Here is a 1153433-nt window from a genome sequence, read left to right as displayed (position 1 = left end):
TGTAGATTTTAGGGGTGTTATAGTTAGCTGGACATTTCACTCATACAAAACCATTGACATTCCACCGATATGGTTAGTTGTACTAACTATATCTCGCGCGCCCGTAATCCACTGCTGATGATGTCACATATTACATCATTCATGACATGGTCAGTGACATCACTGATGACATCTCAAATGACATCACTGATGACATCATCCACGTGACGATACACCTCATCATACACTAGTATAACCTTTTGTCACTCACTGTAAAATACAGAGTACTATATTTAAATCCATTGACACACCGATACAAGTTTCTAAAAAACCACTCAGTGATTCCTATATCTATACACACATCTAATCACTTACCTACCGATTCACTCATACATGCAGTCAATGATCAATAGAACACTATTAAATATACTTATACACCTATGTCGACATTACACACCAGCACACATCTTATTCACTTATAAAGTCATCCTACTCACTTATGCAAACAATTGATCATACTTACATTTAATAAGCTACACACTTATACAAACACCACTCTATCTATTCATATAGATAGTAAATTATACTTAGTGTCTTATAAAATCACTATTACAAGTATACAGTTATCTATACAGTCATGTATACAATCAATGAGTCTTACGTATACTTATTTATAAACAACAACTGACACATACATTGCCTTTTATTTTTCTACCTTGTTGGACATGTACCATTAAGAGAGATATTTGCTCATCACCACACCCATAAAGATATTCACTCACCCAAACAACTGTTATAACATGTAGTCTTAACGTCATATACCTAATAAATCAACTATTCACACATCTTTGGGCAGTCACACACCTCACACACCTCCCACCGGACCACACACACATTCACTCTCCCATACAATTACTCATTTAACTAATCAATAACTATTATAGACTTTCAAATAGCTAGTAACCAACTGGAGAAGTAGATTTTACAACAACTGACAAAGTGATACAGATGTTCACACAGTTTAGTCGCTATCCAATATATTTAGAGAGACACTTTAAATTAGTCAAGTAAACAGTCAATCACACTGCTACTAAATCCTCCATCCAGATATTTATAGGTATATATCCACTCATTCTTCAATGCAAATTGCTATATATATAATATATATTTAAATAACAAAGCAAACCACATTCACTGGATAATGTCATCAGTGATGTCATTTGAGATGTCATCAGTGATGTCACTGACCATGTCATGAATGATGTAATATGTGACATCATCAGCAGTGGATTGCGGGCGCGCGAGATATAGTTAGTACAACTAACTATATCGGAAGAATTTCAATGGTTTTGTATGAGCGAAATGTCCAGCTAACTATTACACCCCAAAAATCTACAGTTTTTTCAGTGAATTTCTAAGGTTTTTAAAATGCTAATTCCTAACTATATCAGGCCTGAAACCTATGGTTTTTTCAGTGAATATATATATATATATATATATATATATATATTACCTACTGGCGGTCGCCAGTAGGTATATATAGTTAGGATTTTTTCTCTATGGGATTTTTGAAAATTCTATGTCTAATAACTTTGCCGTTTGTGGACGGAATTGGCTGAAATTTTCAGGAAAATGGCACATTTTGTTTCTGAGCAGCCTTTGAAAATTTGGGGGGGGTTCGTCAAGGGGGGGCCGAGAAAAAAGGGGGGTCCCAAAACGCGTTTTTCCCATGTTAATTTCCATAGGGCGGTTGGCCTCACTTTTAGCCCGAACGGCTGAATGGATTTGCACGAAACTTGGCAAAATTGTAGGGACTGGTAGCCCGATGTGCCTTTTGTAGGTCTCAATATATGTGCTCCAGTGGATTTTGAGAAATTAACGTTTAAAAAAAGATATATATCTGTAACAGCGGACCGGGCAGCGGCCCAGGACGCGTACTTTTCGCGCAACGGAGCTTTGTGAAGCGAAGCTGATTGGTTCTCCGGCGTCTGTCAACATTCCAAACAGTCCGTAGCGGCCGCCATCTTGTCTCTCGGTAGGATCGAGAGACAAGAGGAGGCGAAAGCGAAGGGGCAAATGACCATAAGGGGGAATAGTAGATCCTCGCTGACCCCCTAGGTTTAATGTGGAGGTTTTAAAAGGGCCCCGCGGGGCAAAAAAAAAAATAATAATAATAATCGAACGGCTGAATGGATTTGCACGAAACTTGGCAAAATTGTAGGGACTGGTAGCCCGATGTGCCTTTGCTAGGTCTCAATATATGTGCTCCAGTGGATTTTGAGAAATTAACGTTCAAAAAAAGATATATATCTGTAACAGCGCTCCGCTTCGCGTACTTTTCGCGTTACGGAGGTTTGCGAAGCTGATTGGTTTTTCGGCGTCTGTAAACATTCCAAACAGTCCGTAGCGGCCGCCATCTTGTCTCTCGGTAGGATCGAGAGACAAGAGGAGGCCAAAGCGAAGGGGCAAATGACCATAAGGGGGCATAGTAGATCGTCCCTGACCCCCTAGGTTTGATGTGGAGGCTTTGAAAGGTTCTCGCAGGGCAAAAAAATATATACCGTTTTTTTAGTTTTTTTGCGTGGAGTGCGCTCGGTTCGCGAACCGGGAAGCGTTCTGGGGAGCGTACTTTCTTGAAAATTAGTGAAAAAAGTTAGAGTACAATAATAATTGTGAGTGATCAGATGTAGGGTAGCTCTGAGAAGAGCTTTTGGGTTTATGGTACATTTAGGTACTTATAAGTAGGTACCAATGCACATTCTTAAATTCAGAGTGAAAACTCTGTTGCCCTCATCTGAGAAGTGAACTCCATCTCCTCTGTAGATATCTTGCATGTAGTAACGCAAGTTATTGTTGTAGAGGGAGCCCATTCCATGGTCTCTCATGTAAGCTGAAACAGATTTGTTTACATGCTTCCTCGACTTCTCAATTTGTGGACAAAATTGGTTTGACCACCTCCATTTCTGTCTTTGACATATATTTGAATATACCAAGGCAGTCTGAGGAAAAAGTGCCATCAATTGCTCAAAGGTGTCCTTTAAAAGCATTTCCAGACCTACCCCAGTCAAAGTGCCCAAATCATTACCTCCACAGTGCACAATTAACAGGTCAGGTTTGGGCAAATGCATAAAGGTTTTCACCAATGGTATCAATTGGTGACATTTTAATCCTCTGTGGCCAAACCACTTAATTTCCACATCTTGTAAATTGAGGTTAGGTAAATTCCTGTTTTCAGCGTACCTTTGAGCCCAATATATGTAACTATGTCCAACAATCCAGACAGAAAACATGGCGAGAGAAGGTTCTGCTGCAGTCAGATGAAGTGTGGCAATGAAATGGCAGTTGAAAAAATGAGAGTGTAAAATGAAAAAAACTGAGGAGTTTCTGTGTTAATGAAGCAGTAAGAGTGATTGGTGGATTTTGATTGCTGAAAACAGAAAGTTAGTGTGAATGGATGAGTTCGTTGAAAGATGTATTTTGAGTGGCGAAGAAAAAATCATTAAATGAAAGAATGCTCTGGATATGCAGGTGCACTGAGAGTTCAGAGTTCAATTGCAACATTGTTGTGTGAGAGGTCTTGCAAGAGGTGGTTGCTATGCAGAAAAAGCAGAGAGGGGGCAGAGGGGGGAAGGGTTTTGCTTTGAAAAAAAGTGAGGGAAGAGTTTTGATTGGGTGACATGAGAGATATGTGTGAGGAATTACAGCATTTCTGTGCTTTTGATAGCTGCAGACTCTGGAGTGAATACCTTTTGCTCTGCTGAAGACAAATTGGTGTGTTTCTGAGACTGTTTTGAAACTCAAAGTATTTGCTAAGGTGAGAAAAGATTTCTTTAATTTAGATAGAAAATAGTGTGCTTTAAGGAGAAAATTATGAAGAAAGTTGTGTTTTTCAAATGTTGCTTTGTCTCAAGTGTTTCACAAATAGATTTTGTTTCTTTGAGAAATTGTAATTGGAGAAAATGTGAAGTATTAGTACTGACAGGGCTTTTATGTGCATAGGAGCTGTGGAGTGTTTTCAAATTATGACTTGTAAATCGTTTTTGAGAAAAAGCAATGGTTTTAATATTGATGAGAAGGACATAATGGTGTCTGCTTCTTTATAAGGTAATTGAGAGTCTGTGATGTTATTTTTCCCATTTCAATGTAAGAAGTTTGTCTGTGGAGCAAATTGCTTGTAAATATGCTCCCACCTGTGCATGGCAAATTTAGATTTTGAATGTTTCCGTTACATAGGCATGTTAAAGGTGACGGAAAATGCTGCAAAGGCAATCAAAAAATGCTTTTATGTGTCTTAAGGACATTTTAAGTCATTTCCCCATGTGCAGTGTTTTCAAATTATGAGTTGAAAATCGTTTTTGAGGTAAAGGAATGTTTTCAAAATTTATGTGCGCCATATGACCCCAAATTTCTTTTTCAGGGGTGCAGCAGGGTGTTCTTGAGACACCCCTGCACCGTCGGAAAAATTCGTAATTTGCGATGAGGTAATTGCTAATTGCAAATTGTACCTTCATTCCTATGGGCCTCCTGCTGCATGGAAATGAATGGGTAATTTGTAATTAGCAAATAGGTCATCGCAAACTAGGAATGGTAAAGAATCGCTATTTATTTCTTAAAGTTCGCTATTTAGGAAATGCAAAAAACTTTGATGATACATATGGCGGTTTATCTCTAACAAGATAAGAAGCATAGGGATAGATTTATGATGACTGGCGCATCATTAGGGATGTGTTAGTCATTCTGTGCCGCTGTTCCGTCACCTATGGTGTGCTGCATTTACAATGCGGCGCATCATGGGGCAAAAACAGCACAGATGCGTGACGTATTTGTGCCGTAAAGTTGGCGCATTGCTGGAGTTGTATCGCAAGTGTGATGAAGCTCCAGTAAGGTTGAGGGGTGCCCCTGTCGCAGGGTTTCTGTTCTGACACAGAACTGTGGACAGAGGATTGGAACCTCGGCGAATTAGGGTGTCCCAAAACTCACCTTAGTAATCAAAACCCCTTAGCAAGCTAGGTACAGTGACACATTGGATATAACAAACTCTCAATGTTTAGACAATCCAGAATATGAACTTATAGTACCTCAGGATACGTGGAACTCATGAACAGTCGGTCGTTATATATTTCTTAGAAACGAGAACATGGAGTTAAGAAGAACACATGTGTATTTGAAATGTTTATTTACTAATGCCGTCTTCTCAGGCATAGTATCTTAGATTATACAAGTACACATATTATCAGTAGCAAAATTACCAGCATAGTTAATAGTACATAAAAAGCGAATGGTGACAGTATGTTAACATGCTGTAAATGAATAAGAGTTAGCAACACTTATAAGCAGCCGCGGGCCGTGGAGGGAGTTACGGTGGGCAGGGAGGCGGGGAGGGGGAGGGGCAGGGTGGAGAGGGCTTCACCCTGCCCCTCCCCCTCCCCGCCTCCCTGCCCCACCGTAACTCCCTCCACGGCCCGCGGCTGCTTATATCTCACCCTCCCTAATACACATAATATATTATTTGCTAAGAAGGTCTCTTTGTGTTGGTTTAGGGCGTGCCGATACTTTAGTGTCTTAGATTTGAAGGAATCACATCAGCATAGAAAAGATAATCCATATGCCGTGCTTAATATCGCCAACGGCATTGTGCCATAATATTCTAGCATGCGATTGCGGAACAGTGTCAGCAGCTGCAGGGCGGGAGCTTGCACAGGAGGGACATTGTTGTAAATGAAGTCAGCAGGCAGATGTAAGGCTTAACTCTTATTTATTAAGCACCATAGAGAAAAGCTGGTGTTCCCATCAGAAAGCAGGAGCTAACTGACAGGACAGAACAAAGGAGTAAATGACATCAGGGAAAATGGAATGTTGGACTTAAAGGGATACATAAAACATAAGTGCAGAGAATACAACATATCCTCTTCCCTTCATATGGAGAAACAATAAAAAAAAACGAAAGTAAGTCAAACAAAAACATTATAAGACCATGCCCTTCGTTGCAGAGAGAGACCTTACTTGCAAACAAAGTCACGTAGATGAACTGGAGGTCTTCTCACTCTCTGCATTCTACTTGCGCTAATCTCATTGGCCTGTTCTCTGGGCTCTCTGATCACCACCGGTTCTCGCTCGGCTTTCTTATACAGAGCCACTCGCCTCAAGTTCCAACTCTCCCCGTTAAATAAGGTAACAAATCTCTTGTGCACAGACTTGATCTTAAATGGGCCCCTGAACTTCGTCAGTCCAACACCCACACGACCTGGTTTGACCTTAACCCAATCATTCACAGCGAATTTACACGCGCCATCTGATTCGCAAACAGTGTCAGGCTCACCATGACCAGCAGGAGGATCAGCGTTCATGAGTTCTTTCATCCAAGCAGCCACTAGTTTAGTACCCGCAGGACGTCCCCTCATGACAGAAAACGGGACTAAACCAGTCACCCCATTTTCTGTAGTCCTGTAGGCCCACACCAGGTCATTAACTAAACTCTTCACATCCATGCGGGAAGAAACTGCCATTTGAATGGCACCTTTAACCATTCGGTTGGCCCTCTCCACTATGCCATTTCCCTGGGGGTTGTAAAGTGAGGTCCTAGAGTGAATAATGCCACTCTTTCCCAAGAAATTAGCCATTTCCAGGGAGGTGAGTTGTGTCCCATTGTCAGTAATGATCCTTGTGGGGAAACCTTCCTCTCTAAAGATCTCACCCAACATGGCTATAGTGCTGCTCGTGGTGATCTCCCTCATGAATTTGACTACTAACCACTTGGAAGAGACGTCAACTACCACCAACCCAAACCTCATATCCTGATTCAACTGGTGAAAAGGGCCAATGAAGTCGAGACATATGGTGTGCCATGGGCACTTGGGATCAGCTATTGAGCCACAACCAGTATGACTACCCACCTTAAGTCTCTTTTCACTTTCCAAACACTCCGTACATCTCTCCACCCACTGTGAGATTTCTGAGTCCATCCCGGGCCACCAAAAATTGTCTCTAATTCTCCTCTTGGTAAGGGACTGTCCCAAATGACCCTCATGACCCAGCTTAAACAAAGTAAATCGCACATCTTGTGGAGGAATGAATTTGTCATCCATTAAAATCATGAATCCCTCATTGTCCAAGATAGACAATTGGTCCAGAACCTTCAAATAAGGACGAAGTGCAGGAGATAGACAACTCTCTCTCCTTGGTCCCTTCGCTATTAAATCTTTGACTTCACACAACACCACATCTTTGGCCATTGAAGAATTCCACAAACTTCTACTGATTGCCCCAGCACACATATCGACAACTTCTTCTACAGCGGCAACAGAACCCTCTGAATTGAGAGATTCAACCCCTAACTTGTCTACCCTCTCCCAAGGTAGTGGAAGTCTAGAGAGTCCATCCGCTTGGCCATTCTTCCAACCGGGAATGTATTCTATAGTGTACAAATACTCCTGGATCCTGGCAGCGAGTCTAGCTAACCTGGCAGAGCCTTTGCCAGCGCCACCAGGCGAAAGTATTTTAACCAGGGGTTTGTGATCTGTCAATAATGTGAATCTGAACCCCCACAGGTACATTCTATAATACTCGCAACCCCATGCCGCAGCCAAAGCTTCACGCTCGATTATAGAGTAGTTCCTTTCAGCTGTAGTGAGTGTCCTTGAGGCAAACGCAACAGTTTTGAGACCAGAATCGTGTACTTGAGCAAGGACTGCACCAACACCTACAGCACTTGCATCTACTGTCAGGACTGACTTACGGTTGGTATCAAACGGTGTCAAAATGCCCGCCTCGCAAATTTCCACCTTGATTCTTTTGAAGCACTCATCTTGTTCCACACCCCATACAAACTTACACCCACTCCTTAACAGCACTTTGATCTTCTCGGTTTTCTCTGCAAAATCTCTTACAAACTTGGCATAGTACTCGATGAGGCCGAGAAAAGACCTCAACTGATCCTTATCGCACGGAGAAGGTGCATTTCTAATGGAGTCTAATAAGTCTCTCTTAGGTTTTACTCCATCCACAGACAATGTATACCCCAGGTATTCAACCTCCTCCACCGCAAATTTGCATTTCTCTTTCTTTAGAGTCAAACCTGCCTGTTCCATCCTTTCTAAAACGGTTTTCAGGATCACATTGTGCTCTTCAATGGTCGCTCCAAATATCAGAACATCGTCCTGAAAATACACAACATTGTGTACACCTTTTAGTACAACACCCATCATCCTTTGGAATACTCCAGCAGCAGAGGCGAGACCAAAAGGCATTCGTGTGAATTGATATATTCCTTCGGTTGTTATGAACGCCGTAAGTGCTTTGGAGTCTTGGTGTAGTCTTATTTGATGATAGGTGCTACGAAGGTCTAACTTGGAAAAGTACTTCCCCCCTTTTAATGACAGAACCAACTCATTGATGTTCGGTAAGGGAAAGTTGTCCACTACAATGTTTTGGTTCAGGGTGCGAAGGTCCACACAAAAACGAAATTTTCCATCAGATTTGGTTGTAATAACTACAGGGGAAATCCAAGGTGATGTTTCGATCTGCTCTATTACACCCTGGACTAGCATTTCCTCTAACATCTTCTTCACTTCCTCACGTGCAATGAATGGAACCTTTCTGACTTTGTGTTGCATAGGTATGGCATCGTCCCTCAACACGATCTTATGCACATAGCCCCTTAACTCTCCTATATGTTCCTCAAACAAACCATTCATCCCTTCCACTATCGAATCAGTGGTTATGCTGTCTACCACCATCACTTGTTGTGTTGCTCTGGGATTTATTATTATCCCAAGGTCATACTGTTGCCCCCATCCTAAAATTGCAGGACCAGACTTAGCTACATACACCTTCCCTTCAGTTGAACGATCCTTGAATGTTATTACACACACCATGAACCCAATCACATCTATGCTTTCACCCTGAAAACCACAGGCATTAATGTCACTAGCAGACAAGTGTGCATCCTTCCAATTTGCCAGGAACATATCCTTGGGAATTATGGTCCATAAAGACCCAGGGTCAACCATTAGTTGAACCTCGATTTTATCAATAAGAAACAATGCTTTTGGTCTGAATCTCCTACCAGGTTCACCCTCATTCGCACCGTCTCCACCTAAACATAATATTTTGTTTGCACCTTCAACACTAATGGAGTCTTTTACTTCATCCTTGTTTTCAACAACAGCAACCGTGTCAACGTTTGTACTTCTACACATTTTTTAAAAGTGTCCTTTCCGCCCACATTTCCTACACATTTTGTCTATCGCAAAGCATCTCCTAAAGTCCGAGTTGTGAAAAGTACTCCCACATCTACTGCACATTCTTCCTTGGAATCTGTTCCTGTCATTACCTGAAAATGTATTGTTAAATCTTTTCTGACTACCTCCTCCTAGGTCCACACTCCTCTTGTTCACAACAGCTACTTCATCATGATCAACACATGAAACATCATTGCCTTGAGCATTGCCTTTTGCGTTATCTTTCTTTTCCATTTCCTTCATGCATGCATTCGATTCCTCAACTACTTTTGCTATATCAATGGCCATTTGTAGAGTTGGGTTTTTTGCTGCCCATAATTTTTCCTGCATCTTTTTGTTTCGACACTGTACTATTAGCTGGTCTCTTATCATTTCATCTCTTATTTCACCAAAACAACATTTTATCGACAACTCACGTAGCCTAGCTACAAACTGGTCCACAGACTCTTCATTCCTTTGAGGTTGTGTGTAAAATTTGTGTCGCGCCATCACAATATTTACTTCTTTTGCATATTGTTTTTTCATCCGAGCTTTAGCTTCTGTGTATACATTAGTTATCGTCCTACCATCTTGGTTGACTGCCACAGGAAGATATTTAAAAGAATGTTGACCCTCCTTGCCCAAAGCACTTAACAAGAGGGCTTTCTTCCTAACTGCACTAAAATCTTTCCCATCTAGCGCCTCGATGTAGTTCTCAAAAACATCTATCCATTCATCCCACTCAATGGGTGGATCTCCTGTGGCTTGTAGGAACAAAGGAGGTGCAATAATATTTAGATTCTCCATTTTTTTTTTTAAAACAGTGGTTTCCTTTCTCTTTTTTTTTTTTTTTTATAATGGAGAGGTGGTCAAACTGGATAAAAAAAAAATGTCACCTCCTAACATATACTAAAAGAGTGCTTCGTTATTCTTTGTTTTCGCTGTGCACTGCTTACAGTCTCGTTAAAAAAAAACGATCTTTAAATGATGCTCTCACCCTTTATTTTTTTCCGTTGATGGGGCACGCACGCCTCGTTCCCTCTGCCTGATGTCCGTCTTGCTTTAACCAGTTCTAACTACTGGGTAAACTGCTTGGGGTTATCTAACTATTCGGTAAATTGTTTCACCGAACAATCTCACCTTGCGATATCCGTTGCTAGGATACGCGGTAATCCAAGATGGACGCTGCGTGGTCGCGTCACTGCTGGCACGTTGCCGTTCGAGTCGCGTCACTGCAGGCACATCACTTCCTGCTCCCTTGTTGACGCGGCTCAGTGGAAGAAAGACAATGGTTGAACATCGAACGGTGAGTATTTCTCGAGGAGTGTGCTCGTGTGCCTGTTTGAAAGATGCAACGCGTATCTCCACTCGATGTGCTGGTGTGCTCGTGCGTCGATTTGAAAGATGCAACACTGTTGGGATCAACAGGTTGGGTACAACGAAAGTCAAAAATTGGGTCACATAGTATGCACACAAGTCATTCCGTTTTTCTTTTGCACAAATCGTTCAGTTTCTGCTCAAGAAGTCGCGTTTACATCCCGATTAAATCTAAGGAGTTTCTCTTTCTTTTAAGAGTGCTGCTTTCACAAACGTGGCGGTTCTTTGGCTGGGTGTAGCCTTTTAGATTAACGTTAAGGAAAGTCACAAGCAGGCACACGACAATCTCTCCAACTCACCGGTCAGTTAGGAAACTTGCAGGCTTCACTTCAGTAATGAAAACGTAAATTGATGCAGGTTTCAGGCTCAAATGTTTCCTGGGATAGCAATTTGTCTCTGTTAGTATGGTTCTTCAAAGTTCTTTTCTCTGTTTCTTCAAAAAAAAATTCGCGTGGTTCTTTTCACCAGTGGAGTTCTTCTCCCTCTATGGTTGTTTAGCTCCTTCTGTTCATCATCGCCATGTGTTGTAAATGAAGTCAGCAGGCAGATGTAAGGCTTAACTCTTATTTATTAAGCACCATAGAGAAAAGCTGGTGTTCCCATCAGAAAGCAGGAGCTAACTGACAGGACAGAACAAAGGAGTAAATGACATCAGGGAAAATGGAATGTTGGACTTAAAGGGATACATAAAACATAAGTGCAGAGAATACAACAGACATCCATATTTAAAAATGTAAAAAAGCACAAGAGCGTCCGCTGGTAATGCAAGTAAAAATGGGAATCCACGAAGCAGAGTGGAAAAAATAGAATGTAAGAAAGCAGGGATGACTCCAAAGATTTTCTCAAATGAAGTCACGAGACCACTGGTAACAACTTTAAAAAAGTGCGCCAGGCTCTTTGTGGAGGATGCGTTAGAGATAGTCCGAACCATCTTGCTGAAATGGAAAGGCGAATCTGTATTTAAAAGGGTCTGCAGCTCTGTACGGGTGTTCGCTGTGTGAAGGACGAAAGTTTCACGGGCCGAACTCAAGGCCACCTCTCTCTGAGACAAAATAGCTCTTATTCTTGCCATGCCGTTGAAATGTGCTGCCAAGGTTGGTATTTGTGGCCAGATTGAAAACTCCCTATGTTCATGTGTGGGAGGAAATAGAACATTTCTGCAGCAAATAACCCGTTCATTTACTGTTACGATAAAATGAATACTTTTAATTAACCCAGAACAATCTTCATTATTGAGCATCAAATAACTACCATTTTCCAAGAACTTGAACGTGGGGATGATAGCAGGAACTGGTGTGCCTTGCAACACGCAAGCCATATTTGGTCGGTGTTTGTTGCATGAACCGTGTAACTGTATGTGCCTACACATTAGTGAATGATCTGGCGTCTCAGTGCATTCCTCTCCATTCAGATAAAGTTCTTGATCATCTTTGAAAATCTGTATGTGTATGGAAGCGACCAGACTTGATGAAGAAAACCACTACCTAAAGGTTAATAACGACCTATTGGTATATATTTCATACAATTTGAAAACTTATATAAAGTAAAAGGCAGCGTTATTAAACCGTGGATAAGGCACGTTGCCAAAGCAGTCAACCTTTTGGATTTATACTGGAAATGTTAAAGGAAGAATTACGGAGTAGGGCCTGTAAATCTTTAATAGACAACGAGTAAAATTACTCCAACCATCGTATTCCTCTAACTCCGGGATAGTAGGGGTGTTTAATTTTTTAGAAGTAGCCAATCCAAAGCATTTGGTCTGGGAAATTGTTTCATTCACAAACAACATATGTTTTGGGATGAGACATGCACGGTGGAAAGCCTCAGTGCCTTGTACCTGCCAGGTTCGTGAACCCCAAACTGATGTAGATCCTGGATATTTTTACTCTGTATTACGTTAGCATGGTCTCATTACTGGTTTAAACGCCATTTTTCCTTTTTTGTAACTTCTGCACACGACACTTAGTTGTTGCTTTAGCTTTCAGCCTACCTGCGTCAAGATCTATGCCTGCTTCAAGCAGGCGCAGGGTTTTGATGTAGCTTTGTCCTATCTGATTGTAAATGCGGCACACCGTGGGTGGCAGAGCAGCGGTGCACGTTAACTGGTGCATCCCTGGGGATGTGCTAGTTAATATAAATCTGCCCCTTTACATTTAATTATGTGCAGGGGACACAGAGTAGGTGAGGTTTATCCAAGGTTAAGAAGAGATGAGTCCTGTTCAGTGAAAAATTGGAGATAGGCTTCAGTATATTATATACTTAAGTAGTGTGTTAAGTTTTTGATGACTGTTATTAATTTACTGTTGGGTAATAGTGGTTAATAAAATTTTTTATTATATTTTACCACAGATTCAACTGCAGATTATTTCAAGATTTTAGGATGCCTAGCAAAGAAAGAGTAAGAAAGGCTGGAAAACGTCAAAGACAGCAGGAGCATGGAATATTGCAGCAGTCCTCTAACAAAAAGATTTGTCAAGTCACCAAGAAAGCACCGGGTAAGAGTCGAAAAACAGTCATAAGAAATATGTGTAGTAAAAAAAATATTACTACAGAAAATGTTTCACTCCAGAAAAGGAGAATGAATTCAAATGGTAAGGAAAGGCCAATGAGAAATGTTACTGCTAGAGTAAGAGATAACTCTATGCATGAAAGTAGAAGGAAACAACAGTTTAGGGATATTCGTAAACGAATGTTCCGCAACAGGATAATTGGGAATTTGTTAAAAAATATTAAGAAAGGTCAGCAGAAAGTGGTTTTTTATAAGAGAAAAAAAATTGTTGAGAAAGTTATTGATCAGGCATTTGAAATTAAACGTAAGTTATTTATTTTGACAATCAATAGAATTAGGAAGCTAAACAAGGTAATTTATGATTTCAAAAGAAATAGTAGATGGAAGAGAATAGTTAATCGTAGTAATTTTTGTGAAGTTTTTTCTGGAGAATGGATGCATAGTTCAAGCTCTGAGGCATTTTTTAATGAGGAGAGTTATTTCCAGGATAATGATTTGGTGCATGCAGTTGACACCAGTGGTCGAGCTTATGAAGTGAAAGATGGTTGTCCAGTTGAAAAAGAAAAACTTGTGAGAACAGAGATAGAAGAGGTGTTAGGTAATGAGGTTTTAGGGAGACGTCCTAAGGGTCCTGTGTACACCTGGAAGTGTAGTAGTATTTGCAGTGTACGACAGGATTCCATCAATTTGCTTTGTGATTTTATACGGTCATTTAGTAAGAAAAGTTTGAAGCAGAAAATGAAGTTGTTGCAAGAATTAGATCCTTGCAGAGTGAGAGAAGTGATAGGTTTGCATGGTCATTCACTGGCTTGTCTTTCCAGGAGAGTATGCCAGAGTGTTTTTCATCATTTCAGGATAATAGCAGTGCATCATAATAAAGTGAGGAAATTAGTTAGAATGTTGTATTATGCTAAGAGTCCAGCAATTATGCTTAAACAATTATGCGCTGCTCTTTTGCATGGTTCTGAAATAGATGTGAAGAATATATGTGAAGAAATTGAGTTTTGTTACTTTGGAAGTAAAGAGGAGAATGTTGAAATTGACCAAGAAGAAGAGAGTAATGTGGAAGATAGTGTACAGGTTTCCAGTACAGATAATTTCCAGAGGGAAATTGCGACGTTTGAGGTGAAATCAAGTGAGAGGCCAAATTTCACTTGTGTGTGTTGTCGACGCACTTATTATAAGAATCAGACTAAGTTAGTGGATTTATATGGAAAAAGTGAAAGGGAAAATAATAGTGAATGGAAGGATTTTACAACATACTTGATGGTAGAAAATTGTTTTGATTTGGGATTGGATCAACGTGTGTGTACTTATTGTTGTAACAAATTAAATCAAAACCAGATGCCTGCTAGAGCAGTTCATAATAATCTGGAATTGGTTGAAATTCCTTCTGAATTGAAGGATTTAAATACTTATGAATCTATTTTGATTCAAAGTATCCATCCCTTTCAGGCTATTGTAAGAATGGAGCCAAAGACAGGGAAATTGCCTCCATCAGATTTACAGAGAGGATTAAAGGGAAGAGTTGTTTATTTGCCTCTAGATTTGAAGAAAAACATTAACACAATTGGAGTAGAAAAAGTGGAAGAGGAACCTCTGGTTATCTTAGTTAATGGGGTTCCGACAAAGAATAAGAAAATATGGCAAGATTTAGTAGATGTTAGGAAAGTCAAAAGGGCAACATTGTATTTGAAAAAATATAATAAATACTATAAAAATGTATATGTTGCAGAAGAGGAAGTAAGTGAGGAAGAGGATAGCGATTTGTGTGCTGGTCAAATTGAGAAAGTAGAACCCTCTACTAGTGAAGAAATATATGAACATTATAGTGTTCATCCTTTGCATTCCAAGGAAGTCATGGGGAATGCTATTGAGTTGTTTCAAATGAAACAAGCGAAAGGGAGTCCCATTAGTGTTTGGGAGGAAAGTTTGGAAGCTCGGTGTTTCCCACAGCTTTTTCCAACAGGTCAGGGAGGAAGATATGATGAGCGACCTCATCAAATTCCTGCTTCTGAATACCGGACTTTGCGATTGTATGCAGGAGATCCTAGGTTTCGACAATGCATTCCTTATTTGTTTCATCTCCTGTTTGAAAGCGATCTGTCTGGACTGTCATATGCAGTGAACCACATCTTGAAAAGTGGTATACACATGCAAAACATCTCGGCAAGTGACTTTATGGATAAAGTCAATGTCCAAGACAGTATTTTGGATTCTCACCTGATTAATCTCATGGCGTGTCAGCGTGGTACTAATGAGTACTGGTACCGTCGTCATGGTGATTTAAAATGTATGCTGAGGAACTTAGGAACTCCCACATGGTTCCTCACTTTGAGCTGTGCTGAGTATGGCTGGGAAGACTTACTTGAATTTCTACGAGAGGCAAATGCTAACGTAGAAAACATCGAATTCAAGACACCCGGAGAACTGTGCTCTTTGGATCCAGTCAATGTATGTAGGTACTTCAATCATAGATTTGAAGGTATGATGTCTTTCATCATGAATAAGAAGAATCCACCTCTTGGAGAGGTGTTGGATTTCTTCTGGAGGAAGGAGTACCAAGCAAGAGGTGCTCCTCATATACATATGTTGCTGTGGATCAAGGATGCACCTAAATTTGGAACGGATGCAGACGACTCAGTGATGAGTTTCATAGAACAGTATTCTACGTGTGCTGTTCCAAACGCAAAGGAGAAAAAAAGCCTAAGAGAAAAAGTTCTACGTTTCCAAAGCCATCGATGTGGAAAGTACTGTCGTCGTAAATTCCGGAACAAAGACAAGTTCTACACCAAATGTCGTTTCGGCTTTCCACGATCGGTGATTTCTAAAGGAAGAGTGAACAGTTTGATGTCTTCGCTGCGACATAATGTGATGAAGAAATCACCTAAAAACACATACAATTTGAAGAGGAACGAAGAGTCTAAGTACATCAACGACTACAACCCGGTGATTTTGTCCATGTGGAATGCTAACATGGATATACAGTTTGTGGCTGATAACTGTATGGCTGTGGCTAGGTATGTGACATCTTACATCACCAAAAAAGAGAAGACAGAATTGAAGGATATGTGGGAGGACATTTCCCATGAAAAGAGCCTCAGCAAGAAGTTGTACAGTTTCAGTCTGAAGATGTTGTCGCATCGAGAAATCGGAGCTTACGAATGTTCTGACCGGTTGTCTTCAGCAAGTCTCTATGCCAAGTCCAGGAGTATCGTTTGGGCGAGTGTTGGTCTTGCTGCAACGCGTAATCGAGTTCTGAAACCTGTGCGGGAAATTGAGTATTTGGCGGAAAAGGAGCCAAACAGTACCGACATTTTGAAGAGCAACATGTTGGATACATATTATCCAAATCGAAGCAGTCACCTCGAGAATGTTTGTCTGTATGAGGTTCTGCAAAATTACATATTCAAGAGGAACATCAAAGAAGATACTGAGAAAGGAGTGTATGCTGTAATAGGAAGTGAGGGATGTCTGGTCAAGCAAAGAAAATGCCACTTGATAAACCATCGAAAATTGAGTGGCGAATCTCCTGAAAAAAAGGAGTTTTTCTATGTAGCACTTTTGCAACTTTTTAAGCCTTGGCGTGCAGAAGAGGAACTGCTTGGAGATTTCCTCTGTTACGAAGACTCTTTCAATGCTGCCAAGGAGACCATAGAATGTCCTGCTTTTCCCAAATATGTAGAAATGTTGAATGTGGAAATTGAGCAGGAAGCAACGATTGCAGCCGAGATTGCCAGAGACAGTTCTCAGGACAGTCAGAGTTCTGCTTCATTGAGTCAGGATCCACTAGGAGGACCTCTTATCGAAAATGAAGCTGCCACTGCTATGAATGAAGTGGAAAGAGCCATGGCACATGCTCAGGAGGATGCGGTTAACTTAGAAGAGTTGGAAAGACAACTCAACGTTGAGCAGAGGAAAATATATGACGAACTTACCATGCAAATTGATCATGGATTAAGTCATGACAAGAAAGAGTGCTCATGTACGTCGTTGAAGCCTGTCCGACTGTACGTGAGTGGAGAAGCGGGAACTGGAAAAAGTTTCCTTATTAAAGCAATTTCATGTTATTTGCAGGAAAGGACAGAGTCATCGCTGTCTTGTGTTGTCACCGCTCCAACTGGACTGGCAGCACATAACATTAAAGGGATTACTTTACATCGTTTACTGATGCTGCCAGTGGAGCATGACAACAAATTAGAATATCACAAGCTATCTGGAGATGCTTGTTTTGAAGTTTCAAGAGTCTTGAGGAAAATGAAACTTCTTATCATTGACGAAGTAAGCATGGTTTCCAATGTCATGCTTGCCTTTGTGCATTTGAGAATGCAAGAAGTTCTCAAAACAGAGTATGATGTGTTATTTGGTGGCAAACACATCATTGTTTTTGGAGATCTTCTGCAGCTGACACCAGTGAAAGGGCAACCTGTGTTCAAAATGCTCACGCATGAAGATACCAGGAAGTGCTTAGGGAGTATTGGCAACGTCAATATATGGTTAAACTTCAATTATGCTGAACTGCATGAAAATATGCGTCAGGCAAAGGATGAAGTTTACAAGACTATTCTACAAGATGTTAGAATTGGAAAAGTGACCGAGCATGGGAAAGAAGCTTTACATGCACGATTACTGACAAATTTATATCCAGACGAAGATGTTGTGCCTGAGAATATTTTTCAGAAAGTTACTGAGAAAAAATCTGGAATATGTTTGATGCCAACTCTTGCAGAATGTGCCAAATTCAACAACAAAATGTTGCATTTAGAAAAGCAAGAGATTGTGAAATTGGAAGCTATTGACAGAGTAGAGCATATGGGATCAACAATTATTTTGTCTGAGAATCTGAAAACAAAATTGGATTCATTAGAGAAGAGTATATCTAAAACTGCGGGTTTTGAAAAGACTCTGAATGTGTGCTTGAACTGCCGTATAATTTTAAGAAGGAATTTACATGTTGAAAGAGGTCTGGTAAATGGATCAATGGGTAATGTTGTTGATTTTGTGAAATACAGAAATAGAGATGGAATTGAATTTTTAAAAATTAAATTTGATGGCATTGAGGAAGTACAGCTAATTGCTCGTTGTTCTGCTAGATTTTTGCTTGTAAAAGACTTATATGTTCGTCGTAAGCAGTTTCCTGTTTGCTTGGCATATGCGGTGACAATCCATAAATCGCAAGGTTTAAGTGTAGACTGTGCATTGGTGAATATTGGCAGTTCTGTGTTCAAGGAGGGTATGGCATATGTGGCATTGTCACGAGTTAGGACTTTATCGGGATTGTACTTGATTGAGTGTGATGTCACAAACATTTGTGCGGATCTAGATTGTGTTAAGGAATACAATAGGTTGAGAAGAGAGTATGCGCCACATTTGCCTCAGTATCCTTTGTTTGAGAAACGTGTGGTAGGCCGGAAACGAAGAAATGTGACCAATACTGGGGAGGTTGTAGCAAAAAGACGAAAAGTTGATGAACCTGAAATTATAAGCAGAAACAAAAAGGATTCTGTTGAAGATGTTGTTGGTTTTCAATTTGAAAACAGTTCTGGTGTCAACTGCTATGCTAATGTAGTGGTTAATGTTGTCTTTTCTCTAGAAACTTTAAAAGAACAGATTGTGGTCAATTCGGATCAAAGATTTTGCAGTTTGTTAAATTCTGTGTTAGAGAAATGTAGCACTGATAGAACAAACATAGAAAGTGTGTCTGAAATTCGAAATCTGTTAGACAGATGTTCAGGCCAAACACAATTCTCTCAAAATAGTCAGCAAGATTGTCAGGAGTTTTTAATGTATATGCTTGATGTATTGCATGATGAAGGTGTAGATGTAGATCACCTGTTTGGGCTTTCTTATCAATGGCAGCATGACTGCGAGAACTGTAGGGTATCAGCTACTACTAGTGTAGACTCAGAAAGATTTATATATTTAACTTTGCCAGACAGTAAATCAGTCTCTTTTAATAAGCTAGTAAAAGCAGCTGATCACAACATGGAGTGTAGCCAATGTAAATCTGAAATGATGTCCACATTATTTATACGAACATATGGCCAGTATGTCATTTTAATGTTCCAACGATGTAGGCCTGATGGAACAAAATTGACAACTTTAATTAAAAAGTTTGTGGCTTCACAGTTGTCAATATCAGGAAGGACTTTTGTAACTGTAGCAATTATATATCATGATGGTCCTTCAATAACATCAGGACATTATACAGCTTATTTAAAGTGTAGAAATGGCTGGTCATTCTGCAATGATTCTGTTTTAATTTTCAAAAAAAAATTGCCATATGACCTTAAAAACTCTTACCTGGTGTTTTTAAAACCAAAATTTTAGGGAAAGAATCTCGGGATGTGCTCTGAGGAATTTCAAGAAGTTCTCATGGCTCCTACACTATTTGGCCTTGACGATAAGTGTAGTACAGAGACATAACTTTTTACCATAACACTGGACGTTATTGAGAAATACGTGCACTTTGAATGAGTTCAGAAAAACTATTTCTTTTTATAAGCTAATTGAAGCAGCGAATCAAAACATGGAGTAGAGGGAATGTAAGTCTGCAATGCTGTCTACTGTTTTACATTGCTTTGTGATTAAAAGTGATGTAGAGAATTAAATAATTGTACTAGTCATAAAGGTAGTGTAAGTCTGCTTCATAGTAAGCAGTATCAGTGTGATAGGAAATGTAGAACATGATTGAGCAAGAAGGGGAAGATATTACTAGTCCAGGATTGTGTAAATGATCTTCAACATTTTAATTCTGAAAGTTGCGGAAATGCGAAAAGACGGGATTGGCTTACAAGAAATCCAAGAGTTATACATGGCTCTGACACGATTTGGCCTTGTGGAATCGTGTGGTAGAGAGCGAGAAGTCATTTATTGTATGTAACATGTTTTTGAAAACGATGGAGGTTTTCTTTCAGAAAGTGGCGGGTTGAAAGTAATAACAGCACAACAGAGTGTAAGCTGTTCATAGGACATCCTTGGCCGTCATGGAAAGTAAGTTAACTTTAAGGAGTTCTGAATTCTGATTTGTAATGTATGGGTTTTTTAAACACAATCATTTTGATTGTGTTTTTTTTTCCCCGCTGTTATATGATGAATACCTTCAAGTCACTGTTTTAGTGAAATTTGATACATTCTGAGAACAGCAAAAATAAACCATTTAACATGTATAATTAATTCTGTTCTGTTTGCATTTATGATGTACATGTAGAACTGTGTAGGAGGCATGGAGAAGGTGAGGCTTCTGTCAGTGTCAAAGTTGTTGCATACAGTGCTCATATTCTACGTAGTCTTTTATATTTCATTACTTTCACTGTTTCTGACAGATCTAAAAAAAATTTTTTTAAAAGAACAGTAAGTATAAGGGAAGGAAACAGACAGTTATGTTAAAAGAAACACAGCTATAGGGAATAAACTAGGGATACTGTTACCCGCAATCCTCTGCTGATGATGTCACTGAGCATGTCATGAATGATGTAATATGTGACATCATCAGCAGTGGATTACGGGTAATAGTATCTCTAGTTTACTCCCCTATAGCTGTCTTTCTTTTAACATAACTGTCTGTTTCCTTCCCTTATACTTACTGTTCTTTTTTTAAAAAAAAATTTTTTGGTTCGCTTCCGGTTCGCGTACCGGGGAGCGAACTGGGAAGCGAACTAAGAGAAATAGAGGTTGGCACAGTTGCAAATATTGTACCAATTTTTTTATAACGGGGAGGTAGTTCTGAAAAGAACTTTTTTTTAAATTGTTTTTGTTGTTTTATATTTTTTTTATTATTTTTCTGAACATTTTTTTACTTTTTTTGAATTTTTCTGAACAGTTTTATATTTTTTTTGTTTTTTTTTCGGAGGGGGCAACGAAAACGATTCATTGTAAAGGGCTCAACAGGAGGAAGAAAACAAAAAAAAGAATTTATTGTTTGGGGAGTTTCGGACAAACATGAGCATGATTGTTAATAGCTCTGTTGATCAGAGTGATGCTACTTTCTGCGTAGCAAATGATTCCACTGCAATGTACGCAGACTTGTTTTACTTCACGAAATCTCGTTTGTATATTTGGCACCATCTCCCTGCCCTCTGGTCCCGTTACTTCCGGTACAACAGATCTTCTGGCCATAATAGGGAGATTATCTAGGTCGTCCTGTTCCTCTTCTTCCTCTTGTTGCTGAATTATAACTTTAGCAGGTGGTCCACTCTTCCTTGGATGTGGTGGAGGTGGTGGGGAAGCACCAGCTGAAGCTAGTAAAGAAGCCATTGCTCACTGGTAACAAAGGGTCTTTCTCTCACAATGATGAAAGTCAGAGTGAGGAAAGAAGGAGGGATTTTCACCATTTGGGAAAAAAAATAGTTCTCAACCAATGAAAAGTGTTCATTTTAGATCATATGACCTAGTCTTACATCATTAGGAAACCGAAAGTGAAATGAACCAATGAAAAGTGTTATGAATGAATGAATGAATGATTACGCTCTTGTATAGCGCACGACTACCCGTAGGCATCTCGGCGCTTGCTTAGGGAACCCGTCCTGGTATTCCCCTGTGAGATACCCCGGCAGGGTGTCCACAAGGTGAAAGCCAGGCATCCCGCCGCGAGGGGCCGTAGTGGAGATTAAGCAAGCTATTGCCCAGAGTCGCAGAGTGTGACCCCGTGAGTTGAGTAGGCACCGGAACGAGAATTATCGAGTCCGTGGAATTTTTTGAGCCCGAGACCCGCCGAGGCGGGGAATCGAACCCTGGTCCACGGCTGATCTCAGCTTCCAGGTCTGCCACCTCTAACCACTGAGCCACGCTTCTCCACACATTATTACCAAGTCACATGACCTGCTGTGTTTACGTTACGCGCTTTGCAGGGCCTCCCGGTTTGCTTCCAGAAACCTGTGCTTTGCGACTCGGTAAGCGTACGAGTTCGCTAACGTAGCACGTCATATGACGTATCACGCGACAACGCGAAACGTCATGCGGACGGGAGGCGTCACGATGTTGTTTTCTAACGCGGCAGTTGCGGTAAAGAAACGTTTACCGGCTCGCGGTCTATTTCGCGGCATCAAGGTCAGCTAACGGGAAGCTTCCCGATTCGCGAAGCGGGAACGAAGAAAAAAAAATATTTAAAAAAAAAATTATTCATAAACATATAAAATATATTTTTGGATTTAAAGAAGAATACATTTTACAGCTACAGATATTAGCTGTTAAAAAACCAATGAAATTCACTGAAAAAACCATAGGTTATAGACCATATATAGTTAGGAATTAGCATTTACAAAACCTTGAAAATTCACTGAAAAAACCATAGGTTATAGACCATATATAGTTAGGAACTAGCATTTAAAAAACCTTATTTTACTCACACAAAACCATTGAAATTCCATATATAGTTAGTTGCACTAACTATATATCGCGCACCCGCAATCCACTGCTGATCATGTCACATATTACATCATTCATGACATGGTCAGTGACATCACTGATGACATCACTGATGACATCTCATTTGACATCAATGACCACATCACTGATGATATCATTCATGTGACAATACAATGCATCTCCTCACGTTTTAATATAACCTCTGTTTCACCCAGTGTTAAATACAGAGTATAATTTTTGAAACCATTGACACACCAATACTAGTTACTACATACGTACTCACTGATTCCTACGTCTACACACACATTCACTCATTCACCCATACAATCATTCATACATACAATCACTCATCTTTACAACACTATCATATGCACTCATACACCTATACAGACACTTACACTCTGCCACTCATCCATGGAGTTACTCACACACCTAGTCAGTCCTGTAAAGAATCAATCACACTTCCATTTTCTTGTCTATACAGTTAAACATAGAGCACCTTACATTTTCAAACATATACTAACACATACTTACTTTCTTATACAATCATTGATACAAGTACACATTGATCTGCACAGAGTCACACACCTCCCAGCCAGCCACACACACACTCAGTCTCCTATACAAATACTTGGACAATCAATCAATAACCCATATAGTTAATCATATAGCTACTGATCAACACATGCAGCAGTTTACAGAACAACAGACATAATGATGCACAAATTAAGACAGTTTAGTCACTAACCCATGCACTCAGTGAGACACATTTAATCACTCACTCATACATTCAGTCATGCACCTACTAAATCCTTCGTCCAGACACTTATACATCTACTCATTCTTCAATATGTAAAACATATTTAAACTTTACAGAAACACACAGTCACTGGATGATGTCATCAGTGATCTCATCAGTGATGTCATTTGAGATGTCATCAGTGATGTCATCAGTGATGTCACTGACCATGTCATGAATGATGTAATATGTGACATGATCAGCAGTGGATTGCGGGTGCGCGATATATAGTTAGTGCAACTAACTATATATGGAATTTCAATGGTTTTGTGTGAGTAAAATAAGGTTTTTTAAATGCTAGTTCCTAACTATATATGGTCTATAACCTATGGTTTTTTCAGTGAATATATATATATATATGTATATGTATATGTATACATATATATATATCGAAGTCCACAGTCCTGCAGCGCAACGAACACCAGCGCAAAATCAGGTACAGACCACAACGAAGGAAGAAAGTGAAATCAGTGCTTTAATCCAAAATGGGCAGCAGCATGACGCGTTTTGTCCGGGGATGAAGGATCACAAGAAAACAACAGCCAGCCAGGGCAAAAATCTGGATCCCAAAGGATACCATGAGTCACAAAGAAATAAAATATCCAAGAAAGAAGTGACTCAAACAGATAGATTCACCAAAGAACAAAAATATATTTCCACTACAACGTTTCAGCTTCCGCCTTCCTCAGGTAGTTTCAAGATGGTAAGCTCAGTGGCTGCACAGATGACACAGCTGAATTTTCAAAAAGCATCATGAGTGAAGATTCCATTTGGAATGTGGAATCAATGCAGTCCTGAGAGTTCTTGAGATATGCAGTAATCAGGTTGTATTGTCAGTAATGTTCAGTCCATCTGGATGCAATGATTTTAAACGGTACATCCAGAAGTTTTCCCTGGAGTCCAGTAGTTCTTCCTTTGAGACATGTTCCACGGGGAAAATCTTCAAATCTGATAGTGAATGATCCACAAGGTTAAAATGATTGGCTACAGGCTGGTCAATTTTCTTATTAATTATTGCTGATTTGTGGTTCCTGAATTTTAGTACAACTAACTATAACGTGGGAATTTCAATGGTTTTGTACGAGTGACATGTCCAACAAACTATAACATGTCTGAAACCTTTGGTTTTCTCAGTGAATTTCTAAGGTTATTTAAATGCTAATTCCTAACTACAACAGGCCTCAAACCAATGGTTTTTTCAGTGAATTTGAAAGGTTTTTCTAATGCTAATATCTAACTATAACCTGCCTGAAACCTATAGTTTTTTCAGTGAATTTCAAAGGTTTTGTAAATGACAGTTTTTAAATGTATTTATTGTTATTTTTATTTTTTATACTGATTTTCTATTTTTTTTTAAACTCTTTCTTTTTAGATATTTTATTTTTTAAATTACTTCATAATTACATTATACATTACATTGAAAAATATACTTTCTCAGAATGAATTACTTTAGTTTAAATACTTTGCAAATAGGCAATAGACTTTTAAGTACAGTAGTTACAGTTCAAATCAAATCAAATCAAAAGGTACTTTATTCGGTGTATTTCAACCATAAAAGTGCATAAAACATATAGTACAGACATACAATAACATTCGATAAAATTAGATTGCAGGTAATAAAGGACTCAGTACATTAGATTTGTCAATTCATTCATTGGTCCAAGCATATTCGCAGTTTAAGAGACAGTTTTAAAAATTCAAGAACTTGCAAAACACTATCACTACGCAGCAATTGTAAATATAAAAAGGCTGGTCGTATCTGATTAAAATTCATTTTTTTTAAAAGAGCAATTAAAAAGCGTTTACGTGGGAATTCATAAAATCTGCATAAAAACATAAAATGCAACATATCCTGTGGAGACTTTCCGTCGCAGCCACAGGATATTGGATTTTTACAGAAACTCTCCTTTTTAGGCCTGATAAGCAGATGTTGAAACAGGTTAAGTCTGAATCTTGTTAATAAGAACTTGTCGTGAGTGCTAAGAGTGCCGAGTAGGTAAGGCTCTGTTTTCAGACAGGTTTTAACCATAATAAATTTCCTTACACTTACTTTATGTAACTCCGCACCCTCCCTCACAGCCTTCTTGCGCAGAAGATAGGCCTGCTTGACTAGATCAATGTCCACCCTTCCAATTCCTGACGGGTGTTCGAACAAATCAGGACGACCCATCTCAGAGAAACAAGTTTTTAAATACTTCAACCAGGGAGTGCCCAGTGCATTGTCATGAGCCATAAAATCATTAACAATTAAGTGTGTTAATGGAATGTCTTCACATAACCACATTTTCAGCCAGCATAACAGAGGTCGTAGGGACAGGATATCGCTCAAATACCCCACTCCTAGTTCCTCGTGAACTGCAAAGTTGGAGGTGGAGGCCGGGACACACAGAAGCCGTTTATAAAAAGAATTTTCTGTGATCTGAAGTTGATCACCAGCCATGTATCCCCAGAGCTCACTCCCATAGGCTGCGGTTGCTACAGATTTTGCGTCATATAATTTTATCATAGCAGCCGTGGGCTTTTTACCAAGTTTTGAAGCAAAGTTGAAGATGGAAGCATTAACCCTAGTCACATCAAATCTTTTCTTCGCAAGTTGTGGGCCCCAGGTTAGTTTAGAATCAAAGAGAACTCCCAGATAGGAGAATGTGTTAGAAAGCGGTATTACTGCCTTATCTAGTTTAAAAGCATATTGTCTCTTTGACTGTTTCCCAACTTGCATAATATATGATTTAGAATTATTCACTAACAGATCTCTATCTTTCATGAACTTTTTGAATGCGTTCAGTAATGATTGAAGGCCTTTTTCAGTTCTTGCCAACAACACCGCATCATCTGCGTATAACAGGACAGGGATACTTCTTTTCCCCACTCTTGGACTATCTGCTTTCACCTCCTGTAAAACGCCATCCAGCTCGTTTATATAAAAGTTAAAAAGGAAAGGAGCTAATATGCAGCCTTGCCGCACCCCCTTCCCTGTTCTAAAATCATCTGTTACAGACAGGTCTTGGCAATACCTTATGTTTGCACTCGTATTACTGTGGAGGTCAACCAAGAAATGTATAATACCGCTGTCTACTCCCTTGTCCCTCATGGACCCCCACAGCTTTCCCCTGTTCACACAGTCGAAAGCTGAGGCTAGGTCCATGAAGGCCAGGTGGACTGTACCGTTTTGTGCAATAGTGTATTTGCTAAGTATTAGGAAGAGATTTAAGCATTGTGTTGTGGTCGAGCGGCCGTTGCAAAAACCGTATTGAGTAATGGACATGATGTTATTGTCCCGTGTCCACTCAGAGAGACGCCGCAATACAATTCTCCCCACTAATTTCGCCATGGAGTTAATTAGGGAGATAGGCCTATAGCAAAGGGGGGTATCCCTGTCCCCCTTTTTAAATATAGGCACAATGGTGGAGAGCCCCCAAGATAGCGGGCATCCGACTCTCGCGGCTGCGTTAATAACTGCCACGATAATCGGGGCCCAAAAATTAGGATCCGATTTAAAGAGATCCGGGGGTATCCCATCAGGGCCTGGTGATTAGCCCGCTGTGAGCCCCTCTATTCCCACTAAAACCTCTCCTATACTGACATTAAGGCATGAGCCCCCTTTGGTGCATTCAGAAAGTACAGCGTTGACTTCACTGCCCCCGTACAATTGTTTAAAATGTGCAACCCATTCATCTTTAGTTATAACACATTCTAACCCCTCACCCGAGTCTTGCACCAGGAAGGGTTTCTTGAGCGCCGCCCAAAATCTGGCACTATTTTTCAGTGTTTGTGGTTCCAGTATCTCAGCCCAAGCCTCATTCTTCAGTACCTCCTTCCGTGAGGCAATGACTGATTTATACTCTTTACGTGATCTCTGTACTAATGCCTTGTTCCTTGGTTTTAATGACAAGGCAGATCTGAGGTCACGAGCTGCTTTAGAGCATTCCTTGTTAAACCACCTCGGGCCAACCCTCCCTCTACTCTTTAAAGGTTCTGTCATTAGGATAGCTATTTTATCTGTCAAGCTCTGAAAATCAGACAGGACCTGAGTTGGATCAGAATCATCTTGAATGCAACTAGTGATTATGTCACTACAGTTATTTTGGATATTCTGATATATGAGGTCCGGGGTGCACATAGACCATTTTAGGCGGCGTCTGCCATCCATTGCTGTTACCCTACCCTTGGCCAGATTGCGACTTACGCTAACCACCCAAGGCCCCCTTAGATGTATGGTAAGTGGGTTATGGTCGCTAAGTGCGTTATTATCAATAGAAAATGAACGCACAAAGACCTGCATGGGCAGGGTTAACAACATATAGTCAATAATAGTCCCCTTTCCGTGCCCTTTGAAAGTTGGGGTGACAAAGCGTTTTGAGGGATCACATAGTGCCATTGCTAAAGTAAGACCATGGTCATTAAGAAAATTATTAAAACGGGCCCCCTCCGTGGAATGTTCCAGGTGTAAACCATTTAGTCTAGGAGAGTGTAATTCCTGAAGGTTTTTCCCTAGGGGGTCACCACAGGGATGAATATTAAAATCGCCCATGATCAACAAATTATGTGAACAGTCCCTCATTGAGGTACCTATATAATCGTTCAACATTTCTAAGTTTCCTTGACCTGCACCATTGTTATTAATAGAATTATAAAAATTGACCAGGCCAGCCTTACAATTGCCAGCAGATAGAATTAAACCTTGTATACCTGGGTTACTAGATGCCCTGCTATCAATTGTACAAGTCAGTGCTACTGAGATAAACATTACCATGCCACCCTTTGGCCTTCCCCGGTTTACTGATATGGCAGGTACAAAATATGCCTTATAACCTTCAATATACACTTCACATTTAACTGACCAGGTCTCTTGAAGGCAAATAATCTGAAAACCCCTGATGTATGATAACCAGCTTTCATCTTGCATTTTGTTTTCTAGCCCCGCCACGTTCCAGCATATAACATTGTTTCTAAGAGTTGTGGGTGGGTTCACCTCTGTCGGCTGTCCTACAGGAGACTGTATGGTACTCTGAGCATCCGAGACCCTCAGTCAATCGCAGGCGTCCAGCCCTGAAAACATTTCAAAGCGGTTATGTGTGGGAACAGTATACCCTCTCATACTCTGATTAACAGCATTGGAATTTGCTGCCGGTGTTTGCCAGCCATTCTTCCCATTGTTGTTATTATTGTACATATGTGGTACTGCTGAGATTGGAGTCTGCACATAGGGTGTGAGCCTATACCTGCGAGGGTCCTTAGGGGAATTCTGATCAGGAACATAGAAGTAGCCCAGAGGGCGCACACAAACACTATTTGCATTGTATACTAGTGAGGATGCACGCAATAAGACTGTCGCGACATGTTGGGGATGCTGAAAATTAACAACCACACAATCCCCAGTGGTCGCCTTCCTCGAAGGGCCAACCCAATTGACCCTTTCAGTGGAAATGATTTGGTCATAATAATGAGTTGGGTAACCACAATTTTTGTTTAACCACGCAACCGTTTTGTTTTTTAGAGAGTCATAAGATTCTCCATGTGGTTGGGTTGGTACTTCTTCGTAGCGTGGAACATTGGTTAACACCACCACATAAGGCACACAGTCAGGAGGGAGATTTACATTCCTAAGTTTAGCCCTCTGCGAGGCAGCTGCACGAGTACCCAAGGATGCAAGTGCCTGTTGAATTGGCTGTATTACCGGTCCTGTGGGTTTCAAAGCGTGTTGAATTGGCTGGATTACCGGTGCTGTAGGTTTCACAGCCGGGGCATCAGTCAAACCTTGGGAATTCGGACGCTGCCCGCCCTGCCCCCTGGCTGCATTATCCTTCCCGCCCCTATCAGGTATAATATTCGGGGTTGTAGCTGCTGGGGCTGGGGCCAGGTGTGCCGCCACCAAACTGCCCAGCCTTTCTACCTCAGAGGCTACTACTTCCAGTCTAGACATTATTGGGTTTATTAAATCAGTAATTTTAGCCTCCAGCTTTCCCACTATTGAGTTTATCAGTGTTTCTAGGTTGGAGGCAGATACGTTTAAACTTCCCTCATTAATGCCCTCTGGATTGGTTTCTTGTATGACAGGGTTACTTGCACTGTTAACGATAGTGGCTTTACAATTATTATGTGGATTAGCATGGGATTAAGGGGCATATTACCAACAACTAGCGATAATTTTAGTCTCTAACTTGTTTAGAGACAAAAATTATCGCCGCACATCGGCGATTTTTATTGCAGATAAACCTTGCTATTAGCAAGGTTTATCGCAAATGCGATAAAAAACGGCCGCAATGCATGAATATCGCTGAAAAGTCAGCGATATTCATGCATTATCGAGCAAATGCTCTTAGCCATGTTATCCACCTCCCATTGGATAACATGGTGAAGAACTGCTCAGGGCAGGTGTTAGCTTTTAGAGATATTCGCGCTTAGCGCCAATATCTCCAAAAGTTGGTAATAGGAGATAGCGATGTTAGCGACTGTTTCCAGTCGCTAACATCTTGGCACGCCCACTTTGCATGTCATTAGTGATAAATATCACTGACATGCAAAGCGGGGCCCAAGATGGTCGCTATCTCCTATTAGCTGTCACTAACTGGTGTTAGCGACAGCTTGGTAATAGGGAGATAATTTTATCTCCGCTTTCTTGGCTTTTAAAGCCAAAAAAGCGGAGATAAACCCCTTGATAATATGCCCCTTAGTTTTAGAAGGTTTCCCCCCACGCCTCCCTTGAGTCTTTCTGCACTTCCTCACTGGTCTTTGAGCAGAGGGAGCCTCTACTGACTCTTCCACAACTGAATCTTCCTCTGATGTATTGTCCAGTACCACAGGCTTCTCAAGATGAACCTGTGCCTGTACCACTAAGCTAGATCCCCCTGTACTATGTGGGGCATCTTCTGAATTGCCTTCTGAGCCTTCTGTTCTTTCAATTGGGACATTATCCATTAGGGGGGGAAGACTTTTACCACCTAGTGAGGCCCTACGCTCGTTGTTTATTTGAGCGACTTTTTTGACCAGGAAGTTATCCATGGTACGCAGGCCAGCTGTTAATGGATCCGAGATTGTTTTGGGCATTATTTACAGTATGCCCCGAGCCCTCAGTGGGCGATGCAAAACCTGTAAACCTGTATTACCTCAGTCTAATGTAGCAATTGTCCACAATACAATACAAGATCAAATTAAAAATAAAATGTGAACTGTCCAATGTCTCACTTGAATATACTGGGTCCTTATGTTGGAGCCAGGGCCCCTGGCCCGTCCCGTCCTCCTCAGGCCTCTGAGGGCCAAAGAGGGCCCGCCCTTTGCCCGGGCTTAGCCCCGGGCGCTCCCGCGCGCGACTCGCGGGGCGAGAGGCGCTCCTCTCTTTTCTGGCGCCTCCGGGCGCAGAGGTGGCGTCAGGGACGCGACTCAGCCGCCGGGGCACCTGGGAGGTGTAGTTCCTGACCCCCCCGGTGGCTGCAGGCGGAGTTGCGGTGTGGGCGCGACAGCCGTTCCCCTCACGGCGTCTCCCTCGCGCTGATGGGACCAGGAGCACCAGCCGTTCCCCTCACGGCAGGTAGGCAAGAGTTTTTGGCGCCCCCAGTAGTTACAGTTGTTACAATGGGCAACTCAATTTCATACACAATGCAACATTGAGGTCAATGTGAATTTCTAGTTAAATGTAATGAATTACTTTTTGGATTACTTTTCTAACCACAGGACTGGATCCTAAATTCAGTCCTGAGACATCACCTGTAAACAGTTGAGTAAAAGTGTTTTGGTTACAGTAGTGATTTTTAAGGAATATTATTGTATTTTAAAAGTTGACACTTAGGGCCCCATTAGGATAGCAGGCAGAAAAACACCCCGACCGCCATGGAGGTGGAAAACAACCGCCCGCCGGGACCGTGGACAAATAGGCGGTCAAATTAGGATCAACTGCCAAAAAAGACCGACCTCCGTGGTAGCGGGCTAACAAAAACCGCCCAACGCGGTCGGAAACGCAGCGGAAAAACTACAAGTCGCCGCAAGCAAAGAGACACCACACGGGAAATTAGGATATCCCCGATGGTCCCGCGGTACGATCCGCTGTTTCCGACCGCCGCGTTCGCTCACAGGAGTGAATGGGAGAGACAGCGGAAGAGCTGCAGCATAGCCACCGCAGCAGACGGTACATGAAAAACATGGTGGACTATGCCAGAACACCGCAACAATGCCTAACTTAGCACAAATCAAAGTAGCCATGCCCTACAAATACACAAAACACATACCAGTGATAAAACAAATTCCCAAAAATTAAATACAATTCCCAGGACAACACTCACAAAAGACCTGACAGCAAAATCCCATTTGGACACACCCACACCTTTACTGACCACAATCCTTTGCAACACTCCAAAGGAGAAGGGCATACACCACATCTGACAGGAGAGGCAAAACAACACAACACACAACCCACCAACACAACCACTACCACCATCACACCAGCACCAACAATCCCCTAGCACACAACGCACCTCACACATCAACACAACACCCACCACACACACCCCTGGACCCACAAACACTGCAAACACCACGTACCATGGCAGCACAGAAAATGCCAAAATTCACAGAGGGTGAGTTGACAGTCATGGTCAAGGAGATAGTGAGAGTGGAACCACAACTGTTTGGTAGCCTGGTCCAACAGACACCATTAGCCACAAGGACACAAATGTGGGAAAGGATTATTTAAAGGGTCAATGTAGTAGCGACCACCCCGCGATCCAAGAAGGAGATCTTGAAGCGGTGGCATAATCTCAAGAGGGTTGTCAAAGAGAGGAGGAGCAAGAACTGGGAGCTGGCTAACCGGACTGGCATTGGCCCTCCCATCCCACAGAAAACATTCACACCATGGGAGGAGAAGGTGCTTGCCATGCTGCATCCTGAGAGTTTCACAGGAGTATCCGGGGGAATAGAGGCTGGTAAGTACAAACGAATGGCAACCAACACACTGATAAGTACTTCCTGCATAAACCAAACACCATTGCATTGTTCACCCTCACCTAACAGGTAGCTAGCCATCTTACTTGGGAGGCTTCTTTGGGGGTGGGATCCCTGTACCACGACTCCCACCATGCCCCCTGTTCCACACCCCAGAAGTATGGAGGCCTCCTCCACCCAGGAGCATGTGTTAGCCATTGCACTGTTCACCCTCACCTAACAGGTAGGTAGCCATCTTGCTTGGGAGGCTTCTTTGGGGGTGGGAGGCCTGTACCACGACTCCCACCATGTCCCCTGAACCACACCCCAGCAGCATGGAGGCCTCCCACACCCAGGAGCATATGTCAGACATTGCACTGTTTACCCTCACCTAACAGGTAGGTAGCCATCTTGCTTGGGAGGCTTCTTTGGGGGTAGGAGGCCTGTACCATGACTCCCATCATGTCCCCTGTACCACACTCCAGCAGCATGGAGGACTCCCCCACCCAGGAGCATGTGTCAGCCATTGCACTGTTCACCCTCACCTAACAGGTAGGTAGTCATCTTCACTTGGAGGGAGTTTGGGGGATGGTGGCCAGCACTCCTACTCCCACCATGCACCCGTCCCACATCTGAGCAGGATAGAGTCTTCCCCCACCCAGGAGCATGTGTCAGCCATTGCACTGTTCACCCTCACCTAACAGGTAGGTAGCCATCCTGCTTGGGAGGCTTCTTTGGGGGTGGGAGGCCTGTACCACGACTCCCACCATGCCCCTGTACCACACCCCAGCAGCATGGAGGCCCCCCCACCCAGGAGCATGTATCAGCCATTGCACTGTTCACCCTCACCTAATCGGTACGTAGGCATCTTGCTTGGGAGGTTTCTTTGGGGGTGGGAGGCCTGTACCACGACTCCCACTATGGCCCCTGTTCCACACCCTAGCAGCATGGAGGCCTCCCCCACCCAGGAGCATGTGTCAGCCATTGCACGGTTCACCCTCACCTAACAAGTAGGTAGCCATCTTCACTTAGAGGGAGTTTGGGGAGGGTGGCCTGCACTCCTACTGCCACCATGCCTAATGTCCCACACCTGAGCAGGATAGAGCCCCCCCCCCCCCCCAGGAGCATGTGTCAGCCATTGCACTGTTCAACCTCACCTAACAGGTAGGTAGCCATCTTGCTTGGGAGGCTTCTTTAGGGGTGGGAGGCCTGTACCACGACTCCCCCATGCCCCCTGTTCTCCACCCCAGCAGCATGAAGGCCTCCCCCACCCAGGAGCATGTGTCAGCCTTTGCACTGTTCACCCTTACCTCACAGGTAGGTAGCCACCTTCATTTGGAGGGAGTTTGGGGGAGGGTGGCCTGCACTCCTACTCCCACCATGCCCCCTGTCCCACTCCCCAGAAAGATGGAAGTCTCCCCCACACCACCCAGGAGCACATGGAAGCCATTGCATTGTTCACCAAACAAACTTACAGGTAGGTAGCCATCTTCAATGGGAGGCCTGTTTTGGGGTGGGAGCCCAGTACCATGACTCCCACCATGCCCCCTGTCCCACACCCCAGCAGCATAGAGGCTTCCCCAACCCAGGAGCACCTGGAAGCCATTGCACTGTTTGCCAAACACACTTACAGGTAGGTACCCATCTTCACTGGTCTGGCTGTTTGTGGTTGTGAGACCTGCATCACTACACACTGCACCAATTGCATGCAATGCATCGATACCTGACATGTATGATTAATTGATGTTCCTCTGCACCATGTAATAACACCCAGTATTGCACTTAAAAATAATAGTGAAGTTGTCTCAATTGTGTAGTGTACAGACAGCGGATGATATGCAGCTAACAGAATATTTGCACAGTGCCCAACACTGACCATTCCCCATCTAATCCACAAGGGATGAAGAACTCACTGCTGAGGACAACAACGACCCGTAGAGCCAGTCCCCACCCCCGGTACATGGATTCTCAGATGTTGACTCCCAGGATAGTGTGGACGATGAACTCCGGGCCGGCCCATCTGTAATGCCAAGGACCAACAGGTCACAGGACCCCATCCTCCCCACCACCATGTCTGCTGCACCAACAACAGCACAGCAGACCCCGGCAGTCACGACCTGTGCCTCCACCGGTGCCACCTCAGCCACCACCACCAGCACCCTCCCTGTCCCAGGGAACGACCAGGACACACCACCAACTGTGGAGGGCAGGGAGAGTGTGTGGGGACCCACCATGGCGAGGCAACAGGTCTGTGGCAGCAGGGCAAGTGGGAGGGCCAGGGTTACCCCCAGACCTCAGGAGGTTGGCACACCATCCCTGGACCTCTTCACCAGAGTCATCGGTGCATATGAACAGGTCCAGGGACAAACTGGCCGGTCTGACGAACTATTACGTGAGCTCATCCTGCTGATGAGGTCCATCGACACACGCATTGATTAAATGGTGGACCTCATGGCCCAGCAAGTGGTGTTGCTGAGGGACAGGCCTGCATCCCAAGCAACACCTCTGCCCCCCTCTTTGTGCTGCAGGATGACAGTGCACCATCCTCCCCTGCGGCCACAGAGAGGAGTGAGTCCTCAGACACCGTTGGCCATGCAGCAGGCCCCCCCACACAAGCGATCAAGGGGGCGTAAAAAAAGATGAGCCTGGGAGTCTCAGAAGGCAAAGCACCAGCCACACACCAGTCATGGAGCCAGCCCTGATGGCAAACCTCTTTCCCACTGCATTGACTGTTTGGACTGTTCTTCCCCACAGTGCCTTGTGAATGGCACTTGTCTGTTGGACTGGGTCACCATATCCATGTGGTGTCTACTCTAGCATCTCATCTACCATGACTGTCAACTCACTGCTCCATCACCACCTTCATGTAAATATGCCCGCACCCCTCACATGTCCACTTTGCAAATAAAATACCTTACGCACTCGAATTTGTGCTGTTTTGTCTTTAGTGCAATATTTACAGTGTTGTAAATGTCCATGATGTATCCAAAATATGTACAGTATGTGGGGCTGGATAATTTTGAAGCACCTATGGAGACACAACAGAACAACAGTCACTGGCGTCAGTGTGGCATCACAGACATCCCACTACACAAAACATACACATAAGTCTACAGGCATACAACACAATGTACAGCAAGTGTCAACAAACAGAGTTCTGCATACGTTCACATGTGAAATGTCACTGCCACTTTTCCACACACAGGTGACTCAACATGTGCCTGTCTGTACCATCCGACCATAGCCCTTCACAACAACAGCAATCACACCAGACAATGTACAAGTCGTACCTCTTCACCCACCTTCAGGTGAAGTAGCGGGTGATGAGCTGTTGACGCATGCCAACTCCTTCCTCCTCTCCACTGTCCTAATCACTGGACTCTGGTCCTTGGGCAGGCGGGGGCCTTGGCTCCACACCATCATCCAGGAGCAGGGGAATCCCCTTGTGAATGGCCATGTTGTGCAGCATACAGCATGCCACAACGATCTTTCAGACCTTCCCAGGCGAGTATGCCAATGCACCTCCAGTCCTATCAAGGCAGCGGAATCTTGACTTGAGCAGGCCAAAAGTCCGCTCAATGACACGTCGGGTCCTGCCATGGGCCTCATTGTACCTGACGTCAGCCGGGGTCCTGGGATTCCGTACTGGGCTCAGCAGCCATGGAGGACTGGGATATGCAGAGTGACCTGTGAATGACAAACACACATTGCAATGTTGCACAGGCAGAGGGCTGCAGGTAACACACACACAGCACGCCATATCACTAGGCATACTCACCCACAATCCAAGCATGCTCGGGAAGCAGATTAGCCATCATCCGGGGCACCATGCTGTTCCTCAGGATGTACGAATCATGGGCTGAGCCGGGGAATCTTGCACACACATGTGATATGGTCATGTCCGCAAGGCACACCACCTGCACATTTATCGAATGATAATGTTTGCGATTTCTAAAAATGTGCTCAGTCGCCTGTGAAGGCACCAGAACTACATGAGTGCAATTGATGGCACCAACAACATGGGGGATGTGCCCAAGGGGATATAAGTTACCTTTCACACCGGCCAACTCTGCTCCCCTGGGAAAATGTATGTATCGATACTTATATATCATCATGGATGCAAGAACATCCCTCAGCACCATGCTGAACATGGGTTGCGACATCCCTGCAGCGCCGGCCACGGTCTCCTGAAAAGAACCAGTTGCAAAAAAGTGGAGTGCTGCCATCACTTTGTATTTGGGTGTGAATGCTGTTGGGTAGTGGTGACGAGGTTGCAGGTGATGCTCCAACAGATCACAAAGGGTCTTCATGGTCGGTCTGTCGAGGCGGAATTTGCGAATGATCGCTATATCCTCCATGTCCTTCAGCACTGTCAGGTGACGTATGAGATTTGGCCTCCTCCTAGTTGAGATGTAAATGTTCAAATGTTAATGACAACCATCATGAGGTGGCCACAGCACATACTGTTAAGGATGTACGCAAAACCAGAAAATGCCCTGAGAGATGGGTGGCACACAAGGTTACATGGGTGGACATTTGAGACACACAGAGGACACACCTCTTCATTTAAACTACACAAGTGCCGCAAACAACACATAGGTCAATGGGAATGCACACATACTGAACCCCACATTCCAAATGTGCACGCCTCGTACCGTACCATCCACAAAAGTGTGTAAAATGACCATGACTGTCTCATACCCATCTGCTGTACCTGTCACACCTCAATGCATCATGTGAACCTGGCACACATCAAGAGCCCAATGATCACAGTACCTGGTAAACTTGTGTGCATGAGCTGATATGGTAGCACAACTAAGTAACAACACTATACAGTGAGACAAGCCTTATCAAGGTCAGCACTGACCCACAAGATTTGTCACACATCATTGACATCACCTTAACACTGTCAAGCATCAACCATCAAATGCATAAGTGACATTGCAGGGACCACAGACCAATGTGCGTCACACATAACGTGTGACCACCTGTGCATTATATAGAATAATGGCATTGTGTGCACAATGATGTGCCCTTAAATATGTTGCTGCTGTATACTGATGCAGAGTTCACGATGGAATTTGCCATTGCATGTGGCCAAAATCGCGCTACCTACCACCTGGCCACAGCGGTGTGACACCAGCAGCACCCCCTTCACAAGTGCAGTAGGCATTGGCATGGGTAGATGGCGGTGGGCATGCTGCGCCACCCAAATCGCGGTTGCTACCCCCTGGCCACGGCGGTGGGCATGCTGCACCACCCAAATCTCAGTTGCTACCGCCTGGCCACGGCGGTGGGCATGCTGCGCCACCCAAATCGTGGTTGCTACCGCCTGGCCATGGTGGTGTGACACCAGCAGCACCCCCTTCACAAGTGTGGTAGGCATTGGCATGGGTAGATGACGGTGGGCATGCTGCGCCACCCAAATCGCAGTAGCTACCACCTGGCCAGAGTGGCAGGCATGCTGCCCCACCCAAACCGTGGTTGCTCCCGCCTGGCCACAGCGGTGTGACACCAGCAGCACCCCCTTCACAAGTGCGGTAGGCATTGCATGGGTAGATGGGGTGGGCATGCTGCGCCACCCAAATCATGGTAGCTACCGCCTGGCCACGGCGGTGGGCATGCTGCGCCACCCAAATCGCGGTTGCTACCACCTGGCCACAGTGGTGTGACACCAGCAGAACCCCTTCACAAGTGCGGTAGGCATTGGCATGGATAGATGGCGGTGGGCATGCTGTGCCACCCAAATCGCTGTAGCAACCACCTGGCAACGGCGGTGTGACACCGGCATGGGGCAGTGCCTACAGTCAATGGGAGCGATGATTGCGGTGGCATGATTCACTTTTGACAATCGCGGAAGGAGTGCTCTGCCACCGGGGAGGCGGTAATTAGATGGGTTTGAAAGATGCACCATCGCTGTAGCGCCCCCCGGGCCCCTGCGGTGCATCACCGCCAAGGAGCATTGCCCACAGCCAATGGGAGCGATGATTGCGGTGGCATGATGCACTTTTGAAAATCGCAGAAGGCGTGCTCCGCCACCGCGGAGGCGCTCATTGGATGGGTTTGAGAGTTGCACCATCGTGGTATCGCACCCCGGGCCCCTGCGGTGCATCACCACCAAGGAGCATTGCCCACAGCCAATTGGAGCGATGTTTGCGGTGGCATGACGCACTTTTCAAAATCGCGGAAGGCGTGCTCCGCCACCGCGGAGGCGGTCATTGGATAGGTTTGAATGAGGCACACCTGGACAATCAATTATTGCAGCTTTGCACCTTACAAACGACCCCAGGGGGCTATAGATCTGTGGGAGTGAGCCTCACATTTCCACTACTCACATAGCCTGCTGCCTGGGACCCTCTCATCCTGATGCCTGAAGTGCCTGCTGCCTGGGACCCTCTCCTGCTGCTGCCTGAAGTGCCTGCTGCCTGGGACCCTCTCCTGCTGCTGCCTGAAGTGCCCCTCTCCTGCTGCTGCCTGAAGTGTCTGCTGTCTTGGGCCCTCTCCTGCTGCTGCCTCAAGTGCCTGCTGCCTGGGACCCTCTCCTGCTGCTGCCTCAAGTGCCTGCTGCCTGGGACCCTCTCCTGCTGCTGCCTTTAGTGCCTGCTGCCTGGGACTCTCTCCTGCTGCTGCCTCAAGTGCCTGCTGCCTGGGACCCCTCACCACTCACTTCAACCACAGGTGTTCCATGTCCACAGGGATGGCAAGGTCAGAGAAGATCTGTGCCAGTCCATTCACAAGCGAGGAGCTGGAGGTCCTATTGGACGAGGTGCTGGCACAGTACCCAAGGCTGTATGGTGGCCCCAATGTAGTGGTAAGTTATCATTAAGGGAGCTGTGTGTGTGATTCTCAGGTACCTTCTACGCCCGCATGTATGCATGCAATCACATCTGTTTGGCCCATACAGAGTGCCCTTGTGAGGTGTCCCCCAGTTTGGGATGGAGGGAGATTACAAAAGGTCCTGAGTCTGTGTATTGCTACTCTTCTGATAGATGTTGGTACATGACTCTGTGTAACTGGTCATTTACCCTTCTTTTATCCCATACCTGCAGCTCAAGGTACACCATCGTAAGGCCGTTTGGAGGGCCATTGCAGCAAAGGTTCGAGCCCTGGGGGTATCCAACAAACATCGCACCCACTGCCACAAGAGGTGGGACGACATCAGCCGGCTGGGAAAGAACGTGGCAGAGATGACATTGGGGCTGCAACTGCGCACTGGGCGTTTGGCACGATGCAAATTAACACCACTGATGGTCCGCATATTGGCAGTGACTAATCTGGAGCTGGATGCATGTCTGAAGGAGCATCACCAGCCAGGCAGGGGTGAGTTTTTGGGGAGGGTGACTTTGGCTGGGAGAGGATGCATGTGTACAGGGCCTGTGGCAGTGGCGACCCATGTGATGTTCGTTGGGTGGTGCTGTGTTGTGGCATGTGACCGGCTGCAGGGATGTGTGCTAGTGTCAGGCATTTTGCCAAACAGCCCTTATAAAGCTCATCCGCCCTGCTGTGCTTTCTCATAGCCAGATGTGTTAGGATCCACATGGTTATTCAGCATTGGGATAGTGTGGGCAATCTATTGGGGGGTGAACAGCAGGGTCCACTATCTGAGTGTGACTTCATGTATTCCTACTTTGCATGCACCATGATCGGTGAAGGCCACACATCTGACAACAAGGTGCCCCAGAGTACCACATGGTGCTTGGTATGGCCTACTTGGCAGTGTGGACTGTCATGTCCTAATAGGTGTGTGTGTTTTTCCCCTCCTGTTCCCTGAAGGTCTGTCAGTGGCAATGAGTGTTGGGACATGATAGGTGTGGGCATGTCAAGTTGTGTGTCTGGTACACTTCATCCACGGGCATGGTGTTGTGATGTGTGGCCTCAACATGGCTCAGTCATGGAAGATATTCAGTGTTACAGGCACTGTTGTGGTCTATGTAGTGTGTTGCTGCAATGTGATTGTAGGGTGTGGTGGTCACCATGTTGATTTGGGCATCCCCTGTATGCATTGATTGGATTGCTTTGTCCTGATGATGACATTTATACAACCCTTCATCTCTCTCTCGTGCAGGATCGCCAGTGGACACAGAGGAACGGGAGCAGGAAACCAGTGGTGGCGAGAGTAGCACCACAGCTGCACTGGAGGCCAGTGACACAGATCTCACCAGCGCATCTGAAGGGGACCGGAGTATGCAGGAAAAATCCGTGGCTGAGACACAGAGTACCACATCATCTGATGCCAGCCATGATGCATCCATGTTGGCAGGCACAGGGGATGGGGAGTCTGCAACATCACCTACCACTCAGCGGCCAGTGTCCAGCCTCCGATCCACTTCATTTGGTGCTGCCCGTGTCCGTGGCAGTAAGAGGGGATGAGTTACATTCACACCTGGCACCGCTGAGCCTGCACCTGTCCCCCCTGCTGCCCTCAGTGCTGAGTCTATAGAGCTCCTGCGCCAGCTTTGTGTGGGCCAGACCGCCCTGCTCAATGCCTTCAGTGACCATGACAAGAAATAAGGGCAGGTGGTTGCCTACATGGAGGGCATACACTCTGAAGTGGGTGAGCTACACCGTACAGTCCAGGCTTTGTCATGCGCAGTGACGTCTGCCCTTCAACAGGCACATGCTCCCATTCCTGATGAGGTGCCTTTGTCCACCCCCAGTCAGTGGCCACATCAGAGGACAGTGACCACGGTTCGCATGCATCACAGACACGATACAGCACAAGGAGCACACAGCAGACACAACCCAAGCGGTCCCTCCCACAGACACCATCCCCACAGAAGAGCAGAGTCACCCCAGAATGCAAGGACAAGAGCCCGTCAGGGAAGAGCAAGGCCGAAAAAGCAATGAGGCTGACATCAGGCTCACATGCCTCAGAGGCATCACCAGCAAAGGGCTCTCCTGTCCCTAAATCTTCACGCAGAACTAGGCGTGCAGTCTCGGTGCCCAAGAGGAGGTGGTGTATAGCAAGGGTACACCTAGGAAGGGTACAGGGCCACATCCCCCACCACATCAACTCCAATTCCAAGCCAAGTGAAGCAGGTGGAGGAGAGCACTGTAGGGGCCACCCCTGGCACAGAGGCAAAGGAGGGCACTGTAAGTGGGACACCTGCCAAGCAGGGAAAGGTGGTCCAGAGGCGTAGCCAGACAAAGCGTTCCGCAGGATCCAGCACGTCACCAGAGGTAGTGCCAGTGTCTGCACCTGATACGGGACAGTTGGTGTGTGTGCCTCTTGTGTCATCACCAGTTCCCATTAACCCCAAGACAGGGAAGCCATTTTGTATTCCCAAAAAGTGGAAGGGCACCCCTCCAACCTCTCCCACCCACACTGTGTCACAGGTCTGCATGACTCCACCTCCACGTGCCACTATGCCACCGGGTCCAAACGGCCCTCCAGCTTGCCAAACAACTGATAGCCCTACATCACCGGCTTCTCTGTCTCCCCAGTCAAGTGTTCCTGCTGACCCCGACTCACAGCCAGCTCCAAGTCCACCGACAGCCAAATGTGAGTGGCAGTCCCCCTCATACACCTGTCTCTCATACAGGTGTGATAAGTCCTACCCATTGTTTGCCACCTGGGTGTGTTGCTGGTCTTGGAAGGGTACAGTGAAACACAGTCACTGTGCCGCTCCTCATGTCCTGACTCCTCATTTCTCCCTGGCCACAGAAATTGACATTCATTGCTGTGTTGTACTGTCCCCTGTGCCATGGACACTGGCCCTGTTGCTGTGCTGCGTTGTACTCTCACCTGTGCCATGGACACTGGCCCTGTTGCTCTGCTGTGTTGGAGTCTCCCCTGTGCAGCCTCTCATATACCTGCTGTGCCACCTGCCCTGGACACTGGACCTGTTGCTCTGCTGTGTTGTACTCTCCCCTGTGCCATGGACACTGGCCCTGTTGCTCTCCTGTGTTGTACTCTCACCTGTGCCATGGACACTGGCCCTGTTGCTCTTCTGTGTTGGAGTCTCCCCTGTGCAGCCTCTCATGTACCTGTTGTGCCACCTGCCCTGGACACTGGCCTGGTTGCTCTGCTGTGTTGTACTCTCACCTGTGCCATGGACACTGGCCCTGTTGCTCTGCTGTGTTGTACTCTCACCTGTGCCATGGACACTGGCCCTGTTGCTCTGCTGTGTTGACTCTTCCCCGTGCAGCCTCTCATTTACTTGCTGTGCCACCTGCCCTGGACACTGGCCCTGTTGCTCTGCTGTGCTGAACTCTCCCCTGTGCCATGGACACTGGCCCTGTTGCTCTGCTGTGTTGTACTCTCACCTGTGTCATGGGCACAGGCCCTGTTGCTCTGCTGTGTTGGAGTCTCCCCTGTGCAGCCTCTCATGTACCTGCTGTGCCACCTGCCCTGGACACTGACCCTGTTGCTCTGCTGTGTTGTACTCTCACCTGTGCCATGGACACTGGCCCTGTTGCTCTGCTGTGTTGTACTCTCCCATGTGCCATGGGCACTGGCCCTGTTGCTCTGCTGTGTTGTACTCTCACCTCTGCCATGGACACTGGCCCTGTTGCTCTGCTGTGTTGGAGTCTCCCCTATGCAGCCTCTCATGTACCTGCTGTGCCACCTGCCCTGGACACTGGCCCTGTTGCTCTGCTGTGTTGTACTCACACCTGTGCCATGGGCACTGGCCCTGTTGCACTGCTGTGTTGTACTCTCCCTTGTGCCATGGACACTGGCCATGTTGCTCTGCTGTGTTGTACTCTCACGTGTGCCATGGGCACTGGCCCTGTTGCTCTGTTGTGTTGGAGTCCCCCCTGTGCAGCCACTCATGTGCCTGTTGTGCCACCTGCCCTGGACACTGGCCCTGTTGCTCTGCTGTGTTGTACTCTCCCCTGTGCCATGGACACTGGCCCTGTTGTTCTGCTGTGTTGTACTCTCACCTGTGCCATGGACGCTGGCCCTGTTGCTCTGCTCTGTTGGAGTCTCCCCTGTGCAGCCTCTCATGTACCTGCTGTGCCACCTGCCATGGACACTGGCCCTGTTGTTCTGCTGTGTTGTACTCTCCCGTGAGCCATGGACCCTGGCCCTGTTGCTCTGCTGTGTTGTACTCTCACCTGTGCCATGGACACTGGCACTGTTGCTCTGCTGTGTTGGAGTCTCCCCTGTGCAGCCTCTCATGTACCTGCTGTGCCACCTGCCCTGGACACTGGCCCTGTTGCTCTGCTGTGTTGTACTCTCACCTGTGCCATGGCCACTGGCCCTGTTGCTCTGCTGTGTTGGACTCTCACCTGCGTCATGCCTACTGGCCTTCCTGTTTGTAGAATGCCCGTGCATATTATCTTGCATATGATCAGCATTTTGTGCCTTGCTCTTGTGTACTGTTGTTCTACTGTCACATCTGTGCAATATGTGAATAAAGACAGTTATGCCTGTTGTGTGTTTTGTCAGTGTCCTTGCTGATTAAAGTTATTTTTGTGTGTGCATTTGGTTGCCTGTGCCCCATGCTCTATGTGTCACTTCAACATTGCCAAGCTCCTTGCCCACATCACATTTTTAAACAGGGTGACAGGGTCTTCAGTCCATTCAGACACTTATACTTGTGTGATCTGTGTTGGCTCTTTTACCTGTCACGCAGTTCTCTTTTTAGTGGTTTGCTATTGTTGGCTACGTTGTTGCCATGTCAGGTTGGAGTACAGTGCCAGCACAGGGTGTGATGCTGTGCACAGGTTTGCATGCAGGCTGGGCAATGTCATGATGTATTTGTGTTATTCCTGTATATGTGCCCAGCTGTGTATGTGCATGGTCATTTTGTGTTGGCCCTTAGTCCTGGTCCCCTGGCATACAGGAGATGTGTGCTATTGGGAGGTGAGGAGGTGTGCAGTGTGAAGGGTCTGTCTTTGTAGTGGGTGTGGATGTGTGTGTGTGCCCCTGGATTGTGATAGCCACACATGTGTCACCCAGGATTTGTATGCCTGTTATTTGGATTTTCCAACCCTGTGTAAATGATTGTATGCACGTGTGTGAGTAGTCTGTTGTGCACTGTGCAGTGTGTTGGTGTGTCCATGCAGTTCTGTGTGACTCCTCCTTGCTGTTTTAGTCACTTATTAATGTGCAAAGTGTGTGCTTTGCACATCAGTGTTGTGTTTGTTTGATCATCATTGTGTCTTGAGTGTGTTTGTGTAGACTGTGTGGCCCTACTGCTCCTCACTGGCATTGTGTTTGTGTTTCTCATGCATTGCATGCACATGGTGCTTTTTCTCCTCCTGTATGGCACGGTGTGTGTGGTGTAATGTCATCACCTATGTGTACCACTAGTGCCTAGCCATTGTGGGTCTGCAATACCTCTATATGTGTATGGTACACCGCTTACATGTCTACTACTGACGGTTGACTCTGATGTCAGCTGTCCCCTTTGTTTACATGTGTAAGTGCCTCCCCATCACTTCATTTGTGAGACTGTGCCTTGTGGTGCAGTTCTTAGGCCAAGAGTGATGTTCCACTCTGGACATTGCCCCAATGGTTTAAGTGTGAGGTTCTTGAGCTTTTTATCTGTGAGGATTGCCCATGTGCACTTGAGCTGTGTGTGCTGCCCAGTGCTCTGGTGTAGATGGTTGTGCGCTTGTATCCCAGAGTGGTGCATCCTGTTGTTGTTGTGTTGGATGTCAGTGTTTTGGCTGTGGTGTTGCTTCACTTCCTGGGTGTGCTGTTGCTTTTGTGCTGTGCTGATTTGTGGTGTGTGTGTTGAGGTTGTGTCAGTCATGTCTGTGTGTGGCTGTTGTGCTTGTTGTGCACACACTGCTTGTTGTGCATACAGTGCTGTGTGTATGTGGGCTTGACATTGCCTGATGTGCATCCCCTGATGTCCTGTGGTGTTTGTTGATTTGTGCTTTCATGTGCATGTATGGTTGGTTTGATGTGGCAGTGTAGTTCTGTGCAGGTGCACTTCTTGTGTGATTTGTGGTATGTAGTGTGCGTGTATTGTTCGTGAGAGATGATGGTGTGCACTCATGTTGTATTTGTACTCCCATTGCCTTTCCACAGTTTGGCTGACAGGGTATGTCTGTTTCTGTTGGGGTTCTGTGTGTGTTTCTTTGGTGTTTGTGTGTAGTTTTGGGAAGGCATCTGCTCAGGCTTCCCTGTGTGTGTGTTCTGTTTGTGTGTGTATGTGCTGGGAAGTATTGGCAGCCTTCAGTGCGTGAGGCACTGGTGTTGTGTGTTCCTTGTCAGCCACTCCTGCAGTGGCTGTCTCACTTGTTGTTTGTTGTGTGGTGCAGGGTGTGGAATGTGCTTGCTTGTTGCTGTGCTTGTTTTTTGTTGCTGTGCATAGGGGTGCACAGGATGGGCACCTGGCCTGTGACTTGCTGGTGTGTGTTGATGTGTGGTTGGGGATGGTGTGTCCCTGTTGTTTCTGTGCCCTGCCCATGTCTTGCAGTGGCCCTGCCTTCTACATTGTGCGCATGTGTTGACCGAGGCGGTGACGTGACCGGGAGCGGGATGTTGCTGCTAGTTCGCGGTCGATGTGTGTCCTGGATGCAGAGGGGTGACTTGTTGGCAGGTGGGTAATGTGTGGGTGCCCTTGTGGATGTGTTGTGACCCCCAGAAGGGTGTCTGTGGTGGAATTGGACCCGGTGTCAGCCCGTGTGTTGTGTGTTGTATTTGTGTAGTTGCGTACCTGAGGCGGCGTCACCGGTGGCCCATTTGATGGTAGTGCTGTAGCAGGTACATGACCGGATGCATATGTAGAGATGGGTCCATGGCATTCATGGCTGGGTGGAGAGGACCTGGTCTCTGCTATGGCGCTCCACTGTTGAGTTTCCGCCGTATCTGGTTGGGCGGTGTCTCCGCTGCGGTGTGTCTGCCTGTTTGGGCCATCCTAATTTGTGGAGCAGGGCGGACATCATTCCGCAAGGCGGTGAGTCTCCATTGGCTACCACTGCCACGGTGGCGGGCGCACTTTGATGGTGGTGCGCATCGCTCCGCGGCAGACGGGAAATGACCTGTGTTTTGCTATACTAATATGGCGAACGTGAGTACCGCTGCTCGCGGGCGGAAAAAGGCGTTTTTCCACCCCGCCAACACCGCCCGACATCCTAATGGACCCCTTAGAAACTTTTTCACATAGATTCACCAATGTTATCCTGTAGGAGGAAATTCACTTATCAGGTAAGTAGTGTTAACGTTACTTTTTCTTACTCAGTGGTGGCTCCTGGATCCAGCACGGGTGCATCTCCTGTAAACAGTTGATAGAATGCGTTAAAGTCATACAGGCGATTTTTTAGGAATATTTGTAGATTGTGAAAATAGACACTGAGAAACTTTTCTGCTGAAAACCACACAATGAATTCCTATGGAAGCAAATACAAGTTACTGTAAGTACGCTTAGAATTACTTTTCAGGGTCAGTGCTGGGCTAAAAGATGCCGCACTGGGTTCTCTCCTGATAACAGGTGAGTAAATCGGAATTCGTAGTTCGGCTGATTTTCAAGGAATATTTGTACAATGAAGAAGGAAGGGGGAGGGGCCTGAGGCGGCATGTGTGCAAACACGCTCTGTGGCATGTTTTAAGTTGCAGGATTAAGTGCCCTTGAATCCTGAGGTGCCCTGTGGGCCAACTAGCCCACCAGGCACCTCCAGTATGCGCCAGGAGGCTGCGTCGCAGAGAGGTGTTCAGAGGCCACTCCCCTTTTTACAACACTGTGCAACGCAGCTCCGTGGCACTTACTGGAGGTAGCTGGTGGGCTAGTTGGCCCCAGGGACTCTCAGTATTGACAAGGAATTAATTCCCCAACTTAAACCGCATCACTGGGCGTGTTTGCACACATGTGAACTCAGGCCCGCCCCTCCCTTCACCACTGTGCAAACGCGCCCCGTGGCGCATTTTGAGTTGGGGGATATCTCCCCTTGAATACTGAGGTTCTCTGGGGTGCAACTAGCTTACCAGCTACCTCCGGTAGGCGCCACAGAGCTGCGTTGCAGAGAGGTGTAAAAAGGGGCGTGGCCTCAAAACACCACTTTGCAAGGCAGCTCCCTGGCGCATACTGGAGGTACCTGGTGGGCTAGTTGGCCCCCAGGGACCCCAACTATTCAAGGGGAATGTGTTCCACCTCTGCAAATGCGCCAGGAGGCGCGTTTGCAGAGTGGTGCAATAAGGGGGCGTGGCCTCTGGCCCGTTCCTTTTTTTTTTGTTTATTTTTATTTTGTGAATGTATTTTTCTTTTTTGGGGCCCTGTGGACCACATCCTCCAGAGCCTCACCCCCAAATTAAATGTAAAAAAAATATTTACTGGAAAGGGGCCGCATTGCCCCCCTCCCGTGGCCAATTCCGGGTCCCGGGCATGGCCACATTTTTAAAGTCAGGCCACTTAAGACCATTCTTTTATTTATTTATTTTAATTTTTTTATGGGGGAGGGGGGCCGCGCGGCCCCCTCCCGGGCCACTTGTAGCCCTGGGAACCCCATCCCCCGGGGCTGGCCCTCACCGTTGAGGCCCAGGGGTGTTCCCCAATCCCCCCACGGTCCCGCCGGCTCCCCACCTCCTGCGGGAGCCAGCATTGCTTTTCCATATGAGGAGCAGCTAACATGCCGCTCCTCATATGGAAAAGCAATTTGCTTTGCTTCATTGAAGCAAGAGCAGGTTTCCCTGCTCTCGCTTCAATGAAGCCAAGCAGAGTTTGCAATTGCAGGGTGGGAGCAGTGAGGCTCCCGCCCTGCCATTGCAAACAGCAGTGTCCCGGGGTTGGGCACACGGGACACTGCAGGAGCTGGCCCTGGGTGGTGGCGGTCCCCAGGGCCATCTTGGGCTCCAGGAGGGGGGCCGCGCGGCCCCGCTCACACATTTTTTAGAAGCCCCGGGGGTGGTGGTGCCCGGGCTGGGGGGGCCAGAGAGCCCCCCACCCAATTTTCTTAAGCTCCGGAGGTGGCGGCCCCCAGGGCTGGGGGGGGCCTGAGAGCCCTCCCACCCATTTGTTTAAAGCCCTAGGGGATGGAGGTCCCTGGGGCTGCAGGGGGGCCTGTTAGCCCCCTGCATACATTTCATTCTTGCCCCAGGGCTGGGGGCCCTGAGAGCCCCCCTCCCATTTCAAAATAGCCTTTGGGGTGGCGGTCCCCGGGCCTGCGGGGGGCCCCTTGAGCCCCCCTGCATACATTAAAATCGAGCCCCGGGGGTGGCGGTCCCCGGGGCTGGGGGGGCCTGAGAGCCCCCCTCCCATTTCAAAATAGCCTTGGGGGTGGCAGTCCCCGGGGATACGAGGGGGCCCGTGAGCCCCCCTGCATACATTAAAATCGAGCCCCGGGAGTAGCGTTCCCTGGGGCTGGGGGGCCTGAGAGCCCCCCCAATTAACATTTTAAAGCCCTGACGGGTGGCGGTCCCCCTGTCTGGGGGGCCTGAGAGCCCCTCCACCCATTTTGAATAAGCCCTGGGGGTGGCGGTTCCCGGGGCTGCGGGGGGCCATGAGCCCCCTGCACATATTAAATTAGAGCCCGGGGTAGGGGGGTGGCGGTCCCCGGGGCAGTGTGGGGGGATTGGGACCGCCCACACTTTTTTTTCAATAATGCCCCTGGGATTTATATATTTTCTGTAGGAGACAGCGTTTCTTTTTTTAAATTTTGCTGTGATTCGCGGATCCTACATGCATCCCGCAATTTAAAAAAATAATAATAATTTTTGGGCCCTGAGCAGGCCTAGGGGGTCAGGGTATGTCTACCCTGCCCCCTTTACGTGTTTTGCGGCGTTTGTTTTTGTTTTCTTTTGCGTCGGTTCTACCGAGGCACAAGATGGCTGCCAACACTTCCTGATGTTGACAGTTGTCACCCAATGAGCATTCAGCTTGTGCACGGCAGGGTGCCTGTAGGCTGCGTGGAGGGTACGCGGAATAGTACTCTGGAACCCCCGCTCCCATAGATATATAAATGACTTTAACTGTAATTTTCTCAAGAACTACTGAACGGATTTACACCAAATAAGCAAAAGGCACAAGTCTGAACTGAGGACTACTTTTTCCCCAAATTTTTGGTGTAATTCCGTTTAGCGGTTCGGGCTGTAGCCGTTTCCAAAGGTCCTATGGGAAATTGCATGGGGACCCCCTTTTTTTCTCAGCCCCAGCTTGACCAATCATCCCCAAATTTTTAGGGAAGGAGCGGAACTGAGCTGGCCAAAAGTTTGGAAAATTTGGCGCAGATTCATCAATTGGCGCCAAATTTATTGTCAATAGAATGTTGCGGATTTCCTATGGATAATAGGTCCTAACTATAACTATCTACTGGCGACCGCCAGTCGATTATATATATATATATATATATATATATATATATATATATATCTCGCTTCCAAAACCACCAGCCTGCTGCACACTCGAGCGGGTGCTCTTTAGGCGGGGGCGTACCCGCCGAATATATGAAGCTCCCAAGTTCTTTTTTGATGTTCAATCTCCAGAAAAAGAAACAGCACTCGTAGGGGGGGTTATTTAATACCAATAAGCTTTATTGGCAACCCAGAAACCAACAAGACGCGTTTCGGCACTTGGCCTTCGTCAATTGTGATACAATGCCGCGCCGCCATTGCGGTTTAAATATACATCATTCGGTTCTAGCATGTTCAACAGTAAGCATGAAAAGAGGACTACATGATTTCTAAACCATCGCCATTTTGAAACGTGCAAACACGTTTAAACATCCAAGATGAAAGTAAATACTTGCATCTCTGGTTTGTATCATCCTAATAAAACATAAATAATTACATATTCATGTTTCTCCACATAATACAGCCCTGAATGGGCATAATTGCTCAACACAATCCATATAGCCCATGAATGGGCAACAAACTTATCGCTAAACATGCCGAATCTAACCCGAAATTCATCTGTTTAAAAAGATTAAAGATGCAAATACAGAATGGACATTTGCTCTATTTCAAAGAAAAGATAATTCAAACAAGTAACAGGAATAGTTATAAAATAATGTCATCAGATATATTTGTCTACCCATCAAATCCATGCTACATCTATTTAGCCAAGATGTACAGCTAATTCTTCGCGAGTAATTAACCCTGTGGGACTCTTCCTCTGTAAATCAATTATATAGCGTGACTCTAGACGTCTTAATCTCTGCAATCGGTCTCCCCTCTCTGGTGTGCAGGAACGCTATCTAAACAGAAATAGGCCAATAGATCCCTATTGTGCCCATGCACTTTGTTGCCAGACACTTTAACAAAGCAGGGCTGACATCACGGGGGAATCCCTGAACAGCAGCCCAGAGCTGCAAAGGCATAAAATGGAAGCGCTCTCTAAGCGCTAGGGCAGAGTCACGAGACCTTCTCCTTAAAAAGCGCTCCCAGGGCGCTTAGGCTTCAACAAGCCTGAGTAAAGGCAAGAAAAAGGTCCCAGAAGTCTGCAAGCAGTCCAGGACATCAGCAGACGAGGGGTAGGACATCCAGGGGCTGGGCAGGGCCCAGGGAGGCAAGCCTTCCCCTGAGCCCAAGCAGCAGCACACCCCTGGCAGGATTCAAGTCAGAAACAAGAACATTTTGTAAGGGGACACAGACCCTTTTTATACTATAAAATCCTTTGTCTAAAGGGTGCAGGCAGTGTGAGAACCAGCTAGAACTGGTTATAGGGAACTCCTTTCAGTGTGAGGGGCAGAGGCGACAGCCGCCCAGCAGGAGGTGGAGCCAGCATTGTGGCAGGCAGGCACAGCCCTATTCACTCCCAGGTGCTATCTCCGCCCACCACTCTAGTTGCAGATGCAGTCGTTCAACCAGGGGCTGACTCAGACAACCTCCCGGGGCTCCCCAGCCGCTGTCACCCTCAAACCAGGCAGTCAATCCACAAGCAGGCCCAGGCACTCCTGGAGCCAGGCTCCAGCCAATCACGTGCCAGCAGACTCACTACACCCGCACACCCGTGTCTAGAAGTGGCACTTCCACACTAGACACACTCATGCCACATACATCATTACGCAGCATTTAATCTCACGAGTTCGCACATACCAAACTCGACCCTGCACTCCCCACATATCAGGAACTACCATGGTCACACAGATTCCCCATGAATTCCTATGGGAGGGCAGGTCACTCACCACACATACACAGAGAGCTCACGCACTTTACACTGTACCACCGTGAAAAAGTGCGCAAAGGCCTAAAATCAACAACACTGGGTCACAGAAACAGGCTAGGAAAAAGCAAAAAGTTTTGGGGTGAACCTGCCAAAAAAGGCCAGGTCCAATAGCTCCTATACAGTTAGTTGTACTAACTATATTTCGCGCACCCGCAATCCACTGCTGATGATGTCACATATTACATCATTCATGACATGGTCAGTGACATCACTGATGACATCACTAATGACATCTCAAATGACATCACTGATGACATCACTGATGACATCTCATTTGACATCACTGATCACATCACTGATGATATCATTCATGTGATAATACGATGCACCTCCTCACACTCTAATATAACCTTTGATACACCCAGTGTTAAATACAGACTACCATTCTTGAAACCATTGACACACCAATACCAGTTACTACATACGCACTCACTGAGTCCTAGGTCTACACACACATTCACTCATTCACCCATAGAATCACTCATACATACAGTCACTCATCAATACAACACTATCATATGCACTCATACACCTATACAGACACTCACACACTGCCACTCATCCATGGAGTTACTCACACACCTAGTCAGTCATGCAAAGAATCCATCACACTTCCATTTCCTCAACTATACAGTTATTCACACAACACCTTACTTATTCAAACATATACTAACACATACTCTCTCATACAATCACAGATACAAGTACACAATGATCCATACAGCCACTCGCAGATTCACTAGCTCTCATGTACAGTCATTTATATATGCCAACTCTCACATGCACTGTGTTTTACATATGTACTTACTTGGACATGTAGCACTGAGATATCCATTCACTCACCAACACACCCATGCACACAGTCCACCGCCCATATAGCTGTTTCCACATGCACTCTTGGACTCATACACCTAGTGAATCAACTGCTCAAACATCTATGCACAGAGTCACACACCTCCCAGCCACCCACACACACACTCAGTCTCCCATTCAAATACTTGGGCAACCAATCAATAACCCATATAGCCACTCATATAGCTACTGATCAACACATGCAGCAGCTTACACAACAACAGACATACTGGTGCACACATTCAGACAGTTTAGTCACTAACCCATGCATTTAGTAAGACACATGTAATCACTCACTCATACAGTCAGTCACGCACCTACTAAATCCTTCATCCAGACACTTATACATCCACTCATTCTTCAATATGTAAAACATATTTAAACTTTACAGAAACACACAGTCACTGGATGATGTCATCAGTGATGTCATCAGTGATGTCAAATGAGATGTCATCAGTGATGTCATTTGAGATGTCATCAGTGATGTCATCAGTGATGTCACTGACCATGTCATGAATGATGTAATATGTGACATCATCAGCAGTGGATTGCGGGTGCGCGAAATATAGTTAGTACAACTAACTATATAGGAGCAATTTCAATGGTTTTTAAATGCTAATTCCTAACTATATAAGGCCTGAAACATATGGTTTTTTAAGTGAATATATATATATATATATATATATATATATATATATATATTATATATATATATATATATATATATATATATATATATATAATCTACTATATATATATATAAAACCATACATATACAGGCACCCTACTTAACAATAGGCTAAAATGACAAAATTGCATTGAATTTGTCATTTAAAGTAACCAAATACATTTAGCATTTCTGTAACATAGAAAATGCACCCCACAATTTTAGAACATATTCTTTATTTAAAAGGAAAAGGTAAGGTAATAGAAGGCATTGTAAGCCAATAGGCTGCATTGACAACCACAACAGAGTAAACAGGCGCCGTGCCTTTAAGCCCTCCAATACCTCCCTAATCCCATCATGCCCCACAGGCGATAATTAGGTAGGTTTTTTTACGGCACATAAAATTATTTCATGATAATTAGCCAATTAGAGGCACTGCATAACGTATTCGTCTGGGGAGGGAGAGGGTTGCTTATGACCTTGATTAGTATACCCCTAGAAGAGAACTAGGATTACAGATAAGTATCTTATTCTTCTCTTCCAGGGGATACTAATCAATAGTCATAAGCACTGAATAGAATACCAAGTCCATCTCTTACATCTGCAGATGAATATCAAAGAAGCTAATAATAACGACAGGCTTATTACCCAAATAGATTCCTTAACAAGGCCTGCCCCACCTGGACATCTGCCTGAGTGCCTGAATCCAAATAATAATGTCGAGCAAAGGTGTGCACAGATTGCCATGTGGCAGCCTTACAGATCTCAGCAATGGATACATTTTTGAGAAGGGCCGCGGTGGCGGCCTTACCTCTTGTAAAATGAGCCTTTGGCCTACCAGGGAAGTGCTTGTTGGCTACCTGTCAAGCAAAGGAGACACAAGAGACTATCCATCTCGAGATAAATGTGCTTGGAAGAAGGTAAACCAGTGTGCATGAAACCATAATTATTGAACAAATAGTCAGCCTTTCTTACTGCTTTGTGTTTGTCAAGGTAAACCTTGATTACCCTTTTGAAATCTAGGGAATGTAAAGCCCTTTCTTGAGATGTAGACGGGTTTGGAAAAAATGTAGGTAGTATAATAGTCTGTTTGATACGGAAATCAGAAATAACCTTTGGTGAAAAACTAGGATGTGTTCTCAGAATCACACTGTTGGAATGAAAATTCAGATAAGGGTCTTTTGTACAAAGAGCCTGGATCTCACTGACTGCATGCAGAGGTTATCGCCACTAAAAAAGTGATCTTCCAAGTAAGCTGTTGTAGGGACGCTTTGTGTATGGGCTCAAAAGGTGGACTTGTCAATTTAGAGAGCACCAAACTAATCTCCCAAGAAGGGCAGGATGACCTAACAGGAGGACAGACCATCTTTAACCCTTCAAGGAAGTTGTTAACTACAGGCATTTGGAAAAAAGAAACGTATGAGTGACTTGCGGTAGGCTGTAATGGCCACCAGATGAACTTGATAGATGTGAACTGAAATCCAGATTCAGCTAAATGTAATAATTAAGAGATGATCACCTGTTCTTGACCTAGAATAGGGTTAAAACTATTGCTGATGCACCATAAGTGGAAATGCTTCCACTTGAAAGCGTTACAGTTCCTTGTAGTTGGCCTCCTAGCTTCTTTTAAAATGTCTATACACCATATTGCAAGAATTCAAGAGCCATGCCGTCAAGCTCAGAGAGGGGAGGTTGGGGTTGAAGACCTTCTGTGTGGGATTTAAGACAGGTGAAGAAGGCTCAGATACCACCATTGGCAAGGCCACTCTAGTGCGATGAGAATTATCCTGGTCTTGGCTCTGCCGGACTTGTTGATGACCATGGGAATGAGAGGTAATAGAGGAAACGCATGCAGTAATGTCTATGACCAGCTGATCAAAAGAGCACTCCCCCTGGATCCTTCTTTGGGAAATCTGGACTGTATTTTGCGTTTGCTGCATCTGCAAACAGGTTGATGTCTGGCATTCCCTATTGCTGGAAAATGTCCTGAGTGACTTCGTCCTTTAATACGCAGTCATGAGGTTCAGCAAAGTTGTGACTGAGGGACTCTGCGTGCAAGTTGAGCATGCTGGAAGATGAATTGCAGAGATAGTGAGAGCTCTGACCAGTAGCCATTTCCATATTGCTTGAGCCTCCAGAGATAAGGGCTGTGACCTGGTTCCTCCCAACTTATTCAGATAATGCATTGTGGTGGTATTGTCTAATTGCACCAACAGGGAGTGCATTTGAATGGATGGGTAAAACTACTTAAGTGCAAGATGGACTGCCCTCAGCTCCAACATGATGATATGGTACAACCACAATCCTTGAGCTTGGAGAGGACCCATGTGGGCTCCCCAGCCGTGGAGGGAAGCATCCGTAATGAGCGTCTTCACAGGTTTCAGTGAATTTTTAAGGTTTTTTAAATGCTAATTCCTAACTATAACGTGGCTGAAACCTATGGTTTTTTTCACTGAATTTCTAAGGTTTTTTAAATGCTAATTCCTAACTATAACGTGCCTGAAACCTATGGTTTTTTCAGTGAATTTCTAAGGTTTTTTAAATGCTAATTTCTAACTATAAAGTGCCTGAAACCTATGGGTTTTCAGGGAATTTCTAAGGTTTTGTAAATGATAATTTTAAAATATAGTTATTATTATATTTCTTTCTTTTTATAGTAATTTCCTACATTTTTATTATAAATACTTATATTTATTTTATTTTTAAAGTAAAATAATAACAAAAGTAAATTCCAAAGGAAAGCACTGCTAGTGAAACTGCCTGGGTGAATTTGTAAGTGTTTGTTAGAGGCAGATTTACAACACCCTTGTGCCTCTTTTACCCTGATGTTGTATCACTTTTCTGATGAAGCGGTGGTGCAAAAGATGCGCCATGGTAAGTGGTATTTAAAATGTGACTTATCTGGGAGGTGTGTCACATTGTAAATCCCTGTACCAGTAGGAGAGATTCCTACATGGGGGGGTGGGAGGGGGGGGGGTTCCGGCGCAGGAACACCTCCTAAAAGTGGCTGACTGAAATCTTCAAGATTTCACTTTGTCACTTTTGGGCTCATGCTGTGTCAAAACCCTGCACTACCTTGAAGCAGGTGTAAGGATTGACACAGCAGTCTGAGCATAGGGCCCCCAGAGCATTGCTGGAGATACGTTGCACATGCAACATAACTCAAACAATGCACCACATTTACAGCACAGATACATCACATATATGTGCCAATTTTGTCCCATGGTACACCGACCGCATTGTAAATATGGCACATCCATGGTTGTAGTGTCACGGAGTACAATAACTGACATATTCCTGGAGATACGCAAGTTATTGTATATGTGACCATTAGCGTTTTAATGTAGTGAATGGATTACTACATACTGATGAATGAGTCACTACAAAACTAAAACAACAGTGACAGAGTGTTTGGTGGAAGTGTAAGGATACAAACTGGTAAATTCAACGTATAAAAGACAAATTTGCAAGTACATAGAAGACTGCATACATCGTCTATAAGGGTTTGAAGCAGTCTATGCCCTAAGGTATATTTTAATGCATGAGTACATTAGGTAGTGAGTGTATGATTACAGTTCTGCAAGGAAAGAACTTGATTGAATTTATAACAGCCTCAGTTTTACCACAGTATACAGATAAACACATACTGTTGAATGGCTCACTACAATATTGAAACAGTAGTGTGAGAATGTTTGCTGGAAGTATAAGGATACAAATTGAGGAATTGAATGTATAAAACATAAGTTTGCTGGTGCATAGAACAGTGCATGCACAGTCTATGGGGCTTTGAAACAGCCTATGGACTATGGCCTCTTTTAATCCATGACTATCTAGATACTGACTGGATCATTACACTTCTGCAAAGAAAGTTCCTCACTAAATTTATTACAGCTTCAGTTTTACCACGGTACAATGGAAAAGAACATACTGCTGACTGGCTCACTACAATACTAACACAGCAGTGTTAGAGTGTTTGGAAGAAGTCTAAGGATACAGACTGGGGAATTGAAGTAATAAAACACAAGTTTGCAGGTGCATACAAGACTTAATGTATACTCCATACGGATTTTAAGCAATACATACCCTCAGACCCACTTTGCATATTTTAAATCAATACAAACATTTAAAGAATATATAACTGAATCTGTAAGTGCTTCACTTTTAGTACAATAAATACATTAGTAGATAGTGCTCAAACCTTTATTATTTTTAAACAATAATTTTATTCTATTAATATCTCATAATTTAACACACATTCCAATACAAGTTCATCAGATATGTCATTCAGATCAATTCCCTCGTTAGCAGTTTCTGAATTAATTTGTTATAAACTTTCAACATAATTTAATACTTCCAGAAATTCTCCATCAAAGCTTTCGTCTTCGAAATCACACCTCATGTCTGCAGCACTAATATCCCCTTCTTCACTCTCATTGCCTGTGACAGATACGATTAGTTCTTCAATTATACTCAAGGTAATATCCAAAATCTCCTCAGTATGAGGCTGTTCTCTTTCCATAATTTTTCTTTTATGTTCTTGCTCCTTGTATAAAAATATAAACAGTTAATGTTATCACTTTTCGTAATATATAATACAAAACTACAGTTTTCATCAATTTTGGCCTCATAAAAATACTATATACATACTATTATCTAATAACATTCCATTTGTAGAGTTTTAGTCCTTTGCAAAGTTATATAAATATAATTACTTATAGGGATATCCTGTTCTTAACTTTTCTTAAATTTTTAAACCAGTCACTCCTTATGACTATAGGAAAAGACTCAGCCTGCTGTAGTAAAATACACTACTAAAAAATGTAGAATATGTCTATTCACCTTAGCCATTCCAAAATAGTAAATGTGTTTTAGGAATATGCAAAAGATACTATTCATTGTCCAGAATAACACTGTGTATCTGTGTATACTTAGACATCATTATCACACTACTTTTTGAATACTTCATGTGTTTACTCTATCTCTATTCCTTATCTATAACTTATTCTAACCCTACTAATTACCTACCCCTTCGACTTTCGAACTAGCCTCTCCTCTAGTATTTATCTGCAACCTTGTAGCTTGCGCTTCTTTATTTTTCTCACTGCTTATAACCTATAATTACGTAACATTCATTAACCTAGGCCTCTCAGTTTATTGTCTAATTTTTATATTATTAATTTCCTTGTGTTCTTCTACTAACCTTTCTTTATGCAGTTGCTTCTTATCTATTCTGTCAATCCTTGAATATCTTGTGTTTTTCATTTCATTTTCAAATCTTTATTTCGGCCGTTTGGCCATAAAAGATGAACAATACACATATACATCACAAATAAATCAGTTCATAAAAGGATAAAACCATTAGAATGCATGTACAAAGAATACTTTAAAAACTATGCATCTAAAACTTTAAGCAGGACCCAACATCTTTAAAATACGGTTACGCGTATGCCAAACCTTGATAAGAAATTTTGTTAATGCGAAAACAGTTGGGCCAGAGACATCAGATTTTAGAATCCTATACATTGGTGCATATTCCCTGCAGCCCATATTCCTTATCAGTGGGAGGAGCCAGTATTTTCTAGCTACCTTGTAGGCTGGGCAAAAGAAAGCCACGTGTAAGTCAGTTTCCTCCATGGCATCACAGGCCGGACATTGCTTTGAGGTGGAGGATGATGACCAAGTGCATGTAAAGGACCGGAAGGGCAGCGTGCCGTATCTCCATTGGAGAAACAGCTTTCTAGCGAATACAGGGGAAATAGGATCCAATACCTTCTCAAACCTATAAAGGTCCTTGCTTTGCAAAAACACAAAAGATAGAGACCCTTCTGTCTGTATAGCTTGGGCCCTAGCTAATTTTTGTTCATGATATATTTTAGCCAGGGACCTTTTGGAGATGTTTAATGCGCCATTCGCCGGCTCCGTCCATAAGTCAGGGAGCCCTAATTCCATACAAGTGGCTTGGATGTTTTTGACCCAGGGGATGCGGAGCGCTTTTGGATGGTTCAATAATTCGACCAATTCCGCCCTGTATTCTGCAAGGTCATTACTGCTCCACAGCCTACGCCAAAAGGCTATGGGTCTCAGGCTTATTTCATCGGCTAACGGTCGTAGGTCCAAATCAATCCTCAAGGGGAGGAGCGGGGTACTGGGCGGAAGTGCGGCAATCTGTCTTATAAACTTGTTTTCCGTTAATGACAAACTCCGACAAGGTGTATGACCCCACAGTTCCGCCCCACTTGTGTTTTTCACTAATGTTCCTTCTTAATTCAAAAGTCTTCCTAGTATTCCTTACACAATGTGTTCTTTTCCCTTAGGACCTTGCTTAACACGAATTTTATCGTTTCTTGTTTTAAGTTAGAGAAAATACATCGACTGAGTACATTCAATATTGTCTATAATATCAGGTAAGTTTACTTACTCATTAACTTGTCATACAACGTTCTTTAACTCTCCTTGAAATATTTCCACTTTCTCTTCAGGAATGTCTAAGGAGCAATTGAAAACAGGTCCGAACTCCGGAACGTCTTCGGTGAAGTGCGCACTCGTTAGTGAGCGCGCGCCTCACCAAGGATTCCCCACAACTCTTTGGTAAATGACTAGATCGCTACCGCGTCTTTCAGCCGCGGCCCGTGGAGGGAGTTGCGGTTGGACAGGCAGGCATGGCAGTTTACTTACTCATTAACTTGTCATACAACGTTCTTTAACTCTCCTTGAAATATTTCCACTTTCTCTTCAGGAATGTCTAAGGAGCAATTGAAAACTGGTCCGAACTCCGGAACGTCTTCGGTGAAGTGTGCACTCGTTAGTGAGCGCGTGCCTCACCAAGGATTCCCCACAACTCTTTGGTAAATGACTAGATCGCTACCGCGTCTTTCAGCCGCGGCCCGTGGAGGGAGTTGCGGTTGGACAGGCAGGCGTGGCAGGTGGGGGGTGATAAACAACAGAATCTGGATGATAGCAGGTAAGTAAACAATTAAATTAATAAAATGAATTTCAGGCCATATTATCAACAAAAGGCGATACATTATCGCCGCTTTGATCGGCAGGAAACTGCCGATAAAGCGGCGATAATGGGCTTGATATTATGCCCTTGTGAATTCCCATAGCAGCCCAGGTTAACACCAGAACCTGGGCTGCTATGGGAATTTACAAGGGCCTATTATCAAGCCCATTATCGCCGCTTTTTCTGCAGTTTCCTGCCGATAAAAACGGCGATAATGTATCGCCTTTTGTTGATAATATGCCCCTTCGTTCCGTGCTCTGCATCGCATTTTGCGATGCAGGGTGGGCTATGAAATTTGTTTTATTCATTTAATTGTTTACTTAGCTGCAATCATCCAGATTCAGCTGTTTATCACCGCCCCACCCTACCCCTCCCCCACCCCGCCTGCCTGCCCCACCGCTACTCCCGCCAAGGGCCGTGGCTGACAGTTACTTGTACTTACCTTAAGCATAATAAATAATAAAAAAATTATATATCATAAAATTATCACCTGTGGAAGACACAACAAAATACAGTTACAATATATATTTTACAACACAAAATGATTTGTAAACCATTTCATTTGCCTTTTTTGCTGTTCGCAGAATATATTGAATTTCACTAGAAACAGTGAGTTCAATAGTACTCATCACATAAAAGCAGGCAAAAAATAGACAATCAATAAGATTATCTTTAAAAAAAATCCATTCAACATTCTCAATAACAATCTAAAAAATAGAAATAAAACATATCTTAAATGTTTTGTTCTATGAGCAATTTCTTACGTAAATATGACAAATCTCAAACAATCATAAAATAACAAAACATTATGATTAATGTTCATACACTTAAATAATGTTACTAACAAATATATGCTGAAAAAATACACAACAAAAAGTCCTTAATGGTTTCACATACTTTTCCTTACGGCCAAATAGTATGCATCAAATCCTTTGTTTACAAGTTTTTCAATAGTAATCCTGAACGTCCGCCTCCCAGTCTTCTGATCCAAAACCACGGACATCATTTACGGGTCCCCCAGGACTCATCCATCAGTCCAGCGCTGTTTAACATCTACATGGCCACCCTCAGACAAGTAGCCCACCATCACAACTTCAACAACATCTCCTACACAAGCAACACCCAGCTCATCCTCTTCCTCACCAAGAAGCCACATACCACCAAAAGCAACCTCCACGACACAATGAAGGACGTCACCAACTACATAAAGAGCAGCACTGTAACCATAAACTCGCACAAGATGAAGGTACTCATCCTCAGACTCACCCCCTCAGCCTCGGACAACTCCTGCTACCTGACTACACTGTGAACAGTACCAACACCTACCAACCATGTCCACAACCTAGGATTCAACCTCAACTCCTCCCTCTCCATGTGTAACCAAGTCTACACCGTCTCCTCGTACTGCTATAACACCCTCCACATGCTCCGCAACATTTACAAGTGGATCCTAACCTAAAGAAGAAGAACAGTGACACAAGCGCTCATCAGCAGCAGACTACACAGTGGCAAAACACTCTACACAGGAATTCCAGCCAAACACCTACAACAACTACAACAAATCGAAAAGACCTCCACCTGAGTGATCATCAATGTCCCCTGCTGCACCCACATCACCCACCACCTGATACACCTACACTGCCTCAATAACAACAAAAGGATCACCTTCAAGCTCCTCACCCTCACTTACAAAATACTCTACAACACCACACTAATCTAGCATAACAGCAGTAATCCTAAAGGGCACATTTTGATCTTAAAATGTTGCCTTTAAAAATATTAGGTAAGAATTTGGTAACTCTTTGGGAAAACGTTGCTTAAAAACTACTTGACTATTATTACAATGTATCCAACCTTTCAGACATTTTAAATACACAATGTAATGTCCAGATGTGGTAGAAGGTCCATCATGAAAAATAATTACAACAGCTACAAAAGTTCTTTCTGATATTGAACATTGACCAGCTACAGTTTCCAATTTTCTTCCAACAGCTCTACAACGTTGCAGCATTATAATACCATACTGTCCATATCTTTGTATAAGTAATGTTGATGACATTTCTGATTTACATTGGCTACACTCCATGTTTTGACTTGCTCCTCTAATTAGATTGTTAAAAGACACTGATTCACAGTCAGGTAAAGTCAAATATATGAATCTTTCAGTGTCTATGTTAGTGCTACATGTAAACTAACAATTTTGACAGTCATGTTGCCATTTATAAGAAAGGCCAAAAAAGTTTTCAACATCTATACCTTCATCTTCCAGTACACCAAGCATAAATATTAAAAATTCCTGACAATCTTGCTGAATATTCTGCGTAAATTGAGTACAACCAGAACATAGGTCCAAAACATTTTGAATATCAGAAACACTTTGGGGCCGATTCCGATCCGGTAAAAAGCGCTCCGAATTGCCGTTCGGAGCGTTTTTCCCCGCACGAATCGTACCCGTAAGCGTCCCCGTACGATTCAGACAGTACGATCCCAACCAAAAGCGTCACTCCGTACGCCTCGTAAAAAACGCCGTACAAATCGGAAGTCCATACGATTTGCATTCGGCTGACGCTCCACGCTACGTCCGAACGTAAATAGACTGCGTCTTCTGAACCAGGAAGTACGATCCGTGTTGAACACACTCCGTACGGCTCTTTTTCTACGAGAGCTCAAACCTACCGTAAAACCGGACTCCGGCACGAACAGCCTCCCGGTACGCGACAAGCAGGACATGAACGCCATCGTCTGTGTCATCTCAATCCTGTACGGCCACCACCTCGTACATAGAAACCGACGACGGCGCAGAAGGTAAGTACAACGAAGTCCAACATACCTGTACGTGGTGCCACACGCGCACATCTCCATTGCACAACTTTAATGTCTGGGTATGTTGCGCCACACACTCCCGCACATCACCAGTGTAATACAGAAACGTGCCGCACCTACGTCATCAACCTCGGGGTACGGTACGCCACCGCACATCAACAGTGTAATACGGAGACGTGCCGCACCTACGTCATCGACCTCGGGGTACGGTACGCCACCGCACATCACCAGTGTAATACGGAGACGTGCCGCACCTACGTCATCGCACTGGAGGTACGGTACGCTACCGCACATCACCATTGTAATACAGAGACGTGCCGCACCTACGTCATCACCTCGGGGTATGGTACGCTACCGCACATCATTATTGTAATACAGAGACGTGCCGCACCTACGTCATTGACCTCGGGGTACGGTACGTCACCGCACATCACCATTGTAATATGGAGACGTGCCGCACCTACGTCATCGACCTCGGGGTACGGTACGTCACCGCACATCACCATTGTAATACAGAGACGTGCCGCACCTACGTCATCGACCTCGGGGTACGGTACGTCACCCGCACATCAACAGTGTAATATGGAGACGTGCCGCACCTACGTCATCGATCTCGGGGTACGGTACGTCACCGCACATCACCTGTATAATACGGAGATGTGTGGGACATACGTCTGCTATGTCAGTGTAAGTGTAAGAGGTGTGTAGAAAACATACCCATCAGTGCCCAGCAGCATAGGTTGTGTGTGGCTAAGACCCCCACCAGTGCCCAGCAGTGCCCAGCATTAGAGTGTGTGTGTGGCTAAGACCCCCACCAGTGCCCAGCATCAGAGTGTGTGTGTGGCTAAGACCCCCACCAGTGCCCAGCATTAGAGTGTGTGTGTGGCTAAGACCCTCACCAGTGCCCAGCAGTGCCCAGCATTAGAGTGTGTGTGTGGCTAAGACCCCCACCAGTGCCCAGCATTAGAGTGTGTGTGTGGCTAAGACCCCCACCAGTGCCCAGCATTAGAGTGTGTGTGTGGCTAAGACCCCCAACAGTGCCCACCAGTGACCAGCATCAGAGTGTGTGTGTGGCTAAGACCCCCACCAGTGCCCAGAAGTGCCCAGCCATTAAATCAAAAACATACCATTGTTAACCTCATTACCATCAGGAGATAGACACATGTTAACATACCCAAATTTGAATATCACACCAGCTCCCAGGCACACAGCAGTCACAGACATTATCAGACAAACTAAAGTTTAGAAACAGAAATAAATAGCTTTATTCAGCTGGTTCAAAATAGAAAACGCAATTAAGAGTCCTTGCTCATAAAAGGCCAATGGCCAGTCCAAACAAGTCAGAATAACAGTTTGTGCCTTCATGGATGTGCTCACACCCAAACTTGCCTGCTCATGGAGTTCAATCCGCTGTGGTAACTTTTAGGACATCATCTGTGGAATTCTCTGGCACCGCATGGACAGGAGAGGGAAGGACAGGTGGAGTGGGTGCAGGTGTTGTGGATTCATCCACACTGGCCGGTGCATCGCTGAAAGTAGCAAGATAAACTAGGCTGCACACTTCAGCCAGTTCGGAAAAACTACCACCTGAACCCGGGGACACATTGGGGGTGGAGATAGAGGGCTGTGAGTCTGTTCTCCTGGGTCTGTGGATGCGTGTGTGAGGTGTGTCCCCTCTCCCTGTGGGTGTGCCTACATCCCCTTGAGATTGTGTGTATGGAGATTTGAGCTTCTTCTGCCGTGTGGGTGTGCTGGGTGTGTCTGTTGTTGTCTCTGACCTGTGGCGTCTGCGTGTATGTTGTGTAGGTATGGGAGAGGCAGAGGTGGATGGGTCTGAAGAATGGGGGGGACAGATGCTGCTGGGTGTACAGAGCTGCCGTCAGTGTTGACTCTATGGCAGCCACACTCCGACGTAGATCAGACATGGCAGATGACATGCCCCCCATGGACGACAACAACTGTGTAATGAGTCGTGTATGTCCATGGAGGACAGTCAACATGGATGTCTGACCTACTACAATCTGCCGGAGTAGGTCCACAGACTGAGCACTGAGGGCAGCAGGGGACACAGGGGCAGGGGCTGCGGTGCCGGGAACAGAGGAGACACGGGGGCTAGCACGGACCCTAGGGACACTAACAACTGGGAGGGTGAAGATGGTACTGGAGGAGGGGAGGCCAGCCAAAGATGAAGAAGTGACCATTGCTGCATATTCCCCCTCCTCCTGAAAGTCTGAATCGGAGCCGTCCGCATGGTAGGATGTGTCAGTCACATGTGGTCCGGCCTGCAGACTCTCCTCACCCTCCGTGCCACTGCCTCCCTCTGACTCCTCAAAGCAGGTGGCACTGTCGCTGGGTCCCTCTGCCTGGTCCGCGCCTGTGTCTCCTCCAGATTCTGATGATGATGCTGTTGGCAAGGAGAATAAGAAAAACATATCAGTCACCTGTACACATCAGACATATCAGCAGAAATCATTTGGGCACATTTCTAAACATGGCATGCATCATGAGTCATATGCCACTGAACTCTGCACAATGCTAAGTCTAGTCTTGGGCAATTGTAAGAGACACAACGCTCAATGTATAGTAGGATACAAGCAACAGGCAAGGCCAAAACTTGTATGAGAGACACAATGATGAGCCACTGCCTGACAACAGGATAGCTGATGATGCATCACAGTTCATTTGCCCACCCTGCCACCCAAATCCAGACCTGGTCATGTTTGATTTGCTTTGACCTTGTGCCACATGGGAAAAGTCCTGCCCGAACTGCCATGTGATGCCATCCTGGGACCTGAACCAAGTGTCCCATCACCTCATACTGGCATTACAGCTGTCTACACCCAAAGCCACATTGTGTGGCTGACCATCAATAATATTTACAAACAACATGCAACATATTTAGAGAATATGCACACACGCACTGGCCAGTGTGAGTATGCACAAGCCAAAATTAGTGCACATGTACAGTGTGCACCTGTAGCTAACACATGACAATTAGAAAGTGTTCCATGGACAAAGGCCACTGAGGCTGACTGGTGCAGAAAACACATGTTGAGACTCAAGACCAGTGCCAAAATATGAAGAAGGGCAGACACAGTGCACATGTGGTGCTACATTTAAGGTACCAACAGGTGTCACAGACCCCCCTCCAACATGATGATGTGCAAAGGAAGATGCATACTAAGACATTGCACCATAGGAGTACATGTGAAAAACAATCATTAGCCAAAGCGCTTGTCAAATGTGGAGTAGGGCAAGGCATGTAAAGAAGCAGCTGCTGAAACTGGGACATACTTATGCCAATGCATTAAGTGCCTGTCTGACCACACGACTCCAACTATGTGAGTGTTACCATGCCTCGGAGCATTGCAGGTAGCATGTGACACACATGACAACAAACAGACATGTATCTACCCCTTCTCGCTGCTGTCCCTGCTGCAACTGCCTATGGAGGTCTGGGAACACCACTTCCAGGACCCGGAGCATGTGGGGGGTGAGGTGGCGGGTGCCACCATGCCGGCGTGGAGCTTCCTGCTTCAGCTGTACTCTGGCGATGCGGTGGGTCCAGCACCGGATGTCCTGCCACCTCTTCTTAATGTTTCTGAGCCTCCTGCGAGGCCCCCCCTCACTCCTGACAGCCCTGGCGACGGCCATCCAGATTTCACCCTTCTCATAGGCAGATACCTGTCACGAATGTAAAGTAAAAGAACATCAGTACACCTGGTCCATGTTACAAAGACACACATATGTGCACAAAATACTTGAGGACAACAGGGCATCGAATGCTCCACACATTTGCATCATTGTCCAGGAGTATGTGGCCTGTGAGCAAACACAACTGCATTACATGCCATTTAAAGGCTACAGATGACATGAGGGATGCAAACCACTATTTGAGCATGGCACTCACTGAGCATTATATGCTACATCTGGGTGCACTGCAGCACGTGACATGCTGTCACACACCCCACTACAACAAAGAACCCTCTTGAAACATCACTGTACACCCTGGCACTCACTCCCAACAACATAGTATCTATCCACTATACATACACAGTGGCTATAATGTCACACACACAACAGGTGCACACTCCAAGGTAGTGCACACATCACTCACCTGCTCCTTTGGTCTCCCATACAGCTTGCTGTAGTTAGGCAGGAGGGCATCCAGCAGGGCCTTGTTCTCACCATCACTGAATGCAGGTGCCCTCTCCATGCTCAGCTAATCAGGGTCCAGAGGATACAGAGACAGCAGCTGTGTTTACCACTCCAATGTTGTGCAGGCAAGTGCCCTCACACAGCCACATGCTGCCTTATATTTGTGCTGCAGAGGGTCTGTGAGTCCAAGGAGTAGTGTGTGATAGGCCACCATAGTTAGCATCCTATGTTTTAGCCAATCCCATCACACATAAGACCATGACACACATATGCATGGTTTGAAAACTGAGCCAGAGCTTAACAACAACTTTTGCAGCGTTGTATACTTTTGCCCAACTGAATTTTCTAGAACACCTGTAGGAGGCTCAAAACTCTATGTATCCATGACAACCTGGTTGCATTCTGATCATTCCACTGTTCCACTAGATGTTCCCTATGTATTTATTTGAATACCCACACAAGTACGGTGCCATTGCCGTTGCAAATGCAACCCATTCAATGGTGAAACGAGGCGTACACACGCACGTACCATTGGAGTACGCTGTGCTCGGGTATGGCTACATTGCAATAGGGAAACGAGGCGTACACACGCACGTACCATTGGGGTACGCTGTGCTCGCGTATGGCTAAAACGCTATAGGGAAGCGAGGCGTACACACGCACGTACCATTGGGGTACGCTGTGCTCGCGTATGGCTAAAATGCTATAGGGAAACGAGGCGTACACACGCACGTACCATTGGGGTACGCTGTGCTCGCGAATGGCTACAATGCTATAGGGAAACGAGGCGTACACATGCACGTACCATTGGGGTACGCTGTGCTCGCGTATGGCTACATTGCAATAGGGAAACGAGGTGTACACACGCACGTACCATTGGGGTACGCTGTGCTCGCGTATGGCTAAAATGCTATAGGGAAACGAGGCGTACACACGCACGTACCATTGGGATACGCTGTGCTCGCGTATGGCTACACAGCTATAGGGAAACGAGGCGTACACACGCACGTACCATTGGGGTATGCTGTGCTCGCGTATGGCTACATTGCTATAGGGAAACGAGGAGTACACACGCACGTACCATTGGGGTACGCTGTGCTCGCGTATGGCTAAAATACAATAGGGAAACGAGGCGTACACACGCACGTACCATTGGGGCACAGTGCGTCAGACATGCTCAAGTGAACGCTTGTGTAGGCTGCGTTCCTGACCTCCTTCATGTCACCATTGGGAGAGTGACCCCAGGAAATCACATTGCAGGGATGTAGTCTACACTCATGTTGACGATGTAGATGCATACATCATTAATTGTAATGGGGTAACCCAGTGACCCTCAGAACCTGGGTATTACGTTTTATGCAAACAGTGGTTCTGTCGGATTGGAACAATTGCTTTATACGATTGGTAATCTACTCAATTCCTTATTTTTATTTTTTTTTTAAAAGGGGAAATTATCATCAACACCCAACTTTTGCAGCGTTGTATACTTTTGCCCAACTGAATTTTCTAGAACACCTGTAGGAGGCTCAAAACTCTATGTATCCATGACAACCTGGTTGCATTCTGATCATTCCACTGTTCCACTAGATGTTCCCTATGTATTTATTTGAATACCCACACAAGTACGGTGCCATTGCCGTTGCAAATGCAACCCATTCAATGGTGAAACGAGGCGTACACACGCACGTACCATTGGAGTACGCTGTGCTCGGGTATGGCTACATTGCAATAGGGAAACGAGGCGTACACACGCACGTACCATTGGGGTACGCTGTGCTCGCGTATGGCTAAAACGCTATAGGGAAGCGAGGCGTACACACGCACGTACCATTGGGGTACGCTGTGCTCGCGTATGGCTAAAATGCTATAGGGAAACGAGGCGTACACACGCACGTACCATTGGGGTACGCTGTGCTCGCGAATGGCTACAATGCTATAGGGAAACGAGGCGTACACATGCACGTACCATTGGGGTACGCTGTGCTCGCGTATGGCTACATTGCAATAGGGAAACGAGGTGTACACACGCACGTACCATTGGGGTACGCTGTGCTCGCGTATGGCTAAAATGCTATAGGGAAACGAGGCGTACACACGCACGTACCATTGGGATACGCTGTGCTCGCGTATGGCTACACAGCTATAGGGAAACGAGGCGTACACACGCACGTACCATTGGGGTATGCTGTGCTCGCGTATGGCTACATTGCTATAGGGAAACGAGGAGTACACACGCACGTACCATTGGGGTACGCTGTGCTCGCGTATGGCTAAAATACAATAGGGAAACGAGGCGTACACACGCACGTACCAGTTGTAGACTTTACGTCGACGTTTCGACCCTGTGATGCGGCACTTCGTCCTCATTTCTCTACCGGCTGGTGAGAAATCGTAAATTCCAAGATACTACGCATCAATAAAGGAGAGGTAGATACCACCCCCCCTTTTCTCGAGGTCACGAATAAAACACCTTGTCACCAAAAATACCAGGTTGTCCTTATTTTGTCCTGATGAAGACCCGAAAAGGTTGCTAATAAATAGGCACCACATCACAGGGTCGAAACGTCGACGTAAAGTCTACAACTGGTCCTTACTGCTTTCCAAACAGAAATATGATTAACTATATTGTTTGAAGAAAATTGCTGCTACCTTTGGACCTATGTTTTTATTTGCACTTTCATGACACTGTATAACAGTCACCTTTAAACCACTGATCACTTTCACTTATTTCTGCACTTTGTATAGTATCGTTAGTATTGTGGACAACCTAATTTTGAATGTTCCAAAATAAGATGTGCAAAGAAATGGATTGATTACAACTTTGCTTCTTCTCCAATGTGTGGTGTGTGTTTTTATATGAAAAAATTGGGTGTTGTTGACAATTTCCCCTTTTTAAAAAAAAAAAAATAAGGAATTGAGTAGATTACCAATCGTATAAAGCAATTGTTCCAATCCGACAGAACCAATGTAGATGCATACATCAGCATGGCATCCTTACATCAGCATGCCCCAGGTGTGGCAGATATTGAAGAAGCACAGGGACTGTGACCTTGTGGCTCAGTTGATGTGTGAAGAGCTGTTGAGACATGTCATTAATCATTGTGCACATGTGTATCACATACATTCAACACTTCGCACCTGAGTAACGTCTGCAGCATATTGTGATGCACATCAACACTGGAATGGCACACCATTCAGTACAGGGAACTGTCACATGATGACAGCAACATGCCCACTGTCACAGAGGTCGAATTGACGCACAGCATGACCCTGTGTGACCGCGTCATGTGTGTGCCATGTGCGACATTGTGCATGCTGTTTGCATATTAAATAAACAGGTCAGTATTATATTCCTCACCTTAGAATATCCCCAAGTGTCATACTGGATATGCCAATTTCGGCTTAGCAATACACTTGTGTGTCGGTAGGCATCTCCAGCGGCTCCGCGTGGGTCGTTGGCGTTGTGTGCACCGTGATGACGTTGTCTGAGTACACATACGTCGCCTCTGCGTGCTCACGTCAGGTCCTCTTTTTTAACACCACCAGCGCAGTTCCAGTATAAGTGTAACCGTACTCATTTTTCTTTTTCAAATCATAGTACGATCACTTCTGACCAGTTAACTTGGATTGTCCGACTCAGGAGGGTGCCAATAGGGATGTCCGTTTCCAAGCCTGTGAGGATTGCGACCGACTCATGTCGGTGACTGACCCTCACCGTCAGTGTCTCCACTGTTTTGATGTCAAGCACGACAACAAGAGCTGCTCCGACTGCCGGGACCAGACATATGAAGCTCGGACTCCAGCAGTTGGCCCTGCACCGTAATAGCTCATGGTCTGGACGTAGGTCGAGTGCCCGGGCGTGGGGGTTGAGACATCAGAGCCCCGGGATTTGACATCAGTCCTCCAGGGCAAAGTCGTCAGGTAACCACAAGAAGTCAAAGAGACGTCATCGCACTTCAAACTCACCACAATGCACGTGCAATGCTGCATGGGATTCGGGTGAAACACCCCACGCGGCTCCGTCAGATTTGCAGCCGTCGTAGCCTGCACCACGACCTCCGGTCTCTGGCCAGCATGCGACGCAGGAGGAGTAAGTGCGCTTCCTCATGGCCATGATGTCCCTCACTCCACCGACGGACTACGCCGTGGCTCATGGCCCAGCGGACCCGTCTGGGGGCACTAGCGGGTCTGGTGCTTTGCCTCCGACACCGTCACTTGCTTTGGCTCTGACGCTGGTGGCGCCTTCGTCCCGGCCCCGCTGGGACAGACAGGATCCGATTGGTAATCCTGGTCCTCGCTGGTTCACCTCACGACCTCACCGGCAACAGTCCCCCAGGTGTCCCCCTTGGCGCCGTCCTCGGGTGGTGCTGTCCCCGATACCACACACTATATGGCTCCGGCGTGGGAACTGCGTGGCAGAACACCGCTTTTAATGCTGCATGGGGAGTTAAACTTCAACGAGCCGGGCACAGCTTATGACAACCCTGATTATCAGGGAATGGGTGATAAGGAGTATTGGGAGGGTTCTGAAGACCCACTGACACGTGAGTGTCAGTCCCAAGACGACAGGACAGGTGGACTAGGGGATGTGAGTGGTCTGGACACCTCGCCAGACACTGGTAATGTCTCTACTCCAACCGTGTCTTTGGATGAGCGGGCAACGTACAGTGTTGTGTTTACGTGGGCGGCCAAAGCGTTGCCCCTTCATCTCCCCGTTGCGGCCGTGAGGACCAACCTCCTCACTGAGGTCCTTAAACTGCAGTCAAGCTCGGCTGAGCCTCTGCAGCCGTTTCATGAGTTATTGACTGACGCTATATTGGCCACCATGTCCAGGCCCGCTGCAGGTTTGGCTGTAGATAGGCACGTTGCCAGACGCCCACACCCGTCCCCGGACGACCCATGTTTCCTGTCCTCCCACCCCACCCCAGAGAGCATGGCCATCCAGGCCTCCAATTCACAGACCGCATTCCCGTTTACTCCGCTGGACAGGGTATCCAAGAGGTATGAGCAGTACGGAAAGATGGTATCATTCTCCCTGAGTCTGGGGCTGAGGTCTTCCAATGTCACATGCCTCTTTGTCCGATACACACACTCTCTGTGGGTTTACGGTTGTGGAACTGCTGCCAGAGTGCTGGTTGTAGGTACGGGCAATACTTGGCCAAGCCCTTGTAGAATGCCGATCTGCGGCACGGTATTTGATCCGGTGTGGGCTGGATAGCACTGACTCACTGGGCAGAGCGATGGCATCCACGGAGGTGGTTTGTTTCCAAGCCTGGTATGTATTCCAAGGTTGGAATATGGTACTAACTACTGTTCCTTACAGATATTTATTTACATAAGGTAAGTAACTTGTTCATACTGTTTAGTATATCTGCTGTAGGAGCATTTATGATGGGTCCTTGCCATGATGACAGGGTGTCACATGTACGCACACTATGCCACTTGTGCAAATAAACCGCTCATATGTGTGATGGCATCACAGACCATTTGTCACAAATAACACATTTCTGCTGTCTGATGATGTCCATGGAATAGTTAGAAAATATCACACCGCAATAGGAATATGTCGGATCTGTGCAAATGATGGCACATGTGATGTGGGTGTGTGTATTGCTGTCAGCTGTCTGGATGTGCAGACAACCTCCTAATGCAATTCACGTGACGTGTGTCACTGACGTCATACATTGTCATGTTCACTCACACCTTCCCATCAGATCATTTGTATGCATGTCATATCCATTCCACAGACCAAAGGTCTTTTACTTTTCACGGAGGAGTGGCTGGCAGATGGCACATGTCTCCTCTGTGTGTATCCCACGCCACACTCCAAATTGTCTAGATTTGTTGAAGCAGTGTTGCTTGTGCCATGTACATTGTCATTGTCTTTGTCTGACAGTTGTACACATTTTCTCCTAAATATGTTTTGCAGGGCACCCCCTCTGGAAAGGCCGTTGCCAGACTTGGAAGCCATGAGGGAACGTAATTGCATACGGCGTTACCGCTTCAGCAGACAGTTGATCAACGACCTGACGGACAGGCTGGCACAACACCTGCAACCACGACACAGGTATCCAACTGCGCTGACACCCAAGGCAAAGGTGATGGCAGCCCTACATTTCTTTGCCACAGGTACGTTCCAATTTACCATAGCTGATGTGGGAGGGATGTCTCAGACAATGGTTAGCCGGGTATTGAGCGATGTATTGGCAGCGATGTTGCTGCACATAGATGAATTCATTACATTCCCTACTCCAGAATAAGCATGGGCGGATTTTGCGTATTGGCAATCCGCGGATCTGTGGATTTGCGTATTTGCGGATTGCGACAATACGCAAAATCCGCGGATCCTAGCGTATTTTTTTTTTGCGTGTTCGCACGGGTTTCTGCAAGTTCGCGAGGGTTTTATTGTACAAAACGCTCGCGAACGTGCAGAAACCCGTGCGAACACAATGTGCCTACTCATGGCCAAACGGACGGGGCTTCCATGCGAGTGCACATGCCTCTTGTGTGTATAAAAGGTCAGAGGCCGATCAGAGCAGCAGATGAAGATACAGAGACTCCTGGTCACAGGAACAGTACAGGGATTGTGCTGCACATGCCTCTTGTGTGTATAAAAGGTCAGAGGCCGATCAGAGCCGCAGATGAAGATACAGAGACTCCTGGTCACAGGAACAGCACAGGGATTGTGCTCGTGAAAGTCAAGGATGCAAAGGCCTCTATCCAGCATCACAGCTGACTTTCGACGGTAGATTTGGTAATAAAGAAGGCACATTGCCCAGCCTCGACGACGCTCTCGATTGTTTCTGGGCTGATGAATGAGTCACTGCATTTGAGCTTCAACTAGTTCCAGCGACCATGTGTGTGTTTACAATGGCGCCAGCAAGCTGCCAGCGCCGTTGTAAAATAGTTACAAAGTTAGCTTGCACAGGAAGCACTTAGATAAAATAAAGCAGCACCTGCTTCGTTTTATCTAGTGGTTCCTGTGCAAGCTAACTTTGTAACTATTTTACAACGGCGCTGGCAGCTTGCTGGCGCCATTACATGAGTGGGTGGGGGTTCAACTTTTGAACCCGTTACATCCGCGGATTTTTTCGGATTTTGTGGAAAATACGTAAAATACACGGATTGCGTATTCACCAAAAATCCGAAAAATCCGCGGACGTAACGGATTTGCCGCCCATGCTTACTCCAGAACAGTTGACCCATGTCAAGGGGGAATTCTATGCCCTGGGACGCATGCCACATGTAATTGGTGCAATTGATGGTACACATGTAACTCTGGTGCCACCACAGGCTCAGGAGCAAGCGTACCGCAACAGGAAACACTACCACTCGATAAATGCCCTGGTGGTGTGTCTTGCCAACATGCTTATCTCACATGTTTCTGCACGTTTTCCAGGATCGTGCCACGATGCTTTAATCATGAGGCGTAGCAGGGTACCAGAGATGATGCTGCAACTGCACAACCATCGGGCATGTCTTGTTGGTGGGTAAACTCTGTCAGCTATGTATGTCAGTATGTCAAAACTTCATGGACTGCATCATATTACACACTTATTTCCATGATGTCAATTTGCAGGAGACACAGGATATCCACACATGCCGTGGCTAATGACTCCGCTACGCAACCCCAGGACAGTTGCAGACCAGCGGTACAACAATGCTCATGGGAAGACCAGGCGGGTGATCGAGCGAACATTTGGACTCCTGAAGAGCCGGTTCAGGTGCCTGGACAAGACAGACGGAGCCCTCCAATACACCCCACGCAAGGTGTGTGACATCTTCACCGTGTGCTGCATGCTACACTACATGGCAGTGGAGAAGGCCGTGCCACTCTACCTTGATCCTGATGAGCTGGAACATCCGCCCGTTGAGGATGAAGGCCTTGCCCAGGATGCCAGTGACGAGGAGGATGAAATGATATCCGGAGTCACCTCATCCGCAACTTCTTTTCATAATGGTGAGTCATAGGTGCATTTTGGTAGAACATGTACTATAGAGTTGCATGGGTAGCATGCTGTGTATGCAACTGACTGTATGCAATGTCACTTGGATGTTTGCTGTGCAGTGTCACACAGGTGCAGATGTAATGCAACACACATACGTGCTATGTGTGTACTTGGAATGTACAGGTGTACTACAACATCAGGCTATTCAACAGGACAATGTCAGAATGACATTATACGGAACTTGACCCCTTGTGTGCCTCTCATCCCCAGCTCGCCCTGCCTGTTGTCCGTTGATGTCATCATGGTCAGCCTGCTATTGCTCATTATGATTGCAACGTCAGCCGAATCAACGGAGGATGCATGGACATGTGGAAAAGTCAATTTGGGTAAGGACTCATATGTTGCTGTTTAGCGTTGGTATGGTTTCAAATGTGTGGTACATGTTCATGTGCATGTTGTTAGACCATGCATACATGCAACAACATCATGTCTCTTATTACATGTAGGCCCACTCCCATGACAGGATAGTCACCCCATCTAACAGTCATCTGTTGTAGTTTTAGACTTTGGTGAATGCATCAATGTGTGTAGACATTGACACTGCAACATTGCATATACCATGGTTTGACATTGTGTTAGAGGTCACAACCACGGACTCTGTGGGGGATTGCAGCCTCACTGTGTGCATTAGAATGTGTCTGGTTTCTCACCTCCACCTTGTGGGCCAGTCCAGTTTGTTTACCACAAAACCATGTTGTGTAGGTGTGGCCCAGTGTATGTTCCACATGTTAAGACAACTGTCATGTGATTCAGTTCGCATAGATGCATTGCCCCTTGTTGCAGTATGTCATGTCACTGTCATGTCGTTACCTCAGTGCAGGTTGAGAATACTGCTACGCCAGCCTTCACAGTGAGTAGCAGTTCTGTTTTAATTCACATGATGCCATGTATGTTTAGCATTAGACATGACAATGTTGGGATGATGCATATGTGAATTATTGTGTTGCACCAGTGGAGTGCGGTCATTCACATGATTCTCTTGTCCCGTGCAGCATTTCTGTGCGATGGTAGGGTATCATTATGTGGCTTGGATCAAAATCACATACTGTTGAGTTATTTTCAACCTACTTGTCATGTTTGGCATAGTGATGCAAAGTTTAAAGAGAAAAAGACTGGCTACAGAGTGCCTTCATTGCATGTAGGTCATTAGCTTCCTCATCATATGTGATTCTTTCAGCTGTTGGGGGTGATGTCAAGTTTGCCTACATGGCCCTTACGGGTACACATAATCAAATACAGATATTACACTTTGCGTAAGTAGCATTGCCATATGTTTTAATTTGTTTGTAGGGTCCACATCATCAGAGACAGTGAATTCGTTTTTGTCCACATAGATCTCATTGCATGGTAGCTGACTTGTGAGCGTTACACAAGACTCAAATAGATGACAGACTGTCCTAGGTTTTATGTGTCCGTGTTACAGCATCGGATCTCATGTGATAGCATGATGAGTGATCTCTAATTGGCTACAGTCGTTACACTTCACAGGTGTGACTGGTACAGTGTATCTCATGAGGTATTTGTAGTGTCAGTGACATGAGAAACTACTCCTAATGGTTATTTGCCTCTGTTTCAGGTCTCCCTCCCTGCAGTTCCCATCCTCTCCTTCCCTCACCTGATCACCCTTTTGTGTCTGTCATTTGTACTCAGACCAAGGGGCTATTTGGAGGTGGAACCCTTTGAGAATCACACCACTCTGATGAAGAAAGGTACGGCCAGTCCCTGGCAGGCTTGTAGCGAATAGTTCTGCTGCATTACAGGTGACATCATTCATAGACTTTTTTTGTCTTCTTGCCAATGCCAATGACCATGTATGTTTGATAATGCTCCATGGGCTCACAAGCTAAATCATCATGTTGTGCTTGACGTGTGATATCAACTGAATATTGTGACTCCTTGATGTCAACGCACATGTCCTTCTAATGTACATGTATACTATATGGCATGAAGTAAGCTTATGCTTGTTATGTGTTTACGTGTACAGTGACTACATGCATGATGTTGGTTACGGCGAAAATACTATATTGTGTGTGAGGTAGATGGCTGTGCAGCTGCTGTTTAGCTTGGAACACACTAGCTGTAGTCTACACCTGCTGACTCTGTGTGTCCTGTGCCCCACTTGTCCCTAAGGGGCCTGATCCAGTGACCGTGATCTTTGGGGATTACTGTGCCATTTTATTTGCAGTGGCCCTGAGTGAAGCAGACACTCCTGCATTCACATACACATGTCACTTTGTGGCTTGCCAATGCCCTTGTGGTATGTGCTTGTTTTGCAAGTTGTCACACCCCTTCTGCCGTCATGTCTTCACTCATTCCTGCTGCTGCATACACAGCCACAATGCAGCGCACACTATCCAGGACCACACACGCCTACAGGATACCCCTGCTTCCATCCATTTGTAGAGCCCTACACACAGAGAACACCAGACAATCATCCTCCTGGTATCACGATGCCTCAAACTCAGCCATTACAGCTTCTAAGCCTGTGTGTGCAACACATAGTGGCAAGACTATGCTGAGCCACATGACAGTGTGTCTATGTACCACCAGCTCATGTGCCTTGTACAGCACACACACACCTTCAATAGGCACAATGTTGTACAGTGTTACCTTGTCAACACCACAGCAGCACAAATTGGCTTCCTTACAGTCACGTGGCAGTACATACCTGGTCACACCACTTCAACATAGCCGTCACAGTCAGTCAAGTATCCACAGGGGACACACACCATGACCATGTCTCTTGGGTGTGGTGTGATTTGGTCGTTCTGGTGTAGATAATTGTCAGACGTGGGTAGTTGTTCTGGATGCGTTGCACCCATCACAGGAGTTTAGTACTTGTAGCTCCATAGGGGGAGGTCACGTAATCAGGTGAGCTTGGGTAGAGTGCTACAGCCCATTGCCCACAGTCTATCCTGCCACCCTTGTCCTGTGCGCCATTCATCACATCCACAGTACAGCATCATGCTGATGATAGTTCACATACCTGAGGACACAGATGTAGGTACTCCCTACGTGGACAACTAGTTTTGTCACACTGATCTATACACCTCAAAGTGACTCTCCTGGGCCTGGCTGTAATGGCAGTTTTGTGATCCAAACCCCCCTCCAGCATTCACTATCCCTCACAGGTGTGTGTTTCCATCCATGTATCTAGTTGTTAGGAATTTGTGACCGATGTGTGTCCTCACCCGGACTCAGATCCAAGTGTGTGGATGGCTGCAGTTTGTTGGATACCCTTGCATTTCATACATTTGCATACACATATTATTTTATACAGTGGGTACAAGATAACTCACCAAATGCGTATGATGTTTAGAATATTTATTGGGTGATCTTGTGCAGGAAACGTGAAGAGGTGCTGTACAGAAAGGGGGGGAATCCAAAGGTCACTGCTGGAGATGAGATGCCTTACAATTTGAGTCAACAGAGTCCAGGCCACAGTGCTTGGCATCATTGGGCAGACTGTGACCAGCAAGTCCATGTGGGAGAGTCTCATAGGTGATGCTGTTGCACCCAAGGGCAATATGCCAGGTCAGGTGTCCTGGGAGTTGTGCATGGCCCACTGCCTCTCAACGTCTTAGCCGTGGACGACCCTTCTTCCTTGGGGGACCCTCACGTGCAGGCATGGACAGTTCCTCCTCCTCCTCCTCCCTCCCTGTGGCTGGTGTTGCACTTTGCCTTGATGTAGCTGGCCTGGTGACACAGGGAGGGTGCTGCATGTTGGCAGCAATCTGACGTAGTGATTGGCTCATTTCCAGATGCACCGTCAAGAGCTCAGCCAGACTTGCCTCCACCCGTCCATAATGTTGGTCTTGCCTGGCATTTTGCTCAGCCTGCTGTTCTTTCACCTGGTTGAGGGCCTCCGCTAGCTGGCTTACCTCCCTGGTGTCCCGCCGGTATGCTTCCAGGATGTTAGTCAGTTCAGGCATACCGGGCCCTGCAGCTGACTGGCCATAATCTCGCCTCCGCCTTGCGCCACTCCCACCACCCTGACCCACACGAGCACGGCCTGCGCTTGTGGGCACATCCGATCGACGGGCCCCCGAGTGCTGGCAGGGTGGATGTTGTCTGCCACCTCAGGGGTGCCCGACAAAGGGTGTCCCTTATTTTCAGACAGGCTCTCTGGTGGATCATGGGCAGGACTCTGACCTGTCTGCTGGGATGTGGTGGAATGGTCCCGGTGCTTGGCACAGATGTCACTGGTACAGTTGCTGCAGGGGTTTGGGATCCAGAGGAGCCAGGTTGGTTGGGGTCATCTACAGTGCGTTGAGTGGCGTCGCTGTCGGTGGGGTCAGGGTCCTGCTGAGCCTGGGACTGGGATCCTTCTCCCCCCTGGTTGGGGGGGTCTCCACACGTTGCCCTGTGTGTGGGAGAGACAGACACTGTTAATGCACTATCAAGTGACATCTTAATTAGTTAGCCATTATCAGCATCACAGTTCCACAAGCTTTACATTGTTGTCATTGTTCAGTTGTGTATGTAGTGGTAGTAAATTGACATGTACTCTGGGGTATTTTCCTTCTTCCGTTCTCTTGACAATGACTGACACAGCCATTGCTGTGTCTTGTCTTGCCTGCACAACACATATACAGCAGTGCTCTGGTTCACGCAACATCCAGGATACGGTGTTAATCCTTATGTCTGCGTCAAGCATGCACAGAGTTTAGATGCTGCATGTTCATGTAAGAGACAGAGCATAATTTATTTGGATAAATTCTTCTACTTTGGATAGGTGTTGCTGTTCCGTGATGGCCAACCAATGCCAACACCCCTGGACCTGTACACCCACTTCTAGATCATGGCTTTAGAACATGGCACTTCTCCAAGACGCATCACCTTGTCAATACCCATGTCCATGTTGGTACTTAAGTGTATCCACAATGTTCATGAGATGGGGCATGTGCATTGTGTGAAAGGCACAATGGACTGGAGCATCTGCAATGTTCATGTAAAAGTTGTATGCATATTTATATGAGTGAGTGTTTAGTTGTGGTACATGACAATTGGGACAGTGTTGCACTCCATTGCCTGTCCCCAGGGGATGAGTTTCTGTAAGGGGGGCGTATGACAGGCCATGCTAGTAGTTTGCGTGTGATTTGCAAGCGTCCATCCTTCATGATTTGGCTGTCCCCTCATGTAGCATGCTGGCATAATCGTGGTTGTGGGTTCCTGCACTGGATGTGTGACCTTGTCCTGGTGTTTGTGTTTGCAATGTCGCCTGCAAATGGTGGGTGTGTCGCAGGCACTTAGTACATGACTGCTGGTAATTAGGAGACATCCCTAAACACTCTGCTCTATGGTCTGTATAAGGCCTGTGCAGTGCTCAGGTGCAGCTGTGTGTGTGCCCAGGGAGCTGGGGTGAGGTGACAGAGGGAGGAACACTGAGGGATGGATACAGAGGAAGGGAGGGACACAGAGGGATAGAGACAGAGGGATGGAGGGAGACAGAGGGAGGGAGACAGAGGGAGGGAGACAGAGGGAGGTAGGGAGACAGAGGGAGGGAGGGAGGGAGACAGAGGGAGGGAGACAGAGGGAGGGAGGGAGACAGAGGGAGGGTGGGAGGGAGACAGAGGGAGGGAGTCAAAGGGAGGGAGGGAGACAGAGGGAGGGAGACAGAGGGAGGGAGGGAGACAGAGGGAGGGAGACAGAGGGAGGGAGACAGATAGAGGGAGGGAGACAGGGGAGGGAGACAGAGGGAGGGAGGGAGACAGAGGGAGACAGAGGGAGGGAGACAGAGGGAGGGAGACAGAGGGAGGGAGGGAGACAGAGGGAGGGAGACAGAGGGAGGGAGGTAGACAGAGGGAGGGAGGGAGACAGAAGGAGGGAGACAGAGGGAGGGAGGGAGACAGAGGGAGGGAGACAGAGGGAGAGGGAGACAGAGGGAGAGGGAGACAGAGGGAGGGAGACAGAGGGAGGGAGACAGAGGGAGACAGTCAGAGGGAGGGGGACAGACAGAGGGAGGAGGGCAACAGAGGGATGGAGACAGGCTGTTTGTGCTCGCTCGCTTGCTACACTGCCTTACTGTGTCACAAAATGATGCATCTCCGGAAGGTGTGCCAGCAACATGAAACTGTTTAGAAGCTGTGGTCTACTATCTTGTGTGATATTTCCCTATCCCTGTGCATTGTGCATGGTGCTTGGGTGTGTCCCTGGGACATATGGGATGAGAGCAGCCTCCTACCCCACACCTTCCACCCTTTGTGCCTCCCCTTTGCAACTAACCCCATTCTGTTGTGTCCTGCTGGGACTCATGGCCACCCACCCCATGCTGCTGGGCACTGTTGTAAGTCCACCCATGTAACATGTGTTTTTTGTATACTCACCAGACTCAACAGCTCCTTCAATTCCGTGTACTCCCACCGGTGGCAGCAGGGCCATGACTTTCTCCTCCCAGGGCTGGTATACAGGAGGTCTGCGGGGACCACCGCCTCCAGTGTAGTGTGCATTGGCGTAGTCCTGGTCCATTTTCTTCTTGACCATCCTCCGCAGATCATACCACCTGGCCTGGCATTCCTGCCTGGTGCACCTGATGGGTGCAACAGCATTGACCTTGTCTACGATCCTCTCCCACAGGCGTGTTTTTTCAGCCATGCTGGTCTGTCTGACCAATGTGCCAAACAGCTGTGGCTCAACTCTGATGACTTCATCTGTAAGTATCTCATTCTCCGGGTTAGTGAACATTGGATTTTTGGGTGTGGTCATGGTGTGGGGTGTATGTGATTGAGGGGGTGATGGTGTGTATGGATGAGGGTGTGTGGGTCTTATTGTGAAGGGGGTGGTGTGGTGGTCGATGAGATAGGGCGTATGTGTGAAGGTGTGTGGTTGCAATTGTTGGTGCGATGTCTGTGTCTTCGCAAGAATGGGTATGTTGCAAAGGATGATGGGTTGTATGTGTGGACCCTTTAATTGGTCAATTTGTGGGTGTGGCTTAATTTGAATTGGTGGTGTGTGTGTTATATGGGGTGGGTGTTAGTGTTGACCTCTGTTTGCCTGTTTGGCTGTCACCAGGACATGGTTTCTCAACGGTGTGTACACAGGAGACATGTTCAGTGTTGTTGTGCGACTCGTTGGCAAAGTCGTTGTGCTGCTTTAGGTGTTGGGGTTATGTGTGCGTGTCTTACTTGTGAGTGCGGTTGACTAGTACGGGCCGTTGGTGGGTGGGGGGGTTCGCGTAGGCTTGATGGGGGTGTGTGCGTGTCGTACTTGTGTGTGCGGTTGACTAGTACGGGCCGTTGGCGTGTGGGGGGGTTCACGTAGGCTTGATGGGGGGGTGGGTGTCGTACTTGTGCGTGCGGTTGACTAGTACGGGCCGTTGGCGGGTGGGGGGGTTGGCGTAGGCTTGATCGAGGGGGGTGTGCGTGTCCTACTTGTGCATGCGGGTGAGTTGTATGGGCCGTTGGCGGGTGGGGGGGTTCGCGTAGGCTTGATGGGGGGGTGTGCGTGTCGTACTTGTGCGTGCGGTTGACTAGTACGGGCCGTTGGCGGGTGGAGGGTTCACGTAGGCTTGATCGAGGGGGGTGTGCGTGTCATACTTGTGCGTGCGGGTGATTTGTATGGGCCGTTGGCAGGTGGGGGGGTTCGCATAGGCTTGATGGGGGTGTGTGCGTGTCATACTTGTGCGTGCGGTTGACTAGTACGGGCCGTTGGTGGGCGGGGGGGTTCGCATAGGCTTGATCGAGGGGGGTGTGCGTGTCGTACTTGTGCGTGCGGGTGAGTTGTACGGGCCATTGGCGGGTGGGGGGGTTCGCGTAGGCTTGATGGGGGTGTGTGCATGTCGTACTTGTGCGTGCGGTTGACTAGTATGGGCCGTTGGCGGGTGGGAGGGTTCGCGTAGGCTTGATCGAGGGGGGTGTGCGTGTTGTACTTGTGCATGCAGGTGAGTTGTATGGGCCGTTGGCGGGTGGGGGGTGTGCGTGTCGTACTTGTGCGTGCGGTTGACTAGTACGGGCCGTTGGCGGGTGGGGGGTTCGCGTAGGCTTGATCGAGGGGGGTGTGCGTGTCGTACTTGTGCGTGCGGGTGAGTTGTACGGGCTGTTGGCGGGTGGGGGGTTCGCATAGGCTTGATGGGGTTGTGCGTGTCGTACGTGTGCGTGCGGTTGAGTAGTACGGGCCGTTGGCGGGTGGGGGGCTTTGCGTAGGCGTGATCGAGGGTGGTGTGCATGTTGTACTTGTGCGTGCGGGTGAGTTGTACGGGCCGTTGGCGGTGGGGGGGTTCGCGTAGGCTTGATGGGGGGGTGTGCGTGTCGTACTTGTGCGTGCGGTTGACTAGTACGGGCCGTTGGCGGGTGGGGGGGTTCGCGTATGCTTGATCGAGGTGGGTGTGCGTGTCGTACTTGTGAGTGCGGGTGAGTTGTACGGGCCGTTGGCGGGTGGGGGGGTTCGCGTAGGCTTGATCGAGGGGTACACGTGTGGTATGTGTTGATGCCGCTTGCTGTGAGGCGAATAATTCCATACGAGTCAATCTTCATGCGCGAATACTTTGGCCCGTACCAATCGCGGACAGGCTTTTCGTACAGGATCGTACTAGTGTGTTTGTACGGCCTGGTTACAAATCGTATGGTAGGATTCATGATGCTTATTTGTACGGGTCATCGACTGTGGTTCGTACGGTTCGCTGATATTCGTACGACAATCGACGGAAATGGATAGGAATTCGCAGGTCGGACGATAATTTCCCATTCGTATGGATTCGGATACGAATACGAATCGTACGGCGAAATATTTTACCGGATCGGAATCGACGCCTTTGTATTTCACTTTTATCACTACTATATTTCTCATAAACAGAATTCAACAATGAACAGAATCTTTTGTCCCGATTTTCTACATTTTGCGGTTGCAAACTTTCAAGAAAAAAAACAACATTAACAACTACATTAGCATTGCAGTTGACACCACAACTATTTTCAAACCGATAACCAACATTCTCTTCAACACTTTCCTTTCTCTTTTTGCTTACAGGCGCAACTTCATCTTGTTTTTTTTCTTTCTCTACAGTTTCACTACAGATATTCTCAAATCTTTTTCTTCTACATACCACATGCTTTTCAAATACTGGATATTGACCTAAATTGGGTGCATATTCTCTTCTTAACCTATCATACTCTTTCACACAATTTGCATCTGCACTAACCTTTGTCTCATCAAAGTCAATCAAGTACAATCCAGATAAAGTTCTGACTCGAGATAAAGGAACATATGCCATACCTTCTTTAAACACGATATTTCCAATATTCACTAAAGCACTATCTACACTTAAACCTTGAGATTTATGAATGGTCACCGCATATGCCAAAGAAATAGGAAACTGTTTTCTGCAGACATACACATCTTTTACAAGCAAAAATCGAGCTGCACAATGACTAAGTTTTTGTACTTCAGCAATTTCATCAAATTTGATTTTCAAAAACTCAATCCCATCTCTATTTACATAATTAACAAAATCAACAATTTTACCCATTGCTCCATTTACTAAACCTTTTTCCACATTCAAATTATGTCATAAAATTACCCTACAGTTTACACATGTATACAAATTCTTTTCAAAACCAGCAGTTTTACTTATCGATTTCTCTAAAGAATCCAATTTCCTCTTCAACTTTTCACTCAAAATAATAGTGATTCCTTCCTGTTCTATGTTATCAATTCTTCCAATTTTATAATTTCTTCATTTTCCAACTTTAACATTTCTTCATTGAATATAGAACATTCACGCAGTGTTGGCATTAAGCAGATTACAGATTTGTTTTCTGCAATTCTCATGTATATTTTCTCTGGGACAATATTTTCATTTAGAAACACATTGGAAAGTAATCGTCTCTGTAAAGCTTGTTTGCCATGTCATTTTTCCAATTCTTATATCTTGAAGAATAGTTCCATAATCAGCATCATTTGCCTGTCACATATTTGTAATAAGTTCCTTATACTGAAAATATGACCAAATGTTTACATTTCCAATGCTCCCCAAAGACTTTCTAGTATCTTCATGCACCAGTGTTTTAAACACTGGTTGTCCTTTTACAGGAGTAAGTTGTAGAAGATCTCCAAAAACTATGACGTGTTTTCCTCCGAATAATACGTCATACTCTGTTTTAAGAATTTGCTGCATTCTTAAATGCACAAAGGCAAGCATTAAGTTTGATACCACGCTTACCTCATCAATAATGAGAAGTTTCATTTTCCTCAACTCTCTTGAAACTTCACAAGAAGCTTCTCCAGATAGCTTGTGGTATTCTAATTTGTTTTCATGCTCTACTGGTAGCATTAATAAACAATGTAAAGTAATTCCTTTAATATTGTGGGCTGCTAATCCAGTTGGAGTCAAGTCAAGTCAAGTCAAGTCAAAAGATTTGTATAGCGCGCTACATACCCAGAGGGTCTCAAGGTGCTTGAAGAGGGGTGGGGAGTTACTTGTCGAATATCCACGTTTTGAGTTGCTTTCTGAATGCTAGGTGGTTCTGAGTAAGGCGAAGGTAAGTGGGAAGTGAGTTCCAGGTTTTAGCTGCTAGGTAGGAGAAGGATCTACCTCCCATGGTGATTTTGTTGATGCGAGGTACAGTGGCAAGGGCTTGGTTGGAGGATCGTAGCTGGCGGGAGGGGGTGTAGAAGGATAGTCGTGTGTTGAGGCATTCGGGTCCGATTTCGTAGAGTGCTTTGTGTGCGTGGGTTAGGAGCCGGAAAGTGATCCTCTTATTGACGGGGAGCCAGTGAAGGTTTTTCAGGTGATCAGAGATGTGTTCTTTACGCGGGATGTCTAATATGAGCCTGGCTGAGGCGTTCTGGATGCGTTGTAGTTTTTTCTGGAGTTTTGCGGTGGTGCCGGCGTAGAGGGTGTTTCCGTAGTCCAGTCGGCTCGTGACCAGAGCGTGGGTGACTGTTTTTCTAGTTTCGGTAGGGATCCAGCGAAATGTTTTTTTGAGCATGCGAAGAATGTTGAAGCAAGATGAAGAAACGGCGTTGACTTGTCTGTTCATCGAGAGTGAGGAATCCATGATGACGCCCAGGTTCCGTGCGTGGTCCGTCGGGATGGGTGCTTTTCCAAGGGCCTCTGGCCACCAAGAGTCGTCCCAGGCGGAGGGGGAGGTACCTAAGATGAGGACTTCTGTTTTGTCTGAGTTCAGTTTCAGACGGCTGTGCTTCATCCATTCGGCTACTTCTTTCATTCCTTCGTGTAGGTTGGTTTTGGCCGTGTTAGGGTCTCTGGTGAGTGATAGGATCAGTTGAGTGTCGTCGGCGTAGGAGATGATGTTGAGGTTATGTTGGCGTGCGATGGCCGCGAGGGGGCTCATGTAAACGTTGAAGAGGGTGGGACTGAGTGAGGACCCTTGAGGTACGCCGCAGATGACTTCAGTAGCCTCTGACTTGAATGGTGGAAGGCGGACTCTCTGCGTTCTTCCGGAGAGGAACGAGGTGATCCATTCCAGTGCTTTTCCTTGGATTCCGATGTTTTTGAGGCGCTGTAGAAGGGTGCTATGGCAGACTGTGTCGAAGGCTGCGGAGAGGTCGAGGAGGATGAGGGCGACTGTGTCTCCATTGTCCAGTAGAGTTCGAATGTCGTCTGTTGCTGCGATGAGGGCGGTTTCGGTGCTGTGCTTGGCTCGGAAGCCGGACTGTGAGGAGTCGAGGGATTTGTTGGTTTCGAGGAATGCGGCGAGCTGGTTGTTGACAGCTTTCTCGATGACTTTGGCCGGGAATGGAAGGAGTGAGATAGGGCGATAGTTTTTGAGTTCGGTGGGGTCAGCTGTGGGTTTCTTCAGGAGGGCGCTGAGTTCGGCATGTTTCCAGCTTTCCGGGAAGGTTGCGGAGTTGAGGGAGCAGTTGATGACGTCTCGGAGGTGCGGTGCAATAATGGAGTCTGCTTTGTTAAAGATGTGGTGAGGGCAAGGGTCTGTGGGGGATCCTGAGTGGATAGAGTTCATCAGACGGATGGTGTCCACAGTGGAGATTGGCTTCCAGTCATTGAGGATGTTCAGGGGGGGTGGGGGTCCTGCAGGGGATTGAGTGGGTTGGTCTCCGGGTTGGTTGTCGAAGCTGTTGTGGATGTCTGCAATTTTGTTGTGGAAGAATGAGGCTAGGGAGTCGCAGAGGGCTTGAGAGGGGGTGATGTAGTTGGAGTTGGCTGAGGGGTTGGTAAATTCCTTGACGATGTTGAATAATTCCTTGCTGTTGTGGGCGTTGTTATCTAGACGGTCCTTGAAGGCTGCTTTCTTGGCATTTCGGATTAGTTGGTGGTGTATGCGGGTGGCGTTTTTGAAGGCGTCCTTGGTGCTGGTGGTTGGGTCTTTTTTCCAGGCCTTCTTGAGGGAGCAACAGAGTTTCTTGGATTTCTTAAGGTCATCGTTGAACCAGGAGGCCTTCTTGCTGCCTAGTTTGATTTGTCGTTTTTTCAGTGGTGCTAGGATGTCGGCGCTGTTGGATAACCATTGGGTGAGGTTGGTGGCTGCTTGGTCTGGGTTTGAGGAGTGGGCGGGGGGCTTTTGAAGAAGCGATGAGGAGATCTGGTCGATGGTGATTTTGTTCCAGTTTCTTTGCAGAGTGGGCTGGGGGTGGTTGTTGGATGTGGGCTTGTTGTAGGTGAAGTGAACGCAGCTGTGGTCAGTCCAGAGGAGAGCTGTGGTGTGGCTGAAGGAGACATGTTTGCTGGAGGTGAAGATAGGGTCGAGTGTGTGACCTGCGATGTGGGTGGGGGTAGTGACAAGTTGTTTAAGTCCGAGGTTTGCGAGGTTGTCCAAAAGGGTGGTGGTGTTGCGGTCGTTGTTCTTTTCAAGGTGAAAGTTGAGGTCTCCCAAAAGGATGTAGTCCTCGGAGGGGAGCGCGTGTGGAGTGATGAAGTCCGTGATGTCTTCACTAAATTGTGCGCGGGATCCTGGTGGCCTGTAAAGGAGGGTGCCTCTGAGTGTGGTCTTGGGGTCGATGTGGATCTGGAAGTGAAGGTGTTCAGAGTTGGCGAGATTGACGTCTGAGCTAGTTGAGATGCGGATGGATTTCTTATGGACGATAGCGATGCCTCCTCCTGTGTGGCCGGTACGGTCCTTGCGAATGATCTTATAGCCTTCCGGGATGGCAATGGTGATGTCTGGGGCTGAAGAGGCATTCATCCATGTTTCTGTTAGGAAGGCGACGTCCGGAGAGATGGTGTCGAGTAGATTCCAGAGGTCAGTGGCGTGTCTGTGGACCGAGCGGGTGTTGAGCAGGATGCATTGTAGGTGGTTGGTGTCAGATCTCAGTTTGGTGTTAGTGGATGAGGAGTTGTTCTTGGTGCCGTCGAACTTGCAGGAGTAACAGGAAAAGGGGCCATGGGTGTGTCCAGGAGCAGCTTGGACGCAGTTGAGGGAGCGGCCGGGGTTGAGGACTAGGAGGGTGGTGGCATCATAAGTAAAGCGGGAGGGGTGGACTTTACGAGGACCAGGGGCTCTGGCGCTGGGCGCGGTCCAGGCGCGGACGGGCGTAGACGGGCTTACCTTTGGCGCACCTTCGGCGCGAATTGGGCGCGGTCGCTGCGCGTGAACGCTGCGCGCAAAATCAGCTGTCATATGTGGATGGTGGAAGGGGAGGGGCGAGGGAGTATCAGCTGGGAAGGCGGGAGCGGGGTGGAGACTGGGGCGTGGCGCAACAAACAACAACAAGGTTAACACCGAAATGGCCGGCAGCGCGGAACGGAGCAGGCAGCCACAGAGATACTCAAAGTGCGGGGAAAACTACACAAAAATGCGGTCAGGGCAACACAGAGACAGCACAGTGCTACAAGCGGTAAATGAGCAGGCGAGGTGGTAAGCGCTATCAGGTTACATTAATATAACAGCCAAACGAACCTGCAATGTTATGCAAATAATTAAATAATAGCGATGTAGAAGATTGCAGCGGTCTTGAAATGCGCGTTCTTAAATAAATATATATCAATGAGCACAATCAGCAGATGAGAGCAACGATACCAGGCTGTGCGGGGAGGTAGGTCGGGGAGCAGCGAGGAGGAGCGGCCGCGTCTGTGGAGCACAGGACGGTCACAGCTCGAACTTTGCAGCGTGGGGCAGATGGCCTTAGTGGGAGGGAGTGTCAGCTGGGAAGGCGGGAGCGGGGTGGAGACTGGGGCGTGGCGCAACAAACAACAACAAGGTTAACACCAAAATGGCCGGCAGCGCGGAACGGAGCAGGCAGCCACAGAGATACTCAAAGTGCGGGGAAAACTACACAAAAATGCGGTCAGGGCAACACAGAGACAGCACAGTGCTACAAGCGGTAAATGAGCAGGCGAGGTGGTAAGCGCTATCAGGTTACATTAATATAACAGCCAAACGAACCTGCAATGTTATGCAAATAATTAAATATTAGCGATGTAGAAGATTGCAGCGGTCTTGAAATGCGCGTTCTTAAATAAATATATATCAATGAGCACAATCAGCAGATGAGAGCAACGATACCAGGCTGTGCGGGGAGGTAGGTCGGGGAGCAGCGAGGAGGAGCGGCCGCGTCTGTGGAGCACAGGACGGTCACAGCTCGAACTTTGCAGCATGGGGCAGATGGCCTTAGTGGGAGGGAGTGTCAGCTGGGAAGGCGGGAGCGGGGTGGAGACTGGGGCGTGGCGCAACAAACAACAACAAGGTTAACACCAAAATGGCCGGCAGCGCGGAACGGAGCAGGCAGCCACAGAGATACTCAAAGTGCGGGGAAAACTACACAAAAATGCGGTCAGGGCAACACAGAGACAGCACAGTGCTACAAGCGGTAAATGAGCAGGCGAGGTGGTAAGCGCTATCAGGTTACAATAATATAACAGCTAAACGAACCTGCAATGTTATGCAAATAATTAAATAATAGCGATGTAGAAGATTGCAGCGGTCTTGAAATGCGTGTTCTTAAATAAATATATATCAATGAGCACAATCAGCAGATGAGAGCAACGATACCAGGCTGTGCGGGGAGGTAGGTCGGGGAGCAGCGAGGAGGAGCGGCCGCGTCTGTAAGACAAATGCGACTCAGTTCTTTTCTGTAGAAAACTTGTGATTACTTTAATTAAAAAACATTTTCCTGTTCCAGCTTGTCCACTCACATACATATGGATAGGTTCAAATGATAAGCAAGAGCACTCTTTCTTTTCATGAAGTAATCTATGCTGAATCTGATCTCTCACTTGCTCATATATTTCTTTCTGCTCAAGATTTTGTTGTTCTTCCAAGTTTCCTAAGTTTGTTACATCTTCTTGAGCCTGATACATTGCTGTTTCCACCTTTTCCACAGCAGTTGCTGCTTCATTTTGAACAATTGGTTCTCCTAGTGGGTCCTGACTCAACGGAGCAGAAGTTTGACTGTCTTGAGAACTATCTCTAGCAATCTCAGCTGCAATTGTAGCTTCTTGCACAGTTTCGTCTTTCAACATTTTCACATAATTAGCAAAAACAGGACATTCTATAGTATCTTTAGTTGTATTGATGGAATCTTCATAGCTCTCAAAATCTCCAAGTAATTCCAATTCTGAACGCCATGGCTTGAAAAGTTGCAAAAGAGCGAAATAGTAAAATGACCTTTCGTCAGGTGTTTCGCAACTCAGTTTACGGTGATTAATCAAATGTCCTATTCTTTCTTTCACCAGACATCCTTCAGAACCAATCACAGCATATATACCATTATTGATGTTTTCTGTAATATTCCGTTTAAAAATATAGTTTTGCAGCACTTCATAGAGACAAATGTTCTCAAGATGATGACTTCTATTTGGATAATATGCATCCAACATATTTGTTTTCACAATATCTGTACTTTCTGGCTCTTTTTCAGCTAAATATTCAATTTCTTGAAAAGATTTAAATACTCGGTTTCATGTTGCAGCAAGACCTAGACTCACCCAAATGATTCTTCTAGATTTGGAGCATAGACTTGCAGATGATAAGCGATCTGAGCATTCATACGCTCCAATTTCTCAATGAGATAACATCTTCAAACTGTAACTGTAAAATTTCTTACTTAGACTCTTCTCATGGGAAATCTCTTCCCACATTTCCTTCAATTCCGTCTTTTCTGTCTTTGTTATGTACGATGTCACATATCGAGCAACAGCAATGGAATTGTCTGCAACATATTGAATATCCATATTAGGATTCCACATAGACAAAATGACTGGGTTATAGTCATTTATGTATTTTGACTCTTCATTTCTTCTTAAGTTGTAGGTATTTTTTGGAGACTTTCTTGTGATAGTATGTCGCAAAGATGACATAAAACTGTTCACTCTTCCTTTTGATATCACAGGTCGTGGAAATGCAAAACGGCATTTGCTGTAGAAGTTGTCCTTAGATTTTTACTTTCGACTACAGTATTTCCCACAACGATGGCTTTGGAATCGTAAGCCTTGTTGTCTTAAGTCCTTATCTTGTGTACTTTTGGATACATCACATGTAGCATATTCTTCAATAAAAGACAACACAGTACCATCTGAGTCTGTTCCAAATTTGGGAGCATCTTTGATCCATAATAGCATATGTATGTGAGGAGCACCTCTCGCTAGATACTCCTTACTTCAAAAGAAATCCAGAACCTCTCCAAGAGGACTATTTTTTTTATTGGTGATAAAAGACATCATAGCTTCGAATCTATGATTGAAATACCTGCATACATTAACAGGATCCAAAGAGCACAATTCTCCAGGTGTCTTGTATTCGATATTTTGTATATTTGGATTTGCCTCTCGAAGAAATTGAAGTAAATCATCCCAAGCATATTCAGCACAGTTTAGAGTAAGGAACCATGTAGGAGTTCCTAAGTTCCTTAGCATACATTTGAGTTCTCCGTGACGACGGTAACCAGTACTCATTAGTACCACGCTGACATGCCATCAGATTAATCAGCTGACATTCCAAAACATTATCTTTCTGCTGTACTTTATCCATGAATTCATTTGGCAAAACATTTTGCAGATGCACACCTGTTTTCAATATATGGTTTACTGCATAAAAATGTCCAGACAAATCACTCTCAAACAAAAGATGAAACAAATACTGAATACATTGTCGAAATCTTGGATCTTCTGCATATAATCTTGATGTCCGGTATTCAGATGCAGGAATCTGCACAGGTCGTTCATCATATCGTCCTCCTTTTCCTATAGGAAACAACTGAGGGAAACAATGAGCTTCCAAGCTTTTTTCCCAGTCACTAATGGGACTTCCTTTTGCTTCTTATATTTGGAATAACTCTATCGCATTCCCCATCATTTATTTGGAATGCAGTGGATGAACACTGTAATGTTCGTAGATTTCTTCAGTTCTGGACACATCCACTTTTTCAATTTGTCCAGATGGCAAGTCACTATCTTCTTGTACAATTATTTCTTCTTCTCCCACATACACATTTTTATAATATTGATTATTTTTTACCAGATACAACGTTGCCTTTTTCACTTTCCTAACATCCACTAATTCTTGCCAGATTTTCTTACTCTTAGTAGGAACGCCATTAACAAGAATAACTAAAGGGTCATCCTCTACATTTTCTACACTAATAGTTTCAATATTTTTCTTTCAATCTAGAGGCAAATACACAACTCTTCCCTTTAATCCTCTCTGTAAATCTGAAGGAGGCAATTTTCCTGTCTTAGGCTCCATATGAACAATAGCCTGAAATGGATACACATATTGAATAAGAATAGATCAGTTCAGAAGGAATATTTACCAACTCAAGATTATTATGCACAGCTCTAGTAGGCATTTTGTTCTCATCTAATTTGTTATAACAATATTTACAAATACGCTGATCAGAACCCAAATCAAAACAATTCTCAACCAACAAATAAGTTGCAAAATCCTTCCACTCATTATTATTTTCATTTTCACTTTTTAAATACAAGTCAACACTCCTGGTCTGATTTTTATAATGAATTCGTCGGCAACAGATACAAGAATAATTTGGCCTTTCACCTGAAATCACCTTAAACGTTATAAGTTATTGCTCAAAATGTTCTACACTGCAATGTTCTACATTCTCTTACACATTTTCTTCTATTAATGTCTCAGTTTCTGCACTGTCTTCCTGAGGACTAAAGTAACTAACCTGAATTTCATCACAAACATTTGTTACATCTGATACAGATCCACGCAAAAGAGCACTGTTAACATTAGTGCTGGACTTTTTGCATAATACAATGTTTTCACTAATTTCATCATTTCAGAATGATGTACTGCTAAAATCCTGAAATGGTGAAAAACACTTTGACATACTTTTTTAGAAACACAAGCCAGAGAATGACCTTGCAAAACAGTATTTTCTCTCACTCTGCAAGGGTCTAGTCCTTGCAACAGCTTAATCTTTTGTTTAACACTTTTCTTAGTATAGTTCTGTAAGAAATTGCGTAACATATCAATAGATTCTTGCCGCACACTGCAAATACTACTACAATTCCAAGTGTACACTGGAGCTTTAGGACGTCTCCCTAAAACTTCACCAGCTAACACCTCTTCTGCATTTCTAGGAACAATTTTCTCTTTCTCAATAGGACAACCATTTCTAACCTCATAAGCACCACCACTAGTGTCAACTGCATGCAACAAATCATTACTCTGAAGATAACTTTCTTCATTAAAAAAAGGCTCAGAACTTGAACTATGTTTCCATTCACCCAAAAAAAACTCACAAAAATTACTTCTATTAATTACTCTTCTCCACTTACTTTGGGCCTTAGTTAAATGGATTGGCTTATCTAGTGATCTAATTCTATTGATTACTAAAATGAACAATTTTCTTTTCAATTACAAAGCTTTCTCAACTACATTTTCTATACCTATCTTCTTCTTATAAAATACTGTTTTTTTCTTACACACCTTAATTTCTTTAATTAAATTTGACACAAATCTATTATAAAACATTTTTTCCTAATTTCCATAAATAGTTTTTTCCTCCTTTTACTATACACGGTTTTCTCTGCACTTGATTTTCCATGATTGTTCTCTTTATTTGTATTTTTCTTTTTTGTTGCTAATACACTAATAACATTTTTCTGTTTGTGCACACTACTCTCACAGGTACATGCATCATTGAATGAGTTTGCGATTCCTTATTTGCGATTTTTAAGAAATCGCAAATAAGGAATCGCAAAACGCTATGCATCATGAAATTTGCGAATATTTAAGAAATCGGTAAAATTCGCAGATTATATTGCGATTTCTTGTGTTTGCGAACTCGCAAATCGCGAAATCGCAATTTGCAAATTCGCAAATTGGGAGGTCGCACATTGATGCATGTTGATGACATCAGAACCAGGATGTGTGCTGTCCAAGCCTCATTTTCATTGCTGAGGCTCAGGTGAAGGAGGGAGCTGGCTCTGGGAGCAGAGGAGAGTGAGAGGGAGAGAGACTGGGTACATCTGCAAAGAACTGCGAAATGGAACCTAAAAATCAAGCAGAAGACAGCCAAAGTTCATGGAAGAGAAAAATTAAATTCTCTGAAAAAGAATTAGAAACTCTAATTGAGGGTGTAGTGCCCAGCAATGACAAGCTGTTTGGAAAAGCCTCACTGAAGGTACCTGAGCAGGAAAAAAGGAAGATATGGATCAGGATTTAGACCCGAGTAAATGCCATTGGGGTGACTCACCGTACCACAGAGGAACTGAAAAAGAGATGGTACGATCTGCGCAGTCGTGCCAAGGCGCGCATTGCAGACCGTTTGAAGGAGGCACATAAGATAGGAGGAGGCACACCACCAGACACTGGAAACACTCCCATGGAGGAATTGGTGGAGTCAACAATCCAGCCAGAAGCTGTTGTTGGATTCACGCAGCTGGACAGCTCCGGAGCTGCACACACGTCTGAAGGTAAGATGAATGCATGTTTAAATTGTCCCAGGTACAGAAGTCAGGATGTCCGCTCAGCACAGCGTAAGCGCACACTGTAAAGCATGTACTACTATTACATTACTAAGGGAAGTGCATCATGGGAGTTGTAGCCAGGCCAAGTACTTACAATGACACACATACACAGACATGCCAAAAACGGTTTGAAATAGTGTAGCAGATGTCCAAAAGAACATGAAATTTATTATTTGTGAACTGTGACATAACCTCACAAGCATACATTGATACTGTTTTGCACTGTTTAACCTCACAGATGCAGAACGTAATGAGGCCGGGGACAGTGATGGTCTGGAAATGCACCACAGCTGCGCATCAGAACATGAGGACACACCAGCTCTGCCAACTACCCAGTCACGTGTGCCGCATTCCCGTAGGTCACCTGTCCCAACACTGCGTCCCATGGCGTCCGATGATGAGGTCAGTGCTGAACCTGCAGTCAGTGTACGGCAAAGATTTTGTACCACACCCACACCAACACAGATCCGGAGAGGCAATTGTAGATCACAACGGAGAAGACGCAGAGCACGCAGACCACAGCAGGTGGAGGCAACAAATCCTTTCTGCGGTGGCTTGGAGGGACATATGCTCCGTTCACATCGCCTGCAGGGCAAGAACACTCGATTAGTGAAGGAGGAAATACCTAAGATGTCAGGCAACATTGCAGTACTGGCCAGTAGTGTCCAGAAACTGACAAAGGTCATGCAGGAAGGGCATGCATCGCGCAACAGACAGCACCGCCAACTGATGCAGCAGCTCAAACATCAAGGAAAGTCAAACAATAGGCTTGCCACGGCAACAACACTGCTGGCGCGTAGATCTGTGACTATGCAGACCGAAATGTGTCATTGGAGCGGAGATGTTGCCAAAGCACTACATCAAGTGACAAATGCAGTAGAGATGATGAATGCATCTAGTAGCCGAGTGAACATAACTTCACAGGATGAAAGTAGTGAGTGTGCCTCAAGCCTGAGCAGTACAACAATGCCTGTTGCAAGTGCAGTGAGACGCAATACTCGCAGGGCCACCCCATCCACTACCAACGAAAGGCAAGAAGATGCTGCCGCAGACAGACGTCTGGGTGTTCGAGGGAAAAAACGCTAGGCACCCATCCTGAAATTTGGCTTTAAATTGTGACTTAACCATTGCTATGCTGTGACCTAATCACTGACTCTCAAGTACATTTCATTTTACTTTTGGACTTATTTATTTTATTCCAATGAGTCTTGTGACATTAGTCACTTTGGAAGTTTGCTTCTGTTCACTGGTCACGATTCATTTACATAAAGTATACTTTGCATTGCATGTAATGTGTTTGTGTCATCATTACTCACCTTAGAAGAAATTCTGTGTAATCACCAATCTGCGCCCTTCTGCTGTGCCTGTGCCTTGTAGGGCAGGGTGGTGTTGCACTTGTTGATTTCCATCCTCCGAGTCACTGTCAGACAGCTCCATTTCCAAACGTCCCTGTGTCGTTATGTTGTGCAGCATGGCACATGTTGCCACTATCTTGCAGCATTTGACGGGACTGTATTTCATTGCTCCTCCGGTCTTATGAAAGCGTCTAAATCGGCTCTTCAGCAGCCCAAATGTTCGCTCTATCACGTTCCTTGTTGAGATATTTGCTGCATTGTATCTCCTTTGTGCGGCAGTGGCTGGATTGAGATAAGGTGTCATCAGGTAATTTCGCAAGGCGTATGCGCTGTCACCTACATGTGAGGGATGAAAGGCTGTCAGTGGTTGTTTGACTTTAACATTTGTACAAGGAATGGAATGATGTATTGCACATAATTACCTAGCAAATGTCCCTCTCCAAACTCTCCCCTTGCTAGACGGGTCTGAATGCCACTTTGCCTGAAGATATATGAATCATGTGCACTGCCAGGAAATTGTGACACAATGTCCGTTATGATGTTTTTTGCATTACAAACAACCTGAATATTCAGGGAATGATAACTTTTCCTATTCCGATGCATATATTCCTGAGCTGCAGGGGGACATATCGCCACATGGGTGCAATCAATACAACCCAGTACTTGGGGGAAGACAGCAATTTGGTAAAACTCCTGCTTGGTCTTAGCAATTTCATGGGCTGTGGTAGGGAAACTTATGTGTGTGTGTATCCGGACCATCATGGCATCAAGGAAAGCTGCCAATATTCGTGACATTGCACTTTGCGACACACCTCCTGCTACTGCAATGACTCTCTGAAAAGTGCCTGACGCCAGTAGATGTAGGCAACATAAAATCTGGACATGTGTTGGAACTGCATTGGTCCTATGAGTCTGACGTTGCAGGATGGGGTCCAATTCATTGATTAGATTATGTATCATTTGGCCATTCAGCCTATACTTATCATATATTTTGTCCTCCTCCTGTCCTAGCAAAGTTATGCGGACTCGTAAGATGCGCTCATTGATTTGCCTCCCTCCCTGTCAAGCAGCTTGCAGCCTCATCCTCCTCGCCATCAGGTACAGACCAGCCATTTTGAAATCTGGGACCTCATTGTGGGTGTGTTTATATCAGTTTCTGTTGGTCTTCAGCTGTTTCTGATTTGCACTCATTTTTACCACCTGGTTGTGTCCCTTCGTAAATGGCGATTGCAATTTTGCGATCTTTATGAAAATTGCTAATTGCGGTTTTTCATGCATTTCTATTGCGATTCCTTTATGCGATTTTTTATTTGAGAATCGCAAATGAGAAATCGCAATAGTTTTCACAGAATATTTTTGCGATTCCTTATTTTTGCGAAAATGTACACTTTTTCGCAAAAATAAGGTTGATGCATTCGCAATTTTAGCGACTTCAAAATCGCTTGATGCATGTGCATGTATGTCTTTAATATTTTCCTCAAAAAAGTGTTCCTTGTCTTACCAGGACTTTCTTTCTCTTTGTTAACACATTGCTCTTCATGTAAATCTTGTTGATGACTTCTCTTCAAATACACACCTTGCCTTTCGTTGTTTCCGCTTTTGAAACTTAGTAGGCATCATACAGTTTTTTCAGTATCGATAAACAGAATCTATAATAAAAAAATATATATAACATTACAAAAATAAATATATCAAATATTCTATTAAATTACTTACAAGAACAGAAGGAGGATTATGAGGACAAACCTGGGACTATAAAAATAAAAGGACTTAGAACAAAAGAGGAAGGAGTATGAAACAAGGGAAAATATAACCAAAAAGGGGGTATAAATAGACACTGCAATATAATGGAATAAAGGAAGTATAAATAAACTGGAATGTATGAATAGGTAAGGGAGAGTATGAAGAGAAAGATGGAAATATGAGGAGAAGAAAGAGTATAAGAAGAAAAAAGAGACTGAGAGGACAGAGGCGGCACTATAAGAAGAGAGAGAAAGACTCTAAAGAAAAAAAGAAGGAAGATGTGAAAAAATACGCAATTATAAGAACAAAAAAGGAATACTAGCAAAAGACAGTATGTATAAGGACAGAGAGAACAGTACCAAACGAAAGCATTAACAATGTCAGGAAAAGGAAATAAGGGGTAAAGAAGAACAGAGGATACAGTCTGAGGTGAAAAGAAGGAGTATAAACAGATGGAGGATTATAAAGAGTGAAAAGTGTATGACGAAAGAGGCAGAAGTATGACAAGACAAACAAATTTATACAGTGAATCAAGGAGCAGTAACAGATGTGAGCAAACAATATGAACAGATTTAAGAAGTATAAACAGAGAGGACAGAAAATGAAACTAGAAAAGAAATATGAAGAAACAGTGGAAAATATGAACACAGAGAGAAGGAATATAGGACAACAGGCAATATAAGAAAAACTCAGTAGTAAGAGGACACATTAAGAAGTAAAAGAGAGGAGAATATGAAAACAGGGAGCAGTATAACAACAGGGGGTAAAATGAGGAGAGAAATGTCACAATAAGAAAAGATGACAAAATTAGTAGTGATGAGAAGTTTCATTTTCCTCAACTCTCTTGAAACTTCACAAGAAGCTTCTCCAGATAGCTTGTGGTATTCTAATTTGTTTTCATGCTCTACTGGTAGCATTAATAAACAATGTAAAGTAATTCCTTTAATATTGTGGGCTGCTAATCCAGTTGGAGCAGTGACAACACAAGACAAATGCGACTCAGTTCTTTTCTGTAGAAAACTTGTGATTACTTTAATTAAAAAACGTTTTCCTGTTCCAGCTTGTCCACTCACATACATATGGATAGGTTCAAATGATAAGCAAGAGCACTCTTTCTTTTCATGAAGTAATCTATGCTGAATCTGTTCTCTCACTTGCTCATATATTTCTTTCTGCTCAAGATTTAGTTGTTCTTCCAAGTTTCCTAAGTTTGTTACATCTTCTTGAGCTTGATACATTGCTGTTTCCACCTTTTCCACAGCAGTTGCTGCTTCATTTTGAACAATTGGTTCTCCTAGTGGGTCCTGACTCGACGGAGCAGAAGTTTGACTGTCTTGAGAACTATCTCTACCAATCTCAGCTGCAATTGTAGCTTCTTGCACAGTTTCGTCTTTCAACATTTTCACATAATTAGCAAAAACAGGACATTCTATAGTATCTTTAGTTGTATTGATGGAATCTTCATAGCTCTCAAAATCTCCAAGTAATTCCAATTCTGAACGCCATGGCTTGAAAAGTTGCAAAAGAGCGAAATAGTAAAATGACCTTTCGTCAGGTGTTTCGCAACTCAGTTTACGGTGATTAATCAAATGTCCTATTCTTTCTTTCACCAGACATCCTTCAGAACCAATCACAGCATATATACCATTATTGATGTTTTCTGTAATATTCCGTTTAAAAATATAGTTTTGCAGCACTTCATAGAGACAAATGTTCTCAAGATGATGACTTCTATTTGGATAATATGCATCCAACATATTTGTTTTCACAATATCTGTACTTTCTGGCTCTTTTTCAGCTAAATATTCAATTTCTTGATAAGATTTAAATACTCGGTTTCATGTTGCAGCAAGACCTAGTCTCACCCAAATGATTCTTCTAGATTTGGAGCATAGACTTGCAGATGATAAGCGATCTGAGCATTCATACGCTCCAATTTCTCAATGAGATAACATCTTCAAACTGTAACTGTATAATTTCTTACTTAGACTCTTCTCATGGGAAATCTCTTCCCACATTTCCTTCAATTCCGTCTTTTCTGTCTTTGTTATGTACGATGTCACATATCGAGCAACAGCAATGGAATTGTCTGCAACATATTGAATATCCATATTAGGATTCCACATAGACAAAATGACTGGGTTAAAGTCATTTATGTATTTTGACTCTTCATTTCTTCTTAAGTTGTAGGTATTTTTTGGAGACTTTCTTGTGATAGTATGTCGCAAAGATGACATAAAACTGTTCACTCTTCCTTTTGATATCACAGGTCGTGGAAATGCAAAACGGCATTTGCTGTAGAAGTTGTCCTTAGATTTTTACTTTCGACTACAGTATTTCCCACAACTATGGCTTTGGAATCGTAAGCCTTTTTGTCTTAAGTCCTTATCTTGTGTACTTTTGGGTACATCACATGTAGCATATTCTTCAATAAAAGACAACACAGTATCATCTGAGTCTGTTCCAAATTTGGGGGCATCTTTGATCCATAATAGCATATGTATGTGAGGAGCACCTCTCGCTAGATACTCCTTACTTCAAAAGAAATCCAGAACCTCTCCAAGAGGACTATTTTTTTTATTGGTGATAAAAGACATCATAGCTTCGAATCTATGATTGAAATACCTGCATACATTAACAGGATCCAAAGAGCACAATTCTCCAGGTGTCTTGTATTCGATATTTTGTATATTTGGATTTGCCTCTCGAAGAAATTGAAGTAAATCATCCCAAGCATATTCAGCACAGCTTAGAGTAAGGAACCATGTAGGAGTTCCTAAGTTCCTTAGCATACATTTGAGTTCTCCGTGACGACGGTAACCAGTACTCATTAGTACCACGCTGACATGCCATCAGATTAATCAGCTGACATTCCAAAACATTATCTTTCTGCTGTATTTTATCCATGAATTCATTTGGCAAAACATTTTGCAGATGCACACCTGTTTTCAATATATGGTTTACTGCATAATAAAGTCCAGACAAATCACTCTCAAACAAAAGATGAAACAAATACAGAATACATTGTCGAAATCTTGGATCTTCTGCATATAATCTTGATGTCCGGTATTCAGATGCAGGAATCTGCACAGGTCGTTCATCATATCGTCCTCCTTTTCCTATAGGAAACAACTGAGGGAAACAATGAGCTTCCAAGCTTTTTTCCCAGTCACTAATGGGACTTCCTTTTGCTTCTTATATTTGGAATAACTCTATCGCATTCCCCATCATTTATTTGGAATGCAGTGGATGAACACTGTAATGTTCGTAGATTTCTTCAGTTCTGGACACATCCACTTTTTCAATTTGTCCAGATGGCAAGTCACTATCTTCTTGTACAATTATTTCTTCTTCTCCCACATACACATTTTTATAATATTGATTATTTTTTACCAGATACAACGTTGCCTCTTTCACTTTCCTAACATCCACTAATTCTTGCCAGATTTTCTTACTCTTAGTAGGAACGCCATTAACAAGAATAACTAAAGGGTCATCCTCTACATTTTCTACACTAATAGTTTCAATATTTTTCTTTAAATCTAGAGGCAAATACACAACTCTACCCTTTAATCCTCTCTGTAAATCTGAAGGAGGCAATTTTCCTGTCTTAGGCTCCATACAAACAATAGCCTGAAATGGATACACACATTGAATAAGAATAGATCAGTTCAGAAGGAATATTTACCAACTCAAGATTATTATGCACAGCTCTAGTAGGCATTTTGTTCTCATCTAATTTGTTATAACAATATTTACAAATACGCTGATCAGAACCCAAATCAAAACAATTCTCAACCAACAAATAAGTTGCAAAATCCTTCCACTCATTATTATTTTCATTTTCACTTTTTAAATACAAGTCAACACTCCTGGTCTGATTTTTATAATGAATTCGTCGACAACAGATTCAAAAATAATTTGGCCTTTCACCTGAAATCACCTTAAACGTTATAATTTATTGCTCAAAATGTTCTACACTGCAATGTTCTACATTCTCTTACACATTTTCTTCTATTAATGTCTCAGTTTCTGCACTGTCTTCCTGAGGACCAAAGTAACTAACCTGAATTTCATCACAAACATTTGTTACATCTGATACAAATCCACGCAAAAGAGCACTGTTCAACTTTTTTAACATTAGTGCTGGACTTTTTGCATAATACAATGTTTTCACTAATTTCATCATTTCAGAATGATGTACTGCTAAAATCCTGAAATGGTGAAAAACACTTTGACATACTTTTTTAGAAACACAAGCCAGAGAATGACCTTGCAAACCAGTATTTTCTCTCACTCTGCAAGGGTCTAGCCTTGCAACAGCTTAATCTTTTGTTTAACACTTTTCTTAGTATAGTTCTGTAAGAAATTGCATAACATATCAATAGATTCTTGCCGCACACTGCAAATACTACTACAATTCCAAGTGTACACTGGAGCTTTAGGACGTCTCCCTAAAACTTCACCAGCTAACACCTCTTCTGCATTTCTAGGAACAATTTTCTCTTTCTCAATAGGACAACCATTTCTAACCTCATAAGCACCACCACTAGTGTCAACTGCATGCAACAAATCATTACTCTGAAGATAACTTTCTTCATTAAAAAAAGGCTCAGAACTTGAACTATGTTTCCATTCACCCAAAAAAACCTCACAAAAATTACTTCTGTTAATTACTCTTCTCCACTTACTTTTGGACTTAGTTAAATGGATTGGCTTATCTAGTGATCTAATTCTATTGATTACTAAAATGAACAATTTTCTTTTCAATTACAAAGCTTTCTCAACTACATTTTCTATACCTTTCTTCTCCTTATAAAATACTGTTTTTTTCTTACACACCTAAATTTCTTCAATTAAATTTGACACAAATCTATTATAAAACATTTTTTCCTAATTTCCATAAATTGTTTTTTCCTCCTTTTACTATACTTGGTTTTCTCTGCACTTGATTTTCCATGATTGTTCTCTTTATTTGTATTTTTCTTTTTTGTTGCTAATACACTAATAACATTTTTCTGTTTGTGCACACTACTCTCACAGGTACATGCATCATTGAATGAGTTTGCGATTCCTTATTTGCGATTTTTAAGGAATCGCAAATAAGGAATCGCAAAACGCTATGCATCATGAAATTTGCGAATATTTAAGAAATCGGTAAAATTCGCAGATTATATTGCGATTTCTTGTGTTTGCGAACTCGCAAATCGCGAAATCGCAATTTGCAAATTCACAAATTGGGAGGTCGCACATTGATGCATGTTGATGACATCAGAACCAGGATGTGTGCTGTCCAAGCCTCATTTTCATTGCTGAGGCTCAGGTGGAGGAGGGAGCTGGCTCTGGGAGCAGAGGAGAGTGAGAGGGAGAGAGACTGAGTACATCTGCAAAGAACTGCGAAATGGAACCTGAAAATCAAGCAGAGGACAGCCAAAGTTCATGGAAGAGAAAAATTAAATTCTCTGAAAAAGAATTAGAAACTCTAATTGAGGGTGTAGTGCCCAGCAATGACAAGCTGTTTGGAAAAGCCTCACTGAAGGTACCTGAGCAGGAAAAAAGGAAGATATGGATCAGGATTTAGACCCGAGTAAATGCCATTGGGGTGACTCACCGTACCACAGAGGAACTGAAAAAGAGATGGTACGATCTGCGCAGTCGTGCCAAGGCGCGCATTGCAGACCGTTTGAAGGAGGCACATAAGATAGGAGGAGGCACACCACCAGACACTGGAAACACTCCCATGGAGGAATTGGTGGAGTCAACAATCCAGCCAGAAGCTGTTGTTGGAGTCATGCAGCTGGACAGCTCCGGAGCTGCACACACGTCTGAAGGTAAGATGAATGCATGTTTAAATTGTCCCAGGTACAGAAGTCAGGATGTCAGCTCAGCACAGCGTAAGCGCACACTGTAAAGCATGTACTACTATTACATTACTAAGGGAAGTGCATCATGGGAGTTGTAGCCAGGCCAAGTACTTACAATGACACACATACACAGACATGCCAAAAACGGTTTGAAATAGTGTAGCAGATGTCCAAAAGAACATGAAATGTATTATTTGTGAACTGTGACATAACCTCACAAGCATACATTGATACTGTTTTGCACTGTTTAACCTCACAGATGCAGAACATAATGAGGCCGGGGACAGTGATGGTCTGGAAATGCACCACAGCAGCGCATCAGAACATGAGGACACACCAGCTCTGCCAACTACCCAGTCACGTGTGCCGCATTCCCGTAGGTCACCTGTCCCAACACTGCGTCCCATGGCGTCCGATGATGTGGTCAGTGCTGAACCTGCAGTCAGTGTACGGCAAAGATTTTGCACCACACCCACACCAACACAGATCCGGAGAGGCAATTGTAGATCACAACGGAGAAGACGCAGAGCACGCAGACCACAGCAGGTGGAGGCAACAAATCCTTTCTGCGGTGGCTTGGAGGGACATATGCTCCGTTCACATCGCCTGCAGGGCAAGAACACTCGATTAGTGAAGGAGGAAATACCTAAGATGTCAGGCAACATTGCAGTACTGGCCAGTAGTGTCCAGAAACTGACAAAGGTCATGCAGGAAGGGCATGCATCGCGCAACAGACAGCACCGCCAACTGATGCAGCAGCTCAAACATCAAGGAAAGTCAAACAATAGGCTTGCCACGGCAACAACACTGCTGGCGCGTAGATCTGTGACTATGCAGACCGAAATGTGTCATTGGAGCGGAGATGTTGCCAAAGCACTACGTCAAGTGACAAATGCAGTAGAGATGATGAATGCATCTAGTAGCTGAGTGAACATAACTGCACAGGATGAAAGTAGTGAGTGTGCCTCAAGCCTGAGCAGTACAACAATGCCTGTTGCAAGTGCAGTGAGACGCAATACTCGCAGGGCCACCCCATCCACTACCAACGAAAGGCAAGAAGATGCTGCCGCAGACAGACGTCTGGGTGTTCGAGGGAAAAAACGCTAGGCACCCATCCTGAAATTTGGCTTTAAATGGTGACTTAAACATTGCTATGCTGTGACCTAATCACTGACTCTCAAGTACATTTCATTTTACTTTTGGACTTATTTATTTTATTCCAATGAGTCTTGTGACATTAGTCACTTTGGAAGTTTGCTTCTGTTCACTGGTCACGATTCATTTACATAAAGTATACTTTGCATTGCATGTAATGTGTTTGTGTCATCATTACTCACCTTAGAAGAAATTCTGTGTAATCACCAATCTGCGCCCTTCTGCTGTGCCTGTGCCTTGTAGGGCAGGGTGGTGTTGCACTTGTTGATTTCCATCCTCCGAGTCATTGTCAGACAGCTCCATTTCCAAACCTCCCTGTGTCGTTATGTTGTGCAGCATGGCACATGTTGCCACTATCTTGCAGCATTTGACGGGACTGTATTTCATTGCTCCTCCGGTCTTATGAAAGCGTCTAAATCGGCTCTTCAGCAGCCCAAATGTTCGCTCTATCACGTTCCTTGTTGAGATATTTGCTGCATTGTATCTCCTTTGTGCTGCAGTGGCTGGATTGAGATATGGTGTCATCAGGTAATTTCGCAAGGCGTATGCGCTGTCACCTACATGTGAGGGATGAAAGGCTGTCAGTGGTTGTTTGACTTTAACATTTGTACAAGGAATGGAATGATGTATTGCACATAATTACCTAGCAAATGTCCCTCTCCAAACTCTCCCCTTGCTAGACGGGTCTGAATGCCACTTTGCCTGAAGATATATGAATCATGTGCACTGCCAGGAAATTGTGACACAATGTCCGTTATGATGTTTTTTGCATTACAAACAACCTGAATATTCAGGGAATGATAACTTTTCCTCTTCCGATGCATATATTCCTGAGCTGCAGGGGGACATATCGCCACATGGGTGCAATCAATACAACCCAGTACTTGGGGGAAGACAGCAATTTGGTAAAACTCCTGCTTGGTCTTAGCAATTTCATGGGCTGTGGTACGGAAACTTATGTGTGTGTGTATCCGGACCATCATGGCATCAAGGAAATCTGCCAATATTCGTGACATTGCACTTTGCGACACACCTCCTGCTACTGCAATGACTCTCTGAAAAGTGCCTGACGCCAGTAGATGTAGGCAACATAAAATCTGGACATGTGTTGGAACTGCATTGGTCCTATGAGTCTGACGTTGCAGGATGGGGTCCAATTCATTGATTAGATTATGTATCATTTGGCCATTCAGCCTATACTTATCATATATTTTGTCCTCCTCCTGTCCTAGCAAAGTTATGCGGACTCGTAAGATGCGCTCATTGATTTGCCTCCCTCCCTGTCAAGCAGCTTGCAGCCTCATCCTCCTCGCCATCAGGTACAGACCAGCCATTTTGAAATCTGGGACCTCATTGTGGGTGTGTTTATATCAGTTTCTGTTGGTCTTCAGCTGTTTCTGATTTGCACTCATTTTTACCACCTGGTTGTGTCCCTTCGTAAATGGCGATTGCAATTTTGCGATTTTTATGAAAATCGCTAATTGCGGTTTTTCATGCATTTCTATTGCGATTCCTTATTTGCGATTCTTTATTTGAGAATCGCAAATGAGAAATCGCAATGGTTTTCGCAGAATATTTTTGCGATTCCTTATTTTTGCGAAAATGTACACTTTTTCGCAAAAATAAGGTTGATGCATTCGCAATTTTAGCGACTTCAAAATCGCTTGATGCATGTGCATGTATGTCTTTAATATTTTCCTCAAAAAAGTGTTCCTTGTCTTACCAGGACTTTCTTTCTCTTTGTTAACACATTTCTCTTCATGTAAATCTTGTTGATGACTTCTCTTCAAATACACACCTTTCTTTCGTTGTTTCCGCTTTTGAAACTTAGTAGGCATCATACAGTTTTTTCAGTATCGATAAACAGAATCTATAATAAAAAAATATATATAACATTACAAAAATAAATATATCAAATATTCTATTATATTACTTACAAGAACAGAAGGAGGATTATGAGGACAAACCTGGGACTATAAAAATAAAAGGACTTAGAACAAAAGAGGAAGGAGTATGAAACAAGGGAAAATATAACCAAAAAGGGAGTATAAATAGGCACTGCAATATAACGGAATAAAGGAAGTATAAATAAACTGGAATGTATGAATAGGTAAGGGAGAGTATGAAGAGAAAGATTGAAATATGAGGAGAAGAAAGAGTGTAAGAAGAAAAAAGAGACTGAGAGGACAGAGGCGGCACTATAAGAAGAGAGAGAAAGACTCTAAAGAAAAAAAGAAGGAATATGTGAAAAAATACGCAATTATAAGAACAAAAAAGGAATACTAGCAAAGGACAGTATGTATAAGGACAGAGAGAACAGTACCAGACGAAAGCACGAACAATGTCAGGAAAAGTGGAGGAAAAGGAAATAAGGGGTAAAGAAGAACAGAGGATACAGTCTGAGGTGAAAAGAAGGAGTATAAACAGATGGAGGATTATAAAGAGTGAAAAGTGTATGACGAAAGAGGCAGAAGTATGACAAGACAAACAAATTCATACAGTGAATCAAGGAGCAGTAACAGATGTGAGCAAACAATATGAACAGATTTAAGAAGTATAAACAGAGAGGACAGAAAATGAAAGTAGAAAAGAAATATGAAGAAACAGTGGAAAATATGAACACAGAGAGAAGGAATATAGGACAACAGGCAATATAAGAAAAACTCAGTAGTAAGAGGACACATTAAGAAGTAAGAGAGAGGAGAATATGAAAACAGGGAGCAGTATAACAACAGGGGGTAAAATGAGGAGAGAAATGTCACAATAAGAAAAGATGACAAAATTAGTAGAGAGTGCAAAGTATAAGAAAAGACAGAGGAAATGTGAGAACAGACACAAGAGTATTTGATGAAAAAGAAAAGTATGAGAAAACAATAGGGAATACCTGCAAAGAACAGCAAGAATAAGAAGAAACATAGAATATAACAACAGATGAGTATATATGAAGAAAGACGAAGGAATGTAAAAAGACACAGAGACAAAAATATAGAGAAAAGACAAATATAAAGGAAGACTGACCATATAAGCAGAGAGGGAGTACTTCGAGAAGACAGTAACAACTATGACGACAGTGGTGAATATAAAGACAAGAGACAATATAAACAGTAGGACAAACATGCAAAAATAGGAGCAAGTATGAAAAAAAAGTATAAAAAGAGAACAGAATATAAGAAAAAGAAGGTAGGATAATGAGAGAGGAAGGAGTAAGACAAGAGGGGAGGGAGTATGACAACAGAGTGTAGAAAAAATGAAAAAAGGAGGGAATATGGGGGCATATTATCAAGCCTGGGTGATACAATTATCGCAACTTTATCGACAGGAAACTGCAGCTAAAGTGGCGATAATGGGCTTGATAATATGCTCTATGAAATTCCAATCAAAGCTCATGTTAGATGTGAAGAACATCTAACATGAGCTTCGATTGGAATTCCATAGAGCATATTATAAAGCCCTTTATCGCAACTTCATCGGCAGTTTCCTGTCGATAAAGTGGCGATAACTTTAACGCCCAGGCTTGATGATATGCCCCATAGGGGCATATTATCAAGGACGGGTGTTAAAATTATCGCCGTTTTATCGGCAGGAAACTGCTGATAAAACGGCGATAATGGGCTTGATAATACGCCCTTGTTAATTCCCATAGAAGCCCATGTTCTGGTTTTAAAACTGCGATAATTTTAACACAGGCCCTTGATAATATGCCCCATAAATCCTTAATGTATACACATGCACAGTGTGATATTACACAAAAACAATGAGACTATGTATTTTACCATTTAATACTGAAAAACGTTTAACGGACTATACATATTTCATGTATATAATTACTTCATATCAGTGAACAACACTGACTCATTTTCCAAATACATATACATTTTAATACATTATTGCTGCCACTATTACATCAAAAAAACGTACACAATAAAACAACAAAGACGCACAAGGGGCTTCTAAATATGCCCAGACTATATACAGAGGGAGAGAAACAAGAAAGAAGACAGAACAGGGAGCATCAAGAAAGAAATGAAATAAGAAGAGAGAGGGAAGCAAATGAAGGGACAGAAGGAATAAGAGGAGAGACAAGAAAATATAAACACAAAGAACGACAATATGAGCACAGAGTACAATATAAGAAAAAGACAGTAGTACCGAGAGAGAGAGGAGTAAGAGGAGAGAGAGGGAAGTATAAAAACAGAGGCTACAAATTATTGAAAAAAGGGGCAAATATAGGGGCATATTATCAAGGACTGGTGTTAAAATTATCGCCGTTTTATAGGCAAGAAAACGGCGATAATGGGCTTCATCAGCCATGGCCCGTGGAGGGAGTTGAGATGGAGCAGGCAGGCAGGGCGGGGGAGGGGCAGGGTGGGGGGTGATAAACAACGGAATCTGGATGATTGCAGGTAAGTAAACAATTAAATTTATAAAACGAAGGATTCATATTATCAAGGACCGGTGTTAAAATTATCACCGTTTTAACGGCAGGAAACTGCCAATAAAACGGCGATAATAGGCTTGATAATACGCCCTTGTTAATTCCCATAGAAGACCGTGTTCTGGTGATAACTTGGGCTTCTATGGAATTAACAAGGGCGTATTATCAAGCCCATTATCGCTGTTTTATCAGCAGTTTCCTGCCGATAAAACGGCGATAATTTTAACACTGGTCCTTGATAATATGCCCCGAATTTCGTAGCGCACCCTGCATCACAAAATGCGATGCAGGGCACGGAACGAAGGGGCATATTATCAACAGAGGCGATACATTATCGCCGCTTTTATTGGCAGAAAACTGCTGATAAACCGGCGATAATGGGCTTGATAATAGGCCCTTGTAAATTCCCATAGCAGCCCAGGTTCTGGTATTAACCTGGGCTGCTATGGGAATTCACAAGGGAATATTATCAAGCCCAATATTGCCGCTTTATCGGCAGTTTCCTGCCGATAAATGCGGCGATAATGTATCGCCTTTTGTTGATAATATGGCCCGAAATTCATTTTATTAATTTAATTGTTTACTTACCTGCAATCATCCAGATTCCGTTGTTTATCACCCCCCACCCTGCCCCTCCCCGCCCCACCTGTCCCACCGTTTCCTGCCGATAAAAGCGGTGATAATGTATCACCCTTTATTGATAATGTTGCCCATAATCCCTTAATGTACACAGACGCACAAACTGATATTAAACAAAAAAACATAACAGCATGCATTATAGCAAGACACATTACTACTATAAAACGTTTAACAACGGACGAATATAGGGGCATATTATCAAGACAGGCGATAACATTATCGCCGCTTTATCGGCAGTTTTCTACCCATAAAGCGGCGATAATATTATCGCCTATCTGGATATACCCCATAATTCCTTAATGTAAAAAGATGCACCCCACACATTCCCGTACAACTTATCAACTTACCTTTCAAATTGATTTGTAGATTAAGAAGAATACAACTCACACAGTGGATATTCTTATACAGAATCTCTCTTCAGTGTTTGCAGCAGAACCGTGAAATGGAACATTTTCCCTCTCATTTTACACATACATATATATAAATAACCAATTAAAATCCTGTACACATTAATTCAAAACAAAACACACATTTCTATTGGTTTAACATTCCAAACCTTTCCAAATGACATAACTTTCCACCCTACCCCCAACAAATCATGCAAAAGTCAACTGTCAACAGAGGTCAAAAGTTCAGCACTGTATAAAACACTGCTCCTCAACAAATTTAGGCTATGCATAAGCACTTACTTATAAGTAACAATGAAGCGAAAAGGTCTCATTACAAGCAACCAAGATATAAACACATAAACTTGATAGATATCTGTAAAATATTTATTTTTAATTGATTTTCCTTTCTTACGTATGCTTATGGAACAACTTTCAGATTTCGCACTGTACGCGCATAATAAATATACCGTAAAAAAAAATAGCATCCATCACTAATTTTTTACAATCCCCGGACACCCCATCCACCGGTGCTCAAATATAACGTTCAAGACCGTGGGGGGAGCTCAAATCCCCCACGGTCCCAGCCGGCTCCCTACGTCCTTTGGGAGCCGGAATTGCTTTTGGTCAAACAAACCAGCTTACATACTGCTCTCTCAGACGAAAAACAATCTGCTTTCCTACTTCAAAGAGAACTCTCGCCCAACCATAGCAAGCAGCAGAGTCCCAAGAATAGGCACCCTATAACACTACAGGAGCCGACCCTCGGAGATGGTGCTTCCCAAGGCCATCAAAGGCTCAACCAAGGCCATCAAAGATTTTGACCTTGGGGATCATTGTAAATCCCCCTAAGCAGTCCTACGGGATCAAGAAGTCCTATAGCAAATAGCAAACTATTCTGATCAATCAACATACTCAATCTACACACATATACAAATAAATAAAAAATCACATTTATTCCCACATTAAATTCAAAACGAAACACACTTTTATATTGCTTGAACTTTTGCACCCTTTCCAACTGACAAAACTTTCAACCCTTCCCCCATTCCACAATCTGCCAGTTACCATAGAAACACTTCATGGAACACCTAACTCAGCACACAGATGAAAAGTTCATCATACATTGTTGCAAATTAAAACAACAAGTATGCTTGACTTGAGAATATACCAGCTTATCTTATGTAACGTTCTTTTCTATCAGCTTTTCTTAACCAATAAAAATAAGGCTTTTAAAAAACAGAAACATGCATCCTAGTTTTCTGTAAAATGTTGTCAAACAACCAATCATTTCTTTTCTTTTTTCAAAACTGCTTGTTGTCCACCATTTTAGAAAAATCTTACTTTTCAAACTGCCATTTCATTTACAGAGACCATCAGAGTGCATCCAGACCTCTCTTCAAAATGCTTACAGTGTGGATTGTGGGACACAGCTATATTTTTTTTGGAGCCAAAGGTACGCAAAACACAAAAGAATTCACAAGGACCTAGGTTTACCAAATGTAGACATTAAATGGATTGGACAGAGAGGATTAAAGTGGCACCAATTGATGCCATTGGTGAAATCCTTTTTACATCTCCAATACCCTGACCTCATAATTGTGCACTGTGGTGGCAATGACCTAGGCACTTTGACTGGGGTAGGTCTGGAAATGCTTATGAATGACACCTTTAGAGAATTGATGCCACTTTTCCCCCAAACTGCCTTTGTCTATTCTAATATATGCCAAAGGCAGAAATGGAACTGGTCCAACCACTATTGTCAACAGATTGAAAAAGCTAGGAAACATGTGAATAAATCTGTTTCTGCCTTTCTCCTAGACTATCGAATGGGGTCCATTTACAACAACAATCTGCATTTCAATATGCATGGCATCTATAGGAGTGATGGTGTACATTTCACAGATGAGGGGAACAGAGTCTTCCTCATAAACTTTAGACTCTGCAACGGTACTTACTTGTAGGTACTAAAATCTCCCAATAAACACAAGGGCTCTTTTTAAAGCCACACAACACATAAACAGATACACTTCATAAATATATAACTGATTTTTATTTTTCTTGCTTAGGGACGCTTAACGGACGACTTCCAATATTCCAGCTGTACGTCGTCCATACGTGCTTGGAACGCATACGATAAATCTACCATGAACAAAATTAGCCTTTATCACTAACTTTCTATAATTCCCGAGGACCCCATCCCCCGGGGCTCAAATCTAACGTTGCGGACCGTGGGAACAGCCCCAAGGCCTCCACGATCCCAGCCGGCTCCCCACTTCCAGCGGGAACCGGCATTGCTATTCCTCACAGAGAGTAGCTTACATGCTTACATTCTAATTTTAAACATGATTTAAACAGTTTGTTAAACATTTTATAAAATAATATAGTACTGCACGCTAAAGCAGAAAAGTCAGCACAATTATGGTAGAATACAAAATAGAAAAAATATATACATACTTCTACACTCAACAAACTCGTAAGCAGAGTACACAGTTTAATTTAAAAGCACCCTACCACAACTAGTTTTTGAAACGCATTGTACAATAAAATGCGTCACAAAATAGTCTACATCCATGGTGACTCCATAACGTCACCAGGAAAACACAACAAACGTACAAGGCCCAAACTTCCATTGTAGTGATTTCTTAGTTGCAGGTCTAGTTGTCAGATCAACACACACACTCCCTCATGGCTGGTATACACCCACACCACACCCATTCAGCGCATCCATCACTACACACGTGACCCTATGTATAAAAAAGACGGAGCACACGTGTTGTACGCCATTTTAGGGTTGTTCCCTAAGCACCGAACAAGGGGCCCACTACTACATGCGTGGCCTCTTTGGTCACACAGTTAGTGATGCCCCAAGCACTGAGCGGGTGAAGAACCTGCGATGATGATGATGATGGGAGCACGAGTATGTCGTTAGCCATAGAGGTATCAAGACTCGGCAATACATATGAGACATCTTTGTTGGAGATCGTGACTACATCATGAAGAAACTGTCGTTTCCACAAAAGGTGAGCAGTGACACTTGAGTACGCATCAGAAGGAGTCAAAGCTTTGTTGCTGACTACATACAAAAATGCGACTTAATAATTTAGACGAACGCACTCCTATATAATGTATTAATTTACATGTTTAATTTTTTTTCCCAATAGCAGTAACATTTTTATAATCGCTGAAATGTCCGAAATATATTCACAATACAAACAGGGACATATTATCAAGGACCGGTGTTAAAGTTATCGCCGTTTTATCAGCAGGAAACTGCAGATAAAGCGGCGATAATGGGCTTGATAATATGACCTTGTGAATTCCCATAGCACCCCAGGTTCTTGTGTTAACCTGGGCTGTTATGGGAATCCACAAGGGCATACTACCGAGCCCATTATCTCCGCTTTATCGGCAGTTTCCTGACGATAAAAGCAACGATAATGTATTGCCCTTGCTTGATAATATGGCCCTTTGTTTCCGAAACAACAACAAATTATTTGTGAAAGGAAAGACTAGGTAGTCTGCAGCAGCTTCACTGTGTAGAAATGTATAATTACCTTGGAGCAGTAACAACAGAGAGGTTACAACAGTCTGACAAACAGATCCACAAGCTTTTTACGCCACTTTTCTGTCACTTTTAACATGAGGAAAGTGACGCAAGGGGCTTGTAAATCTGCATCTGACTTTCAAGAAAATCTCTCAACTCCAAACTCTGCAACTCAATGAGCTGCAACAGTCTAAGTACGGAAAATTAAGAACCCACATTAAAATTCACTTTTGCTAGTAGTTTTGCAACTCAGTTTACGATGATTAATCAAAATGTCCTTTTGTTTCCTTCACCAAGCATCCTTCAGAAGCAATCACGGCCTATCGAGCAACAGCAATGGAATTGTCTGCAACGTATTGAATATACTTTGACGTATAGAAGCAGAGTTCAAGTCAAGTGGTGAACTCCGGTGGCCGCCCTGTTTATACAAGGTAAGCACAGCAGCCTACATATACAATGCCTTCATAGCAATGCATTAGAAATAAGTCGGCATATTTACAATCCAGTTATGCCACTTTTGCGTCAGTAAGGCAGTAGGCACTTCCATATAGACTCCACTTGAACGCGGCACTATAACAAGTGAAATGTACCAGACACACCGCACTCGTAAAATCGTAGTATTACCTTTATTTGTGAAAGGAGAGAGTGCGTAGTGTACAGCAGCTTCTCTGCGTAAAATCTATAATTACCTCTGAGCAGTGACAACAGATAGGTTACAACAGTCTGACAAACAGATCTACAAGCTTATTACGCCACTTTTCTGTCACTTTTAACATGAAGAAAGTGACACAAGGAGCTTGTAAATCTACGTCTAACTTTTCAAGGAAATCTCATCGATCACAGAGAAAATAGGAGGACGGTAAAATGAAAGTAACAGATATAATAAAAATAACGGTGAAAAACTACTAAAATGGTGGTGGACGGAGTACGTAATCAATGTTTGGCGCCTCGGCACTACGTTTCAAATAAATATAGATAAAGTACGATTATTAATATATTACAAAAGTACAGCAGCGGATGACACACACAACCCGGGAAAAGAAAGCGGCAAATTTAATACCTGAAATAAAGAAAGGTTTGCTTGTTGACCTTGAAGAAAAAGAAAAAAACGTGGGCTTCGAAACGAGGCTGCGCATGCGTAGAGAGTACAACTGCTACACAAAAAAAAGGAACGTTTTACATACTATCATAGAAATATAGCTCTTTTTTTGACCAGTAAACTTAGGTGCATATTTAGGACCGGTGTTAAAATTATCGCCGTTTTATCGGCAGGAAACTGCCGATAAACAGCGATAATGAGCTTGATAATACGGCCTTGTTATTTCCCATAGAAGCCCATGTTAACACCAGAACATGGGCTTCTATGGGAATTAACAAGGACGTATTATCAAGCCCACCCTCCCAACATTAATAAAAAACCCCAGACAGTGCAGGTACCCAGAGCCCCAGAAAGGTGGCGTTCCCCGCGACGTGTACGGGGAGAAAGGGAGGAAGAGCTAAAAACATACATTTTTTTAAAAAGCCCCGTGGGGTGCCGCTCCCCGAGACTGCAGGGAGTACGACCGTAACCCCCCCCGCATACTTCAAAATAAAACTAGAGGAGTGCCGTTCCCCAGTGCTCGGGGCACTTTACAAGCCCCCATTATGCAAAAAAATTGCCCCCGTAATTTGCCCCCCCGGGACCTAATGAATACAACGGACTTCTAGTTTTTTTTCACCTTTTCCATCGTGTACGAGTACTGCACGAGTACCCTGCGATGTTTTATTTAAAAAAAAAAAACTGAGCCTAAAGATCCATGTACCACCCCCTGAGCAAGACTATAGGGTCAGAATGTTTCTACCCTGCCTCCTTTCCTTATTTTATTTCTCAACTTTGTTTTACTGTTTTCTTGTGACTCGGTTCTCGCGACAAACAAGATGGCTGCCAACACTTCCTGGTTTGAAGTGTTGACAGCCCATCAGCATGCAGGTCGTGCTCGTAATTGTACGGATTTCCGTACACGTACACCACGATTTTTCTTTAAAAAAAAAAAAAAATAGAGCCTAAACATCCATGTACGATCCCCTGAGCAAGCGTAAAGGGTCAGAATGTTTCTAGCCTGCCCCCTTCCCTTATTTCTCAACTTTGTTTTACTGTTTTCTTGTGACTCAGTTCTACCGAGGCACAAGATGGCCGCCAACACTTCCTGGTTTCGAGTGTTGACAGACAGTTGACAGCCAATCAGCATGCAGCTCGCGCTCGTAATTGAGCGGATCTCGGTCCCCGCGTAGAACTCTGTCTCTAGATATCGCTATGATTTTACTTGTAATTTTCTCGGAAACTACTCAACGGATTTACACCATTTAAGAAAAAGCACAATCTGCGAACCAAACTCTACCTCTCTGCCAAATTTGGTGTAATTCCGTTCAGCCGTTCGGGCTGTAGCCCTGGCTAAAGGTCCCGATGGAAAATTGCATGGGGAAAACACGTTTTGGGACTCTCATTTTTTCTCAGCCCCCACTTGACGAATCACCCCCAGACTTTCAGGGAAGGAGCAGAACCAAGCAGGCCATTTTCACGTTTTCAAGATTCATCCACCGACGCCAAAGTTATTCCGAATAGAATGTTGTGGATTTCCTATGCAAAGTAGGTCCTAACTATAACTACCTGCAATATATATATATATAAATATATATATAAACACTCCATCCAACTCCCACAGAAAACTCCATAGTAGAAGGCACGGACACGAGGCTGCATGGATAAGGCATCAATTTAATCATTTAGCACACCCTCAACCCATGAGGTAAAAGAAGAGACGCGTTTCGCCTATTTCAGCTACCGATACACCAAATAGTGAGGCACTAGTTAATGGGACGATCCAGACAGCTCTCTATAGAAAGCCGGCAACAGTACGCTACATGCGTCTAGTAGCCACCCCCGTAGCGTAATTAACAGCATCCCTTACGGGGAGTTTCTTAGACTAAGACGTAATTGTTCGATGAGCAGTGATTTTTATGAAGCAGCCAAAGACAGCATTGACAGATTCCTGGCTAGAGGATATAAGGCGGAACTCATCCAAAATGCATTAACCAGGGTAGAATCCATTCCTAGGAGGGATCTGTTCAACAAGAAGCAGAAAGCTAATCAAGAAAACTGGAAGTTTAGTCTTATCACCACTTTCTCCCGTGACTCCACTTGGTTGAGATCCATTATGAGGAGACACTGGCATGTCTTGAAAACTGACAGCATTATTGGTTCTGATGTACCTCCCGTTCCCCTGATCACCTTTAGAAAAGCCCGGTCTCTGCGAGACCACCTGGTACATAGTCATCTGGAACCAGTTGTTAAGATAACAGGGTCATTACAGGAGGCAAGGGGATTCTTCCCGTGTGGAAGATGTAAGGCCTGTGCCTTCAGTAGGAGAATGTTGTCCTACGAGGTAAAGGGATGTAAGGGAGTCAAGAAAATCAAAAAATGTATGTCATGCCATACTACCTTTGCTGTATATTGCCTTAAATGCCCTTGCAATCTGAAGTATGTAGGGAGCACCATCAATCCAGTGAAGCTTAGAATCCTCGAACACATGCGGGCCATCGTGAAGAAGGATTTTTCTTATCCGGTGGCAAGGCACTTTGCAATTAAACACAAAAGTGACAGAACTTTACTTCAATATTTCTGTCTGGAAAATGTACCGGAGAGTCTGAGAGGCGGAGATAGAGTGCAGAGACTGCGCAGATTGGAGTCCAGGTATATAGTAGATTTGCAAACTAAGGTCCCTGGTGGCTTGAAAAGTGGGAAGGAATTGGCGGTGCACCTTGGTGTGTAGAGCAGTAATTAATTAACAACACGAACGTATACAGGGCCTGAACACTGATTGGCCCTACAACATCCATGATCTAAGAGGTTTTCATTTCTCTGAACTGACTGTTACCTTTTGTTATCCAGACATATATGTAGATTATTTTGCTGCTTTTATAAGAATGAAGGGGAGTTGTTTGACTAAATGCAAAGGATGAGTAGATAAATGAGGAAGTGTGGACGTTAGGCCCACCTGTAGACCATCCACTTTCCATTTAAATAGAATGTTTTTTAAGGTTTCAGGTAAATCATCAGATTTTGAAACTTAGAGGGACATGCAACCCATGTGGGTTGCCTTTGCTGATCCACGGCACGATAAATGTAAATGCGACATAATTGGGGCAGGATATGCAATTGATGCTTTAGCACTTTGTTGATTGCGCGAATATTGAATTGTGTAATTGCTTCATTGTGCATTTTATGGTGCAAGTATTCTACTTCCAATATGGCATTTGCCATATGGCGTGACACGATACCCCTCGTTTATTTTTTAATGAATTGCCTTTCTTAAAAATGGCGCCGCGCGATGCCTGTGTGTTCAGACACTGAGGAAGGGAGCTTTCCCGAAACGCGTCTGTCTTGTAAATAAAGTTTTCGTGAAACTGGAGTGTCCCGGGAGTGCTGCCTTTCTTTTCCAAGGATTTGGGGAGAATCTGGAGCGTGGATATATATATATATATATATATATATTGGGCAACCGGCTTCACTGGGACCTGGACTCTCGCAGTTCGTCTTTGTTCACCAGCGTTGGTTGGAAAGGCTGGCTGCCCGCCTTCAAAACCAGGGAGAAAAGAAAGCAGTTTTGGGATTACTAATCCCATGCCGGGTAGAGCACATTGTGGTTCATCCCCTGTTCAACTGACTCTCTGGTCGAGGTGGCTGCGGTGGTATAGGATGACCGGAGGTGACACTGGACAATTGGCACACCAAAGCGGGACTTTCATCACAGTTTCCTTGGGGCTCACGCTGTTCCCTGCCCCCCCGGAATGACATTTTCACTATCAGTGTTTTACTCCTGCACCGATGGTCCCGGACTTCACTACGCTGTATTCTGGGACTTGCAGTCCTGCGCCACACTCGGGACTGCTCACAGGTGCGTGGAGTTAATTACTGGGGGCGGAGCTGGCTTGCATCAGCAAGCGTTAAATGAGGGACTAACTTGAAGCTTGAGACTTTACCCACGGATCGTTTTGGGCGCTGAAGAAGGCAGAAGTCTGCCGAAATGCATTCGCATCTGTGCTAATTAAACAGTGTTGCCTACCGTTTCCTCCTGGGTCACTGTCTCTCTTCTTGGAAGGAGGTTTGGTGCATCTATTACAGCGTCACCCAGGGACGCTTTACAGAGACCCCTGCCGCACTTTGGGCAACCGGCTTCACTGGGACCTGGACTCTCGCAGTTCGTCTTTGTTCACCAGCGTTGGTTGGAAAGGCTGGCTGCCCGCCTTCAAAACCAGGGAGAAAAGAAAGCAGTTTTGGTATTACTAATCCCATGCCGGGTAGAGCACATTGTGGTTCATCCCCTGTTCAACTGACTCTCTGGTCGAGGTGGCTGCGGTGGTATAGGGGGACTGGAGGTGACACTGGACAATTGGCACACCAAAGCGGGACTTTCATCACAGTTTCCTTGGGGCTCACGCTGTTCCCTGCCCCCCCGGAATGACATTTTCACTATCAGTGTTTTACTCCTGCACCGATGGTCCCGGACTTCACTACGCTGTATTCTGGGACTTGCAGTCCTGCGCCACACTCGGGACTGCTCACAGGTGCGTGGAGTTAATTACTGGGGGCGGAGCTGGCTTGCATCAGCAAGTGTTAAATGAGGGACTAACTTGCAGCTTGAGACTTTACCCACGGATCGTTTTGGGCGCTGAAGAAGGCAGAAGTCTGCCGAAATGCATTCGCATCTGTGCTAATTAAACAGTTTTGCCTACCGTTTCCTCCTGGGTCACTGTCTCTCTTCTTGGAAGGAGGTTTGGTGCATCTATTACAGCGTCACCCAGGGACGCTTTACAGAGACCCCTGCCGCACTTTGGGCAACCGGCTTCACTGGGACCTGGACTCTCACAGTTCATCTTTGTTCACCAGCGTTGGTTGGAAAGGCTGGCTGCCCGCCTTCAAAACCAGGGAGAAAAGAAAGCAGTTTTGGGATTACTAATCCCATGCCGGGTAGAGCACATTGTGGTTCATCCCCTGTTCAACTGACTCTCTGGTCGAGGTGGCTGCGGTGGTATAGGGGGACCGGAGGTGACACTGGACAATTGGCACACCAAAGCAGGACTTTCATCACAGTTTCCTTGGGGCTCACGCTGTTCCCTGCCCCCCCGGAAGGACATTTTCACTATCAGTGTTTTACTCCTGCACCGATGGTCCCGGACTTCACTACGCTGTATTCTGGGACTTGCAGTCCTGCGCCACACTCGGGACTGCTCACAGGTGCGTGGAGTTAATTACTGGGGGCGGAGCGGGCTTGCATCAGCAAGCGTTAAATGAGGGACTAACTTGCAGCTTGAGACTTTACCCACGGATCGTTTTGGGCGCTGAAGAAGGCAGAAGTCTGCCAAAATGCATTCGCATCTGTGCTAATTAAACAGTTTTGCCTACCGTTTCCTCCTGGGTCACTGTCTCTCTTCTTGGAAGGAGGTTTGGTGCATATATATATATATATATATATATATATATATATATATATATATATATATATATATATATATATATATATTACCTACTGCCGGTCGCCAGTAGGTATATATAGTTAGGATTTTTTCCCTATGGGATTTTTGAAAATTCTATGTCTAATAACTTTGGCGTTTGTGGACGGAATTGGCTGAAATTTTCTGGAAAATGGAACATTTTGTTTCTGAGCAGCCCCTGAAAATTTGGGGGGGGTTCGTCCAGGGGGGGCCGAGAAAAAAGGGGGGTCCCAAAACGTGTTTTTAACATTGAGTTTTCCATAGGGCGGTTGGCCTCACTTTTAGCCCGAACGGCTGAATGGATTTGCACGAAACTTGGCAAAATTGTAGGGACTGGTAGCCCGATGTGCCTTTTGTAGGTCTCAATATATGTGCTTCAGTGGATTTTGAGAAATTAACGTTTAAAAAAAGATATATATCTGTAACAGCGGACCGGGCAGCGCTCCAGTTCGCGTACTTTTCGCGTAACGGAACTTCGCGTAGCGAAGCTGATTGGCTCTCCGGTGTCTGTCAACATTCTAAACAGTCCGGAGCGGCCGCCATCTTGTCTCTCGGTAGGATTGAGAGACAAGAGGAGGCCAAAACAAAGGTGGAAATAACCATAAGGGGGCATAGTAGATCCTCCCTGATCCCCTAGGTTTAATGTGGAGGCTTTAAAAGGGCACCGCGGGGCAAAAAAAAAAATATTTTTTTTTTGTTTTTTTTCGTGGGTAGCGCCCGGTCCGCGAACCGGGAAGCGTTCTGGGCAGCGTACTGCAATGAAAAATGAATGAGAGACTTTTCAAATGCAGTATGTTAATTGATTGTTGGTTTTGTTGATTATTTTTTATTTTTTTTATTTTTTAAGCAATTATTTATTATTGTGATTGTGTTTGAAAATGTAATAACATTTCTAACATTTAACTAGTTTATGAATTACATATAAAAATGATTAAAGACTCAAACAATTTTTTAATATTACATACAATTTTATTTTTCGGATTGTTTTTCAAAATTTAATAGAACGTCTAGCATTTGACTGTCCGGTATGTCCTCTTGTTGAGTGAACATAAGTTCCCACATTTGACCGTCATCATAATGAAGTAAATGATCCACAGATTCTACACATTGAACTAATTCATGGTCCCGTGATTCATCCATGAAATCTGAGTCATCATTGTCCTCAATATCTTTTTCTGTGTTGTTCTCCAGAACAATTTCGAAGGAAACATTCTGCTCACCTTCCATTTTATTGCTGTAATTTGCATAAAAAATAAATATATCAGTAGAGATAGGGCACTGTTGGGTTTAAGTTCAGACAGGTACTTGTGAGTTTATAACAGAGAAGTAATCTATGGGCACTGTATGGTTTCAGGCGTGAAGTAGTACTATTAAAAAGTGCCTGTGAAGAAGCCTAAGTAAATTCATAATTATACCACAGAAACCTAAATCAATCCATAATTAAAATAAAGAAGCCTTTCTCAATGTCTAACTCTTACAGAGGGATAGTATATAACTATCTGAAAATGTTTTCAAATTTATAAAATAATATCTCACCTTCTAAAAACAAGTTTAAGTTGTGAGTGAAAATGATCTTGCAATAAAGTTCAGGAAGTAGTAGTCAAAATGGCTGTGTTTCTCTCTCTTCCTTTATATATATTCAGGTACATAACCAATGAAAGGTCAGGTAAAAAAAGTAGAAAATGAAAGTAACATTTTCATTGGTTGTCAATTCCAACACTTCAGATGTGTTTTGTGAAGTAATTTACCTCAGGGTATTTAGAGAGGTCTACAGGCTAAATGACTAAATGGAATTCCAATCAAATTTGTGAAAATGGTAGGGATTGGTATGTAGTATGAGCTAATCTATATTTGGTGAAATTGTCTCCAGTGGCTTTTCTGTGAACTACTTTCCCACCTTTTTTGATGGTGCGCTTCCCAGGGAGCGACCCGGTACGCGAATCGTTGAGCGCCTCGGTTCGCGGACCTTAAGCGTTCCGGGAGTCCACCATTTTGTGTTTCGGTCGAATTAAGATACAAGATGGAGGGTAAATAATGTTCAGAATGGGTAGAAGGGGGCACGGTAGAGTTATCTTGACCCCCTAGGTTTTGTGAGGGTGGCTGAGGAGGCTTATATGTGCGAAAAAAAAACATTTTTTTTAAAAATTTCGCGAGGTTAGCTCCCGGTTCGCGTACCGGGTAGCGCCCCAGGGAGCGTACTTTGTTGAAAATTTGTGAAAAATGTTAGAGTAAAATAATAATTGTGAGTGATTACATGTAGGGTAGCTCTGAGAAGAGCTTTTGGGTTTATGGTACATTTAGGTACTTATAAGTAGGTACCAATGCACATTCTTAAATTCAGAGTGAAAATTCTGTTGCCCTCATCTGAGAAGTGAACTCCATCTCCTCTGTAGATATCTTGCATGTAGTAACGCAAGTTATTGTTGTACAGGGAGCCCATTCCATGGTCTCTCATGTAAGCTGAAACAGATTTGTTTACATGCTTCCTCGACTTCTCAATTTGTGGACAAAATTGCTTGGACCACCTCCATTTCTGTCTTTGGCATATATTTGAATATACCAAGGCAGTCTGAGGAAAAAGTGCCATTAATTGCTCAAAGGTGTCCTTTAAAAGCATTTCCAGACCTACACCAGTCAAAGTGCCCAAGTCATTACCTCCACAGTGCACAATTAACAGGTCAGGTTTGGGCAAATGCATAAAGGTTTTCACCAATGGTATCAATTGGTGACATTTTAATCCTCTGTGGCCAAACCACCTAATTTCCACATCTTGTAAATTGAGGTTAGGTAAATTCCTGTTTTCAACGTACCTTTGAGCCCAGTGAATATAACTATGTCCAACAATCCAGACAGAAAACATGGTGAGAGAAGGTTCTCCTGCAGTCAGATGAAGTGTGGCAATGAAATGGCAGTTGAAAAAATGAGAGTGTAAAATGAAAAAAAACTGTGGAGTTTCTGTGTTCATGAAGCAGTAACAGTGATTGGTGGATTTTGATTGCTGAAAACAGAAAGTTAGGGTGCACAGATGTGTTCTTTGAAAGATGTATTTTGAGTGGTCAATAAAAAATCATTAAATGAAAGAATGCACTGGATATGCAGGTGCACTGAGAGTTCAGAGTTCAATTGCAACATTGTTGTGTGAACTTGCAAACAACAGAGGTCTTCCAAGAGGTGGTTGCCATGCAGATAAGGCAGAAATGGCAGAGGGGGGATGGGTTTTCATTTGAAAAAAAGTGAGGGAAGACTTTTGATTGGGTGACATGAGAGATATGTGTGAAGAATTACAGCATTTCTGTGCTTTTGATAGCTGCAGACTCTGGAGTGCATACCTTTTGCTCTGCTGAAGACAAATTGGTGTGTTTCTGAGACTGTTTTCAAATTCAAAGTATTTGCTAAGGTGAGAAAATATTTCTTTAATTTAGATAGAGAATAGTGTGCTTTAAGGAGAAAATTATGAATTATGTGGCGCAAATTGCTTGTAAATATGCTCCCACCTGTGCATGGAAAATTTAGATTTTGAATGTTTGTGTTACATAGCCATGTTAAAAGTGATACAAACATGCTGCAAAGGCAATCAAAAAACGCTTTCATGTGTCTTAAGGACATTTTAAGTCATTTTCCCATGTGCAGTGTTTTGAAATTATGATTTGAAAATCGTTTTTGGGGAAAAGGAATTGTTTTTAAATTTATGACAAGGACATAATGGTGTATGCTTCTTTATAAGGCAATTGACTGTCCCTGATGTTATTTTTCCCATTTTAATGTAAGACCTTTCTCTGTGGCGCAAATTGCTTGTAAATATGCTCCCACCTGTGCATGGTAAATTTAGATTTTAAATGTTTGTGTTACATAGCCATATTAAAAGTGACTCAACCATGCTGGAAAGGTAATCAAAAAACGCTTTCATGTGTCTTAAGGACATTTTAAGTCATTTTCCCATGTGCAGTGTTTTGAAATTATGATTTGAAAATCGTTTTTGGGGAAAATGAATTGTTTTTAAATTTATGAGAAGGACATAATGGTGTATGCTTCTTCATAAGGCAATTGACTGTCCCTGATGGTATTATTCCCATTTTAATGTAAGACCTTTCTCTGTGGCGCAAATTGCTTGTAAATATGCTCCCATCTGTGCATGGCAAATTTAGATTTTGAATGTTTGTGTTACATAGCCATGTTAAAAGTGATACAAACATGCTGCAAAGGCAATCAAAAAACGCTTTTATGTGTCTTAAGGACATTTTAAGTAATTTTCCCATGTGCAGTGTTTTGAAATTATGATTTGAAAATCGTTTTTGAGGTAAAGGAATGTTGTTAAAATTTATGTGCGCCATATGCCCCCAAATTTCTTTTTCAGCGGTGCAACACGGTGTTATTGAGACACCCCTGCACCTTTGGAAAAATTCCTATTTTGTGATGAGCTAATTGCTAATCGCAAATTGCAACCTTCATTCCTATGAGCGTCCTAGCCCATGGAAATGAATGGGTAATTTGCAATTAGCAATTTGCTCATCGCAAATTTGGAATGGTAAAGAATCGCTATTTATTCCTTAAAATTCGCTATTTTGGAAATGCAAAATAGTTATATGATACATATGGCGGTTGATGTCTAACAAGATAAGAAGCTTAGGGATACATTTATGATGACTGGCGCAATGAAGTGGACATCACTTACTTCATTGGTAGAGCTTTACATGTATTATCTCCTCTGTATTCTTCATCAAGCGTAACTTTAATCTGCAATCCTGAGTAGGCCTCACCTTAAACAAACCTCTGGATAGGCCACATCTTATTGTCATCCTGAATTAATCATTTAAAATGCTAGGGACAGATTTATGATAGGTGTATGCCTCTTTTGCGCCACTTAGAAAACACTGTCCATGGGGAAATGACTTAAAATGTCCTTAAGACACATGAATGTGTTTTTTTAAAACGTTTGCAATTTTTTTGGGTCACTTTTAACATGGCTATGTGACTCAAACAGTCAAAATCTAAATTCGCCATGCACAGGTGGGAGCATATTTACAAGGAATGTGCTCCATGGGGAAAGGTCTTATAATGTAATATGGGAAAAATGACATCAGAGACACTGAAATGCCTTATAGAGAAGCATACACCATTATGTCCTTGTCATAAATTTGCAAACCATTACTTTTCCCCAAAAACGATTTTCAAATCATAATTTGAAAACACTGCACATATGGAAATGACTTAAAATGTCCTTAATTCAAAATTTGCTATTCCTTATTTTGCAATTGCACTGAAGGATTTGCAAATTTTGCGATTCCTTAAATGCAATGTATCAAACAAAAAATATGTAAAAAATGATATTAAGGATTTGGAAACTACCACCAACTTCTAGTTTGTGGTAATTTGCGAATTCTTTTCAAAAAGCATTTTTTTCTAAAAAACAAAAGGTCCCATATGACGCCCATACATGCCCTTAGGGCATGTATGTGTGCCATATGCCCCCAAATTTCTTTTTCAGGGGTGCAGCAGGGTGTTCTTGAGATACCCCTGCACGCTTGAAAAAATTCCTATTTTGTGATGAGCTAATTGCTAATCGCAAATTGCAACCTTCATTCCTATGAGCCTCCTAGGCCATGGAAATGAATGGGTAATTTGCAATTAGCAATTTGCTCATTGCAAATTAGGAATTGTAAAGAATTGCTATTTATTCCTTAAAATTTGCTATTTAGGAAATGCAAAATAGTTTGATGGTACATATGGTGGTTCATCTGTAACAAGATAAGAAGCTTAGGGATACATTTATGATGACTGGCGCAATAAAGTGGACATTACTTACTTCATTGGTAGGCCTTTACATGTATTATCTCCTCTGTATTCTTCATCAAGCGTAACTTTAATCTGCAATCCCGAGTAGGCCTCAACTTAAACAAACCTTTGGATAGGCCACACCTTATTGTCATCCTGGATTAATCATTTAAAATGCTAGGGACAGATTTATGATAGGTGTATGCCTCTTTTGTGTCACTGTGCGTCACTTTTATGATGCAGCGGCGGTGCTAATTTGCAATTAGCAATTTGCTCATTGCAAATTAGGAATGGTAAAGAATTGCTATTTATTCCTTAAAATTTGCTATTTAGGAAATGCAAAATAGTTTGATGGTACATATGGTGGTTCATCTGTAACAAGATAAGAAGCTTAGGGATACATTTATGATGACTGGCGCAATAAAGTGGACATTACTTACTTCATTGGTAGGCCTTTACATTTATTATCTCCTCTGTATTCTTCATCAAGCGTAACTTTAATCTGCAATCCTGAGTAGGCCTCACCTTAAACAAACCTCTGGATAGGCCACACCTTATCGTCATCCTGGATTAATCATTTAAAATGCTAGGGACAGATTTATGATAGGTGTATGCCTCTTTTGTGCCACTGTTCGTCACTTTTATGATGCAGCGGCGGTGCAAAAGATTTGCTATGAGGCGACAAAATTACAAATTGATGCATTTAGGCAGATGTGTCATGGTGTAAAAAAAACGTACCACATGAAACCAATGCAGCAGTGATGCAAAAGATGCACCATGTCGCAAGACAGGCCTCACTTGGGGCCATATGTATCAAGCTAATTAGCATTCGCAAAGATCAAAATTCTACGAATTTCGGCCTTTGCAAATGTAAATTAGACAAATGGTATGTATCAAACAAGTTTGATGCAAAATAAGGAGTAGCAAAATTTGCTATTCCTTATTTTGCAATTGCACTGAAGGATTTGCAAATTTTGTGACTACTTAAATGCAATGTATCAAACAAAAAATATGTAAAAATGACATTAAGGATTTGGAAACTATTGTGGTAAATTGGTGGTAATTTGTGAATTCTTTTCAAAAAGCTTTTTTTAAAAAAAACAAAAGGTCCCATATGACGCCAACACATGCCCTTAGGGCATGTATGTGTGCCATATGCCCCCAAATTTCTTTTTCAGGGGTGCAGCAGGGTGTTCTTGAGACACCCCTGCACCCTTGGAAAAATTCCTAATTTGTGATGAGCAAATTGCTAATCGCAAATTAAACCTTCATTCCTATGAGCCTCCTAGCCCATGGAAATGAATGGGTAACTTGCAATTAGCAATTTGCTCATCGCAAATTAGGAATGGTAAAGAATCGCTATTTATTCCTTAAAATTCGCTATTTAGGAAATGCAAAATATTTTGATGATACATATGGCAGTTCATCTCTAACAAGATAAGAAGCTTAGGGATAGATTTATGATGACTGGCGCATCACCAGGGATGTGCCAGTCATCCTGCGCCGCTGTTCCGCCACCCATGGTGTGCTGCATTTACAATGCGGCGCAGCATGGGGCAAAAATAGCACAGATACGTGACGCATCTGTGCCGTTAAGGTGGCGCATTGCTGGAGTTGTATCGCAAGTGCGATGCAGCTCCAGCAACGCTCAGGGGTGCACCATCTCCACAATGTTGCGTCAAGACCTATGCCTGCTTCAAGCAGGCGCAGGGTTTTGACGCAGGTTTCTCCTATCTGATTGTAAATGCGGCACACCATGGGTGGCAGAGCAGTGGTGCATGTTAACTGGTGCATGCCTGGGGATGTGCCATTTAACATAAATCTGCCCCTTTACATTTAAGTATGTGCAGGGGACACAGAGTCGGTGAGGCTTATCCAAGGTTAAGAAGAGATGAGTCCTGTTCAGTGAAAAATTAGACATAGGCTTCACCTGCTCAGCATCGCTGGATATGGCTAAATAATAGCTGCAAAATGTTACTCTTGTTAAACAATTTTACTATTATAATCTCTGAGATTTGTCTCTTACTCTGCAACATCTCATTGTTGTTATCTTTCTTTAAAGATAAAGACAACCTCAACATGAGCGACAATCTGCAATCAGTTGATTTTGACCTCATCATTGAACTTGTAATTGAAACATCAGTGGATGTTGATCCCTTGGATGATTTAAATCCTGAGGATGAAGAAGAGCGTGATGAGGATGCAGATTTGTCCGAATTATATGACATAGGATGGGAAGCTGACCTGCTTGAGCCTATGGAAATATAAACATTTATTTTTAAAATTTATAATTAATAAAAAGTAAAAAGGTAAACCGTTTAATTTAAAAATAAAGACACCTTCAAAAGCAGGTTATGTGTAGTGTCTTCAATAAAATATTAAAATATGCTCATAAAATTAGATCAGATTCACATATAAAATAGCATAGGTAACATAAATATAAATGTCATTTCTTTTCTGGTATTTCTGTATTGTAAATTTGCAAGGACTAAAAAATCTTCTATTTAAAATGTCAAGTAGTGTGTTAAGTTTTTGATCACTGTTATTGTTTTACTGTTTGGTAATACTGGTTAATAACATTTTTTATTATATTTTACCACAGATTCAACTGCAGATCATTTCAAGATTTCACCATGCCTACAATAGAAAGACAGAGAAAGGCTGCAAAACGTCAAAGACAGCAGGTGAAAAAAAATGAGCAGCAGTCCTCTAACAAAAAGATTTGTCAAGTCACGAAGAAAGCACCGGGTAAGACCACAAAATATTTCATAAGAAATATGTGTAGTAAAAAAAATATTACTACAGAAAATGTTTCAGTCCATAAAACGAGAAGGAATTCAAATGGAAAGGAAAGGCCAATGAAAAATGTTACTGCTAGAGCAAGAGATAACTCTGTGCATGATAGTAGAAGGAAACAACAGTTTAGGGAGATTCGTAAACGAATGTTCCGCAACAGGATAATTGGCAATTTGTTAAAAAATATTAAGAAAGGTCAACAGAAACTGGTTTTTTATAAGAGAAAAAAAAAAGTTGAGAAAGTTATTGATCAGGCATTTGAAATTAAACGTAAGTTATTTATTTTGATAATCAATAGAATTAGGAAGCTAAACAAGGCAATTTATGATTTCAAAAGAAATAGTAGATGGAAGAGAATAGTTAATCGTAGTAATTTTTGTGAAGTTTTTTCTGGAGAATGGATGCATAGTTCAAGCTGTGAGGCATTTTTTAATGAGGAGAGTTATTTCCAGGATAATGATTTGGTGCATGCAGTTGACACCAGTGGTCGTGCTTATGAAGTGAAAGATGGTTGTCCAGTTGAAAAAGAAAAACTTGTGACAACAGAGGCAGAAGAGGTGTTAGGTAATGAGGTTTTAGGAAGACGTGCTAAGGGTCCTGTGTACACCTGGAAGTGTAGTAGTATTTGCAGTGTGCGACAGGATTCCATCAATTTGCTTTGTGATTTTGTACGGTCATTTAATAAGAAAAGTTTGAAGCAGAAAATAAGGTTGTTGCAAGAATTAGATCCTTGCAGAGTAAGAGAAGTGACAGGTTTGCATGGTCATTCACTGGCTTGTCTTTCCAGGAGAGTATGCCAGAGTGTTTTTCATCATTTCAGGATGCTAGCAGTGCATCATAATAAAGTGAGGAAATTAGTTAGAATGTTGTATTATGCTAAGAGTCCAGCAATTATGCTTAAACAATTATGCGCTTCTCTTTTGCATGGTTCTGAAATAGATGTGAAGAATATATGTGAAGAAATTGAGTTTTGTTACTTTGGAAGTAAAGAGGAGAATGTTGAAATTGAGCAAGAAGAAGAGGGTCATGTGGAAGATAGTGTACAGGTTTCCAGTACAGATAATTTCCAGAGGGAAATTGCGACGTTTGAGGTGAAATCAAGTGAGAGGCCTAATTTCACTTGTGTGTGTTGTCGACGCACTTATTATAAGAATCAGACTAAGTTAGTGGATTTATATGCAAAAAGTGAAAGGGAAAATAATAGTGAATGGAAGGATTTCGCAACATACTTGATGGTAGAAAATTGTTTTGATTTGGGATTGGATCAACGTGTGTGTAGTTATTGTTGTTGCAAATTAAATGAAAACCAGATGCCTGCTAGAGCATTTCATAATAATCTGGAATTGGTTGAGATTCCTTCTGAATTGAAGGATTTAAATACTTATGAATCTATTTTGATTCAAAGTATCCATCCCTTTCAGGCTATTGTAAGAATGGAGCCAAAGACAGGGAAATTGCCTCCATCAGATTTACAGAGAGGATTAAAGGGAAGAGTTGTTTATTTGCCTCTAGATTTGAAGAAAAACATTAACACAATTGGAGTAGAAAAAGTGGAAGAGGAACCTCTGGTTATCTTAGTTAATGGGGTTCCGACAAAGAATAAGAAAATATGGCAAGATTTAGTAGATGTTAGGAAAGTTAAAAAGGCAACATTGTATTTGAAAAAAAATAATAAATACTATAAGAATGTATATGTTGCAGAAGAGGAAGTAAGTGAGGAAGAGGATAGCGATTTGTGTGCTGGTCAAATTGAGAAAGTAGAACCCTCTACTAGTGAAGAAATATATGAACATTATAGTGTTCATCCTTTGCATTCCAAGGAAGTCATGGGAAATGCTATTGAGTTGTTTCAAATGAAACAAGCCAAAGGGAGTCCCATTAGTGTTTGGGAGGAAAGTTTGGAAGCTCGGTGTTTCCCACAGCTTTTTCCAACAGGTCAGGGAGGAAGATATGATGAGCGACCTCATCAAATTCCTGCTTCTGAATACCGGACTTTGCGATTGTATGCAGGAGATGCTAGGTTTCGACAATGCATTCCTTATTTGTTTCATCTCCTGTTTGAAAGCGATCTGTCTGGACTGTCATATGCAGTGAACCACATCTTGAAAAGTGGTATACACATGCAAAACATCTCGGCAAGTGACTTTATGGATAAAGTCAATGTCCAAGACAGTATTTTGGATTCTCACCTGATTAATCTCATGGCGTGTCAGCGTGGTACTAATGAGTACTGGTACCGTCGTCATGGTGATTTAAAATGTATGTTGAGGAACTTAGGTACTCCCACATGGTTCCTCACTCTGAGCTGTGCCGAGTATGGCTGGGAAGACTTACTTGAATTTCTACGAGAGGCAAATGCTAACGTAGATAACATCGAATTCAAGACACCCGGAGAACTGTGCTCTTTGGATCCAGTCAATGTATGTAGGTACTTCAATCATAGATTTGAAGCTATGATGTCTTTCATCATGAATAAGAAGAATCCACCTCTTGGAGAGGTGTTGGATTTCTTCTGGAGAAAGGAGTACCAAGCAAGAGGTGCTCCTCATATACATATGTTGCTGTGGATCAAGGATGCACCTAAATTTGGAACTGATCCAGAAGACTCAGTGATGAGTTTCATCCAACAGTATTCTACGTGTGCTGTTCCAAACGCAAAGGAGAAGAAAAGCCTAAGAGAAAAAGTTCTGCGTTTCCAAAGCCATCGATGTGGAAAGTACTGCCGTCGTAAATTCCGAAACAAGGACAAGTTCTACACTAAATGTCGTTTCGGCTTTCCACGACCGGTGATTTCTAAAGGAAGAGTAAACAGTTTGATGTCTTCGCTGCGACACAATGTCATGAAGAAATCACCTAAAAACACTTACAATTTGAAGAGGAACGAAGAGTCCAAGTACATCAACGACTACAACCCGGTGATTTTGTCCATGTGGAATGCTAACATGGATATACAGTTTGTGGCTGATAACTGTATGGCTGTGGCTCGGTATGTGACGTCTTACATCACCAAAAAAGAGAAGACAGAATTGAAGGATATGTGGGAGGACATTTCCCATGAAAAGAGCCTCAGCAAGAAGTTGTACAGTTTCAGTCTGAAGATGTTGTCGCATCGAGAAATCGGAGCGTACGAATGTTCTGACCGGTTGTCTTCAGCAAGTCTCTATGCCAAGTCCAGGAGTATCGTTTGGGCGAGTCTTGGTCTTGCAGCAACGCGTAATCGAGTTCTCAAACCTGTGCGGGAAATTGAGTATTTGGCAGAAAAGGAGCCAAACAGTACCGACATTTTGAAGACAAACATGTTGGATACATATTATCCAAATCGAAGCAGTCACCTCGAGAATGTTTGTCTGTATGAGGTTCTGCAAAATTACATATTCAAGAGGAACATCAAAGAAGATACTGAGAAAGGAGTGTATGCTGTAATAGGAAGTGAGGGATGTCTGGTCAAGCAAAGAAAATGCCACTTGGTAAACCATCGAAAATTGAGTGGCGAATCTCCTGAAAAAAATGAGTTTTTCTATTTAGCACTTTTGCAACTTTTCAAGCCTTGGCGTGCAGAAGAGGAACTGCTTGGAGATTTCCTCTGTTACGAAGACTCTTTCAATGCCGCCAAGGAGACCATAGAATGCCCTGCTTTTCCCAAATATGTAGAAATGTTGAATGCGGAAATTGAGCAGGAAGCAACGATTGCAGCCGAGATTGCCAGAGACAGTTCTCAGGACAGTCAGAGTTCTGCTTCATTGAGTCAGGATCCACTAGGAGGACCTGTTATTGAAAATGAAGCTGCCACTGCTATGAATGAAGTGGAAAGAGCCATGGCACATGCTCAAGAGGATGCGGTTAACTTAGAAGAGTTGGAAAGACAACTCAACGTTGAGCAGAGGAAAATATATGACGAAGTTACCATGCAAATTGATCATGGATTAAGTCATGATAAGAAAGAGTGCTCATGTACGTCGTTGAAGCCTGTCCGACTGTACGTGAGTGGAGAAGCGGGAACTGGAAAAAGTTTCCTCATTAAAGCAATTTCATGCTATTTGCAGGAAAGGACAGAGTCATCGCTGTCTTGTGTTGTCACTGCTCCAACTGGACTGGCAGCACATAATATTAAAGGGATTACTTTACATCGTTTACTGATGCTGCCAGTGGAGCATGACAACAAATTACAATATCACAAGCTATCTGGAGATGCTTGTTTTGAAGTTTCAAGAATCTTGAGGAAAATGAAACTTCTTATCATTGACGAAGTAAGCATGGTTTCCAATGTCATGCTTGCCTTTGTGCATTTGAGGATGCAAGAAGTTCTCAAAACAGAGTATGATGTGTTATTTGGTGGCAAACACATCATTGTTTTCGGAGATCTTCTGCAGCTGACACCAGTGAAAGGGCAACCTGTGTTCAAAATGCTCACGCATGAAGATACCAGGAAGTGCCTAGGCAGCATTGGCAACGTCAATATATGGTTAAACTTCAATTATGCTGAACTGCATGAAAATATGCGTCAGGCAAAGGATGAAGTTTACAAGACTATTCTACAAGATGTTAGAATTGGAAAAGTGACCGAGCATGGGAAAGAAGCTTTACATGCACGATTACTTTCAAATTTATATCCAGAACAAGATGTTGTGCCTGAGAATATTTTTCAGAAAATTACTGAGAAGAAATCTGGAATATGTTTGATGCCAACTCTTGCAGAATGTGCCAAATTTAACAACAAAATGTTGCATTTAGAAAAGCAAGAGATTGTGAAAGTGGAAGCTATTGATAGAGTAGAGCATATGGGATCAACAATTATTTTGTCTGAGAATCTGAAAACAAAATTGGATTCATTAGAGAAGAGTATATCTAAAACTGCAGGTTTTGAAAAGACTCTGAATGTGTGCTTGAACTGCCGTATAATTTTAAGAAGGAATTTACATGTTGAAAGAGGTCTGGTAAATGGATCAATGGGTAATGTTGTTGATTTTGTGAAATACAGAAATAGAGATGGAATTGAATTTTTAAAAATTAAATTTGATGGCATTGAGGAAGTACAGCTAATTGGTCGTTGTTCTGCTAGATTTTTGCTTGTAAAAGACTTATATGTTCGCCGTAAGCAGTTTCCTGTTTGCTTGGCATATGCGGTGACAATCCATAAATCGCAAGGTTTAAGTGTAGACAGTGCATTGGTGAATATTGGCAGTTCTGTGTTCAAGGAGGGTATGGCATATGTGGCATTGTCACGAGTTAGAACTTTATCGGGATTGTACTTGATTGAGTGTGATGTCACAAACATTTGTGCGGATCTAGATTGTGTTAAGGAATACAATAGGTTAAGAAGAGAGTATGCGCCACATTTGCCTCAGTATCCTTTGTTTGAGAAACGTGTGGTAGGCCGGAAACGAAGAAATGAGAACAATACTGGGGAGGTTGTAGCAAAAAGACAAAAAGTCAATGAACCTAAAATTACAAGCAGAAACAAAAAGGATTCTGTTGAAGATGTTGTTGGTTTTCAGTTTGAAAACAGTTCTGGTGTCAACTGCTATGCTAATGTAGTGGTTAATGTTTTGTTTTCTCTAAAAAATGTAAAAGAAGAGATTGTGGTCAATTCTGATCAAAGATTTTGCAGTTTGTTAAATTCTGTGTTAGAGAAATGTAGCACTGATAGAAGAAACATAGAAAGTGTGTCTGAAATTCGAAATCTGTTAGACAGATGTTCAGGCCAAACACAATTCTCTCAAAATATTCAGCAAGATTGTCAGGAGTTTTTAATGTATATGCTTGATGTATTGCATGCTGAAGGTGTAGATGTAGATCAGCTGTTTGGGCTTTCTTATCAATGGCAGCATGACTGCGAGAACTGTATGGTATCAAGTACTACTAGTGTAGACTCAGAAAGATTTATATATTTAACTTTGCCAGACAGTAAATCAGTCTCTTTTAATAAGCTAGTAAAAGCAGCTGATCACAACATGGAGTGTAGCCAATGTAAATCTGAAATGATGTCCACATTATTTTTACGAACATATGGCCAGTATGTCATTTTAATGTTCCAACGATGTAGGCCTGATGGAACAAAATTGACAACTTTAATTAAAAATGTTGTAGCTTCGCAGTTGTCAATATCAGGAAGGACTTTTGTAACTGCAGCAATTATATATCATGACGGCCCTTCAATAACATCAGGACATTACACAGCTTATTTAAAGTCTAGAAATGGCTGGTCATTCTGCAATGATTCTGTTTTAATTTTCAAAAAAAAATTGCCGTATGACCTTAAAAACTCTTACCTGGTGTTTTTAAAACCAAAATTTTAGGGAAATAATCTCGGGATGTGCTCTGTGGAATTTCAAGAAGTTCTAATGGCTCCTACACAATTTGGCCTTGAGGATAAGTGTAGTTCAGAGACATAACTTCTAACCATAGGACTGGACGTCATGGAGAAATATGTGCACTTTGAATGAGTTCAGAAAAACTGTTTCTTTTTATAAGCTAATTGAAGCAGCCAATCAAAACATGGAGTAGAGGGAATGTAAGTCTGCAATGCTGTCTACTGTTTTACATTGCTTTGTGATTAAAAGTGATGTAGAGAATTAAATAATTGTAGTAGTCATAGAGGTAGTGTAAGTCTGCTTCATAGTAAGCAGTATCAGTGTCATAGGAAATGTAGAACATGACTGAGCAAGAAGGGGAAGATATTACTATTCCAGGATTGTGAAAATGATCTTCAACATTTTAATTCTGAAAGTTGCGGAAATGCCAAATGACGGGATTGGCTTACAAGAAATCCAAGAGTTATAAATGGCTCTGACCAGATTTGGCCTTGTGGAAAATTGTGGTAGAGAGCAAGAAGTCATTTATTGCATGTAACGTGTTTTTAAAAACGATGGAGATTTTCTTTCAGAAAGTGGCGGGCTGAAAGTAATAACAGCACAAAAGAGTGTAAGCTGTTCATAGGACATCCTTGGACGTCATGGAAAGTAAGTTAACTTTAAGGAGTTCTGAATTTTGATTTCTGATGTTGTATGGGTTTTTTAAACACAATCATTTTGATTGTGTTTTTTTTTCCCCGCTGTTACATGATGAATACCTTCAAGTCACTGTTTTTAGTGAAATTTGATACATTCTGAGAACAGCAAAAATAAACCATTTAACATGTATAATTAATGTTCTACTTTTTGTACTTATGATATACATTTAGAAATGTGAGGTAGATATGGAGAAACTGAGGCTTCTGTAAGTGTCAAAGTTAATGCTTACAGTGCTGCACTTCTGGGTACTGTTTTTTTTTTGAAAACTGAATAGGCCTCACCTTAAAGAAACCTCTTGAAAGGACACATCTTATTTGTATCCTGAAAGAATCATTTAAAATGTTAGACACAATTTTATGATGGCTTTACATCTTTTTTGCGCTGCTATTGCATCACTATTGTGAGACATCAGCAGTGCAAAAGATGCACCATGTTCCAAAATAGGCCTCACTTCATCAGCATCAAGATACTGTTTGTTTAAAATATATATCTTTAGGATTGTGTAGGGGACGTATAGCAGCAGAGGCTTCTGTAAATCTCAAAGTTTTTGAAAAACTGTTTCTTCTTGAACCTTTTCCTTTGTCTTTTCAAATTTTTAAATACATGTTTTAATATTTTTGAAATGTTTCTTCTCTCTTTTACAGATTGAAAGTATGAAAAAATATTTGAAAAAGTTAACAAGAATTATAAGGTAAATGTTTTCTACTCTTTTAACCCGCAATCCACTGCTGATGATGTCATTGACTATGTCATGAATGATGTAATAAGTGGACATGACTTACTTCATTGGTAGGCCTTCACATGTATTAATGCATACACTGCTGCACTTCTGTGTACTGTTTCATATGCTGAACTACATCTGCACTATGAGATACCTAAGCAAAGGCAACACAGGTGATGTGATTTTGAAATGAGCAAAAGAAACTCCACGTTTTTCAATTACATTACTTGTGTTTTCTAAGTTTACGGATGACATTGTGCAGATGAACTTTAGGTCTGTCTATGGACACAGAAGAGGTCTGGCCGTTGTTCAAGAGTGAAGTGGACATGTTTTACTTCAATGGTAGGCCTTCACATGTATTATCTCCTCTGTATTCTCAAACAAGCATAAATTTGATACGCAACCCTAAGTAGGCCTCATCTTAAACAAAATTTTGGAGAGGACACACCTTATCGTCATACTGAATCAATCATTTAATCTATCACATTTAACATCTATTAGTTCTACTGCTTCATTTCTTTAATCCTTACTTTCCTGCGTTTGCTACTTCTCTCATTCCTTTCTCTATTACTTAATTATTCTACTCCTTCCAGTATTTTTCTCAGTCCCTCTCTTCTCATACTTCTTCATTATTATTCACTCATTCTGTCTCTATTAATGTTACTGTTTCTGAATGATCTCAAAAAAATTTTAAAACAAGAACAGTAAGTATAAGGATAGGAAACAGACATTTATGTTACAAGAAAGACAGCTATAGGAAGTAAACAAAAGATACTGTTATTCGCAATCCACTGCTGATGATGTCACTGACCATGTCAAGAATGATATAATATGTGACATGATCAGAAGTGGATTGCGGGTAACAGTATGTTTTCTTTACTCCCTGTAGCTGTCTTTCTTTTAACATAACTGTCTGTTTCCTTCCCTTATACTTACTGTTCTTTTTTAAAAAAAAAATGTTTGGGTTCGCTCCTGGTTCGCGTACCGGAGTGCGAACTGGAAGCGAACTATAAGAAATAGAGATTGGCAGAGTTTCAAAAATTCTACCAATTTTTTTTATAATGGGGAGGTAGTTCTGAAAAGAACTTTTTTTTTGGTTTTTGTTGTTTTAAATTTTTTTTATTATTTTTCTGAACATTTTTTATATTTTTTTTGTTTTTTCTGAACATTTTGTAATTTTTTTGTTTTTTTGGGGGGGAGGGGGGAAACAAAAATGATTCATTGAGAAGGGCTCAACAGGAGCAACGAAAAAAAGAAGAATTTATTTTTTGGGGCGTTTCGGGCAATCATGATTTCTGATAGCTCTCATTATAAGAATAATGCTTCTTTCTCCGTGGCAAAGTGTTTGGCCGCACCACACGCACACTTGCTTTACTTCCCCCATGTCCATTTGAATGTTCGGGATCACCTCCCTCGCCTCTGGTCCCGATATTTCTTTGACAGCAGATGTTCTCACCATTGCCAGGGGATTTTGTTGTTCATCACGAAGCTGGGCAGCACTATAATTATTTGGGTGCCACCTACTCATATGCCTGTGCATCGTATAATTGCCGAAGCTGTATTTCTTGTCAGTGCCCCTTGACAGTCGATCATTGCAAATACGGCAAAACACATATCTTGCATTAACTTTTTTTTGCCCTGCTGGAAATGTAAAAAATTGCCAGATGTAGTTTTCTTTTCTATTGTACCTCCTGGGCTCCTCTGGCAAAAACTCAGGCTCTTCCTCCTCTTCCTCCTCTTCTTGATCTTCCTCAAACATTGGTTGAGCAGGTGGTCCTTTCTTCCCTTGAGGAGGTGGGGGTGGTGGTGGGGGAACACTAGCTGAAGCAACAATGGAAGCCATTTCTCTATAAAGTAAAAGGGTCTTTCTCTCACCAAGATGAAAGTCAGAGTGAGGAAAGAAGGAGGGGTTTTCATCATTTGGGAAAAGCAAAAGTTCTCAACCAATGAAAAGTGTTATTTTTAGGTCACCTGACCTAGCCTTCCATTATTATGAAACCAAAAGTGAAATGAACCAATGAAAAGTTTTATTACCAAGTCACATGACCTCTCACGCTCATGTTACGCGCTGCGGAACGCTCCCCGGTTAGCTTCCGGTTCGCTGCGCTTCGCGCCTCGGTCCGCGCCCCGGGACACTTCCGGGTGCGCTAACGCGATACGTCACAAGACGCATTACGCGGCAACGCGATACGTCGCGCTTTTGCGACGCGCCGCGGATCGCTTCCGGGTCGCTGCGCTTCGCGCCTCGGTCCGCGCCCCGGGGCACTTCCGGGTGCGCTAACGCGATACGTCACAAGACGCATTTCGCGGCAACGCGATACCGTCACTATGTTGATTTCTTACTGGTTCGCGGACCGGGTCGCGGCATCTATTTGAGCTAACGGAAAGCTTCCCGGTTCGCGGACCGGGAGCGAAACAAAACAAATATTTAAAAAAATTATTAATAAACATATAAAATATAATTTTGTATTTAAAGAAGAATACATTTTACAGCTATATATATTAGCTTTTAAAAAACCAATGAAATTCATTGAAAAAACCATAGGTTATAGACCATATATAGTTAGGAATTTGCATTTACAAAACCTTGAAAATTCACTGAAAAAACCATAGGTTATACACCATATATAGTTAGGAATTAGCATTTAAAAAACCTTATTTTACTCACACAAAACCAAGGAAATTCCATATATAGTTAGTGGTACTAACTATATATCACGCACCCGCAATCCACTGCTGATCATGTCACATATGACATCATTCATGACATGGTCAGTGACATCACTGATGACATCACTGATGACATCTCAAATGACATCACTGATGACATCACTGATGACATCTCAAATGACATCACTGATGACATCACTGATGACAACATCCAGTGACTGTATTTTTCTGTAAAGTTAAAATATGTCTTACATATTTAAGAATGAGAGGATGTATAAGTGTCTGGATGAAGGATTTAGTAGGTGAATGAATGACTGTATGAGTGAGTGGTTAAATGTGTCTCACTGAGTGCATGGGTTAGCGACTAAACTGTCTTAATTTGTGCATCATTATGTCTGTTGTTCTGTAAACTGCTGCATGTGTTGATCAGTAGCTATATGAGTAACTATATGGGTTATTGATTGGTTGCCCAAGCATTTGTATGGGAGACTGAGTGTGTGTGTGGGTGGCTGGGAGGTGTATGACTCTGTGCATAGATGTATGGGTTCAAAAGTGCATGTGGAAACAGCTGTATGGGCGGTTGACTCTGTGCATGACTGTATTGGTGAGTGAATAGATATCTCAGTGCTACATGACAAAGTAAGTACATATGTAAAATACAGTACATGTGAGAGTTGACATATATAAATAACTGTGCATAAGAGCCAGTGAATGTGTGAGTGGCTGTATGAATCATTGTGAAGTTGTATCCAGGATTGTATAGGTGAGTAAATATGTTTTAGTATATGTTTGAATAAGTAAGGTGTGTATAACTGTATAGTTGTGAAAATGGAGCTGTGATTGATTCTTTGCATGACTGACTAGGTGTGTAAGTAACTCCATGGATGAGTGACAGTCTGTGAGTGTCTGTTTACACTGAGTGTATCTAAGGTTATATTAGAGTCTGAAGAGGTTCATCGTATTATCACATGAATGATGTCATCAGTGATGTGATCATTAATGTCAAATGAGATTTTATCAGTGATGTCATCAGGGATGTCATCAGTGATGTCATTTGAGATGTCATCAGTGATGTCATCAGTGATGTCACTGACCATGTCATGAATGATGTCATATGTGACATGATCAGCAGTGGATTGCGGGTGCGTGATATATAGTTAGTACCACTAACTATATATGGAATTTCATTGGTTTTGTGTGAGTAAAATAAGGTTTTTTAAATGCTAATTCCTAACTATATATGGTGTATAACCTATGGTTTTTTCAGTGAATTTTCAAGGTTTTGTAAATACAAATTCCTAACTATATATGGTCTATAACCTATGGTTTTTTCAATGAATATATATATATATATATATATATATATATATGAAAACCAAGTCTTCAATACCGCAAAACTCCTGCAACAGAAGACACGGACCCCAGGCTGCAGTAAGGTAGATTTTATTCACCTCTCAGGCGACGCGTTTCGAGCAACTAGTGCTCTTGATCACACACCATACACCTGGTCAGCACACATTTAAATACATTTTTTTCTCTTTGCAGTGCTCCACCTCCTAAGTGAATCACGTGGTGCATAGACATAGACAAGATACTTTTCTATGTTATTAATCACCGCACCCACCATCAATAAACTGAAAGGGCAAGGAAAACAAATATAAATATAACTGCATGAATGCAAAAAATCCAAATTATTCTCATATACCACTCTTTGTCTATAAATTCATACAAAGATTATATTGTCACCTCCTATAAACCATACCAAAAAACAATAATATAGATTGTTAAAAATCATATATATACACATAGAAAAATATATATATATTTCCTATATACATATATTTACATATGATGCATCCCTATACATCTATATACAACATCTACAGATATATACATCTAACTTTTGTGACTTTTAAGCCAAAAAAAGAGAATTCTAAATTATTATTAAAATTGGTCTATAGGATGGATATACGAGAACAAAAATTTCGTGGATTAAATATTTTTGACAGTTCCCCTAAAGCCCATACTCAAACCCCAAGTGACAACACATACTGAGTGATATTTAGATGGTTAAAAAAACAACAAAGTATAAAAAACACCTTTGTGTTTAGTGAATAACAAAAAAGTGACTATTCTCTAAATTGTACATGATTGTTGGATGAGAGTTTTACAATTTTATCCGTTCATTATCAATTTCATTATCTTGAAAGATGTAATTTCACAGCTAATTCCCAATAGGTGCAACTTGATGCAGTTAGTGTTCCTGTATTTCATAAAATGTTTTTGAATCCAAAAGAACCTTAAAAAACAAAAAGAACAAAAATCCACATAAGGATTTATTTCATGTTTTTTATATATAAAAACATTTCCTGTATACTACGTAACACAGCACAAATAATGTGAATAATTATAACAAATGATGTAAGTCTTCAGTTGTATTCAGCCCATTAGGATATTTGCTATCCAGCTCCACTATGTACTCTGTTTCTTTTTTCCTTAAGAGTCCCTCTCTGTCACCTCCCCGACTAAGAGGAGCCACCACATCTATAACAAAATATGTCAACTGTGACATATCATTGTTATGGGTTGATTTGAAGTTGCGTGCTACAGGGTATGTGTTATCGTTATTTACTATTGCACGTAAGTGTTGCAAGATCCTGACATACACCTGTAACTTGGTGCTGCCCACATAACGCAGGCCACAGGTGCATGTCAGGACATATATTGCAAACTCACTGTGACAATTGAAATTACCCCGAATAGTCTTACTGATGGGACAAAAAGGCGTGCTGTAGTGAGCAGTGTTCACACCGAACTTGCACGCCCTACATGTGGAGCATTTGAAAAATCCTTTGTATTTGAGCCAGGTACTGCCACTACCTGACTCTGGGCTGGTTTTCACTAGACTATTGTGCATGCTGTATGATTTTTTATAGGTTATCGTTGGAGTAACTTGTAATAACTCACTATAAAAACCATCTGTCATCAAAATGGGCCAATGTTTTCTAACAATAGACCTAATTTGTCTTTCCTGTTTGCTATAGGTCAGAATCAAGCGAGGAGTATTGTTCTCAGTTGTGGGTTTTGGTGCCTCAGGTCTAAGTAATGAATCCCTGGATTTTTCTCGGCTTCTTCTCAGAGCATTATTCAAAACCTTATCACTATACCCTCTGGCTTTGAGTTTATCGAGAGTATTTCGAGCTTCTCGTTCAAATACTTCAGGGGTACTACTTATTCGCTTGACCCGCACCAATTCTCCATATGGGATATTGTTAATCACATGTTGCGGATGGTTGCTACTGGCATGTAATATGCTGTTTCCAGCTGTCGGTTTACGGAAAAGAGAGGTGGTCACAGCATTATTTTCAATGATTAGATGAACATCTAAAAAATCTGCTTGTACCTTGCTGATATTGGAGGTGAAGAAAAGATTATCTTGATTATTGTTAAGTGCATCAACAAAAACCTGAGCACTAGCCTCATCCCCTTCCCATATACAGAAAACATCATCTATAAACCGTTTCCAGTATCACACATGTTGAAATCCCGGTGTGGCAATGAGGCCACGCTCCTCCCACCAGCCCACGTGAAGACACGCGTAGCTGGGGGAGAAGCACGATCCCATCGCCACACCTCGGACTTGTCTCCATATGTTTTTAGCAAACATGAAATAATTGTTGTGCAAGCACCAATGTATTAATTCACATAACATTTTGTTGTGAGCATAGTATTCACATGATCGTAGACCTAGATAATGTCTGATTGATCTAGACCTTTAGAATGATCTATTGACGTATACAACGACTCTATGTCTAGATTAAGTAGACACCAATTCTCTTGCCACATAATGGAGGACAGTTTCTTAAAAAAATCCCCTGTGTCCTTAATATAACTCGGTAAGTTTTTTACAATGTCTTGTAGAAAAAAATCAATATAACTAGAAATGTTCTCTCCTACACTGTTGATGGCCGCAATGATAGGTCGACCAGGTGTTGGAACTTTCTGTTTGTGTATTTTAGGAATCAGATATAAGATGGGTATCACTGGATGATCAACATGTAAAAAATCAAACTCAGTTTGTGAGATCAAATTGTTTCTTTTGTATGACATCAGCATCTTTTTTACATCATCCTTTGCTCGCTTGTGTGCCATTCCATTTGATCTATCATAACAGGATGTGTCATTTAATTGTCTCATTGCTTCTACAATGTATTCTTCCTTATTCCATAACACAATATTTCCACCTTTATCTGATTTGTTGATCACCACTTCTTGATTCTGACTTAGTTTTTTCATTAATATGTTATATTGATTTACTTTGGCATTGTTTTTGTAAGTTTGAGCCTGCACTGTGCGGTTTAATTTTTTAAGATCTTCTATGACACATTCATGGTATATGTCTACCGCATCTTTTGGCATTACAGGCAAAAACGTGCTTACCGGTTTGAACGGGCTGTCACCAGCTCCTTTCTGGCAGATGTCCACATTATGAAGTTGGCGTTGCGTAGATGGAGCAACATCATCCTTTGTAGTTAAATTCCCGGATTCCCCCAGGTCACATAGGGTCAGAAGCAATCTGGCTCAAACAATGGAGCCACGACGAGAACGAGGGGGGGCCTGAGCTGCCGGTAAATATTGGCATCACAGCGGCACTGTTCGTACTTCTTTCCGCCCACTTGGGTAATGACATTTTGAACAATGCAAGATTGAAGGCACCCACTGGGGGAGTTTTGCACGTTCTACAAGTCGAGCAAAAAACTGCATCTACCAGCATGCTCCAGCTTCACTTGGGCGGGACTTGTTAATTTAAATAAAACACGTGACAGCAGACAAGCCTCAGTCTTTCATTGTGCTGCCAGTGATCAAGGGCAAAAGGACGCCCGAAACGCGTATGGCCTGAGAGGATCGATGTGCGACAGGCTGCTGAGCTGCTACCTGCAGCATTTGTGCTGAAACCCCCTCGTGTGAGGTATTTCTACAAGGGCAATCTGTGTGACAAACTATTTTGCGGCTGGCTCAGTCGCGGAATTGCCCCGCCGCTGATGCAAGGCGGATCTACTGTGCTCAAACAATGGAGCCACGGCGAGAACGAGGGGGGGCCTGAGCTGCAGGTAAATATTGGCATCACACCGGCACTGTTCGTACTTCTTTCTGCCCACTTGGGTAATGACATTTTGAACAATGCAAGATTGAAGGCACCCACTGGGGGAGTTTTGCACGTTCTACAAGTAGAGCAAAAAACTGCATCTACCAGCATGCTCCAGCTTCACTTGGGCGGGACTTGTTAATTTAAATAAAACACGTGACAGCAGACAAGCCTCAGTCTTTCATTGTGCTGCCAGTGATCAAGGGTGAAAGGACGCCCGAAACGCGTATGGCCTGAGAGGATCGATGTGCGACAGGCTGCTGAGCTGCTACCTGCAGCATTTGTGCTGAAACCCCCTCGTGTGAGGTATTTCTACAAGGGCAATCTGTGTGACAAAATATATATATATATATATATATATATATATATTTATATTTATATATTACCTACTGGCGGTATATATATATATATATATATATGTATCTAATACATCTTGATATTCATTTTATCCTACAAAACTTAGATTCTTGATTAAGGGTACTGACATCAGCATGATTTTTACGTTTGAAATAATGTTTTCTTGATTTCATAAATTTTCAGCCTTCAAATTTATTTCAATTTAGTAGGTTGTATACAAAATGCAAATTCATCATTTACTGACAAATTCATGTGTTTTACAATGTTTAACATGGTGTCTGTTTTTTAATAGGATTGTGGTAAACCTTATATGTTTTCAGTGTCTATGATTGTATACGCCCCCTCTGTGTTAATTGTGCACCTTATTTATTCACTGTTATTGGTTCTGTCTGGCATGTGATCAAGGCTACCGTGTCGTAGCCGAAACGCGTCATGCTGACAACTACGAGAGAATAAACTACCTTTGATATTGCAACTTTAGCGCTGTGGAGTGGTCTGTACCTGTGGTTTTCGTTGTTGAAGGAATGCTTTCCCTCGTGTAAGAACGGAGCAGGAACTTGAATCATATATATATATATATATATATATATATATATATATATATATAAAGTGGTATCGTGGTACAGATTCATAGACGACTTGTTTATAATCTGGAAGGGGACAGTAGGTGAAGTGGAGCAGTTCATTAGCAATATCAACCAGAATGAATTGAATCTACACTTTACGGGTACCGTCAGTGAAAATAAAGTTAATTTTCTTGATGTAGAGGTTTATGTAGAGCAAGGGAGACTGCAGACGAAATTACACCGAAAAGAAACTGCAGGCAATACAATCCTCCATGCCTCTAGTCAGCACCCCAACCATCTAATCCGCAGCATCCCCTATGGGGAGATGCTGAGGATTAGAAGAATCTGTAGCACAGATACAGCCTGTTATACAGCACAGAAAGAAAGCAAGGCAAGGTTCTTACAGAGGGGCTATACAGAAAGTGTGGTGTCTAAAGCAATGGAAAGGGCCAACATGGCTGTAATATCCCCAATAACACCAATAGGGGTAGAACCTACAATGTCAAAAAAGGCAGAGGGACAACCAAGACTTATTTTGGGCTATAGTTGCCAGCATAGACAGATACAGAACATTGTTAAGAAAAACTGGCATATAATCACAGGGGACCCTGTGATTGGCAAAACAATGGCAGTCTTTCCGGCTATCACATACACCCGGGCTAGATCCATGAATGACATGCTAGTCAGGAGCAGCCCGGAGATACCAACTAGAGGTAACTGGCTAGGCAAAAGCAAGGGTTTCCTCAAATGTGCAGTGTGCAAGGCATGCACCATAGGAAAGAACAAAACAACGTACAGTTCTCCGTTTAGTGAGACGGAAATTCCCATTTCCAAGAAAATAACCTGCAAGTCAGATTTTGTCATCTATGTCTTGGAATGCGTCTGTGGACTCTGCTACGTTGGTAGCATGAAGTTGCAAGTCCACAAGCGCATATTGCAGCATATGAGGGCGGTAATTAACAAGGATGAAGCCTACCCTGTGGCCAGGCATGTCAATCAATGCCACAAGGGAGATGTAAACTGCCTGAGGTATTTTGCAATAGACATGGTGCTGCCATTACGCCGGGGAGGAAATAGAGAAGCACGATTACGAGTTTTAGAAACCCGGTACATCCTTGAACTTGACACCAAGACACCGTATGGCCTTAATGCGACTGAAGATTTATATACTTGCTTACATCTGGAATAACATCATAAGCGAGATATATAAATCAGACAGTAGAATTGTATAAGTGAATCAGGGGCATTGAAACGTCAAAACATGCTATGTTATCAAGTACTGCCAGATTTTAAAATAACAGTATATAACACACAATTAGGGAGAAATCACACTATTTCACTATTTCCTTTCGTGGTGCGTGGATAAAACAAGGAAAAAAATCTAAGCAATGTAGAAGCAGTGGTCCGGAATTATGTTGACGATGCCCACTTGGGCAGAATTATTTTAAACCTTACAAAATAATAGACCCCTCTGGAAAATTTGCACAATGCACTTTATTTTTCTGCTATTTTGCACAGAAAGTTTTGTACAGTGATCTACAATGATTTTTTGTATATAGGTGTATTGCAATTTTGCACATGTATAAATATTTATTTGAAATATTTATTGCGAAATTTTGCACAATCCGTGGGATTAACTATTATGACGATGAAATAAGGTTTTAAAAAACATAAATGTAATGAGAATGTTGGTTTGTCAAAAAGTCCGGTCTAGGCTGAAGTATTTTCTTTATTTCTATAGGCTTGGAACCATGTGACTAATCCGACACTACAAATCACTGGGTGTATTTTGACCAAGTCATGTGATCAAGGGCTTCAGGGCCCGAAACGCGTCATGGCGATCGAGAGGGTGCACAGAACAGAATAAAGAGCGTTTAATTCAACCTGAATGGGTCCGTTTCGTTATTTGGCCTGCAGTCGTGTTTGCTGAATTTCGAAGTTCCAGATATATATATATATATATATATATATATATATATATATATATTACCTACTGGCGGTCGCCAGTAGGTAGTTATAGTTAGGACCTACTTTCCATAGGAAATCCACAACATTCTCTTTGGAATAACCTTGGCGCCGGTGGACGAATCTATGTGAATTTCTCCAAGAAAATGGCCTGCTCGGGTCCGCTCCTTCCCTGAAAGTTTAGGGGTGATTCGTCAAGTGGGGGCTGAGAAAAAGGGGGGTTAAAAAATGGCTGAACGGAATTACACAACATTTGGCAGAGAGGTAGAGTTCTGTTCGCAGAATGTGCTTTTTGTTAAATGGTGTTAATCCGTTCATTAGTTTCTGAGAAATTTGCAAGTAAAATCATAGCGATATGTAGAGACGGAGTTCAGCATGCGTACGGAAATCTGTTCAATTACGAGTGTGCTGAGAATGATTAGCAGTACAAGCTATGGTGTGATCACTCTCACTGTCAAATCAGAGCACAGGTCGCGGTATGAGAATGGTTAGAAGTGCTGACTCATTGGAGATCCAATTCAGGTGGGTGGCTTATCCACAGTATCAAAACGTTATTTTTTAACCTGTTTAAGTTTGAGGTTTGCATGAAATACTATGCTATAGGCAGATAAGGATGTTTAGGGAGCGCTTATCTGCATAAAGCTTGGTTATTACCATTTACATATAGGTGTCTGAGGGAGGGAAAAGAATTCTATGTGAATGGCGAGGATTGCACAATAGCACCAGATCACTACTTAATTTGTAGACACATACAATTGCATGGCTCTTGTATACAAGATACGCCTGATTTGGACTGAGTTTTGAAAGGTAGTCCGACACCTGCTATCATAACAACGTTCACTTTATTGGAAACAGGAGTTATTTACTTTGAAATAATGGAGATTGTTGCGCAATGTTAGCAGGCATCGCTTACATGATTATGGTAAATGAGCGTGTGGCTTGATTAAAAAAAAGTTGTGTTAACTCCTCTGCATGGGAAGCTGGATGTTTCCATCTGGCTGTCGATTTCAACCTTGAAAGCAGTGTCAACCAAATGAGTTGTTTAAGAGCGCTATTGTCTCAAAAAGAGGTCGATCTTATATCTTGTACAGAAATATTTGTCCTTCATGTAGCAAACACCCGCACAGAACTGCATGATTTATTAAATACAGACATGCTCTTGAATTTTGGGGAGTTTATTTAGAGTATCTTTAATGTCTCCTTGACTACGGGGTTACCTTACTTTTTTTAAATTAGAAGCAGTGGCCTTGTGACTTCTGTAAAAAGTATATTTGGAGTCTTTTCGTGATTTTTTCATTTTATTTTTTCCAGCATCTTTGGTGGTTTGCACTTAATACTTGCATTAGTTGCCGGTGTGCTTTTATTAATTTGTTTACATAAATATGGATGCACATCCTGCAGCAGACGATAATATGTCCCGGCTGTTGCTGCTTCACAACCGAATGATTAGTTACTATGGAGCGCTGCCTCTTGCAACGTTGAGTGCATCTTATGGATTATCGTTTCGATTCTCCTTTTTCACATGCATTCAACCTGTCTTCCATTGCCTGAGCTGTGATTTCGACTGGGCCCTGGATTTGTGTCTCTGCAGTACGGTGTCTCCCAAAGCGGATTATGACCAGCTGATGAGCCCCTTACTGGTTCATGACGTGCTCTGTTCTGGTGGCGGTATTATGGCTTTAGCAGTGACACATGGAATAATGGGACGTTGGAATGTTTTTGCAGCGGCGCTTGAGTTCTTGGCACGCAGTTACATTGAAGATGACCCGAGTTTTTGTCCGATGGTGATGGAGGCTCCGGTCGTTGAGGAACATGCATGTTCATTCCCACTATTAAATTGGATGGCTGAAATGTTTTCAGATGAGAACAATGACTTCCTGTTGGAGGCTGTTGCTACATACTGTGCTTACACGCTGTTGGATTAAGACTCTTTGATTTTTCTACGTATTCTTTATTATTTATTTACTGCTTTCTATCAAAGAGCGAATAACTTTTTTTTGGAAATGTGTACTTGACTCTGCTTTTTATGCTTGGAGTCTGCGTTTCTAATTCGCCCACGTTTATATCACGTGCTTTGATCAAGAAAGGGTGCCGTGGGGCTGAGCGTTGCACTCACACCCTGTTAAGTTAGCATGGGTTTATTAGAAGCTTCTATGCTATTTTTGCTTTCCTGCTCTGTTTTGCACACGACACGTACTTGTGATATTGTTTAGAGAAGGCTGAGTATTTTGCTTTATATGAGAATAATTTGGTATGCTAGATTTGTAAACTGCCTCGCTAGTTTTGTGTGTATAGTGAGAGCATGGAACATCAAGTTTATCTTGAATACTGTGTCTCTTATTCAGAATGATCCTCGCACATTTGAGCCCTAATACATATGGAGCTGTGGCCACCTCTGATACTTGCGAGTTTCATAATCCCTTGTGGAGGCAAAGTTACACACAGTTGGAGAACATTTGTATCTTGACAGTTTGTGGAGCACTGAATGTGATCCACTACTGCTGAGTACCAGAGGTATGGGTCTGCCCATGTAATCCTATGAGACTTTCTGTAGTTATAAACTAATCTGCTAGGTAGGGAGGGTGAAATGTAGGTGTATTTTAAATGTGTTTACCTTTAGCATTATAGGATGCTTTTTCCGTTTGTATTTCATAGAATAGTAGCAATGCTGACAACCTTGTTTCTGATAATATGTTTGGTTGTATTTTCTAAGGTACTGTGCATGAGATTATGGCGTTTGAAATAAACATTTCAAATATGCACGTGTCTTTATTTACATCTTGTTTTGGACTGGTGTAAGACTATATTGAAAGAGTGTTTTTGTTATCCACTTTACTTCATGTAATCTAAGTGGCATGTTCTGGGTTGACTAGTCATTGGTGTTTTTGCTCTAGGGCGAAGAACCAATGAGTCACTGATTGCTGGTTTGGTAGGGGGTTTGTGTAGTAAGGTGGGTTTTGGAACACCGTAATTCACTGAGGTCCTAAGTCTTTATGCACAGTTCTGTGTATGAGCAGAATTCCTGGAACAGTAGTTACAACAAAAAGGCTCGATAAGGGCTTGCGTTTTGAATATGAATATAAAATAGAAGAATAGTTGATAATCACAGCTAAGGAATGCAACAATTAGATGTGTGTATGTGTGGATGATGTGTAGATTGAGTGGAAGATGAAAAACGTGAAAAATGGAGAGACGCAAACTACCCACTGCATTGTCAGTGAAGTGGATCTTTGGATTTCCAGGTCATTGCACAGATAGGGTGTTGGATTCCGCAGTGGGAGCAAGAGAAACTAGTACAACAACTAAGGAAGAAAGCTAGTGCATAAAGTACACACAGTTGGGCAGATTTACAAGGTTGTGGGAAAAATGATGCAAAAGTGGCGCAAGGGGCTTGTAAACCTGTCGCAGTGTGTGGTAGAAAAGACGCAAGAAAGGACAGAAGTGTGCAAATTACCCACTGCTATTCACGGGTAGTAGTTACCAAGAAGGCAGAATAAAGGGCCTGCACTTTGAATTTGAATTAGAAAAGAATCATTGATAAGCTTAGGCAAGAATGGTAGCAAGTAGGTGTGTGTATTTGTGGTTGTTGTGTTCATTGAGTCGAAGATGACTAAGGTGAAAAATTAGAGAGGTTGCAGAGATGCAAACTTTCCATTTCTTTGTAAAGGAAGTGGGTGTTTAGTTTTCCAGTGCATATATATATTCACTGAAAAAACCATAGGTTTCAGGCACGTTATAGTTAAGAATTAGCATTTAAAAAACCTTAGAAATTCACTGAAAAAACCATAGGTTTCAGCCATGTTATAGTTAGCTGGACATTTCTCTCATACAAAACCATTGAAATTCCCCCGTTATATTTACTTCAGCTAACTATAACTCGCGCGCCCGCAATGCACTGCTGATGACGTCACATATTACATCACTCATCACATGGTCAGTATATATATATATATATATATATATATATATATATATATATATATATATATATATATATATATATATATATATTCACTGAAAAAACCATAGGTTATAGACCATATATAGTTAGGAATTAGCATTTACTGTAGTGTAGTTCCTATCTTCCCAATAGGCTCTGCGCATTGGAATAGTACCTACAGCAGTAAAGGCCTAGACCAGACGTTAACTAGGTCTACTACTGTCGATACTAGACTTAATTTTTGGGTTTGCCAGCTTAGCTCAGAGTTCGCTAGAAACTTTCTCGAATGTTCAAGTAGGACTTCCCTGATTAGACAAGAAGGGATTTAGTTTCTGACAACCATAGAACATGACAACTTTGCTCTCCCCTAATCAAGAGTGTATCTCCAGAGTCGTGTGAGCACAAGGCAATTATTTTACTCAGTCAGTACGTGCATTCTTAGTCTCATCAGAATGTAGAGAAAAGGAGGAGACGGGCGTGTTCAATAAAAAGGTGTTATTTATTGATCAGTCTCTTTTCTCATACATGAGAAATGGATCGATATTATTGCAATACTTATAGTTAAGTAAAGTGCATACATTAAAAGCAATAGTATAAAATAATACTGTAAAAACATTGATATGGTTTCTGAGCCATATGATGTTTAAAATGAATAAAATATATTTACATACACATATACATTTGACTAAACGCACTCAACTGGTGTTTCTAAATACGCCTACCCCGTGTACCTGACCTAAGTCTAATGCGTGGGCGGGAATAGAAAGTTACAGTTTAAGTTAAGTTTGTTTTTGCCAAGTGAATAACTAAAGAATTCTCTGTGAGGGGTTATTCAGTTCTGTACCTGGAAGTTAGGATGAATGAGGAATGGTATCTCTTTCTCTGGTCTCGATATTCCAGGCTGCCTGCGAGGGCTGCCCGAAAACGCCGGGGCTGGATTCTCGGCAGGAGAAAGCAGCGCGTCTCTCAGCGCGTCAGGAAGGCGGGGCTGCTGCCAGCGGGGTCTGCTCTGCTCTGGGCGTCGGCAAGTATGGCTGCTCCGTCTCGTCACCACGCGTGTGTTTGCATAGGGCAAGATCGGCAATATTTATACCTTAAAGGTGCCGAGATTGACGTAAGGATGGACATAGATACGTCAATAAAGATGTCATACGACTTGCTCGTTAGCACATTCTTTTACTGAAGTTCTCGGTGAAATCAAAACAATGGCCGCACGGATTTTCCAGGTTGTCATAGGTTTGATTTGTTATGAGAACGTCGTATGCCTTATCAGGGGCTGGAGGAATATCGCTTGTCTAATTAGATCTCAAGCGTTATGACCTAATCAGATAACACGTTCCTGTGCCGTAGTGTGACTGCGTCAGATAACGGTATCTGCATCATGGGGAATTTCTTGCCTCATGGGCTGACTGTTAGTTAACTTGATAGTTAGTTTAACCAGAATAGGGTCAGGAATAGGGGGATCGATTCAGAACCTATAGGAATACATGACATTACAAAACCTTGAAAATTCACTGAAAAAACCATAGGTTATAGACCATATATAGTTAGGAATTAGCATTTAAAAAACCTTATTTTACTCACACAAAACCATTGAAATTCCATATATAGTTAGTTGCACTAACTATATATCGCGCACCCGCAATCCACTGCTGATGATGTCACATATTACATCATTCATGACATGGTCAGTGACATCACTGATGACATCACTGATGACATCTCAAATGACATCACTGATGACATCACTGATGACATCTCAAATGACATCACTGATGACATCTCATTTGACATCAATGACCATATCACTGATGATATCATTCATGTGACAATACAATGCATCTCCTCACATTTTAATATAACCTTTGTTACACCCAGTGTTAAATACAGAGTATAATTTTTGAAACCATTCACACACCAATACTAGTTACTACATACGCACTCACTGATTCCTACGTCTACACACACATTCACTCATTCACTCATACAATCATTCATAGATACAATCACTCATCTTTACAACACTATCATATGCACTCATACACCTATACAGATACTCACACTCTGCCACTCATCCATGGAGTTACTCACACACCTAGTCAGTCCTGTAAAGAATCAATCACACTTCCATTTTTTAATCTATACAGTTAAACATAGAGCACCTTACATTTTCAAACATATACTAACACATACTTACTCTCTTATACAATCATTGATACAAGTACACATTGATCTGCACAGAGTCACACACCTCCCAGCCAGCCACACACACACTCACTCTCCAATACAAATACTTGAGCAATCAATCAATAACCCATATAGTTACTCATATAGCTACTGATCAACACATGCAGCAGTTTACAGAACAACAGACATAATGATGCACAAATTAAGACAGTTTAGTCACTAACCCATGCACTCAGGGAGACACATTTAATCACTCACTCATACAGTCAGTCACGCACCTACTAAATCCTTCATCCAGACACTTCTACATCTACTCATTCTTCAATATGTAAAACATATTTAAACTTTACAGAAACACACAGTCACTGGATGATGTCATCAGTGATGTCATCAGTGATGTCATCAGTGATGTCATTTGAGATGTCATCAGTGATGTCATCAGTGATGTCACTGACCATGTCATGAATGATGTAATATGTGACATCATCAGCAGTGGATTGCGGGTGCGCGATGTATAGTTAGTGCAACTAACTATATATGGAATTTCAATGGTTTTGTGTGAGTAAAAGAAGGTTTTTTAAATGCTAATTCCTAACTATATATGGTCTATAACCTATGGTTTTTTCAGTGAATTTTCAAGGTTTTGTAAATGCTAATTCCTAACTATATATGGTCTATAACCTATGGTTTTTTCAGTGAATTTCAATGGTTTTTTAATAGCAAATATCTGTAGCTGTAAAATGTATTCTTCTTTAAATCCCAAAATATATTTTATATGTTTATTAATAACTTTTTTTTGTTTAAATTTTTTTTTCTTCGTTCCCGCTTCGCGAATCGGGAAGCTTCCCGTTAGCTGACCTTGATGCCGCGAAATAGACCGCGAGCCGGTAAACGTTTCTTTACCGCAACTGCCGCGTTAGAAAACAACATCGTGACGCCTCCCGTCCGCATGACGTTTCGCGTTGTCGCGTGATACGTCATATGACGTGCTACGTTAGCGAACTGGTACGCTTACCGAGTCGCAAAGCACAGGTTTCTGGAAGCAAACCGGGAGGCCCTGCAAAGCGCGTAACGTAAACACAGCAGGTCATGTGACTTGGTAATAACACTTTTCATTGGTTCATTTCACTTTTGGTTTCCTAATGATGTAAGACTAGGTCATATAATCTAAAATGAACACTTTTCATTGGTTGAGAACTATTGTTTTTCCCAAATGATGAAAATCCCTCTTTCTTTCCTCACTCTGACTTTCATCATTGTGAGAGAAAGACCCTTTGTTACCAGTGAGCAATGGCTTCTTTAGTAGCTTCAGCTGGTGCTTCCCCACCACCTCCACCACATCCAAGGAAGAGTGTTCACTGCATGCAACAACTTTGACACTTACAGAAGCCTCACCTTCTCCATGCCTCCTACACAGTTCTACATGTACATCATAAATGCAAACAGAACAGAATTAATTATACATGTTAAATGGTTTATTTTTGCTGTTCTCAGAATGTATCAAATTTCACTAAAACAGTGACTTGAAGGTATTCATCATATAACAGCGGGGAAAAAAAAACACAATCAAAATGATTGTGTTTAAAAAACCCATACAACATAACAAATCAGAATTCAGAACTCCTTAAAGTTAACTTACTTTCCATGACGGCCAAGGATGTCCTATGAACAGCTTACACTCTGTTGTGCTGTTATTACTTTCAACCCGCCACTTTCTGAAAGAAAACCTCCATCGTTTTCAAAAACATGTTACATACAATAAATGACTTCTTGCTCTCTACCACAAGTTTCCACAAGGCCAAATCTTGTCAGAGCCATTTATAACTCTTGGATTTCTTGTAAGCCAATCCCGTCTTTTCGCATTTCCGCAACTTTCAGAATTAAAATGTTGAAGATCATTTACACAATCCTGGACTAGTAATATCTTCCCCTTCTTGCTCAATCATGTTCTACATTTCCTATCACACTGATACTGCTTACTATGAAGCAGACTTACACTACCTTTATGACTAGTACAATTATTTAATTCTCTACATCACTTTTAATCACAAAGCAATGTAAAACAGTAGACAGCATTGCAGACTTACATTCCCTCTACTCCATGTTTTGATTGGCTGCTTCAATTAGCTTATAAAAAGAGACAGTTTTTCTGAACTCATTCAAAGTGCACGTATTTCTCCATGACGTCCAGTGTTATGGTAAGAAGTTATGTCTCTGTACTACACTTATCCTCAAGGCCAAATCGTATAGGAGCCATGAGAACTTCTTGAAATTCCTCAGAGCACATCCCGAGATTCTTTCCCTAAAATGTTGGTTTTAAAAACACCAGGTAAGAGTTTTTAAGGTCATACGGCAATTTTTTTTTGAAAATTAAAACAGAATCATTGCAGAATGACCAGCCATTTCTACACTTTAAATAAGCTGTATAATGTCCTGATGTTATTGAAGGACCATCATGATATATAATTGCTACAGTTACAAAAGTCCTTCCTGATATTGACAACTGTGAAGCCACAAAATTTTTAATTAAAGTTGTCAATTTTGTTCCATCAGGCCTACATCGTTGGACCATTAAAATGACATACTGGCCATATGTTCGTATAAATAATGTGGACATCATTTCAGATTTACATTGGCTACACTCCATGTTGTGATCAGCTGCTTTTACTAGCTTATTAAAAGAGACTGATTTACTGTCTGGCAAAGTTAAATATATAAATCTTTCTGAGTCTACACTAGTAGTACTTGATACCCTACAGTTCTCGCAGTCATGCTGCCATTGATAAGAAAGCCCAAACACGTGATCTACATCTACACCTTCATCATGCAATACATCAAGCATATACATTAAAAACTCCTGACAATCTTGCTGACTATTTTGAGAGAATTGTGTTTGGCCTGAACATCTGTCTAACAGATTTTTGAATTTCAGACACACTTTCTATGTTTGTTCTATCAGTGCTACATTTCTCTAACACAGAATTTAACAAACTGCAAAATCTTTGATCAGAATTGACCACAATCTCTTCTTTTACATTTTCTAGAGAAAACAAAACATTAACCACTACAATAGCATAGCAGTTGACACCAGAACTGTTTTCAAATTGAAAACCAACAACATCTTCAACAGAATCCTTTTTGTTTCTGCTTATAATTTCAGGTTCATCGACTTTTCGTCTTTTTGCTGCAACCTCCCCAGTATTGGTCACATTTCTTCGTTTCCGGCCTACCACACGTTTCTCAAACAAAGGATACTGAGGCAAATGTGGCGCATACTCTCTTCTCAACCTATTGTATTCCTTAACACAATCTAGATCCGCACAAATGTTTGTGACATCACACTCAATCAAGTACAATCCCGATAAAGTTCTAACTCGTGACAATGCCACATATGCCATGCCCTCCTTGAACACAGAACTGCCAATATTCACCAATGCACAGTCTACACTTAAACCTTGCGATTTATGGATTGTCACCGCATATGCCAAGCAAACAGGAAACTGCTTACGACGAACATATAAGTCTTTTACAAGCAAAAATCTAGCAGAACAACGAGCAATTAGCTGTACTTCCTCAATGCCATCAAATTTAATTTTTAAAAATTCAATTCCATCTCTATTTCTGTATTGCACAAAATCAACAACATTACCCATTGATCCATTTACCAGACCTCTTTCAACATGTAAATTCCTTCTTAAAATTATACAGCAGTTCAAGCACACATTCAGAGTCTTTTCAAAACCCGCAGTTTTAGATATACTCTTCTCTAATGAATCCAATTTTGTTTTCAGATTCTCAGACAAAATAATTGTTGATCCCATATGCTCTACTCTGTCAATAGCTTCCAGTTTCACAATCTCTTGCTTTTCTAAATGCAACATTTTGTTGTTGAATTTGGCACATTCTGCAAGAGTTGGCATCAAACATATTCCAGATTTTTTCTCAGTAACTTTCTGAAAAATATTCTCAGGCACAACATCTTCGTCTGGATATAAATTTGTCAGTAATCGTGCATGTAAAGCTTCTTTACCATGCTCGGTCACTTTTCCAATTCTAACATCTTGTAGAATAGTCTTGTAAACTTCATCCTTTGCCTGACGCATATTTTCATGCAGTTCAGCATAATTGAAGTTTAACCATATATTGACGTTGCCAATGCTCCCTAAGCACTTCCTGGTATCTTCATGCGTGAGCATTTTGAACACAGGTTGCCCTTTCACTGGTGTCAGCTGCAGAAGATCTCCGAAAACAATGATGTGTTTGCCACCAAATAACACATCATACTCTGTTTTGAGAACTTCTTGCATTCTCAAATGCACAAAGGCAAGCATGACATTGGAAACCATGCTTACTTCGTCAATGATAAGAAGTTTCATTTTCCTCAAGACTCTTGAAACTTCAAAACAAGCATCACCAGATAGCTTGTGATATTCTAATTTGTTGTCATGCTCCACTGGCAGCATCAGTAAACGATGTAAAGTAATCCCTTTAATGTTATGTGCTGCCAGTCCAGTTGGAGCAGTGACAACACAAGACAGCGATGACTCTGTCCTTTCCTGCAAATAACATGAAATTGCTTTAATAAGGAAACTTTTTCCAGTTCCCGCTTCTCCACTCACGTACAGTCGGACAGGCTTCAACGACGTACATGAGCACTCTTTCTTGTCATGACTTAATCCATGATCAATTTGCATGGTAAGTTCGTCATATATTTTCCTCTGCTCAACGTTGAGTTGTCTTTCCAACTCTTCTAAGTTAACCGCATCCTCCTGAGCATGTGCCATGGCTCTTTCCACTTCATTCATAGCAGTGGCAGCTTCATTTTCGATAAGAGGTCCTCCTAGTGGATCCTGACTCAATGAAGCAGAACTCTGACTGTCCTGAGAACTGTCTCTGGCAATCTCGGCTGCAATCGTTGCTTCCTGCTCAATTTCCACATTCAACATTTCTACATATTTGGGAAAAGCAGGACATTCTATGGTCTCCTTGGCAGCATTGAATGAGTCTTCGTAACAAAGGAAATCTCCAAGCAGTTCCTCTTCTGCACGCCAAGGCTTAAAAAGTTGCAAAAGTGCTAAATAGAAAAACTCCTTTTTTTCAGGAGATTCGCCACTCAATTTTCGATGGTTTATCAAGTGGCATTTTCTTTGCTTGACCAGACATCCCTCACTTCCTATTACAGCATACACTCCTTTCTCAGTATCTTCTTTGATGTTCCTCTTGAATATGTAATTTTGCAGAACCTCATACAGACAAACATTCTCGAGGTGACTGCTTCGATTTGGATAATATGTATCCAACATGTTGCTCTTCAAAATGTCGGTACTGTTTGGCTCCTTTTCCGCCAAATACTCAATTTCCCGCACAGGTTTCAGAACTCGATTACGCGTTGCAGCAAGACCAACACTCGCCCAAACGATACTCCTGGACTTGGCATAGAGACTTGCTGAAGACAACCGGTCAGAACATTCGTAAGTTCCGATTTCTCGATGCGACAATATCTTCAGACTGAAACTGTACAACTTCTTGCTGAGGCTCTTTTCATGGGAAATGTCCTCCCACATATCCTTCAATTCTGTCTTCTCTTTTTTGGTGATGTAAGATGTCACATACCGAGCCACAGCCATACAGTTATCAGCCACAAACTGTATATCCATGTTAGCATTCCACATGGACAAAATCACCGGGTTGTAGTCGTTGATGTACTTAGACTCTTCGTTCCTCTTCAAATTGTATGTGTTTTTAGGTGATTTCTTCATCACATTATGTCGCAGCGAAGACATCAAACTGTTCACTCTTCCTTTAGAAATCACCGGTCGTGGAAAGCCGAAACGACATTTGGTGTAGAACTTGTCTTTGTTCCGGAATTTACGACGACAGTACTTTCCACATCGATGGCTTTGGAAACGTAGAACTTTTTCTCTTAGGCTTTTTTTCTCCTTTGCGTTTGGAACAGCACACATAGAATACTGTTCTATGAAACTCATCACTGAGTCTTCTGCATCCGTTCCAAATTTAGGTGCATCCTTGATCCACAGCAACATATGTATATGAGGAGCACCTCTTGCTTGGTACTCCTTCCTCCAGAAGAAATCCAACACCTCTCCAAGAGGTGGATTCTTCTTATTCATGATGAAAGACATCATACCTTCAAATCTATGATTGAAGTACCTACATACATTGACTGGATCCAAAGAGCACAGTTCTCCGGGTGTCTTGAATTCGATGTTTTCTACGTTAGCATTTGCCTCTCGTAGAAATTCAAGTAAGTCTTCCCAGCCATACTCAGCACAGCTCAAAGTGAGGAACCATGTGGGAGTTCCTAAGTTCCTCAGCATACATTTTAAATCACCATGACGACGGTACCAGTACTCATTAGTACCACGCTGACACGCCATGAGATTAATCAGGTGAGAATCCAAAGTACTGTCTTGGACATTGACTTTATCCATAAAGTCACTTGCCGAGATGTTTTGCATGTGTATACCACTTTTCAAGATGTGGTTCACTGCATATGACAGTCCTGACAGATCGCTTTCAAACAGGAGATGAAACAAATAAGGAATGCGTTGTCGAAACCTAGGATCTCCTGCATACAATCGCAAAGTCCGGTATTCAGAAGCAGGAATTTGATGAGGTCGCTCATCATATCTTCCTCCCTGACCTGCTGGAAAAAGCTGTGGGAAACACCGAGCTTCCAAACTTTCCTCCCAAACACTAATGGGACTCCCTTTCGCTTGTTTCATTTGAAACAACTCAATAGCATTCCCCATGACTTCCTTGGAATGCAAAGGATGAACACTATAATGTTCATATATTTCTTCACTAGTACAGGGTTCTACTTTCTCAATTTGACCAGCACACAAATCGCTATCCTCTTCCTCACTTACTTCCTCTTCTGCAACATATACATTTTTATAGTATTTATTATATTTTTTCAAATACAATGTTGCCCTTTTGACTTTCCTAACATCTACTAAATCTTGCCATATTTTCTTATTCTTTGTCGGAACCCCATTAACTAAGATAACAAGAGGTTCCTCTTCCACTTTTTCTACTCCAATTGTGTTAATGTTTTTCTTCAAATCTAGAGGCAAATAAACAACTCTTCCCTTTAATCCTCTCTGTAAATCTGATGGAGGCAATTTCCCTGTCTTTGGCTCCATTCTTACAATAGCCTGAAAGGGATGGATATTTTGAATCAAAATAGATTCATAAGTATTTAAATCCTTCAATTCAGAAGGAATCTCAACCAATTCCAGATTATTATGAACTGCTCTAGCAGGCATCTGGTTTTGATTTAATTTGTTACAACAATAAGTACACACACGTTGATCCAATCCCAAATCAAAACAATTTTCTACCATCAAGTATGTTGTAAAATCCTTCCATTCACTATTATTTTCCCTTTCACTTTTTCCATATAAATCCACTAACTTAGTCTGATTCTTATAATAAGTGCGTCGACAACACACACAAGTGAAATTTGGCCTCTCACTTGATTTCACCTCAAACGTCGCAATTTCCCTCTGGAAATTATCTGTACTGGAAACCTGTACACTATCTTCCACATTACTCTCTTCTTCTTGGTCAATTTCAACATTCTCCTCTTTACTTCCAAAGTAACAAAACTCAATTTCTTCACATATATTCTTTACATCTATTTCAGAACCATGCAAAAGAGCAGCGCATAATTGTTTAAGCATAATTGCTGGACTCTTAGCATAATACAACATTCTAACTAATTTCCTCACTTTATTATGATGCACTGCTAGCATCCTGAAATGATGAAAAACACTCTGGCATACTCTCCTGGAAAGACAAGCCAGTGAATGACCATGCAAACCTATCACTTCTCTCACTCTGCAAGGATCTAATTCTTGCAACAACTTCATTTTCAGCTTCAAACTTTTCTTATTAAATGACCGTATAAAATCACAAAGCAAATTGATGGAATCCTGTCGTACACTGCAAATACTACTACACTTCCAGGTGTACACATGACCCTTAGGACGTCTCCCTAAAACCTCATTACCTAACACCTCTTCTATCTCTGTTCTCACAAGTTTTTCTTTTTCAACTGGACAACCATCTTTCACTTCATAAGCTCGACCACTGGTGTCAACTGCATGCACCAAATCATTATCCTGGAAATAACTCTCCTCATTAAAAAATGCCTCAGAGCTTGAACTATGCATCCATTCTCCAGAAAAAACTTCACAAAAATTACTACGATTAACTATTCTCTTCCATCTACTATTTCTTTTGAAATCATAAATTGCCTTGTTTAGCTTCCTAATTCTATTGATTGTCAAAATAAATAACTTACGTTTAATTTCAAATGCCTGATCAATAACTTTCTCAACTATTTTTTTTCTCTTATAAAAAACCACTTTCTGTTGACCTTTCTTAATATTTTTTAACAAATTGCCAATTATCCTGTTGCGGAACATTCGTTTACGAATGTCCCTAAACTGTTGTTTCCTTCTACTTTCATGCATAGAGTTATCTCTTACTCTAGCAGTAACATTTCTCATTGGCCTTTCCTTACCATTTGAATTGCTTCTCCTTTTCTGGACTGAAACATTTTCTGTAGTAATATTTTTTTTACTAGAGATATTTCTTATGAATGTTTTTGTACTCTTACCCGGTGCTTTCTTGGTGACTTGACAAATCTTTTTGTTAGAGGACTGCTGCTTTTTTTGATTCACCTGCTGTCTTTGACGTTTTGCAGCCTTTCTCACTCTTTCTTTGCTTGGCATCCTAAAATCTTGAAATAATCTGCAGTTGAATCTGTGGTAAAATATAATAAAAAATGTTATTAACCACTATTACCCAACAGTAAATTAATAACAGTCATCAAAAACTTAACACACTACTTAAGTATATAATATACTGAAGCCTATCTCCAATTTTTCACTGAACAGGACTCATCTCTTCTTAACCTTGGATAAACCTCACCTACTCTGTGTCCCCTGCACATAATTAAATGTAAAGGGGCAGATTTATATTAACTAGCACATCCCCAGGGATGCACCAGTTAACGTGCACCGCTGCTCTGCCACCCACGGTGTGCCGCATTTACAATCAGATAGGACAAAGCTACATCAAAACCCTGCGCCTGCTTGAAGCAGCCATAGATCTTGACGCAGGTAGGCTGAAAGCTAAAGCAACAACTAAGTGTCGTGTGCAGAAGTTGCAAAAAAGGAAAAATGGCGTTTAAACCAGTAATGAGCCCATGCTAACTTAACACAGAGTAAAGATATCCAGGATCTACATCAGTTTGGGGTTCACGAACCTGGCAGGTACAAGGCACTGAGGCTTTGCACCGTGCATGTCTCATCCCAAATCATATGTTGTTTGTGAATGAAACAATTTCCCAGACCAAATGCTTTGGATTGGCTACTTCTAAAAAATTAAACACCCCTACTATCCCGGAGTTACAGGAATATGATGGTTGGAGTAATTTTACTCGTTGTCCATTAAAGATTTACAGGCCCTACTCCGTAATTCTTCCTTTAACATTTCCAGTATAAATCCAAAAGGTTGACTGCTTTGGCAACGTGCCTTATCCACGGTTTAATAACGCTGCCTTTTGCTTTATATAAGTTTTCAAATTGTATGAAATATATAACAATAGGTCGTTATTAACCTTTAGGTAGTGGTTTTCTTCATGAGGTCTGGTCGCTTCCATACACATACAGATTTTCAAAGATGATCAAGAAGTTTATCTGAATGGAGAGGAATGCACTGAGACGCCAGATCATTCACTAATGTGTAGGCACATACAGTTACACGGTTCATGCAACAAACACCGACCAAATATGGCTTGCGTGTTGCAAGGCACACCAGTTCCTGCTATCATCCCCACGTTCAAGTTGTTGGAAAATTGTAGTTATTTGATGCTCAATAATGAAGATTGTTCTGGGTTAATTAAAAGTATTCCTTTTATCGTAACAGTAAATGAACGGGTTATTTGCTGCAGAAATGTTCTATTTCCTCCCACACATGAACATAGGGAGTTTTCAATCTGGCCACAAATACCAACCTTGGGAGCACATTTCAATGGCATGGCAAGAATAAGAGCTCTTTTGTCTCAGAGAGAGGTGGCCTTGACTTCGGCCCGTGAAACTTTCGTGCTTCACATAGCGAACACCCGTACAGAGGTGCAGACCCTTTTAAATACAGATTCGCCTTTCCATTTCAGCAAGATGGTTCGGACTATCTCCAACGCGTCCTCCACAAAGGGCCTGGCGCACTTTTTTAAAGTTGTTACCAGTGGTCTCGTGACTTCATTTGAGAAAATCTTTGGAATCATCCCTGCTTTCTTTCATTCTATTTTTTCCACTGTGCTTGGTGGATTCCCATTTTTACTTGCATTACCAGCGGACGCTCTTGTGCTTTTTTACATTTTTAAATATGGATGTCCCTCCTGTGCAAGCTCCCGCCCTGCAGCTGCTGACGCTGTTCCGCAATCGCATGCTTGAATATTATGGCACAATGCCGTTGGCGATATTAAGCACGGCATATGGATTATCTTTTCGATTCTCCTACTTCACCTGTGTCCAGCCTGTATTTCACTGCCTGACCTGTGATTTCGATTGGGCCATTGATTTGTGTCTCTGCGGACCGGTTTCTCCTGACGTCGACTTTAATCAGCTGATGAGTCCTATCATTACTCACGAGTTGGTTTGTCCTGGCGAAAGGATTATGGCTGTGGCATTGATCCATGGACTAATTGGTCCCTGGAGTTTACTGGCGGCAACACAGTCTTTCTTGGAACAGAGCTTTCTTGAAAACCCACCGAGCTGTCCTCTGATGGTGATAGAGGATCCGGTGCTGGGAGAGCACGTATGTTCTTTTCCGCTTTTAAATTGGATGGCTGAACTCTTTTCGGATGAAGACGGTGACTTCCTATTAGAGGCTGTTGCAGCTTATTTTGCATACACAGTTATGTCATAGACCTTTTTCATGTTTGATATGCTGAGTACCAGCATTTCATTCACAATTCATTGACTTATTTGTCAAGTTTTTATTATTTAGCTTGCCTATTGGCTTAAGCCTCGATAAAGTAGTTGGCTGTTTTATTTTTCTTTAGCATTAAATTTTCCTAGTTTTTAATGTTTTACCTTGCGGACCGTCCACATATAAAGTTGCAATCTGCTCTCATGAGATGGCACTTCTATTATCTTATTCAGTTCGTTTCCGGATCATGGGGAGGTGTCATGTACATCCTGGATATCTTTACACCGTGTTAAGTTAGCATGGACTCATTACCGGTTTAAACGCCATTTTTTCCTTTTTTGCAACTTCTGCACACGACACTTAGTTGTTGCTTTAGCTTTCAACCTAATAGTTCATCGTGATTTACATGAGAATAATATGTTATTGCTCTACTATCTGCTTTACTTGTTAAACTATATCTGTACAGCGAGTGCTGAAGTTTCAAGAACAACACGATACAGAATTGTTATGAGGTCTGATCTCCACGACTTCATACTCATAACATAAGTGCAGCTTCTGCCAATTCTGGGCATGAGGCGGGTTGTATATTGCTTTGCCGAACACACATACACAACACTTGATGCGGTTCACATGAAGAGAGAGCTGGTGTATGCTGATGTGATTCCTTCAAATCTAAGACACTAAAGTATCGGCACACCCTAAACCAACACAAAGAGACCTTCTTAGCAAATAATATAATATGTGTATTAGGGAGGGTGAGATATAAGCAGCCGCGGGCCGTGGAGGGAGTTACGGTGGGGCAGGGAGGCGGGGAGGGGGAGGGGCAGGGTGGAGCCCTCTCCACCCTGCTCCTCCCCCTCCCCGCCTCCCTGCCCCACCGTAACTCCCTCCACGGCCCGCGGCTGCTTATAAGTGTTGCTAACTCTTATTCATTTACAGCATGTTAACATACTGTCACCATTCGCTTTTTATGTACTAGTAACTATGCTGGTAATTTTGCTACTGATAATATGTGTACTTGTATTATCTAAGATACTACGCCTGAGAAGACGGCATTAGTAAATAAACATTTCAAATACACATGTGTTCTTCTTAACTCCATGTTCTGGTTTCTAAGAAATATATAACGACCGACTGTTCATGAGTTCCACGTATCCTGAGGTACTATAAGTTCATATTCTGGATTGTCTAAACATTGAGAGTTTGTTATATCCAATGTGACACTGTACCTAGCTTGCTAAGAGATTTTGATTACTAAGGTGAGTTTTGGGACACCCTAATTCGCCGAGGTTCCAATCCTCTGTCCACAGTTCTGTGTGAGAACAGAAACCCTGCGACAGGAGCACCCCTGAGCCTTGCTTGAGCTTCATCACACTTGCGATACAACTCCAGCAATGCGCCACCTTTACGGCACAGATACGTCACGCATCTGTGCTGTTTTTGCCCCATGATGCGCCGCATTGTAAATGCAGCACACCATAGGTGATGGAACAGCGGCACAGAATGACTAACACATCCCTGGTGATGCGCCAGTCATCATAAATCTATCCCTATGCTTCTTATCTTGTTAGACATGAACCGCCATATGTATCATCAAAGTTTTTTGCATTTCCTAAATAGCGAACTTTAAGGAATAAATAGCGATGCTTTACCATTCCTAGTTTGCGATGAGCTATTTGCTAATTACAAATTACCCATTCATTTCCATGCAGCAGGAGGCCCATAGGAATGAAGGTGCAATTTGCGATTAGCAATTACCTCATCGCAAATTACGAATTTTTCCGAGGGTGCAGGAGTGTCTCAAGAACACCCTGCTGCACCCCTGAAAAAGAAATTTGGGGGCATATGGCGCACATAAATTTTGAAAACATTCCTTTACCTCAAAAACGATTTTCAACTCATAATTTGAAAACACTGCACATGGGGAAATGACTTAAAATGTCCTTAAGACACATAAAAGCGTTTTTTGATTGCCTTTGCAGCATGTTTCAGTCACCTTTAACATGCCTATGTAACGCAAACATTCAAAATCTAAATTTGCCATGCACAGGTGGGAGCATATCTACAAGCAATTTGCTCCACAGACAAACTTCTTACATTGAAATGGGAAAAATAACATCAGAGACTCTCAATTACCTTATAAAGAAGCAGACACCATTATGTCCTTCTCATCAATATTAAAACCATTGCTTTTTCTCAAAAACGATTTACAAGTCATAATTTGAAAACACTCCACAGCTCCTATGCACATAAAAGCCCTGTCAGTACTAATACTTCACATTTTCTCCAATTACAATTTCTCAAAGAAACAAAATCTATTTGTAAAACACTTGAGACAAAGCAACATTTGAAAAACACAACTTTCTTCATAATTTTCTCCTTAAAGCACACTATTTTCTATCTAAATTAAAGAAATCTTTTCTCACCTTAGCAAATACTTTGAGTTTCAAAACAGTCTCATAAACACACCAATTTGTCTTCAGCAGAGCAAAAGGTATGCACTCCAGAGTCTGCAGCTATCAAAAGCACAGAAATGCTGTAATTCCTCACACATATCTCTCATGTCACCCAATCAAAACTCTTCCCTCACTTTTTTTCAAAGCAAAACCCTTCCCCCCTCTGCCCCCTCTCTGCTTTTTCTGCATAGCAACCACCTCTTGCAAGACCTCTGGTGTTTCCTAGTTCACACAACAATGTTGCAATTGAACTCTGAACTCTCAGTGCACCTGCATATCCAGTGCAATCTTTCATTTAATGATTTTTTCTTCGCCACTCAAAATACATCTTTCAACGAACTCATCCATGCACCCTAACTTTCTGTTTTCAGCAATCAAAATCCACCAATCAGTCTTACTGCTTCATTAACACAGAAACTCCTCAGTTTTTTTCATTTTACACTCTCATTTTTTCAACTGCCATTTCATTGCCACACTTCATCTGACTGCAGGAGAACCTTCTCTCGCCATGTTTTCTGTCTGGATTGTTGGACATAGTTATATCTATTGGGCTCAGAGGTACGCTGAAAACAGGAATTTACCTAACCTCAATTTACAAGATGTGGAAATTAAGTGGTTTGGCCACAGAGGATTAAAATGTCACCAATTGATACCATTGGTGAAAACCTTTATGCATTTGCCAAAACCTGACCTGTTAATTGTGCACTGTGGAGGTAATGATTTGGGCACTTTGACTGGGGTAGGTCTGGAAATGCTTTTAAAGGACACCTTTGAGCAATTGATGGCACTTTTTCCTCAGACTGCCTTGGTATATTCAAATATATGCCAAAGACAAAAATGGAGGTGGTCGAACCAATTTTGTCCACAAATTGAGAAATCGAGGAAGCATGTAAACAAATCTGTTTCAGCTTACATGAGAGACCATGGAATGGGCTCCCTGTACAACAATAACTTGCGTTACTACATGCAAGATATCTACAGAGGAGATGGAGTTCACTTCTCAGATGAGGGCAACAGAATTTTCACTCTGAATTTAAGACTGTGCATTGGTACCTACTTATAAGTACCTAAATGTACCATAAACCCAAAAGCTCTTCTCAGAGCTACCCTACATCTGATCACTCACAATTATTATTTTACTCTAACTTTTTTCACTAATTTTCAAGAAAGTACGCTCCCCAGAACGCTTCCCGGTTCGCGAACCGGGCGCACTCCACGCAAAAAAACTAAAAAAACTGTATATTTTTTTTTTGCCCTGCGAGACCCTTTTAAAGCCTCCACATCAAACCTAGGGGGTCAGGGACGATCTACTATGCCCCCTTATGGTCATTTGCCCCTTCGCTTTGGCCTCCTCTTGTCTCTCGATCCTACCGAGAGACGAGATGGCGGCCGCTACGGACTGTTTGGAATGTTTACAGACGCCGGAGAACCAATCAGCTTCGCAAACCTCCGTAACGCGAAAAGTACGAAAAGCGGAGCGCTGTTACAGATATATATCTTTTTTTGAACGTTAATTTCTCAAAATCCACTGGAGCACATATATTGAGACCTAGCAAAGGCACATCGGGCTACCAGTCCCTACAATTTTGCCAAGTTTCGTGCAAATCCATTCAGCCGTTCGATTATTATTATTTTATTTTTTTTTGCCCCGCGGGGCCCTTTTAAAAACTAACAACAAAAGAACCGGGGGTCTATAACGGAGCTTCAAGTACTCCGAGCTGCTGCAAAACTCCTACATAAGTGAGTTAGGCGCTAATAGAGCTACATAAGTCTCTATATCTGAATGTGTGCCAGGATAAAGATGGGATCGAGGCCTTGTAAATGCAGTTATACGTTTAGACTGCTTCCTCTGCATTGTTCTTGTTTGTTTGAGGGAAAGGACAAATTACATTAGAGTTTTTCGCCTATTGATCCTTTTACCCCTTGTTTTAAACTCACACATCTTTTGATTTTTGCACTGCACTCGATCCCATCTTTATCATTTGTTCATGGGTACCTTAGCGATTGATGGTGCGACCCAATTGAGTAAGGGCGATGGATGGGTCTCATTGATCAAGAGACATACCACCCCATTTTTGGATGACCAAATGAGAACATTTGATCTACATACCTATTTGATGGGAATCCAACACATCTCTGTACGGGTCTTACCAACAATCTCAGTAGGTCCTTCGACATGTTTGTCCTGGCACACATTCAGATATAGAGACTTATGTAGCTCTATTAGCGCCTAACTCACTTATGTAGGAGTTTTGCAGCAGCTCGGAGTACTTGAAGCTCCGTTATAGACCCCCGGTTCTTTTGTTGTTAGGATTACAGTTAGGGGGATACGAACTGGGCAGGTCTTTAAATTTCCCTCAGACCCTTCTTCAATTGTTTGTGTTTTACTGCCCTTTTAAAACCTCCACATCAAACCTAGGGGGTCAGCGACAATCTACTATGCCCCCTTATGGTCATTTGCCCCTTCGCTTTGGCCTCCTCTTGTCTCTCGATCCTACCGAGAGACAAGATGGCGGCCGCTACGGACTGTTTGGAATGTTTACAGACGCCGGAGAACCAATCAGCTTCGCTTCACAAAGCTCCGTTGCGCGAAAAGTACGCGTACTGGAGCGCTGCCCGGTCCGCTGTTACAGATATATATCTTTTTTTAAACGTTAATTTCTCAAAATCCACTGTAGCACATATATTGAGACCTACAAAAGGCACATCGGGCTACCAGTCCCTACAATTTTGCCAAGTTTCGTGCAAATCCATTCAGCCGTTCTGGCTAAAAGTGAGGCCAACCGCCCTATGGAAAACTCAATGTTAAAAACACGTTTTGGGACCCCCCTTTTTTCTCGACCCCCCCTGGACGAACCCCCCCCCCAATTTTCAGGGGCTGCTCAGAAACAAAATGTGCCATTTTCCTGAAAATTTCAGCCAATTCCGTCCACAAACGCCAAAGTTATTAGACATAGAATTTTCAAAAATCCCATAGAAAAAAAATCCTAACTATATATACCTACTGGCGACCGCCAGTAGGTAATATATATATGTTTATACAAATTGCCTGTGGCATGAGAGGCAACACTGCAGGGCTCTCCTCTCCGGGCTTCAGCGTCTCAGCGCGCTTCCCCACGTGCAATGAGTAATTTGCCCGACGCGTTTCTGGGGCCAGACTCATCCTCGACATTCCCCGACGCAGCCACATCTCCGGACACCTGAGAGATCTGCATTGGCTCCCGGTCAACAAGAGAATCACCTTCCGTCTCCTCACCCACGCACACAAAGCCCTACACAACCAAGGCCCGAGCTACATCAACCACCGGATCAACTTCTACACCCCCAAGCGCCTCCTCAGATCAACCAGCCACGCCCTCGCCGCCGTCCCCCGCATCCGAAGAGCGACAACAGGAGGAAGGTCCTTCTCCTACCTGGCCGCCAAGACCTGGAACTCACTCCCAACCGACCTGCGCCTGACCCAAGACCACCTCTCCTTCAGGAAGAAGCTCAAGACCTGGCTGTTCGAGCAGTAACGGCACCCCCCCCCCCAAACCAGCGCCTTGAGACCCTACGGGTGAGTAGTGCGCTCTATAAATGACCTGATTGATTGATTGATTGGGGGACTCCACCCCCGTCATCAGGGGCTGTTACCAAGTACTCCTCAGTGTGCTTCACTTAATTTATGGGCATTTTTGTTCCAAGCAAATCCCTAGGCACGCATGTGGCCAGATAGAGTTGTGGGATTTGTAGTCCATAGTGAGGGATACACCTCGTTTGTCTTGGATCAATAAAATGTCAATTGAACCTTGAGTAGGCTTGCTTTTCGTGCTTTGGCGCGCTGATGTAACATGACGAGTCCTGCGCTTCTTTACTTCCAAGTAGTTTGGTTGTTTGAAGCTTCATCCTACCGCTCCTCGTTTCACAGCGGCAGGCGATGGTGCCCTCTCCGCGGCCAGGCAGCCGTGAGAAAATGTTTATACAAATTGCCTGTGGCATGAGAGGCAACACTGCAGGGCTCTCCTCTCCGGGCTTCAGCGTCTCAGCGCGCTTCCCCACGTGCAATGAGTAATTTGCCCGACGCGTTTCTGGGGGACTCCACCCCCGTCATCAGGGGCTGTTACCAAGTACTCCTCGGTGTGCTTCACTTAATTTATGGGCGTTTTTGTTCCAAGCAAATCCCTAGGCACGCATGTGGCCAGATAGAGTTGTGGGATTTGTAGTCCATAGTGAGGGATACACCTCGTTTGTCTTGGATCAATAAAATGTCAATTGAACCTTGAGTAGGCTTGCTTTTCATGCTTTGGCGCGCTGATGTAACATGACGAGTCCTGCGCTTCTTTACTTCCAAGTAGTTTGGTTGTTTGAAGCTTCATCCTACCGCTCCTCGTTTCACAGCGGCAGGCGATGGTGCCCTCTCCGCGGCCAGGCAGCCGCGAGAAAATGTTTATACAAATTGCCTGTGGCATGAGAGGCAACACTGCAGGGCTCTCCTCTCCGGGCTCCAGCGTCTCAGCGCACTTCCCCACGTGCAATGAGTAATTTGCCCGACGCGTTTCTGGGGGACTCCACCCCCGTCATCAGGGGCTGTTACCAAGTACTCCTCGGTGTGCTTCACTTAATTTATGGGCGTTTTTGTTCCAAGCAAATCCCTAGGCACGCATGTGGCCAGATAGAGTTGTGGGATTTGTAGTCCATAGTGAGGGATACACCTCGTTTGTCTTGGATCAATAAAATGTCAATTGAACCTTGAGTAGGCTTGCTTTTCGTGCTTTGGCGCGCTGATGTAACATGACGAGTCCTGCGCTTCTTTACTTCCAAGTAGTTTGGTTGTTTGAAGCTTCATCCTACCGCTCCTCGTTTCACAGCGGCAGGCGATGGTGCCCTCTCCGCGGCCAGGCAGCCGCGAGAAAATGTTTATACAAATTGCCTGTGGCATGAGAGGCAACACTGCAGGGCTCTCCTCTCCGGGCTTCAGCGTCTCAGCGCACTTCCCCACGTGCAATGAGTAATTTGCCCGACGCGTTTCTGGGGGACTCCACCCCCGTCATCAGGGGCTGTTACCAAGTACTCCTCAGTGTGCTTCACTTAATTTATGGGCATTTTTGTTCCAAGCAAATCCCTAGGCACGCATGTGGCCAGATAGAGTTGTGGGATTTGTAGTCCATAGTGAGGGATACACCTCGTTTGTCTTGGATCAATAAAATGTCAATTGAACCTTGAGTAGGCTTGCTTTTCGTGCTTTGGCGCGCTGATGTAACATGACGAGTCCTGCGCTTCTTTACTTCCAAGTAGTTTGGTTGTTTGAAGCTTCATCCTACCGCTCCTCGTTTCACAGCGGCAGGCGATGGTGCCCTCTCCGCGGCCAGGCAGCCGCGAGAAAATGTTTATACAAATTGCCTGTGGCATGAGAGGCAACACTGCAGGGCTCTCCTCTCCGGGCTTCAGCGTCTCAGCGCGCTTCCCCACGTGCAATGAGTAATTTGCCCGACGCGTTTCTGGGGGACTCCACCCCCGTCATCAGGGGCTGTTACCAAGTACTCCTCGGTGTGCTTCACTTAATTTATGAGCGTTTTTGTTCCAAGCAAATCCCTAGGCACGCATGTGGCCAGATAGAGTTGTGGGATTTGTAGTCCATAGTGAGGGATACACCTCGTTTGTCTTGGATCAATAAAATGTCAATTGAACCTTGAGTAGGCTTGCTTTTCGTGCTTTGGCGCGCTGATGTAACATGACGAGTCCTGCGCTTCTTTACTTCCAAGTAGTTTGGTTGTTTGAAGCTTCATCCTACCGCTCCTCGTTTCACAGCGGCAGGCGATGGTGCCCTCTCCGCGGCCAGGCAGCCGCGAGAAAATGTTTATACAAATTGCCTGTGGCATGAGAGGCAACACTGCAGGGCTCTCCTCTCCAGGCTTCAGCGTCTCAGCGCACTTCCCCACGTGCAATGAGTAATTTGCCTGACGCGTTTCTGGGGGACTCCACCCCCCTCATCAGGGGCTGTTACCAAGTACTCCTCGGTGTGCTTCACTTAATTTATGGGCGTTTTTGTTCCAAGCAAATCCCTAGGCACGCATGTGGCCAGATAGAGTTGTGGGATTTGTAGTCCATAGTGAGGGATACACCTCGTTTGTCTTGGATCAATAAAATGTCAATTGAACCTTGAGTAGGCTTGCTTTTCGTGCTTTGGCGCGCTGATGTAACATGACGAGTCCTGCGCTTCTTTACTACCAAGTAGTTTGGTTGTTTGAAGCTTCATCCTACCGCTCCTCGTTTCACAGCGGCAGGTGATGGTGCCCTCTCCGCGGCCTAGGGATTTGCTTGGAACAAAAACGCCCATAAATTAAGTGAAGCACACCGAGGAGTACTTGGTAACAGCCCCTGATGACGGGGGTGGAGTCCCCCAGAATTGCGTCGGGCAAATTACTCATTGCACGTGGGGAAGCGCGCTGAGACGCTGAAGCCCGGAGAGGAGAGCCCTGCAGTGTTGCCTCTCATGCCACAGGCAATTTGTATAAACATATATATATATATGCAAAGAAACTTCTTCAGGATAAAGAAGAACAGAGACCCTCGGGGAGACGGTTTGGAGGCTTTTATTGTACATACATGGCGGATGCATTTCTGGCTGATCTTTCGCCGTCTTCAGCGCCCAAAGCCTCCACAGGTAAGTATGCACCCTAACCAAAGTTCCACCTCTCTTAATACTTGCTGTTTCAAGTTCGCACCGCCCCCTGGGGTTCAACTCAGCACACCTGTGTAGCATCCATTGTGTTCTAGGAAACTACATATCCCAGAAACCCCCGTAGAGAGTCCCTGGCGGTAGTTGCTGGGGGGGTGGATTGCTGTTACATTCCCCAGTGCGTCGATACGGGAAGATGGCCAAAGTGCGCCCTGGGACACACCAACGTCGTGCTGATGCGATTCCTGGCTTCAATGTCCAAATTAAAAACCTCCTCCGTCTCCCCGTGACACCTCTGCCTCTGATTCCAGGAGTCAATGTGACAGGGGTTTTAGAACAGTGTCCAAAGCCCAACACGAGGTCCGACTGACCTCGCTACTGACCAACTTATTCCCCTGGTCTCCGAGGCGGACTTGAGACAAACCAAACACCTTTGGAAAACAAAGAACTTAACAGTTCACGCCTGTGCAGTCCAAGCCCAAGATGATGAGGCGGGGTTTCTGTAAGCGCGCCACAGACAGACGCGTAGATACGTGCAAAGAAACTTCTTCAGGATAAAGAAGAACAGAGACCCTCGGGGAGACGGTTTGGAGGCTTTTATTGTACATACATGGCGGATGCATTTCTGGCTGATATATATATATATTCGCAGAAAAAAACATAAGTTTCACACCAGTTATACTCAGGTGGAAATTTTACTCGCATAAAACCATTGAAATTCCCACGTTATAGTTAGTTGGGCTCACTATAACTTGCGCGTGCAATGCACTGCTGATGACGTCACATATTACATCACTCATGACATCACTGATGACATCTCAAATGACATCACTGATGACAACATCCTTGTGACAAAGTGGCAGACCTCCTATCAGCATAAAATAACCTTTGACACACACATTCAAAAATAGAAACTAACATTTTCTTAAAAAAGGAGAAACCAATACCAATTACAACAACTTATTAGGTAATTCCAACATCTACATACACATCCACTCATTCACCAACAGTTCTATATAGTCACTCATGCATGTACTTACTCATCATATGTACTCATACACCTATACATCCTGTTACACACTAATACTCATCCATATAGTTACTCACACACAAATTCAAACATGCAAATAAACTATCAAAAAACCATTTACTTGATTACACACCACTACACATACTTCTACAGAAACGGAAACATATTTACTCTCTTAAACAATCAATTATAAAAACACATACTCACTAACCCACCCATACACACAATCATCCACCCATACAGTCTTGCACACATGCTGTCTTCAAAATACATACAAATAGTGAGTCACTCATTCATGCATCTGTGCTCTAAGTAATATCCCCCACCGAACCATACAGACACTGATACTGATACTCAAAAAAACAACTAATAACCCATATACACACTCATGTAGCTACTCACCAACCCATGCAGCCACTTATACACAAAGTGAGACACAGATACAGATATTTAAATATTTAAACATTACTCGCTAATATATGTATTCACTAAGATACATTTAATAAGTCAGTTAACCAATCATTTTTACACAAAAAAACATCCATTTAGACATTTATTTACCCATTTATTCTTCCATCAACCTTTAGATATACATATATAAAAAATATTTAATTTTCAGAAAGATACACATTCACTGGATGATGTCATCAGTGATGTCATTTGAGATGTCATCAGTGATGTCATGAGTGATGTCACTGAGCATGTCATGAGTGATGTAATATGTGACGTCATCAGCAGTGCATTGGTTATAGTGAGTCCAACTAACTATAACGTTGGAATTTCAATGGTTTTATGCGAGTAAAATTTCCACCTAACTATAACTGGTGTGAAACCTATGTTTTTTTCAGTGAATTTAATAGGTTTTTTAAATGTTTTTAAATGCTAATTCCCAACTATAACTGGTGTGAAACCTATGTTTTTTTGCAGTGAATATATATATTACCTACTGGCGGTCGCCAGTAGGTATATATAGTTAGGATTTTTTCTCTATGGGTTTTTTGAAAATTCTATGTCTAATAACTTTGGCGTTTGTGGACGGAATTGGCTGAAATTTTCAGGAAAATGGCACATTTTGTTTCTGAGCAGCCCCTGAAAATTTTGGGGGGGTTCGTCAAGGGGGGGCCGAGAAAAAAGGGGGGTCCCAAAACGCGTTTTTCCCATGTTAATTTCCATAGGGCGGTTGGCCTCACTTTTAGCCCGAACGGCTGAATGGATTTGCACGAAACTTGGCAAAATTGTAGGGACTGGTAGCCCGATGTGCCTTTTGTAGGTCTCAATATATGTGCTGCAGTGGATTTTGATAAATTAACGTTTAAAAAAAATATATATCTGTAACAGCGGACTGGGCAGCGGCCCAGGACGCGGACTTTTCGCGCAACGGAGCTTTGTGAAGCGAAGCTGATTGGTTCTCCGGCGTCTGTCAACATTCCAAACAGTCCGTAGCGGCCGCCATCTTGTCTCTCGGTAGGATCGAGAGACAAGAGGAGGTCAAAACAAAGGGGGAAATAACTATAAGGGGGCATAGTAGATCCTCGCTGACCCCCTAGGTTTGATGTGGAGGTTTTAAAAGGGCCCCGCGGGGCAAAAAAATATAATAATAATAATAATCGAACGGCTGAATGGATTTGCACGAAACTTGGCAAAATATTAGGGACTGGTAGCCCGATGTGCCTTTGCTAGGTCTCAATATATGTGCTCCAGTGGATTTTGAGAAATTAACGTTCAAAAAAAGATATATATCTGTAACAGCGCTCCGCTTCGCGTAACGGAGGTTTGCGAAGCTGATTGGTCATTCTGTCACTGGGCTATAGTTGGGCTACATCTGGCTGATATTTGGGCTACATTTGTTTTTTTGTGTGTCTGGCGGCCATCTTTGGGCTACATTGGGCTACATTGGGCTTCATTGGGCTACATTCGGCTAATTAGCAAATAGCTCATCGCAAACTAGGAATGGTAAAGAATCGCTATTTATTCCTTAAAGTTCGCTATTTAGGAAATGCAAAAAACTTTGATGATACATATGGCGGTTCATCTCTAACAAGATAAGAAGCATAGGGATACATTTATGATGACTGGCGCATCACCAGGGATGTGTTAGTCATTCTGTGCCGCTGTTCCGTCACCTATGGTGTGCTGCATTTACAATGCGGCGCATCATGGGGCAAAAACAGCACAGATGCGTGATGTATCTGTGCCGTAAAGGTGGCGCATTGCTGGAGTTGTATCGCAAGTGTGATGAAGCTCCAGCAAGGGTCGGGGTGCCCCTGTCGCAGGGTTTCTGTTCTCACACAGAACTGTGGGCAGAGGATTGGAACCTCGGCGAATGCATTGCTGGAGTTGTATCGCAAGTGTGATGAAGCTCCAGCAAGGGTCGGGGGTGCCCCTGTCGCAGGGTTTCTGTTCTCACACAGAACTGTGGACAGAGGAGTGGAACCTCGGCGAATTAGGGTGTCCCAAAACTCACGTTAGTAATCAAAAACTCCTTAGCAAGCTAGGTACAGTGTCACATTGGATATAACAAACTCTCAATGTTTAGACAATCCAGAATATGAACTTATAGTACCTCAGGATACGTGGAACTCATGAACAGTCGGTCGTTATAGATTTCTTAGAAACCAGAACATGGAGTTAAGAAGAACAGATGTGTATTTGAAATGTTTATTTACTAATGCCGTCTTCTCAGGCGTAGTACCTTAGATAATAAAAGTACACATATTATCAGTAGCAAAATTACCAGCATAGTTACTAGTACATAAAAAGTGAATGGTGATAGTATGTTAACATGCTGTAAATGAATAAGAGTTAGCAACACTTATAAGCAGCCGCGGGCCGTGGAGGGAGTTACGGTGAGGCAGGGAGGCGGGGAGGGGGAGAAGCAGGGTGGAGAATACAAGTACACATATTATCAGTAGCAAAATTACCAGCATAGTTACTAGTACATAAAAAGCGAATGGTGACAGTATGTTAACATGCTGTAAATGAATAAGAGTTAGCAACACTTATAAGCAGCCGCGGGCCGTGGAGGGAGTTACGGTGGGGCAGGGAGGCGGGGAGGGGGAGGGGCAAGGTAGAGAGGGCTCCACCCTGCTTCTCCCCCTCCCCGCCTCCCTGCCCCATCGTAACTCCCTCCACGGCCCGCGGCTGCTTATATCTCACCCTCCCTAATACACATATTATATTATTTGCTAAGAAGGTCTCTTTGTGTTGGTTTAGGGCGTGCCCATACTTTAGTGTCTTAGATTTGAAGGAATCACATCAGCATACACCAGCTCTCTCTTCATGTGAACCGCATCAACTGTTGTGTATGTGTGTTCGGCAAAGCAATATAAAACCCGCCTCATGCCCAGAATTGGCAGAAGTTGCACTTATGTTATGAGTATGAAGTCGTGGAGATCAGACCTCATAACAATTCTGTATCGTGTTGTTCTTGAAACTTTAGCACTCGCTGTACAGATATAGTTTAACAAGTAAAGCAGATAGTAGACCAATAACATATTATTCTCATGTAAACCACGATGAACTACTAGGTGGAAAGCTAAAGCAACAACTAAGTGTCTTGTGCAGAAGTTGCAAAAAAGGAAAAATGGCGTTTAAACCGGTAATGAGCCCATGCTAACTTAACACGGTGTAAAGATATCCAGGACCTAGATGACACCTCCCCATGATCCGGAAACGAACTGAATAAGATAATAGAAGTGCCATCTCATGAGAGCAGATTGCAAGTTTATATGTGGACGGTCCGCAAGGTAAAGCATTAAAAACTAGGAAAATTTAATGCTAAAGAAAAATAAAACAGCCAAGTACTTTATCGAGTCTTAAGCCAATAGGCAAGGTAAATAATAAAAACTTGACAAATAAGTCAATGAATTGTCAATGAAATGCTAGTACTCAGCATATCAAACATGAAAAAGGTCTATGACATAACTGTGTATGCAAAATAAGCTGCAACAGCCTCCAATAGGAAGTCACCGTCTTCATCCGAAAACAGTTCAGCCATCCAATTTAAAAGCGGAAAAGAACATACGTGCTCTCCCAGCACCGGATCCTCTATCACCATCAGAGGACAGCTCGGTGGGTTTTCAAGAAAGCTCTGTTCCAAGAAAGACTGTGCTGCCGCCAGTAAATTCCAGGGACCAAGTAGTCCATGCATCAATGCCACAGCCATAATCCTTTCGCCAGGACAAACCAACTCGTGAGTAATGATAGGAGTCATCAGCTGATTAAAGTCGACGTCAGGAGAAGCCGGTCCGCAGAGACACAAATCAATGGCCCAATCGAAATCACAGGTCAGGCAGTGAAATACAGGCTGGACACAGGTGAAGTAGGAGAATCGAAAAGATAATCCATATGCCGTGCTTAATATCGCCAACGGCATTGTGCCATAATATTCTAGCATGCGATTGCGGAACAGTGTCAGCAGCTGCAGGGTGTGAGGTTGCATAGGAGGGACATCCATATTAAAAATGTAAAAAAGCACAAGAGCGTCCGCTGGTAATGCAAGTAAAAATGCCAATCCACGAACCAGAGTGGAGAAAATGGAATGAAAGGAAGCAGGGATGACTCCAAAGATTTTCTCAAATGAAGTCACGAGACCACTGGTAACAACTTTAAAAAAGTGCGCCAGGGACTTTGTGGAGGATGCGTTAAAGATAGTCAGAAACATGTTGCTGAAATTGAAAGGCAAATCTTAATTGAAAAGGGTGTGCACCTCTGTACGGGTGTTCGCTATGTGAAGTACGAAAGTTTCACGGGCCGAACTCAAGGCCACCTCTCTCTGAGACAAAAGAGCTCTTATTCTTGCCATGCCGTTGAAACGTGTCCCAAGGTTGGTATTTGTGGCCAGATTGAAAACTCCCTATGTTCATGTGTGGGAGGAAATAGAACATTTCTGCAGCAAATAACCCGTTCACTTACTGTTACGATAAAAGGAATACTTTTAATTAACTCAGAACAATCTTCATTATTGAGCATCAAATAACTACCATTTTCCAACAACTTGACGTGGGGATGATAGCAGGAACTGGCGTGCCTTGCAACACGCAAGCCATATTTGGTCGGTGTTTGTTGCATGAACCGTGTAACTGTATGTGCCTACACATTAGTGAATGATCTGGCGTCTCAGTGCATTCCTCTCCATTCAGATAAACTTCTTGATCATCTTTGAAACATCTGTATGTGTATGGAAGCGACCAGACCTCATGAAGAAAAGCACTACCTAAAGGTTCATAACGACCTATTGGTATATATTTCATACAATTTGAAAACTTATATAAAGCAAAAGGCAGCGTTATTAAACCGTGGATAAGGCATGTTGCCAAAAAACCCGCAATCCTCTGCTGATGATGTCACTGAGCATGTCATGAATGATGTAATATGTGACATCATCAGCAGTGGATTACGGGTAATAGTATCTCTAGTTTACTCCCCTATAGCTGTCTTTCTTTTAACATAAGTGTCTGTTTCCTTCCCTTATACTTACTGTTTTAGGTTCGCTTCCGGTTCGCGTACCGGCGAGCGAACTGGGAAGCGAACTAAGAGAAATAGAGGTTGGCACAGTTCCAAATATTGTACCAATTTTTTAATAACGGGGAGGTAGTTCTGAAAAGAACTTTTTTTTTTATTTTTCTGAACATTTTTTTACTGTTTTTGAATTTTTCGGAACAGTTTTATATTTTTTGGGGTTTTTCTTGGAGGGGGCAATGAAAACGATTCATTGTAAAGGGCTCAACAGGAGCAACAAAACAAAAAAAAGAAGTATTTATTATTTTGGGCGTTTCGGACAAACATGAGCATGATTGTCAATAGCTCTGTTGATCAGAGTGATGCTTTTTTCTCCGTAGGAAATGAATCCATCGCAAAATACGCAGATGTGTTTTACATCACCAAATCTCATTTGTATATTTGGCACCATCTCCCTGCCCTCTGGTCCCGTTACTTCCGGTACAACAGATCTTCTGGCCATAATAGGGAGATTATCTAGGTCGTTCCGAAACTGTGCAGCACTGTAGTTGTTAGGATGCCACCTAGTCATATGGCGATGCATTGTGTAGTTTCCGAAACTGTATTTCTTGTCGGTCCCTCTGGACAGTCTATCTTGACATATAAGGCAAGTTACGTATCTTGCATTTACTTTTTTCTGACCTTTGGGAATTTTAAAAAATTGCCAAATGAAGTTTTCTTTCCGGTGAGACGTCCTGGGCTGCTCAGGCAAAAACTGCCTCTCTTCGTGCTCGTCCTCCTGTTCCTCTTCTTCTTCTTCTTGTTGAATTATAACTTGAGCAGGTGGTCCACTCTTCCTTGGATGTGGTGGAGGTGGTGGGGAAGCACCAGCTGAAGCTACTAAAGAAGCCATTGCTCAGTGATCACAAAGGGTCTTTCTCTCACAATGATGAAAGTCAGAGTGAGAAAAGAAGGAGGGATTTTCATCATTTGGGAAAAACAAGAGTTCTCAACCAATCAAAAGTGTTCATTTTAGATTATATGACCTAGTCTTACATCATTAGGAAACCAAAAGTGAAATGAACCAATGAAAAGTGTTATTACCAAGTCACATGACTTGCTGTGTTTACGTTAAGCGCTTTGCAGGGCCTCCCGGTTTGCTTCCAGAAACCTGCGCTTTGCGACTCGCTTCGCGTACCAGTTCGCTAACGTAGTACGTCATATGACGTATCACGCGACAACGTGAAACGTCATGCGGACGGGAGGCGTCACGATGTTGTTTTGTAACGCGGCACTTGCGGTAAAGAAACGTTTACCGGCTCGCGGTCTATTTCGCGGCATCAAGGTCAGCTAACGGGAAGCTTCCCGATTTGCGAAGCGGGAACGAAGAAAAAAAAATATTTAAAAAAAAAATTATTCATAAACATATAAAATATATTTTTGGATTTAAAGAAGAATACATTTTACAGCTACAGATATTAGCTGTTAAAAAACCAATGAAATTCACAGAAAAAACCATAGGTTATGGACCATATATAGTTAGGAATTAGCATTTACAAAACCTTGAAAATTCACTGAAAAAACCATAGGTTATAGACCATATATAGTTAGGAATTAGCATTTACAAAACCTTGAAAATTCACTGAAAAAACCATAGGTTATAGACCATATATAGTTAGGAATTAGCATTTAAAAAACCTTATTTTACTCACACAAAACCATTGAAATTCCATATATAGTTAGTTGCACTAACTATATATCGCGCACCCGCAATCCACTGCTGATCATGTCACATATTACATCATTCATGACATGGTCAGTGACATCACTGATGACATCACTGATGACATCTCAAATGACATCACTGATGACATCACTGATGACGTCATCCAGTGACTGTATAATTCTGTAAAGTTAAAATATGTCTTACATATTGAAGAATGAATGGATGTATAAGTGTCTTGATGAAGGATTTAGTAGGGGCATGGCTGACTGTATGAGTGACTGATTAAATGTGTCTCACTGAGTGCATGGGTTAGTGACTAAACTGTCTTAATTTGTGCATCATTATGTCTGTTGTTCTGTAAACTGCTGCATGTGTTGATCATTAGCTATATGATTAACTGTATGGGTTATTGATTGGTTGCCCAAGCATTTGTATGGGAGACTGAGTGTGTGTGTGGGTGGCTGGGAGGTGTATGACTCTCTGCATAGATGTGTGAGCAGTTGATTGACTGGATGTATGGGTTCAAAAGTGCATGTGGAAACAGCTGTATGGGCGGTTGACTGTGTGCATGAGTGTATTGGTGAGTGAATGGATATCTCAGTGCTACATGTCAAAGTAAGTACATATGTAAAACACAGTACATGTGAGAGTTACCATATATAAATAACTGTGCATAAGAGCCAGTGAATGTGTGAGTGGCTGTATGGATCATTGTGAACTTGTATCCAGGATTGTATAAGTGAGTAAATATGTTTTAGTATATGTTTGAATAAGTAAGGTGTGTATAACTGTATAGTTGAGGAAATGGAGGTGTGATTGATTCTTTGCATGACTGACTAAGTGTCTGAGTAACTCCATGGATGAGTGACAGTCTATGAGTGTCTGTTTACACTGAGTGTATCTAAGGTTATATTAGAGTCTGAAGAGGTTTATCGTATTATCACATGAATGATGTCATCAGTGATGTGATCAGTAATGTCAAATGAGATGTCATCAGTGATGTCATCAGTGATGTCATTTGAGATGTCATCAGTGATGTCATCAGTGATGTCACTGACCATGTCATGAATGATGTAATATGTGACATGATCAGCAGTGGATTGCGGGTGCGCGATATATAGTTAGTGCAACTAACTATATATGGAATTTCAATGGTTTTGTGTGAGTAAAATAAGGTTTTTTAAATGCTAATTCCTAACTATATATGGTCTATAACCTATGGTTTTTTCAGTGAATATATATATATATATATATATATATATATATATATATATATATATATATATATATATATATATATATATATATATATATATATATTCACTGAAAAAACCACAGGTTATAGACCATATATATATATTCACTGAAAAAACCACAGGTTATAGACCATATATAGTTAGGAATTAGCATTTAAAAAACCTTATTTTACTCACACAAAACCATTGAAATTCCATATATAGTTAGTTGCACTAACTATATATCGTGCACCCGCAATCCACTGCTGATGATGTCACATATTACATCATTCATGACATGGTCAGTGACATCACTGATGACATCACTGATGACATCTCAAATGACATCACTGATGACATCACTGATAACAACATCCAGTGATTTTTTGTTTCTATAAAGTTTAAATATGTCTTACATATTGAAGAATGAGTGGATGTGTAAGTGTCTGGACGAAGGATTTAGTAGGTGCATGACTGACTGTATGAGTGAGTGATTAAATGTGTCTCACTGACTGCATGGGTTAGTGACTAAACTGTCTTAATTTGTGCATCATTATGTCTGTTGTTCTGTAAACTGCTGCATGTGTTGATCAGTAGCTATATGAGTAACTATATGGGTTATTGATTGATTGCCCAAGTATTTGTATGGGAGACTGAGTGTGTGTGTGGCTAGCTGGGAGGTGTGTGACTCTGTGCAGATCAATCTGTACTTGTATCAATGATTGTATAAGAAGGTAAGTATGTGTTAGTATATGTTTGAAAATGTAAGGTGCTCTATGTTTAACTGTATAGACAAGAAAATGGAAGTGTCATTGATTCTTTACAGGACTGACTAGGTGTGTGAGTAACTCCATGGATGAGTGGCAGACTGTGAGTGTCTGTATAGGTGTATGAGTGCATATGATAGTGTTGTAAAGATGAGTGATTGTATGTATGAATGATTGTATGGGTGAATGAGTGAAGGTGTGTGTAGACGTAGCAATCAGTGAGTGCGTATGTAGTAACTAGTATTGGTGTGTCAATGGTTTCAAAAATTATACTCTCTTTTTAACACTGGGTGAAACAGAGGTTATATTAAAATGTGAGGAGATGCATTGTATTGTCACATGAATGATATCATCAGTGATGTGGTCATTGATGTCAAATGAGATGTCATCAGTGATGTCATCAGTGATGTCATTTGAGATGTCATCAGTGATGTCATCAGTGATGTCACTGACCATGTCATGAATGATGTAATATGTGACATCATCAGCAGTGGATTGCGGGTGCACGATATATAGTTAGTGCAACTAACTATATATGGAATTTCAATGGTTTTGTGTGAGTAAAATAAGGTTTTCTAAATGCTAATTCCTAACTATATATGGTCTATAACCTGTGGTTTTTTCAGTGAATTTTCAAGGTTTTGTAAATGCTAATTCCTAACTATATATGGTCTATAACCTATGGTTTTTTCTGTGAATTTCATTGGTTTTTTAACAGCTAATATCTGTAGCTGTAAAATGTATTCTTCTTTAAATCCAAAAATATATTTTATATGTTTATGAATAATTTTTTTTTTAAATATTTTTTTTCTTCGTTCCCGCTTCGCGAATCGGGAAGCTTCCCGTTAGCTGACCTTGATGCCGCGAAATAGACCGCGAGCCGGTAAACGTTTCTTTACCGCAAGTGCCGCGTTAGAAAACAACATCGTGACGCCTCCCGTCCGCATGACGTTTCACGTTGTCGCGTGATACGTCATATGACGTGCTACGTTAGCGAACTGGTACGCGAAGCGAGTCGCAAAGCGCAGGTTTCTGGAAGCAAACCAGGAGGCCCTGCAAAGCGCTTAACGTAAACACAGCAAGTCATGTGACTTGGTAATAACACTTTTCATTGGTTCATTTCACTTTTGGTTTCCTAATGATGTAAGACTAGGTCATATAATCTAAAATGAACACTTTTGATTGGTTGAGAACTCTTGTTTTTCCCAAATGATGAAAATCCCTCCTTCTTTCCTCACTCTGACTTTCATCATTGTGAGAGAAAGACCCTTTGTGATCACTGAGCAATGGCTTCTTTAGTAGCTTCAGCTGGTGCTTCCCCACCACCTCCACCACATCCAAGGAAGAGTGGACCACCTGCTCAAGTTATAATTCAACAAGAAGAAGAAGAAGAGGAACAGGACGACGAGCACGAAGAGAGGCAGTTTTTGCCTGAGCAGCCCAGGACGTCTCACCGGAAAGAAAACTTCATTTGGCAATTTTTTAAAATTCCCAAAGGTCAGAAAAAAGTAAATGCAAGATACGTAACTTGCCTTATATGTCAAGATAGACTGTCCAGAGGAACCGAGAAAAAATACAGTTTCGGAAACTACACAATGCATCGCCATATGACTAGGTGGCATCCTAACAACTACAGTGCTGCACAGTTTCGGAACGACCTAGATAATCTCCCTATTATGGCCAGAAGATCTGTTGTACCGGAAGTAACGGGACCAGAGGGCAGGGAGATGGTGCCAAATATACAAATGAAATTTGGTGAAGTAAAACACACCTGCGTATTTTGCGATGGATTCATTTCCTACGGAGAAAAAAGCATCACTCTGATCAACAGAGCTATTGACTATCATATGCAAGTTTGTACGAAACGCCCAAAATAATAAATACTTCTTTTTTTGTTTTGTTGCTCCTGTTGAGCCCTTTACAATGAATCGTTTTCATTGCCCCCTCCAAGAAAAACCCAAAAAAATATAAAACTTCAGAAAAATTCAAAAAAAGTAAAAAAATGTTCCGAAAAATAATAAAAAAAATATAAAACAACAAAAACAATAAAAAAAAAGTTCTTTTCAGAACTACCTCCCCGTTATTAAAAAATTGGTACAATATTTGGAACTGTGCCAACCTCTATTTCTCTTAGTTCGCTTCCCAGTTCGCTCGCCGGTACGCGAACTAGAAGCGAACCAAAAACAGTAAGTATAAGGGAAGGAAACAGACACTTATGTTAAAAGAAAGACAGCTATAGGGGAGTAAACTAGAGATACTATTACCCGTAATCCACTGCTGATGATGTCACATATTACATCATTCATGACATGCTCAGTGACATCATCAGCAGAGGATTGCGGGTTTTTTGGCAACGTGCCTTATCCACGGTTTAATAACGCTGCCTTTTGCTTTATATAAGTTTTCAAATTGTATGAAATATATACCAATAGGTCGTTATGAACCTTTAGGTAGTGCTTTTCTTCATGAGGTCTGGTCGCTTCCATACACATACAGATGTTTCAAAGATGATCAAGAAGTTTATCTGAATGGAGAGGAATGCACTGAGACGCCAGATCATTCACTAATGTGTAGGCACATACAGTTACACGGTTCATGCAACAAACACCGACCAAATATGGCTTGCGTGTTGCAAGGCACGCCAGTTCCTGCTATCATCCCCACGTTCAAGTTGTTGGAAAATGGTAGTTATTTGATGCTCAATAATGAAGATTGTTCTGAGTTAATTGAAAAGGGTCTGCACCTCTGTACGGGTGTTCGCTATGTGAAGCACGAAAGTTTCACGGGCCGAACTCAAGGCCACCTCTCTCTGAGACAAAAGAGCTCTTATTCTTGCCATGCCGTTGAAATCTGTCCCAAGGTTGGTATTTGTGGCCAGATTGAAAACTCCCTATGTTCATGTGTGGGAGGAAATAGAACATTTCTGCAGCAAATAACCCGTTCACTTACTGTTACGATAAAAGGAATACTTTTAATTCAGATTTGCCTTTCAATTTCAGCAAGATGGTTCCGACTATCTTTAACGCATCCTCCACAAAGACCCTGGCGCACTTTTTTAAAGTTGTTACCAGTGGTCTCGTGACTTCATTTGAGAAAATCTTTGGAGTCATCCCTGCTTCCTTTCATTCCATTTTCTCCACTCCGGTTCGTGGATTGGCATTTTTACTTGCATTACCAGCGGACGCTCTTGTGCTTTTTTACATTTTTAAATATGGATGTCCCTCCTATGCAACCTCCCACCCTGCAGCTGCTGACACTGTTCCGCAATCGCATGCTAGAATATTATGGCACAATGCCGTTGGCGATATTAAGCACGGCATATGGATTATCTTTTCGATTCTCCTACTTCACCTGTGTCCAGCCTGTATTTCACTGCCTGACCTGTGATTTCGATTGGGCCATTGATTTGTGTCTCTGCGGACCGGTTTCTCCTGACGTCGACTTTAATCAGCTGATGACTCCTATCATTACTCACGAGTTGGTTTGTCCTGGCGAAAGGATTATGGCTGTGGCATTGATGCATGGACTACTTGGTCCCTGGAATTTACTGGCGGCAGCACAGTCTTTCTTGGAACAGAGCTTTCTTGAAAACCCACCGAGCTGTCCTCTGATGGTGATAGAGGATCCGGTGCTGGGAGAGCACGTATGTTCTTTTCCACTTTTAAATTGGATGGCTGAACTGTTTTCGGATGAAGACGGTGACTTCCTATTGGAGGCTGTTGCAGCTTATTTTGCATACACAGTTATGTCATAGACCTTTTTCATGTTTGATATGCTGAGTACTAGCATTTCATTGACAATTCATTGACTTATTTGTCAAGTTTTTATTATTTACCTTGCCTATTGGCTTAAGACTCGATAAAGTACTTGGCTGTTTTATTTTTCTTTAGCATTAAATTTTCCTAGTTTTTAATGCTTTACCTTGCGGACCGTCCACATATAAACTTGCAATCTGCTCTCATGAGATGGCACTTCTATTATCTTATTCAGTTCGTTTCCGGATCATGGGGAGGTGTCATCTAGGTCCTGGATATCTTTACACCGTGTTAAGTTAGCATGGGCTCATTACCGGTTTAAACGCCATTTTTCCTTTTTTGCAACTTCTGCACACGACACTTAGTTGTTGCTTTAGCTTTCCACCTAGTAGTCCATCGTGGTTTACATGAGAATAATATGTTATTGCTCTACTATCTGCTTTGCTTGTTAAACTATATCTGTACAGCGAGTGCTAAAGTTTCAAGAACAACACGATACAGAATTGTTATGAGGTCTGATCTCCACGACTTCATACTCATAACATAAGTGCAACTTCTGCCAATTCTGGGCATGAGGCGAGTTTTATATTGCTTTGCCGAACACACATACACAACAGTTGATGCGGTTCACATGAAGAGAGAGCTGGTGTATGCTGATGTGATTCCTTCAAATCTAAGACACTAAAGTATGGGCACGCCCTAAACCAACACAAAGAGACCTTCTTAGCAAATAATATAATATGTGTATTAGGGAGGGTGAGATATAAGCAGCCGCGGGCCGTGGAGGGAGTTACGGTGAGGCAGGGAGGCGGGGAGGGGGAGAAGCAGGGTGGAGCCCTCTCTACCTTGCCCCTCCCCCTCCCCGCCTCCCTGCCCCACCGTAACTCCCTCCACGGCCCGCGGCTGCTTATAAGTGTTGCTAACTCTTATTCATTTACAGCATGTTAACATACTGTCACCATTCGCTTTTTATGTACTAGTAACTATGCTGGTAATTTTGCTACTGATAATATGTGTACTTCTATTATCTAAGATACTACGCCTGAGAAGACGGCATTAGTAAATAAACATTTCAAATACACATGTGTTCTTCTTAACTCCATGTTCTGGTTTCTAAGAAATATATAACGACCGACTGTTCATGAGTTCCACGTATCCTGAGGTACTATAAGTTCATATTCTGGATTGTCTAAACATTGAGAGTTTGTTATATCCAATGTGACACTGTACCTAGCTTGCTAAGGAGTTTTTGATTACTAACGTGAGTTTTGGGACACCCTAATTCGCCGAGGTTCCAATCCTCTGTCCACAGTTCTGTGTGAGAACAGAAACCCTGCGACAGGGGCACCCCCGACCCTTGCTGGAGCTTCATCACACTTGCGATACAACTCCAGCAATGCGCCACCTTTACGGCACAGATACATCACGCATCTGTGCTGTTTTTGCCCCATGATGCGCCGCATTGTAAATGCAGCACACCATAGGTGACGGAACAGCGGCACAGAATGACTAACACATCCCTGGTGATGCGCCAGTCATCATAAATGTATCCCTATGCTTCTTATCTTGTTAGAGATGAACCGCCATATGTATCATCAAAGTTTTTTGCATTTCCTAAATAGCGAACTTTAAGGAATAAATAGCGATTCTTTACCATTCCTAGTTTGCGATTAGCTATTTGCTAATTACAAATTACCCATTCATTTCCTTCATTTCCATAGGGCGGTTGGACTCACTTTTAGCTCGAACGGCTGAATGGATTTCCACGAAACTTGGCAAAATTGTAGGGACTGGTAGCCCGATGTGCCTTTGCTATGTCTCAAGATATATGCTCCAGTGGTTTTTACGAAAATTAACTTTGAAAAATATATATTGGGCTACATTGGCCTATATATATGTTGGAGCCCAAATGTAGCCCAATGTAGCCCAATGAAGCCCAATGTAGCCCAATGTAGCCCAAAGATGGCCGCCAGACACACAAAAAAACAAATGTAGCCCAAATATCAGCCAGATGTAGCCCAACTATAGCCCAGTGACAGAATGACCAATCAGCTTCGCAAACCTCCGTTACGCGAAGCGGAGCGCTGTTACAGATATATATCTTTTTTTTAACGTTAATTTCTCAAAATCCACTGGAGCACATATATTGAGACCTAGCAAAGGCACATCGGGCTACCAGTCCCTAATATTTTGCCAAGTTTCGTGCAAATCCATTCAGCCGTTCGATTATTATTATTATTATTTTTTTTTGCCCCGCGGGGCCCTTTTAAAACCTCCACATCAAACCTAGGGGGTCAGCGAGGATCTACTATGCCCCCTTATAGTTATTTCCCCCTTTGTTTTGACCTCCTCTTGTCTCTCGATCCTACCGAGAGACAAGATGGCGGCCGCTACGGACTTTTTGGAATGTTGACAGACGCCGGAGAACCAATCAGCTTCGCTTCACAAAGCTCCGTTGCGCGTAAAGTACGCGAACCGGAGCGCTGCCTGGTCCGCTGTTACAGATATATATCTTTTTTTAAACGTTAATTTCTCAAAATCCACTGGAGCACATATATTGAGACCTACAAAAGGCACATCGGGCTACCAGTCCCTACAATTTTGCCAAGTTTCGTGCAAATCCATTCAGCCGTTCGGGCTAAAAGTGAGGCCAACCGCCCTATGGAAAACTCAATGTTAAAAACACGTTTTGGGACCCCCCTTTTTTCTCGGCCCCCCCTTGACGAACCCCCCCCAAATTTTCAGGGGCTGCTCAGAAACAAAATGTGCCATTTTCCTGAAAATTTCAGCCAATTCCGTCCACAAACGCCAAAGTTATTAGACATAGAATTTTCAAAAAACCCATAGAGAAAAAATCCTAACTATATATACCTACTGGCGACCGCCAGTAGGTAATATATATATATATATATATATATATATATATATATATATATATATATATATATATATATATATATATATATATATATATTCACTGAAAAAACCATAGGTTAGAGACCATATATAGTTAGGAATTAGTATTTAAAAAACTTTGAAAATTCACTGAAAAAACCATAGGTTATAGACCATATATAGTTAGGAATTAGCATTTAAAAAACCTTATTTTACTCACACAAAACCATTGAAATTCCATATATAGTTAGTTGCACTAACTATATATCGCGCACCCGCAATCCACTGCTGATGATGTCACATATTACATTATTCATGACATGGTCAGTGACATCACTGATGACATCACTGATGACATCTCAAATGACATCACTGATGACATCACTGATGACAACACTGATGACATCACTGATGACATCATCCAGTGACTGTGTGTTTCTGTAAAGTTTAAATATGTTTGATATATTGAAGAATGAGTGGATGTATAAGTGTCTGGATGAAGGATTTAGTAGGTGCGTGACTGACTGTATGAGTGAGTGAATAAATGTGTCGTACTAAATGCATGGGTTAGTGACTAAACTGTCTGGATGTGTGCATCAGTATGTCTGTTGTGATGTAAACTGCTGCATGTGTTGATCATTAACTATACGAGAGGCTATATGTGTTATTGATTGGTTGCCCAAGTATTTGTATGGGAGATTGAGTTTGTGTGGGGGTTGCTGGGAGGTGTGTGACTCTGTGCATAGATGTGTGAGCAGTTGATTCACTAGGTGTATGAGTTCAAGAGTGCATGTGGAAACAGCTACATGGGCGGTTGACTGTGTGCATGAGTGTATTGATGAGTGAATGGATATCTCAATGCTACATGTCATAGTAAGTACATATGTAAAACACAGTACATGTGAGAGTTGGCATATATAAATAACTGTGCATGAGAGCCACTGAATGTGTGAGTGGCTGTATGGATCATTGTGAACTTGTATCAGGGATTGTATAAGAGAGTAAATATGTGTTAGTATATGTTTGTATAAGTAAGGTGTGTATAACTGTATAGTTGAGGAAATGGAGGTGAGATTGTTTCTTTGCATGACTGACTAGGTGTGTGAGTAACTCCATGGATGAGTGACAGTGTGTGAGTGTCTGTATACACTGAGTGTATCTAAGGTTATATTAGAGTCTGAAGAGGTTCATCGTATTAGCACAAGAACGATGTCAAATGAGATGTCATCAGTGATGTCATCAGTGATGTCATTTGAGATGTCATCAGTGATGTCATCAGTGATGTCACTGACCATGTCATGAATGATGTAATATGTGACATCATCAGCAGTGGATTGCGGGTGCGCGATATATAGTTAGTGCAACTAACTATGTATGGAATTTCAATGGTTTTGTGTGAGTAAAATAAGGTTTTTTAAATGCTAATTCCTAACTATATATGGTCTCTAACCTATGGTTTTTTCAGTGAATTTCAATGGTTTTTTAATAGCAAATATCATAAGCTGTCGAATGTCAAGTACGTGGTAAGTAAAAACATTTTCGTGTTTATGCACACTGATCTGCTTTGAATGCTGCCCCCCCCCTTAATTTCTATTAGGAGTACTCTCTCTTTGCAGATAGTGAAGGGTAGTTAACGCAGGCCTTTGCCCCCGTTGTAATCCGTCGTGCCTGCTTCTCTCTCCATTTGATTGATTGTTATCCAAGCATTTACTGTTTTAGAATTGGTTCTCTTTGGTTCATTCTCTATTTACAAACAAGCACAGAGTCGCAATACTCTGTTTAGTCTTTGCAGATAGTGAAAAATCGTGTAAAAGAACAAAAGGAATCGAGCAAAATCAGTAGGCCACTAATGGGATCTCTTTTTGACCTCGCTAAAATAGAAACATTAGGAACAACCCCTCATGAGAAATACGAAACTAGTGAGATGAACTGAACTCCACACCATGATGGCTGCAAGACAGCTCGGCTCAGCCACCCACCCCGCCCAAAATAACGATAAACTCTATGCAAATATTACAAATATATACAACACACCAGCAAAGTAACAGGGTAAAACATTTTATTAAATAACTATTTACGTAACTATTTTATACTTTTTGTTGCCCGATCCGGCTAGCTCAATCGATCGAGCATGAAACTCATGCACTCTGATAGTTCAAAGTTTTGAGGAGTGCTTGTTAGACTGTCTGAAGCTTATTTGCACCTGCTACAGCTTCACTATTCTCAATGTAAGTGGGAGCTGTTTGAGGACGTGACTGCATTTGAAAACAATGTGATGTGGTGCCTCCCTGAACCGCTTGACGGAGGCCCCCGAGGGACGGTGTGATGGCACGGACTCGGAGGGGGCGCTTGGCTCCGGCCCCCTCCCCAAGTCGTGTTGCCCTGGTGTGGCCTGAGATCGCCCCCGACATAGGTGGCCGGCTCCCGGGGTCAAGCGGAACTTTTTGCCTTTTTGTGACTCTTCCATTCTTGACCTTGTCCCACAATCCGTTTGACCTAAAGACACGCTGTAGTGGGGCGCCCCTTTACCGTTTCAGTTGCCATTCCGCCCGCTTTTGCTACACTGTGCCTCTTCCGCTATTCAGCTGTTTACCGCCCGCTCTTGCGACTACAGCGTCTCGCTCACCATGTAGTTGAGTTGCTCCCGCTCTTGCGGTGCAGCGATAGGCGGCTGCCACAGGACTCTCAAAATGGCGGCCGGATCTTCAGATTTGGGCGTGGTCCACTAAAATGGCCCTGCGACACCTTGGAACTCGGACGCTTGTCTGCTAGGGCTTGGGCTCCATTCTCGAAAGCGTCCCCTCAGCCTTGAAGATTCTACAAAAGTCTTGGGGGCCCCCGACTCCCGCAGGCTTCTGGTGGGGAGCGGCTGCCATGATTGCTCGTGGAATGGCCACGACGGAGCTACGAGATGGTGGTGCTCTCATGCTGACGCCAGCTTCAGTCTGAAACATCCAGAAACACTGTAGACTACCAATTCGATCAGTTCCGGTAGCGCCCCAACGTGACCCGGTAGAGAAGAACTTGCCCTCCCCTCTTTGACTGATGGTTCTTGTTGCCTGTCCCTTCTGTTGTCATTTAACAGAACTATTTAGCCTGCTGAAAGGGGTTGTGTTCCGACCGCTGGTTGGTGGAGACATTTTGACTATATTCTGGACCTGCGTTGTCGCGTAATGCGTCATATGACGCGCCGCGTTAGTGCACCCGGAAGTGCTCCGGTGCGCGAAGCGCAGCTTCCCGGAAGCGATCCGGGGCGCGGCGCGCAGCGCGTAATGTAAGCATAACCGGTCATGTGACTTGTTAATAAAACTTTTCATTGGTTCATTTTACTTTTCTTATTCTAATGATGAAAGGCTTGGCCATATGACCTAAAAATTATGCTTTTTATTACTTTCGAACATTATTTTTTCTTAAACATATATGTTCCAGGCTAATGTACTTTCCCGGAAAATTTACAACTGTCCTGCAAGTAAAATATATTCCTTTTTCGAGAAAAAGGGCGTTTCTTCGTCCCATGACGGAGCCGTTGAGCAAAAGAGGCTCGGCCTGCTGTCTTAGTCGCCGATACGCCTGAATATCAGATTCTTATCGATCACTTTATGTTGCAGGAGTAGAAAACACAACAGCCCTTGACCATTTATCTTTACTGCGTTCCTGCGTATTATACCTTTTACCCTTCATGTAATTGGACTGCTTTATTTCACTTGCCTTTTACTGATTCGAAAACAGTGACTATTATTAAAAACTTTACCAATGTAAATACTACTACCATGTTTTCTTTTAAAAACCTTTATTGTGAAAATGTCAGTATACAAATACGGGCCTATAACCACGTGGGCCGGCCACGGAGCAAACTGTAATCGTAATGATGAGGAGACATTTACACTGTAGAGGAACGTAACGGGCGGGCCATTAGGTTGCAAGAACTAAGGTGTCTAACAGTTGCGGAATCGGTGGACGTACATTTTATAATTAAAATACGACAGGGCCAGTTACAATAAAATTATCTAGATATACATTTGCGGGCAAGTACCATGGGTGACGTTAATTCGAACTTTCAATAGTACAGTAATCAATAACACATCAGAACTTAATATCAATAGGGATGTCGAAATATTCAATCAATTCTCGTCCCCGCCCTGCCATGTGCTTCAAAACTGCATACGTATCTCGTGATATCAAGGTTGTGCAACCAGTACACAACAAGGAGTAACGAGTCCCATTTATTCCGGCGCCATTTTGGGCGAGGACGGGCAGGTCCAGGATATAGTCAAAATGTCTCCACCAACCATCGACTATAATGATGTTCATATGCTGTATTTATTAGAGTAACACTCATCTGTCCACATGAAATTAATTTGCCACAATCTAAACATGTCATTTTAATCTTTCCAAAGTTCTTCTGAATATTTGGGACCGTTTCCCTTGCCTCTGATGCTGTCAGTGCCACTTCTTTGGTGAATGTACTGGCAGGTCGGGGGTTGTCCTCCAAATCTCTCTTTTGTGCAGCACTATAATTAATCGGTGCCACCTCTCCATATGACGATGCATGGTATAATTATCATAACTTTTTTTTTTTCGGTTCCTCTGGAGAGTACATCGTGGCTGATGAGGCAGGTAACGTACCGGGCATTTATCTTTTTTGCATGTAGAGGAAAGGAAAAAAAATTCGAGCGTCCGAGTTCTAAGGTGTCCCAGGGCCATTTTAGTGGACCAGGCCCAAATGCAAAGAACAGGCCGCCATTTTGAGAGTCCTGTTGCAGCCGCCTGTCGCTGTAGCAGCAAGAGCGGGCGAAACTCAGCTAGACGGCGCTCCACTGCAGATGAAGTGCCTCAACCTGGAAAGGCGGGAGAGGCTCATTTGCGCCGCCTCCCCCCCCCCCCCCCCTTCGGGCACCCCACGCCGTCTTTCGGCTCAGCATTGTAGGATGGCCACACCAGTGCGGCAACTTGCTAGACACCACCTCGGTGCCAACCGAATCTCAGCGCCTTGTGGTGTCTTCCATTCCGAAAATATTGTTGGCAGCATATTGAAAGGAAAGATAAACAGCCGTTTGTGGCCCTCACTACACCGTTCTCCTAGTGAGTCTCACATTGTTACATTTAGGAAGAATGTTGAAGAGTAGTATGTTGAAAATCTGAAGCCATTGTTCTACAAACTCTCAACCAGCCTTGGATGGAAAAATCCTGAAGAATGTACAAACTGAAAACCAGTTTTTGTCTGTATAGCATCAGCAGCAACGCTTGAGTCAGCTTTGTGTGAAGCCGCCATTTTGATTCAATCAATAGCGTCCCCCTGGACACATTCAGGGACCTGGTCATGTCTTCAGGTCAAACGGATTGTGGGACAAGATGCACAAAGGAAAAGGAAAAAAGTTCCGCCGGACCCCGGCCGCCTATGTCATGGGCGATCTTAGGCCACACCAGGGCAATAGTGAAGGTGCAGCAGGTGCAAATAAGCTTCGGACAGTGTTACAAGCGCTGCTCAGAACTCTCAACTATGACACCACCTCGGTGCCATCCGGATCTTGGCGCCTTGAGCTGGTACCGGCCTATTCACACATCGGTCCGCTACTGACGCCACCTCACAGGCCAACGGGGCACCCCACGCCGACTTTCAGCATTGTAGGATGGCCACACCAGTGCGGCAACTTGCTGGACACCACCTCTGTGCCATCCAGATCTCGGCGCGTTGTGCTGCCTTCGGCCTATTCGCCGCAAGTGCGCACGCAACTCAGCTGCATAGCGAGTGAAACACCAAGGGGCGCCCCACTGCAGCCGAGGAACCTCCATCTTGGGGGCGACGCACAGCATCACATTGCTTTCCAATGCAGTCAGATCCTCAAACAGCCCCCACTGACTGACACGAACTCACAGGCCAACGGGGCGCCCCACGCCGACTTTCGCGCAGCATTGTAGGATGGCCACACCAGTGCGGCAACTTGCTGGACACCACCTCGGTGCCATCCGGATCTTGGCGCGTTGTGCTGCCTTCGGCCTATTCGCACATCGGTCCGCTACTGACGCCGCCTCACGTAGATCTCGGCGCGTTGTGCTGCCTTCGGCCTATTCGCCGCAAGTGCGCACGCAACTCAGCTGCATAGCGAGTGAAACACCAAGGGGCGCCCCACTGCAGCCGAGGAACCTCCATCTTGGGGGCGACGCACAGCATCACATTGCTTTCCAATGCAGTCAGATCCTCAAACAGCCCCCACTGACTGATGCGAACTCACAGGCCAACGGGGCGCCTCACGTCGACTTTCGGCGCAGCATTGTAGGATGGCCACACCAGTGCGGCAACTTGCTGGACACCACCTCGGTGCCATCCGGATCTTGGCGCGTTGTGCTGCCTTCGGCCTATTCGCACATCGGTCCGCTACTGACGCCGCCTCACGTGCCAACGGATTTTCTACGCTTTTTATAGCCCTATGCCGCATAACAGGTCATGTGACTTGTTTATAAAACTTTTCATTGGTTCATTTTACTTTTGGTTTCCTAATGATGGAAGGCTTGATCATATGACCTAAAAATAACACTTTTCATTGGCTTAAAATTTTTTTTTTTCCCAAACGATGAAAGCCCCACCTTGTTTCTGGATGTTTCAGACTGAAGCTGGCGTCAGCATGAAAGCACCACCATCTTGTGGCTCCGTCGTGGTCATTCCGCGAGCAATCATGGCAGCCGCTCCCCACCGGAAGCCTGCAGGAGTCGGGGGCCCCCAAAACTTTTGTAGAATCTTCAAGGCTGAGGGGACGCTTTTGAAAATGGGGTCCAAGACCTAGCAGACAAGCGTCCGAGTTCCAAGGTGTCCCAGGGCCATTTCAGTGGACCAGGCCCAAAAAGGAAAGAGCCTGCCGCCATTTTGAGAGTCCTGTGGCAGCCGCTTATCGCTGCACCGCAAGAGTGGGCGCAACTCAGCTGAATGGCGGATTTTGGCACAGTGTACCAAAAGCGGGCGGAATGGCAACTGAAACGGTAAAGGGGCACCCCACTACAGCAGACGAGCCTCCACCTGGGAAGGCCCGTTCACGCCGCCTCACCCCCCCTCCCCCGGGGCGCCCCACGCCGTTATTCCGAGCAGCATTGTAGGATACCAAAACCAGTGCGGCAACTTACTAGACATCACCTGGGTGCCGTCCACATCTCAGCGCGTTCTGCTGCCTTGGGACTATTCGCACAACAGACCGCTACTGACGAGGCCACCCCCCGGGACGCCCCACGCCGTTTTTCAGGGCTGCATTGTAGGATACCAAAAACCAGTGAGGCACCCAGGTAACATCACCTGGGTGCCGTCCAGAACTCAGCACGTTGTGCTGCCTTGGGACTATTCGCACAAAACACAGCTACTGACCATTGTTGCTTCTTTTTCAAAAAAATGTTTAAATGTATTTACTGTTTTTGTTGCGTTGTATATATTTATAAGTTATTAAAGTTTTATAATCCTACTACTTTGTTGGAGTGCTATATATTTTTAATGTGACACATAATTGTAAAAACTTTGATGTACAAAGAGGCATCCCTGGAATCTTCCGCTTCCGGCTCGGTCCCCTCCCCAATCACAATACAGGATGGTTTTCAGATAGTAGGAACGCGTGTGGTGTGACGGATCTCATCGGGTGGGGGCCTTGATCTACTGTAACTCCTTTGAAGAGAGGTGATTCTTTACAGCTGGGGCCATAAACTACATCTGCAGGGCTAGGTGATAGCCTGGGACCGGCCTGGACAATTGGACACAGAGGAAGAGGAGTGTCAGAGGGTGCGGTAGTGAATAGGGCGAAAGGGAGGTGTCGGGCGGGCACAGGGTGTGATTCTCAAGGAAGAGCAGCGCAGATGGGGGAGGTTTATTGCCCATGCATAAGACAGAGAGCGGGGGTGACCAGTGCCTGGGGGAGATGCTTGTGAGGGTGGGGAGCCATGCTAAGGATCGACAGCGTGCAGAGAGTGGGTCTGGTCAAGGCATCTAAAATGGCTGCCGTGCACGACAAAACTGTGGCATTTGAAAAAAGGCAAGATGGCGCAGACAATGTTTTTCAACACTTCCTGATTTCCTTCGAATCGAACGTTAACAGACGTTATCTCTCCCACACTACCGGTCCCCCTGGGCTTAAACGCCGAGATGGTAGGGACTGCATCCCGTGGAGATAGGCCGAGACGTCACTCAGCAGAAAAAAAAAAAAAAAAAAAAGTCTATAAACATACCATAAGTTAAAAGTCAATCATTCTTGTTTTCTTGTAGTACGCTCCCCAGACCGCTTCCCGGTTCGCGAACCGGGCGCACCCCACGAAAAAAAACGATTTTTTTTTTTTTTTGCCCCGCGGGGCCCTTTTAAAGCCTCCACATCAAACCTAGGGGGTCAGGGAGGATCTACTATGCCCCCTTATGGTCATTTGCCCCTTCGCTTTGGCCTCCTCTTGTCTCTCGATCCTACCGAGAGACAAGATGGTGGCCGCTACAGACTGTTTGGAATGTGTACAGACACCGGAGAGCCAATCAGCTTCGCTTCGCAAAGCTCCGTAACGCGAAAAGTACGCGAAACGGAGCGCTACCCGGGACGCTGTCACAGATATATATCTTTTTTTGAACGTTAATTTCTCAAAATCCACTGGAGCACATATATTGAGACCTAGCAAAGGCACATCGGGCTACCAGTCCCTACAATTTTACAAGTTTCGTGCAAATCCATTCAGCCGTTCGGGCTAAAAGTGAGGCCAACCGCCCTATGGAAATTAACATGGGAAAAACGCGTTTTGGGACCCCCCTTTTTTCTCGGCCCCCCCTTGACGAACCCCCCCCCCCAAATTTTCAGGGGCTGCTCAGAAACAAAATGTTCCATTTCCCTGAAAATTTCAGCCAATTCCGTCCACAAACGCCAAAGTTATTAGACATAGGTCGCCAGTAGGTATATATAGTTAGGATTTTTTCTCTATGGGATTTTTGAAAATTCTATGTCTAATAACTTTGGCGTTTGTGGACGGAATTGGCTGAAATTTTCAGGAAAATGGCACATTTCGTTTCTGAGCAGCCCTTGAAAATTTGGGGGGGGTTTGTAAAGGGGGGGCCGAGAAAAAAGGGGGGTCCCAAAACATGTTTTTAACATTGAGTTTTCCATAGGGCGGTTGGCCTCACTTTTAGCCCGAACGGCTGAATGGATTTGCACGAAACTTGGCAAAATTGTAGGGACTGGTAGCCCGATGTGCCTTTTGTAGGTCTCAATATATGTGCTCCAGTGGATTTTGAGAAATTAACGTTTAAAAAAAGATATATATCTGTAACAGCGGACCTGGCAGCGTCCCAGGATGCGTACTTTTCGCGCAACGGAGCTTTGTGAAGCGAAGCTGATTGGTTCTCCGGCGTCTGTCAACATTCCAAAAAGTCCGTAGCGGCCGCCATCTTGTCTCTCGGTAGGATCGAGAGACAAGAGGAGGTCAAAACAAAGGGGGAAATAACTATAAGGGGGCATAGTAGATCCTCGCTGACCCCCTAGGTTTGATGTGGAGGTTTTAAAAGGGCCCCGCGGGGCAAAAAAAAAAAATAATAATAATAATCGAACGGCTGAATGGATTTGCACGAAACTTGGCAAAATATTAGGGACTGGTAGCCCGATGTGCCTTTGCTAGGTCTCAATATATGTGCTCCAGTGGATTTTGAGAAATTAACGTTAAAAAAAGATATATATCTGTAACAGCGCTCCGCTTCGCGTAACGGAGGTTTGCGAAGCTGATGGGTCATTCTGTCACTCGGCTATAGTTGGGCTACATCTGGCTGATATTTGGGCTACATTTGTTTTTTTGTGTGTCTGGCGGCCATCTTTGGGCTACATTGGGCTACATTGGGCTTCATTGGGCTACATTGGGCTACATTTGGGCTCCAACATATATATAGGCCAATGTAGCCCAATATATATTTTTCAAAGTTAATTTTCGTAAAAACCACTGGAGCATATATCTTGAGACATAGCAAAGGCACATTGGGCTACCAGTCCCTACAATTTTGCCAAGTTTCGTGGAAATCCATTCAGCCGTTCGAGCTAAAAGTGAGTCCAACCGCCCTATGGAAATGAAGGAAATGAATGGGTAATTTGTAATTAGCAAATAGCTAATCGCAAACTAGGAATGGTAAAGAATCGCTATTTATTCCTTAAAGTTCGCTATTTAGGAAATGCAAAAAACTTTGATGATACATATGGCGGTTCATCTCTAACAAGATAAGAAGCATAGGGATACATTTATGATGACTGGCGCATCACCAGGGATGTGTTAGTCATTCTGTGCCGCTGTTCCGTCACCTATGGTGTGCTGCATTTACAATGCGGCGCATCATGGGGCAAAAACAGCACAGATGCGTGATGTATCTGTGCCGTAAAGGTGGCGCATTGCTGGAGTTGTATCGCAAGTGTGATGAAGCTCCAGCAAGGGTCGGGGGTGCCCCTGTCGCAGGGTTTCTGTTCTCACACAGAACTGTGGACAGAGGATTGGAACCTCGGCGAATTAGGGTGTCCCAAAACTCACGTTAGTAATCAAAAACTCCTTAGCAAGCTAGGTACAGTGTCACATTGGATATAACAAACTCTCAATGTTTAGACAATCCAGAATATGAACTTATAGTACCTCAGGATACGTGGAACTCATGAACAGTCGGTCGTTATATATTTCTTAGAAACCAGAACATGGAGTTAAGAAGAACACATGTGTATTTGAAATGTTTATTTACTAATGCCGTCTTCTCAGGCGTAGTATCTTAGATAATACAAGTACACATATTATCAGTAGCAAAATTACCAGCATAGTTACTAGTACATAAAAAGCGAATGGTGATAGTATGTTAACATGCTGTAAATGAATAAGAGTTAGCAACACTTATAAGCAGCCGCGGGCCGTGGAGGGAGTTACGGTGAGGCAGGGAGGCGGGGAGGGGGAGAAGCAGGGTGGAGAATACAAGTACACATATTATCAGTAGCAAAATTACCAGCATAGTTACTAGTACATAAAAAGCGAATGGTGACAGTATGTTAACATGCTGTAAATGAATAAGAGTTAGCAACACTTATAAGCAGCCGCGGGCCGTGGAGGGAGTTACGGTGGGGCAGGGAGGCGGGGAGGGGGAGGGGCAAGGTAGAGAGGGCTCCACCCTGCTTCTCCCCCTCCCCGCCTCCCTGCCTCACCGTAACTCCCTCCACGGCCCGCGGCTGCTTATATCTCACCCTCCCTAATACACATATTATATTATTTGCTAAGAAGGTCTCTTTGTGTTGGTTTAGGGCGTACCCATACTTTAGTGTCTTAGATTTGAAGGAATCACATCAGCATACACCAGCTCTCTCTTCATGTGAACCGCATCAACTGTTGTGTATGTGTGTTCGGCAAAGCAATATAAAACCCGCCTCATGCCCAGAATTGGCAGAAGTTGCACTTATGTTATGAGTATGAAGTCGTGGAGATCAGACCTCATAACAATTCTGTATCGTGTTGTTCTTGAAACTTTAGCACTCGCTGTACAGATATAGTTTAACAAGCAAAGCAGATAGTAGAGCAATAACATATTATTCTCATGTAAACCACGATGAACTACTAGGTGGAAAGCTAAAGCAACAACTAAGTGTCGTGTGCAGAAGTTGCAAAAAAGGAAAAATGGCGTTTAAACCGGTAATGAGCCCATGCTAACTTAACACGGTGTAAAGATATCCAGGACCTAGATGACACCTCCCCATGATCCGGAAACGAACTGAATAAGATAATAGAAGTGCCATCTCATGAGAGCAGATTGCAAGTTTATATGTGGACGGTCCGCAAGGTAAAGCATTAAAAACTAGGAAAATTTAATGCTAAAGAAAAATAAAACAGCCAAGTACTTTATCGAGTCTTAAGCCAATAGGCAAGGTAAATAATAAAAACTTGACAAATAAGTCAATGAATTGTCAATGAAATGCTAGTACTCAGCATATCAAACATGAAAAAGGTCTATGACATAACTGTGTATGCAAAATAAGCTGCAACAGCCTCCAATAGGAAGTCACCGTCTTCATCCGAAAACAGTTCAGCCATCCAATTTAAAAGCGGAAAAGAACATACGTGCTCTCCCAGCACCGGATCCTCTATCACCATCAGAGGACAGCTCGGTGGGTTTTCAAGAAAGCTCTGTTCCAAGAAAGACTTGCTGCCGCCAGTAAATTCCAGGGACCAAGTAGTCCATGCATCAATGCCACAGCCATAATCCTTTCGCCAGGACAAACCAACTCGTGAGTAATGATAGGAGTCATCAGCTGATTAAAGTCGACGTCAGGAGAAACCGGTCCGCAGAGACACAAATCAATGGCCCAATCGAAATCACAGGTCAGGCAGTGAAATACAGGCTGGACACAGGTGAAGTAGGAGAATCGAAAAGATAATCCATATGCCGTGCTTAATATCGCCAACGGCATTGTGCCATAATATTCTAGCATGCGATTGCGGAACAGTGTCAGCAGCTGCAGGGTGGGAGGTTGCATAGGAGGGACATCCATATTTAAAAATGTAAAAAAGCACAAGAGCGTCCGCTGGTAATGCAAGTAAAAATGCCAATCCACGAACCAGAGTGGAGAAAATAGAATGAAAGGAAGCAGGGATGACTCCAAAGATTTTCTCAAATGAAGTCACGAGACCACTGGTAACAACTTTAAAAAAGTGCGCCAGGGCCTTTGTGGAGGATGCGTTAAAGATAGTCGGAACCATCTTGTTGAAATTGAAAGGCAAATCTGAATTGAAAAGGGTCTGCACCTCTGTACGGGTGTTCGCTATGTGAAGCACGAAAGTTTCACGGGCCGAACTCAAGGCCACCTCTCTCTGAGACAAAAGAGCTCTTATTCTTGCCATGCCGTTGAAATCTGTCCCAAGGTTGGTATTTGTGGCCAGATTGAAAACTCCCTATGTTCATGTGTGGGAGGAAATAGAACATTTCTGCAGCAAATAACCCGTTCACTTACTGTTACGATAAAAGGAATACTTTTAATTAACTCAGAACAATCTTCATTATTGAGCATCAAATAACTACCATTTTCCAACAACTTGAACGTGGGGATGATAGCAGGAACTGGCGTGCCTTGCAACACGCAAGCCATATTTGGTCGGTGTTTGTTGCATGAACCGTGTAACTGTATGTGCCTACACATTAGTGAATGATCTGGCGTCTCAGTGCATTCCTCTCCATTCAGATAAACTTCTTGATCATCTTTGAAACATCTGTATGTGTATGGAAGCGACCAGACCTCATGAAGAAAAGCACTACCTAAAGGTTCATAACGACCTATTGGTATATATTTCATACAATTTGAAAACTTATATAAAGCAAAAGGCAGCGTTATTAAACCGTGGATAAGGCACGTTGCCAAAAAACCCGCAATCCTCTGCTGATGATGTCACTGAGCATGTCATGAATGATGTAATATGTGACATCATCAGCAGTGGATTACGGGTAATAGTATCTCTAGTTTACTCCCCTATAGCTGTCTTTCTTTTAACATAAGTGTCTGTTTCCTTCCCTTATACTTACTGTTTTTGGTTCGCTTCCGGTTCGCGTACCGGCGAGCGAACTGGGAAGCGAACTAAGAGAAATAGAGGTTGGCACAGTTCCAAATATTGTACCAATTTTTTAATAACGGGGAGGTAGTTCTGAAAAGAACTTTTTTTTTATTGTTTTTGTTGTTTTATATTTTTTTTATTATTTTTCGGAATTGTTTTTACTTTTTTTGAATTTTTCTGAACAGTTTTATATTTTTTTGGGTTTTTCTTGGAGGGGGCAATGAAAACGATTCATTGTAAAGGGCTCAACAGGAGCAACAAAACAAAAAAAGAAGTATTTATTATTTTGGGCGTTTCGTACAAACTTGCATATGATAGTCAATAGCTCTGTTGATCAGAGTGATGCTTCTTTCTCCGTAGGAAATGAATCCATCGCAAAATACGCAGATGTGTTTTACTTCACCAAATTTCATTTGTATATTTGGCACCATCTCCCTGCCCTCTGGTCCCGTTACTTCCGGTACAACAGATCTTCTGGCCATAATAGGGAGATTATCTAGGTCGTTCCGAAACTGTGCAGCACTGTAGTTGTTAGGATGCCACCTAGTCATATGGCGATGCATTGTGTAGTTTCCGAAACTGTATTTTTTCTCGGTTCCTCTGGACAGTCTATCTTGACATATAAGGCAAGTTACGTACCTTGCATTTACTTTTTTCTGACCTTTGGGAATTTTAAAAAATTGCCAAATGAAGTTTTCTTTCCGGTGAGACGTCCTGGGCTGCTCAGGCAAAAACTGCCTCTCTTCGTGCTTGTCGTCCTGTTCCTCTTCTTCCTCTTCTTGTTGAATTATAACTTGAGCAGGTGGTCCACTCTTCCTTGGATGTGGTGGAGGTGGTGGGGAAGCACCAGCTGAAGCTACTAAAGAAGCCATTGCTCAGTGATCACGTCAGATGATGTCATCAGTGATGTCATTTGAGATGTCATCAGTGATGTCATCAGTGATGTCACTGACCATGTCATGAATGATGTAATATGTGACATCATCAGCAGTGGATTGCGGGTGCGCGATATATAGTTAGTGCAACTAACTATATATGGAATTTCAATGGTTTTGTGTGAGTAAAATAAGGTTTTCTAAATGCTAATTCCTAACTATATATGGTCTATAACCTATGGTTTTTTCAGTGAATTTTCATGGTTTTGTAAATGCTAATTCCTAACAATATATGGTCTATAACCTATGGTTTTTTCTATGAATATATATATATATATATATATATATATATATAAAATTTCTATGGCAAAATGAAACCCCTCATTTTGTTCCTTTTCAAATTAAATGTATTAAGTGTTACCACTTTATTCCAATCAAGAAGACTTCAGGTGTGCCATACTTCTGTCATAAGTAAGACTGTTAGCGTTCTAGTTGTTCTTTAGTACACTCTGGGACATTCTGTCATTGGGCTATAGTTGGGCTACATCTGGCTGATATTTGGGCTACATTTGGGCTCTTTTGTCTCTGGTAGCCATCTTGGGAGACTGCATATCAGAATTTTTTTAATGAAATATAAGAGGATTTGAGAAGTCACTCAAAATGTGCCCTAATTCTTCTTTCTTCAGCACTAATCATAATTTCTGTGGCAAAATTAACCCCCTCATTTTGTTCCTTTGCAAATTAAATGTTTTAAGTGTTAACACTTTATTCCAATCAAGATGACTTCAGGTGTGCCATACTTTTGTCATAAGTAAGACTGTTAGCGCTCTAGTTGTTCTTTAGAACACTCTGGGACATTCTGTCATTGGGCTGTAGTTGGGCTACATCTGGCTGATATTTGGGCTACATTTGTTGTTTTTTGTCTCTGGTGGCCATCTTTGGGCAACATTGGGCTACATTGGGCTACATTGGGCTACATTTGGGCTCTAACATATATATAGCCCAATGTAGCCCAATATATATTTTTTCAAAGTTAATTTTCGTAAAAACCACTGGAGCATATATCTTGAGACATAGCAAAGGCACATTGGGGTACCAGTCCCTACAATTTTGCCAAGTTTGGTGGAAATCCATTCAGCGGTTCGGGCTAAAAGTGAGTCCAACCGCCCTATGGAAATTAACATGGGGAAAACACGTTTTGGGACCCCCCTTTTATCTCGGCCTCCGCTTGACGGATCCCCCCGAAACTTTCAGGGAAGGAGCGGAGCACAGCGAGGCAAAGTTAAGGAAAATTACAGGCAGATCCCTCATTCGGCGCCAAAGTTATTTACAATAGAATGTTGCGGATTTCCTATGGAAAACGATCCTAACTATAACTACCTACTGGCGACTGCCAGTAGGTAATATATATATATATATATATATATATATATATATATATATATATACACACACATATTACCTACTGGCGGTCGCCAGTAGGTATATATAGTTAGGATTTTTTCTCTATGGGATTTTTGAAAATTCTATGTCTAATAACTTTGGCGTTTGTGGACGGAATTGGCTGAAATTTTCTGGAAAATGGAACATTTTGTTTCTGAGCAGCCCCTGGAAATTTGGGGGGGGGGTTCGTCCAGGGGGGGTCGAGAAAAAAAGGGGCTCCCAAAACGTGTTTTTAACATTGAGTTTTCCATAGGGCGGTTGGCCTCACTTTTAGCCCGAACGGCTGAATGGATTTGCACGAAACTTGGCAAAATTGTAGGGACTGGTAGCCCGATGTGCCTTTTGTAGGTCTCAATATATGTGCTCCAGTGGATTTTGAGAAATTAACGTTTAAAAAAAGATATATATCTGTAAGCGCGGACCGGGCAGCGCCCCGGTTCGCGGACCTTACGCGTACCGAAACTTCGCGTAGCGAAGCTGATTGGTTCTCCGGTGTCTGTCAACATTCTAAACAGTCCGGAGCGGCCGCCATCTTGTCTCTCGGTAGGATTGAGAGACAAGAGGAGGCCAAAACAAAGGGGGAAATAACCATAAGGGGGCATACTAGATCCTCCCTGACCCCCTAGGTTTAATGTGGAGGTTTTAAAAGGGCCCCGCGGGGCAAAAAAAACAAACATTTTTTTTGTTTTTTTTGCGTGGGTAGCGCCCGGTCCGCGAACCGGGAAGCGTTCTGGGCAGCGTACTGCAATGAAAAATGAATGATAGACTTTTCAAATACTGTATGTTAATTGATTGTTGGTTTTGTTGATTATTTTTATTTTTTTTTATTTTTTAAGCAATTATTTATTATTGTGATTGTGTTTCAAAATTTAATAACATTTCTAACATTTCACTGTCTGAAATGTCGTCATTTTCATTGAACATAGCTTGTAATCTATGAGGGTGTAAAATGTCCTCATTTTGAAGGAGGTCATCCACTGCTTGCACACATTGCAGTAGTTCTTGGTCCCAAGTTTCATTCATAAATTCTATATAATTTGGATCAATTAATTCTTGGCTGCTCTCTTGCAGGACAATTTGAAATGAAACTTTCTGTTCGCCTTCCATGTTGCCTGAAATTTGGATAAAAAAAATATATATTAGTAGAGATAGGGCACTGTTGGGATAAATTTTAGATAGGCATTTTTTAACAGAGAATTTATCTTTGGGCAGTGTATAGTATCAGAGTGGAAGTGGGAATATAAAAAAGTGTATGTGATTTAACGTAAGTAAATTCATAATTATAAAAGAGAAGCCTAACTCCATCCATAACTATAACAGAGAAGTCTATCTAAATCTATAACTACTACAGAGGGATAGTATATAACTATCAGAAAAAGTTTACCATATTAACTGATAGTGCACAATATAGTTCAGTTTTTAAAATAACAACTTACCTTTAGAAAGAAGTTGAAGTGATTAGTGAAAATGCAATTGAAATGTACACCAGGAAGTAGTAGTCAAAATGGCTGTGTTTCATTGTCTTCTTTTATATATATTCAGGTACATAACCAATCAAATGTCAGGTAAAAAAAGTAGAAAATGAAAGTAACATTTTAATTGGTTGTCAATTCCAACACTTCAGATGTGTTTTGAGAAGTAATTTACCTCAGGGTATTTAGAGAGGTCTACAGGCTAAATGGCTAAATGGAATTCCAATCAAATTTGTGAAAATGGTAGGGATTGGTATGTAGTATGAGCTAATCTATATTTGGTGAAATTGTCTCCAGTGGCTTTTCTGTAAACTACTTTCCCACCTTTTTTGATGGTGCGCTTCCCAGGGAGCGACCCGGTACGCGAACCGTTGAGCGCCCCGGTTCGCGAACCTTAAGCGTTACGGGAGTCCACCATTTTGTGTTTTGGTCGAATTAAGATACAAAATGGAGGGCAAATAATGTTCAGAATGGGTAGAAGGGGGCACGGTAGACTTATCTTGACCCCCTAGGTTTTCTGAGGGTGGCTGAGGAGGCCCATATGTGCGAAAAAAAAACATTTTTTTAAAAAATTTCGCGAGGTTAGCTCCCGGTTCGCGTACCGGGTAGCGCCCCAGGGAGCGTACTTTGTTGAAAATTAGTGAAAAATGTTAGAGTAAAATAATAATTGTGAGTGATCAGATGTAGGGTAGCTCTGAGAAGAGCTTTTGGGTTTATGGTACATTTAGGTACTTATAAGTAGGTACCAATGCACAGTCTTAAATTCAGAGTGAAAATTCTGTTGCCCTCATCTGAGAAGTGAACTCCATCTCCTCTGTAGATATCTTGCATGTAGTAACGCAAGTTATTGTTGTACATGGAGCCCATTCCATGGTCTCTCATGTAAGCTGAAACAGATTTGTTTACATGCTTCCTCGACTTCTCAATTTGTGGACAAAATTGGTTTGACCACCTCCATTTCTGTCTTTGGCATATATTTGAATATACCAAGGCAGTCTGAGGAAAAAGTGCCATCAATTGCTCAAAGGTGTCCTTTAAAAGCATTTCCAGACCTACCCCAGTCAAAGTGCCCAAATCATTACCTCCACAGTGCACAATTAACAGGTCAGGTTTGGGCAAATGCATAAAGGTTTTCACCAATGGTATCAATTGGTGACATTTTAATCCTCTGTGGCCAAACCACTTAATTTCCACATCTTGTAAATTGAGGTTAGGTAATTTTCTGTTCTCAGCATACCTGTGAGCCCAGTGGATATAACTATGTCCAACAATCCAGACAGAAAACATGGTGAGAGAAGGTTCTCCTGCAGTCAGATGAAGTGTGGCAATGAAATGGCAGTTGAAAAAATGAGAGTTTAAAATGAAAAAAACTGTGGAGTTTCTGTGTTCATGAAGCAGTAACAGTGATTGGTAGATTTTGATTGCTGAAAACAGAAAGTTAGGGTGCATGGATGTGTTCTTTGAAAGATGTATTTTGAGTGGTCAATAAAAAATCATTAAATGAAAGAATGCACTGGATATGCAGGTGCACTGAGAGTTCAGAGTTCAATTGCAACATTGTTGTGTGAACTTGCAAACACCAGAGGTCTTCCAAGAGGTGGTTGCCATGCAGAAAAGGCATGAAATGGCAGAGGGGGGAAGGGTTTTCATTTGAAAAAAAGTGAGGGAAGAGTTTTGATTGGGTGACATGAGAGATATGTGTGAAGAATTACAGCATTTCTGTGCTTTTGATAGCTGCAGACTCTGGAGTGCATACCTTTTGCTCTGCTGAAGACAAATTGGTGTGTTTCTGAGACTGTTTTCAAACTCAAAGTATTTGCTAAGGTGAGAAAATATTTCTTTAATTTAGATAGAGAATAGTGTGCTTTAAGGAGAAAATTATGAATTATATGGCGCAAATTGCTTGTAAATATGCTCCCACCTGTGCATGGAAAATTTAGATTTTGAATGTTTGTGTTACATAGCCATGTTAAAAGTGATACAAACATGCTGCAAAGGCAATCAAAAAACGCTTTTATGTGTCTTAAGGACATTTTAAGTAATTTTCCCATGTGCAGTGTTTTGAAATTATGATTTGAAAATCGTTTTGGGGGAAAAGGAATTGTTTTTAAATTTATGACAAGGACATAATGGTGTATGCTTCTTTATACGGCAATTGACTGTCCCTGATGTTATTTTTCCCATTTTAATGTAAGACCTTTCTCTGTGGCGCAAATTGCTTGTAAATATGCTCCGACCTGTGCATGGCAAATTTAGATTTTAAATGTTTGTGTTACATAGCCATGTTAAAAGTGACCCAACCATGCTGGAAAGGCAATCAAAAAACACTTTCATGTGTCTTAAGGACATTTTAAGTCATTTCCTCATGTGCAGTGTTTTCAAATTATGATTTGAAAATCGTTTTTGGTGAAAAGGAATGGTTTGTAAATTTATGACAAGGACATAATGGTGTATGCTTCTTTATAAGGCATTTCAGTGTCTCTGATGTCATTTTTCACATATTACATTAAAAGACCTTTCCCCGTGGAGCACATTCCTTGTAAATATGCTCCCACCTGTGCATGGTAAATGTAGATTTTGACTGTTTGAGTTACATAGCCATGTTAAAAGCGACCCAAAAACTTGCAAAGGCTTTCAAAAAACACTTTCATGTGTCTTAAGGACATTTTTAGTAATTTCCCTGTGGGCAGTGTTTTCAAATTATGAATTGAAAATCGTTTTTGAGGTAATGGAATGTTGTTAAAATTTATGTGCGCCATATGCCCCCAAATTTATTTTTCAGGGGTGCAGCAGGGTGTTCTTGAGACACCCCTGCACCTTTGGAAAAATTCCTAATTTGCGATGAGCTAATTGCTAATCGCAAATTGCACCTTCATTCATATGGGCATCCTGGCCCATGGAAATGAATGGGTAATTTGCAATTAGCAATTTGCTCATCGCAAATTTGGATTGGTAAAGAATCGCTATTTATTCCTTAAAATTCGCTATTTTGGAAATGCTAAATAGTTATATGATACATATGGCGGTTGATGTCTAACAAGATAAGAAGCTTAGGGATACATTTATGATGACTGGCGCAATGAAGTGGACATCACTTACTTTATTGGTAGAGCTTTACATGTATTATGTCCTCTGTATTCTTCATCAAGCGTAACTTTAATCTGCAATCCTGAGTAGGCCTCACCTTAAACAAACCTCTGGATAGGCCACACCTTATCGTCATCCTGAATTAATCATTTAAAATGCTAGGGACAGATTTATGATAGGTGTATGCCTCTTTTGCGCCATTTACAAAACACTGTCCACGGGGAAATGACTTAAAATGTCCTTAGGACACATGAATGTGTTTTTTAAAGCGTTTCCAATTTTTTGGGGTCACTTTTAACATGGCTATGTGACTCAAACAGTCAAAATCTTAATTTACCATGCACAGGTGGGAGCATATTTACAAGGAATGTGCTCCATGGGGAAAGGTCTTATAATGTAATATGGGAAAAATGACATCAGAGACACTGAAATGCCTTATAGAGAAGCATAAACCATTATGTCCTTGTCATAAATTTGCAAACCATTCCTTTCCCCAAAAACGATTTTCAAATCATAATTTGAAAACACTGCACATGTGGAAATGACTTAAAATGTCCTTAATTCAAAATTTGCTATTCCTTATTTTGCGATTGCACTGAAGGATTTGAAAATTTTGCGATTCCTTAAATGCAATGTATCAAACAAAAAATATGTAAAAAATGACATTAAGGATTTGGAAACTACCACCAACTTCTAGTTTGTGGTAATTTGCGAATTCTTTTCAAAAAGCATTTTTTTCCAAAAAACAAAAGGTGCTATATGACGCCAATACATGTCCTTAGGGCATGTATGTGCGCCATATGCCCCCAAATTTCTTTTTCAGGGGTGCAGCAGGGTGTTCTTGAGATACCCCTGCACCCTTAAAAAAATTACTATTTTGTGACGAGCTAATTGCTAATCGCAAATTGCACCTTCATTCCTATGAGCCTCCTAGCCCATGGAAATGAATGGGTAATTTGCAATTAGCAATTTGCTCATTGCAAATTAGGAATGGTAAAGAATTGCTATTTATTCATTAAAATTTGCTATTTAGGAAATGCAAAATAGTTTGATGGTACATATGGTGGTTCATCTGTAACAAGATAAGAAGCTTAGGGATACATTTATGATGACTGGCGAAATAAAGTGCAAATCACTTACTTTATTGGTAGACCTCTACATGTATTATCTCCTGTGTATTCTTCATCAAGCGTAACTTTAATCTGCAATCCTGAGTAGGCCTCACCTTAAACAAACCTCTGGATAGGCCACACCTTATCGTCATCATGAATTAATCATTTACAATGCTAGGGACAGATTTATGATAGGTGTATGCCTCTTTTGCGCCATTTACAAAACACTGTCCACGGGGAAATGACTTAAAATGTCCTTAAGACACATGAATGTGTTTTTTTTAAGCGTTTCCAATTTTTTTGGGTCCCTTTTAACATGGCTATGTGACTCAAACAGTCAAAATCTAAATTCACCATGCACAGGTGGGAGCATATTTACAAGGAATGTGCTCCATGGGGAAAGGTCTTATAATGTAATATGGGAAAAATGACATCAGAGACACTGAAATGCCTTATAGAGAAGCATACACCATTATGTCCTTGTCATAAATTTGCAAACCATTCCTTTTCCCCAAAAACGATTTTCAAATTATAATTTGAAAACACTGCACATGTGGAAATGACTTAAAATGTCCTTAATTCAAAATTTGCTATTCCTTATTTTGCGATTGCACTGAAGGATTTGCAAATTTTGCGATTCCTTAAATGCAATGCATCAAACAAAAAATATGTAAAAAATGACATTAAGGATTTGGAAACTACCACCAACTTCTAGTTTGTGGTAATTTGCGAATTCTTTTCAAAAAGCATTTTTTTCCAAAAAACAAAAGGTGCCATATGACGCCAATACATGTCCTTAGGGCATGTATGTGCGCCATATGCCCCCAAATTTATTTTTCAGGGGTGCAGCAGGGTGTTCTTGAGATACCCCTGCACCCTTGGAAAAATTCCTAATTTGCGATGAGCTAATTGCTAATCGCAAATTGCACCTTCATTCCTATGGGCCTCCTGGCCCATGGAAATGAATGGGTAATTTGCAATTAGCAATTTCCTCATTGCAAATTAGGAATGGTAAAGAATTGCTATTTATTCCTTAAAATTCGCTATTTAGGAAATGCAAAATAGTTTGATGGTACATATGGTGGTTCATCTGTAACAAGATAAGAAGCTTAGGGATACATTTATGATGACTGGCTAAATAAAGTGCAAATCACTTACTTCATTGATAGGCCTTTACATGTATTATCTCCTCTGTATTCTTCATCAAGCATAACTTTAATCTGCAATCCTGAGTAGGCCTCACCTTAAACAAACCTCTGGATAGGCCACACCTTATCGTCATCATGAATTAATCATTTAAAATGCTAGGGACAGATTTATGATAGGTGTATGCCTCTTTTGCGCCACTTACAAAACACTGTCCACGGGAAAATGACTTAAAATGTCCTTAGGACACATGAATGTGTTTTTTTAAAGCGTTTCCAATTTTTTTGGGTCACTTTTAACATGGCTATGTGACTCAAACAGTCAAAATCTTAATTTACCATGCACAGGTGGGAGCATATTTACAAGGAATGTGCTCCATGGGGAAAGGTCTTATAATGTAATATGGGAAAAATGACATCAGAGACACTGAAATGCCTTATAGAGAAGCATACACCATTATGTCCTTGTCATAAATTTGCAAACCATTCCTTTTCCCCAAAAACGATTTTCAAATCATAATTTGAAAACACTGCACATGTGGAAATGACTTAAAATGTCCTTAATTCAAAATTTGCTATTCCTTATTTTGCGATTGCACTGAAGGATTTGCAAATTTTGCGATTCCTTAAATGCAATGTATCAAACAAAAAATATGTAAAAAATGACATTAAGGATTTGGAAACTACCACCAACTTCTAGTTTGTGGTAATTTGCGAATTCTTTTCAAAAAGCATTTTTTTCCAAAAAACAAAAGGTGCTATATGACGCCAATACATGTCCTTAGGGCATGTATGTGCGCCATATGCCCCCAAATTTCTTTTTCAGGGGTGCAGCAGGGTGTTCTTGAGATACCCCTGCACCCTTAAAAAAATTACTATTTTGTGATGAGCTAATTGCTAATCGCAAATTGCACCTTCATTCCTATGAGCCTCCTAGCCCATGGAAATGAATGGGTAATTTGCAATTAGCAATTTGCTCATTGCAAATTAGGAATGGTAAAGAATTGCTATTTATTCATTAAAATTAGCTATTTAGGAAATGCAAAATAGTTTGATGGTACATATGGTGGTTCATCTGTAACAAGATAAGAAGCTTAGGGATACATTTATGATGACTGGCGAAATAAAGTGCAAATCACTTACTTTATTGGTAGGCCTTTACATGTATTATCTCCTGTGTATTCTTCATCAAGCGTAACTTTAATCTGTAATCCTGAGTAGGCCTCACCTTAAACAAACCTCTGGATAGGCCACACCTTATCGTCATCATGAATTAATCATTTACAATGCTAGGGACAGATTTATGATAGGTGTATGCCTCTTTTGCGCCATTTACAAAACACTGTCCACGGGGAAATGACTTAAAATGTCCTTAAGACACATGAATGTGTTTTTTTAAAGCGTTTCCAATTTTTTTGGGTCACTTTTAACATGGCTATGTGACTCAAACAGTCAAAATCTAAATTCACCATGCACAGGTGGGAGCATATTTACAAGGAATGTGCTCCATGGGGAAAGGTCTTATAATGTAATATGGGAAAAATGACATCAGAGACAGTGAAATGCCTTATAGAGAAGCATACACCATTATGTCCTTGTCATAAATTTGCAAACCATTCCTTTTCCCCAAAAACGATTTTCAAATCATAATTTGAAAACACTGCACATGTGGAAATTACTTAAAATGTCCTTAATTCAAAATTTGCTATTCTTTATTTTGTGATTGCACTGAAGGATTTGCAAATTTTGTGATTACTTAAATGCAATGTATCAAACAAAAAATATGTAAAAAATAACATTAAGGATTTGGAAACTACCACCAACTTCTAGTTTGTGGTAATTTGCAAATTCTTTTCAAAAAGCATTTTTTTCCAAAAAACAAAAGGTGCCATATGACGCCAATACATGTCCTTAGGGCATGTATGTGCGCCATATGCCCCCAAATTTCTTTTTCAGGGGTGCAGCAGGGTGTTCTTGAGATACCCCTGCACCCTTGAAAAAATTCCTAATTTGTGATGAGCTAATTGCTAATCGCAAATTGCACCTTCATTCCTATGAGCCTCCTAGCCCATGGAAATGAATGGGTAATTTGCAATTAGCAATTTGCTCATTGCAAATTAGGAATGTTAAAGAATTGCTATTTATTCCTTAAAATTCGCTATTTAGGAAATGCAAAATAGTTTGATGGTACATATGGTGGTTCATCTGTAACAAGATAAGAAGCTTAGGGATACATTTATGATGACTGGCGAAATAAAGTGCACATTACTTACTTCATTGGTAGGCCTTTACATGTATTATCTCCTCTGTATTCTTCATCAAGCGTAACTTTAATCTGCAATCCTGAGTAGGCCTCACCTTAAACAAACCTTTGGATAGGCCACACCTTATCGTCATCCTGGATTAATCATTTAAAATGCTAGGGACAGATTTATGATAGGTGTATGCCTCTTTTGCGCCACTGTGCGTCACTTTTATGATGCAGCGGCGGTGCAAAAGATTTGCTATGAGGCGACAAAATTACAAATTGATGCATTTAGGCAGATATGTCATGGTGTAAAAAAAACGTACCACATGAAACCGATGCAGCAGTGATGCAAAAGATGCACCATGTTGCAAGACAGGCCTCACTTGGGGCCATATGTATCAAGCTAATTAGCATTCGCAAAGATCAAAATTCTGCGAATTTCGGCCTTTGCGAATGCTAATTAGACAAATGGTATGTATCAAACAAGTTTGATGCAAAATAAGGAATAGCAAAATTTGCTATTCCTTATTTTGCGATTGCACTGAAGGATTTGCAAATTTTGCGATTACTTAAATGCAATGTATCAAACAAAAAATATGTAAAAAATGACATTAAGGATTTGGAAACTACCACGAACTTCTAGTTGGTGGTAATTTGTGAATTCTTTTCAAAAAGCTTTTTTTCCAAAAAACAAAAGGTCCCATATGACGCCAATACATGCCCTTAGGGCATGTATGTGTGCCATATGCCCCCAAATTTCTTTTTCAGGGGTGCAGCAGGGTGTTCTTGAGACACCCCTGCACCCTTGGAATAATTCCTAATTTGTGATGAGCAAATTGCTAATCGCAAATTAAACCTTCATTCCTATGAGCCTCCTTGCAATTAGCAATTTGCTCATTGCAAATTAGGAATGGTAAAGAATTGCTATTTATTCCTTAAAATTCGCTATTTAGGAAATGCAAAATAGTTTGATGGTACATATGGCGGTTCATCTGTAACAAGATAAGAAGCTTAGGGATAGATTTATGATGACTGGTGCATCACCAGGGATGTGCCAGTCATCCTGCGCCGCTGTTCCGCCACCCATGGTGTGCTGCATTTACAATGCGGGGCATCATGGGGCAAAAATGGCACAGATGCGTGACGTATCTGTGCTGTAAAGGTAGTGATTGCTGGAGTTGTATCGCAAATGCGATGCAGCTCAAGCAAGGCTCAGGGGTGCACCATCTCCACAATGTTGCGTCAAGACCTATGCCTGCTTAAAGCAGGCGCAGGGTTTTGACGCAGCTTTCTCCTATCTGATTGTAAATACGGCACACCATGGGTGGCAGAGCAGCGGTGCACGTTAACTGGTGCATGCCTGGGGATGTGCCATTTAACATAAATCTGCCCCTTTACATTTAAGTATGTGCAGGGGACACAGAGTTGGTGAGGCTTATCCAAGGTTAAGAAGAGATGAGTCCTGTTCACTGAAAAATTAGACATAGGCTTCACCTGCTCAGCATCGCTGGACATGGCTAAATAATAGCTGCAAAATGTTACTCTTCTTAAACAATTTTACTATTATAATCTCTGAGATTTGTCTCTTACTCTGCAACATCTCATTGTTGTTATCTTTCTTTAAAGATAAAGACAACATCAACATGAGCGACAATCTGCAATCAGTTGATTTTGACCTCATCATTGAACTTGTAATTGAAACATCAGTGGATGTTGATCCCTTGGATGATTTAAATCCTGAGGATGAAGAAGAGCCTGATGAGGATGCAGATTTGTCTGAATTATATGACATAGGGTGGGAAGCTGACCTGCTTGAGCCTATGGAACTATAAACATTTATTTTTAAAATTTATAATAAATAAAAAGTAAAAGTGTAAACCGTTTAATTTAAAAATAAAGACACCTTCAAAAACAGGTTATATGTAGTGTCTTCAATAAAATATTAAAATATGCTCATAAAATTAGATCAGATTCACATATAAAATAGCACAGGTAACATGAATATAAATTCCATTTCTTTTCTGCTATTTCTGTATTGTAAATTTGCCAAGGACTAAAAAATCTTCTATTTAAAATGTCAAGTAGTGTGTTAAGTTTTTGATCACTGTTATTGATTTACTGTTTGGTAATAGTGGTTAATAACATTTTTTTATATATTTTACCACAGATTCAACTGCAGATCATTTCAACATTTCACCATGCCAACGAATAAAAGAGAGAGAAAGGCTGCAAAACGTCAAAGACAGCAGGTGAATCAAAAGAAGCAGCAGTCCTCTAACAAAAAGATTTGTCAAGTCACGAAGAAAGCACCGGGTAAGAGTACAAAAACTTTCATAAGAAATATGTGTAGTAAAAAAAATATTACTACAGAAAATGTTTCAGTCCATAAAAAGAGAAGCAATTCAAATGGAAAGGAAAGGCCAATCAAAAATGTTACTGCTAGAGCAAGAGATAACTCTGTGCATGATAGTAGAAGGAAACAATAGTTTAGGGACATTCGTAAACGAATGTTCCGCAACAGGATAATTGGCAATTTGTTAAAAAATATTAAGAAAGGTGAACATAAAGTGGTTTTTTATAAGAGAAAAAAAAAAGTTGAGAAAGTTATTGATCAGGCATTTGAAATTAAACGTAAGTTATTTATTTTGATAATCAATAGAATTAGGAAGCTAAACAAGGCAATTTATGATTTCAAAAGAAATAGTAGATGGAAGAGAATAGTTAATCGTAGTAATTTTTGTGAAGTTTTTTCTGGAGAATGGATGCATAGTTCCTGTGAGGCATTTTTTAATGAGGAGAGTTATTTCCAGGATAATGATTTGGTGCATGCAGTTGACACCAGTGGTCGTGCTTATGAAGTGAAAGATGGTTGTCCAGTTGAAAAAGAAAAACTTGTGACAACAGAGGCAGAAGAGGTGTTAGGTAATGAGGTTTTAGGAAGACGTGCTAAGGGTCCTGTGTACACCTGGAAGTGTAGTAGTATTTGTAGTGTGCGACAGGATTCCATCAATTTGCTTTGTGATTTTGTACGGTCATTTAATAAGAAAAGTTTGAAGCAGAAAATAAGGTTGTTGCAAGAATTAGATCCTTGCAGAGTGAGAGAAGTGACAGGTTTGCATGGTCATTCACTGGCTTGTCTTTCCAGGAGAGTATGCCAGAGTGTTTTTCATCATTTCAGGATGCTAGCAGTGCATCATAATAAAGTGAGGAAATTAGTTAGAATGTTGTATTATGCTAAGAGTCCAGCAATTATGCTTAAACAATTATGCGCTGCTCTTTTGCATGGTTCTGAAATAGATGTGAAGAATATATGTGAAGAAATTGAGTTTTGTTACTTTGGAAGTAAAGAGGAGAATGTTGAAATTGACCAAGAAGAAGCGGGTAATGTGGAAGATAGTGTACAGGTTTCCAGTACAGATAATTTCCAGAGGGAAATTGTCACATTTCAGGTCAAATCAAGTGAGAGGCCAAATTTCACTTGTGTGTGTTGTCGACGCACTTATTATAAGAATCAGACTAAGTTAGTGGATTTATATGCAAAAAGTGAAAGGGAAAATAATAGTGAATGGAAGGATTTCGCAACATACTTGATGGTAGAAAATTGTTTTGATTTGGGATTGGATCAACGTGTGTGTACTTATTGTTGTTGCAAATTAAATCAAAACCAGATGCCTGCTAGAGCAGTTCATAATAATCTGGAATTGGTTGAGATTCCTTCTGAATTGAAGGATTTAAATACTTATGAATCTATTTTGATTCAAAGTATCCATCCCTTTCAGGCTATTGTAAGAATGGAGCCAAAGACAGGCAAATTGCCTCCATCAGATTTACAGAGAGGATTAAAGGGAAGAGTTGTTTATTTGCCTCTAGATTTGAAGAAAAACATTAACACAATTGGAGTAGAAAAAGTGGAAGAGGAACCTCTGGTTATCTTAGTTAATGGGGTTCCGACAAAGAATAAGAAAATATGGCAAGATTTAGTAGATGTCAGGAAAGTTAAAAAGGCAACATTGTATTTGAAAAAAAATAATAAATACTATAAGAATGTATATGTTGCAGAAGAGGAAGTAAGTGAGGAAGAGGATAGCGATTTGTGTGCTGGTCAAATTGAGAAAGTAGAACCCTCTACTAGTGAAGAAATATATGAACATTATAGTGTTCATCCTTTAAATTCCAAGGAAGTCATGGGGAATGCTATTGAGTTGTTTCAAATGAAACAAGCCAAAGGGAGTCCCATTAGTGTTTGGGAGGAAAGTTTGGAAGCTCGGTGTTTCCCACAGCTTTTTCCAACAGGTCAGGGAGGAAGATATGATGAGCGACCTCATCAAATTCCTGCTTCTGAATACCGGACTTTGCGATTGTATGCAGGAGATGCTAGGTTTCCACAATGCATTCCTTATTTGTTTCATCTCCTGTTTGAAAGCGATCTGTCTGGACTGTCATATGCAGTGAACCACATCTTGAAAAGTGGTATACACATGCAAAACATCTCGGCAAGTGACTTTATGGATAAAGTCAATGTCCAAGACAGTATTTTGGATTCTCACCTGATTCATCTCATGGCGTGTCAGCGTGGTACTAATGAGTACTGGTACCGTCGTCATGGTGATTTAAAATGTATGCTGAGGAACTTAGGTACTCCCACATGGTTCCTCACTCTGAGCTGTGCCGAGTATGGCTGGGAAGACTTACTTGAATTTCTACGAGAGGCAAATGCTAACGTAGATAACATCGAATTCAAGACACCCGGAGAACTGTGCTCTTTGGATCCAGTCAATGTATGTAGGTACTTCAATCATAGATTTGAAGCTATGATGTCTTTCATCATGAATAAGAAGAATCCACCTCTTGGAGAGGTGTTGGATTTCTTCTGGAGAAAGGAGTACCAAGCAAGAGGTGCTCCTCATATACATATGTTGCTGTGGATCAAGGATGCACCTAAATTTGGAACGGATCCAGAAGACTCAGTGATGAGTTTCATCCAACAGTATTCTACGTGTGCTGTTCCAAACGCAAAGGAGAAGAAAAGCCTAAGAGAAAAAAGTTCTGCGTTTCCAAAGCCATCGATGTGGAAAGTACTGCCGTCGTAAATTCCGAAACAAGGACAAGTTCTACACCAAATGTCGTTTCGGCTTTCCACGACCGGTGATTTCTAAAGGAAGAGTAAACAGTTTGATGTCTTCGCTGCGACATAATGTCATGAAGAAATCACCTAAAAACACATACAATTTGAAGAGGAACGAAGAGTCCAAGTACATCAACGACTACAACCCGGTGATTTTGTCCATGTGGAATGCTAACATGGATATACAGTTTGTGGCTGATAACTGTATGGCTGTGGCTCGGTATGTGACGTCTTACATCACCAAAAAAGAGAAGACAGAATTGAAGGATATGTGGGAGGACATTTCCCATGAAAAGAGCCTCAGCAAGAAGTTGTACAGTTTCAGTCTGAAGATGTTGTCGCATCGAGAAATTGGAGCTTACGAATGCTCTGACCGGTTGTCTTCAGCAAGTCTCTATGCCAAGTCCAGGAGTATCGTTTGGGCGAGTCTTGGTCTTGCTGCAACGCGTAATCGAGTTCTGAAACCTGTGCGGGAAATTGAGTATTTGGCGGAAAAGGAGCCAAACAGTACCGACATTTTGAAGACCAACATGTTGGATACATATTATCCAAATAGAAGCAGTCACCTCGACAATGTTTGTCTGTATGAGGTTCTTCAAAATTACATATTCAAGAGGAACATCAAAGAAGATACTGAGAAAGGAGTGTATGCTGTAATAGGAAGTGAGGGATGTCTGGTCAAGCAAAGAAAATGCCACTTGGTAAACCATCGAAAATTGAGTGGCGAATCTCCTGAAAAAAAGGAGTTTTTCTATTTAGCACTTTTGCAACTTTTCAAGCCTTGGCGTGCAGAAGAGGAACTGCTTGGAGATTTCCTCTGTTACGAAGACTCTTTCAATGCCGCCAAGGAGACCATAGAATGTCCTGCTTTTCTCAAATATGTAGAAATGTTGAATGCGGAAATTGAGCAGGAAGCAACGATTGCAGCCGAGATTGCCAGAGACAGTTCTCAGGACAGTCAGAGTTCTGCTTCATTGAGTCAGGATCCACTAGGAGGACCTGTTATCGAAAATGAAGCTGCCACTGCCATGAATGAAGTGGAAAGAGCCATGGCACATGCTCAGGAGGATGCGGTTAACTTAGAAGAGTTGGAAAGACAACTCAACGTTGAGCAGAGGAAAATATATGACGAAGTTACCATGCAAATTGATCATGGATTAAGTCATGACAAGAAAGAGTGCTCATGTACATCGTTGAAGCCTGTCCGACTGTACGTGAGTGGAGAAGCGGGAACTGGAAAAAGTTTCCTCATTAAAGCAATTTCATGCTATTTGCAGGAAAGGACAGAGTCATCGCTGTCTTGTGTTGTCACCGCTCCAACTGGACTGGCAGCACATAACATTAAAGGGATTACTTTACATCGTTTACTGATGCTGCCAGTGGAGCATGACAACAAATTACAATATCACAAGCTATCTGGAGATGCTTGTTTTGAAGTTTCAAGAATCTTGAGGAAAATGAAACTTCTTATCATTGACGAAGTAAGCATGGTTTCCAATGTCATGCTTGCCTTTGTGCATTTGAGAATGCAAGAAGTTCTCAAAACAGAGTATGATGTGTTATTTGGTGGCAAACACATCATTGTTTCCGGAGATCTTTTGCAGCTGACACCAGTGAAAGGGCAACCTGTGTTCAAAATGCTCACGCATGAAGATACCAGGAAGTGCCTAGGCAGCATTGGCAACGTCAATATATGGTTAAACTTCAATTATGCTGAACTGCATGAAAATATGCGTCAGGCGAAGGATGAAGTTTACAAGACTATTCTACAAGATGTTAGAATTGGAAAAGTGACCGAGCATGGGAAAGAAGCTTTACATGCACGATTACTGTCAAATTTATATCCAGAACAAGATGTTGTGCCTGAGAATATTTTTCAGAAAATTACTGATAAGAAATCTGGAATATGTTTGATGCCAACTCTTGCAGAATGTGCCAAATTCAACAACAAAATGTTGCATTTAGAAAAGCAAGAGATTGTGAAACTGGAAGCTATTGACAGAGTAGAGCATATGGGATCAACAATTATTTTGTCTGAGAATCTGAAAACAAAATTGGATTCATTAGAGAAGAGTATATCTAAAACTGCAGGTTTTGAAAAGACTCTGAATGTGTGCTTGAAATGCCGTATAATTTTAAGAAGGAATTTACATGTTGAAAGAGGTCTGGTAAATGGATCAATGGGTAATGTTGTTGATTTTGTAAAATACAGAAATAGAGATGGAATTGAATTTTTAAAAATTAAATTTGATGGCATTGAGGAAGTACAGCTAATTGGTCGTTGCTCTGCTAGATTTTTGCTTGTAAAAGACTTATATGTTCGCCGTAAGCAGTTTCCTGTTTGCTTGGCATATGCGGTGACAATCCATAAATCGCAAGGTTTAAGTGTAGACTGTGCATTGGTGAATATTGGCAGTTCTGTGTTCAAGGAGGGTATGGCATATGTGGCATTGTCACGAGTTAGAACTTTATCGGGATTGTACTTGATTGAGTGTGATGTCACAAACATTTGTGCGGATCTAGATTGTGTTAAGGAATACAATAGGTTAAGAAGAGAGTATGCGCCACATTTGCCTCAGTATCCTTTGTTTGAGAAACGTGTGGTAGGCCGGAAACGAAGAAATGTGACCAATACTGGGGAGGTTGTAGCAAAAAGACGAAAAGTCGATGAACCTAAAATTACAAGCAGAAACAAAAAGGATTCTGTTGAAGATGTTGTTGGTTTTCAATTTGAAAACAGTTCTGGTGTCAACTGCTATGCTAATGTAGTGGTTAATGTTTTGTTTTCTCTAGAAAATGTAAAAGAAGAGATTGTGGTCAATTCTGATCAAAGATTTTGCAGTTTGTTAAATTCTGTGTTAGAGAAATGTAGCACTGATAGAACAAACATAGAAAGTGTGTCTGAAATTCGAAATCTGTTAGACAGATGTTCAGGCCAAACACAATTCTCTCAAAATATTCAGCAAGATTGTCAGGAGTTTTTAATGTATATGCTTGATGTATTGCATGCTGAAGGTGTAGATGTAGATCAGCTGTTTGGGCTTTCTTATCAATGGCAGCATGACTGCGAGAACTGTATGGTATCAAGTACTACTAGTGTAGACTCAGAAAGATTTATATATTTAACTTTGCCAGACAGTAAATCAGTCTCCTTTAATAAGCTAGTAAAAGCAGCTGATCACAACATGGAGTGTAGCCAATGTAAATCTGAAATGATGTCCACATTATTTATACGAACATATGGCCAGTATGTCATTTTAATGTTCCAACGATGTAGGCCTGATGGAACAAAATTGACAACTTTAATTAAAAATGTTGTAGCTTCGCAGTTGTCAATATCAGGAAGGACTTTTGTAACTGCAGCAATTATATATCATGACGGCCCTTCAATAACATCAGGCATTACACAGCTTATTTAAAGTCTAGAAATGGCTGGTCATTCTGCAACGATTCTGTTTTAATTTTCAAAAAAAAATTGCCGTATGACCTTAAAAACTCTTACCTGGTGTTTTTAAAACCAAAATTTTAGGGAAATAATCTCGGGATGTGCTCTGTGGAATTTCAAGAAGTTCTAATGGCTCCTACACAATTTGGCCTTGAGGATAAGTGTAGTTCAGATACATAACTTCTAACCATAAGACTGGACGTCATGGAGAAATAAGTGCACTTTGAATGAGTTCAGAAAAACTATTTCTTTTTATAAGCTAATTGAAGCAGCCAATCAAAACATAGAGTAGAGGGAATGTAAGTCTGCAATGCTGTCTACTGTTTTACATTGCTTTGTGATTGAAAGTGATGTAGAGAATTAAATAATTGTAGTAGTCATAGAGTTAGTGTAAGTCTGCTTCATAGTAAGCAGTATCAGTGTCATAGGAAATGTAGAACATGACTGAGCAAGAAGGGGAAGATATTACTATTCCTGGATTGTGAAAATGATCTTCAACATTTTAATTCTGAAAGTTGCAGAAATGCCAAATGACGGGATTGGCTTACAAGAAATCCAAGAGTTATAAATGGCTCTGACAAGATTTGGCCTTGTGGAAACTTGTGGTAGAGAGCAAGAAGTCATTTATTGCATGTAACATGGTTTTAAAAACGATGGAGATTTTCTTTCAGAAAGTGGCGGGCTGAAAGTAATAACAGCACAACAGAGTGTAAGCTGTTCATAGGACATCCTTTGACGTCATGGAAAGTAAGTTAACTTTAAGGAGTTCTGAATTCTGATTTGTTATGTTGTATGGGTTTTTTAAACACAATCATTTTGATTGTGTTTTTTTTCCCCGCTGTTATATGATGAATACCTTCAAGTCACTGTTTTTAGTGAATTTTGATACATTCTGAGAACAGCAAAAATAAACCATTTAACATGTATAATTAATTCTGTACTGTTTGCATTTATGATGTATATGTAGAACTGTGTAGGAGGCATGGAGAAGGTGAGGCTTCTGTAAGTGTCAAAGTTGTTGCATGCAGTGCTGCACTTCTGCGTATTCTTTCATATGCTGGACTACATCTGCACAATGAGATACCTAAGCAAAGGAAACACAAGTGATGTGATTGTGAAATGAGCAAAATAAATTGCACGTATTTCATTTACATCACCTGTGTTTCCTATCATTACGAATCACATTGTGCAGATCAAGTTTAGGTCTGTCCAGGGAAACATAGGAGGTTTGGACTTTGTTCAAGAGTGCAGTGGACATGACTCACTTCATTGGTAGACCTTCACATGTATTATGTCCTCTATTCTCTTCAACAACTCGAAATTTCATCTGCAACCCTGAGTAGGCCTCACCTCAAACAAACCTCTGGATAGGACACATCTTATTGGCATCCTGAAGTAATCATTTAAAATTTTAGTGTCTTGCGACACTTTTCTGAGACAACAGCAATGCAAAAGATGCACCATGTTTTAAGATAGGCCTCACTTCATCTGCATCAAGATACTGTTAGTTTAAAATGTATATCTTTAGAACTGTGTAGGGGGCCTGGAGAAGCAGAAGCTTCTGTAAGTGTCAAAGTTGTTGAAAAACTGTTTGTCCTTCAATCTTTTCCCTTGTCTTTTGTAATTTTTAAATACATGTTTTAATATTTTTCAAATGTTTGTTCTCTCTTTCACAGATTCAAAGTATAAAAACAAAAAGTGAGTAATTTAACGACAATTATAAGGTAAATGTTTTGTACTCTTTTCGTTACATTTCTATCACATTTAACTTCTATTAGTTCCACTGCTTCATTTCTTTAACCCTCAGTTTCCTGCCTTTGCTACTTCCCTCATTCCTTTCTCTATTACCTACTTACTCAACTCCTTCCACTCTTTTTCTCAGTCCCTTACTTCTCATAGTTCCTCACTCTTGTTCACTCACTCCGTCTCTATTACTCTTAGTGTCTTTGACTGATCACTCTATCACTACTTGTTCATAATGCTTTCTCTGTGTAGTTGAAGCACACTAAGGGGCATATTATGAACACAGCCAATAAAATTATTGCTCTTTTTATTGGCAGAAAACTGGTGCAAAAGTGGTTTTAGCGGCAGTTTTCTGCCGCAAAAGCAGCTTTAGCGACACATTTCTGCCAATAAAAGCTGCAAAACTTTTATTGCCTATGTTGATGATATGGCTCTATGTTACTTACATTTCTTTGCTGTTTCAATTAATCTTTTTCTGTTATTTTTTGTTTTCTGTTTTCTATTTTTTCTCTCTGTTATTCCTCATGTTTTAATCTTATTTTGAACATTCACTCACATTCTCCAAGAAACTCTTCTTTGTTAATGTTATACTCTCTTTTTTTTCTTTCACTTCGTTATCTATTTTGTTTTTCACAATTATACCCTCTTCCGTCTTTTCTTCGGTAAATAGATCTATTAAACAGTATCTCTTCTTTACTCCCTATAGCTGTCTTTCTTTTAACATCACTCTCTGTTTACTTTCCTTATACTTACTCTTTTTTAAAAAAAAAAAAAATTTGGGTTAGCTCCCGGTCCGCGTACCGGGAAGCTAACCGGGAAGCGAACCAAAAGAAATAGAGCTTGCCAGAGTGCTAAACATTCTAGCAATTTTTTTTGAAAGGGAAGGTAGTTCTGAAAAGAACTTTTTTTTATATTTTTGTTGTTTTATATTTTTTTTTTTTTTTGAACATTTTTTGTTTTTTTTGTATTTTTTGAACGATTTTATATTTTTTTTGGTTTTTTTTGGGGGGGGAAACAACAAAAAACAGGCATTGAAAAGGGCTCAACAGGAGCAAAAAAAAAATTACTGGGGGCGGTTAGGGCAATTATGGTGTTCATATGCCAGGTTTATAGCATTTATGCTCATGTTGCCACATGCTAACAACGCACGACAGTGCATACAAGAGTGTATCATGTGGCCAAAATGTTCTTGTATATTTGGCACAGTTTCCCGTGCCTCTGCTGGTGTCAATGAAATGGGTATTCTTGATCTGGCCACAGGAGTTGATCTTGGATTTTCCTGCAAATCCCGTATTTCCGCCCGGCTATAATTGAGTGGATGCTTCCTTGTCATGTGCCTGTGCATTGTATGATTTCCGTAACTATATTTCTTATCCGTCCCTCTGGATAATTGTTCTTTGCAGATGAGGCAGGTGACATACCTCGCATTGACTTTTTTTTGGCCAGGAGGGATCGAATAAAACTGCCAGATGAAACTGGCTTTCTTATGGGAAACCCGGGGCACCTCTTCTAAGAACTGTGGTTCTTCTCCCTCCTCTTCATCCATTTCTTCCTCTTCCTCCTCAGTGTTGGTCATGACCTGGGGAGGTGGTCCTCTCTTCCCATGAGGAGGTGGAGGTGGTGGTGGGGGTGCACCAGCTGAAGCTACCAATGAAGCCATTTCTGATATAGTAGTAAAGGTCTTCCTCTCACAATGATGAAAGTCAGAGTGAGGAAAGAAGGAGGGGTTTTCATCATTTGGGAAAAACAATACTTCTCAACCAATGAAAAGTGTTATTTTTAGGTCACCTGACCTAGCCTTACATCATTATGAAACCAAAAGTGAAATGAACCAATGAAAAGTTTTATTAACAAGTCACATGACCTCTCACGCTCATGTTACGCGCTGCGGAACGCGCCCCGGTTAGCTTCCGGGTCGCTGCGCTTCGCGCCTCGGTCCGCGCCCCGGGACACTTCCGGGTGCGCTAACGCGGTACGTCACAAGACGCATTACGCGGCAACGCGATACGTCGCGCTTTCGCGACGCGGATCGCTTCCGGGGAGCTGCGTTTCGCGCCTCGGTCCGCGCCCCGGGGCACTTCCGGGTGCGCTAACGCAGTACGTCATAAGACGCATTACGCGGCAACGCGATACCGTCACTATGTTGATTTCTTACCGATTCGCGGACCGGGTCGCGGCATCAATTTGAGCTAACGGAAAGCTTCCCGGTTCGCGGACCGGGAGCGAAACAAAAAAAATATTTAAAAAAAATTATTAATAAACATATAAAATATATTTTTGGATTTAAAGAAGAATACATTTTACAGCTATAGATATTAGCTTTTAAAAAACCAATGAAATTCACTGAAAAAACCATAGGTTATAGACCATATATAGTTAGGAATTAGCATTTACAAAACCTTGAAAATTCACTGAAAAAACCATAGGTTATACACCATATATAGTTAGGAATTAGCATTTAAAAAACCTTATTTTACTCACACAAAACCAATGAAATTCCATATATAGTTAGTTGTACTAACTATATATCGCGCACCCGCAATCCACTGCTGATCATGTCACATATTACATCATTCATGACATGGTCAGTGACATCACTGATGACATCACTGATGACATCTCAAATGACATCACTGATGACATCACTGATGACGTCTCATTTGGCATCATTCTTGTGCTAATACGATAAACCTCTTCAGACTCTAATATAACCTTAGATACACTCAGTGTATACAGACACTCACACACTGCCACTCATCCATGGAGTTACTCACACACCCAGTCAGTCATGCAAAGAAACAATCTCACCTCCATTTCTTCAACTATACAGTTATACACACCTTACTTATTGAAACATATACTAACACATATTTACTCTCTTATACAATCCCTGATACACTCACTTTTAGCCCGAACGGCTGAATGGATTTTCACGAAACTTGGCAAAATTGTAGGGATTGGTAGCCCGATGTGCCTTTGCTAGGTCTCAATATATGCGGTCCAGTGGATTTTGAGAAATTAAGGTTCAAAAAAATATATATATCTGTAACAGCGCTCCGGGCAGCGCCCCGGTTCGCGTACTTGATGCGTAACGGAACTTCGCGAAGCGAAGCTGATTGGCTCTCCGGTGCCTGTCAACATTCTAAACAGTCCGGAGCGGCCGCCATCTTGTCTCTCGGTAGGATCGAGAGACAAGAGGAGGCCAAAACAAAGGGGGAAATGACCATAAGGGGGCATAGTAGATCCTCCCTGACCCCCTAGGTTTGATGTGGAGGTTTTAAAAGGGCCCCGCGGGGCAAAAAAAAAATTTTTTTTTTTTTTTTTTTTTTTGCGTGGGGAGCGACCGGTTTGCGCACCGGGAAGCGGTCCGGGGAGCGTACTATAAGGAAAAAAGAATGATAGACTATGATATTTTGAAATATTGTATGTTTATTGATTGTTCTTTTTGTTGTTTTTTTTATTTTATTTAAGTAGCAGTATTAATGATTATTAAATATCAATGTATTTTTGGAATTGTGCACAGTATACTATAAGTCTGACTTTACATTATAATCAATTTGGTACTAGTTTATGAATTACATATAAAAATGATTAAAGACTCAAACTATTTTTTAATATTAAATATAATTTTATTTTTCAGATTTTTTTTCAAAATTTAATAGAACGTCTAACATTTGACTGTCCGATATGTCCTCTTGTTGAGTGAACATAACTTCCCACATTTGACCGTCATCATAATGAAGTAAATAATCCACAGATTCTACACATTGTAGAAGTTCATGGTCTCGTGATTCATCCATGAATTCCAAGTCAATGGGTTCAATTATTTCCTCATTATTCATGTCTAGGACAATTTCAAAGGAAACGTTCTGTTCTCCTTGCATTTTTGTGCTGAAATTTGAATAAAAAATAAATATATCAGTAGAGATAGGGCACTGTTGGGTTTAAGTTCAGACAGGTACTTTTGAGGCATGAAGTAGTACTATTAAAAAGTGCCTGTGAGAAAGCCTATGTAAATTCATAATTATACCACAGAAACCTAAATCAATCCATAATTATAATAAACAAGCCTTTCTCAATGTCTAACTCTTACAGAGGGATAGTATATAACTATCTGAAAAAGTTTTCAAATTTATGAAATAATATCTTACCTTTTAAAAACAAGTTTAAGTTGTGAGTGAAAATGATCTTGCAATGTAGTTCAGGAAGTAGTAGTCAAAATGGCTGTGTTTCTCTCTCTTTTTTTATATATATTCAGGTACATAACCAATCAAATGTCAGGTAAAAAAAGTAGAAAATGAAAGTAACATTTTAATTGGTTGTCAATTCCAACACTTCAGATGTGTTTTGTGAAGTAATTTACCTCAGGGTATTTAGAGAGGTCTACAGGCTAAATGGCTAAATGGAATTCCAACCAAATTTGCGAAAATGGTAGGGATTGGTATGTAGTATGAGCAAATCTATATTTGGTGAAAGTGTCTCCAGGGTTTCTTCTGTAAATTACTTTCCCACCTTTTTAATGGAGCGCTTCCCGGTGAGCGCCCCGGTACGCGAACCTGCAGCGTTACGGGAGTCCACCATTTTGTGTTTCGGTCGAATTAAGATACAAGATGGAGGGCAAATAATGTTCAGAATGGGTAGAAGGGGACACGGTAGACGTATTTTGACCCCCTAGGTTTTCTGATGATAGCTGAGGAGGCCCATATGTGCGAAAAAAAACAATTTTTTAAAACAATTTCGCGCGGTTAGCTTGCGGTTCGCGTACCGGGTAGCGCTCCGGGGAGCGTACTTTGTTGAAAATTAGTGAAAAAAGTTAGAGTAAAATAATAATTGTGAGTGATCAGATGTAGGGTAGCTCTGAGAAGAGCTTTTGGGTTTATGGTACATTTAGGTACTTATAAGTAGGTACCAATGCACAGTCTTAAATTCAGAATGAAAACTCTGTTCCCTTCATCTGAGAAGTGAACTCCATCTCCTCTGTAGATATCTTGCATGTAGTAACGCAAGTTATTGTTGTACATCAATCAATCAATCAAATCATTTGTATAGCGCACTACTCACCCGGAGGGTCTCAAGGCGCTGGGGGGGTGGGGGTCCGCTACTGCTCGAACAGCCAGGTCTTGAGCTGCTTCCTGAAGGCCAGGTGGTCTTGGGTCAGGCGGAGGTGGGTCGGAAGGGAGTTCCAAGTCTTGGCGGCCAGGTAGGAGAAGGACCTTCCTCCCGTGGTGGCTCTTCGGATGCGGGGGACGGCGGCGAGGGCGTGGCTGGTCGATCGAAGCTGGCGTTTGGGAGCGTAGAAGTTGAGGCGGCTGTTGAGGTATCCTGGGCCTTGGTTGTGTAGGGCTTTGTGTGCGTGGGTGAGGAGCCGGAAGGTGATTCTCTTGTTGACCGGGAGCCAGTGCAGGTCTCCCAGGTGTCCGGAGATGTGGCTGCGGCGGGGGATGTCCAGGATGAGTCGTGCTGAGGTGTTCTGGATCCGCTGGAGTCTCTTCTGGAGTTTGGCGGTGGTTCCGGCGTAGAGGGAGTTGCCGTAGTCCAGACGGCTGGTGACGAGGGCTTGGGTGACCGTCTTCCTGGTCTCGGTGGGGATCCATCGGAAGATCTTACGTAGCATGCGCAGGATGTTGAAGCACGACGAGGAGACGGCGTTGACTTGTCTGGTCATGGAGAGGGAGGAGTCCAGGATGAAGCCCAGGTTGCGTGCGTGGTCTGTGGGTTTGGGTGCGCTGCCCAGGGCGGGGGGGCCACCAGGAGTCATCCCAGGCGGAGGGTGATGATCCCAGGATGAGGACTTCCGTCTTGTCCGAGTTCAGTTTCAGGCGGCTGCTCGACATCCATTTGGCTACGTCTGTCATCCCTTCGTGCAGGTTGGCTCTGGCGGTGGCGGGGTCGTTGGTGAGGGAGAGGATCAGCTGGGTGTCGTCGGCGTAGGAGATGATGTTGAGGTTGTGCTGGCGTGCGATGGCTGCTAGGGGGCTCATGTAGACGTTGAAGAGTGTTGGGCTGAGCGAGGAGCCTTGAGGAACGCCGCAGATGACTTTGGTGGCCTCAGATCTGAACGGGGGGAGGCGGACTCTCTGTGTCCTTCCGGCGAGGAAGGAGATGATCCACTCCAGAGCCTTCTCCTGGATTCCGACGTTGCTGAGGCGCTGTACTAGGGTACGGTGGCAGACAGTGTCGAAGGCCGCGGAGAGGTCCAGGAGGATGAGGGCCGCTGTTTCTCCGTTGTCGAGCAGGGCTCGGATGTCATCGGTAGCTGCGATCAGGGCGGTCTCGGTGCTGTGGTTGGCCCGGAAGCCAGACTGCGAGAGGTCGAGGGAGCCGTTCGTCTCGAGGAAGGTGGCCAGTTGCTTGTTGACGGTCTTCTCGATGACTTTTGCCGGAAACGGGAGCAGCGAGATGGGGCGGTAGTTCTTGAGGTCGGTGGGTCGGCTGATGGTTTCTTAAGTAGAGCGCCGAGTTCGGCGTGCTTCCAGCTCTCCGGGAAGGTGGCGGTGTCGAAGGAGGTGTTGATGATGTCCCGCAGGTGGGGTGCGATGACAGCTTCGGCCTTGTTGAAGACGTGGTGAGGGCAGGGGTCGGTCGGAGATCCGGAATGGATGGAGTTCATCGTGCGGATGGTGTCTTCGGTGCTGATCTGGGTCCAGGCGCGGAGGGTGGTGGTGGGGGGCGCTGGTTCGGTCGTGGCGTGCGTCGGTTGGGTGCTGAAGCTTTTGTGTATGTCCGCGATCTTGTTGTGGAAGTAGGAGGCGAGGGAGTTGCAGAGGTCTTGCGAAGGGGTGATGTCGTTGTTTCGGGCGTTGGGGTTGGAGAGCTCTTTCACGATGTTGAAGAGTTCCTTGCTGTTGTGTGCGTTGATGTCCAGTCGTTCCTTGAATGCAGTTTTCTTGGTGGCGTGGATCAGTTGGTGGTGTTTTCGGGTGGCGAGCTTGAGGGCAGTCATGTTGTCCGGTGTTGGGTCTCTGCGCCAGGTTTTCTCGAGTGCTCTGCAGTTCTTCTTGGAGCTCTTGAGTTCGTCGTTAAACCATGGGGCTCTCTTGCTGCCGGGTCTGCTCGGCGGGGTCTTCAGAGGGGCGAGGTCGTCTGCGCAGACGCTGATCCATTTCGTGAGGTTGGTGGCCGCTTGGCTGGGGTTCGTTGTGCTGGTGGGAGGGTTCTTGCTCAGGGAAGCGGCGAGCTGGTCTGCAGTGATCTTGTTCCAGCTTCTGCGGGGAACCTGTTGCTGGTGATGGTGGAACGTGGTCCTTCTGAAGCTGAAGTGACGCAGCTGTGGTCCGTCCAGTGGAGTCCCGTGGCGTGGCTGAAGGCGATGTCCTTGCTGGAAGAGAAGACCGGGTCGAGTGTGTGTCCGGCGTAGTGGGTGGGGGTGGTCACCAGTTGCTTGAGTCCGAGGTTGGAAATGTTGTCCAGCAGGGTGGTGGTGTTGCGGTCGTTGTTGTTCTCCAGGTGGAAGTTGAGGTCGCCGAGGAGGATGTAGTCGGCGGAGGGGAGGGCGTGTGGGCTGATGAAGTCGGCGATGTCTTCGCTGAATTGTGTGCGTGGTCCCGGGGGTCTGTAAATGAGGGTGCCTCTGAGGGTGGTCTTGGGGTTGACGTGGATCTGGAAGTGCAGGTGTTCGGCGGGTGCGAGGGTATCGTCGGTGTCGGTCGTGATGCGGATGGTGTTCCTGTGGATGATGGCGATGCCTCCTCCTATCTGGTTGTTACGGTCCCTCCGGATGATCTTGTAGCCGTCCGGGATGGCGATGGCGATGTCGGGCGCTGAGGAGGCGTTCATCCAGGTTTCCGTGAGGAAGGCGACGTCTGGGGCTGTGGTGTCGAGCAAGTTCCAGAGCTCGACGGCGTGTCTGTGGACGGAGCGGGTGTTGAGCAGGATGCACTTCAGGTGGGTGCTGCTGGAGTTCGGCTTGGTGGGTGCTGGTGTGGCATGGGTCCGGTTGCAGGTGAACTTGCAGGAGTGGCAGCTGAAGGGTCCGTGGGTGCGTCTCGGTGTTGCTCGGTAGCAGCCCGGGGTTCGGCCGGTGTTGAGTGCGTTGAGTTCGTTGGCGTCGTAGGTCCGTCGGGTCGGCTTCCGTCGGTGGGGGCCAGGGGTCCTGGCGGTGGGCACAGTCCAGGCGCGGACGGGCGCAGACGGGCTTACCTTTGGCGCACCTTCAGCGCTCAATCGGTGCTCCCGCTGCGCGCGTCCGCTGCGCGGTCGCTCTGGGGGCGTCATAAGTAAGGAGCCGGGTGGGCGGGTCAGCTGGGTGGCGGGAGCGGGGCGGCCAATGGGCTGGTGGTGGGCGGGGCCGCAGGGAGGCAGCGGCGGGAACCTCTGGGCGGCAGGCGGTGTCCCTGGGTCAAGCGTGGGAGGCGGGGAAGATCTGGGCGGCCCAGCGGCGGCTGGGTCGCTCTGCAGCAATCAGGAGTCAGGCAGGAGGCAGGCAGGAGGCAGGTAGCAGCAGCGGCAGGCGTGGGAAGCAGGGGGGTGACCCGGCCTCGGGAAAGGCGCAGTGGTCACTCCCTGGCTGACCCCGCGGACCCCTTAAGTAAGGAGCCGGGTGGGCGGGTCAGCTGGGTGGCGGGAGCGGGGCGGCCAATGGGCCATTCCATGGCGGCCAATGGGCCATTCCATGGTCTCTCATGTAAGCTGAAACAGATTTGTTTACATGCTTCCTCGATTTCTCAATTTGTGGACAAAATTGGTTTGACCACCTCCATTTCTGTCTTTGGCATATATTTGAATATACCAAGGCAGTTTGAGGAAAAAGTGCCATCAATTGCTCAAAGGTGTCCTTTAAAAGCATTTCCAGACCTACCCCAGTCAAAGTGCCCAAGTCATTACCTCCACAGTACAAAATTAACAGGTCAGGTTTAGGCAAATGCATAAAGGTTTTCACCAATGGTATCAATTGGTGACATTTTAATCCTCTGTTGCCAATCCACTTAATTTCCACATTTTGTAAATTGAGGTAAGGTAAATTTCTGTTATCAGCATACCTCTGAGCCCAGTAGATGTAACTATGTCCAACAATCCAGACAGAAAACATGGTGAGAGAAGGTTCTGCTGCAGTCAGATGAAGTGTGGCAATGAAATGGCAGTTGAAAAAATAAGAGTTTAAAATGAAAAAAACTGTGGAGTTTCTGTGTTAAGGAAGCAGTAGCAGTGATTGGTGTATTTTGATTGCTGAAAACAGAAAGTTAGGGTGCATGGATGAGTTCTTTGAAAGATGTAATTTGAATGGTCAAGAAAAAATCATTTTATGAAAGATTACACTGGATATGCAGGTGCACTGAGAGTTCAGAGTTCAATTGAAACATTGTTGTGTGAACTTGCAAACATCAGAGGTCTTTCAGGAGGTGGTTGCTATGCAAAAAAGGCAGAAAGGGCAGAGGGGGGAAGGGTGTTGATTTGAAAAAAGTGAGGGAAGAGTTTTGATTGGGTGACATGAGAGATATGTGTGATGAATTACAGCATTTCTGTGCTTTTTATGGCTGCAGACTCTGGAGTGCATACCTTTTGCTCTGCTAAAGACAAATTGGTGTGTTTCTGAGACTGTTTTGAAACTCATAAAGTATTTGCTAAGGTGAGAAAAGATTCATTTAATTTAGATAGAGAATAGTATGCTTTAGGGAGAAAATTATGAAGAAAGTTGTGTATTTAAAATGTTGCTTTGTGTCAAGTGTTTTACAAATAGATTTTGTTTCTTTGTGTTACATAGCCATGTTAAAAGTGACGCAAAAATAGTGCAAGGGTCTTACAAAAATGCTTTCATGTGTCTTAGGGTATTTAAACTCACTTCCCCATGATGGTATGATTATAATTTGTTTACAAGATGTGTTTAAAAACGTTTTTTGAAATCAATTAGGTTTCTTGATATGTACTGCTAGAGTTTCATAGGTTGCTTGGGGCATATTTTCAAGGCTTTTGAGTTCCTTTGATGTTATTTTTCCCATTTTAATTTAAGACCTTTCTCTGTGGTGCAAGCTCCTTGTAAATATGCCCCCATTTGTGCTTGGCAAATTTAGATTTTAATTCTTTGACTAACATAGCCATGTTAAAAGTGCCCCAAAAATGTTGCAAGGGCCTTAAAAAAACGCTTTCATGTGTCTTAGGCCATTTTAAGTCATTTCCCCTTGAATGTAGGTATGTAATTGATTTAGATGATGTGTTTAAAAACGATTTATGAAAACAATTAGGTTTCTTGATATGTACTGCTAGAGCTTCATAGGTTGCTTGGGGCATATTTATAAGGCCTTTGAGTCTCTTTGATGTTATTTTTACCATTTTAATTTAAGACCTTTCCCTGTGGTGCAAGGTCCTTGTAAATACGCCCCCATCTGTGCTTGGCAAATTTAGATCTTGATTATTTGACTTACATAGCCATGTTAAAAGTGATCTAAAAATGGAGCAAGGGTTTAAAAAAAACGCTTTCATGTGTCTTAGGGCATTTTAAGTCACTTCCTGATGAATGTAGGTATATAATTGATTTAGATGATGTGTTTTAAAACGTTTTTGGACATCAATTAGGTTTCTGGATATGTAGTGCTAGAGTTTCATAGGTTGCTTGGGGCATATTTATAAGGCATTTGAGTCTCTCTGATGTTATTTTTCCCATTTTAATTTAAGACCTTTCCCCGTGGTGCAAGGTCCTTGTAAATATGCCCCCATCTGTGCTTGGCAAATTTAGATTTTAATTCTTTGACTAACATAGCCATGTTAAAAGCGACCCAAAAATGGTGCAAGGGCCTTAAAAAAACGCTTTCATGTGTCTTAGGCCATTTTAAGTCATTTCTCCTTGAATGTAGGTATATAATTGATTTAGATGATGTGTTTAAAAACGATTTTTGAAATCAATTAGGTTTCTTGATATGTAGTGCTACAGTTTCATAGGTTGCTTGGGGTATATTTAAAAGGCATTTGAGTCCCTTTGATGTTATTTTTCCCATTTTAATTAAAGACATTCCTCGTGGTGGAAGGTCCTTGTAAATACACCCCCATGTGTGCTTGGCAAATTTAGATTTTGATTCTTTGACTTACATAGCCATGTTCCATACAGTTCTCACCTTCTGCGTAGTCTTTGATATGCTAGAGTCCATCTGCACTATGAGATACCTAAGCAAAGGAAACACAGGTGATGTGATTGTGAAATGAGGAAAAGAAACCCTAAATTTCATCTGCAACCCTGAGTAGGCCTCACCTCAAACAAACCTCTGGATAGGCTACACCTTATCGTCATCCTGAATCAATCATTTAAAATGTTAGGGACAGATTTATGATAGGTGTGTGCCTCTTTTGTGCCGCTGTGCGTCACTTTTGTGATGCAGCGGCGGTGCAAAACATTTGCTATGTTGTGACATATTTACAACTTGATGCATCTAGGCAGATGTGTTATGCTGTAAAGTCCTGTGCCACATGAAACCTGCGTCAGGTTTCATATAGGTGTTTTGTTGCAGGGTGGGCATTCATTTGCATGAAAGCCCTGTAAAACTAACACAGTGAAATTTAGAAGATTTCACTGAGTCAGCTTTATAGCATTGCTGAATCAAATCCTTATGCCTGTTTGAAATAGCCTAAGGAGTGATGCACCATGCAATGTGTGGCTTCCTCCTGTGCATTGCAGTAGACATGTTGTGCTTATGCCGTGATTCCTGCAATGTGCTGATTTATGATAGGTGTGTGCCTCGTTTGCGCCGCTGTGTGTCACTTTTGTGACGCAGCGGCGGTGCAAAAGATTTGCTATGTTGTGACATATTTACAACTTGATGCATCTAAGCAGATGTGTCATGCTGTAAAGTCCCGTGCCACATGAAACCGATGCAGCAGTGATGCAAAAGATGCACCATGTTGCAAGACAGGCCTCACTTCATCTCCAACAAGATAAGAAGCTGAATTTTCTGTAAATGTCAAAATTGTTGTATACACTGCTGAACTTCTGTGTACTCTTTGATATGCTAGACTCCATCTGCACTACGAGATACCTAAGCAAAGGAAACACAGGTGATGTGATTGTGAAATGAGGAAAAGAAACTCCACATTTTTCAATTACATCACCTGTGTTTCCTAAGTTTACGAATGACATTGTGCAGATGAGGTTTAGGTCTGTCCACGGACACAGAAGAGGTCTGGCCTTTGTTCAAGAGTGAAGTGGATATGACTCACTTCATTGGTAGGCCTGCACATGTATTATCTCCTCTGTATTCTTCAACAACCCTAAATTTCATCTGCAACCCTGAGTAGGCCTCACCTCAAACAAACCTCTGGATAGGCTACACCTTATCGTCATCCTGAATCAATCATTTAAAATGTTAGGGACAGATTTATGATAGGTGTGTGCCTCTTTTGTGCCGCTGTGCGTCACTTTTGTGACGCAGCGGCGGTGCAAAAGATTTGCTATGTGGCGACATATTTACAACTTGATGCATCTAGGCAGATGTGTCATGCTGTAAAGTCCCGTGCCACATGAAACCGATGCAGCAGTGATGGAAAAGATGCACCATGTTGCAAGACAGGCCTCACTTCATCTCCAACAAGATAAGAAGCTGAATCTTCTGTAAATGTCAAAATTGTTGTATACACTTCTGAACTTCTGTGTACTCTTTGATATGCTAGACTCCATCTGCACTATGAGATACCTAAGCAAAGGAAACACAGGTGATGTGATTGTGAAATGAGGAAAAGAAACTCCACATTTTTCAATTACATCACCTGTGTTTCCTAAGTTTACGAATGACATTGTGCAGATGAGGTTTAGGTCTGTCCACGGACACAGAAGAGGTCTGGGTTTGTTCAAGAGTGAAGTGGATATGACTTACTTCATTGGTAGGCCTTCACATATATTATGTCCTCTGTACTCTTCAACAAGCGTAAATTTCATGTGCAACCCTGAGTAGGCCTCACCTTAAACAAACCTCTGGATAGGCCACACCTTATTGTCATCCTGAATCAATCATTTAAAATGTTAGGGACAGATTTATGATAGGTGTGTGCCTCTTTTGCGTCTCTGTGCGTCACTTTTGTGACGCAGCGGCGGTGGAAAAGATTTGCTATGTGGCGACATATTTACAACTTGATGCATCTAAGCAGATGTGTCATGCTGTAAAGTCCCGTGCCACATGAAACCGATGCAGCAGTGATGCAAAAGATGCACCATGTTGCAAGACAGGCCTCACTTCATCTCCAACAAGATAAGAAGCTGAATTTTCTGTAAATTTCAAAATTGTTGTATACACTGCTGAACTTCTGTGTACTATTTGATATGCTAGACTCCATCTGCACTACGAGATACCTAAGCAAAGGAAAGACAGGTGATGTGATTGTGAAATGAGGAAAAGAAACTCCACATTTTTCAATTACATCACCTGTGTTTCCTAAGTTTACGAATGACATTGTGCAGATGAGGTTTAGGTCTGTCCACGGACACAGAAGAGGTCTGGCCTTTGTTCAAGAGTGAAGTGGATATGACTCACTTCATTGGTAGGCCTGCACATGTATTATCTCCTCTGTATTCTTCAACAACCCTAAATTTCATCTGCAACCCTGAGTAGGCCTCACCTCAAACAAACCTCTGGATAGGCTACACCTTATCGTCATCCTGAATCAATCATTTAAAATGTTAGGGACAGATTTATGATAGGTGTGTGCCTCTTTTGTGCCGCTGTGCGTCACTTTTGTGATGCAGCGGCGGTGCAAAAGATTTGCTATGTGGCGACATATTTAGAACTTGATGCATCTAGGCAGATGTGTTATGCTGTAAAGTCCTGTGCCACATGAAACCGATGCAGCAGTGATGGAAAAGATGCACCATGTTGCAAGACAGGCCTCACTTCATCTCCAACAAGATAAGAAGCTGAATCTTCTGTAAATGTCAAAATTGTTGTATACACTGCTGAACTTCTGTGTACTCTTTGATATGCTAGACTCCATCTGCACTATGAGATACCTAAGCAAAGGAAACACAGGTGATATGATTGTGAAATGAGGAAAAGAAACCACATTTTTCAATTACATCACCTGTGTTTCCTAAGTTTACGAATGACATTGTGCAGATGAGGTTTAGGTCTGTCCACGGACACAGAAGAGGTCTGGCCTTTGTTCAAGAGTGAAGTGGATATGACTTACTTCATTGGTAGGCCTTCACATATATTATCTCCTCTGTACTCTTCAACAACCCTAAATTTCATGTGCAACCCTGAGTAGGCCTCACCTTAAACAAACCTCTGGATAGGCCACACCTTATTGTCATCCTGAATCAATCATTTAAAATGTTAGGGACAGATTTATGATAGGTGTGTGCCTCTTTTGTGCCGCTGTGCGTCACTTTTGTGATGCAGCGGCGGTGCAAAACATTTGCTATGTTGTGACATATTTACAACTTGATGCATCTAGGCAGATGTGTTATGCTGTAAAGTCCTGTGCCACATGAAACCTGCGTCAGGTTTCATATAGGTGTTTTGTTGCAGGGTGGGCATTCATTTGCATGAAAGCCCTGTAAAACTAACACAGTGAAATTTAGAAGATTTCACTGAGTCAGCTTTATAGCATTGCTGAATCAAATCCTTATGCCTGTTTGAAATATCCTAAGGAGTGATGCACCATGCAATGTGTGGCTTCCTCCTGTGCATTGCAGTAGACATGTCTTGCTTATGACGTGATTCCTGCAATGTGCTGCTTTTGCGGCACAGATGCGTGACGCATCTGTGCTGTTTTTACTCAATGGTGCTCCACATTGTAAATGCGGCACACCATGGGTGGCAGAGCAGCGGTGCACGTTAACTGGTGCATCCCTGGGGATGTGCCAGTTAACATAAATCTGCCCCTTTACATTTAAGTATGTGCAGGGGACACAGAGTCGGTGAGGCTTATCCAAGGTTAAGAAGAGATGAGTCCTGTTCACTGAAAACTTGGACATAGGCCTCACCTCCTCAGCATCGCTGGACATGGCTAAATAATAGCTGCAAAATGTTACTCTTGTTAAACAATTTTACTATTATAGTCTCTGAGATTTGTGTCTTACTCTGCAACATCTCATTGTTGTTCTCTTTTTTTAAAGATAACAACAACATCAAGCATGAGTGATAATGAGCAATCAGTTGATCTCGATCTTATCGTTGAACTTGTCATTGAAACGTCAGTGGAAGTAGATCCCTTAGATGATTTAAATCCTGAGGATGATGAGGAACATGATGAGGATACCGATTTGTCAGAATTGTATGACATAGGGTGGGAAGCTGACCTGCTTGAGCCTATGGAACTATAAACATTTATTTTAAAAATTTAACGGAAATAAAAAGTAAAAATGTAAACCGTTTCATTTAAAATTAAACACAACTTCAAAAACAGGTTATGTGTAGTGTCTTTAATAAAATAGTATAATATGCTCATAAAATTAGATCAGATTCACATATAAAACAGCACAGGTAAAATGTACAAGCATTCCATTTCTTTGCTACTATTTGTGAATACTGAATTTGCTTATGCACTAAAAATTATTCTAAGTGAAAATGACAAGTAGTGTGTTAAGTTTTTGACGACTGTTATTGATTTACTGTTTGGTAATAGTGGTTAATAAATTTTTTTATTATATTTTACCACAGATTCAACTGCAGATCATTTCAAAAGTAGAGAATGCCGACTAAGGATAGAATCAGAAAGGCTACAAAACGTCAAAGACAGCAGGTTCATCAATTATTGCAGCAGTCCTCTACAATAAAAAATCGTCAAGACACCAAGAAAGCACCGGGTAAGACAACTAAATCATTCATAAGAAACATTTGTAGAAAAAAAAGTAGTACTACAGAAAATGTTTCAGTCCAGAAAAAGAGAAGCAATTTAAACGGAAAGGAAAGGCCAATCAAAAATGTTACTGCTAGAGCAAGAGATAACTCTGTGCATGATAGTAGAAGGAAACAACAGTTTAGGGACATTCGTAAACGAATGTTCCGCAACAGGATAATTGGCAATTTGTTAAAAAATATTAAGAAAGGTCAACAGAAAGTGGTTTTTTATAAGAGAAAAAAAAAGTTGAGAAAGTTATTGATCAGGCATTTGAAATTAAACGAAAGTTATTTATTTTAATAATCAATAGAATTAGGAAGCTAAACAAGGCAATTTATGATTTCAAAAGAAATAGTAGATGGAAGAGAATAGTTAATCGTAGTAATTTTTGTGAAGTTTTTTACGGAGAATGGATGCATAGTTCAAGTTGTGAGGCATTTTTTAATGAGGAGAGTTATTTCCAGGATAATGATTTGGTGCATGCAGTTGACACCAGTGGTCGAGCTTATGAGGTGAAAGATGGTTGTCCAGTTGAAAAAGAAAAACTTGTGACAACAGAGACAGAAGAGGTGTTAGGTAATGAGGTTTTAGGAAGACGTCCTAAGGGTCCTGTGTACACCTGGAAGTGTAGTAGTATTTGCAGTGTACGACAGGATTCCATCAATTTGCTTTGTGATTTTGTACGGACATTTAATAAGAAAAGTTTGAAGCAGAAAATGATGTTGTTGCAAGAATTAGATCCTTGCAGAGTGAGAGAAGGGACGGGTTTGCATGGTCATTCACTGGCTTGTCTTTCCAGGAGAGTATGCCAGAGTGTTTTTCATCATTTCAGGATGCTAGCAGTGCATCATAATAAAGTGAGGAAATTAGTTAGAATGTTGTATTATGCTAAGAGTCCAGCAATTATGCTTAAACAATTATGCGCTGCTCTTTTGCATGGTTCTGAAATAGATGTGAAGAATATTTGTGAAGAAATTGTGTTTTGTTACTTTGGAAGTAAAGAGGAGAATGTTGAAATTGACCCAGAAGAAGAGGGTAATGTGGAAGACAGTGTACAGGTTTCCAGTACAGATAATTTTCAGAAGGAAATTGCCACGTTTCAGGTGAAATCAAGTGAGAGGCCTAATTTCACTTGTGTGTGTTGTCGACGCACTTATTATAAGAATCAGACTAAGTTAGTGGATTTATATGCAAAAAGTGAAAGGGAAAAAATTAGTGAATGGAAGGATTTTGCAACATACTTGATGGTAGAAAATTGTTTTGATTTGGGATCAGATCAACGTGTGTGTACTTATTGTTGTAACAAATTAAATCAAAACCAGATGCCTGCTAGAGCGGTTCATAATAATCTGGAATTGGTTGAGATTCCTTCTGAATTGAAGGATTTAAATACTTATGAATCTATTTTGATTCAAAGTATCCATCCCTTTCAAGCTATTGTAAGAATGGAGCCAAAGACAGGGAAATTGCCTCCATCAGATTTACAGAGAGGATTAAAGGGAAGAGTTGTTTATTTGCCTCTAGATTTGAAGAAAAACATTAATACAATTGGAGTAGAAAAAGTGGAAGAGGAACCTCTGGTTATCTTAGTTAATGGGGTTCCGACAAAGAGTAAGAAAATATGGCAAGATTTAGTGGATGTTAGGAAAGTCAAAAAGGCAACATTGTATTTGAAAAAAAATAATAAGTACTATAAGAATGTATATATTGCAGAAGAGGAAGTAAGTGAAGAAGAGGATAGCAATTTGTGTGCTGGTCAAATTGAGAAAGTAGAACCCTCTAAAAGTGAAGAAATATATGAACATTATAGTCATGGGGAATGCTATTGAGTTGTTTCAAATGAAACAAGCCAAAGGGAGTCCCATTAGTGTTTGGGAGGAAAATTTGAAAGCTCGGTGTTTCCCACAGCTATTTCCAACAGGTCAAGGAGGAAGATATGATGAGCGACCTCATCAAATTCCTGCTTCTGAATACCGGACTTTACGATTGTATGCAGAAGATGCTAGGTTTCGACAATGCATTCCCTATTTGTTTCATCTCCTGTTTGAAAGCGATCTGTCTGGACTGTCATATGCAGTGAACCACATCTTGAAAAGTGGTATACAGATGCAAAACATCTCTGCAAGTGACTTTATGGATAAAGTCAATGTGCAAGACAGTATTTTGGATTGTCACCTGATTAATCTCATGGCGTGTCAGCGTGGTACTAATGAGTACTGGTACCGTCGTCATGGTTATTTAAAATGTATGCTGAGGAACTTAGGAACTCCCACATGGTTCCTCACTCTGAGCTGTGCCGAATATGGCTGGGAAGACTTACTTGAATTTCTACGAGAGGCAAATGGAAACATTGAAAATATCGAATTCAAGACACCCGGAGAACTGTGCTCTTTGGATCCAGTGAATGTATGCAGGTACTTCAATCATAGATTTGAAGCTATGATGTCTTTCATCATGAATAAGAAGAATCCACCTCTTGGAGAGGTGTTGGATTTCTTCTGGAGAAAGGAGTACCAAGCAAGAGGTGCTCCTCATATACATATGCTGCTGTGGATCAAGGATGCACCTAAATTTGGAACAGATCCAGAAGACTTAGTGATGAGTTTCATACAACAGTATTCTACGTGTGCTGTTCCAAACGCAAAGGAGAAGAAAAGCCTAAGAGAACAAGTTCTACGTTTCCAAAGCCATCGTTGTGGAAAGTACTGTCGTCGTAAATTCAGAAACAAGGACAAGTTCTACACCAAATGTCGTTTCGGCTTTCCACGACCGGTGATTTCTAAAGTAAGAGTAAACAGTTTGATGTCTTCGCTGCGACATAATGTGATGAAGAAATCACCTAAAAACACATACAATTTGAAAAGGAACGAAGAGTCCAAGTACATCAACGACTACAACCCAGTGATTTTGTCCATGTGGGATGCTAACATGGATATACAGTTTGTGGCTGATAACTGTATGGCTGTGGCTCGGTATGTGACATCTTACATCACCAAAAAAGAAAAGACAGAATTGAAGGATATGTGGGAGGACATTTCCCATGAAAAGAGCCTCAGCAAGAAGTTGTACAGTTTCAGTCTGAAGATGTTGTCACATCGAGAAATTGGAGCTTACGAATGTTCTGACCGGTTGTCTTCAGCAAGTCTCTATGCCAAATCCAGGAGTATCGTTTGGGCGAGTCTTGGTCTTGCTGCAACGCGTAATCGAGTTCTGAAACCTGTGCGGGAAATTGAGTATTTGGCGGAAAAGGAGCCGAACAGTACCGATATTTTGAAGACCAACATGTTGGATACATATTATCCAAATCGAAGCAGTCACCTCGAGAATGTTTGTCTGTATGAGGTTCTACAAAATTACATATTCAAGAGGAACATCAAAGAAGATATTGAGAAAGGAGTGTATGCTGTAATTGGAAGTGAGGGATGTCTGGTCAAGCAAAGAAAATGCCACTTGGTAAACCATCGAAAATTGAGTGGTGAATCTCCTGAAAAAAGGAGTTTTCTATTTAGCACTTTTGCAACTTTTCAAGCCTTGGCGTGCAGAAGAGGAACTGCTTGGAGATTTCCTCTGTTACGAAGACTCTTTCACTGCCGCCAAGGAGACCATAGAATGTCCTGCTTTTCCCAAATATCTAGAAATGTTGAATGCGGAAATCGAGCAGGAAGCAACGATTGCAGCCGAGATTGCCAGAGACAGTTCTCAGGAGAGTCAGAGTTCTGTTTCATTGAGTCAGGATCCACTAGGAGGACCTGTTATCGAAAATGAAGCTGCCACTGCCATCAATGAAGTGGAAAGAGCCATGGCACATGCTCAGGAGGATGCGGTTAACTTAGAAGACTTGGAAAGACAACTCAACGTTGAGCAGAGGAAAATATATGACGAAGTTACCAAGCAAATTGATCATGGATTAAGTCATGAGATGAAAGAGTGCTCATGTACGTCGTTGAAGCCTGTCCGACTGTACGTGAGTGGAGAAGCGGGAACTGGAAAAAGTTTCCTCATTAAAGCAATTTCATGTTATTTGCAGGAAAGGACTGAGTCATCGCTGTCTTGTGTTGTCACCGCTCCAATTGGACTGGCAGCACATAACATTAAAGGTATTACTTTGCATCGTCTACCGATGCTGCCAGTGGAGCATGACAACAAATTACAATACCACAAGTTATCTGGAGATGCTTGTTGTGAAGTTTCAAGAGTCTTGAGGAAAATGAAACTTCTTATCATTGACGAAGTAAGCATGGTTTCCAATGTCATGCTTGCCTTTGTGCATTTGAGAATGCAAGGAGTTCTTAAAACAGAGTATGATGTGTTATTTGGTGGCAAACACATCATTGTTTTCGGAGATCTTCTGCAGCTGACACCAGTGAAAGGACAACCTGTGTTCAAAATGCTCACACATGAAGATACCAGGAAGTGCCTAGGGAGCATTGGCAACGTCAATATATGGTTAAACTTCAATTATGCTGAACTGCATGAAAATATGCATCAGGCGAAGGATGAAGATTACAAGAATATTCTACAAGATGTTAGAATTGGAAAAGGGACCGAGCATGGGAAAGAAGCTTTACATGCACGATTACTGTCAAATTTATATCCAGAACAAGACGTTGTGCCTGAGAATATTTTTCAGAAAATTACTGAGAAGAAATCTGGAATATGTTTGATGCCAACTCTTGCAGAATGTGCCATCTTCAACAACAAAATGTTGCATTTAGAAAACCAAGAGATTGTGAAACTGGAAGCTATTGACAGAGTAGAGCATATGGGATCAACAAATATTTTGTCTGAGAATTTGAAAACAAAATTGGATTCATTAGAGAAGACTATATCTAAAACTGCAGGTTTTGAAAAGACTCTGAATGTGTGCTTAAACTGCCGTAAAATTTTAAGAAGGAATTTACATGTTGAAAGAGGTCTGGTAAATGGATCAATGGGTAATGTTGTTGATTTTGTGAAATACAGAAATAGAGATGGAATAGAATTATTAAAAATTAAATTTGATGGCATTGAGGAAGTACAGCTAATTGGTCGTTGTTCTGCTAGATTTTTGCTTGTAAAAGACTTATATGTTCGCCGTAAGCAGTTTCCTGTTTGCTTGGCATATGCGGTGACAATCCATAAATCGCAAGGTTTAAGTGTAGACAGTGCATTGGTGAATATTGGCAGTTCTGTGTTCAAGGAGGGTATGGCATATGTGGCATTGTCACGAGTTAGAACTTTATCGGGATTGTACTTGATTGAGTGTGATGTCACAAACATTTGTGCGGATCTAGATTGTGTTAACCACTTGGAAGCTCATCATATTCTGCTGCTGCGCTGGGATTTACAAAAACCCATTATTCATGACGAGCTGGGCTCGTCATGAGCGTGCTGGGAGGCTACTGCATGACGAGCCCAGCTCGTCATGAGCGTCGAAGGGGTTAAGGAATACAATAGGTTAAGAAGAGAGTATGCGCCACATTTGCCTCAATATCCTTTGTTTGAGAAACGTGTGGTAGGCCGGAAACGAAGAAATGTGACCAATACTAGGGAGGTTGTAGCAAAAAGACGAAAAGTCGATGAACCTGAAATTATAAGCAGAAAGAAAAAGGATTTTGTTGAAGATGTTGTTGGTTTTCAATTTGAAAACAGTTCTGGTGTCAACTGCTATGCTAATGTAGTGGTTAATGTTTTGTTTTCTCTAGAAAATGTAAAAGAAGAGATTGTGGTCAATTCTGATCAAAGATTTTGCAGTTTGTTAAATTCTGTGTTAGAGAAATGTAGCACTGATAGAACAAAAATAGAAAGTGTTTCTGAAATTCGAAATCTGTTAGACAGATGTTCAGGTCAAACACAATTCTCTCAAAATATTCAGCAAGATTGTCAGGAGTTTTTAATGTATATGCTTGATGTATTGCATGCTGAAGGTGTAGATGTAGATCACCTGTTTGGGCTTTCTTATCAATGGCAGCATGACTGCGAGAACTGTAGGGTATCAAGTACTACTAGTGTAGACTCAGAAAGATTTATATATTTAACTTTGCCAGACAGTAAATCAGTCTCCTTCAATAAGCTAGTAAAAGCAGCTGATCACAACATGGAGTGTAGCCAATGTAAATCTGAAATGATGTCAACATTATTTATACGAACATATGGCCAGTATGTCATTTTAATGTTCCAACGATGTAGGCCTGATGAAACAAAATTGACAACTTTAATTAAAAATTTTGTGGCTTCGCAGTTGTCAATATCAGGAAGGACTTTTGTAACTGCAGAAATTATATATCATGATGGTCCTTCAATAACATCAGGACATTACACAGCTTATTTGAAGTCTGGAAATGGCTGGTCATTCTGCAACGATTCTGTTTTAATTTTCAAAAAAAAATTGCCTTTTGACCTTAAAAATTCTTACCTGGCGTTTTTAAAGCCAAAATTTTAGAGAAGGAATTTCAAGAGGTTCTAATGGCTCCTACACGATTTGGCCTTGAGGATAAGTGTAGTACAGAGTCAAAAGTTATTTTTGAGTTTTAAATAGTTCCTGGAAAAAAGAAGATTTTCTTACAGAAAGTGGTGGGCAGAGATTAGTTGAAGGACAACAGAGTATTTCCCAAAGCAAACGGTGTTCTTACCATAACACTTGACGTCATGGAAAAATGACTGCACTTTGAATGAGTTCAGAAAAACTGTTTCTTTTTATAAGCTAATTCAAGCAGCCAATCAAAACATGGAGTAGAGGGAATGTAAGTCTGCAATGCTGTCTAGATTATTAGCCCAAACTTTTGATTATAATGTCATTTAAAAATCCAACTATATAAACCTGATGAAAGTAAGTCTTCAACTTTAATTACAAATGTTGTGGCTACACAGTCGTTGATTTTAGGAAGAACATTTGTAACTGCAGCTATTATATGGCATGATGGTCATTTGACAAGACCCGCTTATTACACAGCTTATTGAAAATGTAAAAAAATTTGCTGTTTCGGAAATTATTCCCATTTGACTACAATACAATGTTGCCTTTTTACTTAAAAATATTCTTACTTTCTGTTTTCAGAAAAGAGAATTTAGGGTAGGTAACTGGCGTATAATGATTCTAGGGGTTGATATAATTTTATCTACTGTTTTATATTGCTTTGTGATTAAAAGTGATGTAGAGAATTAAATAATTGTAGTAGTCATAGAGGTAGTGTAAGTCTGCTTCATAGTAAGCAGTATCAGTGTCATAGGAAATGTAGAACATGAGTGAGCAAGAAGGGTAAGATATTACTAGTCCAGGATTGTGAAAGTGATCTTGAACGTTTTCTTTCTGAAAGTTGCGGAAATAGAAAATGACGGGATTTGCTTACAAGAATTCCAAGAGTTATAAATGGCTCTTACATGATTTGGCCTTGTGGAAACGTGTGGTAGAGAGCGAGAAGTCATTTATTGTATGTAACATATTTTTCAAAACGATGGAGGTTTTCTTTCAGAAAGTGGCGGGCTGAAAATAAAAACAGCACAACCGAGTGTAAGCTGTTCATAGGACATCCTTCGACGTCATGGAAAGTAAGTTACTTTTGAGGAGTTCTGATTTCTGATTGGTTATGTTATATGGGTTTTTTAAACACAATCATTTTGATTGTGTTTTTTTTTCCCCGCTGTTATATGATGAATACCTTCAAGTCAGTGTTTTTAGTGAGATTTGATACATTCTGAGAACAGCAAAAATAAACCATTTAACATGTATAATTAATTCTGTACTGTTTGTATTCATGATGTACATTTAGAACTGTGTAGGAGGCATGGAGAAGGTGAGGCTTCTGTAAGTGTCAAAGTTGTTGCATACAGTGCTCACATTCTACGTAGTCTTTCATATGATAGACTACATTTCCACAATGAGATACCTAAGCAAAGGAAACACAGGTGATGTGATTGTGGAATGAGCAAAAATAATTGCACGTTTTTTAATTATATTACCTGTGTTTCCTAACATTACACATCACATTGTGTAGATGAGGTTTAGGCCTGTTCCAGGAGACAGAGGAGGTCTGACATTTGTTCAAGAGTGCAGTGGACATGACTCACTTCGTTGGTAGGCCTGCACATGTATTATCTCCTCTATACTCTTCAACAAGCCTAAATTTAATCTGCAACCCTGAGTAGGACTTACCTGAAACAAATCTGTGGATAGGTTACACCTTATCAGCATCTAGAAACAATCATTTAAAATGTTAAGGGCAGTTTTATGAAGCCTGTGTGCCTCTTTTACGCCGCTGTTCCGTCACTTTTGTGTAAAAGATGCACCATGTTGCAAGATAGGCCTCAGTTCATTTCCAGCAAGATACCGTCAGTTTAAAATGTATATAATCAGGACTGTGTAGGGGGTATGGAGAAGCTGAGGCTTCAGTAAGTGTCAAAGTTGTTGCATGCAGTGCGTACTCTTTCATATGCTGGACTACATCTGCACAATGAGATACCTAACCAAAGGAAACACAAGTGATGTGATTGTGAAATGAGCAAAAGAAATTGCACGTTTTTCAAATACATTACCTGTGTTTCCTAACATTACGAATCACATTGTGCAGATGAAGTTTAGGCCTGTCCAGGGAAACAGAGGAAGTCTGAACTTTATTGGTTGGCCTGCACATGTATTATCTCCTCTGTACTCTTCAACAAGCCTAAATTTGATCTGCAACCCTGAGTAGGCCTCACCTGAAACAAACGTCTGGATAGGACACACCTTATTGCCATCCTGAAACAATCATTTAAAATGTTAGGGACAGTTTTATGATGGCTGTGCACCTCTTTTGCGCTGCCATTGCACATCTGTTGTGAGACAGCAGCAGTGCAAAAGATGCACCATGTTCCAAGATAGGCCTCACTTCATCTGCATCAAGATACTGTTAGTTTAAAATGTATATCTTTAGGACTGTGTAGGGGGCCTGGAGAAGCAGAGGCTTCTGTAAGTGTCAAAGTTGTTGAAAAACTGTTTGTCCTTCAATCTTTTCCCTTGTCTTTTCTAATTTTTAAATACATGTTTTAATATTTTTCAAATGTTTGTTCTCTCTTTCACAGATTGAAAGTATAAAAATAACAAGTGACTAAGTTAACGACAATTATAAGGTAAATGTTTTGTACTCTTTTCATTACATTTCTATCACATTTAACTACTATTAGTTCCACTGCTTCATTTCTTTAACCCTCACTTTCCTGCCTTTGCTACTTCCCTCATTCCTTTCTCTATTACTTACTTACTCTACTGCTTCCACTCTTTTTCTCAGTCCCTCTCTTCTCATAGTTCCTCACTCTTGTTCACTCACTCCGTCTCTATTACTCTTAGTGTCTTTGACTGATCACTCTTTCACTACTTGTTCATTATGCTTTCTGTGTAGTTGAAGCACACTAAGGGGCATATTATGAACACAGCCAATAAAATTATTGCTGTTTTTATCGGCAGAAAACTGCTGCAAAAGCGGTTTTAGCGGCAGTTTTCTGCCGCAAAAGCGGCTTTAGCGACACATTTCTGCTGATAAAAGCTGCAAAACTTTTATTGCCTATGTTGATAATATGCCCCTATGTTATTTAGATTTCTTTGCTGTTTCAATTATTCTTTTTCTGTTACTTCTTCTTTTCTGCTTTCTGTTTTTTCTCTCTGTTATTCCACATGTTTTAATCTTATTTTGAACATTCACTCATATTCTCTAAGAAACTCTTCTTTGTTATTCTTCTACTCTCCTTTTTTTCTTTCACTTCCTTATCTATTTTGTTTTTCACAATTATACCCTCTTCCATCTTTTCTTCGGTAAATAAATCTATTAAACAGTATCTCTGGTTTACTCCCTATAGCTGTCTTTCTTTTAACATTACTCTCTGTTTACTTCCCTTATACTTACTCTTCTTTTTTTTTTTTTAATTTTTTTGGTTCGCTCACGGTTTGCGTACCGGGGAGCGAACCGGGAAGCGAACCAAAAGAAATAGAGGTTGCCAGAGTGCTAAACATTCTAGCAATTTTTTTATAAAGGGGAGGTAGTTCTGAAAATAACTTTTTTTTATGTTTTGTTGTTTTATATTTTTTTTTATTTTTCTGAACATTTTTTGTTTTTTGGGATTTTTTGAACAATTTTATGTTTTTTTTGTTTTTTTTGGGGGGGAAACAACGAAAAACAGGCATTACAAAGGGCTCAACAGGAGCAAAAAAATGTTTTATTTTTTGGGGCGTTTAGAGCACTTGTGGTTTTCATATGCTCTGTTTATCAAATTAATACTCATATTGGCACATGAGAGTAGGCTACCGCAATAGATACACACTATTTTCATGTGCACAACGTTTTCTTGAATGTTTGGCACTGTTTCCCGTGCCTCTGGCCCCGACTGAGTTACCTGTGCCGATGTCCTGGCCACAGGAGTTGGGGGGTTGTCTTGAAGGTCACGAATCTCTGCCCTGCTGTAATTTAGTGGATGCCACCTCTGCATATGACGATGCATAGTATAGTTGCCGTAACTATACTTCTTATCTGTGCCTCTTGATAAATCTTCTTTGCATATGAGGCATGTCACATAGCGAGCATTCCCTTTTTTTGTCCTTCAGGAAAAGAAAAAAACTGCCAAATAAAACTATTTTTGTGGTGAGATACCCGGGGCTCCTCACGTAAAAACTGTGTTGGCTGTACTTCCTCTTCCTGTTCTTCATCCTCTTCCTCCTCTGTGTTGGGAATGAACTGTGGAGGTGGTCCTCTCTTACTTGGTGGTGGTGGTGGTGGTTGGGGTCCACCAGCTGCAGCTACTACTGAAGCCATTTTCTACTCAGCAAAATAGGTCTTCCTTTCTCAAAGTTGAAAGTCAGAGTGAGAAAAAAGGTGGGGGCTTTCATCATTTTGGAAAAAAAATAGTTCTAAACCAATGAAAAGTGTTATTTTTAGGTCACATGACCTAGCCTTACATCATTAGGAAACCAAAAGTGAAATGAACCAATGAAAAGTTTTATTAACAAGTCACATGACCTGTTACGCTTACGTTACCCGCTGCGCGCCGCGCCCCGGATTGCTTCCGGGGAGCTGCGCTTCGCGCCTCGGTTCGCGCTCCGGAGCACTTCCGGGTGCGCTAACGCGGCGCGTCATAAGACGCATTATGCGGCAACGCGATACGTCGCGCTTGCGCGACGCGCCCCGGATCGCTTCCGGGGAGCTGTGCTTCGCGCCTCGGTTCGCATACCGGAGCACTTCCGGGTGCGCTAACGCGGCGCGTCATAAGACGCATTACGCGACAACGCGATACGTCGCGCTTCCGCGGCGCGTCACGATGTTGATTTCTAACACGGCAGTTGCGCAAACGGAACGTTTACCGGTTCGCGTACCGAGTCGCGGCACCAAATTAAGCTAACGGGAAGCTACCCGGTTCGCGAACCGGGAGCGAACCAAAACATTATAATAAATTTTTTTATTAATAAACATATAAAATATATTTTTTGATTTAAAGAAGAATACATTTTACAGCTACAGATATTAGCTTTTAAAAAACCAATGAAATTCACTGGAAAAACCATAGGTTATAGACCATATATAGTTAGGAATTAGCATTTACAAAAGCTTGAAAATTCACTGAAAAAACCATGGGTTATATACCATATATAGTTAGGAATTAGCATTTAGAAAACCTTATTTTACTCACACAAAACCATTGAAATTCCATATATAGTTAGTTGCACTAACTATATATCGCGCACCCGCAATCCACTGCTGATGATGTCACATATTACATCTTTCATGACATGGTCAGTGACATCACTGATGACATCACTGATGACATCTCAAATGACATCACTGATGACATCACTGATGACATCTCAAATGACATCACTGATGACATCACTGACATCTCAAATGACATCACTGATAACATCTCAAATGACATCACTGATGACATCACTGATGACATCTCAAATGACATCACTGATGACATCTCATTTGACATCAATGGTCACATCACTGATGATATCATTCATGTGACAATACAATGCATCTCCTCACACTTTAATATAACCTCTGTTACACCCAGTGTTAAATACAGAATATAATTTTTTAAACCATTGACACACCAATACTAGTTACTACATACGCACTCACTGATTCCTACATCTACACACACATTCACTCATTCACCCATACAATCATTCATACATACAATCACTCATCTTTACAACACTATCATATGCACTCATACACCTATACAGACACTCACACTCTGCCACTCATCCATGGAGTTACTCACACACCTAGTCAGTCCTGTAAAGAATCAATCACATTTCCATTTTCTAATCTATACAGTTAAACATAGAGTACCTTACATTTTCAAACATATACTAACACATACTTACTCTCTTATACAATCATTGATACAAGAACACATTGATCTGCACAGAGTCTCACATCTCCCAGCCAGCCACACACACATTCAGTCTCCCATACAAATACTTGGACAATCAATCAATAACCCATATAGTTACTCATATAGCTACTGATCAACACATGCAGCAGTTTACAGAACAACAGACATAATGATGCACAAATTAAGGCAGTTTAGTCACTAACCCATGCATTCAGTGAGACACATTTAATCACTCACTCATACAGTCAGTCACGCACCTACTAAATCCTTCATCCAGACACTTCTACATCTACTCATTCTTCAATATGTAAAACATATTTAAACTTTACAGAAACACACAGTCACTGGATGATGTCATCAGTGATGTCATTTGAGATGTCATCAGTGATGTCATCAGTGATGTCATTTGAGATGTCATCAGTGATGTCATCAGTGATGTCATCAGTGATGTCACTGACCATGTCATGAATGATGTAATATGTGACATCATCAGCAGTGGATTGCGGGTGCGCGATATATAGTTAGTGCAACTAACTATATATGGAATTTCAATGGTTTTGTGTGAGTAAAGTAAGGTTTTCTAAATGCTAATTCCTAACTATATATGGTCTATAACCCATGGTTTTTTCAGTGAATTTTCAAGGTTTTGTAAATGCTAATTCCTAACTATATATGGTCTATAACCTATGGTTTTTTCAGTGAATATATATATATATATCAATCAATCAGCCACGTCTAATTACACATATCAACAAAGAAAACGGGTAGTAGTGTTGCCATAAAGGGAAAACATCCGCACATTCGGGAGCAACAATTGTGTTTTATACGTGCAATATATAAGTAATCTACATAGAAGTCTGAATTAGGGTGCTCTATTGTCCCTCAACACCAACTACCCAATGGTGTTACTTGCACACAGAGTGTGCTTCATTAGACAAAAAACAGAGGACTCGGGCAGCACAACTCTTGTTAATTGGTGGTTTAGTAACCTTCAATCACACTTGTGGGGTATATGTACCTCTATTTATTAAAGAAACAGGGACAGCAGTAACAATTTTAGACAAACATAGAGGTCCAAAACACGTGTTGAAGCTTGATATTCTTTTTAGTCCAAAATTAGACTTCCAATAAAAGTTCCCAGCACGCGACTTGCCGTCACGTATTTCGTCTTACAAAGACTTTCTCAAGGCGATACGAGGCTCGTGTCCAGTGTACATCCGTACAGGGCGTGAGTTCCAATAGTGTACAAGTTATTCATAGGAAGTTTCTCTGATAAATGTATGGAAGACCACTCAATAATAGGCCACAATATGGTAACAATGTAATGTGTTTTGGACCTCTATGTTCGTCTAAAATTGTTACTGCTGTCCCTGTTTCTTTAATAAATAGGGGTACATATACCTCACAAGTGTGATTGAAGGTTACTAAACCACTAATTAACAAGAGGTGTGCTGCCCGAGTCCTCTGTTTTTTGTCTAACGTCTAAATACACGTTATCCAGTTATTGAACAGGCCCTAACCTGAATTTCATTCAGGCGATCTAACTCTTTGCACAATGAACTAGTGCAGAATTGCCCCCAAATCAAGATGGGAATGGATTGGTTGAGAGGGTGTTGGGGCGTCCATAAAATGTCACAAATGCAAAGCAAACAGCTATGGACGCAATACCAAGACAATTCAAACACCCCTACGTGAAACACCTATTACCATCCGAAGGGCGTTCAATTGTAAAATGGAATATGCTGTTTATGTGCTACAATGTACGTGTCTGAAATTGTACGTTGGAAGTACTATCCTTATGGTCCATGTAAGAATACTACAACATCTCCGGGCCATAGACACGGTAAATAGGAGCTATCCGGTGGCTAGACATATACATGAGCATCCCCAAGGTAATGGTAATGAACTGGTCTACTTTGTAATAGAGGCAATCCCCAACAATCCTAGGGGTGGTAATAGAGAGTTAGAACTAGCTAGGCTAGAATCATGATACATACTGATATTGAATAGCAAGATTCCGCATGGATTAAATTCAGACAAAGATTTATTTGTACATTTATGAATACTCCCGCTCATAAGCAACCTAAAGGTGCGTCCCTTTAATTTAATTTTAATTTTAGTCATGGCTGACCTAATGGATCGTTGTTAGAAATACAAGCTTCATATATGTTGAGATAATCAGGTAGTGGGACATATATTTAAATAATGAACAGCTTCATAGCTGTGATGTGGGTTAACGAATAACATTGTTGAAAATATGAGAGTTTTCAACCTTGAATCTATAACTAGTATTGAAATAATACTCAGTTATATTTATGCTGTACGGTAGAATGTTTGGCAAACATGTTTGCTTTGCCCACTGGGGCTGAATTTGTACAACCTTTACAATCTATGTAATTTTCCAAACTTTCAAAACTTTTCTAAATTTTCATAAATCTGTTTATTTCAATTATTTCCCTATTGTATCCTCACCTTAAATCCTACCTTTTTGTACTAGCACCTTATATTTCTAAGTGCACTAATACTGTACTATAATCGGGAAGCATGAAAGGAAGTAGCATGACCTAAAGATACAGTATGGTAATAGAATGTTCTAGTTTAGGGTTTTACTCCCCCAATAATTGTGAAAAACTTGCCACAGAATGGTTAACCACTACAAAAGTTTGATTCGAAGCATCCTATTTAGGAATGTAATTGTATTTATTTCATTTGATTTCATTACAGTTCTGTCAGATATTGTTTATGTAACAAACATTTGGCTTGAACAGTATTGTAAGTCTGATGACAAGGTTGCCATGTCAAGAAATCCTCATTGGTGCCGAAGTATGTGAGCAAGGAGGTTTAACCACCGAAACGGGTCAGGAGCCTTCTGTCTAAACAAATCCTATAAAACTTACATCTTGCGTGTCGGTGCCTGTTTCAAGTAGCCTGTGACACAGGATTGGAGTATATATATACATATATATATCCAAAACAGCCTCCAACAATGCCGAAGGAAGGAGCCACAGGCGGGGATTTGTTGCGAGGTTCTTTATTAGAAAGCAGGTAAGGCGTAATTCATTTCGGCATGTGCCTTCCTCAGACGCCACAAATATATATATATATATATATATATATATATATCGAAACAAAGAGTAGCCTGTTGAAGAAGGGCCCACCAGTAGGTTAGTATTTGGTACAACATCTTTATTGGAGGTTGTCGTGTCAAAGGATCAAAGCATTGCCTCGCATGCAATGAACCAGCCCGATGCGTTTTGTGCGATAGCACTTCATCATGGGCTGCTGGTTGACATATGTGAAAGGCAGCAGTCATTTTCTAAACACCACATTTCAAAACTCAGTCACCGCCCTTGTGGGTGTAGCTCCTCTCAGAGCATTGTGGTCTTCGTGGTTCCAGAGTTTTACCCAAGTGGGTCGCTGTGCCTCTCACAATAAATAAAATCCAAATAGTTCCAAGTGGTTTGCGCTGCCACACTGAGCCTTCGCACAACACCCTTCCACCTCCAAGAACAGCTCCTGCTCCCCAAGTGGCCTCGTGGTTTAACGCTGCCGCAGGACTGGTAACCAGCGGGGCTCCCTCTGCGACTCATGCCAGCCACTAAACATCCGAAAGAAAGAGTTGCCTGTTGAAGAAGGGCCCATCAGCAGGTAAGTATTTGCTACAACATCTTTATTGGAGGTTGTCGTGTCAAAGGATCAAAGCGCTGCCTCGCATGCAATGAACCAGCCCAACGCGTTTTGTGTGATAGCACTTCATCATGGGCTGCTGGTTGACATATGTGAAAGGCAGCAGTCGTTTTCTAAACACCACCTTTCAATTCTCAGTCACCGCCCTTGTGGGCGTAGCTCCTCTGAGAGCATTGTGGTCTTCGTGGTTCCAGAGTTTTACCCAAAATATATATATATCCGTAACAAAGAGTTGCCTGTTGAAGAAGGGCCCACCAGCAGGTAAGTATTTGCTACAACATCTTTATTGGAGGTTGTCGTGTCAAAGGATCAAAGCGCTGCCTCGCATGCACTGTAATATATATATATATATATATATATATATATATATATATATATATATATATATATATATATATATATATTATACCTGTACAAAGGCACTGACAGCGTGTAAAGAGCTCCACATAAGACAGTCGTACATCTGATGTCTTCTGGGAATTGTAGTCTGTGATATCTGACTACTTAACAGAAACTGTATTGTTAATTGGGGCCAGCTGCACTCCAATGTTTTGGGAGGAGCCAAGAGGGTTTTAAATCAAGGTACTGCCTCATTTTCATCTGCTAAGGCATCTGAAGAAGACTAACGTCGAAATGCATTATGCCGCAGTTAACAGCAATAAATCGATTTTTCCCATTCAAATCCCCGCTGTGTCCTTCTGGGTTTCTTGTAAAGGAGTCACCTGTGGATGAAATTTTATACGCGTAAGCCAGTCACGCGTGGAAGGACCCGCTCGTAAAAGTCCGAGGTATGCCTGGCAACTTTTTGTTTCTCCAACGAACTTGGTCCTTAACCTCGGACTGCCTCATTAATCATTCCAGCAAATGGTTTTTGCACAGAAGCAACCCGGATTTGACGGGGGAGCACGGGCACTGTTCTGTTGTTCCACGACCCTGCTGGGGAAAGTACTTTGAGGCGGAGTGTCAGGGGACTCAAGGGAGACCGACCTTTGAAATAAAGACATTATTCTGGCAGAACTGCTTACCTGTACAAAGGCACTGACAGCGTGTAAAGAGCTCCACATAAGACAGTCGTACATCTGATGTCTTCTGGGAATTGTAGTCTGTGATATCTGACTACGCAACAGAAACTGTGTTGTTAATTGGGGCCAGCTGCACTCCAATGTTTTGGGAGGAGCCAAGAGGTTTTAAATCAAGGTACTGCCTCATTTTCATCTGCTAAGGCATCTGAAGAAGACTAACGTCGAAATGCATTATGCCGCAGTTAACAGCAATAAATCGATTTTTCCCTTCAAATCCCCGCTGTGTCCTTCTGGGTTTCTTGTAAAGGAGTCACCTGTGGATGAAATTTTATACGCGTAAGCCAGTCACGCGTGGAAGGACCCGCTCGCAAAAGTCCGAGGTATGCCTGGCAACTTTTTGTTTCTCCAACGAACTTGGTCCTTAACCTCGGACTGCCTCATTAATCATTCCAGCAAATGGTTTTTGCACAGAAGCAACCCGGATTTGACGGGGGAGCACGGGCACTGTTCTGTTGTTCCACGACCCTGCTGGGGAAAGTACTTTGAGGCGGAGTGTCAGGGGACTCAAGGGAGATCGACCTTTGAAATAAAGACATTATTCTGGCAGAACTGCTTACCTGTACAAAGGCACTGACAGCGTGTAAAGAGCTCCACATAAGACAGTCGTACATCTGATGTCTTCTGGGAATTGTAGTCTGTGATATCTGACTACGCAACAGAAACTGTGTTGTTAATTGGGGCCAGCTGCACTCCAATGTTTTGGGAGGAGCCAAGAGGGTTTTAAATCAAGGTACTGCCTCATTTTCATCTGCTAAGGCATCTGAAGAAGACTAACGTCGAAATGCATTATGCCGCAGTTAACAGCAATAAATCGATTTTTCCCTTCAAATCCCCGCTGTGTCCTTCTGGGTTTCTTGTAAAGGAGTCACCTGTGGATGAAATTTTATACTCGTAAGCCAGTCACGCGTGGAAGGACCCGCTCGCAAAAGTCCGAGGTATGCCTGGCAACTTTTTGTTTCTCCAACGAACTTGGTCCTTAACCTCGGACTGCCTCATTAATCATTCCAGCAAATGGTTTTTGCACAGAAGCAACCCGGATTTGACGGGGGAGCACGGGCACTGTTCTGTTGTTCCACGACCCTGCTGGGGAAAGTACTTTGAGGCGGAGTGTCAGGGGACTCAAGGGAGATCGACCTTTGAAATAAAGACATTATTCTGGCAGAACTGCTTACCTGTACAAAGGCACTGACAGCGTGTAAAGAGCTCCACATAAGACAGTCGTACATCTGATGTCTTCTGGGAATTGTAGTCTGTGATATCTGACTACGCAACAGAAACTGTGTTGTTAATTGGGGCCAGCTGCACTCCAATGTTTTGGGAGGAGCCAAGAGGGTTTTAAATCAAGGTACTGCCTCATTTTCATCTGCTAAGGCATCTGAAGAAGACTAACGTCGAAATGCATTATGCCGCAGTTAACAGCAATAAATCGATTTTTCCCTTCAAATCCCCGCTGTGTCCTTCTGGGTTTCTTGTAAAGGAGTCACCTGTGGATGAAATACATATATATATATATAGATATATATATATATAGATATATATATATATATATATATATATATATATATATATATATATATATTACATTGCACGCGAGGCAGCGCTTTGATCCTTTAACACGACAACCTCCAATAAAGATGTTGTAACAAATACTTACCTGCTGGTACACGCTCAGATCAGAATGAGTCTGCCCAAGGCACCCAAGGTGATACCTCTTCCACCTCCGACACCCATACGGATTCAGAGGTAGAGGGGAGCCCCCAACCAGCAAAGAAGCTCAGGAAGGAGCACCACACCGAGCCTCAGCAACCCAAGGTATTGAGCTTTGATTCAACGGACATTGTCTACCCCAATTCCATGGCGTGGCTCCCGCCTCCAGAGGTGGAGGACTACATTCAGGCCCATCTAAGCCGACCATGCAATAAGGATGTCAGGGCCCGGCTGCGGTCAGAATGCCCTGGCGGCCCGGTTCGCGGAAACTCCTGAAGTGGATCCGACAATGCTCACCTACTTAAAAAAATACGCACAGTATCCCAAAAAGGGCATTGACCGCGCCTGGCGGTCATCCCATTACAAACTGCTAGATCTCTCAGGGCCCCTAACAAAAATCCTGGAGTTAGGGTTCAATGCCAAGGAATCAGGAACACCAATAATCCTGACGCCCTCATTGGATGGGCGCAACGGGCGGTCTGTCTATTAGACAACGCCAATTGTGCCATGTCCAGCGAGAGGAGGAGATCTATTCTCCTCAAACTGGACCCTGAATTGGCCGAGTTGTCCTTGTCAGAGGTGGGTCCGGAGGCCCAAGGTCTTCTTTTCGGCCAGCCGTTCTTAAAGGAACTGGCCAAATTTGTGGCCACTTTAAGTGGCCTGGATAAGGCGCAGGAATTTTTTTGCCGTGTCTTCAAGTCGGCTTTCACCAGGGCCCCACGAAGTCGAGGGTGGTCGTTCGGCCGAGGAAACAACCAAGGCGCCCCACGTCGCCAGCAGCACCACAGAGGTGGTTACCAGTACAACTCCTCCGACAACCCAAATTTCTACCCTTCATGAAGAGCGAGGAACCGGTTCCGTAGGGGGCGGTTCGGAGGAAATCATCAGGATACCGGATCTACAGGTGACGTTAATCCCATACATAGAGGTGGTATTGGGGGGACGTGTTCAACTTTTTCTGCAACAATGGAGCACCCTCTCACAAGATCCTTGGATGTTGGAGACGGAGCAAGGGTACAAACTAGAGATGTATGAGGCACCCACCCAAACTCGTCGCCCCCTGCCCCTACTTTTTTCCCAACAAGATCAGAACTTTATCTCAGAAGAGATACATGCCCTTCTGGCTAAAGGGGCGATTGCGATCACTCAATGTCATCCCCGGGGTTTCCTCAGCAATGTATTCCTGGTCGAGAAGAAAGGGGGCAGGTCAAGGTTGGTCCTAAATTCAAAAGAGTTCAATGGCTGGATTGTCTATCGCCTTTTCAAAACTGGAAGGTCTCCACCTGTTGCGCCATCTTCTACAGGAAGGGGATTGGATGGTCCGGTTGAACCAGAAGGACAAGTATTTATCCGTTCCCGTCTATGCCCCGCATCGGCGTTTCCTTCAGTTTCTCTGGCAAGGTGTCTACTACGAGTACACTGTCCTTCCCTTCGGACTTTAATCAGCACCCTGGTGCTTCACGAAACTCCTTCGTCCAGTGGTAGAGTCCCTGCGCGCGCGAGGGGTACGTCTGATCATCTATCTAGACGACATCATCCTCATGGCACAATCCCCTCATCTAGCTACTACTTATCTGGAATGGTCCATCCAGCTCCTTCAGAGCCTCGGATTCATGGTACACTCCCAGAAATCAGTCCTGGTCCCCACACAATTCCTTAGAGTTTCTGGGATTTCGAGTGGATTCCCGCAGCTGCCAGCTTCTCCTGCCCTCTGCCAAGATCAGAGCGATCAAGAGAGAATTGAAATTGATTGTGAGCAGGCAAATTGTGTCCTTGAGGTCCATTGCCCGAGTAGTGGGGTTACTGGCCTCGTCAATCCAGGCCATCTTCCTGGGACCCCTTCACTACCACGCACTCCAACGCTTGAAGATCCAGCATCTCCGCAAAGGCCTCGGTTATGCCAAAACAGATTCCTCTTTCAGAGGACGCAAGGTTGGAAATGTTGTGGTGGTTTGATCACATGGAGTCGTGGAATGGGAGAGCCATCTTCGGTTCGAAAACCGAGATAGTGATCGAATCGGACGCCAGCGGCTGGGGCTGGGGTACCCGCTGAGGTCCGATCTCAACGTGGGGCCGATGGTCTTCAGAGGAGCTCTCTCTTCATATCAACTGCCTGGAGTTGCTGGCAGGTTTGTTCGCCATCCGCATCCTTTACCCACGGAAGACATACTGTTGCATCCTGTTGCGGATGGACAATGTATCGGCGGTTCGAACAAGCTGGGAGGTACAAGGTCTCGTATCCTGGTCAAAATCACCAAGGATTTATGCCATTACTGTCTACAACACGGAGTGTCGCTGGTGGCGGAATACCTTCCGGGACGCAAGAACGAAGTGGCCGACTGTCACTCCCATTATTTACGAGATTACAGCGATTGGTGGTTACACCCTCGAGTTTTCCGGATGCTGACCTCTTATGGGGTCCTTGTCAGTTGGACCTCTTTGCGTCACGTCTGAACAAACAACTCCTGGAGTTTTACAGCTGGCGCCCAGACCCGGAGGCTCTGGCCTCGGATGTATTTCTTCAGACGTGGTCCCAAGTCCTTTGTTATGCCTTCCCGCCGTTTGTCATGATCACCAGAGTCCTGGCCCAGGCCATGCGACAACGGGCGGAATTGGTGCTAATAACCCCTCTGTGGAGAGCACAGGCATGGTTCCCGATGATTTTGGGAATGTCTTGTGCTGTACCAGGACTCCTCCCTTAGAGATGGAACCTGCTGCTGGACCCTCACAAGACCCCTCACCCTCTAATAGGCATGGGTCAACTGCCACTGGTGGCATGGCGAGTTTCCGGGACAGATGGCACGTCCCAGGCCTTTTGGCAGATGCTTTGGACTTCATCAAACAGTAATACCCACAAGCGGTATTCATCAGCATGGAGCAAGTGGGCTAGCTGGTGTATTTGACGGGACGTCGATCCCACTACAGCTGATATCTCCATGGTCATGAATTTCCTTGCTTCTTGGGCTTCCTCGGGCTCAACATATAAGACAGTTAACAATTTTCGGTCCGTGATTTCAGCAGGACATTCCCCATTTGAAGGCAAACCAATGGGGGAGCATCCCTTGGTTTGTAAACTGCTTAGAGGCATTAGGATGGTCAGACCACCATGCCACAAGTATTCATTCCTGTGGGATGTGTCAGTAGTTCTCCCGTTCTTAGAAACTTGGCTGGTGAATAAGTATTTATCTCGAAAGCAACTTTCGGCCAAGTTGGCTATGGTCTTGTGCCTAGTTTCTTGCAGACGAGTTTCCAAAATTAGAGCTTTGGATCTGGCTGGTCGTCGCTTTTCCCCAGAAGGGGTCACCTTTACTATTTCTAGACGCACCAAATTTATTTCTACCTTGGTGTCTTACCCAATGTTTCCACATAATCCCAAATTATGTGTGGTGCAGTGTTTAAAAGTGTACAAGGTAAGTACCTCTGAATTTCGTTCTGATATGCAGGGTCAACTGTGTATTGCACTGCAAAAACCTTTCAGGCTAGTGACTCCAGCTACCTTAGCTAGATGGGTACGTTCACTCATGAGTGAAGCAGACATTGATATATCTAAATTTGGCGCCCATTCTGTTCGTGGTGCAATGGCGTCTAAATCCTTCTCATTGGGAGTAAGCCTCGCAGACATCATGAACACGGCCGATTGGTCAACGGAATCTACATTTAAATCTTTCTATCACAAACCTATTGGGGATGTTGCATTGGTGGTGGTGGCTCAGCTTTGAACAAGCATAATCGGAGCCTCTGGTCCTGACATAGAATAAAATATTTGCGAACATTCGTGACAAGAATTTTCAATTCTATTAAGGACAACGGAGGCGAGGATTATCCCACCCAGCAATTATGTCTTTATTTACAAATTCATACAATGTGAAAATACGATGTCTGTCTGTATAGTGATCTAATGGCATGATATTGACTGTTCCCCCCCCGTTATGTTTTGCTGTTGGCAATTAGTTCAGGGATGTTCGTTATTACGTAATTTCTTTCTTGTTTCAGATTCAAATGGCAAGTGAGAATCGTATTGGTGGCTTCAAGTTGCCGTGGAGAGTGCTTTTCGCTCTAAGAAGTTGGTGTTTCTTCACCAGGGTCATCGATCAAGAGTTGGCCGTCGAATCCAAATTTTTTCCTGGTGGTCTTCGGATTGTCTGGTTCTTATGATCGTTTATCTCACGGACGACATGCAGGAAAATGCTAAGTTGAAGATGTTGGACTAATCTGTTACGGTTTCGCAAAGAAAGAGGACATGTGTGCCTCAGTTGGACAATATATAGGCACAATCTCTATGGATGGACAGGGCAGTGTGCTCATGAGACTTGTAGTTTATGATAATATGTTGAATAAAAACGATCATTTTTTATTGGCTGCTGTAATAAAGCAAAGAAGATGAGTAGCATAATCCTCGCCTCCGTTGTCGTTGATAGAATTGAAAATTCTTGTCACGAATGTTCGCAAATTTTTAATTCCTTTGTGTTCTGCTGCAGCTTCCCAGAGTGTTCTAAAGAACAACTAGAGCACTAACAACCTTACTAATGACAAAAATATGGCACACCTAAAGCCATCTTGATTGGAATAAACTGGTAACTCTTAAAACATTTAATTTAAAAAGGAACAAAATGAGGGAATTCATTTTGTCATCGAAATTATGGTTAGTGCTGTACAAAGAAAAATTAGGACATGTTTTAAGTGAGATCTCAAATATCTTCCTGTTATATTTCAACACAAGCAGCCGGTCAATTGAGGCCTTTGTGTTCTACTGCAGCTTTGTCTTGCGTTTGACAAAATCATGGCACACCTGAAGCCATCTTGATTGGAATAGACTGGTAACACTTAAAACATTTAATTTAAAAAGGAACAAAATGAGGGGGTTCATTTTTCCATAGAAATTATGGTTAGTGCTGCAGCAAGAAAATTCAGGGCATGTTTTAAGTGAGATCTCAAATCCTCTTCTATTTCATTAGAAGATTCTGACATGCAGACTGAAACAATCACTTTCAATACCAGCAGTAGACTTCCAGTTAACTCCCTGGTGAACAGTAGCTTTACTACAGTGATCTAACGAACAACTAGAGTGCTAACATTCCGAATTTTATGGCAAATGTGAGACACATCTGAATGCCTTCTTGATGGAATGAAAGTAAAAAACTGAAAGCATTTCCTACTGAGGAGACTGCAGTAAATGAGGAAATTAGGAAACTTCATAACAAATAAGTCTCCCAAGATGGCCACCAGAGAAAAAAGAGCCCAAATGTAGCACACATATCGCCCAGATGTAGCCCATTTATAGCCCAATGACAGAGATGCGCAAAACACTTTTTATGTTTAGTTTTTCTGCAGTTGTATATAGTGCAGACTGGTCAGGTATTGGAGCGTTACATCTTACTTGGGCCCCTTATTGCGTATTTTGCACGAAGTACACGAGATTGATCTTGTGAAACATTGAACTTTACGATTCTGTTAACCTAAAGTTGCTTTGAACTGGGCTTTGTAACACATACTGGTTTTAATTAATTCTCACTGTAGGAAAGAGGATTTATTATTTATTGTTTTTATGTACACTTTTATGATATGTGTTTCTAAATCAGATCGAATAAAGTTTAATGAATTCTATTGATGGAGCAAGGTTTCACATATTCCGAAACCTGCTTGTATTCAGCCCTCTCTAAATAACTTGTAATATATTAACCGACATGTTTTGTTTACTAATATTTACATTTCACAACATGTCTAGTATCCAGATGAAACTTTTCAATGTACTTTTACTAACAGTAACTCTAATGCCTTAAAATGGCCACCGAAAATGTGGGAAACCTTCTGCGCATGCATCTGTTACATCTACGTGGCATGACGTACCTTCTCTGCTTGGTGGGAAATCTTTGCTTCTGCGCACTAGTGCCAGAAATGGGCGCTTTCAATTTCACATGCTAATGCTTATTCTGCAGCTTGTACTAAACCTGTTCGTTCTGCTTAATCATAAACGCACAAGTTAAAATAAAGTAATGGGAATAGAGTAGAGATACGTGGTATACAGTGCATTCATTTATTTCTGTCTTCTAAAATGTTTCTTTTTGATTTTGCTACTAGCTCGTACATTGGGCATGATCACTGACACATCTTCCATCTTGGATGATTCTGTACATGCGTACTCTGACTCTGAATTTGCTGAAGCACTGGCATTGAACCCCTGCCAGCCCACTTCTTACCCACGATGTGCCTCGGAACCTGATCATCTGACCTCTAGAAAGCAAGCTACCAAATACAATGTATTCAAAATGTGTACCAATATAGTATGGCGGAATAAAATCATGGGAAAATAAAACTGTGGGTGGGGATTCAATCAATATGATTCGAGATGAAACTACATCATCTCAGTATGGTGTGATGACCTCTCCTCGTCTTTTGACCAATCACTGAAGGGCAACACATAGATTTGCAACATTTAGGGGTGGTACAATGCCCTCGAAATGGTATACCTAAGGAAGGTTTAGATAGAGAAATTGTACAACTTGTCTGAAATAGCTGACCTGTCACTGACCCAATGCACTCAATATAGGCGATCGAGAGCAGAGGTGCTGGCGGAGCACTCTGTCAGAAGAATTGATTACCCAATCGGGGTACTAATTGGCTTTCCTAGAGAGGAGGGTGTGACGCTGGCTTTGCACTTAGCTGAAGTCACCTGTCCTGATCTGTACCTGCCTTTTCCCGTGGGCACCTGATTAGTTGGGAGCCTGGTCCTGGTCCGTATTTTGCCCCAGCCCATGGCCAGGATTGGTCATTGCACCATTCTAGGTAAATATAATCATGTGGTATGTCCTTGTGCTATTTCCCTTTCTTACCCTTCCCAAGTACCAATGTCTAAAGGAGTGACAGCCATTCCCTATAAACGTTATGTCCTGCTGGTTATGTTCTTTCTTGTAAAATTTATGGCCACGAGATTGTGGCCCTTTTCATTTGACTCAGGAAATTTATCACGACAAAGGTTTTAAAACTGTCCCTGAGTCTGTAGTTATTATAAGAAAAGTAAAGATGTTTAAATATTACCTGTTTATGCTAACTCCCTGATCCACAGGACTTATAGTAAAGTGAAAAGGATTGGTAAGTCATGGTTTACAGGTATAAGTCCTAAATCGGACCTCTGGGCAAACGGATAGAGTGATTACATTAGAAAATTGGTTAGGCAGGAGTACTAGTTCAAAGTGTGAATGTTATATGAGCCCAAGGTGAGTATGGTAAAATTGAGCTAGTTGGTCCCGGCGCGCTCTATCATTATACTTTCCTTGGTAGCTTTAGTATGGTTAGGGATTAGTTAATAATAGGTAGTTAGTTGTGTATTGATTATTGAATATTGATTGTTTATTAATTTTTATGTACTAACCAATATCGGCTCGTATTGTTAAATGTTGTCTGGAATATCCCGGGATAAAGGAAGCGGGTGGTAAATAGAAGCCACACTGCAGTGAGGTTATTTGCCTTGATGAATAGGTGCGTAAAGTTAGGGAAAACTTGAAGCACTAGTTAGGGTTTATTTTTTCCTATGTATAATTGTGAGAGTGACTGATAGCAAAGAAGTTTGCTGGTGAAACTTTGGTTTTTTATCACCTGGAAAGGTTAATTCTGAAGGAATAGTAGGTTCTCTTTGCTTAAATGAAGAGTAAACGGAAGGTTGTTTTACTCGCAGTGTTTGGAGAGTAGGCGGAAAAAGGTTTACTCGTTGTGAAAGAAAATTATCTTTTCTTTTTAGTCAATCAGGCATAGTAGCGAATGTTTCATGTCGTTAATTAATGAAATGTATAATTTAAATTTGAAAAGAAATTGAATTGTTGTAATACCTTGCAAAAGAGGGAGTCAGTCGCGGGTGCTGCACTGACGTCATAGAGAGCAGCGCTGGGATTGGTAGAAACAGCGGGTGTGTAGCCGTGAGAAAGTTGTAAAGGAAGGGTGAGTGCAGAGAGTGATATTCACGTCACAGAAAAGCAGCGCAATCATTGATTAATGCTGCTTGCAAGTCTAAACCTCATTGGTCGTTAAAATTAAGAAACGGGCTGGTATTGGAGAATTATTTCTGCAAAATAAACAAACTGAGTTAATTAAATTTATTGACATTTTGCGCAAAATTAAATAACGGTATATGTGGCATTTAGATCCAGCATTTATAGGAAACCATCCTGATAGAAAATATTTAGGTTTTGCGAGAGAACAACAAATTAGAGGAAGACCTTTTATTATGTACGGAGAAAAGAGAAAGATGTCACTTTTCAAAAGAATAAAAAATTATTTAACAAAAGACAAAGTTAATAAAACTAGAGAAGGGATTATTATTCCACCACCAAATACGCCTGCATCGTGCATGATGGTAGAAAGGGGCTATCACACATGTGTGTGGTTAGAGAACTGGATAGAGTACACTAAGTAAGCCAGTATTTTGGCATATCCAGAACATGGTACCTTCAATGGTAGAATTTTGTACAACTTAAGAAATCGTATGAATAAATGATATCCACAACCAAGGTTAACGCAATATGAAGCCCTAGAAGATTGGGAGACCAAGGTGTTTGAGCGAGACAGGTCCAGAAGTGACATAAATTGGAGTAAGTTTTACCCTAAATTTCCAAAAGAGACAAGAGATAAGCAAACGAAAAAGTGGAGACAGTCCATGCTAGTGGAAGGATTATATCTAGTTTTTACCACAGAAAACCCATCAGGAAACAAAAGCGTAGGAAAAATGTAAGGACTAGTGGTGATTCAGATGATGAGTTATTAGACGACTTGTTAATGAAAAATCCACCACCTTATCAAGAAGAAACTCAGAGAGTTACTCCTAATGCTCCGTTTTTACAACCTCATTAGAAAAGGTACTTCAAGAGAGAGAAAAGGAAGCATTAAATAAACAGCGTAGTGAATTAATTCAGAAAATCTCCTAATTAAAGACAAGTCCTGAAGCCCTGACAATACCTGTAACAATAGGTCTCGTAGTTTCTCTGTATGGAGATAAGCAAGTTAATCCTAAAACTCCTGTTCTGACTACACCCATAATTCAGCCTAGAAAAGAAACACTAATAGTTGATGATCAAGCAAGTGAATGTGAGTCGGTAATTTCCTTAATGGATTTACCTATACGAGAACCAGCAGAAAAAGTCAAAAGGCTGTGTCCGATGAGAGAAGTACCAGGAGGAGGTTGTGTACATGTCACGTGGTCCCAACAGGATATTTTATCATTTACTAATGATTTCCCAAAGCTGAGAGAAAAAGCTATAGAATGGTACCGACAAGTCGAAAGGTTTGTGAAAGTGTCAAAAGTATTGTTAAAGGATTTAGATGGTTTATTTGACATTGTTGTTCCACCTGATTTGTGGTCTGAGTGCAAAATCACTGTAGATTGGCCTAGTGAGGAGTACCCTAAAGACCAAAAGACAGGAGCTCCTTCAGGGGAGGTGATGAAGAAATATAGGGCTAGATGTAGGTAATTCCGATTTACCTACTCTTAAATACCGAATTTTACCGATTCGGTATTTAAGAGTAGGTAAATAGGAAGGAGGCAGATGTAGGTAATTTTAAATTCAGAATTACAGAATCTGTAACATTAGGTATTTACCGATTCTGTATATACAGAATCGGTATTTCCCATTGATTCCTATGGGCTTTGAAGCCCATAGGAATCAATTGGAAATACCGATTCTGTATTTACAGAATCGGTAAATACCGAATCCTGCAAGGGTGCAGGGGGTGTCACTTTGACACCCTCTAGCACCCCAAGTACAGGCTTGTGTGACATGTGGCACACATACATGCCCTAAGGGCATGTCTGTGTGTCACATTGCACAGGTGTGCATGCACAGATGTGCATGCACACCTGAATTCGGTATTTTACCACACAATAGGATTGTGTGGTAAAATACCGACTCTTAAGGGCCTGTGGCACTATAAACTGTGCCACCTACATTTGGAATTACAGAATCAGTATATTTACCGATTCGGTAATTTACCGAACCGGTAATTTTACCGAATCTGTAAATATACCGATTCTGTCATTTGAACCCCCCTACATCTGAAAACCCTAATACCGGTCGGAAACGGCGGAAATCGGCCGTTTCCGACCGGTATTAGGGCTCCTACATCTGGCCCATAATCAGGTGATAACTTACATAAAAGGAAAAATTCCCCCTAAAGAAACTAATTGGACTAAAATAGACAGAACTACCCAAAATAAAAATGAATATGTACATTCATATTATGAATGCCTCTTGCAGGTATTTAAACAGTACAGTGGTATAGAAAACATTGATAAAGACATGACACATTTTATTTATCGTTTTGTGTCTGGACTAAAACCTGAAATTGCCCAAACGATTAGAGAGCATAAATTGTGTTGGCAAGCAAAGCCTGTCGATGAAATTCTCAAGTATGCAAAATACTGTCAGGATGAAATTGACAATAAACGAAAGAAATTAGAAGAAAAAGTAATGTGGGCTCAAGTTAAAATGGCAGAACAACAGGAACTCCAGTTAAGTAAACAAGCAAATAATCTGAAAAAAGGGGAAGGCCAAAGTGAAGGAAGTTGGGGCAAACACAGAAGGAAAATGAGTAAAGAAGAGGTGAAGAAAAAGTTTCCCTGTCATGGGTGCGGAAAATCAGGGCATTGGAGAAATGAGTGTAAATTAATACAGAATAATAATGTCCAAACTCAAAATTTAAATCCACAGACGCAAAATGAGGTGTCAATGAGACAGCCGCAACAGGAAAAACAGAATCAATTGCCTCAAGCCCCTATGCCAGATTTTGTGAGTCAACCAAAATACAGTGTGGACACCGGATTTCGGGAGGGAAGTGGTAAGAAAAATACAGTAACACCACAGTTTCTTTTGCAGGATAAATTTTTTGAATTTGAAGATGGATGGTGCCTGAGAGGGGGGGAAAGGATTGCGTACTTGGCGCATTCTTGCCGGTAGATCAGTCAGGTCCATACATTGAAGGGAAAGTGAAGGGAAACAATGTTTCCTTTTTGTTGGACACTAGTGCTACCCATTCTACTGTAAGAACAGCAGACATCCCAAACCTACCCCTCTCAGGAGAAGCAATCCAAGTAGTGGGCATTTCTAATAAACAAATTAGGACCCCTGTCACAGAACCTATGGAAGTTTGAATTGTCAACTTCCGAGAAATGCACAGATTTGTAGTGTGTGATTCTAGCCCTGTAAACTTGCTAGGAAGAGATTTACTGTGCAAAATGAACTGCACAATCTTTTGTACACCAAATGGTGTTGGAATTCAGACTCCAGATGAAGACGGAGTGTATAAAATTATGCTGGCTAGACAGGAAACAGAAGTTAAAAAGATGCCTCTAGAAGATTTACCCGGAGAACTAAAGAACTTTGTAAATCCTGATGTGTGGGATTTTACTGGGAAAGAAGTAGGCCTAATGGCAGATGTCGATCCCATAAAAGTTACAGTGAAAGAAGGTGCAGCTTACCCAAACATTTAACAGTACAAAATGAGTCCCGAAATAAAATAAAAACAGGAGTTGCACTAGAAATAGGTCGTTTGGTTGAACAAGGTATTCTGGAAGAAATAATGAGCAGTCCTTGTAATTCACCTATAATTGGCATAAAGAAACCAAACGGAAAGTACAGGGTGGTCCAAGACCTCGAAAAATTAATAAAATTGTTGTCCCTTGTTTTCCAATAATACCAAATCCAGCTGTGATTCTGTACCAAATACTATGGGGAGCAGGATGGTTCACTGTAATTGATTTATGCCATGCTTTCTTTTCCATCCCATTGCATCCAGATAGCAAAATGTTATTCTCGTTCAAATTTGACGACCATGTTCACGTTTGGAATCGTGTCCCTCAGGGGTACACGGAAAGTCCATCCATCTTTAATCAGATTCTGAAAAAGTGCCATGAATCATCACTGGTGCTGCCTGGTAGATCTGTCCTGTTGCAGTATATCGATGACCTATTGCTGGCCTCGAGAACCAGAAATGACTGTGTGATCGATTCTATTGCATTGCTGAACCATTTAGCAAAAGGTGGACATAAGGTATCTCGGGAGAAATTGCAATACTGTACCACCTCAGTAAAGTATCTGGGACACCAGATAGAAAGAGGGGTCAGGAGAGTGACATCTGAACGAATCAAAATGATTCAGAACATGAAATTACCCCAAACTCAGAAAGAAATCAGAATGTTTCTCGGAGTTGTAGGTTACTGCAGGCAGTGGATTGTGGGATTTGCAGTGCTTGCAAAGCCACTGATTCAAATGACAAAGAAACGAGCAAGAGACCCAGTCAACTGCCTTTTTTAAACTGCGTAACAGTCTGTGTGCAGCTCCAGCATTAGGAATGCCAGACTATTCAAAAGAGTTTGCACTATTTCGTGACACGAGAGATAATTGTGCACTTTTAGTTCTAACCCAATCAATCGTAGTATTTCTAAAGCGCGCTACAACCCTGACCCATGGTTTAATGCGACGACCTGTGGCATATTTTTCTGCAACGTTGGACCCAGTAGCATCTGCACTGCCAGGTTGTCTGAAAGCAGTAGCTGCAACATGCATGAGTCTTGAGCAAAGCGAATCCATTGTCATGGGACATCCTGTAACAGTGAATGTTCCACATTCAGCCGTGATTCCATTAACCAGAACATGCACTAAGCACCTAACACCCAGTCGGATAACTAAGTATGAAAGAGTTATCCTTGGGTCAGAGAATGTGACAATAGTGAAATGCACTATTTTAAATCCAGCAACTTTGTTGCCCAATTCTCACTTTGAAGAAGTCAGAGAGGAAGTCGAACATGCTTGAATCGACTTAACTGAATTCAGTACTAAACCTCGAGCAGACATACTGGAAGAACCTTTAAAAGACCCAGACCATGAGTTACTTGTACATGGCTCGTGTATGTGCCATGAGGAAGAAGGATTAAGTGCTGCTTTTGCTGTATGCACTTTATCAAACACAGTAGAAGCATCCTATTTACCAGGAGTCAAGTCTGCACAAGTAGCCGAATTGATTGCTTTCATAAAAGCATGCAAAATTGGGAAAAATTAGAGAGTAACCATTTATACTGGTAGCCGGTATGGTTATGGGGTTGTGCACGACTTTTGCCAGCTCTGGATGCAAAGTGAGCTCATGACTTCTGCAGGGACTCCTGTCAAAAATGGACAATATATGAAGGAATTACTTGAAGCAATTAAATTACCAAAATAATTGGCCGTGGTCAAATGTGCTGCTCACCAATCTGGAACTGACAGAGTGACAGCCGGTAATCATTATAATGACCAAGTGGCTCAACATTGTGCCAAATATAAAATGGCAATAAACATGAAAATTGAAGCATGTGAAAACAGCTGCCAACTTATGCTTTTGTGTGGTGTGAATACATGGGAGGAAGTGAGAGATTTACAAGGTGAGGCAGAGCCCAAAGAAAAGGAAGACTGGCAGGAAATAGGGTGTCAAGTGAGACCTGAAGATGGCATAATAGTCTACCTAGATGGGAGACCAGTGTTACCTGACGGAATGCTTGCACCAATGGCTAGAATGTACCATGGGTACACACACATAGGGAGAGATGCAATGGTGAGGTTGTTTAGACGAGACTGGTTCAATGCAAAGTTTGAGAACATAGCAAAGAGTCTTTGCCATAGATACCTTACATGTCAACGATTAAATTCTGGTAAGAAAACTGTAGCGTGCCCTGGGAAATTGGGAAAGCAGAAGGTCCTTTCATTACACTACAAATTGATTTCATTCAGTTACCTGCTTGTCGAGGATTGAAATATATTTTGGTCATTGTCTGCCTGTTTTCAAAATGGCTGTAAGCATACCCTACTCACAGGAACGATAGCATAACTGTAGCAAAACTTGTCTTGCGGGAATTTATCCCAAGATTCGGTTTTCCAATAACGATTGAATCAGACCAAAGAAGTCACTTTAATAATGAAATAATCAGCTTAATTTGTGAAGCATTCAAAATCGAGCACAAACTGCACTGTGCATATCGCCCAGAGGCTTCTGGAGTGGTAGAACATTTGAATGGCACAATAAAAGCAAGATTGGGAAAGATGTGTGAATCTACCCATATGGAATGGCATGATGCTTTACCTCTTGTTCTAATGGGACTCAGAAGTTTTCCAGACAAGAAAACAGGTTTGAGTCCACATGAGATACTCATGGGAAGGGCAATGAGGCAAGCATATGTGCCAGGACATCAGCTGTTAACTATATCTGATGATTTAGTGTTGGAGTCCTGCAAAGAGTTGGCTGACCAAGTGCGTTCTATCTCTCACCGGGTTGGGGAAGACGCAGAAGCCAGACAATTAACTTCAGCACATGACTTGAGCCCTGGATATTGGGTTGTGATAAAGAATCATACTCGGGAATCTTGCCTAGCACCAAGGTGGAGAAAGCCAGAGCAAGTGATACTGGTTACCACCACAGCTGTAAAGTACAAGGGCATCCCAAATTGTATCCATGCAAGCCATACGAAGCGGATACCAGAACCTTATGAAGTTGAGGCTGAAGGTTGTGCAGCTGAAGGGTCTCAAGAAGTTGATCCTGAAGTAGATGATGAAGAGAAACCAAGCACCAGTCAGGATGAATGGATCCCAGTGGTTGACATACCTGAAAACAGAGTGAGAACATTAAGCCAAACATACTTAGATAGTCAGACCGATAGTGAGGACGATATAGGCATAGAAGAATGTACTCAGATTACAGAAACCCAAGCCAATGGTAATCATGAAGAGGAACAGATACGGAAAGAGCAATATACTCAGACCAATGACACTCCTACTAGAACTCCATTGTCTGAGAAGGGACAGATAGGTACTAGTCGAAACGCACAGGCGGAAGATAATCAAGAAATTGCAAGACCTGTGTAGGACCAGACAGGATTAGTAAAAGGGATTCAGGACGAAGAAAAAATTCCAGGCCCGACAAAGTCATATCCTGAATCAGGTCATATTAGGATAGAAGGATCAGTACAGGCAGAAGAGTCAACTGCAATAAGCCCTGGGGTAGGTGAGTTAGAGAGGAAACCTGAAGTTGACGAAAATCAAGTTCTGCCACAACTTAAAGTAAACAAAAGAACATTTGAAGAATCAGAAAGCACAGTGCCAGCCAAAAGACTCAGAAAAGGTGATAAATGGCCTGGTTTTGTTAAAAGACTGAAATATCGTCTAGTGACAATAGATGAAGAACCTGAACAGGTAAACGAAGTGACAAATCAAACTGAACCATCCACCAGCAATCAAAGAAGGAGAAGTCCACGCCTGAAAAAGCTGAACAATAAATGCAAAGGCCCTGAATGGACATACATCATCCTTGAAAATTTTGAACATCTAGAAATCAGTGATGACAGTGATGAACAATTAATTGCTGATCAAGATATTGAAGAAGTGAGGCCAACTTGAAATAAAATACAGGAATATTTTGTGAAAATTCTCAAAGAGGGGTTAAGCCTCCTTAGTCAAACATGGCTGATAAAAGAGTTACTGGAAACTCGAAAATAAGTTGTATAAAGACATGCTGTAAGATATGCATATGTAGTGTATTGATAGTATTTATAGTATGGCTAGCACTGACAATAGCAATACCGTACTTGATGGCTGCTAAGCAAAATGACACTAGTATACCTGGAAAGATAGCACACCACAGACAAGATAGAGTAGACCTAGAAGCACCAGATGAGATAGAATTACTTCACATTAGAAATAGAAACAAAACTGAAATTAATGTATTTTCTAGTCTATTAGTACATTATGTAGAGACTATGCAAATGAGTGATTGTTATGTCTGTATGAAATTACCTACTTCTGTAACTGAAGATGTTACATACCATCAGTTAACCCTGAATTATAGAATTTCCTGCAGTATATTAACAAAACTGGAAGCTTGCAATATTATTATTCTAACATAGATATTATTTTTCCTCAGATTCCTATACGTAGGAGAACAAATCCTGTCCTTAGTGCTAAAGATGCCCAATTCTATGGTGAATATTTTCCTAACAATGAAAGAAAGAGACATAGCTAATGCACACAAAGACAATCTAACATGTAGTTTTCACGAAGAAGAAAAGGTATTTTTAAACTTAGTAGAGAAAAGGAGACAGGATTTCCATAGAAAAGCCACTGAAACGAAACCCCAGATACCCAAATGGGCTGAAAGGGAGGAATTTATGGCAACTGGCAAACCTCATGCTGCTATGACTTTGGACTTTGAAAAGATGGGGAAAATCTGTCTCCTTAGAAAGAATACTGAGTATAACAATGTATTATTGGTTCCAGTGAATGTGAAGACAATTTTCTCATAATTGGGGGCTGGGGACTAAAAGAGGGAACTGACCCAGTATTCCCTGGAGTTTATTATATCTGTGAGAATAAAGCTTACTTCAAGCTGCCTGACCATTGGTATGGGAGTTGCTATTTCGGAATAGTATTCCCGAAGGTATACTATGTGAAAAGAATCACTGGAAGCAATGAACACGAAAATGAACTAACACGTTATAAGACAGCTCGTTTTGCAAAAATTGTAGGTGATATATTTAGTGCACTGATACCTTCAGTGGGAGTGGTTCTGAATACTCAAAGAATTTGCAAATTGTCTAGAGTGGTGGATCGCTTATCGACTGACACTGCTGGAGGATTCTTATTGATCAATACCGAATTGGTTGCGATCAGATCAATGGTTTTACAAAATCGACTTGCTCTTGACATATTATTGGCAAAAGAGGACGAAGTCTGCAGAATGTTGAAGGCGCAACATTGTTTTACTTACATACCAGATAAAAGTGTTGAAATTGGAAGGTATGTAAGGAACATTTCTCGTTTGGAAGAAGAACTGAAACCACTGGAAGTTGATAGTGCATGGAAGAGACTTACTGATGGTCTCTCCTCTATTGGTACTTGGATATCCAATATAGGTAGAAGTGTTGTAGGTAAAGTACTGATGCCAATAATGGGAATATCACTAATGATATTAGTGATAATGATTTGGTGCAAATGCTGCAGAAATAGAAAAAGGTACACTATTAATGAGAAAATGAAGAAAAGGAAATTTGATGAAATTCAAATGGAAGAGTTAAAGGGAGACATATATAAAAGAATGAAAGTTTATCAGAATAATGGTAAAAAGAAAACTCCCAAAGTAATTGAAGAGATTGAACTGGGAGAATGTTGAAGTTGGCATCTGGTTCCTTAATTTGTGATGATATAAAATATCATCAAAGAGGGGATTGATGGAGCAAGGTTTCACATATTCCGAAACTTGCTTGTATTCAGCCCTCTCTAAATAACTTGTAATATATTAACCAACATGTTTTGTTTATATTTACATTTCACGACATTTCTAGTATCTAGGGGAAGGTTTTCAATGTGCTTTTACTAACAGTAACTCTAATGCATTAAAATGGCTGCAGAAAACGCAGGAAACCTTCTGCGCATGCGTCTGTCACATCTACGTGACATGACGTACCTCTCTGCTTGGTGGGAAATCTTTGCTTCTGCGCACTAGTGCCAGAAATGGCTGATTTAAATTTCACATGCTAATGCTTATGCTGCAGCTTGTACTAAACCTGCTCGTTCTGCTTAATCATTAACGCACAAGTTAAAATACAGTAATGGGAATAGAGTAGAGATAAGTGGTATACAGTGCATTCATTTATTTCTGTATTTTGAAATGTTTCTTTTTGATTTCACTACTAGCTCGTACTTTGGGCCTGATCACTGACACATCTTCCATCTTGGATGATTCTGTACATGCGTACTCTGACTCTGAATTTGCTGAAGCACTGGCATTGAACCCCTGCCAGCCCACTTCTTACCCACAATGTGCCTGGGAACCTGATCATCTGACCTCTAGAAAGGAAGCTACCAAATACAATGTATTCAAAATGTGTACCAATATTGTTGGGCGGAATAAAATCATGGGAAAATAAAATTGTGGGTAGGGATTCAATCAATATGATTCGAATTGAAATGTCATCATCTTAGTATGATGTGATGACCTCTCCTTGTCTTTGGATCAATCACTGAAGGGGAACACATAGATTTGCAACATTTAGGGGTGGTACGTTGCCCTTGAAATGGTATAACTAAGGAAAGTTTAGATAGAGAAATTGTCCGACTTGCCCGAATAGCTGACCTGTCACTGACCCAACGCACTCAATAGACGATCGAGAGCAGAGGTGCTGGCGGAGCACTCTGTCAGAAGAATCGATTACCCAATCGTGGTACTAATTGGCTTTCCTAGAGAGAGGAGTGTGACGCTGGCATTGCACTTAGCTGAGGTCACCTGCCCTGATCTGCACCTGTCTTTTTCCGTGGGCACCTGAACAGTCAGGAGCCTGACCCTGGTCCGTATTTTGCCCCAGCTCGTGGCCAGGATTGGTCATTGCTAAGCATGGGCGTAAAATCCGCTCCGATCGCGGATTTTTCGGATTTTCGGCAAATTCGCAATCCGCGAACTCTCGCGAATTTGTCAAAAATCCGTGAATTCGCTCGCGGCGGATTTTTTGCTTGGTGATACAATATTGCGGCGCGCGGCGTGGTGCACGGCGTTCACTTTCCGTCATTTAGCGTTTGCCGAGTTGTTTTTCTCGATCATATTTTGCGAGTGCTGCGCCATTTTGGATCTTGCTGCGGGATCCCGCGGGAGTTTGGTGCCCGCGAATACGTAATCGCGGCTTGCCACCTTGCACAGCACGCCTCGCGAGAGTTCGCAATTGCGAACACGTAGTTGCGGCGGACAGGAACAATCTCTCACTCGCGAAATAGAGATTTTGCAATTCTGCACAAGAAATTCACCAGCAAACAAGATAAACCTTCAGAAAATGATGATTTTTATCAGAATCACTCCTCATGTTGACATTTGCATGGCCTTTTTTTTTGCAAGGAGTCCATTTTTTGGGGGGGGGATGAAGGAAGTGCCCCACAGTCTCCAACTTCCTGTTCCTGTCCAGCAGGCTCCTCCCAGTGCTTTCTTCATGTGCTGGTCACTTTCATTTGGACCTTGACCTGGAAGGATTACTTTTTGTGGGTGCTGCTGGATATTTGGATTTGAGGCCTTTTTGACTTTCTTTGGATCACTTTTGGATTAGAAATCAACTTTCACAAGTAAGTTTGTTTGGGGCATTACAGTTGCTGCAACTACAATTTTGGAACTTTTTCAGAACATTAAATAAAATATATTGTGGGTAGCCACAGTATCCAGTAGGACCAGGGTTGGTTATGGGTGCATGATACAACTGTTTTGTTGAATTTAAACACCATTGAGGCCATGGATGGGCTGGGATTGTGCTGATTTTTGTTGTTTTTGTCGTTTTTTTGGGGCTGCTGGTGGGGCCCTTTGCCCAGGGGTGGTGAGTGTTGCATGGGCCTAGTCTTTCTGTGGGGTGTCTTCTTGAATTTAAACACCATTGAGGCCATGGATGGGCTGGGATTGTGCTGATTTTTGTGTTTTTTGTCGTTTTTTTGGGGCTGCTGGTGTGGCCTTTTGCCAAGGGGTAGTGGTGCAAGGACTGAGTGTGCCTGTGGTGTGGTCTCACTCTCTTTAATGTAAACATCCTGGATGGCATTGGATTGTGGTGATTTTTGGGTGTTTTCTGTTTTTTTGGGGTGTACTGTTGATGTGGACTGGCCATGTGGGTGGTGGTGGTGGCCATCTTGAGTGCTGGCTGGTACAGGCAACATGTGCTTGGGGTCCAAGGGGCCATTTTGAAGAGAGGCAGTGTCTGAGGCCTGCACTTATTTTGCCTACTTTTCATCCATTATCCCCAGGGGTAGTGAGTGTTGCATGGGCCTAGTCTTTCTGTGGTGTGTTGTCTTGAATTTAAACACCATTGAGGCCATGGATGGGCTGGGATTGTGCTGAATTTTGTGTTTTTTGTCGTTTTTTGGGGCTGCTGGTGGGGCCCTTTGCCCAGGGGTGGTGAGTGTTGCATGGGCCTAGTCTTTCTGTGGGGTGTCTTCTTGAATTTAAACACCATTGAGGCCATGGATGGGCTGGGATTGTGCTGTTATTTGTGCTTTTTGTCGTTTTTTGGGGGCTGCTGGTGTGGCCTTTTGCCAAGGGGTAGTGATGCATGGACTGAGTGTGCCTGTTGGGTCTCACTCTCTTTAATGTAAACATCCTGGATGGCATTGGATTGTGGTGATTTTTGGGTGTTTTTCTGTTTTTTTGGGGTGTACTGTTGATGTGGACTGGCCATGTGGGTGGTGGTGGTGGCAATCTTGAGTGCTGGCTGGTACAGGCAACATGTGCTTGGGGTGCAAGGGGCCATTTTGAAGAGAGGCAGTGTCTGAGGCCTGCACTTATTTTGCCTACTTTTCATCCATTATCCCCAGGGGTAGTGAGTGTTGCATGGGCCTAGTCTTTCTGTGGGGTGTCTTCTTGAATTTAAACACCATTGAGGCCATGGATGGGCTGGGATTGTGCTGAATTTTGTGGTTTTTGTCGTTTTTTGGGGCTGCTTGTGGGGCCCTTTGCCCAGGGGTGGTGATTGTTGCATGGGCCTAGTCTTTCTGTGGGGTGTCTTCTTGAATTTAAACACCATTGAGGCCATGGATGGGCTGGGATTGTGCTGTTTTTTGTGTTTTTGTCATTTTTTTGGGGCTGCTGGTGTGGCCTTTTGCCAAGGGGTAGTGATGCATGGACTGAGTGTGCCTGTGGGGTCTCACTCTCTTTAATGTAAACATCCTGGATGGCATTGGATTGTGGTGATTTTTGGGTGTTTTTCAGTTTTTTTGGGGTGTACGGTTGATGTGGACTGGCCATGTGGGTGGTGGTGGTGGCCATCTTGAGTGCTGGCTGGTACAGGCAACATGTGCTTGGGGTGCAAGGGGCCATTTTGAAGAGAGGCAGTGTCTGAGGCCTGCACTTATTTTGCCTACTTTTCATCCATTATCCCCAGGGGTAGTGAGTGTTGCATGGGCCTAGTCTTTCTGTGGGGTGTCTTCTTGAATTTAAAAACCATTGAGGCCATGGATGGGCTGGGATTGTGCTGAATTTTGTGTTTTTTGTCGTTTTTTGGGGCTGCTGGTGGGGCCCTTTGCCCAGGGGTGGTGAGTGTTGCATGGGCCTAGTCTTTCTGTGGGGTGTCTTCTTGAATTTAAACACCATTGAGGCCATGGATGGGCTGGGATTGTGCTGTTTTTTGTGTTTTTTGTCGTTTTTTTTAGGCTGCTGTTGTGGCCTTTTGCCAAGGGGTAGTGATGCATGGACTGAGTGTGCCTGTGGGGTCTCACTCTCTTTAATGTAAACATCCTGGATGGCATTGGATTGTGGTGATTTTTGGGTGTTTTTCTGTTTTTTTGGGGTGTACTGTTGATGTGGACTGGCCATGTGGGTGGTGGTGGTGGCCATCTTGAGTGCTGGCTGGTACAGGCAACATGTGCTTGGGGTGCAAGGGGCCATTTTGAAGAGAGGCAGTGTCTGAGGCCTGCACTTATTTTGCCTACTTTTCATCCATTATCCCCAGGGGTAGTGAGTGTTGCATGGGCCTAGTCTTTCTGTGGGGTGTTTTCTTGAATTTAAACACCATTGAGGCCATGGATGGGCTGGGATTGTGCTGAATTTTGTGGGTTTTGTCGTTTTTGGGGGCTGCTGGTGGGGCCCTTTGCCCAGGAGTGGTGAGTGTTGCATGGGCCTAGTCTTTCTGTGGGGTGTCTTCTTGAATTTAAACACCATTGAGGCCATGGATGTGCTGGGATTGTGCTGTTTTTTGTGTTTGTTGTCGTTTTTTTGGGGATGCTGGTGTGGCCTTTTGCCAAGGGGTAGTGATGCATGGACTGAGTGTGCCTGTGGGGTCTCACTCTCTTTAATGTAAACATCCTGGATGGCATTGGATTGTTGTGATTTTTGGGTGTTTTTCTGTTTTTTTGGGGTGTACTGTTGATGTGGACTGGCCATGTGGGTGGTGGTGGTGGCCATCTTGAGTGCTGGCTGGTACAGGCAACATGTGCTTGAGGTGCAAGGGGCCATTTTGAAGAGAGGCAGTGTCTGAGGCCTGCACTTATTTTGCCTACTTTTCATCCATTATGCCCAGGGGTAGTGAGTGTTGCATGGGCCTAGTCTTTCTGTGTGGTGTCTTGAATGTAAACATCATGGATGACATGGGATTGTGCTGATTTTTCTGTGTTTTTCCATTTTTTGGGGTGTATAACTGAACTGATGTTCCTCTGTCTTCCATTGCTTTTAGGTGCACAAGACTCAAGAGAACCACCAGTGCCAGGAAGAAGTCCTGCAGCGGTGTGTGTGTGCAGCATAACGTCACGCGACATCACGTCTGGACACAGACAACTCTGCAACTCGTGCAACTGCTGCCTGCTGTTCTGACCTGCTCTGAAGAAGATGGCCCCAAAAAAAGTTCCCCGGAGCTCCTCTAGCAAGAAAGTTGCCAGTAAGGAGCAGAAGAAGCAAGTTACCAAGGAGACTGGTGTGCCGGCCGCCCCTTTTTTTGGGAGGAAAAAAAAAGTACGCCTGCAGCAGCAGCGGATCTGCTGGGGACCAAGCTGGGAGCAGCACCCCCGCTACATTGGGCTCAGTGCCACCACCACCACCACGCCAACTTAAGTCCAAGCCCTTGACTGCTGCAGAGGCACTTAGTCTAGTTGTTCAATCACCATCGACCAGTGATGTTGGCTCATCGCAAGAAAGTAGCAGCAATGTCCCTCAATCAACACAGGTTATTGTAACTCATCTGACGAGTGTTGAACAACCACAGCCGCAACAAAAACCACATGTGCAAGTACAAGCCCAAGTACATGTGGAAGGAGAGGCAGCGCAAGGAGATGAGCAAGCAGAGGTGCATGGAGGGTCACAAGTGCCCACAATAGTTGTTCCTCCCGAAGTAGGGGCACATCAGGAAATCGACAATCAAGGCGAGGTATCATTTGAGGAAGACACTCCTCCTGATGATCATTCATTGTCTTCCACACCCCTAGCAAGGAAGAGATCAAGGGTGGTGTCTACATCTTCTTCAAGCACACCTCCTTCTGATGATACGGATCAAAATTGGGAACCAGCACCACTGCCGTCTGAGAGTGAGGCACACGATGATCTGACAAAGGTAGTTAAGCGTAAAAGGAAGCTCGTCCAAAGTCTCAGAGTTATGGAGTGTGATGATGAGGCTCAACAAGAAGTGGCGGATACTGCTGCTGATGAAGACTCTGACAACGATGACCCAGTCATCATAAAGGTCACTGCAGCCCCAGCGGGCATGCAGCAAACAGACATTTTGACCCTAGCCCGAAAAGCTGCTGAGCGTGATGATGATGATGTTGTCGACGAGGAGGCAGTGGAAAACCACAATCATTGGAGTTAAGTAGTACACCAACTCGTACCACTTCCATATTTCTTTCTCACAAGAAGGGACCTCCATCCACCTCGACCTTAATTAGTGGCGGTGAAAGTGCACAACGTACAAAAGTTGGGCAATCCAGATCCTCCACTTCATCTGGCATTAGCAGCATGACCACCACCACCAGTATCGCCGCCTCCTCCAGGCCCCACAGACACTTCAAGTCCCCAGTTTGGGACTTCTTTACTGTTTGCCCAAAAAGGGAAAAGTTCGCCATTTATACCCTTTGTAAGCTTGCAGTTAGTCGTGGTAAGTTAGGTACCAACTATGGTACCGGAGGCCAGAGAGGTCATCTTAGGAGACAGCACACTGTCCAATGGTTTGCGCACCTAAAGGCGATCAAGGAAGCCCGAATTGGAAGTCAAGAAAACGTTGATGTTTCATCGGATGATGACGAGGAGGAAGAAGACGTGTCAAACACTTCACTTACACCCAGTACCCCTGTCAGCAGCACACCCCATGTGAGGCACACTAAGAGTGTTGGAGCGAGTGAGACACCAACGTGAAAAAGTTCACCAGCGAGCATAATTGGATCAACAAAGTCATTATCATCCCGTAAATGCTTGGTCCGGGGCAACATTAGAACCATGTTTTGTTCAGACGCGCCATATGAACGCAACCACCCACTGACGCGTCTGTATAACACTAAGCTGGCTAAAATGCTAGCCGTGGACCTTCTCCCTTTTTCTTTTGTAGAAGCGGTAGGTTTTCTAGAATTAGTGGCAGCGCTCTGCCCTAAATGGAAGGTTCCTAGCCGGTTCTATTTCGCCAGAGTTGCGGTTCCAGTCTACATGAAGATGTGCTGGAGGTGATTGGGGCAGCTTTGCAGAAGAGTGCTGTTCACACTATACATCTGACAACAGACATGTGGACCAGTGGCGCAGGCGCTGATTACATGTGCATCACTGCACACTGGGTCTCTTTTTCAGGGGTTAAAGCAAAGCTAAACGCAGGTGTTGACCCGGACCAAGTTTTTAAAGCTGCTCGGAAACATGGAACACTAGCCATGTTTGGCTTGGAGAAAAGTCACACAGCACGAAACATTTTGGACGAGTTTAACAAAAAGGTCTTTCACTGGCTGGCCCCAAAAAAACGCAAGATTGGTTATGTTTCCACAGATAATGGCGCCAATGTAGTTAAGGCCATGTCGCTGGGTGACTATTTCAGAGTGCCGTGTTTGGCGCACTGTATCAACCTGGTAGTTCAAAAATTCTTGAGTGATAAAGACAGTCCAGCGTGCGAGGTAATGGCCACCTGCCGAAAAATGTGCAACCATTTCAGCCATTCTTTTAAGGCCCGGAAGCATCTGAGGAGCCTGCTACATGAACGTCGAATGCCAGTGAAAGCACTCATCCAGGAGGTGGCAACACGTTGGAACTCAACCTTCTACATGCTTGAGCGTCTGTATGAGCAGTATACGGTACTCGATCACTATTTCTTAAAACAGGGTACAGCTCAGAAGGACCTGAGGATGGGTGCGGCGCAATGGGACATAGTTAAAAGCCTGACAGACATGCTTCGTCCTTTTGAGGTCTTCACGCGTGCAGTCAGCAAGGAGGACTGTAATTTGGGAAAAGCTATCCCATTGTTGTGCATGCTGGAGTAACAACTGAAGGCGGTGTCTTCTGAGTTAGAAAAAGATGAAAAAAACAAAGACCCTTTTGTTTTGTCGGAGAAAACATTAGAGCGCCTACGTGGTGATGAACGTCTTAAAATGATCAACTCAGAACAGCATTACATTTGTGCTACTATTCTGGATCCACGCTACAAAAAGGCGCTAGCAGGCCAAGCATTCTTTCCTTTTGCTGATGAAGATGTTAAAAACTACAAACGTTGGCTAGCCTGGTCAGCCAAGAGGTTTGAAAAAGAACGGCAGGATCTTGAAGGAGAAGGCAGTACATCAGCATCAGCATCAGCAGGCCATCCCCAGTCAAAAGAATCCACTTCTGCACCTGTGGCTCTGGCACAAGTGACCTCTCAGCCGTTAAAGACACCGGCAACCGGATCATCTGCACCACTCACAAGAGTAACATTGGCTGCTGAAGAGGATTGGCTAACTTTGCTTGGGTATGGTTCTCGAAAAGAGGTCACAAGCACAGCAAAAAGTAACCAAAGTGGAGGAACCGTTGAGGACCTTGAGTCGATGGTGCAGGACTATCTGAATGACTCAACAGAGGTCTTTCTTAATGATGAGCCATTGCAGTATTGGCATGGGAAAAAACAATTGTGGCCACAGCTCTCCAACCTGGCTATAAACTACTTGTCTTGCCCACTCGCAAGTGTGTCTTCTGAACGTGTTTTCAGTGCTGCTGGTGGCATTGTAACTCCCAAACGGAGCCGCCTCTCGCCCAAAAATGTGGAGAGGCTAACAATGATCAAGATGAATCAGCACCTCATACCACCAGATTACAAAGTACGAGAAAGCACGCAGCATAAAGACGAGGAGGACAGCAACGTAGATGAGGGAATTTGTTCTCTGTTCGGTGACGCTGACCTCATCCTGCCTGAATTCGCAGAGTATGATGACGAACTCTTATTCCTATTCCCTGACACCGAGCCCTGAAAATGAGACAATGAATCAATAACGTTCTTTTTCCTCCTTATTCACTTTTATTCCTGTGTGTCTGTCTTTCTTTGTTTTGCACAGTTAATTTAATTCAAACTTTAATCACCTAATCACAAAAACAAGCCCATCAGCAGAACTGTCTTCACTTGTTTGCTTATTGATTTGAAGGTGCCGCAGTCTACATTCCTTAGGTTCACAAGTTCAGAAGAACATGCTCCTCTATCCTCCTCCTCCAGACTCCTATTTCCCTCAAAGCAGAGGGCTGGATTACGCCCAATGAAGAAAGACTCAGCACTTGTGGAGGTGTTCTACTTCTTTGCGGGTGAGTTGACGGCTCTGGGCCCATTGCTGTGAAGCTCTAATAACGGATAAAAGTGTTTTGGACCAAATATGAGGCGGAAATTTCTTGCCATTTTTGCTGACTTGCTTGCCTTTGAGGTGCTCTTTGGCGGGGTTCCGGGGGTTTGTGGGTGAGTTTTGGGGTCTGGGAGCACTGCTGCGACAGTCTAATCTTGATTGCATTTGCTTTTCAGGAAATCCGTGGTGGAAAACAGGAGTTATGATGATGACCTAGCTGCACAGCGCGTTTGGACCGAAGGCCGAGAGATATTGTAAGTATGAGATTTAGCTTTTTGGCTTTTTGGGGGTGTTGCCGCGTGCTTTTTTGCGGGTGGGTTGGCGGGTCTCTTGGGGCATTCATGTGAAGGTCTAATACCGGATAGAAGTGTTTTGGACAAAATCCACGCAGAATTTGTTTTTGCTATTTCTTCTTGCTCAATGTAGCGTTTCCGGGGGCCTGTTTGGGGGGCTTCCTGGTGTTTGTGGGTGGGTTTTGGTGTCTCTGTCGGAGCACTGCTGCGACAGTCTAATCTTAATTGCATTTGCTTTTCAGGAAATCCGTGGTGGAAAACAGGAGTTATGATGATGACCTAGCTGCACAGCGCGTTTGGACCGAAGGCCGAGAGATATTGTAAGTATGAGATTTTGCTTTTTGGCTGTTTGGGGGTGTTGTCGCGTGCTTTTTTGCGGGTGGGTTGGCGGGTCTCTTGGGGCATTCCTGTGAAGGTCTAATACCCGATAGAAGTGGTTTGGACAAAATCCATGCAGAATTTTTTTTTGCTATTTCTTCTGACATCTTGTTCAATGTAGCGTTTCCGGGGGCCTGTTTGGGGGGCTTCCTGGTGTTTGTGGGTGGGTTTTGGTGTCTCTGTCGGAGCACTGCTGCGACAGTCTAATCTTGATTGCATTCGCTTTTCAGGAAATCCGTGGTGGAAAACAGGAGTTATGATGATGACCTAGCTGCACAGCGCGTTTGGACCAAAGGCCGAGAGATATTGTAAGTATGAGATTTTGCTTTTTGGCTGTTTGGGGGTGCTGTCGCGTGCTTTTTTGCGGGTGGGTTGGCGGGTCTCTTGGGGAATTCCTGTGAAGGTCTAATACCGGATAGAAGTAGTTTGGACAAAATCCATAAGGAAAAGCCTTTTGGCACTTTTTGTAACTTAGGGTTCGTTAGGGTTAGCCCTAGCAGCAGGATTGCATGTGTTTCGGGGTGTTCTAGATTTTTGCAACTGAGTTCTGGGGTCATAGAGCACTCTTGGAGCGATGCTGGCTATGGATACTTTTGCTTGCTTGCAAGTGCTTTGAATACAATCCACGGTGGGTAAGGGGGTATTTGGGCCTACTTTTACTTTCAAAGTACGTTTTGTCACCATTTTTCTGCTAGGCCTCGTTTTTTGAGATCTGATTGGGGGTCTTCTACATTTTTCCGACTGGCTTTAGTAAGGGTCTGGGTGGGAGCACTGCTGGGAAGGTCTAATTTTGTTCTAAAACACAGTTCACAGTACACCGAGCTTGAGGGGAAAGATCCGCTAAATTAATTTGGCCATACTTATTTATCCTTCAAAAGGTGACTCAGACAGAGTACGCAATTTCAAAAATATTGTACTGTCTATTAGGAAAATCAAAGTGTGACTTTTTGCACCACACAGCGTACATACCTTATATTTATTTATCCGTGGTATTGTAATAGCACTTCCGGTTTTCCGTTCAATAATTACAGGCCGGGTTTCAGTCTGTGCAATGGGGAAAAAAGATGGAGTCAGGCTTCACATTAACGAGCCGCAATTCAACATCCACCAGGCAGGCAGTGGACAGGGTGTCTTCTGTCAGTGGTCACCAACATTGATGGACGAGGCGTCAGCTGGAATGGAGGAGTGCCGCTAATAAGAGGAATTGTTTGCTGCATGCAACTTACTTACCAAATTCAACAGGACAACTCCAACAACATACAGATACAGTATCCATTGTTTTCTTCTATGAGTGTGACTGCATTTCTTGGATCTCCCTCTGCTTCTAAATTGATCCCAGATTTCTTTATCTTCAATTATTGTTTGACCATGCTGTGCTTTTGTTTTCTTCTCTCAACAAAACCTACCCAAAAAGAAACCCCCATTCCCATCCATTTTCCAAACCCTAACCCTCTTCCCCCGGGCTGTGTGGTTTTGCTTGATGTGTGACTAAATGACATCAATAATTCCACACACTTGCTGGGGAGGATAAGGTCATAGCAACAGGCTGGTGAAGGAATCCGAGGATATATTCTAGACTTACTCAGCTTCAGTACTATTTCTTGTAGTAGTAGGAGCCAATGTCAAATAAATTCAACGCAAGTACTAGTTATACTTGCAATACTTTACCATTTGTTAGGCTACATTGTGGCACTGTTCTAGTGTACTGTCACCTGCTATATTCTCTATCGTACCGTAACTGTTGTAATGCTACAGTAAGGACAAACCAGGTTTCGTTTTCTTTTTTTCCATAGGCATGCAACTGCCACTGTGTCACACCACTAGTACCACCGCAATGAGGACATTTCATCCGCCCAGGATTGCCAACCTTAATCCCCATTTCCCGTGGAGCCAGCCCTGGGCCTAGCCCTACTTTCAAACACAAAGTACAGGTAAGATAAGCGTTTGGTGGGAGGTAGTATAATGGACTATTAGGACTAGACGAGAGATTGACGGTAGTACTACTAAAGTCCTAGGACTCTTCAGGAAAACAAACTTACTGTTAAACCCCCGTCCCCCACCCACCAGAATCAAAAGCAGTAAAAAACAGGTATAGTCAAATAAAGTTTAAAAAATTATATTTATGTAGCCCTAACAAAATAATCTCCCTCAAGACCCTCCCTAACCCCAACGATTTTCTTTCAAAAGTCCCAAAAAGAACCCAACTCCCAAATCCCACCCCCCCAAAGTCTCTAAAAAAAGGGCAAGGGACACTACACTACTGGAGGGTGCTGTTGAATTTAGCGGCCAGGGCATCATACTCCTTGCGGAGGGTGGCATGGTCGAAGCGGAGGCCCTCCACCAAGTTCTTGTAGCTAAGGACCTCCTGCTCCAGGTAGGACATTCTTAGGGATAAGCGGTGCTGGCGTGCCTTGCAACTCCTGTGGGGGGCAGCTGATGTCTTTGCTGCTTGGCGGTGGCGGTTGGCTTTGGTAGCCCGGCTCCGTACCGCTGGAGCACTGCGCTGTCTGGCAGCCAGTGGGGGCACGGAGGAGGATGCAGCTGTCCCAGTGGAGGATGTTGTGGTTCCACCGGTTGAATGCGTGTCCTCCTCCTCCAGAGCCACCAGCCGCCGATATTCGGCGACAGTGGCATCCAGCCTCCGTTGCCGGGCCATTCGAGCCTGCTCCCTCCGTGATGTCGATTTGGAAGGAGCAACTATATGAAGAAAGAAAGACATAGTCTGTAACCAATGCTCCTTAACATTAATAACACAAAGTGATTGAGCCGAAAGTTGTTTCACAGTACAAGTAGCCAATTGAAAGCACAGTACATAACTATTGAGGACAGTATCTATCTAACCTCCCACTTCTGCATCCTTGCTCTAACATTAGTGGGAGTTTAATGAACAAATTCTACGACCACTATGGACTTCCATTACAGTCGACTATGACAGTACACCAGTCTTATTCTTCTTCTTCTCTCTTGTTTAGGAAAATTGGTACGTTATCTTATGCAAGCCGGCAGAATGCCAGCGCAGTGAACTTGCACCCGAGAAAAACAGACGCACACCATGATGAGTGAGACAGACTTGCGTTACTGTACCGGTCCAGTACATGCAGGTGGTGAAGCTATTACTTTTCTATTACGGGTGGCACTGAGAATACTCTGTTACAAGGGCTACTGCTTAATTAATTTACCTTTCACCCTACAGTGCAAATAAGTACTAGTAAAGGAAAATGAAGAAGCTAAATAATTTGATTATCTATCACTTCACATGGGATGTATTTGATGACATATGGGATGACTTTAGGTGCTTTGCCTATTATTGAGTGAACAGTGATACACCCACACATGAATGACGTACTACTACTAAACTAAAGTTATTAAGAGAGGTACGGAGTGTCCACCGTAATAACCGGATATATGCAGTGCTTGCAGTTGCAATACAAACTACTGCTACTATTCATGGTAGTATTGGACAAATTTACAACTTCTTTTCCTTGCCTTCCCTACACTGGAACGGACGTGCGGGTGCGGTGTTACATGCTCTTCAAGGTAACACTTAATTCATTCAGTGACCATCTACTCTCTCTAGATACACATATGCTATCTAAGAGTCAGATAATACCATGCTCCAGGCATCCATCCATTCAAAGTATATGCACACATACAGTTTCTGTTTCACCCACCCAGGCTGTTCTCCTTCCACCCATCCTTGCTTCATCATTGACCCAGCCATGCACCATACCATATTCTTTCCTTCCCAGCCACCTCGGGGACCAAGCAAACACATATCATTCTTCTTTGCCAGCCATCATAAAATTTCTCGTCCTTCCACACTTACTTACACCCTTCTTTCGCTTTTCGATCATCCCATCCATCAAGTTCATCTAAGATCTTATTGGGATTCTTCTCACCAAAAACTTCACAGCTAAGTCGAAGTACATTTAGAGGAGGATACTACCTGGTTGATTTATAATACACCAGTGCAGAAAGCACACTATGCAGTCTTCAATTTCAATAAGTAAGGAATATATAGCTTACCTCTTCCCGCCACCGCCGTGTGAACCCTCACAGGAACGTCCGGCACTTGCACCGCATCCTCCCCAGAGTCCTCGTCCAACACCACCACCTCCGCGCTGGCCCCGCCACCAGATGTTACACCTACAAAGTACATTTAAGAATGTTAGAAATACACCACTCACTACTATATAATATTTGGTCTAGGAGGAATAAAGAAATGTTAAAAAAACGAAATACAATGTAATAATTTGTAACTGTATACTCTAAAGTAAAAATGTCCCTTTTTCCAGGGAAGGCTGTTGTCTTGCAGCACTTTTTGGCACAACTGATGAATGCTTGCTTTTTATTTTTAACACGCACCACTTTTTCTCCTAACAGACAGAAGCTTGACTTCTAAGAACACAAGCAGGATCAAGTTCAAACCAGGTGAGAGCTCGGCTCGACCACAAGAAATGTGTCCAATTAATCGTCAGCATCAGCACTAAGCACTTTTCCATTTTCAGTTAAACGTTTAGTTTTATGACAAAGTTGATTTTAATAAATGTGTTTACTTTTAATAAAGCTTTTAAACTTAAATAGACTCTGTGGTTTTTGGTCCTCCAGACTAGAGTGGATGAGCTAAAGGTTTTGGAATTTTTGCAAGCATGAGTCCGTGCCTCTGACACTTCTTGACTCTGACTCCGTACTCTTGTCCTGCGTTGGATAATCTAATCATCATTGGGGATCAATCATCGGTGACTTTGGGAGCTAAATGACTCTGCCACACTATCTAGTCAGTAAGGAGATTGGGGGTTCAACTACAAAGTCTGTTATCACTGAGGTATGTGGAAAGTCTAACAGCACCTATTATAATTGATAAGCTAAGCAATGCATTATTTAGTGTTCATAGTTCTGTTTGTGCAGATTTGTCCCTGCAACAGTATTAGAATGGATTGTCCTACTATCCAAACCAAAAGTAAAGTAGTATCTTATTCTTTCTTGGTGGTCATTCACCTTTTTATTTTTGGCAATTGTCAAAGCATAAACATTTAGAAGACTTGAAAAGACATTATGGACAATCCCAGAGGACTGCACTCAGTGCATAGAGCTATTGCTGACTAGAATGGGAGTCCAATGGAATTGCCAAATGTGCAATCTTAGTTAGCTACACAGACAGACTAATAAGAATAATCTAGTAATACCACAGGGAGTCATAGTCAAGGCAGGATAAGAATTTAGATCCAGTCTACAAGAAGATCAAAGACGATTTAGAAAAAATCGAATGAGGAACGCTAGGAAAAAAAAGGTACTCTATATTAAAATTAAAACTTACTGGGGCCAGCAAAGGAGCCCTCGCCTGCCCGATCCTGGCCTGCATCCTCCTGAACAGCACCCTCCTCCTCCTCCTGTGTCCTCTTGCCCTTGGGGGGAGCTGATGTACAACATGAAAGAAAGAAAGACCAGAAAACATGGATGAGATTTGTCAACCAAATCAAACATTTCAAAAGAACAATAACAAAATATTTTGGAGAAATAGCAAATAGATAGACAACTATTCCACGGGATATATATTGACCAATCTCATGTGGTATACTACGTTATTCGTATTGCCTGATTTGCGGACCGTTGACTTTGAATGTTCCTATGTAGCTCACTAAACAGACTACTAAAAAGGTTTGCCTAGGCCTGGCAGGCAGCAGTCCGCAGCACGCGAAGTGACAGACAAAGTCCATCGTGCTTGCAGATCAGTGAATACTCAAATTATCAATCCACCGACCACCACCACTATTTCTTCTTATAGCCATGTGTCTAAAGGAAGTACTGGACTTCAGTCTGTTGGGGCTGATTTAGAAGTCCCTTGCGGCTCATTTTCCTCCATTGTTGCGTGACGTTTGTGACGCAGCGGCAGAACAAAAGAGGCGCCATGGTGCGGCGTATATAAAAAAAAAATGACGGATTTGGCAGATGCATCACGTTGTAAAGCCCTGCGCCATCAGGGGGCGTTCCGGCGCAAGGGAGGGCGTTCCTGCGCAGGAACGAATCCTAAAAGTGGCTGAGGGAAATCTACAAGATGTCAATCAGTCACTTTTAGGACAATGATGCGTGATTGAAACCCTGCGCCTGCTTGAAGCCGACGTACGGCTTGAGGCAGCATTGGGGAGATAGGGCACCCCAGAGCATTGCTGGAGCTGCGCCATCGTTGGCACGCAACTCCAGCAATGCGCCGCCTTTACGGCACAGATGCGTAAGGCTTCTGTGACGTTTTGGGCCCATGGGTGGTGGTGGTGGCATGGCGCACAATTACTGCCGCATCCCTGCTACTTTGCAGGGATGCGCCGGTAATTGAAAATATGACCCTTAGTGTCTAGCATTACGCAGTTCTTTACACTACACTCATACATAATTTCTCAGGCCAATGAAATGAACACAAAATACAAAAAAATAAGCATAGTAGCAAGCAAGGCTACTGAGAAGGAGAGCAGTGCACCTGAAATGCATAGAAGATTTTGAAATATAATTTACCTACAATGTAATCGGCAGCATTATTGCTCTTGGTAAAGAACAAAGATTAAAAAAAAAGGAGTATTTTACACGTAGAATCACTGAGAATAAAAATTCCCCAAAGGAACTTTTTAAAATTCTTGGGGAATTATGTAACCCAACCAATCTTTCAGTAAAACTTACTCCATCACAAGAGAACTGCAATAAACTAAATGATTTTTTCTGTGAGAAAATTGATATCATTTATGCCTCTTTTCCTAATTGTAGGCCAGAAACAATCGAGCGCAGTGTACCAACCACAACTCAAGTTATCTGTTCAAGTTTTGGCCCTTTTTCAGAAGCCGAGGTAGGCAGAGTCATGCTCGAAGTTAAGTCAGGATCCCCACTAGATCCATGTCCGCACCACATTTTTTCTCAGCTAACCCCTGTAATTTGCCCTGCCGTAACGAAAGCACTTAATCTTTCCTTATGCTCTGCTAAATTTCCAAGATCTTGGAAGCAGGCCCTAGTCACCCCACTAGTAAAAAAGGCAGGATTTGATGTAAACAACCCTGCCAACTATCGACCAATATCCCAGTAACCTTACCTCTCAAAAGTGCTGGAGAAACTGGTCAATAGACGGCTATCCACTTATTTGGAAGCCAATGAACTGTTGGATGTCTCTCAGACAGGTTTCAGGGCGAACAACAGTACTGAAACAACACTTTTGGCGGTGACGGATATTATCAGGGCCCAGGTGGATCATGGTAAGACAGTCGTCCTGATACTCTTGGATTTATCGGCGGCTTTTGATACCGTACCACACGACCAACTACTGAAAGCCCTGGAAGGGAAAGGTATTCGAGACAAGGCATTGGGATGGCTACAATCCTTTTTGGCGGATCGAACACAATCAGTGTGTCTGGGTGATTTTATTTCTCCCCCGCGAAACATTAAATATGGGGTTCCTCAGGGGGCTTCATTAAGCCCAACCTTGTTTAATGTATTTGTTTCCTCATTGGCAGCCATTGGAAGAAAGTGGGGTGTTGAAATGTGTTCTTATGCTGACGACACCCAGCTGATGGTCACCATTGATGAGAAAGATGATCCTAAAACTCGACTACTAAACTGCCTGACTGAACTGGCCAATTGGATGCAAGAGCACTGTCTGAGATTAAATGCAGACAAGTCAGAAATCCTCCTGTTTGGCAAAAATCCCCAGCTCTGGGACAACAGCTGGTGGCCAAGTAACCTGGGCTTGCCCCCAAATCCCACCATAAAAGCGAAAAACTTGGGTGTGGTATTGGACAGTGCTCTGTCCATGAAATCACATGTCTCCATTGTCTGTGGCAGAGGCTTTGCATTATTGAAAATGCTCAGACGAGTCTTCCCCTGGATTCCGACTGAGTGTAGGAAGACCCTGGTCCAGTCGCTGCTGATGAGCAAACTGGACTACGGCAACTCTCTGTTTGTTGGAATGGCAGACTATCTCTTCTCCAAACTGCAGATAGTGCAAAATGCCGCGGCAAAGGCTGCATGCAATAAGAAGAGATATGATTCGGCAAAAAGTTGCATGCGAGAGCTACATTGGCTCCCAATGCGACAAAGAGCCAACTTCAAACTACTGTGTATCACACACAAGGTACTTTACAATACAGGGCCTACCATTCTACACAATAAAGTCAAATTCCATAGACCATCAAGGAACCTTCGTTCCAGAACTTTAGGAAGAGCAAACACTACCCGCGTGAAGACTGTCAGGATGGGAGAGCGGGCTTTCTCTCATCTAGCTGCAACCAAATGGAATGAACTACCTCCCAGTCTCAGACTGACAGACTGTCTCCTATCATTTAGGAAACAATTAAAGACACTACTCTTCCCTAAACTAGAGTAATCAGTAATCAGTGCGGTTATCGTACCTCTCAGCACCAAACCTCAGCGCCGTGATATCCTACCCAGGATGATTGTTAGCGCTTTATAAATAAATTAAATACAAATACAATACAAATTAAATACAAATTAAATACAAATTTGCAAATAACAGAGCCGGATAAAACAGAGTAGTGATGAAATAGCTAGAAATAGCTACTACTACTCACCAAGCCCGTGGACCTCTACGCCGAGCGCGTCCAGCAAGTCCCGTTCCCGGTCCATGACATCCGTCTAGCGGTGGGTGGCCTGGTTATAGGTGCGCCGGACCCCAGAGAGCTTAAACATGGCCCGGCACACCTTCTCCCACCGCTTCCGGCGCTCCCGGATGCCATAGCTGGTTGCGATCTTGCCACCTCCCAGGATGGTCTTGGGGAGGCGGCGCTGGACGTGGAAGATTAGTGCGGCCACCTCCTCCGCGCTAAAGATCTCCCGTGGCATCACTAGCTCCCCCCTCAAACGCCCGCACGCGAGCCGGGCACGGGGTGCTGGACCCTTCCCCTTCTCAGGGTGCTTCCCGGCTCCCTTTACCATGGTCTGGGCAGAAATGAAGTTAAATAATAAAGAAGAAATAGAATAGGGAAGAAGAAAAGAAAAGAGTTTAAAAAAGTAGTTTAAAATTAACAAAAAGTAGCAGAAAACACAAAAATAGAGAGCTAGAAAAATAGAGGGATAGATAATAAGTAAAATAGATCAAATAAACTTCAAACAAGCAAAGGATGGTAGAGATTCAGAGAGGATACAGAAAGCATGCCCAGAACGATAGCAATGAATGAGAAACAAGATGGCCGCCCCCATTCACGACCGCGTGGGTAAGTTCGCGCGAGATTTTCCTCGCGATCACGCGCGAAATTGTACTAGCGAGCAGCACACTTTGCGAGATTACACATAGCGGCCGGAAACGGAATTACGTCACACAAACAAGATAGCCGCGCCCGTGTACGACCGCTAGGGTAACTTCGCAAACGTATCACTACAAGCGCCTTGCGAACACGCAAAAAATCACGCGAACATACACGCCGCAAAAAAAAAAATAGTGTATTCGCACGCATTCGCGGCTTCCGAAATCGATCTCTCACGGATTCGCGCCCTGCAAATCGCGCGAAATTGCAGAAAAAAGATTTTTGCTAAACTGAAAGCAATCACCAGGTGCAAAAGTTCAAACTTAACATTAGTAACCATTCACTCTAGTGCTTCCTGAGGGGCCCCTCCAGAGTTCAGTTGCCTATTTGCAACTATTCTATGACCCTGCTATGACCCAAACAGCAGGCTCATAGAATAGCTACAAGTAGACCATAAAGGTCCTGTGAAAAAAAAATGCACTGCAACAGAAAGCAAATTACAGATAAGGAAGGAAGCAGGTGCCAGCCAGACTGGAAGTTTCAAAATTACTGACACATTAATCACCCCCAAATTAATTCATGGCAGTTGAAGAAGGGCAGGTGTGCTTGCTTTCACTGCAACAGAAAGCAAATTACAGATAAGGAAGGAAGCAGGTGCCAGCCAGACTGGAAGTTTCAAAATCACTGACACATTAATCAACCCCAAATTAATTCATGGCAGTTGAAGCAGGGCAGGTGTGCTTGCTTTTTTTCACCCCCATAATCTACAGTGATAAACAAACCTAATGGGTGGCAGTGAGGATGTACCAGAGGGTGGCATGGGTGTACCAGAGGGTGGCAGTGGTGAAACAGAGGGTGCTGTGAACCTGTGATGATAAACCAGACGTAGAAACAACATAGTCGCGGCCGTTGCGAGCCGAAAAGTAAGTTCGCAATTGCGAAATGGTCCACAAATCCTCGTGAATGCTCGCCAACACAAAAACCATAAAAATCCGCGGATTGCGAATCCGTAAATTCGCAAATTCGCGTACGCGAGATCCGCTAGATCCGCCCATGCTTAGTCATTGCACCATTCTAGGTAAATATAATCTATGTGGTATGTCCTTGTGCTATTTCCCTTTCTTACCCTTCCCAGGTACCAATGTCTAAAGGAGTTACTGTGATTTCTTATAAACTTTATGTCCTGCTGGTTATATTCTTACTTGTAAAATTTATGGTCACAAGATTGTGGCCCTTTTTATTTGACTCAGAAAATCTATCATGAATATTTTTAAAAACATTCCCCTAGTCTGCGGTTATTATAAGAAAAGTAAAGGTGTTTAAATATTACCTGTTTATGCTACTCCCTGATCCACAGGACTTATAGTAAGGTGACAAGGATTGGTAAGACATGGTTTACAGGTATAAGTCCTAAATCGGACCTCTGGGCAAACGGATAGAGTGATTAAATTAGAAAATTGGTTAGGCAGGACTACTAGTTCAAAGTGTGAATGTTATATGGGCCCAAGGTGAGTATGGTAAAATTGAGCTAGTTGGTCCCTGCGTTCTCTATCACTATGGCAGGACGGAGGCGATGATTATGCATATCTTTCCTCACTTTATTTGCATAGCAGTTCAAAGAAAATTTAACACAACAATCATTAAACAAAAACTAAACAAGCCATGAACCATTAGGGGGGTAGTCTCAAGGCAACTATAGTCCAATCATATCACAGTCCATCGTATATAATATCGTGATGTCCCTTCCGCTTCCTCTTTCTTCACTGCTCGTCAGTTAAGTGCATTCCTTACATTCTTGGCTTAATCTGACGTTGTTGCTGTTTGTATAGCGGTTTCTTGTGCACGTTATTAGCATTAGTGCCTTGGTATTGTTTCATATTCCCTGCACAGCAGGCTCTTGCCAAAAAGCCTTCTCCCCCTCGCAGTTTCTTCTGCTGTGTGCTCTGTGCACGGTGAGATCCTGTCAGGCGCGTCTGGTCCGAGCGAGGCAGCTCCTTCGAGCACTCCCGCTGGTCTTTACACGCGTTTGGGAATCCGGTCACTCCTTTAGTGTCCGATTGATTTCCCAACAACCCTTGCCTAATTTTGACACCGCTAAGAGGTGATTTCCCCACATAGCTACGTTAGCGAGCAGCCCCACCTGGTGGTGGTAATTGGTATTGCGCCTCAGTCTATTCTTATACCAGCTTTGGGGAAAGCCCAGCTCTTGGAGCACTGGTGAGGGGGCTGCCTTAAGGATCTTAAGGGCATTTGTTCTGTGCTCACACCCTCTGCTATCATGTTTTCTCCAGAAGACCATTTTTACTCCTCTTACCAGGAAATGGAGGAGGAATGGCTCCTCTTAGGGATCAGGTTGATAAGCTGGCGAAAAGCATCCCTGGGGTGTTCAGTCACCCAGATCTGGTGGTGACGGGTCCCAATAGCTCTCAGACGGGGAATAAAAGGGCCGTTAAGCATAACGCGAGGCACTTGGAAGGATTTGATAAACTTACGGAGACCTTCCACAAGAGTGCGCGAAAGCTAAAACAGTCACCCTGCTGGGAGGAGGAGAAGTCTGAAGAAAATTGTGATGCTGTCACCACTATTGTAGACCCTGACGGCGGGTTTCCATTAGAGGGAGAGGGTGTATCGGAGGACGATTTCTCCTCCGATGAGGATAAGGACTCGGGCGTCCCTGGCACTCCTCTCAGTCCCGGACTGGGGACGGGGTCCACTCGGACTTCTTCGAGCCTACCCAAATTTACCATCCTAGGTCGGCGGAGTGGACCCCTGACACCAAAGTGGCAGGGTATGTGGTGGGGAAAATCCATCAACCCCTTGAAAGGGAGGTCCGGAATAGGATGAGGGGAGAATGCCCCAGGCCCTCACTGAAGAGGAAGGTGGCACACATGCCTAAAATTGATGAGAAACAATGTACCTTTTTCTCCAGGTATATGAGGGATCCCAAGAAAGGAATTGATAGGTCTTGGACGTGGTAGGGCCCTTGACCCAAATTATTCAATTGGCGGAGCTTTCAAAAGAGTCAGGATCCCCTTTGTCCACGGATATTGTGGCTGGTTGGGCACACTACCCTGAACCCTAAAACACTACCACCTCCACTACCAAAACACCACTGCACTACCCTAAACCCTAAACACTACCCCCAGCACGACACCCTACACTACCCAAACATAACTGCACTACCCTAAACCCTAAAACACTACCACCAGCACGACTCCCTAGAATACACAAACACCACTGCACTACCCTAAACCCTAAAACACTGCCCCCAGCACGACCCCCTTCACTACACAAACACCACTGTACTGCCTTAAACCCTAAAACACTACCCCAGCATGACCCCCTGCACTACACAAACACCACTGCACTAACCTATACCCTAAAACACTACCCCCAGCACGACCCCTTCACTACCCAAACACCACTGCATGACCCTAAACCCCAAAACACAACCCCCTAGACTACACAAACACCACTGCACTACCCTAAACCCTAAAACACTAGATACCAGCATGACCCCCTGCAGTACACAAACACCACTGCACTATCCTAAACCCTAAAACACTATCCCCTACACTACACAAATACCACTGCACTACCCTAAACGCTAAAACACTACCCCAGCACTACCCCCTACACTACACAAACACCACTGCACTACCCTAACCCTAAAACACTACTCCAGCACTACCCTCTGTACTACACAAACAAAACTGCACTACCCTAAACCCTAAACACTACCCCCAGCACGACTCCCTACACTACCCAAACACCACTGCACTACCCTAAACCCTAAAGCACTACCCCAGCATGACCCCCTACACTACCCAAACACCACTGCACTACCCTAAACCCCAAACACTACCCCCAGCACAACTCCCTACACTACATAAACACCACTGCACTACCCTAAACCCTAAAACACTACCACCAGCATGACCCCCTACACTACCAAAACACGACTGCACTACCCTAAACCCTAGGAAAAAAAACCTTCCCCATGTCCAATCCCCCATACCTCTCACTCCTCGTGGTTCCTCTCTTCTCATGGTTCCTGCTTCGCATCGTCTCTGAGGGGCGGTGCACGTCGTTGTGAGGAAACGGAACAGCCTCTGTTTCTTTACAACAATGTGGATCGCCTACATGTTTTTTAGAACGCATGGTCATTTACCATACATAGGCAGGCGTGGTAAATGACCATGCGTTCTAAAAAATATTTGTAGTAATGACTTCGCGATGTACAACGCATGCGTGGTAATGCATGCATTGTAATGGTATCGCAAAGTAAAAAAGACGTTGTAACGGCTGTTTACTGCTCGAAGCTGGCCCCTGTTCTTCATTGAGATATTTATTTCATTAATTAGGAGGAAGGAATGTGATTTTTTTTACCGAAAAGTGCATTCCCTGCTGTTGTATTGTGAAAGTGTCTGTGTGGCCTGGTTTCACTTCCGGTGAGAAAGTGGAAGAGTCTGTTTGCATCTAAAGGAGTTCTGTTGTTGGACGGGGCCCAGCGCAACACATCATCAGAAAACATAGCTAATGGAAGCGTCCTCCCTGAAGTGTGGAGCAGTGCCATGAGAGGTCAACGAGTGTGCGTCCCACTGCAGTATGACCATACCGCGTCACCCATGTGCCACCTCCAGGGTAAGGGAGGCAGATGCGGCATTGCAGGTCCACTTAAAGACCGTTGTAGCACTAATTCTACATTTTGGTACTAGGGCATTTTAACTTTGTTGTTCCTGCCAGATACAAAGAGAAGATCCTGTGTTACCTTTTTGTGGGATTCGGTGCTTGTCACTTCGCTGCCTCGCCGGTGCACTCGACTGGGCACCCCACCTCGTGTGCCATCTGCAGGGTCTCTGCCCTCGGACCACTGGTTTCGGTTTCTGGAGTGGCAACATAAACAGTTGATCCCAAAGGACTAGACTGATCACTTAGGTGAATATCCCCTGCACCAGCATTCCACAGAAATTCTTTGCTAGCTCTCCCACGTCGACGAGGACCTCATAATAGCACGGCTGTGCTCGCGATAACGTACGATGTCATCGGAGCAATAAGAGAACCTCGTTGGCATGCTGACGTCAGTTCCACCCATTGTTTCTGTGACACCGAGGGAAAACAGGCGGACCGAAACATTTTCACATGTATACATAGTATAATAAATATATATATATATATATATTCACTAAAAAAAAACATAGGTTTCAGGCACGTTATAGTTAGAAATTAGCCTTTAAAAAACCTTAGAAATTCACAGAAAAATACATAGGTGTCAGGGGCGTTATTGTTAGTTGGACATTTTACTCATACAAAACCATAAAAATTCCCCTGTTATAGTAAGTTCAGCTAACTATAACTCGCGCATCTGCAATGCACTGCTGATGACGTCACATATTACATCACGCATGACATGGTCAGTGACATCACTGATGACATTTCAAATGTCATCACTGATGACATTATCCAGTGAATGTTTGTTTTTCTGAAAATTAAATATGTTTTATATATGTATATCTCAAAGTCAACGGAAGAATAAATGGGTATATAAGTGTATAAATGGATGATTTTTTTTTAAATTGATTGTTTAACTGACTGACTGGCCCTAAAAACTGAAAAGCAGGGATGCAGAAAATTAGAGAAACTTTGGAGACGAACAGGTAAGGAGGAAGATAAGACTCGTTATCTGGAAGTAATGACCTCCTACTATAAAAATATAAAAAGGGCCAGGAAAGTAGGCCTTACAACCCAAATTGAAGAGGCAGGCAACTCTACAAGAGAGCTTTTTAAAATCATTCAGACCTTCACTAATCCTGAGGTGTGTGAGAGCCCAGACACTTTCACCCAGGTCTTGTGCGACGATATATCTCAGTTTTTTGAGGACAAAATAGAAGGGATATACAAAAAAATCACTGCAGTCTCAGATCCTTTGGGAAACGAGGTCCCTGAAATGTCCCCTATGTTGACCCCTGTAACGACTCTTCAGGCAATCCCAGAAATAACTTTTGAGGGCCTGACCATACTTATTAACCAAGTAAAGACTGGCTCCCCCACTGACTTGCTACCTGCCAAATTCATTTCCCCTCTTATTGACATAGTAGGACCTCCCATCCAGAAACTACTTAATCTTTCCTATGCTGAGGGCTTGCTCCCATCAGCCTGGAAGGAAGCGGTGGTGAATCCCATACGCAAAAATTCCACCTTGCCCTGGTCTGAACTCTCCAACCTCCGTCCGATTTCTCTCCTTTCTTACATCAGCAAACTGGCAGAGAAGCATGTAAACACCACTCTTTCCAGCTTTATCGAAGCGACAGGGGGCCTGGACCAATCACAATCTGGGTTCAGGCCCAACCACAGCACTGAATCAGCCCTTCTTTCTGTGACGGATCAGATCAAAATGTCACAGGACAGAGGTGGCTCCATGATTCTAGTGCTGTTGGACCTGTCTGCAGCCTTCGATACCGTGGCTCATAACATCCTTCTCAGCCGTTTGCAAGGAGTAGGAATCGGAGGCTCAGCACTATCATGGTTGGGGAGTTTCCTTTCCGGGAGATCACAATCTGTCAGCCTGGGCCCCTTCTGTTCCACCTCTAGGGGGCTCACGAAGGGGGTGCCACAGGGCTCGTGTCTTAGCCCTACATTGTTTAATGTATATGTGGCCCCCCTTGCTGAGATTGTGCGCAAGTATGGGTTCACACCGATTTCCTACGCTGACGACACCCAGCTCCTCTACCCTTTTAATTCCCTTGACTCTAAAGTCAAAGAGAACTTTGCTGAGGGTATGAGGGCGGTGTCACATTGGATGGCGACGAACTGCCTCCAATGCAATGTCACAAAAACTGAGGTCATGCTCTTTGGTAAAGCAAGTATCCTCTGGTCCCCTGACTGGTGGCCAATAGATCTTGGCCCTGCACCTACATCTAAACATCATGTAAAGAATCTTGGGGTGAAGTTGGACCAAAAGCTAACCCTGAAGGAGCACACCAACTACATCGCAGGATTGTGCTTTTACACTATTGGCCTACTTAGACGTGTCTTTCCGTATCTCCCTGCCACCTACAGAAAGACACTTGTGCAGGCACTAGTGACCAGTCGTCTGGACTACTGCAACGGCCTGCTGACACTAGCGAATGCTGATGCAGTAGGTCGTTTGCAGGTGGTCCAGAACACGGCAGCAAGACTGGTCATGGGCGCACCAGCTAGGACCCCCTCTAAACCCTTACTGAGGGAACTACATTGGCTCCCTATACGACAGCGCATCGATTTTAAGATCTGCTGCACGGTCCATAGATGTATCTATGGTGTAGGTCCTAAATACCTGTCTCAATCCCTGGTGCTATATCAGCCCAGCAGGTCCCTTCGTTCAAGCAACCAAGCCCTCTTAAAACCTCCGGCCACAAAGAAATCCAGACAAGGAGACCGCGCCTTCTCCTCGGTTGGACCTGCCTTATGGAACAAATTGCCCCCTGATGTTAGATCTACCACTAACTACTTATCTTTTAGGAAAACATTAAAAACCCTTCTTTATCAAGAAGCATTCCTGTCCACTTAATTCCCCTAGATGCACTGACTGAGAATTCTATAGCTGGCTCAGCGCGGAGATACCCTTACGGGATTGATTCCAGCGCTATAGAAGAAATTAAAATAAAAAAATAAATAAATAAAATAAAAAAATAAATAAAATAAATAAAAATAAATAAAATTAAGTGTATCTTAGTGAATACATGGGTTAGTGAGTAATGTTTAAATATGTAAATATCTGTATCAGTCTCTCACTTTGTGTATAAGCAACTGCATGGGTTGGCTAAATGAGTGTCTATATGGGTTATTAGTTGTTTTTTTGAGTATCAGTATGAGTGTCTGAGTAGCTGTATGGTTCGGGGGTATTGCTTAGTGCATAGATGCATGAATGAGTGACTCACTGTTTGTATGTGTTGAAGACAGCATGTGTGCAGGACTGTATAGGTGGATGAGTGTGTGTATGAGTGTATTAGTGAGAACATGACTGTCTCAATAGTGTCTTTATTAGTAACTACATATGTTTTAAACTAGTATTTGTGAGTATTGGTGCATATAAGTGAGTATATGTAAGAGTGAGAGATTGGAAGAGTTTCTGTACAAATAAGTAGGTATTTCTATTAGTGAATGTTCAAGAGAGTAAGTATGTGTACGTTTCTGTAGAAGAAAGTGTGGTAGTGTGTGTATAACTGTATATGCAAGTAAATGGATGTTTGATACTTTGTTTGCATGTGTGACTATGTGTGTGAGTACCTCTATGGATGAGTGGTGGCATGTAACAGGATGTATAGGTGTATGAGTACATATGATGAGTGAGTACATGTATGAGTGACTGTATAGGGACTGTTGGTGTATGAGTGGACCTGCAACAGCCCACTGCTGTTGCAGGTCCGTTCTGACACCACGTCAGTGTTGGAACTTTGGAAGGATTGCAAGCTGGTGCTTTGCAGGGAGTGGCCTGCTTGAAGCTGAAATTGACATCTTAAAAGCACGGCAGGTGCCCGCCCAGACTTTGCTTCAGCCCACTGGGGACTTATTGTGTTTTAATTGTCAAGAAATGACAGCGCACCCACTGGGGATTATGACTTGGCACTACATGTTCAAGACGGCCAGTATGTGGGCCACACCCACCAAGGCAGGTACGAACGAGATAAAGAGACCAATGAACTGTGCTTACATTTTTTTTAAATTTCGCCACTGAGGAAGGGATTTCAGTTTCCCGAAACGCATTTGGCGCCTGAACTTTTATGAAGTGTTTTCTGGGCCAGGGGGCCTGCCAGCAAGTTGCTGATTAATAAAAGGAGCTGATTTATTTTCCTGCGGCTTTCTATCAATATGATTCCTGTTTGGATTGGATTTAAGCGGCCTACCCAGTTGTGAGCGGAAGCCCACTGCTGTTGCAGGTCCGTTCTGACATGTGAATGTTCAAGAGAGTAAGTATGTGTACGTTTCTGTAGAAGAAAGTGTGGTAGTGTGTGTATAACTGTATATGCAAGTAAATGGATGTTTGATACTTTGTTTGCATGTGTGACTATGTGTGTGAGTACCTCTATGGATGAGTGGTGGCACGTAACAGGATGTATAGGTGTATGAGTACATATGATGAGTGAGTACATGTATGAGTGACTGTATAGGGACTGTTGGTGTATGAGTGGACCTGCAACAGCCCACTGCTGTTGCAGGTCCGTTCTGACACCACGTCAGTGTTGGAACTTTGGAAGGATTGCAAGCTAGTGCTTTGCAGGGAGTGGCCTGCTTGAAGCGCAAATTGACATCTAAAAAGCAAAGCAGGTGCCCGCCAAGACTTCGCTTCAACCCACTGGGGATCTATTGTGTTTTAATTTTCAAGAAATGACAGCACACCCACTGGGGATTATAACTTGGCACTACATGTTCCAGAAGGCCAGTGTGTGGGCCATGCCAACCAAGGCAGGTACGAATGAGATAACGTGTGCAATGAACTGTGCTTACATTTCTTTTAACTTTCGCCACTGACAAAGGGATTTCAGTTTCCCGAAACGTGTTTGGCGCCTGAACTTTTATGAAGTGTTTTCTGGGCCAGGGGCCCTGCCAGCAAAGTGCCAATTAATAAAAGGAGCTCATTTATTTTCCTGCTGCATTCTATCAATAGGGTTCCTGTTTGGATTTGATATATATATCAGCAGGACTATCAAACAGAGGCATTCAACCAGCTGAATGATAGGAGCTGTTATACATGGGCAAACATTACAATCCTAAAAGCAACTTATCAGACTTACTATGCTAAACTGTCCACGTGTCGTCAGAAGAACTTGATCAGTGACGAGAAATATAAATACTTGAGAAAAGACAATCCTACTATTCCGTCCATCTATTTTATTCCTAATACCATATAGATCCTAAGAAACCACCAGGTCGTCCTATCATTACCGCCCGTTGCAGTTTACTTGAAAATACCTCTGCGTATGTTGACTATTTTCTACAAGGATTTGTAAAAGCCTTGCCCTCATATGTGCGGGATTAAAGCGATTTTATTAACAAAGTCAAAGACATTGCATGGAACCCAGATTTGTTACTTATCGCACTTGACGTATCATCACTGTATACGAGCATTTTGCATGATGATGGTATTAAAGCAATAGAGTTTTATCTGGCTCAAAGACCAACAATATATCAATCACAGAGTGAAATGTTGATAGCCATGATCAACTATTGCTTGCATAACAATATGTTTATGTTTAACAATCTGCTATACCAACAGATCCAGGGAGTTCCAATGGGGGCCAGCTTCTCCTCCAGTTATGCCTGCCTCCATATGGGCAGGTGGGAGGAGCTGGTCCTTAGGGCACAACATGCTGAAACCATGGCGAGTAATCTTAAAGTCTGGCTCCGCTTTATAGATGATCTGTTCATTGTTTGTCAGGGAACTAAAGATGATGCGGAAAAGTTTGTTATTCAAATCAATCAAAATTCCCTGAACATCAAATTTACAGCCACTATTAGTGAGACAAGTGTCAATTTCTTGGATACTCAGGTTTACATAGAGAACAAGAAATTGGAAACAAGAAAACTGCGGGCAACTCTATATTACACACTACGAGAGCCTATCCACGCCATCTTGTAAACAGTATCCCATATGGTGAAGTGCTCAGGCTTAAGCTCATCTGTAGCACTAACAGTGAACTATCAGCGGCTCAGGAACAAAGCAGGCAGCGCTTTTTGGATAGAGGTTACTCCTCCAAAACTGTCAACCAAGCCATACTCAAAACACAAACATTAGATCGTACCCAGTTACTTGCTGGTAATAAACGATCCAAGTCCCTGTCCTGCATTAACCATGAAGGCACAAAACCAAATGATCCGCGTGATAATGGCTTACAGCAGTCAGCACAAGGAAATTAACAACATTGTGCAAACCAGTTGGCCTTTAGTCCTAAATGATCCAGTAATAGGACCCCTGCTCCCGCAGAGGGTGTCCATTACCCATAGTAGGGCCTCCTCTATGCCTGGTCATCCCAAGCCCAGAAATTATTGCTAACACCTCGTGGCTGCTAAACCATAAGGGGTTCTTTCGTTGTAAAACATGCAAGGCATGTACCCATGGTGTCAACACTACTACATATCTAACTCCGTTCAGTCAGAGGCCCCAAAAAATTTCAAAATTGCTGACTTGTAAGACGGAATTTACCGTCTATGTTTTATCATGTCCATATGGCGTACGCTACGTTGGTAGCACCAAACTCCAGGGCCCACATCAGAATTCTCCAACACATTCGAGCCATTAGCAATATTGACAACACTTACCCAGTAGCGAGGCATTTTAAAGAATACCATAAATCTAACAACAATTGCCTCAGCTACTTCCTGATCGATACTGTCCACCAAATAGAAGAGGAGGTGATCAGGAGGGTAAACTCAGGAAATTGGAGACGAGATACATTCTGCAATTGGACACAAAACATCCCAATGGCCTCAACATCGCGGAGGATATGTATACCTGTCTGTAACCCTTAGAATCCAGACATTCATACATTAGTTTGACCCTCTGAATATCTTTAAAACCAGCTAAATCAGTATTTGTTCAGAGATCTCCCCTTTTAAAATCTAGATTTATTGTACTAGGTAGTCTTCGTAAGATACAGGCACTAACAGTATAAGGGTGAGACTAAAACCAAAACCCCCCTCCTCCTTCTTTTATTAGAATTGTATAAAGTGTATTCATTACAGATGTGATATTTATATCCATATTTATTATTTATTATTTAATATTTAATATTTAATATGTAATATTTAAAGGTAGGAATATTAGAACCAATTTTACCTAATAGTGGGGTGCCACCCACAAAATACCCCTTGCACTACAGCACTTTGTGCACACTAATGATAAAATAGAATCTCTGAAATCTACTATATTAAATTGATATCGCTCATCGAACAGTGGGGTCAGTTACCGATGTTAACTTGGATGAATTATGTTATGTTTTGCTGGTTTTATTATCGATTTTTGATACAAGATCCAATGTTCATAGATCTTCTCATGATGTACCTTTTGGAAGCAGGGATCCGCCATTAGGTACCAGTGTAATTGTACGAATTGAGTAGTTCATGTACAAGAGTTCAGAATGAACTACTATTTTACACTTTTTTACCTCTCCTTTTTGTTAAATTGATGAATTGTCAATAGTGTATTTTACATTTGACATTTTTGAGATTAGTATGTTGTTAGCAGAAGCAGAGAAATCAGCTTCCAAAAAATGTTCTACATTCATTTTGCACATGCACATTTTTGCACTTTATTTACACAACGGATTACTGGGTCCACGTGAGTCATATTGGAGCACTTACTGTATTTCGAGGCATTTTATGAGGGGACTATATATATATTACACGATGACAATTCTAAACTTGATTATTTTACTATTTTAGTATGATCAGTAATCATTATTGTACAGGATGTCTTAAACTGTGTTAATGTATTTTACAGTTATTTGTTTTTAGTTCCTACTATTTCTCGAAGTATGAAAGTATTTCTTTCAGCTCCATTATTGAGATGTACACGTGGTAACCCGTTTTTTGTATGCACTGTCACGTTAAAAAATACTCTCTAAGCATCACAAATTTGTCGAGTGAGCAAGCGGCTGTGGGCTGCGAAACGCGTCTTGGCATTCGGGAAAAATAAACAACTCTGAAGCACTAACTTGGGTCTGTGTCCAGTTTGCGCCGAGTGGCGCTCAGTATCTAGCAGCGCGAGTCATACTTTTGTATTTAGTTTATATATATATATATATATATATATATATATATATTGCAAAGCAACCTCGCAAAACCAAAGATGACGACGCGGTGCGAAGAGCTAAAGTTCTTTATTTATCAGTCACTATTGGACGCGTTTCGCCTGATATATATATATATATATATCTCACCAAACAATGTCCATGCATTTGGATACGCACTCCTCCAGCCGTGATTTGTCAGTTTTCTTTATATATATATATATATATCAATATAATATATATATTACCTACTGGCGGTCGCCAGTAGGTAGTTATAGTTAGGACCTAGTTTCCATAGGAAATCCACAACATTCTATTGGGAATAACTTTGGCGTCAGTGGACGAATCTTTGAAAATTTCTCAAAGAAGATGGCCCGTTACGCTCCGCTCCTTCCCTGAAAGTGTCGGGGGGATTCGTGAAGTGGGGGCCGAGAAAAAAGGGGGTCCCAAAATGTGTTTTCCCCATGTTAATTTCCATAGGACGATTAGACACGGCTACAGCCCGAACCGCTGAACGGAATTACACCAAACTTGGCAAAATGGTAGGGACTGGTACGTAGTAGTGTCTTTTCTATATTTGGTGAAAATTGCTCCAGTGGTTTTTATGAAAATTAACTTAAAAAACACATATATATCTATATGCGCGCTCCGAGCGCTTTGGGTTTGCGTACCGGTACGCGCACCCGGCGCGCCACGGAAGTGCGCGAGCGGAAAGCTGATTGGCTCTCGGGTGCCTGTCAACATTCGAAACGGTCCGGAGAGTCCGCCATTTTGTGTCTCAGTAGAACCGAGACACAAAAGGTGGAAAATAAAAGGGGAAAACGTTGAAAGGGGGAAAGGTAGAGACCCCCTGACCCCCTAGGTTTTCTCAGGGGGGCCTAGAAGGACCACGAAGGGCAAAAAAAAAAAAAAAAAATGTTGTACATTTCGCGGAGTAAGCTCAGGGTGCGGTACATGGGCGTTTACAGGTACGCGTACCCTGAGCGCACCACGGGGAAAAACAGTCAAAAAAATTAGTGTAAAAAAAGAATTTAGAGTGCTTAGAGGTAGGGTAGCTCTGAAAAGAGCTGTTGTGTTATGTGGGTGTTTTTGTACCTACAAGTAGGTACCGATGCAGAGTCTAAAATTCAAGAGGAAGACTCTATTCCCCTCATCTGTAAAATGTACACCATCTCTCCTATAGATGCCTTGCATGTCGTAACACACATTGTTGTGGTAAATGTAAATTGATACTTGTATAGTGCACTACTCACTCGTAAGGGTCTCAAGGCGCTTATATAGAACCCATACCATAGTCGGAAAGCAGAAACAGATTTATTCACATGTTTCCATGCTTTCTCAATCTGTGGACAAAATTGGTTGGACCAGTTCCATTTTTGCCTTTGGCATATATTAGAATATACCAAGGCAGTTTTTGGAAAAAGTGACACAAATTGCCCAAAGGTGTCCTTTAAAAGCATTTCCAGACCTACCCCAGTCAAAGTGCCCAGGTCATTGCCACCACAGTGCACAATTATGAGGTCAGGGTGTGGTAGATGCATAAAGGATTTTACCAATGGTATCAATTGGTGACATCTCAATCCTCTCTGGCCAATGCACATAATATCCACATTTGGTAAATCAAGGTTGGGAATACCTCTGTTTGCCGCATACTTTTCACTCCAGTGAACAAAGCTATGACCCACAATCCAGACTTTAGGCATCTTGAAGGTAAATGTGGTTGTATTCAGATGAGTTGTGGAAATGAAATGGCAATTTGAAAGTAGGAATTATGAAAAAAAGTGGTTGAGATTCAGTGCAGTTGAAAAAGAAGACATGATTGGTGGTTTCTTAAAATTCTCCACTGAAAATTAGGGTGCATGCTTCTGTTTTTCGAAAGAAGTAATTCTGATGGTTGAGAAAAAGTAATTGAAAGAAACATTGCACAGGATAAGCTGCTATATTTAGAAGTCAAACACCCTTGCTGGGTTCATTTGCAACATAGTATTATGAACTTTTCACCTGTGTGCTCAGTTAGGTGATGTGTGGAGTGTGACCATGGTAACAGGCAGAAAGAGCAGTAGGGGGATAGGTGAATATTATGTGAGTTTCAAAGTGTTGAAATGTAGAACCAATTAAAATGTTAGTTTGGTTTTGAATTTGTGTGGGAAGAAATTTCATTGGTTATGTACATGAAAATGGGTCTGAAATCAGAGGGAATCTGTGCCATTATTCTGAGGCTGCAGTGAAAGAAGCATTATTCAGAGATTCTGCATAAGAAAATCTGGTTTGTGACTGCCACTGTTCTAAATCTTCAAAAGCATTTTTAAAGGTGAGTAATGATTCATTTAATATAGATAGAGTGCTGTATACACTATGGGGAAGATTACCAAGCATATTAGGCTTCTTTATTCTTGCATTGTGTCTCATTTTTTTTGCAAGGCTAGAAAAAAACTAATGGTGCATATTAGAAATGTATTTTGGAAATGAGTCAGGTTTCTGCACTGTAATGTAGTGCTTATTTATATGGGCTGTGCTCTATCTTTTAAATGATTTATTGTTGTAGATGTTTTAGGTAAAATGATTAGTTTTAACATTTCTAACTAGGATCACACTGAGTGTCTGTGTAAATTAAAGAATTATATTTGCACATTATTTTATAATGTCTCCTCACAGTTTGCATCTGTTTGCTTATAGGGTACTGTTTCTTTATGCATTGTGTCTCATGTTTGTATGTAATGTTGGCAAAAAACGAATGGTGCATATTGGAAATGTATTTTGGAAATGAGTCAGGTTTCTACATTGTAATGTAGTGGTCATTTATATGGGCTGTGCTCTGTGTATTAAACGATTTACTATGCTGAATGTTTTTTCGTAAAATGTATGGCTTTAACATTTTTGACTAGGATCACGTCTGTCAGGCCTCTTAGTTTACAAATAGGCTCTAAGCTGTGTAATAAAGATCCAGGGTGTGCTGTTGAAATGAATAAGGAATGTTATGTCTTGCTTATATATATATGGTCTGTTATCTCCCAGACATGTTAGATTACATGTAAAATCCTGGTGAAAAACTTTAAAAGTGCTAATTTTACTAAAACCATTTATCACAGTCATTTCTTTAAGACAGAGAACTCAGCCCATGTGTTGAATATTAGACAGATGTGTTGGCATGATAATAATAGTAATCTTTATTGCATGATTAATTAAAATCTTTGCAATTACTCAGTAAAAACAAGAAGGAAGCTGTAATGTGAATATAACGATTTTGCGAGCAATTAAAAAACACTTTTAGAAAAAATTTAAAAAAAAGAAAAAGAAGCCGTGCAGCTAGTACGGTACTGTCCGTTAATAGAAAAGGTCCTTCGCGATCAGTAGTGACTTTAGTTATCAGAATAAAATTGTCTTAGATTGCGAAAACTAGTCACAGTAGTTCAAGTTTAGTTACTGGCCTCTTGGTTTAGGGCCGTATTGACTATTTTCATAAAGCACACTAGCCTGCTGGCTAGTTGAATGTCTTCTCCCTTGAAGCTCATCAGTAGGGCTTGTCTGCAAGTGCGCACACGTCTTTGATTCCAGAGCTGTGTTAGTAGGTTTTTTCGGGCGCTATCTAGAGCTTTACAGCTACACAGCAGGTGCAGGTGCAGGACATCCTCCTTTGCGTTATCACAGAGCCTACACTCGGGATTACAGTCCAGTCGCATCCAGGTGGGGAGATGAACTTTGGATGGTATTACCCCCATCCTCAACCGTAAAAAGTCTTCCTTCGCCTTCCTTGAAAAGCCGGTACAGAGATATGGCTGTGGTGAGGAGCTGGTGTAGCCTTGAATCACAAACCACCCATGGGACCTCTTGGTTAGTGCTGCTTTGTCCTCTTCCAACGAGATTGTTTTCACAGATTTGTTGACAAGGCGCTTGAAGCAATTGTGAGTACAACTCGAGACCCAAAGATCTTTTAGCACCAGGGAGTCAATGGCTGCTTGGAGGTACACCATTGCGGGGGAGTCCTTGTTTGTTTCCATCTCTTTCCAGAGATGAGCATTCAGGGAGTCTGTTTCAGCGTTCTTTACTTTGTACCAGCATTTTACGTATGCGCCTTTACGTGCAATTTGCTGCTTCTGTAGGCCAAACTCGAGCCTTAGCTGTGCTGGGGAGGTGTATGGAGGGAGCGTGAATAGTATTCGCAATGTTTTGCTGACCACGTTGTCTAAGATGATCTCGTCCTTCCCTCTCATACATTCACTACCATATGTTATTGACGGCAGCAGTTTCGCACGAAATAAGTCTAGCAAGGGGGTTAAGTTTGGGCCCGTTATTTTGTTTTTGATGCTTTTTAATGCGATGGCCAGTGAAGTCCCTCTGTTCCTTATTGCTGTTTCTTGTCGCTTGAAGGAGCCATTTGAATAAAAAATTATGCCCAAATACTTATATTTTTGAACTATTTCCATTTTATTCTCCTGAAGTTTCCATTGGAATATTTGCTTTTTTGATTTTTGATTTAGTGCCATCACCTTCGATTTTTCCGTGTTTACACGTAACCCGTTCTTTCCGGCAAATTTGCTTGTGGTGTTGATGAGGTGTTGCAAGCCTACTGCTGTTTGACTGATTAGTATCAAGTCGTCCGCGTATAGTAGGTTAGACAGTGTAAAACCCCCTAGCTTTGGGGCATGGTGGTTGCAGTTATCCAGATCTTTGGAGAGGTCGGACATAAAAAGGTTGAACAGGGACGGTGCGAGAACGCACCCCTGTTTCAGCCCTTTAGTAGTTGGTATTTCTTTGGACAGACGGTTGCCGGCCCCCAGTTTTACTTGGATCCAGGTATCTGTATGTAGTAACATCAGTAGTTTCAGCAATTTGGGGTCCACTCCCCACCTTGAGAGTTTTGCCCATAATTTTCCTCTATCAATTGATATTGAAATGTATTTGTAGAGCGCTCGTTCGCCCGGGGGCTTCATGGCACTATAGACAGGGACACAACGCATCAGTCAGAGGAAGCGTAAAGGAGCTCATCAGAACGCTTGGGAGAAGAGCCAGGTTTTGAGGGAGTGTCTGAAACTGAGAATGTTTCCACACGTTTTAAGGTGAAAAGGAAGGGAGTTCCAGAAGGCAGCCGCAAGATGGTCAAAGCAACAACCTCCAAGACGCTTCCTTTTGTAAGTAGGAACAGTCAAAAGATGTTTATGCATAGAGCGAAGATTCCTGGAGGGGTCATATTTTTTGAACAGATCTCTGATGAATATGGGGCCAGATTGGTGCAAGGACTTAAATAAAATACAACCAGTCTTAAAAGCCACCCGTTGCTCAACAGGCAGCCAATGTAATTGTTTTAGGCCCAATCTGACAGACTGCCTCCTAGGTAGATTCAGAATGAGTCTGGCTGCCTGATTCTGAATCAGCTGGAGGCGTTTTAACTCGCCGACCTGGAGCCCAAGGTAAAGACTATTAGAGAAATCCAGTCTAGACAGAACCAGGGAGATGACAATCTGTGTGAGCGCTTCCAGAGAGAAGAAACGAGCAATTTTCTTAATTTTCTTCAGCTGAAAAAGGCTGGAGGACACCACTGCACTGACCTGCCTTTTCAGAGAGAGATCTTCGCTAAGGAATATTCCTAAGCTCTTAACTGAGGGCGATTTAGATGGTGGGGCTCCCATGCTGGCAGGCCAAAAGCCAGGGTTCCAGCTGAGTACACTCCGCCCAGGCAAGACCAACTCAGTCTTGCCTGGGTTGAGCTTCAGGTGACTGCAGCTCATCCAACTCAGGATGTGAGACATGGTGTTTTGAAACACTACCACTGAGTCCTCGGTGTTTAGGGGAAGGATGAGCTGCAGATCATCTGCGTAGTTGAAGATGGTGACTCTGGTGTCCCTAAGGGAGTACAGCAGGGGGCGTAGATATAAATTAAAAAGTAGCGGTGACAAGGAAGAACCCTGAGGGACTCCGCAAGTAGTAGGAATAGTGGGGGCCGTGAAGGGGCCCAGCCTCACGGATTGGGTACGGCCAGTAATAAATGAGCGAATCCAGCTCAGCGCAGAGCCCCTGAGACCGGCCTGTTCAACACGGTTGACCAAGATGGTATAGTCAACCGTGTCGAATGCCGCTGATAGATCTAATAGTACCAGAGCCTGGTGGATCCCCTCATCGGCATTCCGCCTCAGGGTGTTCTGAACTGAGACGATGACAGCTTCAGTAGAATGGAGAGGGCGGAAGCCAGCCTGGTTGGGCGCAAGGTACTGTGATTCTTCCAAAAATTTTGACATGCTATCACAAACATGGGCCTCCAATATTTTGGCACAGTACGGCAGCAAGGAAATGGGCCTATAGTTGAGAGGATCCGATGGATTAGCCCCAGCCTTTTTCAGCAAAGGGATGAGAAGAGCTTTTTTAAAACTGGCAGGGACCAGACCCTGTGAGAGGGATCCATTCATCATGGGAAGCATGCTCTCAGGGATGGCGGCTCCCACTTCCCGCAGGATGTAGGGAGGGCAGATGTCATCAGGGGAACCAGATTTAACTTTGAGGAGAAGTTTAGATAAACAGGCAGCGTCAATGGGGGGGAAAAATTCCAGGGTGGAAGGATTGTAATAGATGTCAGCCGGGGAAAAAGGGGATGAGGTGGTGACAATGCTTTGCTTTATGGTGCAAATCTTATTAAAAAAGAAGGTATTTAGTGTGTTGCAGAGATCCTGAGTGGGAGCCACAGCTAGGGAAGTTCTGTTACTGCCACTAAGACTCTCCACAATGTTGAATAAATCTCTGGATTTATTGCGTGATTGAAGAATTTGCTCAGAGAAATACTCGGTTTTGTGCTTCTGAATGAGTTTCTGGTACTCCTTTCGTGCCCTACAATAATCAGCCTTGTCAGAATCTGAGTACGCCGACCGCCACTTACGCTCCTTCTGACGAACTTGTAGCTTTAAGGCTTTAAGATGAGGTGTAAACCACCTGTGAGCGTCATGGGTGCGGGAGCGGGGAAAGTTGGAGCAGGGAGCGTGAGCATTAGCAGCCTGAAGTAGCCAACTGGAAAAGGCTTCTTCATACCCCTCAATATCCTGATCAAATAAGGGGAGGGATAAAGTTAAGGTGTCAATGAAGGCAGGGAGGTCAGCGTGCTTCCAAAGTCTGACTTTCCCTCCTTGCTGAGGCGGCTGTTTCCTGTTCTCAGTGATGGTAATAGAGAAATCAATCAGAAAATGGTCTGACCAGATACATGGGGTGATGGAATTGATGGTAAGAGGGATATCCTGCGACCAAATCTGGTCGAGACTGTGTCCCTTTTTGTGGGTGGGGAGGTGTATCTGCTGGATGAGATTCATGTCTGAAAGAGTTTCCTTCAGTGCGGCTGCCTGCCCAACCAGCTCAGCAGAGTCCAGCCAGAGGTTGAAGTCACCCAGCAACACAATTTTCCTATGACTAATTATCAGAGGGGCCAAAGATTCAGCTAAGGATGCAGCGAATGTAGGTATCAATGCTGTCAAATGCAGCTGAAAAGTCGATGTAACACACATATAGTGGCTTTTTCTGTTTGATAGTGGCATCTATCAGCAAGGAGAGGGCTAGGATGTTTGTCGTGGTTCCCAGATTTTTTTGAAAGCCGGTCTGATTGATGGGGATCAGTTTTTTGCGTGACGTCCATGCTGCTAGTTCTTCCAAGAGAAGCCCCGAGAAGTATTTAGCGTCTATATCTATAAGGGCTATAAGCCTATAATTCTTTGCCTCGTTCTTGTTGCCCCTTTTTGTAGATTGGGGCAATTATTGAACCCCTCCAGGAGGATGGGAGTTGTTCGGTCCTCCAGGTTTCCACAAAAAGGGGAAGCAATTGTTCAGCCCAGTAAGCCTTATAGAGGATGGGAGGAATTCCATTTGGACCTGGAGCTCCCTCCTTCCGGCCTTTTGCGATTTGACCCTTTAACTGGGCGGTTGAGCCTGGGAAGTTGGACTCTTCGACTAAAGGCTTTGGAGCCATCAGATTTGCCTGACAAAATTTAGGGCTTTGTTGGTTTTTGCATTGGCCTTCGTCATTAAAGTCTTTGAACAGAAAATCTGCCCACGTGTCCTCAGTGATGTAGGAATTCACGCCGTGTGCGTTCGGATTCTCTATTTGATTGATAGTTTTCCAGAATCTTGCACTGTTGTTTTTTTAATCATACAGCAGTTTGGCCCAAGTTTGTTCAGTGGACTCCTGCTTGATTCGCCACAGGATTTTGTTCTTTTGACACTTTAATGATCTCAGGTTGGTCAATAGGTTGGTATCACTCCTAGCTTTCCGCAGCTCGCGGAGTGTTCTGTTTATGGCCGTTTTTGTTGCCCTTAAATTAGAGAATAGAAGAGTCTGAGATTGAGTTTTTGAGTCGGTACTGGTACGGGTGGTTGTTTTTTGGTCTGTCCATATGTCGTTTTCTCGAGAGGGATTGGACTTAACATTCAAACAGCCGAAGGTTTTCAAGAAGGACTCCCAGGCAGTAATATGACCAACATTCAAGTCTGCGACACTTTCCCAGCACAGCTTCGCTTCTTTTGCTAGTCGCTCTGGGTCATTGGTGTTGCACTTGATTCTTTTGCATTTTGTTGTGGTCTGTAACTTTGGGCCATTGGTGGAGAATGTTAGAGCTGTCCCTTGAGCCCTTAGTGTTAGTTCTTGCGGGAGATGGTCACTGCAGTCGAGTGTGCCTATTTTAAAGGCTTGAACTAATGTGAACATTGAAAAAGATAGGAAGGTGTAGTCGATCGCCGAGCTGGCGGAAGTGTTGTGAAAAGTTGCCGCTTGTGGTCTGTCCCCCGCCGATCGGCCATTTATCGAAATCAAGCCCAGGTTTGACAAATCTTCCATTAATCTTTTTGATAAAGATCCAGGGTGTGCTGTTGAAATGAATAAGGAATGTTATGTCTTGCTTAGATATATATATGGTCTGTTTTTTGCCAGACATGATAGATTACATGTAAAATCCTGGTGAAAAACTTTAAAAGTGCTAATTTTACTAAAACCATTTATCACAGTCATTTCTTTAAGACAGAGAACTCAGCCCATGTGTTGAATATTAGACAGATGTGTTGGCATGAGCTGGAAGCCATTTTGTATTTCTGGCAGCCATTTTCTTTTCCATGTGCTCTCTCCTACCTTTCTGTTAACTGTCATTTTAGCCTGTCTAGAGACAAACTATGTTTAACATACTCCACTTCTCACATGCCCAGAAGGGCCTAACTAACAGAATGCATCTACTTCTCTTGTATAAGTGTCAGACTATTTTGACCAGGATCGCAGAGAGTGTCAGGGTGAAAGAAAGAATTATATTTGCACGTTTTTCTTTAATATGTAAAGATGGTGCAGAGAGACAGAGAGATGGTATGAGCAGAGACACACATAGTGCATGCAGAGACAGACATGGTAGATTACATGTAACATCCTGGTCATGTGTCTAAGATCACACTGTGAGTCAAGCTTGATTTTAAATGAATCTGGGTGAATAATTTGCTTAGTTGATGTGTTTAAAAACATGGGAATACATGTATTGTTGAAGTCAGTTAGGCCTTAGGGTATGTACTAGTAGAGAATCTTAGGCAGCATGTCTGTCAGGCCTCTTAGTTCCCAAATAGGCTCTAAGCTGTGCAATAAAGATCCAGGGTGTGCTGTTGAAATGAAAAGGTAATGTTATGTCTTGCTTGTATATATATATATGGTCTGTTTTTTGCAGTAGAAACAGTGAGATAGTATGAACACAGACACACATAGGGCATGCAGAGACAGACATGGTAGATTACATGTAACATCCTGGTCATGTGTCTAAGATCACACTGTGAGTCAAGCTTGATTTTAAATGAATCTGGGTGAATAATTTGCTTAGTTGATGTGTTTAAAAATATGGGAATACGTGTATTCTTGAAGTCAGTTAGGCTTTAGCATATGTACTAGTAGAGAATCTTAGGCAGCATGTATGTCAGGCCTCTTAGTTCACAAATAGGCTCTAAGCTGTGCAATAAAGATCCAGGGTGTGCTGTTGAAATGAATAAGGAATGTTATGTCTTGCTTATATATATATGGTCTTGTGATGTATTCCTATAGGTTCTGTATCGATCCCCCTATTCCTGACCCTATTCTGGTTAACAAGTTAACTAGCAGCCAGCCCATGATGCAGAAAACGCCCATGATGCAGGAACCGTTATCTGATAAAGCCACACTACGGCACAGGAACGTGTTATCTGATTAGGTCATAACGCTTGCCATCTAATTAGACAAGCGATATTCCTCCAGCCCCTGATAAGGCATACGGAGTTCTCAAAACAAATCAAACCTATGATAACCTGGGAAAAACCCTGCGGCCATTGTTTTGATTTCATCGAGAACTTCAGCAAAAGAATGTGCTAACGACCAAGTCGTATGACATCCTTATTGACGTATCTATGTCCATCCTTACGTCAATCTCGGCACCTGAAAGGTATAAATATTACCGATATTGCCCTATGCAAACACACGCGGTGGTGACGAGACGGAGCAGCCAGACTTGCCGAAGCCCAGAGCAGAGCAGACCCCGCTGGCGCAGCCCCGCCTTCCTGACGCGCTGAGAACAACACGCTGCCTTTTCTCCTGCCGAGAAATCCAGCTCCGGCGCTTCCAAGCAGCCCTCGCAGGCAGCCTGGAATATCGAGACCAGAGACGAGAGATACCATCCCTCATTCATCCTAGATTCCAGGTACAGAACTGAATAACCCCTCAAAGAGAATTCTTTAGTCAGTCACTTGGCAAAAACAAACCTAACTTAAACTGTAACTTTCTATTCCCGCCCACGTATTAGGCTTAGGTCAGGTACACGGAGTAGGCGTAGCTAGAAACACCAGTTGAGTACGATTAGTCAAATGTATATATGTATGTATCTATTTTATCCATTTTAAACCTTCATATGGCTTAGAAACCATATAAATGTTTTTACAGTATTATGTTATACTTCTGCTTTTAATGTATGCACTTTACTTAACCATAAGTATTGCAATAATATCGATCCATTTCTCTTGTATGAGAAAAGAGACTGATCAATAAATACCATCTTTTATTGAACACGCCCGTCTCTTCCTTTTCTCTACAATCTGATGAGACTAAGAATGCACGTACTGACTGAGTAAAATAAATTGCCTTTTGTTCACACGACTCTAGAGATATACTCTTGATTAGGGGAGAGCAAAGTTGTCATGTTCTATGGTTGTTAGAAACTAAATCCCTTCTTGTCTATCCAGGAAGGTTCAACTCCTCCTTGCCTATTCGAGAAAGTTTCTAGTGAACTCTGAGCTAAGCTGGCAAACCCAAAACTTTAAGTCTAATATCGACAGTAGTAGACCTAGTTAACGTCTGGTCTAGGCCTATACTATTGAAGGTATTATTCCAATGCGCAGAGCCTATTGGGATGATAGGAACTACACTACATGGCGCCCAACGTGTTTGGAAAGGGCGATAAAACTAACGTAAGACATTTAGAGTAACTCAGTCGTGCTTTCTCACTCAGACCCCTTTTTTCCCATTATACTCCAAAGACGTCTGGAGTGGGTGAAAGGTCATATCCGCCAGACCTCGCAGGAGGGAACTCCTATGTATGGTTCTTGGTATAGTCAACGTTGAAGGATACACTGTTCCAAAATATTGTGCATCTAATCTTTGTTTCCATAAGAAACCTGATCTGCAAACAAAAGAAATAACCTTCCTGTCGGTAAAATGGTAGACAGTGATGACGAAAGAGAGACAGTTAGAATAGCAACTGAACTCGCAGCAGCTGATACTGCCATACAGGAAGCAGACCCGGATATAATACTCATCCCGGTCATCAAAAGAAAATCTATAACCTTAAAACTTATAGAAAATGGACTGACACCTAGAGGTGGCACAGTCATATTCGTAATTGAGGCACACGAATATCGGCAGACAGAGGTATACTATTCATGGATACATTTTCCAGCAGCAAATGCTATAACAAAGTACTTCCACTATTACAAAACAGAGGAACCTCCTGATGCGTACACTCCTTTCGAGGAGGTGGAAGTACCACTCAAATTTCAAGAGCACCTGCTCTTATTTGATGGCGCCCTAAAACATAATAATCACATCACCAGGCTCGGTCCCTTAGGTAGACCAGGAGCAACGTGGCCGGTCCTAGCCGGATACACACCACATCCAGACATTGACGGGATGTCTGAAGCAAACCTTTTAACACAGCTAAAACAACTAATAAAAATACACAGACAATTAGTCCAGTATGTGATGCGGACTTCAACAATTCAACCAGCAATTAAAATTCCACAGCTGACCCCTCACCAGGGGAACACAAATAAAATTACACCACAGAACATACAGTCCTGCCTAGGTAAAGTACCGGCTAAACGGGAACAAATACCATTCTGGCTAGCACAAAAAATCACCCAAATAGAGGCGGTGTTTCCAGACACCACCCCGTTAGAAAAACATAGGATTCTGACTATCTGTCTTCCAATGGGAATCGCACCACACGTGGAGGACTGTGACACTTGGGGTACAGTCTTTGCTTCCATTTACACAAAAACGCACGGTGTCCCATCCATCTCGGTAATACCAGATATGCTAAAACAAATTCAAGACGAATATGGTCCAGAACCCGCTTTAACTCTTGGTATGAAATTACTGAAAGACTTCAAGCAGGTCTCTGCTATATTATTAGCCAACATAAAGAAGGAAGCAGCAAACGTGGCGATCCGCCAGAGGTTAAAGGAGACAGATATAGCAGACCAACCAGCTGAAATTGCCAGAATCATAGAAAAATCCTATGAGGAACTAGGTAGGGATAGTTTAGGTGGGATACCAGTACAACCACAACTGATTGAAAGTCCTGAAAAAATATTTTTTAATAATAATTCAACATCACAGAAAAAGAGCTGGGATGGAAACAAACAATCCAATCCTAAAGAAAAGAAATTCCAGTCCAGAGGAAGGTCTCCTAGGCGAAGAGAAAAATCTCCGAACCAAAGACACAGGTCACCCCAGAGTGACCCCTCTGGGAAAAGATATAACCTTAGAAATAGGGATAATATAAAGAAGCCTGATAGATATCAAGACATTGATACACGTCCCTCTCAATCTTTTCAGACTTCCTCGCAGAAATCGGAAAGAAGAGGACGATCAGAACAAAGAGAAGAGCACGCCAAGTCCAAAGACAAGGAACCTGCTCATCTAAAAAAGAAATTACAATTTCCAAAAAAGAAGGTAGCCAGCATTAAAATAGTTAACAATGCCGAGAATTCTGAGGACACAACTGAAAAACGGAGAATGGGCTCAGACAATGCTAGACAGCGCAGCAGAAGTGAGCATAGCTCGCAAAGTCCTTATGAATCATCTGGAGACAGTGGACACGAATGAATATCTTCAAGTAGAAACTGCAGACACCAGAGTTAGCAAACCTCACAAAATATATGAAATAACATTACGTATAGAGGGGGATAAGACTAGAAAAATAAGGAACTATTTTGGGATAATCTCTCCAAGGGCTATGACATCCTTCTAGCTGAAAAAGACTGGCCACCAGAGTTTGTCAGGGATTGCCCTCATGGCGAAGAAATAATTATGCCTGCCTTCTCAAATCATATCCCAATTCATAAAAAATACACACTTGCTAGAAAGTGGGCAGTAGCTCAAGCGCCTGCTTTATATAAAAATCACGTAGGATGGGATGAGGACTCTCCTCCTCACAAAATCCAGTTAAAATCACAACCTACTGCACAAAGACAGTACCCAATTAAGCAAGAAGCTAAAAAACAGGTAAAAGAAATCCTAGATCAGCTAGAATACCAGGGGGTGATTGAAACTTGCACCTCACAAATGAACAACCCTTTGTTTCCGGTCTCCAAACCAGACAATTCATATCGTCTAGTTTTGGATTACCGACACCTTAACTCATGTTGCAAAACTTTTGCAGTGCAAAACTCGCATAGTGCTGCACTAATGAATAACATAGTGCGCAAAAAATACAAAACAACATTAGACATTTCTAATGGATTCTTTTGTCAAAACATAGCACCAGAGAGCAGATATTTGTCTGCGTTCTCCATAAATGGCACTCAAAAACAATTCTGTCGGTTAGCCCAGGGATACAAGAACAGCCCGGGAGTATTCTCAGCGAGAGTAACAGAATTACTACAAACATATGATGACGAAGCATTATCTTATGTCGACGACATATACCTAACAGATGATGACTTGGATACTCACTTGAAGAGAGTGAACACCATAATACTTGGGTTCGCAGCAGAGGGTTACAAATTCAATTTTAAAAAATCCAGAATTGCCCATCTGACAGTCCTGTTCTTAGGATATGAATTATCAAGTGAAGGCAAAAGCCTGGCTGACAATTTCCTAGAGAAATGTGCCGTACTCCAAGCACCTAGAACACTAAAAAACCTACAGTCAATTCTAGGCTTCCTAAATTTCGGAAGAACATACATTGCAAATTACGCAGAAAGGGTCAAACCCCTTTATGATCTAATAAAACCGGATTTCAAAAGAACCAATTGGACTCAAATACACACAGAAATTCTGAGATCCTTACAAACAGACATGCTATTTAAAACAAAATTAGAAACACGTGATAACACACGCAATCTTGTGATTCGAGTCATCCCAGGAAGATGCGGATTCACATACCTGACCTCTAATGAGGGAGAAAAGGTACCAATTGCATTCAAATCACACTTGTACACAGAGGCTGAAAAGAAGTTCAGTATTAAAGAAAACATTGTTCATGCAGTTCAAACCGCAATAGCTAGAGAAAAAGATAAAGCTGACGGTAGACATATCATAGTCAGAACAGCAGAATCAGCCTTTGAGACACTAACAACACCGTGTAATTTACCAACAACAACATTGAATCCGGAATGGATACAATGGGTGAATTCAATTACAACGGACAAAGTATACTACTACTTTGATCCAGAACTAGAAGAGTTAAAAAATCTAGAATATGTAAGAACATTCCCTCTGCCAATCGACATTCTGCCTTTACGACATTACGCCTGTGTAATCTATACAGACGGACATGCTCAAACCCCCGTTTGGGGAGAACAAGCATACAACCCCACATGTGGGATTACAAAAGAAGTGTGGCGCGGAGGTAAACTAAGACCTCTATTAACAAAAACACACTCAGTAGAAACTAATTCAGAACAACAGACTGAAATAATGGCATTGAAAATGGCGCTAGATAATGCGGATCGCGAATTCCCGACACTTATAGTGTCTGATTCATATTACTGCGTCAAATCATACAACAAGGATTTGCAGACATGGATTCAAAACGGTTACAAAGATGACACAGATGCAACAATAAAGCAGAAACTGCTTAGGGAACAAATAGCTCTTTTACAAAAAGAACTACCAAAGACTCACGTGACACACTCACTGAGTCATCAACGTGATGGCGTTCACGTTGCAGGGAATTCATTGGCTGAGACAGCCACAGCGGTAGCAACTAAATCGGCTTCCGTAGTTCGAAAAAAGCGTACATTAAAATATATTGACGGTGAAACAGTACTGGCGGTGAAAACGTAATTAAAAGGCGACTGCTCAGCGCTACCGATCAACTATCCACTCAATTATACATACATAATCGATGCAAACTCCGTCCCTTTTGCTCGAATCCCTGGAGTGGGGGATAGAGTGATTCCAAACATGGACAGGAGAAACTTGTTAATCGCAGACGCACATATGGGCGAAGGTCTCAGACACCTCAAACTAAAAGATTCTCTGGAAGAATTACAATCAAGGTACTGGTGGCCAGGCATGAGCCTGCATCATACCATGTTTGTAAAAAACTGCCCAAACTGTAACAGGAATCGCAGTGGTGAGAGAAACGGTGTAATACCGTGTCGCTTCACTCCAGAAAAAATCAACAATAAAAAGCAGGGCTTGCGATTAACATATACAGGCTAGTTTCCACTTATAATGTAGATCACCAGCACTCGGCTGACGTCTGGACTGTTATACAAGATTTGCGAGTCTAAATGGCATATACGCTAAGAGCATGCTACGTTTGACCATTGTTTTCACTCTAGCCCTCCAGCCTGTTGAGAAACATGGCCAAATGAGCATAGCACAGCGGGAATCTTCTCACTTCCTTCCTGAGGGATACGGGATGGTGTAAAGAAAAAACCAAGGCATAAAGCAATCTATAACGGAAAGGATATTAGGTTCGGGAGCTGGGTGGGTCAAACATCTAATAAGTGTCCAACGTAGTCTAAATAACCTGCCAAGAAATTCTCTGAGGGGATTCAGTCCGTACGAACTATTATTTGGAGCTAGGATGTTAATCTCTGACCTTGACAGTCAGACTTCAGTGGTGAAGGAAAAAAGCTTTGATATCAAAGACCGTTTGGCTATTTTGCAGGACTTAAATGAAACAAAAAAAGGACCTGAGCAACATAAAGTTGAAACAGCAGCCAACAACCACTGAAGAACCACCACCTGTCCCAGCAAGACCTTTCTGGATTCCAAAAGTCGGGGATCTAGTCAGAGAAAAGATCGCGGTAAAGAAGGAATTTGGGCCTTCTTACAGAAAAGCAGTTCCTGTCTTGTCTGTCAACGGGACAAGATCAGTTGTACTACCGCCGCTTGCTGGTAAAAAGGAGAACCGAGTTGTATCCATCGACCTGGTAAAACCACAATCATGTGGCCGATAACAAATAGTAGGCCAAGTGGACTCCCAATAAGTAGCAGAACACCAAGGTTTGCTACCAGTACAGAGGTCCTAACTAAGAGGCTAATCACATTCGAAACGCCTACAGAAGAACAACAAGGACTATGCAACAATGCAATGGAACTTAAACCTCTGAAAACCCAAATAAAAACATTTAGCAGAGACACACCAATCTATAATGAAGTAACAAACGAATATGCAAGAAACAGTAATCCTGAAGCAATTGGAACAATTGACAGAACTGCATCCGGCTACTTCATAAACTTCGATGATTCCTCTGAAGGCTTCAGTGAATCAAAAACACAGCCATCAACAAAAACCTTTAAAGATAAAGCTAAAGAACCTTTGAAACAACTGAAAGAAACATATCTGATTTCTCCATGGATCGAATTTTGGGTGGGTTTTGGTGCATTTATCCTCATACTTTGGCTCATCATGGTACTAACTTTGGGACGCTTCATTGAGGGAAAATATGCTAAAATGGACACAGCAAGTCAGAAAATCAACTTGATCCTCAAACCACACACATCTTCGCACGTCGAGAAAAGAGAACTTTCTTCAGTCAACTTCACAGCCAATCCTATACCGGGTGGGGTAGCATGGGACAACACAGACTACGAAATCTATGGTCCGGTTGAAATCCTGAAATATCCACACCAAATTAAGATCTCATTGAGTGACTTTGTAAAACCAAGCTCATTTGCTGATGATTGGGACTTTGAAAGTATAAATAATATGATGTCTGATTTAGTGATGTCTGCTAAATTTACCAAACATGATTATTTGCAGGGTTCTACAAATTATGATAGGATGTATTGCTACAACCACTATGGTAACCATTTTCTACATAGATCTACACAACCTAGAAATGTTTTAAATTATAATCAATGGGAACATTGTGCAACCCCTCCAAAAGGAAGCTCAAGAACCGTTTATGACAAATATTCATACTTTTTAGGTTTTAACACAAGTAATGCTGAAACATTTTATTTCAAATTGTCAAATAAGACAGGGACAAAGACCATGATAACAAACACGAAATTGATATCTTCAGACTCATTCTTTGAACAAATGAATACTTTTGGTTTTGATTATTGGGACAAAAATGTTGAATTGAAAAGTGTTTGGGGTACGAAAGAATGGCAAGTACAAGGTATAGAATCTTTGTTTAGAGCCTGCATGATCCCAGAACAAATTATATTTTTAAATGACACTGTTCAACAAACTACCTGTCTTGGCTTAGCCAAAATCAAAGACTTAAATAAACCGTCTATTCCAAAACCAACAATAAACAGCAATAGCTCTACAGATGAAGAGATAGACGTAAACTATGTATTAGACCAAAACAGAACACATCCTGATTGGAAACAGTGGTTGATCTGGCCCACAGATACTAATAACTGTCAAGACAGATTCCTGAACAAAACACAGGGGTTCAAAATGACCAGGCCAGACCCTAGATATCCTCAAAGACAACACCCAGGGATAATAACCACCTACAGTGTGGGCAAATTATGCCTTCAATGGCTACAAACCTCCACACTGGCAGAAATTAAGCAACACCTTACTTTACTTACTGATGGTGCTGACTTGCGTGATTTCATTATGGGACCACGCAAACAGCGTCAAAAGCGTTTCATAGCAGCCTCTGTATATGCAGCATATAACGAGGCCTGGAAGGTTACTCAAATTGAGACAGCAGAGAGAATACGGGAAATTGACCGTATTAATTTGGAAAAATCACTTTCTGTAGTGGACAATGGGTTAATGACTCTGTCCTCCAGAATTTTTTCTCTGGACAGCATTGTGTCTTCAGCAATCGACATAATATCGCAAGACTTACTGTTGTTACAACACGGTCAGTCTCAATTGCGTTCTATTGTACAGCTTGGCTGGACGTTACAAAATCTGCGTTCAGGCTATGTGCCTTGGCGTTTAATCAACACAACGTCACTATTCAATATCTTTAACCTTACTGATAAACAAATCAGTATGGCACAGAAGGGTGCTGATAATACAATCCTGAGCATTAAGAAACTTGAGAGATTACCAGTGACAATGTCAGAACGACCTGTCAGTGAATGGATAATACATGGGATAATTAATATTCCAATATCAACCTTCAGGTTTCAATACTGCCAAAAATATATACAGGCTGGCATGTACGAAAAATTGGGAAAAGGGTACATTAAAACAACATGGAACTTGCCCTATTCACATGCATGTGTCAGTAATAAAGGACAGAAAGTGTTTCTTAGTGGCAATAATTGTGCGATGTCACTAAGCGGTACACTTCTGTGTAATGGAATTAGTTTGCATGGAGCCTGTGAAGGGAACACAAATAACCTTTCATGTCACCAGCTAGGCACACCTGCAACAGAGATAGAACCATTCTTTCAAAGACTCTATAATGGGAGTTACATTCTAATTGTAGACCGCAGATGCTGTAGTCTTATGCCCGGGACTCCTTATCTCGTTACTACGACTGCGAAGGTCAAGTGCTGTGGACGCTCATTGTTCCCCAGCTCCTTTCCAGACAGGGAGGCAAGGGCATGGCCCAACTTGAAAATTACTTCTATTCGAGTAGATACTTTAAGCAGAATGAAAACAGTGCTTCTTCAGACGCCGACCAGGCTCACGTCATCAAAAGAAACGTATGATCTCCAAGTCGCAAGGACGACTGCAGAGATGCATTCATTGTTATCAACTAATTCCCCCATACATTTCGCAGAAATCCTAAATGAAATCTTAAATATTTCTGATACCAGTGGAGTCTCAAAGGTATTTAAGACAGTATTTTCGATGGCATTAACACCATTCAAAGCCATACTGGGTATTTTTCCAGATTTCGTCCATTCGATTTTTGGCGGACTTCCCCTCATTTTAGGACTGATTGCAGGAATCCTATTCCTAGTCCTTATTTTTCGTTATGGCAAACCATGTCACAGACAGAACACCTGCGACAAGGGAAGAAACAATCCTAGCCATTGGATACGGGACCGGATAACAAAAATCCTGGGACTATCCCGGCTTAGAGACCTGAACATGACTTGGTTTCTATCATTTCGACCAATGTGGCAACGATGTGTTTTACCTGTATTAAGGTGCCTGCTATGCGGAGAAGAATGCGTGTTAGACACCTGTCTGACGCTACAATCGGATGCGCCAATGGATGCAGAAACATTGTTGAGTCCAACAAAGGCTCATGCTTTGTGCTGCCCTCAACGGCTACCAATCCTGATGATGGCATTCGTGGAAGCTTCACCACTACGATTAAGGGGTAGTGAAGTTCAAGATGAAAGCAGCATCGATCAGGTACGACCTTCTGTCAACAATCCAAATCAGAATGTCAATGGAGACAATCATGCGCACGAATGCATGGTTACACCTTTTTCCGAGTTAGTGGAACTTTCCCAGGAAGCTGTCGACAGCTTTTTCGAAAGCCTAAATGATATGATGTTCTCACCAGAGCAGAAATAGAGACTTTTGAGCAAGCTCGCACACGGCGTTCCCAACACCCTGAATTTGGCCTTCAACTTTAATAATAAAGTCACATGAACATTTTTTCCTCCAGTTCACGGACAGCAATTTTTTCAGCAGCCCCAAAATATTTTTGCATATTTTTCGGGACACTTATCTTCTGCTTAAAGTAAGAACTATTCTTAGAGAACTAAAATTTCTATTTTTAGATACTTTATAGACATTAGCTGCCCGCATGGATGTTCATTATTATTATATTCTGTGATGAAATGGTCTCCAACCTTTCTTCTGTATTAAGAGCCATTTCATGTGTGAATTCTCATATACCAAATAGCGATAATGTATAGATATGCGTGATTACTTTAGCATTATTCTACAGCTTGAGTGCATACAATACATATGACTGCATTTTTCCGTATATTTGAATAATTTCAAAATGCATTTATGTATTTTGGGGTGGTAAGGTATACACAATACTCTATAGTATGTTTTACTATGCATAGATTAGTAAATATGTCCACAGTTAGCGTGGAGTGGGTGTGATGTATTCCTATAGGTTCTGTATCGATCCCCCTATTCCTGACCCTATTCTGGTTAACAAGTTAACTAGCAGCCAGCCCATGATGCAGAAAACCCCCATGATGCAGGAACCGTTATCTGATAAAGCCACACTACGGCACAGGAACGTGTTATCTGATTAGGTCATAACGCTTGCCATCTAATTAGACAAGCGATATTCCTCCAGCCCCTGATAAGGCATACGGAGTTCTCAAAACAAATCAAACCTATGATAACCTGGGAAAAACCCTGCGGCCATTGTTTTGATTTCATCGAGAACTTCAGCAAAAGAATGTGCTAACGACCAAGTTGTATGACATCCTTATTGACGTATCTATGTCCATCCTTACGTCAATCTCGGCACCTGAAAGGTATAAATATTACCGATATTGCCCTATGCAAACACACGCGGTGGTGACGAGACGGAGCAGCCAGACTTGCCGAAGCCCAGAGCAGAGCAGACCCCGCTGGCGCAGCCCCGCCTCCCTGACGCGCTGAGAACAACACGCTGCCTTTTCTCCTGCCGAGAAATCCAGCTCCGGCGCTTCCAAGCAGCCCTCGCAGGCAGCCTGGAATATCGAGACCAGAGACGAGAGATACCATCCCTCATTCATCCTAGATTCCAGGTACAGAACTGAATAACCTTGGCTGACTTTGGATCCGGCGTTGCTGCTCCTACCAGGCTCTTCCACCCACGCCTCACGGTACCCGCTCCGCGGGTCCCGCTTCGTTGCCCACTTGCCTGACGTTCCAGTTGCTCCCGTATTTCAGCTGCTCCTGTGGGGTGTGCGAGGCAGCAGGGCTGCGAGCGCGACCCGGGACTCGCTTTCCCAGGAGTCCCGGTGTCTCTGGCCGAGTCACCTGGCCCCGCTCTCCCTGACCGCCCCGCCCCAGCTGCAGCAGGTGAAAAGAGGCAAGGAACTTTTCTTCGTGGGACATTCCTTGGCTGACTTTGGATCCGGCGTTGCTGCTCCTACCAGGCTCTTCCACCCACGCCTCGCGGTACCCGCTCCGCGGGTCCCGCTTCGTTGCCCACTTGCCTGACGTTCCAGTTGCTCCCGTATTTCAGCTGCTCCTGTGGGGTGTGCGAGGCAGCAGGGCTGCGAGCGCGACCCGGGATTCGCTTTCCCAGGAGTCCCGGTGTCTCTGGCCGAGTCACCTGGCCCCGCTCTCCCTGACCGCCCCACCCCACCCCGCCCTATTGGTCCCAGGATTATAAATTTGGAAGCCTTACGCTGCGCGGGAGCGCGCGGGAGCGCCCGGGGCTAAGCCCGGGCAAAGGGCGGGCCCTCTGTGGCCCTCCGTGGCCTGCAGTGCCTGGCCTGGGAATACCTCTATTCTCCCCTGCATTCTAACTTCGTATTTTAATTGCCTATTGACTCTATGCTTGAAGCCATCCGGACAATTTTTGTTGGGTATTTTATTTTTTGTGTAGTTCTATTCACTCGTATTGTACCTATTGTCAATTTGGGGTCATCTGTCAGTATTTTTTTAATATCTTCTGTTGCTATTTGTCCTACCAGAGATGTCCACCCGTAAAACTAGGAGCCAGAGAGCTGGCAATGACAAAACTAAAAAAGTAATTGGCACCCTAGATAATTTCATCTCTCGGACAAACTCTCTGATAGACCAGGGTATTTCTCTAATGGAAAGGAGGGTTTCGTTGGATCTTGCTCAAGCGAAAAGGTCTTCATTGGGCAACATAGCACTGATACATTCCCCACCCCAAGGTCTAATTAACCTTGTTCCTTCTGCCGGGATGCCCATTAATGATTCCACTCCTGCCATCTGTTCATCATCAATACCTACCAATGCCCCCGCTATGAGCACATTACCCTCTAACATCTCCCACCCACCCGTGATAGTTAATCATGGCGACACTGACTCTTCTCAGGCGGGTGGATTAGACATTATTATGCCAGCTCCAAATGTCTCGAACTCAACAAACCCTCCAACTGATAACCCCGCCATAACTTCACAAGGGAGCATGGGCTCTAACTCTGGGGGGGATAAGCTAGGTGTGGCGATGGTTGATGATGGGACCTCCCAGGCCCCCATTGATCATCCTGAGTCTGACCCTTTAGATTCTACCCCTCATTTATTATCTTTAGGGGTTCCGGACGACATATCACACGATAGCAGCCTGGCCAGCATTTTGGATACCAGCGGAAGCAATGACTCATCAATTAATTCAGGGGATGGGCTTGACTCTCTAATGGACTCTATGTCTACCTTGTTAAAATCATTGCTCTCGCCTCTGGAGACTAGGCTCTCTAACATAGAAAATCAACTTGCCACTATCCTTGCGCTGCAAGACCCTAGGTTGATTACCCCTGGCCCCTGTACTTCGGTGGTTCTACCGCCTGTTACTAATATTGGGTCCGTCAACACAAATCCACCCATGGGGAGTATTCCGGCTCCCATAATCAGTTCATCCACCACTTCCCAGCCGGCAACTAACAGAGCGAATAACATCAAACCCTCCACCTCCACATGCCCGAGTACAGCGAATAGAAATTTATCCAGCGCTGTGATTAGAAAGGCACCCAACAACCCAGCTTCTATTATTCCCCAGACACAGCCCAGAAAAACCACTACGCGACGTAACATCAATCTACCACCTGATGCATGTCCGTATGTGGTCGTTCTGACGGGGATTCCCGAGCTGCCTATGGCCACCTCCGAACCCTTCTGGGCGATTAAAAATAAAATATGCCACTGGCTTGACAAAAATTACCCTCCACCACCTGGCCTAAACAAGAACATACTTATGGTTGAACGAGCCCCTTGGGTAGGTGGGAAGAAGAAAAGTATAAAGGGCGATTGTGTCGTTATCACGTTTGAGGACCCACGACTGGTAGAACTTATTTGTTCCTCTCCTCCATGTGATAACAAGTCGTTGGTATCAGCCAAACCCCTGTCTTTTTTCTATGCACAAGAGGGCCACGAGGATGCTACATGGAGTTGGTTGAGGCCGGCTAAGAAAGGTCTGGGGAGAGGTAGCAATGGGAACGCTTCATCCATCTATCAGAATCCCCAACAGTGGGGAATGGCTGCAGAGGAAGGATGGAACCTAGTCCATAGGAGGAGGGGGCATCAGTGGAAGGGTGACACCCAGTTTAATGGAGAAGGATGGGGCCCACAGCTCAACTATCCCTTATTCCCTTGTTACAATCGTTTTAGTGGGCTGGAAGAGGTGGATTGACCATCACCTCAGTGCATTGAAGATCCTAATGGTAGTGGGGTACTTACTCCCGTAGATAGTGGTTCTATCGTTGTTACTAGGGAGGAAATACCCGATCAGGATAGCATTATTCCAGATCCCCTGACAAGGGATATTACTCCCGTAGATAGTGGTTCTATTGTTGTTACTAGGGAGGAAATACCCGATCAGGATAGCATTATTCCAGACCCCCTGACAGGGGATATTGATATTCAGGCCCCCGCGGAAGCACACTCGCTGTCCCCTTCCCTTGTTAAAATCCTGTCCTGGAACATAGCGGGCTTAAAGAAAAACCTGCCCGATCCGGAATGGAATAAATTCTTAGAAGATTTCCATATCTGCATGTTCCAGGAAACCTGGTGTGTAGAGCCAGAACACAAGCATGGCTATTCTACATTCTTTGTTCCTGCAACACAGCTTGGGAGGGGGCGCCCATCGGGTGGACTACTCATTTGGATCAGGATAGACTTGAATTGTGAGGTTACTGTTAACCATATCCCCTCCAATGACATTCTCCACATAACTGTTAAAAGGCAGTCCGCCAGAAATGTTTTTGAACTTTTCTGTATTTATGCCAGGGGGCTCCCAGGGGGCCAATCTTCACCAATACTAGAGCTGTTAGACAATAGGCTTTCAACCCTCCCCTCTAAATCCTCAGTACTAGTGGGAGGTGATTTTAATTGTACATTTGAGCCTCTTGATGAGGACGAATTTTTGGGCTCTCATAAAAAACCAGGGAACCAGCTCATCCCATCCTTATCTCTGGCCCCAATCATGAAGTGGTCGGCTCGAGCTATTCAGTTGAATGCCCTGGTGTCTGCCCATGACTTATGGGCCCTAAACGGCCGTACCATATCCGATCGTATGGGCGCTATGACCTTCAATCGAATAGGCTGCCCGTCACGGATTGACTACATCCTTTTGGATGTATGGTCATGGGTTAAACTCGTTGACATGGAGGTCAGCCAAAGGATCGATAGTGACCACAATCCCCTCTGCATGGGTATGTTTTGGGGAGATAATATTGGTGAAGATGTCCCAAATGAGCTGATTACCAAAGAACTAGTCCCCTCTAACTGTAATCGCAGGATTAAATGGAATGTGGTTAGGTGTAATGAAGGGACACTCGAGAATATCAGGGTTCTAGTTTTGGCTGCTTCATCTGCCCTGGCATTTGTGAACAAAACTTCCCCCCAGTTTCAGGGGTCTGTGTTGGCAACTAAGTATAAAGACCTAATAGGGGAGATCAGTATGTTTTTCTCCAAAAAAAACAAGGGATCCCCATCGACTAAATTCTTGCAAAAAAAGGGGAACCCCTGGTATACTGTCGCCTGTAGAGAAAAAAGAAAAGCCATCTCCCTGGCTATAAAAAACAAGGATGCACCAGCAACCAGATCAGCTAGAAACGATTATCGCATCAGTATTGCAAAAGCCAAAAAAGATTGGGAAGAGGAACACTGGCAGGCTTTAAAGGAAGCGGCTCATGGGAAAAATTCCACTGTATTTTGGAAATTGATAAACGCCCTTGATAGACGAGGTGCTGAGCCTATTCCAAACCATATAACCGAGTCCCAATGGCACTCCCATTTCTCTAAATTATATGGCGTAGGCTCCACGGAAGTTGTGTCAACACCTCCAATAATAGATATTGGTTGTTTGGCCCATCTAAACGGTGGCTTTACAGATGTATTGTTTACGCCCCGCGAGGTACAGGAGGCCATCCTCAAAATAACACCGGGTAAGGCACCTGGCAATCCGGGTGATTTATTGCTGCATAATCCATTGGTTTGGGCTGATTTTATTGTAAATATTATGAACCTTATTCAGTTGGGCCACCAAGTACCTGACTCATGGAAAGGTGCCGAAGTTGTCACCATTTTTAAAAAGGGCGAGAGAGAGGACCCTGCCAACTATAGACCAATTAGTTTAATTGATGTTATTCAAAAAGTAGTTGGTAGGGTCATTGTAAATAGGATCGAGGGCTGGCTCATGGAAGAAAACATCTTGTCCCACTTTCAGGCTGGATTCAGAAGCAATGTAGGAGCAATTGACCAAGTTTTTAGATTTTGTGCAGTTTTTTGGAAAACAGTGTCAATAGCCAGAGGGAGTCTTTACCTGGCGTTCATAGACTTAAAAACTGCTTTTGATGTAATACCCCGTATTAAACTGTGGAATGTCCTATTGGATATGGGTTTCCCATCCTATTTGTTAAATTTTATTATCAAACTCCATAAGGGTACCTATGCTAGGATACGTTGGGGGACGCAGGGGCAATTCACTAAAAGTATACCTGTTAACAGAGGGGTGCGGCAAGGGTGCGTGATGGCTCCTACTTTGTTCTCCCTCTTTATAAACGGGGTGGTGAAACACCTGCAAAAGACAGCGGCTGACGCCCCCATTATAGCTGGGGAGAAAACGCCATCGCTCCTCTTTGCTGACGACACCCTCCTGTTATCAAAAACTCCCACAGGTCTCCAAACCCTTCTTGACCAGTTTAGTGTTTTTTGTCAGGAACGGGGACTTACAATAAACACAACTAAAACTAAATTAATGGTTATGACCGCCAAGAGAAAATATAGGAATATCCATTTGACTTTGAATGGATCTCCCCTCGAGGTGGTCGATGAGTTTGATTACCTCGGTGTTAGGATTAACAACAACTTGAAATGGGAACCCCATATATGTAAAATGATTTTAAATCTTAAAAGAGTTTCCGGCACTATTTTAAAAAACCAACGTCTCTCTGTGAGCAGGCCAGTTGCCCCTGCCTTGTCAGTCTATGAGGGTAAAGCAATCGCCTCGGCTGTTTATGGCTCGGAATTATGGGGCACTGAGAATAGCAATGACCATGTCCAAACGGAGAACAAGTTTATGAGGGACTTGGTATCACTTCCAACCTCCACCCCACTCAAACCTTTGTTTTTAGATCTGGGTAGAAGGTCAATCCGGGACATCCTCCAGCTTCGTCCCCTCTTATATTGGGTCCGTTTGAGGAGGACCCCCGAATTGGCTAACTATGCCCTAGTGTTAGATGAAATGTTAAAACTAAACACTTCAGGCAAAATCAAGTGGCTAAATGCCTTAAAATTTCTTGCAGCCAGTGTGGGTTTAAGTGACGCATGGGTCTCCCAATCCCCTCCACCAAAACAAGTGGTGAAAAAATTATACTGGGACTGGATAGAGGCCAGGGCGCTACAGAACCCAAATTGGGGACATTTGACTGAGATCTTTTTGACCCATAAGTGCACTTTAAAACTGGAATTGTTCTTGGATTTTATTCAGATTCCTCGGGAAAGGACTCTATATCTTAAATTTAGATATGGAACATTGCCCCTCAAAATGTTCACGTCTAGGTGGAATAAAAGGAGGGAAGAGGATATAAAGTGTCCAGGCTGTACAAATCCCGAAGAATCATTGGGCCACTTCTTTTTTGCCTGTAAGGCATACATCCTACCTAGGAACAAATGGTTAAAACCAGCATTAAAGAACCTTGGTGTTAGGGATTACAAATCAGCTTTGCGTATCCTTACCTCCAACACCTCTTCTATGGTTATTATCTGTGGTGTTGCAAAGTTTTTATCATGTGCCTGGATTATTAGGACAAAGCTTTTAAAAAAATGTACATCAAGTCAATTTTTCCACATAACTTTTATATGTATTCTTGTAAATGATGAACTGGTTTTATAATTATGTGTGTATTATATGTTTGTACTTTTTATGATACATGTGTCGAATAAAAGTATAATGACTTGACTTGAATAACCCCTCAAAGAGAATTCTTTAGTCAGTCACTTGGCAAAAACAAACTTAACTTAAACTGTAACTTTCTATTCCCGCCCACGTATTAGGCTTAGGTCAGGTACACGGGGTAGGCGTAGCTAGAAACACCAGTTGAGTACGATTAGTCAAATGTATATATGTATGTATCTATTTTATCCATTTTAAACCTTCATATGGCTTAGAAACCATATAAATGTTTTTACAGTATTATTTTATACTTATGCTTTTAATGTATGCACTTTACTTAACCATAAGTATTGCAATAATATCGATCCATTTCTCTTGTATGAGAAAAGAGACTGATCAATAAATACCATCTTTTATTGAACACGCCCATCTCTTCCTTTTCTCTACAATCTGATGAGACTAAGAATGCACGTACTGACTGAGTAAAATAAATTGCCTTTTGTTCACACGACTCTAGAGATATACTCTTGATTAGGGGAGAGCAAAGTTGTCATGTTCTATGGTTGTCAGAAACTAAATCCCTTCTTGTCTATCCAGGGAGGTTCAACTCCTCCTTGCCTATTCGAGAAAGTTTCTAGTGAACTCTGAGCTAAGCTGGCAAACCCAAAACTTTAAGTCTAATATCGACAGTAGTAGACCTAGTTAACGTCTGGTCTAGGCCTATACTATTGAAGGTATTATTCCAATGCGCAGAGCCTATTGGGATGATAGGAACTACACTACAGTCTGTATTTTCCAGTAGAGACAGTGAGATAGTATGAGCACAGACACACATAGTGCAAGCAGACACAGACATGGTAGATTCATGTAAAATCATGGTTGAAAACTTTAAAAGTGCTCATTTTACTAAAACCATTTATCACAGTCATTTCTTTAAGACAGAGAACTCAGCCCATGTGTTGAATATTAGACAGATTTGTTGGCATGACCTGGAAGCCCTTTTGTATTTCTGGCAGTCACTTTCTTTCCCATGTGCTCTCTCCTACCTTTCTGTTAACTGTCCTAGTAGCCAGTCTAGAGACAAACTATGTTTAACATACTCCACTTCTCACATGCCCAGAAGGGCCTAACGGACAGAATGCACCTACTTCTCTAGTATAAGTGTCAGACTATTTTGACCAGGATCACAGAGAGTGTCTGGGTGAAAGAAAGAATTATCAGCCTGATTCATGAAGCTAAATTGCGGGCGCAATAGCTGCGAAAATGCCATTGCGCCCGCAATTACCCAAATCGGCATTCATGAAGAAAATAACCAAAGCGCTAAACAAAGATTGCGAATTCGCAAATAAATTCTCAGATTCCCTGTAGGTCTGCGCCAAAGCACGGAATTAGAGAATAAATCTAGCGACTGCGCAATACTAGCGCTATCGGAATTCATGAAAATTCTCAAATAGCGGAAAAACCTCAAAATCTCCATTAGCGCCGCGCAAATTAAGGACAACCCAAAGCAGGTGGTAACCATGAAAGTGATTAGCGAAAATTTGAAAAACAGTTGGCCAATCAGGAACAGGGACAGGGCTGACCAAACACACATAAGGAGATACAGCAGCAGCAGTTGGTGTCTCACAATGCCAGGAATGTACATGGTGGTCAGGCGGCGAAGGCTACAGCGAGCAGCACGGAGGAGACGCAGAATACAGGAGAGGATATTCCGCCAGCGCATCACCCTGCTGGGACAAACCAGGGAGCAGATCTATGGGAAGTACCGGTTGAATGGGGCCATGATAATTCAACTCATACACGACCTTGACCCCCTGATGCAGCACCCAACAAGGCGGACCAATGCTGTGCCTACACATGTACAGGTATTGTGTAGCCTGCACCTCCTGGCCTCTGGGAGCTTCCAGGGGATAGTAGCGGCAGCAGGGGGGATATCCCAGCCCACCATGTCACGCTGCCTCCGGAGTTTTGTTGACGCAATGCTCACCCAGCTACACCGACACATCAGATTCCCCACCAGCCAACAGGAACTGGACTTGACAAAGTTAAACTTCTACAATATGGCCCATTTCCCATCTGTGATAGGATGCATAGACTGCACCCACATTGCCATCTGCCCCCCAGCTGCGACGGAGTACATGTACCGGAATCGGAAGTCATACCACTCCCTCAACATACAGATGGTCTGCAATGCCAAGACTATCATAACTGACATCGTGGCCCAGTACCCAGGGAGTACCCATGACTCTTTTATATTCCGGCACAGCGGCCTCCACACACGACTGGCCAGGGGAGAATCTGGGGAAGGACACCTACTTGGTAAGTACACATTGTCAACAATGACACATTGCAATGATGTAGCTGCGCAGCACAGGCACTCACCCTCTGCTCCTCACATGCAGGTGACAGCGGCTACGCCCTCCGGGAATACCTCCTCACCCCATACCTCAACCCGGCTACACCACAGCAACGGCGGTACAATGTTTCTCACATACGGACAAGGAATTGTATAGAACGGACATTCGGCCTACTCAAGAGCCGGTTCCGCATACTGCACAAGACAGGTGGGGCCATGTACTACAGTCCTGATGTGTGCTGCCGCATTGTGGCTGTCTGCGCAATGTTACACAACATTGCAACCAAGCGCCGGATACCAGTCGAGATCTCTGGCAGTGAGTCTGAAGGTGACGACCGTCCACCAGCACATGTGCGGCATGCACGCGGGGAGAACCCTGCTGAAGGACACAGACGGCGCAACCACATCACTATGAACAGTTTCTGAAGGCCACAATCCACTCACCCAACATTCATTCCTGCATGGCAATGTAAAAAATGACAGGAGGCCCATGTATGTTGCATGAATAAATATTATTGTTAAATCCACAATAATAACGTAAAGTCTACATTCATAATATTGCAGCAGTATTGCGCCATACTGCTCCTAACTAGCCACTGGACATGCTTGTATCATCAGCATTATCTAGGCAACTTGCAAGTAACTCAATTGCGCCTCCGCCGCGCAGCCCCCAACCGACGCTCTGGCTCTTCCTCTGGGACGGCACGTGTCCCTGCAGTGGGCCTGGTGCTGCGGCGTAACACGCCAACCATTGAGGCAGACAAGCTGCTGACACTGGAGGCGCACTCACTGATGTCGTCCCTCCCCACATTGCCTTCACCAGTAGGATGGAGTGCCAGTATGGCAGTGGTGACCTGCTCCAGCACCCGTCCAACATCCTCGACACATTGTATCAGCTGCTGCTGCTGCGCCAGGCTCCGTCGTTATAGCTGGGAGGTGGCATTCCCCATTATGTAGTTTGAGCGGGTGTAGGCTGTCAGGCGCGTTAGGAGCTGCCGGTGGCGTCGGCGGGTGGAGTTGCGCTGCGATATAACTGCAGCAGTGTTGGCCTCCATGGCTGCCGCCATGCGCTCAATCCTATCACCCACATTGGCCACATTGCGGGCAATTTTATGTAGTTGCAGCTGGATGGCCCCTTGCCGTCGTGCCTGCTGTTGGTGAATGCGTAGCATCCGGCGCTCAGTGCTCATGCCTGGCATGCGCACAGCCATCCCCCTCCTGCCGCTGTGTGATGTGTCATGGTGGGAAGCCCTGACATGGCTGCTCTGCTGGCTGTCCACAGTGGGTGTGTGCACAGTCACCGCAGTTGATGCACCGGGAGTAGATGGTGCCGCGGGTGGTGGAGTTGTGCTTGGCAAAGGTGCAGCACCTGATGGTGCTGAAGCTGTTGGTCTGGCCCTGCCTGCAGGGTTGGGTGCTGCGCCGGATGGTGCTGGCGCTGTTGGTCTGGCCCTGCCTGCAGGGTTAGGTGCTGCGCCGGATGGTGCTGGCGCTGTTTGTCTCGCCCTGGCTGCAGGGTTAGGTGCAGCGCCGGATGGTGCTGGCGCTGTATGTCTTGCCCTGGCTGCAGGGTTAGGTGCAGCGCCGGATGGTGCTGGCGCTGTATGTCTTGCCCTGGCTGCAGGGATTGGTGCTGCCAATGATGGTGCTGGAGCTGTTGGAGTTGGCCTGGCTGCGGTGTGTGGGGCTACGCCTGATGGTGCAGGAGGTGTTGGTGTTGGCACCTCCTCCGCATCCTCTTCTGACTCATCGATCTGCAGCATGTCGCTGTCGCTGCTGTAGTCGGCGCCACCTGTGAGGGGAATTGGACTTACATTAATGCCATGTATCTGTCACACGTACAGCTTAGCGATAGCTTATTTTGGGTTACGTGTGGCTGCTTTGGGGTTCTTTTACATTATGGGCAGTCTACATGTCCGACATTGCTTGTGGCCATGATCTCATGTGCATTGTTTGTATGACTTGGAATGCATATGGGAGGCTATAGGGCCATGGCCATTGGTAGGGGACAGGGTCGCAGTCGCATGCCACTTACCTTGGCTGTCTTGGCTGGGTCGGGATGAGTCCAGGTTGGTGACACCTATGCATGCCTCTGTCTCGAGGGTGTCCTCCACGCGGTCCTCCATGGGGGTATTGGGAGGGACAGTAGGGTCTCCGCCCCCAGTACCAGATGTCTCGCCCAGCCTCTCTGCCACCCTTTCCTTGGCACGACCTCGGAGGTCGTACCACCTCTTCTTTAGTTCGTCCAGTGACCTGTGTGTCACGCCCACAGCGTTCACTTTGGCAGAAATTCCTAGCCAGATGCGACGTCTCTCCATCTCTGGCACCCTCCGGGAGTCCTTTCCGAAGAGTTTTGCGTGGTTTTCAACCACTCCCTCGATGAGGTGCTCCAACTCCGGCTCGGTAAACTTGAGCTTTCTCTTGCGCCCGGTGTCACTGGGCCCTGGTGCAGTCTCCTCTGTCATTGCTACTGTCGCTAAAGGGTGACTAGCGCTACTTTGGAGGTGTCCCGGTAGGAGCTCTCTGTTTCGCTGCAGACTCGCGGTCAGCCTCGCAGTTCAGAATGGGTGTGGCAACTGCCTGCTTCCTGGTTGCGACGTCATCACGGCGCTCGTAAAGCGACTTCCCGTTGGTGAGTTCTCGCTACTGGCGAGATGTCGCTAATGTGGATTTGCGTGGCGCTAAATAGAGACGGAATATCTGGGTTTTTGCGACTTTTTCGGCGATTTCATTTTCTCGCAATCGATTTTAGCGCCCGTGTGCGAATCACTTTGATTACTCGCTATCTATGATGAATTCCGATCTGCGCCTTTCCATTTGCGATTCGCTGTGAATCGCTAGTTGAGAGTCGCTGTTTCCTTTCTTGATGAATCAGGCTGCATATTTGCAAATTTTTCTTTAATCTGTAAAGATGGTGCAGAGAGACGGTGAGATGGTATGAGCACAGACAAAACACTATCTGCATCATGTCTCTCACCACCTGCGTCATCTCTCTCTTTGCGTGTGTCATCTCACTCACCGCCTGCATCATCTCTCTCTTTCTGTGTGTGTCATCTCACTCTCTGCCTGCATCATCTCTCTCTTTGCATGTGTCATCTCACTCTTTGCCTGCACCATCTCTCTCTTTGCGTGTGTCATCTCTCTCTTTGCGTGTGAGATAGCGCAGACAGAGAGTGAGATGACAGTGTTGAGATGACGCAGGTAGAGACTGAAATGACATGGCAGATGCCTTTGTATATTCTCTCTGCCTGCACCATCTCTCTCTTTGCTTGTGTCATCTCTCTCTTTGCGTGTGACATCTTACTCTGTGCCTGCACCATGTCTCTCTTTGCGTGTGTCATCTCACTCTCTGCCTGTACTATCTCACACGCAAAGAGAGAGAGATGACACACTCAAATAGAGAGATGGTGCAGGCAGAGTGTGACATGACACACGCAAAGAGAGAGATGATGCAGGCAGAGAGTGAGATGACACACACAAAGAGAGAGATGATGCAGGCGGTGAGAGACATGATGCAGGCAGAGGGTGAGATAGCACAGGCAGAGAGAGATGACACATGCAAAGAGAGAGATGGTGCAGGCAGAGAGTGAGATGACACACGCAAAGAGAGAGATGATGCAGGTAGAGAGTGAGATGACACACGCAAACAGAGAGATGATGCAGGCACAAAGTAAGCTGACACACGCAAAGAGAGAGATGTTCCCTGTGCCTGTGGCATATCTCTCTTTGTGAGATGACACACACAAAGAGAGAGATGGCGCAGGCAAAGAGTGAGATGACACACGCAAAGAGAGAGATGATGCTGGCAGAGAGTGAGATAACACACACAAAGAGAGAGATGATGCAGGCGGTGAGAGACATGATGCAGGCAGAGGGTGAGATACCGCAGGCAGAGAGAGATGACACACGCAAAGAGAGAGATGATGCAGGCAGAGAGTGAGATGACACACGTAAAGAGAGAGATGACGCAGGTAGAAAGTGAGATGACACACGCAAAGAGAGAGATGGTGCAGGCAGAGAGTGAGATGACACACGTAAAGAGAGAGATGTTCCCTGTGCCTGTGGCATCTCTCTCTCTGTGAGATGACACACACAAAGAGAGAGATGGCGCAGGCAAAGAGTGAGATGACACACGCAAAGAGAGAGATGGTGCAGGCAGAGAATGAGATGACACAAGCAAAGAGAGAGATAACATAGGTGGAAGGAGACATGATACAGGCAGAGGGGAGATGGTGCAGGCAGAGAGTAAGATGACACACGCAAAGATAGACATGGTGCAGGCAGGGAGTGAGATGTCACACGCAAAGAGAGAGATGACATACGCAAAGAGAGAGATGGCGCAGGCAGAGAGTGAGATGACACACGCAAAGAGAGAGATGACACATGCAAAGAGAGAGATAGTGCAGGCAGAGAGTGAGATGACATATGCAAAGAGAGAGATGACACACGCAAAGAGAGAGATGGCGCAGGCAGAGAGTGAGATGACACACGCAAAGAGACAGATAGTGCGGTCAGAGAGTGACATTAATGTTGAACCTGTTCTGCACTGCCAGTGAGAAACAGCACTCACTGCATGATTTCCTACTCTGGTGAGACACAGTTGCTGTGCTATAAAATTACTTATGTTGTAAACTAGTGTTTATATCATTTAGTTATTGTAATTGCTATGTAGTATGTTAGTAATGGTCTATAATATGTTATTTTGTTCTTTACAACAGATTGTAATTATCAAGAAAAAGCAGAAGTTAAATGCCTACAAAATCTCGTTAAAAAAAAATATAACAAAACTTACTTTTCCTAGAAAACGCAATTACAAGATGTATGTAAAAAACAAAATACGGAGAAAAAGAAGAATGTTCCTGGTAAGGCAACTAAGCATTTCATACGGAAATTAACTCAATGTAAAAAAAGTCAAGATAATGCACAAAAGAAAAAAAATGTTTCTGCAACTACAAAGAAAAATCCCAGCAAAAATGTAGAAAAAGTTTATGGAGATGACATTGTCTATATTAATAGACGTAAAAATCAGTTCATTGACATTCGTAGGCGAATGTTTTATAACAGAATTGTTTTAAATTTATTAAAAAATGTTAAAAATTGCAAAAGGAAAACTGATTTATATAAGAAAAAGAAAAGTATAGAGAGGATAGTTGATCAGGCTTTTGAATTGAATTTTTTTTTATTTATTTTAGTAATTAATAGAATTCGTACACTAGACAAGGTAATCAATGTTTAGAAATCAAAAAGTAAGTGGAATAGAGTAATTAATCAGACTAATTTTTGTGATGTTTTTAATGGAGAATGGAAGCATAGTTCAAGTTGTGAGCCATTTTTTAATGAAGAGAGTTATTTTCAGGATAATCATTTGGTGCATGCAGTTGACACCAGTGGTCGAGGATATGAGGTGAAGGACGGTTGTCCGATTGAAAAAGAAAAAATTGTGCCTAGAAATGCAGAAGAGGTGTTAGCTGATGAAGTTTTAGGGAGACATCCTAAGGGTCCAGTGTACACTTGGAATTGTAGTAGTATTTGTAGTGTGTGACAGGATTCAATTGATTTGTTTCGCAATTTCTTACGTACATATACTAATAAAAGTCTAAAACGAAAAATTAAAATGTTGCAAGAGTTAGATCCTTGCAGAGTAAGAGAAAAAACAGGTTTGCATGGGCATTCACTGGCTTGTCTTTCTAGAAAAGTATGTCAGAGTGTTTTTCATCATTTTAGGATGTTAGCAGTACATCATACTAAAGTGAGGAAATTAGTGAGAAGGTTGTATTATGCAAAAAGTCCAGCACTAATGTTAAAAAAGTTGAACAGTGCTCTTTTGCATGGATCTGTATTAGATGTGAACAACATTTGTGAAGAAATTGAGTTAAGTTACTTTGGTGAAAAAGAGGGCAGTGCAGAAACTGATACAGTAATAGAAGGTAATGTGGAAGAGAATGTACAGAATTTAAGTACAGAAAATGTTGACCATGAAATTACAAAGTTTAAGGTCATTTCAAGTGAAAGGCCAAATTTTTCTTGTGTGAGTTGTCGACGAACTCATTATAAGAATCAGACTAGGTTAGTTGATTTATATGTAAAAAGTGAAAAGGAAAATAATAATGAGTGGAAGGATTTTGCAACTTATTTGTTGGTAGAGAATTGTTTTGATTTGGGTTCTGATCTGCGTATTTGTAAATATTGTTATAATAAATTAAATGAAAACAAAATGCCTGCTAGAGCTGTACATAATAATCTTGAGTTGGTAGACATTCCTTCTGAATTGATGGATTTAAATACTTATGAGTTTATTCTGATTCAATGTGTCCATTCATTTCAGGCTATTGTTCGCCTGGAGCCTAAGACAGGGAAATTGCCTCGTTCAGATTTACAGAGAGGATTAAAGGGAAGAGTTGTTTAATTGCCTCTAGATTTAAAGAAACATATTGATACAATTGGTGTTGAAAAAGTGAAAGAGGAACCTCTGGTTATTCTAGTTAATGGCGTTCCTACCAAGAGTAAGAAAATCTGGCAAGATTTAGTGGATGTTAGGAAAGTCAAAAAGGCAACGTTGTATTTGGTGAAAAAACAATCAGTACTACAAAAATGAATATGTAGGGGAAGAGGAAACAACTGTAGAAGAGGACAGTGATTTTGCAGCTGGGCAAATTGAAAAAGTAGATGTGTGTAGAAGTGAAGAAATTTATGAAGATTATAGTGTTCATCCTCTGCATTCCATAGAAGTAATGGGGAATGCTATTGACTTGTTCCAAATGAAAGAAGCAAAAGCAAGTCCCATTAGTGTATGGGAAGAAAGCTTAGTAGCTCGTTGTTTTCCTCAGTTATTTCCAACAGGTCAAGGTGGTCGATATGATGACCGATCTGTTCAAATTCCTGCATCTGAATACCGGACTTTAAGATTATATGCAGAAGATCCAAGGTTTCGCCAATGTGTTCCATATTTGTTTCATATTCTGTTTGAGAGTGACTTGTCTGGACTTTTTATGCAGTGAACTATATACTGAAAAGTGGAGTACATCTGCAAAATGTTTCGGCAAGGGACTTTATAGATAAAGTCCAACAGAAAGACACTATTTTGGAGTCTCAGCTTATTAATCTCCTGGCATGTAGGCGTGGTACCAACGAGTATTGGTACCGTCGTCATGGGGAACTGAAATGTATGCTAAGAAACTTAGGAACTCCTACATGGTTCCTTACTCTTAGCTGTGCTGAGTATGCTTGGGAAGACTTACTTCAATTTCTTCGAGAGGCAAATGCAAACATAGAAAATATAGAATACAAGACACCTGGAGAACTGTGCTCTTTGGATCCAGTTAATGTATGCAGGTATTTCAATCATAGATTTGAAGCTATGATGTCTTTTATCACACACAAAAATAATCCTCCTCTTGGAGATGTTCTGGATTTCTTTTGGAGAAAGGAGTATCAAGCAAGAGGTGCTCCTCACATACATATGCTGCTATGCATCAAAGATGCCCCCAAATTCGGAACAGATTCAGATGAGACAGTGATGAGTTTTATTGAACAATATGCTGCATGTGCTGTACCAAAAAGTACAGAAGAAAACAATTTAAGACAACAAGTGTTACGATTTCAAATAATCGTTGTGGAAAATACTGTCGTCGAAAATCTAAGGACAAGTTCTACACAAAATGTAGTTTTGCATTTCCACGTCCAGTAACATCGAAAGGAAGAGTGAACAATTTGATGTCATCTTTACGACATACTGTTACAAGAAAATCACCAAAAAATACATACAACTTAAAAAGAAATGAAGAGTCCAAATACATAAATGACTATAACCCAGTCATTTTGTCCATGTGAATGCTAACATGGATATTCAATATGTTGCTGACAACTCTATTGCTGTGGCTCGATATGTAACGTCTTACATAACAAAATCAGAAAAGACAGAACTAAAGGAAATGTGGGAAGAAATGTATCATGAAAAGAACCTAAGTAAGAAATTGTACAGTTACAGTCTGAAGATGTTGTCGCATCGAGAAATTGGAGCATACCAATGTTCAGATCGGTTATCATCAGCAAGTTTATTTGCCAAATCTAGAACAATCATTTGGGTGAGTCTAGGTCTTGCTGCAACACGAAACCGAGTTTTGAAATCTGTACAAGAAATTGAGTATTTGGCAGAGAAAGAACCAAACAGTACAGATATTTTGAAGACAAACATGTTGGATACATACTATCCAAATAGAAGTACTCATCTTGACAATGTTTGTCTCTATGAAGTACTGCACAGCTATACTTTTAAGAGGAATATTACAGAAGATATCAATAAAAGAGTATATGCTGTTATTGGATGTGAAGGATGTCTGGTGAAACAAAGAAAAGGACATTTGATTAATCATCGAAAATTGAGTTGCGAATCTCCTGACAAAAGGGAATTTTACTATTTAGCTCTTTTGCAATTCTTTGAGCCATGGCGTACAGAAGAGGAACTACTTGGAGATTTTCTCAGTTATGAAGATTCTTTCAATGCAAGCAAAAATACTATAGAATGTCCTGCTTTCACTAATTATCTGCAAATGTTGAACGATGAAATACAGCAAGAAGCTACAATTGCAGCAGAGATTGCTAGAGACAGTTCTCAAGACAGTCAGAGTTCTGCTTCGCTGAGTCAGGATCCACTCGGAGGACCAATTATCCAAAATGAAGATGCCACTGCCATGAATGAGGTGGAAAGAGCAATGGAAAAAGCTCAGGAGGATGTAGTAAACTTAGAAGAATTGGAAAAACAACTAAACGTTGAGCAGAGACAAATATATGACGAAGTCACAGAACAGATTGAGCATGGTTTATGTCATGAGAAAAATGAGTGCTCATGTACGTCATTTAAACCTGTCCGACTGTACGTGAGTGGAGAAGCAGGAACTGGAAAAAAAATCGCTCTCTTGTGTTGTTACCGCTCCAACTGGGTTGGCAGCACATAACATTACAGGGATTACTTTACATCGTTTATTGATGCTGCCAGTAGAGCATGATAATAAATTACAATACCACAAGCTATCTGGAGAAGCTTTTTGTGAAGTTTCCCGAGTCCTGAAGAAAATGAAAATTCTTATCATTGATGAGGTAAACATGTTATCAAATGTAATGCTTGCTTTTGTGCATTTAAGAATGCAACAAACTCTTAAAACAGAGTATGATGTGTTATTTGGAGGCAAACACATCATTGTTTTTGGAGATCTACTGCAGCTAACTCCTGTGAAAGGACAACCAGTGTTTAAAATGCTTACGCATGAAGATACCAGAAAGTGCCTAGGGAGCATTGGAAATGTTAATATATGGTTATATTTAAAATATGCAGAACTGCTTCAAAATATGCCACAGGCAAAGGATGAAGATTATAAAAATATTCTTCAAGATATAAGAATTGGAAAAGTAAGTGAACATGGCAAAGAAGCTTTGCAGGCATGATTACTTTCAGATTTGTTTCCAAAGGAAAATATTCTCCCAGAGAATATTTATAAGAAAATTGCTGAAAACAAATCTGTGATATGCTTGATGCCAACTCTGCAAGAATGTTCAATCTTCAACAACAAAATGTTAAAATTAGAAAATTAGAAAATCAAGAGATTGTAAAACTGGAAGCTATTGATAAGATAGAGCATGAAGGAGCTACTATTATTTTGTCAGAAAAGTTGAAATCAAAACTGTATTCTTTAGAGAAGACAATATCTAAAACTGCTGGTTTTGAAAAGAGTCTATATGCATGTTTAAATTGTCGTATAATTTTACGACGGAATTTAGATGTGGAAAGAGGTTTAGTAAATGGAGCAATGGGTCATGTTGTTGACTTTGTGAATTACCGAAATTGAGATGAAATTGAATTTTTGAAAATTAAATTTGATGGAATTGAAGAAGTACACAAACTGAGTCGTTGTTCTGCTCGATTTTTGCTTGTGAAAGATTTATATGTTTGCCGAAAACAGTTTCCTGTTTGTTTGGCATATGCGGTAACTATTCATAAATCTCAAGGTTTAAGTGTAGATAGTGCTTTGGTGAATATTGGAAGTTCTGTGTTCAAGGAGGGTATGGCATATGTTGCTTTATCTCGAGTCAGAACTTTATCCGGATTATACTTGATTGATTTTGACGAGACAAAGATTAGTGCAGATCTAAATTGTGTAAAAGAAAATAATAGTTTAAGAAGAGAATATGCTCCAAATTTACCTCAATATCCTTTATTTGAAAAGCGTGTGGTAGGCCGAAAAAGAAGAAATTAGAAAAACTGTAGCGAGGTTGTAGCAAAAAGAAAAAAACTAGATGAACCAGTAATTGTAAGCAGAAAGGAAAAGGATTCTGTTGAAGATGTTGTTGGATTTCAGTTTGAAAACAATTCTGGTGTCAACTGCTAAGCTAATGTAGTGGTTAATGCTGTTTTTTTCTCCAAACTTTATAAGAGCAGATTGTAGAAAATCGGGATCAAAGATTTTGTTGTTTGTTGAATACTGTGTTTGAGAAATGTACCAGTGATAAAACAAAAATAGAAAGTGTTTCTGATATTCGAAATGTTATGGTCTAAATCAATTTTTACAGAATATTCAGCAAGATTGTCAGGAATTTCTAATGTATATGCTTGTTGTATTGCAAGATGAAGGTATAGATGTTGAAAATCTTTTTGGCCTTTCTTATAAATGGCAGCATGACTGCAACAATTGTTCCTTTTCAAGTAGTACTACAATAGACACTGAAAGATTTATATATTTGACTCTACCAGACTCCAAATCAGTGTCTTTCAATAATCTCGTTAGAGAAGCAAATCAAAACATGGTCTGTACCCAATGTAACTGCAATGTTATCAACATTATATATACAAAGATATGGACAGTATATAATTTTAATGTTCCAACGATGTAGACCTGATGGAACTAAATTGACAACTTTAATAAAAAATTTTGTGGCTTCTCAATTATCAATTTCAGGAAGAACCTTTGTAACTGCAGAAATTATTTTCCATGATGGTCCTTCTACAACATCAGGACATTACACAGCTTATTTAAAACGTCAAAAAGGCTGCACTTATTGTAACGATACTCAATTAACTTTCAAACAACGTTTGCCTTCTGACTTACAAAATTCTTACCTTGTGTTCTTACAACCAAAATTTTAGGAAATGTAATTGGCCTAGAAAGATTAGAGCAGTTAATAAAAGTTAGTCTGCTGTTCAAAATTGCTTTGTGAGTGAGAGTGATCAAGATAATAAAAAAACTTGTAGTTCTCATAGAGGTAGTGTAAGTGTATCACATAGTGAGTGATATCAGTATTATAGTAAATGTTGATCATGAGTGAGCCAGAGGTGGAAATATAACTGTTAATAGATGATCGAATAGATGTTGGAGATTTCCATTCAGAAAGTCGGGTAAATGTAAGTTTAAAAGTACTATTAAGTAATTTCCAAAAAAAGGACTTTTCATATACTATTTGGCCTCATGGAAAAGTAAATGAATCAAAAATGAGTATTTCGGGTAAATGTTGTTAATTTATGTTTCTATATTACTTTACTTTGAGAGTATAATAATGACATTCTAATGTTTTATTAATTTGTGATTGTTGATATGTATGTAATAAATTGTAGTTTGGAAGAAAACATTTAAGATATGTTTTTTTCTAAGTTTTACATTATTTATTGAAACGTTGTATGGGTTTTTTAAACACAATCTTTTTGATTGTGTTTTTTTGCCCGCTGTCATATGATGAGTACTATTGAACTCCCTGTTTTTAGTGAAATTCAATATATTCTGAGAACAGCAAAAATAAACCATATAACATATTGTACAAGTTATTTTGTATTTTGTTTTGTGAAATATATATTTTACTCCCCTTGTCTCATGCTTACTCACCTTTATCCATCCTCTATCACCCCTCTTTACTCACCCTCACTGCCCTTCTCTCACCCTCCTTTACCCCCGTTCCCTTACTCCGCTTCCCTCACTATCCCTCATTCCCCATTCCTTCACTCCCCTTCCCCTCTCTCCCCTCCACCACTTTCCAGCTCTCAGTCCCTCTGCTTCACTCCCCTTCCCCTTCTTTCCTTCCTTTACTCCCTCAGTAATTCCCCTTCCCTCACTCACCTTACTCCACTTCACTCACTCCTTCTCTCACTCTCTCTGTCCTCTCATATCCTCACTCCCCTTCCCTCACTCCCTCTCTTACCCTCACTCCCTCCATCCCCTCACTTTGTCACTCCCCCTTCCCTCACACTCACCCCCTTTAACTCACCAACACTCCCTTACTTATCTTTCTATGCTCCCTCACTTAGTCCCCTTCTCTCACTCCTTCCTTCACTACCTCTATGTCCTCACTCCCTCACTCGCCTTGTCTTACGCTCACTCGCCTTTATCCACCCTCTATCACCCCTCTTTCCTCAACCTCACTGCCCTTCTCTCACCCTCCCTCACCCCCGTTCCCTTACTCCGGTTCCCTCACTTATCCTCATTACCCATCCTTAACTCCCCTTCCCCTCACTCTCCTCCCGCACTCACCTTTTCCCAGTCCCTCTGCTTCACTCCCCTTCCCCTTCTTTCCTTCCTTTGCTCCCTCAGTAATTCCCCTTCCCTCACTCACCTTACTCCACTTTACTCACTCCTTCTCTCACTCCCTCTGTCCTCTCACTTCCTCACTCCTCTTCCCTCACTCCCTCTCTGTTACCCTCACTCCCTCTGTCCCCTCACTCTGTCACGCCCCTTCACTCACCCTCACTCACCTTCCATCCCTCATTGTCGTGAATGCACCCTCACTCACTCCCCCTTCCCTCTCACTCACTCCCCTTTCCTCATTTAGTTTTGCTAACTCACATTCCTTTAGTATCTTACTCACCTTCAGTTCATTTCTCTCTACCTCTCTTCCTCTCTGTCACTGAATCTATCGACCTCATTATCCTCTTAGTAATAAGGAAAGGGGAGTGGAGTGGTGTGGCTCACTGGTTAGAGGCGGCAGACCCGGAAGCAGAGAACGGCCCAGGACCAGGGTTCAATTCCCAACGCGGCAGGGTCGTGGACCAGGGTCAACGGACTCGATAATTCTCGCCTCGGTGCCTACTCTAGCCAGGGATCACACTCGGCAACTCTGGGCATTAAGCTTGCCTCATCTCTACAACGGCCCCCCACAAGTCGCCGGGGATGCCTGGTTTCACCTTGGAGATACCCAGTAAGGGACCATCTCACAGGGAAAACCAGGACGGGTTCCTCAGCGGTCTCCAGCGCCACGATACTCCGGCAAGGAGTCGCAGTGCGCTTTACAAGTACACCCACATTTACATTAATAGGCTCTCCCTCTATTTCTTTTTCCCGCTCTCTGTCCTTCACCATTCCTTTGTTTCCCTTTCTGTGTCCTTCACTCCTACTTTATCTCTTAGTACCCTTTTATGACTTTTAATCTCCTGCCTTGTCTCTTGTATTTTGAAATATATATTATAAAAATCATAACTTATTTTTTTTCCTCTTCCACAGATATTAAATGTATTAAAAATATGTTATTAAGTTTACATTACTTATAAGGTAAGTTTAACAAACAAAATTTACTCACCTTACTCCACTTCACTCACTCCTTCTCTCACTCCCTGTCTTCTCACGTCATCACTCCCCTTCCCTCACTCCCTCTCTCTTAGCCTTACTCTCTCCGTCCCCTCATTCTCTCACTCCTCTTCCGTCACGCTCACTCCCTATAACTCACCCACACTCCCTCACTTACCTTTCTTTGCTCCCTTACTCAGTCCCTTTCTCTCACTCCTTCCTTCACTACCACTATGTCCTCACTCCCTCACTCTCCTTGTCTTACGCTCACTCGCCTTTATCCACCCTCTATCACCCCTCTTTTCTCAACCTCACTGCCCTTCTCTCACCCTCCCTCACCCCCGTTCCCTTACCCCGGTTCCGTCACTTATCCTCCTTACCCATCCTTAAATCCCCTTCCCCTTACTCTCCTCCCGCTCTCACATTTTCCCAGTCCCTCTGCTTCACTCCCCCACCCCTTCTTTCCTTCCTTTGCTCCCTCAATAATTCCCCTTCCCTCACTCACCTTACTCCACTTTACTCACTCTGTCTCTCACTCCCTCTGTCCTCTCACTTCCTCACTCCTCTTCCCTCACTCCCTCTCTGTTACCCTCACTCCCATTGTCCCCTCACTCTCTCACGTCCCTTCACTCACCCTCACTCTCCTTCCATCCCTCATTGTCGTGAATGCACCCTCACTCACTCCCCCTTCCCTGTCACTCACTCCCCTTTCCTTACTTCCCTTTCCACATTTAGTTTTGATAACTCACATTCCTTTAGTATCTTACTCTCCTTCAGTTCATTTCTCTCTCCCTCTCTTCCTCTCTGTCTCTGAATCTATCCGCCTCATTATCCTCTTAGTAATTTGCTCTCCCTCTATTTCTTTTTCCCTCTCTCTGTCCTTCACCATTCCTTTGTTTCCCTTTCTGTGTCCTTCACTCCTACTTTATCTCTTAGTACCCTTTTATGACTTTTAATCTCCTGCCTTGTCTCTTGTATTTTGAAATATATATTATAAAAATTATAACTTATTTTTTTTCCTTTTCCACAGATATTAAATTTATTAAAAATATGTCATTAAGTTTACATTACTTATAAGGTAAGTTTGAAAACAAAATTTACTTTCTCATCACTCTTTTCCTTAACCTCACTACTCTTCTCTCACCCTCCCTCACCCCAGTTCCCTTACTCCGCTTCCCTCACTTATTCTCATTCCCCATGTTTACTCCCCTTTCCCTCACTCCCCTCCCACACTCAACTTCTTTCAGTCCCCCTGCTTTACTTCCCTTCCCGTCTCTTCCCTTCCTTCGCTCCTTCACTCATTCCACTTCCCTTACTCACCTTACTCCACTTCACTCACTCCTTCTCCCACTCCCTCTGTCTTTTCACTTCCTCACTCCCCTTCCCTCACTCCCTCTCTCTTAGCCTTACTCTCTCCGTCCCCTCACTCTCTCACTCCTCTTCCGTCACGCTCACTCCCTATAACTCACCCACACTCCCTCACTTACCTTTCTTTGCTCCCTTACTCAGTCCCTTTCTCTCACTCCTTCCTTCACTACCTCTATGTCCTCACTCCCTCACTCTCCTTGTCTTACGCTCACTCGCCTTTATCCACCCTCTATCACCCCTCTTTCCTCAACCTCACTGCCCTTCTCTCACCCTCCCTCACCCCCGTTCCCTTACTCCGGTTCCGTCACTTATCCTCCTTACCCATCCTTAAATCCCCTTCCCCTTACTCTCCTCCCGCTCTCACCTTTTCCCAGTCCCTCTGCTTCACTCCCCTTCCCCTTCTTTCCTTCCTTTGCTCCCTCAATAATTCCCCTTCCCTCACTCACCTTACTCCACTTTACTCACTCTTTCTCTCACTCCCTCTGTCCTCTCACTTCCTCACTCCTCTTCCCTCACTCCCTCTCTGTTACCCTCACTCCCATTGTCCCCTCACTCTCTCACGCCCCTTCACTCACCCTCACTCTCCTTCCATCCCTCATTGTCGTGAATGCACCCTCACTCACTCCCCCTTCCCTGTCACTCACTCCCCTTTCCTTACTCCCCTTTCCACATTTAGTTTTGATAACTCACATTCCTTTAGTATCTTACTCACCTTCAGTTCATTTCTCTCTCCCTCTCTTCCTCTCTGTCACTGAATCTATCCGCCTCATTATCCTCTTAGTAATTTGCTCTCCCTCTATTTCTTTTTCCCTCTCTCTGTCCTTCACCATTCCTTTGTTTCCCTTTCTGTGTCCTTCACTCCTACTTTATCTCTTAGTACCCTTTTATGACTTTTAATCTCCTGCCTTGTCTCTTGTATTTTGAAATATATATTATAAAAATTATAACTTATTTTTTTTCCGTTTCCACAGATATTAAATTTATTAAAAATATGTCATTAAGTTTACATTAAGTATAAGGTAAGTTTGACAAACAAAATTTACTTTCTCATCACTCTTTTCCTTAACCTCACTACTCTTTTCTCACCCTCCCTCACCCCATTCCCTTACTCCGCTTCCCTCACTTATTCTCATTCCCCATGTTTACTCACCTTTCCCTCACTCCCCTCCCACACTCAACTTCTTTCAGTCCCCCTGCTTTACTTCCCTTCCCCTCTTTTCCCTTCCTTCGCTCCCTCACTCATTCCCCTTCCCTCACTCACCTTACTCCACTTCACTCACTCCTTCTCTCACTCCCTCTGTCCTCTCACTTCCTCACTCCCCTTCCCTCACTCCCTCTCTCTTAGCCTCACTCTCTCCGTCCCCTCACTCTCTCACTCCTCTTCCGTCATGCTCACTCCCTATAACTCACCCACACTCCCTCCTTCCTTCACTCCCTCACTCCCCTTGTCTTACCCTCACTCACTTTTATCCACCCTCTTTCACCCCTCTTTACTCACACTCACAGCCCTTCTCTCACCCACCCTCACCCCCGTTCCCTTACTCCGGTTTCCTCACTACCCCTCATTCCCCATCCTTCACTCCTCTTTCCTTTACTTTCATCCCCCACTCACCTTCTCTCAGTACCTCTGCTTCAGTCCACTTCCCCTCTGACTTCTTCTCTCACTCCCTCTGTCCTCTCACATCCTCACTCTCCTTCCCTCACTTCCTCTCTCTTAGCCTCACTCCTTCTGTCCCCTCACTCTCTCAGTCCCCTTCCCTCATGCTCACTCCCTTTAACTCTCCCACACTCCCTCACTTACCTTTCTTTGCTCTGTTTCAAGAATGGTAGTTTGTATTTAACACTGGGTGTTTTAAAGGTTAGTTTAGAGTGTGAGGAGGTGCATCGTATTATCACATGAATGATGTCATCAGTGATGTCATCAGTGATGTCAATTGAGATGTCATCAGTGATGTCATCAGTGATGTCATTTGAGATGTCATCAGTGATGTCATCAGTGATGTCACTGACCATGTCATGAATGATGTAATATGTGACATCATCAGCAGTGGATTGCGGGCGCGCGAGTTATAGTGAGTCCAACTAACTATAACGTGGGAATTTCAATGGTTTCGTATGAGTAAAATGTTGAGCTAACTATAACTGGTGTGAAAGCTATGGTTTTTTACAGTGAATTTCAAAGGTTTTTTAAATGCTAATTCCTAACTATAACAAGTGTTAAACCTATGTTTTTTTCAGTGAATAAATATATATATAATATATATATATATATATATATATATATATATATATATATATGTGTGTGTGTATATATTCAGTGTTTATGACTATTGATGAATATCCTCTGGAAGAGTAGTTGTCTTCCTGAAACACATAGCTGATTGGTTGAATGCTTGCAACAGCCTAATTTGCTGCCAATTGTTTGGATGGCATTCCAGTCCATTTTTGTATTGCCCACTAGGCCACTTCAGAGAGGCAGCAGCAATATGTAAATCTGACTTTGGTATAGTCAGAATAGTCCTGCCCAGACTGCCTGGCCAAATTCCCTCTAGATGAGAACACAACAACCCCAGACTGTTTTTGGCTTTCTTGGGCCTCATCAGAGAGGCTTATCTTGAGTACTGTGGCAGAGTGAGCATGGCAGCCAAAACAGGGTAAATCTATCACGCTTAGGGCGTCCCAGTGAAACACTAACATCATCTGTGCAATGCTTGCCAAAGTCTCCGTACCAGGGTAGTCGGACTGCAAAAAGTCCATCCTGTTTGTATAACAACTATCTCGCTCAAGTAAGGTACCATATATATGCAAATCATATTTTGCCTTTCTCCAAAAGCAATGGTACCACTCAAACTGCCAGGTCAAGTCTACTCTAGATTGGAGTACAAGTAACCAAAGACTACTTCAAATAAGATGTGCCCTGGCAGTTGAGAATATCTTTTCCTTTCAGAGCAAAATAAAGGCATATTTCCACATTGTTGGTCCCTGTATGCAGTGGCACCATGATAATAAAAGCAATGGACTGGTATTTGGCCCAGTAAAGTTAGGAATGATTAAGATTAATAAAAGGTTTTAATTCATTCTTTTGTATGTCTCTGAAAAACACCTTATGTGCTGGTACATGGTGTGTGCTACTGTGCCACATTACTTAAGTTGCACCTCATTGATGAGGACCAAAATGTACAAACCAGTCTGAGTTTGCTTTTGCTCCCATTCAGAGGGAACTTTGGGCAACATGTATGAAGCCTTTTCGAGGTCGCAAATGGGGCGATTCGCAGAATCGGCCTGTTTGCGAATGCATAAAAGTAATTTTGACGTGTACCAAACCCATATAGCGATGCAGTTACCTGTTACTGAACCGCAATTTGGGTTTGCGATTTGGTATTAGGAAGGAGTGTGTTGAGGGCGTCACTTCCTAATACTGAATCGCAGCAACTGTGTATGAATGTTTTGAGACTGAAATGCGGTCGCAAAACATTTGCATTTTACAACTCACTTCAAGTAGGAGGTAACCCATTCTCAAATGGAAAGGGGTCCCCGGAGGGAATGGTAGTGAATTTATTTTACGAAACACTGCCTGCTTTAAAAAAATTAAAATAAAACTTTACATTTTTCTTTTTTAAACGCAACCAGTTTTTGTTCAAGGAAAATGGGCTACATTTAGAAAAAAAAAGGATTGCTTTAATTAAAAGCAATCATGTACATGGTGGTCAGCTGACCCCAGCAGGCCACCAACCTTGTGATTTTACTGATGCCTAATGGGCCGCAAATAGCGACCCACCTCATTAATATTCATGAGGTAGGTCTATTTGCGATTCAGTGAAAATCGCAAATGAAACTCAAAAGAGTTTCATACATTTGAAATGGAAATTTCCTAATTGTGATTTGAAGGAAATTGCAATTAGGAACTCGCTATTGTAAACTTTCATACCTGTAGCCCTTAGACTGGAACTTTGGGTTGGACTATTCAATTGGAATTGGCTGAGGCTAAATTGCACAAGGTTGTTCCGTTTCTGGAGCCATACAGTGAGAAAATAATTATTAAAATATGAAATATGGTCTATAATAATTATCAGGGACTGAGATTATTTGAAGCATGCCACCCATCATTATTTTATTTTTTTACAAAGATATAGGAAATGGTTTACAACAGTAATTTACATTTTTGAGTAGTTTAAACTTTTGAATAAGTTTATTACTATTTGGCTATTCACAAAATACGAGTATAAATTTGCTCTAAAAGTTTAACTTACACTCAGAATAGTGAAAATATAGTAAACTTATTCAAAAGATCCTTAATTTTGGAGCAGACATTTAAATTACACTTTTGGAGTAAATTAACAATTGGATATTGTGAATGACCGAAAAGCAGTAATATTCCTCACAAGTCTGAATTACTCAACAGCGCAAGTTACCTTTGGGCTCATAGTGTTGAACACAGCAAATGGTTCACGATGCCTTAGATGTGGATCAAATGGGATCAGGTTATAATTAATTATATGCAAAAAGAGAAAACAATTAGATAAATTGTAATATTGTGAAATCAACTACATAACATATCACGAGTTATTACATTAATTGGAGTAACTCTATTTATTCTAATGTATGTTAATGAATAAGCCTTTTATATAGGAATAAGAATAATTTGTGCTTTTGCACTTATTCAGAACATTTTCAATAATGAGATTTTTTGTTTTCAGCCCTTAAGAAGTGGCTGAAAAAAGTAGCTAAGCGTATGCTGTCTAGAGTTTAATGACAGTATGATCGAAGGATAAGGATCTGTAGATAATTTTCAGATTAAAATTTGATTATCCATTTCATGCATTTAGTTAACCACTTTTGAGACTAATCAGTTTTTTTTTGCAGTCTCTCTATTACATTCAATTGATTGCTACTTGTCCCAGTGCGTAGTTGCTGGTTAGAATTCAGGCATACTGTTCCATATTTTGGAGCATCTCCAGTGAATGATTAATAGATTTCTTCATTAAGTGCGTAGTTTCCAAACGAAGTATAGCTTTGCCGTACAATCTGAGGTTACCATTAAATGTTGCCATTTTTTTCCCCAAGAGGTTCTCAATTACAAAGTTTTCAACGTGAGCTTGAACACTGCAAGGAAATAAAAAGGAAAAAAGAACTTAAGTATTTTCTTCACAACTGCATATTTAACCTAGACTTGATACAGGTTCAACAGGCATTTTTTTCCACCCCCTCACTGGTAGATGGCCAAGAATTGACCCGAGTACTATGATATTTTTTGTTTCCTGGTGCCAATAAAAATAAAAGGTTCTTTCATCGATACAAATGCAACATGTGAGCATCTTTTTAATCATTACCGTTCATATCGACCTGATTAATTGTTAACTTTGTTTCTGTAAGGGGCTCATTTGATACAGAAGGTCCAGGGGCCCGATGTAGGTAGCCCTTTACCGATCGGAATCGGCCGAAAATACCGATTTTCGGCCGTTTCCGATCGGTAAAGGGCTATCGAGATGTAGGGGCACATTTTCGGTAATTTTACCGATTCGTTATCATTACCGAATCGGTAAATTTACCGATTCGGTAATATTTACCGATTCGGTAATGATAACGATTCGGTAAAATTACCGAAAATGCAATGTAGGTAGCCTATGTTCCATCAGCACATGGCTTACAGAATCGGTATTTTACCATGGAATACAAATCCATGGTAAAAAACCGATTCCTGTGTACATGCACATCTGTGCATGTACACATGTGCCATGTGACAGACAGACGTGCCCTTAGGGCATGTCTGTGTGCCACATTGCACACATGCCCGTTTTGGGGGTGCTAGAGGGTGTCAAAGTGACACCCCCTGCACCCTTGTGAATTCTTTAATTACCGATTCGGTAAATACCGAATCGGTAATGCCTAATCATTCCTATGGGCTTCAAAGCCCATAGGAATGAATGGGCATTACCGATTCCGTATTTACCGAATCGGTAATTAAAGAATTGTTAAGGATTCGGTAACGAATCCAGATGTTGGGACCTACATCCCATTTACCGATTTTGAAATACCGAATCGGTAAAATTCGGTATTTCAAAATCGGTAAATGGGATTTACCTACATCGGGCCCCAAATATTTAAAAAACATGAATAACGTTTCATAGCATTTTTTTTAAAGGTAACTGATAATGCTTAATAGACAGTGGCTATGATGTCAAGTAGATAACCTAGAGGAAGGGATTTTCTTTCGAAACAATCCGTGTTGCTAGCCTCAGGTCTGATGTGGCACAGCTTTACCTAGTACTATATCTTGCAGTTATAAGCTTGTCGTTTTATAATAGAACCCCTGGTTTTAAAAACAAAAACTTAAGCTTCAAACTTCGATTTATTAGCAATGATGATTACCAAAAACCTCAACCTAGATCTGCCCTTGGGGTTTTGTAGTGTGCAGGTACCAATTGCATAGTTTGCCTGGGGGGTTTCTCTCAGGGTCAGATTAGCAGAGGCCGCTACCTAAAGGGGCCTCGAGGGCTGGCGCCATAATGGCTGCCAGAGCCCGAAAAGGAAACAGAACTGATTTGCGCCTCCAGGAAGCGCCGCGCAATAGGGGGGGGGGGCTGATGAGGGCACGGATCACCCAATAGGGTGGCACTCTCTCCTTTTTTCAGGCCAAGGGCGAGAAGACAAAAAGGGGATATATAGGGCGAGGCTTCCCCTGGGGCAGCTCACTCTACATCATGGAGATGGGGGAGCGGCGCCAAGAAAATATTTGCACTCAGTACCCGGAAAAGCGCTGCATGCAGGCGTGCGGGCACGGGCCCCGAGAAGAGGGGTCACCCAAAAGCAGTGAGGCCATTTCAGCTAAACATACCATTTACCAAGGCGGTTTTCTAATGCAGTAGAGAAGGGAAGTGATACCAAAAAAAAACAACAAAAAAAACGAGCAGCATAGTAGGCTCACAGGCATGCCGGTGGGCAAAACAATTGGCCCCCAGACAGGAACAGACCAGCACGTACCAGGGGAGCCCGCCAGGAGCATGGACAAGGTAGAGGGTTTAATTAAGCAAGGTATGTTGTCCCATGCCTCCACAGGCAGCATCTGACTATCTCCCAATTTTACTTTGATTGCATGGATGACCCATGGCGAGAGTAGACGGTGCCGTAAGACTCCGAACATGACACAAGCATGCCACGACAGAATGACGAGGACGGAGCAGAGCACACCATGGCGTTTGGGGGAAGATGGCCATCAGACATTACCGGATGTCAGCCTCTCGGAAGACATGTGCAGAGGTGGGTGTCCAGGAGCTCGAGTGTTACAACAGCATGGGCAGGCCCACAGTAAGAGCAGCGGAGGCGCAAAGAGACGACACAGGGTAAGGGGAGCCGCAGGAAGACGGAAGCCTCCCTGGCGGCGTGGCGAAAACAGAAGGTATATTGGTTTGGTTATGGAAACACACCGACAGGGAGGTGTGTAGAAGGAGGGCCACTCACACTGGGATGCCTCACGGCAGGGTGAGTAGGCCTGACAAAAAGGAGGTAGCAAACAGAGACGGCACTCACAGCCCAGCCCCCGCCAGATGGCAGGGCACAAAAGAGACTGCAAGGTAGCGCGTCTGGACCTAACTCCGGGGGAACGGCTACCCCTCACACGCAAAGGGGCGTGGAAAACAACAAAGAGCAATCTACGAACTGTCAGGATGATTTACGACCCTAGGAGATGCAAATGAGCAAAAGACAGACAAGTGATTTATGACCAGCCAATGATTTATGGCTGATGATTTATGATGATCATGATGAATGATTTATGATAACAAACTGTTTGTGACAGTATGATTTATGAGACTATGATGATTTATGGCCCATGATTTATGACTGCTGATTCATGAGGATCAGGCAGAATTATCTATGACAACAAAATGATGGCCGATTGTGGCAGAATGGTTTATGATACCCCAATGATTTATGACCAAGGGTTTATGATGTCCCAATGAGAACGGTATGATTCCCTATGTGCAAAAATGTATGAGGATGATTTATGACCCCTGCCACAAGAAGGTGCCCAGGGGAAGTGCACATGTATGACGTATGTAACAAGTAATAAAACTGCGGCCAACAATGACCACCAAATACAACGACAGTTGGCTGTGTTTAGTAATACGAATACAGAAGTAGGGTACCTTCCTGGAATGGGCACAGTGCGGACATTATAGCAGAGGCCTCCCCCGAAGGGGGCCTCAAGGGCCGGCGCCATAATGGCCACCAGAGTCCGAAAAGGAAACAGAACTGGTTTGCGCCGCCAGGAAGCGCCACACAAGAGGGAGGGCCTGACGAGGGCTCGGATCACCCAATAGGGTGGCACCTCCTCCTCCTTTTTTCAGGCCAAGGGCGAGAAGACAAAAGGGGAGATATAGGGCAACGCTCCCCTGGGGCAGCTCACTCTACATCATAGAGCTGGGGGAGCGGCGCCGAGAATTTCTAGTCCCACCCACCCACACCAAAGAACAGCAGCGTTGCAGTGCTGTCGGAAACAGAAGGTGTATTTGTTCGGTTATGGAAACACACCGACAGGGCGGTGTGTATAAGGACGGCCTCTCACAGTGGGATGCCTCACGGCAGGGTGTGTAGGCCTGACAAAAAGGAGGTAGCAAACAGAGACGGCACTCGCAGCCCAGCCCCCGCCAGATGGCAGGGCACAAAATAGACTGCAAGGTAGCGAGGCTGGACCTACCTCTGGGGGAAGGGCTACCCCTCACATGCAAAGGGGCGTGGAAAACATCAAAGAGCAATCTATGAACTGTCAGGGTGATTTACGATCCTAGGAGATGCAAATGAGCAAAAGACAGACAAGTGATTTATGACCAGCCAATGATTTATGGCTGATGATTTATGATGATCATGATGAATAATTTATGATAACAAAATGATAACTGTTTGTGACAGTATGATTTATGAGACTACGATGATTTATGGCCCATGATTTATGACTGCTGATTTATGAGGATCAGGCAGAATGATCTATGACAACAAAATGAGGGCCGATTGTGGCAGAATGATTTATGATACCCCCAATGATTTATGACCAAGGGTTTATGATGTCCCAATGAGAACGGTATGATTCCCATGTGCAATAATGCATGAGGATGATTTATGACCCCTGCCAGAAGAAGGTGTCCAGGGGAAGTGAACATGTATGACGTATGTAACAAGTAATTAAACTGCGGCCAACAATGACCACCAAATACGACTGTTGGCTGTGTTTAGTAATACGAATACAGAAGTAGGGTACCTTCCTGGAATGGGCACAGTGCGGACATTATGGTAAGGCGGGCACTTGGGCAATGGGCCGGTATCGGAGGTATCTGAATTGCAGCTTTGGTCTGCACTTTTGTCCAGTGTGGTGGCCAATTTGGGCCGTGTCTGTGCTGTTCAGATGGCGCCAGTGGCCCAGTGGGAGCCTGAGCGGCCTTTCCGGAAGCAGACGGGCCTCTATAAACCTCCCTTTTACCAGCAGACAGAGGTGTCATTCCGAGTCTCTCTCTGGGCCAGTCCATTAATGTATTGAGCATTATTTTTATACTTTAATTAACTATTGTATTGATCTGGGTAGGGGGCTTGCACAGAGGTGGCCTCACTTCTATTCAGGTGTGGTTCACTATTGTGAACTATTCTGTGCACAGAGTCCTGGCAACAGGTCCATTTTAAAAAAAAAATCTCAGTGAAATTAAGAAAACATGTTTCTTTTAGAGAACCCCTTCTTCTTTTTAAATTACTTAAAACAGTGTAGCAGTGTTTTGAGAAAAGGTGCAATTCACAAATGGGGGGCACTTTTCTTTGGGGAGCCCAGGCATATTTCTGATCCCAATCCAACCCTGGTTGCCCTCCCCACTCCGTGGCCACCCATCAAGGTCAGTATGTAAGGAAAGCTTGAAATGTGGTCCACTCGCCCTTACCCGTTCTAGCTGCAGTCTGCGGTTTACTTGTTCTGAGTGGATGAAGAAGCATGCACTGCTCCTGCCTGTGTTATGTGCTCGGTGTGCGAGGAGAAGCTTGCACATCTGTTCAGTTTCCTGAGGTGGAGGTAGCACATTGTAGTTCCACCCTTTCACATGCTCTCTAGACCCACTGGCAGTGTTGTTTTAAGGATTTTTGGGGCCCTGGACAAGACCTATTTTGGAGAGCCCTGTTCCTATAACTTTGAAGTGTATTACACATTTTCTGCTAATTCAAGCTTACATGATGCCAGACAATATGTATTTGTAATTGGGGCACACACAAAAATCGCTAGGGTGGTGCTCGAGCATGGCGGCCGCGAGCGGGGCTGAGTGCGCGTGGCCGACTTTTCTCACCCCTCCCGCTTTCCGCAGTGTTCTTCTGTTGTTGAAGCTAAACCGCCGGGCCGTTCAAAATGGCGCACCAGGGAGGGGGTTCTGCCTCTGTACGCTGGAGCGCGATGGACTATTGAGGATTCTTTTGCTTTCGCATAAATAGGACAACTGCCTGCGCGTGGTCAGACCAGCGTGAATAAGAGATGTAATTGGGAGGCTTCTAAACATTCAAGGGACATTGCCAATAGTGACTTTGGGATAACAAATCGCTTTCCTACTCTGCCGCTGTGCTGCGCGAGTCCTCCCGCTACCATCTTCACGGCCGCCGAGTGGAGGACTCAGCTTTCCATCACCCCCTGCGGCGGCGCAGCCCGGAATCGTCATCCCTGCGCCTGGAGGTTCTACAAAGGCTGCGAGTCCCCGGTGGAGCGGGTGAGGCTTCTAAACATTCAAGGGACTTTGCCAATAGTGACTTTGGGATAACAAATCGCTTTCCTACCCTGCCGCTGCGCTGCACGAGTCTTCCCGCCGCCGCTTCTACCATCTTCGCGGCCCCCGAGTGGAGGACTCGGCTTTCCATCACCCCCTGCGGCGGCGCAGCCCGGAATCGTCATCCCTGCGCCTGAAGGCGCTACAAAGGCTGCGAGTCCCCCGCGTCGCGAGACGCTGTGCTACGCCCGGGCAAAGGGCGGGCCCTCTGTGGCCCTCAAAGGCACGAGGAAGATGGGCTGGGCCATCCCCCTTTCGTGGCGCCCCCCTGTAACTGTGATCAAGGTGACTCTTGACCTTTCTCTTACTGGTATTTGGTCTTTCATTTTTGGCGCACGTCTACACTTTGTGTTTGTATAATAACTTTAATTAAGGGGGGCACGGTATACTATACTTATAGCCATGCGAAGGTATCATAACATGAATAAGTCTAAAAATACACCAATGTTGACTAGATCTACCTCAAGGAAAAAGGCGCATGTTACCACCCCACTCCCAAGTCTCACCGCAATCGACAGAATGCTCCAAAAGACCATAGGTGTTGTGGTCAATGTGATTGAGAGTACGTAGAGGCGCCTTTCCTTACCCCCAAGTATGTGTCTATCCAACCAGTCAACCCAAATCACTATGAATGTTAACACCTCTAATACTACTGCGTACTCACGGGATTCTATCCTCATGCAATCATTTGCAGGTTTCCCAAACATCGATAGCAATCAGATAATTCCACCAGACCAAACCCTACCGCCTGACTTTGACAACAGGTTGTCATTGACCCCTAGCATACAGATAAATGTAGAACCCTACAACCTCATCAACGTGTTGGATGAAGAAGAAGGGATTGATGTTTGCATCCCTAATGAAGTTTGTACATCACCTGATAAAGGGAGCCCCTCAAATGAGTGCTTGAGAGGGAAAGGGTACACAGGCAAATTGTCATCTAGAAGTATCATGAGGGCTGCTAGTAAATCCAGGGCAAAATCGAAGGATGTATGGCACGAATCTAGACTCGGGCAGAGGAGAAGCACGAGCCATACACAGAGGATCACCCATAGGGCACCACAACCTATCACATCAGTAGCCCAAAACCAGACAACAGACACCCAGGGAGTCACAGGCCAAGACATTATCGAATTAGCAAACCAGGTGTGTGATAACTCTATTTGTGTGAAGACTCTCATGGAAAAAATGGAACACCTAATGAGGTCTCTCATGCTCCCCATTAATGAAAGGGTAAAAATGATAGGGGAGAAACTGGAGAAACTAGAAGTAGTACAACAGCAAAATAATGAAATCCTGACAACATTTATTAAATCCCACAAACCACAGTCTCAACATAAACTCAATGATAAACCATCAAACTCGCTAAATAATAAAAACATCCAAGAAGCTGTATCAGTCACATGTAAGCTGGCCAAGCAGATACAGACACCGACACTTCCAGATAAAAGTGACAAGGAGTCTCAAAACAAGCGAGGCGAGAGTAGGGACGAGTTGCCCCCTCTTGATGCACAGCCTAGGGATGCAACAGCGGAAAACATAAATGGGAGGGACGGGAGTGAGTGGGCGGCAGAGGGCATGACCAATATTGTTAGCAATAACCAGCCAGAGTAACCTAAAAGACCAAGACCTGTTAATAAGAATGTGCGCATTGATTTGCCCCCTGAATCCCACCCCTTTACCGTGGTCATGATAGGTGTATCAACACTAGGAGAGGGGAAATCGGATAATCATAGTGAATTAAAAAATAAAGTTAGCCACTGGTTAACCAGATATAGGCCAATTCCCTCATACATAAACAGCCAAATACTTCATGTTAGAAGGGTAGACTGGGTGGGTCAGAGAAACAAGGTCTTAGACGGCGATTGCATTATTATAAATTTTAAAGACAGGCGTATGGCAAACTATATTAGCGGTTGGAGGGAGGGCGACTTAGAAAGTAAGATTCAAACTGTCGAACTCAGTTACTTTTACCCACCAACCCCCATGACCCAAAGAAATACGTTCCAACACTACAGAAAGGGAAGCAGGTTTTATGATCATTATGATAACCAACATATGATCCATGGTAATCCGCACTCAAACTATATCCATGTAAATAGGTACTATGATTACTATGATAATCAATATAGGGTTCCTATTTTCAATCGATTCAACGCCTTCCACTCTCAGGGAGACCTTGAGGGAGTGGATTGACTTTGTGTAAAGACCCCGCTCTCTGTTAGTTACAATCCCTCTGAATCACGAAGTGGGATAGCAAACAGGGAACATATGAAGTTAGCTCTGGACCTTTTAACCGCTGCACGGGATATATCAAATTCATTCATAGTTGATATAGCTAGGATAACAGATGTGGCCGAGCCTTATTTACGGCAACTAGTGGCAGATAATGTTCCCCTGAATCATAGCGGCCCAGATATAGTTTACCCCGTAACAACCTGCGAATCTACTCAAGTGCCAAAAATTACCCAGAGAAATGACACTAAATCAAATACAGTCGCAGGGGATAGCACTGAAGCCAGTCCCGTGGCTCCTCCAGAAAAAGCCTTAGCTGCACGTGTGATGGCCCCCACTGATCTGATGACCTCTAGATTCAATGTAATCTCTTGGAATATCGCTGGATTAGCAGGCAAAATTAGTGACCCAACCTGGTTAGCCTTTATAAGATCCTTTGCAGTGATATGTTTTCAAGAGACATGGTTGGTAGGGAATAATGTATTTATAGAAGGGTATAAAAGCTTCTTTGTATCCGCAGAGCCGTCACGTAGCGGTAGAGCCAAAGGGGGATTGGCTGTGTATATCAATCTAGCACTAACATGCACAGTCAAAAGGTACTCCTTCTGCAATGCTGATATTCAAGTGCTGTTGGTCAAGAAAGGGAAAGACTCATTAACCCTGATTAACTTTTATAACGCTGTAAATTACAATGGTGAGTGTAGACTCGTGGACTTGGGTAATTTTCTCAGGAATAATCTGGAGAGCCTCCCACACCATATACTTATTGCAGGGGACTTCAATGAACATCCCTGTGGGAACCCAGGGGATACTGTAACGGGCTCACTGGGTTGCCACAGACAGAGAGGTCTTCATTTTGATCACACACGGCGGGGTAACTTGCTGAATGACCTTTCTTATGAATTCAATCTAACCTCGGCCATGTCTGTGGTGGCTGATCACACCCTCCATGATGTACCCACTTATAAAGGCAATCCAGGGGGTTCCTACATTGACCATATACTTCTTTCTGGTGACCTTAGTACTTCACTCTTGGACTTTAAAATTCAGGAGAACCAACACAGCGATCATAATCCAGTCTGTATTCAACTGGGTGGCGTGATATTTGAACTGCGTAAGAAGAGGTTAGATGGTGGGGTCTTAAAGTGCACTGACGGTAAACGACGTTTAAAGTGGGCAATGGTAAACTAGAGCCACTTGTACGAATCAATTAATAATACGTGTGGCTCTGAGTTGTCTCTCTGTGTGTCTTTGGCACCTCCACCCCAGGAGATCCTGTCTGCTTTTGACGGTATTGTATCAAAAGTTAGGGCAATGTTAACCGTGCCTTTTACAGGGCGGGCTCGCAGTGGCCCGAAGTGGTTTGATCACTCTTGCTCTAAGGCAAGTTGTGATTTAAAGGCGGCATTAAAGGCCAGGCCCAGAGACCTGGCACGAATCAGGGCATCACACATTAACTATAATAAGGCCCTAGTTAACGTAAAACAGAAGTGAAGGACTCTATCTGGGAAAACCTGTTAGATCTCAAAGTTCTTGGAAATAGTGCAAAGTTTTGGGAAATTATAAATAACCTCTTTTTGAATTAACAGGTAATTCCGTTGTAGGCACTAACATACCAGAAGAAGAGTGGGTCTCCCATTTTAGCTCTATTTTTAATAGTAATTTACCAAAAGCAGAATTTAAAAATGGTGTTTTAGAAGATAACCCTCTGGGCTTTTCCATTAGCGAGGTTGAAAAGGGAATCAAGGGCTTAACCAGTAATAAAGCTCCAGGGCCCGACGGCTTGCCCCCGGACCTTTTTAAGTCATGTGTATCACTGTGGGTACCTGTTCTTACCGCTGTGCTGAATGCAGCCGTTGTATCTGGATGCCCTAGGTCGTGGAGGTCTCCACGATAGTTCCCGTGTTTAAGAAAGGGGACCGTAATAGTACGTCCTGCTACAGACCAATATCTTTAATTGATTCTGTGGTCAAAGTAGCGGGGGGGGTAATCTTCAACAAATTAACAACCTGGGCGGAAGAGCATAACATAATCTCCCCGGTCCAATATGGCTTTAGGCCAGGTCACTCCACGATCTCACAGTGTCTCAATTTGTATATGGTCCTGGGAAAAAACACCTTGGCACGTCAGGGCACAATACACATGGCATTTATGGACCTCTCATCAGCCTTCGACTGTGTTAATCGGGCTAAGCTTTGGGAGGCCATGGGCCACTTGGGCGTGGAGCAAAATCTAGTTAACTTGCTGGCAGATCTGCACCAGGACACGAGGGCCAATGTACGTTATTCCCAAGAGCTAAAGGTAACAAGGGATTTTGGAGTGCATTGGGGAGTCCGACAGGGCTGTATTTTAGCTCCGTTTCTTTTTAATTTATATATTAACAATTTGGAGGAGAACCTTTTAAATTCCGGAGCAGATTACCCCTATGTTGGGAACAAAGGACTACCCCTTTTACTCTATGCGGACGACGCCGTTTTGTTGGCAAGGACAGCAAAAGGGCTTCAATCGTTACTTGACTCCTTTTACAACTTTATGAAATCCCGAGATCTCGCCATTAACAATGCAAAATCCTTGGTAATGAACGTAGGGAAGGGCTATAAGAAGACGTTCTCATTTCATGTTAATGGGGAGAAGATCCCCACTACAAAAACCTTTTCATACCTTGGTGTCCTGTTTGATAATCAGTTGAAATGGGGCCCTGCAGTCCAGAGGAAGTTAACTCGGGCTAACGCGGCCATTTTTAGCTTTGCTAGGAAAATGGGCAACCGCCCAATTGCTGCATTGCTAAAAATTTACCAGGCAAAGAGTGTGGCGTTAGGCTGTTATGGGAGTGAGCTTTGGGGGCACAAGAAACCAATGACCTGGCGGTAGTAGAAAATAATTTCCTGAAACAGCTGCAGGGGGTCCCAAGGGGAACGGCCAGTTTTATAGTGCATGAAGAACTATGCGTCCCCTTCTTAAGTGATACTATAGCTCTACAGCCTTTAATCTGCTGGTTAAATTGTTGGCTAAACAAAGACCTGCCACTTAATCACCAACTTCTGAGAGAAGCCCTATCCTGGGACAATATGCACAAAATCCCGTGGCTCAAATACTTGAAAGACTGCTTCTCAGAATTAGGGCAACCTGAGCTTTTTACAAGACCAGACTCTATCAGCAGATCTGATGTTACATATGTGAGGAAAACTTTTTCCCTTTCTCGGTATCTGCATCGAGAGGAGGTGGAACGGAACAAAAGCAATGTCCGGAAATATGTTGTAATAAAATCTACACCCAGTATGGAACCGTATTTGTCTTGGCCAATGTCGGGCTTCGATCGATTTTTGTTAATTAAGTTCCGTTTGGACCTCTCCCATTTACTGATGGCCGTTCCTAAGGGGAGCCACCGAGGTCAAATGCTACCGTCCTGCGGCTGCGACAATGTGTCTCCGCAGGACTTGGCGCACTTCCTATTTATTTGTCCTTACTATGGCATACCTCTGAGGCTTTACTTAAAGCCCCTTCTTAAAAAAATGAACTTTACCCAGGTTAGACCTGCACTTTGCTATTTACAGCTGCTAACCCACGATTGCACCTTATTTGTAACTGGATTTTTAAAACTAGCACTAAAATTTAGAAATACCATGGAGGGATAAATGTTTTAAATTGTTTTTAACATTGTATTGTATATGGTGAATTGTGATTTTTAATTCTGGAAGTGGTTTTTAGATCGATTCAATCTTTTTTAAATTCTGTTTATTGAACTGTGCTTTTATGGTTGTTTGTTTGAATAACCGAATAAAGACTTTTTTTAATTTCAATTTGACACACAAAAACAGCTGAAATATGTCTTGCCTGGTGTCCCATATTTCCTCAAAATGCTCCTGGATAGGTAGAGAAAGTGCTGAGAGGTAGAGATAAGCATTTAGCATGAGAGTGGTTGAAGTAATGAAATAGAGGTGACAGAAAGATCACTTTCCCATGGGTCCCCTTGGAAGAGGAGAAGGGGCCTGGGCAATTGCACACTTTTCCCATGCCTTCAAACGTCTCTGCTTACTGGAATAACTTAAAATGGAGCGGTTCCCCATCAGCACTGTATACCATGCAGTGCTTGGAGGGATACAAGGAAAGTCACCCGCCACTCTCTCTTCAAGCAGTCTGTGTCAACCGTGGATACTGGCTGTCAGGCTTGGCTCCTCGGAGTTGTCCAACTGCTGCTTCTCGGCTGCTGCCTCCCTCTAAAAGCCCTCGGGGCGCAGACCTGCAGAGGTACATACCTAGAGCCGGAGAGGCCGTGGTATCGAAGACCTGCCCGGGGCATGACGTGGTGACCAGCCATCCCAGAGCGCGTACAGATAGCATGACTTCATTGTTGCCCAGTCGAAATATTGCACATTAGAACGAGAGGCTGGCAGAAAATTGGTAGCAAAACGATGCTAGCCTCCTGGTGTAGTCACCTGCACAGTGGATTATTTCTCCACCACCTGGCATTGGCATTAGATCATACAACATATGATGGGCCTCCCACTTCACCATCCCGTCCCTGGTAACAGCTAAGAACCATCCAGTGCTCAGTTCCCCTTCTGAGCTGCGACAAATCAGAGCTGCTGATGCGTTGCAGGACGCCCCAGAATCGTGCTCACCAATTGGTTAACTTAAGAGCTGGGTTAAATGCTGTACAGCAGCAAGCCTTTCGCACCTTTTAAAAGCATATCCGTGATTGGAACTTATAAGGCAATAATAACACAAAGAATACAATCCGGCCTACAGAAGTGCAGACAAATGTAGGGTACTGCTTCTATACCTGGTTTTAAGCTCTGGCAAGGTGGCACTTCAAAGCCACTTCAAGGAGCTATTGCATTGGCAATAATAAGCAAAATGCACGGGGGAAAGGAATTTAGCTCTGCCAAATATTGCTTTCAATTGAATGTATGTACGTCGCAATGCGCATCCGTATTATCAAATTGTAATGGAAATGTTTTATTCTAATTGATGCTTAGCAAATAACTGGCCTGTTAATGGCAAAAGGGGATTTAAGAATACAAAACTCTTCCTTCATTATGTTATCGTTTGTACACGGTCACCTCGTTAGTACCAGTTTAACGCCAACATTTAGCAATAAGCACAGGAAAGTTGACCAGTCAACCTTTGCAAACGGCCTTCCACTGTGCAACAATACCTGTCGCCATTTTGTAACTTAAGTTTGCTCCGTTTAAGCTAGAAACACATTAATGTTGTTAAAATCTGCATATTGTGCACCAGCTGATGGATTATGTGGAATCATGTCGCAAATCCATAGTTATGCAGATAAAACAGCGGCCACAAAATTGCATAGTTATGGTGGCCCTACTTATAGCTTCAGTTACAGGCCACCTCTTCTGGGAAGTGCATACCAGTGCGCATGATTGACGCTTTCGTAGTAGTTCTTTTTTATCCACTGGTATCGAAGATATAAGAATATGGCTATAAATGCAGAACTGCAAGTACTAGAATGCAAAGAAAACAAGCTAATTGGATGTGCTGTGACATCTGGCCCTTTGTGATCTTAATAGTGTTTGTAAGTCAAGGTGTAGTTAACAGTAACAAGAAGTGGGTCAAAATGTATAAACTAAGAAATATTAGGTTGCGCCTGTTGCATGCAGGCCGGACTGGGAACCAAAACCGGCCCTGGCATAGTCACTTCAGGGCCACAGGAACCCCCCGCCCCCACATAACCATCATCCCGCAAATAACACCAAGACACGATTGTTAAGATTGGGAAAATATGCTGCAGGTTTATTATTACATACAACATTATGTAATCACGGTGGGTTATCTTACGGGCAATCCAAGGGCAGGCCGCATTCTCGCCACCTGCCCGCCTGCTGAGCCAATCAGCGCCGTGGCGAACCACCCAGCTGATGAACATTATGGTAATAATACTCACGCCCCTTGCGGGGCGTAACTAAGCAACCCCCGGTTGCGCAGGCCCGCAACCGCCCGAAGGACTACTGGGGCGCCGACTCGGATTCCTAGACCTCCCATGAGGTTCTAGGTTAGGCTCTGGCACCCCTATGTGCCCGCTGAAGTACAGTGTTGCACCTCTCTGTTTCCGGAGTCCAGAAGCGTCCACGCAACGTCCGGGGCGGCAAAGAGACCACCGCAGTGGCCAGAGGGGAAGATATACCCTCTTCATGCCTGCCGCCCCCCGGACGTGCGTCACTGGTCCGCCCCCTCCACCAGGCGACTCTGCCCGGAGGGGGGGTGTCTGACCCTGTCTAGGGGCGGGGCGGCCCTCCGCGACTAAGGGCCCGCCCTCCTGATGGCCACCGGGTGGCCTCGGGCAGGCGCAAAGTGCTCGGCCGGCCCCCTGGGGGGAGGTTGAGGGTGCGATCGAGCTCTCTGTAGGGCCGGTTTTCGGCCGATTTTGGTACAAGGACGATTTTGCAGCTATGCTGCAAAAACGGCCCCCAGGGGCCCAAAACAGGCCCCCACCCTTGGGGTGCACCGGGGGATTGCCCGGTGCCCACAACGGCCAGTCCGGCCCTGGTTGCATGCTGTTTTCCACCCTGCCAAATGTATTTCTTTGCACTCATGTACCTTTAATTTTCAAATATCCAGAATAAATCCTGCATTTTAAGTACCAAAATGCAAAGGCAAAACCATGAGTGAATGTTATTCTCACACCTAACAAAGGACAGCTTCCTTTTGTTGTAAACCCTCTTCTGTGTTATCAAACCCTGAGACAATGTGACGTGATGATATATGTTTCGCCTGCACCGCGCTTGCGCTGTGCTTGTGAAATCTCGTCTCTAATATATCTTAAAAGGGGCCACTTATCTGTACCCATGCCGGATTGCTGTGTTAATTCACTGCGGCCCCCAGGGGAAGTAAAGGTCGCAGACCAGTCTTCCCCTGGGGAATTCGCGCGGGACCGGAAGGACAAGGTGGAGGGTGGGATTAGAAGGGTCAAGGGGAAGGGGTGGGATTAGGAGGCCATAAGGAGTCGGAAGAGGCGGAAACAGCCTCTTCATAACTCCTGAGCACCACCGGGAGGGTCATGGCAAACTTTGTGGTCGGTAGGCGGGGGTTTTGGGGCAGGGGCCGACTGGTCGGTCGGCGGGGAGTGGATTTCGTTTCTGGCTGCGGTTTGGGGGATATATGCTGTGGGGTTTTAGGGGTATGGGCTCTGGCACCCTGTTAGGGTTTGCGGTCTGCGGTGCGGGCGGCAGGGAGGCTGTTGCCTGTGAGCTGATCGGGCGGAGGCACCAGCGGGGGGGCCAGCGTAGGGCGTGCTGGGGGGCTGGGGCTCACGCTGCAATGAGGGCTGTGAATGCTGCGTGGGCACCCTGTTCTGGCGTCCGGCGGTATTTGGGCGGGGGGCGGCAGGCCCGGTTTTCTCTTTAGCTGCTTGCGTGTTGCTCGGTTCCTTGGCAGGGGGGGGTGACTTTGAGGCACAGCTGGTCCGGCGCTGGGCGGGAGGTGGCCCGGTGGGGGGGCCTGTGATGTTCCGCGTTTTGAGTGGGATGGCCGCTGGGAGGGGGGTGGCGTCGCCAGCGGGTGCGCCCTGCCCGGTATTGATGCAAGTTGGGCTGCCTTTGGGTGGGGGACCTCGGAGCAGGGCCTCGCCCGTAGATATCGCTTTCCAATTTGCGAGGCTCGGCCGGAACGGACACGGGGCGGGGGGAGGGGCCATGCGCTGCTGCGGCTCGCTTTGAATTGCTTGCCCCCCCCCCATCATGGGCCTGGACCGGGGGGGGGGCTTGTTAATGCAGCCCCCTCTGCATACAGTGGATCATAGCCAGTGTGGTTGCTTTAGGCCAGTTAGGGCGTGTGATTCCGTCGGAGTGTGGCGATGCCGGTCATTGCAGGGGCTTGGTTGGGGTGCTGCGTGGGAGGGCCCGGGGGGTGGTCGGGGTACGCAGGTGAGGTTTGGGGCACTGGGCATAGTGTTGAGGGACCGCCAGCACGGCGTGAGGCCTGGTGGTGCTCGGGCCCCACCTGGTTGGAACGACCTGGTGGGGGGGGGGGCCAGGACCGGATATGTTCCGGCAGAAGAGGATGCCAGTGGGGCGCACAACGGCCTCCAAACGCTGGCCTGCAGCAGTAGGGGGGTCCACGGCGGCCTGCCCTCCATCGTGGGATCGCGCAGCTCATGCAGTGCAGCATATTGAATTTATTGAAACAATGACCAGTGTGTGACTGTGGACGTGCGGCATGGTAGTCTGTTGAGGAGTGCAGGGTGCGGACATGACTGTGGGGGGATCTGCTGTGTGAAGTGGGAGTAGGTTCGTGGAGTGCAGAATGCAGTACAGAAGGGTTGCCCAGGGGGTGAGGAGGGGGGGGGGGGTTCCAGGTGATTTGTTTGTTTTGTGTTGCTGCAGGAGACAAGTGCGGTTACAGGCGAGTGCGGGGACGGAAAATGCGGGAACAGCAGTGACTGGACAGGAGACGGAGGTCCTGGATGGACTCCCAGGTATGGATCTGGATGGGGGCAAAAAGGGGGGCCGCACGGATAAGGTTCTGGGGCTGGTTAGCCGGGGCGTTGGGGGGGGGGGTGGTGGGGGAACGTGGGAGGCTGGTGTACGGTTCGCGGTCGTGTGCCGGGTAGGCATAGGACTGGACGGGGGACTGGCAGGGCTCGCCTGGTGCTAGTTGGATTGTTGAGGACAGGGTTCGGCGTGGTTGAAATTTCATTGCCAGAGGTCACGGTGCATGTCTCGGAGTGGGGGAAGCGCTTGGGGGGCTGGGGGGGGCCGACTGCTGCAACACAGTAATAGGTGGAATAAGCGGCCTGACAGGTGGGGGATTGAGGGGGGTAGGAAGGCCGGCGGTTGGGTCGAGGCCATGGGACCCATGGCGTTTTCACTGTCATGGGGTGGAGGCCGGGAGTCCGGCGCAGAGGCAGGATTGGATCCGGGGACGCTGGGGGCGGGAGTAGATGGCGGCTTGGACGGGGATGACTGACACAGATGCTGCAGATACTGCGTTCCGGCGTAGGAGTGGTAGGGCGTGAGGTTTGTGCTCGAAGGAGATGGGTTTTGGCCTGATATGCTGCCCCTGTTTTGTTGAAGTACTGTTTTATATTGAACCTGCGCGCAGGGCGGTGGAGGGAAGACTCTGGCACTGTGCTCTTCTCATGCGTTACAGGAGACTTGGAAGTGCATTAGTTCACCCTGAAGGCGGTTTTTTGCTGTGGTCAGCATTGGGCAGCGGATGGAAGGGTGGCCGGCATTGTGGCTGGTGTGCTTTGAGGTGCGTGCTGGGGGCACCTGATTCTCAAGCAGGGCGAGTTTGGTGCTTTAGGCGCTTTGTGAGGATGGTTTGTCTGGGTGCCTGGAATCTGGGTGGTTGTTAGGGGTTACGGTTGGGGGGGGGGCGATCTCCGCGGGCTCTGAGATTATTTTCTTGTGATCGGAGGCATAGGAATGGGGGTGTTTATTTTTCGAAGGAAGGTGGTGGGAGCTCATTGCTGTTGATCGTTTTTAGGCTTCATACGCAAGGGGGCTGCCTACGGTGGACCACGTTTTATGGGTGTTTCGGGGGGGTTGTTTCAGAGTTGACAGGCGGAGTGGGGGGGGAGCGGCTGCATGATTCAGGGTTGCAGGTGTTCAGCACGGCGTTTCTGTGTTGACGTGGCGACTGCACATTTGTTGGACGGGGGCTAAGGGACGGAAGCCGCACTTCATGCAGGACTAATTGTTCTTTTCTACTACAGGAGTTGGGAGTGGAGCATGACCCCAGGCAGTCGCCTGGCGGGAGTGGTCCCCCTTTTTCTCCTGGGCATGGACCGTCAGAAGAGGCGATTTAGCCAGTTGCCCAAGGGCTGTACAATGATGTAGGAATGTGGGGGACGTATTTGAGGGTTTGGGTTTGGATGCTGATGGTGTGTATGTGAAATGAGGAGTTGCCCATTCCAACGTTTCGAATGGGAGGCCGATGTCTGCTGGGAGAGTTTTGTTATGGCTTGACGAGATGATGCACAGAGTGGGACATGGTGCGAGGAAACAGATGATGGTGACAATCAGATCGCTGTGCCGACGTTGGGCCTCGCAGCGGAATAAGTCGTCAAGGGGAGCTATTGCATGGCAGAGGTACAGGTTGGGGTAGTGAATTGCGCCGGGGGGGTCACCTAGAGGGGCAGGGCGGCCCGTCCATACGTGTTACTGGAGCAATTGGGTGCGGGCCATCGTGGTGGATGGTTGTTCACCGAAAGGGGCCTCTGGTCATAATCGAAGTTTGCCCTACAGAGTTCTGAATGGTCTACACGGGATGGGGGGCAGAAGGTGGACTGGTCGTCCAAAGAAGGGGGGGCAAGTGACACGAACCAAGTTTCAGCCTGATCTAATTTATCTGTCTACAATGGTGGCGAGCAGGAGGGTGGATGGTCGTCCATCCTGAAAGGGACACTTGGCATTAGTAAGGTTTTGGGATCCCAGCATCCTATCTATTTACGTTGAAAACAAGCTAGAGGGAGGATGGGTACTCACCGATGGAGGGGATCTCGTCAACAGCACAGTTGGGCATGGATATTTTCTGTTATACTGGTTGCAGGCAAGAAGGTGGATGGTCGTTCACCGCAAAGGGGGAGCTTGGCACAGGTTGGAATGGAGAACAAAGAATGCTGTCTGTGTACACAGGAGGCGGCCTTGTAAGGTGGATGGTTGTTCAACTTGGAGGGGGTGCTTGTCGCATGCGGATTTGGTCCCGCATGAATCTTTTGATACGCTGAATACAGGCATAGGGTGGATGGTCGTCCACCACGGAGGGGGTGCACTTCACAAGTACAGTGTCGGTCACATTGAATCATATAGGTTTACAGTGGAGGTGGGCGAGAAGGTGGATGGCCGTTCACCAAAAAAGGGGGGACTTGGCACTAACTAGTTTTGGCCTGAGAATCCTATCTGTTTCAATTGGGATGAGTACATGGAGGATGATCATCCGCCGCGGCGGGTGCACTGATAACGCAGAAAGTTTCGGTCAAGATAAGCGATTGGGTGGATGGTCGTTCATTGTTCATGGGGCGCTTGCCAGGAGCAAGTCTCGGCCGCGAGAGTCCTGGCGGTTTCGATTGGAGGCAAGCAAAGGGTGGATGGTTGTTCACCGCAAACAGGGCTCTTTTTTCTATGAGTTTTTGGTCCAAGGATCCTATCTGTTTACTTTGAATGACCAAATGGGTGGGTGGTCACTCACCGCGGGGGGGGGGGTGCACTTGTGACGCACACAGTTTCGGTTCATTCAAATTTGTCTTCCAATGGAGGCACGCAATATGTAGATGGTTGTTCACCGAAAAGGGGGAGCTTGACATGAGCAAGGTTTCTGGCCCGAGAATCCTGGCGGTTTGAATGGGGGGCAAGCAAAAAGGTGGATGGTCGTTCACTGAGGAGAGGGGCGCCTTTTTGAAGACTGTGTTTGGCCTGTGGATCTTTTCTCTGTTGCACTGGCGGCCAGCAGGGGGTGGATGTTTGGCCTGTACATTTTTCTCTCTTGCACTGGCGGCAAGCAGGGGGTGGATGTTTGGCCTGTGAAATTTTCTCTGGTGCACTGGCGGCAAGCAGGGGGTGGATGTTTGGCCTGTGAATTTTTCTCTGTTGCACTGGCGGCAAGCAGGGGGTGGATGTTTGGCCTGTGAATTTTTTCTCTGTTGCACTGGCGGCAAGCAGGGGGTGGATGTTTGGCCTGTGAATTTTTCTCTGTTGCACTGGCGGCGAGCAGAGGGTGGATGGCCATTTTCACCTGGAGGGGTACTTTCGTCGCGCTCAATGTTGGACAGAATTCCTATTTACTTACTTGAGGTGCAGGAATGGTGGTGAATGGTAAGTCGCCATGGGGGGGCACCTTTAGCAACGAATGGCCCGGAAAATGTGCTTTGTTGCGGGACGCAGTAATGGTTGGTGGATGGTCGTTAACCTTAAACAAGCATTGGAAATGCAATAGGTCTCGCATTAGGAAAGTTTGACTTTTTATTTATGTGTTGGTTTTGAAAATAGCTAAATTAATACCTTTGTCAGTTACAATGTCAATAGTTTTAACTTTCGCAAATGTGACACCTATAGCATTTGTAATGCAATGTGTGTTGTATTTACGTGACTTAGATGTATTGATATTACAAATAACAATGGCTTTTAATTTTGTAAATAATTATTACTTAAATAAAATTTATTGTAATTTATAATGGCAATAGCTTAAACGTTTGTAAATAACTTTTGTGAAGATTATGTTCAGTGTATTTTATTGTGACGAAAATCCAAGAACATTGCATTTGCACCTACACACACACAGAGCCACACACACACACACACATATATAGATGTGGTGGTGGTGGATCTGGGGGATATGGTGGTGGTGGTGGATGTGGTGGTGGTGGTGATGGTGGATGTGGTGGTGGTGGATGATGTGGTGGTGGATGTGGTGGTGGATGTGGTGGTGGAAGTGATGGTGGTGGGTGTGGTGGATGCGGTGGTGGTGGATGCGGTGGTGGTGGTGGATGCGGTGGTGGTGGATGCGGTGGTGGTGGATGCGGTGGTGGTGGATGCGGTGGTGGTGGATGCGGTGGTGGTGGATGTGGTGGTGGTGGATGTAGTGGTGGTGGATGTGGTGGTGGATGTGGTGGTGGATGCGGTGGATGTGGTGGTGGACGTGGTGGTCGGTGTGGTGGTGGATTTTGTAGGTGTGGTGGATGTGGTGGTGGATGCAGTGGTGGTGGATGTGGTGGTGGTGGATGTGGTGGATGTGGTGGTGGTGGATGTGGGGTGGTGGATGCAGTGGTGGTGGATGCAGTGGTGGTGGATGCAGTGGTGGTGGATGCAGTGGTGGTGGATGTGGTGGTGGATGCAGTGGTGGTGGATGTGATGGATGTGGTGGTGGTGGATGTGGTGGTGGTGGATGTGGCGGTGGTGGATGTGGCGGTGGTGGATGTCATGGTGGATGTCGAGGCGATGGCGGATGTGGTGGTGGATGTGGTGGATGCGGTGGATGTGGTGGATGTGGATGTGGTGGGTGTGGATGTGGTGGTGGTGGATGTGGTGGTGGTGGATGTGGTGGTGGTTGCGGTGGTGGTGGAAGTGGTGGTGGATGTGTTGGATGTGGTGGTGGGTGTGGTGGATGTGGTGGTGGTGGATGCGGTGGTGGTGGTGGATGCGGTGGTGGTGGATGTGGTGGATGTGGTGGTGGACGTGGTGGTCTGTGTGGTGGTGGATGTGGTAGGTGTGGTGGTGGATGCAGTGGTGGTGGATGCAGTGGTGGTGCATGTGGTGGATGTGGTGGTGGTGGATGTGGTGGTGGTGGATGTGGTGGTGGTGGTGGATGTGGTGGTGGTGGTGGATGTGGTGGATGTGGTGGTGGATGTGGCGGTGGATGTCATGGTGGATGTCGAGGCGATGGTGGATGTGGTAGTGGATGTGGTGGTGGATGCGGTGGATGCGGTGGATGTGGTGGATGTAATTTGCAATCCACATCCAATAAAAAAGCATCTTGAAAAGTAAGTTCCAATGCTGTGGAAGTTGTCAACAAAATACATGTTTTAGCAGTGATAATCTTAACAGTTGTGCTAATGTCATCTTTTTTATAGTGTACCTATCGCCTGGTACCAAACTGCAAAGTATACAATGTTGTCTCCGGACTGCAGACTCCTTGTCGCATCCTTCTCGCTTTGAATAAATGTAAGGTGTAAGCACATTACAAAGTGATTGCTTGAGAAAAATAGTCTTAAGGCTTTAAAATACAGAATTGACCCCATAAGCAACTTTAGAAATTGCCTAAGAGTAAATTTGCAAAGGAGGAAGCCTGTGGTGGTGGGACACGGAATAATAGTGTGTAGCTGTGCTAAGCTGTAAAGATGGTTATAATCTTTCTAACCAGCATATGTTTTGTATTGCCACATTTGTCTGTAAAGGTTCTCAACCGCAAACGCATGCCAAGGGACAGTGGAAGGGGGTGGGGGTGTAAGAGGGAAGGAAATGACAACGTTGATAGAGTTTTCTATAATTAATGTAATTTAAACCTTTTGAGTTTTGATGAAGGTTACAGCGCAAAGAATAAATAAACCAGCCAGGCGTGTTTTCTGGTGTAGCTGCAATGAAGCAACTCCACGGAGAGGGGAGAGGGGAGAGGGGAGGGGGGGGGGCCGAGAGAGAACAGAAGTAGCCTACAAGGAATTTACCTTGCACTTTATTCAAATAGTTCTAGTAAATCAGCCCTTTAAAAAATGCTTAAAGCACAGCTTTAACTCTTTGTTTCTGGGAAATGCAACAGAAACGGAAGCACCACTTAAAGTAAGGCACAGCAGATCTCAAACATTTATTTCAACTAGGGGCAATGCTGGCTGCCTTCAACTTGTTACAGCTACGTTCACACAAATGCAATCAGCAGGAGGGCAGGCACGGTGATTAGAAGAGACGAGACGGCTCCCCGGAATTCCAGGTCAGACGAGCAGCTCTTTAAGGGAGTTAGAAAGATACAAGCGTTTTAAGTTCTAAACAATTAAGATTACAGCAGAAATCGCACACACATGCATAGAAGGGGAGAGCAGTGGGAGAATTAACAAGTCAAATAAGGAGACACGGCCTGCCAAGCGGATGTAAACTGAAAGCATGGCCGGCCGGCCGTGAAAGCCAAGCAAAACAAGTCAAATAAGGAGACACGGCAGGGACAGTGGAAGGGGGTGGGGGTGTAAGAGGGAAGGAAATGACAACGTTGATAGAGTTTTCTATAATTAATGTAATTTAAACCTTTTGAGTTTTGATGAAGGTTACAGCGCAAAGAATAAACAAGTTATGTCCGCGCAGCATCACTCAGCTGTTCTAAAGCATCTCGAACAGCCCTAATGCAGCACATTCGGCTTAGCTGTTCTACAGCTAGAGAAGAGTTATGCACGGCGGGCAGGGGAGGGGGCGGAGCGGGGAGAGCGAGAGCGGCATGTGGGTGTGAAGAAGCCGGGCCTTTGAAGTGAAGCTAAGCTTCACTTCAAAGGTGTCGGAGGAATGCGGGCGGCTGTGCACGCGCTTTTAAGCTCAATGCACATGCGCATTGAGCTTAAAAGTCACGGGCACTGCAAGGAATCGCCACGATTCCTTGCAGTGTGGATAAAGAGTGGATAAGTCCCAATACTCTCGCTTGCTCGATGCGCATGCGCATCGACAGGCGAGACCTAAAAAGGCAGGCAGCTTCCCGACAACTGATTGGGAATGTGATTGGGAATCTGGGGCACGGATACAGGTGGTGGATGGTCGTTCACCGGCGAAGAGGGACTCATGTCACTGAAATGGTTTGGCCCGACGAAGGTCGGATTACACGGATTGCAAACAAAAGTGGGCTTGGTCCGTTACCGCGAAAGGGGGACATCTTTCCTGGTCGGGGGATTGCCTCGCATAGGTTATTTGTGTGCCCGAGACGTGCGGTAAGGTGGTGGCTGGTCAGCCACCAGACGCCACAGGGTGGCGGATGCATTCGATGCACACGGGGGGGTGGGGCAGGGAACCGCCCTCTGGGGGTTCCCTGGTTGGCGGTTCTTTGGAACTCAGATACCCCTCCTTAACCCGCTAATGTCCAACACATCTAATAGTGACACAGGGCACCACACAAATAAATACCCAGCACCTTTGACACATTCTGTGCCAGGGCCTGTTAAAGATAACGTCAATTCTTGGAGCCCCCTCCCTTCCAGGAACAATTACCAATACCATGATGTAAAATAGCTTAAAAAAAAATAAATAGGGCAAAATACACAATCAACAACCCCCTATATAAAGGAAGATTGTGATCATGAGGAGTGGGCAGCAAAGCATAGCCTGAAAGTTGCTAGCCAGCCTGGACTTTAAGATGAAGGCTACAACCACCCCCGCCTCCCCCTGCCCATCCTCCTCTCCCACAAACGTATGTGGCAGCTCATGAGGGATCTGGGGCACATTTTGCTTGAAAGAGAATAATTGCCCTGACACCAGTCCTGTCCTGTGCAAAAGGAAAACAAATACTTGTACAACATCACTTGTGCTGCACAGCCCTGTGTAAAAATACAAATACATCCATACATGTTAAAACGGTCACAAGACTTTTGACAAGAAAGTAAAAAATACTTGTATTAGGTGAGCAAACGTGTACCATGTTCGCCTCTCAAAAAGACATATCCAGAAAAACGTAGAGGTGAAGGGCAGTACAGCGGTGGATAAGCAAGAGAAAATGGTGACCGTCACAGGTTCCCCTGAATATGATGACTCAAGAATCGAGAACATGTACACAGAGGGGAAAGGGATGGTTAGGATAATAAGAGAGGGACATTCACACTTATTCAGATGCCAAAAGGAAACAAAAAGGAACAGGAGGTCCATTCCCAATTTCCACATTTAGAGCAATTAGGAATTGCATTTAGAGCACTTAGAAATGGAGCGCTAAATAAAACATAATATTATGGAGGGGAAATAAATGGCTCTTGCTCGGTTAAAAATGAGCCTCGTGCACATCATACAAGCATAGCCAAAGTCTAAAGGGGTGTGGTTAATGACAACCTTATCTTGTCTTTCTAGTGTGCTTTCTTATCAGAGCCAATAAAAGTATATGGACATGATTGCGGCCTGGCGAAAAATTGGATATACATTTATTTCATGTTTTCAAAAAGATGCACATCTGTTTAAAGGAGAGAATTCAGTTTGAAATTCCATGCACTCTCCTCTGCAACCCCCCAATCCCCAACCTGTGAGAAGGGAAGTCAGTCACCCCGCTGACTGCAGCAATGATGCCCTCTTGCTTACTGATTTTTGCTTCCATAACCCAGCGCCCTTCTCCTTTTATCACTCCTAAATAGTTGAAAATAGGAGCCAGCTGCCTCAGGATTCCGACCTGTGACCTGAAATCCAAAGCAGCCAGCACCCGATCCACCGAGCTATCTCACCTACAGCCTGGCTGAATGAATGCACGCTTGGATGGCTGAATACTTGGGTGGATGTTGTTGGGTAACCGGTCAAATTTTAAAGGATTTTATATGGTGTATTTTTCCTTCCATTACGAAACACCAGCCTTGGTATGAGTCAATATTTAATTATTTACAAACAGAGGTCGTGCCACATTATTAAAATGGGGGAGTTAGATAAAACTGCCCAGCACTTTGAATTCTTAAATAAGACACCACTGAGGCTTTGTCTTTGGTGTGACAACGTTATTGTTCTCCACGTGACGTTTAATGTCAATCCTTAAGAAACAAGGCAAATATCTGAACATATGATGAGGTATACTTCGCACTGGCTGGGCTGACATCATGGACACTCGGATATGATTTTTACAGTCGCGGCTGGCATGATGGGAGGGAGGGGTTTCGCGGGTTTGGGGGGATGGGGGTTAAGCAGGTTCATGAGGGGAGGGGAGCGGGACAGGTTTAAGTACAATAAAAAAACTTACCATCCCGCGTTTTCCTGCTGCTCCTGGCCGGGTCTCCATTTTCCACCGGCATCCTCCTTGAGGCCTTCCACTCCCAGGGCAGGGCAAGTTGGTCAACGAGGTCAGATGGAGTTTGAGTGCTCCGAGCCTCCCACTCTCTCCCACTCGCTCAGCAAGGGCACGCACACATGCACGGGTTGGAGGGGGAACACCGTCCCGGAGCACAAAGAGCGGGGTTGATGACCATGACCCCAATCACTGCATGGCTTTACAATAAAGTCATGCAGTGATTGGCCAATATGCCCCCATGCTCCTGACATAGTCACAGGCTCTGCCGCGTTTTACGCAGACTCTGCTCAGTGGCTAAAGCAGCCTATCCAGGCGCTGCTAAAGCAGCGCTTGGATTGGCCTGAGGCAGGAGACCTTGCTGCTCCTTAAGAGGCCGTGGGGCTGCGGCTTCGATCCACCCTCCACCTCTTCAATCAACAGGCGAGAGTGGCAAGACCAGTAAGTCTGCGCATGTCGGGCTGGCCAGGGAAAGGCACCTGGCCAACCTGACATGTGCATTTTTGCTGCACTGGCTCAGGGGAATGCAGCAGGCAAGTTGCTCCTAACATCCCCACTCCCACCCTCCTGTGAGCAACGTCACATATTGGCATGCCCGCGCGGCTGACAGAGAGACAGCTGACTGCTGTGCCGTGAGTGCTAACTTTTAAGTGCTGCTGCTGGTGGAGCCCTGGGGGCAAATATTCAGTGGGGTGATGCCCCAATGCCCTTACAAAGGAACTACCACTGTGGGCAGCTCCTTGAAACCTGTGACGGAATTGCACCAATGTCCAAATAAACACGCATTGGCCGCACAGCCGTAAAAGTAAAGCCACGAGGCCGCGAAATGAAATAAAGAAAAAACGCGAGTGGTGCGTAAGCTGGTCGCCGGGAAAGTAGCACTTCTCAAAGCAGATACTAAATGTCTAGGCCAGATCAGCGCATGTGCTGGAACAGGCCGAGACCTAAACATTTGTTTTCAAAGGCAATTAATGGCGCTTGATTGTGGGACCATGCTGAGGCAGGATCTCCCCAGAAAGAAGAAATATTATTTTAGGTCAAAGGTTCGGTGTACACTCTTCTGCCTCAATTAATGCCTCAAGAGTACACCGTCCCTTATTTCGAAGAAACCATTAAATTGGCCTCGTTAATGTAGTGGATTACAACTTGGCACCAACTCAAGGCAACAATCACATAGAAAATTCTCAGAGATTTGAGATAAAAAAGAAACAATAGACCTTATGTGCAGAATTAATGTATTCTTTATTTATGTGATTGATAAAAACCATTACAAAATTTTCACTTGTCCACATTATCAAAACATGAAAATTATCTTAGCACACTTTTCAACTTTTTTTTCAAAAACAGGAGAAGTAAGTGCATGTCCCTTAAGAACTCCAGGAGGGGACTCGCAGTCACAAACTCGACAAAACTTTCTACCACCTTTGAATTCATGCGTGATCGAACCATACCTCACTAAGAAGGTAAACTAGATCCCCAATGCATAATGTAAGTAAAGTGCTAACAATTTTTCCCTCGAATCACAGCCACATTCCAAACTACTTCCTTTTGATGCAACTCGTGCTTTTTTTTATCAATAAGGCTACTCTTAAGCCAACTAAAATCTGCATGTCCGGGCACAAGCCTCACTAAAGTGATGTTTAACACCCCAAAGTGCATGAAGTAAATAAAGTGCTATCCAGAATACCGCATTGCACATCAAATGCACATTTCATAATACATTAAATTACCACAACTATTGCTTTTAAAGTGTATGAGTCCACATATAAAACAAGTCACAGTCCATTTAAGACGTGCTTAACCGGGTGCGAGCCTCATGAAAGATGTGTTGGCTCAGTAAATACCTGGTTAATGTATTAATCAGGATGGACACTGTTTGTTCAATGCCTTCCAAACGCCTGCATACATTTCACAAATCTTCCTGCCAGGATAGAATGCTCTGCAGAGACAGTGATTACAGTGGACTGATTGATGCTGATAGTTCGGGATGGGAAGTGGCTGCCAATTTAGATATCTCTAGACAAAGTTAGTTTTCCAATGTGTTGGTTCAAGCCGTACATAGCTAAAAGCATATTTTCAAAAAGGCAGCTTGTTTTTCCAGGACTTGACTGTACAGGCTAAATTCTAACTGAGTTTGTCCTGGAGAGGCATGATTTGGAAAGCAAAAACCCTTTTTATAACTACTAATTTATACAGCAGGTGGGAACCGCTCCATACATAACCTCAGATCCATAAGCTACAGTGGCAATAACTGAGCATGGATCACCTTCATTGTAAGTCAAGAGAGGGTCCGCAGAGCTTTTTCGAGTGCTTGAGGAATGCATGTGGCTGCTTTCGACTTTATAGCCTCCTTATGAGATTGAAAGATTCCATGGTTATTTATTTATTTATTTTTATTTATTTATATCTTTTTTTATAGCGCGAACATGACCCGAGTGGGTATCAGAGCGCTTCACTTGAAGTGAAGGTAAGGTAAAATTGAGATAACTAAACTAGTCACATATATGAACAAAGAACACAACATTGAGAATAAACAGACGACAAACGGGCACATGCATCATTCATACATTTTGCATTTCTTAATTTGCGAAAATTACCGAATCGCAAACTAAGAATTGCAAAATGCTATGCATCATTTTTTTCGCTATTTATTTGTGATTGGGTAAAAATCGCACTTTTTACTGAATCGCAAATAAATAGCGAATTCCTAAGTGCTTTTTCGCAAATCCCATTGGGAGTCAATGGGAAGGCATTTTCAAATTTGCAATTTGTTGATGCATTCCAAGGGTGCAGGGGGGGTCCAGAGGACCCCCCCCCTTGCACCCCTGAAATGTATTTGAAAGTGCATGTTTCAAACACACATGTCCTAAGGACATGTGTGTATGTAAGATGACAGTGTAAAAAATGCATTTTTTTGCATTTTGAAAGATTTTCGCAAATTAACACAAGGGTCAACCTCGTGTTAATTTGCACTTCCAATTTCAAAATTCGCATTTTTTTTTAAATTGATGCATTGCATTTAAGGAATCGCACAAATGCGATTCCTTAAATGCATTCTCATTTTTAAGAAATGCAAAAAAAAGCGAATATTGAAAAAATGTGTGATGCATCCCAAAAACGTATTTAGGAAGCGCAAACGTCCGAATTTACCGATTCGCACCGTTTGCACTTCCTAAATAGGTTAATGCATGTGGGGGCATGTTTGATCTCTAAAGGGAGTCTGCGATGAAGAGGTCAGGTACCATAAAAGAGTAGCAGGGTGGCTTTGATTGCTGGGACTCCCGCTGGCTGAGGAGGATTGCTCACAAGAGATGGCGAAGATAAAGAACAGAAATGGCGCAATGAGATCCCAAGAGGGACCCACAAATGACACTATAGACTAAATGCTTGGCTCTAAATATGGTCAGTTGTCAAGGAACCTGTACCCACGTATCATGGACATGGACGCGACCCCTACGAGCATGAAGAAACTGAGGTCAACAATGCCCACAGCTGAATGAGAGAACACATGTGTATGCTCCAGTAACACTTTTTTTCATTTTTTGAACACTCGAGACAGGCGTGGAGGGGGACTCTGGCTCCGACCTCCACCAACGAGCCCACAGGGGCGATATCGTTTATAGTTGGAATTATTTCACCTATCTGACTTCTACTGATGTTGGTACTGTTGTTTTTTTTTCCTTTTTCTGATGGGAGGGTGTTGGGGTTTGGTTCGGGTGGTGGTCGATGGGAAAATGGTGGTGGAGATAACAATACACTTATCGGGGACACCGTCATAAAGTTGGGATTCCAATATGGCAGGCATGACACGGTGGAATGTATACTATCCCCCAAACTCAGGGGGATACTTTCACTTTAAACAGGGCTGAACGGGCGGGTACGAGGAGAGTACCCAAGTCATGGTGATCACCATAACATCCTGGAACGTTAAGGGGTTGAATTCGGCCCTCAAGCAACAGAAGCTTTGGAACTATATTACTGACCACCATTTTGAAATTGTAGCCCTCCAAGAAACACATTTAAAAAGGGATGAGGAGACGAGACTTCGACACAAACACTATCCCCTCATTTATAGATCTGCAGCGCTGACAAAAGAATGGGGGGTGACCCTACTCTTTCATACTACACCTAAATTCCAACCAGAAGCGGTTCATTCAGACAAGGAGGACAGACTGGTTATGGTAAAGGGCAGACTGAGGGGAACATTATGCACCTTTGTAGTAGCATATGCCCCTAACGTGGGCCAATCAGCATTTATGACTAACCTCTTGAACCGGATCAGAGTATTTGCAGAGGGCCCGGGAGTGCTTCTAGGCGACTTCAATCTTACCTTGCAGGCTGACTAAGGGGTATATCAACAAGGGGGCGTTGAAAAATTATCGCTGCTTTTGCAGCCGTTTCCAGCCAAAAAGCGGCGATAATTCTAACGTCCTATTAGCAAGGACACGCTAACGCGTGAATCCATGCTTCTTCGCCCTTTCCCTCAACGCCCAGCTTTGCATCTCTAATGAGATGCAAAGTGGGTGTTCCTCCCCAGGATAACGGGAGAATTGTCGCTAAGCGACATTTCTCCTATTATCAAGCCTCACGCAAAGCAGCATAGCGACGAGAAAAGTAGCGATAACCTCTGTTATCGCTACTTTCCGTACGCCTGCTTTGAAACTGACTTAGCCATGATATCCTATGGAAGGTGGATATCATGGCTAAGTATGTGAGGCCCTATCAGCAAGCTATTGCCAAAAGTTGTGTGATTATTGCTGGATTTCCAGCGATAATCACACAGTTAGGCAGCTTGCACTTCTCAATTTTATCGCTGTGGAGATAAGCGTTGCTGATAGCACGCTATCTCTACGATAAAATTCAGAGTTGGGTGGCGATAATTATCTTAGCGCTAAGTGCGCTTAGCCATAATTATCGCCCCCTCTTGATGATATGCCGTTTAGACAGTACAGACACACAGACCACTGACAAGCTCTTTTCCCACAGCAGGGAAACAGACAAAGCAGGATCTGGGCCTCAGAGATGCCTGGCACACGCTCTACCACCTGTCTAAAGAATACACTTTTTTCTCCCATGTACACCGCACCTACTCCAGGCTAGATTATGTTTTTATAAACCAATGTCTGCTGGGCTATTTACAGGAGGCAAAAATTCTTCCGATATCAATTTCAGATCATTTTCCAGTCTCGATTTCCCTTAGATGGAATACGGCAACACCCAAATTCTCTAAGGGGTACTTTTAATGGAGCAACGATTCGCACTTAAAGCGACTTGCTTGAATTCAAGAACCTCGAATAACCGTAATGAACTAAATCAACCTGTTTGTCTTAATAATTTCCCCTTTATTCTTATATTTGGGTGTCCCAGTGATGCTTGCCTATGTGTTTTCTCATCCTAATATGCTTGCCACTAAAATGGCTGCTGCTACGCGGGAATTTCTTCTGCGCATGCGTTGGCCATACCCATGTGATCTGACGTACTCGCAGTTCTGGGGGGAAACCTTTGCACTTGCGCAGTTGTATTAAAATGGCTGCTTTGTGTTCTCACATGCCTGAAGCTTGCACTGCAGCTTTTGCTATGCTGTCTGTCTGCACTAATCTTAATGCTATAGTTATATTGAAGTAATGGGAATAGTGCAAGGATTCATGGTATACAGTGCATTAATTTTTTTTGTGTGTCCTAAATTGTTTTCCTTTACTTTTCATGTATCAAATCTTTTGGGCCTGGGAGGTGCTTCCTACTCCATCTTAGAAGTCCCTACTGCGCAAGTCATCATGGCAGAGGGAAGAAAACCTTGTAGCCGTGGAACCCAGCCAGCTGGCAGCCAAGATGCTCCTGGGAACCGACCTGTGACCCAGCAAAACAAAGCCGAACTGTACTGCATTTGTAACAATTGTATATGAATATTGTATTCTTCATTGTTATGTGTAAAGCACATGTCATGGGAACCCCAAATCCAATGGGCGGTCCCAAAAGATGTAAATTGTGGGCTTGAGAAAGTCAAATCCTAGTTGGTGTGACGACCTGTCCTTTCTTTGGACCAATCGAAATTGGGGATTCTTACACTTGCAACATTTGGGGGGTGGTACACAGACCCGAAAACAGTATAACTAGCCTAGGTTTAGCTAGGGAAATGGTCCAACTTGTCCGAATAGCTGACCTGTCACTGACCCAACGCACTCAATAGCTGATCGAGAAACAGAGGTGCTGCGGAGCACTCTGTCAGACTGACTCATAGACCCATTTGGGGTTTTGAGAACCTTAAGTGCTGGCGAATCACTTTTCTGGGGAATTCAAGAACCCAATCGGGGTTTTGACTGATAGCTGCAGAGAAGGGGTAACGCAGGCGTTGCAACTGAACTGTTGTAATTTTGCTGACAAGAACTAAGACTCAGTATCTCACTCCTAGTCGGCTGACTAAGTATGAGAGAATCCTTGTAGGTGCAGGAAACGTAACAATTGCTTGATGTAACGTTCTGAATCCAGCTACCTTGCTGCCTAGTTCATTTGCAGCAGAAGTGAGGGAGGAAATTGAACATGACTGCATTGATTTGACGGAGTTCAGTACAAAACCACGCCCAGACATAAAAGAAAACCCTCTGATTAATGAAGATTATGAGCTGTTTGTAGATGGCTCCTACTTGAGACATGAGGAAGGTGGCCTAAGCGCTGCCTACTCAGTGTGCACTCTAGGAGGTCCAGTGGAAGCATCCTATTTACATGGAGTCAAGTCTGCACAAATAGCTGAATTGGTTGCATTGACAAAAGCCTGTACATTTGGGAGGAACTCGAAGATAACCATATATACTTATAGCCAGTATGGTTATGGGGTTGTGCATGACTTTGGCCAATTGTGAATGCAAAGGGAGTTCCTGACTTCTTCAGGCACCCCTATCAGAAATGGAAAATACGTACAGGATTTACTGGAATCAATCCAGTTACCAAAAGAATTGGCTGTGGTCAAGTGTGCTGCTCACAAATCTGGCGATGACAAAGTGACAGCAGGTAATCGGTATGCTGACCAGTTAGCTCAACATAGTGCAAAATACGGAATAGCAATCAATGTAAAGGTTGGGGGAAACGGAAACAGCTGCCAACTTATGATTCTAGAAGGAGTGAATACATGGGAGGAAGTGAGAGACTTACATGACACAGCAGAACCACAAGAAAAACAAAGGCTGAGAAACTTTGGTTGTCAGAGAAGGGCAGAAGATGGTGTCATTGTTTACTTGGATGGTATGTCTGCTTGCTCCTATGGCTAGATTGATACATGGAGACACACATTTAGGCAGGGACGCAATGATTCGTATGTTTCGCCAGTCCTGGTTCAATTTGAAATTCAGAAACATAGCAGAAGCACTCTGCCAGAGGTGCTTGGATTGTCAACAATTTAACCCTGGAAAGAAAACTGTAGTGTTACCAGGAAAAATTGGAAAGGCAGAGGGCCCTTTTATTGGACTACAACTTGACTTCATTCAGTTGCCCCCTTGTCGAGGAATGAAATACCTACTTGTCATTGTCAGCCTGTTTTCAAAATGGGTGGAAGCCTACCCTGCCCGTAGAAATGACCGCATCACTGTAGTCAAATTATTGCTTAGGGAACTAATACCTAGGTACGGATTCCCAGTCACGATTGAATCAGACAGAGGAGGGGATTTTAAAACAAATCTGTGAAGCATTCAAAATCACGCAAAAACTGCACTGTGCATATCAACCAGAGGCTTCTGGAGTGGTAGAACAGATAAATGGCACAATCAAATCAAGATTGGGAAAGATGTGTGAATACACTCAATTGGAATGGCCTGATGCGTTGCCACTTATGTTGATGGGACTCAGAAGTATTCCAGATCGGAACACGGGCTTGAGTCCCCACGAGAAGATGCTGATGGGAAGAGCAATGCAGCAAGCATGGGTACCAGGATACAAACTGATAAGCATATCTGATGATTTGGTACTAGAGTACTGTAAAGAACTGGCTGACCAAGTGCGTTCTATCTCTCACCAGGTTGGGGGAGACGCCGTCGCCAGGCCAACGACTCCAGAACATGACCTGAATCCAGGTGACTGGGTCGTTATAAAGAAACATACTCGGAAAAGTTGCCTTGCACCAAGGTGGGGAAAGCCACGACAGGTGATCCTGGTTACCCCCACAGCTGTGAAGTGTGCAGGAGTACCTCGCTGGATCCATGCCAGCCATACGAAGAAAGTGACTGAACCTGAAGAAACTGAAGCAGAAGATTGTGCAGCTGAGGGGTCCCAAGATATCGGTCCTGAAGTAGCTGAAGAAGAACAACCGAGCTCCAGTCAAGAAGATTGGGTCCCAATAATCGACCTAACAATCAACCCTATACGAACCAGAAGACAAATCTATTTAGATAGACAGTGGGATAGTGAGGACGAGACAGGTGAAGAAGAAGGTACTCAGATCATCGAAATACAAGTCAAATCTGATTCTGAGGAGGACCAAATAGGGAGAGAACAGGTAATCAACACTCCACCAAGAACTCCTGAGCCAGAAGAGGGACAGATAGAAATTAGGGCGAAAGTTCAAGCGGAAAAAAATCAAGGGTTCAAAGTGCTTGAACAGGATCAGATAGGACTAGACAATTGTGTTCAGGAAGAAGAAATCGAAACAGATCAAAGCCAAAGTCAACATATACCTGAACAAGGCCAGTTTAGTAACCAGGCAGAAGAAACTGATGAAAGACCTGGACCTAGCCAGTTAGGGAGAAATACTGAAGGCGAACTTGATCCCAATGTGCCACAACTGAACAAAAACAAAAGAGTGTTTGAAGAAAATCAAGATACAGTGCCAGTTAAAAGACTCAGAAAAGGTGACTCAGTACCTAGATTTGTGAAAAGACTGAGATTGCGACTAAAGACAATAAACAAAGAATCTGAGCAGGTGAATGAGGTCTCAAGCCAAACTGACCCAGTGGTGACAAAGCCAAAGAGAAGAAGTGCTTGTATCAAGAAACTAAACAACAAGTACCCGAGTCCTGAATGGACTTATTTTGTGTTGGAGGAATTAGAAAATTTGGAAATAAGTGATGAAAGTGATGAAGAATTGATTACTGACCAGACCAGTGAAGAAGCGAAACCCACTTGAAGAGTTACCCTGAGTAAGCAAACTGTGCAGAGTTACAAAGAGGGGTTGAAGCTTCTTTTGAGCCGAAATGTCTGATTCTTCTGTGAATGGGAGACCGAGAGGAGGTTGTTTAAAAACATGCTGACAAGTATGTTTATGTAGTGCAGCAATAGTACTAATACTTTGGATAGGACTAACAATAGCCATTCCTTCAATGATGAGTTAAAACCCAAGCCTGTACCCAAATAATAACCTACCAGACGATACTGTAGAATCACACACTAGAAATACACCACAAAGAGTAGATAAACTAGACAAACCACGTAGCCTTAAGCAAACAAAGTCAGATTTAGAAGCACCAGATGAGGAAGGATTACATTTTAATAAGATCAAGAACAAAACTCATTTAAATGTCTTCGCAAACCTGTTAGTACATTATGTAGAAGCTATGGAGATAGATGATTGTTATGTCTGCATGAAGCTGCCCACTTCAGTAGCTGAAGGTATGACTTACCACCACTTACCCTTAACCTATGGAATTTCCTGTAGCATTTTAACTAGTTTATTTTGCAGAAGAAGACCTTTACAGTATTATTATTCAAATGTTGATGTGACATTTTCTGAACTTCCTGTTCGAATAAACCTGAACCCTGTACATACAACTAGAGATGTAGCAAAATACATGAGTGATTATTTTCTAACTGTAGGTAAAATAAATATAGATAACGCACACAAAGATAACTTGACCTGTTCATTACACGAAAAAGAAAAAGAGTTTCTAAATATGGTAGAGAAAAGAAGAGGAAGTTTCCAAAAGAAAGCCAAAGACAAAAATCAGAAAATTCCTAAATTGGCTGAAAGCATAGGGAGCACCTCAAATGGTGGAGCTAATGCTGCCATGTTGCTAGATTTTGAAAAGAAAGGGAAACTTTGTCTTCATAGGGAAAAGACTAGTTATTATAATAACATATTCATTGGTTCCACTGAATGCGAACATAATTATAAGGTAATTGGGGTTGGGGTTTCAAAGATGGGTCAGAGCCTGTGTTTCCTGGAATTTATTTTATATGTGGAAATAAAGCTTATTTCAAATTGCCCGACCACTGGTACGGAAGCTGTTGCTTTGGTATTGTCTTTCCAAAGATATACCATGTGGGGAAAGTCACTGGAAGCACTGAAAAGACTAATGAATTAGTACGTAGTAAACGAGAAAGTGTTGCTGAAATAGTAGGCGATATTTTTAGTGCAATGATACCTACAGTGGGAGTGGCTCTGAACACACACAGAATTTGCAAATTGTCAACAGTAGTGGATCGGTTATCTACTGACACTGCTGGAGGTTTCCTGATGGTCAATACCGAAGTGGTTGCGATCAGATCTATGGTTTTACAAAATCGACTTGCTCTTGACACCCTATTGGCAAAAGAGGGCGGAGTCTGGCGAATGTTGAAAGTGCAACATTGTTGCACTTACATACCTGACAAAAGTGTGGAGATCAAAGGGTATGTGAGGAACATTACAAATTTGGAAAAAGAGCTCAAACCACTTGAGGTTGACAGTGCATGGAAGAGACTTACTGATGGTCTCGCTGCTGTAGATCATTGGTTTTCTAACCTAGGTAAAAGTCTTTTGAGTAAAGTACTGATGCCAATTGTGGGAATAGGTTTAGCAGTGTTTATAATCATAATCTGCTGTAAATGTTGAAAGCACCAAAAGGAATACACTGTGAACAAGAGAGGAGTGAAACGAAATGTGGATGAACTTGAATTAGAAGAACTGAATAATCAGATTTATAAAAGGGTGAAACATTCTCACCCTAATAAATAGACTGAGAAAAAGCTGAATAGAATGTTTGAAGAGATTGAATTCGGAAAAATGTGAAAAGTTGGCATCTGGTTCCATTAATTTGTAATGATATAAAATATCATCAAAGAGGGGATTGATGGAGCAAGGATTCGCACTTAAAGCGACTTGCTTGAATTCAAGAACCTCGAATAATCTTAATGAACTAAATCAACCTGTTTGTCTTATTAATTTCCCCTTTATTCTTATATTTGGGTGTCCCAGTGATGCTTGCCTATGTGTTTTCTCATCCTAATACGCTGCCACTAAAATGGCTGCTGCTACGCGGGAATTTCTTCTGCGCATGCGTTGGTCATACCCATGTGACCTGACGTACTCGCAGTTCTGGGGGGAAACCTTTGCACTTGCGCAGTAGTATTACATTGGCTGCTTTGTGTTCTCACATGCCTGTAGCTTGCACTGCAGCTTTTGCTATGCTGTCTGTCTGCACTAATCTTAATGCTATAGTTATATTCAAGTAATGGGAATAGTGTAAGGATTCATGGTATACAGTGCATTCATTTTTTTTGTGTGTTCTAAATTGTTTTCCTTTACTTTTCATGTATCGAATCTTTTGGGCCTGGGAGGTGCTTACTACTCCATCTTAGAAGTACCTACTGTGCAAGTCATCATGGCAGAGGGAAGAAAACCTTGTAGCCGTGGAACCCAGCCAGCTGGCAGCCACAGCCAAGATGCTCCTGGGAACCAACCTGTGACCCAGCAAAACGAAGCTGAACTGTCCTGCATTTGTAACAATTGTATATGAATATTGTATTCTTCATTGTTATGTGTAAAGCACATGTCATGGGAACCCCAAATCCAATGGGCGGTCCCAAAAGATGTAAATTGTGAGCTTGAGAAAGTCAAATCCTAGTTGATGTGACGACCTGTCCTTTCTTTGGACCAATCGTAATTGGGGATTCTTACACTTGCAACATTTGGGGGGTGGTACACAGACCCGAAAACAGTATAACTAGCCTAGGTTTAGCTAGGGAAATGGTCCGACTTGTCCGAATAGCTGACCTGTCACTGACCCAACGCACTCAATAGCTGATCGAGAAACAGAGGTGCTGCAGAGCACTCTGTCAGACTGACTCATAGACCCATTTGGGGTTTTGAGAACCTTAAGTGCTGGCGAATCACTTTTCTGGGGAATTCAAGAACCCAATCGGGGTTTTGACTGATAGCTGCAGAGAAGGGGTAACGCAGGCGTTGCAACTGAACTGCGGGTGCTGGTCTCAACTTTGGTGGTCCTGTCCTGATCCTAATCTGGTTTTCCTGTCCTGGGTTTCCATTCTGCACCTGCTGGCCTACTGGCGACTGCATTCCTTGGGGTTCCTTCTGTCCTTAACTGACCCGTGTCCAGGGTTGGTCTCCACACCGTGCTAGGTATTTATAAATCTGTGAGGTAAACACATTTGCATCTTTTCTCCTTTATCTTTGACTGAAATCTTGCTGAAAACATAATTGCATATGTTCCTTTCTTTACTTACCCTTTTGACAATTACTGAAATCCTGAAAGTGCCTTTTATTAGCATGTTCCAATTTTTCCCTAACTTATAGGTTGGATATTAAAGTACTGTCTCTGAATAAATAGATGTTCCTTTTCTTTACCTTCCCTTTACTGAACCCAAAAAGTTATTTCTGAATTATTAGCATGTTCCCTTTCTTACCCATCCTGTAGGTAAAGGTTTTCAAAACTTCCTGAGTCTGTGGTTATTATACAGAGTGCAAATATTATAAATGTCATTGTGGTTTGGTGAACTGCTTGTGATCATAGGTACCCGTGACGAGGATTGGTAAGTCGGGTACATTGGAAACATAAAGGAAGGAACTGGGTTACTGGTGGTAGAGTGTAGGTTACCCGATTAATAAATATGGTAAATTGAATTTATGGGCCCAAATGTGCATATGGTAAAAATATTATGGTCGGGTGACCTGCGCTCTCTATCAGTACTTTCCGGCATCCCTTACAAGGGATAAGCTGCTAAGGGACGAACTGAGAAGCTCAATTATGGAATTTTGCATCCTCAACCCCCCTCAGGACACGTCACCCTCTAACAATTGGGATGCTTTCAAACAGTCCTAGGGGGTAGATGCTTGGAACTCAACGCCAACCTTAAGAGACAGAGAGCTAAGGAAAGAGAGGGTCTGGTGGCAGAATTAGAGGTGATGGAGAAGGCACATAAGAATACGCCGACTAGGGAAACACAATGTAAACTTACAGCCCTGAGAGGGAAACTCAAATCGATCTATAACAATAGAGCAGAATGCACCCTCTTACGGCTCCGTCCGATATGGGCCACGGAAGAAGGCCTATTTATGCACCTCATATCGTCCTATTGCACTTTTAAACTTAGACGCAAAGCTCTATTCGGGGATATTGGCAAAAAGGCTAAACAACCTATTGCCAGACCTCATTCACCCTGACCAGTCAGGCTTCATTAAAGGCAGGCAGACCCACGATAACATTCGACGGACAGACCACCTAATTTACAAGGCATCCAAACGTAAAATTCCGGTGATTTGCGTGGGGCTGGATGCCGAAAAGACATTCGAAAGGGTGGATTGGTCGTTCCTTTTTACCGCACTCAAACACTTTGGCCACTTGAGGATAAATTCACCGACATGCTTAGGGCCAATTACTCTAGACCCAGCTCCAAAGTACAGGTCAATAGTACGATGTCTGCCCCTTTTTCCCTTACTAGATGGACGAGACAGGGGTGCCCGTTGTCACCCCTGGTGGTTGCCCTGAGCATTGAGCCACTAGCAATGTATATCTGGAACAACCCTGAGATAACGTGACTTCCCTTTTTGGGTGGACAACCATAAAATATCGCTCTTTAAGGACGACATTCTATTATACCTCACCGAACCATCTACCTCCCGGCACTACAGTTAGAACTAGCTAGATTTGAACAGGTGGCAGGCTTCAAAATTAATTTGGACAAATCCTTCATTCTCAATCTCACACTCCCAGAAGGCGGGTAGGCTGCATGACTGCACCCCCATCCAATGGGCTAAGAACTCTCTCCAATATTTGGTCGTACAGCTAAATTCAGGCGTAGAGGGTCTCTCTAAGGTAAACTCCCACCACACTTCACCAACTTCAAGGCGACCTCAAAAGGTGGAAACTGCTGTTTATCTCTTGGTTAGGTTGCATACATGTGATTAAAATGACAGTGCTCCCAAAAGTCTTATACCTTTTTCAAGCACTACATTTCGAACTAAAAAGGGACCTTCTGCCTGCAATCCAGTCCTTAATCACTCACTTTATACGGCAAGGCAGACAAGCACATTTACTGTTCCATGTGCTACTATGGCCAAGAGAGGCTGGAGGAGTGGGGCTGCCTGATTTTGGCCTCTACTACAAGGCGGCGCAACTCAGAGTAGTGACGGAATGGTTCAAGCAAGCGTTGGAAAAACACTGGCTGCATATAGATAGGGCTATTGCAGGGAGGACAATCTGGGACTTACTATGGAAGCCCAAAAAGGACCGACCAGCCAATGCTTACATTAGTACCCCTGTGGTAAATAAATAATTAAATACCGGTTCTATTTTTCAGGATACTCATATAACAGATAGCTCAATAAATAAGAGTCAGGATTCGAGGTATCTTGAGTCACAGGCTTTAATCAGGCATAAAAGGACAGGAACAGGACAGCCTGCATGGGAATAGGATGGCAGCTGCCGGGGGCAGGGTCTGGAATGGCTAGGCACTTTTTAATAACAGTACACAATATATATACTAAAACAATTGCATTACATTCAATACAGTAGGCGTAGCAGTAGGCGTGACTCGTAGCAGTCGCGCAAGATAAGGCAGAAAGTAGGTGTAACAAGAGGCGTGTACATAGACATGTGGTATGAACGTAACAGAAGTGTCATGAATGGGGCGGAAACATGGAGGGGGCTACCTGAGGAGCTGGGACCTTTAACCTAGTGGTGCGCGCAAGCGGGCAATGACGTGTTACCAGGGAGAACTGGGGGCTATGACTTCTGCGCTAGAAGAGGAGACTAAAGTCTGTGGAGTCAGGGCGACATGTACCTAAGGCATATCTAGTATCTAGTGTTTGGAGAACATGTTGATAGAATCCAAAAGTTATCAGGGCAAAGGCTACTTGACACTAAGGCTGGTGCATACATTATTCTACATGTATTGCGTGTGCGAGGAATATTCTATGAATATTAATACAGTATTTCTCTTACATGGAGACAGAAAGGCTAGACTATGACTGGAACTATTGATGCGATTCAGTAGCTTAGGAATGCAGAGAAGGAGGGCAGGACTGATAACTAGAAGCATAACATACTCTTGGCAGACAGGCAGGCAGAGCCAGGCCGCGCCGGGCACTGTGAGGCAGGAAGTAAGTGAAGGGTCAGGGATGCAGGCGGGGGCTGCATCGCTCCTCGGAGAGGGTTCAGGAGACAGGAGCTGAATCTGGTGTCCGGGCCCTTTTGAGGCCTAGAAACGGGGACATTTTACTGAATTAACGTGCACACTGTAAAACGTGGCAACATAGGTTTACATGGGCCTAATACTCGTTGCTTTCACGAGAACTGGAAACTGGGATACTAGAGTTGGACACAACTAGGATTGTGTCTTTAATCGATCATAAGGGGATACATGCATATCGATCATGCACATATAACATAAGATGGGGAACACGTAGGCACATATAACATGGCAAAATTTACTTTTCCACATTCCCTCCTTGTGCCCTACGTTTCCATCAGGAAACATCAATATTCATGATACCATCTATCATTTCATACAGCATCATTTGCTCGTCTCGAATTGTCTTGGAACGGGACTTAGGACTAGGAATACAGGATGTAGCACAAATGCCGCAAATCGCAGGGCCACATTGTAAACAGAGGCAGCAACTAAATATGATCATTACTGCTATACCTAGGAATGACAATACTTTCCATCCCCAGGCAGAAATTATACTCCAGAGCCAACCGGACCACGTCCAGGTGCCTGGATTCTGGTGTAATTGATGGGCAATTTTATGAAGTCTGGTTATAGCTGAATAAACAGACGGCGCGTTATTAGGAATGAAAATGCAACAACTAGATCCGATGACTCTACAAGCTCCTCCTCTATCGGCCAGTATGACGTCAAGAACGAGACGATTTTGGAGCACGACAAATCTCATAGCAGATTGCTCTTCAGTTAAGTTACCTAGAGCGAAAGTAGTCTCATTTACTACTGCTTCAAGGGTTCTGGTTAACCTACGTATTAACTTACTATTCTGGACAGGGCCTATAAAGAAAAAGAAACCTTTATTGAAGTCTTGATATTGTTCTAGAGTAGTTTCAGTTTGATCGACAATTGGGGACTCAATCTCCCTTTTATGTCTAATGTGTACTAGATGTGTGTTTCTATGATAATCAGATGGGGCTAGAAAAACTGGTGGCAGTAGGAAGGCAATGTAACATGTTCCATCCCAATCGAGGGGCAGACGAACATATGCGGTCTGACCACAAACAAAATAAGAATGACGTGAGGCTTTGAAAATAGATTTCCCACTGTCACTATACTTGACAATAATAGTACAATCACTATGTCCTACATGTACGGAACCATTCTTTCTGACACATAATTCGCCTTTGACTGGTAGTACTGAAATAGCAGGCAAATCTGGAGCAGTATCGGACTGAACATCCAGGACCATGAAATTCAAGGAATAATTACCTAAATCATATACTTCATTTTCTAGATCTAAACCTATTCTATGGGTGAGACCTAGCTTGTCTGGGAAACATGTTCTATTCAGAAGGAACATATCAGTTGAGGATGACGTTAACGTGGACCATGCTCCACATGAACCATTATGTGAAAACGGATAAGGAAAGAGTGGCAGAACTCCCTTCGGTGTCTGGAAAGGGGGGAGTCGACCACACACCCAACAATTAGTGGCATTGCTGGTCTGGTGTGAATAATGCAACATTCGGATAAAGGTATTATTACGCATAGCAAGACGATAGGATAACTCGTGAGGAGGCAGATCACTAAATGTGTGCTCTACTGTAGCATTAGAAAACATATGTACATGTGAAATTGGAAAACATAAATGAAAAGCATAACTGGTGCAGGAAACCATAAGACTCAAAAACATAAGAAATAACAAAGTAACAATGCATCTACTGCAAACATTTTTCCGATAACGGATTCTCTTAGAGTTTTGACTAACTCTCTCACTGTGGGGGTCTATCTAATACATGTCAGGAACCTGTCTAACCGTTTCACCCGAGAGGGACTTAGACAATTAAACTGGCTGACTTATTTTACTAGACCTGAGTTTCAGTTTATACTCCTGTTGCGGAGTTTCCTCTAACAGGGGAGGCTTGAGTTCAGAGTCTGTTTTTAGGCAGTTTTTAGGAATAAGGCAGTCCTTAGCAAAAGTCTTTTCTCGTACTCCATGGAACTTTTTTATGTGGGACATGTGGACCCATCCTTTTCTGCCTTCGAGTTTGACGGCGGTCCTCGTGGTTAACAGCACTAGACCGGGCTCCTTCCAACGGGGCTCCAGCGGACTTGAACGATCGAAGTTGCGCACCAACACTAGGTCTCCTGGAATGACTTCATGCGGTTTCACCTCGGTGTTGTCTGGAAATGCGGCGGCAACCAGTGAACGACAAGAGTGTAGGGCAGACATCAAGGAAGCTAGGTAATCTGTCAGCATATTACTGGAAACGTCTGTAATACTGCGGGGTCTAGGTGTACCCCACATATTTGGGGGACGGCCGAATACGACCTCATACGGGGACAGACCTGATCTGGAATGTGCAACCATGCGCATATAAAATAAAGCAACTGGCAGGGCAACTAGCCAGTCTACACCTTTTTCTTTACATACTTTGGCAATTCGGATTTTCAATGTCTGATTATGTCTCTCTACGAGACCGGCTGCTTCAGGATGGCGTACACAATGGAACTTCCACTGGTACCCTAACAGAAGGGAAACTTGTTTCATAAGCTCGGATGAGAATGGCTGGCCGTTATCTGAATACACGACCCTAGGTAATCCATAGCGGGGAAAGAACTCACGAACCAACTGCCTGGCAGTGGTCGCAGCTGTGTAATCTGGGACTGGATATGCTTCTGTCCACCTGGACAAAGCGCATACAACTACGAGGACATACTTGAAACCTCGACATCGCTCCATCTGAATATAATCCATCTGGAGGACTTCAAAAGGGTGGTCAGGAGGTTGGAATCCCCCTTGTTCCACCGGGACACTTTTACCTGGATTGAACTGACAACATATCATACAGGTACGGACTTTCTGCTTGGCTGCAGCTCGTAAATGCTTGTTGAACCAAATGTTCTGAATACTGTCTAACATGGCTTTTTCTCCTAAATGTGCAGGACTATGTGCAGTATTAATAATAACTTGAACCATTGAGTCGGGGAGAAACCATGTGGCTTTTCCCTTCGTCAACCATCCTTGATCTGTCTGGACCCCTCCTTGTTCGGACCATTTCTTGATTTCATCGGGAGTAGCATGTGACTGGATATCTATGACATCTTGTGTAGGGTCCTTAACTGTCATACATGTAGTTTGTTCTGGAGTGTCTGTCTGTATCGTGTTAACTGGAATATCTGGAGTCTGAGCTGTGAGCTTGGCTGTTCGGTCTGCTAGATCGTTACCTTGGGAAATAATATCAGTGACTTTCGTATGTGCTTTGCACTTCATAATAGCGATAGCTGTCGGTAAATGTATTGCATCTAACAGAGCTTGAATGAGGAGACCATGCTGAATCTTGGTTCCATGAGAAGTCATGAAACCTCTTTCTTGCCAGAGTACTCCGAAGTCGTGTACAACTCCGAATGCATAACGTGAATCTGTGTATATGTTAACTTTCAAGTTTTTGGCACGTATGCAGGCCTGGGTCAGAGCGACTAGCTCTGCTGCTTGAGCGGACAGGATGTCAATACGATGTGTTTCTATAACTTCGGTTTCAGTAGTCACTGCATACGCGGCTACTAGTTCTCCTGTACTTGTTCTCATACATGAACCATCCACATAAAGTGTCAGGTCGGGATCAGGTAATGCAATGTCTGTCAAGTCTTGTCTTGGCTTTGTCATGGTGTTAACAACTTCCACACAGTCATGTGTGGTAGGATTTAAAGTAACTGTGGGTAACAGTGTAGCTGGATTTAAAGTGTTGCAGCGTCTGATTTCTATGTGTGGCTGAAACAATGTCAGTTCATAACCTGTTAAATGTGCAATTGTCAAGTGTTGAGTCTGGGTTCGGTTTAAAAGAACTTCCACGGAGTGTGGAACTTGTACTGTCAGGGAGTGTCCTAACACTATGGAATCACTTTGTCTGATAGCTAGAGCTGTGGCTGCAACTGACTTGAGGCACGCAGGCAGAGCCTGGGCCACTGGATCTAATGTGCTAGAAAAATAAGCACAGGGCTTGTATTGTCCTGCTTGATCTTGTGTGAGAACAGATAATGCAGTACCATCACGTTCTGTAACGAAAAGTGTAAAAGGCTTACTGTAGTTCGGTGTTGCTAGAACAGGTGCTTGGCATAAAGCTTTCTTTAATTCATTAAAAACAAGTGTATGTTCCTGGGTCCAAGGGAGGACAGTCGATATGGCTGCCTCCTGTGTCGTTAACTGTATCAGTGGCTTGGCTAGAAATGCATACTGAGGAATCCATTGTCTGCAGTAAGAAGTGAGGCCGATAAAAGCTCGTACCTCCTTCTGAGTCTTGGGCTGCGGAAGACATGCTATTAACTGGATACGGTCTGGTGTCAACTGCCTACCCCTCTTGGACAGTAAGTGTCCTAAGTAGACCACTTGCTGGACACAGAATTGAAGCTTCGAAGGGGACACCTTGTGCCCCATCTCGGCTAGGAAATACAGAACTGTAAGTGACGCACGCTCGCAGTCACGTTCAGAACGGGCTGTGATCAATAGATTATCGACATACTGGAGCAGGGCAGTGTCAGTTGGCATGTGAATATTGTCTAATTGTCTCTTAAGTGCTTGACTGTAAATGCTAGGACTTTCTGTGAAACCTTGAGGAGCTCGTGTAAATTTATAGCTCCTTCCATTTAAACAGAATCCGAAAAGGAACTGGCTGTCTGGATGAATGGGAACGCTGAAAAATGCGTTCTTGAGATCGATAACTGTGAAAAACGTAGCTTCAGAATCAATCGCTGTCAATAGGGAAGAAATATCTGGGACTACTGGGTACTGGGGTATGATACATTTATTAAGTTCTCGAAGGTCAATCACTAATCGATATACTGGAGGTGCATTTGGATCAGTACGTTTCATGACTGGAATAATAGGAGAATTACATACATTGGAGTCAGTTTCTACAACTACTCCTTGAGCAATGAGTTCGTCAATAATTTTGGATAAGGCTGCTACAGCCTCAGGTGGCAATTTGTACTGTCTGATTCGTGGTAGAACAACACCTTGTTTCAGAGTCACACGATGGGGTGTGATCTGCATACATCCTACATCAGTTGGACCTTGCGCCCATAAATGCTGTGGTACATTCAATAATCTGGGATCAAAATCACGTAATACATAATGACCTTTAAAGTCTCTCAAAAACAGTCGGACCCCCTCTGGGGAACAACATATTACTGCACCTAATTCTTTTAATGTCTTAATTCCTAATAAATTTTCTGGACATGACTTCGTGAGTAACAAATCAGTAGTTTGGGATAATGGACCTACTTCTAGAGTAACTGGTTTCGATATTTCATTAACAATGGGCTTTCCTGAAAATCCAAGGGAAACATTTCTAGAGCCTGAGAGCGGAGCCCCTGGAACCTCGTTATGACTGATTGTAGTCCTACTTGCCCCTGTATCAATCAGAAACTTTCTGTCTTTCCCTAATACTTGACTGTGTACATAAGGACCCTCTTGATCTACAGGTATCTCGATGAGAGGCAAGCCTACCTCCCTCTCTAGGCTGTTTCATGAATATGGCTGATATTCTGGATACTCGGACTGTGCGTACTGGTACATCTGCTGTGTAACATGCTGTGTTGCAGCTATAGGCTGCGGTACTGTAACTGTCTGTTGTGCATTCTGTGGTAACTGGGAAGTCTGTGAAACTTGTTCTTGTCTAGGCGGACGTGGTCTCTCTTTAGTTTTACCAGTAGCTATATTGTGTTTCAGAACTGCACACTCGTTTATAAAATGACCTGGCTGTTTACAATAATTGCAGGTCCCTTTAACGGGAGCTGCAGGATGACTGGCTTGATTCGTACCCCTCTTCTGACCGTCTTGGGGAACAGATTGTGCAACTAATACTTTCATTTTCGTGTCTTTCATACGTCTCCTTTCGTGTTCTTGTTCTTCCCTGATTCTGTTCTGGTGATACTGGAGCATTTGTAACATCTGTGACGGAGTATTAGCTTGCCAGGTACTTTCAACTTTCAGAACTCGATTTTTAACTTGTGGACTTGAATTCTCGACTAGTTTAGTAACAAAAAGATGAGGGTATGATTCACTACTTGTTTTCAGACCACTATTAATAATAAAACATTTCTCGAATCTAGAATAAAAATCACTAGTATCTTCGTCTTGTTTCTGTTTACAGGCTGAGATAGCATCCCAGTCTTCCTTTTTCGTGGCTAGTAATCTTGGCAAAACTTGTATCAATAACTCGGGCAATTCTTTACATTTATCCCCAAGACCGGTACCTGGTACACGTGTATTATCTTCAGCTTCTAGAGCTGTCCAATCTATCTTTTTCTCTCCCACCTCCCATTCTTTTTCTTTGAGTTTTTCATATATGCCCGCAGGCAACAGGACCTTTAACATTTTAATGATATCAGGATACGTGTATTCTCCCATACGGAGCATGTCTTTTAATTCACGGTGGAACCCTGCTGGATCTTTATCATGACAGGGAATTAACTTTTTCATTTCTAAGAGTTCCATCTTTGTGATGGGGGTGTAAACAAATACTCGTTCTAGACAAACACCCTCTTTCTTGACTGGATGTACTTCTCGTAACGGATTCTGTCTGTCTATGTAGAATGATTTACTTTCTGGGGGTGAGACATGAACAAAATGCGGGTTCAGAAACGTTCGGTATTTGTGGCGCTGTTCTAGAATGACACTAATTAAATCGGTACCTAGACCTTTCCATCTGTACTGTAGTAACTCGTTTAGAACATCATGTAGTGGACCTGGATCGGAATGCTGTCCCTCATACAGTGTGATGAGGTGCTGGATCATATACATACCCACCAGTCGCTGCTCGGCTGGGGGCAGTTTCAGAAACGATTGTGCCACTATTTCGTCTGGAAAAGTGGTAGAATCAGTAGTCCATCGGACTGCTGATCGGGCCAGTTCTTGTTCATGCATGGTGCTAAGCTCACTATAGCCTATTCGTGATTTCAGAATGTGATCGGTAGCTTGGAATACTTGTTCGAGGGAACACGGTTCTAGTACTGGAGTGGGAACAGTTTTCTTGTAGTCTGGACGTGTATGTCTGTCGGGAAGTCTAGTTCTACCTACATACGCTATTCTGGAAGGATTCTCGCTGTCTACCTCTTCAGTGGAAGAGTCATTCTCTTTTTCGGTTGCTTGTGTTGCTTCTCGTTTCTCGTGTAAATTTATTATTTCTTTACGAATTTTCTTGTACATACTCTCTATACAGTTCTGTGTCTTGTGTCTTCCCTCGGCTATATGATCACTCCACCTGGTCAGGACTTTCATTTCTTCTGGATCTTTTCCTGGATAATCTTGTTCTCTTATTAAACAGTTAATTAAGAACTTTAAAAGCATGAGCTGAGTCTCGACTTTTCTCTGAACCATGGTTTCGCGAATACTTTCTGGATCTCTTCCTGTACGGATAAAACGATATATTCTGTCTAGATAACCTTTCATATTCGGCAGGGTGTCCAAATACTCGGTCACCCGTCTTACACGCAATGAATACAGGACCATATCATCATCGCCTGGGACTGGATCATAACGGCATTCGGTAAGGGCTCGCTTGATATCTGCGACTGACTGAACTTTGGGCGAACGCTGTAACGCTCGTTCATGTAGCTCGAGTAACGTTAGACGTTTGTGTTGAGGCGGAGTTCCAGGAGGACTTCCCCCCGTGGCTCCTAAACTAGAATCATCAACGGGTATTGTACGGGCTGGGAGAGTGACTGGTAGAACGGGTACATGTACTGTAGGCTGGACCGGGGGTACCGTAACAGGTGCTGCCACGGGTGCCCCGGTGGCTGGAGGTACAGGAATTACATTATTTACAGGAGCAGGCGGAACAGGATTTGCATATTCTGGGACTGTGTCGTCCAAATAGGACGAGAGAAAAATATCAGCTGCGGTCGGTTTATGACGTAGCTTAGTCGGAACTAGTGATGGCGGAAAATTACTGGATGCTTCCGGGGTTGCTTTTGGCAAGCCCTCGGCAAGAAGAGGATACATACCCTTAATAAGGGCATTTCTCTGTCTGTCTGACTGTTCCGTTTTAACTCGTTCACCTATTTCGATTAATTCCCTTTCTTGGGCTCTTTCTAAGGATTCTCTACTTAATTCTGTTTTTCTGATTTCTTTTTCGGTTCTTTTATGAGATTCTTTGCGCCATAACTCGATGGCATCTTTCTGGGACTGTCTGGCTTTCTTTTTCCATAATGCTTCTTCTACTCGCATGATGCACTCGGCATCCCATGTGCCTGATACAGGCCATCTATATTTCTCTTCGAGATGTCTGGTATAATCAGACCATAAGTCTAGATATATTATGGCACTTAAGCCATGCTTGTGATACATACAATGTCCTGGACTGTCCCTAGGAGGGACAGGGACTGCTTCCTCGAGCAGCCCTTTTCTGGTCTTTAACTGACGTAATTTAGAGAATAGAGGCATTCTATACTTGAATCTGAACACAATACAATACACGATAAACACAATAATGACTGGAAAAACAAATCACTCATACCACGACATTGAAAACATATTAAAATAACATTTAAAATAACAGTTCGGACAGAATATTACCTGAAATACTGAGAACAGAAACACATGAATTTCTCGAGAACGGAACTTACTAGAGTTACTAGATGCACTGCTGAAACAGTACGAAACATACCGGTCCCATAAAGAGACACGTCGGACCCGCATCCACCTAGGTGGACACTTCGTGTTGGATCTGTGTACCCAAACCCACGGACCAGAGACAAATTAATTGACCCTGTCTAGATACTACCCCAGCAACGGTACTCACCGGGCAGCAAGAACGGAAGGCCTCGGACTGGACTGGACTGCTACGACGACGGACTACGAACTTCGGACTTCAGTTACAGGTGGGCCTCCGGATACCTCGGACCTTGGACTCTCGGCTTGGGCTCTGGTCGGGACTCGCCGCGTTCCACACCGCCTCGTCTGGATGCTGGACTGCAACCTCCGTCTCCTCCGTGGACCTGAGGGATACTTGAAGCAGAAATATCTGCCGGTGCGCAGGATGGTTCCGTCACGGCTGCAGAGGATCAGGGGGCCTGCGTGGCTTCGCCGGCGCGTGGGGAAAGGGCAAGTCCTATTCGGGCGCCATTATGTGGTAAATAAATAATTAAATACCGGTTCTATTTTTCAGGATACTCATATAACAGATAGCTCAATAAATAAGAGTCAGGATTCGAGGTATCTTGAGTCACAGGCTTTAATCAGGCATAAAAGGACAGGAACAGGACAGCCTGCATGGGAATAGGATGGCAGCTGCCGGGAGCAGGGTCTGGAATGGCTAGGCACTTTTTAATAACAGTACACAATATATATACTAAAACAATTGCATTACATTCAATACAGTAGGCGTAGCAGTAGGCGTGACTCGTAGCAGTCGCGAAAGATAAGGCAGAAAGTAGGTGTAACAAGAGGCGTGTAAATAGACATGTGGTATGAACGTAACAGAAGTGTCATGAATGGGGCGGAAACATGGAGGGGGCTACCTGAGGAGCTGGGACCTTTAACCTAGTGGTGCGCGCAAGCGGGCAATGACGTGTTACCAGGGAGAACTGGGGGCTATGACTTCTGCGCTAGAAGAGGAGACTAAAGTCTGGGGAGTCAGGGCGACATGTACCTAAGGCATATCTAGTATCTAGTGTTTGGAGAACATGTTGATAGAATCCAAAAGTTATCAGGGCAAAGGCTACTTGACACTAAGGCTGGTGCATATATTATTCTACATGTATTGCGTGTGCGAGGAATATTCTATGAATATTAATACAGTATTTCTCTTACATGGAGATAGAAAGGCTAGACTATGACTGGAACTATTGATGCGATTCAGTAGCTTAGGAATGCAGAGAAGGAGGGCAGGACTGATAACTAGAAGCATAACATACTCTTGGCAGACAGGCAGGCAGAGCCAGGCCGGGCTGGGCACTGTGAGGCAGGAAGTAAGTGAAGGGTCAGGGATGCAGGCGGGGGCTGCATCGCTCCTCGGAGAGGGTTCAGGAGACAGGAGCTGAATCTGGTGTCCGGGCCCTTTTGAGGCCTAGAAACGGGGACATTTTACTGAATTAACGTGCACACTGTAAAACGTGGCAACATAGGTTTACATGGGCCTAATACTCGTTGCTTTCACGAGAACTGGAAACTGGGATACTAGAGTTGGACACAACTAGGATTGTGTCTTTAATCGATCATAAGGGGATACATGCATATCGATCATGCACATATAACATAAGATGGGGAACACGTAGGCACATATAACATGGCAAAATTTACTTTTCCACACCCCCACTCGCACCACCTTGAAAGCCCGGGACTCAATCTCTGGAGGCGACGACTGGACTAGGTTTCCCTCACCGCACACACCAATACACTTCAACCAGGCCTTTCCACCCGCTCTATGCGAGGGTCTCTTTGACGCATGGAGAGAGGGAGGCTGTCTTATGCTGCAAGACCTCTTTCACATCTATGACATTTTAACCTTTGCAAACTGCCAGAGGGAGTTTCACCTCGGCCCAGATGAACACTACCACTACCTCCAACTTAAACACTGGGCACTTCACCCTCAGGTCCACTATGAGGCTACACAAGAAAAGACTAGATTTGAAAAATTGGTCCAAACGACTAGCTCTATGAGGGGAGGTATTTCATTCCTGTATAAAGCCTTACTCACCACTAACCACACACCAAGGCCTAGATATATGACTATGTGGGAGGGCATACTTCAAAGAGACATAACTGACAAGGAATGGGCTAGGATGTGGTCTGACACTGCCAGATTCAACCACTCCCTAGAGCTGCGAGAGGTACAAATGAAAACTATGCTCGACTGGTATCTCTACCCAACTAAGCTCAAACGGATATTTCCAAATACACTGTTATGTGTTGGCGGGGTTGTGACCTCCTCGAAGGTTTCCAACAAATATGGTGAGACTGTCCCACAAACAAACCCTTCTGGGAAGAGATACTAGCCCACATTAAAACAATGCTGGCATAGCACATACCAACTACTATTGAAGGAGTACTCCTGGGCATTGGGGACCCGTCTCTAGAACACCAAACCGAGGCGGACAAGGCCATTCTCTGGTCCTGCCTGGAGGCAGCAAAAGTTGCGATTGCAGCAGCTTGGAAGAGGAAAGCGTCCTCCACACTATTGACGTGGCAAGCTAGACTATGGAAGATACTCTGTCTGGAGAGTGACGGACATCTTCAGCGCCAGGATACCAGTTGGGTGACAGCCGTGCTATAAAAGTGCCCCTTACTTACTTACTACGATCACAAGAACTTCGAGTACAGGTGGGGTCCACTGGTATCTTATCTCACCCAGGGGTTACCTCTGGCGGTTTGCCCACCCTCCATCAGACACATGCCTCTCTTTCAATTCTAGACAGCAGGCCCTAAACACAAGCCACTACTACAACAGAATCCCTAACGATCCTCTAGAGAGGATAGATATTCCCCATACTGGACCTTGTTCCACTGTTTCCCCTTAATTAAGCTATTCGATACACCACACACCTTACACTACCATTATTTTCTGTTTTTCGTTGTTGAAGGGGGTGGAGGGGATTTTTTCAGGGGGGTTAAGATGCCCTTCACATTGGAAGAGTTCAAGTGCGTACTGTACTGTTCAGGTATGGAGATATGGATTGGATGTTTAACCTTACTCTAAACACTGTACACTATGCCCTTACACTATATGAAACTGCGACTAGATTACTACCCTTCCAACAGAGAAGGGCGCTGAGTACTGTGCTATTTTGCTATTCCACTTTATCCAAGCCTTATCGGAGACATGCTGACGTGATGTGAGTTAATAATTGACCAGCTAAAATGTTAACAAGCACTGGCGTTGCCAATAGGTCTCGCATTAGGAAAGTTTGAGCTATTGGTATTGTAAATGACACATTTTTTATTTATGTGTTGGTTTTGAAAATAGCGAAATTAATATCTTTGTCATTTACAATGCCAAAAGTTATAACTTTCGCAAATGTGACACCTATAGCATTTGTAATGCAATATGTGTTGTATTTACGTGACTTACATGTATTGAAATTACAAATAATAATGGCTTTTAATTTTTTTTTCAATAATTAATAATTTTTAAAAAGTTATTGTAATTTATAATGGCAATAGCTTAAACTTTTGTAAATAACTTTTGTGAAGATTATGTTCAGTGTATTTTATTGTGACAAAAATCCAAGAACAGAAGTGAAATATTAACATCTTTTTTGACATTTGTAATAAAGCTTGAAACATTGAGAGAACATATTTGAACCAGTGATGCTGTGGTGATGCTGAGTGATGCTGTGGTTGCGCTGAGTGATGCTGTGGTTGCGCTGAGTGATGCTGTGGTTGAGCTGAGTGATGCTGTGAGAGAGTTGAGGGATGGAGACAACATAGCAGAGCGTTGAGAGGGGCCATAAAAAGAAAGGGTACAGAGAGAGAGAGGGGGAAGGGAGAAGGTCTGAGGGCTGGGAGAGAGAGAGGCATGGGAGAAGGTAAGAGAGACGGCAGTGACAGTGACGACGCGAGGGTAAAGAGATGTCGCCATAGCACCCATTAGCCTGTGCCACCTATAGAGACCCACACACCCATATGTAAAACTGCGCCGTATTACTTAGAAACCTGCAGTAATAAACATGTATGTCTATAATTCTTGCACATATAGAGAGAGCGTTTCATACGAGACCTGGTGTTTGAAAGCACCCTAATAATGTATCAATAAAATAAGCATTGTAAAATAACAGATGTTGCTTTTACCACTCACTTTACCAACCTCAGAAGGATGACAGGCTCGGTCGGCATTGCCAGGATTTTAAATGGCGACTTTCAGATCACTATATTTGCCAGCAGGGAGTATTCAACTCGCTGTGCTATCTTGCAGACAGCAAGCCAATAAAGCGATGAGCTATACCCAGCCCTCGGTACCCGTCCTTGCATATGTTTATATGACGACTATGACGCTACTGGCGTCTGATGCTGTACACTACGCTCTGCACCTGATCTGCAGCACTCACTCATGCATGCAATGTGACAACCACCTCACCCAGCAATGACCCCAAATGCTACCTTCTTAAACATCTGTGGCACATACGCTACCAGATTAGTGCACAATAGGAAATGATTTGCTCAGAATCACACGATGTGTTGGAGTGGGAAGCCGCGACCAAAGTCCACGTTTCACGGATGGCGCATGCAGGCAGTGGGCCTCGCTCTCCGCCTCCTCTGGACAAGCGCGGCGCCTGTATGCTCCTCTCTCAATATACCGATCAAGATGATGGCCAAAGACATTCTGCTTTTTGTGACCTGAGGGTCTCTGATGGGAATGAGGAAATAAAAGTTCCAGAATGCAATGTTTTAAGAGTTTAAAACAGGAGGGGGGAGGAGAAATGTGACAAGGCGGGCAGGGGAGGGGGCGGAGCGGCGATGAGGGTGTGAAGCAGCAGGGGCAGAGAGGGGGTAGGGAGAAGGTCTGAGGGGTGGGAGAGAGAGAGGCATGGGAGAAGGTAAGAGAGACGGCAGTGACAGTGACGACGCGAGGGAAAAGAGATGTCGCCATAGCACCCATCAGCCTGTGCCACCTATAGAGACCCACACACCCATATGTAAAACTGCGCCGCATTACTTAGGAACCTGCAGTAATAAACATGTATGTCTATAATGCTAGCCTTTAAAAAGCACTAAATCGGTGTGTGTGTTCCTTCATCTCCATAACATGAAGAGAAAATAAAAGATACAATATATCACTGCAAAAACACATTTGCCCATAAATGCTGATAACCGCAAAATATTTTTCATCGAGCGCCTTTTAGCTGTAATAATATATGGCAGGATTAGGGAGGCATTCATCACGTGTCTAACTAAGCTAACTGTAACGGATTTTTAAATGTAATGGTTTCTGTCACAAAGTGAAAACACGCGTCATGTTTTCTGACATCGTGCGCCATTATACGTGGGTCTGGGGAGTGGGGGTGAAATGTAAATGCTGCTTCCTTTTTAATTGGATTTATGAAGGCAAGCATATTTTCTTTTCCAACTGCGGAAGGCTGAGAAGGGGCCACGCCGTATACATGCGGACGGGTAATGAAACTACAAACCAAACTGCAGCCTCATTGTTTGAAGTGAAATAATTCACAGGGAGTACGTGTGCACGTGCTCGGGCGTGAGATGGGGGGGGGGGGGGGGGGAAGCACAGCGGAAACAAAAGCTAGCCTGAAAGGCAACGAGTGGGACTATTTGCAGTGTCAGGCAAGGCTACCTACAGTGAGTCAGTGACTTGGAAACTTACATTTTAAGACAATACGGCAGCTGAGCTTCAAAATACACATTTGCGCAATACATATATACCTGTCTCTGTGGAGAAAACACAATCAAACTACAGGTTAAAAATAATGTGCGGCAGCGATATTTCATTATAAAGAGTACAAAAAAGGCAGGGAAGCAATGGAGCGACTCGTGCGCTGAGTCCTCAGCACAAGGTCGTGAGGAGTTGCATGAAACCGCAGTAGTTTTATAGAAGCCCCAGATCGCTTATGACTCTTACTGTGGGATGTTGACGGGGACATGGGGAAAATGCGAACCCAAATATATGAAGAGCATCATAATACAAAAAAGGCAGGGAAGCAATGGAGCGACTCGTGCGCTGAGTCCTCAGCACGAGGTCGTGAGGAGTTGCATGAAACCGCAGTAGTTTTATAGAAGCCCCAGATCGCTTATGACTCTTACTGTGGGATGTTGACGGGGACATGGGGAAAATGCGAACCCAAATATATGAAGAGCATCATAATACAAAAAAGGCAGGGAAGCAATGGAGCGACTCGTGCGCTGAGTCCTCAGCACGAGGTCGTGAGGAGTTGCATGAAACCGCAGTAGTTTTACAGAAGCCCCAGATCGCTTATGACTCTTACTGTGGGATGTTGACGGGGACATGGGGAAAATGCGAACCCAAATATATGAAGAGCATCATAATACAAAAAAAAGGCAGGGAAGCAATGGAGCGACTCGTGCGCTGAGTCCTCAGCACGAGGTCGTGAGGAGTTGCATGAAACCGCAGTAGTTTTATAGAAGCCCCAGATCGCTTATGACTCTTACTGTGGGATGTTGACGGGGACTTTTATTGCATTCACTGGATGGTGATCAACGCCTACAAGGATGGACTCTGAAGCGGCTCTGTTGTCTAACTGCAGTCTAATGCTGTTTAGAAGAACTGGAAATCTTCGGCAACTGCGTAGTCAGGATCTTCACATGACGATCGCTAAACATGAAAGCAGAGTCACCAACTAGCCGAGCATATAGGCATTGCTGTGGGTGATTGGGGAGGGGGTGGAAACTGCAGGTCATTGGGAGAAGGCAGTGATTAGCATGGCCTCCTGTTAATCAAGTTTGCGGAGGAGGAAAGGTGGGAGGGAACACGGCCTGGGGGAAGCTGGCTGGGGAGGGGGAGGAGAAATCAAAGTAAGGCTGTGTGCGGGGAGAGAGAGGGGAGGTGCTGGAGCTGGGGAACAGATGGTGAAAGTTTATGGCCCAAAAGCGCGTGCCTGTGGCCACGTGAATTCTAAGAAAACCGCAACAAAAAGCCCTTGGTTTGACGAGCTTTTTGAGCACTTGAATTCTCGCTCCGCTCAATGCGCTTGCGCGCATTGATAGGTCGCAAGACCTAAAAAGTATAATCCGAACAGGGACATCATCCACTCTGATAAAGACCATGTACAAGTTAGCACATAATGCATGTAGGCTGAAGGATGAGAAGTAAACGGCGGATCATCAGAAAGAAGCTGTAATTAATAACTAGCTGCTAGTAAGCGATACCCGACAATTTATGGAGAATGTATTATCTTGCTTGTTTTTTGTTACTGTGCAAAAATTCAAGAAACAAAAATTTGACCAAAAAAAAGAGTAGCAGGTATTGTTACAATCAATAAACACAGATGTGTTATCTTAGGGCACAAATATGTGCATTAGAAATTATTTTGTTTCTTTTTTGAAGGAGTCGGTAGATGGGATTAGGCGAACGTCTGGTGGTAGAAAGCAGTAGCAGTCGGCAGTCGGTGTTTCTGTAGGGCGGTGACGTGGGCAGGGGTAGGTGCAGGGTGGGGGGTAGTAATGTATGGATTACGGAGTTTTACAGGTAAGTAAACATTTAAATAAATAAAACGAATTTCGCTGCTCGCACTGCATCGAGAAACGTGATGCAGTGCGCGCAATGAAATTTGTTTTATTAATTTAAATGTTTACTTACCTGTAAAACTCCGTAATACATACATTACTACCCCCCACCCTGCCCCTCCCCCTGCCTACGTCAACGCCCTACAGAAACACCTACTGCCGACCGCTACTGGTAGAAAGTTCCATATCTTAGGTGCGACATCCGAGAAAGCTCTTTAGTCCTTTTTTATTTTTATGTAAATATTGGGGTTTAAGAAGCAGGGAACTTGCGCTTCGCTAAAGTCTGCAACCCCGGGTTTTTCCGGCCTTTGATGTAAATATCTGGGGGTAATGAAATGTAGGTCTTTATGAGTCATGTATCCAATCTTTAGTTGAATTCTTGCCTCATAAGGGAGCCAGTTCAGGGATTTTAGAGCCGGGTAATGTGATTATTTCTTTTTGTTCTGGAGACAAGTCTGGCAGCTGCGTTAATGGAGACCTTTAGAGGGCCAACTTGTATCTAGGTAGGCCACATAGTGTGGCACTACAGTGGTCCAGTTTGGGCAACACAAGGGCTTGAACTGCATGCTTGAGATCATTCTGTGGGAGGTTAGGCTTCAGTTTCTGTAGAATGCTCATCTGGTAATTTGCTCCTTTGGTAACCATACTGATGTGATCCTGCATTTTCAAGTGTTTGTCTAATGTAATTCCAAATGATCTAGCTGAATCTATGATATGACAGTTGAGGGCTGCAAGATGTTTCATCTAAAGATCGATCTTGGTAATGTTATTCGGATGCAAGATGAGTAGGAATTCAGTTTTGACCGAGTTGGGCTTGAGGTAGTTATCAGTGAGCCAATGATGAGTGTTTTTGCAAAGTAGAGTTGAGTGATACGATTTCATCTGGGGAGGAGGCTTTGAGATACAAATGAGTGTTGTCTATATGCATGTGATAAGGAAGGTTAGCAGAGTTTAAGGAGTCTGCTAGAGGTTCCAAGAATAGATTGAAGAGCATGGGTGAGAGAACGGATCCCTGTGGAACACCAAGAGTGACCCTGGAGGGCTTAGAAAGGGATTGATTCATCTTGACTCTTTGGGCACTGTTGTGGAGAAATTAAGTAATGATCAATGAAACACGGAAGTCCGCTGCACTCCGAAGGTGAATAAAGATGTTCTACTGGGTACTTCGGGGAAAGTTAAGTCTTTTAGGGTGATCAGGATACGGCCCCTACTGTCCTGGAGGGGCAGAGGATATATATAAAGTAAAGGACCTTGTAAGCACAAGGTGGATAACTTGAGCACTCCTATGTGCTAAATAAGGCAAGAGTAACCAAAGTTGTAAGATTATTCAAAGTTTTAATCACTTTGTGTCGTTGTGTAAACAAATATTCAGTTCAAAAGGTCTCCATGTAGAGAAAATAAAGATATTTTACGCAATGATTTTCAAATATTCCAAAGATTGATTCATGACATCATATTAGTAATCCAAGTCCCCGATGCATTTCGAGCAGGGTGCTCTTCATCAGGGGGTTAAAGTCGTGCTGTGGAATGTAGGAAAAAAGATTAGGTAAGTCAGGAGCCGAGTGTTATGAGAAAATAGAATATTAAAGATGAAAGTTGAAACCGATCCCAGACAAAGTGAAAATGCCGGATAGAAATACGCGGTGAAAGGTTGACTAGATTCTAATATAGTGACGCTCGGTTTTACATTTTACTTTGGACATTATTTCTTCGTTTACTCAGCATGATTAAAACCTCTAGACCTTGTTTCACATTTTTATTTGAACCCAATTGATGTGCCTCACTCATTTCTCAACCACTTGCGCACCACGCACACCGGGTGTACGTTTTAATTTTGCTCCTCTTTTCACTATATGAGAATCTAGTCAACCTTTTTTGGAATATTTGAAAATCATTGCGTAAAATATATTTATTTTCTCTACATGGAGACCTTTTGAACTGAATAATTGTTTACACAACGACACAAAGTGATTAAAACTTTGAATAATCTTACAACTTTGGATACTCTTGCCTTATTAGCACATAGGAGTGCGCAGGTTATCCACCTTGTAAGCTTACAAGGTCCTTTACTTTGAGAAATTAAGTAAACCATTTCAGTACCACCCCTATTAATCCCATCCTTTGTTCAAGAAGGTTCAGTAGACTATCATGTTTAACAGTGTCAAAGGCAGAAAATAAGTCAAGTAGTATACAGCAGGAAGAGAATAGGTTTTGCAGGAAACAGTTGAATGTTCCAATTTCTAATTCCCAATACGTATGTCACAAAGAGCTTAACATCAATTTTATAACCGATTTTATTCAGGCACGCCCTGCACTTATGTGGATTGCAGTATGGAAGAACAAAGCAGCTTCCTTGACACAGTCGATCATCAAGGACTGCTTACGTTGCGATAAGTGTTCAGATATCCCATAGTTGAGTGGTGTGCTGGGTAGCTTGCGCAGTATAAAGATGGAAAGCATCTTTTGGGATTCCACACTCGCGACCTCGGTCACTAAAAAAGAATTACAGAACACTCTGTACACCCTATATAATAACGAGCGGGAGGAGGCAGAGGTTAGGAAGACAATCGTGCGCAACTATATGGCTATTGAACGATACAGTTATCCACTCCACAAATATTTGTCTTTACCCATGAGCCGTTGGGAGACGAGCTTGTTGTTTCATCTGAGAGCCGGCACAATTCGCTTTTCACTCTGCTTCCCACTTGGTTACAGCCCAAATTCTAACCTTAACTTATGCCCATGTGACGGGAGGAGTCAGCAAACTATTACGCACTTTATGTTTTTCTGCAAATACTATACCTAATATTTTAAACCGTTTATATGCTCTTATTTTAACAAAAAAAGACCAATCTGTTTGGAGGTAGCATATCGAAGATTGATAGAATTAGATGATGTTGATCTTATCTTTCGTACCAGTACTTTTTAAAAATCCTCAGTAAGGGCGCGAAGAACCATGATGGACCCTTGACATTGTTACAAAAATATTCTGTAAATGGTTCTTCTTTTACATGTACTGATACGCTGTATAGCTCTGCACAAATCACTTTAGCATCTGTATATTGGATATTTTAACCATTTTTAATACATTTTTGGTTACCTGCTGTGATGTATTTGTTTTGTGTGCTTTTATGGGTACTATTGTATCCGAATAAAGTTGAACTGACTGACTGACTGACTGAGTAACAGAAGGCATGATTCATTTAAATTCAGCATCTTTAGTATGTCATCCACAATGTGGGTGAGTGCTGATTCAGTGCTGTGACCTTGACGGAAGCCTAATTGGTGGTGATCAAGGAGTTCAAAATTGTCCATGTGGTTGCAGAGTTGGATCTGGACACAGAATTTCAGGAGCTTCGCAAGAGTGAAAGTTGTTGTGATCTGAGCAATCTGCATTACGGTTTTTTAAAGTGGGTGCTGCCTGCCCTATTTTTAGACAGTCAGGGATAGTGCCTTGGCGTAGTGAGGCATTTACAATCTTAAACCATATGGGGAGAATAATGGTGTTTGAAGATAGTCGGAGGTAGAGGGTCAATTACGTGATTAGATGGGTTTAAGGATGAAAGAATGTTGTAGATCCCACTTTCATTGATTGATGTGAAAGTGTGCCAGGTGGCATTGTTTTTGGGGACCTGTCTGGGTGGATCACTTCGTTCAACGGACTGGGGGGAGTATGGAAATACGAGTGCGACAACTGGGAGTCATTACTTCACTGAATGTAGTTTGCTTCTGATAAATGTATTTTTTTTCTCTTCAGAGCTTGGGAGAGTGATGGCCCCCATGCCAATCGGGTTTGATATGTTGCATGAATGTTGCTTGATGATTTCAAAGAATTTTTTGGGTCGATTTCTGGCTTGGTCAAGCTGAGTTCTAAAAAAGTTGGCTTTTGCTTTTCCTATTCTTCTGTCATATGTGTTCCTCACTGATCTTAAGAATTTTAGAATTTCCAAGGAGGGAGAGGATCTCCAAGATCTTTCTGCTGATCTTAGATTGTGTCTTTCCAAGTTTAAGTTGTCATTGAACCAGGGTTTAGAGACTTTAGTGGATATATTATTTTGTTGAAGGGGAGAGATCGAGACAAGGACATCCAATACAAAAGTATTGTAGAAGTCTTCGAGGTCATGGACATCAACCATGTTGGTCTGAGGAGTCAAGGTGTTGTTACAGTGGGTGAATACATTGTTTGGGTTTATATCAAGAAGATTCCTTTTCCATTGTTGTGTTTTCTTCTGTTGCTCTGTCTTCAGGGGTCACCAATAAATTGATGAGGACGGTGATGCGATTATGGTCTGTCCAATCACAGGGGCTAATGGACTTCAATGTCACGTTGTCCATCTTTGAAAAAGACCAAAGTCTCACCCTTGTTGTGAGTCGGACCGTCATAGATTTGGGTCAACTAGTGGTGTGATAGAAAGGACTTTAGGCTGTTCACTTCCTGGTCATTTGGGTCATTCCAGTGGAGGTTAAAGTCTCCGAGGAAGATCTGGGACACTTAAGGGTTATCGTTGGTTATGATGACCTCCATGATTTGTTCGATGAACTGCAAATTATCACCAGGAGGGTGGTAGAAGGCATGTAGTTTACAACTGGGTTTATTGTTGCTAGTGATATTGATGCAAAGATATTCACATGCAGGCAGGGTGAGTGTTTCTGACCAAAACACAAAGAGGGTAGTGCGGTAGATGCAGGCTTTTCTCCCACCCGATTTCTTGGGTCTATCTAGTCAAATGATCCTGCAACTATGGGGGCCTAGTGGATCTATAATAGGATGAGATGAGCTGTTTATCCAAGTTTCCGTGAGTATAACAATATCAAACTTGTGTGCCGATGGGGTCATAAATATCGGCTGCATGTTTATTTGCTGATCTGCAGTTGAAAAGCATACACTTCCGTTGGCTATTGGTGTGAGACGAGGCTTCTCGAGATATGTTAATGCGGTTGAGGTTGTCATTGTTTAAAGTTATATGATTGTAGCTAAATTCTCTGTAAGGGTTAGACTGGATGGTTTGGATTTGATCCAGACTGGCCTTATTGGTATTTTCCTTCAGGGGGGAAAGAGAGGAGGATGTTGTGGATATCACAGTCAGATAGACCTTTGCTCAATCTCTTAGGTCGAGAGAAGGTGCTGGGAAAGGGTATTGTTTTTAAGACAAGAATGGGAGTGTGGGAGACATGGGACGGTAGCATATCTATTTGGTCGGTCTGAGTCATCACGGGACTATCAGGTCTATCAGTGAGCCATAGCTCTGAGGTGATGGATGTGAGTTTCTGGAGTTCATCCTTGAGATGGAGCAGGCTATGAGAGATCTCATCGAAAGGTGTCTCCAGATAGGGATGTTTACAGTTAGTTATAGGCTGAAAGAAGAGATCCAGGTGAGGGGAGAGGCCAGATGAGAGGCCAAGCTGAGAGGAGAAGCCATTATTGGGGGCCTGGGGTATTTGTGAGTCTGGATGGTCTTGATGAGTGCCTGACTAAGTATAAATGGTTGCTGGGGATGGGGAAGTAGTAGGGCTGATTAAGGTGTGGTTAGAGGAACCTGGGGGCCTAAAGTTAGATGGATGAGGGTATATAGTTTTGGATAAATAGGATTTCAAGGCATTGGGAAGCGCTGTGGGAATACCTGGGGGAACCTCGTTGGAGTGCACAAGGGAAGAAAGAGAAAGAGCATGTAAGGGAAAGGGTCCAGCGATGGAGGAGTCTATGCGTACCCTAGTAGGGGCGGAGGGAGCCGATGTGTTGGTTCGGCCAGTCATGGATTGATTCTCAGGCCCTTTCAGAGAAGAGGGCTCTGGAGTGGGTATGGTTGCAGAGAAGGTGGGGTCGTAATCATTGGTGACTGGGAGTGGACTGAGTGAAGTTGGAGTAGACATGGGCGTTCAAGAGGGTGAGAGTGCTTCACCGAGGTCACTTGGGTGATTTTGGGAGGGAAGATGGTTCTTATTGTTCACTATCTTCTTGAGGATAGGGAAGATCAATGATCACGCCCAAGTACTTGTATTCCACAGTAGTATTAACAACAAGACCATTCAGATGACAGCAGTCTGGTTTATTTTTCTTTCTGCCTATAATCATTATCCTTGCTTTCTCGAAGTTGATAGTGAGCCTATTTTGGTTAGTGTAGGAGTATAGTACATCCAGGAGCTGCTGTAGTCCTACTCTGTTCCTGGACATCGTCTGCATAAGGGAGGGAGCAGGTTGGTATGTCTCCCGGTTTTGGGGCATGTGCATTAACTTCACCAAAGGCTGTCAGGCGATCCACCAAGAATATATTAAAGAGCAGAGAAGCAAGGACGCAGCCTTGTAGAAGCCCTGTTGATGTCTGTATTTTCGAACTTAGGCATGTACCATTCCCCAATATTCCCTGAAGCCAGGTATTTGAGTACAGGGTGACAATACTTTTCAATAAGTGGGGTGGAATATTCCTTGCTGCAAGCTTCTACCACAAGACGTTGGGTGGAACTGAATCAAAAACCTCTTTGAAGTCCACGAAGCATAAATATAACAAGAATTTGGTTTTAATCATTTTATCCACAAGCATTGCCAATGCAAGAACATTTTCAGTGGTTCCCAACCCTTTTCTAAACTCTGTTTGGTGGGGGAGGGAGCTTTACAATTTTAATCCACCAATGACTCCAATTTGTCTAATGGGAGCCCTGCACAATATTTGACCTCATTACTCATCAGGGAGATTTGCTGATAATTTCCCGGGTCTGATGTCTTCTCTCCTTGTGTATGGGATGGATGGATTATCCCCCCTCTACATCACTCCGGTATTTGTTCAGTGGAGATGCAGTGATTAAATAAAGGTGTTAATGAGGAATTTCAGTAAGGGTTATTCTTAAACAGTTGTTGAGGTAGGCCGTTTGGTCCTGGGGCCTCTACTTGTCTGCCCCCGGAAATTACATCAATGACCTGTTTGGGGGATTAGCCTGCAAATTCAATGGATAGAGGGGTGCAGAGTTCTGTGTTTCTCTGATTCCGATATTCCCTTCTACAGTTTCAACCCCAGGGATTCCTGTTGCTATGAGCTCTATACGTTGCAGAGTTAAATATATACAATTTAAGCCTAGGTTCCAACCTCAGAAATTTCTTTTACTATCAGGTTTTTTTATGAGCCATTCCATGAGGACTTTTGGCCGTGATGATATGTTTTTCCTGGTGCATTGATATAATTGCAGAGTTTGCCACTGGATGATCTTGCTGGCTTTCATATACAATCTCGCAAAACGTTTTTGCATTTCTTGATTTACTACCAAAGAGGAGTATCGCCCAGTAGTAATCATGAGCAGTACATCTGAGTGCCCATATTTTCAAATTGGATAGCTTTCAAGTAGCTGAAATTTTTAGTTCTAAACTGTTGGGTTGCTTTTAAGAGTTTTAAAATGTTTGCACAATTCTTTTTTAATGGCCCTTACATTTGGCGGGAGACTGTGACAACAGCTACCCCCTGAGTCCAGGATGTACGTCCTACGACTGGACAGCACTACTACTGTCGATCAATTAAGTGTAATGAGATGTGATGTGATTTTGTTGCAAAAATGTTAATACAAACATTTCCCCAAAAAATTTGGCGGGAGACTGCTGCAGAATCTTCTATTTCGTATGAGAGCACATGCTCTCTGTTGTTGAGAGGGAAACTCCTCAATCAGATTCTTGGCTACCAGTTTCCAGGCTGTACTCAGGCTCAAATCAATGGAAGCCACATTTTCAGTGGTCGGTTGGTAGTGATCATCAAAGTCCTTTGCTGTGATGCCTTTCCAGTTTAGGGGAGTGGTTGGTGATGCTGAGCCCGAGTCAAAGCTTTTTCCTAGCAGTCGGCATGTATTGCTTAATTGCTGGGTTTGGAGATTATGGTCACTTTCTGGGTGAACATCTTTCTTGAAGGACTCCTGGTATCCAAACAGGAAAAGACTCTTGAAGGTGTAATCTGTGATTGAACATGCTCTTTGAGCCGAGTGAGTTGGTGCTGGAGGCTGATCCTCTCTTGCTCTTCTGTTTAGTGATCAGGCTAGCAAGCACACAACCAGACACTTCTCTCCAAGATTGTTGCATGTTTTTAGTAGATGGTATCACTTGATGGGGGATATGCCAGAAGTCCTCTTGTAGGGGTCTGGTCTCGTCCCTGTGGCTGTTAATGAATAGATTTAAGATCAAATCGCTGGCTAGGATTTATATGTCCTACTGTGCTTTTGGCTTGGGCCTGTTAATATTGGCTCCAGCCTAGGTACATTTTCTAGTTTAGAGTTGGGGTGTGGTTGACTATAAGTGTTTATTATTATTCGAGATGCCTTGAGATCACATGCCCAATCATAAACGAATACGGCCATGATCTAACGTTCAAGTAAAGCAATATCTTCTAATCAGACGTCCAGATCTAAGCCAATGTAAATGGCCAGTTCCCTTTAGGTCTGCCTTTTGCTTCATAGTAATTGCCAGTGAGTGAAACTCAAGATACCCGATCAGGGGCGTTGAGGTTGTGCTCCAGTTTCCTGCAGCATGATTACATTACATGTTTGCTAGGACATGACTACTTCTACGTCATCAACTAAGTTGCTCAGGCCTCTTGCATTCCAGGAGCATATCTTGAAGCCAGTGGAGGAACCAGAAAGGCTGGACAAATGCAACCAGGACTCGGGAGGTCATTTTCCTGTTTGTTTAGTTAAGGCTGATGGCAGCCACGCCCAGTCTGACTCCATATTACGGGATAGAGTTTGCATGTAATGCCTCCCTGGCATACTCCCCAGCCTTATTATTGTTTGTCTGGACTGGTTGCTACTACCTGTTGCATTTCTTATGATGAAGAAGGTTTTGTTTGGGCAACCTCTGTTATTGTTAGCTGTCGCAGTGGTTCTGTAGAACTGTACTGGGGACACTTCAGTCCTGTATCTTAGTAGCGTTACTCCCCAGTTTCTAATATGATCCTTTTCATGCCACACTTGGGTCACTTGTTCAGTTGAGGGCAGTGTTATTAAAGGTGGTTCCTTTGATTGCTTACCTCTTGGCGAGAGAAATGTGATTGATAGGAATGGAGTGATGGGTACATAATAATAGAATGGCTTTAAGTGTGAAATTGGAAGGGACTGTGTGAGATGGTGAACCCCAGTCCTCAGTGTAGTATGGTGGCATTCTTTCTAAATGTATATCAAAATTTGGAATGAATCAAATTGGACATTACAATTATATATTAAATGTATAAAACGGATTTCAAGTAAGCGTTGGAAAAACACTGGCTGCATATAGATAGGGCTATTGCAGGGAGGACAATCTGGGACTTACTATGGAAGCCCAAAAAGGACAGACCAGCCAATGCTTACATTAGTACCCCCACTCGCACCACCTTGAAAGCCCGGGACTCAATCTCTGGAGGCGACGACTGGACTAGGTTTCCCTCACCGCACACACCAATACACTTCAACCAGGCCTTTCCACCCGCTCTATGCGAGGGTCTCTTTGACGCATGGAGAGAGGGAGGCTGTCTTATGCTGCAAGACCTCTTTCACATCTATGACATTTTAACCTTTGCAAACTGCCAGAGGGAGTTTCACCTCGGCCCAGATGAACACTACCACTACCTCCAACTTAAACACTGGGCACTTCACCCTCAGGTCCACTATGAGGCTACACAAGAAAAGACTAGATTTGAAAAATTGGTCCAAACGACTAGCTCTATGAGGGGAGGTATTTCATTCCTGTATAAAGCCTTACTCACCACTAACCACACACCAAGGCCTAGATATATGACTATGTGGGAGGGCATACTTCAAAGAGACATAACTGACAAGGAATGGGCTAGGATGTGGTCTGACACTGCCAGATTCAACCACTCCCTAGAGCTGCGAGAGGTACAAATGAAAACTATGCTCGACTGGTATCTCTACCCAACTAAGCTCAAACGGATATTTCCAAATACACTGTTATGTGTTGGCGGGGTTGTGACCTCCTCGAAGGTTTCCAACAAATATGGTGAGACTGTCCCACAAACAAACCCTTCTGGGAAGAGATACTAGCCCACATTAAAACAATGCTGGCATAGCACATACCAACTACTATTGAAGGAGTACTCCTGGGCATTGGGGACCCGTCTCTAGAACACCAAACCGAGGCGGACAAGGCCATTCTCTGGTCCTGCCTGGAGGCAGCAAAAGTTGCGATTGCAGCAGCTTGGAAGAGGAAAGCGGCCTCCACACTATTGACGTGGCAAGCTAGACTATGGAAGATACTCTGTCTGGAGAGTGACGGACATCTTCAGCGCCAGAATACCAGTTGGGTGACAGCCGTGCTATAAAAGTGCCCCTTACTTACTTACTACGATCACAAGAACTTCGAGTACAGGTGGGGTCCACTGGTATCTTATCTCACCCAGGGGTTACCTCTGGCGGTTTGCCCACCCTCCATCAGACACATGCCTCTCTTTCAATTCTAGACAGCAGGCCCTAAACACAAGCCACTACTACAACAGAATCCCTAACGATCCTCTAGAGAGGATAGATATTCCCCATACTGGACCTTGTTCCACTGTTTCCCCTTAATTAAGCTATTCGATACACCACACACCTTACACTACCATTATTTTCTGTTTTTCATTGTTGAAGGGGGTGGAGGGGATTTTTTCAGGGGGGTTAAGATGCCCTTCACATTGGAAGAGTTCAAGTGCGTACTGTACTGTTCAGGTATGGAGATATGGATTGGATGTTTAACCTTACTCTAAACACTGTACACTATGCCCTTACACTATATGAAACTGCGACTAGATTACTACCCTTCCAACAGAGAAGGGCGCTGAGTACTGTGCTATTTTGCTATTCCACTTTATCCAAGCCTTATCGGAGACATGCTGACGTGATGTGAGTTAATAATTGACCAGCTAAAATGTTAACAAGCACTGGCGTTGCCAATAGGTCTCGCATTAGGAAAGTTTGAGCTATTGGTATTGTAAATGACACATTTTTTATTTATGTGTTGGTTTTGAAAATAGCGAAATTAATATCTTTGTCATTTACAATGCCAAAAGTTATAACTTTCGCAAATGTGACACCTATAGCATTTGTAATGCAATATGTGTTGTATTTACGTGACTTATATATTTATTTTCTCTACATGGAGACCTTTTGAACTGAATAATTGTTTACACAACGACACAAAGTGATTAAAACTTTGAATAATCTTACAACTTTGGATACTCTTGCCTTATTAGCACATAGGAGTGCTCAGGTTATCCACCTTGTAAGCTTACAAGGTCCTTTACTTTGAGAAATTAAGTAAACCATTTCAGTACCACCCCTATTAATCCCATCCTTTGTTCAAGAAGTTTCAGTAGACTATCATGTTTAACAGTGTCAAAGGCAGAAAATAAGTCAAGTAGTATACAGCACGAAGAGAATAGGTTTTGCAGGAAACTGTTGAATGTTCCAATTTCTAATTCCCAATACGTATGTCACAAAGAGCTTAACATCAATTTTATAACCGATTTTATTCAGGCACGCCCTGCACTTATGTGGATTGCAGTATGGAAGAACAAAGCAGCTTCCTTGACACAGTCGATCATCAAGGACTGCTTACGTTGCGATAAGTGTTCAGATATCCCATAGTTGAGTGGTGTGCTAGGTAGCTTGCGCAGTATAAAGATGGAAAGCATCTTTTGGGATTCCACACTCGCGACCTCGGTCACTAAAAAAGAATTGCAGAACACTCTGTACACCCTATATAATAACGAGCGGGAGGAGGCAGAGGTTAGGAAGACAATCGTGCGCAACTATATGGCTATTGAACGATACAGTTATCCACTCCACAAATATTTGTCTTTACCCATGAGCCGTTGGGAGACGAGCTTGTTGTTTCATCTGAGAGCCGGCACAATTCGCTTTTCACTCTGCTTCCCACTTGGTTACAGCCCAAATTCTAACCTTAACTTATGCCCATGTGACGGGAGGAGTCAGCAAACTATTACGCACTTTATGTTTTTCTGCAAATACTATACCTAATATTTTAAACCGTTTATATGCTCTTATTTTAACAAAAAAAGACCAATCTGTTTGGAGGTAGCATATCGAAGATTGATAGAATTAGATGATGTTGATCTTATCTTTCGTACCAGTACTTTTTAAAAATCCTCAGTAAGGGCGCGAAGAACCATGATGGACCCTTGACATTGTTACAAAAATATTCTGTAAATGGTTCTTCTTTTACATGTACTGATACGCTGTATAGCTCTGCACAAATCACTTTAGCATCTGTATATTGGATATTTTAACCATTTTTAATACATTTTTGGTTACCTGCTGTGATGTATTTGTTTTGTGTGCTTTTATGGGTACTATTGTATCCGAATAAAGTTGAACTGACTGACTGACTGACTGAGTAACAGAAGGCATGATTCATTTAAATTCAGCATCTTTAGTATGTCATCCACAATGTGGGTGAGTGCTGATTCAGTGCTGTGACCTTGACGGAAGCCTAATTGGTGGTGATCAAGGAGTTCAAAATTGTCCATGTGGTTGCAGAGTTGGATCTGGACACAGAATTTCAGGAGCTTCGCAAGAGTGAAAGTTGTTCTGATCTGAGCAATCTGCATTAGGGTTTTTTAAAGTGGGTGCTGCCTGCCCTATTTTTAGACAGTCAGGGATAGTGCCTTGGCGTAGTGAGGCATTTACAATCTTAAACCATATGGGGAGAATAATGGTGTTTGAAGATAGTCGGAGGTAGAGGGTCAATTACGTGATTAGATGGGTTTAAGGATGAAAGAATGTTGTAGATCCCACTTTCATTGATTGATGTGAAAGTGTGCCAGGTGGCATTGTTTTTGGGGACCTGTCTGGGTGGATCACTTCGTTCAACGGACTGGGGGGAGTATGGAAATACGAGTGCGACAACTGGGAGTCATTACTTCACTGAATGTAGTTTGCTTCTGATAAATGTATTTTTTTTCTCTTCAGAGCTTGGGAGAGTGATGGCCCCCATGCCAATCGGGTTTGATATGTTGCATGAATGTTGCTTGATGATTTCAAAGAATTTTTTGGGTCGATTTCTGGCTTGGTCAAGCTGAGTTCTAAAAAAGTTGGCTTTTGCTTTTCCTATTCTTCTGTCATATGTGTTCCTCACTGATCTTAAGAATTTTAGAATTTCCAAGGAGGGAGAGGATCTCCAAGATCTTTCTGCTGATCTTAGATTGTGTCTTTCCAAGTTTAAGTTGTCATTGAACCAGGGTTTAGAGACTTTAGTGGATATATTATTTTGTTGAAGGGGAGAGATCGAGACAAGGACATCCAATACAAAAGTATTGTAGAAGTCTTCGAGGTCATGGACATCAACCATGTTGGTCTGAGGAGTCAAGGTGTTGTTACAGTGGGTGAATACATTGTTTGGGTTTATATCAAGAAGATTCCTTTTCCATTGTTGTGTTTTCTTCTGTTGCTCTGTCTTCAGGGGTCACCAATAAATTGATGAGGACGGTGATGCGATTATGGTCTGTCCAATCACAGGGGCTAATGGACTTCAATGTCACGTTGTCCATCTTTGAAAAAGACCAAAGTCTCACCCTTGTTGTGAGTCGGACTGTCATAGATTTGGGTCAACTAGTGGTGTGATAGAAAGGACTTTAGGCTGTTCACTTCCTGGTCATTTGGGTCATTCCAGTGGAGGTTAAAGTCTCCGAGGAAGATCTGGGACACTTAAGGGTTATCGTTGGTTATGATGACCTCCATGATTTGTTCGATGAACTGCAAATTATCACCAGGAGGGTGGTAGAAGGCATGTAGTTTACAACTGGGTTTATTGTTGCTAGTGATATTGATGCAAAGATATTCACATGCAGGCAGGGTGAGTGTTTCTGACCAAAACACAAAGAGGGTAGTGCGGTAGATGCAGGCTTTTCTCCCACCCGATTTCTTGGGTCTATCTAGTCAAATGATCCTGCAACTATGGGGGCCTAGTGGATCTATAATAGGATGAGATGAGCTGTTTATCCAAGTTTCCGTGAGTATAACAATATCAAACTTGTGTGCCGATGGGGTCATAAATATCGGCTGCATGTTTATTTGCTGATCTGCAGTTGAAAAGCATACACTTCCGTTGGCTATTGGTGTGAGACGAGGCTTCTCGAGATATGTTAATGCGGTTGAGGTTGTCATTGTTTAAAGTTATATGATTGTAGCTAAATTCTCTGTAAGGGTTAGACTGGATGGTTTGGATTTGATCCAGACTGGCCTTATTGGTATTTTCCTTCAGGGGGGAAAGAGAGGAGGATGTTGTGGATATCACAGTCAGATAGACCTTTGCTCAATCTCTTAGGTCGAGAGAAGGTGCTGGGAAAGGGTATTGTTTTTAAGACAAGAATGGGAGTGTGGGAGACATGGGACGGTAGCATATCTATTTGGTCGGTCTGAGTCATCACGGGACTATCAGGTCTATCAGTGAGCCATAGCTCTGAGGTGATGGATGTGAGTTTCTGGAGTTCATCCTTGAGATGGAGCAGGCTATGAGAGATCTCATCGAAAGGTGTCTCCCGATAGGGATGTTTACAGTTAGTTATAGGCTGAAAGAAGAGATCCAGGTGAGGGGAGAGGCCAGATGAGAGGCCAAGCTGAGAGGAGAAGCCATTATTGGGGGCCTGGGGTATTTGTGAGTCTGGTTGGTCTTGATGAGTGCCTGACTAAGTATAAATGGTTGCTGGGGATGGGGAAGTAGTAGGGCTGATTAAGGTGTGGTTAGAGGAACCTGGGGGCCTAAAGTTAGATGGATGAGGGTATATAGTTTTGGATAAATAGGATTTCAAGGCATTGGGAAGCGCTGTGGGAATACCTGGGGGAACCTCGTTGGAGTGCACAAGGGAAGAAAGAGAAAGAGCATGTAAGGGAAAGGGTCCAGCGATGGAGGAGTCTATGCGTGCCCTAGTAGGGGCGGAGGGAGCCGATGTGATGGTTCGGCCAGTCATGGATTGATTCTCAGGCCCTTTCAGAGAAGAGGGCTCTGGAGTGGGTATGGTTGCAGAGAAGGTGGGGTCGTAATCATTGGTGACTGGGAGTGGACTGAGTGAAGTTGGAGTAGACATGGGCGTTCAAGAGGGTGAGAGTGCTTCACCGAGGTCACTTGGGTGATTTTGGGAGGGAAGATGGTTCTTATTGTTCACTATCTTCTTGAGGATAGGGAAGATCAATGATCACGCCCAAGTACTTGAATTCCACAGTAGTATTAACAACAAGACCATTCAGATGACAGCAGTCTGGTTTATTTTTCTTTCTGCCTATAATCATTATCCTTGCTTTCTCGAAGTTGATAGTGAGCCTATTTTGGTTAGTGTAGGAGTATAGTACATCCCGGAGCTGCTGTAGTCCTATTCTGTTCCTGGACATCGTCTGCATAAGGGAGGGAGCAGGTTGGTATGTCTCCCGGTTTTGGGGCATGTGCATTAACTTCACCAAAGGCTGTCAGGAGATCCACCAAGAATATATTAAAGAGCAGAGAAGCAAGGACGCAGCCTTGTAGAAGCCCTGTTGATGTCTGTATTTTCGAACTTAGGCATGTACCATTCCCCAATATTCCCTGAAGCCAGGTATTTGAGTACAGGGTGACAATACTTTTCAATAAGTGGGGTGGAATATTCCTTGCTGCAAGCTTCTACCACAAGACGTTGGGTGGAACTGAATCAAAAACCTCTTTGAAGTCCACGAAGCATAAATATAACAAGAATTTGGTTTTAATCATTTTATCCACAAGCATTGCCAATGCAAGAACATTTTCAGTGGTTCCCAACTTGTTTTCTAAACTCTGTTTGGTGGGGGAGGGAGCTTTACAATTTTAATCCACCAATGACTCCAATTTGTCTAATGGGAGCCCTGCACAATATTTGACCTCATTACTCATCAGGGAGATTTGCTGATAATTTCCCGGGTCTGATGTCTTCTCTCCTTGTGTATGGGATGGATGGATTATCCCCCCTCTACATCACTCCGGTATTTGTTCAGTGGAGATGCAGTGATTAAATAAAGGTGTTAATGAGGAATTTCAGTAAGGGTTATTCTTAAACAGTTGTTGAGGTAGGCCGTTTGGTCCTGGGGCCTCTACTTGTCTGCCCCCGGAAATTACATCAATGACCTGTTTGGGGGATTAGCCTGCAAATTCAATGGATAGAGGGGTGCAGAGTTCTGTGTTTCTCTGATTCCGATATTCCCTTCTACAGTTTCAACCCCAGGGATTCCTGTTGCTATGAGCTCTATACGTTGCAGAGTTAAATATATACAATTTAAGCCTAGGTTCCAACCTCAGAAATTTCTTTTACTATCAGGTTTTTTTATGAGCCATTCCATGAGGACTTTGGGCCGTGATGATATGTTTTTCCTGGTGCATTGATATAATTGCAGAGTTTGCCACTGGATGATCTTGCTGGCTTTCATATACAATCTCGCAAAACGTTTTTGCATTTCTTGATTTACTACCAAAGAGGAGTATCGCCCAGTAGTAATCATGAGCAGTACATCTGAGTGCCCATATTTTCAAATTGGATAGCTTTCAAGTAGCTGAAATTTTTAGTTCTAAACTGTTGGGTTGCTTTTAAGAGTTTTAAAATGTTTTCACAATTCTTTTTTAATGGCCCTTACATTTAGCGGGAGACTGTGACAACAGCTACCCCCTGGGTCCAGGATGTACGTCCTACGACTGGACAGCACTACTACTGTCGATCAATTAAGTGTAATGAGATGTGATGTGATTTTGTTGCAAAAATGTTAATACAAACATTTCCCCAAAAAATTTGGCGGGAGACTGCTGCAGAATCTTCTATTTCGTATGAGAGCACATGCTCTCTGTTGTTGAGAGGGAAACTCCTCAATCAGATTCTTGGCTACCAGTTTCCAGGCTGTACTCAGGCTCAAATCAATGGAAGCCACATTTTCAGTGGTCGGTTGGTAGTGATCATCAAAGTCCTTTGCTGTGATGCCTTTCCAGTTTAGGGGAGTGGTTGGTGATGCTGAGCCCGAGTCAAAGCTTTTTCCTAGCAGTCGGCATGTATTGCTTAATTGCTGGGTTTGGGGATTATGGTCACTTTCTGGGTGAACATCTTTCTTGAAGGACTCCTGGTATCCAAACAGGAAAAGACTCTTGAAGGTGTAATCTGTGATTGAACATGCTCTTTGAGCCGAGTGAGTTGGTGCTGGAGGCTGATCCTCTCTTGCTCTTCTGTTTAGTGATCAGGCTAGCAAGCACACAACCAGACACTTCTCTCCAAGATTGTTGCATGTTTTTAGTAGATGGTATCACTTGATGGGGGATATGCCAGAAGTCCTCTTGTAGGGGTCTGGTCTCGTCCCTGTGGCTGTTAATGAATAGATTTAAGATCAAATCGCTGGCTAGGATTTATATGTCCTACTGTGCTTTTGGCTTGGGCCTGTTATTATTGGCTCCAGCCTAGATACATTTTCTTGTTTAGAGTTGGGGTGTGGTTGACTATAAGTGTTTATTATTATTCGAGATGCCTTGAGATCACATGCCCAATCGTAAACGAATACGGCCATGATCTAACGTTCAAGTAAAGCAATATCTTCTAATCAGACGTCCAGATCTAAGCCAATGTAAATGGCCAGTTCCCTTTAGGTCTGCCTTTTGCTTCATAGTAATTGCCAGTGAGTGAAACTCAAGATACCCGATCAGGGGCGTTGAGGTTGTGCTCCAGTTTCCTGCAGCATGATTACATTACATGTTTGCTAGGACATGACTACTTCTACGTCATCAACTAAGTTGCTCAGGCCTCTTGCATTCCAGGAGCATATCTTGAAGCCAGTGGAGGAACCAGAAAGGCTGGACAAATGCAACCAGGACTCGGGAGGTCATTTTCCTGTTTGTTTAGTTAAGGCTGATGGCAGCCACGCCCAGTCTGACTCCATATTACGGGATAGAGTTTGCATGTAATGCCTCCCTGGCATACTCTCCAGCCTTATTATTGTTTGTCTGGACTGGTTGCTACTACCTGTTGCATTTCTTATGATGAAGAAGGTTTTGTTTGGGCAACCTCTGTTATGGTTAGCTGTCACAGTGGTTCTGTAGAACTGTACTGGGTACACTTCAGTCCTGTATCTTAGTAGCGTTACTCCCCAGTTTCTAATATGATCCTTTTCATGCCACACTTGGGTCACTTGTTCAGTTGAGGGCAGTGTTATTAAAGGTGGTTCCTTTGATTGCTTACCTCTTGGCGAGAGAAATGTGATTGATAGGAATGGAGTGATGGGTACATAATAATAGAATGGCTTTAAGTGTGAAATTGGAAGGGACTGTGTGAGATGGTGAACCCCAGTCCTCAGTGTAGTATGGTGGCATTCTTTCTAAATGTATATCAAAATTTGGAATGAATCAAATTGGACATTACAATTATATATTAAATGTATAAAACGGATTTCAATTGTTTGTTGGAAATAGGTTGCCAGTCAAGGAAATATGAATTTGATGTATGACTTTTGTTGGTGCATTTTAGATCATTTTTATTTACGTTTCTATGCAGGATTTTATAAAATTGGCCTTCTTGTGAGAGAAAAAACTTTTTTGTCTTGAAGAAGGTGATTATAGATTGTAATTACCCCCCACCAAAACGCGGTGACTCTTATGCTGTGCTAAATTTGAGGAACAGACGAGCACATTAGAAGCTTTGTCTAATATCATGTGCCGCTGGGGTTGATTCCAATAAATTAGCATACTTTTAAGACAGATGTCTTGTATGTGTTCTCGCTCTAACTTTGTTTTTAAATCATTGATTTGTGTGTTTTTTGTTTTATTTATGCACCTTTTTATATTATGTCATGATATATGGATTGATCTTTTAACAAAGCCTTGGAATAAAAATATCTGGTATGCTCTGTAACATTTGGCTCATTCAGGATTGGGGCGATGAGTGTTTGACGCATGATCATTAGAGTGAGATGTTGACTGACTGAATTACCAACTGGTGTATTGGTGGGGCATATTGTAGTCCCAAAGGGAGAAACGTACGACTTGACAGACAGCTCGGGAATGGTATTATTTTCTGTGGGGACAGGGCCAAGCCATATTCAAAGGAAAGGACCAGTGCCTCAGAAGTCCCTGAATCCATAATAGTGCTCCCCGTAACTGCTATCCTTGGCACAATGTGCCAAGTGCGGTGTTAGGTGGAGCACTCAATCCCATTGAGAAGAGTCCCTATACAATCTGCAAATGTCTGAAGATTGGGACCATGAATGGATCAAGATGGCGACAGTGCAGGGCCGACAGGACTCCGCAAGCCTAAGTTCATGCTTTCTCAGTATATGCGAGCAATCTGGTGTTGCCAGAGGGGGATGAGAGTCCATCCCTGCATCCTTTCCATCGCCACCTCACATCAGCCACCCAAGGCAAAGACACCACCAGTACCAGCCAACAAAGCTGTAGGCTAGGTCTCATATTCTTGTTTGTTCTTCTATCCCTCTTTTTGTTTGTCTCGTTATCATATCTTTTCCTCATCTTCAATTTTTCTTTGCATGTCTCTCTTTTACTGCTAGTCTTTCACTCTGCTTCTTTGCCTGTTTACCGCCTGTTAATTGTCTGACCTTCTGTCTTTGTCCATCTCCTCCTCTTTCTGGAAGACTATCCCCTGCTCTATTAAACTCTCACTCTTTACTCACCTGTCTCTCTATCTTTAGTTTCTTGCCTCTCCCTCTTTCTGCCTCACCAACTCTCTGCCAGTCATTCCCACTCTCTTTGCCTATCTCACTATTTTGCCTATAATGCCTCACTTTCTCTTTTTCATTGACTCTCTCTCTCTCTCTTGTATAGCTTGTCCCAACTTTCCTTCTATTGGCTATTTCTTCCTCTTTGTGAATCTCCATTTGACTTTCTCAACAACGTTGCTTGTCTCACTTTGGCTATCTCTCCCTATTCCATTGTTTGTCTTACCTCTCTTACTTCATCTGTCTACAACTCTTATGTTGCCTATCTCTTGCTCTATCATTACCTGCCTCTCTCTGATTTTCTCACCCTAATTTCTTCGCTTGTCTCTCTTTTACTAATGATATTTCTCTTCTCTCTCTCTCTCTTTCTCTGCCAGCCTCATCCTATTATTGCCTGTTACATATTTTCTTTTTTCACTTGTCTTTCCCATTTCCGTCCTCTGTTCTCCAATTTCTGCCTTCTGTTTTATCACTTTTCCCACCTCCACCCCCATTGCTTTCCTTGTAGTGGATAAACCAAGCAGCAGCCTTTCAGAGCTTGCAAATGTGATTGGTTGCATCCCAACTTTAGAAAATAAAAGAAATGAAAGCTGGGGCACATCACCTAAATCTCAATAAAACCTACAATGGAGAACTTCTCAGCAGATCTTACAAAACCCCCAAAACTTTCCAGACTGTAGCAAGTGCTAACCACACAGTAATACCAAGCTGTTCTTAATTGCATTGTATTTGATTGTATTGCAACATTTATATATTACTACTTGTAAGTGGAGTGCTAAAGTGAGTGCCTACGTGAGTAGCATGCTACACCGTGCAGGGTGTTTGGTTGGAAGTGTGCTGCCCTTATTTTCATCCTGTGTGGGATGTGCTTCCATGTTGTGCATGATGACCACAGAGAAGGGGTTTAACGTGTTATTGGATGCAGCACTTACTAGTGTGATGGAGGAAGAAGCGTGAGAGACTTCATGTCTTCAGTATAAAAAAAATAACTAATATTCACAGGGTTGTACTGAGATTACACATGGCTGACTAGAGTCAAGCAAGGGTAATCCCAAAGAACCCTGGAGTTTATTTTCTCTAATGTTTGGACATGGCTGCTCAGTGTACGACTGGCCTCGTAGACCTTTTCAGATTGTTTCCTAGCAACACTCAGTATGAACAAGTTGCTTTATTAGCGAGAAGAGTATGACGTGGCGTGTGAACAGGTTCAGGCACAGAGATGAGCAAGAGAACAAATTAATATGAAGAGCCAGATCTGAGTCAAAGGTCTGCCTTGGATCTAAGAGCCCCACCAATTCGAGCCATCACCATATCTACCATGTAACTCATGCAACAAACGTGCTTGAAAAATAACACAAGTTCTTCTAAAAGAGAATTTTCATGCCTCAGCAAAGCTGCAAAAGCAGTATTTATATCCAGCAGTACTAGGGGAGTAGCTTGGTCACTAAGAATGGAGGAGGAGGGAGGTGAGCTTCAGTTTTCCCAACAGTCACTATGGGATAACTTGTTAAAACACTTTATATGAGTAGCAGGACATGAGGGGGGCTTAGGGCAGTGGAAATATAGTGGAGAGTAGATTCTTAGGGGTGCTTAAAATACAACATTTTACAAACAAAATCAACATTTTTTGAGGTCTTTAAAACAGAGACAAGAGGGGGTGGCTTGGACAGTGCATTGAATAGCAGCAGAGCTATGCTGCTCCCGTCAACGTGGCTGACAACAGCGAACTAACCCGCCACGATGACGATCCTGGATTGAAAGAGCGGTTGATTCATGAATCGGAACACCGTGAGCCACTGACAAGCATGGTGTTGAACCAATCAGTGAGCTCATTATACCACTTTCCTCCCTCATGCTCTGTTTTGGAGTGCGCTTTACTCTATGTGGGACAAAATGGCCAATGTCCCGAAGTGCTCCAGGCACGTCACAGTGCACACGAGTCGACCCACAAGTAAGAAGTAGGCTATCTTCAAAAAGCAGGCCGGTCATACATTGTATTGTAAGTATTGTCTCTGAGCGATTATTTCAGGCAAATCCTCACTACCTGTCGTTACAATGGCGGCCACCCGTGAAGCACAGATTAATGTTAATGTTGCTTTAACAGGAGCTGGATTCGATGGATTTTCGGCACTTACAAGTTATTATTCTAACTGATCCTGCTGAATTTTGACGATGTCTAATGACCTCCACTAATTTTCACTATGTTTGGGGACACTCAGTGACAATATGAAGGATCACCTTTATGCAACAATCCAATCTCTAAATCCTTCTGTGTCATGGAGCTTATTGTCAAGTCCCTCATGCTCCTGAGACTGAGAACACTACGCTGGCAATGACGGTTATATGGTTGAAACCTGTCTGGGTCCTGGCTACATCCCACCCGTCGCAGTGATCTCAGGTGGTGTACTGTGGGTGCACTGTGGGTGTTCAGAATTATTTTGGTACCCAAACTGTGCACAACCCTTGAAGCAGACCAATACCTAGACATTTTCCTCACCTACTGCGTGGGCTCCCCAGCTGGCACTACTCTCCCCCTATTCAGTTTGGCTCTCTAATTTCTGCATACCATTCATACATCAAAATGACATGCAACCCTGGCATGCAATCTGAATGGCCTAGCATCTGGTAAAACCATGGCTGACAAGGAGTCCAAACCAGGCAACAGAGCGCACTAAAGAGGGGCCTCCGTTTCCTGACTTACCTGTCACAAGAATTCAGCCAATGGCACCATGGACATGATACTTAAAAAATTAGATGTGGAGCATGATCTAGCTAAATCCACCAAACTCAACACAGACATTATGCAGCACTATCATGTACAACATCAACTCCATCAGTAACAAAGTGTCGGAAGCCAAGGAATGAATCAGCTCTCTGGAAGACAAGTCAACCATTTCTATAAGGGATATCCAGAAATTTCATATCACTACCAAAACCCTACATAAGACGTGACTGAGTTACAAGATAGAAATCTCAGGGGGAACCTATGCATCTTTGGGTTGCCTGAGAGGTTGGAAGAGTCATCTGACTCTTGCAATTCCTTTTTAGAAAATTCCCTCAAAGGACTGGCCTAACCTTCAAGAAGGACTTCGAGCTTGAATGAGCACACCGGGTACCCTCCTTCAAATTTAATATCAGGAGCACCACTCACCAGATTGTCTGTCACTTGTTGAGATTTCAACAAGCAGAGCTGATACTCAACCATGTGCGTAAGAATAACAAAATACTTTGGAAAGACCACAAAATCGAGGTCTCTCAGCATTACTCCAGACCCACTGCAGATTAAAGGAAGGGCTTTCCGGCCCTCCGCACCTGACTCAGAGCCTCAAACCTACAGTTTTCGTTCATCGACCAGCAAAATTCAGAGTTTCGGCAACTGGAAGGTGCCACATCTTCAACGAACCAAAGGACCTCCAGTTGTTCCTAGACAACAGAGAGACTAGCTTGATGGGTACTAGACCTGTGCCCTCTTCCAAATCCAAGCCTTGATCCTCATCAATGTACACTTTATTAAAACTATATCCTTTTCCAATGTTTGTCTGAGCTTACAGAGGCCTCTCTCTGCTCTGTACATTGCTCCACAATGTTCTACAGAGTTATCTTACACAATGTTCTACAATGTTTTACTACATGCCTTCTCATACACTCGGGGGCAGATTTACAATAAATGGCGCATCCCTGCATATCAGCAGGGATGCACCAGTTATTGTGCATCATGTCAGACACCTCTTGCGCCACCATGGATGTGCCACATTTACAATGTGGCGCACCATGGGACAAGACTAGACAGATGCGTGACGCATCTGTTGCCGTAAAGGGGACGCATTGTTGAAGTTGCGTCGCAAGCGCGACGCAGCTCAAACAAGACTCGGAGTGCCCCATGCCTAACATGCTGCACCAATCCTTACGCCTGCTTCAAGCAGGCATAGGGTTTTGGCGCAGCATGGCCTTAGAAGTGACTGAGTGAAATCTTGTAGATTTCACTCAGCCACTTTTAGGAGGCGTTCCTGCGCCGGAACGTCCCCTCCTCGCCCTGCACGGGAAAACCCACATGTGGCGCAGAGCTTTACAACGTGATGCATCTCCCAGATGCGTCACGTTGTAAATACCCCACAGCATGGCGCTGGCTTTGCGCTGCTGCTGCGTCACAAAAGTGACACAACAACGACGCAAATGTGGCGTACAGGGCTTGTAAATCTGCCCCTCAGTGCATAGAGTACATGGTATAACATTTAGCGTAGTGCCAAACTAGCAGCCCCCTTGGCCCTTTCTACTCTACACTGGTCGCCATTTTGCGTCACACGCAGGTCCAGGCCTGCTACAAGTGCTGCATACGCCTAACAAACCCTCTCACTTTTTCCATTTTTATATAACAGTGGCAGTCAGTATCATAATCTTAAAGTCACTCAATCCGAGATCATGGATAGTTACGATCTTATATCGTTCATTCCATCGCCCTCCAGCCCAGGAGGCATCCTCGTTCTTATTCTTTCACGTCACCGCATAAACCAAGCAACGGTTGACTGATTGTTCATGAAGTCACAATCCTCGCTGATCTTATCAGTGAGCGCGGACTACTGACCTTCTTATACTCACCAAATATACTGATTTCCTGCGGTTCCTATGTACCAATGAGGAGAAATCTCCTACTATAGCTCCATCTGATTCAAAACTCGTAACAACTACATTCTCCTTGTTGTTTGTTGTGAGTCTGCAAGGGCAGGTATCACACTTTGTCATTTCCCTCACATTCAGTGTTCAGGGTAGGTGGGGATGGAAGGGGGTTGAGGATGGGGGTGTTAAGGTTATTTTCTTCTCCTTTTATTTTTATCTTTACTATCATGCCATGTTTATTTCTGCCCTGTGGCATTTATGTTGCTCTATATTAGCCTTCCTCTAAGGCTCGTCAACTAGGCGCTATTCATTGCCATTGGCTCCAGTCCAGAGACTTGCCGATGCCAGAGCCACAACATCCCAGAGGGTTTTCTAGTATGTTACTTATATCAATCATACACTGCACGGGGGCGTGGTCTGGCCACGAACGATGATGGCTGCCTGAAAGTGTAGCTCTGCCACGGGACGGGCCCTCGACAGAGACAGTGCACTTCATTTCCCAGCCAGGACCATCTCTGTCATGGATATGACATTCTGCTGCAGTGCTTCTACTTGTGGTTGACTTTTGGCCCGCTATAACCCTATTTAGAGTTAATTTTGACAGATAATATTTTCCGCTCGGCAAGCGTCACCTGGGCCTGTTACTGTCACAAAGCCTCGGTTCTCGCGTAACCGGAGTGCCCCCCTCTGCTGCATTCCTGAGCGGGCTGCATCACCATTAACCCCCGCACTCTGCCCCATTCCCACATGTATACCACCTTCGCCCATACTGTATTGCTTATCCGGACAAGAAAAAGCCAACGTACACATTCGTCACATAGTGGTCATTTGTTGGCCGCAGTTTATTAGGAATACAAAGAAACATGTATATACTTTGCATATTTTGCATGTTATGTCCTGACAAAACGTCCTTGTTATTGTCTCTTGGCCCTTCTGGGTCGTTCTCTTTGGTAGGTGGTTTTTGCGCTCCCTTTGTGCGGGGAGGGGGTAGCTTCTGTCCCGGAGTTAGGCCCCCTCGCTACCTGGTGTGACTCTTGTTGTGCCCTGCCTTCAGGCGGGGGCTGGGCTGCGAGCGCCGTCTCCGTTTGCTACCCCCCCATCATTGGTAGGCCAACTTCCTTCCCAGCCGTGAGGCATCCCAGAGAGAGTGGTCCTACACACCTGTCCTTAGGCCAACTCACCCAGCCGTGAGGCATCTGAAGGTGAGTGGACCTATTCTGGCACACCGCCCTCCGGTGTGCCTCCGTACCAACCGATATCAGTGTAGTTCGCCACGCCGTCTGGGAGGCTTCTGTCTCCCCGCGGCTCCCCCCAACTACGACCTGATCTTCCTTGTTTGCACCCTGCCAAGACCATCGCACCCCACAGGTGCCTGACTTGGGCATCCACCCTCTCTCTTCCTTGCGAGGCTGTCTGCTTCTGTTTTTTCCTCTGTGCCCCCCTGTGAGGCTTCCCGGGGGGCCTGCCGGAGCATTGCCTTTACTTTTCTCCAAGGTGGTGGCCGCCCTTGTCTTCTCTGCTGCCCCCTGAGCCTGCGCTCATTCTGCTCCCTCCAGGTGGTCTCCCGAGAGGCCTGCAGGGGCATTGCCTCTACTACTCCCCTGGTGGTGGGCAGCCCTCGGCTCCTTCTGTGCGCTCTTGCCATACGGCACCCCCATGCCTGGGTGGTGGGAGCCTTCACTCTACCTTTAGCAATCTCTTCTTCTCCTATATTTCTTGCATTCCTTCCACTGTTATCCTGTGGGGAAGGGGGGGGGGGGGGGGTTGTGCACCCCTCTGGACCTGCTGCCTCTTCCCTGTCCCCCCTTTGCCTCCTTGACACACTCCCCGTTTTTGGGTGAGGGGGGGTTCGCTTCTTGTCCTGGGTCCGCCCTCTTTGGTAGAGAGGCCCTCTTGCAATCTACATTGGTATTACCTTAAACGTCTTGCAGCCTGGCTAACCTTTGGTAGCGCACTGCTTTACACCCTTCTCAGTATTCTGTTGCTGTGTTATCGCCTGCAAGCTGACCGTGCTACAGCCTGGCTTCCTAGACCCCCTTCACCACGATTCGTCTCTGACCTGTCATCCTTGCATGCGGTCTTATTCCCGCATCTGAGACCTGGTGTCCCCCGCTCCCTCTTCTATTGCGGATTGTGCCCTGCGCGCCAATGGAACCTTGACTTTGAGTGCGGGGGGGGGGATAGGCCTGCTAGCCTTACCTGCCAACAATATATACGGGCTGCTTGCCTCTAATATCCGGCCATTCTTATTCCGTCCTTGTAGTCATGTTACTTTCCTGTCCTCCATTTCTGCTTCCCCCTTTATCAAACCTCGCTGTCCAGACAGAGGTTTGTGTGTTAGCGGCAGCTAGTGATATCGTCTCCTATTCGGAGATCTCTCCTTTCAGCTATAGGGCATCCTATGAATGGGCCCATCATTCTTGTCCGCTGCCATTTCGTCCACGCCTAGCACGTGGCGTTTCCGTATCTAATCTGTCCTCGTCCACTCAGCTAATTCCGTCTGGATGCGGTGTGCTATTGCGGGCTGGGGTGGGGGCCCCGGTTGGGTGTCTGGCTCCTTAATGGCCAGCGCTCTGGGTGGCGATACCCGCTCTAATTACCCTACTGCCCGTGGTTTCAGTATAATAGTGCGCCGTTGAGCGATATGACACTATTTGTCATGCTTCGCACTCTCTTCCTTAGTTCGGTGCGACTGCACAAGTTCATTGTCTGAGTTCTTGTGTCCATATGCCCCCTCTGCCACCAGCAACCTTTGTTTTTTTTTTTTTTTTTTTTTGCCAGTGCCTGTCTCCTGATGGGTTCCACCAGTTACGGGTTGACAGGCTGAAAGGCTGGCCGCTAAAAAGTTCTGCATGTTATGCCCCATTTTATTATTGCAAACTCAGGATTTTAGATGTGTTTCTTATATGTAAATATTTGTCAGTGAGGCAATTTCATTCCCCACGTGTGATAACTACCCCTCCCTATTCCAATCCCTGGTAACGAGGGCCTGTATAGCATTTTACCAAAGTAAAATGTGAGGAATCCGCCAAACAGTGATTTCACAAGAGAAAAATGCACAGTAGGCACTGAAAGTCACAGCTAGGCACGAATTGTGGGGGGGTTGCTTTTTGTCAGAAAGAGAACAGCAAATGCATTTAGCTGAGTTTCCCTTCCTCCTGCCTGGCCCTAACACTCACATCATACTCTTGCTGCTATTTGTACACAGGACTCAGCCATCGCTTTGCTTAGATCACCGGTGTCTGGACAAGCGGAAGACAAATGAGCCACTACTGGGCGAACTCCACCGGGAAAAACAAAGTTTTTTTTTTTTTTTGCATAAAGCGCACTGCCTTTTAAACATGCGCAAAACCGCCGGGCAGGTGAGCTGGTAATCCACAGGCCAGGGGGTTGGCGGGAAATATATACCTATTTTAGAAAAGTCTTCTATGTGTTTTTTGGCCTAGATTGCAGTGAGCGTGGAGCGCCACACGCTTAACGCGGGGTAGCTATGGAGACATTGAGAAGGGGCCTCACGCCTCTGTCCTCGCGCTGGGCTCCAGCCACCGAGAGGGCGGCTGGGAGGCCAGAGATATGGGTCATTTTCTGACGAACAGCTCAATGCGCAGAGTGGTATACATACTGTGAATTGAGAGCTATGACTAACAAGAACAAATGGGCATTTCCTCTCTTTCCCTATATATGCAGCTACCTATCTGGCCTTTGGGGATATTTATTTATTTATTTTTGAGATTTATACAGCGCGTACAATTGCCTGTAGGCGTCTCGGCGCTAGAAACTATGAATGTATTCCCAAGGTTAGGCCGGTAACTATTCTTGATCAAACAGCCAGGTCTTTATCTTTCTGCGGAAATGCATCAAGGATGGGCTGTCTTTGATGGAAGCTGGCAGGGAATTCCATAATCTGGGAGCTGCCACTAGGAAGCGTCTATCGCCCCAGTTGACTGTTTTTGTTCGTGGTATTTGTAGGATTTTAAGTTTGTTAGATCGGAGCGATCTTATGGAGGACTGGTATCTGAGTTGGGATTTCAGGAAATGTGGACCACAGTTGTGCATTGCTTTATAAAGTATGCACAGCGCTTTAAACTTGATCCTGTTTCGAATCTTGAGCCAATGCAGGTCCCTTATAGTCTCAGAGATTGGTGAGAACTTTGGGATTCCAGACAGGAGACGGGCTGCAGCATTCTGGATGGTCTGCATTTTGTTGGTCACTCTTGCTTGGGCGTTGATGAATACGCCCTTACAGTAGTCAAGAGATGGCAACACGAGGGCGCTTACCAGCGTCTTACCTGCTGAAGTTGATAGAAATGGCATGATTTTCTTGATCAGCCTGAGTTTATGATGGGCTGTTGCTGCTATTTTATTTGAGTGGGCCATAAAATTTAATTTGTCGTCAAAAATCACCCCCAGATTTCTGACGGTGATGGCTGGTGTAGGTGGTGTTCCGTGCGTAGGGGGCCACCAGGTGTTTGACCATCCGGGGGAGAGATGTCCAAATATGACGACCTCCGTTTTTTCAGCATTTAACTTTAGGCAGTTAGAGGCCATCCACTCACCGATCGCCCGCATGCCCTCTTGGAAGTTTTCGGCTACCTTGTCTCCATTCCCGTTGATGGCCAACACAAGCTGAGTGTCATCCGCGTATGAGGTAAGGCTCATCCCATAATCCTTGATGACAGAGGCCAGGTCCGACACATAGATATTGAATAGTGTCGGACTGAGGGATGAGCCTTGGGGAACCCCACACGGTAACGACAGCTTGTGCGATTGGAAGGAGCCCAATGTGACCACCTGTGATCTACCGGCCAGGAAGGAGCAAAGCAGATTTTTAGCCATGTGGCGGATGCCCAGTTTTTCGGCACGGTCGAGCAAGATCTTGTGGTCGACCGTGTCAAAGGCTGCAGACAGATCGAGCAATACGAGTATTGCTGTACCTCCCTGGTCCCGGATCACTCTTATGTCCTCTGTAGCTTTTATTAAGGCAGTTTCGGTTCCATGGAACTTGCGGAAACCAAATTGAGTGTTGTCCAGTAGTTGATGTTTTTCTATGAACTCTGAGAGTTGTAAGTTCATAGCTTTTTCCGCCACCTTGGCTAAAAAGGGAATACTGGCTATGGGGCGGTAGTTTTTTGGTTGGTCCTTGTCCAGATTAGCTTTCTTAAGTAAGGGTTTGACCAAGGTGTTTTTAAGGGAGTCTGGGTATATTCCAGTTCTGAACATTGTGTTGCAGATTGATACAATGTCAGGGGAGAGATAGTCCATGATCGGACGAATGACTTTTAGAGGACAGGGATCTAATGCTGAGCCTGATTTAATTGTGGCCATTATTTCCTTGATTTGTGTTTCTCCAAGGTCTAAGAACTGAGATAGTTCGATATTATTGGTCCCGTTGTTAGATGTGGGGGAGCTGATTACTGTTTTCGTGGAGAATGCTTGATATATATCATTCACCTTTGTGAAGAAGAAATCGGCCAGAGAATCGCAGAAGACTTGGGATTGTGGAGGATTCAGGTCCGGTGCGTTTCCCGCTAAGATCTTAGTTATCTCAAAAAGTTTTTTACTTGAGTTTTTTGCAGAATTGATTTGTTCGGTGAAATAGGATTTTTTTGTCTCGACAATAAGGGCTTTGTATTGTCCGAGTGCTTCCTCGGCACTGCTGCATAATATGGCAAAAGGAGAAGCAGTAGTTGAGCTGCGCTAGGGTGACCTCGGAGAGTGCCTCTCCTGTCCTATTGTATCACGGATGGACTCCCATAATCTTGCGGTCGCCCAAACCCCTCTACAGCGCTTCAAATCCTGAAGTAACATAATGTCCGTGAGTGCACTGACTATCAAGGGGATGCTGAGCACCCGAAGCATGTCGCAGAAAGGGCACCTCCCGGAAGCACAGGAAGGAATGTACGAGCATGCACAGGACTTGTTTACTGGTGTCACTGCTGTGTACCTCAGCTGACCCTTGATGGCAATGTATACAGAAAAAGCATCGTCATTCCCTTGTTAGTAGTGGCAAGATGGAAACCTACTTTAAGGTTTAGCGATGTTACTGATTAAAATGACCCTGTTTTATTCCAGAATTATGATCCTTGGTTGTAAGTTTCAATCCTAATTTAACGAGAGATATGTTACCGATCGCAGAATCCTGGATTGCCGAAAAGTTACTGACATCATGGTTGAATACAAACAAGAGGGAAAGATAGGTTTTTCAGAATAAGTCATTAAGGACTTGACTACCCAGAACTGTGGTGGCCCCGGAGGGGCTATCCCCTTTCTTCACACTAGAGAGGGCGCACCGGGTGCCGTTGAGACCCCCGGAGCCGGGTCTCCCTCCGCGTCCAGTGGTCATAAAACTGCTCCACTACAAAGACAGGGACTTGCTACTGCAGCGGGCGAGAGAGAAGGGCCCATTCCAGGTTGACAACAGCAAGGTGACACTGTTCCCGGACTACACATTCGACACCCAAAGGCAGCGCGCCTCTTTCCTTTCTCTGAAAAGGGAGCTCAGAACGGAAGGTATACAGTACTCGCTGCTATTCCCGGCCAGACTCCGAGTGGTGGTAGACGAGAACACCCTGTTCTTCCCGACGTCTTCGGAGGCTTGGGCCTGGTGGGACACCTACAAGGCTGGCACGGATGGGGCCCGGTTCCGGGCTGAGGAGGAGCGCCAAGGACAATCGCTCCGATGTTCGAGGCGCCACAGAGGGCGCGGACGGGGCTTGAAGGGACCGACGAACTTTCAAACGGCGGATGAGCGGAAGGCGGCGCTACAAGCGGTGAAAGAAGTATCGGGAGCGGCGATGGCCCACTCGGAGAAAGGAACGGGCTCGGAGGACCAGGGCACGGGCTCGGACACTGATCTGTCTGACCTGGGTGGAGCTAGGGGCCCGAGGATCACGCCACAGACTTCGGGGGAAATCGTATAGGGATGAACTTCTTGACAAGGTACCGGATGGGGCTGAGGGGGGCTTGCTGAGATTCCTATTGCCCTTGGAGCAGAAGTTTATGTGGCTGAAATGTTACGGGACTTACTTTGTGTGAATGGGCGGGGGGTCAGGGAACAGCACTTGAGAGACCCGGAAGCTTGTTTGCACACCCCGTGGCCCATAAGGCCTACGCAGCGTTGACTGCGCATTAGTCACTAAGTTAGCAGGTTGCTCAACTGTTTGGATGGGAACGTCTCCTTGGAGGTTGGATCCCATTCTGGGGGAGGGTGGGCCTGGAGAGGTTGGGGTTACTCTGGGGTTGACTTGGGGATGGGCAGTTAGGGGCTACTTGGGGAAGGGTGGGGGAGGGGTCCAGTCAGTGATCAGGCTGCTACACACCAGTGATTCTCCTTTTCTCCATCGGGACAATGGCTAATGTGGGATTGTTGAAATGTGTATCATGGAATGTGCGGGGATTACACACGATGGCGAAGAGACACAAGGTCCATTCATACCTGGTTCGTAGAGGGGGTGCATATAGCGTTCCTGCAAGAGACCCATCTCACCAAAAAAGAGGGTGTTGCGCTCCAGCGCAGGTGGAGAGGTCATTTGTTCTACACTGTGTACTCTGCGTTTGCTAGGGGAGTGCTCATTTGGGTTAAGGCGGGAGTCCCACTTCAGGTGACTAGGCATATGGTGGATCCCAATGGGAGGTATGTGGCTGTTGAGGGACTGCTGAGAGGCCGACACATAGTGCTCTGTAGTGTTTACGCACCAAATACGGAACAGGCGACATTCTTTACAGGTCTCTCCAAGGGGCTTGCCAGCTATCTTACTGGTCCGGTGCTGATGGGAGGGGACTACAATACAGTAGAGGATGTAACACTGGATAGATCACACCCACCACTCCACACCTCCCCTGTACACCGATTAGCGAGATGCAGGACTGACTGGCAGGACACATGGGCCCTGACTGACTGTTGGCGATCACAGCACCCCATTGAGCGCGATTACTCATTCTACTCCAGTATACACGACCTACACGTGCGACTAGATTCTCTCCTGTGGTCCCCCCGGTACTTGCCGCGGTGACCCGAACGGAATACCTGGCACGTACATTGTCTGACCACAACCCACTCCTCCTGACGCTTGACTGGGTGACTGAACCCCCTAAAGTTCCGACATGGCAGTTGCGACCCGACACGTTAGATGATCCGCCATTCCGAGCTGAACTCGAGGAACGGATTGCCCGGTATTTTGCGGAAAATGAGGGCACAGCTTCCTCCAGGGCGGTAGAGTGGGATGCATTTAAGGTAGTGGTGAGGACACTGCATCGGGAAATATGCAGGAATGCGCAAGACGTTAATAGATGACCTAGACAAGGCTGAGCGAACTCTTCGAGAGGTTGAACTAGATCGACCGAATCGTCCTGAATTGCAGGAGAAAATGAGTGGAGCACGGGAAGCGGTAGCGGTGGAGATGGAACGCCTCCGTAGTTTCGATTATAAGGCATACCTAACGAGGACCCTAGCTGAAGGGGACAAAACGGGGACACTCCTAGCCTGGTTGGCAAACCCCAATAGGCGCAACCAGCCGGTCTTGGCCTTGCGGGACAGTGGGAACCACACCCTTACTACACAATCGGAAATACTGGGCTGTTTCAGGTCGTACTATGAGAAATTATATGGAGCGGAGCTGAGCGATCGTGCTACGGAGTTGGAGGTTTTCCTGCGCGACCTGCAACTACCGCGCCTAGAGCGGGTACAAGCAGATGCTCTGGGGGGCCCAATCGCCCTGTCTGAAATACGGGGGCGGTGAAACGGATGGCGCGCAATAAAACACCAGGGATTGACGGGCTGCCCATAGAGTTCTACGGGAGATACTTAGATCAACTAGCTCCGAGGCTCCAAACGATATATAACGAGGCCAAGGAAGTAGGCAGACTCCCCCGGTCGATGAGCGAAGCCATAATGGTCCCCTTGTTGAAGCCTCGTAGGGAGAGCACAGACCCGGCGTCCTACAGACCACTGTCAATGCTTACAACTGACTACAAGATTCTGAGCACGGTGCTGGCCACCAGGCTGCTAACTCATATGCAGGAGCTGGTCCATAAAGACCAATCTGGCTTTATTCCCACGAGGAACACTACACACAACATTCGCAGGTTGCTTCGATTAGTGGAAGCTCCACCATCTGAGGCGCGGTCCCCCGTGGTGTTGGCGGTCGACATTGAAAAGGCCTTTGATAGCCTTGAATGGCACTACCTGTATACGGTAATGCACAACTTCGGTCTAGGGGAGGAATACATACAGTGGACGAGGGTACTCCTCGGCGAGAGCAAGAGTGAGAGTGGGATCGATGGTGTCAGATCAATACGAGATACACCGAGGTACCAGACAAGGGTGTGCGTTGCCTCCACTGCTGTTTGCGCTCGCGATGGAACCGCTTGCGGCTCAGGCTCGGAGGGGGGCTTGTTACGCCGGGCTAGCACACGGGGGGGAACTCCATTATATCTCCCTATACGCGGACGACCTCCTCCTCTTTCTAGACAACGCCGAAGAGGCGGTAGAGGGCGCTGAGAGTATGCTGGAGCGCTTTGGTGATATGTCGGGGCTGCGGGAGAACTGGTCGAAAACCTGTCTCTTCCCGCTACGGAGGGGGGAGGAATGCCCTTCACTCCGCCAGCATCTGCGATGGGAACCTCAATGCCTGGGATACCTCGGAGTGCACATCTACCACGACCCGAAAGACCTTCTCGATGGTAACGTTGGCCGCGGTATCCATTCCCTGAAGAGTTGTATGTCCTTCTGGGCCACCCTGCCGCTCTCCACGGCAGGCCGTGTTGCTCTTCTGAAGATGGTCGCTCTGCCGCGTCTCTTGTATTTCTTCCGATCCCTCCCGGTATGGATACCCGGCACGATTTTCAAACAGCTGAAATCAGCGGTGGTGTCCTTCTTATGGGGAGCTGGCAGACGTAGAGTGGCTCTGACGACGCTGGCCCGTCCAAAGGACGAGGGGGGTCTCGCGGTCCCGGACTTCGAGCTCTATTATATAGCGGCTCAGTTACAATTCTTCACGCAGGAGGTCGCAAGAGTGTACCGAGGCCCAGAACAGGGGAGAGAGTTCGGCACGCCCCGTCATGTCCTAGCATACATCGCTCTTCAGCAGAAACTGCTTCTGCGGGAGCTCTCCCTAGAGGAGCGGACCCTCCGCCAATGCTGGAACAGATTGCAGAAGCGGACTGGAACTGGACACCCGTATGCTCCGGAAATTCCACTGGGCATGGTGACGGCACTCCCGCATGGCGGCGATTGGTCGCGACTGCACCTGTGGGAGGAGGCGGGGCTGCAGATGGTGGGTGACCTCTACGAGGATGGAGAGTTATCCCCATACCAATTGCTGCAGGAACGGTACGACCTCCCGAGGGGGGACTACCTACTGCATGCAGCAGTGGTGAGAGCCATACAGGCACATTGGGGTGAGGGACTGATAGAACCTGCTACGTCACTAGCGTGCCAGTATACCATGATGGCGGCGGGAACGATTAAAGCTGTTACGTGCCTTTATCGCAGAATGCTCACGGACACCCTACAACCGCTCACCACACTTAAAAATAGGTGGGAAGCTGACCTCCAATTAGAGATCCCAGACACTACATGGACGCAATTAGTGCGGAGAGTCAAGAAAGGAACTAGGAATGCGCGCTTCCAATTGATACACCTTTATATACTCAATCGCGCGTACCTCACACCATGCAAGATTGCAGAGTATTTTCATGTAACAGATGCAGCATGTCCCAGATGTAATCTTGCGGGGGCTGACCTGGTCCACATGTTACGGGGCTGTCCTGGGTTACAGGTATATTGGACGGGAATTGAGGAGGCCCTGAACACAGTCACTGACAGAAATTTACAATACAATAGCGCAGTGTCCATCTTGCATTGGTTCCCCCACACGAAGAAGAACAAGCTGACGAGTAAATTTATAGATATGGGACTACTGATAGCTAAGAGGGAGCTGACCAGGGGGTGGAAATCGAAAGTGGCCCCGACACATAGAAGATGGGTGAACGAATTCCTGAAGTAGGCAACTGCGGAGAGCACGATACTTTACCAGATGGCCCGCCGTAGTTCTAATGACAAGGCGCAGGAAGTTGCAATGTTGTGGGACGCACTGGTACAAGCGCTAAGAGATAGTCTGGCAGAGGGGGAGGAGGGGGAGGAGATACTAGACGAGACACCGCGAACAGGGTCAGACACGCCAACGGCAAATTCACCAGATGCACACAGACAATAAGAAGCATTGACTCCGTTTTTCCCACGATTTGAGCCTCACGATTGCACCGATCACTGACGCAGACACAGGGAGGGGTAGATAGGGAGGGGGGGGGGGTCTCAGTTCAGGGTTCCCGGGTTGGGATGTGTACATCACGATCAACCCCGCAGGATGATGACACACTACATACATAAAAGCAGAAGTAAGGAGTTCCTGTAGAGATAACAGTGAGAACAATCTCGGCCCGCAACTGTACGATATAGCGAAAGGACGCCGCCCTGCCTCTGGGATGTGGGCTAAATGGCTGTGTATCGTGGAACTGAGAAACGAAAGTTGCAATATGACACTGAACTGTATGATGCTCACTGTATGGTGGAATGTTTTATCTATCCCTGCAATAAAAATTGTTTTACAAAAAAAAAAGGACTTGACTACCCAGAATGTGCTAAAGTAAGTAAGCATAATATAGCTACAGAAATTGAGAGTGACATCCATAGACGGCTATACATTTCCAAATATGTGGGCTTGGAGTGAATTGGATTGATTGTCTTGCCATCACGAAAACTGAGCACTATAAAAACCCACTTAAAGTGAAGTGGAGTAGGTTTGCCACGTAAGCTTTCTCGCCTCCCTCTTAAGTACTATCGCTACCTCCCGATAGCCTAAGGTCTCTGCACGGGACTAAGGCACAGATTCCCGGGAACACCTATGATATGCTATTTTTTTATTTTTTTTGCTTGTTCCATTACTGTAAACAAGTCTCCCCTGTAACGTTACTGGTTTTATTGTACAGTGCTCAGCGACCTTCGGTTAAAGTCCACGCTTTATATAAATGCGTCAAATAAATCCGCTAATACACACCCGTGGAACCCTGGGTCACACTTTCTTGCAACTGACACAGTCAGGCACATCCACTTCTAACAGCCTGCTTTCGGGTCGGGATCTCCCCCTGGATTATGTTTGCACTTTGCAGTTCATGGAAATGTACCCCTCGCCCTTCGGATTCTTTTGGACAAGCTAGTTCAATTACCTTAACAAGCCTGCCGCCACTGCCTGTGAAGCTGAACTTATTCTCACCAAGGAGCTGTTATGTTGAAGAATATATCAAAATGCAACTGGGGATACTTTCTCCTGAAGCCCAGAACATTCTGAATGGGGGGATCTTTAATGTCATTGAAGTTAGGAGAGATGATCAAAGCATGATTGTCTCATTAAACATACATAGACAAAACTGATATCCAAAGCCGTCACGGCTGCAAATGCGTTCTTCTTAGCCTGTGACAAGGAAATGCTAAGGCAGAAATAAAGTGTTTTTACACTCATTTTTAAGGCTTGGGCCCATTAACAATTATGAAAATGTAAACTGTCTTTTATACCTACATTGCCTCTACCTCAGTTTCAATTGGCCCCACATTTAAGATATCATGCGGTTTTGACCCTCTCCAGCATCTGTTGTTTTCATTGCTTGCTAAATGCCGGCCATGGCAGCTTCAAGTCGCGGCTCGGTTGTGCCCGTTCTATGCCAGCCCGAGACTAAACTGAACCTTTATTTATGTCTCGGAGGTTTAATTTAAGTGGCACCCCTTCCTGCTCCGACACGAGAGCTAGCCCCTTGCTTTCCCCTGCTAAACTGATAAAGGCAATGCCGCTTTAATGCTCTGCTGCTCCCTTGTGCAGGGGGGGGGACTCCTGCTGGGCTTACTTTCTTCTATGCTGCTCCGGGGGCACCGTCGCCCGCACCGACCTGCCTCTTTTCCCGCGCACTGCCGTTCAGGCTAAAGGTGCTGGAAGTCGGGACTTTCTGCGCCATTGTCGGGTGATCTCCGTAGCCGCTGTCCCGCTCTCGCCTCATGGGTTCACCTGGAATATGGAGCTCGGGCGGTGGTGGCGGCTCCAGCCCTGCTGCCCCCGTCCCCGCGTCCCTCTGCGTTCGCCGCCCGCAATCCACAAGAAACTCTGGCATAGCGCGACACTGAAACTCGCTGCTCCAGCCGCCATTGTTGTTGCCGCTTTTCGTCGTGCTGGTCCTCGCGTCTCGACCTACCGATGCGGCGGTCTGATTCGGCTGCTGTCCTCTACTGGATCCGGGTAAGTCCTCCCGGTATTCTTTGTCCCATGTCCACGGCGGGGTGAGGTGTCGGTAGCTTTTTCCCTGGGAAATTTCTTCTGTGCGATTTCCCGTGTGAAGGCCGAACCAGCTGCGGGGCTCGATATTGTTCTTTGCCAGTGTTCTCCCCGAGGCCCAAAGCCCTCGATACTGGGCAGCCGGGTACTCCCGGCTGCTCCAAGAGCATGCCCTGACCAGCGAGTCGGTGATGTGGCTGCTCCGGTTCTTAGATCTTACTTCCCTTGGCCGGGCCATGCTCCGTTCCCGGCGCTGGAGGAGTTGAGCCTCCGGTCCCGAGTGGAGGCGGGGTAGCTGCTTCCCGCAGCGGCGGTCGCTTCACCTTGACTCCCTTAATGGCGTTTTCCCGCTCAGGCCACAAGAATTTGCGCTCCGCCGCCGGTGCTGCTCCCCTGCTCCGATAAGATAGGAGCTTGCCTGGGGGAGCAGCACTTATATGCCCCCCCCCCACTCGCCTTCCAGGCCAGGTAGGCCCCCATGCCCATTGGCGAGTTCGTAGCCTGCCTCGGCCTCCATTGGCCGAGGATCCCGGCGCCTCTTCGGCAGCCGCCGAGGGGGGGGAGGGGCCGGGCATTTTCTTAGCTCCTGGTCACTTTGCGCACCAAAAACCGGCCCCCACTAGTTGTTTGTGTCCAGGGGCGCAGCGCTGGTTATGGCGCCGGCTCTCGAGCCCCCTGCGGGAGCAGCCTCTGCATGAAGTGACGGAAACTGGCTTCTTTCATTCCATGTCTTTTTAACTTTGTCCTGGTAAGATATTTCTTCACCGCATTCATGTGTGACTCAGCTTGTGAACTATTGACCCTCTACAAAGGCCATTTTCTTTGAAATGGGTTATATTTCCTTCAACCCTTTTCAACCTTCGGAGCTCAGCTTTTGCTCCAGTACATCACACGTTGCCTTTTGCGCTCCAGCTCACATCTGCTCTGTCACAGTTTCTCATTTTAATTCTTTTGAAAACAACTTTCTAGCTCTCCTTTGGCAATAAATCCATGGGAATTATAAAGTATCGACTTTTTTAAACCAGCCATCATTTTATATATATTTGTGACACATTTTCAGAACGCCTTTAGATGGAATGCTATTATTTATTAGAGGGGACACACTATTTTTACCACAGTTTCTACGCCACCTAATGCAGGAAAATGTTGTTCTACCTTTGAAATATTTTCTGTACGGAAATTCAGTGATGCAGTATATTTTTTCCCGCTTAATGCTCTCAAAGTTCTGTCAGTCTTATACTGCACCTCATAAAATTCATAACAGTCTTTTAGACTAACTGTGGTAGTCTTTTTTCATCCCCATTTTCCAAGTGTATTTAATCTGTGCAGTATATTGAAGGGAAGCATTTTTAGATGTCTAGCAACAAAAGCGGCAACAAAAACTCCAAACTGGCTTCTTTTCGTGACGCGCGCAAACAGTCGCGTAATATATCCGTTAAAGGCTCACCTCCATCACCACCTAGCCCACCTCCAGTCACTTCCACAGCTGAGACAGGGGCAACTATGAATCGCATATTACAGGAAATTTCATCTATTAGCTGCCGCTTGGCGGAGATGGACAGTAACATTTCTTCCCTTACATCTGAAACCAAGTCCATCAGAGGGGATATAGCACTTTTCCATCAAAAAACAGAAGGGCTGGAGCGTTGATTGACGGTAGCAGAGACTAAGCTTGACCTAATACAAAACAGTGATCAAGACCTACTATTTATACGTAGTAAGCTTGTTGACTTGGAAGATCACAATAGAAGAGACAATATTTGCTTTTTCGGATTTCCAGAGAAAATTGAAGGCCAGAATGCTCGATTATTCCTATGTGACCTCCTTCCCAAACTACTTGGCATCACTTTTGACCAACCATTAGAAATTCAACGTGCTCATCGCATTGGTCCAATATGTAAATCTCCAAATTCTCGACCAAGACCCCTAATTGCTTGTTTTTTGCGACATGAGCAAGACAGGCAGATACTAATGCTGGCACGCACGCATAGATCCTACATCTATGATGGTCATCAAATACAAATGGCAGCAGACTTCTCGAGGGAGACCAACGACAGAAGAAAGTTATTTTTATCAATGAGGCCGCAATTGCAGAAGTTAGACATTAAGTACGGTTTGTTCGATCCTGCGTGTTTTCGCATTACTAAAAATGGTGAGTCCAGAGACTTCTACAACCCTGAGGATTTACAACATTTTCTTGACAACCTATCAATCCAGGATATGGATGTACAGCATGTATCTCATGAACAACATTGTGATCAATCTGCACAATCTCAACAGTCAACCGACAACAGACATTGCAACATTGGTGAAGTTCGCCATAGAGGTAGAGACTTGGGTCGACCTTTTTGTGCACGCGGGGATCAAACATCTACTTTGCAACCTGCGGTCACTTCGGCGCATGAACAACGTAGAGATAAGTCTCGATCTCCCTTGAAATCCACATTAGATGGCCAATAGACTTAGTTGACACATTATCACCATAGTTGTATTTTCTGTTAATACTCTATTTTATCAGGTCCATTAGCTTATGGAGCTGAGCTAATACTCAACTCTTGCGTACCACCTGTAACTTATTTTTCAATCGGGGGGACCAAACATGGGTATCACTACTTACTATAGGTGCTTCTGTTGTTTAATATTTAGTTTTATAATTATATTTAATATATATCCTTTTTGAGCTCTTTTGACAGGGGACTTTTATTTCCAATTATATACTGTGTTGCTCATTTGTTATGTTACATGATGCATGTTTTGAATAGTAGGTATATTCATCTTTAATGAATAGGTTCTTTATTCATTTATACGCTTCTGATACCTCTTCTTAGGCAATATTAATACTCATTTATATAGTTGCTCATTTTAAATGCATGCTATTTATTATAAGTATGCAACGTGAATTATATTTGTGAATGATAACTTTAACTGTTCACCATACCTTTTCGATTACTCTCATTTTTTATTCTTTGTTATGCATGAATTTTCCCTTTTAATACATGTCCACATATGCATTTAGGCCTTAGGAGGAGTTTTCTTCTCTCTTTGGTTTTCTGCTTTATTGTCCTGGCTAGTACTTATATCAATATTCCACTCTCCTGAGGGGCTTCGTACCCGTGGTGGTGCTGCAGTTAGCCCAGACCCGCAGTTAGCAGTCCAAAGTGAAAAGTTGTAGGCTGTAGACCTACACAAATCTTGATTTTCCTTTCTATTTCTCACAAGGTATAGTTATTATGATTGTATAATATTGTTGAGTCTCCTTTCTCTATTTCTATGTAGCTTTTCCTTTTTCTTTTCTTACATCTTCCTTTTTTACTTTCTTACATTTTTCACTTATGCGTTTTGATACTGCACCCTCTTTGGTTTCTTCATAGCCAGAGTAACCATCCTCTCACCCTGTCCTATTCCCATTCCTTTTCTCAACCTCTTCTTATTGTTTGTTTATCGTATTAACTATTAATATCTTTTGAATATATCCCATCATGACTAACACTCATCCTCAATCTGTCATTACATGGAATGTGCATGGTCTCACCCATTACATTAAAAGGAAGAACGTCCTTTCTTATTTGCAGTCCAAGCATGTGGACGTAGTTTTATTGCAAGAAACACATCTTGATGAGATTGAATCTAACAAACTCAGTAGAGATTGGGTCGGGAAGGTCATTCATAGCAGCATTAAAAAAAATAACTCTACTCTATATAAGATATATTCATACATTTTATATATTGTTATTTATTATGACAGGTTATGGAAGTATGCACTGTTAACTTCTTTCCTTGTTTTTATTACTTTGTATACATTTACTAATGTATCTATTTATTTATCCATATCTCACTATCTATACATACTGATTTCTTATTTATCTTATTTATTATATGTATCCGCTTCTCTTTCTCATTACAATATTTATTCTCTATTTGCCAATGATCTATGAAATTAATATTTACTATGTATTTTTATTGTATAATTCAATAAAAAATTTCAACACAAAAAAAAACATACACTGCACAACCCTGTGCTAGGATCATATTCAGGGTCAATACTACCCATCTTATCTATAATACAATTTGCATCGTACGTGCTGCCATCACATAGGTGAGGTCACACCTCAACATTATGAATAATTGCCTATTAGATAGTAACTTAAAATTTGTCTTTCTAAATGTCAAATGCCTTAACCACCCAATTAAACATTAAAAAAATGAAAACTGTCTATTAAATTGAAGCCTGATGTAATCCTATTACAGGAAATGAAAATCGCCTATTAGGGTCTTACGGGCTTTGGGAAGAGTTGGATTGCGGATGTTCTCTGCTGTCCTGCAGAAAGTAAAAATGGGAGTGTTACCACCTTGATCTCTAAGAACTCAAGTCTGACCACCAATTTACACATAACAGATGACAAAGGTAAATGAGTTCTATCGAAGTTCTTTAAAAACTCTCGCCACTTTCATATCCTCAAAGTATACTGCCTGAACTCCGATAACCCTGGATTCTGGGACTCCCTGAAACTCCCCATGAGCCAAATCACAAGCAATCATCCTGAGCGATGATCTCAATCTCCCCCTAGATGTGACCATTGAAAGACAGTCCAGATCTGCCCTTCAACACTCAAGGTCCCATTAATCACTCAGCAAACTCTGCGCTAGATTCGGTTTACTCGATACCTGGAGACTTCAACACCCTGACACAGGGACTACACCTTTTTCTCCAACCGTCATAAATCTTATTCCAAAAGAGATTACCTAATGATCTCCAAGTCCCAAATCTGTGTGATTGACCAGACAGATATACTGTAGAGATTAATCTCCAACCACTCAGCTATTATACTATCCATTACTGCTGCAAATGTGAGAAACCACCGCAAGATTTGGAGATTAAATGATGAATCAATCAAGGATGCCACATTCAGAGATACTATGGAAAAGACCGTACTAAATTACTTGGAGGAAAATGCAACCATCGAGACCTCCCCCTCCATACATTGGGACGTGCTGAAGGCCACTGTTAGAGGTGCCCTAATAAAAATTCAATCCAAACTAAGCAAAGACCATAATAGAGAACTAGTAAACTTGGTAAAGGACATTAAGTTACTGGAGGCTGCCCTCATTTCCTGTTCGGACCCTCAAACTCCCTCCACCCTAGTTAATAAAAAATATGAATACAACAAAATCATGAGTGAGAGGGTGAGAGTATGGATTAACAAATAAAAAAGCTTAAAATGATGTGAGGCAAATAAAGCTGGGAAAATACTAGCTTCCTGCTTAAAGCACAAGCAGAACCACAAGGGTATCAACTCCATTACAAATACAAGAAATGTCACCCACACAAGTCCCCAAACATATTAGAAATCCTCAAAGACTTCTAACAATCCCTATACAAAGATGAATATGTAGCATCTGTGGCTTCCTGCGTAGCATACTTAAACGAGATCCTCCTCCCTACCATCACTGATTAAGAGAAGAGTCTCTCAGCACCCCAGTTTTGGCAGATGAGCTAGACTTAGTATACATTCATTAAAACCGCATAAAACTCAGGCCCAGATGGCTACACAGCTACGTTCTACAAAGTATTTGCTCCTTTACTTAAACTAAACCTATTGGCCCTTTACCACCATTTTGCTGACTCTGAGGTCAAATATGGATCAGCCAGTAGAGCCACTTCTGTGGTTATCCCAAAAGATGGTAAGGATCCGACACAGGTGAAGAATTATAGACCAATATCCCTAATTGATCTAGATGACTTGATCCCTCGACGTATTGATCGTTCACACGTGGGTTTCATGAAGAATAGTCTTTCGAATGCTAACACCCACCTCCTATGCCACATCATTGAAAGGGCCGAGACTGCATCCACCAAAACAATCGCAGTTACCCTCAATGCTGAAAAACATCCAATAGGGTCTCCTGAACGTTTCTCTGTGAGTCCTTAGTGAGATACAACTTAGAGGAGACCTTTACTAAAATGGCCATGGCGCTTTATAGTGGCCCTTTTGCTAAAGTTAGATCTGCAGGTCTACTATCTTGGGCGTTTAATCTAGAAAGAGGTACAAGGCAGGATAGTCCCCTCTTCCCATCTCTATTTATTCTGAGCATAGAACCCTTACTCCACAAGATCAGATCTACACCTTGCATCAATGGTGTCTCTTTTAACAACCGTACCATCAGGCTTGAAACCTACGCCAATGATATTTTAATAATGTCTGAAAATGCATCCCATTCAATCCCCGCATTACGAAAGACAATAGATGAGTATATTTGATTAGCAAACTACAAGCTTAATAAGGAAAAATCGGAAATCCTAGGTCTTAATAATCTCTGCTTCAGCGACCTCTTAAAAAACAATGGTCTATCCATTAAATATTTGGGTCTTGAGTTTAACTCATATTTACTAGAATCACTACAGCTTATTGAAGGCCTAACTCTGAGGAAAATCAAATTCCTTTAAGAGGACTGGAGCCATTGATTTCTCACATGGTGGGGTTGTATAGAGACCATCAAAATAATGGTCACCCCTATATTTAACTATCTTACGAATATGTTGCCTCTAGTTTTACCTGAAGATTGTCACCATAACCTTGATGGCTGCTAAACAAGTTCATTTGGCAAAATAAACGTCCTTGAATTTCTATTAGGAAACTCTGTCTGCCTGTTCACCTTGGGGGTGTATTCTTTGTATTCTTTATTAACTGTACAATTAATTAAAATCATTACAGTGAAGACAAAAACGAATCTTGTATGTATAAAAAGAGTAAGTACATAAAAAGCTAAAATTAAGGACAAGACAGTGATTACTGACTTCTTTGCCTAAATGAATTTCTGCACCCACTGTCTAGGTCCCGCATGATTGATCTTTCCCCAACTTATGTGCCTTGAAGTTAGTTTGTGTTTGTAGGCACTTGAACTGGCCTCTATGGCGCACTAAGTATCTTACAAGGGACTTTTCTTTCTTTGGGGTGGCGTACGGGTGGGGCACTGTCAATGATCCTGCGTGATGGGATCCCATCAGCTTTAGTCCACAGTGTTTGCCGTGGGCCTCCCCTGGGTTGTACTACTTTCCTTGGCGACCTTTAGGGCTAACCTGATTTGATGAATAGATTTTGCCAGTCTCGCTAAGATCGTTGTGTTGGTGGTAGACAGACACAGAGCTGATGCTCCGCTGCATGACTTTATGCTCTTACTAAAGCAGATCGGATGCAACAGTCGCCGGCGTTCTTTATTAAGGTTAGGACAGCAGCAGAGAAGGTGCAACCAGGATTCCCTCTTATAGGGGCACAGTCTGCAAGTTATGGGTTCTCCTCTTCGGGCCCATGCGGGATTAAAATCTGCTATCCCGAGCATGGTCAGCCTCATAAATAAAATTTTGCTTCGGACCTGTGTTGTGAGGGCCTCACTTAGGTAGGGTTGTGCTTTTCCTGCCATGTATGAATTGTTTAATGAATCCAGATGAGAGCTTCGGCGTAAAGTTTTCTGGTCAAGGTCAAAGGAGATTTCGCGCACTTGTTTGTTAATAGCCCTCTTCCAGACGTTCAGGGGATATCCTGCCGCGGCATACCTTCTTCCTCTATCTTCAATTCTCTGATTGCGTTTCCCAGCCTAGTGTGCCATTCCGTGCCAGGCCACTCAAAGATGGATCTCAAGTGATTTTATAGGGAATTAGCCGGGGCCCTTAATATTCTTAGGTATAACTTTATGATCTCCCCCTGGCAGATCAAGTCTGGGGGAAACATCACTTACAACGCAACTTTTACCACGCAATGCTTTTACATCGCAGCTTTTACAATGCAAACCATTACAATGCATTGCGCTGGGGGGGCGCTCTAGGATAGGGAATAAGTTTAATTTACTGTCCAACACCTTCCCTTGTGTCCACGGGGACTGGAGTTGGAATAGTAAATTAAACTATTCACTATCCAGCACCCCAAAGCGCTATGCGTTGTAATGGTATGCGTTGTAAAACTTGCGTTGTAAAATCATGAGATGTAAAAGCATGCGTTGTAATGTCGTACATCCCAAGTCTGGCCTTGCTAGGCCAAGCTCCATTCTTAGCCTACTTTTTCTTGCTGTCCTTGGTATGTGTAGCACCGACTTATATGCCTTGGCTTGGGCAGAATTGAGGAGAGCGTCCAATTTCCCGGGGAAGGCTAGATGGCCGTAGCTAATTGCTGGAAGGAGCTTTGCTCTGAGAGCTGTCAGAATTGGGCTGGCGGATGGACTGATCAAATTCTGGCTTAGTTGTCTTAATAAGTGTACAACCTTATTGGCTTTGGAGCTCTGCTGGTTTAGATGAACGTTTGCCTTGGCCCGTTCCGTGAACCAGACCCCTAAGTAATTATATGAAACCACCGAGTTGATTAGAGCGTTTCCCACTTGCCACTGTGCATTCTTTTTCCAATGGTAAGACCCAAAAATGATGACCTTTGTTTTCCCTTGATTAACTATCAAGTTGTTGGCGATGTTAAAACTATTTAGTGCGTTTAATGCTCTTTGTAGTCTCACCTTCGTGTGGTCCAATATAACTGTATCGTCAGCATACCGTAGGACGGGAAGCCTCACGCTTCCTAATCTTGGGGCTACTAAACTGGCTCCTTTTAGTGCCTCTCCCAGGTCCGCCGTATATAAGTTGAAGAGGGTGGGGGCCAGCACGCACCCTTGCTTCAACCCTTTCTCAGTGGTTATTTTGGGGGAAACTGTGCGGACACTAGTTTTGACCCTCACCCAGGTGTCCTCATATAGTGACCTTATTGCCTTCAGAAGATTCAGTGGGATGCCCCACTTTTCTAATTTCCACCATAATCGTTTTCTGGTTACTTTGTCAAAGGCTGTGCTGTAGTCCACGAAGCAGCAGAAGAGTGGAGGGTGGTTCTTCAGAAATGCCTGGGCGGAGGGATGTGCTAGCGCCAGGACGTTGTCCATTGTTGATGCCTGGGACCTAAAGCCAGTCTGGTGCATGGGTATTATGTTTCTCTCTTCAACCCATTTTTCTAAATCGTTCAATAATAGGCGAGCATATGCCTTAGCTTCCAAATCAAGCAGGGCAATGAGCCTGTAGTTTGACGGCTTTAGGCGATCGCCTTTTTTGAAGATTGGGACAAGTATGGAACCCCTCCAGGACTCGGGCGTTATGACAGTCTAGAAGGTGTAATTAAAAAGCGGAGTTAGGAGTGCTGCCCAGAACTGCGGTGCTTTTTTGAAAACCGGCGCTGGAATCCCGTTGGGTCCCGGGGCCCCGTCATTCCTCATACTCTTGATCGATTTGATGACCTGTTGGATTTTTGCCCAGGTTGGTAACGTATCGTCAGCGTCTGCCGGGGATTTATTTCCCAAGGGGGCCATGTCTGGGCTCGAGGTTGTGACTCCTGGCTTTGTGCTGATCGGTTGGACTTGCTCAGCTAACTCCACCTTGTCGCTTGATGGAACTTCGTTAGTGGAGGCTGTTACATATAGCTGCTTCAAATATTGCATCCAATCTTTTTCTGCAACCCCGTTTTCTCTTGATGGTCCTCGATTGCTCAGCTGGTTTATATATCTCCAGAGTCGTGCTGGGTTCTTTTGTTTGAGCAGATAGAAAACTTTGAGCCACTGGCTTTCAATGTTGGCTTTTTTATGTTCCCAAAGCTTCTTCCTTAGGGATGCCCTCAGTGAGGCAATCGATGCTCCCTCTGTTTGGCTGCCCCCTCTTTTCTTTTCTACGAGAGCCTTACGCAGAAGTCTTTTATGTTCTCATATGTCATGTGGACATATATTTCCTGATCTTGATTGCCCTTTTATTCTAGAATTTTGGGATTTGGGGTTCCCAAACTTAGTTTGTAAATCCTCAATAATATTCTCCCATCTTTTTTTGGGTGAGAGCTCTGTGGGCAAACTCCCTTCCTGTGCCTGGCCCAGCCATGTCTGAAGTATCCCGTTGGTCTTATCTGACCACTTGATCCTCCGCAGGACGCTGTGTTTCTCCTCCCCACTTGTCTTCCCGATGGATTGATAGATAATGGCAGGCGGTACGTCCAACTGAAATGCTGCTCTTAATGGCCTGTGGTCACTTTCCTTCCAATCTTCAACTTCAAAGTCATCCATTCTGGCCGCCAGCTCTCCACTAAGCATGATGTAATCAATTCTTGAGGCGTCCCGAAAAGTGGTCTGAGGCTGCCAGGCGGCCGAGCGAGCTTTTTTCAGTGAGTAGGTTGATGTCAGCTTGTAACTGTTGAGAAGATCCCGCAGGGAGCTACCCTGCCAGATCCCCGGGGGGGTGTTTAAGTTTTGTCGAGATCTTTCAGATTGAAGTCCCCAGCTAGAATAACCTGGTGTGTTTTGTATTTGTTTAGCAGATCTTCTAGTTTTTGTGCCTGGGCCTCCAGCTGGTCTTTCATTAGGGTCTGTGCGGGGTTGATATAGCAGTTTATTACCAACATGCGTATTGGATGTTTATTGAAACTCAAACCTCTTATCTGTACAACTAGCAGACAGGGGAAGTTCGAGTTAATGGTGGTAACTGCGAGGGCACAGTCGTGTTTTATAAAAACTGATAGACCCCCGGCTGGGCGACCAAAAATATTCCTTTTTATGGCTGGTACTTGGTGTTCGTAGTGCCCTGCCAGAGGAGTGGGGACAGGGCCCACTTTTCTTGGAAACAAATTAGGTCTCCGCTTTCCAGGAACTGCTTCAAGTTTTCGTTTTTGCAGATTTTGCTGATCCCTGCTATGTTCCACGAAATTATAGTTAGTAACAACTTTGATATTAATACAGGCCCAGCTTCTCCTCTTGCAGGGTGTCTATTGTCACGGTTAGGAATACTGTATCCTCCTTCTTGCGGGTCCCTTTTGACCTGGGATGGGGGAGGTGGTGCATATGACCCGTTGATTATTCTGGCAAGAGATTCTAATGCCTGGTAGGTCCCTTTGGCCCATCTGGCTTCTATCTGGGGGTCCCAGACTATTTGTCCCATGCAGGACCGACCGAGTGGCCTTTCTCCCACATTCCGGGGCCAAGACATGTGGATATTTTGGGTGCGACAATATCTGAGCTTCAATACCCCACTCAGCGAGTAGGGTGGAGTTGTTCGCGACGGCTTGTTGTATTGCTTTGTTCTTCAGTCCCACCACTGAAGAGTCGCCATGTGTGTCCCCCTTCATGCTCAGAAATTTCACCCATTCTATGTCCTCTGTGTGTATCTTGTCTAGGGTGTCCAGGTGTTTAAAGAGGCGTAAGATGTTACTCCGATTCAAAATGTCATGATTTCCCCTGCTAGAAAATCTCAGAGTGAGGACCACCTCTTAGACGACTGCTGATACGACCGCGGTTTGGGCCCTTTCTCCCTTTTCTGTGGCAAGCTCTGCTGAGGTTGGCTCTATACTAGTGCTTCCCTGGTGAATTGGAGGAGAGCCTCCCTGAGGCCACTTATTTTGGCCGTTGTTGATCCTGATGGCAGGCTGGATCTGCGTGCTTAATTGTGATGGACTTGGGGTAGCCACTTGCAGCATCGTTGTTGCCAAAGATATCTGGTTGAACAGTTCTACAGAAGATAGATTTTTTCCGGCCATTGGATGATTGTCTGTTGGGTGATTTGGCCTTGCTGGTGATTTTTGGCCCTTCGCATTGGAGATACTTGGTGATATAGTTTGTTTATGTTGAGCTTCCATTGGCAAGGAGGCTGGGGTGTCCCTTTTGCCCCAGTTTTTATCTGTAAATATTGGGTACAACTGGGTAGCTTTTATGCCCCCTTGTAAGGGCGGTTGATTACTCTTCAATAACTGTGATTGTCTAACTTTTAGCTTTGTTTTTTCTGTTGCTTCTTTAGCTTCTTTTTGGCTCTCCTTGATAATGAGGGTTCTTGTATATCCGTTGTGCGTGAGATGTATTCCTGCAGGATTATTCCAATGGCGTCGCTGTCCCTGAAATTTGGGCTTTGAGGGTTTTTAGATGGGCTGCTGTCTAGTTTAATGATCATTTGCTCTACGCTTTTGCAATTATTAGCTATGTTCCTCTGTCCTAATGGAGCCCCAGATGGCTGTGTCACCTTCAGGGGGTGACTGTTGTACTTCGCCCGACCTTCTTTGTTGTTTGAAGTCGGTGCCTCCATGCTCCCTTTCGCTAGTTCTACTATATCTGCTAGGACCTCAGAAAAGGAGGCCCATTTCTCGATAAGATTAGAGCAGCGGCAGGAGCAATCGCCCTGGTTGGAGACCACATGTTCGGAGATCCTGTTGTCTAGGACCTCCACCTTGGCACTTAGATCTGCTAGACGCCCTGCAATTGCTTGTAGAAGATCTATTTGTACTTCCATCTTCGTCGATTGCCATAGGAGGGGTTTGTCGGTGGCACTATTTATCTCAGTCGGGAATGGATTCTCAGAAGTCGTGTCAGCACTGCTGTTGCAGGCGAGGTAGTCAGCTTTTATGTTAGGGGCCCATGGGGACATTAAAGGCCATGACAGGTTTGGAGTTAGATCGAGGATTCTTTCAATCTTTTGTTCAAGGTTGTGGAGGAGTGAGGCTGTAAACTCCCCTGCCACTGGGGACACTGGGGCCAGGGGGTCTGGCTGGGAGGCCGTTGGTTTAGAGTATTTGGATTCATATAGGGGTCACTTGTCTCCGTGGTCTGAAGATATGGGCCAGAGTCTTTGATCTGATGGATTTGCGCGGTTATCGTTAATGTGGGGCCTGCTTTGGGCATAGATGTGTCAGTGGTCTTGCTGGTTATAATGTCTTGCCCATTGTCTGTGGTCAGGGGGAGGATCCACCCCTGATTTGACCTGCTGATTGCTTTAGGTGGGGCTGCTTGTAGGCTACACTGGCTCTTTCCTGGTTGATCCTCTGTTTCTCACAGGGGGCGGTCTCATCCTTGGATATGCTGGTAGAATTAGACGATCCTCTGCTATGTTCATTAGTGTCTTGGGCTCGGCATGGGGCATCAGGGAGAGCGCCCCGCATGGTGCCATGGTTACAACTAAGGGGATCGTTTCTCTTGATTAGAAAGTTTCTGATCGAGCCCTTTTGGTCAGTCTCTTGTGGCTTTTCATTTGATCTGTCTGTTAGTGATTTGCTCCTCGAGGACATTGTTGATGTCATGTTAATGGACGGATGACTCATGGGGCTTTTTTCCGGGCTCATTCGCCCCCTCATTTTGGGCCCCATGTTCCAGATGTCCTACTGGGGTTTGGCTTCCCGCTAAATGGCAGCTGCTCTGAGTCCGGAACACGGCCCCTGTTGCCCTTTTGTTGCCTTTTGTTGCTTGTTGCCCTCTCCGCTCTCTCCCCTCTTGCTTTGTAGGGGATGCAAGATCTGTCAATTCTCCTTTGAGGTATAGCTTGAGCTGGTGACAGGAGTGAACAGATGCTCCCTGACCCCCACCTGAGCCGAGAGGTCAGGGTGGAGGTGAGGGTTGTGGAGGGCTGGCTGATCTGCGTGATTAAGGCAAGCGTAGCTCCCGGGGCAGGTCACTGTTTCCTCCTGACCTAGTTGATCCACCTCTTTGGACCTGTCGAGGGGTCCCACTTGGTGCAGCCGCCGCCTAGAGGCCACTGCGCTTGCTCCTGCGCTTACCACCCGTCTGGGAGAGAAGGGGCTGGGGCGACGTGTGACTGAGGGTAGAGGTGACGGCTGCAGCTGCAGCCAGCCAATGGATATCGTTCACGTAAGTCTGTGCAGCTCTCAGCGTTGTTAGAGCAATAGTTTTGCAAGGCTCGAGGGTGTGCAGCTCCAGTCCCCCGCTCAGACTCACCCGGTGTTCCAAGGCTGTTCCGAGGCTGTGCAGCTCCACTTCGCTCTGGGATCTCCTTCTGCGGCTGCTACGGCTGCGGCCCGATGGTTCCCCCGTGAATTCCACTTGTTAAACTGTTGTGGCCGTCCGCCACCAGCGCTCGTCGTTCACCACCACCGCCTCTGCCTTCTCCCGCGCTTCGCCGCCGCTGCAAAACATGGACTGGAGTGTTGATGAGGCCCCCAGTCCCACGCCCTGGGGGCAAGAGTCTGGCGAAAGTCTGGTGCAGCTGAGACGGAGCTCCACGAGGCCCCCCTCGCTACCCCCTGTCTGCTCTGTGCACCACGAGGTCAAGTATAATTTTAATACACGGGGGTGCACTTTTGACCCCCGCCACAGGCCACGGGGGTGCTCGGGTACTCGGGCGGAGGGAAGTGGAGAGATAGAGCGGCAGCGCCGCTATGCCGGAATGTCGAGTAACGGGGCTGGAGAAAGAACCGGGGAGCAGGTAATCAGCACAGCTGCCAGTCCAACCTGCTTCAACCCGTCTCGACCCGCTGGTGCCCCTGATGTGGTTTTGTCCCCTGATCCTCCACCGGTGGCTGACACAGACCACGCTGATCCTGACCCCGCTAACCTGCTCACCGGTTCACGCGGCTCACACAGGTTCGCTCAGGAGCCAGGCTCACGCCGCTGTGCTCCGTGCTCCAGCAGTAGGGCAGGAAACATGAGTGCCGGGAAGCCTTTGGCAGGGTTCAAGCAGCTTTGCTGGGTGATCCGTGTAGAGTGCAGAGAGTAGCAGCACAGAGTCCTCCTGGTACACTCTCAATCGAATCAACTGGTGCTCAGGCTCTCTGGCGCTCTGGAAAACCTAGACTGGACCAGTGCTTTGGAAGGACTTGCACCTTGGAAAACCTGGACTGGACCAGTGCTCTGGAAGGACTTGCGCCTTGGAAAACCTGGACTGGACCAGTGCCCTGGAAGGACTTGCACGGGTGTGGGTGTTAATCTATCTTTCTTGCACGACAGGGATCCCTCTAGTTCTCCCAAATGCTGAATTACATCCACACTTAGTTACTAAATGATAGAGAAATTTTGGCGACCTCCACCCCACAACACTGTTATCCAGCAAACCAAAACCCACCTTCATAGGGAAAATATATCATTAACAATACCAAAAGAGCCCTTTTGAATATTGACAGGCACTTCAACCTGTTACACCTAGACCTTTACGACTTTCTTAAACTTAAAACCGGCTTATCCAAGATCAAGCCTTCAGCTGGAGATTCTTCCCTCCTCAAAATCATACTGACCTTCAATAAATCTGGTCACCAATCTTCTAAGTTCTATCACCTCTTAAAACCAAAATCTACTAACTTGGTCTCAATTTTCAAACAAAATAAGACCCCTCTGAGACTAATTCCCCCAACTCCTGGCATCTAATCTGGAAATCATTTGTCTCCCACAAAATCTCTCTCTACCTCTTCCAGATGAAATTCTAGCTCCTTCACGGGACATTCTGGACTCCGGCCCGACTCCATAAATTGTCTCTCAGGAAGAGCCCATGTTACTGCAACTGCAACATATCGACAGGAGACCTCCCCCACCTACTCTTCCACTCCCCATTTGTGTATCCCATATTAGACTTTATACACACTCAGCTAAAAATAAATTCAAGGATTCCTAACCCCACAAATCGAATCCGAGAGTGATAACCTTCTGGTAGATATTGTGCTAACTGCTGCCTGTCAATCAGTGCTTGCTAAATGGAAAAACACAATGGCTACCCCATTTTGTTCCTGGTTAAATCTGGTTTCTTACCTGAAAGGGGCTGACAAGGTTCCTCTCCAAATTTCCTCATGGAAATCGTGTAGCACCTGTGTATGGAGGTCTCTTGATAACTATTTTGCCACCACCAAACACCCATGGACCCTTTGCATATAACGCATAGTTTGTATACTATATGATTGATGAATCATATCTGTAACCGCTTCCCTATGTAGTTTGAAAGAACTTCATTGGCAACTGGTACCAGCTCTCAGCTCTCTGTATTCACCGTCTGATCCGCTAAATATTTGTACATACTAATACATCTGTAATTGTGTCACTATGTATGCTAAAAGAGCTGTATTGGCTACTCGCTCCACTACTTAGGTCCATAGCTCTATTTCCTGATCATTCATAATTCCTTTTATCTTCTGTTTGTGTATTTATTTACTGATTATTTATAATAATTATATTTTGACTAGTCCTGATTTGGTATGACCATACTTGGTTTGATTTCTGATTACAATTGCTTAGCAACCAAACTTGTGCATGCATACTAGTTCTCTGATTTTCACTAGGTATAAGCCGTATTGTTTTTCCCTTGTTCCTTTAGTTAAAAAATGTTATTACATTTCTTTGATAAAAAAAAAACCAGAGACAAGAAAAAGTGTGTGTGTACTTGTCAGTGTGGGCATGTAAAAATACCAGGTGAAATCTGACAGAGCACTTCATCATACCCGACTGAAAGCCCTTGCACCCAACTACTAGCTTCAGATTAAAGAAGTACATCAAACACTCCCCCATCCCCGAAGTGATGCCCCTAAGCAGTACTCAATACTTTCCTGTTTCCCTGTCGTTAGATGTTCTGCGGTTGAAGTAACCGAGATTTGTATCCGTGTGAATATCAGTATTACAATGCTGACTAGATTTACAAACTTAATCCTGCAATCTATTTAGCAGAACAAATAAAAAAAAATAAAAAGTAGTGGTGTATTTGAAAAATGCAATGACAGACCCTTTTATCCGCAGACACGGGCAGTTTTCACTTCCAAGCATCCGCTCTGTCTCTCACCCCTGACAGACTCTCTGCAGCGCCGGTACATGATAATGGGACACATGCATTGGAAGCAGGACCATGAGAACTCGAGCCTTCACACTGCATTTGTTTACAGGATGTGACACTGACATCTAATCACACACAACGTGCAGATGCACTGAGCAGGCTCCAGCTTTCAGTGTCCTAAGACTGTTGATTCTTTACATCCACCCTTTCTCAACAGATCAAATGATGTGTCAGGGTCAGTGAGGCTCACCATTCTCTGCTCATTCTGTGAAGTGTTGGGAAAGGCTGGGGTATGGCAATATTTCCTGATGACTGACAATCTGCTGCCGACACTCTCAGGATGAACCCTAATGCACCAGCAGCTGAAAGTGACTGTAAGCTAGCTGCACGGCATCAAAGGGGTGAGCATTTCAATTCTAAATCTTTGAGGGCTGTAGCATCATCAGCCAAATAATCTGTGTGACGGTTTGAGCCATGCTGCAGGCACATAGAATGTACCTACCTGACCCTTCTCAGAGCGAGAGTTCCTGAAATGGCGCAATGAACTACTGTTATTGTGCACTGAGAGTGTCCTACAAAAGTCAAGCTGATAATGGGGCAGGCCGATTCTTAACACCCTTTACAACAGGACATCACTGTACGACTGAAATCTTCCCTGTAATTGCCTGCTTGCTGCCAAAGGTCATGCTTACCCTGCCTGCGGGCTTTGATACCCGCCAAGGTTCACCTGAAGGATCTGTTCTGCCGCTGTTTGCCCTGCCATCACCCTAGGGACTGCATTGCCCAGGGTGCAACGCGGATTTCTGCATAAAGCGCCACCTCTCCCCCCGCAGCGTGGGACGTGCGTGGGACATGCCGGGCGGGCCCGTCCTTGCCCGTCACTGACCGGAGGTAGCCGGGCTGGGCCATCCCTCTTGGGTTGTAGTTCCGGGACTAAGGTAATTATATATGATGGCTACAACAAATGTCCCCGCTCGCATCCAGTGGAAACGTGCATGTGCGACAAAACAGCCCCGCAACAGCCAAATAGTCCCTCACCAACTTTGCCCACAGCTATTGACTTAATGCTTCAGAAGCCGATTGGGGTAGTAACCTCAGAAATCAAACTTACTGAAAGATGATTATCTATTACCCCTGATTTTTCTCCCTTGGTATCGCGGACTCTAGCAAATGTTGTGAATTCCGCAGAACCTACTGTACATGAAAGTGCCCCTTTACATGATTCTGTGCAAACCTCTGCACTTAGTACAAAAACCAGCAGAGAGGGTACTGCTGCCGTGACTAGGAAAGTTAGGCAAAGAAAGCAGGGGAACAGTAGGGGTCTCAAGGGAAAAAAGGCAGAGGGTGAGAATGTGAAAGGCATACCAAATACATGCAGCTTAGAAACTCCCTTGGGTAATAATCATGTTTCCTCATTAGCCCAACCTTATCCATCTTGGGCCCAAACATTGATATCAGATCTTCTTACCCAATGCAGAATCATTGTGAAGGAAGAGGGTGCCCCTATTCTTGACCACATTCAATAGCTAGCAGCTAGCGTGGGTAAAGTACAGGCAAATTCCCAACATCATTCCTTGCTGGACTACAATTATCAACGCCTCTCTCCAGCAGGGATTGATCCCGGACCCTTTGAAAGCCGGCCAAGTCCTCCCCATCTTGAAAACACCTTCACTGGACCCAGCCTCCCCAGCCAATTTCAGACCTATCTCCAATATCCCACTACTATCCAAAGTATTGGAGAAGTGTGTTCAACAGCAATTTAGCCAGCACATCAACAACTTCCACCTACTAGATGACTTCCAATCTGGATTCAGACCAGGGCACAGCACCGAAACTGCTAAGCTCCACGTCGTGGACGATGCCCTCCTAGCCCTATTCCAAGGCAAAACCTGCTTTCTAATCCTCCTTGATCTATCCTCCGCCTTCAATACGGTCAACCATGAAAAATTACTTGAACGCCTCAGACTCCGGATGGGTCTGGATGGCGTGGTACTAGAATGGTTCAGGTCCTTCCTCCACAACCGCTGTCAGAGATTCCTCATCAACAGCAAACTATCAGTTCCCACCCCGGTCACTGTCGGAGTCCCCCAAGGTTCAACCCTCTCCCCCACCCTCTTTAACCTTTACCTAGAGCCACTCACTGAAATTCTCCGTTCCGCCAACATCTCCTACCATATGTATGCGGACGACACCCAATTATACATCAACATCTCCTCGCTCAATGAGATCCTCTCCCTGAACGAGACCCTGAAATTAACTGTCCAATGGCTAGCCAATAACCAACTCAAACTGAATGCAAAGAAAACTGAATTTCTCCTAATCTCCCCCATCAAAAGCCAACCCGGAGACTCAGACCTGGATTAAGGCCATCACAGCCCTGAACTGCCCACCGACCGTTGTGGACTCTGCCAAATCCTTGGGCATTATCCTCGACAGTAACCTCAATATGAGAGACCACATTAACTCGATGGCCAAAGCAGCCAGGTTCCTCTTGAGCTACCTCTAGAAGCTCAAACCTTTCATCGATGCACCAGACTTAAAAATGGCAGTTCAAGCACTTGTCATTTCCAGACTGGAATACGGCTGTTCCACCCTCACAGGATTGCCTAAGACCTCCTTAGCACCTCTAAAAGCCTGCCTCAATGCGGCTGCCAGACTACTCACAGGTACCAGGAAGTTTGACCACATCTCTCCACACATGAAGGCGCTGACCTGGCTCCCCCTGGAGGCCAGAATCCAGTTGAAATTGGCCTGCACTATACACAAGGCCCTATACACAAACTCCCCTGCTTATTTTGCAAAGAAACTAGTGAAATCCGGGGGAAGCAGGAACTCCAGATCCGCCAGAAACCTCCTGCTCCAACCTGCCTCCTTTAAAACAAAAAGAACCTACAACAGGGCGATCACCGGAGTAGCACCAAGAATTTGGAACTCTCTTCCACCCTCCATCAGGAAAATCCCTCTTCTAGCACGCTTCAAAAATGAGACCAAAACCTTCCTCATGGGTAAATTCCTCGCCTAAGGCCTGCCCGCAAGCACCCCATTGAGAGGGCTACTCTATGACTACTGCCTTCCCTTATCACCAACTGCCCTCGACGAGAACATTTGGAACCTTGGTTTTGCTTCTGACTCTGATGATGACTGTAACCATACTTGTTGTTCTTGTTTATCCCTGCACCTTAATCATTTTGTTTGTTCAACAATGTATACCTTGTAAAGCGCTCTGATACCCTCACGGGTCACGTTCGCGCTCTATAAAACACAAACATAAAAATAAAAATAAATAATAATAAATGAGGCCCGAGCTAATAATAATAAAATACAGAAACCATCCTGGCTCTAGACCATGCTAATTGTAATAAGGCAGTATGTAATATCAAAGCTGTAGAAACGAGTACTCCTGTATTAGATGGGCAAGTTCAATCAGGACACCAGGGTCTGACAGAACCTAATCCTTATTCAGGGAGGGAGGCTGAAATGCAAAACCAGTGCACAGGGGCAAACTTAACTAGTAATGCTGTAATGGGCAACATACCCACTGAAGGGAATGCAGGTGGTGGCCTTCTAACAAGAGAATCTAAAATATTGTCCCTTACAACCATTAACTTACCCCCAGCGGCGGCCCCATATGTAATAATTTTAACTGGAATTCCCGAACTTAGGCATGGACAGAAGGAATCACAGCTAGATGTCAGAAATAAGATCTTGTTCTGGATGGCAACACACAAACAATTTCCTAACAATAGAGCTGGTGAGATTCTGATGGTAGGGAGGGTGGCGTGGGTGGGTCCTACAAAAAAAACAATACAAGGGGACTGTGTGATTGTTAAATTCAAGTACCCAGAAGTTGTAAGTAGATTAGTAACCCAACCTTTCTGCCCCACGGAACAACAAATGGCCATCGGAGTGTTTACTCTGGATTTCTTTTATCCCTCTTCCGGAAGTATGGGTGAAGCATATACTGCCTTCGAGTGCGGTAGATGGCGAATGGAATCTCATAAAACCCCTATAATCCATCCACACTATTCTTCCTCCTTCAATATTCCGGTCTCAAATCGATTTGGGCTCTTGGAGGATGTAGATTGACTGGGAGGGCCTGAAGTCTCTAAACATGATAAACCTGGATTATGGGCCCTTGATGCATCATCTCATTTAAGCCAGGTCTATCAAAATCTCACAGTGAACAGCGGGGTGGGATTGGATCTACAAAACTGGGATATTCCTATTTGCAAGAAGTCCGATGGACCACTTGAAATTTATGGACCTCCCCTAATGGTTGTTTATTAATCTATAGCGTTACACACCGAGAATAAATCCACCAGTGTCTGTGGAGGAAATAGCACTATTTTTCCCGCCGGCCCAGTCCCTGTGCATTCTGTCCCACTGGGAGGGTGGGGGGGGGGGGGGCTCCCACAGAGAATAATTTCAAAGTTCTGTCCTGGAATGTGGCAGGCTTATCTAACAAATTAGCTTGCCCCAATTTTTATAGACCAGTACGATGTATGCCTACTCCAGGAGACATGGGCAAGGGAAGGGTTTTGCTTCATATAACAACATGGCATCTATAGGAGAAAGAGGTACACCTTACCGGGGATTATCCATATTGGTAGCTTTGCATTTGAGCTGTACGGTGACACAATTAAATACTCCAACTATAGATCTTCAATGTGTCCCACTTAAGTTCCCATCTAAACTAAGGGTGACTTTTATTAATGTCTATTCTCGCCCTGTTAGGTTGGGGAAAGAATCCCCCACTTTGGCCTTGCTGGATACTTTTACCTCCACTGTCTCTGGAGATAGTTGACTGATTATTGCAGGAGATTTTAATTGACAATACAAGCCTTTACCTGGCATCGGAAACTCACTTACCAGAGAAGAAGATGAGCAATGGTCTATTCCAGAGCTTCAGATTGCTCCTGATAAGGTTTAGTCACCACTGGCTCTCCAATTGAATTCAATAACTATGGCCCATTCTTTGAGAGCCTGTAATGGACGTGCCCATTCAGATCGGGAAGGGAATGCCACATTTAATCGTGTTGGTCAGACCTTCCGGTTAGATTATATCTTGGTAGAGACAAGGATATGGTCTTGGGTCATTGACTTTGAGATTCTTTTACGCCTTGACAGTGACCATAATGCTCTGGTCCTGAATTTAAGACTTCCTGAGACAGGCATTGCCCCGGGGGAAAAAATAGTAAGGAAAGTGTATTCCTTCTCTCTAATGATGGAAGAAGGCTCAAATGACCTATGATAAAACAATCCCCAGATAAAATGAGTGCCTTATATTTAGTTGTTCATAAGTTTTTTCTGGAGATAAGTGGTTTCATTGAGCACGGACAGGAAGTGATGATAGATAAAATGTATAAATTACACGCTGGGCTGGTGGCTGATCTAGCAGACTTACTTAACCCAATAGTGACTAAAGCCAGGTCGAACCAGATGACCCAATTCTGGTTTGATCATAAGTGTAAGAAGGCAAAGTCTCTATTTATTGAGTCAATTAAAGCCCATGACAGGAGCCAAATAAAACTCAGGAGGCAGGAGTATAAGCAGGCTATTACAGAGGCTAAACAGCATTCGGAAAATAGTAAATGGGACAGTATAAAAAGTGCTCTGGGGAATAGGAATATGCGGGAATTCTGGGCATGAATGAGAACTGGCAGTGGATATGGTCAAGTGGCAGACGAGCCGAATTTCGCGCCTGAGAAGTGGATGGAACATTTCCGGGCACTGTATTCGACCAAAATGGCTACTTCCATATCACAGGCAATCTCCCAGAAAGAACTTATCAACTTCTCACATAGCCCTGAAAATGCTCCCACACTGCCCAGAATTAAAACTGATGTAGGCATAACGATAACGTCGTTGGAGGTGGAGGGTGCGATTAAGAGACTCCCGGCAGGTAAAGCACCTGGTCTTGATAACATCCCCGGGGATCTCTTTAGGGATCAACCAGTAGTATGGATTCCATACTTTTTCCTGATGTTTAATGCTATGCTCCAGGGCTCCGCTATACCTGAAACCTGGCTGGGGGATGAGATTGTACCAGTGTTTAAAAAGGGCTCTCCATTAATCCCTGCAAACTACCGTCCGATCAGTTTGATCGACGTTAGCCAAAAACTTTTCGCGCGGATTATCCTCGATCGGCTACAGACCTGGATGGAGGAATATGAGATATTGAGTCCATATCAAGCTGGATTTAGGGAAACATCATCCACCGTAGACCAACTTCTTAGATTGCAATTTTTATATTGGAAAACAGTGAAAGTAGGGGGTGGCAGCCTCTACTTAATTTTTGTCGACCTTAAGACGGCATTTGATCTGGTACCTCGGGACAACCTGTGGGTGGTTATGGCGGACATGGGGATCCCCACATAACTCCTTGATATTATCAAGAGACTCCACTCAAAAAACTTTGCCCAAGGTAGGAGTGGCAAAAGGGGTGTTTTGAAACCTAGGTTTTCGGCCAATAGAGGGGTGAGACAGGGGTGTGTCCTGGGCCCCACCCTTTTCTGTCTTTTCGTCAATGCCTTAATTGCCCACCTTATGGGGGTCAAAGACATCGATGTCCCGAAAATAAGAAATGAGCCGGTAGTGGCATTAATGTTTGCTGACGACACCCTTCTATTGTTGAAAGCCCCAATGGGAATATAACGTGCCCTAGACAGCTTTGCCAGTTTTTGTAAGAAAAGGGGGTTGGAGATCAACACACAAAAGACAAAGAATATGATCTGTAATCCACCAAAGACCACCCGTCCCAACCCCTCTTTAAATGGCATCTCTCTGGAAAGGGTAACTGTATTTGAATACTTGGGTGTCACCCTCACAGATAATATGGAGTGGGGTCCTCAGATTGCCAAGGCCAAACTTAGGTTGGTACAGACTACAGGAGGTGTCCTAAAATTGCATAGGGAATCCACCTCTAAACCAGTTGCCTCCATTCTGGAAATTTACAAAGCACAAGCTAGGGGAGCTATAATATATGGGGCGGAACTGTGGGGACACTGTTCGACTGAATATATTCTCAAGGAAGAAAATTGTTTTTTGAGATGTCTATTGGCTCTCCCGGTCAGTACTCCCCATATTCCCCTGAGAATGGATTTAGGAATTAGACCAATAGATGAAGAAATTGGCCTGCGCCCTTTAATATACTGGTGCAGACTGTGGGTAACTCCAGAACTGAAGCACTTTAGATCTGAAGCTAAAGAACTCATGGGACTTCCTGGGACAGAAAAACTCCAGTGGTTTGCTTATATAAAAAGTGAGAGTAAGAGGCTGGATAATCTGGATCTCTGGAGCAACCATGAAGTTGCTTGTGCAGAGTTGTCACACGCTGACTTGGTTAAACTCTATCGTAATCAACAGATGGTGGATATCCTCAGTAACTCTATGTTGGGTTTATTAACCACTGAGTTTCTTAGTATTAAAGAGGAGTATAAACTAGAGCCATTTCTGGACGAGATTTTACCTAGTGGAGCGAGGAAACTCTATGTACAATACCACTTAGGGCTTTTTCTCATAAATGGTCCCATTCTAAGCTGAATGTCCAGCGTGTGGTGCACAGGAGGAGACTGAGCCCCATGTTTTTTTCTTCTGCCCATGTTACAAGATCCTTAGGCAGCGTTGGCTCATCCAACTGTGTAGAAATGTTCTGGTCCAAACAGTACCATCAGACATTTAGAATCTTAAAATGTGACACTTCTCCGCTTGTTGTATTTTCAGTGTCCCGTTTCTTGCACGCCATGTAGCGCAGGCGCTGGTCATTTATCAATAATACTTCCCGCTGACACTGCTTTGCTTAAGTTTATCTTGAGGTGTGTTACATGGGTCCCGTTTGCTTATTACTTGTACTTTTTGTATTCTCTTTTTAACTTTTTAACTTCTTTTTTAACTATGACCTTAGCTTTTATGATATTTAACTGAGTATTTTTATTCTAATGCCAATGTACATAGTCATAATGCTGTTTTTTATCAATTGTATGTTTGTATCTTTTAAGGTCTATGACCGAAGTAAAGATTATTTGAATGAATGAATGAAATCTTCAGGCAGTCCTAGCAGTTCACCAACTGCACTTTGCATGATGGGATTTTTTACTCTATGGCAACAACGCTAAAAGTGAAACTACAAGATAGTGAATGCAACATACTTGGGGCTGATTATGAGTTTGATGGTGCAGCAGAGAGACCACCGCACCGCCATAACAGCGTGAGAACCGCCCGCCATATAATTACTTTTTATAGTAATTGGCGGGCAATTCCTTGGCATTCCCATGGGGGTGCCTATAAAATAGGCACCGCAAAGGGAACATCAAAGGAAGTTCCAGCATGACATTGACTTCACAGTCCATGCCGAGCTGGAACAGGGCATGCAGGCACACCGGGGGGCAAATGTTGTGCCACTTGTGTGCATCCACAAGGAGTGAGGTTCCTCACCGCCACAGTTTTCATGGAGGAAAGACCTCCATGAAATCAGTGGCGGTGAGGAAAGTCGCAATATACTTGGTGGGACTGCGGCGGTCCCGCCAAGCATATTTATGCCTCTTGACCGCCATGCCACTGCCATGGAACAGCGGTTCCCTGGGGGCCAGTGGTGCCAGGGCGGAACGACCCCCAAGTCTGTAATGTGATGGTCCGAGGATTGCCAGACTCATAATTAGGTCATTGGTGTATGTGACAATGGTCCACATAGAAGCTATGCACAAGACAACCACCATTCCTGTGAGGCTAGAGACGGGATGAGATACAAAACCTGGGCAAGAATTGCTTTGCTTACCTCAGAGTGAACAGTTGTATATGTGCTTTTGTGATTTTTCTGTAGAATGGCGTAGTATTGCATGATCCCACGGGCACAAGAGGCCAAGGGTGTGAGGGCTCACTGCACCCAAACTTTGTCTGCTACTATGCCACTGGCAAGAAAGCTCACTGCCTTTCTTGCATTAGGGCCGTGGCACCCTTGCTTTGCCACTGCGCATAATCATCAATTTATTCACATGACCTCTGTTTTTATTAGTGCAGATGCCCATTTTCCATTCTTATCAGTTAGCGCACATTTTATGAAAATATTCCTAAGTGAAAATGTAATAAAAAAACATTCTTGCTCTTTTCTCACTGTCTTCTTAGTTAGGAACAACTTCAGAAAATGTGCACTCAATTTTAAAATGTTCTTTGCACCTCTGGGCTAAAGTGTGGATGCCCTAATCATGGATACATGGATACCTTTGTGCAAACAGATCCCTGCTCCATCAATTGGCTCCTCATTTTTAGTTGTACAGTAAACGTAGGCACAGGTAAATCACACATTTTAACTGTTACTTTGTGTTAAATACAAGCTACACCTCATCCAAAGGAGAATTACTTTGTGGGACATTTTCCAGTTGTAAAACCATATTGAATTCCCGAATCTGTGGGTGTAATTCATACAATTAACACCAGATTTTAAGCAGGTGGTAAATGTAGGAGAGTAGGGTCTGCTTCCTATGGTCACCCCCACTTTTTGCTGTGATTCTCTGGTTTTTCGACTTTAATGTGGCTGTGGGCCTGCTAATCAGACCCACAGCCCAGCTGTTCTCTCTCTAAATTGATACCATGTACTTTAGGCACATACCAGATTGGTTACTGTGTCACTCTTGTGAGCCCCTGTATAGTGTACCATAGGTACCCAGGGCATAGGTGCACCTTAGGCCTACCAGGGGCTGCAGCATGTATTGTGCCACCCCTGGTTTGCCTTCCAAACTGACACCACAGGTCTGTTCACACAGCCTGGGTAAGGTGGTGTAATCACCCCTTACTTAGATATAGTATACCTATATCTACCTTTACATATAGACACATATACACCTATAAGCCACTCCTCAATCCTGGAGGCAGAGTGCTTGGTTTTATGTGAGAGGGTGCCCTAGCATGAGCTTAGCCCCTCTGCAGCTTTCGGAACCATCTCCTTATAGCTGTTCTATGATATAGCCATACCATATACTCTTAAATGTATTATAATCGTCGCAGTTAATACTAACTTTGGTTTGGCTTTATCAAAACATGTCGTGTAAGGTCTCAAACACTTTTGAATACTACCCCCCGCCAGTCCTGGTGGCGGGGGTGGAATTCCACCCTTCTAGAGGGAGAAGGCATGCAGTTACTGGTTTACCTGGTTAAAGTTAAACAGAGCATCAGAATCACAAAATGGATGCTGCTGCCACAGACACGAGTCTGACCTCCTGTTGCTGGACGAAACTCCGTCAGGAGAGGCCTGGACAATAGGTTTCCTGTCCTTGGAGGTGCTGGCCTCTCCCCAGACAGGGGTTTTGTGTATTGGGGCAGAGAGGGCTGCATTCAGTGAATGCTTCTAGACACTGCCTGGGGCACACAAGGTGCTCCATGCATAGCCCAGTTAAAACCGGTTGCTGGGGCACACAGCCCCAGCTCAGCTCTGGCGCAAAACTGAACAAAGTGAAAGGGGTGTAACCACCCCCTTCTAAGGTCCACCCATAGGAGGGACCTAGCCAGGTAGTCCAGCCCCCATCCTTAGTATAAGTATAGGAGCTGTGTCCTTAGGACTTTAGATTACCCTGGATGAATCTTTGAAAGACGTATCCTGGACCTTCGACATTCCATTCTGACTGGAAGGCGGAAGCTATCTCCCTTGTGGTCAAGGAGTGACCACCCTGTTCAAACAGGCACCAACAGCATCTTTGCTGGTCTGCATTTTCGAGGCTCCCGCCGAATTCCGAAGAATCTGCGACACAGGGACTGGACTTCCAGACTTCTCTGACTCTGACCCACATCCACAGCAAAGCTGAGACCCGTGGCGGACACGAGAGACGTGGGACCGGACCTCCTGGATATCCTGCATTTTGCTACCTACACTCCTTTCCTGAACCCTCAGCAAGTTGTGCATTAGGGTAAGAGAAGCCCGAGCCCCGGGCACCATTTGCACCAAAGCCCAGGCCCTCACACTCCGCGAGTGTCCCGTGGGCCCGTCTTTGCATTTGATTTTGATGCGTCTTCCCGGTTCCTTGCCCGTTGGCTAGTGAGCCCCCTGAAGACATTTCTTTGAACTAAACTTGCTTTCCTGGTTGCTTCAGGCTTGCTCCAGCTTCCCTGAAAAGGAGAAGTGCTACAGACCTTGCTGAGCAAATCTCGACATCCTGCATTGGTTTCGGTTGCCAAAGCTTGTTGGGTCCAATCCAGATACCGACACCGCACTCATCTAGATCCATTATGGCACAGATCGAATCCACCACCTGGTCATCATCGATGCTTCCTGGACCTCGTGGCTGAAGAGACAAGTTTGACTACTTCACCTGAAATCACCCAACATCGCCTGGTTCCTTCCTGGTTCCTTCCTGGGCACTGGCTAGTGACCCAGACTCTGTCCTTTCTGCTTTCAGGTTCTTCAGATCTTCGATCCACCCTTGGATCCACCCAGACACTTTTCCTCTCGTCGCCTGCAGCAATTCTTTGCAGCTCTCCATTGAAAGCGAAGACGAAACCCAACACGAAAAGACACCTATGCACCCGGCTTACCTGGGTGAGGTAACACGAGTACTCCGGTGCTCCCGTGGGTCTTGACTCTCGAAGTGTCCTAGTTTAAAAGGGTTCCATACTAGTCCATCCGAAAGTGTCCTTAAATTGTATATTTGGAACTTCTTAATTTCACATAGAAAGTCAATGGTAACCCACGTCTGTGTTTAGACACTGCATGCGTCTCCCGTGGGCCTCCTACTTCCTAACCTTTGGTTGATTAGTGTACCACAGTGATTCCACTGGCCTCAGGCCTGCTTTCTAACTCGCTCGTGGTACTTATACCACTTTCTTAGTATATGGTTTGTGAGGCCCCTAGGGCATAACGTATACTGTGCAACTTATCGTATATTAACTGTGTGACTTGTATTGTATTTTTACCTCTGGCCTCATAAAGAGTGCAGAGGGGTGGTGTTTAGAATAAATACATATATATTTGATATATACATTGTGTGTTGTCCTTTCATTTGGTACTCGAGGGATTATAATTGGTAAAACAACTTGCTTAACTCGCCTACTGAAGTCTTAGCCTGAAGACTGCTGGTTCATGCTACCACTAGGATACCTTCCTATAAGGTTGACTTTACAACCACTATCCATTAGGGTAGATTAGACTGGTGCAAGGTGCCCACTAGAACTAGAGGACATCATATGCCAGGCTAACTTCTCACATTGGTGTGCAACGGTTGGGATAAGGGCTTGCAATTTGTTTTACCAAATAATCTTGAGATATCATCTGAAAGATCATATCAAGGTACCTGTAGGTACATATAAATCAAGTCTTATATATACATAAGTTCTACTGAACTTGGTAGTTGTAGGTGGTAAGGGCTTAGCACACCCTGACTACAACTCCTAGAGAGGTTCTAGTGGGAAACCAAATAGTGTAGGTAGGTGCAAACACCACACCTCACTAGAAATGTCCTTGGAAGGAGGGCCTAGTTGGCCTCTGCCATAAGACAACAAGAGGTTGCCTTCTAAGTATGACTCATTCACTTTTCAGGAATTGAGAAGCCTGTGTGCAGTCAGAAAGTTAAGACAAGGACAGAGTCCAACCTTTAACCACCTGGTAGATATCTTAGTTGCTCATGATGTAGAGAATGCATCAGACCCAGGTAGCCAAGGGGGTAGAGAGGGGGGCGATCTCTCAACAGAGGAGAATACAACTGGGGAAGATCCAGTTTTCTGTGATGATGATGCAGATGATGACCAGGATGAGGTTGATGACACTGACCTGGGCAACACAGGACTAGCTAGAGGTGGAGAGGGCCATGGTAGGCCCCCCTCTAACCTTCCAAGTAGGCCTAACAATGGAAACAGAAGGCGCAGATCACTTTCCAGTGCTTCTGAGCATTCTGATTACTCAGTAGGGTCCAATGCCTCTGCTCTGAGGAGGATGACTTCCCCTCAGAGGAGAGAGCATGAAGCTAGAAGGAAAGAGGTCAAGCTGAGGATCAAGAGGCAAGAAATTGCCCTTGCAAAAGAGACCGTAGCTCTTGAAAGAGAGGAGAAATTGAGTGGGCTAGATCCCACTGGTGGCAGCATAATTCCTAGAGATAGGGAAAGGTCTCATGATCATAGAAACCTGAACAAGATTGTCCCTTCCTATCTGATTGGGGATGACATCCACAAATGGAAAACTGCTTTGGAGAGGGCTTGCAAAGTACAGCGGGTACCCTGAAGTCAGTGGGCAGCAATCTTGTGGCTCTCCTTTGCAGAAAAATGAAGAGACAAGCTCCTCACTGTAAGAGAAGAGGATGCTGACAACTACTATGTCCTGAAGAGTGCTCTGATAGATGGGTTTGGCCTAACCACTGAGCAGTACAGGTTGCTGTTCAGGGATACCCAAAAACACAGACTCAGGACTGAACTGATTTTGTAGATTGTGCTACTAAGGCTCTGGAAGGCTGGTTACTGGGCAGTAAAGTAAGTGACTATACAGGATTGTATAACCTTATTATGAGAGAACAAATTCTTAACAACTGTCAAAACCAGTTATTGCATCAGCACTTGGTTGACTCTGATCGGAACCCTCCCCAAGAATTGGGAAAGAAGGCAGACAAATGGGTCAGAACCAGGGTGAAGCAAAAGGTACAGAACCAAGGTGGTGATCAGAAGAAGTAAGACCAAAAGGGTGGGAGAAAGCAAAAGACCAGAAGTCTTCTCAAGGTCCCCAAAAAGCTTATAATGGTGGGGGTTCCCAACAATCTAAAAAGAAAGAAGGCCAAAAGAAACCTTGGTGCAAGATGTGTAAAGTAAATACTCACTGGACCAGTGATTGTGCCAAAAAGGAGACAGCTCCAGCCACCATTGCCCCTAAGGCAACTGCTCCCACCTAGTTCAGCTCCAAGTGGTGGTTCTCAGCAGAAGGGTGTAGTAGGGTTAACCCTGGGAACTGAGATGGATTCTGGCCTAGTCAGAATACCAACTTAAGCTGTTTTGATCTGTGATGGGGACACAATTCTGTCCTCCACTGTGAGTCCCAATAATGTGGGCAAGTACAGGCAAACTCCTTTAATTAATGACAAAGTGGCTCGGGCCTACAGGGGCACATGTGCTAGTGTCACAATAGTGACGCCTGGCTCTCTGGACCCTGGACAGATCATGCTAGGTGAAAATTACCTAGTGACCAATGCTAGCAATGTCACTACCACTCATAGTATGGCAATTGTTAATTTCTCCTGGGAGGGGTAACTGGCCTCAAAAAGGTTGTGGTTAGCTCAGACCTCCATGTTGAGTGTTTGTTTGGAGATGACCTGGAGACTTCAGCTTGGGCTGAAGTGGAGTATAGGACACATGCAGAAATGTTAGGGATATCAGCACATGACCTTGCTGTGACTAGGTCACAGGTCAGAAATTGCAACACTGAACAGGCAATGGATTCTGGAACAATGGACCAGTTGCCTACCAGGAGGAGAAGCAGTAGGGTTAAGGTAGTGCCTCCCCTCTTGCCTCAGGAAGAAGATCAGCCTTCTCATGAAGCTGATTGTGAGACCCAGGAGGAAACTGTCCTAGAAGAGCTTGAGCCTGATCAGGTTGAGTTTCTTGGGACAGGGGGACCCTCCAGGGCAGATCTGAGGCAGGCGCAGTTTGACTGCCTTTCTCTTGAACCCCTCAGACAGCAAGCTACTGCTGAGGCTGCAGGGAATGCTAGTGGGACCAACAAAGTTTACTGGGATGATGGGCTTCTGTATTCAGAGGCTAGAGACCCCAAGCCTGGAGCTTCCAGGAGGTTGATCATACCTTTGACATTCAGGGGCTTCCTTCTCACACTAGCCCATGATATTCCCCTTGCAGGACATCTTGGCCAGAACAAGACTTGGGACAGGCTTGTCCCTCACTTTCACTGGCCTCATATGTCAGAGGATACCAAGGAGTTGTGTCGCTCCTGTGTCACCTGGCAAGCCAGTGGCAAATCAGGTGGCACCACAAAGGCCCCCCTAATACCACTACCTGTGGTTGGGGTTCCCTTTGAACGTGTAGGGATTGACATTGTTGGACCAATGGATCCCCAAACAGCCTCTGGGCACAGGTTTATTCTGGTGGCAGTGGATCATGCCACCAGATACCCAGAAGCAATTCCACTAAGGACCACAACAGCACCTGTAGTGGCAAGAGCCCTCCTGGGAGTTTTCTCAAGAGTGGGCTTTCCTAAGGAGGTCGTCTCAGACAGAGGTGCAAACGTTATGTCTGGATCCCTAACTGCTATGTGGAAAGAGTGTGGAGTGAACTACAAGTTCACCACACCCTATCATCCACAGTGCAATGGTCTAGTTAAGAGATTCAACAAGACCTTAAAGGGCATGATTAAGGGTCTCCCTGAAAAGCTTAGGCGGAGATGGGACATTCTGCTGCCGTGCCTTTTGTTTGCTTGCAGAGAGGTCCCACGGAAGGGGGTTGGCTACAGCCCTTTTGAGATTCTGTTTGGTCATCCTGTAAGAGGACCCCTTAGTCGGGTGAAGGAGGGATGGGAGTTACCTCTCAAACCTCCCAAACAAGACATTGTGGATTATGTACTTGGTCTCCGCTCCAGGATGGCTGAGTACATGAAAAAGGCATCCAAAAACCTTGAGGCTAGCCAGGAATTGCAAAAGCCTGGCATGACCAAAAGTCTGTGCTGACTGTTTACCAGTCAGGACAGAAAGTGTGGGTGTTGGAGCCTGTGACCCCCAGCAGCTCTCCAAGACAAGTGGAGTGGAGCCCACACTATTTTTGAACAGAAAGGAGAAGTCACCTATTTGGTTGACCTTGGAACCATGGAACCATGAAGCACCCACAGGGTGCTTCATGTCAACAGATTGAAACCATATGTTGACAGGGCAGACATGGGCTTGCTCATGGCTACTGATGAGGGACAGGAGGAAGAGAGTGGCCCTCTCCCAGACCTGCTTTCTCAGAACTCTGATGATGGTTCAGTTGATGGTGTAGCCTTGCCAGGCACCCTCACTGGCCAACAGCATCAGGACTACCGACAAGTTCTACAGTCCTATAGACATATATTTTCACTGACTCCAAGTCAGACTACCTGGTGCGCTCATGAAGTGGACACTGGGGACAGTCTGCTTTTTAAAAGTAAGATTTACAGGCAACCTGATCATGTCAGGGACTGTATCAGGACAGAGGTCCAAAAGATGTTGGATTTGGGAGACATTGAGCCCTCAGAGAGCCCTTGGGCCAGTCCAGTAGTCCTGGTGCCTAAACCTCACACCCAAGATGGTAAGAGAGAGATGAGGTTTTGCGTGGATTACAGAGGCCTCAATGCTGTCACTAGGACAGATGTCCATCCAATACCCAGGGCTGATTAACTCATTGACAGATTGGCATCTGCCAAGTTTTTGAGTACATTTGACCTGACAGCTGGCTACTGGCAGATCAGACTAGCTGATGATGCAAAGCCAAAGACAGCATTTTCAACCCCTGGTGGGCATTATCAATTTTTGGTGATGCCCTTTGGTCTGAAAAATGCACCTCCCACATTCCATCGGTTGGTGAACCAAGTCCTCTCAGGTCTGGATGACTACTGTGCAGCTTATCTAGATGATATTGCTGTATTTAGCTCCACTTGGGAAGATCACCTGATCCACCTGAAGAATGTTTTGGAGGCCCTGCAAAAGGCAGGCCTAACTATCTAGGCTACCAAATGCCAGATAGGGCAGAGTCAGGTTGTATACCTGGGCCACCTTATAGGTGGAGGCCAGGTTACAACCATTGCAGAGCAAGATCCAGACCATAAAGGACTGGACTGCTCAAACCACCCAGACTCAAGTCAGAGCTTTCTTGGGCCTGACTGGGTACTACAGGAAATTTGTCAAGGGGTATAGTTCCATAGTGACACCCCTGAATGACTTAACTTCCAAGAAAATGCCATAGAAAGTTCAGTGGACAGTCAGCTGTCAAAAGACATTTGATGACCTGAAGCAGGCCATGTGCACTGCACCAATTTTGCAAAGTCCAGACTACTCCAAAGAATTCATTATCCAAACAGATGCTTCTGAGTTGGGGGTAGGTGCTGTGCTTTCACAACTGAATAAATATAGTTAAGACCAGCCAGTAGCTTTTATCAGCAGAAGGCTGACCCCTAGAGAGAAACGTTGGTCAGCTATAGAGAGGGAGGCCTTTGCTGTGGTTTGGGCTCTGAAGAAGCTGAGGCCATACTTGTTTGGTACTCACTTCAAGATTCAGACAGACCATAAGCCCCTCATGTGGCTAAACCAGATGAAGGGTGAAAATCCCAAACTGCTCAGGTGGTCCATTTCCCTACAGGGGATGGACTTTACAGTGGAACATAGACCTGGGACTGACCATGCCAATGCAGATGGACTCTCCAGATATTTCCACTTAGAACATGAAGACTCAACTGGTCAAGGTTAGTTTAATGTCCCTGCGTTTGGGGCGGGGGTTGTGTAGGCGAGTAGGGTCTGCTTCCTATGGTCACCCCCACTTTTTGCTGTGATTCTCTGGTTTTTCAACTTGAATGTGGCTGTGGGCCTACTAATCAGACCCAGAGCCCAGCTGTTCTCTCTCTAAATTGATACCATGTACTTTAGGTACATACCAGATTGGTTACTGGGTCACTCTTGTGATAGTGTACCATAGGTACCCAGGACATAGGTGCTCCTTAGGCCTACCAGGGGCTGCAGCATGTATTGTGCCACACCTGGTTTGCCTTCCTAACTGACACCACAGGGCTGTTCACACAGCCTTGGTAAGGTGGTGTAAGCACCCCTTACTTAGATATAGTATACCTATATCTACCTTTACATATAGACACATATACGCCTATAAGCCACTCCTGTGGTAGGCCTCGACAATGCTGGAGGCAGAGTGCTTGGTTTTATGTGAGAGGGTGCCCTAGCATGAGCTGAGCCCCTCTGCAGCTTTCCGAACCATCTCCTTAAAGCTGTTATATGATATAGCCATACCATATACTCTTAAGTGCATTATAATCCTCACGTTTAATGCTAACTTTGGTTTGGCTTTATCAAAACATGTTGTGTAAGGTGTGAAAAACTTTGGAATACTAACCCCCTCGCCAGTCCTGGCAGCTGGGGTAGCATTCCACCCTTCTAGAGGGAGAAGTCATGTAGTTAATGGTTTACCCGGTTAAAGTTAAACAGAGCCTCAGCATCACAGAATGGATGCTGCTGCCACAGACACGACTCTGACCTCCTGTTGCTGGACGAAACTCCGGCAGGGGAGGCCTGGACAATAGGTTTCCTGCCCAGGGAGGTGCTGGCACCTCCCCAGACAGGGGTTTGGTGTATTGGAGCAGGGAGGGCTGCATTCAGTGAATGCTTCTAGACACTGCCTGGGGCACACAAGGGGTTCCATGCATAGCCCAGTTAAAACCGGTTGCTGGGGCACACAGCCCCAGCTCTGGCACAAAACTGGACAAAGGAAAAGGGGTGTAACCACCCCCTTCCCAGGTTCACCTATAGGAGCGACCTAGCCAGGTAGTCCAGCCCCCATCCTTAGTATAAGTATAGGAGCTTTGTCCCTAGGACTTTAGATTACCCTGGATGAATCTTTGAAAGACATATCCTGGACCATTGACATTCCATTCTGACTGGTAGACGGAGGCTGTCTCCCTTGTGGTCAAGGAGTGACCACCCTGTTCAAACAGGCACCAACAGCATCTTTGCCGGTCTACATTTTCGAGGCTCCCGCCGGATCCCAAAGAATCTGCGACACAGGAACTGGACTTCTAGACTTCTCTGACTCCAACCCATATCCACAGCAAAGGTGAGATCCGTGGCGGACACGAGAGACGTGGGACCGGACCTCCTAGACATCCTGCATTTTGCTACCTGCACTCCTTTCCTGAAGCCTCAGTAAGTTGTTAATTGGGGTACAAGAAGCCCCAGCCCCGTGCACCATTTGCACCGAAGCCCAGGCCCCCACACTCCGCGAGTGTCCCGTGGGCCCTGCCTTTGCATTTGAGCTTGATGCATCTTCCCGGTGCCTTGCCCATTGGCTAGTGAGCCCCCTGAAGACCTATCTTTGAACTAAACTTGCTTGCCTGGTTGCTCCAGGCTTGCTCCAGCTTCCCTGAAAAGGAGAAGCGCCGCAGACCTTGCTGACCTGCACCAGAGCCAATCTCGACATCCTGCGTGGGTTTCGGTTGCCAGGGCTTGTTGGGTCCAATCTGGACACCAACACCGCAGTCATCTAGATCCATTGTGGGACAGCTCAAATCTAGCGCCTGGTCATCATCAATGCCTCTTGGACCTAGTGGCTGAAGAGACAAGTTCGACTACTTCACCTGAAATCACCCTACATCGCCTGGTTCCTTCCTGGTTCCTTTCTGGTCACTGGCTAGTGACCCAGACTCTGTCCTTTCTGCTTTCAGGTGCTTCAGATCTTCAATCCACCCTTGGATCCATCCGGACACTTTTCCTCTGGTCGCCTGCAGCACTTCTTTTCAGCTCTCCATTGAAAACGACGACGGAACCCGACACGAAAAGACACCTATGCACCTGGCTTCCCTGGGTGAGGTAGCACAAGTACCCCGGTGCTCCCGTGGGTCTTGACTCTCGAAGTGTCCTAGTTTAAAAGGGTTCCATCCTAGTCCATCCAGAAGTGCCCTTAAATTGTATATTTGTAACTTCTTTGTTTCCTATAGAAAGTCAATGGAACCCGCGCCTGTATTTAGACACTGCACGCGTCTCCCGTGGGCCTCCTACTTCCTAACCTTTGGTTGATTAGTGTTGTCCCAGTGATTCCACAGGCCCCAGGCCTGCTTTCTAACTCTCTCCTGGTACTTATACCACTTTCTTAGTATATGGTTTGTGAGGCCCCTAGGGCATAACATATACTGTGCAACTTATCGTATATTAACTGTGTGACTTGTATTGTATTTTTACCTCTGGCCTCATAAAGAGTGCAGAGGGGTGGTGTTTAGATTAAATACATATATATTTGATATATACCTTGTGTGTTGTCCTTTCATTTGGTACTCAAGGGATTATAATTGGTAAAACAACTTGCTTAACTCGCCTACTGAAGTCTTAGCCTGAAGACTGCTGGTTCATGCTACCACTAGGATAGCTTTCTATAAGGTCGATTAGACTGGTTCAAGGTGCCCACTAGAACTATCATATGCCAGGCTAACTTCTCACAGTAAATGTATGCAGTAGAGGTGGGATGTTAGAAGAGTGTGTGCAGAGTAGGGAAGGGAAAGGTGTTTTCTGCAGGCGAAAGCAATGTGTGCTCACTTGTCATCACTTGTCATCAAAACATGGGGATTGAGACTCGAAGTGATTTAATGTGCTCAATCACCACCTGGTAAAACCAGATCTCGTTACTCCAAGTTCAGAAACTTGGATGTAAAAAAAACGACCCACTTGAAATCCGGCAGGGAGGAATTCTGCTTTGTATGACTCGTAATGAGGGCCAGATGGTGTGATCATGGAAACTCAATTTATCACATTGTGCTTAAATATTTTGTTTGATTCTAGCTTCCTTCATATCTTAACAGTGTCCATTGCATTATTTTCAGTGCTGTTTATTACTTTATAGGAGTTGACCACTGAGCTCTGCAAAGAGCTATTGTTTTATTTTGAGGTGAATAGCTCAGTCTGGATGATCTGAACACTCTTGTCCAGTACTCTATGCCTTTAACTACCTCTTTTCTATCATTCGATTAGCTTCACTTGCCGCGTCCATCTATGCTATTTCCAGTGAGTTTCCTTATGACAATGTAAAAGGAACAAAGGTTCTGCCTTAGAACTCAACCCCCTACCGCCCTGCTTCACCTGAACTGTTTGAAATTTGAAAGTTTGAACGTCCCCAAACCCCTCACCACTCTGTTCTCACATCTGCACCTCACGGCAATCATAAATTATATTGCAATTGATCTGCGCTCTGACAAACAAAATTTGGATGTTATTCTTACACTCCAGACTCCTTGTGGCACTGCACCTGGTTGAAAGAGGTGGCCTCAGTGGAAGGCATTGAGAAATGGAACCTTATTGGCATACATAACACAATTTGGCGATATCTGGAACGGGGCTCACATACGCACATTTCAAGATTTGCAGGACACCTATACCATTAACAATTTTATAAATATTTACAACTCAGGCATGCACTCACTACCCATGTTCCCTGTGACACTTCTAGCCCAGAGTTCAGCCCACTAGAATCCAAGCTCCTGATGGTTGCACTAGGAAAAGGAGGGATATCTCACATCTATCGAACTCTCATTATTAATCCACCTAGCACACTAGATCACCTTAGGACGCACTTGGAGTGATGGTTGGGCCCCTTGGAGGATGATGATTGCTGTGATGCCATTATAGCCTCTTGGGTCATAAACATCTGTTCCACATTGAGATTAAATCAAAATTATAACCTTTATTGCGCCTACCTCATTCCAGCCAGGCTGCACCTAGCCGGTTTCTTCTTGAGCCCTGATTGCCCTCGCTGCACAGACACCCCAGTGGACGTTTACCACATGGTGTGGTCATGTACAGCAACACACAAATACTGGACAGAATAAGTAACAGAACTCACTGATGTGTCGGGATGGGAGGTCCAACACACTCCTCTGGTTCTCCTCATGGGGGTTCTGGAGGGATCTGGGGGTTCCCGGGCAGACAGTACATTCCTAGGCACAGACACTATGGTAGCATAATGATATTTAGCTGCCAAATGGAAATTCCCACGCCTCCCACCATGTCACAGTGGTGCAAAGGACTGGACTGGTGTGCAATGCAGGAGAAACCCTTATATGAGGCGAGAGGTTGCCTGACCAAACAAGAACGAGCATGGGGTAAATGGCTAGGTCAAATGGGTTGATTCGAGTGACATAGTGACTTTATTATCTTACTATTGCTGCTTTCTCATATGTAATTACCACCAACTTATAACTGATGGTGCTTGGTTGTCACTTACGAATTTGTGATGTACCCCATCAAACTTCTGAGTGGTTGTACTACTCTTAATAAAGTTTGCTAAAAAAAAAATGTGGTTCCTGAACTCACAAACTTTCTTCTCAGAACTCTCATCCTTGTTTTTCTGCATGCACACTCGTGCCTTACTACTCTCAGCTTTGTTCCTCTCGTGCGGGGCACAGCTATTTTCTTTTATGATGCAAGTGCACTGTTTAACCCTCTTGCACTTAACTCTGAATTCCTGTGTGTTAGTGCCGCAAAGAGCTGCCCTGACTCAGTGAATCACCTTCAAGCTCCTCACCCACGCACACAAGGCACTCCGCGACACCGGACCAGCATACCTCAACAGACCACTCACCTTCTACACCCCGAACCACCAGCTCCGCTCTGCATCCGTAGAGTGACCTCCGGCAGCAGATCGTTCTCCTACCTCGCCGCCAAGACCAGGAACACCCTCCCCATTCTCCTACAGCTGACCCAAGACCTACTAACCTTCTGGAGGCTACTCAAGACCTGGCTATTTGAGCAGTAGCAGCACCCCCCCCCCCCCAGTGCCGTGAGACCCTCACAGGTGAGTAGTGCGCTCTACAAATTTCCTTGATTGATTGATTGGAGAGCTACTAGCCTCTTTTGAATTTCAGTTGTCTAATGTTCATTCACATAACTTGGAAATTCTACAGTTAATGCATGCACTTGAGACAGCACATGGTGGAAAAAGAGAGAGGCAATTCTATTACAGGACTGGAGGCTTCGTATTAAGCTTCTCTTTCGTTTATTGCTACTCACAGCAGCAAATCAAAATGATTTATTACACAAAATAAACTACATTTCCCAGGATGCTTCTTCTTACATCATATCCGGTTTGACCCCATAAGGGCCACCATTTCCTTATCCTGAGTCTCTTTCTTTGCTGCTCATGGCAGAGATAAGTGCTATCCATATTTTTGCATAACCATTTGCATGAATTATGTACTTAATGTGCTTGTGTATTGATAGTGCATATTTATAAATTGATTCACATGCTGTGCGTGTGTTCGGAAGCCCGCGCGGGCGTTGTTTTTCTTCCAAAATTGTGTCATTTTAATTTTAATTGGTTAGAAAAGTACACGCTTATGCAAGAGTGTTGTTATTTGGCCAGGTTAAGACTCCTGACCCCTGAGGGGGGCTCAACGTTCCCTCGCGCTTAGCACAATTTCGTGTAACCGCGCATCATGGCTGGAATTTGCTCACGGGAGCTGAGGTGACACGCCGGTTGGCGGTGAACCTTACAGGCTTTGAGGGCATATTTGTTAAAAAGGAGTAAAGCGCAAATCAGCACTTCGTCAGAGGCCTTCCCATATTTGGCCAGATGTCAGTGACAGCCACAGACACGTCGGACGTGTGTATACCAATTGGGCTACATTTGGGCTACGCACGTCACAACATTCCCCACTGCTCGCCCAGAGCTAAAAATAACCTGGAATTCCACGGAGCAGCACAAATTATCAACTTGTGACCGGCTGAAAGAGCAGTCAGCCCTGGAGTGCGCATACCCTCCACAGAATTAATACGTGCCTCATTAGGCCCTAGAACTGGGCTGGAATATTTATTTATTTATTTAAAGAGTTTTGTATAGTGCGAACTAGACCCTTGGGTATCAGATCGCTTTACATTGCTTGAGGTAGAATATACAACAGTCATGTATAGAACAATAGATTCAGTTTTGTATAGTACAACTATGCTGGTTAAATGGCGTATTAAGTATCGATCGATAACACATTAAAAGGTTACAAGAGTATAACATGGAGCTTAAAAGATTAGACTCTTCTATGGAAGGTATTTGCTCATTAGAAATATTTTCAGTTCCCTCTTGAAAGACGCTGTGTTTGTTATTTTTCTAATGTTTGGTGGAAGAGAGTTCCATATTCTGGGTGCTGCTCCTGAGAAAGCTCTCTCGTAGGTTTTCTTCTTCCGGAAGATGGGTGGTCTCAGCACTAACTCCTTGGCACTCCTAGCTGGTCTGTTTCCTCCCGATAGTTCAATTTTCTGGGCCAGGTATCTCGGTGTATTGTAGTGAAGCGCTTTGTGAGTGATGCATGCCATTTATATTTGAATTCTTGCTTCGTACGGTAACCAGTTTAAAGCTTTCAAGTGTGGAGAGATATGGTCGAATTTTCTCGACCCGGAGATCAGTCTTGCAGCTGCGTTGAGGCATGCTTTTAGTGGGGCTGTAGAGAATTTGGGTAGGCCTGCTAAAGTAGTGCAGCCATATTCAATCCTCGAGATTACCAATGATTGGATTGCTAGTTTAAGATCCGCCTGAGAAATGTAAGGTTTCATTTTTTTCAATGTAGATCAAATGAAAGCGGGCACTTTTAACCATTGTTTTGATATGGGATTTCATATCAAGGTTCTCATCGAGTATGATTCCTAGTGATTTCGCCAAATCAACTAAGGAAGGGGTGCAGTTTAGCGCCGTGATCATTTTAGACCATTCCTTGACCTCTGTGCGGTTCTTAGGTGGAGAGATTAGTAGGAATTCTATTTTCTGGGAGTTTAGCTTCAGATGATTGCTTGTTAACCATTGTAATGTAGTTTGTAAAGCCTCGTTCATTAGCTTGATGTCTTCCAGAGATGCGATTTTAATGTATAACTGTGTGTCGTCCGCATACATATATTAAATAATTCAAAAAATAGAATAATTCAGAGTACAGCTTTGCTGAGGAGCTAAATATAATTCTGGTAAAGTCTATTTGGTGTGCACATGGGTGGCTCCCCCTTCACTCCTCCTACATATATACTTGCATTTAAGCATTATCCTTGCACAAGTCTGATCAATGCGATACCAAAGTGGATGATGGACGGAGCGTTTGAGAAAATCAAACACTCCCCCAAATCAACTGATCTGGGTTTAATCCATCATCATTCTTTAGCTCACTCCACCACCCCAGTGCAGACATGGCCATATACAAATCAGTCTGACCATGTGCCTCATGGGAACAGTCCAGCCAGAACCGCCAAGCCATGTCTTCTGTGGACCAGAAACAAGCATCCTGGGACCGGTTTCGGGTTCATAACCCTCATCAGCCAGGCTATCATGAATCCAGTGGCAGAGTGAGCAAGGAATCCCCGTCTGGGCATACCCTGCCAACTCAGGGCGAACAAAGCGATACTAAAGGGGATAATGGCAGAGCGTTTGAGCAAATCAAACACTCACCCCCAGTCAACTGATCTGGGTTTAATCCGTCATCATTCTTTAGCTCACTCCACCACTCCAGTTCAGACATGGCCATATGCAAATCAGTCTGACCCTGTGCCTCATGGGAGCAGTCCAGCCCGAACTGCCAAGCCATGTCTTCTCTGGACCAGAAACAAGCATCCTGGGACCGGTTTCGGGTTCAGAACCCTCATCAGCCAGGCTATCTTGAATCCAGTGGCAGTGGATCAGTGTCACATAATGGAAGAATGGGTGAGATGTGAGGAGGATGAATCATATGAGGAGGGACAGCAAGAAAATGTCCTTGAAGATAATTTTGTTGACGCTGTGGACACTTCGGTCCAGCAGTCGTCAACAGGGCCATTGAGAGCACAGTCGTGGGCACGGTGCAACAAGCCTTGGCAGCGTCTCTAAAGCCAATAACCAAACAACTGGAAAAATCTGCAAAAAGGCATGGGTTTATCAATCCTCTGGAACCATGAAAATAAACTCCCGCAAATGCCAATCTACCACAATCGGGGTCATGGCCCCACGCCGATGCACTGTCTAGTCTGCCTAAGGCGAACGCAATGGATCACAGGTATGCCATGCCATCCACTACCGGTGGTGGTAAGGCCAAATGTAAACAAAAGGTCTACACAGACACCTATACAACCGACAGAGATACAACCGATGAAGAGGCACCAACTAAAAAGAGATCTAGGAAGACACATAAGGTACTGGATAAGGACTCTAATACGCTGTTTACTTTCGACCCAACAAGTATAGTCCACCCCAGATCTTTGGATTGGGTTATCGCCCTAGAGGTGGCAGACTAACTACATGATAACCTTAGGAAGGGTTTTGACAAATAGGTGCAAAATAGACTGCGTTGGCAGTGCCCTCCCCCAGATATCCCAGATAGAGTCGCAGAAACCACCAACATTGATGCCAACCACCTGACGTTTCTTAAGAAATTTGCAAGAGATCCAAAAAGATCATTGATTGAGCCATGCGAGGCTGTCAGGACAAGCTACTCGACGTAGCAGGACCATTGGCCAAGATCCTGGAGGTCTGCTCGCTAGGTAACGCAAACTGCGCCATTTCCACGGAGAGGCGTGAATCCTTGTTAATAAGTATGGACTCCAATCTGACAGAATTAGCCTCCGCCCAGCCAGGTCCATTAGCAGAAGGCAATCTCTTTGGGGATAGATTTGTCAAAGACGTGTCCAAGTATGTAGGTACATTTATCTCCCTGGACAAGGCACAGTCAGGTATCAAACAAGTGTTCCACGCTGGCCTTATTTACCGGGCCGGGCGAGGCAAAGGACGCTCGCTGGGCCACCAATATTATCAAGGTCCTCCTAGAGGAGACTATGGATGAGGTAGAGCAGACTGGGACTCTACCAGGGGTAGAACCTTCTACCCAACAAGGCAAAGGTTCAGACTATGGTTCAACAGAGATGAACACCAAGCAGGCTTTCAAGCTCAAAACGCTGCAAGTAAGTGTACCGCATTTGCTTCAACTATACTTTGGGGGTCGTACACAATACTTCATATACAATTGGAGGGTGTTATCTCAGGATGCGTGGGTCTTACAGACTAGTCAGGGTTTTCATCTAGGATTCTATCAGACACCCTTTCAAGACAAATACCCCAGACAACTGAGTTTTTCCCAACCAGAATGTGTTTTTATAGACGCAGAAATAGAGGAATTGCTGCAGAAACACGCGATTGTCTATTGCGACAACGGGGCTCGCGGCTTCTGCAGCAGTGTTTTCTTGGCACAGAAGAAAGGTGGGGTTCACAGGTTGGTTTTATACCTGAGAGAGTTCAATCACTTCATGGTCTCCAAACATTTCAAGATGGAAGGCATCCCTCCATCTATTGGCTGACCTTTTAAAGAAAGGGGATTGGATGGTCCGGCTGGACCTAAAGAACGCTTACTTTACAATCCCTATCTACCCCCCTCATCGGCGATTTCTTCAGTTTCAATGGCGAAACCGATGGTTAGACTGGATCACTGACATAATATCGACGGACATAATATCAACTACCAAAAATATCGGCGTCAAAATATCGACAGACAAAATATCGAGTTTCTATCTACAAACAGGTAAGTACTAAAATATTGAGTCAAAAATATCGTTTAAAAAAATATAGTTTGTAAAAATATCGAATTTCTTAAAAACAATGTTAAATTAAAAAAATATTAAAAATGAATAACCAAAATACACTTACAAATACTTAAATTACATTAAACTTATTAAATAATTAATTAAAGTTATAAAAAAAATTACAATCATATTTATTAAAACATATATATATAGTAACATAATATAAATAAAAAATATGCCAAATGATTACCGTAGGATAGCGGAAGTGTAAAAATTACTATTCCCACTCCAGAGAGTGCAACAGTATGGAAGGCGTTGGATAACGTAGAGGTAAAAATTACTATCCCCACTCCAGAGAGTGCAACAGTAGGGGTAGCGTTGGATAGCGTAGGGGTAAAATTTACTATTCCCACTCCAGAGACTGCAACAGTAGGGAAAGCGTTGGATAGCGTAGAGGTAAAAATTACTATTCCCACTCCAGAGAGTGCAACAGTAGGGAAAGCGTTGGATAGCGTAGGGGTAAAAATTACTATTCCCACTCCAGAGAGTGCAACAGTAGGTAAAGCGTTGGATAGCGTAGGGGTAAACATTACTATTCCCACTCCAAAGAGTGCAACAGTAGGGAAAGCGTTGGATAGCGTAGGGGTAAAAATTACTATTCCCACTCCAGATAGTGCAACAGTAGGGAAAGCGTTTGATAGCGTAGGGGTAAAAATTACTATTCCCACTCCAGAGAGGGCAACAGTAGGAAAAGCGTTGGATAGCGTAGGGGTAAAAATTACTATTCCCACTGCAAAGAGTGCAACAGTAGCGAAAGCGTTGGATAGCGTAGGGGTAAAAATTACTATTCCCACTCCAGAGAGTGCAACAGTAGGGCAAGCGTTGGATAGCGTAGGGGTAAAGATTACTATTCCCACTCCAGTGAGTGCAACAGTAGGGAAAGTAAATACTTTATATATTATTTAAAAAAATAGATATATTAATATCTATAAAAAATGTATTAAATGTAATTACCAATTTAATATAATATAATAATTATTCAATTAAAAATACAAATCAAAATACATTATTACAATTAGTTACCTACTTATACAAATGAATTACAAATTAACAATTAATTAATTAGCAATTAAAAAGTAATTAACAATTAATTCAAAATAAATACCAATAAATAAAATGTACATATTGAATTAAAGTTAAATTACTTCCCACCCTATTCCCCTATAAACCCACAACCCGCTACAGAATTAAATCACGCAAAAATTAAATAACATAACATTCATTAATTAAAATGAATTATAACATAAATACACACTTTTCACACATATAATAACATAAAAAAACACTATAAAAAATTGGATATTATTAAAAATTCGATAATTTTAATAACCTATATTATATACTTCGATATTTTGACTTTATATATTTTTAAAATTCGATATTATATTACTTACCTTAAATACGATATTTTTGATGACTATATTCTGTCCATTCGATATTTTGTCCATTCTATATTTTGAAGTCGATATTTTGTCCATTCGATATTTTGAAATCGATATTTTGTCTGTTTACCGGTTAGACTATTTGGCCCTTCCTTTCGGGCTTTCCTCAGCACCATGATGTTTCACGAAAGTGCTGAAACCGGTCATAGCCCATCTCAGAACACAAGGAATTCGTATGATAGTTTATCTAGACGATATTCTGCCAGTGGCTCAGACTCCAGCCTTAGCCAAACTTCACTTACAGATGACGGTTTCCCTTCTGCAAAAGCTAGGTTTTGTGATCAACGATCCCAACTCAGTCTTAGACCCCGTCCAGTTAATAGACTTCCTGGGATTTGTAATAGACTCACAGATGGCTCAATTGAGTCTTCCTAAGTCAAAGCTATGGGACCTCAAGAAAGAGATTACCTAATTTCTATCCAAACAGGTGGCATATCTACGAATTATTGCAAGGATAGTGGGGTAATTGGCATCCTCAATACAGACGATATTTCCGGGCCCTCTGCATTATCGGGCCCTTCAGAGATTAAAGATCCAACACCTACGCAAGGTATTTCATACACAGATCTAGTTCCCATAACGAAAGAAGCTAGGGACGAAATGCCATGGTGGTTAGGCCACGTAAAGGCCTGGAATGGCAGATGCATATTCGGCTCTCATCAGGCAAGAGTTATCGAGTCAGACACCAGTGGATGGGGCTGGGAAACGCGTTGTGGAGATATCTCCACAGGAGGTCGATGGTCTCTTCAAGAACTATCACTCCACATCAATTGCCTGGAACTGTTAGCACGTTAATTTGCAATACGGACTCTCTCCCCAAACAAGTGTCTTGTTGCATCCTCCTAAGGATGGACAATATCTCGGCAGTGAGATATATCAACAAGTTGGGAGGTACGAGGTTGTCACTACCTGTGGAAATAGCAAAAGATATCTGGCATTACTGCCTGAAGCATCAGATATCTGTGATTGCGGAGTACATTTCGGGGCAGTCGAACACTGTTGCGGACTGGAATTCCAGGTACCTGAAGGATTACAGCGACTGGCAACTTCAGCAGCGACTGTTCCAATGGTTACAAGAAGTATGGGGTCCTTGTGAGATAGATCTGTTCGCATCCAGACTAAATCAACAACTTCAGCTGTAGGCCAGACCCCTTGTCAAGAGCGACGGACGCCTTTACCCAGTATCTCAATTATGCTTTTCCCCCATTCACAGAGTGCTCACATGAGTTACCCTTCCAGTGGTGAAGGACTTTTTTCTCATTTCCCCCATTCATCCTCATTCCCGGAGTGACCTCACACATAGTTCGGCAACAAGCAGAAGTGATATTGGTAACACCACTTTGGAAAGCGCAACTATGGTTTCCAGTTCTGTTGAAAATGAGTTGCCACCTTCCCAGGAGACTCCCTTGGTCTCAGACGCTGCTCCAAGGCCCTCATGGGGAACTGCACCCATTTGTAACGTAGGGGCAGTTGTCCCTGATGGCATGGAGGCTTACCGGCAACAATGGGAAATGCCAGGAATTTCTAACAAAGCTTCCGAATTCATCAGACATGCCTGGGCCCCTTCCACTTGAAAAAGATATTCTTCAGCTTGGAAATTCTGGGTATGTTGGTGCATGGAACTGCACATGGATCCCGTGGGGGCAGTGGTATCCCAAGTTGTAAATTTTCTGTCTGAAAAAGCCTCAGAGGGCTTGGCATATTGTTCTATCAACAATTTTAGATCCGCCATTTCTGCAGGACATACGCAGGTAGGTGGTAGACCAATAGGTATGTACCCAGTTGTGTGTTAATTGCTTAAGGGTATTAGAGTAGCTAACCCCACAAAACCAAAATATTTATGTTTATGGGATGTATCGCTAGTGCTAAATTTGTTTGATAAATGGCCCTGTAATTCTCAACTATCGAGAAAACAATTGTCTATTAAACTAGCTTTTCTATTGTGTCTCTCTGCTTGCAGTCGTTCTTCTCACGTAAAGACTCTACCCATAACAGTATGTATATACTCCAGTGGGAGTCTAATTTACCATTACGAGCAGGACGAAAACAATGTCAAGTAATATTGAGCATAATGCTTTTCCTCATAATGAAAAATGATGTTTGGACAATGCTTGTAGGCATATGAGGATGGGACACGGTCCGTGAGACAAGAAGGTTCCAAACAGCTATTGATCGCCTTGAAAAAAACATTCAATCCAGTATCTACAGCAACAATAGCGAGAAGGTTAAAATTAGTTATGAAAGAGGCTGGGGTGGATTCCCAGGTGTTTGGTGCATATTCAGTGCGTGGCGCTATGGCGTCCAAAACCTTTATGTTAGGTTCAACCATTCTGTACATTATGAGATTTGCTGATTGGTCATCTGAATCTGTGTTTAAACAATTTAATTATAAACCGGTGGGTGATATAACTACTATAGTTTTTGAAGTGTTAAACAAGCATAATCCGAAGCCTCTGGTCCTCTAATAGAATAAAAAATTTGCTAGCATTCGCACCAAGAAGTCTCAATTCTATTAAGGACACGGAGACGAGGATTATCCCACCCTGTTATGTTACTATATCGGTAATATCTGACCACCGGTATGTATTTTATATTCTGTTAGCAGAAGTTACGGGTTCTCCAATGTTTCATTCCTTTCAGGTTCCGAAAAGAAGACGGAATAGATTTATTTCTTATTGAAGAAGATGTATAACATTCCAGTTGTTATGGCTCTTCCGCGTTAGAGGATGATAGTTTGGACTTGATTATTGTTATATTGTTCTAGAATTCGAGCAAAGAAAGAGGGTCAGGATTAGAAAATGGTGGCTCTTATGGGGTCAGACTGGATATGATGTAAGAAGAAGCATCATGGGAAATGTAGTTTATTTTGTGTAATACAACGTTTTCATTGGCTGCTGTGAGTAGCAATAAACGAAAGAGAAGCATAATCCGCGCCTCTGTGTTCTTAATAGAATTGAAAATTCTTGGCGCGAATGCTAGCAAATTTTTTATCCCTGGTCACTGTTTCTGGCTTGTGCTGTCTGCACTACATGCATTATTTTGGAAAAATCTTGAATTATATATATTAACTTTAGACACCTCTTACAAAAAATAACATGCACTCAGCTCCTGTCTGAGTCTGCGGCCTTTTAATGTGGTTGCATAGCTCTGAAACATTGAGCAGTGTTTGACTTCTCTGTTTATGAGCTGTACTGTCTGCAGCTCATGGACTAAGTAGGAGGAAGTCATTGTATGCTCATTTGACAGTGCAAATCCATAAAAACAGGCTCTCAGCTCGGCTCTAAGCCAGCGACCTGTTCTTGATGCGAGCCGCGGGGACACATCATGAAACAGGTTGACTGGCGCAGAGCAGGACAGTCTCTGTGATAGTGCATGAGCTGGAGACAGCATAGCTTGGAACCAGGAAGAGGCAACCATAGCTCACGGCTTCACAAGAGAAGATGATGGAGTTATTTTCATATTAGATATTTTGCGTTACATTGACATTAAGATTGATCATGGCTAATGCAGGTTTGTTTTTTACATGTCTGACATCTGGTTGTCATCCTGTTGATATATGTGCATTTCTTTATTTCTAGGAGAAGCTGAACTACAATTAATAGACACGATGTGTCCTTGTTGCCTTTCTTGTAATAAATGTATTGCTTTGCGTGTTAAATGTAGAATGTTCTAACGACTTGTTATACAGTCCACCTGCAGAGCACAGACTGATCCAATGTGTCTTGTTAATTTGCAGATACATGTAAATTTGAAGGTCACTTAGGGACGCTTCATTGTGTAGGAATCTGAGAAACGAATGACTTAGTGTTATATCAGTATGCTTTAACCTGATTGGTTTGTTTTGTGGGAACCATGCGTAGGTGTTTCAAATATTAGAATTATCTGATTTAAGCAACTGCAATGCATTAGAGAGCTCAGAAACCTTTCCAGAAAGCTTGCAGGCAGCTGAGATCAGAGTAGGGCACCTGTTTTGTGGGAGAACCAACTCTACTTACCTTTTTCTTTGAGTCAACTTTATATTAGTTTGGTTTCTTTCCTATATGACTTTGATTGATTTTGAACTTCATATTCATTAAATTTATTCATATATTCATTACCGATTGATCCTGATTTGATGATTTTGAATCTGTAAACCTTTAACCTTTAATAAACCTTTATGGTTGGAAACCTTAACCATCTCTGACATCCTAGTGGAGTCTGGTGTGCTTCACTTTATCTAAATGTATTGATTTTGAGGACTAGCCTCGGTTGTGGATTCTGATTAACCACATAGCGCTTTATGGGCCCCGAATCTGCACTAAGAAAAGAGCTAGAACACAGCAGGCGCAGCCTTAAAAGAGGAGCACACTTCTGCTTTGTGTCAGCACTGAGCACACCCCCATGATGCAGGCCCACCTCATTCTTTACACAAGTGATGGTATTGGAAGTTAATTAAATTCCTTTTCTGCATCAACCCCATCACTTACCCCGCAGGTGTTTGGTGTTTTCTTCTGGCACAGGGATACATCACAGCTCATGTACACTGCAGACTGGTCGTTAAAGGCAAATGTCTCTATCTGAAACATAACTTCTAGGGAATCGCCGTTGTGGATAATCTGTACGTCCACTGCATCCGTCACTGGACAGCTGTGAAGAGGAGAGAGCGTGGAGTTAGAGTTAAAAGACTGCTTCCACAGTCACCCCTACAGTCCTGCTAACTTGAGGGTGTGTGTGTTTGTGCGTGTGGGTGTGTGTGTCTGCGTGTGTGTGCATATGTGTGGGTGTGTGTGTGTGTGTTTGTTTGTTTCTAGGCCTCCGGTGGCAATGGACGAAACGCAGAACCTAGGACATCGAGTGAGACAGAGAGTGCTCCGAGGGCTAATTTTCTTATCCACTCAGTGCTACAAGGTGTGAGACTCAACCACTGATTGACTCTGTGTTCCAAAGTTCAAGCCCTGCCACAATATTTGCGACACTACCAAGAATACCAAATTAAGGGCCAGAGTGTACAACCATTCTAAATTGCGAGTCGGAATTTGCGCTCGATTGCGAGTCGCAAATTGTGAGTCACAATTTAGAATGTACAACAGTGTCAGAGACACTGATTGGGATTCCCAAGGGCATCGCAGAATGCGAGGCTCATGAATATTAATGAGCCACTCACAATTTGCGACCCCAGTTGGAATGTCTGGCCCTCCCAGGGATGGTGGCCTGCTGGGCTCAGCACACCTCCATGTCTGGGACTGCTTTTCAATAGAGCAGGTTTCTTTTTTTTAATGCAGCCTGGTTTCCTTAAAGGAAAACAGGATGCATTTAAAAAAGAAAAAATGAAACGTTTTTGTTTCATTTTTTAAGGGCAGGCAGTGGCCCTTGGGACTACTGCCTGCCCCCCAAAAATATTTCCCCCTGCATTTGCAAAGGGGAAGGGGTCCACTAGGGACCCCTTCCCTTTTGCGAGTGCATTACCACCCTCTTGAAGGGGGTGGTAATTTGAGAGTATTTGCAACTGCAAATGCGGTCGCAAAACATTCATAAATGGCTTTGGGGTCGCTATTAGGAAGGGAACGCCCCTTCCTAATAGCGACTCGCAAAACAATATGCAGAACACAAAGGCCCACATGCATCAACAATGCCATTTGCGATTCCTTATTAGCGAAAAATAAGGATTCGCTAATAAGGAATAGCAAAAGGCTTGCATCAAGAAATTGCTAAAAAAATTGCGATTTCTAAATATTCCTTAATTGCGACTTGCAAATTGCGAGTCGCAATTAAGGAATACCTCCCCATTCATTCCTATGGGCCTATAGTAATGAATGGGAAGACATTCTCAATTTGCAATTCGCAATTAGCGAATCGCAAATTGAAAATGCAATTTCAAGGGTGCAGGGGTGTCCTGTTGCACCCCTATAATTGATCTGTGCACATATGTTGCGCACACACATGCCCTACGGGCATGTGTGTGCGCAACATGAAACTTTGAAAAATGCACAAAAGTGCATTTTTCAAAGTTTTTGCAAATTACCATGAAGTTCAACTTCACGGTAATTTGCTACTCCTATTAGCGAAATCGCTAATTTTTTTACTTTGATGCATTGCATTTAAGGAATCTCAATTTGGGATTCCTTAAATTTGCGATTATTGCATTTGGGATGATGCATCCCAAATGCAAAAATACCAGTCGCAAAGGGGCAGATTCTGAGAATCTGCCCATTTGTGACCGATTTTTAGCTTGATGCATGTGGCTGTATGTTTTTATATGGTCCATAAGGATTTAGCATGCGCAAACGAACGGGTCACAAACCCGTTTGCGCATGCTAAATCCTGTCATACATACATACATACATACATCTGGCCCGAGATTCAGCTTTTCCCAAATAAATCCGGATCAGCTCTAAAGGATGTGTGTGCCGTATTTTTGTCATCTGCGGATGGGGACAGGTGTTGGGATGTGCAGGGATCCTTGGGACCTCCAGCCCCCTTTTCGTGGTGGGCAGGTTTTAGCGGCAGCTGAGCTCACAGCATCAATCAGTCATGTGTAAAGTGCATTTCCACTTAAATTCCTACTCCGTTTTCACTTTTTCTCTGAATACCAACGTGTTTCTTTCAGTTCCTGATGCGTGCTTTTAAAGTGAGAGGTGGGCGCTAGACAAATTATGTCAATAATTCAATCATTCACTCATTATCACTGGGTATGTGTTTCCAACTTAAGTGGCCTCTCTTTTTCAAACAGAGCCGGTGCAGGTCATTAAAGAGTATACGTCACAGTTATCTGCTGTTCAGATTTGACTTTCATGACATCCGAGAATACTTCATTCCTACTTTTTTGCTTATTTACTTCGTATGTGATTTTAATATAACTTTAGCGTTTTCAGACTATTTTAACTTGTGTAATGACCACTTACCCGTTTGATATTAAGAGCACAGAGGGGTCAGCGGGGTTGTTGCTGGGGGCAGCAATGCACTTGTCTGCTCTCAACGAAAACACGTCTGCATCGGAGAATGTAGTGGAGATGCCAATGTAGAGTGGCGTTCCCACCGTCAGTTGAGTATCTACTGTGTACGGTTCAGTAAAGGCATTAGACATGTAGGCAGCCATGGTGGCGGTGATGGGTCCTGAGCCATTCACTGATGGGAGAGTCACTGTGCTGCATTAAACAACAAAATAATAATTTTGAGGTAAAAACCGAACAGCAAGTGTCATGCACATATTAATGACTGCTTTATTGGGTGATTTACTGATAACATCAAAATGTTCATCTTTAGTTTTAAAGAGACTGCAGAGGCAATGCCAATGATTGGGGATGGACGTTGCAGATGTGAAGAGATTTGTAGAAAGGTTTTGTGATGGGTTTTAATAGGATTGAAGGCAACACCAGACGTCTGGAGAACACAATGCATTTCATTATGTTAGCTAGCATTTAAAATGCACGATGTCGGAAACTACACAGCTTTCATGCGCCGAAACCAACGCCCACCAGGTCTAACACTTTGTCATCAAGAAGGTGACGTTACGGGCGAAAATGTTTACATAACCTTAACCGAGGGGAGCGCTTGCTGTGCCAAGCATTACGAGGCAGTGCACAGCATGCAAGTACCTGCTTTCTGAAACTGGATGGGGAACACAGTAAGAACAGTTCTTTCTGTCTGACATTCTTGCAATAGGAGAGGATGTAGCCTGGTGGCTAGGGCAGTCGGCCTCAAATCTGGGGAACCGTGTTGGAATCTCGGCATGGATGCACAACATCCTGCGATTCTGGGCAAATCACATAGGGCCATATGTATCAAGCCAAATTGACTTCGCAGAATTTCGGCGTTTGCGAATGCAATTTGGACTAATGGTATGCATCAAGGAAATCTGCTTGAGAAATAAGGAATAGCAAAATATGCGATTCCTTATCTTGCGATTGCATTTAAGGAATCGCAAATTTTGCGATTCCTTAAATACAATGTAAGAAGCTAAAAAAAATAGCAAATTGGCCTTAAGGAATCGCAAATTACCACCAACTTCTAGTTGCGAATTCCTTTCAAAATGCATATTTTGTCATTTTTCAAAGTGCCATGTGACGCACATACATGCCCTTAGGGCATGTATGTGCGCCACATGTGCACCCATGCAGATTTCAGGGGTGCAACAGGGTGTCCTTTGGACACCCCTGCACCCTTGAAAATATTAGCAAATTGCGATTCGCCCATTTCCCCTTCATTCCTATGGGCCTCCAGGCTCATAAAATGAATGGGAAGTTATTCCTTAATTGCGATTAGCAATTTGCTAATCGCAATTAAGGAATTTTAAGAAATCGCTAACAAGAAGGGAATTTCTACATACATACCATTTTGCGGTTTCTAAATAGCGATTCCTTAAAAATCGCTATTTAGGAATCGCAAAACGGAATGTTGATACATATTGCCCCTAATCTCTCCGTGCCTAACAAAAATGAATGTGTCCTCATGTAATGCAACTGGTGCTCCTGCAAAGCGCTCTGATACCCCATACTTTTGGGTCAAGTTCGGCTATATAAAACTCAGTAAAAAAACATAGGTAGTCCTCCATTAGGAGTGACTGCTATGCCAATAATTCACTCAAAATATGCAGAACAAACAAACTGCATTTCTGAATGTTAAATGAAAAATAGACATACACAAGTAGATGAGCAGAACAACCTACATGTTATCAGCTAAAGCACTGAGATGTAAGAATGAACTCCTAGGGCCCGATTCTGGATGGACCAGAGTCTGTCCCACATCAGTTGGGAACATGAACTAAACAACCTCTTGTTGTGGGTTCCAGCCCTGCAAGTAGGATGTGACTGATCCCTGTTCGGTCGCATTCACGTACTTTACAATTGGAGCTTGCATTCTGAAAGGTGCCTGCCACTGGGTTCAGGGATCAACAGGGGGGCACCATAGTTGCCCCTAGGCTGCCATTCAGAGGCCTTGCACCAATGGGGGCCCTGCTGGGGGCCCTGAAAGTGGGATTTCAACAGCCTTTCTGGGCCGGAAAAGAGCCGCCCGAGGGATTGATAGAAGATTCCCGAATGGCAGCCGGGCTCTCCGAGCCGATCAGTGGCCTTTCAGAAATACGGTTCGGATTCCTTTCCGACCGAGCCCATGAGATTGGCTCAGTCAGAAAGGAATCCGAACCGGCAATTCTGATTCGGTCAGAACGGCTCAGATCGATGGTCAGAGCCATTTGCGACCGCTTCGGAATCAGCCTCAAAGTTGGAGAGAAGTTATTTATTCTTTTCACTTCCTAAAGAACAGCCGCTATGAAACACTTAAATAACTTAATGTTCTCCCTAAAATAATGCATGCGGTACTAGAGTGGTATCAGTTGATTCATATGCTAACTGTACTCGATAGTACACCCTAGTTATAACCAAAGCCATGGGGAAAATAATGAGGCTCGTGTGATGGAAGCTAGATGTGGGACATTCTTATAAATAAACTACTTGGGACATAGTTTTTTTTCCAAACCTCAGTTCGAACCTACGCTGGAAATATTCTTAGTATTAGGCTGTTAGGGCTACGCATGCCTTGAAACACTTCAAAAAGGCATATGGGATACTAACAATGGCCCTGTTCAAAACATCTTATGAGGGAAAAAACAAACCTACTACTCAGCATGAAGGTCTGGTGTGGACTCCTGAAGCTTTCCAGAATTTGAATTGCTTCGAAGAGAAATGCTGGAAGTGCGCTGTGGGATTCTGTTAACCTCTACTATTCAAGCAGATGGAGTTTGGTTAAGAGAATCTTCTACACGCAGCAGTGGCTTTGCAAAATTGACTTGCAAAATTGAACAATGCTTAGTCACCTTCTATAGAAAGTTTGTTGTTTTCTAGTTGAGTTGTTAGGAATGAGCATTTGTGATGCTGGAATTGCTGTTGTCAAAAATATGAGCTAAATGAAATTGTGGTTGAGGGACTTCCTGCCCCGGTGGGGCCCTCAAAAAGCATTGGCTCCTCATTTTCACAAGTGTGAACAAGCACAGCATAAAACAATAGAACCTAGCCTTCCTTTATATATATAAGAGCGATCCAGGGATGTGACTTAATAATGCACAGTGGCCGGTGGCTAAATATGCTCCAGTGTTTTAAGACTGAATTTGTCAAAATCTTTTCGATTAAAAGTGTGCCGGAGACTTGGTACAAAGATAAATCGAGTAACAGTATTTAGGGTGGACCAAAGACTATAATCCTCTTTTGTCCAACAAAGTTCAAGGGTGCCCTTTTTGGAGTCAATGCTAATGAAAATGCAAGTCAGACTAATTTCCAGATGTCATGATCATTTGATAATTACATTAAAAAAGAAACAAATCAGAAAGTCTTTAATCTTTAGTTCATTAGCTGCTAGCTAATTTAAAACGTGGCTAATAAAAGGTAAGGAGCAGAATAGGCATGAAAGCATATGGTAGAGATAAGAGAGGGTGAAAAGAGGAAAGACAAAGGAAAGATATTTAATCTAGCGGGAAAAGGAAACCAGCGTGTAAATAATTAGAAAAACAAAAAACAATCAGGTAAAAAATTCGGAAAGGAGAAAGGAAGATGCACCCTGAAGACCTTGGCTTCTTAGATATGCAAGTCCTCCTTGGAGGTGAGGCAACAAGGCAATTGTTTTACGGCACCTACACCATACTCCCCGAAAATCGACCCTCTTGACTTTGTGTAGCTTATCATCATTCATTCAATAAACAGGCATCATGCTAATGTATTTACCCTCTAGACTTTGTCATACTCTTTTTAGTTATTTTCTCCAAATGTGTAATAGTTGCCTCTAAGGCCTGTGATTTCTCCTCCCAAGTTCGTAGCCATTAACATCTGTTTTCTCATTTTCTGTCTTTCCCACAAAAACAAAGCTACACTTCTAGTGTGGTCTTGATCGAAGTGGCCAAGGCCTCGCATGCTTCTCCCTCATGCCTTGAAAAAGTCCTGGTGAGTTCATTTAGATTAGTTTATTCATCCTTTCGACAATGTGGAAAACTGTGGGTGATATTTTCCATTAGATGGTTGTAGCGTTTGCAAAGGTTGGATGCCAGTCTTTCCCGGATGTCTCTCTGGTAGAGGCTTCTAGTATATTTGCTCTAAATGGAGTGTAAGGTGTGTGCAAGTTTGGATGTTTCAATGGTGTGAAGTGCAGTGGTAGACGAATATCCTGGTGATCTGTTTGTGAGTTCATGGTATATTGCTAGGCTTTTCTCATCTTTCTAGCCAATATCTGTTGTTGTATTCAGCGTATCTCTCATCTCTTATAATTCAATAACAGCAGGAACTGATGTTTTTATCAGGAAACATTTTACCCTTTTTTAGGTAGAATAGCTGCCTTTTGAGGGAGCTCCGCACGCCAGATACATTAATCCGGCGAATACCATGCCGTGAAGACGCCTGTGCTGTCAGACACTACATGTAAAATTGACTCCATCCCCTTGGCAGGATCGAGGAAGCTTTTGAGCCCGTAGTGCCAATATCGGCGCCACTCACCAGCCCGCTCACAGTAACATACATTTGGCAGAAATACGCAGACAAGACAACTTTTTTGTTGGAGAAAAGTAGCTGCAGGTTTATTAGCATATACACAATGCCAACAAGGTGGGTTATCTTACAGGCGATCCAAAAGGCAAGCCGCCCCTCGCGACCTACCACCTGACGGGCCAATTTGCAACGTGGCCTTAGCCAATCGTTGCTTAGCGGTTATGGGAGGAGATAGCCCCTCCCACTTCCGGTGAACCATTGGTCCACCCTCTTGCTCACGCCCCCCCCTACGAGGGGCGGAGCGTTCAAGCAACCCCCGGTTGTACAGGTTTCCAACCGCCCGTAGGATAGCGGGGCGCCGTCGTACCCCCAGGGTCCACCGCACAGACTTCCTGGGGATATTAGGCCTCAGCATCCTTTGTGCTCCTGAAGAGGGTACTCCCGGGTACCGTTCCGCCTCTGGATCGCCCTGTAACTCCTCCTGCAACACAAATGAGAAAAGATTAGAAACATCCCCCCAACCCTTGAAAGCGCCGGGTATGCGGAAGAGAGGGAAACGGCATCAGGGTGAGGGGACAGCGGACAAAGAGGCCGCTCGGTGGGCGGGGGAGGAATATATACTCTCCCCCGCCCACCACAGGAAGGAAATGACCCGCGGGACCCCCCCCCCCCCCCCGGGTCCTAGAGAGCTGGGCTGCCCCGTGTGCCTTCCTGTGGCACTACGGTGGCCGCCCTCTTATCTGTGTCCCCTGCGGGGACGTGTCGGTCAGCCTGCATAGCTGCTGGTGAACTGCTGAAATCGGTGTTAGTGGCTCCGATCCGGCCATGGAGAAAATGGAGCCCTCCCGGAGAGCGGCGCTGCCCCGGGGAAGTGGTGCGGTTCACACCATTGATGTGCCGTTTTGTGTGAGCCTGCTCATCTTGCTGCACAGGACTGTGTATTGCCGTCTGTGGACAACGATTAAGCTGAGGCTGCAACCGGCGTGATATGAGTTGTGGCTGGAGCTGAGGGGGCCTCGGAGACCTGCGGCCGCAGCGCGAGAGTTGAGGAGCCCTGCAAAGAGCTGCCGGTGGACCCGGACCGGAGGGAGCTCGGCGCGTCTGTTGACCTGGAGGAAGCGAGTTAGGTGGGAGAGTGAGCTGCATGCTGGGCCAGGTGCTAGTTGGGCTGCGCGGCATTGTTTAGATGCCCCTGTCTCCGTACATGGAGGTGTTTGTGAGGGCCTGGGCAGGCTGATTATCCGGGGCGCAGAGAGGCGGTTCCGCTGCTGCTTGCTGGTGGATGGCTGTAGAGGCTTGACGCCCTGTGGTGTGGAGGTGCTGGTGTGTACGCTTTGATGCGGGACCTGGCCTGCTCTTGCGAGCTAGGATGTGGGGGGCACTACTGGTGCCTATGTACTGCGCGGGGGAGGGTCGTGTCTGCACACCGAAAGTGCTTGAGGGTTCTGGCGGCACGGCCTGGGAGTATCCTAGGTTGCGTGGTCTGAATCACTGGTGGCGGTCATAGTATATGGCGGGGCAGCCGCGCCCATACTAGACCACGAAAGGGAATGGTGGCAGTGGATGCAGGTCTGTGATGTTAAATTGCTGGGTGCAGCTCAACACCAGAATAGACTCATCATCTGTGGGGGCGACCCCGGTGATCTGCCCGGTCTCGGCCTGCCTGGGGAAGATTGCAGGCGACAACTGTAGTTTGTGTTCGCGGCCATGCTTGCCCTCTGAGCTTCACAAAGGTGTGTGCCTTACCAGGTTGCCATATTTACCAGCCTATTGTGTGGGGCTGCGGAGCTGTCACACAGTTGAAAGGCTGGCCTGAGAACACGGCAGGGAGAAGCACTTGAACTGTGACCACAAAGTGCACCGTGACGGAGACGGCGCCTGGTACCCTGCTCAAGCATCACCATCATTATGGGAAAATCCGACCCCAAACAGCCTAAGCTCCAGTTTGAAAGTAAATGCAGCACGTGCGCAACCAAGGTCATGGGGGATCAGCCTGGGACGCAAGGTGCTTCAGGGATGACGGAGGATTCAGAGGATGACACCAGGACAATCCTGTTAGAACTACGCTCTGGGATGAAGTCAATGGATAGTAAAATAGACGCACTGGGGACTGGCCTTGATGTGGTGAAGAAGAAGGTGGACAAGCATGAACACAGACTAGATGTCCTGAAGAACAGACTATCGGACACGCAGGACTCGCAGGCAGGATCCCGGACCCAGATTCTGCAAATGGAGAGGGTGCTGGAGGTCATACGGGCAAAGAATGAGGATTTGGAAGCGCGCTCTAGGCGCAACAACCTTCGCATTATTGGCCTGTCTGAGTCCACCGCCATATCCAAAATGGAGACATTCATTTATGGCCTGCTGAGAGAACTGTTTGGCTCGGTGTTGTCCACTGTAATGATTATTGAGAGGGCGCACCGCTCATTGGATCCTAGGCCTAAACCAGGAGAGCCGCCTCGCCCGATAATTGCGCGCCTACTGAACTATGCCAACAGAGACGCTATTTTGAGGGAGGCGAGGGCCAAGGCTCCCATTAACTATAAAGGCGTCAACCTGTCCTTTTTTCCCGACTACACACCGGCGGTGTAGGCAGCGTGGAGGAAGTTTGTGCTGGTGAAGAAAATGCTGCATTCTGCTTCTGTACCCTATGCAATGTTGTACCCTGCCAAACTGAAAATATCTCACGAGGGACAGGCGCTTTTTTTCACAGACTCAAAATCAGCCCTAAAATGTTTCTAAGCATATTTGTACATTCAGGCCCCGACAGGGTGGGACAGGTAGCCCATCAGCTTCACCCAATTTAGAGGACACAGATTAATGTTGTTGACATTCTTCTGATTTTACTGGAAATGAGTGGATTCACAGCAGAGCTGTGGTGGATTACTGATCTGATTTTGCATGTCCTATTGGTTGCAGATGGAGGACCCGTCCCCCATATATGGGTCATATGTTTGCATGTGGTTACGTTAATTTGTGCCGGGTTGGCGTATTAGATGCTGGCCACATTCCTAGTTGTAAACGCGCAGGCGTGTCACATAGTTGTAATGTGGCAAATCTCACCACGGAGTGAGTGTTCGCTGCCGTTCCTCCCCCCTAGCGGGTGTTCCCCATCTGTTGAGTAGTATGGAAGATGGGATAGATGTATGGGTGGCGGGTAGGTGTTGGTCTTGACCTAATTGGAAGGTTGGAATGGGCGTGGGAAGGTGGGTGGAGAGAGGGGGGTATATATTGTCTTTTATTTTTGTGATTGTTGGCGGTTGGTGTGAGAGCTGTACATTATGGCGAGCTGGCTGTGCGCGGCATAGTTATTACTCTTTTGCTATCGCACGTTAATTATTGTGTGGTCGGTAGTCTTTCAGTTCCGCGATATTTGAGCGATTCCGATTGCTGTCCTGGAATGTGAGGGCCTCAATTCTCCTCAAAAAGTGAGACAAGTTTTAGCCTATTTGACCCGCCATGACGTACGTATAGCTTTGCTGCAAGAAACACACTTGACTAGACATACTGAGCGAGGTGTTGCTGCCAGATGGGCGGGATTTAAGCTGGCGGCTTCGTTTTCATCATATGCCAGAGGTACAATGATTCTGATTATACGGGGTGTAGCATTTACACCTGCTCGAACGTATGTCGATGAGGATGGGAGATGTGCGATGGTGCGGGGGACACTGGGAGGTTCATTGGTAACATTTGTTAGCATGTATGGGCCTATTGCAGACGCCACAGGGTGTTTTTTGCGGATGTATGCTAAACTGAGGATATGGCCGGAAGCTAATATTCTGTGAGGAGGGCACTTGAACACCTACTTGAATCCTGAGGTAGATAAGTCCAATCCAATGTTGCACCGAACTCCCAAAGTAGCCCAATGTGTTAAGAGTGCTAAGGTGGAATTTGGTCTGAGTGATGTGTGGAGGGTGAGAAATCCCCTGATGTAAGAGGGAACACACGCGACGCCGTCACACAACAGCTGGTCGCGGCTGGACTATTGGCTGCTGGTTGGGGGTGCAATATAATGGGTTCTGGATGTTGTGAACCTACCGCGTACGTTATCAGATCATAATCCGGTGCAGTTAGAAATAAAGATCCCGACAGCCGTGCATCGCCCATTTACGTGGCGGCTGCGCTCAGAGGCATTACTTGATCCGGTGTATAAAGCAACAGTGCGGGAGGCCATCGAACAATACTTTGTACTCAATAAAGGGTCAGTAGATGAGACCTCCACGCTGCGGGGGGCTTTTAAGGCTAGAATCAGGGGGTTGGGCATCGGTACCGTGGCAGATATCCTGAAAGATATTAGAGGCCAACTTCATAAGGCTGAGACCACGCTTCAGGAATTGGAACGTGCCTACACAGTGACTCCGTCGGCTGATACCCTGGTCCGCATAAGCGAGCGGATATTGGAATATGATACTTTGGCTAAGTCTGAAATACGATACCTTTCACGTAGACACACGGCGCACCGATACGGAGAGGGAGGGAGACCTGGGCGTACACTAGCAAGCAAGATTAGGGATCACATGGAGCAACCTCACATAGATAGGATCACTGATCGCATGGGGGAGCATTATCACCGGTAGTGTAGTTCTTATATTCCCAATAGGCTCTGTGCATTGGAATGGTGTATCCTGTAGTTTAGACATAGGACTGAAGTCGACTAGGTCTCTACCGAATATACTAAACTTAATTGTATGTGTGCCAGCTAGCTCAGAGGTCACTAGAAACTTTCTCGAATGAACAAGAAGGGATTAGTTTCTGACAACCGCTTAAAACATGACAACTTTGTTTCCCAAGAATAAGAAATCAATCTCTAGAGTCGCGGAAACAATAGATAGTTATTTCACTCGGTCAATCGTGCATGCTTCGTTTCACCAGAGGTGCAGAGAAATAGAGATACGGGCGTTTTCAATAAAAGGGTATTTATTGAACAGTCTTCTTTCTCAAGCATAAGAAATGAACTGCTGCAATCATAATACTTGCTGTAAAGTACAGAGTATATAATACGAAGAGTATTATAAAATAATACTGTAAAAGCATGATATGGTCTCTAAGCCATAAGATACCTAAAATTCATAAAATACATACAGTGATAAATAATGGCTAAAAGTACTCAACTGGTGCTTCTAAAATACGCCTACCCCGGTGTATCTAACATAGGTCTAGTACAAGGGAAGAAGTAAGTGAGGTGTAGCCTAGTTTTAGTATTTGTTGCCAATAATCTATTCCAAGAATTCTCTTAGGGTCTAATCAGCTCCGTACCTTGGTTTAGAATGTAGGAGGTCTTGTATCTCTCTCTCAGGACTTGATCTCCCAGCAGCCTGCAAGGGAAGCCTGGAAAGACCGGAGCTGGATTTCTCGGCTGCAGAAAGTACAGCATCTCTCAGTGCGTCAGCTGGAGGGTCGGCTTCCTTCGGCACTTGCAGCAGCAGGGCACGTCGGGCAAGTAGGTAGTCGAACTGCTCCAAACCACCGTGTGTTTGTTTGGACAAATGTGGGCATATTTATACCTTGAAGGTGCTGAGTTTGACGTAAGATTGGACATAATAACGTCATTAGAGACTTGATTTTCGGAAAACTCCATGATTTCTTGGATAACTTAATATTCATGCAGGGGGAAGTCCCTGACTGCTTAAGGCGGGTTTTTCTAAGAAATCGTTGCAGATTTTCAGAATTAGTGGACGTAGCCAAGCCGTATTAGGACTACTTGAGCTATGTCTTAATATGGTTGTGATTTCTATGCCTATATAAGGATACAGTATTTTACACCTATATAATGGCATGAATCGGGAAAATTACACTAGGGTCCTAAAACGCTATACAACACCCACTCCACGTATTATGTCTAATATTACTAAATCTATAAGCACAAAAACATAACTAAAGCATGTGTTCATAATTCCACCCAAAATACATGAAATACATTAAACATGGCCTCTGCACATACATGAGTATTTGTCTTGTACGCATTTTACAAGCAATGGTTGTCATTTCAGGGCTCGAAAAATCTCAAAAATGGTACTAGTCCTGCAGGTCTAGTACCTTGGAAAATCCCCTCGACCGAACTGCAACCTACTTGACCTCTGTCTCTGAAAACGGAGCAAAAGTGACAAGTTAACAAGATTTAAAGGCATCTTTATTGCTCATTCCCTTTGTGAGCAATAAATATGCCTTTAAATCTTGTTATCTTGTCACTTTTGCTCCGTTTTCAAAGACAGAGGACAAAAGTTAGTTTGTCTTCCTACTCGCCAGAAAGGGCAAGTAGGACCTAAAAATAGCTCGACCTCATCAATTCTCTCTCGCAAATGTGAGCGGGCGAGTGGAATTGTCGAGCTCTGCATTTAACAAATGCTATCTAAATGAAACATGAAATGACAGTCATGAAATGGCTCTAAATGTACAGAAGAAAAAAGGTCGAGACCATTTCATAGCATAATATATAAACAGTTAAAGCTTGCATAAGATAATGCCAAACATTTGTCTATAGGAAGTATCAAATGAATCTCTTGTTCTCTAAGAATAGGTCTACTTTAAGCAGATTACTTAGTGCCAAGTGAAAAGGGGTCTATTCTGGGATGAAGAGAAAAAGTTTTCAAATGTAGATTGTAGAAACATAGAGTTCCCAAGTTAGAGGGTTTGTTTTGAAAAACCGAAGGCCGAATTTCAGAGTTCATGGAACGCTGTGTGCACTTTCAAAAGTTATTCTCGGTGTCGGGAGAAAACATCAAATCATCTAAGCTGGCAAAGAAGCCGTCTACCACAGTTGGTGAAAGTGGAACTGCTTCATCAAGTAGATCAAATGTGCATAGATGTGAAATATCGCCGTCAGCGTCAATCGCATTAGCAATGTTCGATGTAGATGGTACCTGTGTGCCTGTTGTTCCACGTACCTCACCAATAGCTGGCTTCGCTGGTGAGATCTCAATGAATGCCGTCATCAGGATTGGCAGCCGTTGGGGGTAACACAATGCATGAGTCGTTACCGGACCTAGCAAGGCGTCAACATCCATTGGCAGTACTGATGGAAGTGTAAGACAGATGTCTAACACACATTCTTCTCCACAAAGCAGGCATCGTAGAACAGGTAAGATGCAATCTTGCCAGATTGGTCTGAATGAAAGGAACCAAGTGGTATTCCGATCTCTTAAATGAGCCAAGCCAAGAATCTGTGTAATTCTTTCACAATACCGCATGGCTAGGAGGGCTTGTTCCATGGTAGTCTGGGTATCGTTGGTGACTGGACTTGCCATATCGGAGCAGAAGGAACAAAAAGTCCCAAGATGAGAGGCAGGTCGCCGAACACAGCATTTCTGCGAAATGTACTGAGTAATTTGTTGATAATAATGCATGTATCTCTGCAAAAGTCCTTGCAACTTGCAGATCATACGTTTCTCTAGATGAGGTCAGTGGAACAGTTTTTTTTAAAAGAATGGCTTTCATTCTGCTCAAAGTATCAATTCGTATAGAAGAGATATTCAGTGAAGGCCATAACGCCGTCTCCCTGTCTGTATTACTCTTTGGATACAATACTTGCATACAACAAGTGACCCTGGCCGACACACTAACCAGATAGGCTTTCCCTGGCATCATGCCACAACAGCTGTGATCATTTAGCATAACGTAGCTCCCATTGGAAAGCTGCCTGAAAATTGGTTCTATCACGGCCGCTGGAGTACAGTGCATGTGGCAAGAAAGGTTGTGTAAATAACCTTTGCAGGCTCCATGTAAATTAATACCTTCACATAAAAGTGTACCCCTTAGTGAGTTTTTACAATTTTCTAGTACTAAGAAATACCTCCTTTCCCCCACTCCAACATCTGTGTGTGTATGATAAAGTCCAGGTTGACTTAATGTATCCTTTACCCAACCTTTCATACAGGCCTGCTGGTATATGCTGTAGACAATACTGAAATTGGAAAATCGTCACTGGTATCGAGATGGTGCCATGTATTATCCATTCAACGACAGGCTTCTCAGAAACAGTTAATGGTAATCTTTCCAGTTTTTCAATGCTCAGCACCGTATAGTCTGCTCCTCTTTGTGCCAAAGAGATTTGTTTATCTGTAAGGTTAAAGACAGTAAACAATGACGTGGTATTGATTAGACGCCATGGCACGTAGCCTGAACGGAGATTTTGTGTAATGTCTAGCCTAGCAGCATTATAGAACGTAATTGAGACGGACCATGTTGTAACATTAGCAAGTCCTGCTCTATTATGTCAATGGCAGATGATACAATGCTATCCAAAGAATAAATTCTGGAGGACAGAGTCGTTAACCTATTGTCCACTACAGAGAGTGCTTTCTCTAAATGAATACGATCAATTTCTCTTATTTTTTCTACAGTTTCCATTTGTGTTATTTTCCACGCTTCGTTGTGCGCAGCATATATACCGGCGTATATGAAACGCTTTTGACGTTGTTTACGAGGCCCAAGTAAAAAGTCTTGTTGCCGGCTCCCGCCGCTGCGAGTGGTTTTTTGTACTATTTTTGACAGTAATTTGTGCTTGTCTTGTAACTTGTTTTCCCTTGTTTTTCCCCGCTTTTTCGTGCATTTGTGCCTGTTTTCTACTTGTTTTCTCCTCCGTGTTGCCCTCCTTCCTTGTTGTCCGCCTACCGCCTTCCTCGACGCCCCCCGCCCTCCCTTCCCGCCACCGCCGCTTAGCCACGCCCCTTTTTGCCTTCTGTAACCCTCCCCGCTCCCGCCTCCCAGCTGCTCCGCCCACCCGCGCACTTCGCCTTAAATGGCGACCGTGCGAACGCGCAGCGTTGACGCGCAGCGGGCGCGCCGATTGTGCGCCGAAGGCGCGCCAAAGGTAAGCCCGTCTGCGCCCGTCCGCGACCGGAACGCGACCAGCGCCAGGACCCCTGGCCCCCACCGACGGAAGCCGACCCGACGAACCTACAGCGCCGCCGACCTCACCGCACTCAACACCGGCCACATCCCAGGATGTCACCGAGCCGCCCCGAAGCACACCCACGGACCCTTCAGCTGCCTCGCCTGCAAGTTCACCTGCATCCGGACCTTCCCTGCACCCGACAAGCCGAACTCCAGCAGCACCCACCTCAAGTGCATCCTACTCAACACCCGCTCCGTCCACAGACATGCCGTAGAACTCTGGAACCTGCTCGACACCACCGCCCCCGACGTTGCCTTCATCACCGAGACCTGGATGAACGCCTCCTCAGCCCCAGACATCGCCATCGCCATCCCAGAGGGATACAAGATCACCCGGAGGGACCGCGACAACCAGACCGGAGGAGGCATCGCCATCATCCACAGAGACACCATCCGCATCACGACCAACACCGACGACACCCTCACCACCGCTGAACACCTGCACTTCCAGATCCACACCAACCCGAAGACCACCCTCAGAGGCACCCTGATCTACCGACCCCCGGGACCGCGCACACGATTCAGCGAGGACATCGCCGACTTCGTCAGCCCGCACGCTCTCCCCTCCGCCGACTACATCCTCCTGGGGGACCTCAACTTCCACCTGGAGAACAACAACGACCGCAACACCATCACCCTGCTCGACAACCTCGACAACCTCGGACTCAAGCAACTGGTGACCACCCCCACCCACCTCGCCGGACACACACTCGACGCCGTCTTCTCATCCAGCAAAGACGTCACCTTCAGCCACGCAACAGGACTCCACTGGACGGACCACAGCTGCGTCCACTTCACCTTCAGAAGAACGACGATCCACCACCGCCAGCAACAGGTGGCTCGAAGAAGCTGGAACAAGATCACAGCCGACCAGCTCACCGCCTCCCTGAGCCAGCACCCTCCCGCCAACTCAGCGAACCCCAGCCAGGCCGCCGACAACCTCACGAAGTGGATCAGCAACTGCGCGGACGAACTCGCCCCTCTAAGGACCCCGCCCAGCAGATCCTGCAGCAGAAAAACACCATGGTTCACCGACGAACTCAAGAGCTCCAAGAAGAACTGTCGAGCCCTCGAGAAAGCCTGGAGAAGGGAACCAACGACGGACAACATGACCACCCTCAAGCTCGCCACCCGGAAACACCACCAACTGATCCGCGCCACCAAGAAAAATGAATACAAGGACCGGCTGGACAACAACGCACACAACTGCAAGGAACTCTTCAACATCGTGAAAGAGCTCTCCAACCCCAACGCCGGAAACAACGACATCACACCGTCGCAAGACCTCTGCAACTCCCTCGCGTCCTACTTCCACAACAAGATCACGGACATACACAACAGCTTCAACAACCAACCAACGCAAGCCACAACCGCAACGACGCCACCCACCACCACCCTCCGCACCTGGACTCCGATCAGCACCGAAGACACCATCCGCACCATGAACTCCATCCATTCAGGATCTCCGACTGACCCCTGCCCTCACCACGTCTTCAACAAGGCCGACGCTGTCCTCGCACCCCACCTGCGGGACATCATCAACACCTCCTTCGACTCCGCCACCTTCCCTGAGAGCTGGAAGCACGCCGAACTCAGCGCTCTCCTCAAGAAACCCACAGCAGACCCCACCGACCTCAAGAACTACCGTCCCATCTCGCTCCTCCCGTTCCCGGCCAAAGTCATCGAGAAGACCGTCAACAAACAGCTGGCCGCCTTCCTCGAGACGAATGGATCCCTCGACCCCTCACAGTCCGGCTTCCGAGCGAACCACAGCACCGAGACCGCCCTCATCGCCGCCACCGACGACCTTCGAACTCTGATGGACAACGGAGAAACAGCGGCCCTCATCCTCCTGGACCTCTCCGCGGCTTTCGACACTGTCTGCCACCGCACCCTAGTACAGCGCCTCAGCAACATCGGAATCCAGGAGAAGGCACTGGAATGGATCACCTCCTTCCTCGACGGAAGAACACAAAGAGTCCGCCTACCACCGTACAAGTCAGAGGCCACCAAAGTCATCTGCGGCGTACCCCAAGGATCCTCGCTGAGCCCAACCCTCTTCAACGTCTACATGAGCCCCCTCGCGGCCATCGCACGCCAACACAACCTGAACATCATCTCCTACGCCGACGACACCCAGCTGATCCTCTCCCTGACCAACGACCCCGCCACCGCCAGAGCCAACCTGCACGAAGGGATGAGAGACGTAGCCGAATGGATGACGACCAGCCGCCTGAAACTGAACTCAGACAAGACGGAGGTCCTCATCCTGGGCTCCACGCCCTCCGCCTGGGACGACTCCTGGTGGCCCCCCGCCCTGGGCACCGCACCCAAACCGACGGACCACGCACGCAACCTGGGCTTCATCCTGGACTCCTCCCTCTCCATGACCAGACAAGTCAACGCCGTCTCCTCGTCATGCTTCAACATCCTGCGCATGCTACGTAAGATCTTCCGGTGGATCCCCACCGAGACGAGGAAGACGGTCACCCAAGCCCTCGTCACCAGCCGACTGGACTACGGCAACGCCCTCTACGCCGGAACCACGGCCAAACTCCAGAAGAGACTCCAGCGGATCCAGAACGCCTCGGCGAGACTCATCCTCGACATCCCCCGACGCAGCCACATCTCCGGACACCTGAGAGATCTGCACTGGCTCCCGGTCAACAAGAGAATCACCTTCCGGCTCCTCACCCACGCGCACAAAGCCCTACACGACCAAGGCCCGAGCTACCTCAACAACCGGATCAACTTCTACACTCCCAAGCGCCTCCTCAGATCAACCAACCACGCCCTCGCCGCCGTCCCCCGCATCCGAAGAGCGACGACAGGAGGAAGATCCTTTTCCTACCTGGCCGCCAAGACCTGGAACTCACTTCCGACCAATCTGCGCCTGACCCAAGACCACCTCTCCTTCAGGAGGAAGCTCAAGACCTGGCTGTTCGAGCAGTAGCGGCACCCCCCCCCCTCCCAGCGCCTTGAGACCCTACGGGTGAGTAGTGCGCTCTACAAATGACCTGATTGATTGATTGATTAAGTCAACTCCTTCTTTAAGTAAAGTCAAGTGTTGTTTAATTTCTGGAAGTGTGGATTTCTGTAGCCAATCAAGGCATAGTTTTCCTACACTGTATGTGGTGACTATCCCTGGATGTTGTCTCCGGGAGTACCTTGGATCAGGCCTATTCATTTTGAACCCTTCTGTTTTGTTCATGAATCTATCTTGAAAGTTATTTGTGTCTATGGGCCAGATTAACCATTGTTTCCAATCAGGATTGGTTCTGTTGTGTTTTAAAATCTGTTTTACGCCTACCTCCTCATCTGCAGTGCCATTACTGTCAGGTGTGGCCTTAGGTATGGACGGTTTGTTTAAATCTTTTATCTTAGCTAAGCCAAGACAGGATGTTTGTTGAACAGTGTCGTTCAAAAATATTATTTGTTCTGGTATAACACAGTCTCTGAAAAAGGCTTCTAAACCCTGCACCTGCCATTCTTTTGTGCTCCAGACAGTTTTTGTCTCAATGTTGTCTTTCTAAAAGTTAAAACCTAATGTAGACAGTTGAGCATAAAAGTTTGCAGAATAAATTTGTTTAGTGTTGGTCAGCATTGTTTTCATTCCTGTATTGTTCACAATTTTGAAATAAAACGTTTCTGGATCTGTAACATTAAAACCTGAGAAGTATGGAAACTTTTCATAAAATGTTTTTGAGCTGCCCTTTGGCGGTATCGGACAGTGTTCCCATTGGTTAAAAGTCAAAACATTTCTAGGATTTACAGATTTGTGCAAATAATGGTGACCAAAATGATTATAACAATACAGTTATTCATAACTTGTTGAACCTTCTAGGTGTTCATGTTTTTGAAATTTTGCTGACATTTCTAAGTCTGACATCATATTATTAACAGTTTCAAAGTCCCAATCATCTGAAAAGGTGCTTGATGAAACAAAATCACTTAAAGAAACCTTGAACTGGTGTAGAATTTTCAACAGTTCCACTGGGCCCAGAATGTCATAGTCAGTTGTGTCCCATGCTATACCACAAGGTATAGGAACGGCTGTGATGTTCACTGATGACAGGTCTCTTCGTTCACAATGAGATGATTTGTAAGGTTACAGGATTAAGTTGATGTTCTGACTTGCTGTGTCCATTGTACTGTATTTTCCATCTATTATTTTACCCAAACTTAACAACAGAATGAGCCAGATCAGGAGAAAAAGTACACCTAACACAATCCAAAATTCAACCCATGGTGAAACCAGATAAGTTTTTCCAAGTTGATGAAATAGTTCTGTTGTTTTTTCTTTGAAAGTTTTATTTGCTGGCATATTTTCAGGTTCACTGGGATCCTCAGAAAAGTCATCGAAGTTGATAAAATAGCCAGAAGCAGTTCTGTCAATAGTTGGTATCGCATCCGGATTTTTTGAGATCACTGTTGTTGCTTCCTCTTGTGACATGTTTGTATAGTCAGATGCTACATCATTGTAGACAGGAGTTTCTTGACGAACTGTTATTTGGGTCTCAAGAGGTACAAGTTCCATCGCTGTGTCGCAAAGTCCTTCTTTTCTCACTGCAGGTTTATCAAAGTTGATAAGTCTTTCAGTTTGAGTTTCTTGGATTGTAGCAAGATTAGGTCGTCTGCTACATCTTGGGAGTCCACTGGGCCTACTACTTTTTATCGGCCACATGATGTGGTTTTACCAGGTCAATTGATACTGTTCTGTTCTCCCTTTTTCCAGCAAGCGGCGGTAGTAACACTGATCTTGTTCCAAGAATTGCTAAGACAGGTACTCCTTTTCCGTAAGAAGGCCCAAATTCCTTCTTTACCGTGATCTTTTCCCTGACTAGATCCCCAATCTTTGGAATCCAGACAGGTCTTGCTGGGACAGGTGTTTTTTCTTCATTGGTCGTCGGCTTTTGTGTTGTGTTACTCAGACTTCTTCTTGTTTCATTTAAGTCCTGAAAAACAGCCAAATATCAAACGGTTTCCGTTCCACCACTGAAGTTTGACAATCAAGATCCTGGATAAGCATTCTAGTACCAAATAGTAGTTTATATGGAGTGATTCCCCCCAGAAAATTTCTTGGCAGTTTATTAAGACTTATTTGGACACTATTTAGATGTTTGACCCACCCGTCACCCGAACCTAATACCCTAGCTGTTATAGATTGCTTTATGTCACGTTTTTATCTTTCCACTACCGCATTTCCCTCAGGATGGAAGGAACTTGAAAACCGCAATGCAATGCCCAAGCTGGCCATGGCCTCCTTGTAAGCTCTTGAGCTAAACACAGGACCCTGGTCAGAATGTAGCGTGCCGATTGCGTATGTGCCGATAAAGACTCGCAAATCTTTTATAACAGTTCTGGCATCAGCCGAGCGCTGGGGCCACTTCCAAATGAATCTTGTGCACGAATCCACTGCGACCATGAAATATTTATAATTACCATCCCTTTGTAAGGGACCACAGTGGTCCAGGTAAACACACGCTAATGGTTTATCTGAAATCAGAAGGGGCGTCTGCGCAGGTCGTCTCACTGTAGAAACTTTTATTTTTTGGCAGATTTCACATTCTAGAATATAGTTTCTAGTTTATTTCCACATGCATGGCCACCAATATCTCTGTTTTAATAATGATACAGTGGCAGAAACCCCTTCATGTGCTGCTAATATTAGTCCTAACCTAAGTTCCATGTTTGGTATTACTCTGTCCCCCACTCCAGGGATTCGAGCAAAAGGAACATTGTGTGCATCAGTTATATATGAGTACTTTACTGGAAAGCCTTTCAAGAGTGTCTTACCACTGTCTTTTACTGAAGCAGTGACAGCTTGCATTATTTCGCTGCCTATTTTCGTTTTAGAACGAGTGATTGCAGCTGCGGAAGCTGTTTGCATAGCTGCCTTTGCGGCCTCATCAGCCAATGAATTCCATTCAACGTGAACGCCATCACGCTGATGACTCAGTGTATGAATGATGTGAGTCTTTTGTAGTTCTTTTTGCAAAAGAACTACTTGTTCCCAAAGCAATGTATGCTTAATTGTGCCACCTTTAGCGTCTTTGAAGCCGTTCTGAACCCAGTTCTGCAAATATTTGTTGTACGACTGGACGCAGTAATGCGAATCTCACACTATGAGTGTGGGGAATTCTTGATCGGTATTTTCAAGCGCCCTCTTGAAAGTCTGTAGTTCAGCTCTCTGAGCTGTACAGTCTCCGAGTGATTGAGTTTTAGTGACCATTGGTCTAAATTTGCCTTCGCGCCAGCGACCTTTAACAATCGCGCACGCAGCACTGTAAGCTTGTTTACCCCCAATTGCAGGTTGTGCTGATCCGTCTGTATATATTATACAGCCGTAATGTTCAAGTGGCAGAATTTCAGCTGGCAGAGGACATTCTAGTTCGTATTGTAGGAATTCTTGTGTTTTTAAATACTGGTCAAAAATGTATTCAACGTCTGTTGCAGCAAGAGAATTAACCCATTGTATCCATCTTGGATGTAGAGCTTTAGCATTTGGAATGCTTGCTTTTGTTATTGCCTCTAAGGCAGATACAGGTGTAACGATTTTAATGTGTTTACCCTGTGCAAGGGCTCTCTCTTTTACTACAGCAGTCTGAACCGCTGTCAGTATCTTTTCTGTTGAAGTGAATTTCATTTCAGCTTGTGTGTACAAGTGTGATTTGAATGCTATTGGTACCGTCTCACCTTCGTTAAAGGTTAGGTATGTGAATCAGCATCTCCCAGGGATGATTCGGATTACAAGATTGCGCACCCTGTCGCGTGTTTGTAACTGTGTTTTTGCTAACATGTCTGTTTGCACAGAACACAAAATTTCTGTGTGGTTTTTTGTCCAAATCGTAGGTTTGAAATCAGGTTTGATGAGTTTGTAGAGAGGTTTAACCCTTTCTGCGTAATTTAGAACATAAGTTCTTCCAAAATTCAGGAAACCTAAAATTGACTGCAAGTTTTTCAGCGTTTTTGGAGGTTGGAGCAGCGCACATTTCTCTAAGAAGTTTGCTGCCAGGCTTTTGCCTTCACTTGATAACTCATATCCCAAAAATAGGACGTTGAGGTGGGCAATTCATGATTTCTTAAAATTGAATTTATACCCTTCAGAGGCGAACCCAAGTATTATGGTGTTCACTCTTTTCAAGTGCATGTCCAAATCATCATCTGTAAGATAGATGTCATCGACATATGATAATGCCTCATCATCGTACATTTGTAGTAACTCCGTTACTCTGGCTGAAAATAACCCTGGACTATTCTTGAATCCCTGGGGGAGACGGCAAAATTGTCGCCGTGCCCCCATTATGGAGAAAGCGATCAAATACCTGCTTTCGGGTGCAATGTTTTGACAAAAGAAGCCATTTAAGATATCTAATGTAGTTTTAAATTTCTTGCGCACGATGTTATTCAGCAGTGTTGCACTATGTGCGTTTTGTACTGCAAAAGTTTTGCAACTGGAATTTAGATGTTTGTAATCCAAAACTAGACGATACTAATTGTCTGGTTTGGAGACAGGAAACAAAGGATTGTTCATTGATGAGGTGCATGTTTCAATCACCCCTTGGTATTCAAGTTGATTTAAAATCTCCCTGACCTGTTTTTTAGCTTCCTGTTTTACAGGATATTGCCCTTGCATTGTTGGTTGAGTTTTCAACTGGATTTTATGGTGAGGGGAATCCTCATCATATCCTACATGATTTTGTATAGAGCTGGGGCTTGGGCTACAGCCCATTTCCTAGCATATGTGTATTTTTTATAAATTGGAATGTGATTTGAGAAAGCTGCCATAATTATATCTTCGCCATGTGGGCACTCCCTGACAAATTCAGGTGGCCAGTCTTGTTCAGCTAGTAGGATGTCATAACCCTTAGAGAGCTTTTCCCAAAAGAGTGCTCTGATTTTTCTTGGTTTGTCACCCTCCATCCAGGGTGTTACTTCATATAACTTATGTGGTACACTAACCCTGGTATCTGCAGTTTCAACTTGGATGCTTTCATTCAAGTCCACTGTCTCCAGAATCTTGCGAGCTATGGTTACCTCTGCTGCGCTGTCTAGCATTGTTTGGGCCCTCTCCCCGTTCTTGAGCTGTGTCCTCAAGATCCTTGGCATGTCTGATTTTTAGACTTGCTACCTTTTTTTTCGGAAATTGGCTTTTCTTATTTTTTGGAACGTGCTATTCGTATTTGGACTTTACTCGTTCTTCTTTTTGTTCTGAACGTCCTCTTCTTTCGGATTTCTGCGAGGAAGTCTAAAAGGCACGAGAGGAACGTGTAAAATTATCTTGGTATCTATCAGGTTTTCTCAAATTATCCCTATTTCTAAGGTTTTACCTTTTTTCGGAGGGCTCCTGCTGAGGAGACCTTCCTCTGGACTGGGAACACTACTCTTTAGGAAGTGTCTGTTTAGTGATTTCCCACTTCTTTTTAGGAGTAGTGAGATTATTTTTAATAAATACCTTTTCAGGATTTTCAGTTAGTTGGGGTATTACTGTTTTCCCACCCAAACTATCTCTTCCTAGTTCTTCATAGGATTTTTCAATAATTCTGGCAAGCTCATATGGTTGCTCAGTAATATCTGCTTCTTTTAGTTTTTGGCGGATCGCCACGAATGCTGCTTCACCTTTAATGTTGGCTAATAGTGTAGCCGAGAACTGTTTGAAATCCTTCAGTAATTTCATACCCAGATTCAAAGCAGGTTCTGGACCGTATTCATTTTGAATCTGTCTTAGAACATCTGGTATTACCGCCATAGACGGGACACCATGTGTTTTTGTGTAGATTGAAGCAAAGACTGTACCCCAAGTGTCGCAGTCCTCTACGTGTGGTGCAATCCCCATTGGTAAACAGATTGTCAGAATCCTGTGTTTCTCATGAGGTGTACTATCAGGAAATACTGCCTCTATTCAAGTAATTTTTTGTGCTAACCAGAACGGAATTTGTTCTCGTTTTGCGGGCAATTTACCAATGACGGACAATGACTGACTGTATAGTCTGTGGTGTAATTTTGTTTGTATTCTCCTGATAAGGGATGTGCTGTGAAATTCTTACAGCTGGTTGGACTGGTAAAGTCCTCATGACATATTTAACCAACTGCCTGTGTATTTTAATCAGCTGTTTTAGCTGAACTAATAGTTCAGGACCTGTCATTCTTTCAATGTCAGGATGTGGTGTATAACTGGCTAGTACTGGCCATGTGGCTCCTGGTCTACCGAGTGCACCGAGCCTGGTAATGTGATTTTGATGTTGTAGGGCGCCATTAAACCAAAGCTGATGCTCTTGGTAAGTTAGTGGAATTTCAACGTCCTCGAAAGGAACGTATTCCGCTGGTGGTTCCTCTAATTTGTAATAGTGGAATTCTTGTGTTTCTACATTTGCTGCAGGAAACAGAATCCATGAATAGAATACCTCTGTCTGCCGATATTCATGTGCCTCTATAACAAATATTACTTTACCACCTCTTGGTGATATTCCATTTTCTATAAGTTTTATAGTAATGGTTTTCCTTATGTTTGCCTGGATGAGTATGCATCCAGGTCATTTTGTTGGAGACTTGTGTCATCCAAAACTGCCTGTGCTGCTAGTGCAGCTCTCTCCCTTTCTCTTTCGTCGTCACTTTCCGTCATTTTGTTGACTGAAAGTTTGCAGAACAAGTTTCAAGGAGCCAGAGATTAGGTGCACAATATTTTGGAACATTGTATCCTTCAACGTTGAACAAACTAAAAACTAATACATAGGATTTTTTCATCCTACTCAGTTTAAAGCGGATATTTCATCCTTTAACCCACTCCAGACGTCTATTGGAGTATTTTTACGGGACAAAGGAGTCTGTGTGAAAAGCACGACTGAGTTACTCTAGTATCTAGCGTTAAATTATCGCCTTACCAAACGTTGGGCGCCATGTAGTGTAATTCCTATATTCCCAATAGGCTCTGCGCATTTGTTAGTGTATCCTGTGGTTGAAGTCAACTAGGTCTCTACCTAATATACTAAACTTAATTGTATGTGTGCCAGCTAGCTCAGAGGTCACTAGAAATGTTCTCGAATGAACAACAAGGGATTAGTTTCTGACAACCGCTTAAAACATGACAACTTTGTTTCCCAAGAATAAGAAATCAATCTCTAGAGTCGTGGAAACAATAGATAATTATTTCACTCAGTCAATCGTGCATTCTTCGTTTCTCCAGAGGTGCAGAATAATAGAGAGACGGGCGTTTTCAATAAAAGGGTATTTATTGAACAGTCTTCTTTCTCAAGCATAAGAAATGAACTGCTGCAATTGTAATACTTGCTGTAAAGTACAGTGTATATAATACGAAGAGTATTATAAAATAATACTGTAAAAGCATGATATGGTTTCTAAGCCATAAGATACCTAAAATGCATAAAATGCATACAGTGATAAATAATGACTAAAAGTACTCATCTGGTGCTTCTAAAATACGCCTACCCCGGTGTACCTAACCTAGGTCTAGTACAAGGGAAGAAGTAAGTGAGGTGTAGCCTAGTTTTAGTATTTGTTGCCAAGAATCTATTCCAAGAATTCTCTTAAAGTCTAATCAGCTCCGTACCTTGGTTTAGAATGTAGGAGGTCTTGTATCTCTCTCTCAGGACTCGATCTCCCAGCAACACGCAAGGGTAGCCTGGAAACACTGGAGCTGGATTACTCGGCTGGAGAAAGTACAGCTTCTCTCAGCGCGTCAGCTGGAGGGTTGGCTTCCTTTGGCACTTGCAGCAGCAGGGCGCGTCGGGCAAGTACGTCGAACTGCTCCAAACCACCGTGTGTTTGTTTGGACAAGTGTGGGCATATTTATACTTTGAAGGTGCTGAGTTTGACGTAAGATTGGACATAATAACGTCATTAGAGACTTGATTCTCTGAAAACTCCATGATTTCTTGGATAACTTAATATTGATGCAGGAGGAAGTCCCTGACTGCTGAAGGCGGGTTTTTCCAAGAAATCGTTGTAGATTTTCGGAACTAGTGGAAGTAGCCAAGCCGTATTAGGACTACTTGAGCTATGTCTTAATATGGTTGTGATTTATATGCCTATATAAGGATACGGTATTTTATACCTATATAAGGGCATGAATCCGGAAAATTACACTAGGGTCCTAAAACGCTATACAACACACCCACTCGCCATTACTGAGCAATTTCACGCCTTTTACGCTGATCTATATACGTCCAAAGGCGAGGCAACAACTGCCGAGTTTGAAGGGTACCTGGAAGACGCGGCGTGCGCTTGGTTGTCAGATGTCCATAGAGAATATTTAAGTCTACCTATTGATGTTGAGGACATTAAGGCGGCTATACTATCCCTTCCTAATGGGAAGGCGTCGGGAGCCGATGGCGTCATGGTCTAATTTTATAAAACATATGCTGATTTGGTTGCTCCATACCTGCTAGAGGTATATGCTGAGGCACCCGAGTCCGGGAAACTACCACCATTTTTGCGACAGGCACTGATAATAACTTTAATCAAGAAAGACAAGAAAGACAAGCCCCCTGGTAAATGTGACTCGGCCCCTGTCACTGATTAATATAGAGGCCAAGATCCTTGCAAAAATCTTGGTGACTAAATTGCAACCCCTGATACCATGCCTGGTATTACCTGACCAGTCGGGTTTTATACCTGACATTCACATCCCACAACCTTCGAACTATCTTTTCCATGCTTCATATATTAGAGCCAAGCATGTCGGCTGCGGCAGTCCTGCTGGACGCCGTTAAGGCATTCAATTCAGTCGAGTGGAAGTATATGTTTTTTATCCTACAGCATATTGGGTTCCTGCCTATATTTATACATTGGATAAGGGTGCTGTATGCGGATCCATCAGCCAGGGTGCGTGTTGGGGGTTGACGTCCGACCTGTTTGATATAAAGAGGGGCACCTGGCAGGGCTGCCCGCTGTCTCCGCTGCTTTTAACGATTATATTGGAACTACTAGCGTGTGTCATTAGGCAAAGACATAGGGAAACAGCACTAAACTTTAATTATCGTCCGGTTGCCAACTCACTATATGCGGATGACATGGTGCTTTTTGTTCGTGAACCCGCCCGGTATCTGGCTCAGTTGCTGCGGGAGTATGTGAGGTTTGGTTGTTTGTTTGGCTTTTAAGTCAATTGGGAAAAATCCATTGTTATTCCTCTGACGGAATCCGCTAAACAGCCGGACATTGATTTCCCTCTGGTATGGTCTGTGGACCCAATAAAATATCTAGGGGTCTAGATCCACAAGGACCCAGATACAGTGATAAGAGAGAACTATGGTAGAGCATACACCAAACTGGAGCAGCAGGTGGATGTGTGGGTGGCTTTTCCGCTTTCCGTGGCGGATTGATTCGCGCCCATTAAAATGGTAGTCTTGCCGCATTTTCTGTATTTGTTTACTAATATCCCAATTGCGCTGTCAAAGGTTTTTTTGAGCACTCTCGGAGGGGTCCTGTTATGACAGGTCTGGGGAGGTAAAAGTGCCCGAGTAAAATGGTCGGTTCTCACAAGTGACTACGACAGGGGTGGATTTGGGGCGCCAGACTTTTATGTATATTATTTGAGCGCTCGAGCTCAATATGCGTATTACTGGATGAGACCGAATGGGTTTACTCCACATGTCGCGTAGCGGAGGGGGATGCATATCCAGTGCCATTACACAGCATGTTTACACACCGGGCACGAGGAACTCCGAGAACGGAGATAAATGCAGTGGGCGCGACCATAGCCGCATGGCAGGAGATAGGGCGTCTAGCGTGCAAACTGCCGTTATACGCACCAGCTATGTGCATAGAACATCATGCTGCGCTGTCGGTGACTCATGAAGCACCTTCGATGCGGTTGCTTAACGAGGCAGGCTTTCAACAGATGCAGGATATATACTCAGAAGGGTCGTTTATCACACCGGACGCCCTGCAATACATCAGTAATTCAACGTTGTTGTTTAGATTCGTGATGCACAGACTGAGAAATGCGGTCAGGGCTCATTACATTACTTACCCTTTGGAACCTCCCACATTGCTGTCCTTACAGTTCGTGCTTACCACTCCTACTAATAAAAAACTGATATCCAGGTTGTATAGGTTGATCAAGGAAGAATGCATAAGCAAGCCGGACAGAAGTTGGGAGAGATGGAATGTCTGTTTATCTGAGTCAATATCGGTGAGAGATTGGAAGTATGTGTGCGAGTTAACTGGTACACTTATAAAGAACGGAAACTACGTATTATGCATTTCAAATATATACACCAGGTGTACTACACCCCTGCACGGTTGCATGGATTTGGATTGCGCGAGTATGACTGTTGTGTGTGATGCGGACGGGAGAACGCTGATTTTTTGCATCTAGCTTGGGGGTGTAGGAGGGTGACTGAGTTCTGGGAGTCTGTGGTGAGAGACATAAAGACCATGGCAGCTGTAGAGCTGCATTGCACCTCGCTTGTTTGTCTCCTATGCTGTGTGCCTCACGTCAGGGGAGTGAGTGGTAGATTAGTACGATTAGCCTTACTCATGGCTACACGGAGAGTGGAGATTACTTGGGGTGGGAGATGTACCCCGAAAGTGGAACACTGGATAAAGGATCTGGTCTATTGTAAAGATAACATGGAAGCGTACACGGAGGAATTACCAACAATCTCAAGACAAAAAGACATTTGGGAGCCCCTGCGACTCTTTCTTTGGAAAGGGCAGCTGAAACTAAAAAGAGTGATGCGAACTAGATGTCGCAAGGGGGAGTAATGTGAGGCCCCGATCTGTGATTTGAGTTAATGGATGGGAGATGCTCTATCATTCCAACATGATTTAGTAATTAATGTACAGGAAGGATGTGAGGGTTTTTTCTTAGTCTTGACTTTATAATTTAGATTCTTTATGTATTTTATTTTTGTTGGATATGTAGGAAAATCTGTGATTATGATTATACATGTATGGGATTATTTTTATGTTTGTTGTGGATGCATTGTGATGTCACTTTTTTGGGATTTTTTTTTAAATGAATATCAAGATTTTACAGCATCAAACTAACAATCATCTGTCAGATATACTTTCCAGAGATGATTCTTTTTTGTGCAAATCTCATAGATTTTTCTTAAAATCTGTGACATTGCTTGTAAATGCACAATCTGCTTCTAAAAAGGCCATCGGTGTTTATTGTAATAGGAATAGTAAGCAGATGCAGCGCTAGCTCTGGTCTAGCTCACACAGTCCACGGCCAGCTCTCTGCACAGTAGAATAACTGCCTTTCCCTTCCCTTTAGCTCTGGAAGCAATGGGTTTTATCGGAGAGCATTAGCTTTAACAAACCTGGAAAGGCATTTTATCTGCTACCTTTAGCTTAACAACTAGTTCCTCATAAAAAGGGTGAAGAGAACCAGACTTTAGACAGTGAAACCAATTCTCCAGATTTTGCTTGTGAATATGAGTGGCTTAGTTGCCTTTCAGCTAGGTTTGACCTATACAAATACAACATATGTACAAACATACTTTTTCTACCTATCCAGGACTCTACTCCCGAAATCGTCACTTTAGTTCTTGTTTGATTCAGTTTGATATTATTTCCTGAGCACTTAGTGTCCTTCCTTTCTAGTAGGCTCCTTAGGCTATATAAGGTTCTTGATAACAGAATGGGGCTATAGATCTGTCATACGCATATTGAGGGGTCATCACTGGTGTAACAACTTAGTGCACAGGCATATCATTCAGTACCACGGGTGACTAGTAGTGCAACAATAAGGCATCCCTGCCTGACTTGCAGATTTGCAATGAATTTAATAGTCACTTTGCCTTTAGGATCATAATCAATATGCATCACGGATTCCACTCGTAAGGCCCTTCTGATGGAGGCCTGAAGAGGGTTGAATGTGATATCTGGGGCTGAAATAGAGATGGTGCCCTGGGGACGCAACAGGCATTTTCTCCGGCTTTGCGCACCCCTGGGGCTCTTTAATATTATCCAAGGGGACGCAGTGGCTTGTGTGTCCCCTTCTATATTACCGACAGCGCTGGTGCACTTAAAGCACCAGTGCTATCAACAGAGGTGTTCCCTCATTTGCATAGGGACGTGCCCTATGCAAATGAAGGAATTTTCTTTGACTCTGCGCCCGTGCCATATTACAGACGCGGGAGCAGAGTTAAAGAAGCCCTCAGGAGGAGCATTGACAGTGCGCCATTTAAATGGTGTTGCACTGTCAATGCACCTCCTGACAACAGCCCTCTGCAGGGGGTAAAGAGGTTCCATGGACCCCCCCAGACATCCCCTTGCAGGTGGGTGCAGTCCTGACTGTACCTGCCGGCAAGGGGGTCTCTAAACCCCTTTGAAAGTGCAGGCGAATGCCGCCTGCACTGTGAAAACATGGTTCGGCTGCTCCGTGTTTTCACATGAATGCGCTGCCCCCTGGGTAGCATGAGTTCTCAGCTGCCCTGGCGGCAATGCATACACCATATAGGGGCACATTATCACCGTTTGCGCCCGGCGCACCTTTCATGTGGAAGCCCCAGCAAAGTTTTCTGTTTTATAGATAACGTCTGGCTTCTAAATACCTACAAGGGATGATCAAAGAGTACTGTGGAGAACATAAATTATATGTGTAGGAAAGTGGCTCTGCATGTACTATACCAAAGTAAGGTATAGTGTGCACAGAGTCCACAGGTTCCCAAAAGGTATAGCTGAAGCTTAATTACATAATCACTAACAGCTCTATTTGCGGTATTGTGGTCAAGCAGTTAGGCTTATCAAGAGGATGAGTTACAAAAGGGGGTGGTGATGGACGGAGCATCTGAACCAATCAAACACTCACACCCAGTCAACAGATCTGGGTTTAATCCATCACCATTCTTTAGCCCACTCTGCCACCCCAGTTCAGACATGGCCATATGCAAATCAGTCTGACCCTGTGCCTCATGGGAACAATCCAGCCCGAACTGCCAAGCCATGCCTTCCCTGGACCGGAAACAAGCTTCCGAGGACCGGTTTCTGGCATTTCAGCCGTCTTCAGCCCGGCTTGCTTGAATCCAGTGGCAAAGTGAGCAAGGGACTCACGTCTGAGCATACCCTGCCAACGTATGGCAAACAAAGTGGTACAAAAGGGGGTGGTGATGGACGGAGCATCTGAACCAATCAAACACTCACACCCAGTCAACAGATCTGGGTTTAATCCATAAGCATTTATTGTATTCACTCAATCAAGGCTGATGTCACACACTCAGAGACAGAATCCAGACCAATTAGATAAGTATAAAAAAAGGTTTATTTATAGAACCAAGCTGGACTTGGGACAGGTAGCTAATAAATACTTTCAAATGCACGACTGTTCAAGGAAATGCAGTTGTTCTTGTAATTGTAACAGTTGCAGGTTCATAGCTGCCAAGGTTTCAGATTGCCATGTGTGACATTTTCATAATTTCAATGTAATTATGAGTGACATTTCAACGACTCTGAGTGACACTTTCTTGCAAACAAAATGAAGCAATGAACACAAGGGAAGCATATAAATATCAGAAATTACACCCATGTGAGGAACAGGAAGCTCTAATATCTTACAACTGCTTCATCTGAAATGGAAGGGCTCTAACCTAGTGCCCTTGTAACCTCATCGTACTGTTAAAGAAATGTGAAACCGATATTCAACATGAAACCTAATAAAAAAATCACTACCCCGAGCTGAGGGGTCCACCGTCAGTGCTCCTACCTGCCCAACCACCAGCAGCACCAGATCACACCATGTGCAGGCAGCCTGACAGGCTGTCACAGAGCAACAGGCTCTGCTGACAGTACTAGTGAAAGAAAGTAGTTACTGTTGAACTAGGGCAGACCAGCACCACAGAGTCTCACGCTTCACGACATAAAAAGGAGTTAGTGCATCTGACTAAGGCTGAAAACTATCTAGTACAGTGAGCAGACTCACTGCTGTGTGGCAGCTCAGAATGAATCTGATAATGACCCTGCAATGCTCTAACTAGTCTAAAAGTAAATGTTTATTAGGCAACATTAGCAACTTAGAAATGATACCTCACTCCAGGCTCCTCCTCCGCTTTCGGTCAACTTGGACTTCCGGCCCGAAGCTGTAACTGGGGTACAGTACTAGGTGCGAGTCCTGGCTTGAGCTAATAAAAACACGTCTGTTACTAGTTTGTGAACTCCACTTGCCATGAGCCTCCGGGTTTTAGCATTTCACTTGTGTTTATTCAGGGCTTTAAGTGGGATGAAAAAACTGGGGGGGTCTCTCAAAGGGGCATGGTCAATTTAATTAAAGGCGTGGCTTAAAACACACAAGCTAAAAATCTGTGCTTAGCATAGTGCACCGCCCGACTTGTATTTTGCTGGTTCTGTCATTGTATCCAGATATATGATACAACAAGTAACATCATACCTACAACAAGTCAGGACTATTGGCTTTATCATTGGTTGTTAGTTGCAGAAGATAAATAAGCAGCAACTATGGCTTGTATATAATATTGAAAAAGCTTCCGCTCAAAGCCCTGGTGACACCACGACAATGTAGATGCTCCTGAGTTTTAAAAAGAGAAGGGAAATCCAGAGAGAAAATGACTCTCTTTAAAGGATTTCTCATCCCCTACAACGCTCACCTGGCATGACGTCATGCCGTAACTTTTCCACTAGTTAAAAGTCAGCAGTGTGAGCAGCGCACATCGATGTGCCTGCTGTCACTGCAATCCGGCAAAAAAAGGACCGCCTCTGTCAGATCACAAAACAGAGCCTGATAGAGACCCGTTTCGAGGCCCCCTTTAAAAACTGCCCGTGCTCAGCACCGGTGAGACCGGGCCCACTTAAAGCCTTGTGTTTATTACCACAAACGTTTTCCGAAGTTATTGTCACAGGAGGGTTGGTGGGGTACTAGATACTAGTGACTACAGTGCCCGTCAATCATAGACAGACTTTTAGCTTGTCCGTTTTTAGGTCTCGCATAGGCAGCGGAGCTTCCTCTTTAGGTCTCGCATAGGCAGCTCGCTACCTCTACGAGGCTTTAAGTAATCTCTATGTGTGGGCAAGCGGACGGTAGTTTCTCCGGCCGCTTGCCATTTACTGAATGTTTTCATAGCTCCTGTTACCTGTTCTTTCACTGGCTGTTGATGGCAAACTGACACCGTGTAGTCCGGAAGCAGCAGCTACCAACTACAGTTTTTGTCCACTTTTGGTTGGGTGTTCGCACTCATTCTTTGTCTCGGCATTTCTGGCTGACGTAAACATGGCAGCGGCATTAACTGTATTGTTTAACTGTGCGGTAGTAATTTTCTCGCTTCAAGGCGCATGCGCAAGGCTGCGGTCAGCGTATGCTGATTGTTCCTGCATTCTTCCCCCGCCCGCCCCCTGAATCCTGGAATGGCATGGATCCCCGCCCCTCCGGCCGAACCCATCCTCTGCCCAATAGTGTATAAGCAGTGCTAGATGCCCTTTGCCCTAGCCAACAACCCAGGTGAGGTACTCCTGGACCAACAGCGTTTTGCCCCCAGCACTCCCACAATACCCTCCTCACGGACCGCAATTACTGTTGCAAGCCGAGGCAGTGGCCGTAGACGGGCGGTAAGGTTGCCTCTCCACAATATATAAAGCCTAACACACGCCCTCCCAGCTGTACCCCTCGAACCACTGGGACCAAATAGTAAGAAGGAGGCTTCCGGGGCAATACCCACTGAATGGCAAAGGCACGGCCCGCGATCATCCGCGGCCGACAGTAAGCACCGATCGCCGCGGGGGGGCACCCCCCTGGGAAAACTCGTGCTCCGGCCCTGCGAAGGCCCATGTATCACGCGCCCATGCATTCCTATCAGCCGCTTTACACATACGAAAGCAGAGGCAGCCGAGAGCATTATCACAGGCTGCCAGCAGCCCCCATGCTGCGCCCTGCCTCCCCCCACTACACGCAGACCGTCCACTCTCATTTAAACGGACTCGATATGGAAATCCTGCGTTCCGCTCAGACGTACATCACTCCGCGCGAGGCCCCCCTGCCACGCAGCAAAGTGCCAGTAATAAAGCATTTCATGCTCATTATGAAACGACCACCCCAACAAAATGTTAAATAACTGGCAGCTGTGGGACACAAACCCATGCTTCTGAAGAGACAAGGAGCTTTCCACCCATCGTTTCTTCACTGTGTATAGTGCCCATATCGGCCCGCACACCAGCCCCCCAGCAATAACATAACCTGAAATAAATAGACCAAACAAATTGTAGATGGGAAAACGTTCTGCAGGTTTATTAGCATAAACAATGCCAACAAGGTGGGTTATCTTACAGATGATCCAAAGGCAAGCTGCTCCTCGCAGCTTAGCACTTGAAGGGCCTTGAAGCATCGCGGCCTTGGCCAGATGGTGCTTTGCGGTTGTGGTGAGAGGACTAGCCCCTCCCAATTCCGGTGAACTCTTTGTCCACCACCTTGCTCAGACCCCCCCCCCTACGAAGGGCGGAGCATTCAAGCGACCCCCGGTTGTCCAGGTTTCCAACCACCCGTAGGATAACGGGGCGCCGTCGCACCCCAGGGTCCACCGCACAGATCTCCCGGGGATATTAGGCCTCAGCACCCTTTGTGCTCCTGAATAGGGTACTCCTACGTCCCTTTCACCTCTGTATCATCCTGTAACTCCGCCACAGCCCTGGGTGAGGCGACCGCCACAACCATGGCCCCCCACCTGAGCTCACCTAGCTACTTACAACCTGCTATTCCAAGAGCTTCCTCTAGGTCTAACAGGAACAGGTCCATCCCCACCAGGGAAAGGTGAACCCCATCGTTATCAAAGCAGCCTGTAGATTTTGCATGTAGTTCCCCATGTCTTATAAAGCCAAAACCCCGTTGGTCGGTGAATTTGCGCATGGCACAGTTAACCCTCCTGCGCGCAACCTCCAGTGCTAGCCCTGATCGCGCCCCGTGCCACACTTGGCATGATTTCTGACCAATACAGTTCACACGGACCCAACAAGTTGCTCAAGTAGCACATGGACTCCTTCATGTCCCTCAGCAAGATTCTTTTGCCTAACGCCGGTAAGTCGTTCCCTCCAAGGTGAATTACTAGCACGTCTGGAGGAGAAGGGGTCCTATCCAATTCCTGCTGCCAGGTGCCCAACAACCCATTCCAACGCATGCCTGGGACTCCCAACCAACGGATCTCGGTATTGCGAAACCCATGTTTCCATTTCCTGCTTTCGGCCCATTGTGCTACTCTTGCGACACCCGAGTGGCCCATCACCCAGACTTTCTTTCCTGGTAATAAAAGAGATGTGTTTGAGTGAAAATAGTTTATTAAATCAACAACACAACACACTGCACTTCACATAAAACAACACTGCAAATTAAATGAGTACATGTCATCAATGGATTCTTGCGTTAACACCCTGTGACCCTTCACCCCTGCGTGATTGGCAGAGCTGCCTGCCCCTCCCTATCTGTTTCATGGTCTAATGCACCTTCTGAAACAGTTGGATTGCCACCTCCCAACTTGCTTGATGCCTTTATCCGGCAAACCTTCAGTGAAAGCTGTGGTGGCTGCGCCTATGCGAAAAGAATGTGTACAAAATCTTTTACCGGGAGCATTACCGCCTGACAGCGCCAGACATGCATGCATGACATGTTCCACCTGGTATTTCGTGACGGGGGTGTTGTCTGCATGGATTAAAAGATAGCCCTCAACTGCTGGGCGAGTTGCTAAATATGCATAAAAAAGGGAAACTGGGCAATACTTTTAAGCTCCTAGGCTGTTCAACAAAAACACTCCCCCCCCCCCCGCTGATCAGTCTTAGATTTTCGCATGGTAATCTTCAGTGTTTTTCCGATAAGAGATACATCCTGCAAATTAAGTGCCATTCCTGAAGTATCATTCTTTGATCTAGCCACCAGCCCACAGATTCAAAATGCTCCAAAAAAGGCCATGCTAAACGTGACTGCGAACAGTACTGCCTCAAACTCTGAGCTGGCAGCCTGTGGCAGCCAGTTGATCATCCCTTGTAAAGTTATGAAATCTATGGGAGATCTGCTATCAGGAGTCTTGGGTTCGCTCCTGGCCCAACCTTTCAAAGCTGCCCTGATCACAAAAGCCTTTGTAGGATCGGCTTGCCCCCTAAGCTTGGCGTGGTGGCTGATGGCCGCTAGGTGGCTAGAAACCCAGGAATGGCTCTTCTTGTTGTCCTTTGCCCACAGAATAAAAGACTGCACTCTCCCTTACAGCGTAGCTGCACAGTCCACCCAGGTTCCCATTAAAGCACAAAACTTTACAATGCATGCCCTGTATCTACTGGCGGTCTTGGGTGCTAAAGTCAGTTCTCCAAGTCCCCTCATCCGCTTTACGACTTCAAGAGGTACCAGAGGTGTGGTGGGAAAGGCGTTGCCTCCTCTCTCGCTCTCAGCCATGCTTCTCGGAAACGGTGCCACTGAAAACGAGAGAGAGCATCAGCCGCAATGTTTTTTGTACCTTGAATGTGTCGAGCCCTGCATTCCACATTGTTAAAAAGACACACTCGCACCAACTCCCGAAGGAGGCTCAAAACCAGGGGGCAGGTGGCTGAATGGGAATTGATTGCTTGCACCACCGCCAAGTTATCTGACCATAGCAGGACCGTCTTGGCCACCAGTATTGCTGGCCATAAGTGAAAAGCAACAACGATGGGCAAAAGTTCAAGGACTGTAATCTTTGTGGTAACCTTTTTCTTGTGCCAGGAGTTGGGCCATTTCTCTGCACACCAGTCCCTGTCCAAGATGGCGCCAAATCCCTGCCTGCTTGAAGCATCCGTGAAGAGAGCTACATCCTGGCTGTTGGCCCAGGGAGCCCTCCAGATCACCACCCCATTGAACTTAGCCAAAAACTCAGCCCACATGGATAGATCATGCTGCAATCCTCTACTCAATTTCACCATGTGGTGTTTCTTGGTAACATTGGCGGTGGCCCTAGCGAGTCTTCTGGCAAACACCCTCCCAGATGGCATGATTCTAGCTGCAAAGTTTAGTTTCCCCAGTATCCCTTGGATGCATTCCAGAGGTGCCCTGTCCAAGCCTGCCAGGGAGTTAATCAGATTCGCCAGATCTTTCACTTTGTCGTCTGGAAGCCTGGACTCACCTGCAATGGTGTCAATTTCAATGCCCAGAAAGGTTAACACTTGTGCTGGTCACACAGTCTTGCCCGGGCGAGGGGAACCCCCAGGTGTCTGGCAAGTTTTCCGAAGTCCGTCAGAGCATGTGAACATTGCTGTGTCCCGTCTTTCCAGATGAAAAGGAAGTCGTCTAAGTAATGAGTAACCCCTTCCACTCCAAAAGTGTCTGTGAGGGCCCATTGTAAGAAACAACTGAATGCCTCGAAGTAAGCGCAGGACACAGCGCAGACCATGGACATGCATTTGTCATAATAACACAGTCCGTCTAGCTTGAAACCCAGTAGGTGAAAGCTGCAAGGGTGAACTGGCAGTAGGCGGAAGGCTGCTTCAATGTCAGCCTTCGCCAGCCAGGCCCCTTTGCCCGCCCGCCTGACTAGGTCCAAGGCTACGTCCAGCGTGCAATATGACACAGAGCATGAACCCTCCTCCAAACCTTGATTGACAGAAGCTCCCTCTGGGTAAGACAGGTGGTGAATTAATCTGAAAGCCCTTGGTTCCTTCTTGGGGACCACTCCTAGAGGCAAAACAATGAAGTTATCCAAGGGGGGAGCGTGAAAAGACCACCTACCTGCCCTAATGATCTCTCCTTTTCTACTTTTGAACGAACTACCTCCGGCTGATCTCTGGCAGATCTCAAATTATCCGCCTCCCTGCTCTCACAGGGACCAACATATGGTATCCTGAAGCCTTGATGGAAACCAAACAGCAGCAGGCGGCCATCATTCCCCAGTGGGTAGCGTCTGAGAAAAGGGGTGATGTTGTCCAGTATTATAGGAGAACAGCCTAAGGCCTCGTGGCTCGTGGCGAGAGTAGATGGAGCGGGAGGCAAGTAATCCAGACAGGGAGAGAAAGCCCCCCCCTCCCAAAGGTAAAACTTGATCAGAGAGACATAGACAGGGGGAGGGGACAAGGTCAAGACGCGAGGAGGAGGAGTTAGCTACTCTGCCCCCCTCTGCCAGATGTACTAGCGGTCTGTTTGGGTTTGAAGGAAACTGCTGGGTGGGGTCCCCCGCAGGTGTTACATGCATGTAAGAATTTGCAAGTCTTACCCCAGGAGCAGGTCCCGTTGTTAAACAAGCGGCAAGTTCCTGGGGGGATCTCTTTGAGCCCCCTCTGTGTCCACCCCCTCTGCGACCCCCTCGAAAGCTCTGTTTGCCCTTGTTCCCTGCCTGAAAGGACCATCCCTGAGCTTGCTGCCCTGCATGTGAAGTGCCCGGTGCCCCGCTAGACATGGGTGCCCTGCCCCCCATGTGTTCCATCCAGAGCTGCACTTCTTTTTGATCCCATCTCATATCAGGGCACTGTGACATCTTCCTCCTAAATTCCCTGTCATAGTTGATCCAACCATTACCTCCCCATCTCATGGCCTCTATATGAATGATTCTGTAATACTGCACCAGCTCTGGACCCTGCTCTGGGAATTTTTCCATGGTAACTGAAGCTAAAATGGAAAATGCTTAAAGCCAGTTTTCAATATTCATTTCTGGCCAATGTTGATGCTTCACCTTCTTCTCTTCCTCCTTGGCGCCAAACTTCCTGGCGTCCATACCCTCCTGTCATGAGTAAAGTAAAGATATCCAGGAAGTCCCGTCTCCAAATGACTTCTTTAGCAGCTTGCGGGACTTGCCAGGACAGGGAGCAGCGGCCCGACAGGAGCGGGGCAGTGGTGACAGGAAGCACTGGTGTGCTGGGAGGGCACGGGACGCCATGCTACTTGCAAGCGGGACCCCTGTGTTATTGTTTACAACGGGCGAACCTGAGACGGGGGCCAGGGGAGGGATGACGGGAGGAACAACTGTGCTTGTAGGGATGGGCGCCAGACTAACTGCAAGGGGTACCCGTGTGTTACTGGGTGCAACGGGCAAGCCTGGGCCGAGGGCCAAGTGAGTGGTGACCGGCACCGGTGCTGTCCTTGGTCCCCCCAAGCTGCTGGAAGCCTGACTGCTAGCTGCTGTGATAACCCCATTCAAGCTGTCCTGCTGACCTGTGGACCAAACATTTGACGCTACTGGTACAGAGTTAGGATTAACAGCAACAACAGGCACCACTGCCGGGTAATAGGAAATGGCTCCTCCTTGAAAGCATCCCATAAAAGAGTTCAATGAGTCCAACATTTTTGCAAAATCGTCCCTAGTGGCGTAATTACCTTGGCCGGCAAAGCTAACCGACGTAGTAGCCGGGGAAGGCGGAAGGGGAGCAGCCATCGTGGCCCCCTGCTCACGTGGTGTTGGTGCGGGTCTGCTCCTGGGCGGTGGGATAGGGTCCTGGGGGGAAATCCCTGATCGTGGGCTTGCGGATGCGCTGAGGACTGGATGGGGCCACATCAGCACTGGGCAGGTTGTCCGCCGGGGGTGAGTCACCCACGACTCCAGAATCTTCCGTATCGGGGACCTGCATGATGCTGTATGCCCACGCTAAGTCTTTAAGCTTAGCCCTTTCAAAAAAGTCTGCCCATTGTACGTCTTGCGAGGTTCCCGGCAGCGAGTCCTCCACTTGTGAAGGATCCAGAAAAAGAGGTGGGGAACCCTGGCTGTCCATGTTGGTTCCTGCTGTCACACTGCATGGCAATCTGGGTATAAAAAACTGGGTCAGCCAAGGAAGGACATAAAATTGACGTTCGGCCATCCATCTCCCCGCTCCCACGATGCTGCGTTCTCCCATTCCCCTCCATACTTACATAAGAAAGCTTGTATTTTCTTAGCGTGGGAGAAATGCGCAACGATGCGGGCGAACCTCAGCGAGCGAGGATGAGAGTGTGCTATGGAAAAAATGTACACTATTAATGGGCGCTTGAAACTTGCCTCTGAATTAAATGAACAAGAAAAGTAAGCAACGAGTGGCATAGAAAGGATCACGACGTACTACTCCCGAATAAAGCAGCATGCAGTTCACAGTCTGACAATAGAAATCTCACCGCTGCCCCCCGATCCCTGGGATGCGGGCTGGCTGCTCGCAACTGATAAAATGCCAACCGCTACCAGCGCGTGGTGTAGCGGATCGCATATTACGCCATCGCCGAGGCACGACATTAGAAGCATAGTGTGAGAGCACAAGGCATGTAAACCGTCACACGAACAAGGTGACGGGCTACAATGAGAGGCCGATTGCAAGATGGCCGCTGCTAAACAATCGTGGATGCCACGGCCCGAGGGACGCAAAATGGCCGATTGCCCCCACATCAGCGAGCCAAAATGGCCGGAGGACACTGGGGCCACGCAGAGAAATAAGCGCCTGAAAATGCCACGAGTGTCTGCCTACGATATATGCTTGTGGAACCTCTGTGAGTCGCAGCGCCGTAGCCATACACCCACTGCAGGCGCCCCAACTAGTGTACCTGGTTGCCTCGGCAGAGAGAGGGAGTGGGGCCGAGATGGGGGAAGGCGACCTGACGCCCAATGGAATATAACAGTAGGAACCCAAATCTACTGGGTTCAGAGACCTAGCTTGTGTAATGGCTGTTGATCAAAGTCTGTCAGTACTGGCCCCATGGAATATGACTGCGGGGGATGGGCCGCGATCGGTGTTGACCGGGACTCGAGCTTAGGACAATAGCTCAGATTCCTGCTCTTAGCCACCTTCCCCCCCGGGTACCGAGAACATGCACGGCAGCCGCACATCATCCCGGGGGTCCCGGGCCGCTTCCAACTCGAGGGAGAGCAAACCGGAGGACCGATGATCTTCCTCCGCCTAGCAGTATGCTCCCTCCTCGAGACACCTGGCCCTGCTGCGGTCCCATGGCGCGAACGGGCACTAAGAAGACAGAAAGGTGCAAAAGGCCAAAACAATGGCCCCACAATACAATGACCTCCCTCAGCGGTCCGCAACTAAGCGAGCCACCCGACCCTGCTGCGACCCCCCTAGAGGAGGGAGTGGGCACGAGGGGGCGGCAAATGTTCGTACGCCAAAAGCTTAAATGCTTGCCCCCCGCCTCAGCGGCCCGCGCTAAGCAGTTCACCAGACCCGGCTGCAACCACCATGGGGGGAGGGGGGGGCGGGCACGAGGCGGGGTAGCACACGAAACTCACCGTGTAAAGTCGACGACGCGTGGAGAGCTCTCGGACACAACAAACATCTGTGGTGGAAGCGGCCAAAGAGACCACAACACGGGGTGGGAAGCATAAATACTGCAGCCCTCCCCTTTCCTGGCCTGAAGTGACGCGCCCCCCGGAAGGGGCGACCCTGGGCTGTCTCGAGTGCCATCTTGGGGGCACTAAGGGGCCGCCCTCTTATGGAGTGTCCCCTGCAGAGACGAGTCGGTCGGCCCTCACATCACGCTGCGGTGTGAAGCCGGAGGATTCCTCTGCTCTCCTTGCTTCAGTCTTTGCTCACTGTCCCTTCCCGGGCCTGGTTTTCCTGCTCTCTAGACCGACAGCAGCCACTAGCCACCCCCTGCCCTTGGGAAATGCGGCTGCCCGAGGCCACCCTGTGGCCATCAGGAGGGCGGGCCCGTAGTCCCAGAGGGCCTCCCCCGTCCCCCTACTCTGGTCATCCACTCCTCCCCGGGTAGGTGGTGCCCGGCTGGTGGGTGGGCGGGCCAGTGACACGCGTCCAGGGCGGCAGGCAAGGCGAGGGGTATATAACCCCCCCTCGCCATTTTAGTAGCCTCTTTGCCGCTCCGGACGTCGCGCGTCGGGTCACGGGACACTCTTTTGTGTGCCTCTGGTAGCTCATCCAGAGGCCTGGTCTGGCGTCGGTTGCTGTGCTTTCCAACGGTTTGCTTCCTTTGGCGGTGAGTCGGGTTGATAGGTAAAGGCGGGGCAGCGGGGGGGGGGGGGCAGACGCATTTCCATGGGGCATGTGTGCAAGCCTCTGCCCTGCACCCCGGGAGTGTCTCCTGTACACAGCCTCGGTCTCTGCGAGGGCTTGTTTGCCCCTGAGAGGCCTTGGGGGGTGAGATGCTGCTTGCCGCTAGTTGTGATCAAGAGATCACATGGCCTTGGTATGTCCGGGGGCAAGTGGAGTCGCCTTTTTTGGGCCCGCTGAGGTGGTATCGCCGGAGGCAATGCTTTGAAGGTTAGCCCGCGGCGCCAAGTAGGCAAGGAGGCTTTGATGTCCACACTCCACGAGGAGGGGTGCAGCATTATCGAAGGTTTTGTCGGTGAGCGGAGCATGGGAGACACGGTGCTCTCTGAGCTACAGCTTTGCCGCTCTGTATATAGGGAGTCGAGCGTTTTTGTTTTGGTGAGAGGCCATAGCGTGGTGATAAAGCGGCTGCCTTTGGCCGGGGGACTTGGGTTCGAGCCACGGCATAGGCATCCTTAACAGGTATGCTTGCATTATTAAATTTGCTTTTTTTTCTCCGATATGTGCTTTGTTGCAAGGAGTCCGTGCTCTTAACAGGATGAGGAGGGTTTGTATCCGGGGTTGCGGGTCTAGCAGGCTCTCTCTATTGATTGTGTTTAGCATGCCCTCAGATGTCATGGTGAGGGATGGACGGTGCACGGTGAGACAGATGCAGACGCATACATGCCAACATTTCAGGAAAGCAAAGTGGGAGGTTTAAAAAAAATAAAAAATCGGGGGAATGGGGCTTTGACTCGGGTTACTGGCATGTATTGGCTGGTGTGCTTCTATAGGATCGGACAATTGAAACGCAAATGCCCGTTTTTTTTTCTTACCTTTCAGAAGCATGGAGCATATTGGCAGGCAGAGAGGGTGATACAAGTGTTGGGCACTGGCCTGGCAGGTTGTTGGCAGTGCATGCACCCCCCACCCCCCACCCCCCCTGTGGCAGCCTGGGCTGAAACAGTCCCCCCCCCCCTACTTCGCAGGTCATTAAAAGACGATTCCTTTGTTAATGACGCTTTGTTGATTTTTCACACCTTCGAGAGCCCCTGCATCGCCACTCTTTGCTGGAAGAATTAGCACTTTACACAATAGCACTTTACACAATACCAAGCCCTGTCAGCTGAAACCCCCGAGGAATCGGGTTTTTGCTTTTAGGAATCGGGAGGCGGGAGACTAGCCTTCAAATCGGTAGTCTCACGCCTGAATCGGGAGGGTTGGCATGTCTGTAAATACTACACACAAATTACAAAGACTGGACAACTATTATTATTGTCCATAACAGACGTGCACACAAAATTACATAATTAACGTGCTGCCAGGCAAGTCCCCCAAAAAGAATAGAAAACGAAGCAGGATGGCTGCAACCGGCGCCGTTACCCACCTGCGCCGTACATCTCGCAAAACTTTGCCCCTGCACACGAACGCCATTACCCACGTGCATCGGATAATGTAAACGTACTGCCCATGCAAACGGCCGCCCACGGACACCATTACCCATGTACGTCGGACATTGTAATATATAATGACCATGGAAATGGCCGCCCAAGGAAGCCATTACCCACGTGCGCCGGACATTGACAACATACTGACCATGAAAATGGCCGCCCAAAGACGCCATTAACCCCGTGCGCCTGGACCATGTAATACATATAAAACACGCGCGCCGGACATTGAAAACATGTTTACCAAGCCCTGAGGCCAGCACCATCCCCGAGCTTGGGCCATGTATCCCCCTGGGAGTACCTAACCCGCATCCAGCCACTCGGACTGGTGTGGGAAAGGGTAATGATCAGCCCTGGGCTGTCCCGTGTTCGCACTTTCCCCCGGGGCCTGGGCTTGCCGACCGGGAGTCCCGCCGACTGCTAGCCCAGTGAAATACGTCACCATAGGGGGTCCCAGTGCGCATGTGGGGGTACCGGCAAGGAACCTGCCTGGATAGCCGCGGGTGAAGCCGATGTGGGCTTCCAAACACTACATAGCCACCAACCCTGTAAGGAGTGCCCCAGGTTGTTGCTCCATCACCCTCATGCCAGGATGAGGTGCCAGCATGGAGATCTGAAAATGTGCACAGACCCGTTTCCACATTAGTGACTGTACCAATAAAGTGGCCTTGGTTTCTGGGCATTGACAGGACTAACATGCAGATAAATATATAACAAGCCGGACCCGAAGGAGCGTTTCACATAAGCACCGGAAAAGTACACAATTAAATATTCCGTCACAGGACGATTTACATGACATGCCCCGAATCACACATATGGACGCAACCACGTGGCTCGAACCCTGCACACCCGCACCAAAGACGGCCGTCTAGCCATAAGACCACATCCTTGTGCCCGAAGAAGAAAAGTTCACCTTTAAGAAACCTTTATGCTTTTCCCAGGGAAACAACGAGTCCCCAGCACAAAAGGTCTGCTGGGGCATTTGGTTGACACTTGTTTAAATATTACTTTTTGTGCTGAGCTGTTTATAAATTACATATCCATAAAAGCTGTATAGTACGTGGCAGTGGTATTTAAATTCCAAAACATTGTTTATGTGTATTAAACAGTTGCAGCCAAGGGGGTGAAGGGGGAGTTGACCTCCGACTCATACTCCAATATATTGTATCCCCTTCTGAATTGTTCAAAGAAAATTAGGAGTTGGTGTGCTTATGAATGTGTTATTCCCTGTTTTTAAGAATTAACCCCATGTCTAAATGGTGGGAAGGGATTTGCACCGGATGTTGGGCGTCGATGCCGAGACTCGAAAGCGGTTCCCCAGCTTCGAGGTCCACCGCCCTACCCAAACGGCTACATCCAGAAGAGTCACACTAGCCGGTGGCCCGAAGCCCAGGGCCTCTCCATATAATACCGTCTTCCAAATTAAAGGCAAAATTATGAGTGGCTAGTAATTACGATATTACCGGGCGATATATAAACTCGCCACATACCGGGGCACTCGAACGAGAGCCTAAGGTCCAGATTGGGAGAACAGTGATTTGGGGATTCCCGCCACTCCCACGCCCATCAAGGCTATCCTAATACTGAGGTGAAAGCCCCTCTCGTGCAGGCGCCTCGCGGCGTGTCCCCTCGCTCCTTTAACTGTCGCTTTCCCATAGAAAGTATTGCAAAATATACCAAGTGTGAGTAGACGGTACTCACACTTGGTATATTTTGCAATACTTTCTATGGGAAAGCGACAGTTAAAGGAGCGAGGGGACACGCCGCGAGGCGCCTGCACGAGAGGGGCTTTCACCTCAGTATTAGGATAGCCTTGATGGGCGTGGGAGTGGCGGGAATCCCCAAATCACTGTTCTCCCAATCTGGACCTTAGGCTCTCGTTCGAGTGCCCCGGTATGTGGCGAGTTTATATATCGCCCGGTAATATCGTAATTACTAGCCACTCATAATTTTGCCTTTAATTTGGAAGACGGTATTATATGGAGAGGCCCTGGGCTTCGGGCCACCGGCTAGTGTGACTCTTCTGGATGTAGCCGTTTGGGTAGGGCGGTGGACCTCGAAGCTGGGGAACCGCTTTCGAGTCTCGGCATCGACGCCCAACATCCGGTGCAAATCCCTTCCCACCATTTAGACATGGGGTTAATTCTTAAAAACAGGGAATAACACATTCATAAGCACACCAACTCCTAATTTTCTTTGAACAATTCAGAAGGGGATACAATATATTGGAGTATGAGTCGGAGGTCAACTCCCCCTTCACCCCCTTGGCTGCAACTGTTTAATACACATAAACAATGTTTTGGAATTTAAATACCACTGCCACGTACTATACAGCTTTTATGGATATGTAATTTATAAACAGCTCAGCACAAAAAGTAATATTTAAACAAGTGTCAACCAAATGCCCCAGCAGACCTTTTGTGCTGGGGACTCGTTGTTTCCCTGGGAAAAGCATAAAGGTTTCTTAAAGGTGAACTTTTCTTCTTCGGGCACAAGGATGTGGTCTTATGGCTAGACGGCCGTCTTTGGTGCGGGTGTGCAGGGTTCGAGCCAAGTGGTTGCGTCCATATGTGTGATTCGGGGCATGTCATGTAAATCGTCCTGTGACGGAATATTTAATTGTGTACTTTTCCGGTGCTTATGTGAAACGCTCCTTCGGGTCCGGCTTGTTATATATTTATCTGCATGTTAGTCCTGTCAATGCCCAGAAACCAAGGCCACTTTATTGGTACAGTCACTAATGTGGAAACGGGTCTGTGCACATTTTCAGATCTCCATGCTGGCACCTCATCCTGGCATGAGGGTGATGGAGCAACAACCTGGGGCACTCCTTACAGGGTTGGTGGCTATGTAGTGTTTGGAAGCCCACATCGGCTTCACCCGCGGCTATCCAGGCAGGTTCCTTGCCGGTACCCCCACATGCGCACTGGGACCCCCTATGGTGACGTATTTCACTGGGCTAGCAGTCGGCGGGACTCCCGGTCGGCAAGCCCAGGCCCCGGGGGAAAGTGCGAACACGGGACAGCCCAGGGCTGATCATTACCCTTTCCCACACCAGTCCGAGTGGCTGGATGCGGGTTAGGTACTCCCAGGGGGATACATGGCCCAAGCTCGGGGATGGTGCTGGCCTCAGGGCTTGGTAAACATGTTTTCAATGTCCGGCGCGCGTGTTTTATATGTATTACATGGTCCAGGCGCACGGGGTTAATGGCGTCTTTGGGCGGCCATTTTCATGGTCAGTATGTTGTCAATGTCCGGCGCACGTGGGTAATGGCTTCCTTGGGCGGCCATTTCCATGGTCATTATATATTACAATGTCCGACGTACATGGGTAATGGTGTCCGTGGGCGGCCGTTTGCATGGGCAGTACGTTTACATTATCCGATGCACGTGGGTAATGGCGTTCGTGTGCAGGGGCAAAGTTTTGCGAGATGTACGGCGCAGGTGGGTAACGGCGCCGGTTGCAGCCATCCTGCTTCGTTTTCTATTCTTTTTGGGGGACTTGCCTGGCAGCACGTTAATTATGTAATTTTGTGTGCACGTCTGTTATGGACAATAATAATAGTTGTCCAGTCTTTGTAATTTGTGTGTAGTATTTATTCAATAAGTATCCATGAAGAGGGCCCCACCAGGAGCAGTCTGTGCTCTGCTCAGCCCATTCAGCAACTGATCCAATCAGTATACTACAACTTCTTCAGGCTGCAGACTTGTGGAGTCGCCTTTTTCCGCTATTGTGAATGATGTAGGTGGGGTTGCATTATTTGTGGCCGCCCGGGTCACGGCACACTGAGCTAGGTGGGCACGGACCTGCCTTTGGGCCGCGCAGCTCAGACAACACCGGGAGCGGAGAAGGACGCTTTCGCTCTCGAGATTCTTTGCCGGACTGTGCTTACTGGGTGTACTGGTTTCGCGCCGTTTGGTTTGTCCGGCTGATGACGTTCTATCTTAGTCAGGTGTCGGGTCGTTACGGTTAGGGTGACCAACCGTCCGTAAATTTCAAGGACAGTCCGTAATTTCGGCCGTCTGTCCGTTGTCCGTGAAGAATTCTTTAACGGACACCATTTGTCCGTCATTTTAACAGGGCACCGGTTGCCCCACCCTAAAGCCGGCACAGCTTGCACCCACCTCCCTTCTTCACTCTGATGCTGCACAAAAGCTTACCGGATACTCAGCAGCATTGGAGAGGCACAGCGGGATGGCAACGCTCACACCTCCAGCCCTTGATGACCTGTTAAGAGGTGCTCGAAGGTGACTCAGAGGGAGGGGCTGCAGGTTTAGGAGCAGTGACATCTATTCACATGCAAACAGCCCTGAATGCATCATGTCTCCGTTATTTAGAGGGGGGCTCACACATTACACCCCTGATTACAGCGAGGCAGCATGTGCTTCTCTTCACCGAGCTTAATTACTGTCACTAAATTGTAAGCAAACCTCGGTTCTTCAAACATGCCGTGTATAATGTAATACAATAAAGAAATGGCACAATCGCACCCACACTGATTAACAAAGTATGGAGGACAATCAGTTCTATCAGTTCTCTTAGAGTATCTTAGAGTACCATGTCATAGGCGCCGGGAAACCCTTTTTGGGTAGCTGAGCGCCATATAAGTGTAAAAAATAAATAAATAAATATCTCCTGTAAGTACTGTACATCACAGTGGTGGATGGCATTTTAGACAGAGAGCCTGTCTTCTTGTTGTCTTGCGCAGGAGGGGGCGAGGAGCCCAAGATGATACTAGAATACTGCATGCCCACCCCTGTGCCCACCCTGGTGGATCCTGTTCCCTCTCCTGTGATGGCTCCTGCCCTCCCCTCAGTGATGGCTCCTGTCCCCCCCATGTGGTGGCTCCAGTCCACCCCCCGCCTGTGATGGCTCCTGTCCCCCCACGTTGTGGATCCAGTCCCCCCCTCCTGTGATGGCTCTTGTCCCCCCCCCCTGTGGTGAATCCTGTCTCCGCCCTGGGTGGCTTCTGTCCCAGTCCTGGAACGGCCCCTGCAGCGAGGGTGAAGTTCTTGATGGGCCTCTTCTCAAAAGGGCTCAGCTCAAAATTAATATGGAAAGGTGGGCGAGTAAGTAAGTGAAGGGATGGGTGAATGGCTGGATGAATTAGTGAAAGGGTGAATGGATGAATGAAAGATTGAATAAATGGATAATGAGAGAGGATGGATGGATTGATGAGTGAGGGGAAGGATGGAGAGAAAATGTAAATAGCTGGATGTATGGGTGGAAGGGTAGCTGGATGAGGGGATGGATGGATGGAGGGGAAGGATGGATGGATGAGGGGAAGGATAAATGGATGGGATGGATGGATGGATGGATGGGTGAGGGGAAGGATGGATGATGGATGAAAGGAAGGATGGATGGATGAGGGGAAGGATGGATGGATGAGGGGATGGATGGATGAGGGGATGGATGGATGAGGGGAAGGAAGGAAGGATGGATGGATGAGGGGAAGGATGGATGGATGAGGGGATGGATGGATGGATGAGGGGATGGATGAGGGGATGGATGGAGGGGAAGGATGGATGGATGGATGGGTGGGTGAAAGGATGGATGGATGGATGATGAGGGGAAGGATGGATGATGAGGGGAAGGATGGATGGATGGATGATGAGGGGAAGGATGGATGGATTGATGGATGATGAGGGGGTGGGTGAGAGGATGGATGATGAGGGGAAGGGTGGATGGATGGATGGATGATGGGAAGGGCGGATGGATGGATGATGAGGGGAAGGGTGGATGGATGGATGATGAGGGGAAGGGCGGATGGATGGATGATGAGGGGGTGGGTGAAAGGATGGATGGATGATGAGGGAATGGATGGATGATGAGGGTGTTGGTGAAAGGATGGATGGATGGATGATGAGGGGAAGGATGGATGGATGATGAGGGGAAGGATGGATGGATGATGAGTGGGTGGGTAGAAGGATGGATGGATGATGAGGGAAAAGGATGGATGGATGATGAGGGAAAAGGATGGATGAATGATGAGGGAAAAGGATGGATGGATGATGAGGGGAAGGATGGATGGATGATGAGGGGATGGATGGATGGATGGATGGATGGATGATGGGTGGGTGAAAGAATGGATGGAGAGTGGGTGGGTGAAAGGATGGATGGATGATGAGTGGGTGGGTGAAAGGATGGATGGATGATGAGTGGGTGGGTGAAAGGATGGATGGATGATGAGTGGGTGGGTGAAAGGATGGATGGATGATGAGTGGGTGGGTGAAAGGATGGATGGATGGATGGATGAGTGGGTGGGTGGATGGTGGGTGGGTGAAAGGATGATCAGTGGATTAGATGGTGGGTGGGTGAAAGGATGGATGAGTGGGAGGAGGGATGGTTGGGTGGATGATGGGTGGGTAGGTGGATGAGTGAAATGATGGATGGATTGATGGATTGATAAATGCAAGGGTGTATGAATGGACGTATGAGTGAAAGGGTGGATGTAAGGATGGATGAGTGAGTGAAAGGGAGGGTAGATAGAAAAAAGGATGAATAGATGTGTGAAGGAGTGAAATGATAGATGGATGAGTGATAGGGTCAATGGATGGATTCATGAGTGGATGAGTAGATGGATGGATGGGTGGGTGGGTGGATGGATGGATGGAAGGAAGGATGGCTAAGTGAAAGGGCAGATGGAGAGAGAAAGGGAGGATGGATGGATGACTAAAAAAGTGAATGGGTGGAAGGATTAGTAAGTGAAAGGATAGCTGGATTGGTGAAAGGGTAAATGGCTGAATGGATGAGTGGATGGATGGGATGAAGAGTGGATGGATAAGTGTACAGATGGATAGGGTGAAAGGGTGGATGGATGGATGGATGGATAATGGAGGATGAGTGGATGGATGAAGGGATGGATGAGTGAAATGATAGATGGAAGGATACATGATGGATAGGTTTGCAAATGGTTGAATATGTTTGGAAATGGCTGGGCTTATTTATATACTATTGCGCGACCTCTGATGTGTCTGTAAAACGTACCTATTGTCCTGAAGTTTTGTCCTGAATTTTGACCTCCTGTCCTTAATTTGTGTCCAGAATGTTGACCCTTTGTCCTGAATTTTTACACTCACTGTCCTGAATTTTCACCAATGCCAGTTGGTCACCCTAGTTCCGGTGTTCCGGTGAGCGTGTGGGCACTGTAGCTATGGGTCTCCCCTTTTCTGTCTGAGGGCTCCGTGTGGGAGTTTGGTGCACTGGTCGTGGGGTTGGGGCCGTGGATGTCTGCGAGCCTGTATGCCTGGAGTTGTGTTGTGTGGCAGAGGGAGTAGCCCGGTGACGGTAAGGCGCCTGCTTCTTCTGTATTGAGACCACTTCTGCACGGACCATTTGGTACCGGACATGAGGCATTGTTTCTTCATTCAGCGCGCTGGGGTCTCGGCCTCTAGGTGCGGGCTGAAGTGGCGCAGCGTATCGGGTCCCTGTAGTCAGCAGAGCTCGGGTCTTCTGAGACTAAGGCGTGAGGTATCCGAGGGCAGGGGCGTCGGGGTGTGTTGCAGAGGGCCCTCTTTAAATGAATATAGACAGGAACTCTCTCGACGACGATATCAGTTCTTGGAGTTTCGGGGCCTCTAGCAGTCTCGAGCGGGGACGTGCTTTGCCTGAGCGTTACCGGAGCAATTAGGTAGGAGGCACTTGCTAACTCCTGAACTGCCAGTGCGGCACGTGTAGGAAATACTAGGACCGTACCTTCCCAGCACCTGGTCTGGATTGCAAAGTTTGGTGGCTATTACCATTACATCTTAACAGGGGGCGAACGTGGCAGTTGCTCCTTGACTATAGGACACTACAACACACGGGTATAGCTGGATTTCGTTTTGTGAATGGCTGACCACGTTCCAGTGCTTTTGTCCCTACGTGTGTCAATGGTGGCCCGTCAAAATTTTGGAAAGAGCTGGTATTGGGCATGGGCTTAGTATACTAGTAATTACAACAGTCTAGGTATGTCTTCTCACGGGTATTTGCGCAGTGCACCTTTGATGGGGGGGCGCAAGGCATGCAGTCCAGCTGAGATACACCGACTGCTTCAGAAGTACATGGGTACTTTCGGTCCGACTCCTATCGCTTAGTCGCATGAAGCTATATGACATAGGGGGCTAGGATCACTTGAAGTGGCTTCTGTGCTTCGCAGGAGGAATAAGTGACTGTGTGAAGTTATTAGCAGACTATGCACAAGTAGAGGTATCGACTGCAATTCTCTGCAGTCAGCCTAACACAAGTTCTAATGTTACCTAAGCCAGGGTGGCATTTTCGTAAGTACAGTAAGCTAACACGTAGTAAGAGGTAGCTATCTGTGTGTTACATGTTAAAGTGACGTGTACATGGTACAACAGAGTACCACCGCAGCATGAGTGTCCAATACCCTGTCTGGATGGTGCTTCGTGGGCACGTTGTCTTGCATCCATACTGCTGAAATAAATATTCCCTGAAGTCCGTGAGTTCCGTGCCTCTCCTGGAGTGTCCAACGCCTCAAATGTCAATTAATTACCTGTCACAAGTAACTGCACATTTATACAACGTTTTTACAAATCTACGCAGCACAGCCGGGCTGAAGCTTTCAATGGCGGCAATTAAATAGATCGTGCTGTAATCGAATTACTTTTTAGCGTGTTCAATCAGCTATGCAGATGACTCTGTGTAGGGCTCTCGTTAGAAGGAGGATGTAATTCATTCGCAGCTAGGGAGTATGTGGCGGCAGATGTGATACACGTGCGTGACAGGCAAACATGACTGAGTGCGTCCTACCTCCGCAAATTACGAATGCATGTTAATTTTTTGGAAGGCGCCTCTGGCTTCCACGGTGCATAAGTGATGTTGCTGTGGTGTGTGCCACCCTCTTCTGTCCAGTCACCTTTGTTTGAGGAAGACAGCGGGCGCCCTGCCTCACTCAGTAATGTGGGCTGTTGGCGCATTATTTTGCACTTTTGTCACGAAGAATGTTACTGAGGAGGAGGATACGGCCTTCTGACGCTGAGATCTGACAAGCTTGAGATGCTGAATTGATGGCCTCAATGGACTATGCTCCACGGCACTTGCGTACGTGAGTGTTCTTTGTGGTACTCCCTATAAAGAGCACCACAGTGCTCTCCACATAAGCTTTATTGCTCTGGCTCTCAGATGGCTGTTTGCACTGATTTTATATTGGCTGCAGCGTGGTGCTTGGTATGTTATACATACCAGCGCTCCCAATTATATTTAGAAAATGTTGTGATTTTACCTTCTCCCTCTTAAACGTAATTTCACTCAATTGCAGGTTAATGAAGAAATACATTTCATGTAATACATCCTCTTAATGTCCCTCACAGGTGTCCCAAATGTCATTTATTGATACCAGTTCGTGGCTACGTTGTCCTTGTAAGAGTTAGGTGTGAGCCAGTGATTTATATAATGCTTGCCTTTACCATTGTGTTGCAAGATGGTCTACCATGCCATTAAGCTTTGTCTGATATGTGCACATTTGCCTTGGCCAATTTGAGGCATGCTACCTTTTTAACTACTGAATTGTTTTAAACATTAGGTGAAACCCAGATGCATGGATGCCACATACCGTGATTTTGATTTGGCATGTGTGAAGTGTATTTCAGTTTACCCACAGTGTACACTTACTCCTAGTCAAGGGTAGTTACTACTCCACTGCTCTTACCCACTTAAATTTTTACAGACTCAGACTGAGTAGCTTTCACAACGTATTTACTTCCCTTTATTTCATACTGGCAGACCAATTAATTTGCTTTTCTGGAACTGCTGGGCCAGCAGCTGGTTTTTCTCCCGTACCGAAATCACCCCCCCCAATCCCCGCTGTTCACTTGCTCTCCTGTTCCAGCCTCTCATCTCCCCACCCTGAGCCACTTCCCTTCCCGCTGTCTCCTGAGCGCCGTTCACTTGATTTACAGCCTCAATATAGCTTTAACTATAACTTACTTTATGAAAAAGCTCCACTGCAAACAAAAAAAATGTGTAAAAACATTACCACTACTTAATTGCTGTCTCTCCGCTCTTACTGTCACACTCGCACTTCTTTCACATCATCACACTGTCCCTCCTCTTTACCAGAGGCTCTTAGGGCCCGATGTAGGTATCCAAATACCGGTCGGTAACGGCCGAAAATACCGATGTTGGCCCGTTACCGACCGGTATTTGAATACTGAGATGTAGGGGCATAAGAAAATGCAGATTCGATAATTTACCAATTCCGTAAAATTACAGAATCTGCATTTTGATATGTAGGTAGCACTGTAAACAGTGCTACAGTGCTTTCAGGATTCGTTATTTACCACAAATTATTAATTGGTGGTAAATAACAAATTCCTATGCAAATATGTGCATTTACACCTGTGCCATGTGGCACACATACATACCCTTAGGCACACAAGCCCTAATCAGGGGTGCAATAGGGTGTCAAAGTGACACACTGCCACCCTTGAATTTTTCGGTATTTACCGAACCGGTAAATACCGTTTCGGTAAATACCGAATCCTACCGATTCGGTATTTTTTACCGCATTTTTACCTACATTGGATTTACCGATTCATAAATACCGAATCGGTAAAATTCGGTATTTATGAATCGGTAAATCCAAATTACCTACATCTAGCCCTTGGTTTCTTAGTGGACTCCTCCTTTTACCTCAGACTTTCACTGTCTTCTAATAGCACTCCCGTCTGGCACTTCACAGGCTATCGCTCCCCTTGTCATCCTGTCCCTCCTTTCACCAGAAAATCTCCACATGCTGTCTCTCTGCGTCGTTTTGTTCCTTCTTTCGCCTTCTTACACTGTCCCTAGCTCCTTACACCGGAGGCTCTCGGCTTCTTAGTGGACTCCTCCTTTCACCTGAGCCTTTAACTATCTTCTAATGCCACTACCCTCACTAGATTTCTCTCCCCTCATCATTCTGCCCCTCCTTTCACCAGAGGCTTTCGGTTTATCAGCCAATCTCAGCCATCCCAGCCTTTTAGCCTCTCCATCTCATCCATTCGGTCTCTCTATACGGCTCTCCCACCAGTACTTCATACCAGTCTCTTCACTCTACTTGTCACACTGTCCCTCCTTTAGGTTCGCTCTTTTTATTGCCTATCACCACGTTCTCCAGTGTCGCAAGCTCATACCAATACCAATAGCACTATGCAAATATAATGACTCTACTGAAAATAAAAATGCACAAGTAAAAAATATTGTCATTTTCAATGCCAATAGCTCCAGCTTTAACAAATGCGAGACCTATTGCATTGTAAATGCTTGTTTGTGGTGGCGTGCCTTTAGCGGGAGAATACTGCCCATGGTGCAAATAAACGTAACAATCATCTTGAAAAAAAAGGCAGTTACCAGCAACTACCAAAGGTACAGCCCGTGAAAACCAGCTAAATATGTCTACTTTAGTTTATGTGTACACCTATTTCATTTCATAATGTTATAAAAAAAAAGTTTTGACTTTATATGTCTATATGCCTATTTTCTGTCAGAAAATACCTTTTTACTGTAGTTTCTTGGCCAAAGTGGCTGGGCACAATTGCGGCTGTCAGCTGGGGTATTTGCTCTGGGCTGCTGAGTGGGGAACCACCACTCCAGCAGCTGCCGCGATCCCGTGGTTCACTCAGCCGTCGGGTGGGGTTGGGTGCAGGTCTTCATTACTGCAGTGCAGGAAGCAGTGAGCTCTGCTTCCATTGCAGCTAAAACATATTCTTTCTCAAATGAACTGCTGGTGGCAGAACATCACCTATTACTGTGAGTCTGACAAACCTATAGTCCGGTCTCTGTATTGGCAAATGTAATGCCACACGGCAAATCCTACATGTGTTTACATTGTAGCACTAAGGAAGTAGCTGAGCCAGCTCCCAAGCCTGCCGAAAGCAGCGTGCATTGCACACTGCCACTCTCCAGGTTTGTGTCAGCACATGGTGCAGAGTAAGCAGCCAGCGCTCCAGCTGGACACAACAGAGTAGACGCTATGATACATGACTTTGCATTTCAGTGCGGTGATGTGGATCACCATACTGAAATGTGTTAGGCTAACGCCTGATGCGTGATACTTGGCAGAGCTGCAGATTGATATCACTTTTCAAAATATTTGGCATTACAAAGTAAATACTCTTTAATTACTTTCGGATTACTTTACAATCATCCCATAAATTAGCAGTTCTACATAGAACACTTTCCAGACTCAAAATCTCATACTATGAGTTCCTGTGGGAGGAAAAATGGTTATGGAGCTCGGAGGTAAGCATTGTACTATTGAAGTTGAGGTTTTGGGGTTAGGTTCAAGGTTCCCCAAGGTCCAAGTGGACACTCTAGTTATGAAACCAGCGGCACTGGGTGGGGCGGCCGGGTGCAGTGTGTAAGGGCCCATTGTTAGCCAACAGGCTAAGGGGATCTTTGGGCGGGGTCTGCTGGCAAGCAGGCCACTTGAGTGTGGGAGCAAAGCTTTTAAGATTACGGTCGGCACTGCAGGGGCCAATGATCGACACAAAAAGTGAACCGCCAGCGGCACCGAGACAGACGGGTGAAGGAGGTACAGCGGACTTCGTGGTCCCTGGGCTTCTCAGTCGAGACCGTCGGTTTCGGTAAGATGCAGGCTCGGATGGGTGGACTTCTTGGAGTCGACCTATGACTGGGAAGGCGACAGGGGATCTGGGAGGATGCTTGGACATCTCGGAAGGCGCTGAGTACTGATGTGTTTTAGGCACTGTGTAACGAAAAGTGAGGGGGCCTCCTTGCACGGTACTTAGGGGGGCCCCATCCGGGCTCAATCAGGAGCTCTACCGACCAGAGTTCAGTGCCGAGGGGGCCCCTTGGAGCTAGGGGCCCCCCTGCACCGCGTGGGCTGCGGGGAGCCTGTGTTTTAGGCATTGATTTCTTTAAGCTGCGATCGGTCACAGTCGGTGTCAGTCAGACAGACGTGGTTGGACTTCCTGAACTGCTTAGGTCAAGGGAGCAGTTGTCATACCGCCTTCAGTGGCAGTCGGGGGGACACTTTAAGTAAAGGCTGAAGGTTTAGTTTCAAAGCTTGTGGGAGGTCAGGGGTCACCGGATCCCAACTTATGATCACCGGGGGAACCTCTCTGGAGTATGGGGCCACTCGACCTCGGGCCGTGGCAGTTAGGTGCACAGTGGTGCAGAATCATGGAGTCTGGACTATGACGGTTTAGTCTTTGGTTTGAGCAAATCTAGTGCTCACAGGAGACAGTCTGTTAGTTGAGTGTAGGGCAGGTCCTCCCGACTCTGGGTGTCTGCTGCTGCGGGACATGTCAGTTTCTTTCCTGTAGGCAAGTCATCGTTGGGACTGGCAGGTAGGGTTGGGGGCAAGTCAGTTGATGTCCTCAGTTTCTTCCTGGGTTAGCATGGCTCTTCCTAATTGGGGGCATGAGCCTCTTCCTAATTGGCTGAGTCCCCTCATCTTCAAGATGGAGGGGACTGAGATGTGTGCTTCACCTCACGTCCCTCACCTGAGGGGTGGGGTTGGCAACCGGGGGCACACCTTTCTTCCTAACTTGGATTTCCCTCCCATTCTCCCACCCAAGTGGGGGTGAGAACCGATGGGAGCCAGTTGCTGGGGCAGGAAAAGGCAGGGACAGCAACCAAAGGCGGCATGCGTTTTGAAACTTCCCCTTTCGTGTGCACAACCAATCCTGGGGGAGGAGGCATGACACCTCTCCCCAGGATGGGCTTTGTTTCTGGTCCCAGAGAGCGGAGGCTCTCTACCCAAGGGTCCAGAAACCTGTCTGGCGGTGGCAATAGCGGGCAGCTGTTCAGGGACCACACCAGGGCTGGTCAGTTTTCAGGTGGCATCTCTAAGATGCACTCTGAGTGCATTTTACATTAAATCCCACACTGGCATCAGTGTGGGTTTAATGTGCTGAGAAGTTTGCTACCAAACTTTCCAGTTTTTAGTAAAGCCATTATGGAGCTGCAGAGTTTGTAGTGACCAACTCCCAGATCATATACTCTTTATGACTTTACTACACTTACAATGTTTATGAATGGACTTTGACACTGTAGGGGTAGAGGGCTTATACCTCTGTACTCTCACCTTAGGACTAGTTCACCCTGCTAGAGGGGTGACATACCTACACCATAGGCAGTGGATTGCAGGCATGGTACGCAAGGGTGTGTGACATATCGACTCTTGACTTTTTTCTGCACCAAAACACACAGCCTGCTGTGGCAGAGTACGTAGGTTAAAGTGCAGGCGCCCTGAGGGTGGCACAATGTGTGAAGCAACCCTGTGCCAATTGTGGATAATTCCGCACCACAGGTGGACCTTGCACTATCTAGCAATAGGCGCAGAATCAAATGGGCCAAATTGCTGGAAAACCAAAGTAACATTGGGAGACTTTATGCATTAGTCGTCCCCGCCTTGGAAAAGGTAGAGCGCTGCATGCATCACTCAGTTGGTGAATCCGAATTCGATCCCACAGGTAATCCTGGGGTATCTAATTCCCCCTTATATAAGCCGGCACAAATGATCGAACTTGGTACCATTCACTCCGAGCTATGCACTAACCTCGCAGAGGTGCTGAACCCAGTGGCCAGGCCTCACAAGTCCAAGCAGAAAAGAGCCACTTGGTTCAGCGCTTCCTGTGGGGCAGCAAAAGCTGCACTATTGAAATCACTTAAAGCGCGAGACACTACAAGTGTAATCAGGGAGAAACGATTAGCCTATAAATCAGCCCTCCGTGCTGCCAAAATAGATTGGGATGAGGTGAATTGGTCTAAAATGACAGCTGCCCTTGCATGTCGAGACGCACGGACTTTCTGGCAGATCGTCAGGCACGGCTCAGCTGAACCACTTGTAGCAGTAGAGGCCAACTTAGCACCCTCTGTCTGGGAGGAACATTTTAAAAATCTATATAAATCACATAGCAGCGACCAGGTGACGAATGAACCCGTTGAAGTGTCATATTCCTCCAACAACAGTGTAATTGACATGGATGGATTTAGTGTGGAGGAAATCACCATGGCAATTACGTCCCTGGCTGCTGGCAAGGCGCCGGGCCTGGACAGGCTCCCAGGCGACCTTTACAAACACGAACCAAAGATATGGGCTCCCTATCTCAGGGTGCTATTTAACTCTATTTTGAAAGGCATGCCAATCCCCCCGACATGGCCGGGGGCAGAGATAGTCCCAATTTTTAAGAAGGGGTCTCCTCTGCTCCCGGCCAACTACAGGCCAATAAGCTTGATTGACGTGTCCCAAAAACGTTTTGCAAAGTTGCTGTTAAATCACCTACACGAGTGGATCAGGGATTTTAACATCCTGAGCCCTTTTCAGGCAGGTTTCAGGGAGAAGGTCTCTACCATTGACCAGGTCTTTCGGCTTGTCCTCATATATTGGAAAACGGTGCAGTTGGAGGGTGGCAGCCTCTATACTGTATTCGTGGACCTGAGGGCAGTGTTCGACCTGGTCCCCCGGAACAAGCTGTGGGAGGTTCTTGCCAAACTGGGGGTTCCTGAAGGCTTGCTGAAAATGCTAATCCGCCTCCACAGCACTAATTTCGCCCAGGTGAGATGTGGCAGGATGGGTGCATTGTCCGAGAGGTTCCCCGTTGGCAGGGGGGTAAGACAGGGCTGCGTGCTTGCACCGACCCTGTTTTGCCTTTATGTCAACGGGGTTATCTCCCACTTAGAGGGGGTACCCAATTCCGATGCCCCAAAACTAGCCGCCGAAAGGGTGCCAGCCATCATGTTTGCCGACGACACTCTGTTGTTATCAAAGTCGGCAACGGGTATCCAGCGCATCCTTGATGGCTTCGTGGATTTCTGCGAGGCCCATGGATTGGAAATTAACGCCATCAAAACAAAATTCATGGTCCTCAACCCCCCACAGAAATTCCATTTCAGCCCCAGCATTGCACACAACAGGCTTGAGAGAGTGAAAACCTTCGAATATCTGGGCATTGTGCTAAATGACAAATTAACCTGGAATACGCACCTGGAGAAGGTCTTACTCAAACTGACCCAACATTCGGGGGGCATCATGAAGCTTTTGGCGAACAATAAATCCACAATCAGGTCCATTGGCCCTCCAATGCAAATTTACAAATCCCAGGCCAAGGGGGCTGCCATCTATGGGTCTGAACTCTGGTGCCATGTTGGAACATCAGCCCTTTTGAAAGTGGAGAACAAATTTATCCGAAATCTTGTTGGACTACCACCGAGCACTCCCCTTGTCCCCCTCAGGATGGATCTAGGCTTATGCCCGCTAGATGACGATCTGGCCCTCCGCCCGCTGGCCTTCTGGCGTAGACTATGGACAACTCCAGAATTGGCCAGTTATAGACAAGGACTCCAGGAGGTCCTTGCTATCCCAGGTGCTGGAAAAATCAAATGGCTCAATTTCATCAAATTGGAACTGGAGGATTTGGGACTTTCTAAAATGTGGTCCGATCCCTTGTCTACGTGCCAACTCATTTCCAAAAAAGAGCTAGCCAAGACATATCGCGATAGTAAATTAGCCCTGCTTTTCAATCAATGCAAACTTGGGACTCTGACAGACTCTTTCATGTCCTTCAAGGCCAGTTATAACTTTGAACCGATTCTGGATAAAGTATACCCTTCTCTACTTAGGAAATTATACCTACAGTGGAGACATGGCTCCCTCCCTATCAGAACATTTACAACTAAATGGAGTGACGACGCAAGTAGCACCTGCCCAGCATGTAGAACCTCGGATGAAACTGAACTTCATATCCTTTTTCTTTGCCCCGCATACCGAGAGATCCGCAAGTACTGGATTGTTCCTTTATGCAGGAATCTGGGCTTTGTGAAGTGCATGGCCGCTTTTAGAGTCCTAAAAACTGACTTGACCGACCATATTGTGTTTGCGGTGGCTAAGTACCTGGGCGCTCTCTGGTCCATCAGAAGGAAATGCCTTAGGGCTGGTAACTGACTTTTCTGCACACAGGTTATTCCTGTGCAACTTGGGATTTTGTAAAAGTTGATTTTATAAATTTTACAACCTTGCTGTATAAACTTTTTATCAAAATCAGTTTTAAAATGTATGTTATAAACGTCTTTTATGGTAAAATTTTACAGAAATAAAGATTTTTTTGAATTGAATTGGATACAAAGGTACCATTTTGGGAAAGAACACAGGCCCTGGGAACCTGTTTAGCAGGGACCCAGGGCAAATCAAGTCGGGTTGCATCAGATGTCAGGCAAAAATGTGGGGTAACCATGCAAAGAAGGGGCACTTTCCTTCAATATGAAATGAGAGATAGAGAGAACACTGTCTTCCTGTGACCTGTGACCTGTGACAGCTCTCAGAAGACTCAAACAATCTAATCCAGAGAGTTAATATGGTTTCTGCAAGACAGTATGTCTGGTCTGTGAATACAATTAATCAATCAAAAATGCAGTTAAGATATAAAGAACCTAAAAGTTTAAAAAAAAGTTAATAAAAAAGCTAAATACTTAAGCAAACAGTCAAATCACAATGTAGAGAAATCAGTAAAGATGTAAAGTAAATGGTATTCTAAAAAATAAAATTTTAACAGGAGCCAAAAGGGATCAAAGTTAATCTGGAGCGGGGACAGGAAAACATGGCGGCCAGCTAGGAGCGGGTCGCGGGTGTTCCGAATAGTGGTGGTGCGCGCGGCTTGGTAAAAAGCGTTTTTTTGGCCGTTTTTCTTGACGTATGTTAATGCTTACCCGGTTGTGAGCAGCTTTTGAGGTTTTGCGGTTTTCGTTTTTGAGTTTGGCGTTTGGGACAAGTCTCTGTGGTGTCTGGCGGCCAGGGAGGCTGAACACATCCGTGGTCGGAGCGAGGAGAAGGTGGAGGCGGGGCCAGAGGAAGCAGCGGCGGCGGCGACCGGGAGACCTGACTCGAGCAGCTGGGGCAGAGCAGCACACGAGTGGGGGAGAGGTCGTAGGGATGCAGCGAAAATTAGTTACAGAGGCACTGGAGGGCGAGGAAGGGGGGCTATTACAGCTCCTTTGGACACCAACAAAAACGAAGGTACTGTTGCTGATATTTCTCTTAAAGAAGATCAAGTGGGTCGAGGTGACTTGGCTGAGGCAGCCGCTTTAAACATATCAGGGTACAGGTTGAGGAGTGCAGGAAGGGGTGGTGGGGAGAAGGTACCCTCAAAACATAGTGGACTCCCTATAGGTAAAAATAAAAGCCCACAAGAAATAAAAATTAAAAAAATACAAAAGAAAAAGAAGAATAGCGTTTTGGACTGAAAAGTTAAGACAACTCCTTCGCTCAACTCTTACTTTAAAACCGTACCAAAGACGCTGATATTGAGACCTAAGTCTTTACAAATTAGTCAGAATACGGAGGTTGAGGAGGGTAGAGGTCAGGCATCCGGTGTTGTCGATTTGCAAGGCTTTCATTTGAGTCCCAACGGCTATCAGGCTCTCTCACTAGATATGGATGTTCCGGCACAAAATGTACAGGATAAAAAGGAACTAGAAGAGGCAGAAAAATCTAGTACCCTTCAGCCAAATTCTCTAGGAGAAGAAACAGTGGCATTAATGACTGGTAACCCTGATCATGACCAGAATTCTTTTGATAACGAAGCTGAGGTAGATAATCCAGATCTGCCTGTAATCGCCCTCCTCAAAAAACTAGATATGGATATGCACAGGAGCTTTGAGATTTCAAAAGGAAATCAAGAAAGTATTCGGGCCTCCTGTAGTATGTTAGAGGCAAAGTTTAATAAGTTAAGTTCTCGTACAGAGCGGCTAGAGGAGGAGGTTAAAGAGGTACGGGAGGTTTTGGCAGATAATTATAAGGAAATTGAAGAAATCAAGTTTAGAGAAAGGGTGCAAGAAGATAGAGTGGAACGGCTTGAGAACATGCAGAGAAGGAATAACTTAAAAATTTTGAAATTGCCGGAAGGGAAAGAGGGCTTAGATATTAAGAAATATGTTGTCCATCTTTTTAAATCTGATTGGAACTTGAGGAGGATGAGGAATTATTTCTTGCAGATATTCAGAGGGTCCATCATGATCCCTTTAGGCTGAATCCAAACCGTCCAAAGCCGAGGAAAATTTTAGTTAATTTCTTGACATATAATCTGAAAGAATTTTTTTTATCGGTAGCTCTCAAAAAGAAAAATATCCTGGTAGATGGCGTAAAAGTCGAAGTAAGATCCGATTTATCTCCAGTTATAGCTAATAGACAATGGGAGCTAGGCAAGCGGATGGACTGTCTCAGGAGTTTGGGTGCTACGGTCCAACTCAAGTTTCCGGCATTTTTGAAAGTCATGTGGCGGAACAAGATGCACTCATTTCGGATGGTGGAAGAAGTGGATACTTTCATTCAGCAATGCCAAGAGATGGAGAAGGAGGCGAACATGTAATTCTAAGGTAGATTGAAGTATAGCTGTTAGAGCTACTGTGCTATATAGAATTTGGGTAGGAGTTAGTTAGTTAGCACCACCACTGTAGGCACCCTAAGGGCCTTATGCCTTGGGTAAGATGGATGGGTTTTCCAGGGGAGGGAGACGAGGGGTAGGGTAGGGGGGAGGGAGAGGGTAAGGGAGAAAATAAAGAAAACATTCTTCAGAGGCCTAGCTGTCACCCGGTTGTGTGGAACAACATGTTTTGAGTTTGATGAGTGGGGCTAGTGCAATAGAAATTACGTTTTTTTCATGGAATGTTAATGGGTTACGTGTAGCTTCCAGGAGAAGGATTATTTTAAGATATCTTGAGGATTCAGGGGCCCAGATTATCATTTTACAAGAGACGCATTTAACTGCTATTGAAAGTAAGGACATTTTTTCAACTCAAACGTGGGTTGCCCATTCGTTTTTTACCCCTCAAACTATAGTTACAAAAGGGGTGGCGATTTTGGTTAGACAGGGAGTGAACTTTATTATGGAATCTCTAAAGGCTGATGTAAAAGGGAGATGGCTGATTTTGAAAGCAAAAGTAGTAGGTGAAATGTTGATCATTATCGGGTACTATGGTCCTAATCAGGATGATGATGGGCCCCTAGGTGAGCTAGATAGGGAAGCATTAGGACTTGAAGGAAAAATAATTCTGGTAGGAGATTTCAATACAGTAATGGATAATAATTTGGACCTGTCAGAAAAATCTAGAGGGCTGGTAAATTCTAAAATGGCTACTCGAGTTAGGATGTTGACCAATCAGTATGGGCTTTGTGATATCTGGAGGCTTAAGTCAGGCCAACAGCGGGGTTACACATACTATAATAAAAAATATAATCATAGTTCCCGAATAGATTATTTTTTGCTCGATCTTAGACTAAAAGATGCTGTGAGGTTAGTGGGACACGTTGGTGTCCACATTTCAGACCACTCAGCTATTACACTGATTATGAAAGTAAAGACGGGCGGTTTGGATTCGGTCTGGAGATTAGATCGAACAGTTCTTCTAGATCAGGAAAGCTTAAAAGTGGTGAAAGAGGAGCTGGAAGTTTTCCTTGAAAAAAAACATGGGTACCGCAAAAATTGAGATAGTTTGGGAAACTTCTAAGGCTTTTCTAAGAGGGAGGTTGGGAGCTCTAGGCGCAAAGAAGCGGAGAAGCTTTCATAGTAAAGTGTTAGAATTAGAGGAAAAAATTCGCCCGAGTGAAGCAAAGAATATAACTTGTGGTGAATTGGCAATGCGAGAGCAGATAGTACAAGGCCTGGCAGAGCTGAAAACCGAATTAATGGTAGTATTAGGCCATAGAAATAGGGAAAAATGGGAAGCTAGTCAACTGGCCCACTTCAGCTATGGGGAGGGGTGTAGCAAACTTCTAGCATGGAAAGCAAAGAAAGATCAAGTCCGCAATTTCATTAAAGAAGTTAAACTTCCAGAATCAGATGTCACCATTTCAGATAGTAAGGAAATTGCAGATGCCTTTTTTGACTATTTTTCAGAGGTATATAGGGAAGATTTGAACCCTGATGTTTCAGCAATTAGGGATTGGTTACAACTTTCAGAGCCACTCTCAGTTGACCTCAAGCAGGTTTTAAATAGCGAAATATCTATAATGGAGGTTGAAAGGGCCATAAAACTGGGAAAGAGAGGGAAGGCTCCTGGCCCAGGCGGCCTCCCGGTTGAGGTATATAAAACTTTGATAGGTAATATTGCCCCAATTATGACTCAGCTATTTAATAACATTTTCCAGGGGAATGCGAACCTGCCTGCCTCGTGGAACGAGGCAAACATTATTTTAATTCCAAAGCCTGGAAAATCTCCTAAATATCTCGACTCTTACAGGCCAATATCGCTATTAAATTGCGATTATAAACTTTTTGCAAAAATAATGGCCGATAGGCTGAGTCTGGTTATCCCAAAAATAGTACATGACGATCAGAAGGCTTTATTAAGGGCAGACTCCTAAAAGAACTTATTTTTTCATTAATAGGAGCCATAGATATGGCAGCAGTCTATAAACTTCCCTTGGCGGTGATAGCACTCGATGCCGCTAAGGCATTTGATCAAGTGAATTGGTCTTTTTTAAAAGCCCTTCTAGGTTATCTCAATTTAGGGACTTGTTTTACTAATTCCTTGTTATCTTTATATACGTCACCTACTTCTAAAGTACTTGTAAATGGGATCCTGACCCAGTCTATTAAGGTGATGCGAGGGACTCGGCAGGGGTGCCCGCTGTTGCCTTTGTTGTTTGACCTGTATATGGAACCCCTGGCCTGCAGGATTAGAAATGCAGAAAATATCCCCCCCTTTTTCGTGGAGTGGTGGTCAAAACAAATAGGCATATATGCAGATGTCATAATCATCTACTCTTCTAAATTGCAACAGTCAATGCAAGCCCTACTAGAATTAACAAAAGAATTTGGGTCTGTCTCAGGGTATGAAATAAACGAGGATAAGACTGAGACTATGTCATGGAATTTAGACACAGAAGGGGTAGTATCCAAAGCAGAGATGAGATAGCTGGGAGTAAGGGTTACACATAACATTGAAGAGCTTACTAAAACTAATTTCTGGAAGCTTAAAAGTGAAATTACCACTATTTTGCGGGGTTGGGCGCATCTACCACTTACCCTGTATGGTCGAACGAATCTGGTCAAGATGGTGATCTTGCCAAAATGTACTTTTTTGTTCGAAACAATTCCTTTGGCATTTAAAAAGGTGTGGTTAAAGAAGTTACAGAGTGAGATTAGCTCTTTTATTTGGGCCTCAAAGGGATCCCGCATATCCTGGAAAAAGCTACGAAGAAAACTTGTTAAGGGGGGACTTGCGGCCCCGGATTTTGAGTTGTATTCTTGGGCTTTTCAGTTAAAAAACTTTAGAGTGCTGTTAGGGGTTCCGACGGGCTCATCGATTGGAAAAATGTTTGCTGCGATGCTTAAGAGTAGCAAATACAACAAATATGGTTTTTTGTGTAAATTTGCTGACCCAAGGTTTTAAAAAAAGTAAGACTCAAGACTTTGCGTGAGGCGGCGGAGCTCTGGTTTAAAATTAGGAAGGTATTGAAAATTCCGTATTATGGATACATGTCTCCAATCTGGGACGCTCCAAGGTCGCCTCCTTGGACCAGAGATGTAATGGCTATTCCTTTGAGAACGGCGGGTCTCGAACGTTGGGGGGACTTATTTCCAGACGGAAAGTTGATTGCTTGGGGCTTAGGCGAGGTATTGTGGGGCCGAAGTTTCTCAAAATTTAAATACCTACAAATTCATAGCTGGGCAAGCAAATCGGAAAATGATATTGGAATCCAGAATGAGCTTGAAGAAAAACTTTTTGCAGCTTGCTCCTACAAAAAAGAAGTTGCTTTATGGTATTGGTCGATACTCGAGATGGCAGACGGCCCATTTAACTTCCTGAGGCCCTGTGGGGAGGTTGCTTGCCGGACATCGCCACCGAGATCCAATGGCAAGTAACTATGGCTATACTATATAAAACAGTGAAATCTGCAAACTTAAGGCGGAATCTTTTATTTACAATCCACAGGGCATATTGGTCGCCTTACAGACTCTCAAAATTCAAGAATGGCGGTCTGGTGGAATATCCGAAATGTAAAAGTCTAAACGAGGATGACCTGCATATGTTTGTGGAATGTCCGAACATTAAAGAATTTTAGGAGGAAGTAAGTAACTGCCTGGCACAAGCTTCAGGCAAGAGGATTAAGGTAAGCCCTGAGCTGATAATAACTGGAAGATACGATTTGCAAAGTAAGGGGAGCGATGATATAGCCAAGCTTGTTTTTTATGGTATCTTGTTGGCTCGGAGGGAGCTATGCAAATCATGGGTCTCCCCACTTTCCCCCACAATTTTGGACTGGGTACGAGTCATGAGACTTACTGCTAAATTGGACACCTTGGATCAAACCAAGAAAAGGCAGAGTTTTTGGGCACTTTTTTTATTATATTATGGGTGAGGGGCTTAATAATTAGGTTGAGAACAGCCATTGAAAAATAATAATCCAACGATTAAGGCCTTGGCCTATCTCACCGGCGATTTGTTTCTGTATAGGAAACAAGTGGATAAGGTAGCGGCGCTCTAAATAAGAGGGTCTCTTGCTTGATAGGAGTCCCCTTGTTGATAGGGATTTATGACATTACAACGCATGCTTTTACCACGCATGCCTTTACAACGCGGTTTTTACAACGCATGCCTTTACAACGCATAGTGCTTTGGGGCGCTGGATAGTGAATAGTTTAATTTACTATTCCAACTCCAGTCCCCGTTGATAGTAAGGAAGGTGTTGGATAGTAAAGTAAACCTATTCCCTATCCTAGAGCGCCCCCCAGCGCAATGCGTTGCGATGGTTTGCATTGTAAAAGTTGCGTCGTAAAGGCACTGCGTGGTAAAAGTTGCGTTGTAAAGGATGTTTCCCTGTTGATAGAAGTGTTGCACAAGCCTTTGTTACCACAGCTGGTAAATGAGATAAAAAGCCCTAGGGCGGCATCGTTTTTGGAAAGGGTGGCAGAATGGTTAATGAGGATAAAACATTTTTGAAAAAAAAGTTAATCTGGAGCTCAAGTTAATTTCTTTTTTTTTTTATTGAACAAGGCAGTAGGAAATCATGAAAACATTGGTACAGAATTAAAAACAAAGACATTATACAAATCTGGTTTTTTAACAGTCAGACAATTTTCAGACAATTTACAAGAGATAAAACTGGAATAAAAACAGAGGATTTAGAGGGGAAAGAGACCGTTATAAAAACGTACAAAGTCCTTGTGCAAAAAACTGCAATAAAGTGCAACTGCCAAAGGAGATAAAATCCAATAAAGTGCAATTTTCAAGTGCTTAGTGCAATAAAGTGCAAAAACAGCTATTATAAAGCAGCAATATTACAAAAAAAAGTGCAAGAAGTTCACATTACCCTCTCCATCCTTATAATCTTCCTTTCAACAATTCCAGATTCTCAAAATATTTCCAATTTCTTTCAAATCTTGCAGTGACTCCCACCCCACCTGCATACGCTCTTTCGAAATTACATGTTCTTCTAATTTTATTGAACCATTGTATCTGTGATGGAATCACCACTGATTTCCAATTTTGAAGGATTAAAGACCGTGCAACTACACAAGAAATAAAAATAAATACTTCTTCTGTTTTGTCAAACCTGCTCCTCTCTTCACATATGCCAAACAGGGCCGCCTCTGCTTCTGGCAAGAATACTTTCCCAGTTGCCAACTCCATATCTGCGAATATCCCCTTCCAAAAAGATTCCAACTTCGGGCAGGAGAAGAAGATATGACACCATCCTCCCTGACCCATAGCTTTACATCTAAAACACTTATTCACAACTTCCGGGAACATTCTCTCCAGGGCCTCCGGGGTATAATACGCGAGCCAACGCGATAAAAAAGACATTCTTTTGTAATTAGCTGCCCGAAGTGCTTTATTGCCCAGATGGCACAATAGCTCCCAATCCTTAACTGTAAGAACACACTGTGTCGAGAGGCTTATTTTCTCTAGATGTCTATCAATTACAGGAGAAGAATTAGCAAAGTAGAGCTTTTTGTACCAAAATCCTATACCTTTATTTTTATCCCCGTACAAAGCCGATATCAAGGCAGTGGGAAAGATGAACAAGCTACCTATCTCTTTCCTAATAAAATAGACCATTTGTAAATACTCTAAAAACATAATTCGCCTGGAATTATTCATTCTATTTAAAATCTCCTGCCAGCTAATGACCTTAGTTTGTACAAACAGATGTCTTAATTCCCTAAACCCGGAAAGTTTCCAATCTTTCAGATGATTCACGGATATCTTCAGATCCATTTTGACACATTCAGACAAGCTCACATACATAGAGCCATCAGAGCCTTGTTTTTTAAAAATGAGCAGTAGTCTCACTGTATACACTTTTAACGTCTTATATCTTGATTTTTTAGGGAGCTTAGCAGTTTTTAAAAAGATAGGAATTTGAGAACCTGCTTCCTGTACCATTTTTCCTAGAAAGAAGTTATCTCTTGTCTGTCTAATCCTTAATAATCCTGCCACAATATCAAAAAAGGCTGCTTCATAATGTGTCTTAAAATGGGGGAGATCCAAACCACCTTGATCAACCGCAAGTTGGACCACCGAAAGCTTGACTCTTGAGGCCTTTTTGTTCCAGATAAAACCTCTCAACATGGATTCGAGTTCATTAAAAAAAGCAATATTAACTTTAGTTGGAATATTGCTAAACAAAAATATAAGCAATGGGAATACAATCATTTTGACTAGTGACACTCTACCAATTAATGACAATGGGAGCAAACACCATTGATCTAGCAGATTCCTTATTTTATTCTTCATTTTAATATAGTTGAAGGCAAAGAGTTTTTCATATTCTCCGGTCACATAAATACCTAAGTATCTAATCGGGTCCCTTTTTACTGCTTGGGGCTGAAGATAAATCGGAAGAAAATCTATACTTGTGTTTAATGCCAAAACGTCCGTTTTTTTTTCATTAACCTTATGCCCCCACTATCTTTTCATAATCCTTGAGCTCCTTCATAAGACGTATGATGTTTTCTTTTTCAGGAGCCAAATAAAGGATAATATCGTCGGCGAATAATTTTAACTTAGACATCCCGACGATGGGGGGGTAAAATAGCAATATTATTCCTTATTTTTGCTACTAAAGGTTCAATAAAAAAAGTAAAAAGCAAGGGGGATAATGGGCAACCTTGCCTTGTTCCCCGATTTATTTTAATCTTCCCAGCTTGTTTAGCATTGATAATTATCTGGGCTGATGCCCCTTCATAGATATTATTTATCATTTGTATAATTGAAACAGGGAATCTAAAATGACCTAGAGAGAAAAAAAGTGCAGACCAATTAACTAGATCGAATGCCTTTTCTGCATCAATCATTAAAATACACGCAGCTGTCGAATTTATGTTAAAATAATCTAGAGCCTGTATCAGAAATTCTGTATTAGCTGCCATATACCGACCCGCAATAAAACCCGTCTGATCGTGATGTATTACCTCCTGAGCTGCTAATACAAATCTTTGCGCCCAGATTTTCATCAGTAACTTGTAATCAGAGTTCAGAAGGCTGATCGGTCTATAAGAATTCACATATTCTGGATTTTTATCTTTTTTAACGAAGCTAATAATTGTAGATTCTTTGGATTTTGGAGGGACCTTTCCACCTAATCTAATGTGGTTAAATACATTTTAAGAGGTTCTTCAAGTTCCTTGGTGAACACCTTATAAAATATGGGGAACCCATCCTGTCCGGAAGCTTTTGCTCCCGATGTTGCCTTTATGCTATCGTGAATTTCAGTAGAGCTTATTTCACACCCGATTTGATTACTTCGGAAATCGGAGATTTTGGGAATTTCTAGGTTAGCAAAATATTCCTGAATCATTGTATCCTCCACCTGATATTCTGTGGAGTAAATTCTCTCATACTGATCCAGGAATATTTTAGCAATTCCTTCACTCTGAGTTTCTACTCCACCTTGAGGATCTCGGATTTTTAAAATAACGGATGACTCTTGTTTCTTTCTGATAGAATTAGCCAAAAGCTTCCCTGCCAATTGACTCTCTTCGTAGACCCTTTGCTGAAAGGCCTTTGAACTATTTATCTTTTCCAACGTGAAAAAATCCCTTAAAAGAGCTTTAGCCTGATCCCATTGATTCGGCTGTTGGTTAAGTTTTAAAGCATATTCCCTCTCGGCAGTACTCTGAAGAGCGGATATTTTGCGCTTACGATCATTTGCCTTGTTTCTGGAAAATGCAATGATCTGCCCCCGAGCAGCTGCTTTAAAAGCACCCCATACAGAAAAAGGTTTGGCTGAATTTTTGTTCACCCAAAAAAATTTGATCACCCACTCTTTGAACCCTGAAACCCAATCCTTGTTCTGGAGACGGGTGCGATCCAGCTGCCACCTGGGTCGCTCCCCTTCCATTCCTCCTATCATAAACTCAACTTCGACCCTCCCATGATCTGAAAAAGGGTTACATCCTATCAAAGTTCTAGCGATTTGAAGTGATCTAGAAGTCAGAAAAAAATCTATTCTGGATGCTGATTGAAACCTGCCAGAAAAGCATGTATATGCCTCCCTATCACCATTCCAAGAGCGCCCAGAATCCCGCAATTGGTATTCTGATAGAAGTGCTTCAAATATACATTATGTCTTAGGTTTTAATTGCTTTTTGTTCTTGTTAGAAGTGTCCTTCCTCAAATCCTGGATATAATTGAAGTCTCCTCCTAATATAATTTGCCCTGGGGTGCCCCTTAGAACCTCACTAATTTCCAATAAGCCTGAAATATCATCGAGGATGGGGCCATAGTAGTTCACAAAATTAAATATTTTCCCCAACAGCTTTGCTACAACCCAAAGCCATCTACCTCTAGAATCTCTTTGAACCTGAAGGATTTCCCAGGGAAGGTTTCTTGCAAAATAAACCGCAACTCCCCTTTGGGCAGTCCCTGCTGAGGAGAAGAACCCATGAGAAAAATATCTCGGCAAAAACAACTTCGGGGTATTCGTCTTCAGATGCGTCTCCTGGAAAAAGACCACCTGTGGATTAAAAGTTATTACCCATTTCAGTAAAGCTCCATATTTCAGCTTATTAAGCAAACCATTCGCATTTATGGACAGGATACCGCATGTACTATATTTCATCTAGAAGCTTGTAAATTCTTCTACATATTCCGTTCCAACCAATGATAAAAATCAAACTACAAAACCTACTGCACTTGTTCCTTTTTACTGCATTTGTCCCGCCCACACTTGCCCTCCCCCTGAATGTGGAGCCCCCCTCCCCTTCCACGCAGCCCACATTCCTCCCTCTTTTTTCTTCTTTGGGTGTCTTCTTGCTACACCCTAGTGCGACCCGTTAACCCTGGACCGCCCCCTTCATTTCAAATTGTTTGGTTCGATCAGGCATACCTGTAAGAGAAAACATTTTTTCCCCATTTTCAAACATTAGACCCAGAAGAGATCTCTTTAAGGAGAGATTGTGCATCTTCAATGTCAGAGAACATATAGAACTTCCCTTTGACCAAAACCTTCAATTTTGATTGCTGAGCAATCGATGCTTGGGCGCCATTGGCCTTAAACAAATGTAGGATCTTAACAAACTCCTTGCGCCTTTTTGCAGCCACCGCAGTCATATCTGGGAAAATCCTACATTTTACTGTCTCTGACACTGGGAACTGCCGTTGTTGATAGGCCTTGGTCAAAATCTTTTCTTTAATCCTAAAATCAGCAAAATTTAGGAGTATCGTTCTAGGAAATGGGGAGTTTGCGAAACGTTGCGCTGGAACCAGATGAGCCCTTGTAATTGTCAAATCTCCCTCAAACTAGGGGAGAACTTCTTGATGAATTAAGGAGGAGACCCACTGGATAGTGTCGGAGCCCTCCACTCCCTCCGGAACCCCTACTATTCTTAGATTCGACCTTCTCGAGTGGTTTTCAAGTTCTTCAAGTTTGTGCTCCAGCGCGGCCTTCTTCTTGGCTGACTCCCTGGTTTCATCCATAACCAAGTTCATCTTATCTTCAAGGACTGAGATCCTAGTCTCCGCCTCCTGCAGTCTATTGGGAAATGCCAACATCGATTCCTCAAATGTATCCATTCTGGAATGAAGAGTAGCTATCTCTACTTGTTGGTTATGCTTTATCTCGCGTATTTCGTCCAGAATTAGATTCAGCATCTCGCGGATATCCATTTGGTATCTCACTTCTGTCCCAGATAGATTTGTTTCATCCACCTCAGGATCTATGTTCATAACTTTTGGACTTTTGTTGCTGTTCAGTTGGGCCTCCTCTTCTGTTGGTATCTGAGCACTCTCTTGCATTCTCAGGTTTTGAGTGGAGATCTGGCCCATGACCCCTTGGCTATCAACTCATCTGACACAGTTTGCAAAGATTGTACTGGGGATGAGAGTAGGGACTCAAGACTCTGATCAAGGTGTCGCGTCAAAGATGAAACAGATGAACCAGTGTCCTTCAATGACACAATAGAGACTGGCCCCTCCTGGGAGGCAGGAGCCATTGGAGCCTGATGGATGGACGATTTTGGAGTCGTTTTTTTTAGCGAAAAGAGGATAATCCTTCCTTTCCTTACTTCCCATACCGCCAGATCCATTTGTATTCTTCCCTTCTAAGTCGGGAGATGCAGACTCTGAGACTATAGGAGGAGAAGTAACCATCGGTGATGCTGACTTGGGTGATAGAGATTTATTTAAGGTGGCCGTGGCTAATTTCTTAGGCTCTGTGCCATTTAAAGAGGAGGATGAAAGATGCTCCTCGTCATCGGACGATTCAGGAAGAGTATCTTCTGTGGAATTTTCATCTTTGTTTTTCTCTTTATTTCTGTCTTTATCTTTATTTTGGCTGCTTTTTGAGCAGCTTTCCTAGCTTGGGCGAGGCGTGTTTTAGTGTTCAAACGAGGAGCCAATTCTGTTTTATTCAGTTTTGTGGGCTCCTCCCCCTCCTTCTGCGGTTTGCTCATTATAGCCCCTTTTTTTTTATAAACTGCTCTCTCTCCCCTGTGCTCCTGAAAACTTCTGTACCTTTCCCAACAGGATTAAACAATTCAGAAAATATATATATTAACCGCATCCATGCGGTGCATTTTCCCGCTGTGCGCTGTAAAATTCAAAAACCCATTGTTCATGACGAGCTCACCTTGTCATGAGTGTACCAGAGGTACACCTCATGACGAGCTGAGCTCGTCATGAGCGTCGAAGGGGTTAAGGTCCAACTCACGAAAATATCTTGATGCGGAGTCTCGGTGATGATGAAAAGCTGGGACTTGCTGATCTGTCGCCAATGTTCTGATTTTACCCAAACAGAGCAATTCAGGAGTGCAGGCAACTGTATTGACAGTGCAAGTGTAAAAAAGCCACTTGGAAAAGCTGCTACTCACTGCCCCCAGTGATTTGGAGCACTTTAACTCGAGCTGAAATATCTCCGAGGCGGAGCACCGAACCAACCCCAGCAGTTTATCTTCTGCAGCCCATTGCACAGCACCAAACCAGGCGGTACACGAGAATGCGGAAAGATTAGCAGCCCATCCGGCTTGTGTCCTACGTCTGCATCAACGTTCCGCTACTCGTGGGGCAGAGAAAATGAGACAAGCTGCGGCAGGGCATTAAAAAAAGAGTCAGCGAGCACCCTCCGCAGCGTGACACACCGACGCTGTAAGCTCGCTAAAAATCCTTTTCACTTCGCTCCATCCATCAAGATGCCCCCACCGGGTCTGTCCGCCTTCAATCCCGGGAGACGACACAGTGGGAAAGGAAAGGAGAAAACGCGGCTATTCTAGTTCAGCCTCGCGTCTGACACCGTCCGAGTCCGTTCTGCCATTCCTGGGGGCGGGTCCTTGGATCACAGGTCAGGGCTGGCTACTCGGGGGCGTGGAACTCCGTAGCAGGCATCCGCATCGAGCTCAAGTTCATTTCGAAGTTCAGTTTGAATGGATACCACTATGTCCAACCATGCTGTCTTGGTCACTGAAGTGCTCTTCCCTTTAGAGTGAAGTGGCTTGCAGATGAGCAATAGGGTGTTCTGGAGAAGTGGCTTGAATGCAAACAGGCTCAGCTGAGGTAGTGTTAAATAGTTAGCAATGGTTGATCAAGATGAGATCAATCCTGGTTACAGGCAGCTTGAAGATCTTGGGGTTTAGGTGATGCTGTTTTGGGAGTCTATAGGGCAGTATGATATCTCTAGTGGTTTGAGGGCTTGTTGTCATAGTTTGACGTAAATGCCACCTCCGAGGGTCTCAGCAGATTTAAAATTTAAAAATGTCAGAATCATTTGCAAAAGCCACAGTGGCTGCAGGGTTTGACACATCTATTTCCACTAAGCCTAGCTACCTTTTGCAGTCCCTCCCATAAAACCTATGTTACTTAGGGTAATGTCCTCACTAGCTGGCGGATATTTGCAGGAAGCAGGCTCTTCTCAGATCTACAGCACTCATTCTTTCCCTCAGAAAGCGGGCTTTTTTAGAGGACAGTATTACAAGTATTCTTTTGGGCCCCAAAACAGGAAACAGGAGCTACCAGTTCTAGAGAAAAGTGCTTCAGACTGAATTTAAAGGCAGAGTTGGACACACCAATCTACAAAGATTGCATCAATGAGTCATGAATTGCAGGAGAAAGGGTCATCTTCTTTTCTTGTTCAGTTTTAGCGGGTTCTTCCCTTCCAGTTTTTTTAACCATGTGTTTTAAATGATCTCCTAGTTATGCTTCCCACTCCCTTGTGTTCAGCAAAGAGATACATCTTCTATCTAGAACTGTGAACTGAAACATGAAATCCTTTTCATACAGCTGAAACCAACAGAGCTCTCCTCTGCCTTTCAACGCTGCCAGTGGTACGCTCCGTTCAACCCCTTGAGTTTCAGATAGAACATTACTCCCTCAGCTAGCACTTTGTATAAACCATGCACAGGAAAAATGCAATAAAGATCCCATTGATCCATAATTATAAAAGGAGAAAGGCGTTTCTAAATCCATTCCCTCGCAAATGTGTACTTTAAATTTAGTTTTGATCATGTTTTCCAATTAACAGCTCCATACTAAAAGTCACATTAAAATTTACGCAGCAATGAACGCTTCTTGCATATAATGCCATGCATGTGTATGTTTAAACCTTTTTGATCACATGAAGCCAGTTTGCCTGTATCCTGCATTTCACCACATTGTTTCTTAAATTGACATTGAAACCCTCAAAAGCCTCTCAATTCCCGTTATGATGAAGCAACATTTCTTTAAATGTCACTGAGCTTTTGTGAGCCACGAATGTTGTACTATCTACTGCAAACATTGCCCCCTACTGAGCTGCCAGCCAAGATCCTTGACCCATGTACCAAAGCCCACTGATGCTACCAACAAACGTATTAAAATAGCTAATCTCAAGGGTACCCTTCTTTTGTTACTTAGGGGTTATATTTGATGAAAGAGGGAATTGGGGCCCCCAGTTGAAACTCAAGGGTAACGTGGTTGCAAGATCTACCACAGCGCTCATGAATTTTTCAAAAAGATTGGGTGCAAGACCCATGGAGGCTATGATTCGCATCAATAAATCAAAGTACGTAGCAATCGCCTCATATGGGGCTGATATTTGGGGCTATGTTCCAACAACAGGGATCCAAATTATAGAAAATAAGTTCATACGATCCCTTCTGTCACTCCCTCAATCATCCCCTACATATTCCATCCACTGTGAAGTAGGCTTGGGGTATATTTCTGATCACTTAAAAATGTCCCCTTTATTACTATGGGTTAAAACCTGGCTAAATGAGGAGATCACGCTTAACCACCTAATACTCAAGGACTGTATGGCCCTGGATAGAGTGGATAGAATACCCTGGCTTGCGTATGTTAGATCGGCATGCGTGAGGCTGGGGCGTCCGGAAATGTATCTATCACCACAGGGTCTCAGGAATGAGGATGTAGGGTGGATTAAGCGCAACTTCCTCAATTTACTTGAGTCAGAAAGGGAGGAGGTTGAACTCAGGAAACCTACGGTGAGATCAATCTATCAACTTGTGATCTCCCCAGTCATGGAACCCTATCTGAAGTACCTGACAAACCCTTACCATCGTTTCCTTTTAGTTAGATTCAGGTTCAACCTCATCCACCTCACACTTGGTACCTATCTGAAGTGGGGGACCCCTGAAGATACTCCACCCTGCACCTGTGATAGTTTCTCTACACAGGACACGCTCCACTTGGTGATGTTTTGCGAGCACTATCTGGTGGCCCGTAAAAAGGTTTTTTATACCCTGTTCTGAAGGAACTAAAATTCGTCCAGGTGAGGCCTGCCCTCCTACATTTACAAATGCTTGACTCTATGCAGGTTACTTATAGTGTAGCCAGTTTTTTGGTAGAGGCAGCGCGTATAAATAAAATTAGACTCACCCAAAGGAATTCACTATCAGGAGGACACATAACTGAATGAGGATTGTTTGAAAATAGGGTTGGGCCTTTATATTCATGACACAGATTTTGTCTCTTTTCTCTTTGCATCAAAGATTTTAACTGTTTTAGATCGTTTTGAACTGCAATCATGTGTATATCTTATTTCTGTACAAATGTTAATGTGTATATAATTTGTATATAATGAATTTTTGTATTGCATTGCTTTTATGGTTTTTATTAACCGAAATAAAGATGTATAAAATCGCTGAGTATATTTCCAAAGTAAAAAAAAAAAAGTCTTTTATATTTTTACATAAGAATAACACTGCTTTAATATATTTTGTGCAGGGGGTACATGTGCTACATGAACTAATTGTAGTGCCCCCACTCGACCTTCCACCAAAAAAGCCTTCACTGTTTGACTGCACCACTAAAAATCAAAGTGGAGTGGTAGTTAGCTATTAATTGAGACCTCAGCAGAATCTGGTTACTGTGTCGCTAAATAAAGCAGCAATACTTGTTACAATGATTGCCCTTGAGTCACACAGGTTTCACAAAACTGGCCTGAGAAGTGCAAAGTCTAAGGGGATGATTACGATGCCATCCAGAAAGGCTCCGAACAGGATTTGGATTCAGCAAATCCGATTACAAACGTATGTGTCCGACCGAATCAGACACATTTCCCAACGACCAATTGCAATGCTAGGAAACTCATCGGACTGTCCAAATTGGTTCAGAATGACATTCGATCAGCCGGAGTCATTCAGAGCCGAATTGTACAGCTCTATGGAAATGGTTTCCCAACGAGTGATTATGATGACCGATTCAGACAGTCGTTACGATTTGGTCTGCCAGTCATGAAATGGCTGCCGAAATCTGACTTTGGTGGCCTGAAGCAGCCCCCCCTTCATCCAGAAGCCTCTGGTTGGGGTCCGTGGGGGTACCCATGGGACACTCCTTACCACCATGTACAGTGTAGCAGGCATCATGGGGTGCCTGTCACAGGAATCATGGTTTTACCCAACGATATCTTTTTGCAATGGGAGCCTGTGTTCTCGTTCGGAACACAGGCTGCTATTGAAGTCAATGGGAGTCTGACCGAAGGATGTACGGAAGCACCGTAATCGGTCAGTTGAACTCGCAGAACCGGATTCGTTCGGAAACGATTCCGAAACTGATTTAGTCAGAAGTGTTTCCTAACGAGATTGTAATGTTGTATATGAATTTAGGACACTAGTGTAATTTTCCCGATTCATGCCCATATATAGGTATAAATCACCCTATCCTTATATAGGCATAGAAATCATAACCATATTTAGACTTAGCCTATTCAGTCCAAATGCGGCATGGCTTCTTCCACTAGTTCCGAAAATCCACAAGGATTTCTTGGAAAAACCCGCCTTCAGCAGACCGGGACTTCCCCTTGCTTGAATATTGATTTATCCAAGACCTCATGGAGTTTTCAAAGAACTGAGTCTTTGATGACGCTATTATGTCCAACTTTACGTCAAACTAGGCACCTTCAAGGTTTAAATATACCCACACTTGCCCAGTCAAACACACTGTGGTTTGGAGCAGTTCGACTATCTACCTACACGACACAGCTCGCCGCAGCAAGTGCCGAAGGAAGCCGACCCTCCAGCCGACGCACTGAGAGAGACACTGTCTTTTCTCTTGCCGAGAAATCCAGCTCCAGTGTTTCCAAGCTACACTTGCGGGTTGTTGGGAAATCGAGTCCTGAGAGAGAGATACCAGACCTCCTTCATTCTAAAACCAAGGTACGGAGCTGATTAGACCCGTAGAGAAATCTTGGATAGATTATTGGCAAAAGAATACTGAAACTAAGCTACACCTCACTTACTTCTTCCCTCGTACAAGACTTAGGTTAGGTACACCGGGGTAAGCGTATTTTAGAAGCACCAGTTGAGTACTTTCCGTCTTTATTTGTTAATGTATGTATTCTATGTATCTTATGGCTTAGAAACCATGTCATGCTTTTACAGTATTATTTTATAATACTCTTCGTACTGTACGCATTGTACTTTGGAACCAGTATTACGATAGTAGCAGCTAATTTCCTCTGCATGAGAAAGAAGACTGTTCAATAAATACTTTTATTGAAAACGCCCGTCTCTCTATTTCTCTGCACCGCGGGTGAAACGAAGCATGCACGAATGACTGAGTGAAATAACTATCTATTGTTTCCGCGACTCTAGAGATACATTTCTTATTCTTGGGAAACAAAGTTGTCATGTTTATGCCGTTGTCAGAAACGAATCCCTTCCTGTTTATTCGAGAACGTTTCTACTGACCTCTGAGCTAGCTGGCACTCACAATTAAGTCCAATATATTCAATAGAGACCTAGTCGACCTCAATCCTACGTCTAATCTATAGTATATATTATTCCAATGTGCAGAGCCTATTGGGAATATAAGAACTACACTACAGTAATCTGCCCCTAACAATGGATGCAAACAGCATCAGTGCCTGATTTTACATTTAATATTAACACTTGGAACAAGGCCATTACTATTAATAAACCAAGTAATTGTTTTTTACGCTATGTGCTCTACCATCTGTTCATTAATTTATTTAATTTAGTTACTTTTTTGCTTGGCTTTCTTGAACATAAAGCTTCAATTATTACATATTTTTGGAATTACAGAAGGAATCACTGTGGGCTTTCTGATTACCACCTGCTGCTGTACATGTGACCTATTTACGATTAATTCTCCTCTTTCAATGTGCAATTTGGTAGCTACATAATTTTATTAACACTAACCTAAATTGCCCCTGCAATCCTATTATCCTTCTTAGAATTTGTATGATTTACAATATGAAGTCCTTCATTGCAGATGACAATGTATATTACTTGCAACAGTAAAAATTCCTTATTTAAAAACCTTGATAAATAACTATCCACAAGATAATACGTTATCATTCACTACTTTTTCCTGAGGTTCTGTCCTGAAGAATGTTTGAGCCCCATGCCACTCGAAACCCATCAACACACGTTTCTCTGGCACACCTGTTGACTTTCAATGTACACCGCATTTATTGTTATTTTACACACCTGCAGATGTCCACTCAACCATAGCCCCTTACTGGGCCAACATCTTTTAGTTATTTGCATAAATGTATAGAAAATAGTCATCATCCAGTCTTCTCAGATAAGAACAGTTTATTTTGTAACTGTTAGTGGCACACTTAGTGATATTTAAATGCACTTATAATGATCAAGTTTATAAAGCTACAGTAATAACTCATACAACTACTACTTGCTTGAATCCTCTGTGAAACCTACCCTTACAAGTATAATACCTAATCCAGTGGACATAGGTGGGTGCTTCAAACTCTCAGATGAGGGAAGGGGGGTGGTCTCAATTAGAGCTCCGATTTAACACCACGTGAACTTTTATAGCTCATGGTCAGAAGTTAGGGAGGGCGCACCCTAACACCCCTGTTCCTGCAACACAGTCTCAAATTCATCCACAAATAGGGGTAACCTCACCCCTTCTGTGCCTGTGTCTTTCTCAGCTAGAGCTGAAAAAAACACATGTGCCTAGCATGCTGAGGTCCTCTCCCTACACTCTGATGTGCCTGTCAACATGAGCACTTCAGCTCACGTGACATCACCTGTGAAGGCATTCTCATCCAAAGCACAGAATTTGCCCTCTGCCATTAGTAGTAATATGAAATTCCTTGTGTGAAAACTGTATTCAACTGCAAGTGGTGGGACCAATGGCTCAAACAGTAGAGACTAGCCTAGGGTGCCTGTTCACGAAGTGCATTACTAACCTGACCTGTTTAAAAAACATACAAATCCCAGAATAATATTTTTTGTCTTTAAGGATACGTTGTAAGATAAAGGTTTAATGTGGGAACCAGTAACCAGTGCTAAGCAGAACCAAAATTGTGTATGAAAGTTCATCTAAAAGAGCTAACTTGACCAATATTAGCTATCCAAGACTGTTTACACCATTGTCTTGCTTTGATGCAAATATACAAAATCAATATGCTTTGCTTGCATGTCCTTCGAGAGGGGGGGGATGGCCTAGATGGCGGCTGCATCAGAATCACTTTAGAGAGCTCCAAGGCTGACCCATGCAAAATCCCACATTTATCCTCCCCATCCATCTGGATGGTGCCGATATCGGCAACCCCCTGCTTAGGAGAAATTGGTTGCGCTGACAAAATAATCAGTCCACACAAATTTTGTTGGGAAACAATTTTCTGCAGGTTTATTTCATACAAGAATATGCCAATGTGGTGGGATAACTTACAGGCGATCCAAGGGTAAGCAGCAGTGACTAACCTAACCTAATCTGCCCTGCCCACCTGATGAGCCAAACTGCACCGTGGCCAACCCAATCGGTGCACCATTTATGTGGTGATTATCCCCCTTACATACCATGGACCACCAATCCATAACTTTACTCACACCTTTATACCAATCATCCTCGGATCATCCGGTAACTTCGCCTCCATAACAAATTCATACATTATTAAATTCAATTATTTTGCCCGCCAGCACGCCGGGTAAGCGGTTGGGAGGGTGAGAGCATGTCCAGTGGGGAACAAAGAGGCTGGGAAATGGGTGGGGGCAGGTATGAATGCCTGTCCCCAGCCCACTGCGCACTGGAAATGAAGCCGCAGAGGTTTTGGACACAGGCGAGACTCTCCATGGAAGGGGGTCCGGGCAGCTGGTCCGTAGGGATATGCCTAATACGGCACTAAGGGGGCCACCCTCTTAAGGGGCCAACTGCGTACGCCATGGGCGGCCCCAAATTTAGTGCTAGTTGTTGCCCAGATTGCCTGCTCTCTTTGGAATCACAAACTGAGTTTGAAAGACTTTGGCAGATTGGAATGGTGTCCGGGGGATAGAGCAGGGACTTTGGTGCAGTGGTCCCACTGCCATACAGGGACCACAATATGAAGCAGTTGAAGTGACGAAAGGAAAGGACTAACAACCCCCCTTCCTCAATCTCATTGGGATGTCCCGGAGGACTGACGGCTGCCCCTTGAGTGTGTTCCCCATTGCTTGCCACGGTCTGGGCTCCAAGAGGGTTTATCAGGTTGTGCCGCACAGAGCGGATGCCCAAATGATTTCCATCGATTATTAGGGTCCATATGTGAATGGGCGCATCTGCACCAATTTGGACCTGGCTGACTGGTACAGGGGATTTGGCTTTCACTGTGAGAGAGGCACGTGGGCCTGGCTGTGACTGTGCTACATAAATGTGTACACCACTGAACAATGGGACTAGAAAATCCCAGCTGGCTGACCAAAATGGCACAGGAGGAGCCGCGGGGCCTTGGTGTGTACCTGCATGAAAGCACTTCAGTGAGTCCCCTACAGTGATGCTCCCCACTTCAGGCATCCATGAGACCTCCACCTGCTAACAGACCTACTGGCACCCTGTGACTGGTCTGCTGTTTGTCTGCCTGGCGCTGCACCTCATGTGGACATCATGGTTTATAGGCTTTCCTGCTCATAGCTTCCTCGATGGCCCTGGCTATCTGAGACTGATTGTGGACATGCTGAAGGGTGAAGGCTGTTGGTGCCTTCTCATCGAGGAAACACAGCGTGCTACTGCCCTGCCTTCTTGGCACCGCTTGCCTCCTTTCAGTGCCTGGTCATCCTGAAGTTTACTTATTGGACAGTAGTGTTGAATTCAGTAATCCTGCACTGGCTACTCCCTATACAGGTGAACACTGTTTTTGATTTCTTGATTTAGTATGCCCCAGAGTTGCCAAGACTTCACTGCTAGACAGAGAGGGGGATACTTGTCTCGACCAGGTCATTAAAGCATTGTTAGGAGGTCTCACAATACAGCACAAATCCATTTGCTCTTTTGCGAAGGGAACACTCCTCGGAGTCTGGCTCGGACATGGGCGGCTCTGGCGTCCACCAAGGCCTAAAAATTACCCCATGATCATCAGATGACTTGTGGCACATAATTCTCTGTACCCCATAGGCATATACCTGAGCACCTGGACTGCTAGCGCAACTGGGCATTTCCAAGGTAAGCTGCCGAGATTTGAGGGGGCAGGATGTTGAGTTCTTCAAAACAGGCTCACGCCATGGTGTAGCTGGGCACTAGTTTTTCCAAGCTCCTCATAGAAACTCCAAAGTGGACATGTTTCTCCCATTGAACAGTGTCCTTAGTTTTTGGTTCCTTGTTGAGGGCATATGGTTGGGGACTCCAATGTCACCTAATCTGGGAGTAATAATTGTTACGTTGTTTTTGCCATTGTATGTTTGTTTTTGGAGCCTTTGTATACAGTCAAGTATATTTGGTGTGCATATTGGCAGTGGAGAGGGTTACGATACTCCAGTATGAGCAGTGTTAGACACGGAGTACATTGCAACTTGGGTCATTGGCTCATTGCCTGGAACAAACATTACCATTTCAGGTTATGGGAACACGCACAGACAGTCTTACCTCATGGTATAATGTGATAACATGGGATGTGCACAGTATGGCATCTCCTGCCAAACAATACTGCATTCATGCCTATCTCATGTGTTGCCAAACACATATTACACTGCTCCACGAAACACATCAAATAGCTGCAGAACTCCAGTAAGTCTGCACGAAGTAGTGGGACAGGTCTATGGCGCTGTCTTCGTCAGCATATGCTGAAGGAGTGCTTATATGGATTGCTCTAAGGGCCCCATATGTGGTGGATCACCACAGTGTGGATGTTGGGGGTAGATATGCAAAACTGGTGGTACACTTGGACAGGGCCCAGCTGACACTAGTGGTGATCTTGCATCTAACTCCAATCAATCAGATTTATTTGATGCACTTACCCCAGGGTTTGCATGCGCCAGACCTTTAGGGTGGGGATTTAAATTGCATGCCAGATGTGACCTGGAACCGTTCTCTCCCTCCCTTGTGCAACGCAACGTTTCAGGACAAATCAACACTTCCTTAATTGGCTGACTCAAAGGTGCTTATATGATGTGCGGTGCCTTGGGGCCCCTGGGGCACCCAGCAGACCGCAAATATTCATTTTATTTCCCGGTTCATGACTTCCACACCACTCGGACTGATTATCTGTACCGACCGACCGACTGGGAACGCTGGTTACCCGCACTCAATCGGGACGCGTGCTGGGAGGGCATGCTTGTTGTTCAACTGTGGCACCCCTACACTCTCTGTTTTTATCTTGCTACTTTGCCGTTCTGACCGAATCATTTTATCTTTCTTTGCACTGTGCGGCTCGGCTTCACCAGATTCCTCGGAGGCAATCAGCCTTGAATAAACGTCACTGGCTTCCAATCCAGTCCAGGATACGATTCAAGGCCAGGTGCCTGGCACACAGAGCAATTTGGAAAACTGGACCTGCCATTATCCATTCTCTGGTTACTCCTTATCAACCATCTAGGAGTCTCCGGCCCAGCTCTGCCTTTCTTGCTACTATAACGAAAGTCTGAAGATCCAGATGGGGTGTACGTTCCTTCTCCTTGAACGCTTCCTATTTCTGGAATTCTCCCCCCCCCCCCCCGTCTTCGCAGGGAGCCTAACCTAAAGACTTTCCGTAAACTCCTCAAAACTCATCTCTTCAGTGCCACCTTTAAAACTCACTGTGCTCCCTGTCTGTACGGTACTAAGCGCTAAGAGGCCTCAGGGTGGAAGTGCGCTATAGAAACCTAATTTCATTCATTCATTGTCTGCGGAAAATAGTTCTGCAATGAGCCAGGGCACGCCTGAGAATTACCACTCGGCTCTTACAGACTGAAGCGTTGCTTGATCCCCCTTTTCGGAAAGATCTATCAAAATTAATCACTCAATATTTTGAACTCAATAGGGGATCCACCCTGTTCAGGGCTCTGGAATAGGATGCAGCCAAAGTCCATGGCTGCCACAAGGAGGTACATCGCGTGCAACAGGATAAATTGATGGCGAGGGAGCTGTGCCCTTTGGAGAGCCTTTTGGCTGCTTGCTATACAGGGGTTGAGCGTCTCCAGCAACTCTGTGAACAGTACAGGGCAGCAGTAACGCTATTGGGTCTGGGTTGACATGACTATAAGCGTCGCCTTGCCATGTTGCATGCAGAGGGGGATTGTTTGGGTATGCTACTGGTGTGGCTAGTTAAGGATGACCTATCAGCATACTTTTATGGGAGCTATTGGATGTGATGATGGGTCATTGGTAATCACGCAGGCTGGTTTTAATTATGCATTTTGGGAGTACTATCAAACTACGAATGGAGCCGAGGCTGCCTCTGCTCCTGATCTTTTGCATGGGTTCTTAAGCGGCCTGCTGCTGACTCATCTGTCTCCGCTTCAGAAGGCGGACTTGGATGAGCCCATCCAGTTGAAAGAGATAAGAACAGCCATAGCCGTAATTGCCCAAAATAAACCCCTGGGCACAGATGAGTTGCCAACTGAATGTCACGCCACGTTTTCTCCTATTATTGCCCAATGCCTCCTGGATGTGTTTAATGAAGCTAAATTGAATAGCCAGCTTGCAGACTTGCTGCTCGAAGAGCTGATCATGGTCCCCCTGAACCAGGACGCAACCCCTTAGATGTGCACTTGTACCATCCATTATTCCCCCTTAACCTTGACTGTAAAGTCTTGGGGAATGTGCTTGCCCACCGATTGGTTCCTATAATCGGCACATTAGTGCATGGTGATCAAACAGTATACATACCTGGGCTTAGCACCTTCTTCAATATGTGGTGGCTATTGCAGATTATTCATGGCACACCACCAGAGGCAGGAGGCAGAGTGGCAGTATCTCTTGACATTCAAAAATCTTTTGATACCCTGAGCTGAGGAGTTTTGTTGGCGACTCTGGAGAGCATGGGATTTGGACCGAAGTGTCTGGGCTGGATTGGCACACTGTACTCAAACTCGATGGCTAGAGTTTAGATGGGCTAGCTGCTCCCTGACAGCTGTCCCATCCATCCAGAGGGGCACTATGAAGGGGTGTGTGTTATCATCATTGCTCTTCACGATAGCCATGGAGCTGCTAGATTGCCGCTTACACATGCGAGGGCAAGACTGGGGGATTCGGGAATTGGGCGTCCATCACATCGATGAAGATGATGCCCTGGTCTTCTTATGTTAGTGTGGGTCCTCCGTTCTGAGCTTGATGCGCTTATTAGATGACTTTGGGGTTGACTCTGGCCCCATGTCAACTGGTTCAAATTCAGTCTATTCCCTCTTACCTCAACTCCTGTGCCCCATAGAGATGCCTTACCAGAAAACGGACTCAAATGATGCCATAATACATTTAAATACCTGGGCGTTCAACTATGTCACACTGATAGGGCCCTTAAGGAAGACAACAGGCGTAGGGTGCTGTGACAGATTTGTAGATTCTTTTCCTTCTGGTGTTCATTGCTTCTCTCCGCGTTAAGGTGACTAGTGATTGCTAAGATGCTACTGCTGCCTAGGTTGCTGTCTTTTTTTGCCGCACTTCTGATATTGCTCCCGAAATATTTTTGGGGGAGTTGGAATTGTCTTCTCCTGGAATTGATATGGGTGGGGGGCGGAACACCATGGGTGGCCCTTGCACAAAGGCTCCTACTTGAGGGAGGGCTTGGCTTGCTAAACTTTGACATGTATTACACCACAGTGCATCTACAATGGTCTCTGCACGGCTGTGACGTGACTCCTTGCCCTAACAAGGCGGCCATCCCAACGATGTTAGGCTATATGGGTGTTTATACCTGGCTGACTGATCGAGATTGTCAGCTTCGACAAGGATGAGCCTGATGACGATGGAATGGGAGCGCTGCCATCAGTTTGTGCACAGTAAGAAGTCTCACATTGCGTACTTGCCAGCAATAGTACTGGGACACCTACCAGGAATGCGGGTATTGGCTGGGAGACATGATTTGACACCATGGAGGGTGGCGGGGATTGTCAGTTGGTGAGATCTCATTCAGGAGGGAGTCCTTATGACCTTCCAGGACATAATGTGCACATATAATGTGGGTGTGGGCCACTTTTGGTGTACTACTCCATCCAATGAATAGTGCAGACTATTTGGGAGGCCAGGGGAGTGGAACAGTTCCCATCACCAGTACTACACGCACTGCTAATTTATGATGGCACTGGCACATATACAGCTATCTCCACGTTATACTAAGCACTGACAGCTGGTACACTAGAAGACACGGGGAGGGCGCTGACTAGATGGGATGATGTTCTTCAGCAACCATTGACAGACAAGGCTTGGGCGCGAGCGCATCAGCACTTGAAAGAGGTGTACAGGAATCACAGATATATTTTACACAATTTAATTACACACCATCTTATCTTATCTTATCGGTGACCTGTAGAACGCTCGTACACTGTTTGGTTTCATGGCGCTAAGAAAACTAGTGGGTTGCCAGATCGTTGGTACTGAGTCTGATTTCGAGGGGAATGGAGTTCCATAGGCATGGGGCTAGGGTCGCAAACCTGCAGCACCCTTGGCGTTTCAGTTTGAAGGTGGGTACCGTCAGAAGGTGGAGATTCCGAGTGGGGGTGCAGCGAGAGATGAGAATAACAATGAATTTGGGGCTGCGACCGTATAGGGATTTTAACACCAGGCAGCCGACTTTGAAGGCGCATCGCTAGGGAATAGGGAGTTAGTACTGCTTCCTGTGGAGGGGGAAAGCGTGTTGCCATCTGGGCTGTTTGTGTATTAGTCGAGCCATTTGGTTCTGTACCAGCTAAAGTCACTTGGTGAGGCCAAGGGGAAGTACCAGGTAAGTGGCATTTGTATAGTCCAGACGAGACAGGACCAGAGCTATCACCACCTGGACCAGTGCAGCGTGGGACAGTAGCCTGCTTATTTTTCTGATTTTTCATAACTGAAGAAAGCAGGCAGAGACCACCGTGCCTACGTGAGTTTTTAGGGACAGGTTGTTACTTATGGTGACCCCTAGGCTTTTTACTGAGGTGGAGGGAGCGGGGGAGTCTGCTCCCTTCGCCGGGCCCGGGCACCAGCGACCGCCGTCACAAACGGGCGGAGGAGGTTTAGAAAAAACAGCAGCGTCTAGGCCGCGGCACCCCAGACCAGGCTGTCTAGCGAACGGCCCCCAACCCCGCCAGCGGCAAACCCCTAGGCAGCACCAATCACCAGTCGCAAGCAGCTCAGAGTCCCAGGGTCATCCGCCGACAGCGTGGGGCGCCCAGGGCTCGCGCAGCCCCAGAGGGAGTGGAGCGGACCTCCCGGGAGCTGACGCGTGTGCCCAGCGCCGGCCACGAGCAGCACAACTCAGCCAAGGAGCCAGGTAGGAAGGTGGGAGTTGGTTCAGGCGATTCCCCCTGCCGCACAGAGTCGGAAAATCGTGTTGGAGTGCAGGAGATGTGCAGATGCCTGGCGGATTATTTCGGATTTAGAAGCTTGGCCGGGCCGGCAAAGCCCACTCAAAGTGCGGCCATCTTGCAGCCGGCAAAGCCACGCCTCCTCATTGTCTATTGAGAACAGGAGTTGGAGGTCATCTGCATAGTTGAAGGTGGTCACCTTCCTGTCGTTCAAAGATCTTATCCGTGGACATAGATAGAGGTTGAAGAGATGTGGTGCGAGCGAGGAGCCCTGTGGGACCCCACAAGTTGTTTTTAATTTGGGGGCAGTGAATTGGCCAATGCGGACTGCCTGGGTGTGGTTTTCTAGAAAGGAGTTAATCCAGCTAAGGGTTGGACCCTGGAAACCTGCTTTGCTGACACGGTCCACTAGAATGTTATGGTCAACCGTGTCAAATGGGGCTGAGAGGTCAGAAGCAGTATCAGGGCCTGGTGAGTGCCTCTGTCCGCGTTTTCTCGTAGGGAGTCCAGTATTGCTAAGGTCACTGTTTCAGTAGAGTGAGCTGGCCGAAAGCCGGCCTGGCTAGGGTTGAGGAATCCAGTTTGTTCCAAGAAGTTGGACAGGCATTTTGCCACGTGGGCTTGTAGTAGCTTAGCCATGTAGGGGAGCAATGAGATGGGCGGTAATTTGGTAGCGTCTGGGGGTCAGCGCTGGGTTCCTTTAGGAGGGGAACAACTATAGCCTCCTTGAAAGCCTTGGGGACGCAGCCCTGGGACAGGGAATTAATTAAGAGGACAAGAGCTGGGTCTGGGAAGGACATAAAGGCTGCTTTCAAAACGTGAGGGGGGCAGTGGTCCAGGGGAGAGCCCGATTTGACTTTAGCTAGCAGGTTATTCAAGGTCTCTGTGTCAATGGGTGGGAAAGAGTCCAGAGAGTGGGGGTTCCTGGGTGTGGGTGGGGTAATATCTTGTGGGGGCCTGGGCGGAATGCTGGCTTTGATGTCAATGATCTTATCGATAAACAAATTATTCAAGGATTCTCGCAGGGCCTGTGACGGCTTGGGTTTGCTTAGGACTCTCTCAGGGTTTGACAGTTCATAACTATTGTGAATAATTCTTTGGCTTGGTTGTTGGAGTTGAGAATTTGTGATGAAAAATAGGCTGCCTTGGCTGCGGAGATGGCCTTTTTGTAATCATTCAGGGCCCAGGCATAGGTAGTTTTTCCTTCTTGAGAGTAGTCCTGCCTCCACTTTCTTTCCATTTGATGGAGCGAGCATTTTTGGGAGTTTAAGTCGGGGGAGAACCATCTCTGAGCCTCATGCCGGCGGGAGAGGCTGATTCGTTTAAGTGGGGCGTGTGAGTTACTGGCCGCTAATAGCCAAGACGAGAAGGTTTTTCGTGCAGGTTGACATCGGGTGTGGGACGGGGGGCTGTTTAAATTAGAGTGGCGGTGAAGTCATTGTTGTCAATGGAGAGGCATTTTCTCGCCATCCTTCCTCCTAAGGTGGGCAATTTCCCAGGGAGCGTGTGCTTTAAGGAGAATTTTACCAAGTGATGATCTGACCGTACACAGGGCATAATAGATGGAGCTGATATCACTAAGTTGGTGGTCCAGAGTTGATCTAGAGTGTGGCCTTTTGAGTGGGTGGCTGAGAAGATCTGTTGAGTAAAGTTCATGGTTTTTAATAGTTCTGTCAGCTCGGTGGATTGTGGTCCTCATTGAGGGTCATTAGCCTAGTAATTAAAATACCCTATTAGGAGAATTCTAGTATGGTTAGTGACTAGGGGTGCGATTTGTTTAACTAACAGGTGTGGGAACAGGGGCATGTACTGAAGTGGCCTGTAGAGTAGTATGCATATGAGCGTGCCGAGTTGGATTCAAAGTTCATCACTGCGTTGTCAGTGGCGGAGAGGTTGAGTGGAGTGAGGGCGGAAAAACTCAGATTTTTGTGGATAATGGCCACTACTCCACCACCTGCCTTGCCAGGTGGACGGTTACTTTGTAGAATATACTATTCACAAGGTAGGGCAGCTAAGATGTCGGTTGAAGATTCGGGGGTGAGACACGTTTCTGTGATTAAAAGAATGTCAGGTCGTTCAGAGTCAAGCAGGCTGAAGATTTCCAGCTGGTGTTTGACTAGCTGGTCTTTGACTTATCAGTAACGCCCTTCCACATGCTCTAACTTACTCTTTAAATATGGGCGCCATGAAAATGCGAGGGAAACGAGAACGCTTTATTAAGCGAATTTTAGAGCAGAAGAACTACCTTTAGACAGCACATCATGACAACCATGACGTTTCAACGGACATGAGTTCGAGTCCCTAGTGACTCCCACTCAAGATCCACTACGTGGGCCAGTGGGCATTTATATCACGCGTACTGATGGGTGTGACTAATCAGAATGTGCTGAGATGGTAATACAGGAACGCCTGTATTTAGCTGCGGGGAGCTCCCACGGCACTCGTGCAAGCCGGGGAGCTCACGGATGAAAAGGTCCATGAAGGGAGTACCTTTGATGAAGTAAGTGTGGAGGGGCCTGATCTAAATGGGGGGAACCTCATATCGCGACATTCAATTTCAAAGGGCCTCTTACAATAATCGAGCACGGGCACATTTTTAAAATATTTGTGATCGAATTGTTGTGCAAAACACTGACGCACACTCTACTTAAAAGTTCATTGTCCGAGCGGAAGCATTTTTCCTACACAGATATTGTGACTACATAGGTTTTTTTTTTAAAACAGGCCCTATTCTAAAAGCAACTAAAGGAATAGGCACAAGTAATTTTCCATTCTGGTCCCTTAAAGTATGTACATACAGAATGTAGTAATCGACATGCCTGGGAGGAACACATGGCAGCACCGGAGATTCACCTACCGTTTCTACCAGGTGGATCACGAGCAATTATAACATTATTTTGTATGGTGTTAACTACATATATTTCTGTCACCCACAGAGTGTGACAATAAGGCCTCCCTCCTGTGCTCCCTCTGGGAAGCCATGCCCTGAGTTACGGGGTGAGTGCCTTTGGATTTTCCATATCACAAAAATCAGACAGTGGAAGAGAAATCGTTTGAGAGTCTGGATGAATGATCAGTTATGAGTATATTGTGAATAAAATAATGCATGCCTGCATTTATGCATACCACATGTGAAAGGCACATGAGAGTAAGTATAATTTAAACACAATGGATACAATCACTACAGCAAGTTGCTGAGACGTTGGGTTTATAGGGTGCAGTATACCCACTTTTACCACAATATTGGATCTAACGGGATCAGTGTGTTAATGGTGGTTAAACGAAAATTACAATATGTATGTTTTGATATATGCATATATTATGTTTTTTCTTCATACATGTATTTCCTCATCAAAAACAGTGGCAAGTATTAGGCTTGTTTAATTTTTTACTCACGTGAGAGTCCCTGAAACAAATTGTTGACACACAGGCACGTCTTTGGAGGAAGTAACTTCTTTACTTCCTACCCTGACGAAAGCCCAGGACCTATTTCGGCCAGATAGTTATGGCTGAAACATGTTGGTGCTAGAATAAGTTTCATAGGACTATCACATCCTCAGTCACCGTATCTGTTTATATTTTAACCTTCCCTCCCACTCCAGTATTAAAGATTTCTTTAGGAGTGGGACGGGAATTTTATCTTTAATAGTACGCCCCCATACACAATATATTTAAGTGCTCCCTGAAATACGGTTGAGCCCACCCCGACCTTTGATGAAACATGTCACTATTAGAGTGAGTGAGGGCTATTTAAAGTAAAGGGTCTCTTTCACTTCCCACCCGTAACAAAGGGTTGGACACTATGTTATCGTTTCTCTTGTGAACGTGTGCATGAGAGGATCACCATTACACATTTAGGAACCCCCCACCCAATTGGGATTACTCTTGTGTTGCTTGATTTACATAGTGAGAAAGAAACCATTCGACCACAGACGGGACATTCTTGTGTAGTTAGCTAAAAACGATGGAGGAGAATAAACACATGCAAAGAACACCAATTCTAATAGTTGAAGAGGTAAGTTTATTAACAGGTGCCACCAGACGTGCCGCACTGTCATACAACATTGACAACACATCACTAACATTCCAACCACCCTACAATCCACATCACAAAAAAAACGTTAGCGTTCCTTTGCCTTGTCTAAAACACCACAGGCAAACATTTACATAGGGTTATAGACCATGCGTTTGTATTTCTTCTTTCTTTATCAGATTTAAAATATATCATTAAACCAGACACATATATATTAAAAATATAAAATCCATAGCACATTACATTAATTATTCGCCACAGCCGGCTATGTGTCAATTAATCGTGATTCAAAGCTACATTGTACAATTAATTATACATAAAACAGGAGTCAGCTAATTCCATAACCAGGCACAGTGCAATACAGCTATCTCAGCCCTGAAACAGTTTGTTTGCTTGATAATTGCTAGAACACATTAGTAAAACCCATGTCAATACAACTGCAATAACTTGGCTAGCATTGGTACACTAAACAGACAATGAGGGCACGGACATAGAAGTTTTTGTGAATTCAATCTCATTGTCGATGGCAGTAAAGACTATAGAGACACAGGCACTTACTTGCCAGCACGCCGTGAGGGCAACGGCCATCACCCTGCTCCCAGGACCGCCGTGAGGGAAACGGCTTTCACTGCACGCCGGACCCACCAGCAGCAGCAGGAGAACCACAACTCCCAGCTGCCCCGGCTAGCCTGTGACGCGGCAGACGCGCCCGGAGGCACTTGAAAGCAGCGAAACGCCTCTCGCCCCGCGAGTCGCGTGCGGGAGAAGCCCGGGACAAGGGTGGGGCAGTCTTTGGCAGTCTGAGGCAGAAGGAGGCGGGGCGGGCCATCCCTCTAACATCCATGGGTAAGAGCAAGAAAGCAACCAACTGCGAGGAGGAGGGGAAAAACGCCAAAATGCCTAGACATTCTAAGTCCATACTGTCTTACTTATCATCTGCGGTGGGGGTTCTTAGCAAAGAAATTGAGACAGCCGAACAAGAACTGGGTCTGTCAGTCCCCTGCTTAGTAGAGTCGACCTCTATTGAGGCTACACGTTTAAGTACCCAGGGCCTTTTGTGCGATGTACCCCGTATACCCCTGGAACCCGTGGTGACTATCGTAACTAACCCCACCCCTGTGATACCATTGATTTAATAACTTGCCCCTGTGGATTGAGATACGTGGGGATGACCAAAGGGATGGTTAAACTCCTGATTGGTGAGCACCGTAGCAATATAAGATGTGGTAAAAGCAACACCAAACTCACCACACATTTCAAGGAGCTTAAACATTCCCCCTCCGATATCCACTGGACCGTGATAGAACACCTTGATCATGGAACAGAGACTACTCTGTTTGAGAAGGAACAGAGATGGGTGCATCGTCTGTCGAGCCATATGACCGGTCTGAATGATGATATCCCCTGGAGCACGGTAATGAAACGTTAAGGCCGGACCAGGGATGACAATTAAGTTTCTTACCTCTGTATGTATGTTTTTTTTTTTCGATTGTCAGTGACCTCTGTTATTGATAGAGAGCTATATGAGAGCATGAAAGCAATTTACCCACTATTTTACCAGAAGGAGGAAAGTGGAGGTCTTTTTACTGAGTAAATCGGTAGTCTGATAAATCCTGACTAACCTTCTCCCCTCTTGATGGGTACGGGGCTTTAAATTCCTTTTTTTACTAGGAATAATATGAATCCTTTTTTTTACCAGGAATAATATGAATCCTTTGAAGTGGGATGACAGACGGGAGAGGTTCATCCATTTATCTGCAAACACATGTAGAAATGCTGTTTAGCAATAAATCGATGACCCAGTTGTGTGGTATTACGCTTCTTTATTTTAACAATTAACTTTTCTGAAGAGCGCCGAGCCGGCGCTGTTGACTGTCCGCTGCCGCGCCTCCTAATGAGATGCGCGCGCATCCACCCAAGATGGCCGCCGCACGTCACGTCGTTACGTGACGTGCATCAACTAGTAAGCGCCACTACATATCTCCCCTTTTTCCAAACAACCAATAAGTCACTTACAGTTCACTGTTCATTTCGTAATCTCGAAACCTGGATGGTCTCACCACAGACCTTCCGCTCCTGGTCACCCTGGTGGGGTTCTCCGGGGGCCCTTGGCTCTGCACCTCGTTACCTCCTTCTTCTCTCTGCGCAGCCGCGCCCTCCTCCGTACTCCTCCTTTGTGAGTCCATGTCAGTTCCTTGGTGACCATTCGCTCTCCTCTCCTCTTTTAGTTCATCTCTAGCACTTCCTCCTCCTTGCTGCTCACCGGCGCATTGTTCCATCTCTACATTCAGCTCTTCCCTGTCTTCCCATTCAGTTCCATTCTGTTCCCATTGCAAGACTTTGTTACACCTGGCCATGCGGTCTTGGGACCATACATTGCCGTCACTCAGCAGGGCCGCTCGGTCGTACACTTCCTTGACTTGCATGGGCCTGCTGTATTTACTGTCTCCTTTCTTCTGTAACGTTGCCAACTTTACTCTTACCCACTCGCCTTTTTCCAAGTTTGCCCCTTTAACATTCTTCCGTTTGTTGTAGTGGTTAGTATATATGGACTGTGCTTTTCCCAGGTTGGCACGCACCATCGCAGGGGACCATTCGCTGGTGATAAGCTTCTCCTTCCAAATCCGGTAGTCATGTGTGAAAGGTTCACGCCCTCTCAAAATCTGGAATGGGCTGTATCCAGTTCCCGTGGGGGTGATCCTGTAAGCCCATACCATGTTCTCTATGGCTTTCTCCCAATCCTTGTTGCAGGAAATCGCAGCTTGTACGGCACCCATCACAACCCTGTTAAATCGTTCCACCAAGCCATTTCCAGCAGGATGGTAGATCGCTGTGTGTTTGATTGTGATACCGTTCCTCTGCATAAATTTGTTCCACCTTTCTGACGTGAATTGGGGGCCATTATCACTCAGGATGGACTTGGGGAAGCCCTCTCTCACAAAAGTGTCCGACAAAAATTTCAGAATGTTCTCAGTGTCCATGGTCTCATCCACCTTCAACTCCGGCCATTTGGAGTATCGATCCATGAGGACACATACATACTTCTGAGTGCCCTGGTCATCGAGGATGGGTCCTAATATGTCTATTGATAGTTCTTCCCACGGGTTCTGCGGGGTTTCAAACTGTCCTAGCGCAGGACGCAGGGGTTTGAGCGTCTTGTCCGCTCTTTGGCACTGTGGACATTCTCGGACGTGCCTCTCCGCTCTTATGTCCATACCTCACCACCAGTAGTTTTGTTTGGCCCTCAACTTCAATTTTCCGATGCCTAGGTGACCCTTGTGTAACATGTTCAGTAACTTGGTAATGAGGTTCCTTGGGGGGATCACTTTGTCTCCTCTATATGTGAACACTCCTTTGTCCCCTACCGACAATTCTTCCCTTACTTCATAGTATGGCTTGATATGTTCACTCACGTGTCTTTTGTCTGGCCAGCCCTTGACAATGTGCATCTTCACTTCTTTCATGACGCTGTCCTCCTCGTATTCCTCGGTCCACTCCTGGCAGCTGATGATTTTCTCCTGATCCTCCTCTATAGCTACCAATTCCCTTTGGTCTGTAGGGTCTTCTTCCCCTGGCTCCATGGCTGCTGCCCTGCTCAGATAGTCTGCTACTCGGTTCCAATTTCCTGGAATGTACTCCACATCATACCTGAATTCGAGTAGTTTCAAAGTCATTTTGGATATTCTGGGAGTGGCGTTGGCGTGTCCACTGGATGTTAGCACCTTCACCAACGGCTTATGATCTGTCTTGAGCAGGAATCGGGTACCCCATAGAAATTGCCGGAATCTCGTCATGGCCCACACCACGGCCAACATCTCCTTCTCGATTACACTGTATTTGCTTTCGGTGGCGGTCAGTGCCCGGGACGCGAAACTGATCGTCTCCATCTGTCCTTGTCCACGATCCTGCATGAGCACTGCACCCAGGCCCTTGTCGCTGGCGTCGGTTGTGAGCACAGTGGTGCCCTGTGGATCGTATCCTTTTAGCGGCACTGCTCCTGTGACGTCCTTCTTGATTGTGTCGAACTCACTTTGTGCCTCTGACGTCCATTGGAAACTGGTGCTCTCCCTGATCAGCATCCTCATATGGTGTGTCTTTGAAGCAAAGTGTACCACAAATTTACTGTAGTACTCCGCCATACCCAAAAATGATCTAACCTCCTCCTTGTTGGTGGGGGGCAGAGCTTCAGCGATTGCCTTTACATTTTCTGCTTTTGGTGTGATGCCTTGTACCCCTATTTCATGGCCTAGATAGGTCACTGACTCCAGGCCCAATCAGCATTTTGTCCACTCTGCTGTGAGGCCTTTGATTTCCAGGGTTTTAAGCACCTTCCCGAGCTTCTGGTCATGGTCCATTTTGTCTCGCCCCATCACCAGAATGTCATCTTGGAAATATTGGATGCCTGTCATGTCCCTAAACAGCTGGTGCATTAGCTTCTGGAACACGGCAGCTGCCGAGGCCAGTCCAAACGGCATGCGGCGGAACTGATAGCAACCAAATGGAGTGATGAATGATGTGAGTTTCCTGCTGTCCGGGTGCAATTCTATTTGGTGGTAAGCGGAGGTCCAATCAATGGTGGAGTACCATTTGACCCCCCTGGTTCTCGCCAACATTTCCTCAATCCTTGGGAGGGGGAATTTCTCCACGACAATGTTCTTATTTAGTTCCCTCAAGTCAACACAAAGCCTGACCTTCCTGTTGGGCTTCATAACTACCACCAACGGTGCGAGCCATTCCGCACAGGTAATGGGTTCAATTATCCCTTTTTTCTCCAAGTCTTGAAGCTCTGATTGAACTGCCTCTCTTACCGCTATAGGTACATTCCTTACTTTGTGGGCGACGGGAATGGCGTCCTCCTTGAGTACAATCTTGTGTTGGAATCTCTCCAGTTTCCCTACTGTACCTCCGAACACCTTTGGGTAGTTTTCTTTCCACTCAGTCAGATTGGGCCACGTTTCCGGTTCCGTGAGCAGGATCTGTTCTTTCCCTCCTGGGTCCAATTTTATTCCCAGGTCGCCCTGGTCCAGCCATCCCAGTACAGACGGTCCCCTTTCTGAGACATACAGCTTGCATAGCGCTGACCGGCCTCTGAACTCGAATTTTAGGAGCCGGAAACCCACCATGGGGATGCGATCGCCATTATATGTGACTGGTCGGATGTCCAGTTTCTCCAACTCTGTTCCTAGCTTGGGTCTGAAGGTGTCGTCCCACACCGCCCTTTGAACGATAGTGTAGGGGGAGCCTGTATCCGCTACTACACTGATGGTTATTCCGCCCAACTTCATTTCTAGTACTGGTTTGGTTGTCCTTGTTCCATCCTTGCTTAATACCTGGTCATATATGCATAAAACGGTGACTACTTCTTCTTCTGTGGTCCCGTCCTGGTTTTCCTCCTCTTGGTCGATGTATTTCACCACGTTTTTTGACATTTTCTTCCGGCACACTTTCTCGTAATGGCCGATGATGCCGCAGTGCATGCACTTGGCCCTGAATGCGGGACATCTTCTATCATGTGCCTCGTGGGACCAACTTCCGCACATGTAGCACGTTTACTTGGTGTCGTTGCCTGCTTGTTTTCCTTGCTGTCCTGTGCTGCCTTGCCATTTGTTGGGTCCTTTTTGTGCGGGGCCTTTGTACCTCTGGTCCCTGCCAGGTTCCTCTTCATATACCTTGTTTACCATGGCACTGGTTGATGTGTCTTTCTTGGTAGCGTCGGCGCACCTGCGTGCGAGTTCTGCCCTCTTTACGATGACCATCACATCTTTGAGTGTGGTGTCTCCACTCGCCCACAGCTTGTCCTGAACATTCGTGCTGGAGGTGTGCATCACTATCTGGTCTTTGATAAACTCCTCCTCCCATTCTCTGTACCTGCACGTGGCCGCTAGTTTCTTCAGGGCCGCAACGTATTCCTCAATCGACTCTCCAGCTCGTTGTTTCCTCTGCTGGAAATTGAATCTGTCGACTGATACGCATACAGTGGGTCGATAATGTTCGTTTAGGTCGTCGATGGCGTGGGCATACACATCATCGTCCGTGCTATCTCTCTGCTTGGGCACCAAGCTCTTGTAGATTCTGAGTCCTTCTGGCCCCAAATTGAGTAGTAGTATGCGTTTCTTCCTTTTGGAGTTGAAGTTCTCGTCATTCTCGTCCTCCAGGACCCCTATAAAGTTGTCTATATATTCTCGCCAGTCCTCCCACTTCATCAGTGGTTCCCCTGGTCTCGGTAGGAACTGGACCGGCGCTATGGCGTATCCCGCTGGTGTGCTCATCTTCTCTTCTTTGACTGTGGGTGCCCTGTCTCCTTTGCTGGTGGGGCTGCCTGGGGTGCTGTCCGCCTCTTCTTTGCAGGGTTGTGCCTGGGGACTCTCGGTGTCAGCCCCCTCCCCCTGCTTAGTGGCTGCCAGCTCGCTACCTCTCGTGTAAGTGGGCGGTTTGGATTTGGCGCGCTTGTCTTGCCTGCACGCGGTCTCTGCGCCGCCTTCCTGCTGGCTTCCCTGTCCGGGCAGTTATGGGCTCTGCCACGCTCTTCAGTTTTATGGGAACTTATCTGTTGCATAGGTCCTGGCTCTGTTCTGTTGGCGCTGCTAGGATCATATGGCCTCTCCGATTCTTACTGCAACAGGGTCCGTATTGACTGGAGCTCATCTGACTCTCCCTGAGTTCCCTCGTGTTGGGTCCGTTATATATATATATTTTTTTTCTTCGAGGATTCTGGTCGCATCCCGACCTCGTCGCCACTGTTGAAATGCTGTTTAGCAATAAATCGATGACCCAGTTGTGTGGTATTACGCTTCTTTATTTTAACAATTAACTTTTCTGAAGAGCGCCGAGCCGGCGCTGTTGACTGTCCGCTGCCGCGCCTCCTAATGAGATGCGCGCGCATCCACCCAAGATGGCCGCCGCACGTCACGTCGTTACGTGACGTGCATCAACTAGTAAGCGCCACTACAACACACAGCATGTCCCGAGCCGACAATAATTATAAGCCGGCTACTTTAACAAAGCTTTTGTGTGAAGGTTGTTTTTTAAGATCGGGGATCAATAAAGTTTCCATTGGGAACGAGCGCTGAACATTTAACCTGTTCTCTATGTTGTTCGTGGAATAAACACACGTCATTGACCAGCTGACCGGGAGGTGTAACGTGTAGAATGAATGCACGTCATTGACCAGCTGACCAAGACGTGTTACGTGCAGTACGTGATCACGCGCTCAATCCCTATAACAGCTATGCGCAATATGGGACGCTGTGTCCAGAAAGCAGCGTGTACCGAATTAGGTGGATGGTGGCGAGTCGCTCTGTAATAAGTAAGTGCTCACAGGCAATAATTCTGTTTCGAGTGCTCACACTAGTAGTAACGAGGCCAGAGATGGTGGATGTATTTTGTAAGACGGTCCCGTTTTTATGTTGTTTTACAGATGACACGCAGCGTGAAGAGTAAGCCTCGCTGCTTTTCTATGGTGCATATTGGAAATCAGATATGATGTAAGTATAACATATCATGATTTTACGCTAAAGACCTCACCATAGTTTAATAGACTGCACAATCTTCCTTTAATCTAAATATTCGAGTACACAGTCCTGGTTGGGATTGACTTCGTTTATGACAAGGGTAGCACGAGAGAGGAAATTTCTCTTTTTTCAAATACAATGTCTGATTGAAATAATCTCCTCTCGAGTTTGGAGTGAGGCTTAAGACCTAGCATGACCAAAGGTGGGTCGAGTTTAAAACCCACTGATAGGGGTCCATATTAACTAATGAGCTCCCAATTAGGTGAGGCATTTTTTCCCCATACTTTTTAGGGATTTTACAGACACACCTGAAATGAGTGAATAATGAGACTATTATAACGATGTTGGTAAAATGAATTATTGATACTGAATAAACATATAATCATTGTATGTTTCTTGTTAAATGTTATTGTATTTCAGATTGGGCTCTGGTTGACTTACCGGGAGTTCTTGATGACACGGTAAAAACCGTAAGTTTTTTTACAAAAAGAGAAAAACTTCACTAATTTTACCTTTTCTTTTTCACATTGATATTCTCACGGTGCGGACGTGCCTTAGCGTGCTCGGACCCCCGGGGGATTACACACTAATGGTCCTGATGAAAGCTGCGTCATAAAGGGCATTTTTGACAGCAGAAACATGTTGACCTCATTTTTTAGGAAACAGTGATTGTTATACTCAATATCACAGTTTCCCCACTTGTTTTTAATGTGACCAGCAGACCTACGAATAAAGTGTTTTGAGGTACTGCTGAGCTCTTTTAACTTTTCACTCAATTCACTGAGCACATACCACTGACATCACTATCAACCTGCTCCGCTGCAATCGCAGGCTTTGAAGCACATGGGGGAGATACTCGGTCTCTCCCGTGGGAACCCCATGATGAAGCATGTCATCACTAGGGTGAGTGAGGGTTCTTTTTACAAATAGTACTATTCCTCTTACTAATAGAAGTTGTCTGTCTCTTTGTTTAGTGTATTTGTTTTCTCACTAGCACACAGTGATTCAGCTGACAGTCACCCTTTTGTTGTTGATATATATACCATTGATCACCCCTAGTCATTCTGCTGATGAGCCAGCGCAGCGTCCCCGACCGGCCGCCCAACCTCCAAAGCGGGCCAGGGGGAAAAAACTAACAATGTAAGCAGTTTTGTCGCTACCCCTGACCCCCTTGGTGACCAACTGGAGGCCCTTTTCTTGGCCAGAATCGAGCCTATGCTAGTTGGGATTGCTAAGGATATTGTTGACACACTGAACACATGTCTGTCGGGCCTTCTTAAGAAATGTTCACTGCTGGATAAATTATTTACCTCATATTCCTCACTTGTGGAGATGCCTAAGGATTGCCCAGCGACACACAGCCTTGGCAAGACAGAAGGGACACGTTTAAGCTCTTCAGCCCCTGGGCAGAGGGGTGAGGGCACAGCCTTCGGTGGGCAGCACCCTTCGGGTGCTCCCTCCTTATGTCCGGAAAGTACTACATCCCCCCCTCCCACTTTGTCACAGCCTACCATGCCACATAGGAGGAAACCACTCCCGAGCAAGTTTCATTTATCCTTGCCACCGGCAGCTGCTCCCCTGGTCGCAGTGTTTATAGGGGTGCCACCGCTCCACGAGGGTGAGACTGAATCCACCTCCGCCCTACTATCCAAAACGAAGACTTGGTGTCCTAACTCTTGCAGTGGGAAGGACATTTCAGGTTCACTTATCTTTGCAAGGAGGGTGGGATGGGTTGGAAAACAACCAAAGTCTACTCAGGGGGACTGTGTCATCATAAATTTTAACAAGGCCAACGCGGCTGACAAACTTTTTTGGGACGGTTCAGCTATAACAGCAAAGGACCTCGTGAGACCCGTACCTTTGGGCTTGTTCTACCCCCCCTTACAGCGAGTTTACTCCAGCCATCGCCACCCCATTAAGGTCCCACCATTGAACCAACTACCGAGGGTGGGCAGTATTGTGGGTCCTCTTCAACCTTGTGGACAGAGGGCAGGGTCCGCCTTATCGCCAACTTACACCCAGGCGCTCGAGGGCGTAGCAGGGGGTAGCGGGCTAGTTACTAGTAATCGTTTTGTATCCCTATTATGTGAGGAGGGCATGGAGGGCATCGATTGACCACAAGCCAACGATCAGACCCCTCTAACTGGTCTGCCTGATCAGGAGGAAGCCACAGCATGCAAACTTCTTAGCTGGAATGTGGCAGGGATCAAATCCAAAGTTAAGGACGAGGAGTGGGTGAGCCTGGTTTCCAAGTACGAAGTTATTGCCCTCCAAGATACTTGGGACACTGCAGAACGTTTTTGGTTGGACGGCTTCACTAGTTTTGTCCTAGCTGCTTCCCCAAGTAGAGCGGACAGAGCTATGGGAGGCCTCTCAACCCTTTTTTCCCTGAATCTTAAAGGCTCCCTGAACTTGGTTAAAAACCCCTCCCCAAATATACTAATAGTTGAACGGTCAGTCTCTCCCACTAAGAGTACTTTTTATATTAATTTTTATAATTCAAGGAATAAGGACTCTGGTAATAATAGCATAGCCATATTAGATTCCTTCTTATCCTCAGTCAGTCAAAATACACGTCTTAATCATGAAGTTATCCTTATGGGGGATTTTAATGTTCATCCGTGCCAAGACCCCTGTGGCACAAGGCACAATGGGGGGCAAGCAGAGTTGGTGGGTCCACATTTTGAACACTCCCGGGTTGGAGAGGAGTTAGAAGACCTTTTGGCTGTTTATAATTTTTATGAACCCAACTCCCCTGAAGGGAAATACAGAACCCATACCTATAAAGGATCATGTCCGGGGTCCATTATAGACTACATTTTTAGGACCGCAGGGATTCGGAATAGGGTAATTTCCTACTATACAATGGTCTCCGCTCATAGCGATCACAACCCTGTAGTATTAGAGGTAGCCTGGGGGCAGTATATGGGGCCTAAGCCCCGACCACTTCAGATACGACCCGTAGTATGCTCAGTGGACCAGGGAAGAAGGCTAAAGTGGTCAAGCGTGATGCCCGATACTTTTTACCAAATAATTTTACCCAAAATCAAACGACACTTAGAGGTGTGCCAAAACACCATGGCCCTGGCCCAGGAGATAACGGGGGCCTTTGAAGCTATTTGTAGTCAAATCTCATTCGAGCTAACGGCTAGCTCGAGGGCAGGAGCCCCCAAGCACTGCCGCTGGTTTGACTCAAATTGCTCCAAAGCACACAAATCCCTGATGCTGGCACTCAAACACATACCGAGGGATCAAAGTAACATCGCCTCCCAGAGGAAGCTATATAAGCTGGCCCTTAAAACAAGGAGAGATGAAATTAAGAAGACAGCCTGGGAAAATCTCCTTAGTTTGGACGTCCTGAGGGACAGCAGTCAGTTCTGGTCCGTAATAAACCAGCCCTTTTTCTCCGACTCAACCAATTCAGATATGGATTGTGTGATCTCGGACGAAAAATGGATCACCCACTTTAGCGCTGTATACGAGGGAGCACAAGCGGACTGCACTCTTAGCCTGCATGCAGCATGCAAGACGACCCCTATGATTTTTGTTAAGGGAGAGGTGGAAAAAGCTATCCACGCAACTATGAAGAATAAAGCTCCGGGCCCCGATGGGGTCCCGGCCGGCTTCTTTAAACACTCCCCATGCCTATGGGCGTAAGTCCTGACAAACGTATTTAACGCAGCCACAGGTAACTCCCTCCCAACCTCATGGGCAACCTCCATCATAGTCCCAATCTTGAAGAAAGGCCACCGTGACGACCCTGGGTGTTATAGGCCTATATCCCTCCTGGACTCTGCGGTTAAGATTCTAGGCAGAGTCCTGCTAACTAAGCTGATGGAGAGCATGGAGAACTGTGGCGGGTTGGCTAACATCCAATACGGGTTTAGGGAGAAGCGGGGGACAATGGAGCAGTGCTCAAATTTGCATCTCCTGATTGCCAAGTACACGGTGGCCAAGGAGGGGTCCTTATTCCTTGCGTTTATGGACCTCTCCTCGGCCTTCGATCTGGTAAACAGGTCAAAGTTGTGGACCTCCCTAATGAGGATTGAGATAGACGAGGCCCTGGTTAGGTTCATGGCCTCCCTTCACCAGGACCTGTCCGCTATGGTCAGGGTTACCAGGGAGGGAAGATGCAGCCCCTCGTTCAAGTCCATGCGAGGGGTACGGCAGGGCTGCATATTGGCCCCCTTACTGTTTACCATATACATTAACGGATTGGGGAGCCACTTGGAGGAGTCAGAGAGGGACGTCCCGCGTGTAGGAGAAGCTAAGATTCCTGCTCTCCTATACGCGGATGACGCCGTTCTCATTGCCCGCACTGGTAATGGACTGCAGAATTTGTTGCATGCATTTGGCGCCTTCATGGACGAGTTGGACATGAAGGTTAATGCTGGCAAATCTCACACGATGGTGATCGGAGCCCGTAGACGCAAAGGGAAGCCAAAAATATTTAGGTGTAAGGGACAAGTGGTCTCCAGAACGGCAACTTTTCCCTACCTGGGAGTGCTCTTTGATGAGAGGGGTTCTTGGGCAAAAAGCGTATCAGTGGCCAGGTCAGCGGGGGCCCTTAAGGCCTTCTCAAAAAGATTGGGGGCTAGGCCAATGGAGGCCCTTTTGAAGGTTTACAGCACTAAATGCATCCCTATTGCAATGTATGGTGCTCCCATTCGGGGATATGTCCAGCTAGAACCCATACAGAGGGCAGAAAATAGGTTTTTACGCTCATTACTGACTGTTCCTACCTCCACCCCAACATATTCCATTCATGCGGAGGTTGGTTTGGACTATATCACAGACAGGCTTAGCTTGGCCCCGTTGATCTTTTGGCTAAGGACATGGCTTAACAAGGAGCTATCTCTGAATCATTTAATCATGGAGGATGTCATGTCCTTAGATCATTACAAAAAGATTCCGTGGCTGGACTACCTGAGGAAGTCCTTTGAGCAAATAGGCAGATTGGAACTTTTTGAATTTCCCTCACGTATTAGTAACACGGACGTAGTTCTAGTTAAGAGACAGTTCTTGTCCCTGGCCAGACTAGTGCGTGAGGAAAAAGAACTGCAGAAGCCGACGGTGAGGTCTAATTACATCTCAATTAATTCCACTTCTATGGAACCTTACCTCAGCATTGTTACTAGACCTTTCCACATATTTCTTTTGACCAAATTTAGATTTAATCTTATTCATTATCATTTGGGTAACTACCAATCCTGGGTAAGACCAGAATTAGCACCCCCCTGTCCCTGTGACAATTTTTCAACCCAGGATACTATGCATTTTGTTATGTTCTGCTCATTATTTTCAGTTCCCCGTAATAAATATTTGTTACCAATGCTGAGGGAGGTTGGCTTCACCCAAGTTAGACCGGCACTTCTGTATCTTCTGCCTTTGTCCAATATTCGTACCATGTTTTGCATGGGTAATTATTTGGCAGCAGCTTCACGGATTAAATTGAGCCATGAATCATCAGCTAGCACTCAATGACTGTTCACCCCCCCCCCCCGAGTCCTACATTGTCATTTTGCACCGCACATTGCTTTTTTGCACATTTGACCTTATCTACCGCTTTCTAGAATGAACTTTGTAAATACTTCTGAAAATGTTTTTATTAATTTTATTTAAATCATGTATCTGAATTTATATCTGTAAAGGTATCATTGTATATTAACATGTATGAAATGTTTGTCTTTTTATGATTTTATCAAGATCGAATAAAAGTATTTTGACTGACTGACTGACTGACTGACTATAGAGACAATATTTAAAGTGCTTATGCATTAAAGGGCCAACAGTAGCATATTTAGAAATAACAACATAATAAGGCGCACTGTTAAATACGCTGTTTGAGTGAGCTTTTTTCTTTTTAGATAACGCTGATTCACAGTATCATATACCAGGGGACTTACTCGGAAAATACTGCAGTGGCTTGAGTTGATGGTTCTTTCATTTTTAGGCTTAGAATTCGATGTATTATTGTATTCAAACTTATATAGGGCACTGTAACCCTGCGGGCATCCTGGCACTGCTGTACATATGCACTGTCACCATAATTCTGGAATGGCATGCAGCTAAGCTAAGCCTGTACTCTAGGGAAAAACCAGGTTTTGACTTTCCCCCTGAACTTCAGCAGACCCTGCAGCTGTCTTAGCTCAGCTAGAAGACCATTCCAAAAGCGTGCTGCCACATAGCTGAAAGCTCTTCCGCCTGATTTAGCTCTCTTAATCTTGGGTATATTCACCAGGTTGGCCGAAGAGGAACGGAGGCTACGGGTGTGAGTATACCAGCTGAACGTAGACTGCAGAGGTATAGGTCCCATCCCGTGCAGTGCCTTGAAGACAATGCAGAGTGATTTAAATTGTATCCTCTGGAAAACAGAGAGCCAATGCAGTCTGCCAATGCCAAAGATGTAGATGACCGTCGTGGTCTTGATAAGGCCAGCTTAGCCGCCACCGTCTGGATTCTCTGGAGTCTCTCAATAAAGTACCTAGGGGATTCCAGAAATAGCCATTACCATAGTCAAGCCGACTCAGAATGATGCTCCTTACTACTCATACCTGATTTGGGAGTAGCGGAAGAATCTTCCGGAGAACCCTAATGAGCGAAAAGATGCTCCCCAGAATTTTATTAACTTGAGTTTCGCCTTTCAGCGTATCATTAAATCTGACCCCAAGATTGCGTACCGTCGTGAAGGGTAGCAGGGGTGTCTCCGTGGGATTGGGCCAGAATCCCAGAGGAAGAGAGCTAGGGACTTTACCTGCTGCACAGCAGAGTATCTCCGTTTTTTCACAATTAAATTGCAAGGAGTTGTTTTTCAGCCAGTGCACCGTTTCTGGCATACAGACACTGTCCCTATCTGGTTCGGTGGGCTACTGTCCTTATCTGGTTCATGGCGCTCATCTTGAAGCGCTCATGTGACACTTATTAATGGGCCTTCAAATCAAAAACATCCCAGTAATATTTACTGACCACCCTGAGTACAAAAAGGGTCTTAGCTTTATAAGCACCAAATGTAGTCGCCACCTCATGGTCTACACCATAGAGACAGCACTGCGTTTGTGCCAGAAAGAAGCAGAAGAGTTGGACAATTTGATTCATACCATTAAGAATATTCACACTGTGTCTGAAGCAAAAGCTCTATTGGAAAAAATTGAAAAGGAAATACAAATGTTCAAAGTTAGTACAATTCATTTCAAGAAATCGAAGTTTGAAAAAGATTATAAAACATTCAACATTGAAACTGTGTATCCCTATCTAAAAGAAGTTTATTACACCAAGGTGGAATCACGTAGAGCCCTATCAGAGTTTCAGGGCCAGTCAAGAAATAGATTTACAACCTTCTCTGAATCTTCATCCTCTGAGTCAGCAGGAGACTCTGATTGCAGAGAAGGCCCCTCCAAAAGACAGAGTACTTTTTTAGAGAAGAGGGTGCACAAAGAAACAGGTTCAAGCAACAACAGCCATGGGAAATGAGGACTCACAGAAACTTCTACAAAACATGAAGAACACCTCAATATTAAACCTCTCCACCCGGCAACTGACTGAACAGCAGGAATCTGTTCTAAATTTGGAAGTTACATTTGTCCCCAACCAACGTGCTGTCTTTACAAATCTCAAGACAGAGGCATTAGAATTTGTTCGCAAGATTAAACTAAAAGTATTCTTGCATGGAAAAGACACCAAAGGAAACAATGAACCATCAGGATTAACCAAAAAATCCACCTTCGTTCCACCACCAGAGTCTACCTCAACAAGTATCTGCCTTTGAGCAGGCAGTCTTGTCCTCTATCGGTCAGTTAGAAAACAATACTTTCAAAGAATTATTTCTCAGCAACAACAGAAAGCTATCCAGGAATTACAAAAGGATCACACCATAATTATAAAACCTGCAAATAAGGGTGGAGCCCTATTCATTTGGCCCAAAGACGTGTACACAACAGAAGCCAAGAGCCAAATCCATAACACAGAATGGTACCGGCAATTGAGAAGGATCCAACATGGCAAATTCAAGGAGAAATTTCAACAATATTTAAATCAGGATTAGATGAGGGAATACTGGGTCCAAAGGAATTCGAGTTTATGAACAAAAGTCATCCAAGAATTCCTGTGATCTACTTTTTGCTGAAAATACATAAATGTCTCAAACAACCAGTGCATCAGGTCACCCAGATAACTGTCTGGTGATATTCTCAAACAACCAACTGGCAGACCCATTGTCTCCGGCTGTGACTCAGTGCTGGAGCCCATCACCAAATATGTTGATATTTTTTTGAAACAATTCATTCAGCAAGTATCGTCGTATATACGAGGCACAATGGATTTCATCACCAAAATAGAGCACCAACCATTCGACTGTGATCTCCAGTGGATGGTTGCACTGGATGTCATCTCATTATATACACAGATCCCACAAGAGGAAGCGCTGTAGACTATGGAGCACTTAGAAACCAGGAACAGGCCACAAAGAGTACCCACAGAATTCACATTAATGTTGGCAGAAATTACCCTTAAGAGAAATGATTTCAAATTTGATGATACATTTTTTTATGCAGACAAAAGGGACAGCGATGGGCTGTCCCTTCACCCCAGAAATGGCGGTCCTGTTTATGGCCTGCTTTGAGGACAAGATCATTTTTAATAACAACCCATTTGGAGTACATATCCAGCAATTGTATAGGTACATAGATGCTTTTTGGTGCCTGTAAAATGGCAAAGAGGAACAACTTTAATCTTTCTACGAATAGCTTAATAATCGAAATCAAGACATAAAATTTAGTGCCAACAAAAGCAAGACAAGCCTCACTTTTCTGGATGTGGAAGTAATACCTTATGGACAAAAATTAATGACCACACTTCATCGCAAACCAACCGATCGAAATACGATCTTACATTACAAAAGTTCCCATCCAGGAAGTTAAAGGGACAACCTCGCGTGTGGCCAACTTTTACGCATATAACGCAATTGCTCAAAAAAAGAAGATTTTATGATACACGCAGCTGTATTGTGTGATATAAAGAAAGAGGTTATGCATGCAAAATGCTAAAACATGCAACTAAGGGGGCTTGGTACACACCAAGAGGCAACCTATTGACGAAAACTATTAAGAAACCTCTTGAGAAACTTGTGTGTGTGACAACTTTCAGCCCACACACCAATAGATACCGCCAGATAATCCTCAACCATTGGCACCTTCTCCCGGAACTGGGAGGTCCATTAGAGAGACCTTTATTTGCTATGAAGAAGTGTAAAAGCATAGGCCAAAACATCATTCGAGCAGATATGGCTTCAAAATCACGGAAGAAGGACCTACGAGCACAGTAGAACATGACACCCATAGAAAAGCGCCACAAATATGGTAACTGCTCAGCTTGTCCCAACACAATTGAAGGTATCGAATTTTTCCATGATGCAATTAAATGGACACACAAAGAATTTACGAATTGTAAAACAAAGAATGCTATTTATGCCATCAGATGTCCCTGTCCCAAACTATATATTGGGAAAACAACCCAACAAGTGAACCAAAGAATTGTGCAACACAGATCCAGAATAAAAAAACAAGTTTTGACAGCCCCAATGGTGTCCCATTTCTTGGAGAAAAATTACACAGAAAAAGATTTCACCTGGACAGTGTTAGCAGCACTCAAACAGCCACCCAGAGGAGGAAACATAGAAATCCAATTATTAAAACGACGAGGCTGAACGAAATGACAGAATTATCCAAAACCTCAGCTGAATAAATCATGAATCAAAAGTAGCAACTACAGTACCCAAAATGCATAATTCCTATTCTTATTGAGAACTATTATGTCCTAACTCACAGAACGAATGTTTACCCCAAGCTTTAAAAAATCAAAAAACATAAGCAATTTTCGTTCAGAATGGGTTGACAATAGCATACCGGCACCATGAATGAGGTGAACTACAAGATCCAGAATATTTGTAAGCCTCTTTCCAACATAAATATCACATGACTGCTTCAAGATAAGAGCCACGAACCGGAAAGGGGCAGGAACCCACCGGATGCTAAGCCTAGAAGGGAAAGATCTATCAACTCGAGCCACTGCAGTATTTTCCGAGTAAGTCCTCCGGTAAACTGTTCTGTAAATCGGCGTTATCTAAAAAGAAAAAAGCGAACTCAAACAGCGTATTAAAACAGCGTGCCTTTTCCTGTTTTAGATTTACAAAGTAGTCTGCGATACAGAATCCTAAGAATAACAAGATTCGTCGTTCCCTCTGTGCGTTGCTACAAGAATTAAAATGTGAATTATTTTGAAAGTAAGTGTATACAGCCAACGATGCACGTTTATAAAAAAAGGTCTGCTAACGCAAAAGACATGCTTCGAACAAACGTGATTGTCCTTTTGACTGCAGACTTGTGTAAACGAATAACGGTGTTTCAAAAGCCTGGCAACGTTTGGAAAATAAACAACAATTCATCAAGCCTAGCGCTCAGTAAGTTGGCAGATACACTGTTCCATATCAAAAACTAAATCACAGAATGAGTTTAAATGGACAACTAAGTAGCTTTGTTAATCCCTTTTCTTTAGAAACCGTAGAGGCCACGAAGGCACACCCACGGCAAGTTGCTGGGAGTGGGAACAGAAAGAGCGTGCAACTAGTCAATGAAGGGCACATAAGTCCTTGCGGCTCAAGTAATCAAACAAATAAGCATCCTAGCAATGCGTAAATACACATGTAAACTTTTTTTCAGATAAATTCAACATTTGTCACTGACTCTGTCTGTTACATAATGCTAAAATATCCTAATTAGAAGAAATCCTAAATCACAACAATAAGCAACAGTTCAGGTATCACAATCTTCACAAACAGTTGTGTTAAAAAACAGTGTGGTTCGCAGAGAAGGGCTCAATTATAATTACTCTTACCCAGTTGTAATTTTGCAGATTACACCGTGTCAATTTGCCCTGAGGAAAATCCCTTGATAACACAGGGATTTGAAACGCGTCTGCACCTTTCCGTATAAGATTCCATGAGGGTGGAACATGAAATGTAGCCCAAGGGCAAGATCGGGATATTGAACTAAGATTATATCCCACAAGACCTTGAGCTTAACCCCATGGTTAGGGAACTCTCATAAAGATAGTCAAATAGTTGAGAATACAGTTCCTGTAGGTTACTGGTTTTGACAAACTGTAGGTGTAACATTTTTGATTAATGTGATTCATGCACTTAGTGTAAGCTTTACTAATAGCAATAATTGATTTTATCTTGTGTTTTGATTTGTTATGACCATTAAATGTATCGCTTTATGTTCTGTCAAGCACTCAAATGTAATGAAATACGGTGACCTAAAATTCCTCCGCCTAGAAGGTTTGGTGGTGCGGACCTCCACTTCCCAGGGTGCGTTCCCTTCCGCCCCTCCACATAGGGAATCCAAGCGGTTGGATTAATTTGGGAAGAAAATGTTTTCTTCTTCCAGACTGGCATTACGGTTGAGGAATACCACATACTTATTGAGCAGTTTCTCCCATTCTCTTTGGGAGACAGTTGTCCAAGTGCTGCCACAAGTCCCAGAGGAGGCCCGGGCTGTACTCTCCTAAATTGTTAAGGATGGGAGAGATGCAGCAAAATTCACCATATGGTTTGGCCTAGATACGACTGATTCGTTGGGCAGATTGATTTTAAGGACTGTGGCCTGAGGTACCACGCCTGGCTTCGTACAACTGGCTTCTCTGGCGATGTCCAAGCCAATTTCATGCATATGCCTTTTGATGGAACCTGCCTTTCTGGGGGAAAGGCAGACCTCAGCCCTAGTCCTGTTCAAGGACTCTCGAGCTAATGCAGTGCATTGCGAGCTTGGAATGGAGACCAGAAGTCGTCGACCACACTGCCCCCTGCAGCCGCAGCCTCTAAGCACTCCTAGGCTAATTCTCCAGGACCACACTACTCCAGTTGGTGGGAGAATTTGCATCCTCTCCCCTGGTGGAGGTTCATAACATTAGACAAGTGGGTTTTGCAGATCGTCCAGGAGGGCTATTCTCTTCCTTTCCTGTCTTTTCCTCTTCTCATTCTGCCAAAACAGGAATGGCTCCAGGAGAAAGTTACGTTGGCCAAGGGAGCTATAGAAAGGTTCCCAGTTACAGAAGCAGACAGTGGGTACTTTCTGATACCGAAGAAGAACAATGGACTACGGCCCATTTTAGATCTTTGGACCGTCAATCTCTTCCTCAAAAAGGAGAAATTCAAAATACATAATCTGGGTTAGGTCTTGTCTGCCCTGGACCAAGAAGACTAGATGGTAGCGGTGGACCTGCGAGTCACGTAATTTCATATTCCCATCCTGCTGTGTCAGTTCATGTGCTCTCTTTCGGCCATACCTGTGCCGCTCGGGTGTTCACTGAGGTGATGGCGGTGGTTGCAGCTCATCTGCCCAGGATAGAGGTGTCCGTCTTTCCCTACCTCAACGACTGGTTGTTGAAGGCGTCCTCCCCCTAAGCTGTCGTCTCTGGCCTTCAGACTACGGGGAACCTGCTGTATTCGCTGGGGTTCTCTATAAACATGCCGAAGTTCATGTATTAGTAACACGGACGTAGTTCTAGTTAAGAGATAGTTCTTGTCCCTGGCCAGACTAGTGCGTGAGGAAAAAGAACTGCAGAAGCCGACGTTGAGGTCTCATTACATCTCAATTAATTCCACTTCTATGGAACCTTACCTCAGCATTGTTACTAGACCTTTCCACAGATTTCTTTTGACCAAATTTAGATTTAATCTTATTCATTATCATTTGGGTAACTACCAATCCTGTGTAAGACCAGAATTAGCACCCCCCTGTCCCTGTGACAATTTTTCAACCCAGGATACTATGCATTTTGTTATGTTCTGCTCATTATTTTCAGTTCCCCGTAATAAATATTTGTTACCAATGCTGAGGGAGGTTGGCTTCACCCAAGTTAGACCGGCACTTCTGTATCTTCTGCCTTTGTCCAATATTCGTACCATGTTTTGCATGGGTAATTATTTGGCAGCAGCTTCACGGATTAAATTGAGCCATGAATCATCAGCTAGCACTTAATGACTGTTCACCCCCCCCCGAGTCCTACATTGTCATTTTGCACCGCACATTGCTTTTTTGCACATTTGACCTTATCTACCGCTTTCTCGAATTAACTTTGTAAATACTTCTGAAAATGTTTTTATTAATTTTATTTAAATCATGTATCTGAATTTATATCTGTAAAGGTATCATTGTATATTAACATGTATGAAATGTTTGTCTTTTTATGATTTTATCAAGATCGAATAAAAGTATTTTGACTGACTGACTGACTGACTGACTATAGAGACAATATTTAAAGTGCTTATGCATTAAAGGGCCAACAGTAGCATATTTAGAAATAACAACATAATAAGGCGCACTGTTAAATACGCTGTTTGAGTGAGCTTTTTTCTTTTTAGATAACGCTGATTCACAGTATCATATACCAGAGGACTTACTCGGAAAATACTGCAGTGGCTTGAGTTGATGGTTCTTTCATTTTTAGGCTTAGAATCCGATGTATTATTGTATTCAAACTTATATAGGGCACTGTAACCCTGCGGGCATCCTGGCACTGCTGTACATATGCACTGTCACCATAATTCTGGAATGGCATGCAGCTAAGCTAAGCCTGTACTCTAGGGAAAAACCAGGTTTTGACTTTCCCCCTGAACTTCAGCAGACCCTGCAGCTGTCTTAGCTCAGCTGGAAGACCATTCCAAAAGCGTGCTGCCACATAGCTGAAAGCTCTTCCGCCTGATTTAGCTCTCTTAATCTTGGGTATATTCACCAGGTTGGCCGAAGAGGAACGGAGGCTACGGGTGTGAGTATACCAGCTGAACGTAGACTGCAGAGGTATAGGTCCCATCCCGTGCAGTGCCTTGAAGACAATGCAGAGTGATTTAAATTGTATCCTCTGGAAAACAGAGAGCCAATGCAGTCTGCCAATGCCAAAGATGTAGATGACCGTCGTGGTCTTGATAAGGCCAGCTTAGCCGCCACCGTCTGGATTCTCTGGAGTCTCTCAATCAATTACCTAGGGGATTCCAGAAATAGCGCATTACCATAGTCAAGCCGACTCAGAATGATGCTCCTTACTACTTGTGCTCGTACCTGATTTGGGGGTGGCGGAAGAATCTTCCGGAGAACCCTAATGAGCGAAAAGATGCTTCCCAGAATTTTATTAACTTGAGTTTCGAGTTTCAGCGTATCATTAAAATTGACCCCAAGATTGCGTACCGTCGTGACGGGTAGCAGGGGTGTCTCCGTGGGATTGGGCCAGAATCCCAGAGGAAGAGAGCAAGGGACTTTACCTGCTGCACAGCAGAGTATCTCAGTTTTTTCACAATTGAATTGCAAGGAGTTGTTTTTCAGCCAGTGCACCGTTTCTGGCATACAGACACTGTCTCTATCTGGTTCGGTGGGCTGCTGTCCTTATCTGGTTCATGGCACTCATCTTGAAGCACTCATGTGACACTTATTAATGGGCCTTCAAATCAAAAACATCCCAGTAATATTTACTGACCACCCTGAGTACAAAAAGGGTCTTAGCTTTATAAGCACCACATGTAGTTGCCACCTCATGGTCTACACCATAGAGACAGCACTGCATTTGTGCCAGAAAGAAGCAGAAGAGTTGGACAATTTGATTCATACCATTAGGAATATTTACACTGTGTCTGAAGCACAAGCTCTATTTGAAAAAAATTGAAAAGGAAATACAAATGTTCAAAGTTAGTACAATTCATTTCAAGAAATCGAAGTTTGAAAAAGATTGTAAAACATTCAACATTGAAACTGTATAGCCCTATCTAAAAAAAGATTAATACACCAAGGTGGAATCACGTAGAGCCCTATCAGAGTTTCAGGGCCAGTCAAGAAATAGATTTACAACCTTCTCTGAATCTTCATCCTCTGAGTCAGCAGGAAACTCTGATCGCAGAGAAGGCCCCACCAAAAGACAGAGTACTTTTTTAGAGAAAAGGGTGCACAAAGAAACAGGTTCAAGCAACAACAGCCATGGGAAATGAGGACTCGCAGAAACTTCTACAAAACATGAAGAACACCTCAATATTAAACCTCTCCACCCGGCAACTGACTGAACAGCAGGAATCTGTTCTAAATTTGGAAGTTACATTTGTCCCCAACCAACGTGCTGTCTTTACAAATCTCAAGACAGAGGCATTAGAATTTGTTCGCAAGATTAAACTAAAAGTATTCTTGCATGGAAAAGACACCAAAGGAAACAATGAACCATCCGGATTAACCAAAAAATCCACATTCGTTCCACCACCACAGAGTCTACCTTGACAGGTATCTGCCTTTGAGCAGGCAGGCTTTTCCTCTATTGGTCAGTTAGAAAACAATACTTTCAAAGAAATATTTCTCAGCAACAACAGAAAGCTATCCTGGAATTACAAAAGGATCACACCATAATTATCAAACCTGCAGATAAGGGTGGAGCCCTATTCATTTGGCCCAAAGACATGTACACAACAAAAGCCAAGAGCCAAATCCATAACACAGAATGGTACCGGCAATTGAGAAGGATCCAACATGGCAAATTCAAGGAGAAATTTCAACAATATTTAAATCAGGATTAGATGAGGGAATACTGGGTCCAAAGGAATTCGAGTTTATGAACAAAAGTCATCCAAGAATTCCTGTGATCTATTTTTTGCTGAAAATACATAAATGTCTAAAACAACCAGTGCATCAGGTCACCCAGATAACTGTCTGGTGATATTCTCAAACAACCAACTGGCAGACCCATTGTTTCCGGCTGTGACTCAGTGCTGGAGCCCATCACCAAATACGTTGATATTTTTTTGAAATAATTCATTCAGCAAGTATCGTCGTATATACGAGACACAATGGATTTCATCACCAAAATAGAGGACCATCCATTCGACCGTGATCTCCAGTGGATGGTTGCACTGGATGTCATCTCATTATATACACAGATCCCACAAGAGGAAGCGCTGTAGACTATGGAGCACTTAGAAACCAGGAACAGGCCACATAGAGTACCCACAGAATTCACATTGAAGTTGGCAGAAATTACCCTTAAGAGAAATGATTTCAAATTTGATGATACATTTTTTATGCAGACAAAAGGGACCGTGATGGGCTGTTCCTTCACCCCAGAAATGGCGGTCCTGTTTATGGCCTGCTTTGAGGACAAGATCATTTTTAATAACAACCCATTTGGAGGACACATCCAGCAATTGTATAGGTACGTAGATGCTTTTTGGTGCCTGTGAAATGGCAAAGAGGAACAACTTCAATCTTTCTACGAATAGCTTAATAATCGAAATCAAGACATAAAATTTGGTGCCAACAAAAGCAAGACAAGCCTCACTTTTCTGGATGTGGAAGTAATACCTTATGAACAAAAATTAATGACCACACTTCATCGCAAACCAACCGATCGAAATACGATCTTACATTACAAAAGTTCCCATCCAAGAAGTTAAAGGGACAACCTCGCGTGTGGCCAACTTTTACGCATATGACGCAATTGCTCAAAAAGATGATTTTATGATACATGCAGCTGTATTGTGTGATTAAGAGAAAGAGGTTATGCACGCAAAATGCTAAAACATGCAACTAAGCGGGCTTGGTACAAACCAAGAGGCAACCTATTGACAAACTATTAAGAAACCTCTTGAGAAACTTGTGTGTGTGACAACTTTCAGCCCACACACCAATAGATACCACCAGATAATCCTCAACCATTGGCACCTTCTCTCGGAACTGGAAGGTCCATTGGAGTGACCTTTATTTGCTATGAAGAAGTGTAAAAGCATAGGCCAAAACATCATTCGAGCAGATATGGCTTCAAAATCACTGAAGAAGGACCTACGAGCACAGTAGAACATGACACCCATAGAAAAGCACCACAAATATGGTAACTGCTCAGCTTGTCCCAACACAATTGAAGGTATCAAATTTTTCCATGATGCAATTAAATGGACACACAAAGAATTTACAAATTGTAAAACAAAGAATGCTATTTATGCCATCAGATGTCCCTGTCCCAAACTATATATTGGGAAAACAACCCAACAAGTGAACCAAAGAATTGTGCAACACAGATCCAGGAAAAAAAGTTTTGACAGCCCCAATGGTGTCCCATTTCTTGGAGAAAAATCACACAGAAAAAGATTTCACCTGGACAGTGTTAGCAGCACTCAAACAGCCACCCAGTGGAGGAAACATAGAAATCCAATTATTAAAAAAGAGGCATACCTCATTCTAAAATGTCATAGAGCCCAGACAGGGCTGAATGAGATGACAGAATTATCCAAAACCTCAGCTGAATAAATCATAAATCAAAAGTAGCAACTACAGTACCCAAAATGCATAATTCCTATTCTTATTGAGAACTATTATGTCCTAACTCACAGAACGAATTTTTACCTCAAGCTTTAAAAAATCAAAAAACATAAGCAATTTTCGTTCAGAATGGGTTGACAATAGCATACAGGCACCATGAATGAGGTGAACTACAAGATCCAGAATATTTGGAAGCCTCTTTCCAACATAAAGATCACATGACTGCTTCAAGATGAGAGCCACGAACCGGAAAGGGGCAGGAGCGGATGCTAAGCCTAGAAGGGAAAGATCTATCAACTCGAGCCACTGCAGTATTTTCCGAGTAAGTCCTCCGGTAACTGTTCTGTAAATCGGCGTTATCTAAAAAGAAAAAAGCGAGCTCAAACAGCGTATTAAAACAGTGTGCCTTTTCCTGTTTTAGATTTACGAAGTAGATTGCGATACAGAATCCTAAGAATAACAAGATTCGTCGTTCCCTCCGCGCGTTGCTACGAGAATTAAAATGTGAATTATTTTGAAATTAATTGTATACAGCCAACGATGCACGTTTATAAAAAAAAGTCTGCTAACGCAAAAGACATGCTTCGAACAAACGTGATTTTCCTTTTCACTGCAGACTTGTGTAAACGAATAACGGTGTTTCAAAAGCCTGGCAACATTTGGAAAATAAACAAGAATTCATCAAGCCTAGCGCTCAGTAAGTTGGCAGATACACTGTTCCGTATCAAAAACTAAATCACAGAATGAGTTTAAATGGACAACTAAGCAGCTTTGTTAATCCCTTTTCTTTAGAAACCGTAGAGGCCACGAAGGCACACCCACGGCAAGTTGCTGGGAGTGGGAACAGAAAGAGCGTGCAACTAGACAATGAAGGGCACAAAGCTCTTGCGGCTCGAGTAATCAAACAAATAAGCATCCTAGCAATGCCTAAATACACACGTAAACTTTTTTTCAGATAAATTCAACATTTGTCACTGTCTCTGTCTGTTACATAATCCTAAAATATCCTAATTAGAAGAAATCCTAAATCACAACAATAAGCAACAGTTCAGGTATCACAATCTTCATAAACAGTTGTGTTAAACAGTGTGGTTCGCAGAGAAGGGCTCAATTATAATTACTCTTACCCGTTTGTAATTTTGCAGATTACACCGTGTCAATTTGCCCTGAGGAAAATCTCTTGATAACACAGGGATTTGAAACGCGTCTGCACCTTTCCGTATAAGATTCCATGAGGGTGGAACATGAAATGTAGCCCAAGGGCAAGATCGGGATATTGAACTAAGATTATATCCCACAAGACCTTGAGCTTAACCCCATGGTTAGGGAACTATCATAAAGATAGTCAAATAGTTGAGAATAGAGTTCCTGTAGGTTACTGGTTTTGACAAACTGTAGGTGTAACATTTTTGATTAATGTGATTCATGCACTTGACAAGCTTTATTAACAGCAAAGATGTAACATTTTTTCAATAATGTGATTCATGCACTTAGTGTCAAGCTTTATTAATAGCAATAATTGATTTTATCTTGTGTTTTGATTTGGTATGACCATTAAGTGTATCGCTTTATGTTCAGTCAAGCACTCAAATGTAATGAAATACGGTGACCTAAAATTCCTCCGCCTAGAAGGTTTGGTGCTGTGGACCTCCACTTCCCAGGGTGCGTTCCCTTCCGCCCCTCCAGATAGGGAATCCAAGCGGCTGGATTAATTTGGAAAGAAAATGTTTTCTTCTTCAAGACTGGCATTACGGTTGAGGAATACCACATACTTATTGAGCAGTTTCTTCCATTCTCTTTGGGAGACAGTTGTCCAAGTGCTGTCACAAGTCCCAGAGGAGGCCCGGGCTGTACTCTCCTAAATTGTTAAGGATGGGAGAGATGCAGCAAAATTCGCCATATGGTTTGGCCTAGATACGACTGATTCGTTGGGCAGATTGATTTTGAGGACTGTGGCCTGAGGTACCACGTCTGGCTTCGTACAACTGGCTTCTCTGGCGATGTCCAAGCCAATTTGATGGATATGCCTTTTGATGGAACCTGCCTTTCTGGGGAAAAGGCAGACCTCAGCCCTGGTCCGGTTCAAGGACTGTCGAGCTACAGCCAGATCCTTGGACCTCTCCTCCACCCCCCTTGGCCAGTTTTCGTGGCAACGGAAGGGGTATCCCAGCTACCGTCCTGCAGACTGCCCATGTCGTGCGAGGATGCAGTGCATTACGAGCTTGGAATGGAGACCAGAAGTTGTCGACCACACTGCCCCCTGCAGCCGCAGCCTCTAAGCACTCCTAGGCTAATTCTCCAGGACCAGACTACTCCAGTTGGTGGGAGAATTTGCATCCTCTCCCCTGCTGGAGGTTCATAACATCAGACAAGTGGGTTTTGCAGATCGTCCAGGAGGGCTATTCTCTTCCTTTCCTGTCTTTTCCTCTTCTCATTCTGCCAAAACAGGAATGGCTCCAGGAGAAAGTTACGGCTTTCTTGGCCAAGGGAGCTATAGAAAGGTTCCCAGTTACAGAAGCAGACAGTGGGTACTTTCTGATACCGAAGAAGAACAATGGACTACGGCCCATTTTAGATCTTTGGACCGTCAATCTCTTCCTCAAAAAGGAGAAATTCAAAATACCTAATCTGGCTTAGGTCTTGTCTGCCCTAGACCAAGAAGACTAGATGGTAGCGGTGGACCTGCGAGTCACGTAATTTCATATTCCCATCCTGCTGTGTCAGTTTACAGTGCTCTCTTTCGGCCATACCTGTGCCGCTCGGGTGTTCACTAAGGTGATGGCGGTGGTTGCAGCTCATCTGCGCAGGATAGGGGTGTCCGTCTTTCCCTACCTCAACGACTGGCTGTTGAAGGTGTCCTCCCCCTAAGCTGTCGTCTCTGGCCTTCAGACTACGGGGAACCTGGTGTATTCGCTGGGGTTCTCTATAAACAAGCCCAAGTACCACCTGACTTCTTCTCAGATGCTCCCTGTGATCCGACCTGTTCTGGACACAGTCCAGTTTTGGGCTAATCCTCCCGAGCAGCTAGTCCAGGATATTCAGGCTATGATTCTGATATTTCAGCCTCTTTCCTGGATTTTGGCGAGACCGACTATGAGGCAGTTCTGCATCCTATTGGTAAGACACACCATATGGCGTATGCGGGCTCTGCAGTGGGACTTGAAGTTCCAATGGGCACAGCATCGGGGAAATCTCACTGACTTGGTCCAGATCTCGGACGGAACTCCAAAAGATCTGCAGTGGTGCTTAGCAAACCATGATTAGGTCAATGGCAGACCCCTCTCCTTTCTCCAACCTGATCTCACGGTTGTGACCAATGCATCACTTCTGGGATGGGGCGGCCACCTGGGAGAGGTGGAGGTCAGGGACTATTGGGCTCCGGCGGATACTGGGATCCACATAAATTTGTTGGAGCTCTGGGCAGTTTGGCTGGCATTGAACGCATTCCTTCCCTCTGTCAAGGAGAAGTTGGTTCATGTATTCAGACAACACCAACTCCATGTGGTATTGCAACAAGCAGGGCGGTGAGGGGTTATGGCCCCCTTTGCCGAGAGGCCCTTCATCTCACGTGGCTGGAACAGCAGGGCATAACCCTGGCGGTTCAACACCTGGCAGGTTCTCTGAATGCCAGGGCGGACAAACTCAGCCATCGAGGTCTAACGGATCACGAGTGGCATACCCAGTCAGAGGTGGCGCAAGGTCTCTTTCAGCATTGGGCATATTTGTTAGCCTCCGAAGAGACTGCTAGTGTCAGCAGCTCTGCACGCGGGAGTTTCCAAGGCGGCTATCGCTCGGCGATGCCTTTTGTCGCGAGTTGAGCTCAGGCATCCTGTACGCCTTTCCACCCATGCCACACCTGCCCAGGGTTCTGCAGAAGAACAGGAACGACTGGGCCCAAGTCATTCTTGTGGCTCCGGACTGGGCGGGGAGAGTCTGGCATCAAGACCTTCTGAGAATGAGTATCGATTCTCCGATCAGGCTGCCCCTTCGGGAGGATCTTCAGTCACAGGAACAGGGGAGGGTTTCTCCACTTGAACCTGTCAACTCTACACCTTCATGAATGGAGACTGAGCGGTGACAGTTGATGGCTTTTGACCTTCCTCCCGAAGTCTGTAATGTTATCCTGGCAGCCAGGCCTCCCTCCACTAAAATGTTATACGCCTGCCATTGGCTGAAATTTGTATCATACTGTACAGAAAGGTCCGTTGAACTTCTTTCTACTGTCCTTTTATTCATTCTAACCCTTGCTCAGCAGGGCTCTGTATTGGGAACTCTCAATGGTTCTCTTTCTGCTCTGTCTGCCTTTTGTGGCTGCCAGACCAACCCTCTGTCTTTAACTCTCCTATTGTACATAGATTTCTAAAAGGGCTGGTTCACCTGTTATCTCCCACACTCTTTGTTATGCTACAGTGGGACCTTAATTTGGTCCTTACCTATCTGATGTGTGCTCCTTTTGAGCCTTTGCACAATTTTCCCCTCCAGCTGTTGACCATCAAAACAGCCTTCTTGGTGGTGATTACATCTGCCCAGATGGTGATTCAGTTGCAGGCGTTATCTTGCTCTCCTCCTTATCTTATATCCTTTCTGGATAAGGTGGCGCTTCGCACCAGAGCATCTTTTTTGCCAAAGGTTTTTACCCCATTCCACATAGGTCCATCCATCACTTTGCCCACCTTCTTTGCTCCGCTGCATCTCTCTAAGGAAGAGGAGCATCTCCACCGGCTGGACACAAAAGGATGGACCAACTCTTTGTGAGGTACATGGGAGCTAAGCAGGGAAGGGCAGTGCAGAAAAGGACCATCTCTTGCTGGGTCATTATCTGCATCAAGATCTGTTATGCCTTGGCAAAGAAGCAGCCCATGAGGGATTAAGAGCCCATTCCGCCACAAGGAAAGGCTGCAACTGTGGCCTTGGCTCAGGGTGTCCCATTCCAAGACATCTGTCTGGGAGCGACGCGGGCATCTTTGCACATGTTCGCAAAACATTACTGCCTTGATGGGCAAGTGCACAGGGACAGACATTTTGCCCGTTCAGTCCTGCAAGACTTTTTAGTTTAGAATGTGAGTCCGCAACCCACCGGCGGGATGGCGTGGTTCAGGTATCTGATTCAAAGGTAAAGAATCTGCAGCTAGAAGTCCTTTATCAGATGAACAAGTTACTTACCTTCGGAAACGCATAATCAGGTAGAGACTCTATCTGGCTGCAGATTCCTTACAGCCCCACCCATGCCTCCCCATTTGCGGGCTGATATTATAGGAATTTGGTTGTTTCCCCCCTTTCCAGGGCCCTCATTTTTCACACAACTCTGTGGCTCGGTGCTTCTGGTGTATAAAAAAATAAAAGTACTGATGTCTGCGTGCCTGGGTGATGCATCTATAGGCACCGCAATATCATAACCAACGCTTATGCCACTGCCGACATCTCGCGGAGCCGAATGGAGCCACCCGAAGACGCACACAAGGGGTATTGCTCAGCAAAGTTTCCAGACCCCGCATAACACCTGGGAAATTAAAAGGTAAGGAATCTGCAGCTAGATAGTCTCTACCAGATAATGTGTTGCCAAAGGTAAGTAACTTATTTGTTACCTAATAAAGGTACATTAACCAACCAAGGTATTTTCAGAGGACTGAAACTATGAAAATAGGTTTAGCAAATATTTTGCTGCCACGTCAGATACCAAAAAGTCATGAAAAAGTGCAAGCTTCTCTCCTTCGCGGAACATGTACATCATGGTAACAGCAGTGGAAGAGTTCCTTCCTGACACTGCAACAGCAGTACGCGCTTCTTGCTGTCACGGAGCGGGTAAAAATCTGGACATAACAGTGAGGCTTTCTCTCTCAGAAAGCAAGTACAGGACATTCTGCAGCAGCAGTACTACTACTCATGCCTATTTGATGTGTATGTTTCAGTATGGTTGTTTGGATCGGTAAGTGCATGGGTGGCTGAGCAAGTAAAACAGTTAAGTATGGATGCTCGACTATAAACATCTGTTATTTCAGCACTAAGACGGCCTAAGGCCTGAACGTGTGCTTACAAATACAAATTGGTATGTTATGTTTGGAGGCTTGGATGGCTGTATTGATACATGATTAAATGGATGTAAAAGTGGATGGTAGAGTCACTTGTGGACAATTGGGTGAGTGGGAGACAAGGTGGCTCAAAAATGTATGTTTTGAAGAATGCTTCATTTGTGTGGACAGATGGATGAGTAGATAAATGGAGAACGTGGAAATAAAATGCATGTGTAAAATATTTTGGGATTAATGGGTATTTGTGGTAGATTGTGTTAAGGTTAGTTTGTGTGTATAGGCAGATTGGAGGTTACTGTCTATGTATGAATGTATGGTTGTGTGTGTATGGATGTGTGTTCATATAGAAGAGTCTTTTGTTGGAGTGTGCATGTGTGCCCTGTTAAGTATTACCTTAATACTTTGTAGTGGGTCCTATTAAAGGTGCTAAACTTCAAGCCCCATGTTACTTAGTCGAGTTAAGAATGAATAGATCCACCAGTAAAAGACTAGAAAGGTGATGGTGCAGAACAAATGCTTCCCCTGATATAAGGGCCTACACACATACCCGTCGAACCTATAAAAGGAAGATTAGGGAAGCTTGCAAATCCCACATTATTAGAAGGATCGATCAGGCAGGTAATTCTACGAAAGAATTAGTTAAAGTTCTCAATGAATTTACCAAAACCGGAAGCCTGCAAGCTAGTGATACCATTCTTTTAAGATTTCTCTGATGCGCTTGCCAACACTTTCGAGGACGAGATCTTTGGGATCTGTAAAAACATCCCCACAGCTATAGGCAGACCCACTGATCTGGGCAATCAGAATCTTCTTTAGGACGGTTAAATCTGCCCATATAGCCTCTTCCCTAGCTTCCTCGCATATTCCCTGTATCACAGACCTACTTGATTGATTGATTGATTGTGGGTTTCTAAAGCGCTAGAATCGACTCCCGAAGGAGTATCTCTGCGCTGTAGACCGCTGGGGAACCCGTCCTGGCTTTCCCTGTGAGATGGTTCCTACTGGGTATCTCCAAGGTGAAACCAGGCATCCCCGGCGTATGTGGGGGGCCGTTGTGGAGATGAGGCAAGCTAATGCCCAGAGTTGCCGAGTGTGATCCCTAGTTAGAGTAGGCACCGAGGCAAGAATTATCGAGTCCGTTGACCCTGGTCCAAGACCCTGCCGCGTCGGGAATTGAACCCTGGTCCCGGGCCGTCCTCTGCCCCCAGATCTGCCGCCTCTAACCAGTGAGCCACACCACTCCACTATCTCTCTATCTCTAGAAACAACACAGGTTTGGAAATATGCTCAGATCATCCCTATTTAAAAAAATCGAACGCAGATCCCTCTGACCTTGCGAATTATAGGCCCATCTCCCTTCTGCATTTTCTTAGCAACATTTTGAAGGACTAATATTTAGAAGACAATGCTATACTGGACATTGCAAAATCAGGTTTCAGGGCCTCCTTTAGCAGTAATGGGTTCCACCTGATCACAGTTGGACGAAGACATTCCAGCCATGCTAGTCTTACTTGATCCGTCAGTGGCCTTCGATACGGTCTCACATTTTACTCTTACCCAAAGACTGTATGAGATGGGCCTTGACAGGAAGGCACTTGATTGGCTTCAAGATTTCCTGACTGACAGAACCAAAGTGGTCGATGTAGTGATGTGAGCACACACAGGAGGGCACTAGGACCTGCTCCAGGGAAGGACGAAGGCGGGATTAAGGGAGAAGCCAGGGATGGGGACGGCAGTTAGCCGATGAATGTGAGAAGGAACAGACGTGCAATAAACGAGGTCCGACAGTTTTCCCTGTGTCTGAGTATCTGTGGCCGCCAAGACACTACATCTGGCGACGAGGGTGGCCACGGAACCTGCGGTGTGTGGAGAACGGCTAACCCTGTCGGTGCACGTTCCTGGAAGCCCAGCGGTTAAGGCGGCGTCCAGTGTGGTGGGCCGGTGACCACGTTGTAGCCCGGTCGCTGCGCGAGTGTCCTCGCGCGCTGGGCGCCCATCCCAGCTGTCCAGGGGTGTGTGTTCTTGCCCGGAGCTCACCCCGCTGCACCGCGTGTGTGTGGCGTGTCCTGGGGTTGGAGCGCTGAAATCGGCCTGCCCGCCGGGAGCCCACCCCGGCATTACAATAATCGTGTGAGGCTGCCTGCTGAGCCTCCCTCACCTGGTACTCCTGCGACGATGCCTCTATGAGAGGGTGAGTGCCTGCTGACACCGGCGATCGTGGCTGGGGAGTTGTGGTGAAGATATCGTGCCCCCGGTTGAAACAGGCCAAATCTCGGTCTGCACGAGAGTCTTGAGGCGGCCATCTTGGAGTCAGACATCATCCTCCAATCCCTTGTCAGGCATCATCGGCTGCCATTTTGGGGTCAGGCAGAGAGCCCGAAAGCCATCAAGCACTGGTAAATGCACGGTGTCAAAGATCAGGCATTGGCGATTATAAAGGAAAAAAATAAGCATTGGTGAGTGCAAGGAAACGACTAACAAGCATTGGAGAGTACAAGGAAACAAAAGAAACAGGCATTGGCGAGTGTAAAAAGAAAAAAAATTGGCGATTGCAAGGGATGAAGTAAACAAGCATTGGCGGCTACAATAAGAAGATTAAACAAGCAGTGGCAAGTGAACCAACAGAAGAGAGTCGTCGGTGCGTGACTGATTAATAGGATCCCACGATGTCTGGATCTCGTCAGGAAAATGCTGAACCTGGTGTGTTGGGAGTGTCGTTCTTTCGCCCTCCGGAGCCCCTCACTCTTGAATCTGGTGGAGGTATGGGTCTTCGGTGGCAAGAATGGCTAGAAGATTTCACAGACTTCATGAAGGGGTCCCATGTGACTGATGCTGGACAGCAACTGATCGCTCTCAAGAACCTAGTGTGCAAGGAAGTTGGACAGATCATAAAAGAGTTGCCTGCTGCGTCTGCTGCTTCATACGCTGATGTCTGTGAAGCCCTCAACCGCAAGTTCCTACACAAAAAAAATGTCGATTATGAGCGATACACGTTCAATCTAGCGTCACAGGAGAAAGGTGAACAAATGAGTGTATTTATCACACGTCTGAGACACTTAGCAAGATACTGTGACTTCGATGCTTTTTCCACAGACGATGCACTCAGGCTGAGAATTATAGAAGGTTGTTTGTCCGAATCCTTGAGGCGCAAACTCCTATAGAAGAGTTACTCAATAGTCCAGAAAAATTATTATACCTGCACTCATTAGAAGCTGATGTGATTTGTCTCCAGGAGACTTGGTGTGATGAGAATTTTTTTGCGGGTAAGGACTATTACTTGCTGGAGGGCAGAGCCATCCCCTCCAAGAGAGGCCATGCTAAGGGTGGAGTGGCCTGTTTGCTTTCCAATAAGATAAAATGGAACTTTGCCCATTACTTAGATCCCAGTAATCTTTTTCAGGCAATAACACTGTCCTTGTTAACGTCAACTCTCGAAAATCAATTGTATTGATAAATGCTTATATACCTCCAGATGTAAGTTTTAATGTAGGTTTTAAGAAGGTTTTCTCCCACATAAAGTATCTCCTTGATTCTGAATCCCCTCCCCATATAATTTTGTTAGGTGATTTTAATTGTAAAATCTCAAACTGTAGTTTAGAGTTATTTAGGAATAAGCATAAGGAGGACTCTCTACAGATACCTCAAGCCCTTTTTCCAGGTATATTAAGACCACTAAGAGAGGGAAAATATTACTGGAGGAATTGATAGAGGTCGATAGCATTATAGTAAATGAAAGGCTTCCCTCGGATACTCCGGCAAATTTTACTCACAAGTCTAATATCAGTGAGTCTATTCTTGATTATGTGGTAGTGGGAAGTTCCTCCTTTTTTCTCCTGAAAGATCTGTCGATCTACAGCACAGTACTAAGCGACCACAAGGTACTCACTATTACCGTAAATTTAAATCCTCCTTTGACGGATTTGTGGTTTATAAATAGCAAATTGGTGAGTTTTGGAGACAATTCTGGGAGATGCTATTTGAATTATAGAGCTATTAAGGGCTTGGCGAGTATTCTAGAGGCTGCCGTGGAGAATTTGATTTATTGGAATGGCTTTGAATTAATATGTTTTGCTGATTTTATGAACGCGGTAACTTCCATTGCAAAAAAACCTTATCCCACAGGAAATCCTAAAATAATTCCTAGTTGTCTTCGGTACCTTAATATTGAAATAAACAAATTAGTAAGGGAACAGTACCTTACTTATACCCCCGAAACATACCACAAAATAATCCTCTTAAGAAGGAGGAGTAGGGTGAAGGCTAAATTGAAAAGAGAGAATGAGTACTCCTTATGGATTAAACTACAGGAAGCGGCATATAAGGGTCAAGCTAGAATATTTTGGTCATTAATTGGGAAGGGCTGTGGAGTAAGATCTAGACCACTGCCAATTCCCATTGAAGAGCAAATTTGGGTTGGGTATATTGAGAGTTTATATGCTAGCAATGGATTGGTGTCTATGTTAATACTTGTTAACAATATGAGAGAGAGGGCTAGAGACACTCTTGGTCCCCCTGGGTTAAATGTATCAAACAAAAAGAGAGTGTCATGCGCAAAAAAGGTCTGTGTATGAACACTGAGGCAAAGACTGCGAAGAGGAATCCCTTCTAAGAACACACTGGAGATCTCTTAGGGATCTTGAGCTTCAGTTTCAAGCCTCCTTCTGAACCTGCCATAATGCTAGGCCGGTACACGGGCTTGCCTTCCAAGCCTCGTTTCCAAGCCAAATCACTAATGGGCTCAAACACGGGCTTGGTCTTCAAGCCTCGTTTCCATGCAGCCTTTCGATTGGCTGTGGTGCGCCACGTGTCACCCGGCCCCCGCCGGCACTCCTCATTAGCTTCCTCCACGCCCCGGCTCGCATCCACGGGGTCCAGTTGTAGGAGAAGCTAGGTGCCGAGCGGGTGCCAGGCGTTGCGGGCGTAAGATTTCTTCACAGCACTTACAAAGAGCTAAGTAACAAATTCCTTCGCTACTTTCTGGCGCGTAGTTTTTTACCAGGCTTTCCTTTACCTACAGGGTGTGCCATTGTCGCCTCCACCCCCCTCCTGAGACCTATGGGGTGTGGATCTTTTAAAATACAAGTGAGATCATCATGTCTTATTCATATGTTTAGCGTGTGATTTAGAGGCTAGCACTCTTTGGCCGTATATTCATGGCCCATTGATCGCTATTCAAGTTTGCTGTATAATTAGCCACTCTGTCAGGTGGCCCCATTACCTTTTGCCATAGTGCATGCTCACACGCCTGTAATGCCCCCCTGGGCAATCATACAGCGTTTCTTGCACTAACTTACAACTTATGGCACCTGGACCACCTCAATAATAATATACAGCACGATGCTGCAAAGAATGACCTAGCAAGAAACTCCCTAAAGCATTATGTATATGTTTTGTCTTACATGTTTGTATGTCTTTTTGCTTACAGACTACACAGGTTCCTCATAACTGAGGTAAATCCCACAACTTGTGGTTTGTTTTTCTTGCACTTATTTTTACACCATTATTTCAATTTTTAACTGTCACGTCCTCTGGTTAGGGTGGGCCTTAGCGCGCTCATACCGCCGAGGTACATACAACACGGTCCTGAAGAATGCCCAGTAAATCATACTCTTAGATGGGCAGAAACATGTCGACCCCACTATAAAGTGGAAACTTCCATCATCATCTATGGTAGTTCTCCCACACATCTTTTAACCATGTCGAACTGACCAGTGAATAAAGGATTTTTCCGTTTGGTACAGTTTAGACATTTTTAAATCACTTTTCACATCACTGTCACAACAACCAGCTCCGCAGTAATCTGGCATTGTAGCACACCAGGGAGGCATTCGGCTTCTCCTGGTGGGCCCGATGATGAAGCATGTCACCAACCAGGTTGGTGAGTGAAGGCTTCCTAATAATCCCTAAGAGATCTCCAGTGTGTTCTTAGAAGGGATTCCTCTTCACAGTCTTTGCCTCAGTGTTCATACACAGACTTTTTTTGCGCATGACACTCTCTTTTTGTTTGATACATGATTATGTTAATATACATGTAGATAGCTCCCCATAGGGACCTCCGACCGAAAAGGACATTGAACTGGCCATCAAGGGCTTACGCTCCTCTGGAGCAATGGGTCCGGATGAGCTCCCCATTTCAGTCATAAAACAAAATAGTGAGATGTGGAGTAAAATTATTTTCCCAGTTTTTAACTTTTGTTTTTCTCGTAAAACTGTTCTTCCCTCATGGAGGGGGAGCATATTGATCCCCCTACATAAGAAGGGAGTCCGTGATGCTCCACACAACTATCGCCAAATTGCCCTTTCGGACGCCATAGGCAAAGTCTTTACAAAATGCCTCCTCAAGTCGATCAATGACTGGGTGTCCGAAGGTGAAATCTTGCCCTTTGAGCAGACTGGGTTTAGGCAAAAGCAGGGTACCATGGACAACTTGACGGCACTGCAAATTATAACAGAAAAATATATCAAGGTCCGAGGAGGGAGAGTCTATGGAGCTTTTATAGACTTCTCCACTGCATTTGATAAAGTAGATCGATCTTTGCTGTGGAGGAAATTATCAAACCTAGGCATGCCGTCTACCCTCCTGGAGCTAATACGAGCATTGCACACTGACACTTGGTGTAGAGTCTTGTTAGGCGGGAAAAGGGGACTCTCTCGAATAATACCTACAGCCAATGGGTTAAAACAAGGCTGTTTATTGGCCCCTTTATTATTTTCCCTTTATATAGCTGATCTCCCTCATGCTTTGTCCCTAAGTGAAGGAATTGCTCCTGTTCTGGGGGGTATTCCGATTGTTTGTTTATTTATTTTTATTTTTGGCATTTGTACAGCGCTCTGTTACCCGTAGGTGTCCTGGCGCTAAGTGTTTCTCCTGAGGTATAGGCGGGTTAGGGGATCAGATAGTGAACAGCCATGTCTTTAAAGCTCTTCTAAAGGCCATGAGGTCCGTCAGTTTTCTGAGGGCGTGGGGCAAGGCATTCTAAGCTTTGGCTGAGCCCAGCACAAAGCTTCTGCCTCCCCAGCGCGCTCCTCTTAATACGAGGCACCGCGATCAACCCCATGTCAGCTGATCTGAGATTTCTAGTTGGACGGTACCAATGAAAGTACCGCCGAAAGAATGAGGGTCCCTTGCCTTGCAAGGACTTAAATACTAGGCATAAAGCTTTAAAAAGAATTCTCTTTCGCATTGGAAGCCAATGCAGCTTGACCAGCTCCCGAGATACGGGAACAAATTTAGGGATCCCCAAGATGAGCCTAGCCGCCGCATTTTGTAGTACCTGTAATTTATTGAGTACCCCCTGTTGGGCACCAAGAAATAGACCATTGCAATAATCCAACTTTGCCATGACCAACGTTGTGACCACTGTTTTCCTATCGCTGTCAGGGATGAATGGAAGGATTTTATGGATTGTCTGTTTGATGTATGCAGACAATATATTAATTCTGGATTTAACACCAAAAGGATTAAACAATCGTCTACAGGCACTTCACGATTATGCGGAGGAACACTGCTTGAAGATAAATGTCTCAAAAAGTAAAGTAATGTGCATGACGGGAAGGAAAAAGTTGAAATTTGCTAGCTTTCATTGGACTGTAGGTGGACATAGATTGGAAGTAGTAAAATCCTATGTCTTCCTTGGAAAAATTATTGTTAGTAATTTAAGTGAAAAGGCTCACATAGCAAACAACACCCGGAAAGCAATTGCCCAGGGTAAAAGTCTTCTCTCCCTTTACAAGGCCACAGGTAGAAGACATTTCGCTATTCTCCTAGAGGTTTTTCATGCTAAAATCCCAGCTTCATTACTTTACGGTATTGAATTACTCGATATAAGAAACTGGGGCTTCTTAAACACTACGGAAGGCAAAATCCTGCGCTGTCTAACCACGGTTAATGCAGCATGCTCAATAGCCGCTTTTAGGCTGGATTTTGGCCTGCGTAGTAGTTGGGTTCAGGGCCTAGCTGGGAAAGTGCGTTGGGTCTCTAGCCTTGCTGGGGGTGAACCGAGTACTTTAAGACACCTTATTCAAATTGAGTTGTTAGGAACTTTTAAAGAACACTCGCTAATTGTAAAAAACGTTAGCACTGCGGTTGATCTTTTGCAACTTGATGAATCGATCTTCTTTTCCTTATCTGCATCAGCTGAAGTCCACCTTGAAGTTGGCTTCTTGGAAATTAAGCTTTAAGATGGATAAGGAAGCAGGTATCCTGAAGAAAGGTGTCTCTCTGACCATTGATGCTTGCCTAATGAAAAAAGCTCAAGCATATGTCTCCTGGGATCTCCCACATGGAGTACGGCGATTCTTGTTTTTACTGAGGCAGGATTTACTTCCCTTGAATAATCTATTGTCCAGATGATACGGTTCCTCAGCTATGTGTAACCTTTATAATAATCCAACTCAGGATATCACCCATGTGCTGTTTGTGTGCCCGGCCCTTCTTTTACATAGGCGTAAGTGGCTGAGACCAATTTGTCTTCAATTAAGTATTTTCTCCGCCACTTCTTTTCGAGATGCTATCTATAATCCCCCCAATGAAATGTTCTGTTATAAAATTTGGAACTTTTTCAAAAGCTTCTTAGTAATATATTAGAAGGTTTGATATGTGTATTCCATTCTGTATTTTAACGGTGATTGTATGTAAATGGATTTGTCTTGTTAATCTTTTATGTGGATCTCATTTGAGTTCCGAAATCATAAATAAACAAACTTGAAACTTGAGTTACTCATTAGATGAGATCGAAGAAATGACAAGAGTCAACAATCAAGCCGAGGAACATGCAAAGAAAATGGAGGCCGGGAGAAGTGAGAAACGTGAGCAAGCTTTCAGAATGCAGTCTCGACAAACGCATAGACGCTCCCCACCACACGCTCGCTCCTCCAGATCCAAAAAACAGCACCATCCCTCAAGCCGTAGGCACCGAAGTTCAAGTTGCACCAAGAAAAGATCAGAACGACAACTTAAGTGTTACAGATGCGGTTATGATTTCCCACATGCAGACATGTGCCCAGATCTAGGTCAGAGATGCCGGAAGTGTGGAAGAGACAATCACTTCGAAAGCGTGTGCGGAACTCCTCACAATGAGGACCAACGAGAGCCCACCAGGCAGTTCCGTCCCTCAAGCGGCCGTCACCACGCCAGAGCAGTACATGATAGACGGGACTCATCCACTGGGTCGTCACACTCCAGCTGTCACTCTCGCCGAACGTATCGGTCTCGACGGTCCTCATCAAGAGAGTCGAGATCCCTGTCACCCATCTCACAAGACAGCGACGAATACATATGCTTTGTATCGGATCCTGATCGTCTAAAGGAATATCCACGACTTGACATCAAAATTGGTTCCCATCATGCCAAATTTGTGCTGGACAGCGGAGCATCTCTCAATTATATACCAGTAGCGGAATATCAAAGAATGAGGACCCCCACCCAAATTGATCAATGCCCATGTGCGAGTCGACACGTGGATGTCAAAGAAGCCACTCCCCTGTCTTGGGAAGTTTCCGACCGATCTATCATATCAAGATCGCACCATCCAAGCTTACATCCATGTAATTGATGGGCCTGAGGCGGACTGCCTATTGAGTTTGCCCACAGCAGAATGGCTAAGACTTGTGGACATATTATATAAAGTTGACGACAAACTGGACATCACTCAGAAATTTCCTAAGCTTTTTCAAGGTCTTGGGAAGATGAAAAACTACCAAATTATGCTCCACATCAACGAGCAAATCACGCCAGTGGCCCAACACAACAGAAAAATCTTGTTTCACTTGCAAGAAGCTGTGGAGAAGGAGCTCCAAGACTTACTCGAGGCAGACATAATTGAAAGAACAGATGGTCCAACACCCTGGGTCTCTCCGGTTGTAGTAGTTCCAAAGAAAGGAGAGACGGACCGAGTCCATCTATGTGTTGACATGAGAGCGCCTAACACCGCGATAGAGAGGGAGAGGCACCCAGGCCCCCACATTAGTGACATGATTGCGTCACTCAATGGAGCCAAAATATTTTCAAAATTGGACCTTAACAAAGGATATCACCAACTGGAGTTGCATGAGCGGTCTCGATACAGCACGACATTTTCAACACATTTGGGGCTTTTCAGATACAAAAGACTCAGGAAGCAATTCGGAGAACAATCCATCATATTCCCCATGTATTGAACTATAGTGATGACATCCTGGTATATGGGGCCACCACTCAAGAGCATGACACAGCGCTGGATCGGGTTTGCCATGCCCTGATGGAAGCCAACCTCACGCTTAATCAGGACAAATGCGAATTTCATAAACCAACGCTAAAATTCTTCGGCCACGTCTTCTCTGGAAAAGGCACGTAACCTGATCCTGATAAAGTAGCCGCACTCAATGAGACCCCGAGCCCAGGTGACGTTGGAGATGTGCGTTCGTTCTTGGGCATGGCCAGTTACTGCTCCAGGTATATACAAGACAACGTCACAATAAGCTACCCCCTGACAACTCTCACTAAACAAGGGCAGCCATTTCAGTGGTGCACACAATGTGAACGTGCCTTCACAGACATTAAGGAAGCAGTGGATTCCGCTGAAAACATGGCCTACTTCAATCCAAAAAAGAAGACAGAAATAACGGTGGATGCAAGTCCTGTGGGGCTAGGAGCTATTCTAGCACAATATGACAGAGAAGAGACCAGAGGGCATACTCACAGCCAGAAAAGGAAAGTCTAGCCGTAGTCTGGGCCTGCGAACACTTCCATATCTTCATCTTTGGGAAGCACTTCACCTTGGTCACTGACCATCAAGCTTTGAACACTATTTTTGGAAATCCTCGAGCCAAGATGCCGCCCCGAATAGAGAGATGGGGCCTCAGGCTGCAAGAATACATGTACACCATTGTACACAAGCTGGGGAAGGCAGCAAACCCCGCCGACTACATGTCCAGACACCCAAACCTGACCAGCAAATCGAAACGATCGATTGCGGACGAGTACATACATTTTGTAGTGGATCAGGTCAGACCCCCTGCTGTTCCGCTGGAAGCGATTTGTGAGGCCACAAAGTCAGATGTCACCCTGTAGGAAGTCAAACACCGCATACAGACTAATAGCTGGCGACACTGTGAAGCCAAGGGACAAGGTGATCAGAGCGATGACCAAGAGACGTCCGCGTTCAAGCACGTCCATGACGAACTGTCAATAGCGGTAAATGGGCTCAACCTAAGAGACACTCGAATTGTAATTCAAAAACAACTAAGACAAGGGGTCATCAACCTAGCCCATGAAGGTCACCGGGGCATAGTAGCCACGAAAAGAGCACTGCGAGAGCGGGTCTGGTTTCCGACGCTGGATCTTAGGTTGAAACAACGTTGAAAGATTGCCCACAATGTCAGCTAGTGAGCCATCCAGATCCTCCTGCACCGCTGCAAATGTCTCCACTGCCGGACAGGGTCTGGCAACACGTTGCAGTTGATTTCTTTGGGCCATTCAAGTCGGGGCAATATGTCCTAGTCATCATGGATGAATATTCCAGATTCCCCATTGCAGAACTCTGCACATCCAGCAAAGCATCCAGCGCCATACCAATTCTGGATGAAGTCTTCACCGCGTAGGGCATTCCCCAAGTGGTAAAATCTGACAATGGGCCCCCATTCAATAGCCAAGACTTTGCTGACTACGTCCACCACTTAAACTTCAAGCATCGGAAAATTACACCACTCTGGCAGCAGGCAAATGGGATGGTTGAACGCTTCATGGCCACGGTCAAGCAAGCCATTCAGCAGGCGGAGCTCACTCGAAGGAACATATAAACAGCGCTCAATGAAGTGCTATGTGCATACAGAAACACGTCTCACTCCACCACAGGCAAGTGTCCGGCCACCCTCATGCTAGGCTGGCCAGTGCGCACCAGACTGCCCATGATGAACCTTCCCGCGAGTACGCTGTATCCTGATTCTGATCACGAGGAAATTGCCGCAGTGGATAAGTTAAAGAAGGAGAAGATGAAAGGATATGCGGATGAACGTCGAAAAGCCTCTCATGTGGAAATTCGTGAAGGAGACTGGGTGCTGGTACGGCAAGAGCAGCAGAGAAAGACTGATTGCAAGTATCATGAGACCCCGCTGAAACAGAAAGGAACCATGATCACCGCAGAAACGGATGGAAGAAGAGTGACCAGGAATGTGACACACTTTACGAAGTGCAGTCCTAGAGTAATAGAACTACTGACTGAACCAATCTCTGAGGACAATTATTCTGAGACACCGGTCAGCAGCAGTCAGGTAGTGATGCAGACTCCTGATGAACCTGAGCGAGGTACTCCTGATCTTCAGTTGCGCCCTAGACGGACCATTAGAAAGCCGTCTCGCCTTATTGAAGAACTGTAAGTGGCGATCTTCAGCGACGTGAATGTCAAGAGGTTGATGCATTGTTATGTTCTTGTTTTTCTTACAGAGGGGGGAGATGTAGTGGTGTGAGCACACACAGGAGGGCACTAGGACCTGCCCCAGGGAAGGACGAAGGCGGGCGGAAAGGGAGGAGCAAGGGATGGGGACGGCAGTTAGCCGATGAATGTGAGAAGGAACAGACGTGCAATAAACGAGGTCCGACAGTTTTCCCTGTGTCTGAGTATCTGTGGCCGCCAAGAAACTACAGTCACTCTCCATCGTTTCGATTCCAGATCTATGACCATAGATGAAGTAGTTCCTCAGGTGTCTTATATGAGTCCTACCCTTTTCAACATTTATGTGGCCCCTCCTGCTAAGATTGCTTGTGCTTGCGGCTTTGACATTATTTCATATGCCAACGATGACCAATTGATAATCCACTTTGAGTTGTCTAAAGTCAAATTCATCGACTGCATGTTTAAGGTGGCCACCCGGATGTCCCTTAACTGTCTTCAATTGAAAGGAGGGAAGATTGACATTCTTTTGTTTGGTAAAGTGCAGACACTTTGGTCAGATGACCATTGGCCCACAGATCTAGGGCCTGCTCCGTGCCTGCTCCGTGCCCTAAGAGTGGTGGATAATAATGTATCCATGAAAGATCAATTTAGCTCTATTTGTGGCACCTGCTTCAACACATTATGGCTACTAAAAAAAATATTCCCATGGGTCCCTATGAGCTCTAGGAGAACATTGGTCCAGGCTCTGAACACCAGCTGTCTGTATTATGGCAATGCTCTTCTTGTAGCAGCTAATGAGATGCTTTTCTCCAAAATTTAGGTGGTGAAAAATACAGCGGCCCACGTAGTCTATAGACATCCTGCTGGTACCCCTTCTCCTCCTTCTCTGAAAGCTCTGCTCTGTCCTCCAGCCAGGAAACATTCATTGTTTGAATTCCTTTGTCTCAATCGTAAATCTCATGGGGAATGGCCCATCCTACCTCAGAGCCAGGCTTTCCTGGTATCGTCCCACCTGAGAACTGAGATCTATGAGCAAAGGCTTTTTTTAAGAACTCACCGTATTTGAACCTCTAGTTACGGAGTTGCTCCTTTTCCTATTTGCCCCCCCCCTTACTGGAGCCGCCTCTCATACCACATTCGCTCCTGTTCTGATTTTGGAAGTTTCAACTAATGCTGAAAACATGGCTCTTCTGAAAAGCTGCCTCTTTCTCTGCTTTTGCCTTCCTAGCACCGAGATACTACTTCGGGAGTGAGTCATTTTGCGTTTTATAAATTCTGGTAGCGTAACATAATAACATTTTCTACAGTCCTTTTTAGAAATCTGAGCACTGTTTGTGCTTGCAAAGCACATACATTTAGGACCTCATAGGAACCCATTTTAAAGACAGTATGTAATTACGGTCCATCTGAGACCTGGCAGGATCTGACCCACTTAAAGAGCTTCTGGCTGCACTTTCATGTGGAGTTGGTGATGGGCAGGGTCCAATCAAATTCATGCCTTCGGTTCTGCCTGCAAATCACATGCATCTTGTAGGTCACTCTACCATCACAGACCCTGTCTTTGAGATGGGCGAGCCACTAAACGTTTATGCCAGATGCCTGGCTCTGGCTCACCTTGAGGTCTTCTGGGACCTTAAGCACAAAACAAGCTCTGCTTTCTTGTGGTTTCCGCATACCACGATGTTCTAAATTCATGCACCAATAATTAATGACAAAGCAACAACCTTTCATGTACAACAGGCAGGGGAAAGAGGTACCCACCTGGTAGCACATTTGCACAAGATGAAACCAGAAAATCTGAGGCTTCTCCTCTTAAACTAATTGTGTACTCCTAAGAAAATATTTTAATTTTACAGGGCCTTCTTTTTCATCATTTTCAAACAGGCAACTACCTTCAAATGTGTGAATTCAGGTAATGTGTTGTATAAAAACCCCTTCTGTTTAATTTAAGAGAGTGTAATGTTGCTCCACCTATAGTCTAGGCCACTTGACTGGCACACATGACAACTGACTTGCCTCTGATTTCACTAGTGGCATTGTTGTCAGAGTTAGGGGCGCTATCAATATTTATCAGTTCATGTCTTAAAATTATAACTTTTAATAAATGCTTCTCAATGCAGTGATATAATCTGAAGCACTTAGGTGAAATACTTCCACATGTTATAGAAATACACTTAAAAAAAAAAGCAACTTAATCATATTCTCCCCCGATGTTTGCTGCTTACTTTACATGGCATATATTTTCCCAAGCTAGACAGTGCAGAGCCCTTTGAGCCAAAGCAGATCCTTAGCTCTGTTCTTCCTGTAAATATATTGGCTCACCCACCTCTATCCAGTCAGCAACAACAGTGATCTCATGGTACTGTTGCTGCAGACTGCTGATATGACTTTCACTTTACCATATACCCACACAACCAACCAACCAACCAACTCCGACTAAAATTCAACCCAGAAAAAATGAGTGGGTGTTCCACCCCACAGGCCTTTCTGAAACTACGCACATGGCTATGGTGTTATTTGTCTAAACTGTGTGCCCTATCCCTCTTCAAGAGAAGCTTTCATTGTGCAAGTGCACAGGTCCTCATCAGAGCATTATCCAGATAATCTAAAGAAAAAACTTCAACACTGAAAGCTCAACCTAGCCTGCATTGAGTCAGGTGAGTGCTCATACAAGTGTCAGCACCATGTGTAATGCTCTTCAACAAACTCTTCTTAGAAGCAGGAAAACCAAAAGAGGAGTACCCAAAGCTCCATTCCACCAACTGCTTTTTCAGACATAGGGTCCTGGATAAATGTTCATAACAGGGAAAATATGCATATGAAGCCAGAATATAGACATTGTGGAGTGAATACCTTGCCTCCCAGGTTATTTCTCGGGCCTACCAGATTATCTATTGTACCATGATTTCAAACTCTGTCAGTCTCTTATTCCTCTCTCTGTCACCTCTCACCCCAGGTTGTCTGATAATACAGATAGTGCAGCTAAAGGACAATGGATCTCACAGCGGCGACCAGGATGGCTGGGGAAAAAGCTGGGCCGCAGGCTGAAGCAGACACTATGACTTTTACAATGAGGCCGTACTTCAGGAGAGCTTTGCCTTGACTATCTGTGTGAAATTAGTTTTTATACAACTCACTACACGAGAAGGACTCCGAACATAGGGAAAGAGAAACCGGTCCCAAATGTTTTGGGCCAGATTTCCCCGAGGAGTTAAAAGGAAAGAAGAAGAGGAAGCAAGGGGGAAATCAGAAAATAATTCTTATTGGGGAAACCCAAAAGGTTGTAAAGACTGCCTTCACCCCCTAAATAGTGGCATGCTTCATCATAGGGCCGCTAACACACCCTTGCGCAGACCAATGACAGTGTGGAGGGCAAATGAAAAACGTTTTTTATATATAGAAAAAAGAGAAGAAATATCCAAATACAGGGATCCCTGTTGCAGAAAAGACGAATGATAAAACTGTCTAAGTAGGTACCCTTCTCAATTTTATTCTGGGTCCCACTTGGCAGGATTGAAAGAATTGAAGTGTATATGAGAAAGACAACGTCTCCATTACCCTATCTGCTGTACCAACATGTTTCAACCCTTAACTACTGCCCGATAGGGTCGATGGCATTCGTCAGTTTACAGATCCCTTATAATGTGTTATTAGTATTTCCCTCCTAGTATAATTACTATATGGTAGGGAACACTCAGTGGTAATACTTGCCCTTAGTACGCACACTTCCTTATTGTACCTACAAGGATAAAACAACATTCATCATTATGTTTTCCACTTCTGCCTTCCACTGCAATTATCCCCTTTGTTAGTTAACACACCTACAAATTGTGATCACCTTGTTCATCTGCCATGTGTTCACTGTATTTCTCCATTAATTAATAACACACATGAAATGAGTTGTTACCTGGTTTATACCTGTATGGTAGCCCCCCATTTGGGGTTTCATTACTTGCCCATTTGCAGCTCCAAATAGTCGTATAGGGAGATAGATTATGCAATGAACACTGAGACAAGAGAGGCCCCACTGTCCTGATATGGCACCTCTATGAAGTTAGTTAACCTTGATCTTAAGATATCTAAGCTAGAACACTTAAGTGGTTCCAGACCTACACACCCTAATGTATGCAAGCTATATCTTTGCTATTATAATGCTAGAACTAGGTTTCCAAAAGTTAATGTTTTGTTACTTATGTTCACAATACATGAGCGGGATAATGATGAAGCACCGTGATGGGAAGGGGGCGGGTGTAGGAAGGGCCTGGGGGTGTACTCCTATAGCACATAATTTCTGCATGGGGGTGTAGGAAGGTGGGTGGTGTGCTAGTTCAGGGGCATCTGAGTGTGACTACTTAACCTGGAGACAACATGGTGTTAACTAAGTTGACATGAAATATTAAAGGGCTCAACACGCCGGCCAAACGTAATAATCCCAGGAAATACATTTTGGACCAGAGATATGATATAGTAGTACTACAGGAAACGTACCTTAAACATAGTAAGGGTCATAGATTTTACCATTAAGCGTATTCTCCGATCGGTAGATCTTCTACCAACAGCAAACTCAATGGGGTCGCCCTCTTCTTTCTTTCCTCTTTAAACTTTTAACCAAAAGGCTGCCAATCTGATAAGTAGGGAAGAATGATGAAGGTAAAGGGTACAATAATGGGTAGGATGTGAACAATAGCATGAGTCTATGCTCCCAGTTATGCTCACTCTGCGTATATCCAATCATTCCTCACTCTTTTGGGAGGGTTTGCAGAGAGAGGTTCTTCTCATTGGGGATTTCAATCTCACCTGGAACATGAAGTTAGATAGCACCCATCCACATTGCTCCTGTACAGGGAGTTTCACTAGGGCCCTGAAGCAAGCTATCCAATCAATGGGCGTGATGTATACCTGGAGAGTCACGCACCCTTCCAGTTGGTGACCACCTTCCATTCTTTTGCACCCTTGGACCACGACCCGTAGAACTTACACTAGATTGGACTTCCCCCACATCTAAGTCCTGTAGGTAGTTCTTCCTTGGACCCCTCACCAGAGATAGTCTTACGCAGCTCTTCCTGAAAACGACAATCAGGGAATTCTTACAGACAAGCGACCCTCCAGATACTAACCTGTCCACTATGTGAGACGCCCTTAAAGCGTAAAAGAGTGAGTAAGAGTGAAATGCATATCTCTGTTAGCTACTTTATCTAAACCGAAAGCCCAGCATAGGCTTGCTCTCGAGGGGGAACACCAAGTGGAAGAAAGGGCCTGTAAAGACTCCCCATTCCTAGCACTATAGAGGAAGTTCACTGCTCTTAGGGTAAAATTTTACACAATTTACTAGAATAGAGCAGAGTTTACTTTGCTACGCCTTAAACATGAGACTTATGATCCAGGGAATCAAGTGGGCCCACATTTAGCGTGACAACTCAGGGTCAAATACGAGAAGGAATATGTTAGCCACATCAATAGAGAGAGGCGGTAAAGCTACATCCGGAGAGGATAAAGCAAACATCTTCAGTGATTTCTATAAACATCTGCACACATCTGTGACACCAGGGGAAGATGCACAGTTTGAATAACTGTCAGGGCTTCGACTACCGCAAGCTACAGCTGATCAAAATGAGGACCTGGATAGCCAGATCAGAGAAGAGGTAGTTCAGGTTGCCATCATTGCTCTTTAACTCCATAAATCGCCTGGGCCTGATGGGTTTATGGCCCGATTGTATAAGACCTTTAGCTAAGATTTAGTGCCTCACTAAACACTTCTATTTAATCATATGGCTTCCTCCTGAAAGGTCAACCCTTCGCTGAGTGAGGCACTGATTTCAGTCCTTCCAAAACCCATGAAATACCCCTTTTCTGTGCATCCTATAGACCCATTGCACTACTAAACCTGGACGTCAAACTCTACACTAAGATTCTTGTCACTCAGGTGAAAGGGAATATGCTGGATCTGGTCCATCCTGACCAATCTGGCTTCATTAAAAAGAGACAAACCTAAGGAGGGTGATCCACCTTGTCAAATATGCCACCCAAAAACTGATCCCGGTGGTTCTTCTGGCCCTAGATACCAAAAAAGCCTTTGTCTGGGTGGATTGGTCCTTCCTCTTCCACACTCTTTTCAAATTTGGCATTGGCGAAAACATTATAGTCCAGGCGAATTACGCCAATCCACTATCATGGGATTGTTTGGTACCTTGTTGGTCTACTTGGCAGGTGGCGGACAGCGGGGACTCGTAGTCCAATAACGCAGCGTGCCAGGAGGCGCAGACCTGACCGCAGCTTCTAGGGAAGGGAGGAACCTAGTCATCATGCTTATAGCACTCACAAGACTCCTACATTGTGCGATTTCTCAACAATATGTCGGTCTACTTAGTTGCTGGAAGATAGTGGGGACTCGTAGTCCCATAACACAACACACCAGGAGGTGCAAACTGATCGCAGCTGTTAGTGAAGGGAGGTGCCTGGTCATTGTGCTTATAGCGCTCAAAAGCCTCCCACAGCGTGCACCATGTTCGTCTACTTGGTGGGTGGCGGACAGCGGGGGCTCATAGCCCTATAACACAGTGCACCAGGAGGTGCAGACATGACCGCAGCTGCTAGGGTAGGGAGGAGCCTAGTCATTGTGCTTTAAGCTCTACCAAATCTCCCGCATTGTGCGATTTCTCAGCAACATGTTGGTCTACTTAGTGGGTGGAAGACAGCGGGGATTTGCAGTCCAATAACACAACACAGCAGGAGGCTCCAAACTGACCACAGCTGTTAGTGAAGGGAGGAGCCTCTTCATCGTGCTTATTGTGCTCACATGCACATGCAGCGCGAGACACGTGCAGGCCACGCCAGGGCCAAGGACGGGCCTGTCCCAGACAGGGAACCGTGGCTTCTCCAAAAAGTGTTGTTTGGGCATTCAGGTCAGCTGTTTACACCATTTGTCCCTTCTGCTGATTGATTTTTGTACCTGCATTATCTGTACCTTTGGCATATTTGGTGTTTTAGTCTCTTCTCCTGAGGGCGGTAAGTGGATTTGTGGGGTGTGGTTTGCTTTCACTGCAGTGAGATGAGGAAAAGGAAGGGGGTTTCTCATAATATGCTTGATAAATGACCAAGGACTAGTAAATACATAGAGGGGATTATCTCTGTAAAAGTGGAGTGAGGTACCATTCAGTGTGAGTCCAACCCAGTCACAGGGCAAGGGTCCATTTGATGCCCATTACCGAAACCCCTTACAGTACCCACATTCAGCCCTGTAGGGCCAGTCCAACCTAGCCTTTGAGTTAGGGGCAAGAGCTTTCATCATCGCCTCACATCAACTCCTCCAATGGTATTTCTACCCAGACTTGCTACCTTGTTAACCCTTTGGTCATGGATCTTATCAGGGTTTATTTACCTTTATCTAACCTCAAGTAAGATCCGGCTTCTGCTACACATAATAAACACACTCAACATGAAAGAAGTCAAAGGAAGGGGGCCAGGTCAAATAATACAATGCCACAGCAGGCAACAAGACAACAAGTGGTATCAGCAAAGGGACTTTGCTCCAGAAGCCTGTATTGGTGGTAGCCAATAGCTCTTTCTGATTATTTCCTGAATTTAGAACAGCTCATTAAGACAAACTTTGATGTATTAGTGAGCAGTATCTCTAAGGTAGAACAGCTCATGAGCAATCTGGGAGTTTTCATGGCTGCAATTTATTACCTCCTGACCTCCCCAAATACATTTGGCAACTCTACTGTTAAGCCTGCTGTTAATCCATGTGTTACTTATCAAGCCCATGCTCACCCATGCTCATATTTTGAGGCGTATTTGGTCCCAAGCAGGGGTTGAGAACAAGGTGTGCTGGTCCTGTATTTATTTATTTTCCCTGGACACTTCCCCAGTCATCCCCTCTAATACAATCTGTGTCCCAGTCACGAGGGGGCCTAACTCCGCTGATGACCCTATTCCACTAGAAAATAAGTAGTTTTGAGCCATGTGGCCGATAGGTAGTAGTCCCCCTACACCTTTTGATTCCCCCATGGGGATTCTTCATTGTAAGGATGTTATCAAACTTCCTCCAGCGTCAACGCCCTATCTTTTAGTTTTGGGCAATGTTCCCCTCCTAAAGCAAGAGACAACTGAGAGTTACTAGTAACTTAAAAATAAAGTAACTCATTGACTGTCCAATAGAGTCAATTTCAAATTTCCTTTCTGTAACAACATCATCATGGCATGTTTGGAGAAAACTATGGCTGGTTATTGTATCGTTATTAAATTTTGTAATGCTTCCCGGAGAGGTGACATTTCAAATAGGATGACTCTTGGACCACTCTCAAGCAGCAATATTACTCTTGTGCCTTTGTGGTTTTTTTTTTACAACCCTCCTGACTCAATCCATGTGAGGAAGGTTGGGGCAAGAGCCCCACTGGCCACACAGGTGACCAGAGCTAGCTATCCCAGTCATCAGGCCCCAATGGTTTTACAGGTAGCCAGAGATAGTTATCCCCGGCAGCAGGTTCAGGACCCCAGTTAACCTCTGCGCAATCAATTCAAATCCCTTAGTGAGCCAGATGCTCAGAATGGACTCATTTCTGAGTCCGATAATTATGCAATAATTCATCAGCCACATACTCCTAGCATCCTCAAGGTCGTGAGTTGGGAAACTGCTGTAGTTCAGGGCAAATTAGCTGCTGAAGGGTGCCTCACCACACTCAGCTCTTGTGACATAGTCTGTTTACAGGAGACCTGGGAGGTTGGGACTACTCTTCTGCTTTGCCACTTTTATTTCTCCTGCTACTCCCTCCCCTGCTGGTAGAGCCAAAGGGGAGTTAGCTATTTTTATAAATTTTAGTCTTGGCTGCAAAATGGTGGGGGTCACTTCTCACTCTCTAGATATTTTAGGCACTCTGTATGATTTTTTGGGAATTCACTTAGGGTATTGGTGGTAAACATATATAACTTGAAGTCAGCTAGGGAGGAGCATGATTTGGCACGTGAACTCAGTATTTTTTGGGATGACTGTACAAAATTCTTCTACTTTTACAGCTTTTATGTTGATAGGTGCTTTTTAACTTGCGCCCTTACCCTGATTGCTTCTTGTAAGAGGACAATGACAAATATCTTTCTAGCATGGATCAGGTGCACCTTAACCATTTGCAAAAAAGCTTGATCTTAGAACATGCCTTAGTAAATTAATTTAGCAAGAAGGATGTTAACTGCATGATACAAATTCCAACTTTTAAAGGGGCAGGGTCAAACTCAATTATTTTGTACTGTCCTGTTTATTTCCCTCTATAGTTAAGTTTGATGTGTGTTGGCACTCTCAGAGTGATCTTAATCCTCTTCTGGTCACTTTTTGTTGGTCTCAGACTCCAATTAAGGAGGATAGCCTTTGCCAAGAACTTGTCAATATTAAAGAACAAGGATGAAGACTCAATTGGGCTAAGGCAGCTCCATCTGATTTTTGTTTCTATTTGCTATCATCCTGCCAATTTGATTTTAACACTTGCCTTGATAAAATAACCTCTGATCTGAAAAATTTGGCAGCCTCCATAAATCAAATGGGGTGCATTAAGGCTGCATTTACCCTGCCCAGTGCCGAATACCTGGTGGTTCCTGCAAAGTGGTTTGATAAGAAGTGTTCACACCAATCCCATAAGGTGCTCATGGCTTCACTTCAAAGTATCCATGAGGATGTGAGGAGGAATAGGGTCCCTTATTGTGTGGCGGGTAATGGCAGAAAGAGAAATATAAAAAAGCAGCTTTGGGACAATTTATCGGCAGCTGTTATTCTAGGGACAGTTGTGAACCATCTCTTGTGCTTCCCTGAACAGGTTTCACTGTAGACCCTCACTATCCCTCCCTAGGCCAGGCATTACCACTTTGAGGCAATTATGATTTTGAAAAATAACAAGGATCTAATCGATACTGACCGCTTGGCTAGTGGACAACCATTGCTTCCAGTGGAATGAAGTCAAGAAAGCCATCATGTCTCTTCCAGATAGCCAGGCCCTAGGGGTAGATGGGGTACCAGGTTATCTGTTCAAATCTGAGGTTGATCTCTGGGCCCCTCTAGTGACCCAGCCCCTTAATGAAGCCACCCATAGCTCGCTTCCCTCAAGTTGGTGTCAATCTGTTATTGTGCCCATTTGTCAAAATGGGTTTAGAATAGATCCTGCCTGTTATCATCCTATCTCCTTGTGGATAGTGAGATTAAAAATCATTGGGTGGGTCCTTCTGGGTCACCTTACCTTATGGGCCAAAGATAGTGATGTTCTATCAGAGATTTAATATGTATTCAGGGCAGGGTGAGGGACCGTTGAGCAGAACTTTATATTTTTCTGGTGACTTTCAAATGTACCAGGGCGAAAAGGAGGGGCAGCTCCTTTGGTCTTCATGGGCCTCAGCTCGTCCTTTGACAGGGTCAACAGAGTTCCATTCTGGGCTGCGTTAGAATCCATGGGGGTAGACCCTGTGCTGATGCCCTTTCTGCTCGATCTTCATGAGGGAGAATGTACCTAGCCTTTCAGTTTGAAGAGGGGGTGCGCCAGGGGTGTGTACCCGCCCCCTTTCTCTTCATTCTCCATATCAATGGTTTGGCGTCAACTCTATCCACTCAGGGGCTAGATGCACGGAGTGTGGGCAGAAGCCCTCTGTCCACTGTGTTATATGGGGACGCTGCCATTCTAATAGCGAGTTAGTCTGGGGGATGGCAGCACCTTTTAGATCATTCTGTCTCCATTATGCATGACCTTGACCTGTCTATCAACTATACCAAGTTCCATGTTATGGTGATTGGTCCTAGAACTACCAGTCCAAAAACATTTGAGATAAAGTGCAATGTCGTTAGCCAAGTTGAGCACTTTACTTATCTTTGACTCCTTTTGAACTCGCATCTTACATGGCAACCTTTACTTCAAAAAAGTTTCTTGATGTTTAAAAGGGCAATCAATGGCATTAGCTATTTTTCTAGACCCTTAGGCCAATCTCATGTAGAGACGTTACTGAAAGTCTACAAGGCCAAATGTATTTGAGTGGCTAGTTTTGGTTGTGACATCTGGGGGTACACATCTATAGCGCCTTTACAGGTAGCCATATTATCTTTCCAAGAGGTCTAAGAGGCCCTAGTGATATTGTCCACGAGGAATTGGGCCTGCGGTATACATCTGACTATATTGGTTTATGCCCCCTGCTACTATAGTTATCTGTTTGGTAAAGGAGGAATTCAAATTTAACAGAGCCATAGTTTGCGACTGCTTAAACCTGGACAATCGGCCTCGAATTTCCTGGTTATCGTTTCTTAGAAGTAATCCTGCTGCTTTGGGTCATCCTGAACTTTTTACAGATTCAGAGCGGATTGTGAAATGGGATATGGTATGTTGAAGCAGGCCCCTTCTCTCTAGGGTGACAGCTGAGAGAGAGGCCTCTGCTCTGTGTAAACCTTTGAAGCGACAATATGTCATGGTCAAAATGGTTATTGTGATGTAACCCTATTTGAATCTGGGGATGACCAGCTATCACTGCAGATTGTTAACCTATTTGAGATTGAATCTTTTCCATCAACTGTTACTTCTTAAGGGGGCTGGTCCAAAGTATCGGAGTTATTAGCTTGTATTGGTGATAACATTTCCCTCCATGATACTCTAGACATTGTTTTGAATTGCCCCAGATTCAGAGCTTACGCTATATGTATATCTGTCCATTACTAATACTCCAGGACTTTAGGCAGGTGAAACTGGTGCTCTCGTTCTTAGAATTGTTACAATTGCCTAGGATATGATACATGCCATCTCCATTTATCTCTGGCATATTTAGTTGATGTTAAGCGTTTTTATGAAATTCTCAGATTGCACCAATATGAGTTTAATTCAGTAACTTAGTATTAGATTTATGGCACTTATGTTGCACCATATTTTACCAAGTTTGAGCTTATGCACTTTACCCAGAGTTTTTTCAATGTACTCAGTTATTGGGGATATCTGTTTTTATTTCCTTCTTTTTACATGGTTTTGTATTGTATTTACTTTTATTATTTAATGAGAAAATCGAATAAAGTTAATACTGACTGACTGACACTATTGTGGGTGCTGGTGAATGAAGTCGGTTCAGATATTTTCAGGTGGGAATGCCAGGGGTGTCCACTCTTCCCACTTTTATTTGCCCTTAGTATAGACCCCCTTGCACCTGAAGTGAGAGCCATGCAAGCAATGCAAGGCATCCCCTTTGCATCTATTGATCATAAAACCTTGCTGTTTGCTGATGTCTTACTCTCCCATACCTCCCCTTTGACATCTTTGGTGGCTTTTCAGTATGAATTGGCACTTTATGAAACAGTCACAGGTTATCAAATCAATCTTCACAAATGTTTCCTTCTCACTTTGACCCTGTCCACAGCAGAGATGGAGGCACTGGTAGATTTCACCCTCTTGCATTGGGCTAAGAAAGACCTAACCTATCTGGGGATCTAGATCAGTCACAAGGTTTCAGATCTGTACCGCCCTGGCTACACTCCACTCCTTCAACAACTTAAAGCTGATCGTAAATCATGGGCGCCCATGTATTGATTGTGGTAAGGCCGTATTCACATAAAAAAAAAACTGTTTTACTGTGGCATTTATATCTTATCCAGGGACTTCCACTTGAGCTAGACAAGGACTTCTTTGCCGAGCTCCGTTCTCCGGTGACTTGATTTATTTGGCAAGACCGCAGAGCCTGACTACCTTATAAGATGTTGCGCTTGCCAAAAGAGGCTGGCGGGTTGGCCTTGCCTGACTTCTACTAAACTACCAGGCAGTACAACTAAGGGTGAAGTCCAAGTGGGCAATGAGAGATTCAGATAAACATTTGCTCCATATGGATAGGGCGGTGGTCGGACAGTACGTATGAGATATTTTAAGCTGAAGGTGGACTGACCCCTTAACATATATCTTAGTACATCTACAAAGATGACCCTAAACATATGGGATGCTGTGGACGGAGCAGCTGTGTGGTCAACCTTCCCCTCCCCCTATACTCCTCTACATTAAAATCCTGCCTTCCCACCTGCAATAACACCAGCCCCTTTGACCTTTGGAGGGATGTGGGAAGCCTAACCATATCTGCCCATTTTCATGGATGGGAAATCCTCAATCTTCCAAAATTGCCAATAAGACTTTGGACTACCGACATCAGAGACATACCATTATACTCAACTGAAACATTGGGACCTTCACCTAGAAGGGAGACTGACTGCTACTATAGTCTTCCCCCCAACTCAGAAATGTGTAAGGCAGGGGGGTCTAAAGGTAGCATTTCATTCTTCTGTTCTATTTTAATTAATACCTACCCCTTGGCTAGGCACGCCATATTGATTTTTGGACCACTATACTTGGGAAACGGTGCTAAATGAGCAATGGCGGGACAGCTACAGATTTAACCACTCTATAGGGGAGACTATGTGTCATTACGACTGCAGGGCGGTACGATGTTTAATGAGAAAGTACTCTGAACCATTGAAGGCATTGGGCTATCTTCTAAAGTGGTATGGGATTACAAGAACACAGAGTATCCTAAACGGCAATCAGTCTTCAGTATCAGAATCCCCATTACAAAATACTTTTTGAATGGTATCTCTACCTCACCAATCTCAAAAAATGCACCCCAACACGTTCTTTGTTAGAGAGGGTGTGGGTTACTTGGTGATTTCCGACACATGGTGGGACTGCCCAGTCATTTGGCCTTTATGGACTGAAGTCTTAGCTTAGATTAAAACTATATTGGGTCATCCACTCCCATCTATGCCAGGCTTTGATCTCCCGAGGGTTAGGGACACAACACTTAAACGCTAAATTCTAGCAAACGCTCTATTATATGGTTATGTGTGGGGCAGCTAAGACAGCCTTGGTTGAGTCTTGGAAGAAAACTGCAGTGCCTGCGATGTCTCAATGGGATGCCAGACTATGGCAGGCCCTAAAAATGGCGAGAATGGCTGACATTTTTTTGGATACTTATACAATTTGTAAATGCAGTTAGGGTCCTCTAGTCACTTTCCTTTCAGTGGGCCTTCCACTCATGTCCTGTCCCACTCGTACAATAGCACGTCACCTCTTTAAGATTTGACTACCCAATGAGATTGAGGATGATCATGGGAATGTGCATGTTTCCCGTCAAGTAGCTCCTCAAAGACTGGCCAGTTTTTGACCCACCACCTGACCCTGGGTGGAGCAGGCGTAGTGCCTCTACACGAAGTTCCACAGAGTTGGAAAACAACTCTGTGGAACTTCGCTCCGTGCCCTCCTAAACTTATAGAGAACCCGTACGTTGTACGTCTTGCACGTGCATACACGCAAGACTTACAATGAAGAAGGATACGAGGAGGAGGCAGGAGATCGGAGGAGGATTACTTTGGGAGGGTGGAGGTGTTAAAGATTGGAGGGATTTGTTAGCATGAGCTGAAAGCCATTTTGTATTTTGGCAGCCATTTTAGTTAGCCATGCACTTGCCATGTGCGGTTTCCCTCTTCAGAGCCTTGCACATGCTCAGAAGGGCCTAGCTAGTAGAATGCACCTGCTCCTCTAGTATGATTGTCAGGCTATATTTGCTGCTGTATGGAGAAGTAACTCTCCTCCCACTTTGTTGAGCAAGCAGATCTTGCATGCCCATATTAGGCATTTTGCATTCTTCCATGAGCCAGGACCTCCCCTTGGTTTTATGCTGACTATGTAACTCTAAGCAAATATAAGGCCCCTGTTTTCTGAACTCCTTAGACTACCTCATTCATTTGCTAAGGCTTCTGTGTGATGTAGTCTCCCTCATCTGAGGTGAATAAATGCATTCTTTTAATATTTCAGCTTCTGTGCCAATTTCTTCTTTGTTCGTTTAGAAGGACCAAGTATCAGTGAGACCCCTGAGAAGGTTTCTATGTTTTTCAAATGGCGCTCCAACGTGGACCTCATCAGAGAAGTGGCTATCTAAGGGAGTGATCTTGTCAGGAGACAGAAATCTACTGAGGAGGACAGGATGGGATTCTACTAAGGAGGTACTCTGTGCATGGAGATTCTGGGGATTCTCTGTCTCTGCAGCCCAGTATATTTCTGATCTTACTGATTTTGATCCTCCACATGATGTTTACCACTCCTGACTGAGAACTTTTTTGGCGTGAGTATTAAAAAAACGACTGTTAGGTCATTCAGAACTAGGCAGTTAGAATTTGGACACCAAGTGATTGGTAAGGGTTGTTTTGATGCAACACTTGCTGTTGGTTTTGATGCCTTGGATTGGTAAGGTAGTTTAGTAACGCTTACTGTGGCTTTTGATTTGTATGATTGTCCAATATTTGTATTTGTGTGTATGTAATATATAAATTGCAATTTATGTAGGCAGGTAATGAGGAGATTTTTCTCTGTTTGAGTTTGTTTGAACGGCGCAACGTACGAAGAGTACCTTAAGCGCTACTTTGATTATAATATTGCATATGACCACAACCCTCTTTGCTTAACCCTTTCTCCCATTTGGCAAACCAAGAAGTACAAGCAAGTTCACATTTGGAAGTCATCCCATGAAGTTGTTCCGTCTAATTGTGGTAGGCGTTTGAAGTGGGCAAAAGTTAAAGCAGATGAGGCCAGGTTGGCGCAAGCCGGGTCCATCTTGTCAGTGGTGGAGCCTCGGCTTGACGCTTTAAGCCCAGCAAGCACAAAAGTCTTACCACTTTTCATAGAGACCATAGTATCATTGAGTAAACTGTTTATTATTCAATATACTAAGCCCAGGGTGGGTTCCAAAAGTGATTCCAATGCTAGAGATAATTGGTACTCTCCTAAGTGTCGTATTGCTAAGGGGGAGCTTATCGCTGCAGTAAAGAGTAGGGACCAGGTCGCCATTAGTTCTGCGAGGAAATCCTACAAAAAAATAGTGGCTGAGGCAAAGGAGGCTTATGATTACCATTTCTGGTGTGACCTAACCGAAGCTAGTACCTTGAAGGATTCTAAAGGGTTCTGGGATCTCTTAAGAACAAGGAACAAGCCCATTGACCAGCAAATAACCTGCAATATTCCGGGTGACGCTTGGTTTGCCCATTTCTCCAAGCTTTATTCTGCTGCATTGGACTTGTCTCCTCCATGTCCGGGATCCTTGTCCATTATAACGGCTAATTCTCTTCCTATAGACTTCCCTTTCACTAGTCAGGAAGTTGAAGGGGCTATTAGGGGCATTGTCCCCAATAAGGCTCCAGGCCCTGATGGGATCCCAGGGGACCTACTTAAATCCTACCCAGCAGTGTGGAGCAGATTAATCGCTTCACTCTTAAATGAGGCTCTGCTAGGGGGATCTTTTCCTGACTCCTGGAGGGGTGCAGAAGTTGTGCCTATCTTTAAGAAAGGCAGCAGGGACGACCCAGCAAACTATCGCCCTATAAGTCTGCTGGATTCAACCCAGAAGGTTGCGGGGAAAGTTGTTCTGGGTAGGATCCTGCAGTGGGCCGATGAGGGAAAGATCCTGTCTGATTTTCAGGCAGGTTTTAGAACTGGGACAGGCACCATCGAGCAAACATTCCGCCTTCTAATGATATACTGGAAGGTGGTGGTGCTGGGAGGGGGTACGTTATATCTAGTCTTTATAGACTTGAGTACGGCTTCGACCTGGTCCCGCGGGAACTACTATGGAATGTCCTCGATGGTTTAGGGTTACCCACCTACCTGTTGTTCTTGCTTAAAAAATTTCATGAAGGCAATTTCGCCCAGATCAGGTGGGGTGTCCAGGGAGAAAAAACATCTCGCATCCCAGTGGACAGGGGCGTCCGCCAGGGGTGTGTGCTTGCCCCCACTCTGTTTTCTTTATATGTCAACGGAGTGGTGGAGCATCTGCTGCAACATCCTGCGGATGCACCTACTCTGGCGGGCAGAAAGGTCCCAACGCTCCTGTTTGCGGATGACACCCTCCTGATCTCGAAATCTCCAGCAGGCATTCAGAAATTGCTTTCTAGCTTCAAATCCTTCTGTGACAGCAGGGGTTTAGCTATAAACATAAGCAAGACCAAATTCCTTGTCCTTAATCCCCCTAAGAAATCCGTCGCCCCGCCTGTTTTAGACTCCACCCCCCTGGAGAGAGTCAAAGAATTTGACTACTTGGGAATACGTCTGTGTGACTCAATGAGTTGGAAGGCACACCATCATAAGGTGTTTCTGACTCATAAAAGGGTCACGGGTGTCTTGCTCAAGGAACAACGAGCCTCCTCGCTGAAACCAATCGGGGCAGTGCTAGATATCTACAGAGCAAGGGTTGTAAGCGCAGCTTTATATGGCGCCGAACTGTGGGGTACGCAGAGAGTCGATACTTTGGCCCATATGGAAAACAATTTCCATAAAGATCTGATGAGGCTACCCCACAGCACTCCTACAATCCCTCTCTTGTTGGATGCAGGTACCCGCCCAATTTGTGAGCAAGCAAAATTACGCCCCCTGTTACTTTGGTCCCGGGTATGGAATGTCCCAGAATTGTGTAGTTATGCTGACGCCCTGAAAGATCTGTTGTCTCTCCCAGGTTGTAATAAGATACCCTGGTTCAGGGAGGTAAAACGATTGCTCTATGAGCTGGGATTGGGAGATGCTTGGGCCAATAAAACAGCACCGCCCAAGCTGTTTCTAAAGAACGCCTACTGGTTATGGGTAAAAAATAACAGAATGCGTAATCCCAACCTTTGCAAATCTGTTGCCCAGTTTTTACTAGTTAAAGATCTCCCCTTCAGGGAACCTTATTTGGACCTAATCCACAGCTCTGGAGATAGATCACTTTACTTCAAATTTAGGGTGGGTGTTCTCCCCTTAGGATTGTTTACTTCCTCCTGGAATCCTCCTTTTCAAACGGTCCCGTTTTGTCCGTTTTGCGACTCAAGGGTTGAGTCTGTCGCCCACCTTCTGTTTGAGTGTAGTGTCTATGCAGCTCCTAGATTGAAATGGCTAAAGCCCTTGTGCAGAAGTCTGGGAACAAGATCACACCTAGAAGCCCTATGTATACTACGCTCTGATGCCCGCCCATTCTTTGCATGCTGCATGGCAAAATTTCTTGGCTGGGCATGGCGCATAAGATCTGTAAGAAAGCTATTGATCCAGTAATGCCCTTTTTTATGACCTGTTTTAGATACTAGTGCAAATATTTGTAAGGATAGCTTAAATGTGTATTTTATGTATTATTGTTCTTATCATGATTCCCTACGGTATCTTATATTATGCATCTTTGTAATGATTTTACTTTTTGTACTGCTTTTATGATATGTACCGTATCGAAATAAAGCTATACTACTACTAATATTGCATATTCTGCACTATTTTTGGCACGCCTATTTCAAGCACACAACGAAGTATGTGTTGCTTTTTGGAGGTACAATAGTGAGATGTGAATTAAATTAGCCGGCTCCCCTGAGGGAATACCTAAATAGGTTTAGGTATAAAAACATGTTTCTTCCTTGGTGACTCTGTACCCCAATGGAATTAAAATATGACAATAATACAAACAAGGATCCTTTTCTGCGCACTTTTATAAATGGAGATATGCAGAGCGATTTCTTTTGGTGTTCTGCCAGCTAAAGCTAGTGAATTGAGTGTATTTTGGCTTCTTGAAAATAAAATAGTTTGTTGGGCTGTTTTTTTTTAATGTGTTTTGGAGTACTATTGAGAAGCTCTTCTTGTAAATATGACTTACAACGAGTATTTACAAATGGTTTGGTTTAAGTACAGTCTGTGGGCTGTCCTTTGTTTCTGTCCTAAGGGTTGATCTGTGGGTTAATCATGTGTTTAAATGTCTATGTGGTTCGTGGTTTTCCCATTAGTACTTCTGTGAGTAAATAGCGATTGCGCTATTTGTGAAAGAATGGCTAGCCTTACGTGTGCTGTATCATGTGTTCTGAGTGTATTACCCCTTCTGTATATGTCTGGAATGAGCTCAATGCGTTTGTTTGTGTTTTCTTGCTGTCATCAGTCTGTTATGCAAAATGTCATTTATTAATATTAAATAAAAATAATAAAAATCCAGAAATTAACCATATGATATTCTAAATACCTGCATGTTACTATTAAATTGATAGAGTAAGCAACTGTGCACATGTACAAACTGCCAATGCTTAAAAGATAATATTAGAATTCACATTGAATAGGAATAAAATAGGCCTCAATAACGAAATTGTGTGTTTTGCAATAAATAAACAATTATAAGATGTTACAACAATCTCCTTAGATACATTGTGTTAGATATAAACAGACAAACACATCATCTGAGTAAATTGGATGTTGCTGAACTAAAACATATATTATAGAACATGCACTGTAATGCCTCAGTTTTAAATAGACTGCCACGTGCTTACATTTCAACACTAAAAAAAAGCTTTCCAACAGCTGTGTTTTAACTGCTGCTGAGCAACAGCTGTTGTTTTGATTGTAGGCCACGGAGAGACAGGAATGTTGACTCAGCTAGGATTTTGTCAGTTAAACTCGGTGTAAATTCCTGCATTTCAGACTGCTGCTTTAAAAAGTTACAAACATGAGGTTCATTATTTTGGATAACAGGAAAACATTTAAAGTAGGGATTTCCTTTCTTAAGGCCTTTTTACATAAGCACATTCTTGGTTCTGATGTGAAATAATGATTGTCCTTTTAAAAAAGTGGCGCAAAATGTTTCATGTTTCAAGTTAGGTTTCTGTGCTTAGGCTTATGAATGAATGTGTCTAAATATGATAGGCAAGGAATGGAGCTTGCTTTTCCTATATGGAATTATCAAAATGATTGGTTTTATAAAATACAAAAATAATAAATATGAAAAAAATAATTAAAAAAATAAGTGGTTTTAAATTTGTTTTATAAATCTTAATACTCATACTGTGACCTCCTAGCATTAAAATTAAATCTAAGTTGTGTTGTACCGCATAATGAGAAAATTTTCATATGAAATATCACTCTGCGCAGGCGTAAAAAAACTCGTTTTTATAAGGGTATATATTAAATAGTTCTGATTTCCCAGTCCTGGGCTAGCTAGAGAACACTCTGGGGATTCCTATTATAATGCAAAAAATTGAATGATATTCATTTTTAAGTGCCCCAAATATCAAAGTCGAATTTGGGCAAAATTCATTTTTTTGAAAACAAATTCTGCATTCAGAGCAGATTTTAAAGTGCCTTAAGCTTCACTAAATGCATACATTTAGGTATAAAACAAATAGCTGACCTCTATATTGTTAGACAAGTATACTGCACACTGCTTACAATTGAAAATAAATATAAAAAAAACAGCAGAAGTTATTTTTTTTAACTCTTAACTGACAAACAGGGGAATAAGTGCTTTCCAGCTTTCTGTCTCTAGTGTGAGTTTGAATTGGGCAAGCCACATGGAAAATTTGCACACAGAATAGGACAGCTGGGAAGACTTAAAAGTCAGTTCTACATTTAGAAGCCTGGCAGGGCACCAAGAGCAAGGTCTGCTTTGATATTTTGACATCTGAAACTTTTTGAAAGACAAGATGGCAGAGCAGGGAAAGAAGGAGGAGTTGTTCTTATTTTTTGTTGGCAAAAGCAAGTTTTTATGCACTCATATGAACATACCACATTATAATTGTATATGTGAGCTTGGCCATATATACAGCACTAATGCTTTTAGGTTGGTGCTTACTAGGGCAGAGCCAATGGGATTTAGTTTGACTTCGTTTGCCCTTATATTACAACTAGTATACTTACTAAAGGGATTTGAGGTTGGGTATTCATGTTTTTAGCTTCAATGTACTATTTACCTCCTATAACTTTGTTTATGCCCAGTTGCTACAAATTGGGGTTGATAGTGTTGACAGAACTGAAACCTGTTTCAGGTTTCCTACTGTCAAAAAGGGGGAAGGAGGCTACCTCCTCTACAAATTAAGGCTTGGTAACATGTATGTTGCTCTCTCTTTTTCTCAATTTTAATTTTAGCCTGTCTAAGCTGTCTGTGAAATAGCAATGATACATTTAATTGGCTATTCAGTAATACTGTTTTAAACATTGTTAGCATTAATAAAATGAATAAGTATATATGTTATGTTACTTGCCATCCTGTTTGATGAAATTATGACCGGATCAGTACTCTAGATTGTTGGTCCCTTATTTTGATCTTTAAGGGGAACTAGATGTGGGTAGTTTTTGTTCTAAAATTCTTAGGTGATAAAACCATTATTGTATGTTATTCTCATGCTACATAGTTTTGCAAGGGCATTGCTAGTTTTTATTAGCTAGTCTGTGTAAATAAACTTGACAGTCCTTATTAGAGTTGATGTTGCATAGTGTGGATCATGAAAAGTAGAACGCTGGGAAGATGCCCATGTGATCCTTAGCAAAACATGTTTTGAAGGAAATGTTGTTTTATAGATAAGAACCCCTGTTAAATTTGCAGTTTTAGATTTTCCTGTTGCTCCTATAATATGAGAGCATGGTCCTAAGCGTACAATGTAGGTGCTTTTATTAAGAATAATCATTTAAGAAGTGTCTGCAGTCCTGTACCAGTAGTTTAAAATCTAGTAAAAGTGTAGAATATTTTTCTTTTTTTATCTTGAGGGTTTTCAGATTAGTACACAGGAATACACCAATGTAAGGATTTAGGGTATGTCTGTGTTGTTTTTCTCTTTCCCTCTGAGTTTAGTAAATTAATACAGACTTCCTTGGCTGCTTGGGATTGGGTGATGTCTTACTCTTGTCAGTTCACCAAAGAGTTCCTTTTATACTTGCCAATAGGTCCATTTTTTTTTACTCTCTCGTAGATAGATGAAAGCGGTTCTTTGGTGCCTTGCTAATATATGGGGGGTCCAAAGACTAGGAAGTATTCTGAGACTATCCTCTCTGTTGATAGACTGTTTCTATGCCTTGTCTAAAGACCTTTTGTTCTGTCACCAATAGATATTTGCTGCCTTACAATGCCAGAGGGGCCCGGACATCAGATTCAGCCTGGGGAGTCAGCGTCAGCTCCAGTCCAGCTTGAAGCCAAAGTGAAGATAACCAGCACAGGCATTGCTGGCAACTAGGACCTTAGTGAAGGCGGAAGCCCTGAGATGAATTTTGTACCCCTGCCACTGTCTTGGGCGAAAGACGGGGTCACAAACCAGAAAGGAGAAATTGTGGATCAGGTATTTGATGCCCAGCTGAGAGTCACAGACCAACCAGAATGGGGAGGAGGCTTTACCTGAGGTGACCCCTTTGGAAACAAGGGTTACTTTAGAGATCCTAGCATCAGTCCTCTGAATCCTGGCCCCGAAGTGAATGCAAGTTTGCTCCTTTGTTTGTTGGTCAAGAGATACCTGAGCACACTGGATGCAGTGTGTGGCCCCAACGAATGAGCAGTGCACCAGCAGAGCATTACAGGAGTTAGGAAAGGACTTGAGTTGAGGGTACAGGTGCTGTGTCTCTGGTGCCTGTTAGATTGAAGTGAAGAAAACCGGTGCACTGCCTGAGACACTGGACAGGATCGCTGAGAGCATTTGCCTTGGTGGCTGACTGCCCTATCCTGAAAGAAGAGACTTTTTCCTTAAAAGTGGGCTGTGATTCTTGAGTTGCGAGTTGTGCAGCTCCACCTTGGAAACAACAAGAGCCTGCCTGTGAGGCTCAAATGGACCAGGGAGAAGACTCCTCTCTGGTTGTACAGCAGCTTCAATTTCCCCAAGGACTTCTTATTTTTCTTGTTAATAATGTACCCCTTTGGATGTCCCGTTTTTAAGGAGGAGCAGCACTTTGCAGCTCTTTGTCCAAATTCCTATGGCCCTGTGTGGTCCTCCTGGTCCCAAATATAATTGATGTTCTAGCCCTCATAAAGGAATCAATGGAAAAGTTTACTAAAAATGTTTTTATTAGATATGTCCTGTTAGTTATTCTGAAACTGAAATACATAGGAGCCATGAAAATGTTTTAACTAGACTGTTTTAGGATTTCCTTAGGGCTAGGAGAACTGATAATTCTGTTTGTAATAGTGGCCATTACTCTCTCCTGCAATCTGAATGTTAATTATGACCCGATGCTTTGTTCCCTTTGTGTTCGTGCTTATACCTCACATATACCCGCTTAATGAAATGTTTAGAATATTAAATGCCCACCTAGCAATGAAATTAGGATATTGATAAATTTATGAAAATTAATGTGCAAATATTTTCTGTGTTCCTATTCAGGGATGTGGAATTCCTATAGCCCGACGCCCGGGACATATTGTTTGGGGTCAAGGGCAACAAGTTTTAATGTGCATTTTGTCCTTGGGACAAGTAGGCCCAACCCCCTGCAGCACAAACCCTTTGGCTGCCAGTTTACAGTATCACATTGTGGATCAGGGAAGGGAATTCTCTACAATTAAGGTACTTACAATTAAGGTAATTAATTATATGTAATATATGTGTTAATGTTGTTCAAACTTGTATATATGGTTCATTAACGCAAAGCCTTTATTATTAGGTTGAGCACTAAAAGTAAATGTTTTAAGCTCAGCCTGCACTACTGACGGTGGTTCCAGTATAAAAGTGTACACACATTTTCAAAGTTTAGTAATATGAGGCTCTGTATAATGCACCCAGAATGCTCTCTGATTATATGCAAATATTTGCAGAAGCTTGAAAGCAAGAGTGATGATTCTTTGCTTTCAAAATAAAACGTTCACAAAAAAATACATGTAAGAAAATAAAACATTTAGCTAAACTACTGTAAGATTTTAGGTACCATATCTTTGCAGAATCATTTAGTAACATGTTGATGTATGTTGGTATTTCCCAAAAATATTCAGAATGGAATATCAGTGTAACCAGTTTAAATAGGAAGATGGAAAACAAAAATAAACAAGCACTGGCAAGGTTAGTGGGTCTGAAATTGGTGGTCAGCCTTTTGGTTTTGTCAAGGCATGACTTGTTTAGGCATGGTTTTTGTAAAACCTTAACAGTGTGGGAGCTGCTGGGTCCTCACCATTCTAACAAGCATTGGCAAAAGCAAAACAAAAAAATGTTGGTCTCAGCACACATTGCCACAGCGGTTCAGGGCACTGAACAAAACTACTTTGTGTGCCAGTATGCCCCTTCTATAAGAGCAAAATACTGTCACTTACAGGGACGCCAGCTGATAGGCCATGGGTACTCACAAACTTTTTTTCGGGGGCCAAAATTACAGTTTGGCTTGTGGCCGAGGGCCGCACTGATGAGCCTGCGGATGGGGATGGGAGAGGCGGGCGGGGGCGACATGGGGGCCTGGCTAGTAAAAACAAATCTTCAGTGTGCAGGGCAGAAATGCAAGGGCCCTGACTGTATGGTGCATGAGGCGGGTATGGCTGTGGTGTATAGGGTAGGGATGTCAATGCCATGTGCTGTAAGGTTCATGAGGCACCGATGGTCGATGACATGTAGTGTATGGGGCAGGGGTGCAGGGACAGTGTGCTGTATGAGGCACTGATGCATCACAGAGCTGGAGTGTATGAGCAGGGGTGTGAGGGCACTATACCGTGCGTTTGATATGGCACAGATGAGTTCAGGGGCTGCACATTTAACTAGGTATAGATCGGAAGCAGCACTGCATGTGGCAGGGATTTTAAAACCCTGGATCTGCACCTTTGAGAAAAACAATTAAAACATGTTTATTTCTAGCAAGATTAATCTAGGTCAGTTAATCTCATATGTACTCTTGCTAGTTCGGAGTTGCCCTTTGAGTTGCTGGTCGAGTTGTATAAATGTAGGTCCATTAATTTCATTAATTAATTCATGGTCGCCCCTAATCTACAGCTGGGCCGGGAATCAATTATGAGTCCATTTCGCCCTCACTAAGGCACACGTCACTGGATCACACTTGGATGCATTCCTACTCATTGTGTAAAGCGGTAACTCAGTGGCTAGCGTGGTTCTACAGACACAGTACCTATAATCACACTGAATGTCACTGAGCATCCAGGAACACCATGCTTCGCACCCGCACCACATCTCTAAGAGACCTGCTTGAAGAAAAAGCCAGAATCACAGCATGCTTCAAACAGTAATCTAGGAATGTTTACAGAGGCCTGCCAGCTCTAAGGAGGGGAACCAGTTTGGTACCAGGGAGGCTCGTAGCCTAAACTAAAGGAGTCTTATTCAGAAAGGCACTATAATTACATGTCCTCATTGGGAGGTGAAGGAGGGAGAACTATTGGACAGGCATGTTGTGGTAACATGGATAAAAAGCACGCCTTTACCTTGGGAAGGTTCAAAACTTGCACAGATTGGTGCTGCTGAAAAGGCCAGTGGCACGGATATGACTGACTTATGTTTATGACTGACCGCCTTTGTGGCTGTGACTATAGCTGTTTGGCTAGTGGGGTTTAAGATCTGCACCACAGCAGTAGTCCACTCCCCCCCCCCTCCCAGTGGCTGGTGCTGATGTCTATGCTGGACTGGAAAGGAAAGCCAGCAACCTGCATGCCAGACGCGCAACGCCCAAATGGCTCAAAGGGATTCGCTACACCCCCGGCCTCCCCCCCCATGTGTGCCAGCCCGGGCTGAGACAGCTTCCCGGGGCAAACACACAAACAGTTTTTGAGCTGCCAGCCACACCCAAGCACTTCACACGTTGCTAAAAAAACCATTCACTTGTTAACAAGGCTTTATTGCATTTTCACCCCTTCTTAGAGCCCCTGCACCTCACGTCACTGAGCAAGAAGGGGAGGGGGCACATGTGAGGAGGCGAATCACTAATTTCTTGAGCATGCTTCTTTGATTGCCTTTTTGTTTTTTACTATGAATGCGGTCCTGAGGAATGAACAACAGGAAGAACAAAGGCTGCTGACTACGTCCGTCTGCCGTTGTTTTCCACTCGCGGGCCGCATCTAAAGGTCTGCCGGGCCGCAAATGACACGCGGGCCGTACTTTGAGTACCTAGGTGATAGACAGACGGAGAGAGACAGAATAAAAAACAAAACAAAAGGTCATGGTCAACGCCAGACCTAATTAGAGGCCCAATTATTAAAGAAAGTCTCAAAAATGCATCCATGGTATATATCCTTGCATTAAGTGCATATGTAGTTTCCATGAATTCACAAATATTTACAGTAGGCCAAGAAATAATACTCCCAGAAAATATTTGTTAAACTGCGTTTTAGCATGAGCAAATACGCAGGTGTAGATTTGCTTATGTGAAAATCAGAATGTTTTCAAGTTCACTTTTCCTCCAACCACTTTTTTCCCAACCCTGGAAGAAGTTTTAAGTCTGCCACTGTCAGTAGTAAATTTCCAACCGTTCTCAGTATGGGAAATGATTAGAGAAGAATTGGTGAAAACCCTTAAAACATGCACGTTAGTAGGTTTGCACAGGCTAAAAAGGGCATTCCAACCCTGGAACTATTGCTTACCACTACCTTCAGCACCTGTATGTAAACCTGCAGAAAGGGAATTGCTAGTATTCAAACACTACGATGGTATGAACCCTGGCATAATCAGAGAGGCTATATCAGAACTCTTATATAATGAGATTGTTGCGTAATTTGTTGCCCCATTACATGGCACAAAGGGGACAAGTGGATTCTGTTACAGGACAAGTAGATTTATTAAGCAGCCTGCCCCATGGACAAGCAGATATTTTATTAAATTCCACACCCCTGCTATTGGATCATAGGAATGTCTTTAGCTCATTCTAAAAGGACCATCTGTTAAAGATTGGAGGGATTTGTTAGCATGTGCTGAAAGCCATTTTGTATTTTGGCAGCCATTTTAGTTAGCCAGGTGCTCTCCATGTGCTGTTTCCCTCTTCAGAGCCTTGCACATACTCAGAAGGGCCTAGCTAGTAGAATGCACCTGCTCCTCTAGTACAACTGTCAGGCTATTTTTGCTGCTGTATGGAGAAGAAACTCTCCTCCCACTTTGTTGAGCAAGCAGATCTTGCATGCCCATATTAGGCATTTTGCATTCTTACATGAGCCAGGACCTCCCCTTTGGATTTATGCTGACTATGTAACACTAAGCATATATAAGGCCCCTGTTTTCTGTACTCCTTAGACTGCCTCATTCATTTGCTAAGGCTTCCTTGTGACGTAGTCTCCCTCATCTGAGGTGAATAAATGTATTCTTTTTAAATTTCAGCTTCTGTGCCAATTTCTTCTTTGTTGGTTTAAAAGGACCAAGTATCAGTGAGACCCCTGAGAAGGTTTCTATGTTCTTCAGAGGGGCCGGCTAACCATGCTCCGCCGCAGAGTCGTAGTTTTGCCTAAACTCTGCGTTCGCAATGGAACACGGAGTAGGCAAACCTAACTAAACAATGCTGGTGAAGGGTAGTTACCCGCCCGAGCTTACCACCTCCCAATGCACGGCTTCAACACACTCATTTGTGGTTTAATGTTCAGGGGTATTTGGGGGTGGGAGAAAAAGTTGGGTAAAATATTTATTAGTTGCTAAAGCAAACCTGATAACAGAGATTTACTCAAATTATCTGATTGTAATGAAGACGTCATTATTTGTTTGCATCAATATGTAACAATAGCCTTTTTATATATACTTTTGAAGCTTTCTTTGTGCTCAACTGTCTCTGTAAGGTAATGTGCCCTACCAAAACTCAATAAAGATAGTTTGATTAAAAGTGTAGGCAAGTTCAACAGCACATTGCCATTTTTTTTTGCTGAGAGTAGCCCTTGAGCTTCACCACTGGAACCAAACATATCCCAGTTGTTGTGTAATTAGCAAGATAGAAACTATGGAACCAGAAAACATAGGTTTCAGTAATCCTGGCCTACACAAATTGTTTGCTTTTGGGCAATCGCTTTTTGAACCTATTTCTCTGCTCCTTTTTTATTTTACAGAGATAGGAAAAACTTAAATCAAACTAAACACTGGGTGAAATTATGTGATAACAAAAACAGGGCTGCAACCTAACAATCAAATGATTTTTGCTTACGGGGGAGAGAACATCCAGGGGCAGAGTTGTCATGCAAAGCTGCACAACAACCAAAGTTGCTGCACTGCATTGTTGAGAGGGAGAGAGCATGGCAGTGCCATATCTATTAAAATATGGCAAAGTCTTGCTCTCTCCCTACCTTTGTACTATAGTGCAAAGTTGCTTGCGTCACATCTAGCATGGATTTTATATGGGAAGGGTTCCTTCCAGTACAAAATACTATGCCTAAACAAACTTTAAAACAATTCTCACTTTGGTTCTGTGTTCTGTGCAGCACACATGCACAATCTTAAACACTTGAAGAAATAAAAGCATTTTCTTCAAGTCAAAGTAACTCTCAAAGAAATGTTATTTTTTGGTGCAAACCTTGGTCCACTTTAGTTGGTAGATTGGACTTTGCCTCAGTGTTAGAAGGTGGTTCTGACACTCTGGGCCGCCCGGATTTTTCACTTTTTGAGCTCCTATTTGGTGAGCTTTTACTGTGGGAGAGCCTCATAAGTTGGGACTCACCCGCAGGGAACTCAGAATGAAAGAGACTGCATATGGGTTTTACTGGTGCTCCCCTAGCTGGACTGGGCCGCTGCGCATTAGCGGGAGTAAGGGACACTGGGCTGGTTACATGCAGACACATGTGTACATGCGTGTGCACACGTGTATGGGCTGCGCAGGGGAGATTCCTGGCGTGCGCAGCCCAGGAGCAGCTACAAAGTGAATGGTGTGGCAGGACTTATGCAGAATTGGGTGGTGACATGGAATAGGCTTTATACACTGGGAAGAAGCATGCCAGGGAAAGTCAGTGTGTTTTACTGTTTTCACTTCATTATTCTCTTATGGGGATGTGGAGCCCATGGGCTAGATTAACTTTCCTAAGGCCTACAGATTCCAAACATGCACTAAAGTCCTCTGTAACTGGTGTGAGAATAAGTATTCTGCAGAGTCCAAAGTCATATTTGTACTGCTTTTGGGTCAGCCAGAAATGTCATATTTCTCTGAGTCAGCCGAGCCTGGCTGGGGGCTGACCTCAGCAGGCTCGATTTGATAACCCTTCTTCCAAGAGCTAAGGCCTCCTCTCTGAGGAAAGAGAAGGTGGGTGGAGCTACAGGCTCATCCATCAGCAGCTGTCACTGGGTGCCAGGCACCAGGCTGCACAAGGTAGAAGGCAGCTCTGGGGGGAAGGGGCTTTCAGAGACTATGTGGCAGGAGACCCTGGACGACGTCATCTTGGCCTAGGCAGGAAGGAGGGAGCAGGGGCAGGGAAGTGATGTGTCGCTGTGTGATAGGGCAAACGAGACTTCCTGCAAGCCTCCTCCTTAACTTCTTAAAAGAACTTGCACAGGAAGAGAAGCTCTCTCTGGGGTGTGGTCTGCAGAAGGCGCTAGTGCCTGGCTCAATGGGCATTTGGAAGGAGGAACCCCCTGACTGTCCCAGGATCCTGAACAGCGGCAGGAGAAGAGACCAGGACCAGTGCGCAGAAGCAGGGGCATCTGCGCAGGAAGAAGAGAGGCCCAGGAGGAGAACTAGGCAAAAGGCTGGCGCAGGGAGCCAGTGAAGAGAGCTCCCTGCTGATTTCTCCCCTCTCAGAGAAGCAGAGGGCAAAAGAGAGTGCTCCCAGTGGCTGGGGAGTGTCACCAGGAGCAAGAAGAGGCCAAGATCGTGAAAATATGAGCCCGGGGGCCAAGAAAGGCCCCCCAGAAGGTAGGCGACCGTAGACCTTTGGAAGGACGGACGACGACGCGCGTGGGGCTCCGCCGCCGCTCCATGATGTGCCCCTGAGGTGGGTCTGGTCCCGGGGGCTGCCCCCAACAGAAGTAAAGGCGGGGAGTGCCGTCACCCTCCCCGTGAAGAATGTGCCCCGCGGGGTGCCAGGAGCCCACCCTGGCCCCTTCTGGACTTAAGCCGGGGAGCGCCGTCGCGCTCCACGTGAAGAGGTGTAAGGGGTGGGGCCTGGGATCCCTACTCCAGGCCTCGTCTGAGGAAGGAGACGGGGAGCGCCGTTGCACCCCCGTGAAGATGAAAGTCAGGGAGCGCCATTGCGCCCCCGCGAAAACATGCCCTAGGGGCCCGGGACCCCATCCCTGGGCCCAGAACAATAGTAGGAGGCTCGCACTGGGTGCCAGGTGCCCAACCTGGTCCCCGCAGAAGACGGGGGGGAGTGCCGTCAGACTCCCTCAGAGGTCAGGCGAGGGCTGGAGAAGCCGGCAAAGTTGTGCATGTCTGCTCACTGGAGCAGGCAGACCAGAACTGTGTGGCGGGCTCCCGCGGCAGCACGCAAGGGTGCTAGTCGGGCGGGGAGCCAGCGGGGGCAGCTCAGGGTGAGCTCCCGGGCTGCCCTCCAACAAGACGGCATGCGGGGATCTCTGGTGGGACCAGGGACCCCGCCAGGACAAGAAGAGGTATGAGGGGCCCAGGTGGGACCGGTCCCCGACAAACAAAGAGTGGCCCGGGGTGGGCTCCCTGTGCCGTATGCACTCCACCAAGCACTGGATGCGGCGCGAAGCACCAGGCTGATGGATAGCGCGGCTCTCCCCGGAGCAGCGAGGGAGCCGCTGCTCTAATATTTAAGAGCCCCCATAAGGACCAGTCTGCAAGGAAAAGCCAGCTTTTCTCTGTTTGTGGTGGCCCCAGGAGAACGGGGTCACCACCACACAGGTGCAAAGGTACCGGGGGAGCTGCCGGAGAAGGGCAGTCTCCCCCCCAGGATGAAGAGAAGTCCCTCCCTAAAAGAATAACCTCTCATGGGCTCAGCCAGCAACACCTCCTGGGCTGGAACTTTTGTTCTACACCTGGGGGTGTATGGAGAAGTGCACCAAAGGAGTGAAAGGCTGAGTGGGGGATGTCTGGAGAAGGGCATCCTCTGGAGATGAAGAGGTGTAATTGCACCCGTATTGCATTTACTAATGTTATTTTTTTTTAGAGGCACTGAAGGTCAAATGTGTAATGTGAAGTACTTGTGTAAGGTGATGTCATAAGCAAAGTGGGGTTAGGCTGTCAGACATTCCTGCTAGGGTGTCTGGCTGTATATGCATAATCCTGGGATTTCATCTGTGATGCCTTTAGGGGCTGTAGTTGCAATGCATTCTAATGATCCACAAATGTGATGATTTCTGTTGCTTCTGCGCTTAGGTGAAGAACCCAGACTGCTAGCCCTTAAGATGTAGAGATGTATACTTCATGGTCAGTAGGAAATGCCCAGTCAGGTTTATGTGTCACCAAGGCAGGATTACTTATTTTAAATGCTTGTTGAGATAATGGGGTGGGTCGCCACTGGGATGGTGCCAGTGCGCAGGGCCCTCGCTCCAGTTTATGTTCAACTGCATTGGGGGCAAGATGATGTGCATACATGGGAGTGGTGGTACTAGGCCCCACCTCCCGACGGGAGAGGTAGAGACGTTATGCAATGTCACAAATTAATTCCAGCAACATATGTATATTTGTAGGTTGGTGCATAGTATTGAGTAATGTGTGTTTTAATAAATCTACTCTTTCTTTTATAAATTAAAGTACAGACTGGTCAATCAATTATTGAGTGTTATTTCTGCGCACCTGCAAATGGCGATTACTAGCCCACACCATCTTCGTTGAGTAAGCCTCAGACTGCTCTGCAACGCTACCCTCTGAGAGTCCGCCGCTACAATTGGGTGTTTGGTTCCCAATGAAGGAAAAATGTAGTCATGCTATTTGTGCAGGCCTCACAGATGCTGCCTCATTTTCCATCAATCAGAAACTATGGGTAGTTGTACGGGAATGTTCATGCACCACCCAAGGAATGCCCCCAAGCTAAGTACTGCAAAGCAGTGCAAAGCGCTGCTTTCTGTTACTTTCAGGAAACTTTAATGCTGGAAATTATAAATTCCAATGAGCATTTTGTGCCTATCTGTGTCACAATTGTGATGCAAACCGAGGGCCTTGTGTACAAGAGGCCTTTGCCACCGGAGCATCACTTTTAATGTCACTGTGGTTGAGTAGGCTTTTCAATCATATATATACGAGGCCACAGAAAGTCACCCTACATGGCTTTTCATGGCCTCATAGATTTGGTGTAAAGCAAACCAGCACTTGTCACTGTTTGCCTCACAATGCCATGGAAAGGCATGACATGGGCATTTGGGTGGGTGTGTCCACTCACCGCCTGTAGTTTTTGACACAATCCCAGGTTTACAATAAAGTGGAAATCTGGGAATGCATCCCAATAAAAGGCGCATGGGTTGTTTTTGTGATGGAAGGGGTCCCTTCCGCCACAGAAACAACCTGATTTTAATGCAGACACCTTTGTACCTTGGTGCACAGGTGCCTCCATTGGTGCCAGACAGCCATTTGTGCACCAGTGCAGTGTGAAAGGACAGAAATGAGCCGTATCTCATAGGTACAGCGCATTCCTGCCCTTTTCTTTTGACGCAGTGCAGCAAAATTACGTGCACCGCTGCCCTGTGTCAAATTGTAGTAAATGAGGTCCTGGTGGAAAATGTTAGTAAATGTGCCCCTTAGTCTCATAGTATGCCCACTAAAATGTGATGTAGTGAGAAAGGTATGGGACTTGAAACAAGGAGTCTTGCACTGTGGCGTTGGTACCCACCCCTCTATATAGTGCACTACAAAAGGATACACTGCGCAGAGAGGTCGAGGAGACCCTTACTGCCTTACAGAGGGAAAAGTAGATAATACATTAGTATCTATTTTGTGGTAGTGTGGTCGGGCAGTTAGGCCTATCAGAGGGTAGTGCTAAGCATTTGTTGTACCCACAGAGACAATAAATGATACACACACTCAATGAATGAAGTCGAGCCGAATTAGCAAAATAGTACAACTTTATATATAAATATTTACACCGATAAATTTGGTTACAAGGTAAATACATTTCGCAATGTAGAAAAATCACACTAAATGCAATATTCACAGTTGTGGGCAATTACACACAATACATTTCATATGGAAGGAAAACGACAGTTGGAAAATCAAGGAAATACAATTTCTGATGTGGTTCAACTTTAGAAAGTTGAAGGTTCAGGGGTAAAATTTCAAAGTTCTAAGGCAAAGTTATCAGGAACTTCCAGGATTTGAATGGAAGCAAGGAGAAAGGGGACTCTGTGGCTGGCGTGCTACAAATAAATTTGCTACCTGGAAAAGTAAAGCAAAGGGGGACTTGCAGGCAAGTCAGAGAGCTCTCAAGGGACAGTAGAGGTCACAAAGGCTCTGGGGCCACAGAAGCACAGCTGGTTTGAAAATGCCCTGACTGGGTGGGTTAGAAAAATTAAGGGGTGTTTTGGACGTGCACTGATTAGTACTATCTTCAAAAATAACCACCTTTAATCATTAATTGGTCTTAGTGGGCTGGCTGCTGTGAAGAGGTGCAGCTGGGCAATGGTGCACAAAGAGACACCTCGTGGACCGGGGCTGGCACCTTGGAGAGACATTGCTGGAGCTGTTGGGCCACTGCTCAGCTGGATCTCTGGAGTCAATCAATCAATCAAAAATCTTTAATTAGATATTACATCCATAAAAGATTTAAGACACATTACATATGCTATGGGATTTATAAAGCACACAGCGACCCAAAGGCATCCCAGCGCTGGCGGACGGAAGTACCACTACACCAAGGCCAGAGTGTTACCTAAGGGTCAGTTTGTAAAAAGCCAAGTCTTAAGGGATTTTCTGAAGCTCAGCTCATGGTTCATAGAGTGAATGGCCAATGGGAGAGCATTCCACAGCTTGGCATTGTTAAAGTCAAAAGACCGTCCTTAACCTCGAGCCCTACTGACAGTAGGGATGGTTACACAAATGAGTTGGTGGATCTAAGAAGCTTATTAGGGGAGCAAGGGGTGACCAGTTGGCAAGAGATTGTAGTACCACTCACCTTAAAAGGTCTGTGCACAGTACATAGAGATTTAAACTCAATCCTTTGGGCAATGGGCAGCCAGTGGAGGTCAATCAGACCCTGTATATTTGAATCATACATATGAATAGCCAAGAGCAGTGTCGCAGCCACATTCTGCATGACCCATAGTTTGAGTCACTGCCTTGGGAGAACCTAGGTAGAGCTAATTGCCGTAACCCAGGTGAGAAAGGATCAGAGCCTGCACTACCAGCCTCTCTGAGCACTGGGGGAGAAGAGGCAGAATCTTGTGCAGCATGTGCATGATTCCAAAAGAGGAGGCTTACAGTCTGGTAACCTGGTATTCCATGGTTATGATTTTTTAAGCTATATTCCTAGAGAAGGACAAAGTTAGACCAGCCAAACAAGGGCCCTTTAAGGCTTGTAATTTCTCGCAAGAATCATACATTCTGTCTTGCTCCATTCAAATTAAGGAAAGACTTATTCATCCAGCTGGCTACCTTTTCCAGACATGGTCCTAAGCTGGTCACAAAATGGTCCATGTCTGGGGTAAGAGAAAAGACCAGCTGAGTATCGTCCGCATAGGAGACAAAGGAAATCCCAAAGGGAGTTACACTATCCGCCAGGGTTTGCAAGTACACCTTGAACGACATTGGCTTAAGAGAAGACACTTCCGGCACTCCACAGGTGACTGGTAAAATTGCAGAGGAACAAGTCTTATCAAAAACCTGGAAGGATCTATCGTTCACAAAGGAGCCTATCAAATCCATAACTTTCCCTCCAGCAGCGATCTTGCTAATCCTCTCTAAAAGAGTGGAATGGGCCACTGTGTCAAAGGCTGCACTGAGGTCCAAAAGAAAAATTGCTACTGAGGCTCCTTGATCAAGTCTCTTTTTTTGCTTCCTCCACCACCTCTAAAAAGGTGGTTTTGGCACACTGTTAAGGCCTAAAATCAGTCTGTGTAATGAAGGAAAGAATTGACCTCAAGGAATTCCAAGAGGTGAATGTTAATGAATTTTCCGACCACCTTACTTATGCCAGGGAGCAAGGAGATGGGGTAAAAATTCCAAGGACATGTAGGGTCAAGGTGAGGCTTTTTTTAAATGGCTTTCACCATTGCATGTTTCCATGGTTGGGGTGCCAGAGAGAGGTTGACTATTTCGAGCAAGATGGGGAAGATAGTCTCCGCCCCAAGAGCAAGAATCCTCGGAGGTGCAGGGTCAAGAGGGGATCCCGATTTAATTGTGCTGAAAAATTCAGTGAAAATATCCAAGGAGCGGGGCGGGAATTCCAACAAGTTAGCTGGGTCAGATTCCTTGGTGCGACTTGGGCATGTGGACCTGGGGCATCTCTCCTCCCATTAAAAGGAGCGGTAGATATCTGATATTTTAGAATTAAGTTAAGAGGCCAGAGCATTACATTTATCATTGGAGGGTTCAGAATGTGGTCCAATGGCATGAGCTTCCAGCAAAGCTTTAGTGAATTTAAACCTCTCCCTAGGGGAGCTAGAAGCTTTTTGAATTTTAGCCTCAGGGCAAGCGACTTGTGCAGATTTAATTTCTGAGTGATAGATCCTAACTGTCGTCCAATATTCTGTGCTTTTAAATTCCCCACATGTCTTTTCGTCATTCCCTTTCTGCCACCTTGAACTGTTTTTTCAACATTCTAAGGTGGGGAAGTACCTGGGAGCTGACCTATTTGTATGTGTCTGCATGTGCCTCTTCTCTGGAAGGCTAAATTGAGAGAGGGGGTTAGCCAGTCTGTAATATTAGAATTGGTTACTTGAGGATCATCTCCCACCAACGGAGTGGTCTGAATAAGGATTCCTTTCCCATTATGAAGATTTAATTGGGACCAGCATCTGTCTTCCCTGGTCAGAAATTTAGGGGGTCTGTTAGGGCCAGGGATGGTCAGATACATCGGGATCAAAAAATGATCGGACCAAACGGTGGGTATCTGATCTGCAACCTGAAGCAAAGGAGAACTGGTAAATAAAGGGTCTAGCAAGTGCCCCTTTACATGAGTGGGGACTCGTACTTTTTGGCTCAGTTTCATAGCCGCGAAATCTGACAAGAAGAGAGATGCTTACATACAATTGCCATGAAATCATTATAAAAGATCACTATTTAAGCAAATCAAGTCATATATACACTATATAAAATAGTGTGCAACTCTACTCAACTGTACATATAACAAGCATTTGCATAGCCAATAGGTCTCGCCTTTGGGACCTTATAAGTGTTTAGCCATTCATATTACATTGGCCATTAAAGACAGAATCTGTGGCATATAAATGGCACCAAGAACAAGTACTGGAACCTCCAAAAACATGGCTTGGCTAAGTGGATTTCAACTGTAACAGGTGCTTAAGAAATAATTTGATCACATTTTGGTCTTGCCACCGTCACCTCCGTATGCGCAATAAATGACCAAGTTGTAATTGCATTTGGGGTGACGGCATGCATGAAAAGGGGGCATATTCGCTCCAGGGTCAATGTAGGCCATCATATCATCTTCGTCGTTGCTCTTGAGTGCTGAAGTCCCATGTTCGGTGCTGGCTCACTGTAGAGTTGGAGTACACCTGGACTCCATTTTGTAGGTTTTTGCAGCAAGGGGTCCTGTACGTTGGGTATTCGTGTCTTTCAGCTCCAGTGGGCACTGTAGCCTCAAGACTTGATGTAGAGGCCAAGCTGACCCTCCAGAGCAAGTGTTCCGTCTGTCGGGCTGGATGCTGGACGATGCTGGACTTGACTCTACTGTTTTTGGAGACCTGTGGGTGCAGGGAGTTAGCCCCACAATCTCACAGGAGTCCTTGTCAATTTGCAAAGTGCCGATGACCCTACGGGGTTTGTGGAGGCCACATAATGACAAGACGAATAGGAGGATGGTGATGGTTGAGTTTATGGCAACAGGCAGGTGTTCGCGCCCACAGTCCACCATGAGGTCTGAAGTTCTCGGTCCAACAGCTTTTCTTCACTTGCCTTCTTCTTGTGTCTGTGGATACTACTGTTCAGGTCTGGGTATGCCATCTAAATAAACATTTTAGGGGCTTTTACAAGGGAGTGACAGGTAGTGGCCAATGGGCCCCTCACCTGGGTTGTCTACATCCACAATTTTGCCCACCTCCTGTGGGAGGAGGACATAGCCTTAGCCCTGATTGGAGGAGTCCTACCAACTTCAAGATAGTGAGTACTGACAAATGTGCTTCACCTCGTTTCCAGTACCTGAGGGGTGGAGTTGGCAGAGGAGGGCACACCTCCTATTCTTTCTTTGTTTTCCCTCCTTCTATCAGGAGGGGCTCAGGGTCGTGTTCCAAATGTAGTAAGGCCTTTGAAGCATTCCGCCATGAATGGTTCTGACTGGGGGCGGTGTGAACCCTTTTTCCCAGGGCAGGCATTGTTCTCAACCTCTGAGCACACAGGCGCTCAACCCATGAGGCCAGAGCTCTCTCTGGTGGTGACAGGCTGGCTTAGAACAGTTGGTGACCACACTAAGGGTTAGTAGGTTTCAGCGGAACCCTCTAAGGAGTCCTCTGTGTGCAATTATTAATAAATCCAACACTGGAATTATTGCAGGTTTATTGAGATTAGATGTTTGGTACCAAACATCCCATAACACAATGAAGCCATCATTGAGCTTGAGAACTTGTAATGATGAGTGTCCAATCTAGGTACTCCTTATAGCTTCCCTGTTCACTTACAATAGTCAAGAATCTACATTGATATTGCTGGGGCAACTCTGCTCATGCAAATATGTCCTCACAGGAGATATAGTTCACCCTGTCTTAGGACTATAAGGCCTGCTGTAGGGGTGTCTTACCTATATCCTATTCAGTGTCTGTGGCATAGCACACAAGGATGTGTGCCATGTTGACTTTTCGGTTTTGTCTGAACCAAGGCACACAGTCTGCAATAGCAGTGTGCCTGGCCTTGGTGAGGGGACCCTAGGATAGCACAATTTGTGCTGCTGCCCTAGGGGCCCTCCTCAGTGCCAATGCCCTAGGTGCCAGGGGTTGTACCAAATGGAAAAAAAAGGTACAGTTTAAGGAAAGATCTCTGGCACAGGAGACCTGGTTGGCAGGGACCCTGCCAATCAATCAGGATTTATAAAGCATGGCTAATCACCCAATAGTGTATCCAGGCGCTTGCATGTCATGGAAGCTTATTGAAACAGCCAGGTTTCGAGGACCATTCGGAATTCCGGAAGGGAGGGGATGATCCAGAGGTTAATGCAGAGGATGTTCCAGGTCTTTGTGGCAATGTGGGAGAAGGAGCATCCTCACTTCTACTTCGTTAGATGCGGGGAGTACATGCATGTTAAAGGTAGGCGGAGCGTAGTCTTCTCGATGGTTGGTGGAAGTTCCGGCGGTGGTTAATGTATGCAGTCCTTGGTTGTATAGAGCCGTGTGTGCATGGGTCAGCAGCACCCTGTGCACTATCATCTCATCATTTTCTAGGCAGAAAGTGTGGGCTAACCATGTACAAAATATCACTTTGGTACCGTACTTCTACTTCACCAAGATTGTTTGATCATGGTCAAAATCATGTCCTTCCTATGCCTTTGCCCCTTAATTGCCACAATACAATAGAGGTGAGAGAGACACTAAAAGTTCCAACCGGTGCCATATAACTGACTGAGCTCAAGGTACTCTTAGATCCCCAAGTCCAAAATGATCGGAGTGTTCATGTGGCTTCTGCCAGTCAACCAACGTACAATCTCATGTCCTAAAATCTAAAGACAAACCATTAACTTTTGATGTAAAATGAAACGCAGAAAGAGATAGCCATCTAGTGGATGAACTGCATAATGCAATATCTGAAAACCTTCGATCAGCTTCTCGGCTTCACTAAAGTGTGTGATCCCTGGCAATTGTTTTATTTCACCTTGAATCCCTTTACTCTATTACAACATATGTGAACACCTTGAAGTATGCGAGCTCAGGATATGTGCTGTACAACAACTGCTCTTGTGTTTGATTTATTTTAATGGACTATAATGTTGTTCAGTGTATAATAACAACAACTCCGCCCACGTAGACATTGCACCTGAAAACTGACTTACTTCTTGGGCCACTAATGGCATTGCCGTCCAAAATGGAGTGAGGGCATGAAAGTTTCCAACTTCATGTTCAAAATCTGTCACCTCTAAAAATGTCACTCAAAAACGTAATATATTCCGATGTACTAAGATGAAACACACCATATGTTAGAGAAATACACTATTTAGAATTTTAGGGAGACCTCATCATATTTCTACGTGTTTGTTACACAGTGGGCCTGTTAAACTTGCATATTTGTGTAAATATACTCTTTGTCGGTATTCATAAAACTGTGATTTAATAATAACTTTACAATAATGGACTCCGCACATAAAAAGATGGGCCAGAACCATCTTTTTACATGTGGAGTTCTATGCTCCGCGCCGTCTGCGGACTCTCCGCAGTCGTAAAGTTACTATTAATTTGCAGTTTGGTGAATACTGAAAAGATTACGCTTACACAAATGTGTAAGTTTACCTTTGTCAATCAAGCCCAATGTTTTTAAAGATGAAGGAGTTCCTAAAGATAAGCAGTAGGGGACACCTTCTGTGCTACTTTTCCGTAAGTTAACGTGTATGCTTGTCCATTTGTTTAAGATCTTTCTCATTGTTGGTGCCCCAGTCAAGTAAACAGCATCTCTGTGCTGCTGTTCACCAGGTGGCCACATGTAGGTCAGGCGGGCCCTCGGAACCGCACAATAAGTCTGCCTGCATTAGGTCGACTCTCCCACATACGTCCAAATGAGCTCAAATATAGCATCATGGGCGTCCGCAGGGGGGGGCAAGGGGGGTTGCTTGCCCCCCCCTGGATCGCCGGTCTGTCCAGTGCTGACCCAGTGACAATGTGGTAATTACAGCAGGCTGTGCTGTTCGCTTGCGAGAAGCCCCAGGAGTTGAAAAGTTCTCTCACTTGGGGCCTCTCGCACTTCTCTCTGAACTCTAGAGGCTGCAGCAGACCCACCCGAATCTCGTGCAGACTGTGGCATAGCCCATTGTCATTCTGTCTGCTCCTGATCATCACATAAAGAATGACAATGGGCCGTCTGCCTTTAAGGTGCCTTGCAGACCTCCTACCTGTGTTTTTTTTAATTTTTATTAAATAGTGTCAGCAAACACCAATGCAGCAGTGCGGCCGACACTCTGCTCTATGGGGGCCGGGCGATTCGCAACTTAGTTTAATTAACAAGTAAATGGGTCTTTTAAAGACTTCCTGTCTGTCTCCCTCCCTCACTCTTTGTGTTCGGTCAGGCCAGGTGTCCCAAAGGCAGTGTTATGGGTTGAAAGGCACAAGCCAGGGGTCGCAGCCGCGGCCCCTGGTGACCCCTAAATGACGTCCATGGTGCTGTGGCAGGATGCAGTGTGCAGAAACGCAGACCTGATGGAACAAGGGAACGCTGCAGACGAGTCTTGAAGTGGCCATGTTACGTGCCTGCAGCAAGCGGTGGGGGGAGGGGGGATTCACTGGCATGCTTCACTGCAGTGGCAGCATCCACATGGGCTCAGGGTGTGGGCAATGCAGACCGCACAGTATCCTTACACAGAAGCAGGACGGAGCCTACCAAGTCACCATCCTTTTGTTCTTTTGGGGCCATTTTCTCTAATTAAAAAGACTAATTCATTGATTAGATCTGCTCTTCTTTAACATAAACACGTTGATAGGTGAAGGATTATGAAAAATGCATCCAGTGATCTATTAATGTACTAGGGTCATATTTTATGAATAGATCCTGAAATAAATGGCTTCTGTGTAATGATTGATTGGGCTTCAGAGCTGCAGTTGATTTAGTGGGAGACAGAGGGAGGGAGACAGAGGGTGACAGGCAGAGGGAGGGAGCGACAGAGGGAGGTAGACAGACAGGGAGACAGATAGAGGGAGACAGAGGGAGAGAGACCGATAGAGGGAGGGAGACAGAGAGAGGGAAAGAGAGGGAGACTGAGAGAGAGGGAGACAGAGAGAGGGAGACAGGGAGGAAGACAGAGGGAGAGAGGAGGGAGAGAGACAGAGGGAGGGCGGCAAAGGGAGGGAGGCAGAGGGAGAGAGAGGGAGACAGAGGGAGGGAAACAGGGACAGACAGATAGAGGCAGGGACTAAGACAGACATAGAGGGAGACGGAGACGGAGGGATAATTAGAGAGGGAGGGAGACAGAGGGTGACAGAGGGAGGGAGAGGGAGGAAGAGAGAGAGAGACAGAGACAGAGAAACAGAGGGAGACAGAGATAGAGGAAGACAGAGGGAGGGAGACAGAGACAGACAAATAGGGAGACGGAGAGGGAGGGAGACAGAGACAGAGAGGGGGAGGGAGACAAAGGGAGGGAGAGAAGAGAGATAGAGGGAGGGAGACAGAGAGAGAGAGGGAGGGAGACGGCGGGAGAGATAGAGGGAGGGAGACAGAGAGAGAGAGAGGGAGGAGAGAGGGAGGACAGTGAGAGGGAGGGGAGTGAGAGGGAGGAGAGAGCGAGAGAGAGAGAGATGTGTGTATGCTGGGTCTGGTGGCTCAGTGGATGAAGGCGTCCGCTGCAGGGGCATATGTTCAACCTCATGGTCATAGTTCTTTTGTTGCTCTAGCCCCAACCCCCTCCCAACTGACCCCGCCCCTACCGGTGCGGCCCTCTGCCACAAACCACACTGTAAATTCCCCCCCCCCCCGAGGGAAAGTTTGTGAGTACCCATGCTCTAGAACCACATCAACCTGATATAGAATGTTTTTATTTTTTTCTGGCCATTTTTAGTTTTTCCCTCTGTTTTATTGTAGTTGCTAGGTCGTCTGCTGTGGTGCCTCTCAAGATTTTTCTGTCCCCCCATGGGTTTCTTTGTTTATTTAAGCTCTTTGTCTTATTTAATTTTTATTAAATGTATTTAATACTTGTGCTCAATCATGTCGGAGGATGGTGATGAAGTTAAAATTTTCTGCGGATGCCCATGTATAGTATATAGTTATACGTAGCAATGTCGCTGCTCCTAACAGTACTGGCCATAAAGATAGAACATTCACATACAAAAGAACATCTCATATCAATACCGCTCAAAGATGCGACCAATATCAGGGCAAGACCCTCTCAAAGGGCCGCTCAAAAAGATTGACATGCGAAGCAATTGGTAGGACCTCGGACAGATGTATATGGCACCAAAAATGACAAAGCCACTTCTCACTGAACATGATTCTGCCACCAGCCAGTGTTAGATGTTAAATGACTAAACACGAACAACAAGACATCAGTGCTTAATTTGAGCCGGGCAATGGGCGGTACAAGCTGCAGTGACCTCTTGACGAGAGCCCTGGCACTACAAATTAAGCACTAGAAGATATCACAAAACGTCTTGCGCTCTGTGGTGGAATAAATAGGAATCAGGTGCCGAGGCACCCCGAGGAGACCCAGAGTGCTAGAAGGTGACACCTACCACAGGCTGTGCAGCACAAATGCAAGCAACATTAACATAGGATGGAAAAGGAGAGTCTGATGAGGGAATCATAGCAGTTTTCCAGTAAAAGAGTACAGTATAAAAGGCAAAGGGAGTACAGGATAAACGGCATAGAAAATGACAAATCAACAAACAAACAATTAAGGATCCATAGGTGAAAGTGTTTAAATTCAGCATTCATCGCCTTTTAAATGCACTTACCGGAGAATGGGCAGCAGGGCCGTCTGCAGGCTCGTCTGCATTGTCATGTTGTAGGTACAGGAGAAGGAAAGCTTCAGCGGACTGCTTATTATAAGACCACTTGTAGGGTCCGGCGGAACAAACAGGATGTTTGAGAAGGTTAGCGTTTTATCAATAGGATTTATCTAGGACAGGAACGATAGATGTTTAAAAAAAGACAAGAAATTAAAAGTCATTGTTGTGAAAAACTTCTTCCAGCGTTCCATATCTTAAATTCTCAATTGTAGCATTATTAACTTTATTTACGTTATTAAAAGTACAATATACGGGGTTAAAATACAGATTTTAAAGTCACAAAACTCAACCACCACATCAGCATTACACAAGTGGACGTGAGAAAGGGAGTCAAAATAACTCGCATTTGTAATTGCTAAAATAGTTGAAATTTAGAGTCAAGCCAAATCAAGTGAACAGCATAGGAGGGCTGGGTGTAATTTGCGGGATTAGTTGTAGCTTAATTCTTCAAAATTTTCTTTTTATCATCATGAAAAAACATAAACAAATCCATCTCAAACGCAGGATTTAATGCAGGACCGTACATTCTATGATTAATTGCTCCCAGCTGGGAGGCCCAATAGTATCGCCTAATATCCGGAAGAGCAATACCACCGTCATACCAGGGAAGATTAAGCTTGGCAAGGGCGATACGCGAACGCCCGCCCCATATCAACTGTCTCTGCAAACTTTCCACCTCCCGAAAATAGCTCATCGGAATGACATCAAATGTGTTCTGAAGCGCGGATAAAAACCGCGGCAAAGACATCATTTGAAGTGAGCTGCACGCCCAAGGGGGGACAGTGGTAATCTGCGCCAGGCCACAACGTCGGATTTTAACCGTTGGAGCGGGGGAAGCAGATTACGGTCATAACTGACCACGGGGTCTGACGTGATAAAGACCCCCAGATACTTAAATCCCGACTGCGCCACTTGTATGGGACAACCGCGCGGCAAGGAAGGAGTGTCACCCGAGAGTACATAGACACAGGACTTGGTCCAATTAATCACAAGGCCGGAGTTCTTCCCGAACGAGTTCAACACATCAAACAATACAATCAGCGACTTTCGAGGCGACGTGAGATACAACAAAATATCGTCTGCATAGAGTGATATTCGGTCCTCAAAATCCGGGGTCCACCGAATACCCCTCATCGATGGTACCCTCCGCAGCCAAGCAGCCAGGGGTTCCAGGGCGAGGGCAAAAAGAAGCGGGGACAATGGACACCCCTGCCGCGTGCCCCTCCCAAGAATAAAGGACTTAGAAACCCGACCATTCACCACAATCGGAGCCAGTGGTTCCTCATACAAAAGTTTCACCCTGCCGATGAAACCAGGACCAAAACCGAACTTTGCAAGAGCAGCCCAGAGATACGGCCATTCCAATGTATCAAAGGCCATCGTAGCATCCAGGGAAGCCAAGATGGCCGGTTCACGCAGTGACGCTGCTCTCGCAAGAACGCCATGCAAGCGCCGCAAGTTCAATTCTGTATAACGATGTGGAATGAAACCGGACTGATCTGGATGGATCAGGTCGCTAATCACTTTTACCAAACGGTTTGCCAGCAATTTTGCGAGGATCTTGGGCTCCGCATTTAGAAGCGAAATAGGCCTATAAGATGAGCAGCGATCCGGCGGCTTCCCCTCCTTATGAATCACCACAATGGTCGCAAGTCGCTGATCACAAGGGAAGGAGCCAATGTCTCGCGATTCCAGGAACATAGAGCGAAGATATGGCGCCATTTTGTCAGGGCGCAGCTTGTAAAGCTCGGTGGGGAGACCGTTAGGGCCCGTAGCTTTCCCCGAATGTACGGAACGAATAGCAGTTGCCACCTCGTCAACAGAAAGTGCCGCATTCATCAGTTCCCTATCTGAATCCGACAGGCAGGGCAACGCAATGTCTCGCAACAGCAGATGTGAGTCTTCCTCTGGTCTATCGGACACTGAGGAATACACTTTTCGAAAATGTTCCGCAAAACACTCCACAATCTCGGCAGGATCAGTCACTCTCACTCCATCCACTCTCTCAACCACAGGGACAACACGACTCGCCCTCTCCCTTCTATCTAACCAAGCAATCAATTTCCCAGCCTTATCCCCCACATCACATAAACTTCCCTGCTGCTCTCTACTCATGACTTTAGCAGCGTCCGTTACCAATGCCTTATAATCAAGTTGTTTGAGACTGAGGAGGTGAATCTTGTCATGAGTGATACCCAACTCCAAATCCCTTTCCAGCTCTGCTATTTCGGTCTCGAGGCGGACTACTGCCTCGCTTTTGCTCTTCTTGGTGTCAGCAATTAACGACAGCGCCTGGCCACGGATAAGCGTCTTGAAAGCCTCCCACAGCGAAACAGAGGAGGACACAGACCCCACATTCTCGGCAAAATAATGATCCAGAGACTTGACCAACTCTGCCCGGGTTTTGGGGTCACGGAGATACCAAGGATTGATCGGGGCCACTCGACCCTCTGCCCCCAACTTTGTGTCCACCAAAAGCCACAGTGGGGAGTGATCTGAAATACCCCTAGCCAGATGTCTGACTTCCCTGACTGAAGAGACCTGTGCTGCCGGCATCAGGACGTAATCAAGTCTAGAGAGACTACCATAAGCAGCAGAGTGGAAGGTGTATTGCGACTGCCCCGGATGCAGTAGCCTCCAACAATCTACCAGTCCCAGCGTCTCCAGAAAGCCACCCAACCAAGACTGTGATCTCAGGAGATCCCTGGGGGGGTAACAGTCCTCCCTACCGGAGACAACAGAATTGAAATCTCCACCCACCACCAGGATACCTTCCGGAAGCCCCAAAATTACTCTCCCCAAATCAGCAAATGTCGTAGTCTGCAGGCCAGGAGGAACATATACGGAAAGCAGTGAGACAGTTTTCCCCTCCCATCTACCAGTAAGAGCAGCATTGCGCCCCCTGTGGTCAAGGATTATGTCGTCTACCTCCAGGGGGAGGAAACCCCTGACTAGGATACCCACCCCCCTAGAACCAGTAGTAAATCCAGAGTGTGCCACAAGACGATAACCCCGCCGATTCATGGCATGGCATGTATTTCCAATCAAATGTGTCTCTTGCAGTAATACTACATCAGGGGAGAGGCTTCTTAGTAGCTACAACACTACACCACGTTTTATCCTATCCCCCAACCTGTTGTATTTCTATCTAGGACCCTAATTCGATATTCCCAATGTATGCCTTTTAATGGCTATAATAAATAATATCCTTATAAAGGCATAAGAATCATATCCGTTTTTAGTCGTAGCCCACACAGTCCAAATTAAGCAAGGCTACTTCCCCAGACTCCTAGAAAGTACAACGCGTTCTTTAAACAAACCATACCTCCAGCAACCTGGGAATTCCCCATGCTTCTGTTTTGATTTGTCCTAGAACTCCTGCGAGCACTGAAAGAACGGCCAGTTCTTAGTGACATCTTTTATTGACGTCTTATGTCCAACCTTATGTCAAACCCGGCACCTTTCAGGTATAAATATACCAACGTTGCCTTAAGCAAACATACGGTGGTTTGGAGCAGAGCGGCTATCTACTTGCCCGAGAGCCCAGCTGATGTGAGAGCCCACGGACGCCGCCCCTCCCTTTTGACGCACTGAGAGAGGCTGTCTTTTCTCCTGCTGTGAAATCCAGCTCCGGTGTTTCCTGCCGCCCTTGCGGGTTGCTGGGATATCGAGTCCTGAGAGAGAAATACCAGACCCCCTGCGTTCTATTACCCAGGTACGGAGCTGACTAAACCCTTAAAGAGAATTCTTGATTCAGATTCTTGGCAAAACCAACTTAACTTAAACTGCTACTTACTTACTCCTTCCAATGTATTAGGCTTAGGTCAGGTACACCGGGGTAGGCGTATTTAGAAGCACCAGTTGAGCACATTAGTCAATGTTTTTATGTATGTATATATTTTATCTATTTTAAAGTATCATATGGCTAAGAAACCATATCAATGCTTTTACAGTATTATTTTATAATACTCCTTTTACTTACGCACTTTACTTTACTATAAGTATTGCAATTGTGGCAATTCATTTCTCTTGCATGAGAAAGAAGACTGCTCAATAAATAACACCTTTTATTGAAAACGCCCGTCTCTCTATTTCTCTGCACTCTGGTGAAACTAAGTACGCACGATTGACTGAGTGAAATAGCTGTCTATTGTTTTCACCCGACTCTAGAGATACACTCTTATTCTGAGGGAGCAAAGTTGTCATGTTTTATGGTTGTCAGAAGCTAATCCCTTCTTGTCTATCCAGGGAAGTTAAACTCCTCCTTGTTTATTCGAGAAAGTTTCTAGTGACCTCTGAGCTAGCTGGCAAAACTAATTAATATAGTCAGTAGAGACCTAGTTGACCTCAGTACTACGTCTACACTGCTGTTTATATTATTCCAATGCGCAGAGCCTATTGGGAATATAGGAACTACACTACATGGCGCCCAACGAATGGTAAGGCGATAAATCTAACGCAAGACGTTAGAGTATCTCAGTCGTGCTTTTTCACACAGACCCTTTTCCCGTAAAAACTCCAATAGACGTCTGGAGTGGGTAAAAGGTTAAAATCCGCCGGAAGAGATTCCTATGTATTCCTATGTATTAGTTTTGGTTTAATCAACGTTGAAGGATATAGTGTTCCAAAATATTGTGCACCTAATCTTTGTTTCCCTTGAAACTCGATCTGCAACAAAAACCTTTCTGTCAGTAAAATGGTGGAAAGTGACGATGAAACGGAGAGAGCTAGAATAGCAGCTCAACTCGTGGCGGATGACACAACTCTCCAACAGAATGACCCGGATGCTATACTCATCCCGGCAAATATAAGAAGAACTATAACTATTACACTTATAGAAAATGGACCGACATCACGAGGTGGTACAGTCATATTCGTGGTAGAGGCCCATGAATATCGGCAGACAGAGGTATTCTATTCATGGATAAACTTTCCAGCAGCAAACGCTGTAACACACAAATTCCACTTTTACAAAATAGAGGAGCCTCCGATGAATACACTCCTTTTGAGGATGTTGAAATCCCACTAAATTACCAAGAGCACCTGCTCTGGTTTAAAGGCACCCTAAAACATCAAAATCACATCACCAGGCTCGGTCGACTAGGTAGACCAGTAGCAACGTGGCCGGTTCTAGCCAGCTACACACCACATCCAGACATTGATAAAATGTCAAACAAAGAACTCTTAGTTAAAATAAAAGAATTAACAAAGGCATATAGGGAGTTAGTTCAATTGGCAATGGAGGATATAACTTACCTCCAGAAATTGAAAGAAACAGATATAGCAGAACAACCATTTGAACTTGCCAGAATCATAGAAAAATCCTATGAAGAACTAGGAAGAGATAGTTTGGGTGGGAAACCAGTAAAACCCCAACTAACTGAAAACCCTGAAAAAACATTTATTAAAAATAATCTAAATACTCCAAAAAAGAGTTGGGATGGTAATAAACAATCCACTCCCAAAGAAAAAAGATTCCAGTCCAGAGGAAGGTCTCCTCAACGGAGAGAAAGATCTCCAGACCGAGGAAACAAGTCTCCCCAGATGGAGCCCTCTGAGAAAAGATACAATCTTAGAAATAGGGATAATTTGAAAAAACCTGATAGATATCAAGATATTGGTACACGTCCCTCTCGATCTTTTCAGACTTCCTCGCAGAAATCAGAAAGAAGAGGACGGTCAGAACACAGGGAAGAGCACGTCAAGTCCAAAGACAAGGAACCTGCTCATCAAAATAAAAAATACAATTTCCAAGAAAGAAGGTAGCCAGCATTAAAATAATTAAACATGCCGAGGATACTGAGGACACACCTGAAAAACGGAGAGTGGGCCCAGACAATGCTAGACAGCGCAGCAGAAGTGACCATAGCTCGCACAATCCTGATGAATCTTCTGGAGACAGTGGACACGAATGAATACATTCAAGTGGAAACTGCAGACACCAGAGTTAGCAAACCTCATAAAATATACGAAATAACATTGCGTATAGAGGGAGATAAGACTAGGAAAGTAAGGGGTCTCTTTTGGGATAACCTTTCGAAAGGCTATGACATCCTTTTAGCTGAGAAAGACTGGCCACCAGAGTTTGTCAGGGAGTGCCCTCATGGCGAAGAAATGATTATGCCTGCCTTCTCAAATCATATTTCAATTTATAAAAAATCCATATATGCAAGAAAATGGGCAGTGGCCCAAGCTCCTGCATTATATAAAAATCATGTAGGATGGGATGAGGATTCTCCTCCTCAAAAAATCCAGTTAAAAAGTCAACCCACTGCACAAAGGCAGTACCCAGTTAAACAAGAAGCTAAAAAGCAAGTCAGGGAGATCTTAAATCAACTTGAATATCAGGGGGTGATTGAAACATGCACTTCACAAATGAACAATCCTTTGTTTCCGGTCTCCAAGCCAGATGATTCATATCGTCTAGTTTTGGACTACAGACACTTAAACTCCTGTTGCAAAACATTTGCAGTACAACATTCACACAGTGCAGCACTAATGAATAATATTGTGCGCAAAAAATACCAAACAACGTTAGACATCTCTAATGGATTCTTTTGTCAAAACATTGCACCTGAGAGCAGGTATTTGACCGCGTTCTCAATAATGGGGTCGCAAAAACACTTTTGTCGACTCCCACAGGGATTCAAGAATAGCCCAGGATTATTCTCAACAAGGGTAACAGAGTTACTACAAATATATGATGATGAAGCATTATGTTATGTTTATGTTGACGACATCTATCTCACAGATGACGACTTGGAGACACACTTGAAAAGAGTGAACACCATAATACTTGGGTTCGCAGCAGAGGGTTACAAAGTCAACTTTAAAAAGTCACAAATTGCCCATCTAACTGTCCTATTTTTAGGATATGAATTATCAAGTGAAGGCAAAAGCCTAGCAGACAACTTCTTAGAGAAGTGCGCTGTACTCCAAGCACCAAAAACGCTGAAGAACTTACAATCAATACTAGGTTTCCTGAATTTCGGAAGAACATACATTCTAAATTATGCAGAGAGGGTTAAACCTCTCTATGAATTAATAAAACCTGATTTCAAACCAATCAATTGGACTGAGAAACACACAGAAATGTTAACATCATTGCAAACAGACATGTTAGCTAAAACAAAATTACAAACTCGCGAAAACGTACGCAACCTTGTAATCCGAGTCATCCCAGGAAGATGCGGATTCACGTACCTAACCTCTAATGAGGAGAAACCGTACCAATAGCTTACAAATCACACTTGTACACACAAGCTGAAATGAAATTCAGTTCTACTGAAAAATTCTAATAGCCGTTCAAACTGCTGTAGCAAAAGAAAGAGCCCAAGCTCAAGGCAAAAGAATAACTGTTTTAACAGCAGAATCAGCCCTTGAGGCATTAACAAGTCCATGCAATTTGACTGCTGTAGCATTAGATCCGAAATGGAGACAATGGGAAAATTCTCTTGCTGCAGAAGACGTGAAATACTATTTTGACCCGAAAATGAAAAAACTAGAAAATATGAAGAAGAATATCCCCTGCCAATCGAAATTCTACCTCTCGAACAGTATACATGTGTAATCTACATGGACAGATTTGCACAACATTACGATGTAGAGAAAAAATCCTACAACGCAGCGTGCGCGATTGTTAAATGTCGCTGGCGCTTTGGTAAATTCAGACCAATAGTCACCAAAACTGAATCACTCAGAAACTGCTCAACTCAGCGAGCTGAAATAAGATCTTTAAAGATGGCGCTTGAAAATGCCGATCGCAAATTCCCAACACTAATAGTGTGCGATTAACATTATTGCGTCAAGTCTTACAATAATGACTTGCAGAACTGGGTTCAAAACGATTACAAAGATGACACAGGTTTGGCTGTTTTACACGACCTAAATGAAACAAGAAAAAGCCTGAGCAACATAAAGTCAAAGCAACAGCCAACAGCCACTGAAGAAAAAACACCTGTCCCAGCAAGACCTGTCTGGATTCCAAAGATTGGGGATCTGGTCAGAGAGAAGATTGCGGTGAAGAAGGAATTTGGGCCTTCTTACAGAAAAGCAGTACCTGTCTTAGCTGTCAGCGGAACAAGATCAGTTGTACTACCGCCCCTTGCTGGTAAAGAGGAGAAGCGAGTTGTATTCATCGACCTGGTAAAACCACAATCATGTGGCCAATAATAAGTAGTAGGCCCAGTGGACTCCCAAGAAATAGCAGAGTACCAAAATTTGCTACAATACAAGAGGTTCAAACTGAGAGACTAATCACATTTGATAAACCTGCAGCGAATAAAAAAGGACTATGCAACAAAGCCATGGAACTTGTGCCTCTTGAAACCCAAATTGCAACAGTTCGTCAAGAAACACCAGTCTACAACGATGTAGCCTCGGACTATGCTAATGAGACAAAGAAAAATCCAAAAGAAAAATTAAAATTCGGAAGCAATTCCAACAATTGACAGAACTGCATCTGGCTACTTCATCAATTTCGATGACTATTCTGAGGATCCAAGCGAGCCTGAAGAAACGCCAGCAACAAAAACTTTCTAAGACAAAGTGACTGAACTCTTTCATCAACTAAAAGAAACCTATCTGATTTCACCATGGATTGAATAATGGATTGTGTTAGGTGTACTTTTCCTCCTGTTTTGGCTCATCATGGTTCTTTGTTTGCGACAATTCATTGAAGGTAGATACAGTACAATGGACACAGCAAGTCAGAACATCAACTTGGTCCTGAAGCCTCACGCACCCTCTCACATCGAGAAAAGAGAACTGTCATAAGTGAACATCACAGCCAATCAAATACCCCATGGGGTAGCATGGGACAGAACTGATTATGACATTTTTGGCCCGATTGAGCTCTTGAAATATCTACACCAGTTCAAGGTTTCCTTAAGTGACTTTGTAACACCAAGTACTTTTTCTGATGATTGGGACTTTGAAAATATTAATAATATGATGTCAGATTTAGTTATGTCAGCAAAATTTACAGAACATGATTATTTACAGTGTTCATCAAATTATGAAGAAATGTATTGCTATAATCATTTTGGTCATCACTATTTGCATAAATCTGCTCAACCTAGAAATATTTTTCATTATAATCAATGGGAACATTGTGCAACACCGCCTAAAAGCAGCTTGTAAACATTTTATGAGAAATTCCCATACTTCTCAGGGTTTAACACAAGTGACGGAGAAACGATTCATTTTAAATTGTTAAATAATACAAGAATGAAAACAATGCTGACAAATACTAAATTGATCTATTCTGAAACATTTTATGAAAAAATGATTACATTTGGTTTTGAATTCTGGAAAAACAACATTGAAACAAAAACCATCTGGGGTACAAAAGAATGGCAGGTCCAAGGTTTAGAAGCATTATTTAGAGCCTGCATGATCCCAGAACAACTAATATTCTTGAATGACACCATTCAACAGACTACTTGTCTTGGCCTAGCTAAGATAAAAGACTTAAACAAACAGTCTATTCCGAAACCCATACCTGATAGTAATAGCACTACAGATGTGGAGATAGACGTATCCCATATTTTATACCAAAACAGAACACATCCTGATTGGAAAAAATGGTTGATCTGGCCCACAGACACAAATAACTGTCAAGATAGATTCCTGAACAAAACACAGGGGTTCAAAATGACCAGGCCAGACCCAAGATACTCCCAGAGACAATATCCAGGTATAGTTACAACATACAGTTTAGGGAAACTATGCCTCAAATGGCTACAAAAATCCACACTGGCAGAAATTAAGCAACACTTGACTTTACTTAAAGACGGTGCTGACTTGCGTGATTTCATACTGGGACCACGCAAACAGCGTCAAAAACGTTTCATAGCGGCCGGTATATACGCTGCATACAACGAGGCTTGGAAAGTAATGCAAATTGAAACAGCAGAAAAAATACGAGAAATTGATCGTATTAATTTGGAAAAATCACTTTCTGTTGTGGACAATGGGTTAATGACTGTCCTCCAGAATATATTCACTGGACTGTATTGTATCATCTGCTATTGATATAATAGAGCAGGACTTGCTAATGTTACAACATGGTCAGTCCCAATTACGTTCTATTGTACAGCTTGGCTGGACGTTGCAAAATCTACATTCAGGCTACGTGCCATGGCGTTTAATCAACACCACGTCATTATTCTCTATCTTTAACCTTACTGATAAACAAATCAGTTTGGCACAGAAAGGAGCAGACTATACGATTCTGAGCATTGAAAAACTTGAGAGATTACCATTAACAATGTAAGAAAGACCTGTCATTAAATGGATAATACACGGAATAATTACAATTCCGATAACAACTTTCCAATTTAAATATTGCCAAGAGTATATACCAGCAGGCCAGTATGAAAGGTTGGGTAAAGGGTACATCAAGTCGACATGGAAATTACCTTATACACACACATGTTACAGTGAAAAGAAAAAAGAGGTATTTCTTAGTGGTTGTGGAAAAGTAAATTTTGCCATGTTCTGTGTCCCTACGTGTTCCCCATATTATGTTATGTGTGCATGATTAATATGCATATGTATTCCCCATGATCGATTAAAGACGCAATTACAGTTGTGTCCAACTCTAGTATGCCAGTTCCAGTTCTCGTGAAAGCTACGAGTATTAGGCCTATGTAAAGTTATGTTGCCACGTTTCACGGTGTGCACGTTATTTCATTGTAAAGTCCCCGTTTCTAGGCCTCAAAAGGGCCCGGACTCAGATTTAGCTCCTGTCTCCTGAACCCTCTCCGAGGAGCGATACAGCCCCCACCTGTATCCCTGACCCTTCACTTACTTCCTGCCTCACAGTGCCCGGCTCGGCCTGGCTCTGCCTGCTGGTCTGCCAAGAGTATGTTATGATTCTAGTTATCGGTCCAGCTCTCCTTCCCTGCATTCCTAAGCTACTGAATCGCATCAATAGTTTCCGTCATGGTCTAGCCTTTACGTCTCCATGTAAGAGAAATACTGTATTAATGGTCATTTAATATTCCTCAACACGCACTACATGTAGAATAATGCATGCACCAGTCTTAGAATCTGTTAGCCTTTACCCTGATAACTTTTGGATTCTATCAACATGTTCTCTAAACACCAGATACTAGATAGTGTTTAGGTACATGTCGCTCTGACTCTCCAGACTTCAGTCTCTCCTTCTAGCGCAGAAGTCATAGCCCCCAGCTTCTCCCTAGTAACACGTCATTTCCAGCTTGCGCGCACCACTAGGTTAGAGGTCCCGGCTCCTTAGGTAGCCCCCTCCATGTTTCCGCCCCGTTTATGACATATTCTGTTACGTTTACATCACATGTCTATGTATACGCCCTGTTCACGCCTCCTGTTACACCTACTTTATGCCTTATCTTTCGCGACTGCTACAGGCCCTGCCCACTGCTACGCCTATTGTATTGAACATCATGTATTTTGTTTAACTATATATACTTGTGCACTGTTATTAAAAGTGAGCTGCTGTTGTCCCGATCCCGCCCGTGTGCAGCGCTGCCATCCTATTCCCGTGCAGGTTGTCCTGTTCCTGTCCTTTATGCTGTATTAAAACCTGCAAACTCCAGCTACCTCGAATCTTGACTCTTATTTATTGAGCTATCTGTTATTGTATATCTAGTCAAAAATAGAGGTATTATTTATTTATTTACCACATAATGGCGCCCGAACAGGGACTTGCCCGTTCCCCACGCGCCGGTGAAGCCACGCAAGCCCCCTGATCCTCTGCAGCCGTGACGGAACCATACCGTGCACGTGCAGATATTTCTGCTTCAAGTATCCCTCAGGCCCACGGAGGAGACGGAGGTTGCGGTCCAGCATCCAGACGAGGCGGTGGAGGAACGCGGCGAGTCCCGACCAGAGCCCAAGCCGAGAGTCCAAGGTCCGAGGTATCCGGAGGCCCACCCGTAACAGAAGTCCGAAGTTCGTCCGTCCGGCGTCGAAGCAGTCCAGTCCAGTCCGAGGCCTTCCGTTCTTGCTGCCCGGTGAGTACCGTTGCTGGGGTAGTATCTAGACAGGGTCAATTGCATTGTCTCTGGTCCGTGGGTTTGGGTACGCAGATCCAACACGAAGTGTCCACTTAGGTGGATGCGGGTCCTGACGTGTCTCTTTATGAGACCGGTAAGTCTCGTACTGTTTTAGCAGTGCATCTAGTTTCTGTTCTAGTCCGTTCTGTTCTCGAGAAATTCATGTATTCTGTTTTCAGTATTCCAGGTAGTATTTTGTCATTCATGTATATCAATGTCGTGGTATGAAAGTGGTGTATCGTATCGTGTTCATTGTGCATTGTATTGTGTCTAGACTACAGTTCAGTCATGCCTCTGTTCTCAAAATTACGTCAGTTAAAAACTAGAAAAGGTCTGTTAGAAGAAGCAGTTCCTGTCCCGCCTAGGGACAGTCCAGGTCATTTTATGTATCAAAAGCATGGCATAAGTGCCATATTATATCTAGATTTATGGGTGGAGTACACCAAACAGTTAGAAGAAAAGTATAGATGGCCCGTATCGGGTACATGGGATGCCGAGTGCATCATGCGAGTAGAAGAAGTATTATGGAAAAAGAAAGCCAGACAGTCACAGAAAGATGCCATCGAGTTATGGCGCAAAGAATCTCATAAAAGAACCGAAAAAGAAATCAGAAAGTCAGAATTAAGTAGAGAATCCTTAGAAAAAGCCCAAGAAAGGGAATTAATCGAAATAGGTGAACGAGTTAAAACCGAACAGTCAGACAGACAGAGAAATGCCCTCATTAAGGGTATGTATCCTCTTCTTGCCGAGGGCTTGCCAAAAGCAACCCCGGAGGCATCCAGTAATTTCCCGCCACCTTTAGTTCCGACCAAGCTACGTCACAAACGGACCGCAGCTGATGTTTTTCTCTCGTCCTATTTGGACGACACAGTCCCAGAATATGCAAATCCTGTTCCACCAGCTCCTGTAAATAATGTAATTCATGGTCCTCCAGTCACCGGGGCACCTGTTGCAGTACCTGTTACGGTACCCCCGGTCCAGCCCGTAGTACAAATCCCCGCTACATCAGTCACTCTGCCAGCACGAAGAGTATTAATCGACAATTCCAGTTTAGGGGCCGCGGGAGGAGGTCCTCCTGGTACACCGCCGCCAAATAGACGTCTAGGGCCAGTCGAGTTACATGAACGTGCGTTACAGCGTACGCCCAAATATCAGTCCATTGCAGAAATCAGGCGAGTTCTTACTGAATGCTGTTATGATCCAGTCCCAGGCGAGGATAGTATGGTTCTATATTCCGTACGTATAAGACAGGTGTCCGAGTATTTGGTCACCCTACCGAATATGAAAGAAGATCTAGACAGAATGTATCGTTTCATTCGTACAGGACAAGATCCAGAAAGTATTGGTGAAGTCATGTCTCACAGAAAATCTGAGATCCAGTTCATGTTATTAAAGTTTCTGATCAATTGTTTAATACGGGAACAAGATTCCCCGACTAAAGATCCGACCGAAATGAAAATTCTGACAAAGTGGAGTGATAATATAGCCGAGGGTAAGCACAAGACACTCAATAGTATAGAGAGTATGTACAAGAAAATACGTAAAGAAATAATAAGGTTACACGAACAACGCAAAGCAGCACAAGTAAGCGAGAAAGAAAATGACTCTCCTACTGAAGAGGTAGACGACGAGAATACCGCCAGAATAGCGTATGTAGGTAAATTTAGATTTCCAGACCGACAGTCACGCCTAGAACACAAGAAAGTCTTTCATCTTCCAGCACCAGAACAAGGCTCTCTAGAACAAGTATTTCAAGCTACCGATCACATTCTGAAATCACGAATCGGTTATAGTGAGTTAAGTACCATGCATGAACAAGAACTAGCCCGATCAGCAGTCCGATGGATTACTGATTCTACCACTTTTCCAGACGAAATAGTGGCACACATGTTCCTGAAACTGCCCCCAGCCGAGCAGCGACTGGTGGGTATGTATATGATCCAACACCTCATTACACTGTATGAGGATCAACATTCTGATCCAGGCCCGTTACATGATGTCCTGAACGAGTTACTCCAGTATAGATGGAAAGGTTTAGGTACCGATTTAATTAGTGTCATTCTAGAACAGCGCCATAAATATAGAACGTTTTTGAACCCACATTTTGTTCATGTCTCACCTCCAGAAAGTAAACCGTTTTATATAGATAGACAGCATCCGTTACGAGAAGTACACCCAGTTAGGACAGAGGGTGGTGAAATGCAACGAGTATTTGTTTACACCCCAGTTACCAAAATGGAACTCTTAGAAATGAAGAAATTAATTCCCTGTCACGACAAAGATCCAGCAGGGTTCCACCGAGAATTAAAAGATATGCTCCGTATGGGAGAATACACGTATCCAGATATCATTAAAATGTTAAAAGTCCTGTTGCCCGCAGGGGTATACGAAAAACTCAAGGAAAAGGATTGGGAGGTGGGAGAGAAAAAGATCGATTGGACAGCTCTAGAAGCTGAAGATAAGATACGAGTACCAGGTACCGGTCTTGGAGACAAATGTAAAGAATTACCAGAATTATTAATACAAGTTTTACCTAGATTATTAGCCACTAAAAAGGAAGACTGGGATGCGATCTCAGCCTGTAAACAGAAACAAGACGAAGACACTAGTGATTTTTATTCCAGATTTGAGAAATGTTTTATAATAAACAGTGGTTTAAAGACGAGTAGCGAGTCATACCCTCATCTTTTTGTTACTAAACTAGTCGAGAATTCAAGTCCACAAGTTAAGAATCGAGTTTTGAAAGTCGAAAGTACATGGCAAGCTAGTACCCCGTCACAGATGTTACAGATGCTCCAGTATCACCAGAATAGAATCAGAGAAGAGCAAGAACACGAGAGAAGACGTATGAAAGACACGAAAATGAAAGTACTAGTTGCACAATCTGTTCCACAAGACAGTCAGAAGAGGGGTCCGAATCAAGCCAGTCATCCTGCAGCTCCCGTTAAAGGGACATGCAATTATTGTAAACAGCCAGGTCATTTCATAAACGAGTGTGCAGTTCTGAAACACAATATAGCCACTGGTAAAACTAAAGAAGGACCACGTCCGCCTAGACAAGAACAAGTTTCACAGACTTCTCAGTCACCACAGAATGCACAACAGACAGTTACAGCACCACAGCCTATCGCTGCGACACAGCATGTTACACAGCAGATGTACCAGTATGCACAGACAGAGTATCCAGAGTATCAAGCGTATTCATGAAACAGCCTAGAGAGGGAGGTAGGCTTGCCTCTCATCGAGATTCCTGTAGATCAAGAAGGTCCCTATGTTCATAGTCAAGTATTAGGGAAGGACAGAAAGTTTTTGATTGATACAGGGGCAAGTAGGACGACTATTAGTCATGACGAGGTTCCAGGGGCTCCGCTCTCAGGCTCTAGAAATGTTTCCCTTGGATTTTCAGGAAAGCCAATTGTAAACGAGATATCAAAGCCAGTTACTCTAGAAGTTGGTCCATTGTCCCGAACTACCGATCTATTACTTACGAAATCATGTCCAGAAAATTTGTTAGGCATTAAGGCACTGAAAGAATTAGGTGCAGTTATTTGTTGTTCCCCAGAGGGAATACGTTTGTTTTTGCGTGACTTCAAGGGTCACTATGTTTTACGAGATTTCGATCCGAGATTGTCTAATGTTCCGCAGCATCTATGGGCGCAAGGTCCAACTGATGTTGGTTTTATGCAAATCACACCCCATCGTGTGACTCTCAAGCAAGGTGTAGTGTTACCACGAATCAGACAGTACAGATTGCCACCTGCGGCTGTAGCAGCCTTATCCAAAATTATTGACGAGCTCATGGATCAAGGAGTAGTTGTAGAAACTGACTCCAATGTATGTAATTCTCCTATCATTCCAGTCATGAAACGTACTGATCCAAATGCACCCCCAGTATATCGATTAGTGATTGACCTTCGAGAACTCAATAAATGTATCATTCCCCAGTACCCAGTTGTTCCAGATATCTCATCTCTGTTGACAGCTATTGATCCTGAGGCAATATTCTTTACCGTAATCGACCTCAAGAATGCATTTTTCAGTGTCCCGATTCATCCAGACAGCCAGTACCTTTTCGGTTTTTGTTTAAATGGAAGGAGCTATAAATTTACACGAGCTCCTCAAGGTTTCACAGAAAGTCCTAGTATTTACAGTCAAGCACTTAAGAGACAACTAGACAACATTCACATGCCAACTGACACTGCCCTGCTCCAATATGTCGATGATCTACTGATCACAGCCCGTTCTGAACGTGACTGCGAGCGAGCGTCACTTACGGTTCTGTACTTCCTAGCCGAGATGGGGCACAAGGTGTCCCCTTCAAAGCTTCAATTCTGTGTCCAGCAAGTGATCTACTTAGGCCACTTACTGTCCAAGTGGGGTAGGCAGTTGACACCCGACCGTATCCAGTTAATAGCGAGTCTTCCTCAGCCCAAGACCCAGAAGGAGGTTGCTGCTGCATTTCCCGACAATACTGAAGTCAAGCCACACGAGGTCCTTCCTGGCTCCCTGGTTTTTATCCGGAATTTCGATCGTTCAAGTCCGCTGGAGCCTCGCTGGAAGGAGCCGAAGTTAGTCCTTTTGACCACCCGCACAGCCGTGAAGTTGGAAGGCAGAAAGGGCTGGGTGCATCTGTCTCATGTCAAGAAATTTCACGGACTAAGACCTAAAACTTTAAATAACACTTCTACAGACACTTTCATCAAGGACTATCCCGCTAATGACTTTGATTCAAAGCCTCCCCTGTTAGAGAAAACTCCGCAGCAGGAGTATAAACAGAAGCTTCGGTCTAGTAAAATAAGTCAGCTAGTTTAATTGTCTAAGTCCCCCTGGGTGAAACGGTTAGACAGGTATCTGACATGTATGAGATAGACCCCCATAGTGAGAGAGCTAGTCAAAACTCAATCCGATGTATCGTTTTTCTAAGTTTTATATTGTTTTTGAGTCTGATGGTTACCTGCACGAGTTATGCATTTCATTTATGTTTTCCAATTTCTCATGTAAATAAGTTTTCTAATGCTACAGTAGAGCACACGTTTAGTGATCTGCCTCCTCACGAACTATCTTATCGTCTTGCTATGCGCAACAATACATTTATCCGTATGTTACATTATTCACACCAGACCAGCAATGCCACAAATTGTTGGGTGTGTGGTCGACTCCCCCCTTTCCAGACACCGAAGGGAATTCTGCCACTGTTTCCTTATCCGTTTTCACATAATGGTTCATGTGGAGCCTGGTCCATGTTAACGTCATCTTCAAATGATATGTCCCTTCTGAATAGTACATGTTTTCCAGACAAGCAAGGTCTTCCCCACAGAACAGGGTTAGATCTAGAAAATGAGGTTTATAATTTAGGTAATTATTCTTCGAATTTCATGGTCCTGAATGTTCAGTCTGATCCTACTCCAGACTTACCTGCTATTTCAGTACTACCAGTCAAAGGCGAATTATGTGTCAGAAATAATGGTTCCGTACATGTAGGACATAGTGATTGCACTACCATTGTTAAGTATAGTGACAGTGGGAAATCTATTTTCAAAGCTTCACGTCATTCTTATTTTGTTTGTGGTCAGACCGCATATGTTCGTCTGCCCCTCGATTGGGATGGAACCTGTTACATTGCCTTCCTACTGCCACCAGTTTTTCTAGCCCCATCTGATTATAACAGAAACACACATCTAGTACACATTAGACATAGAAGGGAGATCGAGTCCCCAATTGTCGATCAAACTGAAACTGCTCTAGAACAGTATACAGATTTCAATAAAGGTTTCTTCTTCTTTATAGGACCTGTCCAGAATAGTAAGTTAATACGTAGATTAACCAGAACCCTTGAAGCAGTAGTGAATGAGACTGCCTCTGCCCTAGGTAACTTAACGGAAGAACAATCTGCTATGAGATTTGTCGTGCTCCAAAATCGTCTCGTTCTTGACGTCATACTGGCCGATAGAGGAGGAGCATGTAGAGTCATCGGATCTAGTTGCTGCATTTTCATTCCTAATAACGCGCCGTCTGTTTATTCAGCTATAACCAGACTTCATAAAATTGCCCATCAGTTACACCAGAATCCAGGCACCTGGACATGGTCCGGTTGGTTCTGGAGTATAATTTCTGCCTGGGGATGGAAAGTATTGTCATTTCTAGGTATTGCAGTAGCGATCATATTCAGTTGCTGCCTCTGTATACAATGTGGCCCTGCGATTTGCGGCATTTGTGCTACCTCTTGTATTCCTAGTCCCAAGTCCCGTCCTAGATCCCGTTCCAAGAAAATTCGAGACGAGCAAATGATACTATATGAAATGATAGATGGTATCATGAATATTGATGTTTCCTGATGGACACGTAGTGACAAGGAGGGAATGTGGAAAAGTAAATTTTGCCATGTTCTGTGTCCCTACGTGTTCCCCATCTTATGTTATGTGTGCATGATTAATATGCATATGTATTCCCCATGATCGATTAAAGACGCAATTACAGTTGTGTCCAACTCTAGTATGCCAGTTCCAGTTCTCGTGAAAGCTACGAGTATTAGGCCTATGTAAAGTTATGTTGCCACGTTTCACGGTGTGCACGTTATTTCATTGTAAAGTCCCCGTTTCTAGGCCTCAAAAGGGCCCGGACTCAGATTTAGCTCCTGTCTCCTGAACCCTCTCCGAGGAGCGATACAGCCCCCACCTGTATCCCTGACCCTTCACTTACTTCCTGCCTCACAGTGCCCGGCTCGGCCTGGCTCTGCCTGCTGGTCTGCCAAGAGTATGTTATGATTCTAGTTATCGGTCCAGCTCTCCTTCCCTGCATTCCTAAGCTACTGAATCGCATCAATAGTTTCCGTCATGGTCTAGCCTTTACGTCTCCATGTAAGAGAAATACTGTATTAATGGTCATTTAATATTCCTCAACACGCACTACATGTAGAATAATGCATGCACCAGTCTTAGAATCTGTTAGCCTTTACCCTGATAACTTTTGGATTCTATCAACATGTTCTCTAAACACCAGATACTAGATAGTGTTTAGGTACATGTCGCTCTGACTCTCCAGACTTCAGTCTCTCCTTCTAGCGCAGAAGTCATAGCCCCCAGCTTCTCCCTAGTAACACGTCATTTCCAGCTTGCGCGCACCACTAGGTTAGAGGTCCCGGCTCCTTAGGTAGCCCCCTCCATGTTTCCGCCCCGTTTATGACATATTCTGTTACGTTTACATCACATGTCTATGTATACGCCCTGTTCACGCCTCCTGTTACACCTACTTTATGCCTTATCTTTCGCGACTGCTACAGGCCCTGCCCACTGCTACGCCTATTGTATTGAACATCATGTATTTTGTTTAACTAGATATACTTGTGCACTGTTATTAAAAGTGAGCTGCTGTTGTCCCGATCCCGCCCGTGTGCAGCGCTGCCATCCTATTCCCGTGCAGGTTGTCCTGTTCCTGTCCTTTATGCTGTATTAAAACCTGCAAACTCCAGCTACCTCGAATCTTGACTCCTATTTATTGAGCTATCTGTTATTGTATATCTAGTCAAAAATAGAGGTATTATTTATTTATTTACCACAATTGTAAAAGATCACTAAGCGGTACACTTCTGTGTCAAGATATTAACTTGCATGGGGCCTGCGAAGGGTCTTCGAATAACCTTTCATGTCACCTGCACGGCACTCCTGCAACACAGATAGAGCCATTCTTTAGACAGCTTTCTAACGGGAGCTATATTCTAATAAATGACCACAGCTGTTGTGGCATGGTGCCAGGAAAAGCCTATCTCGTGAGCGTTAGTTCAATGGTCACTTGCTGTATGCAAATATTGTATCCAAACAGCACTCCAGACATGGAGGCGGCAATATGGCCTTATTTGAATATCTCTTCTATTCAAATTGATACTTTAAGCAGAATGAAGTCTATTCTTTTACAGACAACTGTGCCTTTGACCTCGTCCAAAGAAACGTATGATCTGCAAGTTGCAAGGACAACGGCAGAGATACATTCCCTTTCATCAACAAATTGCCCCGTGCATTTCGTAGAAATGCTAAGCCAAATTTTAAACATGTCTGATACCAGTAGCATCGCACATGTATTTAAGACAATTTTTTCGGGACTGTTAACACCCTTCAAAATAGTTCTGGGCATTTTTCCCAATTTTGTCCATTCTGTCTTTGGCGGCCTACCTCTACTTTGGGACACGTAGCAGGAATTTTATTTTTGATCCTTCTGCTTCGATATGGCAAGCCAAGTCGCAGACAAGACTCCAACAACAATGGAAGAAACGATCCTAGCTATACGCTATCGGGACCGCAAAACTAAAGTCCTCGGATTAGCCCGGCTAAGAGATCTGAATATGACCTGGTTTCTTTCATTCAGACCTATCTGGCAAAATTGCATCTTACCTGTGCTTCGATGTATGCTAAGCGGAGAAGAATGTGTGTTGGACGTCTGTCTTACACTACCATCAGCAGTACCAATGGATACAGATACCTTGCTAGGTCCTGTAACGGCTCATGGATCGTGTTGTCCCCAGCGGCTACCCATTCTGATGACGGCATTTGTTGAGACTTCACCACTACGATATGTCGCAGTGGAGTACGAGATGAGAGCAGCATCACACAGGTACAACCTTCTGTGAGCATTGCTGATCCTGACATCGATGATAGCAATCATTCTCACACATGCACTGTTTTGCCATTTTCAAACTTGGTCGAACTTTCACCTGATGTTGTAGACCAATTTTTTGCGAGTCTGTCTGAAATGATGTTCTCCCCTGAACAACAGGAATAACTTTTTAAACAAAGAGCACACAGCGTTCCCTGAACTCTGAATTCGGCCTTCAGCTTTGATAAACAAAAGCTACTGAAAACATTTGGAACTATTTTTCCCCTGAAAGCAAAATTATTTTTTTTTCACTTTCAAAATATTTACCTTTTTCTGGCACATGTACTCTGCTTAAAGTAGAACTATTCTTAAAGAACAGAGCTTCTATTTTAGGAAATCTAGAGACAATATTTTACCTCAGCCTCTAGCACATGTACAGCATTTTGTATTAATATGTGATGGAATGGTCTCGACCTCCTTTTCTGTATTCAGAGCCATTTCATGTGTAAATTTCGCAATTCATTCAGCTGATATATATATGCATTTTAACTGAATGATACAACTGCTTGAAAAGCGTACAGTACCAATACTCATTTTCGTGTATTTACCAAATACCATTTCAAATGCGAGTTATGTATATTGGGGTGGGTTGGAAAACACACATGCATCATTATATGTTTACTATTGCTTAGTTTTAGTAATGATGGACATTAAATCGTGGTGTGGGTGTTGTATTTCTATCTAGGACCCTAATTCGATATTCCCAATTTATGCCCTTTTATGGCTATAATAAATAATATCCTTATAAAGGCATAAGAATCATATCCATATTTAGTCGTAGCCCACACAGTCCAAATTAAGCAAGGCTACTTCCCCAGACTCCTAGAAAGTACAACGCGTTCTTTAAACAAACCATACCTCCAGCAACCTGGGAATTCCCCATGCTTCAGTTTTGATTTGTCCTAGAACTCCTGCGAGCACTGAAAGAACGGCCAGTTCTTAGTGACATCTTTTATTGACGTCTTATGTCCAACCTTACGTCAAACCCGGCACCTTTTAGGTATAAATATACCAACGTTGCCTTAAGCAAACACACAGTGGTTTGGAGCAGAGCAGCTATCTACTTGCCCGAGAGCCCAGCTGATGCGAGAGCCCACGGACGCCGCCCATCCCTTTTTACGCACTGAGAGAGACGCTGTCTTTTCTCCTGCCGAGAAATCCAGCTCCGGTGTTTCCAGCCGCCCTTGCGGGTTGCTGGGATATCAAGTCCTGAGAGAGAGATACCAGACCTCCTGCATTCTATTACCCAGGTACGGAGCTGACTAAACCCTTAAAGAGAATTCTTGATTCAGATTCTTGGCAAAACCAACTTAACTTAAACTGCTACTTACTTACTCCTTCCCACGTATTAGGCTTAGGTCAGGCACACCGGGGTAGGCGTATTTAGAAGCACCAGTTGAGCACATTAGTCAATGTTTTTATGTATGTATATATTTTATCTATTTTAAAGTATCATATGGCTAAGAAACCATATCAATGCTTTTACAGTATTATTTTATAATACTCCTTTTACTGTACGCACTTTACCTTACTATAAGTATTGCAATTGTGGCAATTCATTTCTCTTGCATGAGAAAGAAGACTGCTCAATAAATAACACCTTTTATTGAAAACGCCCGTCTCTCTATTTCTCTGCACTCTGGTGAAACTAAGTACGCACGATTGACTGAGTGAAATAGCTGTCTATTGTTTTCACCCGACTCTAGAGATACACTCTTATTCTGAGGGAGCAAAGTTGTCATGTTTTATGGTTGTCAGAAGCTAATCCCTTCTTGTCTATCCAGGGAAGTTAAACTCATCCTTGTTTATTCGAGAAAGTTTCTAGTGACCTCTGAGATAGCTGGCAAAACTAATGAAGTCTAATATAGTCAGTAGAGACCTAGTTGACCTCAGTCCTACGTCTACACTGCTGTTTATATTATTCCAATGCGCAGAACCTATTGGGAATATAGGAACTACACTACAAACCCGTTATCATTCCAGCACAATAACTTCAACCCCCTACCCCCCATCCCAGGAATTAAGTGCAGAATCCACCCCACAGCGAGCACAACACCCAGGTCTAAACGTTGAACAATGCGTTGCCTTGAAACAAAATGAAACACACTCAAACGCCCCCACCCCCCAACAAATACCCAACCCCCCCCCACCCTGCACCCCTGCGTTAGACTCAAAAGCCACCCCAACTTGCAGTGTGCCTGTCGCCCTAACATTAAACTAGTCTACAAAAAGAAACCCGGAGGAGGAAAGAGTCTCACCCCCCCCGCCACCTCTGGGTATCCCACCACAAGTAGTGCAAGTGTAAAAGCCATCGAACCACAGCTGCCAGTTGTGCACAATGTCCAGAAATCAGAAACCACTGCTCATTCCTGCTCCAGCGGGCCGCCTTCAGCCCCTCCGGAATGTTCTGAGCGATCACGCTGCATAGGCAATGTATCGAGCCAGTCACTCACTCTCTCAGGGCGGTCAAAGAAAAATGTCTGATCCTCGTATTCTACGCGCAGCCGAGTTGGAAAAAGCATCGCATATTTCATGCCCATGTCTCTCAGTCGTTGCTTCACCCCCTGAAACCCCATACTTTGCTTCTGAACGAACTGGGTGAAATCTGGGTAGAACCTCACCGTAGTGTTCTCAAACTTCGTAGGGCCGCCCACCCGCGATGCCTGCAGGATAGCGTCTCTATCTCTAAAGTAAAAAATTCTGGCGATGATAGGACGCGGAGGGGCGCCCAGCTTTGGCTTCCCACCCGGCACTCTGTGCGCGCGTTCTACCGCAAAGAAGTTGCTCAGGCCTTTGGGGGCAAGATGATTTAGTATGAGGTCTTCAACAAGGAGATCCACGGCTGGTTCTTCCGGTTTTTTAGGGACCCCAATAATACATACGTTGTTACGTCCTGACCGACTTTCAAAATCCTCCAGCCGATCCATGATATTCGATTGAATAGCGCCACCCCGTTGAACGGTCTTGGTCTTCTGTTTCTCGCTGTCGGGTTTGCCCGCCATATTGGATGTTGCGCCCCTGAGGGGCCGTCGAGACCTGGTAAAAATGACTCCTCTCGATTCACCCACCGGGATCTCCAAAAACAATTTCCAGCCAGACGTTACACGACCAGAGACACTCAGTGGCAATCATACAGTGGAGTTGCGGGGTCAGACTGCATCCTGGGCTGCCAGAGCGGTCTTGAGACAGGAGAAGGCCGAGGGGCCAAAAACAAAACCGAAAGTTAACTCCGGGGTTGTGAGCGGGACCCCGTAGACCGTTGTTGTTCAACTACTACCTGGGCACCACAGTGACTCGAACCCCGGGCAGTGCCATGGAGAAGGCCACAAAAATTGAAAGTGCCGTAGTTGCGGTTCCCGGAGTCCAAATCGATTTCTGACAGCAGCTATTATATCAGCTGGGTTACGTCTTCAACAACCCGTCGTCGTTATCAGGATAAAGTTCAGGATAGATGCAGGAGGTGGCGAGGGTCTCGGGAGCCCTGTGCTCACGCGGCCATCTCGGTTGCGCGTGAAGCTCCTCCCCCCTCCAAAATTATTTTTTTAGCACAAAATTCACCCTTGTGTCCATGATAAACCAGAGAATGCATTTTGCGCTAAGAAAATAGCTATAAATCTAACCAAACGAGAACAGCAGCCGATAGCAACGAATTGGGATCTGTCCATGTACTTCTGGGTAGGAATTGTTGCCCCAAAGTACTCCAAGTGATGCTAATAGGGGTATATTTCGAGTCATTTCACATCACATGAGTAAGGTGAGATTACTCCGTTTACTAAACAAAGTAAAATGTTTGCTCAGGCCTGCAGCATAGCTAACAATACTAAAGCCAAATCTCCTGTAAAAAAAACGCTGCCGGTGTTGGCCACGTCATAGTGCTTTTATTTTTATTCTGGTGCGGCGGGAGGGAGGGCAAGTGGCAATACAGACAAAGGGATGGCATGTGGGTGGCAAAACGCACAATGTAGGCTTTGTTATAATGTAGCTTTAATGCAGCCTTCGCTGGCAGAATAGTTCAACTTTTTTTATGGTGCAGTGGAAGGCAACACTGAGGGAGGGAGGCCACATGGGGCGGAGGCAAGTGGCAAAATGTATGGGGGAGAAGAGGAAAAGTAACCCTGAGGGAGGGGGGCTGGAAGGCAACACAGAGTTACAGGGTGTTAGGCAACTCGGATGGGTGCTGCAGACCACAAGGAGGGTTCAACACAATGGGGGGAGGGTGGGGGGCGCACTCAGCAATACAGAGAGAAAAGGCGGTGTGAGAAAAAACAGAGGGGCAGGGGAGGCAACAAGTACAGCGCAGGGTGTGCTGGAGGTGATGGGAGCAAGCAGACAGACAACAGAGGGTTGGAGGAAGGAGCTGGGAGCATGCAGATGCACAGTAGAGAGTAGGAGGGAGGTGCTGAAGGCAAGCAGATGGACAACAGGGGGTGGAGGGAGAGGGAGAGGGAAACGGCCTGTACAATACGGGCTGAACTGTGCATGCTGTTTCCAACAAGCGGAACCACTCTTGCCTTAACAACGGACAGTGTGCAGTATAGATGCATGGATGGGCTAGCACAGGAAGAGGAAGGATCGGGAGAGAAAACTCCGGGACGTGATCTGGTAAGTGGGGCTTGGGCCAGGTTTTGGGAGGATGGGGGTCGTTTTTAGGGTTGGGGTCGTTTTTAAGGCTCGGATGGGTCGATGTGTTTTTTTAGGGTGGGGTGGGTTTTAGGGCTCAGGGTGGGGGAGGGCTCAGGTTAGTTTTCAGGGATGGGGTCAGTTTTTGGGGCACGGGGGAGCTGGGGTCGGGGTAGTTTTCAGGACGTAGTGGCGAGTTTTAGGTCTCAGGGCAGAGGGAAGGGACAGTTTTCAGGGCTGGGTTAGTTTTAGGGCCCAAGGGCAGGTCTGGGGTCAGGGTAGTTTTTAGTATGTGGGGACAGGTTTTAGGACCCAAGGTGGGGGTTCTGGGGTATGATCTGTATCCCACATATCCCTTTACTAATAATGCATTTACAATGAAATTGCATGGTAAAGGCATGTGTGGGTAAGGCATGCATGGTAAAGGAATGCATGGTTAAGACGCATTCGTTGTTGTGCAGCATTGCAGAGGCACGGATGGTTTAGCAATGCCTGCTTCTGTCATACAACTAGAGGGAAGTGCTCGGGTCAAGCAAATGAGTGACAATAAAGCCAACCAAAGGTAAACAATGGGTGGCCTCTAAGCCAACTGTTACAAAACAAAAGGTCTTGCAACAGACACCACATGCACTCTCTTAAGTGAGATGTAAAAAGCACAATTGATCTTTGGAAGGAGACCAGAATGCCATTTCCTTTGCTTTTCACTAGTTCCTGAAAAGGTGTGCATAATAGCCTAGGTTTCCAGAATCTATGCCATCCTGAACTCATATTACTGCATTCTGGGATCTCTTTTCTTGTTTAGTTTTATCGGAATCAATCAAACCAACTCACCTAATAGCGATGGTTTGTAAAACAATAGGGGCATCATTAGGATTGTCTTCCCGCCATCCTCATGGTGCAAGGGACCGACGGCCATAAGGACGGGGGTCCCGTGGGGGCAATTAGGATGTGCCTGCCAGTGTGGTGGGCGCATCCTGTATTTTTAACATTGCGGCGGGCGGTGCTTTCAGCACCTCCCGCAGCAATACTGGCAGTGCTTTTAGCACCGCCCGCAGCAATACTAAAAATACATGTTGTGCTTTTCAAAGTACACCGTGACAGGCACCGCACGGTGCCTGCCACGCTGTTCTTTGAAAGGCAGGGGGTACCATAGGTACACCCCACCCCCAGGAGTCCATGGGAGCCCGCAACGGGCCCCCAAGCAGACTCCGCATGCCCTTCAAAGGCATTCACTAAGGCACATTTTAATATGGCTGGCCTTGTCTGAAAGACAACGCCAACATATTGAACCCTTTTCCGCCCGGTCGACATGTCGACAGGGCGGAAAAGCGGCGGACGGTCTTTCTATCCGCTGCGGACCCCCCAGTAATGATCATTTGGCGGGGGGTCTTTTCTACAGGGATGGCGGGCGGATTGTCCCCGCCGGGCCAGCAGTAACTACCGCCAGCCTGGCGAGGACAATCCGCCCGCCATCCTAATGGGGCCCTAAGTGAGGACTGTAAAGACCGGGGCATGGGGCATCTGTTAAGGCCAGTCTCTTCTGTTGTAAGGAGTATGAGAGCAGGACCTTTGGCATATGGCATTCTCTCATGCCTCTGGTGCTTTATATCATTTTATCTATACCAAAGCATAATTATTTCATTTGAGAAATTATTCTAATAATATGTTAAGACAACACTATGTTGGTCTATGTTCTCTCTGGAATACAGTTTGACAAGTGCTCTTTCTTTACTTTAACTAATATTTGAATCTCAATTGAGTTAACCCAAAATCTAAAGTCAACTGTACTGTTATATGAAACGCCTTCAAGCTTCTTCTCATAACTAATAACACATTTTTCAGCATTATACTGTTAATAAAAGCAACCTATTGACATTTCCTTTTCATCTTTGGATAAAAAAGACAAACAGTGCAGATTAGTTGCAAATGAAAGATATTATACATATAAAGAACTATAGGCAAGATATACAAAGCATTTTTCCATTCGCAAATGGCCCAACTCAAAGATGTACAAAATGCAAAATGTGATTTGGTAACTTGCTACAGAATCGCAATTTGCATATCCTATTCAGTATTTGGAAGGGGAGTGTTTTACATGTCTCTTTGAAATACCAAAGTGTTATGAAATTTATTACTGTCTTGCAACCAAATTCCTGAATGTTACCATATTAAAAGTGGAGGTAAGCCATTTCCGATTGGGAAGTAGTCCCTTTGTGATCCCTTCACTTTTGAGAATATCATAAAAAATATTTTTTAAAGAGGCGGCAGTTGTCCATGGACCACTGCCGGCTCTTAAAAAAAGAAATGTATACGTTTCATTTTTTCCATTTTATACGCATCCTGTTTTCCTTTAAGGAAAGTAGGTTGCATTTAAAAAACAAAGGTTGTTTTATTTAAAAGCAATCATAGACATGATGGTCTGCTGACTCAAGCAAGCCCCCATCCATGTGATGGCAGAGAATCCTAGTGGGCTGCAAATTAAGACCTACCTCATTAATATGCATAATGTAGATCTCTTTGAGACTCATTAGGAATCACTAATGTAACTCAAAAGGTTTTTAGGCATAAGAAATAGAGATTTCCTAATTGCGATTTGCATGAAATCGCAATTTGGAAATCGCTCTACCTAATCTTTGTACAGCAGTGATGGTATTTTGCTAGGCCAGCCCACAACACCATTTGGACTAAACTCTGAGCTTTCACATTAGCAGGACTTGGGATTCTTGTGTTGACAATTAGTCATTTCTTGATTTTGTGTGCATGAGTAAAGGCAAAGCAGTCCATAAGCAGACACCCTCAAGCTGAGCTGTCCTATTCATAAGCTTGTGCCAGGCCCTAGCCAACAAGGAGCCTCCTTTCAGCCTCGGGAAGCATTCCACCAGGGAGAATGTCTCTCCTTTAGTGTTGTTAAGGTGTGGCATCATCCACATACATTCACCAGTAATGACTGCCTTGACTCTGAATTCTACAGAGATGGTAATTTTACCTCACCATACTGCAATACTTTTTATTGTGATCACCTCAACCCCACCTCCTAGATGGTACTGCTTTGGAAATGATTCACAAGGTACAGAAAGCGTGGGTAGAAGTAGCTATCAGAAAAAAGCAACTTATTTTCAGTAACAATATTTCTGGTGAACACTCCATCCACCTACCAATTTGTCGCCTAGAAATTCACCTCCTGAATCTGAGGGTGGTCTTGCATATTTCTTTAATAATGTTCCAAGCTAGCTTTATTCTGTACATTGCCAGCCATTTGTCAATCTTGTTGTTCTCCTCTATAACTATGAGGTTGTGGAAAAGGTGACAGGCATCCAGTGGTGGACCTAGAACCATGTGGTGCCACCTGACTGTGCCGAAGGAGCTATTGCAAGAGTTTCCAGATCCAGTCTGGTGCCTGAGGGAAATCACCAGATGGGAAATCTACAGATAGCCAAAGGTATCTACCAGAAACACTGTCCCCACAGGTGAAGAGCTTTTTTCGCATCTTGATCCAGATGGTTATGCCTGTAGCATATTGATGTTTTATTTTTTTATTTTACAGAGTTTTATATAGTGCGAACTAGACCGGAATCGGGTATCAGAGCGCTTTACATAGCACCAGTTGCATTATATGAGGGCACATTCAATTTATTGTTAGGCACGGGGAGATTAAGTGATTTGCCCAGAATCACAGGATGTTCAGCGTCATTGTCAACACTCGAACCCAGTTACCCACATTGGGCCCATTGTTCTTCTGGGGCAGTCTCTGACGTGGAACTGCGTCATATGCAGGGAGGTGCAAAGGTGTAGTCAATATTGAGCATGAGATAATGCACAGAGTTTGAGTGTATGCTGAGAAATAAAGACATGTTTAACTACAGCTCCCATGTGGCATAATTTATCTTCATGCTACATGGCTGCGAAAGATGCTATGTGCGGCGACAAGTAGAACAAACGTGCCCCGAAGAAAACAAGGCTGCTCTCCCTAAGAGTTTGTAATGGTATGGCAAACTGCTCATGCATGTAACGTGTGCCTAAAATTAATGCAAAGCAGTCTGCGTCTGGTACATCTGGAGTAAAAGCCCTGCTCCAGCCCATGCATGGCCAAAGAAGAAAGTGAAGGCCCTGTAGAGGAGCACATTCAAAATGCCAGCCAAAACCATTGGTGATCAGATCGACAGAGATTCTGGGCTACACCTCAAATAAGGAGTGACTACTCAAATGAAGCAGAAAGACAACCAGGTAGGAGAAGCAGAGAATCTACTTACTGTCAAAGATAAGTGAACCATTGTACGACCTCAGATCCAGCATGGTGGCCCAAGCTAAAGTACAAAGGCTGTGTTGCAGAAGTTAAAGGCCACTGGGTATAGTAAAAGCTGTCTGATCAGCACATATTCTCAATGGCAGAAAACAAACGGGAGCGCGAAATACAATACAACTGTGTTACTGAAGTTACCACCACTCTTCGACAATTCTAAGAAGTAAAACTTCTGTGTCAAGTTGGCTGCATGGATCGAAACATTCAATGACCTTAAAAATGATGTTTACTGTCAAAATATTAAAACCAAAATATCGTGGTTAAAAATATTGAGTCAAAGATATTGTTCTCCTATACTTATAATGTCAATGAGAAAAATATGGGGAGGGAATTATCATTGTACACTATTATCAAAAAATATATACAGAAATATATATTTTTCAAATATATATGCTAAACATAGTAAACATTAAATATATTAACATGTAGCAGTAATATAAAGTACATTAAATATATTTTAATAAAAAACTACATACATTTATACTGATATATTATATATTTCAATCATTATTGATTACAAAAATATAAATTTCCAATACACAGACTCATAATAATAATAATATAATTTTAAACAATGTAAACAAAACTAGTAAATTCTAGGAAGAATACATATGCTATTCCCACACCTTTCGACTCAGGAGAGGAAAAATTTACTATTTCCACTCCAGTCGATGCAACAGTAGGAAAATTGTTAGACTCAGGAGAGGTAAAATGTACTATTCCCACCTCAGTCTGTGCAACATTAGGAAAAGACTTGGACTCAGAAGGTGTAAAATCTACTATTCCCACCAAGTCGGTGTATAGGTAAGGAAAGTATTGGACTCAGGAGGTTTAAAATGTACCATTCCCACTCCAGTCAGAAGTAGGCAAAACATTGGACTCAGGAAGGGTAAAATGTAATATTCCCACTCCATTCCGCGCAATAGTAGGGAAAGTGTTAGACTCAAGAGTGGTAAAATTATTTACCATTCCCACTCCAGCCAGTGCAACAGTAGGGTAAGTGCTGGACTCGGGAAATGCTAAATGTAATAATCCCACTCCAGTCTGTACAACAGTAGGGAAAGTCAGGCCTAGGAGGGGTAACATGTACTATTCCCACACCTGTTGGTGCAACAGTAGGGAAAGGTTTGGACAAAGGAGGGGTAAAATGTACCATTACCCCTCCAGTCTTTGCAACAGTAGGGAAAGCGTTGGACTCAGGAGATATAAACTGAACTATTCCCATCCAGGTGGTGCAAAGTAAGGAAAAGATTGGACTTTGGGGGGGGTAAAATGTACTGTTCCTCTGCTCTATGTAGCTAGAAGCCCCGTTCTGCTGCAAACTTCTGGGACACTCGCCCTCACCACCAGCTCCAGGGGCACTGCAGCCGACCGGCGCGAGGAGCCTTGGGACCGCTAATGTTGCCGCATTGGACTACCCTACCCAGCATCCTGTGCGGCGCACACATCGCACACCGCATTATCAAGCGCCCTGAGGTGCTCAAAAGGAGGCCAGGGCTCCCGCAGCGTGGGACGCATGTGGGCATGCCTTTGCTGCGCCCGGGTGAAGCCCGGGCCAAGGGCGGGCCCGTCTGTACCCGTCAGAGACTGGCAGAGGCTGGGCTGGGCCACCTTATGTTCATCTGTCCCTCAGACTATCATTTATAAGGTACTGTGCTGGTATATCTGACTTCTGGCAATGCCTCCTGTGGGTGCTGATTTTGGCAAACGTAAGGCTGGGGTGGGAGGGTGGGTGGTGGGAACGCTTGATGCCTTTCTTTCAAGAGCTGAAACCGTATTGATTCACACGATTCAGTTAACTGAGCGCAGGCTTTCCTTAGAACCTTTGCCAACTTCGCTCAGCTCTATGCCCACTCTAACACACGTCGATATCTCCCCTCCCCTTTGCCCTCCCTTCCAAGTCAGCTTAGCCAAAGCCCTTGCACCTTATCATCAGATATTCCAACTAGCCCAGAAAATAGCTTAGGTACCTCAATGGTTTCGACTAGGGGGAGGTCTGCCAAAAATGCTGAGAAAGGGGAACCACCATCAAAGAAAAGGAAAGGTCGGGGAACCATTAAGGCTACCCCTCAACCTACTCGTGGGGCTAAACAGAAGGTAGATGCAAGAGTTATTTAAGGTAGCAGACAAATCACCACGGTACCAAGTGACGCTGCTAGTTTATCTATATCCACCAAGGAATTATTCCTTACACGGATAGTGCAGGGGATCTCAAGTCTCCTGGACCCTTTAATTAAAAAATGGTGCCATATAGAGGAAAGAATCACAAAATTAGAGCAGGCCTTGCCTCTCCCCACATCAATCTGTCCTGGTGCGTGGTTGGTCACTGGGGCAGCCCTGCCCAGAGGGTAGTGGGGGGAGAACAGGGGTGACACCACCAAGGCCCGGACACCTACAAAACTAGCCATATATAACTTAAGGGGCTATGCCTGGAGAGGGGGGTGCGAGCGGTTAACAGGAGGTCACATTCAGATAGGGAAGGTGCCCACACATTTAATAATGGGCTGAGGAGTAGCCGCATTGAATTTATAATGCTTAACGTTTAATCAAAATAAAGGTTAAGGGTAGCTACAAGGGATTTTGTTTGTTTCTTAATTTTATCAACTTCTTGGGTTAGTTGTCAAAGATCTAACTCCGTTGTGTCCATAGGACAACACTCAAATTCTTATATGCTTACAGCAATCAACTCCTAAGCAATTTATCTGCATCAAAAGCTAACCATCGTATATTATCGAACCTGGTTATCTTTCACCGATCAAGGGAGCTGATGAGTTGTTATGAACTAACATGTTGATTTGTACAAACTTCTGTCCATAACATTTTTTGCTAACATTGATTTGTTCTTTTTATCCCCGTATATTAACTTTCTTGATTTATTCAATACAATACCTTTTTTGAAAATTATTTTACCGTGTGTTTGTCCTTTGTTTATCTTTCCCATTCTTTTGCTTGGTATTGATTGCTGTAAGCATATATGAATTTGAGTGTTGTTCTATGGACACAACGGAGTTAGATCTTTGACAACTAACCCAAGAAGTTGATAAAATTAAGAAACAAACAAAATCCCTTGTAGCTACACTTAACCTTTATTGTTTACTGCCCAAGCCTACAAGGGTCAACTGGGTTACCCATCTCTCTTTAACATTGAATCATGGCATTCCATCCTCGACATGAAGGTCCTGAAACACACCAAAAGTGACCATGACCCCCTTAATATGACAATTAAGGCCCCAGGTGTGTAAAACATCCCAAACAAGACTGAGGCAGATATACGATCTGAAATTCTGCTTTCTAATGATACGAGGTGGGTCAGATGATCCTGGTGTATTGAGAAGGAAAGGGACCTGGGCGCTATGAAGGCTCTGGTAGCTCATTCAATAATGTACCTCCAAAGCTGTCCCTCCCAGGAAGATATAAATCAGAATATCCCCCCCCAGGTTCATAATGACCTGTTTACAAACCTCAAAACCTTTTTTATCAAGTCCAGCAAAAAGAAGGTAAAGGATGGGATCCCGATGGCCTTTTGGTATAATAAAACTTGCAGTGAGGCATACCGGGTATTGGCACAGGCGATTAGGTTGAAGGATCAGGGGAACATTAAATATGCCAGGGCCAATTATAAAACAACCCAAATAATAGCAAAAAAGGAGTAGGATAGTAATTGCTGGCAAGATCTGCTTTTGGTGAGTAATGACAAAAATATGTCAATTTTTTGGCAGCTAGTGAAGCGGGGAAGTGGGGGGCCACCTAATTCACCTATACATTTTGTCCCGCTGGATCAGTGGGCCGAATATTTTAAGGCCCAATTTTCCTCACCCATCAACAACCTGGATGTTATTAAAATCCCCACACCAATAGCCACTCTGGCATTTAGGGAAACAGAGGTAGTGACAGACCTCTCTCTGGCCCCGAGTGGTAGGGCCCCGGGCCTTGATTGTGTTCCTGCGGATTTATTCGCCCATGATAAGGATAATTGGGTGACTTACATTACTTATCTAGCAAATGCCATTACTAGTGGTGGGATTCCTCCTGCTACCTGGTCTGGTGCTGTTATAGTTCCGGTGTACAAGAAGGGGGACCGTTCATTACCTGGTAGCTACAGGACCATTAGCCTCATAGACTCTTTCCAGAAAATTATGGCGAGGCTAGTACTGAGCGAAGTACAGCCGTGGATAGAGGAATTTAACATATTATCACCTATGCAGGCAGGGTTTCAACCTCATACCAGCACAATCGACCAAGTGCTTAGATTTGTAATGATATTCTGGCGAGTTGTTATTTTAGGTGGGGGTACGCTAAATGCGGCCTTCATTGACTTGAAGCCTGCATTCGACCTTGTCCCTCGTAACAAAATGTGGTGAGCCTTTTTGGAGGTGGGGATGCCGACGGAGCTGTTATCTATGATAGTTAAATTGTATGATCATAACTATGCCCAGGTCCGATGGGGTACACATGGTGAAGTTACAGATAGATTTCCGGTAACTAAGGGTGTGTGGCAGGGTTGCGTCCTTGCCCCTACCCTGTTTTCACTATTTATTGATAGGGTGGTACAGTATTACTCCACATGCCCCACTGATGCTCCAACTTTGGGGGGCCTAAAAACACCCCTGCTCATGTTCGGAGACAACACCTTGATTTTATCGAAGACCCAATCTGGGTTACAGACTGTGCTGTCCAGATTCGAGGAGTTCTGCTGTGATCATTTGTTGGTAGTCAATGTGGACAAAACTAGGTTTATGGTGCTCCACTCCCAAAAGGTTAAGAGGGGCAAGGTCTATATGAATAATGTTCTCTTAGAGCAGACCAAGATATTTACCTATTTGGGGGTAACTCTAAACTGGAAATTGCATTGGAAGCCCCAAATTGATGTGCTTGCACTGGAACATGCGCAGCTGGCAGGCGCTGTCTTAAAAGAGCATAGGCTTTCCTTCACAAAATCCCTAGCTCCCGCACTAAAAATATATATTAACAAGGTCATGAGCGCAATTTTTATGGCACAGAACTGTGGGGCCAGGAAGACATTACACCTATAATCTTAGCCCAAAATAAATGTATAAGGCACTGACAGGCCTGCCGCAATCCACCCCTTTGGTGCCCCTGTTTCTGGACTTGGGATGTTTTAGTATTGGGGATCTGGCCCAATTCAGGCCAATAGCACTGTGGAGAAGGCTGTGGGCCACACCCGAGCTGTCCTTGTAGGCTAAATCCCTATTGGATTTTAGGGGAACTGGGGTCCTAAGCAAGATCAAGTGGCTTAGGCATATAAAAAATACCTTGATAGATATGGGGATGGGTATATTGTGGGAGAATCCAGAAACGTCCCCTCTTCCGACAAAAAAGTGCTTAAGGCAGCCTACATGGACATGGTGAAGTCCAAAAGGTTTGCCTCTATTACTAGGCCAACCTTGACTAGGGATTTTCTTTTATTAAAACATGAGGCTGGCTTCGAACAGTATTGGGATACCATCTTAAAACCTCTGGATAGGTAGCTTTACCTCCAGTTCAGGGTAGGTTCCCTTCCCACCAGAGTTTTTTCTGGCAAATGGCTCAAACCAATGTCCGATCTATGCCCGCTTTGTATAGGACAGCCAGAATCAGTTGCCCATATCTTATTTGTAGGTCCAGCCTATAAGCCACCGAGAACGAAATTACTTAAACCCATTTGTTCTAACTTAGGTACAAGAGACTCCGCAGTTGCTCTGTGGATCCTACAGACCTGCACACAGGAACCCATTGTCATTGCTATGGCAACATTCTGGAACTGGGCGTGGGTGATACGGGTAAACAAAATTAAGGGCTTATCATCCTAACTTGTCCACTTGGTTTTATTCTTCCCGCCCCTCCATGAAATTGTAAACCGGCTGAGATTTTATTTCATACCTTTAATTGGATGTTTTAACCATCATCAGTGCTGCGAATTAATGGTTTAATGCTTTTTTGGGTAATTTATTGTGTGATCTGGTACTGTGTAAATTTGATATTTCCAATATCAATGTAATTATAGTTTATATTCGCTTATTTTTTTTTATAGAATGTCTTTTATGGTTTTATAATCGAAATAAAGACTGATGAAACTGAAACTATTCCCACTACAGTCAGTGCAACAGTAGGGAAAGCTTTGGCCTGAGGAGGGGTAACATTTACTATTCCCACTCCAGTCAGTGCAAAATTTGGGAAAGCAGGGACTCAGGATTGGTAACATGTAGTATTCCCACTCCAGTCAAGGGAACAGTAGGGAAAGTGCTGGACTCAGGAGAGGTAAAATGTACTATCTCCACTCCAGTCTGTGCAGCAGTAGGGAAAGTGTTGACTCAGAAGGGGTAAAATATACTATTACCACTCCAGTTTGTGCAAAAGTAAGGAAAGTACTTCTCTTCAAAAACATAACACATGTTAATACCAGTATTAATTTCATAAAATAAAAAAGCTATTAACATAAAATTAAATATATACATTAAAAAAAGAAAACATTAAAATAATTGTTTTAACACGAATTAACAAAAGGATATAATGTTATCTAACAGTACATTTCCACTCTATAGTCCCACATATCTGGCAACGAACATTTAACATGTATCAAAATTTTTTTTTAAAATGTCTACACAATGTACATATTTAACAATTAATTACAATAAATAAATCATTTATAATTCATCAGTTAATTATTAATTATTAATAGTTGATCAAATGTTATTTAATAAACTTCCCACCTTTTATCCCAACAAACCCAACAACCCGCACCTAACATATAACTTTAAAAACTGATATTTACATTATTTACATACTTAATATTAAAATAAATAATTAATATTATTAAAAAAGATTATAAATTAATTATACTTAATTACCTTCCCACCTTGTACCCTTACAAACCTCACAACCCGATACAACACAATAAATTACTATTTTACAATCAGATTAAAAATATAAATACCTTAAAATTACAAACTATATTTAAAACCATTAACAACAATTACACATACAATATAAAATATTTACAATAAAAATATCATTTAAACACATAAAGAACCGTAAAAAATTATATTTCTTATCTTAAAAAGATCAACATTTTTGTCAATTATATTTTTGCACATGATATTTCTGTGTAATGATATTAAAATTGTGATATTTGAGCACCTCGCTATTTTTGACTCAATATTTTGTCCGAACACCTATAGATGCACTAGAAGAACATGAAAATAAGATTATGAAATACTTGAAAAATCTTGCAGGTAGTGAAAGAAAGAATAAAGAAAGTTTCACAGACTGATGCAAAATCATGCCAAAAGGTAAAAGAAACGTTAGAGACCAAGTTCAAGCTAAATCCAAATGTCGACTATGAAAAGTATATCTTCAATCAAGCACAACAACAGGTTGGTGAAACAATGGACACATTTGTTGAAAGACTTGATACAGCCATTAAACATTCAAATTCTGTGATTTCACCGATGAAGAAGCAATGCGCCTCAGAATCATTGAAGCCTCAGATTCATTGAAGGTTGCCTTTTGAATTGTTTAGAAGGTGCATGTTGAGAGAAACACAAAGAAAAAATGCTGATAGCTGCGAGAGCAGAAGAATGAGCAGATCGACAAGCTGCTGGCATGGAAGCAGGAGCAGCCCACAGTGGATCAGTCCTGGCCATCAAAAGCAAGCTCAAGCAAAAAACAAGATGCTTGTCGGTCAACATCTCTAAAAGATCTATATCATGCTTCCAATATGGATTTTCGTTCCCCTATGAAGTTGAATGCCCTGCCATTGGATAGGTCTGTAAAGGTTGTGGAAAAAAAAATATTTCATACCTGTGTGCCGAGCTAAAGAAAAATCAAGTGTGTTAAAAAGCAAAGAAAAAGTGGATGTGAGAACATTCCAAAAGCACTTCCACCATGCACAAAAAACATGACCAGCTATGACAAATGGAAACCAAGCAAATTCAAACTTCATCAAGCTAATCGTACAAAGACTCATCAACGTCACTATTGAGATGGGTGTGCACTGATGATGTCTACTGAAGGATGGCGTGTGCATGTGGGAGGTCACAGTTCAAACAAAACTCACCAAACAAAGTGACAAACTTCATTTGGACACTGCCCCAAGATCACGTTGAAAGTGAATGATCACCCAGTTACTTTTATCATAGACAATGGCTTCTCGAATAATATTATGCCTGTGGAAACGTTTAACGGCTTCTCCATTGTACCTTGCCTCTCTCTATCAGGCATGAAGGTATACACCTGGGCCACTTCTGAGCCACTGCAAAATCATGGTTGTTCACAGCGAGAATGCAACACAAAAAGAACTTAGTGCAAGCCACCATCCATGTTTTGCAAGGGACTTCATTGAGCTCCTGTTTGCTCAGTTTTGCCACCGCTGATGACATGGGGTTATTATGCTTCAACTACAACCAGTGTGCTCAGTCTAAGATCACAAGCTGATTTCCATCACAGTTTCATGGCCTAGGAAAACTCAGGAAAATGAAAGTACAGCTTTATAACAATGAAGAAAATCGCCCTGTTGCTCAGTGACACCATAGAGTTGATTTCTATTTACAAGAGGCTGTAGAGAAAGAGTAGAAAGTGCTTTTAAAGTATGACATAATTGAACGTTCCACAGGCCCCACTCCATGGGTTTTGCCCATAGTAGTGGTACCAAAAAAGGACAGTAGGAGTAGTGCACATCTGCATTGGTATGCACCAGGCAACAAAGCTATCGAAAGGGTGAGACACCCTGGTCCACACTTAGCGGACATGTTCATGCAATTGAACAGAGCCTAAGTATTTTCATGTCTCAACCTAAATATAGGATACCATCAACTTGAACTGAAGGAGAACTGGAGGTACATTACTACTTTTTTGACTCATGTTGCTTCATTCAGATATAAGAGACAGAGTTTTGGAGTATCGTTGGCTGCTGAGATTTCAGGAAGCTATTCGCAGAGTTATCCAACCTGTTACAAATGCTTACAATTACAGTAGTGACATACTGGTTCTTAGGAGAACCCAAGCACAACATGAGGAAGTCTTCAGCCAAGTGTGCCAGTTACTTGTTGTTGTTGGACTCACTCTGAATGCTGCAAAGTGTGAGTTACACAAAGCCAAACTTACCCAGACAAGGTGTAGGCACTCTCATCCCCTTTCTAAGCCTCCTCCTCCCCCACTCCCCCAGAGGTTACCTTGGTATGATCCTTCCTAGGCATAGCCAGTTATAGCTCAAGATACATTCACAACTTTGCTACAATGAGTGCCCCATCCAGATACTTGACAAAGCAAAATGTACCATTTCAATGATCTCCAGAATGTGACAAGAGTTTCAGAGATATTAAGCATGCAATTGAAGATGCAAATGAAATGGCCTACTTCAACCCCAAGTTACATATTGGAATAACCGTGGCAATCTTTGCTCAACACAATGGCCATCAGAATGCTCGGAGACATATTGTGGCCTATGACAGTCAGAGCCTGTCTGAGACGCAACATGCCTACTCTAAGCTGGAGAAGAAAACTCTCTGGCTGTGGTGGGGGCCTGCAAACACTTTTATGTATTTCTCTATGGAAAATTATTTACTGTCATCACAGATCAGCGGGCATTACTCACAAGTTTTGGGAACATGAAGACTAAGATTCCCCCTCGCATCGAGAGGTGGGGTTAAGATTGCAAGTGTAAGACTATGAGATTGTGCACAAACCTGGGAAAAATCAAAACCCAGCAGGTTAATTTTCACAAGTACAACATCACAGTTCGACCCCCAAGACAGCTGAAACACACCCCAACTTTACTGTGAGAGCCAACCCATCAGTGGTGCTATCGGTGGACCAAAATATTGCTTCCACCAATGCTGAGAATGGCATGATCTTCGTTAAAGAACTTATTGCTACGCAATCATGGAGGAGAAGTACCCAACCTCCAATGATGCTAAATTTGAAAATTCAAAAATGCGCAGGACAAGTTAGCTGTTACTTAAGAAGGCGCAATACTGAGAGGTTTGAGAATCATGATTCTGCAGACCTGGCTCTAGCACCAAAGCCTATGCCACCGTTGTCCAATCAGTGTAGATCTCGATCATCTCAGATCACCCGGTTCAGCCAACAAGTGCAATCACCTTGCCGACTGATTGAAGAAATTGGATTTTTGAAATGTTCACAACTCTTTATTTAACAAAGGGAGAGAGATGTAGCATATTGATATTATACTCACTGATATTGATACTATACGCACTGGGACGCTTGTGGTTCTGATGCAGACTCTGAACAGGAACTACATCATATACGGGAGGGTGAAAGGTTGTGATTAATTTTGAGTACAGGGGCATAGCTTAGTCATTAAGATTGGGGGGTTTGTATGCTTCTGATTTCCCGAACAATCAAGCTGACATACTGTTATAATATGATTAGGCAGTCTCAGCTAGATTGAGACTGCTATGACATAGTAAGCATTGCAGATGACAAATGTAAAGTTCTAAGGTGGAGCGGTTTGGAGTTACGAATTGCGCCTGGCAGTGTCAGTTGGATGACTGTGCTGCTTCTCAAGAATAAAGCTCGTCCAAGCTACAAAGAAGAACATCTCTTTGTTTAATTTATCACATTTTGGCAACAAGGATCGGACAGGCAGCGGGAGAAGGCAGCAGATCACTCTGACAAACCTACACAATAACTTCCAGGAACTGGTGAGGAAGCGTATGATGTGTATAAGTATGCCATTGTGAGGTTGCGCTCCAGATTTGCTAAACAAGAAAATATTGTTATGTGCAGACATACATTTTATAGACAACCACAACGAGTGAGTGAAACAGTTGACAAATTTGTATCTAGATTAAGTGAGTTGTCGATGAAACACCAGTTTGGAAAAATGCAGAAAGAGATGATAAGAGATCAGTTAATTGTCCAATGTTACAGTAAGAAAGCACGAGAGGTTTTGGGCTACAAGCAATCCAACTGTTAAATGATGCTAATCTTATAGCAAAGGTGGAGGAAGATTCTGAGAAGTGCATGAGGGAGATGAAGTCCATCCAACAAGAAAAAGGGCTGGAAGTAGCGACAATGCAATGTGATGCAGAGAGTGTAAATGCAGTGCGCAATAAAACTAACATGGGGAGTGACAAAAATAATAGATCAAAGATAAGTAAGGGGATTGTTTTCCCCTCACAGAATGGATCCACATGGTTGTGCCAATTAGGTGAGGGACTACATTTCATCTGGCAGATTCATAGGGAAGGAATGCCATAAGTATGGAAAGAAAAGGCACAATGCACGCATGTGGAAGGCTGCCGGGTAGACGGTAGCTGTTGTGAAGGAGGAGGATATTGAGCTCAGGATTTAGGTGGTTAAAGAGGAAGATTCTTACAGTGGTGTGGGGAAGAATAGGGGCTATGACATAATAAGCATTCCAGGAGACATATGTAAAGTTCTAAGGTGCAGAGGTTGGGAATTATGATTTGCGCCTAGTCATGTTGGTTGGGTGACTGTGCTGCTTCTCAAGAATAAAGCTCTTCCAAGCTACAAAGAAGAACGTCTCTTCATTTAAATTGTTAAAATACATTATGAGAATCATGGTACAAAGGGGGCTTAAGAGGCAGTGGAAAGAAAGGGGTGTGTGAATAATTTGGGGTACTTAAAACACAATTGTTTGTGAATAGCAAAAAACAGCGTTGTAGGAAACTGCCATTTTGGACATGGTCCCTCCCACTTTTTGCCTGGTATTCAATTTGAATTTGACTGGATGCACACTAGGTTCCAGTGAACCAGGTCATCAGTTCCATATCTCTTTACCAAAACTGTGAAATAGTTTACCCCAATGAGCAATACCTTTAGTACCTTCTGTGAGTCCCTAGTAAACGGTACCAACGGTACCTAGGTCTGAGGCACTAGAAAAGGTCTCAAAGGGCTCCTGCACGAGTTGTGCCACCCTAAAGAGTACCTCACCAAACTCATGCAAACTGATTCCCAAGGCTGCGTGTCTTGGTGCAGACAAATGTAAAAATACAACATGGCTCACAGCCCGTGTGCCATGCCTCTGGACACCTGCGTGCAGACAACGCATGCAGTATATGTACGTCACCCCTACAGCAGGCCTTACCTCCCTAAGGCAGGGTGCACTATACTACATGTGAGGGTCTAACTGCATGCAGAGATATTCCCCAGTGCTGGTCAGTTCCATTTCTGCCAGTACAAGTGATCAGGGATGTCAGAGCGCACTCCTCGGAATACGGATGTAGCAAAAATGGATCCACCTCCTAACCTCACAAACACCCTGGAACAAAATGTATACAGGGTATTCGAGCGATCGGGCAAGGGTAGGAGAGGAAGGGGATTGCGGGGTAAGGGAAACCTGTAAAACAAAAGACACGATTAAACAACACTTCACAAGAGCAGACTACTCTCATATATTCTCACTAGTTATTGTATTCATCTGGAAGGAACATTTCTTCTCCCCTGCTCTTGCTAGCATTACATCAAGAGCTTATGATCCTTCCACACCCTGTTGAATAAAGCAGTACAGGTTTATGAGCTGAATAGTGATATGTGCTACCACTACTTCTAATCAGTAGTATAAAGCCAACCTACCCACAGCCCTATAGAAGTAACTGAGAAACAACATAGTACTCTTTTCCAATCAAGAGATTTCCAAGGACTGGTAAGTTCCAAACCATAAGTAACGTAACAAAGGAGGGGTGTATCACTTGATACAGATAAAGTATAATAAATATTTCCTTCATGAGAGTATTTCGAAATGCAGAAATAAAGAATAATGTGGTTCCCTCCCCACGTTGTATGCTTCCACATTAACACACTGTCCGATACCATAAGACTTCCAAATACGGCTAAGCGTAGTGTGGACCACAGCTTCCCGCTTTGGCAATTGTAATCTACATAGGTAATGTATATCACTTTGTAAACAGTCTCCTCAATTCAAAACAAATATTGTTTCCTCCAAATACAGTAAAGCGTAGATTCAACCACTGCTTTCCGCTTTAGCATTTATATTCCACAAGACAAATATCACAGTTTGCCCCTAAAGATGAATCTACTTCCTTATCTTCGTACCGGCGAAACGTGGTGTTAACCACCACTTACCGCTCTCTCTGTTTGCTTGTTTCAACCACAGCCGTGACTGAAACCAACCAATTGCTCCATCGAGAAGAAGAGCTGCAGTTACATCCCTCTTCGCACACGCATTACTCACATGAACGCGGTTCGTTCTTGACAGCTCCCAGGGTGCAGAATGAGCCTGACAGCCGTCAGCACTCGTTCACAAGTCTGCTAGTATACCAGATCAGTTCCCAAAAAGACGTGCATGCACCTTCACACACGCCAGTTCATAACTGCTATACTCAGAACTGCTCGACAACCGGAACACCTCAGAATCACGCACAAAGTCTCCCCTGCCCAACCTCCTGAAATAGCCGCTTCCTGTCTGCGCCCCCTAGGCCTCATGGGAGATGTAGTTCGTAAGGGGCCAGGTAGGCGCGGCTGTGCTAGATCCTGACAGTAGGCACCCCCGCCAAGCGCCTCCTAGGACCAGGTTTGGCAGGGAATCGCAGATGGAATGAACAAACCAACCTCTGCCCATGCACATTACTCCAGGGCTCCCAAGAATCACTTTCCATCGGATAACCCATCCAGGACACTAGATACCAAAGCACACCTCTCCTAAGCTTAGAGTCCCTGATGCACTTCACCTCATACTCGAGCATACCATCATGAACCACTGGCGGATGCACCCTTCTCCTGGAAGAAGCAGCAGGTTTCAGTAAATGGCAGTGGAACACAGAATGGATGTGCAGAGTTTCAGGCAACTTCAGTTTATAGGCCACATGATTAATCTGTTTCACTATTGCATAAGGTCCGATGAACCTAGGATGGAAAACGCTGCGGAGCTTGAAACAAATGTTTTTAGTAGACAACCACACTCCGTCCCCAACCTTAAACTGTGGCCCTATGATGCAATGGCGGTCCTCCCATTTCTTGTACAACTGCTTGGCCTTCAACAACTGTGTCCGTACCCTTCTATGAACCCTCTGTAGTTTCACAACATGATCCATCATGGAAGGGTTATTTCCTAGCTCTTCAGGCACAACTATTGGCAAGGTATTTGCATCGTCCTCAAAGTTAGCTTTGAAAGGTGACACCCCCGTAGAGGAATGCAACGTGTTGTTATAAGGCAGTTCTGCTAGCCAAAGTAACTCCACCCAAGACTCCTGAGCCTCCTTGGAATAACACCTGAGATATTTTGTCAGGGTCTGATTCAACCGCTCGGTCTGACCATCCGTCTGAGGATGGAAGCTGGTTGATAAGGTTGAGTCTATATGCAAAGTTTTACACCACATCCTCCAAAAACTTGCGATGAATTGTGGGCCTCTGCCCGACACTATCACCTTGTGAATCCCATGCAATCGGATAATGTTACTGGCCAACAACTGAGCAGTTTGCCCCGCTGTGGGGAGATTCCTACAGGGGACGAAATTCCCCATCTTGGTATGGCTATCCACCAGCACCATGATAGCAGAATAACCCTGATCAATAGGTAGCCCAGTTACAAAATCCAAACTAATGTTCTGCCAAGGAGACTGAGGGGTAGGCATTGGCATGAGTTTACCTTTCTTCTTGGTGTTTTCCCCTTTCGCTCTAACACACTCCTCACAGCGTGATACCCATAAGGCAACATCCTCAGACAAGGATTCCCACCAGAAGTGTCTCCGAATTAACTGCAAGGTTTTATTTACACCTGGATGTCCGGCCATGGGCACAACGTGACACCAAAGAAAACCCTTCTTCTGTAATTCAACTGTAGGTAAATACAGTCTGTTGCTATGGAAAGGCAGTCCCTGTTTCATGGACCATACTTCTTTCTGTTTCACCCATGTCTCCCCTGCATCTCTGGTTTGGTGACCCCGTACCTCCTCCAGGAAGGTCTTAGCCCGCACCACACAAACTACCCTGGATGGCTATATTATGGCTTGGGTATCGTCACTCCTGGGTACGGCCGGCAACTCTTGCCTAGATAAAGCATCCGCCTTGCGATTCTTACTGCCTGGCCGGAATGTTACCACAAAATCAAACTCGGCGAAGAACAGCATCCACCGCATTTGTCTCTGCGTAAGATGCCTGGCCGACTTCATGTATTGCAGGTTACGATGGTCGGTGTACACTGTAATTGGATGAAGCGCCCCCCACACGTATTGAATTTGAATTTAAAATATTTATTGAGCGCAGCATTCACCAGCGGTTTCTTGGCGCTATGGAGGGCAGGGTACCAATGGGGGAGAGTGACCACCACACCCAAAAACTGATAGGCCTAAGGAGAAGTGAGAGCGTATCACAAGGGAAAGGCCTGTTTAAAAAGAAAGGTTTTAAGGTCCTTCCGAAAGGGAAGGTAGTGTGTAGCCAGTCTTAGGTGATCCGGTAGAGAGTTCCAAAAAATGGGTGCCAGAGTAGAAAAGTTCGACCCACCCCACTTCTTGCGCTTAAAGCCGGGGACCACCAACAAGGACTGGGAAGAAGAGCGAAGCTCTCGAGTGGGGATATACTCCCTGATCATGGAAGAAATAAAGGCGGGAGCAGAGCCCCGCCGTGAATGAAAAACCATGCAACCCAACTTAAACAAGGCCCTCTCTTTAACCGGCAACCAATGAAGTGCCTTCAGAAGAGGAGTGCAATGATGCGAGCGAGAAAGGCCATGAATAAGTTGGGCTGCCTGGTTTTGAACCAACTGGAGTTTCCGTAGGCTGTACGCTGGAATGCCATTGTACAGGGCATTTGCGTAGTCCAGCCGGGAGACAACAAGAGCGGACATAATCAGCTTGAGTGCCAGAGGAGAGAAAAAGCGAGAAACAGTGCGAATAGTGCGGAGAGTGAGTAAACAAGAGGAAATAACATGGCTAACTTGTGAGTGAAGAGTGAGTTGATTATTGAGTTTGACACCTAATGTCTTGACTGAGGCAGAAGGAGAAGGAGGGGGCCCAAAAGAAGAAGGCCAAAATAAAGAATTCCAGGGACTGGAGCAACCACCCGTAAGAACCAGCTCGGTCTTACGGTCCTCCACTCCTGGAATGCCCTTTTAATAGCCAAAAGCTACTTCTCAGCAATGGTATAGTTAAACTCAGCGGAACTTAACTTTTTAGACAGGTAGGCCACCGGGTGGAGTTGCCCTGAATCTCGGTCCCTCTGAGAAAGCACTGCCCCAATTGCTTCGTCGGAAGCATCAGCCTCCACCACAAACGGAAGCCCCTGGATGAGATAGCACCGGAGCAGTGATAAATGACAGCTTTAAGAAATCAAAAGCCTTTTCAGCTTCCTTGGACCAAACAAACTGCACCCCTTTCCTCAACAACCTAGTGATAGGGACAGCTACTTGCGAGAAATGGAGGATAAACCGGCGATAATAGTTCGCAAAGCCAAGGGAACTTTGGACTTCTCTTACATTTCTCGGGGTAGGCCAATCCTGCACTGCCTGTACCTTGCGTCTGGACATGTGTAGACCCTCAGGAATGAGCATTACCCCAAGGAATTCCACCTCTGACACCCGAACTCACATTTGCTCAGTTTCACAAACAACCGATGCTCCCGCAACTTGTCCAGAACACTGCAGACCTGATCAGTGTGGCACATCTCATCCATAGAATACACCAAGATGTCGTCAATATAGACCACAACGAAGTGATCTACGTATTCCTTCAAAACATCATTAAGGAAGAATTGGAAAGCCGCCGGAGCGTTGCACAGGTCGAACGGCATGACCAGGTATTTATATAAACCATAACGTGTCTTGAAGGCTGTTTTCCACTCGTCCCCCTCACGTATTCTTACTAAGCGGTATGCACCCCTCAGGTCTAACCTGGTATAGATCTTGGCTTAGCGTATGAAGAGGGAGAGAGAGGACCAGATAGTTAGTCCGAATCCCCACTGGTAATTATATGTATCAAAGAGAACTAGCTACGTTTGACTTTTATGGAACTCTAAGGAGTCATGTTCAGTGGCACCGATTAGGTGTCTTATAAAGCCCTCACCCACCAACCTAGTTGGTGGCATGCTTCATCATCAGGCCCACCCAGTGACACCTAATGTGTCCCGGGTGTGCTTCGACGCCTGATTACAGCGGAGCAGGTATCTTACTGAGAGTGCAGTGTGGTGAGAAAGGTGAAGTGAGATTAAAACGGCTTGGCAGGAGTCCCAGTCCCAGAGGGTTAAATTAAATTTTAATACTTGGGCTCCTGTCAGCGGTTAAAAACAGGCAGGGTGGATGTGATGGTGGCGAATTACGACCTCCTACATCCAATGTGGGTCAACATGTTTCAGCCAGTGCCTTCTTTTAATCTGGCTTTCTTCAGGACCATTTATATGTGATGGTGCAAGTTAAAATATATAAAATTAAGTGAGTGTCATAGACTATGCGTCTCACTCACTAAGGTGCTATAGGTGTTAGAGGGGGGATTCCCTCCTCAAGCATACGCTGACGATTGGCCTGCTGTGCTTTCAGGAGTGGATCGGCAAAGGAAATGACCAGTAGTCTTGGTCAGGACCTGCGGGATACCTGCGTGCCGTCTTCGTACCCCTGCCTGTTTTTAATCGCTGACAGGAGCGAAGTAACTAAAGTACATATATGTAATATTGTTTTTGTTAAATCATTTCTAAATACAAATATTTATTTGTATGAAAACATTTTTGTATTTTATTTATAATAATATTTGTAGGTATTTGGGATATGTTTTCAACATTATAATATGTTCTTATTTATAAAAATGTTATATGTTTTTTCAGCATATTTATATATATTTTTTATTTACATTGTTTTAAAAAATATTTTTCTTTTGTTTAAATATTTTGTTTGTTTTTAATGTTGCACTGACTGGAGCGGGAATAGTAAATTTTACCCCTCCACTATTCAACACTTTCCCTACTGTTGTATTGACTGGAGTGTGAATTGCTTTTTTTTGTTAATTAAACATAATATTGTTGTGTTAAGTGTAGTGGGAATAGTAAATTGTGGTCTTTTGTAATGTTATTTTGAGGTAACTTTATATATGTATTGTAGTTAGAAGAGTCAATCTTATTTTTGTGTGATATTTTGTTATTGTTGTGTTGTTTTAGGTGGGGGTAAATATGTTAATATTTTTTTAGTCGAATTTCTTTTTCTTTTTAATGTGGTGGGAAATGTACATATATTTATTTTAATTTGGAATATTTTATTTTATGTTGCAAATTAATATAATAATAATAATATAATTTGCAATATTTTTTGTTTGCAATGTATTTTTAATTAAATTGTAAAATATGTGTTATTTAATTTTTATTTTATATTGAATTGATTCCCTTTTTTAATATGTTATGTTTTTGGTATATTTAAATATGTTTACATATATTTTTGATAAGAATATGCTTTTTAAGATGTTAATTATATCATTAATCAAAATATTAGTTTATATTTTTATATTAATATATATATGTGTGTCTTTACATTTTTTAAAAGAAGTTTATTTGTTGTACTTGCCTATTTAAGTATAGGGAGTCGATAATTTTGCATTCTATATGATTTGATTTGATAACAATTTATAACGCGCAAAAACAATAACCCGCAGGTATCAAGGCGCCTAACCATAAAATCAGAAAGTAGAACCATTCATCCATTACACATAAGCTTGCAGGAAGAGGCGAGTTTTAAGTGCACTACGAAATGTCTGTAGCGTGGGTAGGGACCTGAGATCCAGAGGGAGTTCATTCCACCATTTGGGAGCAAGGGTGGAGAAGGCCCTGCCACCCCATTTGGCTCTTCTTATGCGAGGAGCTGACAAAAGCAATTTCCCGGAGGAACGCAGGTTCCTTCCAGGAGTATAGTTGGAGATGATGGAACTTACTCCCGAGTCACTGTTTTTTGTGATGGCTCTGTATGTCATACACAAGACCTTGAACCGTACTCGGTGTTCTACCGGAAGCCAGTGCAGTGTTTTCCTGGCTAACGTAGCCGAGGTACGTCTGGGAACATCCAGAACAAATCTTGCTGTGGCATTTTGAACCACCTGTAAGCGCTGCAGGAGGCTCTTTTTTAGCCCCGCATACAGCGCATTACAGTAGTCTAGCCGTGAGCCAATAAGTGCGACAGCTACCTGTTTTCTGGATTGTAGCGAGAGATATTTCCTAATCCTTCGCAGGGTATGGATTAAGCCCCAACAGGTGGAGATGGTTCTACTCACCTGTCTACTCATATCCAGGGCTGGGTCTATCATCACCCCCAAATTTTTGGCAGATGTTGTAGGAGAAGGGCACGCTCCAAGCGAATTGGGCCACCAGCTGGCTGACCAGATGTTATCGTTCCCTCCAAACACCATCACCTCCGTCTTCTCCCCATTCAGTTTAAGAGAGTTCTGGATCATCCAGTGACCAACGGCCTCCATACAAGATCTAAACTTGGAGGCGGTCTGCACATCTGAATGGGAGAGAGAGACGAGTATTTGGGTGTCATCAGCATAGGAGACTACCTCCATCCCGAAAGATCTTATTAATCTGGCCAGTGGGGTCACGTAGATGTTAAACAGGGTCGGACTAAGAGCAACCCTTGAGGGACCCCACATAGCACAGGTCGGGATGGAGATAGAAACTCACCCAATTTAACTCTTTGCTCCCTCCCAGCAAGGAAGGAGGTCAGTAGATCTAGAGCTGCGCCCCTCACCCCCACGTCCCTCAGGCGAGATGTAAGTACTGAGGGGGAGAGGGTGTCGAAGGCTGTGGTCAGATCTAAAAGGACCAGGAGGGTGGTCTGGCCCCCATCCACTGTCCTGCGGATGTTATCAAGCACAATGGTGAGGGCCGACTCGGTGCTATGTTCCCTCCTGAATCCGTGCTGGGAAGAGTCCAAGCAGCCCGAGCGTTCCACAAAGACCGCGAGATGCTTGTTCAGATGTGCCTCAAGCATCTTCGCCGGGGCGGGAAGCAACGAGATTGGACGGAAGTTTTTTAGGACCTCCGGGTCGAGGGAGGCCTTCTTTAGCAGAGGTTTTACTACTGCCTTCTTCCACTCCGAGGGGAAGACGCCGTTTCTTATAGCTAGATTCATTATTTCTAGCAGCAGTGGTAAAAGGGTCTCCCTACACTGCTTGATGATTTTCAATGGGCAAGTATCCAGGGGGGAACCAGATTTGATCTTATTAGTCAAGATTTCAAGATCTTGCAAAGTAAGAGGTGGGAAGGAGTCCAAGGTGCCCAGTGGAGAGGGGTCGGTGGTAAGCGTATTCATCTCAGCCATGACAATAGGCACACTAATACAGGCTCTTTGTTTTTCAAGAGCTAGGTGGATGTCCTGTATTTTAGTGTGGAAAAAAGAGGCAATCCTATCGCATAAATCCTGCGCGGGTACAACAGGGTCAGGGGCTTGTAGATTGACTAGAGAGTCAACAATTTTGAAAAGCTCCTTCGGCGAGGAAAGCGAGGATGTCAGGGTTACAAAGTAATCTTGTTTAGCCTGCACGATCTCAGCCTTATATTTCCTAATAAGGAGTTTGTGAGCTTCTTTGTTCTTGGGGTCTCAGCTAGAGTGCCAAAGCCTCTCCTTCCTCCTCACTTCTTGCCTAAGGAGCCTGAGGGAGTCTGAGAACCATGGGGCGGATGGTCTCTTCCTGGCTCGGCGGCGGGTCTGTGTTGGGGCCAGTTCATTCATGGCCTCAGTGATAACATGTTCAAAGTGACCGACCGCGGTCTGTACATTGTCCATACCCGTAGTAGAAAGGCTAGCAGCCCAGGGCACAAAGGAGTGGCTGTTAATATTCCTGAAGTTTCTAGCCGTTTCTGCTACGTGATTTCCTTTTATGCCTCCATCCTCCCTGTGATACTCCAAATAAAATGGAACTGCGAGGTGATCAGACCAAGACAGGTGCACCGGATCCTTGATGGTTAGGCGAGCGTCATTTGAGAAGATACCATCTAACATATGACCTGCCCGATGAGTGGCCCCGCGGACTAACTGCGAGAGTCCACAGGACGCCAAAGCCTCAATGAGACTTGAGGTATCAGAAGCATCATGTCGTTCTAGGTGGTAGGTAAAGTCACCAAGGATGGTAAAATTCTCTCGACCAAAGTATGGTTCCAGAGCCTGAAGGAAACTGGAAGCGAAACCAGTTCGTGGGCCTGGTGGTCGATATAGTAGGATTCCATTAAGGAAGGGGCACTGTGCTTCCTTTATAGTGAAGTAAAGGGCTTGGAAGAAATCCGGGAAATCAGGAATAGGTACAATATGGCATTGCAAATGATCTTTGTGAAGGATCGCTATGCCCCCTCCCACTCGACCCTGCCTGTCAAGTCTAGCCAGGCAGTACCCTTCCGGGACTGCTTCAGTTAGATCGGGACCAGACGACTCTTTAGCCCATGTTTCAGTAACAAATACAAGGGCAGGCATTCTATCTAAAACCATCTCCCTGAACATTATCTTGTTTTTAACAAGGGAGCGGGCATTGACCAGAATGCCTTCTACTCCCTTAGTCCTAGATCTGATAGCATCAGAGTGGCCAGAGGGAAGATGTTGAGGAGAATTAATAAACCTAAGCTTGAGATGACAGCCACATCGTAAGGGAGAGAGAAAATCGTCAGGTTCAAAAGAATGCATACAACCTGATCTGCGAGGTTTCAGGCGCAGCATTTCCTGAAGGGAGTAGCTATGGGGGGGTGGTATAGTATGGTCGGGATCCAGAGCCCAGCCGCCCAGCGCGTCCTCAGCGCGGACGGGCGCAGACGGGCTGGACTCTGGCGTGACTCCGGCGTTACTGCGGCGCCCACGATGCGCGTACACGCTGCGCGTCATATCCATACAATTATAAAGGGCTCTAGTGAGTCCACGTGATAGGCTTCAGCCAGTAGCTGAGGAGCGACTAGCTCGACCCACCCAAGATGGCCCCCAGGTAAACAAAGCGCTGGGACCGTGCCGCCCAAATGGCAGTGAATGTGGCGTAGTACCACAGTGTGAGGATGCGGTCCGTGGATAAGAACAGAGGTAGGGGGGACTATAATATTTTAAACAGTTCTAAACTATATCTAAAATCAGGGGAAAAACCGGACAACTCAGATACATAGACGACAAAACGGGACAGTTAAAAAGTAGCCAGTAACAACAAGCTTCTGACGAGCAGCGCTATGTGCACAGCGATGGTTCAAACAGGGAATAAGGCTTTCTCCTACCCGCATTAAGTACTGCTCCCAAGTGCAGCCTCTAGCGAGTCCACGTGATAGGCTTCAGCCAGTAGCTGAGGAGCGACTAGCTCGACCCACCCAAGATGGCCCCCAGGTAAACAAAGCGCTGGGACCGGGCCGCCCAAATGGCAGTGAATGTGGCGTAGTACCACAGTGTGAGGATGCGGTCCGTGGATAAGAACACAGGTAGGGGGGGACTATAATATTTTAAACAGTTCTAAGCTATATCTAAAATCAGGGGAAAAACCGGACAACTCAGATACATAAACGACAAAACGGGACGGTTAAAAAGTAGCCAGTAACAACAAGCTTCTGACGAGCAGCGCTATGTGCACAGCGATGGTTCAAACAGCTATATGTTTACCTCTATATTTTTTACATCTATATTTTTTTGGTCGATATTCTGTTAGTAAACCGCTTGTTGATTATGCTTTGTCGTATTTCCCCAGTGGCAGCAAGCATGTTTCTGATGCTCCTAGGATGCCATTGTGTTGAAATGTCTCTCGGCCACCCTACCACCACTGGTAGGGCAGTGTGCTGGCGACACCTGGTCTCCCCAGGTAGAATTCCCGGTTACACACATGTCCACAAATTGGGAATGTTGTTTTGTGTGAGGGAGGGTACATGGACACAACCTGATTGCTGGGTTCGTGCGGGAAATGGGGAGGGTAGGTTAGTTCCCATTCAGTTTTTAGGGTTGGGAAAGGTAAATGGGAGAACATTGCTACTTGATGGAGAATGTAGACCTGGAACCGCATCACATGAACATACAATGCTCAATCTCTACAGCAAGGACACCACAGCCACAATTCAACTAAGGGAACTCTGGCTCAGAATACATTACTGGAACAGGACTAAGATGTGCACACACTTAGGGGCCCATTAGGACCGCCCGCCATCCCGACGTAAAACGGGACCGCCCGCCGTAAGGGCGGCGGTCCCGTGGGGGCCATTAGGATGCGCTGGCCACACTGGCGGGTGCATTCAGCACCGCCCGCCGCAATGCTAAAAATGCACGTTGCGCACTTCAATGCGGTGCCTGCCACGCTGTACGTTGAAGTATGGTACAACCCATGTGCGCCCCCCACCTCCCTGAATCCCTGGGAGCCCGCAACTGGCTCCCGCAGGAGATTCTGTTGCTGCCACAGAAAAGCATGTTCCCGCTCCCTTCCTAATATGCATTGCGGTGTCTAACAGACACCACCACCATATAGAACCCTTTTGCGCCCGGTCGACATGTCGACTGGGCAGAAAAGCGGCGGACGGTCTTTCCGTCCGGCGCGGTCCCCACCACCATAGTAATATGGCGGGGGGAAATGGGTGGTGGGTAGGGAAGCGATGGCGATCCGCCGGACATCCTAATGGGGCCCTTGGTTCCGTAAAATGATGTCAAATACGTACCTAACTTTCAATATGCACAGTCTGAATGATCATAGAAAGACAGGCTTAGTATAAGCATACCATAAGCATACCTGTTTACACATAAAATAGACGTTTGTTTTCTCCAGGAAATGCATCTTACTGGCACATCAACATCCAAATTACACTCTCCACACTGGGGCTATGTTTATACTGCGACTTTCTCAAATTATTTCCAGAGGGGTGGCCGTGCTGATAGGCAAAGACCTGGGATGGACTACGATACAATCTTTGACTGATCCAGACAGTAGATTTGTGATATCAGAAAGTCACCTTTGGGGGGTACGAATTACCATGGTGGCTATCTACGGACCCAACACAGATGACCCTGTGTTCATTTGGTAATATCTGGTCCAAAACCTCACGATTAGGTGGGAACACAGTGATATGGAGTGGAGATTTCAATGCCATACCAAATGACACACTAGATAGACTGGACACCTCCCGTAGTCTACACCCTAGGACAATGGCAATGCTGTAGATGATCGTGAGGAAGCATCATTTAGTGGACATCCGAAGACAGGTGCATCCAGACACTTGAAAGAGTACCTGTTTATTCACACACTACAGACCATGGTCCAGACTGGATTTCTGGCTTGTGACCAAGGACGTTGTAACTTGGACCACATCTATTGCACACATGTCACACCCGCTATCTGACCATGCCCCAGGTCTACCTATTTATTTATTTATGCAAATTATAAAGCGCACAAATACCCGTAGGTGTCTCGGCGCTGAGGCAAGTTGCTCAGTTGCTGCTGCCTCAGATGATCCCCACAAGCTTCGTATGGCATCTGACCCCGGATGCACTGATGGACACAATCTTTAGGGAAGAAATTTGCAAATAAATGGTTGAATACTTCACATTAAATAAACATTCTATAACATCCCCAGCAGTTATATGGAAGGTCTTCAAAGCGGTGGCAAAGTGGGCCTGTATTGCCAAGCAGGCATGGGTACTGCAGCACATTAGGCATTCATTGGAAAACATTGAAAGGGAAATACGTGACATGGAGGCAGCATATTACCAAACTAATGAGCTGTAGCACCTTGCCACCCTAAGGGAAAAAAATTACTGAATTTAATGAAGAGGCACGCAGGGAGACTCGCTTCTTGGGTAAATTTAAAATAGCACACAGATATGGAGAAGGAGACAGCCTGGTAAAGCTCTAGCCACCTCGCTTATGCACCCCGGGTCCTTCACTTATGTCACAGAGTTTTAAATACTATCTCTAACCCAATCAGAGACCCGAATATTATCCCTGAAATTATATTCGTCTAGCCCAAGTTGTGGGGCTGCTGCACTGAATGAATACTGGGACACAGTACAGTTTGTATGGCTGGATCTCGCACATAGAGCATACTTAGATGAACCCTTTACCACCAAGGACATCATTCAAGTAATCCAAAGTATGTCAGGCAAAAAGGTCCTGGGATTGAATGGCCAATTCTTTTATGAGACTTACACCTCAATGCTTGCACTCCACATTCATTCAAGTCTATCAGGAGGCGTTAGAGAAGGGTACCCTGCCCCCAACTATGCGAGAAGTGATGATGATCGCACTTCTCAAACCTGGCAAACCTGCAAATCAATGTGACTCATATCGTCCACTATCCCTAATCAACATAGACAACAACATCTACGAAGACCTGCTGGCTACTAGACTGCAGCCACTGTATGTATGACGTTACAACGCATACTTTTACCACGCATACCTTCACAACACGGTTTTTACATCGCAAACCTTTACAGCGCATAGCGCTTAGAGGTGCAGGATAGTGGTAAGTATAATTTTCTATTCCAACTCCAGTCCCCGTGGACACTAGGGAAGGTGTTGGATAGAAAATTAAACTTATTCCCTATCCTAGAGCACCCCCCAGCGCAATGTGTTGTAATGGTTTGCGTTGTAATGCCTGCGTTGTAATGGTAGTGCGTGGTAAAAGTTTTGTTGTAAACGTTGTATACCGCAGCCACTCCTACCCCAAATAGTTAGACCAGATCAGTCTTGTTTTATTTCCGACACTCCACTTCACAGAACAATATTAGCAATATTACATCATTTGGACCCCCAGGTGATGACACTGGCCACTCTCTTGGACACCACTAAAGCATTCAGTACCCTGGAGTGGTCATATTTATTTGCATTTCTGGCTAGAATTGGCTTCAGTCCCAATTTCATACAACAAATACACCTTTTATACACAGACCCCACTGCACATGGTAGATTATATCAAAACCCTTTCTGGTGACCCGAGGGATGAGCCAGGGATGTTCACTATCACCTCTTTTATTCGCTATTGCCATGGAACCCCTGACTGGGAGACTCTGGCAGCACCATGCATATAGGGGACGGGCTTCACATCTACGAGGCTGGTAGTATTTATACACAGATGAAATCACATTATATTTCTGAAACCCAGAAGACAATCTGCGTCCCATGATCCGCGAACAGATCCAGTTTGGCGGGTTATGGAGACTGCACATCAATTGGTACAAATCCATACTATTTCCCCTCACTGGCATGACAAAGCCATTTACATTAGAATACCCACTACAATGGGCTGACGGGCCATTTAAATAATTTGGAATTTGGCTTAGCAGAGGCATACAAGAACTTTGGGAAGAAAACTACGGCTAAATGATCAGGTGACTGGAGGAGAAGGTGACAGTTTGAACAAAATTGCCCATTTCAATGTCTGGCCGGATAGCTATAGCAAAGATGATTGCTTTACCCAAATTGATGTACTTGTTTGTTAATCTACCCCTACCACTAACCTCTGTATTCTTTAAGCGAGTACAATCCAACATAGTTTCCCTGGTCTCTGCTGGAAAACAACATAGAAAACCTTGGAAGTTCTCACACTACCACTATGCTAGGGAAGCCTGGGAGCACCAAACTTTACTTTAAATGCCTATTGCGCACAAGCCCACTTTTTACATTACTTGCTATATCTGGCGCCATTTCAACCCCATGTCGTGGTGGAACTGGATAGAGTCACCCCAACTCCACTGCATACCACAATCTACCAAGGCTGTAGACATCCGGGAAGGGAGATAGACATGGTAGGAACTCTGAGATCAGGATGGGACGGTTTGAGGAAAATAGCTGTTTTTTCTGTACTGTACGCCCCATCCATTTCACTTGCACATAATCCCTGTCTTCTCCCAATGCAGGACGGAGGAGTAAATAGGCGGGTAAGTAGACTCAATATTATTACAGTCGCAGATCTTTATCCTGGATGATGAATTTATTGCTCCACCACAACCAAGGGAGGGCATACTTCCAAAACTTTCATACATTCTTCTATATTATCAACTGCATGCTTCATGCCGCAAGTTACATAATACATTTCCAAGCCCGCCTCCTACTCTCACCGCACTGCAACACATATTAACCAACTCATTTCCATGTAAGTTAATTACACACCTTTACAACATTACAACATTACACAGCGAACATCTCCAGTAATTAAACCAAGAGCACTGGGGAGTTGGAAATCGATTTTGGAACCACCTATCATGGACGAGCAGTGGCTCTACTGCTGAGGCCAGTTGGAATACCTTTCCCCTAATTACAATTTGCGGCTCACTCACTTTAAGTTCTTACACCAAATGTAACCCACTGCAGATCTTCGATGGGGCCTCAGAGTGGACTGTAATTGCTGGATATGCCATACACCACAAGTCACATTCCTTCATTTAGCTTGTCAATGCCCGCAGATAGCAGGATATTGGGATAAGACGTATGACACAATACAAGATTTCACTGGACTTGAACTGAGGCGTGTGTCTCTGGTGGGCTTATTGGGCTATGTTAAAGAAGCTTCCCTCGCAGATCGCCGCATACTTGCCATACTGTTGTTGTTGCAGTTGCTGTTGCCAAAGGGCAGAGTGGCCATGCACTGGGGCAAATGCTCCTCACCTTCAACCGACACCTGAGTAAATGATACCACGTTTTGTCAGGAACAATTGTCTATCTATTGGGAACTAATGCACCTGGCATCCACACCTAAAGACATATGGGGTCCATGTTTTTGCCTGGCTCCATGCCCACAAGGTTGGAAGTGCTTACCAGTCTAGTGGAACCACTAACAATGAATGCTGCCTGTTGTTAATAGATGATTTGGAAGCAACAGTTAGATACACTGTTGCAATAAGAGATATATATGAGACTGCGTCTTAGTTCATTCTATTGCTGGCTGTCCTCATATTTCTGCCAAGATGTGATGTCGAGCTAAAGCTTGCTCATGTGATTCCATTGTCTCCCCTGTCCCCCTCCCTATTTTTTATTTTTGTAATTATAAGCTTCGCTGTTGTCCATTACTCTGTAATTATGTGGAGTATTGTACGGCTTTGAAATAATCCAATTAAACAGAAAACAAAGCTAGACTTCAAATATAAGCTGCAAATTAGATACTGTGTTCCTCCCTTTGGATCCATAGTAGAGCCCCCCACCACCACCATCACCACCACCTATAGGGAAAGAAAGTCACAATTATAGCAGAGGACCACAGGAAGGGTATAGCTGTCAGGTAAACATATGTGAAATATTGTCACCACGAGGAATGATATCATTCAGCTTGTACATCACCCTCTCATGGGCCCCAGTTATTTTCAGTGCTTCCATCAATCCATCATAGGTTGGGCTCTGATTTATCTTCCTTTTCTTGAAAATACAGATCTTTGCTGTTTCTAGGGAAGTATCAATCCATTTGCTTGGTTTGGGCTTTAGGTCCTACAATATACTGCGTGTCATGCATTAGGGCCAATGCCATGAAGGTATTATGGGTAAACTGCTTGATTCCAACGGAGTTTTCTATACTGACTACCAATAATTTTGCATGACTGGGCCTGATTTTAAATATGTAGTATCTCCCTCAAGGGTTGGCCGCATTGCCAGCAGCTAGATGTGCGGCTTAAAATTGCAGTATGAAATTTGTTGGGTGACAAATACCAGTCTTGCTGGATTTTCAGTCTAGCTACCCAAATACGTTTGTCATGTGTTTGTGTGAGGTCTGTCCACTATATTCCTTTTGCAGGTGCTCTTCCCATATGGCCTTAAAAAAAGGTGCTTGTTGGTTGGAAGCATAGTTTGCCGATCAAATGGCTCATAATGTTCAGTTATTAGCTTCACTGTTGCTTGGAGGCATGTTTAATCAGGCATGATATGATTGCCTGATCAAAGTTTCCAAGTAGTTTGAGGAGCATAATTAAAGGAATAATGCCAAAAACACATTTGAATCGAAGGGTCACAACCATGCACCATGAAGATCACTGTAACTGTTTCAATCGCTTGAAATATGAGGTCATTTGATCAATTAGAATCGCTAAATTGTCTTGGAGTGTTCCAGGGATGTCCCTGTAACAAGGATTCCTAGATATTTGAGATAGTAGGGGATCCATTTAAATATATGCAATTGAAAGAGCTATCTGTTGTCAGATCTTTCATAGGTATGTGTAGGAAAATGTTCTTTTTGTATGGTCAACTCCCCACCTTTTGGTTCACTACTGATGGTTATGACTCTGAACGTGCACTGGAGCCTGCTGCGGAGACCCCAGTGCCAGCGCTCCTTCCCTAAAACTGACTTGTGTGAATTGGTAACCGCAATTGCTTAGGACTTTAATCCCCTTTAAGTCCCTAGTACATGTTATGAGTGGTACCCAGGCATGGGTGTTAAAGGAGTCACCAGGGCCCGAAGCACTGTTTGTGCCACCCTGAGTGACTCAAGTAAACTACTGACAGCAGGCTTGACATTGCGCAAAGCAGAAGTAGTATAAATATTTTGAACTCGACTTTGCACTCACTATGTGCTGCAAGGTCAAAGTACTATCCTTAATATATGCCAGTCACATGGAGGAAGGTCTCCTCTGCCCAGAAGGTAAGGTGCATTATGTTAAGGGTGAGGACATATAAGTGCAAGCTAATATGACCCCATAGAGGCCTTTACCATTAAAGGACATTATAAGTGTTAAACAGTCCATAGAATAACTGGACGGACACATGAGCAAATGTGAGGTTGCCAGCTCCCTATGGTACATCTTAAATATGTCATGCTTGGTATCAAAGAACACACCTTCTCAGCCCTGACAACAATCTTGTGCCAAGAGCGGTGTGGCATACAACCAGGTGGCTACCTTAGAGGTTGCCCAACCTGGTTACCTCATCTTTCCTGTGCTCTGGCTGACAGCCCGCACATGCTGCCACCAAAACAGGATTCTGACCTCCTGCCAGGCTGTCCGAACACTCCAAGGAGTCTGGAATAAAGGCCTGGGCAGAAACCTCCCAAGATGGCTGGTAAAGTGGTCAAGGCAGTGAGCTTCAAAGCATTCACTGCCTCAAATATGCGTCCGGGCTGCCTCCCAGCAGAAGGAACAGCCATCCAGTGGTTGCCCGTTCAGGGGAGTCTGGTGGGGCAGAGAGGCAGGGCAGGGATGGGAGGGGGTTTAAAGTGACATATGACAGAATAGGGAATATAAAAAACATAAATTCATAAAACTGCTTACCTTGCACTCGCCACGTCGCTGACGCGGCGAAGCAGCGGAGCCAGGTAAGTGGTTTTATTTATTTATCTATTATTTGTTCCCTATTCCGTTGTATGCCACTTTTGCACCCCCAACCCCATCCCGCCTCACCGCGCTTATCTGAAAGGGCAGCCACTGCAGCCATCCCCTACACACAGGCACATTTGCACCAGGACAGGTAGGAAAATTAGGTATTCAAGAGTCATACACCCTGAAAGGGCTAGCAACACCTCTAGCGTTGGCTACCTGCCCTGTACAGCCGAGGAAGGCTTCTGACATTTTTAAAAGTGGTAGAATAAAAGGCTCTAGGTAGAAAAAGTGACCTACATCCCCAGGAGCAAATTAGCAGCTATGGTTAGAAGCCCATTGTCCACTTGTACCCACACCACTAACACCCCTAAATCTAGGATTTAAGAGTCACCCTTGACACTAGAACCTTAGGGACTGATTACGGTGGCGGGCGGATCGCATAGTCAAAAGGGACCATAGGTGCGCCGGTCCCGAAATACTAATCATTGTGCGCCCGCCACACTGGCAGGCGCATCCCGTATTTTTACATTGCGGCGGGCGGCAGCCCCCACCACAATGTAAAAAGTCATGTATTACATATGTATGTACAACGTGACAGGCACCGCGTAGTGCCTGCCACCTTGTACATTCATATGTAGGGGGTAACATAGGTACCCCCCACGTGCAGCACCCTACCCTCCCAGCCCCCGGGGGACTGCAACGGGCCCCCAAAGGAATTCACCACCTGTCTTTTTGGGGCAGCCAAAAAAGACAGGCTTCCTAATGCCCACGGTGGTGCCTGCACGGCACCGCCACGATAACCAAATTGTACCTGGTCCCGCAAGACGGGTGGAAAAGGACCGCCTTGCGGGACCACGGCGGACGGTTTTTCCGTCCACCGCGGTAACTTTCCCATTCCCACCGCCATCCTAATTTGGCAGTGGGAATATTCAGGTTGATGGCGGGAAGTCCGCCACCACCGGGCCGGCGGTCATCACCGCTGGCCCGGCGGTGGCGGACTTCCCGCCATCGTAATCGGCCCCTATGTTCTGATACAACTCACATCACAGAGTACAAAGAAGAGACCAAAGCTGACGACAACTGGACTTGCTCAAACATAGAGGGAGACTGTGTACCTGTGGCAAAACTCCTGTAACTGAGGCTCGCCCTAGGCTAAAGGTCGATCCCCCCAGAGAAAGGTATCCCTGTGAGAGCCAGAACCAACATCAGACTCCCCTGTACTAGTGACACTAGTCCACTGTTAACTGCTGGTAAAACAACACTCTGGATCCTAAGACTCACTGGCCATATGGCCCTCTAAGGAGTCACCCAAATCCAGACAGTCTAGTGCATTCTGGGAATTGTAGTCGTGCCTTCCACAAAGTTATGGACAGCTACTGTGTACCCCGGGACCACCGGACATCGAAGTATCCATCTGCTGTGCTTACTGCTGCCAAGGATTGTTGTTCGTCAGCCTAACAACCAGCATCTTCACTCAACGCTACACCTAGAGAGAATTCCATTCGACTCTTGTTCAATGTCAGCAGTACCCTGTTGTTGTGTTTTTGCATCTTGTTCCCCGCAGCACCATGTAACTGGTACAAGCAATTCAACACGGCTCCCATGCAGCATCAGGGACAGCCAGGACAGCCCTTAACCCAGGCTCCATTGGGTAGGTAAATTGAACTGCCTGCTGTGGCCTGATTCTGAGATCTGCATCATCTTTACACTCCTTGGGTTCCACGCAACTCGACCCGCAAGTGACCGATTGTCACTACCACTTTTTCCCACTGATCGCAATGTTTTGTAATTTTAAAATGCTGTGATTTATGTTTTCTTCTAAAATCCATAACTGGTTCTATGTATCTGATCATGTTTGTTTTGGTGTCTAAATTAAGATAAAAATCTGCTTTAGTTTTAGGAATGTGTCTGATTTCTTTCGATTCATGTCAATTACTTATCGTCCATGTTGGTACTCTGAAATGCTTCTAACACGTTGCTCTAGTAAAAGCCTGACTGCTCTTTGCCACACTTCCATTTCTGAGAAAGGGATTTATTAGTGTGAATATCACCGGTGGACAAGATCATGTTATCACCAAAATTGCTGATGTGTGGCTGCCTGACATCTTGCTAGGAGAGTCTCACACCCATTAACATTTCTGTTCAGTCCTCCACAAACTATCGCAGTTTGTCTGGGTCATAGAATTCTCCAGTTTGCCATCTACGGTAAATTATCATGGTTGCTGGATCTATCAGGCTATACCTGATGTCTTTGTCTTTGAGCAAGGGGCGAAGCACCAGTTTCGCTGAGAATATATTTATATCAATGAAAATGTCAGAGACACTAGAGATTTTGCCATTGTCATAGATAGGGGCCATGTTTTCTGAACATTCTGAGTATTTGTTGAATATGTTGGTCCTGCAAAAGGAAGGCTATTATAGGCCTCTGCGAAGGTAGAGTTGAGCTGTTAACACTGGCGTAGCCTGTACTCCCTCTGGAATACAAGAGATGACCTGAAGTCTATCAAAAAGGGCTTTGGAAGGAAAAGACCAATAATTTGGCCATGACCCCATGCTTCAGATGCGGGAAAGCAAAAATTCCAAACGTTATTCCTCCTGGACCTGTCCTCCAATTCATTTTGAGATTCCATATTTTATTACCCCAATGTGTAGTATTAACTAACATGGTCTCGATCTCCTATGTCCAATGTTCGGTCCTATTGAGTTGTGTCTTAAATGTCCAACATGACTGATGATATGTTTTCAGGTTGTAGGTGTTTTCCCCTTTTCTTGTCTCTGCCCTTCAGGGCCTCTGAGAAAGAAAAGTGTCTGGTAGGCTCATGTTATAACATTTTTTAGTTTATTACAAGGATCAAGGGAACCCAAAAGTAGCAATTGGTCTGGGACCTTTGGGAGTGTAATGTTTCAAAAGACAGTGGTCCCAAATATTAACAAGAATGAGACAACCAGAATGAATATAGACCAAAATTGAAATCTATATTTTTTGCTGTCCAGCCGGACAGGTTTTTAATAGTATAAATATTTATATATATGACAAAAGATGTAAAGCAATTACCAAGTGGAACACAGCCTGTGTCCTGCTATCACATATGTGAAAACATATGACATGCATATAAGGCAAAAAGAAAGGGCAGTCTGTAAATACTTCAATTTTGTGACAGACGATGGTAAAAATACACTTTGCGTGATCTTTTCAATAAAATATACAAATCATCAAGTGTATATTGTCGACGACGTTTCGATCCCTGTTAGTATGGGATCATCATCAGGACTTATAAATGCATGCCTTAATTAATAATTGCCCAACATATAAAAACAGACCAAAATTACATTTACATACACATAACATTCAAAATTGAAAAGGAAAAAAAATTGGGTGGGAAAAGAAGAACAAAATGACATATATTAGAAATAATAATATTAGTTATACATTTAAAAATGTCTGACTTAGCTCCAAAAAGAAGTTGGAGCATGTTGAAGCAGCCACACAACCCAAGAAGTTCCAAAAAAATAGCATCAAAATGCCGTGAGACCTTATAGTTTAAAAATTAGTGCCACACTTAAAAAGGACGCTGGAGAATTTATTCAGCGTGATAAAAAGAAGATAGCACCGTATAACCGAAAGTTTAAAAAGCCGAACACCCGTGAAGGAAGAGTCCGTGTGAGAAATACTAAGCTGAGATGGCCGTCATTGCCCTAATAGTGCGGTATATTCGAATCACACAATACGAGGAACATACCTCGATGACAAGCGAATTGACAGGGTCGTCAAATTTAAAGATAATGAAGCATATGGGGACCTAATGTGGGTAAAAGAGAGGGGAAATTATTTCCCAATCAAAACAGTGCTTGAAACGGTAATGACGTTTCGTAGTCAGGCTTACCATTTAAATTTTTCAGATGGCAAAACGGTCCTGAAATCCAATTAAGGAGGATATCAGTGAGCAATCTCATTAGAAACGGGAGTAGCCTAAAGGAAGATCTACAAATTAGGCGCTTACCCAAAGAAAAGGTCTGTTGCCAGTCTTGGAGATACCTGGTGGAACCTAAGGAGGTAATGAAAAGAATCGCTAAGATGCCGGTCCACGTAAGGCCGAGAGCTCAAAACCCAGTATGGCAATCAAGGGGCTTACCGGCAAGGAGAACAGGCTCTGCCACGATGGGGGTCTGTAAAGGTGGACGAGTGAATACTCGTTCCATGGAGGCTGACGTTGAAGCTGGCTATGAAATGAAGCAACCAGAAACAAAGTGCCGAAATCATGTGACTGGTGGGCACGTGATGGCTGTGCAGAAGCAGAGGTGGCCATCTTGTAATAGCCAATTCTAATGGCAAAGTGGAGGGTATACTAGTTACGAGGATATGTGAGGTTACCAAATCCTCAAGTCCCTTCTAAAACAGAGAACAAACATTATAGTCTCTAAGCAGAATTGCAAAAAATATAAACGCTTAACCCAATTCCGCATATATAAAAAACGGCGGCCATTTTGGAGTGGTTAATTTCGGAATCAGAAAGAGAAGAGATTGTAGAAATAGTGTAGAAAATAGAAATAGCATGAATATAGCTTTAGAAATTTCCATCCAAAAAGTATATATTTCAAAGAAATATATAGAACTTTGTACTGTTAGAACGAGTTCATAGATTCCAACCCATATATAAACAGCTGCTATACTTTTAGACAATATGGGCACAGAAATATATGAATTATCTCATTTGGTTCCAGATTCACAGGATGAAGTGCATACAGATTTTATATTAGGCCACAGTTTGAAATTTTGTTAATTCGGGGAATTCAGATCCTCAAACAGCACATATAGAATCCTGAGCAATATAGCAAAATGAAGCATCCCGCAAAAGCAACCAATTGTCTTTGTATCAGAGAGGTCCAGTCCTCCAGTCAATTCAAACCAGTATGGATACTTTTAGTTCTCAGGATCCATTTAAGTTCCTCTTTATTCAGCAAGGTGCTCAAATCGCCTTCTCTTGGAGGACTTTTAATTGCATCAATAATTGTCCAGTTCAGTTTCACTGTGGCTTTTTTCAACAAAATGGTCCACAATTGAAGGAAAAGACTTCATGTTTGAACAGATCATTTTTCACAGGCAACATCTTACAAACTGTAATAGTTCTAATGTAATTTATGCTATCTTTTGCCCGTGTGAGCTAATATACATAGGACAAACTACGCAAAAAGCCAGACTACGAATTGGACAACACAAGAGCAGAATTCGGTGTAGGACTCCTAACGCACCGCTTGTGGACCATTTTGTTGAAAAAAGCCACAGTGAAACTGAACTGAAATGGACAATTATTGATGCAATTAAAAGTCCCCCAAGAGAAGGTGATTTGAGCACCTTGCTGAATAAAGGGGTACGTAAATGGATCCTGAGAACTAAAAGTATCCATACTGGTTTGAATCGACTGGAGGACTGGACCTCTCTGATATAAAGACAATTGGTTGCTTTTGCGGGATGCGTCATTTTGCTATATTCTCAGGATTCTATATGTGCTGTTTGAAGATCTGAATTCCCCGAATTAACAAAATTTCAAACTGTGGCCTAACATAAAATCTGTATGCACTTCATCCTGTGAATCTGGAACCAAATGAAATAATTCATATATTTCTGTGCCCATATTGTCTAAAAGTATAGCAGCTGTTTATATATGGGTTGGAATCTATGAACTCGTTCTAACAGTACAAAGTTCTATAAATTTTTTTGAAATATATACTTTTTGGATTGAAATTTCTACAGTTATATTCATGCTATTTTTATTTTCTACACTATTTCTACAATCTCTTCTCTTTCTGATTCCGAAATTAACCACTCCAAAATGGCCGCCGTTTTTTATATACGCGGAATTGGGTTAAGCGTTTATATTTTTCGCAATTCTGCTTAGAGACTATAATGTTTGTTCTCTGTTTTAAAAGGGACTTGAGGATCTGGTAACCCCACATATCCTCGTAACTAGTATATCCTCCACTTTGCCATTAGAATTGCCTATTACAAGATGGCCGCCTCTGCTTCTGCACAGCCATCACCTGCCCTCCAGTCACTTGACTTCAGCACTTTGTTTCTGGTTGCTTCATTTAATAGCCAGCGTTAATGTCAGCCTCCATGGAACGAGTATTCACTCGTCCACCTTTACAGACCCCCATCGTGGCGGAGCCTGTTCTCCTTGCCGGTAAGCCCCTTGATTGCCATACTGGGTTTTGAGCTCTCGGCCTTACGTGGACCGGGCATCTTAGCAATTCTTTTCATTACCTCCTTAGGTTTCACCAGGTATCTCCAAGACCGGCAACAGACCGTTTCTTTGGGTAAGCGCCAAATTTGTAGATCTTCCTTTAGGCTACTCCTGTTTCTAATGAGATTGCTCACTGCTATCCTCCTTAATTGGTTTTCAGGACCGTTTTGCCATCTGAAAAATTTAAATGGTAAGCCTGACTACGAAACGCCATACCCGTTTCAAGCACTGTTTTGATTGGGAAATAATTTCCCCTCTCGTTTACCCACATTAAGTCCCCATATGCTTCATTATCTTTAAATTTGACGACCCTGTCAATTCGCTTGACATCGAGGTATGTTCCTCGTATTGTGTGATTCAAATATACCGCACTATTAGGGCAATGACGGCCATCGCAGCTTAGTATTTCTCACACGGACTCTTCCTTCACGGGTGTTCTGCTTTTTAAACTTTCGGTTATACGGTGCTATCTTCTTTTTATCACGCTGAATACATTCTCCGATACAAAAGGGGATGATGGACGGAGCGTTTGAGCAAATCAAACACTCACCCCCAGTCAACTGATCTGGGTTTAATCCATCACCGTGCTTTAGCCCACTCAGCCACCCCAGTTCATACATGGCTATATGCAAATCAGACTGACCCTGTGCCTCATGGAAACAGTCGAGCCCGAACTGCCAAGCCATGTCTTCCCTGGACCGGAAAAAAGCATCCTGGGACCGGTTTCGGATTCATAATCCTCATCAGCCAGGCGATCTTTAATCCAGTGGCCAAGTGAGCAAGGGACTCACGTCTGAGCATACCCTGCCACACTTAAGGCGAACAAAGCGATACAAAAGGGGATGATGGACGGAGCGTTTGAGCAAATCAAACACTCACCCCCAGTCAACTGATCTGGGTTTAATCCATCACCATTCTTTAGCCCACTCAGCCACCCCAGTTCAGACATGGCTATATGAAAATCAGTCTGACCCTGTGCCTCATGGGAACAGTCCAGCGCGAACTGCCAAGCCATGTCTTCCCTGGACCGGAAACAAGCATCCTGGGACCGGTTTCGGATTCATAATCCTCATCAGCTAGGCTATCTTGATTCCAGTGGCCAAGTGAGCAAGGGACTCACGTCTGAGCATACCCTGCCACACTTAGGGCGAACAAAGCGATACAAAAGGGGATGATGGACGGAGCGTTTGAGCAAATCAAACACTCACCCCCAGTCAACTGATCTGGGTTTAATTCATCACCATTCTTTAGCCCACTCAGCCACCCCAGTTCAGACATGGCTATATGAAAATCACTCTGACCCTGTGCCTCATGGGAACAGTCCAGCCCGAACTGCCAAGCCATGTCTTCCCTGGACCGGAAACAAGCATCCTGGGACCGGTTTCGGATTCATAATCCTCATCAGCCAGGCTATCTTGAATCCAGTAGCCAAGTGAGCAAGGGACTCATGTCTGAGCAATAAATTCTCCAGCGTCCTTTTTAAGTGTGGCACTAATTTTGAAACTATAAGGTCTCACGGCATTTTGATGCTATTTTTTGGAACTGCTTGGGTTGTGTGGCTGCTTCAACATGCTCCAACTTCTTTTTGGAGCTAAGTCAGACTTTTTAAATGTATAACTAATATTATTATTTCTAATATATGTAATTTTGTTCTTCTTTTCCCACCCATTTTTTTCCCATTTTCAATTTTGAATGTTATGTGTATGTAAATGTAATTTTCTTCTGTTTTTATATGTTGGGCAATTATTATTTAAGGCATGCATTTATAAGTCCTGATGATGATCCCATACTAACAGGGATCGAAACGTCGTTGACAATATACACTTGATGATTCGTATATTTTATTGAAAAGATCACGCAAAGTGTATTTTACCATCGTCTGTCACAAAATTGATGGTTTACAGACTGCCCTTTCTTTTTGCCTTATATGTATGTCATATGTTTTCACATATGTGATAGCAGGACACAGGCTGTTTTCCGCTTGCTAATTGCTTTACATCTTTTGTCATATATATAAATATTTATACTATTAAAAACCTGTCCGGCTGGACAGCAACAAATATAGATTTCAATTTTGGTCTATATTTATTATGGTTGTCTTATTCTTGTTAATGTTTGGGACCACTGTCTTTTGAAACATAACATTTTTTAGTAGTAGATGAGATATAATTTTCTGAACCATGGCTGTTCCAAAACAGCTATGACTACCAAATGGAGATGTTTTGCGGATGATTTCAGTAAGATGTAGGTTACAGCACTGAAAATAAGAGGACATAATATAGTGGGGTGATATATGTAGGAGCAGTGTTGATACTATTAGAAATCCCCACCTGGTGTTGCCCTATTCTGTTTGTTGGCAAATTCACTTCCACCTTAGAGCACCTCACATCACTTCACTCCATAGTAGGCCTTTCATGTGCATTAGAGGCTAGAATGGCCACAAAAGCAATATCTCAGATATAAGACTGTGGATGGCCTCCACATAGATAGGAGAAAGACCAAGGCATAACAGAGAATGAGTTTTGAGCATGACGGGCAACTTGAGTTATGGTCTGTTGGTTACCATAACTGGTGAGTTTCAGTCATTTTGTGCATTTGTCAGAACCAGAACTCAGGAACTGAGTTCATTCTTGTGGGTAAGAATACTCTGCCACAACAGAGTATCCTTAATGCCAAGAATGTGGTCTGCCTGCTGAATTCAGATGCAGGCAGAACTTTGATTTAACCATGGTAAAAATTATTCAGTGTCTGCCATGATTAAGCATATCATAGGGTTCTGTGGACTAAGGTCTGTTGGAGGTAGACCTCTAATTCCGCCCACCTAATGTAAATGGGCAGAATTAGAGGTCAGTGTTCACTGCCCGGCAAATTCTATAATATTTATTTATTTAATTAGAGTTTTATACAGTGCAAACAACACCCTTCTGGGTGACAAAGCGCTCTACAGATAGTGTGCAAAAACATGGGATAGGACAGGAAGAAATATAAACACCAGACAAAAATACTATATAAATACAAGCACTAATCTTGAACAGAGAAATGGGAGAACATTGTATAACATAAGTCCAGGACTGACAAGGTAGCGTACTGCTGCTGTAGCGCTTTGCGCGCTTTTGCTGATATTTCTATTTTAAAAGTCTTTTTTTACTATTTGCTTTCTTTTTAGTTCGTTATCCCCTGGTTTTAAATCCCCCTCACCTGCATAATAATCGGTATTTCACCGCCGCTTGTGCGGGTCCGGTTCTTGGGGTGGGTTTCCTTTTTTGGTCGCCATCTTGGAGTGGGGTGAGTGTTGGTGTAGGCGCCACTATCTGCCTGCGCTTTAGTGCGCAGGAGCCAGCGAGGAAACACCTACTTAAGGCGAGTCCCATTGTAGCCTCGCCCTGACAAGGTAGCGTACTGCTGCTGTAGCGCTTCGCGCGCTTTTGCTGATATTTCTATTTTAAAAGTATTTTTTTACTATTTGCTTTCTTTTTAGTTCGTTATCCCCTGGTTTTAAATCCCCCTCTCCTGCATAATAATCGGTATTTCACCGCCGCTTGTGCGGGTCCGGTTCTTGGGGTGGGTTTCCTTTTTTGGTCGCCATCTTGGAGTGGGGTGAGTGTTGGTGTAGGCGCCACTATCTGCCTACGCTTTATTGCGCAGGAGCCAGCGAGGGAACACCTACTTAATGCTCCTCCCCTAGCGCAGCGGGATCGCGCAGCGGGCGTGCCTTCGCGTGGCCGGAGTCGTGCCAGAGTCCTGCCCGTCTGCGCCCGTCCGCGCCATGACGCGTAGTACAGGGCAGGACCCTGGCCCTTACCGCTGGATGATCCGAGGTACATAATGCTGTGTTACACCAGGGACACGTTGCTGGCCATTGGCCAACGATACAGGACCTGTGATGCTCCGCGGGTCGGGCCGCTGTGTGGCCCTCACTCATGTGTTTGCGGGACGTTGGACCTTCCCGCCCCTTTAACATGTGTGAGCAATGACTCTGCCGCTGCGGTAGACAACGCTAATCCATCTTTCAGCATTTGGAACCTGAATGTCAGGTCGATGGTCAAACATCATCAAGACATTTCCGACCTGATAGGTAAGGAGTCGCCGGACGTTTTCTGCCTGATGGAGAACTGGCTGCAAGACGCTGACACGGCCGTCATTAACTTGGCCTTCCCGTCCGAGTACTCGGTGTACACTCTTAACCGAGCCTCTAGAGGTGGGGGAATAGCGCTTGCGGTTAAGTCCTGCTACCTGTGCGTTTGGCAAGGGCATAAAATCACTGGCTGTGAAAGCGCGCTGTTTAAGATCGCTATTACGCCCAACTTTGCTTTCTCGGGCCTTTTGATTTATCGCCCCCCTGGTAGTGAAGTGGCCTTCAGGAAGGCCCTCCCAGATGCTATCAGCACCTTGACAGCAGGTTGCTCCAATTTTTCCATCCTCGGCGACTTAAACCTCCATTATGACAATATGTCTATTCCAGCGGTATATAGCTCTGTTGCTGATCTTGAGGCTCTTCAGCTTGTTCAGTTGGTGTCGCAGCCTACTCATGTAGGTGGTCACACCCTAGATCCTTTCTTCACCAATCTAGTGGAAGTCAGTATTTCCACTCTATCCCCGCTGGCCTGGACCGATCACTATCTGGTGTGCATCCAGTGCCCCTTGTATGAGCCGCAACTCAAACCCATGGTGCGCTCTATTCCTAGACGGCGTTGGAATAAATTGAAACTTGATGACTTTTTCCATCTTTTGTCTACCGACCCGCTAGGTCCAATTGAGACTGTGGATGTGGGCTACGATCGCTTTTGTGAGTGGGTTACTAGGGCTCTTGATTCCCTTATTCCAATAGCCTCGTGTAAATGTGGGGCAAGGGATCCAAGCCCGTGGTACGATGATTCGCTGCGGGTGCTTAAAAGCACCTGTAGGCGCGCTGAGCGGGAATGGCGCAAAACTTATAACAGCGATAAAAAAGTTTTGTACTTGGCCACTGTAAAACTTTACCATCGTGCAGTTTGCAGAACCGGTGCGGCTTTCTACGCCTTGCAATTTCGCACCAGCACTAACCCCTCCAAAACTATTTTTAAGGCCCTGAAAGACCTTACTGTTAGAAAGGTGGCTGCGACTCATCAGAGCTCTATCGCACACTGTGAAACCTTGGCGGCTTTCTTTTTGGAAAAGGTTCACGCCATCTATAGAGCCTTTCCCTCGGTTGTACCCCCTGTCGGTAGACCTCTCAAGCCCCTAGCTCTGGATGTTTTACATTCCTTCCCGAGCTTAACATCAGAAAGTTTCAGTAAACTGGCCCAGCAGGTTAAGTCAGGGTCACCGGCTGATCCTCTACGGCCAGCTCTGTTTAAAGATCTAGCATCCCACGGTCTCTCGCCAGTTTGCTCTTTGATCAACACCTCATTAACATCCGGCGTGGTCCCACTGAAGTGGAAACAGGCAGTGGTCATGCCCATTCTTAAGAAACCGTCTCTGGACGTCGGCAAGCCCGAGAACTACCGTCCAATTTCACTTCTCCCGTGGCCTGCCAAAGTGGCGGAGGCGCATGTCAACTCTGTCCTCTCGGACCATCTTCTTCAGGCAAACATCTTAGACAGAACGCAGAATGGATTCCGGGCTGGGCACAGCACGGAGACCGCTCTACTGTATATGGTGGAGCATTTACGCTCCGTGCTAGATGCGGGGCAAAGCGCGGCGCTGGTGCTATTAGACCTGAGCGCCGCCTTTGACACCGTGTCCCACCCTATCCTTCTGCTTCGTCTGGAGGAAGCTGGTGTCACTGGCCTTGCTCTCCAGTGGTTCCGTTCTTTTCTAGCCAACCGCTCCTTTTGCGTGGCCGTCCCGCCTTATCAGTCCAAACTCCATCCTCTGGATCTGGGGGTCCCCCAGGGTTCCTCGCTGAGTCCCACGTTATTCAATCTGTACGTGAGACCGCTGGCTGAGGTGGTCAGGCATTGGGGTATGACCATGGTGTCATATGCCGATGACACCCAGTTAGCGGTCACGATCAGCGGGGATGCGGATGTGGATGCCCCCAGATTCCAGACAGGACTTCGGGCGGTCGTCAGCTGGATGACCTCCAACTGTCTCCAGCTGAACCCAAGCAAGACGGAGGTCATGATCTTTGGCAAACAAACGAAACTCTGGGGAGACAGGTGGTGGCCGTCGCATCTGGGTCCTACGCCATCCCCGGTCGCTGAGTTAAAAAACCTTGGGGTATGGCTCGATCCAACTCTCACCTTTGTCTGCCATACCAAGCGCACGGCGGCCTGCTGCTTTGGCATTTTGCGTGGACTACGGCCTGTACTAAAACATTTTGATGCCACCACCAGGCAACTTGTGATTCAAGCAACCGTAATCTCTAGGCTTGATTACGCCAGTTCCCTTCTAGCGGGATTAAATCAATCGGAAATCACCCGCCTGCAGCGCATTCAGAATGCCGCAGCGAGAGCTGTTGTGGGACTACCCAGATTTTGCCCAACCGCTAACACCTTGCGTACGCTGCATTGGCTTCTGATTGCGCAAAGGATCCAGTTCAAGGCCCTCTGTGTAGCCTATAAAATTCTCAAGGGATCCCCTGCTATGATCCTTTCCAATCTTCTGTCCCGCTATGTTCCGGTCCGGGCTTTAAGATCTTCCGACCTAGAACTTGTGGTCGTCCCCCGCTTTAAGCGTTGCAGGGCAGGCGGACGCTCTTTTCAAGTTCGCGCCGCAGTGTTGTGGAACTCCCTTCCCCCGGCGATTCGCGCCCTTAGGGATCTGCTTTCTTTCCGTCGAGCAGTAAAAACTTTCTTGTTTCCTTAATTTTCCCTGCTCTGTTCTGTCCTGTTGTGTTGTGCTGCTACCTTGTCGGGCGCCAGGACGCTCCTTCGCTGGAGCATCTGTGCGCTTAATAAATGAGCCTAACATAACATAACATAACATAACTGTAATATACTCCTGCGTGACAAACGGTTGCTGACAAATAGGCAGGAGGAATCCATCAAGAGGGAGATGGAGGCGGGTTCTCAGTGTGAGAAAAGTTTGTTGGATATTAACATTTTTCCTTCTTTCCTGAAGACGGATGTTGATGGGTTGCATCTGATTTCAGTAGGGAGAAAGTTCCAAATTTTTTTGAGGCCATTCTGGAACTAGATTGGTTCTAGGTTTTCTTTTTTTTTAAATGTTTGTGGCTTAGGTAATGAGGAGCTAGTGCTTTTGGAGGATCTGTTTCCATCTGATAGGGTCAGTTTCTGAGTCAAGTAGGAAGTGGTATTGTAGTGCAACGCTGTGTGGGTCATACAAGCAATTTTTAGATGAACCCTTGCCTCGAAGGGCAGCCACTGATGAAGGTCAGAGTGATTTGATCCCTTTTTTTATTCAGTGATTAGGATGTGCTGCATTCAATGTAGCCTTGAGCGGTGCAAGTGAAGTTTTCAGGAGATCAATCAGTGTAGTACTACTGTAGTCCAATTTTGATAACACAAGTGCATGTACCGCAGTTTTGGGCTTCTGTCGCGGGGGGGGGAGGGTTTTTGTTTCCTGAGAATATGCAACTGATGATTAGCTCCTCTAGTGACAGTGCTGATGTGTTTTTGCATTGAGAGGTCTTTGTCCAAGATAATACCTAGGGATTTGGCAGAGTCAATAATGTGTGGTTGATTTCAAGGCAGCGAGAAGAGGGAGCCATTCTTTGATGTTAGAAGTGGTGATGGACAGTGCGATCAGTAAGAATTCAGTTTTGAGGGCATTGAGTTTGAGTTGGTTATGGGTCAGCCAATGTTGAGGTTTTTTCAAGGTGTTGTTGAGGATATAGATGTCCTCAGGGGAGCTGATTTTCATGTAGAGTTGGGTGTCATTAGCATACATAAGGTAGGAGATGTGGGATAGTTTGAGGATTTTATTTAGGGGTTCCATATATAGGAAAAAAATGTCGGGAGAGAATAGAGCCTTGGAGTGCCCCCAGCGACAGTAGAAACTGATCTGAATTATTAGGATGCACTGAGATCTGTTGTGTATAAAAGAGAAGACCCATTTCAGCACAGGAGAAACCCCATCTGTGTTCTGGAAGGAATTGAAGGGTAGCATGGTTGATAGCATCAAAGGCTGCTGATATAAAGATATTTCAGGTATGTTCATTTATACCAATATATGGGGGTAAATAAATGTAACATATGCTCTGTAGTACTATTACAAGAAATATAAAGGTGCAATATGTGATAATTATTAAATATTAATTACATTAAAAGCTATGGAAGTGTCACAAATATGGACAAAATGTGTTAAGTATTATATATCTTTGTAACTAGCCTCATTGATTTATTCTTCACTTATGTGTTATCTATTTTTAAAGAGCTACAAGATAGTAATGGAGCAGGTCCCCTTCTTTGGTGGGGTTTTCTTGTACACTAGTTCCCGTAGTTACAATGTTCTGTGATTATGGATTTAATGTGGTGTGATTGTTGCCTTATCATATACTATTTTATGTTATGGTCTTTTATTGTCTGACTTGTCTGTCTGTACAAGTATTGTACTGTTTGTTGTACCAATTTATGTTAGTGTGTGGTTTCTCATTTGTGCTTTTTGCATAATATATTCAGCCCTGTCGACGTTCAAATGCTTGTTTGAATGAAATGTATTGGCTGGATGTCTGCTTAAATGGGTGTTTTATGAATATGAATTAAAGGAAAAATAAAAAATATTTTTGAACACAACTGAGGATTTGTGGAATGTTATATTTCTGAGTGCACCATTCCACATCTTTGTAAATTCAATTTCTGCTTGGCAGCAGTATCTAATGACAGCGGGTACTGGAAAAGTGGTGCACAGGGTCATAATTGGTTTGAACTTTATATGAGGTGCAGTTAACAAGTCTGCCATTGGTGTTTGAGTTGTCTATACTTCAGCTAAAGTTTTATTGTCTGCGGAAGTGGGTTAGCTTTCGTCGGTAGATTGTTTTTTTATAATTTCGAACAGTTTTTTGGGTTGATTAGTGGCAGTGTCTAGTTGATTTTGGAAGAAAGCTGCTTTGGGGTCCCTAATATGCCTTTTGTAGGTGGTGTGTCATTGTCGTAGTCGTTTGAGGTTGTGCCAGGAAGGCGGTATGTATCCATGCTCTTTCTGCGAGTCTGTGGTGTTGGCGTTCTATTGTTAAGGTTACAGTTGAACCAGGAGTTGGATCTTTTGGATGGGATTGTTTTTAGTAGTTTGGGGGCAAGGGTGTCCATGATTTTGGACATGGAATTGATGTCACGATCCGTGATATCATTGGTATCATTCATGGAGGAGTGTGGGAGCAGGATTTCATTACTAAGAGTCAGCATAGTGAGAGAGTAAATGCTGGGGTGTCTCGGACCCAGTGTTTAGCTTTGTTTGGTTGGCCCTTAGAGTGGATTGCCTTTTTTGAGGAAGAAGTTGATGCAGTGATGTTCAGTCCAATCGCAAGGGAGATTAGATTCAAATAGTATGGTGTTCTCATTTGCAATGATTAACTTCAGGGTGGATCCTTTGTTATGAGTCGGGCTGTTGCTGGCTTGAACAAGGTTGAATTCCTGGAGGAAGGATTTGAAACTGTTCATGAGAAGCTCACTAATGCAAAAAGAACAATTGATGGACAGAATGCAGAACACTGTCATACATTCACCCCAGTAAAAATATCTGGGCCTAAATCCATTGTTGTTTTGCTCACCATGCCATTCCAATATGACCCAGCCACATGCAAATCAGTCTTGACCCTGCGTGACTGGGGGTGAGTGTCTGAAAAGTTTCAGGGCTCTGTCCATCATCTCTTTGTGTTTGCCATGAGAAGGTCACTGACATGGTTCCAGTGAATATTGAAGTCACCAAGGAAAATCAGTTTTTTATGCTCTTAATTCTAAGACGAGGTCATCTCCATGATCTGTTCAATGAATGTGTGGTTTTCTCTGGGCAGGTGATGAAATGTGTGGACGAAGCACTTTGAGTTGCTATTGGTGGTGACGTCAACACTGAGGTATTCGCAAGAGAGTGGAGACTATGAGCATCATTACGATGGCAGGCAGACAAAGTCCGCCCGCCACTGTAACGGTATGCGGGACCATCCGCCAGGGGTGCGACGATCCTGCACCTGCAATTATGATGCGACCGTGGCGCTGGCATCCCCTATTTCCAGCATTGTGGCAGGCGGTGCTCACAGCACCGCCCGCCTCAATGCTGGAAATGCACATTGTGCATTGGCACCTTGTCCATGCCAATGTAGGGGGGTACTACAGGTACCCCCAACTGCACCCTTCACCCCCCAACACCCTGGGGCCGGCAATGGACCCCCAATAGCACAAACCGCATGGGGGACAGGTGGTTTTCTCTACCCTGCAGCACCGCTTACAATACTAGTTAAAGAACATATTTGTATGAGGACCTTCCCGAGTGACACAATAATCCCTATACAAGCCCCAACAACTTGGATTTACCCAAGTTTCAGTGAGCATGGGGATGTCCAGGACCTGGTTAAATATAATGTCAGCAGCATGTTTAGATGGGTGGAAATAGAGGTCAGTTTTCACTGCCCTCTACCACCAGGGAAACCTTGGACTCCCACGGTGAGGGAAGTGTTGTTGTTTTTATTTTCAAAAAGAAAATCTTGCTTGATAATTTTTTTTGAAAATAAAAAAGAAAACAGTTTAGTCATGTTGACAGAGCCATGCCCCAAACTGCAAAAAGCACTGCCCACTTGAAAGCCATTTCATAATTTTGGGGGAGAAGGTGCAGTCAAGGTGACAGAGCAAATTACTGTCTCCCTGACTACCAAACCTCCGTCCTCCAAATAATAAATCAGGCCCTCAGTATTTAACTGTGTTTTTTTAGTGAATGTGTGCATAAAAAGGGAAGACAAATAATGGTGAAGTCTGCATTATGGTATTAGTTGGTGAGTGCAAAATAGATACGGGACATAATGCAGAACATTTTTAAACTTCACCCATCCTGCTGCTAGTTGACAGCAGGGGAGGAGTGGTGCACATGATGGCAAGCCTGACATGCGCGCTTTACACCTCTGCAACCCAAGTTGTCTTAGACAGTGGGGTGGAGAGCAGGCACAGGACCCCAGTGCCCAAGGGAGCGTTGAGCCAGTCTGCTCCAACCAATCTTGTCACTTCTCCCATGCTGCTTAACATTAACAAGAGCATGATAGAAGAGTCTGGAGTGGTTTAGAGTGTTGGCTCTAAAACCACATGCTCACCAACTTAAGAACACAGGGAAGGACACAAAAACTTAAACTTTTTCAGAGCCCTTAAAATATTAAAGCACGTGCCAGTCACCGCACTGATCTGTGGTTGAAAGAACAAGCCCTCGTCAAACTAAACTCCCAAGTTCTTGGCTGTGTCCGTGCATGATACAGGCAGAACAGAACCATCTGGACAGCATGTGGACCATCAGGTAGGTGCAGTAGTGCCAAAAACAAGAATTTCAATGTTATCGGTGTTACACATCAATTGTTTCTGATGTAACCCGACCAGCACTTCAGTAAGGCATGCTTTTTAATGTAGTCAAAAGCAAGATCCTCCCTGTTTTTAAAGGAGAAGAGAATCTTTGTGTCATCTTCTTATGATGTGACATCGCACCAAGGCCAGATGTATGACCAGTGTAAATTGCAACTCGCAATTTGGGCTTGATTGTGAGTCGCACATTTTTAATTGCAATTTACAATGTACAACAGTGTCAGAGACACTGATTGTGATTCCCAAAGGGGGTTACAAAATGCGAGCCTCATGAATATTAATGAGGCACTAACAGTTTGCTACCCATCGGGTATGGCTTACCCTCCCAGGGATGGTGACCTGCTGGGTCGCAAATTATTTGTGACACGCAAAATAGTGTTTGTACATGGCTCTATCAGACTCAGCATGCACAAATGGGTTGCAAGCCTGTTTGCGCATGCTAAATCTTGTTGTACATCTGGCCCCAAATGATCCAACGATTGAAGTGAGCAGGGTAAGGTAGACATTAAACAAAGTAGGCTTAAGGGCAGAGCCCTGCGAGATCTCGACTGAAATTGCCTATTGCCAGAGGCAAACGGATGCAGCCAGACCTCCTATTCCCCATTGTCTACAGAGATGGTCAGCCAGCTAAGGGCTAGACTTTTCACTCAAATTCTCGAGAGGCAGTCTAGCAGAAAGAAGTAGGTTACCATGTCTAAGGCAGCAGACAGATCTAATAAAATTAGTACCGCCTTGCCCTTAAAATCCCATGCCTTTGATTTCCTCAGCCACCTCTAGTAAGGCTGTCTCAGTACTTAAGCTTTTCCTAAAGCCTGACTGACTAAAATGAAGGACATTATTAATCTTCTAATAAGAAGAATTCTGACTGTTGACTGATTTCTCCAAGATCTTGGAGGCTGCAGGCAGCAAGGAGCTAGGCATATAATTGCTGGGCAAATTAGGGTCAGCTGAGGGTTTCTTTAGCAACAGAATAATTTTTCCCAGTTCAAGTCTCTAGGGACTATAACAGCGGTCAGTGACTCATTCAATAGCGTATTTACCCATGCACTTATTACCTCTGCCGCCTTGACTAATACACTGATGGGGCAGGGATCGGTGGGTGAACTAGACTTGAGATGTAAAATGACTGCTAGTGACTCCTTACAAGAGATGGGCTCATAGCATGAAAGGGGGCACCCTGACCGATTAATCGCTTCCCCATAAAGCGAGAAGCCACTAGGCTCCTGCACGGAGCAAGCAAGGCTTGATTGGAGATTCATAATTTTCTACTGAAAAAAGACATGCAACTTGTTGCACCATTCTAGGGACCGTGGAACTTCTTTAGAGTAATCCGCTGGAGTCATAAAGCTGCTCACAGTCTTGAATGCTTCGTGTGACTTATTGAGCAGGCCATGATATTTCCTAGGTGCCATCCTATACGCATCCTTTTCTCTCAGATTATACTCCTTGCGCCACTCTCTTTCATCCTTTTTACAGCGTTTATGTTTTTTCTAACAGAGCTTCAGTAACCCAGGGAGATGAAGATCTACTTCTCTCATATTTTTTTTATCTTAGTAGGAGCCAGTGAATTAACTGACTCATGAACCAGCAGTCCAGTCTACCAATGTCTACCTCAATGTTGCTTGTAAAATTGGACGTAGTCATACTAAGAGAGGTCAAAAGCTCAGCTTTTTGAATTTTATTGTAAGGTCTGAAAGGCAAGGCTCACCTGGTTGAAGGTATCAAAGGATTCTTGAATGAAAAAGCTGGCCAACTAAATCTAATTAATAACTGGTCAGTCTAAGGCAGAGTAAGAGGATGACATATGATCAACCTTCGGCTGGAAAGCACCAGATCAATTGAGTGACCAGCTACATGAGTAGGCTGGGTAATATGTTCAGTCAAGTTAAGGGAGGAAAAAGTCTCCCGTAAACACAATGAATCCTTATTAGTCGCACAGCACATATGAATGTTGAAGTCTCTCAGTACTAAGAAATTAGAGTACTTCATAGCCCAGAGAGAGAGGGCATCACCCAAAGAATTGAGAAATGCTCCAGCCGGGCTGGGGCGTCTATAATTGAGAATGCCACCCACAGACTAATGAGGTGTTAAAGAAAGAAACAAGCCTAAAGCTTGTGCACCATTCAGTCAATTGAGCCCCAAAACTGAGCAGGAATGTTATGTTTTAAAGCAATAACAATATTTCTGCCCCTCCCACAGGGGTGGTTCAGGCAATGGACTTTATAATCTGAGGGAATGGGCATACGCAGAGTGGAGAAAGAGGAGCTAGAAGGCCAATTCTCCTTCATAAATAAACTCGGTAGAGCCATTGTGTAAGATGTCATATATGTAAGTAGCCTGTTTCTGCAGCAAGCGTACGTTAAGAAGATGGGCCGAGAATGCCTTATCCAAGTTAGCAGCTGACGTGGGCAGTTGCAGGCGACAGAAGCTATCCTTTATAACTCAGCCTCATGAGGAACGAATAAAAGTAGAAGGAATAGTTTTTTACCTATAACTCCAGTTCTCTTGGGGTATTTCCATTATAGTCATAAGCACTGAATAGTCCCACCCACGTGCGGGGAACCTGGAGTACTTCAATACATCTTCTTAAGTGTAAACTTTTGCCTTTCTTGAGGAAGGCCTGCAAAGACACTTAAGACATAGACATATTCTGCAGCCTGTATACCTAGGCTACAATGGCAGAATTCTTCATCATGAAGACAAAAAGGGTCAATATAAAGTAAATAAAGACAATTTGAGATGGTTTTCCAATAGCATAAATCTCCCTCACCTACCCTTTTTATGATAGAGATGAAGGAGAGGAGGACACAGCAGCCTCATAGGCTGTCATTATCTGGCTAAAAAAAACCCAGTACCTTTAAGATCCCGGAGACCACCAGTAGCTCATCATGATCAGCAGATGGCAGTTGATTCAGTTCTTTTTGAAGGTGATGTGAAAGCATATGTATATTGCATAAATACTTCTGTCCATCCCACCGGGGAGGAAGGAGGGTTGCCTTTGACTATAATGAAAATACCCCTACAAGACAACTGGAGTTACAGGTAAGAAACTATTCCTTCTCTCGTAGGGGATTTCCATGTATTGTCATAAGCACTGAATAGAATAGTAAGCCCATCTCTTCTGAGAGTGGTGGAGGGGACAGAGGATAAACCAGGATGTTCTAGCAAAGAGAGTTCGAGGGAAGCCTTCTCTACTTGAGCATCTGATCTAGTATCAGAGTCTAGGCAGTAATGCTTTGTGAATGTATGAATTGATTTCCAAGCGGTTGCTTTATAAATGTCTGGAATAGGCATGCTCCACCATAAAGCAGCAGTAGCCAACTCACCCCTAGTGGAGTGTGCTTTAGGGTTAAGTGAGAGTAATTTGTTAGCTTTTTGATAGCACAATAGGATACAAGAAACTATTCAATGGGAGCTGGATTGCTTGTAGGTGGCTAAACCTGTATGGGCCAGATCATATTTGAAAAACAATTGGTTCGATCTGTGGATATCCTGTGTTTTCTTCTCACATCCAGAGAATGAAGAGTGCTTTCCACTGGAGTAGGAGGATTCTGAAAGAATGTAGGAAATGAGATAGTCTGATAAACATGAAAGTCTGGAATAACCTTAGGGAGAAATTTTGGGTGAGTTCTCAAATCCACTTTGCTAGAGTGAAAAACAGTTTATGGTTCATGAGGGCATAGAGTTTGGCTCTCATTAACCCTGCAGGCAGATGTGATCGCCACAAAGAAAACAGTTTCCCAAGATAGATGTTGGAGAGATGCTTTATATATGGGTCAAAAAGGGTGGTGCATAAGGTGTACAAGGACTACAGTAAGTAGAGGAGAAGGACACTTAATGAGAAGGAAAAACTTTATACAACCCCTCCAGAAAATTCTTGGAGACAGGATTTCAGAAGAAAAATGGGTTTTGAAGGACGTTTTCTGTAGGCAACAAAAGCTACTAGTTGAGCCTTTCTAGAAGAGAATTGCAATCCAGCGTGAACCAACTGGAGTAAGTGTGGGGAAGGGACCTTTTCTTGGCAAGGTGTAGGGTCCATGTTCTTAGATGAATATCATATGCAAAATCTCTTCAATTTCAAGGCATATGCGCCACCTATGGAATGCCACTTAGCCTCTTCAGGAATGTTCATGCAGACTTGCGGCTAAACTAAATGTCCGTACTGCACTATCTCAGAAGCCATGCTGTCAAATATGAGAGGAGAGATCGGGGTGTCCCATCTGGCCACTGAACTTCATTAGCTGGTCAGGTCTGCATGGTAGTTTGAGATGTGAACGGACCGGAGAAGGAAGCCCATGAACCACTGAGGTAGCCACTTCTGAGGCATAAGGATCATTTCGATTCTTGAATGCGAGAATTCAAAAAGGGCTGTTGGGATCAGGTGAATCAGCGGAAAAGCAAAAGGATATTTGCCAGACCAGAAGATCCATAGGACATTTCTAGGGTGCTTGGCGGGAAATAACTTGAGGAGAAGCTTCGGTATTTTCTGTTGTCCATACTGACAAAGAGGTCGATGGCCAGAGTTCCCCACCTTAAGAAGGTGATTTGGATGACGTTGTCGTTTGAGACCAACTCGTGATGCTCTTGCAAGAGAGTCTATTGAGCTTTTTTTCTTGGTTTTGCCTTTGGATGTGGTTTGCTGATAGTTGCTGATGGTTGTTGACCGTGTAGTATAAATCTTTGAGTGTTGCGGGGCACAATTGACAGACGCAGCGATTTAGGCTGTGCAGACCACTCGATACCTTTTCTTTGTTATAGCGGAGCTGATTAATAGCTTTTTAAAGCGGTCTTCCGCATTTAGCGCTGTGTGCATTTTAACAATACTGTAATTTTACAAATATGTGTTTTTGTGACTAGTGAGTGTTCTCACCTGCTTCCTCACGCTCTAAGACCCCGTTCCGCCCCGGCTGAGTGCCGTTTGCGCGGAGGGTCGCCTTGTAGAGCGCCATTCACCCGCCTCCTTTCTCCACTTCCGCCCTGCCTCATACAGCAGAGGTTAGCGGTTTAGTGGTTGTTGACCGTGTAGTATAAATCTTTGAGTGTTGCGGGGCACAATTGACAGACGCAGCGATTTAGGCTGTGCAGACCACTCGATACCTTTTCTTTGTTATAGCGGAGCTGATTAATAGCTTTTTAAAGCAGTCTTCCGCATTTAGCGCTGTGTGCATTTTAACAATACTGTAATTTTACAAATATGTGTTTTTGTGACTAGTGAGTGTTCTCACCTGCTTCCTCACGCTCTAAGACCCCGTTCCGCCCCGGCTGAGTGCCGTTTGCGCGGAGGGTCGCCTTGTAGAGCGCCATTCACCCGCCTCCTTTCTCCACTTCCGCCCTGCCTCATACAGCGGAGGTTAGCGGTTTAGTGGTTAAACGCCCCCTCTACATAATATGGTGGCTTGGCGGAAGTGCAGCGGACGAGCGCAGCGGGAGCGCCGACTTCGCGCCGAAGTCAAGCCAAAGTCCTGCCCGTCTGCGCCCGTCCGAGGCCGGATGCGGCCCATGGCCCCTCACCCTGCCCTAACGCTTCGCTATTCGTCAGCGGACCTATGTTCTTTACAACATGTAGTTCCACTGCCCCCTGAGGCCATTAGGAGGTCCCAGAAGTGCGGGATTTCAACCTCTCCTTGCACGGTGAGTCCTCCCTCACCTGGACCTGTCCCTTCCCCCGTCCCCGTTGTTTCCCCTTCTCCTTCACCTGCTATTGTTACCCTTAAAATCCTCTATCTCAACACGCGCTCCATGGTTAAACACCAACTTGAGATCTACCGCCTATTAGACGATACTAATGTAGATATTCTCTTTTTGTCGGAGACTTGGCTGACAGAAGATTCTGTACCCGATATCCTAGAGGCTCTTCCCAACGGCTACTATATCCTTCATGTCAACTGTCCTGGAGGGCAAGTTGGCGGGGGAGTAGCAGCCATTATTCGTAAAGAATATGCTTTTTCGATCTTAGACTGCTCCCCCATCCCCAACTCCCAAACCCTTGTCATCCAACTTCGCTCAATCACTACCTCCCTCATCTGTGTTCTTATGTACAGACCCCCCACCCACATGCCTTCCTTTGCTCTCTCAGTCGGGGAACTTCTTTCCCAGCTTCTGATAAATCACTCCAGAATTCTCCTTCTGGGTGATTTCAACTACTGGCCCTTCGACCCCCAAGAAAGCAGGTTGTCTGAACTGTTCACCGAAACCCTCACTAGCTTGAACTGTCAGCAACTGATTGCCACTTCCACTCACTGTAAGGGTCATATACTCGACCAGGTCTGGGTGGCCAATCTAGACTTTTCGCCTCCACTGATCACCCCTTGTACCTGGTCAGACCATCACCTTATCTCCCTTTCTGTCGACCTTCCTAGTTTTCACCGCCCTTCGCGCCGCGCTGGCATTACGGCCCGCAATTGGAAAAACGCCGATATGACAACATTTCATTCTCTCCTGGCAGGCTCAATTCCTCCAGCCCTTGAATCTGTGTCTCACCAAGCCTCCACTCTTGAGCTTTGGCTGAAGGCAGCCGCCGACGTTGTAGCTCCCCTAAAGACCATCAAAATCTCACGCCCCCAATGATGCCCAGCGATGGTTTACTGACCAGTTGAAACTTGATAAGCTAGCCCTCCGCCAGGCTGAACGTCGCTGGCGCCAGAAGTACGACCCTGCACTAAAGATTGAATTTACGAACCTACTAAACACATACAAATCTTCCATTCTGGAGGCCAAGACCTCCTATTTTTCTCGCAAAATTCTCGAGTCGGCTTCAAAAGCCAAGGACATCTTTTTAATTGTCGATGAGCTCTCCCTTCCCAATCGTATTACCCTCCCGCCCGTTCCCACCCAGGCTTTGTGCGATGAGCTCAATGTTTTCTTTCAGGATAAGATTGCCACCATTAAAAACAATATTTCTCCATCTCCCCCTTCCAAATCATTTCCCCTCCCTCCTGAAAATGCCTTTAAATTTCACACCTTTCCTCCCATTTCCATTACTGAATTTCACAGCATTCTCCATAAAGTTAGCTCTGGCTCCCCTAGGGACTGTTGCCCCCCACAAATCTTCAAGGAAATTTTTAGGCTCTGCCCTGACCCCGCCCTGGCTCTTCTCAACTCCTCTTTAACATCAGGAGTTGTTCCAGAGGCTTTTAAGCAGGCCATAGTGTTACCTATTTTGAAAAAGCCTAGCGCAGACCCTCTTGTGATGAATAATTACAGACCCATCTCTCTCCTCCCTTTCTTAGGAAAGATTTTGGAGACATATGTAACCAAGTGTCTGAGTACCTTTATGGAAACTTCCTCTTTCCTTGACCCTCATCAGGCTGGTTTTCGCCCTCTTCATTCCACAGAGATGGTGATTGCAGCAGTAATGGACACATTGAGAACTGGTGCCGACAATAATATTCCTCAAGCCCTAGTATTGTTAGACCTGTCGGCGGCTTTTGACACGGTCGATCATACTATTTTGATCGACCGTGTCAGCAACGCCGGCATTCGTGGCGCCGCCCTGGACTGGGTTCGATCCTTCTTGCAAGGCCGTTCCCAGGCAGTCCACCTCTCCACCTTCTCTGCCCCTTTTATCCCCCTCACTTGTGGTGTTCCCCAGGGTTCAGCTCTTTCCCCTCTCCTCTTCAACTTATATATGCAACCGCTCTTGGCATCCCTTCGTCACTCCTCAGCTACTATATATAACTACGCAGACGACTTGCAACTGATCTTTCCTCTGGATACCTCACCCTCTTCCCGTCTTAATCTCCAAACTACAATGCTACTCATCTCTGATTGGATGGCTCATAGCCAACTCAAGCTGAATCCGTCTAAAACGGAACTTGTTCTGGTGGGCGGCCCTTCCAATCCCTGGGATGACAACTTCTGGCCTTCTTCCCTTGGCTCTCCCCCTCGCCCGGTCAGCACCGTGAAAAGTCTAGGAGTGATCATCTCTGAGGATCTATCTATGAAACCTCAGATCTCAGCAGTAACATCTTCCTGCTTTTTCCAGCTGCGCAGGATCCGCAAGATATGTAGATTCCTTACCAGAGAGGCACTCATACTAGCTATATTGGCTTTGGTCATCTCCAGGGTTGACTTCGCTAACATCCTGTATGTGGGGATCCCTGCCTACCAGCTTCAAAAAATTCAGCTGATTCAGAACCAGGCTGCCCGCCTGGTGTTTCACCAACCCAAACACCAGCATGTTTCCCCCCTCCTGAGGAGCCTCCACTGGCTCCCGGTGGCTAAACGGTGTTTCTTCAAACTCGGCTGCACCCTATTCAAGTCCCTTCACAAACTCGCTCCTGAGTTCATCTCCTCTAAACTCAAGCGCTACCTCCCATCTCGTAATCTTCGATCCTCTGCCGATAATCTTCTTTGCATTCCACTGATCCGCCGCAAAAAACACGGCGGCCTTCGCTTCTCTTTTTTAGGCCCCACTTTCTGGAATTCCCTCCCTTCTTCCTTTCGCCATTGTCCCACCTACGAACTGTTTCGTAAAACCCTGAAAACTCACCTCTTTAAGTTGGCTCTTGAGTAATGTCTCCCGCCCCGGCTCGCCAGGTCTGTTATGAGCGCCAAGAAACCGTCTCGGTGTACGTGCGCGGTATAAATTGTTTAACATAACATAACATAACAGAGCCTGTCTGAGCATTTTGTTCATCTGGAAAGTGAGCTGCCGTGATGTCCCTGGCTAGAAACCATTTCCAGATTGCCTGGGCCTTATGTGACAAGAGCCTGGACCTTGTCTCTCCCTTCTTCTTGAGGTAGTACATGGTTGTTGTATTGCCCGTCTGAAGCAGCAGGGAGTGGGATCTGAAGGATGGATTAAATGCCTTCATTGCTAGATGGACTGTGCGCAGCTCGAGGATGTATGTAGATTTCCTCTGTGCCCACTTGCCTTGTATTTGAAGGTGAACAATGTGGGTTTCCCATTCCAGTAGTGAGGTATCTGTGACTATAATTTGAGGAGGGACCCAATGATGAAATGGCATACTTTGAAGTAGGTTGCTTGGAGAGCACCATCATTTGAGCGAAAACTCAGAATCAGGGGACAGCTGTATTCTGTCTTCTTAATTGCTTGCCAGCTGGAGACACTGGTCCACTAGGCATTCCTGCAGAGGGCGCCTGTGGAGACAGTCAGTCAGAGTGAGAAAGATGTTGGAAGCTATTGAGCCGAAGGGCAAGGATACTGTTCTCACTGATGGATGAGAGGCCTTCATTGGAACCTGACACTTCCTAAGGATCTATAACCATCTCTCCTCCAAAGGGCACACTATAGAGTCGATGGTGGCACCAAGATAGTGTAGAGTCTGGATCGGGAGAGGTGCTGACTTGTGTTGACCTGAAGGCCCAACCTTTAGAGGAGACTGCAAGTCCAGTTAAAATGAAGTTGAGCTTCTTGAGGGGTGGACTCTTTGATTTGCCAATCATCGAATTATGGGTAGACAGATATTATTTGTCTCCGAAGGGCAGCAGCTACTGCCATGCACTTGGAGAATGTCCTAATTGATGTATTCAAGCCAAATGGAAAAACGTGATACTGGTAATGGTCTCACCAAATTTTAGGAGCGACCTCCACTATATCTAGTTGAAAAACTGTGAGATGGTGCCCTCTACTGGAGATAGTAGCAGAAGAGAGGGGACAAAAAGTTAATGGTTTAGTGCCTATTGGCTTGATACTAAATGGGTAAATTAACCCTCTGAGGATAAAACGGGCCCCTGTAAGCTTAAGGAAACGTTTTTGTTCCTTCAGCCTTTCCAGGCCGTGCACCGAACGAATCTCCCTTTATATATTCTATGTGTGGCGTCTTGTTGCCGAAGAGGGAAACATTTGGGGGGTCATTAGGATGGCGGGCGGACTTTGCCCGCCCGCCATCCTCGTGGTAATAGGGACCGCCCACCATAAGGGCGGGGGTCCCATGTGGGGTATTAGGATGTGCCCGCCACAGTGGCGGGCACATCCTGCATGTTAAGCATTGTGGCGGGCGGTGCTCTCAGCACCGCCGCCACAATGCTTAAAAAGCACTTTTGCATTTGCATGATAAAAGCGGCAGGCACCGTGCTGTGCCTGCTGCTTTGATTATGCAAATGCAGGGGGTACCACAGGTACCCCGTGTGCAGCCCCCCTACTCTCCTTCACTCTGGTGGCCCGCAGGGGGCCCTCAGAGTGAAGTCCACATGCCTTTCCGTGGCGGCATTGCCGCCACTGTAAGGCATTGAAAAATGCCTATAATAATATGGCTGGCGGTGTCTGATGGTTAGAGCGGCAGACCCTGATGCAGAGGTCTAGCACGGGACCAGGATTCAATTCCCCGCCTCGCGAGTCTTGGGCTCAAAATTCCACGGACCTGATAATTCTCGCCTCGGTGCCTATTCCAATCATGGAGTCCCACTCTGCAACTCTGGGCAATAGCTTGCTTAATCTCCACAACGGCCCCCACAACGCTATGGTTGCCTGGCCTCCACCTTGGGGGTGCCCAGGAGTTGACACCTCACAGGGAAAGCCAGGATGGGTTCCACAGCGGTATTCGTACCAGCGTCTTGAGACCCTTGCGGGTGAGTAGTGCGCTATACAAGTATCAATTTACATTTACATATTCCTTTTCCGCCCCGGCCGCAAGGCGACCGGGGCGGAAAAGCGGCGGACGGTCTTTCCGTCCGCCAAGGTCCCGTCCGCCATACTAATATGGCGGGGGGGAAATCAAGAGTAGATGTTGGGCAGATTGCCCCCGCCAGGCTGGCGGTGGCCTCCGCCAGCCTGGCGGGGGCAATCCGCCCGACATCATAATGGGCCCCTTGGTATCTGAAATATAAAGTAGTGTCTGCTGAGACTCTGGAGTAGGAGCCCTAAAACGGAGCCAAGAATATTTTCGGAAAGCAATGCCTGTGCCAGGTAAAAGGAGCAATCAGTTGCTGCATTGATGACCTTATTAAGCACTGAGAAGCCTGTATTGACTATTTGTAGGAAGACTTCTCATTAGACCATGGTAAGATCATTCGCCAACTTCTCAATAGATTCCCAGAGTGCTTTCTCATCAAAGAATCTTGTACTGGACTGTGGTTGATGATCAACACCATCTGTGACACCGAAGATTCAGAGCAGAGGAGAAGAGAATCCCACTCTGGAAAAATCGATATAGCAGAGGCCGAATGTACCATGATTCCTGTGCTAGCTTAAGAGCACCGGTACTAAAATATGTAATGGTTAAGGCGCTGACTATGGTATGTTAAGTGGTGCAGCACCTCTTTCCAGAACCGACTGGAAGGAGAAACTCCTCAAACTATTACTGAAGCCACAGACAATGGGACTGACATCTGTAATGCCGTCCACCTAAGAAAAACGAAACAGTGGGGAGTCTGACAGAGTTGGCATAAATTTCCCTTTAGAAATGGCGGAAGAGTTTTATGATTGACGCCTAGATCATGTGCGTGATCTGATCAAGACACATGACTTTGGAGGTGAAAAACACCTGTAGATGTGATGTCACAAGCAATGGAGTTTATTTTATCCATTTTATTATTATTTTTTGGGGGGGGGAGCAGTTTCAGGCAGTATTAGCACCAGAATGACTCCAAGACCAGATGGTAGAGGCAGAGGAACAGAACTTGTAATGTCCTTGACATCTGCTCTCGTCGCCACCTAGATGGTGACATGCTCCTCAACGCTGATTCCCTGTAACAACACCTCGACGTTGATATGTCTCAAAGTCGGTATACTTCTCATCTTGGGCCTCCTGTTTCACCTCAACATTGACCCATAATCTGAATGCTAACTCTGACCTGGACGTCGATGGTCATGACGTTCAACTGTCCTGACTTTTCAAAGTCATGATGTTGAGAGCCCATGACGTTGAAGTCCATGACGTTGAAGCCCATAACATTGATTGTAGCCCATGAAGTTGGTGGTCATGACATCAACACTCTTGATATCCAATGTGGCCATGACTTTGAAGCTCATGGCTTCAATGAGCATGACGTTGATGGTGTTAACGTTGATGATGTTGATGTTGATTGTGTTGATGTCGAAGCCCATGACATTGAAACCCATGACGTCGAAGCCTACGACGTCGATGGTCATGACGTCGATGGTCATGATGTTGATGGTCATGATCCTGACATCGATGGTCCTGACGTTGATGTCCTCAACGTTGACATTGATACTTTCAACTGGAAAAGGCATTGTTTTTGTACTGAAAGCCTCAGTTGGGACCTTCCACGTCCTTTAGAAGTAAATGGTAGAGCCCTGGTAGAGGACTGTCCCTCTCCTACCTCTTCATAAGTAAAGGTCAAAGTACTGGTAGAGGACAGACCCTCTCCTTGCGCTTCAAAGGTAAATGGCAGAGCCCTGGTAGAGGACTGACCCTCTCCTCACTCTGAAGTCCGACCGTCAGATTATATTATGCTGAAAATCTTCAGAGAGATGCTGCCTAGAAGGCAGAGTCTTGCTCCCCCAGGCAGGTCATTTGAACCAATAAAAAAGAGCATTTTATTTGACAAAAAACACAATGTTCTTTCAGAAAAAGGCAGAAACTGCAAGGGAGAGATGAAAAACGTCGAATGTAGTTCTTGAAACCAAAAGAAAACAATGTTTGTTGAAGAGAAAATGTCTAAAAATACTGAACTCAGTGCTCCAGGATCCTGTCAGCAGGAGCCAGAAAAAAGAACTGAAACAACTGCCATCTGCTGAGCATAATAAGATACTGGTGGTCTCTGGGTTCTTAAAGGAACAGGTTATTTTTTAGCCGGATAATGACAGCCTACGGGGCTACTCTGTTTTGCTCTCCTTCACTTCTATCATAAAAGGTTTTGTGAGGGAGATTTATGCTGTTGGCAATTCATCTCAAATAGTCTTTATTTACTTTATATAAGCCCTTGTAGCCTTGGTATATACGCTGCATAGTCTGTCTCTGTCTTACGAGTCTTTGCAGCCCTTCCTCAAGAAAGGAAAAAGTTTACACTTAAGAAGATAGATTGAAGTGCTCTAAGGTCCCCGCACATTGGGGACTATTCAGTGCTTATGACTATAAATGGAAATCCCCTACGAGAAAAATGTTACTCGTATCAAGGTACGATAAGCAAGCTGACCTGGAACTTCTGGAGTATAGCAGACCACTGGCATATTTTGTGCAAAGTGGCTGGTGCTGGACGCTAGTGGGACGCTGATGGGTGCAGACAGGTCCCAGCTTTAAAGTGCTGGTGCTCAACCCCCTTGAAGAGCTGGAGTGTGCACTAAACCAAATTAACGCCTCCAATTGTGCCTGGAAAAAAAGGATAAATGTCAGCCCTCAGCATGCGACAGAAGAAGAGAACCAGACACCCTTCATCCACAAAGCAAGGTAAAAACAAATATTCAACTCTACAATTTCACAAACCAAATTGCAACCCCCAGGTCTAACAGGAAACCTACCAAAACTATAATTTTTTTAAAACTAGACACCCAGGGGAATACAGGATGGGGTGGCTCTCACCATTTTCTGTTACCCAGAACCCCTTGTAAACCTCAAAATTTGTCAGAAATAATACATTTTCCTCACATACATCTGGAATCTGTGTGGATCTAAAAACTTCCACCCATCCTGCATTCCCCAAAGTCACCACACAAAACATGAAACCTCACTTGTGTGGGTGGGCCAACGTGCCTAGCGCAGGGATTGGCCCAAAACCTATTGTGGAGGCATCTAAATTAACTATCACTAAACTTCTTGGTTTAGCAAGTGGACGCACCTGGGGTTTGTGGCCCTGTGCCCGGCAGCCCTCTAGGGAAACCTACCAAATCTAAACAATTCCGAAAACTAGACACCGAGGGGAGTCTAGGGAGGTGCGTCTTACATGGATCCCCCAACGTTTTCCTACCCAGAATTCCCTGCTAATCTCACCGTTAGCTGAAAAAAAATCACATTTTCCTCACTTTTCTATGTGGGAAAGTAGTTGGATCATTGGACCGCCACAAATCTCCTACCACCCAGTGTTCCCCCAGGTCTCCCAATAAAAATGGTACCTCCCTCCTGTGGATAGGCCTAGTGTCCATGACAGGACACCCCAAAATGTACTGTGGAGATATCAAAATGACCTATCACAAAATGACCTGTTTTTGCAAGGAGGGTCATATTGGTTTTTGCCCCCAGGCTCGGCGGCCCTCTAAGAATACCTACCAAATGCAGACATTTCTGAAAAATAGACATCCGGGGGGCTCAAGGAGGTATGGCTTGTGTGGATCCCCCAACATTTTTCTACCCAGATTCCCCTGCAAACCTTAAATTTAGCTGAAAACGATTGAGGGGGCCCAAGGCGGGTCCAAAAGGGCAGTTTGTTTATATGTTTTTAGGCTGACACTATTTTGGGCACCCACACAAGTGAGGTATCATTTTTTCTCAGCAGACCAAGGGAAATGCTGGGTTGTAGGAAATTTGTATCTGCACGGTGATCCTACAACTTACCCAGACAAAAATGTGAGGAAAATGTGACTTTGTAAGTACATTGGATGTTTGAAGGGGATTCTGGGTAAGAAAAAGCTGGGGGATCCATGCAAGCCACACCCCCAGCCAAGAATCAGTACACACACACCACATTCCATGCACACCACCATCCAAGCACCATCCATGCACACCACCAGCCAAGTGACATCAACACACACCACCAACCAAGCACCATCCATGCACACTGCCAGCCAAGCACTATCCCTGTAGACTGCCAGCCAAGCGCCATCCATGCACACAGTCAGCCAAACAATATTCATGTACACTGCCTGCCAAGTGCCGCCACACACTCTGCCAGCCAAGCGTCATCCCACACTCAGCCAGTCAAGCGCCATCCACACACACCAGCAGCCAAGTACCCTCCATACAGATTTGTCATCCAAGCACCAGTTCACGTACACTGCCAGCCAAGTGCTACTCCACACACACCACCAGGCAAGCACCACTCTACACACAACATCATCAAGCGTGAGTCCACACACATGATTAGCCAAGTGCAAGCCCACACACACTGCCAGCAAAATGCCAGGCAAAGGTCAGTACATGCGGACCGTCAGCCAAAATCTAATTTACACACATACAAACTCTCCCTGGTTTGTAGTGTTTTTTGGGCTCCCGCTTGGGGTTAGATGAGACTAAAAAATATCACTGAAACAGACAAAATGTGTGCCTAAAAATGGGGAGCAGCCCCGTAAATATATCCCTGGTTCCTAGTAGGCTTTCTGCCCCCCTGGAAGGGCAAATAAAAAGCTATTGCCACAACCTGCCTTCCGGGTGGGCAGAAATACTTTTCTGGGTGTGGGGGCATTAGCATGCCCATTCTGGGCAGCCCCACCCCTCCGTATAAAAAAATAACATAATCCCTGTTGCCTAGTGGGCTTTCTGCCTCCAGGGGGGCAGATCAGGGGCTATTACCCCCATCAGAAAGACTGTGGCAATTGTTTTTGGGGTGGGGTGGTGATGTTTGCATGCCTATTGTGGGGAGCCCCCATAAAAAAATCCTGGTGCTTAGTGGGCTTTCTGCCCCCGAGGGGTGCAGATCATGGGCTATTGCCCCCATCTGGCTCCTGGGGGGTAGAAATACTATGGAATTTTGTTTGGGAGTGGAGCCAAAATAATGGGGGGAGCAAAAGCTCTTGCCCAAGGGGCTATTCCCCCTCTATGGTGCCTAGTGGGTGGATGCCTGCTTGGGGATCACTGCCTACCTGAGTTAATCCCCAAGCAGGAATCCACTAGGGAGGGATTTCCCAGGCCATGTGCTCGGACGGCCAGTAGCCATCTGACACACATAAGCTCTGATGCGTCGGACCGCTCCCAGCCGTCCGACACACCGAAGGGGTTAAAAACGTCAGATAAAAAGCACTATTACATCACTTTAAAAGCTGATGATGGGAGAAATGATAGATGGATGAGTGAGTGAGTAAAAGGATGGATGATAAGTGAAAAGATAAATGGATGGATGAGTGGGTGGATGGATGGCATGAAAGACTGCATGTATGGATGAGTCAAAAGGGTGGATAGATGGATTAGTGAAAGGATGGACATAAGGATGAATGAGTAAAAGAGTGGATGGATGAGTGAAAGGAAGAGTAGATGGCTGGAGGAAAGGGTGGACGGATGGATGAGTGAAAGGGTGAATGGATGGACAGATGAGTGAAAGGGGTATAGATGAGTGAGTGAAAGGATGGATGGATGAGTGAAAGAGTAAATAGATGGATAGATTGATCGATGTAAGAAAGGACGGATGGATGGACGAATGAGCGGGCGTATGGACGGACAGATGGATGGATCTGTGTGCAATGGTGGATGGATCGGTGAGTGAAGGGGTGAATAAATAGATGCATGGAAGAATGAGTGAAGGGATGGATATAAGATGAATGAGTGGAAGGGAGGGAGGATGATTGGATGAATAGGTAGATGGATGAGTAAAAGGATGAACGGATGGATGAATTAGTGAAAGGGTGGATGAATGGTTGATTGAGTGAAAGGATGGATGAGTTAAAGGATAAATGGATACATTAATGAGTGCAGGATGCTTTGAAGGGTGGCTGGATGATTGAAAGGATATATGGCTGAGTGAAAAGGTTGATGGAGGGATGAGTGGAAGGGAGGATGGATGGACGGAGTGAAAGGGTGGATGGGTTGATGAGTGCATGGGTGGATGGATGAGCAAAAGGACAGATGGGTGGATCATTGAAAGGATGGGAGGATGTCTGGATGGATGAAAGGGGGATGGATACATGAAATGATGGATCACTGAGTTAAAGACTGAATGGATGGATATGTTTGATGGATAGGTTTGAAGATGAACGGATAGGTTTGGAATTGGATGGGCAGACAGATGGACAAGTGGATTGAATGGTAACAGACTAAATGTTGGATGAAAGACTGGATGGATGACACACAGTTAATGTAAAATGGTGGATATCAGTGGGTGGATGGAAGGAAAAAAAGGATGACTGGGTAGATGCTTGGATGGAATAGACAAACAAGCTTGTCTGGGAAGGAAAGCTCTGGCTTGCTTCGCTTGGTTGGTGCCATAAGAGATTTAGTTCAAAGTGGTGGGTATTTTAAGTTTGTGGCTACCCCCTTGTCTCAAATTGTTCAGATCTCCTCCAAAGTGCCAGGGCACAGCCATCACCCGGGCCACCACATGTCTGCAAATAAATTACATCACTCATTGATCTTACTCTGGCACTTCCTTGCTCCTTCTATGAACTTTTGCTGTGATTGTCATGATGTAATCATGCTGATATACCTTTACTATAAATGTATTTCAATGTGGTAGAGGCTGTAAAAAAGAGCCTCCATTCGGTGTAGCAAGCACTCATTCTGCACTAATAAACACTTCATAGTGCTGGTAAACATTGTCGCATCACCCTACTCTTGTTCACTACTGTAAATACTGGTAACTTATAATCCAATGCAAGATGGCTGTGGTATGTGATGACCTACTTGACTTCTGAGAGGCTTTTCCATTGTTGGTTTGATCACATCCAAAGAGATTTGCCCAGGATCACACAATTTAAAGAAAGTGTTGAAAACTGGATTAAGACCCAGGTCTCCAGGATCCAAAGTCTGCAGTTTCGCTGTTGGACCATGTCTCCTCCCACATCATCTTCCGAAAGTGATGTGTCAGCCTTTAGCATTCAATTAATTTGTTTGTGCCTTTCTGTAAATTTTCAGGATATTAGCGACAAGGGGTGATTTTTGCAATTAAGTGCTCCATTGCCTGACTTATTATAATACACTATAAACAACGTCTTTTCTGTAGCATTCTATTGAAATAATATATAGAAAATCAATGCAATTCACTGACATAATGTAGATCACAACAATATTGTGATACAGAAATAATGTGCCAAAAACATTGATTACAAAAATATGGTTTTTGCATACTTATAATCTGAAGTACAAAAATATCAAAAAACAAATATTGTTTTACACTAATATCGTTACAAAACATACAAAAATATTTTTTTAAGTATATATAGTAGTTTAAAATAGTATATCTTAAATATTTTAAAATATAACAACAATATAATGAAAATTAAAATAAGTAACATTTAAATATACACTTAAATAAACATACACATATATATATATATATATGCACACCAAATCCCCTTTCCTCAAAAGAAGAAAAAGGGGGGTCCGACACATGCTCAGAGTTTTGACAGCAGCTCTTTATTCCCAAAGTTTAAGGCGCTCGAGTTACAGGGTGATGGAAACGCTTGGCAGACGCGTTTCAGCCTGTCGGCTTTCTTCAGTGCCTCGTTCCATGAAGTGATCGCTGTTACACCTGGGGGCTGGTTTCAAAGCGCCATCTCGCACTCTGATTGCCCTTAGATGTTAGTCCAGCCTCCTCAATCACTCAGGCGCTGCTCCATGCCGGGGTTTCATGCACACGATGTCGAGTGAAAAATACAGTGAAGCTTCAACTCGAAAAAGCCCAGTGGCTCTCCAGTCATGCTGGTCACATTATGCACTTATCCCCCACATATATATACATATATATATATATATATATATATATATATATATATATATATATATATATATATATATATATATAATTATTATTAAAACCTATTTTTTTGTAATATTACATTTCCTATGATTTTTTATTTGTATGATTATAAAAAGCGTTTTTATATAAAAATCTACATATATATACATATATAAACGCTCTTGGCTCCCTTACTCGAAAGGAACAGCAGCACTCAGGAGGTGGTAAATTACGGTCTCGTTTTAATATGCAAAGTCAACAAACAAACGCGTTTCGGCGTCAGCCTTCGTCAGTGTCAATGACACTGGGCACATGACATCATTATAAACCCTCCTATAGGTGGTAGACATAGGGGAAGGACAAACCCAATATCCAATATGGGCGCCATCTTGTAGTGGATAAGGTGTAAATATCAACACAACAATTACCCTTCCTAAAACATCAAACCGTGTATCGGTTGGAAAAACAAGAGGTAAATGCCCAAATTTGATGATTGTATAAGTTATACTATATAACAGTATCTTGCCGTGGATCGGCATGGGTCCTTACATTGTTAGTCTACTGCAATCAGGATAAGGTTTATATCAGCATGAAAATCAAAGCCAGATAAGCATCTACAACTATATATATACATATATAAATATAAATATACGCATCAATCTACATATGTGCATTGCACCTAAGAGATGTTACCAAACAGTATATATACACAAAAAATACATATGAGGATTATCCCAACTCATATTCCTTCAGAGTTTCAGTGAGTATGCACATATATACACAATTAATAATAAACAAAATTAATGTATAGGCTGCACAAGTTCATGATAAAATGTACACAAAAACTTTTTGTCTCTATCTTATTTCAGTTAGCTGTGCCTGTTTCATAAGATAGTGACGCTAGAGCACGCCTGCTCCAGGGCCATTCTCAAGGTTTATAACTGGTTATAGTATGTACCACAAGACAGAATATCAGCAGACCAAGATAACAGCATACGGTCCAGAGTCAATATAGGAAATTCATTTGCCTAGATGAATAGCCATTCCCTCCCCACTGTTAAGACCCCCAGGATGTTTCGTAGCTAAGTCAATAATATATCTAGATTCTAATCTTCTGAGTCTTCTTAATCTGTCTCCACCCCTGATGTTGTTAGGTACATAATCCAACCCAAAGTATGTTAATTTGGTGCGGTCCTTATTATGGAACTCAGAAAAGTGACGTGCTACGGGGTAAGATGGGTCAACTTTATCAATGGCTCAGAGGTGCTCAAGCACCCTCAGTTTCAACTGATTAATGGTACTCCCAATATAGCGGAGGCCACATGGGCATACCAGGCAGTACACTGCATAGACAGTACTACATGTCAGAAATTTCTTTATAGTCATGGATCTACCCGTCATCTGATTTTCAAATCGGAGAACTCTTTTACTCGCGGCACACGCTTTGCAGCGGCCACAACGGTAGAATCCACTCATGTCCTTCAGTTTGTTTGATTTATTGGTGGGTGTGCTGAAATGACTATGTGTCAACATATCCCCCAATGATCTACTCTTGCTAAAGGTAACTAGAGGATAGAGAGGCAGATCTTGCCTCAATATACTGTCTGTGCGCAGGATATGCCAGTTCTTTCTCATCATGGCCTTGAGATGATTTGCTCCAGAGGAATAAGGAGTTATCATCCTAAACTTATTTACCTCTGTGTTAGTAGTCCTAGTCTGCAGATTGTTTGCTGTAGATTCCTTTTTCTTTTTTAGCAATTCTGTCCTGGGTATTTTCCTGACTCTTTTTAATGTACTCTGTAATAGGGAGTCGCCATAGCCCCTTAGTCTGAAACGTTCCAGACACTCATGGGCCGCCTTCTCAAACTCATGTTCCTGCGTGCTGTTTCTGCAGAGTCTGAGGAGTTCCCCATAAGGGATGCTTTTAATAAGCTTAGGCGGATGGCTACTTTCGGCATACAGGATGGAATTCCCTGCTGTTTCTTTCCTATACAGGGAAGTATGTACCTGATCCTCATCAATGTACACCCTCAAGTCCAGGTAGTCGACTGCCACTCGACTAATGGTACCCGTAAGGTGCAAATTGTAACTGTTGTTGTTCAGATCTTTGATATACATTTCCGCACTGGCAGTAGTCCCCTGCCATACGATAAAAAGATCGTCTATGTAACGGTACCAGTGTACCACCCTGCCGCAGTCTTGACCCCCTTCCAGCTTCTGGGCACCTGCTCCTCCCACCAGCCAACGAACAGGTTCGCGTAGCTGGGGGCAAAGCAGGTGCCCATCGCTGTACCAGAGATTTGCCTGTACAATTGCTCACCAAATAAGAAAATGTTATTATTCAGACAAAACTGTACAAATTCCAAAATCATGGAATTGTGCTGCGTAAAACGCAATTGGCGCTTTTCCAGAAAATGTCTAACAGCATTCAAGCCCTGCTGGTGGTCAATGTTAGTATACAGGCTGGTGATGTCCATCACCATAAGTAGATAGTCAGGTTGCCAGCTCATACCTTCGATAATGTTTAAGAAATCTTTCGTGTCCTGGATATAGGAATTCAGACCAATAACAAGGGGAAAAAGAACAGAGTCCACGAACTTGGACATATTCTCTGTCAGTCCATAAATAGATGCGACAATAGGACGCCCAGGTGGTGCTGTCGCATTTTTGTGGAGCTTGGGAAGATGGTAGAACGTCGGAAGCATTGGGCTATTGCTCCGTAGGAATAGGTGTTCTTCCTTCCCCAACATTTGTAGATTATACCATTTTCGAATCAAGTTATCATAGTTGGCAATGCTCTCTTCATAAATCTTGTTGGTAGTTGGAGAGTAATACTTGCAATCCGATAGCTGTCTCATGGCCTCCTGTAGGTAGTATTCACTGGTCATCAGAACCACATTGCCCCCCTTGTCGTTGGGCTTAATCACGATCTTATTGTCTCCCATATGATCATGCAAGGCTTTCTTTTGTGGTTCCGTGATGTTGTGGCTGCACGGAGTCATTTTCTTCCTATAATCAATCAAATCCAGGGTCATTGCTTCCATGAAGGCATCAATCGCATCCCAAGGCGATTGAGGCACAAAGGTAGACTTAGGTTTAAATTGGGTTTCCTCCCTTTCTTGTTCAATGCCTTGTAACAAGGCTCGTTGTACCATATCCTCATTAGTTATAATTTGAGGATTTCCTTCTTGCTCCATTCCGAGGAAGTTCATGGCTTCAAGACCAGGCAGATCCCTGCCACTCAAAGCATCTGTAGCTGTCAATCTAACCCCTTGTTTGGTTACATCTTTATTTTGTGGTCTCGTTTTAAAGTGTTTATATAGTTTCATTTTTCTGGTAAAACGAAAAAGATCGATTTTTGTCTGAGTGAACTCCATGTTATCACTAGGGCAAAATGTTAAGCCCAATTCCAGAAGTTCACATTCAGTGTCGGTAAGCGGTCTTTCTGTCAAATTAACGACAGTTAAGGCAGCAGGCCTGCTATCCTTAATGGTTCTCAGTTCCTCTTCCTGTTGCGGTTGTTCCAGTTCGAGGTTGTTTTTTTGGCTCTTCCTCGTCCTTTTGCCGCCGCCCCCCGATATTCTTGTTCTCCGTTTCCTGCCTCTGGGGGTTTGTTCTTCCCTCCTCTGAGCCACGTCTGCCTTATCACCTTGAACTCTGTGTGAAAAGGGACAGCTACACCTCTTGGATTGTTTAGAGGGTCTGCTTGATCATCACTAGACTCATTGGCAGTTGCTTCAGATTCAGATGTTGGTGCGCTAGTATTTGCTGCTGCATGTGTGTTCCGTGCGCCTTGGCTGAGAGCTTTCCTTGGGGCATCATATTTTTTTGCAAAAGTTAATACGCGCCCCTGGCGATAGTCATTTTCATCTCGCTCGAATTTCTCCTGTTTACGAGTTTTTATCTTCTGTTCATATTTCGTCAGGTGAGCTTTCATTGGTACTCTCAGTTCCTGCACCCTTGCAGCATCCTCTTCCTTTTCAATGTCGTCTTCTATGGTCTTTATATCAGCGAGGGCCTTCTCCCTGTCGCTCCATGCGTACTTTACTAGAATCTTCAGCGTCCCTTCACAGTACTGCGCTGTGTGTTCCTGCCAGTCTGTGAGTAGTTGGGTGTCCGGGTGTTCATAAGAGGGGACCGTGTAAACTCTCAGTCCTCTTGGTACACGCCCCTCCTCAATATAACTAGTCAAGCTCGTGGCCTCCCACCACTTACGAACCTCGCGTTCATATAGTCTTTCCAATTTCGTCATTTTTTCACTTTATTTATCATTGCCCGTCGCCGCGGGCATTTGTGCAGCCTGTGTGGATGTAGATGCATTCTGGCTTTTGAAAATGTCTTTAGCCGCAGCGCGGCGTTCTGATTCGCTAAACATGCTCATGTGCAAGATCCAATCTCTTTTGGTGACTTTCTGGCATTCAGGCCCAATTCGGCCAAGCGACCGCTGACTATACCGCCCTCCAAGACGCTCTGCCGCTTATGCTGCAACAACCCAGAAATACGGGTAGCGGGCTTACCGGTTCAGACGCGAAGGAAAATGCAGCGTGTGGACATCATTCTCCGTTCGGCAGTCCTTGGCAATCCTTATAACTCCCGTTATCACGGAGTTAATGCAAACCCAAAGTTATAGCAGGCGGCGGTGCTCGGGAAAAAGTTCAGAACGCTCGATTCTCCACAGGAAAAACTCGAGCACTCAGGGGCGGGTGCTGCCAGCGAGCCGTGGACACTCGCTAAACATAAACGCTCTTGGCTCCCTTACTCGAAAGGAACAGCAGCACTCAAGAGGTGGTAAAATACGGTCTCGTTTTAATATGCAAAGTCAACAAACAAACGCGTTTCGGCATCAGCCTTCGTCAGTGTCAATGACACTGGGCACATGACATCATTATAAACCCTCCTATAGGTGGTAAACATAGGGGAAGGACAAACCCAATATCCAATACGGGCGCCATCTTGTAGTGGATAAGGTGTAAATATCAACACAACAATTAACCTTCCTAAAACATATATATATATATGTATTACCTACTGGCGGTCGCCAGTAAGTAGTTATAGTTAGGATTGTTTTCCATAGGGAAATCGCAACATTCTATTGGGAATAACTTTGGCGCCGGTTGAGGAATCTGCCTGAAATTTTCCTCAAATTTGCCTCGCGGCTCTCCGCTCCTTCCCTGAAAGTTTGGGGGGGATTCGTCAATCCGGGGCCGAGATAAAAGGGGGGTCCCAAAACATGTTTTCCCCATGTTAATTTCTATAGGGCGGTTGGACTCACTTTTAGCTCGAACGGCTGAATGGATTTTCACCAAACTTGGCAAAATTGTAGGGACTGGTAGCCCGATGTGCCTTTGCTATGTCTCAAGATATGTGGTCCACAGGATTTTGAGTAATTTAGGTTAAAAAAAATATACATATCTATAAGCGCGCCCCGGTACGCGCTCCGGGGCGCTTACCAGCGCGCTACGCGAGTTTGCGCGCGGAAAGCTGATTGGCTCTCGGGTGTCTGTAAACATTCCAAACAGTCCGGAGCGGCCGCCATCTTGTGACTCGGTAGGATCGAGACACAAGAGGTGGAAAAAACAAAGGGGGAAATGACCATAAGGGGGCAGGGTAGACCCCCCCTGACCCCCTAGGTTTGATGTGGGGGCCATAAAAGGGTCCCGCGGGGCAAAAAATAATAATTTGTTTTTCGATTTTCACGGGGGGAGCGCCCGGTACGCGCACCAGGGAGGATACCAGGAAGCGTACCACGGGGGAAACCAAGTGAAACAGTAAAATAATAATTGAAAGTGCTTAGAGGTAGGGTAGCTCTGCATAGAGTTGTTGTGTTGTGTGGGTGATATAAGTACCAGCATGTAGGTACCAATGCAGAGTTTTTAATTCAATGTAGACTGTCTCCTCTGTAGATAATTTGCATGTTGTTATAGAAGTTATTGTGGTATATGGAATCTATACTATAGTCTGTCAGGAAAGCAGAAACAACATGGAGGCAGGAGATGAAAAAGAGATGTCAAATACACATTGGAGATAATAAAGTGGGAGAAAGGAAGTAACTATGAGCAAAATTACTATGTAACACAAACAAGTTGCACAGTATACTATAAGTCTCACTTCATATTATAATCATTTTGGTACTATTTCATGAATTACATATAAAAATGAATAATGTCTCGAACAATTTTTGATTATTAAATATACATTTATTTTTCTGATTCTTTTTCAAAATTTAATAAAACTTCTAACAATATATTGTCTGGAATGTCCTCATTTTCATTCTGTGATTCTATTGCTTCCACACACTCAAGTAATTCATGGTCCAGAGACTCATCCATAAAGTCAAAGTCATCATTCTCAGAAATATTTTCTTCAGGATTGTTTTCCATAACAATTTCGAAAGAAATATTAATTTTATTCTGTTCTCCTTCCATTTTCTTGCTGTAAATTGCATAAAAAATAAATATATCAGTAGAGATAGGGCACTGTTGGGTTTAAGTTCAGACAGGTAGTTTTGACTTTTTTACCAGTGAAGTTATCTTTGGGCAGTGTATGGTATCAGGCTGGAAGTAGAAATATAAAAAAGTGTATGTGATAAAGCCTAAGTAAATTTATAATTATACAAGAGAAGTCTAACTCAATCCATATCTATAACAGAGAAGCCTATCTCAATCTATAACTATTACAGAGGGATAGTATATAACTATCAGAAAATGTTTTCCCAAATTAACTTAAAGTGCACAACATACTTTACTTTCCAAAATAACAACTTACCTTTGTGAAAGCTGTTGAAGTTCTCAGTGAAAATCTTTTTCAAATGTACTTCAGGAAGTAGTAGTCAAAATGGCTGTGTTTCCCTCTCTTTTTTTATATATATTCATGTACATAACCAATCAATTGTCAGGAAATAATAGTGGAAAATGAAAGTAACATTTTAATTGGTTGTAAATTCTAACACTTCAGATGTGTTTTTGTCATGTAATTTACCTCAGGATATTTAGACAGGGCTACAGGCCAAACGGCTCAATGGAATTGCACCCAATTTGGGGAAATGGTAGGGACTGGTATGTAGTATTGCCTATTCTATATTTGGTGAACTTCTCTACAGAGGTTTTTATGTAAATTAACTTTTAATTTTTTTGGGGAGCGCTTACCGGAGCGTGCCCCAGGACGCGCACCGGCAGCGCAACGGGAGTCCTCCATCTTGTGTTTCGGTAGATTTGAGACACAAGATGGAGGACAAACAACGTTGGGAATGGGTAAAAGGGGGCACGGTAGACACTCCCTGACCCCCTAGGTTTTCTGAGGGGGGCTTAGGAGGCCCACATAGGCCCAAAATAAACATTTTTTTTTTATTTTCGCGGGGGGAGCGCCCGGTACGCACACCGGGGAGCGTACCGGGGAGCGTACTTTAGTGAAAAACAGTGAAAAAAGTTAGAGAAAAATAATCATTTTGAGTGATCAGAGGTAGGGTAGCTCTGAAAAGAGCTTTTGGGTTCTGTGGCTGATTTAGGTACCTACAAGTAGGTTCCAATGCACAGTCTTATATTCAGGAGGAATATTCTATTCCCCTCATCTGAGAAGTGCACACCATCTCCTCTGTAGATATCTTGCATGTTGTAACGCAAGTTATTGTTGTATATTGAACCCATTCCATAGTCTCTCATGTAAGCAGAAACAGATTTATTCACATGTTTCCGTGCTTTCTCAAATTGTGGACAAAATTGGTTGGACCACTTCCATTTCTGTCTTTGGCATATATTGGAAAATACCAAGGCAGTTTGAGGAAAAAGTGCCATCAATTGTTCAAAGGTGTCCTTTAAAAGCATTTCCAGACCTACCCCAGTCAAAGTGCCTAAGTCATTTCCACCACAGTGCAGAATTATGAGGTGAGGGTGTGGCAGATGCAAAAAGGTTTTCACCAATGGTATCAATTGATGACATCTCAATCCTCTCTGGCCAATCCATTTAATGTTCACATTTGGTAAATCAAGGTTGTGAAAATTTCTGGTAGCTGCATACCTTTGAGCCCAGTGGATGTAGCTATGTCCAATAATCCAGACAGAATACATGGTGAGAGGAGGTTCTGGTGCAGTCAGATGAAGTGTAGGAATGAAATGGCAGTTGGAACAGTAGGAGTTTGCAAAAAAACTGTGGACTTTCAGTGCTCTTGAATCACAAGCAATGATTGGTGGATTCAGATAGTTGAAAACTGAAAGTTAGGGTGCATGGTTCTGTTTTGTGAAAGAAGCAATTTGAATGGTTAAGAAAAAGTCATTTAAAGAAACATTGCACTGGATAAGCTGGGGTATTGAGAGGTCAAACATCCTTGCTAAGTTCAATTGCAACATTGTAGAATACACTTTTAAACCTGAGAGCTGAGTGAGGAAGGAGTTGCTATGGTAACAGGTAGAAAGGGCTGAGGGGGGAAAGGGTATTGATTTGAAAATAGAGAGGGAAGAGTTTTGATTGGTTACCATGAGGAATATGTGTGTAGAATTAGAGGTTCTCTGTGACATTCATGGTTGCAGTGCCTGGAGTACATACCTCTTTGCTCTGCTAAAGAAATATTGGTGTGTTTGTCTGACACTGTTTTCAATCTCCTAAAGCATTTGTAAAGGTAAGTAATGATTTATTTAATATAGATAGAGAGTTGTATACTGTATGGAGAATATTTGGAAGCATATTGTAGTTGTTAAATGTTGTTTGTGTCATGCTTTTTGATAATGCTTGGTAAAAAGTTTGTACTGCATAGAGGAATTGTATTTTGTAAAATTGTGACGTTTCAGTAGTGACATGGAATGCTTGTACATAGGACCTGTGCTGTGTTTCTTAAATGTGATGTCAAAAACGATTTTGGGGAAAATGAATGGCTTTTACATTTTTTAGAAGGAATAAATAATGTGTGCATGCTTAAAGAAATACATTTGACACTTTCATAATGATGTTACTTGTGTTAACTCAGTGTAGGAAGCACATTGAGTTTCTTTGCATAGAGGAATTGTATTTTGTAAAATTGTGAAGTTTCAGTAGTGACATGGAATGCTTGTACATAGGACCTGTGCTGTGTTTCTTAAATGTGATGTCAAAAACGATTTTGGGGGAAATGAATGGCTTTTACATTTTTTAGAAGGAATAAATAATGTGTGCATGCTTAAAGAAATACATTTGACACTTTCATAATGATGTTACCTGTGTTAACTCAGTGTAGGAAGCACATTGAGTTTCTTTGCATAGAGGAATTGTATTTTGTAAAATTGTGAAGTTTCAGTAGTGACATGGAATGCTTGTACATAGGACCTGTGCTGTGTTTCTTAAATGTGATGTCAAAAACGATTTTGGGGGAAATGAATGGCTTTTACATTTTTGAGAAGGAATAAATAGTGTCTGCATGCTGAAAGAAATACATTTGACCTTTTCACAATGATGTTACCTGTGTTAACTCAGTGTAGGAAGCACATTGAGTTTCTTTGCATAGAGGAATTGTATTTTGTAAAATTGTGAAGTTTCAGTAGTGACATGGAATGCTTGTACATAGGAGCTGTGCTGTGTTTCTTAAATGTGATGTCAAAAACGATTTTGGGGAAAATGAATGGCTTTTACATTTTTGAGAAGGAATAAATAGTGTCTGTATGCTGAAAGAAATACATTTGACACTTTCACAATGATGTTACTTGTGTTAACTCAGAGTAGGAAGAACATTGAGTTTCTTTGCTGTTGGTTTGTGTCATGTTTTTTGAGAATGGTTGAATTTCAGTAGTGAAATTGAATGCTTGTACATAGGACCTGTGCTGTGTTTCTTAAATGTGATGTGAAAAACGATTTTGGGGGAAATGAATGTCTTTTACATTTTTGACAAGGAAAAAATAGTGTCTGCATGATTAAAGAAATACATTTGAACCTTTTACAATGATGTCACCTGTGTTACCTCATACTAGGAAGCACATTGAGCTTCTTTGCTGTTGGTTTGTGTCATGTTTTTTGATAATTCTTGGTATGAATATTTGCAAGATAGGGGATTTGTATTTTGTGAAATTGTGAAGTTTCAGTAGTGACATGGAATGCTTGTACATAGGACCTGTGCTGTGTTTCTTAAATGTGATGTGAAAAACGATTTTGGGGAAAATGAATGGCTTTTACATTTTTGAGAAGGAATAAATAGTGTCTGCATGATTAAAGAAATATATTTCAACCTTTCACAATAATGTCACCTGTGTTACCTTAGATTAGGAAGTAGATTGTGCAGATGAGGTGAGGCATGTCCAGAGGGACAGAGGAGGTGAGGCCTGTGTTCAAGACTGTAGTGGGAGAGAGGCCTTTCCTGTGGAGCGTAGGTGGTGAGGCCTGTGTCTAAGAGTGCAGTGGACTAGGCTTCATGAAGCCTATCCCCCACTGCACTCTTAGACACAGGTCTCACCTTCTTTGTACCCGTGGACAGACCTCTCTTCCACTACACTCTTCAATACAGGCCTCACCTCTTCTGCACCCCTAGACAATCCTCACCTCATCTGCAACCCTGAATAGACTTCAACTAATCTGCATCTTTAGACAGGCCTCGTCTTATTTACACCCTTGGACATGCGCCACCTCATCTGCACCCAGTTACCATAAATTATACTCAATACATTGAGGCCTGTCCAGAGGACAGAGATGAGGTAAGGCTTGTCCAAGGGTGAGAGGAGGTCAGTGCTCTCCACTGTACTCATGGACAATGAATGCTTGTACATAGGACTTGCACTGTGTGTCTAAAATGTTATTTAAAAAAACGATTTTGGTGCAAATCAATGACTTTTAGATTTTTGAGAAGGAATAAATAGTGTCTGCATGATTAAATACATATATGTCATCCTTTCACAATAATTTCACCTGTGTTACCTCAGATTAGGAAGTAGATTGTGCATATGAGGTGAGGCATGTCCAGAGGGACAGAGGAGGTGAGGCCTATGTTCAAGACTGTAGTGGGAGAGAGGCCTTTCCTGGGAAGCATAGGTGGTGAAGCCTGTGTGTAAGAGTGCAGTGGACTAGACTTCATGAAGCCTATCCCCCACTGCACTCTTAGACACAGGTCTCACCTTCTTTGTACCTGTGGACAGACCTCTCTTCCACTACACTCTTCAATACAGGTCTCACCTCTTCTGCACCCCTGGAGAATCCTCACCTGATCTGTAACCCTGAATAGACCGTTTGCTTTTTGTCATTGCTTTGTTGTTTGGTAATAGTGGTCTATAATGTGCTATTTTTTTCTTTAACACAGATTGAAATCAAGATTTCAAGAGTAAGGAAAGATGCCCTCAAGGCAAAGGAGAAGGAAAGATGATAAGCGGAAAAAATCAAAACCAGCAACGGAATTACAGCACTCCTCCACAACAAATACTTCAAAAAACAGGAAAAAAGCTCCTGGTAAGACAACTAAGTCTTTCTTACGGAACATATGTAGATTAAAAAAAAATGTTGGACAGCATGTAGAAAAAGAGAAGGAGAGAGCAAATTTGAAAAGGAAGGAGAGGCCCTCAAAAAATCTTACTACTGGAGCAGGAGAGAATAATATGTATAGGAATAGAAGGCAGAATCAGTTTAGAGACATTCGTAAACAAATGTTTCGCAATAGGGTGGTTTTAAATTTGTTAAAAAACATTAGGAAAGGTAAACAGAGAGCTGCTTTTTATAAGAAAAAGAAAAGTGTGGAGAAGATTGTTGATCAGGCTTTTGAAGTTAAGAAAAAATTATTTATTTTAATAATCAATAGAATTAGGACACTTAACAAAACTATTGATGTTTTCAAATCAAACAGTAGATGGAAAAGAGTAATTAATCGGACTCATTTTTGTAAAATCTTTTCTGGAGAATGGATGCACAGTTCAAGTTGTGAGTCATTTTTTAATGAGGAGAGTTACTTCCAGGCGAATGATTTAGTGCATGCAGTTGACACCAGTGGTCGAGCACATGAGGTGAAAGACGGTTGTCCGATTGAAAAAGAGAAACTTGTGCCTAGAGAACCAGAAGAGGTGTTAACTGATAAAGTTTTAGGGAGACGTACTAAGGGTCCAGTGTACACTTGGAAGTGTAGTCGTATTTGTAGCGTGCGACAGGAATCAATTGATTTGTTTTGTAATTTCTTACTTACATATAGTAAGAAAAGTCTAAAACAGAAAATGAAGTTGCTGCAAGACTTAGATCCTTGCAGAGTGAGAGAAAACACAGGTTTGCAAGGGCATTCACTGGCTTGTCTTTCTAGAAAAGTCTGTCAGAGTGTTTTTCATCATTTTAGGATGTTAGCAGTGCATCATACCAAAATGAGGAAATTAGTGAGAATGTTGTATTATGCAAAAAGTCCAGCACTTAAGCTTAAAAAATTAAACAGTTCTCTTTTGCATGGAACTGAATTAGATGTGAAGAAGATTTGTGAAGAAATTGAGATTTCTTATTTTGGTGAAAAAGAGGACAGTGTAGAAATTGACACAGAAATTCAAGGTAATGTGGAAGACAGTGTACAGATTTCAAGTACAGAAAAGTTTGACCAGGAAATTACCAGGTTTAAGGTGAAATCAAGTGAAAGGCCAAATTTTACTTGTGTGTGTTGTCGACGAACTCATTATAAGCATCAAACTAGATTAGTTGATTTATACGTAAAAAGTGAAAGGATAAATAATTATGAGTGGAAGGATTTTGCAACTTATTTGTGGGTGGAGAATTGTTTTGATTTGAGTTCTGATCAGCGTATTTGTAAATATTGTTATGATAAATTAAATCAAAACAGAATGCCTGCTAGAGCTGTTCATAATAATCTGGAGTTGGTAGACATTCCTCCTGAATTGATGGATTTAAATACATATGAGTCTATTTTGATTCAATGTGTCCATCCTTTTCAGGCTATTGTTCGCATGGAGCCTAAGATAGGGAAATTGCCTCCTTCAGATTTACAGAGAGGATTAAAGGGAAGAGTTGTTTATTTGCCTCTAGATTTCAAGAAAAATATTGATACCATTGGTGTAGAGAACGTGGAAGAGGAACCTCTGGTTATTCTAGTTAATGGGGTTCTGACAAAGAGTAAGAAAATCTGGCAGGATTTAGTGGATGTTAGGAAAGTCAAAAAGGCAACGTTGTATTTGGTCAAAAACAATGAGTACTACAAACATGTATTTGTTGAAGCAGAGGAAACAGCTGCAGATGAAGACAGTGATTGTTCAGCTGGCCAAATTGAAAAAGTTGATGTGTCTAGAAGTGAAGAAATATATGAACATTATACTGTTCATCCTTTGCATTCGAAAGAAGTGATGGGGAATGCAATTGACTTGTTTCAAATGAAAGCAGCAAAAGGAAGTCCCATTAGTGTTTGGGAAGAAAGTTTGGAAGCTCGTTGTTTTCAACATTTATTTCCAACAGGTCGAGGTGGACGATATGACGATCGATCACTTCAAATTCCTGCATCTGAATATCGAACTGTAAGATTATATGCTGAAGATCCAAGGTTTCGTCAATGCCTTCCCTATTTGTTTCATCTACTGTATGAAAGTGACTTGTCTAGGCTTTCTTATGCAGTAAACCATATACTGAAAAGTGGAGCACATCTGCAAAATGTTTCGGCGAGGGACTTTATGGAGAAAGTGAATCTGCAAGATAATATTTTGGAATCTCATTTAATCAATCTCATGGCATGTCAGCGTGGTACAAATGAGTATTGGTACCGTCGTCATGGGGAATTGAAGTGTATGGTAAGAAACTTAGGAACTCCTACATGGTTCCTCACTCTTAGCTGTGCCGAGTATGCATGGGACGACTTACTTCAATTTCTACGAGAGGCAAATGCAAATATACAAAATATAGAATTCAAAACTGCTGAAGAACTGTGTTCTTTGGATCCAGTGAATGTTTGCAGATATTTCAATCATAGATTTGAAGCTATGATGTCTTTTATTACCAACAAAAAAAATCCTCCCCTTGGAGAGGTTTTGGATTTCTTTTGGAGAAAGGAGTATCAAGCGAGAGGTGCTCCTCACATACATATGTTGTTGTGGATTAAAGATGCACCCAAATTTGGAACAGATTCGGATAAGACAGTGATGAGGTTCATTAAAGAGTATTCAACATGTGCTGTCCCGAAAACTACCGAAGAAAACAGTTTAAGGCAACAAGTTTTACGCTTTCAATCCCATCGTTGTGGAAAGTACTGTCGTCGAAAATTCAGAAACAAGGACAAGTTCTATACAAAATGTCGTTTCGGGTTTCCACGACCAGTGATTTCTAAAGGAAGAGTAAATAATTTGATGTCTTCTCTGCGACATACTGTGACGAGGAAATCACCCAAAAATACATACAATTTAAAAAGAAACGAAGAGTCCAAGTACATCAACAACTACAACCCAGTGATTTTGTCCATGTGGAATGCTAACATGGATATTCAGTTCGTTGCTGACAACTCTATTGCTGTGGCTCGATATGTGACGTCACAAAAAAAGAAAAGACAGAACTGAAGGAAATGTGGGAGGACATTTCACATGAAAAGAGTATAAGCAAGAAATTATACAGTTTCAGTTTGAAGATGTTGTTGCATCGAGAAATTGGAGCATATGAATGTTCCGATCGGTTATCATCAGCAAGTCTCTACGCCAAGTCTAGAACAATTATTTGGGTGAGTCTAGGTCTTGCTGCAACACGACACCGAGTTTTGAAATCTGTACAAGAAATTGAGTATTTGGCGGAGAAAGAACCAAACAGTACAGATATTTTGAAGACAAACATGTTGGATACATACTATCCAAATAGAAGTAGTCATCTTGAGAACAGCTGTTTGTATGAAGTTCTGAAAAACTATATTTATAAGAGGACCATCAGAGAAGATATCAACAATGGAATATATGCTATCATTGGGTGTGAAGGATGTCTAGTGAAGCAGAGAAAAGGCCATTTGATTAATCATCGAAAAATGAGTTGCGAAAATCCAGAGAAAAGGGAATTTTACTATTTAGCTCTTTTGCAACTCTTTAGGCCATGGCGTACAGAAGAGGAACTACTTGGAGATTTTCTCTGTTACGAAGATTCTTTTAATGCAACCAAGGATACCATAGAATGTCCTGTTTTTCCAAATTATCTGCAAATGTTGAACGAAGAAATAGAGCAAGAAGCTACAATAGCTGTAGAGATTGCTAGAGACAGTTCTCAAGACAGTCAGAGTTCTGCTTCATTGAGTCAGGATCCACTAGGAGGACCAATTATCCAAAATGAAGCTGTCACTGCCATGGATGAGGTGGAAAGAGCTATGGAACAAGCTCAAGATGATGTAGTTAACTTAGAAGATTTGGTGAAAAAACTAAACCTTGAGCAGAAACAGATATATGACGAAGTCTCAGAACAGGTTGAACATGGATTCAGTCATGAGAAAAAAGAGTGCTCATGTATATCATTTAAGCCTGTTCAACTGTACGTGAGTGAAGAAGCGGGCACTGGAAAAAGTTTTCTGATTAAAGCAATTGCAACTTATCTGCAGAAAAGGACTGAATCACCGCTGTCTTGTGTTGTTACCGCTCCAACTGGGCTGGCAGCACATAATATTGAAGGGATTACTTTACATCATTTACTGATGCTGCCAGTGGAGCATGATAACAAATTGCAATACCACAAGCTATCTGGAGATGCGTGTTCCGAAGTTTCCAGAGTCCTGAAGAAAATGAAACTTCTTATCATTGATGAAGTAAGCATGGTCTCAAATCTAATGCTTGCTTTTGTGCATTTGAGAATGCAAGAAATTCTTAGAACAGAGTATGATGTGTTATTTGGAGGGAAACACATTATTGTTTTTGGAGATCTACTGCAGTTGACTCCAGTGAAAGGACAACCAGTGTTTAAAATGGTCACGCATTAAGATACCAGGAAGTGCCTAGGAAGCATTGGAAACGTTAATATATGGTTAAATTTCAAATATGCAGAACTACTCCAAAATATGCGGCAGGCAAAGGATGAAGATTATAAAAATATTCTACAAGATGTAAGAATCGTAAAAGTAAGTCAGCATGGGAAAGAAGCTTTACATGGACGATTAATTTCAAATTTGTACCCAAATGAAAACATCCTTCCAGAAAATATTTTTAAGAAAATTAACGAGAAGAAATCTGGAATATGTTTGATGCCAACTCTGAAAGAATGTTCCATGTTCAACAACAAAATGTTAAAGTTAGAAAATGAAGAGATAGTGAAACTGGAAGCTATAGATAAAATAGAGCATATGGGAGCAACAATTATTTTGTCTGAAAATTTGAAATCACAATTGGATTCATTAGAGAAGACTATATCTAAAACTGCTGGTTTTGAAAAGACTCTGACTGTGTGTTTAAATTGTCGTATCATTTTGAGAAGGAATTTGAATGTTGAAAGAGGTCTGGTAAATGGAGCAATGGGTCATGTTGTTGGTTTTGTGAATTACAAAAATAGAGAAGGAATTGAAATTTTAAAAATTAAATTTGATGGCATTGACGAAATAGAACAAATTTGTCATTGTTCAGCTAGATTTTTGCTTGTGAAAGACTTATATGTTAGCCGAAAACAGTTTCCTGTTTGTTTGGCATATGCGGTGACAATCCATAAATCTCAAGGTTTAAGTGTAGATAGCGCTTTGGTGAACATTGGAAGTTCTGTGTTTAAAGAGGGTATGGCATATGTGGCATTATCACGAGTCAGAACTTTATCAGGATTGTACTTGATTGAGTGTGATGAAACAAAGATTTGTGCAGATCTACATTGTGTTAAAGAATACAATAGGTTAAGAAAAGAGTATGCTCCACATTTGCCTCAATATCCTCTGTTTGAAAAACGTGTGGTAAGCCGAAAAAGAAGAAATGAGAATAATTGCAGTGAGGTAGTAGCAAAAAGACAAAAAGTAGATGAAACTGTAATTGTAAGCAGAAAGAAAAAGGATTCTGTTGAAGATGTTGTTGGATTTGAGTTTTAAAACAGTTCTGGTGTCAACTGCTATGCTAATGTAGTGGTTAATGTTGTTTTTTTGTCTTCAAAATTTACAAGAACAGATTGTTGAAAATCGGGATCAAACATTCTGCTGTTTATTGAATTCTGTGTTTGAGAAATGTAGCAGTGATAGAGCAAAAATAGAAAGTGTTTCAGAACTTCGAAATTTTCTAGACATATGTTCTGGTCAAAATCAATTTTCACAGAATATTCAGCAGGATTGTCAGGAATTTTTAATGTATATGTTTGATGTTTTGGAAGATGAAGGTGTAGATATAAAAAATCTTTTTAGCCTTTCTTATCAATGGCAGCATGACTGCGACAACTGTAGTTTATCAAGTAGTACTACAATAGACACTGAAAGATTTATATATTTGACTTTATCAGACTGCAAATCAGTGTCTTTTAATAATCTTGTTAAAGCAGCTGATCACAATATGGTGTGTACCCAATGTAAGTCTGCAATGCTGTCCACATTATTTTTACAAACTTATGGTAAATATGTGATTTTAATGTTCGAACGCTGTAGACCTGATGGAAGTAAATTGTCAACTTCTATTAAAAATGTTGTGGCTTCTCAGTTATCAATTTCAGGAAGAACCTTTGCAACTCTAGCTATTATTTATCATGACGGTCCTTCAACAACATCAGGGCATTACACATGCTATTTAAAAAGTCGTAAAGGTTGGACCCAGTGTAATGACACTCATTTGACTTTCAAACAACGTTTGCCTTTTGACTTAAAAAATGCATACCTAGTGCTTTTAGAACCGAAATTTAAGTAAAGGTATTTGGCCTATGAAGACGGGAGTAGTTAATAAAGGTTAGTTTGCTGTTTAAAATTATATTCTGAGTAAAAGTGATCAAGATAATATAAAAAATTGACTTGTCATATAGGTACTGTAAGTGGATCTCATAGTAAGTGATATCAGTATTATACAAAATGATGAACATGAGTGAGTCAGAGATGGTTTTACGAATATTTAAATATTGTGAATATGTTGTATGAGCGTTTCTTTCAGAACATCGGAAAAACAGTAAATTCACAGTTTCTTTTAATTAATTTGAAAATATACTCATACATCTGACACTATTTGGCCTTAAGGAAAAGTAAAGGAATGAGCAAAGAGTCATGACTGAAAAAAAGGAGTATATGAAAATAATGAAAATATTTCAGATGTTCTTGGAGCTTTTCTTCTAGAAAGTCGATGAAATGGGTTTTTTAAAGAACAGCAGAGTACTTTCCAACGAAAAGGACCTTCAAGATATACTATTTGGCCTAAAGGAAAAGTAAGTGAATAAAGGATTAGTGTACATTTGTGATTTTCAAGTTTCTAAGGTTTTTTTTAAAACACAATCTTTTAGATTGTGTTTTTTTTCCCGCTGTCAAATGATGAGTAGTTTGAACTCACTGTTTGAAGTGAAATTCAATATATTCTGAGAACAGCAAAAATAAACTATGTAACATGTTGTACAAGTTATTGTATAGTTTGTATTCTGCAATTTAAATTGTATTCCCATTGTCTCACACTCACTTTCCTTTTTCCACCCTCTTTCAGCTGTTTTTACTCACTTATAATGTCTTTCTCTCACTCTCTTTCACCCCTGTTCCTTTACTCCACTTCTTTCTCAACCCCTCATTCTCATTTCAACTGTCTGCATCCCCTCTCTCCCTTGCATAACTATTCAGCTTTCAGTCTCTCTGCTTTACTTCCCTTTTCCGTCTTTTCCTCCTTTGCTCTTTTAGTAATTCCTCTTTACTCACTCAGCAGTATTGTCGCACTCTGTCACTATAAATCACCCACTCTCCCTCGCTTATCTTTGTTTGCTCATTTCTTTTGACCTCTTCTCTCTATTTTCCGTTCACTACCTCTATGTCCTCAGTCCCTCACTCTCCTTGTGTTATGTTCACTTGTGTTTATCTACCTTCTATCATTTCTCTTACAACAACTTCACTGCTCCTCTCTCATCGTTCTTCATCCCATTTCTTTTACTCTGGTTTCATTACTATCCCTCATTTCCTATCTTTCAGTGTCCTTCTCTTTACTTTTATCACCGAATCATTTTCTCTCAGTACCACTGTTTTAGTCCTCTTCTCCTCTCTTTCCTTTTTTTGCTCCCTTACTCATTTCCTTTCTTCCCTCATTGATTGTACTCCACTTCACTCAGTTTTTCTCTTAGTCTGTCTGTCTACTAACTTCCTCACTCCTTTTCCCTCAATCCTTCTATATTATCCTCTCTCCCTTCATCCCTTCACTCTATGACTGTTCTTCACTTACTCTCAGTTATCTTCCATTCCTCATTCTTCTAAATGCATCCTTAATTAGACTCTTTTCCGTCTCAGTCATTATCTTTTTACTTACTACGGTTTCCTGATTTAGTTTTGTTAACTCACATTCTTTTAGTATCTTTCTTACCTTCAGTTCATTTCTCTGTTCTTCTCTTCCTCTCTGTCAGTGAATCTATATGCCTTACTCTTAGTAATTTGCTCTCCTTCTATTTCTTTTTCTTTCTTTTTGTCCTTCTACCTTACTTTATTTCTCTTTCTGTGTCCTTCACTCTTACTTTATTTCTAAATACACTGTTATGATTTTTAACCTCTTCATTTGTATCTTTTATTTTAAAATAGATATTTTACTAATTATAACTTATTTTTTCTTCTCTCTTTCACAGATACAAAGTGTAGTAAAAAATGTAATAAAAGTTACATTTATTATATGGTAAGTGTGACTAAAAAATGTAGTTTGTCACCACCCTTTGCTTTAACCTCACTAATAATTTCTCAACCAACCTCACTCCTGTTTCTTTACTCTGCTTCCGTCACTTATTCTTATTCTCCATGTTTACTCCCCTTTCCCTATTTTCCATCTCACATTCAACTTCTTTCAGTCCCCATTCTTTAGTTCACTTACCCTCTGTTCCCTTCCTTTGCTCCCTCACTCATTCTCTTTTTCTTAATTATTTACTTTACTCCTACACACACACCTCATCCCCCCACCACATACACATACCTCTGACATATACCTCACACACACACCACACACACACCTCACACACACACACACACCCACACACACTCCACACACACACACACACACACACATCCCACACACACACACACATCCCACACACATACCCCCCACACCCACACACCCCCCACACATATCTCACCCACCCACACCTCCACCCACACCGAAACACCCCACACACCCACCTTACACCCCCACCTACACCCACTGACTCGCTATAAGTCACCCACACTGCCTTACTTACCTTTCTTTGCTGTTTCACTCAGACCCTTTCAGGCACTGTTTCCTTTAGTCTCTCTGTCCTTTCTTTTTGTCACTCCCCATGTCTTATCCTAATAGAATTTTTTCACCCTCTTTCACCCCTCTTTACTTACACTCACTGCTCTTTTCTCACCCTCCCTCACCGTTGTTCATTTATCCCGGTTCCGTCACTACCCTTCATTCCCCATTTTTTACTGTCCTTTCATTTTCTTTCAACACCCACTCACATTCTCCCACTACCTCTACTTTAGTCTTCTTCCTCTCTCTTCCCTTCTTTCGCTCCCTTATTCATTTTACTTTTCTCACTTTCACCCTATTTCACCTTCTCTGTTTTTTACTATGTAATAAACAATTCATCTGTGTTGCTCCCTCTAGCTCTCTTTCTCTTAACATTACTCTCTCTGTGTTCTTCCCTCATGCTAACTCCTTCATTCATTTTTTTTTTCTTTTTTTAAGGTGCGCGCCCCGGTGCGCGTACCCTAAGGAAAAAAGATTGACAGAGATTCTTTAAAAATATAGGTTTATTTTTATGAATTAAAGGTAGTTCTAAAAAGAACTGTTTTTTTATTCTTTTTGTTGTTTTATTTTTTTATTGTTTTTTTGAACATTTTTTACTTTTTTTGGCTTTTCTGAACAGTTTTATATTTTTTTTGTATTTTTTTATGGGGAGAAACAAAAAACAGGGAATTGTAAATGGCTCAACTGGAGCAAAAAAAATGAGGAAAAAATTAGGTGTTTTTCGGGCACTTGTGGTTATCACCAGCACAGAGGATACGTTTTAGACTTTGCTCACCATAGCAAAGTGTCTTCCCACAAAATTTGCACACGATTTTAAAATCACCAAACTTGGGTTGGATTACAGACATTGTCTCTCTTGCCTCTGGATCCGATGGAGTGGGTTGCTTTCTTTGGGAGGTGCTTGGTGAAGATCGAGAAGGGTTCCTGGCCATTTCTTGGACCTCTGCCCTAGCATAGTTGTTGGGATTCTTTCGTACATATGCCAAATCATGGTATAATTACCAAATTAATATTTTCTATTAGGGTTCCCCCTTGAAAGTTCCATGCCACAGATTAGGCAAGTCACCTTTGGTGCATTGACTTTCTTTTTGCCCTCTGGAATGGAAAAAAACTCCCATACTATGTGCTCCTTTGGCCTATATGGGGTATTGTCTTCTGGGAGTTATGTCCTTCTCCCCTCCTCGTCCTCCTCCTCCTCTTCTTCTTCTTGACCACCAATGTGTTGTTGTGGTGGTCCTCTTGGTGGTGGTGGTGGTGGTGGTGCAGATGCTCCAGCTGCTGCTGCTACTGTAGCCATTTTAAAGTAGAAAAGATTAAAGACAGATCTCCAAACAGGTCTTCCTCAGTCAAAGGACAAAGTCAGAATAAGGAAAAAAGGTGGGGGCTTTCATGATTTGGAAAACAAAACTGTTCTGGACCAATGAAAAGTGTTATTTTCAAGTCACATGATCCAGGCTTTCATCATTTGGAAACCAAAACTGATCTGCACCAATAAAAAGTGTTATTTTCAGATCACATGACCCGACGCGATTACGCTACGCGACCCGGGGCGCGCCCGTAGTCACGCCCCGGGGCGCGTAGCATAAGCGCGTCGGGCCGTTGCGCGATCGTATGAGCTCGCATGCTTCCGGGAGCGCTTACGCAGTGCGTGATATGACGCATCACGCGGCTACACGATACGTCACGATGTTGTTTTCGTTCGCGGCAATAGCGCTAACGGGACGCTCACCGATGCGCTTACCCGTGAGCGCATCGGTACGCGCCCCGGAGTGCTCCGGGGAAAAAAAAAATATATATATATATATATATATTATATAATTATACAATATAAAATTCGGTATAAAAAATATTACTTTTCATACCTATAGAGATTTGCTCTTAAAAAACCATTGAAATTCACTGAAAAAACCATAGGTTTCACACCAGTTATAGTTAGGAATTAGCATTTAAAAAACCTATTAAATTCACTGAAAAAACCATAGGTTTCACACCAGTTATAGTTAGCTGGAAGTTTTACTCGCATAAAACTATTGAAATTCCCACGTTATAGTTAGTTGGACTCACTATAACTTGCGCGTGCAATGCACTGCTGATGACGTCACATATTACATCACTCATGACATGGTCAGTGACATCACTCATGACATCACTGATGACACCATCCTTGTGACAGAGTGACAGACCTCCTTTCACTGTAATGTAACCCTTGAAACACATATTCAAAAATATAAACTAAAATTTTCAAAAAAATGGAGATACCCATACCACTTACAACAACCAATTCAATAATTCTACCACCTATATGCACATGCACTAATTCACCAACAGTTCTATATAGTCACTCATACATATACTCACTCATCATATGTAGTGATACACCTATACATCCTGTTACACACCGACAGGCATCCAAAAGTTACTCACACACATACTCACACATGCAAATAAACTATTCAACATCCATTTATTTGCAAATACAGCTATACACACACTACCACTTTACTTCTAAGGAAAGTTACACATACTTACTCTCTTAAACAATCACTTATAGAAACACATACTAATTTAAACAGGAACTCTTAGAATCCCTCACTCTCACATGTACTCACTTATATACATCAATATTCACATATATTAGATTAAAACATATGTAGTTACTGATAAAGACACTAGTGAGACAGTCATTCACTCAGTAACACACATATTTACACACTCATCCACCCATACAGTCCTGCACATATGCTGTCTTCAAAACACATACAAACAGAGAGTCAGTCATTCATGCATCTATGTGCTAAGTAATACCCCCACCAAACCATACAAACACTCATACTGATACTAAGAAAAACATCTAATAACCCATATACACACACATGTAGCTACTCACCAACCCATGCAGCCACTTATACACAAAGTGAAACACTAATACATATATTTAAATATTTAAACATTACTCACTAATATTTATTTTCCAGAAAGACACACATTCACTGGATGGTGTCATCAGTGATGTCATGAGTGATGTCACTGACCATGTCATGAGTGATGTAATATGTGACGTCATCAGCAGTGCATTGCACGCACAAGTTATAGTGAGTCCAACTAACTATAACGTGGGAATTTCAATGGTTTTATGCGAGTAAAACTTCCAGCTAACTATAACTGGTGTGAAACCTATAGTTTTTTCAGTGAATATATATATGAACACAACATCTTCTCATTCATGAAAGGATGGAAGGGACACAGCGGAGCAAGGTAGGCAGCTTTATTCACTTCTGTGGCATGACGAGTATCGGAAGTAACATCTTTCTTTCTCAAATGCCAAGTGTTAAAATTGCTGTGTGGACTGCAGGGATGGCTTGAAATAGTCCAGTCCCTCCTTCATTTGAAGTGTGCACACCTGAGCCTCGTGTGCTCTAGCACATCCCCTGCAGCTTGAATTGAGAAACTGCATTTCCCACAATGCAGCACGATGTTTGGCTGGGGCGGGAGATGTTAGTGGCCTGGATTTACTTGTCCACAGTTGTTGGAAGGCCAATTGGGGGCGTAGGTCAGAGGTGGTAGGCAACCCAGATGTCAGGAAAAATGCCTTACTTGCCCCTACTTCCAGCCGCACTTTCCCACTACGGGCACAACCAGAGGCACCGGCACAGTGTCTATGCCTCTCCGTACAATGCAGGACTGTCATTAACGGCAGTTCCACTTCCCTCATGGGTCGGGTGGCGGTTCACAGCTGCCGATCACTCGGATATGTTCAATAGTGTCCCCACTGTTGCCTCTGTTGTTGTGAACATTTGACGGAAAGGTCCCTCTTGCGGGCCATAGGCAAAACACGCAAAACATGAACACAACATCTTCTCATTCATGAAAGGATGGAAGGGACACAGCGGAACAAGGTAGGCAGCTGTATTCATTTCTGTGGCATGACGCTTTTCGGAAGTAACATCTTCCTTTCTCAAATGCCAAGTGTTAAAAGACTGCTTTGATGGCTTGAAATAAACCAGCTCCTCCTTCATTTGAAGTGCGCACACCTGAGCCTCATGTGCTCTAGCACCTTCCCTGCTGCTTAAATTGTGAAACTGCATTTCCCACACTACAGCACGATGTTTGGCTGGGGCGGGAGATGTTAGTGGCCTGGATTTACTTGTCCACAGTTATTGGAAGGCCAATTGGGAGTGTCGGTCAAGTGTGGTAGGCAACCCAGATGTCAGGAAAACTGCCTTACTTGCCCCTACTTCCAGCCGCACTTTCCCACTACAGGCACAACCGGAGGCACCGGCACAGTGTCCATGCCTCTCCTTACAATGCCTGTCATTAACAGCAGTTCCACTTCCCTTGTGGGTCGAATGGTGGTTCACAGCTGCCGATCACTCGGATACGTTCAATAGTGGTTCCACTGTTGCCTCTGTTGCTGCAAACACTTCATGTAAGGGTCCCTCCTGCGTGCCGTAGGCAAAACACGCAAAACATGAACACAACATCTTCTCATTCACGAAAGGATGAAAAGCACACAGCGGAGCAAGGTCGGCAGCTTTATTCACTTCTGTGGCAATTTGTTTGTGCCTTTTTGTAAATTTTCTGGGTATTCGCGACAAGGGGTGATTCTTGCAATTAAGTGCTCCATTGCCTGACTTATTACAAAACACTATAAACTAATTCTTTTCTGTAGCATTCTATTGAAATAATTTATAGAAAATCAAGGCAATTTACTGACATAATGTAGATCACAACAATATAGTGATACAGAAATATTGTGTCAAAAACATTGTTTACAAAAGTATTGTTTTCCCATACTTATAATCTGAAGTACAAAAATATCAAAGAACAAATATTGTTTTACACTAATATCGTTACAAAATATACATAGTTTGTAAATATATATAGTAGTTTAAAATAGTATATCTTAAATTTTTTAATATATAACAATATAATGGAAATTAAAAAAATAAGTAACATTTAAATATACACTTACATAAACATAAACATAAAAATATACACACACATATATATAATTATTATTAAAAACACATTTTTTGTAATAATACATTTCCTATGATTTTTAAATGTATTACTATAAAAAGCATTTTTATATAAAAATCTACATATATATATATTCACTGAAAAAAACACAGGTATTAGGGGTGTTATAGTTAGCTGGACATTTCACTCGTACAACACCAGTGAAATTCCTCCGTCAAAATTAGTTGTACTAACTATAACACGCACGGCCGCAATCCACTGCTGATAAGGTCACATATTACATCATTCATGACATGGTCAGTGACATCACTGATGACATCACTGATGACATCTCAAATTACATCACTGATGACAACATCCAGTAAATGTGGTTTGGTTCGATATTTAAATAAGTATTATATATATAGCAATCTGCATTGAAGACTGAGAGGAGGTATATGTGTCTGGATGAAGGATTTAGTAGCACTGTGATTGACTATCTAAGTGACTCATTTAAAGTGTCTCACTAAATATATGGGATATTGATTAAACTGTGTGAATATCTGTTTCACTGTATCTCTTGTTGTGTAAATTACTACATAAGTTGGTTACTAGCTATGTGATTGTCTATATTAGTTATTAATTAGTTAAGTGACTATTTGTATGGGAGAGTAAATGTGTGTGTGGTTGGGTGGGAGGTGTGTGACTGTCCAAAGATCTGTAAATAGTTGATTTAGTATGTATATGAGGTTAGGACTGCACGTGGAAACGCTTGTTTAGGTGAGTGAATCTCTTTATAGGTGTGGTGATAAGTAAATAGATTTCTCAAAGATACATGTCCAACAAAGTAGAAATATAAAAGGCAGTGTATGTGACAGTTGTTGTTTATAAATAAGTATACATAAGGCTCAGTGATTGTATGAGTGACTGTATCAAAAACTGTATACTTGTAATAGTGATTTTATAACACACTAAGTATGAGTTACTATATGAATAAATAAAGTGGTGTTTGTATAAGTGTGTAGCTTAGTAAATGTAAGTATGATCAATTGTTTGCATAAGTGAGTAGGATGACTGCATAAGTGAATAGGATGTGTGCTGGTGTGTAATGTCGATGTAGGTGTATATGTCAGATCTCGAATCCCCCCACCCCCCTTCTCCCCCTCTGTCACCGTCTCCGTAGGTGCAGAAACCAGAACTACACGAAGTCCCGAGACGGCATGGAAAGAACTACACTTCCCGGCAAGCCGAGTTGCGCGGCGCACAGGTGACGCGGAGTCAGGCGCGCACCCGGAAACAAAAAGGCATCGGAGACCAGCGGCGGTGCCGATTATTCAGCTGAACACGGAGTCTTCGTTTCATGCGTATTGGTAGCGATAAGCCGTTCTGGGAGGTTCACGTCCCTCATGGTGTTTTGAGGGAGTCTCTTGATTTGTATTTAACACGCGGGCAGCGTGTTGTTCTGTCCTCGCAAGCAGCGTGTGGTAAAGTGCTGCGACTAACTTTGGTCTTGATTTGTAATGGCACGCAGATAGCGTGTGGACTGTCTTGTATTCTATATCTCTCAGGAGAGAAAGGATTTTTGGGTTCAAGAACTTTTTGCTCTGATGAACTATGAAGTAAGTTGCAAGAAGCATTGTCAACTTACACTTATTCGGAGCCACAGACTGTTGCAACTATTGCATAAAGACATTGAGAAATGGTGATGATGTGCACAGCAAAAATCGTTAAGGAGTAATTAACATTGATTGCTGTTTTTTTCCTGTTTGTTTCCACAACCCTGGTTTGCTTTATTTTTCTATGCAGGAGAATCCGAGAGAGGGGTACTGTAAGCAAGGGGTTCTGTGCTGATAGGTGAGCCGTTCTGAGACCACATAATTTACTAGGTGTGAATGAGCATTGTTGTTGGTATTCACGTGCAGGGGTTCTTACTGGTTCCCTTTTGTCTTTTCTACAGCAAAACAGTAGCCCTGGTATTCCCTCAAGTCTCATCTCCTCGCATATAATCCCTAACCTTTCCCCTCCCCAGGTAGGGAAGAAGGATAAGCAAATACCATACATTCTTAGATAAGAGAGTGCGAAACAGTGGGTAAGGGGGGGGATTCTCTTCTAATGCTTTGTTCCTTTATCGTTTCAGCTCTCCCTCCCCGCTGCTCCCTTCCTTTCCTTCCTTGGGGGAATTGCTTTTATGGTCTGTGTATATTTCAGACGTAGAGGTGGTTCTTCGAAGGGAGGTAGAGGTCTTGCAACACAGCTCCGAAGAGATAGAGGTGGAGCCTGACAGTATAAGTATATTTGATAATGTTCTATTGATCTTTGTTAGCATGTATGAGTGAATCCGTAGGTAAGTGTTTAGATGTGTGTGTAGATGTAGGAATCACTTAGTGGGTTTTTAGAAACTTGTATTGGTGTGTCAATGGTTTCAAATATGGTACTCCATATTTTATAATTAGTGTTGAAAGGTTATACTAGTGTGTAATGAGATATATCAGATTGTCACGTGGATGATGTAATCAGTGATGTCATCAGTGATGTCATTTGAGATGTCATCAGTGATGTCATCAGTGATGTCACTGACCATTAATGATGTAATATGTGACATCATCAGCAGTGGATTGCGGGCACGCGAGTTATAGTTAGTACAACTAACTATAACAGAGGAATTTCAATGGTTTTGTATGAGTGAAATGTCCATCTAACTATAACACCCATAAAACCTATGATTTTTTCAGTGAATTTCTAAGGTTTTTCAAATGCTAATTCCTAACTATAACATGTCTGAAACCTATGGTTTTTTCAATGAATTTCAAAGGTTTTTTAAATGCTAATTCCTCACTATAACATGTCTGACGCCTATGTTTTTTTCAGTGAATTTCAAAGGTGTTAATTGATATATTTATTTTTTTGAGACTGAATTTCTACATTTTTTAAAATATTTAATTTTAGATATTGAATTTTTTTAATTACATTATAATTACATTATACATTACAAAATATACTTTCTCAGAATGAATTACTTTAGTTTAAATACTTTGCAAATAGGCAATAGTTTTAAGTACAGGAGTTACAGTTGTTGCAATGGTCAACACAATTTCAAACACTGCAACATTGAGCTCAATGTGAATTTCTAGTTAAATGTAATTAGTTACTTTATGGATTACTTTTCTAACCACATGACTGGATCCTAGATTCAGTCCTGGGACATCTCCTGTAAACAGTTGAGTAAAAGCGTTACAGTAGTGATTTTTAAGGAATATTATTGTATTTTAAAAGTTGACAGAAACTTTTTCACATAGAATCACCAATGTTATCCTTTGGGAGGAAATTCACTTAGCAGGTAAGTAGTGTTATCATTACTTTTTCGTACTCAGTGGTGGATCCTAGATCCAGCACTGGTGCATCTCCTGTACACAGTAAACCCCTTCGATGCTCATGACGGAACGGTTCCGTCATGAGCGTCGGTTGGCCTGTGCTCATGACAGAACCGTTCCGTCATGAGTCCATAAGCCCAATAGAACGTTCCGCACAGCGCAGGAATTTGGCCACGCTGAAGAGGTTAAAAGAATGCATTTAAGTCATACAGGCGATTTTTAAGGAATATTTGTAGTTTGTGAAAATAGACACTTAGAAACTTTTCTGGTGAAAACCAGACAAAGGATTCCTATGGGAAGGTAATACAAGTTGCAGGTAAGTACGGTTAGAATTACTTTTCAGGATCAGTACTGGGCTCAAAGATGCAGCACTGAGGTCTCTCCTGATAACAGGTGAGTAAATCGGAATTCGTATTTCGGCTGATTTTACTTGGGTCCTTTATATATAGAGCCACTTTCCTACACCATCCCCTCCCTTCACCACTGTGTAAACGCGCCCCTTGTCCGTTTTAATTTGGGAGATTGAGTCCCCTTCAATCCTGAGGGTCCCTGTGTTCCAAGTAGCCCACTATTTACCTCCAGTAAGCGCCACAGAGCTGCGTTGCAGAGAGGTGTAAAAAGGGGTGTGGCCTGTGCCACCTCTTTGAAACACAGTGCAGTGGCGCTTGCTGGAAGCACCTGGTGGACTAGTTGGCCCTCTGGGGCTCTCAGGATTGAAGAAGAATTATTTCCCCAACTTAAAACACGCCACAAGGCGTGTTTGCACACGTCACCTCAGGCCCCTTCCCGTCCCTTTGCCCCTGTGTAAACGCACCCTGTGTCCATTGTAAGTTGGGAGATTAAGTCCCCTTGAATCCTGAGGGTCCCTAGGGTCAAAGTAGCCCACTCAGTGCCTCCAGCAAGCAATGTTGCAGAGAGGTATAAAAAGGGGTACAGCCTGGACCACCTCTCTGCAACGCAGCACAATGGCACTTATTGGAAGCACCTGGTGGGCTAGTTGGCCCCCAGGGGCTCTCAGGATTGAAAGGGAATTATTTGCCCAACTTAACCCCTTAAGTGCTGCCGTCGGCCAACGGTCGTCACGGGCACTACCTCCCCAGTGCTGCGTGCGACCGCTGGACGTCCAGTTCAGCACCGGATAATGGACAGCGCAGCACTGGGGAGGTTTGTTTACTAGCTCCCAAGTGGTTAAAACATGCCACAGGGCGTGTTTGCACACATCACCTCAGGCCCCTTCCCGTCCCTTTGCCCCTGTGTAAACGCACCCTGTGTCCATTTTAAGTTGGGAGATTAAGTCCCCTTGAATCCTGAGGGTCCCTAGGGTCCAACTAGCCCACTCGGCACCTCCAGTAAGCGCCACAGAGCTGCATTACATTGAGGTGTAAAAAAGGGCATGGCCTCTGAACATGTCTCTGCAACGCAGCTCCCTGGCGCATACGCGAGGTACCTGGTGGGCTAGTTGGCCTCCAGGGACCCTCAAGATTGAAGAGGAATTAATTCCTCAACTTAAAGCGCACCACAGGGAGCTTTGCACAATGGTGAAGGAAGGGGGTGGGGCCTGAGATGACATGTCTGCAAACACGCCCTTTGGTGCATTTAAGTTGGGGAATTCATTCCTCTTCAGTACTGAGGTCCCCTGGGGGCCAAGTAGCCCACCAGGTACCTCCAGTATGCGCCAGGAAGCTGCTTTGCAGAGAGGTGTTCAGAGACCATGCCCCTTTTTACAACACTCTGCAACGCAACTCCGTATCGCTTACTGGAGGTACCTGGTGGGCTAGTTGGCCCCCAGGGGACCTCAGGATTGAAGAGGAATTATTCCCCAACTTAAAACACGCCACAGGACGTGTGTACACACATATCACCTCAGGCCGCCCCCTACCTTCACCACTGTGCAAACGCGCCCCGTGGTGTGTTTTAAGGTGGGGGATTAAGTCCCCTTGAACCCTGAGGCCCACTAGGTACCTCCAGTAAGTGCCAGGGAGCTGCATTGCACAGAAGTGTAAAAAGGGGCGTGGCATCAGAACACCTCTGTGCAACACAGGCCCCTGGCGCATACTGGAGGTTCCTGGTGGGCTAGTTGGCTCCCAGGGACCCCTGTACTCAAGGGGAATTTGTTCCCCATCTGCAAACATGCCAGGGGGCGCATTTGCAGAGTGGTGCAAGGAGGGGGCGTGGCCTCCGGCGCAATCCCATTAAAAAAAAAAACAAATTTAAGAAGGGGGGGCATTTTGACTGCCTTTTTTTCTAATTTATTGGCCCCGGTGCCCCATCCCCCGGGGCCTGGACTCTCGCTGGGGACCATGAGGGGGTCCCCAATCTCCCCACAGTCCCGCCGTCTCCCCGTCTCCTGCAGGAGCCGGCATTGATTTTCCACATGGCGAGCAGCTAACATGCTGCTCCCCATGTGGAAACCAATCTGCTTTGCTTCATTGAAGCGAGAGCAGGTTTCCCTGCTCTCACTTCAATGAAGCAAATCAATTTGCAATGACAGGATGGGAGCCGCGAGGCTCCCGCCCTGTCATTGCAAACAGCAGTGTCCCAGAGGTGGGCACCCCGGGACACTGCAGGAGCCGACCGCGGGGGTGGCAGTCCCCACACCATCAAGGGCCCCCCCTCCCCACAATTTACAAAGTCCTGGGGGGTGGTGGTCCCAGAGGCTGGGTGGTCTGTCCAATTTTACTATTTAGGTCCCCGGGGAGGTGGCGGTCCCCGGGGCGTGTGGGGGAGCTTGAGCCCCCACACAGGTTTTTTTATACAAAAATCAAGCCCAGGGGGTGGCGGTTCACGGGGCTTGGGGGGCCTTTGAGCCCCCCACATAATTGTATAAAGCCCCGGGGGGTGGCGGGGGATGGGGCCCCTCTGTGCCCCCCATCACATCATGAATATTGCCCCCGGGACATGGCCCCTCCGGGGGCTAATCAACAATGAAGCACGGGAGCCCGCACTTCATTTTTTTTTCTGCAGCGGGATGTGCGAATCCTACGCGCATCCCGCAATTTTTTTTTTTTAAAAGCAGGCCTAGGGGATCAAGGTGTGTCTACCCTGCCCCCTTTGTGTGTTTTGCCTGTTTGTTTTCTGCTTTCTTGTGTCTTGGTTCTACAGAGGCACAAGATGGCTGCCATCACTTCCTACTTTGAAGTGTTGACAGCCAATTAGCACAGAGCTCGTGCACGGGAGGATCCGCGGCCCTAGATATATTTGTAAGTTTAATAATGATTTTCTCAGGAACTACTGAACGGATTTACACCATTTAAGTAAAAGGCATGAGTCTGAACTAAGGACTACCTCTTTGCCAAATTTGGTGTAATTCTGTTCAGCAGTTCGGGCTGTAACCGTCTGCGATGAACGATTCCTATGGAAAATTGCATGGGGAAAACACGTTTTAGGTTCCCCCTTTTTTCTCGGCCCCGGCTTGACAAATCACCCCACGTTTTTCCGGGTAGGAGCGTGCCAGAGCTGGCCATAAGTTTTGAAAATTTTGCGATGATTCGTCAACCGGCGCCAAAGTTATTCTAAATAGAATGTTGCAGATTTCCTATGGAAAATAGGTCCTAACTATAAAAATACACCTAAATGAATATAGAAAAAACATAAAATGTTAGCATATAAAATGCAAACCCTTCAATAAATGACCTATAATTAGATTTAAAAAACAAGACATTTAGTAAAAATATATATTTTCGAAATTAGATAAAAAAATTACATATATATAGAAATATTATAAAATTAAACAAGTAAACAAATATCAATATTACATATACGTAAACAATGTTTAAAAATAGTATTGAAATCTGAGAATAATAGATATAGTATTGAAATCTGAGAATAATAGATATACTATTGACCAACAGTAGGGGTATGATTAAATATATTTAAATATTTCCACTTCAGTCTGTGCAACAGTAGGGAAAGCATTGGAGTTTGGGGGGGGAAAGGGGGAGGTGCAATTTACTTTCTCACTCCAGTCTTTGCAAACAATAGAGAAAGTGTTCAACTCTAAAGGGTAAAACTGACTATTCCCACTCCAGTTTGTGCAACAGAAGTGAAAGTGTTGTACTCCAGTTAGGTAACATTTACTATTTCCACTGCAGTCTGTGAAACAGTAGGGAAAGCGTTGGTCTTTAGAGAAGTAAAATATATCAGTCAGTCCCACTCCAGTCTGTGTAATAGTATGGAAAGTGTTGATTCGGGGGCGGGGTAGGGAGGGTAGGATTTACTATTCACACTGCAGTCTGTGCGAAAGTAGGCAATAGTGTTTGACTTCAAAGATGTAACATTTACTATACCCACTCCGGTCTGCGCAAAAGTAGGGAATGCGTTCAACTTTGAGGGGTGAAATTTCCTATTCCTACTCTAGGCTGTAGAACAGTAGGGAAAGCTTTGGACTCCAAAGGGTTAACATTTACTATTCCCCCTCAAGTCTTTGCAACGGTACGGAAAGTGTTGAACTTTGGATTGGTAAAATTTACTATTCCAACTCGAGTCTGTGCAACAGTAAGGAAAGCATTGGACTCCAGAGTGGTGACAGACCAAGTAGGGTATAGTAAATATCCCTACCACAACCCCATTTTAAAATTCTCAGCTAGAGAAGCGAATAAATTGTTCTTTTTTTCTACTAGCCAGGGAATTTTTAAACATCTTAATTCATTTCACATTTCTTCACCCCCTACGACTCACTTCCTTCACAATACACATAGCCTGACTCCAAAAACAACAAGTGCTCCCGCGTAGTTCGCAGGTAGACGCACGCCCCACCCCGTAGAGGGACGGGAAGACCCTCATGATGAAGCATGACACTATGGGATTCATAGTGTGTGAGGGGTATTTTAAAAACACATAGTGCTTCCCTTGTCATCAACAAGGCCTAGCAATATCACTGTCCATTCACCAAAGATTTAAAAAACACCTATTCTAAAAAATCCTATAAAATTGATAGAATTTCTTCTATTCCCACTCCAGTCTGTGCAACAGTAGAGAAAGCATTGGACTTCGGAGTGGTAACATTTACTATTACCTTTCCAGTCTATGCAACAGTAGGGTAAATGTTGGATTCAGGGGTGGTAACATATACTATTCATGCTCCAGTCTATGCAACAATAGGGAAAGCGTTGGACTTCAGAGAAGTAACCTTTTCTATTCCCACTCTAGTCTGTGCAATAGTAGGGAAAGCGTTGGACTTGAATGGGGTTAAATATACTATTCCCACTTCAGTGTTTACAACCGTGGGGAAAACATTAGCCTTTGGAGGGGTAAAATGTACTATTCCCCCTCCAGCTTGTGCAACAGTAAGGAAAGGGTTGGACTCAGGAGGGATAATATTTACTATTCCGACTCCTGTCTGTGCAACAGTAGGGAAAGCGCTGGACTTCGAACGGGTTACATTTACTATTCTGATTCCAGTCTTTGCAACAGTATGGAAATTACTTCACTTCAAGCATGTAGATTTATTAAACATAACCCTATTCAGTTTTAACACACATAAAACTCTTAAAATAACCTTATTAAATAATCAAAATAAATTATATATATGAAGTTAACAAACACTGAAATAATTAACATGTTCAATAAACAATAATAAATAATTAATTGTCAATTTTTAAAAAATTGGCCATTATTTATTACCTAAATACCGGGCCACACTATAACCCCACAAACCTAGCAGCCCGCTACAATATGTATTATTATTAGCAATAAAAATAAAAATTATGAATCACTTAAAATTACAAACTATCTTTTAAAATATTATTAACAATTATACAAACAATACAGCTTAAAATTAATATATCAATCATCACACATAAAGATAATTAAAAAACAATATTTTTACAATTATATTTTTGAAAATGATATAAACAACGATGTTCTTGAAAATAATATTACTTACCTAAAATATTGATATTTTTGGCAACAATATTACTGCATCCCGATATTTTTGTACTACAATATTTGTTTCCCCTATTTCTGCAACCAATATTTAAAACTCGATATTTCATCAAAATACCAATCAGAAGCACGGAAGGCGAAACATAGAACGATAAATGACTTATCAAAGTAGTTGATTGATAACTCAAATTGAATCTTAACTGTTTTCTTAAAAAAGGAAAAATAAACAAAAAACACCAAATGAGCACACTTCACACTTACTCAGAGGGTATGCTCCGCTAAATGTAATGTATTCCCTATTGTTTAAACAATCCAGTGTTCTCTGCTTGCCGCAGTGGAGAGACTGGGGACAGTATTTGTCAGTCCTCTACCTGTCGGACACCAAGAACTGTATCTGCAGCATATGGCTTCTTCGTTTATGGGACGTCAGTTTCAGTGCTTATTTGATAAAATAATGAGTACTGGTGCCCAAAGCTCTGCTCAGAAGTCCACGACCAGGGCAATTAAATGTTGGAGCACCAAATGTCAAGGGAGTCTGCAATCCACATCATGCCTCTTTAAACCACTACCAGGGAATCTCTGCTTCTTTATACCTCTCTTATAGGTTCCTGCTTTCTCCCTTTGTGTCCGTTTTTTCATCTTTCTCTTTCTCCATCTTCCCGCTTTGTGTGTTTTTCTCTCTCTTGCTACCAGGAAATGTCAGAAAAATGCTGCTCCCCAAAAATGAGTTCTTATGCCCCCCACCAGCAATTATTGGCTCAAATCAAGCACTGGTTCTTACAATTAGTCCCTTGTACATTATGGATGTGGTGAGAGGAATGTCAGGACTCTGTAGTAAGTTCATAGGGGTGTTTAAATGGGAAACAATAAGGCTGTGACACGTAGGTCTCACAGAGGGAGATCCAAAAGGCATTACAGCCTCTTAGATAGAAGCAGTGGGTTTACCAGGGCAAACATTATGAGGTAGAGCAAAATAATATGAAGATACAAATAACTGATGGAATTAGTTTAGGAATGCAGAATTCTGATATGAATTTGTCTTTCAATTCGGAGAAGCCTATTAATAAAAGTAAATATACACATGTGTACTCACTAACATGTATATTTACTGCAGCACCTACCTGTAAATCTGCACTAGTTTTCTATTCGCCATTTCTAAGTGTAGATGTACACGTAGGTGTAGACTAGAAGTGAAGCCTACTCCAACAAGTTTTATAAGTATAAAGTTAATACTAGAAACTTCGCACACAGAGAAATGGTCTTACTTTTTTGTGGATGTGTGTTTGTATTAGAATTTCCCACTAAACCCCTCTTTAAGTTTCCCTGAACCCCTCATATTTTTTAAGAATTATTCCTCATTTTCTAGCCACTTCCCCATGTCCCTCCCACCTTTACTACCAAAACCGCTTCCTACCAGTGCAGAGATCTCTTCCACTTTGGTTTGTAAAATGCATTTTTTAGTACGCCAGTAGTACTATTACTTTACATGCTACAAAATGCAGATTGTGAATAAACCTCATGGTTTTCTGCCATGCATCCCAACAAGTCTGGCTTATTGGGAAAAGTCGGAAAAGCTTAAATCAGTTTTTAATTTTCCTTTGCTGGTTACCCTCTGTGTTTCGAAGTGTCTTCACCTCTACTAGGGGTTTGGTTGAAGCGAAACAGGCTAAGAACCTCCTTATTTTTAGGTTGAGCCTAGGCAGCGCACATGTGCTGCTGAAAGACATGCTGTAATCACTATACATAGTGAAATCCCACCTGCTGCTTACCATCAATTGACTCCAGCATCGGTCTTCTTTGCTGGCTCCTCATGGGTTGGCACTCCAGATGCATCACTCTAATTTTTCACTCAGGAGCACATGCCAACTACAGTTTCCTTCTGCTGTAGGTGCTTATGTGTTCCTTTGGGGACTACTTCTTTTATTAACTGCTTTTGTTATACTGGGATTGCCTGTTCCTAGTACTGTGTATGTTTATTTTTATATTTTTTGCAGCACACCATGCCGCGCTTTAACTTTAATAATAGCGGACATGCACCTTGTTTACCTTTTGGCAGCATGCCATGCCACGCTTTCTTTTTAATAATAGCGGCCACATGCCTTGCTTTTGTGCACATCGCACTTCATCGTTAAAATGGCGGCAGCACTTTTTGTTTTCTTCGGCGGGGCTACACACTAAACCAGCTCAGGAACACCCAGGCAGTCCCACCAGCAGTCTCTATCTACATTCCCTATATACTACTCTGTAGCTGTCTACAGACACTCTCCTGTTGTGCTGCATGTGGCAGAGAATGCCTGCTGTCATTAGGTTTACTTGTGGTATGACTGAGCTGCAGTGGTATATGGACACCAGAGGCACCCTTTCTGTGTGTGCAAAGTTTCAGCAGGTGCCAAGGGGTCCACGTGCAGCAGTGTGCACAGGAGAGCTACTCAGCAGCTCTTTAGCCCATCTTCAGCCAGCCGCCAGCATTGTGAGGCTGGGTCCTAACCTCATTGTATGGATGGACCCGGACACTCCTGCACGGCCCTACTGCCAGGCTGATAGATTTATGGTGGCCTTCTGCAGAGGTGCCAAACTGGGGTGAGTGGCTTCCCTTCTGGCATAATGGATACTTCAATCTCCTAATAAACAACACATACCACTGCCAGAATGGTTCCTGTATTAGCTATACACTGTGGCAACTCAGGGGTCACTTTGGTGAGACATTCTACAAATAATACGGCACCTATAAGTGGTACCTGAAATAAAAGGGATGCATACTGTGTCGTAAAAACCACTGGAAGCACTAAATACAAACACATTGTTGGGTAACTACAAAAAAAGGGATGTACTGCTTTGCAACTGTAATGTATATTTACTGCTCGCAGTGATTTCAAAGTAATGATAAATCACATTCTGTACCAAGAGCAATGCTGCACAAACCCTCTCAGCTAATAACGTATGATAACTCATCTTCCACACAGTTAGACCAGGCTATTGTATCTCCACCCTGAGAGAAAAACGCCAAATCACCAAAACTACTAAGACGACCCATAGCTGCAAGCTCTCATTCTACTCCCCCAATCACCTCCCCCACTACGGGATCACATCAGTGACCATATACTCCAATGGCACAGTCTTGATCCAAGCCAACAATGCCAATCTTGAGGCTTTTGATCTACTATTCCCCTCTCTACACACTAACTCTGTTGCGCTTGTTGCCCATCAGGGCCACCAGCCCCCAACACTGAACACTCGCCCGACACCACCCCCCGGAACACAGTCACCCCTGTGCAACGCTTAACCCTCCCCAATCCCCCTGAAACCAAAGACACGGCCCCTCCTACTGCCCCAGCACATCCTCCAGAGCTACCCCCGATACTGAACACCACCCAAGCAGCACTAGGTGACCGCAAGACTAGCCATAAGTCACCCAAGCCCCGACCTACACTGCCTCTCAAGAACAACCGACTACCACAACCTACCCACCCTCTCCCTCCTCCCCAGAACACAACCCAATCAGACACCACTACCCAATCAGACAAACTAATTAACACCAAAAGACAACACAACTCTTTCATCTCTTCTCCCTGCCAAAGAGACACCATCCCGAAGCAACACCCCCCCCCTCAGAAAGAGACACATTGCCGCCTCACCCGTATCGAAAACCAAATAGACATTATAATACAAGGCATGAACCTTATCCTTACCAACCTTTGAACACTACACAACCCTCCCCTAAGCACCCACTCCACCACCTTCCCCACCATACCCACACACCTCAGACCAACAATACCATCGCCTTCGAGCAACCCACCCTGCCCATCCCCCTCCCAGGCACGGAGACCAAATAGAGCGGCGAAAGCCATGTCCTTGGCAGAAGCATGCAAGCTAGCCTCATCTTACACAACCCCTCCTACCCACCTCCCACAATCCACTATACAGGTAATCACCGGTTTGAGAAGCGACCACTCCTGCCTAAAACCCCGCAGACCCCCAGCTTCCCTCATCACCATCCCTATCGAACCAAGAATTAAAGAGTCCCCCCGTACCAACTGCATGCTCATAAATTGCAGATCTGCCACAAAACATTCTGCAGAACTGGCAGAATCCATCCTCAACCATAATATAGACGTAGCCTTCATCACCGAAACCTGGCTAAACGACTCCTCTCCACCTATCCTAGATATGCTCGTTCCTCCGGGCTACGCCATCATCAATAAAGATAGGAAGGACCAAAAAAAAGGTGGAGATGTAGCAATCATCCACAACTACAGCCTATCAGTGGTTGAAACTGATACCTTTAAATACAACTGCTTTGAATGCCTCACTGCCAACATCAAAACCGCCAATAACAATCTATTGCAGTGCCACCTACTATACCATCCCCCTTGTAAAACCGCCACGTTCACAGAACAACTGTCAGACCTGATTGCCCACTGCTCGCTCCGAGAGACCAACAACCTCATTCTAGGAGATCTCAACCTTCACTGGAACAATGAGAACAGTGCTACAATACAATCCCTAAATGAGCTACTACTCTCCAACATCTTTACCCAACACTGCTCTAAAGAGACCCACAACAAGGGGGCAATCCTGGACGCCATCATCGCCCAACACGATTCAATCACTATAGGCCACATCCATCCGGTTGATTGGTCAGATCACCACCTAATCCTATTCCACCTCGCCCAACCAATCCTGAGCCATCCACCCATCGTTGTCCCCCCTACATGGTCTAGGAACCTATCGCAGATCAACACAGCTGAACTAGAAGAAAGAATAGCCTCCACCCTGCCAATCTGCTCGGATGGCCTCTCTACTACTCAACTCACCTCACACTACAACACAACCATGTCCGCCATCCTAGACCAATTAGCACCCCTGAAACAGAAAAAACCTAGGAACATCCCTTCCAGAATCTGGTTTAACAAGGACATCAATGAGGAAAGACGACATCTTAGAGCCACAGAACGTCATTGGAGAAAGAACCCCTCCTTCAGCCGCTGTGAGGAACTCAGAGCAACAAGAAGAAGGTACAAAAAACACATCAATAGCGAAAAAACTAACTTCTTCTGTACTGCGCTGGACAATGCAAAAAACAGACCAAGAGAACTCTTTGACATCATCAAAAAACAAACTTCCAAGCCATCTACTATCCATGTCCAACTCTCCAAAACCCTTTGTAATAACTTCGCCAACTTCTTTAACGAATAAATCTCCAAGATCGAACTCTCCCTTGACATCAACCCTCACCCTCCTGGCTATAACGATCTCACAGCTACCGAAGCCACCGTTAGAGGTCGTCCCACAATCACCTGGTCCTCCTTCGACCACATCCACGAAGCCCAGATCCTCAATCTAATCTCCTCTTCCAAACCCTCATCGCACAACCTTGATCCCATTCCCTCACAAATTGCCAAAGATCTGAAACTCTCACTTGCTCCACTCTGGTGTGAAATCATAAACAGCTCACTAAAAACGGCATTATACCAGACTGCCTGAAAGTCGGCCAAGTTTCACCTCTTCTGAAGAAACCAGGCTTAGACACCAACGAACTGAATAACTTCAGACCAGTCTCTAGTCTTCCCTTTGTAGCCAAAATCCTAGAAAAATGCGTGCTCTGCCAACTAAACAACCAGATCCAAAACATTAATCTCCTAGACCATCGCCAATCAGGTTTTAGAAAAGGCTATAGCACCAAAACTGCAATCCTCAACATAGTAGATGACATCCATAACTCCCTTGATTAAGATCGTTGTTGCCTACTCATCCTCCTAGACCTGTCAGCAGCCTTTGAAATGGTAGACCACATGCTGTTCATCAAGGCCCTCAAAGAACGAGTAGGTGCGGATGATGTGGTCCTTCAATGGTTCTCATCCTTCTTTCAGAATCGCTTCCAAAGAGTTAAAATCAAATCCTTCACATCCGACCCTCTCCCCGTGACAAGAGGTGTCCCACAAGGATCCGTTCACTCCCCTCAACTGTTCAACATATATATGGTACCCCTCACCACCATACTGAAAAAAGCTAACATCCCTTTCCATCTCTATGCAGATGACACCCAGATCTACCTTGAAACCTCCTCCTTAAATGACATTCTAAGGCTCAACAATACTCTCAGAGAAGTCCAAGACTGGTTAGCAATGAACCACCTCAAACTCAATCAAGGAAAAACAGAGATCCTCCTCATCTCTAACAAGGAGGATAACCCGCAAATCATTGAATGGGTGAAAGCAATTAATGCCCTCAATGGGAATCTCACCCTGACTAACTCGGTAAAATCCCTTGGAATCACCCTTGACCACAAACTATCAATGACAAACCACATCAAGAACTCCGCTAGGAGCACCTTCCTCAATTTGAAGCTCCTCAATAAAATCAAACCGCACATTCCGCAGTGAGATCTCAAACAAGCCACCCAATCATTGGTGCTGTCTAGACTGGACTATGGGAACGCAACCCTCTCCGGAACAGCACTCTCCCAACTAGCGCCACTCAAAACTACCCTCAATGCAGCTGCCAGAATGGTATCCGGTGCAAAGAAATTTGAACACATATCGCCAGCACTCAGAGATCTAAAATGGCTCCCAGTGGATATGCGCGCTAACTTCAGAACTGCCTGCCTTACACACGAATGAATGAATGAATGAATGAATGAAAATAGATTTATATAGTGCTACTAAGCCCAATGGGCATCAAGGCGCCTAACCAAATGAAAACTAGCTATTACGAATATACTCTCACTGTGGGTAGGCCTTGATAAAGCACCAGCTTTTTAGCGCTTTTTTAAAGAGGGGCAGAGAAGGTTGAGTCTTGATCTCCGGGGGAAGGGAATTCCACAGTCTAGGGGCCACAATGGAAAATGCTCTACTTCCCCAGCGTACCCTTCTGGCACGAGGGACCACCAGCAGATTCATCTCCAATGATCTGAGGGATCTGCTAGGCATGTAGCGAGTCAGAAGGGAACCTAGGGGGTCCAATGGCCCATCTGCGAGAGCTCTGTATGCTAAACATAAGATCTTAAAAGAGATCCTCAGATGTATAGGGAGCCAATGCAGGCTCCTTCTGGCCATTGTTGCGGAGGATGCATTAGGAAGCGCCAGAACAAATCGAGCAGCCGCATTCTGTACAACCGGAAGGCGTTGGATGAGTCCCTTGTTGGAGTCTGCATAAAGTGCGTTGCAGTAGTCCAACCTGGAACCCACCAATGCAACCACCGTCTGCTTGCGTGCTAAAGGAGAGAGATAGTGAAGGATTCTCTTAAGGATTTTAATGACCCCCCAACAGGTGGCCACTGTTCGATTGACCTGTAGAGTCATGGACAGTGAAGTGTCAAAAATTACGCCGAGATTTCTAGCTGACTGGGAAGGAGATGGACAAGTTCCCAGAGCTGACGGCCACCACTCACTAGACCAAACATCCTGGTCCTTGCCAAAGACCAGAATCTCAGTTTTGTCGCCATTCAACTTTAGGGAGTTCTGAATCATCCAGTCCGAGACTGTCTGCATGCAGATCCTAAAGTTGGTGGCGGAGGTGGAAGCAGAGTGGGCCAGCGACACCATGATTTGGGTGTCATCGGCGTATGACACAACCTCCATCTCCTGCGATTTTACTAACCTTGCAAGGGGGGCCACATAAATGTTAAATAGGGTCGGGCTCAAGGCCGACCCTTGTGGCACCCCGTACTGCAAGGATTTTGCAGGGGAGAGGAATTCACCAAGCATGACTCTCTGCTCTCTAAGATGTAAAAAAGAGTGCAGAAGGTTCAGGGCCGGACCCGCAATCCCTGCCTCCCTCAAGCATGATGTTAGCGTAGAGGGAGACAGGCTATCAAATACTGCGGTGAGGTCGAGTAAGACCAACACCGTGGTTTGGCCTGAGTCCACCTTCATGCGGATATTGTTCACCACCATAGTCAGAGCTGACTCCGTACTGTGGGCCTTTCTGAATCCATGCTGGGAGCTATCAAGGAACCCAGACGAATCCAGAAAGGTAGAAAGATGTAGATTCAGGTGAGATTCAAGCATTTTTGCGGGAGCGGGTAACAGTCAAATAGGTCTAAAATTCTTCAACTGTTCCGGGTCCAGCGTGGGCTTCTTAAGAAGAGGTTTCACTATCGCCCTTTTCCAAGCTGAAGGAAAGATGCCTTGAGTTATGGCTCCGTTCATCACTTCCAGGAGAGGCGGAAGAAGTGTAGTCCTACATTCCTTCAGGGTCTTCAGAGGGCATGGGTCAAGAGGCGATGACGATTTGGTCCAATCCAGCAAGAGCTCGAGCCCTTCAAGGGTAAGTGGCGGGAAATAAGTAAGGCTCTTGGGAGGGTCATTTGGCCGAGATTCTAGATTGACCAGAGTTTGGAGAGAGAGATCCCCTAAGGTGTTCCTCTGAGTTTCCAAAGCAAGATATATATCTTCAATTTTCTTATGGAAGAACTCCGAGATATTGTCGCATAGCTCCTGCGAGCCCACGACTGGATCAGGAAACTGAAGGGAACAGAGGGAGTCCACAGTCTTGAAGAGCTCCCTAGAAGAGGTGAGGGAGGTGGTGAGATCAGAGAAAAACTCCTGTTTTTCCCTGATGACACTAGCTTTGTTGTCTCTTAACAGATGCTTGTGTGCCTCCCTTTCAGTAGGATCCCAGGTCTTCCTCCATTTTCTTTCTTGTCTTCTACAACTTTGTCTCAGAAGTCTTAGTGATTCTGTGAACCATGGGGCAGAGGGTTTATGACGCGCCGAGTATCGATAAGATAGAGGGGCCAGTTCCTCAACAACTTTGGTGATGGAATTGACCAGCCCATCAGCTGCCTCGTCCACATCTCTCAGAGGATAGTACTTACTCGTCTCTATATATGGAGCAAGGGCTTCCTTGGTAATGTTCCTAAAACTCCTTTTCGAACCTCTGGTACTAGTGGTTAGGACAGATAGTTCTGCCGGGGCATAGGCAAGCGAAAGAGGTACGGCCATATGATCCGACCAAACTAGAGGCACCGGAGTACCCACTGAAAGTCTAGAATCATTAGTGAATATGCCGTCTAAAATGTGACCCGCCCGGTGAGTCGGACTATTCACCCGTTGGGTACACTCACAAGCTCCAAGTGAGTCCACCAGCCTAGCGGTATCTATGTCCCTTAAATTTTCCAAATGAAAATTAAAATCCCCTAGTATTGTCAGATGGGGTTTACCAAAATAAGGTTCCAGGATCCTCAAAAGGTCCCCGCTGAAGGCAGCTCTAGGACCGGGAGGTCTATACATAAGGATTCCGGAAAAGGAAACCGACGGGGCGCATAGAATAGAAAAGTAGAGTGCCTCAAAAGGATCCGAGGCCACTGACAAGGATTTTATCTTACAGGGCAAGGAGGATTTACATAAAACAGCAAGTCCCCCCCCTCTACGTTTAAATCTGTCCTGTCGTAGCAATTTGAAGCCTTCGGGAATGGCCAACAGTAGATCGTGACCCGACGACTCAGAGGCCCATGTTTCCGTCACAAACATCCATTCCGTTTGTCTGTCCGCAACAAACTCATGGAACGCGATATTGTTTTTGATGAGGGACCTGGCGTTAACCAGGAATCCCATTTTAGTTGTCGTGTCCCCAGATGATAAGGAGGCATTCATAGAGCTCCTTTTAGAAAAAGCAGAGGGTAGAAGAGCCGATTTACAGGTATGACAGAAAGAGGAGTACATTATACCCTCCGGAGAAAACCTGTGAGTACAGGGCAAGTGAGACGGCTTGAGAGCTAATATCTCCAAAAGGGAATAATGATGGGTTACCTGTGGTAGTATACGAGAGTGTCCAGCGTCCAGCCCGTCCTTGGCGCGGACGGGCGTAGACGGGCTGAACTCAGGCGTAACTCCGGCGGAAATCCGGCGTCCCCGCTGCGCTTATCCGCTGCGCGTCAGCATGACCTCCTTTTGAAGCCTTCTAGCGTCCTTCTGATGACTAGAACGCGCGATGTCCCAAATGGCACCGGCAGGCGTCCCCAGGTTCGCCCAATATGGCCGCCACGGACCGATCAGAAGCCGGGAAGAGGGCCCGCCGAACAGCGGTGGGTTTCAGTCATTTAAAGTGCAGGTGGGGGGGCTGGGAATTAAAAACAGGGGGTAATGCTGCAAAGTAAAAGTTAAATCAAATAGCAAATCAGGAGCTTTAAAAATGCGCTAGTGGCCGCTTTTAAATCAGGGACCACCCGCAATGCGTGAATAGTGCTCAATATCAGCTAGAAAGAGAGAGCGCCTAATTTTCCCTCCTTTTGAAGCCTTCTAGCGTCCTTCTGACGACTAGAACGCGCGATGTCCCAAATGGCACCGGCAGGCGTCCCCAGGTTCGCCCAATATGGCCGCCACGGACCGATCAGAAGCCGGGAAGAGGGCCCGCCGAACAGCGGTGGGTTTCAGTCATTTAAAGTGCAGGTGGGGGGGCTGGGAATTAAAAACAGGGGGTAATGCTGCAAAGTAAAAGTTAAATCAAATAGCAAATCAGGAGCTTTAAAAATGCGCTAGTGGCCGCTTTTAAATCAGGGACCACTCGCAATCCGTGAATAGTGCTCAATATCAATATGACTTACTTGACCTTCGCACGCTGAGGCATTTGCTGCCCTATTTTGCTATTTTAAAAATAACTTTTAAATCTTGTGCTCTACTGCGCGCTCGCGCTGATAAATCTAGCGCTAGGCGCCTGTTCTGGGGGGTTACTCTCAGCATAGTTTCTTACCTGCACTATTATTGTGTCCCCATCCCCACTTGAGGGAATTAGAGCGCTTCAGGGGCTTCTTGGGCTCTTTGGGAGGTCGCGCTGCGGTGTTTGAAGCTGCCATTTTGGGTGAGGGAACCAGGGTGTGCCGAATAGCAGGCGCCATCTTGGTTGGGGGGCTAGTGGTTTGACTGCAGGACTCGTGTGCTTACGGCAATTTAAGATGGTAGACTCTAAGGCGCGCAGCGTAGGCGCGCAGCGGGCTCGCCGGCGGATCGCCGGAGGTTCGCCAGAGGTAAGCCCGCACAGGACGCGCCGGGCGCCGGACTCTCTGCCTGTCAGAACGTACTGCCCCATTATACTCCCGTGACGATCTCATACGCCTGAACACCGGCACTCTTTTAAACCGTAGGCATAGATCCATCGGTAGGCACCCAGATTCTATAACCTGCGGCCTGTTGAACGTGAGATCGCTCATTAAGCACTGTGAAGAGATTGCGCTACTCATAGAGACCTATGATCTAGACGCACTCTTCATGACTGAGACCTGGACCACATCGGCTAGTGCGGTGGAATTGGGAACAGCCTGCCCCCCCGGGTTTTAAAATAATACACAATCCCAGAGTAGGGGCTAGAGGAGGCGGAACTGGACTAATCTTTAGAGAGACATTTAACTTCTCTCAGCTTAACATCAAGGCCATGGTTGGATGTGAGGTACTCGGCCTTTCCATCAAGGGTCCAGGAGGTGTGTTATACACGGGGCTGCTATGCTACAGACCCCCAGCGGGGACGCTGTCCGCTGTGCCTGAGCTTATAGATTTAATCTACGACCTGTCTCATTCCCATACTAGGCTGATGGTGCTAGGGGATTTTAATCTCTGGCCAAATGGACCGACTAATTCCGCTTTTGTAGAGCTGGTCCAAGCCTGCCGTAATATTGAGCTTTCACAGCTAGTACTCTCGCAAACCCACTCCAAGGGTCATATCCTTGACCTGCTTTTTGCCGACGCAGTTCAAGTGTCTCTGCGGGATGTCTTACCCCAGGGCTGGACTGACCATGCTCTCGTCCTTTTTTCCCTCTCCTGTCCAGTTGTCACGGCGACGAAGGGCAGTGTGGGTGGTACTAGAATGGGTAGACAATGGTCTAGACTTCTTGTGCAGCCCGCCCTGCCTAGTCTGCTGCCTGAACGTTTCGCATTGGGAGATACGGTGGACAGGAGCAATGAGACGTTTTGTCAGCAAATCTCGGCCTCTCTGGACTCTTTGGCGCCGATGCGTAAAATCAGAGCTAGGACCAATCTGGCTATGCCATGGTACTCAGAGGAACTCCGGCAGCTCAAGCTTCAGTGTAAACAGGCTGAGCGTGCTTGGAGGAAACAGTATCTGGAACCATGTAGAGCTCGTTTTAAACAAGCTCTGGCGACCTATAAGGCCCAGATCAAGCTGGCCAAGGCCAGATACCTGGAAGAACTATTGCTGGCAGCTGCAAACAAGTCTCAGGCCCTATTTAAGATTGTAAAAGATCTGGCCCATCCAGCTTGTACTAAAAACAACATACCTGCCTCCCAAGCTCTCTGCGACTCGTTGGCACAGGCCTTTGAGGACAAGATTGTTACCATCTTAAATAATCTTGCCTTGCCATCTGGTCAGACTGTGCATCATTCCAACTATGCTGAGAGTGTGGAGGTGGGCGCCAAGCTAGCGGAAATGAACATCTTGCCCTTACCATCGTTCGAGGATTTCTGTGCATTGGCCGTCGGTATATCTTCAGGCTCACCGTCTGACCCGCTCCCACCAAAATTCTGGAAGCTGTTTCGGGAAGAGCTTCTTCCACCTTTTTTTCCATCTGCTGCCAGTCCCTTAGCTCGGCGCGGGTCCCAGATAGCTGGAAACTGGCGGTTGTTTCTCCATTACTCAAAAAGGAAAATCTGGACCCCGCCTGTCCAGCTAACTACAGACCCATCTCTCTGTTGCCATTTCCTATTAAGATTCTTGAGAAATGGGCCACTAAACACCTCTCCAACTTTCTCGAGGTTAACAACTGCTTGGATGTGGCCCAGTTTGGCTTCAGACCAGCGCACGGGACAGAAGCGGCTCTGGTGACCGTTCTTGATGACCTGCGAACGCGGGCCGACCAGGGTCGAGCAGCCTTTTTAGTGCTGCTCGACATGTCGGCCGCGTTCGACACGGTCAGCCATACAATACTGATCAGGAGATTGGCGGAGGTCGGAGTATCTGGGTTGGCCCTTGAACGGCTGGTGTCGTATCTTGATCATAGACACCAGCTAGTGGCCATTCCACCCTTTAAATCAAACACCAGAAGGGTTGGTCAGGGCGTACCTCAAGGGTCAGCCATCATCCCCATTATTTTCAATCTCTACCTCCGCCCCCTGATCACGTTGATTAAATCTTTTGGCATAACGGTCACCAACTACGCTGACGACACCCAGCTCATCTTTTCCCTCGAGGGCAAGGATGGGGTGTCTCAGGAGGCCTTTCATCGCTGTATGAACACCACGGCTGAATGGCTGGGCAATAACTCCCTGCAGTTCAACAGCGCAAAAACTGAGGTGCTGCACTGCTCCCTGGACCGTAGCCCCAGACCACTTCCGCTGGATTTCTGGCCTCCCGATTTCCAGGGCGCTAGTCTGCCCGCGGACTCGGTCCGTAATTTGGGGGTAATGTTCAGCGCTAGCCTGCAGCTTGATGCATCAGTGAATCGAACGGTGGCCACCTGTTTGGAGCTGCTCTGCTCGCTGCGTAAGATCTTGCCCCTGCTCCCGGCACAGGCAAGACCAGAGGTAGTGCGGAGCATAATTCTAAGTCGCATTGACTACTGCAACGCACTACTCTTGGGGGCTCCGGCTAATCTAGTCGGTAAATTACAGAGGGTGCAGAATTTTGCCGCCAAACTGGCCCTCTCACGTCGACGCCTGGATTCCTCCGCTAAGGCACTTAGGGACCTCCACTTGCTACCAGTTTCCCAGAGGATTGATTTTAAAGCACTGTGCTTGGTATTTAGGGCCCTTTGCGGGACCTCTTTTCTTGGTACACCCCTTCTAGACTGCTACGTTCAGCCTCATCTCATTTGGTGGTCGTACCTAAGATTCTGAGGTCCCGGACTGGCGGTCGGTCTTTTAGATTTGCGGCTGCAAGATTGTGGAACTCCCTTCCTCTAGGTCTGAGGGGTCTGGAAAATTTTAATTCTTTAAAAAAGCCCTGAAAACTCACTTGTTTCCTAGGGCAACGTAAATGTATCTGCTGCTGGAAAACATCATGTATGTGTAAGTGTCAGGACAGTCTAAGCGCCAGGATGCCCGTCGGGTGACAGAAATTGCGCTATATAAGTATACCTATACATACATACATACATACATACATACAATATCAGCTAGAAAGAGAGAGCGCCTAATTTTCCCTCCTTTTGAAGCCTTCTAGCGTCCTTCTGACGAATAGAACGCGCGATGTCCCAATTGGCACCGGCAGGCGTCCCCAGGTTCGCCCAATATGGCCGCCACGGACCGATCAGAAGCCGGGAAGAGGGCCCATCAAACAGCGGTGGGTTTCAGTCATTTAAAGTGCAGGTGGGGGGGCTGGGAATTAAAAACAGGGGGTAATGCTGCAAAGTAAAAGTTAAATCAAATAGCAAATCAGGAGCTTTAAAAATGCTCCAGTGGCCGCTTTTAAATCAGGGACCACCCGCAATGCGTGAATAGTGCTCAATATCAGCTAGAAAGAGAGAGCGCCTAATTTTCCCTCCTTTTGAAGCCTTCTAGTGTCCTTCTGACGACTAGAACGCGCGATGTCCCAAATGGCACCGGCAGGCGTCCCCAGGTTCGCCCAAGATGGCCGCCACGGACCGATCGGAAGCCGGGAAGAGGGCCCGCCGAACAGCGGTGGGTTTCAGTCATTTAAAGTTCAGGTGGTGGGGCTGGGAATTAAAAACAGGGGGTAATGCTGCAAAGTAAAAATTAAATCAAATAGCAAATCAGGAGCTTTAAAAATGCGCTAGTGGCCGCTTTTAAATCAGGGACCACCCGCAATGCGTGAATAGTGCTCAATATCAGCTAGAAAGCCCTTCACACTGGGAAACCAGAATACCTAGCCGCTAAGCTCAAGAAAGCTGGTCAGTCCAGAAATTTCAGAAGTTCAAACTCCTTCCTACTTATCCCCCTGAAAACGCGCAAACAAAAAACTGCATCCCGCTCGTTTGCAGGCAAAGCTCCTAAAATCTGGAACTCCATCCCTGTGGACATCAGAACTACCCCCTCCTTTCCAGAATTCAAGAGCCGTCTAAAAATCCTCTACCTCAACTGTGCATTCCAGAACTCAATTATGTAACTAATACGCCTGTCCTGGCGCAAAGAAGTCCAACAATAACTTTGACCTTGCATTGAGAATACTATGAATCGAAAATGTCTCCGGATTGCTCCACCTCAACAGAACACCCTGAACCTTTGACTGCGCTACCTCAAAGTAGCACCTTAGCCGCTACATAATTTTTAATCTCTGAACATGTATTACTCTATGTTTGCTTTATTGTAATATACTTGTCTTCTCTCCATCCTCTTTAAAGCGCTCCGGTACCCTCGGGTAGGGCCAGCGCTATAGAAAACTTCTAAAATGAAAAAAAATAAAACAAACAAACCTATCTAGAACCCTTTTCAATGCAGCCCAACCCCACAGCAGTGCCTGCTCTCTCTCTCTTCTTGCTTGTTTTTAATTGCTCCATTGTGTCATCAGATGCCCCAAGCAGTGCATTGCTAGCATAACTTTTATCAACACCGGCGCCCACTTCATTTATCAGCATAGCGACTGCTTTTATGTTTCTTCTTCAAGCTTGACATCTCTTTAGCTATCCAAATTCTGTTACTTTCTATATGTAATTATGAAGCACCTCAGCTTCCTTGTAAAGCTGAAGCATAATAGTATAGATTTTAAAATTATTTCACATATACAGCTGACATAGGTGATTAGAGATTGACATGTCTAAATATGTTCCCTCAAGCACACAGATTTAAACTGGTTTTGTCATTTCCAAGATAGCACCCGAAGTGAGTTGCTCCGTCACACTTTCTAAGATGCGCGCTGTAAAGTAGTGGGCTCTAGACCACATACTTGTGAAATAAAGCACGCACACACAGTGGCTATAGTACTGGCCCAGGGCATGTGTGCCTGGCCCCTTTTATGCTATGTTATATGACTACTATATAGCGCAAATCACCTGCAGGTCTCTTAGGGCTTCACGAGAAGAATGAAAAGTCACTGGGCAGAGATCTAATGGCAGCCACGGTAGCAGAGTATTATGAAGTGGTTAACGCTTCTCTAAACAGGAGACTGGTTAACTACGTAAGTACTACAGTGGGTCATTCCAGATTTGCAGGAGGAACACAGAGAACGCTCTACCCCCTATGGATTTCGAGATGTACCTGGGGAAGGCTAACCTACAGGCCTCGGATGATCGCAGAGTCCAGCCAGTAACATATTTCACTAAGCGATCCTTTATATACTTGGGGTGCCTGACCATAAATTGCCTTATGAGCAATACATAGACCCTTGAACTGCGCTCTCTGTTAAATGGGGAGCCAGTGTAGTTTATTGTAACAGAGGAGTAGCGCGTGTCTTTCTAGGAAGTCTAAAAATAAGTCAAGCAGCATCGTTCTGCGCCACCTGCAATCTCCTAATGAGTTTCTGGAGGAGGCCAATGTAAAGGGCATTCCCATAATCCATCCTGGAGATGACAGTGGCAGACACAATTGACTGTAGTGAGGATGTTGACAAGAGAGGAGCAAGCTTCCGTAGCTGCCTAAGTAAGCCAATACAGGTACCCACTACAGTGGTAACCTGGGAAGACATAGATAGTTCAGAGTCAATTTTCAGCCCCAGGCTTTTTACAACTGGGACTGGTACTGGAGCTACACCTAGTTCCGGAGGCCAAAAAAGATCACACCATGGGTTATTACTTGTTGGGATGACAAGCAATTCAGTCTTATCTGGATTTATTTTCAATGAATTAGCTGTCATCCAGTTCACAGTGAGCCTGAGCAGCGTTTTGTCCGACTCCTGGGCCTGGTGGGAGTTGTTTAGCCGGATAAGAAGTTGAGTATCATCAGTGTAATTAAAGACCTGACAGTCCATATGAGTCAGGGTCTCTACCAAGGGTTGTAAATAGATATTGAAAAGGAGTGGAGATAGTACCGAACCCCGGGGTACCCCACAAGCCAGGGAGCCCAGGTCCGATATCTGCTCACCCAGCTGAACTCTCTGGGTACGGTCAGACAGAAATTACTTTAGCCATTGATATGCTTGACCACAAATACCCAGATTGGTGAGACGGTCCAGCAAAATATTATGGCTGACTATATCGAATGCCGCTGACAGATCTAATAAAATCAGCGCACTTGGCTGTTTATTGTCAGCCATAACTCTGAGCTCAGCCAGAACAGACACCATCACTAGCTCTGTCCTATGATACACTCTGAAACCCGCCTGTCTAGCTTGTGGTAGCTGATGGTCCTCCAGATACTTTGAAAGCATCTTTAATACGTGCTGTTCTAGCACCTTAGCTAGAAAGGGGAGCTGTGAGATGGGTCCATAGTTCTTTAAAGTCAGAGTATCCGCAACAGGTTTTTTCAACAGGCTAGGGACCCTGGCTTCTTTGAAATTTATCGGTAGATAGCCCAAATCCAAGGAATTATTTAATAATTCCAGGATCTGCTTCTCCAGCCCTGGCAGGGCCATTTGAAAGCTCCTCGGAGGGCAGGGGTCTACTTGAGATCCTGATTTAGTGTGATTTGCTAATGATACTAAGGTAACAGAGTAAATGTTAGGAAAATTAGAAAGCTGACTGCTGGGGCAGGGGAGGGGGTGATCTGGTGGAGGGAACTGGGGTCGATGGGGGTTCCAGCAATTTCCGAGGTGATATCCTTAAGTTTCTGAAGGAAGAAATCCTGGAATGCATCACTGTCTAAAGATGCATCTGCGGATTTCTTCTCAGGTTTTTAACTCAATTCCTTTAGAATAGCAAAGGTCTCTTTTTGTTTGTTGTCTGCCTCATAATATTCCGCTTTCCTAGCTAAAATGGCTGCTTTATAAGCAGAAAGAAGGGCTTTGTAGGCATTTAGCTCTGCTGGCTCATAGCTTTGTCGTCATGGCCTCTCAGCTTGGCAAATAAGTTTTTTTTTTCTCCCATCAGTGGTTCGTTGAACCATGGGGCCCCCTTTCCTTTATCTCTGACTTTTTCTTTCCGCTCTGGTGCCACTATATCTATAGCCTCTCATAGGTGGATCAATAAGGCTCGCTTTCTTGATCCAGGTTGGCTATTTCAGTACTAGAGGGCGGAATTGAGTGCAGGGTAGCTATTAGGTGATCAGTCTCATTATTTTTCCAAGTTCTTACCTTTCTCCACAAAGATTGCCACATGACTGTGTGAGCTGTGCGGGGCCTCTTATAAGCCATGCAAAGGAGTCACTGCGAATCTCCCAAAATGGCCATGGCCAAACCTCGTGCAACCCCAAGGGTGGATTGTCCAATGGTTGAGTATACTCTTTTCAGCAAGTCTCAGGCTCACAGGAGCTCACAGAAGGTTTCTGGGGGGAAGCCTCCCATGATGCCTGGAATACCTTGTTGGCCTCTGGATGTTTGAGGCATTTGGATCCACTCTAGTGGTGCGATGCTCCTTAGGTTGGTCTGATGATGCATCTGGTAATGATGATGATTACCATCATAGACGTAGGCTACAGGTGGCGATATCTTGCTGGAAAGTGAGGAGGTCTGGAGAAATTTCCTAGCCACCTGCAGATATCTTTTGGTATGTGCAATTGCTAGCTGAGATGCCCTCATTGCCAAGCAGCCGGTGGCAGGTGACTGAATGGTCACACTGTAAAGCTTGGGGCCTGGATGGAGATCGCGCTTGCTGCTTTTTGGTCCTCCCACAGAGCTGTCTCCAGTGATGTCTGAGCACCCCAGTGGCTGACTTGTGTTGATGGAGACCCTCTACGATAGTGGCATCAGTCCTCGGACTTATCGCTCTTCTCCTTTTTCTTTTGCGCACCTGTGGTAGTTGTTCATGCTGTGGCATCATGCCAATCTATCCTCCTCTTCTAACCAGGTTCCTTGAAGTGATGTGGCATCATAAGTGTCACATGTTTACTCCACATGGACATCTCGCTGGTTGCGACCAGTTCTTAGGACTGTATATTTTCCATGCTGCGGACTTGTATCAGGTCTGTCTTTCGGTAGGACTTGGCTCTTCTTATGTGTGAGGACCTCTCATAGGTCCAGTGCCTTCCTTAGGGATCTTCTTGGTGCTCCATGACCTGGATGGAGGGTCACCTTCTTTCCATCTTCTTCACTTGATGTGCCTTGAGCCTGCGCTGTTGTGGCTCTTGCTCCTGCCTCCGTTAAAGCATGTTTGGCAGGGTCAGTCATTTAGTGTGACATGCTCAATGCTGGGCCAGAGGTCACCATTCTATGCAGTGGGCAGCCAGCTGGTGCAGCTTCTTCCGTTCAGCATTTCTTCTTCTTTCTGGAGATGTCTTTCTCTCCCATGCGCCTGCCCGTGCTGGCAAGTTTCCAGGTGCAGGCTTCAGCGCACCTCTGACTTCAAGCTCTTGGTCCTTCTTCATTGGCACCCTGTTCAGGTTGTCCATTTTCCTGGCTTGCAGTGATGTCCGCCCACCACTGGGGGTGTGTGGCGCAAGTTCCTTGCTTATGGTGGTGTCAGAGAACAGCTGCGGCCCGTGGAGGGAGTTCAGTGGGGCAGGGAGGTGGTGCGGGGGAGGGGCAGGGTGGTGGGTGGTGAACAATGGAATATGGATAATTGCAGGTAAGTAAACAATTTCATAAATAAAACGAATTTCGTAGCGCACCCTGCATCGCTTTTTGCGATGCAGGGTGCGCTACGAAATTCGTTTTGCGTCACTTCTCACTGCGCACTCCTTGCGACCTATCTGATGCGTCATATTTAATGTATGACGCATCATGTCGCAAGGAGTGACAGATACGTCAGTATTTCTGACGTATCTGTAAGCGCAAAAGTGACGCATTGCTGGAGTGTGTCACAAAAGTGCCACAACTCCAGCAATGCGTCCTTTCACATGGGGCATGCCCCATGTGAAAGGGCCTGCGTCATTCTTATGCCTGCTGTGAGGCAGGCGCAAGATTTTGACGCAACGGTGTCCTAGAAGTGTCGCAGTGAAATCTACGAGGCTTTTTGCGGGGGAACGCCCACCCTGCATACATTATACCTGACGCAGGTATAATGTAGCGCAGGGGTTTACAAAGTGTCGCTTCTGCTTAGATGCGTCACTTTGTAAATAGTTAGAAACAGGAGGCATGTTTTACGCCGCCGATGCGTCACAAAAAGTGACGCATTGGAAGCGCAAAACTGACATAAATGAGTCCCTTCATGTTTAAGCAAGCATTTTTTGCTGTTTCTTCCTTCATAAATAGGCTAGGCTTCAAGAATCATAAATCGTCATTGGCTGACATTGTGTTTGTGTTTAGAAATATGCACTGCAAATGGTGATTTTTCATAGTGATTTCTACTGGTGCTTTTATGTTCTGTCATTTGTATTTTCACTTTACGTTCCATTTATCCCACGTAGACCAAGCCACAAGGACATTTCAGCATGTACATCACATTTTTGGTATCACATGCCGCTGTTGTTACAGTGTCCACAATTTAAACAAGGTATTTCTTCCTTTATGGACAAGAGGCATGATAGTGATAGGTTTTTTAAACATTCCTTGAGATTTTTTTATCTTTGATAGGCAAACAGTGGAGGATGTTGAAAAATACCTCTAAAGCGAACCTCGGTTTGCAACATAGACCAATGTTTTAATACAGTTTTCTTGATGGAATAACTTCTGATGAAGAATTTTCAAACAAATGCCATTCTTTCCGATTTTTTAAGTGGTTTGTGAACAGTTAACACTTCATTCCTATCTTTCATCTTAGCTCTCTCCATAGCTTTTTCAACAATGCTCCTTGGATATCCTCTTTGTTTGAATTTCTCTGCAATATTATGGGAATTTTTATTGTAATTATCTTAATTGGATGAAATTCTTTTAACTTTTAGTAGCTGTGCATATCATAAGTGTTGCTTCAGACTTTTTTGATGACAGCTCTGATAATGTAGCAGATTATTTCGATCAGTCAATTTGGAAAAAGACATCAGTGATCAATTTGTTGCCTTGTATAATGATGGATACATCCAAAAATGTTAGATGTGGGCTACTAGTGGTATGTGTGAAGCTAATGCATTCATCAATGGTATTTAACTTTTGAATAGCCATGACCAGTTGAGACTCTTGGCCTATCCAAATTAAAAATATATAATCGATATATCTCCAAAAGGTGATTATATTTTGAGATCTAAACAACGTTTAAACAAGGGTCTCAGGGGAGAACATCTAAACAACGTTTAAACAAGGGTCTCAGGGGAGAAGATTTTTTAAGACCTAGCAGTAACACACCCTCAATTACAATATATCACAACAAGAAAATATACTGCTGGTCTGTCAGTGCAATAACATATGAGCAAAAAACAGGTCTGTGGTTAGCCTGGATGTGTCAGAAAGAAAAGTGAAATGAATACCATCAGGCCACCCAATGGCAGAGCTTCATCATCTGGGATTTATGTAAAGAATGGTCTATACTCGGGCAACTCACCTCATGTGATCGTATGTTGCCTTGGTCATAAACCACCAGTGATAGATCATGCCATACGGTGTGTATTCTGTGGTGAGCTACTGATTTTGCAGTGAAAAAACAAATGTGAAAAAGTGTGATATAAAATTGACTACCAAGATATGAAGAGTAAGTTTATTAGAAAGATATCGTGGTGTCAAGGGTTAAAAGCAAGTGTGAACAGTTTGAAAGGATAACTGTTGTCAGTTGGAAAAATAAGGTCTACATGTTTCAGCCCTAGTGGGAAAAGATAACCCACTGGCTTTCATCAGGACCATGAGCTCCACTACTGCAAAAACTAATTTAAGTGAAAAATTATATATGTGTATAATACTTGATACAATACATCCTATCATCCATGAGTTTCCGATGTGGAGGATGAAAGTTCTCTCAGTGAAGGATTCTTTCCTGAAATGGTACACAAAACAGGTAGAAACATACAATAAACCACAGACATGTAATATACTTAATCATATGTACAACTGATTAAGTTATTCGTTAAACCATTTTCTCTGCAAGGAAAAATAAATATATTTATCGTTTTATCTACAACTTAAGAACCCTTTAGCGGCAGTAAGAGAAACTGCATCTTGAACTCGCCGCGTGCAATCACTATGCCTTGAAATACCTGACATATGTCCTTGATAAAACAGTGAGGGGTTTGCCTGTCTACATTTCAGAGGTGCAATATTTCTTATTCACACAAACTTGTGAGTATCTGAAACAGACAGTCCTCTTGCTACCCTACAATATATAATGAAGCCGACCTAGTCTGTTCTCAATAATCTATGTTCTATGTATCTATGAACATGGCTGTTACCAGAAGGTCGGACTTCATAAGACCTTGATGCGCTGCCTCCTGGAAGCACTTATTATGTACCATTGTTTTTTTAGTTTGGAATTGGGTGGAGGGATACTGTAACAGTCCTCTACCTTCTTTATCCTTATGTAGAGCGGGGCCTCATCACCTGAGCAGTTGCCAGGAGAGGTGAGGCATACTCGCAAGAGAGTTTGGGTGAGTGTAATTTCACAAGAATATATTTATTTTTCCGTGCAGAGAAAATGGTTTAACGAATAACTTAATCGGTTGTACATATGATTAAGTATATTACATGTCTGTGGTTTATTGTATGTTTCTACCTGTTTTGTGTACCATTTCAGGAAGGAATCCTTTACTGAGAGAACTCTCATCCTCCACATCGGAAACTAATGGATGGTAGGATGTATTGTATCAAATATTATACACATATATCATTTTTCACTTAAATTCTTTTTTGCAGTAGTGGAGCTCGTGGTCCTGATGAAAGCCAGTGGGTTATCCTTTCCCACTAGGGCTGAAACATGTAGACCTTATTTTTCCAACTGACAACAGTTATCCTTTCAAACTGTTCCCACTTGCTTTTAACCCTTGACACCACGATATTTATTTATTTATTTTATTTGTGGTTTTTGTAAAGCGCATCACTCATCCCAAGGGATATCACGGCGCTAATACCAAGTGAACACTACTGAAACTGAAGCTGAGGGGCCTATTGAGAAATGGGAAAAAGGTGGGTTTTAAATTTTTTCCGGAACAGGAGATAATTTGTGGTATGTCTAAGGTCATCTGGAAGCTCATTCCACTTCCTGGCCGCTAGGTAAGAGAATGAACGGCCGCCGGTTCTGACTCTACAGATACGTTTTGTCCCTGCTAATGCTAATTGGCTTGATCGTAGGTTCTTAGTAGGGACATAGAATTCGATCTTTCCTTGGAGAATAATAGGGCCTGTCTTGTGTAAGGCCCTGTGGGCATGGCAGAGTAGTTTGAAGACGGCCCTCTGATGCATCGGCAGCCAATGGAGTGTCTTCATACATTCCGATGCCGAGTCTAACCTGCCTCTATCACAGATGAGTTTGGCGGCCGAGTTCTGCAGAACCTGTAGACGAGAGAACAGGTGTTCGTTCATCCCTACAAACAGCGCATTGCCGTAATCTAGACGGCTAACCAGTAAGGCCTGTGTAACTGAGCGTCTGCAGTCCAGTGGTATCCAGGGGAGCAACCTAGCTAGGAGTTTCAGGATGGCGAAACCCTTGCCACAGAGGGATCACACATGGTCTTTCATGGACAGTTCGTCGTCCATGATAATCCCCAAATTCCTAGCCTGTTGTTTGGGAGTGGGGGCAAGACCCAATGAGGGCGGCCACCACGAGGCATCCCACACTTGTTTGGCATTACCAAACAAAAGGATTTCGGATTTCCCTGCATTTAGTTTTAAACAATGGGAATGCATCCATTGAGCCATTTCTGCAAGGCAACCCTGTAGTTTGATTTTAATGATCTCAGGCTTCTTATCCAGGGCCACCATCAGCTGCGTGTCATCCGCATACGAGCACATGCCAATGCCCCACTTCCTTCCAATGTTGGCTAGAGATTACATATATACATTGAAAAGGGTGGGGCTCAGCGAGGCCCCCTGCGGGACCCCGCAGTCGATGGGGGTGGATCTAGACTGGAACTGGCCCATATGAACGGCCTGAGTGCAATTACGCAAGAAAGAGTGTAGCCAATTCAGGGCATTAGATTGAACTCCTTTGTGCCGAAGTATGTTCAGCAGGCAATGGTGGGAGACCGTGTCAAACGCCGCTGACAGGTCGAGCAGTATCAGTGCCACCGCCCCTCCTTGGTCTATGGAGGATCTGATACTGTCCGACACTGCCAGCAACGTAGCCTCGGTGCTGTTATTCGCTCTGAAGCCCGTCTGAGAGGGGTCCAGGAGAAGATTACTTTCCAGGTATTTGTTCAGTTGAACATTGACCAGTTTCTCTAAGACTTTAGAGAGATAGGGAAGCTGGGAGATGGGTCTGTAATTCTCAGGATTGAGAATATCGGAACCCACTTTCTTTAGGAGAGGGATCAGAACAGCATGCTTCCAGACGTCAGGGAAGGTGGCAGTTCTGAGTGATTTGTTAAAAATGTGGGTGATTAGAGGACAGAGCGTAGGTGCAATCTTGGAGAACACAAAGTGAGGACATGGGTCCGCAGGGGAGCCAGATTTAACTGATTGCATACCTGTTTGAACATCCTCCACTGAGAGTGGTTCGAAATCAGCTAAACGGGGTGTAATTGCCTCGTCTGAGGTTTCCAAGTCAAGCATAGTGTTGGGGGATTCAACTGTGTTGGTGTTGGCTGATTGAGGGGAAAAGTTTGAGTAGATTTTCTTAATTTTGTCTGATAAAAAGGTGCTAATGCGATTACAAGCATCGACCGTAGGGGTGAGTGTTTGCGAGATACTGGCAGGTTTGCTCAGTTCCTTCACTATCTTAAACCGTTCCTTCGCAGAGTTACTATTCTCTTGAATGCGCTGTGTGAAATGGTCTTTCTTAGCGTGTTTGATGGCAAGGGTGTATTGTTTCCGATGATGAACATAGTTTAATTTGGCTACATTGTCCTTTGACTGCCTCCAAAGGTGCTCGAGCTTTCGGCATTCCTTTTTGAGACTTTTTAGATGAGGGGTATACCATTTCTCAGTTGGGGCCTTTTTCCTAGTTTCCCGCAAGCGAGCTAGTTTATTCAAGGTTTGCAGTATGCTGGCATCAAGGGAGGCGACATCTATGCATGCAGGAGATTCCATTGGGAGTATAAAATTGGTCTCCTGGAAATATTTTTCAAAGTTGGATTCCTCTACTAGTCTCCATGTACGTTTGGAGATTTTCTGAGCAGCTTTAAATTTCTGAGGCTTGCAGGGGACTTCATGTTGTAAAGATATGAGAAAAGGGTCCGACCAGGGCAGAGGCTGAACCTCAGCTATATGGGTAGATTCGATATTGGTGAAAAGTAGGTCCAGTGTGTGGCCGGCTATATGAGTGGGGCCCACCACCCACTGCCTGCGGTTCAAAATTTCCATATCATGTTTCAATTGAGAGGTTCCCAACGCATCCATTTTCTCAAAAGGAATGTTAAAATCGCCAACAATAATATAGTTTTTGACTTTTAGGCATAGAGGCAGAAGTTGATTAAGCAATTTGGCTCCAAAATTAGATTCTTGTCCAGGGGGATTGTAGATTACAGCTCCTGCTAATATAGTAAAGCCCTCGTAGAGTACTTTGAAGGGTAAAGTCTGATGTTCACTATAAGGGACTATTGGTTCCACTAGGCATGCTAAATGCTCCCTGAAGATCACCGCTACCCCCCCTCCTCTCTTACCAGATCTGTCATGTTTAATAATTTTGTAGTTGAAGCGGAGGGCATTAGCTAGATCCGGGGCGTTGTTGTCGGACAGCCAAGTTTCGGTAATGAAAAGCAAGTCTGCAGATTTAGAGGTGAGTAAATCCCAAATATCCAGGGCATGTCTGGGTAGGGATCTAGCATTGAGATATAGGCAGCTAAGAATTGTGTTGCCAATGACATGGCTCGGGTGGCTGCCCGGAAGAGTAACACCCATGCTGGACCAGTGACATGAACGACAAGAGAAGGGCCCATAGGATAGTCCTGGTTCCACTTGCATACAGGGACTTTTAGTGGTCTCCACATTGCCAGCATATGCTAATAATTCATTACGAGAATAGCGGATGGAAAGGGAAGTATTTTGCTTGGGACTGGCAGGGAGTGGGGCCCCAGGCCCCGGCCGGTCACGGACGGGCGCAGACGGGCTTACCTTAGGCGCACCTTCGGCGTGCCATCATCGTGCCCGCTGCGCCTGTCTGCTGCGCCTCGGCCAGCACATTGAGGTAAATAGGGGAGAGGAAGCGCGGGCTCCTGTCTCCGCCCTCCGGCTCGCAGGGGCTGACCCCTGATTGGTCTGCCGGTCTGCCTCCCCTTTGGCTCACCACGCAATCGGCACTCAGCCGTGGTGGAACGGAGCCCAGGGATTGGCAGCCGGTGTTGTTGGGGAAGAGGAGCAGCCTAAGTCGCTGTCGTCCTCGGTAAAGTGCAATGGATAATTTAAAATGAGGAGCAGCCTACAACGCTGTCGTCCTCTCAGAATAAATCACATCACAGTTTTAAAATCACCGTTTAAAAAATGCAGCAGTGCAAATTACAATTTTTTAAAATTCCCGGGATCGGCGCGGAAATCAATTTTTAAAAGTCTGTGCAAATCAGCAAATTTAATACAAGTTAAGCAAAACACAGCGCAGCAGCTTCAGTAGAAAATTCGTAAGGTATCTTCACAAGATTCACAATTTGCGAATCGCAATTAAGGAAAACCCTTCCCATTCATTCCTATGGGCCAAAAGGCCCATAGGAATGAATGGGAAGGCAATCACATTTTGCGAACTTCAAATTGCAATTCGCAAAATTTGAATGCAATTTAAGGGTGCAGGGGGGGGACCAAAGAACCCCTCCCTGCACCCATGAAATGTAACTTTAAATGCAATTTACACCCACACATGTCCCAAGGGCATGTGTGTGTGTAAATTTAAACTTCCAAAAATGCAAATTGTGCCTATTTGATAGTTTTCTGTAAATTAGCATGAAGTTCATTTTCATGCTATTTTACCCCTTCCAAATTGCGAATTCGCAATTCAAAAATAATCATGCATTGCATTTAAGAAATCTCAAATTGCGATTTCTGAAATGCAATCACAATTTTAGAAATCGCAACATGGTTGCGATTCCTAAAATTGCGAAATGCATGATGCATTCCAAATTAGTCAATTGCATTCGCAAACGGCCAAAAAATGCGATTCGCACCGTTTGCGAATGCAATTTTACCTGATTTGTGCAGACTACCTCTCACCAGTCACTATCGGGCTACGGTGCACACGGGTGGCTGCTAGGTGGGCATGGAGCCGAGTTCATTTCTGAAACCCGTCTTCTACCCGGCCTAGGCGCTGTATTAAGATTTCAAGTGTCTGCCCAGCGTAGCAATTGGTTCAGCATATATATGTCGTTTCGCAACAGGCCAGCAACACATTCTGTGCGCAGGTCCCTGCCTCGCTGATTCCGGCCTTTTTCCATGCAGGCGCGAGTCACAGCGGAGGGAGTAGTCCTATGCGCATGCTCCGGCTCTCACATGCCGGCGCCGTACTCAGTGCGGTGATCTCCACCGCGTTGATTCCTGCCCATTGCGCATGCGTAAGGCCGAGATGCTCGCCCCACGTCATGCGCGTCCACTATGTATTTTTCGGCTGCGCCTCTCACATGCAGGTGAGGTTGATCAATTGGCGTCACTACCAATTAGTGCACGTATAAATACGCACTTCCTCCTGTCCGTCGGCACCCCCCCTTCGGCTCAGGTTCATTCCTGGAGGTACCGATGGACAGGTAAGGACATCAAGATACCAGGGACTTGTTTGCCTTTCTACTTTTGTTGAGGCTCCCGAACCTCTCTTCGGTTTTTTGTATAGCATCTCTGTGGAGTCTAGCTCGCATCACTAGTAGCTGAGTTTGGTGGGCTCCAGATAATGCCTGATTCTTGCAATCTAATTCAAGTAGTTGACTTGCTGACTACAGAGATGTCTCTATATATAATTTTTACATTCATTTTTTCACAAATGCTGATAATTAAATACACTGAATGTAACATATGTAGTATAACCAGTACATATGTCCTAGTTGAATGCAGCCCTCTGAATGTAGTGTTTCGTTTCCTTGGGACCAGTGAGCCATAGTGAACAACCTAGTTTTTTCGAATAATAACATTACATATGGCGAGTGTGACAGCTATCATGCCCTGAATTTGTCTTTCTCCATATGTCCAATAGAGCGGGGCCTCTTTATCCGAGCTGTTGCCGGGTGAGGTGAGGCTTACTTCCCACACAAAGCTGGGTAAGTGCATCTTAGTTTTATTAAGTTTTTGTACACAGATTATCTGATTGTGACTTTATACTCTGCACAGGTTTCTATCTGGCCGGTATACACGTACCTGCCCCGAGTAGTAATTAAATGCCACAAGTATCTGTTTTTCACACATCTGTTGGTAAAGAGCGTTGTTACAAAAAAGTTTTTTTTCTTCTTCCTGATGTTTGCAGGAAATGATCGCTCTTTAATTTCTTTATTACAAGGATACGGTAGGGTGGTTGATCCAGCCACACGATTTTACTTACCCTAACCATGCTATACTTGTTTGTTCTGATTTTGTTTTCACACTGATAATAGTAGATGTTGCAGTAGCTGTTATTCCAGCCTGGCACTGAAGAATGCCTGTAAAATATTACCATAATGGCAGAAACATGTTGGCCTAGATCGTATATGCTTACTGTACAGTGATATTGTTACACTGTCATCACACTTCTTTTAACCAGACGTCCAGGGAGATACCAATAAACTATTTCTTCTACCCTGACCGCCATTTTAATCACTCACTTTTTTCCTCAAGCACTGCACCCTATCAGTACCACTCTCAGTGAGGACACATCTTCCTTCAGTACAGGATCAATTGGCACCAAGCAATTACATGAGAGCTTGGCCATATGAGAACCTGCTGATAAGGTCCTAGATGACGATGTTCCGCCATTTGGGTGGGCTGATAGGACTTCTTCATAACTGATGGTCTTTCACCGTTAGTCGTGATAGTGGTGTGTGTTACTTTCTTGTGGCCTCTTCTTTTTCTCCACTTTGACGGACCGTCAGGTTTCTTTGTTATTGTTATACGGCTGCTAGGTGGTGCCTGAGTTACTTCAAGAGGTCCTGGCAGCTTTCATGATGCTGCCGGCCTTGCGGTGCATGGGAGACACCAGCTCCTCTCTGTGAGTGCTGCTGTTCAGGTGTAGGGTGAATGCCTACACATGTGTGCTCGAAAGCAAAAGACACACAGATGAAGGACGGAATGCTGACCAAACCAAACATTCACCCCCAGTCAAGAGATCTGGGTTAAATACATACTTCTTTTGCTCACCATGACACCGCAGCCATATGTAAATCAGTCTTGACCCTGTGTCTCATGGGAACAGTCCAGCCCACACTGCCAAGGCAGGTCCTCCCTGGACCAGAAACAAGCATCCTGGGAACGGTTTCGAAGCATCATCACATATCAGCCAAGCCAGCTTGAATCCAGTGGTACAGTGAGCCCGGGACCTACATCTGGGCATACCCGACGCACTTAGGGTGAGAAAGCAAAAGACACACAGTTGATGGACTAGCTTCCTTTCTGTTGCAGTGCTCCTCATTCCTGTAAAGAGCTATGGCTGTATTTGCGAGGGAGGGGCTGCCTTGGCTAGGGGTGGGCGGAATTTGCGCAGTCACGTTACTCAAAGATCAGTGAAAAATCTCCACGAGCTACGCAGAATTCCGCAAGCAAGCGAAATTGCTTGTTCCGCCCATTCGTGATGCTTTTTTCCTGTTCAGGAAGGCTGTTTGAGTGCTAGGGGGGAAATATCTCAAGAACTTGCCCATGTGGTCACGGCATCTTGTTTCCCTTGTCCCACCCGCTCACGATGCGTGTTTCCTGTTCGCGGATGCAGATGTTCAATGGTGCATCCGAATGACGTGTTTGTGATTGCACACTCTCGCAGGATCGTGTGGCAAGATGCAAACGGATAGGAAAACTCGTCGGCGAACGCAGGAATCCCGGTAAGTCGCTCCTGCGCGAGTGCACACACATTTTGAAAGCGTGAACAAGGAAAAATTCCGCTACGGCGCGAATCACAGAATTTTTGAACTTCCATATTCTCCGCGGGACACGGGATTGCAAAAGTTCAGTATATTTACCGGCCAGGGTTACTTGGCTTCACATTGGCACTGCGGGCGCTGGAGATTCTGGCGCAGGGCTTTGAATGCAGGAGTGCCCTCTGCCCTTGGCTCTGTAGTGTAGTTCCTATTATCCCAATAGGCTCTGCGCATTGGAATAATATCTTCAATAGTATAGACGTAGGACTGTGGTTAACTAGGTCTTCTACTGACGATATTAGACTTAAAGTTTATGTGTGTGCCAGCTAGCTCAGAGTTCACTAGAAACTTTCTCGAATAGGCAAGGAGGAGTTTAACCTCCCTGGATAGACAAGAAGGGATTTAGTTTCTGACAACCATAGAACATGACAACTTTGCTCTCCCCTAATCAAGAGTATATCTCTAAAGTCGTGTGAAAACAAAAGACAACTTATTTTACTCAGTCAGTACATGCATTCTTAGTTTCACCAGATTGTAGAGAAAAGGAAGAGACGGGCGTGTTCAATAAAAAGGTGTTATTTATTGATCAGTCTCTTTTCTCGTACAAGAGAAATGAATCGCTATTATTGCAATACTTAAGGTTAAGTACAGTGCATACAGTAAAAGCAGAATTATAAAATAATACTGTAAAAGCATTGATATGGTTTCTTAGCCATATGATACTTTAAAATGGATAAAATAGATACTTACATATATACATTGACTAATCGTACTCAACTGGTGCTTCTAACTACGCCTACCCCAGTGTACCTGACCTAAGCCTAATACGTGGGCGGGAGTAGATAAGTAGCAGTTTAAGTTAAGTTTGCTTTGCCAAGGGTCTGACTCAAGAATTCTCTGTAAGGGGTTATTCAGTTCTGTACCTGGGATTTAGAAGGCTGGAAGGCTTGTATCTCAATCTCAGGACTTGATATCCCAGCTGCCTGCGAGGGCGGCTGGAAACGCTGGAGCTGGATTTCTCGGCAAGAGAAAAGGCAGCGTCTCTCTCTCAGCGCGTCAAAAGGGAGGGGCAGCGTCCGTGGGCTTTCTGCATTCAGCTGGGCTCCTCGGCAAGTCGCGCTGCTCCAATCTCGTCACCACCACCGTGTGTTTGCTTAGGGCAATGTCTGTAATATTTATACCTGAAAGGTGCCGAGATTGACGTAAGGATGGACATGAATACGTCAATAAGGATGTCATAAGAACTGGTCGTTCTTACATTCTTTACTGGAGTTCTTGGCTAAATCAAAACAATAGGTGCGGGGGATTTCCCAGGTTGCTGGAGGTTTGATTTGTTTTGAGAACTCGGTATGCTTTCTATGGGGGCTGGAGGAATAGTGCTTGCTTAATGTGGTAGCATGCGCTATGACCTAATCAGAAAGCGGGTTTCTGTGCCGTTGTATGGCCACTATTGATTTATTAACCGGGCAAGGGTCAGAAGCAGGAATATTGATACAGTTCCCATAGGAAATACATCACAGCTCCTTCACTCTTATGATAGGGGCACATTCAGTCTCTTTATGGACTCCCCTGCAGATGGGGCTGCCAGGTCACTCCTGTGGTGGCGCTGCCACTTCAAAGTATAGGTCACTGGTGCTGCGGGCCATGCCTTTTCCTCAGCAGGCGCCATCTCACTCACCCCAAAACAACGGAACACAGGCACACCACTAGCTAGGCGGCTGCACGTCTTCCAGTGTACCACGTAAGTATGCATTGCAGGAATGCTGCTTTCCTCTTCACCTGCCGGGACAGATGGCAGCTGGCTGGGGCCGCTTAATGACGCTTCATCAGGTAGGGGATTTGGCAGGGCATGGGCCTGGACATACCGACGGTCAGGCGCAGTCGTCTTCGGCGTTGTGCCGATAGTGCTACCATTGCTTCACCGCACTGCAGGCAAACCGAGGCATGTTCGGTGAGATGCAAGGGTGACTATTTCTTCTCATGCACCGCATAGTGCTTAGTATGTGGAAGGTAGTCGCTATGCCAGGACGCTCACATGTGGGCTGCAGACCCGGCACTTTGTACCTGGACGATGCCTTGCCCCTGTTCATCGGTGCTTCATCTGTGCTGTGCTTCATCTCATTCCACGGCTCACTCTTCTCTTAGGCCAAGTAGCATGCTGGCTTACTTCAGGCAGGGGCTGCAAGGGTTATTCAATGGTGGGCACCGTCATTCTTGCCCACCGGAGGAATGCTGGCAGGGGTGCCTTCTGCTCAGGCTACACTTCCCACCACACAGAACTTCCAGGCTGCGGCACGCCTAGATGTGAGGTTGACCCACTTATTGCCATTATAAATTTGTGGGCTCTAGGCCCATATACTTGCGAAATAAGGCACACACACACAGTGGCTAAAGTACTGGAACTGGCCTAGGGCACATGCGCCCTTCCCCTTGTATTAGCAGGGTCACTTGACCGGTGACGCCTGTGATGAGTGGGTGTATAGTGTAAATACAGCACAACTAGACAGGCACTATACACGTGCTGGATTCCATCTTTAAATTCTGAAACACGAGCCACCTGTTTTAGGTTGGAATCCTCTCAGACTGGTTTGACCTACCAGGGCAGTGATTAAGTATTCCCTCATGCTGACTTGTGGATCGCACGTGTGACCCATGTCCACCTTTATCTGCCCCACTTGGATAAGTTCAAAACCTAAGTTATTGCATATTGTTTTCAGGGCATTTGTTACGTGGTCTGTAAATTATTTATATATGTGTCCTCCTTTGGGCAGTTTTTTTTTCAGCGTTTTGGTACACTGAGTAAGTAACTTTGCTGACACTACCTCGAGATGCCCCTCATATGAGTTGACTTTCCCGGCCCCCCACATGGCTTCCCCGCTGGGACAGCGGGGCCATTCTACAGAACTATGTTTAAACTGCCAGTAAGGCACTCAAGAAGCACCCATCACATGTAAGTGTTTTCAACTATCGCAGTAGCGATCTTCACACGTGGGTTTGTAGATCATAATTAATGCCACGTTTTTACGTTATATACATTGCGGAATTTCTTGCCACAGTGTGACGAAGATCCAATCCCAATTACATTTAGTGAGATTTCATATATGGTAAGAGCTGTTTTGGCCTGCTTTCTGTCTGCTATAAAAGACACCAGTAAGATTAAATGTGCTCTCAAAAGCTCTTGAAGCATCCAGGCACTTATTTATAGCTTTTGCCTGCTCCACACATCTTTGTGGTGTTTAGAAAGTAAGTGTGCCAATTACAGTTTCTGATCCTGTTTCTTTTTCCAGAAAACCTAGCTCTCTAAGAAATGCATTTTTCCCTACTTTCTTTTTGAATTGTCTTGCTGTAGCACATACAAAAAATAATTTTTCACTAGGGTGTTTATCCACACCAGCATGAGGTGGGTTTATAAGACAGCATATGCTCTACTGAAAAAGGCAGACAGGGCCACCATTACAATTACGTATCACACCACATATATTCAATCCATATCACACGGTGCTCAGACCAATCACAGCTCTGCAGTGCAGCATTGGGATTGGTTCAGGGGAGCATAGGATCAAGGGTGCTTCCTGCGGCCAGCGGAGACAGAAAGAAGAGGACAGAGGAAAGGCACCAGCTGGCCGCCCAGATACGTTTTTTTTCTCTCGTTTTTTTATTCCCCCCCTCCCCCTCCCCACCACTCCCGTCTGGTAGCTGCTGCTACTGCACAATCCCTCTCCACGTAATTCCTGACACTTAACATCACATAAATACTATCTACCGAGCATCTGAACCAATCAAACACTCACACCCAGTCAAAAGATCTGGGTTTAATCCATCACCGTTCTTTAGTCCACTCTGCCACCCCAGTTCAGACATGGCTATATGCAAATCAGTCTGACCCTATGCCTCAAGCGAACAGTCCAGCCCGAACTGCCAAGCCATGCCTGAACTGGGGTGGCAGAGTGGGCTAAAGAACGGTGATGGATTAAACCCAGATGTTTTGGCTGGGTGTGAGTGTTTGATTGGTTCAGATGCTCCGTCCATTACCACCCCCTTTTGTACCGCTTTTGGCCGCCATAAGTGTGGCAGGGTATGCTCAGACGTGAGTCCCTTGCTCACTTTGCCACTGGATTCGAGCAAGCCCGGCTGAAGACGGCTGTAATGCCAGAAACCGGTCCTCAGAGGCTTGTTTCCGGTCCAGGGAAGGCATGGCTTGGTAGTTCGGGCTGGACTGTTCCATGAGGCACAGGGTCAGACTGATTTGCATATAGCCATGTCTGAACTGGGGTGGCAGAGTGGGCTAAAGAACGGTGATGGAGTAAACCCAGATCTTTTGACTGGGTGTGAGTGTTTGATTGGTTCAGATGCTCCGTCCATTACCACCCCCTTTTGTACCGCTAGTGAGCGCCCAGCATCTGTTTGATCCCAGTTTCAGCACCACAGACTCTGCTGCGGTCATATCCAGAGCGTTAGGATTTATCTAGCATGTTTTAATAAATCCTACTGTAAAGAGCCCAGCGGCGAGTTAACCTTCCTCCACAGAGCACTCCAGGTACTAAAATATCAAATTAATCTCCGGAACTTTATAAAACTACAGTCCCTTTCACTGCTGGGGTCGCCTGAAGTGAGTCACGGTGCATCTCTTCTTACCGCCATCTCAGTTCCGCAGAATCCTGCCTTTGGTACGGCTTGAGCTACGATCAAACGTACACCTCCCATCACCTCCTCATAAGAAAGGTCGGTGCAGTTAGCGTCCAAGGTATGCATGTCTGGGATGCTGTACTGGAACCTCTGCAGCAGACACTTCTTGAAAGACACGGTCATTGCTGAACCGTCACAATGAATAGTGGGGACGATCTCACTGCGACCTGCAACAAAACAGGATCAGGTGATTAGTGATCAGATGCAGGTGCAGAGACCAAGCACTCCGCTGGTTTAACCCTCTGTAAAACACATCCTTGTCAACACGCGCACACACATGGAAACACAAGAATCACAAGAGGTGCACTGCTTTATTTATTCATAACCTTTAGACTAACACCCCCGATTAGGATTTAGGGCGAAGGGGCTTTTTGCTTCATTTTGAGAATGGGCGAGTAATTTCGAGAGAAACTGGAAAAAACGTAATTTCCATTAGTCTTTACCACTCCGTTTCTCCGGCGGCAGAATGGGGCTGAAGATATTGCCAATAACACCACGAACATGCATGGTATGACTGGTTCACCTCCCGGTATTACACGACCTTCTCCCGGTAATTATTGTAGATCATTGTCACTGAGTGGAAAACAATATCTGAAAACCCGACTACCAGACTTTTGGGATGGTCCGCACAGTGATTGTAAAAACATCCTCACGAGGGGGCGAGTGTTAAAAAACTACAGACATACGAGACAGACTAGAATATCATGCCACATAAATCGAAAAAAGCATACATTGGGAGATATCTAGGAGTCGTAATTAGTGTAAATCATATCAGAACAATGTGGGTTCTAATCACTCGTTTCAGGAACATTTTCAGGGAACTATTCATCATCCCACACAGGCCGAGTCTTCTGAACACTTTCAGGTATAGTTTTTTTATTTATAAAGTGGGCACCATGAAATGTTATGGCTTCTTTGCGCTTTAGTAGTAGAGGCATCTACTTTGCAGGGGTTTGCTGAGAGTGCCTGTGGTAACATCGTTGCAGCTTTCTCTTTGTTATTGAAAAAAACATACATGTAGAGAACATATCTTTACACATATTCTGAACAGCAATTTATACTGGAATAGTACAACGCGGACCCATGCCTGGAGTCAGTTACTCATTAACGAAGGAAGTTACAGTAGTGGCTTGCACAGCACCATTCCCTCTATAAAGTGGTGGGAGTGGGGTAATGTTCGAGTTAGTTGGAATAGGAACAGATGAAAGCTTCTGATTTAAAATAGTAGAACTGTCGTTACATTTACCATAATACAGACATCGCATACCCTTTGACCATAATCACACCACAGGAAGAGACGACATGGTAACTAGTCATAATATACATTTTTTTATATCAATATACTATAATATCGAGTTTAGTATTTCGATAATTCTAAAATATCGATGTTATATATATAGATGTTAAAAATATCGTTTATTAAAAATATCGAAGTATAAAATATCGAATCAAAAATATCGTAGGAAAAAAATATAATTTTTAGTGTTGTGTAAAATATTGAACAAAATAAATAGAGGTATAAGATATTGCTTATTTTAAATATCGTTATATTATTATTTTGTAATAAAATGTTGTTGTTTTTATGTAATAATAGTAGTTTAATATTGTAAAAAATATTTTCAGTAATAGAAATTTTAGGAGCGGGATGTTGGGTTTTTAGGGGATAAGGGTGGGAAGTGTTTTAAAATAATTAAAAAAAATTATAACTTTTTAAATATTTGATAATTTAAATTATGAATTGTTGTTTTAGGAGTGGGATGTTGGGTTTTTAGGGGATAAGGGTGGGGAATGTTTTAAAATAAGTAAAAATGAATTATTTAAAATTTAAATATTTGATCATTTAAAATATGAATTGTTGTTTTAGGAGCGGGATGTTGGGGTTGTAGGGATAAGGGTGTGTAGTGTTTTTAAAAATTAAATAAATACATTTTGGTAATTTAAAAATGAATTTGATGAAATTTAAAATTTGTTTTAGGATTGGGATGTTGGGTTTTTAGGGGATAAGGGTGGCTAGTGTTCTAAAAAATATGAAATTTTTTATAAATTAATTTAAAATTGTAAATATAAACATGTAAATAATCTGTGTGTAAAATGTATGAATTAATGGATTTTTGATCATAAAATAATAAATCAGTTTTTATTTTTAAGTAATATGAAGGGTAAAAAGATGGGTTAAAATACTTTGAAATGTTTTATTAGCTATATTTAGTTAATATATTTGAGTTTATTAATACATTACAATATTTTTATGATCACATTTATATAATAAATAATTAAAAAACGAAGTTCTTTTGTTTTATAATATTTAACTAATATATATTATTTGTAATGTTGTATTTAAATAAATATTACACATTTTTTTTAAAATTACATTTGAGGGTTGTAGTTTGATCAATTATTAATTATGTATAATATGTTATAATTCAATTTATTAATGTGTATTGTCCAGCACTTTCCCTTATTTAATAGTAACTGGAGTGGTATTAGTAAATTATATAGTTTTACTAACCAGCATATTTATTTATTTAATATTAACTAAAGTGGGAATAGATAAATATATAGGTTTAGTGTCCAGCACCTTCCCTGACTTAACACTAACTGGAGTGGAAATAGTAAATTATATATCTTTAATGTCCAGTACCTTCCCTGAGTATATATTAACTCGAGTGGGAACAGTAAATGATATATTTTTAGTGTCCAGCACCTTCCCTTGCTTAACACTAACTGGAGTGGGAATAGTAAATTATATATTTTTAATGTCCAGCACTTTCCTTGAGTATAAATTAACTGGAGTGGGAATAGTAAATTATATAGGAATAGTGTCCAGCACCTTCCCTGACTTAATACTAACTAGAGTGGGAATCGGAAATGATATATCTTTAATGTCCAGCACCTTCACTGAGTATATATTAACTGGAGTCAGAATAGTAAATGAAATATCTTTAATGTCCAGCACCTTCCCTAAGTATATATTAACTGGAGTGGGATAGTAAATTATATAGCTTTAGTGTCCAGTACCTTCCCTGACTTAATACTAACTGGAGTGGGAATAGTAAATTATATATACCGTTAGTGTCAAGCACCTTCTTTGACTTAATACTAACTGTAGTGGAAATAGTAAATTATATAGGTTTAGTGCCCAGCACCTTCCCCAACTTAATACTAACTGGAGTGGGAATAGTAACTTAAATATCTTTAGTGTCAAGCAACTGTTTTGACTTAATACTAACTGGAGTGGGAATAGAAAATGGTATAGGTTTAGTGTCCAGCACCTTCCCTGACTTAATACTAACTGGAGTGGGAATAGTAAATTATATATCTTTAGTGTGTATCACCTTTTTTGACTTAATACTAACTGGAGTGGGAATAGAAAATATATAGGTTTAGGGTCCAGCCCCTTTCCTGACTTAATACTAACTGGAGTGGGAATAGTAAATTATATATCTTTAATGTCCAGCACCTTCCCTGAGTATATAGTAACTGGAGTGGGAATAGTAAATGATATATGTTTAGAGTCCAGCACCTTCCGTGACTTAATACTAATTTGTGTAGGAATATTACATTATATATGTTTATAGGTCTGTGGTTTGAAATATTTTTATAATCTGTAGTGGTAATGTTTATGTATAATAATTTATTTTATATTTTCAATTACAATAATTATAAAAATATATGTGGAAAACACATGTTAGTTAAAAAAAGTATACATTGCATTAAAATATACATTGCATTCAAATATACATTTTAGGAAAATATTTAATACAAATAAATTAATACAAAAATAGACTTGTACATTTTTTAAATGATCTTTATTTTCAAATAAAAATATAGTTGGGGTAAAGAAACACATTTTATTAAGGGAATATAATACACATGATGAAACATACAACATAAATATACATTTCTATTTTTGTAATAAGGTACTTTGGATATATGTTTATTTACATATATTATATTTTTGAACATACATATTTTTAACATTGTTATATTTTAGGATACAGGTATTTATCTTTTGTAACAGAAAACATTTTTTTGTATTTTTGTTTAGAACATTTTTGAAACAGATTAATTTTAAAATATGATTTTACAGTTTATTTTTGCATGTTTAACAGTGAATAATTAAATACATATTTTGTTAAAGTAACACAATATAACATAAAACAGATTTATCAAAAAAATTACCATTTTAAGTGTTAAACAATTTTTCTACATGTAATATCTACTTTTAATTAATATTATTAATGTATGAAACATTAATAGTATTAATTATTACACTGCTACAATTTATATAACATATTTTTGAAGAGGTAAGTTTTTATTTAACATTTGAAAAAGTTTCAAATTTTTTTTGAAAAGCATTGTAGTACAAATAAATAAGTACTTATAATAATAATGAATATATTTTTGTATTAATTATTATTATAATTGTACAATGTAGAATAATGTGTACATTATTTTTAACATAAGTACAATATTGTAATATATTTAGAAAACATATGTAATTTATTTATTACGGTATTACATGTTTTAAAATAAATGTCTATCTTTCTATCATTTAACCAGCCATATTTGTTTTACAGCGACTATTTTCTAAACGCCTACTGTTGTTTTGGGTTATTTCAGAGGGGACAAGCTCGCGGGTAGACGCTACATCGCGTCGTGGAAGGTAAGTGTTATTTTCTTTACATAAACTACGTTTTTACTTGAATTTGAATGTAGTTAGGTGGTAGGTAGTGTGTCTAGTGTTAGGTGGTTGTGTTTTTGGTGTGTCTTATGCGTTAATTATATTTTAGCTAGATATCGCTAGTTACTGTTTGAGGCCTAGTGTAGAGAGGTTAGAATATGTACAGAAATATGAGCCTGTGGTATTAAAAGTGTTGGTAAATGTATTTAATTCTAGTGTATGTGTATGTTTGTGTGGGTGGGTATGTATTTTTTTATTTTTACAGGTTTTCCATTTCGGTAGTCGTGTTTTGGAGAAGATAGCGTTTTTTTTTTAATTAAGAAGTGTGTATACGTATTTTAAACTAATATTTATTTACCACTTTCTTAATTTTTCGGGTTTTCCTGGAGGTTTTTTTTAATAAAATATATTTTCAGGTTTTTTATGGTTTAATCGAATTGGATTATCGACCTAGGATTATTTTTGAAACAGTTGCATTTTTGCATTTTTTGGGGGGGTTCATTTTTACATTCATTTGGATTGAAAGATACCTGGATGGATTAACAACATTTGGAATATATTCTCTTCAGCTACACAAACTGTAAGTAATTTATTTATTTAATGTGGGAGGGAAATGTTGAAAAAAATGCTTTTAATAGGTGTTATATTTTGTAAAATGTAATTAAGATGTCAATAAATATTTATATTACAATAAATATTTTTGACAAATTATTTATATTTTACAAAATTCAGAAATATTATATGTATATTTACAGTTTGTGTTTTGCAGAAAACTATTTTTAATTACTGTAGAATATTTTAAAGTATGTTTTTAGCTATGATTGATAGGTATTCCAGTCCTCTTGTTCTTGGGTATAGTGTTACCTGACTTTGTAGTAATTCGAACATTTGTTTCATTTTTGTTTGGTGAGTTTTGGGCCTATTTGGGTCACATATTGTACCATTCTGAGTTGCTGATAGCTTTGATCTTTTTGAAGAGCTTGGAGTAGTTTGTGTAGGGTAGGTGTCCCTCTTCCTGTTGTTGCTTGGAAGGCAGTATGCCATCCTTCAACAGCATTGTTGGTTTTGGCTTGTTTGTTTAGTGTGCTGAGGTACACATTCCACCATGGAATGTGGAATTTAGGTAGTCTTCTGTGCCCTGATTTATGCAGTCTTCTCACCCAGGTATCTGCGAAGTAATCTAAAAGTGGGCTTAGTGTTTCTTCATTTCTTTTGCAGTAGGGGCTTTCTATTAGGAGTTTATAGTGTTCTGCTGCCTCAGTTACTGGGACATAGGCCATTGCTATGAGTTTTTTTAACTTGGTATGCAAAAGTACTGTCAGTTGCATATTCAACACCTAGGAGCCGATTCCGATTTCGCTGGGAGAAAGCTTCGTCTAACTCGGATCCGGAGGGCTTTCCGACCAACTCTTGCTCCAGGGCTCCGAGCAGCCCGAGTATGATGTGAACAAGAGCTGATGGACACGGGTTGCTCGGAGCCCCATTGAAATCAACGGGAGCCTGTTGTATATGGGCTCACATTGACAAAAAAGGCACGTTGCACACAAGGGAGCCCCCTGTAGAGGGACACGTCTGTGCCACTTGAACCGTACATGCATGTGTAGGGGCGACCCTTGGGTCCCCTCCTGTGATTGGCTCGTATGACTATGGGGGAAGGGGGGTCCGGTGCGGACCACCGAAGTCCGCTTCCAGGAGCGTTTATATGTCAGAGGCTCTGACTCGATCCGACTGTCCAAATCGTGCATCGTACTGGCTCGGTCGGAAATTGCCTCCATTGCACGGCACGGTTTGCTTACTGATGGGATGTACGGAGCGGTTCAGACCCGGAAACGATTCATTTTGCGTTTCTCGCATCGTACTGGCTCGCTCGTACAGTTGTAAGAGTCGGCCGGAAAACACGCGTACGGCTCATACTTTTTCCGGCCGGATCGCGTTCGGAGCCCTTCCGAGCGAGATCGGAATCGGCCCCTTAGGGTTGACTTTTGCATGTGTCTCCTTAGACATTTGGTTAAAATGATAATAGCAAACCCTGGATTGCTGTATGTGGGTAGTATTTAAGTATAGAATTAACCATGGCTTGTTCAAAATCAAAAATTATTTTCTGAGGAAAATAATTTGTTTCTTGTTTTATTTTGTTTAGGATTTCAAGGTAGGTAGAATGTTGTTTATTGGGGAGTAGGGTATAGATAAAGGGAATATTAGTATTTTGATACAGACCATGGACTGCGTACAACTGATAAAATGATTTGGGACACATTTTGAAAGTCCCATCCATCATCCATGTGTCGCATTGTTGTAATTTGAGTACTTTGTTTGCAGTAGCAAACATAATGATTTTCTTCTCTTTGCATTTTTTATCAAATAGTATAAATGGTTAATTATTGTGGGTTATAATTAGTACAGGCGGAATCTCTACCTCTTGAAAGGTGTTAGGGGCACAGGTTGTAGTGGTTTTTTTGTATAGCTATTGTTCTTTTTAAGGAGTCAATAGAGGGCAATTGGCTAGATGCATGTTAGGGTACTGTTAGTAACTGTTGTTTTAGTATTTCTATGATAGGTCTATCTGTACTATTGCTAGCTTCTTTTATTGATTCAAGAGCCTCTCTTACTTCAATCTCATTTACATTTGGGGGGTGGTTATGCTCTTTTACAGATACCACAGTGGTTTCTTGTGTTATAGCCATTCCATAACATTAGTTCGAATATTATTTGCCACATTTCCAAAGCACTTTTAAACCAGTTTATTATTCTTGTGTATGTACATAACCCATGTAACATAATGACATCTTCGGTTTTTGAGACATAATAAATTGTGTCTGGGTGGGTATTTTAGGGAGTGGTTTAATTAAAGATCATATACTTACTTTCTTTGTAGCTTTATTGTTGATGCTGCTGTAGTATTTTCTGTCTGCTTTAAAAGATATCTGTGTTCTGAAAGCAATCCGGCAGAGTTTCCCCTTCTTTTTTCTTGCAGGTTTGAAGTGTGAATTAAATATACATTTTTTGTTGTTTATGTAGTGTTGATTTAATTGATAGTTCTCCATTATTGGTGTATTTTATTAGTGTGAGGTTTTCATTTGTTGTTGTTAATTAATTTTTTTTTGTTTTGGCAGTTGGTTTCCCTATATGGCAAACGCTAATTAAGAAGTTGTTGGTGCTATTTTTTTTTTAAAACTGATTTCTTTGGTTAAGTGTGTTTTACATTGCTTTTAATGTTAACTGCTAAATGCATTATATTTATATATATTTTACTTATTATGTAATAGTGTGTTTTGGTAATATTTTCTGTTTTTATATGTTTATATATTATAATTTTTTTTATTATACCTACAATGTTTGAAGTGAATGTTTATGGTGTAAAAATACATTTTGGTGTCAAGATATGTTCATTTTGGTCATTTTTAAATAGTTGATATTTGTATGAATACGATAATTTTGCTGTCTATATTTTTACTTTCGATACTTAGGACATTTTGTATATTTGTAAAGAAAAGTCGATATTTTATGATATTTGTGTGTTCGATAATGTTTGAAACAATATTTTTTATTGACGGTAATATGGTGTCGATATTTGTGCATTGTTTTAAATGAGTATTGCTCGTCGATAATAGTGTTGTCGATATTTTAGTGTCGATTTTTTGGTATGTCGATATTCGGTCTGTCGATATTATGTCAGGGATCCAGGTGACATATAACCTCTTACTCGGATTTCTTCCAAAAAGGCATGTCACGTGACCCTAACATCACAACAATTGAGGACTGGCATTAGATAGTATTACAAAGCAATCAAAAGTTGTACTATCGCTGATTTGCATTATTTGTATCAAGGCAGCGTTCAATGGTTGATACATGGGCATTCCAATGCAACCACCAATGGGTTTTGATACAAATCCCTATCTACCAACATTGGCAGACAGGAATTTGGGGCAAAATCTTATGTCTTTTTGAGGAGGAGATTTATTTTATTCCTTCTTGTTTTTCCAACTTTGCATGTGTTCTGCATTTTACTGTACACATAAAAAGTGGGAGAAGCCTTGAAGCATAGCTTTTGTACCAGATGGGACTTCTTCCAGTACAAGCATATTCTTCAGAGAATGTACACACTTTTCACTCTGGCACAAGGTTATGTGTGTTAGCGCATGACTACCAAAAGTGTTTTGGGTGTGGTGTCTAGCTGTGTGATGTGAGTAGTGTTTGTGGCTGGTGATGCGGGTGTGGTTTCTGACTGTGAAGTTGAAAGTGGCTGTGGCTGGCTCTGGTGTAGTGGTATCTGAATGAATGTCAGTGGATGTGTTGGTGAGGGTGGTGACTGCCTGGTAAATGGGCGTGCTGCATTGTTGCTTCTTATGTTTGTTTTGCTTGATCTGCATGTGACTGTTGATGTAGATGCACAATGATGTGTTTGTGTGCTTTGGGCAGGTAGGGTTATAGGGATAGCGGATGGGGAAAAGGCAGAAGGTGGGGTGGAAACTTGGAAGTGTTGGAAGGCTGCCATGAGTATGGAAGCCAGAGCCTGAGAAGATCTCTTGACCAAACATGTCAGTGTGAATGCCTTCCAAGTATGAAACCATCTTATTTAGCTGGGGTGTCTGCAACTGGAGAGTATTCAACACTGCTGTCTGACCCAGAGAGATCTGCCTGAGGAGGGCAATGGCCTCCACACTCATGGCAGCAGGGGAGACAGGGGCAGCAGCCGTGGTGCCCAGTGGGAAGGAGACTTTCCCCTGCTTAGAAGAGAGGGCTCGTACAGGTGTTTAGGGCGCAGCAGTGAGGGTGGAGATGGTAGGGGGGTGGTGAACATGGATGTTGCGGAATCAGGTCCAGGTGGGTCCATCACCACCAGGAGCGTCCACAGGAGCTTTATGATGCTAATTATGATGACTTGTCCTGTTGCTCCTCCTTCGCAGTCCCACCACCCTCTGGGCCACTGACTCCCCGCAGTCCCACCACCCTCTGGGCCACTGACTCCCTCTGTGTAACTGCGGTGAAGGGAACCACTATGGACAGCTGCATACCCATTCACCACAGCTCTGTCTCCTTCGCTGCCCTGGGTAGATGCTGAAATAAGATAAGTAATATGTTAATTACAATTGCCTAAACACACCATGCAAGCATATCATGACACAACACATAACATAATAGGACTGTACCCAAATTGTTCAGGACAATTACATTGTCTCCAACATTGGCATGAGAACATGCATAAATAAATGGTACATGACTTGTACACAGTCACACATAATGGTGCCATTACCACAGTCTGCTCCAACTGCATACGTGACCATAATCAAAATCCACCCTCATGTGTGTGTCAGGAGATGTCATCACCCTGTTAACCTAGGTCCTTGGATCATGCCATAGTTATCTGATGTCATGAAATGGGATGTCCAAATGGAATGTATGCCTACCCATCCACACAAGGCCCTACAATCCACAATTGGTCAGGTGTTTCAAACACACTACTTGTAGGACTGCTGGGAACATACTACAGAGAGGTAGTAGTATAATGTGACTAACACCAATAAGTTGACATGGGAGTGCCCATTCCACCATGTTCACACTTCACAAGTGGTGCTTTAACTTCTGTACACTGCCAGAATGAAGACAATGTGGCTCCAAATGGTGTTAGATCACAGGACAAATGAGCACCGGCCATGACTCTGCCTTGGAACATACCCTGTCCAGATTGTCTCATGTAAGCACACCTTTGCAAAATAGAAAAACTCAATGCCAACAGAACATTAAAATTACATGAGGTATAGAAAACATCCACTCCATAAAGAGGTGTCTTACTTGTGTCCACAATGTTAGTGGATTCACTGTACCGTTCATGTTTTGCTATCACAAAGACCTATGTAGTACAGAGTGGTGACAAACACATATGACCCCAACAGGTCAGCATATCGCTCCCTGATGTAAATCTCCAGCCACAGCTTGACCCTACATGGATGCACATGTGTATCCCACCTGACTGAATACACACTTCACATCATGCAACGGAACATTTCCAGAAAGTACTGGAAGTGTTCCCACCATGTGTGTCATTGCCTAAACATTTTTGTCAAACTAATGACTTTCATCAGTATCAACGGGTATGTGTGACTCACCCACCCATGTTTTAAACACCACAGTATGTGGTTACAGCTGCTTTATATACCTATCACTGGTTTACATTGTCATGTACATATTGGCCACCACAGAAAAATATGTATAGTGTTTGTAGGCCCTCATTATCATATATGGAACAGTTGTACATGTGACAGTACAGCACGTAAATGTACATATGCCAGCATGTAGGATACGCATTTGTTGTCACCAGTGGTGTTTGCCAACTTATGTTACCCCACATTCCCCACTTACAAAGGCGATGTAGGGGTCAGTGTCTGCATCCAGAGTGCATTGTGCCACATGGCATAAGTGAGTAGTCCACCATCAAAAGAGACACACTAGGGAGGGAGCATCCCTCCAGACACTCACTGTTAGACATGACTTGAAAAATGATGTAGGTCACCTGAGCCAATAGGCAGAGAAGTGGCTGTTTAACAATGGGAACACATGTTTGACTTCAGCATGCTTAGTTTCTGGTAACATGTACAATAGTCAAAGTTGAACACCATGCTCCTACTACGAGACCTACACATGAAACAATGCTTTCATTGTATGAGACATGAGTCATCTATAAGCTGCCTCTCAAGGTCTGGGTATGCCATCACCAGTACGTGGGCCATTGGGGGGATTCGGGGTTTGGTGAGTGCCCCTTCTGCCTGGGTAGGATAACCCCAACTGGAAGTCTACGATCTTCCAGGTCCAGTGTCTCAGGTCCTCCCACCTCTTTCAGCAGTGAATACTGTGCCGACGATGGACACCTTCTGATGGGTGTTGACCTGAATGGATGCAATAGATAAAAAGACTGAGTGCACACACAAGTTAAAGGTTATCAGCTACTTGACACAGAGGTAGTACACAGCTAGCATAGAAATCTAACTACATTGCAGAAATTACATGTTTGAAGAATACATGCTGAGCATCCTAAAAGTCCATCAATGCACAATTTCTATTTCCTTTTGAGTACTGCCCTCCATCCTGATCTACTCACTACACCAGACCCCTGACATCACGTACCCCTGGCCCACACCACATGTGCTCTGAAAGGTGTTGCCACATAACACAGCACACCAGTGTGTCCTCCTAAAGGCTACACAAGGATTGCAGCCATGAACAGACGCCTGAAAAGTCTGCACAAATGACTTGAGCCATACTGGCCAAAACATCACAACTACCATTGCACGGAGTACATGTCAAGTGTGGATTAACAAAAATAAAGGGCTGTGATGAATGTGAATGATAATTCACACTCTGTGGATCAGTGGACCTGTTCATTACTAATTAGGACTTCAGACTATGTCTGCATGTGTCGGTGTGGTAAGTCCTGACATACCAGAACAGACGAAATGCCATATGTGGCAGTGTGTATGGGACAACACCATCATGCCAATGTACATACTGCATAATTGCACATGATCGCACAGCAGGTTATGCACTTAGGTACTGCACCTAGGTACTGCACTGTGAAAGAAGAGAATTATCTGAGTTGACAAATATTTACATTAACAATGATCCTGTACAAAGTTAACATCACCCATATGACAGTAAAATGCAATGCATTTAGGAGCAAAGGGCCTCTGCTAAGGCACTGACATACAGTGACCAAATAGGCCCATGGACAGTACCGTCGGGTCTGGGTCTATCATCTTAAACCATAACAAATCTAGAATAACTAGATGCATTTAGGCCAACTCATGGTCCTGTTACACTGTGTCAGGCCACATCTGAGTATCTGCAGATCTTAGGGGGAGTCCTCTGTGTGTCTGTTCCATTGGATATTACACTCTGCTCCAGCCTGGCCCATGGAGCATACAAGGCACAAATCTATGTCTGTGTCTGATCTCTGCATGCTGAGTACACCATTCCCACATGGCCACATATACCATACCTATCAGTATATCTAGTGGGCATCAATCTATCACATTATCATTGTGGGTCACTGTGAAGGGGTCTGCGAGCTCCTGGTACCTCCCTGACGACATGTTGGTGATCTCTCATGTGTGCTGAGCGATTGGTGGGACTGTACAGTTAGATCACATATCACATACAACCCACTCACAGGAAACATATTCAAGTTTGTTTGTAAAGGTAATTCAGTTTTGCAGCACTTCTGCCATATAATGATGTACAAAAGTTAGTATTGGAAATTGTATAGGTTTCTATATGCATATATATGTGGATACAAGCAGGTATGGTTCAGGAGTGCATGCACATCACCATGAAGATGTTAACTCCACAAAAATCAGTGCCACATGTACCATAACTGTGTTCTATATTGGGGCAACACCATATGACTTAGATTACTTTGGTGTCAGTCTGGGACTCTAAGACACAATGTCGGCCATGGGCTTGTCTATTATAAATCTTAAAGAGTACACATTTTATCAGCAGTATTCACCTGCTCCCCTGGTGTGCCATAGAACTGGTGGTACAGGGAAAGGACCCCGTCAACCAGAGTCTGGAGCTCCTCTGGAGTGAATGGAGGGGCCCTGATCCCCTTGTAGCATGACATGGTGGCTCCCAGAGGTGGTGAACAGCAGCTGTGAATGGCGAGGTGTAGTAAGGAACAGTGTCTGGAGGCAAATGATATGTTTGCCAAACTGCGACCTTTAAGTACTCCACAGAGACAGTCTTCTATGCACACAGCCATGGACTTTGGGCCATGTCAGTCGGGCTTTACCTCAGCAAATGGCTGTGACTGCCATGGTAGAAACCGCCTACAGCGATGTTCAAATTAGCTGGCAGTTAACGAATGAGTATGTACCATTGGTGAACTCAGACATCCACTTAGGCAGTCACCTCTGTTGGCGGACACGTCACTGAAATCAATGCGGTCGCATTTTGCAAAGTTGGCCAATGGCCGTGACTGTCATGGTACATTCCGTCTACAGTGCTATTCTAATCAACTTGTGGTCAGCTAACCTGCATGTCTTTTTGGAGAGTCTAGGCCTACACCTTGTCAGTGTTATAATGTACATTATATTCTAAATGCTTATAGACCGAAATGTATGACACCATTACCATGCCTATACCTTTACTCACACGTCTGTGTTGCACATGACTGTGCATGTACACACGATTACAGCGGTGCACTGTACACCAGTGGTACTGGTAGTAATGTGTGCAATGCAGACTCCACAGAATGAAGTTGTCCACCATGAAAAAGCAGTGTGTAAGATGGGCAGGATGTTGTTACAGACACATGTGTACTCCAGACTGTTGATGACAGATGGAATTAGTAATGAAAGCAGTGCATCCTAATCATCTGGGGGACTCCTGTATACCCATGGTGAAAGTCTGTCATACTTTTGGCTGTCTTTCACCTGGAATGGGCTCTCCCACAACTAGTGGCCAGTGGGGGAAATGTAGCATCCAGCTGTGTTTAATGCATCACATCCACCGTCATCAAACAAGAAGTAGCCATGTATGACTTTTTTCTAGTACATAAAGTGAAGAGAACTGTGTACTGCTCACATATGCATAATTGATTTTTTTAAATCACTTTTGGCTGTGTCTTGGTATCTGTTAGTGTGTCCTATATCCATATGTGTGTGTACTCACACATAGATACCTTGCCAGTGGGAGGAGACAACAGCCTCCAGTATACCAGCCATTTCCAGACCTGATAACTATGGAAGAAGAGACGTCACCAGGAAGTTTCATCTTGATAGACAGACAATACAAGTTTTATGTGTCAAGTTGGAGTCTCATTTAAGTATTCGAAGACACTATCCCACAGTTCTGACACCGATTGGGAATGTAATGTCAGCACTGCAATTCTCAGGTTCCTTTCAATTCATTGAAGCCATATCTGGTGGAATGTCACAACCCATGGTAATGGCCTAATACGTAATGTATTTTCAGTGATGATGAGACACATTGACAATAATATCCAGTTCCCCAGGCATGCTAATTTGGCCAAAATGAAGGGTGTCCTTTATGGATTTGGTGCATTCCACATGTGAGTGGATCTATTGATGGCACACATATATCCTTGGTACCACCACAAAACAGTGAACAAGTCTTTATGAACAGGAATCACTTCCATTCTATCAATGTGCAGGTCGTTTGTTTAGCAGATGTATACATATCATACGTCTGTGCCAGATTCCCAGGATCTGCCCATGACTCCTTTGTACTGCAAAACAGCAACATAGCCCAGCTGATGACACAGCTACTACGTGTTAGGGCCTGGCTTGATGGTGAGTATGATGCGCCCAACCTTTGTGTTTGTGATTTTGGGTTGCATGATTGTTAGAAATGGGGGTCTCTGGTTGGCAGAGGTAGGTACCTTTGTCCAAATAGGGGCTCTTGCTTCTAGTCAGGGTAAGGGGGATATACTCCTAAAATAACCCCTGCTCACCCCCTTAGTAGCTTGGCATGACAGGCCTTATCTCAGAGGTAGTGTGTAAAGCATTTGTGAACACACACAGTAACACAGTGAAAACACATCAAATGAACGCCACACTGTTTAGATAAGTAAGTAATCATTATCTAAACAAGACAAAATGACAAAAATCCACAATACAGTATCTAAAATAAGACTCTTAGATGGTAGAAATAGTTCAGTTCAATGCAAGTTGTAAATGCAACACTTTTCCCACAAAGTACCTTAGATGTGTCACACAAAACAAACAAAAGGGTCGCAGGGAAAGTGATGCGTCAGTTCCTTGCTTCGGGGGAGGCAATGCGTCTGTTCCTTACTGCAGCACAGGGGAGGCGATGTGAATGTTCCATAGCGGAGAGGAGGGGGATGGGTCTATTTCTTACTGCGTTCCGGTTACGATGCGACAAGATGGCGCCTCGATGCGTGGCGATGATGCGGTGCAATGCGGGAACGCTTGTAGCCGCATGGCAGGTGCTACGACGATATTATCGGCGATGTGTCGGGACTTGGTGTGTATGAGGTGCGCTTCTTCTTGGTTACTCGGCAAGGCATCGGAACCCAGTGCCGATGCAGCACGCTTCTTCCCTGTGACTCGGTGATGTGTCGGAAATTGGTGCAGATGCGACACACTTCTTCTCGTTGCGTCGATCTTCCAGCTCCCAGCGAAAAACAGTCTCTAGAGGGCCTAAACAGCAACAGGCACCTCTTGGCAGGATGGAATTTCCAGCAAGGAAATTCAGGGGAGCTGGTGGTGAAGTCTTTGTGTCCCTGGGACTTCATAACAGGAGGCAAGCTCAGTTTCAAGCCCTCGGAGATTTTTTCTTCAAGCAGGTGACAAAGCAAACAGCAAAGTCCTTTTGTCCTATCCTTGGCAGCAAGTAGCCACTGCAGGCCAACCCCAACCTGCATGGGTGCAGCAATCTTCCTCCGCTTCTCCTGCTCTTCTCCATTGGCAAAGGTTCCTCTTGATTTACCAGAAGTGATCTCACGTTCTTGGGTCTGGGTCCCCCTTTTTGTACACACAAATCCTTTTTTTTCTGAAGGTAGAGAGTGTCTGTACCCAGCCAAAACCATTTCTGTCCTCACTGGGGCAGCTTCCTGGCAGGAGGTGGAGACAGCATTGTTGAAAGCAGATCTGGCCCAGGCAGGTGAAAGGAAATCTCCTTCCCTACTCCAAATTCATCCCAGGTCCATTCAGCCCAGCCCTGACTCCTCAGAATGCCGGAGCCGCTGCCTTCTTCCAGCGCCTGTCACTCACAAGCCATGCAATACACAAACCTAGCAGAGGCACACTGGATGGTTATGCAAGAAAATACCTACTTTCTAAAAGTGGTATTTTCAAACACAGAATGTTAAAATCACCCATATTAAAAGATGCACTTTAACATTCTGAGTTCACGCATACTAAACTTTAATTTCCCATCTAGTTCCCAGGGTCAGTTATGTTTATAAGTTTTTATAAGCAAACTACCAATTCTGGTCTATGGGAACAGACAGCCCAGCAATAGTAAAAAACAAAATTGACCGTATTTCTCTATCAGGACATGCCACCACATCAGGGCATGTCCTACCTTTCACATACAATGCACCCTGCCCACCGTGGTATCTTGGGCCTACCTTAGGGGTGAATAACATGCAGAAAAGGGAAGGTTTGGGAACTTGCCAAGTTGACATGGCAGTCCCAGACTGCACACAGGCTCTGCAATGGCAGGCCTGAGTCACATTTTACAGGCTCCTTCTGTGGGTGGCACAATCAGTGTTGCAAGCCCACCAGCAGCATTTGATTTACAGACCCTGTGCACACATTGTACACTGTACTAGGATCTGACAAGTAAATCAAATAACAATTATGGAGTCACTAATCCATAACAACAATTTACAAAAGGGAGCACTTGCACTTTGGCACTGAACAGCAGTGGCAAAGTACCCAAAGCATCTAGAGCCGCAAAAACACAGGAGGCAACAGCAAAAAATTGAAGGGAGACCCACGCCAATGGTGCCCAATCTAACACATTTCCCCTCCAGCTTAAATGTGGGGAGAACTACCCACCCTCTTGGGAGTTCTCTTCACTAAGGTGGAAAAATCTGGACAGACCATCAGCATTGGTGTGTTCCGTACCAGGGTGGTATTCCACCGTGAAGTCCATCCCATATAAGGAAATGGACCACCTCAACAGTTTTGCATTCTCACCCCTCATCTGCATTAACCATCTGAGGGGCTTTTGGTCTGTCTGAACCCGGAAGTGAGTCCCAAACAAGTATAGTCTCAACTTCTTCAGTTTCCTGACCACAGCTAATGCCTCACGCCCAATCGCACTCCACCCCTGTTACCGGGGAAGTAACCTCCTACTAATGAAGGCTACAGGTTGGTCTAGCCCTCTTCATTTATCTGTGAAAGTACAGCCCCCACACCATGCTCTGAAGCATCTGTCTGCACAATGAATTCCTTTGAGAAGTTGGGTGCCTGAAGCACGGGTGCTGTTCCCATGGCAGATTTCTGGGCATCAAAAGCTTTCTGGCAGGCATCAGCCCAGTTCACTTTCTTGGGCTGCTTCCTTGAAGTCAGCTCTGTCAAGGGTGCAACAATGATGCCATACCCCTTGACAAACCTCCTGTAATACCCTGTGAGTCCGGAAAAGGCTCTCACCTCTGTCTGGGTCTTGGGGGGGTTCCCAAGCCAAATTGGTATCAATCTTGGGCTGTAGGGGCGCCACCTGGCCGCTCCCAACCTGATGTCCCAAGTACACCACAGAACCCAGCCCGATATGGCACTTACTCGCCTTGATCGTGAGGCCTGCCCTCTGCAGCACTTTCAACACTTCCCAGAGGTGGTGCAGATGTTCCTCCCAAGTGGCACTGAACACTGCAATGTCATCCAGGTAGGCGGCACTGACATCCTCCAGTCCAGCCAAAACCTCTGAAAGGTGGCAGGGGCATTATTCATCCAAAAGGGCATCACCTGGAATTGGTTTTGCCCATCTGGTGTGGAGAATGCTGACCTCTCTCTTGCCCCATCAGTTAAGGCGATCTGCCAGTACCCAGACGTCAAGTCAACCGTACTGAGGTACCGGGCAGCCCCCAACCGATCAATGAGCTTATCAGCTCTGGGGATGGGGTGCACATCAGTCTTGGAAACTGAATTGAGCCCTCGGTAGTCCACACAGAACCGGAGTTCTTGTGTGGCACTACGTGCAGCAGCATTTGAGACCAAGACTACTGGGCTCAATCACCCTGAGCGCTAACATCTTGGAGACCTCCTCCTTGATGTACGCTCTGACACGGTTAGTCACTCTGTAAATCTTATGTTTTACTTGAGGACTGTCCCCAGTGTCCACATCATGGATGCGGCACTGAGTGACACTGGGGGTCAGGAAGAACAGGTGAGAAAACTGTCCCAACAGTTGGCGACAATCCTTATGCTGTTCAGGGGTCAGGGCGGTAGAGAGGTTCACACCGTCCACTGCCCCATCTTGCTCCTTGGCAGACAGGAGGTCAGGAAGAAGCTCAGTCTCCTCTTCCATCCCAGCATCTGTTGCTAAGACCATGCCCACTTCGGACCTCTCCAAGTGAGGCTTCAGGAGCTTCACATGCAGGACCCGCAAAGGGTTCCTAGGAGACTGCAAGTCCACCAAGTAGGTGACGTTACTGTTGCGCTCCACCACCACAAATGGTCTGGTCCACTTATTCTAGAGCACACAAGGCTCCACTGGGGCCATGACCCAAACTTTTTGTCCAGGCTGAAACTCAATCAGAGTGACATTCTGATCATACCAACGTTTCATCTCCACCTGGCTGGCATCCAGATTCGCCAGATTCGCCTGAGGAAGCTGTCTGAAACGCCAAGTTTGGTTTCTGAATGCCAGCATGTAGATATATATATATATATATATATATATATATATATATATATATATATATATATATATATATATATATATATATATATATATATATATATATATATATATATATATATATATATATATATATATATATATATATATATGTCCTGGGGAGGTTTACTGCGAGCTTTCTCCCAGCCTTCTTTCACCAAACTCAGAGGTCCTTTCACAGGATGGCCGTACATGAGTTCAACGAGACTGAACCCTAAGGACTTCTGTGGCACCTCTCTGTACGCAGACAGAAGGCATGGCAATAATATGTCCCACTTATGCCTCGTGGGTTCTTCAAGGCCCATAATCATGCCCTTCAGGGTCCGGTTGAATCTCTCAACCAGCCCATTACCTTGGGGGTCGTAAGGAGTGGTGAACTTATAGGTTACACTGCACTCTTGCCACAGGGACTTCATATACTTAGATAGGAAGTTGGTATCACGGAATGACACCACCTTTCTGGGGAAATCCACACAGGAAAAAATCCCCATCATCGCCCAACCCACCACGGGGGTCATCACAGTCCAGAGAGGGATGGCTTCTTGGTACCGGGTGGCATTTTCCACCAAGACCAGGATGAACCTGTTGCCCATGGCTGTCTTGGGATCCGGAGGCCCCTACAATGTCAATACCTACCCTCTCAAAGGGGGTGCTGACCCAAGGGAAAGGTTGGAGAGGAGCCTTGTGCTTCCTCCCACTTTTACCACTTGCCTGGCAAGTATGACAGGTCATGCAGTGAGTATCTGAACTGTTGCGTATTTGGGGCCAGTTGAAGTGGGTGACAAGCCTTTCAAATGTTGTGTCTTGCCCCAAATGTCCTGCTAAAGGCACATCATGAGCCAGATCCAGTAGGAAGGCTCTGAAGCGCTGGGGTACAACCAGCACACGGGCTGACCCAGGCTCAGCAACCTTAGGCTCGCTATACAGGAGACCATTCTCCCAGATTATCCAATATGATCCAGACTGATCACTTGCTGCCTGGTTTGCAGCCTGTTGCTGCAAAGCCACAAGAGAAGGGCACTTCTTCTGCTCCTCGCAGAACTCTTCCCTGGAGGGGTCTCCTTCTTGCTGCCAATGGGTCAGCTCAGCCAGGTCCCCCAGTTCCCCCACATGCCCTATATGCTCCAGGGCTTCCCCCTCAAGGTTTGCCTCCTCCTCAACCGTGGGCTAATTTTCCATTCCCCCTGCCTCTTCTCTTTATGGCAGGCATCTGGGCCACTCCAGGTCCTCTTGAATACCCTTACCGGCTGCCATTGACCGAGCCGTCACACACGTCCACTCAGGCTGACCCAACATCTCCAAATGGGACCTTCTCTCCACCTTAGCCCAAGGGGAGCTCTCCAAATCATTGCCTAGCAGACAGTCAACAGGTATGGCTGGCCTCACAGCTACTTGAATGCTACCTGAGACCACCCCCCCCACTCAAAGGGAATCCCAGCCACCTTGCAGTGGCACTCTTAATTTTCAGCATCAACTACCGGGTAGAATGCGCTGGGGATCACCTGCTCTTCAGACACCAGCTGACAACTGACAGCTGTCACACTGGCATGGGTGTCTCTCAGGGCCTCAACCCTATGGCCATTGATGGTCGCCCACTGCCTGTACTTCTTAATGTTATCAGGCAGCTGAGTCCTAGGGACCATCTCACTGTCTCCTAAAGAAACTGAGGACATCTCTGCGGGACCCCAGCCACCTTGGGCACCAAGTTCCTCCCCCAAGGCTACACTAGCTATTTCCCAGGGCGGTGCTCCAGTGGGTACAGTGGTCACTGTGTTGGGACACTTGGGACTTCCTTGGAAGTGATCCACCTGACCACAACTAAAACATGTCTTGGGACCCCTGTGAACAGTCTTACCTGTCTGGGCCCATGGTCTCTTCTCAGTGGGAGGCTGGCAACCCTTCCCTTGGTTTACTTGGAGTTTACTTTGGAGGCCTTTTTGGAACTCCTTTGGTTTACCCTTTCCCCCCACTCTTCTGCAGGGGACCCTGCCCAACATTTTGGCAAAGTCTCCCACATGACCCTTGTGGACCCTGGTACTGACCCAGCGGTCCACCTCAACAGGAAGCTTCCTGGGCTCTGGAAAACAATTACTGGACCAGTGTTCCCATGCAACCAAATCATAGAGCGCCTGAAAATCATTTACTTTGCTATCCTTCACCCAACCATCCAATGCTCTGCAAAACAAAGAGACATACTCCACCCAGGTACTAGACTCTAAGCTTCTTGCAATTTCTAAATATTTGCCTGTAATGCTCTGGGGTTAATCCATACCTGGCTACTAAGGCTTCCTTCATGGGGGCATAGGACATCTGATCCTCCTTGGGTAGGTCTAACAAGTTGTCCCTCCCACCAATGACAAAGCAGCCCCACAACCCCGCTCCCCAGGCCCTCTCAGGGATTCTATGGGACGTCATGGCCACCTCATAAACTTTAAACCTCTGCCCAATGTCCTCATGCTTCATAAAGTCCTTTATCACATCTTTGGGAATGTAGACTTTACCTTCTACAGGCCCTGACGGTGTGCTGCCACTAGAGGGAGTGATATCTAAACTCTTTGCTTTCAGCTCCAGCTCCCTCACCACTCTCTCATGCTCTAAAAACATCTCTCCTCCATGGCTAACCTCTTATTTTCTAACTCCAATTTCTTACTTTCTATGTCATTCAGACTCCCCACTTTGATCTTGGTTAGCTCCATCTCAAGCACTCTGCTTTTCTCCCTGTCTTCCAACTCTTCTGGGGACGGGCCTTTTGAAGAAACACTGCTGCCCACCCTGGAAGGCACTTTCCCCCATCCAGGCGCAGTGGCCTCTCCAGCTGCCCATCTAAATTCTCTTCCTCCTCCCTAGGCTCTTAAGGATGCTCACTGGCATTCCTAGATTCCAAACAGGCCCTTAGCGCCTTTTGGTATTCCTTCTTCCTGGTGAGGCCTCTTACAGAGATTTTAAATTTCTTGCAAACAGCTATGAGGTGTGGCACAGTGTAGGTAACAACCCTCTCTTCTTCAAACTCAGTATCCACAGATGCAATGGATGCTACTTTTCTCATGGTTAAAAAAATGGCAGTTCTCCAAAAAATAGACGTTCCACAGGAAAAGTTCTACCTGGCTCTTAAATGGTAGAAATAGTTCCGTTCAATGCAAGTTGTAAATGAGACACTTTTCCCATAAAGTACCCTAGATGCGTCACGCAAAACAAACAAAAGAGTCGCAGGGAAGGTGATGAGCAAGTTCCTTGCTTTGGGGGAGGTGATGCGTCTGTTCCTTACTGCGGCGCAGGGGAGGCGATGCGTCTGCTCCTTACCGGAGAGGGGGGGATGCGTCTGTTTCTTACTGCGTTCCGGTTACAATGTGACAAGATGGTGCCTCGGTGCGTGGAGATGATCCGGTGCGATGCATGAACGTTTGCAGCCGTACGGCAGGTGCTGCGACGATCTTCTCGGTGATGAGTCGGAACTCGGTGTGGATGCAGCGTGCTTCTTCCTGGTTGCTCGGCAAGGTGTCGGAACCCAGTGCGGATGCGGCACGATTCTTCCCCGTGGCTTGGCGATGCGTCGGGAATCAGTGCGGATGCAACAAGCTTCTTCTTGTTGCGTCAATCTTCTAGCAACAAACAGTCTCTTGAAGGTCCTAAACAGCAGCAGGCTCCTCTTTGCAGTATGGAATTTCCAGCAAGGAAATTCAGGGAAGCTGGTGGTCAGTCTTTGTATCCCTGAGACTTCAGAAAAAGAGGCAAGCTCAGTTTCAAGCCCTTGAAGATCTTTTCTTCAAGCAGGTGACAAAGCAAACAACAATGTCCTTTTCTCCTTTCCTATGAAGCAAGTAGCCACTGCAGGCAAACAGCAAACAGCACAGGGGCAGTAATTTTTCTCAGCTTCTCTGGCTCTTCTCCTGGACAAAGGTTCCTCTTGATTTCCCAGAAGTAATCTAAAGTTCTGAGGTCAATCAATCAATCAATCAGAGCATTTGTAAAGTGCACTACTACCAGTGAGGGTCTCAAGGCGCTAAGAGGTGATGGAATGCTGCTACTGTTCGAAGAGCCAGGTCTTTAGGAGTCTTCTGAAGGTCAGTAGGTCACGGGTCTGCCGGAGGCGGATTGGGAAGGTGTTCCATGTCTTGGCGGCGAGGTGGGAGAATGATCTGCCGCTGGCGCTCACTCTTTGGATGTGGTAGACAGTGGCGAGGGAGTGGTCGGCGGAGCGGAGCTGGTGGGCGGGCGTGTAGAAGCTGAGTCGGTTGTTGAGGTATGCTGGTCCGGTGGTGTGGAGTGCCTTGTATGCGTGGGTGAGGAGCTTCAAGGTTATCCTCTTGTTGACGGGGAGCCAGTGCAGGCCTCTCAGGTGGGGTGTGATGTGGCTGCGGCGAGGGATGTTGAGGATCAGGTATGCTGAGTCGTTCTGGATGCGTTGGAGCCGTTTCAGGAGTTTGGCTGAGGCTCCTGCATAGAGGACGTTTCCGAGTCCGCGTTTTCATACACACACATCCTTTGTTCTCTGAAGGCAGAGAGTGTCTGTACCCAGCCAAAACCAGTTCTGTTCTCAATAGTGTAACTTCTAGGCAAGAGGTGGAGACCGCATTGTTGAAAGTAGACCTGGCCCAGGCAGGTGAAAGGAAATCTCCTCCCCTACTCTAAATTCAACCCAGGTCCATTCATCCCAGCCCTGACTCATCAGACTGCCGGAACCGCTGCCCTCTTCCAGCCCCTGTCACTCACAAGCCAGACCTGCAATACACAAACCTAGCAGAAGCTAATTGGATAGTTAGGCAAGAAAACACCTACTTTCTAAAAGTGGTATTTTCAAACACGGAATATAAAAATCACCCAAACTAAAAGATGCATTCTGAGTTCAGTCATACTAAACTTTAATTTCCTATCTTCTTCCCAGGGTCAGTTATGTTAACAAGATGTTATAAGCAAACTGCCCATTCTGGCCTATGGAACAGATAGCCTTGCAATAGTGAACAACTAAATTGACAGTATTTCACTAGTGAACACTAAATTGGCAGTATTTCACTATCAGGACATGTCACACAGATCAGGGCATGTCCTACCTTTCACATACAATGCACCCTGCCCACAGGGGTAACTTGGGCCTACCTTAGGGGTGACTATCATGCAGAAAAGGGAAGGTTTGGGGACAGGCAAGTGTGTGCACTTGCCAAGTCCACATGGCAGTCCCAGACTGCACACAGGCTCTCCAATGGCAGGCCTGAGTCACATTTTATAGGATGCTTCTGTGGGCAGCACAATCAGTGCTGCAAACCCACCAGCAGCATTTAATTTACAGGCCCTGGGCAGATATGGTGCACTGTACTAATCTCTGGCAAGTAAATCAAATACCCAATCATGGAGTAACTAATATATAATAGCAATTTACAAAAGGGAACACTTGCACTTTGGCCCTGAACAGCAGTGGCAAAGTGCCCAAAGCCTCTAGAGCAGCAAAAACACAGGAGGCAGCAGCAAAAATGGAAGGGAGACCCACACAAATGGTGCCAAGTCTAACAATGATGATCAGGAAGTGTGTGACAATTTTGAGCACCTCTGTGTGTCTTCCCATTTAGGAGACTCAGCCACCCATGGTTGTTGACCCCGCTGAGTAATCTGACAATACCAGGGGAAGTCTGCTTCAATCAGCCCCATGGGAGAACACAGTGGCCAATGAAGTGGGCTTTTACGATCTTGTAGGTGAGATTCAGATGTCTCTACAAGTCTAGGGGAGACCTCATCTACTTACCCCGGAAGGTGTGTCAGATCACCGTCACCTGCTGTATGCTCCAAAACCTCATGCTGCAATGGAACATCCCTCTCATTGCTGATGATGGAGACCGGCAGAGTCCACTGGATGAGGATCCTGAAATAGCAACTGATGTTTATAATGGTGAAGAGTAAGGAGTTGACATGTGTTAAGAGCTCATCAACAACCTCTTCCCATGAGTAAGTATGAAGTGCACTTTTATTACTTAGCCTATTGAAGTGACTATAGTTATGATGATGTGAGGAGGATTTACCTGGATACCTGGTTGGTGTGTACAGCTGTGTGAAACTACATGCACGGGTGTTCCTGGAGGGAGCTCTTGCACATATTCATATAATAGTTGTTGATTTGTGTATGTGACATATAGACATGCAATGTGTACTCCAGAAGTGGACTGTGTTTGGTGTCATATGTATGGCTTCCTCGCAAATCTATTTGTATGAGTCTGATGTAGGTACCCTCACAATGTCATCCTTAATTTGGAATTTCAGAGTTGTGACATCAGCATGTATGTGATGGTTTTACAAAGTACGAAGTGGACATGGATTGTTCCTAGAGATGTTAGCACAGACTTTGGGTGTAGAACTCCAGCACCAAGCATGCTTGCACAGTGATAGGATGGAAGTTGCAATGAATCCATTGGACTTGTTCCATGTCGTGTGGTGGTTCTTTTGCCATATATGTGCCATCATGTCCTCCAACATAATGTTGGTGTTGAGCCAGATCATGCTAGTTTCCCTCCACTTTGGCTAAGTCCATAACATGTATGAACTGGATATAGCTCTTGATGCGTCTCACCATTCTGTGCCGCAGTGCATGTGGCACACCCCGGAAATTTGTGTGTGACATTCCACCAGAGTCAGCTACACAGAATTGGAAAGGACCTGTGCAGAGAAACAGTAGAAATGCAATTGCTATCTTTTATTTCACAGATGTGGAATTCCTATGGTGAGGTAGATGATATGGCATAATCTGATGAAATGACAAATTTGCATTTCCCAACACATTTTTCCATTTTCAGATATATCACCTCTGACCATCTTGGTCAGGTCTGGACATGGCATTTGTGGTAATTGACACTGATAATTTTACAGTTGTATTAGTTTTCTCTTTTTGTGACATTATGCCAGCCTGATTTTGGAACACTGGAATAAACTTGGGATGGGATTATACATGTGTATGCCTGTGTTGGGTTTCACTAGTTGTGATACTCATGTGCACATTGTACACAATCACCATGTTGATGCGTACACAAGTTCGTCATAGTTAGAATTGGTTATTCATACATGCTGCTGCAGGGTCAGGGGTGTCTAAAGATTCTTCATCTTGCAGGGCCTCCCTTCCTGTGGCTGCCACAGATGTAGAAGGGCAAGATGTAGTAGTACCATAGGAAGGGGTTGGTGGTGGAAAAGTCCTGCAAGTGTGGTATTTCTGTCCCACAGCACCCCAATCAGCTGGCCCATTGTGTCATTGTGTTATTTCACGCCGCTCATTTATGGACCTCTATAGCTGCTTCATCTCCCAGAGTTCCACAAATACCTGACTCATCGCTCCTTGGTTGTCCTATAGGTGCTAATTAGCACAAGGGGCCTCACTTTCCCGGTCCACTGTTGCCTTACCACCAACCCTGTCCCCACGGCCCTGTGTCCTTGACACAGCCTGCACCCTTCCACTGCCTCCTACCTCCTCACTGAGTGTGTTGTTTATCCGCATCTCATGAGGTGGGAGTGGGAGGTAGGAGATGTTTTTAGGTGTGCTAGGAATACAGGCTGTTGGGACAGAGGACAGCAGAGATGTTGCAGTCGGGTGGGAAAAGTGGTTGTCGGTATCGTGATATTGACTTGTGCTGTCTGCTCAGGCCCATTACATGGGCAGGGTTGGTCCTCCATGTCCTCTTCTCCAGGAGATCCTACATCACTGAAGGCTTGATCCAGGGGTGGCGGTGAAGTCTGGGTGGTGTCTTGATTCTAGGCAGACGTTGTGCCAGATTCACCTGTTAAGGGAAAGAATATATTGTTATTGTTGTAAGTGTGTTTTGTACATACACATCATTTTCACAGATAGTTTGGGCGTGTGGAGAACATTTAGGATGTAGGTTAACAATGAGATCTCTCCCCTTTGTATTTTACTAGCTTTTACAATGGTCCTGGACCGACCTCTTAAGGATAATAACTTATTGCAACACTAATCACTCAGCTTTGTTAGAGCATCTAATTAGTTAGCTCGCGGTGACATGAAACCAATTTCATACAAGGGCTCGTATCATACCCGCAGTCCACTGAGGTGGGTAATATGGGCATGGAGTTTTTTGGTATCAAATACATTGAGGCTTTTTAGTAAATTTGCCCATCTATTCTGTAGGGTTGCCCCTCATCCAGTCCCACGTCCTGAGGAAGAGCAGTGTGGCTGAGGTTGAAGTTTCCCTCTTTTTGCTGTGAAGTCTGATCAAAACATCAATGCTATCCCCCATCAGATCTGGACCTTCAATCCATCCCCTTTTGCCCCTTTCCAATGAACAGGGCCTCATGGCAGAAGTAGTCACGTCAGTCTCCCTCACCTCAGACATAAAAATTGGCTACCTGCATATGATGTGAGATGAACTTCAGTGAGGACATGGCAGACAAGGAAGTATGGGGGTAGGAAAAAGGTGGCTTTTGTTTAGGGGATGCCATCCGGAAAGGCTCCGAATGGGAATCGATATCTCAGAATGCGATTCAGAACCCTTGTTCCTGACTGAATCGTACACATATCCCAATGACCGATTACGATGCCCAGAAACGGTTCGGGCTCATAGAATCGATTCCGAAAAGGATTTGGACAGGCCGAGTAATACTGAGCAGAATTGTACAGCTCTATGGACATGGTTTCCGAGCGAGCGATTACAATAATCAATTCGGACAGCCATTCTGAATCGGTCTGGCCGACATGAAACAGCTGTCAGAATCTGTCTTTGGGGGCCTGTTGCAGGCCCCCCTTCGCCCGGAGGCCTACAGTTTGGGCCCATAGCCGTACCCAAGGTATCCATCTTTCCAACCTTGCACAATGTGGCAGGCACCATGAGGTGCCCACCACAGTGTGCAAGGCTTTCCCCAAACACCCCTTTTTTCAATGGGAGCCTGTGTTCTTGTTCGGAACACAGGCTCCCATTGAAGTCAATGCGAGACCGACCAAATCTTATCCGAAAGCATCTGGATGCATCGTAACCAGTCAATCGTACCTGCAAAACCCGATTAGTCAAGAAACAATTCCAAAGCTGATTTGGTCGGAAGAGTTTCTTAACAAATCGTAATCAGCCCCTTAGTGTTAAAGCAAGAGGGGCTCGTTGTAGTATTGACCTGTCACACTTACCGACAATCGCTAAACTGACATACAGGTTGGCAAAATGTAGAAGTTCTGTCCCCTACTATTAGACATTTACACATGATAAAGTTCCTGGAATGATGATTAGATGTCAATGCACTTCCAGGCAGCATTCTCACATCTGGAATTTGACGGAGAAAAGTACATGTGGTCTCATGTGCAGGACTTCTGATCGTTAATGATCCTCACACCTCTCCGATACTTAGGCTAATGCATGTTTGTTAAGCGGATGAACATTACTTTGGAAGTGCTGTGATGTGTGCGAAAATATACATTAATATAATGTGACTATTGTTGAGGTATTACTTACCAGACTTCATTCCCCCAGGTATTCTGGTCAAGTCCTCTGAATGCAGGATGGCGTTTACCTTCTCTGAGTTCCAATGGTGGTGTAGGAGGACCACTGCCAGTCTTCTAGATCGCAAGGTGGTGCCTGGAGGCCAGTCTCTTGACCGCCATCTTCTGGTCATGCCACATCTTCCAGATGTCCTCCTTTGTGCGCAGGGTGGTACCAACAGCATTCACTTTGTTGACTATCCTGTCCCACATTACATTTTTTCTAGTGACAGTAGTTTGTTGGACTACTCTAATGATTTCATCCACCACTAATATCAACTCAGTGTCTGAAAAATGTGGAGTTTTGACTGGTGACATTGAGCAAAATTAATAAACAGTGAGCGACAGTGAAGGAAATAGTCAATGTGATCAAAACAAGCTATGACAAAGGTAAAAGTGCATAAAATGTGTGTAGAGTGTGAGATAGAATTGTGTGTTTGGGGTGCTTTCTCGCTACACAATGTGATGTGTCTCACTGTGCTGGAGTGTAGTGGCAAAGGATCAAGGTCTGAGATGGGGTTTGTCTTCTACTTTGATTTGTAGTTGTGTCCACTTTAGCAATGGACATCAACTGCGTATTTCTTAAATCATCCAATGGACAGGCTTAGCGACCACCATGGTACATTCCCAGAGCTTAGCGACCACCGTAGTCCATGCTCAGAGCTTAGTGGCCGCCGCGCTCCATGCCATGGGACCTGCAACCGCTGCTTATTAATGCTGGGATATTTGCAAATACCGCAGTCCATGCCTTGTGCTTTCTGACCGCTGCGCTCCATGCCGGGGGCTTTCCGACTTTGGTGGTCACAGCTGAGTGCTTTCTAACCACGGCGGTCAGAGGTTAGACTGCATGCATTAAAATTAACAGCGGAGATTAATTTGCAGCCTTGGCGGTGAGAATTGGACCTCGGGCAAGGCAGTCAGACTGCCGGTCCGACCGGCATCTTAATGAGGTCCTTTACCAAAGGGTGGCTCCACAGTCGGAGTGGAGCTCTCATTAAAACATTATTTAACTTTAAAATATATAATAAAAATGTTTTTACATAAAAAATAATGTTAATTATTTTACTTTAAATTCTGAAGCACTATTAAATTAGTATTCAATTAAAACTTTAATTAAAATTAATTAACTTCTAATTATTTGTCTGAAATTTAAATTAAAAAAGACATTCTCACTTTAAGATTTTTTTTAAGGTGAACTAACAACTATTAAAAATGATGTATGTGTTACATTATGTTGTACATTAGAAGCAGGCTATTAAATATTTTCTAATAAATAAATATAGACTATTTAATAAAAATACAATATTTGTTTGTGTTTGACTATTTTAAATAATCTAATTCAATTTAAAATTATTTCTTAAACAATTTAAATTCCCTCTCACCATTACTGTCCACTTGAGGGGTTGGTTCAGTATAGTGCTGTACTTACTGCAAAGGTGTAAGTTTTCCCAAAACTGTAATTTACACATGAGTAAGTTACTACAAAAATTGTAGGTTAGTACAAAACCCAATGAATTGAACTCTAGTCATTGATTAAAAAAATATTAAAATAAGAACACTTAAATGTACAATACATAAAATGCATTTTTCAAGTTTGTGTTTCACTGACTAAAACAAACATTTTAAATATTAAAATGAATCTATTGCAGTCATTTGATCAGAACCTAGAACGTGACTTTTGCTTAAGCAACTTAGTAAGCTTGTTTAATTATGCAGCCTAAACAAAAAAAAGCTTAGAGTTTCCTCTGGGGAAGCAGTGGTAATGGTAAAGGCGCTTGCAACCAGAAGAACTCAATAGCCTTCCTTTCTAATATATTCTTAGGCTGAAACAGTGCATAAAATGTCTTGTGCTAAAACAGGTCAGTAGTTAATGTAGGGATTCCTTCCAGAAAAAAAGTTGAAGGTGATGTCTTTGTTTGAGCCATTGTAAGGCTTTCCCAACAGGGTTTCAGTAATGATTTGTTCTTGTTTATTGAATTTTAATGATACGAGTCTTTATACAGTTAAACCAATCCATTTTCGCCCTGGACTCTGTTGGTCATTGTGCAGTAATACCAGTCTGTTTTTGCCCGGAGTTATTTTAATCATTGTATATGACTGTGAATCGTACTCAATCTTGCAGCATGCCCGAGGACTAACATGCACAGATACCAAGCATATAGCTTCAGCAATGGCAAGAAAGCCAATGGCACTGGCTAGCATCAGCATGAACAATTTAAAAAACACAATGACTGATCAATCTTACAACAAGTTCCTTGACAGCCACTCTGCTAAACATTCTTTCCTGGAATATTGCATGTGCAAAATCTAAAATCACAGAAAGAGCACTACTAGAAACATGGGCTAAATATGACATCATAGCATTGCAAGTGACCTGGCTGTCAGGTCCATTTCAACTGCTGGGTTCCAAGCTACAACAGGTGAATGCCAAAAAAATGCACCAATTTGGAAGGCCTCAAGGGGGGCTATCGGTCTATAAATCAAAAGCCCTTAAGGCAGAATCATAACAACTGTCCAGAACAACTTCAAACATACAGATATTCAAACTTAATTTTGACCGAGATCATGGCGCATGGTCGATAATCCAGTTTAATATTTACGCCCATCCAAATGCCCAAGACAAATCTGCAACATTCAAAAACTAATATTTGAGATAGCCGAAGTAAGATATAACACGCCAACTTGGGTAATAATAATAACAGGTGACTTTAATACACATTTTATACACACACCAGATGAAGATGACCAGCTAGCAGCTGAAAACGAAATTTGGTCAGTAAATCTCCAAGCAAGCCATCCTCAGAAGAAAGCCAATAAAGTGGGTAAGAAACTAGTCACCACCCTTGAACACCGGCCTGAGAGTAGTCAATGGCAGAATACGGGACGATAATCCTCCAAATTTCACATATTACAGAGCAATGTCAGGATCAATAATTGACTACACCATTCAATCTTTACCGCTACTAAAACTAAGAATGTTTAAAATCCACGGACAGTGACCACTCAATCCAGAAAATAGCCATAAATCTAAACCCAGACAGACACCAACTAGCACCAGTAGTCAGTGAGGGAAGCGAAGAAACAACCCCAAAACATCTGAACTGGTCATGTCATTTACTCCCAAAACTTGCCGATAAAGTGAAAATGATCATGTAGGCCAGTATAGTGGCATGCGCTACGGGACTAAAAGCCTGGACTGAATTTGTGACGACATGGTTGACAAAACCAGCGCCCAATTCAACATAAAGAGGGTCCAAACTCTACTCACGTTCACTAACACGGAAAACTAGAGAATTAAAGAAAGAACTGAGAAGAGAGATGAGGAAAGCCAGAAAAATTGGAATACAAGCAGTTGCATGGGAAAAACTAAAACAATGGCAGAAGGAATATAGGAAACATGACTGTCAGGAGAGGAGAAGAACGACAGAAGATTTTTGGATCAAGCTACTCTATAACTGCAAACGATCAAATAACAAAACATTCTGGAATTATTTTTTCCACTGAAGAGCAGCAGCCACTACAAAACATTAACAAAATTATTGAGTCTGACATAGTAAATAACACTGAATCATTGCCTCGTCATGAGTACTCAATTCTTTTAGACCACGTACCCTGTACTCAATGAAGAGTGGAGAAATTGATCAAAGCTGGCAGAAGTGATGGTGCCCCAGGCTCAAACGGTATTCCGCAAGCAATATACAAAAGGGATCCAAAATATTGGGCTAACCCGATAACTGCACTGTTTAAAGAGGTGGAATATATGTGCACAGTTCCAGACAGCTGGAGGGGATCAATAATGAACCCAAACTTGAAGGGGAGTGACATAAAAAATCCTGTGAACAACAGATTAATAGCGATTATCGACTTGGAAGCTAAATTCTGTGCCTCATTAATACTGGAAGATTTAATCGAATGGTCAAACACCAACAATCTGATTCCAGCTCAAAAGATGGGATTTCGGAAAGGGTTTGGAACCACAATTAACATGCTAACAGTAACAACAATTGCGGAGAAGTGCACATTTTTAATTAAAAAACTACAACTCTGCTTTATCGACTTGAAAGCAGCTTTCCATTGGGTGGACTTATAACTCTTATGGACAAAACTAGGATGATGGGGCATTCAAGAAAAACTTTGAGAGTAATTGACACGTTATATATTGACACAGAGATCTAAATTAAGGTGGCAGATGGCACAAGAATTTCCAGAAGAATACCAACTGCAAAGGGTCTCAAACAAGGGTGTGTGCTTGCTCCACACCTCTGTAATCTTTTTTTGGCTGATTTATTCACCCTTCTGGATCAAATAAACTCACACGCTCTTACATTAGGTCCACTAATCATATCTCATCTGTCATATGCTGATGACATTGTGTTGCTGAGTCACACGGAGGTGGGACTACAAAGATTAATCAAGGAAACTGCGGTACTCACGAAAGTCAATACATTGGAAATCAATATCACAAAGACAAAAACCATGCCAATAGGAAATAAACCAGATGTCACTTTGAAAATCAAACTAGAAAATGCAACCATAGAAGAAGCCATCACCTACAAATATCTAGGCTTCTACATTGATAAGAACTTTAACTTTCAGGCACACCAGCAGTATATGGCTAGAAAAAATAGCACCTTAATATATGCCCTTTGCACACTTATAAAAAAAATGGAAGGACCCTCCTTTCAGCCACTGCTAGTGGTCATCAAAGCAAAATTACTTCCCACGTTAATTTTTTTTGTGTGTTTTTTTTTTGTTCAATAATTTTATTAGCTTTGCAAAGAGGCATATAAAAAGCTAAATACAATAAAAAAATGATACAATTGATCAAAAAAGAAATACAAGATATCATCTGGAAATACAAATATGTCTCATATAACTCCTTCAATCATTTCATCGGTGTGTGTGCAAAAAAGAAAGAAGAATTGCAACCAGAAACCATAATAAAAGTCAAAAGTATCACCAATTGATTAAGGGGAGAAAAAAGGAAAAAGAGAAGAAAGAAAGCTGAAGATAGAAAGAACGAGAAAGAAAAAACACTGGGGGAGGGGGAAGAGGGAAGGAAGGAAGGAAGGATCTCCTGCAACACTAGAAAAAGAAAGAAAGAACAGTAATCATAAAGACGCCACAAAGGGATATTGCTCCGCCAACCCTTTAGAACCCAAATCAATATATTCATCTAACGCTCTCCAAACTCCATTAGAAATAGAGGGGGAGAGATGAGCTTCATCTACCGAGGTACGCGCTCCTCGTAAAAAAGATACCCCCGCCCACCAAGTATGACAAGAGATGGAATTAAATGATTTCCATTCCATAAGTATAACCTTCACTGCAATTTTCAATAGTAGGTCTAGTAATTGTAAGTCTAAAGGTAATGGTGAAGGAGAGCTGAAATTGAATCTTAAATATTAACATAAGATGTTTATGGATCAAATCCCAAAAGGGCCGGATTAAAGAGCACTCAAAAAACATATGAGGATAATTACCTGTAGCTAAACCACAACTCCAGCAAAGATCATCATCTTTAAGACTAAGAGAATGTAAGCGTGCTGGAGTCCAATGTAATAGATTAAGAAAGAAGAATTTAGATTGAATTAGAGAAGGGGCAATTTTATTACGAAGAGAAAGCCTCCCAATCAATTGCCAAGTATCTGAGGAGATATGCGTGGGAAGAGCATGATCAAAATGGTGCAACCATTTCTGTTGAGTAACAGTAGTAAAAGCAGGTGTATTGGAAGACAAAAATGTATAGGTCTTAGAAGCCACATGACCAGATCTAAGCCACAACTGTAATAGAGCTATAGTAGGAGAAACTGGATCAAGATGCAGCTTAGCAAGAGCAACTTTTATTTTTAAAAAGGTATAAAAATCCAAATTAGTAAGAGAAATCTGTTGAGCTAAGGAAGAAAAAGGTATGGGTCATTATTGGAATCATAAAGATGACGAACCAACTTAACTCCTTTACTAGCCCAATAAGTCATTAAACTGAAAGCAATATCAATTTTAATTTTAGAGTTGCGCCATAAAGAGGACCACCTAGATTTATGAATTGGCGTAGAGACTTTCTTAGCAATAGTTTTCACCGCTGCAATGGTGTCCAAGATAATGGATCGAGAAAATGGGATAGACAACGTGAATGTAGTTAAGAAAGAGGAGGAAGGTAGGGGTGAAGAAAGTTCTTGTTCAATCAACACCCAAGATGGCGTGTGGCGAATATCTGAGGAGAACCAAAGAGCACCCTGAGAGGCTAAGAAAGCTACTTGATATTTCTCCCAATCGGGGAAATTACAGCCACCCATATCATAGGGTTTCCTCAAAGACCTATAAGCAATTCTAGCTCTCTTATCACTCCAGAGGAACTTAGAGGTTCAATTTCATGAAAAAAAGAGGAAGATAGCCTAATAGGAATCATAGAAAATACAAAATTAATAATTGGCGTTATCATCATTTTCAAAGTTTGAAGGCGTCCCCACCAGGAGATATACTTAGGAGACCACATATCTAAAAGATGACAAACTTTGAGTAAAGTTTGAGCTTCGTTATAGGCTACAGTGTCATAAAGAGTACTACGAAACCAAATCCCCAAATACTTAATCTGCTTTGATTGCCATTTAAAGCCAGCATCCCCCATATGAGCTGGAAAACAGTAAGCATTGAGCGGAAACATCTCCGTTTTGTCTTTATTAAGGGAATACCCAGAGACACTAGAAAAGAGATTAATAGTATCCGAAATAGCAGGAATAGCAGAAAGGATATCATCAGAGAAAATGAGTACATCATCTGCATAAGCAGCTGTTTGGATGCAGTGTGAACCGAAATTAAAACCCTTAATATCTTGATGAAGATTAATAAACCACAGAAGTGGATCAATAGACAATAAAAATAAGAGCGGGGAAAAAGGACATCCTTGTCTGGTACCTTGACAAAGATTAAAGAATGAGGACGTAGTACCATTAACTCTCGGGTGTGTATATAAGGACATGACCATATTAACAAAAGAATCACCAAGATTGTGGGCACAAAGCACTGCATGTAAAAAAGGCCAGCAAACCTTGTCAAAAGCTTTCTCGGCATCAAGGGCAAGAGCAGCCGCCGGAAGGGTAGACAATTTTGCTTTCCCTATGATGTGACAAAAGGTACGAATATTGTCTGAGATGGATGAATAAACAATGGGATATAGGATTCCAAACTTTTGGCCAAGATTTTAGCGAAGATCTTTGCCTCCATATTGAGGAGGGAGATGGGGCAATAATTCTTAGAATCTGAATGATCTTTGCCTTCTTTTGGTATAACTACGATAGTAGCATCAGCAGCAGAAACCGAACCTGATGATATAAAAGTGTCAAAGACATTTTTAAGGCGAGGAACAACAGAAGTAAGAAAGTCTTATAGAACATGATGGGAAATCCATCAGGTTCCGGAGCCTTCCCTGAGCGTGTGGCTTTAATTGCATGTATAATCTCTTCAGCAGTAATCGGACCACCTAACTTCACACCGCCCTCATCCGAAACAGTCTGAATAGGAATCGTCTCTAAAAGTTGTTGACATTGATCAAATGAGGATGGATTAAGAGGAGAGTACAATTTGCTATAATAGTCACGAAAAACCTCAAGAATCTCCTTAGTTTGAAATTTCTTGTTACCAGAGCTATCAGTAATACAAGATATCTGAGATGACCAAAGGTTAGATTCCTGAAATTTTAATGTCGCCACCAAAATCTTACCTGCACGTTTTTTTTAAAGTAAGTGTTTGGATTTCTGAGCTTGAACCCCAATGTGACCTCTTTTAGTGACAATAGTATTGTAGGTATATTTTAAATTCTTAATGAGTTGTAGTAATTGTTTGTCTTTAGAATGTCGATAGAGAGATTCTTGCCTCTTAATATCATCAGCTAAGTCTGTAAGTTCTTTCTTAAGATCAGCATTCCTCCTTGCCATACGTTTAATAACTTGTCCTCTAAGCGTTCATTTAAAAGCATCCCACAAAACTATTGGAGAACTGACTGAGCCCTCATTATCAGAAAAATAATGATCGATCTCCTCATTCAAAGCCGTAACCTGAGTCCGATCATGCAGAATTTCCGTATTTAACCTCCAAGTATAAGGTTCTTTCTTGTCAGTAAGACTGAGGAGAGAAAAGGATACCGCAGCGTGATCAGAGACAAGAATAGGATGGATGTAAGGAGACGACGAGACCTGTAAGAGAGCTGAATGAACTAAAAGATAGTCAATACAAGAAAAGCTAGAATGAGGCAAAGAGAAAAAAGAAAAATCACATACAGTAGGGTTATGTAGACGCCACAGGTCTTGAAGATTAGCAGGGGCACACATATTGATCATCTGTTTGTGAACCCTAGGGGGACGGAATTTAAAAGCAGAATGTCTATCTAAGATCGGGTCCATAGGAAGATTACAATCTCCACCTACTATCAGATTACCCTTCTGAGGAACCTCAGACAATTATTTGGTGATCGACCGCCAGAACGATGGATCGTCACTATTTGGAGCATAAATATTCATAACGTAAAGATCAAGAGAGCCATTAGAAAGTCGGGACCGCAGCCATCGCCCTTCCGAATCATGCTCTACAGAAACCACAGATAACCCTGAATTATCAGAAATTAATGTTAGCACTCCATTTTTTTACCAGAGGCATCAGAGCACACCACAACAAGGACCCACTCTTTCCTCAATAATAAAGCTTCTTTATGAGATAGTAGCAGCCCGTCCCGACGTTGTCCGGGTATGAAACAGAATGTGTGTAATGGGTGTATTCAGATACGGTCATTCGCGTGTTCCCCCGCTTGAGGCCCAGCTGCAGCCCAGGTTGATGTTAGCAGGCACGTGTCCCCCCACTTGAGGCCCAGCTGCAGCCCTGGTTCATGTTAGCAGGCGCATGTAATTAGTGTAGTGATCCGCAGCCTGAGCCTGGCTACAGCCCTGGCTGACGTTAGCAGGCGTGTGTAATTTGGTTTAATGTGATAGTTCAGTAACAGCGTGCATGAGAGGCTGCAGTAATTGTCCCCGCAGACACGCTCAGTCGCGTGTGTCCCCGCTTGAGGGCCAGCGGCAACCGTCTAACAATTACAATTGTGTGAGTCTTGAATGATTGTTTCCCGCTGTTCTTATTTTTTTATGATCCACACCGACGCTCTTCGGCACAAGTGCTTTTTAGACTCACCCAGGCCAAGCCACACACTGCGTTCGGCCCTTTCAGACGCGCCAAGGCACACACTGCATTCGGCACCCCCAGGATGTGTGAGACAACGGGCAGTCCCTCAAGGGAGTCTTGCGAATGGTTACTTACAACGCTTCGAGGTGAACGCCTTTGTGACGCCCCCAGCACACGGCCACAGCAGACAATCTGATTAATGTACGACCCAGATGGCATGAAGTGCGGAACGTAGCACACGCCCCCAGCGTTTGTCACCCCCCCAGGGTGCCCCTTGATGTGGCGCAATTGCATAATTGGAGCTTCACATGGCATGAAGGGCGGACACACGCCCACAGCGTGGACACATGCCCACAGCGTTTGTCACTGCCCCAGCGTGTCATGCCCCCAGCTTGCCCCTTCATGCGGCGCAATTACGACTCACATGGCATGAAGGGCGGAACGTACCACACGCCCCCAGCGTTTGTCTCGCCCACAGCACACGCCCACAGCAGAACGCAGACACGCCCACAAGGGACTAATTTGCTGGCACGTTCTTTTACCTTTTAAATGTATATGGTGGCCGTATGCATAGACTATGTCCTTCTGCTGCAACTGCCCTTTCCAACGCTGTATTGGGTGTTGTAATTGGTGCTGTGGTTACTGAGATTACCCGCCTCAAAGGTTTGGGCTCTCTCTTTATAATATTAGTATGGATATATACATATATATATATTTACTGAAAATTGTATATCAACTCAAAAATGCCTCAAATGTATTCAGTATAAATCAGACGTACTGCGAGAGTATTTTGTCTATGTCTACTGTGAAAGGTACTCACGTGATACACTAATGCAAGCACTGTCACTTTAAAAAACGCCTTCTGGTCAAAAACAAACTGTCGAGTGAACAAGCGGCGTTCGCGCTGCGAAACGCGTCTCAGACTCTTGGGCAAATAAAATAACAACCAGCACGAAAACTGGGTCCGTGTCCTGCTTTGACGGCTTTGCGTGAGTGAATACGTGGCTGCAGTGCAGGATTTGAAGGATATTTGATTGGCGTTCCGAAACCAGTCTAACACGGGATCCCTCCTCGGATATTTGGGCCAGCGGCGAAAACGGAACCGTCTACCGGGTTCTCCCGGGGACAATTGCGAGTCCTGGAAAGGAAAATACCGCGGCCCCCCCAGCACCAAATATATCCATTTTGTACCTGAAAAGCTACAGCACGAAGGCACCGGCTGGCTGCGAGTGTTTTCACCCGCATACAAGGCAAGGAGTTCGAGGGCTGGAGCAACAACAGGTACTGTGATAAACGGTATTGCGGGGTTGAGGAGTGTGCTAGACTGATTCAAGAAACGTGGGTAACAGGACACTACAAGACCCGTTTTTTATGATAAAGCCATATTTAGTAAAAACTAACCCAAGATGTCGAGCGACATTGTCAAAGAAAGGGAGGCAGCCCTGCACCGATCTGTACTACATGTTTGACCCATTCACTGATTTGTAGGAGCTGTCTTATTACTCTCGTGATGGGCTTTGTAGCCACCTATTTGTACTGTATGATCTAGTGATTTATTGTTTGAATATGTTCCCTCATGTACCCCTCTATGTAAAGCGCTCTGATATCTGTGAAGATCTTGTTCGCGCTATATAAAACTTTGAAAATAAATAAATAAATAAATGTTCGTGAATGACCTTTCAGTGAACTCTACTGCAAAATCCAGTGAAGCTGCTACAACACTTAAACCATATTCTGTGGCATATAAAATGAAAATACTAGAAAAGAAAATGAAGATGGAAATGTCTAAGTGGTGGGAGACAAGGTCCCTTTAAAGTTATATTGAGGTGGGGAGAGCCCCGCGGGGGCTCCGAAATTTAACTGCACCCACCTATGAAGAGCCACATCCTGACTTGATGCGAGAATGGGCAGAGATCAACCTAGATTCATCACGAAGACAAATCTTACTTTTAATCAAGTATGCTGACATAGATAGGGCACGTTTATTAACAGAAATAGATGCCCTCAATGAAGAATTGGCCTCTATGGGTCATGATGATGAAATTGCCAAACTAAGGAGAGAAATGACTAACCGAATAAAAAAAGAAGAGGATAAAATAAAGGATAGAAAGACCCACAAGTTTCAACGCGACAAAGTTGATTATGAAATAGGACAGATTTTTACTTTTGCTCGAAAGTATAATGCGGTACGCAAAATCCATCTAAAACAAGGCCCAAGCAATGCTAACAAAATAGGCAGTCGACAAAGGAGAACAGATGAGGAAGTTGCCACTGCATCCAGTGATCAATATACATCGAATAGCGAGGATGACTCTGAGCAGAGAAATACCCCGAGTAACCTAATGGGTTCTAGACCATCGCCGGGGGAAGAAATTAAGATTTTAGCCGCCCAAAGAATGGCAACTTTGAGGCCAATGACCCGCTCACAAACGCACGGAAGCGGGCAAACAACAAGCGGAAACAAAGACGCAATGCAGCAAAACGTAAATTCAAATCAACCAAGACGGAAACGCAATTTTCTGGAAAAAGAAGTAACGCAAACAGTAATTAATTTATCAAATCTCAAATTAACAACTAAAGAAGAAAATACTTTAAGTCTTGGATTATCATACTGCCCACCTAACAACTTTGATTACCCAAATATCCGGATGGATATATACAAAGGAGTAAGAAAATTGAAACTCAATAAAATGTACGCAATGAAACAAAAACGACAGATAAGCGAAGATTCAGATGATCCTCTCATGGCAACAACATCATTGGGATCCAATACTGAACTTGAATTAGAGGAACTTTGGAATCAAGATAATGCTCCGGCTGGAACACATAATCCCTTGATTACCAACACGTCAAGTAAAGGGGCGGGTTTAACGAACTTTAAACCCAAATCAAAATATTGCCCTATCATGTTACATGATGCTATAGATACTTTTCATGAAGTCATTACGAAAAAATTCAAAAAATTAAACAAAAAAATAGGAACAAGTACCAGCATTCAAAAACATCGAAATCAGGATCATAAGTATTTCCAATTGATGAAGAAACTGAGCAACAACAAAGAAGTCGTAATCCGAAACAGCGACAAGGGAGGGAATATAGTCCTTTGGGCCCATGCCGAATACATGAGGGAGGCCATGAGCCAACTAAACGATAGACAATGTTATATATGAACTTATGTTGGCAAATTAAAAGAAATGTATCGAGCCTACTACAAAAAATTGTCAAGTTGGCGTAACAAGCAACTTATAAGTGAGAATGAATATAGGTACTTGAAAAACGACAATCTGACTGTGCCCACGATATATTTCATTCCTAAAATACATAAAGACAACAAAAAAAACCCGGGACGTCCTATAATAAGTGCAAGAAATGGCATTCTAGAAAAAACATCAATATATGTAGACTTTTTTCTCCAGGATTATGTTAAATTATTACCTTCCTACGTCAGGGATACAAGTGACTTCATAAACAAAGTAAAGAACTTTGAGTGGAATTCTGAATATATCATGATGGCAATAGATGTATCCTCATTTTACACTAGCATAATACACGAGGATGGAATTTGAGCGGTTGAATACTTTTTAAAAGATAGAGAACCAATGTACAAACAACACAATGAAATGCTTGTTGAAATGATACATTTTTGTTTACACAACAACATATTCATGTTTAATCATCTTCTATATTGTCAAACGCAAGGAGTAGCCATGGGGGCCAGCTTCTCCCCAAGCTATGCTTGCCTACATATGGGCAAATGGGAGAAACTGGTCCTCGGTGGAACACATGAGGATATTATGACAACCAAGGTTAAGCTGTGGCTAAGATTTATAGACGATCTATTTGTAAATTGGCATGGAACCAAAGTTGAAGCTGAAAATATTTTGGTTAAACTGAACAACAATGATCTTAATTTAAGATTAACTGCTGAAATTAGCAACTCTAGGGTTAGCTTTCTTGATACTGAAGTGTCTATTGTCAACAATACATTACGAACGACATTATATCGTAAAAAAACTGCAGGAAACTAAGTATTACATGCTTCCAGCTCTCATCCCTGCCACTTAGTGAGTAGCATACCCTATGGAGAAATGTTAAGGATAAAAAGAATATGCAGCACTCAGGAAGAACTACATAAAGCTCAAGCATCGAGCAAACAGCGTTTCCTAGCCAGAGGTTATTCCAAACAAACGATTGACAATGGTATTGCGAAAACAACATTATTGGACAGAGATACTTTACTGATCAGTAAGAAAGATAGAGAACTACACAAATCCCATATAAGTGAAGAGGAAAAGAACTTTCGCCTCATATTAGGATACAGCAAACAACATAAAACAATCAACAAAATCATTCAGGATCAATGGCCCATACTACTTAGCGACCCAGTATTAGGACCCCTGCTACCGCAGAGGGTGTCCATTACATACAGTAGGGCTCCCTCAATGAGGGATTGTTTAGTTGTATCTGACCCGGAGATCCTAAACAAACCAGTTTGGTATCAGAACCTTAAAGGTTTCAAAAAATGTCCATCATGCAAAGCCTGCACACATGGGACGAACACCAAAACATATTGTAGCCCATTCAAGACAAAACCATACACAATAAATAAAATGTTACATTGTAAAACTGAATATTGTGTTTATGTGCTCACCTGCCCATGTGGATTACACTACGTGGGCTCAACCAAATTACAAGCACATGTTAGAATACTCCAGCATCTCAGAGCAATAACAAACAGCGATAACACATACCCGGTGGCCCGGCACTTTATGGCATGCCATGGATCAAATAACAAGGGGCTGACATACTATCTCATTGATGCTATCCCTCCAAATAGACGAGGTGGAGATAGAGAGAAAAAATTGAGAAAGCTGGAGACAAGATATATTTTATTATTAGATTCAAAACATCCTAATGGATTGAACCTAACAGAAGATGTATATACTTGTCTAGAGTAGTGGCTACAGAAAAAATTGGTTCTGTCTAACCAACCAATATAACCAACCAACATGCTAACCATACATAGATCGGGCAACCCCCCTACAAAACACATAAGATACATATCCTATTATCTAAACAGTGGGGATGTTGATATGAATTTACACATCTTTACAATTGAACTTTTATCCTGAGAAATTTTTAACACCTGTAAATATTTTAGGGAAAATGTTTTAAAATTCTTTTAAATATTGCATTACTGTGTAGCAGATCAGATATGGGAAAATGTTTGGTAGGAAAGGTAGAGTACAACATTGGTATATGTTTACACATGCACGTATCAAGCACTTTATGATGTGGGGGGGAAAAGATTTGCAGTTACCGTTGTAATACAGTCTAACATACAATGATATAAGATCGATATATAATGCTGATACTTTGAACTTTATAAATGAAACAATTGAGAATTAACAAACAGTAATGAACAAACAATAAGATGAGATGGTTTAGATTTATACTATAGAAAATACAGTGGCTAATTCAGATCAAACTGGTTTTCAGATAGGAACATTCATCGAAAAGATTTTAACAACACTGACACAATTAATCACTTTTTAAGTTAATGTCACTATTAGCAAGACAGAACATCTACAGCATGGTATTATCTATATACTGCAATGTTTGGGCTAATGTATTTTACATTGAATTTTATAGCAAACAACCATTATATATTTTCCTATAGCTAAAGTTGATTTTTATACAAAAATGTATTTTACTGAAAATTGTATATCAACTTAAAAATGCCTCAAATGTATTCAGTATAAATCAGACGTACTGTGAGAGTATTTTGTCTATGTCTACTGTGAAAGGTACTCACGTGATACACTAATGCAAGCACTGTCACTTTAAAAAACGCCTTCTGGTCAAAAACAAACTGTTGAGTGAACAAGCGGCGTTCGCGCTGCGAAACGCGTCTCAGACTCTTGGGCAAATAAAATAACACCCAGCACGAAAACTGGGTCCGTGTCCTGCTTTGACGGCTTTGCGTGAGTGAATACGTGGCTGCAGTGCAGGATTTGAAGTATATATATATATATATATATATATATATATATATACACCCATCTCTCTTTATAATATTAGTATGGGTGTGTATATATATATATATATATATATATATATATATATATATATACTAGCAGCCCGTCCCGACGTTGTCCGGGTAGGCTTTGCTGGGTGAAAGGTACTCACCAGCATCGCTCTCCTGGGCATGTCGATGTGGACACTCCTCCCCGCGCTCCTGGCCGCTCAGCCTCAGTGTAGTGTAAAATTGGTCCTTATACAAATATACTATACTATACATCTTTAACACACTCATGATGCCCCATGTATGTTAGAAGGCATTTCAGAAAGTAGCCTAGAGATAGCTGGCGTGCACTTGAATCCCCTCATGGAAAGAATTAATTGCAGTATGCTCTCTTTATTTCCATGACACCACTCTCTATAAATAGTGTCAGAAACTCCAATATGAAAATCAGTCTTTCAGACCCTTTTTGGGTTTTTTTTCTGCTCCTTGATTTATGGTTTTAGCTCTTGTTTTCCCCACACATTTAATCCTGTGTCAGCACCCTCCGCGTCAAGCCCGCGTTCTCACTGGCTATATAGTAAAGAAAATTAACCCAGTTTGCGTGTGATCTGCACTCTGCTAGATTTATGGCCCTGTGGCTGTGCGCAGGGGCAGTGGTTATCAGCCGCGCATACAAGGCTAGGAATTATGTGGATTCGGGCACCGTGGACGGTTGATGACTTTAGCCCCTAGAGATATTAACCAGACCCGCTCCCAAATAAAGCCTAATAACTCAGAATTTTAAACAGTCTTCGTGACAGATGGGGGCAAGGAGGAGAGTACATCAGCGCTAATGAAGAATGTTGACTGCATGTTCGCTTTAGCTGTGATGGATGGCACTTGGAGTGCTATGTTAGCAGGACGAGGGCTGCTGTTATACAGAGAAGTGGAAAGGTTGTGCGGTAATGTACCTTTTAATGTGTGCTCCTTGCTTTCGGGGATGATGCATTGCTTCTGTGTGCTCCTTGCTTTCGGGGGTGATGCATTGCTTCCGGCTTCCGCGCTACTGGCCGCTCCTCCCCGCGCTCCTGGTCGCCGACCCGTGATGTCAGCACGCACGTCGTTAGCTGGCGCTACTTCAACGGGACTACTTTTCCCAAAAAATTACTTTGCCCTTCTAACATATATATTTTTTTCTTATATAGCCTATGTCCATCTGCTTGCCCTGACGTTTTCAAAGATGTATTGGGTGTTTGGATTGGTGGTGTACTTTTTGAGTTTACCTGGCCCAAAGGACACAGTTCTCTCTTTATAATAGTAGTAGTATATATATATATATATATATATATATATATATATATATATATATATATATATATATATATATATATATATATATATATTTATTTATATATATATTGAGACCCCTTGGTTCCTTTTCGACAGAATTTGCAGCTCTCTCTCGCCGGTTCGTAAATCCCCGCGGCAGAACCACACCGCATTTAAATCCACAACCAATTCCCTCAGCTGGGAGAAAAACGGGACGAACTCGCGTTTGTCTTCACTTATGTGCTTTTTTATTTAATCCTCACAGCATGGAGTTTCTCAAGCAGGCAGGCACTAATCTAAGCGTTTCGGGATAGCATATCCCTTGTTCACGATCAATTTGGCTCTAGGTCTCAGTCTCAATATAGTGTGTCAAATTATTACTAACCCTGGGCGTAGTTCGCGAAGTAACGCTACGCGAAGCTACGCGAAGTGCACTTCGCACTACGCGAACTTCACGTAGCACTACGCGAGGTGCGTATTAGCATGTTCGCACTGTGCAAGATGCATTTGCAATGATTGCACTGTGCGAACAAGCATCCGGCACTGTGCAATCATTGAAAACGGGATCTTGCACAGTGTGAGCTGTAGTTTTCTGCCACTCGGGTAGATTTTTACTCGAGCGGCAGCTTTCTCAACGCGAACTGGTAGTTTCTCAGAGCATGCACGACCACTCGCAATGAGAAACCTGACCTCCCCGCGTTGAGAGTTTCGCCGGGATGTCATTTTGCTTGCTCGCGGTCGCGAACATGACGTTGAGGACCGCGAACAAGCAAAAAATGAACGCTGCACTACGCTACGCGTGTTCGCACTGTGCTACCTGCAGCTCGCGTAGTGCGAAGTTGCGCAAACTTCGCAAACTACGCGAGCGTAGCGTAGTGCTTTGCCCAGGGTTAATTATTACATCATTTCCTGTTTGATGCTATTTTGGCCCTCGGCCTTCTGGATGATGTCGTTTTTTGCAATTTTTTTAATAATTTTTTTTATCTGTCTGCATATCCTATGTCCTTCTGCTGCAACTGCCCTTTCCAACGCTGTATTGGGTGTTGTGATTGGTGCTGTGGTGACTGAGATTACCCGCCTCAAAGGTTTGGGCTCTCTCTTTATAATATTAGTATGGATTTTCGTTTCCTGTAGTAACACAAAATCTGTAGAAAGATGCTTACAATAATCCAAAATCTTAGCCCTTTTTACTGGGTGATTTAATCTAAGTACATTAAGCGACAATACATTCAACCCAGGCATAAAAAAAGGAAAAACATAAAATCCACTAAACACTGATAGTAGAGAAAATAATCCAAAAGCAAAAATAAAAAAACGCAAAGCAACACAGACACAGCAACAGGAAAGACACCACAAATAATAAGCTTCAGCAGGAGATCCAGGAAAAGAAAAAAGGAAGAGGAGATAGAGAAGAGAAAAAGAGAAAAGAAAATCAGAAAGGGAAGAGAAAAGAAACCCACCAGGGAAGGTCTATTAGAGACCAAATATATACGCGGGAGAAACATGGAGAGGCAAACAAAAAGGCCAAAAAGGTAAACAGAAAGAAAAAACAGTACCCCATATGCTAAAAGGAGTACAGGGGAAGAGCTAAAGGACTTAATAAAAGAGAATTGTGAGTACAATATAGAACACATTATATAAATTGTAGTCATAAAAAGATACAAAAGAAGAACAAATTTAGTAAAAACAGGGAATGTCAAGCAATAGGAGAAACCACAAAATAGATGCATAAAACAAACATTAGCAAGTTCATAATTTAGAACATCTAAAATGTTGTCATAAACGAAATATAGCATGTAGAATCAGTAAATATAAACAGTTCAAAACAGCATAAAAACCTTGAACTTAATAATTCATATCTTACAAATCTAGCACAATGAGCAATGCATAAATAGTTCATTTTATCAATATATTAAACCAAAACAGCCAACAAACAAAAACAATAAACATAAACCAAAACAAGAGAGTAAAAATAGACGACACAAGGAAACAAATAATATACTTACAAAAGGATTAAAGGAGAAAAACAATAACGTAAGAGACCCACATTAACGTGAATACATCCAGAAGCAGGAACCACAAAACAAAAAAAAGCTTACTCAATATATCAAGCCACATTGAAGCTACCACGACAGACTACAATCACCACAGATGGCAAAAAACAAAAATGGTAGACACTCCATCCAGAACCTACAAAGATAACAAAAAGACACAACAAACGCATAATAAAGAGACAATAAACGAAGAAGAGATGAAATACAGCTTAGCGTGAGAAAACACAAAAGCAGAACCTGTAATAACAAGAGATTAGAACATAACAACCAAAAAAAACATCATTTAACATTTGCATAAAAATAAGGAGAAACGTATTAGTAGTAAGCTTCAATCCTTACGAAACAAGCAGATAGCAAAAAAGAAACTCTGCTAAGAATATTCAAGAACCAGAGCGTCCAGAAGAAAGTGAAGAATCCATCTGGGACTCCGTCTGATTATCCAGGAATGTGGAGAGATCCGAGGGCTCATAGAAGATCTGAGTGCGACCTCTAAAAGATATACGGAATCTTGAAGGACCCGCAAAAGAGAACGGAATGTTCATGTCAAGTAATCTTCGTCGTAGATTAAGAAAACCTTTCCGTCGGATAACAGTGTCCCTAGCAAAGTCCTGGGAAATAGCAATCTTGTGACCCTCCCAAGTGACCGACTTGATCTTCCTCATCTGAGTTAGGATTTGCTCAGAATGTTGATAACGCAGAGGTTTAAAAATCACAGCTCTAGGATGAGGTGAGGATTTAGGCAGAAATGTAGGAACACAATGTGCACGCTCAATTTCAAAATCTTTCTGAAAGGAAATCTGTAAGACAGAAGGAATCCATTGATATTGGAAGTCAATCTATGATGATGTGGACTTCTCCGCGTCCTCTGGCAGACCAAAAATACGTAAATTGCTCCTGCGGTTTCGATCTTCTTGTTCTGTAAGATCTCTCCTCAACGCAGCCATGGATCGTTCCATCTGTTGTAATGACTTAGAATGCAGTTGCGCAGTATCCTCCACACCACTTACTTGTGATTCAGCTGCAGAAACACGAAGAGATAAGGCCTTAAAATCATTACTGATAGCTGCCACTTCAACTTGGAGTAAGTCAGTGTTAGTTTTGGTCGATTGCGCAATATCATGTACAGCGTTTAGACGAGATAAAATAGTGTCCAGTGTGGTGCCTGCATCTTTCGGAGCTAGCTCCGGAGTAGGAGACGTTTGTTTAGATCTCTTAAGGTTACCCTTCGAGTCTTTGAGTTTTGGAGAAAGGCCAATGTTATCAGCCATTGAAGAGTACCAGATAATAATGCAAGAAAAAAACACACCTTGTATGAAAGCAGTTGAAAAAAGGCCAGACTCATCGTGGAACCAGAACAGCACTCTGGAATACAGTAGTGAACGCAATATAGGGTCAAGCGCTCATTGAGTAACAAAATATTAGCCAATATATTGACAACGTCTGGCACAGCGCATTGAAAAAAGAGTCAGCAGGCACCAGTATCAAAAAACATCAATATTAGCTATCCCAAAGCACCGAAGTCGCCATTATGAGGAGCATGTAAAACAGTGACTCTCAAATATTACGACTATACCACAGGAGCTTTGAATGACATTAAACATGCAGCCACCCCTTACAAAAGAAAAGCTGCCAAAATATACATGCTGCATAAAGAAAAACTGACTCAGCGCAGGGTCATTTGACTGGTAATAGTCCAATATTAAAGTTCCCTTGAACAGCAAAGACGTATGAAAATCACCTTTAAATGTGCCAGGGCATCGCAGATAAAATTATTGTCCTCTCATGACATGCTGGCCTGGAACACAGCGCAGCAGCTGAGTTGAAGTGCAAGCGTCGCCACCAGAGCACAAAATGGCAGCCGCCTGTAAATACCTGTCAGAGAAGGGTCCATGATGAAAATGAAGCACAAACCGGGCAGCGGGAGCAGTCAAAATAACACAGACTGCTCACCGCATATTCCGATGCAGGAAACGCCGCTTCTTGAAGAGGATGTCCGCTTTTGGGGACCGTAAGCCTCCCTATCGGCCTCAGTCGCCTCGGAGCTTAAGCGCGACCCGCCATGTCAAAGCGGCGTGCAAGCCACGCCCCTCATTCCCACGTTAACTTATGCGAGTACAGTGATGCATGGCTAAAATGCTAAAATGTTGGACAGATTTCAAACAAACACATACAAATGTGTTTTTGGTCTTCCTCTAATCAGCGCTTTATGGCAGTCACTGACGAATGATACCAACTCGAGTTATAACAAATGCTTGTTATCTTCGTTATAAATAACTATTACAAGACTATGAGATCTAAATCTGTTGCATTCCACTTTCTGCTGTGTGATCAACAAAGCAGGAAAAACTCACTCACTGGTGGAGGATAAAAACACATTTTCACGGCGATCACATGCCTGGATGACAATTCAAACATATAGCATACCTTCTTTCAACTTATCCTGTGCATCTTAAGAAAAAAATTATTGGCTATACGGTTAGGAGAAGTATCACTTCTAGAGGAGATACAAAGGCTCTAAAATGTGCAGGCTATGTGGCTCCCCCAAAGAGGATTTTTGCATTTAGTTTACATATGTCCCATATTAAGGAGAACACGCCTCATATTCTTAAAACGGTTATTTAATGGGATTCGTACCTGGAGAACAGCGATAATGAGGAACCTTGACTGTACGGAGCCTCAGTTAAATTGTAAACTTTTGACATTTTTACAATCAAATGACAAATTACTGAAACAAAGCTCCAAGAGTGCAGCTCCAGCATGAGAAAGCGGGTCTCCATAACGAACGACTAAACAATCAGATGATTATGAGTAGAAGTCAACAATACGATAGTCACAAAAAATATGGGACTCTGGGGCCCCGCACAATTTAAACATTAGAACTTAATTTCTCATGTTTTATGCACTCGCCACTTTATAACAATTCAGGTGAAAGTTATTGGTCATAATTAGAAGGAAATGAAAAATTAGCATCTCTGAGATGCCAAATATTTTAATACCTCGAATTGTTGAAATAACAGAGTGCACATTTAGGAAATTGACTAACTAGAAAAACGAAGTATTTTATTCCAAACAGTTTTATTATCCTGTACTTATTGTAAAATATTGTGACACTTATAACAATAAATATTGATTGACTGGGAATCCAATCTGCATTATTTTTCACTGGTTGAGTAACCGCTGATTCCAAATATTTTAGTAATCTCATCATAAACTACACATCTGTGCCTTTCAGACTCTCTCCATGTGCTGCCTTAGTTGTTCTAACTCCCAGTCGATTAAAACATGGATGCAGCAGCTTTTTTTCTTTTGAGCAATAGGGAAGGACAAGGGCATATTATATGTGATAATGTTTCAGACCAGTATCCACAGACTCTGTGGCAAGGGCAGTCGTATGAATTTGTACATGGTTGGATGGATTTTAATGGTAGGAGCATGAATCTGCAATTTATAAATGTTAGTCTGACTGATTCTTTTAAATTGATATACAGTTATGGTTGCATAGAAGGCGCTATGTATTCGGTCAGCAATTGCTGTATCCTCATTATTTAGCTAAAGCTTCCAGGTTGTTCCGAAATGAAAGGGCTCTTAGCTGCAGATTGTGCCAGCAGTCTGAAATAATTGCAATCTGTTTTACTATCTCAATGAGCTTTTACCTGCAGGGCGTTCAGAATGCTGTCCAGATACTGTATATCGTTCTTGTGATGGACTTTTCGAAAATCAGATTTTTCTTTCCATATCAGGACCTTTAGAGGCTCCCCAGGTGCATTTCTCTGCCACAAAAATACTTCAAGGAGCATATATGTACTAGATTGGACATATGCATTAAGCTTCACTCGATCCTTAGAGGGCTTGTATGGGTGCTCTTCCTTAGAGGAAATAAGGCCCCAATTTCTTCTGAGTACAATTACTCAAGATTATTCTAATACATTGGACCCCAAATGGGAGAGCCGTGAGATTGCCAGTGCGATAATAGCTCTAAATATGTCCAGAATAGAGTTCTCTTTCAGGCACTTTAATTGTTCAGACATTTTCCTTAATTAGTGTTGAAGGTAAGTACAGCAGGTGGAAAATGCTCTGAGGTGGTGAAAGAATTAGAATTTTTCATTTTGCCAAACCCCTAAATATAAATATGCCTCCAAAGTTGATATTCTTTGTTTGTTAATATGCCAGGTGTTTTTGATTTTCAGGTGGCCGAATTACACAATGTTTTCTCCAAATTCGATTGAAAGCCATTCTTCTGATTGTAAAGATGGAGATCATTTAAAGCCTTTGTAGGCCAGTTGTTGTCTGATCAAGCAATCATGTGGTGTTGGCTTACTGTAGCAGGGGCACATGTTAGAACTTGGATCCCTAATTTAGGGGGATAGGTCCCCAAATCAGAAAATGATATTACTAAAACAGCCGTATAAAGGTTAAAGAGAACTGGGGCCAGCACACACCCTTGCTTTAGACCCCTGGTGGTGGGTTATTTCTTGTAATTGAGGAACGAGTGACCCATTTAATATGGATCTAAGTATCAGTGTGTAGCAATTGAATTGTTTTAAATGAGGGACTTTGGAATGACCCAGCTTTTCAGTTTATGCCACAGAGTGGTGAGATAGACTCTATCATAAGCAAAGCTGTAATCGAAAAAACAGGCACATTAGGCAACATTCTGGTTTTGAGCCTTTTTTGCCAATAAACTGAAGGCACTGATATTATCTAAAAATGTCACAGTCTTTCCTGAAACCAGATTGGAATTTTGTCAGAATATTCAAACTAGCAAGCCTGTTTTCGCAATTTGTCTAGTAGGATCTTGCAAATGCCTTTGCCTCTACATACAGGGGTGCTGTATTCTATAATTCTGAGACTTGTCAGTAGGCCCCTTCTAATGGATGGGCTGAAGCATTGAGTCATGACAATTGCCAGGGATAATGCTGTAGAGGTTGGGAACATCTCACAAGGCCCCTTGTTAGAAGGCTCTTCTATAACATGTGCAGCACACATACACGCATGACCCCGGTGCCGTTACGTGCCTAGACCATTAGCGATCCTTGCACCTTTATTTATATCCTCGGTACGAGCCTGACCCCTCAGGTGCATGCTGATGCAATATATCATAGTGGCCGGGTGGCTCACTACACCCCTCATAACCTTTGCAACAACAAAACTAAACAAGCACTGGCAATGCCAATCGGTCTCACCATTGGGATTTGTATGCATTTAACGATGTAGCACATAAGTGGAGGGGGAGCGTGACACTCGGCATTTTAGCTGATGGCAGCAGAGGGCTTCTGCTGCTTCAAATAGCGCCTTCCTTGTTCATACAAGATCGTTAAATTTAAACTGGGTAGCGGTAACCTCTTGTTTACAGTGCTTAGAAACTGCAGAAGAGTGGTGTGAAGCGTTCTGAATGCAAAAGTTATCACCAGCAAAGGCTTGATACGAAAGAACCCAAAGAGCCCCAATGGATGAGTCCCAGCCACACTCCCTGAGTGTTGGCACCCAGGACTGTGTTCAATTTTGCCAAAAGATGCAAAGAAATCAGAGAGCACTACTTTTTTCATTAAGTTTCATCATTTTTATTTTTTAAAGCGAAATCTCCACCCACCAGGATTTCAAAGCGCTGTACAGAGGAGTGAGTGAGAACACCAGGCATAAATCAATCATTCATAGACTGATAACATCACAGAGGAAATTGTGTACCCTATGTGAGGAGGGGATGTATACATATCTACAGAGATTTAAAATGGATACCAACAGATTACAAGGGAACTAAAAACAGTGTGTAGATTTCAGACCGAGTACCCAGTGTTCACTGTATCGTCAGTCCTGTGAGACTCAGACTACATGTACGATTATACCGCAGGGGTGGCCGGCATGTTGGCATCAGTGCTGGCATGCAGTCTGTGGTATACTACAATCCCCAAAATGCAACAGAAATTATGTTAGAAACTATCATTCTCACAGAATGAACATTTATACAAGAGACGATGAGGTGAAGAGAGGATGAGGTGAAGAGAGAATGTGATGCTCTCTAAAACATTTAAAAAACATGTTAGGGTAAAAAAACAAAATAAACCAAACAAAAGTGAACATGCAGTGTGTGGGTTCCTGCTCGTTCATGCTGCAATACTAGCCGCGCTGTTTTTAAATAAATATTTGATGTTGTCTGCAGTCAAGATCGAGTTAACAATTACCGGCATATTCCCATAAAAAGACATTATTAGGTTCTACCGTTTCAAGGACACAGGTCACAACAATCATGGTGAAGCAGCCCTAAAGGAAGATGATGGGGCACTTGGGGTAACTGAAGCACTCCATGTCCACCAGGTAGGTGAGCACGGCGAAGAGCATCGAGGCACAGCACTGACTAGATGCCAAAGCAAATGTGAGCAAAGAGCAACTCCTTGGCCGCGAAGTACATGAGGCCAAGGGCGCACCGGGGCTCGCAGGGGGCGCCCAGGAAGTGGTGGCCTACATAGTCTGCACCCGCAATGCCGGCAGGCAGGTGAAGTGTTTAGCCTTGCCTCCGCTCTGGAGCAGAGTGGAGAGCGGCCCACACCGCCTCCTTGCGGGCTGCTGGTTCTGGCTGGCATTGTGCTGGGCGTGCCGCCCGCCTCCCACTCCGAGGTGTTCTGGGCCACACATAGCACCCTGGCCCTGTGCACACAGAGCTTGCAGGGGGCACCTAATAAGAGGTAGCCTACATAGGTGGGCAGGTGAAGTGTTCGCCCGTGCCCCCACCCCAGAGTAGAGAGCAGCCCACGCCGTGTTATTACTTTGCGTGCTGCATAAATCCTTTGACACAGTGCATCCAAGTTAGCCCAGACTGCTTCTGTGCCAAGCTGGATGGGATTTCAGAAGCAGAAAAATACCAGTTGGAGGGAGGGCACACTATGTTAAGCACAGATTTTCAGTGTACGTGTTTCTAAGCCACGCCCCTAATGACTTCGGCCACACTCCTTTGAGAGACCCCCCGACAGTTTTTTCATCCCACTTAAAGCCTTGTCTAAACCTCTTAAACCTCTTAAAAAGTGGGATTAAGGTCCGTGGCATGATACGGTTCTTTCTAAGGCAGGTACACCTCATTTAGTTATGACTGGGACGGAGAGATTGATGAGAGCATGTGCATGAGTATTCAGATGAAGATTATTGGCGGGCTCGGCTCTCGGGTGAACTCCCTGGCTCGGTCTCGGGTGAATTTACCGTCTTCCTTGCCCCTCTCTTTGCCTGTCGAGCCCACCTCTGCCCATGTTGTGCAAGTTACGCTGCACTCCCGCAGTGGGAGAAGTGCCGCTACTGCCCTCTGCCCTGTCTAGCTAGCCCATGTTGAGCCTGTTAAGCACTGGTAGCGCTAGGGGCAGCCTGACGCTTGGGAGGAAGGGGGAAGCCACCCCAACATTAATTTGTGTGTGTTAAAGGCCGCTTTATTGAAACAAGTGCACATCACAATTTTATTGACTCTGGCACTTTGCCTTACAAAACTAAAACCTCACTATACTTAAAATTACCTCACCCCTTGTCTTTCCTCCCCCCACCCCTACGATCCCCACATCATAAACCCCCACCCTGCATACAATACATAACTTTCAATAACAATATTATTACTCAATCTTATAGTATAGCATTTACAACTCCTACCCTCCCATGGCCTACAATCCTACCTGCCTTCCTGCAACTGTAACTAATGAACCTCTAATGTAACCCTCCAGCCTGCTTAACCTTTCCCTGCCCCTGTTCAAAACTCCCCAAACTTAACCATAAATTACAAAACTCCAGCCAAACTTGGCTAACTTTGAAACAACCCTGCAAGCACCTGTTCCAAGCGACAACTCCACAACAATACAAAAAACCCTATGCACCTGCTCCAACAAAGCTTCTGCCTGAAAAACCTACCCTGGGAGGGTGGCCGGGGACACAAATCAGGCCTCCAGAGCTCCCAGCCACCATGTCACCAGAACCTAAAATGGTGGCTGGGCAGGTGCTATAAGCCCCTAAATAGCTTGGGCTGTCTTTTCCAATTTGGGCTGCATGTGGGCTAGTCCCAAAGTTGCCCAAGGCCACAATATGCCTGCGCCCGTCTGGCCCCACCCCCTCCCAATCTGCCCAGCGGGCAGACCTCGCGGTGCTTGGCTGCCCCCCAAATCCCCTTTGGGAGGGAGGGGGGCAAGCCACACCGACAACCATTTGTGTGTTTAAAAGGCCACTTTATGGAAACTGGTGCATATCACAACTTTATTAAACTGGCACTTTGCCTTACAAAACTAAAACCTCTCTATAAATCAAATTACCTGACCACTTGTCTTTCCTTCCCCCACCCCTACGATCCCCACATCATAACCCCCCACCCTGCAACATACAATACATATCTTTTTAATAACAATAATATTACACAATCTTATAATATAGCATTTACAACTCCTACCCTCCCATGACCTACAATCCTACCTGCCTTCCTGCAACTGTAACTAATGAACCTCTAATGTAAACCTCCAGCCTGCTTAACCTTTCCCTTCTCCTGTTCACAACTCCCAAAACTTAACCATGAACTATAAAACTCCAGCCAAACTTGGCCAACTTTGAAACAAACCCCACCACCAAGAAAAAGGCGGGAGGGTAGGCGTATACGCCGCCTCCTGCTTTTTCTGCCCCCCCTGCCCTCTAGCCCTAACTCCCTGCTTCCAAGGCACCCCTATCTAAACTACACCCCACACAGACCCCCCAAAAATGCCCTGCTCAACCTCTGCGCATGCCCAGCATCCTGGCCAGCACTTCCCTCAACTCCAAGAAGTACAAGTCCATCCCGAGCCGTGAAAGATGTACCCGTCACCTCTGAAAAATTCTGGTGTGTCATAACGTATATCCTTATGCCATATCCTGGAAAAACCTAAATGGCGGCAAAACCGCAACATCTCCACATTCACCTTTCTCCTGGCCTTGTCCCCCGCACTGGGGTTCACCGCACCCCTCCAGACCCTACGTGGAACAAACTCTGTCCACACCACTGTGCACCCTGACCATTGCCTCTTAATCACCTCTAAATCCCGCTTCATGCACTTCATCAGTGCTGGACCCGTCTCTTTGACCATGTCGTTTTCCCCCAAATGTATAAGCAGGACATCCGGGCACCTACCAGCCACCAACATCCTGTTCAGTACGTCCAACAGCTCTCTCCAAAGCATACACCCCTTCCCTTACCAACAAACATTAACTATTTCTATGTTAAACCAAGGTTCTCCCCAAAATAGCTGGAACGGGCCTGAACATGGGCCCATTTAACAAATGAATGGCCCACGATCCATATGGACATATCCCTGGCGAGGGGACCCATCACCGAACCTGAAAAGAGAAACATTAATGAGGACAGGGCAAAATACACAACTGCGCAACAACTGGCTGGGAGAGCTGCGCACAAAACCCTTATAAGTCAGACGACCACCTGCCCAATCTCATGATGTCCCCTCGCCCCCAACCCCGATTGTTCACCTCCGACGCTGCGCCAATCCAAAAAGAATGGGTGCCATAACGTTTGCCCTCCAACCGTAGAAAAGACAAGGCCTTCCTCAACACGGCCAAGAGCTGCGAGCCTTTTGCTGCCAGCCCATCCGCGTGCCAAAACACCACCCCCATCGTTCCTGGGGCTAAAGCTCTCAACCGCAACCCCCATCCAAAGGGATAGATTAATGCCGAATAGGCCACCTGTAAAGAGACCCAACGACCCCCACTCCTCTGGTCCATTTTCGATGTACGCAGCCACAGACAAACCCTGTTCCCCCCAAGAGAAACCTCGGACCACAACAAACCGTCGCCTCCTTTTGATCCCAACAGTTCTGACACCGGAAAGCCCCTACAAACATCCACGACATCAGTGTGGAAAACAGGCTAAGCTCCCAGTCTTCCCTACATACCCGTGGCAAAATCCGCAGCACTCGCTCTAGAAGGTTGCATGTCAAGGGATTCCTAACTCGAGTCGCTCATCCACACTCCCGGTCCCACCCTTCCAACATGCGTGAACCGAGTTCCCCCACCGACTATGCGTAACCCCACAGGAGCTTACCCATGAAGGCGATCCCCGCCAATTTACCCGCTATTGTGACACGCGTGAGACCTTTTTCAATTAACGACCAGATAAACTGAATTACATCTTCCTGCCGCCCTGCCTCCGAATCCCGCCGCCTCGCCCCTGATGCCACAAAGTCCTCCCATGCCGCCGTGTAAGTCACCTTAGTCGAGTGCACCAGGGACACTAAAACCAGCTGCAACATCCTGTGTTGCCTACGTACCACAAATGAGGCGGCATGCTGGTCGGGTTCTGGTCCGCGTCCTTGGCTAACCCACGGAATCTTCCCCACTGCAAATGAGACAAAGCATCAGCTATGTCACGTACCCATGGCACATGCACTGCGCGAAAAGCAATATCATGACGCAAGCAACCGAGCACAAACACTCTCAGCAACTTCAGCACTTGCGCGTCCTTGGCAGACTGCCGATTCACCACTTCCACCACTGCCATGTTGTCTATCCTGAAAGTCACACCCCTGTGGTCCAGCACGTCCCCCCAAAGCGAGATTGCCAGGAATGCAAAGCTCCAACCACCCCCCGCCCATTCAGGGGGCCACCTTTCCGCCCACCTTTCCGCCCACCATTTGCTCTACCAGTACAGTCCAAAACCCTCACTCCCAGCCGTGTCCAAAAAGATCTGCACATTCCAGAGCATGTCGTCACCCCGCATCATTGGAACCTCATTGAAGTTCCGCAGAAAGAATTGTGACATCCTCAGGTCCTCCCGCAGTCCTGATGACAGCTGCACGTGATGATGCGGTGGCTTTCGCCCCACCAATGCCCTGCCCAGACGCCTACAGAAAGTCCGTCCCACACGCACCACTCTGCATGCAAAATTCAGATGACCCAACAGCACCTGTATGTCCAACACCGTGACCTTGTGTTGTGACAACATATTCTCTAGCAGCTCCAACATCTGCTGCTGCTTCTCCTCTGGCAAAGGGGCTTCCATCGTGCCTGAGTCCAGTTCAATTCCCAAGAACGACAGCGCCGTACAAGGCCCCACTGTCTTCTCCGGTGCCAACGGCACACCCAAATCGCCCACGATCTCTTGGAACCTGTCCGTGGCAGTCCGTGGAGCCTGGGGCGCCCACTAAGAAAAAGTCATCCAGGCAGTGCGTTACCCCATGGTGACCCGTCCGTTCCGTGAACAACCATTGTAGGAACGTACTGAAACATTTGAAGAGTGCGCAAGACATTGAGCAGCCCATCGGCAATTAAACTGGATCCTCAGTAAGCTATCGTAAGCGGTACCTTCGGCCTCTTTTTTGTAGCTCATACTTTTCCTCTTTTGATCCCTCTTTCGATCGAACTTCCTGTTGCAGGAGTTTCAATAACTCCACATACGTTCCTTAACCAACATCAGATGCACCCCCAACGGCTTTGTGACGCCCATATATGGCAAGCATTTTATTTTCAATTCCTTACTCTCCACCTTCACACCTGACTCCTCCGTCTTACTGCATCCTGGTGCGTCATCCCCCGATCCCTTACTCGCCACATCTCCTGGCCCCTTACCCGAGCCCGCACCTTCTCTGTGTCACCTGGCCTCTTACCCAGGCCCGCACCATCCAGCGCTTCGTCAGTGCCTACCCCCACATCCGCCAGGTACGTCCCCTTCCGCAACATACCCCCATAACCTTCCCCCCCCCATCTCCCAACGGACACTATAAAAGGGGCTGCACTGGCCGACCGTCAAGGATGCCACACACCGATGTCTGCTCCTCCCTTCCAGGGGGACCGACCTGTCCTGCCAGCGCAATGTCCGATCTGTGAACTCCTCCTGGTGCTGTGACACCTGCAATGCACTAGTGGCAACATTACTCGGCCCCCCTCACCCTCTTCCTCTCTCAACTCCCCTTATTCCATACTACCATCCTCATAAACCACCTCAACATCCCTTGTACTATCACCCCTCCCGGCCGGCGGCGCCGACTGCATTCCTTTAGCAACATTAAAAACAACTTTTGCGTTGCTCCTCCTCCGATGATGGTCCCCATGCCGTGGTGGCCCAGTGGGTGTAGGGGCCGGTGAGCCTGCTGTGGGCCTACTTTTGCTGGCCTCGACGGGCTCAGCTCTCCCTTCACTTTGGGGCCAGTGGGCCGTCCCAGCCCTGCCAAGTCCAGAGCCCCGCGCGGCTCTGCCTCCTGAAAAATAAAAGAAAGGACTGGTGTGCTGGGGCCCACTACCTTTCCCCAGCCTGACCCCTTCAGCCGCACCCCTACCCCCAAAGTGCTGGCTGCCCACACACTACCCACCACGCTAAGGTCCACCTCCGCCCCCCGTCACTCCACACCAAACCCCCAACCCTGGCCCCCTGTCATCAGGAGAACCCTCCCCCTACCCCAAGACCTTGTGCCTGCCTCCCCCACAATCTCCCCTCCTCCAACCTCAACCTCCCTACCTGCCGCGGGGACCTGTAGACCCCCCTACCCCTGAACTCCCCCCGCCCCTTGAGTGTCCTTAAATCCCTCAGCCCATGACTCAAAAACATCCAGCCCCCTCAGTGCTTCTGACTGCCTTCGGACTCCTGCAAGAGCAGAGACATGTCCCCTACCTCTGACCTCAAGCCCCCGCTCCCCCCAGACCTACTCATCACCCCAGACTCCCCCTGCCCCACCTGGCCCAGGCCCACTACCTTCCCCCCTGTTGCCTCCTCATTCCAGGCCCCCATCCACCTATGCCCCTGGGCAGCAGATACCTGCTCTGTAGTGCTATCCAGCCCCAGCCCCCCCACTCAACTCGCCTCCTCGCTACCATCATGCCCCCCTTGTCCGTGGGGGCCGCCCTCTTCTCACCTGGGCAGCCCCTGTCCCCATGCTCGTGAGCCAGGGATAGGCTCTCTTCCCTCGCCACAACACCTCTTCTCCCCTGAGCATTGGGGCCCGGGCCTCCCCATAATCAACCCTGGGCCGCCACCACCTCCTGACTAGTTGCGGCCGCTCCCGATGTGCCCGAGTGGCCGCGCAAACCAGACACGCTCGGCGGGGAGACACACACAGCGCTCCCCCACCGAGCTTTTTCCCGCCTGCCCCCTTCCTCCCGCCCGCACTCTCCACACCGGGGCCCGTCACCACCGCACTTAGGGTTCACATACGCGTGGCCCTGCTCGCTCATCTGTCGCTTCGGGGTTTTGCAGGGTGGCGAGCAGGCCAAGACGGCCGCCGCCACGCCCGCCGACATGCGCCTTGCGGGGTGCGCACCGCCCGCGGGCCCACCAGGAGGTCCATCCGGCTTGCTTCGCTTAAAAGGCGAATGGCCTCCAGAACTCAGACATCCTCCCTAGCCATGCCGAAATATTAATCCAAGTAGTAGCCAGCAACACTAAACACACAGTACAAATAGGCCTCAGCCACCTCACAGGCCCAGACAAAAATCCTGCCTACAGCGCTCCCAGCCACCAGGTCACCAGAACCTAAAATGGTGGCTGGACAGGCGCTAGAAGCCCCTAAATAGCTTGGGCTGTCTTTACCAATTTGGGCTACATTTGTGCTCGTCCCAAAGTAGCCCAAGACCCACAAAATGGCCACGCTCATCTGGCCCCACCCACTCCCAATCTGCCCCGGGGCAGACCTCGCGGTGCTCAGCTGCCCCCCAAAACCCCTTTGTCTGCGGGCTGCTGCTGCCGCCCTCTGTTATGCCAGCCCAACACTTGCGGACCGAGTCCAAGAGAGGAACCGGCCAGCTCTGCCCGTGCAGCTTACTGTGGCTCCCATAAGTCTGTAGAGAAGGTGGAGAGGGGCGGTGCCTGGATGAGCACACTGTGTGCCCCTAAACACCCGGGACTGGCATCGGCCTTGAGTGGCCGCCAGGCAGGCAGGGCTGTTGACGCTGGGGGCATTGCATTCAACAATGTAAACCTGTTCATTTCGTTTGAGGCATAAAAGTAGTGTTCTAGCCTACCTAGCCACTTCCCCCATCTCGGTCCTGCTGTTGCAGGATTGAATAGTTGGCTGAAAGGTGGTAGTGCGGCTAGTGATGAATGAGCAGAGCTCATTGGTGATCCTTGGTCATCCCGGGCCTCAACCGACATTCTAATGATAATTCTGTGTTTCTCAGCCTCTCAGTGTGTCCACTTTTTTCAGTGTCTTTATTTATTTATTCCCAGACATTTCTTCCCACAGTCACATGTTTTGTGCCATCTGCTGCATACACAGACTGTGAATTTCCTTCTTCTTCCGTCTTTGGCCCTCACACAGCCATCCTGGAACCTCCTCCTTTCCTTTCCTTCTCTCACCACAAAGGAGCGTCTGCTTTCCTAGCCACGTAGTACTGCACCGTCTCTCTCTCCTGCGAAGTCAGCCGTATGCCGCCTCTCCCAGCTCACCTCAGCTTAGCCCTGGGCCTAAGTGCCGGCCAGCTGGAGCTTTTCCACACGGACGCCGGTCCCGCTCCCCAGCACTTCTCTGAGCAGGCCTCAGCGGCACTCCTTCTACTGCTGCCTTTCCCTGCAGTGTACTGCTGCCACTCTCCACTGCGGTGTCGGGATTCAACATGATTGGGCTTTGCTACGCCAGACACCTTGTCCTGCACCGGCTCAACTCCTCAGAAGCACGACACTCACGACACAGGGTTAGTCCCTCCTTGTTGCAGTCCTGACAAGTATCACGCATCAGGCGTTAGACTGACGCATTTCAGTGTGGTGATCGGCATCACCCCACTGAAATGCATTGTCACGCATGTATAGAGCCCCAGCTATCCGCAGGAGCAGGGCTATTTAGCAGCTCGTCTGACTGCCAAATCACTTAGCTTGGGAGTTTCTGGCTCAACTCATGGCAGGTTACAATGTTTTACCCGCCACTGTCAATCACTAACGTTAGGTCGCAAGACTGTCCCATGATTTTACTTTGCCCAATCACTAAAGATGCCGTGGTGGGCGGGCGCGGCTGCGGTCCATAGTTTCCATTCTTTGGCAGCTGCGCACTTGTAGCCGCTGCAGCTCGCAACATGCGGCCCAGTCAGAGTAATGATTTGCCCGTTGTTGGAGAGTGGTAGAGGCAGTGGAGGTGTGTTCATTGGGGACATTGGGGCGTTGCCCCCCTGCCCACGCCCTCAGCTCCATCGCTGTCTCTGAACTTAACTGTCTGACAATCATGTCAGTCAGCATAACGTCGGACCGCCCACCCCCTTCAGAGTCTGAAGGGGGTGGGTGGTTCGGCGTCATGTCGACTGACATGCATTGTCAGACCAGGAGCAGCCGGCAGCAGCACAAATGCGCATGACTGATGAGGGTCGGCAAATTTTTCTGCTATGCCCAGTCATGCGCACTAGTGTCTGCTCTGTCTAGCACATGCCCATTAGGAGAGAGAGGGTTGAGCAAAGGCAAAACCTAAACCTAAACCTATTCTCCCCCGGCCCGCCACCCCCGCGCAACCGCCCCGCGAGTATTTCCAACCACGTTTGCTCCTTGCTTTGCCCCAACTGCTACCCCACTTCAATTGCCCATCTATCTCAGTTGTTCTCAGTTCTCAGTTTGTCCTCGACACCACAGCTCCTGACGTCGCCTTCCTCACGGAAACCTGGATGAACGAATCATCAGCGCCCGACATCGCCATCGCCATCCCAGAGGGCTACAAGATCATCCGGAGAGACCGCGACAAACAGACTGGAGGAGGTATCGCCATCATCCACAGGAACAGCATCCGCATCTCGACCAACACCGACGACACCCTGACAACCGCCGATCCACACCGACCCCAAGACCACCCTCAGGGGCACCCTGATATACCGACCCCCGGGACCACGCACTCAATTCAGCGAAGACATCGCCGACTTCATCAGCCCGCACGCCCTCCCCTCCGCCGACTACATCCTCCTCGGGGACATCAACTTCCACCTGGAGAACAAAAACGACGGCAACACCACCACCCTGCTTGACAACCTCGCCACCCTCGGACTCAAGCAGCTGGTGACCACCCCCACCCACCTCGCCGGACACACACTCGACGCCGTCTTCTCGTCCAGCAAAGACATCACCTTCAGCCACGCCACTGGACTCCACTGGACGGACCACATCTGCATCCACTTCACCTTCAGAAGAACCACGGTCCACCACCACCAGCAACAGGCTGCACGAAGAAGCTGGAACAAGATCACAGCCGACCAACTCGCCGCATCCCTGAGCCAGCACCCTCCCGCCAGCTCAGCGAACCCCAGCCAAGCCGCCGACAACCTCACGAAATGGATCTGCACCTGCGCGGACGAACTCACCCCTCTGAGGACCCCGCCCAGCAGACCCGGAAGCAAGAAGGCCCCGTGGTTCACCGACGAACTCAAGAGCTCCAAGAAGAACTGCCGTGCCCTCGAGAAAGCCTGGAGAAGAGACCCAACACCGGACAACATGACCACCCTCAAGCTCGCCACCCGAAAGCACCATCAATTGATCCACGCCAAAAAGGAAACAGCATTCAAGGACCGGCTGGACAACAACGCACACAACAGCAAGGAACTCTTCAACATCGTGAGAGAGCTCTCCAACCCCAACGCCGGAATCAACGACATCACCCTGTCGCAAGACCTCTGCAACTCCCTCGCCTCCTACTTCCACAACAAGATCGCTGACATACACAACAGCTTCAGCACACACACAACGCTCCCCACGACCGCACCAACACCCCCCACCACCACTCTCAACGCCAGGACACCGATCAACCTCGAAGACACCATCCGCACGATGAACTCCACCCACTCCGGATCTCCAACCGACCCCTGCCCTCACCACGTCTTCAACAAGGCCGACGCTGTCATCGCACCCCACCTGCGGGACATCATCAACACCTCCTTCGACACCGCCACCTTCCCTGAGAGCTGGAAGCACGCCGAACTCAGCGCTCTACTAAAGAAACCAACGGCGGACCCCACCGAACTCAAGAACTACCGCCCCATCTCGCTCCTCCCGTTTCCAGCCAAAGTCACCGAGAAGACCGTCAACAAGCAACTGGCAGCCTTCCTCGAGACGACTGGATCCCTCGACCCATCTCAATCAGGCTTCCGGGCCAACCACAGCACCGAGACCGCCCTCATCGCTGCCACCGACGACATCCGAACCCTGCTGGACAACGGAGAAACAGCGGCCCTCATCCTCCTGGACCTCTCAGCGGCATTCGACACTGTCTGCCACCGCACCCTAGTGCAGCGCCTCAGCAACGTCGGAATCGAGGAGAAAGCACTGGAATGGATCACCTCCTTCCTCGCCGGAAGGACACAGAGAGTCCGCCTGCCCCCATTCAGATCAGAAGCCACGGAAGTCATCTGCGGCGTTCCCCAAGGCTCCTCGCTCAGCCCCACCCTCTTCAACGTCTACATGAGCCCTCTTGCAGCCATCGCACGCCAACACAACCTGAACATCATCTCCTACGCCGATGACACCCAGCTGATCCTCTCCCTGACCAACGACCCCGCCACCGCCAGAGCCAACCTACACGAAGGGATGAAAGACGTGGCCGAGTGGATGACGACCAGCCGCCTGAAACTGAACACAGACAAGACGGAAGTCCTCATCCTGGGCTCCTCACCCTCCGCCTGGGACGACTCCTGGTGGCCCCCTGCCCTGGGCAACGCACCCAAACCGACAGACCACGCACGCAACCTGGGCTTCATCCTGGACTCCTCCCTCTCCATGACCAGACAAGTCAACGCCACCTCCTCGTCCTGTTTCAACATCCTGCGCATGCTACGTAAGATCTTCCGGTGGATCCCCACCGAGACCAGGAAGACGGTCACCCAGGCCCTCGTCACCAGCCGACTGGACTACGGCAACGCCCTCTACGCCGGAACCACCGCCAAGCTCCAGAAGAGACTCCAGCGGATCCAGAACGCCTCAGCGAGACTCATCCTCGACGTCCCCAGACGAAGCCACATCTCCAGACACCTGAGAGACCTGCACTGGCTCCCGATCAACAAAAGAATCACCTTCCGGCTCCTCACCCACGCACACAAAGCCCTACACAACCAAGGCCCGACCTACCTCAACAGCCGCCTCAACTTCTACGCTCCCAAACGCCATCTCCGCTCGACCAATCATGCCCTCGCAGCCGTCCCCCGCATCCGCAGAGCGACAACAGGAGGAAGGTCCTTCTCCCACCTGGCCGCCAAGACTTGGAACTCCCTCCCAACCAACCTACGCCTGACCCAAGACCACCTCTCCTTCAGGAAGAAGCTCAAGACCTGGCTGTTCGAGCAGTAGCGGCCCCCCCCTCCCCCAAAGCGCCTTGAGACCCTCCGGGTGAGTAGTGCGCGGTATAAATGCCTATGATTGATTGATTGATTGATTCTTTTTCTTTTACTTATATTTTTAACCATATTTTTTTGTGGGTCTGGCAGCAAACTGCTGCCGGCTACCCACACAAGCCCTTTGCACCCTTACAGCTTTGTAGGTCTCGCCTGAGACTGCGCATCACTGTCTCTTCGAGACATTTAGTAAGTGGCTTTTAAAAGAGCCAACCAGAGGCTTTTGCTGGCCTACAGCTTGCGTTCACGAGCTTGTGCATGTACACAGCTGCCATCTGTGTTTTTATTGCTGTAATCAGGCTCCTCTGCTTGCACTACCCCCCTCCCTGTTCCCCCTCCCTCCTGGTCAGCTTCATTTGTCTATTCTAGCTGTGAATCAAGCTCCTCTGCTCGCACTCCCCCACCCTTCTCCCCCTCCTCTTCGTCAGTTTCATTTGTGTCTTCTATCACTGTGAATGCTCCTGCTTCCACCATGATTCAGAAAAGGGGGTGGTGATGGACAGAGCATCTGAATTAAACAGAACACTCATACCCAGTCAAAAGATCAGGGCTTGATCCATCACCGTTTTTTAGCTCACTACACCATCCCAGTTCAGAACCTGGCTACATGCAAATTAGTCTGTCCCTGGCCCAGTGCATCATGGGAACAGGGCAGACCAAACTACCAAGCCAATTCTTTACTGGAAAGGAAACAAGCTTCCGGGGACCGGTTTCTGGCATTGCAGCCGTCTTCGGCCCGGCTTGCTTGAATCCTGATGGTGCAGTGAGCAAGGGACTCACATCTGAGCATACCCTGCCACTCCTATAGTGGCCAAAACGATTCAGAAAAGGGGGTGGTGATGGACAGAGTATCTGAATTAAACAGAACACTCATACCCAGTCAAAAGATCAGTGCTTGATCCATCACCGTTTTTTAGCTCACTACACCATCCCAGTTCAGAACCTGGCTACATGCAAATTAGTCTGTCCCTGGCCCAGTGCATCATGGGAACAGGGCAGACCAAACTACCAAGCCAATTCTTTACTGGAAAGGAAACAAGCTTCTGGGGACCGGTTTCTGGCATTGCAGCCGTCTTCGGCCCGGCTTGCTTGAATCCTGATGGTGCAGTGAGGAAGGAACTCAGATCTGAGCATACCCTGACACTCCTATAGTGGCCAAAACGATTCAGAAAAGGGGGTGGTGATGGACAGAGCATCTGAATTAAACAGAACACTCATACCCAGTCAAAAGATCAGGGCTTGATCCATCACCGTTTTTTAGCTCACTACACCATCCCAGTTCAGAACCTGGCTACATGCAAATTAGTCTGTCCCTGGCCCAGTGCATCATGGGAACAGGGCAGACCAAACTACCAAGCCAATTCTTTACTGGAAAGGAAACAAGCTTCTGGGGACCGGTTTCTGGCATTGCAGCCGTCTTCGGCCCGGCTTGCTTGAATCCTGATGGTGCAGTGAGCAAGGGACTAACATCTGAGCATACCCTGCCACTCCTATAGTGGCCAAAACGATTCAGAAAAGGGGGTGGTGATGGACAGAGCATCTGAATTAAACAGAACACTCATACCCAGTCAAAAGATCAGGGCTTGATCCATCACCGTTTTTTAGCTCACTACACCATCCCAGTTCAGAACCTGGCTACATGCAAATTAGTCTGTCCCTGGCCCAGTGCATCATGGGAACAGGGCAGACCAAACTACCAAGCCAATTCTTTACTGGAAAGGAAACAAGCTTCCGGGGACCAGTTTCTGGCATTGCAGCCGTCTTCGGCCCGGCTTGCTTGAATCCTGATGGTGCAGTGAGCAAGGGACTCACATCTGAGCATACCCTGCCACTCCTATAGTGGCCAAAACGATTCAGAAAAGGGGGTGGTGATGGACAGAGCATCTGAATTAAACAGAACACGCATACCCAGTCAAAATATCAGGGCTTGATCCATCACCGTTTTTTAGCTCACTACACCATCCCAGTTCAGAACCTGGCTACATGCAAATTAGTCTGTCCCTGGCCCAGTGCATCATGGGAACAGGGCAGACCAAACTACCAAGCCAATTCTTTACTGGAAAGGAAACAAGCTTCCGGGGAACGGTTTCTGGCATTGCAGCGGTCTTCGGCCCGGCTTGCTTGAATCCTGATGGTGCAGTGAGCAAGGGACTCACATCTGAGCATACCCTGCCACTCCTATAGTGGCCAAAACGATTCAGAAAAGGGGTGGTGATGGACAGAGCATCTGAATTAAACAGAACACTCATACTGATGCACTGGGCCAGGGACGGACTAATTTGCATGTAGCCAGGTTCTGAACTGGGATGGTGCAGTGAGCTAAAAAAACGGTGATGGATCAAGCCCTGATCTTTTGACTGGGTATGAGTGTTCTGTTTAATTCAGATGCTCTGTCCATCACCACCCCCTTTTCTGAATCGTTTTGGCCACTATAGGAGTGGCAGGGTATGCTCAGACATGAGTCCCTTGCTCACTGCACCATCAGGATTCAAGCAAGCCGGGCCGAAGACGGCTGCAATGCCAGAAACCGGTCCCCGGAAGCTTGTTTCCTTTCCAGTAAAGAATTGGCTTGGTAGTTTGGTCTGCCCTGTTCCCATGATGCACTGGGCCAGGGACGGACTAATTTGCATGTAGCCAGGTTCTGAACTGGGATGGTGCAGTGAGCTAAAAAACGGTGATGGATCAAGCCCTGATCTTTTGACTGGGTATGAGTGATCTGTTTAATTCAGAGGCTCTGTCCATCACCACCCCCTTTTCTGAATCGTTTTGGCCACTATAGGAGTGGCAGGGTATGCTCAGACATGAGTCCCTTGCTCACTGCACCATCAGAATTCAAGCAAGCCGGGCCGAAGACGGCTGCAATGCCAGAAACCGGTCCCCGGAAGCTTGTTTCCTTTCCAGTAAAGAATTGGCTTGGTAGTTTGGTCTGCCCTGTTCCCATGATGCACTGGGCCAGGGACGGACTAATTTGCATGTAGCCAGGTTCTGAACTGGGATGGTGCAGTGAGCTAAAAAACGGTGATGGATCAAGCCCTGATCTTTTGACTGGGTATGAGTGTTCTGTTTAATTCAGATGCTCTGTCCATCACCACCCCCTTTTCTGAATCGTTTTGGCCACTATAGGAGTGGCAGGGTATGCTCAGACATGAGTCCCTTGCTCACTGCACCATCAGGATTCAAGCAAGCCGGGCCGAAGACGGCTGCAATGCCAGAAACCGGTCCCCGGAAGCTTGTTTCCTTTCCAGTAAAGAATTGGCTTGGTAGTTTGGTCTGCCCTGTTCCCATGATGCACTGGTCCAGGGACGGACTAATTTGCATGTAGCCAGGTTCTGAACTGGGATGGTGCAGTGAGCTAAAAAACGGTGATGGATCAAGCCCTGATCTTTTGACTGGGTATGAGTGTTCTGTTTAATTCAGATGCTCTGTCCATCACCACCCCCTTTTCTGAACCTGCTTCCACCAGGCACACAGACCACCAGTCGTCAGTGCACGCTTTCAACAGGTACACACACCACCAGCCATCAGTGCACAATTCCACCAGGCACAAACACCACCATCTGTCGGTGCACGCTTCCACCAGGCACACACACCGCCAGTGCATGCTTCCACCAGGCACACACACCACCAACCGTTAGTGCACGCTTCCAACAGGCACACACACTACCAGCCATCAGTGCACGCTTCCACCAGGTGCACACACATCACCAGCCGTCAGTGCACGCTTCTAGGCACACACAACACCAGCCGTCAGTGCACCCTTTCACCAGGCACACACACCACCAGCCATCAGTGCACGCTTCCACCAGGCACACACACCACTAGCCGCCAGTGCATGTTTTCACCAGGCACACACAATACCAGCCATCACACACTACCAGCCGTCGGTGCACGCTTTCACCAGGCACACACTACCAGCCGTCAGTGCACGCCTTTACCAGGCACACACCACAACCAGCCGTCAGTGCACGCTTTCATCGGGCACACACACCGCCAGTTCACGCTTTCAACAGGTACACACACCACCAGCCGTCAGTGCACGCTTCCACCAGGCACACACCACCAGCTGTCAGTGCACACTTCCACCAGGCACACACACCAATAACCGTCAGTGCACAATTCCACCAGGCACAAACACCACCATCTGTCGGTGCACGCTTCCACCAGGCACACACACCGCCAGTGCATGCTTCCACCAGGCACACACACCACCAACCGATAGTGCACGCTTCCAACAGGCACACACACTACCAGCCATCAGTGAACGCTTCCACCAGGCGCACACACACCACCAGCCGTCAGTGCATGCTTCCACTAGGCACACACACCACCAGCCGTCAGTGCACGCTTCCACCAGGCACACACACCACCAGCCGTCAGTGCACCCTTTCACCAGGCACACACACCACCAGCCATCAGTGTACGCTTCCACCAGGCACACACACCACCAGCCGTCAATGCATGCTTCCACTAGGCACACACACCACCAGCCATCAGTGCACGCCTTCACCAGGCACACACACCACCAGCCGCCGGTGCACGTTTTCACCAGGCACACACACCACCAGCCATCAGTGCACACTTCCACCAGGCACACACACCACCAGCCGTCAGTGCACGCTTCCACCAGGCCCATGAACCACCAGCCATCAGTGCCCGCTTGCACCGGGCACAAACACCACCAACCATCAGTGCACGCTTTCATCGGGCACACACACCACCAGCAATCAGTGCATGCTTTTACGGGGCACACACACCACCAGCCGTCAGTGCATGCTTCCACCAGGCACACACACCACTAGCCGACAGTGCACGCTTCCACTAGGCAAACACACCACCAACTGTCAGTGCACACTTTCACCAGGCACACACACTACCAACCGTCACACACTACTAGCCGTCGGTGCATGCTTCCACCAGACACACACCACCAGCCGTCAGTGCACACTTTCTCCAGGAACACACACACCGCCATCCGTCGGTGCAGGCTTTCACCGGGCACCCACACCACAAGCCGTCAGTGCATGCTTTCACCAGGCACACACACCACCAGCCATCAGTGCCGCTTCCACCAGGCACACTCACCACCAGCCGTAAGTGCACGCTTCCACCAGGCACACACACCACTAGCTGTCAGTGCATGCTTCCACCGGTCACACACACCACCAGCCGTCAGTGCATGCTTTCACCAGGCACACACACCACCAGCCATCAGTGCACGCTTTCACCAGGCACACACACCACCAGCCGTCAGTGCAGCAGGCAGACTCTTCTCAGACTTTCTTGGTAAATATGTGTTCAACGCCTGGGAGGCAGTGGGTTGAGTTTCCTTAAACAATGCTGAGTATGCAGGTGCAGTGCATGAACTCCTGTGTGAGTGAGTCATGCTGCCTGGGGCTCACTCACTCAACACTTGTAAATTGTGCCTGCACTAGCCTTTTTCTCATTTGCAAAGTTTGGCACACAGCTAGGCAGCCCCACACCCTCAGGAATGACTGCTTCCTACAACCAGAATGGAAACAACATTCAGAGCAATGAAAACAAGTTCATTTGATTCAAAGAACTATTAACAAAAAACATGTCCAGCTATTGTAGATCTGGCAACGTAAATAAAACAGCAACAAAAAACAAAAAAGCATTGGCATAGCCAATAGGTCTCGCTTTTTGGACCTAGAAGTATTTAGTTGTGTAGCAGAATATCCTTGGTGCAACAACACCAACTGTTGCATGACAAACACTTATGAGGTCCCAAATGCGAGACCTATTAGCTATGCCAATGCTTGTTTTTAGGTCAAGCCTAGAGCAGCGCATGCGCTGCTTGCTTGACTTTAGTAAGGGGCTTTTCAAAGTGCTACCCGCCGGACACCAGCTTGCGGTTACTTGCACAAGCATGCGCGCCTCACTCCGCCTCTCCAATCATTGGTGTGAGCGCATCCCTTGCGTGCTTAGCATGTCATCGCGATCCCGATCACTTTCATTTTCACCACGATCGCGATGAGGTGCTAAGCATGCGAGGGATGCGAGCGCAGCAATGCACCCTTACTGTTTAAATTCAACAGTCTCCCCTGATGTGTATAGAGAGCAAAACATATTGATGACAGTGCATAGGCAACAAACACATATCCAGAAGTTATAAGTGGTCCATTGAACGTAATGCTCTGAGTAATAATTCGGCAACAAGCGAACAGAATGAGTCACGTGACGAGGATGGAAGGCCATGATCGTCGAACTTTAGTAGAAATCGTGGCGATATAAGACGACAAGCTTTCTTGCAAAAATCGTGTTGAGCGGCCCTCTTTTAGAGGGAAACCTTCCTTAACATCCACATTGTTGCATATACGGTCCGCTCAATGCAACGATATTTCTACATCTGTGTTAGTTTCCATTAGTGAGCATGATGAGGCAGCATAATATTTAATACGTGATCTTAGGACTGAAAAAAAGTCTGGTGCATATACAATTGTCTATCTAAATGACTTGAGCATTTTTTTTTCTGTGCTATTCTCTCTAATAACAGAAAGTTATCCGTTCCCTGGGACAAACAGGAAGTGACAACCACATTAAGGAAAGGCTTGTTACCTTGCCCTGGACCGTGCAGTCAAGTCCATAATCCCCCACTTGCTGAATTCAGATAAATGCACCCTCCCAAGAGATTTCCGTGAACCTTGTTGATGTAGTCTTTCTTTTATGTCTAGTGTAAGACACTTATCCGAACATGGTAGCACTGGAGCTGGCTTGACTGGAAGTGTTCTAGATTCCTGCTTTAAGAGGCGGTCGGATCTGTAGTTCGCTTCTGTGCTTTAGCCCCAAATTTAAAGATCGCCATCTTGCCGGATCTGCATTCTGTTTATTGATTGTGGTATAAAGGAATATTTGAAAGAGGTTTCTGAGGATTGCAGTCTGGATGGCGCCCTTAACTAAAGGTAGGCTCCGGAGAGGTTCCCATTGTGTCATGAACATGTCGGAGTTTGCATGTAAACGCAGTCTAGTGAAGAACTATGATCTGTTAATGAGTTCAGAGTTGAAAACACTAGAGGTGCTGTCACTCATGTCTTCTGTCAGTTGCGCATGTTTGTCATAGATATGAAATATTCTACAATCAGAGAGAAAATGACAACAGATTGTGGTTTAAGCAATTCGGTTCTGGACTTTTGTTTACATGAGACTTCCCGTGTCCAAACAATTTTACAATGAGTTGAGGTATTGAGACGGGGATTTGCAAACTGATGCTCACAGCCGAAGAGCCAATCTAGAAGGATCTGACTGGTACAAGGTATTCCGTCTGCACGGTACCCCAACTCGCATTGTCCAAAGTTGCCACGTTTTCAGTATATATGTGACATTTGCACGTTTTCAGTGTGCTCCTGTGTGATATTTCATGGCCTTATATCCTGTGTCGCTTTCTAATGGCGAGTAAAGTGGTTCTGTCCGTGTAGAGAGACATTACACAGTAATGGTATAGAAATAGTCTTGGAACAATTGCAAACTCTTTAAGTGCTTATGCCTTAACACAAATTACCTTCCCTTACGGACATGATCGCCATGAAACATTAGTAGTGTTATTTTAAATAATTTAGATGTATTTTATTGGTAGCTCTCCAGTTTGTTTAAAATGTGTGTTATTTTCAAAACCTATATCAGTTCCATTCAGTGATAAAAAAAAATATCATTCTCATTATTCCTCTGGGCATGAAATGCTGCTCTGCAAACTTAAAAACAACTCTGTGGGGGTGTGTTCTTGGAGGGGAAGAGGTTCATGCTAAGTATTGCCTGAGAGGCATTTATGCACACATCAAGCCTCCCCCTCCACCGCCCCCCCAAAAAAAACAAATCTTGCTAAAACCTACTATCTTTAGGGGTGTTTTGATACTGCTTAATGGTTATATCACCTGCTTACTGTCTCCAAAGACAACATGGGAACTTACTCAGTGCTGGGTCCCTTTCGGTCAGTGCCTGAAATTGGAAGAGGTGTCCGTCCCAAATAAACTGTAGAAAGGGTTGATGTTCCTCGGCCATAGGGATGGTAAAGTAGGTGTCTTTTAAGTCCAATTTCACCAGCCAATCTCCTTGAAGGAGAAGGTCCCTGAGAAGATGGATCCCTTCCATCTTGAAGTGTCGATAAACGAGGTATTTGTTTACCTCTCGTAGGTTTTCCACCGGTCTCCAACCTTTGTCCTTCTTTTCGACTAAGAAGAGGGTACTCACAAATTTTCTTTGCCACCAAGGTACCTCAATAATGGCGCCTTTCTTGAGCATAGAGGAAACCTCTTCCTTGACGATTGTTAGATGTTCTAAAGGAAGGTCTAGAGGTCTGGGTGTAGTGGTCTGGCAAGGAATGTCTACAAAGTCTATCCTGAAGCCCCGGACTGTCTCTAGAACCCACGGGTCTTGTGTAAATCTCTTCCAAACGTGAAAAAAGAGTTTGAGTCTCCCCCGACCCTTGGAGGGGAAAGGGAAGGAAGGGCACTTACTTTGAGAGTTGTTGTTTGATGCTCCACGGGAGGAGAAGCCTCTGCCACGCGAACCTCGTCCTCTCTGAGGGTAAAATTGTTTGTTGGAGGGGTAGAAGCCTCTACCAGTGGCACCTCTTCCTCTACCGGATGAGAAGGGGCGAAAGTTTCCACGGCCGGAAGAGCGGCCCCTTCTTCCGGCCTGCCCAAAAATATTTGTTGGAAAGACTCTTCTCATGTTGTTCTGGGCCTTATCTAGAGCTGTGAAGGTGGCAACATATTTACCGATTGTTTTGATCATGTCTTCTCCAAAAGACCTTTAGGCTTATTGGAGGGCTCTTTCTCAGCGAGGTCCCCAAGTTTTGGATTGATCCTGTTGAGGATAGTCTTTCTTCTCTCCATATTAAGCCCAGAATTAGCGTTGCCTAGAAGCGCAATCATCCTCTGGCTCCATCCCCTTACTAGGTCAACGTCAAGAGGAATATTTGAAATATGAGATTCCTCTGCTAGGTCGAGGATTCTGGTAAGTGGGCCAAGGATATCCAGGAGGCGATCTTGACACGCCTTAAGGGCTCTTTCAAAACCCTTCCTGGGATCCTTTCCCAGTTTAAATAAAAACTTAATCAGGTCAGGATCTAGATTGGGAGTCTGGCAGAGCTTATCGTCAATCCATGGTCTAGGGCATTCGGACCGCATGGTAATGCGTGTATCTCTCTCTCGAGAGAGTGTTCCTTAGCCATTTGGTAACAAACTTAGCGACATGGTCATGAGGGAACCATTTGGAGCTATTAGGGCGGGAAATGTTATTAGGGGAGAACATATCGCCCCCTAAAGGGTCAAGAATTGCGTCTTTTGAGGAAGGAGAAGAGTCAGCCTCAGAAAGTGCATTTAGATCCATGTCGTCTAGGTCGTTATCGTTAAGATCAAATACGAACTTGTCGTAAGGCTCATTATAGATCTCTTCTACGTCAGAGTAGGAGTCTGAGTCAGCACAAGCACTGTCACCAATTGTGCCACTGTGGGCACCTGCCAAAACTGTGCCGCCAGGGGCACCCAACCTGATTGTGCCGTGAGGGGCAGCAACACCTTTTGAGGCGCTAGGGCCTCCCATACTGTGTGAGGTGCTAGGACCTCCCATCTCAACTGGCTTAGTAATACCACCAATAGTGCCTACATTGTGCTTAACTTTCTTAATGGCTTCAGATAAAGAGGGTTCATGAGGGGTTTCGCCTTCATTACTTAGCGCCCTTTTCTGTGACATGACTTCTTTAAGAGTATCTATCATGCATGACCTCATCTCTTTTTTAAGAATGTTCTTAAAAGAGTCGCTAGTGTGGGTAGGGGAGCTGGCGACTGCGTCGTCGGACTCCATGTCAGACATAATGTTAATATATGTCTCTAAAATATAGGGGTGTTACAACTGATTGTTGTTATTAATTATAATTATCAAATAGACCAACTAGTGGTAATTATGATAATAATTAAATATAATATGGAATGCCAATTAAAATATCATAAAACAAATCTTGCCCTCCTTTTTTAAATATTTTTTACCCAATAAACAATATCAGGTCTGAAATAAAACTCGATATCTTTTCGTTTGCCACTTAAATGCTATTTAGGGCAAAAATAACGAGGAATCGAAGGAAAACAGCTGATGGCCAGGTCGGAAGAGCTCTTCAGAGCAACCGACGCGCTCGAGGCAGAGGAGACCTCAAAGGAAAGAGGAATGACCCTTAGGAGGCAGTGCGTGTTGCACCGCCGCTGCCGGGGGTCATTCCTCTAATGCAGGCCGATGTATGTGCTCGTCGTTTCGGAGCGAGTGTTTTGAGCGCGAGCAAGACTTAGCGGGCAACACGGAGGAGTAAATAAATATGATTTTAGCATTTTGTGCATTACAAGGATCGCGTATCCAGGCGGAATAGCGGGAGATGGGAACGCGAAGAGGGAGAGTCCCTGAAATCGGACATGAGGAAAAAGGTAGGGGGAAGAAAACCATAGAATGGAAGTCTTAAGGGAAGGGGTTACTGCGAGGGTAACCAGGGGGCCTAAAAGGCAAGGTTGTGCCGAGACAAGACGGAGTTAAAAGCATGGCATTCACAATAAGGAAAGAACTTCTAAAACAGCTGAATGAATCACATAACTTAGGAACTAAATATAACATATAAAATAAGATTAATAAAGTAGCTTATGAATATATAGTTTGAACAATAGTAGTTAAAACATATTGAAAGAAAGCGTCAGCAGATCCGTTCTTCTGAAGATGGACAACGTGTCTGCAGTCTCTTATATCAACCGACTCGGTGGTATGAGTTCTGCAGACCTATTAGATCTGGCCAAGAAACTCTGGATGTTCTGTCTGGAACACAAGATTTCTTTGAGGGCGGAATATCTTCCAGGGAAATCCAATATCTCAGCAGATTGGAACTCGAGATTCCTTCACGATTTCAGCGATTGGAAACTCGATGTGACAATTTTCAATTTCCTGGATCATTTCTGGGGTCCTTTCGACGTGGACCTTTTCGCCAGCCGGTTGACCTTCCAACTCTCTCAGTATTTCAGTTGGAATCCAGACCCAGGTGCTCTGGCTGTGAACGCTTTTCTGCAGTCTTGGGCTCCTCACCGCCCTTACGCATTTCCCCCATTCCCCATGATCCAAAGGGTCCTGCAGAAAGTGAGACAGGAACAGTGCTCTCTCGTCCTGATAACTCCTTTCTGGCCATCTCAGGCCTGGTTCCCCACAGCTCTGGAACTTTCTTGCGAAGTTCCCTTCCTGATTCCCGCAACTCAGGGCTTCCTCATAAACGCAAACGGAGAGGATCACCACCTGGTTCTTTCAGGGAGTTTGAACCTTTTTGTGTCAGGCAATCTAACCAATTGTCTGGGCTTTCCTCATCCGCTCTCACTCTCCTCGGAGATTCATGGGCACCAGGAACCCACTACAGATATAATAACATCTGGAAAAAATGGTCTCGTTGGTGCTTGGAGAGGAACTTGGATCCCATGGAGGCTCCTATCGTTGATATAGTCAATTTTTTGGTAGAACTCTTCGACAACGGTCTCTCCTATAGATCAATTAATTGCTTTAGATCAGCTATTTCAGCAGGACATTCTCTTATCAACGGTAAGACGGTAGGTAAGAATGTTTTTATTTGTAGAGTTCTTAAAAGTATTAGGCTTAAAAGGCCTCCTCGCCCAAAATACCAATCTGTTTGGGATGTTAAACTTCTGCTTGTCCTTTTTTGTTCATGGCCTGACAATTCTCTTCTTAACACGCAGTGTCTTTCAATTAAGCTTGCCTCTATTTTGTGCCTAGTTTCTTGTCGCAGAGTTTCTGATGTCAAAGCTCTGGACATCTCTAATAGATGTTATGACATGTTTGGTGTGAAATTTGAAATCTTTAGGAGAACTAAAACAATGTCCGACTTTATCTTTTATCCACGTTTTGATTTCTGCAAAAAACTCTGCGTGGTTGATTGCATGAAGGAATACGATTCCAGGATGTCTAATCTTCGTCCTCCTGATGCAAATCAACTTCTTGTTTCCTATGTTAAACCCTTTAAACCCATCTCATCTTGCTCTATCGCAAGGTGGGTTAAATTGGCTATGAGCATTGCTAGTATTGACCTGTCTAAATTCCAAGCTCATTCTCTGAGAAGCGCAATGGCCAGCAAGTCATACTGGTCGGGTGGTAAGTTAGATGCTATCCTTAAGGCTGCTGATTGGTCTAATGCTTCTACCTTTGCCCATCATTATTGTAAACCAATTGAACATGTTTCTGACGTTGTTATTCAAGGCTACCAACGTGCATAATGTAGCCTCCTGTCTTGTAATGAAATTGCGATTCTCCTATTAACATGACCAGAGAATCTGGATTTCATTAAAGACACGGAGGCTAACATTATCCCTCCCGTCCCTCCCTGAAGGGAAAATGAGGATTATTTTGGTTTACAATGCTTTATAACTTTTATAATCTTATGTTTTCCATATCTTGTTGTGCTTCTTTTGAAGGTTACTGTGTTTCTTTCTTGATTTTCTATATTTTGTTTTCAGACAATTCGAATTGATGGATCTCCGTGGACCTCTCTGTGGATCTTCCAACGTTCGCTAATCCTTCGTTCAAAATTACAGATTAATTATTCGTTTGTAGCTTGATCTGTCATTCGATGCATTTAAAAGAGGCTGATCTTCTCTTGCACATGCCTTTTATTGATACTATGATGTCACTTTGTTCTTGTTCTAGTCTTTGTGATGTAAGCGGCTGTTTGTGAGCTGCATTAAAGGATTAATGCATAATGTTAGCCTCCGTGTCTTTAATGAAATCCAAATTCTCTGGTCATGTTAATAGGAGAATCGCAATTTCCAGTAGGGTGACCAACCGTCCGTAAATTTCATGGACTGCCTGTTTTTTTGGGCCCCTTGTCCGTTGTCCGTGAGCCTTTCTTTCACGGACGCCATTTGTCCGTAATTTTGGGGATGGCAGCCAGCTTTGCTGTCCCCCTGGGACTATCAGAGTCAGCTCGCACTTCTCTGAGGCTGCAGCAGCCCCTCCCCGACCTCGCTCAGTCTATGTACGGGCCCATTGTCATTCTGATGTGGATGATTATCAACTAAAGAATGACAATGGGCCAAAGGTGTGGAGAAGCACTGGAGGAAGGGTGGGGGGCGGGGTGCCGATCAGTGTTCCGTGGCCCTTCCTTACTTTGATCTGTGACTCGCAGATCAGCACAGGGCAGAATAACAAACAAATAAATAAAAGCAGGAATGATCACTGTGATGCAGCTTTGAGTGTGTGTGTGTGTGTGTGTGTGTGTGGGTAGGAGGGGGTCAGAGGGTGCTAAAGTAGCCAAAAGCAGCGACAGAAAGAGAAATAATGATAATGTATGGTATCTGGTTCTTGGTAAATCAAAAAGAAGCACACGGCAAATGGAGTGAGAAAGTGAAGGAAGAATGGAAAGCAAATAATGAAAGAAAGCTGGAAAGATAGAGAAAGATTTAGATTTAATAATGGAAGGAAGGACAAGAGGATGATCAAATTGAAAAAAGGAACACAAAATGAACGTTAATGTGGATTATGGAAATATGAAAAGAATATGAAATATACATTTAAAGAATAGAGAGAGTGAGATTAAATGAAAGGATGCACAGACAGAAAGATGGAAAGAAAAATAAATGGAGGATGTAAAGATGAAAGTAGAGAACAAAGGTGGCTAGAAAGGACATAAGGAAAGAAAGAACATGACAAGACGGAAAGAATAAAAGACAAACGTCAATATAGGTAAATGCAGTTTTTGGCCAAGTTTCTTTCCTCCTGTAAAAAGAATACTTTTGCATTATTTTTGCAAATTTTCATCAGGGGAACAATTTTCACAGACTTCAAAAGGAGAGGCCGGGATAGCTCACTGTGCTCCTTTATTTAGTGCCATATAAAGCAGGGGGGTATTTTAGTTTTTTGGCCTCTCCCTTCCAATGGGCCCTGTGTAGTTACAGCATGTGGTGTGCCATCCTCTGCATAGTTCTAGGGCACAGCATGCTGCTTTTGTGGAGGAGCCGTGCTGGAGGATCTAGCTACATTTTGAAATATCCATCAGAATGAAAGGCAAAACCTTCTGAGTGCTTTGCGTGTCTTCAATTTTTGGGCCACAAAAAGGTCTATTTAACTCTGGTGATTAATGTATCTCTTGGAGAGATCTGTTTTGGCTCATCATAAAGAAGCATAGAGGCTTTATGCGCCTCTTGTAAAGCACAAAGTGTAACATGTAGAGCAAAGTATTGTTTGTATAATAATTATAAAGACAATCCCAACCACTATATTCTGTGTTATACTCACAGTTTGTATTTCGGAGTCACTGGAATTATGTGATTGTGCGGCTTCAACAGTTTCCGCATGATTATGGATTTGCCACATGTGCCACATAATCCATCAATGGATATAGCTGAATATTCTAATTTAAAAAGTTTCTTCCTCAAATGGTTAAAAAATAACTAAAAAGGCAGTGATGTGTTGCAAAGGCCCTATGTAAAGGTTGACTGGTCGCCTTCCTTTGCATATTACTATAATTGGGTGTTATACGGGTACTAATGAGGTGCAACCTATGACCAGAAAGTGTTAAAATGTGCAAAAATGAGAAAATAATATGGTAATACTATGACAAAATGTGCCGCATACCGCTGCATAAATTCCCTTTTCTTGCCAAATAATTTAGTCAACCCTGCAGCATAATTTGGCCCGAACTGCCGCATAATTCCAGTGGCCCTGCATATAGTACCTACCAGTATGGATGCCATGTGGCTCATACACCTTGTTACCCTCCTTGTCTTAAGCAGCAATTCCTATACATTGATTTACATAATTATGAGTCATTGTCTCTGAACAATAAGTGTGTGAGCTAAAGCGCTCAACATCATCATTGGGCTGAGCAGCACTGTAAAATAAATGACACATACATGAGCGAGGGTCTATATAGAGATGAGGGGCACCATGGGAGGTAGTTAGTGACGGAATCTGTGCAGAAGTAGGTCTTTGGTGAAGGGGTGTAATGAAGGCCTCTGCATCCCCTACAGTGCAGGTGGGACAACAGTTCAAAGGAACCCCAAACTGTAAACAAAATATCATATGAAATACCACAAAAAGACCTGCACAGTTGCTCAAAGCTGTGCACATACCAAAACGGTGAGGTGCACGATTGTCTAAACTTAATATAAACTTATATTAATATTTACTTATGTTGGTTGTCTATTTACTTACTTGTACACTATTGTACGACCTCCTCTGAAGTGTCTGAAAACGTACTTTTTGTCGGAAATTTCTGTCCTGAATTTTGACCTTCTGTCCTGAATTTTTATCCTGAATTTTGACCCTTTGTCCTGAATTTTTAAACTCACTGTCCTGAATTTGCAACTATGCCAGTTGGTCACCCTAATTTCCAGCTGACCACCCCTGGCGCAGTGTGACATCGGACTTCAACAGGAGCTCTGTAAGGGCCCTATTTCACCTAGCGAGAGAATACAATGTGCAGTGATTTATTTCCTAATAGAAAGAAGCACCCAGCGTTTTGCTCCAGAAATGGTGACGTGGTGCACAGTTTATTTAGTACTGAAAACAGATCTATGGCATTTTATTGAATATCACAAAGGAACATGCACTGATTTCGCCACATAATAGAAAACTTGGCAGTCCATGAGTCTATTTCTTTCACACAGTCACACTTTATTGCTCCACCTCAGTCCTGTCATAGAGCTAGTTCTATGATTCCCGCACACTAGTCCTGGGAATGCGCCACGGTCATAAATTCTGTTCCGTATTCAAAGTGAAAGTATAAAGCATCATGATTCTCACTGTTAAAAACAGACCATATTGTAAAAATACTGAAACTCTCTATTGACACAGAGAAAATACCACAAACCTCAAATGTTGTGTAAAAATAAAATAAAATAAAAGACTATGTCTGGGGAAGCTATCCTCGCCCACCGTCTTGTACTGTACCAAACTAGGTACATCCAAATGTATCCCACTGTTCATTTATAAATAATACTGTGATGGAGAAGGCCTTGACTGGGGCGGCCTTGGCTACTCCAAAGATTGGTGAGTTCAAAATGTACTTTATGCAATACGCCGATGACTTGGTCCTTCTGGACCACACGAGAATGGGGCTACAAAAGATGTTGACGGCACTCGCCGTATACAATGACAAAAACAGGCTTGTAGCAAACCCAACCAAGTCTAAAGTAATTATTTTTGGACATTTCCCCAAGGAACAAATCTTTAAAATGGAGGCTAGGCAATCTCCTGCTGGAAACACGCAGCGGTACACCTATTTGGGCATTTGTTTTCAGGAATCAGGGCGCGCAAGCGCCCATCTTAAGTCAATCCAGGCTAAAGGTAAATCCATCACCTATGCCATCTGTAAGCAGCAAGCCTCCTTACACAGTCCGTCCACCACGGCCATTAACAGAGTACTTAAAGCCAAGCTCATGCCGGCACAACTATGCTCTACAGGCATTTCCGTGCAAACTAAGTAATGAATTAGAAAAAATCCACTGTAGAGCATATAAGAAACTTTTCCATCTTCCAAGGTGCACCAGAAACACCCTCGTTCGCCTGGAGTTCTCACTTAACCGGCAAGAACTGGAAGAGCTGGCCGCCTTAAGTAAATATTACTTTTTAACAACGGCGGCACAGGAGAACACACTAAAGGCAGTTTTGAAAGGCATCTTCAGAGAGCCAAGGAACCCCTGGTCGACCATCTTCGAAGAGGCTAAGGTCCATCTCAATCTCGCAATAGATTCATGGAATCCTGAACACGTCAAATATTCTGCCATTAAAAATGCTATTAAAAAACAAGTATGTGCGAGGTCACAGGAACTTGATCTGGAGCTGCTGGGAAGAAAAAACTTGCATGAGACCCTGTGTTCCGTGCACACTCTGCATACCTCTTAACATCATCTCAGGCAGTCCGTGGGCCGTGCCGCTCTTCACAAGATCTTGGCTTACAGATTACACCCATTGCCCCTCAAAGAACTATACTCTTGCGGCCAGGCCAGCTCAGGAGTCCGGGAATGTAGGCTTTGCATGTATAAACGTGAGTCTTTGGCCCACCTCCTTTTCTGCTGCCCCGCCCTGCGTCTGGCCCGCGGTCTTTATCTCAGGCCATTACTAAGACAATCGGGCTTACGTACCGCAAAGGAGGGGATTATCCATCTTTATACCCTGTCCACGGTAAAGCATATGGCGGCCTTTGGAAAGTTCATCTTTCAAGCACGGGCAATGTTGATGACTTCTACTGATCGGAGCATGGAGTCTCCTGAACTAGATAATCTGAACTTTTGAAATGTTCTTGATTTTAACTTTTGTAATGTTGTTATCTTGTATTTTGGTTTTATGTAATAGTTTTCAGTAACCAAACAATAAATATCATTCATGCAAATAATACTGTGAGCCAAACTTGAGAAAGGACATCAGGGGACATCTGCTCCAGCATTTACAATGTTTGCATTTGTTACCCATATATTTTTCTTACTTTGCCTTGATGTTACTCCTTCCTTTGAGCATAGCCTAAAGCTCTCGAATTTGCCATTACCTTTTGCTTTCAGCTATTGAGTTCATCAGCTGACCTGGCTAGAGTGGTCTAGGAGTAGCCTAGCAGTGGACAGACTGTTGGCCTAAGTCTAGTGCTTATTAGAAAACCATATATAGCACCATCTTCACATAATGTTGTTTCTATTTCCTTAAAATCTGGCATGAAAAATTCACCTTTCCTTAATACTTCTAATTGTCGACACTCCTATTTTTAGATCTTGCCTAAGACAGATCAAGAGCTGTTGTTTGCAGGACATTTTATTTACTTACAAGAATCTTCGAACCTGCTCATTGCATTGGTTTGCCTCATTATCAGTCTTAATTACTGGTTCCTGTTTAGTTGGAGCGTGCTAGCTGCACTTTTTGTTCCTGTGCTTCCCACGTCCCTGGCGCATGGACCAAGTACTGCTTTATTTTTAAGTCTGATTGCCAGAGCGAGTTGTCTGGTTGCAAAAGACTTACTGGGGACATGCTGTTACCTGACCTGGAAAAGCAGTCCACCCATTGATTTCCATAAGATTTTTGTTTTATCACTTTTATTTTCTTGCTTTCTCTTTGAGGGTTTTATTTGTTTTAGCACGTCTAGCTCCTGTTTGTTCCTCCCATGGAGCTTACTCTGTTTTCTATCAGTCCTATTGCCTCCTGCTATCCTTCCACAAATGTCTGCTTATTGGGATTTTTTTCTTCATGTAAAGCACTCCATGAAAATGTCATAGTTTCCAGTGTTCTCTGTTTTCACCCTTCTCCTACCAAACTTCAATGTTAAAACAAGCATTGGTGGAGGAGGAGCTACGCTAGCAACCAAGATGGCCGCATAAGCTCCCGGCTCCGTCGACCTCCGTCGCTGGTGGATATATCCTGAACTTAATCCTGACCTCCCGCCAGACTCCCGTGTGTCCGAATCGTCACTGAGTCCAGGAACGCAATCCCGGAGTCTTTATCACCTTTTTGGACGAAGTTACACCGTCTGTCATTTTCGGGCCTTCTCCAGACTGTAAGCCGGGGCCTCGAGTACTGACCCTGCCGGGTTTCAGTTGAACAACATCGGCCGCGGGTACCTGGCAGGGTCCAGTCTCATTGGAGTGACACAAATTCTCGATCCTGGTGGTTGTCTCGAGTCCCTGCGTATATTCGCTAGACAGCGACGAGACGTGGATGTCGTGGTGAGTGGGGGTCCGGTTCCTGGGACCCTGCTGCAGCCCTCGGGGTCCGCGGGGGGGCCCCCCGCTCTCGGCAGCGGTGTAAAGAGCGCACAGCCTGACAGTCGCCAGTCGACTTCGCCCACCCCACTCCAGTTGGTTTCCCCGGAGTAGCCGGCCTCCGGGGTTGATGACCTGCTTTGTCATCGATTAAGCGGAGATGGATCGGACGGCGTGTGGACCGACACTGGGAACCGTCATGGCCGCCATCGGGGCTCTTCACTGGCAAATGGAGGCTGCTCTCCACAACCTAACCGTACGCATTGAGACTGTTTGTTCGAGACCGGACCCTAGCCCAGAGTCAGACCCGCACTATATGGTGACCCCCGCAAAGTTTGATTTTATCCGGGAGGAGAACCCAGTGCATCGTTCTAATCTGACGCCTATTATATCTGCGCAACTACAGCGGCCCGCGACTGGAGCCCCTGACCAGCCAGCAAACTCGGCAAAGTCATCGCCCTCACAGGACTTATTTCTTTCTTCGTTTCTGGGGACCTCCATCGATATTCATTGGATTGACTTTCGTATCCCTGATAGACTTCGAGACTTGACTCTTCTGACCCTTTCATGCTATATTGATCCTCTCCCCTTTCTACAACGTTCTGACTCCTTTGCTATTGTGCTGGTCCTATCGGAGAGGGTTTGTGTGATGGATCGTAGAGGCCAGGGTTGAACTTGACTGTTTTAATTCTGTGCAGAGACTTCCTTTGACACTGCTGGGTGGTATCGGTGGGAGTGAGGGCCATATGGGATTCTTTTTTTTTTTTTTTTTTGGCTTTGGTGTACTGACTGTGTTCGACAATGGGATTTGCTGCCTCTGTTATGTCTGGGGCTGGGCGGGATGGTATTTTCTCTCCTGGTGATTTCTCCATCAGTTTGCTTATAAGTCTGCTTTACCTCTCTTAGTACCATGGTGGGGAACGTCTGTTCGCGGCGGGGGGGGGAGGGGAGTCCGGGAGCCCGCATTAGGTCGTAAGATATTCCTCCTCCGTCTTTTCCCTTCCTTGGGGTGTAGTTTAGGGGGCGACAGGCACACTGCTAGTGGGGTTAGGTCGTAGCCATCCGCAGGGGTGCAGGGTTGTGTTTTTTTTGTTTTTTTTTCCTTTCTTTTGTTCTATGACCTATCTTTTCCCTTTTCCCCTCTCCACAAGAGATGTGGCGTATTCTCCTGAGCCTGTTGTTATGCATATTCGGGTGTCGAGTGTCTAATTTTATATCCTGTATCCTTGGTGGGCAGATTCTGATAATGTTTGCTTATGGTTATTTCTCTTAAATTGTTTTGACCCAGCTCCGGCTGGTATTGATACTTTCCAGAGGCCTACAATTAGATTGTATTTCTTCATTTCATCTGCCCGTTCGCCACTGTAATATGTTATACCAATGATACCCGAAATGTACATTTCTACTCTTGTGTTATAATCAATAAAAATATATATAAAAAAAAAACAACAAGCATTGGCATAGCCAATAGGTCTCGACTTTGGGAGCTTATAAGTGTTTAGCCATGATGTTGTTCCACCAAAGATATTGTGCTGCATAACTAAATACTTATAAGGTCCCAAAAGCAAGACCTATTGGCTATGCCAATGCTTGTTATTTCTATTGATCAACCTGTGACCCCCTCCATTTAGATTGGTCACTGAAAAATAACGGAAAATGGTGCTCACTTTATTTCCTTGGCTCGTGTGTGTAACGAATCAAGCGTGTGCCGACAAAACAACGCTAATGACAGCATTATCTGCCTTTCTTTCCTGATATGAAATAGCACCAGCAAAAAGCACCGCGTTTTTTCCACTGCTGTTTAGCGTTGCCAAAATAGATTAGCAAAGCCAGTAGTTCCAAAGGCGACACTGTTGACTCTGAAATGTTTTCTAACTTATCTACCTTTGCACTTTGCAAAGCTGGCGAAATTTAAAAGATAATTTATAAAATGGCAAGTTCAAATTAAAATAGTTTCCACTTGACACACCTTGAGTGTTGTTTAGCTCTTTGGGCTTCTAGAAAGACTCTTAAATAACTTCTCGCTACAAAGAAATTAGTAACAATAGCCGTCAGGATACACCTCGGGTAGTTTTCCTCTCTGTATCTATCTGGCCGTAACTGCCCCAAACAGTCCACCCCGTGCCTGAATAATGAACTGAGCGCAAATGGCCATGTTGTGGTCCTCCATTGTATGGTTTACAAATTGCATGTTTGCTCGGAATGACAATGTGATGTATAGCGTGTATTTATCCGACTGATGAAAGTGGCTTGATATTCCGGGGCGATGTTAATTAATAAATATCGCCGGCTGCAAGAGCAGCCGCGGTGATTGGTTTCCACGAAGGACCGCGCTTGCGCTCATGCACTGCTGCAGGAAGCAGCCGCAGCCATTATATCAGCCACCCCAGCCCATGCAAACTGCAAGTACTCTACTCGCACCCGGATTCATAGCATTTAATGCATGCTGCGTTGTAATGAGCAGCCGCCTGTAGTGGGATGTTGGGTTTTGGAGCGCCCCACCAACCTCTCTACACCTGCCATCTTTTAAAGATTTCTTTTGAATGGGTTGTGTACTGGAGGTGCGCCGTGTCAAAAGTCAAAGCGAGGGCAAGTGAACAATATCACACCTTTCATCCAGACTCAGCAGTGTACGATGGGAAAGAAATGAGAGATACATCAATATATGAATGTGTTTTACCCTCTTAAGCTCGGTTTACCAGATGTGCAAGTCTATGCGTGCTCAATATGTATGTAATGCACGAGGACCTATATTTGTTCTGTATGTAAATAACTCGTATAGGTCTGTGTGGATAATTACCTAATAGTAGACATTCATATAGTGCACAATACAAACCCCATTCTTTTTGGTGCTTTTTAAAAGGTAGCAGTGATAACCCAACCCAATGGTACGCATTTTATCAATATTAGAAGAACAAAATATAATGGTAATGAATATGAGGCTTCAAACGTGTTGTTGGTTACCAGCCTATATATGTAGCTTGTACTTAATGCAGCAAGTTATTTTAACAGAATTTGAACTGGTTGCCAGCAGGTCACACACGGAGGTATGCAACAAACACATCAACTTGAGGTCGTGTTGGAGTGGATTTCTCGCCGAACTGACCTGACCGCTGTTGTTGCCCTGGTCCCTCAGCCCTGCTGGCATTGTTGAAGTTGGTCCGCCGCCGCTGCTCCTCGCCGCACCCGCTTCGCGGGTGCCGCTTCGCGGGTGCCGCTTCGCGGCGTGGTCAATGACTGGAGACTCTGTGTGCCTGTGGTAGAGAGCGGCTGCCTCAGGGGTGGAGCGCTGCAGGGACTCACTTGTCCAGGAGCACCTGCGTGACCTTTGTCATCCGGTCAGCGCCCCCTGTTAGCCCCGCCCACAGGCCGTCCCACTTCCCATAAAACCAGCCTATCTGTTAGCTGCGCGGGACGCGCCGGGCAAAGCCCGGGCAAAGGGCGGGCCGTCTGTGGCCGTCCGGGGCTGGCCAAGGCTGGGCTGGGCCACCCCCCTGACAGGTTGGGTGTGGTTGTATGATCAGGTAGCTGATTTCTGTGCCGCGGTGTTTCACAGTAAGGAGGTTTCTGTAATAGGCACAGTTTTTCTATTCAGGGTTGAGTGTCCATGCCAATGTCAACCCGTTCGGGTAAGAGTTTGAGAGGGGGTGGTGGGGGAGGTTCTAGTTGTGTAGCGGGCACAATGGACCAGTTCATCACCCGTGTTGTCACAGTTGTCGAGAAGGAAATCGCCATGACTGAGCGGCGTCTTTCTCTGGAACTTTTTGTAGGCAAACGGTCATCGTTGGGTCAATTGGCTCTAGTTCCATCCCCAGTACGTCCAATTGATCCCCTGGTGACTTCCTTACCCCCTTCAGACCTCCCACATGTTGCAGCCCTAAAGGCCAGTTTGGATAGGCTGGAGAGCCTGACAGCCACAGTTCAGCTTGATGAAGATAACGCTGTATTAGATCCACTGGCTAGTGAGACCCCAGCCCTTATGTCTCCTCCTGTTATCTCTATTAGCCATGGGGTCCCCCTCCCTTCACCAGTACTAGCATCGCTGGCAGTGAACAATTCAAATCTTAGCAAAAGGAAAAGAACTACTAGCCCGCGTAAAGGAAGTCATGCCAAACCCTACAAGAAACTTAGGAAGTTTAGTTCTAGGGTGGGTGGGACCTACAAGAGATCAGGGCAGGATGCTGGTTGCTCCCAGGGCGATAAGGGGGATAAAGTCCATGGTGTTTTAGCAGCAAAACCTTGCATTGACCTGACAGTTGATCCCGCTGAGGCCCTATCACACGAACCCCTCTCCATTGCCAACTTAGAGAAAACGATGAATTCATTATTGCTTCCGGTTTTGGAGAGAGTTAAAGGACTCACAGAGCGGTTGGATAGGTTTGAGCAGGCAACCCTGGACAACTTTTTCTCCCTAAAATCCCTTATCAAATTACATTCAAGAATCAGGGAAGATGGTCTAGGGGGGGAACCTGCAACCCGGGTGACACTAACATCCCCACAAGGCACTACCAATGTAGCTGGGCAAGTACCCGGGGAGGCCGTGGCAAATGCTCCTGTTGTACAACCTGTGGTTTCCTCTGGGGCCGCCCGGAAGACAGGGTTGGCCACAGAGGACGGTATAGTGCGACCTAAGACATCTAAGGCTAGCACTATTCCAACTAAAAGGATTGTACGGCCCAAGGACTCTAGTAGCAGCTGTCTTGCCAATTCCAAGAATTCTGGAATTGGCAATGGCCCTGAGACAAATGATACTAGAATAGGCAAAACGCCGATAGTCCCCACGTCACAGCCAGGAATGGACTTTGATGCTGGGTCGGCCCTTACTGTCAATTTACCCCCTGATTGTCAGCCCTTTGTGGCAGTGCTTACCGGGGTGCCTGTGCTTAAGCCAGGCAAACATGAGACCTATGCCGAACTTAAGAACAAAACAGTATTCTGGCTAAGGGAATATAGGAATGTCTGACTAAATATCGACATTCACAATATCGACGTACAAAATTATCGGAGCAAAAATATAGAAATCAAAAATATCGGCTTCCTATACTTAACTAGATATATACACAAATATCGATTTTTTAATATCGATATACAAAAACATCGTTTACTTTTATATCGACTACATTAACATCGGAAAACAAAAATATCGCTATCTACAAAAAATAATGACAATAACTATAATATCGACATCAAAAATATTGTGCACTTAAATATTGGATTATCAGCTATATCGACTTTTTATATGCTTCTGTTTGCATAATTAATTAACGTTTTATATGTTTTCACATCTAAATAAACACACAATACTTAAATTAATACTATAGACACACTATTAATCGGTCAAAAATATCCTATTGGTATAATTATATCACCTACACATATAAAAATATTCTATACTACTTTGTATAATTTTATAATTTTTTGGGGATTTTCACTTCTATTACAAAGTAATCACAACTTAAATTCAAATATACTAACTAACCAATCACAAACCTAATTTTTAAAATGAACCAATAGCAAAGTAATTACTACTGACACTCCCCTATATAAACAATTAAAATCTAAGCACAAACTACTTGCCAAAAGTCACTGAAGGAGATTCATCTCTATCCGAATTGCTGCACAACAACTAGAAGAACCAGACTATCAACCTACTATCACATCTTCTAAGTAAGTAAATAAAATAGAAACTGCATTATTTGCTACTACTACTTACTTACCTGCTAAATACCCAGTGCCCCTTTGCTATTCATACTACTTAACATGCTAAATAATTATATGAAACACTTTTTTGTAGATACAACGACTACTGAATATTCTACTCAAAATAACTGTGAACAAACCCTAGGAATACAGATTCTAATAACTATGTAAGTAATTTCACATTGTTTCATTATGTGCACATAAATCTAAACACACAGAAATAATGACTTTTGGCCCACATATTTCTTTTTTTCTGTAGATTCTACTACTGAAAACTGCACTACTAATGAACTAAGGACATCAGTACTGTTTCTCCAATACATTTTACTAAGTAAGTATTATGCAACTGAAATAAATGTGCAAAAACAATACAAACATTTAGAACTGTTCTAATTATTTTCTATTATATATTTTTTATTTACAGAGCAAACACAACGAATAGATATACAGACATAATACAGAACTCCACATTCTGAATAATACAGATACTAATCACAAAGTAAGTAATTAATTTTTTTAATTTTCAAGCTTTATTCGACTATTAAAAACAATCACAAAAGCGTACAGTAAAACACAATACAAACATTATGATAAAACAATAGCTCAGAAATGAAGAATTTAGGAAGATTTAAAACACCAAACTTTTCCTATGAGAAATGGCTTTAAGTAAAAAAGTAGCAATAAAAAAACAGGTGTCTGCAGAGTCAAGTGCAAATAGCAATTCCATGGCTTGGGTAATAGTATACACAGATAATCTTAAAAACATAGGTCTGAGATAGAGACGGCGAAGATGCATATAGAGTGGACAAATAAGCATAAAGCATAAAGTGCCGAGTACTTTGCCTAGTCTGACCATCGCAAGGACAGGGGGAATGGCTAGGAACTTTCATCTCAGGGAAGGCAACTAAGTTATGTACTATACCAAGTCTGAGACGTGTCAGAACAAACTGATGAGACTGCTTGGTTATGAATTTTAAGTACATGGGCATGCCCTTTCCTTCAAATTTAGTGGTGTGATAAAATACATAGGTAGACATGGTAGAACACTTTACACTACGCATATCAGACATAGTTTGGATGAAAACATCTTTAAGTTCCTTTTTTGATACAGTAACGGCACAATAGGGGTCCTTAATGATGTCAAAATTAAATACCTTGTCATAAGTATAAGAAACATAACTTAGCCAGGGAATCTTAAGGACTTTGTCCAACTTCAAACAATCAGTAATAATCTTCCTAGAAAAAGTAGTCTCTTCTTTAGCCCATATTGACCTCCATACCATGAGGGGTCTTAAACCCGTAAGATCAGTCAGATAGTTTAAACAGACTTCGCTATGGCACAGTACAGTAGGAGCCGAGGGAGGTAGACAAAGCAATCTTCTAAGGAACCCATTCTCGGTATTTTGCAGTGTCCTATGCTGACTGTAGCCCCATATACCGGAACCGTACAGAGCAATAGACGCACATCTATGCCTGTAAATGTCTACCATATCAGGTATACGGCGGCTTCCTAGCTTTGCAGCGAATCGAAAAATACCAGATGAGCTTTTGGCCATTCTACCATTAACATTTAAGATCTCCTGGGACCATGTCCCCTTGTTGTTAAAGGTAACACCGAGGTAGCAGAACCTATCCACTACCTCAATAGTATGATTGTTAAAATGGAACGGCATAACAGATTTCATCCGTTTACCACAGGCCATAATAAAAGTCTTGGTGTTATTTATTTTCAATTTCCTCGCATTAATAAAATCAAAGAAAGTGTTCATAAGTTTCTGTAGCCCATTTGGAGTACGCGAAAGGAGCACCGTATCGTCGGCATAAAGCAGAACTGGTACGGGGAGTCCACCAACTTGAGGGGAATCCGCCTGGACCTTTTTGAGTTCAGATTCGATGGAATTGATAAAGAGGGAAAATAACAGGGGGGCCAGTACACAGCCCTGCCTTATGCACAAAGTAAGTATAGTAAGTATATTAAAGAACATAATTACCAGATAATCTATTAAAAAACATACCAACATGGTGATTATTCTAACACATATGTTCCTTTTTTATTTAAGATAACACTACAAACTACTCTACAGAAGCAGAAGAAACAACTATACTGGCAAAGACCAACCTAAAAAAATATGTAAGTATCTTCACAATGTGAATCATGAAGATACACTTTTGTAGTAGAAATGAGCTCTAACATTGCAAATGTACCGAAACATTAATTAATAATATACTACTTTCATGTTTATCATAACAGCTACAACAACATCACAAACAATTATCCCCAACTAAAGAAGCAAGCAACTCCTAATTTTGCTGTAAATTCTAAAACACGTAAGTATAAACATTCCTACTTATCACTAACATAGATTATTTATCACATTTAATTTGACATTAACTATTATATATATATTTTATAGATATACAAAGTACAAAATGACCGAAGGAGCCGAATTTGTGACCAGCCAGAAAGGAAAACTATTACTATGCTACATGGGTTACACTTATACACAAGAAAAGCAATATGGCAGGAAAGTTAATTGGAAATGTTGTAAATATTATTCTAACAAGTGCTATGGCAGAGCAACAACTAGAGAAGCTACAGTACTGTATACTAGGGAACACAATCATCCACCTAATGTTACAGAAATAGAAGTTAGAACAGCTTTGGAAAATATAAAAGAAGCTAGTACAGGTTCCCAAAAGCAAACAAATGTCATTTTAAAAGAAGCCATTCCTAAAATCCCAAAAACTGCCACAACTCAAATGCCAAATATCCTCTCCTTAAAAAGAACTATAGCACAAACTAAAAAAGCTACTACTGCTACAACACCATCTCCCAGAACATATCAGGATATAAATTTAACTGCTAACCAAATAATAACTTTAAATAAACAACCATTTATAGTTTACAACAACGAAAACAATGACAAAAGGCTTATAATTTTTGGTACCAATCTGAATTTAGTTAAACTGCAGCAAAGCCAATATTGGATGATGGATGGAACATTTAACATCTGTCCCAAACCATTTTTCCAATTATACACAATACATGGCCTCTACCACAACTGCAACATACCTTTGCTATATGCACTATTACCAAACAAAAATAATTCCACATATATGGAATTAATAAATATAATTAAACAAAAAACTAATGATTTTTCTCCTGAAAGTATCATTCTTGATTTTGAGCAAGCAATGCTCTCAACTATCCTAAAAATCCACCCCCATACCTGCATTCAAGGCTGCTATTATCATTTCAACCAGTGTTTATGGAGACACCTTCAAAAAACTACCCTAAGTGTCGAATATGCTACAAACTCATCTTTTGCTTTCCAAATTAAAAAACTCATTGCACTTGCTTATGTCCCTGAAACAGACGTAGCTGAACACTACAACATTGTTATAGAAAGCCCCTTCTACAAACAAAATGAAGCTAAATTAAGTCCATTTCTCGACTACTTTGAAGACACCTGGGTAGGCAGACTCCACAGATCTGGCCACAGACGAAATCCCAAATTCCTCATACCCTGGTGGAACGTTTACAGAAGTACCCTTAACGGAGAATCAAAAACTAACAATGCAGTGGAAGGTTGGCACAATGCATTTGTACAATCAACTGGCAGAACCAAACCTACTCTAGAACATTTCATTAAATGCCTACAGAAAGAACAGAGCTACCAGGAATTTAGAATGGACCAATCTGTAACTGAACTTGTCCCTAAAACATCAAAGCAAAATAAACAAATGCACAAGTACCTGGAAGAACAAGTTAAAGTTTACCCTAGTACAAAAGGCATAGAATACCTAAACATCATTGCCAAAACACTACTCTAATTAATTCCCAAAAAGGTAAACAACACTAAAAGTATCACCTAAGTATGCAAAAATATGTAACGTGAGCTTCTAAAGTATTTAATGTATGCAATATATAGAGATATTATTATAATATATGCACACATTAAAACTAAATAACAAGTAAAAAACAATTCCATAAGAAAAATAACATTACCCACCCACACAAAATAAGAAAGCAAGGACTTACCAATCATGTTGTCAATCCAATAACGTCCTCCTCCCCCAAAGTAATCCAGGTAGTGCAAAATTAACCCCAAAAAAATGTAAAAATACAACTGTTCCAAAATTAAGACATCCACGTTGTCCAGAGCCATCGAATAACCATAAAAAACCCGAAAAATGGGAAAAATAGAAAGAATCGCTCCAGCAAAACCGAAAAATATAAAGAAGTGTTTGTAAAGCAGTGTTGAATTAAACAAACAAACACTTCCTTTAAAAAAAACGGAACTTCCGATGTAGCGTACACCTATGACAAAAACATAGAAAACAGACATTCCCACCCACATTAATTAGCTAGTAATTAGGTACAAACATATTAAAATTGATGATTTCACTTGAAGATATACCGTAAAAGACTAAAATTCACTCTATATATAATGAGTTAACTAACTAACACTACGTGTATATACCATAAGTAATTATCTGTTTTCGAAATCTAAAACATAACTCCCTCACATTGAACAACACAAAATATAAGGTCACTAGTCTCAAAACATCATAAAAATACACATAAAACATATAAAATAAACCTTACCTGAAGCGACGTGAAGTGTCTCCCAACCGCGATCAACCCTTCTTCCAAATAACCCAAAACGACCTAACCCGGTTACAAAATAAAGCACCCAAATGCAATAAAATAGTCCCAAGTATAAAATATAATATCTATACTTAACTAAATAGGCAAAAATAAACCTTAAGTTTCTATTATTGTAAAGAAATATTTACTTTAATCCTACAATGATTTGATTAACAAATATGTAAATGAATGTAATAAATACATATTATGAAAAGAATAATATTTATGTTAACAATGTCTAGAAATATAAGTACATTGTCACAAATTATAATAATAGAAAAATGTGTATAAAAAATTTGTACAAAAAGTATGAAAATAATAATGCTTCTGTATAGTTGCTTATCATTGTGTTTATAAAATATGTTTATAAAACCAAATATAATAAAAAGATTTTTGTTATGAAATAACATTTTATTTGTGAAACATAAATAAAAATAATGTTTCTACAATCATGTTGAACTATTTGTATCATTATCTTACTATAATGTAACAATCTTATTAGAAAATTTGCAATGTATATTAAATGTGAGTATATGTTGGACTCTAATAATTTAATTATTACTATACCAAATCCAGCTTACATTAAATTAAAACTGACCCTGAACCCAAAAAATACCCCTTTACCCAAAAACTGAAAACTGACCCTGAACCCTAAAAATACCCCTTTACCCAAAAACCCAAAACTGACCCTGAACCCTAAAAATACCCCTTTACCCAAAAACCCAAAACTGACCCAGAACCCTAAAAATACCCCTTTACCCAAAAACTGAAAACTGACTCTGAACCCAAAAAATACCCCTTTACCCAAAAACTGAAAACTGACCCTGAACCCTAAAAATACCCCTTTACCCAAAAACCCAAAACTGACCCTGAACCCTAAACATACCCCTTTACCCAAAAACCCAAAACTGACCCTGAACCCTAAAAATACCCCTTTATCCAAAAACCCAAAACTGACCCTGAACCCTAAAAATACCCCTTTACCCAAAAACTGAAAACTGACCCTGAACCCAAAAAATACCCCTTTACCCAAAAACTGAAAACTGACCCTGAACCCAAGAAATACCCCTTTACCCAAAAACTGAAAACTGACCCTGAACCCAAAAAATACCCCTTTACCCAAAAACTGAAAACTGACCCTGAACCCAATAAATACACCTTTACCCAAAAACTGTAAACTGACCCTGAACCCAAGAAATACCCCTTTACCCAAAAACTAAAAACTGACCCTGAACCCAAGAAATACCCCTTTACCCAAAACCTGAAAACTGACCATGAACCCTAAAAATACACCTTTAACCAAGAACTGAAAACTGACCCTGAACTCTAACAATACTCCTTTACCCAAAAATAACTATTATTATGTAATTACAAATTAATTATTAATTAACAATAACAATAAATTAAATATATTAGCACATTAGCTGTAAATAAATAAATTTAATTATTAATATTATTTTTTCCAAATTAATTTACATGTAAAAAATATATATTAAACTAAATGAAGCTAATTAATATAATTAACTAATTAATATTAATTAATTACCAATTAATTATTAGTTAACACTATGTAAAAAATTATATTAATTAACTAATTAATAATTATTAATTACCAATTAATTATTATTTAAAATTATGTACAAAATTATATTAATTAATTAACTAATTAATAATTATTAATCAGCAATTAATTATTATTATTTAATTACTAATTATTTATTATTTAAAATTATGTCCAAAATAATATTAATGAATTAATTAACTAATTAATAATAATTAATTACCAATGATTTATTTTCTAAAATTATGTACGAAATTATATTAATTAATTAACTAATTATTATTCATTAATTACCAATTAATTATTATATAAAATAATGTACAAAATTATATTAATTAATTAACTAATTATTATTAATTATGAACCAATTAATTAATAAAAAATTCTTTTTTACAAACATATATTAATTTATTAATTATTTTTAAATTACTTCCCACCCTTATCCCCTATAAACCCAATAACCCGCTCCTAAAACTTGATATCTATTCTTATTTTTTAATATTATTAATTTAAATATTATTTTAAATTTTATCTTTTTTTTAATATTTCTTATTATTTTATGTATTTTTACATACATTTTAATACACTCCCCACCCTTATCCCCTATAAACCCAATTACCCGCTCCTAAAACTAGATGTTTTTTTAAAATATTTTTTTATTAAATATATAGTAATTTTTTAATATAGACCTTATCAAATTTTTATGTACAATTATTATATTTTTTCCTATACTATTTATTTTTTCCATTACTACACGATATTTTGTATTGTCGATATTTCGTCATACGATATTATTATTTTCGATATTTATACTTACTTACCTATTACGATATTTTTGTATCCGATATTTTTGCTTCCCAATATTTTTTACCTTCGATATTTTAACTTCGATATTTTGTCTTTACGATATTTTATTTTCGATATTTTGTCTGTGTACCGGAATATAGACCTCTGCCTAATTCCATGGGAGTGAGAAAACAACACTGGGTGTAGGCTTCCCACAGTAAGGCCAAGCCTCTTTAACGCTAAGCAACAAAACAAAAGCCAATACTGCAATTTTTAATCAAAGAGGAAATAAATTACTGCGCGCAAAGAATTAAACTGAGTGCGAGTTGGGGACAAAGTGTCCAAAATTAATCTCATTTATTATTCAGAACAATTTTCAAGCATCTTCGTTGGTTTCAATTTACCAAACGATTCACCACAAATATCAAAGGACAAAGGGTACAAAATTGATAAAAATGACATTAACATAAAACATACACATTGATGTAAAAAACAAAACATACATACATGGTTGATCAACTTTCACATTCAAATCTCACTTCTCTCACACATACCATACATACATCAGTACTATTTACAATTTAAAATGTCACAAATAAATTGTTTAGAGAACACCAATGAGACCTATTTGGTCAAATCACAAAATGTTTCAGTTTTAGAAGAGCTATTAGATCATAGCATTTTTATGGTGTGTAAAAGCGGTCTACGCGTTTCGAACGCCTACTCAATTAGGGGGTTCTCATCAGGACCTCAAAACTGTAGAGAAAAGAGAAATTAGATCGGGGTCATTGAATGAAGCAACCTATTTTGAAAAGGCGTGCTGCCACCTGGAAAAGCTGCCTCTTACCTGGTGTGCGAGTGTACACCACTACTAGAAGAGTAGAGACCGGGGAAGACAAACTGGGAAAGGAATTAAACATACAGTCACTACTTCTGTATTGACTCAGGATAATTCACAGTGCAACTGTAACCTCACAGAAACAAACCACAGGAGGAACATAAACACATTTACATGATGTCTTTCAGGGTTGGTTTATCTGAAAACGAAGTGTGAGAGGCGGGTTAGGGATCTGTGGGAGCGGCATGTTTTTACATTAATGTGACTGGCAGGTTAGGGGTGGCTTACTTGTAGGAGTCCATGGTAGCGGTGAAACCGGAAAGATCCAAGGAGTTAATCTTTGGCGCTTGAGTGCAGAAGTGAGAGGAATGGAACCTGCGGAGATAAGACACGCGTGTCTCAGAAAGCGCTCTCTGGGGCAGGGGTTTGGAACAGGGCTGCTCGTGTTTTGAAAGGGATCCAGGGCTTACCTTACACCTCCCGGCGTTTCGTCCGTATATCTCTGCTCGGTGTCTGCAAATGCACGGATGGCCCGCGGGCATCTGCAGAAACGTCTAAATGCGTGAACCCACTTCCTGTTTGCAAGGCTTTCTGGGGAATGTAGTCCGGTGATGATTTACACATGCATATCTGTAGATGGAATGCTAGTTGGACGGTGTAGAAATCCAGAATGGCTGATTCATGATGTGGAACACTCTCTGGTCCGCATTTAATGTAATCGGTACAATTCAGATACTTCATTCAGACCTTCCACAGCTGTGTTGAATTTTAAAATAATTAATTAATATATATATATATATATTAATATAATTCCATGGGAGGTCGGGTCATCCATGTGAGGAGGGCTAGTTGGATTGGCACTAGGCCAAAAGATATAAGGGGAGATTGCATCATAATCAATTTTGACAATCCCACGGTTGCTATGTGTGCAGTTTTCCCACCAAAGAGAGCACTAAAATTGGAGGTAGCGGAGGTATTGGCATGCACGACCTCAGCTACTTTAATCCCAGAAAAGTCCCTGCTAGGCCAGCCAGAACCCCCATTTGGGAGGGATGGGCTGGTAGACAAGCTTACCAAAACCCGGCACAAATAAACCCGTTTTGTAACAACCCATGTCCATCGCCCATTTGGTCATGGCATGGTTATTGACATGTTGTCTTCCAACCACCTGCGAATTCACCCGCAGTGTCTAGAGAGGTTGTTTGTGGTAGTCCAGGTACAAGAGGGGAAGTTGTGAGGCCGTCTACCTGCCATCTCTCACCTTCGGTTTTAATGCTGGTTTCCTAGCATGGGAGAGTTTTGAACATCTTGAACCTGCTTTGCCAATCTTGGTGGTACCTAGCGGGGAGGGCCTAGCCACCGGTGTGACGCCTGTTTCTGACCCTTGCGATATCTCTTCTATGGAAGGTTTTTCGCCGGGGCTGGCAGCGGATGGCAAAAGGGTCTTGAAGGTTCTTAGCTGGAACATAGCTGGTTTGGCACGCACATTGACATTCCCGAATGGAATTCATTTATTGAATTCTTCGAGATATGTTTGTTCCAGGAAACCTGGTGCTTGGAGCCTCGACACAAGGTGGGTTATACTAGCTACTTTGTACCGGCCGTTCCATCGCCGGGAGGAAGGGGTCGCCCCTCTGGCAGCCTACTAATCTGGGTAAACATTTCTTTGGGTTATTCCATTCGGTGTATAGATACCAAGTCCCTCGACCTACAGAGATTAACAGCTAGAGGGCCACGTGGGGGGAGGGCGCTTGAGATTCTTAACATTTATGTTAGAGGTATCAGGGGTGGTACGTCTACACTGTGCCTCACGGGCGTTGACGACGTGCTTAGATCTTGTCGTGCTGACTCGTTTGTCATGCTCGCTGGGGACTTCAATTGTACCTTCGAACCCCTAGCAGTGGAATATATACTGGGCACTCATGAGGATGATGTCACCAATTAAGAGATGGACCCAAAGTGCCATTGATCTTAATGCACTCTTCTTGGAATATGGTGTAAGGGCAGTAAATGGTAGGACAAAGTCAGATCCCTGCGGGGTACACACGTTCAACAGGGTAGGTTTATCCTCCAGAATTGACTATATCCTGTTGAACTACAAACTTTGGAGCCACTTGTTGGATATGGAGGTTCTCCCCTCCACCGATAGTGACCACAACCCCTTATCTTTGTCACTGCCCCCCTTGTGGACGACTGGGACTATTGAACAAACTCCCCATGATTGGAAATTGTCACGCGAAGTTTGCCCTTCAAATTGCGGGAGACGGTTAAAATGGAGGAATATTGTTGGTAACGAGGGTAAGATCAATTATGGCCAATGTTCTATCTAGCTTGGAACTCGACACAATTAGCGCCCATGAGATCTCCATATTGTTTGGCCAAATCACTAAAGCCCTAGGTGACCTTTTTTCAGTTCGTAATGTAAGTACAAGGCCCATCAATCGATGTCGCCCTAAGGGTAACCCTGGCTGGTATTCCCCTGCTTGTCGTAATGCCAAAAGGGATCTAATCAATGCAGTCAAACTTAAGGACGGTGGCCTGATTAGGAATGCTAGGATAAGCTATAGAGGTGCCATATCCAGGGCAAAGTCAGAGTGGGAGAACCAGTTTTGGTGTGGTCTGAAACTGGCAAGCTCTGCTAGGGATTCGAATGGCTTTTGGGAATTGATTAGAGCTAGAGACAAGCCTGTGGACTTGCTTATAACTTGCAATGTCCCAGAGGCCCTGTGGTTCGATCACTTTTCCCATCTCTATAATGTGGTAACAGGGAAGATTCCATTGATGCCCCTTCATTAGACCACTCCAAGCTGACCACAGACTCTTTGTTTACGGCCAAGGAAGTAGAGGGTGCAATTAAGTGTCTTGTCCCCAACAAAGCTGCGGGCCAGATGGCTTACCAGGGGATTTGTTACGTATTAACCCGTTAGAATGAGGGAAACTTATTGCCGCGCTACTGAATGTTAGTTTTGCTGACGCAGCTCTCCCAGAATCCTGGATGGGTGCCGAGGTTGTCCCGATTTTCAAGAAAGGAAATCGGGACGACCCAGCAAATTATTGCCCCATAAGCCTATTGGATTCTACGCAGAAGGTGGCAGGAAAGGTGGTCCTGGGGAGGGTTCTGCAGTGGGTAGAGGAGAAGGGTGTCCTTTCCGATTTCCAGGCAGGTTTTAGATCAGGTACTGGGACAATCGAGCAAACATTCCGGTTGATGATGCTACATTGGAAAGTGGTGGTACTGGGCAAAGGCAGTCTGTACCTTGCATTTATAGATTTGCGGACTGCCTTTGACTTGGTCCCCCGTAGTCATCTCTGGAGGGTGCTATCTGGGTTGGGTTCACCCCCATATTTATTGTCCCTGCTAATTAAGCTGCATGCAGAACATTTTGCGCAAATCAGGTGGGGCAACCAGGGTCAAAAGACATCACGAATACCTGTAAACAGGAGTCCGCCAGGGATGTGTTTTGGCCCCCACTCTGTTTTCATTGTATGTTAACGGAGTGGTGGACCACCTCCTACAAATCCCATCAGATGCTCCATCGCTGGCGGGCAGGAGAATACCCACTCTTCTGTTTGCAGACGATAGCCTCCTGATTTCCAAGACCCCGGCAGGGCTGCAGAGCCTCTTAACTAGCTTTCAATCTTTCTGCGACTTGAGGGGACTAGAAATTAATACAGGGAAGACAAAGTATCTGGTTCTAAATCCCCGGAAGAAGACTGGTAGGCCACCTACATTAAAATCAGTCCCCCTAGAAAGGGTCAAAGTTTCTGATTACTTAGGAATTCACCTCTGTGACACCATGAGATGGAATTGTCACCTCCAAAAGATGCTGTTGAGTCATAAAAGGGTGGTGGGGGCGTTACTTAAAGAACAAAGGGCCTCCTTCCTTAAACCGATTGCTCCGGTACTTGACATCTACAGGGCAAGAGGTGTGAGTGCGGCACTCTATGGGGCGGAATTTTGGGGTGCACAGAATGTGGACCAGCTGTCATGCTCAGAAAGTAAATTCCTTAAGGACCTAATGGGGCTTCCACACAGCACTCCAACCTTGCCATTACTTCTAGATACGGGTAGATGTCACATTAGAGATCAGGCAAGGCTGCGTCCTCTCCTTCTGTGGGCTCGCATTTGGAGAGTTCCAGAACTGACCAGCTACGCAGAGGGTCTGAGAGATATCTTATCAAGGCCAGGTTGGTGGGGGCGTGGTTTCGGCGCTGATGGGGACGGCGGTGTGAGCCGGGAGCTCGTGCCCGAACCCACCACTTCTCCGCTTAATTATCCTGCCCGCAGTTCACGATACCGGTGGATGTGTGGGAGCACCAGGGGAACATCCCCGGCTACTCGCGACCTCGGCGGAGGGCTCTGCTGGACTACCGGATTCGTGCAAAGTGCCGGAGCTGACCATGGCGATCCGCAAGATGGCGGGTGGTAGCGGAGGACAGCGGTGACCCGGAGCCGGAGAGCCAGCTGCCGAGGACCCGTGCCCGGGACACGAGGGGCGCTGGCCATCCGAAACACCGAGTGACCGGAAGCCTGGCTGCCAAAACAGGGGGCCTGCCCCGGCTGCATGTAAGGAGCCGGAGTTTGCCGGAGGGCGGACGGCTTGTGAGGGACCTCGAGATGGCGACCAGCTGCGGGATCGGCTTAGAGGTACGGCCCTGAGCTCATGTCCTGAAGGGCTCTGCGGCTGTAGGAGGCTAGGCGCTGCTGCCTTTGTGTACGGCGCGGCGGTGGTGCGGCGCTTGCCCCGGCGTAGATGAGGAGTTGGAATACTGCCCAGGGGGTCGAGGATGTCACCGCGAGCTGCCCGCTTGATCGGCTCTTGCGCCCTGCGGCACCCTGGACTGGACGACTGCACTTTGGGACGTGCTGATTAGTACTGGAAGCTCCTGGATCCCGGCGAGTGAGGGCACTGGGAACACTACCGGCGGGGCTGGGACGGGCATATGGTGCTGTATGTGCAGCGAGGGAGACTTCGAGGTGCTGTGTGCGGCATGTGGGAGGACACTGGAGTGCCATATCTTTTGATACACGGGCTGCTGCTGGAAGGGTGACCTATGGTTTGACAACCAGGAGGGTGCCCGAGGACCGGTCGATAACTATCTGATGCCCCACAGCGCTCATGTGGACGGTGCCCCCTGCACATTGTGTTTATGTGGCTGATGGCGGGCGGTGCGGTGGGGCCCGCACAATAGCGTAACCACTGTGGTGGGGCCGATTTTGGAGCCGATAGTGATCTCTGCTCTGAGCGCCCTGTGGACCCGCTGGGCCCATTTAAACTGTGAGCTCCCCTGCGCATGAGCCCCTGTGGCAGAAGGCGGCAGAGAGGTGATAAGAGGTGAAGACCACCACTGCTGAACAGAGAGAACGCAGGGTGTCAGCCGGGACCTGAGCGCGTTGTTAACAGAGTGGGCACGGCCGGGGGGTACCGGAAGATATCTTGCCCGAATACCTGTACCAGGGCGTGGTGACTGGGGGCCCTGGAGGCTGCAGATACAGCTGACCTGAAGTGGGTCGCTGGTGGGCACGGGACTGTGCGCACTGGCGGAGACTGAAAGTTGCTGCGGACTGTGTAAGCCCAGACGATCGCCGAGTGCTCCTGGGTACGTGGACAGCTCTTTCCTGAAGAGTGAACGGATTCTCTAGCCCATAATGAAACCGACGGCTGGGGCGGGAGCTATGGGCGCTCAGGATGACGCACAAGCCGGCGGAGGAAGCGATGAAGGCTCAGGAGTGGAACGTCGGCTGAACGCACGGCTGGATAGAATTCTTGAGGCGATCACGGCGTCCAAGGAGTCATTACATAAAGACATATCATAGGTTGCGACGGGGCTGGGACTCCTGAGAGCCGACCACTCGAAGTTGGTGGACAGGGTGAAAGAGACGGAATTGGTAATTCAAGACCTGAAGCCGGCAGTGGTGACACAAGTTGAACGCAAGTTGGAGGATGCCCTGCAGCGCCAGACGACGCTGGAGAAGAGGACCGAGGATGCCGAAAGTCGCAACCGACGGAACAACGTGAGAGTGGTCGGCTTGCCGGAGAAGGTGGAGGGGACGGACTTGGTGGCATATTTGGAGAACTGGTTCCGAACGCAGGTTGCCCCAGAGGGCCTTTCCCCTTTTTTCACGTTAGAACGAGCGCACAGGGTCCCGGCTAAGCCACCCTTGCAGGGCCACCCACCTCGACCTGTGGTTGCTAGAGTCCTTCATTTTAAGGATAGAGACTTATTGATTCAGAATGCATGATCGACAGGACCCTTTCGGGTGGAAAATGGCACTGTCATGCTTTTCCCGGACTATACACAGGACGTGCAACGTCATAGGGCCTCTTGTCTAACCATAAAAAAGGAACTAAGAGTCGAAGGCATCCAATACTTGCTGTTGTTCCCAGCTAAACTGCGAATCATCCTGGATGGGTTGACCCACTTCTTCCTGACCCCTGAAGAAGCCTGGACATGGCTGGAATCGTACAGGGCGGGCACTGACCGCAGGGACAGGGGCAGGGTGGACCGAGGTCAACAGAAGCCGCCAAGGGTACGCAAATCACAGCGTATACGGAAAATGAACAAAAATCAACAGGCCCTTCTGCAGGCGCAGCTGGCAGCAGACAAACAGGGTGCGCTGGCGGCAACGGCGCCAATAACAGGATCGCAGGGAGAAAACTCGACCAGAGATTCCGACTCGGATGCGGACAAACAACAATCAGGAGCTGAAATATCGGATGTAGACAGCACTATGGGACCGGAGGTGACTCCAAGATCGGGGGATGACTTGTAGCCGAACTATTTCACGATGTGTCTGGGGCCTACATTCTGAGGGGAGGGAACCCATGGTAATGTATCAGACTGCTATAATCGTACATGCTGCTGTTTGGGGTTTGTAGGGCCGGAGGCCGGAGTTGCTACCCATCAGAGCTGTACCACATCCCTATTGCCCTTAAGGTAACCTGTAGTGGCTACTGCAGGATATTGTAGTATGTTTGTTGTGACTGTTTGGATGGGGTCTGAGTTTTTGGGTCCTGTCCTGGGGGGTGGGCTGAGGGGACGTTATGGGGTGTTGAGGTCCCGGGGGTTGGCAATGGTGTGGGCTTTCTATTTTGATGTGGAAGGGGGAACGGAGCTACAGCGATGGGGACGTTACATGAGTTGAAGTGCATCACTTAGAATGTGAGAGGCCTACACACTATGTCCAGACGGCATAAGGTCCATGCTTACTTATTGAGTAGGGGGGTACACATTGCTCTGTTACAGGAGACCCATCTTACCAAGATAGAGGGCTTAACATTGCAACGGAGATGGAGAGGCCAAGTCTTTAGCACAGCTTACTCTGCATTTGCGAGGGGGGTACTCATGTGGATACGAGCAGGGGTCCCTTTCCAGGTCGCTAAACAGGTGTTAGATCAGGACGGCTGCTTTGTAGCTGTAGAGGGCAGGTAGTATGGAAGAGATGTTGTATTGTGTAGTATATATGCCCCGAACACTGAGCAGGCTCGTTTCCTGGATACACTCTCTGGAACGCTGGCGCCCATGTTGGCTGGCCCGGCCATAGTAGGAGGGGACTTCAATGCTATTTCGAATGTAGACATGAATAGGTCACACCCTCCTCTATCGGCTGCTCCGGCTCGGGCATTAGCTAAAGCTAGATCCGATTGTCAGGACCATTGGGGATTTATTGATGTGTGGCGAGCTCAACACCCTCACGATAGGGATTATTCGTTCTTCTCGTCTGTGCATGACCTACATGTGCGGATTGATGCAATTCTATGCTCCCCCCTGTTGGCTCATTTGGCAGTACGCACTGAGTACCTAGCTCAAACTATCTCGGACCACAACCCGCTCTTGATGTCACTGGATTGGCAGAGGGTGAGAACAGCGATCCCGACTTGGCACCTACGCCCTGAGACTCTGGAAGACCAGGTGTTTCAGACAGAGATAGGAGAGGGTATTAGCCACTACTTTCAGGAGAATTGGGGCACAGCAAGCTCAAGGGCAGTGGAATGGGATGCCTTTAAAGTGGTTGTCAGGGGGCTGTGCATTAGTAAGTACTCGGGAGCCAGGAAATCGGTGGCAGATGATGTAACAAGGGCGGACGAAACCCTGAGGGAACTGGAGCGGAGGAGGCCCGAGTTGCCATCCCTACAGGAGCAACTACTAGAGGCCAAAGAGAAAGTGGCTGCTGAAACGGAACGGTTGCGATCTTTCGACCAGAGAGAGTACCTAGCGAGAGTGCATGCGGAGGGGGATAAGGTAGGCGCGCTGTTGGCTAAATTGGCCATCCCGGTGCAGCGAAATGGACCAGTCATGCAGATAACACTGGAAGATGGTACCCTGACCCACTCCCAGGAGGTGGTGCTTTCTCGCTTTGCCACTGATTATGAAACTTTGTATTGCAGCAGGAGGGGGGAAGCAATCGCGGACATTGAGGAGTATCTAGAAGACCTTCACCTGCCACGCTTAGGGGAAGATGACGCCAGTGAGCTGGGTAAAGACATCACACTGACTGAACTACGGGTGGCAATTAATCAAATGGCCAGAAACAAGACACCGGGGCCTGATGGACTACCTGTCGAATTCTATGCTCAATATGTTGATGTGCTGGCCCCTGCCCTGCTGGAGGTTTATCAGGAAGCAATGACAGATGGTCGCCTGCCGGGATCGATGCGTGAAGCCCTGATAGTTCCACTACTGAAGCCCGGTCGGCCGGAAGCAGATGTGGCCTCCTATCGGCCTCTATCCATGCTGTCGGTGGATTACAAAATCCTGAGACGTATACTGGCGTCCCGGTTATTACCACACTTGGGGACGCTGGTCCACATGGACCAAGCGGGCTTTATTCCCAAAAGAAGTACGGCATCGAACATTTGCCGTCTTCTCCGAGTCATGGCCGATAACCAGACCGATGAGAGCCTGGCAGCAGTGCTCTCGGTGGACATAGAGAAGGCATTTGACAGCCTGGAGTGGGCCTTCCTCTGTACAGTCTTGGATGGATTCGGACTGGGAGACGGATTTGTAAACTGGACGAAGGTGTTGTACACCTCGGCCACGGCTAGGGTGAAACTGGGCGAGGTGATCTCGGACCAATATTCGATTCAAAGAGGCACAAGACAGGGATGCTCACTGTCGCCCCTGCTGTTCGCATTGGCGATCGAACCCCTGGCGGCACGGGCAAGGATGGGGCGATCCTATAATGGACTGATGCATCGGGGGGGAACTGCACTGTATCTCGTTGTATGCCGATGATCTGCTTTTGTTTCTCCTGGAACCCAAGGAGGATTTACATGGGGCGACCTCTATGTTAACCAGCTTTGGGAGGGTCTCTGGTCTTAAGGTGAACTGGTCCAGGACATGCCTCTTCCCGGTGCGACGGAGCCTCTCTCCGCCAGCTGCACTGGGTAGCGTTAAGTGGGAACCTGCATGTATTATGTACTTGGGGGTCCAAATTTATCACGTAGACCAAGATATACTGGAGGGTAATGTGGCCCGGGGTATTAGGGCTCTGAAAAACTGCATGGAATTCTGGGCGACGCTTCCTCTGTCGGTTATGGGCAGAATTGCACTGCTTAAGATGGTGGCGCTCCCCAGACTCCTGTATTATTTTCGTACACTGTCGATCTGGATCCCAGCGAGAATCTTCAGGGAACTGAGGTCGTTGATGGGGGGCTTCATCTGGGGCAGCGGTAGGCGGCGCATTGCTCTGGCAACACTGATGCGGCCCAGATCGGAGGGGGGCCTGGCGGTACCAGACTTTGAACTCTACTACTTGGCGGCCCAATTGCAGGTTTTGACGCAAAATGTGGCGAGGGAGTATCGAGGCCCGGAGAGTGGATGGGGAAGGGGAATCCCTCGTCATGTGCAAGCCTACATAGTTCTGCAGCAAAAGCTAGATCTGAGAGACTTGATGGGGGAAGAACGGACCCTCAGACTCTGCTGGAATAGGATGCCAAAAAGAGCAGGGACTCCCCACCCATACGCACCGGAGATACCATTGGGCATGCTGATGGCACTGCCGCATGGTGGGGACTGGACTCCGCTAGCGGACTGGGAACAGATGGGGGTCCAGGTGGTGGGAGATCTATATGTGAACCAGGAAACGTTCGGACTGCCTGAGGGGGACTTCTTGCTTCATGCTGCGGTCACGACTGCGATTCAAAAACACTGGAAATCCGGGAAAATGGAACCAGAGGAAACCCTTGCTTGCCAATATGTGGTGATGGCGGCGGGCACGGTTAAGGCAGTGACTTGCCTCCAATCCCGGCTGCTCCGGGAGGGCATACGTCCTTTGGATGCCCTTAAAGCGAAATGGGAAACAACTATGGGTCGACAGATACTGAATACCGCTTGGGCCCAAATCCTCCAACGGGCATAGAAATGCACGAGGAACGCGCGTTTCCAGCTAATTCAGTACTGTATACTGCATAGGGCATACCTAACGCCAGAGAACGTCCGGAAATACTTCCTGATCCAGGATGCAGCATGCCCGCGATGTCAAGAGGAAGGTGTTGAGCTGGAGCATATGCTGTGGTTTTGTCCACGCATGGGGAACTACTGGGAAGAAGTAGGGGAGCTTCTGAACATGATCACGGATAGACACAGAGTATGACATGGCCACCTGCTTGCTGCACTGGTTCCCGCACACGGCTAAGACCAAGGTAACCAGCAAATTTATTGACTTGGTGCTTTTGCTGGCGAAACGTGAAATTACTTGGCATTGGAAGGCGAAGGAGGGCCCTCATTTGAGAGATGGAGAGGGGAGTTCTGCAGATAGGCAAGTTGCGAGGGTGTGGTGCGGCTCCGGCAGGCTACCCGCTCAGGTCACGAGAGAGCGTTGGAGGTCGCACGGTCTTGAGAGGCCATGGTCCAATCCTTGAAAGACAGCCAGCTGCCAGAGGAGGGATAGTAGGTTTCACATTTATGTGATAGTTACCATTATAGCGTAGTTTCTGGTGACCCAGTGATGAATCAACTGAGTTCTATCATGTGGATTGGTAAGCGCCCACACCACCACTCGTGTTTGGGGGGGAGGGAACCGGGAGGGGAGGAGAGCTGAAAGGAGTAATTAAGTAGAACTGTTAATGATAGCTCCAGGGGTAGTTTTAGCTTGCTTGTTGGGAATTTTGGGGGAGAGAAGAAAAGCAGATGCAGTCCTCCATCTATTAACCAGACCTGGTTCTATTATTGTGACACGTACGCATGCATTGAGACTTTGAAAACTGCCGCCCGACCCCCGGGTTGTGGGCTAAATGGCTGTGTACTTCAAATGTTTCTGTTACAAGGACTACGAACACTGGTTACAAAGTTGCCGAATGGCATACATGTGTAATAACATATCTGCAATAAAAATATATTTACAAAAAAAAAAAGGCCAGGTTGGTCTAAAATCAGCTGGTTGAAGGAAGTCAAACGATTATTGGTAGAATTGGGTTTGGAAGAAGCTTGGCAGTCAAGGACTGCTCCCCCTAAGTCTGTTTTGAATAAACTGTATTGGAGCTGGGTGAAAGATGCGAGAAACAATAATCCTAACCAATGTAGGTCTACTGCCAAATTTCTTCTAGTGAAGGAAGTCCCATTTTGCGAGCCCTATCTCGATATTATATCAAAACCCAGAGACAGGGCACTTCATTTTAAATTTAGAATAGGAACACTTCCTGTGGGTGAACTGACAGCTAGATGGAAGGCTCCGGGTCAGACAATTCCCTTCTGCCCGCATTGTACGATAAGGATAGAGTCAGTTCCCCACCTTCTATTTGAATGCCCCGCTTATGAAGCTCCACGTCGCAGGTGGTTGAAACCTCTCTGTAGAGAGCTAGGTACTAGATACCATAGGGAGGCCCTACGAATTCTGAAAACAGATCCACGGCCCCTCTTCGCCTGTGGCATGGCGAAGTTTCTAAGCTGGGCATGGTTGATCAGATCAAATAGGCTTTTGTATCTTGTTTAATTCTGGTTTTAGATTGTTATCCTATTATGTAATTTATTGGCGCCTTCGTACCATGAATTATATGTACTTTTGCTATGAATTGGCTCCTTTTATCTTTTTAAAATAATGTGTGTATATGTACTGCTTTTTAAGACATGTTTTTTGTCGAAATAAAGCCATTTTGACTGACTGACTGACAAACACATCAACCCTCTGAGCTATGGTATTGGACACAAAACTTTGACCTGCAGCTTTCACACAGTGCTCTAGGGCAGACCTCCCTACCATTAAAGATAGTTTATTCCCATTCAAACTTGCGAATAGAAGATTGCACACTGATCACTAATTTAAATACATTCTTCCAGGGCCCTCCAGTTTTGGAAATTTCTAAGAATAGGAACTAGGATGGCATATTTTCTGATACCACAGGAAGTGATTTCTCATGACTTTTGATTTTAACACGACACAAGATGCGACCTGAGTGACCTGACTGAATGACAAAAGCTGACTAAAGAAGACACATTGCTTACATTGGTTGTGGAGAAGCACTCTTTTAATTAGCTGATTTGGTTGTAAGTGGGTAAGATGATTAACATCTAGCAACCAGTTCTCGAGGTTACCAAACAAGCTTTGAAAGGGACAAAAATGAGAAACAATGGATACGTAAACCGAGAACTCACTTCAGTCAAATACCCTTCTGCCATGAGATCCCGTACCCACCAATCCCTCTCAGGCATGTTTTAATTTTTTGAAGGCTCTGTGGATGAGGAACTGAACTTTTTAAAAAACCTTTAGTGCCTCTGCCTTGGTTACTCTTTTCGAGGGAAGACGAGCCTTCCTGTAAAATGACCCATAGACACTTATAACGAATAGCAGCCCTTTCAATCATGTAGAAAATAGTCTGTCAAACCGCAAACAAGCTTTGTAAAGAGCCCCTTCTCCCCTGTGCTTAAGACAAGCACTGTCAAAAGCAATACATCTAGCCTTGGCAAGCATGTATTTTTTTACATTATATTTTTAAAAACATATGCAGTTGCCATTAGAAGTGTAATATTAACAACAAGTAAAAGTGGCACATTCTAAAGGAGGCATGCATATGCTTGTAAAAGTAAAAAAAATGGCCTATCACAATAATAAATACATTTAAAAAAAAACATAAAATGAAAGCAGAAATAGAAAAGGAATTAGCCTGACAGTTCTGGTACTCAAGTAGCATACCTTTTTAGGTGGATACGCACAAGCAAAATGTTGTCTTGCTTAGTAAAGAAAGTCAATATCTGAAGTAAGTCGACCAACTGCCTTATTCTGAATGATGTGGATGTGGAGGCTGAATATAAATGACACTTGAATACACCAACAGATGAAGGGCTCTGACTGAAAAAAAAATGTATATATATCTATATGGCCATCTCCTTTATTATCGACACAGCTAAAACTAAAAAAACTCCCACTGCACTTGGGCTATATCGACTTCAGTGCAGCATTCGATAATATTGAGAAAGGCAGACTATGGGGGAAATTGGAAAAATGGGGCTTACCACATCCAACTCTAAATATGTTGAAGCTTCTGCACCCTGGCACCTGGGTGCAGGTAAAATTGGGAAGAGGCTCCCATCTGTCCTCAAAAGTTTGCACCACTAAAGGACTCAAACAAGGGTGCGTGCTTGCTCCAATATTGTTCAAACTATTCATGGCGGATTTACCAAGACTACTCGACACCTGCAACTCTCACTCCCCGGGATTGGGAGGGAAAACTCTGAGCAACCTTCTGCATGCTGATGACGTTGTACTACTTAGCCATACCTATATTGGTCTTCAGCACCTTCTGAGGGAAAAGAACATTTATGCAACAAAAAACACCTTAAAAATAAATCTCAGCAAGACTCGCACGTTATCAATCAACACCAATAAAAAACAACAGAAAACCTGGTCTCTTGGGGGTCTAAAGATCGAGTCAGCCAGCGAGGATAAATACTTGGGAGTCATATTCGACAGAGAAGGCTCATTTGTGCAGCAGAAACAGGAAACAAGAAGGAGAGGAGCATTGATCGCCGTGACGCTGAAAAATCTAGCTACCCAACTAATGGGACCGACCCTGACCCTTTATCTGAAAGTTATTCAGGCGGAGCTGCTTCCCTCGATCACCTACGGCAGCGAGGCCTTGCGGGGAAGAGACTCCAAAAACCTGGACCACATACAGGTCAAAGCCTACAGAACAATGTTTTCGCTCCCGCTCCACACCTCTCCGGCTCAAATAAGATTGGAGTTTGGTCTGCAAAAACAAGTTCTAGCCGGGCATCGAGCATACATCATTTGCTGCCACAAACTCAGATCCGCCACTACAGAAACATTAAACTCTTTACTATGGCAGGACATACAAGGCAGGGACACCTCTCAGGCAAGAACCTAATTGCAGGCAGCGCTTGAAGTTACAAAACTCTCCGCGCCTTGGGAGATGCATCTTGGGCATAGTGCTTTTAAAAAACTCGTTTGGAAAAATGTTAAATCACTTTCCCTACTAGAGGACAAGGTTCTCTTTTCCAAAAGATCTCATGCATGGATGACCCTCAACACGTACAAAGTCTTGACACCACAAACATATTTTAGCCAGGGTTACCCAAAAGCAACAAAAATGAGGTTCCTGAAATATAGACTAGGAATTCTGCCAAGCACAGAGCATCTTCCACCATGGCTCAGGATAGATGGCAACGATCTCTGCCCGCTTTGCAACTCAGACAAGGGGGACATTCTCCATGTCACTTGCCTTTGTGAAGAACTCCATCAAGCACGCCAATTGCTCCTCAAGGTCCAGCTTAAGCAAAAAGGGATCAGCACCAGAAGGCAAGCGGTGCTTGCCTGCCTGAATCCTCTAAACACTAAACTGAACTGCAGATACGTCAAATTCCGCGCGATCGTCGATCAAAGAATTCCAAGACTGCCCAAACCGGGGATTAACAATACAGATACAGGTTATCAAGCAGACGGTCAGAAGGAAGCAAGGGAACCCACTGTCCAACCCCTGTAAAAAGGCGCATTGACAGTCACACTGTACTTTTATCTAATCACATGCTTAACTTTTAACGGTTTTAATCTATGAAATTTTATGATCCTTTTGTAATATGCTTTGCACTGGTTTTAATTAACTATGCATAATAAACTTTACCTTTACCTTACCTTTACCTTACCTTTACCTCTCTAGGCCAGGGTAAACAATAAAAAAATTACACCTAAAAAGTCCATGGGTAGGGAGGTTTACAGGGAGGGGATGAAGTCATGAACATAAAATGGGGTGTTCGTATTTCTTGGATTGCAAAGAAATGAGACCTGAAGTGCTTTGCATAATCCTCATAGGGAGCACTAGAGAAGCAGTGACTGGATGGGGTAAAACCGTTTGGCTTTCCTCCTTGGACAACTATCTCCTGCCATCTCCCCAGTGCTCTTTTCTACTCCTGGCATTTATTCGTTCGTGGCGCTTTGTAATGCATTTTATTGCCCAGCAAGACTCTGGGCAAGCATACATTTTAAAGGGCTAAAGTTGTTGTCATGCAGAACAATTTACATATTACACTAACTGTTGAAAAAATTAATGCAAGAAGATACAGGACAGTTTTTAATATGTTTAATATTTTCAACACTATACGTTCCCACTGCTTAATAAGTCTCGCTTTATCGCTGCATTCATTTGCTTTAAAATGCACCATTTGGCAATCTTTTTTACATTTCTTTCTCAGGAGAGGGACTCTCCCTAGACCCCAGGTTTGTCCATTGAACTTGTTCACATCTCTAACTAGTGTTTTCAATTGGAAAGGGTAGAGCCAAAGCAGTCTTGCTTAGTACGATAGCCCCCTTCAGAAATCAGACTTGCTTGGCAACCCAGAAATTCTCTGAAATAATGTACGAGTTTTCTTTTATTAATGCCTAAAAGAACTGAATTTTTTGTCAATTTGTCACAGAAATAGTGCTGAAAATCGCACCAAAAAGATGCAGATTTTCTTAAAATTTCTTCAGAGGGGGCGAACCCCCCCCCCCCCCCCCCCCCCCCGAACCCCATCCGAGCCCCCCCCCCCCTTATTGCCGTTGGGCTCACTCGGTGCGCTCGTTCGCATATGTTGATTCGTTCTGCTTATGCCACACCAGTTTCAAATTCCATTAGCCGCACTGGGTGGAGGTGCATGACCGCCTCAGCAGCCACCCTGCAGTCAAGTGCAGCCAATGCTAGGCGAGTTGGCCGTCAGAGCGTTCGAATATCTGTATTCCGGTCGTGGCTCTTCCTGGGCGGAACTGCGTCAGTGCAATCATCAACTGGCGCAAACCGTCACTGGAGTTCTCAGCCGTAACAGAGTAAGTGAAGTCTTGCGCATTGTTTCTTCTCCCCTAGCTTCCAACAGCATCTCCGTGAATGAACTCTGTAGGCCCTGCCCTTAATGCTTAATTATCACACATATCAAGCCAACCGCCTGTGAGTGTACCTTTATGGTCTTTTAACATTCTGGCCCAGCAGGCAGTCTGGCCAGGGGGATGGTGCCTTTATTTGTCTGGCCTCAAGTTGATAATCCTGCTGCAGAGTTTTGGCGCATGATGTCTTGAGCAGTTTTAGAGATAGCGTGAACTCGACCGGGAGGTGTTTTTGCAGCGCTACTTTGTGATGAAGTAAGGCACCTGTAATATGCGCTCACCGACAATTCCATTGCAGCTCATTTAAATGTTTGAGCTGCTTTGTTGGACTGATAACAAAGAAGCCGCTCCTGTTCCCCACCTTCAAATCGTAAGCAGGAGTCCTCGTAGTTTCCTTTAAGTGTCACACTGCACTCATTTCCGTGCCCTCAGAGCCAGTAAACAGTTTGTTACCTAATTACCAAGAGAAGTGGTGCATATTTTGCTTGCTCGCCCCCTTCCAAAACAGGATGTACTAGATGGAGCAACACATCTTTGACTGAACAATAAGCACATCAGAACAAGCCTCGAGAAGGACGATAAAGCTGATTTACAAAATGACAATTAGAATAATGCAATCACTAGCAATGACCATATGTCTGCTTTTTTAATCAACACTGTTTTCATTCATTGGTGAGTCTGTCTGTGTGAGTGTCTCTGGGGGTATGTGTGAATGTTTGTGCATCTGCATAGATGTATGTATATATGAGCATGGCATTCATGGATGGTTGAATGGATAGTTGAATGCAAGAGTAGATGAGGTATTGGTGTGTGGGTGCATAAATGGATGAAAGGGTGTGGCTGAGTGCATGGATAAGTGAGTGAATATAAATAAGTGCTACTTGAATAGATTAGTGGATGTATAGAAGAATGCATGGAGTGACTACTATGCATGAGCAGTTTAATGGGTGAATAAGATAACAAGAGTGCCTGGATGGACAAATGAGTGAGCTAGTAGATGAGAGAATGGATGTGTAACGGGGTGTGTCATGGGATGCATCCCCGATCAGGATTCTGGGGGTCGTTAATCATTGGGGCAACGGGCTCCCCTGGATACAGGATGCCTATAAGTAAATTAGTGAGTGCAAGTGCATTTAAGTCACTCACACCTGCACTCCTAAAACTACTAGTATACTTAAGCCAGAAACCTCATTCACACCTCACTGCCACATGCACCAGTAACCTTTCTCGAACCTGAAATGGAAGCTGCAAAGTATTCTCATTTGCACCTCCCTCACGCAACTGGAACATCCGCCAGTAGCTTCACAATCACCTTGCTCACACCTTTACTGTCACCTGTACCAGCACCTGTACTGGCACTTTAACTCTCATATGCCCTCACACTTGGATTGGCATCATTAATCTCTCTCACAGCAGCGCTCACCTCTGCTCTGGCACTAGTGTTCACTCCTGCTCTCCTACTTGCAGTCAGAGCTATCCTGACACTTGCACCAGTAACATTTGGTCACTGCTAGATGATTTGAATAAAATTAATTGGGGGATTCATGCAGCGTCTCAGTCTATTGCAGCCACACTGCACTGCAGACTGATGGAGGATGGTGATTCCTAATCCTCAAAGAGCAGAAATATCTCTAGGGAGACTCCTAGTAACTTTGAGGCTGGCTCAGGTGCCACACTGGGGCCTTTCTCACATCCAAGTGCCTTTCCATTTCTGGTGCTTTGCAGCATTTTTCAGATTTTCTCGGTATTTCTAGTTGCTCAAATGGGTGTAATTTCTGATATTTATATATTTGCCTCGTCTTCATTGCTTGATTTTGCTCGCTGTCACACATAAGCAATTTGAAACCTTTGCAGCTATGTTGTTGCCAGTGTAGATTTACGAACCTCTCACTAGGCCTCTCGCTGGCAGGCCCTTCTATTACAAGTGCAGCACATATACACACAAGACTCTGGTGCTGTTACATGCTTGGACCACTAGCGATCCTTGCACCTTTATTTATATTCTCGGGCCGAGCCGGCCCCTTGGGTACATTCCAATACAATATATTGTAGTGGCCGGGTGGCTCACCCCAAATGCCATTCAATATAATCCCTTTATTAAGAACAGACAATGGGGTAATCCATGTTGGTAAAACTTGTTTGAATATCGCCATTGGCATGCTTTATTGCTTGTGATGCCTATTGTTGTATTACATGCTTCGGGTTGATCGTTAGTCATAGAAGGTGTGCTATCAAAAGAGATGGTACCTGATGTCAAGTCTTTATAGATCCGTGCTCATTACATTGAGTGCTAATATGTTTTGTTGACACTAGATGATCATATTAAAGATTTAACAAACATTCGTCCCTAGTCTGCTTGTCTATGTTGTTTACCGTTGGCTGGGGAGAAATTATATTTTGAATTAGCCTCCAGAATGCTGTGAAGTCCCTAATATAAGCCCATTTGTGGATAGCAAACCATCACTGGATGCAAAATATGTTTTTACCTCCCAGCAAACCTATTTATAGTTTTTTATTAATTGCTCTCTGTAAGGATTTTTGATGTTGCTCCTGCTTATCTTATGTTATTTTCTAATTCATTTGTGTTATGTGCACAGTGCTCTTAATTCTGCAGAGTGCCAAGTGATTCCTGTATCATTTCCGCTTTTTACCACCTGCCCACAACGAATCAGGCTTCTTTGGCGCTCCGTGTTTGATGATAATCTACCAATGGTGTTGTTGTTTTCGCCTATGCTTCAGTAATCAGTTCATCTGCATTGATCTGTATGATTTGGTTTACGCCTTCCGGTCTACTTCCACTGTAGGTACTTGTTATGAGAATGGATATTTCAATTAATTTTATGCTGGTGGTAGGCACTATCCTTAGTTGAGATCATTTAATATTGTCATTGAGTTTTAATTTATGATTTATTTTTTGCACCCCTTTGGAAAATGATCACTTTTGTCACTACTAACAATTTGAAAAGATTCAATTGACTGCAACAGTCCCAATGTACTAAACATGTAATCAAGAATTTTACTTGAGTGACTTGTCAAATGCGTGGGTTTCGCTGGTTTGTCAGGTTTATAATGGCCAACATTATTAATTAAGCCCTCACCAGCTAACGATGTCCAGAAATGGTTGCTCGTGTGTTATATCTGGGGGTCTCTAGTTGGCACAGGTTGGCACTTGTGACAAATAGGGACCCTTGCTTCTAGTCGAGGTAAGGGGATACACTCTTTAGATAACCGCTGCTCACCCCCTTGGTAGCTTCGCACGAGCAGACAGGCTTATCAAAGGCAATGTGTAAAGAATTTGTACCAACACTCACAGTAGTACAGTGAGGTTCCGTAAAAATTATTACAACGTTTTGGGCATTACCGAATATGGACGAGTTTGGTATCTACGAACTGTAAATGGTGAGTTCGATGAGTGTACGCATTTTCGCTACACTACCTGATAGGGTTCGCCTAATATTACGTGTTCTTCATCTGAACCCTCGGGTTCCATTTTAGATACGGCATCCATTTTGTTTCTTGCCCTCACGTAGTCAGCGAGCAGGTAACTGTTCGCCCCCTGACCTTCTGGTTCCCAAGCCTTGCGGAAGACGCATATTCCTTTCATGCGTCTTTATGGCCGGAGGAATGACACAGCGAAGGCAGATGGCTCAGCTTGAGGGTAATCTGGCCGTGCCGGTCTATTGTGACAGCCGTGCAGGCGATGGGATCAAGCTCTTTGATCCTACGATCATGCTTCCGATATTACCCTCACACTCTTTTCTCTACACGTGTCTGACTTCCTTGCAGCTGCTCTTGTCTCTTCTTCTTGGTCATTTACAACTCTAATGGGTGTGCCTAATGGTGAGAAGATGTGCTTTTACAGTTGGGAACCGGCATCGCTACTGTAATTATGTTCCGGGGTTCTGAAAACATGAAAGCGACCCTTTTGAAGTTTACTGTGGGAACTGGATTGTAACCTTTTGTTCACATGTTGTGCAATGGCAACATTTTGTATAAAAGAGAGCGACCTACATATGCAATTTGAAGCAGACTCGCAGAACCTACATGCCGATGTACTTCTAATGACTCTTGTTTCCCTGCAGTAAATAAACGCTGATCTTTGACGCCGAAGGAAGTGTCCCGTGTCTCTGTCACTTGTGTGCCGAAACAGGTATCCATGAAGGTTATAGGTGTTGTTCCCTGGCACCGCTGGTTCTGTTAAAAGTCCAGTCCTTCAACAGTGATAACACCACAAATGGACTCCGCACCAGTTTAGAAAAATAGAAGTATTTAATCTAAACTAAACAAGACCAAAATGACAAAAACCCAACATGCACAGTTCAAGAATATGGTTTCAAAAGAGTTCTTAAGGTTGCTTTAAAATAAATCACAGTTGCGTCAGGTTTTAGCTAAAAGTACCTTTAGATGCGACAAAAGTTCCAAGTAAAAGCTGCAGCGTTGAAAAACAAGCGATGCGTCACTCCTGAGACCCTGGGGAGGCGATGCCGCAACCCCACTGGACGCAGCGGGCGTGTTGCGGTGACTCCGGTCTGTATGGGGAGGGATGCGATACCTTGTGTGGATTCCGGTGCGCAGGTTTCGTAGGAAGGATCTCGCAAAGGTATGATGCGACGATCTTCTGGACGGGGACGATCTCAGGTGCGGCGGTAATGCGCAGCGTCTATCTTCTCCGCTCGCGGCCCCTCGATGCGATGGCTCTGTGACGACTCTCGCAGCAACGTGATGCGGTCCGCAAGCAAGTGGTGCGACGATCTGACCCAGCGACGACATGCTCTACGACGATACTCGCAGCAATGGTAATCTTCCCGTACAGGAGCGATGCGTTCTGCAAGCGAAGGATGCGTCGGTTTTTGCAGGGGCAACAAGCACTGCGACGCTCTCGATCTTCACGGCGGAGGGAATTTTCTCGCAATGTCGGGGATGCGCTCCACAAGCGAGCGATGCGTGAAATTTAGCAGAAAGTCTTTAGTATCTTGATTTCCAGCTTCTCAACAACAGGTACAACTTCCAGAGGCACCACACATGGGCCAAGCACTATAGGAAGGACAGAACTCTCTCAGTAGATTTCAGGGAAGCTGAGGGTGAAGTCCTTTTGTTCCTAGGACTTCTTAACAGGGAGCCAGCTCTTCTCTGGTCCTTGGAGAATCCTTCAAGCAAGGGGTCACAGCACAAAACAAAGTCCTTCCTGTCTCCTTGGTAGCAAAGCAACTGCACGTCAGCCCACAAACACACAGTAGGACAGTCCTTCTTCTTCAGTCTTCCTGCTTTCTCCTTGGCAGAGGTACCTTCTTGATTCCAGGATGATCTAATCTTCTCTTGTACTAATACCCTTAAAAGTCTTTGTTCTCTTTGTGCAGGAGTGCTCTGAGCCCGGACTGAACCAGTTCTGGGTGTTCTTTGAGCTCTTTGTTTTCTTGGCCTATCCTTTCCTTTCAGAGAGGGGGGCAGGGTCGTCAGCCGCCCAGCAGGAGGTGGAGCCAGCATTGTGGAAGGCAGGAACTGCCCTATTCTGCCCTGGCGCTATCCCCTCCCACCACTCAAGATGCAGATGCACTAATTAAGCCTAAGGTTGCCTCATCCAGCCTCCTGGAGGCTCCCCAGCCTCTGTCTCTCACAAACCAGACAGTCAATTCACAAACCAGCCAAGGCACACAGAAAGGTCAGACAAGAGAACAGCTACTTTCTAAAAGTGCTGTTCTCAAACACAGGATTTTAAAACCACCTTTCCTAAAAGATGTGTTATTAAATTCTGAGTTCAGGGATACCAGACTTTTATGTCCTATCTTGCTCCTATGGGAAGATATGCTGGTAGCCACTGTAGCCAGCATTCCCCATGATAGCCTATGGGCAAGATAGCCTTACAATAATTCACTACCAGAGCATGTCACCTGCACTGGCACATGCTCTACCTTTCACATACACTGCACCCTGCAAAGGGGGGTACCTTGGGCCTTCCATAGGGGTGTCCAATGTGTACAGAAAGGGAATGGTTAGGCCTGGTCAGTGGGGACACTGGCCAGGTGGGCATGGCAGTTCACGGACTGCACACAGGCACTGCGGTGACAGGCTTGATACACCATTTTAGGGCTACTCATGTGGGTGGCATATCAGTGCTGCAGGCCCATTAGTAGCATTTTTATCACCAGCCCTGGCACACTTGGTGCACTTTACTAGGGACTTTGTGGTAATACAAATATGCCAATCATGGATAACCAATCACAGTAACAATTTACACAGAGAGCATATGCACTTTAGCACTGATCAGCAGTGGTAAAGTGCTCAGAGTCCTATTGCCAACAACCACGGGTCAGGAAAAATAAGGGAGGAAGAAGCAAAACGTTTGGGGATAACCCTGCAAAAAGGGCCTGTTCCAACTCAGTGTCACTTTGATTTTCTCAGTAAAAAACCTTTTTGGATCACGGTAGAACTGGTTCAATTCATATAATGTCCATGACTGCAAGAGCTCAAAAGAAAATACCTCACTGAAGTCCCTCGTCATAATGATTTTGTGTTCCAGGAATATCGGTTGGTGACTTCTTTTGTGTTGTACTAATATTTGCGGAGTCAATGTCTTTCTAGTCAAATCAGGTGGAATGTATACGTTGCATAAAGGAATTGCTGCATTTTTGTGACAAAACTATTTAGGAAACCACAACATAGTTTAAATGAGGGATTAACCCATCCCATGCTCATGACGAGCCACGGTGGCCATGTGCTCATGACGATCTGAGCTTGTCATAACAGCTGCAACGCTTGCACGCAGGGCTAATTCCCCTGCTGTGCTGAACGTTCTACAGAAACGGGTGGCTCATGACGAGCTGAGCTCGTCACGAGCACCGGGGCGCTGTGCGTGCCTCCCTCCCCCAGCACAGCAGGGGAATCAGCCCCACAGGCAAGGGGTTAATGAGGACCAGGAGAAATGCACTTGAAATTAGATGCGAATGACCAGACCCCCTGATAGACAGCCATGGTCTGAAAATCTCACCACAGGCGTTAACATGGTAATACAGCCGGGTAGTGCTCTCTTGTCCTTTACTCAGGTTTCTTGCAGGCAGATTACTGCAAATCTGTTAAGCCAACTGATCAAAATTGTGTCATTTTTAAATTTACTGGCCCCTGCCAGGATCAAAGATACAATTGATAGTTACTCAGGGGTTTTGGCCGGGCCCCTCGTGTAGATTTTGTAGTTAGTGTTTGCCAGTGGCGGCTAAAATCCCCGACAGCCACACCAGTCTTTGATTCTCACTGTCGCTGCTGCGTAGATGATGATGCTGCTACTATTGATATGTTTTCCCCTCTGCGCTTTGAACTGTTCCTCCTTTATGTCTTTCATTTCCCATGAGAAGTTCCAACATACTTCTTCTTGTTCCTCCCAAACTAAAAAAGAAATCTACCCAAGCTCGCTCATTCTCGGGTAACGCTACCAGCATATGGAACTCTCTACCGAAGGACTTACGATGCACCCCTTCCTTCACTGGCTTCAAAAGAGACCTTAAACGCCGGCTCCTCAAGAAATACTGGAACACTTGAGCAATTCTTAACCTTGGTCCTATCAGTCTCTCCATCAGACCCGTTAAACAGATGGTTGTTTACTTCTGTTTTGTCTCTTTTTAACTTGAATGTTCGTTCTCTTACTTGACTCTTAAGTGGCAACTTGCGAATGAGCATTAACCACCATCGTGGCCTGGCAGCTGTCTGTGTACATAGTGTATTCCAACCGCATTGCCTAATTTTGTCAAGTGTATTTATTGCTGTTTGTCCATTAGCTTAAGATTGTTTGTACGTCAGTTACTAAGGGCAGCAATAGGATGGCAGGCGGACTTCACTTCAGCAGCCACCCTAGCGTGGCTGGGACTAGCCGCCAGGGGTGCGGCAGTCCTGCACTACCAATTAGGATGCGACCCAGTCGCATCCCACATCTCCATCAAAGTGTTGGGTGCTGCTTTACGCATCACTCGCCGCAATGCCAAAGAGGCATGCTGTGCATTGCCATGCTCAATGTGACCGGCACCGAGCAGTGTCTGCCAGTTTGTGCATGGCAATATTGCAGCCCCCCCACCCACCAACCCCCCTGGGGCCCGCAACAGGCACCTACAGCAATATCTGCCTGCCCTTCCATGGTAGCATGGGGGGGGTTTAAATAAAAAATATATAGAAACGAAAACGTACCTGAACGGGTCCGCACCGACTCTGCTTCTGGACCAGGGTCCTGCGTTCATGTTCTGAACAGGAACAGGCATGCTGCCTGCAGCTCCCTCCCCTTCTGTAAGCCAATCACAATGCTGCACTGAGGGCATTGTGATTGGTGAGGAGTCCCGGGCGGCGCCAAGCCAAGGACCAGTACGGAGGCCATTTTCTCTATGTAGGCATTGAGAAAATGTAGAGTGCGCATGACTGCTCTGGTCGGTCCCAGGCCTGAACAAGCAGTCGGGGCACTTAGAGTGGTGCAAGCCACTCCTCCCCGACCCGTCCACCCCCGCCCCCAACCAGGCATATGATCCCACCCCAACCAGGCATTCCCATAGCAGTCTGCTTTCTTCCAGCACAAGAAGTAGAAAATAAAATGGTATTTGAAATACCATTTTGTTTTCTGATTCTCGCACTGCGAAAAAGCAGTGCGGCGGCGCTCCAAGCCCAATTGGAGCAGCCACCACTGCAAGTGTCTTGATTATTGCCTGGCTCCTGATTATGTAAAGCACTCTTATACCCCCGGGTCTAGCTATCGCTATAAGCACTGTATCGTTACAATTTGTCTGTTTAAATGTTATTTTGGAAACTATTTGTAGAATTGTTTTCTCTTCGTGTTACACTATGGGTGTGTGTTCAGCTCGATGTCAGGCAGCCGCTTTTTTCCAGTTTGTCAGGCACGTAATGCATTAACCCCATAAGAACACATAGCTCGGCATGTGTGGCCAATTCTAAGCATTGTTACCTGATTATTATGGTGCTCACGAGTCACCGTCCTTGTTGCACAAACCTCCTCTCCACACTTCCACATTGCTTGCCCGGTATGTGCGCCCCTTAGAGATGTGCTTTCAATCCATGACATTCAGGTGCCCCTGGGGCACCCGATAGGGTAAACACACATGCAGAGTTTCCTCTGAGGCTATCTTGGGGACCCGGTCTTGTTGGGTACTGGCAGGGCTTTAAATGGACCGAGTCTCACCGGTGCTGAGCACCAGCAGTTTTTTAAAGGGGGCCTCGAAATAGGTCTCTATCGGGCTCTGTTTTGTGCCCTGTCACAGGCGGTCCATTTTTCCCCGGACTCCAGTTACTGCAGGCACATTGATGTGCATGTGCTCACACTGCATACTCCTCACTAGTGGAGCAGTCACGGCATGACATCATCCAAGGTGAGCGTTGTAGTGTAAGGGAAATCCTTTAAAGAGAGTCATTTTCTCTCTGGTTTTCCCTTGTCTTTTTGAAACTCAGGAGCAGCAACATTGTCGTGGTGTCACCAGGGCTTTAAGTGGTAACTTTTTCAATATTATATTACAATTCATAGTTGCTGCTTATTTATCTTATGCAACTAACAACCATTGACAAAGCCAATAGTCCCGACTTGTTGTAGGTATGAAGTTACTTGTGTCATATATCTGGATGCAATGACATAAACAGCAAAATACAAGTTGTGCAGGACATTATGCTAAGCACAGGTTTTTTTAAGCCGCTCCCTTAATTACAATGGCCACTCCCCTTTGAGCGACCCCCCCCCAGTTTTTCATCTCACTTAAATCCCTGGGTACTGGGACTGCTCCTGTGCCAAGTGGCGTTGCTGCTGCTGTTGCGGTGCTAGACTGTGTTGCTGTTGCCATCTCTCCCTTCACTAACCCAGGTATTGCCTGCCATCACACCCCGTCTCAGAGGGCGCTTCTTGAGAGCATACCTCGGGAACAGATCCAACTTCTTCTGAGCAGGCCGCCCCTTGATCACCAGATGCCATAGGTACTCGTCGTGGGGTCCATGGCTCTGTTGCTGCCGGGAAAGTCAATGGCATAGCGATGAAGAAGTAGAAGGTGAGAAGCATGCGGGAAGGGGATGCTTCATAGCTGTCTTTGCGGTTTGAGCCGAGCTGTGTGTTATTTTAGCCACAGTACCTATTTTGCCTTCTCATACCTTGGCGGCACACACACACTACTTATTACACTTGTGTCCATACTGTTACACCGTACCTATCTCTTTGCAGTCGCCTTTTCGCTCTGCTTCTCTTTAGTGAACAACAATGCTTTGCCAACTATCGCAAAGGCTGTCCATGAAGGGGGCTCAAGAGCCGGCGCCATAACGGTCTCCATGCCTCCCCCCCGTAACAAGCCAGTCCACGCCAGTTTTGGCACGCAGAAGGCTAAAGGGCGCGGAAGCAGCCCGGCCTTGGACCCCCCCCAAGGGCCGCCCGGCACAGCCAATGGGGGGCCGACGCTATTTACAAACCCCCCAATGAGGGCTAGCCTGGCAAGGGAGACAGGGAGGAAACAGGGAATGGGGGGGATATAAGGCTGCTCTCCCAGGTGAGCTCCATGTTCACTGCTGGAGGAAGAGGGGCGACTTTACCCCCATAATTTTCCCACCCACCCACACCGACAGAACAGCAATGTCGCAGGGTGAACTCGCTGCAGGCAGGGCAGGAACTATGTGGAAAATTGTTGGTAACAAGGCACACCGGAGACGGTGTGCCAGGATGGGACCACTAACCTTGGATCCCTCACTGCTGGGAGAGCTGGCCTATGGGCAGAGGGTAAGACCACTCACCTTCAGATGCCTCATGGCTGGGTGAGGCAGCTTACCAAAGAAGGGGGTGTAGCAGAAACAGAGACGGTGCTCGAAGCCCAGCCCCCGCCCGATGGCAGGGCACAACCAGAACCGGACAAGGTAGCGAGTCGTGGCCTAACTCCCGGTCCAGAAGCTACTCCTTTCCCCGCCGCACAAGGGGAGCCCAAACCCAACTGACCGGAGGAAAACACCAAAGGAGACTAGACAGCGAAAGTACAAAAGCTTATGTATGTTGTCACTGTATTCCTAATAAACTGCGGCCAACAAATGACCACCACAAGCCAGAAGCGTATGTTGGTTTTATTTTACAGAGTATGGGAATGCAGTTGTTGGAATGTACAGATGTGGAGGTGGTGGAGAATGCGAGGGTTATTGCCTCTTTACAGTCAGCCAGAGGCGCCCAGTGCCTGACCTCCCCAGTACACAGCTCCCTTCGGCACAGCCCTAATTTAACCCAGTGGCTCTGGTTCCCATGTTTACTCTCTTCCTGCCAACCTGCCCACTCTTCTCGTTAGAAGCTCATTTTACTTCAGCCTACTGTCCTCTATCCTTACCTGACTTTTGTACCTCTTAGCTCATCTTACTCCTGACACATTCTGCCTTGCCGACTCTGGTGTCCCTATGTCCAGTTTCACATGGCCCTAGTCTGTCCACCCTCCTTTTGTCTTTCACCGCCTCTCCTGCAGTTACATTGTTCTCCAATCTTCTGTCCCACAATGTTAAACTGATTCTTTTACCTATCTACCTTTATGATATTTGTCAAAGCAAGGCCCCCCCGCTCTCAGTAAACTGATTACACCCTACAGACCCACGAGATCCCTTCGGTCGGACACAGAAAACCTCATCACCACTCCCAGATTTAAGAAAAGCCGCTCAGGCGGAAGACGCTTCTCAGTCCAAACTGCACACCTTTGGAACTCGCTCCCCCGCGACCTGAGACTTGAAACACGGTACCTTCACTTCAGAAAGCGGCTCAAAACTCATCTTTTTCCCCAATGACTCACGCCTACTCTAAACAGTTATCCCCTGCCCCCCCCGTTCCTTCTTTAACCGTCCTGAACCAGCCCAAACCAAAGAGATAGGGTGCCTAGCGCTGGGATACCTTATGGTGACTATGCGCTCTACAAAAATAAATAATAATAATAATAATAATTCAAAGTATGTTGCCCTCTGCCCAGCCAATTCCTGTCCCTTTCCATCCTTGGTGCCTGGCCCTCTCTACCATTCCAAACTCCCCAGACCTATTCTACTGATCCCAGCCCACCCCACCTTACCAGCCGAGGCCCTCCCTGTTCTTCTTTACCCAGCCACATGTTCCCCAGTCATCTCACATTCTTTTATGCTTAGTACTTCCCAGCACTCTGCGCGTCTGATTTATTTCAAGACTTAGCTGGCTCATTTCCCTATCTCTCTTGTACCAACACTTTCCGATATGTTTGTTTTAGGGAGTTGCTGCTTTCACCTGCTGCCCACACCCGCTCTTACACCAAATAATTTATTTCATGCATGCAGTTATTGTCTACTTTTTCTGTGCACATTCTCCTCTTCTTTAAAGCCTTGCCTTTCTACTCTGTATTTAATACTAACTTGATAGTCCTAACAACATGAAGAATGCATGCTTATCCACTGAAAGCATAAACGCACAGTATAGAATTGCACTTTCTTCTTTGCCATTTGACACATCTTTACTGTTTCCACAGTTCCAATAAAAGAGCTCCATCTTTTCTACTGGTTGTCGGATTGAATGACTTTTCCAATAGTAAGTATTTCACAGGGCGAGTTAATTGTAGCCTCGTCTTCTGTTGCTGAAATCTCGGCAGCTGCTTTATAAAAAGTAGTAGTTAGCGCATGTCTGCAATGCACTAATGGTGTACATTATTCATGAGATATGTATGTCATTCTTTTAATTGCTCAGGGCATTTTCCTTTTGATAGCTCTTTATGAATTAAGCTGGTACAGTGATAGGTGGATCGCAGCCACAGGTCGAAAATGCATATATGTCCCCTTCTGAGAGCAAGGGACTGGATTCTTGGTAAAAAGAACACACTCGGTAAATATTAGAGAGTTCAGCAATGAAATTATGGTTTCAATTTCTTTCATTGATTTTATACGCGAAAAGAACAAATGAGCCATTGTGCTCCACAATCATCGGACTGCAACCCGGCATATCACTATTAAATATGTCGGGCATGAACAAACAGAAGGGGAAACAGACCCCCCATTCCTCCCACCCACCTTCTCCTCCTCAAAGAAAAGCCGACCAGATAAAAGAAAGGAAAGTATGTCTTTCCAAAGACCAATCCCCATAGTTTACTGAGAGACGGACGTAGCAGGCGTTGAGGGCGAATCCGCCAACCTCAACAATCTAAGATATTTAGGACAGGTGAGCTCCAAAAATTCGGACGTTAATAGCGCGAGGAAGGGTGCCCACAAGTCATGAAAGAAGGCCCCGGGGTTGGCTAACCCCTTCTATGCTGATGACGGCCGGGAGCCATCATGGCACACAGTGCTCGTGTGCTGATGACGGCTCCCGGCCGTAATGACCGCACCCACGATCGGAATGTGCCGCACAGGCGCAGAATCGCGGCCACGTCCAAGGGGTTAAGGAGAGGGACATTTTCTCCATCCCTAGAATGGACCATAATTTATGAAGCCAGCCTAAACGCGTGGGGACTCTCATGGAACCCCAGTGTGTCAGGATATTCTGGACTGCCGCACCTAAGGTTAGCGCTATTTGTTTGCCTCTCCTAGATGTAATTGGGAAAGTGATGGCATTGGGGAGGCCCAGAAGGATATACACCAGGAATCTTGGGACCTGAGTATCAAAGTGGGAGTTGACCTCATCTAGGATTTGTTGCCAGTAAGTCCCCAGGACGGGGCAATCCCAAAGTAAATGTGTGAGGGCACCCGGAGAGCTGCAAGCTTCGCACAGTGGTCTGTGCGAAGGGTTACCCCTATGAAGCCTTACCGAGTTAAATACCAATAGGTGGCCAACTTAGTGGCCGTTTTGATAGATGCAGCGGGCCCGGTGATAAATATCCTTCCATTCTTTTGGTGTGAGCTCCCTGCCCAACTCCCCCTCCCAGCGCAGCTGGCAGGGGATTTCCCAGTATCGGAGGTGTTTCGAGTGAATTTATATAGATCTGATGTCAATCGTGCGTCGCTGTGCTGTGTGATTAACCACTTCTCAAATGGTGTGAGCAGTCTTTATGCACCCTCCCTCACTTTCCTGAGGAGTACCCAATGTCTGATCTGTAGGTACCTGTAGCGCTCTGTCTCGGGAAGTCCGTGATCTGTACGGAACTCGGCGAAAGGGCGTAGTCCGGAAAGGTCAAAGAAATGTCCTATGGAGAGGTTAGCTCCCGTGGTCCAATAATGAAATTCAGCATAATCTAGGCCGGGGGAAAAGTCTGTGTTCTGTACAATGGGCGTAATAAAAGATGGGAATGTCGTGAGCCTCCTGGCAGTAGCAGTCCTATCCCAAGCCAACATTGTGGGCCGAGTTACCTCTGAGAGGTACAGGTTGCGAGGGCGTCCCTTACGTGAAAGGAAGGGAACTCCCCACAATGGCTGGGCTGCTGGGGACCTATCCATAAATAACCAAAGTTTCTCGAATTCAGGGCGTGACCACTGCACTAGTGCTCTGATCTGAGCCGCCCGCCAATAAGCCAAAAGGTCGGGGACTCCCAGTCCCCCTCCACTGGATCCCTGTATTGGAGGTTGCGACGCATCCGAGCTCTCTGATCCCGCCAGATAAATCACTCTATGACCCTCTGCAGTGCCCGTAGAACTCCAGATGGGGACATCAGCGGAAGAGTGTGGAATGAGTAGAGAATCTGGGGCAGTAGCACCATCTTCACCGCCGCAATCCGGCCCAACCACTAAAGGGAATGGGGTCTCCATTTGCAGAAGGAATCCTGAACTTGTTTCAAAAGTGCTGTGTAGTTCGACTGTCTAGTGGCAGAGATGGTGGAAGCCACCCGAAGGCCTAGATAAGTAATAGAGTCATGAACCCATTGAATCTGAAAAGTGCGGTGTAGGAGTTCTAGCGTCTCGGGTTCTAATGATAAATTAAGAGCTTGCAACTTATGCACATTGATCTGAAAGCCCAAGGCAAGCGCAAACTGGGCCAATTCGTCTAAGAATGCCGGCAGAGATTCCCGAGGATGCTCTAAAGTCGCCACTACATCATCGGCATACAGATAGAGTTTATGTTCAGAGTTTCCGAAGCGTCAGCAGTGAAATTATTAATAGTTAACCTACAAAATTGCAACCCAACATATGTAGGCTTTCCTGTTTTCAGTTTCTATTTTAGTTAAATTCTTGTGGTTTTTTTCTGTGTTTTCAAGTGATTTCTATACCATAAAAAAAGTGGTGATCAGAGGTTACACATTTTTGTACCATTAAAAACACAAAAAGTGCTTTTTCCAGTGTTTTTGGAACGTTTTGCTTTTATTATTGTTTGCTTTTTGCACAATGCATGATATATCGACAGTGTACATACAGTGTATATGAGGTCCAAATACATTTTTACAAATCAAACTTATTGTAAGCACACCATAAAGTACTTCTTGAGTGAGACTTGTGTCATGTGTGCTTGCTCTTTCCTTCTAATGTAAACCATTATCTGTGAAAAGACCATCTGAACGTTGGCATTTGAGATGGGCAACAACGAAACAGCCACTACACAATTTGCTTTCTCTGGCCACTGACATAGCTTTCCATGGTAAGACTGGTACACCTGAAGATTGCGATTCTCGAGGACAGGATCTGCAACTGGGCACAGATGCCCTCAGAGTTATTGAGGCAGTCAAAAATGAAGCAGCACATTTGAAAGTCCAGGGAAAATGTCCCTTTAGGAAACGTATCTTGGAACTTGTGCATTGTACCACCTGTGAGGTTTCCTTGACTTCAAATGCCATGTTTAGTGAAGGAAGACGGAATATGAAAGAATGCACTCCTTCCCTTGTTTTGTTTTTGAACATGAAAAATTGACTGACCAAGTTGATGCGTGCGATCAGAAACTGTGATCTGTCCCAACAGTCACAGAACCTTAAAGAGTGTCTAATGAGGTGCGTGACTATGCACCATCTGTCGCACTGCGTGAATTCGGGAATATATCCACACTGTAATATTCTCCATTTGTGATAATCCACTTACTCGTAGTACACCATAGGTAACACAAACTTTACTCCAAAATAAATCCAAACTTCCTTAATCACTCAAAGACAGCGTAATTCCAGAATGATTCTTTTATTAAACATTTTCATATGTCTCCTGTAGGCCCATCTGGGCTTCAAACAGCGTCACGTGATAATAAATCATACACGTCAAGAGGGCTCAATTCATTCCACCCAATGCATTTTGGGCCTGGAAGGCGCTTCGTCAGGGGTCACCGAAATAGATAATTAAAAGAGGCATTTCACACTTAGGAGCAATGTACACTATCAGTTTTTCAAAAAAAAGAAGAAATGGTGTTAAAAATTATTCAACATCCACATGTAATTCTCCCCGCATCCACCCGCCCTACTAATCCCTAACATATGCTGTGCAATGACATTCAATACGGCACCCCCTTTGTGTGTGAACACTTACTCAAGCTGTGAAATACAAAAAAGTACTGAGTTACTTGAGTAAGTGTTCACACACAAAGGGGGTGCCGTTTTGAATTTCGTTGCACAGCATATGTTAGGGATTAGTAGGGGTGTCGAAGGGGGAGAACTACATGTGGTTGTTGAATAATTTTTAGCACCATTTCTTCTTTTTTTTTGAAAAACTGATAGTGTACATTGCTCCGATGGTTGAAATGTCTCTAACAGTAATGCTAGCAAATAGGCTAACACCAATCCGAATGACATTGACTTATCTGTTGTAATATGCTAACGTCAAGATGCAATGTTAAATCTTAACCATAGGTGTTAACTGGTCTAGAACCAGTAGGGCTATCTTAGATTGATTTGTCCTTTGGTTAGAATGGAATCAGCACATTTGCGACTTATCATTTGATTTCAGTAAATGTAGAGATGAATGTCTTTGTAACATATGCGAGGCTATATCACATGTGTATTTGTACTTGTACACGGTAAACAAGAGGGAAATATATAACATGGCGGTCTGCTCTATTCTATTCAGAGTAATGTTGTGACTTTGCATGTAAAATACTATCTCTAAATTCCTGGTCAATGAAAAATTTCTCTTGTATACGTGACAAAGAGAATCATAGAATAAGTTTGCAGAGTATGTAACATGGTGGTTTCTATCGCTCTACCCAAAAAATATGTAATACTGTATGTAAATTATTACTCAAAAATTGTTTGTTCAACTGCTCTGTATGCATGACAATTGAGGAATAAGCCTGTACAATATTGTTGATTTCTACCTGACTTTTAGTATTGCTATAGATTGAGAACTTCATCTACTGTGTTGGGTTCAACATATATGAGAAATAAACATGCCTGGATCAATCTGACATGATGCTAGCAAGCTCCTATTTCTAGATTGCTAGGTATGGCAGTAACAACACCTTAGGTATTTGCAGGGCATTACCATTGGATAGAAGAGAAAGTAAATATTTCCATTGTGGCATTGCAAAGACGCAAATTCGATCGGTTAGGTAAGCTTACTTGCGATGATTTTTCTGATGCCGGATTTATCAGATATCGGTTTCATTAAGAAACAGAAATAGAAATTGTAAAATCCTTTCCCGTTATTATAGAGTAAAATCCTTCCCCGTTATTATAGAGTAATATCATCCTAGAAAAGATAAAGTCACATTTCATTGGAATTGTTGAACTGGGTGTCCATGAATCTTGTCCACTACAAGATGGCCGCCAAATTGTTGTATACCGGTGGGCGTGATCTGACAATTGTCAGTCCTGTTTCGATCTCCAAACAAACCCCCTTAAAAACGCTTTCGAAAGCGAACATGGTCTTTGCCCTTGTGCTGATCGTGAAATACCGAGAGGATTTCGCTGACGTATTGGAACCAGGTATGAGACGCAACACCCATGACAGTTAGAATTAATTTTAGGTCTTTTTCATATTTGAACTTCGAACCCATTATCAATTTAATCTCTGGTGGGTTTCTGTTAAATTGATAGATATTGACAGACCCTATCGGTTGCCACTCATTTGTTTGCGAAGAGAGGACGTTGGTTAACGCCTATAGAATCTGTTAGGTATGTATAAAATTAAAAATTAAACCTTGCTGTGATTAGACAATGGCACTCATAACATCTGAAACAAGGTGCCATACACAATGTTAATATAAGCCTGGCAACTTTGAATGTCAACTTTATGAATGTCACTGCCCTGATAGATTTGTAATGGGCTCCTCACGTTGTTTGTCTATGTACAGCTCGGTCGCCCGTTTTGAAGTAAAATGAAATAGTGGAACACTCTTTGCTACGAGGCTGTTTGTGACAGGTACGAGTTGCTATCAATGCTTAGCGCACTGGAGGAAAATACCGTGGCTTAACTATATCCATAAATTCTTCCAAGACCTAGATCGCGAGCAATACTTCCTAGAACCTCCTTCAATAGAAGACATTTCAAAGAAACAGTTGAAGGAACTATGCATGGGCCACCTAAGAGAGATTCGCAACCAAGTCGAGATAGTAAAAACGCAAAACGAAAAAATCTGCATATTGCAAACTCAGAAATTTATTCAGCCCTACTTGACGTACTATCTCTCAAACTATGAAAAGTTCTTATTGACGAGACTACGGTTTGATCTTTTCTTCCGTATAGTCTCATTTCCTGAAATGAAGAACTGGTCTAGAAACTTGATGCGATGCCCATGCGATGGAGCTTCTAACCAATCAACGATACACGTCATTCTGTTTTGTAAATATTACAGTTCAGCAAGGAAAAAATGGATTCTGCCCCTCCTCCGTTCAAGTGGACTCAGACAATCGCACCCAGCACTAGTTTGCCTTCAATTGCCGAAATCCCTGTACGAAGCAAAGTTGATAGCGATCTTTTTAAAAATAGTAATATCAATACGTCGTAAAATCGTCTTTTAACATTTTGTGCTAAAATGCTATTGAATATGTATTATCACTGTGTTTCCTAAAATTGTACTTTTTATGATTATACAAAATTTTATAATCAAATAAAAGTTGATGAAATGAAATGCTATCAATTCAGCATAGGAAACTGATTTGTTTCGGTTTAGAAATGAATACTGATAGGTACATTCCTCTTGCAGAAATGTATCTGGCCCGGTCCCTTGAGGATATTTACAACGTCGAGCAAACAAAGATAACGTAACAGGTACATATATTGGACAAGGAGAGAATGAATCCAAATTTAAAGCACACCCGCTTTTTTCAACCAAGTTGGGCCAAGATAGTTTTTGATACAGAACTAAATGTAGTCGCATAAAATAAAATTTGTGTTTTTCTTGATTGTCGAGATGCAGGTGACGCTTGAAAATAACCACAATTGTATTGTCCTGCGCCATCTCTTGATGCTCCATCGTCCAGATTCTCTTCTGGCTCAAGGTAAAGATCTGCATGAGTGGTTTTTCCCTAGAATGACCAGAATGATATATGTTTCAAATCCCCCTTTTTTGTTTACATTGACTGAATCGCACCAGGAATGCTCCTAGTACATCATGCAATAGAGACATAGCTCTGACTAATTCAAACCCTAGATTTTTAAGGGTAAATGTACTTGTAGTATAACAAGATGAAATAAATAGATGAGTTAAATGTATAAATAAACTAAGGGCTGCTTTTTCTATGTTTTACAGTTTGTATCGCTCTAACAAGCAAAAGACCGCTTGCTTTTCAAGCTGTTCCAACTACTCATGGTGTTGCATGATCTCCTGTAGTCATGTGTATAATGTTAATATGTTGATAGACATGGAACGATCAGATAAGACGTAACGACAATCAAATGACAACAATAAGTCAGATGTTACTATATGCATCGGACAATATTAATGAATTCAACTTGATCCCATTTAAAATACTGGGACAGTGTAAATTTCAAGGCCACATTTAGGCTTGTGAAAGCATAGACATTGGTTTTCTCTGTCTTGTTTAAAGTTGTAAAGAGCTAGGGTGTTATATATACAGATTGCTTAAACCCTATTGTAGGGAACAGAGAATGTTTTTAATTGACAATTCTGTTATTTTTAGGGTTCTACAAGATATGATTGTTATGTCCTGAGGATGGTCTCTGAAACACAAGAATAGAGACCGAAACGTCGACATTCAGTTTACCTACCGGATAACTGATTAGATTGTAAATAGGTAGGAAAGTGTCAACAAATGTTGTAAAGAGGCTTCTCTAGATTGATTTATTTGAAATGTACCTCTTATAACATTGTTTATCTATCATATACCCTGTTTTATTATAAACCGAAAGTATTAAATACAAGCATTTTTTCATATACACCCTTTGTTGCTCTTCTCCTTTCATGAGGATCTCCGTTTGGTGACATGCCTAAACAAATCTAATATTTTGCTGTCACGTTCTGTGCATTAGCGGTACCAAGTGTGTAAGGCCGCACAATTTTTAACTTTGGAATCATTTGTCGAATTGTATGTTTAATTAAAACCCTTGAAGGTCCATTTACCCTTTCATATCTATTGCCCAAACCCTCAAGGGTATATTGGGTTGCTCACTTTTTGGTTATCATGTGCACACATGCACGTTTCAGGGGTGCAACAGGGTGTCCTTTGGACACCCTGGCACACTTGAAATACCTCACGGTATTACCGATTTGGTAATACCGAATCAGTAATACTGAATGTCTTCACATTCATTCCTATGGGACTCCAAGCCCATAGGAATGAATGGATAGGTATTCGTTATTACCGAATCTCAATTACCGATTCAGTAATAACGAATATTAAGAATTCAGCATTTTTTACTGAATTCCTACCTACATCTGAAATACCGATTTCTAAATACCGAATCAGTAAAATTCGGTATTTAGAATTCGGTATTTCACTATTACCTACATCGGGCCCTATATTTTTGCAAACAATATTATTAACTTCTATTTTTAAAACAATATTTCTTACCTTCAACTCAATATTCTTGACCATGATATTCTTGCTGTTGATGTTTCTCACTGACGATATTTAGGACTCGATATTTCTGTAGTTCGCAATTTCCAACTCGATATTTTGTGTGCACACCTTTTTTTACATCCTCTTTTTTCTGCCCTTTTGACTTTGGCCTGGGGTTAACTCTCTGGAACAGTGTGTTTGAACCTTACGTTAATAAGATTTACCATTTTTAATATGTTTTAAGGGCTTTAATTGGAATTCTTTGATCTGTGACACTGTAATATATTTAAACTGTGGATGTATACTGCTATCTCTTAAGGTTGTATTTCTAAGTTTGTTTTATGTATTATCTGTGTTTTACGTTTTGCACCTCGAGCGTTGCTTTTTACAATGGCTTGATATGTAGTTATTGAATAAGCACTTTATAGGCCTTATCTGGGTCTTTAGTGTTTGTAAATAAGGAAACATGTATTTCCTTTCAGTTGACATGAATTGAAAAATGATGCTATATGGTGCTATGCGCATTGTCATTTTATAAAGGATTGTTATTGTTGTATGCTACTATTGTATATAGTTATATTTATCAGACTGTTTTATGCATATCACACTATATAAAGGTTTGAAAATGTAGTTATGGAATAACTTCATACATGCCTTATTTCTTTCTTTAGTTGTTGGAATATGTGGCATAAAGTGCTTTTAATGTGTCCTTGTATGATGGATGCAACTGATTGGTGGTCTTATATTTTATTTAATTGTGGATCTGAATATGTATAATGTATAACTGGTTTATCTGTTATAGATTTTGTTAACCACCGTAGAAGTTCCGTATCGTAATAAAGTCAAATTGACAAATTGAACCTTACGGCCTGAAACACTCTAAGGGGCCGATTCTGATTCAGGAAAAACCGCTCTGAATAGCCATTCGGAGCGTTTTTCCCGTACGAATCGTACCCTGCAATGTTCCCCGTCCGTACGACGAAGTATGATTCGTACCAGGAGCCGTACTCCGTACGAGTCTTACAGAGACCATACGACTCTAATCTCCGTACGATTCTCCAGCAGTAAGTACGATACGTGACGGTGCGTACCCGACACGTATCGTACTTGCTGGGTCATAAAAACCAGCCGCGAACTGTACAGATGTCGCGTACAGCGGGTTCCGAGGGAGAATCGTACAGAGATTAGAGTCGTACGGTCTCTGTACAACTCGTACGGATCGTACCCGAACCCGTCCGTCCGAGTCGCGTAGTACGATCCGTATTCCGTGAATCCGTCCAAATCGTCGCGCTCCGTACGTATTGCAAGGCTGAAACCGTGAACCGTACGACTCGTACACATGCCGTACGACTCGTACACATGCCATACGACCCGACGAGTACGATCCGGACCGGGGTATGAGGACGCGATTCGTACAGTCCACGTCAGGTAAGGGCGAGTCGTACGGAAAAGCACACAAACACATACACACCGTACGGTCTGTACACCCCATGATCGCAGGGGTACGGTGCGTACCCCTGCGATCATGGGGTGCACGCACCGTACACCATGTATGATGGGTGTATGCACCGTACCCCTTGTACGTTGGGTGTACGCACCGTACCCCATGTACGATGGGTACACGTGCTGGCTGGGCAACCATTCTGGAATAAAGAAAGAAAAATACAACGTATGATTTCCCTTCTTTGTTGTTACTGTATTTACGCATTGTTTTACATTTTCTTTGCGACTAGATACGACCAGGGCCGTACTGACTACCGGGCGTTTTGGAATTCTGTCGAGCTGGGGGCAGAGTTCACTGTAGTGCGGGTTGATTTCGTTCATGGAGACCTGCGTGTACTTCGAAATAATTAAAGCAAAACAAATTTCATTCAGTACGCGCAGGTCCCCATCAACGAAATCTGCCCACAGGTCAGCAGCATTCCATAACGCCCGGTAGCCAGTCCGGCCCTGGATATGACATAGAGAACTGAGTTCTAGATACTGTTTACGCGTGCACAAGCCTGCTGTTATTTTTGTAAGGCCTTTGGTCTATCTCCTAGGGATTCTGGGGTTATCTCCCACCTGTGGCACCGTTCTACATTGCATGAAAAAAATTATATGCACACTTTATGTTGGCGCCACTCGCTACCACACCTGTTTAAACCCTTTTTCTTGTGTTTCCCGACAGGCTCCCATTGACAAAAGGGGTGGTTGAGCATAATCGTTCACCCTTGGAATTGGAATTGGAATTGGAAAGACTTTTGTATAGCGCATGTGCCTGCCACACTATGCATGGTTAGAAAGAGGGGACTCATGGGTATTCCCATTGGCCCCATTTGGAGGGCTCCAAGCGAAGGGGGCCTGGTACGGGCCCCCAAAGACCGATTCGGGAAGTATTTTCGATCCGGGCCAACGGAGTCAGAAAGGCTGTCCAAATCTTTCATCGTACTTGTTTCCTCGGAAAACCTAGTCCATAGAGCTGTATGAATCATCTCTGGAAGGCTCTATCTCTCCGAATGCCTTTCAGAATCAAGTCGGTCAGCGTTAAGGCTTTCCAGGCATCATACTTGGTCATTCATACTGTCAACGATTCGGTCGGAAACAAGGGCTCCGGATCGCTTTAGGCAATACTGAATCCGATTCGGTGCCCTTCCGACTGAGATCGGAATCGACCCCTTAATTGGGACAGCTGCCGGCTTCTATGCAGAGCTTTGGGCACTGGCACTCATTCATCTACAAATTAAGTACTGAATACAGTCACATTCTGAACTTCTGATACCCCAATCTCCTCTGTACCACTAGGCTACCACTACCACTGTTAATACCAACATCTCCACTGCTGCTTTCACCACTACAATGATGTTCTTATACGTTTACAAGTGTTGTGTTTTTAACATTATTCTAGGTGTGTATGAGGAAGCTAATGTGTGCCTACTGTTTGATTGCTATCAGTAATAAAAGGCATATCTATGGGCTTTGTCAATGATTGTTTGTGAATTTTGCAAGCCGCAACTGTTTCTAATCTGGTATTGCTACATGCACCTCAGCATGCCACATTGACAGACCCTCCTCCCCGGACCTCAAGGTCTGTATATGGTGCTCAGTGAGGGTCGGTGATATCAGAAATATCCACGCGCAGTCATAGAGGAAAGGCAGCAGTGGGATTGTTTTATCTTGTTTTGAGATGAGCACATCACCTTAATTCTGTTTATCTGGACACATTTTGCTTTGCAGCTGTTAGAATCAAAGTGCATAAAAAGGGAAACTGTAACTTACTTGCATGTAGATATGTGGTTTCATTGCATCTGCACTCTCCAATCCCTGCATTGTCATAGCACTCCTCATCACTAGCACACGCAGGTTCACAATTCAGCACCTCTGGAATAAAAGAAAACAACAGATCAAACATTTGGAGGCAGTCTGTGGATATTAGGGCAGCTTAATGCAAACGCTGCCAACCAAACCTCACTCTGCAGGGCTATCTTGTGTACAACAGGAAAGTGCCAGCGCTTTCAACACTGGCTGCGATGCCGGGAATGAGGCAGCGATAACATGAGCATTTCCCGGCAGGGCAGGTATATCTTTAATATCTGATACAGCAAAGATCTAGCTCAGAGAAGCAGCGAGGCTCTCCTCACGAAGCTTTTCTGTTGCAGCAGAAATTTCTCAAACACGAGGCACTGTGAACTTAACTTTATGGTGTCTATGGGTTCACTTGAGATCTGATCAGGATGTCAGGAAGAAGGGAAGCACACTGTACTGTTGTATTTTTACGCCGCACATATCTGCATTGCATATGTGTACATGGTATTTTACACAATTAGAGTTGTAGCTACGAGGAGCTGAATGAGTTTTCTAGCATTTCTTTGATGACACAGCCGTGCTGTTACACTTTGATTACACAGTACCATCTTTTCCCTTCGTGATTGTCATGCCATGCATGACCTCTGCCAGACCTCTTTCAGGCTGCTGAAATTTGAAGCGACAATAAACAAAAAGACCTGATTGAAAAGGGCAATCAACCCTTTCAGTCAGGTCTTTTTGTTTATGGTCACTTGTGAGTGGAGAGCGACCTGATTGATATCTTACCTCTTGAGCTCCTTATTGTATTGTATTGTATTGTAATTGCATTTATATAGCGCTTACTACCCCTGACAAGGCGTCAAAACGCTTTTTCGGCGAGTAGCACGCTACTCCGGGACCCATAGAGGATTAGTGTGGAATTAGTATAGTGAAACATGCAAGTACATTTTAAGTGGTGGATAGGTTAGTCAGTTATTTGGATTTGTAATGATAGCAGAAGGATAGAGGAGGACAAAGGTTTGTCCTTATATAGAGCTTGTTGACGCACGCAATTCAGGAAGCCTACAAACGATTAGTGGTGAATTAATATGGTGAAATATGAAGTAATTTCAGTAATGGATATTAGTCAGTTACTTGGAGGGAGAAGGATAGCGGAGGGATAAAAGGGGAAGAAATACTTACATTCATATAGCACTTGTTACCCCTGATGGGTGTTGAATCGCTTTTCTGGCGAGTAGCACGCCCTAGGGAACCCATAAAGGATTACTGTTGAAAATTAGTATAGTAAAAAAAATATGAAGTAATTTGAGTAGTGGATATGTTATTCAGTTATTTGGGTAGTATCTTAGGATAGTTTAATATGGAATTTGAGAAGTGAACATGTTAGTCTGTTAATTTCGATTGAAAAGGATAGTGGAGGGATAAAAGAGTGAAAGATTTTTTTTTTTTTTTTAGGTCTTAGCAATAGCTGAAATCTGAACCCTAGAAGTCTGTAATGGAAATGCACCACATGCCTAGTTCCATCCTTTCCTTCACTGATAAGTGAACTCAGTGTGATCAACACCTGTCCACAATGCTTTAATCCAGTTAGTATGTATAAACTAAACTTCTCTTTATGTATGAGATCCATGTGCATTCTTCTGTTCCCAAGTTAAGTCACAGCTGAAAACCTCATTGCCTCTTCCTAGGTTTCTCCTATTCGGAAGCATTTAAATATACAGACAAAGTGGAATTTTGGACTTGAAGGATATGCTTCCATCACAAATCTTATAGGCTAGACGGCACACATTCACCTCTGCACCAGTGTTTGTGCTAGGTAGCCTGTTTGTTCACCAGCACTGGGGTTGTGTACAGCAGAAGGCCACTTTTGAGTTTCGCTTGCTCTGTACTTCAGAAATCTATTGTTTTTAATGCAAACTGAAAAGGGACTTCCATCCTGCCTTCTCGCCTTCCTGGCTGCTTATTGGTTCCTGTGAATGCCACTTACCTTCCCTCCGTTTCTATTGGCTGTAGCATATTTTGCTGCATTTACCAAAGCGTGTTCCTTGTCTGCTTCTCCTCTCAGTTTCCAGCCGCCGAAATACTGTTAACATTTGCTTTGGTGGAACTATATTTTCATAAAGTTTTGCCTTTTACTTTTTTAGCATATTTATAGAACTATCACCCGAAGAGATTTTGGGGTCGATTCCGATCCTAGTAAAAAAAACGTCCGTACGATTCGTATCCGGAGCCATCTCCGTACGAATCGTAAACATGCTGTACGACCCGACGAGTACGATCCGGAACAGGGTATGAGGACGTGATTCGTACGGTCCACATCAGGTAAGGGCGATTCATACGGAAAAGCACACAATCACATACATACCGTACGGTCCGTACACCCCATGATCGCTGGGTACGGTTCGTACACCCCATGATCGCAGGGGTACGCACCGTACCCCTGAGATCATGGGGGGTATGCACCGTACCCGGGGGGGGCCGTTCCCTACCTGTTTCGAGGCGAGCTCTGCTTTTACGGCTGTTTTCAGCTCCCATAGAAAAAGGGTCGTACGGTGCGTACCCGACACAAATCGTACTTGCTGGGTCTAAAAAACCAGCCGCGAACCATACGGATGTCGAGTACAGCGGGTTCAGAGGGAGAATCGTACGGGGATTTGATTTGTACATTCTCTGTACGATTCGTACGGGGTACAGCTCCTGGTATGAATCGTACTTCGTTGTACGTACGGGGGACGTTGCAGGGTATGATTCATACGGGAAAAACGCTCCGAACGGCTATTCGGAGCGGTTTTTACTGAATCGGAATCGACCCCTAAGTGATTTGCGTAGAATCACAGGATATTTAGCTTCAAAGCTGGGACTCGAACCGGGATCCTAGCGCTCGAGTCAGCATCTCTGGCTACCGTGCCACATCCTCTTGACTCCCGTTTTATTTGTCCGCGAGCTCTTTTCTTCTGCCGGACAATGACTGATGAAAACAGCTCTTTATTCATTACATAGGCGAAACCAATGCATTACCAATGCTTGTCAAGAACTATGGCTCTGTGCTCTGCCACTTAACGTGCATACTTGGCCTGCCCAGCTTTAACACTCACACGCACATGCAGTTCGTAGCAATTGAAAAATATATATTTTTTTCATTTCGCTCTCCTTACTTCACCTCAAATCTTCTAATGTAACCCTCTCTCTTAACCTCTGTGTTCCTTCATCCTTTTTCTCTATCCATCTGTCTACCTCACCTCTCTCTGAATATACCCCTTATATCGCACTCAACTTCATCCCCTTCTTTCTCTTTCATATGACGGTGCCCCACTCTGCATTACATTTTATGCTTACTTTCATATCAATTATTCTCAATCCCTTCTCCTTTCCTTAATTCTCTCTCTAACACATCATTTCTGTACCTCACTGCAAGTTTTCCATCTGACTTCCATTAAGCAACAACACTTTTCACACAAGCTTATCAATATCTTTATGTCACAGCTCTATCTTTCTCTCCATATATCTATAACTTTACCTTTTGCTATCTCTCCTCCAGCCCTTTCTCAACCTCACCACTCCCCCTCATCTCTCTGTCTCATTTATTTCTCTATCTACGTCACATCTTCATCACTACCTCGCATCGCTCTGCCTCACTGGTTTCTCTGTCCCTACCTGACCTTTCAATTTACCTCACTATTTGTTCACAACCTCACCTTCCCATTTCCTCTTTCTCTTATTCTACCACTGTTACTACCTCTCTACATATCTTACTCCATAAGGCTACCTCCTTTGTCAACCACTACACCTTTTTTCTCCATCATCAAATATTCTGCCTCTCTCTCTCACACTGAAACACATATCTCTCTCTGGACCACGTTCTCCATTTCAACTCACTGCCTCCACCTCAAATATGTCACTCACCCCCTTTCTTTCTAGTTATATTTACTTCACCTTCTCTTCTTTTTCTATTGAACAACTTTCTCTCTCTGTATATACCTTACCATCTTTCCCTATTTCACATTTGTGTCACCTCTCAACTGTATCTTTTTGCTTAACACTACATTTGCCTTTCTACCCTTCATCCCTCTTGCTATCTTTCTCTCTTCCCCACCACTCTCTTTACATGACCCGTTTTTTTAGGTCGAGCCCCGAGCCAGCGTGCAAGCGCTGCTCTGGGGTTAATCTGGGGTCGTTGAGTACAGGAGAAAAGCCACGCCCACTCCCCGCCCATCTTTTTCATTGGCTTGTGTCTTTGCCCTTTCTAAATGCTGCCTTTCGATTGGTTTATAGGCTTGTTAGTCCCTCCTTATGATGGCCATGTCGTCATTTGTATCCTTCCATGGCTATTGGCCCCTTTACTTCGGGTGTTGCACTGTATGAGTTATTTAGATTGTGAGCACTATTTTCTTCACGTGCCTTCTTACCCCCTCTTGCAGTACGTGCTTTTTCTCCCCCATGCCCCCACCGGCCCGCACCCCCACTTGCAATACATCAGGTTTTGCGTAAATGCAAGTTCTATTGCATTTCAAATGCTTGTTTGAAGAGCCACCCACCCTCATCCCCCTCTGCGTAAATTCACGCTGCGTATTCCCCTGAGCTTAATAGCTTTCACATTATCTGTGTGATGTAAGTATTTGTGGGACAATTAATTTACAGGACACAATGCTGAAAACAGCTCTCAGTTCCCCCAGCCAAAGAATACAGTGGGCAGCTCCAGGATATAATACTAAACTGTATTGTCTAAGGGGTGCAGGGATCAGGTCTAAGCTCATGCAATTGTTTCCCTCTGTAAAAATAATTATTGGGCCCATCGGACAATTGCGTGCTGTGTTGGATGCTGCCTGTGGCCACCTCTCTGTCCGTTCGGGCATTTCCATTGGGGGCCTAGCCTTGTCTCCAGCCCCTGCTCCTCCCATGGGTATCATAAAGGTTTTGGAGCCCTGGAAGCTGCTTCTTACAGGAGGTGGGGAGCTGAAGGGACTGGAGGTGGCTCAGAGGCCAGCAGGTGCAGCACACCTGCAGCTGCAGTTCCGAGGGGGAGGAAGCCCTCCTGGGTATCGCCAAGAGTCCCCCGCTTTGCAGCAGGTAACGCAGCCACCGCTTCCCTTTCATGCAGGTGGGTGGTATTCTCCCCCTCCCATGACAGTACCGCCCTATGCATCTCTATCGCAGGAATGCTACCAACCATCACACCTTTCCTCTCTTTGCCTCTGCCCGCCCATGACTGCTGTCACGTACAACTTCACAAAAAGACTGAGCTTTTCTACCCTTTTATAAAACACGGGTGGGCAGCGTTATTGGCGCGTCGGTGAAATGAGCATGGATAGCCATTCTCCCTCCTATTAAAATTCTCCAGCTTGCCAAGGGCTGGTGGCCAGGATACGTCGCCTCCTGTGTCTTTTAGTAGATTTCTGCTGTAAAGTTTATGTTCTAAATAGAATACCCGGTTTCCGCCGGTTTCGGTTCTCTGCTGGGGGAGGGAGATTGGCGCTTCTTCCCCTCCTGGCACTGCTGCTGTTGACTAATCCTTTCGTTTTTATTCATTTTCTCTCTCTCTCTCTCATGGTGTTTGCTCTGGAAGGAGCTCTGCCACTGCTGTAGGGTTGCGTTATCTGTGGAGTGGAGCCCCTGCTTCCTTCTACCAGTGTCGCACCGACAGCAGAGCTGGGGAGACACTGCCTGCTTTGCCCCCCATCCTTGGAAGCCGCATCGCTGCTCATCTTACCATAACGCTATTCGAAGATTGCTACACTGCCTCGTCACCATTAGCATATATATCCTGCCTTGGAGAATCTACCCTAGGGGTGTCCACAGAACCCAATTCCATTTCTCTACTCTCTACAATACGCTGAAGAAGTAATCTCCCCAACTATTCAACCTAGTATCTGCTCCTTTTAACTACTTTGCCTTTAATCGTATCTCATACCAAACCACTACGTTCCCTGACTTCTGAATACCCAAATCCCTCCACTACACTGATACTGGTGATGCAAAATTTGCTTAAAGCAGTGAGTGCCATACCACTAACACGCTTCCATACTACTTAATTACTGTCCCTTCTCAGGCCACTCACTACATATCTGACCAGTGCTAACATATCCATGAACTGGCTCTCTGCAGTGCTGTACCTCACCAGGCTGCTGCAACTCCGTTCTTGCCAGGCCACTCTTCTTGGGCAATCCCTCGCCCCTTTGGAGCAGCATGGCAACTGGGGGCTACAGGCTAGTGCCCCTCCAGCCACCTCCATCACTACTGACTTTCTCGAGGAAAGGAATGCCAAATGGGAGAAAATGTGTGCCCGACGGTATGAAGAGGTCCCAGGTAGTGTGCTCTCTGCCCCGCCCCCCAATAGGAGGGACTTGAGGCCCAGAGAGCGGTGTTAAACCCCAAGTGGTAGTTGCCAACAATGAGTTGGACAACAACAACAGCTCTTGGTGGACATGCCAGACCGAACTGGCGGAGCACACTTGATCTCCGTAAACACCACTTCCTCCTGGGCAAAATCATCTCCATCTTCCTCCCTTAGGAAACTGGAGAAAGAGCAGATTGTAACAGTTGGAGCTCCTCCTTCAGCCTTTTCCACGTCTCTGGAGGATGAGTTGCCCCTGAGCCAGAACTGAGAAGGTATTGTCTGCAGCTTAACAGCCCCAGGAAGATGCTTTGGAGGGGAATGGTGCTGCAGAGGAGGGCAGCAAGGACACCCAGGCCAAGGAGAAGGCCAAGAGCTCTGGCCCCAGCGCAAGGAAAGGAAAGGGCCAAATCAAGAAGAGGAAGATGAGCGAGAAGAGGAGGTCCACAGGTGTTGTCAACATTCCATCCTTGGAGGTAAGGCTGGCTCTGTTTGTTTTTCTTCTTCTTTTTTTTACTTTAAAAATGAGCGCCCGCTTCAAGGACACCGCGCTCTGCGTTAAAGGAAAAAAAAAAAAGAAACCGAGCGCGGTGTCCTTGAAGCAGCGCCGTGTTCAGTTTTAAACGTAACCATTTACAATACAATAGGTCTCACATGTACGTTATTTCTGTTTCAAAAAACAAACATAAAAGGCATTGTCATTTACAATGCCAATAGCTTAAACTTGCATAAATGTGAGACCTATTGAATTGCAAATGCTTGTCTATACTTCTTCCCTTTTTGCTGTCTCTCTTTCTCTTGTATCTCTTTGTTTTTCCTCTAGTCACTCTCTTTATGTCTATCTCTCACTGCCTGTACCTCTCTCTAAATCACACATTTATCTACATTGTGTCTCTCTTTTGTTAAAACACTCGACGTGACAGGATTCTCTACGATGGCTGCGTGAATAGGCAGCGACTGAGCACGCAACACTTTGTACACACACTGGTGCTTGAATTGGACAGTCATTACGGATCTTGACACATTGAAATTATTTCTTCAGACTCTGTGATTGAAAAAATACTTAAGAAAGTGCAGAATGATTTGGGCTACTACCCTTTAGAAATCCCTTTCTCGACTGTGTGGACAACTTACTTGCCCTGAAGAAGCCCGCAAGGGTGAAACGCGTTGGCTGTTGTGTATTAAATAATGAATAAACGAATCTACAACACCACCGAGTGAAAGATGTACCTTTTCTGTCATCACTGTTCTCCATCCTCTGTGGGATTTAAACCCTACAAATTGATGCTTTTACAATAATGCCTCTCTCATCTTTTGTATTCTAGTCCAAAATATATGCTTGCCCAGGACCCCACTGATCCTTAAGATGTGCCTCGTCTTATTTCGGGAAAACTCTGTGATGCAATGTAAGTTCCATTTCTACCTTCAGGACTAAATTGAGCCTTTAAATTATTCCATTGGACTGTGTGGGACAGAGATGCTTTCTGATGCTTAATGCTGCAAAGTTTCAGAAGTCTATGTGAAGCCTCAGACACCAATTGTTTATTAGGACTTGTCTTATAAATCCATCCACAAGAAACACTTTTTATTATGTGCCTCTTCAACAGGACAACAATTTCACAAACAAACTTTTCCATGAATATTCAGGGTCCTCGGTAGGGGTAAGTGGTGACTATGCCTCTGAAGCTAATAGGGACACAATACTCCCTCAAGAGATGGATAAATAGTGTGAACAATAAGACGTTTCTGAAAGAATCATTTAAATTATTTTTTCTTATCACTGTTTAGATTGGTCATTCACTATCCAATCAAGCCAAAATCAATGTAGAAAATATTGTTAAAAGCATAGGTAAGTATTCTGCTATACAGTATAAAAATCAGTAGTTTTAAGAATGACAGGAAAACATGTATACATTCATTGTATACAAAACAATGAAGTACAAACAAATACATTAAAGGCCACATAAATACAAAATCCACCAGATAAGACTTTGATAGAGCATAGAAGAAACAGACCTTTTTATCTGAATATACTTCAAACTCTTTACCGAGATACATGTTCCACAATAATTAATACCCTACCAACAATAAGGAGTCTGTGCCTTTCTACCAGAAACTATTTGAATCCTTTTTTCAACAGGGCGTAAGGGGGTGGCTTGTTATATGATATTTCAAAAGGAGATATAGTGTGGGTTTCCTTATGAGTGGACAGGGGCTTGCTGTAGCAATCCATTGCTCTCTTCTAGGGGGTGGTGTGGTCGAGCAGCCTTAGGCGTATCTTAGAGGAGAACAAGACTTCTGCATATACACACAATGGTCAATAAATGACACACATGACTCAACAAGGAGATCCGCATCAAATGATAACAAGCATTGGCATAGCCAATAGGTCTAGCCTTTGGGACATTATAAGTGTTTAGCCATGCAACAGTTGATGCTGCACCAAGGATATTGTGCTACATAATTAAATATTTATAAGGTCCCAAAGGCAAGACCTATTGGCTATGCCAATGCTTGTTCACTGTGTCAGGGAGAGTGCAATCTACTGGGCCACTGCAAGCAAACTTTAACAATTATGTGAAACCCAGAACCTGACACTCACCTCATTTGCACATCATTTGCATTTCAATATCAAGTTCTAGAACAACTACTATTTCAGAGACTGGTTCTAGCTTCACAACAAACATAGGCGGAGAATCCTTCATCGTAAACAAAGGCAGCTCACAAAATCATGATCGCACCCTCTAAAATGAAAACCCAAAGGAAATGATGGACGGAGCGTTGACAATACAAGCACTCACCCCCAGTCAACTAATCTGGGTTTAATCCATCACCGTTCTTTAGCCCACTCTGCCACCCCAGTTCAGACATGGCCATATGCAAATCAGTCTGACCCTGTGCCTCATGGGAACAGTCCAGCCCGAACTGCCAAGCCATGACTTCCCTGGACCGGGAACAAGCTACCGAGGACCAGTTTCTGGCATTTCAGCCGTCTTCAGCCCAGCTTGCTTGAAACCAGTGGCAAAGTGAGCAAGGGACTCACGTCTGAGCATACCCTGCCAACTTATGGCAAACAAAGAAAAACCAAAGAAAATAATGGACCGAGCGTTGACAATACAAGCACTCACCCCTGGCAGTTCGGGCTGGACTGTTCCAATGAGGCACAGGGTCAGACTGATTTGCATATGGCCATGTCTGAACTGGGGTGGCTGAGTGAGCTAAAGAATGGTGATGGATTAAACCCAGAACAGTTGACTGGGGGTGAAGAACTACCGCCCCATCTCGCTGCTCCCGTTCCCTGCTAAAGTCGTCGAGAAGACCGTCAACAAGCAGCTGGCCGCCTTCCTCGAGACGAACGGATCCCTCGACCTCTCGCAGTCCGGCTTCCGGGCCAACCACAGCACCGAGACCGCCCTGATCGCAGCCACCGATGACATCCGAGCACTGCTAGACAACGGAGAAAGAGCAGCCCTCATCCTCCTAGACCTCTCTGCGGCCTTCGACACTGTCTGCTACCGTACACTAGTGCAGCGACTCAGCAACGTCGGAATCCAGGAGAAGGCACTGGAGTGGATCATCTCCTTCCTCGCCGGAAGGACACAGAGAGTCCGCCTCCCCCCGTTCAGATCTGAAGCCACCGAAGTCATCTGCGGCGTTCCTCAAGGCTCCTCGCTCAGTCCAACCCTCTTCAACGTCTACATGAGCCCCCTCGCAGACATCCCACGCCAGCACAACCTCAACATCATCACCTACGCCGACGACACCCAGCTGATTCCCTCCCTCACCAACGACCCCGCCACCGCCAGAGCCAACCTTCACGAAGGGATGAAAGAGGTATCCGAATGGATGAAGAACAGCCGCCTGAAACTGAACTCGGACAAGACGGAAGTCCTCATCCTGGGATCCTCACCCTCCGCCTGGGACGACTCCTGGTGGCCCCCCGCCCAAGGCAGCGCACCCAAACCAACTGACCACGCACGCAACCTAGGCTTCATCCTGGACTCCTCCCTCTCCATGACCAGACAAGTCAACGCCGTCTCCTCATCGTGCTTCAACATCCTGCGCATGCTACGTTAGATCTTCCGGTGGATCCCCACCGAGACCAGGAAAACGGTAACCCAGGCCCTCGTCACCAGCCGTCTGGACTACGGCAACTCCCTCTACGCCGGAACCACCGCCAAGCTCCAGAAGAAACTCCAGCGGATCCAGAACGCCTCAGCACGTCTCATCCTGGACATCCCCCATCGCAGCCACATCTCCGGACACCTGAGAGACCTGCACTGGCTCCCGGTCAACAAGAGAATCACCTTCCGACTCCTCACCCACGCACACAAAGCCCTACACAACCAAGGCCCAGGATACCTCAACAGCCGCCTCAAATTCTACGCTCCCAAACGCCAGCTTCGATCGACCGGCCACGCCCTCGCCGCCGTCCCCCGCATCCGAAGAGCCACCCCAGGGGGACGGTCCTTCTCCTACCTCGCCGCCAAGACATGGAACTCCCTCCCGACCCACCTCCGCCTGACCCAGGACCACCTCGCCTTCAGGAAGCAACTCAAGACCTGGCTGTTCGAGCAGTAGCGGACCCCCCTCCCCCAGCCCCTTGAGACCCTCTGGGTGAGTAGTGCGCTATATAAATGCTTTGATTGATTGATTGATTGAGTGTTTGATTTGCTCAAACGCTCCGTCCATCATCCCCTTTTGATTTGCTTTGTTCGCCCTAAGTTGGCAGAGTATGCTCAGACGTGAGTCCCTTGCTCACTTGGCCACTGGATTCAAGATAGCCTGGCTGATGAGGATTATGAATCCGAAACCCGTCCCAGGATGCTTGTTTCCGGTCCAGGGAAGATATGGCTTGGCAGTTCGGGCTGGACTGTTCCCATGAGGCACAGGGTCAGACTGATTTGCATATGGCCATGTCTGAACTGGGGTGGCTGAGTGAGCTAAAGAATGGTGCTGGATTAAACCCAGATCAATTGACTGGGGGTGAGTGTTTGATTTGCTCAGACACTCCGTCCATCATCCCCTTTTGTTTGTCTTTGTTCCCTCTAAAACGAGGCATTTGGGTCAGGTGGGGGGCATTCATGCCCAACACGTATCATCTAAATCCTAACAAGTAACATTAAAAAGTCCTACAATCGTGATCTCAAACTGCAACATTCTGACCACCAAACCACTAAAAAACACAAGATTTTGGTCATACGCCCTCCATGTTTGTGAATTGCTCAGACTGGTACACACGATCTAAAGTTAAGCTTGAGCAGACTATGGCTAGGTTGTTTGATTGTCGAGCAATCAATGTTTGAGCGATACGTTTGAAGGTCCCCGGCGCGTCCCCAGAAAGGGAGGTGCGCGTCTCATTAACCTCTTCTTCAGTAAACAAAATACAGAAGATCCAACAGCACATCAATGACACCAAGGCCACTTCATTTCTCGCACCCACCCCTTCCCATAGAGTTCTGCAGGGGTCGGTCTTCAAGGCCCCATCTCTTCCAGATCTGGCTGACATACTCAAGTCAATCAATCAATCATTCAATCAATCAATCAATCAATGTTTATGTTCTTTTTCGTTTCTTTCTCGCCTATCTGGTTGGCGCCGCGAAACCCCTCAGGGTAGCTGTGCGCCCTATAAATTCAGTTAAATAAAAATAATGTTTATTAATACACAACTCACGTGACAGATTCCTCGCACGTCCACAAGTAACTGATATTAATAGATTTAGTGGCTTTCTGGAGGCACAGGGATTGATCGATATCTGGCGCCAGACACACCAGGAAGAGCAGCAGTACACCTATTACTCCGCTACACACAATAGCTTGTCCAGAATTGATTACTTCCTTACACTAGGCGTTGGTCGCCTCACTGTAGACGATGTTCAGATAAAGCCGAGGGGCATATCGGATCATTCACCTCTAGTCCTATCCTTATCCAGTCATGAGAAGACCCGCAGAAGGGATATATCCAATATATCCGGGGTATTTGAAGGTCCCATCTATTGGTAAAGACCTGAAGAAGGCCACCCGTCATTACTTTGAGGAAAACGACGCTTCGGTGGACTCCCCCTCAGTCCTTTGGGAAGCCTACAAAACAGTCCTCAGGGGACAGGCCATTTCTGCGATAACTGAATACAAACGTGCTCAGAGGAGAGAGTTGGTGGAGCTTGAACGGGAGCTCAATAGGGCAAACGCGTCACACATGGCAGACGACACACTACACTCCTTCCAACTACGTCAGCGTCTTCACGACGACCACTTGCTGCACCAAACGACGGTGGACATCGCAGCAACCACACATAGGATATACGACATAGGAGATAAGGCAAGTGAACTTTTGGCTTGGCTAGACAGGAGGAAGGGAGGCAGCAGATGTATACTAAGCTTAAATTATGTACATGGAGAACCACACACACGGCCTGAGGAGATAGTGGACTTATTGGCCGATCACTTCCTGGACGTGTACACACCTAGTATAGAGGTGACTGAAGCTACAGCTTTGGTATCCCTCTATGACGTGCAAATACCAACACTAACGGCCGAGGCAGTAGAAGACCTCGACACTGATTTGTCGATTGAGGAGATTCAGTTGGCCATCAACGCGACTAGATTGGGGAAAGCTTTGGGCCCGAATGGGATACCCATTGAGTGGTTCAAAACGATGTCTGAATCCCCGAGTACACCTCTTTTACGGATGTACACGGAAAGTAGGGAGAAAGGTATACTGCCCCTTGACCAACGGATGGCGACCATTGTGGCTATACCGAAACCAGGCAAACCACCTAACGAATGTGCATCCTACCGGCCCATATCACTCCTCAACGTGGAAGCGAAAATCCTGGTGAAATTGTTAGCGAACAGGCTGCAACCATACCTGGAACAGCTGATACACCCGGATCAGTCGGGCTTTATGCCGCATAGAAGTACAGCGCTGAACCTCCGGAGGGTACATGGGGTGCTGGCGAGAGCGCCGTCATTGGAGACGCCGGCGGCGATACTGTCACTTGATGCCAAAATGGCATTTGATATGGTGGAATGGCACTACCTGTTTGCGGTACTGACACGTATGGGGTTCGGTCCCAAATATATTTCCTGGGTGAAATTATTGTATACTGACCCCATGGCACGAGTGGTAGCGAACGGACACATATCGCGAGATATCAGCCTGGCAAGGGGGACAAGGCAGGGATGCCCGCTATCGCCTATCTTGTTCGCGCTAGTACTGGAGCCGTTGGCGATTACCATCAGGACATCGCCTCTGCTCAAGGGGATACGCTGGAATAATGAATGGGAGGACAGGATCTCCTTGTATGCAGATGATATGCTGATATATGTGACGGATCTGGAGAGAAGTATCCCGAATCTTCTCACAGTATGTGATACACACGGTCAAACGTCGGGCTACACTATTAACTGGGCGAAATCGATAATCTATGTACTAAGGGGCCCCCCCCGGTGCTTCCTACCACCTGCCCTCTGGCAGTAGCCAACACAGCCTTCAAATACCTGGGTGTGTACGTCACACTGGACTCTGCGGTCTTCTACGAGTCCAACCTGTTGCCTCCCCTTACGCGATTCCGTAATGATGTGAAGCATTGGAAGGGGCTTCCACTGACTCTATTAGGCAGGGAAGCCCTGTTCAAAATGATGGCGTTGCCTCATTTCCTCTACATACTCGAAAACGCACCGCTGCCGGTACCTCAGAGCTACTTCCAGAAAGTGACGGCGGTGCTGACGGGTCTCTTGTGGGGCGATCGCCCTGCGCGCATAGCACATATAAAACTAAATAGGGGCTGGTATGAAGGCGGGATTGCACTACCCAATGTGCAATTATACTACTGGGCGGCACAGCTTAAAATCATTAATCAATGGCTCCACGCCCCACAGACAGACCCTGCTTTCATGGCTGACAGGGCACAACTAGGGATGCAGAGCGTACTGACACCGCTGTATCACAAGGGGGCTGCTGGTAAACTGATAGGACCCACCAAATATGTAGTGACACTGTGGTATAAGGCGCAGGCGAGACTTAAGTGGGGAGGAGTTATAACGAAAATGACCCCATTATGGGATGCGAAAGCACTGGGACACCTTAGACGTTCTAAAGGCTTCACCCACTGGGACAATATAGGGATTTGGACAGTTGGGGACATGTGGTCGGAGGGTGGGGTAGTCCCATTCACATATCTCCAACAACATTACGAGATGGGAACAACAGAAAGATTTAGGTACATCCTAATCACACACGCTCTGCAGGCAGCTATCCCGACAGGGACACATATCCCGGAATCCTCGCCCCTTGAGGATCGCCTACTTACGGACGCTCTACAGGAAGGCGCGACCTCCCTCACATACCGAAAACTACTGAATAATTTGCCCGATGCATTAGAGAAGTTGCGAGAGAAGTGGGTGGAGGACGTGGGAGCACTAGATGACACCGAGTGGAATGCAGCGTTAGCGTCGCCTAGAGAGGCTGGTGTGTCGGCTAGGTTCCGTCTAATGCAACTGAAAATCTTACATAGGATATATTACACACGAACCTTACTGCACAAACTACAGAGAGCAGACCATCCACACTGTCTCAGGGGATGCGGAGAACAAGGTACCTTCATACATACAATTTGGGGATGCTCAGCCATTGAGGGTTACTGGCAGCAGGTGCTGCGCACAATTTCCCAGACTTTGGAGGTTTCGCTGACCCCTGAGCTCCGAGTTTGCTTACTGAACATATGGGGGCCGACAGATGTATCATACCACGGAAGGCTGTGGTCTACGATTGGCCTCATGACCGCCAAGCGTGACATCGCGCAGAAGTGGGGGGCGGCGGAACTTCCCACTCTGGCACAGTGGTGCAGAAACATGGACAAACTTATGGTAACGGAAAGGGCAGTATACAAAGCAAGAGCTAACCCACGTAAATGGAATAAAATCTGGCAACCCTGGAACACATACAGGGGGGACATTTGTGACCCATTATCAGAAGATGAGGTAGATAGCTCGGATGAGGAAGAGGGAGAAAACTGATTACTGTACATACAAAACCGGGGATGGGCTTAGAAACAGATGATACTTTGACTGCTGTTTGGACTAGGATGGAGGAACACCCGGGTGGGGGAGGGGCGCCTGTATCCCACGATAATAAAAGGCCTAGCAGGCTAAACTGTAAGAGATATGAAACATAAGTGGAGGTGTGAACTTTTGTTGAGCCACAAGTTAAGTTGTTGTTACTATAAAAAAGAAAAGCAAGATAAGACCAGATGTAAGTCATTAAATGCTTCACGACCGTATGCATGTGTAACCCGAAGACACTGAGAACCATGTGAAAGTATTAGCCGGCCTCAGGGTTGTAAGCGTAACATGTATGATGTTTTACCTTCAATAAAATCTTGCATTTAAAAAAAAAAATAAAAATAAAAAAAATAATGTTTATTATTTCAGCCGACTGGTCATAACAATTAAAATGATACAATACAATTTTTCATAAACATTTCTACAAATAAACAAAATGATATTGTTAATAATCCTCTAAAACGGCATGATACTTTAGAATTGTTGTGATATCCTATGCTAGCAGTGTGTCTGCAGTTTCGCACACTGAGCAAACCAAGCCCGATAGTAGGTATGAATCCCTCTTACCGCTGAACAATATAAAACAGTTGATTTTAAAACCAAGCCTCCTTAACGCTCAGCAATTATTTGGTCAATGTGCCTGCTTTTGACAATAGTACCTCTGGCATTGCTCAGTGTACTTGACAATTTAGAGCCTGATTCTGATGCGGGTTGGAAAGCTTCCCGACCAAATCGGTTTGGAAATCGTTTCCGACCCACTCGGATCGGAAGAGTCCGACCGACGGAGTAGGATGCATCCGGATGCTCCCAGATACGATTTGGTTGTACTCCTATTGACTTCAATGGGAGCATATGTTCCTAACTGCATCATTATGGGGTGCTGGGTCGGGAAGACACGTTCCCGATCCGATTTGGAAGGAGCAAAAGCCATTAGGAGGCCTTCTAAGCACATCAGAATCAGGCCCCAGGTGGGAATGCTTTCCTAACCGCATCAGAAGCAGGCCCATAGTTGTTAGTCTTGCTGCTTCATGATGTCTTGTAGAGTGTGTCTGTATGATGTCAGTTCATCGCTGGACCATATGCAAAGCTAATATTTTAGAGGAGCCAATGCAATATAGTCCTCAATTTTTGTTTTGCTAGACCTAGATCAGCTCTGAGAGCCAGCATTGGTGTACTACAACCCTGGTGTAATAGCCGTCAAATTAAGTTATTTTCAGTGGTTTGTATTCCTCTGATCTTCTTGTAGCCCCAGACATACTCAAGTCACTTAAGGCCAATTCTTAAGACAATGATGCCCTACCATTGTCCTTCAACAGAGCTCTCTCTGGGGATGCTCTCTAATCCCTTCTTGCCATTGTCAATGTCACCCTCACACAAGCCATCTTCCCAGAAGCTCCCAAGACTGGTGGAATTCTCCCACTCTTAAAGAAACCTACACTAGACTCCGATGACCTAGCAAACTACCCGTCTATCACACACCTACCATTAATTGGAAAGATAATTGAAAAAGCAGTCGAAGATCACCTTCAATGGAAACCATCTCCTTCACCATACAAGTCTGGCTTCAGATCATGTTGCACCATGGAGACCACCGTCTTACCCATGGTAGGTGATGCCCTTCTGACTATAGATGAAGATTAATCCCCACCTCCTGATACTGCGGGACCTCTTACCCACCTTCAACACTGTCGGCCATCCAATCCTCATAGTCACCCCTGAGTTGCAAAGGGAATTCCTCGGCAATGTCCTTCACTGGCTCTATTCCTACATTTCCAACTGACACAAGTTTGCTGTGATGGGCACCTTCAGGTCACAAAAGATCCTGATCACATGTGAAGTCCCCCCGGATTCCATACTGTCTCCAGTCATCTTCAATCTTTACGTGGATCCATGTGGTGGTCTACTCACTGATAACAGTATCAAGGATCCATGCCCTGGGCTTTTAACATGAAGCTATGACATGAAGCTATGGTTGTAGTGTACTGTTTTGTATGGCTTGATAGCCCTGAAAAGACCTTTTCTTTTGTGGGGGAAGTGCGGCCTACAGGATCCATTCATGTAAAGATCCACTTGGATGGAACACCCAGACCCTGGCGGTGACATACTATGTGTGTGTTGAGTGCATGTATGCATAGTTGATAGATGGTAGCAAGATGTGTGTGGTGAGAGTGTGATTGCTGGGATCAGTGAGGCACATTTTGGCTTACCCCTGGCCTAGCACGGCTCAATATAGAGAGTGGACTCCACTTCCCCAGAAAGTGGAAGTGTATTGGTTCACTCCAGAACCTCGAGGGTTGAGACAAAGGCAATAAAGTGAAGAATGATGGCGCACAGGACAAAATATACAAATCTATGAGAACCTTTCAGCAGAATACTGCTGACTAAGTTTTCCTGAGCACTGCTGGATGGTTAGAGGTGGGGGAATCAGCAGATCCTGTTGTTAAGGGTAAGGATGTTTCTTGGTAGCCCCCACTTTTTTCTTTCCCTCAATGCTACTTCAAAGGCTAATGGCAGTCAGATGCACAGTATTCATGCGTCATGGTGCCCATGTTTTCAATAGTTCTCCTTGCTATGTTATGTGTGTTTGTAAAGTGCGCTATCACCTGCGAGGGCATCCATCGCTGAGCAAATGTGTGTGTCTGTCTTGCTCTGCCTATCATAGCTAGGTTAATTGAAAAGGCTTCTTGCTGAATTTAAAAAGAGAGGAGGAGTCTCGGATGTGGAGTGGTAAGTTGTTGTACACTTTAGGAGCGATGTAAGAGAACACCCACTCTCTTGATCTGGTTCTGTTTATTCGTGTGATGTGTGCAAGTAGGAGTCCTGCAGAGAGGTGTGTGGATGGTTTGTGGAGTATTCATCATTACTACCTGCTGTGAGAGTCATCAACTTGCACAAAAGCTGTGTCTGCTCACAGTACGGGTGCGGATTGAATCCTTTCTGGTTATGATGCCAAAAAGTGGCAAATTGAAAATGAACTGCATTTGAGTTAGCCTAAAGCTCCTTTGCACTTATACAGTTACTTGATAATAAGCTTTTTTCATGAAACAACCCAATAAAACAAACATCTCGTAAAATATTATCACAGGGATACAGTAACTTAAAATATAATTTGATCACAAGCCAATAAAAAAATGCCTTATCAACCAGGCAGCTAAAATGCAACTCGGCAGTACGAAGACCGCAGTCCTTGAGTTGACTGTTTTGATTAGGTTTAACCCTTTCAGTGCTCATGACGGAATGGTTCCGTCATGAGCACAAGTGCTGCTGTGCTCATGACGGAACCATTCCGCCATGAGCACATGCTCAGAGAATCCCTCTGTTGCAGGCAGCAGAGGGATTTCCCTTTTTTGTTTGCCTGGGGAGGTGGGAAAAGCTCCCCCAACCTCCCCAGGCCTATTTTTAGTTTTCGTTGCAATGACAATTGCGTGCATTGGCGCGCGATCGTCATTGAAACAAAAACGAAACTGAAACTTAGTTTCAGTGTTTCAGTGCTCGTGGGGCTATCTCAGCCCCGAGCGCCAAAACACTTGGGAGAGGTATCGTTGGAAAGAGGAGAATCTCCCCTTTCCATTGGTACCCTTCCCTAGTCGATCCCTGCTTGGGGATAACCCCAGGAAGGCGATCCTCAAGCAGGGATCCACCCACTAGCACCATGGAGGGGGAGCAGCCCCTTGGGCAAGGGCCTTTGCTCCCCCCATGTTTTTTTGGCCAAATTCTCAGAAGGGCAGGTAGGGCAGTTGCCCCAATCTGCCCCCGGGGGGGCAGTAAGCCCACTAGAAGTCAGGGATTTTTTTTACTGCAAAATAGGGGTGGGGGCTTCCCAATATGGGCATATCAAAGCCTCCACCCCTTTCACTATTAGAGTCTTTCTGCCCCCCTGAAGGGGGCCGAAGCCCACTAGAAACCAGGTTTTTTTATGTTGGGGTGGGGGCTGCCCAAAAAAAGGCATGGCAATGCCCCCCCCAGAGAAATGTCAGTCTTTCTGCCCCCCCCCCCCCCCAGATGGGGCAGTAGCCTCCAATTTGCCACCCGGGGCAGATCCCCCCTGGGTGGAGCAAAAAGCCCACTAAATGCTAGGGATTTTTTGGTGGCAAATTTGAATTAGGGTGGGGGCTCCCAAAACAGGCATGCCCATATCACCTGTCCCTCACAAAAATAACAGCCTTCCTGCTCACCCGGGGGGGGAAAAAGCCCACCAAATGACAGAGATTTTTTAGGACAAATTTTAATTAGAGTGGGGGCATTGGCATGCCCGTTATGGGCAGCACCCACCCTAATTAAAATTTGCCCAAAAAACTCACTGGCATCTGGCATCTGGTGGAGTTTCTGCCCCCCCCCTGGGGGCACATGGGGGCATTAGCCCCCAATCTGTCCCGCCAGCAGGAGCGAAAAGTCCACTAGGCACCAGGGATTTTTTGGGGCAAATTTGAATTAGGGTGGAGCTCCCAAAACAGGCATGCCCATGCCCCCACCCACTCCCCGCAAAAATGACAGCCTTCATGCCCCTCCTGGGGGGCGGATGGGTCAGTAGCCCCTAATTCTCCCCCCCCCAGGTGGGCAAAAAACCCACAAGACACCAGGTATTTTTTTGGGCACATTTAAATAGGGTGGAGGCTGCCCAGAATGCACATATCAATGCCCCCACCCCTGAAAAAATAGCCACAGTGTTTCTGCCCCCCTTGGGGGCATATTGGGGCAAACCCCCCCTCACCCCCCAATACCCCCCCCAGGGCGGCAGAAAGTTGTTTTTAGCAATATGCCTACCTGTGGATTTTGGGCCCTAGCTCAGCCGGCACATAGGGAAACCCAGCAAACCTGTGCTTTTTTGAAAACTAGACATCAAGGGGAATCCTGGATGAGGTGACTTGACTGGCTCTCACCAGGTTCTGTTACCCAAAATCCCTTGCAAAACTAAACATTTGTAAAAAAAAAAACAAAAAAAAAACATTTTCCTCACATTTCTGTGGCGTAAAGTTCTGGAATCTGCATGGATCCACCAAATATTACCCACCCCACGCTCTCCAAAGTCTTCCGGGAAAAATGGTACCTCACTTAAGTGGGTAGGCCTAGTGTCCGCAACACGAAACGGCCAGAAACGCAACATGGACACACCACATTTTCACAGTGAAAACGGACCCATTTTTTGCGAAGTGCCTAGCTGTAGATTTTGAACTCTAGCTCTGCGGGCACCTAGGGAAACCTAGCAAACCTATACATTTTTTAAAACTATTCACCCAGGGGAATTCAGGATGGGGGTCTTGACTGGCTCTCACCAGGTTCTGTTACCCAGAATCCCTTGCAAACCTAAAGATTTGTAAAAAAAACCCCACATTTTCCACACATTTCTGTGATGGAAAGTTCTGGAATCTGCGTAGGTCCACAAAATTCCACCCACCCCGCATTCCCCAAAGTCTTCAGAGAAAAATGGTGCCTCACTTGCGTGGTTAGGCCTAGTGCCCGCGACAGGCAAGGGCCCAAAACCTATTGAGGCGACATCAAAATTACCTATCACTAAATAACCTGGTTTTTCAAAGGGGGCCCCATGAGTTTTTGGCCCCGGGCTCGGAGGCCATCATGGGAAAATTCAAAACCCACACATTTCTGAAAAGTAGACACCCGGGGGAGTCCAGCGAGGTATGGCTTGCATGGGTCCCCCAATGTTTTCCTACCCAGAATCCTCTGCAAACCTCAAATTTGACAAAAAAAAGTTTTTGTGTGGGAAAGTTCTGGAATCTGCGTGGATCCACAAATTTCCTCCCACCCAGCGTTTCCCCAGGTCTCCTGATAAAAATGGTACTTCACCTGTATGGGTAGGCAAAGTGGCTGAAACAGGAAATGGCCCAAATCGTATTGTGGAGACTTCAAAATTACCTATAACAAAATTACCTGGTTTTGGAGGAGGCACCTAGTTTTTTGTCCTCGGGCTTGCCGCCATCTATGGAAACCTACCAAACCCACATGTTTCTGAAAACTAGACACCCTGGGGAGTCCAAAGAGGTATGGCTTGCGTGGATCTGCCAACGTTTCCCTACCCAGAATCTCCTGCAAACCTCAAATTTAGTTGAAAAAAACATATTTTCCACATATTTTTGAGTGGAATGACCGTGCTGGCACAAATTTCCTACCACCCAGGGTTCCATGATACCTCACTTGTGTGGGTGTCAAAAGCAGTATGGGCTCAAAACATTTTTTAAACAAAATGTAGCTGTTAGACTTGGCATCTTTTGCTGGGTTTCCCCTGACATTTTACTTTCTGACCTCCCATTTTTGACTCTGTTTTTGCTGGTGTAATGATTGTGCGCACTTTCCTCACTGCTAATCAGTGGTAAAGTGCAGGTGCTCCTCTGTCAACTGTATATCAACTGTTCTCTGAAGGCCTTTGAAGGCTTCTCTGCCTTCAGAGAACAAAGAGAAATTGAGGATAAAAAGGGGGACCCAGACCCCAGAACTTTAGAACTCTTTTGGGATCAAGAAGACTGCCAAGAAGAAGAGCCGGAGAAGCTGTGAGGAGGAACTACCACTTTGCTGTGTTGGCCTGCAGTGGCTGCTTCTGTCTTGGGCAGTGAAAGGACTGAACTTTCTGCAATTTACTTTTGTGAGTGTCTCAAAGGGCTTGAGGTAGAGCTTGCCACCTGTTCAAAAAGTTTCAGGAACAGCAAAGACTTCAAGCCCTACGCCGTCTACGACGCCGCTGCCGACTCCGTGTCCTGAAGGCCCCGCAGAGGGCACTGCCGCAATGCCGCACTGCGACCCTGGTCTCATTGACGATGCCTGCTGACACAGCCACTGAGCCGCTGCTCGCACCATGACCTGTGGCCACCGCACTCCCCGGCGATGCCGCTCCACGCTGGACTCAACGCTGCTGCTTGCACCGTGGTTCGAGGGCACCGCTCATAAAGTTACATGACGCACTGCCCTCATCCCTCACCACAGCCTTGGTCTACCGGGGCCGGTGCCATCGTCTCTAGTTTATAAGCCAACGACAGTGCTTCAGCAACAAACACACCACTGCTGCACCGTGACCTGCCAGCACTGTGACGAGCACCGCCTTCATCTCACACCGCGACCCTGGTCTCACCGACAACACCATCTGACTCTGCCACCGAGTCGCTGCTCGCACCGCGACCTGAGGGCACCTCAGCACCCAACGCCTGTCGACGCCAGCGTTCCTGACTTCATCAGAGAGGAGACCAACCTGCAACGCTTGTGACATCAAGGGCCCGATGGCTCCTGCACTGACCTCCGGAACCGAGGCCTGCGGACGCCGTGCTTTCGGCAGCACAACGAGAGGTCATCTACGGCCTGCATTTCTTAAAGGTACTGTTTTCGGGTCTGCCCGACACCATACCTGACCCGTGACGCCGCGGTCAGCCAGAACTGTTTGGGTTTGTTTGTCCACGACGCCGTGATAGCCCCGGACGGAGCTATCGACATCAAGGAACTGTGTTTTTCATTGTATCTTTGCAACATCTTGCAACACATCTATATTTAAAGTGCTGTAGTGTGGATTTTTATCGTATTTGGTCTTGTTTAAGTATATAAAAATATTGGCTAATTTTCTAAACTGGTGTGGTGCCTTTTTGTAGTTCTTGCATTGTATTACTGTTGGTTATGTGCAAATGCTTTACACACTGCCTCTAAGATAAGCCTGACTGCTCGTGCCAAGGTACCCAGGGCGTGAGCAGGGGTTATTTTAGGAGTGTAACTCCCTTATCCTGACTAGAGTGGTGGTTTCTGCCTGGCTTTGATGCAAACCTTAGCCAACCAGAAATCCCATTTCTAACAGTAGCGCTTAGAATTCTCGGTGCTATACTCTAAATCCCTATGTTTTGGGCTCTTCCTAGTCACAGGCCTTCGGCTCACCCACACAAGTGAGGTATCATTTTATTTGGGAGTTTGCATGGGATTCTGGGTAGGAAAACGTTAGGGGGACCCACACGAGCCATACATCGCTGGACTCCCCTGAGAGTCTTGTTTTCAGAAATGTGTGGGTTTGGTAGGTTTCTTTAGATGGCCGCCGAGCCCGGGCCAAAATCTCATCGGACACCCCTTGCAAAACCAGGTTGCTTTGTGATAGGTAATTTTGAAGTGCCTCAAGAGGTTTTGGGCCCTTGCTTGTCGTGGGTACTTGACCCACCCCCGCAAGTGAGGTATAATTTTTATCGGGAGACCTGGGAGAACGCTGGGTGGGATGAAATTTGTGGATCCACGTAGATTCCAGAACTTTCCCACAGAGAAATTTTAGAAAAAAGTGATTTTTTTCAACTAAATTTGAGGTTTGCACAAGGTTCTGGGTAGGAAAACTTTAGGGGACCCATGCAAGCCATACCTCGCTCGACTGTGAGTTTGGTAGGTTTCCCTAGATGGCCGCCGAGCCTGGGGCCAAAATGTCATAGGACCCCCTCACAAAACCAGGTTGTTTTGTGATCGGTAATTTTGATGTCGCCTCTATAGGTTTTAGGCCCTTGCCTGTAGTGGGTACTTGACCCACCCACGCAAGTGAGGTATCATTTTCATTGGGAGACCTTGGGGAACGCTGGGTGGGAGAAAATTTGTGGATCCACGTAGATTCCAGAACTTTCCCACTCAGAAATTTCAGAAAATAGTTCTTTTTCAGCTAGATTTGAGGTTTGCAGGGGATTGTGAGTTGGAAATCGTTAGAGGACCCACAAAGCCACACCTCGCTGGACTCCCCAGGGTGTCTAGTTTCCAGAAATGTGTGGGTTTGGTGGGTTTCCTTAGATGGTCGCCGAACCCACGGCCAAAAACTCATGGAACCCCCCTTGCAAAACCAGGTTGGTTTGTGATAGGTAATATTGATGTTGCCTCAATAGGTTTTGGGCCCTTGCTTGTCACAGGTCCTTGACCCACCCATGCAAGTGAGGTACCATTTTTCTCGGAATACTTTGGGTAACACATGGTGGGTAGAAATGTATGGATCCAGGCAGATTCCAGAACTTTTCACCACAGAAATGTTAGGAAAATTTGTTTTTTTTGGACAATTTTCTAGGTTTGCAAGGGATTCTGGGTAACAGAACCTGGTGTGAGGCAGTCAAGTCACCCTATCCTGTATTCCTCTGGGTGTCTAGTTTTCAAATATGTATAGGTTTGCTAGGTTTCCCTAGGTGCAGGCAGAGCTAGGGTTAAACAACTACAGCTCGGCACTTTGCCAAAAAAGGGTAATTTTTCACTGTGAAATTGTGGTGTGTCTTTGGGGAACGACGCGTGGGGTGAAATTTGGGGATCCACGTAGATTCTAGAACTTTCCACTACATAAATGTGAGGAAAATGTGTTTTTTGGCAATTTTGTAGGTTTGCAAGGGATTCTTGGTAACAGAGCCTTGTTTGAGCCAGTCAAATCACCCCACCTTGGACTCTCCTGGGTGTCTAGTTTAAAAAATGTATAGGTTTGCTTGGTTTCCCTAGGTGCCGGCAGAGCTAGCGTTCAAAAACAACAGCTAGGTACTTTGCCAAAAAAGGGTAATTTTTCGCTGTGAAATTGTGGTGTGTCTGCATTGTGATTTGTGCCGTTTCCTGTCACGGACACTAGGCCTACCCACACAAGTGAGGTACCATTTTTCTTAGAAAACTTTGGGGAACGTGGGGTGGCTGGAAATTTGTGGATCCATGCAGATTCCAGAACTTTCCACCACAGAAATGTGAGGAAAATGTGGGTTTTTTGACAATTTTTTACGTTTGTAAGTGATTCTGGGTAACAGAACCTGGTGTGAGCCAGTCAAGTCCCCCCATCCTCAATTTCCCTGGGTGTCTAGTTTTCAAAAATGTATAGGTTTGCCAGGTTTCTCTAGGCGCCGGTAGAGCTAGGGTTAAAAAACTACAGCTAGGTACTTTGCCAAAAAAGGGTAATTTTTCACTGTGAAATTGTGGTGTGTCCACGTTGCGTTTTGCGCGGTTTCCTGTCGCGGGCACTAGACCTACCCACACAAGTGAGGTACCATTTTTCTCAAAAGACTTTGGGGCATGTGAGGTGGGTGGAAATTTGTGGATCCACGCAGATTCCAGAACTTTCCACCACAGAAATGTGAGTAAATGTGTTCGTTTTTTTGAAAATGTTGTAGGTTTGCAAGGGATTCTGGGTAACAGAACCTGGTGAGAGGCAGTCAAGTCACCCAATCCTGGATTTCCCTGGGTGTCTAGATTTCAAAAATGAATAGGTTTTCTAGATTTCCCTAAGTGCCGGCAGAGTTAGGGATAAAAAACTACAGCTAGGCACTTTGCAAAAAAAGGGTCATTTTTCATTGTGAAAATGTGGTGTGTTCACGTTGCGTTGTGAGCCGTTTCCTGTAGTGAGCACTAAGCCTACCCACACAAGTGAGATACCATTTATATTGGGAGACTTAGGGTAATTCAGATTTGTAAAGCAACTGTTATTACCTATTGACTTTTGATGCATTGCTGCCTTTCAAATGAAAGACAATGTTTTAAAAATTAGTAATTTTGAAAAATGATCGATAATTCTCATGCTAGTATGAGTAATCCCGATTTCCGAAATGTGCAAATATCTACTGTTTCTAAACTCTATGGGGCAGATTTATGAAGGCCTAGCGCTGCTGGTGCGTCACTTTTAACATGGGAAAAAGTGACGCACCGGCGGCGCAAGGCCTTCATAAATCTGCCCCTATATTTTGTTCCCATTTGAGAAATGCATAGGTGTCTATCATATCGATTTTTCCATGAATACATTTTCCCAGAATAATTGCTATATACCTGGTACAATAATTAGAAGAAGTTACGTGTGAAAACATTGACACAAAAGGCTGCTTTTTTCAACTAATTTTCACGTTTTCCTATATTTAACTGTTTAATAAAGAAATCTTGAAGGATCTACACAAATGACCCCTTGCTGAATTCAGAATTTTTTCTAATGTTTCAAAATGTATAGTTTTTCTGGATCCATTATTGCTTTCATAGCCATTTCTACCATTAACTGGAAGGAGGTTGAAAGGACAACAAAATAGCAAAAATAGACAATGTCCCAGAAAAATGCCAAAACTGTGTAATCATTTTTAGTTTTCTGACAAAAGTCTGCTTGTCCCTGAAAGCTGGGAAGATGATTATTTCAGCACCACAAACCCTTTTCGGATATCATTTGCAGGGGAAAAAAACAGACGCTTTCATCTGTAGCACTTTTTTAGCATTTTTCCCCCCAAAAACAAAATTTAGCTGTATTTTGGCCAATTTCTGGGTCCCCTCCAGGGGAATCCACAAACCCTCGGTACCTTTAGAATTCCCATGATGTTGGGAAAAAAGGACGCACATTTGGCATGGATACCTTATGTCGTCAAAAAGTTACAGTGGGGTGGGGCGTGGCCATGATGGCGACGGAGTAAGACGTGCTTCTAGGTCCCTCCGGCGCCTGGCCTTCTATAGCTTTGTTATAGCACCCTGCTCCGGCCTCGTTTACCCCCCTCCGTGTTCCCTTGCACTCACTGGAGGTCCGTCCCCCGCTACTGCCTCTCCGCTGGTCCGCCGAGGAGTTTGGAGGGCGAAGAGTGCTGACTGCCGGAACCGGAGCGGGCGGCCCGAGTCATCCGGCAACGGCGGAAAGCTGCCGATTGAGGCCGTGATCCGGCTTGGAGGGGCTGCGCGCTGGGGCGGAGCTTCGAGAGGTCCTGACGCTGTCCGACCCGAAGCAAGGCTGTCCTGGGTCCGGTAGCGGTGCCTGAGAGGAGGCGGAGTCCCGGGGGCTCGGCCCGGGCGGAGCGCATCTCTTGCTCTGCGATCCACGCAGTGCCGAGTCTTGGGGCCTGGGCCTCGCAGAGGTTGCTGCCGGAGGGAGATGTGCCCTAACGCTTGGCTCGTGTGAGCTGTGAGGAGGCTGCTGGGGGCGAGAGCACGCTGGGAGCACAGGGCGGAGGAATGGAGCACTGGCCGGTGGCGTGGGCCTCAGGTACGGGGATTCCCGGCCCACATCGACAGCAGCTGGCGGCCCATTCGGCCCCCCCTGTATTGACCCCTGCCCCCCCGCTGCTGCTAAAAGGGGGACAGGCTGGCGAGGTCGGACTGAAGGTGACCTCCCTGGCGGTGTGGTGGCCCCCTGGAGCCTGGGTGTGACCTGCAGCAAGGGACGCCGGAGCCAAAATCGAGCCCGGGGATCGCGGGCCTACTGCGGCGGTGAGCTGCTCCTGCGACCTTTGGGGGCCTACGAGGGTTGGAACTGTGCTCCCGGCCCATCCGGACGGCAGTGACGAGATCCTTCCTCGAAGGGGTGCCGCTTGACTCCGGGGCCTCGGGTGATCGCAGCGTTGAGAGTCCGCCAGAGTCCGCACTGAGCCGGTGGGCTGGGGGCCTGCAGCGGCTGGAACCGGACCGGTTGCATCTGGAGGCCCACAAGGCAGGAGGTGAGGCGATTGGTGCATGGGGACATGTCGGAGTGGTGCTCTCCCCCGGGGCTGCTGTGGTGGTGACATTGCATACTGTGAGCCCCCTGAGTGCCGGCAGTGGGCCTAGTCCAGCAGGCGTTGCGCAGGGACTATTGCGGTGACGCCCGACGGCCCGGCTGGGTCTGGCTAGTGTTCCCCCAAGGACGAACGGTAGGAGTGAGACGTGGATGGGCCATAAACCGAGTGGGTAGCGCAACACCTGCCAGGGGACCGCCGAAGCGCACTTTTTGCTCCCATTTGGAGGTCTGAACAGTGACGGGAAACGTCAGGCCTGTGGCGCCACGTGGCGGTGGACAGCGGACTCTCACCCTGAATACCGGACTGAGTACCGACGGAATATGTCCTCCTCGCTACGTAAGGGGAAGCCCGGCAAGGATGGCCCTTCGAAGGGATCCCAACAACCGGCCTCCCCGGGGCCTAGCGCGTCGCCCAAGCAGAACGATGATGAGGCTCCTGCGACCAAAGCCTTTAAGATGGAACTCTTCACTTCCATTAAGGAGGACATCTCTGATCTCCGGTCTTAGCTGGCCTCGGACCTCCGCGAGGTGAGGAGGGATGTGGATGGTATTGGAGAGCGGATGGCTACTCTGGAAGCTCACGATCTCAATGTGGCGAACGATGTACACCAACTGCAGCAGGATGTCATTCGGCTCACGGAGCAGAACTTAGACCTCCAAGCACATGCGGAAGATTTGGAGAACCGCTCCCGCCAGAACAACATCCGCATACGGGCGGTGCCCTGGGATGGGGAAGCAGGTGACCTGAGGGGCTATGTGCTGACGCTCTTCTTGCAGATACTGGAGGACGACGACCTGCATGACATCAAGATGGACAGGGTCCACAGGGTCGGCCTACCTAGACGTGGAGGGGGCCCGCTGCCCGACATTTTGGTCTGCGTGCATGACTTTCAGTTGAAGGAGCGCATCCTTCGGAAAGCGCGAGACATCCCGTCGCTACAGTTCCGTGAGCATCGTCCCCAACTGTACCAGGACTTGGCGGCGTCGACACTTCAAAAGAGAAGGGAATTTCGACCGGTGACTGCCTTTCTGCGGGAACACAACATCTCTTATTCTTGGGGCCACCCCTTCCGCATTGTTTTCAGATGGCAGAACAGGCTGGCTCAGATCCGTTCTCTTCAAGTTGCGAAGGACCTCCTGGGCCTTGATGACACGTCCCCCTCCCCGGAAAGCGGCGGTTCCCAGTCACGAAGACGACGGCGGTCTTCCTCATGGCAGAGAGTGGGTCGGGAGATGGATCGGGGACGGCCCGATCGTACGACCAGCCTGCAGGAGAGGGGGGATGCGGTGGCCTCTGTGGCCTCGGTCACGGAGGCGTCCTCCCAGCATGGTTCCGGAGCGGCCTGAGCTCTGAGCCGCAGGCCTCTTGGCGCCGGAGGGACACGTTATTCAGGTACCGTGGGTAAATTTGTACTTTTTGGGAAGACACCCCGGTACGTGACTCATGGGGCACTCTCTGTGGTACCCCTTCCCCACTCCATGGAGGACTCTACAGACTTTTATGATCTGGGATTGTTCAGCATCTTGTCCCTCCTCATCTTTCTCCCCACTCTGGCAACCTTTCTATGTCCTACGGGGAGGGGAATGGGTGTGGGGGGGTCCAATGTCTTCGATACCCTCCTCCATGTTCTTCGTTATGTTGGTTTGGGGGTTAAGTCGGGGGTCCTTTGGGGGGGGTGGTAGCACTAAGGGGGTTTGTTGGGGGCTTGTGGGGGGGAGGGGGTGGCAGGGGTGGTGGTGGTGACTGGGATATGTGGCCGACGGTGGGTCAGGTATTCCGGCGTGTGCTTGCTGGGTGTACAGGTGGGGTGCGGCTCGCCTGGAGGTCCCTAGATAGGTTCTATTTGGATGTGAGCTGCTGGGTGGGCCATCGGGGATGCCGTCCTGTACTATCTGTGGTTGTTGGAGGTGGGGGCGAGGTAGGGGGGAAGTGTGGAGCGATTGTAGCTGGAACGGTCCTGGGTTTGAACTCCCCGCAAAAGCGCCAGAAGGTGTGGAAGTATGTAGTGGATCACCAGCTGGACATTGTTGGTCTCCAGGAGACCCACTTGGCGCGTAAGGATGAGCTGCGCCTCCGGCACAAACTCTTTCCCCTCATATACAGATCATCCGCCTCCACGAAACATAGGGGGGTGGCACTTCTTTTTCGTGCAGCCTTGCATTTTCAGCCTTTGGATGTTCACAGTGATAGGGATGGCCGCTGGTTGATGGTGAAGGGTCTTGTCCATGGGAAGTTAAGCACTTTCTTGGTGGTGTATGCCCCCAATACTGGTCAGAATAGCTTTATCCAGGGCCTACTGCAGAGGGTGGGGGACTTTGCGGAGGGGCACCTGTTTCTGATGGGGGATTTTAATTTGGTGTGGAGTAGAGAGATGGATAGCTCAGGTTCCCACAGGGCCGATACAGGTTTGTTCTCTGCTGAAACGCAGCGGTTGGTTGGGGAGCTGGGTTTAATCGATGGCTGGTGCTCCATTCACCCCCTGTCCCGTGACTACACCTTTTTTTCCCATGTTCACCACTCCTACTCGCGCCTAGACCACATTTTTCTAAGTCAAGCTCTCAGGGGGGGATGTCCTCGACTCTAGAATATTCCCGCTATCAGTTTCCGACCATAGTCTGCTCGTGCTCAATCTGCGCTGGTAGTCAGCCGGCGAAGGCCAACGGAAGTGGTATTTCCCGGTATCGGTGGTCCGGGACGACCCATCCAATAAGGAGTTGCGGAAGGCTATCAGGGACTTTTTCGTTCTTAACCCGGCGTCTGATACGTCGATCTCTATCACCTGTGACGCCTTTAAGGCGTCAATCAGGGGCACTTGCCTGGCTCTTAATGCACGCCTCAATAAGATGCGTCGCCGGGAGCGGGAGGAGTTGGAGACAGAACTGGCGGCACTTGAGCAGGCCCACAAGCTTAATCCTTCGAGGCTGACCCTTCGTCCATTGACGGCGGTGCGGGGGAAATTGAGGGCCCACTACAACAACAGGGCGGAGTTTACGTTGTTGAGGTTGCGACGCCTATCATATTCCCATGGGAATAAGGTGGGGAGACACTTGGCGCGCCAACTGCGAGACAAAAGGGAACAGGAGTATGTGGGAGGGGTTCGTGACTCAGCGGGGGATCTGCAGTACCGCGACGAGACCAAGGCTGCTATCTTTGGTCGCTTCTATGCGGAACTCCATGCGGGGAAGTCTCTTGATGCTGGGGACCAGCGGGAATACTTGCGGGAGCTGCCTATCCCACAGGTGTCCAAAGAATGGAACGAGCTGCTGGAGGCCCCGATTACTAGTGGCGAGGTGCTTGATGCCATTAAAGACCTGAAACTTCACAAGGCACCCGGTCCGGATGGCTACACCGCTCTTTTTTACAAGACGTATGCTACTGAGGTATGCAACTTTTTAGTCTCCCTTTTTAATGACATAGCTGGCTCCGGTGCCGCGACCGGCTCCCTCGCTGAGGCTGTGATTTCGATCTTGCCTAAACCGGGGAAGGACCCCGCCCTCTGCTCCTCCTATCGCCCGATAGCCCTTCTCAACATAGACGCCAAGCTATACTCAGCAATCATTGCGTGCAGGTTGCAGGACTTGATGCCAGCACTCATACACCCGGACCAGTCTGGGTTTATCAAGGGACGTCAGACTCATGACAATTCTAGGCCGGTTGTCCACTTGATCGAAAAGGCTGATAGGTTTCGAATCCCGGCGGTCCTCGTGGGCCTGGATGCTGAAAAAGCTTTCGATCGCGTGGACTGGGGATTCATGTTCACTACCCTGGAGGCCTTCGGCTTCTCGGGCAAATTCATCTCCATGGTGAAAGCGAACTATAACAGTCCCCGCTCTAGGGTGGCGGTGAACGGCCACCTGTCGACGTTCTTCCCGCATTCCCGCGGCACCAGGCAGGGCTGCCCTCTCTCCCCCCTGCTCTTTGCCTTGAGCATCGAGCCGCTGGCAATTGCGGTCCGGGAGCAAAAAGGGATACGGGGCCTTCCCTTCTCCGGGGAGCAGCACAAAATCACGCTTTTTGCGGATGATGTCCTGCTTTCTATCAGGGATCCAGCACACTCCTTGCCATATGTCCGGGAAGTCCTGTCGCGCTTTGAGGAAGTGGCCGGATTCAAGGTCAATTATGACAATCATATGTATTGAATCTTACGCTTCCATCTGCAGAGGTGGAGCGGGTGCGGCTCTTAACTCCGTTGGCCTGGGCCTCCACCTCCATCTTTTACCTGGGGGTTCACCTGACGCCCACGATTGGGAAATTATTCTCTGCAAACTTCCCGCCGTTATTAGCAAAGTCTCGAGCAGACTTGGATCGGTGGAAGCCTAAATACTTGTGGTTGGGCAGAATCCATGCCATTAAGATGGTTCTCCTCCCTAAATATCTGTACCTCTTCCAGGCTCTCCCTATTCCTATAGACGGGGATTTCTTCAGACGACTTAAGACTCAGCTGCTCCGGTTTGTCTGGCAGGGAGGCCGAGAACGATTCTCCTTCACGGTCTTGCGACGACCCCGGGGGGAGGGGGTGTAGGCCTTCCTGATTTACATCTGTATTACAAGGCAGCACAATTGAGAGTACTGGTGGAGTGGTCCCAACAAACCTCAGAGAAACACTGGTTACACATGGACAGATGTGTCGCAGGCAGGTCAATCTGGGACCTGGCCTGGAAACCCATGAGAGACAGGCCTCAGAACGCCTACATTAGTACTCCAACTAGTACTACTTTGAAGGTCTGGGATTCACTGGCTGCTGATGACCGTTGGACTACGTTTCCCTCCCCGTTCACGCCCTTACACTTCAATCCGGCTTTTTTGCCGGCGCTGCAGGAGGGGCCCTTCAAGGTCTGGAGGGAAGGGGGATGCAGAGCTTTGACTCACCTGTTTCACGGCCACGCTCCCCTCTCCTTTGACAATTGCATGAGGGACTATGGGGTCCCGCCATCGGAGCGGTAACACCACGTCCAGTTGCTCCATTGGGCCACGTCACCTGAGGTTCTCGATGCAGCTACGAGGCCTCCTTCCCCCTTTGAGGCCTTCATACTACGGACCTTGGCTATGAAGGGAGTCATCTCCTTTCTTTACCAGCTCCTGCTTGCCTCGGCGGTGTCGCCTCGTCCCCGCTACATGGGACAGTGGGAGGAGCTTCTGGGGCGGGATATCTCAGACAAGGAATGGTCGGCACTGTGGCGTGATATTGCTACGTATAACCACTCGTTGGATCTGAGGGAGGCTCACCTTAAGACGCTCATGGACTGGTATTTGTACCCGGCCAGACTGCATCGCATATTTCCGGCTACGTCTGATAGGTGCTGGAGGGGCTGTGGCCTGCTTGGGGACTTTCGCCATATTTGGTGGGACTGCCCGGTTATCTGACCGTATTGGGAGGAGATCCTCTCCCACATTAAGGAAATACTTGGCTACCCGGTAGAGGACAATATGGCCTATGTTCTGTTGGGTCTCCGAGATCCCGTCCTTGAGTATCAGATGCGCACAGACAAGCGGATTTTGTGGCTCTGTCTTGGAGCTGCCAAACTCACTCTAGCCGCCGCCTGGAAGAAAACGGAGGCACCGGCAATCTCTTTATGGCACGCAAGGCTAAGGAAACTGCTTAGCATGGAAAGAGTGGCGGACATATTCCTGGGTAATTTTAAAAACTTCCTATTCTGCTGGGGTCCCTTGGTTCGCTTTCTATCTAAAGGCCTGCCCTCTGCGGTCTGCCCATCTTCCTTGCGCTCGCTCCACCTCTTTCAAGTTTAGTAAGGGTTCCACAAGTGTGAATGGTTTTGAGGAGGTCACCACCACTGGGGGGTGGGAGGGGAGGGGGGGGGTGTTGTAGGGTTTTTGTTACCTGTTTGTTGCGGTGCCCATGTGAAGGGCCAAAGCTTTTTCATTTGAACGAGATATACTTCTTGGGCGCCAGCATCTGTTCATCTATGGCTGCACTCTACGCAGGTGGACTTCTAGCACTCTGCTCGCGCTGCTTTTGCTCCACTACCTTGTGGCATCGATTTGCTACCTGCCCGTTTGCAATTTTGTTGATATAGTCTGTCGTCACTACTGCCATTGCTTATACCCCTGTGTGGGATGATGTGCGGGTTCACCGCTGTTTTTCTTTGTTCTTTCTTTCCCAAAATAAAAAATATATTTTACACAAAAAAAAAAAGTTACTGGGGCCTAAGCGCGAACTACCCCAAATAGCCAAAAAAAGGCTTGGCACCAGGGGGAAAAGGTCTAGCAGCGAAGGGGTTAATGCCTGATTTGAATTGTGTACAACCAAAACCCTCATCAACTGTCAGAGTCATTTGATCCTCAGAATAACATATCTTGGATCAAACAACAACCACCAATAGCAAAGACAAGAGGCCTGGCTTGTGGAACATATTGACTTTGACAATTCTTCTCAGCGATGATGTACAGCATCAGTATTATTAAAAAGCAAAATGCTTGTTTTTTGTCACAAAAAAGGAAAAGAAAAAAGAAAACATGTATCATGATACATCAGTGTGTTTATGTGGTTAGATGCTACTGATGCCATGTCATTTAAAAGATGTTTGCATGCATGATATGTATGGATGTGCCTGAGTCACCATGCATGCATCTATCAACCAATCAATCTATCAATCAATCATAACATTTGTAAAGCGCACTACATACCCGTGAGGGTCTCAAGGCACTGGGGGGGGGGGGGGGAATGCTGCTACTGATCGAGCCAGGTCTTGAGGAGTCTCCTGAAGGTTAGAAGGTCTTTGGTCTGCCATAGGCGGATGGGGAGGGTGTCCCACATCATGGCGGCGAGATGGGAGAATGATCTTCCGCCGGTAGTCACTCTTCGGATGCAGGGGGTGGTGGCGATGGTGTGGTCTCCGGAGCAGAGCTGGTGGGCGGGGGTGTAGAGAACGAGTCATCTGTTGAGGCACGCTGGTCCGGTGTCGTGTAGTGCCTTGTGTGCGTGGTTGAGGAGCTTGAAGGTTATCCTCTTGTTGATGGCGGTTTTTCAGGTGCGGTGTGATGTGGCTGCGGCGGGGGATGTCAAGGATCAGGCATGCGGAGGTGTTCTGGATGCGTTGGAGTCGTTTCAGGAGTTTGGCCGGGGCTCCTGCGTAGAGTGCATTGCCTTAGTCCAGTCTACTGATGACGAGGGCCTGGGTGAGCGTCCTTCTAGTTTCGGTGGGGATCCACTTGTTCCTGCGAAGCATGCGGAGGGTGCTGAAGCAGGAGGAGGAGGCAGCGTTGACCTGCTTTGTCAAGGAGAGTGTGGAGTTGAGGATGACCCTTAGGTTTCGTGCGTGGTTGGTGGGTGTAAGGGGTGCTCCTAGTGCCGTCGGCCACCAGGAGTTGTCCCAGGCCGAGGGGGAGGAGCCGAGGATGAGGACCTCCATCTTGTCCGAGTTCAGCTTCAGTCGGCTTTTCCTCATCCAGTCGGTGATGGCCTCCATTCCTTCGTGGAGGTTGGTTTTGGTGGTGTGGGCGTCCTTGGTGAGCGAGAGGATCAGCTGGGTTTCGTCGGCGTAGGAGATGATGTTTAGGTTGTGCTGTCGGGCGTTCGTGGGCGAGTGGTGCCATGTAGAAGTTGAACAATGTTGGGCTGGGAGATGAGCCTTGGGGTACGCCACAGATGATCTCGGTGGCTTCGGAACAGAAGGGGGGGAGGCGGATGCTCTGGGTTCTCCCGGAGAGGACGGAGGTGGTGCAGTCCAGGGCCTTCTCTTGGATTCTGGCGTCATGGAGGCGTGCTCTTAGTGTGCGGTGGCAGACTGTGTTGAAAGCGGCTGACAGGTCCAGGAGGATGAGGGCCACGGTTTCTCCGTTGTCGAGCATGATCCTGATATCTTCTGTAGGGGCGGCGATGAGGGCACTTTCGGTGCTGTGGTTGCAGCGGAACCTGGACTGGGACAGGTCCAGGATGTTGCTCTCTTCGAGGAAGCTGATCAGTTGTTTATTGACGGCCTTTACGGTATAAAGTGATGTGGTCACCATTTATTTTCTTTATTTATTGATCCAAGATGGCAGATGCCACTTTGATTGGTATATAAACACAACTTTTACCTGCGCAAAAGCCCTTTTTAGGTCGAGCCTGAGTCAGTGCAAATGCGCTGCTCAGCAAGACTGCTGTAGTGGAGTACGGAAGAGAAGCCCCGCCCACTCTCCACCCATGTTTGTCATTGGCTTGTGTCAGTGTCCTTCCTAAATGCTGGCTTCTGATTGCTTAATAGGCTTGTTAGTCCCTCCTTAGTACCTCCTTGTCTTCCTTTGTAAGCTCACATGGCTACTGGCCCTTTACTTTGGTTGTGCCATGGTATGTGTTATCACCTTGAGGGCCAGCATTGTTTCTGTTTTTCAGTATTTAGTCTTCTAAGCACTCTTTTCTTTATTGAGCTTCTATTACTGCAGACATGGCATGCTCTGCTTATTTCTTACAGTTGGTGTTACTGGTTTATAAAGCTTCTGTTGGGGTTTGCTTTTTCCATATGGCCTGGGAGGGGGGTAGAGTAGTTACTATGCCACACCGACACTGCTTCCAGCTTCCCGACCTCTGCTCGTTGTCGCTGTGTTTAGAACTGCGACACCCGTTACTAGAAACACATGCCTTTACAGCAAACTCATTAGCTGGGATGGGGATCTTATGTCGTAACCAGATTTCCCTCATGCCACAGGCAATATTGCAGGCACACTGAGACAAAACTCCAAAGGCTTTGGCGAGGGCAGACAAGCAAGATGGTGGGTTCCTCTGATCCCTTGGAGGAGATACTCTTCTCTGAGGTGGACAAAAAAGCCGTCAGTGACTTAGTGGGTTCTCTTGAATCGCAGCTGACCGGACACGGGCCTGGTGCAGCAGGGGGTGGAACTTGGGCTTCTCGGGGGATGAGCAATGTTCTGTAGCAGCATAGAACTGGCAGCTCAGTAGAGGAGCGACTGGGAGCAACGGCAAGACCTAGCTCCTCTCTACTGTCAGTGTTCAGCCTGTTGCAGGTGCGCATGTAAACCGTCGGCGCACACTGCTGGGCTTGGCAGGCGCAGGCGGCTGAGAGGGAGGCTCATCCTGAGAGTAGCCGGGCTTTGTCAGCTGACTAGTCTCAGTGATCCCGCTGACCGGGCTCTATCTTCTTTCCAGCTCTATATTGTCAGATGTGGACTTGATCAAACAGAAACTAACCCGTGTATTTCCGGTCATGTTGTTCGGACTGCGTTCCTATCTTTATCGCCAGTGCGGCGGCTACATTTCTCACTTGACAGGGTATTGCAAATATCGAGATGTTCTCACCCTGACTCTCAAAAGCCAATAATGCTAGGCAGAGTAAGTCACTAAGGGCCAGATGTAGGAGCCCCAATACCGGTCGGTAACGGCCGAATTCGGCCGTTACCGACCGGTATTAGGGTTTTCTGATGTAGGGGGCCTATATTTTACCGATTCTGTAAATTTACAGAATCGGTAAATTTACAGAATCGGTAAAATACCGAATCGGTATATTTACCGATTCGGTAAATCCATATGTATCTGACACTCCTAAGAGTGCCACAAGCCCTTAAGAGTCGGTATTTTACCACCCAATCCTATTGGGTGGTAAAATACCGAATTCAGGTGTGCATGCACATCTGTGCATGCACACCTGTGCAATGTGACACACAGACATGCCCTTAGGGCATGTATGTGTGCCACATGTCACACAAACCTGTACTTGGGGTGCTAGAGGGTGTCAAGGTGACACCCCCTGCACCCTTGCAGGATTCGGTATTTACCGATTCGGTAAATTCCGAATCGGTATTGCCCATTGATTCCTATGGGTTACAGATTCGGTAATTCAAAATAAAAAATTACCTACATCTCCCTACTTCTAATTTACCGATTCATAAATACCGAATCGGTAAAATTCGGTATTTAATGAGTTGGTAAATTAGAGTTACCTACATCTAGCCCATAGTAAAGTAAAATCAACAAACCGGCAAATCCAATAGTTTGTGCCTATGCAAGATTTTTGGGCTTTTACAAATTTTTTAGCCATGTTCTACAGCAGCTGAAAGTAAACAATAAAAGCGATATGACACATTAAATGCTGCACATGCCATAACTATTTTTCTCCTTACTTTCATCGATGTTCGGCAGCCACGCTGCTGTACAACATGGCTAAAACATATTGAAAAAAAACGATATGTCTTGCATAGCCGAGAACAATTGTATTTGCCAATGATTGTTTTCAATTACCTACTCTGCTATTTAAGCGATTTATTTCCTGTGCTAAGATGGTGATGCCCATTCATCACTGTCAGCCATACGTCCCATTTCACAATACTGCATCGTGCACGTGTTCAACAATCGTGCCTAGAAGCCACCACATGTAGGATCCTATATTGCAATAAATAACAAGGGTAATATTGTCACGCAAATAAGTGAAGATGACACTTTTTGATTCCATGCCCAATGTTAAAGAATTAATATTATGCTGAAGTAATGTAAACATGCTGGGACAATTTATAATGTGATAAAAGATATATAAGAGGCACAATTCTTCCTCCACTGGCTTATCGCACAAGTTCTTTAATGATAGACAATGGCTGTCACTAGCAAGTTCTAAAGGGTGTCTTTGCTGTCAAAATGTTCCAGAATGTGGACAACTAAGGAGCAGAAGTTCAAGTGTTGTCGCATGAATGGAGGTAGCCAAGCCACATCATTCTGTAATAGCACATCATACTCTATATTATGTACTTCACTATAACATAAAAAGGTAATAAAGAGAATGGAATAAAAAACAAAGCACACTGGAAGACAACAAAAACAAAGCCCACTGTTAGACAAGAGTGTTTTGCAAGCAGACAGCTAAAAGCTTTCTCATAGGCCAGACACATATTTGTATCTCGCTCTCTACCCAGTGGCGCTACTGTGGTAATGCCTACACTGGCGGGATGTTGTTTTCCAGTTACATATAAAGTTTTTCAGAAGTCCTTAATTTAGCCTACTAATGCAGTCTTAACCTCATATGAGTAAGGCTTGAATTGAGATGTTCATTTCTCCACCATAAGAACACTTCAGGTAGGGGTCATCAGAAGGTTTTCACAGGCAACTCTTCTTGGATCCATGTTGTATATGTGGCTTTAAATTCATGTGGTAGGTCCATGATAACCGACCTTGCGGAAGACAACGTGTGAGGCATACCTATTTGCCCTGAACTACCACATACTGAAGCAAGACATTGTGCAAGGCTGTTAGAAACGGGACCCTGGCCGGCCAAGACTCGCGTCGAGGTCAGTCAGGGATCACCACTTCTAAGGTCAGGGCTAGGGAGTCACACACCAAGATAACCCCCGCTCACCCTCTAGGTAACGTGGCGCGAGCAGCAAGGCTAATCTCAGAGGCGATGTGTAAAGCGTTTGCGCGCGCACCCCAGCGACAACAACCAAAGGCCCACCACAAAGGAAACTCCACACAAGGTTATATCAAAAATAGCCTTTGTATTATAATAATAAGAACACATTAGATAACACACACACTTTACAATGTGCCAACAGGCACGGGCAAGATTTACAAGGGATTATGTACAGGACAGGGCCACCTGGACCACTGTCAGGGGTATGCACTTGTTAGAAATAATACTTGTAGGTATAACACTTTAGCACATCAACATACAATGACTGTAACACAGAAATAGTAAATGTAGCATACAACCAGTAACTACTGGTAAAGGGAAAATACCTCCTACGCCACCCTAGTCTCTGTAGGGAAATCACGCAGGGAGCTAGGACCTATGGAAGGAAAACCTATCACCTACTACGCCACCCTAGTCTCTGTAGGGAAATCACGCAGGGAGCTAGGACCTTATCAGCAGGACCTATGGAAGGAAAACCTATCACCTACTACGCCACCCTAGTCTCTGTAGGGAAATCACGCAGGGAGCTAGGACCTATGGAAGGAAAACCTATCACCTCCTACGCCACCCTAGTCTCTGTAGGGAAATCACGCAGGGAGCTAGGACCTTATCATCAGGACCTAGGGAAGGAAACCTAAGATAATCACCTAGGCAAGTAACATTTAGCAAAGGCAATCAAACATCAACATTCCTCTAAGCAGGTCACTTTTAGCAAAGGGAAATAAAAGAACAAGGCATTACCTAAGCAGGTCACTTTTAGCAAAGGTAATGACACAACCAATCCTCTAAGCAGGTCACTTTTAGCAAAGGGGATAAACACATAAAGAATTACCTAAGCAGGTCACTTTTAGCAAAGGTAATAATAAACAAGAATTGCACATGTAACATCAAAACACATTCAGAGGTGCAGGTTAGAACTTTTGCGCAAGAATCATATAGCAAAGAAATCACAATGCGCAGGGTGCATGTAGCACAACACTCAAAATGTCCCTCAGGCCAACTGGCCTCGAAAGGGGCGGAATGCCCTGAGTCTCAGTGTCAGGGAGGTCTGCGCAGGCAGCACAGACACAAAAGCCTAAACGTAGCAACTGTCCACTAAGTGCTGGACAGTTGTGAATAGCAGGTAGGCAAACGTTGGAGCCAGGTGGGCTCAAGAACAATGGTGGGGAGACACAGCGTGGGAGCCTCGGGGCTGCAACCAACTCACTGCCTGTGTCCCCCTAGAGCCTCTCAGGGCTCGCTAAGCAAAATAGGCAAAGTAGAGCTTAGCGCTCTAAAGCAATGAAATGCCCCCAGAGCCTCGGGCCCGTAACTACAGGTAGGGCAAGGAGCCTCGCCGGGCTCGGCAACAACTGTGGCCTCTGGAGCCTCTCGGGGCTTACAAAGGACCAATGGGGGCGTTGGAGTCCCTCACGGGGGACTCAAGAACAGAATGGCCCCTCAGAGCCTCGTGGCCCTTGCAGCACAGATGGGGGGCGTTGGAGTCCCTCACGGGGGACTCTACCTCCACGAAAAATGCCCCCTGAAGCCCTCAGGCTTCCTAAAGCAATGCGCGCACGATCGCGCTACGGGGGAGGGGCGGACACCGACAACGTGTCCCGCGGCCCCTCTCCCTCCTCGGCACTCACCGGCAGTCTCAGGGCGGGCGGGGCTCCTCTCGTCCCGGGGCTCCTCTCTCCACTCGGGGAGCCTCGGGGACACGACCGGCTGCCTCCCTCGTCTCCCGCCTGGCCTTGTCTCCTCCACACGCCGCCTGACTTCCGCCGGGGCCGCCAATGGCAGCGCGGCCCTGGGGGTCAGGAGGCGGGACTTCCGGGTCGCTGCAGGCAGCGCGGCGGCCCGGCAAGCTTCCAGTGCGCCCGGGCTGCGGCGGTGATGTCCTGGGCAATGCCGGGTGGCACCGGCTCGAAAATAAATACAGACCACGGGGCAATGCCGGGTGGGCACCGGCCTCAAATAAAAATAGAAAGCGAGGTAGGCACTCGCTCGGCCTGGCAAAGCGCTCCAAAGCGCTAGAATCAAAATAAAGCGCACCCAGCGCTTCGGGGGGAAATAAAGCGCTCTCAGCGCTAAAAGCAAAACGAAGCGCTCCCAGCGCTGGGGACAAGGGAGAGCGCTCCCCCAGCACAGCAAGGCTCCAGCAAGGTCTGGAGGCAGACAGGGGGGCAAGGCAGGGCCAGAGCCAGCACACTGGGTCTCCAGGCAGGGAGACAAGCCAAGTGGCGGTCCTCCTGGCCCCAGCAGCAGCAACAGCCCCCTCTGGCAAGGATCCACAAGTAGAACAACTTCTGTGGGGACACAGCCCCATATTTATACAGAGAAATCCTTTGTTAGGAGGTGCAGGGTGGGGGGAAACCAGTTGCAGCTGGCTTGGGAGTACCCTTGATGGCCCAACCACCCCTTTCATTCACTGGGGAGGCTAGGGTCATTAGACAAACCACAGGGGGGCGGAGCCAGCATTGTGTGGGGAAAAACCCAGCCCATCCAGGACACAGATCTACTCCTCCCACACACCACTCATGCTGATCTCACACTCACCACCGGGCAGACCCATCCAGACTTCCTGGAGCCTGGCATGCCAGCCAGCTCCAGCCAATCACGCTCCACTATCCTCACTGCACACATACATCAATGTCCAGAAGTAGCACTTCCCTTCTAGACACATACAAGCCGCACATACCATGGCGCAGCATTCATTCTCACGAGTTCATACATACTAAACTCGAGCCTGCACTCCCCACACATCAGGAACTACCAGGGCACACACATTCCCCATGCATTCCTATGGGAGGGCAGGCCAGCCATACTACACGCACGCACTTTCACTCTGGGACACAGGGAAAAAGTGCGCCAAGACCCAAAAATCACTACACAGGGTCACAAATAAAGGCAAAAAGATTAGGGGTGAACCTGCCCTAAGGCCCAAGTCTAACACGACCCCCTTCCAGCCAAAACGCAGGGCAGACCGATCACCACCGTGATGGACTTCCCTGCTTGGGGCGATAAAACAAGGACGCGGGCCCACAACTGCAGGGACACCCTCCTGTTTTACGCCACGGTGAACCCCTAGGGTTCCTTCTAAAACTACTGTAGGGACTAACTGGGGTACCCCACTGATACTCTCCAGCTGCCCTCGGCCAGGACCAGGCCCTAGGCCACCCAGGTACCACTGGATCCTGTATACTCACAAAGTGGGGGGTAGTAACCCCTGGCACATAACAGCCATTTTCCACTCTTCCTGTCTGCAAGACAGGGCTAGACTGCCACTGGTTCTCCAACCTAGGGTCTACAACCTCAGGTGGACCAGGAGTCTCAGGGAAGGCTCTCCTCCCCTTACCTCTTCTCCTAGGGTTCCTCCTCCTCCTGCGAGGGGTCCCCTCTAAACACCACTCTCCCAACCTAGGGTTTAACCCCTCAGGTGGTACCGGGGTCAGAGGTGGGCTTTCCCACCCTCTGCACCCCCTTCCAGAGTCCTGCTCCCTCCCAACCGGGGCGGTACCTCTGGAGAAAGAACTGGTTAGGACACTGATTACAGTAGTCCCACCCTTCAGGTCAGGCTGATCCTGAACCTGGCCTTCCAACCTCCGGTCTACAACCTTTGGTGGAACCAATGCCTGGCACTCCAGGACTTCTGGGGACTCACATACCATCCCCCAATCACTCCCTTCACTGGACTTCTGTACTCTCCCTCCTGGAGCGGTACTGCCAGCTTCTAGGACCATAGAAGCTCCGCTTACAGATGCTCCAGGTTCTCTACACACTAGGAGATCTCCCTCAAGTGAACTAACAGGCAAGTCTAGGTTCCTTTCCTGGTGTTCCCTAAAGAAACCATCCAGGCTCTGTGACAGGGCTTCGGGCATCTGGGGACTCTCGGTCACACACTCACTCCCGCTCCACTGAGACAGGCAGTCAGCCCCTACACCCTTCTCACTAACCAAGGACCTAGCTGGGCTACTCTCACCCTCCTCCACCACACTGGGCTGGAAGACACCTGACCCACTATTGTTGGAATCACTCACTAGTGACTCAAAAGAACCTCTCGCACTTTCCCAACGGTCTGCTTCCTCTGCCAGTTCATATGGCTCAGACAATCCACACCCTAACAGGTGCTGGCGCAACCCTGGATAAACAACACTGAGCAACTGCTCTCTGAGAAACATATCGAACAATATGTCCCAATCACATTTCGTGGGCTCCCGTACCCAATCACACAGGGCTCCACAACAGTCATCCTCAAAGTCTACCCAAGACTGATGAGACGGTTTCCTAAGGTTCCTAAACCTCAACCTATTCTCCTCCTCTGGGGAAACAGGAACCATACTCGGGGAACTGGGAGTGGGACTGTCTACACTTATATTTAAAAAGCTGCCACCACTGGACTCCACCCTCCCTGGGGAATCCAGACAATTACAATTATGCTCAGGGGAGAACCTACTCTCCCTGAACAAGGCCCTCTCTTCCTTCCTATCCAACCACTCCTCTGGGGACAGGGAAAGGGATGGGGCGCTGGTACTGACACTGGACCCAGCAAGGGACTCCCTATCTATGGGGTCCTCACTATCTGCTGACATCCATCCACTGTCATCATCATACCACTCACATTCTTCAGGGCTCTCCACAGACTCACCATCCTCATGACGTGCGGCCCGGGCCCTCTCTCTCTCACTGTACTCAAGATCCCACTGACCCTTTTGCCATTGGATCAGGCTGTCCCTAAGCTGGGACTGAGTATCCGACTCACTCACCTCCATGCCTCCCTCTTCACAGAATCTGACCAGCTCTGACCTACTGTACCTAAAAAGACAACAGAGATCAAAAACAGGCTCCATTTTGGCGGACGTTCTCAAGAAGAGTTTGACACAGGGAACCTGGGGGTCTGAGCTTACACAGGAGTACACAATTAACAAGATTCAGCAAGATTCCTATCTCAGAACTTGCACTCCACTGTCCAGCGTAACACACACTCATTCACACACACCCTCCCCTCGGACCGGTAAGGCAGTTTCTACCACCCCTGATTATCTCAACCTGACCACTAGCGACACAGGTACCAAACTCTGGGAGCAGGGCGGGGAACAAGGTACTGGACAAAATACAAATGACACCTTTCAGGAGAAGCAAAACTGAACTTCCCTAAAAAACAATAATCCCAAAAATGTGGTTATCTAAAATTGCAGAGTTTTGAAGTGTGGCCTGTCGCCACTGTGGTACAGCGCAAACGCAAGTCCAATCCCACCGCTAGCCACCAATGTTAGAAACGGGACCCTGGCCGGCCAAGACTCGCGTCGAGGTCAGTCAGGGATCACCACTTCTAAGGTCAGGGCTAGGGAGTCACACACCAAGATAACCCCCGCTCACCCTCTAGGTAACGTGGCGCGAGCAGCAAGGCTAATCTCAGAGGCGATGTGTAAAGCGTTTGCGCGCGCACCCCAGCGACAACAACCAAAGGCCCACCACAAAGGAAACTCCACACAAGGTTATATCAAAAATAGCCTTTGTATTATAATAATAAGAACACATTAGATAACACACACACTTTACAATGTGCCAACAGGCACGGGCAAGATTTACAAGGGATTATGTACAGGACAGGGCCACCTGGACCACTGTCAGGGGTATGCACTTGTTAGAAATAATACTTGTAGGTATAACACTTTAGCACATCAACATACAATGACTGTAACACAGAAATAGTAAATGTAGCATACAACCAGTAACTACTGGTAAAGGGAAAATACCTCCTACGCCACCCTAGTCTCTGTAGGGAAATCACGCAGGGAGCTAGGACCTATGGAAGGAAAACCTATCACCTACTACGCCACCCTAGTCTCTGTAGGGAAATCACGCAGGGAGCTAGGACCTTATCAGCAGGACCTATGGAAGGAAAACCTATCACCTACTACGCCACCCTAGTCTCTGTAGGGAAATCACGCAGGGAGCTAGGACCTATGGAAGGAAAACCTATCACCTCCTACGCCACCCTAGTCTCTGTAGGGAAATCACGCAGGGAGCTAGGACCTTATCATCAGGACCTAGGGAAGGAAACCTAAGATAATCACCTAGGCAAGTAACATTTAGCAAAGGCAATCAAACATCAACATTCCTCTAAGCAGGTCACTTTTAGCAAAGGGAAATAAAAGAACAAGGCATTACCTAAGCAGGTCACTTTTAGCAAAGGTAATGACACAACCAATCCTCTAAGCAGGTCACTTTTAGCAAAGGGGATAAACACATAAAGAATTACCTAAGCAGGTCACTTTTAGCAAAGGTAATAAGAATTGCACATGTAACATCAAAACACATTCAGAGGTGCAGGTTAGAACTTTTGCGCAAGAATCATATAGCAAAGAAATCACAATGCGCAGGGTGCATGTAGCACAACACTCAAAATGTCCCTCAGGCCAACTGGCCTCGAAAGGGGCGGAATGCCCTGAGTCTCAGTGTCAGGGAGGTCTGCGCAGGCAGCACAGACACAAAAGCCTAAACGTAGCAACTGTCCACTAAGTGCTGGACAGTTGTGAATAGCAGGTAGGCAAACGTTGGAGCCAGGTGGGCTCAAGAACAATGGTGGGGAGACACAGCGTGGGAGCCTCGGGGCTGCAACCAACTCACTGCCTGTGTCCCCCTAGAGCCTCTCAGGGCTCGCTAAGCAAAATAGGCAAAGTAGAGCTTAGCGCTCTAAAGCAATGAAATGCCCCCAGAGCCTCGGGGCCCGTAACTACAGGTAGGGCAAGGAGCCTCGCCGGGCTCGGCAACAACTGTGGCCTCTGGAGCCTCTCGGGGCTTACAAAGGACCAATGGGGGCGTTGGAGTCCCTCACGGGGGACTCAAGAACAGAATGGCCCCTCAGAGCCTCGTGGCCCTTGCAGCACAGATGGGGGGCGTTGGAGTCCCTCACGGGGGACTCTACCTCCACGAAAAATGCCCCCTGAAGCCCTCAGGCTTCCTAAAGCAATGCGCGCACGATCGCGCTACGGGGGAGGGGCGGACACCGACAACGTGTCCCGCGGCCCCTCTCCCTCCTCGGCACTCACCGGCAGTCTCAGGGCGGGCGGGGCTCCTCTCGTCCCGGGGCTCCTCTCTCCACTCGGGGAGCCTCGGGGACACGACCGGCTGCCTCCCTCGTCTCCCGCCTGGCCTTGTCTCCTCCACACGCCGCCTGACTTCCGCCGGGGCCGCCAATGGCAGCGCGGCCCTGGGGGTCAGGAGGCGGGACTTCCGGGTCGCTGCAGGCAGCGCGGCGGCCCGGCAAGCTTCCAGTGCGCCCGGGCTGCGGCGGTGATGTCCTGGGCAATGCCGGGTGGCACCGGCTCGAAAATAAATACAGACCACGGGGCAATGCCGGGTGGGCACCGGCCTCAAATAAAAATAGAAAGCGAGGTAGGCACTCGCTCGGCCTGGCAAAGCGCTCCAAAGCGCTAGAATCAAAATAAAGCGCACCCAGCGCTTCGGGGGGAAATAAAGCGCTCTCAGCGCTAAAAGCAAAACGAAGCGCTCCCAGCGCTGGGGACAAGGGAGAGCGCTCCCCCAGCACAGCAAGGCTCCAGCAAGGTCTGGAGGCAGACAGGGGGGCAAGGCAGGGCCAGAGCCAGCACACTGGGTCTCCAGGCAGGGAGACAAGCCAAGTGGCGGTCCTCCTGGCCCCAGCAGCAGCAACAGCCCCCTCTGGCAAGGATCCACAAGTAGAACAACTTCTGTGGGGACACAGCCCCATATTTATACAGAGAAATCCTTTGTTAGGAGGTGCAGGGTGGGGGGAAACCAGTTGCAGCTGGCTTGGGAGTACCCTTGATGGCCCAACCACCCCTTTCATTCACTGGGGAGGCTAGGGTCATTAGACAAACCACAGGGGGGCGGAGCCAGCATTGTGTGGGGAAAAACCCAGCCCATCCAGGACACAGATCTACTCCTCCCACACACCACTCATGCTGATCTCACACTCACCACCGGGCAGACCCATCCAGACTTCCTGGAGCCTGGCATGCCAGCCAGCTCCAGCCAATCACGCTCCACTATCCTCACTGCACACATACATCAATGTCCAGAAGTAGCACTTCCCTTCTAGACACATACAAGCCGCACATACCATGGCGCAGCATTCATTCTCACGAGTTCATACATACTAAACTCGAGCCTGCACTCCCCACACATCAGGAACTACCAGGGCACACACATTCCCCATGCATTCCTATGGGAGGGCAGGCCAGCCATACTACACGCACGCACTTTCACTCTGGGACACAGGGAAAAAGTGCGCCAAGACCCAAAAATCACTACACAGGGTCACAAATAAAGGCAAAAAGATTAGGGGTGAACCTGCCCTAAGGCCCAAGTCTAACAAAGGCCAACAGACATTCCCCAAATGTTGCTTCAATACAAAAACGGTCATGGCTTTGCTAAATATGCTATGTGTGTAATTCCAAGCCCCATAAACAATGGGGCGAAGGGGTCGATAAGTGGCAGTCTCAAAAGGCATTTTAGGGAACCATTCTCACACTTAGACAATGGTGTGACATTAGTGTGTATTAGACCAGGTCCCTTTCTGCAGGATCACACCAGATTTTCTGCATTCCTTTGCTGAACAGGTTTTTGTTGGCATTAGGACTCTGTGCACTTTACTCCTGCTAACCAGTGGTAAAGTGTTTGTATTCTCCCTTCTTAACATGATAACATTTGTGGGAACCTGATTGGTTCATTTAATGTACTCATAAGTCCCCAGCAAGTTATACTACATGTACTTAGGGCCTGTAAATTAAATGGTACTAGTGGGCAGCAGCACACATTGTGTCACCCACTAAAGTAGCCCTTTGAAGCATATCCCGTGCCTGCTAATGCAGTGTGTAGTGCTGTTTTAAATTGTCCTTTCTATCTGGCAAATAAACCTTTTGGTAGGCCTAAACCATCCGTTTTAGGCTAATGCTTGACATATAAGATGTCGTCAATTATTTATTTAAGCAATCGTAGAGAGGCATTGGCTTCACCCACATGGTGGGAGCCAGAATACAAGCTTTGATTTAGCAGAAACTGTGGTCGTTTTGTTTATTTATACAGCTGCCTCAGCCAGAACTTTCATGGGCACACACAACATTCTAATGCTGTTAAGGTGTCTTAGAGAACAAGATTTAGGATTGTTTCTCTGTCAGAAGCAAAGATAGGAGCAGGGGAGTCATTAATGTACATGGAATTTTAGATCTTGCTTGACGGTGCAACTGTCACCTGACCTTTACCCTACACCAATGTGATTCTAAAGGTTCCTTTCTTCTGCAGAAATACTTATTAATTCCCATGCTATTTACTTGTAGTGTTCTGCATTGCCTACCAACATTATTGTAAAGCCAGATAATACATAAAAGTTACCTCTAAGGTAGGCCCTAACAGCTCATAGGCAGGATGCATGGTATTTAAAGAGTAGGACGTGTGTACTTAAGTTGTATATGTCCCAACAGTGAAAAACTCCTAAAGATGTTTTAAACTGTAGCAAGACTATCTCTCCCATAGACTTACATTGGGGTACCCTATCACAATTAGTAAGTGATAATTTCAGTTGGGAACAGATATAAAAATCTTCTTCCGCTCATTTGAATTATAATTTTAAATCCTCTTTAATGGTAATGTCAGATTGTAAGATCCTATTCTGAAAAGGCCACTTTTAGAAAGTTGCGCACAAAAGGAGTTAGGTCCTTAGGGAGGGCTGAGAGAGGGCTGGACCGTTTTATAATATCAACACACACAAAAATGCCCCCTTCTCACACTATTTGCAATTAGATTTTAATAACGACCAAATAAACAAATTCATTAAATCTGGTATGGTACATTTATTTATACCTATTATTCATATTTTTTTTTATAGAAACTAGTATACTCCAGAAACTTTTGGAGGCAAACAAGGAGTACACATACCAAAAAAACACTTACAGTCTTATTCAATCAATAAAATACATTTCCAATTTACATGAAGCATTACAACAACACCTAAGGAAACAACATCAAAAAAATCAAAAATACATCCAACAAACATATAGAAAATCCAATTCATCAATTTGAAATACACTAAATCATTTCATTAATTACAATCCTAAGAAGACAAAATTTATAACAAGAGCAACAAAGCTTGTATCTCTTAATCAAAATCACTAGATGTAATAATTGGCTCTTGGTGGATTTGCCGACGCGTTTCAGGTTCGGGTCATTACTCCCCAAACCCTCATCAGGGCTCTGTTAGTCATCTGTTTAGGATGCAAAAAAACAGTTGTCCTCTTCTCTAATTATCAAGTAGTTTGGGCAAAAAATATTTGTACCTGTATCTGCCTGAGCAGGTGACCATCAGTCACTTCTGTCAAGTTCACTCTTTTCCTCGAATAGTGGATGGCGCACTTTTATAATCTAGAATTTAACCACATATTACTTCTATGTATCGATTATGTATTTTTCAATCAGTCGTAAAATCATTGGAGTTAATAGTAAATTCCATACCTCCGTCTGCGCGGACTGGCGCTGTGGGAGGGGCGGAGGAATGTCTGTCTCTGTTTGCTTTTGTCCTACATAACAAACAAACATATGGTGCTTTTAACAGCATTGCTCGTATCATACAGCATTTTTGTTACCTATATCCATTCTCCAAGCTTCCCATACCATATTTTTGGTGCACTCTCATATTATCGCTGGGCTGCGTGTTCCCAAGTATCTAAGGCCGACACCTATTGGAACAATAACGTTCAATGAGACCCCACACTTATTGTGCTGCTATCTTCAAACGTTTTTATTGTGTGATAACATCAAATCCTACCTGTTTGCTTTAATAAAGCAAGGTAGTTCCTCTCGCCTCCGTCTGCTGCCCCGTCCGGGGCTCGGCGTTTCTAAGGCTCCACTCTGCTTCTCCTCATGGGCTTAAAGCCAGTTCAGAAGGAATTAATCACTCTGTAAAGCGAGAGGCGCGATAATCTGTCAGTCGCATCCTCTCCGTTTAATTACAGTCCGCAAGCAGCAAGCCGTGCGTGCATCTCGGCATTACCTGAAATGCGGTCTGCTCCGCTTGGACGATGTTGATGCTGCTGCCTCCTACACTCGCTGTGTCTACGACCGGTGGTCATTTTGGATTATTTTAAAACTCCAGTATTGTATTTAGATGCATCATGGGAGCTGTAGTTTCTAACAGGATTTTGTGTCTTGGCGGAGTTCAGAGAGTTCATAGTAAAATAATTACCGCATTTATTCAACGAGATATTGTGTGAGGCCTCGCTAGTTGTATGGCCAGATTTAAATAGAATCTCATTCCAATGGTGGCTTGGGAAAAGTGGCTTATAGACAATGATCTTTACATTAGGTCCCATAATTTCTTTCGGTGACGTGCTAATATAATGCAGCATGTCGCTATCTCCATAGCAACTCGCGGACAGCAGCGTGACACCAAACCTCAAAGTCTTGACAATTCCGACATACTATTCAGCCCAGTCATTATGCAATTAAATTTCAAAATCAAATATGCTTCTTTTTCAAGCAGCTTGTTATCAATGTCAACAGGGCGCTGTGCGTTATTCATTGTGAAAAGGACTGACCATTTGAAATCATTTTCATTGTGGGACATCTCCACATAGTGTTCTACCATGGGCGCAGTCAGTATTTTCTTTTTTATTCTTGACCTGTGCTGCCCTACTTGTAGGTTGACCTGTTGGTTTGTTTTACCTATATAAATCTTGCGACAAGGGCAAATTATCACATAAACTACGTTACGTGTCCTGCAGTTCGAAAACCCAGTATGTTTCCATTTTACTCCCTGATGTTGGAACTCGATTCCTTCAATACTACTACTGCATGAAACACAGTTGCCACATTTATGGTGGCCTTCTATTGGTTTCATGTCCCACAGGGCACGGAGGTCATGTTTAGGTTGAGGCTTGGGAAGATCTGCTCTAACAATTTCTTGTCCCAAGCTCCGATTCTTCTTGTATGCAAAAATAGGGCGCGGGAAAGGACACTCTAGGTCCTCCAAAAGGTGCCAGTTTTTTAGCACAGCTTGTCTAAGCTTATGCGTATCCGGCCCAAAGGTGGTCACGCATACCAATCAATCTTGCTCCTTCTTTTCTTTTGTTTGTAACAATACTTCACGTGGAGTAAATCTAGCTCTTTTATAGGAATGCTTCAGGAGCTTCCTAGGGTATCCTCTGTGGATCATCTCATTGCAGAACAGCTGGGCGTGGTGGTCGTATACCCCTATCTCTGAGCAATTCCTCCGAATGCGCCGCATTTGGCCATAAGGCAAGTTTGCCTTTAAACTTCTGGGGTGATAACTTTTGTGGTGCAAGAGAGTGTTCTTGTCAGTGGATTTCTTATATAGGGATGTTTTCAATATCCATCGACACAAGTCAACTCTACGTCCAGAAAGGTCATTCTCGTGGTACTTTCCTCCATGGAGAACCTAATATCCCCATGTCTGGTATTGATCCATTCGTGGAACGCCAATAGCTTGGTCTGGCTTCCCCGCCACAGAAGCCAGACGTCATCTATATAGCACCACCACTGTATAATGTTTTCAATGTATGGGTTGTTATTCTCCACAAACATGATCTCGTACTGTGCCATATAGAGCACTGCCATTTCTGGGGCATAAGGACACCCCATGGCAGTGCCCTTAACCTGCATGTAGAACTGATCGTTGAATAAAAAGTAGTTCTTTTTGAGTGCTATCTCTGCAAGTTTTAAAATAAATGATGTCGGCATCCTGTGTGGCTTGTCCCTTTTCTCCAAATACAACTCAATTACCTCCAGAGCTTCCTCTTGGGGAATTTGTGAATAAAGGGACGTAACGTCCATAGTCACCATTATTTGATTTAATGGATCAAATCCAGTTCCTTCCACTTTTGTTAAAAAGTCCGTAGTATCTTTAAGATACGATCTCACTTCCTTCAAGAAGGGTTTTAAAAAGAAATCCACATATTTGGATATTGGCTCCAAACAGGAGTCACAACCCGATACAATCGGGCGCCCTGGTGGTTCGGCTAGGCTTTTATGTATTTTGGGCAAGAGGTATAAAACCGGTATTCGTGGAAATTTTTTATTTAAAAATTCAAATTCCAGGGCTTTCTAGATTTTGTCGCACTTAAAAATTTATATAACTTGACTGAGGAGATGAGGTTTAAATATATGCAAATGTATGACTTTTTGATCCGTAAGATGAAAATATTAGAGGTTGTAGATTCGGACATTTGGAATCATTTATATTCATCCAAAACAAAATCTCTGATTAGTGAAGGGTACAGCTGCTTTGTCTCATATAAAATTGATGACTGCTCCAAATTGGCGGAGAAATGGAGCCTGAAATTGAGACTTCCGATTAATTCCAACCAGATTGCCCATTCTCTCTCTAATCTGAACAATTTGGTGCAGTCATCAAGTCTAAGACTGCAAAAATTTAAAACGACTTGTATGTTATACTATACCCCTGAAATGATTCTCAAATGGTCGGCAAATACTCTTAACAAGCGATCGCACGAAATGCCCTAAATGTGCGCTGGTAGGTGCTAATATAGAGCACATGTTGTTTTCCTGCCCGGTTTTAAATGATTTTTGGCTTGCCTTTGATCGAGCCCTGAAACTAAAATTGACTAGACCACCTTCTCTCTCGTCTTCTCTAATTCTATTAGATATACATGACGTCTTTCTTCCCCAACAGTCCTTAATAACTATCTTGCTATCCTGTGCAAAATTGACCATTGCCCGTGCTTGGATCTCTCCTCAGCCCCCACATATAATGGAATGGTGGGCCCTGGTCAATGAAATTTATAACATGGAGGCGGCTTTGGCTAGGCTTAGAGGGGTTCGATCTTTATGTAAATTTAACAAAATTTGGGGTAATTTTATTTAGAATGTTAAAATACTAAACCTTTTCAGATTTCTAACTCAATATGTTATTTTGGCGTCCTCTGTAACACTTCTCTCTTTTGCCATATTATATGTACTATGCTCAAGAAGACTCTTCCCTTTTAAGTTATGATATGATCTGCTTTGTCTCTGTTTATATATTTTTCTTCTCCATTTCTCTTGCTGTTAATAAAAAAAATGAAAAAAAAAAATTCCTTCTTGCCCAAAAAGCCTTCTTGTTTTCCTAGGGTCAAAACTTCAACGATTAGCCCTTGAATCTGCTTCATTGGATCTTCTTTTAGTGCTCAGTACCATGTAGTATTGTTAACTTGTTTCAGGCCCTCAGAGACGTATTTGTCGCGAGGCCAGATCACGACCGCTCCCCCCTTGTCTGCCTGTTTTATGACCAGGGAGGGGTCTTCTTTAAGACTTTGTATTGCCTGTAGTTGTCCCTTACTAATATTGGGAGGCAGATATCTCTTAGTTCTCTCCATTTTGTTAATCGAAGATATCAGGATTTGTTCAAACGCCTGAATCTGTTTTGGGATGTTTTGATATGGAACAAATTTAGATTTATTCCTTAGCCCTGTTGCCTCAATAATTTCAGGCGCCGGTTGATTAAAAAAGAAGGCTTTGAGCCTCAATTTTCTACAGCAATATAAAGTTTCTATTTTTAATCTTGTGAAGTCTGTATGTTTGCATGGGACAAATTTGAGGCCTAGATTTAATAAAGATTCCTCATGATCAGTTAGCACCCGTTCAGACAGATTAACAACTACGTTTGGTTTCTCTATGATCTGTAAAACCGTTTGCGTGTTCACATCTCCCAAGGTGCTCTGTATCTGGTTCTTCCTTGTTGGCCCTTCTCTAAAAAAGACACCTGTTTACGTGAATTATTGCCTCTTGAATCTGTATCTGATAATTCTGATGACGATGTCTCAGAAAAAATGGTGAAGCGATTTCTAGATCTGCCTTGGTAATCGTACAGCGCCCTGCGCGATTCTGCCTGGGTATAATAATCCTCTTTTAAAAAAGGATATACTTGCTCTATTTTGAAGGATTTAATATCCTTCTCGTATTTCAGACTTTTATTATTGATCGTAATGTCTTTAAAGACCTGTATGTCTTTCTCAATATAGTCAAGAAGAGTTTTGGCGTCCGTAACTGCCGGATTGTTGGCTATGGCTTTTGACAATTCCTCTATTTCCTCCAACTCCTTCACACATAACCTTTGGGCCGTCTCGATGGTGTGGACCATCAGGTCACGGCAACACTTAGTATTTATAAAGCTAAATCCCTTTTTATATTCTGTGTCCTCCACAAAAATGACAGGTGTGTTCTTAACCTGGAGTCCCCAGGGAATGGTTCCACCCTGCAAATGGTTTAATAGGAAATATCCGTGAAGTTCGGTTCTCACGTGTTTTTTGCAAAGTCTTGTAAGCTTATCTGACTCGTTCTGCTGCTTCGCAGTAGTACTTAAGGCAATTGATCCAAACGGTGAAGAGGCTATGAGCGACTGAATATGACTCTCACTGAAAGAAAGTGTATCCTTTTCTGCCATAATCTTTGAAGGATCTATAATCCTTCCACACCTAAAGTCTAGTTTCTGCCCCTATAAACTCTCGCAGATCAAAATCCGCTCTAAATTGCGCACAAAAGGAGTTAGGTCCTTACGGAGGGCTGAGGGAGGGCTGGACCGTTTTATAATATCAACACACACAAAAATGCCCCCTTCTCACACTATTTGCAATATGATTTTAACAACGACCAAATAAAAAAATCATTAAATCTGGTCTGGTAAGTTTATTTATACCTAATATTCATATATTTTTTTTATAGAAACTAGTATACTCCAGAAACTTTTGGAGGCAAACAAGGAGTACACATACCAAAAAAACACTTACAGTCTTATTCAATCAATAAAATACATTTCAAATTTACATGAAACATTACAACAACACCTAAGGAAATTACATCAAAAAAATCAAATACATCCAACAAACATATAGAAAATCCAATTCATCAATTTGAAATACACTAAATCGTTTCATTAATTACAATCCTAAGAAGACAAAATTTATAACAAGAGCAACAAAGCTTGTATCTCTTAATCAAAATCACTAGATGTAATAATTGGCTCTTAGTGGATTTGCCGACGCGTTTCAGGTCATTACTCCCCAAACCCTCATCAGGGCTCTGTTAGTCATCTGTTTAGGATGCAAAAAAAACAGTTGTCCTTTTTCTCTAATTATCAAGTAGTTTGGGCAAAAAATATTTGTACCTGTATCTTCCTGAGCAGGTGACCATTAGTCACTTCTGTCAATGAGTTCACTCTTTTCCTCGAATAGTGGATGGCGCACTTTTATAATCTAGAAGTTAACCACATATTACTTCTATGTATCGATTATGTATTTTTCAATCAGTCGTAAAATCATTGGAGTTAATAGTAAATTCCATACCTCCGTCTGCGCGGACTAGCGCTGTGGGAGGGGCGGAGGAATGTCTGTCTCTGTTTGCTTTTGTCCTACATAACAAACAAACATATGCTGCTTTTAACAGCATTGCTCGTATCATACGGCGTTTTTGTTACCTATATCCATTCTCCAAGCTTCCCATACCTTATTTTTGGTGCACTCTCATATTATCGCTGGGCTGCGTGTTCCCAAGTATCTAAGGCCGACACCTATTAGAACAATAACGTTCAATGAGACCCCACACTTATTGTGCTGCTATCTTCAAACGTTTTTTATTGTGTGATAACATCAAATCCTACCTGTTTGCTTTAATAAAGCAAGGTATTTCCTCTCGCCTCCGTCTGCTGCCCCGTCCGGGGCTCGGCGTTTCTAAGGCTCCCCTCTGCTGCTCCTCATGGGCTTAAAGCCAGTTCAGAAGGAATTAATCACTCTGTAAAGCGAGAGGCGTGATAATCTGTCAGTCGCGTCCCCTCCGTTTTAATTACAGTCCGCAAGCAGCAAGCCGCGCGTGCATCTCGGCATTACCTGAAATGCGGTCTGCTCCGCTTGGACGATGTTGATGCTGCTGCCTCCTACACTCACTGTGTCTTCGACCGGCGGTCATTTTGGATTATTTTAAAACTCCAGTATTGTATTTAGATGCATCATGGGAGCTGTAGTTTCTAACAGGATTTTGTGTCTTGGCGGAGTTCAGAGAGTTCATAGTAAAATAATTACCGCATTTATTCAACGAGATATTGTGTGAGGCCTCGCTAGTTGTATGGCCAGATTTAAATAGAATCTCATTCCAATGGTGGCTTGGGAAAAGTGGCTTATAGACAATGATCTTTACATTAGGTCCCATAATTTCTTTCGGTGACGTGCTAATATAATGCAGCATGTCGCTATCTCCATAGCAACTCGCGGACAGCAGCGTGACACCAAACCTCAAAGTCTTGACAATTCCGACATACTATTCAGCCCAGTCATTATGCAATTAAATTTCAAAATCAAATATGCTTCTTTTTCAAGCAGCTTGTTATCAATGTCAACAGGGCGCTGTGCGTTATTCATTGTGAAAAGGACTGACCATTTGAAATCATTTTCATTGTGGGACATCTCCACATAGTGTTCTACCATGGGCGCAGTCAGTATTTTCTTTTTTATTCTTGACCTGTGCTGCCCTACCCGTAGGTTGACCTGTTGGTTTGTTTTACCTATATAAATCTTGCGACAAGGGCAAATTATCACATAAACTACGTTACGTGTCCTGCAGTTCGAAAACCCAGTATGTTTCCATTTTACTCCCTGATGTTGGAACTCGATTCCTTCAATACTACTACTGCATGAAACACAGTTGCCACATTTATGGTGGCCTTCTATTGGTTTCATGTCCCACAGGGCACGGAGGTCATGTTTAGGTTGAGGCTTGGGAAGATCTGCTCTAACAATTTCTTGTCCCAAGCTCCGATTCTTCTTGTATGCAAAAATAGGGCGCGGGAAAGGACACTCTAGGTCCTCCAAAAGGTGCCAGTTTTTTAGCACAGCTTGTCTAAGCTTATGCGTATCCGGCCCAAAGGTGGTCACGCATACCAATCAATCTTGCTCCTTCTTTTCTTTTGTTTGTAACAATACTTCACGTGGAGTAAATCTAGCTCTTTTATAGGAATGCTTCAGGAGCTTCCTAGGGTATCCTCTGTGGATCATCTCATTGCAGAACAGCTGGGCGTGGTGGTCGTATACCCCTATCTCTGAGCAATTCCTCCGAATGCGCCGCATTTGGCCATAAGGCAAGTTTGCCTTTAAACTTCTGGGGTGATAACTTTTGTGGTGCAAGAGAGTGTTCTTGTCAGTGGATTTCTTATATAGGGATGTTTTCAATATCCATCGACACAAGTCAACTCTACGTCCAGAAAGGTCATTCTCGTGGTACTTTCCTCCATGGAGAACCTAATATCCCCATGTCTGGTATTGATCCATTCGTGGAACGCCAATAGCTTGGTCTGGCTTCCCCGCCACAGAAGCCAGACGTCATCTATATAGCACCACCACTGTATAATGTTTTCAATGTATGGGTTGTTATTCTCCACAAACATGATCTCGTACTGTGCCATATAGAGCACTGCCATTTCTGGGGCATAAGGACACCCCATGGCAGTGCCCTTAACCTGCATGTAGAACTGATCGTTGAATAAAAAGTAGTTCTTTTTGAGTGCTATCTCTGCAAGTTTTAAAATAAATGATGTCGGCATCCTGTGTGGCTTGTCCCTTTTCTCCAAATACAACTCAATTACCTCCAGAGCTTCCTCTTGGGGAATTTGTGAATAAAGGGACGTAACGTCCATAGTCACCATTATTTGATTTAATGGATCAAATCCAGTTCCTTCCACTTTTGTTAAAAAGTCCGTAGTATCTTTAAGATACGATCTCACTTCCTTCAAGAAGGGTTTTAAAAAGAAATCCACATATTTGGATATTGGCTCCAAACAGGAGTCACAACCCGATACAATCGGGCGCCCTGGTGGTTCGGCTAGGCTTTTATGTATTTTGGGCAAGAGGTATAAAACCGGTATTCGTGGAAATTTTTTATTTAAAAATTCAAATTCCAGGGCTTTCTAGATTTTGTCGCACTTAAAAATTTATATAACTTGACTGAGGAGATGAGGTTTAAATATATGCAAATGTATGACTTTTTGATCCGTAAGATGAAAATATTAGAGGTTGTAGATTCGGACATTTGGAATCATTTATATTCATCCAAAACAAAATCTCTGATTAGTGAAGGGTACAGCTGCTTTGTCTCATATAAAATTGATGACTGCTCCAAATTGGCGGAGAAATGGAGCCTGAAATTGAGACTTCCGATTAATTCCAACCAGATTGCCCATTCTCTCTCTAATCTGAACAATTTGGTGCAGTCATCAAGTCTAAGACTGCAAAAATTTAAAACGACTTGTATGTTATACTATACCCCTGAAATGATTCTCAAATGGTCGGCAAATACTCTTAACAAGCGATCGCACGAAATGCCCTAAATGTGCGCTGGTAGGTGCTAATATAGAGCACATGTTGTTTTCCTGCCCGGTTTTAAATGATTTTTGGCTTGCCTTTGATCGAGCCCTGAAACTAAAATTGACTAGACCACCTTCTCTCTCGTCTTCTCTAATTCTATTAGATATACATGACGTCTTTCTTCCCCAACAGTCCTTAATAACTATCTTGCTATCCTGTGCAAAATTGACCATTGCCCGTGCTTGGATCTCTCCTCAGCCCCCACATATAATGGAATGGTGGGCCCTGGTCAATGAAATTTATAACATGGAGGCGGCTTTGGCTAGGCTTAGAGGGGTTCGATCTTTATGTAAATTTAACAAAATTTGGGGTAATTTTATTTAGAATGTTAAAATACTAAACCTTTTCAGATTTCTAACTCAATATGTTATTTTGGCGTCCTCTGTAACACTTCTCTCTTTTGCCATATTATATGTACTATGCTCAAGAAGACTCTTCCCTTTTAAGTTATGATATGATCTGCTTTGTCTCTGTTTATATATTTTTCTTCTCCATTTCTCTTGCTGTTAATAAAAAAAATGAAAAAAAAAAAATTCCTTCTTGCCCAAAAAGCCTTCTTGTTTTCCTAGGGTCAAAACTTCAACGATTAGCCCTTGAATCTGCTTCATTGGATCTTCTTTTAGTGCTCAGTACCATGTAGTATTGTTAACTTGTTTCAGGCCCTCAGAGACGTATTTGTCGCGAGGCCAGATCACGACCGCTCCCCCCTTGTCTGCCTGTTTTATGACCAGGGAGGGGTCTTCTTTAAGACTTTGTATTGCCTGTAGTTGTCCCTTACTAATATTGGGAGGCAGATATCTCTTAGTTCTCTCCATTTTGTTAATCGAAGATATCAGGATTTGTTCAAACGCCTGAATCTGTTTTGGGATGTTTTGATATGGAACAAATTTAGATTTATTCCTTAGCCCTGTTGCCTCAATAATTTCAGGCGCCGGTTGATTAAAAAAGAAGGCTTTGAGCCTCAATTTTCTACAGCAATATAAAGTTTCTATTTTTAATCTTGTGAAGTCTGTATGTTTGCATGGGACAAATTTGAGGCCTAGATTTAATAAAGATTCCTCATGATCAGTTAGCACCCGTTCAGACAGATTAACAACTACGTTTGGTTTCTCTATGATCTGTAAAACCGTTTGCGTGTTCACATCTCCCAAGGTGCTCTGTATCTGGTTCTTCCTTGTTGGCCCTTCTCTAAAAAAGACACCTGTTTACGTGAATTATTGCCTCTTGAATCTGTATCTGATAATTCTGATGATGATGTCTCAGAAAAAATGGTGAAGCGATTTCTAGATCTGCCTTGGTAATCGTACAGCGCCCTGCGCGATTCTGCCTGGGTATAATAATCCTCTTTTAAAAAAGGATATACTTGCTCTATTTTGAAGGATTTAATATCCTTCTCGTATTTCAGACTTTTATTATTGATCGTAATGTCTTTAAAGACCTGTATGTCTTTCTCAATATAGTCAAGAAGAGTTTTGGCGTCCGTAACTGCCGGATTGTTGGCTATGGCTTTTGACAATTCCTCTATTTCCTCCAACTCCTTCACACATAACCTTTGGGCCGTCTCGATGGTGTGGACCATCAGGTCACGGCAACACTTAGTATTTATAAAGCTAAATCCCTTTTTATATTCTGTGTCCTCCACAAAAATGACAGGTGTGTTCTTAACCTGGAGTCCCCAGGGAATGGTTCCACCCTGCAAATGGTTTAATAGGAAATATCCGTGAAGTTCGGTTCTCACGTGTTTTTTGCAAAGTCTTGTAAGCTTATCTGACTCGTTCTGCTGCTTCGCAGTAGTACTTAAGGCAATTGATCCAAACGGTGAAGAGGCTATGAGCGACTGAATATGACTCTCACTGAAAGAAAGTGTATCCTTTTCTGCCATAATCTTTGAAGGATCTATAATCCTTCCACACCTAAAGTCTAGTTTCTGCCCCTATAAACTCTCGCAGATCAAAATCCGCTCTAAATTGCGCACAAAAGGAGTTAGGTCCTTACGGAGGGCTGAGGGAGGGCTGGACCGTTTTATAATATCAACACACACAAAAATGCCCCCTTCTCACACTATTTGCAATATGATTTTAACAACGACCAAATAAAAAAATCATTAAATCTGGTCTGGTAAGTTTATTTATACCTAATATTCATATATTTTTTTTATAGAAACTAGTATACTCCAGAAACCTTTGGAGGCAAACAAGGAGTACACATACCAAAAAAACACTTACAGTCTTATTCAATCAATAAAATACATTTCAAATTTACATGAAACATTACAACAACACCTAAGGAAATTACATCAAAAAAATCAAATACATCCAACAAACATATAGAAAATCCAATTCATCAATTTGAAATACACTAAATCGTTTCATTAATTACAATCCTAAGAAGACAAAATTTATAACAAGAGCAACAAAGCTTGTATCTCTTAATCAAAATCACTAGATGTAATAATTGGCTCTTAGTGGATTTGCCGACGCGTTTCAGGTCATTACTCCCCAAACCCTCATCAGGGCTCTGTTAGTCATCTGTTTAGGATGCAAAAAAAACAGTTGTCCTTTTTCTCTAATTATCAAGTAGTTTGGGCAAAAAATATTTGTACCTGTATCTTCCTGAGCAGGTGACCATTAGTCACTTCTGTCAATGAGTTCACTCTTTTCCTCGAATAGTGGATGGCGCACTTTTATAATCTAGAAGTTAACCACATATTACTTCTATGTATCGATTATGTATTTTTCAATCAGTCGTAAAATCATTGGAGTTAATAGTAAATTCCATACCTCCGTCTGCGCGGACTAGCGCTGTGGGAGGGGCGGAGGAATGTCTGTCTCTGTTTGCTTTTGTCCTACATAACAAACAAACATATGCTGCTTTTAACAGCATTGCTCGTATCATACGGCGTTTTTGTTACCTATATCCATTCTCCAAGCTTCCCATACCTTATTTTTGGTGCACTCTCATATTATCGCTGGGCTGCGTGTTCCCAAGTATCTAAGGCCGACACCTATTAGAACAATAACGTTCAATGAGACCCCACACTTATTGTGCTGCTATCTTCAAACGTTTTTTATTGTGTGATAACATCAAATCCTACCTGTTTGCTTTAATAAAGCAAGGTATTTCCTCTCGCCTCCGTCTGCTGCCCCGTCCGGGGCTCGGCGTTTCTAAGGCTCCCCTCTGCTGCTCCTCATGGGCTTAAAGCCAGTTCAGAAGGAATTAATCACTCTGTAAAGCGAGAGGCGTGATAATCTGTCAGTCGCGTCCCCTCCGTTTTAATTACAGTCCGCAAGCAGCAAGCCGCGCGTGCATCTCGGCATTACCTGAAATGCGGTCTGCTCCGCTTGGACGATGTTGATGCTGCTGCCTCCTACACTCACTGTGTCTACGACCGGCGGTCATTTTGGATTATTTTAAAACTCCAGTATTGTATTTAGATGCATCATGGGAGCTGTAGTTTCGAACAGGATTTTGTGTCTTGGCGGAGTTCAGAGAGTCCATAGTAAAATAATTACCGCATTTATTCAACGAGATATTGTTTGAGGCCTCGCTAGTTGTATGGCCAGATTTAAATAGAATCTCATTCCAATGGTGGCTTGTGAAAAGTGGCTTATAGACAATGATCTTTACATTAGGTCCCATAATTTCTTTCGGTGACGGGCTAATATAATGCAGCATGTCGCTATCTCCATAGCAACTCGCGGGCAGCAGCCTGACACCAAACCTCAAAGTCTTGACAATTCCGACATACTATTCAGCCCAGTCATTATGCAATTAAATTTCAAAATCAAATATGCTTCTTTTTCAAGCAGCTTGTTATCAATGTCAATAGGGCGCTGTGCGTTATTCATTGTGAAAAGGACTGACCATTTGAAATCATTTTCATTGTGGGACATCTCCACATAGTGTTCTACCATGGGCGCAGTCAGTATTTTCTTTTTTATTCTTGACCTGTGCTGCCCTATTCGTAGGTTGACCTGTTGGTTTGTTTTACCTATATAAATCTTGCGACAAGGGCAAATTATCACATAAACTACGTTACGTGCCCTGCAGTTCGAAAACCCAGTATGTTTCCATTTTACTCCCTGATGTTGGAACTCGATTCCTTCAATAGTACTACTGCATGAAACACAGTTGCCACATTTATGGTGGCCTTCTATTGGTTTCATGTCCCACAGGGCACGGAGGTCATGTTTAGGTTGAGGCTTGTGAAGATCTGCTCTAACAATTTCTTGTCCCAAGCTCCGATTCTTCTTGTATGCAAAAATAGGGCGCGGGAAAGGACACTCTAGGTCCTCCAAAAGGTGCCAGTTTTTTAGCACAGCTTGTCTAAGCTTATGCGTATCCGGCCCAAAGGTGGTCACGCATACCAATCGATCTTGCTCCTTCTTTTCTTTCGTTTGTAACAATACTTCACGTGGAGTAAATCTAGCTCTTTTATAGGAATGCTTCAGGAGCTTCCTAGGGTATCCTCTGTGGATCATCTCATTGCAGAACAACTGGGCGTGGTGGTCGTAGTCCCCTATCTCTGAGCAATTCCTCCGAATGCGCAGCATTTGGCCATAAGGCAAGTTTGCCTTTAAACTTCTGGGGTGATAACTTTTGTGGTGCAAGATAGTGTTCTTGTCAGTGGATTTCTTATATAGGGATGTTTTCAATACTCCATCGACACAGGTCAACTCAACGTCCAGAAAGGTCATTCTCGTGGTACTTTCCTCCATGGAGAACTTAATACCCCCATGTCTGGTATTGATCCATTCGTGGAATGCCAATAGCTCGGTCTGGTTTACCTGCCACAGAAGCCAGACGTCGTCTATATAGCGCCACCACTGTATAATGTTTTCAATGTATGGGTTGGAATTCTCCACAAACAGTTGTTTTTCACTGTAGCAAGACTATCTCTCCCATAGACTTACACTGGGGTACCCTATCACAATTAGTAAGTGATAATTTCAGTTGGGAACAGATATAAAAATAAATCTTCGGCTCATTTGAATTATAATTTTAAATCCTCTTTAATGGTAATGTCAGATTGTAAGATCCTATTCTGAAAATGCCACTTTTAGAAAGTTGGCATTTTCCGGACTAAATCAAATGTCCCATTCTGCCAGTGTCACATGACTGTAAATGGCTCTTCTGTGTAGTGTTGTGTTTTTCTTTCAGACACTGGGTCAAAAGAGTGTTGTTTTTTTGGCAGGGTGTTCTTCTCCTGAGCAGGATGGCCTTGAGGTTATACTTAGCCCATCCTGAGCTTCACAGGATAGACTGAGGTTTGTGTCCACCCCCTCCTGATTTCTGAAGCTGACTGCTCTGTCACTAGCAAATACAGTTAACACTTGGGCCTGCCTGCTCTTTGTTAGGCTAGGCAGTTTGGAGACAAACACAAGGGAAAGGACAGAATTGTCCAGAACCAGTTTAGGGGTAGGCAAAGAGAGGGACCCCAAAAAGCAGACTGGCACTGGGTATAAAAGTGGCACCATCAGAACTCCTCATCAGAACACTTCTGGATCAGTGGAAACTTTAGAAGGACTGCCCTGTTGTGTGAAGAAAGAAGACTGAACCTGTGTGCATTCAACCCAGGATCTGCAGAATTGACTCTATGGGTCAGTTGGCTGACCTCCTGCATGAGTTACAAGGACAAAGCAAACTTCAAGAAACCTCACCCGATACTGCCCAGCTGAACAACACCAACTGAACTTGCCTACGCCCTGCTGCTGGCCTCTGCTGGAGTGAATTCTGATCTCCAAGAGGAGCTCACCAGGCCCTGGACCCTTGGTTGGCATCAGAGTGTACTCCTGCTTCATAAACAAGCTACAGGTGCAAATCCACAGGTTTGGGGCTCTTCACTACCATAAGCGGGCTACTCACATCAGCAACAATCACAATTTCAACATGAAGTTCCAGTGACAACCTGCTCTTTGGCCAAATGGTGACTGGCTGTGTCTCCCATCAATTTAAAGAGCCAGAGGTGACCTTCTCCTCGTGCCAATGATCTCCTTTCAGCCCTGTCATCATGAAGCTCTGACTGAAGCTCCTTGCATGGCCTTGGACTTTGAGAAGGTAAATTCTTTACTGTGACCAACCTGGTCCGTTTATCCGCCCTATGTTCCATCTCAGTCTTCCTGAGCTTGTGACATTACCTGGTACAGATATGTGTGAGTGGCACTTTGTGCTCTTTGGTGTTATTTTCACCTGAAATGTAAAAAATTATTAACTCCGGGTCTATCTATTGGGATCGTTTTTAGATCTTATATCCAGCATTTCCTAGGTACATGAAATCACACACTTGCTTAAGGAGTAAGCTGTCCAAACTAAGGGGCTGATTTAGAGTTTAGCGGAGAGGGTACTCCATCACTCGAGTGACAGAGTCATCAGAGGTAAGACATCTGATCTTATGCCTAATTTAGAGATAGCGGTCTAATGCCTTTTTGTTGTTGTCTGTCATTGCCAGATTAATCTTGGTAGAGAGGGACAGTAAAAATAAAGAAAACACCCATGATTTGGGGGTCATTGGTTTTACTTTTTTTCAAAAAGAAACTCCCACCTTGGGAGTTTGATTCTGAAGAAAGTAAAACTTTGTAAAGGTTTGACGGCCAGCTGCCAAGTTTGATGTAGCCATCCATCAAATGTTTACAGCATTGACAGGAACTGAAGTGACAGCAGTTCCAATGTGCAGGCAAAATATTGAGTTTTAAATGTCGACTTACAGAAATATCAAGTCCTATATACCGTGAGTGAGAAATATTGACAGCAAGAATATCAACATAATGTAAAGAATATTGATTAAAAAAATATAGAAGTGTTTAATATTGTTTGCAAAAATGTAGTTGTTTGAAAAATCGATTGTTTAATTAGTGTTATGTATTTTAGTATATATTTTAAATGTATATGATGTATTATTTTTGAATAAGAATTGTTTATATTTTTTAATAAATGTGTTACATTTTTAGTAGTTAGTAATTTTATTTTAATTGAATTTTGCGTTTTTTTGTTTGGTAGCCGGTTGTGGGTTTATGGGGTAATTGAGTGGGAAGTCATTTAAGTATATTAAATTAATGACTATTTTTTATTTTAAATATTTATTTAATTGGGAGTTTTTCATGGTAGTTGTGTAAAGTAATTTATTATTGCTTAATTAAGAATTTGTTGTAAATTAGTAATAATTAATTAATTGGTAATTAATTATTGTAATTGTGTAAATAATTTTAGGTGTGCATGTTAGGTTTATAGGGGTAAAGTGTGGGAAGTAATTTATTTAATAATAATTAATAATAATTAATTAATAATTCGTTGTTGATTGATATTAAAAAATGTATTGCAAATTAATCATGGGACTTGTGTAATTAGTTTTAGGTGTGGGTTGTGGGGTTTATAGGGGTGAAGGGTGGGAAGTAATTTATTTTTGAGTAATTGGTAATTAGTTGTTCATTGATATTAATTAATTTATTCACAATTAAATATGGAAAAAAGGTAATTACTTTTAGGTGTTTGTTGTGGGGTTTATAGTGGTAAAGGTTGCGAAGTCATTTGTGATTGATTAATTAATAATTAGTTGTTAATCAATATCAATTAATTAGTTGATATTTTTTCAGGGTAATTGTTTATTTTTGTGTGTTGTTTTTACTTTTAAAGGGTTAAAGGGTGGGTATTAAATACATTTTACTTACTTTACAATTAGTTGTTTAATAGTACTAGGTTTAAAAAAAACAAGTTTTGTAAATGGTTTTTTCAAATTTAATTTGAGGTGTGTGTTGTGGAGATTATAGGGTTAAAATGTGGGGAGTTAATCAATGTTAGTTTTTTATTAATATTTATTTAATTGGTAATGAATTATTTAATTATGGAAGTATTTTTTTACATTTAGATGTGAGTTTGATTTGTGTGGTGCGATAGGGTAAGACGTAAAATAAATAAATGTATGTAATTACTAATGTTTTTGTTTGTTAATACTTTCTAGTTAAAGATATTTATTTGTTTGAAGATTATGTTTTAGTTTATTTGTAGGTATTCGTCATATGTATTTAACATATCATTTTTTTTGTTTTTTTAATATTAAATATATTTCTATTTACACTTTTAACATATTTATATATGTGTATATATATATATATAAAAAAATGTTTTAGTTTGGAATTTTGAACTGACTTGATTATTCAATCAGACCCCCCAGGATATAGCGGCATGGATTGGCAAATTTAGCGGCACAAAAATGAAAATTTAGCAGCACAAAAATGGAAATTTAGCGGCATTTAGCGGCATTTTATTTTGGGGTTTTTGCAAGACCAAACACAGATATCTTACTGTTTGAGTTATTTGACAACATGGAGCTATGTCATTTTGCCTTTCTGCCTGTAATTTCGCTTCCACCGGTCTCTCTGCCTTTGGGATTCGCTCTTTCGCTTTCATCAGCTGCCATTTTCAGCAGCATGGAGTAATTTCATGGCCCGTTGCAAGCGCAGAAAACCTTTGAAACCACAAATGCTAACCTACCTGGCCTGCAGCCATTTAGGAAACAGAGGCAAAACACTTTCTACTTCCAGCCTGTGCATAATTTCACTTCTATCTATATTTATTTTACATTGAGCTGGGTAATGCCAATTTTTTTTATGAATCATGGGCAAGCTGCTTTCATTTCTCTCTACCCCCCAACACTCCAGAACTGCTCTTGAACCACCATCCCCTTATGCCAACCTCCACCCTTTCCCCTAACCTAGCAGATCTTTACACTTTCTATAACCACCAACTGGGGCTACCATCCTTTTTGTGCATGTTTCCAGCCCCCATACACTCACCACACCCAGTCTGCACACCTCCTCCACCTCACCCTCTGCTCTACCCCCTCCCCGACTTTCTGCCTTCCTATGTCCCACTTCCATCCCCTCCACCCTGTCCTCCCACTACAGACCTCACTTTCTCTCCCTCAGCCAGAAGCAGCAAAGCCATTTCTTTTTTCTAAAAATGAGGCCAAACACTACAAGTAATGTAAAACAGGCGCACATATAAATATATTCAGTATTCTGAGTGGTAACACACACTGGAGATGAAGTGGGAGCGATTTACGAAATAATGATGAAGAAGAGAGGCCAGGGAGACGAGCAGAGAAGACGAATAGCCAAATGCGTGGGAGTACAACGTCTTAAATTGAACAGTAAGATAAATAGAAAGCCATAGCCGGGAAGCAGCGCGGTGAAACATGTAAAATCCTGTACTCTTTCTAAGAATAAATGTAAAATGTTATTTAGCCTTAGACACTTAATGTTTTAATTTCCTGTCCACTCACTACATTCATTTTCCCTCTGTTTACACAAGAAGTAAACATGTACTTTGTCTGGCTTTAAGCGCACCGAGCCTTACAGCCAGCATGGAAATAAAACTGCCGAGTCACTCAGGGCAGAAGCCTGGACGTTTTACCCGCGGCCTTTTAATTTACTGCCGATCAGTAAACAAGCAGCCCTGGGGGCCGGTCGGCCACATCTCCACTGCCCCCCTCCCACCCGGGCAGCGCTTCTTATATTAACAAAGCTGGTTTTACAATCCGACTATAAACTTGCTCATCTCCCTATGTGTGCGGCGGGCCCCCACCAGCGTGAAGGACGGACGTACCTCCTGTGCTTCCCTGGTCTCTGAGGAAGAGTCTTCGTGTGTGGCGCTGCCGCTTCGTGCTCTCTCCCCCTCTTGCTGGTGTGGTGCTGGTCTTCTCCCTCTCTCGGCCGCCGTGGTCTTCTCCCTCTCTCGGCCGCGACCTCGACCTCCTGGCTCCTTCTCTTCTCGCCGCAAATCAATCGGAAATGGGCGGAAAGGACGGCGAACGGCGGAAACGGCAAATTTCGCTGGCTTTTTGCCAAATATCGCGGCATTTCCAGAGATCGGCCGATTTCGCGATTTTTTTGCAAATCGCGAAATCGCGATAAGCTGGAGGGTCTGTTCAATAGATTGATTATAAAACCGTCTGACAAAGGGTGCAACGTGGTCCTTATGACCAGAACCATGTACACCAGGGGGGCCTACCAGCAACTCAACAACACACAATGCTACTGAGGTGTGGATAAAAAATACCTGGGTCAACTGCAAGATAGATACCATGGCAGACTAGATGACTGGCACGAAAGGGGACTACTAACATGGGATGAGAGGAGGTTTGTTAGGAATGAAACACAGACAACACACACATTGTACCTATTGCCCAAAGTGCACAAGAACGCACAGGAATCCCTGGGGAGACCTACAGTCTCCTCCAAAAACAGCCTTTTTGAAAAAAAGTCTACCTTTCTTGACCACTTTCTATTACCCCTTGTGAAAAAACTGAACTGTTACGTTAAAGACACTAGTGACTTTCTAGAAAAGATCAGAGGAATAGTCGTAAATGACAACCATTGGCTAGTATGTCTGGATGTAAAGTCGCTTTATACTAGCATTAAACACGACAACAGACTCATGGCATGCAAATTCTTTCTTAAATCATGCGACATCCATCTATTGGAACATACACACATGCTTTTAGAGATGATTGATATATGTTTGAAAGAAAATGTATTCATGTTTGAAAAAGATCATTACAAACAGCTGCAGCGGACTTCCATGGGCTCCTGCTTCGCCCCCCAGCTATGCCAATCTTATGGTAGGCTGGTGGGAGAAGCAGGTGCTTTGCAATGGCCGAACTGAAAAATGGATTTACAACATCAAAAATGGCTGAGATATATTGATGACGTGTTTTTTGTGTGGGAAGGGAGCAAAATGGAACTGAATCTGTTTATTGATCTTCTTAATGAAAATGATGTTAATTTAAAATTCACCTGGCACATCAGCAAGGAAAATATAGATGTTTTAGATTGGAAACTATCTGTTGAGAATGGTATTATCTGCACCAATCTGTTCAGGAAGAAAACCACAGGAAATTCTATCCTGCATGCAGCAAGCAGCCATCCACCTGACTTTAGGTGGAGAACATCCTAGAGTGAATTTCTTAGGGATAAGAGAAATTGCAGCACAACCACATCCTTTGAACAGACCACACAGGCCATGAAAGTGAGGTACAGAGAGAGAGGTTACCCTACAAAGGCACTCAAACAGGCAGAAACACGAGTGAAGGGACTACAGAAAGATGAGATCCTACCAAAGGCTAGAGATACAGATGATAGTGATCATGAGACCACCGAACCAGTCCGGTTCATTACTAGATATAGTTTGCCATGCAGAACAAGTACATAAAATTTTGAAAAAAAGGTGGGGGATCCTGAGACAGGACCCTATATTGAGGAACAAGATAGGACTCAACACATCTATGTCCTCCAGGAGAAGCTCCTCACTCAAAGACATGCTAGTGCATAGCCATTTACAAGCCAAGGAATCCAATTGGCTGAAACAAGCCAAAGGCTTCCGCAAATGTGGAAACTGTAAGACTTGCAGACACAGTAGCAATGTAACAGAAATTACTCTAGGAAAGGTCAAAGCCCCATGGAAGATCCCTAAATTGATAACTTGCAACACTGATTTTGTTGTTTATGCCATAGTGTGCCCATGTGACCTATGATAAATCGTCTCAACAACATTCCCTGTAAAGAAAAGGATCTTGGAACATTGGAGGGCAATAACAAACAAAGACAATAGTTACAACACAGCAAGGCACTTTACAGCCAAACACAAATTTTGACCTTGATTGTGTAAATCTTAATCCCAGAGGTGGTAACAGAAATGAGGGCCTCCGCAGATTAGCATCACGCTTTATATTACACGCTGGTAGCAAGTTCCCAGGAGGATTGAACTTAGATGAGGAGATGCATTCCCATTTGTGAAAATATTGTGATAACCAAGTATCATTCCTGGCTAGTCTCAAGCTCCCTCGCCCCCATCCATTCCCTATCACTCCCCTTACCTTCCCCTCCCGGACAATATTCCTTATTCTACTTGTAACATTTCACAGGTGTATATATATGAGCACTATTTTGCAACAATTTGGATGTTTTGGGTAAATTTGCATATCACCTTCAGTCAAGAATGCTCTGATAGTCTCTGGGATGCTAAACCAATGTATCATGGATACTAGTATCTTGCTAACCACTACCTAGAGATCAAACTTGAATGTTGTGACTATATACTAAAAAGTTATTTGTATTTTTAATTGCAGGGAAACCACGTCAGTGATGTACAATGGGTTCACTCACCCATTATAAACGTATGCGCACCCAGAGTTGATGGACGACTCTGGTATCCTTCTGACTCTGTGATATCGTAATTTTAAGTTGCACTAATAACTCCATAGGTGTTCAACTCATTGACCAACTGTACTATACCGGCACTAGCTCACAGGGACGATTGAAGCAACATTGACAAGGCACCGGGGCACACTAACAGGTTCTATACCCTCATGATTGACAAACACACCACTCACAACTGAGACGCACTCAAGCACCTCACCCATGACACTCCATACTGAGATCACGATGTCTAGGATAGTGGAGTAAAACACAACATGCACCAGCATCCGAATGAGCAAAGAGTAAATCAGATGTGAAAGTAAAATCCTTTATTTTACAATGCGTGAAATCTGTTATGTTGCATTTTTTTCCCAAATGAAACAATTATAAATACACTTTTTTCTATGTCTATTGTCACGTGGTATGTATGACCACACTCAAAACTGTTAAATGGTTTACGACCCAGGATGGGGTCAGATGATCAAGACCACGGACGTGTTCGGAATGCGTATTTTTGTCACAGAGAAATAAACAATAATTCTGCTTACCTGATTAAGTGGACTCGTGGATCTGCTGTTGCTCGCATCCCTTAGCGTTTGGAATATATATATACAGATTGTCTACTGGTGGTCGCCAGTAAATAGTTATAGTTAGGAATTAGTTTCTATAGGAAAAGCGTTTTGTTTTTTCCCAATAACTTTGGCGCCGGTGGACGAAACTTTGCGAAATTTTCAAAACTTGTGGCCTGCTCCGGTCAGCTCCTACCCTGAACGTTTTGGGGTGATTTGCCAAGCAGGGGCCGAGAAAAAATGGGGGTCCCAAAATGTGTTTTCTCAATGTTATTTTCTATAGGAATCTTTAGACATGGCTACAGCATGAACTGCTGAATGGAATTACACCAAATTTAGCAAAAAGGTAGCCCTTGTTTCAGAAAGAACTCTTTTTGTTAAATGGTGTAAATCCGTTCTGTAGTTCCTGAGAAATAAAAAAAAAGAGGTTGAAAAATGCATTTCCCACAGGAAACTTTAGACACGGCTATGGCTCCAACTGCTGAACGGAATTACACCAAATTTGGCAAAAAGGTAGTGCTTGGTTCAGAAAGTGCCCTTTTTTTAAATGGTGTAAATCCATTCAGTAGTTGCTCAAAAAAATAAAAAAATAAAAGTTTTGATATACAGAGGCGCGGTAGATCCGCGGACCCTCCCGACCATAAGCTTTATTCTAATTGGCTGTCAACACTCCAAACCAGGAAGTGTTGGCAGCCATCTTGTGCCTCAGTAACCGAGGCACAAGAAAAGAGAAAAACAAACTCAAAAAACAAAAAAAAGGGGGCAGGGTAGAAGCATCCGGACCCCGTAGGCCTGCTCAGGGGGTCCCACAAGGACCCCAGGGCCCATAAAAGCATAAAAAAAAAAAATTGGCTAGATTTGTGCACCCAGCGCGAATTTCGGCCGAAAAAAAAAGTATACGAAGCGAGGGCTCCTGCACTTTGTTATTATTTAGCACCCAGGAGGGCCAAGTCCCGTGGGCATGTACCATTGTAATTGTGGGGGCCCAGGGAGGCCACCGCAGCTCTGGGGATCACCACCTTTCCCTTAAATATTTGCGGGGGCACACAGCCCCACCCGCAGCCACCTTCCTGGGCTTGTTTTTTTTGTGTGGGGTTGCCTCCAAGGCCCTCCCAATCCCCGGGGACCGCCATCCCCGGGGTTTGTTTATTTGGAAAAAAAAGAACCTGTGTGGGGGGGATCGAGCTCCCCCACACTGAGGAAAATTGAATTTTGCCTTGCCATGTGTGCCTACGTGTTCCCCATCCTATGATATATGTGCATGATCGATATGCATATATCCCCCTATGATCGATTAAAGACGCAATTATAGTTGTGTCCAACGTTAGTATGCCAGTTTCCAGTTCTCGTGAAAGCAACGAGTATTAGGCCTATGTTGCCCACGTTTTACATTATGCACGTTAATTTATTGAATTGTCCCCGTTTCTAGGCCTCAAAGGGCCTGAGCACCAGATTCAAGCTCCAGTCTCCTGAAACCACTCCGAGGAGTGATGCAGCCCCCACCTGCATCCCTGACCCTTCACTTACTTCCTGCCGCGCAGCGCGGTGCCCGGCCTGGCTCTGCCTGCCTGTCTGCCAAGAATATGTTATGCCTCTAGTTATCAGTTCAGCTCTCCGTCTTCACATTCCTAAGCTAGCGAACCACATAAACAGCTTCAGCTATAGTCTAGTCTTTCTATCACCATGTAAGAGAATTACTGTATTAATATTCATAGAAGATTCATAGCACACACAATACATGTAGAATATATGCATGCACCAGCCTTAGTGTCAAGTAGCCTTTGCCCTGATAACTTTTAGATTCTGTCAACATGTACTCCAAACACAAGATACCAGATATGCTATAGGTACATGTCGTCCTGACATCGCAGACTTTCGTCTCTTCTTCTAGTGCAGAAGTCATAGCCCCCAGTTCTCCCCGGTAACACGTCATGGCCCGTTTGCGCGCACCACTAGGTTAAAGGTTCCAGCTGCTCAAGTAGCCCCCTCTATGTATCCACCCACTTTCATGACACTTCTGTGACGTTCTCATCACATGTCCACGTGCACGCCCTGTGCACGCCTTCTTTTCACGCCCATGTGTTCTTATCTTACGCTTGTCACTTGTTACGCCTACTGTATGCAATGTAATTCTAATGTTTTACTATATATACCTTGTACTGTTAATGAGACGTTGCAGCTGCCTTCCTTGCCATTCTATTTCAGGCTGTTCCGATCCTGTCCCTTCCCTTATGCCTGATTAAAGCCTGTTAGACTCAGATACATCGGATCTTGCCTCTTATTTATTGAGCTATCTGTTTTTATTAATGTATTCAAAAATAGTACCGGTAATTAATTATTTATTTACCACATAATGGCGCCCGAATAGGGACGAGCCCCTTCCCCACGCGCCGGCGATGTAACGCAGGCCCCCTGACCCTTCTACAGCCGTGACGGAACTCTACCGTGCACGTGCAGATATTTCTGCTTCAAGTCTCCCTCAGGCCCACGGAGGAGACGGAGACTGCGGTCCGGCATCCAGACGAGGCGGTGAGGAATGCGGTTCGTCCCGACCAGAGCCCAAGCCGAGAGAGCAAGGTCCGAGGTATCCGGAGGCCCACCTGTAACCGAAGTCCGAGGTCCGAAGCGCATGCGTAGTAACCAGACGTCGTAGCAGTCCAGTCCAGTCCGAGGTCTTCAGTTTCTGCTTCCCGGTGAGTACCGTTGCGGGGGAAGTATCTAGACAGGTTCATTAGTTTGTTCCTGGTCCGATGGGTTTGGGTACACAGATCCAGTCCGAAGTATTCACCTAGGTGGGTATGGTATGACGTGTCTCTTTAGGAGACCGGTATGTTCTGTACTGTTTTAGCAGTGCATCCAGTAATTCTAGTAAGTCCGTTCTCGAGAAATTCAAGTGTTATGTTTTCAGTGTATCAGGTAGTATTCTGTTCGAACTGTTATTAATGTATTTCTATGTCGTGGTATGAGTGATTTGTTTGCCATTTCATTACTGTGATTATTGTGTATTGTGTTTAGTTTAAGTACGACCCGATTATGCCTCTGTTCTCGAAATTACGTCAGATCAAAACCAGAAAAGGGTTACTCGAAGAATCAGTTCCTGTCCCTCCTAGGGACAGTCCTGGACATTTTATGTATCACAAGCATGGCTTAGATGCCATATTATATCTAGACTTATGGGTGGATTACACCAAGGATCTTGAAGAGAAATATAGATGGCCTGTATCAGGTACATGGGATGCCGAGTGCATCATGCGAGTAGAAGAAGCATTATGGAAAAAGAAAGCCAGACAGTCCCAGAAAGATGCCATCGAGTTATGGCGCAAAGAATCTCATAAAAGAACCGAAAAAGAATTCAGAAAAGCAGAGTTAAGTAGGGAATCCGCAGAAAAAGCCCAAGAAAGGGAATTAATCGAAGAAGGTGAACGAGTTAGAGCAGAACAGTCAGACAGACAGAGAAATGCCCTTATTAAAGGTATGTATCCTCTTCTTGCCGAGGGCTTGCCGAAGGCAACCCCGGAAGCACCCTGTAATTTACCGCCACCATTGGTCCCGATTAAGCTACGTCATAAACCGACTGCAGCTGAAATTTTTCTTTCGTCCTACTTGGACGATACAGTCCCAGCATATGCAAATCGTATTCCGCCTGCTCACCCGCAGCACCCTGTCAATAATGTAATTCCTGCTCCTCCAGCCACTGGTCTCGGGGACCAAGTTAATGTGCCAGTGCCCCCGGACCAGCCCACATTAGGTGTGCCCGTTTTGCCAGCCACTCTACCAGCACGTACAGTATTAACTGACGATTCCAGTTCAGGAGGTGCGGGGGGAGGTGCTCCTATCACCCCGCCTCAAGTAAGACGACTGACGCCGCGAGAAGCAGCGTTACAGCGTACGCCAAAAGTGGCTACATACGCAGACCTCAAGCGACTTCTTAATGACTGTATATATGATCCAGTTCCAGGCGAAGATCACATGGTATTATATTCAGTACGTTTAAGAAGGGTTGCCAACTTTTTGGTCACCCTGCCCGACATGAAAGAACATCTAGACAGAATATATTGTTTTGTCCGTACAGGGGAGAATCCAGGAAGTATTCACGAAGCTATGGCACACAGGAAAGCCGAGATTCAAAATATGATTTTACAGTTCTTGATTAACTGTTTAATAAGAGAGCAAGATCATCCTGATAAAGACCAAGAAGAGATGAAAGGCCTGACTAGGTGGAGTGACAATATAGCCGAGGGAAAACACAAGACACTAGGTAGTATAGAAAGTATGTACAAGAAAATACGTAAGGAAATTATAAGTATACACCAGAAGGAGGGAGCAAAAAGAGGAACCGAGAAAGAGAATGACTCTTCTAGTGAAGAGGTAGACAGCGAGAATCCCTCCAGAATAGCGTATGTAGGTAGAACTAGACTTTACGACCGACATTCACGTCTAGATTACAAGAAAGTTTTTCCTCCTCCCGCACCAGAACAGTGTTCTCTTGAACAAGTATTCCAGGCCACCGATAAAATTCTGAAATCACAAATAGGTTATAGTGAGCTTAGTACAATGCATGAACAAGAACTAGCCCGATCAGCAGTCCGTTGGACTAGTGATTCTACCACGTTTCCAGATGAAATAGTGGCCCAAACGTTTCTGAAACTGCCCCCAGCCGAGCAGCGTCTGGTGGGTACGTATATGATCCAGCACCTCATTACATTGTATGAGGATCAGCACTCTGATCCAGGTCCTTTACATGATGTACTGAACGAGTTACTCTTAAACAGATGGAAAGGTCTAGGTACCGATTTAATTAGTGTCATTTTAGAACAGCGCCACAAATACAGAACGTTCCTGAATCCACATTTTGTTCCTGTCCCACCTCCAGTAAGAAAATCATTCTACATAGACAGACAGAATCCGTTACGAGAAGTACATCCAGTTAAGGGAGAGGGGGGTGATCTAGAACGAGTATTTGTTTACACCCCTATCACGAAAATAGAACTTCTGGAAATGAAAAAGTTAATACCCTGTCACGATAAAGATCCAGCAGGGTTCCACCGTGAATTAAAGGACATGCTCCGTATGGGAGAATACACATATCCTGATATCATTAAAATGTTAAAGGTCCTGTTGCCTGCGGGCATATACAAAAAACTTAAAGAAAAAGAATGGGAGGTGGGAGAGAAAAAGATAGATTGGACCGCATTAGAGACTGAGGATAATACACGAGTTCCAGGTACCGGTCTTGGGGAAAAAGCTAAAGCATTGCCCGAGTTACTGATACAAGTCTTGCCAAGATTACTAGCCACGAAAAAGGAAGACTGGGATGCCATCTCAGCCTGTAAACAGAAACAAGATGAAGACACTAGTGATTTTTATTCTAGATTTGAGAAATGTTTCATTATTAATAGTGGTCTGAAAACAAGTAGTGAATCGTATCCACATCTTTTTGTTACCAAACTAGTCGAGAATTCTTTACCACAAGTTAAAAATCGAGTATTGAAAGTCGAAAGTACCTGGCAAGCTAATACTCCGTCACAAATGCTCCAGATGCTCCAGTATCACCAGAACAGAATTAGGGAGGAGCAGGAACATGAAAGGAGACGTATGAAAGACACGAAAATGAAAGTACTAGTTGCACAGTCTGTTCCAAAAGACAGTCAGAAGAGGGGTCCGAATCAAGCTAGTCATCCTGCAACTCCCGTTAAAGGGACATGCAATTACTGTAAACAGCCAGGTCATTATATAAACCAGTGGTTCCCAAACTTTTTTGACCTGTGGCTCCCTTGACCTAATTGGCAGTTGGCTGTGGCTCCCCACCATTTTTTTACCGGTGGGGGATGCAAGCCCGACCTCCGGAGTACTTCCAGTTGTCTCCCTGAAATTAATTGGGATGCGATGAAGGTGTTATAACCATATTTGTAACAAAATAAAAATGTAACCGTTTTTTCATAAAAACTTTAGGTTGCCATGCCTTGATGGAATTCAGGCCTTCTGCATCCTGGATCAGGAGTGGTATTTCCATATCCATTACGACTTCCCCAACCCTGCTCCAAATAATTAGGAACAAGCTGAAGAGACATGTTTTTTTCAATAGCACCGCATCATGATGTAGTAAAAGTCCACTCTTAAAAAACAGCTACCCTGCCATTTGTACGTGGACTGTGTGTCTTTGCATTATATAGGGATTGTGGGTGCAGACAGCGAGTATATATGCCCGCAGATTTTGTGTTGCACTGAAACATTTGAGTGTGCCTTGCACTCAGAAGAAGAGGGCCCAACCCCAAGCTATCCAACCTTAGAGTTAGTGAGCAGGCCATAGAAACAAACTTTTGATTTGCATTCTGGTGCCAGAATCTGCCACCAGATACTATGCCTTCTTATGGATAGATGGCTTTACATTACATACACAGGGCTAGTACAGAAAAACAAAAACAGATTTACAAATACCAGAATGTAAACGTAAAAGTAAGACTGGGAGAGCCATTCGCAGAACACATGAAACAATTGAAGCCCTCTGGTGTTTTACAGATCACTTCCATTAATAATAATGACCCATAGGTAACTACTTGCACGTGCGCAGCTAACCAAACATTTAACGTGGTTAAACTCACATAAAAGACAATGACATGGCAGCCAAAGGGATAAAAGGACATTATCATAAATTGCAGATAGGAGCTCCCAGAAGTGCCCGTGTGTAAAGGCTGCTGCTGCTGTGCGCTCTCCTTGGCCTGGCTGGGCATGACCATGCTTGCTGGGAACCTAACGTGCTGCTAACATCATGGTAATGATGACCCGCTTTTTAGCAGATTATGTAGTTGTAGGGCAGGTCCATAACCCTCCTCTTAGAGCTGTCACTTGTCAGAACCGAGCAGCTGGCCCTAGTCACTACCCAGCTTCCTCAATAACATGTAAATTAAATGCGGGTTGCAGCACTTGACTTTCCTGGCTTTGGCACTTGCTGGCCTCGCTGCACAGGCCCAGCCCCGATGCTCGCCCTAACAACACGGTTGTGCGCCGAGGCCAGCAAGTGCCGGGGCCGGGAAGGTTAAGTGTTGCAGCCCACATTTTAATTGACATGTTATTCATTTTACAGGGTTTGTGCCGTCATGTTTGTGAGATGGTGAACGGCAAAGAACTACTACAGCCAGAGGAGTCTGTCAGTCACTCCGAAGTTAAGAACCCGGCCCTTTTAGAAGGAGAAAGTAGTTTGGATTCAAAGTTTTAAAATTGCTATTACTGCAGCAAGAACGTATACGTATATATACGACACCTGTTTTGAGGCCGTGAACCTTGTCAAGTGTATTTCAAGTTCACACATGGTATGCGTTAACTTCTATGTAGCATTACTCATTCTGGAATTTTGTACATGTTGTGTTAGGTGGCGAAGTTGCCCACTGTACTTGTACACAGCCTGACCTTTTTGGATACAGTAAGAGCGGGTGAGAATATTATACACATGCTTGTGCAGGACACCTTGCTTGACTGAAACTTGCTAAATTAAATTCAGCTAAGTTTATGGCGGGGTTGTGTGTGGATGCGGGCGCTACACTACGCTAAACACTAGTTATTAGCAGGGACAGGTATTCAGGTAACTACATATCTTACATTGACATTTGAAAGACGTGCGCGGCGCCCCTAGCTAGTCTTAATGGCGCACCAGGGCGCCGCGGCGCACAGTTTGGGAACCACAGATATAAACGAATGTGCAGTTCTGAAACACAACATAGCTACTGGTAAAACGAAAGAGAGACCACGTCCGCCTAGACAAGAACAAGTTTCACAGACTTCCCAGCTACCGCAGAATGCACAGCAGACAGTTACAGTACCGCAGCCTATAGCTGCCACACAGCACGTTACACAGCAGATGTACCAGTATGCACAGTCAGAGTATCCAGATTATCAGCCGTATTCATGAAACAGCCTAGAGAGGGAGGTTGGCTTGCCTCTCATCGAGATTCCTGTAGATCAAGAGGGTCCCTATGTGCATAGTCAAGTATTAGGGAAAGACAGAAAGTTTCTGATTGATACAGGGGCAAGTAGGACTACCATCAGTCATGACGAGGTTCCAGGGGCTCCGCTCTCAGGCTCTAGAAATGTTTCCCTTGGATTTTCAGGAAAGCCTATTGTTAATGAAATATCGAAACCAGTTACTCTAGAAGTTGGTCCATTGTCCCGAACTACAGACTTGTTACTTACGAAATCATGTCCAGAAAATTTACTAGGCATTAAAACTCTGAAAGAATTAGGAGCAGTTATATGCTGCTCCCCAGAAGGGGTGCGACTGTTTTTGCGAGATTTTAAAGGTCATTATGTATTACGTGATTTTGATCCAAGATTATTGAATGTACCACAGCATTTATGGGCGCAAGGTCCAACTGATGTAGGTTGTATGCACATCACACCCCATCGTGTTACCCTGAAGCAAGGTGTTGTATTACCACGAATCCGACAGTACAAATTGCCACCTGAGGCTGTAGCAGCCTTATCCAAAATTATTGACGAGCTTATTGCTCAAGGAGTAGTTGTAGAAACTGACTCCAATGTATGTAATTCTCCTATCATTCCGATTCTGAAACGTACTGATCCCAATGCACCTCCAGTTTATCGATTAGTGATTGACCTTCGAGAACTTAATAAATGTATCATATCCCAGTACCCAGTGGTTCCAGATATTTCTTCCCTATTAACTGCCATTGATTCCGAAGCTACGTTCTTCACTATTATTGATCTCAAGAACGCATTCTTTAGTGTCCCCATTCGTCCAGACAGCCAATTCCTTTTCGGATTCTGTTTAAATGGTAGGAGCTATAAATTTACACGAGCTCCTCAAGGTTTCACAGAAAGTCCTAGTATTTACAGTCAAGCACTTAAAAGACAACTAGACAATATTCACATGCCAACTGACACTGCCCTGCTCCAGTATGTCGATGATCTACTGATCACAGCCCGTTCTGAACGTGACTGCGAACGTGCGTCACTTACAGTCTTGTATTTTCTGGCTGAGATGGGGCACAAGGTGTCCCCTTCTAAATTACAATTCTGTGTCCAGCAAGTGGTCTACCTGGGACACTTACTGTCCAAGAGGGGTAGGCAGTTGACACCTGACCGTATCCAGTTAATAGCACATCTTCCACAGCCCAAGACTCAGAAGGAGGTACGAGCTTTTATCGGCCTCACTTCCTACTGCAGACAATGGATTCCTCAGTACGCATATCTAGCCAAGCCACTGATACAGTTAACGACACAGGAGGCAGCCGTATCGACTGTCCTCCCTTGGACCCAGGAACATACACTTGTTTTCAATGAGTTAAAGAAAGCTTTATGCCATGCACCTGTTCTAGCAACACCAAACTACAGTAAGCCTTTTACACTTTTTGTCACTGAACGTGATGGTACTGCATTATCTGTTCTCACACAAGATCAAGCAGGACAATACAAGCCCTGTGCTTATTTCTCTAGCACATTAGATCCGGTGGCCCAGGCTCTGCCTGCGTGCCTCAAGTCAGTTGCAGCCACAGCTCTAGCTATCAGACAAAGTGATTCCATAGTGTTAGGACACTCCCTGACAGTACAAGTTCCACACTCTGTGGAAGTTCTTTTAAACCGAACACAGACTCAACACTTGACAATTGCACGTTTAACAGGTTATGAACTGACATTGTTTCAGCCACACATAGAAATCAGACGCTGCAACATTTTAAATCCCGCTACACTGTTACCCTCAGTTACTTCAAATCCTGCCACACATGACTGTGTGGAAGTTGTTAACACCATGACGAAGCCAAGACAAGACTTGACAGACATTGCATTACCTGATCCCGACCTGACACTTTATGTGGATGGTTCATGTATGAAACCAAGTACAGGAGAACTAGTAGCCGCGTATGCAGTGACTACTGAAACTGAAGTTATAGAAACACATCGTATTGACACCCTGTCTGCTCAAGCAGCAGAGCTCGTCGCTCTGACCCAAGCCTGCATACGAGCGAAGAACATGAAAGTAAACATATACACAGATTCACGTTATGCATTCGGAGTCGTACACGACTTTGGAGTGCTCTGGCAAGAAAGAGGTTTTATGACTTCTCATGGAACCAAGATTCAGCATGGCCCCCTCATTCAAGCTCTGTTAGATGCAATACATTTACCGACAGCTATCGCTATCATGAAGTGCAAAGCACATACAAAAGTCACTGACATCATTTCCCAGGGTAACGATCTAGCAGATCGAACAGCCAAGCTTACAGCTCAGACTCCAGACATTCCAGTTAACACGACACAGACAGACATTCCAGATCAGACTACTTGTATGACAGTTAAGGACCCTACACAAGACGTACTAGATATACAGTCACATGCTACTCCCGATGAAATCAAGAAATGGTCCGAACAAGGAGGGGTCCAGACAGATCAAGGATGGTTGACGAAGGGAAAAGCCACATGGTTTCTCCCCGACTCTATGGTTCAAGTCATTATTAACACCGCACATAGTCCAGCACACTTAGGAGAAAAGGCCATGTTAGACAGTATTCAGAACCTCTGGTTTAACAAGCATTTACGAGCAGCAGCCAAGCAGAAAGTGCGTACCTGTATGATATGTTGTCAGTTCAATCCAGGTAAAGGTGTCCCGGTGGAACAAGGTGGATTCCATCCTCCTGACCACCCTTTTGAAGTCCTCCAGATGGATTATATTCAGATGGATCGATGTCGAGGTTTCAAGTATGTCCTCGTAGTTGTATGCGCTTTGTCCAGGTGGACAGAAGCCTATCCAGTCCCAGATTACACTGCTGCGACCACTGCCAGGCAGTTGGTTCGTGAGTTTTTCCCCCGTTATGGATTACCGAGGGTCGTGTATTCAGATAACGGCCAGCCATTCTCATCCGAGCTTATGAAACAAGTATCCCTTCTGTTAGGGTACCAGTGGAAGTTCCATTGTGTACGACATCCTGAAGCAGCCGGTCTCGTAGAGAGACATAATCAGACTCTGAAAATCCGCATTGCCAAAGTATGCGCAGAGAAAGGCGTAGATTGGATGGTAGCCCTGCCAGTCGCTCTTTTTTATATGAGAATGGTCGCTCACTCCCGTTCAGGTCTGTCTCCTTATGAGGTAGTGTTCGGTCGTCCCCCAAACATGTGGGGTACACCTAGGCCACGTACAATTACCGATGTTGACAGTAATATGCTGACAGATTACCTGGCTTCCTTGATGTCTGCACTACTCTCTTGTCGTTCACAGGTTGCCGCTGCTTTTCCAGACAACACTCAAGTAAAACCGCACGAGGTCATACCAGGCGACCTAGTCCTCGTGAGGAATTTTGATCGTTCAAGTCAGCTGGAGCCCCGCTGGAAGGAGCCAAGACTTGTATTGATGACAACAAGGACGGCGGTCAAGATCGAAGGTCGCAAGGGGTGGTTGCACTCCAGTCATGTGAAGCGATTTCATGGACTTCGGCCAAAAACTGTTTTCAAAGACTGCCCCGTTCTCAAGGACTGCCCAGATACTGACTCTAAACTTCCTCTGTTAGAGAAAACTCCGCAGCAGGAGTATAAAGAAAAACTGAGGTCTAGTAAGTCAGCCAGTTTAATTGTCTAAGTCCCTCTCGGGTGAAACGGTTAGACAGGTTCCTGACATGTATGAGATAGACCCACACAGTGAGAGAGTTAGTCAAAACTCTAAGAGAATACGATACTGTAAGAATCTTCGAAGTCGATGTATTATTACTTTATTACTTTTGTTATTTCTGAGTCTTATGGTTACCTGCATAAGTTATGCCTTACATTTATGTTTTCCAATTAATTCGCATGTACATATGTTTTCTAATGCTACAGTAGAGCACACTTTTAGCGAACTGCCTCCTCACGAGTTATCCTATCGTCTTGCCATGCGCAATAATACGTTTATCCGAATGTTACACTATTCACATCAGACCAGCAATGCCACTAATTGTTGGGTGTGTGGTCGACTCCCCCCTTTCCAGACACCGAAGGGAGTTCTGCCACTCTTTCCCTACCCGTTTTCACATAATGGTTCGTGTGGAGCATGGTCCACGTTAACGTCATCCTCAAATGATATGTCCCTTCTGAATAGAACATGTTTCCCAGACAAGGAAGGTCCTTCCCATAGAACAGGGTTAGATCTAGAAAATGAAGTATATGATCTAGGTAATTATTCCTCGAATTTCATGGTTTTGAATGTTCAGTCCGAAACTACTCCAGATTTGCCTGCTATTTCAGTTCTACCAGTGAAAGGTGAATTCTGTGTCAGAAAGAATGGTTCCGCACATGTAGGTCATAGTGATTGTACTACTATGGTCGAGTATAGTGACAGTGGGAAATCTACTTTCAAAGCCTCACGTCATTCTTGTTTTGTATGTGGCCAGACCGCATATGTTCGTCTGCCCCTTGATTGGGATGGAACATGTTACATTGCCTCCCTACTGCCACCAGTTTTTCTAGCCCCATCCGATTATCACAGAAATACACATCTAGTACACGTTAGACATAGAAGGGAGACTGAGTCCCCAATTGTCGATCAAACTGAAACTGCCTTAGAACAGTATCAAGACTTCAATAAAGGTTTCTTTTTCTTCATAGGTCCTGTCCAGAATAGTAAGCTAATACGTAGGTTAACCAGAACCCTTGAAGCAGTAGTGAATGAGACTACTTCCGCTCTAGGTAACTTAACTGAAGAGCAATCTGCTATGAGATTTGTCGTACTCCAAAATCGTCTCGTCCTTGACGTCATACTGGCCGATAGGGGAGGAGCTTGTAGAGTCATCGGATCTAGTTGCTGCATTTTCATTCCTAATAACGCACCGTCTGTTTATTCAGCTATAACCAGACTTCATAAAATAGCCCATCAGCTACACCAGAATCCAGGCACCTGGACATGGTCCGGTTGGCTCTGGAATATAATATCTGCCTGGGGGTGGAAAGTATTGTCATTCCTAGGTATAGCAGTAATGATCATATTCAGTTGCTGCCTCTGTTTACAATGTGGCCCTGCGATTTGCGGCTTGTGTGCTACCTCTTGTATTCCTAGTCCTAAGTCCCGTTCCAAGACAATTCGAGACGAGCAAATGATGTTATATGAACAGATAGATGGTATCATGAATATTGATGTTTCCTGATGGAAACGTAAGGCACAAGGAGGGAATGAGGAAAATTGAATTTTGCCTTGCCATGTGTGCCTACGTGTTCCCCATCCTATGATATATGTGCATGATCGATATGCATATATCCCCCTATGATCGATTAAAGACGCAATTATAGTTGTGTCCAACGTTAGTATGCCAGTTTCCAGTTCTCGTGAAAGCAACGAGTATTAGGCCTATGTTGCCCACGTTTTACATTATGCACGTTAATTTATTGAATTGTCCCCGTTTCTAGGCCTCAAAGGGCCTGAGCACCAGATTCAAGCTCCAGTCTCCTGAAACCACTCCGAGGAGTGATGCAGCCCCCACCTGCATTCCTGACCCTTCACTTACTTCCTGCCGCGCAGCGCGGTGCCCGGCCTGGCTCTGCCTGCCTGTCTGCCAAGAATATGTTATGCCTCTAGTTATCAGTTCAGCTCTCCGTCTTCACATTCCTAAGCTAGCGAACCACATAAACAGCTTCAGCTATAGTCTAGTCTTTCTGTCACCATGTAAGAGAATTACTGTATTAATATTCATAGAAGATTCATAGCACACACAATACATGTAGAATATATGCATGCACCAGCCTTAGTGTCAAGTAGCCTTTGCCCTGATAACTTTTAGATTCTGTCAACATGTACTCCAAACACAAGATACCAGATATGCTATAGGTACATGTCGTCCTGACATCGCAGACTTTCGTCTCTTCTTCTAGTGCAGAAGTCATAGCCCCCAGTTCTCCCCGGTAACACGTCATGGCCCGTTTGCGCGCACCACTAGGTTAAAGGTTCCAGCTGCTCAAGTAGCCCCCTCTATGTATCCACCCACTTTCATGACACTTCTGTGACGTTCTCATCACATGTCCACGTGCACGCCCTGTGCACGCCTTCTTTTCACGCCCATGTGTTCTTATCTTACGCTTGTCACTTGTTACGCCTACTGTATGCAATGTAATTCTAATGTTTTACTATATATACCTTGTACTGTTAATGAGACGTTGCAGCTGCCTTCCTTGCCATTCTATTTCAGGCTGTTCCGATCCTGTCCCTTCCCTTATGCCTGATTAAAGCCTGTTAGACTCAGATACATCGGATCTTGCCTCTTATTTATTGAGCTATCTGTTTTTATTAATGTATTCAAAAATAGTACCGGTAATTAATTTATTATTTACCCCGGGGTCTGCCACCTCCTTGAGGCACTAAGTATGTTAATTCGGGGGTCTGTAACGGACCCCGAGCCCCGGGGACCACCACCTCCCCGGGGCTGTGTACACCTTGGGAGGGGGGCTGCACAGCCCCCCTCCTGGAGCCCTTGATGGCCCTGGGAACCACCACCACCCAGGGCCGGCTCCTGCAGTGTCCAGGGGTGCCCACCCCAGGACACTGTGGTTTGGGTTTTGAAAGCGAGAGCAGGTTTCTCACGTTTGCACAGTGGTGAAGGGAGCGGGAAGGGACTGAGGTGACGTGTGCAAATACGCCTTGTGGTGCATTTAAGTTGGGGGATTAGGTCCCCTTGAATCCCGAGGGTCCCTGGGGTCCAACTAGCCAACCAGTTACCTCCAGTAAGCACCACAGAGCTACGGTGCATGTGTGAGTAACTGCATATGTGAATGGCAGTATATGTGAGTGTTGAAGTGTATAAAGGACTATACGTGAGAGTGAGTGATTGTGAAAGTGGCTCTATGGATCAGTGTGTGCTTGTATTAGTTATTGTATAAGAGTGTAAGTATGTGTTAGTATATATTTGAATAAGTGAGGTGGTGTGTGTATAACTGTAGAGGTAAGTAAATGGGAGTGTGATCGATTCTTTGCATGACTGACTAGGTGTGTGAGTAACTCTATGGATGAGTGGCGGTGTGTGAGTGTCTGTATAGATATGTGAGTGCATATGATAATGCTGTGTTGATGGATGACTGCATGTATGAGTGACTATATTGGTGAATGAGTAGATGTGTGTGTAGCCCTAGGAATTAGTGAGTGGGTATGTACTAACTGGTATTGGTGTGTCTATGGTTTCGAAAATGGTAGTCTGTATTTTAGAGTGGGTGTATCAAAGGTTATAGTAGGGTATGAGGAGGTGCATCAGATTATCATGTGGATGATGTCATCAGTGATGTCATTTGAGATGTCATCAGTGATGTCAGTGACCATGTCATAAATGATGTAATATGTGACATCATCAGCAGTGCATTGCGTGGGCGCGAGTTAAAGTTAGCTGAACTAACTATAGCAGCCGAATTTCTCTGGTTTTGTACGAGTGAAATGTCCAACTAACTATGACGTCCCTGAAACCTTTGTTTTTTTCAGTGAATTTCTAAGGCTTTTTAAATGCTAATTTCTAACTATAATGTCCCTGAAACCTATGGTTTTTTCAGTGAATTTCAAAGGTTTTTTAAATGCTAATTTTTAACTATGCCTGCAAAGGTAGGACATGTACATGTGAGAAAAGCGCAGAAAGAAGCAAGACAAATGCAGAAAGAGGCAACAGAAGTGCAGAAAGATGAAAAAAGTGCAGGAAGAAGCAAGAGATGTGCAGAAAGAACCTACAGAGGAGAAGAAGGTCCTCCTGTGCCCCCAACTTTTGCTGACGGGTACTGGTGGTAACTGACTCTGTCTAACCAGGCCTAGAGCCAGATGCCATGCTAACAGACACTTAGAATACAGTGAAAACACCTACATACACTGGGGGAAACTCTGCGTTAGGGTACCCCTGGGATTAGCATGACCTCCTCTGTATTTGTCATGAGTTAGTGCCTGGGTCATTGCATGAGTACATGGGTACTGACTGGATGATTAGAGTACTGCAAGGAGAGTGCATGAAGAATTTATAAGTGCTTGGGCTTTGGCGAAATGATTGGATAAGTACATGGTGCTGGCTGGGTGATTGGAGGAGTGCATGGGTAGTGACAAGGAGATGGCTGGACTGCATCAGTAGTGCTCAGGAGATTGTAGCAGTGAATGTGCTGGTGCCTGGGTCAATGCATGAGTACATGGGTAGTGATTTGATGGATAGAGTACTGCATGGAGAGTGCATAGTGAATTTATAACTGCTTGTGTTTTGGCGCAGTGATTAAATAAGGACATAGAACTGGCTGGGTGATTGGAGTAGTGCATGGGTAGTGACAAGGAGATGGCTGGACTGCATCAGTAGTGCTCAGGGGATTGTAGCAGTGCATGTGTTAGTGCCTGGGTCATTGCATGAGTAGATGGGTACCGATTGGATGATTAGAGTACTGCAAGGAAAGAGCATGGTGAATTTATAAGTGCTTGGGTTTTGGCAGAGTGATTGGATAAGTACATAGTGCTCGCTAGGTGATTGGAGAAGTGCATGGGTAGTGACAGGGCGATGGATGACTGCATGGGTAGTGCTCAGGGTATTATAGCAGTGCATGAGTTAGTGCAAGGGTTATTGCATGAGTGCATGGGTACTGAATGGATGATTAGAGTACTGCAAGGAGAGTGCATGGTGAATTTATGAGTGGTTGGGTTTTGGTGAAGTGATTGGATAAGTATACACATGTCACATCAGGCCCGCCCCCTCCCTTCACCACTGTGCAAACGCGCCCCTTGGTGGGTTTTAAGTTGGGGGATTAATTCCCCTTGAATCCTGGGGGTCCCTGTGGATTAACTAGCCCACCTGGGTTCCTCCAGTAAGCGCCACAGAGCTGCGTTGATGAGAGGTGGTCCAAGGCCATGCCCCTTTTTACACCTCTCTGCAACGCAGCTCTGTGGTGCTTACTGGAGGTCCCTGGTGGGATAGTTGGACCCAAGGGACCCTCAGGATTTAAGGGGACTTAATTCCCCAACTTAAAACGTGCCACAGGGTGCATTTGCAGAGTGTTGCTGGGAGGAGGCGGGGCCTCCGGTGTGATGCCTGCTTTTTAAAAAAGTACATTCTTTAGAAGGGGGTCTGTGTGGCCCCCTTCCTTTCCTATTTTTTGGGCCTGTGGACACCATCCCCCAGGGCCTGACCCCATATATATTCATTTTTTTAAACAGAAGAGGGCCACGTGGCCCCCTTCCAGAGGCCATTTTCGGCCCTGGGGACCCTATCCCCTGGGGCATGGCCAACATTCTTTTTTTTTATATTTGGAGTGGCCCGGGGATCCCATCGCCCGGGGCCTTCATTCTCCTTTTCTTTCTTTATTAATTATAAGGAAGGGGGGCCGTGTGTCCCCCCTTCCCTGGCCCACTATTGGCCCCGGGGACCCCGTCCCCGGGGTATGGCCACCCTTTTTTAGGGTGGAGGGGGCCACGTGGACCCCCTCCTCAGGCCAATTATGGCCCCGGGATCCCCATTCCCCAGGGCAGGCCTGCCTTTTTTGAATTTTCATTTTTTTAGGGGTGTGGGGCCGCGTGACCCCCCTCGCAGGCCACTCCTGGCCCCAGGGACCCCATCCCCTGGAGCCTGGCCTCTTCATTGGGGACTGTGGGGGGAGCCCCAATTCCCCCACAGTCCCGTCAGCTCCCCACCTCCTGTGGGAGCCAGCATTGCTTTTCTACACAGGGAGGAGCTGACATGCAGCTCCCCATGTGAAAAGCAATTTGCTTTGGATTTTGGAAGAGAGAGCAGGTTTCCCTGCTCTCGCTTCCAAAATCCACAGCAAGTTTGCTATGACAGGGCGATAGCAAACTGCAGTGCCCCTGGGATGGGCACCCTGGGACACTGCAGGTACCGGTCCTGGGGGGTGGCGGTCCCCAGGGCTATCACGGGCTCCAGGAGGGGGGTGCGTGGCCCCCCTCGCAATTATTTAAAGCCCGGGGAGGTGGCGTCCTCGGGGCATGTGGGGGGCTCGAGCCCACCACACAGTTTAAATTTTTTTTTTTTAAAACAAGCCCTAGGGGTGGCGTTCCCCAGGGCAGTGGGGAGCTGTGTGCCAAGTGAATATTTAAGAAAAGCCCCAGGGGTTGTGGTCCCCGGAGCTTGGAGGCACATTAATAAAAAAGATGCCCTGGGAGGTGGCGGTCCCTGGGGCTTCTGGAGGGCCACATGCCCCCCGCGTATTATTAACATAGCCCCAGGGGGGTGGCGGTCCCCGGGAGTGCGGGGGCCCCGTGGGGCCCCACAGTTATAAATTATAAATTAGGCAATGCCACCGAGACCTGGCCCACACTGGGGCCTCATTTAAATGAAGCACGGGAGACCGCCCTTCATCTGTTTTTTATAATTTCAGCGGGATTCACGACCCCAGCACGAATTCCGCTGAAAATATTTTTTAAATGCTTTTTTGGGATCTGGGGGTCCTTGTGGGACCCACTGAGCAGGCCTAGGGTGTCAGGGTGTTTCTACCCTGCCCCCTTTTTTTGTTTTTAAACATTTTTTCAGTGTTTTCATGTGACTCGGTCTTGTGTCTACCGAGTCACAAGATGGCTGCCAACACTTCCTTGCTTGGAGTGTTGGCAGGCAATCATGGTGAAGCTCATGGTCGGGAGGGTTCGCGAACCCACCGCGCCCATTGATATTTAAACCTTTATTTTTTTAATTTGTCAGCAACTACTTTAAAAAAAGTTGTTTTCTGAACCCTTGGCTAAAGTTTCCTAAGGAAAATTGATTTTGAAACTTTTATTTTTTGAATTTTTGAATTTCTCAGGAACTACTGAACGGATTTACACCATTTAACAAAAAGGACTCTTTTTAATGTATTTTGTGTGTGCGCTTGTGGGTGAAAGTGTGTTCATGCAAGAGAGAGTAAGTGTATGAGTGGAAGTGTGTGCATGTGTTAGCATATGTGTAAGTAAAAGTGAAGGTCGAGTGATGTATGATTACACTTTCGTTCCCCCAAGCATTTTAGAGAATGAATGTTCATGCATACGATAAGCTCCGATTTGTAAGGTACGGTACAATTTCGTCAGGGCCTGGCGCCTTGCCTTTCTTTTTTGTCTACAAATTTCTAATAAAACCTCATTTAGACATAATGTTGTTGGTAGTTGCAGTCGACAGGAGACCTCATGCAGTAAAACTCATCTCCAGCCTGGCCACCCTCAGCACAGTACAAAGATGAGTAATATATACGGGGTTCTTCGGTTATATGCCTTTCTGGCTTTGCTTTTTGCTACAATATGACAAAACAGCTGTGTGTCTCTTAGCCTAACTGCCTCAATTAGGTCAAACCACCTGGAGTGTTCCCACTCCGTTTTCACTCAGCATGGTTTTGTAGCGTTTCCTATTTATTTTTTTTCCCTTAGGGATATTGCTTTATCTTGTTTGATACATCGGTGTGGATATAAAGTAGCAATGCCTATAAATCCAATGACACTTGTGATTAAGTCAGTTGCTTTGCTCCTGTCAGTATATTATCCCACTTCAGTCTTCGTGGATTATTTGCCATGAGCATATCGCCTCAGGCCCAGTATGGGATTGTGAGGGATAAAGGAGGACATCAACCACCAAATGTCAGTTGGCTCCAGCTAGGCAAATCCAGCATTAATGATTTAACAGGGCTTTAACATCTTTCAGCTATCTAGCCACCAAGCTGTGGAATTCTCTCCCTCTCGACTTGAGACTGGAGCACTAAGAAGAACTTTTTGGAAAAAAACTCAAGACCTGGTTTTTCAGACAAATCTAAGTGAACACTGCACCATGTTGTGGGAGTCTGGTGGCCTCTTGGAATCCTAGCGTTTAGATATTCCGTAAGGAGTAAACAGGCGCTATATAGAATTCATAACATAACATACATACCCTGTTATTGAACATCCTTTGCCCTGTGGAACCTGATGTGTACCCACCATTGAATTCACGCAAGCTGTGCATTAATGTTATCTGTGCAGGCTCATGGTGAGTATTTGAGCAGTGGTTTATATTTAGGCCTCTTACTCAAAGAAGGTTACAGAATCACTAGGTGGCTTGAAGATGGAGTTAAAATCAGCAGTGACCACTGATGAGAGATTTGTTTACAATGTCCATTTTTTTGAAGGTCATATACTATTATTATTAAAACTTATATAGCGCACAGCTACCCTGAGGCATCCCGGCGCTACTTGGAGTCAAGGGTCCTCACTATGGATGATTCATTTTTATGTTTTATTCACCTGTTGTAAACATTAAAGTTCATCCATGAATTTCCAGTTTTAAAATGTTAATAGAAGATGTAGGATATCCTGGTTATTGAAGCCTATTTTCAGTGGTCACGTAGTTCAAATTAATATGGACTCAGGTTGTTTAATCCCATATCTGCTTTTTGGCCCTTTTACTGCTGCGCTCCTAAAAGCTGGACAGGACTTTGAGAACTGGGCTTACTGTCTATGGTTTTTGGAAAATTCAGATTGAATGTTTCCCAACATAACTCTGCCACTCAGTAGCGCACTTGTTTCCTGTGCTGTGCCAGCAATGTTCCAACATAATACTTTTAAGATAGCTGCAACAGAAGCCTTACCGCTTCCGTGCGGCGCCAATTCCCCCCCTGTGCTGGACATTCCAAAACAGGGTGCGGTCGTGACGGAACCGTTCCGTCGTCAGCACAGCTCAACCGTGACTGATGACGGAATGGTTCCGTCACAAGCATCGAAGGGGGTTTACGTCCTCCTTTAACTGTCCTGCTGAGTTCCTCGGTTTTCTGAGTTGAGGATATCAACCCCATTTTCTTTGGATGACACAAAGGTTTTAAATGTGTATTGGGCCAAATATCATGGGAACTTCCAGCATTAAAATCTGACCACAGCACTACCATTTCAGTTATTGATTTGTTTCTGGAGGCCATGCTAGAAATGATGGGTCAATATGCCAGATAGAGATTGAACTAGCCACCCCCCTTGCATGAAGTTGTCTGTGTATTTAAAGCCCGATTTATAATTTGGTTGATGGGATACTCACAAATGTGACACTTATCCTGTCCTCCGTATAACAGGGATATAATGCACTAGCAATATGGTGGACAGGATATCTGCCACATTTGTAACAGAGTATCCCATCTGCCAAACTCCAAATCAGCCATTAATTAAGCTGGTTTCCAGATGCGGTGTGCAAATTACTTACAAACTTGGCCCCTCTCGCCAGCAGTGGTTTTGTGGTACTCTTGCAAAGGCTAATCTCTGAATCAGCGATTTTTGTGTGCCAGAAATATTCCTTAACCTAGAAGGATATTGTGGATCAAAGGGCTTCAACAAAAATGGATATTTTTCAGTGCTACTTTTGATACTCTCATTTCTCACTTCTTCCCTGTGGACCTGCGGTCTCCCAACATACCATGATTGCCTCTGTATATCACACACCTGTACAGGGTAAAAGGTCAATGGAGGATATTTCCCTGAGGTAATTTCTTTTCAGCCCTACAAAATATTTCAATGGCTGAAGTATATTACCCCTATTTAGAATGTTGAGTGGCCTCTGAAACGTAAGTGGAGTTCTAATCCAACTCAGGTTGATCACAGACAATTGATCAAAGACATAGCTCGTCATTCAAAAGCAATTGGTCCCCACTCTCAAATGGTGTAGGAACACATTTATAGATGCACAGTCACATCTTATACGAGACATGATATGCCTGGATAGTGGCATTCTGGCTGCCCACAGTGGCTTGTCTTTGGCATATGATAGGAAGCCTGGCATTTCGATGAAGCTTGTTTTTGCACTATGATGAGTATTATATATAATAATAATTATATAATATTGAGGTGCTTCCTTTCTGCATGATGCATGCCTGGGAGCAGAACCATAGCCCTATATCCAGGACACACAAAAATTCAGATCACCTACAATTTACCTCAGGCGATTCTACCCTGAGTTAATCTTGCATGAAAAGGGAGCCTCCCCAATATCAATTTAGCAGAGTAGCAAAATCAGTAATTAAGACAACTCAATATTTGAATTCTAGATCAAGGAAAAATTGAGAGGCTTTATTACAAAAATCAAAAAATCAAGCAATACAGACTAAATGCCAGAAGGCTCAAATGCAATTTACAGAGTGGTCAAACAAAGAAATCATTCTAAGTCCCAAAATAGGCAGCAAAATTAAAAGGAACTCAAGCAGCTTCCATGGTTCTTCACGGATCCCTACAACTTGGACTACTCTTTCTGAGAGGGGTAGGCTTGGGACTTCCAAAGAATGAACTGTAGAACTAAAAATGAAATGGGGTGGCCATTGACTTATCTGTCAACATACAGGCCACGTTGTTCAACCTCTAGGACTGCTCCAACTCGGCAATTCTCCTTCTAGTTCAGGCAACGTAATTGTGAACTACTTCCTGCTGAAACATCATTAAAAATCAATGGATTCTGCTGATACCCTGCATTGTAATGTCTTTTATTTCTGATTTGTGCTGCACCACAGTGGCTGAAGACATCAGCATTTGAAGTAATCTCTGATTCTGCGCACTCTGCTCTGAATTTTACCCAGTCAGGTAAAAGCAGATTATATAAAACAATAGTATTTGCGTACACCTACGATGCGTAGCCTACCTAAATGTACCTAGCCTAGATATATAGGTGAAGCATGTGTATGTAAGTGCTAGTAAATATCCTAATGGAGCCAAGAATCCCCTGGGGAAGTGCTAACCCCTCACCTGATGGTTCTGAATGAAGAACCCGTCTCTACCTCGGGGATGGCACCCCACAGGGATGTCAGGTCTCTGTCAGTCGAAGGATCAGCCTGCAGTGTCTTGGTCCCACCTGGAAGGAATTCTCCTCTGTTTTGTAAGGGGGAGTGAGGGTCTTTAATACTAAAGTTGTCTCTTTAGGGTTTCTTATAGAATCAATATGTTTTGAAAACATTCACCAATCCTTTGCTAATCCTTTTCTAAACAAAAACACTCATGCACAGGTGGCTGTTGGCCATGGATGAAAAAAGTGGTAACCTTTTTACAGAATAAATCTGATGTGCCTGACGACATGTATATGTACGTCAGGTACAGGGATTAAGATAGGGTACTGAGAGACTGGTGTCGAAGAGACAGAAGTAAGGTACTAGGAAAAAGGTTACCTGTGTAGAACTGTTATGTCGAGTGGATGGGACAACATTTACGTAATTAGTATGTACATGATGGGACTATCCTAAAGGACATGACACCCACTCCTCATCAAAAGGTCAACAAGGTCAGCTATGAATTGATAGTAACGCTAAATAAGGCATAATAATCATGGGCCCGATTCACAGAACTAACTTAAGACAAAATCCTAAACCTACTACCATTTTGGTATTCACAGAAGGCACGTACTCATCAATGAGTAAGTGCCTTCTGTGAATACCAAAATGAGTACGTGCCTTCTGTGAATACCAAAATGAATAAATGGTAGTAAGTTTAGGAATTTGTCTTAAGTTAGTACTGTGAATCGGGCCCTAAGTGTATTAAAAAATATAGGAAAAAGCCCTTAAAAAGTCTTTTAAAATGTTCATAAAAGCAAGCTCTATAGTGAGAGCATTCTTCTATAAAAAAGCGTTCATGAAAAGGTCCTTTATATGTTTGAATATATTGTCATTGTTTTTCTGAGCACCTTGAAAGCCACTATGTTCGGATAGAGGAGAGAAGAAAGAAACAAAATCAGTTCGACCTTCAATTTGGTACATGTTTAAAAAGTTGCCAAACGGTTCCCAGCACAGGAGAGGCCAGATTGTTTAAGAATCCTGTGCTGAAGACTCAACATTACTGAACATGGCATCCGCAGGCGGCAGTCCCTCCGGTACTTCCAGTATTTATTTATTCATTTATTTATTGAAGTTTTGTATAGCGCTAGCTAGACCCAAGGGTATCAGAGCACTTCACACACGCCAGAATCTGCAAAAGAGACAGTGGAATACTGGCAGAATGCAGTCCAGTCAGGCTGGTCAGAAAGACAGGAACCAATTCTCACTTAGCTCTCGAAGCCAAGGTATATCCAAGAAGAACACCAACCGCTCACGACAATGTCGCTCCAGCAGGGTTCTCGCCATGTCTCGGGTGATATTGACATCCGTTGCGAAGGGATAGAATTAAAACCAGGATGCCCGCCGCTGAAAGCAGGACCAAAGAAAACCCTGCAAAAACACTTCCAAGTATGGAGTGTATGAGTAATGGAATCACTCCGAAAATGGTTTGAAAAGTGGTTAACAGACCTGATCCAATGCTCTTAATTAAGTGTACTATCGCCCACGTATCAGACATGTTAAAGATACAATGGACCATTTTTCCGAAGTGGAGCAGGAAGTTCGGACAGACCAGAGCCGATATCTCTGCCGAGTACCTTGCCACTTGTAGGGCAAAGATCTCTCGGGCTGAAGTTAAGGCCACATTTTGCTGAAACAGCATGGCTTTCAGTCTGCTCAGAGAATCAAACCCTATGTTGGTAACATTCAGCGAAGGCCACAGTGGTGCCTCCCTAACTGTGCAAGCTAGAGAAAACAATAATTGCTTACAACAAATAACCCTGGCGTTAACATTCCACAACAGCCTTGGTCCTTCAGCATCAGTTAACTCCCATTGGAAAGTAAATTACAGCAGATGGGAAACTCTACAGGTAGCAGGAAAAATTCGCTATTGACCCATTACACACTCCATAAAGCAACACTGCTTTATACACTAGAGGCCCACTCAAGGCCTTTTCGCAATTTCAACCAGTCAAGAAAACATCCTTGTACTTATTTATGCATCTATATGTGTATGGTAACTCCCAGGTTTCTCATATGTACCCTTCGCCTAATGCTTCATACCTGCCTACATGGCAGTATTGGAATTGGAATGTCATGATTGGCAGTGTGATATAGCTGTGGATTAACAATTCTGTAGACAATGACTCTGCTACATAAAAGGTAACTTCTGTAGTTTTTCAATGAGCAGCATAGTGTACTTTGCATCTCTGCGTGCCATGGTCAATTGTCTGTCGGTCAGATTGTAAGCCGAAAACAGATTGGTGTATTTAATGTATCACCATGCAACGTGGTCAGAACGAAATTATTGAAGTATCCAGTTAAAAAGAATAATAGCGTGCAGCTGAGATTGTTGATGTTGTAGAACAGACAAATCTTGTTCCATTATGTCAAAAGCTGAGGACACAATGTTGCCCAATGTATAAATACTAGACAAGAGTGTGGTCATGCCATTGTCTACCACAGCTAAGGCCTTTTCTAAGTTAATTCTATCGATTTCACAAAGTCTCGCAGCAGCTTCCTGTTAGGAGACATTGTAGATGGTATATAAGAAGCGTTTCCTACATCGTTTCTTCGGACCTAACAAGAGATCCCTAAGATCCATGGGGCATATTAGCAAGAACCTCGTAAAAATTATTGCTGTTTTAGCGACAGGAAACTGCCGCTAAAAAGGCAATAATGGGCTTGCAAATATGCATTATAGAATTCCAATAGAAGCCCAGGTTAGATGTGCAGGACATCTAACCTGGGCTTCTATTGGAATTCTATAACGCATATTAGCAAGCCCATTATCGCTGTTTTAGCAGCAGTTTCCTGCTGCTAAAACGGCAATCATTTTAATGAGGTTCTTGCTAATATGCCCCCATGTTGTCTGACAGAAGGGACAAGTGTTGTTTCACCAGTGATAGTGTCGAGGTATTTGGCCAATCTAGGCACAACCTCCAGACAAGATAGGAAGGCAGTACCCCTGGGTCATCTGTGTACATAGCGCGGGTCAGGCCTATGGATACTAAATCCTTTGGTGGTACCCTTGAATCTTGAGTTACACATATTTGTGTCTACAGGCCAAACCAACCAACCCTTACAATCGGGAGATGATGAATTGTATGTACTTATACCATATGTCCCCTCGGTATACAACCTTTACAACGAAACTTTTACAACGACCTACCATTACAACGCAACTTTTACAACGCAAACTATTACAACGCATTGCGCTGGGGGCGCTCTAGGATAGGGAATAGGTTAATTTACTATCCAATAACCTTCCCTACTATCCACGGGGACTGGAGTTGGAATAGTATATTAAACTATTCACTATCCAGCACCCCAAAGCGCTATGCGTTGTAATGGTATGCGTGGTAAAAACCGTGTTGTAAAGGTAGGCGTTGTAAAAGTATGCGTTGTAACGTCATACATCCGTCCCCTCACTTGTTAGTGTGATATTTGAGATACCCTTAATAGGTGTGGGTGAAGGGATGCTCTGTGTTCTTAGGTCTTTAATTTTAACAAACCCATAGCAGGTAGTCTGCAGCACTGTTCTGTTCAGGAAAATCATCTGTAATGGTATAAGGCAAGCTCTGAATAAAGCCTCAGTTCCCTGAAACAGGCACTCTCTTGTCCCCTACATAGATTTTGTGTCTATGGTGTATCTCCAGTAGTCAAACCCCTATATAGACAGTTGGGAGATAAAAGGTGATGAATATATCAGTTTAGTATTAGTCAGCATCATTTTCTCTGTTGTTGCATTAGAATGTGCAAGTTTGTAGTAAAATGATTCTGGGTCTGAAATATTCAACCCTGAAAAGTATGCAATCTTCTGTGCGTATGTGGCAGAACTATCCTCTGGCGGTGTCGGGCAATGTACCCATTGATGGTAAGTGTTAGCAGTGCGTGGTACACTTGTCCAATGCAACAAATGATGACCATAATGCTGGTAAAACAACATGGTATCATAATCAGTTGTATCTTCATACAATTGCCTGTAAGAACATGCAGTAGACTGTTGTAAATCTGAATGCACTGTATTTACAGTTTAATTGTCCCAATCATCAGCAAGTATACTCGGGGTAAAAAAATCATAAAAGAAATTTTAAACAGATGTGGAATTTTCAAATGTTCAGTGGGACCCAATATCACATATGAAATTGTATCCCAAACCATACTATCAGGTACTGGAGTTGCTGTAATGTTCATAAGGGACAAGTCTCTTTGTTCACAATGTGATGACATATGTGGTTTGAGGACCAAGTTCACAGATTGTACTGCAGAGCGTTCTGGGAAATAATGTCCGGACAGAAGCAGAAAAAAGACAGTCACTGTACCAACCCAAAATAACAGGTCTACTATCCCTATTGCAAACCAAATATGCAACTAAGTTGACACAAAGTAAGTGTTTTTGAGCAAAATATCTCTTTCTATGAAATGGGTGGCGTTTGATTAGGTTCACTGGGATCTGAGGAGAAATCATTGAAGTAGATGAATATCCAGACGCAGTTCGATCGATCTTTTGTAGCTCTGTACGTTTTGGGGAACTGGCAGATGAGTTGTTTGAAGACACATTAATGTGGACACCACTGCGGCGCCGAATTGCAACTTGCATTGCTGTTTCTTCTTGATGTTTTTCAATTTCAACTGTGCTCTGTTATTTGGTACTCCTTCACTTTGTGTACTTGAGTCTTGAAAGGTTATTAGTCTTTCCATCTGAACTACCTGTATAGTGGAAAGAGGAGATCTACGGCTACTCAGGACCCCACGTGGCCTACTTTTGAGAATCCACCACATGATACGGTTTGATCCGATCAATGGAGACAAATCTTTTAAATTTTTTTGCCGGCAAGAGGCAGAAGAAGTACTGTTCTTGTTCCACCAACTGCCAGGACAGATAAAAGTGCTGTGTAAGAAGGCGCAAACTGTCTTCTGTGCAGAATATTTTCCCTGACCAGGTCTTCAATCTGCTGGACTCAGACAGGCCTTGCTGGAACTGGTTTCACTTCCCCAGTGGCGGTGCGTTGGACTTGCACGTTACTTTGTACACCCGGAATTCATTAAGTTCCTGTAAAACAGCCAAACAGTCATTCAGTACAAATGGTTTTGCATGCGCCACTGTGCTGGCACAATCAAGATCAGGTAACCATATTTGTGTCCCAAACAGGATTTCATAAGGGGTATGGCCTCCCAAGGATTTTCCTGGCATGTTATTGAGTGCCCTCTGGACCCCGTATATGTAGTTGACCCAACTACCACCCGCACCTAATACCCTAGCTGTTAACGCCTTACCTGTGGCCGCGATTTTGCGGAAGTGCGGCACTTCCGCAAAACGGGCGGGCCGCGTCGGCCATTGGCCGGCAGCACTGGTGAGGTAGTGCTGCCGCCAGCCAATGGCCGACGGCAGCACGGAACGGGTTAAGGATTGCTTTAGGACCCGGTTTTTCCACTTAACCACCAAATTTCCCTCTGGATGATTGTGGGAGGAGTACTGCAAGGCCATGCCACCATGCCCATACTTTCCATGGCTTCCTTGTAAGCCTGAGAGCTAAACGCATTACCGCAGTCAGAATGTTACCTTTTAATTGAGTATGTCCTGATGAAGACTTGCAAATCCTGTATAACAGATCGAGCGTCAGCCGAGTGCTGGGGCCAAACCCATCAGAATCTACAGCATGAGTCCACTGCCACCAAGTTTGTACATGTAAGCTCATCTGCATTTAAGGGGCCACAGTAGTCCAAATAGATACATGCGAGAGGTCTGTCTGAAATCAGTAATAGTGTTTGTGGTGGTCTGTAAATGATGAAACCCTTCACCTGCTGGCAAATATTACACTTCAGGACATAGTCCTTTGTTTGTTTCGTCAGCCTTGTCCACCTGAAACACTGCTTCAACAATGCAATTGTTGTAGTGACTCCTGCGTGTGCAGAGCCCAGAACCTCAGGTGCAGATAGAATTGAACCTAACCTGCAATCTTCGTCTGGTATTACTCTATCTCCCACTCCTGGAATTTCAGCATATTGTGTGTTTTGCGCATCTAACTTGTAGGAGTACTTGAGTTTCAAGCCTTTTGGCAGTACAGCAGAGCTGTTCTTTGTGGCTTTGATAGCTACTAGTATATCTACGTTTATTCTTGTGTGTGAATGGGTGATTGCAGCAACGGCAGCAGTTTGCACTGTCGCACTGTTGCCTTGGCGGCTTCATCAGTCAGTAAATTCCCTTCAATGTTTATGGCAACACTTTGATGACTCAAGGTGTGAATAACTTAAGCTCATGGCAGACATGTTTTCAGCTTTGCTACTTGTTCCCATAACTATTTATGTTTTATCTTGCCAACGTTGGCGTCTTTAAACCCATTCTGGCCCCAGTAGTGAAGATATTTGTTGTAAGATTGCACTCAGTAAAATGTATCCCACACAATCAGTGTGAAGAATTCCCAATCGGTATACTGAAGTGCTACTATCAGGGCTTTCAGTTCTGCCAGCTGTGCTATACAATTTCCATGAGATTCCATTGACCATCCCGTATGCGACCTTTCACTATTGCACACGCAGCACTATATTGCTGTTTACTTCCAATGGCAGGTTGAGCAGAACTGTCAGTGTAAATGATGTATTGATACTGATCTAGAGTCAAGATTTAATTCGGAAGATGTTATTCTTGTTCGTACTGCAAAAATGCTTGTGTTCCCTGAGACTTCCCTGACTTCAAACTTTATTGTTGGGCCGCTTTTGTTGGCCGCTTACGCAGCCTCCTGAATCCCGAGCAAACGGATTTCTGGCCCTTATCTTATCTTATCTTAACTAGAATTTATACAGCGCACGTTCACCCAGGGGTTTCATGGCGCTCACCAATAGGTCTGGAAACTGAACCCAGGGAAGAGAAATGGAGTACTAGTGTTCACACAAAAGGGGTATGTAGAGTACACAGTAAACACAACTAAGACACATTTCTCATTTTGGAAAAACTGCCCTCACTCACATACCGAAGTATGTGACATGCTTCATCATAGGGCCTGCTACAAACGCCCCAGTGTAGCCACATCCAGGGCGGAGCATCAGGGAGGGGGAAAAATAATAAATCCCACACTACAAGACGTACAACCAGATAGTATCAACAAATACAACGAGTAACATAGAATAAGGTGAAAAGCTTGTGCGAAACACCCAGTGGCTAAAACTGATAGTGCGACAAAAAGTGCAGTACAAGGAAGTGATTAAAACTGATTAAGGGTGCCAGTAGAAAGAATTACTTTAATCAACACAATTTGGTACCCCTACCAGGATTAAAAGTAAGAAAAGGATGGGAAATGTCTTATCGAGAAAGTGAAGTTCCTCAAGACTTCCCTCCTACCACTGCTGAAGTCAACATGTTTCGACCGCTAGAGTTGTGTCTGAAGAGGTCACCCTGGTCTTCGTCAGGACTGTCGCGATTAACGCCACTGTTGGCCGTTCCGTAATTCGGTCAGTGGACCCTCAGAAGGGAGTAGGTAATCAGGATCCGTACTCTTCCAAGTATTCTGACTTAAACGTGGAGGCTGATCCCAATAGTGCGGGAAAACATTCACTGGAAAGGAGTAGAGAGAGGTGATAGGGACACCCAGTTCTTCCCATCTCTCACTCTTCAAGCCCCCCGTTTGTTTACAGCATCTATATGAATAAGGTTACTCGTGCTGTGTTGCAAATTACTGATAAAATAGTAGCAGTAACAATGTATCTGCTCTGCTTCTAACCCGGGTAATAGACTCCGTTCCCTCAGGGTTTAAAGCATCAATCAAAAACAATGAGAGGAGTATCCCCTATGAAGTTGAAGAACAGACGTATCTGGAGGGCAGGATTTTGGCAAGAAGGAGAAAATTCATCCTTTTGTTTAAAACCCCTCACTCACCAACCTAGTGGTGACATGCTTCATCATCGGGGTCCACCTTGGCGTCCTAGCGACACCAAGGTGTGCTGCGACACCTGTACTACAGTGGAGCGGGTTGTGACTGTAAATGTGAAAAAAAGTGTTAAAAATTGTCCTGGTTGTACTCAAAAATATAGTTTTAATTGTAGAGCAACTGAACAATGTTTAAAAAATACTGGCGAGATCCTGGGAGGGAAGTTGCGGCCAAAAGGATCTCTATATGTGTTGAGTGGTCAACATGTTTCTACCTTAAGGGCAATCGCCCGGTATTCATCAGGACCAGAAGAACAGGTGGACAGGGGGTGTGTGCTCCCTAAAAAGCACACCCGTACCTTGATCCCCTGTGTACCTACTGGCAAAACGGCCAGTGGTGTATATTGCTCATTAAAATAAGTGAGCAGATGAAAGAGTGAAAAAGAGACTCGATTATGAGCTCACAGGGCTTCAACGGGCAGGGCGTAGGTTAAATGCCTTACACGTAACATATTAGTTACTAGCCGAGCAGAGGACGCTAGGAGTAGGTCTGAGCTGATCTTGTTGGCCTGTAACTAATATGTTACGTGTAAGGCATTTAACCTACGCCCTGCCCGTTGAAGCCCTGTGAGCTCATAATCGAGTCTCTTTTTCACTCTTTCATCTGCTCACTTATTTTAATGAGCAGTATACACCACTGGCCGTTTTGCCAGTAGGTACACAGGGGATCAAGGTACGGGTGTGCTTTTTAGGGAGCACACACCCCCTGTCCACCTGTTCTTCTGGTCCTGATGAATACCGGGCGATTGCCCTTAAGGTAGAAACATGTTGACCACTCAACACATATAGAGATCCTTTTGGCCGCAACTTCCCTCCCAGGATCTCGCCAGTATTTTTTAAACATTGTTCAGTTGCTCTACAATTAAAACTATATTTTTGAGTACAACCAGGACAATTTTTAACACTTTTTTTTCACATTTACAGTCACAACCCGCTCCACTGTAGTACAGGTGTCGCAGCACACCTTGGTGTCGCTAGGACGCCAAGGTGGACCCCGATGATGAAGCATGTCACCACTAGGTTGGTGAGTGAGGGGTTTTAAACAAAAGGATGAATTTTCTCCTTCTTGCCAAAATCCTGCCCTCCAGATACGTCTGTTCTTCAACTTCATAGGGGATACTCCTCTCATTGTTTTTGATACATTTCCTCCCAGGGGAATAGGAGTGATCTCTAGTTCACCTCTGAGTGAACAAACTCCCTTACTCTCTTCTTTGATTGAAGCATTTAAAGCATCAATCACTCGATCATCCATAATAATGATGTCTAGTGTTATCGTGGAATAGACCAAATCACGGTAAGCTGCCACTCCCTCTCGGTGTACCTCCCTACCACCCCACACACACTCACACACACATAAACCACTTTCTTGGAAATTGTAAGTTACTTCTAGCCCCAGATCCGGGCAGGCATAACCCTTATAATACAACTCACCGAGTTTATGAAATTCACAAACCCGAACTGGTGTCCGCCAGGAGGGTCTCCCGAGAACACAATCTGTAAAAAAGTAATGCGAGAGATTTACGTATCTTGTATAATCTCGCCATCCGAAAATCGTCAGCGCTTCAAAAACCGCCGATGAGAGCAATAGACCAAACCCAAGTGTTGGCCCCCACGTCCTAACCTTACCGTTCTTAGGGCTTGCCCCGTCAAGTCTGCCTGTACACCGAGACACCGCGTAGATAGTATGCGCGGTGTTTCATCGGTATTTAAAGTGAAGTTAGACTATTCCCCCTTCCGCCCCTGGCTTACCACGTGACTCACGTGAGGTCATCATGACGTCACACGCGGGACGTCTAACTTGAATCAGGGCACTGGGAGTGGTAGTTTAAAAGAATTTTACCGCGTGAGTAACAACCGCGGTATCGAGTCTGTAAGTTAAGTTGAAACAAGCTCATATACCGTCCCACCTCGAACGACCCATGTGTTCCAAACATGATCGCCATAATGATAAGCCCGGTGTGTCTATGTCACTCAGGGTTGTTGGGGTGATAGTATATCGGCAAGTTCCGACGAACCCAATCTCCCATATGTATCGGTCCTCCTCCATTTTCATAAGAAAGTGGCAGCCTACAGAAATCGGCGGTACATACCCATAACTCGAGACATGATCATTTAAGTCCTGAGTTGCATGGGAAAAATAAATGTTTCTTTCTCTGTTTGAATTGATCGGCAGAGCCAGTTCAATTGGACCTTAATCCACTAAGGCATCCTCAACAAAAAATCTAGTCATGTGCCGCAGTAGTATGGTGTGCCAGCATCAAAATGACCCATGTCCCACTAATGTTGTTCTTATGGCCAAACAAACAGAACCTCATGTATGGACTAGCAGTATATCTGGGCATAATTCATATAGTCCAGATTTACTACGGACATCGAAAACACTCATTATCTCAGTATATACGTGACAGAACTTCATGATGTCAATAATATAACACACACAGTAGATTGTTTTATTTTCTCCCCAGAGACTGCCAAGGGATGTCATCATTTAATCCCACCAAATGAGTGTTTTCGAAGTCCGTAGTAAATCTGGACTATATGAATAAATGTTGAATAAATGGAGTACTAGACCAGCGTCTGAACAAACAGCCAAGTTTTAAGCTGCCGCCTGAACTGAAGGAGAGTGGTAGAGGAGCGGATCTCCAAAGTGAGGGAGTTCCACAGTTTAGTGGCTAGCGTGGCAAACCTGCGTCCTCCCTTCCGTTGGAATTTAAAACGGGGGACAGTCAGAAGAATCTGAGAAGCGGACCGCAGGTTGCGAGGAGGATTGAACTTGGGCAAAAGTTCCTGGATGAACCTAGGACTGCTTGCACGAAGAGCTTTAAACGTCATGCAGGCAGTTTTAAAGAGTGTACGCTGTGTAATAGGAAGCCAGTGAAGTTGCTTCAGCAGCGTTCTGGCAGATTGCCAGCGTGGGAGGCGATAGATAAGTCTGGCTGCTTGATTTTGGGCCAATTGGAGGCGTTTACTGAGAGCCACAGGGAGGCCCAGGTAGATGGCATTAGCATAGTCTAAGTGTGACAATACCAGTGCCATCACAACCTGGGTCAAAGCGGACTGAGTAAGCATTCGGCTGATCTTTTTTATTTTCCGAATCTGAAAAAAGCAGGATGACACCACTGCATTAACCTGAGGCTTTAGTGAGAGCTCATCATCAATAAGTACCCCTAGAATTTTGACCGATTTGGACGGAGTAGGGGGCTGACCAAGTTTGGGGGGGCCAATAATGTGGCCCCCAAAGAAGTTTGCTTTTCCCGAAGAGGACCAGCTTCGTCTTTTCAGGATTCAATTTGAGATGGTTACTGTCCTTCCAGTGACCTATGAAGAGCATGGTGGACTGAAATTGGCAAACAGATTCTGGGGAGTCATCAATGGTGAAAGTGAGTTGCAGATCATCTGCATAATTAAAAGTAGTGACTTTGACATTTTTTAATGAGTGCAACAAAGGAAGCAGATAAATATTAAACAAAATAGGTGATAAGGAAGAACCCTGGGTGACCCCACAAGTGGTGTGAAGTTTCGATGAGGAGAAGGGAGGTAGACCAACAGCTTGTGAGTGGTCACTAAGGAAGGATCTGATCCAGTCATGAACAGGGCCCCGTATGCCGGCTAGTTTGGCACGGTCGAGAAGGATGTCATGGTCGACCGTGTCAAATGCGGCCGATAAATCGAGCAGGACCAGAGCCTGAGGGATGCCCAGGTCTGCGCTATGGCGTAGGGAATCCAAAACTGCTGTAATGACCGCTTCGGTGGAGTGGGCTGGTCGGACTCTGGCTTGAGCGGGTCCAAAAAGTCCGACTGCTCAATGAAACTAGGAAGATGGGTAGTGACGTGGGCTTCCAAAACTTTGGCCAGGTAAGGAAGCAAAGACATTGGTCTATAATTAGACAAGATAGTGGGTTCCATACCTGCTTTTTTTTTGCAGGGGTACCACCACTGCCTCCTTGAATGAATTTGGTACCACGCCTTAAGTTAGGGAACTGTTAAGGAGACCTAATATAGGCAAAGGGAAGGCAGTGATTACCTCTTTTAGGATGTGGGGGGGGCAACAATCGCGAGGGGAGCCCGACTTAACCCTGGCCGTCAGGGCAAGCAAGGATGAGACATCCAGAGGAGGGAAGTGGTCAAAGATTAATTCATTAGAAAGATAAGTGGAGTCATGGGGGATCGGGAGAGTAACTGGGATACTAGACTTGATGAGCATAATCTTTTCCTGAAAATACTCGTTAAGATTATTACAGAATTCTTGTGTGGCTTTAGGTTTGGGCTGGATTCTTGCAGGATTGGTGAGCTTATCAACAATGGAAAAAATGTCCTTCGATTTATTGTTAGACATTTCAATAGAGTTAGAAAAAAACTCCGCTTTAGCTGAAAGAATGGCCTTCATGTAGGCAAAACGAGCGGCCAAATAGTGGGTCTTCCTGAGGGGGTCATAGTTCCTTCTCCACACGCGTTCCTTCTGGCGAACGACGAGTTTCTTAGCCCTAAGGTCCGGAGAGAACCATTTGTGAGCGTCGGATTGGCGCAAAGTTTTCGACATTTTCAAAGGGGCGTCTATGTTGGATGTATGACGTTACAATGCATACTTTTACAATGTCTACCTTTACATCGCAAGTTTTACAACGCATGCCATTACAACGCATAATGCTTTTGGGCGCTGGATAGTGAATAGTTTAATTTACTATTCCAACTCCAGTCCCCGTGGATAGTAGGGAAGGTGTTGGATAGCACATTAAACCTATTCCCTATCCTAGAGCGCCCCCAAGCGCTATGCGTTGTAATAGTTTGCGTTGTAAAAGTTTCGTTGTAATGGTAGTTCATTGTAAAATTTTCGTTGTAAAGGTTGTTCACCGTCTATGTTACTAGCATTTACAAGCCAGTCGGAAATGTCCGCTACAGATTGATTAAGGTTAGCGTTGTAAGCAGGAACTGAGGTCTTCAAACTACCAAGAAAGGCAGAGGTATCCAGAGAACCCCATTTCCTGATCAAGCCTTCCCTGGTGTCAGTATTCATAGATGGCTTAGAGATGGAGGTGTGAAATTGGATCGAGAAGTGGTCGGACCATGTGCAGAGAGAGATAGTGGGGGGTGCAATACTGAGGTTGGAACTTCAGATCTGGTCTAACGTATGCCCTTTGATGTGAGTGGCGGATCTAATGTGATGGCTAAAATTGAGCCCTTGTGAGGAGATCCACGAGCTCACTTGCTAACAGGTCCCCAGACATACTGTCCAGCCAGTAATAAAAGTTGCCAATCAGCAGAATCCTATTGTAATCAGTGGCCAGTGTGGCCAACTGGTCACACAAGGAAAATGGAAAAGCGGGCATACTTTGGGGGGGGTCTGTAAATCAAAACACATATAAGGGGGCCTAGCCCAGAGTCAAGCCTAATCACCATGTTATCCGTTCCCGAGATGTCAAGGGACGTCACTTTGGAAAATACCAAGCGTTTATTGATGATGGCCGCAACTTCACCACCCATTTTACGTGAGGCACGATCTACCTGTAGAATATAATAATTCTCAGGTAGCGCTGCTAAGATATCTGGGGAGGAGTCCATGTTAGGCCACGTTTCTGTGAGGAAAAGGATATCTGGTCTGTGACAAGTCAAAAGGAGGAAGATATCCAAATGATGTTTCACTAAAGATCTCGTGTTGAGATAGTGAATATGTAGATGTTGAGTTACAGCTGTAGCCTGACTGAGAGGCAGATGCTCATGACGCATGGGAGGTGGGGATTGATAGATACCTAATTGAGTAAGATATCTGATAATGGAAGGACGAAGGGGGCCGGCGGTGCTGCGGAAATTCAACCGGCACTCAGAGGAATAAATCAAAGGAGATGTTAGGGGGGTGGCTCCTTGCCCCGGACTGGCGCGGACGGGCGCAGACGGGCTTGCCTTTGGCGCGCCCGCTGCGAGCGGCCGGGAGGAGATGCGCATTTATGTTGTGCTGAGGGTCGGGTGCGAGGAAAGCTGCAACGCCAACCCTGGGCTAGCCCCAAGATGGTGGACCCCCTGTCAGTCCCGGAGACAGCACCTAATCGGCTGCTCGGGAGGAACAGGCAATAACAGTGCAGAAAGATGAAGTAAATGCCAGACTGCAAGTAGCAATTATTAAAAACAGACAAGCAGGTTAAAAAATAAACATACGTTGCTCCCAGCTTCCGCCTCAGGAGGTTAAGTAGCAAGCTATCGATAATGCACGCGATGCAAAGAGCGCGACTTGTATGCTATGCAGAGATCAAATCAGCTGTGCAAATAGCAGTTATTAAGACAAACAGACAGTTTAAAAATGGACATTCGTTGTTCCCGGCTTCTGCCTCAGGAGTTTAGTGACAGCTATCGGTAATGCGCGCGATGAAAAGAGCGCGACTTTTATACTGACTAAGGTCGGATCAGCTGTGCTGAGGGTCAGGTTCGAGGAAAGCTGCAACGCCAACCCTGGGCTAGCCCCAAGATGGCAGACCCCCAGTCAGTCCCTGAGACAGCACCTAATCGCCTGCTTGGGAGGAACAGGCAATTACAGTGCGGCAAGATAAAGTAAATGCCAGAGTGCAAGTAGCAATTATTAAAAAAAGACAAGCAGGTTACAAAATAAACATACGTTACTCCCGGCTTCGCCTCAGGAGGTTAAGTAGCAAGCTATCGATAATGCGCGCGATGCGAAGAGTGCGAATTGTATCCTATGCAGAGATCAAATCAGCTGTGCAAATAGCAGTTATTAAGACAAACAGACAGTTTAAAAATGGACATTCGTTGCTCCCGGCTTCCGCCTCAGGAGTTTAGTGACAGCTATTGGTAATGCGCGCGATGAAAAGAGCGCGACTTTTATACTGACTAAGGTCGGATCAGCTGTGCTGAGGGTCGGGTGCGAGGAAAGCTGCAACGCCAACCCTGGGCTAGCCCCAAGATGGCGGACCCCCTGCCAGTCCCGGAGACAGCACCTAATCAGCTGCTCGGGAGGAACAGGCAATAACAGTGCGGCAAGATGAAGTAAATGCCAGAGTGCAACTAGCAATTATTAAAAACAGACAAGCAGGTTAAAAAATAAACAAACGTTTCTCTCGGCTTCCACCTCAGGAGGTTAAGTAGCAAGCTATCGATAATGCGCGTGATGCGAAGAGCGCGCCTTGTATGCTATGCAGAGATCAAATCAGCTGTGCAAATAGCAGTCATTAAGACAAAAAGACAGTTTAAAAATGGACATTCGTTGCTCCCGGCTTCCGCCTCAGGAGTTTAGTGACAGAGAGCCAGATGTTTTTATATCGAACCAATGATCTTAATTATTTTAAACATGTGTGGTTTAAGACCATTAGAGACTGTGCATATATTTGGCAGGGCATTAAACCCAAATCCTCTTTATCTCTTGTACATAGTAAACTTCCGCTTGGGATAACTCAATGCTGCCCCGCATATTTCAGGATGTTACCGCCCGTCAATGGGCTAGCTACGGGGTTTACTGTCTTGGGCAATTATATGATTGCAATGGCTGTAAGACATTTGAGAATCTCCAGCTAATGTTTGATATTCCTTCTTCAGAGTGTTTGGAGGCTGGATTAGCACACATATATATATGACAGTTCATATATATATGACAGCTCATATCCCAAAAATAGGACACTGAGATGAGCAATTTTCAATTTTTTAAAGTAAAAATTGTAGCCCCAATTGGCAAAACCAACAATTATGTTGTTCACCCTGCACAAGTGATTAAGTAATTCTTCATCCGTCAGATAAATATAATCTACATAAGACACTGCCTCCTCATCCCAATTTTGTTTGTAATAGCTCTGATACTCTAGCCGAGAACAGCCCAGGGCTGTTCTTATAGCCTTGGCGCAGACGACAAATGTTGGCGCTGATTGCTGAGGGAAGAAAATCCTGTCAAATATCTGCTTTCAGGAGCTATATTTTGGCAGAAGAATCCATTTGAGATATCTAGTGTTGTTTTGTATCTCTTCTGCAAAACCAAACGATATGTGTGTCAGGTTTCATGACGGGTAACAAAGGGTTGTTCATTGACCAGGTGCAAGTTTCAATCACACCTTGGTATTCAAATTGGTCTAAGATTTCTTTGACCTGTTTTTTCACCTCGTTTTTATTAGAGTACTGTCTATGTGTAGTTGGAGTAGTTGTTAATGGGATTGTGTGGTGCTTGGACTCCACATCCCACCCTACATGGTTGCGGTATAATGTTGAGATAGCACTTGTGCTCACTCCTGTGCATATGAGTGTTTTTAGGAAACAAGAACGAGGTCGGAAAAGGCAGGTGAAATGATGCTTTCACCTTTTGGTCAATCAATAACAAATTCAGGTGTCCAATCTCTTTCTATTAATAGGATGTCATATCCAAATGTCAAATTTTCCCAAAACAGACCTCTAATTTTTCTCGAGATGTCCCCCTCATTTGGAGATTAATTTGGTATAGACGGTGTGGGGCACTCACTCTTGTATCAGGTGTTTCTACCGTGATGTATTCATTCAATACAGCTGTCACCAGAAATTCCTTCAGGTTCTGGCGAGCTATCGTTACTTTTGCTGTGCTGTCAAGCATAGTCAAAGCAGATTTCCCTTTCAGATGCTGAATCCTCAATAACCTCTGCATTTTTTAAATCCAGCTACTCACTTCTTTTTGAATAAAGCCTTTGCTTTAGGTTGCTCTTCCTGTTTGATAATGAAATCTGAAGTGTGATGTGTTTCCCTTTTTCCCTTTGGTTGATCTTCAGTCTTTTGTTCTGACTGTCCTTCCCTCTCTTTTTGATGAACCATGAAAGGAGCGAAAGGAATTTGTATCAGTATACGGATACCTGTCAGGTTTTCTAATGTTATCACGATTCCTAAGCTTATACCTCTTATCAGAGACCAATCCCTTGATCATGAAGTGATTCTTTCATTGTTATTTTTGGATTGATTTTGATTGTTTTCCCATTTCTCTTTAGAAGAAATGGGTGCTTGCTTCGAATGATTCTTATCAGAATTACTCACCACTTGGGGTTTCCCTGGTTTGGCTTCCAAACTATCTCTGCCTAGTGAAGCATAGGTGTCCTTGGTAATTTTTGGTCTTGGACGCTCCTGGTGTGTAGGAGCTGTTTCCCTTAGGCTTTGGCGTATAGCCCACATTACTGCTTCCCCCTTATGTTGCTCAGCATAATTGCCAAGACTTGGTCAAAATTACCCATCAGTTTCATCCCCAAGTCCAGGGCAGGTCCTGCCCCGTACTCATTTTGTATCCTTTTCAATACTGATATGGTCGGGTACTGTGCATTCTAATGTATACTGCAGCAAAGATTGTTTCCCGTGTGGTACAATGCTCAAGTGAGGGAAACATTCCCATTGGCAAGCAATTTGTTAACCTTCTGTGTTTTTCCTGCTGACCTGTATGGGCAAATACTGCCTCCAACTGTGCTTTTTTTTTAGCAATCCAGAATGTTACTTGATCCCTCTTTGATGGGAACGCACTTAATGTTGCTTTTAGTATTTGTGGGCTAATAATTGGTGTGTGTTGGGTCTGGACTGTTCCAGGTGGACAGATCTCAGAGGTTGTGATGTCAGTGTTCACATGATGAACTGGATAATGTGTCTGTATAGCCTGACTACTTCTTTGTAAATTGCCCGCACTTACCCTACTTGGAGTGTGTCTATCTCAGGATGTGGAGTGTTAGTCGCAAAGACCGGCCATGCCGCTACTTCTATGCTGAGCGGACCGAGTCTTATGACCGAAGTTGTGTGATTTAGGGCGCCTTTAAACCAGTTCTTATGATGCTGGTAAGTTAATGGAACTTCATTGTCCTTGTATTGGATGTATTCTTCCAGTGGATCCATTTCAATGTATTAGTGGGATAAATGTGTCTGTTGATCTACAGGTGAAAATTTCACCCAGGAATAGAATACCCTTGATCCGAACACCTTGTGTGCCTCAATCACAAAACTAATGTGGCCACCTGTTACAGGTATGCCATGTTCTAACAATCTCAGAGTTACTGCCGATCTGCAGTTCTCTGTGATATTTAGAGAGTTAGCAAATTTGTCTCCTACTGCGCTTCCATTGCTACTTGCAGATTCAGTTTTTTTGACAAGAGGAGAAAGTAAAGGTTTAGGAGGTAGGGTTTAGCACAATATGGGAACCTTTAATCCTTACAAGCTTGTCCAAACCTTTAGCCAATACACAGGGTGTACCTGTTCAGCTGAGGCGGATATTCCTTCTCACTTCAGATGTCTCTGGAAAATGTGAGTAGGGTTATCTGAGAAAGCCTGATCTACTCAGATTCTACTCCTACGATGCGTAGCCAACCTAAATGGAACTAGCATGTGTATGTAAGTGCTATAATATATCGTAATGGAGCCAAGAATCCCCTGGGGAGGTGCTAACCCCTCACCTTATAGTTCTGAATGAAGGACCCTGTCTATGCCTCGAGGATGGCACCCTGCAAGGGATGTCAGGTCTCTGCCTGTCGAAAGATCAGCCTGCAGAATCTCAGTCCTGCCTGAAAGGAATTCTCCTCTGTTTTTTAAAGGGGAGTGAGGGTCTTTTATACTGGAGTGGTCATGCCAGGGTTTATTCTAGAATCAATATGTTTTGAAAACATTCACTAATCCTTTGCTGATCCTTTTCTAAACAAAGACACTCATGCACAGCTGGCTGTTGGCCATAGATGAAAAAAGCACCAGTAGTTGTAAATCTGCCCAATGATTTTTAGCGTGCATTAAAAGTAAGTGGGAGCAGAGTGCGAAAAGCAAAGGAAAACAGGAACAAATTGGGAATTTATAGGCAGCATAGCCAGTGTAAGTCTCTGGTTGCGATTTAAGGTCACTGCTTGTAAAAGGACACGTACGACTCTCCTGTAGTTTGCCATCATCCGTATAAAGATAAGTAGTAGAGATCTAATTTGGTATAGAGGATGTTAATAATGCTGTTGATTAGGCATCCGTTTGCTTGAAGTGACACGGACAGGAGTTGAGAAGGGAATGGGGAAATGGGAAGGGAAAGGAAGAGTGAAAGTCGACAGCGGCTGGTAGTGAAAGAAACCATACATATCTGATGCAGTTAAAAGATAAAGGGCCAGATGTAGGTAAATGTAATTTACCGATTCTTAAATACCGAATTTTACCGATTCGGTATTCAAAAATCGGTAAATGAGATGTAGGGAAAAAAATCGGTATGTTTTACCGAATCGGTAAAAATCGGTATCCGACTTTCGGAAATTACCGAATCGGTATTTCCTGAATCGGTAATTACCGAATCGGTATTTCCCATTCATTCCTATGGGCCAGAAGGCCCATAGGAATGAATGGGAAATACCGATTCGGTAAATTCCGAATCGGCAAGCAAGCAAAAGTGAAACTTAAGAAAACAGCCAATCAGGTGCTACCACCCTCCCCCTCCCTACCAGGAAGTAGCTACACAGGCAGCTGCAACTAATTAGAAGGTTCTGGAGAGGCAGTCAGAGCTGAGCAGAGACACAGAGCAGCAGGGAGACTTTTGTTGAAACTTTACAAAAACAAAAATGGCAAGCAGCAGTGAAAGTTAGAAGGCTGAAAGGAAGAGGAAGATAAAGTTCAGCAGCATGGAGTTGCAGGTACTGGTGGAGGAGGTTGTGAGAGTGCACAACAAACTATTTTGCAGGCACTCCCTCACTGTTCCTGAATCTGCAAAACGAAAAATCTGGCTGGAAATTGCAGAAAAAGTCAATGCAGTGGGAGTCACACCCAGGAACATTGAGGATCTTAGAAAAAGATTCTATGACATCAGGAGCCTCACCAAGAAGAAGATGTCTGAAATACACAAGCAGGCTGGTCTCACCGGTGGAGGCAGGAACCCAGCGCCCCCCCTGACTGACCTGGAGGAGTTGGTGGCCTCAACCATTGTGGCAGACAGCGTGTGGGACTCGGAGATGTGGACAGCTCAGCCAGAGCAACTAAAAAAGGTAAGACGCATGCGCAGCATGACATCCCATATCAACCTGCTTCCCTTTACCCTTTGTGGGTACAACAGATGCAGGGAAAATCCTTTCAGGCCTGCCATCGCCAATTCCGAGTCCTGAATGAACAAATAGGAGACATGGGGAAGGGCATCCGAGACATTGTTGATTCCAATAAGGAGGTTGCCAAAAAAAATGCGGACCTTGCTGCAGGAATGCAGCAGATGAGCAACTCCATCACCCAGCTCTGCTCAAAACTAAACAGCCTGGAACACACAAGGCGCAGGGAGGCCCGTATCCACAATACGGCCATTAATCGTCTGGCCACTGCCACATCCCAGCTATGCCGTAGGGGCATTAATATGCAGGAGAGCCTGCCACAGAACACGGCCGAGGTCACCAGGGGCATGGCCAAAATCACTAGTGCACTAGAGGCTATGCTGATTTCACACACTGCACAGGATCCTGCCATGGATGTGGCAGAGGCAAAAGACAGTAGTAGCCGCAGCAGCATGGCAAGCGCTGTAGTGGAGCCACGTAGGAGTAGCAGGCGCCCAGCTGAGGCTGCAGGGCATGCTGAAAGCAGCGACCAACATCCCAGTGGCTCAGGGAAGAGCGGGCGCAAGTGACATTGCCGGTCATGGGTGACGTAACCCGGGACATACAGTCCCTAAGTTTAAAATGTTTAATTTGTTGCACTTCCGTGCTTAAATGTTGTGGCAACATTAAATTACGTTGTTCTCATACACAACCTGTCTGTGTCTCATTACTTACTCAGAAATTGTTGCGTGTAATCTCCTCACGTCTGTATCTGCCATCACTTGGTGTTGACACTCCAGCAGGTTGTCTTTCAGGCACAGCAATGTCGTTGTCATGATCCTCGTAGTCAGACAAATCCACCTCAGTACCCTTCTTCACAGCAAGGTTGTGCAACATAGCACAGGCAGCAATGATCTTACAGCAGGTGATGGGGGTATACTGCCTTGCACCTCCCCTCTTGTGCAAGCATCTAAACCTGCTTTTCCAGATACCAAATGTTTGTTCTACCACATTCCTTGTGCTCTTGTGGGCCCGGTTATATCTCCTTTGGCTGAGTGTTGAGGGGTTGAGGTAGGGGGTGAATATGAAGGAGCGGAGGGCATATGCACTGTCTCCTGAAAGGAAATGGGAATACATTACTCACATGCATACATGTACTTCTTGCTGTGATGTATTCCTATAGGTTCTGAATCGATCACCCTATTCCTGACCCTATTCTGGTTAAACAAACCAACAAGTTAACTAGCAGTCAGCCCATGAGGCAGAAAACACCCATGATGCAGATACCGTTATCTGACGCAGTCACACTACGGCACAGGAACGTGTTATCTGATTAGGTCATAACGCTTGCGATCTAATTAGACAAGCGATATTCCTCCAGCCCCTGATAAGGCATACGGAGTTCTCATAACAAATCAAACCTATGACAACCTGGGCAAAACCCTGCGGCCATTGTTTTGATTTCACCGAGAACTTCAGCAAAAGAATGTGCTAACGAGCAAGTCGTATGACATCCTTATTGACGTATCTATGTCCATCCTTACGTCAATCTCGGCACCTTAAAGGTATAAATATTACCGATATTGCCCTATGCAAACACACGCGGTGGTGACGAGACGGAGCAGCCATACTTGCCGAAGCGAAGAGCAGAGCAGACCCCGCTGGCGCAGCCCCGCCTTCCTGACGCGCTGAGAACGAGAAGCTGCTTTCTCCTGCCGAGAAATCCAGCACCGGCGCTTCCGGGTAGCCCTCGCAGGCAGCCTGGAATATCGAGACCAGAGAGAGAGATACCATCCCTCATTCAACCTAGATTCCAGGTACAGAACTGAATAACCCCTCGCAGAGAATTCCTTAGTTATTCACTTGGCAAAAACAAACTTAACTTAAACTGTAACTTTCTATTCCCGCCCACGTATTAGGCTTAGGTCAGGTACATGGGGTAGGCGTATTTAGAAACACCAGTTGAGTACGTTTAGTCAAATGTATATGTGTATGTAATATATTTTATTCATTTTAAAACATCTTATGGCTTAGAAACCATATCAATGTTTTTACAGTATTATTTCATACTATTGCTTTTAATGTATGCACTTTACTTAGCTATAAGTATTGCAATAATATCGATCCATTTCTCTTGTATGAGAAAAGAGACTGATCAATAAATAACACCTTTTTATTGAATACGCCCGTCTCTTCCTTTTCTCTACAATCTGATGAGACTAAGAATGCACGTACTGACTGAGTAAAATAAATTGCCTTTTGTTCACACGACTCTCGAGATATACTCTTGATTAGGGGAGAGCAAAGTTGTCATGTTCTATGGTTGTCAGAAACTAAATCCCTTCTTGTCTAATCAGGGAAGTTAATTCCTTCCTGAACATTCGAGAAAGTTTCTAGTGAACTCTGAGCTAGCTGGCAAACCCAAAACTTTAAGTCTAATATCGACAGTAGTAGACCTAGTTAACGTCTGGTCTAGGCCTTTACTATTGAAGGTATTATTCCAATGCGCAGAGCCTATTGGGATAATAGGAACTACACTACATGGCGCCCAACGCGTTTGGAAAGGGCGATAAAACTAACGTAAGACATTTAAAGTAACTCAGTCGTGCTTTCTCACTCAGACCCCTTTCTCCCATAATACTCCAAAGACGTCTGGAGTGGGTAAAAGGTTATATCCGCCAGACCTCGCAGGAGGGAACTCCTATGTATGGTTCTTGGTATAGTCAACGTTGAAGGATACACTGTTCCAAAATATTGTGCATCTAATCTTTGTTTCCATAAGAAACCTGATCTGCAAACAAACAAAATAACCATCCTGTCGGTAAAATGGTAGACAGTGATGAAGAAAGAGAGGCAGTTAGATTAGCAACTGAACTCGCAGCAGTTGATGCTACCATGCAGGAAGCAGACCAGGATATAATACTCATCCCGGTCATTAAAAGGAAATCTATAACCATAAAACTTATAGAAAATGGACTGACACCTAGAGGTGGTACAGTCATATTCGTAATTGAGGCACACGAATATCGGCAGACAGAGGTATACTATTCATGGATACATTTTCCAGCAGCAAATCCTGTAACAAAGTACTTCCACTATTACAAAATAGAGGAACCTCCTGAAACGTACACTCCTTTCGAGGAGGTGGAAGTACCACTCAAATTTCGAGAGCATTTGCTCTTATTTGATGGCGCCCTAAAACATAATAATCACATCACCAGGCTCGGTCCTTTAGGTAGACCAGGAGCAACGTGGCCGGTCCTAGCCGGATACACACCACATCCAGACATCGACGGGATGTCTGCAGCTAACCTGTTAACACAGCTAAAACAATTCATAAAAATACATAGACAATTAGTCCAGTATGTGATGCGGACTTCAACAATTCAGCCAGCGATTAAACTCCCACAGCTGACCCCTCACCAGGGGAACACAAATAAAATTACACCACAGAACATCCAGTCCTGCCTAGGTAAAGTACCGGCTAAACGGGAACAAATACCATTCTGGCTAGCGCAGAAAATCACCCAAATAGAGGCGGTGTTTCCAGACACCACCCCGCTAGAAAAGCACAGGATTCTGACTATCTGTCTTCCAATGGGAATCGCACCACACATCGAGGACTGTGACACTTGGGGTACAGTCTTTGCTTCCATCTACACAAAAACGCACGGTGTTCCGTCCATTTCGGTAATACCAGATGTGCTAAAACAAATTCAAGATGAATACGGTCCAGAACCCGCTTTAACTCTTGGTATGAAATTACTAAAAGACTTCAAGCAGGTCTCGGCTATATTATTAGCCAACATAAAGAGAGAAGCAGCAAACGTGGCGATCCGCCAGAGGTTAAAGGAGACAGATATAGCAGACCAACCAGCTGAAATTGCCAGAATCATAGAAAAATCCTATGAGGAACTAGGTAGAGATAGTTTAGGTGGAATACCAGTAAAACCACAACTGATTGAAAGTCCTGAAAAAATATTTTTTAATAATAATTCAACATCACAGAAAAAGAGCTGAGATGGAAACAAACAATCCAATCCTAAAGAAAAGAAATTCCAGTCCAGAGGAAGGTCTCCTAGGCGAAGAGAGAAATCTCCGAACCAAAGACACAGGTCACCCCAGAGTGACCCCTCTGGGAAAAGATATAACCTTAGAAATAGGGATAATATAAAAAAGCCTGATAGATATCAAGACATTGATACACGTCCCTCTCAATCTTTTCAGACTTCCTCGCAGAAATCGGAAAGAAGAGGACGATCAGAACATGGAGAAGAGCACGCCAAGTCCAAAGACAAGGAACCTGCTCAGCTAAAAAAGAAATTACAATTTCCAAAGAAGAAGGTAGCCAGCATTAAAATAGTTAACAATGCCGGGAATTCTGAGGACACAACTGAAAAACGGGGAATAGGCTCAGACAATGCTAGACAGCGCAGCATAGCTCGCAAAGTCCTTATGAATCATCTGGAGACAGTGGACACGAATGAATATCTTCAAGTGGAAACTGCGGACACCAGAGTTAGCAAACCTCACAAAATATACGAAATAACATTGCGTATAGAGGGGGATAAGACTAGAAAAATAAGGGGACTATTTTGGGATAATCTCTCCAAGGGCTATGATATCCTTCTAGCTGAAAAAGACTGGCCACCAGAGTTTGTCAGGGATTGCCCTCATGGCGAAGAAGTAATTATGCCTGCCTTCTCAAATCACATCCCAATTCATAAAAAATACACACTTGCTAGAAAGTGGGCAGTAGCTCTAGCTCCTGCTTTATATAAAAATCACGTAGGATGGGATGAGGACTCTCCTCCTCACAAAATCCAGTTAAAATCACAACCTACTGCACAAAGGCAGTACCCAATTAAGCAAGAAGCTAAAAAACAGGTAAAAGAAATTCTAGATGAGCTAGAATACCAGGGGGTGATTGAAACTTGCACCTCACAAATGAACAACCCTTTGTTTCCGGTCTCCAAACCAGACAATTCATATCGTCTAGTTTTGGATTACCGACACCTTAACTCATGTTGCAAAACTTTTGCAGTGCAAAAAACTCACATAGTGCTGCACTAATGAATAACATAGTGCGCAAAAAATACAAAACAACCTTAGACATCTCTAATGGATTCTTTTGTCAAAACATAGCACCAGAGAGCAGATATTAGTCTGCATTCTCAATAAATGGCACTCAAAAACAATTCTGTCGGTTAGCCCAGGGGTACAAGAACAGCCCGGGAGTATTCTCAGCGAGAGTAACAGAATTACTACAAATATATGACGACGAAGCATTATCGTATGTCGACGACATATACTTAACAGATGATGATTTGGAGACTCACTTGAAGAGAGTGAACACCATAATACTTGGGTTCGCAGCAGAGGGTTACAAATTCAACCTTAAAAAATCCAGAATTGCCCATCTGACAGTCCTGTTCTTAGGATATGAATTATCAAGTTAAGGCAAAAGCCTGGCTGACAATTTTCTAGAAAAATGTGCCGTACTCCAAGCACCTAGAACACTAAAAAACCTACAGTCGATTCTAGGCTTCCTAAATTTCGGAAGAACATACATTGCAAATTACGCAGAAAGGGTCAAACCCCTTTATGATCTGCTAAAACCAGATTTTAAAAGAACCAATTGGACTCAAATACACACAGAAATTTTGAGATCCCTACAAACAGACATGCTAATTAAAACAAAATTAGAAACACGTGATAACACACGCAATCTTGTGATTCGAGTCATCCCAGGGAGATGCGGATTCACATACCTGACCTCTAATGAGGGAGAAAAGGTACCAATTGCATTCAAATCACACTTGTACACAGAAGCTGAACAGAAATTCAGCAACAAAGAAAAAATTGTTCATGCAGTTCAAACCGCAATAGCTAGAGAAAAAGATCAAGCTGACGGTAGACATATCACAGTCAGAACAGCAGAATCAGCCTTTGAGGCACTAACAACACCGTGTAATTTACCAACAACAACATTGAATCCGGAATGGATACACTGAGTGAATTCAATCACAACGGACTAAGTATACTATTACTTTGATCCAGAACTAGAAGAAATGGAAAATCTAGAATATGAAAGAACATTCCCTCTGCCAATCGACATTCTGCCTTTACGACATTACGCCTGTGTAATTTATACAGACGGACATGCTCAACCCCCCGTTTGGGGAGAACAGGCATACAACCCCACATGTGGGATTACAAAAGAAGTGTGGCGCGGAGGTAAACTAAAACCTCTATTAACAAAAACACACTCAGTAGAAACTAATTCAGAACAACAAACTGAAATACTAGCATTGAAAATGGCGCTAGATAATGCGGATCGCGAATTCCCGACACTTATAGTGTCAGATTCATATTACTGCGTCAAATCATATAACAAGGATTTGCAGACATGGATTCAAAACGGTTACAAAGATGACACAGATGCACCAATAAAGCAGAAACTGCTCTGGGAACAAATAGCTCTTTTACAAAAAGAGCTACCAAAGACTCACGTGACACACTCACTGAGTCATCAGCGTGATGGCGTTCACGTTGCAGGGAATTCATTGGCTGAGACAGCCACAGCGGCAGCCACTAAATCGGCTCCCGTAGTTCGAAAAAAGCGTACATTAAAATACATTGACGGTGAAACAGTGCTGGCGGTGAAAACGTCATCAAAAGGCGACTGCTCAGCGCTACCGATCAACTATCCACTCAATTATACATACATAATCGATGCAAACTCCGTCCCTTTTGCTCGAATCCCTGGAGTGGGGGATAGAGTGATTCCAAACATGGACAGGAGAAACTTGTTAATCGCAGACGCACACATGGGCGAGGGTCTCAGACACCTCAAACTAAAAGATTCTCTGGAAGAATTACAATCACGGTACTGGTGGCCAGGCATGAGCCTGCGTCACACCATGTTTGTAAAAAACTGCCCAAACTGCAACAGAGATCGCAGTGGGGAGAGAAACAGTTTAATACCTCGTCGTTTTACTCCAGAAAAAATCAAGAGTAAAAGGGAAGGCTTGCGATTAACATACACAGGCTAGTTTCCACTTATAATGTAGATCACCGGCACTCGGCTGACGTCTGGACTGTTATACAAAGATTTGCGAGTCTAAATGGCATATACGCTAAGAGCATGCTACGTTTGACCATTGTTTTCACTCTAGCCCTCAAGCCTGTGGGGAAGCATGGCCAAATGAGCATAGCACAGCGGGAATCTTCTCACTTCCTTCCTGAGGGATACGGGATGGTGTAAAGAAAAAACCAAGGCATAAAGCAATCTATAACGGAAAGGATATTAGGTGCAGGAGCTGGGTGGGTCAAACATCTAATAAGTGTCCAACGTAGTCTAAATAACTTGCCAAGAAATTCTCTGAAGGGATTCAGTGCGTACAAATTATTATTTGGAACTAGGGTGTGGATCTCTGACATTGATAGTCAGACTTCAGTGGTGAAAGAAAAAAGCTTTGATATCAAAGACCGTTTGGCTATTTTGCAGGACTTAAACAAAACAAGAAAAGACCTGAGCAACATAAAGTTGAAACAACAGCCAAAAACCACTGAAGAACCACCACCTGTCCCAGCAAGACCTGTCTGGATTCCAAAAGTCGGGGATCTAGTCAGGGAAAAGATCGCGGTAAAGAAGGAATTTGGGCCTTCTTACAGAAAAGCAGTTCCTGTCTTGTCTATCAACGGGACAAGATCAGTTGTACTACCGCCACTTGCTGGTAAAAAGGAGAACCGAGTTGTATCCATCGACCTGGTAAAACCACAATCATGTCGCCGATAACAAACAGTAGGCCAAGTGGACTCCCAATAAGTAGCCGAACACCAAGGTTTGCTACCAGTACAGAGGTCCTAACGAAGAGGCTCATCACATTCGAAACGCCTACAGAAGAACAACAAGGACTATGCAACAATGCAATAGAACTCAGACCTCTGAAAACCCAAATAAAAACATTTAGCAGAGACACACCAATCTATAATGAAGTACCAAGCGAAAATGCAAGAAACAGTAATCCTGAAGCAATTGGAACAATTGACAGAACTGCATCCGGCTACTTCATAAACTTCGATGATTCCTCTGAAGGCTTCAGTGAATCAAAGACACAGCCATCATCAAAAACCTTTAAAGATAAAGCTAAAGAACTTTTGAAACAACTAAAAGAAACATATCTGATTTCTCCATGGATCGAATTTTGGGTGGGTTTTGGTGCATTTATCCTCATACTTTGGCTCATCATGGTACTTACTTTGGGACGCTTCATTGAGGGAAAATATGCTAAAATGGACACAGCAAGTCAGAAAATCAACTTGATCCTCAAACCACACACATCTTCACACGTCGAGAAAAGAGAACTTTTTTCAGTCAACTTCACAGCCAATCCGATACCGGGTGGGGTAGCCTGGGACAACACTGACTATGAAATTTATGGTCCGGTCGAAATCCTGAAATATCCACACCAAATTAAGATCTCATTGAGTGACTTTGCAAAACCAAGCTCATTTGCTGATGATTGGGACTTCGAAAGCATTAATAATATGATATCTGACTTAGTAATGTCTGCTAAATTTACCAAACATGATTATTTGCAGGGTTCTACAAATTATGATAGTATGTACTGTTATAACCACTATGGTAACCATTTTTTACATAGATCTGCACAACCTAGAAATGTTTTAAATTATAATCAATGGGAACATTGTGCAACCCCTCCAAAAGGAAGCTCAAGAACCTTCTATGACAAATATTCATACTTTTCAGGTTTTAACACAAGTAATGCTGAAGCATTTTATTTCAAATTGTCAAACAAGACAGGAACTAAGACCATGATAACAAACACAAAATTGATATATTCAGACTCATTCTTTGAAAAAATGAATACTTTTGGTTTTGATTATTGGGACAAAAATGTTGAATTGAAAAGTGTTTGGGGTACAAAAGAATGGCAAGTGCAGGGTATAGAATCTTTGTTTAGAGCCTGCATGATCCCAGAACAAATGATATTTTTAAATGACACTGTTCAACAAACTACCTGTCTTGGCCTAGCCAAAATCAAAGACTTAAATAAACCGTCTATTCCAAAGCCAACAATGAGCAGCAATAGTTCTATAGATGAAGAGATAGACGTAAATTATGTATTAAACCAAAACAGAACACATCCTGATTGGAAACAGTGGTTGATCTGGCCCACAGATACTAATAACTGTCAAGACAGATTCCTGAACAAAACACAGGGGTTCAAAATGACCAGGCCAGACCCTAGATATCCTCAAAGACATCACCCAGGGATAATAACCACCTACAGTGTGGGCAAATTATGCCTTCAATGGCTAAAAACTTCCACACTGACAGAAATTAAGCAACACCTAACTTTACTTACTGATGGTGCTGACTTGCGTGATTTCATTATGGGACCGCGCAAACAGCGTCAAAAACGTTTCATAGCAGCCTCTGTATATGCAGCATACAATGAGGCCTGGAAGGTTACTCAAATTGAAACAGCAGAGAGAATACGGGAAATTGACCGTATTAATTTGGAAAAATCACTTTCTGTAGTGGACAATGGGTTAATGACTCTGTCCTCCAGAATTTTTTCTTTGGACAGCATTGTGTCTTCAGCAATCGACATATTATCGCAAGACTTACTGTTGCTACAACACGGTCAGTCTCAATTGCGTTCTATTGTACAGCTTGGCTGGACGTTACAAAATCTGCGTTCAGGCTATGTGCCTTGGCGTTTAATCAACACAACGTCACTATTCCAAATCTTTAACCTTACTGATAGACAAATCAGTATGGCACAAAAGGGTGCTGATTATACAATCTTGAGCATTGAAAAACTCGAAAGATTACCAGTGACAATGTCAGAACGACCTGTCAGTGAATGGATAATACATGGGATAATAAATATTCCAATCTCAACCTTCAGGTTTCAATACTGCCAAAAATATATACAGGCTGGCATGTACGAGAAATTGGGAAAGGGGTACATTAAAACAACATGGAACCTGCCCTATTCACATGCATGTGTCAGTAATAAAGGACAGAAAGTGTTTCTTAGTGGCAATAATTGTGCGATGTCACTAAGCGGCACGCTTCTGTGTAACGGAATTAGTTTGCATGGAGCCTGTGAAGGGAATTCATACAACCTTTCATGTCACCAGCAAGGCGCACCTGCAACAGAGATAGAACCATTCTTTCAAAGACTCTATAATGGGAGTTACATTCTAATTGTAGATCGCAGATGTTGTAGTCTTATGCCCGGGACTCCTTATCTCGTAACTACGACTGCGAAGGTCAAGTGCTGTGGACGCTCATTGTTCCCCAGCTCCTTTCCAGACAAGGAGGCAAGGGCATGGCCCAATTTGAAAATTACTTCTATTCGAATAGATACTTTAAGCAGAATGAAAACAGTGCTTCTTCAGACGCCTACAAGGCTCACGTCATCGAAAGAAACGTATGATCTACAAGTCGCAAGGACGACTGCAGAGATACATTCATTGTTATCAACTAATTCCCCCATACATTTCGCAGAAATCCTGAATGAAATCTTAAATATTTCTGATACCAATGGGGTCTCAAAGGTATTTAAGACAGTATTTTCGATGGCATTAACACCATTCAAAGCCATACTGGGTATTTTTCCAGATTTCGTCCATTCGATTTTTGGCGGACTTCCCCTGATCTTGGGACTAATTGCAGGAATCCTATTCTTAGTCCTTATTTTTCGTTATGGCAACCCATGTCACAGACAAAACTCTTGCGACAAGGGAAGAAACAATCCTAGCCATTGGATACCGGGACCGGATATCAAAAATCCTGGGACTCTCCCGGCTTAGAGACCTGAACATGACTTGGTTTCTATCATTTCGACCAATGTGGCAAAGATGTGTTTTACCTGTATTAAGGTGTCTGCTATGCGGAGAAGAATGCGTGTTAGACACCTGTCTGACGCTACAATCGGATGCGCCAATGGATGCAGAAACATTGTTGAGCCCGATCAAGGTTCACGCTTTGTGCTGCCCTCAAAGGCTACCAATCCTGATGACGGCATTCGTGGAAGCTTCACCACTACGATTGAGGGGTAGTGAAGTTCAAGATGAAAGCAGCATCGAACAGGTACGACCTTCTGTCAGCAATGCGAATCAGAATGTCAATGGAGACAATCATGCGCACGAATGCATGGTTACACCTTTTTCCGAGTTAGTGGAACTTTCCCAGGAAGCTGTTGACAGTTTTTTCGAAAGCCTGAATGATATGATGTTCTCACCAGAGCAGAAATAGAGACTTTTGAGCAAGCTCGCACACGGCGTTCCCTGAATTCGGCCTTCAACTTTAAAAATAAAGTCACATGAACAATTTTACCTCCAGTTCACGGACAGCAATTTTTCAGCAGCCCCAAAATATTTTTGCCTATTTTTCGGGACACTATCTTCTGCTTAAAGTAAAGAACTATTCTTAGAGAACTAAGGTTTCTACATTTTAAATAGCTTATAGACATTAGCTGCCCGCTGGTATGTTCATGAATATTTTATTCTGTGATGGAATGGTCTCGAACTTTTTTTCTGTATTAAGAGCCATTTCATGTGTAAATTCTCATATACCAAATAGCAATAATGTATACAAATGCGTAATTACTTTGCCATTATTCTACAGCTTGAGTGCATACAATACATATGATTGCAATTTTTCCGTATATTTGAAAAATTTCAAAATGCATTTATGTATTTTGGGGTGGTAAGGTATACACTATACTCTATAGTATGTTTTTACTATGCATAGATTAGTAAATATGTCCATAGTTAGCGTGGAGTGGGTGTGATGTATTCCTATAGGTTCTGAATCGATCCCCCTATTCCTGACCCTATTCTGGTTAAACAAACCAACAAGTTAACTAGCAGTCAGCCCATGAGGCAGAAAACCCCCATGATGCAGATACCGTTATCTGACGCAGTCACACTACGGCACAGGAACGTGTTATCTGATTAGGTCATAACGCTTGCGATCTAATTAGACAAGCGATATTCCTCCAGCCCCTGATAAGGCATACGGAGTTCTCATAACAAATCAAACCTATGACAACCTGGGCAAAACCCTGCGGCCATTGTTTTGATTTCACCGAGAACTTCAGCAAAAGAATGTGCTAACGAGCAAGTCGTATGACATCCTTATTGACGTATCTATGTCCATCCTTACGTCAATCTCGGCACCTTAAAGGTATAAATATTACCGATATTGCCCTATGCAAACACACGCGGTGGTGACGAGACGGAGCAGCCATACTTGCCGAAGCGAAGAGCAGAGCAGACCCCGCTGGCGCAGCCCCGCCTTCCTGACGCGCTGAGAACAAGAAGCTGCTTTCTCCTGCCGAGAAATCCAGCACCGGCGCTTCCGGGTAGCCCTCGCAGGCAGCCTGGAATATCGAGACCAGAGAGAGAGATACCATCCCTCATTCAACCTAGATTCCAGGTACAGAACTGAATAACCCCTCGCAGAGAATTCCTTAGTTATTCACTTGGCAAAAACAAACTTAACTTAAACTGTAGCTTTCTATTCCCGCCCACGTATTAGGCTTAGGTCAGGTACACGGGGTAGGCGTATTTAGAAACACCAGTTGAGTACGTTTAGTCAAATGTATATGTGTATGTAATATATTTTATTCATTTTAAAACATCTTATGGCTTAGAAACCATATCAATGTTTTTACAGTATTATTTCATACTATTGCTTTTAATGTATGCACTTTACTTAGCTATAAGTATTGCAATAATATCGATCCATTTCTCTTGTATGAGAAAAGAGACTGATCAATAAATAACACCTTTTTATTGAATACGCCCGTCTCTTCCTTTTCACTACAATCTGATGAGACTAAGAATGCACGTACTGACTGAGTAAAATAAATTGCCTTTTGTTCACACGACTCTCGAGATATACTCTTGATTAGGGGAGAGCAAAGTTGTCATGTTCTATGGTTGTCAGAAACGAAATCCCTTCTTGTCTAATCAGGGAAGTTAATTCCTTCCTGAACATTCGAGAAAGTTTCTAGTGAACTCTGAGCTAGCTGGCAAACCCAAAACTTTAAGTCTAATATCGACAGTAGTAGACCTAGTTAACGTCTGGTCTAGGCCTTTACTATTGAAGGTATTATTCCAATGCGCAGAGCCTATTGGGATAATAGGAACTACACTACATTACTGCAATAGGTGTTAAGGGGGTCGGACACTGTGTCTTACCTAGGAGGTATCCTTCACCAAATTCCCCTGCAGTCAGCCGTGCATAGATGCCGCTGTTCTGAAATATATAGGAGGCGTGGGTACTCCCAGGGAATTTTGCCACAAGGTCAGTGATGGCGCACTTGCATTGCAAATCACCTGCACATTAAGGGTGTGGGTGGACTTCCCGTTCCGGTATATATATTCAGTGGCAGCAGGGGGACAAATGGGAATGTGCGTACCATCTATGCAGCCAATTATATTGGGGAATCGAGCCATCTGGTAAAAGTCAGATTTTGTTTGGACCAGTTCAGCATGGGTTGCAGGAAAAGAAATGCAATGCTCCATCCTCTGTAACATGGCGTCAAGGAATTTGTGGAAAAACCTTGACAGGCTGCTCTGGGTCACCCCACCTACCGCAGCAACCATGCTCTGGTAGCTCCCAGACGCAAGCAGGTGTAGGCTGCACAGCACCTGCACGTGGGGTGGAATTGTGTGTGCCCTTGGCGTGGTGTGCTCCAACAGTGGTGTAAGGTCCCTGATGAGGTCCAAGATGGTGTCTGGGGCCAACCTGTACCTCTGGAGTATCTCTGCCTCTGTGAGCATGAACAAGGCGACCCTCTGTCTGTAGACCTGCTCCTCTCTCTGCCATTCCCTCTCTCCTTCCTCCTGAAGCCGTAGCCATCTTGCAATGACATAAAATACCGCCATTGTGCAAACAGAATTGCATTTTGGGTCCTTTTTTATAGGATGCACCTGGTTACCACCTGATTTCAATCCATGGTAAATACCGACTCTTAAATACCGAATTTCAAGCAAATTCGGTATTTAAGAGCTTCCCTACATCTCAATATACAATTTGACCATTTCTTATTTACCGATTCGGTATTTTACCGATTCGGTAACTTTACCGATTCGGTAAAAATACTGATTCGCAAACGGTTGCGATTCGGTAAATATACCGATTCGGTAAATTATCCGATTCTGTATTTTACCGATTCGGTAACTTTACCGAATCGGACGATTTTCGGTCTCCTACATCCCGAATGCTCTATACCGGTCGGTAACGGCCGAAAAATACCGATTTTCGTCCGTTACCGACCGGTAAAGGGCTACCTACATCTGGCCCTAAATGTGTACATAACATCATATTAACATCAGCCACTAAAGGTCAGCAAAGAACATTAAATACTTTCCTCACTCCCATTCTCCAGTGCAAAATTAAATACTTTCCTCACTCCCATTCTCCCATTTCCCAGCATGAGGCAGCAAAACAATAGAAAAAATCAAGTAACTGCTATGCATTGTTACATACAAATGGTTACAATAACATAATTCTAGATCCAATGGCTTCCCATGCTCTCGTCTGGAGTGCTGGGAGATAAACACATATGCCTGTGTTCACACACAATGTCACAATACTGGGGTAATGTAAACTTGTGATTTCCCAACCTCACATGCAGCAAAGTCCCCAAATATGCTATAACTTTGACTTAGAACGTGTCCACTGACGTAATAGAACATGATAAGAATGTGAGCTACGGTACCGCGGCCAGTCTTGTCCTCCGCATCCCGCGACATGAGCACATCACCCAACACCTGCGAGACTTCCACTGGCTCCCCGTCGAGAAGAGAGTAAGCTTCATGCTACCCCACTACACCTACAAATCCTTCCACTACACCGGATCCAAATACCTCAATGAAAAGTCTCTTTCAACGTACCCAAAACAAAACTCCGCTCCGCCGACCTCGCCCTAGCAGAAACCATGCGCATCCGCAGAACCAGAGCGGGTGGAAGAGCCTTCTCCTACATCGCAGCCAAGGCCTGGAGTAAGCTCCCGGTTAATCAATCAATCAGGGAATTGTAAGCGTGCTACTCACCCGTGAGGGTCTCAAGGCGCTGGTGGGGTAAGCAGCTCAGTTCAGTCAAAGAGCCAGGTCTTGAGTGTCTTCCTGAAGATGTGCAGAGAGGGGGCATGTCTGATGTCGACAGGGAGCTTGTTCTTGGTCCTGGCTGCGATGTGGGAGATGACCCTTCACCCGTCTGGTTCTGTGGATACGCTGGGTTTTGGCGAGGGTAAGGTCGGAGGATCGGAGGTTTCTCTTGAGTACATGAGGTGTGGGGTTCCGGTGTGATGGAGGCATTTGAAGGTGTGGATGATTATCTTGAAGGTTATTCTCTTCTCAACGGGGAGCCAGTGGAGGTTTTGCAGGTGTTGGATGATGTGCACTTGTCGAGGAATTCCAAGGATAAGGATGCTCGCTATATCACCCTCCCTCTCACTCCTCCTCACCCCTTCCCCATCAACTACCTCCCAATTCATAGGCAATCGTGACAAACAATCTGCCTGTACAAACACGCTGTAGAGAAAATGCTTTGTGTCTCAAGACCCACACGGAGCATGCACACAGTGTAAGTGTGCCCTTTAGACAATGTTACGTGGCTCCAGAACCACATGAAGACTTGCACTCTTGTTTTTTTTTTTTTTTAAAAGCAATATGTCCAACTGCTGTGAGCCACCTGTTCTATTCATTCATCTGCAACATGGAATGCTTTACTGTTAATGTTCTGGTCTTCCAGTTCTGGTCTCCATGGCAATGACTGCATGTAAGCAGTTAGGGGACTGAGGACTGAGGAGACTGGCAGCATCTAGTTGGTGGTGTACAAGCATTAAACTGGATTCAACAGATCACAGTGTTTGTCATATTTTAACTCTGATGACGACGGAAGGCTTGTCGGGGACAAGCAGCGTTACCACCAATTCCCCCGTGAACCCACGAATTTCAGGACTGGAATTAAATTTGGACCACGAATCTAAAGACTGAATATTAGCGTTGCTGCCAAACCAGTATCCTCGCATGGTGTTCCCTGTGAATTATTTGATGACTGACCGGACTGAAACTCTCAACTGAGTAAAATTCGTCATAGACTTTGACTGTTTGGACTTTGTTTCTTTGGAAAGACTTCAACAACTTTAACATCGAATTTCGGATGATTTGCACCTTCCTATACTTTCAATTGGGGTGTGGTGTTATCGAGATAATTTGGAAATCGTTGTTGTAATTAAACATCCATGGATTGTACTACGGTGTAACGGCGCTTCGAAAAAGACGTTGCTGTTTACCTTCAAATTGTCGGAGCTTGAGCGAGCTGCAGTGCGTGTTCTTCTCCCGTGTGTAGAACCGCTGACGTCCTCACGTTACTCGCCAAAGAGCTTCTGATGCCTCTGACGCTACGTGCAAGCAACGCTTGACGTGTGACGCCTCTTCACGTTGATGTGCGCCATCTTGTATTTCATGTTTGCGTTTCCTTAGCAATGCCACCGAAGCTGCAATCTTTCCTGTGAACTGCGGGAACAGCGTACACATCGGCATTTCCATAGTAACACTATAGTAACACTATATAACAGAAGGAAATTTACTCGGCAAGTGATCTTGTATATCGCACGCTAGGATTTTGAACATCTTGTCTTGGAATTGAGCATTCTTTGAGACTATTTCTACGTTATTATCAATACAGATAAGGATATAATGCATATATATTAACTTTCAGAACCATTTTTTTTATTGTTCTTAGCAAATAGACTGGTAGGTAAATTTCTGAAAAAGTCTGACTTTTACAAGTTTAGGTGATTTTGATTTAAGCATTTGTTTTTCTTCTTTTCAGCTCGTTCCTATCCACTATCTCTTTTGTATCATGTCATCCACTTCCATGAGTCAACCCCCTGCCTCCTTATGTGAAAAGGGTGAACCCCTGCTTCCATGGAAACATTGGAAGAATCTTTTCGATTCATATTTAGTGGCCATAGGGGGCGAGAGATTTTCTGCTTTTAGGAAGCAAGCAATCCTTCTCCACAACTTAGGTGTTGAAGGTCGCAACATTTACGATAGCATTGATGAATTACCTGTTGGTGAGGGTTCTGGACAGCCTGCTGATGTTTTTGAAATGTCCATGAAAATGCTTGAGAATTACTTTGGTCCATGTATAAATGTAGTATTGGAAAGACACACATTTTTTATGAGGGTTCAAGAATCTACTGAAAGGGTTGGAAATTACATAGCTTCACTGAAGAATCTAGCTAGAACTTGTGGGTTTGGAGAATTAACTGAGTCTTTAATTCGTGATCAACTTGTACGATATACCAATAGTTCTAGAGTCCAAGAAAAGCTTCTGTCTAAAAATCCTTCTCTGAAAGAGGCTACTTCTATAGTTGAAGGGATAGAGAACACTTCTGGTTGGGTGAAAGAGATGAAAGAGCACAAACCTATTTCTGACAGTACTTTAACGCCTAGCAGCATTCATGAAGTTTCCAGCGCTGTTGACTGTAGGTGATGGTATAAATAAAGTAACTCCTAACTCAAAAACAAAATTTCACTTTGAACATGGTAAAGTGAAATGTTATAGATGTGGGAGTACTAATCACTCATCCAGTTTCCCCAACTGCTATGCTAAATCGGCAACTTGCCTCAAATGTGATATGAAAGGCCATTATGCCAGGGTCTGCAAATCTGGCAACAAGGTGCATTGTATTGACAGTATGGACAAAGTGCTTAGTAACCCCAGAATGACTGTGTCTAGTGTGAGAAGTGATGGGGTTATTGATGCTGAACCTATTTTTATGCCAGAATGTGAAATTCAGATTCGTGAGAAGGTTTTTGTTGTTTTGGCAGATTTAGGATCTCCCTTTACCATGGTAGGTACTATAGTGTGGAACAAAACTTTCCCTGATGTTCAATTACTTTCTCCTGACATCAATCCAATTAGTTATGGAGGAGCACGTATAGATGTGGTTGGTTATACTGTTATGAGGATACATTTCAAGGGCAGAGAAACCATTGGAAAAATATATGTGCCACATCGAGGTGACAATCTTTTGGGATTGAGGCATCAAAGGGATTTGGGTATAATCCTCAATCCCAATGCTCTTAAGCCCTCAGACCAGGTAATGTTAATTTATTTCAATTCAAGCTCCAAAGAATTCTTTGGGAAATTTCCTCACGTTTTTTCGGATAAGCTTGGATTACTGAAAGACTTTGAGCATCGTATCATTCTTAAAAAAAAATGCTGTGCCATGTGTACATAAAGTTAGGAAGGTTCCTAATATGATGATGGTTCCATTGAAAGCAGAACTTGACAGACTGATTAGTCTGAATGTGATTGAGGAGATTGAGTCATCCGAATGGTTGGCCCCAGTGGTTTTGGGCCCTAAGGATGGTGGGAAGAACATCAGGATGTGTGTGGACCTCAGGGGTCTGAATAAATGGATTTGGGTGGATCTCCAACCCCTTCCCAACATTGCTGAGTCGATTACTATGTTACATGGGGCAGAAGTTTTCTCGGTATTAGATCTATCCTCAGCATACCACCAAGTATTACTTCATGTTGACTCAAAACACCTTACGTCTTTTGTAACACCGCTTGGGGCTTTCCAATTTGTCAGGATGCCTTTCGGGTTGGCATCAGCCGCCGCATGTTTTCAACGAATCATGAAGTTGGTTCTTGGTGATATGTCAAACATCCTATTTTTTCAGGATGATGTTCTTGTTTATGGTACCAATGATTCTGATCATAATGTCACACTGAGGAAAGTATTGCAAAGACTTTCTGACAAAGGGCTGACTGTTAAGAAACAAAAATGCAAAATTGGTGTGTCTTCTGTTACGTATCTTGGTCATGTGATTTCTGGTGAAGGCATACAACCAAAACTCGAACTTGCTAAGAGCATAGTTGATGCGCCTACTCTTTGTGATAAAGATCAAGTTAGGTCTTTTCTGGGCCTGGCTGAATTTTATGCTAAATTCATCAAGGGGTTTGCATCTGTGGTTGAACCCATCAGGAATTTATTAAACAAAAGGAGTCAATTTCCAATGGAATAATGATTGCAATGAAGCTTTTATATCTGTCAAGAACACCATTAGTCAACATCCCAGTCTTAGTCATTTTGACACTAAAAAAAAACATTCCTCACCACAGACGCCTGTTTGTCAGGCCTCGGTGCAGTTCTCACCCAAGTTGATTCTGGAGTTGAAAAAGTTATTGCTTTTGCCTCTAGAGCGTTAAAGAAAAATGAGCAACAGTATTCTTGTATGGAAAGAGAGGCACTTGCTATTGTGTGGGCTGTTAAACATTTTACATTTGATCTTTGGGGCATTCCTTTTATTGTGAGATCTGACCATCGACCTCTTATTCACATATTTTCGTGCATGGAGAGTGAAAGGTTAACTCCAAGGTTAAAACGGTGGAGTGAAGGTTTAGAAGAATTTAATTTTCAAGTACAGTATCTTCCTGGTTCATCAAACAAAATATCTGATTGTTTGTCAAGACTACCTCTTGATGTGTGTGATGATTTTGCTAATGTTGAGTCACCATGTGTCAATTGGGTTAAAGAGCCTGCAATCATCCAAGAAGAATGGACTGATGCTACAATTCATGATTCCTTTTTTTCCTCAGTTAAAGAGTTTGTGATTAAAGGCTGGCCTTCACACTACAAGAGTGTGGATCCTGAACTTGTTCCTTTCTGGTCTGTTAGAGATGAATTACCACTGTTGCATGATGATTTAGTACGTGGTGAAAGATTAATACCTCCATCTAATTTGAGACCTAAGTTAATCAATTTAGCACATGAAGGACACCTGGGGAGGAGTCTCACCCAGTCAAGGTTGCGTGAGCGATATTGGTCCCTCATATGGATCATCAAGTAGAGCAAGTGGTTAAAGACTGCTTACAATGCTCTTCAAATGATAAATCTAAAGTTGTCAATTCAGCTCATCTTTCACCTTTCACCATTCCCAATAAACCTAGGACTAAGTTAGGTCTTGATCTTATGGGCCCTTTTGATTTGCTGCCTCCTGCTGAAAGATTTGTAATTCTTTTAGTTGACTATACTTCTAAATGGGTTTCCACCAGATGGGTCAGCACTATTAACACTAGGGTTGTTGTAGATTTTTTAAAAGATGAGTTTGCGTGTGAGGGTATCCCCAAGTACCTCATCACCGATAATGGGGTGCAATTCACTTCTAATGATATGAATGATTTTTTTTAAAGTATTTGGAATAACTCATCTCAAGACTGCCCTTTATTCTCCACAGGCCAATGGCCTTGCAGAACGTATGAACCGTGTTGTGAAAGGTTGTGTACAAGAGCTATAGAAACAAAGGTTTCTCTTAAGGATGTTTTACGTGACACATGGTGGGCTCATCGCACTACTGTAAATTATGTAATGAAGTGTTCTCCTTTTCAGGCTTTAAGAGGGAGACAAGCTCATTCCAAAGTGAATCCTGTGTGGTTATTTTCTGAAACTATTGTCCCTTTAGAAAGGAAAGAAGTAGAGTCTAGGATTCAATCTTATCAAACAAGGTATAAGGAAAGATATGATTTGAAGAATTCTTCTGTGAAAGTTAAAGTTTGGAATGTTGGTGACATTGTTTTAGTTAAAAAACCAAGGTTGAACAAAAAGGGGATAACAGAGTATATGGGTCCTTTTGTCATTGCTTCCATTCACAAAAATGTTGTAACAATGCAGAATGGTTGCAAGTGGAATATGTCTAGATTGGTCAAATTTGAGGGTGATGTGTCTACGTTTTCTTCTAGTCTTAAACGTACTTCTTTTGACTCTGGTTTAACCAGGTCTTCTGACCGTTCCCCCAAGACTTCTGACAGTTCCCCCAAGAGATTTCCTCAGAGATCTCCTCATGTTCCTTCACGTTTTAAAGACTATGTGTTGAATGCATCATAATTCCATGTGATATATTTTTGTCTTTATTTTATTGTTATTGTTAATTTCGAATGTTGTTTATTTATCTTACTTGATCTTTAGTATAGGGGATGTGTTTTATTCATTCAGCTGCAACATGGAATGTTTTACTGTTAATGTTCGGGTCTTCCAGTTCTGGTATCCATGGCAATGACTGCATGTAAGCAGTTAGGGGACTGAGGACTGAGGAGACTGGCAGCATCTAGTTGGTGGTGTACAAGCATTAAACTGGATTCAACAGATTACAGTGTTTGTCATATTTTAACATCACCACTGCACTGCCAAGCTGTTCCAATACGTGCTATGTCTGTGCGCTTTTGCCTTTACACACTTCCGGTTCTGACTTGTTACGGGAAACATCATTTACTACGAAGCAAATAACACGCATAACGTTTACCACGCGTCACTCACCACGCAAAGGTCTTTCCCACGCGTAAGCCTTCAACGACCGTCTTTACCACGCGAGTGGTATTCCTTCCTGTCGTCGTTCTGCAAGTACGATCTGCGTTGGCTTTGGGGGGCTGGGGGGAGGGGGGGATTAAGGGGCTGGGGGGGGACTGGGGGGAGGCTAGGGGGGGTTGGGGGGGGTTCCCCCCCCCAAAAAAAAAAAAACAAGCGGATATTAATAAATAAATAAGAAGAACATTTCAAAAACGTAAAAAAAAACGCTCTACAATGCCTCAAAACGCTGAAGGAAAAGAGCACGTCATAATAGAAGTCCGTTATCAGTTTTGATAGACGTGTTTTGACGCTTGTTTCCGTGGTCGGTGGAAGAAAGGGCTGATGGTGAAAGACGTACAGGGGTAAGATATAAATCAAAACTTTGTAAATTAGGGTATTAATTAAGCGCATTATGAAAAAAATAAAAATATAATGTAAGGGAATCTGTTTATTATTGTTTAAAACATCGATCTTTTCCTTCGTACTGCATGTAGCCTATCAGTATCATTATGTAAATGTAAATGGGACGTCAGATGTTTCGTAACGTTATGATTGCGGAGTAAAAACATGCGTTGTCAAATGCTGCGTGCAAAAGACACATGCGAAGTAAAATTCGCGTGGTAAAGGCATGCGTGGAACTTGAAATCGTTGAATAATCATATATTCATGCTTCTAAAGTTGTGGGTTCTAAAATGTCAAATAGGTGCCATGTATAATTAAATGCTGACTGCCGCCATTTGCTGGTGCCACACCTCATTTGAAGCGTATAACGCTTACTGTCCTTCTTCGTTGGCTCTCACAATAATGGTGACAGCATTCACGTACAGTGCCTTGCCTGACACAGGAATCTTTCTTCACTGACCCCCCAAAAATCCAAATCGTAGTTGCCGGACCTGAAGGCTTCGTTTTCCCTTTAGTCGACTTAGTCAGCTCCCCGGCACTCCTATTTTTAGAACATCACACTATGACTTCTTCACAATGAGCTGGCAGACAACTTGTCGCAGAAATTATGTTGTGAAGAACCACCAAATCACGAGGGTAAACATAAAAATGGTTTTATTCTTAACATAGGTCGAGTGTGACTTCTCACTCGGTCAGCACCCAAGCAAGAATCCCATGCTCCCATGGCAAAACACAGCTCAGCCACATCTAAGCTGAAAACTTTAGTGAGACAAATAATTAACATTACAAAGATACGAGAGGGGGGAACATGACGGCCGGAAGCTAACGGCCGTGACGGAGCTCCTCCCCTGAGTATGGTGTTTCGATCCCGCTAGCTTGCTGGCGGCTTTTTGGTGCTTACTGGTGTGTTTCGGCAGTGAACTGAGACTGAATACAGCATTTCTTACTCTCTTACCTCCTTCTCTGTATGGATTGCTTCTGTGCCCGTATTTCCTTTCCCGCCCTGATTCTGGTCTCGAGTCGCTTGAGCCTGCGTTCGGCATTTCAGTGCTCCTCTGCCGGTAGCTTTTGCCTCGAACCTACGGATGGTTTACAGTGGAGAGAGCGGCCCCCTCGTAGAGCCTGCTTGGCTCCGGGAGCTCGGTGCTGCAAGGCCGTGGCGACGAAATCTTGGTAGGCTCATCAGAACTTTTTTTTCAGCAAGGGTGGCAAGCTCGACCCCTGGCTTAACTCCTGGTAAGGTTCATACGTTATATCGGTGCAGCTGCTTCTCCCAGTCTGAGGACAACGCTCTAATTTCTTCCACGTGGTACGGAAGGGCAGGGGTAATTCAGCGGTGCAGGGGGGGAGAAGTATGTGACGAATCATTTGGTACCTCTCATATATCAGGCATTGGGGGCGATTCTAATTTTAACTCCATTAGTGGCTTACAGTCTGATAGTGAGGGAAATAAACCTTGCATTGAGAAGGGTGGTGATTGTACAGTGGTGTGTGATCCTAATGCTCCTTTATTAGAACCAAGCTCCACCTCAGCTTCAAGCACCTCACATAGCTCCCAAGCAAGAAGCACTTACTACACATTAAGAAAGCAGGCCGTCGATATAATACCAGCCCCTTTAAATTCGTCTATTTCCCCCCCTATAATTCAAGTTAAGGCCACTTCCCAGAGAGGGAAGGGGAGGGGAGGCTATACTGACACGGATACCCCCCCAGGGAAAGGGAAAGGGAAGAGCAGGAAAAGAGCAAAAGGTGGAACCTCTGTCCCAGTAAGAGTTACTCCATCATTGAAATCTTACTATAAGGTTCTTTCCTCGAGTGTTTTAGACAGGTCTAAAAAGATGGCTGTGAATATTGCTATTGTTAATACTACGGGCAGTGCAATAGTAGAAGCTTCTTCAGACAAGACATATATAGAGCCTTCATTAAGCACTGAGGGTGAGCTATCTCAGTCTATCCCAAAGTTACAGATGTTTTCGTCTCCTGTACTGGACACAGTGCACCCTACCGTAGAACTTTTGAACAGTTTTTCTGCCCTTGACATTCAAGACACCCAAGAGGAGCAGGATACGGTCCGGGGAGATCAGGGGGAGCCTAAGGAGGTCTCAACTAATCAAAAGGAGGGTGGAAGTAGTTCTGTTCATGAGAGTTCTGATTCGATCAGCAATGGCGTATTTGTAAGTGATACCCTTCCGACAGCCTTTACTCCGGGGACTTTGGCAGCTATTCTACTAGGTTTGAAGGAGGATATAGGGAAACGGTTCACCATATCAGAGGCAAATCAGACGGCCATTCAGGCTTCCTGTGACGCACTGGCTCGGAAGGTCGAGGAGGTCTCACTACGGACCGATGTATTGGAAGAGGAGCTCCCTAAGATCAAAGAAGCGATCACTGCCTCTACAGATACCATGGACGAGCTGGTTCAGCAAAATCGAGAAATGAAGGACGATCTTGAGAGACTTGAAAATCACTCAAGGAAGAATAATTTAAAATTCCTGAATGTGCCCGAAGACCTTGAGGGGAACGACATTAAGGCATTTATTGTTGCAGTCCTTAAAACAACAATCTTAAAGGACTCTACCGATGTCGACCAAGATCTATTGACTGATATTCAGAGAGTCCATCGGGACCCATACAGAAGAAATCCAGTGAAGGAGCGTCCTAGAAATATCCTAGTACATTTTTTGACATATGCCACCAAAGAGAGGTTTCTGTCCTTGGCCCTCAAAGCTGATTCAATAAGATCAACCTCCTTCTCTAGTTCATTCGCCTTTACGATACGTTCAGACGTCTCCCATATAACTGCAACAAAACAATGGGAGATGGGCAAGAGACTGGCGACCTTGAACTCATTGGGGGCTCATGCCCGCACAGATTCCTCGCATTACTCCGCTTAATGTGGAACAACCATATGCATAACATCCGTCATATTGAGGAAGCGGACAATCTGATTGAAAAGATCAGGGGGAGCAGTAAGGGGGGAGTGGAGAGGCAATGCAGGTTGTAGTTAGAAGGTAGGGATAAGATGGATATGAGGTAGTCTGTTATAACAGTGAGGTTACAGCACTAAGGTTAGTATAACATATACATATTACCTTCCCTCTCATTTTTAACACCACCATTATCTGCTATGCAGTATTCACTGCCGAAAAAGCAAGCAAAGTTTTTTTTTCCCTCTTATTATGTATGCACCTTTTTTGCTATTTAAATTCATACACGATCAGGGGGGGGTGGGTTCCGTCTAGGAGCGTAATGCTCAAGAAGAAAGGGAGGGTTCCCCAGGGAGGAAGGGGGGGATGGAATAGAGGGAGGAAGGGTGTGGGGGTGTGGGTGGTAGGGGAGGGGAGAAAAGAAGAAAAAAAAAGTCTTCACTTCACAAAATTCTATAGGAGTTTTAATTTCAATAGATGGGCACACCAGGGGTTGCAGGGGAAGAGACTAACAGATGATAGATAATAATATCCCATGTATCTCCTGGAATGTTAATGGGCTTCGTTGCTCACGGAGATGCAAGTTAATTCTAAAATACCTGGAGCAGTCTCCGGCTAAAGTTGTCCTTCTCCAGGAGACCCATTTGAGTCATACCGAGGCTAATGAGCTCTTTGGGAGGATTAGATGGGTAGGTGCATTTTGTTGTTCCGGACAGTCGGCGGAAAACAAAGGAGTTGCCATTTTGATCAAAGCTGGAAGTGGAGGAATTATAAAGTCAAGCTTAACGGACCAATCAGGAAGATGGGTCTTGGCAGGAGTTAATTTTAGTGGAAGTGAACTAATCATTGTATCATATTATGGGCCTAATACAGACGACCCTTCTTGTTTACTGAAAGTACAATCCGAGCTGGTTGAGGTCACTACCCCGTTAGTCATAGGGGGGATTTTAATGTCCTCCTCGATTCCCAACAGGATCGCTCTAATTACAGCCGCTATAATACTACCCCGAGATCCCGTCGTGCCATGGTAAATATGATGCATGAGCTTGGTCTAATCGATGCCTGGAAGGCCAAGAGCGCGAATGGGCCAGGCTTTACTTATTTTAGTAAAAAGCATGGCCATGCCTCAAGACTGGATTATATCCTCGTAGACAGATTATGTTTAGACATCTTAGTAGAGATAGAAATACTGCTAAGTATCCTATCTGACCACACCCCTGTTATGTTTACACTTTCGAAGGCGGCGGCCAGGAGAGCAGCAATTCCTAGGTGGACTTTAAAACGGGCAGTTTTGAATAATCAGGATACGGTTACCCTGGTGGCCACCTCTACTGTTAATTATTTTTCCGACAATATGGGCTGAGCCCCACCTGAAATAGTTTGGACGATTATAAGGCCCATATTCGAGGTCAGTTTCATAGTCTGATCTGTTCTAACAATAGGGAAGATAAAATGAAGTTTAAAATTTTAGAGGATAAAATCTTAACTTTGGAGAACTTAAGGCTGAAATCTCATGTAGATAATATACCACAAATCTTGGTAGACTTAGAACGTCTCCGTTCAGAATATCGAGGGTTGCTGGACCAGAAAGTCAGGACACAGTGGGCCGCGTATTCCATGGAGAACTATGAGTACGGAGAAAGAGCAGGGGCAATCCTGGCCAGTAAGATCAGAGCAGATCGGGTCAAAAATAATATTGATAGATTAATCATTGATGATCAGGGCACTGTGTCTTGTAAACAGGAGGACATGGAAAAATGACTTCTCTCTATGTTTTCTGAACTATATAACGAAGAACAGTCTCCAAGTTCTACAAATACACTTCGGTGGTTGGAGAGTAAGGCTTTATCTGGATTGACTAACGAAGGCCGTGATATCCTCAATAGACCATTTACAGAGGAAGAAGTCAGACTCCACATAAAAAAGATAAAAAACAATAAAGCGGCCGGCCCTGATGCCCTCCCTGGCGAGGTATATAAAGTACTTCAGGATGTCTTGTTACCAAGACTATGTGAATTGTTTAATTGTGTGTATAGCTTGGAGGGTAAGGTTCCGTCATCAAGGAAGGAGTCCACAATTGTCCTTATATTAAAGTCAGGGAAAGATCCTCTTAAGGCAGACTCCTTCAGGCCAATCTCCCTGCTAAATGCGGATTATAAGATCTTCACTAGCATTTTGGCAGGGAGATTGGCTAAATTGGTTCCTTTGCTCATCAATTCTGACCAGAAGGGCTTTATGCCTGGTAGATTCATCCATGAGCTGACTTCACAGCTGATTGGCAGTATTAATTTGGCAGTGGCACGATCGGAGCCCTTGGCAGTGGCGGCATACAATGCTGCGAAGGCCTTCGACCGTGTTAACTGGGGATTTCTGTGGGATGTCCTGAACATCATGGGGTTTGAGACAATTTTTACTCATGCATTGAGAAGTTGCTATGAGGGTGCCTCAGCTGCTATTTTGCTGAACGGACTATTGACATCACGTTTCAGCATTAGGAGGGGGACTAGGCAGGGGTGTCCCATCTCGCCCCTCCTGTTCAACCTCTACATCGAGCCTCTGTCACAGGCGTTGAGGTTGGACGATGGGATAACACCGTTCAGGGTAAATGACTATAGCTGTAAACTTGCGTTATACGCAGATGACTTGATGGTTTATACAAGTAATCCGGTCGATGTATTTCCCAGAGTGGAGGAGATAATGTCCGACTTTGGTCAGTACTCCGGCTATCAGATTAACACCCTAAAAACTGAAACAATGTGCTGGGGGATTAACAACTGGGAAAGAGCACAAAGTATTCAGTTTAGATATCTGGGTGTATTAATAACTTCAGATTTAAATAGTATACCCCAGATTAATATAAAGCGGGTGGCCAAGGATATTGACCAGTTGTTTCTGAGATGGCAGAACCTCCCTTTGACAATCTATGGCCGGGTTAATCTGGACAAGATGGTAATTTTGCCCAAATTAACATATCTATTTAATACGATACCCCTGATTTTTCCTGATAAAATGCTGAGAAGAATTCAGGGAAAAATCGGAAGTTTTGTCTGGGCCAATAAAAATTCCAGGTTATCGTGGAAAAAACTGAAAAGAAGATTGGTAAAGGGGGGTCTTGCCCTCCCGGATGTTCTTTGGTATGCTTTTGCCTTCCAGCTAAAGAACATATGTAGCCTTCTCTTTAGCCGAGATGATTCCAACTGGGGGCAGATTCTGGGGATTTGTCTCACCAGGAAGGGGGCGGGCCCGGTTTCCTGTATAAGTTTGGGGCCCAAAGGTTCTATAAGAAGGTCCGCCTCAAAGTTCTGAAAGTTGCTCTCTTAGTTTGGAGTAGAGTAAAGGCAAGATGGGCCATAAAATATTATTCTGAGCTTGCTCCAATCTGGGAATCTCCTGGTCTGTCATTATGCCTCAAGGATAGTTTGTCCATTTCCATTAGGAGAGCAGGAATACCAGTTTGGTCAGACCTGGTAACATCAGAAGGGGTTCTTCCCTGGGAGGTATTGCGGCTAAGGATTGGGGATTCCTTCTCTAGATTCAAATATATACAACTCTACTCCTGGTTCTCCGCCGAGAAGGTGAACATCGGCGGTAACTGGGACATTGAATCAGCCCTCCAAACTCCAAAGATGCAAGAGTATGTGCATGCATTACAACATAAAGTAAGCACCAGGCCTATCTTCAGTCCAAGTTGACAAACACTGTGCTTTAAAGACCAACAATGCTTTGATTTTACAGCCAATAGATGTACAAAAACATAGAAGCACTGTTCAACCGCACTGGGGAAAGAAAGGAATCCTTCTGTTAAGTCATTGCTGGCTTAAGGTTTCCAGCTCCCCTTTGGCTGGACAATACCAATGCTCATAACTGCGGGTAGGTTGAGGTGGCCCATGGCCTATATATACATTTAAATTTTCATCGCTTTAAATATTTTTGACTGGGGTGTATGAGGGGTAAAGAATAGAGACTCCTTGATTGGATGACGATTTGGATATTGTGTGAGGGATGAAAAAAATGTTCGCAGGGGGAGGGGAGGGCAGTCAATGTTACAGGCCCAATGTGGTGTAGGGAGAGAAATCTCTGCCGTTGTGTGTCTAAGAAAAGCACAATTATGCTGCGCAAACATGAGACAGTCTGGAAAATCTTAATGTTGCCATACTTTAAAACAGCACTCTTGGGTTTGGTGCTTCCTTCGGCTTCTTTAAAATTGTAATAACTTTAATTGAAGTCTTGACTTTGGAATTAGGGCATTAGGAATGAATGGGAAAGTATTCCTCATTACCAAATCGGTATTACCTATTCGGTAATAAGGAATATTACCGAATCGGTAAATTTTACCGATTTATTACCTACATCACATTTACCGATTCTTAAATACCGAATCAGTAAAATTCGGTATTTAAGAATCGGTAAATTTTGATTACCTACATCTAGCCCTTAGTCAGTAATATTGAGCTGTACTATAGTACAGCTTAAAAAGAGTGAAATATATCACATTAAGGCAATAGATTTGTTTAACGTTTTTGTTTCGTACCTGATGGAGAATAGAATAGGCACGTATCTCAACCGAAATTTTTGAGATACCAAGAAAAAAAGAAATAAAAATGTCTTACACGAGCAACAGCAATGTGCATCGCCAAATCAAGATGAATTAATTACTCAATTATCAGCTTGCAATATAATATGGAAATGTATTTGAATCCAGTTTCCTTACATACCATCTTTTTATTTTTGCTTAATAAAAAGAAATCTGCATTTACCCAGAGAAAAAGCCTGTTATTTTCTGAACAGAATTTTAAGACCAGGCACTTGGACAAGATGGGGGTCAGACATTACAATACAAGATATTTTGGATAGATTATTCCTCAGGCGCTAGACTGGATATGGAGCCTCTTTTCAGCAATGATCCTGTGCACCTCTGGGTGATGCTCCCTGGCTCTGTTCTGGCTCTGTACCACCCGAAAGTGATAGAGCAGCGCTTCATAAAAGCACCACCCCTGCCTGCCGACATCAGTTCTTTTCTTTCAGTGCCTTCAGGCCTGGACCCAGAGCTTCACTCCCACTTTTGTTAGCCTTCCCACCTCTCATTAAATGAAATAAAATAAATGAAGTCCAATGTGCAAGGGAACTATGGCACCTCAAACCATGTTGCAAATACATAGAAAGCAGACGTCAATCACAGACCCTCAACAGCATGTTTCTGGTGTCTGGGATTAGGCCATGATTCTACGTTGTCTGATGAGTTCACCTTTATACAGTCGAAGACCATCCAGGATCAGGAAGCAAAGCTATCTGTCTATGAATATAAGGAGAAGTCGCGGAATTCACGCAAGTCGAGCTGCAAGTTGAGGGAACAGACACAGTCTGGCCCACAAAGCCAATCACAAAAGATGTCATCTTTGTGGTTGAAGTCCTCGGTTAAATCAAAGTCTCAAATAAAACACAGGAAAATTAAGCAGAACTTTGCCCCATCTTGCAATGAGGACATGAGAGTGGGCAGTTGAGCATGGGCTGAGCAGCTAGGAGGCTGCTCCTGGTGGGGCTGCTTGTTCCGGACTTATACTTCCTGTTATCCTATTTATGGCTGAATAAACCTTCTACATAATTCAACCACATCTGCCTCGGCTACATCATTATATATATGTATGGACTAAGATACTACATATTTTATGGCAACGATCTGGAGCTAATCTCACGCACTAAAGGTAGTCTGATGCCAACTAAGATGTGGAGTACAGCAAGACTATGTGTAGGAAAGGACCTACTACACGTACCGATGAAGAGCAACTGGAGCAACAAGAATCAAGATACTAAGCGAAAAGAAACTGGTCAAGCATGCCTTGCAGCCCCACCAGGGACCACTACACCGGACAGTCCAGCCAAGGCGTTCTCTGCTTTCATCTTCTTCTTCAACAACAGTAAATAAGATTACAAGCCTGCTTACACCTTGAAGATGAAACTACGCCACAAGAAAGGTCTGCTGTGCCTCAAAAATATTTACTGTTCCTCAACCAACGTATGTTATGCAGCAAGAAACAAGGTAATCTGTGGCTGCAAGTGTTTTTGTCTCCAGTGAAAAGTGTACTGTTTCAGTTTAACATAGGACGTTTTCATCTTCATCATTAATCATTTTATGCAGTTCAAGTCTTCTGTTGCCATCGGTTTTGGATGTGTGATATTTTCTATTAGCGCTGCACTAGCGCTGCATCTGTGTGATGAGTTCATGAACCATCGTCAGGTTTATGGAAATTGTCTACATCGAACTGCGTTGTGAAGGAAGTGATACCCTTAGTGAGCTCTGGGGTCTGATGTGCGACATCGTTTATCTGTTTGCTGCCGGTTTAAATATCTATTTTCAAGTCTCTCTGCCGGATGAAGATGTCACTTTCATTGTGAGTACAGAGATATTTTAAGACATATAAAAGTGAGCACACAGAGATTTAAAGACATTTTAAATTGTTTTGAAGATGGTTGTGGTGTCAGTTTGTGAAGACAGTTGCGCATGTAAAAGTTCAAAATTGCCTCGCGCTTACCTGTGAACAATGCTTCTCGGTGCCTCTCTTCAAGCTTCGATGACGTACTAAGCAGCTCTTCTGTTTGTTACTGCTAATAGACGTTTGGGAGCAGGAGCGTGCTGTTAGCCACCCGGATTGCGTCTCTGTACGTTCCGCCATCTTTGAATTGGAAGATCGAGGCTATTGTTTTTCCTTGTTGCTGAAGGTCTTCGGTATCCTGCCAACCATGTGTTCACCTAATTTCTCAATAAAGTTTTTATTCTTCAGCGTCACAACATGGGACGTCTTCCTCAAGTGCCCTCTTCATTAAATCATTGGTACGGTAATTGTCAGAAGTCATCGGAATACTCCCAACTCACCAGGCACTCCATAACTGCTTCTGTTTTTATCCCGCATTTACAAACACAATGTTAGTAGAAAATGATCTTTTCTTCTCAAGGGTCATTTTACACCAGATGGGCCTCTGATGCTTGCGGTGAGTTTGGTGTGCCAAGTTTTCATCTAGATCGTCTGGAATGTTGTCTGCTGCTCAGCATTTAGATGTGCTTCAAAGTACTGTGGTAATCTGCCTTGTACTTTGGTTTATGAATTTTTTTTTACCGTTTGAAGAATACCATCTTTTTGCAGTATAACATTTGTAAATAAGGAATTGGAAAAATGAATAGTTTTTTTTTTTCATTCAGTGGAAAGACGAGTATTTTTCTTTAAAACATGAACAGTTTTACAAGGCACTAAACAAGGTTACACTGCCATCTAGTGTCTTAAATTGGAGTTTGTGCTTTATATTGCATTTATTTATTGATGAACTGTTTTCACATGTGTAAAAGAATACTTTGCATTTTAATTTCTTGTTTTTGCAGTATGCCAACTTTGCTAAGTGTTTCATTATAGATGTTTTGTTGGCATGGGTGTGAGTTTTTAGTCCCATGACCCATCATTTCAGTTGTCTAATCCCTGCCTAGGGATGGGAAAGGGTTTTCAGTCCCATGACCCCATTTTATAATTATTTTATCCCTGCTTTGTGATGGGAGTGGGTTCTAAGTCCCATGATCCCTTGTTCATGCGCTATATTTGGAGTGGGTTTCACTCCCTTAACCCCTGCATACAGATAAGTTATCCCTGCCTTGGGATGGGAGTGTTTTTATTTTTTTATTTTTAAGTCCCATGTCCCCTTGTTCACACTTTACATATAGAAGTGGGTTTTTAAGTCCCATGATCCAGAGTGGGTTTTAAGTCCCAACTCATGTTATTAGTATTTTCCTCTGGAATGGGTTTTAGCCCCAATTCTCTGTTTATAAGGGGGTTTCAGTCCCACCTTTATTAGAGGATTTTGGGTTTTAGTCCCAAGCAGTTTCGCATGTGGGTTTTAGCCCCATAGTGTCCCTTGCAAGAGGGGTGGCGTATTTGGTTTTCGCCACAGTCTTCTCACGTGAGAAGTACTTCCTTGGGTTTTGTTTCTCCCATTGTAGTCTTGTCTGGGGTTTTGGTTTTCCCCTCACTTCGGTCATGTTTGTCTAACTTACTTGTATATATGAGCTCTACATTTACTACTTACTAATTTTATTTGTTTATTATTAAAGGAGGAGGATAGTGTTAGTGTATTTCTATCTATTCGCTTTCTTCCTTCTTTCTTTAATTGGATGTCTGTTTTCCCTCTTACGATGTTATTTCACTTTCATCCCTGGGCTTACAGATCTCTGGCAATCTTTGCATATTTTTACTGTGCATAGTTTTTTCTCTTCATAGTCGTTTGCTCTTTTTGTTTTTCATTTTGAGAGGAAGAGGATAATGTAGTATCCTCAGGTTGTATGCATGTTCCTATTCTCCTCTTCACCTAGCTGCTCAGCCAGTGTGAGTGTTCTAGTTCGAATCTTAGTGTGAGTGGAATATTTGGATGCATGAGAGTGGGCAGTTGAGCATGGGCTGAGCAGCTAGGAGGCTGCTCCTGTGGGGCTGCTTGTTCCAGACTTATACTTCCTGTTATCCTATTTATGGCTGAATAAACCTTCTACATAATTCAACCACATCTGCCTCGGCTACATCATTATATATATGTATGGACTAAGATACTACTTGCCTAGGCAGAACATGCATTGTGTGTCTTTGAGACATGCTGTATCAATTACATGGGCTACAAGCATCCCACCATCTTTTTCATGGTTTCTCTTACTGTCTTTTGTAAATGCCAGCTTCTGTCTGGTGAATACACTTAGTAGTCCCTCCTTTTGAAATTGTTGTATCCTCCCATGAGGACTGCCCCTGTTATATGTACTCTTGCTCTTTAGGTTATTGAGGATACTTCGAGAGCACTCTCCTTTTCTTTAGCCTGTCTCTGCTTGTGTTAAGTGTTTGTGTTTTGCTTACTTCGTGTACCAGCTTGATGAAAGGTTTGCTTTGCTTCATTTGCCATGCTTGCTCTTTCTTCATGGCAACTGCGCTCTCTTGTTTTTTATTTACTTTGGGAACTGTGTTTGTGTTTTGGTTTCTTTGGACACTATTTTGGGAAAAGAAAGGTGCGCAGCCGCTTCATTTGCTGCTCCCCTACTACACTTGTTTGAGACTTGCTTTTTTGTCACTTGTTTTTGTTTGTTACCCATCACAGAAGAGAGATACACACAACTGCACATCTATCTCTGCGCAGCAGCAAGGCTTCCACCCAAGATCAGGCAAACGTCAGGCTCTCTTACTACAGAGATCATTGTGTCTGCCTTAAAATTAAAGATTCATCCTGACCTAAAATTGTGGGTGACTGGGACAGTGGTCTGCCTACATGCGCAGGCTAGTGGTTAGAAGTGTGCACGCACATGCTGACGTGGCCTCTGGGTTGCCAGTAAACTTCCTGGTGATATTTGAACATGAAGTTTTGTGACCGGATGAGGTGTGCCCGCCATCTGGTTTTGAATATTTTGAAGAAGCACAGGTTTGAAAATACCCCATACAGCTGTGAAATGTTTGAGGATCCTGTCATACAGCTACAGATGTGCCTGAGCAGGTAGGATACCCTGATACAGTAGGTATTTGGCCCCTGACAGTTTGTGAAAATCTGGCGCCGGTCAAGCTCAGCTTGCGCATGTTCAGAGCCCTCTCGTCTCCCTCCCGTACACCACCCTCCCATGGAGGCTCACTGGAGGCAACAAGATAATTGCCTTGTATGAATGAACTGGACAAGGACCCTTGCTTCAGTCTGACTTTGTCATTGCTTCCATTTGAGCCCACTTGATGAGGGCTCAAACTTCTTGTCAGCTATCAAGTCTAATTAGCCCTACCCCTGTACAACCACAGCCTCTGGGGCTTGTTTAAAGCCCTCCCACACTGACTGATGGAGATTGTGGCTCAGCTCACATTAAGGGGTTTTGCTTGTGTGTTCAGCTGGCTTTTCATTTCATCAACTATAATTGGGGTGACTCAGGTTGCTCTTGCTGCAGGTATTTAACATGAAAACTCAGACGCCTCGTCCTCGGGACTGTCCATATCTGATCCCCTCCTGGCTCTAGTTAGCCTATATTGGTGCTTGCCTTGGGTACTGTAATTGGCTTGAGGTGCTTTTTTACTGGGCTCGACAAAAGGTCAATATTTCCCTTCAGGCTATTATGGTTGTAGTCAGATATCTCTTTTGTCAATTGGCTGCCCCCAAGTTCTCTAATATCTGTTGATTGCATGACACCCTCAGTAGCCATGCAACAGGAACTGCTGTCATGGATGTCTAAAGGCCAGGCCTGTGGAAGGTGGCAGGACGTCACTTCCTGGAAGGTCTCCAAGTGCATATGTCGCTATGGCTATTATATAGGTTTCTGTGGTCAGTAGATGCATTTTATTGGCATTTTATTGGCAGTGTATGATTTTTTCTGGTCGGTAAGATATTCCCCTGATAATGTATTGAATTGGATTGGAGAATTTGTAAAGTTCATCAAATTCTTGAAAAGTCCCAGAAGGGCTCTGATATCCAGTGGTTCCTGTGTGTCCTTTCTGAAGTGTATGGTTGAAAGGGCTTTGGATGTTGTATGTCCTTTGTGGGAAATATTGGTTGAGGTGCAACCCTCCATACTCTTAGAGTGTTGTGCAGACTATGGGCCTCATTTTTCAAGACCCTGTGCACCGCTGGAATGTCACATTTAGTGAAGGTCCAATAGCACACACTCCAGGTACATATCTACAAGGCCCACTGAGGCAATGCAGTGCAACACTCTGCTTTTGGGAGGCATGCCATGGGTGGTACTGTGGGTGTTCCATGTAACACCCATGGATTTTGACACATTCCCAAATTCTAGAGATTTCGTAAACCTGGGAATACATCAAAAGCCTACGTCTCCCCAGAGCTGGCATAGGGGAGGAGCAATAAGGAGAAATATATTTATTTCTCCTTTTTTTTCCTCTTTCTCTGTGTGCTACATTGATGAAAAAGTTAAAGACCCAACTCCTCCAGGAGCCTCTTGTGGCCAATGACACAATTACCAGAACTCACCTACCTTTCCCCTGTTTTTGTATACAAAGCCTCAAGTTGCTTTGATCCATTCTCTTATATTTCCTCACTTCGTATGTTCTAGCCACATGCCCATACCTATCTTCCTATCAGTGTCCTACTCACTGCACGATTCCCTATTCTCCGCCCCATTCTTGACCCTTTAGACACACTCAGCCATACATCATCCATACATTTATCAATACATTCATCCACCTGACCAATACCACACATCCACCTACCCACTCACCCATCCATCTACCATACCACTACCATTCATTCATCCATGTGCCCACTCAGATCCTCATAATCTGGCATCTGTTGATTTTCCCCTAGTGTCTGTCTGCTGCTCATGCTCTAATTCAGGTATTATTTCCCCACCTCCACCCCCCATAACAAAAAGAACAGGCAGGAAGAAGTTGCCAGTATTGCAAGGACAAAAAAACTAGAAGACATTTTTATGGTAATTCTTTTTTAATAGGGCTGTTCAGTAGTACATAATGTCTTCTTGGGTGAATATATAAGTTAACCAAAAGGCTTCTAACACTTTTTTTATTACAACTTTTCAACATGCTGCACAGCATCTAGGTTGCTCCATAACATAGCTTAAAGACACTGGCAAACCCATAACTCTTACCAAACACTTATAAGGTCCCAAAGGCAAGACCTATTGGCTATGCCAATGCTTTTTGGGAGATCTTTTCACTACGTCAGTGATAGTAATGGATGTGCAATGAGCAAAAGAAAGTGAATACTAAAATGGACAATAAATCTCTACACTAAATTGTTAATTCTGCAGGAATTAATGACAAGAGTAAAAGAAATGTGAGGACCAATCAAACCTTAGTCCTTCTGTGTTCCCTCAACTCTGATCTACATGTTTCAGGCCAGACGGTCTTCCTAGGACAAGTAGAATTTCTTCAGGACCATACATTTCCCACTAAGCAGACTCTCTTGGGGTAGGTTGTTTAGAGAGGAAATCAGTATTTAACCAGGTGCCCATTAGGGTGTCAGTTAGGGCCTCACTCAATGGGATCAAGGACTTTGATCTAGCTGGATCAATTCATAAGATTTCCATATACACATTTGTATTAACCTGCAGCTGAGGACAGTTGTAGGTTTGACTTTTGATTTACAATAGAAAATGAATTACTCTTTTCCATTAGAGGTTGAAAAGGTGAGCTCAACCTTGTATCAGGAGAAGTATCAAGCCCACTGGCCTTTTGTAATTTGGAGGACCATTAAGTGAGTTTAACCTTGTATCTTGGTAGGCATCAAGCCACAGTCGTTTTGGAGTTGACATCAGAGCCAGCACCAGATCTTACACTGGCGGCAGCAGCACCAGTGTCAATGGTAGGTGGGACTCATGCGGGCTTTGCAGCCGGGATGAAGTCTACACCAGAGCAAGCATGGAGGCCATGGTGAGTCTAAGGGGGTCAGATGATGCCAAGGATGGATCCACCATGGTTATCTGACTGAAGCACCCTATGATCCTTGAAGTTCAAGGCATGCCTAAGGAAGCGGGAAGGGCGACAAATATATGCATGGACTTGTTAACTGCTTTGATCTGTTGTGGCGTTGACAATGGCTCTGGGAATTTGGGGTGCTTTTGTACCACCTATGTAATTGGCTCCACTACAAGAAATTAAGGGGGAAAGACTGATAGGCATTGTGACACCCTCATGACTTCTCTTTAGGTGGCAAGATGGGGCAAAGTTCTGCTTAATTTTCCTGTGTTTTATTTGAGACTTTGATTTAACCGAGGACTTCAACCACAAAGATGACATCTTTTGTGATTGGCTTTGTGGGCCAGACTGTGTCTGTTCCCTCAACTTGCAGCTCGACTTGCGTGAATTCCGCGACTTCTCCTTATATTCATAGACAGATAGCTTTGCTTCCTGATCCTGGATGGTCTTCGACTGTATAAAGGTGAACCCATCAGACAACGTAGAATCATGGCCTAATCCCAGACACCAGAAACATGCTGTTGAGGGTCTGTGATTGACGTCTGCTTTCTATGTATTTGCAACATGGTTTGAGGTGCCATAGTTCCCTTGCACATTGGACTTCATTTATTTTATTTCATTTAATGAGAGGTGGGAAGGCTAACAAAAGTGGGAGTGAAGCTCTGGGTCCAGGCCTGAAGGCACTGAAAGAAAAGAACTGATGTCGGCAGGCAGGGGTGGTGCTTTTATGAAGCGCTACTCTATCACTTTCGGGTGGTACAGAGCCAGAACAGAGCCAGGGAGCATCACCCAAAGGTGCACAGGATCATTGCTTAAAAGAGGCTTCCATATCCAGTCTAGTGCCTGAGGAATAATCTATCCAAAATATCTTGTATTGTAATGTCTGACCCCCATCTTGTCCAAGTGCCTGGTCTTAAAATTCTGTTCAGAAAATAACAGGCTTTTTCTCTGGGTAAATGCAGATTTCTTTTTATTAAGCAAAAATAAAAAGATGGTATGTAAGGAAACTGGATTCAAATACATTTCCATATTATATTGCAAGCTGATAATTGAGTAATTAATTCATCTTGATTTGGCGATGCACATTGCTGTTGCTCGTGTAAGACATTTTTATTTCTTTTTTTCTTGGTATCTCAAAAATTTCGGTTGAGATACATGCCTATTCTATTCTCCATCAGGTACGAAACAAAAACGTTAAAAAAATCTATTGCCTAAATGTGATATATTTCACTCTTTCTAAGCTGTACTATAGCACAGCTCAATATTACTGACTAAGGGCTAGATGTAGGTAATCAAAATTTACCGATTCTTAAATACCGAATTTTACTGATTCGGTATTTAAGAATCGGTAAATGTGATGTAGGTAATAAATCGGTAAAATTTACCGATTCGGTAATATTCCTTATTACCGAATCGGTAATACCGATTCGGTAATGAGGAATACTTTCCCATTCATTCCTAATGCCCTAATTCCAAAGTCAAGACTTCAATTAAAGTTATTACAATTTTAAAGAAGCTGAAGGAAGCACCGAACCCAAGAGTGCTGTTTTAAAGTATGGCAATATTAAGATTTTCCAGACTGTCTCATGTTTGCGCAGCATAATTGTGCTTTTCTTAGACACACAACGGCAGAGATTTCTCTCCCTACACCACATTGGGCCTGTAACATTCACTGCATCTGCACAATTTACTGGGAACCTAAAAAATGTAAATGTCGCAAAAAAACAACCTCTCTAGGGGGACAAATTTCTGAAAAGGCCCACTTTTAGGTAGAGGTGGAACTTCAAATCGCCACTGCACATTCCAAGTCTCTGCAGAGGAGGCGGAGATTAAACATGCACCTAGGCATAGCAGTATTTCCACCACACTCTCTTCCATATTATTTGAATTCTTTTGCTGTGAGAAGACCAATTAATGCCGGGATGAAATCGCTAGTGTGGTGACACAGCCTGAATAGACAGCACTGTATGGTTTTAAGCACGCCTCTCCATTTTTGGGCTTGCATGGTTTCAATGTTGATTGGAATTACATATGTGAGTGTTAAACTACATTTTTATCTAGCCTTAACACGTATAAGGTCTAAAGATTTCTAAATCATAATCAATGTGCAACTATTAATGTATTCTTACACTACAAACCTTAACAATTCTGTTGCACAAGGAAGCAAATACTGTGGCAATTCATAAAGGGCCTTAATTCAGTGAGAGATACAACCAAGGGAACATGTTTTAATCAATATTTATCTAATACAGTAAGTAAAAATCAGTCCGGTGTTCGGAACGACTAATACACATGGAAAAATCTGCATTGAAATTCACTGCATGCAAACTTCTCTAATACATATTCATTATGCATACACTCAAGATGTGACTGGATTCAGTGGTTCAAAAAGCTTGCCCCTATTTTCACCCATTTCTTTTCTCCACTTCAAACGCAGATGTGTTCAGTTTCGCCGGTTTGGTTGAATCAAATGCATATTTAAACTGACACCCAAACACAATAAAGTTTGTAAAATCAGAGATATTGATTCCACAAGAGTGTTAGGGGGATCTTCACAAGGCGTCAACTCCGATATATCCCCACCCTAACGCAACAAATGTGGAGATAGAATTAACACCCCATTCACAAGCTGGTGCAAACGGCAGACATCGCCTGTATTCCGGCAATAACTGCCCCAAATGTTATCTCCACACTGGACACCACCAACTAACCCTAATGAGATGCTGAGTAGGCATACCCATGCAGAAGCACACAAAAAACCACAACACCACTTTCACAATGAACTGCAAGATCTGCGAAGCGAAACAAAAACATGCGATAATCCGCGGTAGGAGCAGGGAATTAACACCTGCCTACAGCTGATGTTAAGCAGGACGACTACCTGCAGCATGAAAGGGAGCCCAGCCAAGAGTCACACAGGAAGACCCACAGATGCCGTGGAGACAATGATCATGCTGCTCCGGTACCCATGAGGACCACAACACCCCCGCAACCACCCCGCCGGTTTGGTTGAATCAAATGCGGATTTAAACTGACACACAAACTCAATGAAGTTTGTAAAATCAGAGATATTGATCCCACAAGAGTGTTAGGGGGATATTCACAAGGAGTCAACTCCGATTTATCCCCACCCTAACGCAAAAAATGTGGAGATAGAATTAACACCCCATTCACAAGCTGGTGCAAACTGCAGACATCGCCTGTATTCCCGTGATAACTGCCCCAAATGTTATCTCGACACTGGACACCACCAACTAACCCTAATGAGATGCAGAGTAGGCGTACCCGTGCAGAAGCACACAAAAAAACTACAACACCACTTTCACAACGAACTGCCAGATCTGCGAAGCGAAACAAAAACATGCAATAAGCCACGGTAGCAGCAGGGAATTAACACCTGCCTACTGCTGATGTTAAGCAGGATGACTACCTGCAGCATGAAAGGGAGCCCAGCCAAGAGCCACACAGGAAGAACCACAGATGCCGTGGGGCCAATGATCATGCTGCTCCGATACCCATGAGGGCCACAACACCCCCCGCAACCACCCCAGGCCCCCCCCCACAGCCCTCCACCCCGGACATACAAATACTGTGTACGCCACAAGAGCCACAACAAACGCACGAAGTCGCACAGTGACAAAATAAATAAACCCAAGTGTGTCCAGAAGAACGATAAACAGTCACACAGCAGTAAAGTAACAACCAAACACTTTATTGAAACACAACACAAAACAGCAATGCAGAAGACTCCTGTCGGGTCCGCCAGGGACAATCTCGATGAAACAGCCTGGAAGAGAAAGCACAAAATCAGGACATGTGTCTTGCGCACATCAAAGGAGCGAGACACAGAGAAACAGAGAAGGAAAGTGAGCCAGAGAGGGAAGGAAATTAAGGTAGAGAGAGAGAGAGAGAGAGAGAGATAGAGAGAGAGAGAAGTGTGAGAGAGAGAAAGAGAGAGGGAAGGGAGATAGAGAGAGGGAAGGGAGAGAGAGAGAGAAGGGAAGGGAGAGAGTGAGAGAGAGAGGGAAGGGAGATAGAGTGAGAGAGAGAGAGAGAGAGAAGGGAGATAGAGTGAGTGAGAGAGACAGAGGGAAGGGAGAGAGAGTGAGAGAGCGATACCGCTGCCCCTGTACACACAGGCCCTACTGCTCACCTGCTGCCACCGGTGTGTCCATCAGTAGGCACACCGTGCAAGCTCCAGACCCCTGTCACGCCACCATGGCATGGCCCACATCATGTGGGTCCACCCCGCGTCCCAGCAAGTTCCACACATGACGCTGAGTCCTGAGTCATTAGTGGCAGAGACCACATCAGTGCACACATCATCATAGCAGGCTGCACACCCGCTCAGCAATTACGTGTGCCACCAGCCCTGTACAACGCCAGTCAGCGCCACGTGGTGGTAATCCCGTGTCGATCACAAGGCTTCGGGTGCCACCAACCCTGTGCTATGCCAGTCGGCGCCACGTGGTGGTAGGCCCGTGTCGGCCGCAAGGCCTCGGGTGCCACCAACGCTGTGCACAGCAAATGATGGACCCTTTATGATTGAGCGCCGTGGAGCGTCCGTCATCCAGTCATCACCGGCAGAGGGAAATGTGACGTTGTCGGTCCCTTATATTAGCGGGGTCACATGGCCTGTGACGCCTGTGCTGGATGGGTGTGGTGTGTGTGCAGACCTGCCCTCAGGGAGTAGCCATGACAGGCTGACAACTAGACCATTAACCTGCACAACACCAGCGTGAATGCCTGTGACAGGTAGCTATGTGGGCCCCCCCTCGGAGCGTCAGCAGAGTTGTCTTGCCTGTCATGCGCAGGACCAGCGCAGGGCTAGCAACAATGACTTGGGGGCTCTGGGCGTGGTTCAGTCCATGTTCGGACAAGGAAGTGACTAATGCTTGTGTCCCAGTTGTAGTGTCCACGGCACCCGGGACTCAATAGGCAATGTAGCACACGATGACAGGCATCACACTAGATAAGCATCATTGACATAAGTGAAATCACTGTGCCCACTTCCATCCACACATTCATGCAGGAATGATGAAAGACACAACATAACAGCGCGTTACAAGATGTTTATTGCACATCCAGTGGAGTGCTGCAGCTGGAGCAGTACAGGGCCATGCATAGCACACCACACAATATGGGCCCATGGAGGGCCAGCCAGAGTCCATCCGGGGATAAAAGGTGCTGCGGAAAAAGAAGGGAACAGTCTGCAGTCTGGTCGCCGTGTCATTAGTCATCAAACAGGATATGGCCGTCCATGTTGCGGTCCAAGGTGAATGCAGCGGAGTGTATCGGGGTCAGTGGGAGGTCATGAGGCCATGTGTGACACCAAGCAGAAACAGGCCAGGTGGCGGAGATGAATGCTACTGCCTCCTTTTGACAACAATCCCATCCATGTCCTTGTCCCCCTATGTGTGCTCTGCCTCACCTGTGGGTGTTGCAGTACCGGCTGCGGCACTGTGTGCCACTGACACATCAGGGGCCAGAGGTGGATTGTCGGCCGCACTGTGTGGCAGTGGCACATCAGGTGCCGGAGTGGATACACCTGCCACACTGTGAGACACTGACACACCGGGGGGCGGAGATGTGGACGGTGTGGGGGCAGCAGCATTCATCAGCGCCATGCCTTGTGGCAGGAATGTCATGATGAGGATCTGCAGGGCATGGTAGATCCTAGCCACATCTCGCTGATGTGCAGCAGTGGCTGCCATAATTTCCGCCTCCATCCGCACCATGTCCTCCATGAACTTCCGCATGTGTGCCAGCTCACGGCTGAAAGAGAGCCAGTCTGAGCGGACAGGTGTTCTTCCCTCCAAGTCATGACTCCAGCGATGTCAGCCAATGCTCCTTGGAGAGCATGGAGCGGGCTGTGGGTGTCCGTTAGGTCCTGGAGCTGGTCCCTGATGGGACCTAGACACCCATGGATGGTGTCCATTTTAGCAGTCAAGAAGCCGAACCCCACCCGCACCTGCTCAGCCATCTCCCTCTGGCCCTCCAGCACACGGCGTTGGAAGGCCATGGTTTGTTCCTGGGGGGCTTGGGTGAGTGCCGGGGCTGTGGGTGCCTCCTGCTGGGTGATTTGGGTGGTGGGTGGGGCTCCTCAATGTAGCTGGGCTGCCCTGATCCTGGAGGTGAGTTACGGATGATGTCCATGATGTTTTGGAGGGTTTGGGTGTCGATGCTGGTGTTGTCCTCCTCGTAATCGGTGGAGATTGGCTGGGACTGCTCTGCAGAGGGTGTTGACGGTGCCCCTGTAAAGTGAAGGGGAGATGGTGTATTATAATGTGTCCACATATATGTAGTCGCATGATGCATGTTGACATTCAGACAGCATGGCATTGTACATTGTGACAGTGTGTGGATCAGGGCCATGACCATTGTGGATGTGCACTGCTTGATTGTGCATGTGTGCCATTGTGGCCTCACTCCACCCATCCCCCCAGTACCTCGTGGTCACTCACCTTGTTCTGGTTATGTTGTTTCCTGTTGAGCAGTTTCCGGTCCCCCGACTCTGGCCACAGTCTCCACACTGATGACTGTCGACACCAGCTCCTCCATGTCATCCAGCAGGAGCTGTGGCGCTGGGCCCCCACCTCCAGTCTGCATTGCTGCCTTCTGGTTGGCTGTGAGTTTCATGGTCTTTCGCTTGATGTCAATCTATCACCTCTTGGCCTCATCCATTGGCCTCCTGTGCTCTCCGACGGCATTCATCTTGTCCACGATGTTCTGCCATATCCCATTTTTTGTTCCCAATGATACGCTGGAGGTAAAAAACAGTTGTTGATGGTGGTCCATCACATCCGTGACTAGGATCCTGTTTTCCTGCAGACTGAACTTCGTCTTCCTCTTCTTCTTGTCCTTGCCCTTCCCTGTCCCCGAGGTCCCAGGTTGGTTGTCTGGGGTGCTTGTGGGATTGCGCTTGTCCTCTGCACCTGCTCAGGCTGCCTCCATGGTGCTTGGGTGTTGGTCAGTTTGTGTTTGGGTGTTTTTCCTACTTTTATTTAGAATTTCCTGCCTGCCATGTGTGTATTACAGGCCTGGTGCTGCTTATCGCCGATTTCCTCATCGCGCTTTTGCCCATCACATGTATTTTCGCTTTGGGGTTTGTGTTTTTATCGCCGTCCAGGTGGACATTGGCCGTGGTTTCGGCAGAGTATCCAATGTTACTGCCTTGTTGTGAATTCCACATTGACACAGAGTTATTTTCCCGCGATAGGCTGCGATGTGTAAAAGGGCATTAGCATTTTTGGGTGATGTTTAGCACACGTTCTTCTGAATATACCCCTTAGCATATAGCAATGTTACACAGCCCGAGGTAAAGTTGTGGAGGGTCGAAGGCAGAAAGACACAGATGTATGCAAATATTAAGCACAATGGGAAGAAAAGATGGCCGCCCCTGAGCTCTGCATAGATAAAATGTGGTTTTCGAGCTTTGAAAGGCTTCATTATTAACATGCACAAATCTTTCCACTCGTGAGAAAGGGCCACACAATAAATCCCTAAAACTAGAGTTGTGTATAAAAAAACTCTCTCTGGTGTGTATTACACACACTTGCTTTGCTGTGTAAAGCTTTCGTGTTGTGTACAGCACAAATAGAAACAGACATTAAATCAAAAAGCAGAAGCAGAGGCAAGGATCAACTATGCCTGGTGAGTACATGTGCTGAGATACTCTGGGAAGGTTTTACAGGAAGAAAGAGACGTCATAGCCCGCTCCCACAAAAAAGCTTATAATTAGGCATAACGCAGTGCTAATGGAAGAGGGTGGTGTCTGGCTGTCTGGATGGAGGGGCCGACTCCTAATAATGGACAAAAGTCCACGAAAACAGCGCGCGAGTTTCAAGTCAGCTGTGCATTTTGCACATATTGTGAGAAAATAAAGACGCATGAGTCTATCCAGACGGGACACTCTGAACACTGCTGATGCTAGAAGTAGGCTGGGAGAACTTTAAAGGCGCTGGTGCTGAGGTCGCTTGTATGGCGTTTACCTTACAGGAGTGAGCAGTGGCGGGTGAAATAATTGCAAACAGATGGCGCTGCTGCTCGCTCCCGCATGGTAAATGCCGTACATGCACGAGGGCCCATTGGAAACAGCCAAGTACATGCACGAGTTTCCATAAAAGTACGGAGTGATTCGAAAAAGGTCCCTCCAATGCACCATTTGCGCGCTGCGTAGGCGAGACCTAAAAAAGGACTGCATGCCAGATCAAGATCACAGTCAGTTTATGCAACTCTGGTGAGACCTCTTTCACGTGGCCGAGAAAAAACAAATCTCCGGTAATTGCCAGAGGCATGTCTGGTGATTTTTTCAATATCATCAAAGACTGTTTCCTAGAAGTGCTGAACTCCGGGGTGGTCTTGCACTGAAAGCAAGACATCGGTGTTAGGTGCAATGCAAGCAGCCTAAATCAGCAGCCAGTACCATCCTCTGCATCCTCTCAGGTGTGCGATATATCCTGTGCAGGTATTTGAAATGGACTAAGTCCAATCTATAGTTAAGGGAAAGGGCTCTCGGATGAGTTCAGCAAGACGTTCATTGCTTGTCATTAAGGTGAACAAAGAGGCCCCAACGTGCCCTAGTAGGGGGCTGGGCACCCATACCTTTGCCGCCTCCTGCATTCCTTCGTAGAGCCTCGTGACAAGCCTGTGCAGGGACGGGATTGCAAGAGTCACCTCCAGCATCCTAAATGTTGGAGGGGCCTCCGGGAAGGTGTCTTGGACTTCTGTCAGGGCAGCACACAGCTGATAGTAGGTGTCTGTGTCCAATAGCGAAACTGCAGGTCCCTGGATTACCTGTTGCCGAGTGGCAAATGTTCCATCTGAGTATACTGCCCCAAAGGACATCAGCTATAGCTGTGTAGCTGACTCTGAGAGCCAACGTCCATAGTGATAGGAAGTCAAGGGTGGCCAATATTCGACATCAATGGAACAAATAACTGGTTCAGTTGCACCTTTTCGACTTAATTCATTCCACCCCACACCATGTTCACCACCGTATATATCTGAGTCCGCAGTCACCTGGGGGAAGATATAAAGGCATTTTCTACGGACATGGCGCAATGTGGTCATGTTCAGCTGCCATTTGTGGTTGGAATTGTGTAGGGTAGAGCCAATATTAAGCAAATTGCACTTGTGCAATAAAGTTAATGCAGGTCCATATTTGGAGCTCCCGGGCCACCCTGTTTGAAGGGAAGCATCATTATTTCCCTTGCCACTCTGGGTTGTCTGCCTGCCCATGCCAATGTTATTAGGTGAGACCTGACTCGCCTGCAAAAGTACACAGGCAGGGGAGTGGCAGATTGATGAACAGATAAAGGAATTTATCAAGGACCACCATTTTACCAATGGGCAGTCTCCCTGTTAAAGATAATGGTAGCTTCTTTCATCCCTCCACCTGTTCTCCCATGCAAGATATTAATCTGCCATAGTTCATCTAGGTCCTGATTAAGACAGATCCCCAGATACTGGTTCCCACTTCCATTGCAAGGGGAACTCTTAGTCCATGCGCTGGGTCACAGTCGTCATGAGGAATATGACACATTTAGCCCGGTCGATTTTGATACCTGTAATGCCACACAAAATCTGAACCACCTAAAGAGCAGGTCATGAGGGTCTATGACGTACAAAGTGACATCATTCGTGTATATGAATACTAGAACTCTATAGGTGATAAACACCAGTCCGCGGGGAGAGTGGTGCTGCCACAGTCAAGCTGCCAATGGTTCAATTGCATCTGCAAATAATATGGGTGATAAGGGGCCTCCCTGCCATGTGCCCGGGGATATCTAAAATGAGAGATTTATTGTCCCATTTACCCAAAGGATAGCAACAGGCTGGGCATATAAAAAGTCCAATTCGTCTGGTAAACGTGTCTTCCTCTCCAAGGCACAGTTTGAAAAAATAGGGCCACTCGAGAGAATCAAACGCCTTGGTGGCATCTAAGAGTACCGCAGTGGCACTGAGGATGGGGTCAATGATATGCAAGAGGGCAAAGAAGGTACACTAGTTGTGGGCCATTGAATGGCTGGGTATGAACCTAGACTGATTTAGGTTTGCTCTGCTTGGTAGAAGCGGGAGGAACAGCGAGACGATCACTTTTGCTACAATGTTGTTATCCATGTTTATCATAGTTAGCAGTATATATGATTTGCAGCACCGGTGATCTTTGTCTGGTTTTAATATGGTGGTAACCAGAGCCTTCCAGAGGGAAGTAAAGAGTATACCATTCAACAGTGACTATTCGCCTATCATTAGGAGATGCAGAGCAAGGATTGGCGTGTACTCTTTATGAAAGGGAGTGTTAAGGCCGCCCAAATTGGGGGCCATATTTATTTATTTATAAAGTTTTATATAGCGCGTACGTGACCCCTTGTGGGTATTACAGTGACAAGGCGAAATGCATAACAATAACAACAACATCTTCGAGAGGGACAGGTGTGGTCATCGCTCCTAGAGAGCAGACCACAGGGTCCAGGTGGACAGCAACCTGTAGAACAGAGTAAGAATATTGTTTGGGAGAGGTGACCAGGAGTGCAGGCAAGGGACAGATCAACCTCAGGAGTACAATTCATGCGTTCATCTGCATAGAATTGTTCATTAGTATCCATTTGCCTTCTTTCTTGAATGAGGCAATTGAGGAATTCATTCTGATTTCAGGGGGAAGGACGTTCCAGATTCTCTGGACCATGCCTGAGAAGGTTTGGTTTTAAGTTTTATTTTATTGAAATTTTGGTGGATTCGGAAGAAGGGAGCTAGTGCTTCTAGATGCTCTGAAGCCACCAGACAGCTGTAGCATTTATGCAAGGCAGGCAACTTCTTTATAATCTGGATAGCTTCCTGTACCATGAAGGGCTTGTCTAGGAATCACCAGTGACCCTCCTCGAGCCAAAGCTGCAGCACGGAGTCCAAATAGGAAACAAGGGGGGGAGCGAAAGCAGCAGGTAAAGTGTATGTCATAGAAGAAGGATGTAATCACTCACTCTATAGATTCCACACCAGCATGCACATTCTGCTGTTCATGTATTAATTCAACTATGTAATCACTCACCCAGGGTTTATGCAGTAGGTTTGCCAGAGTCTTACGAGTCCTATATCCCTCTCCGTGTTGTTGTGCACGGGCATCCCTTCCCAAATAATGTGTTTCTCTATGTGCCACTTTGTCACACTCTGTGAGTTTGCTACGAATGGACGCTAGTTTGGATTCTCTGCATTTGTCAAAGTATTGTAGTTCTAAAGCTCGGATCTCTGCCTCTAGCCTCACCAACTCTCCAAGCAGTACATGACGTTTACCAGCCTGATTTGCTATGCAAAGTGCAAACCCCCCCGGACAACTGCCTTAAAGGCCTCCGACAAGGTGAACATGGAGGATACAGAGTGGACGGAATGTTCGAAGTACTCAAGGATAGCTGTTCCCACTTCACTCCGAAATACCTAGCGACCGAAGAGCACTAGCCAGTAAACATCAGGAGAAAATGTGAATTATGTACTCCAGAGGGGCATTTCTAGCCGTACTGGGGCATGATCTGACAGCATCTTCAAAAGGTGCAGAACATTGGTGGTCCAAACATCTACATCCCTAGTCGCCAGCCAGTAATCAATTCTCAAACACATATGGTGTGAACTTGCTATACATTTGCCCTCTTCACTGCCTGTGTGGTGGAATCATCATAAGTCAGTGAGATCATTGTCAGTCAATGTGAAGCGCATTTGTGCGGCAGCATTCGAGTGCGGGCGTCGCGAGTTGTTAAACCTGCCTACGCTAGCATCAAGTACTACATTAAAATCCCCTTTCCAGAGGATCGTCCCTGGTACGTATGCCCCCGCCAACCTCGGCAAAAAAATGGTGATCATAAACATTGGGGCCATTGACAGATATTCACATTAAGGGCTGGCTGTGTTGCGTGCCTGCTAGTATAACCCATCAGCCCTGGTAGTTGCATATGACACAGCATGTGCGCCACAGTGCATCCCAATGAATCAGCACCGCATCCCCATGCATGTAGATAGAGTAGTATGCCGCATGTTGCTCTTCAATCCAGCTTGCGAGCCTGAGTTCCCTGTTAGGTGCAACACCTGTAGCAACCATATGACAACGCTATGCCGCTGCAAATATGCCAGCACATACCGCTCCTTCTGCCAATCATTGAGCCCCTTGTGTTCTAGGTCACACATTTAATCGATGACATCTAGGAATATGAATGGAAGTCAAAACTCTAGACACTGAGACAGTGGCTGCTAGTAAAATAAGCAAGAGTCATTGTGCTGAATGTCATCAAGGGGGCAAAGCAACGAAACAGTCCCAGCAAAATGCATCTAGATTAAACATTACCCCAACAAACATTCCACCACCCACTTCGACCCCCCAATTGGGCTAAATATATTTACCACCACCCAATACACATAGCCCAGATTACAGCCAAAGATGACTGTAAGAGGGTCATATTGGGTAAGCGTCCAAAAGGCCCTACACTCTCCCACCTGGAGCATACTGGGTGACTGAAAAAAAGAAAAGAGCAAGGCAGCCAATACTAGCCTGAACGCAGTGCCAGGCACCCCCAAAAACAGAGACTCCACCACCAAGATTCATGTCTCCAGCTGATTACTGTCTCTCAGTTCAGGGAAGTAGCATAAGGGGAGACGGCTACTTCCGGGTATATGGCAGCCCATCCCCTCTCAGTCTCCAATGCAGCTCAAGTGGTATCATTCATTATCACTAAGGCATGAGCGTCCCATTTCTCTGGGTGACAAAGGCAAACTGATATCTGCCACAGGAATACCTCTGACAAACTTGTTGGTCTTCGAATAAGTAAAGTAATGTGTTTTCCCTAACTTGTGAATTCTAAGTTCATCAGGGTGAATCAGGGAGTACTTAGTATCTGTTTTCTGCAGCAAGCGTTATACTGGAAGAAAGTCCCACCTGGTTGCCTGCACGGCTAGCATAGAGTCAGGGAAAAAAATTATCTTATTGCTATGGTATTGGAGGGGGCGATAATCTCTTGCCAAGCACAATGTAGTGTCTCAGTCGCAATCGTTTAACAGCTTGGCAATAATCGGGTGCACTGGTGTGCCCAGGAGAGGCTACTGGCCCAGCTGACTGTAATCCCTCTTAACGATGAGCATGGAGGAGAGGGAATCTAAGATTTCAGAGGATCGTTTCTGCAAAGTCCTCCATCCGGGTCATCGCCGTCAACTCTGTAACTCCAATTATTTGCAGATTATCCCTCCTTAAATGTGCCTCCAGGTCTTCATTTTTGATTTGGATAACCTCAAGAACTTTCTCCATGTGGAGCAGCCTCTTCCTGGGCAGAGGAATGTGTGTCTTCCACAGATGATTTATGGTGTTTGAGTTCATCTGGTCGCTCTTCATGTTTGCCAACTTTCTCTTTGAACCGGTTAAATCAGTCAGCCAGCATGTCTATTTTTTTATTAATGTCATTCAGGCTCTGCTTGAGGTCTAAAAACAGGGAGCAAATGTCCTGTTCTAATGAGGGTCCCTACCCGTCCCCAGGGTCCACCATCTGCTCATCAGGGGGCAACTCTGTTGTACATGTCTGTCTGCGGTTTTGAAAGGACACCTTAGATTGCCTCTTGTGTGTTTTTCCCTTTTGAACCAGGTGTGGTCCACAGGTTGCGTGCCAAATGTTACACGTTCGGAGGCCACCTGCTGAAAATCCCAGGGACCCGCCACTCTGCTGGGGAGCCACTGGGGAACACGCAGATCCAGTCTTGCCCTCTGCGCTAACTATCAAACATGGCCCATTGATCCTCAGAGCATAGCAGGTTATGTGCAGTGACAGGTCAATGCCAACCCTCGTTTTTGGCCACTATAGGTGTGGCAGGGTATACTCAGACATGAGTCCCTTTCTCACTGCTCCATCAGGATTCAAGCAAGCCGGGCCGAAGAGGCTGAAATGCCAGAAACCGGTCCCCGGTAGCTTGTCTCCTTTCTGGTGAAGAATTGGCTTGGTAGTTTGGTCTGCCCTGTTCCCATGATGCACTGGGCCAGGGACAGACTAATTTGCATATAGCCAGGTTCTGAGCTGGGATGGGGCAGTGAGATAAATAACGGTGATGGATCAAGCCCTGATCTTTGGACTGGGTAAGAGTGGTCTGCTTAATTCAGACACTCTGTTCATCACCACCCCCTTTTCTGAATCGTTTTTGGCCACTATAGGTGTGGCAGGGTATACTCAGACATGAGTCCCTTTCTCACTGCTCCATCAGGATTTAAGCAAGCCGGGCCGAAGAGGCTGAAATGCCAGAAACCGGTCCCCGGTAGCTTGTCTCCTTTCTGGTGAAGAATTGGCTTGGTAGTTTGGTCTGCCCTGTTCCCATGATGCACTGGGCCAGGGACAGACTAATTTGCATATAGCCAGGTTCTGAGCTGGGATAGGGCAGGGAGATAAATAACGGTGATGGATCAAGCCCTGATCTTTGGACTGGGTAAGAGTGGTCTGCTTAATTCAGACACTCTGTTCATCACCACCCCCTTTTCTGAATCGTTTTTGGCCACTATAGGTGTGGCAGGGTATACTCAGACATGAGTCCCTTTCTCACTGCTCCATCAGGATTCAAGCAAGCCGGGCCGAAGAGGCTGAAATGCCAGAAACCGGTCCCCGGTAGCTTGTCTCCTTTCTGGTGAAGAATTGGCTTGGTAGTTTGGTCTGCCCTGTTCCCATGATGCACTGGGCCAGGGACAGACTAATTTGCATATAGCCAGGTTCTGAGCTGGGATGGGGCAGTGAGATAAATAACGGTGATGGATCAAGCCCTGATCTTTGGACTGGGTAAGAGTGGTCTGCTTAATTCAGACACTCTGTTCATCACCACCCCCTTTTCTGAATCGTTTTTGGCCACTATAGGTGTGGCAGGGTATACTCAGACATGAGTCCCTTTCTCACTGCTCCATCAGGATTCAAGCAAGCCGGGCCGAAGAGGCTGAAATGCCAGAAACCGGTCCCCGGTAGCTTGTCTCCTTTCTGGTGAAGAATTGGCTTGGTAGTTTGGTCTGCCCTGTTCCCATGATGCACTGGGCCAGGGACAGACTAATTTGCATATAGGCAGGTTCTGAGCTGGGATGGGGCAGCGAGATAAATAACGGTGATGGATCAAGCCCTGATCTTTGGACTGGGTAAGAGTGGTCTGCTTAATTCAGACACTCTGTTCATCACCACCCCCTTTTCTGAATCGTTTTTGGCCACTATAGGTGTGGCAGGGTATACTCAGACATGAGTCCCTTTCTCACTGCTCCATCAGGATTCAAGCAAGCCGGGCCGAAGAGGCTGAAATGCCAGAAACCGGTCCCCGGTAGCTTGTCTCCTTTCTGGTGAAGAATTGGCTTGGTAGTTTGGTCTGCCCTGTTCCCATGATGCACTGGGCCAGGGACAGACTAATTTGCATATAGCCAGGTTCTGAGCTGGGATGGGGCAGTGAGATAAATAACGGTGATGGATCAAGCCCTGATCTTTGGACTGGGTAAGAGTGGTCTGCTTAATTCAGACACTCTGTTCATCACCACCCCCTTTTCTGAATCGTTTTTGGCCACTATAGGTGGGGCAGGGTATACTCAGACATGAGTCCCTTTCTCACTGCTCCATCAGGATTCAAGCAAGCCGGGCCGAAGAGGCTGAAATGCCAGAAACCGGTCCCCGGTAGCTTGTCTCCTTTCTGGTGAAGAATTGGCTTGGTAGTTTGGTCTGCCCTGTTCCCATGATGCACTGGGCCAGGGACAGACTAATTTGCATATAGCCAGGTTCTGAGCTGGGATGGGGCAGTGAGATAAATAACGGTGATGGATCAAGCCCTGATCTTTGGACTGGGTAAGAGTGGTCTGCTTAATTCAGACACTCTGTTCATCACCACCCCCTTTTCTGAATCGTTTTTGGCCACTATAGGTGTGGCAGGGTATACTCAGACATGAGTCCCTTTCTCACTGCTCCATCAGGATTCAAGCAAGCCGGGCCGAAGAGGCTGAAATGCCAGAAACCGGTCCCCGGTAGCTTGTCTCCTTTCTGGTGAAGAATTGGCTTGGTAGTTTGGTCTGCCCTGTTCCCATGATGCACTGGGCCAGGGACAGACTAATTTGCATATAGCCAGGTTCTGAGCTGGGATGGGGCAGTGAGATAAATAACGGTGATGGATCAAGCCCTGATCTTTGGACTGGGTAAGAGTGGTCTGCTTAATTCAGACACTCTGTTCATCACCACCCCCTTTTCTGAATCGTTTTTGGCCACTATAGGTGTGGCAGGGTATACTCAGACATGAGTCCCTTTCTCACTGCTCCATCAGGATTCAAGCAAGCCGGGCCGAAGAGGCTGAAATGCGAGAAACCGGTCCCCGGTAGCTTGTCTCCTTTCTGGTGAAGAATTGGCTTGGTAGTTTGGTCTGCCCTGTTCCCATGATGCACTGGGCCAGGGACAGACTAATTTGCATATAGCCAGGTTCTGAGCTGGGATGGGGCAGTGAGATAAATAACGGTGATGGATCAAGCCCTGATCTTTGGACTGGGTAAGAGGGGTCTGCTTAATTCAGACACTCTGTTCATCACCACCCCCTTTTCTGAACCCTCGGTTATGGGCAGCGCCTCACCATGGCGGTGCCATCCCAAGGGCACGAGTAGGCCCACAGTCACCAGACAGCTGTGTCAGTCCAACAACTATCCCACTTAATGGGTGGCTGGCTCCGCACATTGTGGCCAAAAAGAGAGGAACAGTGTCTTGACTGCAAGTCACGATGGGGCTCAAGCGATCAGTGTGGGCCATGCAGTGTCACAATCTCCCCAGAGGCCCTCCTGGCCACATTGCTCATACGGAAATCCTCTGGTTTTCCTCTGGGCAAGCACCAGGCCCTGCCTCCAGAGGCCATCTCCCACAGGTCCGCTTATGCAGAGGGGCTCAGTGCGGGATGAAAGTTGCCAGCAGGCCTCAGACAAGGGGCATGGTCAATCAGGAAAGGCCCACCAAGTGCAAGTCACCCAATCCGAGGTTGCCCGCAAGCCTTCCACACACCAGGCAAGGCTCCTGGGGCCCCAACTTTGCACAGTTCTCCATTGCTGTCTTCCGGGCCAGTATGGTGGATGATCATCCACCTCACTTCGATGCCACCCTCCTCACCAGCACAAATTCAGCCATGTGGGGAAGTCTCACAGCTGTCAGCCAGCCTGCAGTAGGCCTCACTTCATCCAGTGCCATGAGGCAGCTTCTGGCTCTCCCTCTTATCTATTTTTAGGCTCAGACGGTGCAGCATTTTAACTGGGTCCCAAGCACCAAAGGACCAGCCCGGATTCCCCATTAGTCACGGATTAGTAACACATTTTATTTTTGGGCCAGCAGAGCCTCGCTAGCCGGTGGCCATCTAGTGGGAGGGCTCTCTAGCACCCCGTAGATAAGTCATCTTCAGTAGCAGAACGATAAGGTATAAGCTAAAGGGGCAGTAGGTCTCTTGGTACCTGTGAATGTGTATCATTTGATTGCGCCAGATTTTTAGCTCTTTGCAAACAATTTGCAATACTATAGATTTCATTATGAATGCACTTGACTTGAGATGCTATGTGTACAGCTAATCATAGATGTAGGTCATCAAAGTGACAGACACATTCTGTAAGGAGCCCATATATACTTGTTTTTGTTTATGCCATTACAGACAGGTAGAACAAACTTGGAATGTCCTGCAGTATACGTGCTGCATATCCAGGTATTCTCTGATTGTCTCTAGGGATGTTGAACACATGCCCAGCTCAGTAGAATAAGATGGTGTTGGCTACTGAAATGGTATGCGGGGTGTCTTTGATCAATGGTGTGCGAGTTCTAAATAAGGAGGGTAAGTATCGGATAGCCAGTAACAATTGCAGGTTAAGACAGTATAAAACTTTTTATGAATGCTGTAAATAATTTACC

At 44.4% G+C, this 1153433-nt stretch overlaps 1 protein-coding gene and 1 long non-coding RNA gene across 3 annotated transcripts; one reads left to right on the top strand and one right to left on the bottom strand.

Annotated features, from left to right (window-relative positions):
• Positions 1 to 358030: 358030 nt before the first annotated feature.
• LOC144825162 (uromodulin-like) lies at positions 358031 to 1121350 on the bottom strand. Its single transcript, XM_078684028.1, has 7 exons — positions 1121128 to 1121350; positions 984446 to 984547; positions 846427 to 846644; positions 681494 to 681657; positions 505610 to 505852; positions 503195 to 503354; positions 358031 to 359047 (listed from the first exon to the last, which is right to left on the bottom strand). Exons 1-7 carry the CDS (start codon positions 1121213 to 1121215, stop codon positions 359030 to 359032), a joined length of 993 nt encoding a protein of 330 aa, XP_078540154.1. The 5' UTR covers positions 1121216 to 1121350; the 3' UTR covers positions 358031 to 359029.
• LOC144825161 (uncharacterized) lies at positions 960261 to 981937 on the top strand. 2 transcript variants are annotated; one of them, XR_013609307.1, is made up of 5 exons: positions 960293 to 960341; positions 972863 to 972921; positions 979372 to 979436; positions 979585 to 979666; positions 980309 to 981937. It is a non-coding gene; the product is annotated as an uncharacterized LOC144825161 (long non-coding RNA). The 2 variants fall into 2 exon arrangements; XR_013609306.1 differs by lacking the exon at positions 972863 to 972921 and having other exon boundaries at positions 960261 to 960341.
• Positions 1121351 to 1153433: the final 32083 nt, after the last annotated feature.

Source organism: Lissotriton helveticus, chromosome 3_1 (genome assembly GCF_964261635.1).
Source record: "Lissotriton helveticus chromosome 3_1, aLisHel1.1, whole genome shotgun sequence".
NCBI classification, from domain to species: Eukaryota; Metazoa; Chordata; class Amphibia; order Caudata; family Salamandridae; genus Lissotriton; species Lissotriton helveticus.
This window is presented reverse-complemented; position numbering and strand designations above follow the sequence as displayed.

Bases quoted from the DNA above. Each gene is read 5' to 3' on its own strand.
- LOC144825162 (XM_078684028.1), bottom strand. From the start codon at position 1,121,215: ATGCCGAACGCAGGCTCAAGCGACTCGAGACCAGAATCAGGGCGGGAA. The intron at 681,658-846,426 runs GTAAGAAGAGAT...TTCCTGTCCTAG, and splicing joins TCTGCGGAACTGAGATGGCG to ATAAATCCTATTGATAAAAC. The intron at 503,355-505,609 runs GTAAGTGGTCAT...TCCTCTTCACAG, and splicing joins GTGCTCTTAATATCAAACGG to CTGTCCAGTGACGGATGCAG.